The 1153433-nt window shown below is 46.5% G+C and overlaps 3 protein-coding genes and 1 pseudogene across 25 annotated transcripts in view; all 4 read left to right on the top strand.

Annotated features, from left to right (window-relative positions):
- The window catches only part of LOC125551597 (uncharacterized), a 6382-nt gene extending 3753 nt beyond the window's left edge, over positions 1-2629 (top strand). For 6 of the 22 annotated variants that reach the window (XR_015600664.1, XR_015600663.1, XM_087518101.1 and 3 more), the window contains one exon: positions 1118-2629. Coding sequence is in view for 10 of the 22 variants with exons in the window: in XM_087518101.1 (XP_087374227.1) it covers positions 1118-1282 (165 nt within the window). In the remaining 12 variants the exon portion in view is untranslated. The remainder of the gene's footprint in view (positions 1-1117) is intronic. The other 16 variants (XR_007302868.2, XR_015600662.1, XR_015600666.1 and 13 more) reach the window with 5 other exon arrangements.
- A 361937-nt stretch (positions 2630-364566) lies between these two features.
- Positions 364567-364917, top strand: LOC147975309 (ethylene-responsive transcription factor ERF071-like). Its single transcript, XM_087520362.1, has one exon. It carries the CDS (start codon positions 364567-364569, stop codon positions 364915-364917), a length of 351 nt encoding a protein of 116 aa, XP_087376488.1.
- Positions 364918-652356: 287439 nt separating this feature from the next.
- LOC125551595 (uncharacterized) lies at positions 652357-654926 on the top strand (annotated as a pseudogene). The gene is made up of 3 exons (XR_015600661.1): positions 652357-652601; positions 652702-653555; positions 653901-654926. The product of XR_015600661.1 is annotated as an uncharacterized LOC125551595 (transcript).
- A 67200-nt stretch (positions 654927-722126) lies between these two features.
- On the top strand, positions 722127-727015 carry LOC147975308 (uncharacterized). The gene is made up of 3 exons (XM_087520361.1): positions 722127-722162; positions 725831-726400; positions 726740-727015. Exons 1-3 carry the CDS (start codon positions 722127-722129, stop codon positions 727013-727015), a joined length of 882 nt encoding a protein of 293 aa, XP_087376487.1.
- Positions 727016-1153433: the final 426418 nt, after the last annotated feature.

Below are 1153433 nucleotides of genomic sequence, written 5' to 3'. Positions count from 1 at the left end.
ACGGAGGTTTGGTGGCATAGGATGGGGACCGGAGGAAACTTTGGTCGGCGTGTTTGGCCCGGCATCAGCGACGTCACTTGACGCCATTACCCTTCCTGGAGGCGAAGCCGAGGTCCTCCCTATCCACCCCCGAACCCCTCCTGGACGAAAGTCCAAAATTCAGTCTGGATTGGGCGGCGGCGGCGTCCTGCGTGTCGTATCCTCCATGGAGGCGCCGTCTTGGGAGGAACTGCTGTTCGGAGGAGAGATGTTGTGGATGGTGGGCTCTGAGTAGCTCCAGCAGTGGCAATGGTGTGGAGGTTGCCAGGTGGTGCGGCGTTGTGTCCACCGCGTCATTGACAACGAGTGGTGGCGGCATGGTGCAGCTGCATATCGACGATGGATGCGACTGGATGGACGAGCGCAGGGCGGTCGAGCTGTCTGGCGCCATGGTGGCGTCGACGGCAGGCCTGGCAAGGTCTGTGCATCAGTACCTGCTCTGGAGATGGATCGGTGGAAGAAGGCAGCGATAGCCTCGGTGAGTGCGCCAGACCAGCGTGTGACCCAGTCCCGGTATGTGGCTAGGATGGGGCATCCGGCATTAGATGTTAGGATTTGGTGCGATGTCTGTTTGGTATTAGGCTCGGACATTCGGCACCACTGCATCAAGGGGGTAGGTTTAGCGACAGATGTTGCCTATATGGTGGCTTCAGGCTTACTGATGTACTACTTTGTAAGGTCTTTTGTGCTTAATAATTAAGAAAGTGGCCGTATGCATCGTCTAGATGCAGAGGCCGGGGGTGCATCCTCCTTTTCTAAAAAAATCCTGCAAGCTCATCCTTGCCAGTTTTAATGCCGAAATATTAAAAAAAGTTGTTCTACACCTCCTATGTACTTGCAAGCCCATTCTTGTTATTTTGATAACATACCAACTTGTTGCATTCAACAGAGAAAATCTACTTGTTATTTGCAAATCTATCAACAGAGAAAATCTACTCTTGAACTAGCACGTGCATGTGATTCCGTCAACTATATAATTTTGAACTTGATGGATCCTTAATTACTAAACTTTGAATATGATGGATCCTTTGTCATTTTTGTTGAAAGTTTAAATTGCATCCATCCCTCTTGCTGGCAGTACATGAATTGGACCGATGAGGCAACAAAGCTGATGCATGCTTGGGACATCAGGTCTGATGTTATACCGAGGTATGGGCTGAATAATACATGTATAAAATCATGTCGACTGAAACTGCAATTAGTCTTGCTTGCATCTATGTTATTATATGTTGTAGTCCAGTAACATATCTAATTGACCGTCTTTTGTTGCCTCTTAGTACCAAACCACAGACACATGTCGATGTATGTTGCCAAATGTTCTGAAGACATTTGGCCTCAAACCAAATGAAAGTCTATGATTTTGCCAACAAAGAATGGTAGGTGCCACAGCTACAAACCAAACAAAGGAGACTTTCCAATATCTTGGCCGTGCCCTTTTGGCTTGGCCATGCCAATTTTTATCAGGGATAATGGGGTTCAGGAAAAATATATCCAATGTTATTCCATGTATTAGATGTAAACTAAGTTTTTGATGTCTTTATTTTTTGGTTCTGATTGTTATCCTAACAAAACAAGACAGAATTGTGTAGATTAATCAATATGAAAGCATCTTATCATAACTGCAGTATTTATCAATGTCTTTGAAAGTTGATTACACACTTGTTGAAATGGCCAATATATAATCTGTTGTCACCAGTCTACAATACACACCAACTACGGAAGGTGGTGCTTAAGAGATGACATCAGAAAAAAAGCACCAAGACCATTGTCTATCAAGATGTCGCAACATTGAGTAATTGTGTGTGTTATTTTAGTGTGAGAGTTTATTAATTTTTAGTTGTGTCTTAGCTACTGTTTCATCTAGTTTATCATGGCAAACATTTGTACCAGTCCCACTTTATACCATGTCTTCTTTTATGATTATTGGATTTCCTTTAGCCCTTCTACAATTCAGTTAGTCACTGTAAAGTATCTTCTGTTTCTACAAATACACAAGTCGGTGTAGTCACACATTATCTTCAATTTTTGTTGTCCATGTCGCGGCTCTTGGCCATTGTTGGCATCATCAACACCGTGCACCAACGACAAGAGCCCAGTGGTGAATGAGGCCAAGAGAATCCTGAGAAGCTTCAGCTGAAAGTAGCACTGGAGGTGGTGCCTGGGAGCAGCAATGTAGGCAGTGGCCTAGAGGAGCGGAAGAGGTGGCTGGGACGAGCACAGGAGGCAGTGGCGCAACGGTCGGGTGCAGCGGGTCCGGGAGAAGTGGAGGAACTGGTGACCGGGAGAAAAATTGTTGGCGGTGGATCAGAGGAGGTAATAACGCCCGGAGCAGCGCGGGCGGCAAGGGAGGAAACAATTATTGAGTTGGCCTAAGTGGCAATTATATCCATGTAGTCCCTCCGTAAACTAATATAAGAGTGTTTAGATCACTACTTTAGTTATCTAAACGCTTTTATATTAGTTTAGAGAGGGAGTACAAAATACTAAGAGGAATATGTAGATGCACTACTTTATTAATTGGTGATATACTTACACACTTCTCCTGGAAATTTCTTTCACTTGACATGATAGTCATGATATTTCATTGTTACATACTCCCTCTGTTCCGAACTATTTGTCTTAGATTTGTTAGATATGGATTTATCTACACACGTGTTAGATACATCCATATCTAGATAAATCTAAAACAATTAATTTGGGACAGAGGTAATAGAAATCTGATTCTGATTCTTATATGTGAAGGAACAAATTATAGTACTTCTCTTTAAAATTACACAGTGCAAATTTGGTCAGGCTTCTCCTCATATTTCCTTCTATAGCACTATGGGGTCGTTGATCACCATCCAAGTCCTTAGTACAGGGCGAAGCCACCAATGATGGCGGCATTTATAGATTTTTCTTTTCTATTATGTTTAATTCAGCTAATTCAATAACTTGTAGATAGTACTCCCTCTCTAAACAAATATAAGAGTGTTTAGATGACTACTTTAGTGATCTAAGTGCTTTTATATTTCTTTACGAAGGGAGTACTACAACTATATCTGACGGTCAATAAAAGAAAGCCTTTGCTAAATTATATCCATTAGTCTGATGGAGAATACGTCACTTTTTTACTGTTACATATAAAAAATTGTAATCTTATATCCTAATAAAGAAAGACGTGCGTTGCACGTGTACGTTTACTAGTGCTCTGAAAGGTGAGCACTAATAATAATAGGATATATCCTTCTCTCATCAAGATAAGCATATTTAAGAGTATCAGGCAACAGTTTAAGCTCAAACACGGGATCACCCTTAGGTGGAGGAGGATCCCCTAGGATTTCAACAGGCAAATTGTGTTTCAGAATAGGTTTCTGTTTAAAGAATACTTCATCTATTTCCCTTCTTTCAATAATAAACATATCATTTTCATGGTCTAGCAAATATTGTTCTAAAGGATCACTAGGAGGTACAGCAATAGAAGCAAGACCAATAATTTCATCATTACTAGGTAATTCTTCTTCATGGTGTTGTCCACTAAATTTAGAGAAATTAAATTCGTGAGCCATATCATCTAAACCGATAGTAACAACATCCTTTTTGCAATCTATCTTAGCATTAACAGTGTTTAGGAAGGGTCTACGAAATATAATGGGACAAAAGCTATCTTGTGGGGAACCAAGAACAAGAAAATCAGCAGGATATTTAGTTTTCCCACACAAGACTTCGACATCTCTAACAATTCCCATTGGTGAAATAGTATCTCTATTGGCAAGTTTAATTGTGACATCAATATCTTCTATCTCAGCAGGTGCAATATCATGCATAATTAATTTGTATAAGGCATAAGGTATTGCACTAGCACTAGCACCCATATCACATAAGCCATGATAACAATGATCTCCTATTTTAACAGAAATAACAGGCATGTCTACCACATGTCTGTTTTTATCTTTAGCACAAGGTTTAGCAATTCTAGCAGTCTCATCAAGGAAATAAATAACATGCCATGCGCGGGGTCGTGAGAAGAACCTTGTGCAATATCAGGTTCAACTTTAATTTGCTCAGAAGGTGTATAAGTTTAATATTGCTTTTACGAACCACAGTTGAAGCTTTAGCACGATCCTTTATCCTGACAGGGAAAGGTGGTTTCTCAACATAAGAATTAGGATGTTCGTGGGAACGACACCGATGGGATCACAAGAATCCCTACTGTGGTTAGCAGGGCACGGGGTCGTGAGAAGAGCGGATCAAACAGATAGCACACGATTCGTTTATCCAGGTTCGGGCCGCGAGGATGCGTAAAACCCTACTCCTGCTTTGGTGGATTGTATATCTGTGTTCTTGAGCTAGCTATGGGGCGTGAGGAGCTCCAAAAAGCCGAATCCTTCCTCTGATCGCCTCGGGCCTCCTTTTATAGAAAAAAGGGGTTGCCACAGTGGCACACAGGAGGTGGAAAGGGTACAGTGCTACGAGGTTATCCCTCACATCACATGACAAGGCGCATTTAAAGCGTCTTGCTTAGATGTCCTTGCTTTATCGGGGACGGGGGAGAAACCTGTCTTGTCCGTCGCCGCTCCTTCTTGTGTCGACACGCGCCCTGGCCAGCGACGCCTGCGATGCCATGTAGGTAGGCAGGCAGCTGAGGTGGCGCAGTGGTGGGTCTTCATGAAGATCTGCATGCCGCCACACGGGTGCCTGCCCAGCTGGTTGGGTCGGCAGATGCATGCATGCGGTGGTGGAGGTTTAGTCGGCGTGGGCCTGATGGTGGCCCGGCGGGTGTCCTCGGCAAGGGCCTTGCCGGGGCCCCGGCAAGGGTCTTGCCGTGGCGCCTGCTGTCATCCCCAGCAAGGCGCTTGCCGGGGGCCTTGTGGTCTTCCTCGGCTGGGATCCCGCCAAGGGTTGTCGTCTCCTTAGTGCGTATCTGATCTTGAATGCCGCCACGGGGATGTCTCCCGAATCCTTGCCCTTTGGGGGCAGTGGACTCAAGGGTGATTTGCTCCGTAGGCGCGGGACGAGTCGCCGTGGCAAGGGTCTTGCCGGGGCTGCTAGAACTGTCTCCCGGCAAGGATCTTGCCGGGGGAGTCCGCTTCGTCCCCTTTGCTCTTCGTGGTCTTGGCCTTGGCGTCATTCTAGTTCTCTTGAGCTTCGGTCTTACCCTGACTCACCTCCCTTGCCTTGCTTGGTGTGGTGGTATCCGCGGCTCAGACTGCCCATGCACAGTTATAGGGGTACAAAAAGAGTACCCCTCTTTTTGTACACCGACAGGAGCCCCCGGGCCTGGGCCACACATAAGTGCAACGCGTTGTTGGGCTAGGCCCAAAAACGGTGCACGGGCAGGCGGGCGGTTTTTACTGCGGTAAGATTCTTCGCGTGCTGAGTGGTCTTCATGGGGCCGAGGCGCGGTCTTCATGGCGTCCACTCCCCACGATCACGGGGTGGGGAGTGGTCGCCTCACCGTCCCCTCAGTTCTGCACGTCCGCCACATGTCTCCCATGCGCCTGGGGTGGCAAACGGTGGAGGTGGCAAACCGGCCCGTCGCTGGTTGGGGCGGCGGGTCGGTCCTGGTTCCCTGCGGCTTCCGTATCTTGATTGGCCGAGTGGGGCGGCCGAGCCCCAACCCCGATCCTTTATAAAGAGCGGGAGGGGCGGATGGCGTCCCACATTCTTTCATCTTATTCTTCCTTCAGCTTCTGCTCCTCCCTTCCATCCGTCATGGAGAGAGGGAATCCCAGTCCTTCAAAAGTGGCGGCGAGGGTCACCGCTCGACAACGCGTCCTTCCTTCTCCTGCGCCTGTGATGGCAGAGCCAGCCGCGAGGGGAAGGGGGAGGGGGCGAGGCCGTGGGCGAGGCCGGGCCGCTCGGGGAAGGGGAGGATGGGGCGGCGCGCCGGCCTCGCCTCCGCCAGTAGCTCCTCCTCCAATGGAGGGCCGTGTTGGGGATGACCCTTGTGAGTTCTTCGTCAGGCTGCGCCGGCCGCCGCGCCGTCGCCTTCGTCTCCCGACTCCATTTGCGCGGGAGGTGGAGCTGGATCCTCCGGAGTCGTTGCGGCTGCACATGAGGGGCTGCGGGATCAGTGGCACGCGGGTCCGCGTCGACTTCCCCGCCCCTCACGTGATGTATCTTCATCGGGGATGGAAGACGTTTGCTCATATCCACCGCTTGACGGAGGGGCTCACTCTCCATTTTAAGCAGATGGAGGGTGGCCTTCTCTCCGTCAAGGTCTTCAGGCTCTTTGGGACCCGTGCAAGGTGCTATGTGGAGAGCTCTTCTGATAGTGAAGACTCCTCCTTGGGCGGGAGTGATGAGGAGGACACCGGCAGCGACGACCCCATCATCCGTGTTGCCGGCTCCGTGAACTTCTCGGGGTCGTCTCCTTGGGCGGCTGGCGTTGGGAGGCTGCGGAAGAGGAAGAGGGCGGGCGGCAAGGCCATCAAGTCGGAGTACGCGGGCACCGATGCCTTCGACGTGTGTTGACGTCCTGCCGCCTGGTCTTCGAGCTCTGCTTCCGCCGCCGCCCCCTTTGGACGGCCACCAAGATGTTCTCTTGGTGTCTTCTGCCACTCGTAGCTCGCCTAGGCGCTCCTTTTGTCCTTTTCGCCTCCTTGACCTGCCTCCTGAGGAGAGGGACAAGAAAGGGATTACGAGCACCTTATCTCTTTTTAGTTTGTAAGCCTTCGAGCCTTTGTTGAATTTAAAACTTGTAATCCCATCATTCATGTTTTTCATTCCCTATGGACTGTACCTGAGCGGAATATTTTTTTAATGAAAAAGGGATGCTTGCCGGGTCATTTGTTTGCGGGTGGAACCCACGACAAGGAGTAAATCCTTGATATCTTCAAGATAAACATTTCCTTGCCCGGCAACAGGCCTTGCCGTCTCCCCACTTCGCTCGACCTTCCTCACACCTTTGGCAGAGGCAGGGATGAGGCGGGTTCAGGCTCCTTGTTTCATACTTTCGCTGCCGCGACTACGACCAAACTTGGCCCCAGGAACGAGCCCTAGGGCCTAGAGTTAGGGGAGCACGGTAGCTTACGGGAAAATGAGGTTTCACATACCTCAGTCCATAATGGAATGCATGATAAGGGATGAAGAACTTATCTGAAGCTGCAGTCCCCGGCATCCCTGGTTCGCCGTGGGTGAATATTTGCTCTTGCAGCCCCCGGCAATAGTGGCTTGCCGGGGGCTAGATGCTGGTATGTTCCTCTTTTTTTCTCCCCAAGTGGTTCGGCATGGATATCTGTGTGTCCTGTGAACCAAAGAAGACAAAAGAAAGACAAAGAGACGCACACTCGACCTCTAAGCTAGGGGTTAGTCGCCGCTAAGCACTATCAACCCTAACCAAGGACGAGACTCGACCTAGCATGCATCCTATAACTTAGGGCGCCAACGCTTCATTTATTTATGCTCAGGGTCTGCGCCTGGCTTTGTACAAAGGGTTACATGCGTCATCGGCAAGGCTCGTACAAAAGGTGGCTTGCCGGGGGGCCCGGCAAGCCTCGCCTCACGGGTAAAACTTGCGAAGATGCTCAATGTTCCAGGAGTTACTCACTAGAATGGCATCTTCGGTCTCCAGGCGGACTGCGCCGGGCCTGGTGACTCGTATTACCTGATAAGGGCCTTCCCACTTTGGCGTCAACTTGTTGGAATTCTTGGCCGATTGAACGCGCTGAAGAACAAGGTCACCTTCATCAAAGCTTCGGGCATGAACCTTGCGGCTATGGTAGCGGCGCAAGGTTGCTGGTAGCGTGCTGCTCTCACAGCCGCCCGAAGACGATCTTCCTCAAGGAGCATTGTGTCATCTTGCCGCAATTGCTCTTGCTCAAGCTCGTCATAAGCGAGTACTCGAGGTGACCCGTATATGAGTTCCATGGGGAGAACTGCTTCTGCCCCATATACCAGGGCAAAGGGTGTCTGGCCGCTGGCTCGATTTGGTGTCGTTCTGATTGACCAAAGAACCGCCGGCAATTCATCAATCCAGCGCCTTCCACTCTTGTGTAGTCTGTCAAAGGTCTTTGTCCTCAGGCCTCATAGTACTTCAGCATTTGCCCTCTCAGCTTGACCATTGCTTCGTGGGTGAGCAACGGAAGCGAAACAGACCTTGCTGCCGAGGTCTTGAATATATTGCATGAAGGTGTGGCTTGTGAACTGCGTGCCGTTGTCGGTGATAACCCTATTGGGTACACCAAAACGGCACACCAGTCCTTTGAAGAACTTGATGGCTGACTGTGCTGTGACCTTCCTCACTGCTTCCACTTCTGGCCACTTTGTGAACTTGTCGATTGCAATGTACAAGTACTCAAAGCCCCCGACAGCGCGGGGGAAAGGGCCCAGTATGTGGAGCCCCAGACCGAGAAAGGCCAGGAGAGAGGAATGGTGTGAAGGGCTTGAGCTGGCTGATGAAGCTTCTTTGAATGGAACTGACACGCTTCACACCTGGTGACTAGCGTCGTCGCATCCCGGAGGGTAGTGGGCCAGAAGAAGCCTTGCCAAAATGCTTTGCTGGCAAGGTCCCTTGACCCGATGTGGGATCCACATATGCCTCCATGTATCTCTGCCAACAGCCCCAGTCCTTCCTCTCGAGGGATACACTTCAATTTCACACCGTTCGGCCTCTTTCTGTACAGGACGTCATCGACGAACTAGTACATAGTAGAGTGACGGGCTACTTTTTCCGCTTCTTCCTACTCCTCACGAAGTTCCCCTGTTTGGAGGAATCGGACGGTATGTTGTGCCCACGCTGGAGCCTGGGGCTCGACGGCGAGGACTAAAGGCATTTCCTCCGCTATCAGAGCGGCTATCTCCATGGCAAGAGCTTGATGCTCTGTCGGAGCCAGCCGTCCCGCGGCGGGCTTAGTGTCTCCGGCAACATCCTTGTCGGCGGCTTCGGGGAGCTCGGCGGGAAAGTACTTTCCATTGTACTTTTCGCCAACGTCAGGTTTGAAGGCATGGTGAGTGGGCCACTGGAACTGCCGCAGCTCACGGGTAAAAGCCGAACAGCCTACCTCGTAAGGTAGGCCTCCAGGGCTCTCCGGGGCCGGGTGGTTCACAGCAGGCCCTGCTCGCCTGTCTGACTGGTGGCGCGCTCCGCGCCGGCGCTCGATAGTGGTTCGAGCGTCTTCATGGGCTTGTTCCCGAAGAACTTGGCGCTGGTCACAGTGGGTCCGTGGGTCAGACGATGCTATGGAGATGTCGTCGCCCGTGACGTCGCGACGAGCCAGCGTCCGCGGTACCGGATGGGGAAGAGGTGAATGCACCATGGTTGCGGCGCCGCCGGCTTTTCCGCCACGGGACTCCATCGGAGCGTCGACCCAGGGGGCCCACCGGACGTGGTTCGTCTTTGTTGGCCACCGCAACAAGGCTTCGGATAGTGGCTCTCCATTCGTCGAGTTTCCCCATAGTGGGGGGAAAGTCGAGGAGCAACTGCGTGCGCACCAGGGCCTCTACTGGCGTCGGTGGCAGTGAAACCTGCACGGATCGCGGTGCGCTTCGACTTCTAACCATGTCATAAGGAGCTCTATCACGACCCCGCAAGTTGCATGCCATTTTCACCAGCACCTCGGCGAGTGGGCAGGTCTTCTACGTCCCGGGAGTGGCGCTCGAGGCTCTTCCCGCGGCGACGCCCGGGATCTTCGGCGTGATTATGCTGTTCGTCGCGCGCTGCCTGGGAGGAGCACGCTGTTGGCGCCGGCGTGGGAGTCTTGGAGGCCCTTGCGTCGCCTTCGGGCGGGGCGGCGATGACCCTGGAAGGCCCCGCTCCACCCGCGAAGGGGTTGGCTCTGCCTTTTGATTTGGCGACATGTGGCCCGTTACTAGGCGCACAAACATCGCCGCCTCCCAAACTCCAGCTGCTGGGATGGTGTTGGTGTTCGCGAGCAGCACCCCGGGTCCTTTCTGCGACCGGTCCGCTGCTCGCCCGCGTCGGGACGGGCTGTCCGGCTTCCGACTGGCCAACCACCACCATCGTCTTCTTCATGGGCGCCATGATGATGAAGAAGCGCCGAACTAACTGCTAAAGCCGATTCCCACAATTGCGCCCCCTACCTCGCGCGCCAAAGATGTCGGTGGGATCGACACCTATGGGATCACAAGAATCCCTACTGTGGTTAGCGGGGCGCGGGGTCGTGAGAAGAGTGGATCAAACAGATAGCACACGGTTCGTTTATCCAGGTTCGGGCCGCGAGGATGCGTAAAACCCTACTCCTGCTTTGGTGGATTGTATATCAGTGTTCTTCAGCTAGCTATGGGGCGTGAGGAGCTCCAAAAAGCCGAATCCTTCCTCTGGTCGCCTCGGGCCTCCTTTTATAGAAAAAGGGGTTGCCACAGTGGCACACAGGAGGTGGAAAGGGTACAGTGCTGCGAGGTTATCCCTCGCATCACATGACAAGGCGCATTTTACGCGTCTTGCTTAGGTGTCCTTGCTTTATCAGGGACGGGGGAGAAACCTGTCTCGTCTGTCGCCGCTCCTTCTTGTGTCGACATGCGCCTTGGCCAGCGACGCCTGCGATGCCATGTAGGTAGGCAGGTAGCTGAGGTGGCGCAGTGGTGGATCTTCACGAAGATCTGCATGCCGCCACGCGGGTGCCTGCCCAGCTGGTTGGGTCGGCAGCTGCATGCATGCGGTGGTGGAGGTTTAGTCGGCGTGGGCCTGATGGTGGCCCTGTGGGTGTCCTCGGCAAGAGCCTTGCTGGGGCCCCGGCAAGGGTCTTGCCGAGGCGCCTGCTGTCATCCCCGGCAAGGCGCTTGCCGGGGGCCTTGTGGTCTTCCTCGGCTGGGATCCCGCCAAGGGTTGTCGTCTCCTTAGTGCGTATCTGATCTTGAATGTCTTCACAAAGATCTGCATGCCGCCACGGGGATGTCTCCCAAATCCTTGCCCTTTGGGGGCAGTGGACTCAAGGGTGATTTGCTCCGTAGGCGCGGGACGAGTCGCCGCGGCAAGGGTCTTGCCGGGGCTGCTAGAACTGTCTCCCGGCAAGGATCTTGCCGGGGGAGTCCGCTTCGTCCCCTTTGCTCTTCGTGGTCTTGGCCTAGGCGTCGTTCTAGTTCTCTTGAGCTTTGGTCTTACCCTGGCTCACCTCCCTTGCCTTGCTTGGTGTGGTGGTATCCGCGGCTCAGACTGCCCGTGCATAGTTATAGGCGTACAAAAAGTGTACCCCTCTTTTTGTACACCGACATAGGAACAATAGGATCATTATAAGTGATAGTCTTTTCTTCAACTTTAATAGGTGCAGCTACTTTTACTTCTATGAGAGGATGATATTTAAACCACTTCTCCTTGGGGAGATCAACATAAGTAGCAAAAGATTCACGGAAAGAAGCTACTATCTTAGAGTCAAGTCCATATTTAGTGCTAAATTTACGGAAAACATCGGTATCCATAAAAGATTTAACACAATCAAACCTAGGTGTCATACCTGACTCCTTACCTTTGTCGAGGTCCCAATCTTCAGAGTTTCTTTTAATTCTTTCCAATAAATCCCATTTGAATTCAATAGTCTTCATCATAAAAGAGCCAACACAAGAAGTATCAAGCATGGTGCGATTGCTATCAGAAAGCCGAGCATAAAATTTTTGAATAATCATTTCTATTGAGAGCTCATGATTGGGGAACGAATATAACATTGATTTAAGCCTCCCCCAAGCTTGAGTGATGCTTTCTCCTTCGCGAGGCCAAAAATTATATATATAATTGCGATCATGATGAACAAGATGCATAGGATAAAACTTCTGATGAAATTCCAATTTCAATCGTTTGTAGTTCCATGACCCGTATCATCACATAGCCTATACCATGTCGATGCATATCCCTTCAAAGATAAAGGGAAGACCTTCTTCTTAACAACATCTCCGGGTACACCTGCAAGCTTAAATAATCCACAAACTTCATCCACATATATTAGATGCTCATCAGGATGTTTTGTTCCATCTCATACAAAAGGATTAGCTAGCAGTTTTTCTATCATACCCAAAGGAATTTCAAAGAAGACATTTTCATTTTCAGTAGGTTCAGTAGGTTGAGGAGAAACTCTTTGCTCTACTGGTCGGGGCGAAGATACCCCGAACAAGCCCCTCACAGGATTACTTTCCATAGTAACAGGTGACAGTAAATTTCAGCACTCTATATAAATTTTTCCTTACCAAATTCCACCTACCAAAGGTGCTTCACTCTCCGGCAACGGCGCCAGAAAAGAGTCTTGATGACCCACAAGTATAGGGGATCTATCATAGTCCTTCGATAAGTAAGAGTGTCGAACCCAACGAGGAGCAGAAGGAAATGATAAGCGGTTTCCAGCAAGGTATTCTCTGCAAGTACTGAAATAAGTGGTAATAGATAGTTTTGTGATAGGATAATTTGTAACGAGCAACAAGTAACAAAAGTAAATAAAGTGCAGCAAGGTGGCCCAATCCTTTTTGTAGCAAAGGACAAGCCCGGACAAACTCTTATATAGATAAAAGCGGTCCTGAGGACACATGGGAATATCGTCAAGCTAGTTCTCATCACGTTCGTGTGATTCGCGTTCGGTACTTTGATCATTTGGTATGTGGGTGGACCGGTGTTTGGGTACTGTCCTTACTTGGACAAGCATCCCACTTATGATTAACCTCTATTGCAAGCATCCACAACTAGAACAAAAGTATTAAGGTAAACCTAACCATAGCATGAAACATATGGATCCAAATCAGCCCCTTACAAAGCAACGCATAAACTAGGGTTTAAGCTTCTATCACTCTAGCAACCCACCATCTACTTATTACTTCCCAATGCCTTCCTCTAGGCCCAAATCATGGTGAAGTGTTATGTAGTGGACGTTCACATAACACCACTAGAGGAGAGACAACATACATCTCATAAAAATATCGAACAAATACCATATTCACATGACTACTAATAGCAAGACTTCTCCCATGTCCTCAGGAACAAACGTAACTACTCACAAAGCATATTCATGTTCATAATCAGAGGGGTATTAATATGCATATAGGATCTGAACATATGATCTTCCACCAAATAAACCAACTAGCATCAACTACAAGGAGTAATTAACACTACTAGCAACCTACTAGCACCAATCCCGGACTTGGAGACAAGAATTGGATACAAGAGATGAACTAGGGTTTTGAGAGGAGATGGTGCTGATGAAGATGTTGATGGAGATTTCCTTCTCCCGATGAGAGGAGCGTTGGTGATGACGATGGCGATGATTTCCCCCTACCGGAGGGAAGTTTCCCCGGCAGAACAGCTCTGCCAGAGCACTAGATTGGTTCCGCCAAGGTTCCGCCTCGTGGCGGCGGAGTTTCGTTTGAGGAGATGGCTTCTGATTTTTTTTCTCATCGAAAGACTTCATATAGCAGATGATGGACATCGGAGGGCCACCAGGGGGCCCATGAGGTAGGGGGGCGCGCCCAGGGGGGTAGGGCGCGCCCCCACCCTCGTGTGCAGGGTCTGGCCCCTGGTGAACTTCTTGCGCTCAGTATTTTTATATATTCTGAAAACGTCTTCCGTGAAGTTTCAGGACTTTTGGAGCTATGCAGAATAGGCCTCTAATATTTGCTCCTTTTCCAGCCCAGAATCCCAGCTGCTGGCATTCTCCCTCTTTATGGAAACCTTGTAAAATAAGAGAGAATAGGCATAAGTATTGTGACATAATGTGTAATAACAGCCCATAATGCAATAAATATCAATATAAAAGCATGATGCAAAATGGACGTTTCACCAGGTTGAACAGGTCCTGAGATGTGTAGAGCTCCTCGTGGATGGCGAGCTCTTCCTTCATCTTGACGTCACAGACGCCGTCGGAGAATGCGGAGATCTTGGGGATCTTGAGGCGGGTGTTGTTGAGGCGCTGGATGTACTTTTGGAGGGTCTCTCCTGGTTGCTGCCTAATGCGGCGTAGATCACCCACGGCAGGTGGGCGTTCGCGAGTGCCCTGGAAGTTGGCGATGAAGCGGTCGCGCATCTCGTCCCAGGAGGAGATCGAGCCGTGTTGCAGGTTCAGGAGCTAGGAGCGAGCTCCATCATTGAGAGACATGGGAAACCAGTTCGCCATGACCTTTTCGTCGCCGTTGGCCGCTTCGATGCTCAGCTCATAGAGCGGCAGGAACTCCGTGGGGGCGGCGGTACCGTCGTAGCGAGGAGGCAGATCCGGCTTGAACTTGCCCAGCCAGGCGACCCTACGCAACTCGGGGGTGAAGGCGCGGCAGCCAGACGTGGTTGCCAGGGCCCGCTTCAGAGGTGGAGCTTGGTCTTGATGAGGTCCGCGCTTCACCGCTGCGGGCGGTGCGCGGTCTTGACAAGGTGGTGCAGGGAGCGCAGGTGCAGCTTCTCGCGGCCGCAGAATTTCTTGGCAGCTTCTCTCTTTGCGCACGGGCGCCGGGCGCAGCGGATCATGCCACGCAGCCGCGTGCCTTGGTGACAAGGCGCCATCTTGGGGCTGAGGTGGTGGAGGCACGCCATGAGCCCCGTCGCCCGCGGCTGGTTGAGGGGGAGGCAGAGAGTGGGACGGCGCCGTTGAGCCCCCTGCGACGCGGTCGAGCCACTCCTCATAGAGGTCGTCGACGGGGCGGTAGCGCAGGAGCTCGTTCGCCACGAGGAGCGTGGCCCATGCCTCCATGGGAGCGCGGAGCGCGTGAGACGAAGAACTGGCAGGGGTCAGCAATGGAGTGGTGGTGCGGCCGTCTAATACGCCTCCAATGTATCTATAATTTTTGATTGCTCCATGCTATATTATCTACTATTTTGGATGTTTAGGGGCATTATTATACACTTTTATATCATTTTTGGGACTAACCTATTAACCCAGAGCCCAGTGCCAGTTTATGTTTTTACCTCGTTTTAGGGTTTCGAAGAACAGGAAAATCAAACAGAGTCCAATTGACCTGAAACTTCACGGAACTCATTTTTGGAAGGAAAGAAGCACAGAAGACTTGAAGTGCACGTAAGGGAAGCTTTGAGGAGGCCACGAGGTAGGGGGCGCGCCCACCCCCCTAGGGCGCGCCCTCCACCCTCGTGGCTCTCTTGACGTATCTCTTTCACCCATATATACCCACGTACCCTAAAACGATCGAAGGGCACAATAGATCGGGAGTTCCACCGCCAGAAGCCTCCGTAGCCACCGTAAGCCAATCTAGACCCGTTCAGGCACCCTGTCGGAGGGGGAATCCCTCTCCGGTGGCTATCTTCATCATCCCGGTGCTCTCCATGACGAGGAGGGAGTAGTTCTCCATCGGGGCTGAGGGTATGTACCAGTTGCTATGTGTTTGATCTCTCTCTCTCATGTTCTTGAGATGATACGATCTTGATGTATCGCGAGCTTTGCTATTATATTTGGATCCTATGATGTTTCTTCCCCCCTCTACTCTCTTGTAATGAATTGAGTTTCCCCTTTGAAGTTATCTTATCGGATTGAGTCTTTAAAGATTTGAGAACACTTGATGTATGTCTTGCCGTGCGTATCTGTGGTGACAATGGGATACCACGTGATTCACTTGACGTATGTTTTGGTGATCAACTTGCGGGTTCTGCCCATGAACCTATGCAATGGGGTTGGCACACGTTTTCGTCGTGATTCTCTGGTAGAAACTTTGGGGCACTCTTTGAGGTTCTATGTGTTGGTCGAATATATGAATCTGAGATTGTGTGATGCATATCGTATAATCATACCCATGGATACTTGAGGTGACATTGGAGTATCTAGGTGAAATTAGGGTTTTGGTTGATTTGTGTCTTAAGATGTTATTCTAGTACGAACTCTAGGGCTGTTTGTGACACTTATAGGAATAGCCCAACGGATTGATTGGAAAGAATAACTTTGAGGTGGTTTCATACCCTACCATAATCTCTTCGTTTGTTCTCCGCTATTAGTGACTTTGGAGTGACTCATTGTTGCATGTTGAGGGGTTGATATATGATCCAGTTATGTTATTATTGTTGAGGGAACTTACACTAGCGAAAGTATGAACGCTAGGCCTTGTTTCCTATCATTGCAATACCGTTTACGCTCATTTTTATCATTAGTTACCTTGCTGTTTTTATAATTTCAGATTACAAATACCTTTATCTACTATCCATATACCACTTGTATCACCATCTCTTCGCCGAACTAGTGCACCTATACAATTTAGCATTGCATTGGGTGTGTTGGGGACACAAGAGACACTTTGTTATTTGGTTGCAGGGTTGCTTGAGAGAGACCATCTTCATCCTATGCCTCCTACAGATTGATAAACCTTAGGTCATCCACTTGAGGGAAATTTGCTACTGTGCTAGAAACCTCTGCACTTGGAGGCCCAACAACGTCTACAAGAAGAAGGTTGTGTAGTAGACATCAAGCTCTTTTCTGGCGCCGTTGCCGGGGAGGTGAGTGCTTGAAGTTATATCTTTAGATCTTGCAATCTAATCTTTTTGTTTCTTGTTTTAGCACTAGTTTAGTTTATAAAAGAAAACTACAAAAAAAATATGGAATTAAGTTTGCCTCATACGCTTCATCTTTTTAATATCTTTCATGAGTATGATGGAAAGGAAAATTGTGCCAAAGTGTTAGAAGAAGAATGCATTAAAATGTTTGGCACTAAATATTTGAATGAGGAGCATGATTGCAATGTTGTTAGTATGAATTCTTTGAATATCTATGATGCTAATGATATGCAAAGCCACAAGCTTGGGGAAGCTATGTTTGATGAAGAAGATATTTTTTGTCCCCCAAGTTTTGATGAGCAAATTTATTATGATGAAAGTATGCCTCCTATCTATGATGATTATTATGATGACACGTATGCTTTAAAGAACAATGATAACCATGAAACTTGTCATCTTGATCATAATTTTCAATCACATGATAGTTATTTTGTTGAGTTTGCTCCCACTATTATTCATGAGAAGAAATTTGCTTATGTGGAGAGTAGTAAAAATTCTATGCTTGTAGATCATGAAAAGAATGCTTTATGTGATAGTTATATTGTTGAATTCATTCGTGATGCAACTGAAAATTATTATGAGGAAGGAACATATGCTTGTAGGAATTGCAATAATATCAAGTTTCCTCTCTATGTGCTTAAAGTTTTGAAGTTATGCTTGTTTTACCTTCCTATGCAAGTTCATTCTTGTTTCCACAAGTTGTTTGCTCACAAAATCCCTATGCATAGGAAGTGGGTTAGACTTAAATGTGCTAGTCATATTCTTCATGATGCTCTCTTATGTTTCAATTCTTATCTTTTATGTGAGCATTATTGAAATCATCATGCCTAGCTAGGGGCATTAAACGATAGCGCTTGTTGGGAGGCAACCCAATTTTATTTTTGTTGCTTGCTTTTTGTTCCTGTTTAGTAATAAATAATTGATCTAGCCTCTATTTATATGTGGTTTTATGCTTTTAATTAGTGTTTGTGCCAAGTAGAACCTTTGGGAAGACTTGGGGAAAGTCTTGTTGATCATGCTGTAAAAAGCAGAAACTTTAGCGCTCACGAGAATTGCTGCAATTTTCATTTGCAAAGTGATATTTAGTTAATTCGTTCTGCAGATGATTAATAGATAAATTACTCAGGTCCAGAAATTTATTTGAGAATTTTATGAGTTCCAGAAGTATACGTTTAATCCAGATTACTACAGACTGTTCTGTTTTGGACAGGTTCTGTTTTTCGTGTGTTGTTTGCTTATTTTGATGAATCTATGGTTAGTAAAATAGTTTATAACCCATAGAGAAGTTGGAATACAGTAGGTTTAACACCAATATAAATAAAAAATGAGTTCATTACAGTACCTTGAAGTGGTGATTTATTTTCTTATACTAACGGAGCTTACGAGTTTTCTGTTAAGTTTTGTGTTGTGAAGTTTTCAAGTTTTGGGTAAAGATTCAATGGACTATGGAATAAGGAGTGGAAAGAGCCTAAGATTGGGGATGCCCAAGGCACCCCAAGGTAATATTCAAGGACAACAAAAAGCCTAAGCTTGGTGATGCCCCGGAGGCATCCCCTCTTTCATCTTTATTCATCGGTAACTTTACTTGGAGCTATATTTTTATTCGCCACATGATATGTGTTTTGCTTGGAGCGTCATGTTATTTTATTTAGTTTTCCTTGCTGTTTGAATAAAATACCAATATCTGAAATTATTAAATGTTAGAGAGTCTTCACATAGTTGCATAATTATTCGACTACTCATTGATCTTCACTTATATCTTTCGGAGTAGTTTGTCATTTGCTCTAGTGCTTCACTTATATCTTTTAGAGCATGGTGGTAGTTTTATTTTGAAGAAATAGATGAACTCTCATGATTCACTTATATTATTTTGAGAGTCTTAAATATCATGGTAATTTTCTTAAAATCCTAATATGCTAGGTATTCAAGAATAATAAAATTCTCTTATGAGTGTGTTGAATACTAAGAGAAGTTTGATACTTGATGATTGTTTTGAAATATGAGGATGGTAATATTAGAGTCATGCTAGTTGAGTAGTTGTGAATTTGAGAAATACTTGTGTTGAAGTTTGTGATTCCCGTAGCATGCACGTATGGTGAACCGTTATGTGATGAAGTCGGAGCATGATTTATTTATTGATTGCCTTCCTTATGAGTGGCGGTCGGGGACGAGCAATGGTCTTTTCCTACCAATCTATCCCCTTAGGAGCATGCGCGTAGTACTTTGTTTTGATAACTAATAGATTTTTGCAATAAGTAGGTGAGTTCTTTATGACTAATGTTGAGTCCATGGATTATACGCACTCTCACCCTTCCACCATTGCTAGCCTCTCTAGTACTATGCAACTTTCGCCGGTACCATAAACCCACCATATACCTTCCTCAAAACAGCCACCATACCTGGCATTTCCATAGCCATTCCAAGATATATTGCCATGCAACTTTCCACCATTCCATTTATTATGACACGCTTCATCATTGTCATATTTCTTAGCATGATCATGTAGTTGACAATGTATTTGTGGCAAAGCCACCGTTCATAATCCTTTCATACATGTCACTCATGCATCATTGCACATCCCGGTACACCGCCGGAGGCATTCATATAGAGTCATATCTTGTTCTAAGTATCGAGCTGTAATTCTTGAGTTGTAAGTAAATAAAAGTGTGATGATCATCATTATTAGAGCATTGTCCCAGTGAGGAAAGGATGATGGAGACTATGATTCCCCCATAAGTCGGGATGAGACTCCGGACAAAAATAAATAAATAAAAGAGGCCAAAGAAGCCCAAATAAAAAAAGAAAAGAGGCCATAAAAAAGAAGGCCCAAAAAATGAGAGAAAAAGAGAGAAGGGGCAATGCTACTATCCTTTTACCACACTTGTGCTTCAAAGTAGCACCATGATCTTCATGATAGAGAGTCTCCTATGTTGTCACTTTCATATACTAGTGGGAATCTTTCATTATAGAACTTGGCTTGTATATTCCAATGATGGGATTCCTCAAAAATGCCATAGGTCTTCGTGAGTAAGCAAGTTGGATGCACACCCACTTAGGTTATTTTTCAGCTTTCATAGACTTATAGCTCTAGTGGATCCGTTGCATGGCAATCCCTACTCACTCACATTGATATCTATTGATGGGCATCTCCATAGCCTGTTGATACGCCTAGTCGATGTGAGACTATCTTCACCCTTTTTGTCTTCTCCACAACCACCATTCTATTCCACCTATAGTTCTATGTCCATGGCTCACGCTCATGTATTGCTTGAAGATTGAAAAAGTTTGAGAACATTAAAAGTATGAAACAATTGCTTGGCTTGTCATCGGGGTTGTGCATGATTTAAATATTTTGTGTGGTGAAGATAGAGCATAGCCAGACTATATGATTTTGTAGGGATAACTTTCTTTGTCCATGTTATTTTGAGAAGACATGATTGCTTAGTTAGTATGCTTGAAGTATTATTATTTTTATGTCAATATGAAATTTTATCTTGAATCTTTCGGATCTGAATATTCATGCCACAATTAAGAAGAATTAAACTGAAAAAATTATGCCAAGTAGCACTCCACATAAAAAATTCTGTTTTTATCATTTACCTACTCGAGGACGAGCAGGAATTAAGCTTGGGGATGCTAATACGTCTCCAACGTATCTATAATTTTTGATTGCTCCATGCTATATTATCTACTGTTTTGGATGTTTATGGGATTTATTATACACTTTTATATAATTTTTGGGACAAACCTATTAACCCAGAGCCTAGTGCCAGTTTCTGTTTTACCTTGTTTTAGGGTTTCGAAGAAAAGGAAAATCAAACGGAGTCCAATTGACCTGAAACTTCACGGAACTCATTTTTGGAAGGAAAGAAGCCCAGAAGACTTGAAGTGCACGTAAGGGAAGCTTCGAGGAGGCCACGAGGTAGGGGGCGCGCCCACCCCCCTAGGGCATGCCCTGCACCCTCGGGGGCCCCTCGTGGCTCCCCTGACGTATCCCATTCACCCATATATACCCACATACCCTAAAACGATCGAAGGGCACAATCTAGACCCGTAGCCACCGAAAGCCTCCGTAGCCACCGAAAGCTAATCTAGACCCGTTCCGGCACCCTGCCGGAGGGGGAATCCCTCTCCGGTGGCTATCTTCATCATCCCGGTGCTCTCCATGATGAGGAGGGAGTAGTTCTCCCTCGGGGCTGAGGGTATGTACTAGTAGCTATGTGTTTGATCTCTCTCTCATGTTCTTGAGATGATACGATCTTGATGTATCGCGAGCTTTGCCATTATATTTGGATCCTATGATGTTTCTTCCCCCCTCTACTCTCTTGTAATGAATTGAGTTTCCCCTTTCAAGTTATCTTATCGGATTGAGTCTTTAAAGATTTGAGAACACTTGATGTATGTCTTGCCGTGCGTATCTGTGGTGACAATGGGATACCACGTGATTCACTTGATGTATGTTTTGGTGGTCAACTTGCGGGTTCCGCCCATGAACCTATGCATAGGGGTTGGCACATGTTTTCGTCGTGATTCTCTGGTAGAAACTTTGGGGCACTCTTTGAGGTTCTATGTGTTGGTCGAATAGATGAATCTGAGATTGTGTGATGCATATCGTATAATCATACCCACGGATACTTGCGGTGACATTGGAGTATCTAGGTGACATTAGGGTTTTGGTTGATATGTGTCTTAAGGTGTTATTCTAGTACGAACTCTAGGGCTGTTTGTGACACTTATAGGAATAGCCCAACGGATTGATTGGAAAGAGTAACTTTGAGGTGGTTTCGTACCCTACCATAATCTCTTCGTTTGTTCTTTGCTATTAATGACTTTGAAGTGACTCTTTGTTGCATGTTGAGGGATCGTTATATGATCCAATTATGCTATTATTGTTGAGGGAACTTACACTAGCGAAAGTATGAACCCTAGGCCTTGTTTCCTATCATTGCAATACCGTTTACGCTCATTTTTATCATTAATTACCTTGCTGTTTTTATAATTTCAGATTACAAATACCTTTATCTACTATCCATATACCACTTGTATCACCATCTCTTCGCCGAACTAGTGCACCTATACAATACCATTGTACTGGGTGTGTTGGGGACACAAGAGACTCTTTGTTATTTGGTTGCAGGGTTGCTTGAGAGAGACCATCTTCATCCTACGCCTCCTACAGATAGATAAACCTTAGGTCATCCACTTGAGGGAAAATTGCTACTATCCTACAAACCTCTGCACTTGGAGGCCCAACAACGTCTACAAGAAGAAGGTTGTGTAGTAGACATCACTGTCCTGCCGCACCGAAGGATGCAGCAAATACGCATGCTGCTCGTTCCCCGCCGGGCCGGTGGCAGCTTTGGTGGCGGGAGAGAGAGAACGGTGATGTGACCCGCCGACGGGAGCCGTTTGAGCGACGTGGGCGGTGAGGGCAGCCCGATGCTCAGCTCAAGCACGGCGAGCGTCCGCCATGGAGATGACGGAGCGACGGAGCGACGAACTGATGGAAGGGAAGCTATGGCGCACCCCTACCTGGCGCGCCAAATGTCTGATGTGGGGTTCCGGCAAACCCTTAAGGTTCGAACACTAGGGTGCGCGCGAAGTCTTTCCTTCCTACCGATCTATGCCCTAGCTCGCTAAGATCTCGACGAACTCGCAACACAGAAATACACGAGGTTTATACTGGTTCAGGCCACCGTTATGGTGTAATACCCTACTCCAGTGTGGTGGTGGTGGTTTGCCTCTAGGGCTGATGATGAACAGTACAAGGGAAGAATGGCCTCCTGAGGTTGAGGTGTTCTTGTGAGTAGGCTCTCGATCGGGTTGGATCGAGCTAAGATGAGATGAGATGCCCCTACTATGGTGGCTAGCTCTGTTTATATAGTCCCTAGTCCTCTTCCCAAATATAGAGCGGGAAGGGAGCCAACAATGGCGGGCTAATTTGAAGGGGGACAGCTAGTACAAGCTATCCTGACAAAAGTGGTCTTCGCCTGTGAAAAGCTCCGTCTTGGGCTCCATGATGACCTCCCTCTTACCGTCCTCCTGGTCTTGGTCTTGTTGCACCGATATAGCAACCTTTTCCTGATGCCTCGGTACACTTCACCTGCACTGGCCTCCTTAGAACCAAAGAGGAAACAAGGACGCTGCGCGCTGGTGCCCGCCTGGTGTCGTGCGTCATGGCTCACGTCACGAGGGCCTCATGAGGTTTGCCCTGCCTTGATATCTCCGCTCCCCGTGAGCCTGCCTGGCTAGGCTACTCCAGAGGAGGTCTTGTGTCGTCCGCCTCGTGAGTCTTGGACCCTCGCGAGGGTCTTGGATGCTTTGTTGGTGAAGACGGACCGTACGACCTGCTGGCTTAGCCACGCCGTGGGCCGCAGGCAGGCAAGTCTGGGGACCGCCATTCCCAGAACGCCGACAATAACCCATCGAATGAGTCTCGGTTTAGCATCTTTCTTTTCCATATGATATTTAATAGCAGCATGGTCTGTGTAAACAGTTACTTTGGAATCAACAATATAAGGTCTAAATTTATCACAAGCAAACACAACTGCTAAGAATTCTTTTTCATTAGTAGCATAATTTGTTTGAGTATTTTCTAGAGTTTTACTAGAATAATGAATAACATTCAGTTTCTTATCAACTATTTGTCCTAGAACAACACCAACAGCATAATCACTAGCATCAGACATAATTTCAAAAGGCAAGTTCCAATCAGGTGGTTGAATAATAGGTGCAGAAATTAAGGCTTTCTTGAGTGTTTCAAAGGCTTATGAACAATAATCATCAAAAACAAAAGGGATATCCTTTTGCAAAATATTCGTAAGAGGCCTAGAAATTATAGAAAATTCTTTGATAAATCTCCTATAGAAACCAGCATGACCTAAGAAACCACGAATACCATTATATCTTTAGGATATGGAATTTTCTCAATTGCATCAACCTTAGCTTGGTCCACTTCAATACCTCTTTCAAGAATTTTATGACCGAAGACAATGCCTTCATTAACTATAAAGTGCACTTCTCCCAATTCAAGACAAGATTTGTTTGCTCACATCTCTGCAAAACTCGATCAAGGTTTCTTAAAAAATCATCAAAATAGTTCACATAAATAGAGAAATCATCCATGAAACCTCAACAATCTTTTCACAAAAGTTAGAGAATATAGCAGTCATACTTATTTGAAAGGTAGCATGTGCATTACATAAACCGAAAGGCATACATCTATAAGCATAGGTTCCAAAGGGACAAGTAAAAGTGGTCTTTTCTTGATCAGGTTGAGAAACAGGTATTTGTGAAAAACCAGAATATCCATCAAGGAAGCAAAAGTGCGTGTGCTTAGATAATCTTTCAAGCATTTGATCAATAAAAGGCAGAGGGTAATGATCTTTTCTAGTTGCTTTGTTTAATTTTCTAAAATCAATTACCATTCTATAGCCTGTAACAATTCTTTGTGGAATAAGTTCATTCTTATCATTAGGTACAACAGTTATACCTCCTTTCTTAGGGACACAATGAACAGGATTTGCTCATCTACTGTCAGCTATAGGATACATTATACCAACTTCCAGAAGCTTTAAGATTTCCGTTCTTACCACTTCCTTCATCTTCAGATTTAACCAACGTTGGTGATCAACAACGGGTTTAGCATCAGGTTCCATATTGATTTTGTGCTGACATAGAGTGGGACTAATGCCCTTTAGATCATCAAGAGTATATCCAATAGCAGCTCGGTACTTGCTTAGAACTTTCAATAATCTTTCTTCTTCATGTTCTGAAAGTTTAGCACTAATAATAAAAGGATATATCTTCTTTTCATCAAGATAAGCATATTTCAAAGTATCTGGCAATTATTTCAAAGTACCTTTGGGTGGAGGAGGACCTCCTAGAGTTTCAATAGGCAAGTTGGGTTTAAGCAGAGGATGTTGTTCAAAGAAAATCTTATCTATTTCATTTCTTTCATGCATATGAAAATCATTTTCATGGTCTAGGAAGTATTGTTCTAAAGGATCAGTAGGTGGTATAGCAATAGAAGCAAGACCAATTAATTCATCGTTACTAGGCTATTATTTTTCATGAAGCTTTCTACTAAACATGGAAAAAATAAAGTCATGAGACTCATTACCAAAACTAACACCGACAGTTTGTTTCTCACAATCTATCTTAGCATTAACGGTGTTCAAGAAAGGTCTACCAAAGATAATGGGACAAAAGTCATCTTGTGGGGAACCAAGAGCAAGAAAATCAGCAGGGTATTTTATTTTCCCACACAAGACATCAACATCTCTAACAATCCAAATTGGTGATATACTGTCTCTATTAGCAAGTTTAATAGTAAATCTATGTCTTCTATCTCTCCGGGTGCTATGTCTTCCATAATTTCTTGGTATAAGATGTAAGGAATAGAACTCACACTAGCACCTATGTCACATAAACCATGATAAAAATAATCTTCTATTTTAATTGAGATGACGGGAATGCCAACAACAGGTCTATGTTATCCTTTTTATCAGGTTTGGCAATTCTAGTAGCTTCTTCACACAAGTAAATAACATGCCCATCCATATCTTCTTCCAAGAGATCTTTAACCATAGCAATACTAGGTTCAACTTTAATTTGTTCATTAGGTTTAGGTTTTCTAATATAGCTTTTGTTAACCACGGTTGAAACTTTAGCATGTTCCTTTATCCTAACAGGGAAAGGTGGCTTCTCAATATAAGTAGAAGGAACAATTAGATCAACATTATAAAGTATAGTCTCTTCTTTAACTGGTACCAGTTCTTTGATTTCTTCTTTAATAGGTGGGTGATATTTAAACCACTTCTCCTTAGGGAGATCAACATGAGTAGCAAATGATTCACAGAAAGAAGCTACTATCTCAGAGTCAAGTCCATATTTTGTGCCAAATTCACGGAAAACATCGGTATCCATAAAAGATTTAACACAATCATATTTAAGTTTAATACCCGACTCTTTTCCTTCGTCGAGTTCCCAATCTTCAGTGTTACGTTTAATTTTCTCCAAAAGATCCCACCGGAATTCAATAGTCTTCTTTATAAAAGAACCAACACAAGAAGTATCAAGCATGGTTTGATCATTACGAGAAAGCCGAGCATAAAAATTCTGGATAATAATTTCTCTTGAGAGCTCATGGTTCGGGCATGAATATAACATTAACTTAAGCCTCCCCCAAGCTAGAGAGATAATTTCTCCTTCAGGAGGCCAAAAATTATATATATATATATATAATTCTGATCACGATCAACTAGATGCAGAGGATAATTTTTTTGGTGGAACTCCAATTTCAATCGATTCCAATTCCAATCCAATATCATCGCATATCCTATACCATGGCAATACTTTTCCCTTCAAATATAAAGGGAAAAACCTTTCTCATAACTTCATCCCTGGGTAAACCTGCAAGCTTAAACTATCCACAAATCTGTTCTACATATATCAAGTTCATATCTGGATGTTCGGTTCCATCTCCTGCATAAGGAATAGCTAGCAGTTGTTCTATCATACTCGAAGGAATTTCGTATTCAATATTTTCAGTAGGTGCAATAGGTTGAGGGGTATCTCATTGTGGTTCCGGTCGAGGTGAAGATACCCCGAACAAACCCCTCAAAGGATTGTTTTCCATAGTATCAAGTGACAATAAATATCAGCACACTATATAAATGTTTCCTTACCAAATTCCACTTACCAAAGGCGCTTCACTCCCCGGCAACAGCGCCAGGAAATAGCCTTGATGACCCACAAGTATAGGGGATCAATTGTAGCTCTTTTCGATAAGTAAGAGTGTCGAAACCAACGAGGAGCAGAAGGAAATGACAAGTGGTTTTTAGCAAGGTAATGTCTGCAAGTGCTGATATTGTAAGTAGCAGAGTAGTTTGATAGCAAGATAATTTGTAACGAGAAAGTAACGATAGTAGTAGAAAAAGTGCAGTAAGGTAGCCCAATCCTTTTGAGGCAAAGGACGGGCCAAAACAGTATCTTATGATAAGCAAAGTGTTCTTGAGGGTACACGGGAATTTCATCTAGTCACTTTCATCATGTTGATTCGATTTGTGTTCGCTACTTTGATAATTTGGTATGTGGGTGGACCGGTTCTTAGGTGCTATTCTTACTTTAACAAACCTCATACTTATGATTAACCCTCCCACAAGCATCCGCAACAAAGAGAAAAGTATTAAGAATAAATTCTAACCATAGCATTAAACTTTCGGATCCAATCGGTCCCTTACGGAATAGCGCATAAACTGGGGTTTAAGCTTCTTTCACTCTCGCAAACCATCATCTAATTGCTACTCCACAATGCATTCCCTTAGGCCCAAATATGGTGAAATGTCATGTAGTTAGCGTTCACGCGACACCACTAACGAAATCACAACATACATACTATCAAAATATCGAACACATATGAAGTTCACATGTTTACTTGCAACATGATTTCTCCCGTGACCTCAAGAACACAAGTAACTACTCACAAATGATAAACATGCTCATGATCAGGGGAGTATTAAATGGCATATTGGATTTGAACATATAATCCTCCACCAAATAAACCATATAGTAATCAACTACAAGATGTAATCAACACTACTAGTCACCCACAAGCACCAATCTATAGTTTCAGTAACAAGACTGAACACAAGAGATGAACTAGGGTTTGAGATGAGATTGTGCTGTTGAAGATGTTGACACGGATTGCCCTCCACAAGATGGGAGAGTTGTTGGTGATGATGACGATGATGATTTCCCCCTCCGGGAGGGAAGTTCCCCTGGCGGAATCGCTTCGCCGGAGGGCAAAAGTGCTCCTGCCCAAGTTCTGCCTCGAGGCGGCGGCGCTCCGTTGCGAAAGTCCTCTACTTATTTTTTCTAGGTCAAAATGACTTATATACCAAAAGATGGGCGCCGGAGGTGGGCCTGGGTGAGCACAACCCACCAGGGCGCGCTTGGGCTCCCTGGCGCGCCCAGGTTGGTTGTGCCCACCTAGTGGGCTCACTCTGGCAGTTATTTGCTCCAATAATTCTTAAATATTCCATAAAAATCCTCTTGAGGTTTTAGGTCATTTGGAGTTGTGCATAGTAGGCATCATGACGTAGTTTTTTCAGGTCCAGATTTCCAGCTGCCGGAATTCTCCCTCTGTGTTACCTTGCATATTATGAGAGAAAAGGCATTAGAATTACTCCAAAAGGCATTATTATGGATAAAACATTATAAATAACAGTAAGAAAACATGATCCAAAATGGACCTATCAATTTGCAGCTGAGTTGTCAATTCAACCACATCTGGAGATTAATTATCTGCAGCTAAGTGATCAGTAGCAAAGTAGTATGATAGTATTGATAGTAGTAGCAACAACAATAGTAACGGTAACAGTGGTAACAATGATTTTGTGGCAAGTGCAATAGTAACAATAGCAGAAGTAACAATATGAGAGAAATTCGTTGGCATTGGATTGGTGAATTCATTGGATGATATTCATCATATAACAGTCATAACCTAGGGCGATACGACACTAGCTCCAGTTCATAAATATAATGTTGGCATGTATTCCGCAAATAGTCATACGTGCTTATGGAGAGAACCTGCATGACATCTTTTTTCTGCCCTACCGTGGTAGTAGGGTCCTATTGGAAACTAAGGGATATTAAGGCCTCCTTTTAATAGAGAACCACAACAAAGCATTAACATAGAGTGAATACATGAACTCCTCAAACTACGGTCATCACCGGGAAGTGTCCCGACTTCTGTCACTCCAGGGTTGCCGGATAATAACACGTAGTAGGTGACTATAACATGCAAGATCGAATCTAGAACATAGATATAATGGTGATCACATAAACAGTTCAGATCTTAAATCATGGCACCCGGGCTCAAAGTGACAACCATTAAGCATGGCAAATTCATAGCAACATCAATCTTAGAACATAATGGATACTAGGGATCAATCCCTATCAAAAGAAACTCGATTACATCATGAATCTCATCCAACTCCTCACCGACCACTGAGACTAAGAAGGAATTACTCACTCCCGGTGGGGAGCATCATGAAATTGGTGACGGAGAAGGGTTAATGATGACGAAGATCGAAGATCCCCCTCTTCGGAGCCCCAATTGGACTCCAGATCTAGCCTCCTGGTGAAGAACATGAGGTGGCGACGGCTCCGTCTCATGAAACGCGATAATTGTTTCTCCCTGATTTTTTTCTACGAAAATGTTATTTTATAGTATCACGGTTGAGGTGTGCAGTGCCACCAGGTGGGGACAACACACTTGGGCGCGCCAGGAGGGGGAGGCGCTCCCTGGTGGGTTATGCCCATGTAGCGCCCAAGATGCGATTCTATCCCAATCACGTAATGAATTCATGATTGGGGCACAAATGCAATTCGAGTGCCTAGCAAGGTGGATATCATTACAACATACGATGTACTGAATATATGAGAATACAAGATAAAGGCTTACACTCGCCACAAGCTACCTCATGAATACAACAATTAATCAATACATAGAAATCATCATACAAAAGACTAGGATCCGACTACGGATGAAATCAAATGAAAAAGAAGAACGACATCCACCCTGCTAATCCCAGGCTCCCTGGCCCAGAACCTAATCCCTTGACCAGAAGAACTCCAAAACAAGCAAGCATCACTCTCACATCATGACCATCACATTACCTGCACCTGCAACTGGTGTTGTAGTAATTTGTGAGTCACGATGACTCAGCAACCCCATTACCATGGGTATCATGACTAGCAAAGCTTAATCGGTATTGAATGGGTAAGGGGTGAGGTTGCACCAGCGCTAAGCATTGTATGGTGGCTAACTTACGAGTACAAGATTAAGATGAGAAACTACACAATGGTCGCAAACTAGTAATGATCAAGAAGTGATCCTGAACTACTTATGTTCAAACATAACCCCACCATGTTCTCTTCTCGAACTCATTCAAAAAGAGACCGTCACGGTTACGCACACAGTTGGTGTATATTAATCCGAACCTGGTGTCAAGTTCTCTACAACCGGACATTAAAAATTTGCATCTGCCACATAACCGCGGGCACGACTCTCGAAATTTTAAACCTTGTAGGGGTGTCCCAACTTAGCCCATGACAAGCTCATGATCCGCGGAGACAATCCTCCATCACTGGACATCCGATCAGACTCGGGACCCCGGTGCACAAGACATTTTGGCAATGGTAAAACAAGTCCAGCGAGATCTCCCGACGTGCTGACACCCTAATAGTAGCCGCGCGTATCTCGTCTCAGGCCATGATGGATGAGCTACGCGTACAGGTGCCAAAGAAAATAACCCAGGTTGCCCCGGGGCGGCCCCGCATAGTGCTCTAGTTTGGGACCAACACCATCAGCATTGGCCCCCCTGTATTATGTTGAAAGAGTCCTTGGGGACGCGACCCCCTATGCCAATTAATTAATTATCAGGTTTAGTTATTATGTTGGGCAAATGGCAAAACCAATGTTAGGCCTTGCTGGAAGAGTTTTATTCAAAGCGAACTGTCAAGAGGGGCCCATAAACCCTCATCGTGTTAGGGACTCAAAATCAAGGAACATAACACCAGTATGACGGAAATTAGGGCGGCAAGAGTGGAACAAAACATTAGGCAAAAGGCCGAGCCGTCCACCCTTTACCAAATATATAGATAAATTAATTACATAACAGGTATTGTGATATCGCAAAATTATCCATGTCCCAACATGGAACAACCTGCAATTGCGCCAGAAATTAGCAACGCTATAAGAGGGGCTGAGCAAAGTGGTAACATAGCCAAACAACAGTTTGTTGGGATGATGGAAAAGGTTAGACGTTGTTTCATGGCATATTGGGAGGCTTGATAAACAAGTGGTAGGTAGCGCTACATAGCGATATCAACGAGACAACTAGCATATGAAAGATAGTAGCAAGATCGAGGGTGACGGTCATCTTGCCTGAAATCCCACTAGGAAGAAGACCGAATCCATGAAGAAGACGAGCGGGCGTAGTCGAACGAATCCTCCCAATCACTACGATAACCGGAACTATCGAGAAGAAGCGCAACAGGAAAGAAGCAAACATCATGGTAAACAACCACAACATAAACATGGCATGATGCACAATCAAGCATGATTCATGTCTGGTTTAAAGAGGCATGACATCGCAAAGTGCCACAAACAACATTACAAATTTAATGGAACTCAGTATGCAATGAGTTCCATATTGACGAAACAACACATTCAATTATTTAGTTCGCTCTCGTTTATGTATATGACAAGATTAAATGTTGGTTAACATGGCAAGAGGTGAAGCACAATAAAACTACCTCTCTAGGAAAGTTTAAATGAGGCCGGAAAAATAAACAACAATTCCAATAATTCCCCATGTCATATAGCAACCTAATGTAAACATAAATTTTAAACAATTTAAATGTTGGTATCATGATGCAGATGACATATACAAGTTTTAATAAATTTTATGAAAATGTTGACATGAAGGATGATATAGAGCATTTCTCGCCATGGCGGAAAGAAGTGGGTGCCACGACGACGGATCTGAAAAATGATGCCAACGGCAACATCTCGATTTCGGTAACTCGATTGAGATGCCGGTGCAAGGAAACAAGTATGAGATGTGCGGAAGGTGCAAAGGTGACGAGGAGTGATCCCGGTAACTGGGTGTCCCATGGGAGGATGGCATGGCAACGAGGAACATGCAAGAAACACGTCGGGCATGGTGCAAATGCGAGCATTTCATACAACATATGCATTCGTCCACGGGCGGTCTTTGTCGACGGTATACCTTCACAGGATGCTCTTTCGGAATGGTTCGAGTTCGTAGTGGAAGTAGTCATACACGGGCACACTGGGTAGTAGTGGTACTATCGATGCTCGGCGACGGAAGTGGAAGTAGTGGTACACGTTCGTTTTTGGAGAGGTACTTGACGAATCCAACGTTTTCAGGGCGATGGTAGTAGTACATGGCAACCATACTCGAACTTGAAGGGTCATCATGTAGTGGTACACGACAACCATACTCAATGTTGTGGTATTTGGCGATAGTAGTGGTACATGGGTTGTAGTCGGCCTTGGCGGGTCATCATGTAGTTGTACACGTTCCGTAGATGTTCATGTCGTCGTAGCCGTTCGGATCTTGGAGTGATGGTAGTTGTTCACTTAACGGTCTTGAAGGATTCGAAGGGGTACTTATCGATCCAAAAACGCTCTTGCTCGTTGTGGTCAACCGGGACGTTGAGCTTGTCTGCTAGGACAGGTCCTGGTGGTGCGACACAAGTATAGGAGGCCGGGACTATGTCTTGTGGTCTAGGCGGCGGGGTCCGCCCGGAAGCCAAGGAGGCCGCACGAGGGGCGAGGTGGACATTGCTGCTGGACGCCAGGAGGCGAGGCAAGGCGACAGGGGGAGCTTGCGAGTGTCCCTGGCGGGGAGGCAGTGGAGGTCACCGGCGCGGGCGTCTGGCGGGGATGGGGAGAAGGCGCTTAGGATCTAGCTCCTCTCTATCCAGAGCATGGTTGCGGGCGTGGGACGGAGGTGGAGGCTCCTGCTCGGGAAGGTGCGGTGAGGGGAACCGGTGGTGGTGGGGTGGTGGCCGGTGGACTTGGAGCTCCAGGCGAGGCAGAGAAGCGGTGGCGCGGGCGCAGTCCACAAGATGGTGTGGGGTGGCAGCCTGGTTCTGTGATGACTGGCGGCGAACAATGGAGGGGCGGTGCTTCTGCGGCCTCCGTCGCCGCCGGCTGGCGACACATAGGAGGGGAAGGGGGAGATCGAGGAGAGGAGAGGGGCTCCTCTGGCGGCGCGAGGTGGAGAAGAGGAGTGGGGATTAGGTAGAGGGGTGGCTTGCCTTTGTGCATGACGGCGCACAAGAAAGGAGAGGGAGTGAGGGGATCGGGAGAGGGCATGGCACTGCTCTCTCTCTCTCCATGCGAGTGGCGGTGCAAGGTGGAGAATGAAGGGAGAGAGCTTGGGATTGAGGTTCCTAGGGTTATAGGAAAGGTGTGGGCGGCTTGGCCTTAGGGCAGGGATGGTTGGGCCGGCCTGGTTAGTCAGGCCCAAGAGGCCTGGCTGGGCTCTCTCTCCCTCATATTCTTTAGCAGAAAATAATTAAAGAGAAGAAAAAGAAAGAGCGGGTTAGGAAAAAGAATTTGTGCATGCGGATAATTATCCTGCACTCATAAAAATGAGCTTAATCCCAGAAAAATGGACTGGGCAAGATTGCAAGGATTAAATTCAAATTCCTTTGAATTTGATTCGAATGGTTTTGCATAGGAAGTAGGGGCTAGGGAGGTCCAAAAATGTTCAGACTTTAGGAGGAGCCTCGATAAAAGATATAAGAATTGTTGGCAAAGTTTGGAGATCGACTCGAAGCAGAAAAAGGCATGGGGTTATTTTTGCACGTGTGTTATGGTTAATTCCAAATTAACTGAATATTTTATATAGCTCCCTAACAATATTGAGAGACTGTTATATGTCATAAAGATAAATCACCATGTGAATTCCCTCGATTTAAATGGATCAAAGATCCATGCAATTTATTTAGCTGAGTTTTAAAAAGGGGTGCAAGATAAACATGATGCAATGCAAATGATACCATGATGAAATGCAACAAGCAAATAAAACACACAGCAAATCTCGAAATCCATGGAAGGCATCTTGAGCATCGGTCTTGGGGCGTCACAACTCTCCTCCACTTACAAGAGATCTCGACCCGAGATCTAAGGATGGCACCGGGGAGAAACGGAAGAGGAAGAGGTAAAACAAAGTTGCTTCTTTGGCAAACGAGTGAAACCAATGAACCTTGAGAGGTTGAAAAGTTGAAAGAAAGAAAACAATAGAGTTGAACACAATTGAGAGCACTCCCGTAGAAAAGAGAAACAAGGAACACCATGTGAACCTTCGAGGTTGCAAAACTATGAATGACGAGCACAATGGACAAGAAGGAATTGAAACCACTCTGGTTGAAACGAGAAAAACAACGAACAAGGAAGAACAAATTTGGACAACACTCCGGTTGAAAAGAGATGCAAGACTTGGTAATATGAAAAGAACTTGAGCAGAGGACAAAACATTCCTGCTAAACGGATAAGCAAGGAAAAGAACATGATATTTACAAAATGAGACGACGGGTCGAAGAGAGTAACGTCACAATGTCTCCGGAACAAATGTAAGAATGGAATCAAAAGAATGAGAGAATACAACATTTTCTACCTCAAATGAATTTGAAAGAGCATCCTTAGGAGAAGGGTCGAACAGAGTTGTTGGAAAACTAACAACGAAAATAGTAATCTTGTTGTTGGCTTATGGATAACATCTCAAAATTATGAGGTCACAACCAGCCACTAAAGGAAGCAGTTGCTTGCTTGAGATCAACAAAGAGATGAAAACTTCTCTCGCCGAGAGGATAAGGTAATACTTGGATCATTGATAAGCACCAAAAATAGGAACATTCCGTCGGGAAGGCTTTAGGTGAAATCTATACCAAGATAACTCCAACAAAGAAATTATTATGGGTTGAAACAACTCATGAAAGAAGAGAAAATGATGGTTTTACAATACCTCATTCCTGGAAAGTTGTGAATCATGAAACACGAAGGGAAATTTGCAAGAGTGACATAACACCATCTCAAAAGGTAAGGTAGAAAGAATTGCACTTCAAAATGGAGAAGAAGAATACTTGAACTCCTCAATGCAAAACATGTGTTGAGCACCATGTTTAATTTTGAGTATAGCTTGGCGGATCATAACTTCGAGAGAAATCTTGAAGAACAATTGAACAATGAAAGGAATCCTTGACGAACCACCATTTAGAACCTCCATGAAGAACTCCGGTAATAAAAGGATGATGAGAAAGAAGTGACGGATGAAAAGAATAAGATTGAAGCCTTGTAATGATTTAGGAGAAGCTTCGTGCCGATATAACCACGAAGCATTGCAACTACGAAAAAAAAGATGAATCACTTCGAATAGAGAATTTACTCATCATGAACAAACTCTGGAAGAAGGGATTAAATCACTTGGATGAAACAAGAAGAAGAATTATGTTATGTGTTTCCTTCATCAATTTAAATTGATGACAAGCAATGGATTTGCATACTACTTATTCTTCTTGAAAAGGATTGGAGATAGATATAGCGCATCTCACGGACCACATGCTGGATTTGGAAAGAACGAATTAATTGATACGAGAATAAAGGAAGATGAATTTTGAATGAAGCATCGTACGAATTGAAAAGGAATGAAGAAAACAGAACGAAAACGCCAGGAGGATTCGGAAAACGAGCGAAGTTACTTGACTGAATTTAGATACATGAGAATGAAAGATGACAAGCTGACTAGAAAATACTAGAACGATGGACTAGAAGAATTGGAGAACGAGAGCTGAACATTGAGAACGAATAAACCCGAAATGATGGCCTTCGTAGGAATAAAATGGAAAGAACTCATGAAAGGCTACAGATGGGTATGAAATGAATTCCCATGACTGGAAATGATTTGAGAGGATGGCATGAAGCTAGAACCATGAATCTCAAGAGAACGGACCAAGATTTAGGAAAAAATCTTCTTCGGTCTTCAAATGTTGAGAATGATGATGAGAACCACCATGACAATTGATGGGACACTCCTCAACAATGAAGAATAGAAATGTTGAACCAACGATGAAAATGTTTTGAAAGGGATCTTGGAGAAGGAATATGACTGATGATAATTCAATCTTATGTCAAACTTTAAAAGAATTTGGGAATAACTCCGGAAATAATTAGAAGAGTCAGGTAAGATCCTGGGAAAAGACATGTGGGTTGGGGCCCACTCAATGATACACTGTTGGATGATTACTTGAAAGGGAGATTGCACCGGTTGAATTAAATGGCTTGAATGAGATAACAACCTCAAAATAGCTTGAACCGATCTTGAATGAAAAAACAAGCCTTCTGAGATATCATCAGCACTCCAGAACAAATGAATAGCAAGGAGTGAATGATTAAGAGGCCTTGGATAAGACATTCCAACATTGGAAAACATGTGAAACGAATGGAAGAGATCTAATCAACACTGAAGGTTGAATTTAGTCCACCAGAAAAGAAAAAAAGAACGAAGAATGATGAACTTGACACTCCTGAGCATCTTCATGATAATCACTGGATAAGAACATTGAAGGAAAGAATGAAGAAACTTCACATCCATAAGATGGATACTTGATTAAGAAATATGAGTCCTTGAAGGAAAAGGGTGGGAGGGAAGAAAATCAAAGGCAACTTGGGACGGATGAAACAACCACCGTTGCGAAGAACTGATAATTGATATAGGAAAAATTGAAAGGATAGGAATAACTTGAAGAGAAGCATTCCGGTTGGAAAAGAATTGGAATGACCATCTCGATGATCAAGAAGGAATAACACTCCCATAGGAACATGAGAACACCACTTAGGAAAGATATGGAATCAACACTTGACATAGAAGCAACTCGAATACCACAACTCAAAACAAAACAAGGGATTTGGCTTGCAGAATAAGCCAGAAACAAACATATGATAGAGATTTCGTCTGAAATTTTCGTGGTGGGGCTCGCACGGGCTCGACCGTACAACGCCATAATGTACAAGGAAGTGCACATGACATACGAAGCATCCCCGAGTCAAAATAGCCAAGGACTCTTTAAGACACAACGAGACCACTATAAAACTAACCGTGGATAGGGGAACCACTAGACGTCGAACCCCAATCTCATATCATGCATTTGTCGGAAAGATATCCTGGGTAACTACTTGAATTCCCACCTATTAACTCCCAAAAATTTCTCTGGTTATGCAATCTAGTGTTGGGGATACAGGGAGGCACAAATATCTCACACAACTAACAAATCCTACACTCCAACTGTATCCATCCGTCAACACATAACCAAGAAAACCTCAGAAATCGTGTACCTCAGACCTTCGAAAACATCCGATATACTAGATGTGGCAATACATCTGATCACTCTCCCCAGTACTGGATGTCGTCAAACTACTCTCACCACAAAGAGTATAGAAGAATTTTGATGTCGGCGACCTCTAGTATTCCGGAACTAAAACGATAAGCACTGTGACAAAAACACCTTGGAGCTCAACTCCCCGGGACACTGCCACAACCCCTAAATGACAGGAGGCACCAAGACAGAATCCCCTTCACAATGATATTGCAACGATCCAACAATACCCGCGTGATCCTAAAAAAATTGAGTGAAAAAGAGGAGAGTGAAGTCAAAACATCTACATCAGGAGTCCTCACCAGAGCAATGAAGGGACTGAGGAGTAAAAAGAAATCCTACTCTCCGGTATAACTACACTCAATATAGTTTTCTTTCTAGACTCAACATCGTCAGCGGTTCGATCAATCAAGGGGGCTCCTGTGGTCGGTAAGGCTCTGATACCAACTTGTAGTGCCCAAGATGCGATTCTATCCTAATCACGTGATGAATTCATCATTGGGGTACAACAGCATTTTGAGCGCATATCAAGGTGGATATCATTACAACATACCATGTACTGAATAGATGAGAATACAAGATAAAGGCTTACACTTGCCACATGCTACATCATGAATACAACAATTCATCAATACATAGCAGTCATCATACAGAAGAGCAGGATCCCACTACAGATGAAATCAAACGAAAAAGAAGAATGACATCCACCCTGCTAATCCTAGGCTCCCCGGCCCGGAACCTAATCCCTTGATTGAAGAAGAAGAAGAACTCCAAAACAAGCAAGCATCGCTCTCACGTCATGATCATCGCATTACCTGCACCTGCAACTGTTGTTGTAGTAATCTGTAAGTCACGAGGACTCAGCAATCCCATTACCATGGGTATCAAGACTAGCAAAGATTAATGGGTATGGAATGGATAAGTGGTGAGGTTGCAGCAGCGCTAAGCATTGTATGGTGGCTAACTTACGAGTACAAGATTAAGATGTGAAACTATGCAACGGTCGCAAACTACTAATGATCAAGAAGTGATCCTGAACTACTTACGTTCAAACATAACCCCACTGTGTTCTCTTCTCGAACTCATTTGAAATGAGACCGTCACGGTTACGCACACGGTTGGTGTATTTTAATTCGAATCTAGTATCAAGTTCCCTACAACTGGGCATTAAAAATTCCCATCTGCCACATAACCGCGGGCACAGCTCTTGAAAGTTTAAACCCTACAGGGGTGTCCCAACCCAGCCCATGACAAGCTCACGATCCGCGGAGACAATCCTCCATCGCGGGACATCCGATCAGACTCGGGATCCCGGTGCACAAAACATTTCCACAATGGTAAAACAAGTCCAGCAAGACCTCCCGACGTGCCAACACCCTGATTGTAGTTGTGTGTATCTCGTCTCAGGCCACAACGGATGAGCTACGCGTATAGGTTCCGAAGAAAATAACCCAGGTTTCCCTGGGTGGCCCCGCATAGAGCTCTAGTTTGGGACCAACACCATCAGCACTGGCACACCCTGTATTACGTTGAAAGAGTCCTCGGGGACGCGACCCCCTATGCCAATTAATTAATTATCAGGTTTAGTTATTATGTTGGGCAGATGGTAAAACCAATGTTGGGCCTTGCTGGAAGAGTTTTATTCAAAGCAAACTGTTAAGAGGGGCCCATAAACCCTCATCGTGTTAGGGACGGAAAATCAAGGAACATAACACCGGTATGACAGAAACTAAGGCGGAAAGAGTGGAGTAAACCAGGCAAAAGACCGAGCCTTCCACCCTTTACCAAGTATATAGATGCATTAATTAAATAAGAGGTATTGTGATATCCAAAAATTATGCATGTCCCAACATGGAACAACCTGCAACTACACCTACAACTAGCAACACTATAAGAGGGGCTGAGCAAAGTGGTAACATAGCCAAACAAAAGTTTGCTCAGATGGTGGAAAAGGTTAGAGTTTGTTTCATGGCATATTGGGAGGCTTGATAAATAAGTGGCAGGTAGCGTTGCATAGCGATTGCAGTGAGACAACTAGCATAGCAAAGATAGTAGTGAGGTCCAGGGTGATGGTCATCTTGCCTGAAATCTCGCTAGGAAGAAGACCGAATCCATGAATAAGACGAATGGGCGTAGTCGAACGAATCCTCACAATCGCAATGATAACTGAAACTATCGAGAAGAAGCACAACCGAAAAGAAGCAAACATCATGGTAAACAAGCACCACATAAACATGGCATGATGCACAATCAAGCATGATGCATGTCCGGTTTAAAGAGGCATGGCATGGCAAAGTGCCACAAACAACATTACAAAATAAGTGGAGCTCAATATGCAACGAGTTGCATATTGACGAAACATCACATTCAATTAATTAGTTCGCTCTCGTTTATGTATATGACAGGATTAAATGTTGGTTAACATGGCAAGTGGTTAAGCACAATAAAACTACCTATATAGGCAAGTTTAAATGAGGCCGGAACAATAAACAACAATTCCGGTAATTCCCCATGTCATTTATTAACTTAATGCAAACAAAAATTTTAAACAATTTAAAGGTTGTTATCATGATGCGGATGACATATAAAAGTTTTATGAAAATGTTGACATGAAGGATGATATAGAGCATTTGTCGCCATGGCAGAAAGAATTGGGTGCCATGACGAGGGATCTAAAAAATGATGCTAATGGCAACATCTCGGTTCTGGTAACTCGATTGAGATGCCAGTACAAGGAAACAAGTATGAGATGTGCGGAAGGTAAAAAGGTGACGAGGAGTGATCCCTGTAACCGGGTGTCCCACAATATGATGACATGACAATGGGGACAATGCAAGAAACACGTCGGGCACGGTGCAAACACGAGCATTTCATACAACATATGCATTCATCCACGGACGGTCGTTCTCGGCGGTATACCTTCACAGCATACATATTTGGAATGGTTCGAGTTCGTAGTGGAAGTATTCATACACGGGCGCAATGGGTAGTAGTGGTTCTATCGATCCTCGGTAACGGAAGTGGAAGTAGTGGTACACGTTCATTTTTGGAGAGTTACTTGACGAATCCAACGTTTTCGGGGCGGCGGTAGTAGTACACGGCAACCATAGTCGAACTTGAAGGGTCGTCGATGTCATGGTACTTGGCGATTGTAGTGGTACATGGGCTGTAGCCGGCCTTGGCAGGTCAACGTGTAGTCGTACACGTTCCGTAGATGTACATGTCACCATAGCCGTTCAGATATTGGAGTGATGGTAGCCGTTCACTTGACGATCTTGAAGGATTCGAAGGGGTACTTGTCGATCAAAAACGCTCTTCCTCATGGTGGTCAACCAGGACATTGAGGTTGTCTGCTATGACAGGCCCTGGTGGTGCGACACGAGTAAAGGAGGCCGGGACTACATCTTGTGGTATTGGCGGCGGGCTCCGCACGGAAGCCAAGGAGGCCGCATGACGGACGAAGTGGACGTTGTCGCTGGACGCCGGGAGGCGAGGCAAGGCGATAGAGGGAGCTTGCAAGGATCCTTGGCGGGAGGCAGTGGAGGTCACCGGCGCGGGCGTTTGGCGGGGACGGGGAGAAGGCGCTCGGGATCGAGCTCCTCTCGATCTAGAGCATGGTTGCGGGCGCGGGACAGAGGTGGAGGCTCCTTCTCGGGGAGGCGCAGCGAGGGGAACCGCATGGTGGAGGGGCAGCAGCCGGCACCAGCGGCCGGCGGACTTGGAGCTCCAGGCGAGGCGTAGAAGCAGTGGCGCAGCCACGGTCCACGAGATGGCGCGTGGCAGCGGAATGGTTCTGCGATGACTAGCGGCGAACAACGGAGGGGCGGTGCTCCAGTGGCCTCGATCGCCGGCGGCTGGCAACGCACAGGAGCGGAATGGGGAGATCAAGGAGAGGGGCTCCTCTGGTGGCGCGAGGTGGAGGAGAGGAGTGGGGATCAGGCAGAGGGGTGGCTTGCCTCCATGCGTGACGGCGCACAGGAAAGGGGAGGGAGTGAGGGGATCGGGAGAGGGCATGGCGCTTCTCTCTCTCTCCCTGCGAGTGGCGGTGCCAGGAGGAGAACGAAGGGAGAGAGTTGGGATCGGGGTTCCTAGGGTTATAGGTTAGGTGGGGGCGGCTAGGCCTTCTGGCAGGGATGGTTGGGCCGGCCTGGTTAGTCAGGCCCAAGAGGCCTGGCTGGGCTATCTCTCTCCCTCATATTCTTTAGCAGAAAAAGAAAGAGAGGATTAAGGAAAGAATTTGTGCATGCAGATAATTTTCTCGCACACATAAAAATGAGCTTAATCCCAGAAAAATGGAGTGGGCAAGATTGCAAGGATTAAATTCAAATTCCTTTGAATTTGATTCGAATTGTTTTGCATAGGAAGTAGGTGCTAGGGAGGTCCAAAAATGTTCAGACTTTAGGAGGAGCCTCGATAAAAGAGATAAGAATTGTTGGCAAAGTTTGGAGATCAACTCGAAGCCAAAAAGACATGGGGTTATTTTTGCACGTGTCTTATGGTTAATTCCAAATTAAGGAATATTTTATATAGCTCCCTGACATTATTGAGAGACTTTTATATGTTAGAAAGAGAAATCACCATGTGAATTCCCTCGATTTAAATGGATCAAAGATCCATGCAATTTATTTAGCTGAGTTTTAGAAAGGTGTGCAAGATGACATGACACAATGCAAATGATGCCATGATGAAATGCAACAAGCAAATAAAACACACGGCGAATCTCGGAATCCATGGAAGGCATCTGGAGCGCCGCTATTGCGACGTCACAGCCCACCCAGGTCCCCCCCCTCCGGTGGTTCTCGGCTCCAGAATTTTTCTTTTATTATATAAAAAATCCTCGCAAAGTTTCGTTCCAATTCGAGAACTATTATTTCTGCACAAAAACAACATCAGTCCGGGTTAGTTTCATTCAAATCATGCAAATTAGAGTCTAAAACAAGAGGAAAAGCATTAAGAAAAGTAGATACCACAGAGACGTATCAACTCCCCCAATCTTAAACCTTTGCTTGTGCTCAAGCAATTCAGTTTATAAACTAAAAGTGGAAAATAAAAACTTTTACAAACTCTTTTGCTCTTGTTTGCATAAATAAGCTTAAGTAGCACCCAGGTTTTCAGCAAAGATTATAACTAACCATGTCGACAATAACTCTTAGAAATTATATTAACTCATATCAATGGCACAATCAACTAGCGAGCAATATTAATATATCTCAAATAACAACAATTTTTCAAAACAACCATGATATAATATGAAAATAGTGGTATCTCACTTGCCCTTTCTGAGTCCGCAAAACATAAATGCAGAGCAACTCCAAAGTTAAACAACGACTAAACATTGTAATTCATGGTAGAGAAGATCTAGTCATGATGCACCAAACATTAGCTACACACAATGCCTGAGGATGACAATAGTGCTCTCAGGTTCTGGCGCTTATTTGAGAAGGTCATGACACAACACAAAAGTAAATAGATAGTCCCTTCGCAGAGGGAAGCAGTGATTTGCAGATGTGCAAGAGCTCAAGCATTTAAACAGAGGTAGATGAAATTTTTAGAAATGCACCCTTCTTGTTTACTTTGCGACCATTAGTTATCAGTATCTTCCATGCTAAACACATAAGTGGCGGTTCGCAAGCGAAAAAAGTAAAGGTTTACTCCTCCACTAAAAATCACACACCATGGCTTGTCCGAAACAACGGGTACCGTCTATACCAACAACAGTCCTAGGGGAGTTTTGTTTAATTATTCGCAATTCGAGTTTGGCACTAGGAGTCCCTATTACCGCCCCTCTCATGCAAGGATGAGTGAATAAACTCTCATCATGAGAATTACCCGCTCAACATGGAAGATACTGACTACCTCTTGTCACTATATGAACAATTCAGGCACACAAAAAGGATATTTATTTGAAGTTTTTAGAGGTGGCACATGCAAATTTACTTAGAACGGCGAGGTAATACCGCATATAGGTAGATATGCTGGACTCATCTGGAATAACTTGGGTTTCAAGATTTTAGATGCACAAGAAATATTCCCTCTTAGTACAGGCGAAGGCTAGCAAATTGGTTGAGACGTGGCCAGCTAGAGAGCGAAAACGGTCATGAACATGCATTATGCATAAGTAACATTGGATACTAGCATGAGTAGGATATGAACACCATGAACATAAATATCATAGAGGCTTTGTTGGTTTTGATTCAACTACATGCATGAACATGTGCCAGGTCAAGCCACTCAAACATTCGGAGGAGGATACCATTTCACCATAGTACATCACAATCATTTTAACGCAATGTTGACATCGAAGATAAGTCATTATCCACTCCTAGCTACTTAAGCATGGCCTGAGAAACTATAATCTCTAATTGTCATTGCAAACATGTTTGATCATAACAGGCTGAATCATGGATACTAGGTTAAACATATTTACAAAAACAAAACAAGTTGAGTTCATACCCATTTCTCTCTGCCACATCCAGTTCATCAAATATCGTCATTATTGCCTTTCACTTGCAAGACCGAATGATATGAAAAAGAAAATAGTGCAAGAGTACCATGGACTAAGCTAGAATCTGCAAAAATTTTATTCAAAGGAGAAGAGAAAGTAATATGGGCTCTTTGTTAGATCAACAATAATGCATATGAGAGCCACTCAACATTTTCATCATGGTCTTCTCCTTTGTATGACTCAAAAACCGGAAAAGATATTCCGAGAAACACACTGAAATATTTTTGGAGTTTATTTTTTTCCTGGAATAAAACAAATTAAAGAAAGAAAAACAAAAGAGAGAAAAATATTTACACAGGAGAGTTCCCAACAAGCAAAAGAATAACAAGGAAATCTTTTTGGGTTTTCTTTTTAATGTTACAACTAACTACACCGAAGAAAAAATCAAAAGGAAGCATGAAATATTTTTTTATTTTTTCAAGATTTTTCAAACACATAAGAAGAAGGCAAGAAAATAAATAATGGATAATACAATGAAAAAGTATGGACACTGACAACTAGAATGAAATGTGTCAATACGAATGTAATGTCGGTGGAAATACGTAGTCCCCCAAGCTTAGGATTTTGGCCTAACTTGGTAATCACCGTGAGTAGCATGCATAGTGTTCGTAGTGATAGCTCATGGAGGCTCGGGTGCAGACGCCTCAGCCTGCCGCGCAGCCACAACCGCTGCATTATGTGCTCGGGACTCACTCTCAAGAGCATAATATCTTCCCTTGTTGTGAGCATCAAAGAGAGCATGCACAGGCAAAAAGGTGTCCACAATGGACCTTTTATTAAACAACAAGTTATAAGTAAAATTATGGGCTTGACCACTAAGGATCTTATGACGTTTCATGGCATCAAAGTCCAAGTACTGTGTGGGTAGGATGGGGTCATAAGGCCAAGGTGAAACACCCAGCTCTCTTGCTAAGCATCTGGCATAAATTCCACCATAAAAATATCCACTACCAGCATTGTGTTGCAACCTGCGTGCAACAATCGCTCTAAGGTTATAATTTTTGTCACCGGTGAGACTGGTGCGTATGAGACTCAGGTCTAGAGCTCAAAGTGTACTACAATCTTGTTTGCGTACAATCATTTTCCTTTAAATAGTGCAAAAATTGGATTGAGCGAAAATGAATGCTCTTTATTCTACCTTGCAGTACTCCTCTAGTCTCACCATAGCAAAGACTAGTTAAGAATATCTCAAACTCAGATCTTGGTGGTTCGTCTAATGACCCCAAAATGGAATTTTGTAGTAGTTAGAAAATGTCTCTAAGGGTAGAGTGAAAGGATAGTCATACAATTTAAAGGACACTCTAGATTCACGATGATGGAATTTAAATTCTTTAGTAAATGATTCGGTGAGGCTGAGGTGTTGGTTGCACTTATCTGCAATGTAGGGACCGAGCTCGTCATTGTGAAAATATTTCTCAATTTCTTCTTTAATGCCCATAAGCACCATAAAATCGTTGCATTGCCATAAACATGATTTGGTGGCGGCATCTCGTATGGAATTGTCACTTGCTTCAACATAAGACTGACGAATGGAGATAATACTAGAAGATGCCTCCAAGGACCTCCTCCTCAAAGAAATCCTCCCAAAGAGGTTCATCATATTTGCATACAATTTTCTAAAAAACTTGGGTCACAATTTTTTTATCAATAAAGCTTCACAAGATTTATAGCAACTACTTATAAGGATGCATAGAGGCCATATCAAGCATTCAAACTACATAGAAATCTAAGAATTCAACATGCAAGCTCATCTACAGCAGCACCAAGAGTAACTAATTATTCAAAATATAATCCATTGAAGGAAAAACTGATTGGACAAATGGAGGAGTCACATACCAAGCAACAATCCCCCAAAACAGTTTCGGAAATGGAGCTTCGAGCAAAGAGATCAAAATCCGTGGGTTTGAGAGCAAGAACACGAGAGAGAGAGAGAGAGCAATGGTGATTTTTTTTTCTGGAGGTAGGTGATGACATGGGATGAAGAGATAAGTGAGGGCGGCCACGTGGGAACCACATCCGACCAGGGCGCGCCTGGGGTGCTGGCATGCCCAGGTGGGTTGTGCCCACCTGGTGCACCCCCTCTAATGTTATTTGCATGCAAAAAATTTCAGAGGATTCTGAGAACATTTATTTTTGGGTCTTTTTTTTGCACAGGAAATTCAGAAAACAGACAAAACATGGCATTTAATTGTATTTATCTGATAAAAACAGAAAACGAGAGGTAGGGATAGTACGTAGTGCTTACTAAATTCATCAACCTCGTACCTTTCAAAAATGATTCACTAATAAGGTTGATCAAGTCTTATTAAAAACCCCTTTCGATTAGCATGAAACAGAAGAACTTTCGTAAAACACTAAGTTACCTTAACAGGGATGTGTATGTCCCCAACAATAAGCATTTCATATTTCTTTTTGGCAGTAGGTAGAGGTAGTTGAAAACTTCCAATAGTGATTGTTGGAGATTTTTCAATAACGTTAATACCATTCACTTGGAATTGTTTCTTCGGAATGTGCGCCATATCCTCATTACCACTGATATGAAAAGTGACCTTGCTTTTATTGCAATCAATAACAGCATCGGGAGTATTCAAGAAGGGTTTACCAAGGATAATCGACATGTTGTCCTCCTTAGGCATCTCAAGTTTAACAAAGTAAGTTAAAATAGTAACGTTTGCAACAACAACGGGCACATCCTCACAAATACCAATAGGTATGGCAGTTGATTTGTCAGCCATTTGCAAAGATATTTCGGTAGGTGTGAGTTTATTCAAATCAACTCTTTTATATAAAGAGAAAGGCATAACACTAACACCAGCTCCTAAATCACATAAAGCAGTTTTGACATAATTTCTTTTAATGGAGCAAGGTATAGTTGGTATTCCCGGATCTCGAAATTTTTTAGGTACTCCATCCTTAAAAGAGTAATTAGCAAGCATGATGGAGATTTCAGCTTCCGGTATTTTTCTCTTGTTGGTGATGTTGTCTTTCATGTACTTTGCATAAGGGGCCATTTTTAAGATATCAGTCAAGCAGGTACGCAAAAGACTGGCCTAATCATTTCAGCAAAGCGTTCAAATTCTTCATCATCTTTCTTCTTAGTTGACTTAGGTGGAAAGGCCATAGGTTTTTGAACCCACGGTTCCCTTTCCTTAGCATGTTTTCTAGCAACGAAGTCTCTTTTATCATACCTTTTATTCTTGGGTTGTGGGTTAATAAGATTAACAGCTAGTTCTACTTCAACATCATTGTCTGGATCTTTATTATTTATTTAAGTATCTTCATGGACCTCATCATTATATTTTTCATTATTAGAAGGTGAGTGTTCATTACTAGATTGAGTTTCAGTGTCCGAAATACAAATATCATTAGTAGCATCAGGAGGTTTTTCTACTTCGGGTTCACTAGAGGCATGCAAAGTCCTATTATTTTTCTTCTTCTTTTTATTTTTGGATGGACTAGGTGCATCAGTGTTAATTCTTTGAGAGTCTTGTTCAATTCTCTATGGGTGTCCCTCGGGATAAAGTGGTTCCTGAGTCACTTTACCTTCTCTAGTTGCTACTCTGACAGCAAAGTCATTTATATTATTGTTCATTTCGTCAAGGAATTCTCTTTGACGTTTTGAAACTTGTTCTAGTTGAGTTTGAACCATAGAGTCATGCTTTCCTACACCTCTAGCATCATTGGTAAATCTAAATAACAAGTCACTCAAGCGAGCGGTCATATCAGAATTGAATTTCAATTTTTTCGTAACATTTGCATTGAAGTGATCTTGCTTTCTAATGTAATTATCAAACTCATAAAGGCATTGACTAGGATGCATATTATAAGGATTGTGATTGTCACTGAATTTCATTAAGGAATTTACCTCTACCACCTTAGGTGGTGGTGGTGTTTCAAGCCCATGTATTTCTTCAATAGGAGGTAAATTTTTGACATCCTCATCTTTAATACCTTTTTCTTTCATAGATTTCTTAGCCTTTTCCATATCTTCTGGACTGAGATATAAGATACCTCTCTTCTTCAGAGTAGGTTTAAGCGGTGGTTCAGGAATAGTCCAATCAACATAATTTTAAAATATGTTATTCAATAGTTCTTTAGCTTGTTCAACAGTTTGTTCCCTGAAAACACAACCAGCACAACTATCTAGGAAATCCCTAGAAGCATTGGTTAGTCCATTATAGAAGATATCAAGTATTTCATTTTTCTAAATAGGATGATCAGGAAAAGCAGTAAGCAATTGGATAAGCCTCCCCAAAGCTTCTGGGAGACTCTCTTCTTTAATTTGCACAAAGTTAAACATTTCCTGTAAGGTAGCTTGTTTCTTATGAGTAGGAAAATATTTTTCAGAGAAGTAGTAACTCATATCCTGGGGACTAGGCACACAACCAGGAGCAAGAGTATTATACCAAGTCTTAGCAGCACCCTTTGATGGAAATGGAAATAATTTGAGAATATAATAATAGTGAATTTTCTCATCATGAGCAAAAAGGGTGGCTATATCATTCAACTTAGTAAGTTGTGCCACAACAATTTCAATTTCATAATCATGGAAAGGATCGGATTCAACTAAAGTAATTAACTCTGGGTCAACAGAGAATTTGTAATCCTTGTCATCAACAAAGATAGGTGAAGTAGCAAACTTAGGATCACATTTCATTCTAGTATTAAAAGATTTTTCTTTCAATTTGCATAATAATTTCTTAAGATAATTGCAAGCAAGAAAGTCTCGAGTTGTTTCCTCATCCATAGCATAACCTTCCAGTATATTAGGCAATACATATCTAACAGGTGTTTCAAGATTTTTAGTTTCAAGCTCTTCATCAGTTTCAATAATTTCATCAGTTTTAGCCTTCTCAAAAGCTTGAGTTCTAGCAATTTGTTCATCAAGAAATACTCCTAGTGGCACATTATCATCAAGCAAGGTACTGGAATCATCATGAGTATCATTCATAGCAGAAGTAGCATCATCAATAGCTTCTGACATATCAAAACGAATAGCATGTGGTGGTGTTGCAAGTCTACTTATAACAGAAGGTGAATCAAGTGTAGAGGTAGACGGCAGTTCCTTACCTCCCATAGTCTTGGATGGAAAAATCTTAGTCTTAGCATCCTTCAGATTCTTCATAGTGATAAATTGATAATAATCCCAAGTGACTCAGCAAATATAGCTATGCTCCCTAGCAACGACGCCAGAAACAAGTCTTGATAACCCAAAAGTATAGGGGATCCCAACAATTTTCGAGGTAGAGTATTCAACCCAAATTTATTTATTCGACACAAGGGGAGCAAAAGAATATTTGCAAGTATTTGCAGTTGAGTTGTCAATTCAACCACACCTGGAGATTAATTATCCGCAACAAAGTGATTAGTAGGAAAGTAGTATGATAGTTTTGATAGTAGTAGCAACATCAATAGTAACGGTAACAGTGATAGCAATGATTTTGTAGCAAGTGCAATAGTAACAATAGGAGTAGTAACTTAGAAAGAACAATATGGGAGAAGTTCATAGGCATTGGATCGGTGAATTTGTTGGATGATATTCATCATATAACAGTCATAACCTAGGGCGATACAGCACTAGCACCAGTTCATAAATATAATGTAGGCATGTATTCCGTAAATAGTCATATGTGCTTACGGAAAGAACTTGCATGACATCTTTTGTCCTACCCTCCCGTGGCAGCAGGGTCCTTACGGAAACTAAGGGATATTAAGGCCTCCTTTTAATAGAGAACCGGAACAAAGCATTAACACATAGTGAATACATGAACTCCTGAAACTACGGTCATCACCCGGGAAGTCTCCCGACTTCTATCACTCCGGGGTTGCCGAATCATAACACATAGTAGGTGACTATAAGTTGCAAGATCGGATCTAGAACATAGGTATAATGGTGGTAACATAAACGGTTTAGATCTAAATCCATGGCACATAGGCACAAAGTGAGAAGAATTAAGCATGGCAAATTCATAGCAACATAAATCTCACAACATAATGGATACGAGGGATCAAGCCCTAACAAAACTAACTCGATTACATGATGAATCTCGTCCAACTCCTCACTGACCAGCGAGCCTATGAAGGAATTACTCACTCTCGGTGGGGAGCATCATGAAATTGGTGATGCAGAAGGGTTGATGATGACAATGATCGAAGATCCCCCTGTTCGGAGCCCCAAACGGACTCCAGATCTGGCCTCCCGGTGATGAACAGGAGGTGGCAGTGGCTCCATCTCGTGAAACGCAATAATTCTTTCTCCTTGATTTTTTGGCCAAAAATGTGATTTTATAGTATCAGGGTTGAGATCTGCGGGGCCACCAGGTGGGGACAACCCACATGGGCGCGCCAGGAGGGGGGCGCCCTGGTGGGTTGTGCCCACCCAGGTGCCCCCCTCAAGTGGTTCTTGGCTCCACAAATTCTCTTTTATTGTATAACAAATATTTGCAAAGTTTTATGCCAACCTGAGAACTTTTATTTCTACACAAAAACAACACGATGGTAATTCTACTCAAAATAGCGTCAGTCCGGGTTACTCACATTCAAATCATGCAAATTAGAGTCCAAAACAAGGGGAAAAGCGTTAGGAAAAGTAGATACGATGGTGATGTATCAGAGGCCCTCCCAACGTGGTCTTCAGATTATCTTGGGTATCATTAATGCTCTTCTTGATCTCATGAAGAGCAGCTTCTCTGGCACGGTGATGGATGTATGATCGTTAGCACGCCTGTGTATGACTCCGGTCGTCAGACGTGAATGTCTGTTGCACCGACAGTAGCCCCAAGCCTGGCCCATATGTGCTGTAGGGCATCGTTGGGGTAGGCCCTAGCAATACACATGAGAGCCTCTTGACCATGCCGCGGTGGGATCCTTTTTTCTGAGATCTTCTTTGCTTCTTCATTAATTTGACATTGAACCAATAACCGGTTTGCCCATGAGTCATGCGAAGTCGAATGACGTGGGTCTGCCCACATTCATGGGAGGTTGATTGAAGTGTTTGCATGATTCGTGGGGGAGGTAACTGCCATTTTGCCCATCCCACTACGCCTGCCATTTCCACCATGTACGTTGCATGCATTGTGCAGGGTTGGTGGCCGACGCGTGGGGCGCAGGAATGAGTGCCATGGCAGAAAGCATGCCGCCAGGGATTGGCGCTGGAGGGTGATCGATGAATCTGGATGTCGTCAGTTGATGCAGATGTGCCGGATTGGAGGAGTGGGGAGGTTGCCATAGGCTGGTGGAGAACTAGCCCCCTGCCACACTCTGCTATAAAAGGAGCACGGAGGTCAAGGAAAGGGCTCACCCACGCATCCTGTCCTTCTTATTCTTGCGCCCTTACCCCACCATGGTGAGAGGAAGACGACATGCTCGAGCTCCGGCGGCGTCGTTGAGGACCTCCTCTTGGCACTGTACCCCTGCCTCTGCTAGAGATGTAGGGGCAGAATCCAGTGTGCAAGCCGGAGCCGTAGGACGTGGTCACGGCCGTCGGGGCGCTGAGGGACGAGGCAGACATGGCGGTGCTCCGGCCATGCCCCCTCTAGCCATTCCGGCACCAATGGAAGGGCATGTTGGAGACATGGCGATGAAGTTCATCATCAAAATACGTCAACCCCCATGCAGTCGTCTTTGACTTCTTGGCCCTTTCGCAACGGTAATGGAGGTTGACGGTGTCCTGGACTAGGGTGTACTCACCACGTTGTCTCCCGGTCAGTTAGATTGGGCCGAATACCCCCATGGCCGTATATTCATGGGATAGTTCGGACAGCTGCCGCATACAAGGAAGATTCCACAGGACTTGGTGGTCAAGACAAGGACTCCCCCCCCACCGGCGTATTCGGCTAGGACTCTTGTTATCCTAGGCCTCTGGTGCATTATATAAACCCGGGCCAGGCTAGTCGATAGATACACAACAATCATAATCATAGGCTAGCTTCTGGGGTTTAGCCTCTACGATCTCGTGGTAGATCAACTCTTGTAATACTCATATCATCAAGATCAATCAAGCAGGAAATAGGGTATTACCTCCATAGAGAGGGCCCGAACCTGGGTAAACATCGTGTCCCCTGTCTCATGTTACCATTGACCTTAGACGCATAGTTCGGGACCCCCTACCCGAGATCCGCCGGTTTTGACACCAACATTGGTGCTTTCATTGAGAGTTTCGTTGTGTGATCGGCAAAAGGATCAATGGCTCACCTGCAGGTCAACTGCGACGCTGACATCTTCGTCGCTGGCTCGACTGGTCACCTTGGCTCGACCGAGGAACGTGCTCCATCTCCGATCGTCATATTCGGACGGGGGCCTTCTTCAACGTCAACTCCGATCTCTATCATGATCATAGAGGAATCATCCATGGATCTTGAGGGCTCAACGTCAACATTACCCTCGGGCGGCCGTGCTGTTTTTATGGACAACGAACTTGTATCAGCCGTCGCCGCCTCCTTGAGCGTCGGTTTGATGATTGCTTCGATGGAATAGTGCGTAATTACGTCTACAACAGCCATGCAAAATTTCGTCGAGTTCGAATGGAGGAATCTCCGACAATCTATGATATACCGGAGCCCTGTCAAATCTGGACGGGAATCTAGACGAGTTTAGGGCGTGGTCTCCAGAGCCCAGGTTGGAGGTCCTTTGGAAGATCCAACCATTCATCTACTGCGGAATTCCCATATCTACCACCCCTCCGAATTTCAGCTTGATCCGATGGTTCAAACTCCGGGAACCTTCCGATGAGTGGACCAATTATCAGATCTATTTTCTGCGCGAATACGGATCCGACCCGAATTCATGTTTCTTTATGAACGTGATATTGGACAACGTTTTTAGAGGAGTTCTCTTCTAGGGTATTGTGCGTCATTTTTAAACACGTGCCCGTAAAATTTTAAGCCTCCCCTGAGGTCATCTTCATCATCATGCTGGTGTCAAACCAGTCCGGCAATATTGCTCCAAGGCTGCCGACCTGCGCTAGACACGTCGTTACTTTGTTGAGCCGAGCTCAACTTCTTCGGATCATCATCTCGGTAAGACGAACAAGAGTTTGGCATCGCGAAGGATAAATCATTACCAACATCGCCACCCCACGGATTACATGGAGCTGGCAAACCGGCATCGCCGCATGGTCACTTCATCAAGCCGGCATTGACCACGTCACGACTTGCATCGGCAGGGCCGCACTATTGCTTCTTCAAGCCGGTGTCCATCACACCGACCTACTTCGACTCATCGGCTGACATCGAGGCTTCGACATCTCGGCTGGACCGGGGGTTTCGCCATCTCTTCATCAACCTACTCCGGAGACTTTGGCGTCACTAGCCAACCAGCTCAGTCACGATTAGCTAGACCGAGGGCTTTGCCTTGGCGAGCCAACCTTTGCCAACATCGCCATGTCGTCGCTTTATCGCCCATCAGGCAATGGGTGTGAAGATTGAGTCCCAATTTTTGGAATCACCTTTCTTTGGATTGCTACAACAAATAAACCAGGTGCTATTAGTCCTAGTATTTTTTGCTTGTTTGGGTTCATTTTTCCCAAGGAATTATTACTCTGGTTTGTCCATTATATGTACACAGGTGTATCAAATGGTGGCCGCATTAACGAAGGTCGCATGGTGGTTCGGTCAGTTTCCGTACATGGTCCGGCGAACGCCGCATCCGGAACTCGGACCGACCTGTGAATTCAGCCTTTACCGCATCACGCCGACGCCCTGCATCGACATTGACTTCGGCGCCAGGCCATATTTCTTTTATTACCCACTTTGCATAAATTATTCACTATGCAACGATTTTTTTTAAAAATTTTTACTATTACCATTATCTCCGGTTTGCACTATTTTTTGTGCATAGGAAAATGATCCGGGTTGGGTAGTATCATCAACTCGGCATACTTACATACCACGTCACCTCGGCTGGACGGGGAGCTTCGTCAACACTTCATTACCCCATGCCGGGGACTTCGGCATCACTCTGCCGGCCTGCATTGACCGTGCTATGTCACCACTTCAGAGTGCCGAGCTCTTTGCTCCGCCACCTCGGGACTGGCTTGGGGGATGGAACCTTGTCCCGCATGAAGCTCGGACCGCGTCATCAATACCAAACACATTAACCAGCTAAGTTGCCTTCATGCTCAAAGTTTTAAATATTTAACTTGTGTTCGGTTCGACCAAGCATTATACTTTTTTGAAAAAAAATGCTTGTAAAAAATTCCTTGTTCACAAATTCAAATACCCCATTTACTTGGGGGCTTCCTTTATGAAGCCTTTCCTCTTGCAAATGATTACACTTTGTACGGCTTCGTTCCTTGTTCGTCTATTACGCCACAATATGCACCATGTTGACTTGAGAGATTTGCAAGCTGGGTTGCCTCGCTCCTGTGTTTACCTGTACGTTCCCAATTGTTCGACTAGGGAGTAAAGGGAGCACCTCTGCGATTGTCACGATCGGGTCATCCGAGCCGCTCAGACTGGGTGAAGCCGAAAGCTAGCGCTCTTATTGTTTTCAATTATGGTCGGCACACAATGGAACTCATGAGTACAAAAACTCTAGTGCACAAGTCTCATAGTAATAATGAGCACCGAAGAAAGGTATCGGTGGGGGTACTATTTTCTTCAAAGATGCTTCTTACAGTTCGTCAGTAATATAGCATAAGTTCCCTGAGCGCGCTTTGTCTGTTACAGCCTTATGGCCTGATTGCCTGGTCATCGGAAACACCATCGATTCTCTCGACAGGTGGAGTACATGACACTTTTCGGCCCTTGGCCGAAGAGGGAGAAGCCGACGGTCGGTTAAGACGCGTTTAAAGTTCGGGTGAACACAGATATGATATAAGTACTTCGGTACATACAATCATTATACATAAAATTCTTTTATCCAAGTCACTTAGGGGCTCTTAAATTTATATGAGTCATTTTATAATAAGTGTTCTTCTTCTTAGTCGTTGCAAAGTTTTTATTATTATTATATTTATCACTCCTTTTTTCGACACGAGTATGTGATCACTAGCCGGGGATCCTAATTTCTCTCTCAAAGCCTCTAGAGTTTAGTTTGCTAAACTGGCGTAATGAGAAGTACTCCGCCTTCAGGATAGGAGGTTGAAGCCGTAGGGTGAACTGCTTGAAGTCTTGAGATAGGATGTGTCATGTTAAAGCACGACAGGAGCACTTTTTTTTCTACAGTTCAATTTTCATATTGGCACCGAACACTTGATCTTATTCGGACGTCAGGTTTTCACTGACATTTTTTGGTTTTCCAAGCCTATGGTACTTTTAAACTATTTGTGTGTTTCCAGCATTAGTCTCGTAGCGCAACGCCGGACACCTTTAGAGATTCGGCAAAAACACTCTCGGATACTGCCATATATGCATCGGTTTCGAATTGTGTCTTCGGTCAATAGTTGGGTTGCCCGGCTCCTGTGCTTGCCTCCTACGTTCCGCTTTGTTCGGCTAGGTGTGCAAAGGGAGAGCCACTGCGATTGTACTTCCAGCTTGCATGGTTAAGCACCTCAGTGGAGAAAGCCGAAAACTGACTGTCACAATAGGCGTAAACTGGTCAGCGATCCGATGACTATGTTAAATGACGGGCCGTTCATAACATCAGCCGAAGTGTTTACAGCTTGACCTCGGATGTCACCGAACACTAACCGGGGTCTCATAGCTAGCTTCCCTAGTTTAAAGCTCCTATGACTAAGCGAAAATTATACCCCGCATATCTGATTACCTCGTTTCCGCTAACACAACCGCCTTCGGGTACCGAGACGTCGGCTAAGGGTTGTTTTGTTATTGCGAAAACACCGGTGTAGTATCTACCAAGGGGTAGAGGTCAACGATGGGCCACTTTCAACTGATAAACGGTCGCAATGGAGTCAAAATAATGATGTAAAGTACACGGATACATAGAATCACTACACATAATCTATGATTTTACTCTGGATATCGATCCTTAATTCGGCCACCCATGCCCACATTAAGGCTCGGGGATACTGGGCTTTGGGCTCATTATTTAAAAATATTGAAGGGGCACATCGATCCCCTGATCTGGTCTTGCCACGTGACCAATGTCTCGGGGGCTACTGCATTGCCTATTCAATGCAGAAAATTCAAACGGCTCAATGTTTGGCTTGATCGAACTATGGGAAAGCGCATCTTTGGACAACAATAAGTGCCATCTGGACCTATCTGGCATCAAGCTAATATATCACAGCGACTTCTCACGACCCTCTCTCAGGGGCCCGTCCGCTGATCAATATTATTTCTAATATATTACACTGGATTTTTATTCCTATGTATGCTACCGAGCTAGGAGTTGATCCTCAGGCCGATTTCGCGCATCAACCTGAGTCTCAGCGGCTACTGGGATCTGTAGTCTTACGTCATCCTTCAGGTGCATCTCGGGTTTTAGACCGATACACACCTTGAGGGGTACTGGCTGTATATCTCGGCAGAGAATAAATTGCACCAATAAAAATATTGACAAAAAATCGACCCACAGTCGGGGTGGTGCGCCACCTCGGAAGCAGTCCGGCATAAAGCTCAGGCGCGAGTGGCTGGCTCCATAGAGGACATTTCCGGCATTAAGCTCGGCTAAACTCCTTCGACTTTTTTGAACCAAGGTGATATTTCACCTCGGATATAGTCTAGCGTTGGAGCCCGGATACAGTCCGGCGTTGGAGTTTGGACATAGTATAGCGTTGGAGCTCGGATACATTCCGACGTTGGAGCTCAGAAAGCGGTCCGGTGTTGGTGCTCGTCTGCAAAAGATACCTCGAATGCAGTCCGGCGTTGGAGCTCGGACGCAAGAGGACGCTGCTGCCCGGGAACAACTTCAAACCCAAGGTGTGGCATAAAAATAACAAGGCAATGATAAAGGCCGAAGACTTAAAGGGCTCCTCGGATACCCGACGTGTGAGAACTTTAGATTTAGCTCGGCAATCCTCAAGATAGAAGATGGGAAGATTTGTTGAACCAGTTTTCAAGACGGACGACCGAAGGCAAAGAACAGTTCAAAGAACCAAGGAGCGTCCCCAACTTGAAGACTTGTTTAGGGGGCTACTAACGGTGTCCTGGACTAGGAGGTACTCACCACGTCGTCTCCCAGTCAGTTAGATTGGACCGAGGACCCCCATGGCCGTATACTCATGGGCCAGTTCGGACAGCTGCCGCATACAAGGAAGATTCCACTAGACTTGGTGGTCAAGACAAGGACTCCTCCCCCACCGGCGTATTCGGCTAGGACTCTTGTTATCCTAGGCCTCTGGTGCATTATATAAACCAGGGCCAGGCTAGTCAATAGATACACAACAATCATAATCATAGGCTAGCTTCTAGGGTTTAGCCTCTACGTTCTCGTGGTAGATCAACTCTTGTAATACTCATATCATCAAGATCAATCAAGCAGGAAGTAGGGTATTACCTCCATAGAGAGGGACCGAACCTGGCTAAACATCGTGTCCCCTGTCTCCTGTTACCATCGACCTTAGACGCACAGTTCGGGACCCCCTACCCGAGATCTGCCGGTTTTGACACCGATAGAGGTTGACTGGCCACACGGGTTGAGGTTGAACATGAGGAGTTGCTGCAACGGCAACATGCGGGTGGACGTTGAGTTCCCTGCACCTCATGTCATGCTTCTCCGGCATGGTTGGAAGACTTTTTCCCGTGACCATAGCTTGGCGGAGGGGCACATCCTTCATTTTAAGCTAATGTAGGCTGATCTGCTCTCCATCAAGGTATTTGGTCATTCGGGTGCTCACTTAGGGTGATGTGCGGAGAGCTTAACTGATGACGAAAGCTCCTCGTCGAGCGACAACAACAAAGAGAACACTGCCGCGCGAAGATGACGGCGCCAAGCCCCCTGTCGTCAAGCATGAATCTCATGACTCAGACTCCGACTGAGCGGCAGACACACTGTCACCGTCAGGTAGGCACGGATAGCGCCATCATGTGCAGCTGGACCCCCAACAGAGTGATTTGCTGGGGGTGCTTGGCCCGGTCGACTCCACTTCCACCAGCTGGACCCCGGCAGGCTTCCTTGTGGACTTTGGCTTCGTCTTCCCTATCGGTGTCCCTCCTACCGCGTTCCTATGGTCCTGATGGGGGTGACCAGGGCATCGCCTAGCCACTTCCCCCATCTCTGGCCTCTTCTTCCTTGCCGGGTTGGTGCCCTCCCAATCTTGTCAAGATGTGTCCGGCGGTCCTAACGGGGTCAGGCTAGGCTTCTACCCAAGCGCTCCTTTTGCCCCCACCTCCACCAGCTGGACCCTCCCACAGTCGCTACCGAACCCTGTCAGATGGGCTATGAGTGTGAAGGGAAAACCTACCCCTTGTCTGTCCTCCCTCCAAATGCTACTGTTACCAACTTGACTGAAGAAACTTCAAATCAAAGGATGGAATCATAGATGTTAGGAGTGACAAGGTTTCCTTAGGCCCAAATTTTTCATACAGTAACACACTATGGATGGCGAGGGGAACTTATTTGCATTTGCTTTCCTTCTTATCGCTCCGATAAGGAGGAGCTGCCCGGGACTTACATGCATTTGTTGTCCTTCTTATTTGCGCTAGCTTGTTCTCATTGCTTCCTTTCAAGGAATTCATCCGCGGCAGGGGCCCTGTTGTTAGCATAGGAGAAAAACAGCAGTGTACGATCCTCTTTAAATGGATTTCACAAAATCTATACCTATTATTAAAGGGAGGTGATATTCTTGGTTTCATCTCGTTTTGTTTGATCCACTTCAATTAATTTCATGTACGCTATTTGGTTTCCTTACATGCCACCAGTTTTGGCCCAACGGAGGAAGCCCACCTGACGGCACACTGTGGCCCACGTCCGGAGAGTTGCCAAACAGAAAAAATATCCGATGGCAGGGTTCGATCTCATAACCCGCCAACCGGCCACACACAGTTTGTCCAACTAACCCAGCTAGAGATATGACAGGATTATTTTTCTCCCGTTCCAATGCACGGGCCTTTTTGCTAGTCATACTTAAGTAAACATGCATGCAAGTTTTGTGCCAGCGCTTCATTTTATTATCTTTGCGCGGGTTCTTCGTCTAGCTTTGTACAAAGGGTTACAAGTCCAGAGGACTATGCTTGTACAATACAGGTTGCTAGGGCAAGGCCCCGCAACTGCGCCTTATGGGTAGAACTTACGAAGATGCTCAATATTCCGTGAATTCTGCATTGGGCTGCTGAGGGAGTCCTGGATTAGGGGGTGTTCGGGTAGCCGGACTATACCTTCAGCCGGACTCCTGGACTATGAAGATACAAGATTGAAGACTTCGTCCCGTGTCCGGATGGGACTTTCCTTGGCATGGAAGGCAAGCTTGGCGATGCGGATATTCAAGATCTCCTACCATTGTAACCGAATTTATGTAACCCTAACCCTATCCGGTGTCTATATAAACCGGAGGGTTGTAGTCCGTAGGCAATCAACTCCATACACAACAATCATACCATAGGCTAGCTTCTAGGATTTAGCCTCCTTGATCTCGTGGTAGATCTACTCTTGTACTACCCATATCATCAATATTAATCAAGCAGGAGTAGGGTATTACCTCCATCGAGAGGACCCGAACCTGGGTAAAACAAAGTGTTCCCTGCCTCCTGTTACCATCCGGCCTAGACGCACAGTTCGGGACCCCCTACCTGAGATCCGCCGGTTTTGACACCGACATTGGTGCCATCTTCGGTCTCCGGACGAACTGCGCCGCGTCTGGTGACACGTACTACCCGGTAAGGGCCTTCCCATTTTGGTGTCAACTTGTTTGAAGCCTTGGCAAACTGAACATGCCTAAGGACAGGGTCACCTTCCTCAAGGCTCCGGGCGTGAACCCTGTGGCTGTGGTAGCGGCTTAGGGCTTGCCGGTACCGTGCAGCACGTATAGCCGCCCGGAGATGGCCCCCCTAGAGGAGCATGGCATCGTCATGCCGTAGATGCTCTTACGCTACTTCATCATAGGAAAGTATCCAAAGTGACCCGTATAGGAGTTCTGTGGGGAGCGCTGCTTTTGCCCCATAGACCATGTAGAAGGGAGTCTGGCCAGTAGCTCCATTTGGTGTTGTTCTGATTGACCAAAGAACCACATGCAACTCATCAATCCAGCGCTTGCCGCATTTTGCAGTCTATCAAAGGTTATTGTTTTTAGCACTCACAAAACTTCAGCGTTTATTCTTTCAACCTGCCTGTTCCCGGAATGCTTTCCCAACAAGTGTTCTCGATCCCAGATGTCAGCCACATGTGCTCCCATGTATCTCTGTCAAGAGCTGTAGTCCACCCTCTTGAGTGATGCACTTCAACTTCATGCCGTTCAGCCTCTTTCTGTACAGAATGTTGTCCACAAACTGGTACATACTCGATGGCCAGGCTACTTTCTCAGATTGCTCTGGATCAGGAAATTCTTCAGTTTGCAGGAATTGGACTTTGTGTTGTGCCCGTGCCGGAGCCTGGGGCTCGACGACCAGGACTAAAGGCATCTCTTTAGTTGTGGGAGCACTTGTTTTAATGGCTAAAAGCTTGCTGATCCCCAACAACCTTTTCACCGACAGATCCATGGAGTTCTACCAGGAAATGCTTGCCAGAGTTGAGCTTCCTTCTTTTTCTAGCCAAGGCTGATTGAGAAACTATTGGTAGGGTGAGGCGCAGCACAAAAGTGCATGGTTCCATAGGGAGATTCTATGCCGCACATTTTGAAAGGTGATCAGCGACGTTGTTTTATACATGGGATACGTGCTCCATTTGCAACCCATCGAAGTGCTCTTCCAACTTTCTCTCTTCTTCCATGTATGCTTCCATCAGCAAGCTCTGATAATACTTGTTGACCTGCTTCACGACAAGCTGGGAGTCATGATGTATGATCAACTTCTTGATTCCGAACTCAACAGCAATCCAGAGCCCAGCAAGGAGTCCTTCATATTCAGCCATGTTGTTGGTGGCGTTTTCCCTGGGCAAATGCATCTGGATGATGTACTTGAGGTGTTCTCTGGTGGGGGAAACGATTAACACTCCTGCACCACCACCTTGGAGTGCGAAAGCACCGTTAAAGTACATGGCACATTCCATCGGAGCCTCCTTGCCGGGGAGGATAGTTTCCACAAGTTCTTTATCTGGAGTTGGCACCCGTTCTGCTATGAATTCTGCTAACGCTCTACTTTAGATAGTAGATGTGCTTTCAAATTTCAAGTCAAAACTCGACAGTACAAGAGCACACTCTACTATCATGCCGGTGGCCTCAGGGTTCCTCAAAATACGCTATAGTGGGAGGCGAGTAACAACAGTGATCTCGTGTGCTTGAAAGTAATGGCGCAGCTTCCTCGAGGCCATCAAAAGGCCGAAGATCGGCTTTTGGACCCCAGAGTACCTTGATCTAGCCCCGCGCAAGAGCTATCTGACAAAGTAAACAAGTCGCTGCACCATCTGCTTTCTTGCCACACCCTCCTGATCGTGAGCGCTGAAATGTGGTTTCCCCCCATTGCCGCCGGCAGATCTTGCCAAGGATGAAATTGGCTCAATACTGGCAAGTTCTGCCACAATAGCTTCTTTGCTTTCCACTTCCCTCTATGCCACCAAGGCTGCACTAACCACTTGGTTTGTTGCCACTAAGTATAGCAGCAACGGCTCTTGTGTTTTGGGTGCGACCTAGGTTGCAATAGAAGAAAGGTAAGCTTTCAGTTCCCATAGCGCAGCCTCAGCCTTCGGAGTCCATTTTACTAGACCACCCTTCTTCAAAATCTTGAAGAATGGCAAGGCGCGCTCAGCGAATTTAGAAATGAACCTGCTTAGTGTAGCCACACAGCCAGTTAAGCGTCTCACATCCTTAACTGTCTTCAGGGCTTGGATCTGCTCTATTGCTTTCATCTTGTCGGGGTTGTCTTCTATCCCTTGCTGAGATACAAAGAACCTAAGGAGCTTGCCGGACGGAACGCCGAATACACATTTCTCTGGATTAAGATTTAAGTTCAACCTCCACTAATTTGCAAAGGTCTCTTTTAAATCTTCTATGAGTGAAGATTTGTCTTTGGTTTTGACCACGATATCATCCATGTATGCTTTAATGTTCCTGTGCAGCTGTGACTCAAACCCAATCTGCACGGCCCTTGCGAACGTAGAACCAGCACTGGTGCGTGTCGGTCCTAACAAACGGTTTAAAACCCCTTTTCGCAACTGCATCTGGAACCTTCGCCAAGTGAGTGTGGGCGATAGGGGGTTCCTTCCCACATGACACAAAAACCGTCGGGTATATGCCCTCCTGGCACACACGTTCGGCAAAATGAGGTCGTGTACGACCGGCGAGCACTCAAATACGGAAATACGTATAGTAGAGCTAAAAAAAATACAATTATACATTGAAATTGTTTCCGGTCGCAAGTACATCCCACACAGTCAGTCCCCGCTAAACATTTATGTTCCTATGCACATCCCACATAGTCGCTCCAAGGAAAACGTTTCCTTTCATAGGTACATCACACACAATTTTTCCCGTTAAATCGTTTGCGTTATTGAATGTATCACACATGGTCCGTAGAAGAAACTGTGTGGCAAAGGCTGTCCATCACACACAGTTTTTATGTGGTAAACGTTTGCGCAAGGCGGCCTAACGCATATAGTTTTTGAGAGAAAATCGTCTGTGATTGTTCATTGATCCAACATGGTTTATTCCTAGAAACCGTGTGCATTGCCTGAGGTCATCGCCCACGGTATTTTTTCAACAACCGTTTGCAATAGCAAAATAAAATTAGTAGGCTAATTCACCATTAGCGGGCTAATTATCTGATTATTCATAATCAATTATTAATCTAATTTACATTTCATATTAAGCACACAATATATTTCATTTCCATATTAAGGAAGCAGAATTTCATAATTGAAATACATCAGAGTACAACATGATATAGCTTCAGCACTCAGCAACCCCATTACACAACTGCACCAGCAGCAAGTTCCACATGCAACATGTAGAACCTTTTGAAATTAGCATCATAGACGGTATATACACAGATGCATCTCATCTGGAAAGTTGCTGAAGCGGAAGGCGAATATTGAGCCTTCATTCATGTTGAAGGTCTTCGCAACTTCAGGCCAGTGCCTATGGATGATTGACCGTCCGTCCGTCGTCCTCTTCAGGAACACTTCAATATTGAACCGTGGGTGTTGTATGAAAACCTTCCTTGCCTCCTGACCATAGAGGTGGTTTGAGAGGTAATCATCAGCAAACTGCTTTGGAAAGGCCTGAAAACATGGATGTGCATAAATATCTTCTCTATATTGGAAATGGGGCAAAGGAATAAAAAAGGCAAGGTATAATAGTTAGTACCATCTTGTAGTGAACTGATGTCTTCTTCATTGTGCAGACAAAGATCTTGTCGTTTTTTGTCGCTAATTTCTTTATCCTAACAATCTTTCTCAGTTTTTTGATTTAATTGATATTCATGTTCAACTCATTTCCCCATATGGAAAAAGGGTGGAACAGTGGGTCAAAACCTCTGATAGGAGGACCTACATGTGCAAGACCAAATTGTTAAAAACCAAAATAGTAGAATGGTTCATGCAATTGTGCAATAATGTGCTATTAGACAACGGACGATGCACGTGCTAACCTCGATTGTAAACCTCAGTGCTTCCCATTATTTCCCTGCAACACATATAAGGTAGTTAGTCATCAGGTTAAGTAAGGATTCACATGCTATCAGTAAAATATGTTGATGAAAAATAAGCACATTGCAGATTCATTAGATTAATTGAAGCCACATGGAAAACCCATTTACCCAAACCAAGCATGATTAAGAACTAGGAAATATAGCACTTGTATATGTTTCTGATGTATTAAGTGCAGCCAAATTCGATTTATTCCTCACATGCACAAAAATACAAAATTCTACCCACGACAATTGGACATCGCATTGCAGAATTGAACCAAGCAATTAACTAAACACCACAACAAATGAACCAAACATTAAATGGGCACCACATTGCACAATATAACATACTCCTAATAGAAGATCAGAGAGTTAACCAAACAGTTAACTAAATCCAATTGTAGCAATTGTATTTGTTTCTCATGCATTTACTACATCCAAATTCAATTTATTCCTCACATGGTATACAATAACAGAATGCACCCACAATTTTGTAAATATAAATTCGATTTATTTCTCACATGGAAGACAATACAAAATTGCAGCCTGAAGAATTGAACATCACATTTGCAGAATTGAACCAAACAGAAAACTGAAGACGACAAGTAGTTAACAAAACAGTTAATAAGCGGGCACCACACTGCACGACATATGGAACATATATACTAGAGCAACAGATTGCATTGTGAAATTAGATAGCACAATTCACTAGAATTTGTGAAGGAAAGGCAGGAGCAGCACACGCAACGGGTAAACCGAGCATGCTTACCGGCGTAGCTAGCAATTGGCAAGGTGCTCCTTCAAGATCTGGGGTCGGCACGAATGGTAGCCATTCTGACCTCATCCGCATGTGCGGAAGAGATTTGCTTCTCCGTTGCCAAATGCTCCTTGAGGTCTTGGCTATACTGTGTGCACCATGGCTTAGGCCAGTGCTTTTTTGGTGGATGGGTTTGTGATTTGGGTGGAAGGTGTCGTGCTCGCGCCGGTGGTCAGGGCATGTGGGATGTGGAAGGACGAGGAGGATGGGGGTCGGGTGTGGATTACATACCTGGATAGAGGAGGCTGAGCAGCGTGAAGGAGGGTCGCCGGCGAGGAGGCGGCGGCGCTGCAAGCAAGGAGTGAAGGTTTTAATTTTGAAAGAAAGGCGGAAAGAGGGGAAATGTGGATTTTGGTAAGGGGGAGGGGGCGGGGAGGTAAATATTTCTGAGGAAGCAGAAAATTTGGAATTGCTTCAGCCAAAAAACTGGCGCGCAAACTGTCATCTCACACGGTCCCTTATTCAGAACTATGTATGATATGTGGACATCACAAACGATTTAGATAGCTTAACCCATGTGTGACGAGTTTGAACGTCAAAAGTTTTGGTTCGAATTTCCATGGTTAGAGTGGTCAGCCACGTCATTGCATAATTTGGGTACACAAAGGAGACTACAGCACACCCACACTTCTTAATCGAGCAAGTTCAACAATTAAACAGAGCTAGCTGACCTAAACATTACTCTAACAAATTAAAGACTGGCGCTCTTAATTAAACAAAACAAAGAGTACTACTATAGCTGGTGCTCGTCGATCTCCACCGCCGCCTCCATGTCCAGCTCGCTCCCGATGGTCTCCTGGGGAAGGGGCTCCATGGCATCCATCGCACCATACTTGGCAAGCATCTCGCCATCCTTGTCCTCCATCTCTTTGGAAAAAGGCAGCCACGAGCTGGGCGTGGGCGGACGCGATCTGGGCTTGGACGGGCTCCGTCATTGCAAGGTGTGCGATGGAGGAACGGACGGCTCCTCGAACGCTCTCGGCGATTGCCAGCTCTTTAGCCGTGGGTTGCCGACCATTGTCGGAGAAGATTCGTTCGATTTGTGCGGTGACCGCCAGGAGCTTGGTGTGGGCGGCCTCGACATGGTCATGGGTGGTCTCCATCAGGGCTAAGGCCGCTGATGCAGAGTGGACAGCTGCTGTGCCGCTCTCGCCAGTTGCTATCCCGGAGGCAGGTGTTGCTGCCGCCACCTGAGAAGCAACAGTGGCCGTTTGGGCTGCCTTTGCCGCCCGATTGCATATTGCGGCCGCGCTCATGCACCTTGTTAGCACACGCAAGGTGGCTACGGCCACGCTCTCGCCGGAGTGGGCCACCGAAGTTGCCCTCACGATGCGGGTCCACGTGCCCATCTTTCACCAGCGATGATTAAACAATGAAATGATATTTTGGGAGCAAGCTAGTGTGCTTGAGAAACCGGCTGGGGACTGTAGTCGACGCACCTTCTCGCATAAGCCATAGGCGTACTATACACCGATGGTGCTCCAAGATATTTTGTACTACATCCCTCACGGTTGCTGATAATAAACTGTGTGCGATCTACTTGATTTTTCATCTTGATTTGAATTACATAATGGGGTCACAACGGCAATGGACAGTGTTTGAATTGCTAGACCTTTTATCTAGAGTGAACATGCAACTATATGTGTGTCGTAAAAGAATTGAAATTAGTGAGGGTTTGTTTGAACATTTTGTACATTAAATAGGTTTTCTAGCCATTTCAAGAGAACAATTCAAATTTGAGCTACATGCACATGCTCCAGTGCATATAAATTGGTTGAAAAAACAAATCTCCTTCCTTTGGTGCATGCTTAGGTCCCATGCAAGAAATGGGAATGAATTCCAAAAACTAGGGCATCGTTGATTGCGGGCAAAACATTAAGAAGCCTGGTTTTTAAATTCTAGTAAATCCAAAACTCGTCTTAAATTCATGAAACTTGGCATGCTATCATGGAGCGACATCAACATGCCGTGGTACAAATGTTGTCCCATTTGCGGTAGGTTTCAGTATATGATTCTCACAAACTGGAGCTTCTCACAACAAGCATGATGGTTTTTGGCAGGGAACGTCCAACCTTTGGGGACGAAACGATATCCATTGCCTCTTATTGCTTCCAAGTTTTTTTCTCATGTCAACATAGAACAACAGGAGTGTTGTGTGAATTTTTGTGATTTTTTGGGGTTTGTTTGGACATTTTTTTGCATTAACTGAGTTTTCAATGCATTTTATGTACATAATTCAAATTTGAACTGCATGCACATGCTCCAGTGCATATAAATTGGTTGAAAAATCAAATATGTGTCCTTGGGTGCATGCTTAGGTCCCATGCAAGAAAATGGGAATGAATTTCAAACACCGGGGCACCGTCGATTGCCGGCAAAACATTGAGATGCATGTTTTTTAAATTCTAGTAAATCCAAAACTCGTCTGAAATTCATGAAACTTGGCATGCTATCATCGAGCAGCATCAACATGTCGTGGTACAAATTTTGTCCCATTTGGGGCAGGTTTGGGTATATGCTTCTCAAAAACCGGAGCTTCTCACAACAAGCATGATGGTTTTCAGTAGGGAACATCCCACCTTTGGGGAAGAAACGATATCCATTGCCTCTTATTGCTTTCAATTTTTTTTCTCATGTCAACATAGAACAATAGGAGTGTTGTGTGAATTTTTGTGGTTTTTCGGGTATCGTTTTATGCATTAACTAAGTTTTCAATGCATTTTATGTGCATAATTCAAACTTGAACTACATGCACATGCTCCAGTGCATATAAATTGGTTGAAAAATCAAATCTGTGTCCTTGGGTGCATGATTAGGTCCCATGCAAGAAATGGGAATGAATTTCAAACACCGGGGCACCGTTGATTGCCAGCAAAACATTGAGATGCCTGGTTTTTAAATTGTAGTAAATCTAAAATTCTGTTAACCATTCACGTGACGCCACATGTCTTTGTTTTAATGGCTATAGGAGGTGCCTTCCCGCACGGATGTCTGCAGCTCTTGATCGCAAACATTTTAGATAGAACACCCGTATGCAAAGTGAGAGCAGCGCGAGATTTGTGCATCCCTTCAACACAAATGGTTGTTTTGGATGACCCATGTGCAACCACGTACAAACAATTTTGTAAGATTTGTCAATCCTCGTAACACTGCGATTTGTGAAAATATGAAGCTAAAAATCACTAGTTGTATCAAATTTTTGCAACTAAAATTCAATAATTAAGCATAGATTTCATTCATAGATTAAGCAGTCGTTCTTAATTTATACAAACAGTTCAACTTGACAGCTGAACCGACCAAACTTTTTCCCAATTGTTGCCAACCACGTACTGAAATAGCTAGTTCAACTATATATACTAGCTAATTTTAAGTACGTTGTACAGTTCCACCACATCTATAGTCAGATAAACTGAACAAAATAGCCCCTAAATATTACTACTACTACTATTACTACTAGGGAGGGGCTTTGTACTACTTCTGGCTGCCTCTCCTCTACCGAGCGCGCTCAATAAGAGGCGAAGGAGGAGGAGCCTGTCGACAAGCTGGGAAACCGCAATGCGGTGCCTGCCGCTAATGCAGCTTCAGCGATGCTCAACTCGAATTCCCTTTGCCGCTCTAGACGACCCCTCTCAAAGCAGTGGTTCTCCTTGTAGATCTCCTGATTCCTCGCCTCTGAGGCGGCGTGTGCCGCGGCCACTGCGGCGGTAAGGCTCTTTGCATGCTCGACGAGGCGCTCCTCCTCCTCCCATAGGAACTCGGTGTAGCGCACAAGGTCGCTGTCGCACGTGAGGGCATCCACCTGCGCCTCCTGCCTTCGGGCGGCGGTGGCGGAGCGGGTGATGACCCCGGTGATCAACGGTGGGCTGGCGGCCACGACGGCCTCCGACGAGGTGGCGGCCACAACCACCACCTCTCGTCTTCGGGCCATGGTGGTAGAGCGGGCGATGGCCCCGGCTTTCGACGGTGGTGTGGCGGCAACGACGGCCGGCAACAGCTACCAACGGGCACCAACGGCGGAGCGTGTGGTCGGTGTTCCGTGCATACCCAACAGGGACGCCACACGCACTACACTACGCCGGGGACTGCGCCGCCGCCGTGGTGTAGCCTCCCAGCTAGACCTGTCCTCTGATGACGGCAGGGTGGCTGAGCCACGATGCCGGACCGGTGCCATTGGCGAATGTGGGAGAAGCAGACAAGATAAGCTACAGGGATGGAGGGGAAAATGCGACGCAGGACTCGCCGTCCGTGAGGGTTTTTTAGCAGGCCCGTAAGCATTGGGATTTTGGGGGATTTCACCGATTTGGGCGGGAAGCTTGTCCGGGAACATGCAAGATTGCGCGGGAACGGGCTCATCGACGATTCATTGGTGCTACCTTTTGGCGAAAAGAATGCCCCCGCACACTGCACAAGCTTGCGTTGTAAGTCGTCTATGGCAGCGGGGTGACAAGACGTGCGAGAGGAGGACGAAAGGCCACGTACACATACGGTTAATAAAAAAATGTTTGCAATTTAATTACCTACTATACCACCGTCCTGGTTTATAAGTATGATTTATCTAATAAAATACGAATGCATGTTGCCAAAGATTATATAGTTGGATTTGTATTTGAACATAGTTTCCAATTATATAATTTTTAAAACATGCATTAACATTTTTTTGGTCAAATTTGAGGGCAAAGTATGGAATGGAATATAAAGGAGACTATAAACTAGATGGAGGTGGTACCACACGGCCGCTCTCTATGCAGCGACGCAACTGTCGGCCGACTTGTAGTCAACCATTTCCTGCGTGTTCAACTGCTCTATGCGCGTGGTGCTTGCGGTTTAGGCGGCTGCGGTGTGCTCTGCTCGCGTCCAACCATGCGCGCTCTGCTATCGCGTCCCTCCGGGTGCTTTGCCCTCGCCCCTCCACGCGCACTACTAGTGTTTTGGGCCGGCGCACGATCACGCACGTGTGTGTGCAAGCGGTTGCGCCGGGCGCGGCGCGACGATGTAGTTACTCGCTGCAAATACTGCCATGCGGACGCGCCGAGAATCCACGCCGTCCGGACACCTGTTATTCCTGCGGCCATTTACCTTCATCTCTCGTCTCACACGATACAATAAGAACACCCACAAGGACACATACAGAGAGGACATCTAGCGGTTCCAATGGCGCTCCTCGTGGCTCCAATAGCGCTCCCAGCAGTCGACGCTGACAATGGTGGGCAGTTCACCACGCATCACGTAGTGGACACCCACGTGAGGGGGAAGGCCCTCTCGGTGGTGTACACGAACGATCCAGTCTCGGTGGAGAGCTCCAGCCAAACTATGGAGCAGTTCCTTGCCGAGGACAAGTACCGAGTGGTCGGCTTCGACCTCGAGTACACCATCGGTCGTGCCGGGCATGATCAGAAGGTTGTCGTCGCCCAGTTGTGCGTCCGATATGCCATCCTCGTCTACCAGTTCCACCTTGCCACAGGGCCTTGCAAGTGCTTCTCCAGGTTTATCAACAACTCCGACTACAGTTTCGCTACGGTGGACACCACCAACGATCTAAAAGCGCTCAAGTTTTCGGACTTGAAATGCCCGAATCTTGTCAACATCCAAAGCCACTACAAGGTCTAGGCAGCGACAAAAAGCAAACTGAACTCCCTGGTTGACCTCGCCTCAGCCATCATCGACCCCTACTACGCGAAGATGAAGCAAGAGAGCAATAAGGACAGGAACGCCTAGCACGGTGTGTGGCATAAGAGACTGGATGAACAACATGTCAAGTACGCGGCCATGGATGCATACACAAGCTACGAGATGTACTGGCGGATCGTTGACATGAGGAACTGTCTTCTTCCTGACCCAGATGAGTGATCGAGCCACATAGTAATGGCGGGAGCGTCACAAGAAGTAGATGACTAGACGATCATTTCTCCTACTTTAGAATCCATGCAATTGTTTATTGAGGTGTGTGCGAATGATCTGTATAGTCACTTATGTAATTGGACGTTTATTTCAGTTATATATATATACACATGTTATTCTACTATAGATAGAGCAATTCACACGGCTTATCAGCAGCAATCGTCTGTGTTATTATTGGTCTTCGCACACATTTCAGATTATGATCCTGTTTGCCGCGTATCACACACATCTTGTTCAGTTGAACCATTTCCATTGTGTTGCCCAATCACACACCGTTCATCCCAGTGAATCGTATGATGTATATCACACACACCTTCATCTGGCTGCCCATTTCATTTTTGCCTCCTCATCCCAAATAGTTACTTGAGTTGAACCGTATGCCCTACATTGCACACGCAACTAAATTCAGAACCGTGTTTGATGCATCTGTCATCGCAAACATTTTGCACCTTTTTTGACAAGTTTTTTACACCATTGTTTGCGATTATGGCATCGCACACAGTTTCGTTGAAGGGCCTCTGATCGTAGTGTCGCACACAGTAGTGCAGCATTCTTCAACCCGAATGGCATACGCACGAAGCAGTACGTGTTGCATGAGTGATGAAGGCGGTTTTTTTCTTCATCTTCCTTGGCCATGAAGATTTGGTGATACACAGAGTATGCATCCAAGAAGGATAGCAAGTCACATCGAGAGGTGGAATCAACAATCTAGTCAATGTGCGGCAAGGGGAAGGGGTCCGTTGGACAAGCTTTGGTCAAGTCAATGAAGTCAATACAAAGTCTCCACTTCCTACTAGCCTTGCGCACCACCACTGGATTAGCCAACTGTCAGGACCCCAATCCTAAGTCACACCGATCTAGCATGTAACCCATCATATCACTTTGCAGCCTCACGCACGGTATCCCCATGGGTGCCACCTTACCTGGCCCGGGACTGTTTGCGCCTTTTGGCTCACGTATAGATGACAAGGAACCTGGGCCGACATGACTAGTCGTAAACCCAAAGTGGCACTAACTTAGAGGGATAGGCATACATGACCCAACAATGCACGTGTCGGTCAATAGTGCGTGAATCTGGGCTGTAGCAAGCTAACAGGACTCAGGTAGACACCACGTGACATTTCCCCGAAGGGACAAACAAAGGAGCAAAGAAGGACACATGTCGGTCATCCCATTTGTTCCGGAGTAGTAGCAAGCTACCATGGCTCAGTGGAAGCACTAGGAGACATTTCCCCATAAGAGAGGTTACCAAGGGTAAACAACTAGGTGTCAAATCCCACACATACGAAGCATTTCAAAAGAATACACACAATATGCTCGATATGTGCAAATACAACATGGCATCAGAACAAAACTCTACGACTCAAAGTATTAATTTAAAAGGCTTCAACGAGCCATACATAACATATCCGTACAGGTAGGGGTCACATGACCCAACACTCAAGTCATACAAGCATACAAGCACATGCGGAAGCTAACTTGTCTAAGTACAGACAATTGGAAAGAAAGAAGGTTTGGTGAAGCCTGACTATCTACAAGGCCCTTCACAGGCTCAAGGCTGCCACCTGAGTAGCAAGCTACTCGTCAACATCGAGATCTACATAGAATCCATCAGAGGGGGCGGTGTTCTCCTCTAAAACAGTTTATTAAGCAAACATGAGTACAAAGGTACTCAGCAAGTCTTACATCATATCCTATCATATATGCAACATTATCAACAAGGGTAGTGGAGTTTATTTGTAATGCACCGAGTCCGATGCGCCAACTGTCTTCCAGTTATTCGTTATTGTTGCCATGTCATCCTCTTGCATGTTGCATTTTTCCATGTCATCATGTGCATCGCATCATCATGTTTTCAAAACTTGCATCCGTCCGGGTCTCCCAGTTCTTTCCGTTGTCCGTTCTGAGCCCATCCACATTCGCACGTGCCCGCGGCACATCTGAAATATTATTTCATAAGTGGCTAGAAAATGTTCTCGTAAAGGGATGAAAGTTGGCATTTGGTGTGGTTATGTTGTCAGTAGTCCGCCTGCCAAATTTCATCGCATTCGGAGTTTGTTTGATGCCCCAACGGATAACTATAGCGACAATATAGTCGGTCAAACGTCAGGAGTTTTCAGTCTCCGAAGACTGCTGTCGGGCCTCTCTTTCTTCTCTCCTCTTAGCCCAAGGCCCTCTTGGCACAACCCACTAGCCCCACCTAGGCCCAACTACCTTTCTCCTTCACCCGGAGCGGTCTGATCGTCAGTGGAGGGTCCGAAAACCCTCCCAAACCCTCAAACCCTAGCCCCTACCCTATTTAAACACTTCTCCATGCCAAATCTAGCCTTCTTCGACCTCCCTCCTCAAATTCCATGCCTGCCCGCTCCCCGCCGCCACCGGGAACCACCTGAGCCACCACTCCCCTCCAATCCCAGGAGCTCTAGCGCCGCTCCCCTCGCTCGTCCCCGAGCTCCCGAACCGCCCAGCCTACTCCAGTGCCGCCCGAACCTCGTCACCGGTCGTCGTCTTCGCCGAACCTGCCACCGCCGGCGCCCATCGCCGCCTTCGTGAGCTCGCCCAGGCCGCCCGCCTTCCCTTCACCTCCTCTCTCTCACCGGAGCTCCCTCCCTCTTCTTCCCAGGAGCTCGCCGGCCTCGATATCCTCCGTCGCCGGATCTCGTGGCTCCGGCCAGATCCGGGATGACGCTGCCCGAGTCCGTCCATCCCCGCCGAATCCGCGTCGCTACCGCCATTCCAAGCCCCGCCCTCGCCGGAGCCTCCTAGCGTCCATGCCCCTTGCCTCCTGCTCGTGAGCCAAGCACGAGGATGGCGACAAGCGCGTTGACCGCGCGTGGTCTGCGCGTGGGCCTCGGCCTCGCCCACCGGCTCAGGCCGACCAGTCGGCCTGCCTCCTCACCCAATCTAGGCTTGGCCCATGGTGAGCAGCTCCAAAGCCCAGAGTGCTCAGATTCGGCCCGTTCGTTTTTTTCCTGTTGTGAGCGATTTGTTAAATTCCGAGAGCATTGCATATTTACAGAACTGCCCCTATTATGAATTGCTAATAACTTTTGAACCATGCGTCCAAATAAAACATGTCATATATGTAACTTTCTTAGAATTTTGCCTTGTTTCATAATTTGCCACTATCTTCCGTGTTCAAAATGTTTGAATTGTTGTTGGTTTAAATTTGCTCAAATGCCATGTTAAAATGATTTATTTCATAACTAATTAACCGTAGCTCCATTTTAAATAAACTTTATATGTAAATGATGTAGAAAAATGCATAGATTAACATGGTGGCATTAGTTGGCATGTTTAACAACTCTAAATATGGTTTAGGGCAGAACAGTACAAACTCTAAAATTTGCATATGTGGATTTTTTGGAATTATTGTTTGTTGTTTCCTGCCTCATTTAAACTTGCCTAAATAGTTAGTTTATTTATGTTTCACGTCTTGCCTTGTTTAACAACATTTAATATTGATGAGTACATAACCGAGAGAGAACTAAATAAGTCATGTGGTGTTTCGTCAATATGCAACTCGTTGCATATTGAGCTCCGCTTAACTTATAGTGTTGTTTGTGCACTTTGCCATGTCATGCCTCTTTAAATCGGACATGCATCATTCTTGATTGTGCATCATGCCAGGTTTATGCTTGTTGGTTTACCATTATGCTTGCTTCTTTTCGCTGTTGCTTCTTCTTGTTAGTTCCGGTAACGTCGCGTTTGTGAGGATCCATTCGACTACGTCCGTTTGTCTCCTTGATGGACTCGTTTTTTTCCTTGCGGAATTTCAGGCAAGATGACCATACCCTCGATATCACTTCTATCTTTGCTTGCTAGTTGTTCGTTCTATCGCTATGTCATGCTACCTACCACTTGTTATATCAAGCTTCCCAGGTTGCCATGTCAAGCCTCTAACCCACCTTCCTAGCAAACCGTTGTTTGGCTATGTTACCGCTTTTGCTCAGCCCCTCTTATAGCGGTGTTAGTTGTAGGTGAAGTTGATGTTTGCTCCATGTTGGATCATGTATATGTTGGGATATCACAATATCTGTTATTTTAATTAATGCATCTATATACTTGGTAAAGCGAGGAAGGCTCGGCCGTATGCCCGGTGTTTTGTTCCACTCTTGCTACCCTAGTTTCCGTCATACCGGTGTTACGTTCCTTGATTTTGCGTTCCTTACACAGTTGGGGTTATGGGACCCCCTTGACAGTTTGCCTTGAATAAAACACCTCCAGCAAGGCCCAACCTTGGTTTTAACATCTGCCACCTAAGCCTTTTTCCCTTGGGTTCTGCAGACTCAAGGGTCATCTTTATTTTAACCCCTCGGGCCAGTGCTCCTCTGAGTGTTGGTCTAAACTAGAGCCCTTTGCAGCGCCACCTCGGGGAAACTTGAGGGCTGGTTTTTAGTTGTACGGATTTCTCATCCGGTGTGCCCTGAGAACGAGATGTGCAGCTCCTATCGGGATTTGTCAGCACAGTCAAGTGGTCTTGCTGGCCTTGTTTTACCATTGTCGAAATGTCTTGTAACTAGGATACCGAGGCTGATCGGGTCTTTCCGGGAGAAGGAATATCCTTTGTTGATCGTGAGAGCTTGTGATGGGCTAAGTTGGGACACCCCTGCAGGGTATAAAATTTCGAGAGCCGTGCCCACGATTATGTGGCAGATGGGAATTTGTTAATATCCGGGTGTAGAAAACTTGAGATTTGACTTAATTAAAATGAATCAACCGCGTGTGTAGCCATGATGGTCTGTTTTCGGCGGAGTCCGGGAAGTGAATACGGTTTTTGGGTTATGTTTGAATGTAAGTAGTTTCAGGATCACTTCTTGATCACTTATAGCTTTTCGACCATTGGGTAGCTTCTCATCTTACTCTTAGTTGCGTATGTTAGCCACCATATTTTCCTAGCGCTTGCTGCAACTCCACCTCATTACCTTATCCTACCAATGAGCTTAAATAGTCTTGATCTCGCAGGTGTGAGATTGCTGAGTCCTCGTGACTCACGGATACTTCCAAACAGTTGCAAGTGCCAATGATACCAGTGCAGGTGATGCTACTGAACTCAAGTGGGAGTTCGACGAGGACCTTGGTCGTTACTATGTTTCATTTCCTGATGATCAATAGTGGAGCCCAGTTGGGACGATCGGGGATCTAGAATTTAGGGTTTTCTTCTTTTATTTTGGTTCCGTAGTCGGACCATGATTGTACTCTGGATGACTTATATTTAACTTGTTATTTGTGTGAAGTGGCAATTGTAAACCAGCTCTTTATCCCTTTATTATTCAGTACATGGGTGTGGGCGTCAAAACCGGTGGATCTCGGGTAGGGGGTCCCGAACTGTGTGCCTAAGGTCGATGGTAACAGGAGACAAGGGAGACGGTGTTTACCCAGGTTCGGACCCTCTCTATGGAGGTAATACCCTACGTCCTGCTTGATTGATAATGATTAATATGAGTATTACAAGAGTTGATCTACCTCGAGATCGTAATGACTAAAACCCTAGAGGTCTAGTTTGTATGGCTATGATAATGAGTATCTCCTATCCGAACTAAGTCCTCCAGTTTATACAGACACCAGAAGGATCTAGGTTTATACAAGGTTGGTTACAGATAAGGGAATCTACATACTCGGTCACCAAGCTTGTCTTCCACGCCAAGGAGAGTCCCATCCGGACACGAATGCAGTCTTCTGTCTTCGTATCTTCACAGCCCATCAGTGCGGCCCATGGCCAACAGGCCGGACGCCCGAGGACCCCTTAGTCCAGGACTCCCTCAGTAGCCCCTGAACCTGGCTTCAATGACAAGGTATCCAGCACATAGTGCTATCTTTGGCATTGCAAGACGCGTTCCTCCTCTTCGAATTCCAAAATAGTCTTCGGACGAATTGATCATGTCCGGACCTGTAACACAAACCATACACAACTCTAGAGATAATACAATAATCCACAAGTCCAATCCGCTGACTACTTTTTACATCATGACATCACATCCATCCGGTCATAATTTTGAACCGTTTTTTGCCAGCTGCTCCACGTTTCGAGACGTGGTTGCCATTGGCACATCTTGTCAAAGTAGAGATCGTGTCCCCTTATTACGGGATTCTCATCAATACAGGCGTGGGTAACCCAACCGTGCCATTTACACAACCCTTGGGAATAGGCAAGTTTTAAGGCGAGCAGGGAGGCAAGTTTTAAGGGGATAATGATTCGTCCTCACTCACCCCTACCTTGCCCTTCCTCTGCCCATCCATTCTAGAACTCCAGCGCCCAAGCCCTAGCTTCCCTGTGACGCCCCAAGACCGATGCTTGAGAAGACTTCCATATGTTCCGGGTTTCACCGTGTGTTTCATTTTTGCTTGCTCCATTTATTTTTGCATTGCATCATGTCATCATGCCATAATGTTATAAATCTTCTGCATCTCAACTAAATAAATTGTGTGGATCTTCGATCCATTTAAATCAAGGGTAGAGTGACTTTTGTTTATAACATATTCCTCCTAATATTTAGGGAGCTATATGAAATATTCCATTAGTTTGGAATTAACCGCAACAAACTTGCATCATAAATCTCTCTCGTTTCTAAACTATTTTTGCATCCATGATCTTTCCTCCAAGGCCCTTCTCCAAGTTCAAACCATTTCACTTCTTCCTTCTTTCAAATTTCACCCACTTATTGCAAGTGGCATTATTTTTGTTCCGTAAAATGTTCATTCTTTTCCTATTAATCTTAAACCATTCCTACACCCTCTTTGCCTAATTTCAGATCCTTTGGACTTGTTTTCGTTGGATTCAAAAATGGCTCAAGTATGAATCTAATTCAAACTTGAATTATTTTTCTCTCCTGAAAAATGCCCAAAGAAGTTTATTAAAATCCTTCATAATTCCACGAGTCTAGAAATATTCTCACTTCCTTCAAATTCATCCCCAACATCCCTGACCTTTTCCCTTTTGACGGTTGTCTATTTAAGGGCAGAATTGAAATGAAAGGAAATAGGGGAGAGGGAGAGGAGAGCCCAGCCCAGGCCGGCCTTACTAGGCCCATCCTTCCATGCATGCCCACCTAACCAAAACCTAACCCTCTCCCCCGACCGAACCATTCTCCCTCTCAATCCCATCCTCTTTGTCCCCCTAGCTCGCGTCGCCAGGAAGGAGCGCCCGCGCCTGAACCCTCCTCTTGCTCGATCCCCATCTCTCTCCTTCTCCTCGCTCATGCACAGGGCCGCAGCTCCTAGCGCCCGGCCTCCCGTGCTAGAACTCTTAGAGCCGAGCAGGAGCGTCTCCTCCTTGCTGCCTCGCCTGTTGCCAAGCAGGAGCTCCGCCGCCTCGACTCCTGGCTCCGGCCTCCGCTGGCCGCTCCCTCCCCGGCCTTCGGCCTCGTCCATGCCACCCTGCCATCACCCGATGCTTCCTGTGTTGAGGAGCTGCCGCGCCAAGTTCATGTGCCCGCGCCTCCTACCCCGAGCGCTTCCCATGGCGCCCACGTTCTCGAGCACGGCGACCTCCACCGCCCAGGGCCCCAGCTTCCTCTCCGTCCTGGTCTCCTCCGCCGCACCCGGCAAGCGCGACGCAGGAGCACGGCCTGCATCACCGTATCCATCTCGAACCTCTCCTGTCGGGCCACCAGGACCTGCCTCTCTGCCTTGCCTCTCACCCTTCCGTCCCTGCATCGTCTGCCCAGTCGCCCGCTTCGCGCTCGAGCTCCCTGCTTCCTGCCGCTGAACATGACCATCTCTGTAACGCCCCGAGACCGATGTGCCAGGTGTCCTCCAGTTATTGGCTGTTGTTGCCTTGTCATTGCTTGTGTGTCATACATCTCATACCATGTCATCATGTGCATCGCATTTGCATACATGTTCGTCTCATGCATCCAAGCATTTTCCCCGTTGTTCGTTTTGCATTCCGGCGCTCTTTTGTCCTCCGGTGTCCCTTTCTACTTCTTTTCGTGTGCGGGTATTAAACATTTTCGAATTGGACCGAGACTTTTCACGCGGCCTTGGTTTACTACCAGTAGACCGCCTGTCAAGTTTCGTGCCATTTGGACTTCGGTTGATACTGCAACGGTTAACCGAGGAGCCTTAAAGGCCTCGTGTGTGTTGCAGCCCAACACCCTTCCAAACTGGCCCAAAACCCACCTAAACCCTCTCCATCGTCTCGGTCGTTCGATCACGATCGCGTGGCCGCAAACCGCACCTCATTTGGACTTTCCTAGATCCCTCTACCTCTATATAAAGGGCACCCCCTCAAAATTCGCGGATCATTCCCCCCTAACCCTAGTCCATCAGCACCTCCGCCGCCGGACCATGTCCGCCGCCGACCGGACACATCGCCGCTGCCAGTAGAAGGCCGCCACTTGTCCCGCGGGGGGCCTCCCTCCGCCGCTGGCCCGCGAGGCCCAGGGCGGGCCCTCTTCCTCCGCCGCCCGGGCCGAGCTGACCCGGCGCGCCCCAGCGCGCCCCGCCGCCTAGCGTTTCGGCCGCGCCTCCCGGCCGCCCACCGGCGCCGCGCAGTTCCCCGGCTCTGCCGCGTCTGCTTCCTCCCGCCGGCGCCAACCACCGCCGCCACCACGCCACCCGGAGTACGCCGCGCCACCGTGCCTCGCTGTCCTCCCCATCCGGCTCCCTCTCCTTCCTCCTCCTCGAACGGCAAGTCCGGCCACCACAGCTCCATTTTCTCCGGTGACCTCAAGCTGCTACAGTGCATCTACAGTGCCAGATCTGAGATCTAGAACTCACGGTTGACTTTTTCCCCTCGAAACCCTAATTTTCTTGCAATCTTTGACATGCCAACTCTGCATCCGTAGCTCCGATTCGTGCGTGTAGCATATCAAAATGTTCGTCTCGACGAGTACATCATTTCAGCTCATTGCATCCTTTTCATTTGAGCTCATCTTGATGCCTGAAATGCTGTTGGAATAGGGCTATGTGATGATTATGTCAGATCTGTTTCAGCAAATGGCCTTTTGTCATTTTTGCTATGATTAATGTGTGCATGCTATGACCCTGAGCTCTACATGGGTTTTGTTATATGCCATGCTATCTTTACAGGGGTGTATGCCATGTATTTTTGTGATCTTTGTGGTGACTAGAACAAGCATGCAAAGTAGCTTACTCGGTGTGCTGATTCCAGGGACGCCTTGTCCTGTTTTTGTCCTTGTCCTGATTTTGTTTTTGCCATATGTTCATGTTGTTTCCTAGTGATCCGTGCCCTTTTGAGGATGATCATTAAGGATGTTTTGTTGAAATTGTTGTGATCTATCCATCCATGTCTTTGTTTGCAATTATGGAGCACCCTAGCTTGAGTCAATCGAGTTCTACTTTTGCTATAAAATGTTCCTGGCAGATTGTTAACTTGTTTAGCGATTTTGCCGAGGTTGTTGCTATTGATCTGTGCATGCTATGTTGTTGTTCTTGCCATGTCTAGATTCTATGACATGTCTTATTGATGGGTGTATGCTTATTTTGTCATGCCATGCTCTGTAGTGAGTGCATCGAGCTCGTAAACATGCCTACTTCTTAATCTGTTTTGCATGCTCTAGTTTTTCACTAAGTCTGAATCTGTTTATGTTTTTGCGATGTTCACATGCTTGCAATTGTATTTTCTGATCCCTTTTGGCTCATGGTCACTAAGGGATTTTTGTTATACGCTTAGAGTAGCTTTATGCCATGCCTTGACTTGCCATGATATGTTCCTGTAGCATGTAATTTTCATGCTCTAAAGATTGCCTCCTGATGATAAATTCCTGATATCCTGTTAATTTCACCAAGTCTGAAACCTGTTATCTTTTGCTCTTTTGCCATGCTTGTTTGAACCCGTTATTGAGTGAATTAGCCATAGCTCAGTGTTCATCTTTTGTCAAGCATCATGAGTGGATCCCTGCCATGTATTTTGTTGCTATGTTTGAGTGCTGTAGCATATTTATCTTGATGCATTTAGATGGTTACTTGCTGTTTATCGCAGACCGGTGCCATATTTGTTTTGCTTGCCATTTCCAAACCGTGCTTCTGATTCCGCTGATCTTTATATTGATTTCAACCGAAATCACCTCACCTTTATATTGGCACCCTTGGTTTTCCAAGTTGAGGCCAGTTTCAATCATTCCTTTCCAAATCATGCATATGCATCACATACCGCATCCCGCATATCATACCATGTTCGTGTGTTGGTTGTTTACTATGTTGTGTGCTTCTTTCCGGTGTTGCTTCTTCGGGTTGGTTTTGATAACGTCGTGTTTGTGAGGACCCATTCGACTACGTCCGTTTATCTTCTTCATGGACTCGTTCTTCTTCCTTGCGGGATCTCAGGCAAGATGACCATACCCTCGAAATCACTTCTATCTTTTCTTGCTAGATGCTCGCTCTTTTGCTATGCCTATGCTGCGATACCTACCACTTTCTTATCATGCCACCCATATTGTTGAACCAAGCCTCTAACCCACCTTTTCCTAGCAAACCGTTGTTTGGCTATGTTACCGCTTTGCTCAGCCCCTCTTATAGCATTGTTAGTTGCAGGTGAAGATGAAGTTTGTTCCTTGTTGGAACATGGAGATGTTGTTCCTTGTTGGAACATGTTTACTTGTTGGGATATCACAATATCTCTTATTTAATTAATGCATCTATATACTTGGTAAAGGGTGGAAGGCTCGGCCTTATGCCTGGTGTTTTCTTCCACTCTTGCTGCCCTAGTTTCCGTCATATCGGTGTTTTGTTCCCGGATTTTGCGTTCCTTACACGGTTGGGTTATAATGGGAACCCCTTGACAGTTCGCCTTGAATAAAACTCCTCCAGCAATGCCCAAGATTGGTTTTATCATTTGCCACCTAGCCTTTTCTTACTCTTGGGTTCTATAGACTCAAGGGTCATCTTTTTTTAAACCCCCCCGGGCCAGTGCTCCTCTGAGTGTTGGTCCAAACTAGAGCCCCTTGCAGCACCACCTCGGGGAAACTCGAGGGCTGGTTTTAGTTGTACGGATTGCTCATCCGAGTGTGCCCTGAGAACGAGATATGTGCATCTCATATCGGGATTTGTCGGCACATTCGGGCGGTGCTGCTGGACTTGTTTTACCATTGTCCAGGATGTCTTGTAACCGGGATGCTGAGTCTGATCGGATTGTCTTGGGAGAAGGAATATCCTTCGTTGACCATGAGAGCTTGTGATGGGCTAAGTTGGGACACCCCTGCAGGGATTTGAACATTCGAAAGCCGTGCCCGCGGTTATGGGCAGATGGGAATTTTTTAATGTCCGGTTGTATAAAACCTGAAGTTGACCTTAATTAAAATACATCAACTGCGTGTGTTACTGTGATGGTCTCTCCTCGGCGGGGTCCGGGAAGTGAACACGGTGTTGGAGTAATGATTGACGTAGGTTGTTCTAGGATCACTTCTTGATCTTAGTTGTTCGACCGTGCTTTTGCCTTCTCTTCTCGCTCTCATTTGCGTATGTTAGCCACCATATATGCTAGTCGCTTGCTGCAGCTCCACCTCATACCTTTTACCTTACCTATAAGCTTAAATAGTCTTGATTGCGAGGGTGTGAGATTGCTGAGTCCTTGTGACTCATAGATACTTCCAAAACCAGCTTGCAGGTGCCGCTGAACTGTGCAGGTGACGCAACCAAGCTCAAGGAGGAGCTCGATGAAGATCTTGTCCTTTGTGTTGTTTCATTCTAGTTGATCAGTAGTGGAGCCTAGTTGGGGTCGATCGGGGATCTGTGTAGCATTTGGGGTAGTCTTCTTTTATTTTGGTTCCGTAGTCGGACCTTGATTGTATTTGGATGATGTAATGCTTTATTCATGTAATTGTGTGAAGTGACGATTGTAAGCCATCTATGTATCTCTTTCCCTTATGTATTACATGGCTTGTGTGAAGATTACCTCACTTGCTACATTGCTTTCAATGCGGTTATGCCTCTAAGTCATGCTTCGACACGTGGGAGATATAGCCGCATCAAGGGCGTTACTAGTTGGTAATCAGAGCCATCCCCGACCTTAGGAGCCCCCTGCTTGATCAAATCGTTGGCGTTTTTGAGTCTAGAAAAATGTTTTGTGTCATTTAGGATTATATATATCGGAGAGTTAGGAATTCTTTTTACTCCTTAGTCCCTTCGTCGCTCTGGTGAGGCATCCTGACGTAGAGTTTTGACTCTTCTCTTCACAAATTTCACTAATTTTTTTTAGGATCACGCGGGTATCTTGGAATCGTTCCGATGGTTTTGTGACGAGAACATTGTTCTTGGTGCCTCCTGACATTTAGGGGTTGTGGCAGTGTCCCGGGGAGTTGAGCTCCGAGGTGTTGTCGTCACAATTTTATCGTTGCAGTTCTGGAATACCTGATTTTAATTCGCCGACATCGAAAATCTCTTTTATGCAGTTGTTGGTGAGATAACCTCGACGCCACCCAGTACTGGGGTGGGAGTTCGGGAGTATTGCCATAACTCGTATAATGGATGCTTTTCGAAGGTTGAGGTAAACGATTTCCGAAGGTTTCTTGGTTATGTGTTGAAGGATGGATACAGCTAGATGTAGGATTTGCTAGTTTTGGGTGAGATATTATGCTTCCCCTATATCCCCAACACCTGATTGCATAACCGGATAATTTCGGGAGTTTATAAGTGGGAATTCAAGTAGCTCTTAGGATATCTTTCCGACGGATATATGATATGAAATTGGGGTTCGACGTCTAGTGGTCCGCATATTCATGGTTGGTTTTACAGTGGTCTCGTTGTGTCTTAAAGAGTCCTTGGCTATGCTGACTCGGGGACGCTTCGTATGTCATGTGCACTGCCTTGTACATGATGGTGCTGTATGATCGAGCCCGTGTAGACCCCACCACGAAAACTTCGGACGAAATCTCTATCATATGTTTGTTCCGGCTTATTCTGCAAGACAATCCTTTGTTTTTCTGGTATTCGAGCTGCTTCGGAGTCAAATGTTGATTCCATACCTTTCCTAAACGGTGTTCTCATACTCCAATGTGAATACCAATCCTTCATGATAATCGAGATTGTCATGTTAATTCTTTTTAACCGGGGTGTTTCTCTTCAAGTGGATCCGATCATTTCAACATTTGCAAGATCCAATCTCAGTTCTTCTCAATGGTGTTTGTTTGTATTACCGCCCTCCCTCCCTTGTTTTCTCCAAGGATTCAGATTTCTTAATCAAGTATCCATCTTATTGATGCGAGGCCTCTTCATTCCTTTTCCGTCAATGTTCTTATCCGGCGATTCTCATGAAGATTCTAATGGAGCTTGAAGCTCATCATTCTCGCTTTTCTTTCTTCTCTGGTGGATTCAATTCAAGCTTTTGGTGTTGATCATATCCTTTCCTCGTTTCAGAAGTTTTATCATACCGGTGCACCTCATAATCATCCACTCTTCGCTATTCATTTGTTCCGGAGTGCTCAAGAAATCTCAGAAGATTCGTATTTCCACTCTATTTTCGTAATCCTTTCAAGCGCTTTCAAGATTGTTATCTCATTCTAGCCATTTAATTCAACGGTGTACCTTTTACCTTACCTATAAGCTTAAATAGTCTTGATCGCGAGGGTGTGAGATTGCTGAGTCCCCGTGACTCATAGATACTTCCAAAACCAGCTTGCAGGTGCCGTTGAACCGTGCAGGTGACGCAACCAAGCTCAAGGAGGAGCTCGATGAAGATCTTGTCCTTTGTGTTGTTTCGTTCTAGTTGATCAGTAGTGGAGCCCAGTTGGGGTCGATCGGGGTTCTGTGTAGCATTTGGGGTAGTCTTCTTTTATTTTCGTTCCGTGGTCAGACATTGATTGTATTTAGATGATGTAATGCTTTATTCATGTAATTGTGTGAAGTGGAGATTGTAAGCCATCTATGTATCTCTTTCCCTTATGTATTACATGGGTTGTGTGAAGATTACCTCACTTGTGACATTGCTTTCAATGCGGTTATGCCTCTAAGTCATGCTTCGACACGTGGGAGATATAGCCGCATCGAGGGCATTACAATCTCCTCCCCGATGCCCTAGCTGCTGTTACAAGACTAGCGAACAGGGAAGATCACCAAGTACCACGACACCGAAGACCTGAACTCCATCAAAACCAGTACTCGAAGACCCTAGGGTGCGCCAAGTTCCTCTCCAATACGTGTACGATTACCATCACCGTGGATCCCAACAGACCGAGTACCATTACCTTGGGACGCTCGAACGACTACAGGCCAAAACGTCAAGTTCCTCGATGAACCATGTACGACTACCGTTTCCCATGGATTCACCTAAGTACCCTGAAATGGACGACCCTACAAGTTCAACTACAGTTGCCCTGTACGACTACCGTCACCTCGGAGATGTTGGGTTCATCAAGTTCCTCTTCGAAAAAGTACCACTACTTCTACGACAATACGAGAACAACTACCCTCGTTGAAGGCCGTCGAGTGAACAACTACCGTCGACGTGTACGACTACTTCGTGAACGTGTACCCGACGACCCCGGAGACCTATGTTGCGTCAAGTACCCCCTCGTTAACCTGAACATCTACAGGAAAACGTGTACCACTACTGTCGAGGACTGATAGTACCACTACTTCAACTACCGTTGTGAGAACGTCTACTTCCACCACTTCCACTGCGAACTCGTTCCACTCCGGATTTGCATGCTTCGAAGGTCTAATCTCGAGACGACGCTCGTGAACGAATGAATGCATGTTGTATGAGATGCACCCTTGTTCGCCTCGAGTCCGAATTGTCGCTTGCACGTTGTTCCTCGTTTGCCATGCCGTCAACCCATGGGAACCCGGTATCCAGGAGCACCCCACCATCCTTGCATGACATGCTCCTGTCACTTTTCATTTTGCACCGGTATCTCCTTGAGCTACCGAAACCGATATGTTGCCGTGGCATCATTTTCGGATTCGTTGCCATGGCACCCCTTTCGTTTCCGCCACAATGACATATGCTTCATAATATGCTTGTCAACATTTTTCATAAAACTCGCATAAAACTTGCACATGTCATCCGCATCACGATAACAACTTTTAAAATGTTTAAATTGCTGTTGCATTAATTTGCTAATGCACACGAGGATTTACCGGAATCGTTGTTTGATGTTTCCGACCTCATTTAAACTTGCCTAAATAGTTAGTTTAATTATGCTTCACCTCTTGCCATGTTTAATAACATTTAATATTGTTGGGTACATAACTGAGAGCGAACTAAATAAAAGGATGTGGTGTTTTGTTAATATGCATCTCGTTGCATATTGAGCTCCACTTAATTTGTAGTATTGTTTGTTGCACTTTGCCATGCCATGCATATTTAAACCGGACATACATCATACTCGATTGTGCATCATGCCATGTTTATGTGAGGGTTGTTTACCAAGTTTTTTGCTTCTTTCTGGTGTTGCTTCTTCGGGTTAGTTCCAATAACGTCGCATTTGTGAGGATTCGTTCGACTACGCCCGTTTGTCTTCTTGATGGACTTGTTCTTCTTCCTTGCGGGATCTCAGGCAAGATGACCATACCATCGAGATCACTTCTATCTTTGCTTGCTAGTTGCTCGCTCTATTGCTATGCCGCGCTACCTACCACTTGCTTTATCATGCCTCACACATTGCCATGTCAAGCCTCTAACCCACCTTCCTAGCAAACCATTGTTTGGCTATGTTACCGCTTTTGCTCAGCCCCACTTATAGCGTTGCTAGATGCAGGTGAAGCTGAAGTTTGTTCCATGTTGGAACATGGTAATGTTGGGATATCATAATATACCTTACTTAATTAATGCATCTATATACTTGGTAAAGGGTGGAAGGCTCGGCCTTATGCCTGGTGTTTTGTTCCACTCTTGCCGCCCTAGTTTCCATCATACCGGTGTTATGTTCCTTGATTTTGCGTTCCTTATGCGGTTGGGTGTTATGGGAACCCTTTGACAGTTCGCTTTGAATAAAACTCCTCCAGCAAGGCCCAACCTCGGTTTTACATTTACCTAACAACCTATACCTTTCCCTTGGGAGTAATTAACCCGAGGGTCATCTTATTTTAACCCCCTCGGGCCAATTCTTCTCTAAGTGTTGGTCCGAACTAGAGCACCATGCGGGACCGTCCCTTGGCAACTTGGGTTATGTTGGTAGCTGTACGCTTAGCTTATCCGGTGTTGCCCTGAGAATGAGATATGTGCAGCTCCTATCGGGATGTCGGCGCATCGGGCGGTCTTGCTGGTCTTGTTTTACCATTGTCGACAAAACTTGTAACTGGGATTCCTTGACTGATCGGGTCTTCCCGGGAGTAGGAATATACATCGTTGACCGTGAGAGCTTGTGATGGGCTAAGTTGGGAGAACCTTGCAGGGTTTGAACTTTCGAAAGCCATGGTCATGGTTATGTGGCAGATGGGAATTTGTTAATATCCGTTTGTAGAGAACTTGACACTTAACTTAATTAAAATGAATCAACCGCGTGTGTAGCCATGATGGTCTCTTTCCGGCGAAGTCCGGGAAGTGAACACGGTTCTTGTGTTATGTTTGAACGTAAGTAGTTTCAGGATCACTTCTTGATCACTTCTAGTTCACGACCGCTGCGTTGCTTCTCTTCTCGCTCTTATTTGCGTATGTTAGCCACCATATATGCTTAGTGCTTGCTGCAACTCCACCTCTTTACCTTACCCAACCCATCAGCTTAAATAGTCTTGATCTCGCGGGTGTGAGATTGCTGAGTTCTCGTGGCTCACAGTTACTTCCAAACAGTTGCAGGTGTCGATGATGACAGTGCAGGTGATGCAACTAAGCTCAAGTGGGAGCTCGATGAAGATCTTAGTCGTTGTGTCGTGTCTTTTTCGGATGATCAGTACTGGATCCCAGTTGGGACGATCGGGGATCTAGCATTTGGGGTTGTCTTCTTTTATTTTGGTTCCGTAGTCGGACCTTGATTGTACTCTGGATGACGTATGTTTAACTTGTATTTTTGTGAAGTGGCGTTTGTAAGCCAACTCTTTATCCCTTTCTTATTCAGTACATGGGATGTGTGAAGATTACCCCTCTTGCGACAAACCTACCATGCGGCTATGCCTGTAAGTCGTGCCCCGACACGTGGGAGATATAGCCGCATTGTGGGTGTTACAATTCCCCATCGGAGAAAACACCCCAACCATGTCCGGATCCGAAGCTGGTGGCGAGTGGATGGCTTCGTCTGTCAATAAAAAAGACATTAAGGAGCTTCGAGAGGCCGGAGACCTGGCCAAGGAGATCGTTAACGGTCTCCTGGCCGAAGAACAGATCGTCCGTACCCCAGAGCCCCATGAGAGGGTTGTATTTCTCGCACATTTCGTCCGTGGGCTGGGATTCCCTCTCCACCCATTTGTCCGCAGACTGATGTTTTACTACGGGCTAGACTTCCATGATCTAGCCCCCAACTTTTTCCTCAATATCTCAGCATTTATAATCATTTGCGAGGCTTTCCTCTGTATCCCGCGTCACTTCGGCCTATGGCTAAAGATGTTCCACTACTAGGAAAAGGGCGATAGCTAATATGGACATTAATGGCACACCACATATGTGGTCTGCCACTGCTATATAGCGCACCACACCCACGGTGCGCCACTACTAACAATTTTTTTCCCAAAACTAGTAATGGCGCACCATGGCATAGTGCGCCATTACTAGTTTTAACTAGTAATGGCGCACCACACACTCTGTGCGCCACTACTAACAATTTTTTTACATTTTTTTTCAAAACTAGTAATGCGCACCAGTGTATAGTGCGCCATTACTAGTTCAAACTAGTAATGGCACACCACAACCACGATGTGCCACTACTAACAATTTTTTTTACTTTTTTGCAAAAACTAGTAATGGCGCACCACCTAACAATGTGCCATTAGTAACCAAGGTTACTAATGGCGCATTGTTAGGTGGTGCGCCATTACTAACTTTCTTTGCACCCCCCGTGGACCGCCTTTTCAATTTTAGAAAAAATAAAAGAAATTGATGGAAATGTCAAAAAAATAAAAGAAAATAAGTTTCCCATGTGATATGTGGTTTAGTTGTTGGGAAATTTACAAATATGAATTTCGTCTTTATTTGCAAAATCTCTCGGGAAATTAGTAAAATGGGCATAAGTTTTGCATACGAACTCGGATTAAAAAGTTTTTTATATGAAAGATCTAGAGGGGGAAAATGAAAAAAATTCAAACTTAGTAGTGGCGCACCATTTACCAGGTGCGCCACTAGTAACAGAAAAAAATTGGTTTCAAAAAAAATTGGAATTTTTTGTCAAAATATGATACGTAATATGACCGGGAAGTTTGAAATATTTTTTCAAAATTTCATCACACTGATGAACATGAACAAAGTCCTAGATATCAACAATGTTTAATAGAATTGATATGATAGATATATCAACAAGTGCCTGTTAAGTGAGTTGGTGCTGGGGTTTGATAGAACTGCGAAGTTAAGCTCGGGCTGGAGTAGTGTGAGGATGGCTAACCTTCTGGGAAGTTTGACCATGGAGTGCGATTTGACTTGAGATTAAGCATATTGACCTGAGATTAAGGCATAGTGACCCGAGATTAAGAAAAAAAGAAAAAAAAATTGAAATTTTTTTTTGAAAAAAAAATCTGAAAAAAATTTGTTAGTAATGGCGCATTTCTATGTAGTGCGCCATTACTAAGTCAGATAGTAATGGCACACTTCTAGGCATAGTAATGGCACACTATAGGTGCGCCACTAATTAGACTTTTCCTAGTAGTGTTCAATGTAAAGCCGAAGGTGGTGAGAGGCCAACAGGCAGAGTGTGGAGGCGCCATGGTGGGCAAGATGCCCAATGTCACATGGCCCGAAGGCTCCTTTGTGGAGATGGTGAAGGAGTGGCAGTCGGGGTGGTTCTACATCACTGAGCCGCGCGACACACACTGGGCGGCGGCCCCCGAATTTCGATCCGGAGCTCCGCTGCGGCTCACCTCCTGGCAAGGGAAGGGCCCCGCCTAGGGCTCTTCGAGCGAGCTGACTGGGCTCCAGACATGTGTTCAGAACATGATAACCAAGAGGATCAAACTCGTCAACGTGATCGAGGTTATGCTCATTCGCCGGATCCTTCCGTGCCAACGCCGGACTTGCTATTTGTGGGAGTTCGATCCGGCCAAGCACCAGACGCTACTAGAGCCCTTCGGCACAACACACGAAGATATCTGGAAAGTGCTCTTCAAGGCCGGCGAGACAACACCGCCCACGACCGAAGATCGTGGGCTCCGCTTAAAGTGCCAGGCCAATTCGATAAGTTGTTTCATGTATTCAAGGTATAGACTTTACTAGCATATTTTGGGGACGAGTCTAAGCCTTCCTATCAATTTTCAGGCCTTGATTGACATAGCGGGGCAGATTAATTGTCTAGCTCTACATCCCGAAGATGAGGAAACCCCACTCCCAACAAAGATGCTATTTCTGGCGCCTTATGATGTGCCGGAGAAGAAGGCTAAGAAAACGTCCAAAGGGAGCAGGAGTGGCCTTCACCGAAAGGGTGCTTCGGACATGTCGTCCAAAGACGAGACTGACTCTTCGGTCGCCGAAGATGACAACGAGGAGGAAGAAGAAGGCGGCTTCCCCCCGGAAGGGGGTAAGAAGAAAAGAGAGGCCTCCACGAATATGGAGGCAAAGGCGCCCAAGAGGGGGAAGGGCTCCCTTGCGGATAACTCCGCACGGGATGTCGAAAGCAGTCCGAAGCGAATGCCCCGGACGAAGCCTCGGGCTGCCTCGTAAGCGGCAAAACCCCATGCACCTCCCAATACCTGGCCTTTCTAGTTTATAATATTAATATGTTTAAACTATGCCATTACAGTTCGGCCCGCGATAGCTCCCCGCGATCCTCGACAGAGGATTCGCTAGACTCAAAGGAGATGGCTAGCATATCTCCGCCGCCCGCTCATTTTGCTTCACCCAAGGGTGATGACAAGGTGGCATCCCAAAGGATCTTCCTAGATGTAACGCCGCGAGACCGATGTGCCAGGTGTCCTCCAGTTATTCACTGTTGTTGTCTTGTCGTGCTTGCTGGCCTATGCATTTGTCCCATGCATCATCACCTTCTCCTTTTTCCTTCTACTTCCTTTATTTTTTTGCAAGTAATGCATTTTTCCCTTCTCCATTAATGTTCATCTTTTCCCTACAAATATTAGGCCATTCCTGCACCCTCCCTGTCAAATTTGAATCTAATTCAAACATGGAATATTTTTCTTCCTCTAAAAATGTCCAAACCATTTTTAAAATTATGTGATTTAATCTAGGGGCATGGGGATATTTTCATATCTCTCACACCCCTCTCCAATCCCCCTATGCTTTTGCTCCTTATTTATGTTTGAGGAAGGAGAGCAGCAGTACCAGCAGCCCAGCAGCAGTGCGGCCCAGCCGAGCCACAACCCAGCCGGCCAACCACCTCGCCCTCTGGTAATTCCACCTCCACGCAGCACATTTTCACCCTAGGCCAGCCTGTCAACCTCTCTCCCCTCACTTTCCTTCCTCCTCCCGCCTCCTTTCCTCCTCACAGTAAAAGGAGAGGCAGCACGTACTAGGCCACCGTGGCCACCACAGCGCTCGTGCCCCCTCCTATAAATCCCCAGCGCGTCCCCTAGGGTTTCCTCGCCTCCCTCCTTTTCCTCCTCCACGCAGCCAGCAGGTAAGGCCCCCTCCTCCACGCCCGCACGCCGTCGCCCGTCGCCATGGCCGAGGCGAGCCGAAGCTCGTCTCCGGCGTAGCTCACCCCGCCGGTGCCCCTACTTCCTCTCGGGCCTTCGAGACGCCGCCGCGACCCCATTCCATTGCGATCCAAGGCCGTAGCCACCAAGTTCCTCGAGGTCATCTTTGTCATCCTCCTCTACTTCACGGTCACGAGCGCCTCCATCGATCAGCGCATCCTCCCGCCGCCTCCAACCTCCGTCGACCTCGTACGACTCCAGCAGCACCTCCACGGTGAAGCTCTGATCCTCTCCATCTCCCTCTTTGGTCTCGGTTGTCCGCATAGCCATCGTTTCGCGCGTCCCCGGTTTCGGCCGCCATGGCCGTGACCTTGAGCTCGAGCTCGTGCACGTCGCTACACAGCACATCTGTCCGCCCTCACACTGCCACTGCTGCACCCCATGTATAGCGCACCTGGCCCGCGCCTCGCACACACCCCTCACCTTGCGCCCTTGGGTCGTTGCCTCCTGCCTGGCCGCACTTCGCCGCCATGGCCTCAAGATTCTGCCCGCGCATACCCGCACATGCATGCATGTCCGCGCGCGCCCCACCGAAGCCTCCCTAGCAGGATTCCGCACCCCTACTGCATCTCTGCATCTACCAAGGTCGCTGCCTTGCTCGTCACCATCATCGCCAGCGAGCAGCACGTGTTCTTGGAAATCAAGGCCTGGTCCTCGATTTCGTTCATATAGTGTAGCGCCTTGGTTTCAGACACACGCACATCCTCAGTGCAGTGGCTAGCGCCTCTTGCCTCCATCCTGGAGGTCAAGGGATCAAATCCCTGCGGTTGCACCTTTTTTTCCTTGCTTCTCTGTTTTAATCGAGCACACACACACTCTTTTGTTTCGGGCCATATCCATCTTGTTCCTCGCACAGTGAGCTGCTTCTAGCCTATGTATTTTTTCTCTGTTCTCTATGATTTAACATTATTCCTATGAATTGCATAATTACAGAAAAATGCCATTTTCTTGCATTGCTCATATTTAAATAACCATGCATTGGGATTAATTATACCTTATATGTAATATGCTTAGAATTTCATCTAGTTTCATAATATGCCACTTTCAACCATGTTTGAATGTTAAACTTGTTGTTTGTGTAATTTTGCATAAATGTCATGTTAAAATGCTTTATTTCATAACTATTTAACCGTAGCTCCAAATCTAACAAACTTTATATGTAAATGGGGTAGAAAAATGCCTAGTTTAACATGGTGGCATCACTTTGCATGTTTAACAACTATAAAATTTGGTTTAGGGCAGAACAGTACCAAACCTAATATATGCATATGAGGATTTTTCGGAATTGTTGTTCGTTGTCTCCGGCCTCATTTAAACTTGACTAGATAGGTAGTTTTCTTTTGCTTCACCCTCTTGCCATGTTTAACAACGTTTAATATTTTGGGTACATAAACAAGATCGAACTAAATAAGTCACGTGGTGTTTCGTCAATATGCAACGGAGTTGCATATTGAGCTCCACTTAATTTGTAGGGTTGCTTGTGCACTTTGCCATGCCATGCTTCATTAAACCGGACATGCATCATACTTGATTGTGCATCATACCATGATTATGTGATGGTTGTTTACCATGTTGTGTGCTTCTTTCCGGTGTTGCTTCTTCGGGTTGGTTCCGATAACGTCGCGTTTGTGAGGAACCGTTCGACTACGTCCGTTTGTCTTCTTCATGGACTCATTCTTCTTCCTTGCGGGATCTCAGGCAAGATGACCATACCCTCGAAATCACTTCTATCTTTGCTTGCTTAGTTGCTCGCTCTTTTGCTATGCCTATGCTGCGATACCTACCACTTGCTTATCATGCCTCCCATATTGTTGAACCAAACCTCTAACCCACCTTGTCCTAGCAAACCGTTGTTTGGCTATGTTACCGCTTTGCTCAGCCCCTCTTATAGCATTGTTAGTTGCAGGTGAAGATTGAAGTTTGTTCCTTGTTGGAATATGGAGATGTTGTTCCTTGTGGGAACATGTTTACTTGTTGGGATATCACAATATATGTTATTTAATTAATGCATCTATATACTTGGTAAAGGGTGGAAGGCTCGGCCTTATGCCTGGTGTTTTGTTCCACTCTTGCCGCCCTAGTTTCCGTCATATCGGTGTTATGTTCCCGGATTTTGAGTTCCTTATGCGGTTGGGTTATAATGGGAACCCCTTGACAGTTTGCCTTGAATAAAACTCCTCCAGCAAGGCCCAACCTTGGTTTTACCATTCGCCACCTAGCCTTTTTCCTTGGGTGTCGCGCATCCCGAGGGTCATCTTTATTTTAACCCCCCCAGGCCAGTGCTTGTCTAAGTGTTGGTCCAAACTAGAGCCCCTTGCAGCGCCACCTCGGGGAAACTCGAGGGCTGGTTTTAGTTGTACGGATTGCTTATCCGGTGTTGCCCTGAGAATGAGATATGTGCAGCTCCTATCGGGATGTCAGCGCATCGGGTGGTCTTGCAGGACTTGTTTTACCATTGTCGAGGATGTCTTGTAACCGGGATTCCGAGCCTGATCGGGTCTTCCTGCTAGAAGGAATATCCTCCATTGACCGTGAGAGCTTGTGATGGGCTAAGTTGGGACACCCCTGCAGGGATTTGAACTTTCGAAAGCCGTGCCCGCGGTTATGGGCAGACGGGAATTTGTTACTGTCCGGTTGTAGAAAACCTGAAGGTGACCTTAATTAAAATACATCAAACGCGTGTGTAACCGTGATGGTCTCTTCTCGGCGGAGTCCGGGAAGTGAACACGGTGTTGGAGTAATGCTTGACGTAGGTTGTTCTAGGATCACTTCTTGATCATAGTTTCTCGATCGTGCTTTGCCTTCTCTTGTCGCTCTCTTTTGCTTATGTTAGCCACCATATATGCTAGTCGCTTGCTGCAGCTCCACCTCATACCTTTTACCCTTCCTATAAGCTTAAATAGTCTTCATCGCGAGGGTGTGAGATTGCTGAGTCCCCGTGACCCACAGATACTTCCAAAACCAGCTTGCAGGTGCCGTGAACCGAGCAGGTGACGCAACCAAGCTCAGGGGGAACTTGATGAAGATCTTGTCCTTTGTGTTGTTTCATTCTAGTTGATCAGTAGTGGATCCCAGTTGGGGTCGATCGGGGATCTGTGTAGCATTTGGGGTAGTCTTCTTTTATTTTGGTTCCGTAGTCGGACCTTGATTGTATCTGGATGATGTAATGCTTTATTCATGTATTGTGTGAAGCGGCGACTGTAAGCCAACTATGTATCCTTTTTTTCCTTATGTATTACATGGGTTGTTTGCGAAGATTACCTCACTTGCGACATTGCTTTTAGTGCGGTTATGCCTCTAAGTCGTGCTTCGACACGTGGGAGATATAGCCGCATCGAGGGCATTACACTAGACCAGGGGGAGGTTCTAGAAATTGTTAAGGTGGCACCGTAGGATGACTCCTCGGCTGCCGGACACAGGGTGGAAAAAGCCCCCATGGGGACTAGCAGTTGGGGCCAAGTTTTCTTCGGCCCTCAACCGGAGACCATTCCGGAGACCTACACGGCTCCAGAGTCCAGCAAACGGCCTTCCCCGAAAGGAGGAGGTGTGCCTATTCCACCGATGACCTCTGTCCAACCAGAGGCATCAGACAATCTGCTGGAAGCGCTGCGAGGCACCGCCATTGTGGATGAGCACCATGTCCTTATGGGTACGGTGATCGAAAAGGTTCAGTCCGCCAAAACCAGACTGACCCAGGCCTGCACTAGCCTTCTAACAGGCTTTGAGGTAACAATTGTAGAAATAATATCACAATGTGGACAGTAGCCCCTGATGCTCTGTTCAGTGTACGGAAAGGGAAAGCCGAACAGGTGATCAAAATAATTTTCATAGGAGTCTAGCGTAATATGTCTATGTGAGTAAGCAGGCGTCGCTGCTGGCTGCTGCCGCTCACACTGCGGAGGTCTCCGGACTGAAGCAGAACCTGGAGCGGGCCGAGAAAGAGCTCGGCCTCGTGAAGAAGCAGCTGGAGGATAGCAAAGGTATGCAGTAACCTGCGTGTATGTTTAGGAAGGATGAATGGTTCACGCTGACTAAAATGCCATGAACTTTACTAGGGGCCACGACCAAGGTGGCGGCCCTTAAGAAGGCAATAGAGAAGGCCGAGGACAAAGGAGCCAAGGAACACACCGCGCACGAGAAGCACAAGGCCCGGGTCGGCGAAGTTTAGCAAGAGCTCCAGGACACCGTCAAGAAGTGTGAGTCCTTGGAGCGTGATTCTAAGACGCAAGCATTCGAACTTGCGAAGGCCCTCCAGAGCGCACAGGAGGCTCGAGTGGAAGCCCAGAGGGCCCTTCAAGATATCTAGGCGGCCCGGAAGATCCCGGCGGGTAAGGCTTTCATTATGAGAAGAAAGTCTATGAAGGAAGCGTTCCTTTTACTTACCCGAATTTGGAGCTCTCCAGGAGCGTTTACGGATTTGCCGCGCAACGTATCAGATGCTGCCGAGTTCTATCGAGCCGAGGAGGGGAGTTCTACGGAGAACCTATTCTAGTCTCAATATCGTGTGCCCGAACATCCGGTGTCCTTCAGCGACCAGCTGAAACAGCTGGTCGAGCTGCACAAGGCGGCCGAGCTAGCCATGAAGGAGCTGATAGTCCGACTATGGCCTGTCACGCCGATACCTAGCAGCTACTTCAGACTTGTGAAGTGGTCGGTCTATATCGAAGGTGCATGGATGGCCTTTGCCCACGTCAAAACGCACTGGGCGAAGATGGATGCCAAGAAGCTAATGACCAAGGGGCCACCCGAGGGCAAGGAGCACCGCCAACCCGAGTTGTATTTTGATGGTGTCCTGGAGGGATCCCGCATTGTTGTGGATCACTGTACGAAAGACACAATCTTTGAATGAATGTATGTGATCTCCCTCTGCCTTGTATGATAAAACAAAGTGTTTATGCAATATAGTGCTTGTTATGTTTTCAAATTTTTACTTCCTGTGCGGCCGTGAGGGTTAACCAGTCGCCCGCTTCTGCCCCCACATAGGTAGTACATGGGTGTTCGGGATGGAATCTAAACAATATTGATCCAATTAGATGGTTCTTGAAGGAGTTGTTTAGCGCAACGAACCAGGTAACCAGACTATGGGGCTGTAACGCCCTCACTTAGCCATAGGAGTGCGACAATGAAAACACGGGCACATCCCCTAGTATCCGAACTAGAGTGCTATAAGCGTCTGATCGGGAAGTACCAATCCTTCGCGTAATGCGGAAGAAATCTCCAACGATTTGTAACCTCCGAACAGTTGACCATCCCTCGTCGCATCAGGACAGTTAGTTTTCGGATTTCTCTACTGAGGTGCTCCTTTGGATAAACCAATGCACAATAATAGTAGTTCTCCCTTTACTACCTTAGCCGATGTAGAGGAACGTAAGGTAGCAAGCACAGGAGCCGGGCAACCCAACTATTGGCCAAAGACATGATTCGGACCCAATGCATATAATGCTAAATTCGGGGTACCGAACTATACTTATAAAAAGTGCTCGGACTTTTGTTGCCATAATGTGGGCTGCTATGAAGCCCTTGGCGAGCATCGAGCGTACCAAAGTGTATGGGTGCTACCTGATAGAATTATCCACAAGGGAGCTGAAAAAAAGAAAGAGAACAGGAAAGATACGAACGTAAAAGCTGGAGTCCTGCAGCTCCAGCCGCAATCTGTTCTCATTGTAATTTAATTAGTACATCAAAGCGCATTGATACAGGTAGTGCGATAAGCAACATGTTATTTGACATGCCGAAACCAAGGGAGATCTGCATGTGGGTCCTGATCAGAAACAGGAAATTTATCGTTAACGGAATCACCTAAATAGTCCCCCATATGTCTGCATTTCTCGCCGTCTTGGTGTGTTTATCCTTCAAGAGGACCGATGACCAGACCACCAGATGGTGCCTGTGGGATTGAGACCTGAAAAGGAAACAAGTAAAAGTGAAAGTAAATTTGTATCCGATATTGGTTGAGCCGTACTATGGACCACAAGCTAGCTATGCCTCTGTCGATGCCCGTGGAATTTTGAGTGTGTAGTTATGTACGCGCGACACGAATGCCACCACTTGATCGGAACTACGACGGAAGCCGGATTGCTAGTTGAGCTCCTAACGAGCTAAGCTCTCCTGCTGCAGAGTAGTTCGGACCCTCTCAACGGTGTCCATGGGATCGGCAGTTGAATTAAGGTTCTGCTTCAGAAGGTCGATCTGTACTTCTGCTGCTAGGGCAGCTGTGTGATCTTCTGTACGGAGGGAGCATTCCGTATTTCCGTTAACCGTTATGACGCCGCACGGACCGAGCATCTTGAGCTTGACATAAGCATAGTGTGGTACTGCGTTGAATCGAGCAAATGCAGTTCATCAGAGCAGTGCATGATAGCCGCTGCGGAATGGGACGATATCGAAGATTAACTCCTCGCTTCAGAAGTTGTCCGGAGATCTGAAGACAACCTCTAATGTAATTGAGCCCGTACAGAAGGCTCTACACCTGGTATGACTCGTTTGAAGGTAGTCCTGGTGGGCTTGATCCGAGATGGGTTAATGCCCATTTTTCGCGTTGTATCCTGATAGAGCAGATTAAGTCTGCTACCTCCGTCCATAAGGACGCGAGTCAGGTGGAACCCATCAATTATTGGGTCTAAGACCAGTGCAGCTGAGCCACCGTGACAGATACTGTTCGGATGATCTCAGCGATCAAAGGTGATCGGGCATGACGACCATGGGTTGAATTTTGGGGCGACTGGCTCTATCGCGTAGCCGTCCCTGAGCGCACGCTTGCGCTCCCTCTTGGGGATGTGGGTAGTGTATATCATGTTTAGCGTTTTAACCCGAGGGGGAAACTTCTTCTGTCCCCCTATGTTCGGTTGCTGGGGCTCTTCGTCATTGTCCTCGCTTTGCGATCAATTTTCCCTGTTCTCGGTGTTCAATTTGCCAGCCTGTTTAAAAACCCAGCAACCTCTATTTGTATGATTGGGTGGCTTGTCTGGGTTGCCATGAATCTGGCACGGACGATCAAGTATGTGTTCCAAGCTGGATGGTCCTTAATTGTTCTTTTGGAACGGCTTCTTCCGCTGACCGGACTTAGAGCCCCTGAATCCGGCATTGACTGTCGTGTCCTCGGTGTTATCACTGTTGTTTCCGCGCTTGTATCTATTGCGTCGAGACTTGTCTTTGCTAGTTTTAGATTTAGGGGTGCTGACATCGCTTGCATTGTTCTTGCTACAGGCCAACCAACTGTCCTCGCCCGCACAAAAGCGGGATATGAGTGCCGTGAGGGCTACCATGGATTTTGGCTTTTCTTGGCCGAGGTGGCAAGCGAGCCATTCGTCGCAGATGCTGTGTTTGAAGGCTGCTAGGGCTTTGGCATCCGGACAATCGACGGTTTGGTTCTTTTTAGTTAAGAACCTAGTCCAAAATTTCCTGGCGGACTATCTGGGCTATTGGTATATATGGCTTAATTCATCAATGTCTAGAGGTCGAGCATTTGTACCTTGGAAGTTATCGAGGAAGGCCTCTTCCAAGTCCTCCCAGCTGCCAATATAATTTGCAGGCAGATTTTTGAGCCAGTACCGAGCTGGCCCCTTGAGTTTTAAAGGGAGGTATTTGATGGCATGGAGGTCATCGACGCGGGCCATATGAATGTGGAGAATGAAGTCTTCGATCCACACCGCGGGGTCCATGGTTCCATCGTATGATTCTATATTCATGGGTTTGAACCCTTCTGGGAATTCATGATCTAGGACCTCATCCATGAAGCAATGAGGGTGTGTGGCGCCTCTATATCGGGCCATATCGCGACGTAGCTCTGATGGAGTCCGTCTGCGGTTTTTGGCCCGCACATGACTAAGTTTGTCACGTCCAAATAGCTGGCTGTCGTCGCGTGTCGAGGTACGCCCTCGCGATCTGTAGATTGATCTAGTATGTCTTGGTTCATTGTTCAGGGTTTGCCGGAGGTCATATGTATGCCCATGGGCTAATTTACCTCTGCCCGTGCGCTGAGGCGGGGCTGGCTGGTGTTTGGCGTGAGTTGCCGTTTTGTCTCGACCATGTGGTGGTCGGTCAGCCGCATTGTACGATGGAGGTATGTAGTTCGGTGCCTCCTCGTTAAACTGAGGTAGCAATTTGCGCTTTGGGTAGCTTTTGGTTGGGCGCTTGAGGCCGTACTCTTCGGCTGCTAGGACATCCATCCATTTATCATTAGGCAGATCTTGGTTAGCTTGAAGCTGCTGCTGCTTCTTTTTCAGGCTCCTTGCCGTGGCGATTAGCTGGTGCTTGAAGCGCTCCTGCTCCAGAGGTTCCTCAGGCACGATGAAATCGTCGGTGCCGAGGCTCACCCCATCCTCGGAGAGCGGAAGATAACTTCCGTCCTTTGAGTCTTCGCGCGTGGCCTGCTTGCCAGGGCTGGCCTGCCCATATTCTCGTTCATCTTATTCATTAGCTGTTTCAACGAGGTCTTCATTCTCTTCGGCACCTTCTGGAGTATTATCTTCTCTTGTGCCGGTGTTGTTGTCTTTACTGCGGCGTGACTTAGAGCGGTGCTGCGGACACCGACGCTTGGATTGTATTTCGGAAGGTTTATCCTCGGTTCGATCTTCCTTGTCATTGCCGTTGTTCTCCTTTGGTGCATCCACCATGTATACATCATACGAGGAAGTGGCCGTCCAGCGTCCGGTAAACGGCGGGTTCTGGGACTCTTCTTCTCCAACATCGTCGTCCATACCATCGATGTCCTCAGAGTCGTAATCAAGTGTGTCGGTCAAATCCTCGACCACGGCGATGAAGTGGGTGGCGGGTGGGAAGCAAAATTCAACACCGTCTGCCCCTAGTTCGAACTGGATATGGTTCGGCTGTGAGTCCTTTGCCAAGGACATGTTCTTTAACGAGTTTAGAACATCGCCCAAAGGCGAGTGGTGGAAGATGTCTGCGGTGCTGAACTTGAAGATCGATAAACGATCAAGTTCGGCGTCCGCGGGCTCACGTGGTTTGGAACTTATGGCTGGAGACGAGTCCGGAGTTCCGGTGACAAAGATGTCGTGAGAGGTTGAGTCTATTTTTGGCTCCAGCACTGTGGAATCTATGGCCTCCATGGTGGGGTTGATCCTCCCGTCCATGGATGGTGCAGCTTGCTCCGGATCTAGGGCCAGAGCGGTTACAGGGGCAATCTCCTAGATGTGGCCAGATGACAGATTTAGGTCATGATCATCGGGGTGACTGGGAGTGGCTACCGCGGTCTCGAATCCGGCGAAGATCAAGTCTCCACGGCTGTCCGCAACATAGTTAGGGATCCCAAATCTGACCTGATGGCCAGGGGCATAGCTTTCGATCTGCTCCAGATGGCCAAACAAGTTGGCCCGCAGTGCGAAGCCGCCGAACACGAAGATCTATCTGGGGAGAAAAGTTTCTCCTTGGACGGTGTCATTATTGATGATTGAAGGGGCCATCTAACCTTTTAGCGACAGCATAGAGGAACTCTAAATGAAAGCACCAATGTCGGCGTCAAAACCGGTGGATCTTGGGTAGGGGGTCCCGAAATTTGCGTCTATGGTCGATTGTAACAGGAGACAAAGGGACACGGTGTTTAACTAGGTTCGAGCCCTCTCTGTGGAGGTAATACCCTATGTCCTGCTTGATTGATATTGATGAATATGAGTATTACAAGAGTTGATCTACCTCGAGATCGTAATGGCTAAAACCCTAGAGGTCTAGCTTGTATGGCTGTGATAATGAGTATCTCCTATACCAACTAAGTCCTCCAGTTTATATAGACACCGTAAGGATCTAGGGTTATACAAGGTCGGTTACAAAGAAGGGAATCTACATATTTGCTGGCCAAGCTTGCCTTCCATGCCAAGGAGAGTCCCATCTGGACACGGATGCAGTCTTTGGTCTTCGTATCTTCACAGCCCATCAGTCCGGCCCATGGCCAACAGGCCGGATGCTCGAGGACCCCTTAGTCCAGGACTCCCTTAATGGGATTGTGTGAATATTACCCCTCTTGCGAAAAACCACCATGCGGTTATTCCTCTAAGTCGTGCCTCGACACATGGGAGATATAGCCGCATCGTGGGCGTTACATTACTGCAGCAAGCCAGCTCTGACTCTTGGCTATTCCATCCTACGTATGATAGTAGTTTTAAAAAATGAGATAGCACGCACGAGTCCACTAATCACCCCAACAATACTCCACCGTGGATCCTCTCCCATTTTCCTACGAGAGGGCCATCCACGACACTAACACTTGTCTTGAGTTTTTTATGATTAACCAATAACTTATCTATGAACTGCATCTGCAACCAAGTAGTCCATTACCGCGGACGCGGCTATTCAAATAGATCATGTTAACCCCGACTCAAAGGAACCCATCCCTGTCCCATCAGCAATGTTCCCTCTTCAAACATGTATCTATGTCTAGTCCAGACACTATGCCATGTCGTGTGTCACCCGGACACACTCGTCGTGCGTCACCTGCCCACACACCTGACCACAAATGTCCGTGTAACTACAAGGTAGGCTCTAATAAGCATGGAACTCAATTCCTATGATCCGTATCATGATACAATCCACCATGTTCTCCAACAGTGTCTCTCTTCACCACCTTTACCAAATTGTGTTCACACACTTGGCTCTCAACAACAGGACATGTTTACCACCATTCCAATCCATCCTAGATGAATCAGACCTGACACAACTGTAAGCATAGCAGGCATAACAAGCAAGCATGAATGAGTAGGTACATCATAGCTCAAGCAACTCCTACTCATCCTAGTGGTTTTTTACTAATTATTGTGGCAAAGACAGGTCATGCAGAGGAATGGGTTCAACTACCGAAACATGTAATAGTTGAATCGTTGACCTAATGCAGTAAAAGAGTTCTAGAGTGAGAGAGTGCAATTGTATCGGAATGCTCAAAGGGAGTTCGTTTGTATGGCACTTATGAAGATAGTAATTGCTCTTCATCGGTGTCATCGATCTCATCGCCGGAACAACGTCTACTGAGAGGGGACAAACAATAGCAAACAAGAGGGAAAACAATCCATGCAATGCAACAGGATGATGCATGATCATGACATGGCAATATGATGTCATTTAAGCTAATGTAGCTACCAACAATTTAAATGAACCAAAGTTTCAAATTCAAACTCCATATGTGATTATTTAAATGCCAAACATTTGATTTGCCCTATTCAGCAGCTATAAGTTGTTCCAACATGCATGAAAATGCAATAAACCGATTCCTCATATTTTTTTGATGATTTTTCATATATAGATTATTTCATTCTCAGCTACGGTTGTTTTTCTATGATTTTTAGAAGCATAGGGCATTTTCTAAAATTGATAAATCATTTCTATTTTAATTAAATTCCAGAAAACATTTATGATGTCATCACTGCGTCACTATGATGTCAGCCAGTCAACAGGTCCAGTCCAGGTTAAACCTGACGTGTGGGGTCCACACGTTAGTGACACAGTGGCTGAAGCAGAGGCTGATCAGTGGGCCAGGTCAACGCTGACGTCGGGAAGGTCAAACTGACAGCATCGGCCCACGGGGTTTAGTGTTAAACTAAGTAGAGATTAACACAGTTTAATTAGGGGGGGGGGTGGGGCCGGTTTGTCAGTGGCACATGTGTCAGTAAACCACGTGATTAACCTAATCTAATGATGCCACGTCAGCGAATGGCGTTTAGCCGCCGATGACATAATCCGCGGCGGTGGCTCACCGACGTTGCTCGGGACGGTGCTACGGGCGTCGGCTGGATGCGCTGAAGGCACCAAAGGGAAGCCGATCCTCGCGCGCATCGAGGGGAGCCTAGAGAAGGCTGTGGGGTGGTCGGAATCCCTGCCGGCGTCGAGCTGTGCAGCTGCCGAAGCTCGGCGAGCGAAGGAAATGTCGCTATAGCACAACATCGGGAGCCAGCTGGTGCATTCGTACCCTGGGATCAGCACGAGCATGAGGATGTGCCAAGGTAAGAGCTAAGGCATCTGTAGCCGTGGTGGCGCCATGGCCGGCGACGGAAACCATGGATAGAAGACGAAATCAACATTGGGGTTAGAGGGGAAAGGCTCAGGAGCTCACTATGCGTGGGATGGGGAGACCAGCGAGCTCGGTGAAGAATTGGTGGCGGTGAATTCAACGGTGGTGATCCACGACAACGAGGAGGTAGATGATATCGAGGGTGGTTCCGCAGGGTGTCCCGGCTCATGTGCTTCGATGGAGAGGTAGATGTCGACAAGGCAAATCCTTTCCACACAGCGATGAGGCTTGGGGTGTAGGGCGGCTACGGTGGTGCCCGGCGGCACGCTGTGCTGTGCTCGGGCGCGAGGTGTGGAGGGGGGCAGAGGATAAGGCATGCACGAGGAACAAAGAGAGAAGGTCAAGGGGGTCGCGTGGAGATGTCTAGGGGGTCAGCGAGGGAACCAGGCAACGAGAAGGTGGCCAGGGGTGGCATCGGCACTGGCCACCGAGCTGCTCCGTGCACTGGCATGAGGAGGAAGATAGGCATGCCCCTGGTGGGCTGGGCCGCCTTCTCCACTGGGCGAGGTAGGTCAGGTGAGTTTTCTGCTCTGTTTTACTTTACTGTTTTGTTTTCTTTTATTGATTTATTTACCATTTTTCAAATCCAAAATATAATTCAAACTCATGTCAAATCTTTCTGAAATAATTTTATGTTACTTCATGGGCTATTCCAAAAGCACATAAAATATATCAGACATTTGACAATATATTCCATAGATTGAGAATATAAATCCAAATTCAAATACAATAGTGATTTAAATTCAGAGTCCAAATAATCCCTTAAAATGTTCCAAAATTTTGGTTTGATATATTGAAAGTGCGTTAAGACGACCCGAGGGGGGTGAATAGGCGATTTTTATAAATTCTTCACTGAGGAATTTCAAGGTGAGGAAATTCCTAAGCGAAGAACAACTTGCAGCGGAATAAGTACTCAGATGCAGACATGACATAACATAAGCATGGACATCATGATGAATTGAAAACAAGACACATAGTACAGAAAGCTTAAGCACAGGATAACACAGAATGAAGACAAACATACTAAAGAAATTGAACTGAGGATATTGAGAAAGTCTTAGGTCAAAGCCTTCAAATAGATATGAACAAGCACACAACACAGTATTGAGGAAATGAAGGGGTTGAGGAAATAGAACAAGTAAGCCTGGTGAAGACGATGATTTGGTGGACCAGTTCCAACTAGTGTGACAGTTGTGCGTAGAGCGGCTAAGTATTTAAACCTCAGGACACACAGTCCCGCACACACAGTCCTCACCGTATTCTCCTTGAACTAAGGTCACACAGACCTCGTCCAATCATTCGTGGTAAGTCTTCAGGTGACTTCCCAACCTTCACAGACTTGGTCACTCGGCGATCCACAATTTCCTCCTGGATGCTCTAGACCATGACGCCTAACCGTCTGGAGGATGCAAAGCCCTCAAAGGTAACAAGCGTCGGTTCCACTCAGGAACAATCTCTTCAGTGATGCTCAATCACTTTGGTTGTAGGTGTTTGGTTTGGGGTTTTTTGGTTTTTGGGTTTTTCCTCACTTGATGATTTTCGCTCAAAGTCCTTGGAGGATGGGATGCTCTCAATGACAAGTGTCAGTTTCTCGCGGAGCAGCCAACCAGCTAGTGGTTGTAGGGGGTGGCTATATATAGCCTAGGGAGCATCCCAACATGATAAAACATAAATGCTCTTCAATGATATGACTGTTAGGTGGGTAGATATTTTTGGGACAGCTGGTGCATAGCACATCAACGGTCGGAATTTGACTATCAAATTCCTCAGGCTATCATGTTCCTCACTTGTAGGCAATCCGTACTGGCGAATTCCTAACACCTCAGTTTGGACAAATTCCTCAGAGACCAGAAGAACTTCGTCCCTGTCACTGAAGAAATTGACTGAACTGTATGAGATTTCCAATGGCTTCACTCGAAGGGATTGGTAGGTGTAGGATTTTGAGTTGAGCATCACTTGGAAACTTTTCCTTAGTTTTACCCCAACCCCCTTTAATAGTATGGTGTTTCCTATGACTCAAGAAAGAGAAAATGAAACTACAAAAACAAAATTCTTCACGCTTCATATTCCTCGTATGAATAACAAGTCTTCACAGTCACACCAATTTCTTCACTTTCAAAGTCTTCAGAAAGTCTTCAGAAATCCAAAGTCTTTAGTCGAAGACATTCATTTTTAGGGGTCGACTTTCTCTGTAAATATCAAACTCCTGATAGACTTATGGACCTATGTACACTCACAAACGCATTAGTCCCTGAACCTATAAGTCTTCAATACACCAAAATCACCAAGGGGAACTAGATGCACTTACAATCTCCCCCTTTTTGGTGATTGATGAAAATATAGGTTAAGTTCTCAAATGGAGATAAACATATGAAGTGTAAATACTGATATTAAGGAATTTGATTGCAAGATATAGAAGAACTCCCCCTAAAGATGTGCATAGTGAGGAATTTTCTTTTGAAGCAATGCACATTTGAAGAGTAGAATCATGGAGATCTCCCGCTATATCTTGTAATTCATACATGCATTTAACATATGACATGAAGAATTGGAAATGCATGATGAAATATGGTGACTGATGTGATTCAGCATGCGTGCATTAGCATATATGAGGAAATAGCATGCACAAGAACATAGCAAAAGTATCAGACCACCATCGGGTTTAAGTTTACAACTTGATCCAATAAATCTTTAGAAGGGCGAGAGTTGTGACTTAGAAAAAAATGCCCATATATAGAGATCCGTTTGAAGACTAACTCAAATTTCTCCCCCTTTGTCATCTAATGACCAAAAGGGATGAAAATTGAGGACTAACGCTCCTGAAGAATATCATCACTGAGTCGATGACGGAGCGCGAGCATTGTTGGGGTCGGTTGTTGAGGTAGGGCCTGCTGAAGTGTCATGCAAATCTTCGTGCTCATCAGTAGCGCGTGATGAAGAATATGAGCTAACTACCAAGGAAGGAACTTTGGTTTTCTTGAATTTCTTCGCTGGTGATTGAGACCATTCAAAGTCCTGCTTGAAACCCATTTGCTTCAGATCTTCTTCACCATAGATATGAGACAGAACATCCCAGGTGCGATTGAAAACTTCATGGAGGTAGAAGTGGTTCTTCTTCACTACATTGTGTGTACCAGTCGTGTTGTGAAGAATAGAACCAAACTGACACTTAACCCATTTGTGGTTGCGATCGACCTTCTGGTGAAGACTGAGGAGAGGCTCACTATCAGTCATCACCCTTGGAGCTGTGCCTTGAGCATTTTGCTTTGAGGCATTGGCGGCAGAGTCATGAGTGGCAGAGTCATCATTGGTGTAATATGATGCAGCTTTGCGGAACTGACCGTTCAATGGACGAATGCTTTCATCAATAATAGCAGTAGCCTTACCCTTTTCATCAGCTGAGGAAAATGTCCACTTGAGGACTACTATTGGGCGCAAGTAGCTGACATCATTTTGCAAATCAGCCTTGTTGTTGATTGAAGACCTTGATCTGAGGAATCTCATAATCCAAGGAGCGTAAGGCTTCAACTCAAAAGGGGACAAAGCTACATTTGCCAGAGTCCTCATGAAGAAATCATGGTAGTTGACAGGAATGACATGAATGAGGTTGAATAGCAGATTTTTCATGATACCAACGACCTCTTCTTCATTCGAGTCGTGGTCCTTGATTGGACTGAAAGTCTTGGACAAGATGCGATATATAGTCCGTGGTACATACTACAATTCCTTCACGAGGAATTTGGTTCTTGAGGCTTGACCGGGCTTCAGCGGCTTCATCAACACTTGCATATAATGGTTAGTAAGTTCAGGTTCATGATATATACAACGTGCACCTTCAAGGGGAGGACTGGCAGGTAGGGCATGAAGCAATTCAGAGGCCGGTGCTTTGAAGTGAGTATTCTCTGTCATCCAATCCAATAGCCAAGAGTTCACATCTTCAGCATTTCCTGTGATGTGTAGTGTTGCATAGAACTGAGGAATTAGTTCTTCATTCCAATCACATATATCCATGCAGAGAATACGAGCATCGTGAATAACACTAAGGACTGGCATGAAGCAAGGTAGTGATTCCAAGTCCACATGAGGAATATTTGCATGATCAAATACTTTGTCCTTATCAAAAAGCTGTGAAGAATAGAAGTTGGCTTGGCTGGCAGTCCAGAAATGCTCCCTTATAAGATGAGCAGAGTCATATGGGTTGTAATCTGTAAATAATACGTGCTCACGGAAGAAGTCAGCAGCCTTGAATTTTTGCTTCTTGGAGAAGGGATTCTTCGGCTTGAGCTGAGGAGTGTGAGTCAAGGTCATCATAGCCTCAGGAATCACGTTCTCCGGAACCACAGGCTGAGGAATTTCAGTTTTAGTTGTAGCCTAGTTCTTCATTTCCTCATCAATATTTTCATCAGCACTAGTGGTTGGAATTGCTTCAGTAGGATTTTCATCAACACTAGTGGCTAGAATTGCATTAGGGAGACGAGGTTCTTCAGAGCCCATAAGAACTTCAGTGTGCACAGGGGACTGAGGGATTTGTGGTAGTGGCGTGAAGAGCAGAGAGTTGGGGTGCTGACTATCCCAATAGTCATCATTTAGCACTAGAGTGGAGCACCCAATACCCACGTCTTCATCTTCTTCATTTAATTCTTCAACGCCTGCCTCTTCAGTTGTGAACTAATGCATAGGCGATGAGATGATTGGAGTTGAAGGGATATCATCCGCTTCAATTTCTTCGTCCATCTGCTCTGTAGAAGCAGCAGAAGGAACGTCTTCATCTGATCCGCTTGGCATCACATAGTCTTCACCAAAAGGAACGAGTTCCTTTAAAGGCATGCTTGAAACTGGAATAGCATCAATCGGATTCTCAAAAGAGCTTGTCAATTTCTTCATCTTCTTCGGTGCTGAAGACCGAGATGAAGTAGATGCTTCCTTTTCTTCACTGCTGCTCGCTCCACAGCTTTGGTTTTCTTCGCTTCTGATGTAGAATGAAGAACTAGGCTAGTTGTTAGTGCAGGAGGAGCAGAGGAAATAGGTTCAGTTTCCTCAGGTGCAACTCATGTAGTTGCCCTGGTGGGTTCAGATTCTTGAGGCTCAGCTGTTGATGCCTCAGCTGGCCTGGCTTGTTCTTCAGGCACAACACTAATGGTTGCCCTGGGAATGTCATCAGTGGCTGGAATGCAGTCAACAGCCCTGGTACTCTCATTTTTCTTCAGCAGCCTAATTTTCATCAGCGGTGTTGGCATGTTCTTCAGTAGGCTGAGCAGATGCTTCAGCCTGAGGAGATTCATGTTGCGATGGAGCTGCAACATTTGAGGTGAATCCTTTCGCCATTTTGATGAATCTGACCATGGCTCCAAGCCAATCTGCATGGTATGCGTCAAATTCATCATTGACGTTTTTCATCTCTGTCTAAGCAACAATGAGTTCATCAGTGGACATTTTCGCAATGTTCTTTTTCAGAAGTCGCTCCTTCTTGAATTGAGCTTTCTTCAGCTGCCTGGTCTTCTCAAATTTCCATTTTTCTTCACCTATGAAGGCGGTCGGCATGTGATTTTGGTCAGGAGTCAACTTGAAGTCTGGCATAGGAGTGTTGCGGTCCTTGTGCCAGAGATCAATGTATTCAAGGATCAACTTTGGCTCCAGTAGGAGAGGAACTTCATTTCATTTGGCTCTAGTGGCCCTCTGTTGTCTGTCTCTGATGATTTCAGCGAGTTCATCATCATCAGCTTCATCATCAGAGGATGGTACTTGAAAGGCGACCTGTTTCTTTTGAGGACTGGGTCTAGTGCCTCGTCCAGCAATGGCCTTGGTCTTCAGCAATGTGGGGCCAGTTGAAGAATGCAGAGGAGCTGAAGAACTTGCAGAGGCTCCTATGGTCCTTTGGCACGAGGCGAGATGCACTTGTGCTGAGGACTTTGCCGGAGGAGCTGAGGGTTTTGGAATGTGAGGAACTGGGGAAGCTTGAGGAATTGGCCGTGAGGGCTTAGCAGAAGAGGTTGGACGTGAGCGCATTCCAGAAGAGGTACCTGGCTTATGTGCAGGCTTCTTTGGCATAGCCTTCTTGGGCTTGCTAGCAGAGGCTTGAGCAGTGGCAGCAGCAGCAGAGTCTTCATTGAATTTCTTCACTGCCTCTTTGGCTACTTTAGCCAACTTGGCTTGACGCTTGGCCCATTCAGCAGGAAATTCCTCACCTCATCTGATGCTTGAGGGATCAGCAACTTGGCCTAGTCCCAAGGGAGGTCTTGGGCATGGAGGGTGTACATCGAATTTCTTCATGTACTTGCGAGTCACATATCGGTACTCCCTCCATTCTTTGGCCCATCTCCTCTCTATTTTCTGAATGCGCACTCTGTCCTCATTCTTCATTTCTTTTCCATGAATTGCCTCATCTGGAGTGCAATACCCTGCATAGATGTCTTCAGGGATTTCAAATGCAGTGTTGACTTCCAACTTCTTTCCTCCCTTCTGAGGTTTCTTTCCATCAGCCATTTTCTTTAGCTGGGGATTTTGAACACTTGAGTTCTCTGAAGAGGTATGCTGTTTTTCTTCAAGGAACGCTGCAAATGAGTTAAGTTGATGAGAACCTAGTGATTCAGCAGCAGACATCTGTACCTGTGAACAGAGTATAGGTGCGAAGAATTTGGAGATGTCATATGCGCTCTCAAAAGTTTTTGCAAAAAGAACAAGTTTGAAGAATTTGACCAGATGTGTCTTGAGGAATTTTACTAAGCGTTCTTTGACTTTAGGTTCTAGAGTTGTATAGCTTGAAAATCCACACAACTAAGGAATCTTGAAGAAAAAACATGGCTTAGGAAACAGATCAAGAACAGATGTTTGTGTGAGGTGTTTAGAGTGTGAAGATTGAAGAATAAATACCTTGTGAAGATTTTGATGAAATCACCGGAATCAATAAGGGTAGTAAAAGAAACTTTTAATTACCCTTGACGAAGAACAAGATGAACTGTAAGTGTAGATTGGAAATTCGTCGGTCTAGATCTTCCATGCCCTAACTTGGCAGAGGAAGACGGCTACGGCGGCGGCGGAGTGAAGAAATCCATGGCAGGTGCGAGTACGACGGTGACGAGGTCGAGGTAGCAAAGCTCTTCCTCCTTGAGCTAGGGAGTGAGGTCGAGCGGAGTAAAAACAAACTGAGGAAAGGAAGGGGTATATATATAGCCACGGTGAAAAACTGCTCGTCCGAGGAAAATGGACGAACGTGCCCCTGACCTTTCTCATCTGTGTGGCAAGTGTCACCCACGTACTATGAGGTGGAGATCATGTGAGATCATGGGTGAAATGCTAAGTATTATCGTGGAATGTGGAACGGTTTGTGCGGCAAAAGCCAAAAATTCAGATATGAAAATTCTAAGGTTTCGTTCGCAGAATCTTTAGCTGAGAAGGACACAGTTAAGATTATGAACGGGTTTCAAGTAGAATGCATATGAGGAATTTGTGAACAGACTGGGTTGATTTTAGCATAGAGGGGAAAGGGTCTGATCACATTCACTTAGCAGAAAAAGCAGCTCAAATAAATTGCAATAAGTGAATGTTGTAGAGGACATAAACTCATGTACTTATATAGCCAATGAAGAAAAATGACGGAAATAGTGAAGACATTGCAAAGTTGAAGAATTTGAACAACTAAGGAATTTCAAAAGGGAGAAAACTCAAATTGAAGATTTTCTACTTTTGTTGTTGGCGTGACCCACCGTATAAGAATGATGATTTCAGACACTGCGTACAATTATCATAGGGCTCTGCGAATCAAATTCTTCGTTAATTTCATCACACTTAGAGGGTTAGTCTTCATTGATTGAAGAAAACCGTTACTTCGTGTGTTGCACATCTAAGTCATCAATTTTGCATATTTGTTAGGATGTGTGTCCTTTTCAAAGGACATTCGAAGATTCTAAGATATTTAGCTCACACCACAACTTGCTAAATCTCTTCTCATCCAAGGGTTTGGTGAAGATATCGGCTAGCTGTTCTTCAGTCTTCATGTGCTCGATGGGCATGTCGCCCTTCAACACATGATCACGAAGAAAAAGATGATGTATCTGAATGTGCTATGTCTTCGAGTGCTGAACTAGATTTTGAGTAATCTTGATGGAACTCTTATTGTCATAATAGAGTGGCACATTCTTCGCATTGATGCCGTAGTCCTTGAGAGTTTGCTTCATCCATAGCAATTGACCACAACACAATCCAGCAACAATGCATCAGCTTCAGCAGTAGAGAGTGATACGTAGTTCTGTTTCTTCGAAGACCAACAGACCAAGGATCATCCAACGAAATGGCATGTGCCTGATGTTGACTTGCGGTCCGCATGATCACCAGCATAGTCAGAGTCTGAATATCCACCGAGATCAAAAGCCGAGCCCTTGGGATACCATAATACAAGTGTTGAAGTGTGAGCTAGATATCGAAGAATATGCTTCACAACCTTATGGTGTGATTCCTTCCGTGTAAGTTGAAAATGGGCACACATGCAAACACTAAGCATAATATCTGGCCTAGATGCACATAAATACAATAAAGAACAAATCATGGAGCGGTATACGTTTTTATCGAAGTCAATACCATTTTCATCAGTGCATAGATGGCCATTTGTGGGCATAGGGATTTTGACGCCTTTGCAATCTTGCATGCCGAATTTCCTCAATACATCCTTGATGTATTTTTCTTGAGATATGAATATGCCATTGCACTGTTGACGAATCTGAAGACCTAAGAAGAATTTCAATTCTCCCATCATAGACATTTGATATTCTTGAATCATCATGTAGACAAATTCATCACTGTAACGTTGGTCAGTACATCCAAAGATGATATCATAAACATATATTTGGCACACGAATAATTCATCATCATAAGCTTTGGTGAAAATAGTTGGGTCAAGTGAACCGGGTTTGAAGCCTTTCAACATGAGGAATTCCTTCAAAGTATCATACCACGCCCGAGGGTCCTGCTTGAGGCCATAGAGGGCCTTATTGAGTCTGAAGACTTTGCCAGGATGCTTTGGATCTTCAAAACCTCGGGGTTGAGCAACATATACTTCTTCATCAAACTTACCATTGCAGAATGCACTTTTCATATCCGTTTGATATAAGATGATATTATGATGGTTATCATAAGCAAGTAATATGTGAATTGCTTCAAGTCTAGCAACAGGTGCAAAACTTTCATCGAAATCAATTCCTTGAACCTGTGTGTAGCCTTGAGCTACAAGTCCTGCCTTATTCCTAACCACAAGGCCATTTTCATCTTGCTTGTTGCGGTAGATCCACTTTGTGCCGATGATATTGTGCTTGCGAGGGTCTGGTCGCTTGACAAGTTCCCAAATGTTGTTGAGCTCGAACTGATGTAATTCCTCTTGCATAGCTTGAATCCACTCGGGCTCTAGAAATGCTTCATCTACCTTAGTGGGCTCTATGATAGAGACGAAAGCAAAGTGCCCACAAAAGTTAGATAAATGTGAAGCTTTTGAGCGTGTGAGAGGACCTGGTGAATTGATGTCGTTGAGGGTTCTCTCGATCCTCACTTCATTAGCGATGCGAGGATGAGCTGGTTGACGATGAGGAATTTGCTCAGCATTTTGTTTAGAGCCATATTCTTCAAAAATTCCAGCATGATGTTCTTCATGTTTTGGAATGACTTCTTCAACAGTTTCTTCGATAGGAATGACATCCTCAGTAGCCTTGAACTTAATAGATTCCTTAGGAGGTGTTTCATCTATCATAGTAGGTAGGTGGTCTCTTTGTGAGCCATTAGTCTCATCGAACCGCACATCTACAGTTTCAACAACCTTGTGGTGATAGGTGTTCAAGACTCTGTAGGTGTGCGAGTCCTTACCATAACCAAGCATAAAACCTTCATGTGCTTTCGGTGCAAATTTAGAACTGTGATGAGGATCTCTAATCCAACATTTAGCACCGAAGACTTTGAAATAACTCACATTGGGTTTCTTGTTAGTGAGGAGTTCATACTCTGTTGATGATGTGGCATGCAGTATCAATTGCCTCAGGCCAGAAGCGAGGAGACGTCTTGTACTCATCAAGCATAGTGCGGGCCATCTCAACAAGAGTCCTATTCTTGCGCTCCACGACGCCATTCTGCTGAGGAGTATAAGGAGCAGATAACTCATGAGTAATACCAAGTTCATAAAGATAGTCATCAAGACCAGTGTTCTTGAACTCAGTTCCATTGTCACTTCTGATGTGCATGATCTTCAGACCACAGTTGGTTGAAGCCCTCGAGGAAAATCGTTTCAAGACTTCCTGCACTTTAGTTTTGTAAGTGATGATATGCACCCATGTATAACGAGAATAATCATCAACAATGACAAAGCCATATAAAGATGCAGCATTAGTAAATGTGGCATAGTGAGTAGGGCCAAAGAGATCCATGTGAAGCAATTCAAATGGACAAGTGGTAGTCTTGATGGTCTTTGAGGGATTCTTTGCCTTGGTCATCTTTCTAGCTTCACAAGCTCCACACAAATGGTCCTTGAGGAATTTGACACCCTCGATGCCAATGACATGCTTTTTCTTCGCGAGCGTGTGCAAGTTCCTCGTCCCAGCATGGCCAAGTCGTCGATGCCATAGCCAGCCTTCTGAATCTTTTGCATGTAGACATGTAGCAGGTTGTGGTCCTGTAGAGAAATCAACAATATACAAATATCCTCTCCTAAAGCCTTCGAAGACTTTGGAATTGTCAGCTTCCATGATCACAACACAACGATACTTGCCAAAGACAACAACAATATCAAGATCACAAAGCATTGAGACAGTCATGAGGTTGAACCCTAAGGACTCAACAAGCATGACTTTGTCCATGTGTCAATCCTTTGAGATTGCAACCTTACCTAGACCCAATACCTTGCTTTTGCCTTTGTTAGCATTGGTGATATGCTTCAGATGTGATGGAGATAAGGGAGCGTCCATCAATAGATTCTTGTCACCAGTCATGTGATTTGTACATCCACTATCAAGGACCCACTCAGTGGCTTTGGGTTGATCATCCTGTAGATGGATTGGTGCAGCTTACGAACTCATACTTCATTAGTGAAGAATATGACATCAAATTCATGTGATCAATTTCATCAAGGAATAGAACAGATCTAAAAATGTGAGGACGTGAGAAATGAAAATTCATTTCTTCATGATTAGCTTGCGTCCTTTCAAGCATATTCAGGTCTCCAGCAAATTCTTCAGACGTTTAGGTTCGTCTGGAGGCGTGACCCTGCATAAGAGATTAGTTCTTTTTCTTCACCACCCACATCTGAAGGGGTGGCAAAGAGTTCATCATTCTACGAGCTCCATAAGAGAAAGGTGACATAGATGTCAATCCACTTCGTTTCTCATAAGAGGGGTTAGGGTAAGCATATGACTAAGTAGAGAAATTCTTCAAGGATTTATGAACATAATGATTTTAAGAATAGCGCACATATGCATAATCCTTAGCCTTTCCCTGCGAAACAGAGGTGTTAGCATGATGATGTTCATGTGAGGACTTTGATCCATGTGAGGAATGTGGTCCATATGAGGACTTGGATCCATATGAAGAATTTGATTTGGGGTTCCTATTCTTCACAGGTGGTATCATGATGAAATTCACCTGAAGACTTTCAAGGCACCTTTTGGGAACCTAGATTTTCTTCTTAGGAGGACCGTTCCTGCAGTTAGTGCTAACATATCTAGCAAATACTTCACCATTCTGATTTTTGAATAGTTTGTAATTGGAGTCAAATGACTCATCAGAAGAATATGAATATTCGCATGTAAAGCCAGATAAAGTAGATGGATCCACTAAAGGTCCCTTTGCAGCAACCCATGAGGTTTTGGGATACGCCTCAGGTTTCCAGTAGGTCCCATCAACATTGAGTTTCCTCTCAAAGGCAATACCCTCTTTCCTAGGGTTCCTGTTGAGGATCTGCATTTTAAGCACATCACAAAGAGCCTGATGGCCTTTGAGGCTTTTGTACATGCCTGTCATATACAATTCCTTCAGCCCTACATTGTTAGTGATACTTGAAGCATCCTTAGATGAGGAATTAGTGATAGCAGAGATAGTTGAAGAATTTGCAACAATAGAAGCATTTCAACATTCAGGTGAAGAATTAGCAGATTCATGTTTAATGCATTTAAAACATGGAGGAATAAATTCTTCCTGAGTACCGCTGATTTGTTGAGCAAGCAATGAATCACGCTCCTTCTTAAGATCTTCATAACTCACTCTTAACTTCCCAAGATCTTGCTTTCTTTGAAGAAATTGATAAGAAAGCTTCTCATGATCAGATAAGAGAGTGTTATAATGACTCCAAAGATTGTCAAACTTGGACTGAAGTCCCTGAAGACTTTTAGCCAAAGCTTTAGAACGATCCATTTCTTCACCCAACATATCATTCCCCTCATCTAGCATGTTTTGAACTTTTTCCAAAGCTCTTTGTTGTTTAGTGGCAAGGGAAGCAAGTTTGACATAACTTGGTCCAAGTTCATCACCACATTCATCATCACTGGACTCAGATAAGTAGCATTCAGTTACCTTGGCACCTTCTGCCATAAGGCATGGTGCATAGGATGATGATTCTGGATTGAAAGTCATAGCCTTCCACGATTCCATGAAATCCTTAAACTAGGGTTCATGATGAGATCAATGGCCTTCATAGACCTTAGAGAGTCGGTCCTAGATAAGCTTCACATGGCAGAGATGCATAACGTTCCTGAACTGATTTTATGACAAGCCGGAGCAGATGATGTCCTTCGTCGTGAGGTTGAGTAGCGTGTATCATCATCATCCGCCATCTTGCATAGGTCAGTAAGACCAATCTCAGTGACAGTCCAGAGTTCGCGGTTCATCTCCATCAGGCACTTCTTCATCATGGCCTTCCACTTGGGATAATCATGTTCGTCAAAGATGGGGCATGTCATAGTCTTCATTCCTCTAGTCGACATAACTAAAACTCCAAGCGGTTAAACCAAAATCACACAGAACAAGGGAGTACCTTGCTCTGATACCAATTGGAAGCGCGTTAAGTCGACTAGAGGGGGGTGGATAGGCGAATTTTATAAGTTCTTCACTGAGGAATTTTAGGGTGAGGAAATTCCAAAGCGCAGAACGGAATAATTACTCAGATGCAGACATGACATAAGATAAGCATGGGCATCACGATGAATTGAAAACAAGACACAGAGTACAGAAAACATAAGCACAGGATAAAACAGAATGAAGACAAACAGACTGAAGAAATTGAACTGAGGAAATTGAGAAAGTCTTTAGTCAAAGCCTTCGAATAGATATGAACAAGCACACAACATGGTAATGCGGAAATGAAGGGGTTGTGGAAATAGAACCAGTAAGCTTGGTGAAGACAATGATTTGGTACACCAGTTCCAACTGCTGTGACATTTGTACGTTTGGTTAGAGCGTCTAGGTATTTAAGCCTGAGGACACATAGTCCTCACCGTATTATCCTTGAACTAAGGTGACACAGACCTCGTCCAATCACTCGTTGTATGTCCTCAGGTGACTTCCAAACCTTCACAGACTTGGTCACTCGGCGATCCACAATTTCCTCTTGGATGCTCTAGACCATGACGCCTAACCTTCTGGAGGATGCACAGTCCTCAAAGGTAACAAGTGTTGGTTCCACTCAGGAACAATCTCTTCAGTGATGCTCAATCACTTTAGGTTTTAGGTGTTTGGTTTGGGGTTTTTGGGTTTTTCCTCACTTGATGATTTTCGCTCAAAGTCCTCGGAGGATGGGATGCTCTCAATGACAAGTTTCAGTTTCTCGCAGAGTAGCCAACCAGCTAGTGGTTGTAGGGGGCAGATATTTATAGCCTAGGGAGCAGCCCGACATGATAAGACATAAATGCCCTTCAATGATATGACCGTTAGGTGGTAGATATTTTTGGGACAGCTGGCGCATAGCACAACAATGGTCGGAAATTTGACTATCAAATACCTCATGGGTATCATGTTCCTCACTTGTAGGCAATCCATACCGGCGAATTCCTAACTCCCTAGTCAGGAAAAATTCCTTAGAGACCAGAAGAACTTCGTCTCTGTCACTGAAGAAATTGACTGAGCTGTATGAGATTTCCAATGGCTTCACTCGAAGAGATTGGTAGCTGTAGGATTATGAGTTGAGCATCACTTGGAAACTTTTCCTTTGTTTTACCTCAACCCCCTTTAACAGTATGATGTTTCCTATGACTCAAGAAAGACAAAATGAAACTACCAAATAAAAGTATTCACGCTTCATGTTCCTCGTATGAATAACAAGTCTTCACGGTCACACCAATTTCTTCACTTTCAAGGTCTTTAGAAAGTCTTCAGAAAGCCAACATCTTCAGTCGAAGACATTCCTTTTTAGGGGTCGACTTTCTCTATAAATATCAAACTCCTCACGGACTTATAGACCTGTGTACACTCACAAAGGCATTAGTCCCTAAACCTATAAGTCTTCAATACACCAAAATCACTAAGCGGCACTAGATGCACTTACATATATAAATCTTGCCAAAATTCTCAAAACTATTTTTTAGGCATTTTCGATTCTCTGAATGCATTTTCAGGGTTCTTGCCCCGCTTTTAGTTGAATTTTGAGGCTCTTCAAAATTCCCTCAAGTACAATTTCTTGAGATTAACATGATGCATGATGCTCATTGATACAACTAATTACAATGAAATTCTGGTGATGTGACACCAACCAAGTTGGATGCAGTACTCCTCGGATCAAACCTGCCGCTTCTAGCTTCTTGATCTCTTCAGCAATGAACTATTGTCTCCCCAAGGCCTACTTTCTGACTTTTTGCTTGATGGGGGGGCATGAGGATAGACAGCAAGGTGTTGCTCGATTAACTCCCTGCGAACACCGGGGATGGAAAATGGTTGCCAGGAAAACACACTGACATTCGCCCACAGGAAGGTAACAAGCGCGCTTTCCTATTTGTCGTGAAGGGTAGGACTGATGGTGAAGGTACCATCAAAGCTGTCCCGCCGCGCCGAAACTTTCTTTGTTGCTGGGGGAACAACCTTGGATCTCTTGCTATTTGAACTTTTCGGCAAGTCGCGACCAGGCGTGGCGTACTCCGAAGAGACGCTCTTCCCGGAGTCTTTATCGGAGTTCTCGCCGGTTCCCATGGATTTCTTCTCCCTCTTGGCGGCGGCTGGGGGCTCGGGAGCCTCTGCTGCAACCGCATCCCTATACATCTTATCCATGTATATAACTGCATATATGTTATTCGACGGGATGGTAATGACTCCCATAGAACTAGGCATCTTCAATGTGGTGTAGGCGTAGTGCGACGCCACGATGAACTTGGCCAGAGCTGGCCGGCCAAGAATTTTGTTGAATAGCAGGGGAAGTTCACCTACATCAAACCCAATCTTCTCTATCCCAAAGTTTATTTCCCCGCCAAACGTTACCGACAAGGTGATCTTTCCCTTCGGCAGGATCCTCCCTTGGTTGATTCCTTGGAAAGTTCCAGTTTTCTTCAAGTCCTCATCTGGAATATGGAGTTTCTTCAGTACATCCGGAGAAATCAAATTCAAGCCTGCCCCGCCGTGAACCAACATCTTAGTGACCTTGAGGTTGCAAATTGTTTGCGAACCCAACAATGGCAAGCAGCGGACCGTAGTGGTGCACTCTGGATGATACTCAATGTCAAAAATGATTAGTGTGCGGGACCACTTGAGTGGTTCTCGAGCGCTTGCTACTGGTTCTGCTGCATTAACTTCACGCGCCCACTGCTTGAGCTAGCAGTGAGGGGAGTGCAAAGATGCTCCCCCAGCAATGCACATCGCCTCAGTAGCTTTCTGGAACTCATGTTCACTGGTTTCATCATCTTCCTCTTCACTATCATCTTCATTTTCCTTCCTATAATGTCCTTTGGCGGGTTTCTCCTTCTGCTGATCAGACTTGCCATGGTGTTTGATTCGACCACCACGGTCCCTCCCGCCAGTACCATTCTGGTGTCTCTCCTTGTTGCGCCTTCCATAATCGGCTTTTTGTTTCTCAACCAATTGCTCAACTTGCTTGAAATCTTGGAGATCATGACCCTTGGTCCTATGGATTTTGCAGTAGGGCCCATCAGACTTGGCCATTTTCTCAGCAGCCGCTACTGCCCAACAGTAAGCGCATGTAGCAGTTTCCTTGCCGGGTGTCTCAGTTTTTGGTTTCTTGGTAGTGCTAAGTTCACCAGTACCCTCAACGACCATTACTGCATTCTCCTTTTGCTTCTTCTTGTGCTTCTTTTTCTTCTTCCTAAGGGTGGCGGCGTCGTCATCATTGAGGGAGTCTTGGACTACGGGGTCCTCGGGCGTCCGACCTATTATCCATGGGCCGTACTGATGGGCCGTGAAGACGTGAAGACCGAAGACTGCATCATGTCCGGATTGGACTCTAGTTGGCGTGGAAGGAAAGCTTGGCAACCGAAGGTTCCTTTTCATGTAACCGACTCCATGTAAACCCTAGATCCCCTCGGTGTCTATATAAACCGAAGGGGATTGTCCGAAAAGGACAACACACATATACTCATTACCATATTCATAGGCTAGACTTCTAGGGTTTAGCCATTACGATCTCGTGGTAGATCAACTCTTGTAATACTCATATTCATCAAGATCAATCAAGCAGGAAGTAGGGTATTACCTCCATAGAGAGGGCCCGAACCTGGGTAAACATTCTGTCCCCTGTCTCCTGTTACCATTGATCCTAGACGCATAGTTCGGGACCCCCTACCCGAGATCCGCCGGTTTTGACACCGACATTGGTGCTTTCATTGAGAGTTCCACGGTGCTATCGATAGAAGGCTCGATGGACCCTTCGATCGTCAGTAATGACGTTGTCCAGGGAGAAACCTTTCTCCCAGGACAGATCTTCGTATTCGGCGGCTTCATACTACGGGCCAACTCGTTTGGCCATCTGGAGCAGATCGACAGCTACGCCCTTGGCCATCAGGTTTGATTCGAAAGCCTGAATTATGTCGTGGACGTGCGTGGAGATTTGATCTTCGACGGATTCGAGAGCGCGGCAACTGCTCCCCATCGCCTCGATGAATATGGCTTAAACCTGTCATCGGGGCGCATCTAGGAGATAGCTCTTGTAACAGATCTGGCCTTAAATCCGGAGCAGATCAAGTCGCGCGAAGACGGGAAGCTGGACCCCATCATGGGGGCTACCGATTCCGCTGCGCTGGAGCCGCACGCAGATTCCACTTCATACGATATCCGCATCAATGGAACCTCAGACTCGCCTCCGATGTCGAACTTCGAACCATACAAGCCCGCGTATACCGAACTCGATCGGTTATCGATCCTCAAGTTCAGCGCCGCAGATGTCTTCCAACACTCGCCCATGGGTGACATACTAAACTTGCTAAAAAAACCTATCAATGGCAAGCGACCCGTCGCCAAACTATGTTCGGTTCGAACTTTCTGCGGACGATGCAGAATTTTGTTTCCCACCCGCCACCCACTTCGTAGCCACAGTTGAAGACCTAACCAACACGCCCGACCCCCGCTCCAAAGACATCGACGGTGTGGACGACGATCAGGGGCAAGGCTAGAGCTTACTACCTGGTCGACATGGGATGACCACTTCCTGGTATGACGTGTGTATGATAGACACACCTTACGGTGTTCTCGACGATGACAAGGAGGATCCGGTCGTGAATAAACCGCCTGGTAGACTGCCCGGACACCTGCACCATAGGTCACATCGCCCAAGAGAAAACACTGCCAGCACCAGAAAAGACGATACTCTGAACAACAAAGACCCCGTGGAGGTAAAATTCGAGCACGATGAACAGGAAGGCGGACAAGACAACTCTGGTGAACAGACCACATATGGGGACTCGGAGGACACCAATTATGTCCCACTCTCCGAGGAAGAGGAGATCCTCGGCAACGAAGATTTTATCATGCGCAAGGAACCTCTCGAGCAGGAGCGCTTTAAACGCCGGCTTATAGCCACTGCAAGGAGCCTAATAAACAAGCAGTTGCAGCTTCAAGAAAGCCAAGATTTTCTCAATGATAGATGGACCGAGGTCTTGGAAGCCGGAGAATACGGCCCTAGCAGCCCAGTCAAAAGCCACCCCAAGAATAGGCGGCTCCCTCAATACGATGGCAGAGCAATACCGCCATCGAACAATGTGGCGGGCCGACCATAGTTCGGTCCAAACAAAGCAGCAGCCCAAGCAGAGCACCATACCAACCCATTCGGCCGTCAAAACAAAACAGCTCGGGGGAATACCTGCGATATCAACCAATACACGATCGACGTAAAGATCACATACCCCGACCGATGATGATGGTCCCCTATTCGGACGCTATAAAGCCGACCATGCCCAGACCGAACACCGTAAACGGAACCCGCTGCAGGTGCTTCATAGTGTGGCCCAACATAGAGGAGCCGCACACCCTCGCTGCTTCACTAACAAAGTAATGTAGCACGCATTTCCAGACGGGTTTAAACCCATCAACATCGAATCATACGATGGAACAACAGATCCCGCAGTATGTTTCGAGGATTACCTCCTCCATATTCACATGTCCCGTGGAGACGACCTCCACGCCATTAAATACCTACCTGTCAAGCTTAAAGGGACAGCTCGGTACTGGCTAAACAGCTTGCCAGAAAATTCCATTGGCAGCTAGGAAGATTTGGAAGACGCCTTTCGAGATAACTTCCAGGGAACATATGTCCAACCATTATACACCGATGACTTAAGTCACATGGTACAGGAGCCCGGCGAGTCAGCCAGGGAGCTCTAGACCAGGTTCTTAGTCAAAAAGAACCAAATTATCGACTGTCCGGACGCAGAAGCCCTTGCGGCCTTCAGACATAGCATCTGGGATGAATGGCTAGCACGTCACCTTGGCCAGGAAGGACCCAATTCCATGGCAGGCCTTACCGCTGTAATGACCTGCTTCTGTGTGGGAGAAGACAACTGCCTTGCTCGTAAAAGCAACGACGGTAGCAGCCCAGGCACCTCTGAAATCTGAGATGGAAACGGCAAGCCAGGATGAACTGAACACAATAGTCGCAGTACTATACGCGACACAGCGGCGAATGCTGGATTTCACAATCCGAAGCTCGGTCAACGGAAGAAGCCACTAAAGGCAAACTAGGCTGGATCATCCACCCTTGACAGGATATTGGACCGACCTTTTCAGATTCACGGTCACCCTGATATGCCAGCTAATCATACCAACCAAAACTGTTGGGTCTTCAAGCAGGCAGGCAAGCTTAACACTAACCACAAGGGGAGGAGGCCACTAGGCGATAAAGACGACGGATCGGCTCGACAGCAGAACGCCAGGGGCAAGAAACATTTCCCCTTCGATGTTCGACCGCTCCCGGAACGCAAGTAGTGGTTCGTCTTCCGCCACCCACGTAATGTATTGGCAAAATTCGCACCACGTGCACATCACTACGCACTCAAGATACCATGGGCATCGGCGGAAGCACAAAACGGACCACCCTACAAGTATTCCCATAATGGTTTTGATCTGCTTACTTTACTTTTCTATAGCATCTCTAAAGAACAGGTGACCCGCTGGACAGCATCTACAATAGACTCTATTGGAGTTCGGATCCGTATGCTCACCCAAGGATCTACTTCCGTTAAGGATTCCCCTCCCCTAGGAAGGGCGACGCAGACGTGCAACAGGAGGTCCAAAATAACTTTTTGTGGACCATACTCTTTATTCCGATCCTGTAATATGCCCTTTTTCCTCTGATCCCGACCCTGAGCATGTCAAATAGCCGGGTTCATGGTTTCTTTATTATTATTGTTGTTATTATTATATATATATACATAAATTTATCGTTGGCATATCGCTCCGTTCTCAGTAAGTTTCATCCGAACCGATCTTTCATACTCTTGCAACAATAAGTACGGCCTTAACGGCTGCTCTGAGATACACCTCGGCATACCCTGCTGGGGGCTCGGCATGGGAACGAATGAGCTGCCATTAAAAGTCCGAACAACTCTGTAGCGTACTTCGGCGTCACAAGTTTGGCCTTATATGCATCAGCTCTGAATCATTCTCTTGGGTCAATAGTTTGGTTGCCCGACTCCTGTGTTTGCTACTCTACCTTTCGCTCTATCGTCTAGGGTAGTAAAGGGAGAACTACTGCGATTGTGCCCTGGCCTAGACCGGATGAGCACCTCAGTAGAGAAAGCCAAAAATTTACTGTCATGATGCGGTGAGAGCTGTTCAACCACTTGATGACTTTATTGGAATCCTTAGCGATTCTCCATGTAACACGAAGGATCTTTTTCAGATCAGATATGCAAGGCACCACACGCCGCATACACACCAGGGGCTATGTCATAGCCCCAATATAAAACTCCTATGGTTAAGGGAAAGTGTTAATGCCTTATAGTTCGATTGCCTGGTTCGCCGCATTATCACCTCCTTCATGGACCAAGACGTTGGATAAAGAGTGATTAAATGCTTTGCCGAACATCCTCGTACATCCTACGAGGAGGCTGAAGCCGACGACTGGAAAACTTTCAGATTATATTAATACAACAACAAAGGAGGAATTCAATCTTTCGAGCAAAACATAAATAGATTAACCATAAGTTGTCTTTTAAAATCATCATACACCTCACTCGAACATTATGTTTTTTGAGCATTGACCCTGTATCAAGCGGGCGGCCTCCGGGATGTCTTCAAAATAGCTCTCCAGTTTCGGACAGTCCCTGCCTCCATGCGGACCCTTCGTGACGACGTCGATGGCCTTCATCTTTCCCCAGAATGTATTGACTCGGGCAAGGGCCATCCGTGCACCTTCAATGCACGCCGATCGCTTCGCAGCATCGATTCGCGGCACCACATCAACAAGCTTCTGCCCCAAACTGAAATAGCTACTCGACACAGGCTCAGTTGGCCATAGCCGGATTACAACAAACTTCATGGCAGCGCCAGATACCCTATGAAGTTCGGCTCATTGGGACATCTGTTCATTAAGCAGCAGCGGACGCTTAGACGCACCGAACTGTGACCAAAGAAGCTTCTCCGTTGCATATCCATCTCATGCTTGGTAATACTGCGCTGCATCGGAAGAACTCTTCAGCAAGTCCAAATACTCGTCCGGAGAACTCCACACCTGGATCAGCTGAGCATATTCTGGGTCGCCAAACTTAGTCTACAGCAGAAAAGGCTTTCCATCCACTATCTCTTTCGCCTGCCGAACCTCCTCACGGAGTGCTCTGGACTCTGATCACGCTTCTCTTGCCTCCTGTCGGGCCTTGTCCAGTTCAGCCGTTAAGCCTTCATTCTCCTTCTCTAGAAATTCGCAGCGGCCAGTGGCATTTTCCAAAGCGAGTGTCATCATGGATACCTTCTCCTCGCCCTGGCATCGCGCAGCTTGTTCGGCCTTCAGTTCAACCGATGCCTCTTTAGCAGCAGCATCACTAAGTCGGACCCGCTCCATGGCCCAGACTAGCTCCGCCCGAAGACCCTCCATGGCGGCAGCACCATCTGCATTGTATGCACATTTAATATACAGCACTATCCCGCGTCAAGCACATTGGTGTAAAGAATGCTCGAAATACATACCTTCCGAGTCGTCAAGACGCATGTTGAACAATGCAATGTCATCCTCCGCAATATCCAGCTTTTGCTGTAATTCGGCCACTTCCGTATTCCGGGCAGCCACAGGAGGGGCATCAGCCTGCATTTCAAATTAAACCAAGGTTAATACCTGAGCATATCTCTTTGATCCTCCGATCGCTTCCTTCGGAAGACAATCCTAGTCTCAGGGGCTACTGCATATACAACAAGTGCATTCTATCAATAAAATTCAACTGACAAAACTACATCACAAACCTCAAAACCTCACAGAAGGCTCGTAAAGGCCTCGTTCAATCCACTCTTCGCGGATAGAACCCTTTTGACCACCGTAGCCATCAAGGTACGGTGCTCTTCTGAAATGGATGGCCGTCGTAGCAAGCCCGTCAGTGTGTCCGGCGCCCCTGGGTCTTCGGAAACCGCCACCGGAGTACAACATTCCTGTGAAGGAACCCGCTTACTTGCCTCCAGAGTCGTCTCCGGCTGTAAACTATAAGGTTCGGAGACACCAGTCTTGATCCCGGAACCCCGAGTGACAGAGACACCGCCTTCGGGTAACACCTTCGCTTCCTGTACTACTTGGTGTTCAGGAGAAGCCCGTTGGGACGATACCTCGGTATCATCTCCCCTGTTGGGCGATGAGGCCGGAGGAAGCGTGTCACTCTCCATCATCTCCGGATGAAGATCTCCCGAGGAGGAGGATGATTGAGAAGCACCAGGCGTTAACCTACGTGGATGAACATATATCGGACGATTACTTCACTAATAGGAAAAGAATGAGGTGCGTTTAAAGTACCCCAGCCTCGCTTACGGTCTGCCTCGAGGCTCATACTCGTCATCAAACTCTACGGCAGCCTCGCAAGCCCGTCCTAAGCTACTCGATGACGGCGGTTTTCTTCTCTTGGAAGGCTTCCCCTCCTGATCTTCGGAGGCGACCCTCTTCTTTCCTTGGAGCGCCCCCCTGCATTCTAGCCCTTGGGAAAAGGGATTTTGGTTTCCCCGAACGCAGCCACCTGGTACGTTGTTGGAATCAGCATTCTCGTCAGCAGGTCGGTCGCAGGGCCTTCGGGAAGGGGCGCCGGACACCATATTAGCACCGCTTTCTTTATCCAGTCCTACACAGGGACGGATTGTTCAGTATCTTGATTAAGGGATACCTGAATGGAAGGTGCTCGGATATCGAGTACTTACCAAAGTGCCCTGATGATTGCAGTGAAGGCCAACGTCTTCGCTGGTGTCCGCCCATTCCTCTTGCTCCCTGAAATATAACTTCCACATTATATGTTTCCAGTTGAAAATTTGGGGTAGAGCTCAAAATTTCCAAATGACTAAAAGAGACTTTTGCATAAAAGTGATGTGGGAGCATCCCATGACATCTCCAAATTTTGGTGAAACTTATAACTAATTTTACCAAAGGGTTGTAGTGCAAAAGAGGCTCCAAAACTTATGAAAAATCATTTCTAAAGAGATAAAGCTCATGGAAAATAATTATGCAAATAAATCCACTGATAAAAGAAATGTTTTTCTTGAGAGGGTAAACAAGTCCAACAATATTTTTGAAAGGTTTTCACTTGGGGTGAACACTCCACAATATCAAGGAAAAAGAGTGGTTCTGAAATCAAAAGATAATTCCACAAAAATGAAAATTTAATTTCTTGGCAAAATTTTAATAAACAAATCATGGTTAAATTTTTTGGGGTGTTACAACACTACCCCCCTTAAGAAAAATATCGTCCTCGAGATTGGCTAAGGGCTGCTTTGAAAAAGAATTATTCTTACTATCTCAAAGTAATATCACAAAAATAACCATCCTACTCATGCAATAAAATGTTGCTACAGTGAATAGGCAAATAAGTGGTGCAAAACTACAGTGTGGAATATTGGCGCTGCGTGGAAAAATCCATGGTTGGGGAAAACTAGAATTTAGAATAAAATTATAAATTTCTAAAATATGTTGGTCGTACCCGAGAGGACAGTGCTCTCTCTGGCTGACAGGTGGACCCAGGGCCCATTGTCAGTCTCTTCTTCTACCTCTGTCTCTCTCTTCTTCCTCTCTCTCACGCGCTTTCCCATGCTTTCTCCACCAGCAGCGTCTAGCGCGTAGGGCTTCTAGGCCGTACCACGGTAGTGCGCGGCGTGCTAGCTGCCGGTGCAGCGTGCACTCACCTCGCGGGCCAGTGCGCTGTCGGCACTGCTCGTGGATTCGCCTCTGAACACCGGTGATCGAGCGACGAGCGGCACTGGTGGACTTCGCCCACCGTACACCGATCTCAGGCTATAAAATGACCGAGGTGCTCCTTTCTTCTTCCTCGCACCTGGCCTTGCTTCTCCTTCTCCTTCCTTCTCCTCCATTTCTGCTTGCAGGAGCTCGAGACTAGGCTCTAATGGTGGAGGTGATGCCGGACTGGTACATGATCCTGGTGTGCGGAGGGTTGGCGACATTGTTGGGGTTCTCCGTGCTCTTGTGTGCGATGATCCTCGATGATCGTCATGATGCCGCTGCTCGAGTGTTAGCTCTCCGCGGCGGCGGCGATCATGAGGATTAGGTGCTGGTATCGGGTGCTAACTGCTATTGGTGTCCTGCAGGCAACTTGCACACGATTAATAACCCACAAATCTTTCCTTCAGAGATTGTGGTGTGTTAGGGAGGAAATCAGTTAGATGCAACATGTGCACACGGATTTGCAATTAGTGCACGTGGTCGAGTGGTTGTGAGACCGCTGTCGTGGTGCTGCGAGAATAAAAAAAATATCTATGTCGTGAAGAGATGTATGCTGCAATGCTACGTATTGAGCTTGTGTTGGTTTTCCCCGAAGAGGAAGGGATGATGCATCGGAGTAGCGTAAGTATTTCCCTCAGTTTTTCGAGAACCAAGGTATCAATCCAGTAGGAGGCCACGCTCAAGTCCCTCGTACCTGCACAAAACGATAACTACTCGCAACCAACGCGATTAGGGGTTGTCAATCCCTTCACGGTCACTTACGAGAGTGAGATCTAATAGATATAATATTTTTGGTATTTTTGTTATAAAGATGCAAAGTAAAAAGTAAAAGGCAAATCAAGATTAAAGTGATGGAGATTGATATGATGAGAATAGACCCGGGGGCCATAGGTTTCACTAGTGGCTTCTCTTAAGAGCATAAGTATTCTACGGTGGTTGAACAAATTACTGTTGAGCAATTGACAGAATTTATCATAGTTATGAGCATATCTAGGCATGATCATGTATATAGGCATCATGTCCATGACAAGTAGATCGAAACAATTCTGCATCTACTACTATTACTCCACTCATCGACCGCTATCCAGCATGCATCTAGAGTATTAAGTTAAAAACAGAGTAACGCCTTAAGCAAGATGACATGATGTAGAGAGATAAATTCATGCAATATGAAATAAACCCCATCTTGTTATCCTCGATGGCAACGATACAATACATGCCTTGCTGCCCCTTCTGTCACTGGGTAAGGACACCGCAAGATCGAACCCAAAGGTAAGCACTTCTCCCATGGCAAGAACTACCAATCTAGTTAGCCAAACCAAACGGATAATTCAAAGAGACTTGCAAAGATAACCAATCATACATAAAAGAATTCAGAGAAGATTCAAATATTATTCATAGATAGACTTGATCATCAACCCACAACTCATCGGTCTCAACAAACACAACGCAAAAAGAATATTACATCGAATAGATCTCCACAAGGGAGGGGGAGAACTTTGTATTGAGATTCAAAGAGAGGGAAGAAGCCATCTAGCTACTAACTATGGACCCGAAGGTCTGAGGTAAACAACTCACACTTCATCGGAGGGGCTAGGATGATGTAGAAGCCCTCCGTGATGACGGCCCTCTTCCGGTGGAGCTCCGGAATAGGCCCCAAGATGGGATCTCGTGGATACAGAAAGTTGCGGTGGTGGAATTAGGTTTTTGGCTCCTATTCTGATCATTTGGGGGTATGTTTGTCTATATAGGAGGAAGGAGTACGTCGGTGGAGCACCGAGGGGCCCACGAGGTAGGGGGGCGCGCCCCCCATCCCCGTGACCTCCTCTTTGACCCCCTGGAGTAGGGTCCAAGTCTCCTGGATCACGTTCGGTGAGAAAATCACGTTCCCGAAGATTTTATTCCGTTTGGACTCCGTTTGATATTCTGTTTCTCGGAAACACTAAAATAGGCAAAAAACAGCAATTCTGGGCTAGGCCTCCGGTTAATAGGTTAGTCCCAAGAATAATATAAAAGTGGAAAATAAAGCCCAATATAGTCCAAAACAGTAGATAATATAGCATGGAGCAATCAAAAATTATAGATACGTTGGAGACGTATCAGGCATCCCCAAGCTTAATTCCTGCTCGGCCTCGAGTAGGTCAATGATAAAAAGAGAATTTTTTTATGCGGAGTGCTACTTGGCATAATTTCAATGCAAATCTTCTTAATTGTGGTATGAATATTCAGATTCAGAAGATTCAAGACAAAAGTTTATATTGACATAAAAAATAATAATACTTCAAGCATACTAACAAAGCAATTATGTCTTCTCAAAATAACATGGCCAAAGAAAGTTATCCCTACAAAATCATATAGTCTGGCTATGCTCCATCTTCACCACACAAAGTATTTAGATCATGCACAACCCCGATGACAAGCCAAGCCATTGTTTCATACTCTAACTTTTTCAAAACTTTTTCAATCTTCACGCAATACATGAGCGTGAGCCATGGATATAGCACTATAGATGGAGTAGAATGGTGGTTGTGGAGAAGACAAAAAGGAGAATATAGTCTCACATCAACTAGGCCTATCAACGGGCTATGGAGATGCCCATCAATAGATATCAATGTGAGTGAGTAGGGATTGCCATGCAACGGAAGCACTAGAGCTATAAATGTATGAAAGCTCAAAAAGAAACTAAGTGGGTGTGCATCCAACTTGCTTGCTCACGAAGACTTAGGGCAATTTTGAGGAAGCCCATCCTTGGAATATACAAGCCAAGTTCTATAATGTAAAATTCCCACTAGTATATGAAAGTGACAACATATGAGACTCTCTATATGAAGAACATGGTGCTACTTTGAAGCACAATATATGAGAATCGCTATATCATGGTGCTACTTTGAAGCACAAGTGTGGAAAAAAGGATAGTAGCATTGGCCCTTTTTATTTATTTTCTCTTTTTTTGGGCCTTCTTTTTTTTCTTTGGCCTTTCTCTTTTTTTGGGACAATGCTCTATTGAATGACAATCATCACACTTCTATTTATTTACAACTCAATGATTACAACTCGATTCTAAAACAAAGTATGACTCTATATGGATGCCTCCGACGGTGTACCGGGATATGCAATGAATCAAGAGTAACAAGTATGAAGAAATTATGAACGGTGGCTTTGCCACAAATACTGTGTCAACTACATGATCATGCTAAGCAATATGAAAATGATGAATGTGTCATGATGAACTAGATGGTGGAAAGTTGCATGGCAATATATCTCAGAATGGCTATGGAAATGCAATAATAGGTAGGTATGGTGGCTGTTTTGAGGAAGGTATATGGTAGGTGTATGATACCGGCGAAAGGTGTGCGATATTAGAGAGGCTAGCAAAGGTGGAAGGGTGAGAGTGCATATAATCCATGGACTCAACATTAGTCATAAATAACTCATATACTTATTGCAAAAATCTAGGAGTTATCAAAGCAAATATTACGTGCATGCTCCTAGGGGGATAGATTGGTAGGAAAAGACCATCGCTCATCCCGGACCGCCACTCATAAGGAAGACAATCAATAAATAAATCATGCTCCGACTTCATCACATAACGGTTCACCATACGTGCATGCTACGGGAATCACAAACTTTAACACAAGTATTCTTTAAATTCACAACTACTCAACTAGCATGACTTTAATATTATCACCTCCATATCTCAAAACAATTATCATGCTTCAATGTTTTCTTAGTATTCAACACACTCAAAAGAAAGTTTCACAAATCTTGAATACCAATCATATTATTATTAAGAAAATTACCATGCTATTAAGAGACTCTCAAAATAATTTAAGTGAAGCATGAGAGATCAATAGTTTCTTTACAACAAATCCACCACCATGCTCTAAAAGATCTAAGTGAAGCACATAGAGCAAAATTATAACGCTCAAAAGATATAAGTGAAGGACATAGAGCAAAATTAACTAGCTCAAAAGATATAAGTGAAGCACATAGAGCAAAACTACTTAGCTCAAAAGATATAAGTGAAGAACATAGAGCAAAACTACATAGCTCAAAAGATATAAGTGAAGCACATACAGCAAAACTACATAGCTCAAAAGATATATGTGAAGCACATAGAGAAAAAATACTTAGCTCAAAAGATATAAGTGAAGCACATAGAGCAAAACTACAGAGCTCAAAAGATATAAGTGAAGCACAAAGAGCAAAACTACTTAGCTCAAAAGATATAAGTGAAGCACATAGAGTATTCTATAAAATTTTAATTCATGTATGGCTCTCTCAAAAGGTGTGTACAGCAAGGATGGTTGTGGCATACTATGACACAAAGACACAAATAATACAAGACGCTCCAAGCAAACACATATCATGTTGGTGAATAAAAATATAGCTCCAAGTAAATTAACGATGGAAGTGGACGAAAGAGGGGATGCCTTCCGGGGCATCCCCAAGCTTTGACTTTTTGGTGTCCTTGGATTATCTTGGGGGTGCCATGGGCATCCCAAAGCTTAGTATCTTGCCACTCATTGTTTCATGATCCATCAAAAGAATTCACCCAAAACTTGAAAACTTCACAACACAAAACTCAAAATAGAAAACTCGTGAGCTCCGTTAGCGAAAGAAAACAAAAGACCACTTCAAGGTACTGTAATGAACTCATTCTTTATTTATATTGGTGTTAAACCTACTGTATTCCAACTTCTCTATGGATTATAAACTATTATACTAGCCATAGATTCATCAAAATAAGCAAACAACACACGAAAAACAGAATCTGTCAAAAACAGAACAGTCTGTAGTAATCTGTAGCTAGCGCAAGATCTGGAACACCAAAAATTCTAAAATAAATTGCTGGACGTGAGGAATTTATATATTAATCGTCTTCAAAAAGAATTAACTAAATAGCGCTCTTGAAATAAAAATGACAGCAGTTCTCGTGAGCGCGGAAGTTTCTGTTTTTTACAGCAAGTTCAATAAGACTTTCCCCAAGTCTTCCCAACGGTTCTACTTGGCACAAACACTAATTAAACACAAAAAACACAACAAAAATAGAGGCTAAACAATTTATTTATTACTAAGCAGGAGCAAAAAGCAAGGAATAAAAATAAAATTGGGCTGCCTCCCAACAAGCGCTATCGTTTAACGCCCCTAGCTAGGCATAAAAGCGAGGATAGATCTAGGTATTGCCATCTTTGGTAGGCAATCCATAAGTGGCTCTCATGATAGTTTCATATGGTAATTTTATTTTCTTTCTTGGAAAGTGTTCCATGCCCTTTTTTAATGGAAATTGAAATCTAATATTCCCTTCCTTCATATCAATAATCGCACCAACCGTTCTAAGGAAAGGTCTACCAAGAATAATAGGGCAAGAAGGATTGCAATCTATATCAAGAACAATGAAATCTACGGGCACATAATTCCTATTTGCAATAATAATAACATCATTAATCCTTCCCATAGGTTTCTTAATAGTGGAATCCGCAAGATGCAAGTTTAGGGAGCAATCATCAAAATTACGGAAATCTAGCAAATCACACAAAGTCTTGGGAATAGTAGAGACACTAGCACCCAAATCACACAAAGCATAAAACTCATGATCTTTAATTTTAATTTTAATAGTTGGTTCCCAGTCATCATAGACTTTTCTAGGGATAGAAACTTTCAACTCAAGTTTTTCTTCATAAGATTGCATCAGGGCATCAACAATATGTTCGGTGAAGGCATTATTTTGACTATAAGCATGTGGAGAATTTAGCACGGATTGCAACAAGGAAATATAATCAATTAAATAGAAACTTTCATAATTAAATTCCTTGAAATCCAATATAGTGGGTTTAGCAACATCTAGATTTTTATTTCTTTCAATCCCACTTTCATCAATTTCATCATTAAGATCTAAAGACTCCGAATTTTTAGAACGCCTTCTAGGTAAAGGAAGATCATATTCAGTTTCATCAAGATTCATATTGCAAAACAAATATTTAATAGGGGACACATCAATAACTTTTAGATCTTCATCTCGATTTTCATAGGAATTGGAGGAACACGCTTTAATAAAGGCATCGTTGGAAGCACGCATCCTAGCGGTTCTTTCCTTGCACTCATCAATGGAAATTCTCATGGCATTGAGAGAATCATTAATATCATGTTTAGGAGGAATAGATCTAAGCTTTAAAGAATCAACCTCAAGAGAAATTCTATCAACGTTTCTAGCCAAATCATCAACTTTAAGCAATTTCTCCTCAGGCAAAGCATTAAAATTCTTTTGTGAATTCATAAACTCTTTAACACTATTCTCAAATTCAGAGGCCATCTTATTATAATTTCCATAAGAGTTGTTGTAGGAATTCCCATAATTATTAGAAGGATTACTAGGATATGGCCTAGGATTAAAATTCCCTCTATAAGTGTTGTTACCAAAATTATTCCTACCAACAAAATTCACATCCATAGATTCATTGTTATTCTCAATCAAACACTACTAGAAAAAGGGCTGCTAGTGGCGCACCTGTTTTCGCTACTAATGGCGCACTACAGGTGCGCCACTAGCACCATGCCATTAGATTTTTTTTCTAATGGCGCACCATAGGTGCGTCATTAGTATTGCCAATGGTGCGCCATTAGTATCTGGTATACTAATGGCGCACCACGCATGAGTGCGCCATTAGTAGCAATTTGTTTCAATTTTTTTTAATTTTTTTTCTTAATCTCGAGTCACTATGGCTTAATCTCGAGTCAAATCACACTCCGTGGTTAAACTTCCCGAAATTTCACCCATCCTCACACTACTCCAGCCCGAGCACGCTTAACTTCGTAGTTCTATCCTACCCCAGCACCACCTCACTTCACAGGCACTTGTTGATATATCTATCATATCAATCCTATTAAACCTTGCTGATGTCTAGGACTTAGTTCATGAGTATGATGAAATTTTGAAAAAATATTTCAAACTTCCCGGTCATATTACGTATCATATTTTGAAAAATAATTCAATTTTTTTCGAAACCATTTTTTCTGTTACTAGTGGCGCACCTAGCATACGGTGCGCCACTAGTAAGTTTGAATTTTTTTGAATTTTTTGCCTCCGGATCTTAAAAGCCCCGTAACTTTTTTCCTTTTAGTTTTTTGGGGATTTTGAAAATGTTTAACGGGGTTCCCTTAGTTAAATTTGGATGTAACTTTTCGAGTAGATGATTTTTCATATAGAAAACTTTTTAATCCGAGTTCATATGCAAAAGTTATGCCCATTTTACAAATTCCAGAGAGATTTTGCAAATAAAGTCGAAATTCATATTTGTAAATTTTCCCAACAACTAGACCACATATCACATGGGAAACTTATTTTCTTTTATTTTTTGACATTTCCATCAATTTCTTTTTTTTAAACTGAAAAGGCGGTCCACAGGGGGGGTGTATTCGGTGGATGTTTTGGGCCAAGTTAGTAATGGCGCACCGTGGGAGTGGTGCGCCATTACTAGTTAAACTAGTAATGGTGCACCACACCCACGGTGCGCCATTACTAGTTTTGAAAAAAAACAAATTCTGATTTTTTTTTGAAAAAAACTTAGTAATGGCGCACTGTCCACTGGTGCGCCATTACTAGTTTTGAAAAAATAAATAAAAAATTTTGAAAAAAAATTGAAAAAATTTACTAGTGGCGCACCATGGATGTGGTGCGCCATTACTTGTTTAACTAGTAATGGCGCACAATCCACTGGTGCGCCATTACTAGTTTTGAAAAAAAATTAAAAACCAATTGTTACTAATGGCGCACCGTGGATGTGGTGCGCCATTATTATTTGGACACTAATGGCGCACCTACACATGGTGCGCCATTAGTATAGACTAATGGCGCACCACATGTCTGGAGCGCCATTAGTGGCCATATCATCTATAGCCCTTTTCCTAGTAGTGAAAGTAGACAAAAGCATATCATTAGGATCAGAAGAAACACTCTTAGCAGCAAATAATTTCATAAGTTCATCCATCTTTCCTCTCAACACATTAATTTCTTCTATCGCATGCACCTTTTTATTAGAAGATATTTTAGTATGCCATTGAGAATAATTAACCATAATATTATCTAGGAGTTTAGTAGCATCTCCTAAAGTGATTTCCATAAAAGTGCCTCCCGCGGCCGAATCTAAAAGATTTCTAGAAGAAAAATTCAATCTGGCATAAAATTTTTGTATAATCATCCACAAATTCAAACCATGAGTAGAGCAATTACGTATCATTAATTTCATTATCTCCCAAGCTTGTGCAACATGTTCATGATCAAGTTGTTTAAAGTTCATAATATCGTTTCTAAGAGAGATGATCTTAGCGGGAGGAAAATACTTAGAGATAAAAGCATCTTTGCACTTGTTCCATGAATCAATACTATTCTTAGCCAAAGACGAAAACCAAGCTTTAGCACGATCTCTAAGCAAAAAGGAAATAGCTTCAATTTAACGACATCATAATCGACATCTTTTTTCTTTTGCATATCACATAAATCAACAAATCTATTTAGATGAGTAGCGGCATCTTCACTAGGAAGGCAGGCGAATTGATCTTTCATAACAAGATTCAACAAAGCAGTATTAATTTCACAAGATTCAGCATCGGTAAGAGGAGCAATCGGAGTGCTAAGGAAATCATTTTTATTGGTATTGGTGAAGTCACACAATTTAGTATTATCTTGAGCCATCGCGACAAATAAGCAATCTAACACACGAGCAAACAAAAGCAAACGGGCAAAAAGAGGCAAATAGAGGGGGAGGATAGAGAGAGAGGGCGAATAAAACGGCAAGGGTGAATTGGGGGGAGAGGAAAACGAGAGGCAAATGGCAACTAATGTAATGCGAGATATAGGGATTGTGATGGGTAGTTGGTATGTTGACTTTTTGCGTAGACTCCACGACAACGGCGCCAGAAATCCTTCTTGCTACGTCTTGAGCTTGCGTTGGTTTTCCCCGAAGAGGAAGGGATGATGCAGCAGAGTAGCATAAGTATTTCCCTCGGTTTTTTGAGAACCAAGCTATCAATCCAGTAGGAGGCCATGCTCAAGTCCCTCGTACCTGCACAAAATGATAACTACTCGCAACCAACGCGATTAGGGGTTGTCAATCCCTTCACAGTCACTTACGAGAGTGAGATCTGATAGATATAATATTTTTGGCATTTTTGGTATAAAGATGCAAAGTAAAAAGTAAAAGCAAAGTAAAAGGAAAAGCAAGATTAATGTGATGTTGATTGATATGATGAGAATAGACCCGGGGGCCATAGGTTTCACTAGTGGCTTCTCTCAAGAGCATAAGTATTCTATGGTGGGTGAACAAATTACTGTCGAGCAATTAACAGAATTGAGTCAATCCCTTCACAGTCACTTACGAGAGTGAGATCTGATAGATATAATATTTTTGGTATTTTTGGTATAAAGATGCAAAGTAAAAAGTAAAAGCAAAGTAAAAGGCAAAGTATGATTAAAGTGATGGAGACTGATATGATGAGAATAGACCTGGGGGCCATAGGTTTCACTAGTGGCTGAACAAATTACTGTTGAGCAATTAACAGAATTGAGCATAGTTATGAGAATATCTAGGCATGATCATGTATATAGGCATCACGTCTGTGACAAGTAGATCGAAACGATTCTGCATCTACTACTACTACTACTCCACTCATCGACCACTATCCAGCATGCATCTAGAGTATTAAGTTAAAAATAGAGTAACGCCTTAAGCTAGATGACATGATGTAGAGAGATAAATTCGTGCAATATGAAATAAACCCCATCTTGTTATCCTCGATGGCAACGATACAATACGTGCCTTGCTGCCCCTTCTCTCACTGGGTAAGGACACCGCAAGATCGAACCCAAAGCTAAGCACTTCTCCCATGGCAAGAACTACCAATCTAGTTGGCCAAACCAAGCGGATAATTCGAAGAGACTTGCAAAGATAACCAATCATACATAAAAGAATTCAGAGAAGATTCAAATATTATTCATAGATAGACTTGATCATAAACCCACAATTCATCGTCTCAACAAACACACCGCAAAAAGAAGATTACATCAAATAGATCTCCACAAGAGAGGGGGAGAACTTTGTATTGAGATTCAAAGAGAGAGAAGAAGCCATCTAGCTATTAACTGTGGACCCGAAGGTCTGATGTAAACTACTCACACTTCATCGGAGGGGCTAGGATGATGTAGAAGCCCCCCATGATGACGGCCCTCTTCCGGCAAAGCTCCGGAACAGGCCCCAAGAAAGGATCTCATGGATACAGAAAGTTGCGGTGGTGGAATTAGGTTTTTGGCTCCTGTTCTGATCGTTTGGGGGTACGTGTTTATATATAGGAGGAAGAAGTACGTCGGTGGAGCACCGAGGGGCCCACGAGGCAGGGGGCGTGCCCTAGGGGGGGCGCCCCTCACTCTCGTGACCTCCTCTTTGACCCCCTGGAGTAGGGTCCAAGTCTCCTGGATCACGTTCGGTGAGAAAATCATGTTTCCGGAGATTTTATTCCGTTTGGACTCTGTTTGGACTCCGTTTGATATTCTGTTTCTCCGAAACACTGAAATAGGCAAAAAACAGCAATTCTGGGCTGGGCCTCCTGTTAATAGGTTAGTCCCTCCTGGCAAAAATGTCTCTGGCACTGGGGTACACTCTTCTTCTATCGGGGGAAGCGGATTGACTAGTCGATGAATGCGTCTCTCCTGGTCGGGCCTTAGTGGCCTGCCAATGGCCATCTGAGGGTTTAAATTAGCGAGGCTCTAGAGATAACCCATTACTCGCTGGTCAAACGCTCTTGAGCGATGACATACTTGGCAAGGTTGGCCAGTACTGGGTCTCTCTCGATTCGTCCACCGGGAAACGATGCTACTTCTCCGGGTGCTGCACGACTCGGGAAGTAATAATACCCTCGTTCGCTGGCATAGGGTACTGATGAAGCTATGTACCTAGGGTAGGGTCATGGACCTGTCCTAATTGCCCTACCCAAGGACATCTCTAGAAGAAATCACCTTTCAATCGACTTGGAGGTGTTCCACTCGACAGACTCAAAGACACTCGACCAAGAAGCAATCACTCGACCAAGATCCAACCACTCGACGGCCAGGAGACCTGAAGTCACTCTGCACGCTAACGGTCGGTCATTAAGTAGCTTTTATGGTCATCATAGCACTTTATTAGGGGTGTTACCAGTAACGCCCGATCTTAATGTACTTAAAACCCTGCATAACTGAGGGCCGGAGGGGTCTGGCGAACTCTATATAAGCCACCCCCTCCTCAATGTAAAGGGTTCGCACCCCTGTAATTCATACACACATAATCCAGTCGACCGCCTCCGGGCTCCGAGACGTAAGGCTATTACTTCCTTCGAGAAGGGCCTGAACTCGTAAACCTCATGTGCTTACAACTACTCCATAGCTAAGATCTTACCTCTCCATACCTACCCCCCTACATTACTGTCAGACATAGAACCACGACAGTTGGCGCCCACCATGGGGCTGGTGTCTTAGCGATTTGTTGGAGGAGTTGTGATCTTTTCCGATCGAAATCATCATGGTTTCTGGCAGAGTTTTGGTGGAGGGCCGCGAGATCTGTCTCGGCGCGCTCACGTTCATCGCCGACGACTCCGCTTGGCTTCAGGAGGCTCCGCTCGACGTCGACGCACTCCCTGTCCGCGAGGCAACGCACTTTCGCGTGTGCGTTCGCGGCGTCCTCTTGCGGCAACCGTCGACCCATTATCGGTCGGCCCCTGTGTTGGCCTCCCTCCCTGTTTCCCTCCGGCGCAACCGCTCCGGTCGGTCGAGACTTCAGTGGTGGGTGAGACACGCGGTGGCATGCCAGTCGGCCACCCCTCAAGTTGCGGCGATCGAGCCTGACGAATCCCTCTACGGCCTGTTCGACTGGCTCCGCAGAGACCGCATCTGAATGCGACAGCAATGATCCGGCGGCGGAGGTTCTGATGGTTGATGGACCGCGCAGTCCTCCCGGTTTTCCCCGCACCAACGGAGGCGCAGGTGGAGGCGACCCGTCGCATCCCCATGAGGAATATCTCCCCGAGCCTCTCACGTCGCTGCATAGAGAAGAACTTCATCGCCGGAACATGGATGCACTGCACACTCCAATCGTTGGAGAAACCCCCGAGGCTCGTGTCTTGGAGGATGCATGCCTGGCAAACTTGGCTGAACGCACTCGACTAGAGAAGCTCTTTCCGCCCCCGCAGGTATATCGAACTCCGATTCAGAATTTAGCAGCTGCAGCCCGTATAGCAGAGTCGATTTAGCCTTCCCAGTCAGAGGCTGGCAGAGGCTTGCTGCAGATCAGAGAGTTACTCCGGGCAGCAGGAGACCAGAATTCCACTATTTCTCAGTCACGGAACAGGATTCATAGTAGATCCATTGCTGCAGACATAGTCCAGTCGGCTCATAGCCCAAGATCGCCCCTGAGGTGTGAAGGACGTGGGGACCGGCGTAATCAGTACGGAAACCCTGAGCAGTATGATCACCGATTCGATCATGACGATCGACGTCGAGTGCCCACCCCTCCCCCGAGCAGTGGATCGTATGTGCCTCGGTAGCAGGATGACAGGCGCCCTCATAGTGTTGGGTGAAGGATTCCAGTCGACCCCAGGGAACCAGGCTTTGATGCGAGATCCATTCTCGTTCAAGGTTTGGTCGATAGGAACAGAGCTCACCAAGAAGGTCACGACAGGGATGCACCTACCAGCAGCAGAGTACATGTTTCGGGGCCAGAGTGCTTTAGTAGAGCCATCAGGGCCGCTGTGATTCCTCCCAACTTCAGGTTGGCAACTGGAGTCAGTAAGTTCACTGGTGAGTCCAAGCCTGATACTTGGCTTGAAGACTACCGAGTGGCTGTCCAGATTGGCAGTGGCAATGAAGAAGTGGCCATGAAGCACCTGCCTCTCATGTTGGAGGGCTCGGCCAGAGCGTGGCTGAATCAGTTAGCACCCAGTAGCATTTACACTTGGGAAGATCTCGCCCGAGTGTTTGTCACCACATTTGAAGGAACATGCAAGCGACCGACAGGGCTGACGGAACTGCGGTCTTGCGTGCAGAAGCCGAATGAAACTTTGAGGGATTACATCCAGAGATGGATCACGTTACATCACGCGGTAGAGAATGTGCCCGATCACCAACAAGTCTATGCCTTCAAAGAAGGCGTCAAGTACAGAGAATTGAATCTGAAATTCGGTCAAACCGGAGACATGTCTCTGAATCAGATGATGGAGATTGCCACCAAGTACGCTAATGGTGAAGATGAGGATCGACTCCGGAGTGGCAAGCACAAATCAGTCGCCCAAGAAACCGGAGGAGGAAATTCCAATCGGAAACAGAAGCGGAAAGCCGAGCCAGCTGCTCCTGGGGAAGCCTTGGCTGTAACTCAAGGAAAGTTTAAGGGGAAACCCAAAGGGCCTTGGAACCCCAAGAAAGTTAAAGACCAAGACGGAAATGATGTGTTGGATTTGCCATGTCACATCCACACCAAGAAAGATGAAGAGGGTAAGCTCATTTACCCGAAACATACCACTCGACAGTGTCGGCTCTTGATCCAGCAGTTCCAGGGCAAACAGCCCAAAGATAAGGAAAAGGAGTCAGACAAAGTTGAGGACAAGGAAGACAGTGATGATGGATACCCCAGGTCAATTCCACCTTGATGATTTATGCTGATGTTGAAAGCAAAAGTCGACTGAAAGTTATCAACCGTGAGGTGAATATGGTTGCTCCGGCAACACCCAATTATCTGAAGTGGTCTCAGACTACCATCACATTCGACCAATCCGATCACCCAACGCACATTGCCACCCCTGGGAGGCAAGCTTTGGTGGTCGACCCAGTTGTTGAAGGCACTCGACTGACCAAAGTCTTGATGGATGGTGGCAGTGGTCTGAACATACTGTATGCTGAGACGTTGAAAGGGATGGGCATTCCGATGTCCAGACTCAGTACCAGCAACATGAGTTTCCATGGAGTCATTCCTGGGAAGAAGGCTGAGTCACTCGGCCAAATTGCTCTTGATGTGGTTTTCGGTGATTCCAAGAATTACCGCAAAGAAAAGTTGACGTTCGAAGTCGTGGATTTCCAGAGTGCTTATCACGCTATTTTGGGCAGGCCAGCTTACGCATGCTTCATGGCTCGACCATGTTATGTGTATCTCAAATTGAAGATGCTTGGTCCCAAAGGTGTGATCACTGTTACGGGCAATCGGAAGAAAGTAGAAGAGTGTTTTCAGAAAGGCTCAAAGATCGCTGGTGCTCAGATGGCAGTGGTGGAGCTGCAGGAGTACCAGAAGACTGCACACCCGAGTGATTTGTTACGAGCCAAGAAGCCTGCTACAGAATTAGCTTTTCAGTCGTGTGGTGAAACGAAGCCGGTTCACATTCACCCGACCGATCCCAGTGCTGCTCCGACTCATATCTCAACAACACTTGACTCCAAATAGGAAGAAGCGCTCATCCAGTTCCTCCGTGAGAACTGGGACATCGTCGTATGGAAGCCTTCTGACAAGCCGGGTGTTCCCAGGGGGTGGCTGAGCACCGCCTACGAGTTGACTCAAAAGTGAAACCCGTCAAAGAACATATCCAACGGTCCTCTGTCCTAAAGAGAAAGACTATTGGTGAGGTGGTGGCTCGGCTCTTAGCAGCGGAGTTCATCCGAGAGATTTACCACTCCGAGTGGCTCGCCAACGTTGTCATGGTCCCCAAGAAGGACAAGTCACTTCGCATGTGGATTGACTTTAAACATATTAATCGGGCCTGCCCGAAAGATCATTTTCCTCTCCCCCGCATCGACCAGATAGTTGACTCGACTGCGGGATGTGAGCGACTGTCTTTTTTAGACGCCTATTCAAGGTACCATCAGATCGGTCTGTATGGACCTAACGAGATCAAAACAGGTTTCATCACTCCATTCGGGTGCTTCTGTTATGTTACCATGCCATTCGGCCTCAAGAATGTCGGAGCCACATTCATGAGGATGATTCAGAAGTGTTTTCTCACTCAAATCAGTCGGAATGTGGAAGCATACATGGATGATATTATGGTCAAGTCACGGAAGGGTTCCAACCTGCTGACTGACCTTGCTGAAACCTTTGCCAACCTTAGGAGGTACGATATCAAGCTTAATCCATCAAAGTGCACATTCGGAGTTCCTGGCGGAAAGTTACTCGGTTTTCTCGTTTCCGAACGGGGAATCGACGCCAATCCAGAAAAAGTCGGTACTATACTCCGGATGAAACGTCCTATGTGAGTGCACGACGTCCAGAAGCTTACTGGTTGCTTGGCCGCTTTAAGTCGATTCATCTCTCGTCTCGGTGAAAAGGCATTGCCTCTTTACCGATTGATGAAGAAGTCAGACAAGTTTGAGTGGACTCCTGAAGCTGATGTAGTGTTTGCAGAGCTCAAAGCTCTGCTCTCCACCCAGCCGGTGCTTGCTGCTCCAATCAGCAAAGAGCCTTTGCTGCTTTACATCGCAGCCACGGGACAAGTCGTCAGTATGGTACTTACGGTCGAGCTAGAAGAAGAAGGAAAAGCCTTCAAAGTTCAGCGCCCAGTATATTATGTTTCTGAAGTTTTGACCCCGTCGAAGCAGAGATATCCTCATTATCAGAAGCTTGTATATGGGATTTATATGACCACAAAGGTGGTTGCTTACTACTTCTCTGATCATTCCATTACAGTCATCAGCGACGCTCCATTGTCAGAGATCCTGCACAGCAGAGATGCAACTGGTCGAGTGGCAAAATGGGCGATTGAACTCCTTCCTCTGGATATCAAGTTTGAGGCAAAGAAAGCTATCAAGTCCCAAGCAATAGTAGATTTCATCGCCGAGTGGATTGAACAACAACTACCGACTCAGGTTCACTCAGAGTATTGGACTCCCCCCGAGGTAGTATTGGTCTCCCCCCAAGGAGATAAGCTTAGATATGTTCTTCAATCCACTTTGATTCCTCCAATAATGAAGCAGAATATGAAGCACTTTTATATGGGTTGCACATGGCCATTTCACTCAGCGTCCATCGCCTCATGGTCTATGGCGACTCAGATTTGGTGGTTAATCAAGTGATGAAGGAGTGGGACGTCAGAAGTCCGGCCACGACTGGTTATTGCAATGCAGTGAGAAAGCTGGAGAAGAAATTCGAGGGGTTAGAACTTCATCACATACCCCGACTGAAAAATCAAGCAGCTGATGATTTGGCGAAAATTGGTTCAAAAAGAGAAGCCATTCCCAGCAATGTGTTTTTGGAACACATCCACAAACCATCAGTTCAGGAAGATCCCTTCACTAAAGAGGCCCCGCAGCCAAAAAGTGCCACGGATCCGATTGAAGTTGAAGTTCCAGCTGTGGTCGACCTGATCATGTAAGTTTTGGTCATCACTCCCGACTGGACGGTACCGTACATCGCGTACATCCTTAGGAAAGAACTTCCAGAGATCGAAGAAGAAGCTCGACAGATCGTCCGTCGATCCAAGGCCTTTACAGTCATAAAGGGACAGTTGTATAGAGAAAGCGCGACTGGAGTCAGTCAGAAGTGTATAACACCAGAAGAAGGTCAGATAATCCTTGATGATATCCACTCGGGGACCTGTGGTCACCATGCGTCCTCTCGGACCATTGTGGCTAAAGCATACCGAGCGGGATTCTACTGGCCAAGGGCGAATGAAATGGTGAAAGAGATAGTCGACAAATGTGAAGGATGCCATTTTTACTCCAATATGTCACACAAACCCGCGTCGGCCCTGAAAACCATTCCACTCGTCTGGCCCTTCGCTGTTTGGGACTGGACATGGTTGGACCACTGGAACGGGCAGGAGCGGCTTCACTCATGTGCTATTAGTAGTCGACAAGTTCACCAAATGGATTGAAGCTAAGCCTATCAAGAATCTTGATGCTTGCACTGCTATCAGTTTCATCAGAGAGTTGATATTCAGATATGGAGTTCAGCACAGCTTCATCACTGAGAATGGGTTAAACTTCGATTCTCACAAATTCAGAGCCTTTTGCGCCTCTCAAGGCACACGAGTCGACTATGCTTCAGTCGCTCACCCCCAGTCGAATGGACAAGCGGAAAGAGCAAACGGCTTCATTCTTAAAGGACTGAAACCCCGACTGATGCGCGATCTCAAGCACGCAGCAGGTGCATGAGTCGACGAGCTTCCATCAGTTCTTTGGGGATTGAGGACAACCCCGAACCGATCGACTGGAAGAACCCCATTCTTTCTGGTCTACAGAGCCGAAGCAGTTTTGCCGAGTGACCTGCTTCACAACGCACCCCGAGTGGAGGTGTTCCACTCGACAGACTCGAAGACACTCGACCAAGAAGCAATAATTCGACCAAGATCCAACCACTCGACGGCCAGGAGACCTAAAGTCACTCCGCACGCTAACGGTCGGTCATTAAGTAGCTTTTATGGTCATCATAGCACTTTATTAGGGGCGTTACCAGTAACGCCCAACCTTAATGTACTTAAAACCCTGCATAACTGAGGGCCGGAGGGGTCTGGCGAACTCTATATAAGCCACCCCCCTCCTCAGTGTAAAGGGTTCGCACCCTGTAATTCATACACACATAATCCAGTCGACCGCCTCCGGGCTCCGAGACGTAAGGCTATTACTTCCTCCGAGAAGGGCCTGAACTCGTAAACCTCATGTGCTTACAACTACTCCATAGCTAAGATCTTGCCTCTCCATACCTACCCCCTACATTACTATCAGACTTAGAACCACGACAGGTACCGCGAATCGAAGGCGAGCAAGCGCTTCGTACGCAGCAGCTTCTATGGCCATTTGCAGGGTCGACATAGATTTTCCCACGAAGGACACTTCCGTTGGGTCTTGGTTTGGGTTTGCGGGAGGGATGTGCACTACTTCCCAATACTTCGAGGTGGATGGGGTGATCCTTGATTTGAGCAACTCGTACTGTGGTGGATGGATAGAACTCATGGTACTGCAGGTAAAGTCCCACAATATTTTAACAAAACTACTTGGGGTTGCATCAGGAGTTCTAAGATAAATACTAGGGCTCGACATGGCAAAGAAATGGCTGTGAGAGTTGTGCACAAGGTGAGGGATGCTTGTTAAGGTCACAAGGTGGCCTTTTATACAGCATCTGGGCTGGGTCATTTATCACGGTGAGGGGCAACTAGTCTCTCGGTTCTGCTCTATGGGGCCGGGGTTAATGCCATAGATACATATATCTCACAAGAGTGACGTATTACTGTGCGTGTCGTCGGGGTGGTTTTTGGTAGCTACGCCCGAAATAAAAAAATGCAATCGTACGCCAACATACTTATGCATGGCTATTATTTACAATAGGGGCGCATAAGCATACAGTATTTAAGTATGGCGATACAAGATCACACAATTACAGGGAGTGGACATACTAAGACTTGGTACTAGTCGAGTGACTTAGTCTACCTCGTTTATATCTAAGCGGGCATGCCTTGTGGACGCCGAGGCTTCTCCATGGGTTTTACTGTCGGGGTTAGCTGGAGGGGGTTGAGGAGCTGCAGGTTCGGGGTAGCGATGATGACCATCATGGGGGTTGTTGGCCACGATCCCATTAGAGCGTGTTCCCAAAAGGCGACGAAGCACTTTTGGGGACACCAAAGTGTTTTGGTCGATGGCTGGGGCAGACCTCAAGGACTCGATCGGTTGTCCAAACAGTACGACTGGGTTATCGGCGTTGGGCTCATCTCCTCTTCTTGCTGGGGCTCGGCGAATCAGTTCTCCACGGGCTGTGATCAGATCAAGGGTGATTTGATCGAACAGTTCCTCTAGAGCACTTACATAGAACACCAGATGCAACAATGCAGGATCCGTCTCGTGATCTCCGTTGGCAACATGGGGTGGTCTACCATATCCGTCACGGCTGGGGTAGTAGTAGAACGAGCGACAGTTAGCTCTGGGTGACAAGTGCCGGAGTTGAACTATAGCCTCTCGAGCAGCTAGTTGAATGGCTTGTGGCTCAAAGGAAGTTGTTCTTCCGGTGAACCTGTAGGGGAGTTCTGGCGATAGACCTCTACCATAGACGTGCGCAGTGGCCCAGAATTGACGGCTCTCACCGCTCATGGTCCCTTGGTACACGACATATTCTGGGGGCTCTTCTAATGCAAAGGCACGACGGGTGAGGTTTGCTAACGCGGTCACAAAACCTCCAAGGTTGGTTGCTGTGGTCTCATTGTGAACAACGGGTCCAGGCATTTTAGCTTGGTTTGGGTAGAGGTTGTGCTGTGTTGGGTTGAGGCTAGCGTGCCCTTTTTATAGAAAAAAGGGGATGGAGTCTTCCTTTGCACGCTTGCGAATGAGACATTTTAGGTGTCGGTCACTGGCGTGTGATCGACAGGCTAGGCTGATAGGTTAGGGACCGACTGCCAAAAGGTGTCGGGGTCACTGTGTGGCTATCTTACACGAGAAGCTTGGCCGGGGTTAGGTTAATGTCTGGTGGGTTGATTTACCTAGGATTATTGACCTTGCCAAGATAGGATTAGCCAATGGTCAGCCTGGCTCTGATACCAAGGTTGTCGGGACCGGATTTTCGGGATATTAATTTCCCAGAAAATGGCCCTTATGCTCACCAGCCCCAGGATTACTGTTAGCTGATGAGACACAAACTTGATACAGAAACTTCAAGCGAAGTACAAAATGAGTAGTACAAGACCATTCTGGCCTATTAGTACAACAAATGGTTTCTAGTGGTTGATGGGGGAAGCGGTTTGAGGATCATCAGCGTCTATGGGACTCCATTTCCCACAGGAACAGCTGACCTGGATAACTCCTATCTTCACGAGGCTGCTATCACCATTGCGTAAGTCCCGGGGTTGTCATCGCGACGCTCCTCTCCACGCAAGAAATCTGTCCAAGACAATATCCAGGGACAAGCCAGTGAGTACTTTTGAATGTACTCGCAAACATTATCAACACAGGTATAACATAACAAATGATAATCATGCTCTGAATTATTCTATAATCTCACGTCAGTCACAAAATAAACATCCAGGATGCACGCAAGCAGGTTAATCACATACAACATGAATATGTAATAAGGGAGTAGAAAAAAGAATGCACCGATCGGGTGTCGGAAGCAACGGCTCGAAAGGTTAATAGTATAAAGCATGCCTCAGTTGGGCGTCTGAGCGATGTCACATAAAGGGCTTATAAAGGAAATAAGCGGCAAACATGCCACAGTCGAGCGTCTATGCGACACCACATAAAGGGCTTATAGAGTAAGTAAAAAACAAGCATGCCACAGTCGGCCGTCTCAGCGACACCACATAAAGGGCTTATAGAGTAAGTAAATAACAAGCATGCCACAGTCGGGCGTCTCAGCGACACCACATAAAGGGCTTATAGAGTAACTAAATAACAAGCATGCCACAATCGGCCGTCTCTGCGACACCACATAAAGGGCTTATATGAGAGTAATCACAGTGAACATCCAGGAGGTAGAACCGTCCCAGGGATGCTCAATAATTCAAATAATGTAAATGGTTAGTTCATAATAATAATAATCATAGTCATCACATCATGATCCATGTTCTGGTTTAGCAATTGTTCCTCCGAAGACCGACACTTGACCCATCCCAGACTGTAGTCCTTAACCATGGAAACGGCTATTCGAATAGATATAATCTCTGTAGAGGATGTACTCTTTACCCACGAGTAACGGATTCCTTTAGTCCATCGGGACTAATTCCGTCTACAGTCTTTTAATTGAAAACACACCTGACTGCACACACCAGCCTAAGTTACCGGTGTCTGGAATCACCCACGACACCCGTTAAGCGAAACTCTAAGTGGGGAGGCTACAACCTCGACTAGCATGGGATCACAAAATTTATAACGCGCGCAAACTAGAGGAGCTACCCTCCTTCGGCTCCAACCGAAACACCCATGCCCCCGGACCAGGTGGCATGCCTGCCGGATGCAGCCGATATCTTCCACCATGGCCTCTCTGTACGGTGTGTGCTAGGAAGGGGTAGACAACTGACTGAACCGTACCCTACCTATGGCAGGGACAAGTGGTAGTACGAGACAAGTATGGGAGTTACTGGAACAAGACTCGATCTATGGTCGACTCAGGAGGTTAAAGCATTACCTGCATGGTAAGCATAAGAAGTATATTCCATACCAATCAGACAGAATCACCTCTCATCGTACCCCACCATGCCTTACCGGACATAACCGTCTTGACGAAGAACTAGAGACAAGCTCGTGTCTACCCAAGACAGAGGCTTTCCCGGATTCCTTCCGGTGGGCATGAAAGGCATAAGGGAGTGATTACTATCACAAGCATATCGAATTTTAACCGCAAGAAATCTTCATTTGCGCACTCATGAGTACGATCATATCATCACATAAAATAACGAATACTTCGTGTCAAGACGGTGTTGTACCATATAAAACAACACACAACAATATTATGCCAGGGTTCAGAATGCTTGCCTTCAAGAGTATGCAAGTGGGGGTGCATTTTTTGATAGTTGCATTCTCTCTCCAAAAATCCTATTTAAGAGAATTTCGAATTAACACATAGTTTCAAAACCATACATAAAAGTTGCTTCGAAAATTTTCAAATAAATATGAAAATAAACTAGACAAAATTTGAGAAACAACAGAAAAAGAATCAAGTCAATTAGACTTATATTTAAAAAGTTATAGCAGTCAAAGTTCAGTCAAAACCCTGTTTTTAATTAAAATAGAAAAAGAAAACGATTCAAATGAAAATACGTGTTTGGGGCAGGGAAGACGTACTCTGGGTTTTACGCTTTCACTTAAAAACAGCACGGGCCGTCGCTGGGTCACTGCCAGTGTGTCCCTTGGGCCCACTGGTCAGGTTTGACCAGTCGCCCATGTTTTCTTCCTCCTCTGTCTGAGAGGAGGCGGAGCTCTGGCGATTAACACCGGCGATTGGTGGCTTCTCACGGGGCTCCGAGCGCAGGGGTGGATCCGCCAGTCCCGGGCGGTCCTCCCAGTTGTTGCTAGGTTGGCAGGGGTGGAGGGAGTCGCCGACGGCGAGCTCCGTAGCGGAGGTGGCTTCGGGAGGATTTGGGGGTTTGGGCTACGGTGGTTCCCGGTCGAAGCTGAGGGGTGGGGTGGCTCCACAAGGTCAAGGGGAAGAGGATGGGAGCACTGGATGGACAGGGGAGGTCCTGCTTGCGACGAATTGAGCCGGAGCTTGGCGGCGATCGAACTGGCCGGAGATGAGGAAGATGGCCTCCCTCCGTCGATGGCTGGCTATGGGGATGCTAGTGAGATGGCTTGAGGCTGCCTAGGGGTCTGGACGAGCTTGGGGCTCCTTTTTATAGCGTGACTAGGTCGGTTCCGCGGCGGCAGTGGATAGGATCGACGGCGGCAGTGGATAGGAACGGCGAACTGCCGTTCTGTAGCTTGCAGCACGACATGTCGAGGCTGGGGATGGCGGCAGAGGCTAGCAGACGAGCGGGCACTCCTTCAGGGGCGAGCTGGCGAGCGAGAGTGGCTCAGGCGGCGCATTTCATGGCAGGAGCCTGCTGTGGCCGGCCGCTAGCTGCCATGGCCAACCTGACGGCGGCGTTGTGGGGCTCCAGGGCGGCCTGGAGGGTTCTGGTGAGCGGGCGAGGCCAGGGCGCGGCCCTGTGGGCGATCAAAGGCCAGGGGCACGACGCGGTGGCTCGGTTGCGCGCGCGTGCAAAAAGGCGCTCTAGGCGCGCCCAGAGCACCACACTACGTGTTCGGCAAAATGCCAAGGCATGCTAGGAGGCTTGGATGGGGCTAGGGATTAACAGGTCTAGGTTAGAGGTAGCCAGGAGCTTAGTGGACATGCTGGTTAGGCAAAGCAAGTAGGTCCAATGTGCAAACTAAAAACCATGTTAAATCTGACCATGCACACAAGGTGCTTGACAGAAAGCTATGGTTATCTAAGCATCTCTTGGGGTGGCCAAAAACTCCAGATCATAGTATCTTTAGATGACAAAGAGGGTGGCAAGGTTAGTTTGTCAAGAACAAAAACTTGTTAGTGCAAGTTTTTGAGAAAACCAAATCTGGACAAAATGAAAAGGGCATTATTGCATGGACCAAAAATACTCCAATGGGTCCAATCTCCTGGACATAAGGGTTTGGTAGGGTGGACTATAAGTAGGAAAAAACTCATGGGCACTAGAGCAAAATAAACTAGGGTTGCAGTAGAAAATGCCAAACTGGACCAGAGAGCAAAAGAGGATGGTTTGCTTAAAATTTTCGAAGAACATTAATGGGTTTTTGCATAAAGTTGAATTATACACTACTACTAACATCCCCTAATTTTGGTGGAAGCTTTAAAGAAATATTTAAATAGGTTGTAGTGCAATTTTACAAACTGGATCAGATTTGAAAATTTGGGGTAGAGCCCAAAATTTCCAAATGACTAAAAGAGAGTTTTGCATAAAAGTGATGTGGGAGCATCCCATGATATCTCCAAATTTTGGTGAAACTTATAACTAATTTTACCAAAGGGTTGTAGTGTAAAAGAGGCTCCAAAACTTATGAAAAATCATTTCTAAAGAGATAAAGCTCAGGGAAAATAATTATGCAAATAAATCCACTAATAAAAGAAATGTTTTTCTTGAGAGGGTAAACAAGTCCAACAATATTTTTGAAAGGTTTTCACTTGGGGTGAACACTCGACAATATCAAGGAAAAGAGTGGTTCTGAAATCAAAAGATAATTCCACAAAAAAATGAAAATTTAATTTCTTGGCAAAATTTTAATAAACAAATCATGGTTAAAAATTTTGGGGTGTTACATGTTGCTACCGAGAGATCTATGCCTCTTTTGAGCATGATCAGTAAGGATGTTTTGTAGATAATGTTGTTTTCTATCCATCCATGTCTTTGTTTGCAATTATGGAGAACCCTAGCTTGACTCAATCGAGCTCTACTTTTTCTATAAAATGTTCCTGGCAGATTGTTAACATGTTTAGCAATTTTGCCGAGCTTGTTGTTGTTGATCCATGTATGCTATGTTGTTGTTCTTGCGATGTTTAGCTTCTATGCCATGTCTACTTGCTGGGTGTATGCTTAGTTTGTCATGCCTTGCCTCGTAGTGAGTGCATCGAGCTCGTAAACATGCCTACTTGATGTCTGTTTTGCCATGTTCCAGATTTTCTCTAAGTCTGAATCTGTTAACGTTAATTGCTATGTTCATGAGGTTGCAATTGTATTTCCCGATCCCTTTTGGCCCGTGGTCAGTAAGGGACTTTTGTTGTATGCTTTGAGTAGCTTCATGCCATGTCTTGCTTTGCCTAGGGCGCGCCCCTTGGCTTGTGGGTCCGTCGGGCACCCCCTTGACGTGAAACCCACACCAAAAGTTCTTATTAATACCCAAACCTCCGAAAAGAACCCTATATCGGATGTTCCGCCGCCACAAGCCTCTGTAGCCACGAAAAGCCAATCAGGACCATGTTCCGGCACCATGCCGGAGGGGGGAATCATCACCAGCGGCCATCTTCATCATCCCGGGGCCACCATGATGAGGAGGGAGTAGTTCACCGTCGGTGCTGAGGGTATGTACTAGTAGCTATGTGTTTGATCTCTCTCTCGTTTTCTTTATTTGGCACCATCTTGATGTACCGTGAGCTTTGTTATTATAGTTGGATCTTATGGTGTACTTCCACCTTTATCTTCTTGTGATGAATTTAGTCTTGCTCTTTGAGGTTTCGTTATGTTGGATTGATTATTGGATTTGAGAACACTTGATGTATGTCTTGCGATGGGATATCTGTGGTGACAATGGGATGTTCTATTTATCCAGTTGATGTATGTTTTGGCACTCAACTCGCGAATTCTGCAGGTGACATTGGGGTAATCTATGCATAGGGGGTGATGCACGTTTTCGTCCTACGTTCTCCGATAGAAACTTTGAAGTGATTCTTTGTTGCACATTGAGGGATTAACATACGATTTAATTATATTATCACTGTTGAGAGACTTTGCACTAGTGAAAGTATGAACCCTAGGCCTTGTTTTCAAGCATAGCAATACCGTTTTTGCTCACTCTTGTTACTAGCTACCTTGCTGTTTTTATATTTTCGAATTACAAAAACCTATATCTACCATCCATATTACACTTGTATCACCATCTCTTCGCCGAACTAGTGCACCTATACAAATTACCATTGTATTGGGTGTGTTGGGGACACAAGAGACTCTTTGTTATTTGGTTGCAGGGTTGTCTGAGAGAGACCATCTTCATCCTACGCCTCCCACGAATTAATAAACCATAGGTCGTCCACTTGAGGGAAAATTGCTACTATCCTAGAAAACTCTACGCTTGGAGGCCCAACATGAGTCTACAAGTAGAAGGTTGCGTAGTAGACATGAAGTTATTTTCTGGCGCCGTTGCCGGGGAGGTGAGTGCTTGAAGGTATATCTTTAGATCTCGCAATTGAATTTTTTTAGTTTCTTATTTTGTCACTAGTTTGATTTGTAAAAGGAAACTACAGAAAAAATGGTATTGAGGTTGCCACATATTATTCATCTTTATAATGTCTTTCTTGAAAATGTGGTGCAGAAAATTGTTCTCAAATGTTAGAAGAAGGATTTAATAAAAAATCAAATAAAATATTTGAATGATGAGCATGATTACAATGTTGATAGTATGAATTCTTTTGAATATTCATGATGCTAATGATATGCAAAGCCATAAGCTTGGGGATGCTATGTTTGATGAAGATGATATTTTTAGTCCCCCAAGTTTTGATGAGAAAATTTATTATGATGAATTCTTCCTATTTATGATGATTATTTTGATCAAAGTTTGCTTGGAAGAGTGTCAACTCTAGGTAATAATGATCCCACTATTTTGGAGGGTGTTGAATCTTATTGTGATAATTATGAAAGTGAATTTGGAGAGGTCATGACTTTATTTAGTGATAAATACGCTATTTTGGAAGAGGTTCAAATTGATTATAAGAACAAAGTTGCCATATATGATGATTATTGCGATGACATGTATGCTATAAAGAATAATGATAACCATGACACTTGCCATCATAATTTTACTTTCAATTGGATTACGCCTCACATGATAGTTATTTTGTTGAATTTGCTTCGACTACTATTAATGAGAATAAATTTGCTGACGTGGAGTAGTAAAATTTCTATGCTTATGAATCATGAAAATAATGCTTTATGTGATAGTTATATTGTTGAATTCATTCATGATGCTACTGAAAATTATAATGTGAGAGGAATATATTCTTCTATGTATCTCAATAATATCAAGTTTCACTTTATGTTCAAAGTTTTGAAGTTGCACTTGTTTTGCCATCCTATGCTAGATGATTCTTGTTCCCACACTCACAAAATCCCAATGCATAGGAAGTGGGTTAGGCTTAAATGTGCTAGTCATATGCTTCATGATGCTCCCGTTATGTTTCAATTCTTATCATTCATCTAAGCATCATTGAAATCATCATGCCTAGCTAAAAAGGCATTAAAGAAAAGCACTTGTTGGGAGACAACACAACACTATTACCTAATGTTTTTTTGTGTTTAGATGATTAAGCTACTGTACTAATCATGTATTATATATTTTGTTTCAATAAAGTGCCATGTAAAGCCTTTAGGGTAGTGTGGATGATAGTTGACTTGATTCTGTGCAACAACAGAAACTTTTTCTTCCATTAACAGTATTGTTTAAATTCACTGGAGTTTGATAAAATTCTGAATTTTTTACACATGATTGATATAAAAATTTCCTATGTTTACCTAATTTTTTAGAATTTTTGGAGTAACAGAAGTATGGTGGTTGTCCAGATCATTACATACTGTTCTGTTTTTTACAGGTTCTATTTTCATTGTGTTTTTTGCTTATTTTTATGAGTCTATGGGTAGTATCAGAGGGTATAAACCATGGAGAAGTTGGAATACAGTAGATATAACACCAATATAAATTTAGAATGAGTTCACAACCTTACCTAAGTGGTGATTTGCTTTAGTATAGTACCAGAGCTTATGAGTTTTTTTTTGAGTTTTGTGTTGTGATGTTTTCAAGTTTTGGGAAAGTTTAGATGGAAAACGGAATAAGGAGTGGCAAGAGCCTAAGCTTGGGGATGCCCAATGCACCCCAATGTAATATTCATGGACAACAAAGCATGTAATCTTGGGGATGCCCCGGATGGCATCCCCTCTTTCGTCTTCAGTCCATCGATAAAATTACTTGAGGCTACATTTTTACTCACCACACGATATCTGTTTTTCTTGGAGCATCATTTTGTTTTGTTGAGATTTTCTTGTTGCTATTTAGAATAATTTTTTTCATCTTTTAGTTCAATAAAAAGGTCTAGTATAGCCTTTACCGTTCTTATTTTGCAAGTCTATATGTTGTTGTTTTGAAAATAGAAAGTTTTCTATCATTATCTGAATTCTTCTTAAAAAATTACACAATGAGTAAAAACGAATTCTCTATAGTGCTATAATTTCTCACAATTTTTGGAGTTATCTAAGTATGAATTTTCTTGCATTCTTTATAGACTGTTCTATTTAGATAGATTGTTGTTATGTTTGCATTGTTTGCATACGTTTGCTTGTTTAAATATTCTATTTGAGGATAAGAGTATTAAATATGCAGAGGCATTTAGTATGCAATGTTAAATAATAATTTTACTGATTTGCTATAGTAGAGAATGATAATGTGCAAGTAAAACTTTGATCATACTCTTTTCTTACCACGTTTTTATTTATTAGTTACAACCCTCAAACATTGCATGAGTAGGATCTCTTAACATGTGGGATTTCGGAACTAGATGAAGAGGTAGAACCTATTGCCCTTTTATTATCAAATCCTGGGAGTTACTTCTACGTTATGCTTATACTGCCATGCTATGCTCGTAGACGTGGATTGGGTTTGTGTCTATCCTTGGAAGATGTGAGATTGTTAATTAATGGTTAACTTAAGGTGGCTACTTAAATGCACATATGGGGGGATTTGTTGCGGGCACCTGGAGAATCCAGTGTTGTCCTAGGATATCCCAGAGTACCCATGTGATCATCCTATGGTTCGCTACCTAGGCTCAAAGGGATCAAGAGATTATTCATGCTAGAAACTTCTGTGTGCAGCCACAAGCTATTATGGGCTCTAGCATAGTTGAGTAAGTTGCATGACCTATTCTAGTGGTAGGCTAGCAAATGTAGGGGACGTAGGTTGGTACTGTCTACCCGAGGTTAGAGTTAATGCTTCTGAAAGACTGTGTCTCGGTCATCCGTTTCTCAAACATCATGTAGTGCGAGAAATCCAACAGAGGAGATCGAGTCTTGTGGGGAAAAGTGCGCAAACCTCTGCAGAGTGTATAAACTAATCATGGTTAGCTGTGTCCCCGGTTATGGACATTTTGAGTTTCTGGATCTTGGATTATCATGTTTATCTCATCAGTCTATTAATTAATTTGTTGGGTTATTAATGTTGTGTAATTGGGATTGAGTTGGAGGAACCTTCTCAATGTTTGACAACTACCATGATAGTTAAACAAAATACATTCCTTTGTTGTAGGGAAAAATTGGCTTTTCGCAAAACATTATAACCGTAGAGCCTCCACCAGCCTCATATGCATGTAGTGATAGCCTTTACTTGTTTATTGCTCTAACGTGTTATCTTGCCAGCATATTCCATGTGCTGACCCATTTTGGGCTGCAACATATCATGTTGTAGACTTTTCAGACGAAGAGTAAGGTTTGCTAGGTCATTGTCGTGCACTCAGCTATGCCGTTGGAGTTGATGGACTCACTTTATCTTTGAAGCCTTCTGCTGTTATCATTTAGATGGCCTTATGTCATATTTATTGTAATAAGTTCTCTCTTGAGACTATCGACGTAATAAGTGTGTGATTGCTACCCTATTATAAATCCTTCGAACTACTGTGTGTGTCAGCATTACCGATCCAGGGATGACACTTATGCATGGAGATTCGACCGTTTGATGTTGGATCGCTACATAAGGTTTTGCATTTATTTATACTAAATTATCTGATGAGTTCTTGTGCAGTTTTGTGTGGATGGAGTTTTTAAGATTTAGCGAAATTGTGATGTAAAAGGAATTAAGGAGACATAAAAGCTCAAGCTTGGGGATTCCCAAGGCATCCCAAGATAATATTTCAAGAAGTCTCAAGCATCTAAGCTTGGGGATGCCCAGGTAGGCATCCCACCTTTCTTCATCAACAATTACAGGTGAGCCTAAGTTTTTGCTTCTTCTCAAGATATGTGATATTCTTCAAATTTTATTTTATTTTTTTGCTTGCTGTTTGAATAAAATATTAAGATCTAAAATTCTTAAATGAGAGAGAGTCCTCACATAGATACATAATTATTCAACTACTCATTGATCTTCACTTATATCTTTATGGAGTAGTTTGTTTGTTGCTCTAGTGCTTCACTTATATCCTTTTAGAGCACGGTGGTGGTTTTATTTTATAGAAATTGATGAATTATCATGCTTCACTTACATTATTTTGAGAGTCTTAAAAATAGTATGGCAATTTGCTTAGGTTATGAATTTAGTCCTAATATGATGGGCATCCAAGAGGGATATAGTAAAAACTTTCATGAAGAGCATTGAATATATGAGAAGTTTCATTCCTTGCATTTGTTTTGAGATATAAAGATGGTGATATTAGAGTCATGCTAGTGAGTAATTATGGATTGGTAGAAATACTTGTGTTAAAGTTTGTGATTCCCGTAGCATGCACGTATCGTGAACCGTTATGCGATGAGGACTTTATGTGGAGGTCGGGACTGCGCGATGGTTAACTCCTACCAACATCTCCCCTAGGAGCATGCTTATTTGTACTTTATTTCGATGGCTAATAAACTTTTGCAATAAGTATGTGAGTTCTTTATGACTAATGTTGAGTCCATGGATTATACGCACTCTCACCCTTCCGCAATTGCTACCCTCTCTAGTACAGCGCAACTTTTGCTGGTGCATTAGACCCACCACTTACCCATACCTACCTATTTTGGCATTTCCATAGCCATTTTGAGATATACTTCTGTGCAACTTCCACAGTTTCGTTTATTATGACGCATACCATCATTGTCATATTATTTGTGGCTTGGCCACCGTTCATATTTTTTATACATGTCAATCTTGATCATGGCACATCCCGCTACACCATCGGAGGCATTCATATAAAGTCATATCTTTGTTCTAGTATCTAGTTGTAATTCTTGAGTTGTAAGTAAATAAAGGTGTGATGATCATCATTATTGGAGCATTGTCCCATGTGAGGAAAGGATGATGGAGGCTATGATTCTCCCACAAGTCGGGATGAGACTCCGGACTTCAAATAAAAAGAGGTCAAAGAGCCCAAACAAAAAAACGAAAAAATGAAAAAATGAGAGAAAAACAGAGAAGGGACAATGTTACTATCCTTTTAGCACACTTGTGAGACTTTCTCCTTTTTGTCTTCTCCTCACAACCTCCACTATATTCTATTCCACCTATAGTGCTATATCCATGGACCATGCTCATGTATTGTGTGAAAGTTGAAAAGACTTGAGAACATTAAAAGTATGAAACAATCACTTGGCTTGTCATCGGGGTTGTGCATGATGAAATATTTTGTGTGATGAAGATAGAGCATAGCTGGACTATATGATTTTGTAGGGATAACTTTCTTTGGCCATGATATTTTGAGAAGACATTATTGCTTTATTAGTATGCTTGAAGTATTGTTGTTTCTATGTCAATATTAAACTTTTCTTCTGAATCTTATGGATCTAAACATTCATGCCACAATAAAGAAGATTACATTGATAAATATGCTAGGTAGCATTCACACTTCATAAATTCTTTCTTTTATCATTTACCTACTCGAGGATGAGCAGGAATTAAGCTTGGGGATGCTAATACATCTCCAACATATCAATAATTTATGTAGTATTCATGCCATGGTTACAAAAAAATATATGATTTCCGTATGGATTTATTAGAACTAACCCGGACTGATGTTGTTTTCAGCGGAACTTCCGTGGTGTCATTTTTTATGCAGAAATAAAAGTTCTCGGAATGTGCTGAAAATTTACAGTGATTTTTTATGGACCAAAAGAGACCTCCAAAGCACCGTAGTTGGGCCAGGAAGTTACTGAGGAGGCCACAAGCCTAGGGGGCGTGTCTCCTGGCATGTGGGCCCCTCGGGCACCCCCTTGACGTGAGACCGATGCCAAAAATTCTTATAAATACCCAAACCTTCCGAAAAGAACCCGAGATTAGAAGTTCTACCACCGCAAGCCTCTATAGCCATGAAAAACAAATCAGGACCCTGTTTCGGTACCCTGCCGGAGGGGGGAATCATCATCGGAGGCCATCTTCATCATCCCGACGGCCACTATGATGAGGAGGGAGTAGTTCACCCTCGGGGCTAAGCGAATGTACTAGTAGCTATGTTTTGTATCTCTCTCGTGTTCTTGATTTGGCACGATCTTGATGTACCGTATGCTTTGTTACTACAGTTGGATCTTATGATGTTCTTCCCCCTCTATCTTCTTGTGATGAATTGAGTCTTTCTCTTTGAGGTTTCGTTATGTTGGATTGAGTATTGGATTTGAGAACACTTGATGTATGTCTTGCAATGGGATATTTTTGGTGACAATGGAATGTCCTATTGATTCACTTTATGTATGTTTTGGCATTCAACTCACGGATTCATGAGGTGACATTGGGGTAATCTATGCATAGGGGTTGATGCACATTTTTGTCCTACGTTCTCCCATATAAACTTCGGAGTGATTCTTTGTTGCACGTTCAGGGATTTCCATATGATTTAATTGTGTAATCATTGTTGAGTGACTTTGCACTAGTGAAAGTATGAAGCCTAGGCCTTGTTTCCAAGCATCGATATTATACTAGCTACCTTGTTGTTTTCATTGTTGAGAGACTTTGCACTAGTGAAAGTATGAAAGTATGAAGTTACTAGCTCACTTTTGTTACTAGCTACCTTGCTGTTTTTATATTTTCAGATTACAAAAACCTATATCTACCATCGATATTATACTTGTATCACCATCTCTTTGCCAAACTAGTGCACCTATACAATTTACCATTGTATTGGGTGTGTTGGGGACACAAGAGACTCTTTGTTATTTGGTTGACAGGTTGTTTGAGAGAGACAATCTTCATGGTACGCCTCCCACAGATTGATAAACCTTAGGTCATCCACCTGAGGGAAAACTGCTACTGTCCTAGAGAACTCTCCCCTTGGAGGCCCAACACGAGTCTGTAAGAAGAAGGTTGTGTAGTAGACATTAGTCATGAGACGTGAATGTCTGTTGCAGTGACATGCACCGAAGGCCGGTAAGAAGTCTTGCTGGAAAATTTTGTTTACTAAGAAGTAATGAAAGCTCATCCTTTAGGATGTTTAAATACATGCACAAATATCGGGCAAGCTCTTTTTATAAATATACATGTACAAACAAGTACAAATCATATGGGTACTAACATGGGTGAAGGATTACATGAGTTTCAATAAAATTTGGCAAATGCCTACGTCTTTTGATTTGAAATTGTCCCTCTCCAAGCAGTTACATGGAGAAAGAATGAAGGCAGAATGAGCGCCTGGGCAGAACCCAGCCTGACCCCGTGAGAACCAGCGGGACGCAACCTGACAAGAACGGGAGGGCGCCTCCCTGCAAGGAAGTAGAGGCTGGTGACGGGGAGAGCCGCTAGGTGATGCCCTGGCAACCCCCATGAGTGCCAGACAAACGCGGCTCAGCAGGGACACCGGCAGGGAAGATGAAGCCAGAGTCCACGAGAAAGCCTGTCAGGGTCCAGCTGGAGGTGGCGATGACGACCATGCAAAGCACCCTCGCCAAATCACTTTGTCAGGGTCTAACTGGAGATAATGGTGTTGTCGATGCCTAGCTGACGATGACGGTGCACTCAGTGTTCAGCCGGAGTCTGAGTCATCATCTTCGTGCTTTACGACTGGGGCCTCGCCATCACCGTCTTCACCGTTAGTGTCCTCCCCATCGTTGTCGCTCAAGGAGAAGCTTTCTCCATCACTCAAGCTTTCCGCATAGCACCCGAGGCGAGCACCTTAACGTCCAAAGATCTAGATGGAGAGCAGATCAACCTCCACCAACTTGAAGTGGAGAACGTGGCCTTCCGCCAGATAATGGGCACAGGCAAAGGTTTTCCAACCACGCCTAAGGAGCATGGCGTGCGGTGTAGGGAACTCAACGTTCTCCCACACAGCGCCATTACAGCAGCTGCTCATGCGCAACCCCAGCCTGGGCGGCTGTTCGACCTCCATCACTCTAGCGAAGGGACGAGGGAGCCGCAGATGATTGCGGGGAGGATCATGCAGCTTGACGATGCACTCCAGTGTTGTATCCCCACATGGCCTTATGCTAGCATGGGAGCAGCTGGAGGAGGCACGATGAGGGCACCACTTCGCCCGCCTCGACTGCGGGTGTTGGGGAACACAATATTTCAAAAAAATTCCTGCGATCATGCAAGATCTATCTAGGTGACGCATAGCAACGAGAGGGGAGAGTGTGTCCACATACCCTCATAGACCGAAAGCGGAAGTGTTTAGTAAAGCGGTTGATGTAGTCGAACGTCTTCGCGATTCAACCCATCCAAGCACCGAACGTACGACACCTCCATGTTCAGCACATGTTCAGCTCGATGATGTCCCTCGAGCTCTTGATCCAGTTGAGGAAAAGGGATAGTTTCATCAGCATGACCACGTGTTGATGGTGATGATGGAGTTACCGTTGCAGGGCTTCACCTAAGTACTACAACGATATGACCGAGGTGTGTAATTATGGAGGGGGGCACCGCACACGGCTAAGAGAAGACTTGGTGTGTCTTTGGGGTGCCCCCTCCCATGTATATAAAGGGGGAGGAGAGGTGGCCGGCCCAAGGGGGGCGCCAAGGGACGAGTCCTACTTGGACTCCCAGTCCATGTAGGATTCGGTCCCCTCCTTTCGTTTCCGGCGAAGGGGGGAATGGGAAAGTGGTGGAGGAGAAGAAGGAAAGGGGGCCGCCCCCCCAACCCTAGTCCAATTCGGTTTGTGATTGGGGGCGCGCGCCTCCACCTGGCCACCGCCTCCTCTCTCCACTAGGGCCCATGAAGGCCCATTAACTCCCCCCGGGGGGGGGGTCCGGTAACATCCTGTTACTCCAGAAAATGTCTGAACCTTTCTGAAACCATTCTGGTGTCCAAACATAACCTTCCAATATATCAATATTCACGTCTCGACCATTTTGAGACTCCTCGTCATGTCCATGATCTCATCGGGGACTCTGAACAAACTTCAGTTCATCAAATCACATAACTCATAATACAAATCGTCATCGAACATTAAGCGTGCGGACCCTGCGCATTCGAGAACTATGTAGACATGACCGAGACACATCTCCGGTCAATAACCAATAGCGGAACCTGGATGCTCATATTGTCTCCTACATTTTCTACGAAGATCTTTATCGGACAAAACGCATAACAACATATGTTGTTCCCTTTGTCATTGGTATGTTACTTGCCCAAGATTCGATCCTCGGTATCATCATACCTTGTTCAATCTCGTCACCGTAAAGTCTCGTTACTTGTTCTGTAATGCATCATCCCATAACTAACTCAGTCACATTGCTTCCAAGGCTCATAGTGATGTGCATTACCGAGAGGGCCCAGAGATACCTCTCAGATACACGGAGTGACAAATCCTAATCTCGATCTATGCCAACTAAACAAACACCATCGGAGACACTAGTAGAGCATCTTTATAATCACTCAGTTACGTTGTGACATTTGATAGCACATAAGGTGATCTTTGATTAACGAGCTAGTCAAGTAGAGGCATACTAGGGACACTTAGTTTTCTCTATGTATTCACACATGCACTTAGTTTCCGGTTAATACAATTCTAGAATGAATAATAAACATTTATCATGATATAAGGAAATATAAATAACAACTTTATTATTGCCTCTAGGGCATATTTCCTTCAGTCTCCCACTTGCACTAGAGTCAATAATCTGGATTACATAGTAATGATTCTAACACCCATGGAGTCTTGGTGCTGATCATGTTTTGCTCGTGAGAGAGGCTTAGTTAATGGGTCTGCACCATTCAGATCCGTATGTATCTTGCAAATCTCCGTGTCTCCCTCCTTGACTTGATCGCGGATGGAATTGAAGTCTCTCTTGATGTGCTTGGTTCTCTTGTGAAATCTGGATTCCTTTCCCAAGGCAATTGCACCAGTATTGTCACAAAAGATTTTCATTGGACCCGATGCACCAGGTATTACACCTAGATCGGATATGAACTCCTTCATCCAGACTCCTTAATTGCTGCTTCCGAAGAAGCTATGTACTCTTCTTCACATGTAGATCCTGCCACGGCGCTCTGCTTCGAACTGCACCAACTGACAGCTCCACCATTAAATATAAATACATATCCGGTTTGTGACTTAGAGTCATCCAGATCAATGTCAAAGCTTGCATTGACGTAACCATTTATGATGAGCTCTTTGTCACCTCCATAAATAAGAAACATATCCTTAGTCCTTTTCTGGTATTTTGGGATGTTCTTGATTGTTGTCTAGTGATACACTCCTGGATTACTTTGGTACCTCCCTGCTAAACTAATAGCAAGACACACATCAGGTCTGGTACACAGCATTGCATACATGATAGAACCTATGGCTGATGCATAGTGAATGACTTTCATTTTCTCTCTATCTTCTGCAATGGTCGGGCATTGAGTCTGACTCAACTTCACACCTTGTAACACAGGCAAGAACCCTTTCTTTGACTGATCCATTTTGAACTTCTTCAGAACTTTATCAAGGTATGTGCTTTGTGAAAGTCCAATTAAGCGTCTTGATCTATCTCTATAGATCTTGATGCCCAATATATAAGCATCTTCACCAAGGTCTTTCATTGAAAAATTCTTATTCAAGTATCCTTTTATGCTATCCAAAAATTCTGTATTATTTCCAATCAACAACATGTCATCCACATATAAGATTCGAATTGCTACAGAGCTCCTACTCACTTTCTTGTAAATACAGGCTTCCCCAAAAGTCTATATAAAACCATATGCTTTGATCACACTATCAAAGCGTATATTCCAACTCCGAGAGGCTTGCACCAGTCCATAAATGGATCGCTGGAGCTTCCACACTATGTTAGAACCTTTTGGATCGACAAAACCTTCTTGTTGCATCTTATACAACTCTTCTTTAAGATGTCCATTAAGGAATGCAGTTTTGACATCCTTTTGCCAAATTTCATAATCATAATATGCCGCAATTGCTAACATGTTTCGAACTAACTTAATCATCGCTATGGGTGAGAAGGTCTCATCATAGTCAACGCCTTGAACTTGTTGAAAACCTTTCGCAACAAGTCGAGCTTTGTAGACAGTAACATTAACATCAGCGTCAGTCTTCTTCTTGAAGATCCATTTATTCTCTATGGCTTTCCGATCATCAGGCAAGTCAACCAAAGTCCACACTTTGTTCTCATACATGGATCCCATCTTAGATTTCATTGCCTCAAGCGATTTCGCGGAATCTGGGCTCATCATCGCTTCCTCATAGTTCATAGGTTCGTCATGGTCAATAACGTGACCTCCAGAACAGGATTACCATACCACTCTCTTGCGGATCTTACTCTGGTTGACCTACAAGGTTCAGTAGTAACTTGATCCAAAGTTCCATGATCATCATCATTAGCTTCCTCACTAATTGATGTAGGTATCACTGGAACTGATTTCTGAGATGAACTACTTCCCAATAAGGGAGCAGGTACAATTACCTCATCAATTTCTACTTTCCTCCCACTCACTTCTTTCGAGAAAAACTCCTTCTCTAGAATGGATCCATTCTTAGCAATGAATATCTTGTCTTCGGATCTGTTATAGGAGGTGTACCCAATAGTTTCCTTTGGGTATCCTATGAAGACACATTTCTACAATTCGGGTTCAAGCTTATCAGGTTGAAGCTTTTTCACATAAGCATCCCAGCCCCAAACTTTAAGAAACGACAACTTGGGTTTCTTGCCAAACCACAGTTCATATGGTGTCGTCTCAACGGATTTAGAAGGTGCCCTATTTAACGTGAATGCAGCCGTCTCTAAAGCATAACTCCAAAATGATAGCGGTAAATCAGTAAGAGACATCATAGATCGCACCATATCTAATAAAGTGCGGTTACGATGTTCGGGCACACCATTACGTTGTGGTGTTCCAGGTGGCTTGAGTTGCGAAACTATTCCACATTGTTTCAAATGAAGACCAAACTCAGAACTCAAATATTCACTCCACGATCAGTTAGTAGAAAATTTAGTTTCTTGTCACAATGATTTTCCACTTCACTCTAAAATTCTTTGAACTTTTCAAATGTTTCAGACTTATGTTTCATCAAGTAGATATACCCATATCTGCTCAAATCATCTATGAAGGTCAGAAAATAACGATACTGTTGCGATCCTCAACACTCATTGGACCGCATACATCAATACGTATTATTTCCAACAAGTCAGTTGCTCGCTCCATTGTTCTGGGGAGCGGAGTTTTAGTCATCCTTCCCGTGAGGCATGGTTCGTAATCATCAAGTGATTCATAATCAATTGATTCGAAAAGCCCATCAACATGGAGTTTCTTCATGCGCTTTACACCAATATGACCTAAACATCAGTGCCACAAATAAGTTGCACTATCATTATTAAACTTATAACTTTTGGCTTAAATATTATGAAAATGTGTATCACTACTATCGACATTCAACAAAAATAGACCACTCATCAAGGGTGCATGACCATGAAAGATATTACTCATATAAATAGAACCACTATTATTCTCTGATTTAAATGAATAACCATCTCGCATCAAACAATATCTAGATATAATGTTCACGCTCAATGCTGGCACCAAATAACAATTATTTAGGTCTAAAACTAATCCTGATGGTAGATGTAGAGGTAGAGTGTGGACGGCGATCACATCGACTTTGGAACCATTTCCCACGCTCATCGTCACCTTGTCCTTAGCCAATATTCGTTGAATCCGTAGCACCTGTTTGGAATTGCAAATATGAGCAACGGAACCAGTATCAAATACCCATGCGCTACTACGAGCATTAGTAAGGTACACATCAATAACATGTATATCAAATATACCTTTCACTTTGCCATCCTTCTTATCTGCCAAATACTTGGGCAGTTCCGCTTCCAGTGACCTGTCCCTTTGCAGTAGAAGCACTCAGTCTCGGGCTTAGGTCCAGACTTGGGCTTCTTCACTTGAGAAAAAACTTATTTGTCGTTCTTCTTGAAGCTCCCTTTCTTCCCTTTTCCCTTTTTATTGAAACTGGTGGTCTTATTAACCATCAACACTTGATGCTCCTTCTTGATTTCTACCTCCGCAGCCTTTAGCATTGCGAAGAGCTCGAGAATCGTCTTATCCATCCCTTGCATATTATAGTTCATCACAAAGCTTTTATAGCTTGGTGGCAGTGATTGAAGAACTTTGTCAATGACACTATCATCAGGAAGATTAACTCCCAGTTGAGTCAAGTGGTTGTGGTAGCCAGACATTCTGAGTATATGTTCACTGACAGAACTATTGTCCTCCATCTTACAGCTATAGAATAATTGGAGACTTCATATCTCTCAATTTGGGCATTTTCTTAAAATATTAACTTCAACTCCTCGAACATCTCATATGCTCCATGACGTTAAAACATCGTTGAAGTCCCGATTCTAAGCCGTATAGCATGGCACACTGAACTATCTTGTAGTGATCAGCTTTGCTCTGCCAGATGTTCATAACATCTGGAGTTGCTCCTGTAGCGGGTTTTTCACCTAGTGGTCCTTTCAGGATGTAATTCTTCTGTGCAACAATGAGGATAATCCTAAAGTTACGGACCTAGTCCGTGTAGTTGCTATCATCATCTTTGAACATTTCTTTCTCTAGGAACGCATTAAAATTCAAGGGAATGGTAGCACAGGCCATTGATCTACAACAACATAGACATGCAACATACTATCAGGTACTAAGTTCATGATAAATTAATGTTCAATTTAGTAATATTACTTAAGAACTCCCACTTAGATAGACATCCCTCTAGTAATCTAGATGATCACGTGATCCATATCAACTAAACCATGTCCGATCATCACGTGAGATGGAGTAGTTTTCAATGGGTGAACATCACTATGTTGATCATATCTACTATATGATTCACGTTCGAACTTTCGGTCTCAGTGTTCATAGGCCATATCTGCATATGCTAGGATCGTCAAGTTTAACCCGAGTATTATGCACGTGGGAAACATGCTCGCACCTATTGTGTGTGAACGTAGAGCTTATCACACCCGATCATCACGTGGTGTCTCGGCACAACGAACTGTAGGAATGGTGCATACTCAGGGAGAACACTTATACCTTCAAATTTAGTGAGGGAGCATCTTATAATGCTACCGCCGTACTAAGAAAAATAAGATGCATAAAGGATAAACATCACATGCAATCAAAATAAGTGATATGATATGGCCATCACCACCTTGTGATTTTTGATCTCCATCTCCAAAGCACTTGCGTGACCAAAATCATCACCGGCATGTCACCTTGATCTCCATCATAGCATCGTTGTTGTCTCGCCAACTATTGCTTCTATGACTATCGCTACCTCTTAGTGATAAAGTAAATAAATTACATGGCGATTGCACTTGATACAATAAAGCGACAACCATAAGGCTCCTGCCAGTTTGTAACACCCACGATGCGGCTATATCTCCCACGTGTCGGACCACGACTTAGAGGCATAACCACATAGTAGGCATGTCGCAAGAGGGGTAATCTTTACACATCCCATGTACTGAATAAGAAAGGGATAAAGAGCTGGCTTACAACCGCCACTTCACACAAATACAAGTTAAACATACATCATCCATAATACAATCAAGGCCCGACTATGGAACCAAAATAAAGAAAGACCACCCCTATTGCTAGGTCCCTGATCGCCCCAACTGGGCTCCACTACTGATCGAAAGGAAACAAAACAACCCAACGAACACGATCTTCATCGGGCTCCCACTTGAGCTCAGCTGCGTCATCTGCACTGGTATCGTGGGCACCTGCAACTGTTTGGAAGTATCTGTGAGCCACGAGGACTCAGCAATCTCACACCCGTGAGATCAAGACTATTTAAGCTTAAGGGTAGGAAAGGGGTAATGAGGTGGAGCTGCAGCAAGAACTAAGCATATATGTTGGCTAACATATGCAAATAAGAGCGAGAAGAAAAGCAAAGCAACAGTCGTGAACTAGAAGTGATCAAGAAGTGATCCTAAAACTACTTACGTTCAAACATAACTCCAAAACCGTGTTCACTTCCCGGACTCCTCCGGAAAGAGACCATCACGGCTACACACGCGGTTGATGCATTTTAATTAAGTTAAGTGTCAAGTTTTCTACAAACGGATATTAACAAATTCCCATCTGCCCATAACCGCGGGCACGACTTTCAAAAGTTCATAACCCTACAGGGGTGTCCCAACTTAGCCCATCACAAGCTCTCATGGTCAACGAAGGATATTCCTTCTCCTGAGGAGACCCGATCAGTCTCGGAATCCCGATTACAAGACATTTCGACAATGGTAAAACAAGACCAGCAAGACCGCCCGGTGCGCTGACATCCTGATAGGAGCTGCACATATCTCATTCTCAGGGAAACACCGGATGAACACAACATACAACTAAAAATACTGGCCCGGGGGGGTTAAATAAAGATGACCCTCGGGAGTGCGACTCCCAAGGGAAAAGTAGGTGGTGGTGAAGCAAATGGTAAAACCATGGTTGGGCCTTGCTGGAGGAGTTTTATTCAAAGCGAACTGTCAAGGGGTCCCCATAACACCCAATTGTGTAAGGAACGCAAAATCTAGGAACATAACACCGGTATGACGAAAACTAGGGCGGCAAGAGTGGAACAAAACACCAGGCATAAGGCCGAGCCTTCCACCCTTTACCAAGTGTATAGATGCATTAATTAAATAAGAGATATTGTGATATCCCAACATATCCATGTTCCAAAACATGGAACAAACTTCATCTTCACCTGCAACTAACAACGCTATTAGAGGGGCTGAGCAAAGCGGTAACATGGCCAAACAACGGTTTGCTAGGACAAGGTGGGTTAGAGGCTTGACATGGCAATATGGGAGGCATGATATAGCAAGTGGTAGGTATCACGGCATAGCAATAGAGCAAGCAACTAGCAAGCAAAGATAGAAGTGATTTCGAGGGTATGGTCATCTTGCCTGAGATCCCGCAAGGAGGAAGAACGAGTCCATGAAGAAGATAAGCGGACGAAGTCAAACAAATCCTCACAAACGCGACGTTATCGGAACCAACCCGAAGAAGCAACACCGGAAAGGAGCAAACAACATAGTAAACAATCATCACATCAACATGGCATAATGCACAACCAAGTCTGATGCATGTCCGGTTTAATGAAGCATGGCATGGCAAAGTGCACAAGAAATTCTACAAATTAAGTGGAGCTCACTATGCAACGAGTTGCATATTGACGAAACACCACAACAAGTTATTTAGTTCGATCTCGTTTATGTACCCATCAATATTAAATGTTGTTAAACATGGCAAGAGGTGAAGAACAACAAAACTATCTATCTAGGCAAGTTTGAATGAGGCCGGAACAACGAACAACAATTCGGGTAAATCCCCATATGCATATTTTAGATTTGGTACTATTCTGCCTTAAACACAATTTTTGGGTTGTTAAACATGCAAAGTAAAGTCACCATGTTAAACTAGGCATTTTTCTACCCCATTTACATCTAAAGTTTGTTAAGTTCGGAGCTACGGTTATTTAGTTATGAGTTAAAGCATTTTAACATGGCATAGGAGCAAATTTAACCAAACATCATTTTAAACATGGATGAAAGTGGCATATTATGAAACTAGACAAAATTCTAACCATTTTACATATAAAGTTTGTTTTAATCCGATGCCCGGTTTGTGAGTTATTATATGCATGAACTCTAGGGACTTTTCTGCAAATCCGTAGTCTCAGGATTAATAGAGAAAAATGTTATGTGGAAAAAAACATGTCCCGGGCCGAATCTGGCCGGCCCAAAAGTGCACAGGGACAGGGGTTGCTCCCCAGGCCTCATGGGCCAGCGGATCTGGTGGGCTAAATCAACGCCTTGGCAAAGAAGCAGGCTGGGCCTGGGCTGGCGTGGTCAACGGGAGTGGGCACGGGACAAGCGTCCTGCTCCTCGCAGAGGAAGCAGAGGCCACGGCAAGGCATGGCGAGGCAGAGGACACCGACGGGCGATGCACTGGTGGCGCTGGAGGTGACCGAAGGAAGCGGATCTGGGCGGCGAGGTAGCAGGCCGGCGGCGACGACTGCAGCCGAAGGGGATCGAGGCGGCATGGTCCTGCAGGGAGGCCTCGGGCGCCATGGCGTGGAGGCGCTCCGGTGAGGCAGGGGACGACCGGAGGTCGAGGATGGACTAGTCCAACCATTCCCAGTCATATTCCGGCAGAGAGGGAGAGAGGTTAGAGGAAGAAACTAAGGAAGGAAGGAGGGAGGCAGGGCGCGGGGCGGACCTGGAGGTCGAGGTCGGGCACGATCGGCGCTCGACGGCGGTGGAAGGGTGGCTGCACTACGATGGTGGTCCAGCTAGGGCTCCGGGAACGGCGAGGTCGAGCAGGAGGAGCTCGGGGATGGGCGCGTGTGTGGAGGAGCCCTAGCTCTCGCGGGATTTGAGCGTCTGCGGTCGTTGGCTGGAGATGGATCGAGGGGATGGATGGGTCTGGGAGGTCGGGCGCTGCTCTGGTTGGTGGGAGGCTGAAAGCGAGGTGGATGCGGGATAGATCCTGAGAGAACAGTGGCGGCGGCGGACACGGATGGAGGGGACATGGGCCTAAAAACTAGGGTTAGACCGAAATATATAGCGAGTGGATTAAAAGAGAGGGATTTGGATCATCGGATCGAAATCCGACGAACGAGAATGAAATAGGTAGGGAGTCCAAAAAGAAAAACGGAGATGTTTTATAGATGTTTGGGGATGATCCGGATCGAACGGTGACGACTGCCTGAGTTGGGTCCCGGGAAGTTTCGGACGCGCATGAGACGGGTTCGATGCACTGAGCAGAGAGGGTTTTCGGACCGTGCGATCGCATCAGACGGCTCCGGACGCGAAGCAGGGTAGGTGGAAGGACTAGGTGGGCTGTGGCGAGGCTGAGAGGAGAGAAGAGAGAGAGAGGGCCTGGCAGCAGTTTTCGGAGACCAAAAACGTCCAACGTTAGACCAGCAGCGGTGCCGCTATAGTTATACGTTGGGGCGTCAAACGGACTTCGAACGCGATCAAACTTGGCAGGCGGCCTACCTACAACATAACAACACCACATGCCAACTTTCAACCCATTCCGAGAACATTTTTGGGCCACTTATAAAATACTATTTCGGACATGCCGTGGGCGCGTGCAAGTGTGTCTGGGCTCAGAACGGGCAACAAACGGAACTGGGGAACCCGGATGCATGTTTTGAAAAACAAGATGGTGCAATGCACATGATGACATGATGAAAGGCAACACGCAGCCAAATGACATGGCAACGTCGGCGAATAACTAGAAGACACTTGGCGCATCAGACTCGGGGCGTCACAACACTCCACCACTACGAGAGGATCTCGTCCCGAGATCTAGAATGGCACCGGAGAGAAACGGAAAAGGAAGAGAAGAGGTAAAACTAATTGCTTCTTTGACACACAAGTGAAACCATGAACCTTGAGAGGTTGAACAAATTGAAATGAAGAATACTGCGAAGGTGAACAAAGTTGAAAACACGCCGTTAGATAAGATGAACAAGGAACCTTACTAGAACCTTGTATGTTGAAATACATAAGAAAAGGGTTGCGATGGACAAGGAGTACATGCAAGCACTCTGGTAGAAACAAGATGTACAAGGAACGATAAGGATCAATTACGACAACACTCCGATGGGAAAAGGAAGGTAAAGAATATGAGCTTGGCAAAATGAAAGCACTTGGATGAGACTCCGGTTAGAAGAGGAATGATAGACACAACACTCCGGTTAAAACAAGATAGAGAAGGAATAAGAATGATATAATTTGGGAAGCACTCCCACTGAAAATGGAAGGAATAGAACATGATTTTTGACAAGATGAAGGATACTTGATGAAGTCAACAACGCACTGCCTCCGGACCTATAGAAAGAATGGCACAAGGGTAAGAAAGATTTTAGGCGGCACTCCGGTTGAGAAGGGAGGCAAAACTTGATAAGATGAGAGGACTTGAATAGAGGGCACTACACTCCGGTTAAATGGATAAGCAAAGGAAAGAACATGATCTTGGAAAAAAAAGATGATTGGTCAAAGAGAGCAACATCACAATGCCTCCGGAACGAATGAATAGAAGCTAGACCGTCGAAACAAGAGAACGGAGAAGGAATGGCAACTTGTACCACAATTTAATTTGTAAATCATCCTTGCAAGAAGGTTAGAGCGGAGTTGTTGGAAAAACAACAACAAAAAGATATGATCCTCGTGGACTTATTGAGACATCTCAAAACTTGAGGTGAACTTCTGCCACTAACGAAAAGCAATTGCTTGCTTCAGATGAATGAAGAGATGAAAAACTTGTTCCACCAAGAGGATAAAGAGCAAGCTTGGGTCATTGAGAAGCAACACAATAGCAACATTCCTTAGGAAAGGCTTTAGGTGAAATATAACCCAAGATACCTCCAATGAAGAGATTGCTGGATTTAAAATATCTCATCCTTGACAACATGTGAATCATGAAACACGAACTCAAATTTTCAAGAATGACATAACACCACCTGAAATGATAAGGTAGAATGAATTGCACTTCGAAATGCAAGAAGAATGCTTGAACTCCTCAAAACAAAACATGTGTTGAGCACCATGCTTATTTTGGAGTATAGCTTGGCGGATCATAACTTCGAGAGAAATCTTGAAGAACAATTGAAGAATAAAAAGAATCCTTGACGAACCACCATGTTGAGCCTCCATGAAGAACTCCGGTAAAAAAGAATGATCAAACGAAAGAAAGTTGAAAATAACAAGATGAAGCCTTGCAATGATTTAGATGGATCTTTCGCGATGATATAATTGAGAGATGTTGGAACTCTGGGAAAGTATGAAGCACTTGAACCGAGAATTTACTCATCATGAACAAACTTCGGAAGAATGAATCCATCATTTGGATGAAACAAGAATAAGAATTATGTTATGCGTATCCTTCACCAATTTAAATTGATGACAAGCAGCGGATTTGGCGTACTACTTATTCTCGTAGCTAGAAAGCATTAAGATAGATATAGCGCCAACTTGGGAAGGTCTTCTGCGAACCACCGGTAGGATTGGGAAGAACAAATGAATTGATACGATAACAAAGGAAGAGAACTCTTGAACAAACCACCATAAGAATTGAAAATGAACGAAGAGAAGATAAAGAAACACCAGGAAGAATTAGAAAATGAACGAAGATACTTGAGAGAATTTAGGTACAAGTTAACGAAGAGATCCTGAGCTGATTAGATGATACTTGAATGATGCACCAATATGATTTGGAGAACAATAGCTGAAAGTGGAGAATGAATAATTATGAGATGATGGGCTTCGGAGAATCAAACTGAAAGACTCTTGAATTGCTCTGGATGGGTGAAAAGAATTCTCACAATCGAAAACAATTATGAGAGGATGGCATCAAGCTTGAACTTCGCGTCTTTGGAAGAATGGGTAAGATTTGGAGGAGAAACTCTTCTTCGGTATTTAAATGTAGAGAATGACGATGAGAAACACCACCATGAATTGTTGAGATACTCTGGGATGAAAATTAGAATGGTTGAACCAACGATGAAAAGACTTTGAAAGATCTTGGAGAAAGGCATTTTACTGATGAAAATTCATTCTTACGTCAAACTTTAGAAGATTTGAGAATAGCTCCGGGAAAAATTAGAAGAGTCAGGTATGATCCTGGGACCTATGGGTTATGGCCCACTAAAGATAAACACCGTTGAACGATTACTTGAAAGATATTGCACCGGTTGAATTAAATGGCTTGAATGAGATAACCATCTCGCAATAGCTTGAACAGATCAAGAATGGAAACGCGAATCTCTTGATATATCTTTAGCACTCCAGAACAAATGAATAGCGAGGAGCGGATGATTAAGAGGTGCACCGGCATGAGAAAGCATTTGAAACAAGGAAAAGGATATGATCGACAACGCTTGACTTGAATCCACCGGAGAAGAAAACGAGTGAAGAGTGATGAACTTGAGGCTTCCTTAGCATCTTCCTGAGAATCACCGGATAAGAATATTGACGGAAAAGAATGGAGAGAGTTCACATCCATAAGATGGATACTTGATTAAGAAATCTGAGTCCTTGAGGAAACAAGGGTGGGAGGGCGGGAAAACAAAGGCACCTTGGAAAAAAACTGAGAAGTGATCTTGCGGATGTTGAAATGATCGGATCCACTTGAAGAGAAACACGCCGGTTGGAAAAGAATTAACATGACAATCTAGATTATCATGGAGGATTTGTATTCACATAGGAGTATGAGAACACCGCTTCGGAAAGTTATGGAATCAACACTTGACTCTGAAGAATCTCGAATACCACTACTCAAAACAAAACAAATGATTGGCTTGCAAAATAAGCCGGAACAAACATATGATAGAGATTTTGTCCGAAGTTTTCGTGGTGGGGCCCACACGGGCTCGATCGTACCGCACCATCATGTACAAGGCAGCGCACATAACATACGAAGCGTCCCCGAGTCAGCATAGCCAAGGACTCTTTAAGACACAACGAGACCACTGTAAAACCAACCGTGGATAGGCGGACCACTATACGTCGAACCCCAATCTCATATCATGCATCTGTCGGAGAGATATCCTAGAGCTACTTGAATTCCCACTTATAAACTCCCGAAACTTTCTGGTTATGCAATCAGGTGTTGGGGATACAAGGGAAGCATAATATCTCACCCAAAACTAGCAAATCCTACATCCAGTTGTATCCATCCTTCAACACATAACCAAGAAACCTTCGGAAATCATTTACCTCAACCTTCGAAAAGCATCCATTATACGAGTTATGGCAATACGCCCGAACTCCCTCCCTAGTATTGGGTGGCATCGAGGTTATCTCACCAACAACTGCATAAAAGAGTTTTTCGATGTCGGCGAACTCATGTATTCTAGAACAGCAACAATAAAATTGTGACGACAACACCTCGGAGCTCAACTCCCCAGGACACCGCCACAACCCCTAAATATCAAGAGGCACCAAGAACATTGTTCTCGTCACAAAACCATCATAACAATTCCAAGATACCCGCGTGATCCTAAAAAAAATTAGTGAAATTTTAGGAGAGAAGAGTCAAAACTTCTACGTCGGGAGGCCTCACAAGAGCGACGAAGGGACTGGGGAGTAAAAAGAATCCTACTCTCCGATATATATAATCCTATAAGACTCAAAACATTTTTCTAGACTCAACAACGCCAGCGATTCGATCAAGGAGGGGGCTCGTAAGTCGGGGAAGGCTCTGATTACCAACTTGTAACACCCACGATGCGGCTATATCTCCCACGTGTCGGAGCACGACTTAGAGGCATAACCGCATAGTAGGCCTGTCGCAAGAGGGGTAATCTTTACACATCCCATGTACTGAATAAGAAAGGGATAAAGAGTTGGCTTACAACCAGAACTTCACACAAATACAAGTTAAACAAGCATCATCCAGAATACAATCCAGGTCCAACTACGGAACCAAAATAAAGAAAGACCACCCCTATTGCTAGGTCCCCGACCGCCCCAACTGGGCTCCACTACTGATCGAAAGGAAACAAAACAACCCAACGAAGACGATCTTCATCATGCTCCCACTTGAGCTCGACTGCGTCATCTGCACTGGTATCATCGGCACCTGCAATTATTTGGAAGTATCTGTGAGCCACGAGGACTCAGCAATCTCACACCAGCGAGATCAAGACTATTTAAGCTTATGGGTAGGAAAGGGGTAATGAGGTGGAGCTGCAACAAGCACTAAGCATATATGGCGGCTAACATACGCAAATAAGAGCGAGAAGAGAAGCAAAGCAATGGTCGTGAACTAGAAGTGATCCTAAAACTACTTGCGTTCAAACATAACTCCAAAACCGTGTTCACTTCCCGGACTCCGCCGGAAAGAGACCATCACAGCTACACACGCGGTTGCTGCATTTTAATTATGTTAAGTGTCAAGTTTTCTACAACCGGATATTAACAAATTCCCATCTGCCCATAACCACGGGCACGACTTTTGAAAGTTCATAACCCTGCAGGGGTGTCCCAACTTAGCCCATCACAAGCTCTCACGGTCAACGAAGGATATTCCTTCGCCCGAGAAGACCCGATTAGTCTCGGAATCCCGGTTACAAGACATTTCGACAATGGTAAAACAAGACCAGCAAGACCGCCCGATGCGCAAACATCCTGATAGGAGCTGCACATATCTCATTCTCAGGGTAACACCGGATGAACACTACGTACAACTAAAACCAACCCTCAAGTCTCCCCGAGGTGGCGCTGCAAGTGGCTCTGTTTCGGACCAACACTGAGAAAAGCACTGGCCCGGGGGGGTTAAATAAAGATGACCCTCAGGAGCGTGACTCCCAAGGGAAAAGTAGGTGGGGGTGAAGCAAATGGTAAAACCAAGGTTGGGCCTTGCTGGAGGAGTTTTATTCAAAGCGAACTGTCAGGGGGTTCCCATAACACCCAACCATGTAAGTAACACAAAATCAAGGAACATAACACCGGTATGACGGAAACTAGGGAGGCAATAGTGGAACAAAACACCAGGCATAAGGCCAAGCCTTCCACCCTTTACCAAGTATATAGATGCATTAATTAAGTAAGAAATATTGTGATATCCCAACATATCCATGTTCCAAACACATGGAACAAACTTCATCTTCACCTGCAACTAACAATGCTATAAGAGGGGCTGAGCAAAGCGGTAACATGGCCAAACAATGGTTTGCTAGGACAAGGTGGGTTAGAGGCTTGACATGGCAATATGGGAGGCATGATATAGCAAGTGGTAGGTATCGTGGCATAGCAATAGAGCGAGCAACTAGCAAGCAAAGATAGAAGTGATTTCGAGGGTATGGTCATCTTGCCTGAGATCCCGCAAGGAAGAAGAACGAGTCCATGAAGAAGATAAGCGGACGAAGTCAAACGAATCCTCACAAACGCGACGTTATCAGAACCAACCCGAAGAAGCAACACCGGAAAGGAGCAAACAACATAGTAAACAACCATCACATCAACATGGCATGATGCAAAACCAAGTATGATGCATGTCCGGTTTAATGAAGCATGGCATGGCAAAGTGCACAAGCAATTCTACAAATTAAGTGGATCTCACTATGTAACGAGTTGCATATTGATGAAACACCACAACAAGTTATTTAGTTTAATCTCGTTTATGTACCCATCAATATTAAATGTTGTTAAACATGGCAAGAGGTGAAGCACAACAAAACTATCTATCTAGGCAAGTTTAAATGAGGCCGGAACAACGAACAACAATTCCGGTAAATCCCCATATGCATATTTTAGATTTGGTACTGTTCTTCCTTAAACACAATTTTATGGTTGTTAGACATGCACAGTAAATTCACCATGTTAAACTAGGCATTTTTCTACCCCATTTACATCTAAAGTTTGTTAAGTTCGGAGCTACGGTTATTTAGTTATGAGTTAAAGCATTTTAACATGGCATAGGAGCAAATTTAACCAAACAGCATTTTAAACATGGATGAAAGTGGCATATTATGAAACTAGACAAAATTATAAGCATTTTACATATAAAGTTTGTTTTGAATCCGATGCCCGGTTTGTGAGTTATTATATGCATGAACTCTAGGGACTTTTCTGCAAATCTGTAGTCTCAGGATTAATAGAAAAAAATGTTATGTGGAAAAAAACATGTCCCGGGCCGAATCTGGTCGGCCCAAGAGTGCACAGGGACAGGGGTTTCTCCCCAGGCCTCGTGGGCCGGCGGATCTGGTGGGCTAAATCAACGCCTTGGCAAAGAAGCAGGTTGGGCCTGGGCTGGCGTGGTCAACGCGAGTGGGCATGGGACGAGCGTCCTGCTCCTCGCAGAGGAAGCAGAGGGCACGACAAGGCATGGCGAGGCAGAGGACACTGACGGGCGATGCACTGGTGGCGCTGGAGGTGATCGAAGGAAGCGGATCCGGGCGGCGAGGTAGCAGGCCGGCGGCGACGACTGCAGCCGAAGGGGATCGAGTCGGTGTGGTCCTGCAGGGAGGCCTCGGGCACCATGGCGTGGAGGCACTCCGGTAAGGCAAGGGACGGCCAGAGGTCGGGGATGGACTAGTCCAACCATTCCCAGTCAGATTCCGGTGAAGGTTTGAGGTCCAGGAGCCAATGCATCGGAGGGTGCTTGTCGGTGTCAAAACCGGCGGATCTCGGGTAGGGGGTCCCGAACTGTGCGTCTAAGGCAGATGTTAACAGGAGGAAGGGAACACGATGTTTTACCCAGGTTTCGGCCCTCTTGATGCAGGTAAAACCCTACGTCCTGCTTGATTAATATTGATGATATGGGTAGTACAAGAGTGGATCTACCACGAGATCAGAGAGGCTAAACCCTAGAAGCTAGCCTATGGTATGATTGTATGTTGTCCTATGGACTAAAACCCTCTAGTTTATATAGACATCGGAGGGGGCTAGGGTTACACAAGGTCGGTTACAAAGGAGGAGATATACATATCCGTATTGTCTATGCTTGCCTTCCACGCCAAGTAGAGTCCCATCCGGACACGAGACGAACTCTTCAATCTTGTATCTTCATAGTCCAACAGTCCGGCCAAAGGATATAGTCCGACTGTCCGGAGACCCCCTAATCCAGGACTCCCTCGGTAGCCCCAGAACCAGGCTTCAATGACGATGAGTCCGGTGCGCAGTATTGTCTTCGGCATTGCAAGGCGGGTTCTTCTCCAATTTCCAAGTGTTTGTAAGCAGTGTCTAGCTCCATAAATGTTGAACCTCTTGGCTTCTGTGCCCAATAAGGGCTTTTCCCACGCGTCGAATGAATACGAGGCACCAGGGCGTTTTTACATTTGCCCCCCCTATCCAGATAAATAAATTGTCTATTAAAGGGATGGGGATTCTTACATCTGATCCAAACCATCCTCCCCCAGCGAGAATCCATCAGAGCGTGTTTCGGAAAGATCCATTCCAGCATGGCCGACCTCCGCAGCTCCTCCTCCCGCCCCGTAGCCCTAAGCCCGGTGATTGGGAGAGGTGTTCTGTCCCGCACAGTCGATTAGTCGAACTGCAGACTAAGGGATTTCTCCCTCCGGCGTATATGGTGCCCGTTCGAGCCGGGCTTGCCACCTACAATGGCGGGGAGCAAGCGGAGAGCTTTCATGGGGGAACGGGTTTGCCTCGTTCCCTATTTACTAAGGGGACTCGGATTTCCAATTAATCCGTTTCTCCATGGGCTCCTGGAGCTCTACGGCCTCCAGTTACACAATCTCACCCCTGCCTCCATTCTACACATCGCCGGCTATGTTGCTCTCTGCGAGTTGTTCCTCGGCTGCGAGGCTCACTTCGAGCTGTGGAAAAGGCTATTTTGCCTCGTCCCTCGCACACAGAGGGAATCAGTTTATCAAGTGGGCGGAGCCGAAATATGGCGCATCACCGATACCGGATACCTGTCCGGTACCCCGAAGAAGCCGTCCGAAGACTGGCCTTCAAAATGGTTTTATATGGAGGACGTTCCCATTCCGGACCCTATTCGGAGAGGTCTTCCTGAGTTCAACAATGCTCCTTTGAAGAAGTGCCAAAGTTGGCACCCACGGAGCCCTCAGGCAGAAGACAACGGAGAAGTCCTCTATTTGATGAACCGGATCAAGCCACTAGCTCAATCAGGATTGACAATAATCGAAGTTATGTCGATTTGCATAATGCGGGGAGTGCAGCCACTCCAATATCATGGGCACCCCTTGTGCTGTTATAACGGGCGTAAGGGTCCGAACAATGCTGCCGCTCTAGCGAAAATTCTGTCCGAACTGTTCAAGGGTGAGGAAGAGGAGTTCACCCGCATCAAGCCACGGGATGGATTCTCCATGTACAATCCTCCAAGATGGGTAAGTTATATCTCCCTGCTCCCATTTTCCCGCATTCTTTGTCGTAAGTATTCACCTTGCCACTTTGCGGCAGGAACTGCGAAAAGCCATAAAGGAGGTGTGCAGCCCTTCTCCACAACCAGAGGACGCTGACCGGGCCCTCGACTCCGGACTTGAAGAGGATCCGATTATATCCATGGAGCTGATAGACCGCTAGTTCTATCAGTTAAGCTGCGAGGATGCCATGGTGGCCATTACGGCCGACTATCCCGGACTGCTCCCTGCATCGCAAGTAAGAAAAACCAAAAATCTTAACTCCCAAAACTAGGATCCCCTTTTAAACACTTCAACCACCATATACACATGGCATTTTTTACAGGGAAGGCATTCGGGACGCCCTGCTGAACCCGCAGCAACTCGCCAACCAGAGGCACCGAGGCCGGGTAGGCCAAAAAGGAAGGCGGTTAGGACGGAGACGCCAGCGCAAAGGTATAAAACCCCCGCTCCTTGGTCGTCGTCTTTCTAAAAATGTAATGACACCCGTGTTTCTTTAATAGAAAAAACGCTCGCCGGAATATGTCCGGCGATGTTGCCGATCACGCCTCCACCAGTCGGGCGCCAGGACCGGACATAGAGGCGAAAGCCGATATGGGGCAGGTGCCGGATAATCCCCCTATGGAGGATGCGGATAGATTATCCGCTACTAACTCAGAAGTGGAAAGCGCCATGAATCATAGGCGCTGCAGGGCCGTACTCCGTGACGCTTGTTTCTCACCAAAGGCATTTGATGCCTTCAATTCTGGAGAGGCGTACCTCCGTGCCGCTCAAGATGGCCTAGCCAGAGCCACGTATCTGTATGTAAAGGATGTACGGGTGAGTGAATCTGGTGATTTATATGTATCGGTAGCCCATGAGACTTGAAACAGTTAGAAGAACTGATTTAAGGATCATCTTTATTGTGTAGGTTCTTATAGAGAACAATACTAAGCTGTCCTAGGAGCTGGAGGAATGCAAGACCCAACTGCGGGCCGCTGTTGCCACATTGCAGGAACAGAAAAAGCCTCCCGCTGGTAACATTTACTTTAAAGAATGATGGTTACCATATAGTGTGCGGCGTGGCTGCAGATCTAACAACAGATGTTGCAGATGAATCCAGAGAGAATCCGGAGGTCCAGCATGTTATGCGACAGCTAGGGACTAGCAAACGCGTGCTGACTGAAGTTAGGCGGGAGAAAAACAATCTCCAAGATGCCAATATTAAGCTGAGCGTGGAACTAAAAGACATCTGTGGCCAGCTTGCAGACTCCGAGAAGGAGAATAAGCGGCTTCGGCGTGGCATTTTCAGTAAGTGCTTGAATGAATCCTTTTAAAGGAGTTCGGCGAAGAAGTCGACTAACAGCGTTATGTCTGTAGGTATGCTGACGGGTCGTCCTGCGGAGGAAATGCCCGGGTCTGCGGGTGATCTTCTGTCCGAGCTGTCACGTCTGCACGAACAAGTTCGGCAGGTGATGCAGGGTGTTGCCCAGGCCTTGTGGCCGTCCATCTCCCTGCCAGAGGGTGTTGCCGAGCTTACGGAGAAGCTCAAGGGAGCACGGCGGTGATTCCGATTATGGAAGATATCAGCCTGCCGACAGGGTGCTAGAGAAGCCTGGGCCATGGTGAAGTCGCGGTATGGCAAGGCAGACCCAAATCACATGGCCGAAGTCGGACCTATGGGACCCTATGGAAATTAAAGAGATCCCCGTTAGCTTAGTTTATGGGCAGGTAGAATTAGCCGCAAAGTATTCTCAACAGGATTGTAAGCTAGACCGCCTGTTGGATGGTATAGAAGAGGAATTTAGTCAGTCTGCATGACTATGTAATTAAAGTGACATGTATAATACCTTCTAGACGGATTGTAGATCATTTGTCGTTGCGGACCTTTTCGCTTCAACCTCCGGGCCCGATTGTCCGGAGTGTATCCGAATACCCGCTTAGTTATATAAGAACCGGGGTATGCGTGGAGACCATGTGTAGGGGTCATTAGTGCTTTATCAGACAAGTGCCCAACTAGTTATGTTATATTACATGGGTAGTAAGAAACATCTTCCAGGGAGAATAGTTCCGTTAAGGGTTCCTTTCCCTGGGTAAGCATGCCCTAAAGTGCATGTCCGGACTGCAATAGGAAATGCAGGAAAAACATCTGGGGGTAGATATGGACAATAAAAATCATCTTTTTTTCACCGACCGAATATTCCCTTAAGAACGCTAGCTTTCGGCTTCACCCAGTCTGAGGTACTCATCCGGCTGACCCGACAGTAACAATCGCAGAGGTGCTCCCCTTATGCCCTAGCTGAATTAACGGGAACGTAGGGCATAAATACAAGAGCCAGGCAACCCATATTGGCCAAAACTTAAGTCATAACAATGCATATAATGGTGAAAAAAGGTACATGCAGAAGTATAACACATGTGTGGGGCATGAGGCCCAGATAAATAATATAAGCTTCTGTGAAAGAAGCCCCCAGGTATGAAGAGTGCGGCTAGCGCATCTATAATGTGCAGGCGAGGCACAAGGTGACCCTTGAAGTCCTAGAGAAATAATAAAAGAAAGAAAGAAAGAAAACAAGACAGATAATCTATAGGCAGAAAATGGACAAAGGGAGGGGACTAACATAGAGTCCGGAGCTAGGCGTAGAATCTTCGGAGCCTGGCCGCGTTCCATGGGTTCGGCTCGAGTCGACTAGTCGATGCATCCCGCAGTCGGTATGCTCCACCGGTCAGAACTTGGTCAATAATGAAGGGACCTTCCCATTTGGGCTCGAGCTTGTTCTTTTTCTTATCCGGCATGTGTAGAACTAGTTCGCCAACATTATAAGTTTTGACCCATACTTCTCTGCTTTGATATATGCGAGCATGTTGCTGATAAAATGCGGAACGGGCTTTGGCTACGTCGTGCTCCTCCTCCTGGATGTCCAAACTGTCCTGCCGATCGAGCTCGGCTTCTCCTTCTTCGTATATGCGCACTCAAGGTGAGTCATGAATTATGTCACAGGGCAAGACTGCCTCTGCGTCGTACACCATAAAGAAGGGTGTATATCCGGTACTACGATTCGGCGTGGTCCGCAGCCCCCAGAGTATGGAGTCGAGCTCCGCTACCCAGTGCGTGTTAGACTCCGTTAAGGAGCGCACTAATCTGGGTTTAATACCGCTCATTATAAGACCGTTGGCTCGCTCGACTTGACCGTTGGTTTGTGGGTGATAGACTGAAGCATAATCGAGCTTGATGCCCATTTTGCTGCACCAGAGTTTTACCTCATCGGCCATGAAGTTCGTGCCATTATCAGTGATGATGCCGTGGGGGATGCCATAACGGTGTACAACCCCGGATATGAAGTCTATCACCGGTCCGGATTCGGCTGTTTTAACAGGTTTGGCCTCTATCCATTTGGTGAATTTATCCACCATGACCAATAAGTATTTTTTCTTGTGGGTTCCCCCTTTAAGGGGTCCAACCATGTCAAGCCTCCAAACCGCAAAGTGCCATGTAATGGGGATTGTTTGGAGGGCGGTGGGTGGCATGTGGCATTGATTTGCAAAGAGCTGGCAACCGGCGCAACATTGGACCAAGTCTTGTCCATCTGCTCGGGCCGTTGGCCAATAGATTCCTGTACGGAAGGCCTTGCTTACAAGAGCCCAGGCTACGACATGATGACCGCCGAGTCCGGCATGAATTTCTGCCAAAAGATTGCGCCCTTCCTCTTCGGAGATGCACCTTTGAAGGACTCCGGTAGTGCTTTTTTTGTAGAATTCTCCCTCATTGACCCTATAAGCCTTGGATCGCCGCACTACGCATCGTGCGTCATTTTGGTCCTCCGGAAGTTCCTGTCTAGTTAGGTAGGCCAGGAATGGTTCTGTCCACGGGGCAATAATGGCCATTATTTCGTGGACTGAAGGTGTTATTTTGGTGGCGGAGCCTCCGATTGTGTCAGAGAGTTCGGTATCGGGTATTTTGGCCGGGTCTGGACTATTGTTACCGGTGTCCCCTTCCCATACTACGGATGTCTTGAACAGCCTTTCCAAAAATATGTTGGGGGGGGACCGCATCACGTTTTGTGCCGATGCGGGCGAGGATATCCGCCGCCTGATTGTTTTTGCAAGCCACATGGTGAAATTTGAGTCCCTCGAACCATGCCGACATTTTTAGGACGGCGTTTCGATAGGCTGCCATTTTCGGATCCTTGGCGTCAAAGTCTCCATTTATTTTAGGTATTGTGATATTTGAATCCCCGCGCACCTCCAGGCGTTGAATGCCCATGGAGACTGCCATCCGAAGACCATGCAACAGAGCTTCGTATTCGGCTGCATTGTTGGAGTCTGTATACAGTATTTGCAATACGTACTGAACGGTATCTCCGGTTGGGGATGTCAGGACGACGCCAGCCCCTAGACCAGCCAGCATTTTAGAACCGTCGAAGTGCATGATACAATTGGAGTATGTGCCGTTCTCTTTAGGGAGTTTGGCCTCCGTCCATTCGGCGACGAAGTCGGCCAATACCTGCGACTTGATGGCTCGTCGAGGTTTGTATGTTATGTCGAATGGGAGGAGCTCAATGGCCCATTTGGCAATCCGGCTCATAGCGTCGTGGTTGTTTATAATATCATTAAGTGGCACTTCCGATGCTACTGTAATCGAACACTCTTGAAAGTAGTGTCGCAGCTTCCGCGATGCCATGAATATCGCATATGCTATGTTTTGGTAATGCGGGTAACGTGATTTGCATGGAGTGAGGACAGTGGATACATAGTATACCGACTTCTGAAGAGGAAATTTATGTCCGTCTGCTTCCCGTTCGACAACGAGCACCACGCTTACAACTTGATGGGTTGCCGCAATGTACAACAGCATTGGTTCGCCGATGTTTGGCGCAGTCAGGATTGGTTTGGTTGCCAAGATGGCCTTTATTTCTTCCAATCCGGCTGTGGCCGCGTCTATCCACTCGAAGTGTTCGGTGCGCCGAAGGAGGCGATAAAGGGGTAAAGCCTTTTCTCCTAAGTGGGAGATATAGCGGCTTAGAGCCGCCACACATCCAGTTGACTTTTGGATTTGTTTGAGGTCTGTTGGGGTAGGCAACTGTGAAAAAGCTTGGATTTTGGCCGGATTAGCTTCAATACGTCTACTGGAGACAATGAAACCCAGGAGCTTTCCGGCTGGTACGCCAAAAACGCATTTTTCTGGATTGAGCTTGATGTCGTATGTTCAGAGGTTGTCGAATGTGAGCCTCAAGTCGTCTATCAAAGAGTCGACGTGTTTGGTTTTGACGACCACATCGTCTACGTATGCCTCTACTGTTTTGCCGATTTGTTTCTCCAGACATGTCTGAATCATGCGCTGATATGTTGCACTAGCGTTTTTGAGCCCAAAAGGCATTGTGTTAAAATAGAAGGGACCGTATGGTGTGATGAATGCCGTTGTGGCTTGGTCGGACTCCGCCATCTTGATTTGGTGGTAGCCGCAGTATGCATCGAGGAAACACAATGACTCGTGTCCTGTGGTAGCATCAATGATTTGATCGATGCATGGGAGGGGGAAGGGATCCTTTGGGAAAGCTTTATTGAGGTCTTTGAAATCGACACAAAGGCGCCAGGATTTGTCCTTCTTTGGTACCATCACCAGGTTTGCTAGCCAGTCCGGGTGTTTTATTTCTCTGATGAATCCGGCCTCCAATAACTTGGCTAGTTCCTCTCCCATGGCATGTCTCTTAGGTTCGGAGAAACGCCGAAGAGCTTGCTTGACCGGCTTGAATCCCTTTAGGATATTGAAGCTATGCTCGGCCAGCCTGCGTGGGATTCCTGGCATGTCTGAGGGATGCCAGGCGAATATGTCCCAGTTCTCACGCAGGAACTCTCGGAGTGCGGTGTCCATAGTGGGGTTTAACTGTGCCCCGATGGAGGCTGTTTTTATAGGGTCCGTTGGGTGGACTTGGAATTTGACTATTTCATCTGCTGGTTTTAAAGAGGTGGACTTGGAGATCTCTTGTCGAGTATCAGGTCGTCCCTGTCCACTGTGGAGCGTAGCGTGGTTAATTCCTCGGCTGAGAGGGCTTCGGATAATGCCTCGAGGGCTAGTGCGGCTGTTTTGTTTTCGGCGCGGAGTGCTGTGTCCGGATCACTGGCGAGAGTGATGATTCCATTGGGCCCGGGCATTTTGAGCTTCATGTATCCGTAATGGGGTACGGCTTGGAAGATTGTGAACGCCTCCCGTCCTAAAAGAGCGTGATAACCACTACTGAACGGGGCCACATGGAATGTAATTTCTTCGGACCTGTAATTATCCGGCGTGCCGAATACTACATCTAGTGTGATTTTCCTAGCACAGCGTGCTTCCCGACTAGGGATGATTCCTCTAAAGGTTGTGCTACTTTGCTCAATGCGGTTCCAGTCCATTTCCATCTTTTGAAGAGTTTCCTCATATATGAGGTTTAATCCGCTGCCGCCGTCCATGAGTACTTTGGTGAGTCGAAAGCCGTCCACGATTGGGCTGAGGACCAGTGCGGCTGGTGCTCGGGCTGTTCGGAATTTAGGTTTGTCACTGGCATTGAAGGTAATAGCCGTGTCACTCCATGGATTTATTGCTGCTATGTGGCAGATTTCGGCCATGCTGCGGAGTGTTCACTTGCGCCTATTATTTGACGCGAAGGTCTCAAACACTGTTAACACCGTATTGTTATCCACGGGATGGTGCTCAGTGGTATTTGGGATAAGAAGATCCTCACCACTTTTGGCCACCTACCGGAGTATCCAACATGCTCTAAGGCTATGCGTTGGTATTATATCCGCTGTAGTAAGAATTTTGCAGGGTCCTTTGAGCCATCCCTCCAGTACGGTTCCATGCCCTGTAGAGGGTTTTTGCTTTTTGGTAGCTGACCCGGGTGTATTGTGAGAATGCACCCTTTTATTTCGGACTGGGTTTGTATTCAGGGCCGGATTATCCCAAAAGTTTGTTTCGGTTTTCCAGGAACTTTCCATCGCACAGTACTTTCGTACTATGGACGCCAAGTCAGCGAAGCGTGTTATCTCACAGCGATTTATGGCGTTAAGGATTCCCTTGTCCGTGCAATTATTGCAGAAAAATAGGATTGCGTCTTCCTCGCGACAGTCCTTAACCTTGTTCATCGCAAGGAGGAATCTGGCCCAATAGTGATGTACTGTTTCCTGGGGCTCTTGCCTGATGTGGGAAAGATCGCTTATGTTTGGGTGGGTGGGTGGAATTGAATCTGAACCCTTACCCGATCTGGGATCCAGGGGCCGAGGAGTTCCCAATTTTGGAAGTTCCGGTTCTGGGATGTTACCTAATAATCATGGCCCGCTGCCTGACTCTAAGTTCAGGGATTGGATGTTGTCATCCCACGAATGGGCGTCCAGCTCAGAGAGCTCGGGAATTCGGACATAGCTGGTCCTCAAGATAGAGGAAAGGTCGCCGCATTGTTCCTCCACCACTCCAATATGATGGGTGACCGATGGAGAGTTAATCTCCCTTTGATCGGGTTTAAGCCCAATCCGATCATAGTCTGTAGCTACTCCCAAGGCGGTGATGCAATTAAGGAGGCAATCTCCATTGGATCCATCTATTCTGCGAGTGCCGATTTGACGTGGAGGTTGTTTTCGATGACCCGAGAAGTCATCGTCGGTGTGGCGGCCAAACAGTCGGTGATGATGAAGCCGCCTAGCCGGAGTGTTTGGCCTACAGCCAAAGCTCCTCCAGCAGTAGTATCGTCTCTAAAGACGAGACGAGACATCCTTCCTTCTGGCGACAGCACAGAGGAACTCTCAATGAAAGCACCAATGTCGGTGTCAAAACCGGCGGATCTCGGGTAGGGGGTCCCAAACTGTGCATCAAAGGCGGATGGTAACAGGAGGCAGGGAACACGATGTTTTACCCAGGTTGGGGCCCTCTTGATGGAGGTAAAACCCTATGTCCTGCTTGATCAATATTGATGATATCGGTAGTATAAGAGTGGATCTACCACGAGATCAGAGAGGCTAAACCCTAGAAGCTAGCCTATGGTATGATTGTATGTTGTCCTACGGACTAAAACCCTCCGGTTTATATAGACACCGGAGGGGGCTAGGGTTACACAAGGTCGGTTACAAAGGAGGAGATATACATATCCGTATTGTCTAAGCTTGCCTTCCATGGCATGTAGAGTCCCATCCGGACACGAGACGAAGTCTTCAATCTTGTATCTTCATTGTCCAACAGTCTGGCCAAAGGATACAGTCCGGCTGTCCGGAGACCCCCTAATCTAGGACTCCCTCAGTGCTCCTGAGGTCATCCATGGCAGAAAGGGAGAGAGGTTAGAGAGGAAGAAACTAAGGAAGTAAGGAGAGAGGCAGGGCGCGGGGCTGACCTGGAGATCGAGGTCGGGCACGGTCGGCGCTCGACAATGGCGGAAGGGCGGCTGCACTACGGTGGTGGTCCATCTAGGGCGCCGGGAACGGCAAGGCTGAGCAGGAGGAGCTCGGGGATGGGCGCGTGTGTGGAGGATCCTTGGCTCTCGCGGGATTTGAGCGTCTGCGGTCGTTGGCTAGAGATGGATCGAGGGGATGGATGGGATTGGGAGGTGTGGCGCTGCTCTGGTTGGTGGGAGGCTGAAAGCAAGGTGGATGCGGGATAGATCCTGAGAGAGCAGTGGTGGTGGCAGACACGGATGGATGGGACATGGGCCTAAAAACTAGGGTTAGACCGAAGTATATAGCCAGTGGATAAAAAGAGAGGGATTTGGATCATCGGATCGAAATCCGACTGACGAGAATAAAATAGGTAGGGAGTCCAAAAAGAAAAACGGAGATGTTTTATAGATGTTTGGGGATGATCCGGATCCAACGGTGACGACTGCCCGAGTCGGGTCCCGGGAAGTTTCGGACGCGCACGAGAGGGGTTCGATGCACTGAGCAGAGAGGGTTTTTGGACCATGCGATCGCATCGGACGGCTCCGGACGCGAAGAGGGGTAGGTGGACGGACTAAGTGGGCTATGGCGAGGCTGAGAGGAGAGAAGAGAGAGAGAGGGCCTGGCAGCAGTTTTCGGAGACTGAAAACGTCCGACGTTAGACCGGCAGCGATGCCGCTATAGTTATACGTTGGGGCGTCAAACGGACTCCGAACGCGATGAAACTTGGCAGGCGGCCTGCCTACAACATAACAACACCACATGCCAACTTTCAACCCATTCCGAGAAAAATTTTTGGCCACTTATAAAATACTATTTCGGACGTGCCACGGGCGCGTGCAAGTGTGTCTGGGCTCAGAACGGACAACAGACGGAATTGGGGAACCCGGACGTATGCAAGTTTTGAAAAACAAGATGGTGCAATGCACATGATGACATGATGAAATGCAACACGTAGGCAGATGACATGGAAACATCGGCGAATAACTGGAAGACACCTAGCGCATCGGACTTGGGGCGTCACACAGTTGCTGATAACTTTTACAAAACATGATCATCTCATACAACAATTTATATCTCATCACGTCTTGACCATATCACATCACAGCATGCCCTGCAAAAACAGGTTAGACGTCCTCTACTTTGTTGTTACAAGTATTACGGGCTTCTAGAAAAAACCGTTCTTACCTATGCATCAAAACCACAACGATTTTTCGTCAAGTGTGTTGTTTTAACCTTCAACAAGGACCGGGCGTAGTCAAACCCGATTCAACTAAAGTTGGAGAAATAGACACCCGCCAGCCACCTGTGTGCAAAGCACGTCGGTAGAACCAGTCTCATGAACGCAGTCATGTAATGTCGGTCTGGGCCGCTTCATCCAACAATACCACCGAATCAAAGTAAGACGTTGGTGGTAAGCAGTATTACTATTCTTGCCCACAACTCATTGTGTTCTACTCATGCATATAACATCTACGCATAGACCTGGCTCTGATGCCACTGTTGGGGAACGTAATATTTCTGTGGCGACCTGACCCGAATGGATCAAGTGCTCTGTGCTCAGGTGTCATCCCTGGATGAGTCATGCTGACACCACACAGTACATCGAAGGATTTATAGCAGAGTGGCAATCACACACTTATTACATCGTTGTCTCAAAGAGAACTTATTACAATAAATGTGGCTTAAGGCCATCTAATAACGATAACAGCGAAAGACTCGGAAGATAAATGGGTCCATCAACTCCAGCGGCATCACTGAGTATAGGGCCACGACCTAAAACCACCTTACTTGTCGTCTGAAAAGTCTGCAACATGAAAGTTGCAGCCCGAAAATGGGTCAGCACATGGAATATGCTGGCAATGTAACACATAGAGAGTAATGGAATGAAACAGCTATACTACATGCATATATGGCTAGTGGAAAGCTTTATGGTTACAGTTTTGCGTAAAGCCAATTTTTCCCTACTGCAAAGGAATAAATTTATTTAACTATCATGGTGGTTGTTAAACATCAAGAATGGTTGACAGCATTCCGATCCCAATTAAGTGAACAATTAAAACCCAACAATATTAATTAGAGTAACATGATGAGATTCACATGATATTCAAGTACTAGATACTCAAGTTGTCCATAACCGGGGACACGGCTAATCATGATTAGTTTGTACACTCTGCAGAGGTTTGCGCACGTTTCCCCACAAGACTCGATCGCCTCCGTTTGGTTTCTCGCACTACATGGTGTTTGAGAAACGGATGACCGAGACATAGTCTTTCAGAAGCGCTAGCACCTTACATGTGGGGTAGACCGTACCACCTACAACCCCTACATCTACTAGTCCACCCCGTAAGAGTTCGCACAACTTAGTCAACTATGCCAGAGCCCATAGTAGCATGTGGCTGCACACGGAAGTTTCTAGCATGAAAGATCTTATGATCCCTTTGAGCCTGGGTGGCGGTCCAAAATAAAACAGGCAAGTCCTGATAGACATCAGGTGCCTCAATCCACCCAGATGTGTGTTTAAGTTGCCACCTTAGATAAACCATTAAAATTATCAACTCACATCTGTCATGGATATCACTCACCCAATCCACGTCTACTAGCATAGCATGGCATAATAAGAAAAAGTAGAAGTAACTCCCAAAGGTTTCATAATAATACAGGTGATAGGTACTACCTCATCTACTTCCCATCCCAAAATTTAATTAGATCCTAATCATGCAATGTGAGAGGATTGATCTAATGCAATAAAACATGGGTTGTAGAAAAGGTATGATCAAAGTGTTACTTGCCTTGCTGATGATCCACGAGACCTAGGGTTTCGAAGTAACAGGCGGCGCAATCCGGGTGATCTATCGCAGACAAACTACAAGCACACAATAAGTACTCATCTAATGCACAGGTAAAACTCGAACAAGAGAACGAACCAGAAGGTTCAACTTAAAAACTCCGGTTGCAAAGAAAGAAAGAACCGAACAAAGAAACAGAAAACAAACGGCGGAAGAAAACAACTCGGTTCTAGCAAGTTGAAACTAGGTCAAATTTTACCGGGGCAAAACTTTTTTAAGTTGATTAAATGGAACGGCGGTTTCGAAACGAAACTCCAGGCGCTTGAATCACCTGATTCCGATAAACGAGCGAGAAGAAAGACTAGAACGAAGATCGGATCTGAGATCGCGATCGCGGAAAAGACGCGGAATAAATCCGACGAGAAAGAAAACAAAGAACGGTTAAACGAACGGACATCGTTAACCGGGAAAGAATCGGTGATCATGTTCGTTGAGACGAGCGGTCCGAAAGAAGAACGAAAACCGATCTAGGGTTTTCGGAAAAGAAACCGAAAAAGAAACGAAAAACCGATCTAGGGTTTCAGAAGAAAACCGAAACAAAAACCGGAAGAAAAGAAAAGAATCAGAGAGAAAACAGAACGGTTCTTTTAGAAAAAACCGGACCGGGGAAGAAAAAGAGAGGCGCGGGTACCTCGGGAGGCGGGCTCCGGGCGGCGGCGGCTAAGGGCGGCGGCGGCGGCTTAGGCGCGGGGCGGCGCGGCTAAGGCGGCGGCTTGGGGCTGCGCGCTGCTGCTTGCTGCGGCTTAGGAGGAGAGGGGCTTGGGATTGATGTGAGGAGAGGGGGGGGTTTGGGGTGTATTTATATAGGTGGGGGGGATTTACTTGGGGTAGGGGGCAAGCAAAAGAGGGAAAACAAAACAAGGAAAGGGGGCTAGCCTAGAGTCCTAGAGGGACTCGGCTAAGAGGCGAGGCGGCGGCCTGGCGCCTGGCGCTGGCGCACGCGCGCAGGGAGGGTGGGGCGCAGCGGCGGCTGGCTGGGCCTTTGGCCCGGCTGGCCTGGCGGGAGTTTTTTTTTAAATAGTTCCGCGCGCAGAAAAACAAAAGAAAAGAAAACTAAACGAACTCCGAAAAATCTAAAGTAAATTTTCCCCGACTCCTAAAAATGAGTCGAACAAAAAGAACTTTACTCCGGACCTAGAATGCAATTTTCAAAAACACGCATTTTTTCCCTATCCAAATAAAAAGCAAACAAAACTCCGGCAAAAACCAAAATTTGATTTATTCATTAGACCTTCATCTTTTCCTAACTTTGGGAAAGTCATATTATTCCCTCTCTCATATTTTTGATATTGGAAAAATTATTGAAGATGAAATAAATAAATCAAATGATCCTCTTTTCAAATTTGAGAAAACTCAAATATGAAAATAACGAAATCTCCAACTCTCTCTGAGGGTCCTTGAGTTGCGTGAAATTTCTAGGATCAACCAAAATGCATGAAAATATGATATGCATGATGATCTAGTGTATAACATTCCAAATTGAAAATTTGGGATGTTACAAACCTACCCCCCTTAAGGTGAATCTCGCCCTCGAGATTCGGGTTGGCTAGAAAATAGGTGAGGTTGGTCCTTGAGCAAATCTTCTTCTCTTTCCCAGGTGGCTTCATCCTCTGAGTTGTGATTCCACTGTACTTTGCAAAACTTGATAACCTTCCTGCAGGTAACTCTGCTGGCATAATCGAGAATCTTAACTGGCTTCTCCTCATACGTTAAGTCATCCTTCAACTGAATCGCTTCAAGCGGTACTGTATCTCTTAGCGGTACCTCCGCCATCTCGGCATGACATTTCTTCTGCTGAGAAACATGGAATACATCATGAACTCCTGACAGTCCCTCTGGTAATTCCAACTTATAAGAGACTTCTCCCATACGTTGCAAGATCTTGTATGGTCCAACGAAACACGGTGCTAACTTTCCCTTAACTCCAAAGCGCTTAACTCCTCGAAGTGGGGATACTCGGAGATAAACTCTATCTCCGGTTTCGTAGACTGTCTCCTTGCGTTTAGAATCTGCGTAGCTCTTCTGCCTGGACTGAGCTACCTTGAGCCTATCACGAATCAACTTAACTTTCCGTTCAGACTCCTTAATCAAATCTGGTCCAAAGAATTGACTTTCTCCAACTTCGTCCCATGACAACGGTGTCCTGCACCTCCTTCCGTATAAAGCTTCAAAAGGTGCCATCTTCAAACTGGTTTCGTAACTTTTGTTATAAGAAAACTCCGCATACGGCAAGTTATCGTCCCAACTAGATCCATAATCTAGTGCACAAGCTCTCAGCATATCTTCCAAAATCTGATTGACTATCTCGGTCTGTCCATCTGTCCGTGGGTGAAAAGCTGTGCTGAACTCTAGTCTGGTTCCTAAAGTTTCATGCAACTGATTCCAAAACTATGAGGTAAATTGGGTTCCTCTATCTGATACGATACTCCTCGGAACTCCATGCAAACAAATGATCCTAGTCATGTATATCTTCGCCAACTTAGCACTGGTGTAAGTGGTCTTAACTGGGATAAAATGTGCTACCTTTGTCAAACGATCAACTACTACCCATATCGAATTATAGCCTGCTTTCGTCCTAGGTAGTCCTGTGATAAAATCCATGCCTATCTTATCCCACTTCCACTCGGGTATCGGCAATGGTTGTAACAATCCTGCTGGCTTCTGATGCTCTGCCTTTACTCTCTGACATACGTCACAAACTGCTACATATGCCGCAATATCCTTCTTCATTCCGGTCCACCAGAATGTTTCCTTCAAATCCAAATACATCTTGGTATTTCCTGGGTGAATCGAATACGGTGAATCATGTGCCTCTTGCAGAATCAACTTCCTGATCTCCAGGTCATTTGGCACATAAACACGGTCCTCAAACCATTAGGTATCGTGCTCATCCTCACGAAATCCCTTTGCTTTTCATTCGCTCAGTTTCTCCTTTATAGAAGCAATCTCCTTGTCAGATTTCTGAGCTTCTCTGATCTTATCCATCAATGTTGACTGAATCTCCAATGCTGCTACATAGCCTCTCGGAACTATTTCCAAACATAGCTCATGAAGGTTTTCTGCTAACTCCTTTGGTATTTTCCCCGTCACTAGGGTGTTGACATGGCTCTTACGGATCAATGCGTCAGCTACTACATTAGCTTTTCCGGGATGGTAATGCAATCTCATGTCATAATCCTTGATGAGCTCCAACCATCGCCTTTGTCTGAGGTTCAACTCCTTCTGCGTGAAAATGTACTTCAAACTCTTGTGATCCGTGTACACCTCACAATGATTTCCAATGAGGAAATGTCTCCACGTTTTCAATGCATGCACTACGACTGCTAACTCCAAATCATGTGTGGCATAATTCAACTCATGAGGCTTCAGTTGCCGTGAAGCATACGAAACAACTCTCCCTTCCTGCATCAGCACTGCTCCAAGTCCTCGACGTGAAGCGTCGCAATACATCTCATAATCCTTGGTCTGATCTGGCAAAATCAATACTGGTGAGGTAACCAACCGTTTCTTCAATTCCTGGAAACTAGCCTCACACTCCTCAGTCCATTTGAACTTAGTATCCTTCTTCAACAATTCAGTCATAGGCTTTGCAATCTTTGAAAAGTTCTCAATGAATCTCTGGTAGTATCCTGCGAGTCCAAGAAAACTCCGGATCTCTCCAACTGTTGTTTGTGCTTCCTATTCGGTTACGGTCTCAACCTTTGCGGGGTCAACTGCTATACCTTCTCCGCATATAACGTGTCCGAGGAATCCAACTTCCTGCAACCAAAACTCACATTTGCTGAATTTGGCGTATAACTGATGTTCCCTTAGTTTCTCCAAAACCAAACGCAAATGTTCCTTATGCTCCTCTTCATTCTTTGAATAAACCAGGATGTCATCAATGAACACTACGACGAACTTATCCAAAAACTCCATAAACACTTTGTTCATCAGGTTCATAAAATAGGCAGGTGCGTTAGTCAATCCAAATGACATAACGGTATACTCATACAGTCCATATCTCGTGGTGAATGCTGTCTTAGGTATGTCCTGCTCTCGAATCTTCAACTGATGGTACCCTGATCGCAAATCAATCTTGGAAAACACTTTAGCTCCTTGCAACCGATCAAACAGATCGTTGATCATTGGCAGTGGGTACTTGTTCTTGATGGTTACTTCATTCAATCCCCAATAATCTACAACCATCCTTAGTGATCCATCCTTCTTTTCCACTAGAAGTACGGGTGATCCCCAAGGCGAAGAACTTGGGCGAATGTAACCTTTATCCAATAACTCCTTAATCTGATTCTTAATTTCCACCAAATCCTTTGCTGGCATCCGGTACGGTCGCTTCGATATTGGGCCTGTACCTGGCAATAACTCAATCAAAAACTCAATGTCTCTATCCGGTGGCATGCCTGGCAATTCCTCAGGAAATACATCAGGAAAATCCTTCACCACTGGTACTTCCTCTTGCACAACTCCTATTAGGCAGTTTACTTGTGTCCTGTTTGGCACATGCCGGGATACATACTTGATCCTTCTTCCTTCTGGTGTGGTAAGCAAAATTGTCTTACTGGCGCAATCGATGTTTCCTCCATACATCGACAGCCAATCCATACCAAGAATCACATCCAGACCTTGGGACTCCAGAATAATTAAATCCGTTGGGAAAACATGCCTTCCTATACTTAATGGCACTTGGAAACATCCTTGTCTGGCCATGTACTCTGCTCCTGGCGAGCTTACTAGCATAGGCGTTTTAAGAATCCTATTGGGCAGGCTATACTTTTCCACAAATCCCCTTGATATGTATGAATGCGATGCACCAGTATCAAAAAGAACGAGTGCGGTAAATGACTTAACCAAAAACTTACCGATTACTACATCGGGCTGATCTTCAACCTCCTCCACATTAACGTGGTTCACCTGTCCCCTATTGAAAGGGTTCGGCTTCTTCCCAGAGCTTCCATTGCCATTTCCATTCTGGCCTTCGGGACATTCATTGGCATAATGTCCGGTCTTGGAACACTTATAGCAAGTGACGTGGCTCAAATCCTTCTTGGCTGGGGTTGATGGGGTGCTGCGGTTATGGCCGTTGCTTCCTCCATTCCCATTACCATTCTTGTGGCCATTATGGTTGTACGAGCTACCTCCTCCATGGGTGTGCTGAAACTGAAATCCCGGTTTAGGGGCAAAACGGGGCTTCTGTTGGGCTCCAGAGTTATTCTTCCCCTGTCCATATTTCCTCTCGCGGTTCTCAATCTGCTGTTGCTTCCCTTCAATCATGATGGCACGATCTACCAACTCTTGGTAGTTGTTAAAACTCGCTACCATCAACTGCATGCTTAGTTCATCATTCAGTCCTTCCAGAAACTTCTCCTGCTTAGCTGCATCCGTAGCAACGTCATCTGGGGCATAACGTGCTAACTTGCGGAAGTCGTCAACGTACTGGCCCACTGTCCTTCCTCCTTGGCATAAGTTGCGAAACTCACGCTTCTTTATGGCCATAGCTCCTACTGAAACATGGGCAGTGCGGAAAGCTTGCTGAAACTGATCCCACGTGACAGTGTCAACTGGGTAAGTGGCTGTGAAATTCTCCCACCATGCTGCCGCGGGTCCATCAAGTTGGTGAGCGGCAAACTTCACTTTCTCACCATCCGTGCATCCTGCAGTGGTCAACTCCCTTCCTATCTTGCGGAGCCAGTCGTCTGCTACTATTGGCTCGGTGCTACTGGAAAACACCGGCGGATTCAGCCTAAGGAAACGGGCTAAGTGGTCAACAGGTGGTGGTGGTGGTGGTGGGTTGTTGTTGTTGTTCTGCTGGTTCTGGACTAACATCTACATCAATTGATTCTGTTGCTAGATCAACTGAGTGAGCTCCGGTGGGAATCCATTGTCACGTCTCGGAGGCATCTGAGGGTTTAGAAAAGACGAGAAATAAGAATAGAGTGAGGTCTAAAGGGAAAACACTACCCAAATGCACATGAGCAAATGCACACAAAATCACTTCATTCAATCAAACAAGGGCTTACAGTCGGTCTAAAACTATCGCAAAAGTGCTCGAACTATAATGTTTACAGGGGGGAAATACTACTACTATTTGGTGGTCATCTAGAAATTTGAACCGGTGGAAGACTCCATGATATCTGCTCCAGCTTCGTCTTCAAAGTCGGGTTCACTTGGATCCGAATCGGTGTCGTCGATGATGATGTAGTTGTCCGGACATGCGACGTACTCGTCTTCCTTCCTGGATGCTAACTCCCCCTTGAGTTCTTCAATCTCCTACTTAAGATCGCCATTGTGTCTCGCTAGAGCTACGATCTCGTCCATGTAGTCCTTGCGTGTAGACTTCAGTTCTCCTTCTAGCTCGATGATCCTTGCCTTTGCATTCTTCAACTCTATCATATCATTGCACATCTGGTTCTCGTGGCGTCGAATGTGCTGGTTTAACTCCTGGATGAAAGATGCAATGGATCTATCCTTCTTGGTGCTGACTAACTCCCATTGTTCATCTCGGCGTTTGCAAATCTGGTAGATAGTGTCCTTGAGGTCTTCTTGATAAACTTCTCCAATGCGTCCTATGGTGATATGAGCTGCCATGCTCTTTCCCAGACTCCAGGTTGGTGCATTAAAAACGCTATCTATGGGCTTCGTGATTGGCGCGAATGTTCTTCCCGGAACGTGTGCTTGAATCTTCCAGCGCTCCTCTTCAGGCAGAGTGGCGTTGAAGGTTCCCGTGAAGCTTGGTAATCCAATGTTCAGGTACTTGGTGACTTCCTTCAAGTGAAATCCAAAAGGTGTGCCTTCATCCGGTTGAGCGTACTTAATCTTCGCATTCGTCATCCTAAAAGAGTAGAAAAGATGAGGAGTTAGAAAACGAGAAGAGAATGGTAATCTATGGCTTTAACTTAGTGGTCGTATCCTACAGTCAGCGTGTGCTCTGATACCATCTCTGTGGCGACCCGACCCAAATGGATCAAGTGCTCTGTGCTCAGGTGTCATCCATGGATCAGTAATGCTGACACCACACAGTACATCGAAGGATTTATAGCAGAGTGGCAATCACACACTTATTACATCGTTGTCTCAAAGAGAACTTATTACAATAAATGTGGCTTAAGGCCATCTAACAACGATAACAGCGGAAGACTCGGAAGATAAATGGGTCCATCAACTCCAGCGGCATCACTGAGTATAGGGCCACGACCTAAAAGCACCTTACTCGTCGTCTGAAAAGTCTGCAACATGAAAGTTGCAGCCCGAAAACGGGTCAGCACATGGAATATGTTGGCAATGTAACACATAGAGAGTAATGGAATGAAACAGCTATACTACATGCATATATGGCTGGTGGAAAGCTCTATGGTTACAGTTTTGCGTAAAGCCAATTTTTCCCTACTGCAAAGGAATAAATTTATTTAACTATCATGGTGGTTGTTAAACATCGAGAATGGTTGACAGCATTCCGATCCCAATTAAGTGAACAATTAAAACCCAACAATATTAATTAGAGTAACATGATGAGATTCACATGATATTCAAGTACTAGATACTCAAGTTGTCCATAACCGGGGACACGGCTAATCATGATTAGTTTGTACACTCTGCAAAGGTTTGCGCACTTTTCCCCACAAGACTCGATCGCCTCCGTTTGGTTTCTCGCACTACATGGTGTTTGAGAAACGGATGACCGAGACATAGTCTTTCAGAAGCGCTAGCACCTTACATGTGGGGTAGACCGTACCACCTACAACCCCTACATCTGCTAGTCCACCCCGTAAGAGTTCGCACAACTTAGTCAACTATGCCAGAGCCCATAGTAGCATGTGGCTGCACACGGAAGTTTCTAGCATGAAAGATCTTATGATCCCTTTGAGCCTGGGTGGCGGTCCAAAATAAAACAGGCAAGTCCTGATAGACATCAGGTGCCTCAATCCACCCAGATGTGTGTTTAAGTTGCCACCTTAGATAAACCATTAAAATTATCAACTCACATCTGTCATGGATATCACTCACCCAATCCACGTCTACTAGCATAGAATGGCATAATAAGAAAAAGTAGAAGTAACTCCCAAAGGTTTCATAATAATACAGGTGATATGTACTACCTCATCTACTTCCCATCCCACAATTTAATTAGATCCTAATCATGCAATGTGAGAGGATTGATCTAATGCAATAAAACATGGGTTGTAGAAAAGGTATGATCAAAGTGTTACTTGCCTTGCTGATGGTCCGCGAGACCTAGGGTTTCGAAGTAACAGGCGGCGCAATCCGGGTGATCTATCGCAGAAAAACTACAAGCACACAATAAGTACTCGTCTAATGCACAGGTAAAACTCGAACAAGAGAACGAACCAGAAGGTTCAACTTAAGAACTCCGGTTGCAAAGAAAGAAAGAACCGAACAAAGAAACAGAAAACAAACGGCGTAAGAAAACAACTCGGTTCTAGCAAGTTGAAACTAGGTCAAATTTTACCGGGGCAAAACTTGTTTAAGTTGATTAAATGGAACGGCGGTTTCGAAACGAAACTCCAGGCGCTTGAATCACCTGATTCCGATAAACGAGCGAGAAGAAAGACTAGAACGAAGATCGGATCTGAGATCGCGATCGCGGAAAAGACGCGGAATAAATCCGATGACAAATAAAACAAAGAACGGTTAAACGAACGGACGTCGTTAACCGGGAAAGAATCGGTGATCACGTTCGTTGAGATGAACGGTCCGAAAGAAGAACGAAAACCGATCTAGCCTTTTCCGAAAAGAAGACGAAAAAGAAACGGAAAACCGATCTAGGGTTTCGGAAGAAAACCGAAACAAAAACCGGAAGAAAAGAAAAGAATCGGAGAGAAAACGGAACGGTTCTTTTAGGAAAAACCGGACCGGGGAAGAAAAAGAGAGGCGCGGCTACCTCGGGAGGCGGGCTCCGGGCGGCGGCGGCTTAGGCGCGGGGCGGCGCGGCTAAGGCGGCGGCTTGGGGCTGCACGCTGCTGCTTGCTGCGGCTTAGGAGGAGAGGGGCTTGGGATTGATGTGGAGAGGGGGGGGTTTGGGGTGTATTTATATAGGTAGGGGGGATTTACTTGGGGTAGGGGGCAAGCAAAAGAGGGATAACAAAACAAGGAAAGGGGGCTAGCCTAGAGTCCTAGAGGGACTCGGCTAAGAGGCGAGGCGGCGGCCTGGCGCCTGGCGCTGGCGCACACGCGCAGGGAGGCTGGGGCGCAGCAGCGGCTGGCTGGGCCTTTGGCCCGGCTGGCCTCGCGGGAGTTTTTTTTTAAATAGTTCCGCGCGCAGAAAAACAAAAGAAAACTAAACGAACTCCGAAAAATCTAAAGTAAATTTTCCCCGACTCCTAAAAATGAGTCGAACAAAAAGAACTTTACTTCGGACCTAGAATGCAATTTTCGAAAACACGCATTTTTTCCCTATCCAAATAAAAAGCAAACAAAACTTCGGCAAAAACCAAAATTTGATTTATTCATTAGACCTTCATTTTTTTCCTAACTTTGGGAAAGTCATATTATTCCCTCTCTCATATTTTTGATATCGAAAAAATTATTGAAGATGAAATAAATAAATCAAATGATCCTCTTTTGAAATTTGAGAAAACTCAAATATGAAAATAACGAAATCTCCAACTCTCTCTGAGGGTCCTTGGGTTGCGTGAAATTTCTAGGATCAACCAAAATGCATGAAAATATGATATGCATTATGATCTAGTGTATAACATTCCAAATTGAAAATTTGGGATGTTACAATTTCAAAAGATTTCCTACGATCATGCAAGATCTATCTAGGTGATTCATAGCAATGAGAGGGGAGAGTGTGTCCACGTACACTCGTAGACCAGAAGCGGAAGCGTTTACTAACGCGGTTGATGTAGTCGAACGTCTTCGTGATTCAATAGATCCAAGCACCGAACATACGGCACCTCCGTGTTCAGCACACGTTTAGCTCGATGACGGCCCTCGAGCTCTTGATCCAGTATAGGACGAGGGACAGTTTAGTCAACACGACGGCGTGTTGAAGGTGATGATTAAGTTACCGGTGTAGGGCTTCTCCTAAGCACTACAACGATATGACCGAGGTGTGTAACTGTGGAGGGGGGCACCGCACACGGCCAAGAGAAGACTTGGTGTGTCTTTGGGGTGTCCCCCTCCCACGTATATAAAGGGGGGAGGAGAGGTGGGTGGCCTAGGGGGGCGCCAAGGGGGGAGTCCTACTTGGGCTCCCGGTCCAAGTACGATTCGGCCCCCTCCTTTCCTTTCTAGTGAAGGGAGAGAAGGGGAAAGAGGTGGACGAGAAGAAGGAAAGGGGGGCCACCCCCAACCCTAGTCCAATTCGGTTTGGGCTTGGGGGGCGCGCGCCTCCACCTGGCCGCCGCCTCCTCTCTCCACTAGAGCCCATGAAGGCCCATTAACTCCTTGGGGGGAGGACGGTTCCAGTAACCCCCCGGTACTCCAGAAAATGTCCGAACCTTTCTGAAACCATTCCTGTGTCCAAACATAACATTCCAATATACCAATCTTTATGTCTCGACATTTTCGAGACTCCTTGTCATGTCCGTGATATCATACAGGACTCCAAACAAACTTCGGTCCATCAAATCACATAACTCATAATACAAATCATCATCAAACATTAAGCGTGCGGACCCTACGGGTTCAAGAACTATGTAGACATGACCGATACACATCTCTGGTCAATAACCAATAGCGGAACCTGGATGCTCATATAGGCTCCTACATATTATACAAAGATCTGTATTGGTCAAACCGCATAACAACATACATTGTTCCCTTTGTCATCGGTATGTTACTTGCCCGAGATTCGATCCTAGGTATCATCATACCTAGTTCAATCTCATCACCGGCAAGTCTCTTTACTCGTTTGGTAATGCATCATCCTGTAACTAACTCATTAGTCACATTGCTTGTATGCCTCATAGTTATGTGCATTAGTGAGAGGTCCCAAAGATACCTCTCCGATACACAGAGTGACAAATCCTAATCTCGATCTATGCCAACTCAACAAACACCATCGGATACACATGTAGAGCATCTTTATAATAACCCATTTACGCTATGACGTTTTATAGCACACAAGGTGTTCCTCCGGTATTCAGGAGTTGCATAATCTCATAGTCAGAGGAACATGTATAAGTCATGAAGAAAGCAATAGCAATAAAACTAAACAATCATAATGCTAAGCTAACGGATGGGTCTTGTCCATCACATCATTCTCTAGTGATGTGATCCTGTTTCTCAAACGACAACACATATCTATGGTTACGAAACTTAACCATATTGGATTAACGAGCTAGTCAAGTAGAGGCATACTAGGGACACTTAGTTTTGTCTATGTATTCACACATGCACTAAGTTTCTGGTTAATACAATTCTAGCATGAATAATAAACATTTGTCATGATATAAGGAATTAAAAACAACAACTTTATTATTGCCTCTAGGGCATATTTCCTTCAGCGGGTGCTGCGTTGACCTCTACCGCGCCCCACGGCCTCACCTTGTGCGCTGGATCTGGCCTCTACAGCAGCCGTAGAAGCAGGGACAGGGTGCCGAGAGGAGGTTCTCGTCGCTGTAGTCAGAGCACGGGCTCGGCCCCTTCCCCTCACCATCGTGGAAGCGGAAGCAGGAAAGAAGCAAGGAAGAGGTGATGGACAAGCATCGCGACCCCCTTGCATCTCCTTTTATGGAAGGGAGGAAGGCTGACTCTCCACTATTCCGGGGCGGCCGCCTAACTCCTCCAATCTAGCCTCATGCATGCCTGATGGCGCCATGATTCATCAACTGCCCCACTACGCCAATTCCGGGCGCTATGCATTCTGCCAATGGCACACATTCCCTTGCCCTGCAAGTCGACCACCAACCCTGTGCAATGCATGCTGCACGCACGGCGGAAATGGCGTTCATGGTTGGTAAACTTAAGGTAAAATGGAAATTACCACAATTCATATGTGGACATCATAATGGGATCCCCATGGACATGAACACCCATGGGTTGCAAAGCGGGCGACCCTGGCCAATTGGATACGAGGGTACCATAAGACCCCTGGAAGCTGACCCAAGTTGATGTTAATGATGAAGCAAAGAAGATCTCAAAAGTACAAGTACCAGCTCCGGCAAAATCTGATTGTATGCCTATGCATTGGATGGGCCTATCCCACCGATGCCCGGCAGCACATGTGGGCCAGGCCCCGGAGCTCCTATCGGTGCAACAAACATGTGTGCTTGCTGATGTGACTTATGCACCGGCGTACGTCCGCATAGACATCAAGTATCAAGACATGACACAAGACAACCCAGAGGAACTGATCTTCGTGAGATCAAGGAGTGCATCAAAAAGACCAAGATTGCCAGAGTATCCCCCAGGAAGGCCTTACTTGCTGGACAGGCGAGCCCAGCAAGGTCGAGGCTAGGCCTAGGACCAAGAGCAAGCTGCTCCGGCAAGGGTCCCGGGGCCGTCAAGACCATGAGATAGATCCTGGAAGGCTCCATACCGGCAAGCTTCCACCAATACACCATCACTCCACCTCATCATACGCCAGTCGCTAATCAGTGAGGTGTCGAGCTCGCAAGTGGCTAGGTGGATCCCGCCGGGTACATGGCAACCTGCTATTGAAGAGATTAGCTTTATCGACACCCATCCTGCTGGCGTGTCACAATAATAAGAGGCAGATGGATAAGCGGGCGCGGCAGGCTTGCCGGGCTTCAACCTTAGCATGACACCGAGCAGTGCATTTAATGCAATTTTGTCCTAATTACCAGAGTTAGGTATGATAAGACTGTTAGCTATCTAATCATGCTATAATGACCGTTTTGCCACTGTGGTCGGCTATTTACACTAAAAAAAGACACATCCGTGACATTTTGGGCCGAACGATTTTTTTCCTGTCATGCTTATGACACTTCTATGATGATAATTGTGACAAAACTTGGTATCATCATAGATGTGGTGGATTCGTACTTCTGTGACAAAAAAATCATGACAGAAATTGGGCTTTTCGTCCTGGGCGGGCCGGAGACGCAGCTGCATGACATTCTTTGGGCCGTCCATGAAGGAAAAAGTCGTGGCAGAAGCGAGGGCGAGGATAATATCGGGGGAGTTCCCGGTTACGGTGGGTTGCCGGGGACCGAGCGTTGCATGTCTCTCTCATACGTACGCGCGTGTGTGCGTGGCATTGGGCTCTAACTGAACTCGAGCGAGGCGTTGGGCTCTAACTGAACCGAGCGATTGCACTGCAGGCTACACGTTATTGAACCCGAGCGATCGATCGATCCATTGCTGTTAACTAAACCCGAGTGATTCCCTCGCTACTACTGCTAACTGAAGCCGATCGATGCTACCTCTGCATGAACAGTGAGCATTGTTGGGGGGGGGGGTTCGATGAACAGTTCCCGATGGGGGGTTGGATGAACAGGACCCCGTGGTAGTTGAAAGTGCGTTATATCGACTAGAGGGGGGGGTGAATAGGCGATTTTTATGAAAGTCTTCAAAAGTGAGAGTTATGAAGACAACCAGTGAAGATTATGCCTATTACTATACAGCGGAAGTTAGATTACACTAGGCAAGCCATGGTCAAGTATTCAATAAAGTGAAAGCGCAGTGACAAAAGCTTCAGTGTAATAAGGATCAGGTAGGAAGAAGTTATGAAGCCAAACAGATCATACATTCATGTTGTGAAGACAAAAGATAAAACAAGCATGTAATGGCTTCACAATGAATAACTGTAAGTGAGAGGAAGTGAAGATGAAACCAGCGATGCGTTGAAGACAATGATTTGTTTGACCAGTTCCAGTTGTTGTGACAACTGTACGTCTGGTTGGAGCGGCTAGGTATTTAAACCAAAGGACACACAGTCCCGGACACCCAGTCAAGGACACTTAGTCCAAGACACCCAGTCCTCACCGTTTTCTCCTTGAGCTAAGGTCACACAGACCTCGCCCAATCACTCAGGTAAGTCTTCAAGGTAGACTCCCAAACCTTCACAGACTTTGTTCACTGGCAATCCACAATTTCTCTTGGATGCTCTGAACGCGACGCCTAACCGTCTAGAGGATGCACAGTCCTCAAGTGTAATAAGTCTTCAGATCACACAGACACGAAGACTTAAGTGATGCCCAATTTGCTCTGGCTCTGGGTGGTTAGGGCTTTTCTCCTCACTGGGAATTTTTCTTTCAAAGGCTTCGAGGTGGGTTGCTCTTAAACGACAAAAGCCGTGCACTGAAATCTGAGCAGCCAACCATTTATGGTTGTGGGGGGTGAACTATTTATAGCCACTTGGCAACCCGACCTGATCTGTCCGAAATGACCCTGGGTCACTAAGGAACTGACACGTGTACCAACGGTCGAATTTTGAACTCACACGACAACTTTACTTGGGCTACAAGTAAAGCTGACTTGTCTGACTCTGGACAAGATTTTCTCTCAAAGTCTTCGCTCGAAGACATAGGATTTGAATTAGGCATCACTTCAGTCATTCTGACTGGTTCTCTTTGACCCCACTTAACAGTACGGTGGTTCCTATGACACAACATGAATGAAATAAAACTACGAAGGATCTAGGTCTTCGAGTTCCAAAAGCTTCATAGGGAGTCTTCTCCTGTCATTGTCTTCAATATGAATATCTTCATAAACCACCATTGTCTTCAATGTCTTCGTACATTTTTAGGGGTCATCTCTGGTAGTAAAACCGAATCAATGAGGGACTTCTACCTGTGTTTTCTTGCAATTCTCACAAACACATTAGTCCCTCAACTAGGTTTGTCGTCAATACTCCAAAACCAACTAGGGGTGGCACTAGATGCACTTACAATCTCCCCCTTTTTGGTGATTGATGACAAACTTGTTGAAGTTTTCAACGGGGAACATAATTTGTGAAATAGTAAAGGAATTTGTCTTCATAAGTTGCAAGGGCTCCCCCTGAAGATGTGCATATAAGTAATTTGCCTTTTGAATGCAAATGCACATGGCAGGTTGTACTTGTGGATATCCACTTCAACTTATGATGACAATCCACTATGCATGTGAAAGTATATGAAGATAATGTCATGCATAATGGAGAATGGACGTCTGCAGTAAGAGATGAGTGCGGAATTTATCGTCGCACATGCGGAAATTATCTTCGCAAAACGGAGTGACAAACAGGTAGCAGACGACCATCAGGGCTAAGTGTTACAACTCAATGAAGCAAATGTAGCCAAAGAACGGGAGTTGTAAGCACGAAGCAAAATATAGCAAAAATATGAAGGCACCCTCCCATAGTGACCCGCTTGAAGACTATAACCATCATATGCTTCTCCCCCTTTTGTCAGTGATGACCAAAAAGGTTTGAAGACATAGAGGTTTCTACGCGTTCCCAGGCGCAGCAGGGTCGGTGGAGTTGTTTGGCGGTGGTGCAGACGAGCTTGGTGCAGATTCGACGCGCTTTGAAGCAGGTGGAGATGATGTCGCGTCATCTTCTTCTTCAATGATCCGGGCAGACACGGTGGCAGCAGAAGAAGAGAACTCTGACTCTTCAAGTGATGGTGTGCTGCGCATCACCGCTCTTCTTGGAGGCGTGGAGTCAAATTTGAAGTGCTCTGTGAAGCCATCCTCATGCAGTTCAGCTTCAGGGCACATCATAGTGAGGCCCTTCCAAGTGCGGCGACAGGTCTCGTGTGTGACAAATGCATTCTTGGTTGCCAGATTTCTGATGCGATTGACTTCTTGCATGATGCTTTTCATTTGCCTCTTGAGCCAGTCGTGATGCCTATCTTGCTTTTGGTGAAGAGCCACAAGAAGCTCTCTGTCATTGAGTGCACGAGCGCGCTTCTTGGGTCTCTTTGCAGCTGTGCTGTTGGTGGCTTCAGTTGATGCAGGGGCACGTGTGGTGCCAGCCATTGGATACACTCGGGAGAGAGCTTCAACACCTTCAATATTTTGAGTGAAGCTCTGGTGTTCTGCATTCTGAAGACTTAGTGGTTGCTTGGCCGGCTCTGGATATATTGCTTCAGCAGATGTGTCCATGTCGGGCAAAAATATCTTATGATTGCGGGCGGAGGGTTGATAGGAGATTGCAGAGTGAAGCTTGATCAGCCTCATAACCCAAGGAGCATAAAACTTTAAGCCAAACAGTTCTGAAGCAGACGCTGCAAATTGACGGATGAAGAGATCCTGTGTATTGAAGCATTTGCCGTGAAGAATGCAGAAGATGAGAGTCTTCATTGCACCATCAATCGTTGCATATCGAGAGTGTCCCTTGACTGGCCAGAGAGTCCGCCTTATGATGTGATATATTGTTTTGGGCAGGTACTCTAAGTATTCAACGAAGAACCTAGTTGGATAGGGTGCATTTGGAGGAAATGGCTTCATCATTGAGAGCATCTGACTCATATCTGGCTCAGGACGCTGAAATATGCTTTCAATGGCTTCAGCATGGAGTTGGCACCCTTCTTCAAAGAATTCGCCAGGAGTGGGAAGGCCGGTAAGCTCAATTAGGTCGAAAGCATTGGCTTCATGATGGATATTGCCTGTCATCCACTACAGGATCCATGTCTTCGGGTCTCTGTTATAGCCTTTGATATGCAAAGTGGCATAGAACTGGAGCAGAAGCTCTTCGTTCCAGTGCTCTTCGTCAGTGATAAATGGCAGCAACCCCACTTGCTTGAAGCAATCCAGTGCTTCTTCCAGACCAGGCAGACCTGCAACAGCTTCAACCTCAAGGCGCTTTGTGAGGAAAGATGCGGCCTTGGTTGTAGAGGATGCATGAATAATAGCTGCGCTGTTGATGGCTCCAGAACCTATCTGATACAATCCGTTCCCTTGAATAAGGGTTCTTGGAGCGGTCGAAAAACGTGTTATCTGCCCTGAAGCCGTTGATGTTGAAGGAACCAGGAGCTGATGCAGGACCTGGGAACCTTGGTAGTCGTGGGATCGGCTTCTGGACCTGGGGCCTGTGCGCAATATGATAGTGGAATTGTGGTCCGGCAGCAGACTCAGGCACAGAATGTTTAGGAGCAGTAGCTTCGGTGTCTTCTGAAGCTGTTGTTGGGGAGGGCTCCACATTTGCTTCGGCGTTGTTTGTGGCAGCCTCAACATTTTCAGCTTCAGGCACGTTCTCCTTGAGAACTGCTTCTTGTTGGTGCGGGGGAGTTGGAGCTTGTGGTATTTCTGCTTGCTCTTCGGCTGATGCAGCCGGAATATCTTCAACACCCTGAGCCCTTGGCCTTCTGCGAAGCCTATGGAGGGTAGGCGCCGGTGGAGTTGAAGTGGGTTGGAGCTCATCTTCCTCCTGTGGGCGATCTGCCCATGACGCATCTTGTGTGATTGGCGTCAATGGACGACCAATACTGATCTGTTCGCTTGTCTCAAGCTGAGGAAGGGCTGCATCACCTTGCACATTGTCTTGGGGACCAATGTCTTCAGTAGCATTAGGGTTGGCTGCTGGAATGTCTTCAGCGTGCGGAGCCTCTATGTAACCAGGCTCATGCACAGCCATCTGACGATCTGCGTCAGGATAGCGGACGCAGAGTGGTTCAACTATCAGGGGCTCTGTGGGAGCAGCCCGAGATTTCTTGGTCTTGCGCTTCTTGATAATGGGTTCAGAAGGAGAGGCTTCAGAATGTTTTCTCTTCATAGCTTTAGCCTCTGCAGTCCGTGTCTTCTTGTGCTGTGAGGCGATTGATCGACTCTTGGGCTTTGAGCCAGTCGTTGCAGCGGGGAAGACAATCGGAGCATCAGGTTCTGACCTTGGCACTTCAGGTTCGGGCACAGACGCCTTCTTTGTCTTCTTCGCGGCCATCCTGGGGTCAATGCCGGGACGCCCAAGTGCCTTGCGCTTTTCTGCCTCATTGTAGGCCTGCACGCAGTGATCAGCCAAAGTCTTCATGCGTTCTCGCGAGCCTTGAGCTTCAGCACGCGTCTTCACGAAGCTCTCTTTCAGCTCATGCAACATAGTTTTGAAGCTTTTCACTTCTTGCACACTGAGCTTGGCCACGTGCTTCTTGAATTGAGCCTTTTCATAATCAATTTTCTGCTTCAGTTCTACAATTCGCTGGGCTATTGCAAGTTCTGAAGCGATTGCACCTTGAAAGGCAACACTGAGGCCTATGGGTAGCTGCAGATCATTGAAGCTTATGTCTAGTGTGTCAAACCATTCATCGATGAAGTTGTGGATGATGGCGACATCAAACAGAGGCAGATTGTTGAAGATTTCAGCCTCCTCCTTGCTCTTGATGAGCTGCTCAAGAGCATCATCTCCAAGATCTATATCGCTTGAGAGATCAATGGCTTCGCAGCGCAGAATGTCAGCAGCTGTGAGCTCTTTGCCTGTGAGTGGCTGAGGCTTCTTGGCTTCTTGGGGCTTGGACACTCGTGATAAGCCTTCTGACTGCACACTGGATTCAGGAGGTGCAGTTGCTAAAGGCTTCACTCTTGCTATCTTGGGAGAAGCGGCTGGCTTTGAAGCTTTTGGAGCTTTTGGCTTCTTCTGCTTTGGCTTCGGAGCAGCAGGGGCGTCATCTGACTCAGTATCTGCTGGAGGGTCATTCACAGCAGTCCCTTGGACTAGGATGCGAGTGATGAGGCCAGCAAGATTGGCATACGGCCCGATGATATTGGGATCGGCGTTGCGTGTGCCATCTGCCCTTGGTGAGGAGGGACCAGGATTGAAGTCAAGCCCAAATTTCTTCTTGTTTATCTTCGCTGACTGTTGTGCAAACTGAAAGTTTCTCTTGAAGAGATTATCATCGTGGCACCAGAGAAGTGATGACGGATGTGCCTCAGCTGGCTGTGGTCCTCTCACCATGCATGGATAGAAGCCTTGAGCAATGGCTTCGTCTCTGGACTTGGGTACGAGATTTTTGTATAATACATCTCCCCACGATCTCTTGATGGCGCACTTCTCCGCATATTCCTGAGTGACGAAGCGGTAGTGGAACCATTGCTCTGCCCAATATCTTCGAATCCATTGGATTCGTGTCTTGCGCTGACCATAGCTTTCTTCAGGATCAGTTTTGTACATCTCTGCCAATTCATCAGGCAGATCTTTGGATGTTTCACCACGTCGCTGTCTTCCTCCCTTCCTTGCTACTGTTTCTGAAGCCATGAATAACTTGCAAGGCTTCAAGATGTTCAAAGGCTTCAAAGGATTCCTTTTGCAAGAACTGGCTTCAGGCGAGTTGATGTGATGCTGCAAGTACTGTGCAAATGAATGCAGACTATGAGAACCAAAGGATTCTCCCACGGACATGTACCTGTGACAGCATTAAGGTGCGAGGGAAGGGGAAGAGGTCATATGCATTCTCAGAAGATTTTGAAGATAAATCGGTTTAGAAGACATTGACCTCATTATGCGAAGACATTCACTTATAGATAAAAAGTTGGTTCCAGATTTGTACGAACCCACAGATCAGTACAAGTGAGGAATCTAACTACTTTATGAAGCACAAGTGAATATACTAGGCATGTTATGAGATGCAGCGAGAGATTTAACTGGTGTGAAGAGAAACTTCTTATGGCAGAAAGTGACTGAACTGTAGGATCAAAAGAAGCTGTAAAAAGAGGTTTTATTTACCACACTTGGAACTGCTAGACGAAGTGAGAGTTGAGACGAGCAGTTCAATCCTCCGTGCCCTAACTTGGCGACGGAAGACACCTACAGCGACGGCGGAGAGAGCGATGTCCGCGGTCGGCGTGAAAACGGCGTCGGAGTGGTTGCGGCAGTGAAGCGCGTCGTCGCCGGCGTCGTCGAGTGCTAGCGGTGGCGCTAGGGTTCGTGCGACGGTGGAAGAAGGAGATAATGACCGCAGTGAATCATGTATTTATAGGGATAGAGGCGGCACAGCGCTATTACGCAGGTGCCCCTGGCGGTTCGCATTTGAGGCACGCGTGGCCAGTTAGAGGAAGATTGGGATTTGTTCCATGTCCCACGCACGCCTAAATTGTCGGACGGTCGTTCCTGCTTCTCCGGATCTTATGTGGAGGAATGAGCATTAAAAACGGACTTTTATGGTTGTCTTAATGTCTTCGGCTGACAAGGACACAGGGAAGACATTCGACAGTTTCAACAGAATGCATATGACTTGGAGAGATAGAGTTTGAGATAGAAAGCATAGAGAGGTTAGGGTCCGATCACATTCACTTAGTTCAAAAGATTCAATCAAGAAGACATAGCTATAAGTGAATGCTGTAGAGGACAGAACATCAGTACATATATATCCATATAATCAATGAAGTGAAGATAATCATGAAGACATATTGAGAATTAAACCAAACCAATTGTGAAGACATTGAGAGGTAACGCCATGTGAGAAACGCTTCAAAATGGAACGTTTGGTGGTGGCGTTACCCACCGTATAGGAAGTATTAGACCCAGACACGGCGCACAATTATCGTGGCGCTCCGAAGTCAAATTCCACATTAATGTATTCACACTTAGAATGTATGTCTTCATTGTTTGAAGATATACGCTACTTTGTGTGTTGCACATCTAAGTCATCAATATGCTTAAGTGTTAGGATGTGTGCCTGATCACAGGACATTTGAGGATTCCAAGATATTTAGCTCACACCGTAACTTGCAAAATCTCTTTTCATCCAAGGGCTTTGTGAAGATATCTGCCAATTGCTCTTTAGTGTTGACGTGTATGATATCAATGTCTTCCTTCACAACATGATCTCTGAGAAAGTGATGACGAATTTCAATGTGCTTTGTCTTCGAGTGCTGAACTGGGTTGTTGGCAATCTTGATGGCGCTTTTGTTGTCGCAGTAAAGTGGCACTTGCTTCAGATGAATGCCATAATCCTTGAGTGTTTGCTTCATCCACAGAAGCTGAGCGCAGCAAGATCCAGCAGCAATGTATTCAGATTCAGCAGTGGAGAGTGATACACAGTTCTGCTTCTTTGAAGACCAACATACAAGTGATCGTCCCAGAAAGTGACATGTGCCTGATGTAGACTTGCGATCAACTTTGTCACCAGCATAATCAGCATCCGAAAATCCAACTAAATCAAACTCTGAGCCCTTTGGATACCAGAATCCTAGAGTTGGGGTGTGAGCCAAATATCGAAGAATTCGCTTCACAGCTAAGTGATGTGACTCCTTTGGTGTCGCTTGAAATCGAGCACACATGCAAACACTGAGCATGATATCTGGCCTAGATGCACATAAATAAAGCAAAGACCCAATCATGGAGCGGTATACCTTTTGATCGAACTCTTTACCGTTGTCGTCGGGACCCAGATGATGCTTGGCTGGCATTGGTGTTGTGAAGCCTTTGCAGTCTTGCATACCGAACTTCTTTAGGCATTCTTTAAGATATTTCTCTTGTGATATGAAGATGCCGTTGCGTTGTTGCCGTATTTGAAGACCGAGAAAGAACTTCAGCTCCCCCATCATGGACATCTGATATTGCTCTTGCATCATGTATCCAAATTCTTCACTATACTTCTGATTGGTGCAGCCGAAGATAATGTCATCCACATATATTTGGCACACAAACAGTTCACCATCATATGTCTTCATGAAAAGAGTGGGATCCAGGGAACCAGGTATGAAGCCTTTGCATTTCAGAAAGTACTTGAGTGTATCATACCAGGCCCTAGGGGCTTGTTTGAGGCCATACAGTGCCTTGTTGAGCTTGTATACCATATCAGGATGTTTTGGATTTTCAAAACCAGGTGGTTGTGCAACATACACTTCTTCTTCAATCTTTCCATTGAGAAAGGCACTTTTCACATCCATCTGACAGAGAAGTATGTTATGATGATTTGCATAGGCCAGCAGTATGCGTATGGCTTCAAGCCTAGCCACAGGAGCAAATGTTTCATCGAAGTCAATGCCCTCCACTTGAGTATATCCTTGAGCAACTAGACGAGCTTTGTTTCTGACAACTTGACCATGCTCATCTTGCTTGTTGCGGTATATCCATTTGGTGCCTATTATGTTGTGCTTCCATGGATCAGGACGCTTAACCAGTTCCCATACATTATTCAGCTCAAACTGTTGAAGCTCTTCTTGCATAGCTTGAATCCATTCAGGTTCCATGAAGGCTTCTTCAACTTTCTTGGGTTCTGATATTGAGACGAATGCGAAATGCCCACAGAAGTTTGTTAGCTGAGTTGCCCTTGAACGAGTGAGTGGACCAGGTGCATTGATGCTGTCCAGTATTTTGTCAATTTGTACTTCATTTGCAACACGAGGGTGTGTGGGGCGAAGACTTTGCTCTTGCTGATCTATGTGGTCATTTAAAGGTATATCTTCAGGCTGAGCATTGTCTTCATGTGGATCAGGTGCTGAGATGATAAGTTCTTCTTCAGGTTGAGCTTCATAAGGTACAATTTCTCCAGTTCCCATAAGCTTGATTGATTCATTTGCTGGAACTTCATCAAGCACATTTGGCAATTGCTCTCTTTGTGATCCATTGGTTTCATCAAATCGCACATCCACTGTTTCAACCACTTTGTAGTGGAAGAGATTGAAGACTCTGTAGGAGTGCGAATCCTTTCCATATCCAAGCATGAAGCCTTCATGTGCTTTTGGTGCAAACTTTGAGGTGTGGTGTGGGTCCTTGATCCAGCATTTTGCGCCAAATACTCTGAAATAACTGACATTTGGCTTCTTGCTAGTTAGGAGTTCATAGGATGTCTTGTTCAGAAGCTTGTGAAGATAAACACGATTGATTATATGGCATGCAGTATCAATGGCTTCAGTCCAGAATTTTCTTGGAGTCTTGTATTCATCTAGCATTGTTCTGGCCATCTCAATGAGTGTTCTGTTCTTGCGTTCGACGACGCCATTCTGCTGAGGCGTGTATGGAGCTGAGAATTCATGTGTGATGCCCAAGGTATCCAGATATGTATCAAGGCCAGTGTTCTTGAACTCAGTGCCATTGTCACTTCTGATGTGCTTTATCTTGGCGCCAAAATTGTTCATAGCTCGATTTGAGAAGCATCTGAAGACATCCTGCACTTCAGTCTTGTAAAGGATTATGTGCACCCAAGTATATCTAGAATAATCATCAACAATTACGAAGCCATAGAGACATGGAGAAGTAGTAAAAGTTGAGTAGTGAGTGGGACCGAAAAGATCCATGTGAAGCAATTCGAAGGGTTGAGTAGTGGTCATGATTGTCTTCGAAGGATGTTTTGCCCTTGTCATCTTCCCTGCTTCACAGGCACCGCATAAGTGATCTTTCTTGAACTTGACGCCTTCGATGCCTATGACGTGCTTTTTCTTCGCAAGGGTGTGGAGGTTCCTCATGCTAGCATGCCCAAGCCTTCGATGCCAAAGCCAGCATTCTGAAGCTTTTGCAAGAAGACATACTGCAAGTTGTGGTCCTGCTGAGAAATCTACCACATACAAATCACCTTTCCTATACCCTTCAAACACTAGAGATTTGTCAGATTCCATTAGCACCAGGCAGCGATATTTGCCAAACATTACAATCATATTCAAATCGCAAAGCATTGAGACAGACATTAAGTTGAAGCCAAGGGATTCAACAAGCATGACTTTATCCATGTGTTGATCCTTTGAGATTGCAACTCTACCTAGACCCAATACCTTACTTTTACCAGCGTCAGCGAAAGTAATGTGGCTCTTGTCGGATGGACGTAAAGTTGAGTCCATGAGAAGGCTTCTTTTGCCAGTCATGTGATTTGTAGACCCACTGTCAATAATCCATTCTGAAGACTTTGAAGTCACTGGTGTCGTACCCTACAGTGCAGTTAGGGGGATAGGCTTCACGAAGGGTATTGTGAAGCATAAACATTTGACGAACCAGTGGATTATGAAAGCTTAAATCTAGATTAGGATTAATAGGGAGAGTAGCATGCGATTCAGGAACGAAGTACATAATGATGCCATTTGGACATTTTATCTTGCTCCCTACAAGATTTTTAAGGTCCCCAGCAATAGCATCAGAAGATTTTGTTTTTCTGCTGGAGATCTTTCCCTGCAAAAGAGAGTCAAGCTTTCTTAACCACCCACATCTTCAAGGGTGGCTTAGAAGCAATAAGTCTAAGTGCAGCATCTGAGAATTTTGACTTTGAAGCCTTAGCAAACAGTCTAGCAGGTGGACAATAATACTCATAAGAATAAGCAGAATAATTTTTGGTCATATGAACATGACGGTTCGAAGAACCGCTCTCATATTCGTATGCCTGAGTATGGTTTGCCTGCAAAACATTAGCGTTAGTGCGACTCAGGTGAGTCCTCTGTTCATATGAAGCCTTTGGACCGTATGAAGCCTTTGGTCTGAGGTTCGTCTTCTTCAAGTGAGGTGTCATGAAGACATTCACAGGAAGATTTTCCAGACATTTTTTCGGAACCCAGATCTTTTTCATAGGCGGTCCATTCCTGCAGTTAGTACCAATGTACCTGGCAAACACTTCACCATTCTGATTCTTAAACAGTTTATAGTTTGCATCAAAGGATTCATCAATGATAATAGGGTTAGCACAAGTGAAGCCAGATAAATTGGATGGATCTGCTGAAAGTTCCTTTGCAGCAACCCATGTAGTTTTGGGGTACTGCTCAGGTTTCCAGTAAGAGCCATCTGTATTGATTTTCCTCATAAATCCAACACCCTCTTTCCTAGGGTTACGATTCAGGATCTGCTTTTTGAGGACATCACACAATGTCTGATGCCCTTGAAGACTTTTGTACATCCCTGTTTCAAGCAATTTCTTCAACCTAGCATTCTCATCAGCAATAGCAGTGGTATCCTCAGCAGAGGGGTTAGTTACCACATCAACAGTTGAAGATATTGAAACAGTAGTAGCAGTGGAACATTCAGCAACAGAAGCAGCATTATCACGCTCAATGCATTTAAGACATGGTGGTTCAAATCCTTCCTGAGCGGGACTGATGTGTTCAGCGCGAAGTGACTCGTTTTCCTTTTGAAGATCTTCATGAGCCGCCCTCAATTTCTCAAGTTCTTGCTTCCTTTGAAGATAATCATAGGAAAGCTTTTCATGAGTTGTTGAGAGAGTATCATGACGATCTTCAAGTTCCTGATACTTAGCATGAAGGTTTTTTATGTCTTCAATTAAGGATTCAGATCGAGTCATTTCAGCACCCAACAGATCATCGCTTCTGTCTAACAATTTTTGAATATGTTCCATAGCTTTCTGTTGTTCAGTTGCAATTTTAGCAAGTGTTTTGTAGCTAGGTTTTGAATCACATTCAGAGTCATCGTCACTAGATGTTTCATAGCGAGTTGTGCGTGTGTTTACCTTGGCACCGCGTGCCATGAAGCAGTAGGTAGGAGTGGAGTCGTTCTTATCATTTGTGTCGGTGTCGGTGATGCAGTCATTGTCTTCAGTATTGAAGATGGACTTGGCGACGTATGCTGTAGCCAGACTCGCAATGCCAAAATCAGACTCCTCCTCAGACTCCACCTCTGCCTCCTCAGATGCGGACTCCTCCTCTGAATCCATCTCCTTTCCAACCAACGCACGTGCCTTGCCAGATGAGCTCTTCTTGTGTGATGAAGACCTTGATGAAGTTTTGGAAGAAGACTTTGAGTATTTCTTCTTCTTCTTGTCGTCAGAATCATATTCCTTGCTCTTCTTCTTCCTTCTGTTCTCATTGTCCCACTGTGGACACTCAGAGATGAAGTGTCCAGTTTTCTTGCACTTGTGACATGTTTTCTTCTTGTAGTCATGAGCAGAAGCTTCATCATTCCTTGAGCTTGATCGTGAAGATTTCCTGAAGCCTTTCTTCTTAGTGAATTTTTGGAACTTCTTCACTAGCATTGCAAGTTCTCTTCCAATGTCTTCAGGATCATCAGAACTGCAGTCAGATTCTTCTTCAGATGAGGATACAGCTTTTGCCTTCAAGGCACGAGTTCGCCCATAGTTTGGGCCGTAGATATCTCTTTTCTCAGAAAGCTGAAACTCATGTGTGTTGAGCCTCTCAAGTATGTCAGACGGATCGAGTGTCTTGAAATCAAGACGTTCTTGAATCATCAGGGCCAGGATGTCAAACGAACTATCAAGTGATCTCAGCAGCGTCTTGACGATTTCATGTTTGGTGATCTCAGTGGTGCCGAGGGCTTGAAGCTCATTTGTGATGTCAGTGAGCCGGTCAAATGTGTGCTGGACATTCTCATTGTCATTTCGCTTGAAGCAGTTGAAGAGGTTGCGAAGAACACTGATTCTTTGATCTTTCTGGGTTGAGATGCCTTCATTGACCTTTGAGAGCCAGTCCCAGACTAGCTTGGATGTCTTCAAAGCACTCACACGGCCATACTGTCCTTTGGTCAGATGACCACATATTATATTCTTGGCAGTGGAGTCCAGTTGAGCGAACTTCTTTACATCAGCAGCAGTGACACCTTCTCCAGCCTTGGGAACGCTGTTCTCGACGACATACCATAGGTCGATGTCAATGGCTTCAAGATGCATGCGCATCTTATTCTTCCAATAGGGATATTCAGTTCCATCGAAGACGGGGCAAGCAGCGGAGACTTTGATTATCCCTGCAGTCGACATAGCTAAAACTCCAGGTGGTTAAACCGAATCACACAGAACAAGGGAGCACCTTGCTCTGATACCAATTGAAAGTGCGTTATATCGACTAGAGGGGGGGGGGTGAATAGGCGATTTTTATGAAAGTCTTCAAAAGTGAGAGTTATGAAGACAACCAGTGAAGATTATGCCTATTACTATACAGCGGAAGTTAGATTACACTAGGCAAGCCATGGTCAAGTATTCAATAAAGTGAAAGCGCAGTGACAAAAGCATCAGTGTAATAAGGATCAGGTAGGAAGAAGTTATGAAGCCAAACAGATCATACATTCATGTTGTGAAGACAAAAGATAAAGCAAGCATGCAATGGCTTCACAATGAATAACTGTAAGTGAGAGGAAGTGAAGATGAAACCAGTGATGCGTTGAAGACAATGATTTGTTTGACCAGTTCCAGTTGCTGTGACAACTGTACGTCTGGTTGGAGCTGCTAGGTATTTAAACCAAAGGACACACAGTCCCGGACACCTAGTCAAGGACACTTAGTCCAAGACACCCAGTCCTCACCGTTTTCTCCTTGAGCTAAGGTCACACAGACCTCGCCCAATCACTCAGGTAAGTCTTCAAGGTAGACTCCCAAACCTTCACAGACTTCGTTCACTCGCAATCCACAATTTCTCTTGGATGCTCTGAACGCGACGCCTAACCGTCTGGAGGATGCACAGTCCTCAAGTGTAATAAGTCTTCAGATCACACAGACACGAAGACTTAAAGTGATGCCCAATTTGCTCTGGCTCTGGGTGGTTAGGGCTTTTCTCCTCACTGGGAATTTTTCTTTCAAAGGCTTCGAGGTGGGTTGCTCTTAAACGACAAAAGCCGTGCATTGAAATCTGAGCAGCCAACCGTTTATGGTTGTGGGGGGTGAACTATTTATAGCCACTTGGCAACCCGACCTGATCTGTCCGAAATGACCCTGGGTCACTAAGGAACTGACACGTGTACCAACGGTCGAATTTTGAACTCACACGACAACTTTACTTGGGCTACAAGTAAAGCTGACTTGTCTGACTCTGGACAAGATTTTCTCTCAAAGTCTTCGCTCGAAGACATAGGATTTGAATTAGGCATCACTTCAGTCATTCTGACTGGTTCTCTTTGACCCCACTTAATAGTACGGTGGTTCCTATGACACAACATGAATGAAATAAAACTACGAAGGATCTAGGTCTTCGAGTTCCAAAAGCTTCATAGGGAGTCTTCTCCTGTCATTGTCTTCAATATGAATATCTTCATAAACCACCATTGTCTTCAATGTCTTCGTACATTTTTAGGGGTCATCTCTGGTAGTAAAACCGAATCAATGAGGGACTTCTACCTGTGTTTTCCTGCAATTCTCACAAACACACTAGTCCCTCAACTAGGTTTGTCGTCAATACTCCAAAACCAACTAGGGGTGGCACTAGATGCACTTACAGTAGTAGAGGTCGTTGCCGCTGGATTAACAGGACCTCGATCGAGCCGGTTGGGGGGTGGATGAACAGGACCCCATGGACGGCTGGATGAACAGGACCCCATGGAGGGCTGGTTGAACAATAGTCGGTGGAGGGCTGGATAAACAGTAGCCCATGGAGGGGTGGTTGAACAGGACCCCGTGGAGAGGGCTGGTTAAACAGTAGCCGGTGGAGGAGCGCGCAGTGGAGGCTGGATGAAAAGTCGCAGGTGGAGTCGGGACGAGGTGCACTCTGGATGAACAGTAGCCAGTGGAGGCAGTCGACGGTGGAGATGAACAGTATAACGTGGAGTCCCGTTTGCGGTACGCCATACCCATCGTGATGAATAAGACCCCCGTTTCGACCGTAGCGATCCAACACAAGTCTGTTTCCTCTATTTTGCGGTACCACTAGTGCGCGTCGGTCCTAAACAAATGGTTTTTACCCCTTTCCGCGATGGCCTTAAGAACCATCACCAAGTGAGTGTGTGTGATAGGGGGTCCTTCCCACACGACCCAGAAACCATCGGGGATATGGAACAGTGATCCAGGGGCCTTCCGAAATGTAATCATGTGTGATGCGGCACACACTAAATTCTTTCGCACATGTGGTATCGGTGATTAAGTGTTTCTAATGACGCAGTGAAACCATACGGTCTGTTGTAACGAACCGTTTGGGAAACAGTATGTAAGGCACACGGGCCAACATATAAACTGTGTGTGATTTGTGCCCTATCGCACACGGGTTTTCTGCGTAACCCGTCTGCCATGCTAGAGTCCATCGCACACGTTTGCCAACAATTACCGCCTACGATAATGTTCTATCACAAACAGTTCAGGAGCCCCTTCGCACACATACAAGTGTTGTAGACCGTTTGTGATTTGTTAGGTAGCACCGACTATTGCCGCAAGAGTGACGTGTGCTTTTCGTTTGGGATCCCACATGTTTCCTGAAAAAAATACGACTGGGATTGTATTTTGCATTGGGCATGATTTATTCCCAGTTCTCGTGTGCGATAACGCGATTGTTGGGGATCGCAGTAATTTCAAAAAATTTCCTACGCACATGCAAGATCATGGTGATGCATAGCAACGAGAGGGAAGAGTGTCATCCACGTACACTCGTAGACCGTAAGAGGAAGTGTTATGACAACGCGGTTGATGTAGTCATACGTCTTCACGATCGACTGATCCTAGTACAGAACGTACGTCACCTCAGCTCTCTGCGCACGTTTAGCTCGGTGACGTCCCACGAACTCACTATCTAGTAGAGCTTCGAGGGAGAGTTCTGTCAGCACGACAGCGTGATGATGGTATTGATGAAGCTACCGACGCAGGGCTTTGCCTAAGCACTGCTATGATGTGACCGAGGTCGATTATGGTGGAGAGGGCACCGCACACGGCTAAAAGATCAATGATCAACTTGTGTGTCTATGGGGTGCCCCTCCCCATATATAAAGGAGTGGAGGAGGGGGAGAGGCCGGCCCTCCTAGGCGCACCCCAAGGGGAGTCCTACTCCCACCGGGAGTAGGACTCCAACCCTTCCAAGAGTAGGAGTAGGAGAGAGGGAAGGAGGAGAGAGGGGAAAGGAAAGGGGGGCGCCGCCACCCCTCCTTGTCCAATTCAGACTGGAGGTGGGGTGCGGCCTGCCCTGGCCACCCCACCTCTCCTCCACTAAGGCCCAACAGGCCCATTAAACTCCCCGGGGGATTCCGGTAACCCCCCGGTACTCCGGTATTTGTCCTAACTTGCCCGGAACCTTTCCGAAGTTCAAATATAGTCATCCAATATATCGATCTTCATGTCTCGACCATTTCGAGACTCCTTGTCATGTCCGTAACACCCACGATGCGGCTATATCTCCCACATGTCGGAGCATGACTTAGAGGCATAACCGCATTGTAGGCATGTCGCAAGAGGGGTAATCTTTACACATCCCATGTACTGAATAAGAAAGAGGTACAGAGTTGGCTTACAATCGCCACTTCACACAATACATAAATATAGCATTACATCATCCAGATACAATCAAGGTCCGACTACGGAACCAAAATAAAGACAACCCCAAATGCATAAGATCCCCGATCGCCCCAACTGGGCTCCACTACTGATCGTCTGGAAAGGAAATGTAGTAACATCCTGAGTCCTCGTCAAACTCCCACTTGCGTTCAGTCGCATCCCCTGGAATGGTATCATCAGCACCTACATCTGGTTTTGGAAGTAATATGTGAGTCACGGGGACTCAGCAATCTCACACCCTCGCGATCAAGACTATTTAAGCTTATGGGTAGGGAAGAGGTAGTGAGGTGGAGCCGCAGCAAGCACTAGCATATATGGTGGCTATCTTACGCAAAGGAGAGCGAGAAGAGAAGGCATAGCACGGTCGAGAATCTATGATCAAGAAGTGATCCTAGAACTACTTACGTTCAAGCATAACACGAGACCATGTTCACCTCCTGGACTCCGCCGAGAAAATACCATCACGGCTACACACGCAGTTGATTCATTTTAATTAAGTTTAGTGTCTGGTTTTCTACAACCGGATATTAACAAATTCCCATCTGCCCATAACCGCGGGCACGGCTTCCGAAAGTTCAAAACCCTGCAGGGGTGTCCCATTAGCCCATCACAAGCTCTCATGGTCAACGAAGGATATTCCTTCTCCCAGGACGAACTGATCAGACTCGGAATCCCGGTTACAAGAAATTTCGACAATGGTAAAACAAGACCAGAAGAGCCGCCCGATGTGCCGACAAATCCTGATAGGAGTCGCACGTATCTCGTTCTCAGGGCACACCGGATGAGCCAGGCATCGGGTTGGCATAGACCCTGGTTGCCCAGGGGGCACCGGACATCGCTCAGGTTGGACCAACCCTTAGAGAAGCACTGGCCCGGGGGGTTAAAATAAAGATGACCCTTGAGTCCACGAAACCCAAGGGAAAAAGGCTAGGTGGCAAATGGTAAAACCAAGGTTGGGCCTTGCTGGAGGAGTTTTATTCAAGGCGAACTCTCAAGGTGTTCCCATTATAACCGAACCGCGTAAGGAACGCAAAATTAAGGAACATAACACCGGTATGACGGAAACTAGGGCGGCAAGAGTGGAAAAAAAACACCAAGCATAAGGTCAAGCCTTCCACCCTTTACCAAGTATATAGGTGCATTAAAGTAAACAAGATATAATAATGATATCCCAACAATAAATATTTTCCAACAAGGAACAAACTCCAATCTTCACCTGCAACTAGCAACGCTATAAGAGGTGCTGAGCGAAGCGGTAACATAGCCAGACCACGGTTTGCTGGGACAAGGTGGGTTAGAGGTTTGACATGGCAATTTGGTAGGCATGATATAACAAGAGGTAGGTATCGAGGCATAGGCATAGCAAAATGGCGAGCAACTAGCAAGCAAAGATAGAAGTGATTTCGAGGGTATGTTCATCTTGCCTGCAAAGTTCTCCGAGTTGACGTAAGCTTGATCCTCGTAAGCGTACTCAATGGTTTCCTCGACCACGTACTCATCTCCCGGCTCTACCCAAGCCAAGAACACAAGCTAAGGAGACAACAATCAACCACGGTGCAATGCGCAAGCAACATGATGCAAAACATGGCATGATATGCAGAATGTGATATGCAATGCATATACGTGCTCCGGAAGGAAAATATTGAACCAGGCCTCAACTTGGCAAACCAAGAGCGCCGCTGGAAAGATGAGTTGATTTCGGTCGAAATCGATATAAAGATCACCGGAATCGGATGCACGGTTTGCAAATGGCAAGCAAAACAATAATGCCACAATTCTGCGATTAACAGCACGATACCATCTAGAATGCATCAAGAAAATAAGCTACTGCACTCTAACATAGCAGCAAAGCACATGGAAGTGATCTACTCAAGATGCGTGAGAAAATATAAACACTGAGCTACGGCTAAATCACACAATAGCAGGTTCAAACAAGGATGACAAAAGTGCAAAAGATAACAACTTCTCAGACTTGGTGAAAATAACATGTCAGGAATTAACATTAGGAAGTAATGTTTAGAGCAAGATAACAACATGCTAAATGAACATATCATAGCAACACAAGTCATGGAATCAATCTACTCAAAGCATGTAACAAAAGTCCCTTACTAACCATAAGCCAAAAGGGATCAGAAATATGATGGCACCCATGTAAACATAGGAAGTTTCGTTAACAGATTCAGACTTAGCAGAAAACTGGACATGGCATAAACAGAGTTACATAGGCATGTTTGCGAGCTTGATGCACTCACGACAAGGCATTGCATGACAAACTGAGCATACACCCAGCAATAAGACATGATCAAGAAGCTAACCGTGGCAAGAACCATCTCATAGCATGCATGGATGAACTACAACAACCTTGGCAAAATTGATTAACACGTAAAAAATCTGCCAGGAACATTTTATAGCAAAAGTAGAGCAATATTGAGTCATACTAGGGTACTCTATTAATGCAAGAAAAGACATGCATGGATAGAGCACAACCATATGCCCAAATCATCCTTACTGAACATGCTCAAAAGAGGCATGGATCACTCTGTAACAAGATGAATACATGGCATAAAAATAACATCACGAGAGCTACTTTGCATGGTTGTGCTATTCACCACATTGATCACAAAAATACATGGCATACACCCCTGTAAAGATGGCATGGCATAGCCCAAAACACATGTAGGGCTCAAGTTCATAGGAGGCACGCATTAAACATTTTATAGCACTCTTGCAACAACATTTAGGGCATCAAGATGGACTCAAACAAGCATGATGCAATGGAACAAATGAATAGCACATCCAGACGAACAATTTGGTATATCACACGCGCAAAACGGAGCTATGGATGATGAGATATGGTGCTATGAACAGGGGCATATATTATGAGGGAAAAAGGACTTAGAGAAAAAACATCAACCTCTCCAGAATCAAATCTAGCATTCCGGTGCACGGAAGTCGAGGCAGCTGGAAATGAGTTGGGAATCGCCCGAGAGGAGGGGATTCGCCGGATCCCGGGCCGGGGAGGCCGGATCCGGCCGCGGGATGGCGGGGCGGCGAGGTCCGCGGCGGGCGAGGCGACGGGCGACGGCTGGCGGCGACCTAGGGTGGCGGGGAGCTTCGGATTCGATGGTGGCCGGCGATGGCAGCTACGGCGGCGCGGGGGCTGGCGGCGACGGGCGGCGGAGGGCGCGGGCGGCGCGAGCACGGGCAGAGCCGTGCAGGCGGCTGGGCGGAGCGGGCCGCGGGGGCCGGAGACGGGCCCGGCGGGCATCGGCGGGGAGGTGGGTGTGGGCGCCATGTGGCGGCCTGCGAGTGGACGGGGCGCGGCAGCGGAGGCATCCGGCGCCGTCCGGACATGTCCGGCGCGGAGAGGGACTTGGTTAGGGTTGGTTTCATCTGCGAATTTCGGAGAGGAGGCCTATTTATAGATTCTGGTAGAAGAGTCCAAATGAGGTCCGGTTTTCGGCCACGCGATCGTGGTCGAATGGCCGAGAGGATGGAGGGGGTTTGGATGGGTTTTGGGCCACTTTGGAGGGGTGTTGGGCTGCAACACACACGAGGCCTTTTCGGTTCCTTGGTTAACCGTTGGAGTATCAAACGGACTCCAAATGGTACGAAACTTTACAGGCGGTCTACCGGTAGTGAACCAAGGCCGCTTGGCAAATCTCGGTCCAATCCGAGAACGTTTAACACTCACACACGAAAAGAGGCAAAAGGGGACACTGGAGGGTGTAGGAGTGCCGGAATGCAAAACAGACAACTGGGAAAAAGCTCGGATGCATGAGACGAACACGTATGCAAATGCGATGCACATGATGACATGATATGAGATGCATGACATGGACCAAATGCAAAATGAAGAAAAACCCAACCACGAGGGAATATCATAACTTAGAGTCAAAAATGGCAAGAGTTGGAATACAAATATGGTGAGTTACATACGGGGGGTTACAACACTCCACCACTACGAAAGGATCTCGTCCCGAGATCTAGGACTGGAAAAACACCCGGATATATGGAACGGAGGTGGTCCTCACATTCCCAGGTGGCCTCTCGGTAGGAATGGTGTGACCACTTCACTTTCAGGAATTTGATAGACTTGTTGCGAGTCTTGCGCTCAGTTTCTTCAAGAATAGCAGTAGCAACGGGATGCTGATGATAAGACAGGTCTTCTAGGAGATCAATCTCTTCGAAGTTGATGGTGCGGTCAGGAGTCTTGAAAAACTTGCGAAGTTGAGACACATGAAACACGTCGTGCACATTTACAAAGTTGGATGGAAGCTCAAGTTGACAGGCGAGATCGCCTCTTTTGCCAATGATCTTGAAAGGACCCACGTATCTAGGGGCAAGCTTCCCTTTGATACCGAAGTGACGAGTACCTTTCAATGGAGAGACACGGAGGTAGACATGGTCTCCGATCTCGAAAGCCAAGTCACGATGCTTGCTATCATAGTAACTCTTCTGGCGCGATTGCGCAGCTTTGAGATTTTCACGAATGACTTTGCACATTTCTTCAGCCTCTGTGATCAAGTCATTGCCAAGAAGTTGGCATTCACCAGTCTCTGACCAATTAAGAGGAGTATGACACTTTCTGCCATAGAGAATATCGAATGGGGCCTCGCCCGAACTCGCTTGGAAGCTGTTGTTGTAGGAGAACTCGGCATATGGAAGACAATCTTCCCACTTCATACCGAAAGAAATGACACATGCCCTGAGCATATCTTCAAGAATTTGATTTACTCGCTCAACTTGGCCACTAGTTTGAGGATGAAAGGTTGTGCTGAAGCGAATGCTGGTGCCCATCACCTTCTTGAAGGAATCCCAAAACTTAGAGGTAAAGATGCTTCCACGATCTGAAGATATCAACTGCGGAATGTCGTGCAAGGAGACATTCCTGGAGGTATATAGCTCTGCCAACTGAGCTGCTGTGATAGATTCTTTGATAGGAAGAAAATGAGCCACTTTAGTGAGATTGTCGATGATGACGAAGATAGCATCATTGCCACACTTGGACTTGGGAAATCCGGTCACGAAGTCCATCACAATATGGTCAAACTTCCATTCTAGAATGGCAAGAGGTTGGAGGAGACCAGCTGGTCGTTGGTGTTCTTCTTTCACTCTTTTGCAGACATCACATTCATTCATGAACTGAGCAATCTCTCGCTTCATTCGAGTCCACCAATACAACTGCTTGAGGTCATGGTACATCTTTGTACTTCCAGGATGAATAGATAGGAGTGAATTGTGAGCCTCGTTCATAATGACTTTACGAAGGTCACCCTTAGGAACAACAATTCGATGCTCGAAGAAAAGAGTATCTTTGTCATCAAGGCGATAGAACTTGTACTTGGGTTGGCTCTTGCTAATACCAATCTTCACCTTTTTCTCCATTGCATCAAGAACTTAAGCCTAAGGAATCTGATCTTCCACAGTAGGAGAGACTTGGAGGTTGGCAAGGAATCCTTGAGGAACAACTTGGAGATTAAGTTTGCGGAAAGCTTCACAAAGATCCGGTTGGAAAGGCTTGAGAATCAAACTATTGCAGTAAGCCTTCCTGCTCAAAGCGTCAGCAATGACATTGGCCTTTCCTAGAGTATATTCAATACTTGGATTATACTCTTGAATCATTTTGACCCAACGAGTTTGCCTGAGGTTGAGGTTGGGCTGAGTGAAGATGTACTTGAGACTCTTATGATCAGTGAAGATGTCCACTTTTCTTCCCAACAAGAGATGTCTCCATGTTAAAAGAGCATGGACAACTGCCGCCAACTCGAGGTTATCAGTGGGGTAGTTCTTTTTGTTGGTCTTCAACTGGCGAGAGGTATAGGCCACCACTTTCTTCTCTTGCATTAACAGAACACCGAGACCTTGCAGGGAAGCATCACAGAAAACCTCAAATGGTTTGGATTCATCAGGAGGAGTCAGAATTGGAGCTGTGACTAACTTCTCTTTGAGGGTGTTGAAAGCGATGTCACATTCAGGCGTCCAGACATACTTCACATGCTTCTGGAGGAGGTTGGAAAGAGGTTTCGCGATCTTAGAGAAATTCTCAACGAATCTTCGACAATAGCTTGCGAGCCCAAGGAAGCTGCCGAGTTGCTTCACATTCTGAGGCGGTTCCCAATTCACAATTGCAGACACCTTCTCAGGATTAACAACAATGCCCTTGTCGGAGATGATATGCCCAAGGTAGAGAACCTCATCGAGCCAAAACTCGCACTTTGAAAACTTCGCATAGAACTGATGTTCTCTGAGTTTGTCCAACACCAATCTCAAATGTTTGGCATGATCCTCCTTGTTCTTGGAAAAGACCAAAATGTCATCGAGTTAGACCAAGACGAAGTCATTTGTGTAAGGGTTGAAGATGAAGTTCATCATGCGACAGAACGTTGGAGGAGCATTGACAAGGCCGAAAGACATGATAGTGTATTCATAGGAACCATAGCTTGTTCTGAGTGCTGTCTTGGGAATGTCTTGTTCACGAATGCGAATCTGATGATAGCCATACGGAGGTCAAGCTTGGAGAATACTTGAGCACCTTTGAGTTGTTCGAAAAGCTCATTGATGTTGGGAAGTGGGTACTTGTTCTTTATGGTCTTCTTGTTCAATGGACGGTAGTCGACACAAAGTCGGTCCATGCCATCGTTCTCCTTGACAAAAAGAACACCACAACCCCAAGGAGAAGAACTCGGTCAGATCAGACCCATACGCTCTTGTTCATCGAGTTGTTTCTTCAGCTCCTTCAACTCTTCAGGTCCATGCTTGTAAGGACGTTTGCAAATAGGTTCCGTGCCAGGCTCGAGATCGATGACGAATTCAACTGGCTCGTGAGGAGGCATTCCTGGAAGCTCTTCTGGAAAGACGTCTTGATATTCACAAACGGCTGGAATCTGAGAGATGGCATCCAACTCACCCTTCTCGTTGAGAGAAAATAGTGGAATGGTCTCGTCACGAGCTGCATAGATGATCACATCCTCATACGAGTGTGTCAATTGAATCGCCTGGCAGCACAATCAAGTTGAGACTTGTGCTTAGAAAGCCAGTCCATGCCGAGAATTACATCAATATCCGAGTTACCTAGAACAATTGGAGTGGACAAAAACTTATAGTCACCCATCATGATAGAAACATCCGGAACAATAGAGCTTGTGTTCATGAATTTACCCGGAGAGACAACTGATAACTACCTAGGAAAATCTTGGAAAGGCAACTCATGCTTAGATGCAAATGGTCTTGGAATAAAAAAATGCGATGCACAGTATCAAAAAGGACTTTTGCAGGAATATTGTTAACAAGAAGGTTACCCATGATCACTTCTAAAGAGTCCTCTGCCTGAGCTGCGTTCATCAAGTTGACCTTTGCAGACTTGGGATTATACTTGACCACTGCATTGCTGGCAGATCTCACAAGAGGAGAGGGCGGAAGACGCCTCTGGTTGAAGCATTTGTTTGCATAATGACCCTTCTGCTGACACTTGTTGCATGTAACCTCTCAGAGCGGCCGGTGATACGGAGCACTTGACCTTGGAACATGAGATGAAGTTTTGTTCTGAAAGCCTGGGTTGGGTGGGTGGGAAGATCCATTTCCACCTTTGCTCATCTGCTGATCAGGCTGACGGAACGGAGGAGGAGGAGGCAACCAATACTTTTGCTGCTTAGCTGCCACTTGAGTTGAAGAAGGAGTTGCATCCCTGACTCTCTTCTTAGAAGCATTGCACTTGAGCTGAGCAGCCTCTTGCTTTAGTGCCATATTGTAGAACTCATCATACTTTTTCGGCTCAAAAAGCACAAGAGCTAGTTGTAGATCTTCTCTGAGGCCACCTCTGAACTGATAAATCATGCTCTTCTCGTCAGGGATGTCTTGCTTGGCGAAGAGAGCGAGCCTCTGGAACATGATTTTGTATTGGTAAACAGACAAGCTGCCTTGCTTCAGATTGCGGAACTCCTCACGCATACTCTCAACAACACTCTGAGGAATGTGGTGAGCTTTGAAGTCTTGACAGAAATCATCCCAGGTAATCACACGACTACCTCTGGAATCTTTGTATTGTTGATACCACTAATCAACTTGGTCTTTGAGTTGGAACGAAGCAAACTTCAAAAAGTCCTCAGGCCTGACGTTGCTACACTCAAAATGTTTGCAGATATCCACAAGCCAATCATCAGTGTCTGTGGCCTCGACACAGTTACTGAAAGACTTCGGCTGGTTTGCGAGGAACTGGTTGAGGGTAGCAAACTAAGTTTGATTGTTGCCATTGCCTTGATTTCCTTGGTTGTGTTCTTGCAAGAGTTGCATAATCAACTGCGTGTTGGCGTTGGTAGCGGCCATCATAGCTTGCCATGCCTCCGGAGGTGGAGGTGGTGGCGGTGGTTCCGGATTCTGACGCTTTGGAGGAGCCATCCTGAAGAGGGTGACATCCGTTAGCATCTTGAAAGACATATATTCAAGTTGAATCAAATGGATCGAAATTGCAACATATAGCCTTAACATTCGAACAAGAATGAACGAATGAATTCCAAAGTAAATGATCACACTTCCATAAATTGAGAAGCCACTTAGATAGAGGTAGATGAATAAAGCAACAATGTACGGATATGAACAAATAATTGGTAAGGATTACCCAATCACAAACCAAATATCCGCGGGAAGAAATACTAGAGCTACATGAATTCCCACCTATGAAATTCCCGAAACTTTCTAGTTATGCAATCAGGTGTTTGGGATACAGGGGAAGCATAATATCTCACCCAAAACTAGCAAATCCTACATCCAGCTGTATCCATCCTTCAACACATAACCAAGTAACCTTCGGAAATCATTTACCTCAACCTTCGAAAAGCATCCGTTATACGAGTTAAGGCAATACTCCTGAACTCCCGCCCCAGTACTGGGTGGCATCGAGGTTATCTCACCAACAACTGCATAAAAGAGATTTTTGATGTTGGCGAACTCAGGTATTCCAGAATTCCAACAATAAAATTTTGACGATAAAACCTCGGAGCTCAACTCCCTGGGACACTGCCACAATCCCTAAATGTGAGGAGGCACCAAGAACAATGTTCTCGTCACAAAACCATCGGAACGATTCCAAGATACCCGCGTGATCCTAAAAAAAATTAGTGAAATTTGAGAAGAGAAGAGTCAAAACCCTACGTCAGGATGCCTCACCAGAGCGACGAAGGGACTGAGGAGTAAAAAGAATCCTACTCTTCGATATATATAATCCTATAAGACTCAAACACTACAAGAAATATGTCAACTAGTGACCTTCTGTCAGTGACACTGGAAGAATTGGTCATAGATCTACGACCATTTCAGACCAATTGGTCAAAAGCTGTTTGGGGGGATCCAAACCCTAAACTACAATGCCCATTTTGGTCAGAAAGGTCGTAATTTCCTTACATGAAATGGTCATAAAGCAGATAGCACTGGTCTACTGCCTTATTTCTAGCTGATCATGACCAATATAGATGGTCATAACCTTGTAAATTGTGGTGGGTTGCTATGACTAGGCGCCACCTCATTAGTTTTGCCTATGTGTCATGTCCATGTGGCAGTTTTTGCCCTAGGTTGTCAAGCAACCTATATTTCTGTCATTCCCCAAATTCCCAAAAAAATCTCATAAATTCTTTGGGCCATATCTTCGTTAAATATGTAAAAAACCTTCCTTGTCTAGTTCAAAAATAATTCAACAATATTCATTTTCATATTCTGTTCAGAACAATAGTTTGTGAAGGAAGTACCACTTCGGCATGTCCAAATAGTATCCATTTTCAACAGTGCTTTCCTATGCCCAAATAACCATCCTCCACCAAATGCCAGCTCAATCCATTCATTCTCTTGAGCCCAGCTTCAACATTCGTATTTATGTCTAGTGTGGTACTTTGCAAAGCAAGTACCACCTAGGCTCCTCCTTTTGAGCTGAAAATTTGTGAAGAGGGTCTTCTTAGTAACTGATCATCCTCAGCAAAAACACACGCTCATTAGCCATGTATATTTCCTGTACCGCTAATCAAACACTTGGCTGCTAATTCATGTTTGAGCATCAATCGGTCTCCTCGTGAGAATCTTATGTTGTCATTTTCTTCCTAGCACCTACCTGGGGAGTTGCCAACCCACTAGACATGCCTAGGCTGCCCAAAACACATGGCAACGCCATGGTCACGCGGTGACCACGCGGCGGGCATGCGAGTTTACGCGCTCTAGAGTTGGGGCCCTCGACCACTACCCAAACTTCGGCGTATCGCCACCAAACCATGTATTTATGATTAAATAGGTACTTATGTACCTAGAAATGATTTTTGGAAAAAAAAATAAATAGCAAACTGTGAGGCAGCTGCAGTTTAAATTTGACCCGCTTCCATCTGAATCGGCAGAAATTTGTCTTTTTCACGAGAGGTGGATCAAAACTTTTTACACCCAACCATTTTGTCAACTGTGCATTAAATATGTCCTAGTATTTTAAAAAATGACTTAGTCCAATTTTGCAACAATTATTTTGGAGGTCCTTCACAAAAAACCTCCTTTTGGGCACTCGAAAAATGGAAAATGGTTTTTTCGTCCATAGAAAATGAAAACTTCCTTAGGCAACATTGTTTGCCATTCCAATATGCACCCTTGTGCACAATATGAGATCATTTGAACAAACTATGCCATGAATGTGGCCATAAGATTGATCATTTGGCTTGAAAGCCATTGATCTCCACACGTGATAGCTCGTTTCCGAGAACACTTTTTTAAAATAATTACCGTATTAAAAGTTTGTTATTTTTCCTAGGAACTTGGCGACATAGAATGACACAATTCGAAGGTTTCCCAATTATTTGATTTTTTTTTGAATTTTTTATGCCCGTTTCAAAATGCAGTCAAAACGGCGGGAATGACCGTTCCTAGCTAGTGGTTGAATCTTGGAATTTTTTTGGTGTTTCTCTGATTAAATAGATACTTATGTACCTAGAAATGATTTTTGGAAAAAATAAAGAGCAAGCTATGAGGCAGCTGCAGTTCAAATTTGACCCGCTTCCTACTGAATCGACATGAATTTGTCTTTTTCACGAGAAGTGGATCAAAACTTTTTACAACCAACCATTTTGTCAATTGTGCATTAAATATGTCCTAGTATTTTAGAAAAATAATTTGGTCCAATTTTGCAACAATTATTTTGGAGGTCCTTTACAAAAAACCTCCTTTTGGGCACTCGAAAAATGGAAAATGGTTTTTTCGTCCAAAGAAAATGAAAACTTCCTTAGGCAACATTGTTTGCCATTCCAATATGCACCCTTTTGCACAATATGAGATCATTTGAACAAACTATGCCATGAATGTGGCCATAAGATTGATCATTTGGCTTGAAAGCCATTGATCTCCACACGTGATAGCTCGTTTCTGAGAACACTTTTTTAAAATAATTACCGTATTAGAAGTTTGTTATTTTTCCTAGGAACTTGGCCACATATAATGACACAATGCGAAGGTTTTCCAATTATTTGATTTTTTTTGAATTTTTTATGCCCGTTTCAAAATGCGGTCAAAACGGCGGGAATGACCGCTCCTAGCTAGTGGTTGAATCTTGGAATTTTTTTGGTGTTTCTCTGATTAAATAGATACTTATGTACCTAGAAATGATTTTTGGAAAAAATAAAGAGCAAGCTATGAGGCAGCTGCAGTTCAAATTTGACCCGCTTCCTACTAAATCGGCTGGAATTTGTCTTTTTCACCAGAGGTGGATCAAAACTTTTGACACCCAACCATTTGGTAAATTGTGAATCAAATATGGCCTAGTATTTTATAAAAATGATTTGGTCCAATTTTGCAACAAATATATGGTAGATCCTTCACAAAAAAACTCATTTCGGGCACTCGGAAAATGGAAAATGAATTTTCCGTGCAAAGAAAATGAAAACTCCCTTAAGCAATATTGTTTGGAATTCCAAGATGCACCCTTGTGCACAATATGAGATCATTTGAACAAACTATGCCATGAATGTGGCCATAAGATTGATCATTTGGCTTGAAACCCCTGAATCTTCACGCGTGATAGCTCATTTCTGAGAACACTATTTTAAAATAATTGCCGTATTACAAGTTTATTATTTTTCTTGTAAACTTGGCCACATATAATGACACAATGCGAAGGTTTCCCAATTTTTTGATTTTTTTTTTGAATTTTTTACGCCCCTTTCAAATTGCGGTCAAAACGGCGGGCATGACTGTTCCTAGCTAGTGGTTGAATCTTGGAATTTTTTGGTGTTTCTCTGATTAAATATCTACTTATGTACCTAGAAATGATTTTTGGAAAAAATAAAGAGCAAACTATGAGGCAGCTGCAGTTCAAATTTGACCCGCTTCCTACTGAATCGACGGGAATTTTTCTTTTTCACCAGAGGTGGATCAAAACTTTTGACACCCAACCATTTGGCCAATTGTGCATTAAACATGGCCTAGTATTTTATAAAATTGATTTGGTCCAATTTTGCAATAAATATGTTATTGGTCCTTCACAAAAAAACTCATTTTTGACACTAGAAAAATGATTTAAAATAGTTAGAAAGATCAGAAATGCATACAAATTGGTGCTCATCCATAAAATGTGGTCTAACTTGAGTGAAAATTTGTGTGATGCCCTTTTGCAAAATATTTTTGATAGCTGCTTCACAAATTATTTTAAATCACAGATTCTCAGACCAATCAGAACACTTCTCACGGATCACCCCACTTTATCTGATCCGAACCGTCCAAACCAGGCGGATCCAACGTCTCCCACTCGCTCTCAGCAGGCCAAGCCAAACCCTAACTCCACTCCTTTCCTATCTCCCCCCCGATCCAGATCCACTCCTCGCAGCCGCCACCTACCTCCCGCCCCTGATCTAGATCCCGCCACCCGCGCCCGCGCGCCACCACCCGCTCGTCCTCACCTCCCGTAGGACGCAGATCCCACGCCGCTCTTCCTCCGCCTGCCCACCCACCCTGTTCCTTCCGCCGCATAACGAACACAAGCCACCCATGGAGACGATCGTCAACACCATGGAGGAGGAGCCAATGCTGGCGGTGGTGTGCTCCAGCGCGCAACTCGCCTGGGCCGACGCGGGCGCCGAGGTCGCCGACCCAGAGGTGGCCCGCCTCTGCGCCGAGGCGCAGCAACACGTCCTCGCCGGCCGCTGGCCCGACATGGAATCCCTCATGCTCGCCTCCGCCGACCTCCTCCTCCTCTCCCCCAGTGCCCCCGACAAAGGTCAGGCTTCCCCTCCCCTCTCTCTTCTCCGTACGCTCCTTGCTGAATCGCTCCTTGCTTATCCCACGTTGCTGTGTGTAGCCGCAGATCTCGAGTGCGTCCTCACCGTCATCTGCAACCTCGTCACCAAGGTCGGATCCGAGGACGAGGTGGTGGAGATCGCCAAGCTCATCTGCGCCAAGCTCACACACCAGCAGGGCGAGAAGCCCACGCTGCGCCGGATCCGAGCTTCTTCCCCGTCGGCCGCCGCGCGCCACCCCCCATCGATCCGCGTCGCCCTTGCTGCTCGAACGTCTCTGGCCTCCCCGAGCTCGTCATCCGCACCGCGGTGAGCCCCTCAGCCGATCCCCCTATTTGGCCCCCTCGATCCGTCGTCGTATGTTTCCTGCGCCCGCCGAGGCCGCCATGGCCGAAGCTTCGCGTCCACGCGCGCCCGCATGCCCCCGCCGCCTGCAGCCGTGACCTTGAGCCTGTGTATGTCGTGCCGCCTGCTCGCCGACTATGCCTCGCTCGTGCCGGCGTGCCCCCTCGCTCGCGTACTGTTGCCGCTGCTCCTGCTATTTTCTACTGCCTGCTGCCGCATACTTCTGCTGCTTGCCAGATGCCGCAGCTACTCACTGCTGCTGCTACTCTTGCACTGCTGCTGCTGATGCTACTCGTTATGGATTTCATTATGGAATTTGGTGCAGTGTACCATCAGTCACAGCTGCTGAGTTAGCTAGTTAGGTAGTAGTACATGACAGTGAACGGCTGAAAAGTATTTCTGTGTTTGATGCATGGCCTATCTTACTTCATGCTTATACATTTTGTTCTGTACCTAACTTATATTGGAAGCCTCTGCAGAAGAAGAGAGGGGAGAACATCAAGAACAAGATGCACCTGGTGATGAAGAGCGGCAAGTACACGCTCGGCTACAAGACCGTCCTCAAGACGCTGCGCAGCTCCAAGGGTATGGATCTTTTTGTCACTTTGATTGATTTATCATTGTGGCCGATCTGCTAGTTATTTTGTCTGCTAGATCCGAAGGGTAGTACTATAACATATGCTTGGGACCGTGTTAATTCCTGAGATTCGTGATTAGCTTTTGTAGAATGAGGTGGTTAATATCTGTTTTGTGCCTGTTAATTGCTTGTTGTACTTATTTGCGAGATAAGCTGAACTGTGTACATATTTGCTTCACGTGTGTAGTGATAACCGCTGAAGTTTGTAGCACTGAAACTTTTAGTTCATAGAATTGGAACTGAAGTTTACCTCATTGCCTTGCTTTTGCCGTGCCTTAGAGGCGAATGCATTGTCTGAGGCAATTGCATCTTTGTTGGGTAGTCTGGAGTTTAAAACTATTACAGTAAGATGGATTTTGCTTGCCATTTAGGGCATCTATAGATAGTTTGTCTCTAATGTTCATTTCTACAAATTTATTCCAGTGGTTTGTGCTTTTGTCATGATTTTTACTTTTTGTTGTGTTAGAATATTTGACTATAAAATGGGACAGAAATTTGGCTCCTTGGCATCTTTTGCCGCCATGGAGATGAATGCAGTGCCCTAGAATCATTTCAGCCTACCTTTTAACACTTCTCCATGTTTCATTATCTGGGGAACAATTGGAGGATGAAATATTTTTTGTTATATGATGAAAATATTCTCTATTGTTCTATGAAACTAGTTGCATGGAATCACATATGCCCCAGGATGGCATTGCTATATTCGTTGCATTCATAAGATTATTGTAGTGTTCACCTGTTTACATGAAAACTTTTTAAAAATAATTGCTATATTCGTTACATGAATGGATATGTTCGTGGTCGCGCTTGCCACTGCCCTCTCCTCAAGGGCATGTATCATTTTTAAACTCTGCTATATTTTCCCAAGTCTTTATTATCTTTCCTAGCCTTGTACCGATATGTATTGTCTGCTGCTAATTACACAAGATAGTGCGTGATGTTTAGGATAACCTGAGAACACATGCCTAAGTTTATAAGATATGACATGTGACAGTGCTGCTGCTATTTGAATGCTTCTACTGCTAGCTACTTGCTTGAATAGGTGTGCACTTGTGCTGGTGGTGGTGCTTCTTGTGCTGCTAAGAAAATTGAATATAATCATTCTTGTTGGATCATGCAGACATGTATGTGCTGCTAATTCTTGTGCTGCTAACACATTCTTGTACTGCTCATTCTTGTGATGCTTATGTTTTTTATTGCCTAGTTTTATTCATCATCTCCATAATAAATTCATTCGATTGCTGCTACATCTCCACTTAAATACTCATAATGCTACTGTCTAGGTTTTATTCAATTGGACTGACTATATATCTCTTGTTAAAATTGTGGTCTTTTGATCTTTTGTTTAAACTTGAGACATCATGCATAACTAGCTCTTGCTTCTCAGTCTAGACCTGAGACCTCTTTTGTTCTATATTCAGATCTGACTGATGGCCACAGTGATGTTTTGTTGTTGTTTGGTTCTGGCCTTAGCAGTAGTACACTCTAATTTTGGTGGCCTTTATGTTCATACTTTTACAGGAGCTCCAGGCCTATTTTTTGGAGTGTGAAGCCGTGAAGCCAAGTGTGAAGCTATGAAGCCAAGTGTGAAGCAGTACTTAGCAAAGAGTTTTTGGTTGTGTACTTAGCAAAGACTTTTTGGTTTTGAAGTGTGAAGCCAAGTGTAAATTGTAATATTGTAAAAGTCTAATGTACTGTTAATGAATTATATCTGTTCTGTCCGATTTGAAATAATGATTATGTATGTTGAAAAGATGTGAAATGGAAAGTTAACCAGTGGGACCCAATTATGAATATAATCTGAGCAATTTTGAAATTTCTGACATGTGTGACCTAAACAACACACCTGGTCCCATTTCACTAGTGGAAAGAAACAAAAGAAAATTGACAAGTGGGACCTAATTGGATGAGCAAGAGAAAACAAAAGAAAACACACCTGGTCCAAAATGGATTGTAAAAAGGCCCAAATAAGAAATAGAAGCAAAAAGGCCGAAGGCCTAGAAAATAAAAAGGCTGCAATGTTGGGCTTGGCCCATGAAGCCGATCAAAAATTGATAGAAAAAATACATTAAAAAGGCCGAATTGTTGGGCTAGGCCCATGTAAAAAACCGAATTGGATCGGGCTGAATCTTGTGCCACATCCGATTGCCACGTCGGATGCCTACGTGGCCTGGGGAGGCTGCTAGTGACCAAAACAAAACAATATGCATATTTTGGTCGTAAATGTCTACGACCTTCTCATAGAGAAGGTCGTTAATTTCAGTTTATGACCGCTAGCTTTTGACGTTCTGTTTTTGGTCACAAAAAGGTCGCAAATGAAAAACAATGACCGTTCAGTGACCAATAGTCAAGGTCACAAGTTGACATATTTCTTGTAGTGAAAACATTTTTCTAGACTCAACAACGCCAGCGATTCGATCAAGCAGGGGGCTCCAAAGTCGGGGAAGGCTCTGATTACCAACTTGTAACACCCACGATGCGGCTATATCTCCCACGTGTCAGAGCACGACTTAGAGGCATAACCGCATTGTAGGCATGTCGCAAGAGGGGTAATATTTACACATCCCATGTACTGAATAAGAAAGAGGTACAGAGTTGGCTTACAATCTCCACTTCACACAATACATAAATATAGCATTACATCATCCAGATACAATCAAGGTCCAACTACGGAACCAAAATAAAGACAACCCCAAATGCATAAGATCCCCGATCGCCACAACTGGGCTCCACTACTGATCATCTGGAAAGAAAACATAGTAACATCCTGAGTCCTCGTCGAACTCCCACTTGAATTCAGTCGCATCCCCTGGAATTGTATCATTGGCACCTGCATCTGGTTTTGGAAGTAATCTGTGAGTCACGGGGACTCAGCAATCTCACACCCTCGCGATCAAGACTATTTAAGCTTATGGGTAGGGAAAAGGTAGTGAGGTGGAGCTGCAGCAAGCACTAGCATATATGGTGGCTTTCTTACACAAATGAGAGCGAGAAGAGAAGGCAAAGCACGGTCGAGAATCTATGATCAGGAAGTGATCCTAGAACTACTTACGTTCAAGCATAACACGAGACCGTGTTCAGCTCCCAGACTCCGCCGAGAAGAGACTATCACGGCTACACACGCGATTGATTCATCTTAATTAAGTTTAGTGTCAAGTTTTCTACAATAGGATATTAACAAATTCCCATCTACCCATAACCGTGGGCACGACTTCCGAAAGTTCAAAACCCTGGAGGGATGTCCCAACTTAGCCCATCACAAGCTCTCACGGTCAACGAAGGATATTCCTTCTCCCAGGACGACCCGATCAGACTCGGAATCCCGGCTACAAGACATTTCGACAATGGTAAAACAAGACCAGTAAAGCCGCCCGATGTGCCGACAAATCCTGATAGTAGTCGCACGTATCTCGTTCTCAGGGCACACCGGATGAGCCAGACATCGGTTTGGCATAGACCCTGGTTGCCAAGGGGGCGTCGTACATCGCTCAGGTTGAACCAACACTTAGAGAAGCACTGGCCCGGGGGGGTTAAAATAAAGATGACCCTTGAATCTGCGAAACCCAAGGGAAAAAGGCTAGGTGGCAAATGGTAAAACCAAGGTTGGGCCTTGCTGGAGGAGTTTTATTCAAGGCGAACTGTCAAGGGGTTCCCATTATAACCGAACCGTGTAAGGAACGCAAAATAAAGGAACCTAACACCGGTATGACGGAAACTAGGGCGGCAAGAGTGGAACAAATCACCAGGCATAAGGCCGAGCCTTCCACCCTTTACGAAGTATATAGGTTCATTAAAGTAAACAAGATATAAGAATGATATCCCAACAATAAATATGTTCCAACAAGGAACAAACTTCAATCTTCACCTGCAACTAGCAACACTATAAGAGGTGCTGAGCAAAGCTGTAACATAGCCAGACAACGGTTTGCTGGGACAAGGTGGGTTAGAGGTTTGACATGGAAATTTGGTAGGCATGATATAACAAGTGGTAGGTATCGAGGCATAGGCATAGCAAAAGAGCGAGCAACTAGCAAGTAAAGATAGAAGTGATTTCGAGGGTATGGTCATCTTGCCTGCAAAGTTCTCTGAGTTGACGTAAGCTTGATCCTTGTAAGCGTACTCAACGGATTCCTCGATCACATACTCGTCTCCCGGCTATACCCAAGGCAAGAACACAAGCAAAGGACACAACAATCAACCACGGTGCAATGCGCAAGCAACATGATGCAAAACATGGTATGATATGCGGGATGTGATATGCAATGCATATGCGTGCTTCGGAAGGAAAAGATTGAACCAGGCCTCAACTTTGCAAAGCAAGAGCGCCGCTGGAAGGATGAGTTGATTTCGTTCGAAATCAATATAAAGATCACCGGAATCGGATGCACGGTTTGCAAACGGCAAGCAAAACAATAATGGCACAATTCTGTGGTTAACAGCATGATGCCATCTAGAATGCATCAAGAAAATAAGCTACTGCACTCTAACATAGCAACAAAGGACATCGCAGTGATCTACTGAAGATGCTTGACAAAAGATGAACAATGAGCTACGGCTAAATCACACAATAGCAGGTTCAAACAAGGATGAAAAAAGTGCAAAAGATAACAGCTTCTCAGACTTAGTGAAAATAACATGCCAGGAATTAACATCAGGAAGCAATGTTTAGAGCAAGATAACGACATGCTACAGGAACATATCATAGCAAAGCAAGGCATGGTATGAATCTACTCAAAGCATATAACAAAAGTCCCTTAATGACCATAAGCCAAAAGGGATCAGAAAATATGATGGAACCCATGTAAACATAGGAAGTTTCGTTAACAGATTCAGACTTAGCAGAAAACTGGACATGGCATAAACAGAGTTACGTAGGCATGTTTGCGAGCTCGATGCACTCACCACAAGGCATTGCATGACAAACTAAGCATACACCCGGCAATAAGACATGATCAAGAAGCTAACCATGGCAAGGACCATCTCATAGCTTGCATGGATCAACTACAACAACCTTGGCAAAATTGATTAACACGTAAACAATCTGCCAGGAATATTTTATAGCAAAAGTAGAGCAAGATTGAGTCATGCTAGGGTACTACATAAATGCAAACAAAGACATGGATGGATAGAGCACAACCATATTCCCAAATCATCCTTACTGAACATGCTCGAAAGAGGCATAGATCACTCTGTAACCACATGAATACATGGCATAAAAATAACATCAGGGAAATGACATAGAAGAATTCTAAGTCCCTGAAATCAGCAACATCACGAGAACTACTTTGCATGGTTGTGCTAGTCACCACATTGATCACAAAAATACAGGGCATACACCCCTGAAAAGATGGCATGGCATATCCCAAAACACATGTAGGGCTCAAGTTCATAGGAGGCACGCATTAATCATGGCAAAAATGACAAATGCCCATAATCTGTTAAGAAACAGAAACTAACATTTTATAGCACTCTTGCAATAGCATTTAGGGCATCAAGATGTACTCAAACAAGCATAATGCAATGGAACAAAATGAAGAGCACATCCAGACAAACAATTTGATATATCACATGCGCAAAACGGAGCTATGGATGATGAAATGTGATGCGATGAACAGGGGCATATATTATGAGGGAAAAAGGACTTAGAGAAAAAAATCAACCTCTCCAGAATCAGATCTATGGTTTTGGTGCACGGAAGTCGAGGCAGCCGAGATCTCACCGGAAATGATGTGGGACTCGCCGGAGAGGAGGGGATTCGCCAGATCCCGGGCCGGGGAGGCCGGATCTGGCTGTGGGACGGCGGGGCGGCGAGGTCCGCGGCGGGCGAGTCCAGGGGCGATGGCTGGCGGCGACCTAGGGCGGCGGGGAGCTCTGGCTTCGACGGTGTCCGGCGATGGAGGCTGCGGCGACACGGAGGCTGGCGGCGACAGGCGGCGGAGGGCGCGGGCGGCGCGCGCGCGGGCGGAGCCGTGCAGGTGGCGGGGCGGAGCAGGCCACGGGGGCCGGAGACGGGCCCGGCGGGCTTCGGCGGGGAGGTGGGAGCGAGCACCATGTGGCGGCCTGTGAGTGGACGGGGCGCGGTGGCGGAGGCGTCCGGCGCCGTCCGGACGTGTCCGGCGCGGAGAGGGACTAGGTTAGGGTTGGTTTCATCCGCGAATTTCGGAGGGGAGGCCTATTTATAGATTCTGGGAGCTACGAGAGTCCAAATGAGGTGCGGTTTTTGGCCACGCGATCATGTTCGAACGGCCGAGAGGACGGAGGGGGTTTGGATCGGTTTGGGTCACTTTGGAGGGGTGTTGGGCTGCAAAACACACGAGGCCTTTACGGTTCCTCGGTTAACCGTTGGAGTATCAAACGGACTCCAAATGGTACGAAACTTGACAGGCGGTCTACCGGTAGTGAACAAAGGCCGCTTGGCAAATCCTTCTCCAATCCGAGAATGTTTAACACTCGCACACGAAAAAAGGCAAAAGGGGACACCGGAGGGCGTAGGAGTGCCGGAATGCAAAACGGACAACTTGGAAAAAACTCAGATGCATGAGACGAACACGTATGCAAATGCGATGCACATGATGACATGATATGAGATGCATGACATGGACAAAATGCAAAACGAAGACAAAACCCAACCACGAGGGAATATCATAACTTAGAGCCAAAAATGGCAAGAGTTGGAATACAAATATGGCAAGTTACATACGGGGCGTTACAATGTCTGTGATCATATCCGGGACTCCAAACTTCCTTTGGTACATCAAAACACATAAACTCATATTACCGATCGTCACCGAATGTTAAGCATGCGGACCCTACAGGTTCGAGAACTATGTAGACATGACTGAGACTCGTCTCCGGTCAATAACCAATTGTGGAACCTGGATGCTCATATTGGCTCCTACATATTCTACAAAGATCTTTATCGGTTAAACCACACAACAACATACGTTGTTCCCTTTGTCATCGATGTGTTACTTGCCCGAGATTCGATCGTTGGTATCTCAATACCTAGTTCAATATTGTTACCGTCAAGTCTCTTTACTCGTTGGTATCTCAATACCTAGTTACATTGCATGCAAGACTTATAGTGATGTGCACTACCGATAGGGCCCAGAGATACCTCTCCGACAATCGGAGTGACAAATCCTAATCTTGATCCATACCAACTCAACAAACACCATCGGAGACCCCTGTAGAGCACCTTTATAATCACCCCATTACGTTGTGACATTTGGTAGCACACAAAGTGTAACTCCGGTATCCCGGAGTTGCATGATCTCATAGTCATAGGAACATGTATAGTTAACGAGAAAGCAATAGCAACAAACAAATCGATCATCGTGCTAAGCTAACGGATGGGTCAAGTCAATCACATCATTCTCTAATGATGTGATCCCATTAATCAAATGACAACTCATGTCTATGGTTAGGAAACATAACCATCATTGATTCAATGAGCTAGTCAAGTAGAGGCAAACTAGTGCCACTCTGTTTGTCTATGTATTCACACATGTACTAAGTTGCCGGTTAATACAATTCTAGCATGAATAATAAACATTTATTATGATATAAGGAAATATAAATAACAACTTTATTATTGCCTCTAGGTCATATTTCCTTCATTCTCCCACTTGCACTAGAGTCGATAATCTAGATTAGATTGTAATGATTCTAACATCCATGTAGTCTTGGATCTGATCATGTTTTGCTCATGAGAGAGGCTTAGTCAACGAGTATGCAACATTCAGATCCGTATGTATCTTGCAATCTCTATGTCTCCCTCCTTGAATTGATCGTGGACGGAATTGAAGCATCTCTTCATGTGCTTGGTTCTCTTGTGAAATCTGGATTCCTTTGCCAAGGCAATTGCACCAGTATTGTCACAAAAGATTTTCATTAGACCCGATGCACTAGGTATGACACCTAGATTGGATATGAACTCCTTCATCCAGACTCCTTCATTTGCTGCTTCCGAAGTAGCTATGTATTCCGATTCAGACGTAGATCCCGGCACGATGCTCTGCTTGGAACTGCACCAACTGACAGCTCCACCATTTAATAAAAACACGTATCCGGTTTGTGACTTAGAGGCATCCGGATCAGTGTCAACTCTTGCATCGACGTAACCATTTATGACGATCTCTTTGTCACCTCCATATATGAGAAACATATCCTTAGTTCTTTTCAGGTATTTCAGGATGTTCTTGACCGCTGTCCAGTGATCCACTCCTGGATTACTTTGGTACCTCCCTGCTAAACTTATAGCAAGACACACATCAGGTCTGGTACACAACATTGCATACATGATAGAGCCTATGGCTGAAGCATAGGAAACACATTTCATTTTCTCTATATCTTCTGTAGTGGTCGGGAATTGAGTCTGACTCAACTTCACACCTTGTAACATAGGCAAGAACCCTTTCTTTGCTTGATCTATTTTGAACTTCTTCAAAACTTTATCAAGGTATGTGCTTTGGGAAAGTCCAATTAAGCGTCTTGTTCTATCTCTATAGATCTTGATGCCCAATATATAAGCAGCTTCACCGAGGTATTTCATTGAAAAACTCTTATTCAAGTATCCTTCTATGCTATACAGAAATTCTATATCATTTCCAATCAATGTCATCCACATATAATATTAGAAATGCTACAGAGCTCCCACTCACTTTCTTGTAAATACAAGCTTCTCCAAAAGTCTGTATAAAACCATATGCTTTGATCACACTATCAAAACGTTTATTCCAACTCTGAGATGATTGCACGAGTCCATACATGGATCGCTGGAGCTTGCACACTTTGTTAGCACCCTTTGGATCGATAAAACCTTCAGGTTGCATCATATACAACTCTTCTTCCAGGAATCCATTCAGGAATGCAATCTTTACATCCATTTGCCAAATTTCATAATCATAAAATGCGGCAATTGCTAACATGATTCAGACGGACTTAAGCATCGCTATGGGTGAGAAGGTCTCATCGTAGTCAACTCCTTGAACTTGTCGAAAACCTTTCGCAACAAGTCGAGCTTTGTAGACAGTATCATTACCGTCAGTGTCAGTCTTCTTCTTGAAGGTCCATTTATTCTCGATGGCTTGCCGATCATCGGGCAAGTCAACCAAAGTCCATACTTTGTTCTCATACATGGATCCCATCTCAGATATCATGGCCTCAAGTCATTTTGCGGAATCTAGTGTCATCGTCGCTTCCTCATAGTTCGTAGGTTCATCATGGTCAAGTAACATGAATTCCAGAACAGGATTACCGTACCACTCTTGTGCGGATCTTACTCTGGTTGACCTACGAGGTTCGGTAGTAACTTGATCAGAAGTTTCATGATCATCATCATTAGCTTCCTCACTTACTGGTGTAGGAATCACTGGAACAGATTTCAGTGATGTACTGCTTTCCAATAAGGTAGAAGGTACAATTACCTGGTCAAGTTCTACTTCCCTCCTACTCACTTCTTTAGAGAGAAACTCCTTCTCTAGAAAGGATCCATTCTTGGAAATGAATATCTTGCCTTCGGAACTGTGATAGAAGGTGTACCCAACAGTCTCCTTTGGGTATCCTATGAAGACACATTTCTCCGATTTGGGTTCGAGCTTATTAGGTTGAAGCTTTTTCACATAAGCATCACATCCCCAAACATTACGAAATGAAAACTTGGGTTTCTTGCGAAACCACAACTAATAAGGTGTCTTCTCAACGGATTTAGATTGTGCCCTATTTAAAGTGAATGCAGCTGTCTCTCAAGCGTAACCCCAAAACAATAGGGGTAAATTAGTGAGAGACATCATAGATCGTACCATATCTAGTAAAGTACGATTACGACGTTCGGACACACCATTATGCTGCGGTGTTCCAGGTGGTGTGAGTTGCAAAACTATTCCTCTTTGTTTCAAATGAAGTCCAAATTCATAACTCAAATATTCGCCTTCACGATCAGATCATAGAAACTTGATATTCTTGTTACGATGATTGTCCACTTCACTCTCAAATTCTTTGAACTTTTCAAATGTTTCAGACTTATGTTTCATTAAGTAGATATACCCATATCTTCTCAAATCATTTGTGAAGGTGAGAAAATAACGATATTCTCCGCGAGCTTTAACGTTCATTGGACCACATACATCAATATGTATGATTTCCAATAACTCTGTTGCTCGCTCCATTGTTCCGGAGAACGGAGTTTTATTCATCCTACCCATGAGGCATGGTTCGCAAGTACCAAGTGATTCATAATCAAGTGATTCCAGAAGTCCATCAGAATGGAGTTTCTTCATGCGCTTTGCACCAATATGACCTAAACGGCAGTGCCACAAATAAGTTGCACTATCATTATCAACACTGCATCTTTTGGCCTCAATACTACGAACATGTGTATCACTACTATCAAGATTTAGTAAAAATAGACCACTCATCAGGGGTGCATGACCATAAAAGATATTGCTCATATAAATAGAACAACCATTATTCTCTGATTTAAATGAATAACCGTCTTGCATCAAACAAGATCGAGATATAATGTTCATGCTCAACGCTCGCACCAAATAACAATTATTTTGGTCTAATACTAATCCCGAAGGTCGATGTAGAGGTAGCATGCCGACGGCGATCACATCGACTTTGGAACCATTTTCCACGCACATCGTCACCTCGTCCTTAGCCAATCTTCGCTTAATCCGTAGCCCCTATTTCGAGTTGCAAATGTTAGCAACTAAACTAGTATCAAATACCCAGGCACTACTGCGAGCATTAGTAAGGTACACATCAACAAAATGTATATCAAATATACCTTTCACTTTGCCATCCTTATTCTGTGCCAAATAGTTGGGGCAGTTCCGCTTCCAGTGACCAGTTCCGTTGCTGTAGAAACTCTCAGTCTCAGGCTTAGGTCCAGACTTGGGTTTCTTCACTTGAGCAGCAACTAGCTTGCTGTTCTTCTTGAATTTGCCCTTCTTCCCATTACCCTTTTCTTGAAACTGGTGGTGTTGTTGACCATCAACACTTGATGCTCTTTCTTGATTTCTACATCCGCAGCCTTTAGCATTGCCAAGAGATCGAGAATCATCTTATCCATCCCTTGCATATTATAGTTCATCATGAAGCTCTTGTAGCTTGGTGGAAGTGATTGAAGACTCTGTCAATGACACTATCATCAGGAAGATTAACTCCCAGTTCAGTCAAGTGTTTGTGGTACCCAGACATTCTGAGTATATGTTCACTGACAGAACTATTCTCCTCCATCTTGCAGCTGTAGAACTTATTAGAGATTTCATATCCCTCAATCCAGGAATTTGCTTGAAATACTAACTTCAACTCCTGGAACATCTCATATTCTCCATGACGTTCAAAACATCGTTGAAGTCCCTGTTCTAAGCCGTAAAGCATGGCACACTGAACTATCGAGTAGTCATTAGCTTTGCTCTGCCAGGTGTTCATAACATCTGCCGTTGCTCCTGCTGCGGGTTTGTCACCTAGCGGTGCTTCCAGGACGTAATTCTTCTGTGCAGCAATGACGATAATCCTCAAGTTACGGACCCAGTCCATGTAGTTGCTACCATCATCTTTCAACTTAGCTTTCTCTAGGAACGCATTAAAATTCAGCGGAACAATAGCACGGGCCATCTATCTACAACATAGACATGCAAAATACTATGAGGTACTAAGTTCATGATAAATTAAAGTTCAATTAATCTAATTACTTGAGAACTCCCACTTAGATAGACATCACTATAATCATCTAAGTGATCACGTGATCCATATCAACTAAACCATGTCCGATCATCATGTGAGATGGAGTAGTTTTCAATGGGGCACATCACTATGTTGATCATATCTACTATATGATTCACGCTCGACCTTTCGGTCTCCAGTGTTCCGAGGCCATATCTACATATGCTAGGCTCCTCAAGTTTAACCCGAGTATTCTGCGTGTGCAAAACTGGCTTGCACCCGTTGTATGTGAACGTAGAGCTTATCACACCGGATCATCACGTGGTGTCTCAGCACGATGAACTGTAGCAACGGTGCATACTCAGGGAGAAGACTTATACCTTGAAATTTAGTGAGATATCATCTTATAATGCTCACCGACAACCACCGAACTAAGAAAAATAAGATGTATAAAGGATGAACATCACATGCAGTCAATATAAGTGATTTGGTATGGCCATCATCATCTTGTGCCTGTGATCTCCATCTCCAAAGCACAATCATGATCACCATTATCACCGGATTGACACATTGATCTCCATTGAAGCATCATTGTCGTCACGCCAACTATTGCCTCCATGACTATCGCTACCGCTTAGTGTTAAAGTAAAGCAATTACATGGCGATTGCATTTCATACAATAAAGCAACAACCATATGGCTCCTGCCAGTTGTCGATAACTGTGTTACAAAACATGATCATATCATACAATAAAATTTAGCATCATGCCTGGACCATATCACATCACAACATGCCCCAGAAAAACAAGTTAGACGTCCTCCACTTTGTTGTTGCAAGTTTTACGTGGCTGCTATGGGCTGAGCAAGAACCGTTCTTACCTATGCATCAAAAACCACAACGCGATATAGTGATTGCTTTTTGATCTTCAGAAAGAACCCTATTCATTGAATCCGATTCCACTAAAGCTCGAGAAACAGACACCCACTAGCCACCTGTGTGCGAAGCACGTCGGTAGAACCGGGCTTGCATAAGCATACACGTATTGTTGGTTTAGGCCGCTTCATCTAACAATGCCGCTGAATCGAGAATCACCTAGTGATGGCAAGCAATATGTATATACCCACACCCACAACTCCTTTGTGTTCTACTCATGCATATAACATCTACGCATAAACCTCGCTCGGATGCCAATTTTGGGGAACGCAGTAATTTCAAAAAAATTCCTACGCACACACAAGATCATGGTGATGCATAGCAACGAGAGGGAAGAGTTTCGTCCACGTACCCTCGTTGACCGTAAGTGGAAGCGTTATGAAAACACGGTTGATGTAGTCGTACGTCTTCACGATCAATCGATCCTAGTACAGAACGTATGGCACCTCCGCGATCTGCACACGTTCAGCTCGGTCACAATCGAATAGAGCTTTGAGGGAGAGTTCCGTCAGCATGACGGCATGATGACAGTGTTGATGAAGCTACCGACACAGGGCTTCGCCTAAGCACCGCTACGATATGACTGAGGTGGATTATGGTGGAGGGGGGCACCGCACACGGCTAAAAGATCAATGATCAACTTGTGTGTCTATGGGGTGCCCCCTCCCTCGTATATAAAGGAGTGGAGTAGGGGGAGAGGTCGGCCCTCCTGGGTGCACCCCAAGGGGAGTCCTACTCCCACCAGGAGTAGGAATCCAACCCTTCCATGAGTAGGAGTAGGAGAGAGGGAAGGAGGAGAGAGGGGAAAGAAAAGGGGGGGCTGCCGCCCCCCCCCCTCCTTGTCGAATTCAGACTAGAGGGGGAGGGGGCGCGCGACCTACCCTGGCCGCCCCTCCTGTTCTCCATTAAGGCCCAACATGCCCATTACGCTCAACGGGGGGTTCCAGTAACACCCCGATACTCCGGTATTTGTCCAAACTTGGTCCAAACCTTTCCGAAGTTCAAACATAGTCATCCAATATATCGATCTTTATGTCTCGACCATTTTGAGACTCCTCGTCATGTCCGTGATCATATCCGCGACTCTGAACTTCCTTCGGTACATCAAAACACATAAACTCATATTACCGATCGTCACCGAACGTTAAGCGTGCAGACCCTATGGGTTCGAGAACTATGTAGACATGACCGAGACTCGTTTCCGATCAATAACCAATAGTGGAATATGGATGCTCATATTGGCTCCTACATATTCTACAAAGATCTTTATCGGTCAAACCGCATAACAACATGTGTTGTTGCCTTCGTCATCGGTATGTTACTTGCCAGAGATTCGATCGTTGGTACCTTAATACCTAGTTCAATCTCATTACCGGCATGTCTCTTTACTCGTTCTGTAATGCATCATCCCACAACTAACTCATTTGTTACATTGCTTCCAAGGCTTATAGTGATGTGCATTACCGAGAGGGCCTAGAGATACCTCTCCGACAATCGGACTGACAAATCCTAATCTTGATCCATGCCAACTCAAGAAACACCATTGGAGACACCTGTAGAGCACCTTTATAATCACCCAGTTACGTTGTGACGTTTGATAGCACACAAAGTGTTCCTCTCGTATCTGGGAGTTGCGTGATCTCATAGTCATAGGAACATGTATAGTTATGGAGAAAGCAATAGCAACAAACTAAACGATCATCGTGCTAAGCTAACGGATGGGTCAAGTCAATCACATCATTCTCTAATGATGTGATCCCGTTAATCAAATGACAACTCATGTCTATGGTTAGGAAACATAACCATCATTGATTCAACGAGCTAGTCAAATAGAGGCAAACTAGTGACACTCTATTTGTCTATGTATTCACACATGTACTAAGTTTCGGTTAATAAAATTCTATCATGAATAATAAACATTTATCATGATATAAGGAAATATAAATAACAACTTTATTCTTGCCTCTAGGGCATATTTCCTTCAGCGATATCACAAACGGTTCCAGAGAACCTATGCATGCATAGTAGTGCTGCGAATCGTTGGAGATCTGCTGTGTATCACTGACCTATGCTTTCCGATGTGGATCGCACACACTCATTTAGTTGAACCGTGCGAAGAAATTGCCAGGTTAAAACAAAAATATCCCATTTTGAATTGGCACGCAAAAAGCAAATTCACCACAGTATTCAATCGAACAAATAAACATAAATATCCCATTTTGAATCGGCACTCAAAAAGCAAATTCGCCACAATACTCAATTGAACAAATAGTGTCCACAGGAAGAACATTCATCAGATTTTGCAAAAATTGCAATTGAAGATATGGTAACTAAATTCCAATTATTTTTCCACACATATATGCATTACATAATTAATCATAGTGTATGAAATACGAAGACCTCATCAGATGGAAAACAATGGATCCATGCATTATATGTTTAGCGGCTAACTCTTACTCAATGTTTCAGGAGAAGGCATGCTGAAATCTTCATTATCACAAGTGGGATTGATGTAGTGATCTAGGAAGAAGTCGTTGATAAATCTCCGGACCATCAGCAATTCACCAGCAGGGAGCGGTTCAGGGGTCCTCGGTTTTAAGATCAGCTCAGTATTTTTAAGATCAGAACGTGCCATATGAGTGGAGTAGAAGATATTAATTAACATAGACTTACGGGTACTAATTCGTGAGGATCGTCACAACTATCATCAGATTTGCATATGGAGATCATGTGTCTGCAAACATAGTATCCACAAAGGTTGGTCCCTACTTCTTGCTGAGGACACTGAATTTTTTTGTACAGAATTAGTCATGTATTTGTCCTGTTAGGAACAACCTAACTGGTGTTAGATGTATTATTTTTTCTTTGGACAAAATAGAAAAAGGTTTATTTAGAAGCTTGAACATTTGACTAGCGCAACGAAAGGTATTTGCAGACTGTTGGATAAATTTTCCGAAAATAACAAATTTCAATGTGTTACCGGAGAAATGATCTCGTGCTGCAGTGGTAGTTCCCTCTTAAACAGGTTCCCTGGTTTAGTTTTCCACAATGCAAGCACACTGTAAATGATGATGAATTTTGACAACATCAATTATTGAACCAGACATGAATGCAAATTAATTTCAACATCATAGAATTCAATACATATCCATCAATTGCTGAAGATGCATCAGATCATGAGCGTTTCTTGACTCTTTGAGAGAATCGTTGTTGTAAACTGTATTCTTGTTTGGAACAATGAATACAATATCCAGTGATTGCTACATATTGAGAAAGCCATGAACTTACGAATGATGTTGTAATATGAAAGACAATCAGTGTATGCGTGGTTGTTTACTTGACTTACCCTTCATGATTGTCACGCCCTCGATGCGGCTATATCTCCCACGTGTCGAAGCACGACTTAGAGGCATAACCGCATTGAAAGCAATGTCGCAAGTGAGGTAATCTTCACACAACCCATGTAATACATAAGGGAAAAAGATACATAGTTGGCTTACAATCGCCACTTCACACAATTACATGAATAAAGCATTACAACATCCAAATACAATCAAGGCCCGACTACGGAGCCAAAATAAAAGAAAAATACCCCAAATGCTACACAGATCCCCGATCGTCCCGACTGGGCTCCACTACTGATCAGCTAGAACGAAACAACACAAAGGACAAGATCTTCATCGAGCTCCTCCTAGAGCTTGGTTGAGTTACCTGCACGATTCAACGGCACCTGCAAACTGGTTTTGGAAGTTTCTATGAGTCACGGGGACTTAGCAATCTCGCACCCTCGCGGTCAAGACTATTTAAGCTTATAGGTAGGGTAAAAGGTATGGTGTGGAGCTGCAGCAAGCGACTAGCATATATGGTGGCTAACATATTCGCAAAAGAGAGCGAGAAGAGAAGGCAACAGCACGGTCGAACAACTATGATCAAGAAGTGATCCTAGAACAACCTACGTCAAGCATTACTTCAACACCGTGTTCACTTCCCGGACTCCGCCGAGAAGAGACCATCACGGTTACACACGCGGTTGATGCCTTTTAATTAAGATAATCGACATTAACAAATTCCCATCTGCCCATAACCGCTGGCACGGCTTTCGAAAGTTCAAATCCCTGCAGGGGTTTCCCAACTTAGCCCATCACAAGCTCTCACGGTCAACGAAGGATATTCCTTCTAGCGGGAAGACCCGATCAGGCTCGGAATCCCGGTTACAAGACATCCTCGACAATGGTAAAACAAGTCCAGCAAGACAACCTGCTGTGCCGACAAATCCCGATAGGAGCTGCACATATCTCGTTCTCAGGGCACACCGGATAAGCTAAGCGTACGGGAGCCAACGTAACCCAAGTTGCCAAGGGACAGCCCCGCACGGTGCTCTGGGTTGGTCCAACACTTAGAGAAGCACTGGCCCGGGGGTTTAAAATAAAGATGACCCTTGGGCTAGCCGACCCAAGGGAAAGAAAAGGCTAGGTGGCGAATGGTAAAACCAAGGTTGGGCCTTGCTGGAGGAGTTTTATTCAAGGAGAACTGTCAAGGGGTTCCCATTATAACCCAACCACGTAAGGAACGCAAAAATCCGGGAACATAACACCGATATGACGGAAACTAGGGCGGCAAGAGTGGAACAAAGCACCAGGCATAAGGCCGAGCCTTCCACCCTTTACCAAGTATATAGATGCGTTAATTAGATAAGAGATATTGTGATATCCCAACAAGTAAACATGTTCCAACAAGGAACAACATCTCCATGCTCCAACAAGGAAACAAACTTCAATCTTCACATGCAACTAACAACGCTATAAGAGGGGCTGAGCAAAGCGGTAACATAGCCAAACAACGGTTTGCTAGGATAATTTGGCTTAGAGGCTTAGTTCAACAATATGGGAGGCATGCTAAGCAAGTGGTAGGTATCGCAGCGTAGGCATAACAAAAGAGCGAGCATCTAGCAAGAAAAGATAGAAGTGATTTCCAGGGTATGGTCATCTTGCCTGAAATCCCGCAAGGAAGAAGAACGAGTCCATGAAGAAGGCAAACGAACGTAGTCGAACGGGTCCTCACAAACGCGACGTTATCGGAACCAACCCAAAGAAGCAACACCGGAAAGAAGCACACAACATAGTAAAAAACCAACACACGAACATGGTATGATATGCGGGATGCGGTATGTGATGCATATGCATGATTTGCAAAGCAATTATTGAACCTGGCCTCAACTTGGAAATCCGAGAGTGCCACAGAAAAGGTGAGATGATTTCGGTTGAAATCAATATAAAGATCACCGGAATCGGATGCACGGTTTGGAAATGGCAAGCAAAAACAAATATGGCACCGGTCTGCGATTAACAGCAAGTAGCCATCTAAATGCATCAAGATAAATATGCTACAAGACTCAAACATGGCAACAAAATACATGGCAGGGATCCAGTCAAGATGCTTGACAAAAGATGAACATTGAGCTACGGCTAATTCACTCACAGAAACATATCATGGGAAAAGTGCAAATGATAATAGGTTTCAAACTACATGCTACAGGAACATATCATGGAAAATAAACGCATGGCATGAAGATACTCAAAGCACTTAACAAAAGTCCCTTAGTGACCTTGAGACAAAAGGGATCAGAAAATACAATTGCAAGCATGTGAACATAGCTAAAACATAAACATAAACATAAACATAAATAGCATGTGAACTGGAGCATGCAAATCAGTTAACGAGTAAGCATGTTTACGAGCTCGATGCACTCACTACAGAGCATGGAATGACAAACTAAGCATACACTCATCAAGAAGACATGGCATAGGACCTACACATGGCAAGAACAACATCATAGCATTCACGGATCAATAGCAACATCCTCGGCAAAATCGCTAAACATGTCAACAATCTGCCAGGATCTCGTAATAGCAAAAGAAGAGCTCGATTGACTCAAGCTAGGGTGCTATATAATTGCAAACAAAGACAAGGATGGATAGAGCACAACAATGTTAACAAACATCCTCACTGATCATCCTCAAAAGAGGCACGGATCACTAGGAAACAACATGAACATATGGCATAAAAGCAAAAACAGGACAAGGACTTGGTGAAATTCTAAGTCCCTGAAATCAGCATTACCGATTACGCTACTTTGCAAGCTTGTGCTAGTCACCACAAAGATCACAAAAATACATGGCAAGCACCACTGTAAAGATGGCATGGCATATAACAAAACACATTTAGAGCTCAGGATCATAGCATGCACACATTAATCATGGAAAAAATGACAAAAGGCCATTTGTTGATACAGATCTGACAAATTCATCACATAGCCCTCTTCAAACAGCATTTCGGGCATCAAGATTAGCTCAAATAAAAATGATGCAATGAGATAAAATAATGTACTCGTCGAGACGAACATTTTGATATGCTACACGCGCAAAACGGAGCCATGGATGATGAGTTATGCTGCGATGAAAATGCCCAAAAATTACTGAGATTAGGGCAAAAAGTCAACCCTAGTTCATCCAGATCTGGATCCGGGGCACGTGGATCGAGACGGCGGCGGATCTCGCCAGAACAGTGGCTGCCGGCGCCTTGAGTTCGTCGGAGAAGAGGGGTCAGCGAGGGAGTTCAACGGAGGAGAGGGGTCGTCGAGGGGGAGGTGCGCCGGCGACGAGGGAGGCCGGACGGCGGGTCGGCGGCGAGGAGGCGCAGCGGCGGCGCGAGGTGGAGGCTGCGGCCGGCGGCAAAGCGGCGGCGACGAGGCGCATGGCGGCGGCGCACGAGCAGAGCGGGGTGGCGGCGAGCAAGGCGGGGCGGCGGCGATGCGCGCGGCGGCGGGGAAGGAGCTGGGCGGCGCGACGTGGGTGGTGGCGCGAGGCGCGGTCGGGCCCGGGTTGGCCCGGAGCGGGTCGGCCGTGGGTCGGGCGGGCCGCGGCGGTGGGACGGCGGCGGTGGGTGACATGGCGGACGCGTATTCGTCCGGGGCGGCGGCGCGATCTCGTTCGCTCCGGGACGGACATGTTTGGCGGGCGAGAGGGGAAATTTTTTTAGAGTTTGCACCGCGAAATTGGGGGAGGAGGACTAATTTATAGGTAGAGGGAGCTAGGAGAGTCCAACTGAGGTGCAATTTTCGGCCACGTGATCGTGATCGAACGACCGAGATGTTGGAGGGGGTTTAGGTGGGTTTTGGGACACTTTGGAAGGGTGTTGGGCTGCAACACTCACGAGGCCTTGTCGGTCCCTCGGTTAACCGTTGGAGTATCAAACGAAGTCCAAATGGCACAAAACATGACAGGAGGTCTACCGGTGGTAAACCAAGGCCGCATGACAAGTCTCGTTCCAATCCGAAAACGTTTAACACCCACACACGAAAAGAGGTAGAAAGGGACACCGGGTGACATAGGAACGCCGGATTGCAAAACAGACAACGGGGAAAATGCTTGGATGCATGAGACGAACATGTATGCAAATGAAATGCACATGATGACATGATATGCAATGCACGACACGCAAGCAATGACAAGGCAACAACAGCGAATAACTGGAGGACACCTGTCGCCACAGTCTCGGGGCGTTACAACACTCCACCACTACGAGAGGATCTCGTCTCGAGATCTAGAATGGCACCGGAGGGAAAACAGAAGAGAATAGAGAAGAGGTAAAACTAAGTTGCTCCTTTGACAAACGAGTGAAACCAAAGAACCTTGAAATGGTTGAGCAAAATGAAAGAAAGAAAGCAACGGAGAAGAACAAAGTTGAAAGCACTCCGTTAAGAAAGAGGAATAAGAAAGAACCGATTCGGGTAGCACTTCGGTTGAAAAGTGATGAAGACTTGATAAAATGAAAGAGCTTGAGCAAAGGGACACAACACTTCAGTTAAAAGTATAAGCATGAAATGAACAGGATTCTGACAAGAACAAGAAGAAGGTTTGAAGAGAGCAGCAACACAATGCCTCTGGAACAAAAGTAAGAATGGAATGGGACGAACGAAGGGAACACGATCTTGAGAGAGCATGCTTACAACAAATGCTAGAATGGAGTTGTTGGAAAAACCAACAACGAAAAGAATAATCTTGATATGCACTAGTAGAAAACGGATCTTTAGCGCCGGTTCGTAAGGGCCTTTAGTGCCGGTTCCCTAACCGGCACTAAAGGGTGGGCACTAAAGCCCTCCCCTTTAGTACCGGTTCAGCACGAACCGGCGCTAAAGTGCCACCACGTGGCGTGAGCTCGCGCCCTGGTATGGGGGACCTTTAGTACCGGTTGGTGTTACCAACCGGTACTAAAGGTTTTTTTTTGAAAATTTTGGAAATTTTTTTTAATTTTATTTTTTTTGAATTATTTGATGATTTAGTCTCTAATCACCTCTCTTAACTGCTCAAGTGTGGATCACTCATTCCAAATCATCTAACTTCTCGACCGGTCACCCATCCCTATCACTACTCCAGCCCGAGCACGCTTAACTTTCGAGTTCTATTCTCCTTCGTTTCCGAGTCTGCACTTGTTGTTTTCCTGACAATAGTAAGATGTCAATCCTATTAACCCCCAGGAGTTTAGCTTGAGCATGAAGTCACACATTTCACTGTTTGAGTTTGAAACTATTATTCTAAAAGACAGTAATTATTTAGTAACGCTAATATTTCTTGAATAAGTTTGACCATAGTTTGACCATAATTTGACCAGATTTGACCAAAATTCAAAAAATTGAAATAATTATTTAGTAACACTAATATTCTTGAATAATTATGTCGTAACATTAATACTTCTTGAATAAGTAGTTTGACCAGATTTAACCAAATTTTTTTAAACAAACTGAAATTTGACCATATCTTTTTTCCTTTGGGAATTTGAGGATTCTAAAAAATTCCAAACAGGTCGTAGGCCTTCTCCATCGGATGCGGATTTTCGTGCTGAATTTTTTGATATATTATATGTTTTTTTCCGACATCGTATGCAAAAGTTATAGCCGTTTTACATTTTCCCTACACTTTTTGCAAAACATGTCCAAATTGTAGTTTTTAAATTTTCCTAACTAGTAGATGTAGTAATATAACTACCTCTCGAAGGATTTTATTTTTTGAAGTTTTTATCATTTTCTTTTGATTTTTTCAGTACTGAAATGGCAACGCATGGGGGGGTAGAGTTTGAAAATTGCCCTATAGTGCCGGTTTGTGTCACAAACCGGTACTATAGGTTATAGGTCAGACCCCTTTAGTACCAGTTCATGGCACGAACCGGTACTAAAGGTTCACCACGAACCGGCATTAATGCAAATCCGTTCGAACCGGCACTAATGGTACCATTAGTACCGGGCCAAAATCAAACCGGCACTAATGTGCTTCACGTTTGACCCTTTTTCTACTAGTGATGGTCTTATGGAATACATCACAAATTATGAGGTGACAAGCTGCCACTCACGGGAAGAAGAATTGGATTGATATGAACAAGGAGACGAGAAAGTTATTTCACCGGGAGGGTAGATGGAGAACTTGGATCATATATTATCACCATCAATAGCATTAATCCTTAGGGAAAGCTTTAGGTGAAATATAACCCCAGATAACTCCAATGACGAGATTGATGGATTTGAAATACCTCATTCTTAACAACATGTGAATCACGAAACATGAACTCAAATTATCAAGAATGACATAATAACACCTCCAATGATATGATAGAAAGAATTTGCACTCCGGAGTGCAAGATGAAGAATTCTTGAGCTCCTCTGAAAAGAATCTCGATGAACACTTCGAGAAGGAAAGAAATCCTTGATGACCCATCATGTAGAACCTTCATGAAGAACTCCGGTAACGAAGGGTAACGACAAGAAAGAGAAGTTTAAAACACAAGGTGAAACCTTGTAATGATTTAAGATGGAACTTCGTGATTACATAATTGCGAGAGCTTGGAACTCTGGGAAAGAAAGACGAGCACTTGAAACCAAGAATATGTACGATGAACCACTCCGGATTAAGGAATTGAATCATTTGGATGAAACAAGAATAAGAATTACATTGTGCTTATCCTTCACCAATTAAATTGATGACAATCAACGGATTTGGCACACTACTTATTCTCGTAGCAAGGATTAAGAGAGATATAACATAAACTTGGGAAGGTCTTTAATGAACCACCGGTAGGATTGGAACATTGAATAAATTGATACGATAACAAAGGAAGAGAAATCTTGAATGAACCATCGTAAGAATTTGAAATGAACGAAGAAAAGATAAAGAAAAACACCGGGAAGAATTAGCAAATGAATGAAGATGCTTGAGAGAATTTATATATAGGAGAACGAAGAGATCATGCACTGATTAGAGGATATTTGATCGATGCACCGGTAAAATTAGAAGGATGAGAGCTGAAATCTAGAATGAATAATCCCGAAATGATGGCCCTCGGAGAATCAAACTGAAAATACTCTGAATTACTCCAGATGGATGAAAAGAATTCTCACAATCGAAAATAATTATGAGAGGATGGCAACGAGCTAGCACCATGAATATTGAAGAGAATGGAGCAAGATTGCGAGAAAAATCTTCTTCGGTCTTCAAAAGCAGAGAATGACAACGAGAGACAACACCATGAATTATTGAGACACTCTGGAATAGGGAAGAATAGAAAAGTTGAACCAATGATGAAAAGAATTTGAAAGCTCTCGGAGAAATACATATGACTGATGATGAATCATTCTTACGTCAAACTTCGAAAACAATTTGAGAATACCTCCGAGAAAATAAGAAGAGTCAGGTAAGATCCTAGGAAAAGACCTGTGGGTTAGAGCCCACAGAAAAGAAACACCGTTGAAATGATTTAAAAGAGAGAATTGCGCCGGTTGAATTAAATGAATTGAATGAGATAACAACCACGAAATAGGTTGAACTGATCTTGAATGAAAAGACAAGCCTTCTGAGATATCTTGAGCACTCCGGGACAATAGAATAGCGAGAGGTGAACTATTATGAGGTGCACCGGCATAGAAAAACATTTGAAACAAGGAAAGGATATGGTCAACACGAAAAGCTTGAATTGAATCCACCGAAGAAGAAAGAAAACCGAGAATGATGAGCTTGAAGCTCCATTAGAATCTTCATGAGAATCGCGGGATAAGAACATTGACAGAAAAGGAATGAAGAGGCCTCGCATCAATAAGATGGATACTCGATTAAGAAATCTGAATCTTTGGAGAAAAACAAAGGGAGGGAGGGTGGGAAAAACAAACAAAACTTGGGATGGATGAAACGAACAACGTTGAGAAAGCTGAGATTGAATCTTGCAGATGTTGAAAATGAACGGATCCGCTTGAAGAGAAAACACACTGGTTGAACAGGATTTACATGACAATCTCGATTATCAAGAAAGATTAGTATTCCCATAGGAATATGAGAACAACATTAGAGAAGGTATGGAATCAACATTTGACTTTGAAGCAACTCAAATACCACAACTCAAAACAAAACAAAGGATTGGCTTGCAAAATAAGTCGGAACAAACATATGATAGAGATTTCGTCCAAAGTTTTAGTGGTGGGGCCTACACAGGCTCGATCGTACAACACCATCATGTACAAGGCAGTGCACATGACATACGAAGCGTCCCCGAGTCGGCATAGCCAAGGACTCTTTAAGACACAACGAGACCACTGTAAAACCAACCATGAATAGGGGGACCACTAGACGTCGAACCCCAATTTCATATCATACATCTGTCGGAAAGATATCCTAAGAGCTACTTGAATTCCCACTTATAAACTCTCGAAATTTTCCCGGTTATGCAATCAGGTGTTGGGGATACAGGGGAAGCATAATATCTCACCCAAATCTAGCAAATCCTACATCCAGTTGTATCCATCCTTCAACACATAACCAAGAAACCTTCGGAAATCATCTACCTCAACCTTCGAAAAGCATCCATTATACGAGTTATGGCAATACTCCCGAACTCCCGCCCCAGTATTTGGTGGCGTCGAGGTTATCTCACCAACAACTGCATAAAAGAGATTTTCGATGTCGGCGAAACTAAACTCAGGTATTCCAGAACTGCAACGATAAAATTGTGACGACAACACCTCGGAGGTCAACTCCCCGAGACACTGCCACAACCCCTAAATGTCAGGAGGCACCGAGAACAATGTTCTCGTGACAAAACCATCAGAACGATTCCAAGATACCCGCGTGATCCTAAAATTTTTTTAGTGAAATTTGAGAAGAGAAGAGGCAAAACTCTATGTCAGGATGCCCTACTAGAGAGATGAAGGGACTGGGGAGTAAAAAGAATTCCTAACTCTCCGACATATATAATCCTAAATGCCTCAAAACATTTTTCTAGACTTAACAACGCCAACGATTCGATCAAGCAGGGGGCTCCTAAGGTCGGGGAAGGCTCTGATACCAACTTGTCACGCCCTCGATGCGGCTATATCTCCCACTTGTCGAAGCACGACTTAGAGGCATAACCGCATTGAAAGCAATGTCGCAAGTGAGGTAATCTTCACACAACCCATGTAATACATAAAGGAAAAAGATACATAGTTGGCTTACAATCGCCACTTGACACAATTACATGAATAAAGCATTACAACATCCAAATACAATCAAGGCTCGAGTACGGAGCCAAAATAAAAGAAACTACCCCAAATGCTACATGGATCCCCGATCGTCCTGACTGGGCTCCACTACTGATCAAGTAGAACGAAATAACACAAAGGACAAGATCTTCATCGAGCTCCTCCTAGAGCTTGGTTGAGTCACCTGCACGATTGAACGGCACCTGCAAATTGGTTTTGGAAGTTTCTGTGAGTCACGGGGACTCAGCAATCTCGCACCCTCGCGATCAAGACTATTTAAGCTTATAGGTAGGGTAAAAGGTATGATGTGGAGCTGCAGCAAGCGACTAGCATATATGGTGGCTAACATATTCGCAAAAGAGAGCGAGAAGAGAAGGCAAAAGCACGGTCGAACAACTATGATCAAGAAGTGATCCTAGAACAACCTACGTCAAGCATTACTCCAACACCGTGTTCACTTCCCGGACTCCGCCAAGAAGAGACCATCATGGTTACACACGCGGTTGATGCATTTTAATTAAGATAATCTTTAGGTTTTCTACAACTGGACATTAACAAATTCCCATCTGCCCATAACCGCGGGCACAGTTTTCGAAAGTTCAAATCCTTGCAGGGGTGTCCCAACTTAGCCCATCACAAGCTCTCACGGTCAACGAAGGATATTCCTTCTAGCGGGAAGACCCGATCAGGCTCGGAATCCCGGTTACAAGACATCCTCGACAATGGTAAAAAAAGTCCAGCAAGACCACCCGCTGTGCCGACAAATCCCGATAGGAGCTGCACATATCTCGTTCTCAGGGCACACCGGATAAGCTAAGCGTACGGGAGCCAACGTAACCCAAGTTGCCAAGGGACGGCCCCGCACGGTGCTCTGGGTTGGACCAACACTTAGAGAAGCACTGGCCCGGGGGTTTAAAATAAAGATGACCCTTGGGCTGGCCGACCCAAGGGAAAGAAAAGGCTAGGTGGCGAATGGTAAAACCAAGGTTGGGCCTTGCTGGAGGAGTTTTATTCAAGGCGAACTGTCAAGGGGTTCCCATTATAACCCAACCGCCTAAGGAACGCAAAAATCCGGGAACATAACACCGATATGACAGAAACTAGGGCGGCAAGAGTGGAACAAAACACAAGGCATAAGGCCGAGCCTACCACCCTTTACCAAGTATATAGATGCATTAATTAGATAAGAGATATTGTGATATCCCAACAAGTAAACATGTTCCAACAAGGAACAACATCTCCATGCTCCAACAAGGAAACAAACTTCAATCTTCACCTGCAACTAACAACGCTATAAGAGGGGCTGAGCAAAGCGGTAACATAGCCAGACAATATGGGAGGCATGATAAGTAAGTGGTAGGTATCGCAGCATAGGTATAGCAAAAGAGCGAGCATCTAGCAAGCAAAGATAGAAGTGATTTCGAGGGTATGGTCATCTTGCCTGAAATCCCGCAAGGAAGAAGAACGAGTCCATGAAGAAGGAAAACGAACGTAGTCAAACGGGTCCTCACAAACGCGACGTTATCGGAACCAACCCGAAGAAGAAACACCAGAAAGAAGCACACAACATAGTAAACAACCAACACACGAACATGGTATGATATGCGGGATGCGGTATGTGATGCATATGCATGATTTGCAAAGGAATGATTGAACCTGGCCTCAACATGGAAATCCAAGAGTGCCACTGGAAAGGTGAGATGATTTCGGTTGAAATCGATATAAAGATCACCGGAATCGGATGCACGGTTTGGAAATGGCAAGCAAAACAAATATGGCACCGGTCTGCGATTAACAGGAAGTATCCATCTAAATGCATCAAGATGAATATGCTACGACACTCAAACATGGCAAAAAAATACATGCCAGGGATCCACTCAAGATGGTTCACAAAAGATGAACAATGATCTATGGCTAATTCACTCATTAACAGGTTCAGACAAGCATGGCAAAAGTGCAAATGATAACAGGATTTAGACTTCGTGAAATTAACACAGGTCTGGAATTTATCATCAGGAAGCACATTTTAGAGCATAAAAACTACATGCTACAGGAACATATCATGGCAAAGCAAGGCATGGCATGAAGCTACTCAAAGCACTTAACAAAAGTCCCTTAGTGACCTTGAGCCAAAAGGGATCACAAAATACAATTGCAAGCATGTGAGCATAGATAAAACATAAACAGATTCAGACTTAGTGAAAAACTGGAGCATGCAAATCAGTTAACGAGTAGGCATGTTTACGACCTCAATGCACTCACTACAGAGCATGGCATGACAAACTAAGCATACACTCATCAAGAAGACATGGCATAGGAGCTATACATGGCAAGAACAACATCATAGCATGCACGGATCAATAGCAACATCCTCGGCAAAATCGCTAAACATGTCAATAATCTGCCAGGATCACTTAATAGCAAAAGAAGAGCTCGATTGACTCAAGCTAGGGTGCTCCATAATTGCAAACAAAGACATGGATGGATAGAGCACAACAATGTTAACAAAACATCCTCACTGATCATCCTCAAAAGAGGCACGGATCACTAGCAAACAACGTGAACATATGGCATAAAAGCAAAAATAGGACAAGGACTTGGTGAAATTCTAAGTCCCTGAAATAAGCATTACCGATTACGCTACTATGCAAGCTTGTGCTAGTAACCACAAAGATCACAAAAATACATGGCAAGCACAACTGTATAGATAGCATGGCAAATAACAAAACACATGTAGAGCTCAGCATCACAGCATGCACACATTAATCATGGCAAAAATGAAAAAAGGCCATTTGCTGAAACAGATCTGACAAATTCATCACATAGCCCTCTTCCAACAGCATTTCGGGCATCAAGATGAGCTCAAATGAAAATGATGCAATGAGATGAAATGATGTACTCATCGAGACGACCATTTTGATATGCTACATGCTCAAAACGGAGCCATGGATGATGAGTTATGATGCGATGAAAATGCCCAAAAATTACTGCGATTAGGGCAAAAAGTCAACCCTAGTTCATCCAGATCTGGATCTGGGGCACGTGGATCGAGATGGCGGCGGATCTCGCTGGAACAGTGGCTGCCGGCACCTTGAGTTTGCCGAAGAAGAGGGGCCGGCGAGGGGGAGGTGCGCCGGCGACGAGGGAGGCCGGACGGCGGGTCGGCGGCGAGGAGGCGCAGTGGCGGTGGGGCGGCATGCGGTGGAGGCGGCGACCGGCGGCGGTGACAAGGCGCATGGCGCCGGCGGCGCGCGAGCAGAGAGGGGGTGCGGCGAGCAAGGCGGGGCGGCGGCGATGCACGCGACGGCGGGGAAGGAGCTGGGCGGCACGGCGTGGGTGGTGGCGCGAGGCACGGTTGGGCCCAGGTAGGCCGTGGGCCGGGCAGGCCGCGGCGGTGGGTGACGTGGCGGACGCGGATTCGTCCAGGGCGGTGGCGCGATCCCGTCCGGTCCGGGACGGACATGTCCGGCGGGCGAGAGGGGAATTTTTTAGGGTTTGCACCGCGAAATCGGGGGAGGAGGACTAATTTATAGGTAGAGGGAGCTAGGTGAGTCCAAATGAGGTGCGGTTTTCGGCCACGCGATCGTGATCGAACGAACGATATGATGGAGGGGTTCAGGTGGGTTTTGGGCCACTTTGGAAGGGTGTTGGGCTGCAACACTCACGGGCCTTTTCGGTCCCTCGGTTAACCGTTGGAGTATCAAACGAAGTCCAAATGGCCCGAAACTTGACAGGCGGTCTACCGGTGGTAAACCAAGGCCGCATGACAAGTCTCGGTCCAACCTGAAAACGTTTAACACCCGCACAGGAAAAGAGGTAGAAAGGGACACTAGGTGACATAAGAGCGCCGGATTGCAAAACAGACAACGGGGAAAATGCTCGGATGCATGAGACGAACATGTATGCAAATGAAATGCACATGATGGCATGATATGCAATGCATGACACGCAAGCAAAGACAAGGCAAACAACAACGAATAACTGGAAGACACCTGGCACATCGGTCTCGGGGCGTTACAATGATATGGCCAGAGAACTGATTCTGCATGGGACGTGTTTTCGAAGATACGGACGACCGTGTTAACGGCCCAGTCCCGTCGGTCCTTTTCATGTAATGCCATGCCATTTTCTAATACATGATCTATGAAATACACACTCTCACTTTGTCTTCTCTGTGCGTTCAATCCCGTGAGAGGAATAAAATGCAGTTAGTTGTTTATCATTTACAACCTTGTATGGAGAAGTTGATCAGAGTTTGTTAAGTACTTACAAAATCACGCATCCAACAAGAGTGGCATAGAGCACGTTGAAGTTAAAGAAGAGATGTATGTCCTCGAAACTCACAATGATGGAACCAGCATCGTCTCGGAAATGATCTCTGTTGTAGTGGACTAGCAAATGGTGATGACCTTCTGACATTTGATCCATGCAATATTCATGTAACTCGCTGCAACTGGAGCTGCACTCATCAAAGTATTCGCCAACAAGAAATGGCTGGCCATGGACGTAATTGTGTGCTTCAAGTACATTTGCTTTTCTTTTAGCAAGCAACAATTCTACTTCTTCATCATCCATGACGTCAGAAATAATTTTACTCCCTGATTCGGACAAGTTGCTGCTAATTTGGTTCTGGGCGATGAGTGCTTTAAGTAAGAGGCAATCGTTCTCTTTCCTGTTCACTTTCCTACTGCGCTTCCTCGTGGTCGTGGGTGTAGCCTTTTTGGCTAATTCCTTCTCGGTACTTAAAGCATTTCTGGCAGAACGTCTAGTTTCCTACACAGTAGACTGTCGAGCAGACGTTGAATCTTGGACAGACTTCTTAGCAGACTGTTTATCTATGCCGGACCGCTGAGCTGGCGGTGCTGCACTGACGGACTACTGGGCTATAGGAGCAGAGGCATCGGACTGCTGACCATGCATTGAAGCTATGTTGGGTTTCTACGCAGGTGTTGCCATCTTACCGGTGTGCTGAGGAGGCTGTGCCAACACTTTGGTTTGCTGAGCAGGAAGTGCTGACGCATTGGTATGCTGATCACTCGCCTGCGGACCGACGGACTGATGAGTAGTCGGTTATGGACCTACAGACTGCTTAGCAGGCGGTTCCGAAGCATCAGACTGCTTCACAGTCCGTTTAACCAGGTTGGCCTGCTGAGCATATGCTGCAGCTGGGTCTCCCCTTGCTACTTCAGTGGCCGGCATCTGAACCGGTGGTGCGTAATCAGCAGTTGCACGCCTCGCCTCTGGCTTCTTTGGGGCGGAGGATGACATGGCATGTATGCCAAAAAGTCCATCCGGCTGATCACAGGTTGATGCATCAGCCCGCGAGAGCTTCTCTGGCAAGGAGAGCATCACAGATTGAGGGGCGACAGTGGTTGCTCTTGGCGGGGCTTCATGAATCTCATCTATGAACTCTATTTCCTTTCGTGGCCACTTGATTTGATGTAACAGTGTTTCTCCCAAGGTCGTTTGCTCATTGAAGTCTCCTAGGACATTATTTAGGGCAAATTCATTAAATCCGGGCTTTACTTCAGTCACGTGGCACTTCACACAGTCTGGCTTCAATGGCACATTGTCCAAGAAGAGGCCATCTTCCAAGTAGGGTGGGCAAACCTAGGCTGTTGCACATTTTAATGTACCTTCATAATGTGTAAGCACGCCGCTCAGCCTGTCTTCCATTCCAGATAGATCAGATATAGCATCATCACGAGCAGCTGCAGTCTCAGTGTCGCTCGGGTCAGATGATGCACAGCTACTCTAGTACAGTGTGTCACACAATAAGCAACATCATCCATGCCCGCCTCCCCTCCCATCTGCTGGCTATCTGTCAGTGTTAGAGTCTTCTTCACCATCATCATTGACACCTCAACATCCTTTCGAACAACCGGATAACAACTTCTCAAACAATGCATTCTGCTTCATTTCACTCCTCGCTTTTTTCATGCTGAGCCTCTCTTCTTTGCTGAGTGTGAAAGCCCTCTTGTGCGGGACATTAACACCTATACCCCTTGCATGGCCAGGGGGCTCTTTTGTGTCCAAAGAAATGGACAGAATGTCACATGGCCCTGAGTTCCTATAGAACCTTCCAGGGATCTTGGAAGCCTCTACCATCACTTCATACAATTTGGCGTCACGTGCATTTTCAAAGTAATAAGTTCCATCATCACGCCTCTTTGCACCTGCCCGCAAGTAGTCTCTAGCACATTCGCCCTTGATTTCACTAAAGGCTGGACTGCCACCCGCCGCTACTGCTTCGTTGTCCTCCCGTTCCCATATCAGTTTCATGCCATAGTATCCTGCCACACCCATACGGTGGGGGTGTATGTTTTTCTTCTGAAGTTCAAATTTCTTAAAACTCTTCGCAACAAACTCTGGAGTTGCCCTGACACTTTTGAATTCTGCCAAGTCTGCCTTTGTAATTTGGGGGTATGCGGGGATTGGGTCCTTGCCATCACTCAAGTACTTCTCGTATAGCACGTGCTTCTAGTTTTTCCAACCATCCATAGCCTACTTCTGTGTAGAGTGTTCCACCTGTATTCTCCATTGCTCTGGAATGTTGAAGTGATCCATGATCTCCCGGACTATCCTTCGCCGTGTTTCTGTGTCAGCCTTCCGAAACCCCGACATATTAATGTTGAGCCTTGCTGTCGGTGTACAAAAGTAGGGGCTCTTCTTTTGACCCCTTTACTTGTTCACGGGCAGTCAAAGCCGCGCGCCACAGACACACTTAGTAGAGCATAGGAGGGGAGCCGGAGAGAATCCGAAACGCAAGACAACCAAGGCAACGCCAAGAACAGAAGCGCAGGAGAGCAAGAGGGCGAAGTGGACTCCCTCGGCAAGATCCTTGCCGAGGCAGCCTGCGTAGCCCCGGCAAGAGCCTTGCTGGGGCAACTTGCCCGATGCGAGCAGAGCAAGCCACCCTTGAGACCATAGGCTCCAACCCAACCAACTACATTGCAACCAAGGCTTGGGAGGTGCCTCTATGGTAGCATGCAATCATAAACGTGAGAGATCAGATGAGGACCAGAAGACAGCGACCCTCGGCGGGATCCTAGCCGAGGAAATCCACAAGACACGACTGCAACGCCACAACAACACCCTTGCCGGGCCCCCAGCAAGACCCTTGCTGAGGGCATCAACAAGGCCACTGCCAGGCCCGCGCCAGCCAAGACTCCACCATCGTCCCCAAGCAGCTGCTAGCTCAACCAGCTGGGCAGGCACCTGTGTGGTGACGGGCAGCCTCTACACCGACTCAGCAAGCACCTGTGGGGCAGCATGCGACCCTTCATGAAGGCTCCACCACCATGCCAGCCCGGCAGCCAGCCAACATGGCGCCACGATGCCTCATCAGCTCGGACATGAGTCGAGGCTAGGCGAGGCAGCGACAGCTGGGATGTGCTTCCTTGGCGAACCCGATAAAGCAAGGAGGGAACGTCGCCAGCGCATTAAATGCATTTGTCCGACAATCCCAAAGGATAGGCTTGTCAACTGTAGAACTTTCCACCTCCTGTGTGCCATTGTGGCAACCCCTTTTTCCTACAAAAGGAGGCCCGAGGTGACCAGGAGAGGGATTCGGCTCTTTCGGGCAAGTTGCACCCCGTAGCTAGCTCAACAACACAAAAACACTCAAATACATCCACCAAAGCACGATTAGGGTATTACGCATCTTCGCGGCCCGAACCTGGGTAAACCATCCGTGTGCTTCATGTCAGACCCGCTCTTCGCACAACCTCGCACCAACCAACCGTAGAAGGGATCCCAGTGACCCCATAGGTGTCGTTTCCACCGATATCTCTGGCACGCCAGGTAGTTGGGCGCAGTTGTGAAAATATGGTCTGGCAGTTAGCCTAGAGGTTCTTGATCATCATGGCTCCAAGAAGAAGGCGGCCACGGCAGTCGGTTCGTCGGGAGCCGGGCGGCCCGTACCGGTGCGGGCGAGCAGCGGGCCTGTCGCGGATAGGACCCGAGGCGCGACCCGCGAGCACCAACATCGCTCTGGCAGTTAAAGCCTGGCGAGCAGCGTCGTTCGTGCGCAAGGCGACCAGCCTCACACGGGAAATCCAGAGATGGAGCTGGACCCCCCACAGGCGGCTCAGGACCCTCCGGGGGTGTCGCCGTACCACCCACGGGCGGCGGGGCGACCTCCAAGATGCCCACTCCGGCGCCCATAGCGTGCTTTTCACAGGTTGTGCGGGACGAGCAACGTCACCATGCCGGTGACCCTGGACACCGCCATTGGGAGATTCATGTGCGCCATTTGCGGGGCGAAGGAGGTCAGCATGCCCACCAAAGTGCTGGTGGAGATGGCACACAGACTTCGGGCCGTGACAGAGCTCCTTCTAACATGGTTATAAGTCGAAGCACGCCACGGTCCACACAGCTTTCGCCTCCACCCACGCCAGCAGAAGCTTTGGCACGTGCGCAGCTGCTCCTCGACATCCCTCCTTCTGCGGAGAAGCTCGACGAGTGGAGAGCCACTATCCGGAGCCTCGTCAGCGTCACCAACAAAGACGAGCCACGACCGGCGGGTCCCTCAGGTCGGCGCTCCATCGAGCCACTGCACGCCAACGGTGGAGGGGCCGGAGGCGCTGCGGCCACGGTGCACTCTCCTCCTCCACGCCAGCAACCGCGGATGTCGGTCCATCATGATGACGCGTGTGATAACATTTCCATAGCATCGTTCGACCCACAGACCCACCGCGACCAACACCAGGTTCTTCGGGAGCGAGCCCATGAAGACGCTCGGACCACCATCGAGCGCCAGCGCGATACGCGCCACTAGTCAGATAGGTGGGCGGGGCCCTCTATGGAACACCCAGCACCGGGAGGCTCCGGCGGCCTACCTTATGAGGTGGGTTGCCCAGCCTTTACCCATGAGCTGCGGCAGTTCCACCGGCCATCCCACCGCACGTTCAAGACCGACGTCTGCGAGAAGTATAATGGAAAGACCCATCCGTCAGAGCTCCTCAGCATCTACACCATCGCGATGCAAGTCGCTAGAGCTCGTGATGACAAGGTGCTTGCCAACTACTTCCCATTGGCCCTGAAACCCAATGTCATGTCTTGGTTGATGCACTTGCCGGCGGATTCCATTTCTTCCTTGTTGGACCTGTGTCATTAGTTCGTTGGTGCCTTCACCGGAGGCGACCAAGCTCATGGCCAGGAGAGTGATTTGCATATCATTCCCCAGAAGGAAGGTGAAAACCTGCGCAAGTATATATAGAGGTTCAGTTGAGTGCAATACAACATCCCAGATGTTCATCTTGCCACCGTGATCAGCACATTCCATCAGAATGTGCGCAACCACAAGATGTGTGAAGAGCTGGCAATGAACAAGGTCAAGGATGTGGCCGAACTTTATGTTCTGGCTGATAGATGCGCCCAGGATGAAGAGGGAAGGAAGTACCCCAACAAAGACGCCAGTGCGGAAACCGACTCTACCGACGAGGACACCGCCGCCCTGACGAAGAAGGGTCAGCGTCGCAACAGGAAACGCAAGGGCAAGGCCGTGCTTGCCATCGAGGGATCCGACGACACCAGCGCCACCTAGAAGGCCAAGGCGGATGACCCTAGCAAGGAGATTGCCAGGTGCACCGCTTGTCGGGCCTTGCAGCTTCCCACAAGCCAGGGGGCTCCGACAAGCAGTATTGCAAGATCCACTGCACCAAGGGCCACGACCTCCAGAACTGCCGACAAGTTGAGCTGCTTGCTGAAAAGAAAAAAGCCAAATATGAGAGGCGGGACAAGGAGAAGGGTCAGGATGGTGCTGAAGGGTCCGGCAAGAAGCGTGGCGGCCAAGGGAGCCGCCGCGGCAAGGACAATCAGCAAGAGAGGCCTGCTTGGGGCCACGACAAGAAGCAGGAAGATGACGATCATGACGAGGACGATGAGTCCGGCGAGCATGACTTCCAGAAGGCTACATAGGCCATGTGCGTTGATGGTGGCGCCTCGCTGCATACTTCTCACTGCCAGCTCAAGCAGTCGGCGTGTGAGATCACAGCAGCAGAGCCGTCGTTCGACGCTCAGAAGCCGCTGAAGTGGTCCAGCACGCCCATCATCTTTGACGCGGAGGACCACCCTGATCACACAAATCCGGTCGGGTGTTTGTCGTTGTTGGTTTCACCAATGATACGCAACCTCAAGGTGAACAAGATGCTGGTTGATGACGGGGCCGGTCTGAACTTGTTCTCACCCGTTTTGATCAAAGGGCTGCCAATTCCTGATGGAGACCTTGAGGAAACGGGCACGTTTCAAGGGGTCAACCCAGGAAGGTGCCAGCTGAAGGGGAAGGCCACGCTGCCTGTGACGTTTGGAGGCGAGCTGAACTACAGGACGGAGAAGATTGTCTTCGATGTAGCCGAGATTGCCTTGCCCTACAATGGGATTCTCAGCCACCCGGCACTATCCAAGTTCATGGCAGCATCACATTACACCTACAACACACTGAAGATGCCTGGACTGATGACCATCGTCACCGTTCCTTGCAACAAGAAGGATGCGTTGATCTGCGCTGACCAGCTCTACCGAGAAGCAGTTGCAGCAACTGCCGCCAAGGCACTTGCTCCTGTCACTGAAACCCCGGGAGATAAGAAGAAGACCGGCAAGACATCTCGCACCGACTCCAGCAGGCGCACCTCTCTGGAGTGTTGTGCTACCGTCGAGGATGTGCCAGAGAGCTTCACCAGCAAGAGCAAGAAACCCAGAGCTCCACCACTAGAGACCAAGAGGGTGTCCGTCAAGGAGGATGGCACGAGAGGGGCTTTCACCATAAGCTCCACCCTCGATAGCAAATAGGAAAGCACGCTCGTCACTTTCCTCTGGGCGAATGTCGATGTGTTTGCGTGCCAAGCATCCGACATCTCCGGCGTTCCCAGGGAAGTGATTGAGCACCATCTTGCTGTCTGTCCCCATGCGTGACCCATCAAGCAGAAGGTCAGGAAGCAAGCTTTGGAATGCCAAGCTTTGGGACGGAAATTGGAAGCGGCAGGCTTGGTGAGAGGAGTGCCCCATCCAACGTCATTGGCCAATACGGTGGTGGTGTGCAAGGCGAATGGGAAGTGGAGGTTGTGCATCGATTACACAAATATCAATATGGCTTGTCCTAAGGACCCCTTCCCATTGCCACGAGTTGACCAGATTGTTGAATCCCCGGCCGGGTGCAATCTGTTATTGTTCCTCGACGCCTAATCAGGCTACCACCAGATCTTCATGGCAAAGGAAGACAAAGAGAAGACAACATTCATCGCACTGTGTGGTTTGTATTGCTTTTTATGGATGCCTTTCGGGTTGAAGAGTGGTGGCTCGACATTCGCAAGGGCGGTCCAAATTGGTTTTGAGCCCCAGCTATATAGAAATATGGAAGCTTATATGGATGACATAGTGGTCAAAAACAAGGACAAGGCAACCCTTGTACAAGACTTAGAAGAGGCATTTGCCAACCTACGCAAGATCAACCTCAAGCTGAACCCTGAGAAGTGTGTCTTCGGCGTTCCGTCTAGCAAACTTCACGGGTTCTTTGTGTCGCAGCGTGGGATCGAGGCAAACCCGGACAAAATCAAGGCTATCGAGCAGATTGAGGCACCCAAGCGTATCAAGGATGTGCGTCGGCTGACTGGCTGCGTTGCCGCCATGAGCAGATTCATCTCCAACTCCGCTGAGCGTGCCCATCCTTTTTTCAAGGTGTTGAAGAAGGCGGGCCTCATGGAGTGGACCCCAGAGGCCGAGGCACCGTTGCAGGATCTGAAGAAATACCATTCCTCTACACCAATACTGGTTGCGCCTAAACCACAATAGCCATTGCTGCTGTATCTGGCAGCGACAAATCAAGTGGTCAGTGTCACACTAGTGGTGTAGAGGGAGGTTGGTAAAGAGGAAGTGGCGATAGCGGGACTGGCGGATGGCAAGGCAGGGGTCCCCCCGGCAGGGCCTGATGCCGGCAAGGCAAGGCCCTAGGTGGAGTCTGACGCCACAAGGACAGGCCCCATGCAGTCGAATGAGGTGGTGCAGAAGAAGAAGATGATGCAGCACCCGGTTTACTTTGTCAGCTCCTTCCTGCAGGGGGCTAGGTTAAGGTACTATGGTGTGCATAAATTGCTCTTTGGCCTCCTTATGGCCTTGAGGAAGCCGCGTCACTACTTCCAGGCACACGAAATCACCGTCGTCACCCGCCCCCCGTTACAACAGATACTGCACAACCCAGAAGCAACCGGAAGGATTGTGGAGTGGGCCTTGGAGCTTTCGAGCTTTGGCTTGAAGTTTGAAAGTACTTCGACAATCCAGGGTAGAGTCTTGGCAGAGTTCATTGCAGAATGGACCTCAACGCCTGATGAGGAAATGCAGGAGACCACCCTCCCCGGCAAGGAAGCAAGTCGCAACTGGATCATGTACTTTGATGGGGCTTTCTCGCTGCAAGGCGCCGATGCTGGTGTACTGCTCGTCGCACCCACTGGAGAGCACCTCAAGTATGTAATCCAGATAAACTTTCCCAAGGAGATGTCCACCAACAACACTGCTGAGTACGAGGGGTTGCTTGACGGCCTAAGGATCACGGCGGACCTCGGGGTCAAGACGCTCATCGTCAGAGGTGATTCACAACTTGTCGTAGGACAAGTTAAAAAAGTTAATCAAAGCCCGTTGATGGAGGCCTACGTAGATGAGGTGAGGAAGCTGGAGGAGCGCTTTGACGGTATACATGCGAAGCATGTACCTTGAGAGGAGAACGACATTGCCGATTACCTTTCGAAGCGCGCTGCATTCAAGCTACCTATGGAACAAGCAACTTTTTTTCCTTCGGTTAACTCAACCATCCGTCGAAATATCAACAGAGCAGAACAAACGGAGGAAATCAGGCCTTGGCAAGTACTTTGCCGCTGAGCCCCCAGGGGACGACGGCGAGGGTGTTGCCGCGGATGCTGAGCCTGCCGAGTAGCGACTGACTCCGTCGGGCCATCAAGCCCTGGCCGTAGAGACGGCCGCTCCCGTGGCATAAGAAATGCCTTTGGTCCTTGCCATCGAGCCATAGGCTCCGGCATGGGCATAGCATACCATCTAATTCCTCCAAACAGGGGAGCTTCCTGAGGAGTAGGAAGAAGCGTAGAAAGTAGCCCATCGGTCTGCCATGTATCAGTTCGTCGATGACGTCCTGTACAGAAAGAGACCGAATGGTGTGAAATTGAAGTGCATTCCTCGGGAGGAAGGACTGGAGCTGTTGGAAGAGATACACGGAGGCAGATGTGGCTCCCACATAGGGTCGAGGGCCCTTGCCGGCAAGGAATTCCTGCAAGGTTTCTTCTGGCCCACTGCCCTCTAGGATGCAACGGTACATGTAACCAAGTGTGAAGCATGTCAGTTCCATTCAAAGAAGCTTCATCAACCAGCTCAAGCCCTTCAAACAATTCCCCTTTCCTGGCCATTCTCGGTTTGGGGGCTCGACATCCTGGGCCCTTTCCCCTGCGCTGTCGGGGGCTTTGAGTACTTGCATGTTGCGATCGACAAGTTCACAAAGTGGCCAGAGGTAGAAGCAGTGAGGAAGGTGACATCACAGTCAGCCGTCAAGTTCTTCAAGGGGCTAGTGTGTCGTTTTGGTGTACCAAACAGAGTCATCACCGACAATGGCACGCAGTTCACAAGCCACACCTTCATGCAATACACCCGAGACCTCGGCAGCAGGGTCTGTTTCGCTTCCGTGGCACACCCACGGAGAAACGACCAGGCAGAGAGGGAAAATGCTAAAGTATTGCGAGGACTGAGGACAAAGACTTTTGACTGGCTGCACAAGAGCGGAAAGCGCTGGATTGATGAGTTGTTGGCGGTTCTTTGGTCAATCAGAACGACACCAAATCGAGCCACCGGCCAGACACCCTTTGCCCTCATATATGGGGCAGAAGCAGTTCTCCCCACCGAACTCATATACGGGTAACCTCGAGCGCTCGCTTATGATGAGCATGAGAAAGAGCAATTGCGACAAGATGATGCAACACTCCTTGAGGAATATCCTCTTCGGGCGGCTGTGAGAGAAGCACGCTACCAGCAAGCCTTGCGCCGCTACCATAGCCGCAAGGTTCATGCCCAAAGCCTTGAGGAAGGCGACCTTGTTCTTCTTCGCGTTTAGTCGGCTAAGAATTCCAACAAGTTGACGCCGAAGTGGAAAGGCCCTTATCGGGTAATACAAGTCACTAGGCCTGGTACAGTCCTCCTGGAGACCGAAGATGTTGTTCTAGTGAGCAACACCGGGAACATTGAACATCTTCGCAAGTTTTACCCATAAGGCGCGGTTGCCGCCCCCCCCCCCCCCCGGCAACCCACCTTTTGTACAAGCCTTCCTGGCAAGGCATGCAACCCTTTGTACAAAGCGTGGCGTAGACCCTCAGGATAAATAAATGAAGCGCTGGCGCCCTAAGTTTTAGCATGCATGCTAGGTTAAGTCTCTCCCTCGGTTAGCGTTGATAGTGCATAGCGGCGACGTACCCCTAGCCTAGAGGTCGAGTGTGCGTCTTTCTGTCTCATTTGGTTCGAGGGCACGTGGACACTTCTGCTGAGATGCTTGGGAGAAAGAAAACCGACCGACGCTCCGGCCCCGCCAAGCCAAGACTGCTGGGGGCTGAAGACACAAGGATCTAACCATGGCAAGCCAAAGTTTCCGAGGGCTGCGGATTCAGATAAGTCCTTCATCCCCTATTGTGCATTTCCATATAGAACTGGGACAAATGAAATGTCATTTTGCTCCAAGACCACCGTGCTTCCCTGTTTTTGGTACACAAGTCCCTGGGACAGAACCGGGTCATAGACGCGGTGGCAAGGAAATAAACGAAGGGCCTAACTCTACTTTGCCCCTGCCTCTGCCAAAAGCATGAGAATGGTCAACTGATGTCAAGGGACGGGAAAGCCTGTTGCTGGGCGACAATGTTTCTCTTAAATATAACAAGGATTCGTTCCATGGCATGGGCCTCGCTCACGCACAGAGAACCCGACAAGCACCCTTTTTCATTAAAAACATCCCATAGCGGTACATTTCATGCGGAATTAAAAAGTGAGCAAGGGGATTACAAATTTTAAATCTAACAAGTGCCCGCAGGCTTACAAACTAAAAAGAGATAAGATGCCCATAATACCTTTCTTTCCCCCTCCTCAGAAGGTGGAACAAGATGGCAGGAGGTCAAAAAGAGCGCCTAGGCGAGGTGCGAGGAGCAGAAGGCACCAAGAGAACGTCCCGATGCCGGGAGGGGAGCTGGAAGATGAGGCAGCGGGCCGGCAATATGCGATGAAGGCATCATTATCCGCGTACTCCGACTTGACGGCCGCCACCCGCCTTCTTCGCCTTCTTCGGCCCTCCTACGCCAGCCGCCCAAGGATACAACGGGTAGCGCCCCGATGCAGAGCTTGACGAGGAAGGCCCTTGGCAGGCCACACGATGTAGGGCGGAGCGAGGTGGTCAGTCGGAGACGAGGTCGACGTGACCCCTCTTAACGCTCTCGTCGTCGCTGTCGCTATCCTCCTCATCACTCCCGCTTGAAGAGGAGTCTTCATCGTCGGAGGAGCACTCCACGCAGCACTTCAGGCGAGTTCCAAGATCTCCAAAGACCTTGACGGAGAGCAGGACGCCCTCCATTAACTTGAAGTAGAGGACAAGCCCCGCCGCCAGGCTGTGGATGCGATTGAACGCCTTCCATCCACGACGGAGGTACATGGCGTGAGGAGCGGGGAAGTCGACGTCGACCCACGTGCCGTCGTTCCCGCAACCCCTCATGTGCAACCAGAGGGTCTGGGGTGGATTGAGCTCCATCTCCCGAGCAAATGGGGTAGGGATACGGAGGCGGCGACGCGGTGGCCAGCGCAGCCTGATGAAGAACTCACGGGGATGGTCCCCGACGTGGCCCTCCATCGGAGGAAGCATCGCTGGCGGAGGCAATGCCGATGCGCCGCCTAGTCCCCCTCTCCCCCAAGCGTCATGGAGACCTCGGTCTCGCCCCCTCCCCCTTCCTCTCATGGCCCGCTCTGCCGCCATGAGCTCATGGGAAGGAGGGACGCGCCGAGGAGCAGCAACCCTCGCTGCCACCGTCAAAGGGCCGACGCCTCCTCTCACCATGGCTGATGGGAGAAAGTAGCCGAAGTGAATGGAGGATGCATGCTGGGAGAATGTGGGATGACATCCCCCTCCCCCTCCTTATAAAGGGGCAAGGTCAAGGCTCGGCCGCCCCACTCAACCAATCCAACCACCGGAGGCGCAGGGAATCAGGACCGACCCGCTGCCCCAATCAGCGACGGCCCGGTTTCCCGCCTCCACCGCCTGCCACCTGCATGGGGGACACGTGGCGAGTAAGAGGAATTGAGGGGACAGGTGAGGCGACTGTTTCCCACCCCGTGATCGTGGGGGACTAACGCCTTGAAGACCACGACCCAAGTCCACCAAAGTAAATGACCCGCGCCCCTGCGCCTCCCTGTTTTTATGGGGAAGGCGCGAGACGCCTCTTTACCAAGATGTGACGCATGCGTGTGGAAACCACCCAAGGCATGACCCCCACATCACTCACTATCCTCCACGTCGCGCTTTCAACGCAGGTCGTGGGGAAGCGTAGCGGATGAGAAGTTACTGCGATAAAATCCTCCCCACCTGCCCGCGCACTGTTCTGGGCCTAGCCAACACCACGGCGTGCTTATGTGTGGCCCAGGCCCGGGGGCTCCTGTCGGTGTACAAAAGTAGGGGCTCCTCTTTTGACCCCTTTACTTGTGCACAGGCAGTCAGAGCCACGCACCATGACCACACTTAGTATGGCAGAGGAGGGAAGCCGGAGAGAAGCCGAAACACGAGACAACCAAGGCAATGCCAAGACCAGAAGCGCAGGAGGGCAAGAAGGCCAGAAGACGGCGACCGTCGGTGGGATCCTAGCCGAGGAAATCCATAAGACCCCCGGCAAGACCCTTGCCAGGGACGACTGTAACGCCACATCACCACCCTTGCCGGGCCCCCAGCAAGACCCTTGCCGAGGGCATCAGCAGGGCCACTGCCAGGCCCGCCCCACCCAAGACTCCACCACTGTCCCCAAGCAGCTGCTAGCTCAACTAGCTGGGCAGGCACCTGTGTGGCGATGGGCAGCCTCTACACCGACTCATCAAGCACCTGCGTGGCGGCATGCAACCCTTCATGAAGGCTCCACCATCGCGCCAGCCCAGCAGCCAGCGAAAATGTGGCGCCGTGATGCCTCATCAGCTCGGACGCGTGTCGAGGCCAGGCGAGGCGGCGACAGCTAGGACGTGCTTCCTTGGCGTCCCCGATAAAGAAAGGAGGGCACTTCGGCAGCGCATTAAATGCGTTTGTCCGATGGTCCCAGAGGATAGGCTTGTCAACTATAGACCGTTCCACCTCCTGTGTGCCACTGTGGCAACCCATTTTCCTATAAAAGGAGGCCCGAGGCGACCAGGAGAGGGATTCGGCTCTTTTGGGCAACTTGCACCCCGTAGCTAGCTCAAGAACACAAGAAGACTCAAATACATCCACCAAAGCAGGATTAGGGTATTACGTATCTTCGCGGCCCGAACCTAGGTAAACGATCCGTGTGCTTCCTGTTAGACCCGCTCTTCGCACAACCTCGTGCCCGCCAACGGTAGAAGGGATCCCAGTGACCCCATAGGTGTCGTTTCCACCAACACTTGCCCTGCCAACAAATCCACGCACACTCCTAAACCTCATGCATGCTTTATCTGGTTTAGTTGGAACTCAGGACTTTAAATCAATCTCGGTTACTTCATATACACCTTTAGGTTGGTGTGTGGGCTTCCTTGGAGCGTTCCTCCGTGTCCTGATCGGAAGGGTAATTGTTGCACCTCTATCCCATTCAAGACTACTTGATCCCTCACAATCTGCTAAAGACCTAGGGTTGTCCAAATCAGATGAAGATACATGGCCTGAATGAGTGTTGTCGCTGCTACTCGGCATCTACAGAGAACACATGCGAAACTCGGGAAAGGAGGATAAGCATAAAACTAACAACTTGGTATCAAGATTTCTAAACATGCCATGCAATAATTTAGAAAATGTACAGCTAATTTGTTTAGTTTGTGTGACTCAGGCGCCCACGATCTATAAATAGGCAGTAACTTATCGAAACAAATACAACTTATATGTATTAAGGAAGGTTGATAATGAACATATATACGCTCTCCATTATTTTATAGCCAATTTGGGAACATACAGAACGAAATTGGAAGAGGGATCGCGAGGAAATATGCCTCACCATAATGGAGAGTAGTAACTAACAGGCTTCTTAATGCAAACCTAGCCGATCCATAAGAGAGGCGAGGGTGGCTGGCGATCAAACGAAGACGGCGAGGCGCGGGCCGCCACGTGTTGGGAACGACACTGGAGGTAGGCTTGACGCCGAAGAGCGGGCACACGGCCGGGGATGTGCTGTGGATCTAGGGAGGGGGGAGCTGGCGATGGAGATTGGGTGGACTAGTTGAGTGAAACGCGGGCATACGGTGGGGGGTGTTTGCGGCCTAGGTGAAAAGGGTGAAAAATATCCCTGGTCACCGCGCGCGTGGAAAGGCCTATGGAAACGGTAGCCTCTAAGCGCTCGTGTGCACAAACAGAATAATTTCATTTGGAATGAAGACATACTAATTCTGAAATGAAGACGTGAGTTCATCGCTTCTCAACTAAATTTCTCACACGTAGACCAATCACAATTTTACCACTGGTTTGATTTTCTAGCGCATTTCAGGTCTCGTGTGCTATATGTAAGACATTTTTTGGCATTTACCGTGCATGTTTGCATATAAATCAATTCCTAGCCAGACTGCATTTCCTGTCGAAAGGGATTAGGATTGTCGTTCGATCTGGGAGCATCCAATGGTGTAGACATACGATCCATGGGGTTTGGGTTCTGGCCAATCATAACGCACAACTCAAATCGCACGCGCAGCGAGGGGGGCATCGTCCATGGTTTGGTAGGCACACGGCTTTCGTGTGTGAACTGTGTGCTATTTGAAAACATTTTTTTGGGAGGGGCTATTTGAGAACATGTACATGTGTTGTCGAAAGGGATGAGGATCGACGTTCGATCAAGGAGAATCCAACGGTGTAGACATAGGATCCGTGGGGTTTGGGTTCTGGCCAATTGGAACGCACGACTCAGAACACACGCGTGGAAGAGCGGTGGGGGTGGTGCATCGGCCATGGTTTAGTGGACACATGGCTTTCATGAGTGAACCATGTACTCTTTGAAAACATTTATATTACCTAAAATCATATTTTTGTTCGATGAAAACATGAGTTCATCCTTTCGCCTCCAATTTTTTTCCATGGTAAGAAATCATGAGTATAGTGGAGAGTGTCATATACTAGTATCATGAATATACAGTACATATGATACTACCTTTAATTAATTATAGCGCATAGTATAATACATAGAGTATAGTATATCATATATATATATATATATCATATTTATTGCCATGCATGACACAAATTACATCGCATTTAACATGATACGATATCTACCTACTATATGTTACTCTAACCCTCTTTATATATATTTAATTCTTTGCCACATCAGCATATATACTTGCTATTTCCGAGTGCATGACATCGTCGGCTATGATACCACCACTATGGCCAGCCTTATATAGGGAGTATCATATAGTACTATACATATATAGTATCATGCATAGGATACTAGTGTATGATACTATGCACGTACCTTCATAGTGCATATATAGTATCATAGAGTAGTACTAGCTCCCTCTGTAAATTAATATAAGAGTGTTTATATTACTAAATAGTGACCTAAACGCTCTTATATTATTTTACGGAGGGAGTATATATCATAGATGAACGTATTTATGGCCATGCATGACACAAAGTAGTATAGCATTTATTATATAATATATATATATGTTACGGTATCTACCTATGTTACTTCTTCTTTGCGACATCATCATATTTTCTATTCCCGGGTGCATGATACGGCTATGATACTCCCACTATGGCCACCCTAATTAGGCTGGTCGTAATATCGGAGTATCAAGTGGTATTATGCATGCCAACTAGACTTTTTGGATGATGTGGCACACAGTTAAATGATGAAAGAGAGGGTGTGTGGTATCATATCATGATACCGTATCATATTAAATGTTGTACTACTTTGTGTCATGCATGGTAATTAATAAGGAACCTAAGATACTAACTCGTGATACTATGCTTGCGCGCATTACGGAGGTATTGCCGATCATATAGTAGTATCATGCATATATACTACTTCCTTTCCGTTTTATAGGCCTATCTCAAAATTTTAGTTTGTCCATTTTATAAGGCTCAATTTGGTTGTTCCCCATCACATGTCCAGATTCCAAGGTGCATTAAATCATTGCATGCAATTATTAAGAGAAAGTGGACCAATGCATGTACTTTATATACGCATGCATGTATTGCAATTATTATATTGGAAAACATAAATTTTTGAGGAAAACAAAAGCATTAATTGGGTGTTCTTGCAAACTACAAAGGTATTGTACCACTCACCATCTACCTTGGTTGGTGAGATTTTTGAATTGAGCCCTATAAGGCTGGTTGTAATGGGGAGAGTATCATATATATATATACTAGTAGTATCATGCAGATATATATATATATGATAGTATAGCTAGGATACTAGCTACTTCCGTAATGCATAGTATCATAAGTTAATATCTTAGGTTGCCTTACTAATCACACAAAGTAGTAGTGCAAAATTTAATATGACACGGTATCATGATGTTATACCACATCCTCTCGTGTGTGCCACATCATCCAGAAAGTCTAGTTGGCATGCATCATACCGCTTATGATAATACCATTACAACCAGCCTAGCTAAACCAGAAAGGAGGGAGTATGAGACTAGATAGCCATAATGGAGAGTAGTACACTGGTAACATACACATATCCCTAGACTATATATGTTACTACCTTCATAGTGGGTAGTAACATAAGTGTAGTGTGATGCAAAGCTTCATTTCTTAGGTTACAGACTTTATATTGCATTGGGACATGTGATGCTACAATAACTATCTAAGTTACTGAAACTATCTCTCTCCTCATTAACTTATTGCCACATAAGCAAGTTTGCTGAGTTGGAGTCCGTGTTACTGCTAAAGTTACTCCCGCTATGGATAGTCTGATACTAGCTAATCGTCTATGATATACTAGCTACCTCACTAAGAGCATGGTTAATAATACAGCCAAGGGTCGGCTATAAGAAGTTGACATGTCATATACCGCCAACCTCTTAGCGGGTATGTACAATAATAAGTTTTATATATGTACTAGTTTATCAATAGTTGGCCCACCTTACATCTTCACAATGTGCCTTGGCGGGTCTCCAATTGCAGCTGGCTTTACTAACCAAGAGCCCGCTAGTCTTCCCTTTCCTCGAACTAATAAGCACATATATATTATTCTATTCCTTATAGCCAGACTACCCATAGTGGGAGTAACATAGGTAGTAACATCACACATATCTAGATAAAATAGATGATGTGGCAAGGAATAAATGAAGAAATGGAGGAAAGTGGATATGTGTGATGTTACTACCTATGTTACTCCCCTTGTGGGTATAGTCTTACTATAGTATGATACTACCCATAATGGGAGTAACATAGGTAGTAACATCACATATATCTATATAAAGTAGATGATGTGGCAAGAAATAAATGAAGAAAGATAGGAAAGTAGTAACATAGCTAGTTACTAGTAGTATGAGTAACATCACATGTACATATCAAGGCAAGATATGTCTATAGCCTAATAAATGAAGTGTTGCATGTTACCAAACATATATGTTGCTCCCCACTCTAGAGGTAGTAACATAGACTAGTGTAACACATGGGCATGTTACTAGTCTATGTTACAACCCATTGTGGCTAGTCTGAGTAACATCACACATCTCAAGGCAAGATGAATCTATAGCCTAATAAATGGAGTGTTGCATGTTACTACACATATGTTACTCCCCACTATAGAGGTAGTAACATAGACTAGTAACATTCTATGTTATTACCTATTGTGGCTAGTCTTATGTCACTCTATTGTGTACTTACTTGCTCTAATAATGCATATTATCATAGAGTAGCTAGTATCATATGTAGTACTTTATTTATATTGTCATGCGTGACACATAGTAGAATAACATTTATTATGATACGGTTTCATGACATGATACTTAACCCTCTCTTTATTCATTTAATTAATTTTATGACAGCTCATCAAAATTGCCTAGTTGGCATGTATGATACTAGCTATGATACCCCCTAACTATCATTTGTGCGTCACTTTGTGATTTTTCCTGTGCTTTTTCGAGAGCGGGGAGAAGTTTCAAACATTTCGGCCGCGAAGTGCAGCCACTAGCATAGGCCTAGTTGTTATTTTAATTACAGAAAATTTAGATGGAGTTCGAACATCATCAAAATCGATGTGTGCCTGTGGCGTGCTCTCATGACCCCATGGAAAAAAATTGGTAAAGCTTGGCACAAGTTTTGATGACCGCTCCTTCCAAACTGGAGAATCTCACATGAAGGATCATGGTTTTCCAAAAGGAGACATGTCAATTCCAACTCCTCTAGCCGGTGACTTCATTGTTTGGCCTCATAAAAATTTCCATGGTACGCAATCACCATTATACCATGGGTTTGATTTTTTGGCGCATTTCAGGTATGAGAATCACCGTTTTGTGCATACGAATAAAATTACAATCGGAACTGCATGTGCTATCGAAAGGGATGAGGATCACCGTTCGATATGGGAGAATCCTACGGTGCAGACGTATGATATGTGCGGTTTGGGTTCTAGCAAATCAGAAAGCAAGACTCAGATCATGGGCGGGGTGGCGGCGGGGTTTGGTCGGTAGACGGCTTTCATCAACGAACCGTGTGCTATTCGCAAACCAGATTGCATATTTTTTTTACCACATACTGCAGTGAGATCTATTGAGTGTGCTATCTCTATGATATAATAATAATAATAATAATAATAATAATAACAAAAAAAGTTCATATTCATTGCATTAGCTGACAGCATATCAGGGTCAACATATTAACGGTTCTTACATCAACAGAAAACTGGGCATCACTCACAAATTCAGTACACGCGACAGTTCTAAATTGAACGAATTAAGTTGCAGGATAGGCATAGGGACCAGTCTTACAGCTTAATTCCCATGTACATGGGAATTGGGATCATTATGTTGACCCCGAATGAACTTGGGTTTTTTGATGATTTTAAACTTCTTCTCTGTTGCACTGGTGTGTGATCCCTTGGCTGGAAACTCATCAAGTTCATCGTACTCATCCTGATCGGCAACATCATCGACACCCAGTACTCTTCTCTTCCCATGCATCGCTAAATGGTCGTTCTTATGCAAGGGGTCTTACACAAAGAAAATCTGGGTAGCATCGCCGGCAAGAATGAATGGGTTCGGAGTGATATGCCATCGTTGTCCTGTTAACACAGGTCTTCCTGTACTCACCAATCCTTACTTGACCAAGAGGGATCCATGCACACCTGAATAATGCCACCTTAACTTTCACATAGTAAAGCTCCCAAATCTCTTTGAAGGATCCACAGTATACCCTTTTATTAGCTTCATTGACAGTCATGCATTCTATTCGAACAGAGCTGTTCTAATACGAGGTGTTCTTATCACGTTCCTCGGTGTAGAATGTGTATCCATTTATGTCATATGCTTGGTATGTCATATGCTTTTGTGCCAACCACGTAGCAATGTCATCGATGGATCCTTGTGCCAAATGATTCTTCAGCCATTCCTCGTAGTTCTTAGTGTGCTCCTTCATCTCCACCTCTGATGAAGGCACCATTGGTAAGAATCTTTGGCGTATCTCCGCCAAGTGTTCTTCAGCATAAGCGATGAGAAATCGGTTGTTAAGCAATACTGTCAAATGGGCTTTCTCTGCCAATTGTCCGGGTGCAGCCATTTTCGTGCCAGCAATAACTGGCTTACCTTTTCAGCCTTCCCTCATGGTGAGAGAGGGGCAAACCTATAGGTCTTTGTTTCATGTATTCGGTGCAAAACTCAACCACCTCCTCCGTGGTATAGCCTTGTAGGATGCTTGCCTCTGGATGGTTTCGGTTCCGACAAAAGCGCTTCAGGATTCCCATGAACCGCTCAAAGGGATACATGTGTTGAAGAAACACAGGACCATAATACTTTACCTTGTCGACAAGGTGCACAGTGAGATGGACCATGATATCAAAGAATGATGGTGGGAAAAACATCTCTAGGTTGGACAATATTCTTACAATATCATCTTGCATATGATCCAACTCTTCGGGATCTACAACTTTCTGCCATAGTTGGTTGAAGAAATCATAGAGGTCAATGAGTGTGTTTCTTATATCTTTGTCCATCAGATTCCTGATGGCCACCGGGAGGATTTGTGTCAACATTACGTGGCAATCATGTGACTTCTTGTGGCCCAACTTCATTTTACCTAAGCTCACATCCATGAGACTTCTGATGTTTGCGGAGTAGGAAGAGGGTGTCTTAACTGACAACAAATAGATGAAGAACCATGTTTCTTCTTTTGTACTAAAATTGTAAATCTGGCAAGCTTTGATGAATTTGTCATCATCTTCTGCTTCACTCTTGCGTTATGACTGATCAGCAAACATATCGAGTCGTGAACCGTCACCATCCTTTCTTTTAACTTTAATCTTGAGCAGAGTACCAAGGATGCTTTCACATACGTTCTTCTCTATGTGCATGACATCGATGCAGTGACGTACACATAGAATTTCCCACTAAGGTAATTCCCAGAACACCAATTTCTTCTTAAACCCTTGATCCTTGGGTGTTAGTTTCACCGTCAAAGGGTTGTTCTTGCCAAGCACAACATTAATTTTTTTAGCCATGTTGTGGACCACCACCCCTTCATAGGGTCTTGGGGCTGCAGCTGCAGCTGCCTCTGCCGTACCATCAAATTCAGCTTTCATCTTTCGGTATGGGTGATTTTTCTGTAAGAACCTATGATGACGCAAATACACTGTTTTGTGCTAGTTGGGAAGTCTTCTACTAGCTGTCCTATCCATGCATGTGACACACCCTACTTCTCCCCTTGTTTTCTGCCCTGATGTGTTGCCTAATGCCGGCATATCTTGAATGGTGTGCACTAGCATGGCATGTAGATTGAAAATCTCCTTTCTGTAAGCATCATAACATTTTACAGGAGGCGCATCTATCCACACTGTCAGCAGTTCTTCTACCAGTACCTGAAAGTAAATGTCGATGTCATTTCCAGGTTGCTTCGGGCCTTGGATAATCATTGACATCATAATGTATTTTTTCTTCGTACACAACCAAGGAGCTAGGTTATATAAGCACAGAAGCACCAACCATGTGCTGTGATTGGTTCTCATATCGCCAAAAGGATTCATCCCGTCAGTACACTCCCCGAGCCTTATACTTCTAGGATCCTTGGCAAAATTTTCAAACTTTTTGTCGATTAATTCCCACTGAGCCCCATCTTTCGGGTTCCTCATATACCTATCCGCAATTCGCTCATCATGATGCCACCGCAAACAAACGCCTCAACCTTGGAATTAAAGGCAAGTACCGAACAACCATGAACGGGACTCCTGTCTTGATCTCATCGTCCAATTTGTACTTGTCCTTTGCTCTCCCGCGCTTGTATCGTGGATGCTTGCATGTGGGACATGCATGAAAATCTTTGTACTCACAACGGTACAATATACAATCATTCACACAAGCGTGTATCTTCTGTACTTCAAGTTCCAATGGGCAAACAATTTTCTTCGATTCATTCGTGCTTCTGGGGAGCACATTATCTTCCGGAAGAATTTCTTTCAAAAGACCTAACATCTTTGTGAAGCCCTTGTTTGATAGACCATTTGCTGCTTTAAATCTGAGAAGTGCCAAGGTGGCACTCAAACTGGAATATTTCTTTTTGCAACATGGATACAATTCTTTCTTGGAGTCTGCATCAATGGTTGGCAGATCCTTGTACCCAATCATATGCTTATCTGGGCCCTCGAAATCTGCAATCATAGCAGGAAAATCTGGCATATCAAGATCGTCGTCATCTTTGTCGACGTCTTGGTTTTCCAGTGGGCGTTTCGGCTTTCCGATGTTCCATTGGTAGCCTAATGCCTCTGTCCCGATGTTACATTCAACATCCATGTGACACTGATCGGGGCTTGGCATCTCGCTGCCCTGGGTATCTTCATCCATGACCTCCTCTTCACCGTGTCTAGTCCAACGTATATATCCTCCATGAATCTCCTAGAGACAAAGTGCATATGGACATCTGCAACTTCATGTGACTCTGTATTGGCACAATCAGTACATGGACACAGGATGTAATCCACATCACCAATTCTCCTTTTTGTACTTTTAGCCAAATTCATGAACTTGTCACGCCACTGATAAAATCTGTGGTTTTCCGATTCTTCATCCATCGAGATCGTTCCATCTGCAGAACAGGAATGGTAATTAAAAACAAAACAACAACATTAATACATTGATTAACTACTGTCCAAAGATGCATGCATAAATCACAAGGTTTTATTTTAACAATTACTGCGGGCGCTCCATGTTGTTATCCAGACGTGCTATGACAAAAATTAATGTCCAGTCAATTTAGACGCAGAGTACTAGTACAACACTACATTTAGGAATTGAATACCTAAATTTGGCCAGTCACGAAAAGAATACCTTAATTAATTAGCCACGCGGCGACCTCCACCCAGAAGACAGACAAGCACGAAGCGGCGGCACACCGAGACAGCAGGGTCGAGGAGCAAAGCTTAGTGCGGCTGCCGCCTGAAGTTCGACCTCCACTATCCCGCCATCGACCGTGATGGATTGATGACCCACAAGTACAGGGGATCTATCGTAGTCCTTTCGATAAGTAAGAGTGTCGACCCAACGAGGAGCAGAAGGAAATGATAAGTGGTTTTCAGCAAGGTATTCTCTGCAAGTACTGAAATAAGTGGTAACAAATAGTTTTGTGATAAGATAGGTTGTAACGAGCAACAAGTAACAAAAGTAAATAAAGTGCAGCAAGGTGGCCCAATCCTTTTGTAGCAAAGGACAAGCCGGAACAAACTCTTATAATAGGAAAAGTGCTCCCGAGGACACATGGGAATATCGTCAAGCTAGTTTTCATCACGTTCATATGATTCGCGTTCGATACTTTGATAATTTGATATGTGGGTGGACCGGTGCTTTGGTGCTGTTCTTACTTGAACAAGCATCCCACTTATGATTAACCTCTATTGCAAGCATCCGCAACTACAACAAAAGTATTAAGGTAAACCTAACCATAGCATGAAACATATGGATCCAAATCAGCCCCTTACGAAGCAACACATAAACTAGGGTTTAAGCTTCTGTCACTCTAGCAACCCATCATCTACTTATTACTTCCCAATGCCTTCCTCTAGGACCAAATAATGGTGAAGTGTTATGCAGTCGACGTTCAAATAACACCACTAGAGGCTAGACAACATACATCTTATCAAAATATCAAACGAATACCAAATTCACATGACTACTCATAGCAAGACTTCTCCCTTGTCCTCAGGAACGAACGTAATTACTCACAAAGCATATACATGTTCATAATCAAAGGGGTAATAATATGCATATAGGATCTGAACAAATGATCTTCCACCAAATAAACCAACTAGCATCAACTACAAGGAGTAATCAACACTACTAGCAACCTACTAGCACCAATCCCGGACTTTGAGACAAGAATGGGATACAAGAGATGAACTAGGGTTTGGAGATGAGATGGTGCTAGTGAAGATGTTGATGGAGATTGCCCTCTCCCGATTAGAGGAGCGTTGGTGATGACGATGGTGATGATTTCCCCCTCACAGAGGGAAGTTTCCCCGACAGAACAGCTCTGCTGGAGCTCTAGATTGGATCCGCCAAGGTTCCGCCTCGTGGCGGCGGAGTCTCATCCCGAAAAGTTCCTCCTTATTTTTTTCTCATCGAAAGACCTCATATAGGAGAAGATGGGCATCGGAGAGCCATCACGGGGCCCACGAGGTAGGGGGCGCGCCCTAGGGGGGCGCGCCCCCCACCCTCGTGAGTAGGGTGTGGGCCCATGGCCTTCATCTTTGGCGTGGATTTTCTTTATTTCTTTTAAGACGTTTAGTGGAGTTTCAGGACTTTTGGAGCTGCGCAGAATAGGTCTCTAATATTTGCTCCTTTTCCAGACCAGAATTCCAGCTGCCGGCATTCTCCCTCCTTAGGTAAACCTTGTAAAATAAGAGAGAATAGCCATAAGTATTGTGACATAAAGTGAAATAACAGTCCATAATGCGATAAATATCGATATAAAAGCATGATGCAAAATGGATGTATCAACTCCCCCAAGGTTAGACCTTGCTTGTCCTCAAGCGAAAAGCCGATAACAATAAATATGTCCTCATGTTTAGAGGTAGAGGCGTCGACAAAAATATAATACGGACTTGAAGGCATCATGATTATTCTCATAACAGCAACATATATAGATTTTATCATATGATTACTTATGTTCAAGTGATGATCTATTCACAATGCAAGAGTATAAATCATAAACTTTATTGGGCTCCGACAAACTATAATCTCAGTCATTGAAGCAATTGCAATTTATCATAACATCGGAAAGAGTCTATGTCAGAGCTAAAAAGAAAGTCCACATACTCAACTATCATTTAGTCCTCCATAATTGCTAACACTCACGCGATACTTGTGGTTACGGAGTTTTAATCGGACACAGAGAAAGAGGGGGGCTTATAGTTTTGCCCCACAACCTTTTACCTCAAAGGTAATGTCAAAAATAATGGTTCATGCTCCCCTACATCCAATTAGATATATATATATCATGTTCTTTCCAACATGCTGAGCTTGCCAAAGTATAAAATGAAAAAGAAAAGGTGAAGATCACCATGACTCTTGCATAAGGTAGAAGATAATAATAAAGGATAGGCCCTTCACAGAGGGAAGCAGAGGTTGCCATGCGCTTTTATGGTTGGATATATAAAATCTCAATGCGAAATAATGTCACTTTATATTGCCCCTTGTGATATGAACCTTTATTATGTAGTCTGTCACTTTTATTACATCCACATCACAAGATCGTATAAAGCTTATTTCTCCCTCACCAATCAATCATACATATTTAGAGCAATTTTTATTGCTTTGCACCGATGAAAACTTACTTGAAGGATCTTACTCAATCCATAGGTAGATATGGTGGACTCTCATGGCAAAACTGGTTTAAGGGTATTTGGAAGCACAAGTAGTATTTCTACTTAGTGCTGAGAATTTGGCTAGCATGAGGGGGGAAAGGCAAGCTCAACAAGTTAGAGGATCCATGACAACATACTTTATCTCAGATATAAGAAATACATAACTCATTACGTTGTCTTCCTTGTCCAACATCAACTCTTTAGCATGTCATATTTTAATGAGTGCTCCCAATCATAAAAGATGTCAATGATAATATATCTATATGTGAAAACCTCTCTTTCCTTATTACTTCCTATTAATTGCAACAATGACCAAAGCTATGTCTGCCAACTTCCAACAACTTTTAATCATCATACTCTTTCTATGTTAAGTCATTACTCTCAATAAGATCAATATGAACTTTTTGTTTCTTTTACTCTTTTCTCTTTTCTTTTATTCACCCAAGATCATGGCAAAATAATCAGGCTCTTGACTCAACACTAATCTTTATTATATATAACTCACGGACTCGATTACATAGAGGGATCATAAAGCAAAACTCAAAACTAGATCATGCCATAAACTTTATTCTACTAGATCAAGATACTACTAATAGGATCGAACTAAGAAAAATGGTAAATATAGGAGTTGTGATTGTGATACGATACCGGGGCACCTCCCCCAAGCTTGGCAGTTGCTAAAGGGAGTGCCCTTTCCCATGTAATTATATCTCCTTGGTCGGTGAAGAAGGTGGAGGTGATGGATAATCGCACATCGAGCGTAAGAGGTCCTCCAGCTTGCGAATAATGCCTTTGAGTGCGACAATATGCTCCTTCAACAAAATATTTTCTTGTGTGAGATACTTGTTTTGAACACGAGCTACCTCAATCATCTTGAAAGCTTCGATCTCAGTTGGGGTAAGAAGGTTATGATCAATTTGAAGGGTGTCTTTTGCTACTGGAGCTTAATCCTCCGGGGCCTTCTTGATCCTTTCATCGTTGTTGACCCTCGTGGGTTCTTCCCTCTTTAGATCTATCTTCATTAGCCAAGCATCGTTGTCACCATTGTTGGAGGAGGGAGACGACATGATGCCTAGCCTGGAAAACCCTGACAGAAAATAGCTTGAAACAAGAACAGAGGAGGTTTGCGTGATACGGGAGAGTATATAATGAATTTTTACCAACCAAAATACGTATCGTTCAAGAAAATGGAATCCGGAAGGCACACGAGGTGCTCACGAGGTAGGGGGCGCCCAGGGGGCTAGGGCATGCCCACCACCCTCGTGGGGCCCTCGTGTCCTTCCCGGACTGCTACTTATTTTTCTTTTTTTTCTAAATATTCCAAAACGGAGAAATATTGCCTTAAAAATTGTTTTGGAGTTGGTTTACTTATTGTCGTGGTTTTGTCACGGCAGATGTCCTAGAGAAAGGACTTAGTCGTGGAGCCATCGCTACGGGTTAGCTTGCAGGGGTTAAAGCAGACACAAGGACGCAAGAGAGTTTATACTAGTTCGGCCCCTTCAATGAAGTTAAAAGCCTACTTCTAGTTGTGATGGAATTGATGGGTGTTTCGATGACTAGGGAGCGAATAAGCTTCGCCTATGCCTCGAGTCGTTGTCTGTCGTCCTTGAACCGCCGCCGGGTCGTCCCCTTATATACATGGGTGACGCCTGCCGGTTCAGAGAGTCCCAACACCGGTTCATACTCGTATCCGGGTTGGTCTCTCCTTGTTCCTAACTCATATTACAAGTATGTGCACAAAGCTGATGTACGGCTATAGGTTGTAAACCGACTATGGGCCCCGGGCCTTTATCTGCCTCTTTGGGTTTTAACACCTTTGAACTACTGATGGAGTTAATCCGGCCCAGGTAGGCCGGTTTATGCCCAGTAGTAATATCCCCAACATTAGGCCCCAGATTGATTTGAACAGGTTCATGTCAATCCTTAGCAAAAATCTTCGTCTTCAACATCTTCTTGTAGTTATTGAACCGCCGTGACGTCATCTTCTCTGTTTGGTGTAAACCAGCGTGACATCATCTGTCATAAAGAAAAACATCCATGATATCTTCTTGTTTAATAGATTCGCAATGACCGAGGTGACTGCCCTACTTCCAAAATCTGCGGTCCCTTGATTCCCGTGCCTGACACATGTCCTTTGCCTTATAAATAGGCCTGAAGGGTCATTCTTTTCTTCCCTTCATGCCCTTCCTCTTCGTCTTCCTCGTGTCACTAGTCTCAGAGCTCCGCGGCTGCCGTCGTCTTCTGCATCACCCTTGGCCGCTGCATCAACTTGAACGCGCCAGAAAGCCGCGGTGACCTTCCGCGTTTTCCTCAGCTCTGGTAGGTCTTCTGTTCTTCTCAATATAGATCTGATCTAGGGCTTCGTGTTCTTACGGTGTTCATCACTTGTTCATACTCATGTATTAGCTCCTGGATGCACATGTAAACCCTTGCTTTGTGTAGCGGTAACTTTCAGTATCTGCCGCTAGTTTCCTGCCCAAAACCATAGATCTCACATATACTTCTGCTCATTGATTCAATACTGTTCTGCTTTGACCTTCGACTATTTTTCTTATTTTTTGAACTTGCTTCAGATCCAATGCCATAATAAGATCTTGTGAAACCTGTTTCTGCATACTTAACCATCCGCAATCTCAATTGCTTCAATGTTTAAGTCAGGCGGTTTAACCTTATAGAAAATTTTCCAAACCGGTATATGCCATTAGTCCCCTTGTTGAACCGCCGTGATGCTATTGCTTCATAAACTCCGGTTTAGATAGATCTGCTTCCGGTTTAACATTGCACATATCAATGTACTTTGTAGATTTCATCATGGCCAAGCAAGTGTATGAGTGCAATTGGGTCCCTTCTCGCGTCACAGAGGATCAACTGGATGATTTAGTCCTGATTGGCGCCTTGGGCAGCAAAGACACCGTCCATTGGAGGGCTCCTGGCAAAGAATGCCCCCCCCACACCTCGAGAAGGAGAGGTTGTTGTTTTCGTAGGCCACTTAGCCCGGGGTTTTAAACCGCCCGGCCCTAAATTCTACCGGGATGTTCTAGCTGATTTCCAACTCCATCCGCAAGACACTGGCCCCAACTCTGTTACAAATATGTGCCACTTCCAAGTGCTCTATGAGCTGTTCTTTCAAGAGGAGCCCACAGTGGAATTATTCAGAGATCTTTTCCATCTAAACTGTCGTACTGAGTTCACTGATGGCTCTAATACGGAGTTGGGTGGCATGGCGATTCAAAAAAGGAAAGAGGTCACATACCCTCACGCCAAGCTGCACAGTCACCCCAAGGAGTGGAATCAGACATGGTTCTACTGCAAAGACACCTCCCTTGCTGGTGAGAATCCCTTGCCTGGCTTTCGTCCGGAGCGGCTCAGCAATACCCATCCTTTTCCTCAATGATTGAGTGCCCAGGAGAGAAGCAAATATGCTCCTCAGCTGTCAAAGCTCAGAGCCTTTATGGCCAACGGTTTAACAGGGGTTGGCCTTGCTCGCTGTTGGATATCATGGAGCATACTGCCCCTTAGTCAGCGCTCCGGTTTGATGTGCGAATATACTGATAGTGTGGATGACCCACTGAGACATTCAAGACTCCAGCTCTCCGGTGAAGAGATCACAGAAGCTGTGCGTAAGATACTGAATGAACCGGAGCACATCTGCGCTAGAACCGGCCTGCTTCCCTTCTATGCCACTAACAAACCGCCAGGTGTAATACTTTGATTTTTCTCTTTGCTGAGTCTGTTATTGATATGTATGGTCATTGTTTTTCATATCAGTGTCTGCATAATCAGGGCGATGATCCGTTTTGGAGCAAAAAGCTGTCGCAGGAGAAACCAGAGAAAGCAGATAAACCGGAAAGAGCAACCCGGCAAAAAACTAAAGCTGTGAAGAAGACTGCCCACCGGAAAAGAACCACTGCATCTTCTAATCCGGCCCCTGATGTCGAGGTGGATAATCCGGACCTTGAGGTAGAGCTTGACTCACTTGGTTTATTTTCCATGCATCTTATTGATGATTATATTTGTCAGGATGATGCCGAAGCTAGCCATGCGGATGTTGCAGAGGTAATTATTCTCTCTTCCGATTCAGAAACTTTTCCTTCACAAAAAATCCGTCAGGCAAACCAGAAAGTTAAATTTTCTCATCCTCTTGCTTATTTGGATCCTAAACTTCTTATGAAGACTCAACAACACGAAGCTCGCCTGACCACCCGGCATAGCGGCCAGGTAGTTACCTCCGCCGGTTTACCGAACAGTCCGGTTCGGAAACGTCATTCCAAGGTCTCTAATTCGCTTGTCAGTGCTTGTCCTAAAACGGGCTGCTTTCGTCAACCTCTTAATCCGTCTGACTCCGATTATCAGGTTATTTCCCACTCATCTTCTGGCGAGTCATCGGCTACTCAGCTCCCACCGCTCAAAACGGTGCTTGGGTAAGCTATATTTATTGTGGCGTTTGCAGTATATTGCCTTAGAACATATGCTGTATTTAATTTTGTTATTCTTCTAAGGGCCAAACCTAGGCCGAGCAAGAAGGCCCGCCTTGATAAAGCGGCCGAAGAAGATGTCATTCTTGAACCAGGCACCACACCCAATCTTGAAGCGGCTATTCCTGAGGATATTCCCAATGATCCACCGCAGCCAGATGATGATCTTACTGCTGAGGAAAGACCTACTGATACTTCAGATCCTATCCATCAGCCCACAGTTTCCCTCCGGGTTGAAAGCTCCACCGGTCCCGCAAAACCTACTGACATGCCAACAGCTCCAGTGCAAACCAGCGGTACCAGTGATGATGAAGTTGTCATTACTGGCACTGGCCATACTGAGCCAAGCAATCCTGTCGCTTTATCCAAACATTCTGCCAAGGAAGAACTTGCTGCCTTTGTTAAAGGCAAGTGGAACGCTGATCTGACGACTTATGCTTCTCTAAACGCCCAAGATATCCATTCCGGCTATCTGAACCGGCTGTATACCAGCCGTGACTATGAAGCCGGTCTGATCAACATGATGAAAGACAAATATGAGGTAATTTCCATATGCTCCTTCTTGCTTGTATGCTTCCATTCCTGACTCTCCTAGCCCCCAAGGGCCGGTTTGGAATATTCTTTCAAACCGGGACTTAAATAATATAAATCTTGTTGCTTTGAAATTTGCTGATGTAGCCCCCAAGGGCCGGTTTAACTTTACCGTAGTTAAACCGGTACTTTAAGTAATTGAAACTACTGTATCAGAATATATATGATCAAATAGCCATTAGCCCCCAAGTGCCAAGTTGAATACTTGTATTGATCTTGGGACTTTGTAAACAATCGAAAGATGAAGGGGTAAATCGGGGGCCGCTTTAGATCAAATATGCATTAGCCCCCAAGTACTAAGCGCATAACTTGTTATGTGGTTGGTACTTGAATCCATCACCAGTTTGCTGAAGCATATATCTGTATGCATGCAGGTGGAGCTGAAGACGAAAGAGAACCAAGTCATCAATCTTCAAGAAGCCCTGAAAACCCAACAAGCTGAAACCTCCAAAGCAGAAGAGGAATTGGCCAGTGCTTTAAGCGCCATGGAACAACTTAAGGAAAACTTCAAAAAGAAACAGGCGGACTGGGCCACTGAGAAATCCGCTTTGATCAAACAAGAAGAGGATGCTGAGGCTGCACTAAAACCAGTGGCAGATGAACTGACCAGCATAAAGCGGCACGTGCATGCCATGACTGCTGCTATCTTTGGTAAGCCAGTTTTCCTACTGAATTGGCTCTGCCTTTTGACAACGTCGCCGGCTTATTAACCCTTTATGGTATTTCAGGGACACACATTGGTCACTTAGGGTCAGATGTACGGAAGAAGCTAAAAGCCGCCTATACATTGGTTGAAAAATTGTATACTGGTGCCCAGCGGATCATCTGTACCGCCTCTCATAACAAACCGGCGCCTACTTTGATTCAAGATACGCTGATGAAACTGTCGGTGCTTCCTGCCCGGATTGAACAGCTAAACAAATCTGCTGCTCGAACCGGCGCAATCAATGCTTTAATCCAGGCAAAGGCCTGGGTGCCGGATTTTGATCCTGTTGAAGCGGCTCAGGGCTATCCCAGCTTGAAGGAAGACGGATCAGAATTCGGTGAAGCGGATCTGCGAGCAATAAACTGGGAGGTGCGTCCACTAGCTTGTCATTTGGCTGAGGAAGCAGACTTGTCTCGTTATCAAGCGCAATATGATAGTCAGAACAAGCGAATAGCTGCGCCAATCCATGAATCGGAAAATCTGATTCCTCCAATCTGTAAGCATACTTACGCTCCCGATATTGACCCGTCCTTGCTGATCCATGATGAAGCTGTTTTTCAAGCATTAATGGGAATCGACTAGACAACTGTGGATTTCCAGCCACTAGGTAGGGATACGGAGGCTGAAGCGCCGCAGGATGACCCACAACCATCAGGCCAGGCTGGTGACCAAGCTTGAACCGGACGCCGGTTTAAAACTGCCTCTTCTTCACGAAAAACAATTATATTATTATGGGCACCATGTTGCCTTGTAATAGGCTAGCTGATACCTTTGATGTTGATATGCCTTCGTGCATAATTTGTTCTTCCTGTGGCAATGAACTTTCCAAAACACTTTCTGAAATGAAAAATTCGTCAAGTGCCACCGCGGTTGTACCGTCAGGCGGAATATGATGTCTGCATATATGAAATCAAAACAAAATTTTAAGTATAACCAAATTTTGAGATACATAATACCTGCCGTCATTGAGTGTGAAGTTGGCTTGGCCAATCTTGAAGCGGAGTTTTGCAAACCCATACTGTTGGAGGAGATAACAGCTCCTGTATATATATGACGCTGGTTTACCATGTAAACCGTGCCGGGTTACGATAAATACCGTGTTACTCCATGAGAGGATGTTAACAACGCGGATTAAACCGGTCAAATAGCCTCTGGATTGACATGAACTATGTTCCGTCAATTGAAAAAAAAATTGTCGGTTTAAGAAACACAATAAAAAGCAAAAAGCCCCCTTCAAAGAAAAGTATGAAGCAAAAGCAACGAAAAAAAATGTTTGCCAAAAAAGACTTATTTAAGCTGATCAAATGGCGTAACCATGGCCAAACACGACCAAGCTCCCGTTAGGTGTAACTATGGTTCTAGTTAGCCAGGTCCCCAAGTGATTCTTGTGGCATTTTATGCCGACCAAATGGCGTGGTCATGGTTCGGGTTCGACCAAGCCCCCAAGTGATTCTGTGGCCTTAGGCCGATCAAGAGGCATGACTGGTTCAGACATGACCAAGTCCCCAAGTGATCTGGTGGCTTTCGCCTATCAAGAGGCATGGTATTGGTTCGGACACGACCAATCCTCCAAGTGATATAACACGATGCTTTTAGCAAAGCGAACTCAAGGGGTAAACTGGAGGCCACTTTAGAGCAACTCCGTGTAACCTCACATGATGTAAAAGAACAGATACACCGCTTTAGCTGAGGTTCCGGTTTATTATACTTAATCATAATATATACATTATATGTACATAAGTATAGCCAATGGCTCAGGTATAGTAAGGCCGAAGATGAGCTATATTCCACGGCCTGTTAGTCTCCTCCTCTGATGTACGTGAGTCCTTATGCTCTCGAATATCGATCAGATAGTACGACCCGTTGTGCAGATTCTTGCTGACCACGAAAGGCCCCTCCCAAGGTGGGGATAGCTTATGCATATTAGTCTGATCTTGGATGAGCTGAAGCACCAAATCTCCTTCCTGGAAGGCTCTGGTTCTGACTCGTCGACTGTGATAACGACGAAGATCCTGCTGGTAAATCGCCGACCGGGCGGCTGCGATGTCACGCTCTTCATCCAACCGGTCCAAAGCATCTTGCCATGTTGTCTCATTGTCCGCTTCAACATAAGACGTGACACAAGGTGAGTCATGACGGATATCGCTGGGGAGAACCGCCTCCGCTCCATAAACCATGAAGAACAGTGTGTATCCTGTTGATCTGTTGGGTGTTGTATTGATGCTCCATAACACAGATGGTAATTCTTCTACCCAACAACCCGACGTTCTCTGCAAAGGAACCATGAGCCGGGGCTTGATGCCTCTCAAGATCTCTTGATTAGCTCTTTCTGCTTGACCATTGGACTGTGGATGTGCTACTGATGAAACATCGAGCCGGATGTGCTCTTGTTCGCAGAACTCCTTCATAGCACCTTTGGCCAAATTGGTACCATTATCTGTGATAATACTGTGCGGAAAGCCAAACTAGAAAATCACCTTTTTGATGAACTGAACCGCCGTGGCCGCATCACACTTGCTAACAGGTTCTGCCTCCACCCACTTTGTAAACTTGTCCACCGCCACCAGGAGGTGGGTCTTCTTATCTTTGGACCTTTTGAAAGGCCCAACCATATCCAGCCCCCAAGTCGCAAACGGCCAAGTAATTGGAATCATCCTCAATTCTTGAGCCGGTACATGAGCATGTCTTGAAAACCTTTGGAAACCATCACATCGTCTGACCAGATCCTTCGCATCAGCATGAGTAGTTAACCAATAGAAACCATGGCGAAACGCTTTAGCCACCAGAGACTTTGACCCGGCGTGGTGACCACAATCTCCTTCGTGGATCTAACGGAAAACTTCACGGCCTTCTTCAGGAGACACGCAACATTGAAAAGCTCCTGATACACTGCAATGATGTAACTCACCGTTGATGACAGCCATGGACTTGGATCGCCGGATTATCTGCCGGGCCAGAATCTCATCTTCTGGCAACTCGCCCCGGTTCTTGTACACCAGGTAAGGAAGCGTCCAATCCGGAATAACATGAAGAACTGCCACCAATTGAGCCTCCGGATCAGGAATGGCCAAATCCTCTTCACTAGGGATCTTCACCGACGGGTTGTGCAGCACATCCAGAAAAACATTGGGTGGGACCGGTTTGCGCTGAGAGCCCAGCCGGCTTAAAGCATCCGCCTCTTCATTTTTCCGCCAGTCCACGTGGTCCACCTGATAGCCTCTGAAATAACCTGCAACAATATCCACCTCACGACGATATGCTGCCATGAGTGGGTCCTTGGAGTCCCAAGTGCCAGACACCTGCTGAGCCACAAGGTCCGAATCACCGAAGCACTTAACTTGACTTAGATTCATCTCCTTGGCCATCCGAAGACCATGGAGCAAGGCTTCATACTCAGCTGCATTGTTAGTACAAGGGAACATTAAACGGAGAACATAACAAAACTTATCACCTCATGGGGAAGTTACTACGACTCCAGCCCCTGAGCCTTCCAACTGCCTGGATCCATCAAAATGGATGGTCAAATACGTGTGATCCGGCTTTTCTTCAGGTGCTTGCATTTCTGTCCAATCATTGATGAAATCAACAAGTGCTTGAGACATAATCGCTGTCCGAGGCACATATTTCAAACCGTATGGCCCCAGCTCTATAGGCCACTTCACAATCTGGCCAGTTGCTTCCCGGTTCTGGATGATATCTCCCAAAGGAGCAGAACTGACCACCGTAATGGGGTGCCCTTGGAAGTATTGCTTAAGCTTCCGGCTTGCCATAAAAACTCCGTACACCAGCTTCTGCCAGTGCGGATACCTTTGCTTGGACTCAATGAGTACCTCGCTGATATAATAGACCGGATCTTGAACCGGATGCTCCTTACCTGCCTCCTTTCGTTCCACCGCAATAGCCACGCTGACCGCACGAGCATTAGCAGCAACATATAGCAGTAACGGCTCCTTGTCAATGGGAGCTGCGAGCACAGGCAGATTGGCCAATTGTCGGTTTAAGTCCTCAAACGCTTCATCAGCAGCAGAACTCCAGACGATCTGATCCGTCTTCTTCAACATCTGATACAAAGGGATCGCCTTCTCACCAAGGCGGCTGATAAATCAGCTTAACGCGGCAATCCGGCCTGCCAGGCGTTGAACATCATTGATACACTTCGGTTTAGCCAGGGAGGTGATGGCTGTGATCTTCTCCGGATTAGCCTCAATTCCCCTGTTGGACACCAGAAAACCCAATAACTTGCCCGCCGGTACACCAAAGACACACTTGTCCGGATTAAGCATCATCTTGTACGTCCTTAGGTTATCAAAGGTTTCCTTCAAATCATCAACCAGAGTCTCCTTCTCCCTGGATTTAACCACGATATCGTCCACGTAAGCATGTACATTATGGCCAATCTTCTTGTGAAGACAATTTTGTACACACCGTTGATAAGTTGCCTGGGCACTTTTGAGCCCAAAGGGCATAGACACATAGCAGAACGCTCCAAAGGGAGTTATGAATGCTGTCTTCTCCTGGTCCTTAACTACCATTTTGATCTGATGATAGCCAGAATATGCATCCAAAAAAACTTAAACGCTCACAACCCGCCTTAGCATCAATGATTTGATCAATACGGGGGAGGGTAAAAGGATCTGCTGGACAAGCCTTATTAAGATCTGTGTAATCCACACACATATGCCAGGTGTCGTTTTTCTTAAGGACTAGCACCGGATTGGCAAGCCACTCAGGGTGAAAAACTTCAACAATAAAACCAGCTGTAAGAGCCTGGCTACCTCTTCTCCAATCGCTTTGTGTCTTTCTTCGTTAAACCGGCGGAGGAACTGTTTCACCGGTTTGTATTTAGGATCCACATTAAGTGTGTGCTCAGCGAGTTGCCTCGGTACACCTGGCATGTCAGAGGGCTTCCATGCAAAAATGTCCCGATTCTCACGGATGAACTCGATGAGCGTGCTTTCCTATTTCAGATCCAAGTTGGCACTAATGCTGAACTGCTTGGACGAATCGCCAGGTACGAAGTCAACAAGCTTAGTTTCTGCTACCGATTTGAACTTCAGGGCCGGATCATGCTCCGTAGTTGCCTTCTTCAACGGAGTCATGTCCGCCGGATCAACATTGTCTTTATAGTACTCGAATTCCTCGGTGGCACAAACCGACTCTGCATAAGCCGCATCTCCTTCCTCGCATTCCAAAGCGATTTTGTGGCTTCTATGAACCGTTATTGTCCCCTTGTGACCCGGCATCTTGAGCTGCAAATACACATAACAGGGCCGAGCCATAAACTTGGCGTATGTCGGACGCCCAAACAGGGCATGATATGGACTTTGGATTTTCACCACTTCAAACGTTAATGTCTCCGACCTGGAATCATGGTCATCCCCAAAGGCCACTTCAAGAGCTATCTTACCAACGGGATATGCTGATCTGCCAGGCACTACACCGTGGAATACTGTACTGGACGGTTTAAGATTCTTATCTGTAAGTCCCATACGACGGAAGGTCTCATAGTATAGGATGTTAATACTGCTCCCTCCATCCATGAGCACCTTGGTGAACTTATAACCTCCCACCTGAGGCGCCACCACCAGAGCCAACTGACCCGGATTATCGACCTGGAGTGGGTGATCCTCTCTGCTCCATATGATTGGCTGTACAGACCAACGTAGATAACGGGGTGCGGCCGGTTCAACAGAGTTGACTGCCCACCTCTGAACCTTCCGGTCTCGCTTGTCCAGGCTAGTGGTAAAGACATGGTACTGCCCATTACTTAACTGCTTTGGGTTGCTTTGGTAACCTGACTGTTGCTGCTGTTGGTTATAACCACCCTGGTTGTTCTAACTATTTTGACCATTATGTTCGCCCGGATTACCATTAAATCCTGAACCGGAACTTCCTCCACCGTAACCCGGCCCGGACCCTGAGCCACCGCCAGATCCGTGATCATACCGGAAATTATTAGAATTCTTGAACTCCTGCATAATAAAGCAATCCTTCCAAAGGTGGTTTGCTGGCTCCTCCTTCGTCCCATGTCTTGGACAGGGCTGGCTTAGCAGATAGTTCAGGCGGTTTGGGTTGGGGTTGGGTGCTCCACTACGATTTTTCGGCCTACCCTTGCACCGCTGGCCATTGTCCTGTACGTTGGTATTGGCCACAAAATCGATGTTGCCATCCGCTTTACGCTTGCCTCCTCCGCCATTGCCTACCCAGTGATGCTGCTGACCTTTGGAGCTGCTGTTCTTCTTCCCCTTCCCTATCTTGTCATCATCAGATTCGGGATCCTTGGTACTATCAGAATCAGCATATTTTACCAAAGCGGTCATGAGGGTCCCCATGTCGGTGCAATGACGCTTCATCCATCCCAATTTCAACTTCAGGGGCCCAAACTGGTAGTTGCCTTCTAGGGTTAATACTGCAGTGTCAGCGTTGATGCGGTCTGAGGAGTGCAACACTTGTGAAACCCGGCGCACCCAATGAGTCGTTGACTCTCCTTCCTCCTGGATGCATGCAGCTAAGTCCACTATCGACATAGGCTGTTTACAGGTATCCATGAAATTGTTGATAAACCGGGCTCGTAATTGGGCCCATGAACTGATAGAATTAGCGGGCAAGCTTTTTAACCAAGTACGGGCCGTTCCTTCAAGCATCATGGTGAAATATTTCGCACACGCCGTGTCATCCACATCAAGCATCTCCATGGCCATCTCATAGCTCTCTACCCATGTCTCTGGTGGTTGATCCGCCGTATAATTTGGTACCTTGCACGGGCCTTTGAAATCCTTAGCAAGCGCACGTTGCATAAAGAGGGGACGAGGCAAGGCACCCCCAAAGAACTATAAGTAACACCAAGTTCGATCGAAATGGTTGGACGAACCGGCGTGAGCTGCCGAGCCTGATGCTGTGCGGCTAACTCGGCCTCCCTATGCGCTCGGGCCCGGTTCACCACTTCCTGAGCGTCATCAGCACCACCCGTCGGGTTGTTGTCCCGGGGTGCCCCACGTCGTTCATTACTCGACACTGCCAGTTCATCCATATGTCTGCTATAGCTCCGGCTTGGACGAGGGGTCGAGTGGATCCGGTTGCGGCTGTACGAGTATGCTTCCTGTTGGGCCAAAGCGGTCCTCAGAAGTTCCTTGACCCGCCGTGTCTCTACTGCCTGTGGCGAGTCACCTTCAATTGGAATGGCCTCCAGCCGTGCAGCAGCGGCAACAAGATTGTCCATTGGGCTGGAGTAGTGACCCGGGGGTGTTAAAGCAGCCTGAGGTACAACGGTGTTTTGATGAGGCGGGTCGATCCGACGAGGCTGAACCGGTCCACCGGTCCCAGGGGCTTCTGCCCGGTTCCCCTCTAGCGGATTGCCGGCTCTTGGTCCTGGAGTGTTGAAAATGTCTCTGGCCTCAAAAACCGGAGGTAAGAGGGACCGGTGCTTCCTCCTCATGACTTCATGTGATGCACTCTGGTCTAACATAAGCCTGTAGGCCTGTGCGTTTAAAGCAGCCCGCTCTGCGGCCATCCTGGTGTCCTCAGCCGCCAGATCCGCCTTGGCCTGGGTGATCTGTTCCTTTACCTTTGCAATCTCCGTATTGTGAACGTCCTGATCTGGCGGGTTTGCTTCCGCCATAAGCACAGTCAACGCATCAAATAGCTCTGCTAGAACCTGAGCCGGCGGGCGCACAGGGCCTCCTGCCCCAGCGGCCGTTGCTGCTGCTGAACCGGAAATCGTTGCCGCAGCTGTCGAAGAATGAAGCGCTGCTTGTGTTCCGGCCATGAATACTCTAACCCGGTTGGGCAGATCAGAGGGGTCCGAAATACTGTCGCCATCGGAACATCTCCCAATCCGGCCATCTTGTAGCTGATAAAGAGATTCAGTTTCTCCGGTCGAAGATTCGTTACCGGAACAAATGACAGTCGCCCCGCGAAATCCCGATCCGTCCTCATGACTTCCTCCATGGATGACTCCCACGAAGGCACGCTTTATGGCCGGTTTAACCCGGGCGGATTGCGCATGCTGAGCCGTCACGACGAGGTCGGTGCAGATGTCCGGCTCAGGGCCCGGTTCACCGATCTTCCCAATGAAAACATGAATGCTACCAAAGGGGACCCGGTACCCGTACTCAACTGAGCCGGCCTCGGGGCCCCAGCCTGCATCGTCGATGTAGAGCCCGCCGCGACGACTCTTAGTCATCTGGCCTACAGCATAGCCCTTGAGTCCTTCAAAGCGGCCCGCCAAGAACCAGAAACCATTGTGCGATAGCCCCACGGTGGGCGCCAACTGTCGTGCTTTTGTCACGGCAGATGTCCTAGAGAAAGGACTTAGTCGTGGAGCCATCGCTACGGGTTAGCTTGAAGGGGTTAAAGTGGACACAAGGACGCAAGAGAGTTTATACTAGTTCGCCCCCTTCAATGAAGGTAAAAGCATACTTCTAGTTGTGATGGAATTGATGGGTGTTTCGATGACTAGGGAGCGAATAAGCTTCGCCTATGCTTCGAGTCGTTGTTTGTCGTCCTTGAACCGCCGCCGGGTCGTCCCCTTATATACATGGGTGACGCCTGCCGGTTCAGAGAGTCCCAACACCGGTTCATACTCGTATCCGGGTTGGTCTCTCCTTGTTCCTAACTCATATTACAAGTATGTGCACAAAGCTGATGTACGGCTACAGGTTGTAAACTGACTACGGGCCCTGGGCCTTTATCTGCCTCTTTGGGTTTTAACACCTTTGAACTACTGATGGAGTTAATCCGGCCCAGGTAGGCCGGTTTATGCCTAGTAGTAATATCCCCAACACTTACCGTACCACATACCTATTCCTTTTCAGAGTCTGAAACGTTCCGGAAAGTGTCCCTTATGTATTCTTCCAGTGTTACGGTTTCAATAATATTGGTTTCAACATTTATGGGATTGCCTGAGATATAATGTTTAATTCTTTGACCATTTACCACCTTCGGATTTGTGCCCTCGAAGTTGTTGATTTTTATGGCACCGGAACGATAGACCTCCTCGATAACATGGGGGCCTTCCCATTTAGAGAGAGTTGTATCCTTTTGTATAGCAATACATAATCACCTACATTGAACTCACGCTTTTGTATCCTTTTGTCATGCCATCTTTTAACTTTTTCTTTAAACAACTTGGCATTTTCATAAGCTTGGGTTCTCCATTCATCAAGTGAGCTAATATCAAATAACCTCTTCTCACCGGCAAGTTTAAAATCATAGTTGAGCTCTTTAATAGCCCAATATGCCTTATGTTCTAGTTCGAGAGGTAAGTGACATGCTTTTCCATAGACCATTTTATACGGAGACATACCCATAGGATTTTTATATGCAGTTCTATAAGCCCATAATGCATCATCAAGTTTCTTGGACCAATTCTTTCTAGACCTATTACCAGTCTTTTGCAAAATTAATTTGAGCTCTCTATTGCTCAACTCTACTTGACCACTAGACTGAGGGTGATAAGGAGATGCAATTCTATGATTAACATCATATATAGCAAGCATTTTTCGGAAAGCACCATGAATAAAGTGTGAACCACCATCAGTCATTAAATATCTAGGGACTCCAAACCTCGGGAAAATAACTTCCTTAAGCTTTTTAATAGAAGTGTTATGATCAGAACTACTAGTTGGAATAGTTTCTACCCACTTAGTAACGTAATCAACAGCAACTAGAATATATGTGTATCCATTAGAGGCAGGAAAAGGTCCCATATAATCAAAGCCCCAAACATCAAATGGTTCAATTACAAGTGAATAATTCATAGGCATTTCTTGATGTCTACTAATATTACCAATTCTTTGACATTCATCACATGACAAGACAAACTTACGGGCATCCTAGAAGAGAGTAGGCCAAAAAAAACCAGATTGCAATACCTTATGTGCAGTTCTATCTCCAGCATGGTGTCCACCATAAGACTCAGAGTGACACTTGCGTAGGATCTGTTCCTGTTCATGCTCAGGTACACAACGTCTAATAACACCATCTACTCCTTCTTTATAGAGATGTGGGTCATCCCAAAAGTAATGTCTTAAATCATTGAAAAACTTTTTCTTTTGTTGGCATGTGAAGCTAGGTGGTATAAATTTAGCAACAATATAATTAGCATAATCAGCATACCAAGGAGTACTACGAGAAGTACTTATAACATTTAATTGTTCATCAGGAAAGTTATCATGAATAGGTAGTGGGTCATCAAGAATATTTTCTAACCTAGACAGGTTGTCTGCAACGGGGTTCTCAACTCCCTTTCTATCAACAATATGCAAATCAAATTCTTGTAGCAAGAGAACCCATCTAATAAGTCTAGGTTTAGCATCTTTCTTTTCCATAAGATATTTAATAGCGGCATGATCTATTTGAATAGTTACTTTAGAATCAACAATATAAGATCTGAACTTATCACAAGCAAATACAACTGCTAAAAGCTCTTTTTCAGTAGTAGCATAATTTCTTTGAGCATTGTCTAGAGTCTTACTAGCATAATGAATAACATTTAATTTCTTATCAACTCTTTTCCCTAGAACAACACCTACAGCATAATCACTAGCATCACACATAATTTCAAAGGGTAGGTTCCAATCAGGTGGCTGAACAATAGGTGCAGAGACTAGTGCTTTCTTAAGTATTTCAAATGCTTCTACCCAATCATCATCGAAGACAAATGGTATATCTTTTTGCAATAAATTAGTCAGAGGCCGAGAAATTTTTGAGAAGTCCTTAATGAACCTCCTGTAAAATCCGGCGTGACCAAGGAAACTTCTTATACCTTTGATGTCCTTAGGACATGACATCTTTTCAATAGCATCAACCTTGGCTTTATCAACTTCAATACCTCTTTCAGAAACTTTGTGCCCCAAGACAATACCTTCATTAACCATAAATTGGCACTTTTCCCAATTCAAGACAAGATTAGTTTCTTCACATCTCTGCAAAACTCAATCAATATTGCTCAAGCAATCATCAAAAGAGGAACCATAGACGGAAAAGTCGTCCATGAAAACCTCACAAATCTTTTCACAAAAGTCAGAGAATATAGCCACCATGCATCTTTGAAAGGTAGCAGGTGCATTACATAAACCAAAAGGCATACGTCTATAAGCAAAAGTACCAAAAGGGCATGTAAAAGTAGTCTTTGATTGATCTCTAGCCGACACAGGTATTTGAGAGAAACCGAAATAATCATCTGGAAAGCAATAGTGTGTATGTTTGCATAATATTTCTAGCATTTGATCAATAAAAGGTAAGGGGTAATGATCTTTCTTAGTAGCTTTATTTAATTTGCGGAAATCAATTACCATCCTATAACCTGTGATAATTCTTTGTGGAATCAATTCATCTTTATCATTAGGAACAACAGTAATACCTCCCTTCTTAGGGACACAATGGACAGGACTTACCCACTCACTATCAGCAACAGGATAGATTATACCTGCCTCCAGAAGCTTTAGTATTTCTTTTCTTACCACTTCTTTCATTTTAGGATTCAGACGTCGTTGAGGATCACGAACTGGTTTGGCATCTGCTTCCAAATTTATTTTATGTTGACATAGAGTGGGACTAATGCCCTTAAGATCATCAAGAGTATATCCAATAGCAGCACGATGCTTCTTCAGAGTTTTCAATAATCTTTCTTCTTCATGCTCTGAAAGGTTAGCACTAATAATAACATGTATATCTTCTTTTCATCAAGATAAGCACATTTAAGATTATCAGGCAACGGTTTAAGCTCCAACACGGGATCACCCTTGGGTGGAGGAGGATCCCCTAAAATTTCAACAGGCAAATTGTGATGCGGAATAGGTTCCTGTTTAAAGAATACTTCATCTATTTCCCTTCTTTCATTCATGAACATATCATTTTGATGGTCTAGCAAATAGTGTTCTAAAGGATCACTAGGAGGTACGGCAATAGAAGCAAGACCAATAATTTCATCCTTACTAGGTAATTTTTCCTCATGATGTTGTTTACTAAATTTAGAGAAATTAAACTCATGAACCATATCATCCAAGCCAACAGTAACAACATTCTTAGTGCAATCTATGGTAGCATTGACAGTATTTAAGAAGGGTCTACCAGATATAATGGGACAAAAGCTATCTTGTGGGGAAGTAAGAACAAGAAAATCAGCAGGATACTTAGTTTTCCCACACAAGACTTCAACATCTCTAACAATTCCAATTGGTGAAATGGTATCTCTACTGGCAAGTTTAATAGTAACATCAATATCTTCTAACTCAACAGGTGCAATTTCATTCTTAATTTCTTTGTATAAGTCATGAGGTATAACACTAGCACTAGCACCCATATCACATAAGCCATGACAACAATGATCTCCTATTTTAACAGAAATAACAGGCACGCCTACCACAGGTCTATGTTTATCTTTAGCACAAGGTTTAGCAATTCTAGCAGTTTCACTACGAACTGAATAACATGCCCATCAATATTATCAGACAAGAGATCTTTAACAATAGCAATATTAGGTTCTACTTTAACTTGCTAAGGAGGTTTATAACTTCTAATATTGCTTTTACGAACAACAGTTGAAGCTTTAGCATGATCCTTTATTCTAACAGGGAAAGGGGGTTTCTCAATATAAGAAGTAGGAACAATAGGATCATTATAAGTGACAGTCTTTTCTTCAACTTTAATAGGTGAAGCTACTTTTACTTCTATGGGAGGATGGTATTTAAACCACTTCTCCTTAGGGAGATAACACAAGTAGCAAAAGATTCACAGAAAGAAGCTACTATCTCAGAGTCAAGTCCATATTTAGTGCTAAACTTACGGAAAATATCAGTATCCATAAAAGATTTAACACAATCAAACTTAGGTGTCATACCTGACTCCTTACCTTCGTCGAGGTCCCAATCTTCAGAGTTGTGTTTAATTCTATCCAATAAATTCCATCTGAAATCAATAGTCTTCATCATAAAAGAGCCAGCACAAGAAGTATCGAGCATGGTGCGATTGTTTTCAGAAAGTCGAGCATAAAAACTTTGCATAATTATTTCTCTTGAGAGCTCATGATTGGGGCATGAATATAACATTGATTTAAGCCTCCCCCAAGCTTGAGCGATGCTTTCGCCTTGGCGAGGCCAGAAATTATATATATAATTGCGATCATGATGAACAAGATGCATAGGGTAATACTTTTGATGAAATTCCAACTTCAATCTTTTATGGTCCCATGATCTCATATCATCACATAGCCTATACCATATCAATGCATCTCCCTTCAAAGATAAAGGGAAGACCTTCTTCTTAGCAACATCATCGGGTATACCTGCAAGCTTAAATAATCCACAAACTTCATCCACATATATTGAGTGTTCATCAGGATGCTTGGTTGCAGCTCCTGTAAAAGGGTTAGCTAGCAGTTTTCCATCATACCCGAAGGAAATTTAAAAGGAGTTTCATTTTCAATAGGTTCAGTAGGCTGAGGAGCAACTCTTTGCTCTAGTGGACGGGGTGAAGATACCCCGAACAAGCCCCTCAGAGAATTACTTTCCATAGTAACAAGTGATAGTAAATTTCAGCAAACTATATACATTTTTCCTTACCAAATTCCACCAACCAAAGGCTCTACACTCCACGGCAACGGCGCCAGAAAAGAGTCTTGATGACCCACAAGTATAGGGGATCTATCATAGTCCTTTAGATAAGTAAGAGTGTCGAACCCAACGAGGAGTAGAAGGAAATGATAAGCGGTTTTCAGCAAGGTATTCTCTGCAAGTACTGAAATAAGTGGTAACAAATAGTTTTGTGATAAGATAGGTTGTAATGAGCAACAAGTAACAAAAGTAAATAAAGTGCAGCAAGGTGGCCCAATCCTTTTGTAGCAAAGGAAAAGCCGGAACAAACTCTTATAATAGGAAAAGCGCTCCCGAGGACACATGGGAATATCGTCAAGCTAGTTTTCATCACGTTCATATGATTCGTGTTCGATACTTTGATAATTTGATATGTGGGTGGACCGGTGCTTGGGTGATGTTCTTACTTGAACAAGCATCCCACTTATGATTAACCTCTATTGCAAGAATCCGCTACTACAACAAAAGTATTAAGGTAAACCTAACCATAGCATGAAACATATGGATCCAAATCAGCCCCTTACGAAGCAACGCATAAACTAGGGTTTAAGCTTCTATCACTCTAGCAACCCATCATCTACTTATTACTTCCCAATGCCTTCCTCTAGGACCAAATAATGGTGAAGTGTTATGTAGTCGACGTTCACATAACACCACTAGAGGCTAGACAACATACATCTTATCAAAATATCAAACGAATACCAAATTCACATGACTACTCATACCAATGCCTTGTCATTAGGAACGAACTCAATTACTCACAAAGCATATTCATGTTCATAATCAAAGGGGTAATAATATGCATATAGGATCTGAACATATGATCTTCCACCAAATAAACCAACTAGCATCAATTACAAGGAGTAATCAACACTACTAGCAACCTACTAGCACCAATCCCGGACTTTGAGACAAGAATTGGATACAAGAGATGAACTAGGGTTTGGAGATGAGATGGTGCTGGTGAAGTTGTTGATGGAGATTTACCTCTCCCGATGAGAGGAGCGTTGGTGATGACGATGGTGATGATTTCCCCCTCCCGGAGGGATGTTTCCCTGGCAGGACAACTCTGCCGGAGCTCTAGATTGGATCCGCCAAGGTTCCGCCTCGTGGCGGCGGAGTCTCGTCCCGAAAAGTTCCTCCTTATTTTTTTCTCATCGAAAGACCTCATATAGGAGAAGATGGGCATCGGAGAGCCACCAGGGGGCCCAAGAGGTAGGGGGCGTGCCCTAGGGGGGGCGCCCCCCACCCTCATGATCAGGGTGTGGGTCCCTTGGCCTTCATCTTTGGGCTGGATTTTTCTTTATTTCTATTAAGATGTTCGGTGGAGTTTCAGGACTTTTGGAGTTGCGTAGAATAGGTCTCTAATATTTGCTCCTTTTCCAGACCAGAATTCCAACTGACGACATTCTCCCTCCTTATGTAAACCTTGTAAAATAAGAGAGAATAGCCATAAGTATTGTGACATAAAGTGAATAACAGTCCATAATGCGATAAATATGGATATAAAAGCATGATGCAAAATGGACATATCATGGATGTGCTCGAATCATGTCGCCGCTGACCTCGATGGTTGAGCTCCTCCTATCTCCCGCCACAGAATGAGGATTGACCTCCTATGATGCCGCCACCGCCCACCGCCCACCGCCCACCAACTGAGGATTGACCTCTTCTCCGGTAGCCGCGGAGCGGCTGTTTTTTTACGGATATCCGCGGAGCGGCTGTTTACACGGTATCTCACAGTAACTGAATTATATGGACAGGGTAGTACATCACATACGGTTACGTAACAGAAACTGTGTCTAACCTACATTGTCCTCTCACACGGTTTGTTGCGGAAATCGTGTGTGACATTGTAATACCTAACACAAACAACATGTACAAACAGTGTGCCGTATATATACAACAGATATATAGTGCCATTTGTAGTTCCCAACCGTTATCTTATCTCCACAGTTTCCCCGTTTCCCCCATATCCCTACATAGCCTCCAAATTCCGTCGCGCGGCACTGACATTAGGGGAATGTGGACGAGTGGTGCTGATGGTTTTGGTGCAGCTGCTCCTGCTCGTATTGCCGCCACGACAGCGGTTGCCGCCGAGCACTTGCCTAAGGTCATCTGAAGGCAGGTGTACTACGGATCCGAATCGTCCTGTCAGGTTCCAATCTATCCCGATCTTTTTTACCATGTCCAAAGTATGGCTCCTTGCTGAATCCGTCCTGAATGACCCCCCCCCCCCCAGGAAAGCAATATGCCGCCAGATCCGGAGCTTGACTCTAGACTCCCGCAACAAGAGTTTGACTCCGAGTTTTGCGCCACCAAGAAGTACCAAAAGTTGAGTTGTGTGAACGGGCACACTCCCGCTCGACATGTATGCACGGAGGGATTCGACATTGGCAGGCGGTTTCTCAGTTGCCCCTTAGAGGTTAGTGCTAATTAAGTTCATCATTTTACTTCAGTTAATGCCACCGCTCATCCAGAATACTGTTTGACATTGGCAGGGATATGAGGCTTGTGCCTTTGTTAACTGGCTGGGTGAAGAATGGCAGGCAGGGCTCGGAGTGTTATCACCAAGCTCGCAGAAGATAACGTAAAGCTGAAGAAGAAATTGGCTGATCTGGAATGTACAATCAGTACGATGAAGTAAGAAAGAATCAATCATAGGCAACAGATGAAAGAAAGAGACAAGAAGGAACTAGCATGTGTAGTTGTGGTTGTCACATTAGCCATGTTCTATGCGTTGTTTGCAATGATGATTAGGGGTTTTGTTTGACATTATTGCTAAAGCACATCTAGATGTGCTCTAAGTAATGCACATCTAGGTCCTATATATGCCACGCGAAGATTCATGCAGATATTTTTCTTTGTCTTTTTTCTTTTCCTTTATAGTTTTATTATTACTGGCTTTATCAATAAGAGGTGCTCAATGTATGGCTTGCCAATTGTCCTACTCCGTTCGTACCGGTACCGGTGCATAATCCCAAAACTCGTTCCTTGTTATTGTCCTGAAAAAGGAAACCAGCCAAATAGCCAATAGGAGTCCTGCGCAACCAACCCTAAAAAAGGAGTCCTGCGCAACCCTCAGAATTTGGAGCGACTGGCTAGAAATAATTGCGGTTGATTATATCAGCGGTTAAATAATACGTCAACCCCCACTTCAATCCCTGCTTCAATTGGCAGTTCCTCTTCTCTACATACCCCGCTTAAGTGTCCACCGTCTTCATCGTCCCCGGCGGGCCGTGCTACACACTGGCACACACTCTGCAGCCCTGTCGAGCGATAGCGAGGACGACAGTTCGGCTAGCAGTCTGGCGCCCGATGATAGGTCAATCTTGGAATCATCCCGCTCATCTTCCATGAGTCCGGCGTCAAGCCTAGACCTTGATTATATCCGGTTCATGGAAGGGACGCTACCTCCAGAGTTGTCAGACGACAACCAGACGGATGAAGAGCCATCGAAGGACGAAGAAGAGGTCGACGACGATGATGAGGAGGAATGGTCGAACAAGGAGGAGGACAATGATGACTGCAATGATGATGACGACGGCGGCGGCGATGAAAAGCCAACATTCAGTGGCAAGAAGCGTCCTCGCCAAGACGATGTCGCGGGGCCATCCAACAAGAACAACAAGAAGAAGGACTAAATTAAGCAGACTATATATATATAGGACTCCTTTTCTGTACTCCTGGGAGTATGTACTCCCATCCCCAATATACCTCATATACGCATTGATTATACCTCTTTATCATTTTTAATATACTTCATTAAATATTCTAAGATACCCCAATACGAGTTTTGTTGAAAAAATATCATTTGCGACGTACTTTTTGTAGTATACATTTTTCATGTACAAACACATCAGTATATACGTAAACATTTAAAAATATGTAGACTCGCATGAATTTTATCATGAAACTCATTTTGGGGTATCTAGTAATTATTAATGAAGTATATTAAAAATAATAAAGAGGTATAAAAGATTCATCTATGTGGTACATGAGGAGCAGGAGTACATACTCCCAGGAGTACATAGCCATTTTCCTATATATATATATATATATATATATATATATATATATATATATATATCTGTTTATCCTGTCAATCTCATCGCACACGATTAGTAATATGTATTCGACAGAGATCTTCTACATTATCGCCAACAGGTTGGTTTGTTGAACTGTGTGCCATAACGAGCACACAATTCACAAAAAAGACCGTATGAGCTGCCTATAATGATCGCACACATTTCTGATTACCGACCTGTTTGCCGAGTATCACACACATCTTGTTACGCTGAGTCGTTTGTGTTCACCTCACTCATCGCAAATGGTTCAGTGGACCGAACTGTATGCCGTATATCGCACACACCTTGATCTGGCTGCTCGTTTCTATTGTTCTGTCTCAGTGCAAACATTTCGTACAGATCAACCGTATGCCCCTCATCGCACATGAAACTATAATCTGAACCATGTTTGATGTACCATTCATCCCAAACATTTAGGATCATTTCTGACGGTTTTCATACAGCACCATTTGCGATTATTGCATCGCACACAGTTTCTCAAATGGTCTCTGATCGTAGTCTCACGTTAGTAGCATCCTGCAGTAGTGTATGCCACACCCCTACCGATCAACAGGACCCCGTTTCGATCATAGGAGGTCTGTTTCCTCTATTTTGTGGTACGCCAGACCCCTCCTGATGAATAGGATCCCGTTTCGACCGTGGCCGGTCGAACACAAGGCCATTTCCTCCGTTCTGCGGTACGCCAGGCCTCGTTTCCATCGGCTATTCTGTCCAAGTCGGTCGGCTCCCGATGAACACGACATATTGCGACCCAGTCGGTTGCCTCCCAATGAATAGGACGCTGTTTCTCCGTTCCGACCCAGCCGGTTCGCTGCCCGATGAACAGGACGCCATTGCTGCCGTCCGTTGCCTCTCCATGTACACAAGCCCTGGCCGTCCGTATATCTATGCGCGAGTAGGCGTTCGAGACCCCGCACGTATGTACGTACGTGGCCGTATTTACTTTCTTGCACCCTGGCCGCTGTACGTACGTGTGCATGCTACGTGCGTGCCTCTACTATGACACGTGCCTTTCCTTACACGGCCACGGTTCATCGTTGCAGCCTGCAGATAGACCGATCGTATGTACGTACACGTTCACGACCAGAATAAAAATGCCATGTACGCTTCGACCAGGTGGGTCCCGACTGTCAGGAACTTCCTTGCGTGCTAAGATGTAGCTGGTGGGTCTCACTAGTCAGCGGGGCGAATCATTTTTTGCCCGTAATATGGACACACTTCCTTGCATGCAAACATGTAGCTAGTGGGTCCCAGTAGTCAGGGGGAAATGTTTTTTTCACAAAATACGGTGGCCCGTCCGGTGGGTCCCTGCTGTCAGGTGGAGGAATAATTATTTTGCACGTAATAAGGAGGCACTTCCTTGCTGCGGCCGTGGACCCAGCTGTTAGCCTCTCCATGTACTGTACTTTTCCAATGGAAGTCGTTTGTTGACCACATTGACCATGCCGCGCCGAGAGCACTAAGGCGGTGGACGACGGCGAGGCCTAGGAAGGGGACGACGTGGGGCCGGGGAAGATGGGCAGTGGATGACCACGTGGAGAGGAGTACTTCGGTTCACTGGTTCGGCTGCGGTGTGAGGCTACCGTTGCCGCAGGGCCTGGCTAATGGTGGGAGTAGTAGGGGGCGGTGAGGCCTCCGCGGCAGCATAGCCGGCCATGGGAGGCAGGAGCAGGCGGCATGACTGGCGCTGCTTTGGGCGGCTGAAGCAAGAATACCAGAGGTTGAAGAAGCACTACGTGTGTTGGATGGACATCGTACGGTCACTGTAGCTAGAATCGTTCATATTGACTAAGTTGACAAAGCCCTCCATCCCCATCAACTTAGTAGGCCCACATGTCATCCTCCCACTATGCTGGGTCCCAGCTAGCAGGGGGAGTTTTCATTTTTTGTGCGTTATACGGAAGCACTTCCTTGCGTGCAAAGATATAGCTGGTGGGTCTGACCTGTCAGTGGGGGGAACATTTTTTCGTGAAATACAGAGGCCCTTCTGGTGGGTCCCAAATGTCAGGCGGGGGAATCATTATTTTGCGCTTAATAGGGAGGCATTTCCTTGTATGTGGCCGTGGACCCAGCTGTCAGCCTCTCCATGTAAAGTCCATGTCCGATGGATGTCTTTCTTTGACCATGTTGACCACGGCGCGCTGAGAGCACCATGGCGGTGGACGACGGCGAGGCCTAGGAAGGGGACGACGCGGAGCCGGGGAAGACAAGGCAATGGATGCCCATGCGGAGAGGAGTATGAGGGTTCACTGGTTCGGCGGCGGTGTGAGCCTACCATCTTCGCAGGGCCTAGCCAGCGGTGGGAGTAGTAGGAGGCGGTGAGGCCTCAATGGCAGCACAGCCGGCCAATGGAGGCAGGAGCAGGCGGTCTCGCCGGCGCTGGTTTAGGCGGCTGGTGCAAGAAGAGCAGTGATTGAAGAAACAACAGGACCGTTCGATTCAAATCCAACGGTCACAGCTGCTAGAATCATTTATTGACTAAGTTGACAAAGCCATGTGTACGTGTCAACTTAGTAGGCCCACAGGTCAGCCTCCGAACCGGTGCGCCCCAGATGTCAGTGGGAGGAATCATTTTTTTCACGTAATAAGGATGCAGTTGATTGCGTGCGGCCAGGCTAGTGGAGGGAGTAGGGTGGGCCGGTGAAGCCTACGTGGCATGACAGCGAGCCACAAGAGGAGGGAGAAGGCAATCCCGCCGGCGCTGGTTTAGGCGGCTGGAGCAGGAACATCAGAGATTGAAGAATCATGTCAGCCGTTGGATGGACATCCAACAGTCAGCTGCTAGAATCATGTGTTGACTGACAAAGCCTTGTGTAAACAAGCCGGCCTCGAATTTTGTGTCGTGTACAACCCATTTTCTATTATTTTTATAATTTTACTCATTTTCAAATTCATATGGAATTTATTGCAGCCCATTTTCCATTTTTAGAATTGCAGCCCATTTTCTGGTCAGTACCAGGGTTAAAAAATTGAAATAAAAATGTGCGAAATTTTGAAAATTCGCAATTTTTTGCTCGAGAACAAAATATTCTTAATCCAAAAATTATTAGCCGCACTACAACACATTTAGAAATAAATTAGTACTATGTCATGTTAAAATCCAATGAAATATAAAATATCAGTGAAGAAAGAAACCAAAAAGAAACTAATTTTCCCTTTTACTTTTAACAGATACTGACCAAACTCTTTGGCCAGGCCGGAATGCATCCCTCCTCATCTTGAAAGATTTGCAGCCGAGTAAGTCGGAGAAAACAAATAGGCCTAGCTAGGGTATTCTTCAAAAAGAAATAGTCACCTACCTATTTTCCCAAAGAAAAAACTGCTCGGTGGTCATGTTGTTAGATGGGCCACACAGACCGCACAACCCAGTTTATAACCTACTCCTCCGAACAAATCCTCAAAAAAAATTGCAATTCTGTCATTAATTGACTATACGTTGAAAATAATGTGGGTCCAAGATATCAGCAGGGTGGATTAGAGTAAAAAATGAGGGGTGCATCTGAGTAGTAAAAGAAGCGCTTTGCTTATGTTCGGGAGTGGACCTGGTGGATCCATACTTTCATACTCACATCTATAGTCCTCTCCTGATTCACTATGTTGATAGGGCCGGAAGGTGGCGCCACAGAGAGCGCACCAAGGCGGAGGATAAAGTGTTGTCGTCAATGTGTGGGGCTGGGTTGGACATTCTTATTTAAAAATAAAAATGTACCAGAACTATATACGACGTTGACTACGATTTGCATGGGTACGCTGGTTTCAGTAAGAAAATGGAGGGAGAAAGAAGACTGGTCACTATATTTGCCTAAGAATTATATTGACTGAATGTAATGACATTATCATAGGAAATAATATCCTCCGGTCAAATCATGAATTTAAAGAACTGGTGCATGAGCATTTAGCTTTATTTAATTACTTATTTATGTTTAGGGGACCATGAGGATGTACCTGGGCTGGATTCATGTCAGAGCCTCCCTTCTAGTTAATTATGGGCTCCTCTATTGGGCCTTCATTAGTGGGTTGCATGTTATCGACAAGTGGAAAATGTGTTCCTATAAAAAATAGTATGCGCTACGTATGGTACGGGGTAGTAAAGGATCGGACCGTGCAACGACTTCCAAAACATTGTGTTTGTCGTTCTAATAACACATTTATTCAACCAACTGACGAAATATACTACTGACTATACATTGAAAATAGCAGCAGCAGCAACCAGTGCTGGGGGTGCAACAGAAGCAGTAAGCAGGCTAGAATAGTAAAGATGCTGCTCTCTCTTCCAAACCAAACATCAACCATTATTACAAAAGGGCTACCAAAAAGAACATGTGTATGCATCAAACTAAATAAAGAACCTACTACACCAAGTGTAATCGTCTAGCTAACTGGCTCAATTAGACGTTACTATTTATTAAGCTGTGGAGATTGGCTGACGGCTTGAACCAGATGGGTGCCTGACAGGGGAAACTCTAGCCAGCAGGTCGAAGTATGATACTTGCGACCCTCTCTCCTACTTTCGGCTACAGAGCGTGGCTACCCATATCAGGGTATGGTGTGTGCAGAGACGCATGGTACACTATGTACACACAGTTTTGCCTGATGAACAAAACTGTGCTGCCATCATGATCCTTCACATCGGTTATCTCCTGGTTAATCGGACAATTCAGTCTGAGAAACAGAGAGCGTGTACCAAGGCTACTTACCAGCCTCTTGTCAAAAATTCCTAAAGGCCCTGAGAAGCTGGGATCCTGCTCAAAGACCTTGTAGTGACTATGATTGTATTCTGCAGAACAACACATCCGTTACGTGCGAACGATCATCAATTGTTCGCCGCCGTCTGATTGATCCAGGAACCACCTACAACTACCATGCCGCTTTTGTTTGAAAGGTTCTGGGAATAGGAAGGGTAGGGACACCACGCAGCCTACAACATCATATCAAGTTGGAGTCAAATAAAAAAGGGCTCTTAATGTAGTCAATCTTAAGAACAGCATGTTATGAGCATGAATATTTTTTAGTAAATTTTGATAGTAATATAAGCAAGCCATCATGATATCATAGGAAAGTAATATACTGCTGTAACAGCCATTTGTAGCGATGACTGGAGTAGGCCAGCAATACGTCCAGCCATAGAAGGAGTCGACAGCGTAAATGAAGCCCTTGTGTTCAATTGCATCAGAGAACCATGGAGGATGTATGATCCTGCGATGGACGTGCAGATTCATCCACTTACCGCAATGACCTGTCAGATAGGCTAGACCACGGTTGAAGAACGCAATTAGCCCGAAGTCTTTATAATTCACAGATCTTGTGGGCACTTGGCAGATTACAACCTTGAGAAAATCAAACTTGGTATCATGTTGGCTACTATAAGATTTCGAGTATTCTGGGCCATGGTGCCAAAGCAGTGTAGTGTTAATCTAAGGAAGCGGGATCAATTGCCGGGTGTAGACCGCCATGAGCATCCAGTTGCCGCCACCGTCGACGAGCACCATCCAAGACGTGTTCATGCCGAAGTAGTACATACCGTTAATGTAGTTGAGGGTGACGGGGATCGGATCACAGTCAAGAGGGTTGATGCTCGCCACCGTACGATCGTTATGTTGCATGACACACCATTCTGAAGATCAGGCGGCATCAACAAGCAACGAGCTGGCTTAAAAAGCTCCGGCCTGAGGCTTTGAGTAAATGGTACAGCCCCGACGAGCACGCGGCGAGCGGCATGGTACTAAGATTGTCCACATGCAAAACAATGAGCTTGATTACCACTGTGGGGGGGAAATTTCAGCCACTCTTTCGGCAGACGCTGGTCGGTTCTGCCCTTGTTAGTGCTTGGGTTTCAGAAGAGGGGGGAGGTGCCTAAGCGGGGATGGAAGATTGGACGATTAACAAGTATGGAGCAGTGAATATGTGCTGTGGGAAGTGGAGAGGTGACGATGACTACAGCACGGCCCTTGACTGACGAGACACGTACCAGCAGCAAAGGATCATATCGATGCCACACAACTTGCTTGAGTGATCACAGTACTGCTACTCCCTACAGTACCTACTACTATGCCCTAACTTGCTTGACTAGAGTAGTAGTGGAGTAGGACTCTGTTCTACTACTATCACTGGAGTATTAGTATATTCTAATCTAAAATAGTTACAAACTTCAATGCCCAAGCGTGGAATGACTACGAACCGCCATCGGTGCTAACTCCAATCCCCAGCAAACGTTCGCTGGCAGACATGGCAGTTGCGAACACCACGACACAGTTACAGTATGTGTGTAAGGGTGGCGGTTTTGTCAAATACTATGGCTTGAAAACAGGCCACCGTCAGATGGAAATCTGACGGTTAAGTGGGACTCGCCATGATTGAGCTCATGGGGAACAATCGCCAGATATCATTACTAAAAAAAGGTTAAAACACCCGGGGCTATAACTTGCACCGGCTGACCACTAACAATGATACTAACATAGTTGTAAAATGGTCAAAGACCGTGTCTACGTGGTGTTTGGAATTATATGCAAAAAAAATTAGCAAGATGCACATGCATTGCACGGAACATCAAGATGCATTTTTTTTTACAAAACACCTGTTGTGATTGACCCATGCAGGAGTAATACCATGTGTAAAAACTAATGATATCTCGAGAATTTTATCAGAAACATGGTATCTCAACCATTTCATCGAACAAATGATATCTATAGAAAGATGATAAATAAGGTGAGGAGGAGTGGGGCGTGGTGGTGACTGGTGGTCGGACTGGGCAGAGGCATGGGGATGGACGGCGCCGGCAGCGGCCACAATGCCATATTGTTACAGATACTTCCTTTTTTAATTGCTCAGCAATGAGGTTGTGGGAGATAAGGATGAACGAGGCAAGGCCTTATTTGTAAATGTGGAGAGAGCTGCGTGTATCTTTTGTAAAATTGTCATATTTTGCTTTCTATCCATCAGGTATAGACCGGACGGTCTATACTATAAGATGGCAGGCACACCATCATCACCAACTCGGTTTTTTCTCTACTCCTACTCCTATATTACTTATACTTATACTCCTATAATAGACTCAGTTGGTGATGATGGTGTGTCTGCCATCCGCCAATTTTGACCATTAGATCTGCATCTAACGGATGTGATGTAAGTTCTGGTCTTTTGCATCAATTCCCACTTCTCTGCTCTAGTTTATAAAAAACCTCTTAGTTTCTTGAAACCAACCACATTCCTCCCTTACTTCATCAAAACAGCCCAAAGAATATATTTGGAGTGAAACATAAGATATTTTTAGTGATATGTATATCAAAACTAAACTGTTTCCTTTCAAATTTGTGAATATGTATTATTCTAATTTGGGTCTGTTGCAACAGATGGGCTCATTGCTATAAAGGTTTATCTCCTACATCATCCGCAACGAACACCTGGTGTACTGGTCCGGGCCGGATGCTTGCAGCGCGATGGCCTGAGTTTGAATTATGTCCTCAACTGTAGATTTTTATATTTTTAAAAAATATACTTCTTTCGCTAGTATACTAGGAGTGGAACCCACAGAGTACTTAGAATACAAGATTAAGGATGGATTCGTTTCTTTCTAATTTTTTGTACGAATCTGTAGCCAGCCTGCAAGTAATGTACATTGTACTGACAATGGAACCCATAGAGTACTTAGAATACAAGATTAAGGATGCAATTAACTTTTTATAGAGGGAGAATCATACATGCAATTAACTCAAATGGATTGGATGTGACTCTATTATTCTCCAATGGCAAACGGCAAATTCACTGCCACAGGTTGGAGTAGGTTTCTTGGTTTGTATGCAGGTTTAACAGAGGGATTTGATGGAGGTGAGGAGGTGTGTTCAGCTGGGTGTGCAGCGGGCGGCGCAGTACTATTCGATTTGACCGCTACTAGTATATTGTAAAAAAGAAAGAAGATTAGTAGAGATAGATATAATAGTAGAGATAGAGACTAGGGAGGAGCACCATCTACTCCTACGCTACATTCGACTGCCGCAACCTCCCTTAGAGCCACTCCCTCCTACGCTCCATTCGGCAGGCGCTGTTGAAATTTGGGGAGCGCACTCTCGCGACTGCTGGCAGCAATGACTTCACCGACGAAGACTTCTTCCCCGACCTCAGCAACCTCTTCCTCAACTACATGGGCGACAACCTCAACGCCAACAGTGCTGCTCCCATTGCACCGTATGTGTTTCTGTCCTTGTTCGAAATTGTGATAGAATTCTTGTTTCTAGTCGGTGTCCTAGATTTGATCTGTTCATCTTCTATGCTAATCCACATGATTAGTTTAATCTCTGTTATAGTCGTCATGATTCATTTTGTGCTTATTCAGTCCAAATCTTGTAGTAACTTGCTCATATATTCAACTGGTGCACCATCCCCTAGAGCCACTCCCATTTCATGGATGGCCTGGTCGATGCCTCCAAGGAGCCCTTCGTCTACTGCTATGAGTGCCAGATGCCGATTTGGGGCTCGCCGGCAGACCTCGTGCATCACCTCATGCAGTCGTCCGTCTATCACTATTGGCCCGCGGCGAAGAACATCAAGTATGAAACATGCTACCCGTTCACCGTGTCGGAGTCGCTGGAGGATCACCGCCGCCTGCTAGTCTCAGGGGAGGACGACAACGTCATCCTCTTGATCGTGGGCACTGGCGAGGCCCGCGCTGGCCGCCGCCCCGTCTTTGTAGTGTGCGTCAGGGACAACGCCGCTGACGCTAAAACTGACACGAGGCAGATGTACGGGTGCGTGCTCACTGTTACTACCCCTCCGAGTTACGTGGGCGGCAACACTAGCTACAGGAAGCTGACTAGGACTTTGCCGAGCTGGGACCTTCATGCCAATGTGGATATGGAAGATGCATGGTATGATTTCCCCACCCCCAACGTGGTGCATGGGGACTCCAAGGAGGTTCACCTGGACATATGCATTACCAAGTTAAATGTTGATCATTAGTCTTCGCTCAATGTAATCCGTTGTCTAAGCATGTGGAGACTTCCATGCATGATCTTGCTCTATTGGAGTATTGTGCATGAATAAAAGTGTATCCATTTATGGTTTAGTCTAGAATCTTCCATGTATGAAATTTTTACTACAGTACTGGTGAAAAACTTATGATGAACCATTTCTTACATTTCCTCTGCCACTTTTCAAGTCATCCTGATTTAATCCCTCCGTCTAGGTGTATAAGGGCATGATTAATACTTAATAGTATTGCCAACTATTGACTATACGAAAGTGAAATGTCATCTGTAGCAAGCATGTATAACAATCGATACTCAAAACTAATTCTTAAAGATTATTTCTTTCAAAGCACAAGAAGTGTTATTTATTCACAAGTTTTGGATGCAGGTTGAATAGTTTAACGCTTTTGTTTGCAAAAGATACTTTGTATCTATTTCACCCGAATGTTTTTGAGCTCTAGAGATGAAATAATATCCGAAGAAACCTATCGATACCCGTTACAGATGAGATGACCCCACATCCTTTGTCAAAATAAACAACTCCCCGATCAATGCATTTCACTGTTCCGTGCAATGCACACGCACCTTACTATAGATTAGTACGACCAAAAATTGAACTAACATTATATATAGTACGATAAATGCTGATTCATGTCACCTAAGATTATATCATTGAAAACTATGTCCAAATATGAATCCTACGATATAGTTTTTGTTGACATGCACTAACATTTTGTGAGTTAAATATTCAGTCAAATTCAATGGGGGACTAATAAATCATGACCGATGTAGTACTAGTGTAGAGGGTGTTGCTGCACGCGAGTGTCACCCTGCTCATGGCGCGGCAGTAAAGCCGCCATATCACAAAACCCAACCACTCCCAGTAATAAGTGGCCTGGTAAAATAAATGGACAAGCAACAATCACATCCCTTCGTCTTTTTTGTATTTCATCTCTATGCATTTAGTTTCTCCGGTTCATCTCGCACACTCGATCCCTAGCTACTACTCCTAGTATCTCTAGCTACCACTCATAGGGCCAGTTCTTCTGGTGGCTTAAAAAATAAGTCGTCTCTTCCCCAGCTTTTCCCATAAGACAAGTAATAGTGGAGAGTAACATTAAGGTGCCTCACTCATTTATTTGGGCTTCTAAACTACTACATGTACCTCTGTACTGGTTTATTCACCACCATTATAATTTGTGCTAAATTTTGGCCAAAGATTTAACTGATAAAATGTTAGTGCATGTGACATCTGCACGTACTTACAAAACGCGTATGGATACACAAGGTTTCCAAACTTTTCCTTTTACATACTTAATTAACGACGCTAATAATTCCCCAACATTCGAGATTTATCATTTGCGTCCCAAAACTAATGAGATCGCCTTACGAAACTAAATTATATTCCTAATAAAAGCCATGACACTCGCAGGAGCGCTTGCGGCGCGCCACGAGTGCCCTGGTGCGTGGCCGTTTCTCAGTGCACCGAAACAATGCCTCTTCCTCAGCCTCGCAACTCGCAATGTGCTAATTGGCGGCTTACTAGCGGGCGAGCGTGGTGTGGTGATCCGGTGCCAACAGGTACTCCTCCTCCCTGGAAGCGTGCACCTAGTCCATGTACTGCCAAGCGTAGATGAGGCGCTTGGGCCCGACTGCACTCAGGGCTTTGGCACGGGCATCCTCTGCCACCCTCACGGCCCTCGCACGAGCCTTCTGCCAACGAACCAATTGCCTGACTCTCTTGGACGCGACATAGGCCTGCCAGGCAGCTTTCCCCACGGTCCACTTCTCTTCCTCGGCCTTCTTCTCTGCCTCTATTTTGGCGCGCTATGCTGGAGGCAAAGCCTCCCACAAGGCGACATCCATTTCTTTCCAAAGCTCCTCAAGGCTGGGGGGCTCGGCGGGCGGCGTGGCGTTCTCCTCATAGCAGCGAGCCAACGCGTCCTCTGATGCGCGTGATTGCGAGATTGGGAACGCCGACGCGTCCACCTCGACGCATCCCGGTGAGGAGTGGAATGCCGATGCATCCTCCGGAACTAGTGGCAGCGAGGAACGGAACAACGACGCATCCTCCTCGACTAGTGGCGGCGAGGAACGGAACGTCGATGTGTGACCATCCACGCGGTGCAGCGAGGGCGCCTAGGGCTTGGGAGGGGGATGCCATGGTGGTCGATGTGAGAGGGATGGGTGAGGGAGTCCTGGACTAAGGGGTCCTTGGGTTTCCAGCCTGTTGGACATGGGCCGGACTGATGGACTATGAAGATACAAGACCAAATACTCTCACCCGTGTCCGGATGTGATTCTCCTTGGCGTGGATGGCAAGGTTGGCGTTCGGATATGAAGATTCCTTTCTCTATAACCGACTTTGTATAACCCTAGTACCCTCCGATGTCTATATAAACCGGAGGGTTTAGTCCGTAGAGGCAGAGACAATCATAATCACATAGGTTAGACTTCTAGGGTTTTAGCCATTACGATATCATGGTAGAATAACCCTTGTAATACTCATATTCATCAAGATCAATCAAGAAGGAAGTAGGGTATTACCTCCATAGGGAGGGCCCGAACCTGGGTAAACATTGTGTCCCTTGTCTCCTGTTAGCATCAACCTTAGACGCACAGTTCGGGACCACCAACCCGAGATCCGCCGGTTTTGACACCGACATTGGTGCTTTCATTGAGAGTTCTGCTTTGTCGTCATCAGAAGGTTCGATGGCTCCATCCATCATCTACAACAATGCTGCCCGGGAGGATGTCTTTCTCCCTGGCCAGATCTTCGTATTCAGCGGCTTCGTACTGCGGGCCAAGTCATTTAGCCGTCAGGTCAGGTTTGGAAGCTTGAACTACGTCGCTGATATCCGCAGAGACTTGATCTTCGACGGATTTGAGCCCATGGCAGCCGCTCCCTGCCACCGCGATGAACATGACCTAAATCTGTCATCGGACCATACCCAGGAGATTGCGTCTGTAAGCGCTCTGGCCCTAGATCCGGAGCAGCCTGTGCCATCCGAAGACGGGAAGCTTAATCCCTGTAAAGAAGCCACAGACTCATCGGCGTTGGAGCCGCACACAGACTCAGCTTTGAGCGGGGTATGTGTCACCGGACCCCCGGATTCATCTTCGGTCACTGATTCCGAACTACATGCATCCGCGTCCGGCGAGCCTTACCAGGCGTTGATCGTCGAATTCTGTTCCGCAGACATCTTCCGGCACTCACCTTTAGGCAATGTGCTAAACTCATTAAAAACCCTCTCTTTAGCAGGGGACTCAGAACCGAATTATATCCGGTTTGAACTGGGGGCCTATGAAGGGGAAATTCATTTCCCACCCACCTCCCACTTAATAGCCACTGTCGAAGATCTAACCGACATGCTCGACTACGACTCCGAAGACATTGACGGTATGGACGACGATGCCAGAGAGGAGCAGGCCCAAAACCAGCCATTTACCGGGCGCTGGACAGCCACCTCCTCCTACGATGTATACATGGTAGACACACCCAAAGAAGTTAACGATGATGACAAAGAAGATCCAATGGAAGATAAACCTCCTAAGATACAGCCAAAGCACCCATGACAGCGACGCCGCTCTAAGTCATGTCGTGAAAAAGATAGCGATACCGGCAGAAGAAAAAAATACACTAGACGATGCCGAAGACAATGAAGGCCCCGTTGAGCCAACTTCCCAACAGGACAAACAGGAACATGGGCGAGTTAGCCCTGATGAACAGGCCGAACACGAAAACTCGGAGGACAGTAACTATCTTCCACTCTCCGAGGATGAGGTGAGCCTCGGCGACGAGGATTTTATCGTGCCTGAGGAACCTCTCGAGCAGGAGGGCTTTAAGCGTCAGCTAGTAGCCACTGCAAGGAGCCTAAAAAGAAGCAGCAACAGCTTCAAGCTGATCAAGATCTGCTCAATGATAGATGGACTAACGTCCTAGCAGCCGAGGAATACGGCCTCGAGCAACCACCCAAAAGTTACCTGAAGCGCAAATTACTACCTCAATTCGATGATGAGGCATTGGAGCCCGTGCCATCAGTGCACAAGGCGGCTGACCGACCACCACGTGGTCGGGACAAAGCAGCAACCCAAGCCGAACACCTGCCCGTACTACCTCGCTGCAAAGGCAGGGATGAAACAGCTCGGGCATATACATATGACCTTCGGCAGGACCTAGTCAGTAGAGCAGGACATACCAGATCAATCTACGGATCGCGGGGGCGTGCCCCGACACGCGACGATGGCCATCTATTCAGACATGACAAACCTAATCACGCTCGGGCCGAATGCCACAGATGGACTCCATCCGAGCTACGTCGTGATATGGCCCGATATAGAGGCACCGCAGACCCTCTTTTCTTCACTAATGAAGTAATGGGGCATGAATTCCCCAAGGGTTTAAACCCGTGAACAATGAATCAGACGATGGAACAACAGAACCCGCAGTATGGATTGAAGATTTTCTTCGCCATATTCATATGGTCTGCGGTGATGACCTTCATGCCATCAAATACCTCCTGCTAAAACTCAAAGGGCCATCTCGGCACTTGTTAAACAGTCTGCCTGAAAACTCTATTGGCAGCTGGGAGGACTTGGAAGACGCCTTCCGCGACAACTTCCAAGGTACATATGTACGACCTCCGGATGTGGGCGACATAAGTCACATAGTTCAACAACCCGGAGAGGCAGCCAGGAAATTCTGGACCAGGTTCTTGCTACGTCTTGAGCTTGCGTTGGTTTTCCCTGAAGAGGAAGGGATGATGCAGCAGAGTAGCGTAAGTATTTCCCTCAGTTTTTGAGAACCAAGGTATCAATCTAGTAGGAGCTCACGCTCAACTCCCTCGTACCTGCACAAAGCGATAGCTAGTCGCAACCAACACGATTAGGGGTTGTCAAGCCCTTCATGGTCACTTACGAGAGTGAGATCTGATAGATATAATATTTTTGGTATTTTAGGTATAAAGATGCAAAGTAAAAAGTAAAGGCAAAGTAAAAAGTAAAGCAAGATTAAAGTAATGGAGATTGATATGATGAGAATAGACCCGGCAGCCATAGGATTCACTAGTGGCTTCTCCCAAGAGCATAACTATTCTACGGTGGGTGAACAAATTACTGTTGAGCAATTGATAGAATTGAGCATAGTTATGAGAATATCTAGGCATGATCATGTATATAGGCATCACGTCCGTGACAAGTAGATCGAAACGATTCTGCATCTACTACTATTACTCCACTCATCGACCGCTATCCAGCATGCATCTAGAGTATTAAGTTAAAAACAGAGTAACGCCTTAAGCAAGATGACATGATGTAGAGAGATAAATTCATGCAATATGAAATAAACCCCATCTTGTTATCCTCGATGGCAACGATACAATACGTGCCTTCTGCCCCTTCTGTCACTGGGTAAGGACACCGCAAGATCGAACCCAAAGCTAAGCACTTCTCCCATGGCAAGAACTGCCAATCTAGTTGGCCAAACCAAACGGATAATTCGAAGAGACTTGCAAAGATAACCAATCATACATAAAAGAATTTAGAGAAGATTCAAATATTATTCATAGATAGACTTGATCATAAACCCACAATTCATTGGTGTCAACAAACACACCGCAAAAAGAAGATTACATCGAATAGATCTCCACAAGAGAGGGGAGAACCTTGTATTGAGATTCAAAGAGAGAAGAAGCCATCTAGCTACTAACTATGGACCCGAAGGTCTGAGGTAAACTACTCACACTTCATCGGAGAGGCTATGATGATGTAGAAGCCCTCCGTGCTGACGGCCCTCTTCCGGCGGAGCTCCGGAACAGGCCCCAAGATGGGATCTCGTGGATACAGAAAGTTGCGGCGGTGGAATTAGGTTTTTGTCTCCTGTTCTGATCGTTTGGGGGTACATGTGTATATATAGGAGGAAGAAGTACGCCGGAGGAGCAACGAGGGGCCCACGAGGCAGGGGGCGCGCCCTAGGGGGGCGCGCCCCCCACCCTCGTGACCGCCTCTTTTGTTCCTTGGAGCAGGGTCCATGTCTCCTGGATCACGTTCGGTGAGAAAATCACATTCCCAAAGATTTTATTCCGTTTGGACTCCTTTTGATATTCCGTTTCTTTGAAACACTGAAATAGGCAAAAAAAAACAGCAATTTTGGGCTGGACCTCCGGTTAATAGGTTAGTCCCAAAAATAATATAAAAGTGGGAAATAAAGCCCAATATAGTCCAAAACAGTAGATAATATAGCATGGAGCAATCAAAAATTATAGATACATTGGAGACGTATCAGGCATCCCCAAGCTTAATTCCTGCTCGTCCTCGAGTAGGTAAATGATAAAAAAAAGAATGTTTGATGCGGAGTGCTACTTGGCTTAATTTCAATGCGGAGTGAAGATTAGAAAGATTCAAGACAAAAGTTTATATTGACCTAAAAAATAATAATACTTCAAGCATACTAACAAAGCAATTATGTCTTCTCAAAATAACATGGCCAAAGAAAGTTATCCCTACAAAATCATATAGTCTGGCTATGCTCCATCTTCACCACATAAAGTATTTAAATCATGCACAACCCCGATGACAAGCCAAGCAATTGTTTCATACTCTATCTTTTGCAAAACTTTTTCAATCTTCACGCAATACATGAGCGTGAGCCATGGATATAGCACTATAGGTGGAATAGAATGGTGGTTGTGGAGAAGACAAAAAGGAGAAGATGCTCTCACATCAACTAGGCGTATCAACGGGCTATGAAGATGCCCACCAATAGATATCAATGTGAGTGAGTAGGGATTGCCACGCAACAGATGCACTAGAGCTATAAGTATATGAAAGCTCAAAAAGAAACTAAGTGGGTGTGCATCCAACTTGCTTGCTCATGAAGACCTAGGGCAATTTTTGAGGAAGCCCATCATTGGAATATACAAGCCAAGTTCTATAATGTAAAATTCCGACTAGTATATGAAAGTGATAACATGAGAGACTCTCTACTATGAAGATCATGGTGCTACTTTGAAGCACAAGTGTGGTAAAAGGATAGTAACATTATCCCTTCTCTCTTTTTCTCTCATTTTTTATTTGGGCCTTTTCTCTTTTTTTATGGCCTCTTTTTATTTGGGCTTCTTTTTCCCTTCTCATTTTTTTCCGTCCGGAGTCTCATCCTGACTTATGGGGGAATCATAGTCTCCATCATTCTTTCCTCACTGGGACAATGCTCTAATAATGATGATCATCACACTTTTATTTTTCTTATAACTCAACAATTACAACTCGATACTTAGAACAAAATATGACTCTATGTGAATGCATCCGGCGGTGTACCGGGATATGCAATATGACAATGATGGAATGTGTCATGATAAACGGAACGGTGGAAAGTTGCATGGCAATATATCTCGGAATGGCTATGGAAATGCCATAATAGGTAGGTATGGTGGCTGTTTTGAGGAAGGTATATGGTAGGTGTATGATACCGGCGAAAGGTGCGCGGTATTAGAGAGGCTAGCAAGGGTGGAAGGGTGAGAGTGCCTATAATCCATGGACTCAACATTAGTCATAAAGAACTCATATACTTATTGCAAAAATCTGGAAGTTATCAAAGCAAAGTATTACGCGCATGCTCCTAGGGGGATAGATTGGTAGGAAAAGACCATCGCTCATCCTCGACCGCCACTCATAAGGAAAACAATCAATAAATAAATCATGCTCCGACTTCGTCACATAACGGTTCACCATACGTGCATGCTACGGGAATCACAAACTTTAACACAAGTATTCTTTAAATTCACAACTACTCAAGTAGCATGACTTTAATATTATCACCTCCATATCTCAAAACAATTATCATGCTTCAATTTTTTCTTAGCATTCAACACACTCAAAAGAAAGTTTCACAAATCTTGAATACCAAGCATATTATTATTAAGCAAATTACCATGCTATTAAGAGACTCTCAAAATAATTTAAGTGAAGCATGAGAGATCAATAGTTTCTTTAAAACAAATCCACCACCGTTCTCTAAAATATCTAAGTGAAGCACATAGAGCAAAATTACTACGCTCAAAAGATACAAGTAAAGCACATAGAGCAAAACTACTACGCTCAAAAGATATAATTGAAGCACATAGAGTATTCTATCAATTTTAATTCATGTATGGCTCTCTCAAAAGGTGTGTACAGCAAGGATGATTGTGGCATACTAAGACACAAAGACACAAATAATACAAGACGCTCCAAGCAAAACACATATCATGTTGGTGAATAAAAATATAGCTCCAAGTAAATTACCGATGGAAGTGGACGAAAGAGGGGATGCCTTCTGGGGCATCCCCAAGCTTTGACTTCTTGGTGTCCTTGGATTATCTTGGGGGTGTCATGGGCATCCCCAAGCTTAGGCTCTTGCCACTCCTTGTTCCATGATCCATCAAAATAATTCACCCAAAACTTGAAAACTTCAAAACACAAAACTCAAAATAGAAAACTCGTGAGCTCCGTTAGCGAAAGAAAACAAAAGACCACTTCAAGGTACTATAATGAACTCATTATTTATTTATATTGGTGTTAAACCTATTGTATTCCAACTTCTGTATGGATTATAAACTATTTACTAGCCATAGATTCATCAACATAAGCAAACAACACACGAAAAACAGAATCTATCAAAAACAGAACAGTGTAGTAATCTGTAGCTAGCGCAAGATCTGTAACCCCAAAAATTCTAAAATAAATTTCTGGACGTGAGAAATTTATCTATTAATCATCTTAAAAAATAATTAAATAAATAGCACTCTCCAAATAAAAATGAAAGCAGTTCTCGTGAGCGCTAAAGTTTCTGTTTTTTACAGCAAGTTCAACAAGACTTTCCCCAAGTCTTCCCAACGGTTCTACTTGGCACAAACACTAATTAAACACAAAAAACACAACCAAAATAGAGGCTAAATAATTTATTTATTACTAAACAGGAGCAAAAGGCAAGGAATAAAAATAAAATTGGGTTGCCTCCCAACAAGCGCTATCGTTTAACGCCCCTAGCTAGGCATAAAAGCGAGGATAGATCTAAGTATTGCCATCTTTGGTAGGCAATCCATAAGTGACTCTCATGATAGTTTCATATGGTAATTTTATTTTCTTTCTTGGAAAGTGTTCCATGCCCTTTTTTAATGGAAATTGAAATCTAATATTCCCTTCCTTCATATCAATAATCACACCAACCGTTCTAAGGAAAGGTCTACCAAGAATAATAGGGCAAGAAGGATTGCAATCTATATCAAGAACAATGAAATCTACGGGCACATAATTCCTATTTGCAGCAATAAGAACATCATTAATTCTTCCCATAGGTTTCTTAATAGTGGAATCCGCAAGATGCAAGTTTAGAGAGCAATCATCAAAACTAGTAGAATGCCCGTGCGTTGCTACGGGCAAAAACCGGATACCTATGTTTTAACAGGGAATAATAAAAATATGAACACATAGATCAAATTATTCTTTTAATTTAGATATACACGTTAGGCATGGTGGCATCCTGTTTCTATTATATTCTTTCACATTTTTCCTTCTCGCCAATCTTCCTGTCTTCTTAACATGCCAAGTCGCTCGCCACCCAAGAACTTATAACTTGATATATACGATCCATGATTAAATAGTATAGTAGAATGTACGTGTGTTGCTACGGGCTACAATACATATAAATGACTCAAACAAATGATTAAGGTCGTCTTCATGGTTGAAACTCATTTCTCCCTCATATGTTTGGGCAGGTTTGAACATCAAATGGGCGCCCGGTGGGCTCCCCAAAATTCAACCGTCTAGATTGTCCGAGCTCTCTCAAATCCAGCTCATGTGGGGGAGAAATGTGGTTTCCCGGTCTATTTGTCATGTTATCTCCAAAACACGGTCCCAACACACAAAAAAACCACCCCGCGACGCATCCTTCCCTTTTCCTGCCGACCACTCCCGTTTCTGCTCGGTTTCCCGCCATCGCAGCACATTTCGCGCTGAAGTCCTCTCCTTTAAAACCGGATGACGCCCATATTACCGTTGTCACGGCACCCTCTCTCCATTACACCGTTACTTCCCCATGGACCGCCATGGAGGAATCCCCCGCCAATCGCCCTGCTCTCCACCCTGATCCCCTCCCTCCCTATTCGTGCGGATCCACCACCGCCATCAAGGGAGAGGAGGCATGCACCGCCCATGACGCCCCCCTCCCCTGAGCCAAGAAGGTGGATCCAATGTCTCTTGAGTCATTGCCACGTTGTAACTACATTTGAATATCATGCATTACCACAAAAAAATATGATGTGTGTTGTTGTGCATGCAACTGATATGCCACCGTGTCCATAAATCTTGAAGCAACCAGCCAATGCATTTACCATTCTATATAAACATAAAAGTCTATTATTAACTCTTGAAGAGCCCAACAAATGCATTTACCCTTCCATCCTTATAAAAAATTGTACAACTTGATGAAAAAATATATGAACCGCTCGCTCATGCAATTTGCTACAAAGTCATCTCTAATGAAATGCAATTTGCCACATTTTGTAAGGTAGAGAAATTATTCCACTCACACGGTCATAACTAAAGAAACCAACTCCACCCTTATTCCGGTCATTCTCAACCCTCACTCTTATCACAAAATCCACTAATTCGTGTTCTAATTGAGCCCGACGTCGCCGTGGCAGGCCAACAAGAAGGGACAAGGGCGGCAACCGCCTCCCCATCTTAGTGCTAGTACCCCCTCGTTCTATATTGGACCAACCCTTCATTCCAAGCTCTAGCATGACAGCTCCATGCTCATGTGTTGCCACGGAAAAATAAATATATGAATAGAAATTTTCATCCCAAAGGCAACTTGCACCTTGCTTCCACCTCCCATAAGATGTATATTTTTCACCCTCACCTCGCTAGGATATATATGTTTTTTAATATTTTTATCCCTCTATGCCGGATCTACCTCCAACTCTATTGTGGTCTTCAATATAAGCCGTCCGTTAATACTCATGGTACTAAATTCCAAGTTGGAAATAAAACTAACTTTAAAAGTAGAGATAAGTGTGCATGAATGGAAATGGTTAAAGTAGTAGTTTTTTCCATGGAAGTACTTAGCTCACTTTCTATTCTTTACCAACAGGCCATCGTCAGATAAAGACAATAATGGTGGCAATTTAAAGATGATATGCACAACACTGACTACGGGAGATAAATAATATGGATACGTTTTACACTTACAAATAGACGCTGTTATAACGCAAATCAAGGTCATGAGATAGTAGTCTACTTGTTTCAAGCTATCAAGATCATACTTTGGTTTTCGACGGTGGTTTGTCTGGCACAAAAACTATTGTGTAAGAGATCTTCGGTTCTATCATTAGAATTAAATGTGATCCTCTTCCGTCCATAAATCTTTGGTTTCTTGCTTTTCATGTCTTGAACGCCACCACCTTCTTGCCTTCTTTCCTAGATGGGTTGCATAGTCTAAATAGGAACACGAGCTAAAGCCGACACCTCTTTGTCAGTCCATCATTCAACACTCTCCGAGACATCCTTTCTAATCATGGTGTATACAACCCTGTGCTCATCTTTAGTCCACTGCCACTTTAGAAGCATACCTACTTGATCTGCAAGTTAATAAATTTGGAATTAGTACTATTCTAAAAAATGCTATTATTCTTATTATGAAAAATATGCTTGCATGCTACTATTGCAAAATCTAACCTTCCTTTTTCTAAATAAAGTTAGTTCCTACTCCTTCCTAGCCTTTTTCATGATTGTCCCAACTGGTAGCCTACAAGTGCATGTTACTGTTGCAACTTCGCAAAAGGAAAAATAAGTCTACAACAGAAAATCTATTACTTCTCTAATTCAAGCTTCTTTTGCCGGTTTATGTAAATCAAATTTGCTCGTACTCTTTCCTATTCATTCCATGTTACTGCTACAATAGTGAAACTTTTAAAATAGATCTAGGGTGGAAACATATAATCATTTCTTTTCTATTCTTTTCAAGGTTTTTCGGAAATAAAAACAAAATAAGCACTACATATTGTTAACATGATTTTTGACATGATCATATCCCGATTGCGCAACCAGATTTTCTCAGTATTTGACATGATTATCTCAATTGCACAGAAATATTTTCTCTTAGTTTTTTTACCATTGTTGATGATATTTTCTTAATTGCACGGAACTGTTGCTAATCGAAATACTCCTATGGAACGCGATTACGTATGCTTGTTTGGCAAGCAGATTTTTTATTTACTATTTAGGCCCTTTATGTGGTTGTTTCCAATGCTACCCCAGACATCCTGGCTATGCTGCATATAAATGTTGCCTTGGGAATACTTGTTGCACTCCATGGCGCCATCACCATTCTAGACGTGTCCTCATCCCGCCACTCGAAGACTGCCTGCGAACTCTTTCCCAACATTGCCAAAACCGGTTATTACTTGAAAAAGTTATTAAAAGAACAGAAAATGTATACGGTTTACTAAAAGGTCTGCACATCTGGTGTATCATTTGCACATAGCAGTTACGTACATGCTAAACTCCTTAATTAACAAAGCTGAAGGGTGATGGTAAATAAGTCTGTAGGTTTGTTTGCTCAATTCAACTCGCCGAAAAATATGAACTCACAAACACAGGACACCATGAACTATAGAAAGGAACCATCTAATGAATGTGACCACCAGCCTAGCTACTATCCCAAGTGTCCTCTGGATCGCAACTTACAGAAACATCATCAAGGTAGGAAAATTTTTACCAAACCTGCAATGCTTTGATCCAGCAACGAGGACGTTTAAGTGATATCCCATTAATGGTATCCTAGAGCGGTTGCAATGGCGGCGGCGTGGTACCTGGCCTTCAAACCTAAGGTATCAAATGGGCGGAATCTCTGTCTGCATAACATCAGTACCTCTTAGGAAGAAAATTTATGTACAATACTAACTGTCAATAACATCGGTTACCAATTTGAATCCCTCCATCAACAACCTGACATTACCATGTTCATCGTGATGCTTCGGGGCACCATCGTGCACTTGCCCTTGCTGTCCTAGCAGGCCTGGGAGATTCAAAAGGAGTTACCACAACAGATCACTTCAGTGTTAGTTACACAAGCTCAGAGTTCAGAAACTACTTTCATAAATAAGTTCAGACTGGCCGTTGAACTTGGCATGAATAAACTACAAAAAGAAGACAATGTAAATTAATAAGTCACCTTTTGGAGGACTGATTCTGCTTCATGGTGAAAAATGCATTCACCTCCTTCACTTTGAGCTGAAGAGCAGAGAACTTCTCTATCATCTTGTTTATGTTAGTACGTACATGTCCTCCTGCATGAGGCTCAAGCGGGTCTTGGCGATGGCCACCTTCCCGTTGATCTCCATGTACCGGCGCTGTAGCTCCAGCAGTAGTGACAGCCGGACAGACCCACCTTTGGCGACACTCTCCACAACGTCCTCCACCAGCCTTTCAGACTTCAGTTTCAGTATGAATGAGTACATGCCTGAATTCCAAACACCAATACACACCACATGACTGAACCGGACAATATATTTCTTACTCTCAGAGACTACACGTACACAATGCTAAGATGTAGATTACATAGATAGAAATCTAAAGCATCAAAATTGCGTACCTCGACAGGTTGAGAGCCCTGGGAATCACCCTACGAAGGAGAACTCTACAGAAGGAGAAGCTGTATATGGATGTACTCAACGACACGGCGGCCACCGCGGAGCACCTTGCACTGCTGCATGTGCTCATCTGCGCACTTCTTCACCAGCTCCTCGCACCCGATATTGTTGTTGTAGAACACGCGCTGTAGCAGTTCCAAGAACCTGAATGTCAGCAGAAAATTGTGATTTTCCTGTGCAACTTGATTCAATCACAGAACTTCTTATATGGTAGATGATATCAATTGTTGTCCAGATGTTATTTTTGCATCAAAATTGAGAAGAATACAAAAGAGCTCGTTGAAGAAAGAAACAAAACTAAAAGGAAGTGTTTAGTGCTAATCTATAAAAACTACATGAGTGAAATTTCGAATACCAAAAGAGTAGTTGAAAACTATAGATAAAAATAAAAATAAAAATTTTACAGCCACAACTTCAGCCGAAACATCCTACCAATGGCATGCATCATCCTAATTAACAAAGATGAATTTAACAGCACACATGCAACATAACTTGGTAATAGCTTGTTTGAAAATAACACAAATAACTCAACGAAAGTGAAACTGAAGCAAATGTTAACCAACACAGAGGAGTATAGGAACCTTTTTTAGGTGTTCAGATTACAATAGGTATACCGGTTCATCGTCAGCATCTGAGTCATGCCGTGGGATCCTTAAGCTGCATCTGCTGTGTTGGCGACATCACTGTCGAAGAGAACCACCTGATACTCACCATAAGAGCAACCAGGAAACATCCATTGACTCGATCAACAATATTCGAGAGCCTGAAAATACAAGGACGACTGGCCATATCAGGATGTGGCACTAATCTACTCAACCCTGCCATCATCAAGCAAAAGAAAATAAACCATCATTTAAAACCAACTAAGCTACACAAACAACTACTATCATCAGGCACAAGAAAAGAAAGCTTGAAGCTACATAAATATCAACTACCTTAGAGAGGCAATTTGGTTCATTTAAAACCATCATTCGGAAATCAAAACAGTAGTCTGGAGAAAAAAATTATGCATTCAATTCACCACGTAAGCGCACAGCAAAGTGGTAGTACTCACATTCAGACTTTGGTACCTCAACAACATCAAGCAACCCACCATAAAGAGCCTAAGGTGAGCATTCCCTACCATTAAAGAAAAGAATGGGTCAGAAAATTGCACCCTCGAATCATGTCCATGAAGGTAAATGCATCCCCCAAGATTCATTTCCTGTTCTCGAGTTCATGCATAAGAACCACAGGGGCACAAATCAAACTGTACGATGTCCAAACCAGGAAGAATACAGGGTGTCAAATGGAACGAGGGAAGCTCACCTGAGATTGAGAATCCACATACGAGAGTATGTTGCTTGTAAACGGGCATCACCTTCGTGGCTAACAGGGGCATAGGAGTAGACAGGGGCACACGGAGGAGGGAGGGCGGGGCACAAGCTGTACGAGCTCGCCGGGCCATACGTGACGGCGGCGGCGACATTTGCTCGAGGTCGCTCGAGCTCCCCATCTTGAAAAGGGGAGGCGTCATGCTGTGAGACAATAAAGCGAGATGAAGATTGGATCGAGAAATTACTGGGATGCGGGTGGCGGCGCATCGAGACGAGCATTGGGGCAACGGCACGGCGATGGTGCAAGGAGGATTAGGATCTGGCCGGTCAACCTCCTCCTCTCTAACGAAATCTGGCTGGTGAACCACCACCATCACCGGCGCGACCATCCAACAGGGAGCAAAGCCGGCGGACGTGGCGCAAGTGCTCGCCGTGGGAGCGAAGACAAAGTCCCGGAGCAGCTCATAGCGAACCGGTAGTGTATCACGTCAAGGAGATGGGAGGGGTCCCATGGCCACAGCAATCGGCTGTGGAGGGATCCCGCAGCGGCGGAGGAGTCTCTCTCGTAACCCTAGGCAGAGCAGAATTGGGGATGAAGGAATCCGCGAATAGATCGATGACAGCCTAGTTTTTTCGCTACGTGGTTCTAGTTGGTTTTCGCTACCTGATATAAACCGATGAAGTGGGGAGGGGATGAAAAAAATCTATGAAAAAAACCAGCGAAGGTGGGACAAAAAAAAACCATGGTAGGTGGGACGAAAATTGACCGGCGGAGACTACCAACTTCTCCATTAGGAGTAGAGATTATGGAAATATAGCAAATCACACAAAGTCTTGGGAATAGTAGAGACACTAGCACCCAAGTCACACAAAGCATAGAGCTCATGATCTTTAATTTTAATTTTAATAGTTGGTTCCCACTCATCATAGAGTGTTCTAGGGATGGAAACTTTCAACTCAAGTTTTTCTTCATAAGATTGCATCAAGGCATCAACAATATGTTCGGTGAAGGCTTTATTTTGACTATAAGCATGTGGAGAATTTAGCACAGATTGCAACAAGGAAATACAATCAATTAAAGAGCAACTTTCATAATTAAATTCCTTCAAATCCCACTTTCATCAATTTTTATTTCTTTCAATCCCACTTTCATAGTGGGTTTAGCAACATCTAAATTTTTACTTCTTTCAATCCCACTTTCATCAATTTCATCATTAAGATCTAAATACTCCGAATTTTTAGAACGCCTTCTAGGTAAAGGAAGATCATATTCAGTTTCGTCAAGATTCATATTGAAAAATAAAGATTTAATAGGAGACACATCAATAACTTTTAGATCTTCATCTTGATTTTCATAGGTATTGGAAGAACACGCTCTAATAAAGACATCTTTGGAAGCACGCATCCTAGCGGTTCTTTCCTTGCACTCATCAATGGAAACTCTCATGGCTTTGAGAGACTCATTGATATCATGCTTAGGAGGAATAGATCTAAGCTTTAAAGAATCAACCTCAAGAGAAATTTTATCAACGTTTCTAGCCAAATCATCAACTTTAAGCAATTTCTCCTCAAGCAAAGCATTAAAATTCTTTTGTGAATTCATAAACTCTTTAACACTATTCTCAAATTCAGAGGGCATCTTATTATAATTTCTAGAAGAGTTGTTGTAGGAATTACCATAATTATTAGAAGGATTACTAGGATATGGCCTAGGATTAAAATTCCCTCTATAAGCGTTGTTACCAAAATTATTCCTACCAACAAAATTCACAGCCATAGATTCATGGTTATTCTCAATCAATAAAGACAAAGGCATATCATTAGGATCAGAAGAAACACTCTTAGTAGCAAATAATTTCATAAGTTCATCCATCTTTCCACTCAACACATTAATTTTTTCTATCGCATGCACATTTTTATTAGATGATCTTTCAGTATGCCATTGAGAATAATTAACCATAATATTATCTAGGAGTTTAGTAGCATCTCCTAAAGTGATTTCCATAAAAGTGCCTCCCGCAGCCGAATCTAAATGATTTCTAGACGCAAAATTCAATCCGGCATAAATTTTTTGTATAATCATCCACAAATTCAAACCATGAGTAGGGCAATTACGTATCATTAATTGCATTCTCTCCCAAGCTTGTGCAACATGTTCATGATCAAGTTGTTTAAACTTCATAATATCGTTTCTAAGAGAGATGATCTTAGCGTGAGGAAAATACTTAGAGATAAAAGCATCCTTGCACTTGTTCCATGAATCAATACTATTCTTAGGCAAAGACGAAAACCAAGCTTTACCACGATCTCTAAGTGAAAAAGGAAATAGCTTCAATTTAACGACATCATTATTGACATCTTTTTTCTTTTGCATATCACATAAATCAGCGAAGCTATTTAGATGAGTAGCGGCATCTTCACTAGGAAGGCCGGCGAATTGATCTTTCATAACAAGATTCAATAAAGCAGTATTAATTTCACAAGATTCAGCATCGGTAAGAGGAGCAATCGGAGTGCTAAGGAAATCATTATTGTTGGTATTGGTGAAGTCACACAATTTAGTAGTATCTTGAGCCATCACGACAAGAAAGCAATCTAACACACGAGCAAACAAAAGCAAACGGGCAAAAAGAGGCAAATAGAGAGGTAGGATAGGGAGAGAGAGGGTGAATAAAATGGCAATGGTGAATTGGGGGGAGAGGAAAATGAGAGGCAAATGGCAAATAATGTAATGCGAGAGAGAGGGATTGTGTTGGGTACTTGGTATGTTGACTTTTTGCGTAGACTCCCCGGCAATGGCGCCATAAATCCTTCTTGCTACATCTTGAGCTTGCGTTGGTTTTCCCTGAAGAGGAAGGGATGATGCAGCAGAGTAGCGTAAGTATTTCCCTCAGTTTTTGAGAACCAAGATATCAATCCAGTAGGAGCCCACGCTCAAGTCCCTCGTACCTGCACAAAGTGATAGCTACTCGCAACCACCACGATTAGGGGTTGTCAAGCCCTTCACGGTCACTTACGAGAGTGAGATCTGATAGATATAATATTTTTGGTATTTTTGGTATAAAGATGCAAAATAAAAAGTAAAGGCAAAGTAAAAAGTAAAGCAAGATTAAAGTAATGGAGATTGATATGATGAGAATAGACCCGGGGGCCATAGGTTTCACTAGTGGCTTCTCTCAAGAGCATAAGTATTCTACGGTGGGTGAACAAATTAATGTTGAGAAATTGACAGAATTGAGCATAGTTATGAGAATATCTAGGCATGATCATATATATAGGCATCACATCCGTGACAAGTAGATCGAAACGATTCTGCATCTACTACTATTACTCCACTCATCGACCGCTATCCAGCATGCATCTAGAGTATTAAGTTAAAAACAGAGTAACGCCTTAAGCAAGATGACATGATGTAGAGAGATAAATTCATGCAATATGAAATAAACCCCATCTTGTTATCCTCGATGGCAACGATACAATACGTGTCTTGCTGCCCCTTCTGTCACTGGGTAAGGACACGCAAGATCGAACACAAAGCTAAGCGCTTCTCCCATGGCAAGAACTACCAATCTAGTTGGCCAAACCAAACGGATAATTCGAAGAGACTTGCAAAGATAACCAATCATACATAAAAGAATTCAGAGAAAATTCAAATATTATTCATAGATAGACTTGATCATAAACCCACAATTCATCGGTCTCAACAAACACACCGGAGAGGCCCACAAGAGAGGGGGAGAACTTTGTATTGAGATTCAAAGAGAGAGAAGAAGCCATCTAGCTACTAACTATGGACCCGAAGGTCTGAGGTAAACTACTCACACTTCATCGGAGAGGCTATGATGATGTACAATTCCTCCGTGATGACGGCCCTCTTCCGGCGGAGCTCTGGAACAGGCCCCAAGATGGGATCTCGTGGGTACAGAAAGTTGCGGTGGTGGAATTAGGTTTTTGGCTCCTGTTCTGATCCTTTGGGGGTACGTGTGTATATATAGGAGGAAGAAGTACGCCGGAGGAGCAACGAGGGGTCCACGAGGCAGGGGGCACGCCATAGGGGGCGGCGCCCCCCACCCTCGTGACCGCCTCTTTTGTTCCTTGGAGCAGGGTCCAAGTCTCCTGGATCACGTTCGGTGAGAAAATCACGTTCCCGGAGATTTTATTCCGTTTGGACTCCATTTGATATTCCGTTTTTTCGAAACACTGAAATAGGCAAAAAACAACAATTCTGGGCTGGGCCTCTGGTTAATAGGTTAGTCCCAAAAATAATATAAAAGTGGAAAATAGAGCCCAATATAGTCCAAAACAGTAGATAATATAGCATGGAGCAATCAAAAATTATAGATACGTTGGAGACGTATCAGTTCTTAACTAAAAAGAACCAAATCGTTCACTGTCCGGATGCTGAAGCCCTAGCGGCCTTTAAGCATAGCATCCGCGACGAATGGCTAGCCCATCACCTTGACCAAGAGAAGCCAAAGTCCATGGTAGCCCTCGCGGCACTCATGACCCATTTTTGCGCGGGCGAGGATAGCTAGCTAGCCCATAGCAAAAATACTTCAAGCGAGGCTGGCACCTCTGAGACCAAAAACAGCAACGGCAAGCCCCGTTGCAACAGGCACAAGCGTCGAAGCAACGATGACAATACCGACGACACGGCGGTCAATGCCGGATTTAGTGGCTCCAAGTCCGGCCAGCGAAAAAAGTCATATAAAACAAACAATGAGGGCCCATCCAGCTTGGACCGCATACTCGATCGTCCATGCCAGATCCATCCATGGCACCCCACACAAACCAGCCAATCATACCAACCGAGACTGCTTGGTTTTTAAACAGGCCGGCAAATTGAATGCCGAGAACAGGGAAAAGGCGTCGCAAAGCAAGGACGATGACGAGGAGTCCCGTCCGCTGAACACTGGGGGACATAAGAAGTCCCCCCCCCCCAAGTTAAAATAGTGAACATGATATACGCTACCCATATCCCCAAGAGGGAGCGCAAACGCACACTGAGGGACGTCTACGCGATAGAGCCAGTCGCCCCAAAGTTCAACCCATGGTCTTCCTGCCCAATCACCTTCGTTCGCAGGGACCATCCGACCAGTATCCGTCATGGCGGTTCAGCCACACTGGTCCTTGACCCTATCATTGATGGATTCCATCCCACACGAGTCCTCATGGATGGTGGCAGTAGCCTGAACCTGCTCTATCAAGACACAGTGTGCAAAATGGGTATTAATCCCTCAAGGATCAAGCCCACAAAGACTACATTTAAAGGAGTCATACCAGGTGTAGAGGCCCGCTGTACGGGCTCAATCACACTATAGGTTGCCTTCGGATCCCCGAACAACTTTCGAAGCGAAGAGTTGATCTTAACTATCGTCCCCCTCCGCAGTGGCTATCACGCACTGCTCGGACGAACCACATTTGCTCGATTCAACGCGTTGCCACACTATGCTTATCTCAAGCTCAAGATGCCCGGACAACGCGATGTCATAACAGTCAATGGAAACATGGAGCGCTCCCTCCGCACTGAGGAGCACACCGCTGCTTTAGCAGCAAAAGTACAGAGCGGCCTCTTCAAGCAGAACCTCAATTCGTTGGCTGAGCTCCTTGACACCGTCAAACTAGTCCGGACTACTCCGCAGCAGGACAGCCCAGCTCGTCAAGAGCTCGACTAGCAAGTCGGCCTCTGTCCCATCCCATACCTAGTGGCGGCGTTCGTACCGCGCATACATAACTACACACTCAAAATACCAGGGGCATAGACAGAGGCATAACTAGAGTGTGATCCATAATATGGCTCGACCTCCCCTGGACACACATACTTTCAGTTTTTCTTTTGTTTTTTCCTTTTCAGGTTTCTTTTCCACAGGCCATTCCTGACGGCCTGATCACATGTCCTTTCGAAAGGATAGATACACCAAGACGGCACAAGATACTGACGTATAAGGGAATTTCTAGGTGGTCCCTTTAACGGTCACTCTACCTGTTTTCAGGACCCGCACGCAGCTCTCCCTTGGTTGTGGCATATTACATAGCCATGTTGCTTATTGCACTACTTGTACAAATATGCTTTGACGTATTAATCAAACTATAATGGAAATAGTTTGCAGCCCAACTCCTGCGGCACTAGTTTGCTCTTTTGATAATCTTATCAAATCGCACCCGTACACTTTGGTACGCTTTAATCCGCCAGGGGTTTCATTGCACCCCATAATACGGCAACAAAGTCCGAACACTTTTTATAGTATAGTTCGGCACCCCGAATTTAGCATTATATGCATTGGCTCCGAATCATGTCTTTGGTCAATATTTGGGTTGCCCGGCTCCTGTACTTACTACCTTACGTTCTACTATATCCGCTAGGGTAGTAAAGGGAGACCTACTACGATTGTGTCCTGGTTTATCCGGATGAGCACCTCAGTAGAGAAAGCCGAAAACTGACTGTCATGATGCAGCGTGAGCCGGTCAGCTCTTCGGAGGTTTCAAATCTTTATCGATTTTTTCCGCATTATGTGATGAATCGGTTCTTATCCGATCAGGTGTTTACAGCACCCTAGTTCAAATACTAGGGGTTGCGCCTAAATTTTTATTGTCAAACTCCTATGGCTAAGTGAGGGTGATAAAGCCGCATAGTCTGATTGCCTGGTTCGTTGCGCTAAACACCTCCTTCAAGGACCAAATTCGTGGATAAAGAATGTTTAGATTCATCCTGAACACCCCCGTACTAGCTACGCGGGGGCTGAAGCCAACGACTGGCCCACTCTCAGACTTGATAAAACGGCCGCACATGAGGTAAAACTTTAAATAATAAATAGCAAAGCATTATATTACATATCAATATTGTTTTCATCATACAGGATGGGATAACATGAATGTATTCATTCAAAAATATTGTCCTTAGCACGTTGCTCCGCTACAATGCGGGATCCCTTCAGTACATCTTCGAAATACCGCTCGGGCATGTGGTGCTCCTTGCCCGAGGGCGTTCCTTCGGTCGTGAGCTTCGCGACGTCCATCTTCGCCCATTGTATCTTCACACGGGCGAAGGCCATCCGCGCAGCTTCTATTCAGACCGACCGCTTGATGGCATCAAGCCGAGGGCAGGCATTGACCAGCCGCTTCACGAGTCCGAAGTAGCTGCTGGGTATAGCTTCTGCAGGCCACTAGTCGATTATTAAATCCTTCATGGCTCGTTCGGCCACCCTATGCAGCTCGACCAACTGTTTTAGCTGGTTGCTAAAAGGAACTGGATGTTCTGGTGCAAGGTATTGCGACTAGAACAGCTTTTCCATTGAGCTCCCCTCTTTGGCTCAAAAGAATTCCGCAGCGTCAGAAACACTGTGCGGCAAATCCGCAACACCCCTGGAGAACTCCAAATCCGGGTTAGTAAAAGATACCTCTTCCTCACATACTTGCTTTGCATAATAAAAGCCTTACCCGCCGCGATCTTCTTGGCCTCTTGGATCTCCCGAAGGTCGCCTTGGGCTTCGGCCCGGGCCTCTTGTGCACTTTGGCGGCCCTTGGCGAGTTCGGACTCTTGGTTCGCATTCTGGCGCTCCAAGGACTCATATTTCCTCACGGTGTCCTGGAGCTCTTACTGGCCTCACCAACCCCGGCCTCATGCTTTTCTCGGGTAGCATTTTCCTTTACCGCTCAATCGTCGGCCTCGGCCAGCGCCTTCTTGAGGGCCTCTACCTCGGTCGCCGCCCCTATGAAAATATCATGGCACTAAGGTTAGCGCGAAAACATTCATACTTTCCGGACATGCATAAAATGATTTAATACCTTGATTATCATGCAGCTGCTTTTTTGCACGACTGAGCTCTTCCTCGGTCTTCTCCACCCTCTGCTTCAGTCCGGAGACATCGGCAGCATTAGAAGTCGTGGCCAATAGAGACGCGTGCTTATTCACATAGACATATATGGTTAGTCCCCTATGAAAAACTATTTCATCCTCTGTTCGGCTCTTCTTTTCAAACCCCGGACAGAGTCTCAACAGCTACTGTCCACACTCTGACTTTCTTTTTACATAATTGTATTGCTTACCTCAAAGCCTGTTGAAGGCTTGTGCAGGCTTCAGCCTGTCTTCTCTTTGTGGGCTGAATCTTCTAAATCACCGCACCCATGAGGGTACGGTGTTCCTCAATAATGGAAGCGCTTCGCAGTGCTTCCAGCAGAGTATCTGGTGCCTCTGGTTGGACAGAGGTCACAGGCGGAATGGATACACCTCCTTTCGACGAGGTAGGCTGCTCGCCGGACTCTGGAGCCGTATAGGTCTCCAGGAACGTATTCGGATGGGGGCCGAATTGGGCATGGCCCCCATCGCCAGTCTCCATGGGGATCTGCTCCCCTATGTGTCCGGCGGCCGAGGTCTCGCACTCTAGCGCCACCCCGACGGCCTCCTGCATCTCTCCCTGGCATGGGATCCTTCGGGACAAAACCTTGGTGTCATCCATGGCCCTGGGAGAGGAGGCCGCCGGAAGGGACCCGCTGTCCATCACCTTCGGGTCCAGAGAGTTCCCTGAAGATGAGGATTGCTTGAGGGCGGAACGAGTCAGACTACAAGTACATGATTCAACATGTTAAAATTATGAAGTAAAGAGGCTGATATATGAATGCGTCAGGGTTTTGAATACTCACGATTCGGCCAGGGCCTTATCTCGGGAGGCCGTTCTGGGCTGATGTCGACGTCCCACGCAGAGCTATCCGCGAGGGAGACCTTCCCCTTCTTGCTCGCCTCCGCCTCCAGATTTGTGGAGGCCGCCCTCTTCTTCATTTCCCCCTCGGGGGGGGGGGGGGGAGTTGCTTTCTTCTTCCTCTTCCTCCTCCTCGTCGTCTTCGGCCGCAGAGTGGGTTTCGGCGTCTTTGGACGCCACGTCTAAAGTACCCTTGGGACGGAGCCCACCTCTGGTCCCCTTGGCCTTCTTCTTGGCCTTCTTCTCTGGCGCCTTGTAGGGCCCTGGAACCAACATCTTCGTCAGATGCGGGATGGCTGGTTCCTCGGGTAGCGGAGCCGGACACCGAATCCACTCTACCTTCTTTGTCCAACCCTAAAAAAAGAAATAGGGATGTTCGGACATCCTCCTTGAGTAAACAAGTAAAGGATACACCTTGAAACACGGAAAACTTACCGAACTGGCAGGATGGGCCAGGTCATGCCACGGTCCTCGGTCGTCTTCGGACACGTCTCGTTGGCCTTGAAGACCACCTTCCAGATATCTTCGTGCGTAGTTCCGAAGAACTGTTGCAAGGTCTTGTGCTTGGCTGGATCAAACTGCCATAGGTGCCAAGCCCGGTTCTAGCATGGAAGGATCCGGTGAACTAGCGTGACCTGAATCACATCGACAAGCTTGACATTCTTGTCTATAATGCTCCTGATGCGCATCTGGAGCGCTATCAGCTCGTCCGACGAAGACCAATCCAGGCCCTTCTCTTGCCAGTAGGTAAGCCGCATTGGGGCCCCAGATTTGAATTCGGGAGCCCCGGCCCAGGTAGTGTCGCGGGGCTCTGTGACGTAGAACCACAAATTCTTCCACCCCTTGAGGTCTCCATGAAGGTGCCTTTGGGCCACGGGACGTTGGATATTTTGCTCACCATGGTGCCTCCGCACTCTGCGTGTTTGCCGGCCACCACCTTCGGCTTCACATTGAAGGTCTTCAGCCACAATCCGAAGTGGGGTTGGGTGCAGAGGAAAGCCTCACACACGACGATGAATGCTGAGATGGTGAGGAAGGAATTTTGGGCCAGATCATGGAAATCCAGCCCATAGTAGAACATGAGACCGCGGACGAAGGGGTGGAGTGGAAAACCTAGCCCGCGGATAAAGTGGGGTATGAAAACTACCCTCTCATGGGGCTTCGGGGTAGGGACGATCTGTCCCTCGGTCGGAAGCCAATGGGCGACCTCCTTGGCCAAATATCCGGCCTCCCAAAGCTGGGTGATGTCCTTCTCCTTGTGGTGGAGGCCATCCACTTGCCCCGCGCTCCAGACATGGTCGGAGTGCTTTCTTGAGGTAGAGAAGATGAGAACTTGGGCGCTGGAGCTCGAGAATGGGTAGGCGGAAAGAGAGAAGGCGTGGGTGAAAGAGGTGAATCCTTATCCCCTTATAAAGGCAATGAAAATCAAGCGCCTGCCCATGCGCCATAAAACTCGCCTATTCCCCAGGGGCCGTGCAGGCGGCATGGTTGGATTACCCATACCCATATTGATGAGAATCCCGCAATAAGGGGACACAATCTCTGCTTTGACAAGATGTGCCAATAAAGCCGCATCTCGAATTGTGGAGCGGCAGGCCGAAAAATGGTTTGAAATAATAACTGGACAAGGACGTGATATCATGTTATAAAAAGTTGTCAGTAGATTGGACTCGTGAAATATTAGACTCTCCGCGGTGGTGTGTGGTACTTGGTTTGCAGATCCGGACATGTTCATTGTGTTCAAAGACCGTGTTGGAGTATTTGGAGGAGGAACCCGCCTTGCAATGTTGAAGACAATCTGCGCGTCGGACACCTCATCATTGAAGCCTGGTTCACGGGCTACTGAGGGAGTCATGGACTAAGGGGTCCTCGGGCGTCCGGCCTGTTGGACATGGGCCAGACTGATGGGCTATGAAGATACAAGACCGAAGACTCTCACCTGTGTCCGGATGGGATTCTCCTTGGCGTGGATGGCAAGTTTGGCGTTCGGATACGAAGATTCCTTTCTCTGTAACCGACTTTGTATAACCCTAGTCCCCTCCGGTGTCTATATAAATTGGAGGGTTTAGTCCGTAGAGGCAGTGACAATCATAATCACATAGGCTAGACTTCTAGGGTTTTAGCCATTACGATCTCGTGGTAGATCAACTCTTGTAATACTCATATTCATCAAGATCAATCAAGCAGGAAGTAGGGTATTACCTCCATAGAGAGGGCCCGAACCTGGGTAAACATCGTGTCCCCTGTCTCCTGTTACCATCAACCTTAGACGCATAGTTCTGGACCCCCTACCCGAGATCCGCCAGTTTTGACACCGACAAGGGGGAGGAGATAGCGATGAACATGAGCGTTCTTCCGAATGTCGTGGGAGGCACAATATTTATAGAGAGAAATGGCACACCTACGTAATATATGGATTGAGCTTCATTGACTTAACTGCAGGTCCAGTTGCGTCACTGACATGTGGGCCAGATCCCTGTTGGGCCCACATGTCAGTGACCCAATGCACCTATAGTTAAGTAACTGAAGCAGCTACATGGGCATATTTGTTGGAGTAAATTACGGGTGCGGGAAGGGGTGGAAATAATGCTGGTCACAATGGATTGGACAAGCGCGGGGGAGGAGAGTCATGGATGCAGACTTTTTCCACACGGGGTGGAGCAGTGGGAGAAGGAGATTCAAGGAGACGTTCAGGTTTCAAGGTGCACTAAATTATTGCATGCGATGATTAAGGCTGGCCATAGTGGTGGTCATGAGGTACTCCCTCCTTTCCGGTTTATAGGGCTTAATTTGAAAATCTCTTGAACCAAGGTAAACGATGAATGGTGGAATTAATTCCATATTTTGCAAAAGTACTTAATTAGTAATCTCGTTTTTCTCAAAAATTTGTGTAAGCCGATCCATTAATTACACCACATGCATGCATGACCACTCCTATAAAAATCTCACTTGGTGGTGATGGTATGTCTACCTCTGGACAACGTGAGCCGTTCGATCTACTTGGAACCAATGGCTGAGATGTGTGTGCATAGAGACATGGCCTTGCCACCGGAGGTACTGTCTACTTGCCAACTGTAACACCCACGATACGGATATATCTCCCATGTGTCGGAGCACGACTTAGAGGCATAACCGCATTGTAGGCAATGTCGCAAGAGTGGTGATCTTTGCACATCGCATGTACTGAATAAGAAAGAGGTACAGAGTTGGCTTACAATCGCCACTTCACACAATACATAAATAAAGCATTACATCATCCAGATACAATCAAGGTCCGACTATGGAACCCAAAATAAAAGAAGACTACCCCTAATGCTACAGATCCCCGATCGCCCCAACTGGGCTCCACTACTGATCAACTAGAAACACGAAACAACACAATGAACGAGATGTTCATCGAGCTCCTCCTAGAGCTCGGTTGCGTCACCTGCACGGTTTCACCGGCACCTGCAACTGGTTTTTTAAGTAAACTGTGAGTCACGGGGACTCAGCAATCTCACACCCTCGCGGTCAAGACTATTTAAGCTTATGGGTAGGTAAAAGGTATGAGGTGGAGATGCAGCAAGCACTAGCATATATGGTGGCTAACATATGCAAATGAGAGCGAGAAGATAAGGCAAGGCATGGTCGCAAACTAGGAGTGATCAAGAAGTGATCCTGAAACTACTTACGTTCAAGCATAACTCCAACACTGTGTTCACTTCCCGGACTCCGCCGAGAAGAGACCATCACGGCTACACACACGATTGATGCATTTTAATTAAGTTAAGTGTCAAGTTATCTACAACCGGACATTAACAAATTCCCATCTGCCCATAACCGCGGGCATGGCTTTCGAAAGTTCAAAACCCTGCAGGGGTGTCCCAACTTAGCCCATCACAAGCTCTCATGGTCAACGAAGGATATTCCTTCTCGCGGGAAGACCCGATCAGTCTCGGAATCCCGGTTACAAGACATTTCGCCAATGGTAAAACAAGACCAGCAAAGCCGCCCGATGCGCCGACATCCCGATAGGAGCTGCACATATCTCGTTCTCAGGGCAACACCGGATAGGTCAAGTTACGAGTAAAACCAGCCCTCAAGTTTCCCCGAGGTGGCCCCGCAGGCTACCCGGTTCGGACCAACACTTAGACAAGCGCTGGCCCGGGGGGGATAAAATAAAGATGACCCTCGCGACGGCGACTCCCAAGGGAAAAGTAGGTGGTGGTGAGGCAAACTGTAAATCCATGGTTGGGCCTTGCTGGAGGAGTTTTATTCAAAGTGAACTATCAAGGGGTCCCCATAACACCCAACCGTGTAAGGAGCGCAAAATCAAGGAACATAACACTGGTATGACGGAAACTAGGGCGACAAGAGTGGAACAAAACACCAGGCATAAGGCCGAGCCTTCCACCCTTTACCAAGTATATAGATGCATTAATTAAATAAGAGATATTGTGATATCCCAACAATAATCATGTTCCAACAAGGAACAAACTCTATCTTCACCTGCAACTAGCAACGCTATAAGAGGGGCTGAGAAAAGTGGTAACATAGCCAAACAACGGTCTGCTGGGGCAAAGTGGGTTAGAGGCTTGACATGGCAGTATGGGAGGCATGATAAAGCATGTGGTAGGTATCGTAAGATAGGAATAGCAATAGAGAGAGCAACTAGCAAGCAAAGATAGAAGTGATTTCGAGGGTATGGTCATCTTGCCTGAGATCCCGCAAGGAAGAAAAACGAGTCCATGAAGAAGACAAACAGACGTAGATGAACGGATCCTCACAACTCCGGAACGAAACCAAAGCTAACGCGAGAAGTAACCCGGAAAGAAGCAAACAACATAGTAAACAACCATCACATAAGCATGGCATGATGCACAACCACGTATGATGCATGTCCGGTTTAAAGCGGCATGGCATGGCAAAGTGCACAAGCAATCCTACAAATTAAGTGGAGCTCAATATGCAACTCCGTTGCATATTGACGAAACACCACGTGACTTATTTAGTTCTCTCTCGTTTAGGTACTCAACAAAATTAAATGTTGGTTAGCATGGCAAGGGGTGAAGCACAACAAAACTACATATCTAGGAAAGTTTAAATGAGGCCGGAAACAACGAACAACAATTCTGGAAACTCCTCATGAGCATATATTAGGTTTGGTACTGTTCTGCCCTAAACCATATTTTAGAGTTGTTACACATGCAAAGTAAAACCACCGTGATAAACTAGGCATTTTTCTACCCCATTCACATATAAAGTTTGTTAATTTTGGAGCTACGGTTATTTAGGTATGGAATTAATCATTTTAGCATGACATAGGAGCAAATTTAACCAAACAGCATTTAAACATGTTAAACATGCATGGAAATTGGATATTAAGAAACTAGATGAAATTCTAGTCAAGCTACATATATAATTCATTTTAAACTGATGCACGGATGGTGAGTTATAAATGCATGAAATTTATGGGCTAATCAGCCAAACTCCAATTCTATGGATAATTAGGAAAAACCTCCAGAACTGAAAAACACATAACGGGCCGAATCAGAGGCTGGCCCAACAGTGCACAGGGGAGGCTGGGCGCGTTCTCACCTCATTGGGCTGGATCTGGCCAGCGGCTGGGCCTCAGCGCGCGGTGCAGCAAAGGGGTTGGGCCTTGGAGAGGCTGGGCCGGCTCGACCGCGGAGCTGGGCACGACCCACGCGCTGGCGCTGGTCAACGCGCCTGCGGGTGCTTGTTCGTCTCTAACGAGATGAAGCAGGCGGCAGTGGGAAGAGCTCGAGGACGGGGCATCGCGAGGCGACGGCGCGGATCCGAGAAGTCCTGACGACGAGGAGCAGGTTCCCGGTAGGACCCAGGGTGCGGGGCAAGGCATAGGCGGAGGGCAGCAGATCGCGCGGAGGCGGAGCTCTGCTCGGGCTAGAGGAAAGGGAAAAGGAATGGAGCAGGGCCTGGCGGCGCTGCTGGTGATGCTCTCTGGCGGGAGGAGCAGCAGCGAAGTCCCGACAGGGGTCGACCTGGCGGATGTGCGGGAGGCCATCCATGGCGATGCTGCGAAGACAAAAGAGAGAGATAGAGATCATGAGGGAAAGAGAGGGAGGGCTTCAGCGCAGAAGAAAAGGAGAGGCAGGGGTGCGGGGGTCTTGCTGAAGGTGGTCACCGGCGACGGCGCTCCGGCGAGCAGGTGCCAACGTGGGAGGCATGGTCAGGAGCTCCTCTCCCGAACCAAAACGAGCATGGAGGCGGGCGAGTGCTGTTCCTAAGAAGAAAACAATAAGGATGAGAAAACAGAGGCTGAAGAGAAAACGAGATGTAGGGAGACGAGGAGGAGCAAGGCGATGGGGCCCTGGTCCGGCAAGTCGCCAGGATGCGCCGGATGGGCGACGGCGGCTTTGCTCACGGATGAGCTCTGGCTCGGGGATCACCTGGACGGCTCGGAGGGAGGCGGAAGGGCCTCGATCCAATCAGGATTTGGGCTCTGGCTGGCTGCGGGTTCGTCCGGTGTTGACAACGAGCTGGAGCGGTGGTTGGTTCGATTGAATGGAGGAGGAGACCGAGGAGAAAGGGATCGGGGAGGATCCCGATGTGATTTGAGTGTGGAGGCGGCAAGGAGGAAGGATGGGACATCTCTCCTTGATTTTAGGGTTGGACTAGTTTATATATAGGCATGCGGATTAGGTTGGGGCAATCTCGTCCCTCCGATCGCAATCGGACGATCGCGAATAAAATAGCTAGGGAGTCCAAATAAGAAAACAGTGACGTTTTGTACATGTTTGGGGATGATCCGAATCCAACGGTGATGACTGTCCGGGTTGGGTCTGGGACAGCTTTTCGGACGCGTGCGCGAGGAGGGCCGCGGGCTGACGAGAGGGGTAGGCATGGGCCTAGGTGGACTTTGGAGAGCGGGTTGGTCTGAGAGAAGAGGGGAGAGATGCAGCCCGACACGATTTCCGGAGACCGAAAACGTCCGACGTTTGACCGGCTATAATGCCGCTATAGTTATCCGTTGGGGTGTCAAACGGACTCCGAATGCGATGAAACTTGGCAGGTGGTCTATTGACAACAAAACAACACCGCACGACAACTTTCATCCCATTCCGAGAACATTTTTCAGCCACTTATAAAATAATATTTTGGACGTGCCACGGGCGCGTGCAAGTGTGTCTGGGCTCGGAACGGACAACGGAAAGAACGGGGAGGCCGGGACGGATGCATGTTTTGAAAACATGATGTTGAAATGCACATGATGACATGGCAAGATGCAACACGCAAGAAAAAGACAAGGCAACAACAGCGAGTAACTGGAAGACACCTAGCACAACGGTCTCGGGGCGTCACAACACTCCACCACTATGAGAGGATCTCGTCCCGAGATCTAGGATGGCACCGGAGGGAAAAGGAAGAGGAAAAGGAAGGGTTAAAACTAAGTTTCTTCTTTGACAAATGAGTGAAACCAAAGAACCTTGAGAGGTTGAACAACTTCGAGAAAAGAATACAACGGAGATGAACAAAGTAGAAAACACTCTGTTAGAAAAGAGGAACAAGGAACATTACTAGAACCTTGTAGGTTGAAAGGCATAAGAAAAGTGGTACAAAGGACAAGAAGGACATGCAAGCACTCCGGTAGAAAGGAGCTGCAGAAGGAATGATAAAGATCAATTACGACAACACTCCGGTTAAAACAAGATAGAGGAGGAAAAAGAATGATATAATTTTTATAGCACTCCGACTGCAAATGGATGGAATTAACAAGAACTTGACAAGATGAGAGGATACTTGATGAAATCAACAACACGCTGCCTTCGGAACTATTGAAAGAATAGCAAAAGGGGTTAGAAAGATATCAGACAGCACTCCGGTTGAGATAAAGGAGGTAAAACTTGATAAGATGAGAGAACTGGAATGAAAACATGACACTCCGGTTGAATGGATAAGCAAAGGAAAGAGCATGATATTCACAATACGAGATAATGAGTGAAGAGAGCATCATCACAATGCCTCCGGAAGAAATGAAAGAATGCAATGAAAAGAACAGAGAAGAAAACAACATGTTCTACCTCAAATGAATTTGAGAGAGCATCCTTAAAAAGAAGGATTTAACGGAGTTGTTGGGAAATCAACAACCTAAAGAACAGGCTTGTTGAGGGCTTATGGAAAAACATCTCAAGAACTTGAGGTGAAAACCTGCCATAAATGGAAACAAGATTGGATTGATATGAACAAGGAGACAAGAAACTTATTTCACCGGGAGGATAAATGAAGAACTTGGGTCATTTATAAGCAATATAAATAGCAACAATCCTTAGGGAAAGCTTTAGGTGAAATATAACCCAAGATAACTCCAACAAAGCGATTGATGGATTGAGAAGAGCTCATGCTCGAAGAAATGGTGGGTTTAACGATCTCATTCTTGAGAATTGGTGTATCATGAAACACGAACTCAAATTGTCACGAATGGCATAACACCACCTCAAATGATAAGGTTGAAAGAATTGCACTTTGAAATGCAAGATAAAGAATACTTGAGCTCCTCTGAAAAGAATCTCGATGAACACTTCGAGAAGGAAATAAATCCTTGATGAGCCACCATGTTGAGCCTCCATGAAGAACTCCAGAAATAAAAGAATGATCAAAAGAAAGAGAAGTTGAGAACACAAGGTGAAGCCTTGTAATGATTTATATGGATCTCCATGGTGATATAATTGCGAGAGCTTGGAACTCCGGGAAAGAAAAGATGGAACAATTGAAAACCGAGAACTTGATGAGCCTCCGGAATAAGGAATTGAATTTACTCGATGAAACAAGAATAAGAATTATATTATGCTTATCCTTCACCAATTAAATTGAAGACAAGCAACGGATTTGACATACTACTTATTCTTCTTGAAAAAGTCTTGAGGAGAGATATAGCGCAAACTTGCGGAAGGTCTTCAACGAACCACCGGTAGGATTTGGGAACAACGAATGAATAAATAGAATAGCAACGGACAAGAATTCTTGAACGAACCACCATAAGAATTGAAAATGAAAGTAGAAAATGCACAAATCACCAGGTAGAATTGGAAAATGAATGAAGATACTTGAGAGAATTTTTTAGATACAAGTGAAACAAAGAGATCCCGAGCTGATTAGAGAATACTTGGATGATGCACCGGTAAGATTTGGAGAAACGAGAGCTAGAAGCTGAAATGATTAATTCTTCTGAAATGATGGGATCCAGAGGAAATAAAAGAGAAAACAACTCATGAAATGCTCCGGATGGATGAAAAGATATCTCACAATCGAAAACAATTGTGAGAGGATGGCATAACGCTAGAACAATGAATCTTTGGAAGAACGGGTAAGGATTTAAGAGGAACTCCTCTTTGGTCTTCAAATCCGAGAATGACGAGAACAACACCACCAAAAATTGTTGAGATACTCCAGGATGACGAATAGAAAGGTTGATCCAACGGTGAAAAAAAAATTGACAGGTCTTGGAGAAAATACATAAGACTGATGATAATTCATTCTTACGTCAAACTTCAAAAAAAAAATTGAGAAGCTCCGGGAAAATTAGAAGAGTCAGGTAAGATCCTGGGAAAGACCTGTGGGTTAGGGCCCACTCAAAATATACACCGTTGAAGAAATTGCTTGAAAAGAGAGATTACACCGGTTGTATTAAATGGCTTGAAAGTGATAACCACCTCAAAATAGTTTGAACGGTTTGGAATGAAAACACGAATCTTCGAGATATCTTGAGCACTCCGGAACAATGAATAGTGAGAAGTGAATGATAAAGAGATGTACCGACATGAGAAAACATTTGAAATGAGGAAAAAATATGATCAACACTGAAAGCTTTAATAGGATCCACCGGAGAAGAAAAGAATGGAGAATGATGAACGAGTAGAGCATCTTCAAGAGAACCACCAGGTAAGAACGTTGATTGAAAAGAATGGAGAGACTTCACATCCATAAAATGGATAACGAATTAAGAAATCCTAGTCCTTGAAGAAAAAGGGTGGGAGGGTGGGAAAACAAAGGCAATTTAGGATGGATGAAGCAAACACCATTGACGAAAACTGAGATTGGATCTTGCAAATGTTGAAATGATCGGATCCACTTGACGAGAAGCGCGCCGGTTGAAAAGGATTGACATGACAATCTCGATTATCAAGAAGGATTAGTACTCAAATAGGAGTATGAGAACACCGCTTAGGAAAGGTATGGAATCAACATTTGACTTCGAAGCAACTCAAATACCACAACTAAAAGCAAAACAAAGGATTGGCTTGCAGCATAAGCCGGAACAAACATATGATAGAGATTTCGTCCAAAGTTTTCGTGGTGGGGCCCACACGGGCTCGATCGTACAACACCATCAGGTACAAGGCAGTGCACATGACATACGAAGCGTCCCCGAGTCAGCATAGCCAAGGACTCTTTAAGACACAACGAGACCACTATAAAACCAACCGTGGATAGGCGGACCACTAGACGTCGAACCCCAATCTCATATCATCCATCTGTCAGAAAGATATCCTAAGAGCTACTTGAATTCCCACTTATAAACTCCCGAAACTTTCTGGTTATGCAATCAGGTGTTGGGGATACAGGGGAAGCATAATATCTCACCCAAAACCAGCAAATCCTACATCCAGCTGTATCCATCCTTCAACACATAACCAAGAAACCTTCGGAAATAATTTACCTCAACCTTCGAAAAGCATCCGTTATACGAGTTATGGCAATACTCCTGAACTCCCGCCCCAGTACTGGGTGGCGTCAATGTTATCTCACCAACAACTGCATAAAAGAGATTTTCAATGTCGGCGAAACTCAGGTATTTCGGAACTGCAACGATAAAATTGTGACGACAACACCTCGGAGCTCAACCCCCCGGGACACTGCCACAACCCCTAAATGTCAAGAGGCACCAAGAACAATGTTCTCGTCACAAAACCATCTGAATGATTCCAAGATACCTGCGTGATCCTAAATTTTTTTAGTGAAATTTGAGAAGAGAAGAGTCAAAACTCTACGTCAGGAGGCCTCACCAGAGCGACGAAGGGACTAAGGAGTTAAAAGAATCCAACTCTCCGATATATATAATCCTATAAGACTCAAAACATTTTTGTAGACTCAACAACGCCAACGATTCGATCAAGCAGGGGGCTCCTAAGTCGGGGAAGGCTCTGATACCAACTTGTAACACCCACGATACGGCTATATCTCCCACGTGTCGGAGCACGACTTAGAGGCATAACCGCATTGTAGGCAATGTCGCAAGAGGGGTAATCTTTACACATCCCATGTACTGAATAAGAAAGAGGTACAGAGTTGGCTTACAATCGCCACTTCACACAATACATAAATAAAGCTTTACATCATCCAGATACAATCAAGGTCCGACTACGGAACCCAAAATAAAAGAAGACTACCCCTAATGCTATAGATCCCCGATCGCCCCAACTGGGCTCCACTACTGATCAACTGGAAACACGAAACAACACAATGAACGAGATGTTCATCGAGCTCCTCCTAGAGCTCGGTTGCGTCACCTGCACGGTTTCATCGGCACCTTCATCTGGTTTTGGAAGTAAACTGTGAGTCACGGGGACTCAGCAATCTCACACCCTCGCGGTCAAGACTATTTAAGCTTATGAGGTGGAGTTGCAGCAAGCACTAGCATATATGGTGGCTAACATACGCAAATGAGAGCGAGAAGAGAAGGCAAGGCACAGTCGCAAACTAGGAGTGATCAAGAAGTGATCCTGAAACTACTTACATTCAAGCATAACTCCAACACCATGTTCACTTCCGGACTCCGCCGAGAAGAGACCATCACGGCTACACACACGGTTGATGCATTTTAATTAAGTTAAGTGTCAAGTTCTCTACAACCGGACATTAACAAATCCCCATCTGCCCATAATCGCGGGCACGGCTTTCGAAAGTTCAAAACCATGCAGGGGTGTCCCAACTTAGCCCATCACAAGCTCTCATGTTCAACGAAGGATACTCCTTCTCGCGGGAAGACCCGATCAGTCTCGGAATCCCGGTTACAAGATATTTCGCCAATGGTAAAACAAGACCAGCAAAGCCGCCCGATGCATCGACATCCCTATAGGAGCTGCACATATCTCGTTCTCAGGGCAACACCGGATAGGTCAAGCTATGAGTGAAACCAGCCCTCGAGTTTCCCAGAGGTGGCCCCGCAGGCTGCCCGGTTCGGACCAACACATAGACAAGCACTGGCCCGGGGGGATAAAATAAAGATGACCCACACGACAGTGACTCCCAAGGGAAAAGTAGGTGGTGGTGAGGCAAATGGTAAATCCAAGGTTGGGCCTTGCTGGAGGAGTTTTATTCAAAGCGAACTGTCAAGGTTTCCCCATAACACCCAACCGTGTAAGGAACGCAAAATCAAGGAACATAACACCGGTATGACGGAAACTAGGGTGGCAAGAGTGGAACAAAACACCAGGCATAAGGCCGAGCCTTCCACCCTTTACCAAGTATATAGATGCATTAATTAAATAAGAGATATTGTGATGATATCCCAACAATAATCACGTTCCAACAAGGAACAAACTCCATCTTCACCTACAACTAGCAACACTATAAGAGGGGCTGAGCAAAGCGGTAACATAGCCAAACAACGGTTTGCTGGGGCAAGGTGGGTTAGAGGCTTGACATGGCAGTATGGGAGGCATGATAAAGCATGTGGTAGGTATCGCAGCATAGGAATAGCAATACAGCGAGCAACTAGCAGGCAAAGATATAAGTGATTTCGAGGGTATGGTCATCTTGCCTGAGATCCCGCAAGGAAGAAGAACGAGTCCATGAAGAAGACAAACGGACGTAGATGAACGGATCCTCACAACTCCGGAACTAAACCGAAGCTAACACGAGAAGTAACCCGGAAGGAAGCAAACAACATAGTAAACAACCATCACATAAGCATGGCATGATGCACAACCATGTATGATGCATGTCCGGTTTAAAGAGGCATGGCATGGCAAAGTGCACAAGCAATCCTACAAATTAAGTGGAGCTCAATATTGGATATTGACAAAACACCACGTGACTTATTTAGTTCTCTCTCGTTTAGTTACTCAACAAAATTAAATGTTGGTTAGCATGGCAAGGGGTGAAGCACAACAAAACTACATATCTAGGCAAGTTTAAATGAGGCCGGAAACAATGAACAACAATTCCGGAATCTCCTCATGAGCATACATTAGGTTTGGTACTGTTCTGCCCTAAACCATATTTTAGAGTTGTTACACATGCAAAGTAAAACCACCGTGATAAACTAGGCATTTTTCTACCCCATTTACATATAAAGTTTGTTAAGTTTGGAGCTACGGTTATTTAGTTATGGAATTAATCATTTTAGCATGACATAGGAGCAAATTTAACCAAACAACATTTTAAACATGTTAAACATGCATGGAAATTGGATATTAAGAAACTAGATGAAATTCTAGTCAAGTTAATATATAATTCATTTTAAACCGATGCACGGATGGTGAGTTATAAATGCATGAAGTTTAGGGGCTAATCAGCAAAACTGCAATTATGTGGATAATTAGGAAAAACCTCCAAAACTGAAAAAAAAACATAATAGGCCGAATCAGAGGCCGTCCCAACAGTGCACAATGGAGGCTGGGCGCGTCGTCACCTCACTGGGACGGATCTGGCTAGCGGCAGGGCCTCGACGCGCGGTGTAGCGGAGGTGTTGGGCCTTGGAGAGGCTGGGCCGGCTCGACCGCGGAGCTGGGCACGACCCACGCGCTGGCACTGGTCAACGCGCCTGCGGGTGCTCGTTTGTCTCTGACGAGAGGAAGCAGGCGGCAGCGGGAAGAGCTCGAGGACGGGGCATTGCAAGGCGACGGCGCGGATCCGAGAAGTCCTGACGACGGGGAGGCGGTTCCCGGTAGGACCCAGGGTGCGGGGCAAGGCATAGGCGGAGGGCAGCAGATCGAGCGGAGGAGGAGCTCTGCTTGGGCCAGAGGAAAGGGAAAAGGAATGGAGCAGAGGCCTGGTGGCACTGCTGGTGCTGCTCTCCGACGGGAGGAGCAGCAGCGAAGTCCCGGGAGGGGTCGACCTGGAGGATGTGCGGGAGGCCATCCATGGTGATGCTGCGAAGACAAAAGAGAGAGAGAGAGAGAGATCATGAGGGAAAGAGAGAGAGGACTTCAGCGAAGAAGAAAAGGAGAGGCAGGGGCGCGGGGGTCTTGCTGAAGGTGGTCACCGGCGACGGCGCTCCGGCGAGCAGGCGCCAATGTGGGAGGCATGGTCAGGAGCTCCTCTCCCGAACCAAAACGAGCATGGAGGTGGGCGAGCGCTGTTCCTAAGAAGAAAACGACGAGGATGAGAAAACAGAGGCTGAACAGAAAAGGAGATGTAGGGAGACGAGGAGGAGCAAGGCGACGGGGCCCTGGTCTGGCATGTCGCCTGGATGCGCCGGACGGGCGATGGCGGCTGTGCTCACGGACGAGCCCTGGATCGGGGATCACCTGGACGGCGCGGAGGGAGGCGGAAGGGCCTCGATCCAATCGGGATTTGGGCTCTGGCTGGCTGCGGGTTCATCCGGTGTTGAGAACAAGCTGGAGCGGTGGTTGGTTCGATTGGATGGAGGAGGAGACTGGGGAGAAGGGGATCGGGGAGGATCCTGATGTGATTTGAGTGTGGAGGCGGCAAGGAGGAAGGATGGGACATCTCTGCATGATTTTAGGGTTGGACTAGTTTATATATAGGCCTGCAGATTAGGTTCGGTCTATCTCGTCCCTCCGATCGCAATCGGACGATCGCGAATAAAATAGCTAGGGAGTCCAAATAAGAAAACGGTGACATTTTGTAGATGTTTGGGGATGATCCGAATCCAACGGTGACGACTGTCCGGGTTGGGTCCGGGACAGCTTTTCGGACGCGTGTGCGAGGTGGGCCGCGGCCTGACGAGAGCGGTAGGCATGGGCCTAGGTGGACTGTGGAGAGTGGGTTGGTCTGATAGTAGAGGGGAGAGATGCAGCCCGGCACGATTTTCGGAGATCGAAAATGTCCGACGTTTGACCGGCTATAATGCCGCTATAGTTATCCGTTGGGGCGTCAAACGGACTCCGAATGCGATGAAACTTGGCAGGCGGTCTACTGACAACAAAACAACACAGCACCCGAACTTTAATCCCATTCCGAGAACATTTTTCGGCCACTTATAAAATAATATTTTGGACGTGCCACGGGCGCGTGCAAGTGTGTCTGGGCTCGGAACGGACAACGGAAAGAACGAGGAGGCCAGAACGGATGCAAGTTCTGAAAACATGATGATGAAATGCACATGATGACATGGCAAGATGCAACACGCAAGCAAAAGTCAAGGCATGGCATGTGAACAGGCTGAAGCTATACCGTCAGGCCTATGATATGGGTCTAGTAGACATGACATCTAGTGGGTGCCGCATAGTACTCGAGCACTCTTTGGGGGCTTGTAGCCATTAATCCACCGGGCAAGCCAAAAACCCCACGCCGTTCGCATGCCCTACTCGTCCATGTCTTTTACCTTACAATAATTTTCTCCCAGTCATCCCGTCCTTTCACATTACACCAGTTCAACTTCTCCTAACCCTCCTCCAAAATCCATCGCCTCCCAAATCTCCATGGTCGCCGCTGAGTACCAGGTTAGAGCCATCATCGGCGATGAGTTCATCATCATCTACGCCCGTGGATTCGCGACGGTGAAAGGATGATTTGCTCTCTTCAGAAGGATGTTCGAAAACTCAAAGGATGAGTGGGTCGCTTGGCTATCCACAGTCCTGGAAAGCGAGAAGATTCTAAAGGATCTAGAGAAGAAGAATCCCGCCGTGATTCAGGTTTGCATACATAACCTGTTCTTGGTCTACCACATATGCCATGCCGACGTTGAGTGCCAGGATTTTAAGAACTTCCTCAAGGACAAAAGAGTGAAATTTGTTACTGTAGACTTTAGGAACGACAGGGATGTCCTAGGTCGGATAGGCCTCATTCCAGTCCTGCCCTTTGATCTCCAAAAGGCACGCCTGGTGTCCTCCTCTCAGCCTTCAATGCTGAACCTGGTAGCAGCCATGATTGATCCTTCGTACGCTAAACTGAAGAAACCTCACCACGAGTTTCATCACGCATGGGAGTCAAAGACAATAGATGAAGATAACATCCTGCACGCAGGAATGGATGCCTACCTTTGTTTAAATATCTACAAGGGTTGAATGAAGAAGCATAGCCCAGTGTCCGTTTCAAGCAAAGAAGCAGCGGTGAAGAGGACGAGGGACGAGGACGTAGTCGAGGACGTGGAATCGGACTCCGAGTAACGTGGCAGTGTCGTCGCTCATGCTGGTTCTACTAGAGTGTCAAACGGACTAGTTGCTTTGTTTTATTTTAGGGGTGTGTTGTCTAAGCCCCTAGCAGAACTATGTTTATGTTCTTTCTCATTATTTGAACTTTATGTTCTTTCTCGTTATTTGAACTCTTTAGTACGTACAATATTACTAGTACTATGTCTTACTACTGTTCTTCTTGTAGTTGGTACTACTGCTCGTATCTTCGTGTTCCTACTGTACTTAATATGTTTGTACTAGTAGTATAATTTGGTTCAGTCAAATTGTGAAAGAATTTCGACGGAGCGAAGGAAGAAGACGGCAGAGAAGCTACCCCACTATCTATATTAGAGTGGCAGGGTGCCCATGATCTATCTTATGAGTGTTGGGTGTGGAACGCAGTTCACTTGAAAAATGGATCATGCCTGGGGTTAAACGGATGGCGGGGTGGGGGAGCATGGTGGTGGCAGGCAGTTTAGGGGAGGGCGGGGCGGCGGTGGCAGGCGGTTAGGCGTGTGGCGGGCTGAGAAGATGAACAGTGCATCAATTTCAGAGGTTGACGAAGCCCTTCTAGCCATCCATGCTGCATCCAACGGCTCACAAGAGTCGACTAACCCAAATTGCTCCTTCATATTGCAGGATCCACGTGGCATTCAAGGTCTCGAAGGTAGATTCCGCGTTTGCACCCGGTTTGCCGGCTCGGCGCGAGCGCGACCGGCTTCCGCCGCGACAGCCAGCATGCTCACCTCCTCCGCGCGGGTGGAGACGACAATGACATGCTAGTTCCTCCTCACCGGCGTGCTGGAGCATGCGCTTGTCCTCCTCTTCGTACGCTGCGTGCATTGACGCGGCTCCACCAGCTGCTCGTGTGCTTGGCAGCGCAGCGGCATTGCGAGGAGGGACTGCAGACGATGTGAGCGGGTGAGCCTTCATCTTCATTGTACAAGGATGGCGGCGACACGGCAGTGATGGGCGAGAAATGGTTGGCCAGAGCAGGTTGGCGCCGACATGGGCAACAGCGGCGGCGGCATATTGATGAGTGCGTGTACGGGAGCTTAGTTTAGTTTTATATAGGGTTGGTCAAACTTAGAAGAAAACCATACTAGTACACGTAAACATTAGACTGAGGAAGTGGTTATGTTAGTTACCACAACCACAATACGGAATCCTGTGCAAGCGCTTGAACCGCGGCCGCGCGGTCGATCGAACGGTGCCTCACCGTGTCGCGCTCGAGGGACACCCACCGAACCTTTTTGTGTGTGAAAACAATCCCCGAATATTACTCAACTTTTTTTCTTGTAAAAGTTCTTGACGCTACAATATTTCCATATATTTGAATTTAGCTCCAGTTTGTGTTTATTTGGATTTGGACGTTTTAGGTGCACCATAGTTTTTTTAATACTGATTTTGTGTGTGTGACTGAGAGAGAACGTGTGTATGTGTCCATATGTGTGTTGTGGCAGAAGGGCAATGTGGAGACGGTGTGCATGTCATAGAGACATAGAGAGGTGTAAATGTGCAAATGATCATGCATGAGTGGGACAGAGACATATGCCGAAACGTTGTGTATACATGAGAGAACGGTCTTCTCTTTGTACTTGTGTCTGTGTGTGTGAGAGAGAGAGGAGCATCTATAACACAACAACCATCTCTCCCAATTTGTCCGTCCCTCGCACGATCGCATGTAACACATGCATCAACGCACACATTTTGACACCCTCACCCGGTCCCTGCCCACCTCAATGCCCGCACATCGCTCTCTATCTCGCACGCACAATCTCTTCGTGAAAACCCTATTTAGCATGTAGCTTTCTGTCACATACAAACACATTTCTCTCCATAGGTTTGAGTTCTCTCAATACTTGACACACACACACACTCCCCCTCCCCCGAGCACATAATTCATCCCCATCCTAGGCTATATGGCGACCACTCCTGCTTGTGCTTCTCTGCACCCCAGCATGCACAACACCTCAACCTTTAAAGAGGGCACATAGGTGATCGAAGATGGCAACCACACCGCACTAGAGAATGTGCGTCCATTTGGAAGTTGGATGATGTGACGACGGCTGACTGACTCCTCCCCCCTCTCTCTCCTGCACAAAATTATCAATCCCTCAACCCACGAAATCCTTCCCCTCTCGTCCATGTTTTTACAGTTCTCTCATCAAACCTATTGTCTCTTCTCCTTCCACGTCTATAGAATCCGGATGCACACACATCTCATGTATAGTACATGTCTCCATCTATCTCATAGACCTAACTTCTTCCTCTCTCTCTCTCTCTCTCTCTCGCTTGTTAGGCTTGTCTCCTACTGTCTTTTCCACATACACACAATCATTACCGCCCTATCTACTCCATCTTCGCAAGCTCTCTGTACATGTTTCATTCACACATTGGGATGTGTTCGAAATGTTGCTTTTATAATGGATGATGTAGAGTTATGGTTGGTTTTGTTTCATCCTACAAAGTAATAACTATGAAATGCATTTAGATTCGCATTTGATTGGGATTATGTGAGTTTGAGCATATTGTGAAGTACTATAGACCTCGTATACATCTTGGAATTCAACAATGATTGGAACTATTGAACTATATAGACCATTACATTCGGAGTCAGTAGCCTAATATATTTATTTCATAATTACAACAAATGATTAATTCACTACAAACTAAGAAAACAAATGTGTACTCCCTCCGTGTTTCTTTAAGTACGCGTATTAGCATTGGTCAAAGTCAAGTTTTGTAAACTCTAAGAAAGTTTATAACAAAAAATATTAACATATACAATAACAAATAAATACCATTAGATTCATTATTGAATGTACTTTCACGTCATACATATTTGTTATGGTAAATGTTTATATTTTTCGATAACCTTGGTCAAACTTTAGGAAGTTTGACTTTGGTCAAACTTTAGGAAGTTTGACTTTGGTCAAACCTAATATACAAAGTTAATAAAATCGGAGGGAGTACTAGTAGTTACTAGTACTACTCGCTAGTTGCATAGACCAATCACCCAACACGCCAAACGGGGAGTTCAGTGTCACAAAATTTTAGGGTCGGCGGGAAAATCTCCCACGACCCTGATTCGAGCAGTGCGAAGTTACCATCATAACATTCGGAACATGTCTATGGATTACGCTTGGTAGGGGCCTGTTTTCGTAACTTCAGGTTCACCCTACCCAGCCAACCCCACCGCAGTACCCAGAGTAGTACACCTGAATACTCCCCATTTTCTATCCCACACTAAAATAGTCTTCTCCATGGCACTGCAGCCTTCGTGCTCCTCCCCTTCTCCATCGGCACACTCGTCCACCGCAGTGCATCTGCCTCATCGACGACCTCGTACGTCGCACTGGAGCGGGTCCACCATCGTTGTCATACACGGAGCCTCTTCCCTGGCACCGTCTTCCACGGTCTCGAATCTGCTTCCTAGAAGCCGACGCCAAGCACAGAAGCACCACCGTCGTGGACAATGAACTGACTCCCATTGCCGACCATGATGCACAGAGGCCGCCGCGACCATCGTTCTCCTCCTCAATTGGAAATGTGTGTATTGAATAACTTAGTCGTACATGTGTAGTTCCAATTTTGTTCATACCTACCCTTCAAATTTCCTGGTTGCTATTGTTCCCATAGAAGTAATTGGTTATAGCCTCCATTGTCCAACAGAATATCAGCTTGTAATTGTGCATCGCTCTTGTATCGCGCTGTTCTTGGGTAGGTTCTTCATCTGCAACCAGTAGTGTGGCAAATGATGGAATGTTAGCAAGATTCCCATGCGTTACATTGAACATCAAGAGGCATTTGTATGAGTAGTTTATATCTTGTAGGAGAAAAGGATGAATGAGGGAAGGTCATATTTGCAAATCTGGAGAGGGGTGTGGGTATCTTTCTACAAAATTGCCATAGTTTCCTTCCTATCCGTCGGATATAAATCGGACAGCCTATATTGCAGGATGGCAGGCACACCATCATCACCAACTCTGTTCTTTAAAAGAAAAGAAAGTAGAAAAAAAGAGTAGAGTATAGAGAAGTAGAGATAAATATTAAATATAAAATAAATATAATAGTAGAGATGAGACTAGAGATAAATATTAAATATAAAATAAATATAACAGTAGATAACAGTAGAGAACAGAGTAGAGATAGCAGGGACGTCGGGAAAGGATCGCGCGCGCGCGGGAAAAAGGGGTCGGGCGCATGCTAGTTTTGGTGCACGGCGTCCTGTGCGCTTTATAAAATCCAATGCACTCCCACCGCTCTGTGTCTTGCCACCGCTCTCTCCCTGCTCTTTCTCGCCTCGCCGCCACCGCACTACCATGCCGCCGCGTCGCCGAGAAACTTGGGGATACCACGGCCTGCGCACACACCCCTCCGGCGGCTTCTCCGCCAAGATCCGGTTCCGCGGGATGCGCCTCGGCGTCGGCAATTTCGACACCGCCAACGAGGCTGCCCGCACGTACGACGCAGTGGCGTGGCGCCTTCGGTGGCCTCATAGAACATTGAACTTCCCCAACTTGCCGATGTGGGAGCAGGCGCAGGAGCTCGTGCCTCTGTCACGGCTTATCACCGATGAGGATCATCCCGACAACTGGAGGCAGCAGCACTGTCTCGGCATCGCCGAGACGGACGAGGAAGCCATGACGTTGTGGCGCCAACACGTCCCGTAGGACATCGTCAACGAGCGCGAGTTCTACACGCAAAGGAGGGCGGAGAGGGAGAAGAGGAGGGTGGAGTGAGCCGCCTATCGTGTGGACAAGCGTATGCGAAAAAGTAGACGCTTAATTCAACATGAGGCTAGGAGCAGCGTCGCCCTAGGAATCCGATGACGATCTGTATCTTCATTCCTACATTGAGACATCGAAGGAGGACATCACCGAGGATGAGTCGGACGACGAGGAGTAGTTGAGCTATCTATTTTTTATCAATCTATGCTATATCTATGATGAGAACTATCTATGTCTCTACTCTGTAATCTCTACTCTCTATCTCTACATCTCGATCTCAGCACTGTAAACACATTTTTAAAGTGTCGTGCATTGCGCTTCTGTTGGAGATACTCTAGCTTGGCAGACGAGTGCTTTAATGTTGCCCACAAGATGCTTGCGTATTACTAGTACATTTTTTTGCCATGTTGATATTTTAAGACCACGAGTGCGAACATGCAGAGGAGCAATGAAGACCAAACACTGGATATTAGGGACATCTTCAAGGAGCATGGCAAGTTAAAGAGGAGCTACACCGAACCTGTAAAACGAGCTTTGGTAAGTAACACCCTTTCAATTACTTTCGCTTAGCCTCATGTTCTTTGATGTGTATATGTTGTAGTTTATGTTCCTCTTAGCCTTGTGTTCTTCATGTTTAATAAGAAGAGTCTTAATCGTCCTAGGGCTTTCGCTTTTAGCTGGATGTAGGAAATGGGTGTTGTCACCTTGTAGTCTATTTGTATACTTTTCCTTTTGAATCCACTTCTCCGAGTCATGTTTATCTAGCTTCTACTAAATGGACCTGTGTTGCTCCGAGTATTGATCTAAAAAGAAGTAACTTCATGTTAGGCTGCAGTTCCTGCGAGGAGGGAAGTATGGTCAACCTCGAGATCGTGTTTCCAAAATGAGGCTGGATTACACACAAGGTGCCAGTTCCCTAATGATGTTGGATAAGACACAAGGTGCCAATGCCCAGATGATGCTGGATTACACGCAAGCCAGGTGGAGCTGTCAATTGTTTGTGTCCTTGTGTCTCTAATAAAGGCTGAAAGAAAGCATGCAACAACCCTTGAGAATGTAGCTGAGTTCCTGAAGAAGCGAAAGGAGCAATCATATGCTCTCTTCACCCAAGCCAAAGAAGAGATGGAAGAAGCCAGAAAGAAGCTAGTAGAGGCAGAGCAGGCTAGGCATCTCCTGGTATCTAAAACTGTTGTCACTACTAATTTTCCTTCATAATAGATAGGTTAAAATGTTTGTCCAGTCAGCATGCCTGTTGTGAGATCCGTGCATCTACTGATGTGGCACAAAAAAAATTTAGGATCATGTAATAACATCAATTACTTTCCAAACAATAAGTCATTAGTTCTACATGCATTGGACATGGTATAACATTAGTTCTACATGCACTGGACATGGTATACTTCACGAGCAAGCCCAACATTCCAAGTTCAACTTCCACATCAAACTCATGTTCACAGATATCCGCACATTCATAGATAATGTCCACAACCATGATTCACTACAAAGCCAAACAAATGTGAGGAGATTTATAAATAAAGAGAAACCTCTAGTTCCTGCTACCAGTGCTAGCACAACAAGTCAAGACTATGCGTAATTATATAAATTTTGATCATTTTTTGTGTTCTAAAATGCCAGCCGGCTCGTAGAAGGACGTGTTACCGGCACACACACGATTCAATGGACGCAGGAGGGGCAATCTGAAGCCGGTTGCATGTGGCAAGGAGGCGTGTTCAGCCGGGCCTGCAGCGAGTGGGGCCCTCTTGGCCGGCGCGCCGGTTCAATGCCTGCGCTATCAGAGGTCACGTACGTGTCAGGGCAATCACTCCCTCCAGTCCTTTTTTGTTTGGATATAACAAAATCTCATTTTCCATTCACATTTTACAAGTAAAATTCGTGGACAAACTTCGACCCAAAATACGATGGGGACTAGTAAACCAGGACAGATGTAGTAGTTCTTTTTTTATCAAAGAAGGGTTTCCCCCTTCCGATTTTCATTACTGAAAACCAACATCTAAACCATAGTATTTGCCCTAGATCTACCAGGTTCAACATCTCACAATATAAACCCATACAACCATACACCAAGGAGGTAGTAGTTATGAATTCCATTTTCGCTCCATACCAATCGTTCTAAAAAGTACTTAAGTACTTATAATGCGCCCTTGAAAATCGGAACTCTTACCCTGCTAAAAAATGATATTTTAAATGTGGCTACTCGATCTGTGGCAACTGGCGAGCCACCGCCTCCAGGTCATTCACTTGTGGTCCCGACCATTAACTCCTACGGATCAAATTATCACGCGAGCTGACTATTACTACAAAGGTGCGCTCCACCACGTACCCGGTACCCGCGCATGTAGCAATCGTGCACCTAGGGTTTTAGGGTTTATTTTTTAACGGTGCCTTTACGTAACTCTCATGTGTGCGAGACAACGAGAGACCGACTGCGTGCATGCGCCACTTCTCTTCGTATATGTACTCCACCATTTGTCTGGTGTCCTAAAAATTATACAGTAGTAATAACTACTAGCAATGTGCCAATGTGTTGCCACACGATCAAACTAGATTAATACATATTCACCGATTTGATAGAAAAAAGAGTCTAGTTTTGAAATACGTGTATCACTAAAAATATCTTATGTTTCACTTAAAATATATTCCTTTGGCGGTTTTGATGAGATAAGGGAGGAATGTTGTTGGTTTGAAGAATCGAGAAGTGGTATATCTCTAATTTCTATTCTTACTAGCAAGATGCCCATGCATTGCACGGAACATCAAGATCTTGTGGGAGAAAAGGATGAATGAGGGAAGGCCTTATATGGAAATGTGGAGAGGAGTGCGGGTAAATTGTCATAGTTTCCTCCCTATCCGTTAGATATTGATCGGACGGCCTGTATTGTAGGATGGCAGGCACACCATCATCACTAAGTATGCTTTTTATAAGAGTAGAGATAAAAAACATAGTTGGTGATGATGGTGTGCCTGCCATCCTGCAATATAGGCCGCCCGATTTATATCTAACGGATAGGACGGAAACTATGGCAATTTGGCAAAAAGATACCCACACCCCTCACCACATTTGCAAGTTGTTGCAAAAAGCTCATGTGTTTGTGTTTGTGTAGTGTGTGTTTGAGAGAGAGAGGAGGAGGAGGACGGAGTGCATGTGTGACAAAGACACAAAGAGTGTGTGTGCGAGAGGTATCAACTTAAAATGAGGTGATAGTGTGTGTGTGTAGAATCGAGAGGGCGTGTCTCAAGAAGGGATGAAGAAACTACATAGATACAAGGAGCACGAGAGAGACATGTACGCGATAGTGGAAGCACGAGTGTGCGGGTGTATAAACCTATCTGGAGGCTAGTCAATCAATGATCTGAGAGAAATAAAAGTCGGGGTGCGAAAGCGAGAGTTTTGTGGGTGTGAGAGAGAGATGATAGTCGGGAAGGGGAGTGGAAGCAGGAGCTGTGTGTGAGAGAGAGAGCGGGGGAGTTTGTCTAATCGGTAAACAAATGAATAATGTCAGTTTTATAATTGGGATGTAGACGGAAAGGAGACCGCAACAAATGTTGTGTCTGCAGGAGAGAGTAATTTTAGTGGTACGAGTCATATCTAGAGACATATAGGGTGTGTGAGAGAACCCCATAGAGAGAAAGACAAAGTGAAAGACGAGTGAGACTGTGTGTGTGGCGGTGAAAAATAAAGCTTAGGTACCTAGTTATACTAGAGAACGGTGGAGATTGAGGGATAATGAAAACCGTGTAATGTATAATAATAGGAATAGTGCGACACTTCTCAGGGAGACGTCGAGAGACCATGTTTGCGAAGATAGGAGAAACATGAAGTGAGCATGCGGGTGAGCTGGAGAAAATAGAATGATAGCTACATGAAGGAGCATGCGAGAGAGATGGGCGTGAAAGGAGTCAACATAAAAGGGATTCAAATATTTGAATTTAAGATGATGATACATGTAATTCCTACTCGAACCAAAATTGATCTATCAAATATGCATAGTCATATGAATTCATGCGCATCTATGTTATTTAATATGTAGATATTACTGATCCATACATTTCAGTAGAACATAATTTGGTTTATTTTTTTTTTTGAATTCAACCTTATGATTTTCAGATCACTATATTTGTATATCATATTATATACAAATAAAGGAGCAGAATTCTTTGTTGTGCTTTTGAAAGTATACATAAAAATGATATATATATATAGAATTTTATTCCAATCGCAAATGGATCTTGCCTGAACAAAAATAAAATACAAACTGGATTCGAATTGATTTGGCATGGTAAACGTGCACTCTTGCTCTACAAAAATTTGAACGAAGTGGGGAAAGTCGTAGTAACCGCCCGAAACCAAAATCTGCGAGATGGAAATTACTGCCTATCCCTGACACGCAATGCCTATCGGCTCGATTTCTGTAGGTTTCGATAGGGGAAGGTTTGTAATTTCACTCAAACGTGACATAACCGCCTCTCACCCGGATTCATACATGGTGGGCGCTGACAGTGTCCTGGACTAGGGGGTATTCACCACGTCGTCTCCCGATCTATTAGATTGGGCCGAGGACCCCCGTGGCCGTATACTCATGGGCTAGTTCGGACGGCTACCGCATACAAGGAAGATTCCACAAGACTTGGCGATCAAGACAAGGACTTCTCCCCACCGGCGTATTCGGCTAGGACTCTTGTTATCCTATGCCTCCGGTGCATTATATAAACCGAGGCCAGGCTAGTCGATAGAGATACAATATATACAACAATCATACCATAGGCTAGCTTCTAGGGTTTAGCATCCTTGATCTCGTGGTAGATCTACTCTTGTACTACCCATATCATCAATATTAATCAAGTAGGAGTAGGGTATTACCTCCATCAAGAGGGCCCGAACTTGGGTAAAAAAAAGTGTTCCCTGCCTCCTGTTACCATCTGGCCTAGACGCACAATTCGGGACCCCCTACCCGAGATCCGCCGGTTTTGACACTGACATTGGTGCTTTCATTGAGAGTTCTGCTGTGTGATCGGCAAAAGGATCGATGGTCGCCTGCAAATCAACTGCGACTTCGGCATCTTCGTCACCAGCTCGACTGGTCACCTTGGTTCGACCAAGAATTGCGCCCCGTGTTCGGATCACCATGTCCGGACGAGGGCCGTCATCAAACATCAACTCCGATCTCCATCAAGATCACGGAGAAATCATCTATGGAGCTCGAGGGCTCAATGTCAACATTGCCCTCAAGCGACCGTGCTATTTTTCTGGACAGCGAACTCGTATCTGCCACCACCATCTCCTCGAGTATCGCTTTGACGACCGCTTTGGTGGAATTTGTGAGGAATTGAGTCTATAACAACCTTGCAAAATTTCGTCGAGTTCCGACGGAGGAATCTCTGGCAATCCACGATATACCGGAGCCTTGTCAAATCTGGACGGGAATTTGGATGAGTTTAGGGCGTGGTGTCCAGCTTCTAGCTCGGACGTCCTTTGGAAGATCCAACCATTGATCGGCTGCGGAATTCCTATGTCTACCACCTCTAAAAATTTTGGCTCGATCCGACCGTCCAAACTCCAGGAACCTTCCGATTAGTGCATCACTTTTCGGATCTATTTTCTGCGCGAAAACGAATCCGACCCGAGTTCATCTTTTTTATAAACGGGATTTCGGACATCCCTTTTGAAGGAAGTTTTGTATGGGGTATTGTGTTTTGTTTCCGAACACATCCTACTAACTTTAAAATCTTTTGAAGATGATCTTCCATATCATGCTGGTGTCAAACCAGTCCGGCAATATTGCTCCACGGCTGCCGACCTGCGGGGAAAAAGACACATCGTCACTTTATTGAGCCGAGCTCAACTTCTTCGGATCATCACCTCGTCAAGCTGAACAACAGTTCGGCATCGCAAAGAATAAATCATCACCAACATCGACGCCCCACGGGTTACACGAAGCGGGCACACCGGCATCGCCGCACGGTCACTTCATCAAGCCGGCATTGACCACGTCACGACCTGCATCGGCAGGGCCGCACTATTGCTCCTTCGAGCCGGTGTCCATCACGCCGACCTACTTCGACATCTCGGCTGGACCAGGGGCTTCATCATCTCTTCATCAACCTACTCCGGTAACGGGTGTGCGGATCGAGTCCCAATTTTAGGAATCACCTTCCTTCGGATTGCTACAACAAATAAACCAGGTGCTATTAATCCTAGTATTTTTTGCTTGTTTGGGTTCATTTTTCCCAAGGAGTTATTACTCTGGTTTGTCCGTCATATGTACATAGGTCTATCAAATGGTGGCTGCATTAACGACAGTCGCATGGTGGTTCGGTCAGTTTCCGTACATAGTCCGGCGAACGCCGCACTCGGAGCTCGAACCGACCTGCGAATTCAGGCTTTGCCATGCCTTTACCGCATCACACCGACGCCCTGCATCGACTTGACTTCGGCGCCAGGCCATATTTCTTTTATTAATCACTTTGCATAAATTATTTATTATGCAACGATTTTTTTAATTATCATTATTACTATTATCTCCGGCTTGCACTATTTTATGTGTCACAGGAAAATGATCCAGCCGGACTATATCCTTTGGCGTCACCTCGGCTGGACGGGGGGCTTCGTCAACACTTCATTACCCCATGCCGGGGACTTCGGCATCACTCTGCCGGCCTGCATTGACCGTGCTATGTCACCACTTCAGAGCGCCGAGCTCTTTGCTCCGCCACCTCGGGACCGACTTGGGGGAAGGCACCTTGTCCCGCATCAAGCTCGGACCGCGTCGTCAATACCGAACACATTAACCGGACTATATCAAGCTAAGTTGCCTTCATGCTCGACCAACCATTATACTTTTTTGGAAAAAAGTTGCTTCTAAAAAATTTCCTTGTCCAAACTTTGTTTGTGACGCATAAATTCAAATACCCCGTTTACTTGGGGGCTTCCTTTATGAAGCTTTTCCTGTTGCATATGATTATACTTGTACGGCTTCGTTCCTTGTTCGTGTATTATGCCACAATATGCACCACATTGACTTAAGCGATTTGCAAGCTAGGTTGCCTCGCTCCTGTGTTTACCCCTACGTTCCCGATTGTTCGGCTAGGGAGTAAAGGGAGCACCTCTGCGATTGTCACGATCGGGTCACCCGAGCCGGACCTCAGACTGGGTGAAGCCGAAAGCTAGCGCTCTTATAGTTATTCAATGATGGTCGGCACACAACGGAACTCATGAGTACAAAAAATCTATTGCACAAGTCTCATAATAACAATGAGCACCGAAGAAAGGTATCGGTGGGGGTACTATTTTCTTCGAAGATGCTTCTTACTCTTCGCAGTAATATAGCATAAGTTCCCTGAGCGCGCTTTGTCTGTTACAGCCTTATGGCCTGATTGCCTGGTTATTGGAAACACCGTTGATATTCTCGGCCGATGGAGTACATAACACTTTTTGGTCCTTAACCGAAGAGGGAGAAGCCGACGGTCGGTTAAGACGCGTTTAAAGTTCGGTTGAACATAGATATGATATAAGTACTTTGGTACATGCAATCATTCTTCTACCCAAGTCACTTGGGGGCTCTTATGTTTATTTGAGCCGTTTTATAATAAGTGTTCTTCTTCTCAGTCGTTGCAAAGTTCTATTATTATTATTTATCACTCCTTTTTTCGACGCGAGTGTGCGGTCACTAGCCGGGGAGCCTAATTTCTCTCTCAAAGCCTCTAGAGTTTAGTTTGCTAAACTGGCCTAATGAGAAGTACTCCGCCCTCGGGATAGGAGGTTGAAGCCTTAGGCTGACCCGCTCGAAGTCTTGATATAGGATGTGTCATGTTAAAGGACGACAGAAGCACTTCTTTTTTCTAAGACCAATTTTCGGATTGGCACCGAACACTTGATCTTGTTCGGACGTCATGTTTTTACTGACGTTTCTTGGTTTTCCAAGCTTTTTGGCACTTTTAAACTATTTGTGCTTTTCCAGCATTAGTCTCGCAGTGCAACGTCGGACACCTTTAGGGATTCAGCAAAAACATTCTCAGATATTGCTATATATGCATCGGTTTCGAATTGCTTCCTACGTTCCGTTTTGTTCGGCTAGGCGTGCAAAGGGAGAACCACTGCGATTGTGCTTCCAGCTCACAAAGTTAAGCACCTTAGTGGATAAAGCCGAAAACTGACTGTCACAATAAGCGTAAACTGGTCAGCGATCCGATGACTATGACGGGCCATTCATAACATTGGCCGAAGTGTTTACGGCTTGACCTTGACTGTCGCCGAACACTACCGGGGGCTATTAACTGGCCTCCCAAACTAAATCCTCGATATTTTTCTCTTACATTCGAGCTGAGGTTTCATGATCATGCTTAGCATGACAACCCAAAGAAAGGAACCGATAGCGGGACTATTTTCTTTGGAATACATTTCTTTTGTTAAACAGTAATATAACATATCTCTCTGCGTACCTTTGTTTATAAAACCGTGTGGCCAGATTGCCTTGTTTGTCGTAAATCTTTGCCCTCATAAAGGCTTTATAAAGTAGGACAAACACTCCCCGGCTACTGGCCAGGGAGGTGGAAGCCTATGGTCGGTCAACAAAGTTTTGTACAATGCGGATCCGAGCATTAATGACGTAAAGTACTTGGATACATAGAGTCATTACACATAATTTGTGATTTTACTATGGACATTGATCCTTAATTCGGCCACCCGTGCCCGCATTAAGACTCGGGGGCTACTGGGCTTCGGGCTTATTATTTACAAATATTAAAGGGGCACATCGATCCCCTGATCTGGTGTTGCCACCCGACCAGTGTCTCAGGGGCTACTGCATTGCTTGTCCAATGCAGAAAATTTTATGTGCAATATAGTTTCCGAGGAGATTTTGATCCTCAGGTTGGTCGGCCGCACCCAACCTGAGTCTTAAGGACTGAGCACGCCGCTTTTCGTGTCCCGAAGTATTCTGCGGAACTAGGACTTGATCCTCAGGCTGATTTTGCAAATCGACCTGAGTCTCAGCGACTACTGGGATCAGCGGTCTTACGTCATCCGTCAGGTGCATCTCGGGTTTTAGACCGATACACACCTTGAGGGCTACTGGATATATCTCGGCAGAGAATAAATTGCACCAATAAAAAATATTGACGAAAAATCTGCCCACAGTCGGGGTGGTGCACCACCTCGGAAGCAGTCCGGCATAAAGCTCGGGCGCTAGTGGCTGGCTCCATAGAGGGCATTTCTGGCATTAACCTCGGCTAAACTCCTTCAACTTTTTTGAACCAAGGTGATATGACACCTCGGATATAGTCCGGCATTGGAGCCTGGACACAGTCCAGCATTGGTGCTCGGCTGCAAATGATACCTCGAATGCAGTCCGGCGTTGGAGCTCAGACGCAAGAGGACCCTACCTCCCGGGAACAACTTCAAACCCGAGGTGTGGCATAAAAATAAACAAGGCATTGATAAAGGCCGGAAACTTAAAGGGGCTCCTCGGATACCTGACGTCTAAACTCGTCGAATGCATTTCGGCGATCCTCAAGATCGAAGATAAAGAAGATTTGTTGAACCAGTTTTCAAGACCGGCAACCGAAGATGAAGAACAGTTCGGAAGAATCAAGGAGCGTCCCTAACTTGAAGACCGGTTCAGGGGGCTACTAACGGTGTCCTGGACTAGGGGGTATTCACCACGTTGTCTCCCGATGTATTAGATTGGGCGTAGGACCCCCGTGGCCATATACTCATGGGCCAGTTCGGACGGCTACCGCATACAAGGAAGATTCCACAAGACTTGGCAATCAAGACAAGGACTTCTCCCCACCGGTGTATTCGGCTAGGACTCTTGTTATCCTAGGCCTCCGGTGCATTATATAAACTGAGGCCAGGCTAGTCGATAGAGATACAATATATACAACAATCATACCATAGGCTAGCTTCTAGGGTTTAGCCACCTTGATCTCGTGGTAGATCAACTCTTGTACTACCCATATCATCAATATTAATCAAGCAGGAGTAGGGTATTACCTCCATCGAGAGGGCCCGAACCTGGGTAAAACAAAGTGTTCCCTGCCTCCTGTTACCATCCGGCCTAGACGCACAGTTCGGGATCCCCTACCCGAGATCCGCCGGTTTTGACACCGACAGGCGCCAAAACACAGTGTCTCCTCGGCCAAAATCGACTCCCTCAGGCGCCAAAAACAAACTCTTGTCGGCAAATATTCGGTGTATGCGAGATTACCGCCCTATCCCCAACTGACTAATATTGCTGTGATGTAGGAAATTTTAAACAGGGGCTAAGTTTGTAAGTTTCCTCGCATTTGAGACAAGCGCGCCTTGAAGACATGGTTCCCCACTTCCTCTCTCCCTCCATTTCCCCATTTGTACTCCGTGGGCACCAAAACACCCTATCTACCCCAGCCTCCTCTGTCTGCCACGCCATCCACCATCGTCCTCCTCCACCATGACAGAGCTGGTACCCCGACGCCGTCGTCCATTACAAGAGATCGACCTCTCTCATCCACGGCTTCAAACCGGGATCCTTGCATCCGGTACTCTCGCTTCATCCCCGCCGTCGTCCACCTTGCCGACGCTGCTCCTAGATCTGCTTCCACGCTGCCAACAGCCATCGCTCGCAACACCGTCAATTTCTCAGCAAATGCAAACACGGCGCCGCACCAGAGGTAGTACTCTTTCATATCAGCTCTACTTATTTTATCGCAGCAATATAATAGATCGCCAGTGCTTTACTCTGATTTCTTGTCCATCACTTACTTGCTAGTTGAAAGCAAACATTGGTTGCGAAGTTGCCATTGTCCGGTTTGCACCTTCAGATCCTCCATGGCACGCTCAACACTATACTCGCAATGCTTATGGTTTTCCCCTTTTATATTTCACACTAGTAAAATGACAGTAGACTAAATTACAAAATTGGTTCAATCGATTTGTCAGAGCTCGCCGGAGTTCGCCGGTGCGAAGGAAGGGGCTCGGGTGGGGACGGTGGTTGTGGGGGCGGTGGTGGGGCCTCGCCGAACAAAGAAAACTTCATGGGGGTAGGGGCGGGGGTGGGTTTGGGATGGTGTGGCAGAGGAACACAGGCAGTGGGGTCGGTGCTTCGGTCGGTAGCTCGTGCGGTGTTCTGTATGGGAAGAATCAGAGACGAGGAAGAAGTAGTGTTAGGAGACGTAGGATCTTCATCCAACCGCCTGAAATGGTCGACTGAGCCAAATGAGAAAAGTCACGGGACTTGCATGCGGACATGCCTTTATATTCAGTACCATCATCATACCTGCTTAGCACTGCTCCTGAATCCATCAAGCTAAACAACGTGCCACTCATAATTCCAAACTTGTTGCTCAAATACGAATCTGATATGATGTTGATATTACTAAAACAGATAACATGTAATTGGTCAGCTAATATTACTACTTTACTTTCGAAAAGCACGTGCCCCACATATAGAGAGACGGCAAGGAGTTGCTTTCTTATTGCGCTCTGGTTCATCATGTGTGGGCACTACACAACGAACATTTTATTATCCAAAATATTCTTGCTCTTCCTTAGCATGTTCCTATTCCACTCTTCTTTAGTAAGTACTCTATTTGTTCCTAAATACAAGTCTTTGTATAGATTCCACCATGGACTACATATGGAGCAAAATGAGTGAATCTACACTCTAAAATGTATCTGTATATATCTATATGTGATCCATAGTGGAAATCTCTACAAAGACTTATATTTTGGAACGAAGGGGCTATGATAGTAGTACAATTTATTCCTTGGAGCGAAGATGAGAAGGGACAATTGGAGTGTAGAGGTCTATACAGTTGGTTGTGATGGACACTTCAAACTCTTCGGGCCTCTTTGATTCGTAGGATTTTGTAAACATAGGAATAGGATTTGTAGTGGCCTGCCCACTTGAATCCTATAAGATTAGCAAAGAAATGCGGGTAGCTGTGTCGCCTTTGAGAATTATACTGATATTAACAGTACCGCACCTTCAGCTGAAGGGAGCTGGTATCCGAAGCCTTTCTAGCCGTACCGACAATACTAGCACATATATTCCAGCAAGTTCTACTTTGCTGATTTTACTCCTGATGCTTACGGTTTTCCCGTTATATCTACACTATGATCTGTGTAGCTGCTATGTGTCAGCACTAGGCACAGTCCACTCTTGAAGCTAAACAACACACCAATCATAAGTCCAAAGCTTATTTCTTCAAATACGAATTGTGATATGATACTGATATTAGTTAACAGACACAAATTTAATTGGTCAGGTAATGCTCCCATTGATTTTCCAAATGCATGTGGCCACATATAGAGAGACAACATGGAATTGCATTTCTTTGGGCACTGTGATTCATCATGAGTGGGCAACCAATATTGTATGCAATGAAGCGGAAACTCAAGAATATGCTTCCTCTTTTGTTCTTTAACATGTTCCTCTTTTGTTATTCTGTATTTTGTACGTACATTATGTTCCTTGTCTGGAAGGGCCGTAGGGACATCTGCAGTCAACAGATGATAGAGCTGGCCTATACGTGATCGATAGACTTTCAATTAGTAGGGGCAATACAACACCATATTTTCCAGCCAGTTTCACTTTCCCGATTTATATAATGTGGTTATGGTGTACCCCTTTTATGTACACTACGATCTGCCTAGTTCCTGTGTGCTCTTGTTATCATGGTTTGGCAATAAACTCTCTATACAGTATATTATGAACCTATCATCTGCCAACTATCCTTACTTCTGGAACCTATTTTTGTGTGTACTTGTGCCAGATTATATTAATGCACACACCATATTACAGCACACACGAGCTCTCTCATCAGAATCCAGTGATAGCACACAAGGGTTTACAGCGGCACCCCTATATTAGAATATCCTCTGCATTACAAAGATAATCTCAGTACTATTTATGTTTTCATGATTCACATATATTATATGTAATTACAGTGAATATCAAAATCCACGAATCAGAAGAATATTGTGGAACACTGCAACGACTTACAAAATTGGCACCAAGGCATTGAGTGCCATTCTAGATGCAATGAGACTCATACGCTCCCCACCTGTAGATTCCTGTTCAAAAATATGATCCTAATGACTATTCTATCCTTAGGAGTCAAAGGCAGATGGCCTGTCCTGTTCACCCATCAAGGTGCATGTTCTAATTAGACAAGGTTTTATTGATTGCATGTATCTTGCATATGTTGTCTTGCATTTCTTCTAATTAGTTGCACCATCATCTACTTAGTTTACTCATCATATATGTCAAGATGCCATGCCCATCCATTATCAATACATATTCCATCTGTCATCATACCATGTTTTAACACTCAAATATTGTTCTTGTGCATCAGATATCAAAAAGGAAGAGGGTGATTGCCGAACCTGAAGCAGCACCAGCAAAGTCCTTGAAAAAAAGTGGTGGTGCCAGAGAAATCAGACAACACCCCACTTATAATGGTTGTACAACCGGTGACACAAACGTAGGACTGACTCCAACAGACTGTACCCACCACACAGGACCTACACTCCAGCAAAAGGTATTCTGATTTTAGTTGCCATAGCACCAGTCGTACCATAGAAAAATCCCATTCCAGCTGGGTGTAGAGACGGCCAATTCCTGCAGATTGGACCCCATTCTAGTTATTCCTAGTTTTAAAGACAATGCTTTTAATGTTGTTAGGGACTACGTGCATATATTCCCATCATGGGAAGATTATAGTGAAGACAAACACCATTTTCACATCTTCCTGTCCCACTTACGTGTAAGTGCTATTATTCATGCTGATTATTTTCCTGTTTTCTGCTGATTGAACACATCAATGATTTACATTACATTGTTGTAAGTAGGCGAGGGTCAATCTGGATAGTCATCACGAGCAAAGCTTGCTTGCTCTTTTCAAGGAAGCATTGCAGCAGTATCAGTGTTACCTGAGGAAATCACACATTGATTGCAAGTCTATAAACGAATTTCTGGTGAAGTCTCCTCTGCTAAATTTAGAAGATGTTGAATGGAAAAAGCTTGTTATGCACTGGTCTCATTCCCAGGATGAGGTACTATCTATGATATCACATGACAATCTGAACTTCTACCTTTTCGCATGTGCCTTACGGATCTTTCTTGCAGGAAATGAGCTCGAAGAAGAATTCCGGTTTGAAAAGAACGACAGGATATCGCAAATATGTTGCCCGCTGCTTTGCTCTTGTTAGTACCTATTGTCATGTATCACTGTACTTGCATTCATACCTCGTTCAGTATGTGACAGCAGTATGCATTATAGCTTTCTTATGAATTGTTCGCTCCAAATTATCTGATCTGTATGAATGGTTATTAATGAGCTGTATGATATTTTAGCTCGACATTGTTATTGTAAGTACCTGCTGTCCTTTATCAGTGTACTTATATTGACAGGTAGTTGTTCATGTACCATGCTGGTATGAGATAGTCCTTGGTTGATTTATAGAATTCTCTTTGCACTTCACTTATATCTTTTGAGTATGGCTTTATAGAATGCTTCATGTGCTTCACTTATATCATTTGAAGTTTGGATTGCATGTTTCTCTTTACATAGACAATCGCCATTTGTAGAATGCTCTTTCGCTTCACTTATATTTGTTAGAGCGTGGGCATACCTTTTGTAGAAAGAATTAAACTCTCTTGCTTCACTTATATCTATTTAGAGAGATGATAGGAACTGGTCATTCACATGGTTAGTCATAAAATCCTACATAGAACTTGTAGATCACTGAATATGATATGTTTGATTCCTTGCAATAGTTTTGCGATACAAAGATGGTGATATTAGAGTCATGCTAGTGGGTAGTTGTGGATTAGTAGAAATACTTGTGTTGAGGTTTGTGATTCCCGTAGCATGCATGTATGGTGAACCGTTATGTGATGAAGTCGGAGCATGATTTATTTGTTGATTGTCTTCCTTATGAGTGGTGGTCGAGGACGAGCGATGGTCTTTTCCTACCAATCTATCCCCCTAGGAGCATGCGCGTAGTACTTTGTTTCGATGACTAATAGATTTTTGCAATAAGTATGTGAGTTCTTTATGACTAATGTTGAGACCATGGATTATACGCACTCTCACCCTTCCACCGTTCCTAGCCTCTCTAGTAGCGCGCAACTTTCGCCGGTACCATAAACCCACCATATACCTTCCTCAAAACAGCCACCATACCTACCTATCATGGTATTTCCATAGCCATTCCGAGATATATTGCCATGCAACTTCCATCATCATCGTATACATGACTTGAGCATTCATTGTCATATTACTTTGCATGATCGTAAGATAGCTAGCATGATGTTTTCATGGCTTGTCCGTTTTTTTATGTCATCGCTACGCTAGATCATTGCACATCCCGGTACACCGCCGGAGGAATTCATATAGAGTCATATCTTTGTTCTAGATATCGAGTTGTAATATTGAGTTGTAAGTAAATAAAAGTGTTATGATCATCATTATTAGAGCATTGCCCCAGTGAGGAAAGGATGATGGAGACTATGATTCCCCCATAAGTCGGGATGAGACTTCGGACTTTACAAAAAAATAAAAGAGGCCAAAGAAGCCCAAATAAAAAAAAAGAGGCCAAAGAAGCCCACCAAAAAAATAAAATTTTAAAAAAACAAAAAAAATGAGAGAAAAAGAGAGAAGGGGCAGTGCTACTATCCTTTTTCCACACTTGTGCTTCAAAGTAGCACCATGTTCTTCATATAGAGAGTCTCTTGAGTCATCACTTTCATATACTAGTGGGAATATTCATTATAGAACTTGGCTTGTATATTCTGATGATGGGCTTCCTCAAATGCCCGAGGTCTTCATGAGCAAGTAAGTTGGATGCACACCCACTTAGTTTCAGTTGGAGCTTTCATACACTTATAGCTCTAGTGCATCTGTTGCATGGCAATCCCTACTCACTCACATTGATATCTATTGATGGGCATCTCCATAGCCCATTGATACGCCGGGTTGATGTGAGACTATCTTCTCCTTTTTGTTTTCTCCACCATCATATTCTATTCCACCTATAGTGCTATGTCCATGGCTCACACTCATGTATTGCATGAAAGTTGAAAAGGTTTGAGAATGTCAAAAGTATGAAACAATTTCTTGGCTTGTCATCGGGGTTGTGCATGATGTGAATATTTTGTGTGGTGAAGATGGAGCATCGCCAGACTATATGATTTTGTAGGGATAACTTTCTTTGGCCTTGTTATTTTGAAAAGACATGATTGCTTTATTAGTGGGCTTGAAGTATTATTGTTTTTATGTCAAATGATAGACTATTGCTTTGAATCACTCGTATCTTAATATTCATGCCATGATTAGATTATATGATCAAGATTATGCTAGGTAGCATTCCACATCAAAAATTATCTTTTTTATCATTTACCTACTCGAGGACGAGCAGGAATTAAGTTTGGGGATGCTGATACGTCTCTGTCGTATCTATAAGTTTTGATTGTTCCATGCCAATATTAATCAACTTTCATATACTTTTGGCAACTTTTTATACTATTTTTGGGACTAACATATTGATCCAGTGCCCATTGCCAGTTCCTGTTTGTTGCATGTTTTTTGTTTTGCAGAATATCCATATCAAACGGAGTCCAAACGGAATAAAAACTGACGGAGTTTCTTTTTGGAATATATATGATTTTGGGGAAGAAGAATCCACGCGAGACGATGATCGAGGGGCCCACGAGGTAGGGGGGCGCGCCCCAGGGTGTCAGGCGCGCCCCTGACCCCCGTGGCCACCCCGTAAGGTGGTTGGTGCCCTTCTTTCGCTGCAAGAAAGCTAATTTCCGGATAGAGATCGTGTCAAAATTTCAGCCCAATCGGAGTTACGGATCTCTGGGAATATAAGAAACGATGAAAGGGAAGAATCTGAGAACGCAGAAACAGAGAGAGACAGAGAGATAGATCCAAACTCAGAGGGGCTCTCGCCCCTCCCTTGCCATGGAGGCCATGGACCAGAGGGGAAACCCTTCTCCCATCTAGGGAGGGGGTCAAGCAAGAAGAAGAAGGAGGGGGCTCTCTCCCCCTCGCTTCTGGTGGCACCGGAGTGCCACCGGGGGCCATCATCATCACCGCGATCTACACCAACACCTCCGCCATCTTCACCAACATATCCATCACCTTCCCCCCTCTATCTACAGCGGTCCACTCTCCCGCAACCGGTTGTACCCTCTACTTGAACATGGTGCTTTATGCTTCATATTATTATCCAATGATGTGTTGTCATCCTATGATGTCTGAGTAGATTTTCGTTGTCCTATCGGTGGTTGATGAATTGCTATGATTGATTTAATTTGCTTGTGGTTATGTTGCTGTCCTTTATGAAGAAAATATGCCCTAGAGGCAATAATAAAGTTATTATTTATTTCCTTATATCATGATAAATGTTTATTATTCATGCTATAACTGTATTAACCAGAAACATAATACATGTGTGAATACATAGACAAACAGAGTGTCACTAGTATGCCTCTACTTGACTAGCTCATTGATCAAAGATGGTTATGTTTCCTAACCATAGACATGAGTTGTCATTTGATTAACAGGATCACATCATTAGGAGAATGATGTCATTGACTTGACCCATTCCGCTAGCATAGCACTTGATCGTTTAGTTTGTTGCTATTGCTTTCTTCATGACTTATACATGTTCCTATGACTATGAGATTATGCAACTCCCATTTACCAGAGGAACACTTTGTGTGCTACCAAACGTCACAACGTAACTGGGTGATTATAAAGGTGCTCTATAGGTGTCTCCGAAGGTACTTGTTGGGTTGGCGTATTTCGAGATTAGGATTTGTCACTCCGATTGTCGGAGAGGTATCTCTGGGCCCTCTCGGTAATGCACATCACTTAAGCCTTGCAAGCATTGCAACTAATGAGTTATTTGTGGGATGATGTATTATGGAACGAGTAAAGAGACTTGCCGGTAACGAGATTGAACTAGGTATTGAGATACCGACGATCAAATCTCGGGCAAGTAACATACCGATGACAAAGGGAACAACGTATGTTGTTATGCGGTTTGACCGATAAAGATCTTCGTAGAATATGTAGGAGCCAACATGAGCATCCAGGTTCCACTATTGGTTATTGACCGGAGAAGTGTCTCGGTCATGTCTACATAGTTCTCGAACCCGTAGGGTCCGCACGCTTAAAGTTCGATGACGGTTATGTTACGAGTTTATGTGTTTTGATGTAACGAAGGAGTTCGGAGTCCCGGATGAGATCGGGGACATGACGAGGAGTCTCGAAATGGTCGACACGTAAAGATCGATATATTGTACGACTATATTCGGACATCGGAAAGGTTCCGAGTGATTCGGGTATTTTCGGGAGTATCGGGGAGTTACGGGAATTCGTATTTGCCTTAATGGGCCATACGGGAAATGTGAGAAAGGCCTCAAAGGGTGGCCGCACCCCTCCCCATGGGCTGGTCCGAATTGGACTAGGGAAGGGGGTGCCCCCTTCCTTCCTTCTCCTTTTCCCTTCCCTTTCCTTCCCTCCTACTCCTACTACTTGGAAGGGCTCCTAGTTCTACTAGGAAAGGGGGAATCCTATTCCCGGTGGGAGTATGACTCCCCTAGGGCGCGCCATAGAGAGGGACGACCCTCCCCTCCTCCACTCCTTTATATACGGGGGCAGGGGGCACCCCAAAGACACAACAATTGATCTCTTGATCTCTTAGCCGTGTGCGGTGCCCCCTCCACCATAATCCACCTCGGTCATATCGTAGCGGTGCTTAGGTGAAGCCCTGCGTCGGTAGAACATCATCATTGTCACCACGCCGTCGTGCTGACGGAACTCTCCCTCAAAGCTCGGCTGGATCGGAGTTCGAGGGACGTCATCGAGTTGAACGTGTGCAGAACTCGGAGGTGCCGTGCGTTCGGTACTTGATCGGTCGGATCGTGAAGACGTACGACTACATCAGTCGTGTTGTGCTAATGGTTCCGCTTTCGGTCTACGAGGGTACGTGTACAACACTCTCCCCTCTCGTTGCTATGCATCACCATGATCTTGCGTGTGCGTAGGAAATTTTTGAAATTACTGCGTTCCCCAACTGTGGCATCCGATCCTAGGTTTATGCGTTGATGTTGTGCACAAGTAGAACACAAGTGAGTTGTAGGCGATATAAGTCATACTGCTTACGAGCATGTCATACTTTGGTTCGGCGGTATTGTTGTATGAAGCGGCCCGGACCGACATTACGCGTACGCTTACGCGAGACTGGTTCTACCGACGTGCTTTGCACACAGGTGACTGGCGGGTGTCAGTTTCTCCAACTTTAGTTGAACCAAGTGTGGCTACGCCCGGTCCTTGCGAGGGTTAAAACAACACCAACTTGACAAACTATCATTGTGGTTTTGATGCGTAGGTAAGAACGGTTCTTGCTAAGCCCGTAGCAGCCACATAAAACTTGCAACAACAAAGTAGAGGACGTCTAACTTGTTTTTGCAGGGCATGTTGTGATGTGATATGGTCAAGACATGATGCTAAATTTTATTGTATGATATGATCATGTTTTGTAACCGAGTTATCGGGAACTGGCAGCAGCCATATGGTTGTCGCTCTATTGTATGCAATGCAATTGCGCTGTAATGCTTTACTTTATCACTAAGGGGTAGCGATAGTCGTGGAAGCATAAGATTGGTGAGACGACAACGATGCTATGATGGTGATCAAGGTGTCGCGCCGGTGATGATGGTGATCATGACGGTGCTTCGGAGATGGAGATCACAAGCACAAGATGATGATGGCCATATCATATCACTTATATTGATTGCATGTGATGTTTATCTTTTATGCATCTTATCTTGCTTTGATTGACGGTAGCATTATAAGATCATCTCTCACTAAATTTCAAGATAAAAGTGTTCTCCCTGAGTATGCACCGTTGCCAAAGTTCGTCGTGCCCAGACACCATGTGATGATCGGGTGTGATATGCTCTACGTCCATCTACAATGGGTGCAAGCCAGTTTTGCACACACAGAATACTCAGGTTAAACTTGACGAGCCTAGCATATGCAGATATGGCCTCGGAACACTGAGACTGAAAGGTCGAGCATGAATCATATAGTAGATATGATCAACATAGTGATGTTCACCATTGAAAACTACTCCATTTCACGTGATGATCGGTTATGGTTTAGTTGATTTGATTACGTGATCACTTAGAAGATTAGAGGGATGTCTTTCTAAGTGGGAGTTCTTAAGTAATATGATTAATTGAACTTAAATTTATGATGAACTTAGTCCTGGTAGTATTAGCATATCTATGTTGTAGATCAATAGCTCACGTTTAGCTCCCCTATTTTATTTTTGATATGTTCCTAGAGAAAACTAAGTTGAAAGATGTTAGTAGCAATGATGCGGATTGGATCCATGATCTGACGTTTATCCTCATTGCTGCATAGAAGAATTATGTCCTCAATGCACCGCTAGGTGACAGACCTATTGCAGGAGCAGATGCAGACATCATGAACATTTGGCTAGCTCAATATGATGACTACTTGATAGTTTAGTGCACCATGCTTAACAGCTTAGAATCGGGACTTCAAAGTCGTTTTGAACGTCATGGATCATATGGATGTTCCAGGGGTTGAAGTTAATATTTCAAGCAAATACCTGAGTTGAGAGATATGAAGTCTCCAACAAGTTCTATATCTAAAAGATGGAGGAGAATACCTCAAGCAGTGAGCATGTGTTCAGATTGTCTGGGTACTACAATCGCTTGAATCAAGTGGGAGTTAATCTTCCAGATAAAATAGTGATTGACGGAATTCTCTAGGCACCATCACCAAGTTAGTAGAACTTCATGATGAACTATAGTATGCAAGGGATGATGAAAACAATTCCCGAGCTTTTCATGATGATGAAATCGATGAAGGTAGAAATCAAGAAAGAGCATCAAGTGTTGATGATTAACAAGACCACTAGTTTCAAGAAAAGGGCAAAGGGAAAGAAAGGGAACTTCAAGAAGAACGGCAAGAAAGTTGCTGCTCAAGTGAAGAAGCCCAAGTCTGGTCCTAAGCCTGAGACTAAGTGCTTCTACTGCAAAGGGACTGGTCACTGGAAGTGGAACTGCCCCAAGTATTTGGCGGATAAGAAGGATGGCAAAGTGAACAAAGGTAAATTTGATATACAGATTATTGATGTGTATTTTACTAGTGTTCGTAGCAACCCCTCGGTATTTGATACTGGTTCAGTTGCAAAGAGTAGTAACTCGAAACGGGAGTTGTAGAATGAACAGAGACTAGTTAAGGGTGAAGTGACGATGTGTGTTGGAAGTGGTTCCAAGATTGATATGATCATCATCGCACACTCCCTATACTTTCGGGATTAGTGTTGAACCTAAATAAGTGTTATTTGGTGTTTGCGTTGAGCATGAATATGATTTGATGATGTTTATTGCAATACAGTTATTCATTGAAGTAAGAGAATAAATTGTTGTTCTGTTTACATGAATAAAACCTTCTATGGTCATACACCCAATGAAAATGGTTTGATGGATCTCGATTGTGGTGATACACATTCTCATAATATTGAAGCCAAAAGATGCAAAGTTAATAATCATAGTGCAACTTATTTGTGGCACTGCCGTTTAGGTCATATTGGTGTAAAGCACATGAAGAAAATCCATGCTGATGGGCTTTTGGAATCACTTGATAATGAATCAGTTGATGCTTGCGAACCGTGCCTCATGGGCAAGATTACTAAGACTCCGTTCTTCGGAACAATGGAGCAAGCAACTGACTTATTGGAAATAATACATACTGATGTATGCAGTCCGATGAATGTTGAGGCTCGCGAAGGGTACCGTTATTTTCTGACCATCACAGATGATTTGAGCAGATATGGGTATGTCTACTTGATGAAACATAAGTCTGAAACATTTGAAAAGTTCAAAGAATTTCAGAGTGAAGTGGAAAATCATCGTAACAAGAAAATAAAGATTCCACGATCTGATCGCAGAGGCGAATATTTGAGTTACGAGTTTGGCCTTCAATTAAAACAATGTGGAATAGTTTCACAAACTCATGCCACCTGGAACACCACAGCATAATTGTCGTGGATTTGTCATGACAGATGTCCTAGTGTGAGGACTTAGTCGCGAGGCCAACACATCTATGTGGTAGCTTGAGAGGGGTTGAGCGGGACGAGAGACGCGATGTTTTACCTAGGTTCGGCCCCTCACGGTGGAGGTAAAATCCTACATCCTGCTTCATTGATATTGATGATGATGATCACGGTTACAAGTGTGCTCTATCTCGAGAGCTATTGTCTAAACCTAACTTGTCCAACTTGTGGAACTTGTGAATCTTGTCCTCTTGGGGTGCCCTGCCCCTCCTTATATATGTTGAAGGGGCGGGTTACATGTGGAGTCCTATTAGGATTAGGACTAGTCTATCTTCTAATACAAACCGAATACAAGTCCGGGTCTTGACTCCTTGTAAGGGAAATATTCCTCACACCTTTTCTCTTAAACCGGCCCACCCTTAGCATAAACCGGCCTTCTGGGCCTTGGGCCTTGTCATCCGTCTATCCCGCCCGCCAGGTTACCGGTGAGTCATAATGTTCAGGCAGGTTTCTTGTAAACCGCCAAGTTAGGGAGGTTCGCTAGTGAATCGCCAAGTCTCAAGTAAATCGCCAGGTCCGGCCAGGTTATACTTCCGGCCGGTTTACGTTGCGGGGTATATCCCCGATATTAGCCCACAGTTTAGCTTGGATTTATCCATGGTAAACTGATCCTGTAAACAAACACAAGAACAACTTTGACAAGTTGTACTCCAGGTTAAAAATTCTTGTAAACCGGCACCTGATCATCCTTAAATCCTTGTTATTTCCTCCTTCTAGAAATCCGAGTCAATAGACCAGCTTCATAATCAATTTGCTTGCAGAAGATATTTTGTAAATAAAGAATCCATTCGAATCGGCCTTCAATGCTCTGATTTGACAAAAATATTGGTCTTCAAATATTCAACTGATATTCAGCCGGCTTGAAGATGTAGAACTTGCCGGTTTATGATTACCACCATTGTTGGGTTATAAAAACTGATAATTCTGGGTCATGATTGTTACCAACGCCGGTTCATGATTGTTGCCAACGCCGGTTCATGATTATTGATGACACCGGGTTGCAGCCATAGGGTCATAATGATTGGTGACGCCGGGTCAATCTGGTTTTCTCAAACAGAGAATTTGAAAATATTTCTTCGATAATAATATAATACCTGTAGCCCCCAAGTCTTGAGCAGAACAAAGTGATGGCTTAAGACTTGCTTCAATGTAAATACTGCCAATTTTGAAGAAATCCATGTTGTTCATCCCGGTCACTAGTAAAAACCGAATACTCCATATTATGTAGCCCCCAAGTACCGGGTTGTCATGCTTGCAGCAACCTGGGACTTGTAATTGCTTATAAAAACTTCAATTAGTGTATCCCCCAAGGGCCGTGTCATTATGCAATAATGAGCATGGACTTTGTAAATATAATCATGTAGACTTGAGCAGTGATGTGTAGCCCCCAAGGGTCGGCTTAGTAAGATAATACTGAACCGGGACTTGATATATACTTCAACGAAACTAACATCTTATAATGTAGCTTCCATCATGGGCTTGAAACCACTTCCACAAGGTTAAGAGCTTTGTGCTTTACCAACTGAGCAATGGATCCTTCAATATTATGGAGGAAAAACTTGTGTACCTTGAATTGTTGACAGGAGCAATTGGTAGCCCCCAAGGGACAGCTCATTATAATATGATGAATCGGGTCTTCTATAAGACTAGTAAAAATGACTTTGCATTAGCCCCCAAGTGTCATGGTGCATGCTTGCAGCGACATGAGACTTGAATGTAATCTCAATTTGAATAATGTAGCCCCCAAGTGCCGGGTTGTAAGCCTGCAGCGACTCAGGACTATTCCTTCCATTGTAGAATAAATCATATACTTTGATAAAATAATAGCCATTGTGCTAAAGCGACTTTGAAAACCTCAATAATACCGGTTATTAATAACCATAAAAATCCAGCCATGTTGGCTATTCAAGATAATATAATCCGGTATGAAAACCTTATTCATTCAATATCATAATGAAGATTCATCCAAGTTTGGCTATTTGAATAATATAACCCAATGATTTATAAGCGCATGATTCCAATGGCGCAATCCAAATAATATACTGGCAACTTATAGTACAAAGCCAGGCCGGTTTTAACAAACCTGTTTCTGCATGCAACAAGTTTAAAGTGTCCTGGCGGTTTACCGCCGGACGGGTCATAATGCCCAACATATAACCCGGGTTTATAACCAAGGATGCACTTAAGAATAATCAAATATGAAATATATCATACATGTGACATTGAATCACATTGTTGGTTTTACCAACTTTTTGTAGTAAGGGTGATAACCCCAATCTTGAGTACTGATAACTCCTTCCATATTGTGCCGGTTTATGATAAAACCGTACCGGGTTGTGATAAACACCGGATTATCCATATTCGATGTTGGCGACTTGTAGTCGAAACCAGGCCGGGTTAATAATCTCCAGATTGTAACTTGTACTGACAACTTATAGTTGACAGCCTAACCGGGTTGATAAACACCGGGTCAAAAACATCACAAATCTTATGAAAAGAAAAACCTAGCAAAAGGCAAATAAAAACCATTGTAGTCGAGGCTTTTCACGGGCTGCCAGGACCCAAATTTGAGGCTTTTCATGGGCTGCCAGGCCACTGAGTTAAACCATTTTTGCAAAGCCTTTTAAGATGGTCCTCAATCCTTAACCAATCATCGTTTTAACTTGACAAGTTCAGGGTCTGTATTTTAGAGTAACTTGTCAAAGTTCGAAGGGTCATACCAGGTTTACCTGAGCGGAGTAACTTACTTAAAGAGGCAGGTAAACCCGGGGTTTTAGGTCTATACACCAGGCTTCCAAGCCCTTGCTTGATAGCCCATTACAAGTGTAGATTCTAAGTTCATTGCGATAGCAAAGAATTCCCATGTAACGTTTTGAGCTGTGCTCAGTAGGTGCCTATGTTTGAGTTGTTGTTTTACAACACTCTCTTTGGCCCCGGATTGATTTGGCTTTGGGCCGATCAAGAGGTGTGACTATGGTTTGGATACGACCAAGCCCCCAAGTGATATTGTGGCATTGCGCCGATCAAGAGGTGTAGCTATGGTTCGGATACGACCAAGCCCCCAAGTGATGTTGTGGCATTGCGCCGATCAAGAGGTGTAGCTATGGTTCGGATACGACCAAGCCCCCAAGTGATGTTATATAAAGCTTTGATAAGCTGACTCAAGGGGTAAACTGGACGCTGCTTTATGAAATAGAAGCCCCCATGCGATCAATAATATGATAAGCCAATAAGGCGGGATACCCATGTTTGAACCGCGCATCATGGCAGCAGGTCCTCTCCGGCAACTTTTCACTTTTTGCAAGAGATAAATTCTTCTTGAACTGGGATTCTGAACCAGATATTGAGAGCTTCAAAGCTTTGTAGGAGACATCTTTCCCTTGAACCGGATTTTAAACCGGAATCTTCATTTTCAGCTAGAAATTTTCTGACGGCATTTAAGTTCGAACTTGCGAAAAGTTAATTCCTTTTTGAACCGGACAGTGTTAAACCGGATTTGAGCGCTTCAGAGCTTTGTGGGAGAATAGATTTCCCTTGAACCGGATTGTAAACCGGATATTAAGAACTTCAATGAGACTGACTTCCCTTGAGCCGGAATTTTGCAGATGGCCTTTAAATTTTCATCAATATGGTAGTAGCCTCCGGGACCGGGTTATCTTTACCTCCAATGTCTTGGGGTTGTTGACATTACTGAAAACCGGCAGCATTTGCTGAGTCATATCATTGTAGCCCCCGTGTCTCAAGGCAACTCGAGGAGTTGGCTTGAGATTCTCCATATTTTGATCGTGATATAAACCGGCATATAGCTGAACAGCGGACCGCTGTCATATGTTGAAACTAGAAGCAAGGTGGCGAGTTAATGCTCTTCGCGACACTCATTGTATATCCTTGGCGTTGATATCGCAATATAAATCCACGGAAACTTGAGGTCGATCGTGGCAGGTTATAAATGACTCCGTATGATTTGTGTCAGTAATCCGGCCAGCGGTTCATCCCAGCTGGTTGTTTAACCAAAACGTAGTGGCGGCGACTTATGTGCCCTATCCATTGAATCATCCGGTGCAGGTAGAGGCTAAATTTTCATGCCTTGCTTCAGAGTTGTTGGAATAACCCGGACCACAGTGCGACAGCTTGTACATATCCATTGGGCAATGACATAGGCGTTGTCCGGGTGAATTGATGTAGACCGGACCACCGCATGACGAGTGGCGTGTTTGTTTATGATTTAGGGCAGCCCCCGGCATGTTGATAGTTGAATGCCCATTTGTTAAGAACAGCAGTACAGACATATGCCAGCACGGCCTCCATATATCCTCGTAGATTGAACCACTGGATGATGCGCACAGGATCTCTATACCCGTCGCTTTAATGGTCTCTTCTGGTATACTGTGTCAGATGAACACAGACGGTGGCCTTCCCCCCTTTTTTATCCTCACGCAGGTCAGAGAGGCGCCGTCCACGGGCGGCTCAGGAAGCCGCGGCTGCAGCAGCAATGATCAACTTGAGGCGAGGTCATGACTGCAGTGGCAAAGTCCAGCAGAAGCAGAGGGGTCCGGCAGCTTGCAACAATGGCAAGGCCGGCTCATGGCTGCAGGGGAAGAGGCCAATGGAGCGACGGGTCAATGACGATGGCCGAGGTCGGTGCGGCAGATGGCCGGGACGGAGACGGTGAGACTGCATGGTTCCCCAGCAAGACGGAGGCAAGGCGAAGACCAGTGAGCTATGGCGGCAGCTTGGCACGGACTTCGATGGCTCAAGATGGCCCCTGTGAGCTAGAAGTGAAGTGAGGCAGCGCCAGTGAGCCTCGACGATGGGGCAAACAGGGTGGCCTCGCGGCAAGGGCGGAGGCGCTCGGGAAGCGTCATGACGCTGGAGCAGCAGGAGGCGTTCGTCGGAGCAAGGGATGGCGGCTCGACGGTGGCCGGCTCGTGAGCAAGGCCGCGACCGTAGGGGCGGCTTTCGTCCCAGGGCACAGTGGTTCAAAGCGGAGTTGCCGGTTCAAAAGTGCTCTGGTGGCAGGAAAAAAATTAGATCGGCGAGGCCAAGGCAGTAGCTTGTGGTGTGCTTGGTGGCTCGGCAGTGAAGTAAGGACGGCTACTTAGCGCGGCGGCACAAGATGACCGTGGACTGCAGCAACCCGAGGCGACTGTGGGCGTTATTGTTTGAACCCATTAGCACTCCAGTTGAATCTGTTTGTGTGCACTTATGAGCATATTGCTTTCTTGTCTGACACATACACTCTTGTCTTATCCATCAGCTGGAGTGGCTCTCCTCTCTAAACCATATCAATCTTGCACCACAACCAATGATTCACCACAAGGCCATAGCAGTGGCTAGAACAGGCGGCAACGCGGGGGCGTAGAGTGATGGTGACTTGAAGTAGTAGAGGGCCGCGGTAGGTGATTCAAAACCATGGCGATTTAGAAGAACGCGTCGGCGAGTCAAGACCAGGGCCGCGGAGCGGCTCAGCGCGAGGGTTTCATCTGGCGAGGTCGTCACTCGACAAGGCAGAGGCCCTGCAACTCGTGGGGGCGGTTCAGGTGCAGTGATGGCCACAGCGCGGGCACAGGGCGGCTCGGAAGCGGGCTCGAGCGCAGCGATGGCTGCAGCTGCAGTGGAACGAGTCCACGCCCATGACCCCGTCCAATCTGGATCGTGGTTGCTTTGATGATTTTTTTCCAGGGGTAGCAACAGCCACGAACACAGGAAACAGCAGCAGCAACTTGTGGCTAGCAGATCAACGCATAGGGCCCAGGTAGAAAATTTTCTCGGGATTTAAAAACACCAGGTACAGCAGAAAAAAGAGCTTTAGCGACGGCCAAGACTAACGCGTCGACGTGGTTGACCGAATCCCTGTTTGTTTTGACTGTAGCAAAACATCTATCTATCCTCGGATTGATGTATTGAACAGACTTTGTATATTCTGCAGGCCGTGACTTGACATATTTGGATTGAAAGGAAACCTCCATGGGACACTTGGATGTACGAGGGAAGCACGATCTCCTCATTGCTTTGGAAATTGATCTGCTTCGATTGCAAAATTTGCATACGAGCGGGACTTAATCTCTTTCCTGGCGGCGGTTCTGTCCACATCGATCTGTAGAATCGCAGTGTAGACCTAATCTGATTTTCCACTCGCGGGCCGTTGCCCATCAAGGTCACTTTTGACTATGACCTGATTTATGCTGCCGCCAAAAACTTTTTTACTCTCAACTGATGAATTTGGAGTTTGATGTAGATCCTTCTGAACCGGCTCTTCTTCATCCAGTCAATCGCAAGCCCCTTGATCCATGGGCGAGATCCCTTCAAGAACTCAACACCACCGTGCACAAGCCCCACGGTGGGCGCCAACTGTCGTGGATTTGTCACGGCACATGTCCTAGTGTGAGGACTTAGTCGCGAGGCCAACGCATCTATGTGGTAGCTTGAGAGGGGTTGAGCAGGACGAGAGACGCGATGTTTTACCCAGGTTCGGCCCCTCATGGTGGAGGTAAAAGCCAACATCCTGCTTCATTGATATTGATGATGATGATCACGGTTACAAGTGTGCTCTATCTCGAGAGCTATTCTCTAAACCTAACTTGTCCAACTTGTGGAACTTGTTAATCTTGTCCTCTTGGGGTGCCCTGCCCCTCCTTGTATATGTTGAAGGGGCGGGTTACATGTGGAGTCCTGTTAGGATTAGGACTAGTCTATCTTCTAATACAAACCAGATACAAGTCCGGTCTTGACTCCTTGTAAGGGAAATATTCCTCACACCTTTTCTCTTAAACCGGCCCACCATTAGCATAAACCGGCCTTCTGGGCCTTGGGCCTTGTCATCCGTCTATCCCGCCCGCCGGGTTACCAGTGAGTCATAATGTTCAGGTGGGTTGCTTATAAACCGCCAAGTTAGGGCGGGTCGCAAGTGAATCGCCAAGTCTCAAGTAAATCGCCCAGTCCGGCCGGGTTATACTTCTGTCCGGTTTACGTTGCGGGGTATATCCCCGACAGTAATGGTGTGTCTGAACGTCATAACCGTACTTTATTTGATATAGTGCGATCTATGATGTCTCTTACCAATTTTCCACTTTCATTTTGGGGTTATGCATTAGAGACAGCTACATTCACGTTAAATAGCGCACCATCTAAATCCGTTGAGACAACACCATATGAATTATGGTTTGGCAAGAAACCTAAGTTGTCGTTTCTTAAAATTTGAGGTTGCAATGCTTATGTGAAAAAGTTTCAACCTGATAAGCACAAACCCAAATCGTAGAAGTGCATCTTCATAGGATACCCAAAAGAAAATGTTGGGTACACCTTCTATCACAGATCCGAAGGCAAGTTATTCATTGCTAAGAACGGATCCTTTCTAGAGAAGGAGTTTCTCTCGAAAGAAGTGAGTGGGAGGAAAGTAGAACTTGATGAGGTAACTGTACCTGCTCCCTTATTGGAAAGTAGTTCATCACATAAATCTGTTCCTGTGACTACTACACCAATTAGTGAGGAAGCTAATGATGATGATTATGTAGCTTTTGATCAAGTTACTACCAAACCTCATAGGTAAACTAGAGTGAGATCCACACCAGAGTGGTACGGTAATCCTATTCTGGAGGTCATGTTACTTGACCATGACAAGCCTACGAACTATGAGGAAGCGATGATGAGCCCAGATTCCACGAAATGGCTTGAGGCCATGAAATCTGAGATGAGATCCATGTATGAGAACAAAGTATGGACCTTGATTGACTTGCCCATTAATCGGCGAGCCATTGAGATTAAATGGATCTTCAAGAGGAAGATGGACGCTGATAGTAGTGTTACTATCTAGAAAGCTAGAATTGTTGCAAAAGATTTTCGACAAGTTCAAGGTGTTGACTACGATGAGAGTTTCTCACTCGTATCTATGCTTAAGTCTGTCCGAATCATGTTAGAAATTGCCACATTTTATGAAATCCGGCAAATGGATAAACAAAACTACATTCCTTAATGGATTTATTAAAGAAGAGTTGTATATGATGCAACAAAAAAAGTTTTGTCAAACTTAAAGGTGCTAACAAAATATGCAAGCTCCAGCGATCCATCTATGGACTGGTGCAAGCATCGCGGAGTTGGAATATACGCTTTGATAAGTTGATCAAAACATATAGTTTTATACAGACTTGAAGTGAAGACTGTATTTACAAGAAAGTGAGTGGGAGCACTACAGCATTTCTGATAAGTATATGTATGACATATTGTTGATCGGAGATGATGTAGAATTATTCTACAAAGCATGAAGGAATGTTTGAAAGGAGTTTTTCAAAGAAATACCTCATTGAAGCTGCTTACATATTGAGCATCAAGATCTATAGAGATAGATCAAGACGCTTGATAAGTTTTTCAATGAGTACATACCTTGACAAGATTTTGAAGTAGTTCAAAATGGAACAGTCAAAGAAGGAGTTCTTGCCTGTGTTACAAGGTGTGAAGTTGAGTAAGACTCAAAACCCGACCACGGCAGAAGATAGAGAGAGAATGAAAGCCATTCCCTATGCCTCAGCCATAGGTTGTATAAAGTATGCCATGCTGTGTACCAGACCTATTGTATACCCTGCCCTGAGTTTGGCAAAGGAGTACAATAGTGATCTAGGAGTAGATAACTTGACATTGGTCAAAATTATCCTTAGTGGAATAAGGATATGTTTCTCGATTATGGAAGTGACAAAAGGTTCGTTGTAAAGGGTTACGTCGATGCAAATTTTGACACTGATCCAGATGACTCTAAATCTCAATCTAGATACATATTAAAAGTGGGAGCAATTAGCTAGAGTAGCTCTGTGCAGAGCATTGTTGACATAGAAATTTGTAAAATACTTACGGATCTGAATGTGGCAGACCCGTTGACTAAACTTCTCTCAAAAGCAAAACATGATCACACCTCAGTACTCTTTGGGTGTTAATCGCATAGAGATGTGAACTAGATTATTGACTCTAGTAAACCCTTTGGGTGTTGGTCACATGTCGATGTGAAGTATGGGTGTTAATCACATGGTGATGTGAACTGTTGGTATTAAATCATATGGCGATGTGAACTAGATTATTGACTCTAGTGCAAATGGGAGACTGAAGGAAATATGCCCTAGAGGCAAAAATAAAGTTATTATTTATTTCCTTATATCATGATAAATGTTTATTATTCATGCTAGAATTGTATTAACCGGAAACATAATACATGTGTGAATACATAGACAAACAGAGTGTCACTAGTATGCCTCTACTTGACTAGCTCGTTGATCAAAGATGGTTATGTTTCCTAACCATAGGCATCAGTTGTCATTTGATTAACGGGATCACATCATTAGGAGAATGACGTGATTGACTTGACCCATTCCGTTAGCATAGCACTTGATCGTTTAGTTTGTTGCTATTGCTTTCTTCATGACTTATAAATGTTCCTATGACTATGAGATTATGCAACTCCCGTTTACCAGAGGAACACTTTGTGTGCTACCAAACGTCACAACGTAATTGGGTGATTATAAAGGTGCTCTACAGGTGTCTCCGAAGGTACTTGTTGGGTTAGCGTATTTCGAGATTAGGATTTGTCACTCCGATTGTCGGAGAGGTATCTCTGGGCCCTCTCGGTAATGCACATCACTTAAGCCTTGCAAGCATTGCAACTAATGAGTTATTTGCGGGATGATGTATTACGGAACGAGTAAAGAGACTTGCCGGTAATGAGATTGAACTAGGTATTGAGATACCGACGATCGAATTTCGGGCAAGTAACATACCGATGACAAATGGAACAACGTATGTTGTTATGCGGTTTGACCGATAAAGATCTTCGTAGAATATGTAGGAGCCAATATGAGCATCCAGGTTCCGCTATTGGTTATTGACCGGAGACGTGTCTCAGTCATGTCTACATAGTTCTCGAACCCGTAGGGTCCGCACGCTTAAAGTTCGATGAAGGTTATATTATGAGTTTATGTGTTTTGATTTACCAAAGGAGTTCGGGGTCCCGGAAGAGATCGAGGATATGACGGGGAGTCTCGAAATGGTCGAGACGTAAAGATCGATATATTGGACGACTATATTCGGATATCGGAAAGGTTCCGAGTAATTCGGGTATTTTCGGGAGTACTGGGGAGTTACGGGAATTCGTATTGGGCCTTAATGGGTCATACGGGAAATGAGAGAAAGGCCTCAAAGGGTGGCCGCACCCCTCCCCATGGGCTGGTCCGAATTGGACTAGGGAGGGGGGCGCCCCCTTCCTTCCTTCTCCTTTTCCCTTCCCTTTCCTTCCCTCCTACTCCTACTACTTGGAAGGGCTCCTAGTTCTACTAGGAAAGGGGGAATCCTACTCCCGGTGGGAGTATGACTCCCCTAGGGCGCGCCATAGAGAGGGCCGGCCCTCCCACTCCTCCACTCCTTTATATACGGGGCAGGGGGCACCCCAAAGACACAACAATTGATCTCTTGATCTCTTAGCCGTGTGCGGTGCCCCTCTCCACCATAATCCACCTCGGTCATATCGTAGCGGTGCTTAGGCGAAGCCCTGCGTCGGTAGAACATCATCATTGTCACCACGTCGTTGTGCTGACGGAACTCTCCCTCAAAGCTCGGCTGGATCGGAGTTCGAGGGACGTCATCAAGTTGAACGTGTGCAGAACTCGGAGGTGTCGTGAGTTCGTTACTTGATCGGTCGGATCGTGAAGACGTACGACTACATCAACCGCGTTATGCTAACGCTTCCTCTTTCGGTCTACGAGGATACGTGGACAACACTCTCCCCTCTCGTTGCTATGCATCACCATGATCTTGCATGTGCGTAGGAAATTTTTGAAATTACCGCGTTCCCCAACAGAGGCATCCGAGCCTAGGTTTATGCATTGATGTTGTGCACGAGTAGAACACAGGTGAGTTGTAGGCGATATAAGTCATACTGCTTACCAGCATGTCATACATTGGTTCAGCGGTATTGTTGGATGAAGCGGCCCGGACCGACATTACGCGTACGCTTATGCGAGACTGGTTCTACCGACGTGCTTTGCACACAGGTGGCTGGCGGGTGTCAGTTTCTCCAACTTTAGTTGAACCAAGTGTGGCTACGTCCGGTCCTTGCGAAGGTTAAAACAGCACCAACTTGACAAACTATCATTGTGGTTTTGATGCGTAGGTAAGAACGGTTCTTGCTAAGCCCGTAGCAGCCACATAAAACTTGAAACAACAAAGTAGAGGACGTCTAACTTGTTTTTGCGGGGCATGTTGTGATGTGATACGGTCAAGACATGATGCTAAATTTTATTGTATGATATGATCATGTTTTGTAATCGAGTTATCGGCAACTGGCAGCAGCCATATGGTTGTCGCTTTATTGTATGCAATGCAATTGCGCTGTAATGCTTTAATTTATCACTAAGCGGTAGCGATAATCATGGAAGCATAAGATTGACGGGATGACAACGATGCTACGATGGTGATCAAGGTGTCGCGCCGGTGACGATGGTGATCATGACGGTGCTTCAGAGATGGAGATCACAAGCACAAGATCATGATGGCCATATCATATCACTTATATTGATTGCATGTGATGTTTATCTTTTATGCATCTTATCTTGCTTTGATTGACGGTAGCACTATAAGATGATCTCTCACTAAATTTCAAGATAAAATTGTTCTCCCTGAGTATGCACCATTGCCAAAGTTCATCGTGCCCAGACACCACGTCATGATCGGGTGTGATAAGCTCTACGTCCATCTACAACGGGTGCAAGCCAGTTTTGCACACGCAGAATACTCAGGTTAAACTTGACGAGCCTAGCATATGCAGATATGGCCTCAGAACACCGAGACTGAAAGGTCGAGCATGAATCATATAGTAGATATGATTAACATAGTGATGTTCACCATTGAAAACTACTCCATTTCACGTGATGATCGGTTATGGTTTAGTTGATTTGAATCACGTGATCACTTAGAAATTAGAGGGATGTCTTTCTATGTGGGAGTTCTTAAGTAATATGATTAATTGAACTTAAATTTATCATGAACTTAGTCCAGGTAGTATTAGCATATCTATGTTGTAGATCAATAGCTCGTGTTTAGCTCCCCTGTTTTATTTTTGATATGTTCCTAGAGAAAACTAAGTTGAAAGATGTTAGTAGCAATGATGCGGATTGGATCCGTGATCTGAGGTTTATCCTCATTGCTGCATAGAAGAATTATGTCCTTAATGCACCGCTAGGTGACAGACCTATTGCAGGAGAAGATGCAGACGTCATGAACGTTTGGCTAGCTCAATATGATGACTACTTGATAGTTTAGTGCACCATGCTTAACAGCTTAGAATCGGGACTTCAAAGATGTTTTGAATGTCATGGATCATATGGATGTTCCAGGAGTTGAAGTTAATAGTTCGAGCAAATACCCGAGTTGAGAGATATGAAGTCTCCAACAAGTTCTATAGCTAAAAGATGGCGGAGAATACCTCAAGAAGTGAGCATCTGTTCAGATTGTCTGGGTACTACAATCGCTTGAATCAAGTGGGAGTTAATCTTCCAGATAAAATAGTGATTGACAGAATTCTCTAGTCACCATCACCAAGTTAGTAAAACTTTGTGATGAAGTATAGTATGCAAGGGATGATGAAAACGATTCCCGAGCTTTTCATGATGATGAAATCGATGAAGGTAGAAATCAAGAAAGAGCATCAAGTGTTGATGATTAACAAGACCACTAGTTTCAAGAAAAGGGGAAAGGGAAAGAAAGGGAACTTCAAGAAGAACGGCAAGCAAGTTGCTGCTCAAGTGAATAAGCCCAAGTCTGGTCCTAAGCCTGAGACTAAGTGCTTCTACTGCAAAGGGACTGGTCACTGGAAGCGGAATTGCCCCAAGTATTTGGCGGATAAGAAGGATGGAAAAGTGAACAAAGGTATATTTGATATACAGATTATTGATGTGTATTTTACTAGTGTTCGTAGCAACCCCTCGGTATTTGATACTGGTTCTGTTGCTAAGAGTAGTAACTCGAAACGAGAGTTGTAGAATGAACTGATACTAGTTAAGGGTGAAGTGACGATGTGTGTTGGAAGTGGTTCCAAGATTGATATGATCATCATCGCACACTCCCTATACTTTCAGGATTAGTGTTGAACCTAAATAAGTGTTATTTGGTGTTTGCGTTGAGCATGAATATGATTTGATCATGTTTATTACAATACAGTTATTCATTTAAGTAAGAGAATAAATTGTTGTTCTGTTTACATGAATAAAACCTTCTATGGTCATACACCCAATGAAAATGGTTCATTGGATCTCGATTGTGGTGATACACATTCTCATAATATTGAAGCCAAAAGATGCAAAGTTAATAATGATAGTGCAACTTATTTGTGGCACTGCCGTTTAGGTCATATTGGTGTAAAGCACATGAAGAAAATCCATGCTGATGGGCTTTTGGAATCACTTGATTATGAATCAGTTGATGCTTGCGACCCGTGCCTCATGGGCAAGATGACTAAGACTCCGTTCTCAGGAACAATGGAGCAAGTAACTGACTTATTGGAAATAATACATACTGATGTATGCAGTCCGATGAATGTTGAGGCTCGCGGCGGGTATCGTTATTTTCTGACCTTCACATATGATTTGAGCAGATATGGGTATGTCTACTTGATGAAACATAAGTCTCAAACATTTGAAAAGTTCAAAGAATTTCAGAGTGAAGTGGAAAATCATCGTAACAAGAAAATAAAGTTTCTACGATCTGATCGCAGAGGCAAATATTTGAGTTACGAGTTTGGCCTTCAATTAAAACAATGTGGAATAGTTTCACAAACTCATGCCACCTGGAACACCACAGCGTAATGGTGTGTCCGAACGTCATAACCGTACTTTATTTGATATAGTGCGATCTATGATGTCTCTTACCAATTTTCCACTTTCATTTTGGGGTTATGCATTAGAGACAGCTACATTCACGTTAAATAGGGCACCATCTAAATCCGTTGAGACAACACCGTATGAACTATGTTTTGGCAAGAAACCTAAGCTGTTGTTTCTTAAAATTTGAGGTTGCAATGCTTATGTGAAAAAGTTTCAACCTGATAAGCTCAAACCCAAATCGGAGAAGTGCATCTTCATAGGATACCCAAAAGAAAATGTTGGGTACACCTTCTATCACAGATCTGAAGGCAAGTTATTCATTGCTGAGAATGGATCCTTTCTAGAGAGGGAGTTTCTCTCGAAAGAAGTGAGTGGGAGGATAGTAGAACTTGATGAGGTAACTGTACCTGCTCCCTTATTGGAAAGTAGTTCATCACAGAAATCTGTTCCTGTGACTACTACACCAATTAGTGAGGAAGCTAATGATGATGATCATGTAGCTTCAGATCAAGTTACTACCGAACCTCGTAGGTAAACTAGAGTGAGATCAGCAGCAGAGTGGTACGGTAATCCTGTTCTGGACGTCATGTTACTTGACCATGACAAGCCTACAAACTATGAGGAAGCGATGATGAGCCCAGATTCCACGAAATGGCTTGAGGCCATGAAATCTGAGATGAGATCCATGTATGAGAACAAAGTATGGACTTTGATTGACTTGCCCATTAATCGGCGAGCCATTGAGATTAAATGGATCTTCAAGAGGAAGACGGACGCTGATAGTAGTGTTACTATCTACAAAGCTAGAATTGTCGCAAAAGGTTTGCGACAAGTTCAAGGTGTTGACTACGATGAGAGTTTCTCACTCGTATCTATGCTTAAGTCTGTCCGAATCATGTTAGAAATTGCCACATTTTATGAAATCTGGCAAATGGATAAACAAAACTACATTCCTTAATGGATTTATTAAAGAAGAGTTGTATATGATGCAACAAGAAAGTTTTGTCAATCCTAAAGGTGCCAACAAAATATGCAAGCTCCAGCAATCCATCTATGGACTGGTGCAAGCATCTCGGAGTTGAAATAAACGCTTTGATAAGTTGATCAAAACATATAGTTTTATACATACTTGTAGTGAAGACTGTATTTACAAGAAAGTGAGTGGGAGCACTACAGCATTTCTGATAAGTATATGTATGACATATTGTTGATCAAAGATGATGTAGAATTATTCTGCAAAGCATAAAGGAATGTTTGAAAGGAGTTTTTTCAAAGAAATACCTCGGTGAAGCTGCTTACATATTGAGCATCAAGATCTATAGAGATAGATCAAGACGCTTGATAAGTTTTTCAATGAGTACATACCTTGACAAGATTTTGAAGTAGTTCAAAATGGAACAGTCAAAGAAGGAGTTCTTGCCTGTGTTACAAGGTGTGAAGTTGAGTAAGACTCAAAACCCAACCACGGCAGAAGATAGAGAGAGAATGAAAGCCATTCCCTATGCCTCAGCCATAGGTTCTATAAAGTATGCCATGCAGTGTACCAGACCTATTGTATACCCTGCCCTGAGTTTGGCAAAGGAGTACAATAGTGATCTAGGAGTAGATCACTTGACATTGGTCAAAATTATCCTTAGTGGAATAAGGATATGTTTCTCGATTATGGAAGTGACAAAAGGTCCGTTGTAAAGGGTAACGTCGATGCAAATTTTGACACTGATCCAGATGACTCTAAATCTCAATCTGGATACATATTAAAAGTGGGAGCAATTAGCTAGAGTAGCTCTGTGCAGAGCATTGTTGACATAGAAATTTGTAAAATACTTACGGATCTGAATGTGGCAGACCCGTTGACTAAACTTCTCTCAAAAGCAAAACATGATCACACCTCAGTACTCTTTGGGTGTTAATCACATAGAGATGTGAACTAGATTATTGACTCTAGTAAACCCTTTGGGTGTTGGTCACATGTCGATGTGAAGTATGGGTGTTAATCACATGGTGATGTGAACTGTTGGTATTAAATCATATGGAAATGTGAACTAGATTATTGACTCTAGTGCAAGTGGGAGACTGAAGGAAATATGCCCTAGAGGCAAAAATAAAGTTATTATTTATTTCCTTATATCATGATAAATGTTTATTATTCATGCTAGAATTGTATTAACCGGAAACATAATACATGTGTGAATACATAGACAAACAGAGTGTCACTAGTATGCCTCTACTGGACTAGCTCGTTGATCAAAGATGGTTATGTTTCCTAACCATAGACATGAGTTGTCATTTGATTAACGGGATCACATCATTAGGAGAATGACGTGATTGACTTGACCCGTTCCGTTAGCATTGCTCTTGATCGTTTAGTTTGTTGCTATTGCTTTCTTCATGACTTATACATGTTCCTATGACTATGAGATTATGCAACTCCCGTTCACAAGAGGAACACTTTGTGTGCTACCAAATGTCACAATGTAACTGGGTGATTATAAAGGTGCTCTACAGGTGTCTCCGAAGGTACTTGTTGGGTTGGCGTATTTCGAGATTAGGATTTGTCACTCCGGTTGTCGGAGAGGTATCTCTGGGCCCTCTCGGTAATGCACATCACTTAAGCCTTGCAAGCATTGCAACTAATGAGTTAGTTGCGGGATGATGTATTATGGAACGAGTAAAGACACTTGCCGGTAACGAGATTGAACTAGGTATTGAGATACCGACGATCGAATCTCGGGCAAGTAACATACCGATGAGAAAGGGAACAACGTATGTTGTTATGCGGTTTGACCGATAAAGATCTTCGTAGAATATGTAGGAGACAATATGAGCATCCAGGTTCCTCTATTGGTTATTGACCGGAGACGTGTCTCGGTCATGTTTACATAGTTCTCGAACCCGTAGGGTCCGCACGCTTAAAGTTCGATGACGGTTATATTATGAGTTTATGTGTTTTGATGTACCGAAGGAGTTCAGAGTCCCTGATGAGATCGGGGACATGACGAGGAGTCTCGAAATGGTCGAGATGTAAAGATCGATATATTGGACGACTATATTCGGACATCGGAAAGGTTCCGAGTGATTCGGGTATTTTCGGGAGTACCGGGGAGTTACGGGAATTCGTATTGAGCCATACAGGAAAGGAGAGAAAGGCCTCAAAGGGTGGCCGCACCCCTCCCCATGGGCTGGTCCGAATTGGACTAGGGAGGGGGGGGCCTTCCTTCCTTCTCCTTTTCCCTTCCCTTTCCTTCCCTCCTACTCCTACTACCTAGAAGGGCTCCTAGTTCTACTAGGAAAGGGGGAATCCTACTCCCGGTGGGAGTATGACTCCCTTAGGGCGTGCCATAGAGAGGGCCGGCCCTCCCCCTCCTCCACTCCTTTATATATGGGGGCAAGGGGCACCCCAAAGACACAACAATTGATCTCTTGATCTCTTAGCCGTGTGCGGTGCCCCCCTCCACCATAATCAACCTCGGTCATATCGTAGCGTTGCTTAGGCGAAGCCCTGCGTCAGTAGAACATCATCATCGTCACCTCGCCGTCGTGCTGACGGAACTCTCCCTCAAAGCTCGGCTGGACCGGAGTTCGAGGGACGTCATCGACTTGAACGTGTGCAGAACTCGGAGGTGTCGTGCTTTGGTACTTGATCGGTCGGATCGTGAAGACGTACGACTACATCAAACGCGTTGTGCTAACACTTCCGCTTTCGGTCTACGAGGGTACGTGGACAACACTCTCCCCTCTCGTTGCTATGCATCACCATGATCTTGCGTGTGCGTAGGAATTTTTGAAATTACTGCATTCCCCAACACTTTGGTGCCCATCATATGAGCGCGCGCGTGGATCACACCCTAGGGTTAGTTGTATGTTGATAGGACTATGTATTGGAGGGCAAGAGTGACAGAAGCTTCAACCTAGCATAGAAATTGATGCATACGGGATTGAAGGGGGACCAATATATCTTAATGCTATGGTTGGGTTTTACCTTAATGAACATTAGTAGTTGCGGATGCTTGCTAATAGTTCCAATCATAAGTGCATAGAATTCCAAGTAAGGGATGACATGTTAGCAGTGGCCTCTCCCACATAATACTTGCTATCGGTCTAGTAAAGTAGTCAATTGCTTAAGGGACAGTTTCGCAACTCCTACCACCACTTTTCCACACTCGCTATATTTCCTTTATTGTTTCTTTATCTAAACAGCCCCTACTTTTTATTTACGTACTCTTTATTATCTTGCAAACCTATCCAACAACACCTACAAAGTACTTCTAGTTTCATACTTGTTCTAGGTAAAGTGAACGTCAAGCATGCGTAGAGTTGTATCGGTGGTCAATAGAACTTGAGGGAATATTTGTCCTATCTTTAGCTCCTCGTTGGGTTCGACACTCTTACTTATCGAAAACTGTTGCGATCCCCTATACTTGTGGGTTATCACGCTCCTGCTCTCTTTTACTGCATTAGGACAACAACGATTCAACTGTTACATGCTGCGGTAGTTGAACCCCTTTCCTCTGCATGACCTGTCATTGCCACAGTAAATAGATGAAACCCACTAGCATGAGTAGGAATTGTTTGAGACCTAATGTGCCTACTCATTCATGCTTGTTGTCATGCCTTCTACTGCTTAGAGTTGAGTCAGGTCTGATTCATCGGGAATGAATTGGAACATGCTGAACATGTCCTACCGTTGAGAGCTAAGTGCGTGAACATGATTTGGTAAAGGTAGCGGTGAGAGGCCATGTAGGATTACTTGGTGGGTTGTCTCATTGCAGCCATTCTCAGGAACTGAGCTCTGTGTTTGTGATCCATGAATAGTTACTACCACACATTGGGTTCCGGTAACTCGACCCCTCTCGGCTTATTAATCAACTCGATCTCTGTCCAGGAGTTGCAACTAGTTTTTGGTGTTTGTAGGTAGTGTTAGTAGTCTACCAAGTGGCACCCGGATGGTGGGCTTGGGAACCCTGCTCACATCATTTGGGACCGTGAGCGACACCCCGGCCGGATCTCCTTGCGAATGGAACCCGAATAGGCGATAAACCTAGACGAGAGACTTGTGTGGTTAGTCAGGTCGTGGCCGACTCCCTCGCAAGGCTTCCGCTTGAAGGTTGCCGAGGTACATGACGTGTACATGGTGGTAAGTGGCGAGAGCGTGTGTGATGAAGTACACCCCTGCAGGGTTATCATTATCTATTCAAATAGCCGGATTCCTCGGATATGGAAACTTGGACCCCTTGCATCGTTCATAGACAAGTGAAAGTGGATACTCTAAAATGCGCAAGATAAGCGTGAGTGCTATGGATGGCGTTCTCGTAGGGAGATGGGAGCGGATCCATACTAGTGTATTGATATGGTGAATATGTGGACTCGTGTGCGCCACCTCAAAGAGTTATTTGCAGTAGTAGTTCAGGTTAGACACTGAGTCGAAGCTGGCTTGCTGCAGTTAAACTCCACCACCCCCTTTGTTGCTACCAACGCATATGTAGTTAGTTCTGATGTAAGTCTTCCTGGGTACATTTGTACTCACGTTTGCTTAATTTATGTTTTGGAGAGATACTTTAGTCTCGCTAGTAGTTCCACATGGACTTCAACGTTTAGCTTGATACCTCAGCTACGATCTTGTGCCCTCGGCAGGATCTGGTAGATAGTCAGGCTTCTCAGCCTTTTTCACTTGTAGAAGTTTGTACTCAGACATGTTAAGCTTCCGCATGTGCTTTGACTTGTATGCTCTGAATGTTGGGTCATGAGACCCATGTTTGTATTATCTGGCTCTTTGGAGCCTAATGAATAAATACTTGAGTCGTAGAGTTATGTTGTGATGCCATGTTGTATTTACACATATCGAGCATATTGTGTGTATGATTGAAATGCTTGGTATGTGCGGGATCCGACAACCTAGTTGTTCATCCTTGGTAGCCTCTCTTATGGGGAAATGTAGTCTTGTGCTTCCATGAGCCATAGTAGTCCTCTACAGTCTGGTTCACCGGAGTCCTGCTAGCCCAGCACTACTGCTCTGGAACACTTAGACTGGCCGGCATGTGATTCACTTCGTTCCAGTGTTTGTGCCTTCGGGGAAATGTCACGCGGTGACATCCGGAGTCCTGCTAGCCGGCTACAGCCCGGGTTCCCGGAGTCCTGTTAGCCCAGTTGCTACAGCCCGGATTCACATGCTGCTGACCGACATGCTCGATGTTGATTCATGTATGCATGTCCTCGTAAGTTAGTGCCACTTTGGGTTCACGACTAGTCATGTCGGCCCGGATTCTCTGTCATATGAATGCTAGCGACACTATCATATACGTGAGCCAAAAGGCGCAAGCGGTCCCGGGCCATGGTAAGGAAACACCCGTGGGGATACCATGCGTGAGGCTGCAAAGTGATATGAGGTGTTAAAGGCTAGATCGGTGTGACTTAGAATCGGGGTCCTGACAGCTTTGGTATTAGAGCCTCACTGCCTATAGGATTACCAAGCCAAACTGGTCGAAGTTGAGTCTAGAAATGCTTTACTTATATAAGGGAATTGATTGTGTAAGGGAACGTAATGCTCTTTTTACTTCTTATACCCTATGCCCTTCTCATCTGAGTCACCCTCTTCTTTTCTGCGGGGAGTAAGAACTAGGCCTTCTCATCTATCTATCAGGATGACGTGTTACTAATCCATAGACTTATATAGTTGATAGTTTCAAGACTCTGTTCAGTTTCTACTACTTCCGTGTGTTCATAGTTGGCCTCCGAACTTTGATATTGTGATGATTGAGTGGTCATGCCACTATTTCACAGGATGTCTCAAATATTTTTGAGCATTTACAGTCGTTATGCTGTTCGAGTCATCCCAGGTTTCTAAATAATCTGATGCATTTGCAAAATCTTTTCCCTCTGGTTCGATGTTAGTTTAGGCTAGGTTAATCACACTAATTGCTGAGTTGAGGTACTCTATTGCCTCGACATATATGTTGGAGTTATTATTATGACCCTAGGTGTCTTAGGGGATCATATAGTAACCTAGCCATGTTTTGTGTCCCAGTGTGATGATTCTGGCCACCATTCTTGAAAGCATCCTGTGATGCCACTTAGTTAGTAGGCATTCTACCGCTGGGTTCTTGACCCAAGATCCACTCCACTTACCTCCTGTTTATAGTGTTTGCTAGTTCCTTTAGGATACTAGTAACCTTTGCGATAGTCCTAGAGGCCCGTGGTATTTCCTTCTTCCGAGTACCATGAACTGCTTATGGCAGAAGTTCTTCTGAACCAAAAGATCACAATAAGAGTGCTCTTGATGAGTTCTTCGTTCTACATTGTGAATCTGCCAGTTCTACCTTTCTACATGGGTTATCCAGAAGAAATGTTGAGCTTTGCTCGACATACTAATCTATGAATCCACAATTCAGAAAATTTGATGTTCTTTTGAGTTGTCCTCGTTAGTTGTTTTCTGGCCCTCGGCTATGAATTGATAGTCAGGACTAGTTTTGCATTCGTGTTATCGATGCCTATTATTCTTCTGGTCCATCAAGCCATTCTATTCCGAAATGACTAGGAGAAACAAACTCCAGTACCTCATCCATATCCAGGATTGGGTCAAAGTAGTTGTGTTCCGCAGATTAAGAATGTCAGTCCAGCTTCTAGTTTGTTCCATCCTGGAGTATTACCCCCTTATGTCAAGAATATTATAGGAATTGCACAACCTCTTATGGATTCTTGCCGTAGTGATACTTCTCGCCATCATTATTCATTCCTCGGTTCCGTGTTGTTGTAACTGGAATGCCGACAAGTGAACTGTGATGTGTGAAATCAATACTCCGAGCAACTCGTTGCTTGGTAGTAAATGGACAATACTCTCATTCTTAGTGTACTGGTTGTTGAATCATCATCCTAAGATTGATCGTGCTACCTAGTAGTTATTTCAGGTGCACTCTTCGATCAATGAGTTATGATTGTGTCAATCCCTCGCTCTTTTGATCATATCGTCTTGCCTTGAAAAACAAGATTGTTCTCGAGCTTAGTAACATATCGGTGGTTCGTGATTTTCCGAATGTCTTCTCGGAAGTGTTACCAGGTTGTCACCTAACCACTATGTTGAGTTCGTGATCAAGTTGGTTTCTTGTAACCATCCCTTCCCCAAGAATCTGTGTTGGATACCCCTGAGCTAGTTGGTTAAGCTAAACAACAACTTGGAGAGTTGGAACATAAAAGCTTGTATGACTTAGTTCGTGTTAAGGGGTATATTTTGTGTGTGTGTTGAAGAAAGATGATATCTTCATCGATTGGTCCTCATGATCAATTGTTGGATCTTTTGCCTTGTTAAAACTTTGACTTGAGTATGGGCTATTGTCAAGTCAAATCAGAACCAACAATGTTTGTAATGTTGTCTTACTCATGGTTGATCCCTCGAGCATACACCATTACATCTTTTGGTCTGACCAATGCTATCATGGTGTTCACATGATGGTGGAAGTCCAGTGATATGGAAATTCCGATGAGTTACTGTTGAGCCCAGCAGCAGCATTTTGTCTCCCCCGTGATTCATGTTGAACATTATAATAGTGTTGGAAACTTTATAAGAATTTCCCTCATGTCCCGTTCATGAAGCATATGTCCAGTTGAAATATGTGACTTCCTCTAATTCATGTGCATCTGATGCAAGTTGCCGCCGTGGATTCGAGAAAGCTTGTTTTGCTTCCTTTGGAATCATGCCAAGTTAGTCATGCATGTGTGAAGTATTCTATGATTTGATAGGCTCTCTACCTCCAGTCCATATGTGTCCCTAGCACACCAAGCCACGGATTGATTTGTTCAAGGAGAAGAAGTTTCTTCTTAAGAGATAGACTTACGCAAGGACTTCGATATCCTTATTGATGGTTCCCCCCTGAACTCGGTAGTGTTTCGTTGTGAGACCACCAGGTGACCATGCTTGTCTAGGACAGTGCGTTCACATGCTTGTAGCAGAACTGGCTCATGTTTTGGAGCTTACTACCATAGTTCATTTCCCCGAGAATCTCGCAACGTCATATCGTCGAATTGTGTTGCAAACTTTCATTTTTCTTTCTAGACTTGATGAGTCTGGAATATCCTGACACCAACCAGATCTGAATCTCAGGTAGATATGATGGTTGGAACACACTCCAAGAACTATAATATTGGTCTCTGTGTAACCGGTAAAGTGGATGTCGTGGCCAACACACCCAGCTGGAAGACCTATTATTGTAGTGTCTTGATTGAGGAAGTTGGCCACCTCCCCATAAGGATTTCGTAGGATTTACTCCAGAATTTGTTTCTTATGGATCCTTTGCATTCTGAAGTCCGACCACTACTTGATGGCTATGTAGATGCTTTAAAGCACGACCGTGTGTAACGCCCTCGATGCGGCTATATCTCCCACGTGTCGAAGCACGACTTAGAGGCATAACCGCATTGAAAGCAATGTCGCAAGTGAGGTAATCTTCACACAACCCATGTAATACATAAGGGAAAGAGATACATAGTTGGCTTACCATCGCCACTTCACACAATTACATGAATAAAGCAATACATCAACCAGATACAATCAAGGTCCGACTACGGAACCAAAATAAAAGAAGACTACCCCAAATGCTACACAGATCACCGATCGACCCCAACTGGGCTCCACTACTGATCAACTAGAACGAAACAACATAAAGGACAAGATCTTCAACGAGCTCCTCCTTGAGCTTGGTTGCATCATCTGCACGGCATCATCAGCACCTGCAAACTGGTTTTGGAAGTATCTGTGAGTCACGGGGACTCAGCAATCTCACACCCTCGCAACCAAGACTATTTAAGCTTAATTGGTAAGGTAAAAGGTATGAGGTGGAGCTGTAGCAAGCGACTAGCATATTTGGTGGCTAACATACGCAAATTAGAGTGAGAAGAGAAGGCAAAAGCATGGTCGAACAACTATGATCAAGAAGTGATCCTAGAACAACCTACATCAAGCATAACTCCAACACCGTGTTCACTTCCCGGACTCCGCCAAGAAGAGACCATCATGGTTACACACGCGGTTGATGTATTTTAATTAAGATCAACTTCAGGTTTTCTACAACCGGACATTAACAAATTCCCACCTGCCCATAACCGCGGGCACGGATTTCGAAAGTTCAAATCCCTGCAGGGGTGTCCCAACTTAGCCCATCACAAGCTCTCATGGTCAACGAAGAATATTCCTTCTAGCGGGAAGACCCAATCAGAGTCGGAATCTTGGTTACAGGACATTTCGACAATGGTAAAACAAGACCAGCAACACCGCCCGAATGTGCCAACAAATCCCGAGAGGAGCTTCACATATCTCGTTCTCAGGGCACACTCAGATGAGCTCTCCATACAACTAAAACCAAACCTCGAGTTTCCCCGAGGGGGCGCTGCACAGGGCTCTAGTTTGGACCAACACTCAGAGGAGCACTGGCCTAGGGGGTGTAAAATAATGATGACCCTCAGGAGCGCGACTCCCAAGGGAAAAAAGGCTAGGTGGCGAATGGTAAAACCAATTGTTGGGCATTGCTGGAGGAGTTTTATTCAAGGCGAACTATCAAGGGGTTCCCATTATAACCCAACCGCGTAAGGAACGCAAAATCTGGGAACATAACACCGATATGACGGAAACTAGGGCGGCAAGAGTGGAACAAAACACCAGGCATAAGGCCAAGCCTTCCACCCTTTACCAAGTATATAGATGCATTAATTAAATAAGATATATTGTGATATCCCAACAAGTAAACATGTTCCCACAAGGAACAACATAACCATGTACCAACAAGGTACAAACTTCATCTTCACCTGCAACTAACAACTCTATAAGAGGGGCTGAGCAAAGCGGCAACATAGCCAAACAACGATTTGCTAGGACAAGGTGGGTTAGAGGCTTAGTTCACAATATGGGAGGCATGATAAGCAAGTGGTAGGTATCGCAGCATAGGCATAGCAAAAGAGCGAGCAACTAGCAAGCAAAGATAGAAGTGATTTCGAGGGTATGGTCATCTTGCCTGAAATCCCGCAAGGAATAAGAACGAGTCCATGACGAAGACAAACAGTCGTAGTCGAATGGTTCCTCACAAATCCGGAACGAAACCGAAGATAACGTGAGAAATAACCCGGAAAGAAGCAAACAACATAGTAAACAACCACCACATAAACATGGCATGATGCGCAACCACGTATGATGCATGTCCGGTTTAAGAGGCATGGCATGGCAAAGTGCACAAACAATCCTACAAATTAAGTGGAGCTCAATATGCAACGAAGTTGCATATTGAAGAAAATACCACATGACTTATTTAGTTCTCTCTCATTAGGTACTCAACAATATTAAATGTTGGTTAGCATGGCCAGGGGTGAAGCAAAATATAACTACCTATATAGGCAAGTTTAAATGAGGCCGGAACAACAAACAACAAGTCCGGAAAAATCCCCATGTGCAATTTAAGGATTTGGTATTGTTCTGCCCTAAACCATATTTTAGAGTTGTTAAACATGCAAAGTAAGGCCACCATGTTAAACTAGGCATTTTTCCTACCCCATTTACATATAAAGTTTATTAAATTCAGAGTTGCGGTTATTTAGTTATGAATTAAATCAATTTAACATGACATAGGAGAAAATTTAATCAACCAGCATTTTAAACATTTTAGACATGGATGAAAATGACATATTATGAAACTAGATGAAAAACTAAGCACATTTCATATATAAATCATTTTAAACCGATGCACGGATGATGAGTTATTAAATGCATGTACATGGAGGGTTTTCCTGCAAAACTACAATCCCTGAAAAAAAGGAAAAATGTTCAGGAAAAAAACATGCGTTGGGCCGAAATCTTGCTGGACCAACAGGAACAGGCGTTGCGGCTGCTCACTTTGGGCTGAGGGGAGGATGGGCCGGCTGGGCTGGCAGATTTGGGCCTCTCGCTGGAGCGGGGCCTTGGATTGGGGTCAACGCGACTGATGCAGGGGAAGCAGGACGTGCGACTTGGGTCGCTCGAAGCAGAGGAAACCAGAAGGCGCTGGCAGCAGGTCGACGCCGCAGGGCGAGGCGGCTGCAGCAGGACTTGGCGGCTCCGGCGGCAGGGGATGGAAGCAGGGGCGAGCCTCGGGCGGCTGGACAAAGCGCGCGAGGAGGCAGGCGCTCGTGCCCGACCTAGCGAAGCAGGACGGCGGCAGACTTAGCGCGAAGGCTGAAGATGGCGGCGGGGTCTATCTCGACTGGATCGGGTCAAAACGAGGCATGGCGGCGCCGGCACGTTGTGGAAGAGGACCGGCAGCAGGGATGACGAACGGGTGGTGGCCATGGCGCAGGGATGACCTCCTGTTGCTCCTGTACCTGGCGGGAGAGAGAGAGAGAATTTGAGAGCGAGCGAGAGAGAACGAAGGAGATGGCGAAGAGATAGGAGGGCAGGGAAGGAGGCGCAGCTTTGCTGCGGTTGGGCGACGGCGGGGATGAGCTGCTCGTGATCCCATTGGGATCGAGCAGGGAATTTTCTGGTTGGTGGAATGGTTGGCTCGGGAGGGATTGGTTTTGGTTGGCTGGTGCTGAAAACAAGGAGGAGGGGAGTAGGTGGAGTGGAGGCGGCGCGATGGGATCGGTGGAGCAACGCACCTAAGATCTAGGGTTGGACCAAATATATACATCAGGTGGAAAAGGTTAGGGGCTATCTGGAGTCTCTGATCCAAATCGAATGGTCAAGAAAATAAATAGGTAGGGAGTCCAATTAACAAAATGGAGACGTTTTGTAGATGTTTGGGGATGATCCGGACACAACGGTGGCGACAGTCCGGGTCGGGTTCGGAACATCTTTCGGACGCGCACGAGGGGGGCTGCGGGCTGACGAAAGAGTTTAGGTTGGACCTGGCGGTAGGTAGTGGGCTGTGTAGACGGTCTCGAGTTGAGAGAACAGAAGAGAGGGAGGCGGCGACTGTTTTCGGAGACCGAAAACGTCCGACGTTAGACCGGCTATACTGCCGCTATAGTTTAACGGTTGGGCTATCAGACGAACTCCGAATGTGATGGAACTTGACAGGCGGTCTATCTACACTATAATAAGACCACATGTCAACTCTCATCCCATTCCGAGAACATTTTCCAGCCACTTATAAAATACTATTTCGGACATGCCGCGGGCGCGTGCAAGTGTGGTTGGGCTCAGAACGGACAACGGAGAAAACTCAGAGAACCCGGACGAATGCAAGTTTTAAAACATGATGATGTAATGCACATGATGACATGACAAGATGCAACACGCAAGCGAATGACATGGCAATGACAATGAATAACTGGAAGACACCTGGCGCAACGGTCTCGGGGCGTTACAACACTCCACCACCATGAGAGGATCTCGTCCCGAGATCTAGAATGGCACCGGAGGGAAAACGAAAGAGAAAAGAGAAGAGGTAAAACTAAGTTGCTTCTTTGACAAACGAGTGAAACCAAAGAATTTTGCAAAGGTTAAGCCATTTCGAGAAAAGAATACAACGGAGCTGAACGAAGTTAAAAACACTCTGTTAGAAAAGAGGAAAACAAGGAAAGAACAAATTCGAACAGCCCTCCGGTTGGAAAGATATGCAAGGCTTGATAAAATGAATGAACTTGAGCAGCGGGCACACACTCCGGTAAATTGGATAAGCATGGAAATAACATGATCTTGACAAGAACAAGAAGGGTAGAAGAGAGCAACATCACAATGCCTCTGGAACAAAAGGATTGGAGATAGATAATTGAAATAGGAGAATGAAGAAGAAAAAGCCAACTTCTGCCACAAAAGAGCTTGAAAGGCATCCTTGGAGAAGGGTCGAACGAAGTTGTTGGAAAACCAATAACAAAAAGAATAAGGTTGATATGGTCTTATGGAATACATCTCAAATTATGAGGTGACAACCTGCCACTCACGGGAAAAAGAATTGGATTGATAAGAACAAGTAGACGAGAAGCTATCTCACCGGGAGGATAAATGAAGAACTTGGATCATTGATAAACACCATGAGAGCGACACTCCTTAAAGGAAAACTTAAGGTGAAATATAACCCAAGATAATTCCAATGAAGAGATTGGTGGATTTAAAATATCTCATCTTGATAACTTGTGAAACACGAAGCACGAAGGAAAATTATCAAGAATGACATAACACCACCTCAAAAGATATGCGTGAAAGAATTTCACTCCGAATTGCAAGATGAAGAAAACTAGAGCTCCTATAAAAAGAATCTTGATGAACACTTCGAGAAGGAATTATGTCCTTGATGAACCACCATGTTGAGCCTTCGTGAGAACTCCGGTAACAAAAAGGATAACGAGAAGGAAGGGAAGGTTGAAAACACAAGGTGAAACCTTGTAATGCTTTAGATGCGACGATATAATGTGGAAAAAAACTTGGAAATCCAGAAAAGAAAGATGAAACGAATGAAAACGAGAATTTGATGCGCCTCCGGAATAAGGAGTTAATCACTTGGATGAAAACAAGAATAAGAATTACATTATGCTTATCCTTCACCAATTGAAATTGATGACAAACAAAGGATTTGGCATACCACTTATTCTCATAAAAAAGATTAAGATAGACATTGCGCAACTTGGGAAGGTCTTCAACGAACCAGTGGTAGGATTGAAAACAACGAATAAATTGATATGATAACGAATGATGAGAACTCTTGAACGAACCACCGTAAGAATAAAAAAATGAACGAAAAGAAGATAAAGAAAACACCGGGAAGAATTAGCAAATGAATGAAGATGCTTGAGAGAATTTATATATGAGAGAACGAAGAGATCATGCACTGATTAGAGGATATTTGATCGATGCACCGGTAAAATTTGGAGAATGATAGCTGAAGGCTGAGAATGAATATGTCTTCTGAAATGATGGGCTCCGGAGGAAGGAAAAGAATTTTCGCGATCAAAACAATTATGAGAGATGGCCTTGAACTAGAACCATGAATCTCTGAGAGAACGGATAAGATATGGAGGTAAAACTCTTCTTCGGTCTTCAAAATCCGAGAATGACGACAAGAAACACCACCAAGAATTGTTGAGGCACTCCGGAATGAAGAATGGAAAAGGTTGAACCAACGATGAAAAGAATTTGAAAGATCTTGGAGAAATACATATGACTGATGATGAATCATACTTACGTCAAACTTTAGAAGATTTGAGAATAACTCCGGGAGAATAAGAAGAGTCAGGTAAGATCCTGGGAAAAGACCTGTGGGTTAGGCCCACTCAAAAGATACACCATTGAATGATTGCTTGAAAAGAGAGATTGCACCGGTTGAACTAAATGGCTTGAATGAGATAACAACCTCGAAATAGGTTGAACTGATCTTGAATGAAAAGACGAGCCTTCTGAGATAACTTGAGCACTCCGGGACAATAGAATAACGAGAGGTGAACGATTATGAGGTGCACTGGCATGGAAAAACATTTGAAACGAGGAAAGGATATTGTCAACACCAAAAGCTTGAATTGAATCCACCAGAGAAGAAAGAAAACCAAGAATGATGAGCTTGAAGCTCCATTAGAATCTTCATGAGAATCACCGGATAGAACATTGACAGAAAAGGAATGGAGAGACTTCACAAGAATAAAAGGATACTTGATTAAGACATCGGATTCCTTGAAGAAACAAGGGTGGGAGGGAGGGAAAACAAAGGCAACTTGGAGACGGATGAAAACAAACACCGTTGAGAAGAACTGATAAATGATCTTACTGGTGTTGAAATGATCGGAACCACTTGAAGACAAAACACGCCGGTTGAAAAGGATTGACATGACAATCTCGATTATCATGAGGATTGGTATTCACATTGGAGTATGAGAACACCGTTTCGGAAAAAGTATGGAATCAACATTTGACTTCGAAGCAACTCGAATACCAAAGCTCAAAACAAAACAAAGGATTGGCTTGCCGAGTAAGCCGGAACAAACATATGATAGAGATTTCGTCCGAAGTTTTCGTGGTGGGGCCTACACGGGCTCGATCGTAAAACACCATCATGTACAAGGCAGTGCACATGACATACGAAGCGTCCCCGAGTCGGCATAGCCAAGGACTCTTTAAGACACAACAAGACCACTGTAAATGTCGGATTTCGGGTTCCGGCAGACCCTTGAGGTTCGAACACTGGGGTGCGCGTGGAGATTTCGCCTCCTACCTACCTGCACCCCTCCGCCATGCTAGGATCTAAACTAAGGAAAGAACAACACAAGAGACACAGGGTTTATACTGGTTCGGGCCACCGTTGTGGTGTAATACCCTACTCCAGTGTGTGGTGTGGTGGATTGCCTCTTGGGCTGATGATGATGAACAATACAAGGAAGAACAGCCTCGCGAGGGTCTGTTCTTGGCTGAGGCGATGAACTGTTGGGAGGAGTTCAGCCTCCTCTCTCTCTCTCTCTCTCTCGGCTCCGACTGACAGACCGACCCTTCTAACGAGCCTCTTCCTTCCTACCTCTTTTTCGTCCTCCCCTCTATGTGGGTGGCTGGTCCTATTTATAGAGGCCCTGGTCCTCTTCCCAAATATTGAGCGGGAAGGGAGCCAACAATGGCGGGCTAATTTGAAGGGGGACAGCAAGTATCAGCTATCCTGACAAAAGTAGTCTTCGCCTGCGCAAAGCTCAGGTGATGACGCCGTCTTGGGCTCCACGGTGACCTCGGTCTCGTAGTCCTCCTGGTCTTGGTCTCGTTGCACCGAAATGGCAACCTTTGCCTGATGCCTCGGTACTCCGCGGCTGCGCTTGCCCCCTTTGTACCAAAGAGGAAAGGAGGACGCTGCGCGGGCTGGCACCCGCCTGGCGCCCTGAGTTGTCATGGCTTGCGTCATGGGCACCTCGTGAGGTACCCCGCCTTGATCCCTCCGCCTCCTCGTGAGCCAGCCTGACGAGGCCGTGCCTGAGGAAGCTTCACGTCGTCCGCCCCGCGAGGCTTGGCCCCTCGCGAGGGTCTTGGGTTTGTGTTGGTGAAGATGGGCCGTGCTGGGCCCCCCTTTGAGCCACGCCGCGGGCCGCAGGCAGGCAAGTCTGGGGACCCCCGTTCCCAGAACACCGACAGTAAAACCAACTGTGGATAGGCGGACCACTAGACGTTGAACCCCAATTTCATATCATACATCCGTCAGAAAGATATCCTAAGAGCTACTTGAATTCCCACTTATAAACTCCCGAAATTTTCCCACTTATGCAATCAGGTGTTGGGGATACAGGGGAAGCATAATATCTCACCCAAAACTAGCAAATCCTACATCCAGCTGTATCCATCCTTCAACCCATAACCAAGAAACCTTCGGAAATCGTCTACCACAACCTTCGAAAAGCATCCGTTATACGAGTTATGGCAATACTCCTGAACTCCCGCCCCAGTACTGGGTGGCGTCGAGGTTATCTCAACAACAACTTCATAAAAGAGATTTTCGATGTCGGTGAAACTAAACTCAGGTATTCCAGAACTGCAAAGATAAAATTGTGACGACAACACCTCGGAGCTCAACTCCCCGGGACACTGCCACAACCCCTAAATGTCAGGAGGCACCAAGAACAATGTTCTCGTCACAAAACCATCGGAAGGATTCCAAGATACCCGCGTGATCCTATATTTTTTAGTGAAATTTGAGAAGAGAAGAGTCAAAACTCTACGTCAGGATGCCTCACCAGAGCGATATATATAATTCCTAAATGACTCAAAACATTTTTCTAGACTCAATAACGCCAACGATTCGATCAAGTAGGGGGCTCCTAAGGTCGGGGAAGGCTCTGATACCAACTTGTAACGCCCTCGATGCGGCTATATCTCCCACGTGTTGAAGCATGACTTAGAGGCATAACCACATTGAAAGCAATGTCGCAAGTTAGGTAATCTTCACATAACCCATGTAATACATAAGGGAAAGAGATACATAGTTGGCTTAGAATCGCCACTTCACACAATTACATGAATAAAGCAATACATCAACTAGATACAATCAAGGTCCGACTACGGAACCAAAATAAAAGAAGACTACCCCAAATGCTACACAGATCCCCGATCGACCCCAACCGGGCTCCACTACTGATCAACTAGAACAAAACAACATAAAGGACAAGATCTTCAACGAGCACCTCCTTGAGCTTGGTTGCGTCATCTGCACGGTATCATGGGCACCTGCAAACTGGTTTTGGAAGTATCTGTGAGTCACGGGGACTCAACAATCTCACACCCTCGCGATCAAGACTATTTAAGCTTAATGGGTAAGGTAAAAGGTATGAGGTGGAGCTGCAGCAAGTGACTAGCATATTTGGTGGCTAACATACGCAAATTAGAGCGAGAAGAGAAGGGAAACGCGCAGTCGAACAACTATGATCAAGAAGTGATCCTAGAACAACCTACGTCAAGCATAACTCCAACACTATGTAGACTTCCCGGACTGCACCGAGAAGAGACCATCACGGTTACACACACGGTTGATGTATTTTAATTAAGATCAACTTCAGGTTTTCTACAACCGGACATTAACAAATTCCCATCTGCCCATATCCACGGGCCCGGCTTTTGAAAGTTCAAATCCCTGCAGGGGTGTCCCAACTTAGCCCATCACAAGCTCTCACGGTCAATGAAGAATATTCCTTATAGTGGGAAGACCCGATCAGAGTCGGAATCCCGGTTATAAGACATTTCGACAATGGTAAAACAAGACCAGCAACACCGCCCGAATGTGCCGACAAATCCCGCTAGGAGCTGCACATATCTCATTCTCAGGGCACACTCAGATGAGCTCTCCATACAACTAAAACCAAACCTCGAGTTTCCCCGAGGGGGCGCTGCACAGGGCTCTAGTTTGGACCAACACTCAGAGGAGCACTGGCCCGGGGGGGGGGGTAAAATAATGATGACCCTCAGGAGCGCGACTCCCAATGGAAAAGAAAAGGCTAGGTGGCGAATGGTAAAACCAATGTTGGGCATTGCTGGAGGAGTTTTATTCAAGGCGAACTATCAAGGGGTTCCCATTATAACCCAAACACGTAAGGAACGCAAAATCCGGGAACATAACACCGATATGACGGAAACTACGGCGGCAAGAGTGGAACAAAACACCTGGCATAAGGCCGAGCCTTCCACCCTTTACCAAGTATATAGATACATTAATTAAATAAGATATATTGTGATATCCCAAAAAGTAAACATGTTCCAACAAGGAACAACATAACCATGTACCAACAAGGTACAAACTTCATCTTCACCTGCAAATAACAACTCTATAAGAGGGGCTGAGCAAAGAACTAACATACCCAAACAACAGTTTGCTAGGACAAGGTGGGCTAGAGGCTTGGTTCACAATATGGGAGGCATGATAACCAAGTGGTAGGTATCGCAACATAGGCATAGCAAAAGAGCGAGCATCTAGCAAGCAAAGATAGAAGTGATTTCGAGGGTATGGTCATCTTGCCTGAAATCCCGCAAGGAAGAAGAACGAGTCCATGACGAAGACAAACGGACGTAGTCGAACGGTTCCTCATAACTCCGAAACGAAACCGAAGATAACGCGAGAAATAACCAGGAAAGAAGCAAACAACGTAGTAAACAACCACCACATAAACATGGCATGATGCGCAACCAAGTATGATGCATGTCCGGTTTAAAGAGGCATGGCATGGCAAAGGGCACAAACAATCCTACAAATTAAGTGGAGCTCAATATGCAACGAAGTTGCATATTGAAGAAAACACCACATGACTTATTTAGTTCTCTCTCGTTAGGTACTCAACAATATTAAATGTTGGTTAGCATGGCAAGGGGTGAAGCAAAATATAACTACCTATCTAGGCAAGTTTAAATGAGGCCAGAAAAATCCCCATGTGCAATTTAAGGATTTGGTACTGTTCTGCCCTAAACCATATTTTAGAGTTGTTAAACATGCAAAGTAAGGCCACCATGTTAAACTAGGAATTTTTCCTACCGCATTTACATATAAAGTTTATTAAATTCAGAGTTACGGTTATTTAGTTATGAATTAAATCAATTTAACATGACATAGGAGAAAATTTAACCAACCAGCATTTTAAACATTTTAGACATGGATGAAAATGACATATTATGAAACTAGATGAAAAACTAAGCACATTTCATGTATAAATCATTTTAAACCGATGCACGGATGATGAGTTATTAAATGCATGTACATGGAGGGTTTTCTAGCAAAACTGCAGTCTCTGAAAAAACAGGAAAAACGTTCAGGAAAAAAACATGCGTTGGGCCGAAATATTGCTGGCCCAACAGGAACAGGCACTGAGGCTGCTCACTTTGGGCTGAGGGGAGGATGGGCCGGCTGGGCTGGCAGATCTGGGCCTCTCGCTGGAGCGGGGCCTTGGATCAGGCTCAACACGACCAATGCTGGGGAAGCAGGGCGTGCGGCTTGGGTTGCTCGAAGAAGAGGAAACCAGCAGGCGCTGGCAGCAGGTCGACGCTGCGGGGCGAGGCGGCTGCAGCAGGACGTGGCAGCTCCGGCGGCAGGAGATGGAAGCAGGGGCGTGCTGCGTGGGGCTGGACGAAGCGCGCAAGGAGGCAGGCACTCGTGCCCGACCTAGCGAAGTAGGACGGCGGCAGACTTGGCGCGGAGGATGAAGATGGCGGCAGGGTCGATCTTGACTGGATCGGGTCAAAATGAGGCGTGGCGGCGCCGGCACGTTGTGGAAGAGGACCGGCAGTAGGGATGACGAATGGGCGGTGGCCATGGCGTAGGGACGACCTCATGTTGCTCCTGTACCTGGCGAGAGAGAGAGAGAGAAAATTTGAGAGCGAGTGAGAGAGACCGAAGGAGATGGCAAAGAGATAGGAGGGCAAGGAAGGAGGCGCAGCTTTGCTGCGGTTGGGCGACGGCGGGGATGAGCTGCTCGTGATCCCCTTGGTATCAAGCAGGGAATTTTCTGGTTGGTGGAATGGTTGGCTCAGGAGGGATTGGTTTTGGTTGGCTGGCGCTGAAAACAAGGAGGAGGGGAGTTGGTGGAGTGGAGGCGGCGCGATGGGATCGGTGGAGCAACGCACCTAGGATCTAGGGTTGGACCAAATATATACATCAGGAGGAAAAGGTTAGGGGCTATCTGGAGTCTCCGATCAAAATCGAACGGTCAAGAAAATAAATAGGTAGGGAGTCCAATTAACAAAACGGAGACGTTTTGTAGATGTTTGGGGATGATCCAGACACAACGGTGGTGATAGTCCGGGTCGGGTTCGGAACAACTTTCGGACGCGCGCGAGGGGGGCTGCGGGCTGACGAGAGAGGTTAGGTTGGACCTGGTGGTAGGTAGTGGGCTGTGTAGACGGTCTCGAGCTGAGAGAAGAGAAGAGAGGGAGGCGGCGACTGTTTTCGTGGACCGAAAACGTTCGGCATTAGACCGGCTATGCTGCCGCTATAGTTTAACGGTTGGGCTATTAGACGAACTCCGAATGCGATGAAACTTGACAGGCGGTCTATCTACACTATAATAAGACCACACGTCAACTCTCATCCCATTCCAAGAACATTTTCTGGCCACTTATAAAATACTATTTCGGACATGCCGCGGGCGCGTGCAAGTGTGGTTGGGCTCAGAACGGACAATGGAGAGAACTCGGAGAACCCGGACAAATGCAAGTTTTAAAACATGATGATGCAATCCACATGATTACATGACAAGATGCAACACGTTAGCGAATGACATGGCAACGACAGCGAATAACTGGAAGACACCTGGCGCAACGGTCTCGGGGCGTTACACCGTGGCAACCAGTACATGAAGCAGAACATTAGAAGCGGAGTGCTAAATGTGTCTAGGTCGATCATCCAGATTTCATTCCCTTGGCCTCGCTAAGGTGAAATCTGAGAAAGGGTTGTCTTTCTATGCATCTACATTGTCCATCACTATTCGTCAAGGTAGTAAGATGTGTTGCCAGGATCCTTGACTCGGATGTTGGTAGAACCTTGATGAATATGGAAATGCTCAAGTTCTTGAGAGCACGCGCAAGAAAAATCATCCCTTGCGTTGTCTTCAACAAGGTAGTTCACATCATCCATTCTAGCCCGAGTGTGTCGCTCTCCCGAACTCCGTCAAACGATCGCTCATAAATTGCCTTAGGCTGGTATAGAGAGTTCCAATGATCTCTATATCAAAAGTAATTGTTTTTGCCACTTAAGGGATAATTCCATGAGTCACCCCCTCTAAGATGTCTCGTTATTGTATCATGGCAAATCAACTCCTCGCTACGTTGACAACCGATCACCACCTCCTTAAGTGTGAAATTGTTGTCTACCTAGTGAACCTTCGTCATCCGCTTCACTCCATCCCTTTGGATGTATGTTTCGTGTCTCAGCTCGAGAGATGTTTCTACGTCTCATTCCGTGAGTTGATCTTGGGATCATTAGGATGATCGATCCATGTAGACATATCTCGCTCTTTTGTCCTCGTGTTGGATGAAGATCTCGAAAGCAAAGATGTCAAGATCGACTTGAGTTATCAAATCAACATCCTCAAGAAAGACATCTGGATCGTGAAGTATGTGTTAGCTTGTGTCCCTCTGTCTTCTTACCTCATGACTTCTTACCTCCTGTTTAGTAGGGGTGAGTTGTCACATCCCTAGCTTCTGGTACTGCCTGGTGTTTTACATCTTGTTGCATCATGTTTAGATTCTATTTAAGTTGAAATGGGGATTGACCAAACCCTAGCATCAGAAAGAATTCAACTAGGTTCAAATAAAAATATTTTCAATGAACCCAAAATGCCTTCCCAAAAATGTTCATCATCTTTGGATTGGTCTTGAACCTGTGCCAAAAATATTGCACATTTTTCTAGGTCAATTGGGGGTCACTGAATTAAATCATATAGAATTTGCATTTGGGCATTTAAATCCGATAAAATATATGAAATGCCCAAATAATCGCAGACTGAAATGTTTACTGTTGGAAATATTCCAAACAGTGGCCACAGTCAGTTGTATGATTTTTGGAAATGCTCTGCCATTTTTAATAATGCCAAACACAATTACAGAAAATAGAAAAACAGAAATAAAAGAGAGAGAGAGAGAGAGTTACCTGGCTTACCTGTCGCAGCCTAGCAGGCCAGCCCACCACCGCCTCCTCCCCTGTCGTCTTCCTCCTCTGCCAGGGGGACGAGCGCGTGCCCAACATGCGCGCATACGCGAGGCCACCTCCTGCTTACCTGCTCGCCGCTGGAGGCACCCAAGGGAGCCACGCACTCCCCCTCGCCCTCCTCGAGCGCTTGCTCGTCCCCATCCCCTCTCTGACTCTCTCTCCCGTGACCGTCCGGATGCACCGTGACCGCCGACGAGAACCACCACGGCCACAACTACTCACTCGTCCCACCGTCGTTCCCACGAGCTCTGCGACATCATCCTCGTCTTCTCCATCGAGCCAGGCAAGCTGGGATGCACCGTAGTGTCCTCATCGCGCTCGCCTTCGACCTCGGGCGCCGCCGATCGCCGTTGCAAATTCGTCGTCCACAGCCCGTCCCCGAGCTCGCCAGCTGCACAAACAGAACCACAGTGAGCTCATGCCCGTTTCCCCCTGTTCTTCTCGCCATTCGTGTGCCGTAGCCGGGTTAACCATGGAGGCCGAAAGCTTCTCGCCGCCGGCCATGGCGTAGCCGTGGTCACAGCCGCATCGGCTCGTGTTCGAGAACGCTCGCGTGCTCCGCATGTTCCCAGGAGAGCGCAGCTCCCACCGGTTCCTCCTCCCGCGCACCCTAGCGTCGAGCCCGACCTAGCCCGATCTCCGCCCGCCGCCGTTGAGGTCGCCGCCGCTGTTTCCGGCCAACCCAGCTGCTGCCTTCAGTCCCGTTGGATGCGGAGGAGCTCCAGCTACGCGTAGAGCCCTTCTGCCACTTGTTTGGTCACCGGACGGCAAATCCCGACGCCCTCCGCCGCGTCTATCGTCGCCGCCGTCGAGCCGTGGACCATGTCCGGCGGGTTTGAACACACTGACCAGGGGTTTGACCTCCGCTGGCCGACTGACGTGTGGGCTAGGCCCCTGTTTAATTAGTGTTAGGTTTAGTTAGTGCTAATTAACTTAGTTAACTAGATTAGACACTGACATGCGGGCCCAGGCTCTAATTAAACTTAGGTTAGTTAGTTAGTCACTGACCAATGGACCCCACTGGTCAGGTTTGACCTGGACGGCTCCTGTTGACCTGCTGACGTTAGCATGACCTAATGCTGACGTAGTAATACATTTTCTGGATTTATTAATAATCAGGAAATTCCAGAAAATATCCAAAACTTCAAAAATTCATAGAAATTAATCTAAAGCTCCAAATGAAATAAATTATATATGAAAAATGATCAGAAAAATCCAATCTATCCATCTGTACTGGTTTCATGCATGTTAGAGCAACTTAACCTTGCTGTTTAGGTCAAACATTTTAATGCACTTATATGAACCCATAACTTGAGTTTGTATTTGAATCTTTGGTTCAAATAAGCTCAAAACCTTCTGGTTGTAGTTCATTAGCCCAACACACTCATATTACCATGTCATGATCATGCATCATATTGTGCATTGCATTGATTGTGTTTCCTCTCTGTTGCCGGTGGTTGTCCCCTCTCGATAGATGTGGTTCCGACGATGAGTTCGATGACACCGATGAAGAGCTATATAGGCATGCCTCTGCTCTGCTCCACGCTCGTGTGTGCACGCAGCCGCCTTGGCTCGTGTGTGCACCCAGGCGCCCCAACTCGCCTCTGTTGTGCTCCACACGCACCCTGCCGTCTGGCTCGCCTCTGACCCGCCGCGCTAGCCCTCCGCCTCACGCGCGCTCGTCTCCGCCCATGCTATCACGGGCCGCGTTGGCCATCCGCCACCCGCGTCATGCCGGACGAGCCAGCCTCCGGCTCCGGCTTCTTGGCCATCCGCCTCCTGCGCCGACCCAGACAGGCCGGCCTTCGGCTCCGGCTGCTCCCAGCGGGAAGCTCGGCCGCCCACGCCGTCCCGCACGCCCGAGCCGCGTCTCCTCCAGCGTTGCCCCACGCGTCCTGTCTGACTGGCCGCCTCGCTGCCCGCCGGCTTGCGGCTCCACATCGGTTGCCGGCTCCCCATGCTGCGTCGGGATTCTCCTGCAACTGGCTGTTGGATCACCGCTATCGGCCCCACCTCGCGTGCCGGGTTGCCGACGACGCCTCCGCCTCGTCGGTCTTTACCCCGGCCAGCGCTGTTCCGCTTTGTAGGCCGGTGGACCTCTCTGCCTCCATCTCGACCTCGCGTCGCCTCTTCCGGCTGGCTTCGCCCGCCCGCCCGCAGGCTGCAACCCGCGCGCCCCCTCTCGCTCCTCCTCTCATCCGCGCCGTCCAGCAAGACCCCCACGAGCAGCGGCCAACCACCCCGAGCCTCTACTCGCCGTCCCCCGCAGCTCATCGCCCAGCCTGCTGGAGCCCAAGCTACGACGCGCGAGCAGTCCTCGTCACCACAGGCCGTTCCTTCGCCTCAACCAGGCCGGCCAGCTCCCACGCTCGCCTGCTTCCCCGCAATCCAGCCGGGTAGCTACCGCGCTCGTCGGCTTCCCCGTAACCCGACCTGCCCGGCTTAGCCAGTGCCGGCTTCCCCGCAACCCGGCCCGCCCGGCTTCGCCCGCGTCGGCTCCCCGGCCCCCTCACCCCAACCCGGCCCGCCAGCTCTTCATACACCGGCTTCCGTCGCATCCCGCCCCAGCCGACTCCTCGCGTGCCGGCTTCTCGTGCCCACGCTGCTCAGCCGCCGCGTGCAGATGCAGCATGAGGAAAAGAGAAAGCAAGAAAAGAACCCGGATGGAGATAAAAAGAGATGCCAGCTGTGAAAAAAGTGTGTGAAAAGAAGACCGCACCGTCTGCGCCCGCCCGCGCACGTCGCTGCTCGGCCGGCTAGCCTACCCGTCAACTTCGACACCGGGCTGGCTGGAGAGCTCGCCCGACTGCCCATCCGCATCGCCGCCTGGCCGGTCGGGCCCGACTGGCTAGCCCCTCATCGAGCACCCGGAGGCCCGAAGGCTACCCCCAGTGGGTGCGCCGGTGCACTCCGCCGGCTTCAAGCCTGCACCTGGCTGTCTTCGACGACCTCCGCCGTGACTGCTCAAAAATCAATGTGAGCTCCTCACCCATATACTTTCGCACCATTTGCAAACATGGATAACCCCGAGCGACACTCGGGGGCCACTTCCGCCTTTATTACAGTTGCATCACTGTTCGCCCCGGCGTCGGCTAGTCTCGGCCCGGAGGCTGGCTGCTAGGGCATACGGTACCGAAGGCCCACTCTTAGCCAAAGACCCCCACGCAGTTGTTCGGCAAGCGAGAGCGAAAGCTGGAAGTCACCCCACATGAAAAACGTCTGGGAGAAGACGGCTTGGGCAAATTGGTTGAGGGAGTCCTGGATTAGGGGGTGTCCTGGATTAAGACGTCTCGTGTTCGGAAGGGACTTTCCTTGGCGTGGAAGGCAAGCTTGGTGATGCGGATATTTAGATCTCCTACCATTGTAACCGACTCTATGTAACCCTAACCCTATCCGGTGTCTATATAAACCGGAGGGTTTTAGTCCGTAGGACAACATACACATCAACAATCATACCATAGGCTAGCTTCTAGGGTTTAGCCTCCTCGATCTCGTGGTAGATCTACTCTTGTACTACCCATATCATCAATATTAATCAAGAAGGACGTAGGGTTTTACGTGCATCGAGAGGGCCCGAACCTAGGTAAAACTTCGTGTCCCTTGCCTCCTGTTACCATCCAGCCTAGACGCACAGTTTGGGACCCCCTACCCGAGATCCGCCGGTTTTGACACCGACATTGGTGATTTCATTGGGAGTTCTTCTGTGTCGTCGCCGTCAGGCTCGATGGCTCCTACGATCATCGATAGTGATGCGGTCCAGGGTGAGACCTTCCTCCCAGACAGATCTTCGTCTTCGACGGCTTCGCACTGCGGGCCAATTTACTTGGCCACCTGGAGCAGATCGAAAGCTACGCTCCTGGCCGTCAGGTCAGATTTGGATGTTTAAACTACACGGCTGACATCCACGGGGCCTTGATCCTCGACGGATTCGAGCCACTGACGAGTGCGCCGCACTGTCCCGACGAGCATGATCTAGCTCTCCCACCGAACAGTGCCCTGGAGGCCGCACCCGCATCGGCTCCGATCCTTAATTCGGAGCCAACTGCGCCAATCGAGGATGGGCGGTTGGATACCGCCTCGGGGGCTGCGATCCCAACGGCAATTGAGCCGAACACCAGCCCCGCACTCCGCGAGACTCGTGACTCCAAGGAGCCAGACTCCTTTCCGGACTCCGAACCCTCCGCGGCCCAGCCAATCGAATCGGATTGGGCGCCCATCATGGAGTTTACTACCGCGGACATTTTTCAGCACTCGCCTTCTGGCGATATTCTGAAGTCACTGAAGTCTCTCTCTTTATCAGGAGTTAATCTTCGACATAGTCCCGTTTCGCAGTGGTTATCACGCATTGCTCGGGCGAACCGCATTCGCTAAGTTCAATGCGGTACCGCATTACGCATACCTTAAGCTCAAGATGCCAGGCCCTCAAGGAGTAATTACGGTCAATGGAAACACCGAACGCTCCCTCCGAACGGAGGAGCACACGAAGGCCCTTGTAGCGGAAGTACAAAGCAGCCTCCCCAGGCATTTCTCCAGTCCGGCCACTAAACGACCGGACACCGTCAAGCGCGCCCGGAGTAACCTACAACAAGACCGCCTGGCACGATCCGAGCAGGCGTAGCAATGCGGCCCCAACCCCAACCCTCGCAAAAAGGTGACGTCAGTACTTCGTGTACATAACTACGCTCTATAGATACCATGGGCACAGGGGGAGGGGCACCATCACGGCACGCCCAAAACACGGTTTCAACCGTACCAGGGGCTGCCGATTTTTTAATTTTCTCTTACTTTCAGGACTCCACTCTTCGGAAGGCCTATTCGGCAGTTCAATTGCCACACAAACGATGCAAGAACCAGGGAAGCAGCCAAGCCGCGCCGCATTATGGAACTCCCAGGTGGTCTCTATCACGAGCAGTATACCTATTTCGCATATTATTCCGCAGCTTGCCCCTGGAGCGGACATGTTACATAGTCCAACCTTTTGCTTATCACATTATTTGTATCGTTCTTCTTTGATCGCAGCTCTTTTTAATAAACAATGCATAGCTTTTGTCTATTTTTGCATTACACTTTTTTATATTTATATATGTTCCTTAAAGACATGTTGCACCCGTACACTTTGGTACGGCCAAAATACGCCAGGGGCTTCAGTTCCCCTCAACATGGTGTGAGAAGTCCGAACACTTTAACAAGTACGGCACCCCGAACTTATAGCATTATATGCATTAGCTCCGAATCATGTCTTGGGTCAATAGTTGGGTTTGCCCGGCTCCTATGTTTTGGTGCCTTACGTTCCGCTATATCAGCTAAGGTAGCACTAGGAGAACCACTGCGATTGTGCCCCGGTTGAGCTGGGTTGAGCACCTCAGTGGAGAAAGCTAAAACTGACCATCATGATGAGGCGAGAGCTGGTCGCTGTTCGAGAGGTCTTTTCGAGTCCTTAAAGACTTATGCCGCTTAGGGCGAGGAGCCGGTTCTGTCCGGCCAAGGCGTGGATAGCGCCCCAAACTCGGTCTTCCGAATACCAAGGGCTTCGCCGAAATTTAAAATTATAGAATTCTATGGCTAAGTGAGAGTGTTCACGCACTACAGTCCGATTGCCTCGTTCGTTGGGCCAAGTGCCTCCCTCGAAGGACCCAAATATGGGAAAAAGAGCGCCCAGGTCTATCCCCGAACACCCCAGCACTAGCGACAAGGGGGCAGAAGCCGACGACTCTCCATCTCTCAGTATTGATAAACAGCCGCACAGAAGGTAATATTTTAAATTCAAGCAGCATTGCTTAGCACATACGAACAAGTTTTCAGCGCACAGGATAACACGAGCGGGTTTTACTCAAAAAATACATCCTTGGTATATTCATCCGCAACAAGGCGGGCACCCTTCAGAACATCCTTATTATAATTCTCGGGCTTGCGATGCTCTTTCCCCGGCGGTGGCCCGTCCTTCACAAGCTTCTCCGCATCCAGATTGCCCCAGTGCACCTTTTCACGGGCAAGGGCCCTACGGGCACCTTCAATGCAGACGGAGCGCTTGATGTCTTCAAGCCTCGGACAGGCCTCCACCAGCCGCCGCACCAGCCCAAAATAGCTCCCAGCAGAGCCTCTCCAGGCCATAGCCGAACTAGGAGGCCCTTCATGGCCTATTCGGCTGCCTTGTGGAGCTCGACCAGTTGCTTCAGCTGGTCGCTCAGGGGCACGGGGTGTCCGTCCTCAGCGTACTGAGACTAGAATACCTTCTCCGTCGAGCTGCCCTCCTCGGCTCGATAGAATGTGGCAGCATCCGATACACTCCGAGGAAGATCTGTGAACGCTCCTGGAGAGCTCCGGATTCAGGTATGTAACAGGTAACTCACGTTTATGTGTTTGCTTTGCATAAAGAATGCCTTACCCGCCGCAATCTTCTTCACCTCATCCAACTCCTGGAGGGTCTTCTAGGATTCGGCCTTGGCAGATTTGGCATTTTCAATAGCCACCGCAATCTCGGACGCTTGCATCTTCGAGTCATGCTCCAAACTCTCATGTTTTTCCATGAGAGCCTGAAGCTCTTGCTGCACCTTGCCAACCTCGGCCTCATACTTCTCCCGCTCGGTGCGCTGCGAGGCTGAATTCTTCTCGGCCTCGTCCAGCGCTTGCTTAAGGGTCGCCACCTCGGACGTGGCCCCTACAATAGCCACGATAATCCTGTCATTTTTTGCAGTTGCACCTTTTTTTCTATTTTTACAAGGTATTTCTTACCTTCATTGTCCTCGAGCTGCTTCTTGGCACGCTCGAGCGCTTGCTCAGACCTTTCGAGGTCCTGCTTTAGCGTGTTCACTTCCGCAGTCAGTGCGGCGGACGCAAGCAGGGTAGCCTGCACATGCATATTGACTCATTTTTGTTAGACTCCTGCAAATTCTATTTGACCCTTTATTCGGCTTTTCTTCCCGAACGCCAAACAGAGCATCAGGGGCTACTGCCTATGCGGTACTATTATTTACACTTTCTTTACTTACCTCGAAGCCTGTCAAAAGGCTAGTACAAGCTTCAGTCTGTCCGTTTTTTGCGGACTGAACCTTCTGGACCACCGCACTCATAATAGTGCGGTGCTCCTCGTCGATGGAGGCGCCTTGGAGCGCCTCCAACATATTGTCCGGCGCCTCCGGTTGGATGGAGGCCGTCAGCACGGTGGACTTGCTCCTCTTGGAAGGAGGTCCCCAGCCGGACTCTAGAACCTTTGAAGGTTCCGGAGCCGTGTCCGGCCTAGAGCCGGACTTGGAGCCCTATGGGGTTTCATCCCCTTTACTGCTGTAGTCCGGGAGGTCGCCTTGCGGTGCCTCCGGGACTACCTCCTCCCGGATTGGAACCTGTTGGGACAACACTTCGGTGTCGTCCGTAGGGCGGGGGGAGGAAGCCGTCGGAAGTGAGTTCACGTCCGACGAGTCCAGTGAGCCGCTCGACGACACGTCGAGACGGTCTTTGGGTGGGCTGCATAAACACATTCAACATAAGGGAAAGCTGTGCAATAAACGAATACTATGAATTACTTCGGTATCCGGATACTTACGATTTCACCAGGGGCTTGGCCCTGGGCGCCCACTCCTCTCTGCCGCCGTCGGTGTCGGTGGAGTAGTCCGGAGAAAGGGTTTTCCCCTTCTTGGAACCTTCGGCCTCCCCAGTTGGGGCGGCCTTCCTTTTCTTCCCTTCCCCCGCTAGAGGGGGAGGGGTCTCTTCTTCCTCCTCCTCGTCTTCATGGGAGGAGTGCGCCTCGGATTCGTCGGATGGTGAATCCGACACCTCCGGGCGTCGGGCACTCTTTCGAGTCCCGGTGGCCTTCTTCTTGGCCCTCTTCTCTGGCACCACATAGGGTGCCGGAACCAGCAGCTTCGCCAGGTGAGCGTCCGCTGGGCCTTCGGGCAAAGGAGCCGGACAGTTGATCTGTCCGGACGTCACCTGCCAATCCTGTCAGAGGAAAGGGAGCTTAGATCCCGCATAGAGTCAAACTATGGAAAACTGATACCCTGTAAAAGGAAAAAACAGCTTACCACGAGCGCGTGATGCTGCACGCTGAATCCGCGATCCTCGGTAGCGGATGCAGGAGCCTCGGCGCCCTTTAAAAGCATCCTCCAGGCATCTTCGTACGTCGTGTCGAAGAGCCTGTTTAGAGTTTGATGCTGCGCCGGGTCAAACTCCCACAGATTGAAGGCCCGTCGTTGACACGGGAGGATCAGGCGGATGAGCATAACCTGGAGTACGTTAACAAGTTTGAGCTTCTTGTTCACCAGGGTTTGGACGCATGTTTGGAGTCCGGTCAGCTGTCCTTTTTTACCCCATGACAGGCCGGTCTCCTTCCAGGAGGTGAGCCGCGTAGGGGGTCCGGACCGAAACTCGGGGGCTGCGACCCATTCGGGGTCGCGCGGCTCGGTGATGTAAAACTACCCCGATTGCCACCCCTTCAGGGTCTCCACAAAGGAGCCCTCGAGCCACAGGACGTTGGCCATCTCGCCAATCATGGCACCACCGCACTCCGCCTGGCTGCCGCGCACCATCTTCGGCTTGACGTTGAAAGTCTTAAGCCATAGGCCAAAATGGGGGCGGATGCGGAGGAACACCTCGCACACGACGATGAACACCGAGATGTTGAGGACGAAGTTCGGGGCCAGATCATGGAAATCCAGGCCGTAGTAGAACTTGAGCCCCCGGACAAATGGATGCAGAGGGAAGCCCAGTCCGCGGAGGAAATGGGGGAGGAATACCACCCTCTCATGGGGCCTAGGAGTGCGGATGAGCTGCCCCTTTTCGGGAAGCCAATGCGTGATATCGCTAGCCAGATATCCGGCCTTCCTCAGCTTTTTGATGTGTCCCTCCGTGACGGAGGAGACCATCCACTTGACTCCCGCTCCGGACATGGCTGGAGAAGGTCGAGGTGAGGAGTGCGGACTTGGGCGCTGGAGCTCGAGTGCGCAAGAATGGATAAGTAAAGGAGGAAGAAGGCGTAGGTTTAAAGGTGGATCCTTATCCCCTTATATGGGTGGACGCAACTACATGTCCCCACCAGCCTGGTAAAACTTGCTTATCTCCCAAGCGCCGTAATCAAAGGCGCAGTTAGGTTACCCATGCCCGTATTGATGAGAATCCCGGAATAAGGGGACACGATCTCTGCTTTAACAAGACGTGCCAAGGAAACCGCCTCGCATAACGCACTGAGATGGGACAGTAAAACGGTTCGAATAAAAGCTTGGCCATGGTGTGATGTCACACTACAGAATACGTCAGCAGATTAGATTTGTGTAAATATTATTCTCTCTATGGAAATATGTGGAAACTTATTTTGCAGAGCCGGACACTATCTTTGTGTTCAAAATCTTCTATGAAGTATTTGGAGGAGGAACCCGCCTCGCAATGCCGAAGACAATCTGCGCGCCGGACTCGTCGTCATTGAAGCCTGGTTCAGGGGCTACTGAGGGAGTCCTAGATTAGGGGGTGTCCGGATGGCCGAACTATACCTTCAGCCAGACTCCTGGACTATGAAGATACAAGATTGAAGACTCCGTCCCGTGTCCGGAAGGGACTTTCCTTGGAGTGGAAGGCAAGCTTGGCGATGCGGATATTTAGATCTCCTACCATTGTAACCGACTCTATGAAACCCTAACCCTATCTGGTGTCTATATAAACCGGAGGGTTTTTGTCCGTAGGACAACATACACATCAACAATCATACCATAGGCTAGCTTCTAGGGTTTAGCCTCCTCGATCTCGTGGTAGATCTACTCTTGTACTACCCATAACATCAATATTAATCAAGCAGGACGTAGGGTTTTACCTCCATCAAGAGGGCCCGTAACTGGGTAAAACTTTGTGTCCCTTGCCTCCTGTTACCATCCAGCCTAGACGCACAGTTCGGGACCCCCTACCCGAGATCCGCCGGTTTTGACACCGACACCGGTCGTTTCCTTTATGAGTATCTACTCGGTCGAATCTGCACCTGTAGTCCGAGTACTATGCACTCCACTCTGTTGCCACTCTTCGTAACAACTATAGACTGACTCCTGGCTATCTAGCTAACAAGAGGCAAAGCAAAGGAGTAAAGGGGGCATGAAAAAGACTGAAGGTGGCTCGCACGAAACCGAGTCGGCACCCTCCACATAAAACTTGTAGTGCTAAAAGCAAAGGCTTGATATATCTACGTGGAATAACCTTGTCTTTTGCACGATCATCGCTGTGGGGAACCCCCTCGTCACCAGGAGGCTCGGAAGCTACACGCAGGTTGCAAGCCCGACACCGGCTGCAACTGGTGTTTCCAACGCCACCGTCTGCTTCATCAACAACAAGACCCTCCACGCATCTTTTCCAAGTTGCTCGGAGGCTCGGCGGCTACACTCGGTGGGTGCGCTCACGCGCCCCACTCAGGCTCCAGACTCCGTGTCCATGCCCGGCACCCTCGACGTCATTGTCGGATTCTTCAACAACAACTAGACCCTCCGTGCAACTTTTCGCAGTTGCCCGAAGGCTCGAAGGCTACACCCAGTGGGTGCGCTCGTGCGCCCCCACTTAGGCGGCGGACTCCGTGTCCGCGTCGGGCACCCTCGACGTCATCATCGGCTTCTTCAACAACAGCAAGACCGTCCGCCCAACTTTTCCAAGTTGCTCAGAGGCTCGAAGGCTACACCCATGGGTGCGCTCGCGCGCCCCCACTCAGCCAACGGACTCCGCGTCCGCGTCCTGGAGGGCCCCGCGCCTACCAGCCGACGGACTCTGTGTCCTAACCCGGCACCCTCGACTTCACCTTTGGCTTCTTCATCAACAGCTGGACCCTCCGCCCAACATTTCCATGTTGCGCGGAGGCTCGGAGGCTACACTAGTGGGTGCACTCGCACGCCCCCACTCGGAATATGCCGCGCCTATTGCATGCCTACCGCCGGCTGCAACTGGCATCTTCGACGCCATAGTACATCGACACCCGCTAAAACCCTCCGCGCAACTTTTCCAAGTTACCCGGAGGCTCGGAGGCTACTTAGAGGGGGATGACCCCCGGGTATGACCAAGACGGTGAAAGGACGCTTCAAAAAACATCGGGGCGACCAGCGCCCCGGTCCGGCTGCCCAGCCACCTCGGCCTGCTCGACATCCCGGTTGCCTGGCTGGCTCGCCATCCCGGCTGCCCAGCCAGCTCCTCGTCCGGTTTCTCCAGTCGTCCTGCTATGCGAAGTCAACCGCTGGATCGACACGACACCGACAAGACGGCTGTACCATGGACACTATTGTTGATAAAGCAAAAACTATGGCGTGTCACCTCGCTGTGCCCCAATAGTGTGGCACTATGCATACATCATGCGTCACTTCGGGTGACCTCCCAATAGTGTAGTTAGCACCGCGGGCCACCCCTTGTCCCCTGGGCACCCCTTTATAAGGAGCACCAGGGGAGGCCTCAATCTAGCAAGCTAGCAAGCACCAAGCCATCCATCCATCCATCCACATGCTCACGCCCATACACTCACGGGCACACACCCATTCATGTGGCCACAAGCCATTCGGCCACTAGAGCTTGGATGCTCATCTGGCCTCCCGCATATATACAAGATTAGGTGCTCACGACAGTAACCTCAGATACAGCACTAGGAGCAACTCTGTACTACCAGACATGTACACTGCATATATACAAACATGCAGGAGTAGGGGTATTATCTCTCCGGAGAGCCCCGAACCTAGGTAAACCACCGCGTGCTTCTTGCCCAATCCCGTCCCCTAATCTCCAAAATAGTCTTGCCCTCACCTCAAGCCACCCCGTGGCATCTATCGTCATGCGAACCTGCCCGCTAGATAACCACGACAACCGGTGCAATCTCTCTTTCGAGTAATCATTTCCAACGGTGTTTTCTTTTGAGTGGGCCCTAACCCACTGTCTTTTCCCAGGATCTTACCTTAATCTTCTATTTTTCTAGAGTTATTGTGATATTCCTTTCAAAGTTTGACGGAAGAATGAATTCATCAGTCATATTTCTCTGCAAGATCGCTTTCAAGTTCTTTTCAACTTTGACTCAACCTTTTCTCTTTTCATTCTTCCGGAGTGTCTCATCAATTTTCGTGGTGGTTCTCATCAACATTCTCAACATTTGAACACCAAAGAAGAGCTTCTCTTAAATCCTTGTCCGTTCTCTTGAAGATTCATGGTTCTAGCTTGATGCCATCCTCTCAAATCGTTCCGATCATCAAGAATTCTTTTCTTACCCATCCATAGCGTTTCGGGAGTTGTTTTTGTTCCTTGATCATCTAAAGGCCATCATTTCAGAAGATTTATGCATTTTCAACATTCAACTCTCATTCCCCAATTCTACGGGTGCATCGTTCAAATATCCTCTAAATTCCGTCAACTATCTTCGTTCGTTTTCTAAATTATTCTCAATGATTCTTCCCTTTTCTTCATTTGTTTTCAATTCTTATGGTGGTTCATTCTAGGAGTCCTATTCCTTTCTTATCATATCATTTCATTCGTTATTTCAATCATATCGGTGGTTCGTTGAAGATTTTCCCAAGTTTGCGCTATATCTCTCCTTAATCCTTCTAAACGGGAATAAGTAGTATGCCAAATCCGTTGCTTGTCATCAATTTAAGTTGATGAAGAATAAACATACAGTAAATCTTATTCTTGTTTCCTCGAGGTGATTCATCTTTCTTTCCGGAGTTGTTCATCATATCACATTCTCGGTTCGAGATGCTTCATCTTTTCTTTTTGGAGTTCCAAGCTCTCCCAATTATCTCGTCCTGAAGGTCCATCTAAATCATTGCAAGCGCTCAATTCTTGTTCTTGCAAACTTTGCTTCTTTCCCATCATGCTTTTTTATCCGGAGCTCTTCCAAAGTTTCTTCATGGTGGTTCTTTAATGATTTAATTCATCCTTGAAGTGTTCTGTCAAGATTCTTTTGGAGGAGCTCATATATTCTTCTTCTTGTATTTCAAAGTGCAATTTTTTCTACTTTATTTTTTTAGATAGTGATATTTCATTCTTGACAATTTCCTTTTGTTTTCCTGATTCACAAGTTATCAAGAATGAGATATTTAATCCCATCATTTTCCCTTCCTTCATGAGACCTTTTCAACCCAACAATTACTTTGTTGGAGTTATCTTGTGTTATATTTCACCTAAAGCCTTCCCTAAGGAATGTTGCTAATTGTGGCGATGATCCACGTTTTATCCTATTCTCATGGCGAAAGAAATTTTTCATCTCTTCATTGATCTCAAGGAAGCAATTGCTTTCGTTAGTGGCAGAATTTCACCTCATGTTTGAGATGTTTTCCATAAGCCCACAAGAAGCATATCTTTGGTTGTTTATTCTTCAACAACTTTGTTCAACCCTTCTTCCTAAGAATGCTCTTTCGAGTTCAATTGTGAGAGATGTTATTTTCCTCAACGTTCTTTTTCATTTCAACTGTCTACCTATCATTTTGTCCTGGAGGCATTATGACGGTGCTCCCTTCGAACCATCATCTCGTTCTATCAAAGATCATGTTCTTACCTTGCGTATCCACTTAATCGAGGTGTTGTGTCCTGTTTTCAAGTTATTTCCATCTTATCAAGTTTTGCTTCTCTTTTCAACCGGAGATCAGTTCAAATTCTTTCGTTCTTATCCCTTGTCTATTTCATTCTAACCGGAGTGGTTGCAAGCTCTTGGTTATTGTCGTATTCCTTGTTCGTCTTGTCTAATGGAGTGTTCACAATCTCGTTCATCTCCATTGTATTCTTTCTTTCAATTTGTTCAACCTCTCAAGGTTCGTGGTTTCATTCATTTGTTAAAGAAGCAACTTATTTTACCTCTTTCTCCTCCTCTTCTGGTTGTCATCCCTAGATCTCGGGGCAAGTTCTCTTGTAAGTGGAGGAGAGTTGTAACGACCCGAGACCGACGCTTCAGATGCCTTCCATGTATTCCGAGTTTTGTTGCGTGATTTGTTTTGTTCGTTCCATTCTTCATTTGCATCATTTGCATTGCATCATGTCATCATGCAACCCCTTTTTAAAACTCAACTAAATAAACTGCATAGATCGTTGACCTATTTAAATCGTTGGAATTCACACTACTGCAGGATGCTGCTAATGCGACACTATGCTCAGAGACCCTTTGACGAAACTGCGTGCGATGCATTAATCGCAAACGGTGATGTAAAAAACCATCAAAAAGATACAAAACATTTGCGACGAATGACACATCAAACACCGTTCAGATTTTAGTTTCGTGTGTGATGAGGGGCATACAGTTGATCTATATGAATTGTTTGCGACGAGACAAAATAATAAAACGGGTAGCCAGATCAAGGTGTGTGTGATATACTACATATAGTTCACTCTAATGAAACGTTTGCGATGATTGAGGTGAACACAAATGATTCGTCATAACAAGATGTGCGTGAATTGTGTGCGATTATTATAGACAGCCCATACGGTCTTTTTTTGTGAATTGTGTGCTCATTAGGGCACACAGTTCAACAAACCAACCTATGGGTGATAATGTAGAAGATCTCTGTCGAATACATATTACTAACCGTCTGCGATGAGATTGACAAGATAAACAGAGATATATACAGTCTGCTTAATTTAGTCATTCTTCTTGTTGTTGTTGTTGGATGCCCCCCCCGACATAGTCTTGGCAAGTACGCTTCTTGCCGCTGACCGTTAGCTTTTCATCGTCGCCGCCATCGTCATCATCATTGTTGTCGTTGTCCTCCTCCTCCTCGTTCAACCATTCCTCCTCGTCATCATCGTCGTCCTCTTCTTCGTCCTCCGACGGCTCCCGTCCGTCTGGTTGTCGTCTGATGACTCCGGAGGCGGCGTCCCTTCCATGAACCGTATATAATCAAGGTCTGGGCTCGACGTCAGACTCATGGAAGACGAGTGGGATGATTCCAATGTTGACCTATCATCGGGCGCCAGACTGCTGGCCAAACTATCGTCCTCGCTGTCGCTTGACATGGCTGCAGAGTGTGTGCCAGTGTGTAGCGCGGCCTGCCAGGGACGGTGAAGATGGTGGACAATTAAGCGAGGTATGCAGAGAAGAGGAAGTGCCAATTAAAGCGGCGGTTTTATTGCACGGTGGGGGGGGGGGGAATTGAAGCGGGGGTTGACGTATTATCTAGCCGCTGATATAATCAACGACAATTATTTGTACCAAGTCGCTCCAAATTCCGGGGGTTGCGCATGACTCCTATTGGCTATTTGGCTGGTTTCCTTTTTCATGACAGAAACAAGGAACGAGTTTTGAGATTATGCACCGGTACCAGTACGAACGGGGTAGGATAGTTGGCAAGCAATACATTGAGCTCTTCTTATTGATAAAGCGAGTAATCAAACTAGAAAGGAAAATAAAAAAGACAAAGAAAAATATTTGCATGAATCTTCGCGTAACATCAATGGCATAGGACCTAGATGTGCATTACTTAGAGAACATCTAGATGAGCTTTAGCAATACTGCCAAGCAAAACCCCTAATCATCATTGCAAACAACACATAGAACATGGTTAATGCGACAACCACAACTACAGATGCTAGTTCCTTCCTACTGATTGTACATTCCCGATCAGCTAGTTTCTTCTTCAGCTTTACGTTATCTTCTGCGTGCTTGGTGATAACACTCAAGGCCCTGCCATGCCATTCTTCATCCGGCCAGTTAGCAAAGGCACAAGCCTCATATCCCTGCCAATGTTAAAAAATATTCTGGATGAGCGGTGGCATTACCTAAAGTAAAATGATGAACTTAATTAGCACTAACTTCTATGGGGAAACTGAGAAACCGCCTGCCAATGTCGAATCCCTCTGTGCATACACGTCGAGCGAGAGTGTGCCCTTGCACACAACTCAGCTTTTGGTACTTCTCAATGGCGCAAAACCCGGAGTCGAACTCGTGTTGCGGGAGTCTGGAGTCATGCTCTGGATTCGGCGGCAGATCGCTTTCCCGGGGGGGAGGTCATTCAGGACGCATTCAGCAAGGAGCTATACTTTGTACATGCTAAAAAATATCGGGATAGATTGGAACCTGACAGGACGATTCGGATCTGTAGTACACCTGCCTTCTAATGACCTTAGGCTGGTCATAGTGGGGAGTAACTTATACTAGCGTCATGCATATGACACTAGTCTAAGTTACTACCTTCATAGTGCAAAGTGACATAGTAGTAGTGTCATAGATGGCTTCATTTATTAGCTTGTAGACTCTTCTTTTCTTGGAAAATGCTATGTTACAGTAGCATATTATATTACTCTAAACACATCTCTCCTCATTAAATACATGCCACATAAGCAAACTTGTCTTGGACTGTGGTATGTTACTTGCTAAGTTACTCCCAGTATGACTAGCCTTAGGCAAGTGCTCGGTCGCGACCGCCGTCGTGGCGATGATACGAGCAGGAGAAGCCGCACCAAAACCATCAGCACCACTCGTCTGCAAACCCCCAATGTTAGTGCCACGCGTGGGAATTTGGAGGCTACGTAGGGATTTGGGGGAAATGGGGAAACTGTCGAGATAAGCTAACGCTCGGGAACTACTTATCGCACTATATGTTGTATATGGGACACTGTTTATACATGTCGTTTGTGTCAGGTATTACAATGTGTCACACGATTTCCGCACCAAACCGTGTGAGAAGACAACATAGGTTAGAAACGGTTGCCGTTACATAACCGTATGTGATGTACTACCCTGTCCAATTAATTGATTCACGGTGAGATACCATGAAAAATCCGCTCTGCAAGGATATCCGTAAAAAACAGCTGCTCTGCACAAAGAGATGGCGGCGGCGGCCTAGGTTGCGGCTACCAGAGAAGAGGTCAATCCTTGGTCAGTGGGCGGTGGCAGCGTCATAGGAGGTCAATCCTCGGTCTGCGGCGGAAGATAGGAGGATCTCAACCATCGAGGTTGGCGGCGGCGTGATTCGATCACGTCCATCGCGGTCGATGGCGGGATAGTGGAGGTCGAACTTCAGACGGTAGCTGTGCTAAGCTTTGCTCCTCGACCCTGCCATCTCGGCGTGCCGCCGCATCACGCTTGTCTGTCTGCTAGGTGGCGGTCGCCGCACGGCTAATTAATTAAGGTATTCTTTTTGTGTGTGGCTTAATTAAGGTATTCAATTCCTAAGGGTAGTGTTGTACTACTACTCTGCATGTAAGTTGACTGGCCATTAATTTTTGGCATAGCATGTCTGGATAACAACATGGAGTGCCCTTAGTAATTATGAAAATAAAACCTTGTGATTTATGCACGCATCTTTGGGCATCAGTTAATCTGTGTATTAATGTTGTTATTTTGTTTTTAATTACCATTTGTGTGCTGCAGATGGAACGATGTCGATGGATGAAGAATTAGAAAACCACAGATTTTATCAGTGGCGTGACAGAGTTCATGAATTTGGTTGAAATTACAAAGAGGAAAATTGGTGATGCGGATTACATCCTGTGTCCATTTACTGATTATGCCAATACAGAGTCACATGAAGTTGCAGATGTCTAGATGCACTTAGTCTCTAGGGGATTCATGGATGGATATGCACGTTGGGCCAGACACGGTGAAGAGGAGGTCATGGATGAAGCTACCCAGGGCAACTGTAACGCCCAAGATGCGGCTATTTCTCCCATGTGTCGAGGCATGACTTAGAGGCATAACCGCATTTTGGTATTGTCGCAAGAATCACACAATCCCATGTACAACAAGGAAGTAAATTGTTGGCTTACAATCGCTATGTCACACAATGATCAAATTATTCATACATTAATTAGAGTAAACACAAGGTCCAACTATGGATGAATCCAAATGACAAGAAGACAACCCCAAATGCTAAATCCCGACAGCGTCCTTACTGGGCACCACTAATGATCATCCAGAAAGGAAACATAGTAACGGCCAAGGTCTTCGTCGAACTCCCACTTGAGCTCGGTGGCATCACCTCCACTGGTATCATCGGCACCTGCAACTATTTTGGTGGTATCTGTGAGTCACAAGGACTCAACAATCTCAAAACCCGCGAGATCAAGACTATTTAAGCTCATAGGTAGTATGTGCTTATGAGGTGGAGTTGCATCAAGCACTAAGCAAATATGGTGGCTAACATACAAGTACCAGAGTAAGATGAGAAACTACGCAACGGTTGTAAACTATAAGTGATCAAGAAGTGATCCTGCACTACTAACGTTCAAACAAAACCCCACCGTGTTCTCTTCCCGAACCTCGTCAAAAAGAGACCATCACAGTTACACACGCGGTTGGTGTATTTTAATTAAGTCAAGTGTCAAGTTCACTACAACCGGATATGAACAAGTTCCCATCTACCACATAACCATAGGCATGGCTCTCGAAATTTTAAACCTTGCAGGGGTGTCCCAACTTAGCCCATTACAAGCTCACGATCCATGGAGTCAATCCTCTATTGCAGGACCCACCGATCAGACTCGGAATCTCGGTGCACAAGATATTTTGACAATGATAAAACTAGTCCAGCAAGAACTCCCGGCATGCCGTCACCCTGATAATAGCCACGCGTATCTCGTCTCAGGCCACGTCCGGATGAGCGAAGTGTACAGGTATATACCAAATACCCCAACTTGCCTAGGGGCGGTCCCACACGGTGCTCTAGTTTGGACCAACACTCATCTGGAGCACTCGCCCGGTGGTTGATTAAGTCCATGGGGTCCGGAAAGTCCCTATGCAAGTTTTAAGTTGTTATTAGGCAAATGGTAAAACCAATGTTGGGCCTTGCTAGAGGAGTTTCATTCAAAGCGAACTATCAAGAGGGGCCATAAACCCTCACCGTGTTAGGGATGAAAAATCAAGGAACATAACACCAGTATGACAGAAACTAGGGCGGCAAGAGTTGAACAAAACACCAAGCAAAAGGCCAAGCCTTCCACCCTTTAACAAGTATATATGCATTAATTAAGTATAAGAGATATTGTGATATCCCAACATATCCATGTTCCAATATGGAACAACTTGCAAGGCACCTGCAACTAGCAACGCTATAAGAGGGGCTGCGCAAAAGCGGTAACATAGCCAAACAACGGTTTGCTAGGAAGGTGAGTTAGAGGCTTGACATGGCAATATGGGAGGCATGATAAACAAGTGGTAGGTAGAGCGACATAGCGATAGAACGAACAACTAGCATGCAAAGAAAGATGTGATATCGGGGGTAATGATCATCTTGCCTGCAAAGTTCTCAGGGTTGTCAAAAGCTTGCTCCTCGTAAACGTACTCGACAGGATCCTCGTTCATGAACTCTTCTCCCGGCTCTACCCAAAGCAAGAACACAAGCAACGGAACAACAATAAATCACGATGCAATGCACAAGCAACATGATGCAAGACATGGCATGGGATGCAAGATATGATGTGCAATGCATATGGGTACTCCGAACGGTAAAAGATGACCATGGAATCAACTTGGAAAACCAAGCATGCCACTGCAAAGGCTAGGATATTTCAGTCAAAATCGATATAAAGATCACTGGAAATGGATACACGGTTTGCGAATGGCGAGCAAAACAAGAACAAAGCAAAACTGCGCTTAACAACAGCATAGCACTTCAAATGCGTCATGAAAATATGCCACAACACTCCAACGTAAAAACAACGCACATGGAATTGAAGAACAGGTGAAGCTCTACAAATCAGGAACACTGCGCTCCTGCTAGAAGAAACCAGAACAATTCTAAAACAGCATGGCAAAAATGCAAATGATAACAGTTTTTCACTGATCTTGACAAAAACAGCATCAGGTAGCAATGTTTAGAGCTATTAAACTACATGCTACAGGAACATATCATGAAAAACAAGGGCATGGCATGCTAGTACTAAAGGCAATGAACAAAACTCCCTTACTGATCTTGATCCAAAGATGCACAGAAAGGATGGTAGCATCAATAAAACATGGCAAGTGATATGAACAGGTTTCAGACTTAAGAGGAAATCATGCAGGGTAGAAACAGATTCATGATAGCAATTTTGCATGCTTGTGACACACACCAAAAAGGATTTCATGGAATAGCAAAGCAACTAATAGAAAGAATACACATTTATGAAGCTAAACATGGCAATAGAATGGTCATAGGTTGCATGGATCACTAGGAAAACACGTGGCAAAAATGCACTTCCTGTTAACAGACCGAGAGCAATAATATTTAGCAAAAGGAGAGCATGGTAATGACAAGCTACAGTACCCCATAATTACTAAAAAAAAGGCATGAATGGATAGATCATAACCATATCTTCAAAACACCCTTAATGAACTTCATCAAAATATGCATGGATCTACTTGTGGCAACAAGTCAACATAGCAACCTAATGTGACAGGAAAAGACTTTGCAGAAAAACTAAGTGGCTGAAATCAGCAACATCAATTGGCCTACTTGGCATAAATGTGCTAGTGACCATAGGGCACATAAAACTACAAGGCTTGCACCACTATAAAGATGGCATGAAGATGGTCCTAAAACATGTTGACATGATTCTCAAAGGATGAACACACAAAATGCTATGAAAAAGACAAAACAGCGAGTTATGATAGTTCCCAGCAGATAAAGTCATTTAGCACTTTTGCAACGAAGATTAGGGCATCAATATGGCAGTAAAATGCATGCAAATGAGAATAGAATGTAGAGCATCGCGTGATGAACATTTCGGTATATCATGCATGCAAAACGGAGCCACGAGCATGGAGTTATGACATGGCAAAGATGGTCACAATAGATAGATATTTCAAGGACTTAGAAAATTCACCACCTCTAGATCTAGGGTTTGACCGGTGGTGGGCGAACCGAGGTGGCCGAGCTCGTCGCCGGCGAGGGAAAGGAGAGGTCCAGTGAGGTGGTGCCCGGGTTCGGCCGGAGGAGGTCGTCGGAGGACGGAGAAGGTGTGGATCCGGACGGTGATAGTGGTGCGCGCGGGCGGCGGCGAGGCAGCATGGCGCGCGCATCGGGTGGCGGCTACGCGGACGCGACGCGGTGGTGGGGCGGCGAGTGGGGTCACCGGCGATGGCGAGACGGTGGTGAAGCAGCGGCTCGGCGGCAGGAGCACGGGCAAGCGCCTCGGGCGGCAGGCGGCGGCGGACAGATGCTGACATGGCACTCCTTGAGTGGCTCTGGGCGACGGACAGGTGGGCTGGAGATGGTAGGTGGCGGCGCGCACTGATGTGGTGCTCCTTGAGTGGCTCGGGGCGGCGGCGCTGGATGCGTCTGGCATGGACGGACGTGTCCGGCGGCGCGAAGGAGGGGGAAGCTAGGGTTTACCCATGATTTCGGAGGGGAGGACTTTTTACAGGTAGAGGGATCTAGGAGAGTCCAAATGAGGTTCGGTTTTGTCCCACACGATCGTGATCCAACAACATATAGCATGGATGGGGTTTAGATGCACTAGTGGGCTGTTGTGGAGGGGTGTCAGCTCCATGGAGAGAGGGGTGGGACCGAATAGTGAAACTCGGTGAGACTGACCTGGTTAAAAATGTGAACGTTAGGCTTTTCGGTGGGACCGACAATACCAACACGGTGAGACCGATGTGCTAGGGTTAGGGCAAAACCACATCTCGGTGAGACCGATCTCATGAACTCGATGAGACCGATTTCAGTAATAAGCAAACAGAGACTTGGCCAGGCAAACTCGGTGGGACCAATCGCTCATTTTTGTGAGACCGAAACATTACGAAAAGGAAACACAGAGTTAGCATTGCCAACTCGGTAGGACCGATCGCTCATCTCGCTTAGACCGAAACGTTACGAAGGGAAATAGAGAGTTTGCAATCCCATCTCGATGAGACCGAGAACCCTCTCGGTGAGACCGAACTAATTAGGGTTTCTGGCAATGTCTATGTCAAGTGAACTCGGTGGGGCCAGATAGATCAAATCGGTGGGGCCGAGTTTGACTTTAGGTTTAGGACATATGTGGAAATGAGGAAGTGGTTGAGGGATTTTGGAGCATATCACTAAGCATTTTGAGCAAGCAAGCCATTAAGCAACACCTCATCCCCTTTTAATAGTATTGGCTTTTCCTATGGACTCAGTCTGATCTTGGATCACTTAAATGGAAATGTAGAGTCCTGAGCTTTTGCCAATGTGTGTCCTTAGAATTTTGAGAGGTCCACATCCCTAGTCCATGCCATACAAATCATTCAACTTTCTAAAACATTAATCTTGAATGGATATTAGTTCAATGATCTATATGTTGTTATGAATTACCTAAACCACCCAGGGATTAGTTCCACTTTCGATCTCCCCTTTTTGGTAATTTATGACAACATATAGATCAAAGCTTTGACTAATGATAATAAGAATGGAATACATCGTCGCTTTGAGAAGTATGTGATAAGCAAGATCTCCTACTAAATTTTTGCATTATTTAAAATTTGCTTTTGAATGCAAATGCACAATCGATTAGGATCATGGGTTACTCTTCCATGTCACATACATCTAGGTGGAGCGCTCAAAATGATAGAATGTACATAACATGCACTCATCACCAAGAAAAGATGTGAATGATCATAGTTGAGAGATAGAATTTCATCATTCAAACACAAACATTGAAGTATGATATGATCAAGCACATGATCCTATAAGTATCTCTCACACACACAAATAGAGGTATTAACCGAACAAGCAAGCAAATAAAGTAGCAAGAGAGGCAAAAGAATAAAAACACACACACTCACTCTCTCTCTCTTGAAGCCTATGCTCTTTACACTTTCTCCCCCTTTGGCAACAAGTTACCAAAAAGCTCAAAAATTCATAGTGCTATATGGCACTCTAAGCAAGATCTCCGGGAGCTCCGGAGTGCTGAGATGGCATGGAGAGAACAACATCTACAAGGACTTCGGCTGGCATCTGAGGAGCTAGAGGGGTTTCCATTAGATGGGCAACTGAAGCTGTGGTTGCAGGAGCTGAAGTTGTGGCCCTAGAGTCAATCAGTGGCACTACTGCAAACCTCTATCTTATAGGCACCCTCTGATAGGCATCTGTGGTAGTCCTGTCACTCCTATCCTCAAGATCTTCTTGTATCTTCTCCACTGAAGTCTGAATCTCAGTGACTTTGACATCCAAGTCATGAAGCTTTGTCTCAAAGATCCTATCAAGGCTCTCTTGATTTCAAGTCTCGTTAGCTAGTCCTTTCTCTATTCTCACAGTGGCCTCAAGCAGATAGCTGAGTTGGTCCTGTTTGGTCTTGAGATTGACTATAGAAGGATCCGGAATCTTTGAAGCTTTTTCAGCCTGTGCCTTCTCTCTCTTCTCTTGAGCCTCAATAGAAGTTAGATGTGAAGCATCCATCACAACAGTGTTATCCTCAAAATCAGGCCTCAAGGGAAGGTGCTCTCTGTCCAACAAATATGTGGATGTGCCCATCATGGAATTTATGAGCATCTGAATGTGTAGAGCATAGCCACAAGATCTCTTCTGGTCAATTGCTCTCCTCTTAATGGTCTCAACAATCGAACTCATCACTTTGAATTCTCTAGCACATCAAACATGTGTAGCAAGTTGATGAAGTGCCCTCTGATCATCCTGCAATCTCCAAACTTGGGCAACAAAGTGTGCCTGAGGATGGTGTTGATTGTTGGCAGTCCTGACAGAAGGTAATACACTGAGCCAAACTTATGTGTTTACAAGCCATTATCTAGAATTTCCTTCTACATGTGTGCCATGGAGTTGTGATCTTTTTTGGGCTTGGCATGCACAGCAGTATCATCGACTGCTTCTGCTGGAGCATTTAACAGTTTTGCCCACTCAGCATTGGAAGATTGATATCTTGTTCCCTCGGTCATCCAGACTATCTTCCCATCTGGGTAAAAGTGAGCCATGGAGTAAAACTGCATGATCAGCTGATCATTCCATTTGGTAAATTTCTGACCCACAAAAGCATCAACTCCATTCATCCTGAAGCTCTCATGCACTCTAGGGAAATGATCTTCATTGTTGTCAATGTACTTCCTATCTACCCATTTCATGTCACAAATGATGGGCTTCTTGTCTAGGAGGACAGACTCATAGAAATCTTGATGTTCCTTAGTATGAAACATGTAGTCTACAATGGTCCTTCTTCTGGTGGCATATGGGTCTGTCTGCCTCCATAGCCTGAGACTTGCATCCTTCCTTATCTTCATGTTCTCAACAACTGGATGTGTATCATCATGGTCAGGAATCTTGGGCTTGAGTTTTCTAAGCACTTGGGCTTCTTCTTATTGTCCCACTTCAGGCACTGGGACCTTGTTCTTCTTAGCAACACGGATGTTCCTAGTTGATCTCTTGGGTTCTACAAGTTTAGAAGTTTGAGCAGTAGCCTTGGGGTAGTCTTGGGCTTTGATGGAGCAGCCCCTAACTTGATAGCATCCCCCATCAACTTCTGAGTTTTGGGTGCTGGTGCAGCATCTTCTTCATCATTATCCTCTTCCTCATCAGATTAGACCATGATAGTTGGCTTTCCTATTACCTTAACCATGGTGTTCTTGACCCTTTCCTTCCTATTTTTTCCCCCAGAAGCCTCTTCTTCCGGTGACCTGGAGATTTGAAGAGTAGAGGCTCTGGCTTTAGACATAGGCACTCTCTAGGCAGGAGTTTTCTTGTGCAACCGAGGCTTGGTTGAAGCTGTTGTGCCAAACACTTTCTTGACAACCTTTTTTGTTGAAGAGACCGCTTCATGAACAACAAAATCTTCATCCTCTTATTCTGACTTTCTCTTCCTCCTTGTCCTGGTTGCAGCTCTTGGCAAGTTGCTTGGGGTGCTTCTGCTACCCTCATCATAGCTAATTGAGGGACTAGTGCCCTCACTTATGTGAACCTATTGCTCAGACCTGTTTTGGCTGTCACTGTTGTCTGACATGGCTAAAAGCTAAAAGCTGACCCTGTGAATAGATATAGTTGAGACAGAGTGGATGAGCATCACAAAGTGCAGAGATTTTGCAAAATAAAGAGTCATTTTGGAGCTACCGATTTGCTAAATTCGGTGACACCGAAGCAATAGAGTCTAAACTAGTGAAACCGGTCAGACTGAGACACAGTTCGTGACTCCGAGATTGCTAGGGTTTCATTGAGAATCGAACTTGGTCATACCATTTGTAAGTTTCGGTCACACGGAAAATCACAAGTGCAATGGCCTAGGCCAAATCAGTGAGACTGATTTCTACAACTCGGTCGGTCCGAGATGAATTCGGCGGAAACCTAACCCTAAGTTTTCGAATCAAAACTAATCTAAAGGAGTTTTTATTGGATATAAGTATCTCAAACATGGTAGGATTCATGGCATTGATCTTTGTGCTAAGAATCAGATTGAGGAATGCACAAAGGGGTCGAGTTCATACCGTAACTCGGTGGTGAACTCGCTACAGCGACAACGGCGGCGAAGGTTCCGTTGACGGCGGTGGAGACCAGTGGCAGGAAGTCGCTGGCGGCGGAGGAGACAATCCGAAGACATCGAGTCGGCAGAGCTAGGTGCGGGCGAAGGGTTTCGGAGAAATTTCCAAAATTCAACCCATGGGTATATATATCCACACCCTGTCGGTGTGACCGAGCGAAACGACTTGGTGGCACCGAAATGTAGAATCGCAAGCGGTTACTGAGTGGGATCGAACTGTTCAAATCCGTTCCATCGAGATTGAAACCTCAATCAACTCAATGAACTCGGTATGACCGAAAGGAATGAATTGATCAGACCGAAATACACTAACAGGTTTTGGAAATCTAAGTCTATGAAGAATCGGTGGCTCCGAGTGCTCCTCACACAAAGGGTTCGAATCTGACTTTATCAAACTTTGTGATGTAGCATGAATAGAGTTTGAGACGAGAAAAGCATAGATAGCTAGAGGGAGTACTTAGGCATTCTTATCCATCCATTTGACAAAAGAAAAGACCAAACAATCAACGCAACAAATGATGTCCTCGAATGAGAAAATATGCAATCAACATGCTCACACAATAAGATGGCAAATGAAATATGTGGCAAAGCATGCACAAACACTCTAGCATCTATCAAGCAATTGGAGATGACTAGGTCCTCTATATACACTGGTACATCGACATGCTATACAAACGGTTTTTAACCCCTTCCTGCGACGCCATTTGGAACTGTCGCCAAGTGAGTATGGGCGATAGGGGGGTTCTTCCCACGCGACCCAGAAACCGTCGGGGTTAGGCCCTCCTAGGACACCAAATGAGCTCGTGTGTGATTGATCGAGGGATCAAAACCCAATCATTTCCATAGGTATGTACATCCCACATGGTGAATCCTAGAAAAACATTTCTGTAGGTATGTACATCCCACACGGTGAATCCTAGAAAAACATTTCCGTAGGTATGTATATCACACACAGTTCTTTGTGCGAAAACGTTTGTGCAAGGTGGCCAAACACAAAAAGTTCACTGACGGAAGCCGTGTGTGATTGTTAGTTGATCAAACACGCCTACTTTCTAGAAACCGTGCGGGTTGTTTGAGTCCATCGCACATCATGTTGCTTGAGTAATCGTCAGCAATAGAAAACCCCAATAAGCAGGGTAACTAGCCTATTATTGATAATCCATGTACTAATAAAATTGATATTTCTTATAAAACACACGAGATATTTCATATCTATATAACAACAACCAGGATTTCATAATCGAATTACATCAGATAGCTTCGGCAATCAGTTATGCCATTACACGACAGCACCAAGTTTCACATGCAGCATCAAAAACCTTTGGAAAGTAGCATCATACACGGTAAATAGACAGATGAATCTCATCTAGGAAAGTATAGAAGCGGAAGGCAAATATTGAGCCTTCAGTGATGTTCAATGCCCTTGCAACTTTAGGCCAGTGGCCATGGATAATTGCCCTGCCATCCTTCGTACTCTTCACCAAGACATCAATATTGTACCGTGGGTGTTGAATGAATACCTTCCTTGCCTCTTAACCATGCAGGTGGTTTGAGAGGCAATTATCGATGAATTGCTTTGAGAAGTACTGAACACAAAGCTATGCATAAATTGCTGTTATAAAATTTGAAATGGCGCAAGGGGTAAAACAAGGTAAAAGAGTTAGTACCATCCTATAGTTGATAGATGTCTTCTTCATTGTGCAAACAAAGATCTTGCTGAGTTTCGTGACTTGATTGATATTCATGGACATCTCATTTCCCCATATGCAAAATGGGTCGAACAGTGGGTCTAAGCCTCTGACAGCAGGACCTACATGTGCAAGACCAAATTGTAAGAAACCTAAATATTAGAATGATTCTTGCAACTGCACAATAATGTGCTATTAGCCAAAGGACCCTACTTGAATAAACCTCGATGGTAAAGCACAGTGTCTCCCATTGTTTCCCTGCAACACACATAAGGAAGATCTTGATCAGGTTAACTGAGAGTTGCGATACTATCACTAGAATATGTATTGAGTACAACCAAATTCGATTGGTGTGACATGCATAAGAATACAAAATTGTACCCACGACAAGTGAAAATCAAATTGCAGAACTGAACAAAACAATTAAATGGACAGCACACCAAATGAACCAAAATAGTTAACTGAGCACGACATTGCATAATAGAAACATGTACTAGAAGATAAGACAGTTAACAAAAGAAAGAATGCTTGAGAATAGTAATATGAAATGTAACAATTGTTGGATCAAAGTGTTAACCGAGCATTACATTTCAGAGGAGCAAACTATTAACTGAACATCAGATTGCATATTAACATTACAGAGGACAAATCACTAAAATGCATTGGTGGTGGCCTCGAGAAAGCAACACAAACAGTATTTTAAAGTAGACAACCGTGTGGCGGTGTCGACGGTGGCCTCAAATACGAGGTGCTCTTCCATGATCTGACGGTCAACATGCGTGTGCGGCTGCATACTACTACTGTCCATGTTATACTATGTGCAAAGTGGCTATGGGCGGTGCTTAATTGGAGGAGGGGGGCAATGATTTCGGTGGAAGGTGTCGCGCCGTCGGTCGGGCCATGTGGGACGGGAAAGGAGGAGGATGGTGTGGGTGGGGTGTGGATTACCTGACTATATCGACGAGGCCGCGCAGTAAGAAGAAGGGTCGGTGGCGAGGAGGCCGCACAACAAGAAGAAGGGTCGCTGGCGAGGAGGCGGCACTGCTAGAAGAAGGGTCGTCGACGAGGAGGTGGCACTACAAGAAGAAGAGTAGTCGGCGAAGAGGCGGCCCTGCAAGAAGAAGGGTCGCGGGCGAGGAGGCTGATCTGCCAGTAAGAAGTAGTGAAGGTTTAAACTTGGAAAGCAAAGAGGAACAGTGGAAATGTGGCTTTTGGTGGGAGGGAGGGGCGGGGAGATAGATATTTCCGCGGTGGCAATTTTTTTTGCTCAGTGCCACGAGAAACTGGCGTGCAAGTGTGGTTCAAGCGGGGGCGGTGGACTGTAGACGATGAAGCTTCCTATGTAAGCGAGACAAGACAGTACACCAAGAATTTTTATATCGCATCCCACACGATTTTTACTAGTAAACTATTTGTGGTATACCTAATTTTTTTCATTATGTTTTGAAAGACAAAATGGTGTTATGGAGGGAAAGGATGGTGTTTGAATTGCTAGAGCATTTACGTACAGTGAACATGCAACTAGTACATGAGTGTTGTGTTTAAATTATTCCCGGTTCGTTTGGCATTTTTATGCATTAATTGAATTCCTGGGCATTTAATGTTCACAATTCAAATTTAACTACAAGCACATGCTCCAATGGACCAAAGTTTGTTGAAAAATCACATGTGTGTCTTTGGGTGAATTTATAGGTCCCATGCAAGAAATGGGAATGAAATTCAAACATGTGGGCATCATGGCTTGGCCGGAAAGATTGAGAAACTTGGTTTTTTAATTCCTGTAAATCCAAAGCACGCCTGAAAATCATGAAACTTGGCATGGTGTCATGACATGGCACCAACATGCTGCGGTAATTTTTTTGGCCGAATTGGGACAAGCTTTGGTGTAAGCTTCTTGCAAACCGGAGCTTCCCTCAAGAAGGCTCGTGGTTCCGAGATGGAAAGTATCACCTCCGTGTGCGAACCGACATACGTACACTGCCTTCTCCCGCCTTAAATTTTTTACACCAGCATATTAGACCAAATAGAAGTATCGTGCTAAATTTTGGCATTATTTCAGGTTCGTTTGGCCTTTTTTATACATTAATGGAGTTTATGTGCATTTAATGTGAGTAATTCAAATTGGAACTACAAGCACATGCTGCAGTGCACCAAAGTTCGTTCAAAAATCACATGTGTGTCCTTGGGTGAATTTCTAGGTCCCATGCAAGAAATGGGAATGAAATTCAAACATCTTGGCATTGTGGCTCGGCCGGAAAGATTGAGAAACTTGGTTTTTTAATTCCTGTAAATCCAAAACATGCCTGAATATCATGAAACACGCCTAAAGAGCATAAATAAGGGACTAGCCCCCTGCCAATCTTTTTCATCAAAGGCCACTACGACCATCCTGACCAAAGCAGTGCTTGAGTCAAAGGATGGGAGCACCAAAGTTTCAAAAAGCGATGAGGTTTTCTTAGGCACAAGTTTTCACTTATAAAACATGTATGGACAAGAGATAGAACTTATCAGTTTGGCTTGCCGGAGATCGTGGTGTTGGTTCATCTTTCTAGCTCCCTTTAGAGGCCAAGTTCTCTGTAGGAACCTACAGATGGAAATGATGCAAGATGCGATCTTATCTACATGCAATGCCTACCAAATGCTTATGCATGCAATGCTCATGAAATGCTTATGCATGCAATGGAACTTGTGGGGGCCCCCAGTGCTTTGTTTATTTCTCTGTTGCTCAGGGTCTGTGCTTGGGTGTGTACAAGGGGTTACATGCAATTGAGGCAAGGCATGTACAAAAGGGTGGCTGCCGGGCATGGCCAGACAGCCGTGCCTTACGGGTAGAACTTGCGGAGATGCTCAATATTCCATGAGTTTTGCAATTGAATTCCATCTCCGGTCTCCATACGGACTGTGCCAGGTCTGGTGACTCATACTACCCAGTAAGGGCCTCCCCACTTCGGCATCAACTTGTTTGCACCCTTGGCAGACTGAACGCGCCTAAGGACAAGGTCACCTTCGTCAAAACACCAGGCATGAACCCTACGGCTGTGATAACGATGCAGGGCTTGCTGGTAGCGTGCAACACACATAGCAGCCCGGAGACGGTTCTCCTCGAGTAGCACAGCGTCATTACGCCGGTGCTGGTCTTGCGCTACTTTATCGTAGGCAAGCACCCAAGGCAACCCATAAATAAGTTCCATGGGGATAAATGCTTCTCCCCCATAGACTAGGGATAACGGGTAGCTCGATTTGGTGTCATATCAAGGGACCAGAGAACTACCAGCAACTCATTGATCCACCGCCTGCCGTGCTTCTGTAGGGTCTCAGATGTTCTTGTCTTGAGTCCTCGCATCACTTCTACATTCACCCTCTCAGCTTGTCCATTGCTTCTAGATGTGCAACAGAGGCAAATGAGATCTTGCTTCCAAGGGCATGAACATATTGCCTAAAGGTGCGGCTCATGAACTGGGTGTCGTTGTCGGTAATGATCCTTGCAAGGACTCCGAAGCGACACACCAATTCTTTCAAGAACTTGATAGCTGACTGAGCAGTCACCTTTCTCATGGCAGCTACTTCCGACAACTTTGTAAACTTGCCGATAGCAACGAACAAGAATTTAACGTCCCCGGTAGCTCGGGGGAAAGGGCCAAGGATATCGAGCCCCCAAACCAAAAATGGCCATGACATAGGGAAAGTCTGAGAGCTTGTGCAGGTAGGTGGATGTTCTTGGAATGGAACTGGTAGGCTTCACAATTGGTGACTAGCTCGACCGCATTTTGGAGGGCTGTGGGCGAATAGAATCCTTGCCGGAATGCTTACCCAACTAATGCCCTTGATCCAATGTGGGAGCCGCACATGCCTTTGTGCATCTCTGCCAGCGGTTCCTTTCCTTCTTCTTGGTAGATGCACTTCAATTTCACACGGTTGGGCCTCCTTTTGTACAGAGTGTCATTGAAAAACTAATACATACTGGCCCTGCCCATGTTTGGAGGAAATGGACTATGTGCCTTGCCCAAATTGGAGCCTGGGGCTCGGCAACAAGGACTAGCGGCACCTCCTCATCTGCTGGAGCGCGTTTCTCAACCGCGGGGACCATTGGTCCGACAGGAGGGCGCATCTTGGCAAGCGTTGGGGAGTTGTTTCCGGCAGGATCCCTACCAGGAGCCCCGGGGGCTCTATCGGGATAGTCTTACCAGAGTCCAACTTCCTCCTGTTTCTGGCCATTGTTGCCCGGGATACGGAGGGATGAGTAAGATGGAGAACAAAATTTCCTGGTTCCACAGGAAGTTTTTGTGCAACACACTTCGACAAATGATCAGCTATGCTATTTTGCGCACGGTGTTTGTGCTCTATTTGCAATCCGTCAAAGCGCTCCTCCAATCTCCTCACTTCCTCAATGTGTGCCTCCATAAATGGACTTTGGTAATCCATGTTGAATTTTCTCACCACAAGTTGTGAATGACCTCGAATGATCAGCTTCTTGATTCCCAACTCAGCGGCAATCCTGAACTCGGCAAGGAGCCCTTCATACTCTGTTGTATTGTTGGTCTCCTCCTCCCGGGCAAAGTGCATCTAGATGATGTACTTCAAGTGCTCCCCAGTCGGAGCAACGAGAAGCACGCTAGCTCCTACACCTTGTAGGGAGAGAGAACCATCGAAATACATAATCCCTTCTTGGGGTGCTTCCTTGCCAGGGGTAACCGTTTCCAGCACTTGTTCATCAGGGGTTGGTCTCCATTCTGCAATAAACTCTGCCAATGCCCTGCTCTGAATTGTTGATGTGCTCTCAAACTTCAGACCAAAGCTGGACAACTCCAAATCCCACTCCACTAGTCTACCAGTAGCCTCAGGGTTTCGGAGTATCCTTTGCAACGGCAAGCGAGTGACAACCATGATCTCATGGGCTTGGAAGTAGTGGTGCAGTTTCCTTCAGGCCATGATGAGGAAAAAATCAACTTTTGCACACCAGAGTACCTCGACCTAGCCCCCTGTAATAGGGAACTAACAAAATACACTGGGCGCTACACCACTTTCTTCCTTGTCGTGTTCTTGGGGATGCCCCTGCTATCGTGCTCTTCATTGCCTTGATCCTCATCCATTCATGTTGGGCTTTGCTCACTCTTTATTTCTTCTACTTCCCGTTGTGCCACCAAGGCTGCACTAACCACTTGATTAGTCGCCGCTAAGTACAGCAGCAACGACTCTTGCGGTCTGGGGGCAACCAAAGCAGGTACAAAGGACAAGTAGGACTTCTAATCTTATAAAGTTGCGTCTGCTTCCGGGGTCCACTTCATGGGTCCTCCCTTCTTCAACCTTTTGAAGAATGGCAAGGCGTGCTCGACATACTTAGAGATGAATATGCGGAGCGTGGCAATGCATCCTGTCAGGCACCTCACATCTTTGATTGTTTTGGGTGCTTGGTTTTGGTAGATAGCCTTGATCTTGTTAGGGTTGGCTTCAATCCCATGGTGGGACATGAAGAATCCAAGCAGCTTGTCAGAGGGAACGCCAAACACACACTTCTCCGGATTCAGCCTCAAGTTGATCTTACACAGATTAGCAAATTTCTCCTCCAAATCCGGGGTGAGGGTTGCTTTGTCCTTGGTTTCGACCACAATATCATCCATATATGCCTCAATGTTTCTGTCCAGTTGCGGCTCAAAAACAATCTAGATTGCTCTTGCAAAAGTGGATCCGACACTCTTTAATCTAAAAGGTATGCAGACAAAGCAGTACACACCACATGGGGTGATGGACGCGGTCTTCTCTTCATCTTCCTTAGACATGAAGATCTGATCATATCTAGAATATGCATCCAGAAAGGAGAGAAAATCACAACCAAAAGTGTAGTCCACAATCTGGTCGATGCGCAGCAAGGGAAATGGGTCCTTCGGGCAAGGTTTGTTGAGATATGTGAAATCTATGCAAAGCCTCCATTTCCCTTTAGCCTTGCGTACGACTATCGGGTTTTCTAACCATGTTGGACGAATTACTCCTCTAATCAGACCAGCTGCCTAAAGCTTCTTCATCTCTTCTGCAATGAACTGCTACCTCTCCAAGGCTTGCTTTTGAACCTTCTGCTTGACGGGTCAGGCATGTGCGCAGACAGCAAGGTGGTGCTCGATTACATCCCAGGGAACACCGGGGATATTGGATGGTTGCCAGGAAAACACATCAATATTGTCATTCAGGGTGGCGCTGATAGTGAAGGTACCATCAACGCTAGCCAGCCCTGCCAGGACCTTCTTCACCTGTGGTGCAGCAACCTTGGAACTCTTGCTGTTGGAACTCTCCGACAAGTCATCGACAGGCGCAGCACACTCCAGAGAGTTACACTTCACGGATTCCTTGAGGGTCTCCATACTATCCTTTTTATTTCCTTTGATTTCCTTGGCGGGAAGTGCCGCTCCCGCGGCCTTTGCCACGATTGCGTCCTGATACATCCTGTCCAAGGAAATGATTGTGTCTTTCTCATCTGATGGAATAGCAAGAACTCCCACTAGCCCTGGCATCTTCAAGATGTTGTAGGTGCATAGTGAGATGTCGCCATGAATTTTGCCAAGTCTAAGCGTCCAAGGATCCCATTGTATGGCAGGGGGAGGTCAACCACATGAAACACAACTTTCTCAGTACAGTTTTTTAATTCTCCCTCAAATGTCACTGGCAACATGATCTTTCCCTTAGGACGGCTCTTGTCGGGTTTAATTCCTTGAAACATGCGCGTGACCTTTAGTTCCTCCTCTACTATCTGAAGCTTGCTTATCGCCTTTGGGGAAATCAAATTCAACTCGGCCCCGCTATTGACCAACATCATTGTGACCTTGAGGTTGCGAGTTGTTGGACAGACCAACAATGGTAGACACCCTACCGTAGTGGTGCGGTCAGGATGGTCCTCTTCATCGAAGATGATGGGCGTGCATGACCATTTGAGTGGCTTTAGAGACTCTGCCGCTGGCTCTACGACATTAACCTCACACGCCCATTGTTTGAGTTGATGGTGATAGGAGTGCAAAAAGATGCACCCCTGTCAATGCACAGGGCATCAGTGGCCTTCTGGAATTCCTGTTCACTGGTTTCCTCTTCATCCCCTCCATCACTCTCATCATTGCAAACTTCCTTCTCACGGTCCCTGGCAGGTTTTCCTTTGTTCCAGAAGGCCTTGCTAGGGCAATTTGCTTCACAGCCTCGGCCCTTCCCGCCAGCGACATTTTGACATTTTTCCTTGTCATGCTTCTCATACTCAGCCCTCTGCTTCTGGACGAGCTCCTCTACCTGATGACACTCTTGGAGATCATGGCCCTTGGTCCGATGAATCTTACAATACAACACATCACCTTTCCTAGCCTTCTCGGCAGCCGCAGTCTCCCGGCAGTCAGCGCACGTGGCAATTTCCTCACTGGGGACTTTGGCCTTTGCCTTCTTGCTGGGACTAGGCTTGCCCGATCCTTCAACAGCCATCACAGCCTTATCCTTGTGCCTCTTGTTGCGCTTATTTTTCTTCTTCTTCTGACTGGTTGATTCATCGTCATCCTCTGAGTCACTATTGATGCAATCCTCCTCTCTAGGAAGTTTCCTACCTTCCTCCACCCGAGCACACTTGTCCACCAAGGTGTATAGCTCCTTCACAATCTTGGGCAACCGTACATTCATCTTGGAATGTATCCTACGGTGGGGCACATTGGACTGGAAGGCTCCTATCATAGCTGTCGGGTGGATATCTAGGATATTTCTGTGGACTCCACCGAATCTCTGCAAATACTTCCGTGGAGTCTCTCCTTCTTCCAGCTGGAGAAGCTACAAGTCACTGGGCCGTCCCAGTTCTTGATGGCCGCCCATGAAGGCGCCAATGAAGTCACGGCACAGGTCAGCCCACGATGAAATGTAGTTCTCTGGCAAGTGCATTAGCCAAGACCTCACATTGATCTAGAGCTCCAAGGGGAACTAGTTGGAGAACACCTTCTCGTCTCTTTCCCCGGCAGCTTGAACAACAATGGTGTAGATGCTCAAGAATTCTTCCAGGTTCAGCCTCCCGTCGTACTTCATGGGTATCTCTGGCTTGAACATGCGAGCGGATGGCCAGCGGACTTGCCATAGCTCACGAGTAAAGGCAGGGCACCCAACCTCGAAAGGCAGGCACCCGCCGTCCTCGAGCACAGGTTCGTTGATGCCGGGGCCATCACCCCCATTGGGCCGACGGTCGTCGTGGCACCGCTCAATGACGACACATGTGCCTCCCCTCCGCCGCTCCTCCGGGGCTCGGCATTGGCCCGGAAGTGCTTTAGGGTCGAAAGAGGCCATCGAGACGTCGTCTGTTTCTTGATTCCATGGCTCCCGCATTGGCTGCCATGGTGGGGACTGCAAAGTGGGGGTGCCCCCTTCCATACGGCTAGCAGCGCGGGCTATCGTCGTCGCTTGGGGAGGTTGTGGCAGACCAGCCCGCTATGAGCCCCCAGCCTCGGCGAACCCAATCGGACTTTGGATGGTGGCACTCCGCTAATCCGTCTGATCGGCCACCGGCGGGAACCTCGATAGCAGCTGGGCCCATGCCATGGCCTCCATAGCGGTGCTTGGCATTCGCAATGACGACGTAGATCGCGCCGTCTCCCGGATTTCGACGGTGCCGGCGGTGGCCACGATGCACCCTCGCTGTTGTGAACTAGCTGGTTGGATGGCATGGTGACACGGTGAAGGTGCTTGAGCGCCAGCGGCCTCATTGGGCACAGTGGTGGGGTCAACTCGCTCTGGGGGTGCGCGCCCTGCGGTCGCGCCTGTGATGGGGCGGCTAGAGGGTGGCGATTCACCCCAAACCGAGCGCCTCCGCTGTGGTTGTGCCCTTCGACGAGGAGAAGAGGTATGGTCGGGATAACCCCTTTGTTCATACCTCACGGATTATGGCTACTGAGATGTTGCTGATGTTGCTCACCTCCGGTGCCTCCTGCTCCTGCTCCAGCCGCAGGGGATGTGGTTACAATGCCGGCTGCGCTGATCACATCCCCCGCAGCGTTCGCATCTTCCTGTGCCCCCGCGCCCTCCACGGCGTCGGCGGCCGCGGGCGGCGGAGCCTTGAAGGTGGACAGGTGAGCTGCGGCACCGGGCTTCTTCTTGGGCGCCATAGTCGATGGAGCTGTTGACGATGAAAATGGCGATGAAGATGATGCGCTGCTCACGCCTTCGGGTTTGCACAAGTGATCCCCCTACCTGGCATGCCAAAGATGTCATGGGAAGCCACGGCCACCTATCGGACCAAGAGCCCCTTTCTGGTTCGACGAGGGATGGCACATTGCACGGGAAAGCATGGAACAACATGACAAAGATCACACAGGCCGCCGTGAGGCGTAAAACCCTACTCTTGCTTTGGTGGATTGATGGTGGAATTGGTGGTGAGCGCAACTCGCTTGGCCGGTAGGGTTGCCTCGAGGTCTCAATACTCCAAACTCCTTCTATGGTCGCCTTGGGCTTCCTTCTATAGATAGAAGGGGTCACCACAGTGGCAAATCAGTCATTATGCACTGATTAGATAGCAAACAGTGCTATCATACCTAAGTTTGCAGGCTGACAGAGCACATTAAATGCGCCACTCAATGTCACATCATAACTTCCCCGGCAAGGTCTGCCGGGCTGTTTTGCCAGCTTTGCACCTGCTTGCTCGACATGTCGTAGGATGGGTGTCACTTAAAGGCATATTTTGTAGGAAGTGGCTGCCAAGTGGTGGATAGCAGCCACTTAGTCACCTTGGAGCTCGATACCGCACTGATCGATGACTTGGGTCATGATGAGGTGGGGCGATGGGGTAGTTCTTCCTCCGTAAGTCGCGACAGGCCTACCGTGATGCCTCGAAGGCTTGCTTATGAGGGAAACCCCTTGCTCGCCAAGCTCGCCAGCCCGACAAGGGAGGCTCAATGTCTTGCCTCTTTGGCTCCTCTTGCTCATCTTGATTCGCATGTTGGATTCTTCAAAGGGCTGGTCCCTTGTGTTGTGGTATTGTTCTCGTGCATGTGCACTGTCTGGGCAATATACCCAGAATTTGTTGTACCAACAAGTGGCATGCTTACGGGGGCGTCCACGGCCTATCTTGGGCGGCGGCGAGTCTGGCCCCTCCTTGGGAGCCTTCCCATTCTCCGCTGCCGAAAACCTCCTCACTGGCGCCATGGACTTGTTGTCAAGAAGGTGGGACGGAAAGGAAGAAGGAGGAGCAAGCAGCGAGAAGATGGAGATGAGCAGGGGGCTCCGCCCCCTCTCCCATTTATAGCTGGAGGGAGACCAACCACCGACCTCCCACGATCTTGAGTAATGATGGTTTTTCTGCATGCAATAGGCAGTTATCTAATCGAACGGTTGACGAGGTAGCATGGGGAAGTGAAGACACCCATGTCCCTTCAAGCACCACATGTAGACTTGCCCCACAGGCGATTGGGTCTGGCGGTGCTTTGCCTTGCCCTTTGGCTTCGCCTCGATGCCAAGTCCGAGCATGCCTTGGGCCCAGGGGCTACTATCGCCGTTCTGTGAACCAGTGTACCCGGACTTGCCTGCCTGCGGCCCAGAACTTGGCTCTATTGACAGCCTGGTGCGGCCCATCTTCAGCATTGGCAAGACAAGATCCTTGCGAGGAGCCAAGCCTTGCGAGGCAAATGACACCAAGACCCCCGGAGGGAGCAGCCTCCCTAGGCCAGCTCCTAAGGACCGGAGATTCCTATGCACGTACCCATCTCATGAGGTCTGGGTGACGCAAGCCATGACGACCAAGGCCAGGCAGGGGCCAGCCAGCGCAGAGCAGCAGGTTTCCTCCTTGGTGCTAGGGAGGCAAGAGCGGGCGCGGGGTATCGAGGAATCAGCCAAAGGTTTCCAGTCCCGTGCAAGAAGACCAAGACCGCCAGACGGCAGGACGGATGTCATAACCGAGCCCACTGAGGCGTCACAACCAGAAGCTTTGCAGGCGAAGACTACCTTTTGTCATCATAAGATGTACTACTTGTCCCCCTTCAAATTGGCCATTGTGGGATCCCTTCTCATCTTCGTTCGGAGGAAGAGGACCAAGGCCACTATAAATGTAGCTTAGCCACCACCATAGAAGGGGGTCCGGGATCCAAAATTTGAACCCTCACTAGCTCACACCCACAGAAGAACAGACCTCCTGAGGTCATTCTTCCCCTTTACTGGATCATGCTCGGCCCCTCGCGAAGCTAATCCACCCCAAAAGCAGGAGTAGGGTCTTACACCGCAAGGTGGCCTGAACCTGGGTAAACTATCATGTCCCTTTTCTTTCCCGTTCATCGAGCTAGGGGTGGGTGCAACGAATTGGTTGGCTGGAGAGGTTGAGTTCTTGGCACACGCCCTAGAGTTCGAACCTTTCTTGGTTCCGCGCAGCCCTAAATCAGACAACTGAGAAGACGCGCCAGCTTGTCGAAGAGAAGAGTCGCAACTTTCTTGCGTGTACGTCCTCACCCATCTTCAGCCAGCTTCTTCGCTTCGATCCTGACTTCAACTTCGAGGCCATGACAGCCCCCGTGCCCGAGGTGATTTAGGGCCCCCTGGCAAACTAGGTAGAGGATCACGTGGACGATCTGATCGTGGAGTTTACCCCCGCCGGAGGCGAGGGCCAACCTATGATCAAGGGGCATGGGCCTGATGATGATGACAGCGGCAGCAACGATGGCTACAACACATCTCCCTAGGTTGTCTTTTCCTTGTTTTCCTACAAAGACTTTGAATGTGACCCCACGGGGACGTAAAAGCACTTTGGGAGAAACTCCATTATGATGTATCAAGTAACGTTAACTCCCTTGTGCCGCCTTCCCTTTGCTTATTGGGTGCCCACAGCCCCCTGAGTAAGGGCGGATTTTTACCACTACACCGGGTCGTGGTGCCTGACCAAGGTGAGGAGGCAGACGCTCGCTGGGGAGCTCGGGCCAAGCGCACCCGCAGGCTCGCTTGAGAGTGTCACGCGAGGACTCCGATGCCAAGGTATTTCCGAGGTGTGCGAGTGGGCGGACCCTTGGCTGTCATGGCCTGGGTTCTCAGGGCGTCTGCGGCGTCGCTGAACTGGCCCAAGCATGCACACTATGCCAAGCCCCTGCTCGCGGGGAGAGAGAGAGAGAGAGAAGTTGGCAGCCGCCATACCTCTTAAAAACAAGACTCAAAATGGGAATGCTACGAGGAGAAAAATCCCCAGCCCCTTTTCTAGAACAAAGACGCGAGAGCTCCAAATTTCGATCCAAGACACCACAAACCTAGTTAAAAAGAAGGTGAAAAACAGCCGTGTCTGATGCCTACACTAGTCTTCCCACCAGCTTGGAGCATGGGGCCTCCACTAGGCGTGGGAATAGTTGCCGTAAGACCGTGTCATCTGCTAGCGCGAAAAATGGGGACTACACTAGGCAGTGGTCATAGTCGCTGTAAGACCATGTCGTCCGCCAGCGCGGAACATGGGGTTTCTACTTGGGCGTGGGTGACAGCCCCACTCATTATTCCATGAGAGTGTCACGGGTAGAGCCTAGGGAGGCGCGCAATGGGGGTGAGGGACCCTGTCCTTCGCTTCCAGGCACGCAATTGGGGCCTAGGGCATGGGCAGCCCTGAACGGGCCCCCAGCATGGGCGGTGTCGGTGTCAAAACCAGCGGATCTCGGGTAGGGGGTCCCGAACTGTGCGTCTAAGGTGGATGGTAACAGGAGGCAGGGGACATAATGTTTTACCCAGGTTTGGGCCCTCTTGATGGAGGTAAAACCCTACGTCTTGCTTGATGAATATTGATGATATGGGTAGTACAAGAGTAGATCTACCACGAGATCGGAGAGGCTAAACCCTAGAAGCTAGCCTATGGTATGATTGTATCTTGTCCTACGGACTAAAACCCTCCGGTTTATATAGACACCGGAGAGGTTAGGGTTACGCAAGGTCGGTTACAAAGGAGGAGATACACATATCCGTATCGCCTAGCTTGCCTTCCACGCCAAGTAGAGTCCCATCCGGACATGAGACGAAGTCTTTAATCTTGTATCTTCATAGTCCAACAGTCCGGCCAAAGGATATAGTCCGGCTGTCCGGAGACCCCCTAATCCAGGACTCCCACAATAGTCCCTGAACCAGGCTTTCAATGATGATGAGTCCGGTGCGCAGTATTGTCTTCGGCATTGCAAGGCGGGTTCCTCCTCCGAATATACCACGGAAAAATTTGAATATAAGGATAGTGTCCGACCCTGCAAAATAAGTTTCCACATACCACCATAGAGAGAATAATATTTCCACAAATCCAATTTGCTGACTTATTTTGGCAACACGACATTATGTCACGGCCCGGTGATTATTCGAACCGTTTCCTTTAACTAGCCCTGCACATAACGCGAGACAGTTTTTTGACACGTCCTGTCAAAGCAGAGATCGTGTCTCCTTATCACGGGATTCTCATCAATATGGGTGTGGGTAACCCAACCGCGCCATCGATTACGGTGCTTGGGGGACAAGCGAGTTTTACCAGGCTAGTGGGGACGCATAGTTTCGTCCGCCCATATAAAGGGATAAGGATTTACCTTTTCATCCACGCCTTCTTCCTCCTTTGCTCATCCACCTTCGCACACTCGAGCTCCAGCGCCCAAGTTCGCATTTCCCACCTCGACCTTCTCCAACCATGTCCGGAGCGGGAGGTAGGTGGATGGTCTCCTCCGTCACGGAGGGACACGTCAAGAAGCTGAGTAGAGCCGGATACTTGCCCGACGGCATCGCGCACCGGCTCCCAGAGGAGGGGCAGCTCATCCCCACCCCCAGGCCCCATGAGGGGGTAGTGTTCCTCACCCATTTCCTCAGCGGACTGGGATTTCCTCTCCACCCATTTTTCTGGGAGCTCATGTTCTACTATGGCCTAGATTTCGACGATCTGGCACCAAACATTATCCTCAATATCTCGGCGTTTATCATCGTGTGCAAGGCTTTCCTCCGCATCAAGCCCCACTTCAGTTTATGGCTGAAGACTTTCAATGTCAATCCAAAGGTAGTGAGCGGCCGCCAGGCGGAGTGCGGAGGTGCCATGGTGGGCAAGATGCCCAACGTCACATGGCTCGATGGCTCCTTCGTGGAGACCGTAAAGGGGTGGCAATCGGGGTGGTTCTACATCACCGAGCTGCGTGACCCTACATGGGTAGCAGCCCCCGAGTTCCGATATGGCTTCCCCACACGGCTCACCTCCTGGCAAGAGAAGGGCCTGTCCTGGGGTAGTCCGGGAGAGCTGACCGGACTCCAAACATGTATTCAAAACATGGTGAACAAGAAGCTCAAACTCGTCAACGTAGTCCAGGTCATGCTCCACCGTCGGATCCTCCCGTGCCAACAACGGGACTTCAACTTGTGGGAGTTCGACCCGGCGCAGCACCGAACTCTGAACAGGCTCTTCGACACAACTCACGAAGATGCCTAGAGGGTGCTGTTCAAGAGCGCCGAGGTCCCCCCTCCCATTACTAAGGATCACGGATTTAGCGCGAAGCGCCAAGCCAGTGTGGTAAGTTGCTTTACCTCTCACATGATACTTATTTTTTATAGATTGACTCCATGCGGGATCTAAACTCCCATACCTTTGACAGGACTGGCAGGAGACGGCCGGACAGATCGATTGTCCGGCTCCTTTACCCGAAGGCCTAGCAGACGCTCTTCTGGCGAAAATGCTGACTCCAGCCCCTTATACGGTGCCGGAGAAGACCAAGAAGGCCAAGGCAAACCGAAAGAGTTCCCGACACCAGGCGTCGTCGGACTCATCGTCCGAGGTCTCTACGGTGCAATCCTCCCCCGAGGACGAGGAGGCAGAAGAAGATGCTCCCCCTCCAGACGGGGGAGACAAGAAAAGGAAGGCCGCCCCAATTGGGGAGGCCGAAGGGTCCAAGAAGGGGAGAACTCTCCTTCCGGACTGCTCTACCACCACCGCCGACGGCGAAGACGAGTGGCTGCCCAGGGCCAAACCCCTGGGGAAGTCTTAAGTATTCGGAATCTAGAGTAAGTCATAGTATTCCTTTGTCACACTACTTCACCTAACGCTGAAATATGATTATGCAGGCCGCCCCGAGCCCGTATCGATGTATCATCGGACGACTCCTTGGGTTCATTGGATATGGATAGCGATCCAGTCCCGACCGCCACCTCCCACCATCCTGCGGATGATGCTGAGGTGCTATCTCACGAGGCACTGGGTCGAGGCGAGACAGTCCCGGAGGCGCCTCAAGGCGACCTCCCGGACTCCGGGAGCCGAGGGGACAAGGCCCCTGAGAGCTCCGAGTTCGGCCCTCAGCCGAACACCGCGCCGGAACCTCCAGTGGTTCCGGACTCGGGCAGGCAGCCTCCTTCTAAGAGGGGCGAGACGCCTGTACCGGTGACCTCTGTCCATCCAGAGGCACCGGACAATCTACTAGAAGCGCTTTGCAGTGCTTCCATCGACGAGGAGCACTGCACTATCATGAGTGCGGTGATCCAGAAGGTTCAGTCCGCCAAGAGCGGATTGACTGAAGCCTGTGCCAGCCTTCTGACAGGCTTTGAGGTAAGTGTTTAAAATATAGGAAAATATTACCGCATAGACAGTAGCCCCTGATGCTCTGTTCGGTGTTCACAAAGAAAAGCCGAACAGAGGATCAAACAATATCGTAGGAGTCTAATATGAGTATGTCAATATGCATATGCAGGCTTCGCTGCTGGCGTCAGCCGCACTGACTGTGGAGGTCGTCGTACTGAAGCAGGACCTTAAAGGGTCGCAGGACGAGCTCGGCCTTGCCAAGAGGCAGCTCGAGGAGAATAAAGGTAAGTAGTTCCTAGTCTGTGATATGTATAAAAAGAGTGCGATTGCAAAATGACAGGATCATCATGAATTTGCCAGGGGCCACGACCGAAGTGGCGACCCTAAAGCAAGCGTTGTCCGAGGCCGAAGATAAAGCGGCCAAGGAGCGCACCGAGTGAGAAAAGCAAGAGGCTCAGGTGGGCGAGGTGCAGCAAGAGCTCCAGGCTCTCGTGAGAAGCACGAGGCGTTGGAGCTAGACTCGAAGACGCGAGAGTCTGAGCTTGCTGCGGCCCTCGAGAATGCAAAAAGTGCCAAGGCCGAAGCCCAAAAGGCCCTCAAGGAGATCGACGCAATGAAGAAGATAGCGGCGGGTAAGGCATTCTATATGCAGAGCAAGCATGTAAAAGTAAATTACCGATTACTTACCCGAATTCGGAGCTCACCAGGAGCATTCACAGATTTGCCCCGCAGCGTGTCGGATGCCGGGCAGTTTTACCAGGCCGAGGAGGGAAGCTCAACGGAGAAGTTGTTCTGGTCTCAGTATACTGGGACCGAACACCCAATGCCTCTCAGCAACCAGCTAAAGTAGCTAGTCGAGCTGCACAAGGCGGCTGAACAGGCCATGAAGGGCCTTATAGTCCGGCTGTGGCCTGGCGACGCCCTTCCGAACAGCTACTTCAGCCTAGTGAGGCGGCTTGTGGATGCCTGCCCACGGCTGGAGGTCGTCAAGCGGTCCGTCTGCATCGAAGGTGCACGCCGGTCTTTCGCCCATGTGAAGGTGCAGTGGGCCAAGCTAGACGCCGTGAAGCTGATCAAGGAAGGGCCGCCGCAGGGCAAGGAGCATCGCACCCCCGAAATTTATTATTAGGGTGTCCTGAAGGGTGCCCGTCTTGTAGCGGACGAATGTTCAAAGGATGTAATATTTGAGTAAACTTGCTCGTGTGATCCTGTATGATGAAAACTTGTTTCATATGCGCTATGCAACACTTGTGTGAATTTAAAATATTACCTTATGTTTGGCTGTTTATCCAATCTGAGAGATGGCTAGTCCTCGGCTTCTGCCCCCATGCCATGAGTGCTGGGGTGTTCGGGATAAACCTGAGCACTCTTGTTCCCATGTTTGGGTCCTTCGAGGGAGGTGCTCAGCACAACGAACAAGGCAACCGGACTAATAATGCTTTATCACTCTCACTTAGCCATAGAATTCTATAATTTTAAATTTTGGCAAAGCCCCTGGTATTCAGAAGGCCGAATTCGGGGCATGATACATGCCTTTAAGCCGGATAGGGCCGGCCCTTCGCTCTAAGCGGCATAAGTCTTTAGGGACTCGAAAACCTCACCGAACAGCGACCAGTCTCTCGCCTTATCATGACAGTCAGTTTTAGCTTTCTCTACTGAGGTGCTTAGCCCAGCAGAACCGGGGCACAATCGTAGTAGTTCTCCTAGCGCTACCTTAGCCGATAGAGCGGAACGTAAGGTACCAAAACATATGAGCCGGGCAAACCCAACATTTGACCAAAGACATGATTCAGAGCTGATGCATATAATGCTATAAGTTCTGGGTGCCGCACTTGTGAAAGTGTTCGGACTTTTCACACCATATTGTGGGGTACGTGAGCCCTTGGTGTATTGGTCATACCAAAGTGTACGGTTGTAAGGCGTCATTATTGAACACACATATATATATATATAACAAGAACGCAATAATATTCGTAATGTTATGCATTGTTTATTCAAAAAGGTGCTTTAAAGCAGAAAGATACAGATGGTGCAATAAGCAAAGAGTAGGGCTATTTCCCTTCCAATGGCAAGCTGAGGAATAGTATTCAATCAAATATTTCGCTCGTTATTGTAATCCACCTGGGAATGCCGTGGTGTGACGTAGCATTCTGCCTCCTTGGTTGCTGCATCATGTGTTCGGCAATAGTGCTGCCGGACAGGGTTTCCAGAGATTAAGGTCCTGAAAAAGAGAAAAACAACCAAACGGGAAGCCCCTAGTGCGGTTTAAGCCGCGTCTTGGGGCGTGCCGCAGTTGTGCCCCCCTCCCCACTTGTGCCCATGGTATTTTTAATGCATACTTATGTACGCGTGGCACGAGTTTCGCCGTTTGGATGGGACTGGGGTGGGGGCGCATTGCTACGCAAGCTCAGATCGCGCCAGGCGGTCTAGTTGTCGATTGCTCCGAGCGCGCTTGAAGGTGTTCGGGTCTTGAAACGCCGAACCGGTGAATTGCCTTGAGAGGCTGCTTTGCGCTTCTACTGCGAGGGCCGCGGTGTGCTCCTCCGTTCGGAGAGAGCGCTCTGTGTTTCCATTGACTGTAATAACCCCGTGAGGTCCTGGCAACTTGAGCTTGAGGTCTGCATAATGCGGTACCGCATTGAATCTCGCAAATGCGGTTCGCCCGAGCAGTGCATGATAACCACTGCGGAACGGGACTATATCGAAGATTAACTCTTCACTTCGAAAGTTATCCGGGGATCCGAAGACCACTTCCAGTGTAATTGAGCCCGTGCAATGGACCTCTACACCTGGAATGACGCCTTTAAAGGTTGTTTTTGTGGGTTTGATCCTTGAGGGGTCTATACCCATTTTGTGCACTGTGTCCTGATAAAGCAGATTCAGGCTGCTGCCGCCATCCATAAGGACACGAGTGAGGTGAAATCCGTCAATGATTGGGTCCAGAACCTCTTCTGTCCTCCAGTGTGTGGCTGCCGAGGCTCCTCCTCGTCATCGCTATGTGGCCCCTTGTCCTTGTTTTCGGTGATTAACTTGCCGGCCTGCTTAAGCACCCAACAATCCCTGTTGGTGTGATTGGCTGGCTTGTCTGGGGTGCCGTGTATTTGACACGAGCGATCGAGTATACGGTCCAAGCTGGACGGACCCGGTGTACTTTGTTTGAATGGCTTTTTCCGCTGACCGGGTTTAGAGCCTTTGAATCCGGCATTGACTGCCGTATCCTCGGTATTATCGCTCAGCGCTTATGTTTGTTGCGACGTGACCTGCTATTGCCGTCCTTGGTATCCAAAGTACCATGGTTCTTTGATATGTTATTACTGTGAGCCAGTCACCTGTCTTCTCCCACACAAAAGCGGGTCATGAGTGTCGTCAGGGCTGCCATAGATTTTAGCTTTTCCTGACCAAGGTGACGGGCTAGCCATTCGTCGCGGATGTTGTGTTTGAAAGCCGGTAGGGACTCTGCATCCAGATAGTCGACGATTTGATTTTTCTTTGTTAGGAACCGAGTCCAGAATTGCCTGGCCGATTCTTCTGGCTGCTGAATTATGTGGCTCAAGTCATCGGCATCTGGTGGCTGCACATAAGTGCCCTGAAAGTTGTCGAGGAATGCGGCTTCCGGGTCTTCCCAACAGCTAATGGACTATGTTGGCAAGCTGTTAAGCCAATGCCGCGTTGGTCCCTTGAGCTTTAGTGGGAGGTATTTGATGGCGTGTACGTCATCACCGCAGGCCATGTGGATGTCAAGGAGGAAATCCTCGATCCATACCGCGGGATCTGTTGTGCCGTCGTATGATTGAATATTTACAGGTTTGAAACCTTCTGGGATTTGATGATCCATTACTTCGTCTGTGAAGCATAAGGGGTGTGTGGCGTGTCTGTATTGGGCTATATCGCGACGCAGCTCGAATGGGTCTTGCCCTCCGTGTTCGGCCCGGCCGGATTTGCTTTTACTGTATCTGGCGTGACGTTTATCGTCTCGCAAAGTGGCACGCCCTCATGATCCGTAGATCGATCTTGCATGCTTTGCTTTGTCCTCCAATATGTCTCGTAGGTCTGGCGTATCTCCCCATGCCTTTTTATTTGAGTGGTGTTGGGGTGCAGGCTGAGTTTTTGGCTGGAATGCTTCTCTATCGCGGCCACGAGGTGGCCGATCAGCCGCGTCATACGCTTCTTCCTCCAATCGGGGTAGCAACCTACTCTTTGGATAACTCTTGGAGGGGCGCTCGAGTTTATATTCCTCGGCCGCGAGGACTTCAGTCCATCTGTCAGCTAGCAGATCATGATCAGCTTGAAGCTACTGCTGCTTTTTCTTAAGGCTATTTGCTGTGGCTATAAGCCGGCGTTTGAAGTGCTCTTGTTCGACGGGATCCTCTGGCACGGCGAATTCGTCGTCGCCGAGCCTTGCCTCATCTTCGGAGGGGGACATGTAATTATCATCCTCCGCCTCTCCATCTGTCGTTCTCTCAGGAGGGTTGGCTCCTCCATCCCGCTGCTCTAAATCTTGCTGGAGGGGATTGTTGTTGTCTTCGGCACTATCCGGAGTATTATTATCTCCTGTTTTGGTATCACCACTTTTGCTTTGGCGGGACTTAGAGCGGCGCCGCTGACGTCGGCGCTTGGGTTGCTTCTTGGAGGGGTCATCCTCCGCTATCTCATCGCCATTGCCTTCTTTGGGTGTATCCACCATGCATATATCGTATGATGAGGTGGCTGTCCAGTGCCCTGTGGGCAGTGCTTCCTCTTCGTCTCCCGCATCGTCGTCCATACCATCGATGTCTTCGGAGTCAAAGTCGGCATGTCGGTTAAGTCATCGACAGTGGCTACTAAGTGGGTGGTGGGTGGGCCGCGAATTTCTTCGTCATCCGCATCCCAGTCCTGCCGGACATAGTTCGGCCAGGATCCTCCTGACAAGGAGAGAGACCTTAATGAGTTCAGTATGTCGCCAAAGGGCGAGTGCTGAAAAATATCCGCGGAGGTAAACTCCATGATCGGCACCCAATCGGATTCGATAGGAACGGGCGCAGGGGGTGCGTAGTCCGTGGCTGGAGAAGGATCTGGCGGTTTAACAACACGGCTCTCGTGCAAGGTAAGGTCGATGTTTGGCTCGATCACCGCTGAGGGAAAGGCCTCCGTGGCGGGGTCCATCCACCCGTCCATGGACGACGCAACTGGCTCCGAATTGAGGGTCGGAGCGGATGCCTGTGCGATCTCCTGGACACTGTCTGATGGTAGAGCTAAATCGTACTCATCGTGACCGCGTGACGCACAAGGCAGAGGCTCGAACCCGTCGAAGATCAAGTCTCCACGGATATCGACCGTGTAGTTTAAGCTTCCAAACCTGACCTGGTGGCCAGGGGCGTAACTTTCAGTCTGCTCCAGATGGCCAAGCGAATTGGCCCGCAGTGCAAAGCAGCCGAACACGAAGATCTGTCCGGGAAGAAAGGTCTCACCCTGGACTGCATCGCTATCGATGATAGTAGGATCCATCAAGCCTAACGGCGACGACACAAAGGAACTCTCAATGAAAGCACCAATGTCGGTGTCAAAACCGGCGGAACTCGGTTAGGGGGTCCCGAACTGTGCGTCTAAGGCGGATGGTAACAGGAGGCAGGGGACACAATGTTTTACCCAAGTTCGGGCCTTCTTGATGGAGGTAAAACCCTGTGTCCTGCTTGATTAATATTGATGATATGGGTAGTACAAGAGTAGATCTACCACGAGATCGGAGAGGCTAAACCCTAGAAGCTAGCCTATGGTATGATTGTATGTTGTCCTACAGACTAAAACCCTCTGGTTTATATAGACACCGGAGAGGTTAGGGTTACACAAGGTCGGTTACAAAGGAGGAGATACACATATCCGTATCGCCTAGCTTGCCTTCCACGCCAAGTAGAGTCCCATCCGGACACGAGACGAAGTCTTCAATCTTGTATCTTCATATTCCAACAGTCCGGCCAAAGGATATAGTCTAGCTGTCTGTAGACCCCCCTAATCTAGGACTCCCACAGGCGGGAGCTCATGGACGCACCTGCGGGGGAGGACCCGCTTCTGGACAGGTTCTAGGCCCTGAGGATCTGGAGGCATATGCCACCGCCGAGGTGACACCGTGACTCCTGATGCCGCCACCGATGCACGGGTGAGCCAGGCGTCATAGACACCATTGGTGGGACGGTGGCACAAAAACTCAGGCGCCATGAGGAGTGCGGCTTGCGCGTTCGTAAACTTACGATGAGTGCGAGATGACGACATCGCGGCAGGGTTGAAGGCGGGTGCGGCGGTCTGGCTACCGCGCTGCGCGAAAGGCAGTGGCAATGGGTTCTACAATCGATGGATGGCAGCGCCTGCATGTTGTTAGCCACGAGGCAAACAGGGTGATCAGGAGCACTGTGGCCAAGGGGCACCGCCTGGGCGGCACAAGTGGCCCAATGCTCAGCGCGGGATCGGTGAGCTTTGGCCAAGGGATCGATGGAGCGGAGAAGTGGAAGTGGAAGAAGGACTTCGACATGCCGCCTACCTGTCATGCCAAATGTTGGATTCAGGGCTCCGCAGACCCAAGAAGATTCGAACTATCGGGCGTGTGCAAAGAACTCAACCTCTCAATTCTCAATGTTGCCACCCCACAGCCTAGCCTCATCGAGTTCGTGCGAGTGGGGAAGAAGATGAACAACGCATTTTACCCAGGTTTGGGCCACCTTGCAGTATAAAACCCTACTCCTTCCTTGTGTTCGATTGGCCTCGTGAGGGGGCTGAGGATGAACAAGTATAGTGGATGGCCTCACGAGGGCTCTAGTGGTCAGGGTGGAATGGACCTGATCCCTTTCTACGGCGGCGGCTAGCCTATATTTATAGTGTCCTTGGTCCTCTTCCCTCAAAACTTAGGCGGGAAGGGATCCCACAAAGGCCAATCTGAAAGAGGACAAGTACTACATCCAATCCGGATGAAATGTGGTCTTCGCCTGCAAAGCTTCTGGTCGTGACGTTGAAGTGGTCTAGGTGATGAAATCCGTCCAGCCGAGCTCGTGGTCTTGGTCTTGTGGCACCGGAATGGAAACCTTTGGGGCCTTCCTCAGGAACATGCGCCGTCCTCGCCCCCTTAACACCGAAAGGGAAACTGTCTCCTCTCCGCCCGCTGGCCCCTGCCTGGCCTTGGTCATCATGGCTCACATTATCGTAGCCTCGTGAGGCTAGGTACCTGCATAGAAATCTCTGCTCCTTAGAAGGCAACCTGGGAGGCCGCTCCACTTGAGGTCTTGATGTTGTTCTCCTCGCGAGGCTGGGGGACCTTGCGAGGGTCTTGTTATGGAGGCCTTGCCGCTGGGCCATACCAGGCCGTCGAGGGAGCGACGTCGTGGGCCGCAAGCAGGCAAATCTGGGTACCCCCGATCCCAGAACACCGACAAGGCCGGCCCATATAGGGCCTACTTGTGTCTGGTCCAATTAGTCCCACAGCCCATACGAGATGCAGGTTCCTATATGGCGCATTGGGCGCCCCCGAGCGACCAGGCGTGCACCCCCTGGCGCGCTGAGCGCTCGTATGGGCCGGCCCATATCCCATTTATTTTCCTTTTCATTTTTTCTTTAGCTCTCTTTTTCCTTTTCTTTTATCATTCCCTTTTTCTCTTTCTTTTTCTTTTTTTCTTTTCTTTCAAAATACGTGAATTTTTTTGTATCAAATTCAACAAATGTTTTGCAATGTGTAAAAATGCTGATTCAAAAAATGTTCATAAAATTCCTTTTTTCATCTGATTGAAAAAATATTCATCAAATTCAAATTTTTCTCATCAAATTAAAAAAATGTTTACCAAATTCAAAAAAAAATCATCAATGTCAAAATTTGTTCCCCAAATTTAAAATTTGTTCGTCGATTTCAAATTTTATTCATCAAATTAAAAATTTGTTCATTTTCTTTTTTTTTTCTTACAAAATTTGTAAACATTTTTATATCAAATTAAAAAAATTCATCAATATGTAAAAATGTTCATAAAATTCGTTTTTCGTTCATCGGATTGAAAAACTGTTCGTCAAAATTCAAAATTTGTTCATCGAATTCAAAAAATGTTCATCAAATTCGAAATTTTTTCATCGATTTAAAATATTGTTCACCAAATTCAAAATTTGTTCATCGTCGATTTCAAAAATTGTTCACCAAACTCAAAATTTGTTCGTAGATTTCAAAATTTGTTCAATGAATTCAAAAAAATTCATCCACTTTTAAAAAAAATATTCTTAAATACAAATTTTGTTCATCAAGTTTAAAAAATGTTCATTGTATTAAAATTGTGTTCCTTAAATATAAGAAATTTTCATCACTATTAGAAAATGGCCATATAAATTTCTCCTTCAAAATAAGTAAATTTTCATTAAAATTCAAAAAAAGTTCATTATTTTGAAATCATGATTTTTTTCCAAAATTCAGATTTATAAATTACGAATTATTTTGAAGAAAACTGATAAGAGAAAATAGTAAAAAAAAACAATTAAAAAAACTGGGGCGTTCGGCCCCTCTCTTGGGTCGGCCCACTAGGGGCGCACGGGAGTGGACGGGTGCGCGTTGGCATGTTCGCCAGCGCGTCATGCACCGTATAGGAGCTCCCCTATGAGATGTACCAATTAGGCTTATTCACAGCCCGTTAACTATTTGACACCATTGCAGCCCATCGTCAGTTCGAGCCCATTTACAACCTGCTATATATTTGGGCTCAATACCGGCCCAACGAAATTTCGGCCTGCTAACAACCCATTCAAGGTATGGGCCAAGGATGTACGTCTTTTGGCCTTTTAGCAACCCATTCAAGTGTTGGGCCAATTTCCAGCCAGGTATGTCTTTCAGCCTGTAATGGCCCATACAGGAGTTAGGCAATTTGTAGCCCGACCTGAGTTTTGGCCTCTTAATGGCCCATGCTGCTCAATGTCCAGTACCATCCTAGTTTCTCTTTCGGCCTACTAAAGGCCCACAACACAGTTGGGCCATATTTAGTCCAACCTGACTTTTGGCCACTTAGCGGCCCATGCTCTTCATGCTCCAATACCAGTCTGTTGTCTCTTTCGGCCTGCTAAAGGCCCACAACACAGTTGGGCCATAAACAACCCGACCTTAGTATCGGCCTGTTGTCGGCCCGTGAAATTGAATGGGCCCACTTATTGCTAGCTTCGATATGTTAACGACTCGACAGGTAACTGGGCCAAGCATTAATGGTTGGCTCGTTTCAATTATACCGGCCCAATAGAGCTTTCGGACTGGTTACCACCCATCAACTTATTGGGCCCGCTGAAGATCGAACATGTGTGTAGGCCCAATTAGACAAAGTCAATTTTGGCACATCATTATTTGAGCCCATTACGATGGCCATTCATGGACAGGACCAAATCCGATCAATCAAAGGCCGAAGACAATTTTGGCCCCTGCGAGCCCATTAGGGGCCTATTAAGGTCAGTGGGATGCTATCCTTGATAAAGGGCCCATGACGCTTTGTGCTAGCTATTAATTTCATTGTTTTTTTGGCTTCCTAGCGACCAGTTAGCTGCAATGCAAGGCGCGATAAGCAAAATGTATGACATACAAGGAAAAATGTAGCAAGTCAAGCATATGTTACAGGAAATTACATCCACTTGGCAATCAAAGATTGATGCCAATGCAAATAAATGAACTGAACTTAACGATCTACAACCTCACAATCTGCAACCTCAGCATGGATGACGCTCATAAGCATGAGAGCAAGTTCTTCCTTCTTTGCTACACTATCTGTGAAACATTGATCAGTTGTTGGTGCGCAAGAATGTGCATATCTGATTCCTCCATGATTTCGATCATTGCTTTAGTCAGTAACTGGTTTGCAAACATGCATTTTTCTGTTGGGTTCAATGTAGAGGAAACTGAACAGATTCATTGATAGTGCAGAGTGTCTCGGCCATTTCATCGTAACATAAATTAGGAGGCGAACCGAATAGATTAATCAAGAGTTATTGCCATATTACCTACCCTAGATTTATTGGAAAGAAGCAATGGGGTTGCCTTGCTATTTTCAGAGTTTGTCTTCTTATCTTCAGCAGCCTGCACCAAACTAACACACTAGCATTGCTATCATTGGCCAGGTCAGGTAATAGGAAAGCAACATTGACACATTGAATGTTTGGGCAACCAGAGGACACCAGCCTACACCAAATTAACACAATATGACACCGCTATCATCAGCCAGGTAAGGTAATAGGAAAGAAACATTGACACAATGAATGATTAGGCAACCGGAGCACAACACTACAATTTAGTAATGTGCAAGATATCAGATCGTACAATCATGTAGCTTAGTATGCAAAACTACCAAGCAGTTTTCCTTACAAAAATCTACATTATCGCCTTTAATTATACATTTTGCTACAAGTAAATTTAGGTCAGATAAAGGATGCATTCACATCTATTAACAAAATACATGCTGATGTAAAAATATAGTGATTTACAACAGGTACTTATGTCAGCATTGGAGCATAGAGAATTCCCGCAATATACTTTCCTCAAACATGATCCCAATTTAGAAAGTATTCTATCCTTTAAGCTTTTTTCTAAAATATAGATGGGTAAGAAACATGTAGAAAATATGATCAGAATTCTATGCAGTTTCATGATGCGAGAATATGTACATGCTTCTTAGGAAGGAGTTGGCATATTTTTGCAGGACTGGAGCGGACTAGTTCTCTAGCCAATGGAATCTGCTTATTGTTAGGAGGAGTTGGGTTCCTCTGTGTTGGAGCAGTATCTAAGAAGACTGGAGTTGGTTTACTATCTCCTAGTGTTTGGATCTTTTGCAAAGACCTTGTTTCTAGTTCTTCAGATTCTTACATAACTGTCTTCCTCTTGCATGCCTTATATAGAATGGTGCTTAAATTATAAAACATGCTACAGCACAGAGGTGGAATAAGTAATGAAGAATAGAAAGGCATGACATATTAACATGTATTTCCTCCATCCGAAAATAAATGGATATTTCTAGGCATATTTCAGTTCTAGATACATCCATTTTTATCTATTTCTGCACCATGTAATCCGGATGGAGGGAGTATGATGTAAGAGCTAGAGACACGGCACGACAATAGAGTAAAGAACACTAGTTGAATGTAAAATTGTATGATACCTAGAATAGGTACAAAAAACCATGAAGACAACATATGCGTGTATGATTGGAAAACTAAGATGGTGTTGCAACAGACTAGTAGAACAACACTTCAATGTAAAAAAACATGGTATGGTAGACGGATGGATTACACACTGATGAATAACAATGCATAAGATATTCAGAAGGATGATGTCCAAACTAAGTCGATGGCATTGCGAAAGAGTAGAATGACAGTACTTGAATTTGAAAACATGTTGTCATGAACGGAATAGGTACTGAAAACAAGAAGGCATGACATATTTACATGTATGATCAGCAGGCTAAGCACATGGCATTGCAACAGAGTCGATGCAGTCCAGGACATTATATATGCATGATGTACCCATATCATGAGCCAAGTTACAACAAGGACCTTGTGGGGTGAATAGGATTCATCATCTTTCTGTAACTCTTCTAAAGAATTCCTTTAATTGCTCCATCATATTGGATATCATTGATGTCAAGTTTGTTGGTCGTTACATTAATCCATGAGGTTCTTGTGGGTATATCTATGTGTGCAATTATATCCGACATGCATGGAAGACAAGTAGTAGTTAGAATATGTAATGAGTGCCTATAGGAGATGACATAAATAGTAGGACTGGACTTAACTAGCAGCAACAGGTCTCAAAAACTAAAGGGAGAACATAGATGTAAGCTATAGAATATGCATTCTTTGTACTCGAGGTTAACTAGATGGCACACAAAAGTATTAAAGAACAACAACATAGGTAATACTAAAATTGGTATAATCACAAGCCTGTGGGATAACATTGGTTGATGGATGATAACTATGGAACAAAATTAACTCCTGAACAAATCTATTATCTGAACTATGGAACAACGTTAACTCCTGAACAAGACTCTTAAGAGATCAACATGAATATACAGTGAAATGTGACAATCTATTTTCCTTGCTTAGATGAATAACAAACCAATAAGTGTTGCACACAAGTAAGATGAGGGTACAACATATCTAGCCGCCATCCATAGGAGTGAGCATCATCTACTGACTTGTCGATGGCTCTGCGGTTGTTGTGGATGTCCATATCGGGCAGGCACATTCGAGGCAGGGAACTGTTGAGTGGGGACTATAGCTCTCTTCTGGTGTATGCTTCCCTCGTTGGAGCAGCTATGGTGAGAAGGAAGACGGTGTGGCTGAAGATGTAGAAAATAAATAATGTTAAGATCGACACATATTTTTGATATGAAGAAATAACCTAAGAGATCATAACTAAGGTACGAGATTGGTCACACCACTACTAGGAAAAGGCCTACTAGTGGCACACCTGTTTTGCCTACTAATGGCGCACTACAGGTGCGCCACTAGTATCATGCCATTAGTATTTTTTACTAATGGCTCACCTGTGGTGCGCCATTAGTATAGCCCACGGTGCGCCATTAGTATGCCTCCCAGGGGGCCATATTTACCCATGTGCTTTGGCATACTAATGGCGCACTGGTGGATGATGCGCCATTAATGTGCTCTGGCTTACTAATGGCGCACTATGTGATGGTGCGCCACTAGTATGAATATTAGGGATTTTTTTCTTTTTCTGATATTTTCATAGGTTACAAAATATATTATTGCACAGAATATAGCTAGCACCACACAACAACAGCAGATTCATCGAACACAATAGAAGATTATTCTCCGAATACAATTCATCATATGAGTCTCCAAATTTAAAATACCGAACAAAGTTAGAACATTACAAGTCTCGAAACCGTGAGTAGTGAGTTTGTCTTCACATTACAAGTCAATATCGATCATCTAAACTACCATCACATAGAAGAGAGCTGCGGTCATCACGAAGAGCATAATCGTGATGAAACTGGTCTTCATCCGGTTCCTCCAACGCTCCCTCCTCTCTCCCACTAGATAGCGCGTGTATCTAACTTCCGCCTCCGCCCTAGTGGTGTGCCCTTTGTAACTGTTACCGCTGAAATGGTGAACCTGTCTCCAACACTCCTCCCAGTTGTCGTAGACTCCGGGAACCTTACCCTTGTACATGACATACGATGGCATCTCTAAGCACTAGCCAAACAAAACGTTAGTAACAATTCACAGACAATACATAAGCAATATATAAGTATGCAACAAAAGGATCGGAAGAGAAAAGCAACACATTAATAGCACGATTCATGGTCCTACGAATAAATAGCATCGATTACATATAAGTTGAACGATTGTCCAAACCAAAGAGACATACAAGTTCATTAAAGTTTAATTACAACATGAGCCAATCCATGTTTCAGAACTACACATAGCATCACTACTTTCAACTCGACTCAGGGACCGGAGCGTGGATGAAGCTGTCGTCTCTCGTGATGGTCATGAAATCGCGGGCGTTGTCAGCCTGCATTTGTAGCACTGTGTCTATCTCACTGTTGGACGGTTGATATCTGAGGTAGAACTGCCCCGAGGTACCAAGGACATCTTGATAGATGATTTCCACAAACTCCGACTGGATGCGAAAGAATTCTTGTATGATGTCTGCGTCCTGGATTGCCGACAATCTTACGGCCCAATCTTTGAGATTATTTGATCGCCCACATGTGATGGAGGGCGTAGTAGGCATCCTTATGACCGCCAGGCGGCTGCTTGACACAGGGGACATCGTAGTGTGGGCGAACACGTGCTTGCCGTACCTACAAACTAGCCTGGTGAAGGTGCCTCCAGATTTGGCGTAGCCAGGGAGAACATCATCAAGAACTTTCTTGATATTTGTGTAGTCTTTCTTCGACTGACGGTTCGAGTCAAAATACGTGGCCATGGAATATTTCGGGCTTAATAGGATGAGTGTGCAATGTGTGTCACTGCATAAAACACGAAATGGTAGAAAAAAAAGAACGATCAAAATCTAAGAAATCATATGTTATGGGGCGGTGAGGGGATGACTTACTCGGGAAAGTAAGGAACGAGGAAGTTATCCTTATCTGGGTTTGCCAGAATGACGCCTTCGAGGTAAGAACTCGCGACCTGCCGGTCCCCAGCACTGCCTAAGATCTTGGCACACATGTAGAAGGGGTCGACTATCACGATGTCCGGGGTCTTGTCTCTAATGATCTGCATCTCCATACTCAGTGAAAATAGCCGAATGAAGGTGTAGTGCAGCAGATGAAGGTTAAACATAGCGAAGGTGTCATCAAACCACAGGACGATCGTACCCCCGATGGCGTTATCCACAAAGCCCTTGCCCTCTGGCACCTTGGCCACGAAAACCGGGTATGCCACATCATTCTCGGAGAGACGCCGCTTCTCCAAAGAAAGAACACTGTCATGCAGACTCCGCATAGCACCGGTTGTAGCATTGAGCAGATTAGTCGGTAGCATCGGCCTACCCGCCACATGCACCCTCCTCGAGATATCCTTAGGTGAAGGTGGACCGTCCTGAGCACGGATCGTACTCGGTGCTGGCTGGCACCCTTGTTACTCTTTCTTTTCCGTCCCTTCTTCTTCTGCTGTAATGGGATCAAGTTCTGCTCACAGACCGCCTTCTTGAGTGTGTTGGGGCTGATAATAGTTGGCACCTCGGCTATCTGAGGCTCGGTGAAGGCGGCAGCTGGAGGCGTCTCCTGAGAACTGAACGCCAGACGACGCCTGTTGCAATTTGGTTTCTCCGCGGTACTAGCATGATCGCGGTCGTATTTTCAGGGTTGGGTTCTTGAGAAGGAGGCCCAAAGAATTCGTCACCGTACCCATGTTCGGCAAAGTACTTATCGACGTTGGTAAATGTACCGTCGTCGTTGTCGTCGTCGTCCGGATATTGTGCCATATGCATGTTTGGATCCTATGCCATAGGGATGTCCGGCATGTCCCGTAGCGTTGCGGCGGTCTTGCCATGGCTTGGCGCTGGCATGACTGGCAGTGTTTTCTTTGGGGTGGTGTCCCCCGCCCCCAAACGAATCTAGCTCTTCGGCGAAAGCAGGGGCCAGCTTAGGGAGGCGCTGAGGGTCATCAGATCATCTTGGTCGGCCCCGGCGGGTCGAATCAGAGGTAACAACTCGTTGCAGCCTGGCAGCACCCGAACCAGTTGAACCCTATACATGGTGGGTGGCATCGGATTACCGTGGAACACGGGGTTGCCCGGTTGAATGATTTTTCCCTTGGCGACATCGACCAACTCGTCGTTCACGAAGTGCAGGAGAGTGCACGGAACGTCGGCGACGCCCTGCGAAAACATGTAGGGCCTCAGGGATGCCCAGTCAAAGGCAAGGAGATGAAGTCCTCGGCCGAGAGGCTTAATTAGTTATCGTGATGATGGCGTCGAGCTCGGCTAATGTCGAGGCACTGCCAACGGCGGGCGTGCAACTGACGGAGGGGCCGCTTTCTGCCGAGGTGCCGACCGGCGTACACCCTGGTGCATTAAGCTCCAATGCCCGTGCCGGTGTCGGAGACACCAATACCGCCTCCGCGGAGACACCAACGATGCCGCCTACGCGTTGTGCGAGTTGCTGGCCATGAAGCTGGTAATCGGGGGCGGCCCCTGTTGGCCGCCCGCAATCCACATCGTCAGCCCATGAATCAAGGTAGTCATAATGCTGGTGAGCGTCGATCCTAGTTGTTGTTGCACTTGCTCTTGGACAATCTCCGGAATCCGCGCCACTTGTGCCTTGAGTTCTTGAACCTTGCGTGACTAGCTTTCCGAGCTGGTCTTTCTCTCCTTTTGCCCACCAGCGTGATAGTATGACGACCATTTTGTGGACAAGCCTTTGCCGGCCACACGACGAGCTGACGACGGCTTACTGAGCTTACCCTTGTTTTTCATTATGTTCAACGCCCTATTTAGAGTGCTGTCCCGCGGTGAAGTTTGCGCCCGCGGTCTTGGATTTGGCTTCGGGTATAACCATGGTGGTGAAATACCGGTCTTCTTTTAGGATGCTCTTGGCCCATCTGACATGGAACATTGGGACCTTCTCTCCAGTGTAGCTCAGCTCCCAGATCTCCTCAATCCTTCTGCAGTATCTGTCCTTGTCGTTACCGGTGTAGGATTCCATCGTTACCCCGGAGTTCTGATAACCATCACTCTTCATGTCCTTGTCCTCGGTGTAGAATGTGTAGCCGTTGATATCGTATGCCTCATAGGTCATCAGGTTGTGCTCGGCGCCCTGTGACATGGCGAATATGAGTTGTTCTTTCGTGGAAGAATCCTCATGTAAAGGGTACGACAGAAGCTTCTGCTTGAACCAACGTGTGAAACATGAGTTGTGCTCTTTGATTATATCTCCGTCCGTCCTCTGTTGGCCTCGGTCATTGTACGTCTTCTCAATAAAGGTTTTATGCTCTACCACCCAAGGATCGACCACGTCTATGTGTTGTAGCGCGACTAGGTTTGCTCTTTCAAAGTTGGCGAGTCGACCCTCGAAGTCGACATGCATTTCACGGCGTCCCTCATGGTGACCCCATCCAGCGAGCCTACTAAGGTGCCTGTTGATGGGCAGACCAACGGGGTTCTCGATGCCTAGATAATGCGTGCAGTAGGATATGCACTCTTCGGTCAGAAAGCCCCTGGCTATGCTTCCCTCTGGACGTGACATGTTGCGAACGTATCCTTTGATGACACCATTCATCCTTTCAAACGGCATCATGCTGTGCAGGAACGTCGGCCCGAGTTGGATGATATCCTCCATAATATGGACCAGCAGATGCACCATAATGTCAAAGAATGCGGGCGGGAAGTACATCTCAAGCTCGCATAGTATCACCACGATCTCTTCCTGTAGCCTTCTGAGTTGCCTCACGCCAACCGACTTCCGAGAGATGACGTCGAAAAAGTTGCATAGGCCAAATAGCATTTCACAGACGTGCACGTCCCTGATCCCACGGATTGCAACTGGAAGTATTTGCGTCATCAGCATGTGACAGTCGTGAGACTTCATCCCGCTGAACTTCTGCTTCGCTGGGTCTAGGTATCTGCTTATCTTCCCCGCGTAACCGTAAGGAAGTTTTACTCCTATGAGGCAGGTGAAAAACTGCTCGATCTCCTCCTGACTTAGAGTGAAGCACACGGGAGGGTAGTCATTTCCGGTCTTCTAGGACTTTTTGCCTTTGCGACGACTTTCTGTGTCCTGCTTCGCCTCATCATCATCATCATTAGCGTGAAGCTCCTCCCAGATGCCCATTGATTTCAAGCCTGCCCTTGCTTTTGGCCCATCTTTTGTCCTCTCTAGCATGTTGAGCGGGGTACCAAGCAGACTCTCGCACACGTTCTTCGTGATATGCATGACATCAAGGATGTAGGGCACACGGTGGATCTTCCAGTACGGCAAGTCCCAGAAAACAGACCTCGTTTTCCATACCTTCAGCAGCGGCTCTGGTGCCTTTCGCTTCTTTCCTGGCTCTGGCGCCTTTTGCTTCTTTCCCGGCAATGGGCAATCTTTCCAATTTTTCAACAGCTCATCTATTTCCTCGCCGCTCCTCATACGCTGGCGTCTTCAGGGTTCGGTTTCACCATCGAACAGATCCTTGCGTTTTCTCCATGTGTCATCGTCGCGAAGCCACCTTCGATGTCCCATGAACAAGGTTTTCGAAGACCCAGGATCTCTATCTAGCTGGCGATGCGTTGTGTCATCCATGCACCTGACGCATCCAGAAAATACGTGGACCACCTGCCCCGCGAGATATCCGTAACCGAGATAGTCATGCACCGTCGTGAGTACTGCGGCTCTCATAGGGAAATATTCTTTCTCTGAGGCGTCCCACGTATTAGCTGGCGTTTTCCACATATTGTCTAGCTCCTCTTTCAGCAGCCCCAGATACAGATTGATGTCGTTCCCTGGTTGTTTCGGCCCTTCAATTAGCATACTCATGTGAATGTACTTACTCTTCATGCACAACCAGGGGGAAGGTTGTACATCCACACAAACACACGCCAGGTGCTATGTGTGCTTCTCTGGCTGCCAAACGGATTGACTCCATCGGTGCTTGCTCCTAGCACGATGTTCCTTGGATCGTTCCCAAATTCTGAGTCTTTGAAGTTCAACGCCTGCCACTGGCTCGCATCCTTAGGGTGACTCAGCATCTTGTCTTTTTTATTTATCTCCGGATCATTTCCGTCATCTTCTCGCTTCTTCTCCTCCCTATCCGCGTGCCAAGCAGGAGCTTTGCTACCTTAGGGTCCATGAAATACCGCTACAGATGAGGAGTGATCGGAAAGTACCACACCACTTTTCGAGGAGCTTTCTTCCTCTTCTTGTATTGAGTGACGCCGCACACTGGACATATGGTAGACTCCGCGTGCTCGTCCCGATAAATGATGCAATTGTTCATGCACACATGGTATTTCACGTGCGGTAAATCCAGAGGACACACGATTTTCTTTGCCTCCTCGAAACTGGTCGGGCACTTGTTCCCCTTGGGAAAACGTTCGTGCCAGAATGACATGTTCTCGTCGAAGCATGCGTTGGTCATTTTGTGTTTTACCTTCATCTCCAGATCCATGAGCGTTACTTTCAGGCGGGTATCCTCGGGCCTGCATCCTTCATACAATGGAGTAACCGCTTCTATCTCCAGTTGATCCAGCTTGGCTTTCTCTCGGGCGGCTGCTCTTGCGTTATCCGTCTGCTTCAGAAGCAGCCCTTGAATATGAGGGTCCTGCACCCAGCCTCCATCATCATCTGCTCCGGCATCTTCACCTTCATGATCATGCCCTTCGTCTTGATCTTCCTCATCATCATGTCCGGCATCTTCTACATGATGACTGTGTACAGCATCACCGTCGTGATCATGTCCTGGAGATTCTTCGTCTTCTCGCCCGCCCTCGCCGCGGTGGTTGTCTTGCTGCCCTTCCTCATTTCTTGCCCGGTCCCCATGGACGACTTCATAGTCATCTTCATCACCTTGCCACCGATAGCCATCCATGAAACCATGCAAGAGCAGGTGGTCCCGCACCTGCCCGGAATCCGGGTCCGCAATAAGGCTCTTCATCTTGCATCTTCGACCCGGATATCTTATCTTCGTCTCGTTCTTTTGAAGCATCTCGGCCTTCGCGGAGCTCAAAAACCTATTCATGATGCCTTCGGTCATCGTGCGGACCATGGTCGCCTGCGAGGTAGAGAAAAACGATATTTTAGAACCAAGAAATTTTTTTGCATGACTTCCCCTAAAAATAGGACCAAAAAGAATGCATAGTGCCAAAATTTCCGCCAAAATGGAAATGAATCAACATTCCGGCAAAATATTGGCAACTATCGCATTTCAAATACCGGTACCTGCAAACACAAACATATATGCAACACCACAAACATATGCAACACCACAAACATACATAGATCTAGCAAGGCCATAAAAAGTGCATGTGCACGTTGTTGGAGCGAGCTAGGGAGAAAAAAAAAGTAGATCTACAACATAAAGATAGCTTTCCCCTTACTTACCTATAAAAAAAGGTAATTTAAACACTTAATTTTGATGAATCTATGGTGCAAATGAGGTGAGGAGGAGGAGGAGGAGGAGGCAGCCGACACAAGCTTGGAGGAGGAGGTGGAGAGAATGAAGTGGGGAAAGTGAGTGTGTAGGTGTGGTTGTCCAAAATATCTAGCTGGTCCCGGGATACTAATGGCGCACCACCCACAAATGCGCCATTAGTAACCCTGGTTACTAATGGCGCACCAGCTTGAGGTGCGTCATTAGTAGTTTTGCAAAAAAAAAATTGTAGTGGCAACTTCGTTGGTGGTGCGCCATTACTAATGGCGCACTCTTCCCTGGTGCGCCATTAGTATTTTTGGAAAAATAAAAAAAAATTGTTACTAATGGAGCACCGTGTGTCTGGTGCGCCATTAGTGTCTACCACACTAATGGCGCACCAACTCATAGTGCGCCATTACTATATAGTAGTGGCGCACCACATGTCTGGTGCACCATTAGTGGCCATATCATCTATAGCCCTTTTCCTAGTAGTGCATGTATGTTGACTAAAAACTAAATTGGGGTCACACGCTTTTTTATGGTACTTTCCGATATACGGTCTGGATGGCCGTCTTGTGCCTCCTGACTAACACTAATTTGAATCTTCCACGAAGATCCAGCGACCACCAGAAGATCAGCCTGCCTCCGCCGTGCCTGCCCATGACAACTCCAACCAAAACCCCGCCCCTGCCACACCGCACTACCGTGGTTACGCCGCCCCAGCCAAACCACAAAGACTCGCCGTCATCCATATCAGGTGGCGGTAGTACCTTCAACCCACGCAACACTAAGATAGGCACCTTAGCACTGCTTCTACAATGTACTTGCGCCCCCGCTCCCCTACGATAGACACCGAGGCACTACTGCCCCAGCCAACCAGCAACATAGGAGCTTCACCGCCTGAAGGGGTGTTGCTTCCGTCCATTGGGAATCGACTGGCCCGGAATAACAATTCAGGCGACTAATGCCTAAATAAAGTGATATCAGATTAATGTACGACCTATCTTGCGGCCCGGTGAAGTACGCAGTTCCAGTTGCCGAGATGATGAGGCCTGCGCAATTGCGGTGGCTCTTGGCGGCGGGAAAGCAGGTATGTTATGATGATCAATGGCTACGGGGAAGCAGCGCCAGGGTCCTGGACATGTCCGAAGTTGGGCCACTCCGGTTCCATGCACAATAGCATAGGTGAATTGGCTCCGGTACAGTTCACGCGGTCATCATCGAGGTAGCTCCAGCAGCATGGAGTAAGAGGCACACGGCCCAGTGCATGATAACAAACTTTCAGCAGCTCCGGCATTGGGTAGGAGGGCAACGGTGAATTTGGTGCGGTGGGGGCGCCATGGAGGAGGGGCTGAGCTTTCGTGGTTGGGGAGAAGGTGATTTGGCGCCCAAGGTGTATGAATGGGGAATTGGGAGGGGAACCATGTATTACAGACGCATTTGTCTGAGATGTGGGGGAAATTACAGTGCTACACCTTCCTTTTGGCTTCTGGGCTTGGGTCTATGTCTTGAGGGTCGGGAATAGTAGGGTAACTTTGCTTCTCCCAAATAGTGGGCGCTACCGATTTCGGGTGAGCAGGGCGTGTTCTGAAATAGTGGGCACGAGCGATTTCCACTGAGGAGAGGGTGTTTTGCCGCCCATGGACTATGAGCTGTTCAGAGCTTACCATTCTGGCCGAGGAGAGGGTGTTTTTCCGCCCATGGTTTATGAATTATTCGGCACCTGTCATTTCGGCCGAGGAGAAGGCGCGCTTGGATGAATTTACAAACCTACCCAACATGTACAACGGGCCAATTGATTCGGGTCCCAGATAGGCCAGTAATTTTCCATCTCCCATTTATTTTCTCGGGTGAATTCCACCAAGTAGATGGTGTTTAGCAGTTCGTTCAAATTTGGTAGAATGAGCATCCACGTCTACCTTACCAACTCGATTCGAATCAAATTTTGAAATAATATCTTGCCACTTGTTTTTCAGATGGTGAGATGATGCTCAGGACTAATGTGTTTTTACATGCTCGTTGTTATGGATTTCCTATTTGAAAAATAGTTGACCCTCTCAAAACGGGAATCAAACCCAAAATGAAATATCTCGATTCAATGAAATAGCTCGTTCACTCGGTCAGAATTGTGGACTAAATCAAAAAGTCAACACCTCAAATGAGCAGCATGTTGTATTATAGTATTCCATGAACAAGCTGAAAGTCAAATTGATGAACTTATTTGATACGCATATCTCCGTTCATGTGTGGATTGAAAACACCATGTTCAATTCAAAGATTTGAATTTATACCGAAACATGGTTTATATCAGTCTTCGATGCATAAACACGACCTTCCCCTCTCCCTGACTCGTGTTCTCTCTCTAGCCAAAAATCTTCGTTTCTATCACATGCATAGAAAGACAAACCTTGTCGGCCCCTCTCCCTCCTCTCTCTCTCTCTCTCTCTCTCTCTCTCTCTCTTCCTCGGTCATTCTAGTTCGCATGCACACTCCATGTATAGGTCTCTCTCTCACGCAATGTATGATTCTCTTGTCCAAGCTAAATATCTAGGGTGAACTCATCGTATGCACACAAATTCCCAAGCTTGTTGTACGTAGATCTCTCAAGCACCTCTCTGCCATCTCGGGCTCATCCCTCTCTCTCTGTCTCCATCTCCCTAGGTCACACATACAAATGCATATCTCACTCGCACTAGATAGACCCATCTAAAACTCTTTCTCTCTCCCTCATTCTCTCTCCATCTCACATGCACACACACACAATCTCATGCCTAGGTAAGTACGACTATCTCTCACTCCATTGTTGGCAAACGTAGTTCCCCTAGGTATATGACTATTTCTCAGTCTCCAACACAAACATATGCATTGCCTCTTTTCCTCACTTTGGGTATCTCGATTTCTCTTTGGGCATCTTTCTATCTCACATACACCTCGTCCCTCAATCTCCCACCCATATACTCCCCTCACGGTCTCCAGGGGATCTCTCTATCACAAACATGCCCTCTCTCCGTCCCCATGCGTCCATCTTCTCCATACGTCCCTCTCGACCTCTATCCCTTGTTGTCTAGTCCTCTATTGGACAGGTGCTATAGGGGGGTCTCTCTCGTTGAAAACAACCATGCACTAGCTATCTCCATGTATCTCCTCACCTTGCTTTCTATCTTGGAGATGCATGCGTGATAGCTTGCATAAGATACTCGCTCTCTCTCTATTTTATCATTTGTTGTCGCTTTCTCTTTCAATCACACACACACTCTTTCTACACACTCACTCTTTCTCCTTCACATGCACTTGATCTCTCTCGACTTAGGTACTCACTTTGTTCCATAGCATATGGATTTATTGAAAAGTCAAACCTCACAAAGTTTGACCGGGGACGTGGAGAAAAACATTTACATCTAGAATGGAAAACATATATCATTAGATTCATCACAAGATGTAATTTCATATGATGTATCTTTGGTAATGTAGATATAAATAATTTTCTGTGTAAACCTGGTCAAAGATTCCAAAGTTTGACTTCTAAAAAAATTATATGCACTGTAGTATCAAATAGATGGAGTATCTCTTTCCCTCTCTCAACTCTCTGATGCACCACTCAGTCGTATCGGGGCTCCTATATCTCTCTCATATTTTATATCTCCCTGGGTCACACATACACATATCTCGCTCGCACTACATAGACCCATCTAACACTCTCCTCCCTTGTTCTCTCTCTATGTGACACGCACCCCCCTAAGTACCATAATCTCTCACTCCATCATAGGTACATGCACTCCCCCTAAGTATGACTACCTCTCACTATCCATCACGAACACACTTATTTTCTCCTTCCATCCCTACGTCCATCTCGATCGCTCTCGGGGTATCTTCTATCGCGCACAAACCTTGTCACTCAATCTCCCACCCATGTAGTGCCATCATGATCTCTAAGGGATCTCTCTATCACAAACACACACACACTCTCTCTCTCTCACTCCTCCCCATGCCTGCATTTTCTCCATATGTCAGGTCGACCTCTCTCCCTTTCTTGCCGGACCTCTATAGGCCATGTGCTAGGGGTGTTTCTCTCTCGGTTGCAAACAACCACACACTATCTTCTCGCCTCCCTTCCGTTCTCGAAGATGCATGTGTGATATGTTTGCATAAGACACACACACTTTTTCTCTACTTTATCGTGTGTTGTCCAGGTCTCTTTCACACATACACACTTTTTGTACACTCACTCTTTCTATTTCGCTCTCTCTCTATCTCTCTAGTTAGGTACTCTCTCATGTCCAAAACATATGGATGTTTTGAAAAGTCAAACCTCAAAAAAGTTGGACCTGGTATATGTGGAGAAAAACATTTACATCTGGAACAAATAATAGATTCATCACAATATGTACTTAGTTCATATAATTTATCTTTGATATTGTAGATATAAGTAATTTCTTTATAAACTTGGTCAAAGTTTCAAAAGTTTGACTTCCAAAAAATCTCACGGGCCTCCCCTCTCACTCGATCTCTCTTTACCAAGGGATTATACGGTCATATATTGTTTAGTTGACCGGTCAACCAATCCACATGCTACATCGTCGGCTTGCGTTCTCTATCTTCGTGTGTTGCCCATGTGGTAGTGGGTGAAAATAAATAAACTCGAGGCCCATCTGACATTCGGTGAAGTGAAAAAAGTTGAAACCACACGTGGTAGAACCCCGCATGCTACTAAATTGAGGGCATACTTCTTTCGCGTGAAGGACACAATCGTGCACACTACACCATTGTGCAGTGTCACACACACAAGGACACACTCACACACACCCAACACACAATACACACTAGCACACGTGTACATTGGCGTCGCGGCCGGCTGAGATGGACGGCGAGGCATCCGGCGAGCCTGGAGTTCATCAACAGCCTCCCCGATGACATGTTGCTTGTCATCATCGCCCTCCCCCCCAGCAAATATGTTGTGTGGACCACCATTCTCTCCCAGTGGTGGTGCCCCCTCTGTCGCTGCGTCCCCCTCAACCTCACCGTCGACAACTGCCTATGCGATGGGGATCCCAAATGCATTGCCGCAGTCTTCAAGATACTTGCATCGCACCCTAGGCTAGCCAGACGCCTTGACATCTGCATGTTTAGTACCAACTGCAAGCCAAGTTTGACGGGTAATTCTTATCCCTCGCCCTATATCAGCTCAAGGAGCTCAGGTTTGAAGGTGGACGATGTTGGTCTCTGCCACTGTCTGCGCTCCGCCTTGCGCCAATGCTGCACCGCTGCAGGTTCAGCTCCATCTATTTTCCCAGATTAAAGTCGCATTAATTGCTTGTATCTCTGTTGGTAATTCGCCGAAGAGGAGGGGATGAAACCAAGGTTATCAATCTAGTAGGCGAACACAAAATAAAGTAAGTAAAGAAAAGTGCATCAAGGTATTTTTGAATTTTTGGATAAATAGATTTGAAAATAATATGATAAGAAATAGACCCAGAGGCCATAGATTTCAGTAGAGGCTTCTCTCGAGAAAATAGCATACGGTGGGTAGAAAAATTCTATTGGGAAATTGATAGAAAAGCAATAATTATGACGATATCCAAGGCATTGATCATGTATAAAGGAATCACGTCCAAGATTAGTAGACCAACTCCTGCATGCATCTACTACTATTACTCCACAGATTGACCGCTATCCAGCATGCATCTAGTGTACTAAGTTCATGGGAAAAAGTAGTAATGCAATAAGAACGATGACATGTTGTAGACCAGATCTATTCATGTAGGAATAAACCCCGTCTTTTTATCCTTAATAGCAATGATACATGCGTGTCATGTCTCTTTCAGTCACTGAGATTGAGCACGGCAAGATCGAACCCATCACAAAGCACCTCTTCCCATTGCGAGAAAAATCAATCTACTTGGCCAAACCAAACCAAAGTTTCGGAGAAGAAATACAAGGCTACAAAGATCATGCATAAAAGAGTTCAAGAAAGGCTCAAATAATATTCATGGATAGATCTGGTCATAAACTCACAATTCATTGGATCCCAACAAACACACTGCAAAAAGTCATTACATCAAATAGATCTCCAAGAACATCAAGGAGACCATTGTATTGAAGATCCAAAAGAGAGAAGAAGCCATCTAGCTACTAGCTACGGACCCGTAGGTCTGTGGTAAACTACTCACGCATCATCGGAGGGGCAAGGGTGAAGGTGAAGAACCCCTCCATGATCATTGCCTCCTCCAGTAGAGTGCCGAAAAGGCCTCTAGATTGGATCTCGTGGTTCTGGAACTTGCGGCGGCTGGATTGTGTTTCGTCGACCCACAAGGGTTTGGGGGATTTTAGAATATTTATAGAGCCAAAGGTCGGTGGAGGGGTGCCTATGGGCTCCACTACCCACCAGGGCGCGCATGGGGCCCTGGCGCGCCCTGTGACTAGTGGGCCCCACGGGCCCTCTTAGGTGCACTTCTTGGGCCTCCAGAGTGTCTTTTGGGTAGAAAAAATTCACCAAAAAGTTTCATGGCATTTGGACTCCGTTTGGTATTGATATTCTCCAAAGTATAAAACAAGCAAAAAACAAGAACTGCCACTAGGCACTATGTCAATACGTTAGTCCCAAAAAATGATATAAAGATGATAGTAAATGAGTATAAAGCATCCAAGAATGATACTTTAAATAGCTGGAACAATATTAAATTATAGATACGTTAGAGACATATCATGCGCACGCTCTTCTTCTCCCTCAACTCAATTAGCTCGTGCCCTTCGACATTGGCATCTCGAAGGAGGCTATGGAGCAACTGCTCCACGACTGTACTGCGCTCGAGTACCTTTGTCTTCTACTGATCCACATGTTCATTGCCCTCCACATCGCCTCAACAAATCTCCGATGGATTTATGTGTCTTGCTGGCCCCGCAACAAGACATTACTTGGGAAGAGATTAGTTGTGTTGTTTCATGATATGGTCATTGAGAATGCGTCTTCGTCAGTGTTCTAGGAACTAGGGTACCCAGACCTGCCTACCTACAGCCCCCGGCATTGTTCCCTTGACAGCCTAGTGCAGCCTATCTCCAAGACCTTCAAGACAAGACCCTCAGGAGGGCCCCTAGCCTCACGAGGAGGATGACACCAAGACCTCTAGAAGGAGTGGCCTCCCTAGGTTGCCTCCCGAGGAGCGGAGATTCCTATGCAAGTGTCCAGCCTCATGAGACTGCAGTGACGTGAGCCATGACAACCAAGGCCAAGCGGGCGCGAGCAGGCGCAGAGGAGACAGTTTCCCTTTCGGTGCTAAGGGAGCAAGGACAGACTTGGGTTCCTAAGGAATCCCCCAAAGATTTCCACTCCGGTGCAACGAGACCAAGACCATGAGCTCAGGGAGATGGAGGTCACCGTCGAGCCCACATCTGCGTCACGACCTGAAGCATTGCAGGAGTAGACCACCTTTTGTCAGGATTAGATGTACCTCTTGTCCCCTTTGAAATTGGCCCTTGTGGAATCCCTTCCCGTCTAAGTTTTGGGGAAGAGGACCGGGCAACTATACATATAGCTTAGCCACCACCGTAGAGGGTACGGACTCATTCTCACTCCCTGCGCCCTCGCGAGGCGGCTCATCCATTTTATTAGTTCATCCTCAAACCTCCCCGTGATGCTAATCCACCACAAAGCAGGAGTAGGATTTTACACCGCAAGGTGGCTCGAACCTGGGTAAACTGTTGTGTTCATCTTCTTCCCCATTCACGCGAATCCGACAAGGCTAGGTTGTGGGGCAACAAGCTTGAAGCTTGAGAGGTTAAGACTTTCGCATACGCCCCAGAGTTCGAACCTTTCCTTGAGAGATTGCTTGTATCTAATCTAGAAGGTCCAACAAAAATCAAGGTCCTTGACGCACCAAAATTGACAGCGTTGGCCTACTCGTCTACCAAATTCTCCAAACTTGTTATTGGATCCATAGTCGTTCAGGTACAACACTCTTATTCTTCTCCTTCTTCTTCTTGAAAATCACATTTTTAAATTATTTTTTCTTCATGTATGTTCGACTGTCATCAAGAAAATGATTCCAACAAGCTTGACCCAGTTTGTGCGCACAGTGAAGATCTTGGCAATAAAATCTATTGGCCCCAATCGGTATCAAGTTGTTGGATTCCTTACATGCATTCCATGCATGGAGAAGCTATTCATCAAGGTGAAACTCCTTTCCTATTTAATGTGAACCACAACGGAGCTCATTTTTTCAGAATTTTCCAATTTACAATGACAAGTGTAGTGTTCAAAACTACATCTACGCCCTATATACTAAAATAAATATTTTTACTATTTATTCTCATGTGATCACCTGCATCACTTTTTTGTTGTTGTAGCAAATGCTAGTCATAGTGGGAAGTAACTCAGACTAGCATCCACAATGTGCACTTTTGCTGCCTCTATAGCTTGCCTCTAAGCCTTTAGAGGGTGCCGCTATCAATTGCATGGAGTTGCGTCTAGCAAAAAATCCTTGGCTTCGCCTCTAGGCTAAGAGGTTGCTTCCAAACTTTTGTTTCAATTAAAACATTCATCTGTCCCTACATGTCATTCACTTTCTTGAGGCTCCCAACTGAAAAGTGAATAACGTATCAACTTGATTATCATTTTTCTGGGACCCTTGTTGAGGCTGCACTCGAATGCCTTAGAGCTTGGTTAATAGTACAGCTAGCAGTTGGCTATAAGATGTTGCCACATCATCTATAGCCAAGCTTATAGCCGACAAGTATAGTTGTCGGATGCAAATAAGTACTACTTCATTGATACATGGCTCACCTCCCTCTCTGACAAAGTCTATAGTGGCACATGCCATAGCCGTTAGTTAGTTAGTAGCCCACTTTTCTTCTCTCTCCTCTTCTCTCTCTACCAACTTAGCAACAATATACTATTTTAAGTGTTACTACCCGCCCATCTCACCTTATTATACTTGCTCTTAGAGGCAGCAATATGGACCCCAACTTGGAGGCAATGCTGCCTCCAACCACTTTTGGATGCCATAAAGAAAGTGCTACCTCTGTGCTGGTTAACTAATTACTACTCCCTCCATCCATGTGCATAAGTCATCTTAGGTTGTGCACCATGACCAAGGCAGAGGGAAAACCAAGAGAACTTAATGTTTATTTGCTAATTAATAGCATTGCATACAATGAACTGACCATTGCATGTCATGTTTGGTAGTCTCAAGCCATTGAAAGCATAGACGCCCCACATCTCTTGGCATTTTGTAGTATCAAATTTTCACCATAGATTTAACTAACAAAATTTTAATGCATGTCACTAAAAATTATATCATTGGCTTCATATTTGAACATAATTTATAATGTTATAATTTCTGGCGACATGCGTTAACATTTTCTTACATAAATCTATGGTCAAAATTGTACACTAAATACGAAGGGGGCCTATGAACTAGTAAGACGGAGGTACTAGTACAATAGTGGGCTATAAGACCTTTTTTTGTTGTAGCCAAGGCTAGTCATAGTGGGAAGTGGTTGTAAGAGCATCAACAGGTACGTTTGCCTCTGACCTAGGACCCATTGACCTGCCTCTTAGCTTATATCAAAGCTTCACAGTGTGCTGCCTCTACTATAGTTTTAAAGTTGCACCCACAACTGAAAAAAATGAAGTGCTAGTACTAGAGTACTCCTTTCCTATGGCTTATTATACTGGCAAAAAATGCTCACACTATGGCCAACCTCTTCACGTGCTCCCAGGTAAAATGAGTAAATGAGAGGAAATTAAGAGAACAAGAGAGAGTGCAAAATTAGTGCTAGTCTTAGAGCCAACCCTATAGTCAACCCTATCGTAGTATGAGCAAATGATATTGGTAGCTCTTGATGAGACGGCAATCTTATACATCCAAGTGCTCTAAAATGTTCTCTTCTTTTGCAGATAAAAAAGGCCCGTAAGTGACAATTGTGGTGGAATATAACAATCTCATCGAATGCCTTAATCTCCATCTTACCAAAATTGATTTGATTGACTACCAAGGCAGCACATCTAAGATTAAATTGGCCAGGTTCTTTGTTTTGGAGGCAAGTATTCTCAAGGTTATGAGGTTTGGTGTTCTCTGGCGCAACAATGAATGGAGTGCTGATCACCGCAAGCGTCTAAGCCTAAATGGCAAAGGCTCCGCAGAAGCTGAATTTTTTTTGACACATCTAAGTTGAAAGAGACTAAAAAATTTATTTGCCCATTAGTGACTTGTCAGGGACGTGGATTTCAGTTGGTACGATAATGTTGCATCCACCTAAAGTAACGTATTTTCTTACGTGAACTTCCTAATAATTCCCTCTTCGTAGGTGCAGCATTACTCCTAGCATTTGTAATATCAGTTTGAAACTTGTAATATTAGGACTATCCAGGATGAGGTACTATGTTATGATAAGTGTTCACGTGCATAGGTGCGGCAATGATATTCGCATTACTCGAGTACAATATTTATTATTACTCGTGGTAACGCACGGGAAATTATGTCGAACACGGCTAGTTGTAAGCAGGCTAGCTCTACAACCATGATGATAGCGAATGCACACAGTGAGGATGACTTGTATGCCGAACACGCCGCCTACACGCAGGTGTCATCTCCGGGGGCAGGGTCCTGTCACTTCACTATGAGGAGCAGCACGTAATAATTTGACCGGCGGGTAGTATAGTACTACTACATTGGTAGTACTACCACCATATGGATTTAGTAGTACTACTACCTTCGTATGCATTTAGTATTTGACTAGCAATATCTAGTAATGCATGTCACAAAAAATATCTAGTAAATAAATACATGCAGTATTCTCTTATTCGGTTTTGAATGTAGTTTCCGATGATATTGTACACTCTCCCTACCAATAGATGGCTCAAATCTGAAATCTCATCAATCAGACTACTATGGTACTCCCTATGTACTGGTGCATTAGTCACGTTACAAAAACAAAATTATCTCAAAACTTTTAGGTGTGCTGCATTGACTACCCACCCCGTTCCCTGGTTATTTCCACAAAAAAATCAGCCAATAGGAGACATTGGGTGTGTATGCATTCAATGATTTGAGACTACTTATCAGAACATGTAGTTCTCATTTCTCTACATGCAATGATATTAATTACCAAATAAACATCAAGTTCTCTCATTTTCCCCCAACTTGGTCGTGGTGAGATCACTATACTACACCGGAACAGAGAGAGTAAGGGCCGAGGAGTAGATGGCCAATAGACATGTGAATGCAACATAGTACACACTTATCATATAAAGGCTCCCCACCAGTCCAATCCATCTACGATATACTATGCACCTAAGCACCCTAACCAAGGGCGAGAGTGATCACTCTAATCACAAGATCAGTTGACGAGAAGCTAGACCCATGTAGGCCATGAGAGCGAGCATGAGTCTGGGATGACCCACAAGTATAGGGGATCAATCGTAGTCCTTATGATAAGTAAGAGTGTCGAACCCAACAAGGAGCAGAAGGAAATGACAAGAGGTTTTCAACAAGGTATTCTCTGCAAGTAGTGAAATTATCGGTAACACATAGTTTTGTGATAAGATAAATCTTAGCGGGTAACAAGCAAATAAAGTAAACAAGGTGCAGCAAGGTGGCCCAATTCTTTCTATAGGGAAGGACAAGAATGGACAAACTCTTATATAAAGCAAAGCGCTCCCGAGGACACACGGGAATTTTTGTCAAGTTAGTTTTCATCATGCTCATATGATTCGCGTTCGTTACTTGGTAATTTGATATGTGAGTGGACCGGTGCTTGGGTGCTTCCCTTCCTTCGACAAGCCTCCCACTTATGACTAACCCCTATCGCAAGCATCCGCAATTATGAAATAAGTATTGAGTTAAACCAAACCATAGCATGAAACATAGGGATCCAAATCAGCCCCTTACGAAGCAACACATAAACTAGGGTTTAAGGTTCTGTCACTCTAGCAACCAATCAACTACTTATTAGTTCCCAATCCCTTTCCCTAGGCCAAAACAATGGTGAAGTGTCATGTAGTTTACGTTCACATAACACACACTACAGGAGAGACAACATACATCTCATCAAAATATGGAACGAATACCAAATTCACATGATTACTTATAACAAGACTTCTCCCATGTCCTCCAGAACAAACATAACTACTCACAAAGCATATTCATAATCATAATCATAGGAGTATTAATAATCATTAAGTATCGGAAAATATAATCTTCCACCGGATAAACCAACTAGCATCAACTACAAGGAGTAATCAAAACTACTAGCAACCCACAGTTACCAATCTGAGGTTTTGGGACAAAGATCATATGCAAGAGAAGAACTAGGGTTTGAAAGGAGATGGTGTTGTTGAAGATGTTGATGGAGATTGACCCTTCCTCAATGAGAGGATCATTGGTGATGACGACGGCGATGATTTCCCCCTCCCAGAGGGATGTTTCCCCGGCAAAACAGCTCCGCCAGAGCCCTAGATTGGTTATGCCCAGGTTCCGCCATGAGACGGCGGTGCTTTGTCCTGAAAGCTTCCTTGTTGATTTTTTCCAGGGTACAATACACCATATAGCCAAAGATGGGCAACAGAGGCCTGCCAGGGGCCCACAAGGTCGGGGGGTGCGCCCAGGGGTGTAGGGCGCGCTCTCCACGGCCCCATCTAGTTCTTTCTTCACCCAATAATTTTTATATATTCCAAAAATAATTCCATGAAGTGTCAGGACTTTTGGAGTTGTGCATAGTAGGTCTCTAATATTTTCTCATTTCCAGTCCAGAATTCCAGCTGCCGGCATTCTCCTTCTTCATGTAAACCTTGTAAAATAAGAGAGAATAGGCATAAGTATTGTGATATAATGTGCAATAACAGCCCATAATGTAATAAATAACAATATAAAAGCATGATGCAAAATGGACGTATCAACTCCCCCAAGCTTAGACCTTGCTTCTCCTCAAGCGAAAGCCGATATCGATAAATATGTCCACATGTTTAGAGATAGAGGTGTCGACAAAATAAAATACGGACATGAGGACATCATGATTGTCGGGGGTTGGGTGCGACATATGCCAAAGGATGGCTTATCATGGTGGGGGCGAGTAGAACGTCGCCAATGCCTGGAAACGGGATAATGCGAAGGCATGCACGCCGGTGAATCTTACCCAGCTTCGGGGCTCTCCGGGGAGATAATACCCCTACTACTGCTCTGCGGGGTCTCCGCATGATCACTATGGCAAAGTGTTTACACGGTTGCTCCTCGTGCTGTTTCCTGGAGGTAGGAGAAGGCAAGGCTAGCTCTCTCCTTCCTATACGATCTGGTCTAGTGCTAATGGATTCAAACCCTTTGCATGGAAGCCCTGGGGATTTATATAGGCCTACCCCGTAGGGGTACAATGGTAATCCGGCTGTGCGCGGGCCCAGTCGTCAGTCTCTCTGGCCGTCGTCTTATCCGCCGACTCCTGGGGCCCGCCGACTGGTGGGCCCTGCCGACTGGCTCGGTACGGAGCCGACAGGCCGCGTACGCCACGGGCGGGTCTTGCCGGCTGCAGATTACTGTAGCCGTGCCTCTAATAACGCAGGATCGGTCATGAGGTCGTGGCGACAGCTCCGCCGTCTGGCGGGCGATCACTGTGGCCACTACCTGTCGTGTCTGATTAATGGTGCGTGGGGCCCATGGGAGTGGCCGGCCGACTCCTGGTGGCCGACTCCCATCCGGGCTGACTGGTGGCGCTCTCGCCGTATTTCGTATGCCTGCCGACTGGTGGGACCCATCATCCCTGGGTCGTACCGGCAGGCTGTCATGGGCACAGGACTCCGCCCTCTGGGGCTGACGTCAGGGCCGTCATGGCAATAGCGTCGCGCCGCGCGGAGATCTCCGCGGGTACGACGTACTGTAGCCACGTCTGTCCTTGGAAAAGGGGTGGGAGTGGACCTTACTATGGCCGCTCCCCGTCCCGTCCCTCTTTATGAGGGCATGGGGGTTGTTGGCGTCGCGGGCCGACTCCCCAAGGCCGGCTTCTCTGGAAGTCGCCAGTCAGGAGTCGGCTTTATCCTGAAGCCGCTCCAGGGACTCGGCCGCGAGTGGGCAGTCGGCTGCCTCGCCGCCGACTCCTCAGAAGGCGGCTCTTCGTCCTGGGGTCTCGAGGGGCACAGTCTGCCTCAATGTCTTGAAAGGTTCTGGGTTAGCCTACCCGTGGCCCATTACTCCGACAATGATCATCTTTAGAACAGCAACATATATGTTCATATAATTTCTTATGCTAAAGTAACAATTCATTCACAAGGTAAAGTATGAATCGAAAACTTCATTGAAAACTAACAAACTATGATCTCATTCATTGAAGCAATTGCAATTTATCATAACATCAGAAAGAGTCAATATAAGAGCCTTTCGGTAAGTACACATACTCAACTATCATATAATCTTTCAGAATTGCTAACACTCACGTGATATTTATGGGTACAAACCTTCAATCGGACACAGAGAAAGATAGGGGCTTATAGTTTTGCCTCCCAAACTTTTACTTCAAGGGTAATGTCAACAATAATACTTTATGAAAACGTACATCCGAATGGATATCTATGTCTGGATCTCTCCAACACATAGAGCTTGCCAAAAGAAAAAGTGTAAAAAAGGAAGGGTGATTATCACCCTGACTCTTGTATAAGGGTAGAAGATAGAAGTAAAAGATAGGCCCTTCGTACAGGGAAGCAGAGGTTTTCATGCGCATTTATGGTTGGATGCACAAAATCTTAATGCAAAAGAACGTCACTTTGTATTGCCACTTGTGATGAGGACCTTTATTATGCAGTCCGTCGCTTTTATTTCTTCCATATCACAAGTTTCTATAAAGCTTATTTTCTTCACACTAATAGATCATACATATTTAGAGAGCAATTTTTATTGCTTGCACCGATGACAACTTACTTGAAGGAGCTTACTCAATCCGTAGGTAGGTATGGTGGACTCTCATGGCAAAACTGGGTTTATGGATGTTTGGAAGCGCAAGTAGTATCTCTACATGGTGCAAAGAATTTGGCTAGCATGAGGGGGAAAGGCAAGATCCACATGTTGGATGATCCATCACAATATAACTTCTATTCGGATATAAGAAAACATAACCCATTATGTTGTCATCCTTGTCCAACATTAACTTTTTAGCATGTCATATTTTAATGAGTGCTCACAATTACAAAAGATGTCCAAGATAGTATATTTATGTGTGAAGCCTCTCTTTCTTTATTACTTCCTATTAATTGCAACAATGACCAAAACTATGTTTGTCAGCTCTCAACAACTTTTATTCATCATACTCTTTATATGTGAAGTCATTACTCTCCATAAGATCAATATATGATCTTTTTATTTCTTTTTATTCTTTCTTTTATTTAATTCCCTCATGATCCTAGCAAGAAAGCAAAGCCCTTTACTCAAAACTACTCTTTATTATATATCTCAAGGACTCGATTACATAGAGAGAAAATAAAGCAAAACTCAAAGCTAGATCATACTAAAAACTTTATTATACTAGATCAAGACATAACCAAAAGGATCGAACTAAGAAAAGCGATAAAGATAAAGGTGTGATGGTTATACAATACCGGGGCACTCCCCCAAGCTTGGCAGTTGCCAAGGGGAGTGCCCATACCCATGTATTTAGATCTCTTTCTTCGGGGGTGGTGATGAAGGAGTTGTTGATGAAGCAGGCTTATCATCCATCTTCCAAGGCATAGGCTCACCATCATAGAAAGATGAGGGGGTCTCTGGAATCCTCGAATCTGCAGCCAAACTCATCCTCTTAAATCTATACTCATACTCACAGTTTTGGTTTTGCAGGTCATAGATCTGGGCTTGGAGATGCTCGATTTTCTCATTAAGCATGAAGATGGCCTCCTCAATGCTCTTGGGGTCCAGCTTGTGCTTGTTGGTGAACTCCACGATCATCATGTGGTTGGAGTTGAGTCCGCGTTCCACCATCTCTTGACACTTGAAAACTTGCTGCTCCATTGCTTCGAGTCTTGCCTCAACGCTCTCGGTCTTCTTTGGTCCCTCAACATCAGGGATGTGCAGCAACCCCTCATGCATCTCAATGGCTTGAGGGTATCCCAGCACCTCCGCAAGGTGGGGCTTGATGACCTTCTCAAAAAACTAGTCCTTGGGGGAGCTTGGAGACATCATGGCGATCTAGATCTGTCAGGAAAGACAGCTTGAAACACAAACAAGAGATTTTTGCGTGGTACGGTAGTCAAAACCTTCGAGAGACTATATAATGAATTTTTACTGACCATAAAAAGTATGGTGCAAGAAAACGGAGTCCGGAGGGCACACGAGGTGGCCACAAGGTCGGGGGCTGCGCCCTCCACCCTTGTGGTTGCCTCATGTCTCTTTCAGACTACTTTTAATTTTCCTAATTTTTAAATATTCCAAAACGGAGAAAAATTATCATTGGAAACGTTTTGGATTCGGTTTACTTACCGTACCACATACCTATTCCTTTTTGGAGTCTAAAACATTCTGGAAAGTATCCCTTATGTACTCTTCCGGGGTTACGGTATCAATTATATTAGTCTCAACATTTATAGGAGTACCTGAGATATGACGTTTGAGTCTTTGACCATTTACCACCCTCGGATTTTTACCTTTGGCGTTGTTGATTTTTATGTCACCGGAACGATAGACCTCCTCGATAATGTAAGGACCTTCCCATTTACAGAGAAGCTTTCCTGCAGAAAACTAAAGTGAGAGTTGTATAGCAAAACATGATCACCTACATTAAACTCATGCTTTTGTATCCTTTTATCATGCCATCTTTTAACTTTTTCTTTAAACGACTTGGCATTCTCATACGCTTGGGTTCTCCATTCATCAAGTGAGCTAATGTTAAATAACCTCTTCTCACTAGCAAGTTTGAAATCATAATTGAGCTCTTTAATAGCCCAATAAGCTTTATGTTCTAGTTCAAGAGGCAAGTGACATGATTTTCCATAAACCATTTTATATGGAGATATACCCATAGTATTTTAATAAGCAGTTCGATAATCCCACAAAGCATCATCAAGTTTCTTAAACCAATTCTTTATGGATCTATTAACAGTCTTTTGCAAAATTAATTTAATGTCTCTATTGCTCAATTCTACTTGATCACTAGACCGAGGATGATATCTATCAAGCATTTTACGGAAAGAATCAACAATAAAATGTGAACCATCATCAGTCATTAAATATCTAGGGACTCCAAACCTTGGAAAAATAACTTCTTTAAGCATCTTAATAGAATCTTTATGATCAACACTACTAGTTGGAATAGCTTCTACCCATTTAGTAACGTAATCCACACCAACTAAAATATGTGTATACCCATTAGAGGAAGGAAAAGGTCCTATATAATCAAAGCCCCAAACATCAAATGGTTCAATAACAAGTGAATAATTCATAGGCATTTCCTGACGTCTACTAATATTGCCAATTCTTTGACATTGATCACAAGACAAGACGAACTTATGGGCATCTTTAAATAGAGTAGGCCAATAGAAACCAGATTTCAATACCTTATGTGTAGTTCTATATCCAGCGTGGTGTCCTCCGTAAGACTCGGAGTGGCACTTACGTAGGATATGTTCTTGTTCATGCTCAGGTACACAACATCTAATAACACCATCTACTCCTTCTTTATAAAGGTGTGGGTCATCCCAGAAGTAATGTCTTAAATTTTAGAAAAACTTTTTCTTTTGCTGGTATGTGAAAGTAGGTGAATTTAGCAATAATATAGTTAGCATAATCAGCATACCATGGAGCATTATGATAAGCATTTATGACATTTAAGTGCGCACCGGGAAAGCTATCATCAATAGGTAGTGGGTCATCAAGAGCATTTTCTAACCTAGACAAGTTATGTGCAACGGGGTTCTCAGCTCCCTTTCTATCAATAACATGCAAATGAAATTCTTGTAGCAAGAGAACCCATCTAATAAGTCTAGGTTTAGCATCTTTCTTTTCCATAAGGTATTTAATAGCAACATGATCAGTGTGAACAGTTACTTCGGAATCAACAATATAAGGTCTGAACTTATCACATGCAAATACAACTGCTAAAAAATATTTTTCTGTGATAGCATAATTTATGTGGGAACTTTCTAGAGTTTTACTAGCATACTCAATAACATTCAATTTCTTATCGACGCTTTGTCCTAGAACAACACCTACAGCATAATCACTAGAAGCACACATAATTTCAAAGGGTAAATTCCAATCTTGTGGCTGAACAATAGGTGTAGAAATCAAGACTTTCTTAAGTATTTCAAATGCTTCTACACAATCATCATCAAAAACAAAAGTAACGTCTTTTTGTAAGAGATTAGTGAGAGGCCTAGAAATTTTAGAGCAGTCTTTAATAAACCTCCTATAGAAACCAGCATGACCAAGTAAACTTCTTATACCTTTGGTATCTTCAGGATACGACATCTTTTCAATAGCATCTACTTTAGCTTTATCAACTTCAATACCTCTTTCAGAAACTTTATGCCCCAAGACAATACCTTCATTAACCATAAAGTGGCACTTTTGCCAATGCAAGACAAGATTAGTTTCTTCACATCTCTGCAAAACTCGGTCAAGCTTGCTTAAGCAATCATCAAAAGAAGTTCCGTAAATGGAGAAATCATCCACGAAAACCTCAACAATCTTTTCGCAAAAATCAGAGAATATAGCATTCATACATCTTAGAAAGGTAGCAGGTCCATTGCATAAACCAAAAGGAATATGTATGTAAGTAAAGGTACCGAAAGGGCAAGTAAAAGTGGTTTTCTCTTGATCCTCTTTTGACACAGGTATTTGAGAGAAGCCAGAATAACCATCTAGAGAGCAAAAATGTGTATGTTTGGATAATCTTTCTAGAATTTGTTCAATAAAGGGAAGAGGGTAATGATCTTTTCTAGTAGCTTTATTTAATTTGCGAAAATCAATTACCATTCTTATAACAATTCTTTGAGGAATCAATTCATTCTTATCATTAGGAACAATAGTAATACCTCCTTCATTAGGGACACAATGAACAAGACTTACACATTGACTATCAGCAATAGGATAAATTATACCTGCCTCCAGAAGCTTTAGTATTTCATTCCTTACCACTTGTTTCATCTTAGGATTTAAACGTCGTTGGCGATCAACAACGGGTTTAGCATCTTTCTCCAATTTAGTTTTATGCTGACATAGAGTGGGACTAATGCCCTTAAGATCATCAAGAGTATATCTAATAGGGGCATAGTGCTTCTTCAGAGTTTTCAATGATTTCTTCTTCATGCTCTGAAAGGTTAGCACTAATATAACAGGATATATCTTCTTTTCATCGAGATAAGCATATTTCAAAGTATCAGGTAATGGTTTAAGCTCAAACACGGGATCACCCATGGGTGGAGGAGGATCCGCAAGAATTTCAACAGGCAAATTGTGTTTCAAAATAGGTCCCTAATTAAAGAATACTTCATCTATTTCCCTTCTTTCATTCATAAACATATCATTTTCATGGTCTAGCAAATATTGTTCTAAAGGATCATTAGGAGGCACGACAATAGAAGCAAGACCAATAATTTCATCCTTACTATGCAATTCTTTATCATGGGGTTGTCTTCGAAATTTAGAGAAATTAAAATCATGAGACATATCCCCTAAACCAACAGTAACAATATCGTTCCCGCAGTCTATCTTAGCATTAACAGTATTCAAGAAGGGTCTACCAAATATAATGGGACAGAAATTATCTTGTGGGGAACCAAGAACAAGAAAATCAGTAGGATATTTTATCTTCCCACACAAGACTTAGACATCTCTAACAATCCAAATTGGTGATATAGTATCTCTATTAGCAAGCTTAATAGTAACATCAGTATCTTCTATCTCAGCAGGTGCAATATCATTCATAATTTCTTCATATAAGGTATAAGGAATTGCACTCACACTAGCTCCCGCATCACATAAGCCATGATAACAATGTTATCCTATTTTAACAGAAACAATAGGCATGCCAACAATAGGTCTATGTTTACCTTTCATATCGGGTTTAGCAATTCAAGCAGCTTCATCACACAAATAAATAACATGCTCATCAATATTATCAACCAAGAGATATTTAACCATAGCTATACTAGGTTCAACTTTAATTTGTTTAGAGGGTGTATGTGTTTTAGTATTACTTTTACAAACCACAGTTGAAGCTTTAGCATGATCCTTTGTTCTAACAGGGAAAGGTGGTTTCTCAATATAAGCAGTAGGAGCAATACGATCAACATTATAAATAATAGCTTCTTCTTCAACTTTAATAGGTTCTACTACATTAACTTCAATGGGAGGATGATATTTAAACCACTTCTCCTTAGGGAGATCAACATGGGTAAAGATTCACAAAAGGAAGCTATTATCTCAGAGTCAAGTCCATATTTAGTGCTAAAATTACAAAAACCATCGGTATCCATAAAAGATTTAACACAATCAAACTTAAGATTTATACCCGACTCTTTACCTTCGTTGAGATCCCAATCTTCAGAGTTGCGTTTAATTCTTTCTAATAAATTCCATTTGAATTCAATATCCTTCTTCGTATACGAACTAGTACAAGAAGTATCGAGCATGGATCAATCATTATGAGAAAGCCGAGCATAAAAATTTTGAATAATAATTTCTCTTAAGAGCTCATGATTGGGGCATGAATATAACGTTGGCTTAAGCCTCCCTCCAGCTTGAGTTATACTTTCTCCTTCACGAGGCCAAAAATTATATATATAATTCCGATCACGATGAACCAGATGCATAGGATAAAACTTCTGGTGAAATTCCAATTTCAATCGGTTGTAGTTCCATGATCCAATATCATCCAATAGTCTATACCAAGTCAATGTCTTCCCCTTCAAAGATAAAGGGAAGACCTTCTTCTTGACAACATCTTCGGGCATACCTGCAAGCTTAAATAATCCACAAACTTCATCCACATATATTAGGTGCATATCGGGATGTAATGTTCCATCTCCTGCATAAGGATTAGCTAGCAGTTACTCTATCATACCCGAAGGAATTTCCTAATAAATATCTTTAGTAGGTGTAGTCGGTTGAGGGGTAGATAGTTGTGGTTCCGGTCGAGGTGAAGATACCCCGAAGAAACCCCTTAAAGGATTATTTTCCATAGTAACAAGTGACAGTAAATTTCAGCACACTATATAAATGTTTCCTTACCAAATCCCACTTACCAAAGGCGCTTCACTCTCCGCCAACGGTGCCAGAAAAGAGTCTTGATGACCCACAAGTATAGAGGATCTATCGTAGTCCTTTCGATAAGTAAGAGTGTCGAACCCAACGAGAAGCAGAAGGAAATGACAAGTGGTTTTCATCAAGGTATTCTCCGCAATCACTGAAATTATCAGCAATAGATAGTTTTGTGATAAGATAAATCGTAGTAGATAACAAGCAAATAAAGTAAACAATGTGCAGCAAGGTGGCCCAATCCTTTTTGTACCAGAGGACAAGCCTGGATGAACTCTTATATAAAGCAAAACGCTCCCGAGGACACATGGGAATTATTGTCAAGTTAGTTTTCATCATGCTCATATGATTCGCGTTCGTTACTTTGATAATTTGATATGTGGGTGGACCGGTGCTTGGGTGCTGCCCTTCCTTGGACAAGCCTCCCACTTATGATTAACCCCTCTCACAAGCATCCGCAACTACGTAAGAAGTATTAAGGTAAACCTAACCATAGCATGAAACATATGGATCCAAATCAGCCCCTTACGAAGCAACGCATAAAGTAGGGTTTAAGGTTCTGTCACTCTAGCAACCCATCATCTATTTATTACTTTCCAATGCCTTCCACTAGGCCCAAATAATGGTGAAGTGTCATGTAGTCGACGTTCACATAACACCACTAGAGGAGAGACAACATACATCTCATCAAAATATCGAATGAATACCAAATTCACATGATTACTTGTAACCAGACTTCTCCCATGTCCTCAGGAACAAACATAACTAATCACAAAGCATATTCATAATCATAATCAGAGGAGTATTAATTATCATTAAGGATCTGAAAAAATAATCTTCCACCGGATAAACCAACTAGCATCAACTACAAGGAGTAATCGACACTACTAGCAACCCACATGCACCAATCTGAGGTTTTGGGACAAAGATCTGATACAAGAGATGAACTAGGGTTTGATAGGAGATGGTTTTGGTGAAGATTTTGATGGATATTGACTCTCCATCGATGAGAGGATCGTTGGCGATGATGATGGCGACGATTTCCCCCTCCCAGAGGGATGTTTCCCCGGCAGAACAGCTCTGCCGGAGCCCTATACTGGTTCTGCCCAGGTTCCGCCTCGAGACAGTGGCGCTTCGTCCCGAAACCTTCCTTCTTGATTTTTCCAGGGTACAATACACCATATAGACAAATATGGGCAACGGAGGCCTGCCCGGGGGCCCACAAGGTCGGGGGGCGCGCCCAGGGGGCATGGCACTCCCTCCACCCTTGTGGCTAGCTGGTGGCCCCCCTCTAGTTCTTTCTTTGCCCAATATTTTTTATATATTCCAAAAATAATCTCTGTGAAGTTTCAGGACTTTTGGAGTTCTGCAGAATAGGTCTCTAATATGTGCTCCTTTTCTAGTCTAGAATTCCAGCTGCCGACATTCTCCCTCTTCATGTAAACCTTGTAAAATAAGAGAGAATAGGCATAAGTATTGTGATATAATGTGTAATAATAGCCCGTAATACAATAAGCATCAATATAAAAGCATGCTGCAAAATGGACGTATCAGCCGGCTGTGCCAGATGGTTCACGATGCCGGCCTATGGTCCGGTACCAGGGAATGGCTTCAAGTCGTGCTTGAGGCCACCACGGCGAGAGGCCTCTTGGACGACAACTTCATCTCCTTGTTCGATGAGGTCCTCATTGGTTTCCTCGACATGTTCACTGTCGTCAAGAAGCTCGCGAAGGATCTTGATGTACGGCTCCTTCCCATGCGCCCAGGCTTTGCGATGCCCGCCACCCTCAACGGCCACTATGGTGACAACCTCTTCAATGGACTGGTGGCCCTGCAACTACCCACCGTCGTGCTAGAGAATTTCTACCTCGAGGTCGGGCTCGCCGCGCAGCACCTGGCCTAGCAAGATACCATCGACATAAGCACCCATGTCTACGAGCAAATCATCCACAAGGACTATTACATGCCAGAGGACGACGATAGGATACTGGCCTTCTTGGACCACAGGGCAACCTTTGACGCCATGGCTCAGAAGCACGTTCAGCTCGTCGCCAATGTCGCTGCTCCTCACCCATCATTAGTGACCCGACGCACTAGGGAAAGAGGATGTCATTTATGAATCCGTATGCATCTTTATTTTTGTGTCAATTCCATGTATACTGTAATTTTCTTACCTTTTGCATCAACTTCATAACTTTCATATGTACCATGCATGAACCGCACCACAACTAAATGTCTTATATATTAATATTGACATGTAATGGGAATGTTTAGGTCCCATGCAAGAAATGGCAATGGATGTCAAAATTCTGGGCGTGGTGGTTCAATTTTTGATGGTGTGCACATAAACAAAAAAACAAAGTCATTTTGGAACAAAGAGTTGCCACGTAACAATCAGAAAAAGAAATAGTATTGAAACTGTGGGTGTTCTACTAACCATTTAAGTGTTGGCACGCGTCCCTCTATTAATTTTCTACTAGGAGGCGTTGTGCGGGGTACTACCTCCATCTTGGTTTATTGCTCCCCTTGTATTTTGTGCCAAATTTTGATTATGATTTCAATTAACAAAATGTTAATGCATGGCACAAAAAATAGTATCATTGGAAACTATGTTCAAATAATAATCAAACCATATAAATGTTTATAACATACATTAAAATTTGGTTAATTAAATATATGGTCAAAATTTTGACACAAAATACGAATGGACTAAAAAATTAGGACGTAGTTGTTTCGCGAAAAAGAAACTTCCCTCGGGCAGGGGTATTTCCTAATGCGTTATGGCAATAAAAATGTGGGGTGTGCCAGTATATTGTCGTATACAAATAAATAAATAAAAATCACACATAGGGAAACATTTATTTATTAATACTCTTGAGAATTACAAAGCGTGGTTTCCCACATGATTACATATATTACGCAACGTATAAGTAATCTGACTAATATCCAGCGATCGTGGAGATTCTGGTTCTCGGAGCCTCAAGACCATCCGGTTAATTATATCTGTCGCTAGATCCCACAGAACACCACCAATTAAGTTGGTCGTCGTTTTGAACTCGGAATGTTCTCATGATATGCTTAGAAGTAAAAGTGGTAGATACGAATGTTCGAAGTCTTGGCCCTTGGTATGAAATGTCTGGCCTCGTCATCACCGGGTGCATAGTTGACTCTCCAAAAATTTGTTCGGCCTCGCCTGTCGCGAACAAAGTGAGTCTATCCTTGTCGGTCAGGACATGAATGATTTCCGGCCATGTTGGCCAAGGAGAAGTATGTCTAGCCTCGTTGGCCTAGACAGAGATGGATAATTCCAACCTCGTCGGTCACAGAAAAGGAATATGCTGCAAGACGTTCTATGAAATACCCCACCTCATCGGTACCGAATGCTCAAACTAAGTACACTGGCACTATTAATTATTTGGCAATGTCACGAGCCAATTGACCTCTCTGAGTGTCAATTTAAATCATGGAGCCAATATCATCACTCGATCATCAAATGATCTTGAGTATGCCATTATATACAGGACCTCATCACAAATATGATACATATAAAAACATGTAATTACTTCTCGATGCATCACTTGACTGCCACATGATCATGAGCGTGCTATTAACATATGGGACTTCACCATAAATTGGATCCTTGCACAACGTGAAATTATTTATAAACGCATCACTCGATTGCCAAATGATCTTGAGTGTGCAACTATCAATATGGATGGTCATGCGATTGATCGACAACCATTAAAATGGTGGAGCTAGGATTATCGCATCACTCGATCGCTGTATGATCTTGGGTGTGCACTTATTAACATAGGCGATCTCCATGAAAAACCCTATGCGGCCATAGTATGCACGTCCTGCAAGCCAACACAACACGACATCAGTGTTCAAAGCACCAACAGAAGTAATCATGACCACAACTTGTGTACCTGTGCCCTTGTAGACGTATGCCCCGACCGGTCAACCAACTCCACGGAGTGATCCGGGAAAGATGGCTCTCCTCCACACACTTTGGATTGGTCATATATGGATTGGTAGAAAAGAAGCCTGGCATGGTGTTGCATAGGATAGGGATGAGATGAAGTTGTGCAGGGCCTAGCTAGCCATCATGGCCTTCATCTCTATTGTTTGGCAATGCAACTCTCAATTGATTGGGTGCATACATGCCCGTATATATTTACAAGGAGTATCCCACGATCTCGACTATACATGGAAACTAGGAGGCGGGGCTAGGTAGGAAATGATCCTACATATACATGCGATATACTGCCTATACAAAATATATTCAACACCCCCCGTAGTCGATATGGCATCCGTGACGCATACACTAGACCGAAACTCCTCGAATGTAGTTGCTGGTAACCCCTTGGTCATAACATCAGCGAATAGCTGAGCAGTGGGAACATGCAAGACCCGAATGTGGCCAAGAGCCTCCTGCTCACGCATGAAGTGAATGTCGATCTCGATGTGCTTCATGCGGCAATGATGAACGGGGTTGGCAGAGAGGTAGACGGCAGAGACGTTGTCGCAGTAGACAACGCTGGCCTTGGCCACGCCAAGGTGCAACTCCTGGAGAAGCTGACGTAACACGGAACACTCGACAACAACATTGGCCACAACGCAATACTCAGCCTCGGCACTTGATCTGGACACCATGGATTCTCGTTTAGACGGCCATGATATGAGAGAGGGCATGAGGTAGGCGCAGTAGCCAGAGGTGGAGCAACGAGTGTCAGGGTAGCCAGCCTAGTCGGCATCTGAGTAGGCCACCAGGTCAGTGGAGGACGACGCTGTCAATGTAAGACCCTGGGTCATGGTTCCGCGGATGTAACAAAGGATCAGTGAGAGTCACGTGGAGCGTGCATGTGTAAGCACACCTGCTGAACTGCGTACAGCAAGTCGGGTGTAACTCCCCGAGACCGATGCGCCAGGTGTCTTCCAGTTAGTCGCTGTTGTTGCCTTGTCTTTTCTTGCGTGTTGCATCTTGCCATGTCATCATCCGCATTACATCTGCATATTTTCAAAACTTATATCCGTCCAGTTTCCCCCAGTTCCTTCCATTGTCCGTTCTGAGCCCAGACACACTCGCACGTGCCCGCGACACATCCAAAATATTATTTTATAAGTGGCCGGAAAATATTCTTGGAATGGGACGAGAGTTGGCATGCGGTGTTGTTATGTTATTAGTAGGTCACCTGCCAAGTTTCATCACATTCGGAGTCCGTTTGATGCCCCAACGGTTAACTATAGCGGCATTATAGTCGGTCTAACGTCGGACATTTTCGGTCTCCGAAAACTGTTGCCGGGCTTTCCCTCTCTTTCCTCCCTAGACCATCTACATAGCCCACTACCAACCGCCAGGCCCAACCTAACCCCTCCTCGCATCCGGAACCGTTCGATCACGTCCATGGGCAACATCCTCAGCGTAAAGCTCGGCAAGGCCCTGGCCAGGCAGGCCTCTCTCCGCGTCGCCTACCCAACACCATACCCTGCAGCACTGTCAACAAATTCTGCTCGTCGGGGACGAAGGGTATCCATATTTCATCTCTTCACCTGCAATGTCTCCGTAGTTACTTGTCGCGGCTGCTAAAAAACTTGTGTTGTTGCCTATTGGCCCGCTCCTTGCTATCTGAAGTATATATATTTTGTCTATCGCTCATTCGCTATCTGAAGAATTTTATGAAGGTAATTTTAGTGTGTGTTTAGCTTTGAGTTTTTGCTTCTACTTCACAGAGTGGAAGATCATAAGAAAACATTGGATGATCTTTAACAATTATTCTTAGAAGTAAACCTGAGCAGTATTTGATGATATATTGTGAGTCATTGAAAATGTATACTGTTTTTTCTTCAGGATATGGATGACTATCTGAAGGGATGCAAGTTTCTTCCCAAACTTAAGAATGAGATACCTGGTTTAACAAATGCTCCCTAGTCCCTATAGGAAAGGTTGGGAAGCCTAGAGAATTTAGTACTAATCATGGTAAGGCCGACAAAGCCTGAAATCTCATTTTGATCCACGTTCAAAGATTACATGCTAGCATATACACTTGAAGTTGGCATGGAATATCAAAATTAAAAATAGACTTCGCCTATTCCCTGTTTTGAAGAGCTGTGGGAATCAATTTTATGATGTCCTTTGTTGGCGATTTCCCTATCCATGAAATGATAAATTTTGAATAGATGTTAACTGGCAAATATTTGATGCATATATAGCTCAAATGCACTAGTATTTCTTGAATTCACCAAAACAAGAAGATAGCATGAACACATACAGCTAGGGTATGCATTTAGTAGGTGTTTTTCCATTTTGAAGATTCATAATAGACTAAAAGAGATAGATAATTAAAGAAACTACCCTACTGGATCTGCACGAGGGTGCGAACTAACAAGTTTTCACTTTCTCGCCTGGGTGCAGGGTGATCGACGAGGACTACTGCGGCTCGATGGGAGTCGTGCTCTTCAACTACTCGGAGGCAGACTTCACGGTGAAGCCCCGCGATCATGTCAGACAGATTATCGTCTAGGTGATTGCGACATAGGAGGTCCCCGGGGTGGAGGACCTTGACGCCACCGTCCGGAGGTCACCGAGGTGGAGGACGACGCCACCATCCGGAGTTCCTCAAGGTGGAGGACCTTGACGCTTTATACATACATCTAGAGAAGTGGTTTGGTTAGGTTGGTGGTGAAACGCTAGGGAAGGTACCAACCTTTTGATGATGGTTGTGTGCATCCTCATGATCTCTTTGAGTTGAGATGTTCAATGTTGCATCCATGAACACTACAAGTGTTAAGATGGTTCTGTGAAATTTATTTTGCACTAGACGTGTCTCTGATCTCCATTCATGAATACTGCATCTATTTTTATTTTTTTAATTCCTAATTTGTTACTAGTAGCGTTGGGAAAAAAGTTCCCTACTAGTATTTAGGACACAAGTAGCGCTGGTATTATAGGCACACTACTACTACTTCATTAGTAGTAGCATGAGTCTGTAATAGCAGTAGCGTGGGTGGCACACGCTACTACTAACAAAGTTAGTAGTAGCGCGGGTTTCACCCATGCTACTACTAACTATTAGCTGTAGCGTGATACTAGGAGTGCGGGTAGCCGTGCTGCTAGTAGCCATTTGACCCGCGCTGCTAGTAGCCTTTTTCCTAGTAGTGGTAGTGACGGGATAAGAAGTGTGGAGAGTACCGGGGTTGGCAGTCATACGAGCGGTGGCGCCGGTGTCCATGTACCAATCGCCGCAACCCGTGTAGTTGGCTGGCGAGGGACTGGAGTGGAGCGCCACAAGGAGGGCCGGGTCCCACCAAGCCAGCAAGAGTGGAGGCGCCGATTGTTGGGAGGTGTAAGGGGCCAGCGGCAGCGCGGCGTATGGCGCCGCTGCATAGGGCGCGACGTATGACGCTCGCGGGAGCACGACATACAACGCTCGTTGAGGCGCGGCGATCAGCGCCTGGTGGAAGGCGGGACGCTGGCCTAGGAGACCGGTGGCGGGCGAATGTGGCACTGGCATGCTATACACATGAACGAGGCCAGTCCACGGGTTTTGGGCCGTGGCCCAAGGCTTGGTGGCCTGCTGCTGATGAGATTGGCCGCCTTGGTCATTGCCCTTCCGACCGCGACGCCCACCACAGCGGCAATCAGAGGAGGCCGGCTGGGGCGGTGGCCCCTGAAAGAAGCTCGCGGGCGGCAGGTACTGCCCGTAGGAGGCCGCCGGTGGAGGGTACCGTGGTGCGGCAGGCGTGTGCAGAGACGGTAGTGGCGGGACGCCACGGGAGGTCCTGGCGGTGAGGGCAGTGTGGGTAGTCCTGGTTTTCGCCATCTTCATGCGGCGCTCCTCCAAACGCAAATAAGCCACGACCTTGGGAAAGGTTGGCTCCAGGATCAAGGTGATGTTCAAGGCAGCGTTGCCGAACTCCTCATTGAGCCAGTCGGCGAGGGTGCCGAGGAGGAGGTCGTCGGAGATGGTTTCGCCAAGGTCACGGAGCTCATCTGCAAGTTTCTTGAGATGAATGCAATAATCATCGATGGATGAATCAAGTCGATGAGACCCAAAAAAATCTTGCTGAAGAAAAACCCGCTGTTGAAGTTGGTTGTAGGTGAAGAGCCCATTGAGTTTGGTCCAAACGGTGAGGGCGTCATCCCCGGTAGTGACCACCGTGTGGAAGAGATCACGGGAGATGGTGAGGTAGAACCAACGAATGAGCATTTCATCGATGCTGGTCCACTCTTCATCACCAAGCATGAGGCTGGAATCAACGGAACCATCAACGTGATCATGAAGATGATACTCACGGAACACTAGAGAGAAATATGTTTTCCAGGAGTAGTAGGTGGAGGTGGAGTGATCAACGTGTTAGAAGGGAGAGAAGGATTTGGTGGGATAGTTGTTTTATTGATTGAGCCTCGTGGGCATATATATAGGAGTACATGATCAACTTGGAGTACAAGGCAAGCCAGAATAATTCCTAGTCAATATACTCAACATCCCCCCGAAGGGGCGACGCAGCGGTGACGCGAGTCGGTGCAGCCGGGAGAAGACCCACGGGGCGGCGGTGCTGCAGTTTGATGGGGCGACACAGCTGTAGCCCATTGCTCGATTGGTGTAGAGGCGCATACTGAATGATGATCTTCAGATGATCTAGTCGACTTACACGCATATAGTTGATCAGATCGAATGTGGCAAGCCGGACCAAGAAGACGTGGACGAGCTCGATGAGGTACCGGAGAAGGTGCATCGCGCGGCTGGACAAGAGTGTTTCTCTTGCATGGACACGAGCAGGTATGCAAGCACACCCACACGAGACATGGAAGTAGCAAACTCCTGCACGCCGTGACGTGCTGTGCAACAACAGGCGCGTACACAGCGACACGGCCACACACGATGTGAGCGGCCACCACGGCTTGTGCGCAGCCCAACAGGCCTCGGATTTTGACGCGTTGTTCTCGGTGGATGATGAATATGTCGATGGAGTGATGACAGCCGACTGAGAAAAATATGCAGACGGACGTGCGGAGCTCAAGCGTCCCTAAGACGCCGCATCTCGTGCCAGTTGAAGGCGGCCGGTGCTAGCCCCATAAGGTTGGGGTAGAGGCGCAGTGGTCGACAGCGGCGGTGGGCAACTCAAGCCGATCGTCGATCGGAAAACCAAAAAGAAGTACCGATCAAAACAACCGGTGACAAAGAAAATCCGAATCAATAGATCTGAAAAAAAAACTTTCTAGGGTAGCCGATTAACTGGACCGACGGACGAACCCTAGTGTGATGCCACGAGTCCGATGCGCCAGGTGTCCGCCAGTTTTTCGTTGTTGTTGCCTTGTCTTTTGCTAGCGTGTCGCATCTTGTCATGTCATCATGTGCATTGCATCATCATGTTTTCGAAACTTGCATTAGTCCGGGTTCCCCCAATTTCGTCTGTTGTCTGTTCTGAGCCTAGACACACTTGCACGCGCCCGCGGCACATCCCAAATATTGTTTTATAAGTGGCCGGAGAATGTTCTCGGAATGGAGTGAAAGTTGGCATGCAGTGCTGTTTTGTTGTTAGTAGGTCGCCTGCCAAGTTTCATCGCATTCGGAGTATGTCTGATAGCCCAACCGTTAAACTATAGCGGCATTATAGCCGGGCACACGTCGAACGTTTTCGGTCTCCGAAAATAGTCGCCGGGCCTCCCTCTCTTCTCTTCTCTCAGCTCGAGACCGTCTACATAGCTCACTACTCACCGCCAGGCCCTACCTAACCTCTCTCGTCAGCCCGCGACCCTCCTCGCGCGCGCCCGAAAGCTGTCCCGGACACGACTCGGGCTGTCGCTACCGCTGTGTCCGGATCATCCCCAAACGTCTACAAAATATCATCGTTTTCTTATTTGGACTCCCTAGCCTATTTTTCTCGTCCATCCGATTACAATCGGAGGGGCGATATACCCCTAGGTCAAACCCACCTACTATATATATCTAGACAACCACCTAATTTTAGGGTTCCTACCCTAGCGCCACCGCCACTCTCTCTCGGGATCCCCCCAGATCCGATCCAAACCACCAACCGAAACCATCTCCTTTCTCCTCGATCTCCCCACCAGCCCAACCGAAGCACTCGAACAAGTCTCCTCCTTCACCGGGATCGACCCAGATTCCACCTGCCAAATCCCCTCTGTATCCCCGCCACCAGGTCACGATGCCGGCCTCCTCTCTTCCCTTCCTTTGTTTTATCTCATCCTCACCTCTCTGTTTCTGTTCTAGGAACGAACAGGGAGCCCACCATCGCCACGAGCTTGGTGCTCGTCGCTGCCTTCCCCTACCTCCTCGCAGGCCTCCTCCATCCTCTCCCGAGCAGGTGCTTGCTCGGAGACCCGCGTCCCCGCTGCCTCCAGCGCCCGTCCATGGAGACCTCCTTCCTCCCGTCCTCGAGCTTGCCGGAGGCCTCCGACGTCGACGGAGCACCAACTAAACCAGGACACCATGGCCGGCCTCTTCCTTCGATCCATCGCCGCGCCTTCGCCTCCTTCAAGCAGCAGCAACGCCTCATGCCAATCGCGGTCTCATTAGCTCCGCAACCGGCGACCAGAACCAACAGGACCGTCGCGTCCCTCTACTTCCTTCTCGTCCTTCTCCTTCCCTATTTCCTCCCTGAATCTCTCTCTCCCTTTTTTTATTCAGGTAATAGCAGTTCCCACTTCCCTCATGGAGCTCCCATGCAGGTCCTCGCCGTCGTTCCGCGCTAGATCCGGCCGAGGACCGCTGGATCTCTGTAACACCCCGGATATGATTTACCTAATATGTAATCCAACTCTTGCCGTTTCCGGCTTAAGTTATTTTATTTTCTTGGGTGCGGGTTTTTGTCTCCGTGTGTTGTTGTCGTTGTCATGCATCTCATATCATGTCATCATGTGCATTGCATTTGCATACGTGTTCGTCTCATGCATCCGAGCATTTTCCCCGTTGTCCGTTTTGCATTCCGGCGCTTCGTTCTCCTCCGGTGGTCATTTCTACCTTCTTTTCGTGTGTGGGGGTTAAACATTTCCGGAGTGGACCGAGACTTGCAAAGCGGCCTTGGTTTACTACCGATAGACCGCTTGTCAAGCTTCGTACCATTTGGACTTCGTTTGATGCTACAACGGTTAACCGAGGGACCGAGAAGGCCTCGTGTGTGTTGCAGCCCAACACCCCTCCATTTTGGCCCAAAACCCACCAAAACCCTCTCCATCATCTAGAGCGTTTGATCACGATCGCGTGGCCGAAAACCGCACCTCATTTGGACCCTCCTAGCTCCCTCTATGCCTATAAATATCACCCCTCCGAAAATCCCGGGTCATTCCACCCCTAACCTAGCTCCCCACACCTCCGCGCGGCCGAACAACGTCCGCCCGCCGCCGGACAACGTCCGCCCGCCGCCGGACATTCCGCCGCCGCCAATCTATCGCCGCCACGTGGCAACCAGGCCCGTCCCCGCGCCGAGGCCCGCGGAGCCCGATCTGGGCCGCCGCGGCCCGTTCCCGTCGCCGCCGCGCCCGAGGGACGCCGCTCGTCCGCGCCGCCCCGTCTCCTCCACCGCCTCGCCCGCGCCGGTGAGCCCCGCTCCGACCGCCGCCTGCCATCGCCGCACCTCCGCACCGCCATGCGAGTCGCCGCCCCGGCCGGCGTCGCCCCGCTCTGCCCCGGCCGCCTCATCGCCGGCGAGAGGAGCCCCGGCTCTCCCCCGATCTCCGGCGACCTCGCCGTCTCTCCCTCTCTCAGGCGTACTCCCCAAGCTCCAAATCCGGCGCCGGCGAACCTCGGTTTCCACGCCGTGATCCAAGTCTGAAACTGCTACAGTAAACCCTAGATCGGGTTGACTTCCCCCCTCTTCCAGTAATTTTTGCATACTTTGACGCATCGTAACTCCGCATCCGTAGCTCCGTTTTGGGCATGTAGCATGCCAAAAAGTTCGTCTCAGAGAGTACATCATTTCATCTCATTGCATCATTTTCATTTGAGCTCATCTTGATGCCCGAAATGCCGTTGGAAGAGTGCTATTTGAGTTAATTGTCAGATCTGCTGTACCAAATAGCTATTTGTCATTTTTGACATGATTAATGTGTGCATGATATGCCCCTGAGTTCTACATGTGTTTTGTTATATGCTTTGCCATCTTTCCAGAGGTGCTATCCATGTATTTTTGTGACTAGCACAAGCTTGCAAAGTGGTGCATTCGTTAATGCTGATTTCAGGGACTTGATCTGTTTTTATCAATATGCCATATGTTTATATTGTTTCCTAATGATCCGTGCCTCTTTTGAGGATGATCAGTAAGGATGATTTGTTAATCTTGGAGTGCTCTATCCATCCATGTCTTTGTTTGCAATTATGAAGCACCCTAGCTTGAGTCAATCGAGCTCTACTTTTGCTATTTCGTGAATCTGGGCAGATTGTCTACTTGTTAGCGATTTTGCCGAGGATGTTGTAGTTTATCCGTGCATGATATGTTGTTGTTCTTGCCATGTCTAGCTTGTATAATGTGTATTCTTTATGGGTGTATGCTTAGATTGTCATTCCTTGCTCTGTAGTGAGTGCATCGAGCTCGTAAACATGCCTACATGATATCTGATTTGCATGCTCCAATTTTTCACCAAGTCTGTGATCTGATTATGTTTTTGCCATGTTCACATGCTTGCAATTGTATTTTCTGTTCCCTTTTGGCTCAAGGTCACTAAGGGACTTTTGTTAAGCTCTTTGAGTATCTCTATGCCATGCTTTACTTTGCCATGTTAAGTTCCTGTAGCATCTAGTATTCATGCTCCAAAGTGTGCTACCTGATCTGAAATTCCAGACAAGTGCTAATTTCACTAAGTCTGAGATCTGTTTACCAATTGCACTTTTGCCATGCTTGTTTGAACCTGTTAATTGATGAATTGGCCGTAGCTCAGTGTTCATCTTTTGTTAAGCTTCATGGATGGATCCCTGCCATGTATTTTTTTGCCATGTTTGAGTGCTGTAGCATGTTTGTCTTGTTGCATTTAGATGGCTACTTGCTGTTTATCGCAGACCGGTGCCATATTTGAGTTGCTTGCCATTTCCAAACCGTGCATCCGATTCCGGTGTTCTTTATATCGATTTCAACCAAAATCACCTCACCTTTCCAGTGGCACTCTTGGATTTCCAAGTTGAGTCCAGGTTCTTTCATTCCTTGTCAAATCTTGCATATGCATCCCATATCGCTTCCCGCATAGCATACCATGTTTGCATCATGTTGTTTGAGCTTTGCACGTGGTTGATTGTGTCCTTTTTGCTTGTTTGTGTTGTTTGGGTAGGGTCGGGAGATGATTTCGCTAACGAGAAGCCCGTTGAGTTTGCTTTCGAGGATCCAGTCAACTCTGACAACTTTGCAGGCAAGATGATCATACCCTCAAAATCACTTCTATCTTTGCTTTGCTAGATGCTCGCTCTTTTGCTATGCCTATGCTACGATGCCTACCACTTGCTTATCATGCCTCCCAAATTGCCATGTCAAACCTCTAACCCACCATGTCCTAGCAAACCGTTGATTAGCTATGTTACCGCTTTGCTCAGCCCCTCTTATACCGTTGCTAGTTGCAGGTGAAGATTGGAGACCGTTCCTTGTTGGAACATTATTTTCTTGTTGGGATATCACTATATTATCTTGTTATCTTAATGCATCTATATACTTGGTAAAGGGTGGAAGGCTCGGCCTTTTGCCTAGTGTTTTGTTCCACTCCTGCCGCCCTAGTTTCCGTCATATCAATGTTATGTTCCCGGATTTTGCGTTCCTTACGCGGTTGGGTAATAATGGGAACCCCTTGAAAAATCGCCTTGAATGAAACTCTTCCAGCAATGCCCAACCTTGGTTTTACCATTTTCCACCTGGCCTCTTTTTCCCTTGGGTTTCCGGAGCCCAAGGGTCATCTTATTTTAAACCCCCCGGGCCAGTGCTCCTCTGAGTGTTGGTCCAAACCAGAGTCCTGTGCAGCGCCCCCTCGGGGAAACTCGAGGTTTGGTTTTAGTTGTATGGAGCGCTCATCTGAGTGTGCCCTGAGAACGAGATATGTGCAGCTCCTATCGGGATTTGTCGGCACATTTGGGCGGTGTTGCTGGATTGGTTTTCACTTGTCGAAGTTGTCTTGTAGAACTGGGATATCGAGTCTGATCGGAATGTCTCGGGAGAAGGTATATCCTTCTCTGACCGTGAGAGCTTGTCATGGGCTAAGTTGGGACTCCCCTGCAGGGATTTGAACTTTCGAAAGCCGTGCCCGCGGTTATGGGCAGATGGGAATTTGTTAATGTCCGGTTGTAGATAACGTGAACATTAACTTAATTAAAATGAATCAACTGTGTGTGTTACCGTGATGGTCTCTTCTCGGCGGAGTCCGGGAAGTGAACACGGTGTTGGAGTAATGCTTGCCGCAGGGTGTTCTCTAGTTATTCGTTCGTGCTTTGCCTTCTCTTCTCGCTCTCTTTTGCGAACAGGTTAGCCACCATACGTGCTAGTCGCTTGCTGCAGCTCCTCATATTACCTTGTCTTTCCTATAAGCTTAAATAGTCTTGATCGCGAGGGTGCGAGATTGCTGAGTCCCTGTCGCTCACAGATTACTTCCAAACCAGATGCAGGGCCTAATGACTCCGTTCTAGATGATGCACTTGAGCTCAAGTGGGAGTTCGACGAAGACTCATGCCGTTACTATGTGTCTTTCCCTGACGATCAGTAGTGGTGCCCAGTTGGGGCGATCGGGACCATGTCGCTTGTTGGGGTTGATCTTTTATTTTGGCACCGTAGTCGGGCCATGAGTGATTGGATGATGTAATGCTATTTATGCACTTTGTTTGACGTGGCGAGTGTAATCCAACCATGTACCTTCCCCTTTTATTACCTATTTACATGGGATGTTGTGAAGATTGCCTTACTTGCGACATTGCTTTCAATGCGGTTATGCCTCTAAGTCGTGCTTCGACACGTAGGAGATATAGCCGCATCGAGGGCATAACAATCTCGCCGCCTCCTCCATGAACCCGTCCTTCCCTGACCTCCTGTGCGCACCGCCGCTTCCCTGCATCGCCTGAAGCCGCCAGTGTCTCGCTTCCTCTGTGTGTTTTCCTCTGCATCGAGCGGCAGCTCGGGAACGAGCACCCCGCCGTGCGTTGACCGTCCATCCGCCAAGCCGCCTAGTCCCAGCGCGCCTCCAGCCCAGCGGCAAGGCCCAGCATCGCGCCCATGGCCCAGCGCACCTCCTTTCCATCTCCACAAACCGGGCCTTGGCCCATGGTGAGAGCCCCAGCCCAGCACCTAGCAGCCTCAGCCCGATCATGTTATTTTCCCGGTTCAGCGATTTTGCTATTTATCCAGAGTTTGCAGTTTTACAGAAAAACCCTCAACATCATGCATATAATAATTCCAGAACCATGCATCATATTAAAATGTTTTCAACATGTAAAGTGCTTAGAATTTCTTCTAGTTTCATAATATGTCATTTTCATCCATGTTTAAAATTTTTAAATTGATGTTTGCATATACTTTGCCTATTGCCATGTTAAAACGGTTTAATTCATATCTAAATAACCGTAGCTTGGTTTTAAATAATCTTTATATGTAAATGGGGTAGAAAAATGCCTAGTTTAACATGATGCACCCATCTAGCATGTTTAGCAACTCTAAAATTGTGTTTAGGGCAGAACAGTACCAAACCTTAAAATATGCACATGAGGAGTTTCCGGACTTGTTGTTTGTTGTTCCGGCCTCATTTAAACTTGCCTAGATAGGTAGTTTTCATTTGCTTCACCCTCTTGCCATGTTTAACAACATTTAATATTGTTGGGACATAAACAAGATCGAACTAAATAACTTGTTGTGGTGTTTCGTCAATATGCAACTTGTTGCATATTGATCTCCACTTAATTTGTAGAATTGCTTGTGCACTTTGCCATGCCATGCTTCGTTAAACTGGACATGCATCATACTTTTTTGCGCATCGTGCCATGATTATGTGATGGTTGTTTACTATGTTTTTTGCTTCTTTCCGGTGTTGCTTCTTCGGGCTAGTTCCGATAACGTCGCGTTTGTGAGGATTCATTCGACTACGTCCGTTTGTCTTCTTCATGGACTCGTTCTTCTTTCTTGCGGGATTTCAGGCAAGATGACCATACCCTCGAAATCACTTCTATCTTTGCTTGCTAGTTGCTCGCTCTTTTGCTATGCCTTTGCTGCGATACCTACCACTTGCTTATCATGCCTCCCATATTGTTAAACCAAGCCTCTAACCCACCTTGTCCTAGCAAACCGTTGTTTGGCTATGTTACCGCTTTGCTTAGCCCCTCTTGTAGCGTTGTTAGTTGCAGGTGAAGATTGAAGTTTGTTCCTTGTTGGAACATGGAGATCGTTCCTTGTTGGAACATTGTTTACTTGTTGGGATATCACAATATCTCTTATTTATTTAATGCATCTATATATACTTGGTAAAGGGTGGAAGGCTCGGCCTTATGACTGGTGTTTTGTTCCACTCTTGCCACCCTAGTTTCCGTCATATCGGTGTTATGTTTCCAGATTTTGCGTTCCTTACGCGGTTGGGTTATAATGGGAACCCCTTGACAGTTCGCCTTGAATAAAATCCTCCAGCAAGGCCCAACATTGGTTTTACCATTTGCCACCTAGCCTTTTCTTTCCCTTGAGTCGGCCGGCTCAAGGGTCATCGTTATTTAACCCCCCGGGCCAGTGCTCCTCTGAGTGTTGGTCCAACCTGTCAGCTGCCGGTGGCCACCAGGGGCAACTCTGGGCTGGCCTACCGGAACCTTGGACAATCCGGTGTGCCCTGAGAAAGAGATATGTGCAGCTCCTATCGGGATTTGTCGGCACATTCGGGTGGCTTTGCTGGTCTTGTTTTACCATTGTCGAAATGTCTTGTAACCGGGATTCCGAGCCTGATCGGGTCTTCCCGCTAGAAGAAATATCCTTCGTTGACCGTGAGAGCTTGTGATGGGCTAAGTTGGGACTCCCCTGCAGGGATTTGAACTTTCGAAAGCCGTGCCCGCGGTTATGGGCAGATGGGAATTTTTTAATGTTCGGTTGTATAAAACCTAAAGTTGACCTAATTAAAATACATCAACCGTGTGTGTTACCGTGATGGTCTCTTCTCAGCGGGGTCCGGGAAGTGAACACGGTGTTGGAGTTATGCTTGACGTAGGTTGTTTTAGGATCACTTTTTGATCATAGTTTCTCGACCGTGCTTTTGCCTTCTCTTCTCGCTCTCATTTGCATATGTTAGCCACCAAATATGCTAGTCGCTTGCTGCAGCTCCACCTCATACCTTTTACCCTTCCTATAAGCTTAAATAGTCTTGATCGCGAGGGTGTGAGATAGCTGAGTCCCCGTGACTCACAGATACTTCCAAAACCAGTTTGCTGGTGCCGATGATACCGTGCAGGTGATGCAACTGAGCTCAAGGAGGAGCTTGTTGAAGATCGTGTTCGTTATGTTGTTCTCTTTCTAGTTGATCAGTAGTGGAGCCCAGTCGGGACGATCGGGGATCTGTGTAGCATTTGGGGTAGTCTCCTTTTAATTTGGTTCCGTAGTCGGACCTTGATTGTATCTGGATGATGTAGTGCTTTATTCATGTAATTGTGTGAAGTGGCGATTGTAAGCCAACTATGTATCTTTTCCCCTTATTGTATTACATGGGTTTGCGAAGATTACCTCACTTGCGACATTGCTGTCAATGCGGTTATGCCTCTAAGTTGTGCTTCAACATGTGGGAGATGTAGCCGCATCGAGGGCATTACAAGTTGGTAATCAGAGCCTTCCCCGACCTTAGGAGCCCCCTGCTTGATCAAATCGCTGGCGTATTTGAGTCTAGAAAAATGTTTTGAGTCATTTAGGAATTATATATATCGGAGAGTTAGGAATTCCTTTTACTCCCCAGTCCCTTCATCGCTCTGGTGAGGCATCATGACGTAGAGTTTTGCCTCTTCTCTTCTCAAATTTCACTAAAAAATTTTTAAGATCACGCGGGTATCTTGGAATCGTTCCGATCGATTTGTGACGAGAACATTGTTCTTGGTGCCTCCTGTCATTTAGGGGTTGTGGCAGTGTCCCGGGGAGTTGAGCTCCGAGGTGTTGTCGTCACAATTTTATCGTTGCAATTCTGGAATACCTGAGATTAGTTTCGCCGACATCAAAAATCTCTTTCATGCAGTTGTTGGTGAGAGAACCTCGACGCCACCCAGTACTGGGGCGGGAGTTCGGGAGTATTGCCATAACTCATATAACGGATGCTTTTCGAAGGTTGAGGTAAACGATTTCCGAAGGTTTCTTGGTTATGTGTTGAAGGATGGATACAGCTGGATGTAGGATTTGTTAGTTTTGGGTGAGATATTATGCTTCCCCTGTATCCCCAACACCTGATTGCATAACCGGAAAATTTCGGGAGTTTATAAGTGGGAATTCAAGTAGCTCTTAGGATATCTTTCCGACAGGTGGATGATATGAAATTGGGGTTCGATGTCTAGTGGTCCGCCTATCCGCGGTTGGTTTTACAGTGGTCTCGTTGTGTCTTAAAGAGTCCTTGGCTATGCCGACTCGGGGACGCTTCGTATGTCATGTGCACTGCCTTGTACATGATGGTGCTGTACGATCAAGCCCGTGTAGGCCCCACCACGAAAACATCGGACGAAATCTCTATCATATGTTTGTTCCGGCTTATTCTGCAAGCCAATCTTTTGTTTTGTTTTGAGTTGTGGTGTTCGAGTTGCTTCGAAGTCAAATGTTGATTCCATACCTTCCCCAAATGGTGTTCTCATATTCCTATGTGAATACTAATCCTTCATGATAATCGATATTGTCATGTCAATCCTTTTCAACCGGTGCGATTCTCTTCAAGATGATCCTATCATTTTTCCTATTTGCAAGATCCAATCTCAGTTCTTCCAAACGGTGTTTGTTTTCATCCATCCCAAGTTTCCTTTGTTTTTCTCGCCTACCCACCCTTGTTTCTTAAAGGACTAGGATTTCTTTATCAAGTATCCATCTTATGGATGTGAATCCTCTTTACTCCTCTCTTTGAATGTTCTTATCCGGTGATTCTCATGAAGATCCTGACGGAACCTCAAGTTCATCATTATTCATTCTCTTTTCTTCTCCGGTGGACCAATTCAAGCTTTTGGTGTTGATCATATCCCTTTTTCCTCGTTTCAAATACCTTCTCTTGCCGGTGCTCCTCATATTCATTCATTTCTCGCTATTCTATTGTTTCGGAGAGCTAAAGATATCTCGAAGATTCATGTTTCCACTCTGCATTCGTTCAAGATCTTTCGAGGATGTTCTCTCATTCAAGTCTTTTAATTCAACCGGTGCAATCTATCTTCCAAGCGACCTTTTCAACGGTGTTTCTTTGAGTGGGCCCTAACCCACAGGTCTTTTCCTATGATCTTACCTGACTCTTCTAATTTTACCGGAGCTATTCTAAAATTTATTTCAAAGTTTGACGTAAGAATGAATTTTCATCAGTCATATGTTTTTCTCCAAGATCTGTCAATTTTTTTTCATCGTTGGCTCAACCTTTTCCATTCTTCATTCCGGAGTGCCTCAATAATTCATGGTGGTGTTTCTCGTCGTCATTCTCGGATTTGAAGACCAAAGAGGAGTTCCTCTTAAATCCTTGTCTGTTCTTCCAAAGATCCATGGTTCTAATTTGTCACCATCCTCTCATAATTGTTTTGATTGTGAGAATTCTTTTCACCCATCCGGAGCATTTTATGAGTTGTTTTCCATTTCTTTCCCCCGAAGCCCATCATTTAAGAAGACTTATTCATTCTCAGCCTTCAGCTATCTTTCTCTAAATCTTATCGGTGCATCATTCAAGTTTTCTCTTATTAGCTCGTGATTCTCTTCGTTCTCATGTTTCTAATTCTCTCAAGCATCTTCTTTCATTTGCAATTTCTTCCCGGTGTTTCTTATCTTTTATTCATTCATTTCCAATTGTTACGGTGGTTTGTTCAGGATTCCCTTCCATGGTTTTCATATTAATTCATTCGTTCTTGTCAATCCCACCGGTGGTTCGTTGAATATCTTCGCAAATTTATGCTATATCTCTCTTAATCCTTCCTATGAGAATAAGTAGTATGCCAAATCCTTTGGTTGTCATCAATTTAATTGATGAAGGATAACTGGAATGTAATTCTTATTCTTGTTTCATCGAAGTGAGTAACTCCTCCTTCCGGAGGCTCATCAAGCTCTCGGTTTTCAATTGTTTCATTTTTTTCCCGGAGTTCCAAGCTCTCTCAATTATATCACCATGAAGCTTCATCTAATCATTACAAGGATTCACCGTGTGTTCTCAACTTCTCTTTCCTTTCGTTTGACCATTCTTTTGTTATCGGAGTTCGTCATGGAGGCTCTACATGGTGGTTCATCAAGGATTTAATTTTCCTTCTCGAAGTGTTCATCAACATTCTTTTCTAAGGAGCTCAAGTATTTCTTCTTCGTGCAGTCCGGAGTGCAATTCTTTCTACCATATTTTTGGACGTGGTATTATGTCATTCTTGATAATTTGAGTTCATGTCCCATGATTCACATGTTGTTAAGAATGAGTTATTTTAAACCCATCAATCTCGTCATTGGAGTTATCTTGGGTGATATTTTACCTAAAACCTTCCCTAAGGATCGTTGCTATTTATGGTGCTTATAAATGACCCAAGTTCTTCATTTATCCTCCCGGTGAAATAGTTTCTCGTCTCTGTGTCATATAAATCCAATCAAATCTTTTCCGTGAGTGGCAGAATTTCACCTCATAGTTTTGAGATGTTCTCCATAAGCCCAGTACAAGCTTATCTTTTCATTGTTGGTTTTCCTACAACTCCATTCGACCATTCTCCTAAGGATGCCTTTTCAAGCTCAATTGTGGCACAACTTGGCATTTTCTTCCCCATTCTTTTATTTCAATTATCTATCTTCTATTTCTTACTTCCGGAGGCGTTGCGACAACCCATCATCTTGTTTTGTCAAGATCATGCTTCTTTCTTTGCTTACCCATTTAACCGGAGTGTTCTGTCCTTTTTTCTCAAGTTCTTTTCATCTTATCAAGCTTCATATCACTTTTCAACTGGAGTTCTACCCGAGTTTATTCTTCTTGATCTTTGTTTACCTCATTTCAACCAGAGTGGTTTCGATTCCTTCTTGTCCTTTGCGCTCGTCATTCTTAGCTCTGCAATCTCAAGGTTTCCGTAATGTTCATTGTTCCTCTTTTCCTTTTTGTTCAGCCTCGCAAGGTTCTTTGGTTTCACTCGTTTGTCAAAGAAGCAACTTTGTTTTACGTCCTCTCTTCCTCTTCCTCTTCCTTTTCCCTCCGGTGCCATTCTAGATCTCGGGACAAGATCCTCTCGTAGTGGTGGAGTGTTGTGACGCCCCGAGTCCGATGCGCCAGGTGTCCTCCAGTTTTTCGCTATTGTTGCCTTGTCTTTTGCTAGCGTGTCGCATCTTGTGATGTTATCATGTGCATTGCATCATCATGTTTTCGAAACTTGCATTAGTCCGGGTTCCCCCAATTCCGTCCGTTGTCTGTTCTGAGCCCAGACACACTTGCACGCGCCCGCGGCACATCCGAAATATTATTTTATAAGTGGCCGGAGAATATTCTTGGAATGGGGTGAAAGTTGGCATGCGGTGTTGTTTTGTTGTTAGTAGGTCACCTGCCAAGTTTCATCGCATTCGGAGTTCGTCTGATAGCCCCGACCGTTAAACTATAGCGACATTATAGCCGGGCACACGTCGGACGTTTTCGGTCTCCGAAAACAGTCGCCAGGCCTCCCTCTCTTCTCTCAGCTCGAGACCATCTACAAAGCTCACTACTCACCGCCAGGCCCTACCTAACCTCTCTCGTCAGCCCGCGACCCTCCTCGCGGGCGCCCGAAATCTGTCCCGAACCCGACTCGGGCTGTCGCTACCACTGTGTCCGGATCATCCCCAAACGTCTCCAAAACATCATCGTTTTCTTATTTGGACTCCCTAGCCTATTTTTCTCGTCCATCCGATTACAATCGGAGGGGCGATATACCCCTAAGTCAAACCCACCTACTATATATATCTAGACAACAACCTAATTTTAGGGTTCCTACCCTAGCGCCGCCGCCACTCTCTCTCGGGATCCCCCCCAGATCCGATCCAAACCACCAACTGAAACCATCTCCTTTCTCCTTGATCTCCCCACCAGCCCAACCGAAGTGCTCGAACAAGTCTCCTCCTTCCCCAGGATCGACCCAGATTCCACCTGGCCAAATCCCTCTGTATCCCTGCCACCAGGTCACGACACCGGCCTCCTCTCTTCCCTTCCTTCATTTTATCTCATCATCACCTCTCCGTTTCTGTTCTAGGAACGAACAGGGAGCCCACCATTGCCACAAGCTTGGTGCTCGTCGCTTCCTTCCCCTACCTCCTCGCAGGCCTCCTCCATCCTCTCCCGAGCAGGTGCTCGCTCGGAGCCCCGCGTCCCCGCTGCCTCCAGCGCCCGTCCATGGAGACCTCCTTCCTCCCGTCCTCGAGCTTGCCGGAGGCCTCCGACGTCGACGGAGCACCAACAGAACCAGGACACCATGGCCGGCCTCTTCCTTCGATCCATCGCCATGCCTTCGCCTCCTTTAAGTAGTAGCAGCGCTTCATGCCGATCGCGGCCTCATCAGCTCTGCAACCGGCGAACAGAACCAGCAGGACCGTCGCGTCCCTCTGCTTCCTTCTCGTTCTTCTCCTTCCCTGTTCCCTCCCAGAATCTCTCTCTCCCTTTTATCTTCAGGTAATAGCAGTTGCCACTTCCCTCATGGAGCTCCCACGCAGGTCCTCGCCATCGTTCCGCGCCAGATCCGGCCGAGGACCGCTGGATCTCGCCGCCTCCGCCATGAACCCGTCCTTCCTTGACCTCCTGTGCGCGCCGCTGCTTCCCTGCATCGCCTGAAGCCGCCAACATCTCGCTTCCTCTGTGTGTTTTCCTCTGCATCGAGCGGCAGCTCGGGAACGAGCACCCCGCCGCGCGTTGACCGTCCATCCGCCAAGCCGCCTAGTCCCAGCGCGCCTCCAGCCCAGCGGCAAGGCCCAGCATCGCGCCCATGGCCCAGCGCGCCTCCTTGCCATCTCCACAAACCGGGCCTTGGCCCATGGTGAGAGCCCCAGCCCAGCACCTAGCAGCCTCAGCCCGATCATGTTATTTTCCCGGTTCAGCGATTTTGCTATTTATCCAGAGTTTGCAGTTTTACAGAAAAACCCTCAACATCATGCATATAATAATTCCAGAACCATGCATCATATTAAAATGTTTTCAACATGTAAAGTGCTTAGAATTTCTTCTAGTTTCATAATATGTCATTTTCATCCATGTTTAAAATGTTTAAATTGATGTTTGCATATACTTTGCCTATTTCCATGTTAAAACGGTTTAATTCATAACTAAATAACCGTAGCTTGGTTTTAAATAATCTTTATATGTAAATGGGGTAGAAAAATGCCTAGTTTAACATGATGCACCCATCTAGCATGTTTAGCAACTCTAAAATTGTGTTTAGGGCAGAACAGTACCAAACCTTAAAATATGCACATGAGGAGTTTCCGGACTTGTTGTTTGTTGTTCCGGCCTCGTTTAAACTTTCCTAGACAGGTAGTTTTCATTTGCTTCACCCTCTTGCCATGTTTAACAACATTTAATATTGTTGGGTACATAAACGAGATCGAACTAAATAACTTGTTGTGGTGTTTCGTCAATATGCAACTCGTTGCATATTGATCTCCACTTAATTTGTAGAATTTCTTGTGCACTTTGCCATGCCATGCTTCGTTAAACCGGACATGCATCATACTTGTTTGCGCATCGTGCCATGATGATGTGATGGTTGTTTACTATGTTGTTTGCTTCTTTCCGGTGTTGCTTCTTCGGGCTAGTTCCGATAATGTCAAGTTTGTGAGGATTCGTTCGACTACGTCCGTTTGTCTTCTTCATGGACTCATTCTTCTTCCTTGCGGGATTTCAGGCAAGATGACCATACCCTCGAAATGACTTCTATCTTTGCTTGCTAGTTGCTCGCTCTTTTGCTATGCCTTTGCTGTGATACCTACCACTTGCTTATGATGCCTCCCATATTGTTAAACCAAGCCTCTAACCCACCTTGTCCTAGCAAACCGTTGTTTTGCTATGTTACCGCTTTGCTTAGCCCCTCTTATAGCGTTGTTAGTTGCAGGTGAAGATTGAAGTTTGTTCCTTGTTGGAACATGGAGATCGTTCCTTGTTGGAACATTGTTTACTTGTTGGGATATCACAATATCTCTTATTTATTTAATGCATCTATATACTTGGTAAAGGGTGGAAGGCTCGGCCTTATGACTGGTGTTTTGTTCCACTCTTGCCGCCCTAGTTTCCATCATATCGGTGTTATGTTCCCGGATTTTGCGTTCCTTACACGGTTGGGTTATAATGGGAACCCCTTGACAGTTTGCCTTGAATAAAACTCCTCCAGCAAGGCCCAACATTGGTTTTACCATTTGCCACCTAGCCTTTTCTTTCCCTTGAGTCGGCCGGCTCAAGGGTCATCGTTATTTAATCCCCGGGCCAGTGCTCCTCTGAGTGTTGGTCCAACCTGTCAGCTGCCGGTGGCCACCAGGGGCAACTCTGGGCTGGCCTACCGGAACCTTGGACAATCCGGTGTGTCCTGAGAAAGAGATATGTGCAGCTCCTATCGGGATTTGTCGGCACATTCGGGTGGCTTTGCTGGTCTTGTTTTACCATTGTCGAAATGTCTTGTAATCGGGATTCTGAGCCTGATCGGGTCTTCCCGCTAGAAGGAATATCCTTCGTTGACCGTGAGAGCTTGTGATGGGCTAAGTTGGGACTCCCCTGCAGGGATTTGAACTTTCGAAAGCCGTGCCCGCTGTTATGGGTAGATGGGAATTTGTTAATGTCCGGTTGTAGAACCTGAAGTTGACCTAATTAAAATACATCAGCCGTGTGTGTTACCGTGATGGTCTCTTCTCGGCGGGGTCCAGGAAGTGAACACGGTGTTAGAGTTATGCTTGACCTAGGTTGTTTTAGGATCACTTTTTGATCATAGTTTCTCGATCGTGCTTTTGCCTTCTCTTCTCGCTCTCATTTGCATATGTTAGCCACCAAATATGCTAGTCGCTTGCTACAGCTCCACCTCATACCTTTTACACTTCCTATAAGCTTAAATAGTCTTGATCGCGAGCGTGTGAGATTGCTGAGTCCCCGTGACTCACAGATACTTCCAAAACCAGCTTGTAGGTGCCGATGATACCGTGCAGGTGACGCAACCGAGCTCAAGGAGGAGCTCATTGAAGATCGTGTTTGTTATGTTGTTCTCTTTCTAGTTGATCAGTAGTGGAGCCCCGTCGGGACGATCGGGGATCTGTGTAGCATTTGGGGTAGTCTTCTTTTATTTTGGTTCCGTAGTCGGACCTTGATTGTATCTGGATGATGTAGTGCTTTATTCATGTAATTGTGTGAAGTGGCGATTGTAAGCCAACTATGTATCTTTTCCCCTTATTGTATTACATGGGTTGTTTGCGAAGATTACCTCACTTGTGACATTGCTTTCAATGCGGTTATGCCTCTAAGTCGTACTTCGACACGTGGGAGATATAGCCGCATCGAGGGCGTTACACCTAGGTACGGATCGCGCGGCCCCCAGCGTCGGTCATGGAGGCCGACCATCCAGGGGGCGGCGCGCGGGTGCGGAAGCAATGGCGGCTAGGGTTTAGAACCCGGAAACTGATACCATGTTAGAACGGAGAGAGGGATTTGGTGGAATAGTTGTTTTATTTCTTGAGCCTCGTGGGCATATATATATAGGAGTATATGATCTACTTGGAGTACAAGGCAGGCCAGAATAATTCCTAGTCTAAACTTTGTTTCCAATCTAATCAATATACTCAACACAAGGCACACGGGGACACGGCGATGGATGTCAAGATCGCGGATGAGGACAGGATTGGGACCGGCGAACGGGTCGTTGTTTGTGGAACCGGAGGCGGATGAACCAGGTGAGGCCGTGGCGATGAGGAAAGGTGTCTTGGGTTGTGGGAGGGAGGAGAGGCTGCGGCGGCTGTAGGGAGGCAGTGGCGACAGAGGTGAGGTGCGGCAGCGGCGCGGCTTGGTGCGGTGGCGGCGGTGGAAGTAGGTTTTGCTTTTGTCGAAGGGAGATTTTTGGGTCTATGTAGAATAGAGAAGCAACAAAAGAAAATAAATTGAGTAGTGGCGGCCTAGGGGCGTGGCGGCGGCAGGAGTGGATGCTTAGAATAGGGATTGTGGAAAGGAAACTGATACTATATTGTTTGGCAATGCGACTCTCAATTGATTGGGTGCATACACGGACGTATATATTTATAAGGAGTAGCCCACGACCTCCACTATACATGAAAATAGGTGACGGGGCAAGATAGAAAATGATCCTGCATATACATGCAATATACTGCCTATACAAAATATATTCAACATAGCTACTCGCACGCCTCCCGATGACACTGCGCAACGAGCACGCCTCCGTCAATTCACAGACCTGTACGCATGCCTCCCCGACTGCCTGCTCGACGGATGTGTCTCGTCAACTCACGCCTGCTCGCAAGCCACACGGGTCGCGCGGCGACACGTATATTGTTTTTCTATTTAGATGATTAATGCTGCCACTTTATTGCTTAACCGAAGCATGGCATGTATCCATTGTTGGTCTAACGCTCACGGTTCGAATAAATAATCCATTTGGGATCTTGGTTCCCAATTATTAATAATCTCCCATCTATAATTAGATAAAGGTTACATCAAAACTGGTCTCAAATTTGACCAAAAAAGTACAATGCCACTTTTCATTGGTGTCCATATGACAACACGATAAGTTTTCATGAACTTCAAATAAGTTTTGGATGTACTAGAATTTAAAAATCAAGATTCTCAATGTTTGAAATTTGTTGCATGGGGAGTACACATGCACCCAGTGAGACACATGTATTTTTGCAATCCATTTAGGTGCACTGTCACGCGTGCATGGAGCTCAAATTTGATTTTTGCACATTATACCCATAGAAAATCAATCAATCAATGTACTAAAATGTCTTAATGATCTTTGTGATTTTTTTGTAATTAAAACGTCCCTCATTTGGTAACATGTATGTTCACCGCTGGATAATTAATTTAACATGCATCGTAATTGCGGTAGATTCACGGTGTGTGTGTGGGTGCGTGCGTCTGGGGGTGGTGGGTGGCTCGTAGTACACTACGAGTTGTGAGCCACCGTATCGGTTGGCCGTATTGTTAGGCAGGCCGGTGCCACATCAGAGTCGTGAACTCGTTATTTAAAACGTTACACAATCCTATCATACATAAATGTTTTGGCCACATGCAGTCAATGGTTTTCCTACACGACACTCGATACTTGCATGTGACGCTTTCTGTGGGCCCATGAGGTCGTCGTCCATCACTTTGACGAACAGCCGGTAGTGAGGTTAATTTGACCAGCAAGGTAGAACCTTATTTGTTTGTGTTATGGTAGTATATAGTACGCGTCAAAGAGGTGGGAGGGGACTAGCATATATACTATACGTATGCGTTCGTGAACAAGTACACCTCACTCAGTGTCGGCACTTTTTGGTTTCCGAGGCACGTGCCACATCAAAAGTGAAATTGGTTACACAAACATCACACAACACCTTTTTGGGCCACATGCATATCCTATCTAGGACACTCACGTGTGACGCTTCAAACTGTGGACCCACGAGGCCATCGTCGATGCATGTATGCATCACTTTGACCTACATCGGGAGAGGTTAATTAATTTCACCATCGATGAGGATTCTTTTCGGTTACATATATTACGGCAGGAGCATATAGTATGCGGTGAAGAGGGGGAAGGGGACCATCATATGTAGTAAGCTTGATAAGAACCTCGCTCTGTGTGGGTACATGGTTTACAGTTTTTGAGGCATGTGGCACATCAAAGTTGTGCATTTTGGGTATTCAACATATATATGTTTGGCCCACATGCAAAGCGGTGGTGGTTGTCCTCTCGCACCCACTTAAGCGGTTATTAGCAATATCGATGCTTTCCATTTGTGGGCCCGCTTGGTCCATCACTACTTTTTGCCCGAAAAAAAGAGAGGTTAATTTGACTTGGGAGGGGATTATTATTTTTGTTCTGGGATGACATGCATGATACAGCTTGAGCACACACACATGCATGTGTACGCATGAATCCCTCCCATCGAGTCGAAGAGGCTAGTACAATGACACATCATGAACCGATCTCGCTCTCCATGGGGAGATAGTGTACGATTTTTGACACACATGCCACATCAATGTTGTGTATTCAAACATGCATGCATGTATCACCTCCATACATATGCATGTAGTGGTTGCCTTCGAATGGTACACTCCCTCACATGGTTATCGATGACAAGCCTATATATTCACGGGCCCACGTAGGCATCCATGATCACCTGACCAACAACAAGATAGGTTACCATGGCGGATTCTTCATTTGGTTCGTGTTATCGTAGTATAGGTCATTGTGAGATTCAGACCTAATTAAGTTTGAGCGCATATACTATGCACGCATGCATGCATGAATCCCCGTCATTAGCTTGAAGTGTGGTGTAACATACATATGCATCGTCAACCTAACCCTCACTAAGTCTGGGGATTTCTAGTTTGAAATCACAGTGCCACATCAAAGTTGTTCCATTGTTACTCAAAAACACACCTCTCCATGCATATGTTTGGGCCACACGCATGAAGTGGTTATCTTCGGGGACTAGCTACTTGCATGATTATTGGCGAGCTAGCCCATCTCCGGGGTCGCATGGATGGCCATCACTTTGATCAACAACAAAAGAGAGGTTGTACGACCAAGGTGGATTATTCTTGGAACATTTTACGATCCATGTTGAGATATATGCCTCTCTGGCCTGCCGACTGAAAATGTGTGTGTGTAGGGGGGGGGCGTTGCTACTTCGCACTTTGCTAGGTGAACCTCGGTTAGGGGGTATGCATTCATAGCATATGATTCCCTTAGGTGGCGACATGGGGGGGAGGGGGGCTGCTAGCTACTTCGCAATTTGCTAGGTGAACCTCGGTTGGGGGGAGGGGGCATGCATTCATAGCTTAGGATTCCCTTCGTCCCGACATGAGAGGGGGCTGCTACCTACTTTGCACTTTGCTTTGTGAACCTCAATCGGGGGGGGGCATGCATTCATAGCTTAGGATTCCCTTCATGCCGACACGAGGGAGGGGTGGCTGCTAACTACTTCGCACTTTGCTAGGGTGAACCTCGGTTGGGGGGCATGCATTCATAGCTCAGGATTCCCTTCGTTCCAACACGAGGGAGGGAGTTGCTAGCTACTTCACACTTTGCTAGGTGAATCTTGGTTGGGGGGGCATGCGTTCATAGCTTAGGAATCCCTTTGTGCCGACACGAGGGGGGCTGCTAGCTACTTTGCTAGGTGAACCTCGGTTGGGGGGGCATGCATTCATAGCTTAGTATTCCCTTCGTGCCGACACGAGGGAGGGAGGGTGCTAACTACTTCACACTTTGCTAGGGTTAACTTCGGTTGGGGGCATGCATTCATAGCTTAGGATTCCCTTCGTGCCGACACGAGGGAGGGGGCTGCTAGCTACTTCACACTTTGATAGGTGAATGAACCACGGTTGGGGGGGATGCATTCATAGCTTAGGATTCCCTTCATGCCGACACGAGGGCGCATGGGGGATGCTAGCTAGTTCACACTTTGCTAGGGTGAACCTCGGTTTGGGGGGAGAGGGCATGCATTCATAGATTAGGATTCCCTTCGTGCCGACACGAGGGGGGTGGGGGCAAGCAATATAGTGCGCTTTGCGAGAGAGGTTCCACATCGAAGTTGCATTTGGTATATGAAAATCAAACCACTGTTTTGATACATAAATTTGGTCCACATGCAAGTGTGTTCGTGTTCTGACCCTCTCTCGCATCATTTTTCGCCAAATTTATGAACATTAGATAAGTCAGATGACGCAGCAGACACGGTCCACTCAAACTAACCATGTGCCATGCCGGTGCACCTGTCACGCACACATCCGCACAGTACATTGGTCTCCACGAGGATCCCCCTCTCAAAAATATCTGTCTGCCTCGAGGGTTTTTCTGTTTCATAACACACGGTTGTTATCTTTGGACCGTGTGCGATATTTCTTGTTCCCAATCCCTCCTATATCCCTAGAAAATATCTGCCCGCCTCGAGGGTTTTCTGTTTCGTAACACACGGTTATCATCTTCGGACCGTGTGCGATGCACTATCATCAAAATTTTCAATAGCCCGACATTTCAATCCCGCATTTGACTCCCGCGTAGTAAAATTTTCAGTACCCGCGTCATTTCCTCAAACACCCCGTGCCCCCTCCACACACACACACCAAAACCTCCTCGGGCATGCGCGCGCACACACACACACACAACCTCCCTCACTCGAAACCCTAGCAAGGTCCCCGCTGTCGCTGCGGCGGCCGCCGCCGCAAGGCCTCCATCGTTAACATCTGCTGGTTTGCCCATGCAGCTTACCCACTGATCTCCATACCCAGGCCGCCCTGAGTTTCTTAGATGACGCCTGCCAAATGCCCCCTTTCCCTCAGATCCCCATCCCCACCCCCACTCCAAAGTGTCGCAGCCTAAGCCCGGCTACGCTTCCCATGGACCTCGAGGAGCGACTGGACCAAAACAGGTGTATAGCGGTCTCTTCGTCCGACGTCGCCGAGGAAGCTGACGGCCATTACGGGCGGCAGGCACTCAAGCAGCGGGCTAGAGTATGCGGGCATGTCTCGTCCGCCGGCTCCGACATCGATGTCATCGACAGCGATGGCCTAAGGCGGGCTATGTCACAGGTTATGTGTCCCACACACAACCCCTCGGGTTCAACCACCGTCGATCTCATCCATGGCCCTGCCGCTGATCTCCTCTCACTCGCTGTCAACAATTTGCCATTCTACATCGCCATCGAGCCCCTTTTGTCATTTTTGAAGGACACGTTTTACGACGCTGGCTTGGTATCAACAGCTTCCAAGTCAGACCTCATTGACGGTGACCACGAGGAGGGCATGCTCTCCAGCTCTTCCAAGGGAAAAGAGCCCATATGCTCTTCCAAGGGGAAAGCGCCCGCCTGCGACATCAGGGAGGGCACCCTATAGCCATGCTCTTCCAAGGGGAAGGAGCCCATCTGCGAAAACATGGAGCGCATCCAGGGTCTGTGCTCTTCCCACGGGAACGAGCCCATCTGTGACAAGTAAGGAAACCCATGATTTGTTTTGCCGTGCCTCTTCACAGGGGGAAACCCATGATTTGTTTTGTCGAGTCCATTTTGTAGTGTAGTGAGAATATGTCCAGTTTTAATTGCTATATCTGATTGTTTGCAGTATGCCTTGTTTATTTTAGTTGTTGACAGTGTGATGCTCTATATGTCCAATTATTTGCTGTGCAGTACATCTCATCAATCTAGTTTAAAACATACCGATAGGAATGCATATATTTGCTTGCTGTTAAGCCTGTTATAGCTAGCATATGCAACTAACTCAAACTTTCCCTCATATTTAGATATACTTTAGGGCTATTTGAGCCCGAACTAGCTCAAACTAACTATAACCCCTGGATACAACAGCAGTTAATCAGCCGATAATTTGTAAGAATGCACTAAACTCCTTCCGGTCCATAATATAAGATGTTAATTCTTCTAATATGTGAGTATATTGCATGTTATAAGATACTCGCTCTGTTCCTAAACATTTGTCTTTTTAGAGATTTCAAATGGACTACCACATACAGATGTATATAGATTATAAAAGAGTGTTGTGCTACATCATTGTGCAATTGCTGTTTAGCTTCTAATATTAACTTGGTGCTTTTAGGTACATATGTCATTGGTAAAGATCAGCGCTTCGACCCTTTCTGCGTATGGGGCAATGAGATATCGATGAACCAGCATCAAGTGAGGAAGCTGATAAAGATTGTTAGTAAAATGGGTCCAAAGATGGCAATTAAACTATTTGTTTACACATTATCCAAGACAACAGCGAACTGCAGGATGGTAAGTAAGAACTCCGCAGCCTTCTTTTTACTGCCCATAATGAGTTGTGTTAGATGACAATGTCCGAAACTTTTTCCTTTGAAGTGGTTGCCAAAGCAGTTTACTCAAAATTACCTCTCAAACTACATGATTGGTGGGCATGCAAAGGTTAAAGTATTTCTACCAGAACATGATGATTATCTAGATGTTTTCATGAAGACCATGAATGATGGGCGGTCAGCCATCACAATGGGTTGGACTAGAGTCGTATGTGCCTTCTGCATGGAGGAGGGCACAATATGGGCATTCCGCTTCACCTTTTTCAGCAACCAGAATGTATTTCACCTCTTTCTTTACCGTCTTTAATTAGTACAAGTATACAACTGTGGTTCATCATTCTTTATTTGGTTCTTATGTAATTCTTGAACATATGTACCTATGAAACGAATAATGCATTGGTTGTTTGAACCTGATGCATATGAATAAAGTTGTAGCATGCATTCAAATTCAAATAAAAATCCGGTACAATTTGGAAAAACAGCAATTAAATTAGGGTGAAATTACGCTCTCCAGGTTGTTACGGCACACACGGTTGGTAAAACACAAACGTTTGCGATATGCACCATAATCCGAGATGGTTCGTAGAGAGGAAATGTGTGCAAGCATGCACACAATTGCCGTTTGCAAACCGTGTGCGATGTCAGACAATATCACAAACGGTGCGGGCAAACTAAACGTTTGTGTTAGTTGCCTTATTGTACACGATTCACAACCATGAACTATTTCTGATGAAGTATGCATCGTAAACGATGCACCACAGTATAGCGTGTGCGATAGTTGTCGTGTATGATGATGTTATGACGGTCTGACATTTCGTAATCCTGTCCAACACACATACGACAATTAGCTAATCTTCTTAACGGTGAACCATTTGTGATGGGTCGCGCCTCATACACATTCTATAATAGAGAACCATTTTTGATGGGCCGCGCATCGTAAACGTAGCACCACAGAATACCGAGCAGAAACGAGTAGGAGTACTGTAGGGACCCTATCCCCGACGGTTTCTGGGTCGTGTGGGAAGGACCCCCCAATCGCCCACACTCACTTGGCGATGGTTCCAAATGCCATCACGGAAATGGGTTAAAAACCATTTGTTTAGGACGGACGCGCACCAGTGTTACATTTTTAGGAACATAATTTAAAAAGCCACATGCAGCAATGCCCGAAATACACAAGGGCAAAAGAAGAAGGAAGACAACGATCTGGCTCACTAATCTCTACGTTGCTGCAGGCCATGGGAACTAGTCTCCGTGGTGAGTGGCGATGAGCTCTTTCTTTTCCTCAAGATGCTGCCTGAGAGCATCCACGGATTCCTCCACCAGTCTTCTGCACTCGATGCGCAGCATGGCATTCTCATCCATAAGTTTCTCGACGATGACGCCGGTCCTCTTCAACAAGGTAGCGGTCTCCTCCTGCTGCTTTGCACTTCCTACGATCTTCGCCTTTAGTAGGTCGCGCTCGGCCTGGAGCTTCACATTGCTCTCATTTAGTTGTCGGATGACGCCAGCAAAAGAGGCTTTCATGTCGTCCTACAACCTCGCCCAGCCGTAGATATGATCCATCTGGCTATGGACGATCACATGCATGCGCCTATAGAGTCCTTGCCTGCCCGCGAGACATTTTCCCAGGCTGTCGCGGCGCGGGAGGACATCTCTGCTACATTCACGGTGCGGCGGGACATCACTTCTGCTTCCGCAGGTCGGTCGGACCAGTCTGCCGCATCGACAACGCGGCGGGACCTGCATGCTGCTTCGGCGGCGTGACGGGACCTCTGTGCCACAATGGCCGTGCGTCGGGACATGCCGGTTGCGTTCGTGGCAAGGTGGGACAGCTGTCGTGCTTCCGCTTCCATGCTCGCATCTCCCTGGTGGCAATCTCTCAACCCAGCACTCACGCTGGCCATGGTAGATGCAAAGGGAACAATGTTGAATGACTTTGTTTTTGTGGATGAGGAGTTGAGGAAGGAATGTGTAGTCATCTTGGAGTAGTAGTATTTATAACCGAGTAGTAATACACTCCTAAGTGGGAAACCATTTAGGTTTTGATCGGTTTGAACATGTTTGCAATTTGGAATGTGAAGGGACGCATGCTCAAAATTTAATGATGGTTATAAGTGCGACACTATTCCCAGAAGGCGTAACGTGGGCACGTACGCCTTCTCGGCCGCATACATGGCGTTTGCACCATAGGGTGCACTACAATAGGTAATGTCAGCACACGTCTTGTTCCAACAACTGTGTGTGCTCGTTATTACCATCGCACACGCTTCTTTTAATTGGAATGCGTGTGCCCGTCTAGCGCACACACGTTGATCTACCTAACTGTTTCAGTTTGTTGTGGCTAATCGCAAACAATTCATCCATGTGAAGTGTATGCCATCAATCGCAGACACTTTGATCTATCTGACCTGTTTCTATTCCGTTGCCTAATCACAAAGAGTTAATCCTTCTAAAGCGTATGCCCTCAATCACACACACCTTGATTTGGCTGACTGTTTCTTTTGTGTTGCCTAATCACAAACAGTTCATCCGAGTGAACCGTATGTTATATATCGCACACGCCTTCATCAGGCTGCCCGTTTCTTTTGTTCTGCCTCATCGCAAACCGTTCATTGGACTGAACCGTATGCCCTGCATCACACATGAAAATAAAATCTGAATCGTGTTTGATGGCTCCACCATCGCAAACTTTTTCACCTTTTATGACAGTTCTTTTACACCACAGTTTGTGATTATTTCATCGCACACAGTTTCGTCGAAGGGTCTCTGATCGTAGTGTCGTGTTAGCGGCACCCTTTAGTAGTGTTAGTAAGAATTATGCAGCCTTATTTTTGCTGCCTATAATGAGTTTTGTTAGATGAAAATGTCTGAATATTTTTCCTTTGAAGTGGTTGCCAAAGCAGTTTACTCAAGATTACCTCTCAAACTACATGATTGGTGGGCATGCAAAGGTTGAAGTATTTCAACGAGAACACGATGATTATCTAGATGTTTTCATGAAGACCGTGAAGGATGGGCAGTCGGCCATCACAAGGGGTTGGACTAGAGTCATGCGTGCCTTCTGCATGGAGGAGGGCACAATATGGGCATTTCGCTTCATGTTGTTCAGCAACCAGAATGTATTTGCCTCTTTCTTTACCGTATTTAATAGTACAAGTATACAACTGTGGTTCATCATTGTTTATTTGGTTCTTGTGTAATTCTTGAACATATGTAAATATGAATCGAATAATGCATTGGTTGTTTGAACCTGATGGATATGAATAAAGCTATAGCATACATTCAAATTCAAATCCGGTACAATTTGAAATAATAGCAATTAAATTATGTTGAAATTACGCTCTCCAGATCGTTATGCACACATGGTTGGTAAAACACAAACGTTTGCGATATACACCATAATCCGAGACGGTTCACAGAGAGAAAACATGTGCAAGCATGCACACAGTTGCCGTTTGCAAAACATGTGCGATGTCAGACAATATCACAAACGGTGCGCGCGAACTAAACATTTGTGTTAGTTGCCTTATCGCACATGATTCACAACCATGAACTGTTTCTGATGAAGTATGCATCGTAAACATTGCACCACGGAATAGCGTGTGCGATAGTTGTCGTGTACGACGATGTGATGATGGTCCGATGTTTCGTAATCTTGTCCGACACTCGTACGATGATTAGCTAAGATTCTTAATTATTTATCGCATACGGTTTGCGAAAAGCGAATGTGTGTGATTGTGTGCTTATCATACAGGTTCAATAATAGTGAACAGTTTGTGATCGCCCGCGCATCATAAACGTAGCACCGTAGAATACTGACTGTGATGGCAATGCGAGCACAAACAAGTAGGAGTATTGTATATGCATCTTCGCTCCCTATCCCCGTCGTTTTCTGGGTCGTATGGGAAGGACCCCCCTATCACCGTCACTCACTAGACAACGGTTCCAAATGCCGTCGCGGAAAGGGGCTAAAACCGTTTGTATAGCACCAACGCATACTAGTGAAAGCTAAGCCCTTCTCCCATTGTAAGAAAAACCAATCTAGTTGGCCAAACCAAACTGATAATTCGAATAGAATTACAAATGTATCAAATCATGCATAAAAGAATTCAGAGGATATTCAAATAATATTCATAGATAAGCTGATCATAAATCCACAATTCATTGGATCTCGGCAAACACACCGCAACAGAGTATTACATTCAATAGATCTCCAAGAACATCAAGGAGAACATGGTATTGAGTATCAAAGAGAGAGAAGAAGCCATCTAGCAACTAGCTATGGACCCGTAGGTTTGAAATAACTACTCACGCTTCATCGGAAGGGCGATAGAGTTGATGTAGAAGCCCTCCGTGATCGAATCCCCCTCCGGCAGGACACCGGAAATGGCCCCTAGATGAGATCTCATAGGTATAGAAGGTTGCGGCGGTGGAAAAGTGTTTCCGTGGCGTCCCCTGTTGGTTTGGGGATATATGGGTATATATAGGCGAAAGAATTAGGTCAGGAGGTGCACGAGCGCCCTACACCCCTGGGCACGCCCTCCGTCCTTATGGCCACCTCATGGCTCCTCTGACTTCATCTCCAAGTCTCCTGGTTGTCTTTTGGTCCAAGAACAATCATCGCGAAGGTTTTATTCCGTTTGGACTCCATTTGGTATTCCTTTTCTGCGAAACACAAAACAAGGAAAAAACAGGAACTGGCACTGGGCTCTAGGTTAATAGTTTAGTTCCAAAAATAATATAAAGTAGCATATAAATGCATATAAAACATCTAAAATAGATAATATAATAGCATGGAACAATCAAAAATTATAGATACGTTGGAGATGTATCAAGCATCCCCAAGCTTAATTCCTGCTCGTCCTCGAGTAGGTAAATGATAAAAATAGAATTTTTGATGTGGAAAGCTACCTAACATATTTATCCATGTAATACTTATTTGTTGCGGCATGAATGTTCAGATGCGTAAGATTCAAAACAAAATTTTAATATTGACATTAAAATCAATAATACTTCAAGCATACTAACAAGGCAATTATGTCTTCTCAAGATAACATGGCCAAAGAAAGTTTATCCCTAAAAAAATCATATAGTCTGGCTATGGTCCATCTTCGTCACACAAAATATTCAAATCATGCACAGCCCCAATGACAAGCCAAGCAATTGTTTCATACTTTTGATGTTCTCAGACTTTTTCAACTTTCACACAATACATGAGCATGAGCCATGAACATAGCACTATAGGTGCAATAGAAGGTGGTTGTGGAGAAGACAATAAGAAGTAGATAGTCTCACATCAACTAGGCTTATCAACGGGCTATGGAGATGCACATCAATAGATATCAATGTGAGTGAGTAGGGATTGCCATGCTGTAACGCCCTTGATGCGGCTATATCTCCCACATGTCGAAGCACGACTTAGAGGCATAACCGCATTGAAAGCAATGTCGCAAGTGAGGTAATCTTCGCAACAACCCATGTAATACATATGGGAAAGAGATACATAGTTGTCTTACAATCGCCACTTCACACAATACATGAATAAAGCATTACATCATCCAGATACAAACAAGGTCCAACTACGGAACCAAAATAAAAGAAGACTACCCCAAATGCTACACATATCCCCGATCGACCCTAACTGGGCTCCACTACTGATCAACTAGACGAATCTACACAAAGGACAAGATCTTCATTGAGCTCCTCCTTGAGCTTGGTTGCGTCACCTGCATGGTTTCATCGGCACCTGCAAGCTGGTTTTGGAAGTATCTGTGAGTCACTGGGACTCAGCAATCTCACTCCCTCGCGATCAAGACTATTTAAGCTTATAGGTAGGCTAAAAGGTATGAGGTGGAGCTGCAACAAGCGACTAGCATATATGGTGGCTAACATACGCAAATGAGAGCGAGAAGAGAAGGCAAAGCACGGTCGAGAAACTATGATCAAGAAGTGATCCTAGAACAACCTACGTCAAGCATAACTCCAACACCATGTTCACTTCCCGGACTACGCGGAAAGAGACCATCACGGCAACACACACGGTTGATGTATTTTAATTAAGGTCAACTTCAGGTTTTCTCAACCGGACATTAACAAATTCCCGTCTGCCCATAACCGTGGGCACGACTTTTGAAAGTTCAAATCCCTGCAGGGGTATCCCAACTTAGCCCATCACAAGCTCTCACGGTCAACGAAGGATATTCCTTCTAGTGGGAAGACCCGATCAGACTCGGAATCCTGGTTACAAGACATTTCGACAATGGTAAAACAAATCCAGCAACACCGCCCGAATGTGCCGACAAATCCCGATAGGAGCTGCACATATCTCGTTCTCAGGGTGACGAAGCTATGTACGTAGGGTAGGGTCATGGACCTGTCCAAACTACCCTACCCAAGGACATCTCTAGAAGAAATCACCTTTCAATCGACTTGGAGGTGTTCCACTCGACAGACTCGAAGACACTCGACCAAGAAGCGATCACTCGACGAAGACCAAACCACTCGACGGCCAGGAGACCTAAAGGCACTCCGCATGCTAACGATGGGTTATTATGTAGCCTTTATGGTCATTATAGCACTTTATTAGGGGCGTTATCAGTAACACCCGACCTTAATGTATTTAAAACCCTGCATAACTGAGGGCCGGAGGGGTCTGGCGAACTCTATATAAGACACCCCCCTCCTCAGTGTAAAGGGTTCGCACCCCTGTAATTCATACACGCATAATCCAGTCGACCGCCTCCGGGCTCCGAGACGTAGGGCTATTACTTCCTCCGAGAAGGGCCTGAACTCGTAAACCTCGCGTGCTTACAACTTCTCCATAGCTAAGATCTTGCCTCTCCATACCTACCCCCCTACATTACTGTCAGACTTAGAACCACGACAGTTGGCGCCCACCGTGGGGCAGGTGTTTTAGTGATTTGTTGGAGGAGTTGCGATCTTTTCCGATCCAAATCATCATGGTTTCCGGCGGAGTTTTGGTGGAGGGCCGCGAGATCCGTCTCGGTGCGCTCACGTTCATCGCCGACGAATCCACTTGGCTTCAGGAGGCTCCGCTCGACGTGGACGCGCTCCCTGTCCGCAGGGCGACGCACTTTCGCGCGTGCATCCGCAGCGTCCTTTTGTGGCAACCGTCAACCCACTATCGGTCGGCTCCTGTGCTATCCTCCCTCCCTGTTTCCCGCCGGCGCAAGCGCTCCGGTCGGTCAAGAATTCAGCGGTGGGTGAGACACGCGGTGGCACGCCAGTCGGCCACCCCACAAGTCGCGGCGATCGAGCCCGATGAATCCCTCTACGGCCTATTTGATCTGTCGACTGGCTCTTCAGAGACCGCATCCAAGTGTGACAGCAGTGATCCGGCGGCGGAGGTTCTGATGGTCGATGGACCGCCCAGTCCTCCCTGTTTTCCCCGCACCGAAGGAGGCGCGGGTGGAGGCGACCCGTCACGTCCCCATGAGGAATATCTCCTCGAGCCTCTCACGTCGCTGCAGAGAGAAGAACTTCGTCGCTGGAACATGGATGCGCTGAACACTCCTATCGTCAGAGAAACCCCCAAGGCTCGTGCCTTGGAGGACGCGCGCCTGGCAAACTTGGCCGAGCGCACTCGACTGGAGAACCTCCAGCGAGCACTCGACGAGCGTGCGCGACAACGGGTTGCCGAATCCAGTCGATGTCAGCTCTTCCCGCCCCCGCAGGTATATCGAACTCCGATTCAGAATTTAGCAGCTGCAGCCCGTATAGCAGAGTCGATTCAGCCTTCCTAGTCGGAGGCTGGCAGAGGCTTGCTGCAGATCAGAGCGTTACTCCGGGCAGCAGGAGACCAGAATTCCGCTGTTTCTCAGTCGTGGAACAAGATTCACAGCAGATCCGTTGCTGCAGACACGGTCCAGTCGGCTCAGAGCCCAAGATCGCCCTCGAGGCGTGAGGGACGTGGGGACCGGCGTAATCAGTACGAGAACCGTGAGCAATATGATCACCGATTCGATCGTGATGATCGACATCGAGTGCCCACCCCTCCCCCGAGGAGCGGGTTGTATGCGCCTCGGCAACAGGATGACAGGCGCCCTCGTAGTGTTGGTCGAAGGATTCCTGTCGACTCAAGGGAGCCAGGATTTGATGCGAGATGCATTCTCGTTCAGGGTTTGGTCGACAGGAACAGAGCTCATCGAGAAGGTCATGATAGAGACGCACCTACCAGTAGCAGAGCACATGTTTCGGGGCCAGAGTGCTTTAGTAGAGCCATCAGGGCCGCTGTGATTCCTCGCAACTTCAGGTTGGCGACTGGAGTCAGCAAGTTCACTGGTGAGTCCATGCCCGATACTTGGCTTGAAGACTACCGAGTGGCCGTCCAGATTGGCGGCGGCAATGATGAAGTTTCCATGAAGCACCTGCCTCTCATGTTGGAGGGCTCATCCAGAGCGTGGCTGAACCAGTTAGCACCCAGCAGCATTTACACTTGGGAAGATCTCGCCCGAGTGTTTGTCACCACATTTGAAGGAACATGCAAGCGACCGGCAGGGCTGACGGAACTGCGGTCTTGCGTGCAGAAGCCGAATGAAACTTTGAGGGATTACATCCAGAGATGGATCACGTTACATCACACGGTAGAGAACGTGCCTGACCACCAAGGAGTCTGTGCCTTAAAAGAAGGCGTCAAGTATAGAGAACTGAATCTGAAATTCGGTCGGACCGGAGATATGTCTATGAATCGGATGATGGAGATTGCCACCAAGTACGCTAATGGTGAAGATGAGGATCGACTCAGGAGTGGCAAGCTCAAGTCAGTCACTCAAGAAACCGGAGGAAATTCCAATCGGAAACAGAAGTGGAAAGCCGAGCTAGCTGCTCCTGGGGAAGCCTTGGCCGTAACCCAAGGAAAGTTTAAAGGGAAACCCAAAGGACCTTGGAACCCCAAGAAAGTTAAAGACCAGGACGGAAATGATGTGTTGGATTTACCATGTCTCATCCACACCAAGAAAGATGAAGAGGGTAACTTCATTTACCCGAAACATACCACTCGATAGTGTCGACTCTTGATCCAGCAGTTCGAGGGCAAGCAGCCCAAGGATAAGGAAAAGGAGTCAGACAAGGTTGAGGACAAGGAAGATAGTGACGATGGATACCCCCAGGTCAATTCCACCCTGATGATTTTTGCTGATGTTGAAAGCAAAAGTCTACTTAAAGTTATCAACCGAGAGGTGAATATGGTTGCTCCGACGACACCCAGTTATCTAAAGTGGTCTCAGACTGCCATAACATTCGACCGGTCCGATCACCCAAGGCACATTGCCACCCCTGGGACGCAAGCTTTGGTGGTCGACCCAGTTGTTGAAGGCACTCGACTGACCAAAGTCTTGATGGATGGTGGCAGTGGTTTGAACATATTATATGCTGATACGTTGAAAGGGATGGGCATTCCGATGTCCAGACTCAATACCAGCAACATGAGTTTCCATGGAGTCATTCCTGGGAAGAAGGCTGAATCACTCGGCCAGATTGCTCTTGATGTGGTTTTCAGTGATTCCAAGAATTACCGCAAAGAAAAGTTGACGTTTGAAGTTGTAGACTTCCAGAGTGCCTATCACGCTATTTTGGGCAGGCCGGCTTATGCACGCTTCATGGCCCGACCATGTTATCTGTATCTTAAATTGAAGATGCCTGGCCCCAAAGGTGTGATCACTATTACGGGAAATCGGAAGAAAGCGGAAGAATGTTTTCAGAAAGGTTCAAAGATCGATGATGCTCAGATGGCAGTGGTGGAGCTGCAGGAATACCAGAAGACTGCAGACCCGAGTGATTTGTTGCGAGCCAAGAAGCCCGCTATAGAATCAGCTTTTCAGTCATCTGGTGAAACGAAGACAGCTCACATCCACCCGACCGATCCTAGCGCTGCTCCAACTCATATCTCAACAACACTCGACTCCAAATAGGAAGAAGCACTCATCCAGTTCCTCCATGAGAATTGGGACATTTTCGCATGGAAGCCTTCTGACATGCCGGGTGTTCCCAGGGAGCTGGCTGAGCACCGCCTAAGAGTCGACTCAAAAGTAAAACCCGTCAAGGAACATCTTCGACGGTCCGTCGTCCAGAAGAGAAAGGCTATTGGCGAGGAGGTGGCTCGGCTCTTAGTAGCGGAGTTCATCCAAGAAATCTACCACTCCGAGTGGCTTGCCAATGTTGTCATGGTCCCCAAGAAGGACAAGTCACTTCGCATGTGCATTGACTTTAAACATATCAATTGGGCCTGCCCGAAAGATCATTTTCCTCTCCCCCGCATCGATCAGATAGTCGACTAGACTGCGGGATGTGAGCGACTGTCTTTTTTAGACGCCTATTCCGGGTACCATCAGATCCGTCTGTATGGACCTGATGAGATTAAAACAGCTTTCATCACTCCATTCGGGTGCTTCTGTTATGTTACCATGCCGTTCGGCCTCAAGAATGCCGGAGCCACATTCATGAGGTTGATTCAGAAGTGTTTGCTAACTCAAATCAGTCGGAATGTGGAAGCATACATGTATGACATTGTGGTCAAGTCACGGAAGGGTTCCGACCTGCTAGCTGACCTTGCTGAAACCTTTTCCAACCTTAGGAGGTATGATATCAAGCTTAATCCATCGAAGTGCACATTCAGAGTTCCTGGCGGAAAATTACTCGGTTTTCTCGTTTCCGAACGGGGAATCGACGCCAATCCAGAAAAAGTCAGTACTATACTCCGAATGAAAAGTTCTATGCGAGTGCACGACGTCCAGAAGCTTACTGGTTGCTTGGCCGCTTTAAGTCAATTCATATCTCATCTCGGTGAAAAGGCATTGCCTCTTTACCGATTGATGAAGAAGTCCGACAAGTTCGAGTGGACCCCAAAGCTGATGCAGCGTTTGAAGAGCTCAAAGCTCTGCTCTCCACCCAGCCGGTGCTTGCTGCCCCAATCAGCAAGGAGCCTTTGCTGCTTTACATCGCAGCCACGGGACAAGTCATCAGTACGGTACTTACGGTCGAGCGGGAAGAAGAAGGAAAAGCCTTCAAAGTTCAGCGCCCAGTATATTATATTTCTGATGTTTTGACCCCGTCGATGCAAAGATATCCTCATTATCAGAAGCTTGTATATGGGATTTATATGACCACAAAGAAAGTTGCTCACTACTTCTCTGATCATTCCATTACAGTCGTCAGCGACGCTCCATTGTCAGAGATCCTGCATAAAAGAGACGCAACTGGTCGAGTGGCAAAATGGGCGATTGAACTCCTTCCTCTAGATATCAAGTTTGAGGCAAAGAAGGCTATCAAGTCCCAGGAAATAGCAGATTTCGTCGCCAAGTGGATTGAACAGCAACTGCCGACTCAGGTTCACTCGGAGCATTGGACCATGTTCTTCAACGGTTCCAAAATGCTGAATGGTTCTGGTGCCGGGGTGGTGTTGGTCTCCCCCCGAGGAGATAAGCTCAGATATGTTCTTCAAATCCACTTTGATTCCTCCAATAACGAGGCGGAATATGAAGCACTTTTATATGGGTTGCGCATGGCCATTTCACTCGGCGTCCGTCGCCTCATGGTCTACAATGACTCAGATTTGGTGGTTAATCAAGTGATGAAGGAATGGGACGTTAGAAGTCCAGCCATGACTGGTTATTGCAATGCAGTGAGAAAGCTGGAGAAGAAATTCGAGGGGTTAGAGCTTCATCACATACCCCGGCTGAAAAATCAAGCAGCTGATGATTTGGCAAAAATAGGTTCCAAAAGAGAAGCCATTCCCAGCAATGTGTTTTTGGAACACATCCACACACCATCAGTTTAGGAGGATCCGTTCACTGAAGAGGCCGCGCAGCCAAAAAGTGCCACGGATCCGACTGAAGTTGAAGTTCCAGCTGTGGTCGACCTGATCATGGAAGTCTTGGTCATCACTCCCGACTGGACAGTACCGTACATCGCGTACATCCTAAGGAAAGAACTCCCAGAGGACGAAGAAGAGGCTCGATAGATCGTCTGTCGATCCAAGGCCTTTACAGTCATAAAGGGACAGTTGTATAGAGAGAGTGCGACTGGAGTCAGTCAGAAGTGTATAACACCAGAAGAAGGTCAGATGATCCTTGATGATATCCACTCGGGGACCTGTGGTCATCATGCGTCCTCTCGGACCATTGTGGCTAAAGCATACCGAGCAGGATTCTACTAGCCAAGGGCCAATGCAATGGCAAAAGAGATAGTCGACAAATGTGAAGGATGTCCGTATTAATCCAATATGTCGCACAAGCCCGCGTCAGCTCTGAAAACCATTCCACTCGTCTAGCCCTTCGCTGTTTGGGGGCTGGACATGGTTGGACCACTGAAAACGAGCAGGAGCGGCTTCACTCATGTGCTAGTAGCAGTCGAGAAGTTCACCAAACGGATTGAAGCCAAGCCTATCAAGAATCTTGATGTTTGCACTGCTATCAGTTTCATTAGAGAGTTGATATTCAGATATGGAGTTCCGCACAGCATCATCACTGACAATGGGTCAAACTTCGATTCCAACAAATTCAGGGCCTTTTGCGCCTCTCAGGGCACACGAGTCGACTATGCTTCGGTCGCTCACCCTCAGTCGACTGGACAAGCGGAAAGAGCAAATAGCCTAATTCTCAAAGGACTGAAACCTCGATTGATGCGCGATCTCAAGCACGCTGCAGGTGCATGGGTCGACGAGCTTCCATCAGTTCTTTGGGGATTGAGGACGACACCGAACCGATCGACCGGAAGAACCCCATTCTTTCTGGTCTATGGAGCCGAAGCAGTCTTGCCGAGCGACTTGCTTCACAACGCCCCTCGAGTCGAGCTCTACTCTGAAGATGAAGCAGAACAAGCACGGCAAGACGTGGTCGACCTCCTGGAAGAAGAAAGAGAAATGGCCATGGTCCGGTCGACCATCTATCAGCAAGACTTGCGTCGATTCCATGCCAGAAATGTGAAGAGTCGAGCCTTCCAAGAAGGAGACTTAGTCCTCCGCGTGGATCAACAAAAACCACACAAACTCGCTCCTACTTGGGAAGCCCCTTGATAGTCACCAGAGTCCTCCACAATGGAGCATACAACCTCTACAATGTCGATCGCTAGATTGATGAGCGATGAGCCTAGAATGCGGAGCTACTCCGCCCCTTTTATACTTGAATTCTCACTCGGATGAGATGTAATAAGAAAAAAACTCCTGTAGTTTATTTATCAAAGACAAAAGCGTTATATTTTCCCAGTGATTGTTATTGTTTTTGTTTGCATAAGAAATCCCCCAGTGGGTGGCTTAGCCGCGAATCCGCTTCGCCTATGTTTGTAAAAATAATTTCCTACCTAGTGGTGAGCCAGCCTCCCACTCGGGGGCTTAGCTGCGAACCCGTTTCACCTAAGTATTTAAAAATCCTACCGAGTGGAGAGCAATCCTCCCACTCGGGGGCTTAGCTGCAGTCCAGTACTTGCCTAAGTTCTCTCACTTGGAGACTTAGCTGCAGTCCGGCACTCGCCTAAGTTTGAAAAAATCCTACCGAGTGGAGAGAAATCCTCCCACTCGGGGGCTTAGCTGCAGTCCAGTAATCGCCTAAATTTTCTCACTCGGAGACTTAGCTGCAGTCCGGCACTCGCCTAAGTCTAAAAAAATCCTACCGAGTGGAGAGAAATCCTCCCACTCGGGGGCTTAGCTGTAGTCCAGTACTCGCCTAAGTTTTCTCACTCGGAGACTTAGCTGCAGTCCGGCACTCGCCTAAGTTTAAAAAAATCCTACCGAGTGGAGAGCAATCCTCCCACTCGGGGGCTTAGATGCAGTCCAGTACTCGCCTAAGTTTTCTCACTCGGAGACTTAGCTGCAGTCCGGCACTCGCCTAAGTTTGAAAAAATCCTACCGAGTGGAGAGCAATCCTCCCACTCGGGGGCTTAGCTGTAGTCCAGTACTCGCCTAAGTTTTCTCACTTGGAGACTTAGCTACAGTCCGGCACTCGCCTAAGTTTGAAAAAATCCTACCGAGTGGAGAGCAATCCTCCCACTCGGGGGCTTAGCTGCAGTCCAGTACTCGCCTAAGTTTTCTCACTCGGAGACTTAGCTGCAGTCCGCCCCCGCCTAAGTTTGAAAAAATCCTACCGAGTGGAGAGCAATCCTCCCACTCGGGGGCTTAGCTGCAGTCCAGTACTCGCCTAAGTTTTCTCACTCGGAGACTTAGCTGCAGTCCGGCACTCGCCTAAGTTTGAAAAAATCCTACCGAGTGGAGAGAAATCCTCCCACTCGGGGGCTTAGCTGCAGTCCAGTACTCGCCTAAGTTTTCTCACTCGGAGGCTTAGCTGCAGTCTGGCACTCGCCTGAGTTTGAAAAAATCCTACTGAGTGGAGAGCAATCCTCCCAATCGGGGGCTTAGCTGCAGTCCAGTACGCGCCTAAGTTTTCTCACTCGGAGACTTAGCTGCAGTCCGGCACTCGCCTAAGTTTGAAAAAATCCTACTAAGTGGAGAGCAAACCTCCCACTCGGGAGCTTAGCTGCAGTCCAGTAGTCGCCTAAGTACGAAACACATCTCAATCCTCAAGGACGACGAGGTGCAGGTCGACTGCCACCTTCTCCGGGGGAGCTTCGCCACAAATACAATGTGCGCTCCATCCCGCTCTGCAATAATGAGGTGCGGGTCGACTGCCGCCTTCCCCTGGAGAGCTTCGCCACAAATACAACATGCGCTCCATCCCACTCCGCAAGGACGACGAGGTGCAGGACTACTGCCACCTTCTCCTTTGGAGCTGCGCTACAAATACAAAAGTTGTCTCGAATGAAGAACAAGTTCACTCGGCAGGGGATTCATGAATATATTCAATGATAAACCAAGTTCAGGTAAATCCTAAAGGTTCCGGACCACAGATCGAAGTTCTCGGGCATTCAGCCCGAAAGAGTTTAACGGTTACAAAAACCACTCGGCATTCTGAGGCAAATTTAAGGTGAGGCATAAACGTTTGTTCACTCCGCGGGAGGAGGACTAGCAGGCTCGACGAACTCGTCTAAGTCGACACCGTCGGCGATCCGAGTGGCTGCAGCGATGAAAGTCTCCATAAAAGATCGGAAGTCATGCTTCTGGGTGTTGGCGACCTTGATTGCTGCCAGCTTATCTTGTCGCACCTCCTTGCAATGGACGCGAACCAAAGACAGAGCCACATTAGCGCCACACCGGGCAGAAGACTTCTTCCACTCCTGCACTCGGTCAGGGATTTCGTTAAGTCGAGTCATCAGGGACTCAAGATCATTTTGGAGCATGGCCTTTGGCCAAAGTGCCGGGTCGATCCGCGATATGGCGACCTTCAATCGAGCCAAGTAGTCCACGGCACCGTCGATGTGGGATTCCAGTCAGAGCAGATTCATGGCAGTTTCATCTTTCAAGGGAGAATTGATTGGATCCAAACCTGGTTCGATCCGCCCAGTCTCCTCCTCGAAGTTCTGACAAAATTCTGCATTCACCATCGAAGGATAAGTCAATTTTCGTACGCTGAGTAGACACAAGAAAAAAATCAGTCGGAACAAAATGTGCACCTTCAAGCTTGATGAACAACTTCTTGGCAAGGCTCCTCAGATATCTCTCCAGACCGTCCCTCCTGCGAGCGATACCTTCCATCTTCTCGCCCAGGTTGAGGTTCTCCTTCTTCCAGCGCGAGCACTCCTTGTTGGCTTCGTTCAGAGCAGATTTTAGCTTGGTATTCTCTTCTTCCAACTGGCCGACCGAAGCCAGTTTCTGTTCAGCCAGAGCGGTTCTGTCGTCAGCTTCCTTTCGAGCAGGAGCCAAATCCTGATCCTTCTTCGCCAGAGCTTCTCTCAGTTTTTCTACAAAGAAACGATGCTTGATTCAGAAAGAGCGGAAGGGTACTCAAGCCTAAGACAGACCAGTCGACAAACTCGTCTTACCAGTGGTGCCGTCCTTGACCTTTTGTAGCTCTGTCTTGGCCAGCTCCAAGGCAAGGTTCAGTTGGATTTGCTGTTTCTCCAAGTCAGCAAAGCGAGCTCCAAGATCACAAGATTTCTGAAATCAAAGGAGAGAAGTTATTTTACAGCGAAAAACGACAAAGACATTAAGTACTAAGACTACGGTCGACTGCCCGCAGTCCACCATAGTCTCGGGGACTACACCCAGTGGGTGCACTTTGCGTGCCCCCACCGGTTCTGATCCCACTCGACCGGCCCGCCGGAGTCGAGTGCAGGGAGTAAAAAAAGGGAGAGAAAGTAGAACTCAGACCACAGTCGACTGCCAGCAGTCGACCGCGGTCTCGGGGACTACACCCAGTGGGTGCACTTGGCGTGCCCCCACCGGTTCTGATTCAACTCGACTAGATCGAGTGGAAGAGACAAACTACCAGTTCGGTTTACACTCGACAAAATACAAAGACTACGGTCGACTGCCAACAGTCCACCGTAGTCTCGGGGACTACACCAAGTGGGTGCACTCAGTGTGCCCCCACTAGTTCAAAAATTCAATCGACGCACCCAGTGGGTGTACAGATGCAAAGATTTTTGGAAAGAGTCTTCAGATAGCATATCCTAACAGAACAAGCAGCGACCAACTAACCTGAACATTGCTCTGGAGAGCCGAGCTGGCATCGTAGGCGGCTTGGCTGGCGTCCCGCATCGTCTTCATCTTCTCCATCATAATGCCCGCCTGGCGTATGGCTTCCCTGGCAGCATTCACCTCGTCCTCTGGGACATGATGGGTTGCAAAAACTGAAGGCGAGTCGACAGGGGCCTGAGCAGTCGACGAGGAAGGCAAGGCACTCGACAATGGCACGACGAAGGTAACAGAACCCCGATTGGCATCGCCAGCGTCCTAAACGACTGGCTCCGCCCTCGCCGTCGATTGTGGCACCTCGCTCGTAGGAGCTTGCCTATATTTCCTCGTCAAAGGCCTCTCGGGCGCTTCATCATCATCATCAGGGAGGTCAATAATGTTAGGGGCTGTTCAAAGTTCAATCGACAAAATCACATCACCCAATGGTACACATTGCAGTTGAATCGACCAAAATAAAGACAACATGGAAGAAATCATACCCAGATTAGAAGTGACCGCATCCTCCATCACCTCATCATCGTCCCTGTAAGCCGAGGTCCCGGAAGTAGCAGCGCTGACCGTTCCAAAGTTCATCCGATTAAAACCAGAAAAACAAACAGCACAGGGCGTCGAGTAAATATGAAGGGAGACACTCACGCGGAAGCGATGGGGATGTCAATCTTAATCTTCGGCAACGCCTTCCGAAACATCGGCTCTGCGACTTTGGGATGCTTTGACGCTTTTTCAGTCAGAGTTGGCGAAGAGGTCCGAGGACGCTTTGAAGACTGACCAGCTTGAGCAATCACCTTTTCACGGGCGCTCAGTCGTTCTTGGTCAAGTTTGGACTGCCTCTCCCTGCGAGGAGGCGACTCGACTTCTTCCTCCTCACTTGGAACGTCTCTTTATTCATCCCCTCCACCGTCAGAATCGCATTCGCCACTGTCGCCGCCGCTCGCCTCTCCTTCCGGGTCCTGCTCTTGTTCTCCGTTGGGCATTGAATACATTTCAATAATGGCCTGAAAGAAACCAGGAAGAACAAAGTCAGTCGACTCAGTATAGGCAACTATGCGAGTGAATTCAGATTACAAACGAATGCTCAGAATCGGACCTTCTCTGGTACATGAGACTGATCGAATGGAGGAACTCTCCTGGCTCCCCTGGGGTTGTCCTTGTTCCCGGTCATGCCCGACAGCCACTTCTCTAGTGTGTCGTCATCGACCTCCTCCGGGTGAATCCGAGTGGAGTCTTCAAGACCCGAATACATCCACATCAGATGGTCTCGGGCTTGAAGAGGCTAGATGCGCCGCTGAAGGAAGACCTCCAAGAGATCCATACCGGTGACCCCGTCACGGATAAGCTGGACCACTCGCTCTACCAGCACCCTCACCTGCGCCTTCTCCTCCGGGAGCACCTTCAAAGGGGAGGGTTTCCTCACTCGGCCCATGGTGAAAGGAGGGAGGCCAGTCAACTGCCCTGGCGTCGACTGCCATCCGCGAACTGAGTCGGGAAGAATCATGGCCAGAAAGGAGCTTTTCCATCTCATCTGGACACCATGACCCCCACACATCTGAATCACTTGAGTCCTCTCATCACTCGGATTAGCCTTTTTCACCGTCTGGGAGCGACAAGTGAAAATGTGCTTGAAAAGGCCCCAGTGAGGCCGACAACCCAGGAAATTCTCACACAAAGAAACAAAAGCGGCGAGATAAACAATTGTGTTGGGAGTGAAGTGATGGAGTTGTGCCCCAAAGAAGTTCAGAAATCCCCGAAAGAAAGGGTGAGGAGGCAAGGAAAATCCACGGTCGATGTGGGTGGCAAGGAGAACGCGCTCACCCTCCCGAGGTTGCGGCTCGGATTCCTTCCCCGGAAGCCGTGCCGATTCATAGGGGATCAGCCCTCCTTCGGCTAGGTCGTTGAGGTCTTCTTGGGTGATCATTGAGCGGATCCAGTCGCCCTGGATCCAGCCCTTCGGCAGGCCGGTTCGCGAGGAGGATCCGCCCCGACTGGTCGCCTTCCCCTTCGACCTCGCCGTTGCCTTCTTCGCCCGCTCTAGAGCCGCCGTCTTCTCCTTCCCCATCGTCCCCGGTGAAACGCGTACGGAGCGGTGGCGCTGGGGCGAGAGCGAGCGCGGTGAGGGAGCGTGAAGAGGAGAAGAGATAATGGGGACGCACTGTTCGAAGAGACCCCGGTCCGACGCCTTATATGAGGCCGCTTCCGAGTGGCTGACTGGTAGGCCCGGGCGGCCCTGTCAAATCCTGTAACAATCGCGCACACGATATGTGGCGAAAAAGGTGGCGCGGGGATCGAGGCGGCTTCGTTCTATCCCATCCGATTACTGCGGCCTCCCCTGTCCCGCGCGCTTCCCAAAATTCGGATCCCGCGAAATCTGTGGGCAGCAGAACAACTTTTCAGACCGAAGATCTCCTCCGCACCGTCACTCGAAGCCTTTCAAGTAAAGAAACTCACTCGACAAAAAGCTAAGAATGGATCAAGGCAACTGAAAAGGAAGTTGCTATCATCACTCAGGTTCATTGATCCGAAACCAGATATGCTCATGGCATGAAAAATGAGTCGGGAAAATTCTCAACTCCTTCCCCACTCAAACCTCGATCCATTCGGGGGCTAATGACGAAGCTATGTACCTAGGGTAGGGTCATGGACCTGTCCAAACTGCCCTTCCCGAGGACATCTCTAGAAGAAATCACCTTTCAATCGACTTGGAGGTGTTCCACTCGACAGACTCGAAGACACTCGACCAAGAAGCGATCACTCGACCAAGACCAAACCACTCGACGGCCAGGAGACCTAAAGGCACTCTGCATGCTAACGGCCGGTTATTATGTAGCCTTTATGGTCATCATAGCACTTTATTAGGGGCGTTACCAGTAACGCCTGACCTTAATGTATTTAAAACCCTGCATAACTGAGGGCCGAAGGGGTCCGGCGAACTCTATATAAGCCACCCCCTCCTGACTGTAAAGGGTTCGCACCCCTGTAATTCCTACATGCATAATCCAGTCGACTACCTCCGGGCTCCGAGACGTAGGGCTATTACTTCCTCCGAGAAGGGCCTGAACTCGTAAACCTCGCGTGCTTACAACTTCTCCATAGCTAAGATCTTGCCTCTCCATACCTACCCCCCTACATTACTGTGAGACTTAGAACCACGACACAGGGCACACTCAGATGAGCTCTCCATACAACTAAAACCAAACCTCGAGTTTCCCCGAGGGGGCGCTGCATAGGGCTCTAGTTTGGACTAACACTCAGAGGAGCACTGGCCCGATGGGAGGGGGGTAAAGGAGCGCGACTCCCAAGGGAAAATAAAAGGCTAGGTGGCGAATGGTAAAATCAATGTTGGGCATTGCTGAAGGAGTTTTATTCAAGGCGAACTATCAAGGGGTTCCCATTATAACCCAACTGCGTAAGGAACGCAAAATCCGGGGACATAACACCAATATGACGGAAACTAGGGCGGCAAGAGTGGAACAAAACACCAGGCATAAGGCCGAGCCTTCCACCCTTTACCAAGTATATAGATGCATTAATTAAATAAGAGATATTGTGATATCCCAACAAAATATCCATGTTCCAACATGGAACAAGCTCCAATCTTCACCTGCAACTAACAACGCTATAAGAGGGGCTGAGCAAAGCGGTAACATAGCCAAACAACGGTTTGCTAGGACAAGGTGGGTTAGAGTCTTGGTTCAACAATATTGGAGGCATGATAAGCAAGTGGTAGGTATCGCAGCATAGGCATAGCAAAAGAGCGAGCAACTAGCAAGCAAAGATAGAAGTGATTTAGAGGGTATGGTCATCTTGCCTGAGATCCCGCAAGGAAGAAGAACGAGTCCATGAAGAAGACAAACGGACGTAGTCGAACGAATCCTCACAACTCCAGAACGAAACCAAAGCTAACGCGAGAAGCAACCCGAAAAGAAGCAAACAACAAAGTAAACAACCATCACATAAGCATGGCATGATGCACAACCAGGTATGATGCATGTCTGGTTTAAATGAGGCATGGCATGGTGTCGGTGTCAAAACCGGCGGATCTCGGGTAGTGGGTCCCGAACTGTGCGTCTAGGCCGGATGGTAATAGGAGGCAGGGAACACGATGTTTTACCCAGGTTCGGGCCCTCTTGATGGAGGTAAAACCCTACGTCCTGCTTGATTAATATTGATGATATGGGTAGTACAAGAGTAGATCTACCACGAGATCAAGGAGGCTAAACCCTAGAAGCTAGCCTATGGTATGATTGTTGTATATGGAGTTGATTGCCTAAGGACTACAACCCTCCGGTTTATATAGACACCGGATAGGGTTAGGGTTACACAGAGTCGGTTACAATGGTAGGAGATCTTGAATATCCGCATCGCCAAGCTTGCCTTCCACGCCAAGGAAAGTCCCATCCGGACACGGGACGAAGTCTTCAATCTTGTATCTTCATAGTCCAGGAGTCCGGCTGAAGGTATAGTCCGGCTACCCGAACACCCCCTAATCCAGGACTCCCTCAGTAGCCCCTGAACCAGGCTTCAATGACGACGAGTCCGGCGCGCAAATTGTCTTCGGCATTGCAAGGCGGGTTCCTCCTCCAAGTCCTTCATAGAAGATTGTAAACACCAAGAGTAGTGTCCGGCTCTGCAAAATAAGCTTCCACATATTGCCATAGAGAGAATGATATAAACACAAATCAAATCTGCTAACGTATTCCGCAGTGCGTCATCACACTACGCCCAAGTCCTTTACTCGAATCGTTTTTACTTTTCCACCTTAGCATGTTTTGCGAGGCGGTTTCCTTGGCACGCCTTGTCAAAGCAGAGATCGTGTACCCCCTTTACGGGATTCTCATCAATACGGACGTGGGTAACACAACCGCGCCATTTACTAGGCTGGTGGGGACGCACAACTGCATCCGCCCATATAAGGGGATAAGGATCCACCTTTTTACCTACGCCTTCTTCCTCCTTTGCCTATCCATCTCTTGCACACTCGAGCTCCAGCGCCCAAGCCCGCACTTCCCACCTCAACCTTCTCCAGCAATGTCCGGAGCGGGAGGCAAGTGGATGGTCTCCTCCGCTACGGAGGGCCAATTCAAGAAGCTAAGGAAGGCCGGATACCTGTCTAAGGACATCGCGCACCGGCTTCCCGAAAAGGGGCAGCTTCTCCCCACCCCAAGGCCCCATGAGAGGGTAGTATTTATTCCCCACTTCCTTCGCGGACTGGGTTTTCCACTCCACCCATTTGTCCGGGGGCTCGTGTTCTACTACGGCCTGGATTTCCACGATCCGGCCCCAAACTTCATCCTCAACATCTCGGCGTTTATCGTCGTGTGCGAGGCTTTCCTCCGCGTCCGCCCTCATTTCGGCCTCTGGCTCAAGACCTTCAACGTCAAGCCCAAGGTGGTGCGCGGCAGCCAGGCGGAGTGCGGAGGCGCCATGGCGGACAAGATGGCCAATGTCCTATGGTTCGAGGGCTCTTTTGTGGAGACCCTAAAGGGGTGGCAATCCGGGTGGTTTTACATCACCGAGCCACGCGATCCGAAATGGACCGCAGCCCCCGAGTTCCGATCCGGACCCCCCATGCGGCTTATGTCCTGGAAAGAGACGGGCCTGTCATGGGGTGACCAAAAAGAGGTGACCGGATTGCAAACATGCATCCAGTCCCTGGTGAACAAGCCAATCTGGCTTGTTAATGTAATCCAGGTTATGCTCGTCCGTCGGATCCTCCCGTGCCAACAACGGGATTTTAATCTGTGGGAGTTCGACCCGGCGCAGCACCAAACCCTTAGCAGGCTCTTCGACACGACGTACGAAGATGCCTGGAAGGTGTTATTCAAGGGCGCCGAGGCTCCCGCATCCGCTTCTGAGGACCGCGGATACAGCTCGCAGCGTCACGCTAGCGAGGTAAGCTATCTTCACCTTTTACAGGATGTTAAGCTTTTTTCATAGTTTGACTCTATGTGGGATCTGAACTCCCTTACCTTTGACAGGCTTGGCGGGCGATATCCGGACCGATTAACTGTCCGGCTCCGCTGCCCGAAGACCCAGCCCCAGCTCTACTAGTGAAGCTGCTAGCTCCGGCGCCTTATGTGGTGCCGGAAAAGAAGGCCAAGAAGAAGAAGACCACGGGGACTCAAAAGAGTGCCCGTAACATGGTGGTGTCGGACTCGTCATCCGACGAGTCCGAGACGCCCTCTTCCCGTGAAAACGAGGAGGAGGAAGAAGAAAACTCTCCCCCCCAGCGGAGGGAGGAGAGAAGAGGAAGGCCGCCCCAACGGGGGAGGCCGAGGGGTCTAGGAAAAGGAAGACCCCTTCGCCGGACTACTCCCCCGACGCCGAAGAGGGTGAAGAGGAGTGGCCAAACAGGGCCAAGCGTCCGGCGAAATCGTAAGTTCAGATATCAGAGTAACTCATGATGTTCCTTTGTCGCACAGCTTTCCCTAATGTCGAACGTAATTATGCAGCCCGCCCCGGGTCGAATTCAACGAATCGTCGGGCGGCTCCCTGGACTCATCGGACGTGAACTCAGTTGCGCCCGCTATCTCCCCCCGCACTGTAGATGATGCCGAAGTGGCGTCGCGACAAGCTCCGGGGCAGGAGGAGGTGGTCCCAGAGGAGCCGCAAGGCAACCTCCCGGACTCCAGGAGTGAAGGGGATAAGGCCCCCAGGGCTCCAAGTCTGGCTTTGTGGCGGACACTGTGCCGGCATCTTCCACAGTTCCGGACCGCGGTAGGCGAACTCCTTCCAAGAGGAGCAAGCCTTCTGAGCCGGCGGCCTCCGTCCAACCGGAGGTGCCGGACAATCTACTGGAGGTGCTTGACGGCGCCTCCATCGACGAGGGGCACCGTACTATTATGAGTACGGTGATCCAGAAGGTTCAGTCCGCCAAGAGTGGACTGACTGAAGCTTGTGCTAGCCTTCTAACAAGCTTCGAAGTAAGTGAAAATATGTAAAAATATTACTGCATAGACAGTAGCCCCTGATGCTCTGTTTGGCATTCGGAAAGAAAAGCCGAATAGAGGATCTATTAAATTTCGCAGGAGTCTAACAAAAAAGAGTCAATATGCGTATGCAGGCTTCGCTGCTATCCACCGCCGCACTGACTGCGGAGGTGGGTGTCTTGAAGCAGGACCTCGAGCGGACCGAGCGAGACCTCGGCCTTGCCAAGCGGCGGCTCGAGGAGAGAGAAGGTAAGAAATACCTTACAGAAAAAGTGCCTATAAAAAGGCGTGATTGCAAAAAAATAACAGGATTGTACTGCTTATTGTAGGGGCCACGACTGAGGTGGCGACCCTTAAGCAGGCGCTTTCTGAGGCCTAAAAGAAAATGGCCGTGGAGCGCACCGAGCGAGACAGACTTAGGGCTCAGGTCGGCGAGGTGCAGCAAGAGCTTCAGGCTCTCATGAAAAAACATGAGAGTTTGGAGCTTGAGTCAAAGGCGCAAGCATCCGAGCTCGCGACGGCCCTTGAGACTGCCAAGTCTGCCAAGGCCGAAGCCCAAAAGGCCCTCCAAGAGTTGGAGGAGATGAGGAAGATAGCAGCGGGTAAGGCATTCTTCAAGCAAAGCAGAAATATAAAAGTAAACTACTTGTTACTTACCCGAATCCGGAGCTCTCCAGGGGCATTCGCAGATCTTCCCCGCAGTGTATCCGCCACCACTGCATTCTACCGAGCTGAAGAGGGCAGCTCGACAGAGAAGGTGTTCTGGTCTCAGTATTCTGAGGCCAGACACCCTGTGCCTTTGAGCGACCAGCTGAAACAGCTGGTCGAGCTCCACAAGGCGGCCGAACAGGCCATGAAGGGCTTCATAGTTTGGTTGTGGCCCGGAGAGGCCCTGCCTGGGAGCTATTTTGGGCTGGTGCGGCAGATGGTGGGGGCCTGTCCGAGGCTCGAGGTCATCAAGCGCTCCGTCTGCATCGAAGGTGCCCGTCGGGCCCTTGCCCGTGCAAAGGAGCACTGGGGTAAGCTGGACGGTGAGAAGCTTGTGAAGGATGGGCCGCCGCCGGGGAAGGAGCATCGCAAGCCCGAGAACTACTACAAGGATGTTCTTGCAGGTGCCCGCCTTGTGGCGGATGAATGTACCAAGGATGTGATTTTTGAATGAACTCGCTCGTGTTTATCCTGTGCGCTGAAAACTTGTTCATATGCGCTAAGCAATGCTTATTGAATTTAAAATATTACTTTCTGTGTGGCCGTTTATCAAAAATTTGAGAGATGGCCAGTCGTCGGCTTCTGCCCCCATGCCACTAGTGATGGGGTGTTCGGCATAAACCTGAGCGCTCTTTTTCCCATAGTTGGGTCCTTCGAGGGAGGCGCTCAGCACAACGAACCGGGCAATCGGACTATAATGCTTGAACACTCTCACTTAGCCATAGAACTCTATAATTTTAAATTTCGGCGAAGCCCCTAGTTCGGAAGACTGAGTTCGGGGCACTATCCATGCCTTGGCCGGACAAAGCCAGCTCCTCGCTCGAAGCGGCATAAGTCTTTAGGGACTCGAAAAACCTCTCGAACAGCGACCGGTCTCTCGCCTCATCATGACAGTCAGTTTTAGCTTTCTCCACTTAGGTTCTTAACCCAGCTGAACCGGGGCACAATCGCAGTGGTTCTCCTAGTGCTACCTTAGCCGATAGAGAGGAACGTAAGGCACCAAAACATAGGAGCCGGGAAAACCCAACTATTGACCCAAATCATGATTCGGAGCCGATGCATATAGTGCTATAAGTTCGGGGTGCCGCACTTGTGAAAGTGTACGGACTTCTCACACCATTATGAGGGGTACTGAAGCCCCTGGCGTGTTTGCCGTACCATGGTGTACGGGTGCAATCATGTCATTTAATAAACATAAATGTGAAAAGAAGATAATGCAAAAAATAGACAAGAAGCTAAGCATTGTTTATAGAGAGGCTATTTATCAAAGCCGAACGATACAAATAGTGCGGCAAGCAAAAGATATTGGACTATTCAGTATGTCTTGACCAGGGGCAGGCCGCGGAATTGTATTTAAAACAGGTATACCGCTCGTAACAGAGACCACCTGGGAGTTCCGTAATGCGGCATGGCTTGTCTGCCTCCCTGGATCTTGCATCGTTTGTGCGGCAGTCGAATTGCCGAACAGGTCGTCCGAAGTATGGAGTCCTGAAAGTAAGGAAAAAAATTAAAAAAAGGAATCCGGCAGCCCCTAGTACGTTTTAAGCCGTATTTTGGGTGTGCCGTTATTGTGCCCCTTCCCCTGTGCCCATGGTATTTCAAGGGCGTAGTTATGTACGTGAGGTACTGGTTTCGCTATGTCGCGAAAGCTGGGGTTGGGTCCGCATTGCTACGCTTGCTCAGAGTGTGCCAGGCGGTCCTGCTGTGGGTTACTCCGGGCGCGCTTGGCAGTGTCTGGCTTTTTAATAGCCGGACTGGAGAATTGCCTAAGAAGGCTACTTTGTACCTCCGCTGTGAGAGCCGCCGTATGCTCCTCCGTACGGAGGGAGCGTTCGGTGTTTCCGTTGACCGTAATTACTCCTCGAGGGCCTGGCATCTTGAGCTTGAGATATGCGTAGTGTGGCACCGCATTGAACTTTGCGAATGCGGTTCGTCCGAGCAGGGCGTGATAGCCACTGCGAAACGGGACTATATCGAAGATTAACTCTTCGCTTCGGAAATTGTACGGGGATCCGAAGACCATGTCAAGTGTTACTGAGCCTGTACAGTTGGCTTCTACACCTGGTATAACGCCTTTAAAGGTCGTTCTTGTGGGCTTAATCCTTGAGGGATCTATGCCCATATTCCGCATTGTATCCTGATAAAGCAGGTTCAGGCTACTGCCGCCGTCCATGAGGACTCTTGTGAGATGAAATCTGTCGATGATTGGGTCGAGAACCAATGCGGCGAAGCCGCCATGACGGATGCTAGTGGGATGGTCCCTTCGATCAAAAGTGATCGGGCAGGAGGACCATGGGTTTAACTTTGGGGTGACTGGCTCCATCGCGTATACGTCCCATAGCGCACGCTTCCGCTCCCGCTTGGGAATGTGGGTTGCCTATATCATGTTCACCGTCCGCACTTGTGGGGGAAAGCCCTTCTGTCCATTGTTGTTTGGCGGCTTGCGCTCCTCGTCGTCGCTCTGCAGCCCCTTGTCTCTGTTTTCGGCCCTTAACTTGCCTGCCTGCTTAAACACCCAACAATCCCTGTTAGTGTGATTGGCTAGCCTTTCGGGGGTGCCATGTATCTGGCACAAGCAATCGAGTATTCGGTCCAAACTGGACGGGCCCTGAGTATTCTTTTTGAATGGCTTTTTCCGCTGACCGGATTTATAGCCTTTGAATCCGGCATTGACTGCCGTGTCTTCATTGCTGTCGCTGTTAACGCGGCGTTTTTGCTTATTCCGATGTGTGCTGCCACTTTTGTCCTTGGTATCCGAATTACCAGGGTTCTTTGATAAGTTGTTACTGCGAGCTAGCCAGCTGTCTTCTCCCGTGCAAAAGCGGGTCATGAGTGTCGTGAGGGCTGCCATGGATTTTGGCTTTTCCTGTCCCAGGTGCCGGGTAAGCCACTCGTCGCGGATGTTATGCTTGAAGGCTGCTAGGGCCTCTGCGTCCGGAGAGTCGACTATCTGGTTTTTCTTTGTTAGGAACCGTGTCCAGAATTGTCTGGCCGATTCCTCTGGCTGCTGAATTATGTGGCTTAAGTCGTCAGCATCCGGCGGTCGCACATAAGTGCCCTGGAAGTTGTCGAGGAATGCGGCTTCCAGGTCCTCCCGAGAACCGATTGAGTCTGCTGGCAAGCTGTTAAGCCAATGTCGGGCCGGTCCTTTAAGTTTGAGCGGGAGGTATTTGATGGCGTGTAGATCATCGCCGCGTGCCATGTGGATGTGAAGGAGATAATCCTCGATCCATACCGCCGGATCTGTTGTGCCATCTTATGATTCGATGTTTACGGGTTTGAAACCCTCTGGGATTTTATGATCCATTACTTCATTCGTGAAGCATAGCGGGTGTGCGGCGCCTCTGTACTGGGCTATATCATGACGCAGCTTGGAAGAGCTATGTCTGTTGTGTTCGGCCCGGCCGAATTTGTTGTATCCGGAGTGAAGATCATTGTCACATGCCGTAGGGCGCCTGCACGATCCGTAGATCGATCTTGTTTGTCTTGCCTTATCCTCCAGTATGTCTCGCAGGTCGGGCGCATTTTCCCGTGCCTTAGTTGAGCGGCGTCGGGGCATGGCTTGGGTGGAGGGCCGAGAGGCCTCTCTGTCGCGGCCGCAAGGTGGCCGGTCTGCCATGTCATGCGCTGGTGATGTAGGTGCTTCCTCCTCTGATCGGGGTAGCGGCCTGCGCTTCGGGTAACTCTTGGAGGGGCGTTCGAGTTCGTACTCTTCGGCCGCAAGGACTTCAGTCCATCTGTCAGCTAGCAAATCTTGGGCAGCTCTAAGTTGTTGCTGCTTTTTCTTGAGGCTTCTTGCCATGGCTAAAAGCCTGCGTTTAAAACACTCTTGTTCGGCGGGGTCTGATGGTATGACGAATTCGTCGTCATCGAGGCTTGCCTCGTCTTCGGAGGGAGGCATATAGTTATCATCCTCGACCTCTCGGTCTGCCACTCTCTCATGAGGGCTGGCTTTTCCATCTTCCTGTGCCGAATCTTGCTGAGGTGGGTGTTCTTCGGCGCTATCCGGGGTAGTATTATCTCCCGTGCCGGAATCATCATTTTTGCTTTGGCGGGATTTAGAGCGGCGCCGCTGACGACGGCGCTTTGGCTGTTTCTTGGGGGTGTCATCCCCCACTGTTCCATCGCCATCTCCATCTTTTGGAGTATCCACCATATATATGTCATACGACGAGGTGGCCTTCCAGCGCCCTACAGGTGCTGGTTCCTGTTCGTCTCCTACATCGTCGTCCATGCCGTCGATGTCTTCGGAGCTGAAGTCAAGCATGTCGGTTAGATCGTCGACAGCGGCTACAAAGTGGGTGGTGGGTGGGCTTTGAATTTCCTGATCGACCGTATCCCACCCTCGCTAACCGTAGTTCGGCCAGGGCTCTCCTAATAAAGAGAGAGACTTAAGAGAATTCGGGATGTCGCCAAAAGGCGAATGCTGAAAGATGTCTGCGGTGGTGAACTCCATTATCGGCGCCCAATCGGATTCGATTGGCAGGGGCGCAGGGGGTTCGGAGTCTGGGGAGGAGTCCGGATCCTCGGAGTCACAGGTCATGCAGAGTGTGGGGCTAGCATTCGGCTCGATCGCTTTTGGGATCGCAGCCCCCGAGGTGACGTCCAACCGCTCATCCTCGATTGGCACAATAGGCTCCGAGTTAGGGGTCGGAACCGATGCGTGTGCGGCCTCCAGGACACTGTCCGGGGGCAGAGCTAGATCATGCCCCTTGAGATAGTGCGGCGCGCTTGGCTGTGGCTCGAGCCCGTCGAAGATCAAGTCTCCGCGGATGTCAGCCGTGTAGTTTAAGCTTCCAAACCCGACCTGATGGCCAGGGGTGTAGCTTTCGATCTGCTCCAGGTGGCCGAGCGAATCGGCCCGCAGAGCCAAGCCGCCAAAGACGAAGATCTGTTTGGGGAGCAAAGTCTCACCCTGGACCGCATCGTTGTTGATGATCAAAGGAGCCATCGGGCCTAAAGGCGATGACACAGAGGAACTCTCAATGAAAGCACCAATGTCGGTGTCAAAACCGGCGGATCTCGGGTAGTGGGTCCCGAACTATGCGTCTAGGCCGGATGGTAACAGGAGGCAGGGAACAAGATGTTTTACCCAGGTTTGGGCCCTCTTGATGGAGGTAAAACCCTACGTCCTGCTTGATTAATATTGATGATATGGGTAGTACAAGAGTAGATCTACCACGAGAACAAGGAGGCTAAACCCTAGAAGCTAGCATATGGTAGGATTGTTGTATATGGAGTTGATTGCCTACGGACTACAACCCTCCGGTTTATATAGACACCGGATAGGGTTAGGGTTACACAGAGTCGGTTACAATGGTAGGAGATCTTGAATATCCGCATCGCCAAGCTTGCCTTCCACGCCAAGGAAAGTCCCATCCGGACACGGGACGAAGTCTTCAATCTTGTATCTTCATAGTCCAGGAGTCCGGCTGAAGGTATAGTCCGGCTACCTGAACACCCCCTAATCCAGGACTCCCTCACATGGCAAAATGCACAAACAATCCTACAAATTAAATGGATCTCAATATGCAACGAGTTGCATATTGACGGAACACCACATCAATTATTTAGTTCGATCTCGTTTATGTACTCAACAATATTAAATGTTGGTTAGCATGGCAAGAGGTGTAGCATAGCAAAACTATACCATTTAAACAATTTAAATGGGGCCGGATATACCAGACAACAAATCCGATAAATCCCCATATGCATTAGCAATTTATTGCAAAAACAATTTTAAGCATTTTAATTGTTGTTATCATGATGCAGATGGCATGAATCAAGTTTTTGCAATTTTTATGAAAATGTTGATAAGAACATTATGAAGCATTTGTCACCGTGGTGGAAAGAAAGGGTGCCATGGCGACGAATCCGAAAATGATGTCACGGCACCATATCGGTTCCGGTAGCTCATAGAGATACCAGTGCAAAAGGAAGTGGCGGGAGCGCGCAAAAGAAGGTGGGGCGCTCCCGGATACCGGATGTCCCATGTGTCGGCGGCATGGCAACTGAGGGCCGTGCACGTAACAAACGGACACGCTATAAACACGGGGTTCATCTCGTATCACATAACATGCATTCGGTCCATGGATGGTCGTGTCGATGGTTATAACTTTCGAAGCGTGCCTTAACGGAACGGATCGAGTTCGACGGTAGGGGTACACGTGTCTAAGGGGAAGTAGTTGTTCACGAGGTCGTCGTGGGAAGTAGTGGTACTTTTCCGAAGAGGAACTTGATGAAACCAACATCTCCAAGGCGATAGTAGTCGTACACGGCAACGGTAACTTGTAGGGTCATCCATTTCATGGTACTTAGGTGAATCCACGAGAAATGGTAGCCGTACATGGTTCATCGAGGAACTTGACGTTTCGTCCTGTAGTCATTCAAGCGTCCGAAGGTAATGGTACTCGGTCGTTTCGAAGAGGTACTTGGGGTCATTCGAACTTGCCGGTCTCGTCATCTCGAAGGGGTACTTGACGTTCTTAGAGATTCCGAAGACGACGGTAGAGGTACACTTGTTGTAGGGGTACTTGTCGGATCCACGGCAACGGTAGAGGCACAAACGTACTCGCGGTACTTCGGTCATCGTGGAACTCGTTCACGTTGTAGTTGTACATGTTCAGGAAGAAACTTATACAGCATCGTGGAACTTGGTGCATCCAAATGGTACTTGACGATCGACGGATGTCGTGGTACTAGCCGGTCCAGGTCTTGACGTATCTGTGCGTAGGGCTACTTGTGGATCCGTGGTGCTCTAGCAACTGATGGAACTCCAAGTACAGACTAGAAGCCGTGGAGGAGTTGTTCAAGATAGCAGCCTGGGTGGTGATTGACGAGGCCACCGATGACAACTTGGCTGTGCAGCACGGGACCGGGAGGTGCGCAGGGAAAACGGAGCAGGCAGCAGTGAATGGCACGGGTCCTCGAGCGGAGGCGGGGCTTCTCCTGCTGGTTTCCGGTGACCAGCGATGCAGGAACGAGGACGAGGCAGGAGGAGGCACGAGCGGGAGGAGGCACTGAGGCCGACCGGTCGACGGAGGCAACCTTGGCGCTTGCTCCGGCGAGGGCGGCGCTGCTCCAAGCATGGATGGACGGGTGGATCGATGGAGGCCTGAGGCATCGACGCGGGCAAAGCTCGGAGAGGCCACGACGAGGTGGCTATAGATGATGAAGAAGGGGGGGTAGGCCGGCAGGTTGCAGTGCCCAGCGGCCTTGGCGACGCGGTGGGGCGGCGAGCTCGACCCTCGCATCCATGGCAGCAAGGAGGGAGGCCATGGAGGAGGCGAAGGTGGACACCGGCGCGGACCCCGGGGTGCCGCCGGACCTGGAGGTTGAGGCGAACGGGGGCGGAGCTTGGGGCAGCGCGCCATGGAGGCTCGGGCATGGCTGCAGGAGATGGGAGGCGGGGCACTTGGGGCGCGGTGCGGCTGGACGACGCCGGGGACGAGGCGCATGAGAGGAGAGGCGATCGGGATCGAGCAGAGGTAACGGGAGGAGGGAGCGGGGCTTCTCCCTGGTGTGTTGCGAGGAGAGCGAGAGGAAGGAGAGATGCACTCATGGGAGGGAGAGGGGATCGACTCCTGGTGGCGCTGGAGGGATCGCAGGGAAGCGAGAGGGGGGGTTTGGTCGGGCTAGGGTTGTAGGGGTTAGGTGGGCCGGCGCTGAATGGGCCTTGGGCCTTTTGGTCAGGCCGCAGGAAGAGAGGAGGAGGGTCAGCTGGGCCTAAAGGGCCGGCCTAGTAAAGAAGGAAGTGGCCAGAGGCCTGGCTGGACTGATGGGATAAAAAGAAATAAAGAGGGGGTTTAGGGAACGAAGTTGGACTCGCGGATAAATTTCCCGGACTCACAAAAAATGAGTTTGACCCAAGAAATATAGAAATGGCAAGATTGAAAGATACAAATTCAAACTCATTTGAATTTAATCCGAATGGGTTTGAACTGGGACTTGGTAAAAAGGAAGGTCCAAAAATGCTCGGATTTTTGGTGGAGCTCCGAAAAATGATGAAAGAGTATAAGCAAAGTTGGGGGACCAAACTTGAAGCGAGAAAAGGCATGTGATTATTTGGAAGTGTGTTTATGGGTGATTCCGAAAATGGAATATTTAATATATCTCCCTCATATCGGGAGGATATGTTATAAAGAGAAGTCATCCTTCCCTCGATTTAAATGGGTCGAAGATCCATTCGATTTTTTAAAAAGAGTTTTGAAACGGTTGCAATAATAATGGCATGATGACATGATGCAATGCAAAAAAAAGGAGCAAGCAAAAATAAAACACACGGAGAAACCCGGAACCTATGGAAGACTTCTCGAGCATGGCGTCACAACACTCCACCACTACGAGAGGATCTCGTCCCGAGATCTAGAATGGCACTAGAGGGAAACGGAAGATAATGAGGAGAGGTAAAGCTAAGTTGCTTCTTTGACAAACGAATGAAACCAAAGAACCTTGCGAGGTTGAACCAAATGAAAGAAAGAAAGCAACCGAGAAGAACAAAGTTGAAAGCACTCCGTTAAGAAAGAGGAATAAGAAAGAACCGATTCGGGTAGCACTTCGGTTGAAAAGAGATGAAGACTTGATAAAAATGAAAAGAGCTTGAGCAAAAGGGACACAACACTCCGGTTAAAAGGATAAACCAAGAAAAGAACACGATCCTGACAAAATGAAAAGATGGGCTGAAAAGAGCAACATCACAAAGCCTCCGGAACAAAAGTAAGAATGGAATGGGATGACCGAAGGGAAACAAGATCTCGAGGGAGCACGCTTACAACAAAAGCTAGAACGGAGTTGTTGGAAAACCAACAACGAAAAGAGGACAAGATTTATATGGTCTTATGGAATACATCTCAAGGTGACAACCTGCCACTCACGGCAAAAGAATTTGATTGGTATGAACAAGGAGACGAGAAAACTATTTCACCGGGAGGATAAAAGAAGAACTTGGGTCATTTATAAGCACCATAACAGTAAAAAACCTTAGGGAAAGCTTTAGGTGAAATATAACCCCAGATAACTCCAATGACGAGATTGTTGGATTTAAAATACCTCATTCTTAACAACATGTGAATCATGAGACATGAACTCAAATTATCAAGAATGAAATAATACCACCTTGAATGATACGTTTGAAAGAATTGCACTCCAGATTGCAAGATGAAGAATGTTTGAGCTCCTCTGAAAAGAATCTCGATGAACACTTCGAGAACGGATTAAGTCCTTTATGGACCACCATGTAGGGCCTTCATGAAAAACTCCGATAAACAAAAGGATAACGAAAAGAAAGAGAAGTTGAAAACACAAGGTGAAACCTTGCAATGGTTAGATGGATCTCCGTGGCGATATAATTGAAAGAGGTTGGAACTCCGGAAAAAGAAAAGAGAAAGCATCTCGAACCGAGAATGTGATATGATGAACCACTCCGGAAAGCAGGAATTGAATACACTCGATGAAACAATAATAAGAATTACATTATTCTTATCCTTCACCAATTAAATTGATGACAATCAACGGATTTGACATACTACTTATTCTCGTCGAAAAGATTAAGATAGATATAGCGCACACTTGGGAAGGTCTTCGACGAATCCACCGGTAGGATTGAAAACAACAAATGAATTGATATGATAACAAGGTAAGAAGAATCTTGAACGAACCACCGTAAGAATTGAAAATGAACGAAGAGAAGATAAAGAAACACTAGGAAGAATTAGAAAATGAACGAAGGTACTTGAGAGAATTTAGATACAAGAGGACGAATTGTTCACGAACTGATTAGAGAATACTTGACTGATGCACCGGTAAGATTTGGAGAACAATAGCTGAAAGCTGAGAATGAATAAGTCTTCTGAAATGATGGGCTCCCGGGGAAGGAAAAGAATTTTCGCGATCAAAACAATTATGAGAGGATGGCCTTGAACTAGAACCATGAATCTCTGAGAGAACGGACAAGATATAGAGGTAAAACTCTTCTTCGGTCTTCAAAATCTGAGAATGACGATGAGAAACACCACCAAATTGTTGAGATAGTCCGGAATAAAGTAGAATGGAAAAGTTGAACCAACGATGAAAATAGTGTGAAATATCTTGGAGAAGGCATTTCACTGATGAAGAATCATTCTTACGTCAAACTTTGAAAGAATTTGAGAATAACTCCGGGAAGATTAGAAGAGTCAGGTAAGATCCTGGGAAAAGACCTGTGGGTTAGGGCCCATTGAAAAGATACACCGTAGAACGATTTCAAAGAGAGATTGCACCGGTTGAATTCAAATGGCTTGAATTTGATAACATCCTCGAAAGAGCTTGAACGAAAGAAGAGTGTAAGAACGAATCTTCGGGATATATTGAGCACTCCGGAACAATTGAATAGCGAGAAATGACTGAATATGAGGTGCACCGACAAGAGAAGGTATTTGAAACAAGGAAATGATATGATTAACAAGGCTTGAATTGGTTCCACCGGAGAAGAAAAAGAGCGAATAATGATAACTTGAAGCTCCGTTAGTATCTTCTTGAGAATCACCGGATAAGAACATTGACGAAAAATACTGGAGAGACTTCGCATCAATAAGATGGATACTTGATAAAGAAATCTGAGTCCTTGAAGAAACAAGGGTTGGGTTGGAGGGCCAACAAAGACAACTTGGGATGGATAAAACGAACACCGTTGAGAAAGCTGAAATTGAAACTTGCGGATGTTGAAAATGAACGAATCCGTTTGAAGAGAAAAACACACCGGTTGAAAAGGATTGACATGACAATCTCGATTATCATGAAGGATTGGTCTTCACATCGGAGTATGAGACCACCGCTTAGGAAAAGGTATGGAATCAACATTTGACTTCGAAGCAACTCGAATACCACAACTCAAAACAAAACAAAGGATTGGCTTGCAGAATAAGCCAGAACAAACATATGATAGAGATTTCGTCCAAAGTTTTCGTGGTGGGGCCCACACGGGCTCGATCGTACAGCACCATCATGTACAAGGCAGTGCACATGACATATGAAGCGTCCCCGAGTCGGCATAGCCAAGGACTCTTTAAGACGCAATGAGACTACTATAAAACCAACCGTGGATAGGAGGACCACTAGACGTCGAACCCCAATTTCATATCATACATCTGTCAGAAAGATATCCTAAGAGCTACTTGAATTCCCACTTATAAACTCCCGAAACTTTCCGGTTATGCAATCAGGTGTTGGGGATACAGGGGAAGCATAATATCTCACCCAAATCTAGCAAATCCTACATCCAGCTGTATCCATCCTTCAACACATAACCAAGAAAACCTTCGGAAATCATTTACCTCAACCTTCGAAAAGCATCCGTTATACGAGTTATGGCAATACTCCCAAAATCCCGCCCAGTACTAGGTGGCATCGAGGTTATCTCACCAACAACTGCATAAAAGAGATTTTCGATGTCAGCGAAACTAAACTCAGGTATGCCAGAACTGCAACGATAAAATTGTGACGACAACACCTCGGAGCTCAACTCCCCGGGACACTGCCACAACCCCTAAATGTCAGGAGGCACCAAGAACAATGTTCTCATCACAAAACCATCGGAACGATTCCAATATACCCGCGTGATCCTAAATTTTTTTTAGTGAAATTTGAGAAGAGAAGAGTCAAAACTCTACGTCAGGATGCCTCACCAGAGTGACCAAGGGACTGAGGAGTAAAAAGAATCCTACTCTCCGGTATATATGTTTCCTAATGCTATAAGAGGGCTGAGCAAAGCGGTAACATAGCCAAACAACGGTTTGCTAGGACAAGGTGGGTTAGAGGCTTGGTTCAACAATATGGGAGGCATGATAAGCAAGTGGTAGGTATCGCAGCATAGGCATAGCAAAAGAGCGAGCAACTAGCAAGCAAAGATAGAAGTGATTTCGAGGGTATGGTCATCTTGCCTGAGATCCCGCAAGGAAGAAGAACGAGTCCATGAAGAAGACAAACGGATGTAGTCGAACGAATTCTCACAACTCCGGAACGAAACCGAAGCTAACGCGAGAAGCAACCCGGAAAGAAGCAAACAACAAAGTAACCAACCATCACATAAGCATGGCATGATGCACAACCAGGTATGGTGCATGTCCGGTTTAAATGAGGCATGGCATGGCAAAATGCACAAACAATCCTACAAATTAAATGGAGCTCAATATGCAATGAGTTGCATTTTGACGGAATGCCACATCAATTATTTAGTTCGATCTCATTTATGTACTCAACAATATTAAATGTTGGTTAGCATGGCAAGAGGTGTAGCATAGCAAAACTATACCATTTAAACAATTTAAATGGGGCCGGATATACCAGACAACAAATCCGGTAAACCCCCATATGCATTAGCAATTTATTTCAACAACAATTTTAAGCATTTTAATTGTTGTTATCATGATGCAGATGGCATGAATCAAGTTTATGCAATTTTTATGAAAATGTTGATAAGAACATTATGAAGCATTTGTCACCGTGGTGGAAAGAAAGGGTGCCACGACGACGAATCTGAAAATGATGTCACAGCACCATATCGGTTCCGGTAGCTCATAGAGATACCAGTGGAAAAGGAAGTGGCGGGAGCGCGCAAAAGAAGGTGGGGCGCTCCCGGATACCGGGTGTCCCATGTGTCGGCGGCATGGCAACCGAGGGTCGTGCACGTAACAAACGGACACGCTATAAACACGGGGTTCATCTCGTATCACATAACATGCATTCGGTCCACGGACGGTCGTGTCGATGGTTATACCTTTCGAAGCGTGCCTTAACGGAACAGATCGAGTTCGGCGGTAGGGGTACACGTGTCGAAGGGGAAGTAGTTGTTCACGGGGTCGTCGTGGTAAGTAGTGGTACTTTTCCGAAGAGGAACTTGATGAACCCAACATCTCCAACGCGACGGTAGTCGTACACGGCAACGGTAACTTGTAGGGTCATCCATTTCATGGTACTTAGGTGAATCCATGAGAAATGGTAGCCATACATGGTTCATCGAGGAAGTAGACTTTTCGGCCTGTAGTCGTTCGAGCGTCTGAAGGTAATGGTAATCGGTCGTTTCGAAGAGGTACTTGGGGTCATTCGAACTTGCCGGTCTCGTCATCTCAAAGGGGTACTTGACGTTCATAGTGATTCCGAAGACGACGTCAGAGGTACACTTGTTGTAGGGGTACTTGTCAGATCCACGGCGACGGTAGAGGCACAAACATTCTCGCGGTACTTGGGTCGTCATGGAACTCGTCCACGTTGTAGTCGTACATATTCAGGAAGAAACTTATACAGCGTCGTGGAACTTGGCGCATCCAAATAGTACTTGACGATCGACGTACGTCGTGGTACTAGCCATTCCAGGTCTTGGCGTATCCGTGCGTAGAGCTACTTGTGGATCCGTGGTGCTCTAGAAACTGATGAAACTCCACATACACACTAGAAGCCGTGGAGGAGCTGTTCAAGATAGCAGCCTGGGTGGTGATTGACGAGGCCACCGATGACAACTTGGCTGTGCAGGACGGGACCGGGAGGTGCGCAGGGAAAACGGAGCAGACAACCGTGAATGGCACGGGTCCTCGAGCGGAGGCGGGGCTTCTCCTGCTGGTTTCTGGCGACCAGCGGCGCGGGAACGAGGACGAGGCAGGAGGAGGCACGAGCGGGAGGAGGCGCTGAGGCGGACCAGTCGACGGAGGTTTCACTAGAGGCTTCTCTCATGATAGCAAATAATACAGTGGGTGAACAAATTACTGCCAAGGAATTGATAGAAAAGCACAAAGTTATGACGATATCTAAGGCAATGATAATGAATATATGCATCATGTCTGTGTCAAGTAGACCGAAACAATTCTAGATCTACTACTATTACTCCACACGTCGACCGCTATCAAGCATGCATCTAGAGTATTAAGTTCATAAGGAATGGAGTAATGCATTAAGTAAGATGACATGATGTAAAGGAATTAACTCAAGCAATATGATGAAAACCACATCTTTTTATCCTCGATGGAAACAATAAAATACGTGCCTTGCTGCCCCTATTGTCACTGGAAAAGGACACCGATTGAACCCAAAGCTAAGCACTTCTCCCATTGCAAGAAAAACCAATCTAGTTGGCCAAACCAAACTGATAGCTCGAAGAGAATTACAAAGATATCAAATCATGCAGGAGATTCAAATAATATTCACAGATAAGCTGATCATAAATCCACAATTCATCAGATCTCGGCAAACACACCGCAACAGAGTATTACATTCAATAGATCTCCAAGAACATCAAGGAGAACATGGTATTGAGTATCAAAGAGAGAGAAGAAGCCATCTAGCAACTAGCTATGGACTCGTAGGTCTGAAATAACTACCCACGCTTCATCGGAAGGGCGATAGAGTTGATGTAGATGCCCTCCGTGATCGAATCCCCCTCCGGCAGGACACCGGAAATGGCCCCTAGATGAGATCTCATAGGTATAGAAGGTTGCGGCGGTGGAAAAGTGTTTCCGTGGCTTCCCCTGTTGGTTTGGGGATATATGGGTATATATAGGTGAAAGAATTAGGTCAGGAGGTGCACAAGGGGCCCACAAGGGTGGGGGGCGCGCGCTACCCCCCAAGGCGCGCCGTCCGTCCTAGTGGCCGCCCCGTGACTCCTCCGACTTCATCTCCAAGTCTCCTCGTTGTCTTCTGGTCCAAGAAAAATCATCGCAAAGGTTTTATTCCTTTTGGACTCCATTTGGTATTCCTTTTCTGCGAAACTCAAAAACAAGGAAAAAACGGGAACTGGCAGTAGGCTCTAGGTTAATAGGTTAGTCCCAAAACTAATATAAAATAGCATATAAATGCATATAAAACATCCAAAACAAATAATAGAATAGCATGGAACAATCAAAAATTATAGATACGTTGGAGACGTATCAGTATGGCAGTTGATTTATCAGCCATTTGCAAAGATATTTCAGTACGTGTGAGTTTATTCAAATCAAGTCTTTATATAAAGAAAAAGGCATGACACTAACACAAGCTCCCAAATCACGTAAAGCATTTTTCACATAGTTTTTTTGACAGAGCAAGGTATAGTGGGGATTCCCAGATCTCCAAGTTTTTTAGGTACTCCATCTTAAAAAGTACAATTAGCAAGAAGGGTGGAGATTTTAGCTTCCGGTTTTTTTCTCTTGTTGGTGATGATGTCTTTCATATACTTTGCATAAGGAGGCATTTTCAAGATATCAGTCAAGCGAGTATGCAAAAAGACTGGCCTAATCATTCCAGCAAAGCGTTCAAATTCTTCATCATCTTTCTTCTTAGTTAACTTAGGTGGAAAGGACATAGGTTTTTGAACCCATGGTGCTCTTTCCTTACCATGTTTTCAAGCAACAAAGTCTCTTTTATCATATATTTTATTCTTGGGTTGTGGGTTATCAAGATCAACTGTTGGTTCTATCTCAACATCATTTTCTGGTTCTTTATTATTTGTTTGAGTATCTTCACGAACCTCATCATTATCTTTTTCATTATCAGAAGGTGAGTGTTCACTACTATATTGAGTTTCAGCATAAGAGATGGAAACTTAATTATCATTGTCCGGAGGTTTTTCTACTTCAGGTTCACTAGAGGCATGCAAAGTCCTACCATTTTTCTACTTCCTTTTCTTTTTAGAAGGACTATATATGTGCATCAGTGTTAATCCTTTGAGAGTCTTGTTCAATTCTTTTTGGGTGTCCCTCAGGATAATGTGGTTCCTGAGTCATCCTACCTCCTCTAGTTATTACTCTACCATCATGATCATAGATATTATTATTCATCTCATGTAACAACTCTCTTTGAGATTTAGCAACTTGTTCTAATTGAGTTTGAACCATAGAAGCATGCTTCCCCACACCTCTAACATCATTTGAGATTCTAAATAACAAGTAACTCAAGCGAGCCATCATATTAGAATTGTATTTCAATTGTTTCATAACATTTGCATTGATGTGATCTTGCTTTCTAATGTAATTTTCGAACTCATAAAGGCATTGGCTATGGTGCATTTTGTGAGGATTATCATTATCATTGAATTTCATTAGAGAATTTACCTCTACCACCTTAGGTGGTGGTGGTGTATCAAGCCCATTTATTTCTTCAATACGAGGTAAAATTTTGACATCCTCAGCTTTAATACCTTTTTCTCACATAGATTTCTTTACCTCTTGCATATCTTCAGGACTGAGATATAAGACACCCCTGTTCTTCGGAATGGGTTTAGACGGTGGTTCAAGAAGAGTCCAATCATCATAATTTTTCAATATGTTATTCAATAATTCTTCAGCTTATCCAATAGTTCGTTCCCTAAAAACACAACCAGCACAACTAACTAGGAAATCCCTAGAAGCATCGGTTAGTCCATTATAGAAGATATCAAGTATTTCATTTTTCTTAAGAGGATGATCTAGCAAAGCATTAAGCAATTGGAGAAGCCTACCCCAAGCTTGTGGGAGACTCTCTTCTTCAATTTGCACAAAGTTAAATATTTCTTGTAAGGCAACTTGTTTCTTATGAGTAGGGAGATATTTTTCAAAGAAGTTATAAATCATGTCATGGGGACTACGCACACAACCAGGAGCAAGAGTATTGTACCAAGCTTTAGCATCACCCTTTAATGAGAATGGAAATAATTTGATAATATAACAACAGCGAATTTTCTCATCATGAGCAAAAAGGGTGGCTATGTCATTCAACTTAGTAAAATGTGCCACAACACTTTCAGTTTCATAACCATGGAAAGGATCAGATTCAACCAAAGTAATCAACTCTGGGTCGACAGAGAATTCATGATCCTTATCATCAACAAAGATAGGTGAAGTAGCAAACTGAGGATCACACTTCATTTTAGCATTCAAAGTCTTTTCTTTATACTTGCATAATAATTTTTCTAGATCATCTCTATCCTTACAAGAAAGAATATCCCTAGTTTCCTCCTCATCCATAACATAACCTTCTTGTACCTTTGGCAATTCATATCTAGGAGGGCTAGTTCTAATAGGTGTTTCAAGAATTTCAGTTCCAAGCTCTTCATAAGTTTCAACATTGTCAAAAGCTTTAGTTCTAGCAACTTGTTCATCAAGAAATTCACCGAGTGGCACATTACCATCAAGCAAGTTACTAGCATCATCGCAAATATCATTCATAGCAGAAGTAGCATCATCGATAACTTGTGACATATCAGGATTAATAGCATGTGGTGATGTTGCAAGTCTACTTATAACAGAAGGTGAATGAAGTGCAGATCTAGATGGCAGTTCCTTACCTCCCCTCCTCTTAGAGGGAAAAATCTTATTCTTAGCATCATTTAGATTCTTCATAGTAATAATTTGATAATAATCACAAGTGACTCAACAAATATAGCTATGCTCCCCGGCAACGGTGCCAGAAAAAGGCCTTGATAACCCACAAGTATAGGGGATCGCAACAGTTTTCGAGGGTAGAGTATTCAACCCAAATTTATAGATTCAAGACAAGGGAGCCAAAGAATATTTGCAAGTATTAGCAACTGAGTAGTAGTGACCCGACCTCAAACGGTCAAGTCTCTGTGCTTCAGTGTCATCCCTGGATCGGTAATACCGACACACACAGTACTCGAGGATTTATAACAGAGTAGCAATCACACACTTATTACATCGAATGTCTCCAAAGAGAACTTATTACAATAAATATGGCTTAAGGCCATCTAATACGATAACAGCGGAAGGCTTGGAAGATAAAGTGAGTCCATCAACTCCAATGGCATATCTGAGATGCACGGCAACGACCTAACGAACCTTACTCCTCGTCTGAAAAGTCTGCAACATAATAAGTTGCGGCCCGAAAACGGGTCAGCACATGGAATATGTTGGCAAAGTAACACAGTAAAGCAAGAACAGAATAATGCTATCACTACATGCATATTTGGCTGGTGGAAAGCTCTATGGTTATAGTTTTTGCGAAAAGCCATTTTTCCCTACAACAAAGGAATATATTTTAATTTAACTATCATGGTAGTTGAAACATCATTGAGAAGGTTCCTCCAACTCAATCCCAATTAAAGTAATTATCAACCCAAAAATATTAAGTTAAAAAGTGATGAGATACTTAAGATACTCCAAGTACTAGATACACAAGATGTCCAGAACCGGGGACACGACTAACCATGATTAGTTTGTACACTCTGCAGAGGTTTGCGCACTTTTCCCCACAAGAATCGATCGCCTCCGTTGGATTTCTCGCACTACATGGTGTTTGAGAAACGGATGAAAGAGACGCAGTCTTTCAGGAACATTAACTCTCTACTCCGAGCAGACCATACCAAACCTACAACCCACTACCTGCTGATCCACCTCTTCAAGAGCTTCACGTAACTTACTCAACTATGCTAGAGCCCATAATATCTTGTGGCTGCACACGGAAGTTTCTAGCATGAATCATCTCAGTTCCCTTTGAGCCTGGGTGGCAGTCCATAGGAAAATCACACGGAACCCCGGGATTTCTAAAAATACAGGCAACACTGGGTTCTCCAGGTGCCTCAATCCACCCAGATGTGCATTCAAGTTGCCACCTTAAGTTAAACCATTAATTAACAATCTCACATCTGTCAAGGATTTCACTCACCCAAACCACGTATATGAGCATAGCATACAATATAAGAAATTCGTATAAGTAACTCCCAAGGTTTGAATATAGAAGGGCAATAGGTTCTACCTCATCAACTACTTCCCAACCCACATGTTAATGGCATCCTAATCACGCAATGTTTGAGGATTGGAACTAATGCATAAAAACTGGGTGATAAAGGGGTATGATCAAAGCGTTACTTGCCTTGCTGATGATCCGCGAAACCTAGGGACTCCAAATAACATGCTTCGCACTCCGAGAATTCTATCACAAACAAACAATAGCATACATAAGCAATCAAGCAAAGAAGCACGGGTAAATCTCAAATAAGAAGATCTACCAGAAAGTTCAACTTAATAACTCCGGTTGCAAAAAGAATCAAATCAAACGGAGCAACGAAACTCAAACGGCGAAAGAAACAGGATCCGTTTACTACTCTGGACTAAGGTCAAATTTTACAGTAGCAAAATCTTCTTTAAGTTGATTAAATAGAAAGAGAGTCTCAAGATGAAGATCTAGGCGCTTGAATCGCCTGATTCCGATAAACGAGCGAAAGGACAAACTGAAACGGAAATCGGATCAGAAATCGCGATCAGAAATATAATCACGGAAAAATCCTATAAAAGAAAGCTGACGAACAGGCTAACGAACGAGCGTTCGTTGTCTGTAACTAACGAGCGAAAACCGTTCGTTAAAATGAACGCACGGACGAACGTCCACTAAAGAGAAGAACCGGGAAAAACCGACGAACCGATCAAAAAAACGAAATAGGTTTTTCAAAAAAAACCGAAACAGTTTCTTTTTTTAAAGAAAAAACCGGTGGCGAACGGCTACCTTGTAGGGTCCGGCGAGACGCGGGAGTGGCGGCCGGGCGAGGTGGCGAGGTGGCGGCAGGGCGAGGCGGCGCGACGTGGGAGCGGCGACGGCGGCTTGCAGTGGCGGTGAGCCGCGGTAGAGGCGGCGGCGCGGCTGCGGTGGCGGGGCTGCGGGCGGTGGGGTGGGTGGTGGTGGCGGGGGGGGGGGGGGGGGTCTTTGGTATTTAAAGAGGGGAGGGGGAGGTGGCTTGGGGAAGGGGCAAGGTGGCGGGGAGGCGGAGTCTGGCTCGGACTCTGTCCGAGTCGGCGGCGGCGCTGTCCTGGCGCGGGACGAGGCGGCGGGGAAGATGGGCCGGCCCAGTGGCGCCCGAAGATTATTTTTAAACAATTCCGCCGAACAGAAAAATATCCTAGAAAATAAAATAAAAAACTAAAAATGCCAAAACAAATTTTCACTGTCTAAATAAAATATTTAGAACGAGATGAACATTTTCTTGGCCCTAAAATGCAATTTTAAAAACGTGCAATTTTTCTAATGCAAACAAAATTGCTATAAAATCCAATTAAAAACAAATATTTGATTTTAATATTTTTCCGCCAAAATTTCAATTATTTTGGAGAAGAAATAATATCTCCTCTCATATACTATAATATGAAATATTTTCGGAGGGAAAAATAATTAAACCAAAAATCCTCGTTTCAATATTTGATAAAAATTAAATTTGAAAACCGGGGAAATCCCCAACTCTCTCCGAGGGTCCTTGAGTTGCTTAGGATTTCGAGGATCGCGAGACGAAATGCAATAAAATATGATATGCAAGAATGATGTATGTATAATATTCCAAATTGAAAATTTGGGATGTTACATGTCAATTCAATCACACCTGGAGATTAATTATCTACAGCAAAGTGATCAGTAGCATAGAAATATGATAGCTTTGATAGTAGTGGTAGCAACAACAGTAACGGTAACAGTGATAGTAAATAGTTTTGTAGCAGTGACAATAGTAACAGCAGCAGTAGTAACTTAGCAAGATCAATATGTAGGAAAATCGTAGGCATTGGATCGGTGATTTGTTGGGTGATATTCATCATGTGATAGTTACAACCTAGGATGATATGGCACTACCTCCAGTTCATAAATATAATGTAGGCATGCATTCCGTAAATAGTCATACGTGCTTATGAAAAGAACTTGTATGCCATCGTTTGTCCTACCCTCCCATGGCAGCGGGATCCATACGGAAACTAAGGGATATTAAGGCCTCCTTTTAATAGAGTACCCGAATAAAGCATTAGCACATAGTGAATACATGAACTCCTCAAATTAAGGTCATCACCGGAAAGTATCCCGCATATTGTCACTACAAGGTTTACGGATCATAACATGTAATAGGTGACTATGACTTGCAAGATCAGATCTAGAACATAGATATAATGGTGATAACATAAATGGTTCAGTCTGAATTCATGGCACCCGGGCCCAAAGTGTCAAGCATTAAGCATAGAAAAGTCATTCCAACATCAATCTCAGAACATAGTGGATACTAGGGATCAAGCCCTAACAAAACTAACCAGATTACATGATGAATCTCATCCAACTCCTCACCGACCAGCGAGCCTACAAAGGAATTACTCACTCCCAGTGGAGAGCATCATGGATTTTGTGATGGAGGAGGGTTTGTGACGACGAAGACCAAAGATTCCCTCTCTAGAGCCCCAAAAGAACTCCAGATCTGGCCTCCTGATGAAGAATTAGAGGTGATGGCAGCTCCGTATCGTGAAACAAGATAATTCTTCCTCCCTGTTTTTTTCTCCAAAAATAGGATTTTATAGCATCGGAGCTAGGGTCTGCGGGGCAACCAGTTGGGCAGAACCCACCTGGGCGCACCTGGAGGGGGGCGCCCTGGTGTGTTGTGCTCAGCCAGGCCCCCTCTGGTGGTTCTTGGCTCCAGTATTTTTCCTTATTTATATAAAAAATCCTTGCAAAGTTTCATTCCAATCCAAGAACTTTTATTTCTGCACAAAAACAACACCATGGTAGTTTTGCTGAAAATAGCGTCAGTCCGGATTAGTTTCACTAAAATCATGCAAATTAGAGTCCAAAACAAGAGGAAAAGCATTAGGCAAAGTAGATATGACGGAGACGTATCAGTGTCCCAGTGATCTCTTGCCTTCTATAGTGTTCCCTTGAATAATGGCGTCTGCTTTCCTGCATTGACGTACGTGGCGCATATATTTTTCTTGTGGTTGTTGAATGCTATCGCCAACTTCTTAAGAGTAGTGTTCTCGACTTTCTCCAGATCTGCATCTATCAAATGATTTGGTAGGGTGAAATGTGACATGAGCGGAGATGAGGATTTGGTCCCTGACAATAACTCTGCATTGATGAATGAACTTGTTCGCATCTTCTTATGTTCATGCGGTTCACCATTAGGTTTGATGGCATCGATGTTGTACTTTACGCCAGCCTGCAACTATTTGGCCGTTCCTCAAACTATCCTGGTGCTTGTAGAAAATTTTCTCGATCCGGAGTGCTAAAAGAAGAAAGATCGATTCATTAATATATATATATAAATCAATTAAAACATGTGATGATCACCAGATGCCTTATATAAATATACCTCGCCGGTCTTTGTTATTTGAGGAACAACATTTCCTTCATCATCATTGTTCTGGACTTCATCTATTCGTTCGTCTTCATCGAATATCATACCCTCACCGGTATTGTTCAGATATTGTGAGCCATCATCTTCTTCATTCTCATTTGGTCTCGGGGAGCGTATTATCTCGAACAGGGCCTCTTCTCCTTCTCTGCTGCTATTGTCCATAGCTTTTATTTAACTAATCAAGAAGAAAGATAAAACAATTTAGTATTCAAATTAGAATGCATGCATGCAATCAGTAAGGAAAAACTGAATCATAGTAGATAATATATATACTTCTCGAATAATCAAGATAATATGCATCATCGAATATAATCTCGAATACATCGTATCGAATAATATAATCTTGAATACATTGCCTCGAATATTATCAAATATAATCTCGAATACATCTTGGGTATTAACACTAATACATCTCGAATATTATCATATATATAACATCACTAGCTAATACAAATCGAATCTTATCGAAGAATCTAGTTCACTCGCGGTTCCTGAGGCGCGGGCGATGGACACCCAAAGAGAAGGACCGATCATGGGATAACAGCTTGGGTGAGATCCCTGAAGAACCTGCCAGGTATTGGAGAAACTGACATCCAATGCATCCATATAGCGACAGAACTACTAGTCCTCCTCCCTAACACTGCGACGTACCACCTCCGGCGGGGCTGGCTGCCTCCGCACCGAAACTGGCCCACGCAAACGCCACCAAAGGAGCTCTGGGTCGATGACGGGACCCGGGGTCGGGTTCCTCACCAAGCTGCGCGCCCCTGAAGGTAGCACCTCCCAGTGCCTGCCCGACAGAGCCTAATCTCGGACATGGCGCCTTTGAAGCAGGACATCATCGTGAACGAGTCGACGATGAGGATGGGCGACTGATACGTCTCCAATGTATCTACTTTTCCAAACACTTTTGACCTTGTTGTGGACTCTAACTTGCATGATTTGAATGGAACTAACCCAGAATGATGTTATTTTCAGCTGAATTGCCATGGTGTTATTTTTGTGCAGAAATAAAAGTTCTCGGAATGACCTGAAAATTCACGGAGACACATTTTGGAATTTATAAAAAATACGGGCAAAATAATCAACGTAAGGGGGCCCACACCCTGTCCACAAGGGTGTAGGGCACCACCCTGGGGCGCGCCCCTTGCCTTGTGGGCCCCCTGAGGCTCCACCGACGTCAACTCCAACTATATATATTCACGTTCTGGGAGAAAAAAATGAAAGAGAGGATTCATCACGTTTTACGATACGAAGCCGCCGCCAAGCCCTAATCTTCATCGGGAGGGTTGATCTGGAGTCCGTTCGGGGATCCGGAGAGAGGAATCCGTCACCATTGTCATCATCAACCTTCCTCCACCACCAGTTTGATGATGCTCACCGCCGTGCGTGAGTAATCTTATCGTAGGCTTGCTGGACGATGATGGGTTGGATCAGATTTACCATGTAATCGAGTTAGTTTTCTTAGGGTTTGATCCCTAGTATCCATTATGTTCTAAGATTGATGTTGCTATGACTTTGCTATGCTTAATGCTTGTCACTAGGGCCCGAGTGCCATGATTTCAGATCCGAACCTATTATGTTTTCATGAATATATTTGAGTTCATGATCCCATCTTCCAAGTAAATAGTCACCTACTATGTGTTATGATCCGATAACCCCGAAGTGACAATAATCGGGACCACTCCCGGTGATGACAGTAGTTTGATGAGTTCATGTATTCACCAAGTGTTAATGATTTGGTCCGGTACTCTATTCAAAGGAGTCCTTAATATCCCTTAGTTTACAATAGGACCCCGCTGCCACGGGAGGGTAGGACAAAAGATGTCATGCAAGTTCTTTTCCATAAGCACGCATGACTATATTCAGAATACGTGCCTACATTACATTGATGAACCAGAGCTAGTTCTGTGTCACCCTATGTTATTACTGTTGCATGAGGAATCACATCCGACATAATTATCCATCATTAATCCATTACCTATGATCTTTTCACATATTGATCTTTGCTTAGTTACTTTTCTGTTGCCACTGTTACAATTGCTACAAAAATTGCTGGTGTTACTTTTGCCACCGTTACCTTTACTTCCATACTACTTCGCTAATAAATACTTTACTACATATATTAAGTCTTTCAGGTGCGGTTGAATTGAAAACTCAACTGTTAATACTTGAGAATATTCTTTGGCTCCTCTTGTGTCGAATCAATAAATTTGGGTTGAATACTCTACCCTCGAAAATTGTTGCGATCCCCTATACTTGTGGGTTATCAAGGTTATTTTCTGGCGCCGTTTCTGGGGAGCATAGCTCTATTCTTTGAGTCACTTGGGATTTATATCTGTTGATCACTATGAAGAACTTGAAAGATGAAAGAACCAAGATTTTCTCCCTCAACTACGAGGGGAGGTAAGGAACTGCCATCTAGCTCTGCACTTGATTCACCTTTTGTTTTGAGTAAACATGCGACACCTACTCCTACTATTGATTCTGATATGTTGCATGTTATTGATGATGCCACTTCTGCCATCCATGATGCTTATGATGAAACTACTTCTATGCTTGATAATACTGTGCCATTAGGTGAATTTCTTGATGAACAACTTGCTAGGGTTAGAGAGAATGAAATTATTGAAACTGATAATATGGATGAAAGTGATGATGAAGATTCTCCCCCTAGATATGAATTTCCTGATGTGCCTGAGGGTTATGTTATGGATGAAGAAACTGCTAGAGATCTTTTAGCTTGCAAAGATAGATATGATATTAAGAAACTGTTAGCTAAACTGAAAGAAAATCCTTTGAATGCTATAATGAAATATGACCTTGCTTTTGCTACTTCACCTATTTGTATTTCTGATAAGGATTATGATTTCTCTGTCGATCCTGAGTTAATTACTTTGGTTGAATTTGAAACTTTTTATGGTTATGAATCTGAAACTGTTGTGGCACATCTTACTAAATTAAACGATATAGCTACCCTATTCACACATGAGGAAAAGAGTCATTACTACTATATCCTTAAGTTATTTCCGTTCTCATTAAAGGGTGATGCTAAAACATGATTTAATTCTCTTGCTCCTGGTTGTGTGCGTAGTCCCCAGGATAGGATTTATTACTTCTCTCCTAAATATTTCCCCGCTCATAAGAAACAAGCTGCCTTAAGGGACGTATATAATTTTGTGAAAATTGAAGAAGAGAGTCTCCCACAAGATTAGGGGAGGCTTCTCTGATTACTGAATGCTTTGCCTGATCATCCTCTCAAGAAAAATGAAATACTTGATATCTTTTATAATGGACTAACCGATGCTTCCAGAGACCACCTGGACAGTTGTTCTGGCTGTGTTTTCAGGGAAAGAACTGTTGAGAAAGCTGAATTGCTATTAAATAATATATTGAGTAATGATAGTGATTGGACACTTCCCGAACCATCTTCTAAGCCAACTCCCAAGAAAGGGGGTATTCTATTTCTCAGTCCTGAAGATATGCAAGAGGTAAAGAAATGTATGAAAGAAAAGGGTATTAAAGCTAAAGATGTTATGAATTTACCACCTATTGAAGAAATACATGGTCTTGATAACCCGACACAGGTAGTAAAGGTAAATTATCTATAGAGATTTGATGAAGGTGATATTCCTCGTAATAAGTCTACTAGCCAATGCTTGGATAAGTTCGATAATTTTATTGGTAAACAAGAAAACTTTAATGCTTATGTTGGTAGACAATTGAAACGTAATGCTTATATGATTGAACACTTGAGTGATTATATGTCTAGGTTTAAGGGTGACCTTAAACTTATCAGTAAACATGCTTCTATGATTACAACTCAAGTAGAACAAGTGCTTAAAGCACAAGATGATTTGCTCAGTGAATTAAATAATAAGAAAAATGATGATGCTGTTAGAGTTATGACTAGAGGGGGTAAAATGACTCAGGAACCTTTGTATCCTGAGGGCCACCCTAAGAGAGTTGAACAAGATTCTCAGAGAACTAATGTTGATGCAACTAGTCCTTCTAAGAAGAAGAAAAAGAAAAATGATAGGACTTTGCATGCTTCTAGTGAATCTGTTGTAGACACACTTGAGAATCCCAATGATATTTCTATTTCTGGTGCTGAAACACAATCTGGTAATCAACATGAACCTAGTGATAATGTTAATGATAATGTTCATGTTGATTCTCAACCTAGCAATAACAATGATGTAGAGATTGAACCTGCTTCTAATCTTGATAACCCACAATCAAAGAGAGAACCATGGGTTCAGAAACCCATGCTCTTTCCTCCTAAACTATCCAAGAAAAATGATGATGAGGATTTTGAGCGCTTTGCTGAAATGATTAGACCTATCTTTTTGCGTATGCGTTTGACTGCTATTCTTAAAATGAATCCTTATGCGAAGTATATGAAAGATATTGTTACAAATAAAAGAAAGATACTGGAAGCTGAAATTTCCACCAGGCTTGCCAATTATACTTTTAAAGGTGGAATACCTAAGAAACTAGGAGATCCCGAAGTACCAACTATACCATGCTCCATTAAAAGAAACTATGTGAAAACTGCTTTCATGACCCTTGGGGCGCCCCCTGCCTCGTGGACCCCATGTGGACCCCCTTCACTTATTCCAGCACCCACTCACTTCGTCTTCCTCCAAAAAAATCCTCCCATAGCTCAAACCCGAGTTCTACCTCATCTTGCTACCATTTTCGATCTCCTTGCTCAAATCTCCATTCACAAAACTGGTTTGGGGGATTGTTCTTTGGTATGTGACTCCTCCAATGATCCAATTAGTTTTTGTTCCAGTGCTTTATTTATTGCAAAGTTTTGTTGCTTAGGTGACCTTGTTCTTGAGCTTGCATGTCAAATTTATGTGGTAAAAAGTAGTTTTAATGCATTATATAACCTCTAGGAACTTGTAGGAGCAATTGCTATCAATGTTGTTGATTTTGGTTCACTATTATTTTGAGTCACTAAAAATTTCAGAAATTTCAGAGAAAGAAAATGATGAAGAGATTGTTGAGGGGCTCTTCGAGCCGAAGCTCGAAGGATAAGCAGAAGGAGGAGAATAAAAAGCCCAAATACAATCTTCCTCGCACCGCGGAGGTTCGGCCGTGCGAATGGCCTTGTGATGAGTTCTTAAGAACCGCCAGAGTTTACGATGATTTCTATTACTTGGCTGAGAGTGCAGGCCTCACCGACTTCCTCAACGACCAGCGTGAACAGTATGTCCTACTCACTAATATTTTCATGCAAATTTTTTATTTTCATGCTAAGAAATCACCACCTTCAGTGGAGTTTCACTTATATGATGAGGTTAAAGAGATGTCACTCCATGATTTTTGTCGAGACTACAAGATACCCTTTGAGGGCAGCATCAAGGAACCACATCGTAGTGATGTGGATGGGTTTATTGATAGAATTGTTGTAGGAGAAACTAGGAAAGTTTCCGATGCCAGAATTACTAGTATACATTTTGCTATTCTATGTTACTTTGTGATATTTGCTAGTAGATGCTTAATTAGTCGTGGGAACACTGGAATTCTTAGTGCTCCTAATATTGTCATTTTGCGCCATGCTTTGTTTCATGATACAACTTTAAGCTTAGGCGCTATTGTTGCTAAATGATTAAATATGAATCATACAAAGGGCCCCATTTTTGGATACATCTTGGCTTCACGCCTTGCCGAACATTTTGGGATACCTATTAGGCATTATGAGAAAGAGGAAAAGTTGTTGCCCCCTATTTTTCTAGATTATAATAGTATGGTAGCACATGATTTTATTGTTAAAGATAATAAGAAGAGGCTTAAGTATAATTTGATATTTTATAAAACTCGCTGTGAGATTATTACCTTGCCTGCACCCTCTTTGTTAGACATACTTTTAGGCACGTACCTCATCTTACCAAAGGCCATTTATGCGTACTGGAGGTTGATACAAGTTCCAGAGCCTGACCCTGAGCCACCACTTGACACTTATTGTCAGTCTTCCTATCAATGGGATCCGGAGGAGATCGCCAACCTGTGGCACCCTAAGGACCCTCCTTAGTACACCAGAGGGAGTAGCTTCGATCTGTGGGCATAGACCAACTTAGGCCAAAAGCCTAAGCTTGGTGGAGTACGTATTTCTCACCGACATTACATTCATATTCACACACTCATGCCAGTTGTCAGTGCTCATACTTTTTCATTGTACTATCCATGCTAGTTTATTTTATTTTCTAAGCCTTCTTCTTGTGTGTTTGAAAAACCATAAGAAAAACCAAAAAATTTAGTTGTATCTTTTAGCTAGTTTACTTTCCATGATTGTAGTACTAGTAATTAAAAGTAAACCCAAAAAGATTTCTCGTTCTTGTTTTGCTTGTTGGGAGCTTTCCCGTGTAAATAGCTTTATTTCTTTTCTTGTTCTTTGGGGGTCGAGAGGAGAAGACCATGATGAAAATGATGAGTGGCTCTCATATGCATTATTGTTGATTTAAGAAAGAGACCATGTTACCTTGTCTTCTCCGTTGTATTAAATGCTTGCAGATTCTAGCTTAGTCCAATGCACGTGCGCTATTATTATTATCCACACCGTTCGGTCGTGCAAGTGAAATGCAATAATGATGATATATGATGGACTGAATGTGATGAGAGAAGCTGGTATGAACTCGACCTATCTTGTTTTTGTAAATATGATTAGTTAATCGTTCCTGATTCGGCCTATTATGAATGAAACATGTTTGCAATGACAATTAGAGATTATAGTTACCCATGCCATGCTTAATTAGCTAGGAGTTTATAATGGTTTACCTTGCGTGCCAACATGGTATTAAAATGGTTGTCATGTGGTATGATAGGGTGGTATCCTCCTTTGAACGATTCGAGTGTCTTGACTTGGCACATGTTCATGAATGTAGTTGAAACAAAATCAACATAGCCTCCATGATACTTATGTTCATGGTGATTTATATCCTACTCATGCTTGCACTCATTGTTGATTAATACTAATGCATGTGCATGATTGTTGTCGCTTCCCAGTCTCTTTCTATCCTTCACTTGTACTAAGCGGTAATACTGCTTGTGCATCCACTTCCATAAACCCCAATGTTATTCCATATGAGTCCACCATACCTTCCTATAAGTGGTATCTACCTGCCGTTCCAAGTAAATTTGTATGTGCCAAACTCTAAACCTTCAAGTGAAATTCTATTTTGTATGCTCGAATAGCTCATGTATCAACTAGGGTTGTCTATATCTTCCATGCTAGGTGGGTTATTCTCAAGATGAGTGGACTCCACTCATCATTCATGAGAAAATGGCTGGTAACTGGGATGCCCAGTCCCATGCTCGAATCAAAATTATTGAAAACAAAACACCCCCAGGATTGTTTTTAGTTGGGGGCACCCGTTGTTTCGGACAAGCCATGGATTGATGTTTGTTGGTGGTGGGGGAGTATAAACTTTACCATTCTGTTTGGGAACTGCCTATAATGTATGTAGCATGGAAGATGTCGAGACCACTTGTTTGTTATGTTGAAAATGAAAGTATACCACTCAAAAAAAATATTTATCTCTGTTTCAAAACTCGAGCTCCGGTACCTCTGCAAATCCCTGCCTCCCTCTGCGAAGGGCCTATCTATTTACTTTTATGTTGAGTCATCATCCTCTTATTAAAAAGCAGCAGTTAGAGAGCACCGCTATCATTTGCATGCATTACTATTAATTTACATTGAGTATTGTTGCGACTGGATCTCTTTTACCATGAATTACAATGTCTAGTCAGTCCTTGATCTTCAGGGGTGCTCTGCATTTATGTTTTGTGGTCTCAGAAAGGGCTAGCGAGATACCATCTTGTTATATCATATTCTGATGGTTTTGAGAAAGTGTTGTCATCCGAGATTAATTATTATTGCTCGCTAGTTGATTATGCCATTGATATGAGTAAAAATGAGACCTAAATGTTATTGTGAATATGGTTAGTTCATAATCTTTGCTGAAAACTTGAGTGCTGGCTTCACATATTTGCAACAACAAGATCAAACCGAGTTTATAAATTTTTTTATTTATCACTTTTAGTTTGTCAACTGAATTGCTTGAGGACAACAAAAGGTTTAAGCTTTGGGGAGTTGATACGTCTCCAACGTATCTACTTTTCCAAACACTTTTGACCTTGTTTTGGACTCTAACTTGCATGATTTGAATGGAACTAACCCGGACTTATGCTATTTTCAGCAGAATTACCATGGTGTTATTTTTGTACAAAAATAAAAGTTCTCGAAATGACCTGAAAGTTCACGGAGACACGTTTTGGAATTTATAAAAAATACTAGCGAAAGAATCAGTGTAAGGGGCCCACCCCCTGTAGTACCAGACTAGAGTTTGAGTTCATTTATTCACTAAGTGTTAATGCTTTGTTCTGGTACTCTATTAAAAGGAGGCCTTAATACCCCTTAGTTTCCAATAGGACCCCACTTCCACGGGAGGGTAGGACAAAATATGTCCTGCAAGTTCTTTTCCATAAGCATGTATGACTATATTCCGAATACATGCCTACATTACCTTGATGAACCGGAGCTAGTTCTGTGTCACCCTATGTTATAACTATTGCATGAGGAATCGCATCCAACATAATTATCCATCATTGATCCATTGCCTATGAGCTTTTCACATATTTATCTTTGCTTAGTTACTTTTCCGTTGCCACTATTACAATTGCTACAAAAATTGCTACTCTTACTTTTGCCACCGTTACCATTACTTCCATACTACTTTGCTACTAAATACTTTGCTGCAGATATTAAATCTTTCAGGTGCGGTTGAGTTGACAACTCAACTGTTAATACTTGAGAATATTCTTTGGCTCCCCTTGTGTCGAATCAATAAATTTGGGTTGAATACTCTACCCTCGAAAACTGTTGTGATCCCCTATACTTGTGGGTTATCAGGGCCGGGCATCGGACGTCGAGAACCAATTTTGTGAAAAAAATCCTATATATGCAATGTCATTTTATTAGGAAATTTTGAGCAAAATATTCTCTTTTCAATTATAATGTCGAATTCCTAGGTTATAACTACACTAATAATATTCCTTTCTCAAAAAATTCCGAAACTTTTCCCCTTTTACTCCTTTATTAAATATATATATATGGTCAACTTTTTCGTATGTAACTTTTTATATGCAATTTTTTTCTATACTATGATATACGACATTATATAAAATTAAAAAACAAAAAAAGAAACACTAATTAAGCATACTTCTATATATCAATTAAAAAATAGAAAAACAACATTATAAAAAAATCTATACTAATTAAACACTAATTATATCCATCTAACATGCATTCATACATACATATATACTAGTGAAAAATAATCATCTAAAACATGTAAACTAATTAATTTCTATACATACATATATAGTAATATACTAATTAATTCCACAAATGTCAAAATTTCCTCAACTTTTTTCTATACATACATATATATACTAATATAGCAACATGTATAGTGAAATTTTTTCTATAGATGATTATATAATAAATAATCATCTAAAACAACTAAAACATCTAAATCAAACATCAAAAATTCATGTGCATACATGTATATAAAACTAGTGAAAAAAATCACCGGAGAGGGCGGCCGGGCGAGCTCATGGCAGGCGGACGACGGCGTCGAGGTGCGGCAGGGGCGCGGAAGGACGGAGGACAATGTCGAGGGGCAGCAGCGCGGACGGATGGCGATGGCGAGGTGTAGGGGCGGCCACGACGTCGAGGTGTAGTAGAGGCACGGACGGACGGCGGCGTTGAAGTGCGGTAGGGGCGCGGACGGATGGACGACGATGTCGAGGGGCAGGGGCACGTGGACGGACAGCGATGGCGATGGCGAGCTCCGGCAGCCAGGCGGCCTGGTGGCGTTCGGCGTCGTCAAGAAGAATGGAGGATTTGTGGAAATTTTTGTAACTTCTGCTTACATAGGAGGCACCTTTAGTCCCGGTTGGAGCCATCAACCGGGACTAAAGGTCAATTTTGGCCAAGCCAAGCGGCAGGAAGCCAGTCCTTTAGACCTAGTTGGTGGCTCCAACCGCGACTAAGGAGCCCCCTTTAGTCGCGGTTGGAGCCACCAACCGCGACTAAAGGTGGTGTGCTACCAAGCGAGGGGCGTGGTGGATGTTCAGTCCCACTTCACTAGTTGAGAGGAGCCTGCACCTATTTATAAGGCCCGACGCAGCCTCTCCAACAAGCTCCTCTCTAATGCATGCCTTCTGGGCCTACCACACCTGTGCTGCCCTGTTGGGCCTACTAGGCCTTGCGGGCCTGCATCCTGGCCCAACTAGAGGTTGGGTTTCTAGTCATATGCAGGTCGTGGTGGCCTAGTAGGCGGGCTTTTTAATAATTTATTTAATTTTCGTTTTTTGTTTTCTGCTTTATTTATTTTATTTTGTTTTTGATTTCTTTTTTGGTTTATTTAGAGTTTCTTTGTGAATCTTTTTGCTTTAGGTAAAAAAAATAAACTTTTTCTTAGTGTGGGTAGTTTTCAAATTTTAATAATCTAAATTTGAATTATTTGAAATTTGTGTGAATCACTAGTTTGTGAATAACTTTACTCTAAAAATTGCTTTTTTAGTGCTTCTTTTTTCTGCTATTTAACATTAGTGTGTTTTATTATTATATTCTATTTGGTCATTCTTAGGTTATTTAAAAAATGAAATGCCTTTGTAATAGATGAGTTTTCGTTAGAAACTCTGATACTTCAAAAGTGATTGTCCATTTTGTACACGAAGTGCATTCAGATTTTGACGTAACCCTCTCGACTTTTTAGCACATGCTATGTGGATGAAATGATGATACCATACCAAATTTCAACCTTTTCAGAGTTCATTTGTAGTTCTTTTCAATTTTAGGGCCATTTAGCTAAAAAAAATTAGTAAATGCATGAAAAATAGCAAATGATGTCACGAAGGGTTGAAAATTGATGACGTAGCTTCGAATGGTGCATACTGAATGCACAAAAAGTCTGAAGTCGAAATAAGTTTTGAAAAATGAAATGCCTTTGTAACAGACAAGTTTTCATCTGAAACCCCGATACTTCAAAAGAGATTGTCCATGTTGTACACGAAATGCATCCAGTTATTATCGTAACCCTCTCAACTTTTTAGCACATGCTATGTGGGTCAAATGATAATACCATGCCAACTTTCAACCTTTTCAGAGTTCATTTGTAATTCTTTTCAATTTCATGGTCCTTTAGCTCAACAAAATTAGTAAATGCTTGAAAAAAGCAAATGAAGTCACAAAGGGTTGAAAATTGATGACGTGGCTTTGAATGGTGCATACTGAACGCACAAAAGGTCTAGAGTTGAAATAAGTTATCGAAAATCAAATGCCTCTGTAACAGACGAGGTTTCATCAGAAACCTTGATACTTCGAAAGAGATTGTCCATTTTGTACACAAAGTGCATCCAATTTTTGCCGCAACCCTCTCAACTTTTTGGCACATGCTATGTGGGTGAAATGATGATACCATGCCAACTTTCAACCTTATCAGAGTCCATTTGTAGTTTTTTTCAATTTCAGGGTCATTTAGATAAAAAATTAGTAAATGCATGAAAATAGAAAATGAAGTCGGAAAGGGTTGAAATTTGATGATTTGGCTTCGAATGATGCATACTGAATGCACAAAAAGTCTGGAGTTAAAATAAGATAAAAAATGAAATGCCTTAGTAACACACGAGTTTTCGTCGGAAACCCTGATACTTCAAAGAGATTGTCCATTTTTCTACATGAAGTGCATCCAGTTATTGCCGTAACCCTCTCAACTTTTTGGCACATGCTATGTGGGTCAAATGATGAAACCATGCCAACTTTCAACCTTTTTAGAGATCATTCGTAGTTCTTTTCAATTTTAGGGTCATTTAACTCAACAAAATCAGTAAATGCATAAAAAGTAGCAAATGATGTCAGAAAAGTTTGAAAATTGATGATGTGGCTTCGAATGGTGCATACTAAACGCACAAAATGTCTAGAGTCGAAATAACTTTTGAAAAATGAAATCCCTTTGGAACAGACGAGTTTTCGTCTGAAACCGTGATACTTCGAAACACATTGTCCATTTTGTACACGAAGTGCATCCAATTTTTTTCGTAACCCTCTCTTCTTTTTAGCACATGCTATGTGGGTGAAATGACGAGACCATGCCAACTTTCAACCTTTTCAGAGTTCCTTTGTAGTTATTTTCAATTTTAGGGTCATTTAGCTCAAAAAAATTAGTAAATGCACGAAAAATAGCAAATGAAGTCAGAAAGGGTTGAAAATTGATCACGTGGGTTTGAATGGTGCATACTGAACGCATAAAAGGTCTAGAGTTGAAATAAGTTTTCGGAAATGAAATGCCTTTGTAACAGACGAGTTTTCGTCAGAAACCCTAACACTTCGAAAGAGATTGCCCATTTTGTACATGAAGTGCATCCAATTTTTGCCATAACCCGCTCAACTTTTGGGCACATGCTATGTAAGTGAAATGATGATACCATGCCAACTTTCAACCTTTTCAGAGTTCATTTGTAGTTTTTTTTTCCAATTTCAGGGTCATTTAGCTAAAAAATCAGTAAATGGATGAAAATAGCAAATGAAGTCGGAAAGGGTTGAAATTTGATGATTTGGCTTCGAATGGTGCATACTGAATGCACAAAAAGTCAGGAGTTGAAATAAGTTTAAAAAATGAAATACCTTTGTAACACACGAGATTTCGTCGAAAACCCAGATACTTGAAAGAGATTGTCCATTTTTGTACACGAAGTGCATCCAGTTATTGCCGTAACGCTCTCAACTTTTTGGCACATGCTATGTGGGTCAAATGATGAAACAATGCCAACTTTCAACCTTTTCAGAGTTCATTTGTAGTTCTTTTCAATTTTAGGGTCATTTAACTCAACAAAATCAGTAAATGCATAAAAAGTAGCACATGATATCAGAACGGGTTGAAAATTGATGATGTGGCTTTGAATGGTGCATACTAAACGCACAAAAGGTCTGGAGTCAAAATAATTTTTGAAAAATGAAATCCCTTTGGAACAAACGAGTTTTCGTCAGAAACCATGATACTTCGAAAGACATTGTCCATTTTGTACACGAAGTGCATCCAGTTTTTGTCGTTACCCTCTCTACTTTTTAGAACATGCTATGTTGGTGAAATGACGTGACCATGCCAAGTTTCAACCTTTTCAGAGTTCATTTGTAGTACTTTTCAATTTTAGGGTCATTTAGCTCAAAAAAATTACTAACTGCATGAAAAATAGCAAATGAAGTCAGAAAGGGTTGAAAATTGATGACGTGGCTTTGAATGGTGCATACTGAACGCACAAAGAGTCTAGAGTTGAAATAAGTTTTCGAAAATGAAATGCCTTTGTAACAGACGAGTTTTTGTTAGAAACCCTGATACTTCGAAAGAGATTTCCCATTTTGTACATGAAGTGCATCCATTTTTGCCATAACCCACTCAACTTTTTGGCACATGCTATGTGAGTGAAATGATGATACCGTGCCAACTTTCAACCTTTTTAGAGTTTGTTTGTAGTTTTTTTCAATGTTAGGGTCATTTTGCTAAAAAACAGTAAATGCATGAAAATAGCAAATGAAGTCGGAGAGGTTTGAAATTTGATGATTTGGCTTCCAATGGTGCATATTGAATGCACAAAAATTCTGGAGTTGAAATAAGTTAAAAAAATGAAATGCCTTTGTAACACACGAGTTTTTTGCCGAAAACCCTGATACTTGAAAGATATTGTCCATTTTGTACACGAAGTGCATTCAGTTATTGCCGCAACCCTCTCAACTTTTTGGCACATGCTTTGTGAGTCAAATGATGAAACCATGCCAACTCCCAACCTTTTCAGAGTTCATTTGTAGTTCTTTTCAATTTTAGAGTCATTTAACTCAACAAAATCAGTAAATGCATAAAAGTAGCAAATGATGTCAGAAAGGGTTGAAAATTGATGATGTGGCTTCGAATGGTGCATACTAAACGCACAAATGGTCTGGAGTCGAAATAACTTTTGAAAAATGAAATCCCTTTGGAACAGTCGAGTTTTCGTCAGAAACCGTGATGACATTGTCCATTTTGTACACGAAGTGCATCCAGTTTTTGTCGTAACCCTCTCTACTTTTTAGCACATGCTATGTGGGTGAAATGAAGAGACCATGCCAACTTTCAACCTTTTCAGAGTTCATTTGTAGTTCTTTTCAATTTTAGGGTCATTTAGCTCAAAAAAGTAGTAAATGCATGAAAAATAGAAAATGAAGTCAGAAAGGGTTGAAAATTGATGACGTGGCTTTGAATAGAGCATACTGAACGCCCAAAGGTCTAGAGTTGAAATAAGTTTTCGAAAATGAAATGCCTTTGTAACAGACGAGTTTTCGTCATAAACCCTAATACTTCGAAAGAGATTGCCATTTCGTACACGAAGAAATTAGTAAATGCATGAAAAATAGAAAATGAAGTCAGAAAGGGTTGAAAATTGATGACGTGGCTTTGAATAGAGCATACTGAACACACAAAAGGTCTAGATTTGAAATAAGTCTTCAAAAATGAAATGCCATTGTAACAGAGGAGTTTTCGTCAGAAACGCTGATACTTCGAAAGAGATTGCCATTTTGTACACGAAGTGCATCCAATTTTTGCCATAACCCTCTCAACTTTTTGGCACATGCTATGTGAGTGAAATGATGGTACCATGCCAACTTTCAACCTTTTCAGAGTTCATTTGTAGTTTTTTTTCAATGTTAGGGTCATTTAGCTAAAAAAATCAGTAAATGCATGAAAATTGCAAATGAAGTCGGAAAGGTTTGAAATTTGCTGATTTGGCTTCCAATGGTGCGTACCGAATGCACAAAAAGTATGGAGTTGAAATAAGTTAAAAAAATGAAATTCCTTTGTAACGCAGGAGTTTTCGTCGAAAACCCTTATACTTGAAAGAGATTGTCCATTTTGTATACGAAGTGCATCCAGTTATTGCCGCAACCCTCTCAACTTTTTGGCACATGCTATGTGGGTCAAATGATGAAACCATGCCAACTCTCAACCTTTTCAGAGTTCATTTATAGTTCTTTTCAATTTTAGAGTCATTTAACTCAACAAAATCAGTAAATGCATAAAAAGTAGCAAATTATGTCAGAAAGGGTTGAAAATTCATGACTTTTGAAAAATGAAATCCCCTTGGAACAGATGAGTTTTCGTCAGAAACCGTGATACTTCGAAAGACATTGTCATTTTGTACACGAAGTGCATCCAGTTTTTGTCGTAACCCTCTCTACTTTTTAGCACATGCTATGTGGGTGAAATGACGAGACCATGCCAACTTTCAACCTTTTCAGAGTTCATTTGTAGTTCTTTTCAATTTTAGGGTCATTTAGCTCAAAAAATTAGTAAACGCATGAAAATAGAAAATGAAGTCAAAAGGGTTGAAAATTGATGACGTGGCTTTGAATGGTGCATACTGAACGCACAAAAGGTCTAGAGTTGAAATAAGTTTTCGAAAATGAAATGCCTTTGTAACAGACGAGTTTTTGTCAGAAACCCTGATACTTCGAAAGAGATTACCCATTTTGTACACGAAGTGCATCCAATTTTTGCCATAACCCTCTCAACTTTTTGGCACATGCTATGTGAGTGAAATGATGATACCATGCCAACTTTCAACCTTTTAAGAGTTCGTTTGTAGTTTTTTTTTCAATTTCAGGGTCATTTAGCTAAAAAATCAGTAAATGCATGAAAATAGCAAATGAAGTCGTAAAAGGTTGAAATTTGATGATTTAGCTTCGAATGGTGCACACTGAATGCACAAAAATTCTAGAGTTGAAATAAGTTAAAAATGAAATGCTTTTGTAACACATGAGTTTTCGTCGAAAACCCTGATACTTGAAAGAGATTGTCCATTTTGTACACGAAGTGCATCCAGTTATTGCTGCAACCCTCTCAACTTTTTGGCACATGCTATGTGGGTCAAATGATGAAATCATGCCAACTCTCAACCTTTTCAGAGTTCATTTGTAGTTCTTTTCAATTTTAGAGTCATTTCACTCAATAAAATCAGTAAATGCATAAAAAGTAGCAAATGATGTCAAAAAGGGTTGAAAATTGATGATGTGGCTTCGAATGGTGCATACTAAATGCACAAAAGGTCTAGAGTCGAAATAACTTTTGAAAAATGAAATCCCTTTGGAACAGACGAGTTTTCGTCAGAAACCGTGATACTTCGAAAGACATTTTCCATTTTGTACACGAAGTGCATCCAGTTTTTGTCCTAACCATCTCTACTTTTTAGCACATGCTATGTGGGTGAAATGAAGAGACCATGCCAACTTTCAACCTTCTCAGAGTTCATTTGTAGTTCTTTTCAATTTTAGGCTCATTTAGCTCAAAAAAGTTAGTACATGCATGAAAAATAGCAAATGAAGTCAGAAAGGGTTGAAAATTGATTATATGGCTTTGAATGGTGCATACTAAACGCAGAAAAGGTCTAGAATTGAAATAAGTTTTCGAAAATGAAATGCCTTTGTAACGGACGAGTTTTTGACACAAACCCTCATACTTCGAAAGAGATTGTCCATTTTGTACATGAAGTGCATCCAGTTTTTGCCGAACCCTCTGAACTTTTTTGCACATGCTAAGTGGGTGAAATGATGATACCATGCCAAGTTTCAACCTTTTCAGAGTTCATTTGTAGTTCTCTTCAATTTCAAGGTCATTTGGATGAAAAAATCAATTAATGCATGAAAAATAGCAAATGAAGTCGGAAAGGGTTGAAACTTGATGACTTGGCTTCGAATGGTGCATACTGAATGCACAAAAAGTCTGGAATTGAAATAAGTTAAAAAATGAAATGCCTTTGTAACACACGAGTTTTCGTCGAAAACCCTGATACTTGAAAGAGATTATCCATTTTGTACACGAAGTGCATCCAGTTATTGCCGCAACCCTCTCAACTTTTGGGCACATGCTATGTGGGTCAAATGATTAATCCATGCCAACTCTCAACCTTTTCAGAGTTCATTTGTAGTTCTTTTCAATTTTAGAGTCATTTAACTCAACAAAATCAGTAAATGTATAAAAAGTAGGAAATGATGTCAGAAATGGTTGAAAATTGATGATATGGCTTCGAATGGTGCATACTAAATGCACAAAAGGTCTGGAGTCGAAATAACTTTTGAAAAATGAAATCCCTTTGGAACAGATGAGTTTTCGTCAGAAACCGTGATACTTTGAAACGCATTGTCCATTTTGTACACGAAGTGCATCCAGTTTTTGTCGTAACCCTCTCTTCTTTCTAGCACATGCTATGTGGGTGAAATGACGAGACCATGCCAACTATCAACCTTTTCAGAGTTCATTTGTAGTTCTTTTCAATTTTAGGGTCATTTAGCTCAAAAAATCAGTTAATGCATGAAAAATAGCAAATGAAGTCGGAAAGGGTTGAAATTTGATGACTTCGCTTCGAATGGTGCATACTGAATGTACAAAAAGTCTGGAGTTGAAATAAGTTAAAAAATGAAATGCCTTTGTAACACACGAGTTTTCGTCGAAAGCCCTGATACTTGAAAGAGATTGTCCATTTTGTACACGAAGTGCATCCAGTTTTGGTCGTAATCCTCCCTACTTTTTAGCACATGCTATGTGGGTGAAATGATGAGACCATGCCAATTTTCAACCTTTTCAGAGTTCATATGTAGTTCTTATCAATTTTAGGCTCATTTAGCTCAAAAAATTAGTAAATGCATGAAAAATAGCAAATGAAGTCAGAAAGGATTGAAAATTGATGACGTGGCTTTGAATGGTGCATACTGAATGCACAAAAAGTATGGAGTTGAAATAAGTTTTCAAAAATGCCCTTTGTAACAGACGAGTTTTCATCCGAACCCCGATACTTCGGAAGAGATTATCCATTTTGTACACGAAGTGCATCCTGTTTTTGTCGTAACCCTCTCTGCTTTTTAGCACATGCTATGTGGGTGAAATGATGTGACCATGCCAACTTTCAACCTTTTCAGAGTTCATTTGTAGTTCTTTTCAATTTTAGGGTCATTTAGCTCAAAAAAAATTAGTAAATGCATGAAAAATAGAAAATGAAGTCACAAAGGATTGAAAATTGATGACGTGGCTTCGAATGGTGCATACTGAACGCACAAAAAGTCTGGAGTTGAAATAAGTTTAAAAAATGAAATGCCCTTGTAGCAGACGAGTTTTCGTCCGAAACCCTGATACTTCGAAAGAGATTATCCATTTTGTACACGAAGTGCATCCAGTTATTGCCGTAACCCTCTCAACTTTTTAGCACATGCTATGTGGGTGAAATGATGATGCGATGCCAACTTTCAACCTTTTCACAGTTCATTTGTAGTTCTTTTCAAATTTAGGGTCATTTAGCTCAACAAAATCAGTAATTGCATGAAAATAGCAATGAAGTCAGAAACGGTTGAAAATTGATGATGGAAACAGCACGCCAACTCCTCAATCCGAAGGAATAACGTGGACAAACCGTATAGGCCCATCTTGTAATCCCCGACGCATCGCGTCGCAGGAACTCACACGCTAGTAGAGATTTTGACAAGAATTCTCTAAACTCGACAATGCCCGACGGCCGAAACATACATAGTGTCTAATTCATCAAAAAATAATCTAAGCTCCTACAGAAGATTGACTCGTCTTTATATTATAGCCACACACCCTGCCTGGCTTGGAATGCAAGCACTTCTTATGTACAATAATAATTACGCTAAACCAACTTGATTTAATTAAGGAAACAAAAACCAATATTAGTTTTGGTGTATGCACCATTAGCTCCTGATCTTCCGTTGGTGGCCCCCGGCCAATATCCTTCAAGCTTAACAACTCCCAGTTATTTGGAATCCTCACGCCGATCCTCTCCTTGCAATGCACGAATAAAAACATAAAAAGGACTTTTAGTTTTGGTCCTAACGTACCCAGTACTACCAAATAGAAACTCTTCTGCAATGGATTCCTTATCATGCACAACATAAGCTACCTTCTCTTGTATAAACCCAAGGAAATTATATCCATCAATGTGACTCACCAATGCATCATCTTTCTCATGCATGCATGGCTGTACGCACATACTGTATGGCAGTAACACCAAATACCTAGCATTAATTTCCTTTAATTCCTGTGTAGTATCATTCTTCTCTTCTAGATCTTCTGTTTTCATGCTTCGCGTAACAGTGATGTCAACAAAATTTATAGATTCTTCTTGAACACCATCGGTAGCATATTCAGTTGTGTGTGTAGACGTGGCCATATCATCCTCCGTCCCTTCATGCGAAACCATCCTCGGTTTCGAGTCAGTCTGTATAGCAACAACGTCATCTACAGATTGAACATGCACCTAATTTTTTCCAGCTGATTCAATTTCCTTCTTTGCTTTTACTTGCTCCTTCATCTTCTGTAGTCATTCCTTCCTCCAATTTTGGAACTGCTTCTTCTCCATTGCCATGAGAACATTTTTTTGATGTACAACCGTGAACGTATTCACGAGATAGTCGTATGTAGTATTATTTTTCTTGTACCATGGCTCTCCCAACAGCATATGACAAGAAATCATCGGTACCGGAATTATGTCGCACATAACCATACAAGAAAATTTGACAACTAAGAACAGTACCATAGTTTGGTGCGTAATGTCAAGCTTGTCGTGGTACCTCCTCGGTGAGTACGGTCGTGGATGTGTTGTCATCGATAGTTGCAACTTCTCCACCATGTCGACGCCGACCACCTTGATCAAACTGTCATGGTCGATCATTGTGGTGCAAACTTTGTCTCCCACTTTACAGTAGATGTGAGAAAGTTCAACACCATACCCCTTCTCCCCCAGCAAAAAAATCGCTGGAGAGCCTCTAGTAGCTCCTTGGTGATGGCGCGCCGGCCGTCTCCTCCGAAGTACCGTGAGAAACGCCGGTCTCTGATACCACTTAGTGTGGAGCAAACCTCGTGACGAGGGTCGATCCACACCAGAGTTCATTTGTAGTTCTTTTCAATTTCAAGGTCATTTAGCTCAAAAAATAAGTAAATGCATGAAAAAGAGCAAATGAAGTTAGAAAGGGTTGACAATTTGTTTGTACATAACATGTCTTCATGTTTCAAATGCCAAAACACATAAGTACCCTAACTATTACAAAATTCCCTCTGGTTTGTCCGAAGTGGCACTTTCCACATATATAAGTCCGAAAACTCACTAGAGCAGAAAATGATGACAGTGAAGCCGGCCACATCCCAGAGTGGGATCTTTGGGTATAGAACTGTTGTGCATGAAGTGGAAGTTCATTATGATGGCAGTGCTCATCCAAGGCCCTAAGCAACCCGACAACGACATTGATGTGTACCTAAGGTAATTAGTTGAAGAAGTCTTACAGAGTGGGATTGACATCCCAGTGCTCATCCAAGTACATGCGATTTCATTATAAAAAGATAAGAACAAGAGGCTCACCAAGGTGGTGTCAGCGACGGGACGGTGCGGGCAGTCGATGGTGGTTAGGACGGGGACGGGAAGGCACTAAGTAAACCACACCTACATATGCAAACTAAGAGTTAATTTGAGCTCAAATTGCATATAAATAAAATAAACTACCACACATATAATTAATTCCAAACTAAAACCCCAAAATCACTATACTTATAGAGCATTGCAAAAGCTAATCTAGCATTGTAATCACTCACTAGTGCGTGTCGGTCTTAAACAAACGGTTTTAACCCCTTTCTGTCACGGCATTCAGAACCGTCGTCAAGTGAGTGTGGGCGATAGGGGGTCCTTCCCACATGACCCAGAAACCGTTGGGGATATGCCCTCCTAGCACACACGCTCGGCAAAATGAGGTCGTGTACGACCGGCGCGCACTCAAATACATAAATACGTACAGTAGTGCTAAAAAATACAATTACACAGTCGAAATCATTTCTGGTCGTATGTACATCCCACACAGTCAGTCACCACTAAAAGTTTCCGTTAGTATATACATCCCACACGGTCACTACAAGGAAAACGTTTGCGCAAGGTGGCGTAACGCAAACAGTTTTGAAGAGAATGTCGTGTGTGATTGTTCATTGATCCAAGACGGTTTATTCATAGAAACTTTGTGCGTTTCCTGAGGTCATCACCCACGGTGGTTTCTCATTAACCGTTTGCAATAGGAAAACCCAATTAGCAAGCTAATTGGACAATTAATGGGCTAATTGCCCTATTATTAATAATCCATTTACTAATCTAATCAACATTCATATTAAGCACATAATATACTCCATTTCCATATTAAGGAAGCAGGATTTCATAATTGAAATACATCAAAGTACAACATGATATAGCTTCAACACTTAGCTACCCCATTACACAACTGCACCAGCAGCAAGTTTCACATGCAACATCTAGAACCTTTTGAAATTAGCATCATAGTAGGTACATAGAGAGATGCATCTCATCCGGAAAACTGTTGAAGCGGAAGGCGAATATTGAGCCTTCATTCATGTTGAAGGTCTTTGCAACTTTAGGCCAGTGCCTGTGGATGATTGACCGTCCATCATTCGACCTCCTTAGGAACACATCAATATTGAACCGTCGGTGTTGTATGAAAACTGTCCTCGCCTTCTGACCACAGAGGTGGTTTGAGAGGTAATCATCAGTGAAGCCTAAAAACAAGGATGTGCATAAATATCATCTCTATATTGGAAATGGGGCAAAGGAATACAAAAGGCAAGGTATAATAGTTAGTACCATCTTGTAAACCTCATTGCTTCCCATTGTTTCCCTGTAACACATATAAGGTAGTTAGTCGTTAGGTTAAGTAAGGGTTCGCATGCTATCAATAAAATATGTTGATGATAAATAAGCACCTTGCATATTCATTAGATTAATTCAAGCCACATGGAAAACCCATTTATCCAAACCAAGCATGATTAAGAACTAGGAAATATAGCACTTGTATATGTTTCTCATGTATTAAGTGCAGCCAAATTCTATTTATTCCTCACAGGGTATACAACAACAGAATGCAGCCACAACAATTGAACATCACATTACAGAATTGAACCAAGCAGTTAACTAAACACCACAACAAATGAACCAAACGTTAACTGAGCACCACATTGCACAATAGAACATACTCCTAATAGAAGATCAGACAGTTAACCAAACCAAGCATAACAACTTGGTAATATAGCAATTGTATTTGTTTCTCATGTATTTAGTACAGCCAAATTCGATTTATTCCTCGCATAGTATACAAGAAGAGAATACAGCCACATCAATTGAACATCGCATTGCAGAATTGAACCAAGCAGTTAACTAAACACCACAACAAATGAACCAAACATTAACTAAGCACAACATTGCACAATATAACATACTCCTAATAGAATATCAGACAGTTAACCAAACCAAGCATGCTTAACAACTTGAAAATATAGCAATTGTATTTATTTCTCATGTATTTAGTACAACCAAATTCGATTTATTCCTCACATGGTATACAATAACAGAATGCAGCCACAACAATTGAACATCGCATTGCAGAATTGAGCCAAGCAGTTAACTAAACACCACAACAAGTGAACCAAGCCACAACAAATGAACAAAGCAGTTAAGTAAACACCAATTGAACAATATAACATACTCCTAATAGAACATCAGACAGTTTACCAAACCAAGGATGCTTACCAACTTGGAAATATTGCACCCTGAAGAATTGAACATCACATTTGCAGAATTGAACCAAGCAGTGAATTGAACACCCCATTACACAACATATAGACCACATACACTATACCAGAAGATTGCATGGTGAAAGTAGATAACACAATTCACTAGAATTTTTTAAGGAAAGGCAGTAGCTAGCAAACTGAACATGGGTCCTTATTGGGAGCTAATAAGACAAGCTACTCCTCATTGTTAGAGATATCGATGACGATTGGCTCCTTGGACATGGAAGCGGGTGAGGCCTCCGCATCGTGGGTGCCCTCATTGTAGTGGTGAGTTGCCTGAGCCGCTCCGGGCACCAACCTTCTGGCTCTCGTGATGATGTAAGCATGTGCACGCTGAGAAAACACCTCATAGTCCTCGTCGAACGCACTGATGGTGGCCTCGAGAAAACCTCATCAACTTTCATTTAAAGCAGCCAACAACGTCGCGGCATCGGTGCGCGAGGCGTCAACGGTGGCCTCGACGGCAAGGTTCTCCTCCAAGATCTAGGGTCAGGACGAATGGCAGCCACCGTGACCTCATCCCCGCGTGCGGCCGTGATTTTCTTCTCCGCTGCCAAATGCTCCATGAGGTCCTCGCTATACTGCGTGCACCATGGCTTAGGTCGCCACTTATTTGGTGGAGGGGTCGGTGATTTGGGTGGAAGGTGTCGCGCTCGTGCCAGCGGTCGAGCCATGTGGGATGTGGAAGGAGGATAAGATGGGGGTCGGGTGTGGATTACATGCCTGCATAGGCGAGGCCGAGCAGCGTGAGGGAGGGTCGCCGGCGAGGAGGCGGCAGCACTGCAAGCAAGGAGTGAAGGTTTCAACTTGGAAAGGAAGGAGTAAAGAGGGGAAATGTGGCTTTTGGTAAGGGGGAGGGGGCGGGGACGTAGATATTTCCTCGGAAGCCGAAAATTTGGAATCGCTTTAGACAAAAAACCGGCGCGCAAAGTGTCATCGAACACGGTCCCTTACTCAGACACGGTCCAAAGATATTTTGTGCTGCATCTCACACAGTTGGTTATAATAAACTGTGTGGGATCTACTTGATTTTTGGTCTTGATTTGTATTACATAATGGGGTCACGGTGGCCATGGACGGAGTTTGAATTGCTAGACCTTTTATCTACAATGATCATAAATGAATTGGAATTATTCAGGGTTTGTTTGGACATTTTTATGCATTAAGTGAGTTTTCAATGCATTTATGTGCATAATTTAAATTTGAACTACATGCACATGCTCCAGTGCATATAGATTCGTTGAAAAATCAAATCTTTGTCATTGGGTCCATGCTTAGGTCACATGCAACAAATGGGAATGAATTTCAAACACCATGGCACCATTGATTGCCAGCAAAACATTGAGACGCCTGGTTTATAAATTCTAGTAAATCCAAAACTCGTCTGAAATTCATGAAACTTGGCATGCTATCATGGAGCGGCATCAACATTCCATGGTACAAATTTTGTCCAATTTGGGGCAGGTTTGGGTATATGCTTCTCAAAAACCGGAGCTTCTCACAACATGCATGATGGTTTTCGGTAGGGAACGTCCCACCTTTGGGGACGAAATGATATCCATTGCTTCTTATTTCTTTCAAGTTTTTTCTCATGTCAAAATAGAACAACAGGAGTGTTTTCTGAATTTTTGTGATTTTTTGAGGTTCGTTTGGACATTTTATGCATTAACTGAGTTTTCAATGCATTTATGTGCACAATTCAAATTTGAACTACATGCGCATGCTCCAATGCATATAAATTGGTTGAAAAACCAAATCTGCGTCCTTGGGTGCATGCTTAGGTCCCATGCAAGAAATTGGAATGAATTTCAAACACGAGGGCACCGTTGATTGCCGACAAAACATTGAGATGCCTGGTTTTTAAATTCTAGTAAATCCAAAACTCGTCTGAAATTCATGAAACTTGGCATGCTATCATGGAGTGGCATCAAAACGCCGTGGTACAATTTTTTTCCCATTTGGGGCAGGTTTGGGTATATGCTTCTCACAAACCGGATCTTCTCACAACAAGCATGATGGTATTCGGTAGGGAACGTCCCACCATTGGGACGAAACCATATCCATTGCCTCTTATTGCTTTCAAGTTTTTTTCTCGTGTCAACATAGAACAACAGGAGTGTTGTGTGAATTTTTGTGATTTTTTGGGGTTTGTTTGGACACTTTTATAGCTGAACTGAGTTTTCAATGCATTTATGTGCATAATTAAAATTTGAACTACAAGCGCATGCTCCAGTGCATATATATTGGTTGAAAAATCAAATCTGTGTCCTTAGGTGCATGCTTAGGTCCGATGCAAGAAATAGGAATGAATTTCAAACGCCAGGGAAGCTTTGATTGATGGAAAAACATTGAGATGCCTGGTTTTTAAATTCTAGTAAATTGAAAACTCGTCTGAAATTCATGAAACTTGGCATGCTATCATGGAAGGGCACCTTACGTGCTGTGGTATTTTTTGTGTCAATTTTGAGGTAAGGCGCACTCGAATAATGACACCCAACAAAGACATTTTGAAATAAATAGCTGCCACTTTAATATCTCAAACGTTTGTATAATTCAAACCGTGTGCGTTCGGTTAACCATTCACATGATGCCATGTGTCTTGGTTTTAACGGCTATAGGAGGTGCCATGTGGACAGCTACTTGACTGAACGGGAGGCGTGTGAGCGCAGTCCGGTGCGCAGGCTCACCGGGAAGAGTACAAGCTATTCAACGCAGGATCTAGGCATCTCTTCAATGCAAACGGCTCAGATTACGGTATGCAAATTAAATCCAGACTTCGTCTCTAAGCCAAGAGACACTGCGATTTGTCAAAATATGCATCTAAAATCAATATCAATATCTATTTTTTGCAACTAAAATTTAGTAATTAAGCATATATTTAATTCATAATAGAGATTAAGCATTCGTTCTCACCGGGAAGCGAGACAGCCTTGGACCGCCGCCCGCCTCACTCCCACTTGTCTATATTAATGGCGCCGCCGAGCAGCCGCACCCCCTATTCTTGCCGCACACACAATTGCTCTCTCTCCGCCCGTGTCCTCGATGATGCTCTGAGTCCTCAAAGCTGTGAGTGTACGAGGATGCCGCCGAAGTGCCCTATCGGAGGGAGTGGTGACGTCGGGGCTACTGAAGCACCGGATCACGTCGTGAATATGGAGACAAAGGTTCCCGTCCCCATCGACAAGGTGGAGAACGAGGCTGCCAGCAAGCGGAGGCGGGTCTAGAAAGAACCTCAAGCGACTCTAGCAGGCCTAGACTTCATCAACAACCTCCCCGATGATATGTTGATAGTCATTGAGGGAGTCCTGGATTAGGGGGTCTCGGACAGCCGGACTATATCCTGTGGTCGGACTGTTGGACTATGAAGATACGAGATTGAAGACTTCGTCCCGTGTCCGGATGGGACTCTACTTGGCGTGGAAGGCAAGCTAGGCAATACGCATATGCATACCTCCTCCTTTGTAACCGACCTTGTGTAACCCTAGCCCCGTTCGGTGTCTATATAAACCGGAGGGTTTTCGTCCGTAGGACAACATACAATCATACCATAGGCTAGCTTCTAGGGTTTAGCCTCTCCGATCTCGTGGTAGATCAACTCTTGTACTACTCATATTATCAAGAATAATCAAGCAGGTCGTAGGGTTTTACCTCCATCAAGAGGGCCCGAACCTGGGTATAACATCGTGTCCCCTGCCTCCTATTACCATCCGCCTTAGACGCACATTTCGGCACCCCCTACCCGAGATCCGCCGGTTTTGACACTGACATTGGTGCTTTCATTGAGAGTTCCTCTGTGCTGTCATCATTAGGCTTGATGGCTCCTTCAATCATCGATAGCAATGCAGTCTAGGGTGAGACTTTTTCTCCCCGGACAGATCTTTGTATTCGGCGGCTTTGCACTGTGGGCCAACTCGCTTGGCCATCTGGAGCAGATCGAGAGTTACGCCCCTGGCCACTAGGTAAGTTTTGGAAGCTTAAACTACACTGCCGATATCCGCGGAGACTTGATCTTCGACGGATTTGAGCCCCTGCCTAGTGCGCCACACGGGCACGATGACCATGATTTAGCTCTACCATCGGACAGTGTTCAGGAGATCGCACCGGGAACCACTCCGAACCTCAATTCGGAACCAGTTGCGCCATCCATGGACGGGTGGATAGACCCCGCCACGGAGGCCGCACTCTCATCGGCGATCGAGCCGAGTATCGACCTTACCCTTCATGGGAGCCGTGACGCCGAACTACCGGATTCTTCCCTGGCCACGGACTGCGAACCGCCTGCGCCCGTGCCTATCGAATCTGACTGGGCGCTGATCATGGAGTTCACCTCTACGGATATCTTTCAGCACTCGCCCATTGGCGACATACTGAACTCATTAAGGTCTATCTCCCTATCTGGAGAGTCCTGGCCGAACTTTGTTCGGCAGGATTGGGATGCGGATGACGAAGAAATTTGCCGCCCACCCACCACCCACTTAGTAGCCACTGTCGACGATTTAACCGACATGCTCGACTTCGACTCCGAAGACATCGACGGTATGGACGACGATGCAGGAGACGAACAGGAACCACTGCCCACAGGGCATTGGACGCCCACTTCATCATATGATGTATACATGGTGGACACACCTAAAGAAAATGATGACGAGGAACGGAAGGACACAGCGAAGGGTTATTCCCTCGAGAAGCAGTCATAGCGGCGGTGTAAGCGCCGCTCAAATTCCCGCCTTGGCAGAAACAACGATCATATAGACCTAGCATTAGAGCAGGGTGAACCATCGCCCGACCAAGGCAACACAGAAAATCAAACCGGACAACCCGACTCCGTCGAGGATAACAGTCCGGACGACATCACACCGGACAGGCGCCCGGGGCAACAGAATGCCCATCAAAGGCTTGTTGCCACTACGAGGAGTCTGAAAAAACAGAAGCAAAGGCTCAGGGCTGCACAAGACACACTTAGAATCAGATGGAGCGAAGTACTCAAGACTGCAGCGAAGTACGGCGGTAATCGCCACACCAAGAGCTACCCGAAGCGAAAATTTCTACCTGAATTCGATGAGGAGGCCTTAGATCCCCCACAATTAAAAAACAAAACGGCCATCCGGTCGGATAGACGACCTCGTGGACAACATAGAGCGGCAAACGACGCCACACATAAGCCAGTACGTGATCCACGCGAGGGCTCGCATCAAAAGGACGGCACAACCAGATCCATATACGGGCCACGCAAGCACGCTCCAGCATGCAATTTAACACAACAAACATCCGAACATCACGGTACACCCAAATATAGGGGTCCCACACACTCCCTATATTTCACCGATGAGGTGCTGAACCATGAATTTCCAGAGGGATTCAAACCCGTAAACATAGAGGCGTACGACGGAACGACAGACCCTGGGGTCTGGATTGAGCACTACATCCTCCATATCCACATGGCTCGAGGAGATGATCTCCACGCCATCAAGTACTTAACCCTCAAGCTCAAAGGGCCAGCTCGACACTAGCTTAAAAGCCTCCTCGAAAACTCCATTGGAAGCTGGGAAGAGCCCGAAGATGCCTTTCGGGCAAATTTTCAAGGGACCTATGTCCGACCACCGGATGCAGACGATTTAAGTCACATAACTCAACAGCCCGGAGAGTCAGCCCGAAAGCTTTGGAACAGGTTCCTCACTAAAAAGAACCAAATAGTCGACTTTCCGGACGTCGAAGCCTTAGCAGCTTTCAAGCACAACGTTCGAGACGAATGGCTCGCCAGACACCTCGGCCAAGAAAAGACGAGAATAATGGCAGCTTTAACAGGCCTCATGACCCGCTTTTGCGCGGGCGAGGACAGCTGGTTAGCCCGATGCAGCACCAGCGGCCCAAGTACATCCGAAGTGAGGGACGGAAACGGGAAATCACGACGCAGCAAAAACAAGCGCCGGAATAAAGAAGACAGCCCGAAGAGCACAACGGTAAACGCCGGATTTAGAAGTTCGCGGCCAAGTCAACAAAAGCTGCCCTCCAAAGGCAACAGAGACGAACTGTCCTGCCTAAACAAGATTCTGGATAACATATGTCAGATCCACAGCACCCCCGATAAGCCTGCAAATCATACCCATAGAGAATGTTGGGTTTTCAAGCAGTCCGGCAAGCTCAACGCCAAACATAAGAGGCAGGATACACCAAGCGAAGATGAGGACGAGCCTCGCAAGCAAAGCACTGGGGAACAGAAGAAATTCCCACCAGAAGTCAAAACAGTCAGCGTGTTACACGTGATAAAGGGGAGAAACAAAGCGGCACTCCTAGAGACACATGCCCTAGGGCCTATCACCGTGGAGTTCTGCCACTGGTCGTCCCAACCGATCACCTTTGACCATCGGGATTACTCGGCAAGTATCCGGCGTGCAGGATGGGCTGCCTTGGTATTAGAACCAATAATTGACGGATACCACTTCACACGAGTCCTGATGGATGGCGGCAACAGTTTAAACCTGATATACCAGGACACAGTCCACAACATGGGGATAGACCCAACAAAAATTAGCCATAGCAATACTACCTTTGAAGGAGTAACGCCAGGGCCAAAAGCCCAGTGCACGGGCTCCCTGCTACTAGAGGTTATATTCGGCTTTCCCGATAACTTCCGCAGCGAAAAGTTAACCTTCCACATCGCTCCATTTCAAAGTGGCTATCAAGCACTACTCGGACGTGAAGCTTTCGCTCGCTTTAATGCAATACCACATTACGCTTCTCTCATGCTTAAGATGCCCGGTCCATGCGGCATCATTACAGTAAATGGCAATATTGAGCGCTCCTTGCGCGCGGAAGACCGTGCGGCCGCCTTGGCAGCCGCACACTAAACGACCTCACCAACTAATGTATCTGCCAGGTCGTTAAGACCACGAACGCGGTTAGACGAGTCCGGCGCAGCTATATGTACTTGATACATGTTTGATGGCTATACCCCTATTACAATACAAGGGGCTCAACGCGCACAAACAAGTGTCAATTAGGCTCAACTCTACTCATCTTGAACTGTATATAGTTTATTTAGTATAACCTACCTTTTTGCATGACAACTTTTCAACTAAGTTCCTCTCTTTTACAATTGACCATCGTGCTACACCCGTCTAGGACACGGCACAACGGAGACATAGGCGCAGACGTGCAGTAGGGACCCGTTCCAAGGATTCTTTTTAGATTAAGACCCTGCGTAAACCTTTTTTTACTGTCTCTTGTTGATACACATCCCTCGGATTCTCAGTACAATTGAGAAGGATGCTGACGTAGTGGCATGTGGCCACGTCAGAATATTGCATGTACCTAGACACCAGGGGCTTATTACAAAGGGCACTGTTTAGGCCCGGTTTACATCAAAAAGACCGAATAACTTAGGGAGTGTTCGGCGTCGCGAGTTTAGCCTTATATGCATCAGTTCCGAATCATGTCTTTGGTCAAATGTTGGGTTTTCCTGGCTGATGTGTTTTTCTGCCTTACGTTAAGCTCTATCGGCTAAGGCGGCACCAGGAGAACTACTGCAATTGTGCCCTGGTTCATCCGGACGAGCACCTTAGTAGAGAAAACTGAAAACTGACTGTCATGATATAGCGTGAGACTAGTCAACCACTCGAGGACCTAGCGGAATCTTCGGGGTTCCTCTGCTTTAACGAAGGGCCATTTCTCGGCCAGGCATGTACGCACCCCGAATTCGGATGAGTGCGGAGCCACCAGGGCTATATAGTAGCCCCACTGTCAAACTCCTCTGGCTAAGTGAAAGTGTTAAAGCATTATAGTCCGGTTGCCTAGTTCGCTGCGCTATCACCTCCTTAATGGACCAAGACGTTGGATCAAGTGTGAACATGCGTCTTCTGCGAACACCCCCACATTATATGCGTGGGGGCTGAAGCCGACGACTATAATCTTTCAGGTTATCTACATATATACATAAACGGCCGCACAGGAGGCATCATAGCACTTTTGGGCAAAAGTATAAAGACAGCCTTGATAAATTCAATAAAACATTGTTTTTACAATGGGAATACATGTCATTTAAACATAATATTCTTCGAGCACTGAGCCTCTATGGAACGAGCGCCTTCAAGAACTTCTTCAAAGTAGTGCTCGGCAGCCACTCGGCCTATGCCGAACCCTGTGCCGCAACAGTGGTGCATCCATCTCCGCCCAGTATGTTTTGACACGGGCAAGGGCCATCCACGAGCCTTGTATGCACGCCCGCCTCTTTACAGCATCGATGCGTGGCACAACGCCAAGGAATTGTTGCACTAAGCTAAAGTAGCTATTCGGCCTTGGCCCTCCTGGCCACAAATGATCCACAACTGACCTCATGGCCAGTCCGGATAATCTATGGAGCTCAGCCCAACCGGTTAATCGCTCATTCAGCAACAGCGGACGGACTGGAGCGTGAAACTGTGACCAGAACAGCTTCTCCACTTCAGGATCTTTCTGATCCTTGAAATACTCGGTCGCATCTGCAACACTTGCAGCCAAATCCATGTACTCATCCGTAGAACTCCATAGCCGGTCCAGAGGAGCATATTTCAGATCTCCGAACTTAGTCCGCAACAAGAAGGGCTTCCCAGAAACGATATCCGCAGCTTGATTCTGCTCCTCCTTCGTCGCTCCAATTTTGGAGCGGGCTTACTTGGAAGCCACCCGGGCCTTCTCCAGGTCCGTCGCCTTCACTTGGTTTTCTTCTTCAAGAACATGGTAACGGTCAGCAACCTCTTTTAACTCCACTGCCATCTTGGCAATTTTTTCTTTGCTCCCGCAATGTGCGGCCTGTTCGGCCCTTAACTCTTCGGCCGCCTTTAAAGCGGCCGCATTACTACTCCTTGCTTGCTCCTTGGCTCGGGCAAGCTCCGCCTGAAGGGTCTCCACGGTGGCAGCTCCATCTGCAGTCACAACATATTAAAGATACTAGCATCATGTTGCTCTTACTATGTGACATTCACCAGAAAAATCACCTACCCTGTGCCTCGTCAAGCCGCTTGTTAACAAGCACGATGTCGGCATCTGCCGCATCCAGTTGCCGCTTTAGTTTGGCAAATCCATCAGTCCGGCTAGCCATCGGAGCCTCAACCACCTACGCATACAGGTGGTCTGGTTATTACCTGGGACTATGATCCCCTGTTAGTCGCTGTTTCAGACGACAACCAGAGTCTCAGGGGCTACTATCTACACAGGGCACACCTAAAAATGTGCGGTACTATCAAAAATGTACATCATTTCACGTACCTCAAAACCCGTCAGTAGACTCATAAAGGCTTCATGCAACCCGCTTTCGGCGGACGAAATCCTTTCAATCACCGTACCCATCAATGTACGGTGCTCTTCTGAGATAGTCGCTCGCTCTAGCAGACCCCTCAGTACGTTCGACCGCATACCAGATGGTGCCGGACTCTTTTGATTGCTCTCTTCAAGAGCCGGATACTGGGGACTTCGGGTGGCCATAGGATTACCTTATGGCCTTGCCGGATCAGGAGAAACCCTCCGTGACGACCCCTCGGGGTCGCCCGCCTCGTGAGGTGGTGTGGCAGGGGGAGGCATTTCGCTCTCCATCATCTCTGGAAGAAGATCCCCCGAAGACGAGCTCTGCTGAGAAGGGCTAAGATCTGAACTGCAAGATAAATGCTTCGGTTATTTTTCTCAAAATTAAGGTAGGATATCTTCACTATTAAGTACTTTTTGATTACTTACAGCTCGTTAGAGGGCTGATCCCCGCGCAGACATTGTGCGGCAAGAACACCCTCCGAGGCAGGACCCTCCGGCGGAGATTTCTTCTCCCGTTTGGAAACCTTGGTTTCCGGATCTTTAGTGGTACTCCTCTTCCTTCCCCGGGGGGAGAGAATGTCAGATTCTTCCCCTTGGTTATCCTACCTCGCGGAGGCACTCACTCCCTCGGTTGCAATAGGTAGCCATGGAGGCCCGCTTTCGCCCTCTTTATTCCCCCCTTCATCTTCCTTTGAGGGCACCAGACAAGGTGCGGGCTCGAGCATCTTTTCCAGCACTGGATTGTCCAAGCCTTCAGGAAGGGGGGCCGAACACCGGATCATCTCCGCCTTCGTTATCCAGTCCTGGTCAAAGAGAGATTCTTCAGAATGATGTAATGATAAATAAAAGGATAGTGTGTTCGGCCATGGGTTACTTACTTGGGCAGCGGTGCGGTTGCTGCTCAGGCCCACGTCCTCGGTAGTGTCCGGATACTCTATTTGGGGTCCGAAGAACGATTTGTACATCTCCTTGTGCGTCATGCCGAGGAAATTCTGAATAGTGCGCGGTCCTTTCGGGCTGAATTCCCACATGCGGAGGGGCCGGCGTTTGCAAGGCTGGACCCGACGAACTAGCATAACTTGCATTACCATAACCAAACTAAAATCTGCCTCGAAGAGATCTCGGATACGGCTCTGCAGTATTGGCACGTCCTTGGTTGGACCCCAGCTCAGCCCCCTGCTGATCCATGACATCAGTTGTGGTGGAGGGCTCGAGCGACAGGTGGGGGCAGCTACCCACTTGGCACTTCGGGGAGCTGTGACGTAAAACCACTCCTGTTACCACAATCCGGACACCTCTGGAAAGGAACCCTTTGGCCATGGAGTGTTAGCAATTTTGCTTATTAGAGCACCTCCGCACGCTGCATGCTGCCCTTCGACAATCTTCGGCTTCACATCGAAGGTCTTGAGCCACAGGCCGAAGTGAGGGGTAATGTGGAGGAAGGCTTCACAAACAACAATAAATGACGAGATGTGAAGAAGGGAATCCGGGGCCAGATCGTGAAAATCCAGCCTGTAATAGAACATAAGTCCCCTAACAAAGGGATCCAGAGCGAGGCCTAGTCCTTGCAGGAAGTGGGAGACGAACACAATGCTCTCGTTGGGTTCGGGAGTAGGGACGACCTGCCCTCGGGCGGGCAGCCTATGCGAAATTTCAGCGGTCAGATATCTGGCCTCCCTCAACTTCTTGATATCCTCCACCATGACGGAGGAAGGCATCCACCGGCCTTGAAGGGTGGATACGGACATGATTGAAGGTCCGAAGCACCTGACCTGGGCTTTGGGTGTTAGAACTCGAGGTGGGGGAAGGATTCGATTGAACACGGGAGGGAAAAAGTAAAAGCCTTGTCCATTTATAAAGAGGGTGAATATCAAGGGTCCTCCTCATGGCCGTTTGGGACTTGCCTAAGATCTAGGAGTCCTATGCACGGTTGGGTTACCCACGTCCGTAGTAATGAGAATCTCGTAATAAAGGGAACACGATCTCTGCTTTGACAAGACGTGTCAAGAAACCGCCTCGTGTTATGTGCAGGGCTGGTTAAAGAAAAACGGTTCAAATAATTACTGGTCCATGGCGTGATGTCATGCTGCCAAAACGTGTCAGCAGCTTAGATTTGTGGAAATATTATTCTCTCTACGATGGTATGTGGAACTTATTTTGCAGGGTCGAACACTATCCTTGTATTCAAACTCTTCTGTGGTGTATTCGGAGGAGGAACCCGCCTTGCAATGCCGAAGACAACACTGCGCGCCGGACTCATCGTCAATTAAGCCTGGTTCAGGAGCTACTGAGGGAGTCCTGGATTAGGGGGTCTCCGGACAGCCGGAATGTTGGACTATGAAGATACGAGATTGAAGACTTCGTCCCGTGTCCGGATGGGACTCTACTTGGCGTGGAAGGCAAGCTAGGCAATATGGATATGCATACCTCCTCCTTGGTAACCGACCTTGTGTAACCCTAGCTCCCTCCGGTGTCTATATAAACCGGGGGGTTTTAGTCCATTGGACAACATACAACCATACCATAGGCAAGCCTCTAGGGTTTAGCCTCTCCGATCTCGTGGTAGATCAACTCTTGTACTACTCATATTATCAAGAATAATCAAGCAGGACGTAGGGTTTTACCTCCATCAAGAGGGCCCGAACCTGGGTAAAACATCATGTCCCCTGCCTCCTGTTACCATCCGCCTTACAAGCACAGTTCGGGACCCCCTACCCGAGATCCGCCGGTTTTGACACCGACAGTCATCATATCCCTCCTCCCAATCATAAATCGGGTGAGGACAGCCGCCGTTTCCCCTGCGGTGGCGCACCCTATCGCTCCGCACCCCTGTCGACCTCCTCCATGCCCACAAGCTTTGCCATGGCTATCGCCAAAGCTTGGATGCGTTCTCCCATATCTTCGGCAGTCACTATGGCTCAGTCAAAGGCCTTATCGCGGGCAAGTTTCATTCCAATGGCAAGGAGCGAGCCAAGCTTGACGAGTGGTTCTGATCCCGTGCCATAGATCAGCTCGAGAAGCTAAGTTATAATGAGGCACATATGAGCTCGCTGCCAACGTCTGCGCTCCTCTTCGCGCCCATGTTGTGCCTCGCCAAGTTCTTGAACTGCCATTCCCCCCTTAATGACGTGCCTGCTCTTTTTCTACCACAACTGAAGCACCTTGAGCTCGTCGCCGTCCGCATCCCAAAGGATGACATGGAGAGCCTACTCCGCGACTGTACTGCATTCGAGTTCCTTCGTCTTCAAGCGATGAATTGGTCGAGTACCTTGCACATCACCTCCAGGACTCTCCACACTATTCATGTGTATTGCTTGTGCAGCAACGAGAGATCACAAAAGGTGGACCATAATATGGTCATCCAGGACACACCTTCACCGGAGAGATTACTTGTAGTTGATCAACAAGGTCCAACAAGAATCAATGCATTTCTGTGCCGAAATTGAAAGTGGTGGGCTACTTGTCCGTCAAATACTACAACTTTCAGGTACAACAGTCGCCTTATATACCTCTCCTTCTTAATATCAACGTTATTTCTAGTTTTGAAGATGTATGTTTGTCTTTCATCCAGTGATGGTTCACCCAGACTCAGGGCAGAGTGAAGGTCTTGGCACTAGAATCCGTCGTCCCCAACCTGGACAAAGTTTTCAGTTGCCTGAGATGCTTTCCGTGCCTTAAGAAACCGTATATCGAGGTGATGTTCCTTTCCTGTTAAATGTTAACCATAAGGGAGTTTAATTTTTTGCACCTTTTCCCAAGTTACAATGACTATGTACTACGATTTCTGAAGGAATTTTGGAGGATTTCAGGACATACACCACCACCCCATATTGGTTGCTTCATTCATATGGTTACAATCGTCCATAAGCATTTCTCCTTTGGATTCATCTATACTAGTTTTCTTAGGGAATTTTTCATCCAATCCAACCTCTTGTGAAGAAGGCTACATGTTTCTAGACTGTAATCAAATTAATTCCCATGTTAATCATGACAGATCGAAGATGGCACGTTGGTGCATTTTACAAATCTTGCAAACCAAATGGGCGTGTAACAGTGTTCAAAACTGCATGTAGGGACTAACACGTTCTCTTCTTTTGCAGTGCATATTAGGCCCGGTGGAAGATGTTGATAACGACAATCACATTGAATGCCTGGATCTGCATCTCTGAAATATTACTTTGAACTCCTACCGAGGGACCCCACTTGAGATTACACTCGCCATGTTCATTCTTGCCAGAGCAAAGGTGCTGAGGGTACTGAGGTTGAACACACATTTAATTAGGAAAGATGAATGGTATGATTATAAGAGGTGGCTGGTACTACGGAATGGAAGTTATTGTGTCAAACCCATACATGACTTGTCAGTGGCTGATCCCTTTTCAGAAATGACGCAGCTTGCAATGTTTGATTTTGGGTGTTGTATTCTTTGAACTTGAACCTTGCAATATTTATGGTATTTGTTACATTGAACCATTTCTTCTCTCTTGTCTCAACGCAAACAGTTCATCCGGGTGAACCGCATGGCATACATCACACACACCTTGATCTGGCTGACCGTTTCTTTTCTGTTGCCTAATCACAAACAGTTCATCCGACTAAACTGTATGTTGTACATCGCACACACCTTGATCTGGCTGACCGTTTCTTTTGTGTTGCCTAATCACAAATAGTTCATCTGAGTGAACCATATGTTGTACAACACACACGCCTTCATCAAGCTGCTCGTTTATTTTGTTCCGCCTCATCGCAAACAGTTCATTGCACTAAACCGTATGCCCTGGATCGCACACGCAACTAAAATCTGAACCGTGTTTGATGCATCCTCCATTGCAAACATTTTGCACCTTTTTGACGGTTTTTTACATCCTCGTTTGTGATTAATGCATCGCACACAGTTTCGTGAAAGGGTCTCTGATCGTAGTGTCACGTTAGCAGCATCCTGCAGTAGTGACCTGGATGTATGAGGGACCTTTAAATCTTGACAAATTTTGGGCAAAACGAAGAATGAGCTCGAGCTTTGGGGAAGAAGAGAGAGGAGAGGAAATGGGAAGAACAGAGAGCTCGATCCCGTGCTGGATGAAGGGTTTATATAGGAAAGTCTTCAGTCCCGGTTCATGACACAAATCGGGACTAAATGTGAGCTTCTAGTACCGGCTCGTGCCACAGACCGGGACTAAAGGGACTGGTGGGGCCCTAGACTAACACCAGCCTACCACCACCTCTTTAGTCCAGGTTCATGTCACAAACCGGTACTAGAGGTTCACCACGAACCGGGACTAATGATGCCCGCCTGCCTAGCCATTGGAACTAGCACTAATGGTCACATTAGTGCCGGTCCGTTTACAAACCAGGACTAATGTATCTCACGTAAAGTAGTTTTTCTACTAGCGTGCTGTCGTTGGTGAGAGGTATATTATACGGAGCTAAATCCAGGGTGTTAGGCATGTATGTAGGTCCATGCATTGCAGCATTGTCATGGAATTCAGTTTTCATCGTTCAATTGTGCAACACACTAGATCAGATCTCTTCGTGGTATTACGGCCGAAGTTCTAACGAAGGAGTAACACTGTACTTCCGGCGGCACACCAGATCGCATAGCATATATCCTCATAATCATCCCATAATAATATTTTTAGGGCATTTGATCTTGTGCACCTTTTCAATAGTACTCATGGTTTTGCTCTTTTTGCTTTAGGAACAACTGAGGATATCGGGATATCCTTGCGGATCTGACACATGGGTTGATTTCAACTAAAGGGGCACTGCACCACCTCGAGGAGGAGGGAAATGGGGTGGCTACGCTGACCTAGGTGGCTATGTGTATCGAGGTCGTTACACTGATCGAGGTGGCTACACGGATTGGGGCGGTTACGCCGACCGAGGTGGCTATGAAGATCAGGGCTATTACATGAACCGCCACCATGCATCACTTCCTTTCAACCCTAACTTTGGAGAGATTGATGATCCATGGGATAGCCGCCCGACCAGGCATTGGTATCATGAAAATCGTAGCCATGAAGAAGAGCATTATAACGGAGATGCCGGTTACCGAGACAGGCCTCTATGCGAGCACAACTCTGATAGCCTGGCTTATTAGGGATGATAAACTACTCATATCAATAAGGAATTCCATCTTTTGCGGGAGCCCGTTTGGACAGAACTCCAAAGTTAAGCGTGCTCAGCTTGGAGTAATTTCAGGATGGGTGACGGACCGGGAAGTTGCTCTCGGGTGCGCGCGAGTGAGGACAAAGTGCACAGAAAGGACTAGTATTGATCTGTGGGGCCAGTCTAGATCCTGCCAGGAGTAACGACCATTGGAGAGTGTGTCCGAGGTGTTACAAGTAGGTATCAGACCGTCCCTCGTGGCTACATGAATGTTTGTGGACAGGTGCGCGATCATGTTGCTCAGGACGTTTCTGACCCGTCGTGGCACACGACATGGCACGTGTACCGGACTGGATGCATAGACGTATGTGCCAAGAGGGAATGTTCCTGTGGCCCGACGAGGACGTCGGTTCCTCTGAGTAGGGGTGTATGTGATATCCTGGCTTATTAGGGATGATAGACTACTCATAACAATAAGGAATTCCTTCTATTCCGGGAGCCCATTCGGATAGAACTCCAAAGTTAAGTGTGCTCAGCTTGGAGTAATTTTAGGATGGGTGACCGATCGGGAAGTTGCTCCCAGGTGCGCATGAGTGTGGATAAAGTGCGCAGAAAAAACTACTATTGATCTGTGGGGCCAGTCTAGATCCCGCCAGGAGTAACAACCATCGGCGGGTGTGTCCGGGGCGTTACAGCAGCTTATCTGGTCGTAATGACCGAGAGGGAGAAAAACGTGAGCCGTCTGGCGGCCTATCAGACCTTTCCATTGGCGGCGGCTCCAGAAGCAAGAAACATGCCCGCTCTCAGATAAATCATTGGTACTTCTGCTATATTGATGCATGATTTTAATCAAAATGTCCTTATTGCAACCCATGTATTTTTTTCACGGGTCTTATTGCAACCCATGTACCCTCCACAGATTGGTAGAGTTTAGCATATAGGTGTACTAGTACTCGTACCTTTTTCTTTTAAGCAGCACATATAATAGTATTTAGATCAATCAGTATGCGCCATGGGTTGGTTGGCCAGCCAAAATTTCATCCAACTCAAGCCAAGAGTCTAGAGTTTAGACACACGGCCCAACGGGAGCCCAATCATGTCACTTCCCTTACCCTAGTCAAACGACAGAAGAAAAATCCACCTTTCTAATTAACCATCAGAACCTCACACACACCTATGGATTCATTGGCGGCGCTGGGTGCTGAGTCGCATGCCGCCGCAACAGACGATGCTCGGCATATAGGGGACCCGGCGTGCGCCGCTCTCAGTTCCACACTCCTATCAGCCTAACTGCAACGAACGAGACAGCTGCGCTGCCGTCAGCACACCGGTTCGGGGTGGACGCGAGGCCGAGGCGTGGCAACGGCGTGGAACACCGGTGGTCACGATACGGGGCGGAGCTGAAGCTCAGTTCAGCTTAGTTTCTTAATAAGCAGAGGGAGTTGTCTGGCCGAAGGCCCAAATGGTACGTCTTGGCCCATGCTTAATTTTTATGCAACAGTTTCATAATTGCTTCGGCACCGTCCATCACGACAACAACTAGACTAAGTGTGGCACCAACTATATTGCAGCGACGAGGGCCAGTGCACGTGTGACGACAACGTCGTACAGGGAGGTGCTTTGTCATTTGGTCTGTAACAACTTGAATCTGGTGGCAGGAAGAGTTAAAATGCCCAGCTATGGTAGTGGGCACAGTCTGGAATTAATAACTGTATGATTTTCTTTAATCTGAAATAGAAGCGTGTTCTCTTGTTTTGCAACTTAGTACAACTTGTATGTTGAGAGTGTGAGCCACATCTTAGTATTGTATCCTTTGTCACTGGTGAATAAGTTTTTCATCTAGCAAACAACAACTGCTTCATGAATATGTATTCAGATTCGAAAAGCAATCCCTGAGATGTTTCCTTCTTTTAGCAAATATGAGTATCCCGGAGTCTTATTAAAAGTGATAGCCTAACATTTCAATGTAGAGTATTGTTCTCACTGAATAATGAATTATGTTCTTTTTATCCCTTGTGAACATTTCTTTCATGTATGTTGGTTCTTCTCTTTCTTGTAGGAAGATGCGACAACTGCCAAGGCTACAAAAGTGCTGTCCCCAGCTCCAGTAATGGATACTAGTGGTCAAGATGAGGCTGATGACTAACTCCTAAATTAGCATGTAGAGTTTGAGCCATAGCATGATAAACCATTAAGGGTCGTCAAGGCATCCTCACGGCATTCTCAGTTTTTTTGTGGATAGTGTGGAAGAATGCATCACATCATGCCTTACACACATGGGCTTGGAAAGAAGCCGAGCAATACTAGTAACAACAAGCGCACCTTCAGAGTCAACCTACTTGGTTCCTACTCCTCTTATGCTGCTGACACGTCACACACGCCGCCGTGTGGCCACCATGGATAATGTTGATGGTAAGATCACACCATTGAATGAATACTCGATGCCAGTGTCCATGAAGCCCAAAGTTCAGGAGGTGGTATTTAATGCAGATGGCGCACTTGCCTATCCTACATCTATATTAGCTAATGCATTCATTCAAAATCCTCAGAAAGCATGGTTAAACAATGGCGCAATTCCGCTAAAGGCTGAGATAACTCATTGTGATATGCTACTGATATGGACGCGTGCACTATTAGTGTCAATAGTAAAGCAAGGTGCTATACAAACTGTTTTGAACCCCTTTCCGCGACGGCATTTGAAACCATCGCCTAGTTAGTGATGGCGATAGGGGGGTCCTTCCCACACGACCCAGAAACTGTCGGGGATATGCCCACCTGGCACACACGCTCGGCAAAATGAGTTCATGTGTGACCGGGGAGCGCTCAAATACAGAAATGCGTATAGTAGAGCTAAAAAATACAATTATACAGGCAAAATTGTTTTCGGTCGCAAGTACATCCCACATAGTCAGTCCCCGCTAAATGTCTCCATTCGTATGTACATCCCACACAGTTGCTCCAAGGAAAACGCTTCCCGTCACAGGTACATCACACACAATTTTCCCCGTTAAATCGTTTGTGATAGCATTGCCATTGCACACGATATTAACAATTTTATCATTTGCATTATTGAATGCATCAAACAAGGTGCGTGGGAGAAACTGTGTGGCAAAGGTTGTCCATCACACATAGTTTTTATCTGGTAAGTGTTTGCACAAGGTGGCCTAACGCAAACAGTTTTCAAGAGAAGGTCGTGTGTGATTGTTTATTAATCTAACACATTTTATTCCTAGAAACTGTGGGCATTATTGAATGCATCACCCACGGTGTTTTCTCAATAATCGTTTGCAATAGAAAATCCCAAATAGCAGGCTAATTATCCGATTATTAATAATCCATTTATTAATCTAATTGACATTTCATATTAAGCACACAATATATTTCACTTTCATAATTGAAGTACATCAGAGTACAACATCATATAGCTTCAGCACTCAACTACCCCATTACAAAACTACACCAGCACCAAGTTTGACATGCAACATCTATAAAATTTCGAAATTAGCATCATTGATGGTACATAGACAGATGTATCTCATCTAGAAAACTACTGAAGCAGAAGGCGAATATTGAGCCTTCATGGATGTTGAAGGTCTTTGTAACTTTAGGCCAGTGCCTGTGGATGATTAACCGTCCATCCTTCATCCTCTTCAGGAACACTTCAATAGTGAACCATGGGTGTTGTATGAATACCTTCCTCGCCTCCTGACCATACAGGTGGTTTGAGAGGTAATCATCAGTGAACTGCTTTGGAAAGGCCTGAAAACAAGGATGTGCATAAATATCTTCTCTATATTGGAAATGAGGCAATGGAATAAAAAAGGCAAGGTATAATAGTTAGTACGATCCTGTAGTGAACTTACGTCTTCTTCATTGTGTAGACAAAGATCTTGTTGTTTTTTGTCGCTAATTTCTTTATCATAACAATCTTTCTGAGTTTCTTGAATTGACTGATATTCATGGACAACTCATTTCCCCATATGGAAAAAGGGTCAAACAGTGGGTAAAAACCTCTGATAGGAGGACCTACATGTGCATCACCAAATTGTTAATAACCAAAATAGTAGAATGGTTCATGCAATTGCACAATAATGTGCTATTAGACAACGGACCATGCGCATGCTAACCTCGATTGTAAACCTCAGTGCTTCCCATAGTTTCCCTGCAACACATATAAGGTAGTTAGTCATTGTCGGGGGTTTGGTGCGACATATGCCAACAGATGGCTTATCATGGTGGGGGCGAGTAGGACGTCGCTGGTGCCTAGAAACGGGATGAGGCGAAGACATGCACGCCGGCGAATCTTACCCAGCTTCAGGGCTCTCCGGGGAGATAATAACCCTACTGCTGCTCTGCGGGGTCTCCGCATGATCAGTATGGCCAAGTGTTTACACGGTCGCTCCTTGAGCTGTTTCTTAGAGGTAGGAGAGGGCAAGGCTAGCTCTCTCCTTCTATCTGGTATGGTCTAGAGCTACTGGGTTCCAACCCTTTGCATGGGTGCCCTGGGGGGTTTATATAGGCCTACCCCCCAGGGGTACAATGGTAATTCGACTGGGCGCGGGCCCAGCTGTCAGTGCCTCTGGCCTCCTACATCTCCGCCGACTAGTCTGGTAAGGAGCCGACAGGCCGCGTCCGCCACGGGCGGGTCTTGCCGGCCGCTGATTACTGTAGCCGTGCTTCTGATGACGCGGGCTTGGTCATGGGGTCGTGGCAATAGTCCCGCCGCCTGGCGGGCGATCACTATTGCCACTCCCCATCACATCTTGATTAATAGTGCATGGGGCCCAGGGGAGGGCTCGGCCGACTCCCAGGGCGGACTCCTGACGGATCCGACTGGCGGTCCTCTCGCCGTCTCCTAGGGTCTCACTGACTGGTGGGACCTGCTGCCCCCGGGCCGTACAGACAAGCTGTCGTGGGCGCAGGACTCGGTACTGTGGTGCTGATGTCAGGGCCGGTTGGGCAACAGTGCCACACCGCATGGAGATCTTCTCGGGTATGGCGTGTTGTGGCCATGCCTGCCCTTGGTAAGGGGCGGGAGTGGGCTTCACTGTAGCCACGCCCCTGCCCCATCCCCTTCGATGAGGTCATGGGTTTGTTGGAGTCGCCGGCCAACTCCCCAAAGCCGGCTTCTCTAGAAGTCGTCCCTGGGACTCGGCCGTGAGCGGGCAGTCGGCCGCCCTGCAGTCGACTCCTCAGGAGGCGGCTCTTCGTCCTGGGGTCTTGAGGGGCGCAGCCTGCCCCGATGTCTTGAAAGGTTATGGGACTCGGGTTGGCCTACCCGTGGCCCATTACTCCGACAGTAGTCCCCGAAGCTGGTGAGGCGCCACGGACGATCGGTCGAGAATTCTCAGCAGTTTCTCTTTCCCGGTGCTCAACACATGGTCTTTTATTGAGTTCTGCCGGGCCGTCTAGAAGGAGTCGGACTTGCTCAACTCGGACTCACTCAATTTCGACTTGCCCAGCATTTCGAACGTCGCGGCAGGATTTAAGTGGCGTTCTAGCTAAGCCTCCAGGCCGCCGCCCGTTCTTGGCCTGTCACACGAGGGCACGTGGCCAGGCCGTCCTGCCAGCCTACGCGTGCGACGGGACAGGCCCATAGGCGGGGCCTGCCACTACCGCGCCTCGGCGCCCGAGCGGATCCGCTGCCGCCCTGGTAGACGGTAGGGATTCCTGTGGAGTTACTGCGCACAGTAACTTTACGTGGATCGTGGGGGTTGTGGGGTTGTGGGTGCAGTAAATCCCCACGTCCGCCCCCTCGGCTTCGCAGCCCACGGGGCTATAAGTAGGGGGAAGAGGGGGGCACGCGCGCCCCTCCTTCCCACTATTCCTCGTTCTCTTCCTTCCTCTTCTCTTCTTTGCTCCGCCGCATGCCCAAGCTCCGGCGAACGCTGCGGCGACAACTCGCGATGAGTTCTTCCTCCGTTGCCGCGCCTCCCCCAGTGCGCTCCGGCACTTGGGACGGTTCCGAAGTTCATGAAGACCACATTGAGTTCCTCCGCCGGACCCGTCAGCTTCCCGGCGAGGATCGCGTGCAGGTGCGTCTTGCGCGGGAGGGGGAGATTTCCCCTGTACCGCAGGAGGGCGAGCGGGTCATCTTCCACTCACACTGCCTGCGCGGGCTGGGGCTGCCAGCGAGCAGTTTTTTCCGGTCTTTCCTGGAGTTCTAGGGTCTCCAGCCGCACCACCTCACCCCCAACGCAGTGGTGCTGCTGTCCACCTTCGTGGCCCTGTATGAAGGCTTCCTCGGAGTCCTACCCACCCTCGAGCTCTGGGGGAGTTCTTCTTCTCCAAGCTCGGCACCCAGGCCACGGGCGTGCCGGCTCAGTGCGGCGCCTTCATCGTCGTGCGAAGGTCGGGGGCCGACAATCCCTTCCCCTCCATCTCACTGATAAAGTCGGTGAAGATGTGGCAGAGATCCTACTTCTACGTCAGGAACGTCGCCACGAGGGGCGACTGGGTCAACCTGCCCGCTTTCGAAGCCGGCCCGCCGGCTGGGAGACTGCCAACTGGTCGTACCGGGCCAGGTCGCTCCTGCGGGAGCCGGCGCCATCACGCGACTCCAAGTGCTGACGCAGTCGGAGGGTCTGACTGGTCCGGACCTGCTGGCCGCCTTCGTTTCGCGCCGAGTTCTCCCACTCCAAGGCCGCCCTCATATGATATGCCATATGAGCGGGCACCACGACCCGAGTCGGATGTGCACCAAGGACATGCCTCACGAAGAGGTGGCCTTTATGGTGAACTACCTCTCGGACAGCAGGCTCCAGGAGGACTGGCGATTTGGCAAGGAGCCGTACTCCCATGCCAACCCCCCGCCCGTGGTGAGTCGCCTTCCTTTTCTTTCTTTAGATTGTCTTCTTCTTGCCGAGTTTTGTTTTGACCAGTCGGCTTTGGTTAGAATCCCCTTCTTCACCCACCAGCTGGCACCTCGGGGCCGGCCCGTGAGTTCCTCGCGGACCGGGCGGAGAGCGACATCGACGACCCCGATCTGGGGGCGGTGGCTCTGGAAGACGACGCAGAGGGAGGAGGAGGGACAGTAGGCGACTTCAGGCCTTTGGCTACCTTCGCCGACTGGCCTGAAGACAACGCCGAGGGAGAAGTCGCCCCTCGCCATCGGCTAGGGGCCAGCCAGCCTGGCGCGGGCTCTTCTACCGCACTGGGCGCTCCAGGCGGCGGGAAGAAGCGCAGGGCCGTGCCGACCTTGTTCGGCAGTCGGGCAAAGAAGCCCAAGGGCTCGGCTGCGGCGACCCGGCGGGACGAGGTAGCCGCGAAGGCCATCCGCTTCTGTAAGCAAGTGAAGAAGCCGCCATTGGTCTCCGCGTAAGTATTCTGTCTTCAAAGTTTTATTCTTTCTTCATGATTTGTTTGAGTCTCTGCTTGCCCCTCTTGCTTCAGGGCTCCCCTCTCTCTTGAGCGGGTCGCCGCCGCCTCCGTCATGGGGTCAGCGGAGACGTCTGCCACCACTCGGCAGATTGACCCCGCTGCTGACCTCCGGGAGGCGACGGAGCGGAATGCGCAGGAGAAGCGCAACAAAGAAGAGGCCCTCCGCCTGGAGAAGGCGGAGGCCGACAGGGCGGAGGCCTCAGCTAAGAAAAAACTAGCGGAGGCCGAAGCCGCCGCCGCGGCGAAGCAGCGGGCTGAGGAAGCCGCACGCCGCTAGTCGGCAGTGCTCGTCACCCCGTTGAACTCCGCGCCGCCGCCTCCGGAGTTCACGGGGCCAACTGGAGAAGCCGGCGGGGAGAACCCCATCGAGGAGAGGGAAGGCGGCGACCCCTCTACTCCGGACGCGAATGTTCCGCTGCCGCCTCCGCCACCATTTGAAGGCGCGCAAGGCGAGTAGCCAGCGGACCCTCCGGTGCCGCTGACCGAAGACGAGGCCGTGGCAAGGCTACTCCTCCAAGTCGGCTCGCCAACGCGCCATCGTCTGGAGAAGGCGACTTTGGCACCCCGCCCCCTGGAAACCGGCACCGCCAGCTCGGCGGCCCCAGACACCGAAGCGACGAGCGCCGCACCAATTGGGTGGGTGCGAGGAGGCGGCACAGGGCCGCTGAACCGGGCGCTCCTGGACGTCCAGGCGAAGCTCCGTGTTGAGGGCGACGCTCTCCAGAGTTGCACCAAGGCGTTCCTAGCGTCGCGGGCAGCCGTCCGGGTATGTTTTTTTTCCTTTGGTCTTTGTTTTCTTGTTCCTCTTTGTGGGGGCGCGCCAGCGCACCCACTGGGTGTAGTCCCCGAGTTTCGGGCCGGCTGCTGAGCAGGCGGCCCGGAACTCCAATTGATGAACTTCTGGGTACTAACTTTGTCTGAAATGCTTGTCGCAGGATTACCACAACCTCCGCGTCACTGCCTTCAACCGTAACGTTGAAGAGCTGGGCAAGCGGACCGCCGACTTGGCGGAGAGCCGGAGTAAGTCCTTTTTTCTTCTCTGCGAGGGCGCGCTAGCGCAGCCGGGGCTGTAGTCCCCGAGATTCGGGCCGACTGCTCAGCAGTCGGGCCGGATCTCCCCGGGGACCTACTTTATTGACGACTGTTATCTTTCTTCCTTTTCTTCAGGAGCCAAGCTGCTCTTCAACAGCAGCTGAGCGAAGCCAACTCCGCCCTGCGCGCCATAGGGGAGGAGTGCAGCAGGCTCGCAGAGGGAGGCGGAGGAGACGGAAACCACCCTCTTGGCCGAGTTTGCGAGCGAGCGCTCCTCCTGGTCTGACAAGGAGGCGCTGCTGTCCTCCGGCTTCCACGAGATTGAAGACATCGTTCATGGTGATTCTCTTTATTTTCTTTCCTCGAGCTGCCGATTTAAATCGTGCCGACTCCTGGTTTTTGACTAGCTTCTTCGTTTCTTCGCGTCTTTGCAGACTTCTTCCCTGGGCAGTCGCAGGCCGCCATCCAAGCCATCGAGGCCGACCGTGAAAGTCGGAGGGCGGAGGGCGCAGAGATCGTCGCCGATGCCCCCGGACTCTTGACGAGCACATCCTGAGCATCGAGGCTCGCCTCCAGCCGGCTCACCGGATGCTACGCGGGCTTCAGCGCGTCAGTTCCCAGGCGATTGCCGCCCTTTGGCCGGATATGCAGGTTCCGCGCACCCCCCAGCCTGACGGCCAACTGGCTGGAGGTCGCGGCTGGTCGTCTTGAGGCCTGGAAGGGCTCTTCGGCCCGGGCTGGAGCGCGTCGGGCCTTGGAGTTCGTCAAGATGTGGTATCCGGGGCTGGATCTAGACCGGTTGGCCACGCTTCAATCGGAGGCCCAGCCGGAGTTGGCGGCTGCGGAAGATGCCCTCGTCAAACGTGCTGCGGCGATCGCCGAGTACACCGACACCAGCATCTTCGTCCCCGAGCGGTCTGAAGACGGCGAGGAGGTATCGCCTGAGTGGTTTGGGATGAACCCAGACTACGGCGAAGACTTGGCGGAGGTGATTGCCTCCAGCGTCGAGGAGGAGGATGAAGCGGAGGATGGAGGCGAGGCGAAGGCACCAGAAGACAGAGCAAACGGCTAGCCTCATCCCGACCGCGCCTCCAGCAACGAGCCGCGTGCGATCGAGTCGACTACCGCCGGAGGTTTTCAAGTCGAGACTAGCCAGCCGGCTGCCCCGACGCCTGACGCTGGCGCCTCCTCCGACCCTCCGAATCCGTCTACTGCCTCCTAAGCTGCCGCTGTATCTTTTATTTTATCTGCTTCAGTAGTCTTTGAAGAATTTGTTAATTCACACAATTCCACCCGTGGGGTGTATTTTGAACCTCTAGTCGACAATTCGGCCAAGGGCCTATGTTATGTAAATATATATATCCAAGTTCTATCTTTTCTTGCTCATTGCTCTTTTGGCTTTTTTCCTTTGCCGCTTTCTCTTAGTTGCCTATCTTGCCAATCGGACAGCCGCTCTGCGGACTGTTGCTGGATCAAGTGCTTGGCTATTTTGGGAAAGCAAGTACTTAGCCGTTTTTTTAAAGAGTTTTTGAGCAAGTTGGATAGGAAGCGGCAATTCAACTATCCGAGAGTCGGTTTGCGTGAAAGGCTGGAAGCCGTCTTGAGCTATGTTTTATGCTTTGAGTCCTTAGCCATTTTTCATGCGAATGCCCATTCTACCTTACTGCTGCCCACCGTACAGTCGCTCTGCGAGCTGCGGCTTATGACAGGAGACGGTTTGGGCGTTTACACACTACTTGTCCGACTGTAGGAAGCATTTCATAGTGCAAGGCGGCAAGTCCCCAGGCTGATTTGTCGAGCCCGGTGCCAAACGACATAAAAAGGAGTAACATACTTGCAGTCATAATTTTTATCATACAGACAAAAGAGGGCAGTCCCCGAGCTTGCCTCGGGGGGCCTGAAGTCTTGGTTCTTTAATACAAAAGGTAGCGTGGTACATACTGCATCAGCTATAAAATCTTTGGAGGAGATTTGCATTCCATGGCCGCTGTCTCCTTGCCGGAGTCGTCCCTCTTGCGTGCTCGGGGCTTCTGAGCGTCGATCAGGTAGTAGGAATCGTTCCCCAGTACTTTGCTGATGATGAAAGGGCCTTCCCAAGGCGCCGACAGCTTGTGCTGGCCGGCTGTTCGCTGGATCAGCCGGAGCACAAGGTCGCCTTCTTGGAAAGATCTTGGCCTGACCTTCCTATTGTGGTATCAGCGCAGGCTCTGCTGGTAGATGCTGGACCGGCTGAGTGCCAACAACTGGCCCTCTTCCAGGAGATCGACGCCGTCTTGTCGTGCTTCTTCTGCTTCCTCCTTGGTATACATGGTGACTCGTGGGGAGTCGAACTCTATGTCCGTTGGGATGACGGCTTCGGCACCGTAGACGAGGAAGAAGGGCGTGAAGTCGGTTTACTTGTTTGGAGTCGTGCGCAGACTCCAGAGGACGGCTGGCAGCTCGTCGAGCCAACAGCCAGTCGAGCGCTCCAGAGGCTCGATCAACCGAGGCTTGATGTCGGACAGGATGAGGCCGTTTGCTTGCTCCACTTGGCCGTTTGACTGCGGGTGGGCGACGGACGCTAGGTCCAGTCGGATGCCCTGTGCTGCGTAGAAACGGGCCAAGGCGCCTTTGGCAAAATTTGTGCCGTTGTCGGTGATGATGCTGTGTGGTATGCCGTACCGAATTGTCATATCGGTGATGAAAGTCACGGCAGTCGGACCGTTCAGTTTCTTAATTGGCTTCGCTTCTATCCACTTGGTGAACTTGTCCACTGCAACAAGTAGGTGAGTTAAACCACCTCGTGCTGTCTTGAATGGTCCCACCATGTCTAGGCCCCAAACTGCGAAAGGCCAGGCAATGGGGATGGCTTTGAGCGCAGAAGCCGGCTGGTGCGGCTTGGAGCTGAACTTTTGGCATCCTTTGCATTTTTGGACCAACTCCTTGGCCTCTTACAAGGCAGTCGGCCAGAAGAAACCGTGCCGAAAGGCTTTGGCAACGAGTGCTCTTGAAGCCGCATGGTGGCCGCATTCGCCTTGATGGATGTCTTTGAGAATCGCTTGGCCTTGCTCTGGCTCTACGCAGAGCTGGTAGACACCAGTGACGTGCGCCTGACCAGCTCTCTGTTGACTATGGTATAGGCTGCCGCCCGGCGTTGTACTTGCCGAGCTGAGGTCTCATCAGTTGGTAGCTCTTTGTTCACCAGGAATTTGAGGATGGGCTGGGCCCATGAGGGTGCTGCTATTTCTTTGACTACTAGAACTGCGACTTGGACGAGGACGGCTGGGCTGGGAGGCGGCGGGTTGGAGTCAACAGCCGCTTGCTGGGTTGCTGAAGTCCTCGGGCCGACTGGCGCGGTCCTTGGGCCGAGTTCTGGAATCTTCGAGTCCGCCACCGCAGTCCCCGGGCTGGGTTCCGCAGTCCCTGGGCTTGCCTCGACTATGGCGGCTCTGGAGTCATCTACCGAGATCCTCGTGCCGCCTGCCGGGGCTCTGGAGTCGGATCCGACGTCTTCGGGAGGAGCCGGTACGAAGATGGAGTCTAATTCTGGTGAGGGCTTGACGGACGGCTTGAGAAGGCATTGAAGGGCGACACCAGATGGTATTGCTTGGCGGGTAGAGCCGATTCGTGCCAATGCATCTCCTTGCTCATTGTCATTCCTTGGCACATGAAGGAACTCGCATCCTTCGAAATACCCGCTGAGTTGCTGCACGAGGAAACGGTAGCTCGCCATGTTTGCATCTTTCGCGTCCCAGTCGCCGGATAATTGCTGGACCACTAAGTCTGAGTCACCATGACACAAGATCCAGCGGATGCCAAGCTCTTTGGCAAGCCGGAGCCCGTGAATGAGCGCCTCATACTCGGCGACGTTATTGGAGGCGGCAAAGTGGATTTGCAGCGCATACTTGAGCTTATTGCCTTTGGGAGAGGTGAGGACGACGCCGGCTCCCAAGCTGGTGCGCATCTTGGAGCCGTCGAAATGCATCCGTCAATGGGTGGAATCAGGTGCTGGAGGCAGATACTGGGTCTGGGCCCAGTCGACGAGGAAGTCGGCCAGTGCTTGTGATTTGATGGTGGTGCGAGGCTGGTAGTAGATGGTGTAAGGAGCCAGCTCTATGGCCCACTTGGCCACTCGACCAGAAGCATCTCGGCTACCGATGATCTCGGCAAGCGGGGCCGTGCAGACCACCGTGATTGGATGCTCTTGAAAGTAAGGCTTCAATTTCTTGGCAGCAAAGTGTACGCCATAGCACATCTTCTGGTAGTGGGGGTAGTTCTGCTTGGAGGTCGACAGTACCTCGCTCAGGTAATATACTGGTCTCTGGACAGGCAGCGCCTTGCCTTCCTCCTTGCGCTCCACTACAATGACTATGCTGACTACCCGGCTAGTGGCGGCGATGTACAGGAGCATAGGTTCCTTGGGAGTCGGAGCCGCCAGGACAGGCGGAGTAGTCAACATCTTCTTCAACTGGTGAAAAGCTTCGTCCGCCTTATGGTTCCACTCAAAAAAAGTGGTCTTCTTCATGAGTTGGTATAAGGGGAGAGCTTTCTCGCCCAGTCGACTGATGAATCGGCTGATGGACGCTAAGCAGCCGGTGAACTTCTGCACATCTAGCAGTCGGCTGGGTACCTCCATTCTCTCGATGGTCTTGATTTTTACTGGGTTGGATTCTATGCCGCGTTCAGAGACCAGGAAGCCTAGCAGCTGGCCGGCTGGTACTCCGAAGACACAGTTCTCGGGGTTGAGCTTGATCTGGAACCGGCGCAGGTTTTCGAAGGTCTCCTTGAGGTCTTCCAGCAGCGTTCCACGCTTTTCCGTCTTCACCACCACATCGTCCACGTAGATGTGGGCGTTCCTGCCGAGTTGCTTGAGGAGACACTTCTGCATGCAACACTGAAAGGTGGCGCCGGCATTCCTCAAGCCGAACGTCATGGTGAGGTAGCAGAATGCTCAAACGGCGTGATGAAGGCAGTCTTCAATCTGTCAGCCGGGTTCAGCTTGATCTGGTGATACCCTGAGTATGCATCCAAGAAACTCAACAGCTCGCATCCGGCTGTGGAGTCTATCACCTAATCGATTCTTGGTAGGGAAAATGGGTCCTTGGGGCAGGCCTTGTTGAGGCTCGTGTAGTCAATACACATTCGCCACTGCTTGTTCTTCTTTAGTACCAGGACCGGATTTGCCAGCCACTCCGGAAAGAAAACTTCCATGATGAAGCCGACTGCTAGGAGTCGGGCTATCTCTTCTCCGACAACTCTTCTCTTCTCTTCTGATAAGCGGCGCAGGGGCTGCCTGACCGGCTTTGCATCAGATTGGACATGTAACTTGTGCTCGGCAAAATCCGTCGGTACACCTGGCATGTCTTTGGGGGACCATGCGAAGATGTCCCGATTCTCACAGAGGAAATCGACGAGCTCGCCTTCCTATTTGCTGTCGAGGTTTGCACCTATGACGGCGTACCTCTCTGGGTGCTCCGGATCCAAGGGTATCTTCTTTGTCTCTTTGGCCGGCTTGAACGAACCTTCAGCCTCCGACTCTTTTGGGCTGGGAGATACCTCAGGCTGCTTGCCGGCCATCGCCACAACTCGCTCAAGGAGCCGCTTCTCAGCCGCGATTACCAGGGACTCGACCAGCCTACTGCTCTCAGCTGCGCAAGCAGACGACTTCCGGTAGTCGCCTGCCATAGTCAGAATTCCCCTAGAACTAGGCATCTTCATCTTGAGGTAAGTGTAGTGGGGGACCGCCATGAACTTAGCCAAGGCGGGTCGGCCAAGTAGCGTATGGTATGGGCTCTCAAGGTCCACCACCTCAAACCAAACAGACTCTCTTCGGAAGTGATCTTTGTCCCCAAAGAGGACGTCCATCAGGATCTTGCCGATCGGCGAGCAGGAATGCCCAGGTACAATGCCGTGGAACACTGTCCGGCTGCTCTGAAGCTGTCTTTGCTTGATCCCTAACTTCTCCATGGCATCCTTGTACAGGATATTGATGCTGCTGCCCCCGTCTATCAGAACTCACGAGAAACGTGCGGCCCATTTGTCCGTAGCAAAGGTGGCGTCCAGGACCAGGGCGTAGGAGCCCGGACTCGGCATCACTTCTGGGTGGTCAGCCCTGCTCCAGCTGATCGGCTTCTCAGACCAGTGCATGAACTCTGGCGTCTCTGAGGCTACTGCGTTCACCTCTTGTCGCTGCAGTCGCCTGCTGCGTCGATCATCAGCCATACTAGTGAACACCATGTAGGCTCTGTGTTCTTCAGGGTATTCGTCTTGTACTGCGCCGACTGGCCTGACTGCCAGCTGCTGGGGCGGAGGCAGAGGCGGCTGCCCAGCAGGCGGGGGTGGCAGGAGGCCATCTCCCTTGGCGATCCTAGTGAGCCAGTGGCACTTCCGGGTGGTGTGATTCGACGGCTTTGCGCCACTTTAGAACTTGCAAGGTCCATCCAAGGTCTGCTCATAGGAGAAGGCCGACAACCAGTTTGGCTTGCCGCCTTTCTGTCGCTTGGGCAGAGGCTGCTCTTCTGGCTGCTGGGCTTCAACAGTCGCGACCTGCCGGCTGCCGGAAGCCGGCTGTGGGGCCTTGCGCTTGTTGTCACCCTGCTGTTGTCGCCCGCCGGCGTCTGCCGCCGGAGTTCTTGGAGCTTGAGGAGCCACTTTGCCAGTTGTGCTGATTTGAATTTCCGCCCTCGTTGAGGAGTCGGCCGTGGCGTACTTGTCCGCTATGATCAGCAGCTCGTCGAGGGTTTCTGGCTCGTCGCAGAGGAGCTTGTGCTTGAGGAGGGTGCCTTCTCGGCATCCGGCTGTGAAGTACTCGATGGCCTGCACCTCGTGCACGCCCTCACAGGAGTTCCAGAGCTCAGCCCAACGCGTGAAGTAGTCGTGAGTCGATTCGTCACCTTGCACGCACAAGGAGAGCTGACGAGGCTTGGGAGGACGCTTGTACGTGCTGGTGAAGTTGCAGATGAACGCTTCGGTGAAGTCGACCCAGCTGTTGATGCTGTGGGGCTTTAGGCTGTTCAGCCATGTCCGGGCCATGCCCTGGAGCATGAGCGGAACGTACTTTACGGCGACACTCTTGTTGCCGTTTGCTATGCTGACAGCCGTGGAGTAGTCGACTAGCCAGTCTTCCGGCTTCACGGAGCCGGTATACTTGGGCGTGTCTCTTGGGAGCGTGAACCCTCTGGGAAAGGGCTCGTCCCGAATGCAGGGCCCGAAACAAGGCGGACCCAGCTCGTCTTCTTCTTCCAGTGCCAGGGACTGGTGAATTCGGTCGATCCGGTGGCGGGCGTCATTCTCTCCAACTCCCTCTCGGCGGCCAAGGCGGTCAACGAGGGTCGGATGGTCAATAGGCGGCGGGGAGACTCGTCTCTCCTTACGGGGAGGGGGAGGCGGACAGTCGTCCCGTCGTTCCACTGCTCTCGGGCAGCCATCTCGGTCGCGCTCTATGGTAATGCGAGTCCGACTGTGGCTGACAGCCGGCTCCTTGTCCTTTCTTCCTCGGGCGCTGCCAGTCGGCGTCCAAGTCATCGCGCCTTGATCTCGGTGCGGGTCGTCGTTGGGCCGCTGTGGCGCCTCCGTGCGGCAGCCGGCCTCGTTCTGCGCGGCGGCCGCGTCGAGGAGCCGCTGGACTTGCTCCATCATGAGGCGGCGTTCTTCGCCCTCGAAATTGTCCAGCTCATCCGCCGCTGCCTGGGCGGCCCGGATGTTCTCCGCTGGTGTAGCGTACACGGGGCGGCTAGCCCCAAACAGGCTGGCGATGGCTATGCCGCGTTGCTGGACCGCGCCAAGGCGGCTAGGCCCTGCCGGGGCCGGTGAGCCGCCAACGGCGCGATCCATCTCCCGCTGGTAAGCTTCTGACAAGCGTCTCATGCTGGCTAGCTTCTTTGCGCCTTCAACGAGCTGAAGGCGTGCGCTTCTAACGTCTCTGCATCAGCGTCTTCCAGAATGGGCGTAGTTAGGTCTTGCAGCGCCGTGCCGAGTGAGTCGGGCGCTCCTCCGCCGGGGAACTCGTCGTGACTGATGACTAGCACCTCAGTGACGGTGCTTCCGTCGCTCTCTGCGTGGGGGAGAGGTTCGTCATAGACCACCACGTTGGTGGGGAATGCGTCGAGCGACGCGGTGTCGGAGTCGACCAGCATCGGGTCGGTGGAGCCTAGGGACTCCAAGTCTACGGCAGGCCCGCCGGAAACGTGGAGTTGATCAAGGAGGCCCGCGAGGAGGTTCTTGGGGCCGCCTGTGCCTGTGTTGGACGCAGGTTCATTGGAGAGGAAGACCTCGCCGACAAGCTCGGCCAAGGAGCTAGCTGCGTAGGCGATCTCAACGCCGTGCAGCGCGTCGATGCAAACTTCGTCTGGCGTGCCTGGCTGGCTGCGCTCGCCAGGGAAGAAAAGGGTTCTCGTCCAGAACAGATCTCCAGACGGCGGTGCACCAGGCCCCATGGTGGGCGCCAAATGTCGGGGGTTTGGTGCGATATATGCCAACGGATGGCTTATCATGGTGGGGGCGAGTAGGACGTTGCTGGTGCCTGGAAACGGGATGAGGCGAAGACATGCACGCCGGCGAATCTTACCCAGCTTCAGGGCTCTCCGGGGAGATAATACCCCTACTGCTGCTCTGCGGGGTCTCCGCATGATCAGTATGGCCAAGTGTTTACACGGTCGCTCCTTGACCTGTTTCTTAGAGGTAGGAGAGGGCAAGGCTAGCTCTCTCCTTCTATCTGGTATGGTCTAGAGCTACTGGGTTCCAACCCTTTGCATGGGTGCCCTGGGGGGTTTATATAGGCCTACCCCCCAGGGGTACAATGGTAATTCAACTGGGCGCGGGCCCAGCCGTCAGTGCCTCCGGCCTCCGACTTCTTCGCCGACTGGTGGGGCCCGCCGACTGGTGGGCCCCGCCGACTGGTCTGGTACGGAGCCAACAGGCCGCGTCCGCCGCGGGCGGGACTTGCCGGCCGCTGATTACTGTAGCCGTGCTTCTGATGACGCGGGCTTGGTCATGGGGTCGTGGCAACAGTCCCGCCGCCTGGCGGGCGATCACAATTGCCACTCCCCATCACATCGTGATTAATGGTGCATGGGGCCCAGGGAGGGCTCGGCCGACTCCTCGTGCCGACTCCTGACGGATCCGACTGACGGTCCTCTCGCCGTCTCCTAGGGTCTCACTGACTGGTGGGACCTACTGCCCCCGGGCCGTACAGATAAGCTGTCATGGGCGCAGGACTCGGTACTGTGGTGCTGATGTCAGGGCCGGTTGGGCAATAGTGCCACGCCGCACGGAGATCTTCCCGGGTACGGCGTGCTGTGGCCATGCCTGCCCTTGGTAAGGGGTGGGAGTGGGCTTCACTGTAGCCACGCCCCTGCCCCGTCCCCTTCGATGAGGTCATGGGTTTGTTGGAGTCGTCGGCCGACTCCCCAAAGCCGGCTTCTCTGGAAGTCGTCCCTAGGACTCGGCCGTGAGCGGGCAGTCGACCGCCCTGCCGTCGACTCCTCAGGAGGCGGCTCTTCGTCCTGGGGTCTTGAGGGGCGCAGCCTGCCCCGATGTCTTGAAAGGTTATGGGACTCGGGTTGACCTACCCGTGGCCCATTACTCTGACAGTCATCATGTTAAGCAAGGGTTCGCATGCTATCAGTAAAATATGTTGATGAAAAATAAGCACATTGCATATTCATAAGATTAATTCAAGCCACATGGAAAACCCATTTATCCAAACCAAGCTTGTTTCTCATGTATGAAGTGCAGCCAAATTCGATTTGCTCCTCACATGGTATACAATAACAGAATCCAGCCACAAAAATTGGACATCGCATTGCAGAATTGAACCAAGCAATTAACTAAACACCACAACAAATGAACTAAACATTAACTGAGCACCACATTGCACAATATAACATACTCCTAATAGAAGATCAGACAGTTAACCAAACCAAGCATTCTTAACAACTTGGAAATATAGCAATTGTATTTGTTTCTCATGTATTTCGTACAACCAAATTCGATTTATTTCTCATATGGTATACAATAACAGAATGCACCCACAACAATTGAACATCGCATTGCAGGATTGAATCAAACAGCCAACCGCGTCGCGTCGTCGGCGCGCGAGGTGTTGATGGTGGCCTCGACGGCGAGGTGCTCCTCCAAGATCTGGGAGTCGACACAAATGGCAGCCATCGTGACCTCATCCGCGCGTGCGGCCGCGATTTGCTTCTCAACTACGAATTGGTCGTTGAGATCCTGTCTATAATGCGCACCATGGCTTAGGGCGGCGCTTATTTGGTGGAGGGGCGGTGATTTGGGTGGAACATATCGCGCCGGCGGTCGGGGCATGTGGGATGTGGAAGGAGTAGGAGGATGGGGGTCGGGTGTGGATTACCTGCCTGGATAGGCATGGCTGGGAAGCGTGGAGGAGGGTCGCCGGCGAGGAGGCGGTGCTGCTAGCAAGGAATGAAGGTTTCAATTTGGAAAGTAAGGCGGAAACAGGGGAAATGTGGCTTTGGTAAGGGGAGGCGCGGGGAGGTAGATATTTCCACGGAAGCCGAAATTTTGGAATCGCTTCAATGAAAAAACTGGCGCGCAAAGTGTCATCAGACAGGGTCCCTTATTTCGGACTGTGTACGATATGTGAACATCACAAACGATTTAGATAGCTTAACCCATGTGTGATGAGTTTGAATGTCAAAATTTTTGGTTTGAATTTCCCTGGTTATAGTGGTCATCCACGTCATTGCATAATTTGGGTACACAAAGGAGACTACAACACACCCACACTTCTGAATCAAGCAAGTTCGGCAATTAAACAGAGCTAGCTGACCTAAACATTACTCTAAAAAATTAAAGACCGGCGCTCTTAAATAAACAAAACAAAGAGTACTACTACTGCCGGTGCTCATCAATCTCCGCCGCCTCCTCCATGTCCAGCTAGCACCCGACGGTCTCCTGGGTAAGGGGCTTCATGGAATCAATTGGTCCATACTCGGCAAGTATCTCGCCATCCATGTCCGCCATATCTTTGTAATAGGCCACCACAAGCTGGGCGTGGGCGGCCGTGATCTGGGCTTTGGTGGGCTCCGTCATGGCAAGGTATGCCACGCAGCAACGGGCGGCTGCTCGAACTATCTCGGCGACTGCCAACTCTTCTGTCGTGGGTTGTCGACCGTTGTCGGAGAAGCTTCGTTTGATTTGGGCGATGAACGCCATGAGCTAGGCATGGACAGCCTTGACATGGTAGTGGGTGATCTCCATCAGGGCTAAGGCTACCGCTGCGGAACAGACAACTGCTGCCACCGCCTAAGAAGCAACATCTGCCATTTGGGCTGCCTTGGCTGCCCGGACGCAGACTGCAGTCGCCCTCACGAAGCTTGTTAGCACGCGCCTAGCTGCTATAGGTGTGCTCTTGCCGGAGTGGGCCGCCGAAGTTTCCCTCACGACGCGGGTCCACGTCCCCATCTTTCACCGGCGAGGAATGAATAGTGAAATGATATTTGGGGAGTGAGCTAGTGTGTTTGACATGCCGGCTATGGACTGTAGCCGACACACCTTGTCGCGTAAGCCATAGGCTTACTATACACCGACGGTGCTCCAAGATATTTTGTGCTGCATCTCACACGGTTGGTGAAAATAAACTGTGTGCAATCTACTTGATTTATTGTCTTGATTTGAATTACATAATGGGGTCACAGCTGCAAAGGATGCTGTTTGAATTGCTACAACTTTTATCTCCAGTGAACATGCAACTATAGGTGTGTCATCAAAAAAAATTGGAATTATTCAGGGTTCATTTGGCATTTTCATACATTAACTTGGTTTTGTAGGCATTTCAGGTGCATAATTAAAATTTGAACTACATGCACATGCTCAAGTGCATATAAACGGGTTGAAAAATCAAATATGTGTCCTTGGTTGCATGCTTAGGTCCCATGTAAGAAATGGGAATGAATGTCAAACACCCTGCCACCGTCACTCGGCTACAAACATTGAGATACCTGGTTTGTAAATTCTAGTAAGTTCAAAACTCATCTGAAATTCATGAAATTTAGCATGCTATCATGGAGCGGCATAAACATGCCGTGGTAAAAAATTTGTTCCATTTTGGACAGGTTTGGGTATAAGCTTCTCACAAACCAGAGCTTCTCACAACAAGCGTGAAGGTTTCAATAGGGAACGTGCCACCTTTGGGGCTAAAATGATATTTTTTGCCTCTTATTGCTTTCAAAAAATTTCGAGTGTCAACATAGAACAATAGGAGTGTTGTGTTTAATTTTGAAATTTTTCAGGGTTCGTTTGGACATTTTTATGAATTAATAGGGTTTTCCAGGCATTTTATGTGCATAATTCAAATTTGAACAACATGCACATTCTCAAGTGCATATAAACCGGTTGAAAAATCAAATATGTGTCCTTCGTTGCATGCTTAAGTCCCATGCAAGAAATGAGAATGAATTCCAAACACCCTACCATCGTCACTCGCCCGCAAACATTGAGATACCTGGTTTTTAAATTCTAGTAAATCCAAAACTTTTCTAAAATTCATGAAACTTGGCATGCTATCATGGAGCGGCATCAACATGCCGTGGTAAAATTTTTGTCCCATTTGGGGCAGGTTTGGGTATAAGCTTCTCACAACAAGCGTGATGGTTTCAGTAGGGAACGTGCAACCTTTGGGTTCAAAACGATATCCGTTCCCTCTTATTGCTTTCAAATTTTTTCTAGTGCCAATATAGAACAAGAAGAGTGTTGTCTTTAATTTTGGAATTTTTTGGGGTTCGTCTGGACATTTTTATACATTAACTTGGTTTTGTAGGCATTTTATGTGCATAATTCAGATGTGAACTAGATGCACATCCTCCAGTGCAGATAAATTTGTTGAAAAATCAAATATGTGTCCTTGGTTGCATGCTTAGGTCCCATGCAAGAAATGGGAATGAATTGCAAACACCCTGCCACCATCACTCGGCCACAAACATTGAGATACTTGGATTTTAAATTCTAGTAAATCCAAAACTCGTCAAAAATGCATGAAACTTGGCATGCTATCAAGGAGCGGCATCAACATACCGTGGTAAATTTATTTCCCATTTGGGGAAGGTTTGGGTATAAGCTTCTCACAAACCAGAGCTTCTCACAACAAGCATGGTGGTTTCAATAGGGAATGTGCCACCTTTGGGGACGAAACGATATCCGTTGCCTCTTATTTCTTTCAAAAAAATTCTAGTGTCAACATAGAACAACAGGAGTGTTGTGTTTAATTTTGGAATTTTTCTGGGTTCGTTTGGACATTTTTATACATTAATTTGGTTTTCTAAGCATTTTATGTGCATAATTCAAATTTGAACCACATGCACATGCTCCAGTGCATATAAATTGGTTGAAAAATCAAATATGTGTCCTTTGGTGCATTCTTAGGTCCCATGCAAGAAATGAGAATGAATTTTAAACACCCTGCCACCGTCACTCGGCCACAAACATTGAGATAATTGGTTTCTAACTTCTAGTAAATCCAAAACTCGTCTGAAATTCATGAAACTTGGCATCCTATCATGGAGCGACATCAACATGTCGTGGTAAAAACTTTGTTTCATTTTGGGGCAGGTTTGGGTATAAGCTTCTCACAAACCAGAGCTTATCACAATAAGCATGATAGTTTCGATAGGGAACGTGCCACCTTTGGGGATGAAACGATATCCATTGCCTCTTATTGCTTTCAAATTTTTTCTAGTGTCAACATAGAACAATAGGAGTGTTGTGTTTAATTTTGGTATTTTTGGGGTTCGTTTGGACATTTTTATACATTAACTTGGTTTTCTAGGCATTTTATGTGCATAATTCAAATTTGAACTACATGCACATGCTCCAGTGCATATAAGTTGGTAGAAAAATCAAATATGTGACCTTCGATGCATTCTTAGGTCCCATGCAAGAAATGGGAATGAATTTCAAACACCAGGACACTGTTGATTGCTGGCAAAACGTTGAGATACTTTGTTTTAAAATTCTAGTAAATCCAAAACTTGTCTGAAATTCATGAAACTTGGAATGCTATAATGGAATGGCAGCCGACATGCTGTGGTATTTTTCGTGTCCATTTTGAGAGAAGGCGCACTCAAATAACGGCTAACAAAGGCATTTTGAAACAAATAGCTGCCACTCTAACATCTCAAATGTTTTGTATAATTTAAATTGTGTGCGTTCTGTTAACCATTCACGTGACGCCATGCCTCACTCTTCTAATGGTTAGGAGGTGCCGTGTGGACATGTGCTTGAGTGCTTGACTAAACAGGAGGTGTGCGAGCTGTACTCCAATGCGGAGGCTAACTGGAAAGCGTGCGAGCTGTACGTCGTGCAGGCTCACTAGGAAGCGAGCCCTTTTACAACCATGGTCTCCCACCTTGCTCGCATCCTCTACATCAATGGCATCCAAGCCGCAGTTTAATACAGTTTTTAAATATAAAACACTCATCGCAAACGTTTTAGTTAGAACACCCGTATGCAAAACCAACAACTTCCCCGGGAAGCAAAGGGAAAATGTGCCTCGCAGGATTTGTGCAGCTCTTCATCGCAAACGTTTTAGTTAGAACACCCTTATGAAAACCGCCAGCTTCCCTAGGAAGCCAAGAGGAAATGTGCCGAGCAGGATTCCTGCAGCTCTTGATCGCAAACATTTTAGATAGAACACCCGTATGCAAAGTGAGAGCTATGGTCATCCCTTCAATGCAAACGGTTGTTTTGGATGACCCGTGTGCAACCATGTACAAACAATTTGGTAAGATTTGCATATGTCATATTGGGTATGTTGCCATTTTTCAAACTGGAAAGATTCACATTTGTTGATCTAGCAACATTGCCATTTGTCAATCCTTATAACACTACGATTTGTCAAAATATGCAGCTAGAAATCACTAGCACTATCTAATTTTTGCAACTAAAATTCAGTAATTAAGCATAGATTTCACTCACAGATTAAGTAGTCGTTCTTAATTTAAAAAAACAGTTCAACTCGATAGCTGAACCGACCAAACTTTTCCCCAATTGTTGCCAACCACATACTAAAATAGCTAGTTCAACTATATATACTAGCTAATTTGAAGTACGTTGTACAGTTCCACCACACATCTATAGTCAGATGATCTAAACAAAATAGCCCCTAAATACTACTACTACAGAGGGGCTTTGTGCTACTTTCGGTAGCCTCTCCTCTGCCGAGCACGCTCAGTAAGAGGCAGAGGAGGAGGAGGCCGACGAGCTGGACAAATGCAATATGGTGCCTGCCGCTGCTGCACGTTCAGCGACACTCGCCAGCTCAAACGCCCACTGCCGCTCCAGACGATCCCTCTCGAAGCGGTCGAACTGCTCGTAGATCTCCTGATTCCTCGCCTGTGCGTCGGCTTGTGCTGCGGGCATGGCTGCAGTAACGCTCTTTGCGTGCTCTACGAGGCGCTCCTCCTCCCGTAGGAACTCGATGTAGCACGCAAGGTCGTTGATGCACGTGCAGGCCTCCACCTCCGCCTCCCTCCTTCAGGTGGCGGTGGCGTAGTGGGTGATGATCCTGGCGGTCGACAGTGGGCTGGCGGCCACGGCGGCTGACGATGGAGTGGCGTCCACGACAACCACATCCTGCCTTCGGGACGCGGTGGCGGAGCGGGCGATGGCCAGCAGTGGGGTGGCGGCCATGACGGCCACCTCCCGCCTACGGGCCGCGACGGCGGAGCGGGCGATGGCCCTGGCTTTCGATGGTGGTGTGGCGGCAACGGCGGCCGGCAACAACTGCCGATGGGTACCGGCGGCGGAGCATGTGATGGGTGTTCCGCGCACACCCAACAGGGATGCCACACGCACTACACAACGCCGGGGACTGAGCCGCCCCGTGGTGTAGCCTCCCAACTGGAGCTGTCCTCTGATGACGGCGGAGTGGCTGAGCGATGACGACGGACCGGTGCCATTGGCGATTGTGAGAGAAGCAGATGAGATAAGCTAAAGGGAGGGAGGGGAAAATGCAACGCATGACTCGCCAACCGTGAGGATTTATATAGCAGGCCGCTAGGCATTGAGATTTTGGGGGATTTCACCGAGTCGGGCGGGAAGCTTGCACGGAAACCTGCGAGGTTGCGCGGTAACGGGCTCACCGACGATTCATTGGCGCCACCGTTTGGCCAAAAGAACGCCCCCGCGCACTGTGCAAGCTTGCGCTGTAAGCCGTCTGCGGCAGCGGGGTGACAAGACGTGCAAGAGGAGGACGAAAGGACACTTACACATACAGTTAATACAAAAAATTTGTTTGCGATTTAATTACCTACTATACCCCCGTCCTGGTTTATATGTAGGATTTAATTATTAAAGTATGTATGCATGTCGCCAAAGATTATATCGTTGGATTCGTATTTGAACATAGTTTCCAGTTATACAATTTTTGTAACATGCATTAACACTTTTTGGTTAAATTTAAGGTTATATGCCAGCAAGTGTTTGCTTGCAACACACACGGCTTATTCCATCACAAACAGCACGGATGGATTAGCTGTATGCCATGTATCACACACGCAACTCTAATCTGATTCGTGCTTTATGTCTCCGACGTCGCTTGCACAGTTTGTCTTATTTGCCGCGTATCACCGTGCCGGCCTCTGCTCGCATCCCTCGGCAAGCTCTGCTCGCCGTTAGGCGCTGCGGCGCGCTCTGCTCGCATCCGTCGGCACGCTCGGCTTGTGGACACCTTTCCCTTGCGTGTTCAACTGCTATACGCATATATATATGGTTGCTCGCCGTTGATGTGACCGCGGATCACTCTGCTCACGTCCCTCCGCGTGTGCTCTGCCGGCGATTGGGCATGCGCACGATCATGTTGGGGGCCCCATACGCATGCGGTTGCGCCGCCCGCGTTGCCACACGATGCAGTTACCTGAGGCACGATGGAGTTATGCATTGCAAACTAGAACTGCCATCAGGGCCTGCCGATATTCCTCTCCGTCCAGCTTCCCCTTTAATTCCCGCAGCCATTACAACCTTAGTCTCTTCAACCTTTTTGTCGCGCCCCACAACAGAACAAGCACACCCACGATGACACATAGAGAGGGGATGTCTTGAGGCGCTCCAATGGAGTTCGGCAAGCATAGAGTGTTGACCCACGTGAGGGAGACAGATCTCTCGGTGGTGTACACCATCGAACTGGCTGTGGTGGACGACTACATCAACATCGTTGAGCAATTGCTTGCTTGAGACATGTACAGGGTGGTCGGCATCGACCTCCAGTACACTGCCGGTTGTCCCGACATAGATCAGAAGGTTATCGTCGCCCAGTTGTGCATGCGCCATCATGTCCTCATCTACCACTACTTCATGGCCACAACGCCTTGCGACCGTTTCAATAGGTTTGTCAACAGCACCGACTACAAGTTCGCCACGGTGGAAACCACCGATGATATAAAAGCGCTCAGTGTTACGTGCTTGGCCTGCAAGAACCTTGTCGAAATCCATGACCATTACAGGGTCTGGGGCAGCACCAAGAAGGACTCCCTGGTCGAACTCGCCTCGGCCATCATCGACCTCTACTACGACAAGATGAAGCAGGATGCCCAGAGAACAAGTCCCCTATCCTGGCACAGGGCTTGGATGCAGCAACTGGGTGCACCTCACCTCGGGTTCGGCCAAGAGCGTGTACACAGGCTACGAGATGCACAAGTAGAGCAAGCGTCACAAGAAGTAGATCATGATCAGATGTTCATTTATGCTAGTTAATCATGCATGTAATATATAGTATACTTTATTGGTGTGTGGAAATGTCATGTGTGTAGTAGCCACCTATGTAATTATGCATGTAATAGTTTACTTTGGTGTGTGCAAATGCCATGGTTGTTGGTAGCCACCTATGTAAGTGGATGTTTAATTTGGTTATGCAACCATGTCCATATAAGTGTGTGTATATATATATATATGTTGTTGTTCTGTATGCAATCCTATCGCACAGCACACACGTCTTATTGGTAGCAACAGTTTGTGTTATTATTAGTCATCGCACACATTTCTAATTACAGACCTGTTTGCCGTGTATCACACACATCTTGTTATATTGAACCATTTCTATTCCCTTGTCTCAACACAAACGGTTCATCCAAGTGAACCGCATGCCATATATCGCACACACCTTGATCTGGCTGACCGTTTCTTTTGCGTTGCCTAATCATAAATAGTTCATTTGAGTGAACCGTATGCTGTATATCGCAGACACCTCCATCTGGCTGCCTGATTCTCTTGTTCATCCTCATCGCAAACAGTTAATTCTACTGAACCATATGCCCTGCATCGCACACACAACTAAAATCTGAACCGCGTTTGATGCATCCTCCATCGCAAACGTTTTACACCTTTTCTGCCATTTTTTACACCACTGTTTGCGATTATTGCATCGCACATAGTTTCCTCGAAGGGTCTCTGATCGTAGTGTCGCGTTAGCAGCGTCCTGCAGTAGTGTGTACAAAGATGATAGAAACATATTGGCACGTGCTACAATTATACGCGGCATCTTGGGCTTCTTATATGGGATCCCATTAATATGGCCATTGATACAAGCTTTTTTATCCTTCTAGAACTCAGAAGGTCACACCTTGGTGACAACCCAGGGAGAGATGGGATTTCCCCTTTTGGCACTATAGGACTCCATGGGTATCAACATATTAGGACGTGTACATGATGAATACGTCCCAGGTTCTTGTTTTCAAGATGAGGTGGCAGCTACACTATTTTCTGCATATACAACAATCTACAAAAGCAAGATTGCTACTGATAGTGGGGAAGATGGCCTTGATGCCCTGTCTAAATGGTTCGATGACTTTTTGATGGATATGGAATAAGTGGAGAACAGCCCCCAGATTCCGCTGCCTCCAAATTTCTATGCTGATGTTGATGACCCACTTCTTGAAAGGTTAAATATCAGAACGAGTGATGACACTAGCAATGCAAGGCCTCTTGGTCTGTACTTTTTGAAAGCAAGTGATGCGGTTCAATGACACATCTTCGTGCCACTTTTGTAGTTGTTTGTCTGTGTTCTTACTGTGTTCTTGTTGGCTTGGGCACACTCATACACCCGGAAGTATTCATGGCAGCAGCAATTATTGCCAATGGAGTGAGAAGAGCCATTGGATTGGCAAGCATGGCGTATTTGTATGAGAGTTTGGATGCTATCCAGGGGCTATACGGAGGAGCGTCAAATTAGCTAGCAAGTTTCGATTATCTCTGCGTACTCACTTCATTATGGGGTGGTTTGCATGCTACTTGAGAGCTATGCCTGCTGAACCGAACTCCATTGTTTTTGTTACCAATTTCCCCCATTTATAGCAGATGTTTGGAGGGTGTTAGAGGTTGATGTTTATCTGGAGGGTGCACATCACCTCTTTCTTGAGGTTAATGTACAACAACATTGCTTAGCTCATTTGGATTTGCTAGGGATGCTGAAGGTATGCTTCCCTCAAGACACACCAAATACAATAGTTGATTGGCGTCATGCACCTGACAACACAAGGCAGATCAGAATATCTGAAATTGACTTGTTGGTGAGTAGTACTGTTGGTGGTGTGTCACACCGGCGATGCCACATCCATAACAATCAAGCCTATTGCCCCAAACACTTCGCTAGGATGTTCCATTGTGACGAAGTTGTGCCAGATACTTGTATGGAGGGACTTCTTCGTTTCTCTGAATGTTTGTTAGGCAATATGAGTGAGACAACCAAGCTGTTATGTCGTCCTCTTTTGGCCTGTTAGCTGCCTGATGCGCATACCTTTGAGGCACAGGTCCATGGAACGGGCCCCATATCCAGCGCGGGTTATATGCTTTGGTGTAAGTCATATCTTAGCTTCTTGAAGGGTGCTGACTCTTTTTGTGCTAGGACGAACCCATCTCCACCTACACAGAAGGGCCAAGCTCAAGTGCCCCAAACAGGTACCCAATTTTTTATATTTATGCTTTATGCCTGGAATTAGGCTTTCCCTAACACACATAGTACTTCTTTTAGATGCATACATTATAGCTTCTGAAATTGTGAGAAATGGCAAAGCTTCGCTTAAGGAAAAGGCTCAAGCTGGTGACGGCTCGAGTAGTGCACAACCACCCAACATGGATAAGCATGAGAAGGCATCCACCAATGGGATGAAATTAATATATGAAGCCACAACTTGTGGTTGCTCTAAAGATATACCCCTTGTTGACCTTACTGGGGGGTACAGAGGTGGTCGCCGATGAATAGCAAACAGGCACAGAACACATGTTGCCTAGATCAAACATCGCCAAGAAGGCGAAAAGGGCACTTGCAGTTAGGTTCAAGAGGAAGAGCGGCAACAACCCAAAGGTTTCTGAATAGAGCCATGTTGAGAAGGCATGCAAGGTGGATTCAGACTGTAAGTGTTGCAAACGCCCCTCTCTTTGATTTCTGCTTCTTACTTAGATGGGTCATAACCTATGAATATTATGATGTGCTTTACAATGAGCGATACCTAGAGTGTAGCAGCAAGCCAAGATTTAATGGAGAAGATATGCTCTGACATCAAGGTTCGTGTTGAGGGGCCTGATAAATCACCCATTGTTGAGTTCAAGGCCAATCTGCCATCTTTTGATCCTTCCCCCGATAAATACGACCGAGTACCGGGAGTCATTCTAAAAGCCCCGGACATCACCGAGGAATCACAACGTGATTTATTTTTGTATGGCAAGCAACACCTGCAAACTATCCATGGTCTTGCAAGTGACACAAAGCTCGACAAACCCATGTTCATTGAAAAAATTGATAAGTTGTTGGCCCGTTGGGAGAAACTGTTCTCTGCCCAATTTAGTGAGGGTATGGAGTAGATGGTGGAAGCACTCAAGGACCTGAGAGAACTTCTTGTGGGCGATTCTGCACCACTTCTCCCCTTTAATGCCTCTGCTGTTGCTGCTCAAAAAACTAAGGTTCAGGAGGCACTAAATAAGGCTCCTGCCATCAAAGAGGCCATCCCTGTAGCTTTAGCAAAGATTGAAGAAGTTGAAATTGCGGCCAAGATAAAATGTGCGGCTCTAACTACTTCTATGAAGCATCAAGAATAGGAGGTTGCAAAGCTAAAGGCCTCGCTGGAACTCGCAGAGGCAAATCTAAAGGAGACACAAGGCCATCATGCTGAAATAGAAGAGTTCTTCAAGAAAAGTGAAGCACCTCAGCAGGATCTGCACAAGGCTTCAGAAGATGTGAAGGAGAATCTCAATCGCCACGGACTTGCACAAACAGAGATACAAAGATGCATGGAGGTGGTCACTCAGGGGCATCTCAGCCCAAACTAGTGTGTTCTCTGCATGCTTTCATGCAATCTTCCTCTTGTGAGGTGTACCCTGATAGTCTTTGCTGAAGACTCGCTTTGGTACCCCTATTAGGTATATTTAGTGTTTTCAACGATCATTAGAAATATGACATTTCCCTTATGCCATGGACCTTCAGAATTTCCCTTTTTTAGTTCCATTGCATGGAACCCTTAGGAATAATCATTGAAATCTTGGTACGAACTTGCTTTTATGTCATTCATACTTCTATTTAAATTCATACTTGCACTGAGTGCTGCTTGCACTATATGTCGCAAGGCCTGCACTTGTTGTCCAACTGGGCCATTCGGCATTATTCTAGAGAGACACACATTTGTTCTTCTCTGATTTTTTTTATTGGTCCAGCACAGGTGCTAGCAAACATGTATTTTTTGAACGTGAGCAGAGTCTTGCAAGATGCCAGTACCGCTGGTGATCGACCAGCTGGAGTCATGGGCGCTACCAAGGGACTAACATAGCTACATGAGTGCTAGGTAAGGTGTTTTAATGGCAAGGGATGACAAGAGAAAATGCTTTACCGCTTCCCTTTTTTATGATTTCTAGTGATATACTACTAGCATAAAGCATGGTTCCTGATGCGCGTACTTGTCGCAACCTGATATTCAAAAGTGAAACTAGCCACTTCATTTTTACTAGCAACATCCCACGTACAGCTTTGGCTAGGCCTTTGAGTCAAACTACTCTAACCTTTAGAAACCACATACTATTTGCACTCCTTATCAACACTAGTCTTTGGATTTTTTTTAGATCACATAATATTCGTGCGTATTCAAAACAGCTAGTCTAGCATGTTTTGCTGGCGACATTACTGGTTGTTGTTAGCCCCAACACTCTACTTATGGTTCAACACTGTACTTATGCACAACAACATCAACATTCGAGGCCAGATGAACAAAACATCAATGACTCATGAAGTCGATGTATATCTCTCATCAATAATATTGCATCCATGATTAAATAAAATCCAATGAAACACTACAAATTCATATGTAGTACTTTTCTTTTTACGAGTATCTCCTTTCCAAACATACGTCCGATAAATGGAATGTAATACATGAAGACCATGTTAACCTAATTGAACCGTTTCATCGGTTAGAGTTCGCCATCGGCATTACGTCTTGCTCCATCGTGGGATTTAGGATATGGCTGATTCAGATGGGTTTGTGTGGGTAAATGGCTCTTGAAGATTTGCCATTACTTTTGCTGAGGGGTGGCAAATGGTTACTATCTGCCTTCCTTCTGGGTGGACCCCTTATTGCTTGGACTTGATGGACCTACTTCTCGAACTTGATACAATTCTCTTCTCTGATTTTTCATGCGGTTTAGCTTGATGACAATAGACTTGAAATTGATTTTATTTTTTTCTCGAACTTGCTTGTGCAGTTTTCTTTGACTACTGGTGATTCCATACTGATGTCTCATTCTTGGAGATTGCTTGTGTGGTTTTCTTTGCTCACCATTGACTTCTTGATGAACTTGACATGTTTGCTCAGGGGATCCACCTTGGTAAATTGGATAGTACCCATCCACCTTTGTGGAAACTAGAGCCCTCACAGGCATTTTACTTTGACCCTTGTTTAGGCCGCACTGGATAGTTAGAAGCTCCACATTGAGACAACTTTTATTGAAATAGGCAGCCCTCTCTGCTCTTTTCTCTGTAGTTTCACCTGGCTAAGAGAGATGAAACGCAACACCGATGGTTGATATTGACTCGAGATAAGGCTCAATTCGGCCCCCACGATCCTCAATGCCACCACTTAACATGTGTTTTGGTGCAATATGTGTAGGTCGCTTACTTGTGTGACATATCACCATAGCTATTCCTTACAACAATGACTAGTCTTCAACCTGCAAGTCCTTCATGATATGAATTAAGTGTTTGGAGAACTTCTTAGGTGTCTCCCACCACGGTAGGGGCCTTGTGTTCGTTTGGCCCCATGGTAGCAACAAATAGCCCAGAGCACCGATGGTGGCGGGCTATAATGGAATGGAACTTGACATAGAGAACAATCAAGGACCATCGGAGTGCAACAAAGATGGGATGAGAACCGTGTCCCACCAGGCGTGCCAATTTGTTTCGCGAAAAAGAAACATCCCTCGGGCAGGGATATTTCCTAATATGTAATGGCAATAAACTTGCAGGGCGTTCCAGTATACTTTCGTTTACAAATAAATAAAAGAGACAATCACACATAGGGAAAGATTTCTTTATTAATTGTTTGGAGAATTAAAAAGTGTGGTTTCCCACATGATTACAAATATTGCGCCACGGATAAGTAATCTAACTAATATCCATTGACCGTGGAGATTCAGGTTCCCGGAACCTCGTAAGACCACCAGGTTAATTACATCTGTTAGTAAATCCCGCAGAACACCTCCGATTAAGCTGCGCTGATGGTCATCATCTTAAACCTGAAATGTTCTCATGATATGCTGAGAAGTAAAAGTGGCAGATAAGAATGTTCGAAGGCTTGGTCGGCCCTTGTTATGAAACGTCCGGCCTCGTCGGCATCGGGTTCATAGTAAAGTCTCCAAAAATATGTTCGACATCGCGCGGTCACGAACAAAGTGAGTCCAACCTCGTCGGCCTAGACAGAGATGGATAATTCGGGCCTCGTCGGTCGTGAAAAAGGAATATGCTGCATGACTTTCTATGAAAGACTCAACCTCGTCGGTACCGAATGCTCAAACTAAGTGTGTTGGGACTATTAATTATTTGGCAATATCACGAGCCAATTGACCTCTCTGAGTGTCAATTTAAATCATGGAGCCAAGCTCCTGAACACATCACTCGATCGCCAAATGATCTTGAGTATGCCATTATATATGGGAGTCGGGACCTCATGATAGATCAGATCCATATAAAAACATGTAATTACATCTCTATGCATCACTCGATCGCCACATGATCATGAGTGTGCTATTAACATATGGGACTTCACCATAAATTGGATCCTTGCGCAACATGGAATTATTTATAAATGCATCACTCGATCGCCATATGATCTTGAGTATGCACTTATCAACATAGACCATCTCCATGAAAAACCATGTGGGGCCATAGTATTCACGGCCTACAAGCCAACTGAACAGAATGTCAGTGTTCAAAGCACCAACGCAAATAATCATTACCTCACCTTGTATACTTCTTGCCGTGTAGATGTCTGCCTGACTGGTCGACCAACTCCACAGAGTGATCCGGTAAAGATGGCTCTCCTACATCTTCCTGGGATTGGTCATATATTGATTGGTCGAAAAGAAACTTGGCATAGTGTTGCATAGGATAGGGATGAGATGAAATTGTCTAGGGCCTAGCTAGCCATCATGGCCTTCATCTCCTCTGTGCACAGCCGACGGTGGCCGCCGCATGCGTGTGTGCGGCCTGTGTGGGTGTGCATCAGAGTGGCCTAGTGGCCAGCCCGTGTGTATGTGCGCCTCCTCCCTTGGGGGTGAAAATGTGTTGTTTATATAGCCCATGTCTTGGGCAAACATCTGCATGGAAGAGATAAGCTGGGGCCACCGTGTCGGTGCAACAAACCCAGGCGTGTGTTGCCCAGACTATACACAGGCTCAAGAGCAAAGTTGCAACATTGAGGAATCAAAGGGCAGCTCAAGAAGACCAAGTCAAGCTAAAGGAGCAAGAGACCACTAAGGGAAAACCTCCCTTGCCGGGTAGGCAAGCCTGGCACTACTAGGGAAAAGCCTATACACAGAATTTTACCAGTAGCGCTGTACAAAATCAAGCGCTGCTGCTACTTAGTAGCAGCGCGCGTGAATAAACCGCGCTACTGCTATGACTTTAGCAGTAGTGCGTACTAGCGAAAAGCGCTGCTGCAACGTTCGAACTGTGCGCACATGGCTAGCCCAACCTAGCAGTAGCGCGTATAATGGCCTAGCGCTACTGCTAATCTCCTTAGCTGCAGCGCGCTTACGTGTAAAGCGCTGCTGCTAACGGAAATAAAATAAAGTGAAAAACAAGTAGAAAAGTAAATGAAAATGAAAGAAATAGAAAAAGGAGAAAGGGAAAAAATAAAATGTAAAGAAAAATAAAAGAAAAAAGGGAAAAAGGAGAAAGGAATAGCAGTAGCGGGTTTCGGTAAACGCGCTATAGCTAACTTAGCTATAGCGCGTTTCCGGAAACGCGCTACCGTTACGTTTCACTTAAACAGCGGTTTCCCCCCACCCCGCCCCCCGGCCACCAATTCTTCCCCAAATCGTCCCTCGCCCTCGCCGCCGTCTCCTCACCGCCGCCGCCCGAGGCCGCCGTCAGCCTCACCGCCGCTGCCCGAGGCCGCCCTCAGCCTCACAGCCGCCGCCCAAGGCCGCCCTCCACGTCACCATCGGCGCCCTCCACCTCACCGCCGCCCGAGCCCGCCCAGGACCGCCCTTGCCCGTGCCCGAGCCCGCCCTCTCCGCCCCTGCCTCCGTCACCGAGCACCTCCCCGCCACCGTCTCTCCCCTCGCTGTAAGTCCCCCACCCCTCCCCCTCACTCAACTCTCTCTGTAATTTAGATAAAAAATTATATGTTAATTAGATGTTTTTCAGTTAGGGCACTAGAGTTTTGCTAGGTTAATTAGGTTAGTAGTGCTGCTAGTAGTATTGGTACAGTAGGTTAGTTAGGTGATGTTAAATGAATAACCTAAATGAATGAAATTAGTAGTTAACTGAATTTTTTTCCTTTCATCATTATAGAGCACTAAAGTTAACTGAATTTTGTTCTATTAGTAGTTAAATGAATTTTCTTCTACACTGTTTGCACATGTGGTTGCTCGTGTATATTTGGACACTGTATGCAGGGAATGATGCTTAGTGGCCTATGTTTTGCCGGAATGTTGATTCATTTCTTTTCCGGCAAATTTTAGGTTCTCGATTTGTCCACTTTTTATCAAAGCTCATGCCAAAATTTTCCTTGAATTTCGGCATGACTTGTGCTACAAACTAGGACATATCGAGTGCCCGTGATTTGCCGCACCAGGAAGGAGTCAACATTCCTGCAAAACTATAGGCCTTTTTATGTCATTATTAATTTTATTAGGTCTAGAATTAATTGACTAGATTTAATCATAGGAAACATGGCTAGCAACGATGAAGGACAGGGTTCTGGTGATTGCGACGATGCCTACCGGGCGGCAGACGAATTTTTTAGCCTTACTGATGATCAACCGATGTTATTGCTGGGCCCACCGGTGGCATCGGGGACTGAGACCGACACGCAGACCGGTGCTGAGACTGAGACCGGCGCTCAGACTCAGACCGGCATCGAGACCGGCGCTGAGACTGAGACCGGCACTACCTCGGGGAGCGGAGCCGGTGTAGAACCTAAAGCAAAGAGGCAACAGGTTCCTAACAAACTCAGGACTACTAGAGTGGTGGTCACGGAGGTGGACAACGGCAATTTTGAGCCAACGGCGCCCGAGGAAGCGCGTCGATGCTACGGCAATCAAATAGGCCGCATCGTACGGACAACCACCACCATCAACAATGAGAAACTACAGAAGATAGAAAATATGAGGAGCTCCCTCCTAAAGAAGTTTCACCAGATATTCTTGTTCCCGGGCCGGAATGAGAAGGATTATAAAGATCCAGATGAGGACCCGACAATGAAGAAGATAAACAAACACGCCATGACCAAGTTTAGCGACGCGTTGGCCGCCTGGAAAAATTGAGTGAAAGCAAGGATCATCGACAAGAAGGAACCCTACTCCGAGATTGTAAAGGATAATCCGACAATCACGGAAGAGCAGTTTCAAATATTCAAGGAGGCTTGCGAGGCCGAAGATGCCAAAAAAAAGTCTAAGTACATGAAGGGGCTTCAAGAGAGGAACATTGGGAGCCACCACCTCGGAAGCCGTGGTTATGGCGGAAAGAGGTCCAAATGGGCCATGGAGGACGTAGAAGCCGCAAGTCTAGGCATCCCAGACCCCTTGGCGGAGTTCACCATCCTGCAGGAGCGTGACGTCCTCAGGGCCCGGCACCGTTGGGACCCAGTGAAAAAGGTTTACGAGACAACACCGGTCATTACGGAGTTCATGAGACTGCTGGTAATTTTAGTTTCTGATCAATTCGACTGCACACGTTAGTCATATTTGTAAACGATCGTTGTGCCTTTTGCAGAGAGAGCAGCACAGGATTGCGGCCGAAAGCGACTCGCCATCTGAGGCATTGGCGAGGCCCAAGTGGGACACTCCATTCAACCGGGCGTTGAACATATTGAAACAACAACCGGTGGATACTCGACCGTCGTATGGACGCGTGCATGGTGTCGGAGACGGTGCCACGTGGAAGAAGTACTACCGTGAGACCATGGAGGAGAGAAAGGAAAGACGGAGGTTAAATGCAGAAAACATCGACAAGAGGGTTGAGATTGCGGTTGAGAAGAAATCAACTGAGACAGTCGCAACAGCGGTAGCTGCCGCAAAACAGGTGGCTTTAGATATTTCTACTACCTTGGTTCCGGTCGTTTTCAATTAGACCAGGCAAAATCCAAAAAAAGATGCAGCGGACTTTCCCCTTGCTGACTTCTTGGCGGGGAGCAGCTCGACTAGCGTTGTACCAGCACCTGCAGCTGCACCTGCAGCTGCTCCCGCACCGGCTCCCGCACCGGACGTGCTAGGCGGTGCTTCGTCTTTGGCTGAGCTCGACGCCCTCACGGTATCTGTCACACCGGCCCCCTTCAATATAAATGTATAATCTCCCGTTTTCGTTGCCTTTCAGATGTCTCACGTCGCAGACTTTTCTTTCCAGGCCGACGAAACCCCGTGCACCATATTGTACACCATCGGTGACCAGAAGGTCGACGTGGGGAAGGCGACGATAATGGAGCCGAAGGAACCATTGTTCCATAGCCGGCCGATCCCCCCGAACGTCTTCAAGGTTTCCGTGGCCAGTGTCAAACCGGGCCACGAGAATTTGCCTCCTCCAGTACTACTGGGGATGACGACGAGACACCGCGGCGGCTTGGTGATTGTTGCAATGCTGGGTGGGTCCTCTTGTGGCCAAAGAGTCTGCTTCGTCTGGAGGCGGCCGGGAGCACACCCACGAGCACGCAGCCTCAGCAAGGTATGAACATCAACACCCCACCTACCCAATTATCGTCGGGTGTCGGGTTGGGTGATAGCGGACGGGGTAAGGAGGAGGCTCCATTAGTCGCTGATGACGTCGCCATGGATGTGGATGAGGATGACGATGGCGCTGCTGAACAGTATGTCTATACTGGCGCCTCCTCAGGGTTTGAGCGTCATGAGTCGGTGCCTGAATTGCCATCTCAACATATTATGGACGACCTTCCGGTAGTAAAGAAGTTTAGGAAGAGAGCGAGGAAAGGCAAAAAAGCTGTTTCTATGATCCAGCCGCCTCAGCAGCCTCGGCTTCAGGACCGTATAGATATCCCCGGTGCGGATAAATGGCATATCCCCGGTCAACCAATCCTACCTGCAACAGCGCTACGGGCCAGATTCGGCGATCTAAACAGACTTCATGACGATGTGCTGCGGGTAGAGAAAGACCTCATCGCCTCGAAAGATCCAGGATACCCACTCTACGTGGTTAACGTTCCGTGGCAAATGTCGTACGTCGACAGCTTCCCCGCGGATAAGTTCTTCCTCCGATTTGATTACATATTCGACATGTTTCACGTGAAGAAGCTGGATTTTACGTTTGTCCGCCTTTATGCCTTGCACATGAACTACATCATCGGGGTTGAGCAGATATCTCATATCTGTGTCGCTGACCCGTACTACATGCACGAGGGCTTCTTGGGAGTCTGCGCAAATCACCGTGAATACGCGAGGGATTACATCGTCAATTTCATGCTCGCCAATAAGGACAAGGATGCGATTCTCGTGCCTTATCATCCCGTGGAAGTCATCCGCGCTGCTATCCTTCCTTCGATTTCAATCATTCATTTGCACGGTGGAGGCTAATTAATTTGAGGACTTATTTTGCGCAGCGGCGTGCGCGCCGTCCTCATCATGCTCTACCCCCGATTCTCCCACACTCTTTACTTGGACTCGTCGAAGAACATTCACACAAAGGATTACACCCACATCAAGGATGTTCTCGACAGTGCTATGTTTTACTACCAAGCAAGGGGTGGAGAGGTCAAGGACAAGAAGAGAAGGGGCGGCAGGGTCGCCTTCGGCCATAAGACCGACTTCTGCTGCATCCAACAACCGAATGATTATCTTAATGATGGATTCTGTGTCCTACACCACATGCTGGAGTACAGACGGGATCACCAGAACCTTCGCATGTCACCTAGATCCGGCGATGCCCATATTCTGCAATGGGCAATGGACATAGGAGATATCGAGGATCATCGACTTCGAGCTGAGTTCTATAACATCCAGCGCGAACTTGCCCAAATCATCATGAAGGAGGTCGTCGGAAAAACAGGGATGTTCTATGGAGAAGGACAAATGTCGCGGGAAGACGTCTGAACATGGATAGCCTCTCAGCGTCTCGACCTGGAGCCTTTCACTTGGCTCGGGGACTATCTCCCTGACTTGGATGGATGGAACAACATGTTGGAGTCATTGTCGACATATGACAATGTGTCCGTTTAGTCCATACTTTCTGTATGACAAAACTTTGAGTTATGCATGGTGAAACTTTATTTGTGATGTAATTAAACCGTCCTCCTCCTCGACTAGCGAAAATCACTCTAGTTAGGGCATTTTGGGGTACGATGAACTTTGTTATTTATGCTTATGATATGTTGTTTTTATTTTTGCCAAGTCTGTCTCTTTCTGTTGCTCAACTATATATGTTGCATATCATCGACTCATGTGATGATGCAGGTGCATAGATCATAGATGGCGAAGAAGTGCTATGCCAGGAGTATATATACGACAAGTGGCCGGAGTGTCAGGCCCTTCCAGTTTCCGAGCGACAGGCAGTAGTTAGTTTAGAGGTTCACGCTAATGCGAAAGAGGGATACGAACTCATGTTCTCAAAGTGATATCTCTTCTCGCGTATATCATTGTTTAGATGGATGACGATGTATTTGCATATCATTCGAGACTTGTATCGCTATTTTCGAGATGATGACGAGAGACCACTTTGTGTTGGATGATGATTATGATGATGACTTGATTTGATGAGACTAATTGTATGTATATGCTATGATTAGATTTGTATGTGTATGATATGCTAAAGATTATTGTATAAAGCCTATTCAAATACAAAACAAATACAAAACAAATATGCAGGAAAAAAACTAATAAATAAACTAGTAGTAGCGAGGGGGGAAATTTAGCAGTAGCACCGCATTGTCAGTAGCGCGTCCCAGCAAACAGCGATGTAGATAATATCAGTAGCGCCCTTTCCCAAAGAGCGCTACAGCTATTCATGTATAGTAGTAGCGTGGGACAACCGGCGCTACTACTATACGTTAGCTGTAGCGCCTTATTAGTAGCTCCGGTGCCCGTGCTACTGAGAGGCCCAAAACCCTTGCTGCTGGTAGGCTTTTCCCTAGTAGTGTGGTAGGGTCGAGGTTACCCCAAAGAAAAATCTCAAGACCACCCCTGCAAGCTTGCCTGGGACACCGAGGGCGGATTGCCCCGCCAAGGCTCCACCGCTCCACCTCACCGCAACGCAAGTCACCATCAGTGCGGTGTTGAGCCTCCGAGTGACTAAGTGGCTGTTATTTGGCACATGGCAGCCACTTCCGAAGGAAATCACCTCCAAATGACACCCGTCCAGAGACGTGTCACGTAGGCAGGCGAGAAGGTGGTAGAATAGCACAGCAGGGCTTGCCAGGAAATGCTACAATGGGACACTAAGCGGTGCATTTAATGCACCTTGTCCTATTTGTAGAGTTCGGTATGATAGCACTGTTTGCTATCTAATCAGTACACAATGACTAATTTGCCATTGTGGTGACCCCTTGACCAATAAAAGGAGGGTCGTTGTAGCGCCCAAGATGCGATTTGATCCCAATCACGTGATGAACTCATGATTGGGGCACAACCACATTTTGAGCGCATAGCAAGGTGGATATCATTACAACATACCATGTACTGAATATATGAGAATAAAAGAAAAAGGCTTACACTCGCCACAAGTTACAACATTCACACAACAATACATCAATACATAGCAACCACCATACAGAAGAGTAGGATCCGACTATGGATGAAATCAAACGAAAAATAAGAACGACATCCACCCTGCTAATCCTAGGCTCCCCGACTCGGAACCTATCCCTTGATCGAACACGAAGAAGCAGAAGAAGTCCAAATAAGCAAGCATCACACTCACGTTAGGTCATCGCATTACCTGTACCTACACCTATTGTTGTAGTAATTTGTGATCCACGAGGACTCAACAATCCCATTACCATGGGTATCAAGACTAGCAAAGCTTAATGGGTATGGAATGGATAAGTGGTGAGGTTGCAGCAAGCGACTATGCATTGTATGGTGGCTAACTTATGAGTACAAGATTAGATGAGAAACTATGCAAATGGTCGCAAACTAGTAATGATCAAGAAGTGATCCTGAACTACTTATTCAAACATAACCACACCGTGTTCTCTTCTTGATTCATTGGAAAAGAGACAGTCATGGTTACACACGCGGTCGGTGTATTTTAATTGAGTTTACTTCAAGTTCACTACAACCGAATATTAACAAATTCCCATCTGCCACATAACCACGGGCACGGCTCTTGAAAGTTTAAACCATGTAGGGGTGTCCCAACTTAGCCCATGACAACCTCACGATCCGCAGAGACAATCCTCCATTGCGGGACCCTCCGATCAGACTCAGAATCCTGGTGCACAAGACATTTCGACAATGGTAAAACTAATCCAGCAAGACCTCCCGGTGTGCCAATGCCCTGATAGTAGTCGCACGTATCTCGTCTCAGGCCACGCCCGGATGAGCAGTCCGTACAACTAAAACCAGTCCTCGACTTTCCCCGTGGCACTGGCCCCCTGTTTATGTTGTAAAGAATCCTCGGGTTCATGATGCCCTATGCCAATTAATTATTTAGTTCATGATGCCCTACACCCTATGGCAAATGTTAAAACCAATGTTGGACCTTGCTAGAAGAGTTTTATTCAAAGTGAACTGTGAAGAGGGGCCCATAAAGCCTCATCGTGTTAGGGACGCAAAATCAAGGAACATAACACCAGTATGACGGAAACTAGGGCCGAAAGAGTGGAACAAAATACCAGGCAAAAGGCCGAGCCTTCCAACCTTTACCAAGTATATAAGTGCATTAATTAAATAAGAGATATTGTGGTATCCCAAAATATCCATGTCCCAACATGGGACAACCTACATTGCACCTGCAACTAGCAATGCTATAAGAGGGGCTGAGCAAAGCGGTAGCATAGACAAACGACGGTTTGCTAGGAAGGGTGAAAAGATTAGAGGATATCATGGAAATTTGGGAGGCTTGATAAACAAGTGGTAGGTAGCGCTACATAGCAATAGCATCGAGACAACTAGAATAAAAAATATAGTAGTGAGATCCAAGGTGACGGTCATCTTGCCTGAAATCCCGCTAGGAAGAAGACCGAGTCCATGAAGTAGATGAACCAACATAGTCGAACGGGTCCTCACAATCGCAACATAACCGGAACTATCAAGGAGAAGCACAACTGGAAAGAAGCAACCACCGGAAAGAAGCTAACGACATGGTAAACAAGCATCACATAAACATGGCACGATGCACAACCAAGTATGATGCATGTCCGGCTTAATGATTCATGGCAATTCAATGTGCAACAGACAACACTACAAATTAAGTGGAGCTCAATATGCAACGAGTTGCATATTGACGAGACACAACGTTCAATTATTTAGTTTGCTCTTGTTTATGAACAAGACAAGATTAAATGTTGGTCAACATGGCAAGAGGTGAAACATAAGTAACTAACTATTTAGGAAAGTTTAAATGAGGCTGGAATAACAAACAACAATTCTGGAAAATCCCCATGTGCATATTTTGGATTTGGTACTGTTCTGCCCTAAACCATATTTTAGATTTGTTAAACATGCAACGTAATGCAACCATGTTAAACTATGAATTATTCCACCCCATTTACATATAAAGTTTATTTAAAATGGAGCTATGGCTATTTAGTTATGAAATAAATCATTTTAGCATGGAATTTAGAAACTTAAATGCAAATAACATTTTAAACAGGGATGAAAGATGCATATTATGAAACTAGATGAAATTCTAAGCATTTTACATATATAGTTTGCTTTAATCGGATGCATGATTAATTAGTTATTAGATGCATGAACACTAGGGGTTTCTCTATAAAACTGCACTCTCTGGATTAAATAGAAAAATCGTCCTGGCAAGGAAAAAACATAACAGGATGAAACTGGGCGGACTGGGCTGCTCACATTGGGCCTACAGGGGCGCGCTGAGCTGGGCCTCATGGGGCACAGGGTGCAGAGGCGAGGCGCTGGCACGAACAGGCCCACGCGTAGAAGCGTGGTCAACGGCGATGCGGTCCTCGCATGGGCATAAACGTGCGAGTGATTCGAGCTCCTCTGCTCGATGGAGAGCGAGCAGAGGCCGGCGGCGAGGCATGGAGGTCGACGATGATGGGGAACCGCGAGGTTGCAGTGGATCCTGGTGGAAGGCGAGGTTCTTCGACGAGGCAGGAACTTGGCACAGGCTCGGTGGGGTTCATGCAGAGGCATCTTCTCGGCGCTGCAGGCTGGACGCAGAGCAGGCAAGGCGGCGGTGAGGTTCAGTGAGGGTCGCAGGCGGGGCTTGAGGCAGCGACGAAGCTGTGGGCAGCCATGGCAGCTCCAGGTTGTGCTCCTGCAAGGTCCGGAGGAAATGGCTTGTTAGAGAGATAGCTGAGACAGGAAAAGATGAAGGGAAGAAAGAGAGGGCGCGAGGCGGGAGTCCGGCCTGGTGGCGGTGCTCGTCTCCGAAGAGCTGGCAGGTGACGCGCGGGACGACGACGGTGCAAGACCATGGAGGGAGCTCCTCTCATGGGGCCCGGGTGCAGGAGATCGGGGGAGGGGATGCTGCCTTGGGCTGCATCGGTAGCAGGCAGGGAGGCGATGAGGCTGTGGGGAGGCCGCAGGGTCCTGGTGGTGCTTGCCGTTAGCGAGGTCGAAGCCGATGAGCGCAGAGCAACGAGCTCGGGCGTGCTAGTCGAAGCGTGAATCGGCTACGGTGGCCATCGAGCAAAGGAGGCCTGGCCTTGTGCTCGAGGATGGAGGAAGCTGCGTTTGCTATGGTTGCTGATGAAGAAGGCAGGGAGGTGGCGAGCATGGATCGAGAGGAGTTGAGTGCTACGGCAGGAAGGGAAGGTGGATATGGTTGGTGGATTTTTGGATCGGGAGCGATCCCAAGGAAGAAGGCAGGGAGTTGGCTGGCTGCGCGAGGAAAAAGAGGGAGGTTGTTGGGCGGCGGCGGCTGAGGGATTTGGTGGATGGATGGGACAGGGCTATGGTTTCATCTGTTTATATAGCATGAGGATTTTGGTTAGTGGCTTATCGGACCCTTCGATAGTAATCAAACGGTCGAGCTAAGTAGGACAAGGAGTTCAAATGAGAAAACGAAGATGTTTTAGGGATGGATGGGGATGATCCGGACCCATCGGTCATGACCGTGCAGGTCGGGTTCGGGACAGCTTTCGGACACGCATGAGAGGGGGTCTGAGAGAGACCGACAAAGTCAAAGGGGCCTGACAAAGTTCAAGGATAGGAAGCGAGAAGCGGCAACTACAAACGACTATGAGTTTTATGAAAACATGCGGATGATGCGATGATGAATGCAACACACAAATAAATCACACGACAACAACGAAATAACTGGAAGGCGTCTGGAGCATCGGTCTCAGGTTGTTACAACTCTCCTCCACTTACAAGAGATCTCGGCCCGAGATCTAGGGATGGCACCGGAGAGAAATGTTAGAAGGAAGAGGTAAAACTAAGTTGCTTCTACGACAAACGAGTGAGACCACGAGCCTTGAGAGGTGGAACAAAATGAAAGAAAGAGTACAATGGAGATGAACAAGATTGCAAACATTCTATCAGCAAAGAGGAATAAGGAATACGACAAGAACCAAGAGCTCAAGGAACAATATAGACTTTGAAACCACTTTGGTTGAAGAGAAGCAAGGAAAGAAGAATTTGGCAGCAATCCGACTAAAAAGAGGGGCAAGAATTGATAAGATAAAAGGAACTTGAAGAGATGACACGACACCCTGGTTAAATGGATAAGCATGGAAAACAACATGATCTTGACAAAACAAGATGATGGGTGAAGAGAGCAACATCACAATGCCTCTGGAACAAAAGAGTGGAATGGAAAGAACTGAGAAGATAACATCAACTTCCACCATGAATGAACATGAAGGAGCCTTCCTACGAAGAAGGGTTGGACGGAGTTGTTGAAAATCAACAACAAAAGATATGATTTCCAATGGTCTTATGGAAAACATCCCAAAATTATGAGGTGAAGACCAGCCACTAATGGAATCAATTAATTTGACTGAGAACACCAAAGGTATGAAACACTCCTTTTACCGAGAGGGTAGGAGGAAACTTGGATTATCGATAGACACCACTATTTGCAACATTCCATTGGCAAGGCTTTAAGTGAAATCTATACCAAGATAACACCAACGAAGAAATTGTTGGGTTGAAAAGATCTCGTGCATGAATTGAAAATGATGGGTTTAAAATATTTCACTCTTGAAAACTTGTGAATCATGAAACACGAAGGGAAATTACCAAGAATGACATAACACCATCTCAAAAAATAAGGTAGAAAGAATTGCACTTCGAAATGCAAGCAGAAGAATACTTGAGCTCTTCAAACAAAAATCTTGAAGAATGCTTCGCGAATGAATGCAATTTTTTATGAACCACCATGTGAAACTTCATCAAGAACTCCGGTAAGAAAAGAAATGGTAGGCAGGAAGTGAAGGTTGAAAACAAATTAGCAAGATGAAACCTTGTGATGATTTAGATGGAGCTTCGGGATGAGATAATTGATACAACTTGGAACTCCGAAAAAGAAAGATGAACACTTGAAACGAAGAATTACTTCATCATGAATATACTCTGGAATAAGGAATTAAATCACCTTGAGGTGCAAGAATAAGGATTATGTTATGCTTATCCTTCACCAATTTAAATTGATGACAAGCAATGGATTTGGCATACTACTTATTCTTGTTTAGAAGGATTAAGAGAGATATAGCGCAACTTGAATAAGGTCTTCAATGAACCTCTGGAAGGAATTGAAAATGAATGTAGCAAAGGGAAAAATCACCGAGAAGAATTAAAAAAACAAAGGAAGATACTTGGGGAAATATAGATATATGAGAACGAAGAGATCACGAGACGAAAGCTGAGAATGGGTACTATTCAGAAATGATGGCCTTCGGATGATCGAGAAAGGAAAGCAACTCCTGAAATGCGTCTGATGGGTGAAAAGAATTCTCACAATCAAAAACAATTATGAGAGGATGGCATAAAGCTAGAACTATGGATATTAAAGAGAACAGACCAAGATTTAGGAGAAATCCTTCTTCGGTCTTCAAATGTTGAGAATGATGATGAGAACCACCATGACAAGTGATGAGACACCCCGGAACAATGAAGAATAGAAATGTTGAATCGACGATGAAAATAATTTGAAAGATCTTGGAGAAAGACATATGACTCATTATAATTCATTGTTACGTCAAACTTTGAAAGAATTTGAGAATCGCTCTGGATAAATTAGAAGAGTTGACTAAGATCCTGGGAAAAGATCTGTGGGTTATGGGCCCACTCAAAAGAAACACCGTTGAACAATTTAAAAGAAAGATTGCACTTGTTGAATTAAATGGTTTGAATGAGATAACAACTTTGAAATAACGTGAATGGATTAAGAATGGAAACAACAATCTTCTGCGATATCTTCAGCACTCCGGAATAATGGAATAGCAAGAGAGGAACGAATAGGTGGTGCACCAGCATGGGAAAACATTTGAAACAAGAAAAGGGATATGATCAACACCGAAAGCCGACATTGAATCCACCGGAGAAGAAAAAGAGAACAAAGAATGATGAACTTGAAGCTTCCTTAGCATCTTCCTAAGAAATCGTCGGCTATGAACATTGATTGAGAAGAATGAAGAGACTTCACAAGAATAAGAGGATACTAGATTAATAATTCTGGCTCCATGAAGAAAAATGGCGGGAGGGTGGGAAAACAAAGCAACTTGGGTCGGATGAAACAAACAATTCCCTATGCTTCTCAACGGCGCCCGTAGGGAATAACTTGAAGAGAAGTGCACCGGTCGAAATGGGATTGGCATGAAAATTTTGATAAACAAGAAGGACGTAACACCCCATATGTAAAACTTCCATATTTGGCAATATATCCATCTTGTTCTTCATCTATTCCAGGTGGTTTCATCTTTTGGGTTTCCTATTTGTGTGTTGTTTTGTTTCTCATTGCATTGTTTTGTCATTGCTTGTCATATTTTTTTGCCATCCATTGTTGCATTATACCCTCATCATATGTTGCATTATGCTAGGGGGCATTTTACTTGTCATCATCATGTGCATCTTCATGTGTAGCATATTGCATTGTGGCATGTTATTTTGTGAGTCATGGCATCATCATATTCCCCCCTCATCTCCCCACCTCTTCCTTTCCTTATTTTGGCAAGCTAATATTTTAGCCTCCATTAATGTTCAATTTCCCCCAATAAATCTTGCATCATGTCCTAAATCCCTCTGCCAAGTTTCACCTCTTTTGGAATTGTTTTGATTAGGTTCAAATATACCTCGAGTTTGAATTTTATTAAAACTTGATTTATTTTTCTACCTCTAAAAATGCCCACGACAATTTTACAAAATAGAGCAATATTCCAGGATCATGGTAATATTTTTATATTTCTCTAACTCCTCTCCATTTCCCCTGCACTTTTCCTTTGTTTTTCTGCCTGAAGAAAATGGAAAATGAGAAGAGAGCAGCAGCAGCCTACCTGGGCCTCGGCCTCCCACCGCGGCCCAGCTAGCCTAGCAGCTGCGCAGCCAGCAGCAACCCAGCAGCCTAGCGCACACCCGTCCTTCCTCCTTTTTCTCACCCAAACAGCAAGCACCCTGTCTTACTCTCGTCCCACGTGGCCTCGTAGGAGCCATCCGTTAGTGGGTGAGACTGTACCGCTCACTCCCCTTTCTCCTACCTTTCTCCTCTGGTTTCGCCACACCATGGACACCGTGGCCGAGCACATGCGCGCCGTGTCTGCCCCGTGCCCCTATTTACCCGCTTGGCGTCCGCACCTAGCCTCCTCCAGTGGAGAAAGCCCCCCAGACCCGTCGCTTCCGCCACTTCCCGAGCGCGGCAACGTCACCGGCGTGCGCTCCGGCCACCTCCACCTCGCCAACCACGTCCGTCTTCCTCCACGACCTCGACTACATCCTCGTCGTCCTCTTCCTCGCCTAGGATCGCCAAGTTCGGCTACCTCCTCATCGTCTTCTTCCTCTCTACTTCTCGGGACAGAGCCTGTCACCCCGTTCGTCAGCTCGTTGTCGTCTCTCCATCGACCCCCCCCCCCCCCCCCCCCCCCCCCCCCCCCACATCTACACTTCCTGTGGATGCTAGGTGAGCCGAGATTCACCTCCACCATCCCCCTCTCGCTGATAGCCCTATGTAGTCGCCACTCCGATCATGTTTGTGTCATGCTCCCGCCGCTCTGGCGTTTTTTGAAGTTTCACATAGTCAGTTTGTTAGCCAACGACACCCCGTGTGTCCCGAGGCTAGCTAGTTCCATAGTCAATCCCATGGCCCCGCACCTTCCTCCGCCTCTTCCGCAACATTGTCGCGGCTCGACGTGCCTGCTGACCGTCGCCGCCGCAATTTGCCATACCCCGACTCGAGCCCGAGCTTAAGCTCGAGTGCCCCAGCAAGCCTGCGCACTTATGCCTTGTTGTAACCCCTTGCACGCCCCGGATCCACCTTCGATCATGCACGACCGCTGCAACTTGCCTAGCATGGAGTCGCCGTTGCTGTCACCGGAGTGGTCGTGCCTTGTGAGTGCAGCGAGCCTGCCTGCGGTTCCGCTCAAGAGGGGAAAAACCCGGTCCTCAATCAGACGCACACGCCTAGCCCAGTGGTCAGCGCCACCCTCTCTCACCTTCCAGACCCAGGTTCGAATCCCCATCGGTTTGGTCGAAAAAATGGCCCCTTTTTTGCCACTGCGCCCCTATGACAGGGCCCCACTTGTCAGCCTCCCTACCAGCCAGGACAGACATGTCATCCTCACACCCCCTCCTTTTTCTTTATTAGTTTTCCAGCGAATATTCCATTTCTAGATATGGAATCTTTCCATTTAGGGATAGTCCTTATCTAGACATTTCCTATTAAGGAAACTTGCCGTTTCTGTCAATTGCCATCGGTTTGGTCGAAAAAATGGCCCCTTTTTTGCCACTGCGCCCCTATGACAGGGCCCCACTTGTCAGCCTCCCTACCAGCCAGGACAGACATGTCATCCTCACACCCCCTCCTTTTTCTTTATTAGTTTTCCAGCGAATATTCCATTTCTAGATATGGAATCTTTCCATTTAGGGATAGTCCTTATCTAGACATTTCCTATTAAGGAAACTTGCCGTTTCTGTCAATTGCCATTTAGGGCAGTATTTCTCTTATAACTTCTGTGATGATTTTTCTACAGTAACCTAGACATATTATATATGTTTTTGGGGTAGAAAAATCTCACCAATCCAGTGGTGGAATTAGTATTTGCATTTGTGCAAGTTCATGAACATGTCATTTTACATCACATTGCTGTTTTAGCATGTTTGTGTGATTTAATTCAAGCATGCTATGAGGTTGTTTTGCACATGGATAGCTTCATTTTCATGTCTACTTCATGCTAGATTTTATTTCATGCCATTTAGTGCAATGTGATGAGTGCCACACGTTTGCAAAGTTGCTATCATGAATATGTTTATGCCATGCCATGATTTACCCCAAGTCTGAAATCTGTTCATATCATTTGGCATGTTTGCATTGACGCTACCATCTTTTATGTGGGTCTTTGGGACAAGTTGTAACGCCCCAGATATACTTTCCATATTTGTATCCAACTCTTGCCGTTTCCGGCGTTTACTTATATTTATTTCTCGGGTTCGGGTCTTTGCCTTCGTGTGTTGTTCTTGTTTTTCGTGCATCGCATATCATGTCATCACGTGCATTGCATTTGCATACATGTTCATCTCATGCATTCGAGCATTTTCCCCGTTGTCCGTTTTGCATTCCGGCGCTTCGTTCTCCTCCGGTGGCCATTTCTAGCTTTCTTTCGTGTGTGGGGATTAAACATTTCCGGATTGGACCGAGACTTGTCATGCGGCCTTGGTTTACTACCGATAGACCGCCTGTTAAGTTTCGGGTCATTTGGACTTCGTTTGATACTCCAACGGTTAACCGAGGGACCGAAAAGTCCTCGTGTGTGTTGCAGCCCAACACCCCTCAAATTTGGTCCAAAACCCACCAAACTCTGCTCCATGTCCTAGAGCGTTCGATCACGATCGCGTGGGCGAAAACCGCACCTCATTTGGACTCCCCTAACTCCACTTATGCCTATTTATACACCCCTCCATTCGGATCTCACATTTCTCCCCGTCCTCCTCCTAAAAAAAAAGAGATCGACCCCCGCCACCGACGGACGTGTCCGGATCGGACCGGACACCGTCCGCCGCCGACCCCCGCCAGTCGCTGCGCGCCACGTGTCCCTCGCCGCCGCCGCCGCCGTCCCGGCCCGGGAGGCCCAAGAGGGGCCCCCGCGAGCCCGCGCCCCCGCACCTCTTCCTCCTCTCGGGCGCCGCCCCTCCCCGACCTCCGGCGACCGGCGCCGTCGCCGCCACCGCACCGGCCGCCGCTGCGCCGGGCCCCGCCGCCCGTCCGCTCCACGCCGCGCGCCCGCGCCTCCGTGGCCGCGCCCTCGCCCGCGGCCGGCCCCGCCGGCCACCTCGCCGCCCCAGCGCCGCTCCGCCGCCGCCCCTCGACGCCGCCCACCGCCTCCCCCCACGCCGGCGGCCTCGGATCCGGCGCCGACGAACCTCGTCGCGCGCGCCCAGCTACAGTGCCCGATCCGGCTACAGTAAACCCTAGATCTAGGGTTGACTTTCCCTCTCCCCCTTATTTTTTTTGCTATCTTTGACTGCTCGTATCTCCGCAACCGTAGCTCCGATTTGGGCATATAATATATCAAAATCTTCGCCTCGACATGTACATCATTTCATTCCATTGAATCATTTGCATTTGAGTTCATCTTGATGCCCAAAATGCTGTTAGAAGGAGGCTTCGTGAGTTAAATTGCAGATCCGTTAGTTCATCATGCACTTTTGTCATTTTTGCCATGTTTAATTCGTGCATGATATGCCTGTGCCCCTTTGGGATGAATTGTTAAGCATTTTGTCTTCTTTCCAGAGGTGTCACCCATGCATTTTTAGGATGTGTGTGTTGTCTTGTGCAAGCTTGCGAAGAGAGGTACCTGAGATTGCTGATTCCAGGGACTTAGTGATTTTCACTAAGTCTGGGATATTTTAGATCATGATGCTATATGTCCAGCTTGTTTCCTAGTGATCCGTGCCTCTTTTGAGGATGATCATTAAGGAATTTTTGATATCTATGTTATGCTCTATCCATCCATGTCTTTGTTTGCATATGTGGAGTTCTCTAGGTTGACTCAATCGAGCTCAACTTTTGCTTCGTTGTTAATCTGGGCAGATCGTCAACTTGTTTGCGATTTTGCCGATGCTACCGTTAGTGTTCCATGCATGCTATGCCTTTGTTCTTGCCATGTGTAGCTAGAATATTGTGCCTTCTTGCTGGTTATATGCTTGCCTTGCCATGACTTGCACCGTAGTGAGTGCATCGAGCTTGTTTACATGCCTTCGCGAGTTAAATTTCTGCATGTCTCAGTTTTCACTAAGTCTGAAAACTGATTGTGTTCGAGCTATGTTCGTGAGGTCGGTAGAGTATTTTGTGAACCCTTTTGGCCCCAGGTCACTTTGGGTGTTTTGTTAAGCTTGTTGAGTAGCTCCATGCCATATTCTTACTTGTCATGTTCAGGTCATTTATCATGTTGTTTTGCTGCTCCGAAGAGGGCTTCGTGATCTGAAATTTCAGGCTAGTGTTAATTTCACTAAGTCTGGAATCTGTTTTGCATATTCATTTTTTCCATGCTTGTTTGAACCTCTTAATGGATGAATTTGTCTATGTCTCAGTGCTAGTGTTTTTTTAAGCATCTTGTGTACATCACTGCCATGTATTTTTTTTTCATGTTTGGTGGCTGTAGCATGTTCATTTCGTTGCATTTAGATGCCTACTTGCTGTAAATCGCAGACCGGTGTCATATCTTAAAACGCTTGCCATTTCCAAACCGTAACTCCGATTCCAATGATCTTTATATCGTTTTCAAGCGATTTCATCCCCTCTATCCAGTGGCACCCTTGGAATTCCAAGTAGAGGCCAGGTTCATGCATTTCCTGTCATATCTTGCATTTTGCATCCCGCATAGCATATCATCATTTCATCATATTGCTTGGTCTTGCACGTGGTTGATTGTATCCTTGTTGCTTGTTTGTCTTGTTGGGTAGAGCCGGGAGATGAGTTCGCTAACGAGGAGCCCGTTGAGTTTGCTTGTGAGGATCCAGTCGACTCTGACAACTGTGCAGGCAACATGATCATACCCTCGAAATCACTACTATCTTTGCTATGCTAGTTTGCTCGCTCTTGCTATGCCAATGCTACGATGCCTACCTTTTGCTTGTCAGCCTCCCAATTGCCATGTTGAACCTCTAACCCACCATGTCCTAGCAAACCGTTGATTGGCTATGTTACCGCTTTGCTCAGCCCCTCTTATAGCGTTGCTAGTTGCAGGTGAAGTTTGAAGGTCGTTCCTTGTTGGAACATTTATTTACTTGTTGGGATATCATTATATTGCCATGTTATCTTAATGTATCTATATACTTGGTAAAGGATGGAAGGCTCGGCCTCTCTCCTAGTGTTTTGTTCCACTCTTGCCGCCCTAGTTTCCGTCATATCGGTGTTATGTTCCCGGTTTTTGCGTTCCTTACACGGTTGGGTTATAATGGGAACCCCTTGATATTTCGCCTCGATTAAAGCTTTTCCAGCAATGCCCAACATTGGTTTTACCATTTGCCACCTAGCCTTTTTTTCCCTTGGGTTCTGCAGACTCAAGGGTCATCTTATTTTAATCCCCCCGGGCCAGTGCTCCTCTGAGTGTTGGTCCAAACTAGAGCACCGTGCGGGGCCGTCCCTCGACAACTTGGGTTAAGTTGGCTCCCATACGCTTAGCTTATCCGTTGCGCCCTGAGAACGGGATATGTGCAGCTCCTATCGGGATTTGTCGGCACAGCGGGTGGTCTTGCTGGTCTTGTTTTAACCTGTCGAAGTGTCTTGAGTTACCGAGATACCGAGTCTGATCGGAACGTCTTGGGAGGAGGTCTATTCCTTCGTTGACCGTGAGAGCTTGTCATGGGCTAAGTTGGAACCCCCCTGCAGGGATTGAACTTTCGAAAGCCGTGCCCGCAGTTATGGGCAGATGGGAAATTGTTAATGTCCGGTTGCAGATAACGTAAACCTTAATTAATTAAAATGAACCAACTGAGTGTGTGACCATGATGGCCTCTTTTCGGCGGAGTCCGGGAAGTGGACACGGTGTTGGAGTAATGCTTGCGTAGGTTGTTCCTTCTAGTTTCTCGCTCGCGCTTTGCCTCCTCTTCTCGCTCTCCTTTGCGAATAAGTTAGCCACCATATATGTTAGTCGCTTGCTGCAGCTCCACATATACTTGCCTTATCCTGTCCTATAAGCTTAAATAGTCTTGATCGCGTGGGTGCGAGATTGCTGAGTCCTTGTGGCTCACAAATACTATAATTCCAGATGCAGGTCCAGGTGATTCCGCTCCAGGTGACGAGTACGAGCTCAAGTGGGAGTTCGACGAGGACTCTCAGCGTTATTATGTTTCCTTTCCCGATGATCAGTAGTGGTGCCTAGTTGGGGTTCGATTCAGGGCCTTGTCGCATGTTGGGTTCTTTTCCATTTTGGCGCTGTAGTCGGGCCATGAGTGTTTGTTTGATGGATGTTATTTATGTACTCTGATGTGACGTGGCGAGTGTAAGCCAACTATGTTATCTCCCCCTTTTATTATGTATTACATGGGATGTTGTAATGATTGCCTGACTTGCGACATTGCTTTCAATGCGGTTATGTCTCTAAGTCGTGCCTCGACACGTGGGAGCTATAGCCGCATCGAGGGCGTTATACAAGTTCCGTAAGGGAGTTTTATTAAGTGCATTTAGTACTATCATGCCATGATCTTGTGTAATGTAATATGATCTGTAGCATGTAGTTTGTTATGCTTAAATTTTCCTACCTGATGTTGTTTTTGTCATGATACTTGAATTTTTGCAAGTCTGATAAGGTGTTAACTTTTGCATTTTTGCCATGCTGTTTTAGACTTGTTCTAGGGGTTTCTAGCAGTAGCTCAGTGTTCATGATTTGTAGAGCTTCACCTGTACTTCCCTTCTATGTATTGTGTTTTCATGTTTGGGTACTGTAGTATATTTAAACCTTGCATCTAAGTGGCCATGTTGTTGTTTTAGGCAGATTGCATCATATCTTGTTTTGTTTGTCATTTGCAAACCATGCATCCATTTCCGGTGATCTTCATATTGATTTCATTCGAAATCTCCCAACCTTTCCAGTGGCATGCTTGGTTTTCCAAGTTTATGCCATGATCACCTTTTTCCCTTTCGGAGTAGCCATATGCATTGCACATCATATCTTGCTTCCCATGCTATGTCTTGCATCATGTTGTTTGCGCATTGCACCGTGATTGATTGTTGTTCCGTTTCTTGTGTTCTTGCTTTGGGTAGAGCCAGGAGACGAGTTCGTGAACTTGGATCCTATCGAGTACGTTTACGAGGAGCAAGCTTTCGACAACCCTGAGAAATTTGCAGACAAGATGATCATTACCCCCGAAATCAATTCTATCTTTGCTTGCTAGTTGTTCGCTCTATCGCTATGTCGTGCTACCTACCACTTGTTTATTAAGCCTCCCTTATTGCTATGTCAAGCCTCTAATCCACCTTTCCTAGCAAACCATTGTTTGGCTATGTTACCGCTTTTGCTCAGCCCCTCCTATAGCGTTGCTAGTTGTAGGTGCCGTGCAGGTTGTTCCAAGTTGGGACATGGACATGTTGGGATATCACAATATCTCTTTTTTAATTAATGCATCTATATACTTGGTAAAGGGTGGAAGGCTTGGCCTTTTCTCGGTGTTTTGTTCCAGTCTTGCTGCCTTAGTTTCCGTCATACCGGTGTTATGTTCCTTGAATTTTGCGTCCTTAACACGGTGAGTGTTTACGGGACCCTCTTGACAGTTCGCTTTGAATAAAACTCATACAACAAGGCCCAACATTGGTTTTAGCATTTGCCTAATAACAAATAAAAATTGCATCGGGAGTAATTAACGTGTGGATTATTAATCGACAACCCGGGCCAGTGCTCCTCATGACTGTTGGTCCAAAACTAGAGCACCGTATGGGACCGCCCCTTGGCCACATGGGGTATGTTGGTACCTGTACGCTTAGCTTATCTGTCATGGCCTGAGTTGAGATACGCGCGGCTACTATCAGGGTGTTGGCATGTCGGGAGGTCTTGCTGGTCTTGTTTTACCATTTTCGAAATGTCTTGTCCACCGGGATTGTGAGTCCCATCGGAGGGTCTCGCGATTGAGGATTGTCTCCGCGGATCGTGAGCTTGTCATGAGCTAAGTTGGGACACCCCGGTAGGGTTTAAACTTTCAAGAGTCGAGCCCGCGGTTATGTGGCAGCTGGGAATTTGTTAATATCCATTGTAGAGAACTTGACAATTGACTTTACACCAACCACGTGTGTAACCGTGATGGTCTCTTTTCGACGAGGTTCGGAAAGAGAACACAGTGGGGTTATGTTTGAACGTAAGTAGTCAAGATCACTTCTAGTTTACTACCGTTGCGTAGTTTCTCATCTTACTCTTGCACTCCTATGTTAGCCACCATATATGCTTAGTGTTTGCTGCAACTCCACCTCATAACCACATCCTAACCTTAAGCTTAAATAGTCTTGATCTCGTGGGTTTTGAGATTGCTGAGTCCTCGTGACTCAGAGATACTGCAACCACAATTGTAGGTGCCGATGATACCAATGCAGGTGATGCCACCGAGCTCAAGTGGGAGTTCGACAAAGACCTTGGCCGTTACTATGTTTCTTTTCCAGATGATCAGTAGTGCTGCCTAGTAGGGACGAGATCGGGATTGAGCATTTGGGGTTGTCTTCTTTCCATTTGTATTCGGCCGTAGTTGGACCTTGTGTGTACTTTGTTTAATGTATGAATAGTTTGATCATTGTGTGACGTGGCAATTGTAAGCTAACTATTTACTTCCTTGTTCTTGTACATGGGATTGTGTGAAGGTTACCCTTCTTGCGACAATACCAAAATGCGGTTATGCTTCTAAGTCGTGCCTCGACACGTGGGAGATATAGCCGCATCATGGGCGTTACAAGTTGGTAATCAGAGCCATCCCGACTTACGAGCCCCCGGCTTGATCGAACCGCTGACGTTGTTGAATCTAGAACAAAACAGTTTTGAGTCTTAGGATTATATATATCAAAGAGTAGGATTCTTTTTACTCCTCAGCCCATTTGTCGCTTTGGTGAGGACTCCTGACGTAGTTGTTTGGACTTTCCTCTCCTTATTTTCACTAAAAAATAGGATCACGCGGGTATCTTGGGATCGTTCCGATATTGTTGTGACGAGAACATTGTTCTTGGTGCCTCCTGACATTTAGGGGTTGTGGCAGTGTCTCGGGGAGTTGAGCTCCGAGGTGTTGTCGTCACAATTTTATCGTTGCAGTTCTCGAGTACCTGAGCTCGCCGACATCGAAAATCTCTTTTATGCAGTTAGTGGTGAGATAACCTCGACGCCACGTAGTACTAGGGAGGGAGTCCGGGAGTATTGCCACAGCTCGTATAACGGATGCTTTTCGAAGGTTGAGGCACACGATTTTCCGGAGTTTCTTGGTCATGTGTTGACGGATGGATACAGTTGGAGCGTAGGCTTTGTTAGATGTTTGATGTATATTGTGCCTCCCTGTATCCCCAACACCAAATTTCATAACCAAAAAGTTTCGGGAGTTAATAGGTGGGAATTCAAGTAGCTCTTAGTTATTCTTCCGGCAAATAATTGGTATGGGATTGGGTGATCCTTACCACTTATTTTGTTATATTCGTACCTTGTTGTTTCATTCATCAACCTCTTTTAAAGTGGTTTCTCACCTTAATGGTCGTGTATTGTTAACTTTGGAATTCATTCGTTCAACCTTTGTTCAAATGTTTATTTTAAAGACTATATGTTGCACATATCTATCTGTTAATTCAGCTTGTCTATCATGATTCTAACGGATGTCACCCTCTTCATGATGGCTCCCCCAACGCGTCTAAATCCGCAACATACTGACAGAGAGCAGTCCAACCCTCCCCACCTCCTCCGCCTCCAGAGGCATGGCAAGTTGTGATGGCAGCCACCAACGCCAATACCTAGATGCTTTTGCAACTCTTGCAAGAGCGCAACCAAGGTCAAGGCAACCAAGGGAATTAAGGTCAAGGGCAATTCAACAACCAGCCTTAGTTCGCTACTCTCAACCAGTTTCTTGCAAATCAGCCAATGTCTTTCAGCACTTGTGCCGAGGCCATGGACGCTGATGATTGGCTCGTGGACATCAACAAGCTTTTTGAATGCAGTAATGTCAGGCCTGAGGACTACGTCAGGTTCTCTTCTTTTCAGCTCAAGGACGAAGCAGCTGATTGGTATCAGCAATACAAAGATTCCAGAGGAGGTCAAGAGATTATCTGGACTGACTTCTGCCAGGACTTTCGAGCTGATCACATTCCAACAAGTATTGTTGAGAGCAAGCCTGAGGAATTCCACAATCTCAAGCAAGGAAGCATGTCCGTGTATCAATACGACTTCCAATTTCAGAAGCATGCTCACTTTGCAAGGCAAGACGTTCCTGATGAAAAGAGCATGATCTATCACTTCAGGAGTGGCCTTAGAGAGGATATGCAGTTAGCTCTCGTTCTTGTTGAGCCTACTGAGTTCGATCGGTTCTATAACATGGCCCTCAAGCAAGAATCTGCTCAGCTCAAGTGTGAGGTTTCAAAGAAGAGAATCAGGGATGTAGTTCACTCGTCTTCTTCCTCTCAAGTGTTAGCTAAGCAATAGAAGTTCTGACTTCCTCCACCTCCCCCGTTTTGTAAGCTATACCAGCAGAAGAACTCAGGTGGTCGTCGATCTTCCCACCCACCCAACCCAGGCTATCACAACAAGTCTCAGGCTCCGAGGACAGGTGGCCCTCCTCCTCCACCTTTCGATCCGCTTTCAGAGGTCACTGGCCATAGGTGTGGTTTGAAAGGGCATTACTCAAACAAGTGCACCCGGAAGCGCCTTCCGCCTCCTCCTCTGGTCAGGTCAGCAAGCAATGCAGTTGTGAAGCACAATCCCAAGTTTGCAAAGGTGAACATGTTGAATGCAGCTCAAGCAGAGGATTCTTCATATGTGATCATGAGTAACCTTTCAGTTAACTCTATTCCTGCCAATGTTTTATTCGATTCTGGTGCATCGCATTGCTTCATGTCAAGACCATTTGTTGCTACGCATGATTTCATTTCGGAGATATTGAAAAAACCCATGGGATCCGTTTCTCCGGGCTTGTCTATGAGGGCTACCATGATGATTCCTGATGTTACCATCAAGATGGGCAATTATAAATTCCTGGCTTCCCCATTTGTTCTTGGCGACTCTGATATTGATCTAATCCTCAGCATGGATTCGCTTTCTCAGCAAAAGGCTTCTCTTGATTGTGCTGCCAGGGAGATTAAATTGACGCACCGTTCTGAGGATCTGATCATCTATGCCACTCGTGACGAAACCATTCGGTTGTTCTCTCTCAATGAGAAGGGCAAGTTAGATGCAATTTCTTAGATTATAGTTGTTTGTGAGTATCAAGATGTCTTTCCACAAGAGCTTCCGAGTATGCCTCCTCGCTGGCCAGCCGAGTTCGTTATTGATCTTGAGCCCGGTACGGAACCCGTTTGCAAGCGCCCCTACAAACATGGGCCAAAAGAGCTGAAAGAATTGAAGAAACAGCTCGATGAACAAGAGCATGTGGGTCTGATCAGACCAAGTTCATCTCCGTGGGGTTCTTTTTATCCAGAAGAAGGATGGCACAGGCCGACTTTGCATCGATTACCACCCATTGAACAAGAAGACAATCAAGAATAAATACCCACTTCCCAATATCAATGAGCTATTCGAGCAACTCAAAGGTGCAAAGGTGTTTTCCAAGCTTGACCTCCGAATGGGGTATCATCAGATTCACATTCGTGAAGAAGATATTTCTAAGACAACATTCAGAATATGCTTTGGTTCTTATGAATAGACCGCCATGTCTTTCAGGCTTGCAAATGCCCCTCCAACATTCTCTCGCATGATTTACTTCATCTTCAACCCCAACACCAATGAATTCGTCTTGGTGTATCTCGATGATATCTTGGTCTTCTCCAAGAATAAGAAGGATCATGCCAAACATTTTCCATTGGTGCTCGACAAGCTTAGAGAGTATCAGTTGTATGCAAAGTTCTCCAATTGTGAGTTTTGGATTGATGAAGTTCTTTACCTTGGCCACATCATCTCCGCCAAAGGCATTTCTGTTAATCCAGAGAAGGTTTCTGCAATTTTAAATTGGGCGCCTCCTCAGAATGTCAAGCAGCTCCGCAGTTTCCTTGGGCTTGCAAGCTATTATCGAATATTTGTTGAGAATTTCTCAAAGATTGCAAAGCCTCTTTCCAACCTCCTCTAGAAGCATGTCAAGTATTCCGAGACTCCTGAGTATGACGTTGCTTTCAACACTCTCAAAAATAAACTTGTCTCATCTCCTGTCCTAACTCCTCCTGATGAGTCCAAACCCTTTGAAGTTTTCTGTGATGCCTCGTTGCAAGGTCTTGGCGCTGTGCTAATGCAAGATAAGAAAGTTGTGGCATATACTTCTCGTCAGTTGAAGCCAAATGAAAGGAACTACCCCACTCACGGTCTTGAGTTGGCGGCAGTTGTCCATGCATTAATAACATGGAGACATCTCATGTTGGGAAGGCAAGTGGATATTTTCACCGATCACAAGAGCCTCAAATATATCTTCACTCAACCCAACCTCAACCTCCGCGAAACTCGTTGGGTCGAAATGATTCAAGAGTACAATCAAAGTATTGAATACACTCGAGGCAAGGCAAATGTGATTGCAGATGCTTTGAGCAGAAAGGCTTATTGTAATAGCTTAATTCTCAAGCCATTCCAACCGGATCTTTTTAAAGCATTTCGAAAGCTCAACCTCCAAGTTGTTCCTCAAGGTTTTGTTGCCAACCTTCAAGTTACTCCAACTTTGGAAGATCAAATTCGTGAGGCACAACTCCTTGATACCATGGTGAAGAAGGTGAAACATGGTATTGCTAAGGGCTTATCCTAATACAAGTGCTATCGCATTGATGATAAGGACACCTTATTCTTCGAGGACCGGATTGTGGTTCCAAAAGGTGATCTCAGGAAGGTCATAATGAATGAAGCGCACAATTCTCTTCTCTCCATTCATCCAGGCAGTTCGAAGATGTACCATGACCTCAAGCAATCGTATTGGTGGACTCGAATGAAGTGAGAGATTGCTCAATTCGTGAATGAATGTGATGTCTGTCGAAGTGTGAAAGCAGAACATCAACGACCAGCTGGTCTCCTCCAACTTCTTCCTATTCCAGAATAGAAGTTTGATCATCTCGAAAGGGACTTTGTCATTGGCTTTCTAAAGTCTAAGCGTGGGAATGATGCTATCTTCGTTGTCATCGACAGGCTTACAAAAGTGTCTCATTTCCTTCCAATCAAATGATCTATCACGACATCTTAGTTGTAGAGCTATACACCTCCAGAATTGTCTCGTTGCATGGAATTCCGCAATTGATCTCTTCAGACCGCGAAAGCAATTTCACTTCCAAGATCTGGGACTCCTTCCAAAAGGCCATGGGCACCAACATTCGCTTCAGCACGGCTTTCCATCCTCAAGGAAGTGGCCAAGGCAAGAGAGTCAATCTAATCCTCGAAGACATGCTCAGGGCTTGTGTCGTCTCTTTTGGTATGAAGTGGGAAGATTTCCTCCCAGATGCCGAGTTCTCCTACAACAACAGCTTCCAAGCAAGTTTGGGCAAGGCCCCATTTGAAATTCTTTATGGAAGAAAGTGTCGTACTCCTCTGAACTAGTCGAGACTGGTGAACGCCAACTTCTTGGCAATGACTTGATCACAGAAGCTGAAGAAATGTGTAAATTCATCCATGAAAATCTCAAAGCCGTGCAATCGTGCCAAAAGAGTTACTATGATAGCAAGCACCGTGACTTGGCTTTTCAGATCGGAGACCATGTCTATCTCCACATCTCTCCAATGAAAGGTACTCAATGCTTCGGTATGAAAGAGAAGCTTGCCCCGATATACATGGGTCCTTTCAAGATCATTGGCAAAAGAGGCCACCTCGCCTATCAACTTGAGCTTCTGTCCTACTTCTCAAATGTGCACGATGTGTTTCACGTGTCACAGCTTCGCAAGTGCTTCAAGACGTCCGAGAGCACTATCAACTTCGAAGAAATTTATCTCCAAGAAGACATGTCTTATGATGAACATCCCGTTGCCATTGTTGAAGAAATCGAGCACAGAACTCGCAACAAGTCGATCAAATTCCTGAAAGTTAAGTGGTCTAACCATTTCGATCGAGAAGCTACATGGGAGAGCGAGGATGACCTTCGTTTCGAATAACCGGAGTTCCTTCAGTCCTAGATCTCGGGATGAGATCCTATTGTAGTGGACGAAAGTTGTAACACCCGAGATGTAAAACTTCCATATTTGGCAATATATCCATCTTGTTCTTCATCTATTCCAAGTGGTTTCATCTTTTGGGTTTCCTATTTGGGCGCTGTTTGTTTCTCATTGCATTGTTTTGTCATTGCTGGTCATATTTTTTTGCCATCTATTGTTGCATTATGGCCTCATCATATTACCCCCTTATCTCCCCACCTATTCCTTTCCTTATTTTGGCAAGCTAATTTTTTAGCCTCCATTAATGTTCAATTGCCCCCAATAAATCTTGCATCATGCCCTAAATCCCTCTGCCAAGTTTCACCTCTTTTGGAATTGTTTTGGTTAGGTTCAAAAATAAAACAAGTTTGAACCTCTAAAAATGCCCAGGATAATTTTATAAAATAGAGCAATATTTCAGGATCATGGGAATATTTTTATATTTCTCTAACTCCTCTCCATTACCCCTGCACTTTTCCTTTTGATTTTCTGCCTGAAGAAAATGGAAAAGGACAAGAGAGCAGCAGCCTACCTGCGCCTCGGCCTCCCAGCGCGGCCCAGCTAGCCTAGATGCAGTGCAGCCAGCAGCAGCGCAGCGCACGCCCATCCTTCCTCCTTTTCTCACCAAAACAACATGCACCCCTCTCTTCCTCTCGTCCCACGTGGCCTCGTAGGACCCATCCGTCAGTGGGTGAGACTGTAGCACTCACTCCCCATTCTCCTACCTTTCTCCTCTGCTTTCACCGCGCCATGGACACCGTGGCCGAGCACATTCGTGTCGTGCCTCCCCCGGGCCCCTATTTTACCCCCCCTCGGCATTTGCACAAAGCCTCCTAGGGTTTCCCTCTCCTTCTTCTGCCGCCGCCAGGGGAGAAAGCCCCCCAGATCTGTCGCTTTCGCTGCTTCCCGAGCGCGCCTGAGAGCATGTCTATGTCACGGGCGTGCGCTGCGGCGACCTCCGCCTCGCCAACCACGTCCGTCTTCCTCCACGATGTCGACTACGTCCCTATCGTCCTGTTCCTTTCCTGGGATCGCCAAGTTCGGCTACCTCATTGTCATCGTCTTCTTCTCTGCTTGTCGAGACAGAGCTGGTCACCCCGTTTGTCAGCTTGTTGTCATCTCTCCTTCGACCCCCCCCCCGATTCACCTCCGCCATCCCCCTCTCGCATATAGCCCTATGTAGTTGCCACTCTGGCGTTTTCTGAAGTTTCTCAGAGTCAGTTTGTTAGCCCACGACACTCCGTGCACTCCCCGGCTTCATCTTCGATCACGCACACCTTCTGCAACTTGCCGAGCACGGAGTCGCCGTTGCTGTCGCCGGAGTCGCCATGCCTCATCAGTGCAGCGAGCCCGCCTGGGGTTCCGCTCAAGAGGGTAAAAACCCCCGTCCCCAGTAAAACGCACACGCCTAGCCCAGTGGCCAGCACCGCCCGCTCTCACCTTGCAGACCCAGGTTCGGATCCCCAGCGAGCCGGTGGAAAAAATGGCCCCTTTTTTGCCACTGCGTCTCTATGACAGGGGCCCCACTTGTCAGCCTCTCTGCCAGCCAGGACCCACATGTCATCCTCACACCCCCTCCTTTTTTGTTTATTAATTCCTTTCCAACGAATATTCCATTTCTGGATATGTAATCTTTCCATTTTGGGCTAGTCCTTATCTGGACATTTCCTTTTAAGGAAACTTCCGTTTCTATCAATTGCCATTTAGGGCGGTATTTCTCTTATAGCTTTGTGATGAGTTTTCTACAGTAACCTAGACATATTATATATGTTTTGGGGGTAGAAAAATCCCACCAATCCAGTGGTGGCATTAGTTTTGGGATTCGAGCAAGCTCATGAACAAGTCATTTTACATCACATTGTTGTTTTGGCATTTTTGTGTGATTTCATTCAAGCATGCTATGAGGTTGGTTTGCACATGGATAGCTTCATTTTCATGTCTACTTCATGCTAGATTTTATTTCATGCCATTTAGTGCACTGTGATGAGTGCCCCAAGCTTGCAAAGTTGCTATCATGAATCTGTTTATGCCATGCCATGATTTCCACTAAGTCTGAAATCTGTTCATATCATTTGCCATGTTCACATTGATGCTACCATATTTTCTGTGGGTCTTTGGGACAATTTCAGTAAGGGAGTTTTATTAAGTGCATTTAGTACTATCATGCCATGATCTTGTGTAATGTAATATGTTCCTGTAGCATATAGTTTGTTATGCTTAAATTTTGCTACCTGATGTTCTTTCTGCCATGATACATGAATTTATGCTAAGTCTGATAAGCTGTTAACTTTTGCATTTTTGCCATGATCTTTTAGACTTGTTCTACCGGTTTCTATCAGTAGCTCAGTGTTCATGATTTGTAGAGCTTCATCCGTACTTCACTGCCATGTATTGTGTTTTCATGTTCGGGTGTTGTAGTATATTTAAACCTTGCATCTAAGTGGCCATGTTGCTTTTTAAGTAGATTGCATCATATTTTGTTTTTCTTATCATTTGCAAAATGTGCATCCGTTTCCGATGATCTTCATATTGATTTCATTCGAAATCTCCCAACCTTTCCAGTGCCATGCTTGGTTTGCCAAGTTGATGCCATGATCACCTTTTCCCTTCCGGAGTACCCATATGCATTGCACATCATATCTTGCATCCCATGTTATGTCTTGCATCATGTTGCTTGCGCATTGCACCATGATTGATTGTTGTTCCGTTGCTTGTGTTCTTGCTTTGAGTAGAGCCAGGAGATGAGTTCATGAACGAGGATCCTATCGAGTACGTTTACGAGGAGCAAGCTTTCGACAACCTTGAGAATTTTGCAGGCAAGATGATCATTACCCCTGAAGTTACTTCTATCTTTGCTTGCTAGTTGTTCTCTCTATCGCTATGTCACGCTACCTACCACTTGTTTATCAAGCCTCCCTTATTGCCATGTCAAGCCTCTAACCCACCTTTCCTAGCAAACCATTGTTTGGCTATGTTACCGCTTTTGCTCAGCCCCTCTTATAGTGTTGCTAGTTGTAGGTGCCATGCAGGTTGTTCCATGTTGGGATATCACAATATCTCTTATTTAATTAATGCATCTATATACTTGGTAAAGGGTGGAAGGCTTGGCCTTTTCCTTTGTGTTTTGTTCCAGTCTTGCCGCCTTAGTTTTCGCCATACCGGTGTTATGTTCCTTGAATTTTGTGTCCTTAACACGATTAGGGTTTATGGGCCCCTCTTGATAGTTCGCTTTGAATAAAACTCTTCCAGCAAGGCCCAACATTGGTTTTACCATTTGCCTAATAACAACTAAACTTTGCATAAGGAGTCATTAACCCGTGGATTCTTAATCAACAAACCGGGCTAGTGCTCCTCATGACTATTGGTCCAAAACTAGAGCACCGTGCGGGACCGCCCCTTGGCAACTTGGGGTATGTTGGTACCTGTACGCTTAGCTTACCCGTCGTGGCCTGAAATGAGATACGCGCGGCTACTATCAGGGTGTCGGGAGGTCGGGAGGTCTTGCTGGACTTGTTTTACCATTGTCGAAATGTCTTGTGCACCGGGATTCCGAGACTGATCGGAGGGTCCCGCGATGGAGGATTGTCTCCGGGGTTCGTCAGCATGTCATGGGCTAAGTTGTGTTACCCCTACAGGGTTTAAACTTTCGAGAGCCGTGCCTGCGGTTGTGTGGCAGATGGAAATTTGTTAATATCTGGTTGTAGAGAACTTGACACTTGACTGGATTAAAATACACCAACCGCGTGTGTAACCGTGATGGTCTCTTTTCGATGAGGTTCGGGAAGACAACACGGTGGGATTATGTTTGAACATAAGTAGTCAGGATCACTTCCAAGAGATATCTATGATCTAATGAGGCTACTATGGAATATTGATCACTTCTAGTTTACTACCGTTGCATAGTTTCTCGTCTTACTCTTGCACTCGTATGTTACCCAATATATATGCTTAGTGGTTGCTGCAACTCCACCTCATAACCACATCCTACCCTTAAGCTTAAATAGTCTTGATCTTGCGGGTTTTGAGATTGCTGAGTACTCATGACTCACAGATACTACAACCATAGTTGTAGGTGCCGATGATACCAATGCAGGAGATGCCACCGAGCTCAAGTGGGAGTTCGACGAAGACCTTGGCTCTTACTATGTTTCTTTTCCTGATGATCAGTAGTGGTGCCCAGTAGGTAAGAGACCAGGATTTAGCCTTTGGGGTTGTCTTCTTTTCATTTGGATTCGTCCGTAGTCGGACCTTGTGTGTACTCTGTTTAATGTATGAATAATTTGATCATTGTGTGTCATGGCGTTTGTAAGCCAACTATTTACTTGAATGTTCTTGTACATGGGATTGTGTGAAGATGACCCGTCTTGCGACAATTCCAAAATGGGGTTATGCCTCTCAGTCATGCCTCGACACGTGGGAGATATAGCCACATCTTGGGCGTTACAAAGGATTAGCACTCCCGTAGAAATGTGAGAACACCGCTTAGGAAAGGTATGGAATCAAAACTTGGCTTCGAAGCAACTCGAATACCACAACTCAAAACAAAACAAAGGATTTGGCTTGTAGAATAAGCCGGAACAAATACATATGATAGAGATTTACCCAATCCCATGTCATCCATCTATCGGAAGATATTCTAGGTAACTACATGAATTCCCACCTAAAAACCCCTGAAACTTTCTGGTTATGCAAACTGGTGTTGGGGATACAGGGAAGCACAAATATCTCACACAACTAACAAATCATACACTCCAACTGTTTCCATCCGTCAACACATAACCAAGAAAACTTCAGAAATCGTGTACCTCAGACCTCCGAAAACATCCGATATACTAGATGTGGCAATACATCTAATCGCTCTCCCCAGTACTAGGTGTCATCAAACTACTCTTACCCCAAAGAGTATAGAAGAGTTTTCGATGTCGGCGACCTCTGCTTTTCCGGAACTGAAACAGTAAGCACCGTGACAAAAACACATTGGACCTCAACTCCCTGGGACACTGCCACAACCCCTAAATGTCAGGAGGCACCAAGACAGAATTCCCATCTCAATGATATCACAACGATCCAATAATACCCGCGTGAACCTAGCAAAAATTTGAGTGAAAAAGAGGAGAGTGAAGTCAAAACATCTACGTCAGGAGTCCTCACCAGTGTGACGAAGGGGATAAGGAGTAAAAAGAATTCCTACACTCCGATATATAACTAGACTCAAAATAGTTTACTTCTAGACTCAACAACGACAGCGGTTCGATCAATCAAGGGGGCTCCCAAGGTCGGTAAGGATCTAATACCAACTTGTACCGCCCGAGATGCAATTCTATCCCAGTCACGTGATGAACTCATGATTGGGGCACAACCGCATTCCGAGCACATAGCAAGGTGGATATCATTACAACATACCATGTATTGAATAGATGAGAATACAAGATAAAGGCTTACACTCGCCACAAGTTACAACATACATACACCAATACATCAACACATAGCAACCATCATACAGAAGAGTAGGATCCAACTACGGATGAAATCAAACGAAAAATAAGAACGACATCCACCCTACTAATCCCAGGCTCCCCGACCCAGAACCTGTCCCTTGATCGAAGAAGAAGTAGAAGAACTCCAAACAAGCAAGCATCGCACTCGCGTCAGGTCATCGCATTACATGTACCTACAACTATTGTTGTAGTAATCTGTGAGCCACGAGGACTCAACAATCCCATTACCATGGGTATCAAGACTAGCAAAGCTTAATGGGTATGGAATGGATAAGTGGTGAGGTTGCAGCAAGAGGCTAAGCATTGTATGGTGGCTAAGTTACGAGTACAAGATTAGATGAGAAACTACGCAAATAGTCGCGAACTAGTAATGATCAAGAAGTGATACTGAACTACTTACGTTCAAACATAACCCCACCATGTTCTCTTATCGACTCACTCGAAGAGGGACAGTCACGCTTACACACGCGGTTGGTGTATTTTATTTGAGTTTACTTCAAGTTCACTACAACCGGATATTAACAAGTTCCCATCTGCCACATATCCGTGGGCATGGCTCTCGAAAGTTTAAACCCTGCAAGGGTGTCCCAACTTAGCCCATGACAAGCTCACGATCCACGGAGACAATCCTCCATCGCGGGACCCTCCGATCAGACTCGGAATCCTGGTGCACAAGACATTTTGGCAATGGTAAAACTCATCCAGCAAGACCTCCTAGCATGCCGACACCCTGATAGTTCATACAACTGAAACTAGTCCTCGAGTTTCCCCGTGGCGGCGTTGCAAGGGGCTCTTGTTTGGGACCAACACCATCAGCATTGGCCCCCTATTTATGTAGAAAAGAATCCACGGGTTCATGACGCCCTATGCCAATTAATTATTTAGTTCAATATTATTATGGCAAATGTTAAAACCAATGTTGGGCCTTGCTGAAAGAGTTTTATTCAAAGTGAATTGTCAAGAGGGGCCCATAAACCCTCATCGTGTTAGGGACGCAAAATAAAGGAACATAACACCGGTAGGACGGAAACTAGGGCGACAAGAGTGGAAGAAAACACCAGGCAAAAGGCCGAGCCTTCCACCCTTTACCAAGTATATATGTGCATTAAATAAATAAGAGATATTGTGATATCCCAAAATATCCATGTCCCAATATAGAACAACCTGCACTGCACCTGCAACTAGCAACACTATAAGAGGGGCTGAGAAAAGCGGTAACATAGCCAAACAACGGTTTGCTTTTAAGGGTGAAAATGTTAGAGGCTATCGTGGAAATTTGGGAGGCCTGATAAACACGTGGTAGGTAGCGCGACATAGCGATAGCATCGTGACAACTAGCATAGCAAATATAGTAGAGAGATCCAAGGTGACGGTCATCTTGCCTGAAATACTGCTAGGAAGAAGACCGAGTAAATGAAGTAGACGAACCAATGTAGCCGAACGTATCCTCACAATCGCAACATAACCGGAACTATCTAGGAGAAGCGCAACCAGAAAGAAGCAACCACCAAAAAGAAGCGAACGACATGGTAAACAAACATCACATAAAAATGGCATGATGCACAGGAAAGTATGATGCATGTCCGGTTTAATGATTCATGGCAATGCAAAGTGCAAAAAACAACACTACAAATTATGTGGAGCTCAATATGCAACGAGTTGCATATCGATGAGACACCATGTTCAATTATTCGGTTCGCTCTTGTTTATGAACAAGACAGGATTAAATGTTGGTTAACATGGAAAGAGGTGAAACATAAGTAACTATCTATTTAGGCAAGATTAAATGAGGCCGGAATGACAAACAACAATTCTGGAAAATCCCCATGTGCATATTTTGGATTTGGTACTGTTCTGCTCTAAACCATATTTTAGAGTTGTTAAACATGCAAAGTAATGCCACCATGTTAAACTATGCATTATTCCATGCCATTTACATATAAAGTGTACTTAAAACGGAGCTATGATTATTTAGTTGTGAAATAAATCATTTTAGCATGACATTTATCAAATTAAATGCAAAAAACATTTTAAACATGGATGAAAGATGCATATTATGAAACTAGATGAAATCTAAGTATTTTACGTATATAGTTTGCTTTAATCCGATGCATGATTAATTAGTTATTAGATGCATGAACACTAGGGGTTTTTCTATACAACTACACTCTCTGGATTAAATAGGAAAATCATCCTGGCAAGAAAAAAACATAACGGGCTAAAACTAGGGGCGGACTGGGCTGCTCACCTTGGGCCCACAGGGGCGCGCGGAGATGGGCCTTGCGGGGCACATGCTGCAGAGGCGAGGCGCTGGCGCGACCGGGCCCGTGCGCAGAAGCACGATGAACGGCGATGCGATCCTCGCGCGGGCACATGTGTGTGAGCGGTTCGAGCTCCTCTGCTCGATACAGAGCAAGCAGAGGCCGGCGGCGGGGCATGGAGGTAGACGACGACGGGGAACTACGGCGACGCAGCGGATCCAGGCGGAAGGCAAGGATCTCCGGCAAGGCAGGGACTCGGCGCTCTCTCAGCGGGGTTCATGCAGAGACATCTTCTCAGCTCTACAAGCTAGACGCACAGCAGGCAAGGCGGTGGTGAGGTTCACCGAGGGGCGCAGCGCAGGCGAGGCTCCAGGCGGAGACGGAGCTGCGGGTAACCATGGTGGCGCCTAATTGTGCTCCTAGAAGGTGCGGGGGACATGGCTCGTTAGAGAGATTGCTGAGATAGGAAAAGACGAAGGGAAGAAAGAGAGGGCGTGAGGCAGGAGTCCAGCCTTTTGGCGGTGCTCGTCTCCGGCAAGCTGGCAGGTGACGCGCAGGACGACGGCGGTGTAAGTCCACGGGAGGAGCTCCTCTCATGGGGCTCGGGTGCAGGAGATCAGGGGAGGGGATGCTGCCTCGGGCTACATCGGCAGCAGCCAGGGAGGTGATGAGGTTGTGGGGAGGCGACAGAGTTCTGCTGGTGCTTGCCATCGGCGAGGTTGCTGATGAAGAAGGCAGGGAGGAGGCGAGCATGGATCGAGAGGAGTTGAGTGCTTCGGGAGGAAGCGATCCCAAGGAAGAAGGCAGGGAGTTGGCTGGCTACGTGAGGAAAAAGAGGGAGGTTGTCGGGCGGTGGCGGGATTCGGTGGATGGATGGGACAGGGCTAGTGTTTCATCTGTTTATATAGCATGAGGATTTTGGCTAGTGGCTAATCGGACCCTTCAATTAAAATCGAACGGTCGAGATAAATAGGACATGGAGTGCAAATGAGCAAATGAAGATGTTTTAGGGATGTATGGGGATGATCTGGACCCATCGATCATGACCGTGCGGTTCGGGGTCGGGACAACTTTCGGACGCGCACGAGAGGGGGTCTGAGGGAGGCCGACAAATACAAAGGGGCCCGACAAAGGTCAACAGAGACGAAGTGAGAAGCGGCAACTACAAACAACTACGAGTTTTATGAAAACATGCGGATGATGCAATGATGAATGCAACACACAAATAAATTACACGGAAAAAACGAAATAACTGGAAGGCGTCTGGAGCGTCGGTCTCGGTTCGTTACAGCCGTGGCAACCTTAGAGTGGATTCCAACCCTTGTACACTCATACGTGCGTAGCTCGTCTCTCCCTGAGGCCACCTTGCCGGGCAAGAGCGCTGCATCTCCACCACGGTCCCCTCATCAATCCACCAAAGCAGGAGTAGGATTTTACACCTCGCGGCGGCCTGAATCTGGGTAAAACTGCCTGTGTGATCACTGTCGTGTTGTTCTGTGCTCTAAGCTCTTTGTGCAATGTGCTCTCTTCCCCTGCCGAACCACATGGGGCCGATGGTCCCATAGGTAGCCGTGTTTTCCTACAACATCTTTGGCGTGCCAGGTAGGGGGAAGCACTTGCGCAAACCCGAGAGTGTAAGCAGCGTGTCATCTTCATCATCGCTTTCTTCATCGACGGCTCCATCATCCATGGCGCCCATGAAAAAGTCCTGTGCCACGGCTCACCCGTCCACCTCGAAGGCCCATTCGCACGCGGCTACCGATGCTGCGGTAGCTACGGGGATGCACGGGGACGTGGACGCTGCGGGGAACATGACCGACGCAGGCGGCACACTCACCACTCCCCCTGCGGCCGAAACAGGAGCAAAAGGCACCGGAGAAAGATAGCACCAACAACATTCCAGCGGCCACGCTCCACAAGATGCGGTTGGAGAGATTATTCCATCTCCGCCTCTCCACCCCACTTAAGGACATAGCCGCAGCAATGGCGCTCGCTCCGGGGCGAACCGCAACCCTCTGGCCGCCCCCGCGGCGGTTGTGGCTACAGGGCACGCGCCGCCCCCGAGACAAGCTAACCAAGACGATGCGCCGAATGGGGATGCCCATCCCCAAGCGCACCTTCCTCATCACCACACCACCTTGGATAGTGGCTCACAGCGACGAGGGCGCGACACTGCCACCACTGTCACCGTGAAAAGCCAGGTGGCGTCGCGCTCTACATCGTTATCTATGGCGAGCACTGCTTTGGAGGCCATGCGCGGGCCCAGCTCCTATTGAGATTTCCGCCATTGTCCGATTAGATGGATGAGTGTAGAGCCACCATTCAGAGCTTGATTGGTTTCGCTGAGGCAGGAGGATCACAGCGAGCAGGCCTGTCACAGCCTCCATAGGTGACGACAATAGCCTGATCCGCTGACCGTACCCAGGGGGTCACCCCCACGGTGCAATCCCCTCCATGACAGCCAGCGCAGGGGCGGCCGCCAAAGTCAGGCGACCAAGAACCTGATGACGTATTGATGGCTTCATCCGATCCTCGAGCATGTCGTGACCAGCGAGGAGTCCTGGAAGACAGACGGGGGGGGGGGGGGGGGGGGGGGAACACGCACGCGTCACCATCGAACGGCGCCATGACACCCGCCACTAGTCCGGTAGGCGCAACGGCCCCGACGTCGACGAGCCCATGCCTAGTGAAGGCGGATACCTGCCTTTCGAGGTTGGTGCCCTGCCTTCACGAGTGAGCTGCGGCAAGTATGTTGGCCATCTGCTCGTACGTTCAAGCCAGAAATACCAGAAAAGTACGATGGAAGATTGAACCCGGCAGAGTTTTTGAGCATCTACACCATCGATGTTCAAGCTTCCGGGGGAAGAGATGAGAAGGTATTCACCAACTACTTCCCTTTGACACTCAAGCCAAATGCGACATCATGCCTGATGCACTTGCCATAGAACTCCACCTTGACATGTGCCATGAGTTTGTTGGCGCCTTCACAGGCGGCCATCAAGAACTAGGGCGGCCCAGCGACTTGCAGCTCCTCCCGCAGAAGGAAGGAGAAAGTTTGTGGAAGTACATGCAGAGGTTCTGTCGGGTGCACAAGAACCTTCCAGACATCCACCCGGCAGTTGTGATAGATGCGTTGCAGTCCAACGTGCGCAACCACAGAGTACGTTCCATGATGAACATGTAGCTGCCCAAGACTATGAATGAGCTATACACTCTGGTGGATAAGTGTGCCCGACTGGAGGAGGGGAGGTGAATCCCCGGTGAAGAAGATGGAGTTGACATTAATTCAGAAGACGACGATGACGCCACCAGTAGAAAGAAGAAGAATAAGAAACGAAAAAAGAAGCGCAAGGATAAAGCAATGTTGGCTGTTGAAGAACCAAGCACTCCATGTACTAGCAAAAAGGCCAAGACCGAGGTTTCCAGCAAGGAAGTTGCCGCGTGCACTGATTGCCGGGAAGCTGCAGCTACTGAGAAGGCTGGGAAAGCTGACGGACCATACTACAAGATCAATCAGACCAAGGGTCACGATCTGCAAGAGTGTCACCAGGTTGAGCAACTCGTCAAGAAGTAGAGGGCTGAGTACGATAAGCACGACAAGGAGAAAGATCAAGATGGTGTTGGACACCCGGGCAAGGGCTGAGGCGGCAGAACAGGTCGCCCCGGCAAGGCTCCTCAGCATCAGGGGAAATCTGCCAGAGACCGTGAGAAGAAGGAATGCAATTGATGAGAGTGATTAAGGAGATGAAGTGGAAACCAGTGAGCAGGAGTTCCAGAAGGCCACTGACGCCCTGCACATTGACGGAGGTGCGTCCATGCACTCCTCTCACTGCCAACTTAAACAGTCGGCGCGTGAGGTCAATGCCGTGGAGCCAGTTGTGGATTCACGGAAACCGTTCAAGTGGTCCTGGACACCCATCGTCTTTGACGAAGAGGATCACCCTGACCGCACCACTCTAGTATTATGTTTGTCGTTGTTGGTTTCACTAGTGATCCGCAACCTCAAGGTCACAAAGATGTTGCTTGACGGCGGGGCTGGGTTAAATTTGATCTCCCAAAGTCATCAGAAAACTCTAGATAGCAGACAAATAACTCAAGGTTATCAGTACTTTCCAAGCGATCAACCCCGGCATGAGTCATCCTAAAGGGAAGATCACACTGCCGGTAACGTCAAGGGGGGAGTTAAACAACCGGACTAAGAAGATCGTGTTTGATGTGTTTGACATCCCCTGCCGTACAATGGAATCCTTGGTCACCCAGCCCTAGCAAAGTTCACGGTGGCATCCCACTATGCCTACAACACTCTGAATATGCGAGGGTCTATGGGCGTCATTTCCATTCCATCAGACAAGTAGGACGCAGTTATATGCATGGATAAGATGTACCGAGAAGCAATCACTGCAGAAACCACAGAAGCTGCCGCTCCCGCCAAGGAAAGCAAGAAAGGGAAGAAAGCTAGCAAGGATGCGAGCAAGGAATCCGGGAGCCGCACCTCTTCAGAGTGTGCTGCGCCTATTGATGACTTGTTGGAGAGTTCCAATAGCAAGAGATCCAAGGCTGCTGCACCCGTTGTGAAGAAGGTCCCAGTAGGGCTGGCTGGCGCTGATGGCACATTTACTATTAGTGCCACCTTCGACGACAAAAAGGAAAGCGTGCTCATTGCCTTCCTACGTGTGAATGTCGATGTGTTTGCTTGGCAATCATCTGACGTCCCCGGTGTTTCCAGGGAGGTAATTGAGCACCACATAGCTATCTGCCCGCATGCCTGGCCCGTCAAGCAGAAGGTCCGGAAGCAAGCTTTGGAGCGGCAATAGTTCATTGCCAAAGAGATCAAGAAACTTGAGGCAGCTGGTTTGGTGACAGGAGTGTTGCATCCAACGTGGTTGGCAAATTCAGTGGTAGTGCGCAGGGCTAATGGGAAATGGAGGCTTTCCATAGATTTCATAGATCTAAATAAAGCATGCCCGAAGGACCCATTCCCCTTGCCGCGCATCGACCAAATCGTGGATTCCACCTCTAGGTGTGACCTGCTTTCCTTTTTGGATGCCTTCTCCGGGTACCCAGATCTTCATGTCCAAGGAACATGAAGAGAAGACTGCGTTCATAACCCCATGCGGCACGTACTATTTTGTACGGACGCCCTTTGGGTTAAAGAGCGTTGGGTCCTCTTTTGCAAGAGCAGTACAGATTGGCTTCGAGTCCCAGCTGCATAGGAATATTGAAGCCTACATGGATGATATAGTGGTCAAAACCAAGGACAGATTGACCCTCATTCGGGACTTGGAAGAGACCTTTGAAAATCTACGCAAGATTAACTTGAAGCTGAACCCAGAGAAGTGTGTGTTTGGCGTTCCTTCTAGCAAGCTACATGGCTTCTTCGTGTCCCACTGGGGGATAGAGGCCAACCCCGACAAGATCAAGGCGATTGAGCAGATCCAAGCACCCAAGACAGTTAAAGACGTGAGGCGTTTGACTGGATGTGTTGCCATGCTGAGGAGGTTCATCTCCAAGTCTACCAAGCATGCCCTGCCGTTCTTCAAAATCTTGAAGAAGGCGGGGCCCGTAGAGTGGACCCTGGAGGCAGCTGTGTTGTAATATTTGAAGACCTATCTTTCCTCTGTGACCACCTTAGTCGCTCCTATACCACAAGAGCCATTGTTGCTATATTTAGGGGCGACCAATGAAGTGCTTAGTGCAGCGCTAGTGGCACAACAGGATGTAGATGAAGCAGCAGCCGCAATCGCCATCCTCTCTGGAGATGAACGTGAACCCGTCCCAGCAAGGTAGGAGGCAGATCGAGACAAGGAAGAGCGAGGCAGCAGAGATAGTTCCAAGGTCACAGCAAGGAAGAAGGTGGTGTCACGTCCAGTGTACTCCATCCGCTCCCTACTGCAAGGGGCTAGGTCGAGGTACTCCAGCGTGCAAAAGTTGATTTTTGGCCTCATCACGGCCTCAAGGAAACTGCGCCACTACTTCCAAGCCCACAAGATCATGGTTATCACCTGCTTCCCCTTGCAACGCATACTTAGAAACCCCAAGGCCACTGGCCGAATAGTGGAATGGGCTTTGGAGTTATCCCACTTTCGTTTGAAGTTTGAGAGCACGTCAACTATTCATAGAAGAACACTACCAGAGTTCATTGCGGAGTGGACGCCTACCCCTGACGAAGAACTGCTGGAGATAGTTATCCCGGGCAGGGAAGCACCCCAAGAATGGATCATGTACTTTGATGGTGCCTTCTCCCTACAGGGTGCAGGAGCTGGCGTGCTTCTCGTTGCTCCCACTGGGAGCACCTGAAGTACGTCGTTCAGATGCATTTCCCCCGGGAGAAGGCTACCAACGATACTTCAGAGTGTCAAGGACTCCTTGCCGGGCTTAGGATCGCAACTGGACTGGGAATCAAGAAGTTGATCATCCTTGGAGATTTGCAACTAGTGGCAAGGCAAGTGAACAAGGATTATCAAAGCCCATTGATGGAGGCATACGTCGAGGAAGTGAGAAAGTTGGAGAAGCGCTTTGGTGGATTGCAAATAGAGCACGTTCCACGTGCGGAAAACAATATTGCTCATCATCTATCAAAGTGTGCTATGCCAAAACTCCATGTGGAACCAAAGACTTTTGTTCTCCGTCTGACTCAACCATCCGTATCCCCGGCAACAATGGCCATAAAGAGGAGGAAACTGGACTCCGACAAGCCTCTCCCGGCAGAGCTGCCCGACGCCCCCGGTAGAGAGCTTGGCGGGAATGACTCCCCTTCAATGGGTAAGCTGCACCATCCCGCCAAACTACCATTCTTGGCTGTTGAGGCATGTGCTCCCGTGAACGAGGAGGTGCCACTGATCCTCGTTGTCGATCCTCTTGCTCCAACTTGGGCACGACACATAGTCAATTTCCTCCAAACAGGAGAACTTCTCGAGGAACAAGAAGAAGCTGAAAGAGTAGCCCGAAGGGCCAGTATGTATCAGCTCGTTGATGACACGCTATACAAAAGAAGGCCTAACGGTGTGAAATTGAAGTGCATTTGAAGAAGGAAAGGAACTGCTGGCAGAGATACATAAGGGTATGTGTGGCTCCCATATTGGATCAAGGGCCTTGGTTGGAAAAGCTTTCCGGCAAGGTTTCTACTGGCCCACGACCCTCCAAGATGCATTTGAGCTAGTCAAGAAGTGTGAAGTCTGCCAGTTCTAGTCCAAGAATATCCATCTGCCTCCTCAAGCTCTCCAAACAATCCCTTTATCATGGCCCTTTTTTGTCTGGGGGCCCAATATCTTGGGAAACTTCCCCCGTGCTACCGGGGGCTTTGAATTCTTGTACGTCGCAATATACAAGTTTACAAAGTGGCCGGAAGTGGAGCTCGTTAGGAAGGTGACCACACAGTCAGTGATCAAGTTCTTGAAAGGAATATTGTGCCTATTTGGAATACCCACCAGAATCATCACCGACAATGGCACCCAATTCACAAGCCACCAATACTGCAGGATGCTGCTAACGCGACACTATTGTCAGGACCCCGATTCCAAGTCACATCGATCTAGCAGGTAACACCTCATATCACATTGCGGCCTCACGCACGGTATCCCCACGGGTGTCGCCTTACCATGGCCCGGGACCGTTTGCGCCATTTGGCTCACGTATATGATAGTGTCGCTAGCATCCATATGACAGAGAACCCGGGCCAACATGGCTAGTCGTGAACCCAAAGCGGCACAGACCTATGGAGATAGGCATACATGAATCACATCGAGCATGTCGGTCATCAGCGTGTGAATCCGGGCTGTAGCACTGGGCTAACAGGACTCCGGGAACCCGGCCTGTAGCAGGCTAGGCAGGACTCCGGAAGTCACCGCGTGACATTTCCCCGAAGGGACAGACATAGGAACGAAGTGAAACACATGCCGGTCAGTCAAGTGTCCTGAGCAGTAGTGCTGGGCTAGCAGGACTCCGGTGAACTGGGCTGTAGCGGACTACTATGGCTCGAGGAGCACTAGACTACATTTCCCCATAAGAAAGGCTGCCAAGGATAAACAACTAGATTGCCGGATCCCACACATACCAAGCATTTCAATCATACACACAATATGCTCGATATGTGCAAATACAACATGGCATCACAACAAAACTGTACAACTCAAGTACTTTATTTAAAGGCTCCAAAGAGCCATACATAACATGTTCATACAGGTAGGGGTCACATGACCCGACACTCAAGTCATACAAGAATACAAGCACATGCGGAAGCAAATAGTCTGAGTACAGACACTAGAAAGAAAGAAGGCTTCTCGAAGCCTGTCTATCTACATAGGGCCCTCCATGGCCAGGATCACCACCTGGGTGGCAAGTCACTCATCGATGTCGAGATCTACATAAAACCCATCGGAGGGGGCCGTGTTGTCGTCTGGAAACAGTAATTAAGCAAACATGAGTACAAAGGTACTCAGCAAGTCTTACAGCAGAACCTACTATACATGCTTATTCTCAAGAAGGTGGTGGAGTTATTGCAGCAAGCCAGCTTTGACTCTTGGCTAAGCTATCCTACGGGACACCACTAGTAAACTAGTTTTCGCACACGAGTCCACTAATCACCAACACAATACTCCACCGGGGATCCTCCCTCGTCATCCTACGAGAGGGCCATCCTCGGTACTCACACTTATCTTGAGTCTTTCATTAGTATCCATTAACTTGTCTATGAACTGTATAGGCAACCAAGTAGTCCTTTACCGCGGACGCGACTATTTGAATAGATGATGTTAACCCTGCAGGGGTGTACTCCTTCGTACACGCTCTCACCACTTACCGTCGTTTACACGACATGTAATCGGCAACCTTCAAGCGGAAGCCCAACGAGGGTGTCGGCCACGGCCTACCTAAACACTCAAGTCTCTAGTCCAGGTTTATCGCCTATCCAGGTTCCATCCATAGGGAGTCCGGCCGAGGTTTCCACATACGGCCCCGAACAATGTGAACAAGGTTCCCGAGACACCAAATGGGCAACTCGGTACACCGTGCCACGGTGTATCTACCCCATCATAGCCCACCCCTAGGGTCAGCGCTACGCACGGCCGCCAACACATAACCTACAAACACCAGAAAATATTTGCAACTCCTTGACAGAGTACTAGGGTGATTAAGAAACCGAGAGGGTCAATTAAGGATCCCAATGCATGGTAGTAGCTCATTCTTAAAATCACACATACAGATCTCAGTTCTTAGGGACGGCCTCAATGAAACAACCCACCATGTACTCCTACATGGCCTCTCATCGATACCTTTACCAAAACATGTTCAACACATAACTCACATTATCGACATAATCATTTCACTCTAGCCCATCACCCAGATGAACCAGACCTGACACCACTCTAAGCATAGCAGGCATAGCAGGGTAGGAAAACTTAAGCATGGCTCAATCAACTCCTACACATGCTAGTGGGTTTCATCTAGTTACTGTGGCAATGACAGGTCATGCAGAGGATAAGGGTTCAACTACCGCAGCACACAGTAGTTTGAAACATTGTTGCCTTAATGCAGTAAATGAGAGCAGAGGCGAGAACATGGGATTATGTCGATATGATCAATGGGGCTGCTTGCCTGATGGAGTGGTAGTTGGGTACTGCCCTTTAGTTGGACACTCGGAGATATCCTCGGAGGCAGAACCTACCACGAAGGACACACAGCACACAATCAACACATGACAATATGCAACAATATGATGCATGCTATGACATGGCAAATGATGTGTCCTGCCTAATGCAATGTGAAACAAGTTGAAATGGGTCCATTTGAATCAAAGATTCAAATGAAGGTTAAAGTTCTTATGCATAAAAAGTGTATTAGCTTGTTTCACCTAAACAGCAAGGTTAAAGTGGTTTTTCATGCATGAAACCATTACAGATGGATAGATTGAATTTTTTTGATCATTTTTCATATATAATTTGTTTGATTTGGAGCTATGGTTGATTTTCTATGATTTTTAGAAGTTTTGGCTATTTTCTTGAATTTCCTATATAAAAATAAATCCAGAAAATGAATAATTGTGTCAGCACTGTGTCACTGTGACGTCAGCGAGTCAAAGGTGCCAGGGCCAGTCAAACCTAACTGGTGGGCCCAGTCTGTCAGTGTCTCAGCTAACTAACAGGATTAAGTTAATACTAACTAACTGTCAGTGGGGCCTGGGCCCACATGTCAGTGACCTAAACTAACTATAATTACTTAGCATTAATCCTAAACTAATTAACAGGTCGGCCCCACCTGTCATAGGCTCAGGGGGAAAGTCAACCTGGGCCCACACGTCAGTCCACGGGTCAAAACATGGTCAACTCGCCGGCGACGACAGATGCGGCGGAGGGGCTCGTGTTTTGCCCATAGTCGACTAAATCGACTGCGGTTTGGTCCTACGCGTAGCTGGGGGCAAGCCACGGCGTTTGGTGGTTGAAGTGGAGCTCGGGGAGGCTGGAAACGACGCCGGCGACGACCTTGGCGGTCGCCGGAGTTTGGGCGAGGATAAACCCGAAGCTACGGGGCACGACGAGGCATGAGGAGTGGTGCGTTAGGCTACTGGAAACGTGGTGAGTGTGGTGACGCGCTCGGAATCGAGCTTACGCGCCTGTGGCCACGACGGCGACATGGCCGGCGGGGCCGAGCTCTCGGGCTCAACGGAGCCCGCGGTTAGAGGGAGAAAACGGCAAGGAAAAAGTGGGGAACGGAGAAGGAGCTCACGGGGAGTGTAGTGTTGGCCTCAGCGAGCTCGGAGAGGCGTCAGGGGCGGCGTACGGTCGCCGGCGATCTCGGCGGACCGAGGTGGAAGAAGATGGCGCTAGCGGCGTGGTAGTGCGTCCGAGGCATAGTGGCTCGCCCATGAGGAAGAGGAAGACGTCGGTGGTGCTCGGGGACACGTCGAAGAGACGAGAGGGGGTCGATGGCCACGGTGGATGGCGACGGTGGCGACGAGCTCCTCTCGGGAGGGGATGGGGACAGAGCCAGATGGGGAGAGGGACACGGGGAGAGTGGGGAAAGTAAGAGGGGGATGAGGGAGAGTGCGTGGCACTCGTAGACGGCGTCCTGGGTGTCGGCAGAAGCAGGAGGTGGCCGGCGTGTGGCTGCGGGCGCCGGGCACGCCCCTCTCGTCCTCCTAGCGAGAGGAGGGGGATGACTGGCGGTAGCCAGTGGGCTGGGCCGAGCTGGGCCAGGCCAGGGCGACAGGTAAGCTCTAGCTCTCTATCTTTTCTGTTTTGCTTTTATTTATTTCCTGCTATGTGTATTGAAATAGAATAAATACTATTTCATTTCAAAAACTCTGGAAATATTCAGAGGCACATTTGGGAATATTCTCAACTGCCTAAAAATGCTTCCAAGATTATTTCAGCACTTTAAAATATTTATAGCATTTAAAATGCCCAAATTCAAATACTTATGGCTTGTTCAAAAATCAAGAATGGCTCCATAAATTGCAAGACCATTTTTGGCAGAGGTTTTAGTCAAGACCAAAAATGGTGGGCTTTTATGAAGGGCATTTTGGGTTCATTGAAATTCCAATTGTTGGAAATTAGCATTTTCAAGGGGGGTGTTAGGGTTGATTAGGCCCCATTTCAAGTTTAAAAGAAATTTAAACATGATGCACATGTTCATCCTATCCTAATGCATGACTAAAAGCAGGGATGTGACAACTCACCCCCACTCAAAAGAATCTCGTCCCGAGATTTAGTATCCTCCGGGAAGAAGGTGGGGTACTCGAGTCGAAGACGATCCTCCCTTTCCCAAGTGGCTTCTTTCTCGGAATGGTGTGACCATTGAACCTTGAGAAACTTGATATTATGGCGTCGAGTGGTACGCTCGGCTTGATCAAGGATACGAACGGGATATTCCCAATATGAGGGGTTATCCTGTAAATCAAGCGTTTCGTGGGCTACTCCATGGATAGGATCTGCGAAGCAACACCTGAGTTGAGAAACGTGGAAGACATCGTGAACTCTAGAAAGATGCGAAGGTAGTTCCAATTGGTAGGCAACTTCTCCTCGTTTGGCAAGAATGCGAAAGGGTCCAATGTAACGAGGAGCCAATTTGCCTTTGATACCGAAACGATGGGTTCCCTTTAACGGAGTAACCCGCAGGCAAGCCTTCTCGCCGACTTCATAAGTCATGAGCTTATGTTTACGATCATATTGGCTCTTTTGACGAGATTGGGCTGTTTTCAATTTCTCATGAATAACGCGAACCTGCTCTTCTGCTTCCTGAATCATATCCGGGCCAAAGAGTTGTCTTTCCCCATTTTCTGACCAGTTAAGAGGCGTTCGACATTTTCGTCCATAGAGAACTTCGAAAGGAGCTTTGCCCAAGCTAGCTTGATAACTATTGTTATAGGCAAACTCTGTGAATGGAAGGCATTTCTCCCAACCCATTCCGAATGAGATGACAGAAGCTCAGAGCATATCTTCCAGAATTTGGTTGACTCGCTCTACTTGACCACTTGATTGAGGATGGAAGGCGGTGCTAAAAGAGAGACGAGTTCCCATAGCATTTTGGAAACTTCCCCAAAATCGAGAGGTGAAGAGACTCCCACGGTCTGAGTTAATTTCCAATGGGACACCATGAAGCGACACTATTCGGGAGATGTATAAATCAGCTAGCTGGCTAGCGGTGATACTCTCGCGAACAGGTAGGAAATGGGCTACTTTTGAAAGACGGTCGATCACGACGAAGATGGCATTATTCCCTCTCTTGGTCCTAGGAAACACAGTAATGAAATCCATTTCCACTCAGGAATAGCCAAAGGTTGAAGGGTGCCAGCAGGCCGTTGGTGCTCTGCTTTAACACGATGACACACGTCGCAACTAGCAATGTATTGAGCAATTTCTCTCTTCATCCTAGTCCACCAAAACCTCTAGCGTAGGTCTTGATACATTTTGGTACTACCGAGATGAATGGTGAGAGGGGATTCATGAGCTTCCTTAAGAATCAACTGGCGTAAATGTTGTTTCTTGGGAACCACCAAGCGGTTATCAAAGAAGACAACACCTCGCTCATCCATGGAAAAAGATTTAGCAACTCCGCTAGCGATGTTCTCCTTAATCCGGGATATGCCCTTATCATACCGTTGGGCGGTTATGATCTGATCCATAAGGTTAGGCCTCGCCACCAGGGTGGATATGAATCCTCGAGGAACAATGTGAAGATTAAGCTTACGAAATTCCTCATGGAGAAGTGGTTGACTTTGATGTAACATTAGGTAGTTACAATAAGATTTACGACTTAGCGCATCATCCATGACATTGGCTTTGCCCGGGATGTAAGTTATTCCTAAGTCGTAATCCGAGATCAACTCGACCCAACATCGTTGTCTGAGATTGAAATCCAGTTGGGTGAGGATATATTTCAAACTTTGGTGATCGGTGAAGATCTCGCAACGATTACCGAGAAGGTAATGTCGCCAAGTTTTAAGTGCATGGACTACAACTGCAAGCTCTAGATCATGTGTGGGATAATTTTCCTCATGTGGGTGTAATTGCCGTGAAGCATACGCAATTACCTAGCGATCTTGCATGAGTATGCAACCTAGTCCTTGTCGCGAGGCGTCGCAATAGATAATAAAGTCCTTGTAGAAATCTGGTGGTACCAGTACGGGAGCAGATGTCAGGCGTCTTTTCAGTTCCTGAAAGCTGAACTCGCACTGTGGGGTCCACTCGAACTTTTTATCTTTATTGAGGAGTTCAGTTAGAGGTTTAGCAACCTTGGAGAAATTCTCAACAAAGCGGCGGCAATAGCTCGCTAAACCAAGGAAGCTCCGAACTTGCTTGACCGTCTCAGGTGGAGTCCAATCAAGGACGGCTTGAACTCGCTCGGGATTGATAGCAATACCCTTACCAGAGATTACATGGCCTAGATATGTCACTTCTGGCAACCAAAATTCACACTTGGATAATTTGGCATAAAGGCGATGCTCTTGAAGTTTCGTCAATACCAGCCTTAGATGTTCGGCATGTTCCTCTTCATTCTTGGAGTAGATGAGTATGTCATCGAGGTATACTATGACGAATTTATCCAAATACTCCATGAAGACCGAGTTCATTAACCGAGAGAAGGTGGCTGGGGCATTGGTTAAACCGAAGGACATAACGGTGTACTCGTATTGGCCATAACGAGTAACAAAGGCCATTTTGGGAATGTCCCCGTTTCTAATTTTGATTTGATGGTAGCCCAACCTCAAATCCATCTTGGAAAAGACTGAGGATCCAGCGAGCTAGTCATACAGATCGTTGATCCTGGGAAGCGGATACTTGTTCTTGATGGTGACCAAGTTGACAGGTTGGTAATCTACAACCATCCGATCTATTCCATCCTTATTTTTGACGAAGAGGACGGGGCAAGCCCAAGGAGAGGAACTAGGACGGATGAAACCCTTTTTCAAGGACTCATCAAGTTGGTTCTTAAGCTCGGCTAGTTCTAAGGGTGCCATCTTATAGGGTCTTCTAGAAATTGGAACGGTTCCTAGAACAAGGTCTATCACAAACTCGACATCCCTGTTAGGTGGAACACCTGGCACTTCTTCTGGAAAGACATCAGGAAAGTCCCAGACTACCGGAATATCTTCAAGGTCTGGAAGGGGGTTGGCATTTAGGGAGTAAAGCTGGCGCTTGGCCACTTGAGTTAAGACATTGACTATCTTGCCCGATGGGTGAGTAAGTTGAACGGTTCTAGTGGCACAATCAATCTTAGCATAAAGAGCTGACATCCAGTCCATACCCAAGATGATGTTTATGTCCGAGGACTTGAGAGCTATTAAGGATGCAAGGAAGACAAGTCTATCGACAAGAATTTTGTTCCCATGGCTTACTCTAGAAGTTTGCCATTTGGAACCCGGAGTTTGAATTACGATGGAAGTGGGCATGTCATAGAATGTCGTGTTATGCAATCGAGCATAGCTCTCAGATATGATTGAATGAGATGCTCCAGTATCAAAAAGAACAGATGCCGGATGGCAATTAACAAGGAGCGTACCAAGGACGACGTTAGGATCCTCATGAGCCTCCTTGGCTGAGACATATTTGACATGGCCACGTGCAGTGGTGACCGGCTTGGCGTAGAATGTCTTTCACGCTGGCTTACCACGACCAACGGACTTTCCAGACTGATTGGGGTTGTTGTTCTGGGGACACTCTCGACTATAGTGACCTGGCTCTCCACACTTGAAACATGTCACAACATTGGGGCATGGAGCAGCATTAGCAGCGGGGCCACCATAGGGCTTGGACGGTGCAAACTGCTGGTTGGGGTGAGGTGCCTCAAAGGATGGCCTCGGAATGAACCTGGGTGGCAGTGCCGTGCTTGGAATCCACACCCGGCGCTTCTGAGATCCAGAGCCGGATGAAGAGCCAAAATCACGAGAGTGCTTGCACGAAGCGTCATAGTCAGACTGGCCTGTCTCAGCACTGATGGCTTTATTGACCAACTTCTGAAAGGAGGTGCACTCGTGCAGACGAAGATCGCGGCGAAGCTCAGGGCTAAGTCCGTTGCGGAACCTTGCCTGCTTCTTAGCATCGGTGGATACCTCTTCAGGAGCATATCGTGCCAGATTCCCAAATTCACGACTATATGCATCCACAGTCGGTCTTCCTTGGGTGAATTGCAGAACTCTTCCCTCTTGAGATCTATGAGACCTTCCGGGATGTGATGCTCATGGAAAGCCTCAGTGAATTCAGCCCAAGTAGTGATTTGGCCGACCGGGCGCATAGCTTCAAAATTTTCCCACCAAAGGCTAGCAAGGCCTTCGAGGTGATAGGCAGCATAAGTAACCTTATCAGCTTTGGCTATGTTGGCAGAACGTAGCTTGTGGGTGATGCTGCAAAGCCAGTCATCCGCGTCGAGGGGCTCGACGGAATGGTTAAACTTTGGTGGGTACAACTTGATGAAGTCATTGATTGACACCAAGTCATTTCGCTGATGGCATGCAGTGTTCTGCTCAATCCACTCCAGCAAGCGGTTAGTCTCATGCTTGTTTCTTTCCGCCTCCAGCATCACTTTGGCTAGAGAAGGCGGGTGAGGCAGATTTTCACCCCTAGCTGCACTGGCTTCCCCCTGCTCCGGGGCAGCAGGGTTGCTGCGGGTGTTGACCATCCTAGGAGAAAACAAGACAACGGTTTAGATAAGGATGGCACAAACTTAGCAAGGAAGTTCAGAATGTAATGGATAACATGGAATGCTAAGATGTTCATTGCACGACATGGTAATATAGAAACTGCCATATATATACCATTGGTCATACACACCGTACATAGTTTAGTACAAGCCTAGACTAGAGTACAACTACGATGAAAGACATTACATCTCATCGAAGGAATTCCAAGCTCCTATACGTTATTTTACCACACCTCCGGAGCATGATACACACCAAGTCGTATCCCACGGTCACGCAGGACTATGGAGAATATAACTACTACAATACTAGTGAAACTACTACTAGCTCAGACGGCTCCGTAGTAATCCTCATAGAAGTCGCCACCAAAGCCTGGAAGTGGAACATGATCATCTGGGAACAGACGGTCCTGCGGAGCATGCGGACCATAGGGACTCAGATGTGGCCTCGGTCCCACAGGTGGTGGCAGACGGGGACCATGAGGAGGGGTGATGCCTCCTACATTGTGCCACTCCATACAATCTCGCAATCCAGACCGTACAGGGTACAGATCCCTCAGATCCATGTATCCTGCCTGTACCGCAGGTGCAAACCGAGTCAATGTGGCCCAGTGATCAGCACGAGAGTTGAAAAGCTCCATACGAAAGGCCTGATTTTCACGGTCCTTATCCTCGAGCATCTCGGCAGTGCTGCGGAGTAGTGACTCCTCATGTGTAGAGTCATAGTACAAGGCCTGATAGTACCCCTATGCTCCGGGAAGTGAGGCTGGCATGAAACGGAAGTCTGTGTTCTGTAGCAAGGCAGTCCTGGCTCGAATGATAGTCATCATTGAATAGGCTGCATCCTGCACAGACATCTCAATAGTGACCCCAAGTCCATAGGAACAGTGAAGGGGCTCAGTGGCTCCAGGATAAGAGGGATATATCCTGACGGTACAGAGGTATTGGCTCTGGTTGAAGTCTCTGAACTGCTCCTCGACGGTATATTCCGGATACCAGCGATAGCCTCACTCAACCATCACTCGAACCAACATGGCCGTGTGGCCGGGCACATCAAGGCACCGGGTCAGACGAACCACTTGGTTCTGCGAACGGGTGGCCATCTGAAAGCACAGAATAATGCAAAGGCATTAGAATTTTCTAGGGGATAACGGACAACATAACGGCTGTAAATGCTCAGAAAAAGATTTGAGACATCCACAACAGTTTGCAATACCACTCAACAACATCATATCAGGGTTCTGATTCAACTGGCAACATACTAAAAGTAGTAGAAACTGTACTGAGGCTTGGAACAACAATCCTATAAGCTACTACGGACTAGTAACACGTGAACCTGATAGAAGAAGAGAGCCTAGTCCTTAACCCACATTGAAGGAGAAGAGAATGACTCAGATCAGAGGGCATAAGGTAAAGGAGTAAAAGAGCCTTATGTTCCCTCCCACAATCAATTCCCCTACATATAACGAAAGCATTTCTAGACTCGACATCGACCAGTTTGGCTCAACGAACCTACAGGCAGTCCGGTTCGGATGCCAACGCTGTTAGTACCTCGATTCCAAGTCACATCGATCTAGCCGGTAACACCTCATATCACATTGCAGCCTCATGCACGGTATCCCCACGGGTGTTGCCTTACCATGGCCCGGGACCGTTTGTGCCTTTTGGCTCACGTATATGATAGTGTCGCTAGAATCCATATGACAGAGAACCCAGGCCGACATGGCTAGTCGTGAACCCAAAGCGGCACAGACCTATGGAGACAGGCATACATGAATCACATCGAGCATGTCGGTCATCAGCGTGTGAATCCGGGCTGTAGCACTGGGCTAACAGGACTCCGGGAACCCGGCCTGTAGCAGGCTAGGCAGGACTCCGGAAGTCACCGCGTGACATTTCCCCGAAGGGACAGACATAGGAACGAAGTGAAACACATGCCGGTCAGTCAAGTGTCCTGAGCAATAGTGCTGGGCTAGCAGGACTCCAGTGAACCGGGTTGTAGCGGACTACTATGGCTCAAGGAGCACTAGACTACATTTCCCCATAAGAAAGGCTGCCAAGGATAAACAACTAGATTGTCGGATCCCACACATACCAAGCATTTCAATCATACACACAGTATGCTCGATATGTGCAAATACAACATGGCATCACAACAAAACTCTACAACTCAAGTACTTTATTTAAAGGCTCCAAAGAGCCATACATAACATGTTCATACAGGTAGGGGTCACATGACCCGACACTCAAGTCATACAAGAATACAAGCACATGCGGAAGCAAATAGTCTGAGTACAGACACTAGAAAGAAAGAAGGCTTCTCGAAGCCTGTCTATCTACATAGGGCCCTCCATGGCCAGGATCACCACCTGGGTGGCAAGGCACTCATCGATGGCCACGGTGGACGACGACGGGGGCGACGAGCTCCTCTCGGGAGGGGATGGGGAGAGAGCCAGAGGGGGGAGAGGGACACGGGGAGAGTGGGGAAAGTGAGAGGGGGACAAGGGAGTGTGCGTGGCACTCGTAGATGGCGTCCTGGGTGTCGGCAGAAGCAGGAGGTGGCCGGCGTGTGGCTGCGGGAGTCGGGCACGCGCCTCTCGTCCTCCTGGCGAGAGGAGAGGGATGACTGGTGGTAGCCAGTGGGCTGGGCCGAGCTGGGCCCGGCCAGGGCGACAGGTAAGCTCTAACTCTCTCTCTCTTTTCTGTTTTGCTTTTATTTATTTCCTGCTATGTGTATTGAAATAGAATAAATACTATTTCATTTCCAAAAACTCTGGAAATATTCAGAGGCACATTTGGGAATATTCTCAACTGCCTAAAAATTCTTCCAAGATTATTTGAGCACTATAAAATATTTATAGCATTTAAAATGCCCAAATTCAAATACTTATGGCTTGTTCAAAAATCCAGAATGGCTCCATAAATTGCAAGACCATTTTTGGCAGAGGTTTTAGTCAAGACCAAAAATGGTGGGCTTTTATGAAGGGCATTTTGGGTTCATTGAAATTCCAATTGTTGGAAATTAGCATTTTCATGGGGGGTGTTGGGGTTGATTAGGCCCCATTTCAAGTTTAAAAGAAATTTAGACATGATGCACATGTTCATCCAATCCTAATGCATGACTAAAAGCAGGGATGTGACAACTATGAATAGATACCCTTCAAGAAACTGTGTGCAATGCAATAATCACAAACGGTGCTGTATGAAAAACGTTAGAAATGTGTAAAACGTTTGCGATGACGGATGCATCAAACACGGTTCAGGTTTTATTTCCTTGTGCGATGAAGGGCATACGGTTCAGTTCAATGAACTGTTTGCGGTGAGGAGGAACAAAAGAAGCGGGCAGCCAGATGAAGGCGTGTGCGATACATAGCATACGGTTCACTCGGATGAACTATTTGTGAGATCAAAGGTTTGTGTGATATACCACATGGGGTTCACTCGGATGAACTATTTGTGTTGAGACATGAGAACTGAAATGGTTCAAATGAACAAGATGTGTGTGATACGAGGCAAACAGGTCTTTAATCGGAGACATGTGCGAAGACCGATAACAACACAAACGATTACTGCTAACAAGCCGTGTGTGCTGTGAGCAAACGATTGCTGGTATACAATTGTGAGTGATTGATGAAAACATCACCGACGGGTTCCATTGTTCAGTCCGTGTGCGATGTGATTTTCTTTGTCTGCACAACATCTACGCTTTGTCTACAACATCAACATATATACTTAAAAAGACAGCATTGCATAACCAAATTAAGCATACAATTAGACAAGTGACTACACACATAACATTTCCACACACCAAAGAAAGCAATTACATGCATACTAAAGTAGGAGAAACGAGGATCTAGTCATCGACTTATTGTTGCGACGATGCTTGCCATTGCTATGCTTCTAGCTGGATCCCTGGCCGTTTTGGGGAAGGAGGGACTTCCTCATGTCAACGATCCGCCTGTACATGTCGTAGCTCGTGTACGCCTCCTTGGCCGCGTACACGACGTGAGCTTTGTCGAGTTTCTCCATCTAGGCCGAGTGCTAGGCACGCTTGTCCTTGTTGCACAAATCCTTCATGTCTCTATAGTAGGGGTCGATGATGGCCTCGGCGAGGTGAACCAGTGAGTCCTTCTCATGCTCCTTGCTGCCCCTGATCTTGTATTCGCCCTAGATGTCGACAAGATTCTAGAAGGCGATGCTCGAATTCTCGAGCGCATTTACATCGTTGGTGATGTCCACCATAGCGAACATGTAGTGGGGGCTACTAACAAACCTGGTGAAATGCTCGCTAGGCCTTGTCGCCAGGCAGTAGTGGTAGACGAGGACGTGGTGGTGTATGCACATCTGGGCGACGGCGACCTTGGGACGAGACCCGGCACTAGCGCGGGTGTACTCGAGGTCGAACCCGACCACCTTGTACTTCTCCTCGGCAAGCAACAGCTCCATGATAGGGATGGAGTGCTCCGCCCAGACCGGGTTGTTGGTGTACACCACCGAGAGGTCCATGAACCTTCTGTGGGTGTCCACCACGGCACGCATGGTGAATTGCTGCTTGTCGTCAGCAGCCGCTCAGAGCACAATTGTAGCCGCGCAGGATACCCTCTAAGAATTTGTTGTGGTGGGTGTGCTTCTTGCAATGGTGGGGCGCGATAGAAAGGTTGAAGAGACACAAGGGTAGATTAAATGGCTGATGTAATAAATGGGGGTCGACCGGCCTGTAATCGTCACATCTTGTTATGACGTTCATAGTGGAGGATTCTAGAATCCAGTGCACACTTGACAACACCGCACCCCAGGCATGGGCTAGAAAAGCTTGTTCCCTGGTTACAGCGTTGTTTACCGCGCAAGCTTCCCGTCCGGCTATTTTGGCCATGCATCGGCTAGAAGAGGGACAAATCGTGGGCATTTATTGGGCAAAAGCTTTGTAAAAATGAAGTGTGTGGAATGACTTTGGTCATAAGTTTATCCATGGGTGATGAGGTCAAAGTTACACAGAAGGGTGATGATGGATACTCGAGTGCGATAATTAATTCTGCGCTCTACCGTGCACATGGTGGAAGAAACCAACTGTGTGCAATATTGTTGAAGATCGCAGTCGAGTTAGCTATACAGATCGTGTGCTGTGAGATCGACAAGGTAAACTGATTCGAGAATGGTTAATAAAATTTAAGACCATTGCATATTAAGGTCAAAATAGTGCTAGCAATATACGAGTCTCATACGATGCCATTTCAATGATTGTACCACAAAAGTTTGAAATGTTATAAGGTTCAAATTCCAGAGTTATATGGCTCAAATTCTAAGATTACAAGGTTCAAACTAATATTAGAAATGAAATTCAGCTCATCAGCTGCAAACGCTCGCGCTGATGCACTGAACATGGATATCAAAGAGGTTCAAACTAATATCACCGCTTCTAAGTATGGCTTCGAAACCTCACAATTTTTGCAAAGGGGTCAGCCACTGAGAAGTCATGTATGCAGTTGACCCGATGACTTCCGATTACTTTGTCATCTGAAGTTCCAAAATGAAATTTAGCATTTTTGGAGCCTACTTCATTCTGCCGCAGGTGCCGGCGCTGATGAACAGACCATTCATTTTTGCAAAATAAATGTAGGGTAAACCTCATTTCCATCAGCACCCTTTCTCTGAGAACAAAGAACCTGGCGAATACTCTCCGGTAAGGTCCCTCGGTAGGAGTTCAAACTAATTTTTGAGAGATGCAGATCTAGGCATTCGACGTGATTGTTATATTGTATCACATTATCCACCATCGGGCCTAATCTTATCGGCAAAAGAAGAAAACTTGTTAGTGCCTACATGCAATTTTGAACATTACAACAGGCCTAGCTATTTGGTTTGCAGGATTTGTAAAATGCACTAACATGCCATCTTCGATCTGACATGATCATCATGGGTATTTGATTACATCTTTACCTAATATTATAAGACAGAAGCTTTCATAGTTCTCCATACGCCAAGCCTTTATATCCATTGATTTTATGTTATCGATAAAGATTGACGGCTAAGATTTAAAAGAAAGATTTTTCTATATGTATACATTACACCTTTATTCTATACCTATAATCGTTGAATTGGGCCTCGGCCTGCTAGCAAAATGCACGGGCTAACCAAAACATAAGACGAGCACGATAATCGCTGAATTGGGCCTCGGCCTGCTGGAGAAACGCACGGGCTAACCAAAACATAAGACGAGCACGAGCATAAAATCCTGAATGCATACGTCCTCCTGACGTATGTGTTTGTCTTGTCTCAAGAAAAAACGTACGTGTTAGACTAAAGAAAACTCAGCTACATGTGATTCCTAATTTTAAATTTCACCATCAGTCAATACCCCGTCTCTTTGCTTTTTGGACAAGGCATGTCTCTCTCTAGGAGATTCGTTCGTCTCATGGACGTACGTGCTTTTTGGGCGCAAGTCTCTCCGATTGACTTAGATGTCCGTCCGTGCTCCTAGCTCGATGATTCTTCGGCCGACCACCGCCCGTCCATGCCGGCCCCAGCGTATGACATAAGAAGCGCTCCACCGCGATGACCACCGGATCCCGTGCCTCCTTTTCATGCCACTTGTCGCCAGCCTTGTGCTTCATCGCGCTGCACCGCCGCCCCAAGCTTCGTGAGCTACTTGCCTTGGGAATGTTTGGTCTGCGCTGATAAGCTCGGCCAGGACGTCGTCGAGTTCAACGCCGACGAATTCGTCTTGCACAGACCCCTTTCTCCTCCCAGAACTTGTGCAACCCCTGAAGAAGAAACACGGTGCCATGTAATTGATTCGCCCAGTTGGGCTTTCTTAAATCTAGAATAAGGATCATGTTAGATTTCTGCTAGAGAAAACATCTTGTTTACTAATCCAAAGGAAAGGATCTTCTCCAAAGAAAAATAAAAATCATTTACTTGATTTCTCACACAATTAACGGAATCTACGAAAACAACTTAACCAAACAGTTATAATGCGAGGAAGAGATGATTCAGATAGAGCTGCAGTTGATGTGCCCCTGTGTGTGAATTGCTGCCCTGCTATATTAAAGGTAAGAGTGTAAGATGCCCACGACTCTGTCATCGGCACACTGATTATAGAGCCATCGCCATGGTAATTGACTGGTAGTTCATCCTTGAATACCAAGTGACTTGACAACGACACCGACAACGTTTCCTGTGAGCAACCATGAACCTTAGATTCAGATGGTGTAAGCTCTTCATTCGCTCACCAAAATGATTCGTATTTTGTGTCAAGATTTTCCAAGTTGCGAGGTTTGCGATCACAGGTATGGCTGGGATTGCATTGCACCGTCGATCAGACCAAGGGAACTGACCCTGGTATGGTGGTTGCATCTCTTACTATACTGTGATGATGACCGAGTCCTGTTAAATCCGTCATAGTTGCACTTCTTCGTTGCAGCTGGTAATCAGGCGTGTCACGGATCGAACTCCCGACCAAAGGTCAAGTAACAAAAGACCCGTCCAACCGCTCTACCCATAGCTATGATTAATATCCAACCTCACCTATTTACATCACGTCCCATCAATTTATATCTATGTATTATTCAAAATCAATGAGCCAACTCAAGGGGTGGGTCCCGGAATATTAGCAGGAAGAAAAGAGCAGGAATTAAGAGGGGTAAAGTCGGCTCTTATATACTACTCGCTCCATCCAGAAATACTTGTCATCAAGATGAATAAAAAGTGATGTATCCAGATGTATTTTAGTTCTAGATACACCCATTTTTATCCATTTCGATGACAAGTATTTACGGACGGAGGGAGTACTACTAAGCAAGAAAGGAAAGAAATTACTCCACTCATAAGGAAAGAGAAGGAATCAAAAGGAGTAAATTGGGCTCTTATTTAAGCAGAAAGGAAAGGAATTATTCCACTCACAAGGAAAGAGAAGAAATTAAAGAGAGTAAATTCGTCTCTTACAAAGCAAGAAATGAAAGAAATATAAATTCCGATTGTAGTATGAGTTGTACTCCCTCCGTCTGAAAATAGCTGTCATCAAAATGGATAACAAGGGACGTATCTAGAACTAATATACGTCTAGATACATCCCATTTTATTCATTTTGATGACTAGTATTTCCGGACGGAGGGAGTAAGAAGGAAAGAAAAATAGTAAATATATATGAGCACTAAGGAAAGGAAAAAAAGAACGATGTTGTTGCTGGATGTCCATGGGACGAGGAGGGAGCAATTAAAATAAATGACATCAGTTGCGTGCGTGTGCACTTCATAATTTTAATAACCATTCATATTTTTCTCACATACAAAAAGGTTGGATGGCAATGACCATTCATATTTTTTGAATCTGTGGGGTACATATAAATTATGCTTGATTATTTTTATATTACATCCAATATTAACTGATGTTCAAAAAGAATATTATGTGTATTCTTTGATATAAGGTTATTTTCAATAACTTGGATTTTTTGTCACGAACAAATCAATGAACCGGCGGTCCAACCGGGTACAGCCGCAATGATTCGGTTGCCCGTTTCGTTCTAAAAAATATAGTTTGATGGCTATGGTGGAAGAACACGACACAAAGTGCTTTTGTATTCTGAGAACGACGAGGAGAAACGAGCAGGTGGCGGCAGCACTTGGCACTTCAAGCAATAGGGAGACTAGACCATAGGGAAAGGAAGTGAGATGAGTTCGTGTGTGCATGTATTTTAGGGAAAGAGCGTGTGTATTGTATTACTTTTATTGTTTTTTTTGTGTGCATGAAGTGTTTTGTTTGGGACAAGTTGAAATAATGAAAATAAAACATTATCTCTAAAAGTATTCAACATCTTATAGATCACTTTGGATTCATTACTTTTGCAAATTCTAAAAAACCTTTTGATTAGTTATTAAACTTTTAAATTGTATATAACAATTTCACTGTCTGTATATCCTACTCAGAACACATCCACCACTTCACTTTCACGCGGTCATAGTGATAAGTGAAAGGAGGCGCCATCAAAGGACATGGTTATGACTTCCTCAACTCTATACTACATGGTCCAAACGCCAACATTCTTTATTTAGTGCGGACACAAAGGATGCAGTTTTTTAAGAGAAAGATTGTTTCTAATTGTTTTTTATTTCAAAAAATATGAACATTTTAAAATATGTTCACCATTTTTATATTCAATATTTCTAAAAAATGTATCAATTTTTTTGAAATGTTTGCATTTAAAAAGATTCTAAAAAATAATAAAGCAAAATTGTTTTTAAAAGTCTTGTATTAAAATGTGAATCTTAAAAAATCCCATATTTATAAAATGATAATAAAAAATGTTACTTTTTAAAATTTAAATATTCATGTTCTCTCGAAAGGTAAAAAGACGATTGACAAATTATTCCATGCACAACATCTCTTTCATCACATGACGGATGTTAAGGTGGCTTCTTCACATCCAGACTTCAAACTCCCAAAAGAGATAGTTAGAATTGAATATAAGAAATGTTGTGCAATGGCACAGAGAAAGCATATTTTGCTATTTTTGGCCCGTTGCAATGCACGGGCGTTTGTACTAGTTCTAGAAAAATGTAGCCTTCTTCACAAGAGGTTGGAGTGGATGAAAAGCTCCCTAAGAAAACTACTATAGATGAATCCAAAGGAGAAATGCTTATTGAATGTAACCATATGGATCAAGCAACCAATATGGGGGGCATGTATGTGCTGAAATCCTCCAAAAGAACCTTCAGAAATTGTAGTACATTGTCATTGTAAACATGGAAAAAGGTATCACAAATTGAACTCCCTAATGGTTAACATTTAACAGGAAAGGAACATAACCTCGATATATAGCTTCTCCATGCACGGAAAGCATCTCAGGAAACTGATAACTTGCTCTAGGTCGGGCCCGATAGATTCTAGTGCCAAGACCTTCACTGTGCGCAGTTTCGGGGTCAAGCTTGTCGGAATCATTTTCTGAATGACAGACGAACAAACATCTTCAAAATTAGAAATAATGTTAATTTGTAGAAGCAGAGGTAGAAGGCGACTGTTTTACCTGAACAGGTGTGGATCCAATAACAAGTTCAGAGTATTTGGCAGAGGAGTAGCCCACGACTGTCAACTTCGGCGCAGAAATGACATTGATTCTTGTTGGACCTTCTTGATCAACTATAAATAATCTCTCAAGTGCAGGTGTGTCCTGGATGACCATACCAAGGTCCAACTTTTGTGATGTCTTCCTGCCACACCAGCAACACACATAAATAGACTGGAGAGTCATTGAGGTGATGTGGAAGGTACTCAACCCATTGATCGCCTGAAGATGAAGGTACTTGAGTGTAGTACAGCCATGGAGCAGGCGCTCCATGTCACCCTTTGAGAGGCAGACGACGACGAGCTCGAGATGCTTCAGTCGTCGAAGAATAAGAGCGGATGCGTCATTAAGGGGCGGGAAATGACAGTTCTTGAACTCGGTGACGCGCAGCATGTGCGCGAGGCGGAGTGCGGACATTGGCACCGACCGCATATGTCTATTATCAAAAGTGAGCTCCTCGAGCTGATCTAGGGCGGGGGATCGGAACCAGTCGTCAAGCTTGGCTCGGTCCTTGCCGTTGGAACGGAACTTACCCATTCTAAGGCCTTTGGTTAGGCCAAGGTGACTGCCAAGGATTTTGGAGAACGCATCCAAGCTTTTGCGATAGCCATGGCAGAGCTCGTGGGTGTCGATGAGGTCGAGAGGGTTGGAGTTCCATAGGGGGTGCCACCGCCCGGAAAGGAGGGTTGTTCGCGCCCCATATTTGATTGGGAGGAGGGAGATGATGACTCTAAACATATCATCGGGGAGGCTGCTGATTAAGTCTAGGCCTGCTGGAGTCGCTTGCGGTTCTAGCTCGCACCGCCTCCGCTTGTTGGCAGCCCCGTTCTCCACCTCCGGAGTCTCCTAGTCAGTGGCGCTTTCGGATAGAAATGGGAGTACAGGGAATATTTAGTTAAAACAGGGCAATAGAAAAGTGTATTGATAACTAGAAGTTATTAGGTAGGGATATAGTAAGAAAAGGGAATAACAATTGGTTGCTTAAATACTACATAATTCATTTGACATTGCTGGGTAAGTCAACATATGCAGATAGTTGAAAAGGAAACTTACTTCGAACAAAGTTTGGACAGATGATTTTGTCGGGGAAGTTAGCATATATCTCATGACCAGGCCCTTCAATGTGCAGTGCAATTCTAGTGCCAGCTTTCAGTACATAAAACTTTGCAATTTCATTCCAAAAGCCAGTGCCAAAATAGGAGTCACTGTGTTTATCAATTCTTACAGTAGCAATGATTGTAAATCCATGGTTTATGTGTAGTATGACATTCGTGGAGCCTTGATGTATGTAAAGGGAAAAATTGTGCACTACATAATCTGTTGCATAGCAAGGGATGTCCTGCAGAAAATGGTAGGATTGTTAAAGAAAATATGGTAACATGCAAATAAGGGTCCAAATTGAAAGAACTGTATAGCAGTTGAAATCGAAGGACAAAAGTCTATAATCAAACAGATAGGGTAAACATGATGTCATGGAAATATGAGAGTAATCGAAAGAACAATACACAATTAATTTTCCTAATATAGAAAGAAGAGGGAAAAAAATCCCCTTTGACGTATATGGTGCATGTGGCACCTTTTATCCAAATGTAGCAATATTTAGAATATGTTCTGGAAAGTAGGACATGCCAACCGATTTAGGGTGAGATTAAACATATCGCGCGCGTCCTCAAGTTAGCTGATACGATGACATGGAATCTCTGGTGGCGGTCGCCATGTCCTGAAGTGTCGGCGCACTGCACATTCTATGAATGAAAAAAACCCTCAAAACAGCTCAAATAAAAATGAAGTCACGGCGATTTCCGCCGGTTTATTAAAGGAGGCAGATGAACTGGGATAAGAGATGAGATAATATCTCGTTAAATTAGTTACCTTGTCGTCCATGAGAAAGAACCCTCAGTACGGCAGATTCCCCAACTGAGCGGAGCTGGGTAGACTGCGAGCAGCGTCAAGAAAGTCGATGGCGATAGGCGGCGGCAAGCGGAAGTGGCGAAATGCGGTGGGCTTTGCCAACAACCTGGCGGCGGCGGCAGGTGTCGAGCTAAGTGTTTACCACCGCGATAGGCGGTGCTATGGCATAGACGCGGAGAAGCTTGTGAAGGTGTGAATGGGGAACGTACCAGACGGGCCGAGGGGGTGGCAGACGGGGTGAGGGTTTTTGTGACGTGGGGATGGTGAGGGTTTTCTTCTTTCTTTTTTGAATTGGGTGGTGAAGGTTTTCTATCCCCCAAAGAATTTTGGGGGCGACGGTTTGCTAGAGCAAATCGTGTGTGATTGACATAGCAGGCAAAATGAAAGTCATTGCACACGGTTCCAATTTTGGGAACCGTGTGTGATTGACGTACTACCTCCATCCTGGTTTATTGGTCCCCCATTGTAATTTTTACCAAAATTTTGCGAAGTATTTAACATACTCGGACATAGATAATAAGCGTACACGTACATAAGCATAGTTCAACCATAAATACATAGTTCAACCGTCATTAAGAATACTCAAGCGTACATAGTTCGATCCATCCCACATCTCATCTCACATGCGACAGACACGATCCTGAAGCTTCTCCAAGTACTTGGCGTACGCGTCGTGCGCCACCCTGCGAGAATACTTCTGCTTGAAGGAGCCAACGAACCATCCTCTTGCGTGCGCTAGAACACTTAGATACGTGTTATGAATCTTGTGGTGGAAAAATTGGCATCCATAGCCATCGTTCCAGGTCCTAATACGCCTGTTGTGCATTCCCGCATAAAGCTCCATCAGGATTCGCCTCTTGTACATCCTCTGGGCATCTTCATCCTCTCTGTCCACATCGTCAGACAACACCTATACAAATAGTAAAACAAATTTTGCATCAAATCATTTATTACATGCCATGAAGTAGGATTAGGAATTTATGGCCATTTATTTATACATATCCAGAGATTATGGTTCGATTTTTAAGCACAGTCGTCTATGTACAGACCAATCTTGAAGAAAATAATGGCACAAACATAGGTAGGTCAGTCAAAATCAATTGTCAAGTCCTGGCTAGGAGTTATTGGCACGAACACTAACCCTAGTCAGATTACTAGCAGAAATCATTTGCACAGATGAAACAACAAATCACTTATCACCTGTAGCATTCAAACAATAAATACACTACACGGATCTAACGGAACTTACTCAGATTTCATGGATTGGGAGAACATAACCACGTGATTTCTATTCCAAAAAGGGGGAGGCAGGAGTAACCAGAGAAACCCTATGATCTATTTAACACATAAATGGGTATAGATGACTAACCAGCTGTCCGTCGCCGTCGGACTCGTCGCCGAAGTGGTCGTCGGAGTCGTCGCCGGAGTGGCTGTCAGATTCGTCGCCGGAGTGGTCTTCGGAGTCGGTGCGGAACTCCACCTCCGACTGTGGAAGCTCGACGTCGTCGACGACATCAGGGTGCATCAATAACTCGTCGACGGTGAGGGCAACCTCTGTCTCCATCTCCATGTTGTGCTCCGATGCTTTAGCAGCCACGGCGTCACCACTCCCTCCAATGGGGCGCTTCGGCGGCATCCTCATACACTGACGGCTTTGAGGACTAAGAGCGGCGTCGAGGATGCAAGCGAAGAGAGAGGATTGTGTGTGCGTAGCGAGGATGGGGGGTGCGGCCGCCCAGGCGCACCATTAATATGGAGTAGTGGGAGTTATGGGAGAGATGCGGGCGGCGGTCAAACTGATTGCTCGCCTCCCGGTGAGCCTGCGCACCGGACTGTTGGCATGCCTATCAAAGTTTCACACAGCTACTCACACGCCTCCCAATGACACTGCGCAGTGAACACACATCCGTCAATTCACACACCTGCAGGCACACCTTCCTGTTTGCCTCCGCGGCGGACTTCTCGCATGCGTCCCGTGAACTCACGCCTGCTCATACGCAACACGGGTCGCGTGGCGGCACGTATATTATTTTTCTATTTGGATGATTAATGTTGCCGCTTTATTGCTTAACCGAAGCATGGCACGTATCCATTGTTGGTCTAGTGCTCACAGTTCGAATAAATAATCTGTTTGGGATATTGGTTCCCAATTATTAATAATCTCACGTCTGTAATTAGATAAAGATTACATCAAAACTGGTCTCAAATTTGACAAAAAAGTACAATGCCACATTGTATTGGTGTCCATATGACAACACGATAAGTTTCATGAACTTCAAATAAGTTTTGGATGTATTAGTATTTAAATATCAAGATTCTCAATGTTTGAAATTTGTTGCAAGGGGAGTAAACATGCACCAAGTGAGACACATGTGTTTTTGCAATCCATTTAGGTGCACTGTCACGTGTGCATGTAGCTTGAATTTGATTTTTCACATTATACCCATAGAAAATCAATCAATCAATGTACTAAAATGTCTAAATGATCTCTGTGATTTTTTCAAATTAAAACGTCCCTCCTCTGGTAACATGTATGTCCACCGCGGGATAATTAATTTAACATGCATCGTAGTTGGGGTGGATTCGCGGTGTGTGTGTGTGGGTGTGTGCGTCTGGGGGTGGCGGGTGGCTCGCATTACACTACGAGTTGTGAGCCACAGTGTGGGTTGGCCATTTTGTTAGGCAGGCTAGTGCCACACCAGAGTCGTGAAATCGTTATTTAAAACATTACACAACCCTTTCATACATAAATATTTTGCCACATGCAGTCGATGGTTGTCCTACACGACACTCGATATTCGCGTGTCACGCTTTCTGTGGGCCCGCGAAGTCGTCATCCATCAATTTGACGAACAACCGGCAGTGAGGTTAATTTGACCAACAAGGTAGAATATTTTTTGTTTGTGTTATGGTGGTATATAGTACGCGTCAAAGAGGTGGGAGGGGACTAGCATATATACTATACGTATGCGTCCATGAACAAGTACACCTCACTCAGTGTCGGGACTTTTTGGGTACCGAGGCACGTGCCACATCAAAATTGTGAAATTAGTTATTCAAATATCACACAACACCTTTTTGGGCCACATGCATATATATCCTAGCTAGGACACTCACGTGTGAAGCTTCCATCTGTAGGCCCACGAGGCCATCGTCGATGCATGCATGCATGCACCACTTTAACCTACATTAGGAGAGGTTAATTAATTTCACCATTGATGAGGATTCTTTTGGGTGTACATACATTACTGTAGGAGCATATAGTATGCGATGAAGAGGGGGGAAGGGTACCATCATATCTAGTACGCTTGGTATGAACCTCGCTCTGTGTGGGTGCATGGTTTACGGTTTTTGAGCCATGTGGCACATCAAAGTTGTGCATTTTGGGTATTCAACATATATATGTTTGTCCCACATGCAAAGTGGTGGTGGTTGTCCTCTCGCACCCACTTAAGCGGTTATCAGCGATATGGATCCTTTCCATCTGTGGGCCAGCTTGGTCCATCACTTCTTTTTGCCTGACAACAAGAGAGGTTAATTTGACATAGGAGGGGATTATTATTTTTGCTCTGGGATGACATGCATGATACACTTTGAGCACACACACATGCATGTGTACGCATGAATCCCTCCCATCGAGTCGAAGTGGCTAGTACAACGACACCATCATAAACCAATATCGCTTTGTGTGGGGAGCTAGTGTATGATTTTTGACACACGTGCCATTTCAATGTTGTGTATTCAAACATGCATGCACGCATCACCTCCATACATATGCATGTTGTGGTTGCCTTCGAACGATACACTCCCTCGCATGGTTATTGGAGACAAGCCTATATATTCGTGGGACCGCGTGGACATCCACGATCACCTTGACCAACAACAAGATAGGTTACCATGGAGGATTCTTCATTTGGTTCGTGTTATCGTAGTATAGGTCATCGTGAGATTCAGAGCTAATTAAGTTTGAGCGCATATACTATGCACGCATGCATGCATATATGAATCCCCGTCGTTGGCTTGAAGTGTGGTGTAACATATATATGCATCGTGAACCTAACCCTCACTCAATGTGGGGATTTCTAGTTCAAAATCACAGTGCCACATCAAAGTTGTTCCATTGTTAATCAAAAACACACCTCTACATACATATGTTTGGGCCACACGCATGCAGTGGTTGTCTTTAGGGACTAGCTACTTGTCTGATTATTGGCGAGCTAGGCCATCTTTGTGGTCGCATGGACGACCATCACTTTTACCAACAAAAAGAGAGAGGTGGTATGACCAAGGTGGAATATTCTTTGTCCAGTTTACGATCCATCTTGGTGAGATATATGCCTCTCTGGCCCGCCGACTGAAAGTGTGTGTGTGTGTGGGGGGGGGGGTTGCAACATCGCACTTTGCTAGGTGAACCTCGGTTGGGGGGGCATGCATTCATATACTACTAGGAAAACGCTTATACATAGTAGCATAGTAGTAGCGCTGGAAAGAAGTAAACGCTGCTGATATTTAGCAGTAGCCCTTTTCTTGGAAAGTGCTACTAGTAACTCCATAGTAGTAGCACTGTGAAGCAGAAATGTGCTACTACTATGTGAGACCAGACGAGGCCACCGACTTTTTTTGTACTTGTAGCGGTGTACATTAAAAAGCGCTACTACTAACAGTTTAGTAGCAGCGCTATGTTTTTATGCGCCGCTACTGCTAGTAGGCCCCACTTAGTAGTAGCGCTTCTCTTGGAAAGCGCTACTACTAAGTCCAATAGCAGCAGCACTTTTCGCAAAGTAGCGCTACTGCTAGTTGCGGCTAGTGCCACCTTTTCCACCCCCTTCCCCTTATCTCCCCCACTTTGCCCTCTCCCCCCTCCTTTCCCCTCTCACCTCTCCACTCTAGCTCCACCATTGTTTCTCTTCTTCTCTCTTACTCCTACCTCTCTTCTCTCCTCATTAATGGCACCCTCCTCCATAAATGGCCTCTCTGTTTCTCCTACACCTCTCTTCTCTCCCCCTTTAATGCCCCCATCCACCATAACCCCTCTCCATTAGTTAGCCATCTAGATTCACCTCTCCTCCCCAACAACTAGATCTAGCTAGCTATTTAGCCAACCACATGTGCTCTATCGATCGTTCTCTCTCATCATCTAATTAACCGTGTGCTCTCGGCCTCTCTCGGGAGATTTATATAGGTGAGGAAAAAGTTGTTCATTTCAAGAATGGGAATATGTGTGTGAATGAAAATATGTGTGTTTGGGATATATATATATATATATATGTATATATATGGAGAGATTTGTGCTAGTGACATGCCCTCTAGTTGCTTATGTTTTGCCGAAATGTCGATTTATTTCCATATCGGTGAATTTCGAGCAAACTCATATGTCCTATTTTTAGGCAAGGTCATGCCAAAATTATATATATATATATATATATGACTTTGAAGAATGCATTATTTATTTCATAACCATTTTGCTTGTTATACCGTGCAGTCGGTCATGAAGGTGAGTGGATGGAAGGTGGAGCGGTACATGCAATCCGCGGTGATGGACATGTATGCAAATAATCGGACTAGGATTAGATGTCCATGTGCAAGATGCAAGGAAGGAGTCCTTTCGGACTCTTTTGATCGTGGCACTTTGAAGGCGCACCTGCTGATGAATGTTTTCATGGATGGCTATACTCAGTGGATAAGTGAAGAAGATGATGATGATGAGGACATCCACATGGCAGGGAATAACGACATGGGGCTAGACGAAGAGATGACCGATCGACAAGAAGACGATGGCGCCGGACATGTCGGCGGGGAAGAGTCCGGAAATGACCACGGAGGTGGAGAAGATTCCGGACACGGCGAAGAAGAGTCCGGACAAGGCGGAGAAGAGGCGGCGGTCACGCCGCAGTCTTCGATGCTACTAAGTGAAGTCGTGCAGGACCCTCATGTTCGAGACCTCCTTCGCAAGAGTACGACTAGCGAGAGAGTTTCTTCCAGAGAGGAGGCCAAGCTGGCGCAACTTGAAGTAGACTCGTGGACTCCATTGTATAACAGTTGTGATCCCGAGGTGACCAGCTTGAATTTCACACTCGAACTTCTAAAGGCGAAGGCCAAAAACAAATGGACAGACAAAAGCCTTGATGAGCATTTGAAGTTTCTACATAATAAAGTTCTTCCCACGGGGAACCTGTGTCCTACTAGTTTCAAGGAGGCCAAGAAAATCGTTTGCCCTTTTGGTTTGCCGCACATTAGGTACCACGCATGCATCAGCGATTACATCATTAATCGGGGGGAGCACGCGGGAAAAACCAGTTGTCTAGTGTGCAATGCTTGTCGATACAAGAAGGCAAGAAAGAAAGCTCCTCAGAAAGTTGTATGGTACTTTCCGATCACTCCCCGTCTGCAGCGGTATTTCGTAGATCCTAACGAAGCAAAGCTCATGCACTGGCACGCGGAGAGGAAGAAGCCCGATGATGGAGATGATCCGACGCTGAGACACCTTATAGATGGTAGCCAGTGGAGAGCAGTCAATGCCGTATATGGATTTGTTGCAGAAGATCGAAGGAACATCGTGCTTGGTGCAAGTACCGCTGGCGTGAATCTGTTTGGAAACCATGACACCAACCAAGCACATGGCCCGTGTTTGTATGGATGTACAACCTCCCCCCATGGAAGTGCATGAAGACAAAGTACATACACATGAGCATGCTGATTCAAGGGCCGAAACAACCGGGAAATAGTATTAACATGTATATGCGGCTTCTGCAAGAGGAGCTAGACACGTTATGGAAAACACAGGCAAGGACATGGGACGCCAGCAAAGGATAATATTTCCATATGAGAGCTGCGCTGATGACGACGGTGCACGACTATCTCGGTTATGGGTACACCTCAGGCCAGGTGTGCCACGGATACTGCGGATGCATGAGGTGCATGGATGATACAATGTCTCAGCAGCTTACGTCAACGAAAGATGGCAGGTCCGGGAAAATCGTGTACATGCGGCATCATAGATGGCTCGAGAAGGATGACCCGTGGAGAAAGCATGGAGATCTATGCAATGGGTTGGCTGAGCTTCGAGGACCTCCACATAAGAAGAGCGGCGCCAAAATCGACGAGCTGTTGAGAAACTGGGAACAATGCCCCATGCCGAGAAAGATCAAAAAGGCGCTGGAGCCACTGCTGAAGGTATGGAAAACGAGGTCTGTTTTCTGGGACTTGGAGTACTAGCCCAATCATGACACACCTCATTGCCTTGATCCAATGGATATAACGAAGAATGTCCTCGAGAGCTTTCTTGGCACACTGATGAACATGCCAGAGAAGACCAAGGATGGGCTGAAGGCAAGGAAATAGTTGGAAGATTTGAAGATCAGGAAAGATCTCCACCGTAAAAAGTTGATGGAGGAGACGGATACGGACACGGAGGAGGTGGAAAGGGGCAGAAAAGTCAACAAGAAGGAGGACAATTATTGCCCCCCTTCTTGCTTCACCTTAAGTGCGAAGAAGATCGGTCAATTCATCAAGTGCCTTATGGGAATCAAAGTCAGTTCCGGTTACTGTGGGAATATAAGCAGATTTCTAGACCCCAAGAAGAAAAGGTTCAGCGGGATGAAGTCTCATGACAGTCACGTGATGATGACACAGATACTCCCAGTTGCCATAGGAGGGATAATGGAGAAGCACATCCGTGACACGCTTACTGGTCTCTACAACTTCTTTGACGTTATATCTCGAAAGTCCATAAGTGTGAAGTAGCTCCGAAGGCTACATGAAGAGATCGTTGTCATACTATGTGAGCTTGAGATGTACTTCTCGCCCGCGTTCTTTAACATCATGGTGCATCTGTGTGTCCACATAATGGACGATATCATCGCCTCGGGCCGATATTCCTTCATAGCATGATGTCGTTAGAGAGGATGAATGGGGTCATCAAAGGATTCGTTCGTAACATGTCCCGTCCGAAAGGGAGCATTGTCTAGGGGTATCTGACGCATGAGTGTGTCTCCTTTTGCGAGAATTATATAAGCGTCGGAGACCCTGTTGTTGGTTTGCCCGTCAAGAAGCACGATGGGAAGCTCAAAGGAGATGGTCACAATAATGGCTGGAGGGAATTGCATGTGGACTACTCGGATAGACAGAACGACTTTGACAGGGCTAACTTAGTACTGCTACAACACCTAGGTGTGGTAGATGATTATGTGGCACAGCAGAAAGAAACAATCGCAAAGAAGTACCGTGATAAGGGGATGCTCAAGACGGACGATGAAGTTACTGTAGAGCACAACGCCACTTTCTTGCGCTGGTTTAAACAACAAGTTATTGAAAATCCCTTGGAAGAGGGCAGTTCGGATGGATTGCTCGTACACGCCTTAGCACATGGCCCCGCACCCAAGCTCGCGACCTATCAGTCCTACGATATCAATAGGTACACGTTCTACACGGAGGCCAAAGACATAGACAGTGATTACCAGAACTCTGGGGTGATAATTCAATGCATGACTGACGCCAACGACACAACTGAGAGATTCTGCGGAAGGGTCGAAGAGATCTAGGAGCTTGACTATGCTGGAATGCACGATGCGATGATGTTCCGTGTCAGATGGGCCAAGGACGTCGTAAGAGAAAACATGTATTTCACCACCATGTCTATACCCGACGCGAAGAGCACTCCCGTGAACGTTAACGTCATCACCAAAAATGAGCCATGGGTACACGCTAAGAACATGACACAATGCTTCTTCATAACCGACCCGGCCAATCCCAGCCGTGTTGTCATGAGGAGATCCAAAAGGAGCATCGTCGGAATGGATGGAGTAGCCAATGAGGAAGACAACGACCAATACGGCGACCCAATGAGGGAAGATGACGATGACGATGAAGCATACGTGAAAAGAAGAATCAATACTACTTTACCTAAGAAAGATGGTAATCCATGGCTCCAGAAAAGTCATGAGGAGGGGCTCAATTACTCGGCAACGAACAAGAAAGGGAAGAAGCTCAATGTGAAACGTTGTCGATGCAGCTGATCAGAAACCTACATTTATATATATGTATCTATTTTGTGTACGCACTTGAGTAATGTTATGGTTCAACTAATATGCTACCACCACATGCATGGTTCCGGTGATATTCACGCAGTGGGGGAGAGGGAGACGCTGTCGTCGGGAGAAAAACAAAAAAAACAAAAACAAAAGGGAGAAAGCAGTACAAAAGAAATGAAAAGTAAACAAAAAAGAAAAGGAAAATAAAAAATAAAAAACAAAAGGAAAATAATAAAATAAAATAAAACTAAAAATTAGAAAAGAAAAATAGCAGTAGCGCTTGTCGCTAAGTATTGTTTACAAACCAGCGCTACCGCTATAGCTAAGTTAACCCCCGCGCTGCGCGGGATCAAAATTTCACCAAGTCCTATTCCCCCCCATCTCCACCTCGCCCATGTGCCCGCCGTCAACGCCCTCGTGACCTCGCCACCGTCGATCGTCGCCCTGCGCCCTCCCTCGACCTCGTCGGCCCACGCCCTGTGCCCGCCCTCGACCTCGCCGGCATGTGCCCTGCGCCTGCCCTAGACCTCGCCGCCGCCGCCCTCTCCACTGCCCCGTAAGCCTCTGCCTCTACTCTCCCCTGCCGTCCTCTCTCTCTGTCTCTCTCTCTGCTCTCTCTCTCTCTAAGTTTTGGATGTATGAACCTTAGCTAGGAGATGTAGCAGAGAGAGAGAGAGCAATTTAGTTTAGGGCAATTTAGCAAATTTAGTTTAGTGCAATTTAGTTTAGGGAAAATTTAGTTTAGTGCAATTTAGTTTAGGGAAAATGAAAAACAGTAGCAAATTGGTTTTTGTAGGTATAAAAATAGTAGCTCAAATTTATAAAAAAACAACAGCTAATTAGTTTTTGTAGGTATATAAATTAGCTATAGAAATAGTAGCAAAAAATATAAAAAAAACTGTAGCTAGTTGCGGCAGTAGCAAATATAGCTAGGGCCAATTTTTTTAGCAAATGAGCAAATTTAGCTAGGGCAAATTTGTTTAAGGCAGTAGCTAATGCAATAGCTAATTAATTAGGGTCGGTAGTAGAGAGAGAGAGAGATCATTTAGGAAAAACTGTATCAAATAAAAACTAATGCAATAGCCTGTACAATGTTGTTGTTTTTAACACTTGTTTAATTTGCTAAGTCTTGGAAATCTGTCATATAATGTTGCCATGTTCTCTTGAGATAGCATCAAATATGTTATATGAACTTGTGCCAATTGTCGAAGAATATCCGAGTGTCCTATGTTTATCCGAGTGTCCAATTTCAGGCGCTCCATATGTCCACTTTTTAGCAAAGGTCATGCCAAAAATTTCCGTGATTTTCGGCATGACTTGTGCTAGAAACTAGGACATATGGAGTACCCGGAATTTGCAGGAAGGGGAATGAATCAACATTCCGACCAAACATAGGCCCCTTTTTTCTTTTCATTATATCTTCTATTTACAATTGTTGAATAGGAAACATGTCTACCCACGGCGAAGTCGCGGGTGGTTCTACTCGCCTTGGAGAGCCCATCGAGGCAGCAAATCACTATTTCGATTACCTAGACGAACACCAGATGGGGTTGCATGGTTGTGGCAGTGGCACCAACCCCGACACTGGCATCGGCAATGACACCACCCCCAAGACCGGCAACAATGCTGTCGTAGCCGGTAAAGCACCGAAGAAGAAGAGGACATGAAGACGAAACAAGATTGACATCGGACAAATTGTGGTCACGGAAATGCACCCCAAGAAGTTAGAGCCAATGGCGCCGGAGGAAGCGCGAAAGTCCTGGGTTAATCAACTTGGATGCATCCTCAGGGAAACCGCCAACATCAACGACGAGAGGTTGAGGCTCATACCACATATGGAGAACATGCCCGTAAAGAATTTGCACAATAGGTTCTTGTTCCATGGCTGCAATGAAAAAGAATATGAAGATCCATGGAAAGACATCTCCATGACAAAGATAAACGACAATGCGATGGTGACGTTCACCAATGACTTGTCCAACTAGAAAGTTCGGGTGAAAAAAGTGATTGCGAAGAATGAACCGTGGTCCAAGATTCATGCTGACAATCCATCAATAACGGAAGAGGACTTTGCAAAATTCAAGGAGAATTGTGCTAAAGAAACTGTCAAGGAAAAGTCGGAGAAAATGAAGGCGCTCCAGGCCAGGAACACGCCTCCCCACCTGTAACGCCCCGGATTCAACTTTCCATATTTGTAACTCTTACTCTTGCCTTTTCCGGAGATGCGATATGAGGTTCCCTTCGTGGTTGGGTTTTGTCTTTGTTTTGCTTTTGTTCATGTCATGCATTTCATATCATGTCATCATGTGCATCTCATCTGCATACGTGTTCGTCTCATGCATCCGAGCATTTTCCCCGTTGTCCGTTTTGCATTCTGACACTCCTACGTCCTCCGGCGCCCCCTTTTGTCTCTTTTCGTGTGCGGGTGTCAAACTTTCTCAGAATGGACCGAGATTTGCCAAGTGCCCTTGGTACCCCACCGGTAGACAGCTGGTCAAATTTCGTGCCATTTGGAGTTCGTTTGATACTCCAACGGTTAACCGGGGAACCGTACAGGACTTGTGTGTGTTGCAGCCCAACACCCCTCCAAAACGGCCCAATAACCCATCCAAACCCTTCCCATGTCCTCCATCGTTGGATCACGATCACGTGGTAGAAAACTACACTCCATTTGGACATTCCTACCTTCCTTTACCTATAAATATGTGATCCCCTCCGAATTTTCGCGCAGTCCAAACCCTAGATCTCTCCTCCACCACGCCACTAGACATGTCCGTCCACTGTCGGACGCGTCCACCGCCGCCGGCCACCTCGCCCCAACCAATCCCAAGCTGCCACATCACCCCGCCGCCGCTCTCCTCCAACCGCACGCCACCACCTATCCCTCTCTCTCCTCCCACCGCGCCGCGGCCCGCCGCAGCCCACGGCCGGCCTGCCCGGTTCACCGTCCGCCGCGGCACGCCGCCGCCGCCGCATGGCACTCTCCCGCAAACGTCACCCGAGGCCGCTCCGCCGCCGCATCGTTGCCGCTTCGACTCCGGTGCTGCCCCTCCGTCGAGATCAACGACCCTGCGCTCGGATCCGGCGTTTCCCCAACTCCGGCGCCGTCTCCCTCTCCTCTGGTGACCTTCCGATGAACCTCGTACGGTGTGCCCCTAAACCCTAGATTCGTTTAGGGAGGTATATTTTTCCTAAGTCTTTCCCTGCCACATTTTATGGCTCTGTTCAACGCATCATATCTCCATCACCATAGCTCCGTTTCATGCGCATGATATATCAAAATTTTCATCATGATGTGCTCTTCATTTTGTTCAATTATGTCATGCTTGTTTGAGTCCGTATTGATGCAAGACTGCTATAAAATGTTAGATGCTGATTCTTAGTAGAGTATGAGCATTTGTCATTTTCCTACAATTATTGTGTGCTACATATTAGCATGAGCTCTACATGTGTTTTGGGCTATGCCATACCGTCTTTACAAGGGTGTATGCCTTGTATTTTTGTGATCAATGTGGTGACTAGCACAAGCATGCAAAGTGGCTCTCGTGATATTGCTGATTTCAGGGACTTAGAATTTCACTAAGTCTTTGCTCTGCTGTTATTTTGTATGCCATGTATTCATGTTGCTACAGTGAGATCCATGCTTGTTTTGAGTTGTTTTAGTAAGGATGATTTGGAAATATGGTTGTGCTCAATCCATACATACCCCTGTTTGCAATTATGGGATGTCGTAGTATGACTTAGTCTTGCTCTACCTTTGCTATAAAATGTTCCTGGCAGATTGTTTACGTGTTAATCAATTTTGCCAAGGTTGTTGTAGTTGATCCATGCATGCTATGAGCTTGTTCTTGCTTTGTTTAGCTTCATGGTCATATCTTCTTGTTGGTAGTATGCTTAGTTTGTCATGCAAGGCCTTGTGATGAGTGAATCGAGATCACAAAGAGGCCTTCATAACTCTGTTTATGCCATGCTCAGTTTTCTGCAAAGTTTGAATCTGTTAACGAAACTTGCTATGTTTACATGGGTGCCATCATATCTTATGTGCCTTTTTAGCTTATGGTCAGTAAGGGACTTTGTTTTATGCTTTGAGTAGATTCTTGCCATGCCTTGTATTTCTATGTTCTATTACTATAGCATGTTGTTAGCTTGCTCTAAACATGTCTTCCTGATGTTAATTCCTGACATGTTATTTTCACAAAGTCTGTGATGCTGTTATCTTTTGCACTTTGCCATGCTTGTTTGGACCTGCTCTTGTGTGATTTAGCTGTAGCTCGGTGTTCATCTTTTGTCAAGCATCTTGAGTAGATCACTGCCATGTGCTTTGTTGTTATGTTGGAGTGCAGTAGCTTAGTGTATTGTTGCATTCTAGATGGCATCGTCCTGTTAATCGTAGAATTGTGCCATTCTTGCTTTGCTTGCCATTTGCAAACCGTGCATCCGATTCCGGTGATCTTTATATCGATTTCGACCGAAATCAACTCATATTTCCAGCGGCACTCTTGGTTTGCCAAGTTGAGGCCTGGTTCAATCTTTCCCTTCCGGAGCACGCATATGCATTACATATGACATCCCGCATATCATGCCATGTTTTGCATCATGTTGCTTGTGCTCTTGATTTGGGTAGAGCCGGGAGATGAGTATGTGATCGAGGAACCCGTTGAGTACGCTTACGAGGATCAAGCATTCGCCAACTCAAAGAACTTTGCAGGCAAGATGACCATACCCTCGAAATCACTTCTATCTTTGCTTGCTAGTTGTTTTCTCTCTTGCTATGCCATGATACCTAACACTTGCTTTATCATTCCTCCCATATTTCCATGACAAGCCTCTAACCCACCTTTCCTAGTAAGGCGTTGTTTGGCTATGTTACCTCTTTGCTCAGCCCCTTTTATAGCGTTGCTAGTTGTAGGTGGAGATGAAGTTTGTTCCATGTTGGAACATGGTTATTGTTGGGATATCGTTATTATATCTTGTTTACTTTAATGCACCTATATACTTGGTAAAGGGTGGAAGGCTCGGCCTTATTCCTGGTGTTTTGTTCCGCTCTTGCCGCCCTAGTTTCCGTCATACCGGTGTTATGTTCCTTGATTTTGCATTCCTTACGCGGTTGGGTGTTATGGGAACCCCTTGACAGTTCGCTTTGAATAAAACTCCTCCAGTAAGGCCCAACCTTGGTTTTTACCATTTGCCTATCTACCACCATATACCTTCCCTTGGGTTCTGCAGACTCAAGGGTCATCTTTATTTTAAGCTCCCCGGGTTAGTGTTCCTCTGAGTGTTGGTCCGAACTAGAGTCCTTTGCAGCGCCACCTCGGGGAAACTCGAGGTATGGTTTTAGTTGTACGGAGCGCTCATCCGGTGTGCCCTAAGAACAAGATACGTGCGACTCCTATCGGGATTTGTCAGCACATCGGGCGGCTTTGCTGGTCTTGTATTACCATTGTCAAAATGTCTTGTGACCGGGATTCCGAGACGGATCGGGTCGCCCCGCTAGAAGGAATATCATTCGTTGACCATGAGAGCTTGTGATGGGCTAAGTTGGGACACCCCTGCAGGGTTTTGAACTTTCTAAAGTCATGCCCATGGTTATGGGCAGATGGGAATTTGTTAATGTCCGGTTGTAGAAAACTTGAAACTAAACTTAATTTAAATGAATCAACCGCGTGTGTAGCCGTGATGGTCTCTTTTCGGCGGGGTCCAGGAAGAGAACACGGTCTCGTGTTATGCTTGAACGTAAGTAGCTTCAAGATTACTTCTTGATCACTATTAGTTTCTCTACCGTGCTTTCCTTCTCTTCTCGCTCTAATTTGCGTAAGTTAGCCACCAGATATGCTAGTGCTTGCTGCAGCTCCACCTCACTACCCTTTCCTACCTTTAAGCTTAAATAGTCTTGATCGCGAGGGTGTGATATTGCTGAGTCCCCGTGATTCACAGGTACTTCCAAACAGATGCAGGTGCCGATGATGCCAGTGAAAGGGATGCTACCGAAGTCAAGTGGGAGTTCGATGAGGATTCCGGCCGTTACTACCTGTCTTTTCCAGATGATTGGTAGAGGAGCCCAGTTGGGGCGATCGGGGATCTACCATTTAGGGTTGTCTTTCTTTTATTTGGTTCCATAGTCGGACCTTGATTGTATTCTGGATGATGTATGATATATTCATGTATTGTGTGAAGTGGCGATTGTAAGCCAACTCTTTATCCCTTTCTTATTTAGTAAATGGGATGTGTAAAGATTACCCCTCTTGCGACATGCCTACCATGCGGTTATGCCTCTAAGTCGTGCTTCGACACGTGGGAGATATAGCCGCATTGTGGGTGTTACAAGTTGGTAATCAGAGCCTTCCCCGACTTAGGAGCCCCCTGCATGATCGAATCGCTGACGTTGTTGAGTCTACAAGAAAATGTTTTGAGTCTTATAGGATTATATATATCGGACAGTAGGATTCTTTTTACTCCTCAGTCCCTTCGTCTCTCTGGTGAGGCCTCCTGATGTAGAGTTTTGACCATTCTCTTCTCAAATTTCACTAAAAAAATTTATGATCACGCGGGTATCTTGGAATCGTTTTGATGGTTTTGTGATGAGAACATTGTTCTTGGTGCCTCCTGACATTTAGGGGTTGTGGCAGTGTCCTGGGGAGTTGAGCTCCGAGGTGTTGTTGTCACAATTTTATCATTGCAGTTCTAGAATACCTGAGTTCGCCGACATCGAAAATCTCTTTTATGCAGTTGTTGGTGAGATAACCTCGATGCCACCCAGTACTGGGGTGGGAGTTCGGGAGTATTGCCATAACTCATATAAAATATGCTTTTCAAAGGTTGAGGTAAATGATTTCCGAAGTTTTCTTGGTTATGTGTTGAAGGATGGATACAGCTGGATGTAGGAATTGCTAGTTTGGGTGAGATATTATGCTTCCCCTGTATCCCCAACACCTGATTGCATAACCAGAAAGTTTTGGGAGTTTATAAGTGGGAATTCAAGTATCACGTAGGAATTCTTTCCAATATACACATGATACGATATGGGATCTATCGTATGTTTGTACTGGCTTACTCTGCAAGCCAATCCTTTGTTTTGAGTTGTGGCATTCGAGTTGCTTCGAAGTCAAATGTTGATTCCATGTCTCTTCTAAATGGTGATCTAATATTTATATGGGAATACTAATCCTTCTTGATCATCGAGGTTGTCATATCAATCCTTTTCAACCGGCGTGTTTTCTCTCCAAGTGGATCCGAACATTTTCAGCATTCGCAAGATCACCTCTCAGTTTTCCCAACGTTGTTTGTTTCATCCGTCCCAAGTTGCCTTTGTTTTCCCACCCTCCCACCCTTTTTCTTCAAGGATTCGGATTTCTTAATCAAGTATCCATCTTATTCATATGAAGTCTCTTCTTTCTTTCCTTTCAATGTTCTTATCCGGTGATTCTCAAGAAGATACTAACGGAGTTTCAAGTTATCATTCTTTGTTCTCTTATATTCTCCGGTGGATTCAATGCAATATTTCGGTGTTGACCATATCCTTTTTCTCGTTTCAAATGTTTTCTCATGCCGGTGCACCACATAATCATCCACTTCTCGCTATTCAATTGTTCTGAAGTGCCGAAGATATCTCAGGAGATTCGTGTTTTCATTCCTAAACCGTTCAAGCTATCTCGAGGTTGTTTTCTCTTTTGAGCCATTTAACTCAACCGGTGCAAATTCTCTTCAAAACCATTTCAACATTGTATATTTTGGAGCGGGCCCTAACCCACAGGTTTTCCCACGATCTTACCTCACACTTCTATTTTACCGGAGCTATTCTCAAATTCTTTCAAAGTTTGACGTAAGAATGATTTGTCATCAGTCAAATGTCTTTCTCCAAGATCTTTCAAATTCTTTTCATCGTTGGTTCAACCTTTCTATTTTTTTAATCCCGGAGTGTCTCAACAATTGATGGTGGTGTTTCTCATCATCATTCTCGGTTTTGAAGACCGAAGAAGAGTTTTTTTCCTCCAAATCTTATCCGTTCTCTCAGAGATGCGTAGTTCTAGCTTGATACCATCCTCTCATAATTACTTTCGATTGTGAGAGTTCTTTTCACCAACACGGAGCAATTCAAGAGTCTTTTCAGTGTTATTCTCCGGAGCCCATCATCTCAAAATTATGAATTCCAGATTTCAGCTCTCGTTCTCCAAATCTTACCAGTGCATCGTTTAAGTATTCTCTAATCAACTTGTGATATATTCGTTCTCATGCATCAAATTCCCTCAAGCATCTTCATTCATTTTCTAGTTCTTCCCTGTGTTTCTTAATCTATTCTTCGTTCATTTTCAGTTCTTACGGTGGTTCATCCAAGAGTTCTCTTCCTTCGTTATCATACAGATTCATTCGTTCTTTCCCATCCTGACTGGTGATTCGTTGAAGACCTTCTTAAGTTCGCGCTATATCTATCTTAATCCTTTCTACGAGAATAAGTAGTATGCCAAATCCGTTGCTTGTCACCAATCTAAAGTGGTGAAGGATACACATAATGTAATTCTTATTCTTGTTTCATCGAGTGAATTCAATTCCTTATTCCGGAGGTTCATCAAATTCTCGGTTTCTATTGGTTCATCTTTTCTTTTCCCGGAGTTACAAGCTCTCATCATCACGAAGATCCATCTAATTATTGCAAGCCTTCAATCTTATTCTTTGCATCCTTCACTTCCTTTTGATCATTATTTTATTACCGGAGTTCTTCATGGAGGCTACATAGTGGTTCGTCAAGGATTCTTTTTACTCTTAAATTGTTCTTCAAGATTTTTCTCGGAGTTTAGATCTGCCAAGCTATACTCAAAATTAAACATGGTGTTCAACACATGTCTTGTTTTGAGGAGTTCAAGCATTCTTCATCTTGCATTCCGAAGTTTAATTCTTTCATGTCTCATCTTTTGAGGTGGTGTTATGTCATTGGTGATAATTGTCCTTCGTGTTCATGATTGAAAAGTTGTCAGGAATGAGATATTTAAACCCATCATTTTATTCCTTGGAGTTATCTTGGTATAGATTTCACCTAAAGCCTTCCCTAAGGAATGGTGCTATTGTGGTGCTTCTCAATGACTCAAGCTTGCTCTTTATCCTCTTGGTGGAACAAGTTTTCATCTCTTCGTTGATCTCAAGCAATCAGTTGTTTTTTCGTTAGTGGCAGAAGTTCACCCTAGGTTTTGAGATGTCTCAATAAGTCCACGAGGATCATATCTTTTTGTTGTTGTTTTTCCAACAACTCCGCTCTAACCTTCTTGCAAGGATGATTTACAAATTAAATTGTGGTACAAGTTGCCATTCCTTCTCCGTTCTCTTATTCCGACGATCTAGCTTCTATTCGTTCGTTCCGGAGGCATTGTGATGTTGCTCTCTTTGACCAATCATCTTGTTTTTTCCAAGATCATGTTCTTTCCTTTGCTTATCCATTTAACCGAAGTGTTGTGCCCTTTGCTCAAGTTCTTTTCGCCTTATCAAGTCTGAGATTTCTTTTCAATCAGAGTGCTATCCGAATTTGTTGTTCCTTGTTCCTCTTTCCTAACGGAGTGTTTTTAACTTTGATCATCCCCGTTGTATTCTTTCTTTCAATTTGTTCAACTTATCAAGGTTCCTTGGTTTTACCTGTTTGTCAAAGAAGCAACTTAGTTTTACCTCTTCTCTTCCTCTTCCGTTTCCTCCGGTGCCATGCTAGATATCGGGACGAGATCCTCTCATAGTGGTGGAGTGTTGTAACGCCCCGGAGACAACTTTCCATATTTGTAACTCTGACTCTTGCCTTTTCCGGAGATGCGATATGAGTTTTTACCTTCGTGGTTGGGTTTTGTCTTTGTTTTTCTTTTGTTCATGTCATGCATTTCATATCATGTCATCATGTGCATCTCATCTGCATATGTGTTCGTCTCATGCATCCGAGCATTTCCCCGTTGTCCGTTTTGCAATCCGACACTCCTACGTCCTCCGGCGCCCCCTGTTGTCTCTTTTCGTGTGCGGGTGTCAAACGTTCTCGGAATGGACTGAGATTTGCCAAGTGGCCTTGGTACCCCACCGGTAGACCGCCTGTCAAATTTCATGCCATTTGGAGTTCGTTTGATACTCCAACGGTTAACCAGGGAACCGCAAAGTCCTCGTGTGTGTTGCAGCCCAACACCCCTCCAAAACGGCCCATAACCCATCCAAACCCCTCCCATGTCCTCCGTTGTCGGATCACGATCGCGTGGTCGAAAACTACACTCCATTCGGACATTCCTACCTCCCTCTACCTATAAATGTGTGATCCCTCCGAATTTTCGCGCAGTCCAAACCCTAGATCTCTCCTCCACCGCGCCACTCGACATGTCCATCCGCCATCGGACGCGTCCACCGCCACCGGCCACCTCGCCCCAACCAATCCCAAGACGCCACGTCACCCCGCCGCCGCTCTCCTCCAACCGCACGCCGCGACCTATCCCTCTCTCTCCCCCCACCCCGCCGTGGCCCGCCGCAGCCCACGACCAGCCCGCCCCGGGTCGCACCGGGCCCGACCACGCCTCGCCGCCCGCCCACGCCTTGCCGCCAATGCTGCCGAGCGCCGCCGCCCACTGGCGACCCGCGCCCCATCTCCGTCGCCTCGCCTCTCCGCATGCCGCCGCCTCCGCCGCCTCCCGCAGTCGCCGGTCGCCGTCTGCCGCGGCACGCCACCGCCGCCGCCCAACGCTCTCTCGCGTGCGTCACCTGAGGCCGCCGCGTTACCGCATTGTTGCCGCCTCGACTCCGACGTCGCCCCTCCGTTGAGATCCGGCGACCCCGCGCCCGGATCCGTCATTTCCCCCAACTCCGGTGCCGTCTCCCTCTCCTCCAGTGACCTTCCGGCAAACCTCGTACGGCGTGCTCCGAAACCCTAGATTTGTTTCGGGAGGTATATTTTTCCGAATTCTTTCCCTACCACATTTCATGGCTCTGTTCAATGCATCATATCTCAATCACCGTAGCTCTGTTTCATGCGCTTGATATATCAAAATGTTCATCGTGATGTGCTCTTCATTTTGCTCCATTATGTCATGCTTGTTTGAGTCCATCTTGATGCCCAAATTGTTGATGCAAAACTTCTATAAAATGTTAGATGCTGATTCTTAGCAGAGTATGAGCATTTGTCATTTTTGCTACAATTATTGTGTGCTGCATATGGGCATGATCTCTACATGTGTTTTGGGCTATGCCATGCCATCTTTACAGGGGTGTATGCCATGTATTTTTGTGATCAATGTGGTGACTAAGTCTTTTCTCTACTATTATTTTTATGCCATGTATTCATGTTGCTACAGTGAGATCCATGCTTGTTTTGAGTTGTTTCAGTAAGGATGATTTGGACATATGGTTGTGCTCTATCCATCCATGCCCCTGGTTGCTATTATGGGGTGCCCTAGCATGACTTAATCTTGCTCTACCTTTGCTATAAAATGTTCCTGGCAGATTGTTTACGTGTTAATCAATTTTTCCAAGGTTGTTGTAGTTGATCCATGCATGCTATGAGCTTGTTATTGCTTCGGTTAGCTTCATGGTCATGTCTTCATGCTGGTAGTACGATTAGTTTGTCATGCAAGGCCTTGTGATGAGCGAATCAAGGTCGCAAAGAGGCCTTCATAACTCTGTTTATGCCATGCTCAGTTTTCTGCTAAGTTTTTATCTGTTAACGAAACTTGCTATGTTTACATGAGTGCCATCATATCTTCTGTGCCTTTTTGGGCTTATGGTCAGTAAGGGACTTTTGTTCTATGCTTTGAGTAGATTCGTGCCATGCCTTGTATTGCTATGTTCTGTTCCTGTAGCATGTCGTTAGCTTGCTCTAAACATGTCTTCCTGATGTAATTCCTGAGATTTTATTTTCACTAAGTCTGTGATGCTATTATCTTTTGCACTTTTGCCATGCTTGTTTTGACTTGCTCTTTTCTGATTAGCCGTAGCTCAGTGTTCATATTTTGTCAAGCATCTTGAGTAGATCACTTCCATGTACTTTGTTGTTATGTTGGAGTGTAGTAGCTTAGTGTCTTGTTGCATTCTAAATGGCATCGTGCTGTTAATCGCAGAATTGTGACATTCTTGTTTTGCTTGCCACTTCCAAACCATGCATCCTATTCCAGTGATCTTTATATCGATTTCGACCGAAATCAACTCATCTTTCCAGCAGCACACTTGGTTTGCCAAGTTGAGGCTTGCTTCAATCTTTCCCTTCCGGAGCACGCATATGCATTGCATATCACATCCCGCAGATCATGCCATGTTTTGCATCATGTTGCTTGCGCATTGCATCATGGTTGATTGTTGTTTATTTTTCTTGTGCTCTTGCTTTGGGTAGAGCCGGGAGACGAGTACGTGATCAGGAACCCGTTGAGTATGCTTACGAGGATCAAGCTTTCGCTAACTCGGGGAACTTTGCAGGCAAGATGACCATACCCTCGAAATCACTTCTATCTTTGCTTGCTAGTTGTTCTCTCTCTTGCTATGCCGCGATACCTACCACTTTCTTCATCATTCCTCCCATATTGCCATGACAAGCCTCTAACCCACCTTTCCTAGCAAACTGTTGTTTAGCTATGTTACTGCTTTGCTCAGCCCCTTTTATAGCGTTGCTAGTTGCAGGTGGAGATGAAGTTTGTTCCATGTTGGAACATGGTTATTGTTGGGATATCGTTCTTATATCTTGTTTACTTTATTGCACCTATATACTTGGTAAAGGGTGGAAGGCTCGGCCTTATTCCTGGTGTTTTGTTCCACTCTTGCCGCCCTAGTTTCTGTCATATCTATGTTATGTACCTTGATTTTGCATTCCTTACGCGGTTGGGTGTTATGGGAACGCCTTGACAGTTAGCTTTGAATAAAACTCCTCCAGCAAGGCCCAACCTTGGTTTTACCATTTGCCTACCTACCACCATATACCTTCCCTTGGGTTCTGCAGACTCAAGGGTCATCTTTATTTTAAGCCCCCCCCCCCCGGGCCAGTGCTCCTCTCAGTGTTGGTCTGAACTAGAGTCCTTTGCGGCGCCACCTCGGGGAAACTCGAGGTTTGGTTTTAGTTGTACGGAGCGCTCATCCGGTGTGCCCTGAGAACAAGATACGTGCAACTCCTATCGGGATTTGTCGGCACATCGGGAGGCTTTGCTGGTCTTGTTTTACCATTGTCAAAATGTCTTGTAACCGGGATTCCGAGACTGATCGGGTCTTCCCGCTAGAAGGAATATCGTTCGTTGACCGTGAGAGCTTGTGATGGGCTAAGTTGGGACACCCCTGCAGGGTTTTGAACTTTTGAAAGTCGTGCCCGTGGTTATGGGCAGATGGAAATTTGTTAATGTCCGGTTGTAGAAAATTTGAAAATAAACATAATTAAAATGAATCAACCGCGTGTGTAGCCGTGATGGTCTCTTTTCGATGGAGTCCAGGAAGAGAACACGGTCTCGTGTTATGCTTGAACGTAAGTAGCTTCGGGATCACTTCTTGATCACTATTAGTTTCTCGGTCGTGCTTTGCTTCCCTTCTCGCTCTCATTTGCATATGTTAGCCACCAGATATGCTAGTGCTTGTTGCAGCTCCACCTCACTACCCTTTCCTACCTTTAGCTTAAATAGTCTTGATCGCGAGGGTGTGAGATTGCTGAGTCCCCATGACTCACAGATACTTCCAAACAAATGCAGGTGACGATGATGCATGTGCAGGGTACACTACCGAACTCAAGTGGGAGTTCGATGAGGATTCGAGCCATTACTACGTGTCTTTTCCGGATGATCAGTAGAGGAGCCCAGTTGGGGCGATCGGGGATCTAGCATTTGGGGTTGTCTTTCTTTTATTTGGTTCCGTAGTCGGATTTTGATTGTATTCTGGATGATGTATGCTATATTCATGTATTTTGTGAAGTGGCGATTGTAAGCCAACTCTTCATCCCTTTCTTATTCAGTACATGGGATGTGTACCCCTCTTGCGACATGCCTACCATGCGGTTATGCCTCTAAGTCGTGCTCCGACACGTGGGAGATATAGCCGCATCGTTGGTGTTACACCACCGCCTCGGAAGCCGTGGTTACGAGGGGAAGAGGGCCGTATGGGCCAAGGAGGATGCCGAACGTGAAAGTCATGGAGTCCCAGACCCCTTGGCGGAGTTCACCAAGCCGCTGGAGCATGACTGGATCAGGGCCCGGTACAAGTGGGACAAAGAAAAAAAAATCTCTTTTACACAGACCCGAACACGAGGGAGTTCATGAGACTTCTAGTAATTGTTATATTACCACATGATCATATTATAGCTTCCAGTCAATTCGACTGCAAGTTTTTTCACATTAGTAAACCATCCACATTCCTTTTGCAGAAAGAGCAACACCAAAAGGCAGCCAAAAGTGACGAGTCGTCACAGTCGTCGGCGAGGCCCAAGTGGGACACCCCATTAAACCGGGCCTTGAACATACTGAAGAAGGTCCGGGTGGACAAGATGCCATCATATGGATGTGTGCATGGCGTCGGACATGGCACCTCATGGAAGACATGCTCCCCGAGGAGCTAGAGGAAAGAAGGAAGAGACGCTCGGTCGTCACTCAGCAGAGCATCGACGAGAAGCTCAAGAGTTCGGTCGATAAGACCAAAGCTGAGACCAAAGAAGAGTTTCTCGGGACCGTCTCTGCAGCGGTCACTGACGCGGTGGTAAGCTTGCTTCCGGCACGGTCAGAGGACTTTCCCTTTCTCAGCTTTGTCGGGAGCAATTCTGTGAACACCAGGGCACCAGCACTTGCTCAAGCAACCGCCAAAAGGTCCCATCCTGTTCATAGCAACCCGACCTCCATTTCTTGCATGGTCGGTGGACCTTCATCGCTGGCTGAGCTCGACGCCCTCACGGTAATTACGCGTCATACCCTTTTCACCAGCATGTCTATCGTCTTCCATTTCAGTTGCCTTTCGGATGGTTGACATCGCAGACATGTCTCCTTCGTAGGCCGGTGACACTCCGTGAACCCTACTCTACGACATCAAGGGCCAGAAGGTGGCCGTGGGAAAGGCAGCGATCGTGAAGCCAAAGGACCGCATGGTCCGCAACCAAGAGATGCCCGATGGCGTCCTCAAGGTTAACATGGCCAGTGTCTTAGCGGGCTTTGAGGATTTGCCTCCTTCGGTACCAGTCGATGACAACGAGACCCCTAAGATGAATGGCGCATGCAAGACCTGGTTCTTGACTTGGACCAAGTCTCTTCTTCATCTCGAGGCTCCCAGTATCACGCTAACGCCACCTTCTCAAGAAGGTATAAACACCAACCCACCTACCACATTACCTGCACCTGTCGTGGCGAGTGATAGCGGACGACACGAGGGAGAGCCTCCATTAGTACCAGATGACGTAGGGCCAGTTGTTAAATAATCAAATGTTGATGATGACACGGAGGATGATGATGATGACCCAGAAAAGTATTTCAATACCGCATATGATGATGGAGGATTGATGGCTCAGGACGGCGATGACTCAGGCTATGAGCGCGGAGACGATAACTTGACGCTTCCTGATTTGCCGGAGCCGGAACATCCTAAGACGGAATGCAAAAAGTCTCTCTTCAAGCGATCCTCGTAGGAGACGCCTCCAGATGCCTCCTGTACCCAGCAACCCCCCGAGGCCTGTCCACTGATTAGCCCGACGACACTGGGGTGGTGGTTAGGGAAGGTATGGTGGGCTCACTACCGCCACCCACCAAGAAGCAAAGGAGGAGACCGGACAAGAAAGGCCCTAAAGGAGCCAGAGATCCTTGAAGCAGCCAGCCGCCTCTGGAGCCCCGGGTGGTAGACAGAATACTTGTCGAAGGTGCGCAGCGCTTCCATGTTGCCGGCCAATCGGTCCTACATGCGAAAGCGCTAGATCACATACTGAACAATGATCTAAGGAGACTCCATGAAGATGTGCTGGCTAGGGAGAAAAGCCTTCTGGTCGTGGAAAAACCAGGATACCCGCTTTATGTGGCTTAGGTGTCAGGTGGGAGGTTGTACATCGAGAGATGGCCCGCGAATAAGTTCATCCTGCGATTTGACTACATCTACGACATGTTCCATATGACCAAGTTGGATTTCCAGTTCATCCGCATGTATGAGCTGTACCTGAACTACTTCATCAGGGTCGAGAACATCAAATATTTCCGTGTCGCGGACCCGTTCTAAATGCACGAGAGCTTCTTGGCAGTTTGCAAAGAGCACTGTGACTATGCGAGCAAGTACCTCGGCGAATTGATGATCGCTAATAAGGACAAGGAAGTGATTCTCTTGCCTTATCATCCCACGTAAGTCATCCGCACATATCCGTTTGTAAGTGTTAATCATTCCATTGCAAGCATGGAGGCTAATTTGAGGTGTACTTAATTTGCACAGCGTGGGGGGGGGCGTCCTCATTGTTCTATCCTCGGAATACTCCCATGCAATATACTTGGACTCATCGAAGAACCTCCGGGAAAAGGATTACAAGCACATAAAGAGTGTTCTCGATAGTCCCCTGTTAACCTTCAGCCTATCTGGTGGATATATCAAGGTGAAAAAGTACAGGAATCGCGGGCTGGCTTTCGGACATAAGACCGACTTCTGCTGCATCCAACAACCGCACACAAGTATGGCGGATGGATTCTACCTCATGCATCACCTGCTTGAGTGCAGAAGGGATAATCAACGCCTTCGCATGTCACCTACTACCAACAATGTCGATATTGTTAGCTGGGCCACTGTCAGCATTCTGGGAACGGGGGTCCCCAGACTTGCCTGCCTGCGGCCTGCGGCATGGCTCAAAGGGGGCCCAACACGGCCCATCTTCACCAACACAAACCCAAGACCCTCGCGAGGGGCCAAGCCTCGCGGGGCGGACGACGCGAAGCTTCCTCAGGCACGGCCTCGTCAGGCTGGCTCACGAGGAGGCGGAGGGATCAAGGCGGGGTACCTCACGAGGTTCCCATGACGCAAGCCATGACAACTCAGGGCGCCAGGCAGGTGACAGCCCGCGCAACGTCCTCCTTTCCTCTTTGGTGCAAAGGGGGCAAGTGCAGCCGCGGAGTACTGAGGCGTCAGGCAAAGGTTGCAATTTCGGTGCAACGAGACCAAGACCAGGAGGACTACGAGATGGAGGTCACCGTGGAGCCCAAGACGGCGTCATCACCAGAGCTTTGCGTAGGCGAAGACTACTTTTGTCAGGATAGCTGATACTTGCTGTCCCCCTTCAAATTAGCCCGCCATTGTTGGCTCCCTTCCCGCTCAATATTTGGGAAGAGGACCAGGGCCTCTATAAATAGGACCAGCCACCCACAAAGAGGGGAGGACAAAAAAGAGTTAGGAAGGAAGAGGCTCGTTAGAAGGGTCGGTCGGTTAGTCGGAGCCGAGAGAGAGAGAGAGAGAGAGGTGGCTGAACTCCTCCCAGCAGTTCATCGCCTCAGCCAAGAACAAACCCTCGCAAGGCTGTTCTTCCTTGTATTGTTCATCATCATCAGCCCAAGAGGTAATCCACACACCACACACTGGAGTAGGGTATTACACCACAACGGTGGCCCGAACCAGTACAACGGTGGAAGGCAAGCTTGGCGACCGAAGATTCTTTCTTACATAACCGACTCCATGTAAACCCTAGATCTCCTTGGTGTCTATATAAACCAAAGGGGATAGTCCGGAAAGGACACCACATATGCACATTACCATATTCACAGGCTAGATTTCTAGGGTTTAGCCATTACGATCTCGTGGTAGATCAACCCTTGTAATAATCATATTCATCAAGATCAATCAAGCAGAAAGTAGGGTATTACCTCATAGAGAGGGCCCGAACCTGGGTAAACATCGTGTCCCCTGTCTCCTGTTACCATCGATCCTAGACGCACAGTTCGGGACGCGCCACCCGAGATCCGCCGGTTTTGACACCGACATTGGTGCTTTCATTGAGAGTTCCACTATGTCGTCGATGAAAGGCTCGATGGCTCGCCTTGTCGTTAAAGACAACGTTACCGCGGGGGTAGTTTTGGCCCCGGGCCAAACCCTTCAGCTGAGCGATTTTACTATGATCGCCCGCTCGGCTACGGAGCCGACGATGACCTCTTGGGCCATCGAAAATCCCCGTCGCATCAACTCCAAGCACTCCAAGCTGATGGATCCGGTCGAGTTTTCGTCCTTAAACAAGCTCCTAGATCGCATCGCCGCTTTAGGAATCGCCACGGATTATGATTAGATCAGGCCTCAAACTGATCAGGGAGAAACTGAAGCTCCACTTATCACCCACCAGATCACGGCAGTCCTGGAGCAGGACGGCGAGTCTTTTTCTATATCAAAGACAGACTATGTTCGGGGCGCCATTCATAAAGAGTCGGATACTCACCCGCGAAAGGACGCAACCAGGCCTCCGAACATAACATCGGACGGCGGCTCCAAACAATCAGAAGATGTTCCGGAACCCGGACCGTCTAGTCCAGAAGGTCATCGGACCCCGGACAACCGGTTAGGTCGGGGTTCCGATTTAATTCCACCCACCCACCCGGACATAGAGGCTCTCATGAGCATAAAACAGCAATCCCAGGAGAAGGTCCACCACTTTTGGGCCATATTACTCCTTTTCAAGAACAAGGTAAAAGATTGCCGTGACGAGGACGCAATATCAGTGTTCTGCAAAAACTATGCAGACGAAGGAATCCTCAATGCCATCAATCGACGCTGCATACTCAAATTTGCTGAATTAGCAACAATCATACAAAAATACTGCGCGATGGAAAGCGCATGGGAAACTCGGGAAGCTAGCTCGGAACCACCAGCCCCAACCAAACTTCCCCTACAGGTGAAAAGGGTGTACCCTCAGGGCATGCCCAGTCCAACAGCGAAAAACACACAAAGCCACTATACGGCACGTCGCCATTTTGGAAGGGTGGCTCGATGGCCCATGCAAAATACATACAACAATAGATATCATAGCAACCCACAGCCTTAGAGCATGTTGGATACTACGACAGGTAGCCAAGAGCATGTTGGATGCCCCAGAACAACACCCCCAAGAAGACGACGACCCAAGAGTATTGACAGTCTTCGAGACATTCGTTTCAAATAACAAGCGCAAAAGGGCACTTCGCGAGCTCAACGAAGTCTGCCAAATTGCTGTAATAAACCCATGGAACGACACGACAATAACATTCAATGCCGATGATGAACCCAAGAACAGAACAGTACGAGCACCAGCCGCATTAGTCTTCAGCCCCATTGTGGAGGCGTTTCGACTCACCAAGGTCCTCATAGACGGTGGCAGCGGACTAAATCTCATTTACGAGGACACAATCCATAAAATGGAAATAGACAGGAGCCGCATCAAACAAAGTAACACAACCTTCCGGGGAATTATTCCTAGTCGGGAGGCGCGGTGCGCTAGCAAAATCACACATGACGTGGTATTCGGATCGCCGGAGAACTATGGTCCGAAGAAATAACCTTCCAAGTGGCCCCTTTCAGCAGCGGATATCACGCCTTGTTGGGGCGGGATGCTTTTACACGCTTCCAAGCTATACCTCACTACGGATATATGAAACTCAAAATGCCCGGACCAAACTGCATAATCACTCTCATTAGTGATCCGGACATAGCACTGCGCGCTGAAAACAAAACCACATCCCTGGCCCTGGAGGCGCTATCCGAAGCCCTCGCGGCCGAAGAATTAACCGCACTACACTCCATAGTGGAAAAGGATGATGTGATCCTCGACAAACACTCCAAATCCACCTTGTTTAAACCGGCAGAAGAAATAATCAAATTCCAGGTCCTCCCAACGGACCCCAAGAAGACGACATCCATCGGAGCTCAACTAAACCCAACAGTTGACACCGCACTATGAGAATTCCTGTGCGAAAACTAGGACATATTTGCCTGGCACCCTTCAGATATGCCAAGGATCCCACGCAAGGGGTTTGAACCAATTAAGCAGGCACTACGGCGCTTTTTCGAACCCAAGCGACAAGCCATGAGGGAGGAGCTGGCCAAACTCATCGAGGCCAGATTCATTATAGAAATCAAACATCCGGACTTGTTGGCAAACCTGGTGATGGTACTAAAGAAGGACAAATCCTGGTGCCTGTGCTTCGATTTCAAAGACCTCAACAAAGCCTGCCCTAAGGATCCCTTCCCCCTCCCCCGCATTGATCAAATCATTGACGCCACGACAGAACACGACTCACTGTGTTTCCTCGATGCTTACTCCGGATACCATGGAATCTGATCAAGCTGCAACAACATTTATTACCCCATACGGGCCATTCTACTTCAATACCATGCCCTTCGGGCTCAAGAACGCCGGTGCCACATATCAACACATGACTCAAACATGCCTGGAGAAACAGATTGGAAAAACAGTAGAAGCTTACGTTGATGACGTCGTCATCAAAACCGGGCACGTGGAAACACTAATAGATGACTTACGTCTTACATTCGACAACCTCAGGGCGTATGACATTAAGCTCAACCCGGAAAAGTGTGTCTTTGGCGTCCCCGCTGGAAAATTGTTGGGCTTTATCGTTTCCAATAGAGGAATCGAAGCAAACCCAGCCAAAATCCGAGCTTTGTCACAATTGGCTAAGCCAACAGACCTTAAGCAAGTTCAAAAACTTGCAGGTTGCGCGGCAGCTCTAAGCCGCTTTATCTCCTGATTAGGAGAAAAGGCACTGCCTCCCTATCGCCTTCTACGGCGAACCGACCACTTCGAGTGTTCGGACTCGGCAAGAGACCGATTGTAAGAAATAAAAACCCTTCTTGCGAGCAATCCAATCCTGGCCGCACCTAACTCCGACGAACCGATGTTATTGTACATATCAGCAACACATCAGGTGGTGAGAGCCGTTCTCGTTGTTGAACGAGAACAGGACGAACATAAATTCCCGCTTCAGAAGCCAGTATGCTACGTATCTAATGTCCTTACACCATGCAAATCCTGGCACCCTCATTATCAAAAAATAGCATACGCAGTCTTTATGGCATCCCAGAAGCTCCATCACTACTTCCAGGAGTGTTCGATCACGATGGCCTCCGAAGTACCACTCAACGACATTATAAATAACTGCGATGCTATGGGCCGGATTGTCAAATGGGCCATTGAGCTCCTGCCATTTGACACTACATACAAACCATGTTGAGCTATTAAATCCCAGGTACTGTCCGACTTCATCGCCGAATGGACAGAGGCCGAACTCCCTAAAGAGTACGACACATACTCCAATTGGGTCATGTACTTTGACGGCTCCAAAATGCGGGCAGGGTTATGAGCGGGTGTCGTCTTAACGTCCCCTACCAGAGACATCGTCCAGTATGTTCTCCAAATACTATACACAGACTACAATAATGCAGCTGAATACGAGGCCTTATTGCATGGTCTCCGGATGGCTGTCTCCATGGGCATACAACGCCCAGAAGTGAGCAGGGACTCAAACCTTACAATATCTCAAATAAATGGAGATTTCGACACTAAAGATCCGAAGATGGCAGCGTATCGTAACGCAGTCATAAAAATGTCAGCCCGGTTCGAGGGGCTCGAGGTCCATCATGTGGCTCGAGAAAGTAATCAAGAGGCGGATGTTCTTGATCGTATTGGCGCTAAGCATGACCCCGTCCCACCTTATATCTTCCTGGAAAGGCTCTTTAAGCCATCCGTGGTGTGGCAGGGGGAAATGGCAATGCTCGTCCGGACCCAAACATAATCATAGATCCTGGAAACATCGACATAACACCATCGGCGCATCTCATCATGGCAGTCATTGCCCTGGACTGAACCCTTCCTGGCCTACCTTAATAGGAAGGAGCTTCCTGAGGACCAGAATGAGGCCCGCTGCATTGTCCGGCGCTCGAAGGTCTATAAGGTTCGTGATGGAGGGCTCTACAAGAAAAGCACCACCGGAGTCCTTCAACAATGTATATCTGAGGAAGAGGGGCGGTAGCTCTTGGCTGAAATTCATGGAGGACTTGGCGGGCACCACGCCGTAGCTCGGGCCCTTGTTAGCAAGGCTTTCCGTACATGGTTTTATTGGCCGACAGCCCAAGCGGACGCACGGGACCTTGTCCAACATTGCGTCGGATGCCAACTCTTTGCCAATGCCCCCCACTGCCCTACAAACAATCCCCATCACTTGGCCTTTAGCGGTCTGGGGATTTGACATGGTTGGACCCCTTAAAGTGGGAAGCCATAAGAAAAAATATCTGCTGGTTATGGTGGACAAATTCACTAAGTGGATTGAGGCTAAACCGGTCAAAAAGGCTGAGTCCGGCCCGGTGATAGACTTCATATCCGATGTTGTGCACCATTATGGTGTCCCACATAGCATCACCACTGACAATGGCTCTAATTTCATGGCCGACGAGGTAAAAATCTGGTTTGCTAATCTGGGTATTAAACTTGATTACGCCTCCGTCTACCACCCACAAACCAACGGTCAAGTCGAACGTGCCAACGGTCTTATTACGAGCGGCTTAGACTAATGGGGTCTTTAAAAGAATCAGAAAATCACTGGGTTGAGGAGCTCGACTCCGTACTCTAGGGGCTGCGGACCACGCATAACCGTACTACCGGGTACACACCTTTCTTCATGGTGTATGGTGCAGAGGCTATATTGCCCTGCGATATTATTCACGACTCACCTAGAGTGCGTATGTACAAAGAGAGAGAAGCCGAGCTCGATCGGTAGGACAACCTAGATGCCCTGGAGGAGGAACGCGATGTCGCAAAAGCCCATTCAGCAGTTTACCAACAGCAGGCTCGAAGATATCAAAGCAGAGAAGTACGGGCCAACACTTACAACATTGGCAAACTCGTTCTACGGCTCCCGGAGAAGAAAAAGGACAAACTCAAGCCCAAATGGGAGGGTCCCTTCATAATTGACGAAGTTCTCACCGAAGGAGCGTACCGTCTTTGCGATGCATCAGACAATCGCCTCGAGCCGAACCCCTAGAACGTGGCCAGACTCCGGAGATTACGCCTAGAGCTCAACCCCTTTTTCGTCTCCTCCTCCCCTATAATTTCCATTGTTTTTCTCTCTTCTCCTATTACTTTCTTCTTTCTCGCTTTAAAGCTTTAGTGCGGCTAGACCGCACACCATTGGCACATACATCCTGAAACATGTACGCCACTTGTACCTGGGGGCTTCTCGGATAGAAGTTCTTGTCATTCCTTGAGCATCAAGCTCCTCACATATGAGTTTTTCCATATTTACTTTTTCCTTGCCATTATATGCATCGATATGACTTAAGTTTTGGTCAAGCTGGGTTGCCTGGCTCCTGTGCTTATGCCCAACATTCCCGTTAGTTCGGCTAGGGCATAAAGGGAGCACCTTTGCGATTGTTACTGCCGGGTCATCCAGATGTGTACCTCAGACTGGGTGAAGCCGAAAGCTAGCGTTCTTAAGGAAATATTCTGTCGGCAAATTAAAGATGTTTTTAAGCTCACTGCATCATGCATCCCCAAAAGTTATACAAACCGTGGTGCTCACATCACAACTCGGACATGTGCATTAAATGCATGCACACCCAGGGAAAGGAACCCTTAACGGAACTATTCTCTCTGGAAGATGTTTCTTACGATATCAATGTAATATAACATAGCTAGCCCGATACAACTTGTCTGTTTAAGCAATTATGACCCCTACGCCTAGTTTTCCAGGCATACCCGGCCTATTCGGCTGCGATGGTATTCGGAAACACTCCGCACCTTCAGGATCGGAGGCTGAAGCGAAAAGGTCTGCCATGACAAATGATATACAATTCAGCTAGATGAGGAAGGTAAACAGTCACTTGGACTTGAAAACCTCCTCCTCTACACCTTCCAACAGGCATTCTAACTTATAATCCTGTTGGGAATATTTGGCGGCCACCTCTACTTGGTCATATACTAAACTAACGAGAATTTCTTCCACATTCGAACCTACCGGTCCGACTCGAGCCATGTGATTAGGATCCAACTTGGTATATCGCGTCTTCACCTTGGCCCAGGCCTCTCGCGCACCCTGTCGGCATGCCGATATCTTCCACAGCCGGATACGGCGCCGTGCTCCCTTGAACAGCTCTACCAGCTGCTCCATGCTTCCTGGAGGGGGGTTAGATGGCCATAAAGCCTTGGCTACACTCCGCATCGCCTGCCGAGCTTGCTCGTGCAACTGCGACAACCCTTGTAGAAGATCACTCGATGATCCAGACACCTCCTCTCGGGGGAGGTCCGTCAAAACACCTACAATTACAGCTATATCAGCTATCGTTACCTCCAAAACTGTTATAAAACAAAAGTGGCTACATACTAAATATGCCGCCTCGCAGCTTCTTGTTCTCCTTCCCGGAGTCAGCTAGGTGAACTCGCACATATTTCAGTTCTTTGCCCAGTTTGGAGTTCGAGTCCTGGCGTTTGGTTTTCTCCTGAACGACTTTTGTCAATACACGCTCGCCCGCTAATAGTAGCTTTGTGGCTCCACGTTCTTTGCTTCGAGCGGTGTCCAGCTACTCTTGTACTTGGTCTAAACGGCCGAACACAAATATTAGCACCCAGATTCACACTATTGATGTATCATTATGAATTTTCGATAGAAGGAAACATTACCGGGAGATGCCTTATATTTCTCCAGTTCGGCATTGGCAGCAAGCAGCCGGTGCTGACACTTTTCCAGCTCCTGAGCTAGCTGCGTTTTCTTCTCTGTAAGCACCTGGTCATACAATAACTGGTAGGAAAAGGGCCTGTTGTCCCGGTTCGTAAGGGCCTTTTGTCCCGGTTCCTGAACCGGGACTAAAGGGTCGGTACTAATGCCCTGTCCCTTTAGTCCCGGTTCAATCTAGAACCGGGACTGATGGGCCTCCACGTGGCCTATGCGCGGAGCCCATGCCGGAGACCCTTTGGTCCCGGTTGGTGGCACCAACCGGGACCAACAGGCATCCCCGCGTCAGCATTTCTGTGGCTGGGGTTTTTGTTTTTTTTGAAAGGGGGGGGGGTTTGGGGGTTTTGGGGGGTTTATTTAGGTGTTTCATATATTGTGTTAGCTAGCTATAATTAATAGAGAGAAGTGTCCTCTCTTATGTCTGTGCTTGGTCGACGCTACGTACTATACATACGTATAGAGAGGACTAGACACGCTAGCTAGCTAGTAAGCAAACGAAGGAAACAAAAGATCATCATGAACATATATGCATACAGAGAGAAGTGATATCGACCACCTCTCCTTCTCCGAGAGATTGGTCGAACAACAAGTTCTCGTATATCTATCCGACACTACTGGCTACATATATACAATAATTATCTCTTACAAATATAATCATACGGACTCATGGTCCACATAGTATTCTCCGTCTTCAGCGATCACGTGGTCAAGAAAGAATGCCGCCAATTCCTCTTGAATTGCTCGCATGCGAGCTAGTGCTAGGAGTTCATCCCGCTTCCGAAACATCTAATTTGAAGAAGGGGGTCAATACATATATATATATGAATGAATGAAACTCAACACAAATGATGGTAATAAAATAAAATTGTGAATGTTGTTATTTACGTACTTCATATTGTTCGTCAGTGTAGCCCCGCTCACAGGTCGTGAGGCGGATGGACTCGCAAACGTAGTATCCACAGAAATCATTCCCTTGTTCATGCCACAACCACTTTATAAGAAATAGAGGTCAATCAAACTGATAAGCAAGAATGCCAAATCAATAGGAGATGCGCGGAACATGCTACTATAGTACTTACTTTCGGTTGTCTAAATTGCAGCTTCTTCGGGAGTCCTGGAGCTGTAGAGTTCTGTAGAACTGTGTAGTGTGCTTCAGACCAAGAATATCCGTCCTTGCATATTATTGAGTCTCTTCCAAGAGTGCCTTTTCCAGCCAGTCTCCCCTCATACTGCGATTTAGGGACTCCCATGAATCTCTCAAAGGGGAACATATTGTGTAGAAATACAAGCCCCAGGATGACAATCTCGTCGACTAGATGAACTAGGACATGCGTCATGATATTGAAGAAGGATGGTGGGAACACCAGCTCGAAACTGACAAGACATTGCGCCACATCACTCCTTAGCCTTGGTACGATTTCTGGATCGATCACCTTCTGAGAGATTGCATTGAGGAATGCACATAGCTTCACAATGGCTAATCGGACGTTTTCCGGTAGAAGCCCCCTCAATGCAACCGGAAGCAGTTGCGTCATAATAGAGTGGCAGTCATGAGACTTTAGGTTCTGAAACTTTTTCTCTGGCATATTTATTATTCCCTTTATATTCGACGAGAAGCCAGTCGTGACCTTCATACTGAGCAGACATTCAAAGAAGATTTCTTTCTCTTCTTTCGTAAGAGCGTAGCTGGCAGGACCTTTATACTGCTTCGGAGGCATGCCGTCTTTTTCGTGCAAACGTTGCAGGTCCTCCCGTGCCTCAGGTGTATATTTTGTCTTCGCATACACGCCCAAGAAGCCTAGCAGGTTCACGCAAAGGTTCTTCGTCACGTGCATCACGTCGATTGAAGAGCGGACCTCTAGGTCTTTCCAGTAGGGTAGGTCCCAAAATATAGATTTCTTCTTCCACATGGGTGCGGGTCCCTCAGCGTCATTCGGAACAGCTAGTCCACCGAGACCCTTTCCAAAGATTAAGTAGTGTAAATCATTGACCATAGCAAGTACGTGATCACCGGTACGCATGGCGGGCTTCTTCCGGTGATCTGCCTCGCCTTTGAAATGCTTGCCTTTCTTTCGACATTGATGGTTGGTCGGAAGAAATCGACGATGGCCCAGGTACACATTCTTCCTGCATTTGTCCAGGTAAATACTTTCAGTGTCATCTAAACAGTGCGTGCATGCGTGGTATCCTTTGTTTGTCTGTCCTGAAAGGTTACTGAGAGCGGGCCAATCGTTGATGGTCACGAACAGCAACGCCTTAAGGTTAAATTCCTCCTGTCTGTGCTCATCCCACGTACGTACACCGTTTACATTCCAGAGCTGTAAAAGTTCTTCAACTAATGGCCTTAGGTACACATCAATGTCGTTGCCGGGTTGCTTAGGGCCTTGGATGAGAACTGACATCATAATGAACTTCCACTTCATGCACATCCAAGGAGGAAGGTTATACATACATAGAGTCATGGGCCAGGTGTTGTGATTGCTGCTCTGCTCCCTAAAAGGATTAATGCCATCCGTGCTTAAAGCAAACCATACATTCCTTGGGTCCTTTGCAAACTCATCCCAGTACTTTCTCTCGATTTTTCTCCACTGCGACCCGTCAGCGGGTGCTCTCAACTTCCCATCTTTCTTTCGGTTCTCACTATGCCATCGCATCAACTTGGCATGCTCTTTGTTTCTGAACAGACGTTTCAACCATGGTATTATAGGAGCATACCACATCACCTTCACAGGAACCCTCTTCCTGGGGGGCTCGCCGTCACCATCACCAGGGTCATCTCGTCTGATCTTATACCGCAATGCACCGCATACCGGGCATGCATTCAGATCCTTGTATGAACCACGGTAGAGGATGCAGTCATTAGGGCATGCATGTATCTTCTCCACCTCCAATCCTAGAGGGCATACGACCTTCTTTGCCGCGTATGTACTGTCGGGCAATTCGTTATCCTTTGGAAGCTTATTTTTCAATATTTTCAGTAGCTTCTCAAATCCTTTGTCAGCCACAGCATTCTCTGCCTTCCACTGCAGCAATTCTAGTACGGTACCAAGCTTTGTGTTGCCATCTTCGCAATTGGGGTATAACCCTTTTTTGTGATCCTCTAACATGCGATCGACCTTCAGCTTCTCCTTTTGACTTCCGCATTGTGTCCTTGCATCGACAATGACCCGGCGGAGATCATCATCATCGGGCACATCGTCTGGTTCCTCTTGATCTTCAGCTTCTTCACCCATTGCAGCATCATTGGGCACATCGTCTGGTTCCGCTTGATCTTCACCAGCTCCCCCCGTTGCAGCAGCACCGTATTCAGGGGGCACATAGTTGTCATCGTACTCTTCTTCTTCGCCGTCTTCCATCATTACCCATATTTCTCCGTGCCTCGCCCAAACATTATAGTGTGGCATGAAACCCTTGTAAAGCAGGTGGGAGTGAAGGATTTTCTGGTTAGAGTAAGACCTCGTATTCCCACATTCAGTGCATGGACAACACATAAAACCATGCTGCTTGTTTGCCTCAGCCGCATCGAGAAACTCATGCACGCCCTTAATGTACTCGGGTGTGTCTGTCACCGTACATCCATTGCCGGTTCATCTGCGTGCATTATATATAATTAAGTGTCCAAATTAATAGAAGTTCATCATCACATTAAAACCAAAGTGCATACATAGTTCTCATCTAACAACATATAGCTCTCTAGAGCATCTAATTAATTAAACCATACATTGAAACTATGTAAAACATTTCAATGCAAAAACAAATGCGATCATAATCGCAACCAAGGTAACAATTGATCCAACGACATAATGATACCAAGCCTCGGTATGAATGGCATATTTTCTAATCTTTCTAATCTTCAAGCGCATTGCATCCATCTTGATCTTGTGATCATCGACGACAACCGCAACATGCAACTCCAATATCATCTTCTCCTCCTCATTTTTTTTATTTTTTCCTTCAACAAATTGTTTTCTTCTTCAACTAAATTTACCCTCTCGACAATAGGGTCGGTTGGCATTTCCGATTCACATACATCCTACATAAATAACTCTATGTCATGTTGGTCGGCATAATTTTCATATACAATAAATGAACCAATAGTTATAAAGATAATATATATACCACATCCGAATCATAGACAGGACGAGGGCCGACGGGGGCGGATACCAAAACCATCGCACTATATAAGATGCAATAATAAAAGTAAGAAAATAATACAAGTATCTATGTAAACATACAAGTAAGAATATTTGTCCTTTCAAAAAGAAGATAAGAACAAGAGGCTCACCACGGTGGTGCCAGCAATGAGCTCGGCGCGGGTGATCGACGGCGGTGAAGACGGGGACGGGGCGTGACGGACCGCTAAACCTAGACAAATATTATGGAAAATGGAGCTTGGAGAGGAGAAAGCTTAAGTAGTGTGGCTCGGGCATTCCATCGAACACCTTGTGTGCATAGGAGGTGAGCTAGAGCACCACCAAGCCCTCTCCCCCTCGGCTAGAGAAAAACAGAGCACAGTGCTCTGCTCGCGAGCGAGGGGTATATATAGGAACCTCATTGGTCCCGGTTGGTGACATGAACCGGGACTAATGGGGAGCCTTTGGTCCCAGTTCAAGCCACCAACCGGGACCAATCACCACTAGGGAAAAGCCTAGCAGCAGCGAGGGTTTTGGGCCTCTCAGTAGCGCGGGCACCGGCGCTACTAATAAGGCGCTACAGCTAACGTATAGCAGTAGCGCCGGTTGTCCCACGCTACTACTATACATGAGTAGCTGTAGCGCTCTTTGGGAAAGGGCGCTACTGATATTATCTACAGCGCTGTTTGCTGGGACGCGCTACTGATAATGCGGCGCTACTGCTAAATTTCCCCCCTCGCTACTACTAGTTTATTTATTAGTTTTTTTCCTGCATATTTGTTTTGTATTTGAATAGGCTTTATACAATAATCTTTAGCATATCATACACATACGAATGTAATCATAGCATATACATACAATTAGTCTCATCAAATCATGTCATCATCATAATCATCATCCAACACAAAGTGGTCTCTCGTCATCATCTCGAAAATAGCGATACAAGTCTCGAATGATATGCAAATACATCGTCATCCATCTAAACAATGATATACACGAGAAGAGCTATCACTTTGAGAACATGAGTTCGTATCCCTCTTTCGCATTAGCGTGAACCACTAAACTAACTACTGCCTGTCGCTCGGAAACTGGAAGGGCCTGACACTCCGGCCACTTGTCGTATATATACTCCTGGCATAGCACTTCTTCGCCATCTATGATCTATGCACCTGCATCATCACATGAGTCGATGATATGCAACATATATAGTTGAGCAACAGAAAGAGACAGACTTGGCAAAAATAAAAACAACATATCATAAGCATAAATAACAAAGTTCATCATACCCCAAAATGCCCTAACTAGAGTGATTTTCCCTAGTCGAGGAGGAGGACGGTTTAATTACATCACAAATAAAGTTTCACCGTGCATAACTCAAAGTTTTGTCATACAGAAAGTATGGACTAAACGGGCACATTGTCATATATCGACAATCACTCCAACATGTCGTTCCATCCATCCAAGTCAGGGAGATAGCCCCCGAGCCTAGTGAAAGGCTTCAGGTCGAGACGCTGAGAGGCTATCCATGTTCGGACGTCTTCCCATGACATTTGTCCTTCTCCGTAGAACATCCCTGTTTTTCCGACGACCTCCTTCATGATGATTTGGGCAAGTTCGCGCTGGATGTTATAGAACTCAGCTCGAAGTCGATGATCCTCGATATCTCCTATGTCCTTTGCCCATTGTAGAATATGGGCATCGCCGGATCTAGGTGACATGCGAAGGTTCTGGTGATCCCGTCTATACTCCAGCATGTGGTGTAGGACATAGAATCCATCATTAAGAGAATCGTTCGGTTGCTGGATGCAGCAGAAGTCGGTCTTATGGCCGAAGGCGACCCTGCCGCCCCTTCTCTTCTTGTCCCTAACCTCTCCACCCCTTGCTTGGTAGTAAAACATAGCATTGTCGAGAACATCCTTAATGTGGGTGTAATCCTTTTTGTGAATGTTCTTCGACGAGTCCAAGTAAAGAGCGTGGGAGAATCGGGGGTAGAGGATGATGAGGACGGCCCGCCCGCCGCTGCGCAAAATAAGTCCTCAAATTCATTAGCCTCCACCGTGCAAATGAATGATTGAAATCGAAGGAAGGATAGCAGCGCGGATGACTTACACGGGATGATAAGGCATGAGAATCGCCTCCTTGTCCTTATTGGCGAGCATGAAATTGATGATGTAATCCCTCGCGTATTCACGGTGATTTGCACAGACTCCCAAGAAGCCCTCGTGCGTGTAGTACGGGTCAGCGACGCAGATATGAGATATCTGCTCAACCCCGATGATGTAGTTCATGTGCAAGGCATAAAGGCGGACAAACGTAAAATCCAGCTTCTTCACGTGAAACATGTCGAATATGTAATCGAATCGGAGGAAAAACTTATCTGCGGGGAAGCTCTCGACGTACGACATTTGCCGCGGAACGTTAACCACGTAGAGTGGGTATCCTAGATCTTTCAAGGCGACGAGGTCTTTCTCTACCCACAGCACATCGTCATGAAGTCTCTTTAGATCGCCGAATCTGGCCTGTAGCGCTGTTGCAGGTAGGATTGGTTGACCGGGGATATGCCATTTATCCGCACCGGGGACATCTATACAGTCCTGAAGCCGAGGCTGCTGAGGCGGCTCGATCATAGAAACAGATTTTTTGCCTTTCCTCGCTCTCTTCCTCAACTTCTTTAGTACCATAAGGTCGTCCATAATATGTTGAGACGACAATTCAGGCACCGACTCATGACGCTCAAACCCTGAGGAGGCGCCAGTATAGACATACTGTTCAGCAGCGCCATCGTCGTCCTCATCCTCATCCATGGCGACGTCATCAGCGACTAATAGAGCCTCCTCCTTACCCTGTCCGCTATCACCCAACCCGACACCCGATGATTATTGGGTAGGTGGGGTGCTGATGTTCATACCTTGCTGAGGCTGCGTGCTCGTGGGTGTGCTCCCGGCCGCCTCCAAACGAAGCAGACTCTTTGGCCACAACAGGACCCACCCAGCATTGCAACAATCACCAAGCCGCCGCGGTGTCTCGTCGTCATCCCCCAGTAGTACTGGAGGAGGCAAATTCTCGAGGCCCTGTTTGACACTGGCCACGGAAACCTTGAAGACGTCCGGGGGGATCGGCCGGCTGTGGAACAATGGTTCCTTCAGCTCCATTATCGTCGCCTTCCCCATGTCCACCTTCTGGTCGCCAATGGTGTACAATATGGTGCACGGGGTTTCGTCGGCCTGCAAAGAAAAGTCTGCGACGTGAGACATCCGAAAGGCAACGAAAATGGGAGATTATACATTTATATTGAAGGGGGCCGGTGTGACAGATACCGTGAGGGCATCGAGCTCAGCCCAAGACGAAGCATCGCCTAGCACGTCCGGTGCGGGAGCCGGTGCGGGAGCAGGTGCAGCTGCAGGTGCTGGTGCAACGCTAGTCGAGCTGCTCCCGCCAAGAAGTCAGCAAGGGGAAAGTCCGCTGCATCTTTTTTTGGATTTTGCCTGGTCCAATTGAAAACGGCCGGAACCAAGGTAGTAGAAATATCTAAAGCCACCTGTTTTGCGGCAGCTACCGCTGTTGCGACTGTCTCAGTTGATTTCTTCTCAACCGCAATCTCAACCCTCTTGTCGATGTTTTCTTGATTTAACCTCCGTCTTTCCTTTCTCTCCTCCATGGTCTCACGGTAGTACTTCTTCCATGTGGCGCCGTCTCCGACATCGTGCACGCGTCCATATGGTGGTTGAGTATCCACCGGTTGTTGTTTCAATATGTTCAACGCCCGGTTGAATGGAGTGTCCCACTTGGGCCTCGCCAATGCCTCAGACGGCGAGTCATTTTCGGCCGCAATCCTGTGCTGCTCTCTCTGCAAAAGGCACAACAATCGTTTACAAATATGACTAACGTGTGCAGTCGAATTGATCAGAAACTAAAATTACCAGCAGTCTCATGAACTCCATAATGACCGGTGTTGTCTCGTAAACCTTTTTCACTGGGTCCCAACGGTGCCGGGCCCTGAGGACGTCATGCTCCTACGAGACGGTGAACTCCGCCAAGGGGTCTGGGATGCCCAGACTCGCGGCTTCCGCGTCCTCCTTGGCCCATTTGGACCTCTTTCCGCCGTAACCACGGCTTACGAGGTGGTGGCTCCCAATGTTCCTCTCTTGAAGCCCCTTCATGTACTTAGACTTTTTTTGGCATGTTCGGCCTCGCAAGCCTCCTTGAATATTTGAAACTGCTCTTCCGTGCTTGTCGGATTATCCTATACAATCTCGGAGTAGGGTTCCTTCTTGTCGATGATCCTTGCTTTCACTCGATTTTTCCAGGCGGCCAACCCGTCGCTAAACTTGGTCATGGCGTGTTTGTTTATCTTCTTCATTGCCGGGTCCTCATCTGGATCTTTATAATCCTTCTCATTCTGGCCCAGGAACAAGAATATCTGGTGAAACTTCTTTAGGAGGGAGCTCCTCATATTTTCTATCTTCTGTAGTTTCTCATCATTGATGGTGGTGGTTGTCCGTATGATGCAGCCTATTTGATTGTCGTAGCATCGACGCGCTTCCTCGGGCGTCGTTGGCTCAAAATTGCCGTCGTCCACCTCCGTGACCACCACTCTAGTAGTCCTTAGTTTGTTAGGAACCCGTTGCCTCTTTGCTTTCGGTTCTACACCGGCTCCGCTCCCCGGGGCAGAGCCGGTCTCAGTCTCAGCGCCGGTCTCGATGCCGGTCTGAGTCTGAGCGCCGGTCTCAGTCTCAGCACCGGTCTGCGTGTCGGTCTCAGTCCCCGATGCCACCGGTGGGCCCAGCAATAACATCGGTTGATCATCGGTAAGGCTAAAAAATTCGTCTGTCGCCTGGTAGGCGTCGTCACAATCACCAGAACCCTGTCCTTCATCGTTGCTAGCCATGTTTCCTATGATTAAATCTAGTCAATTAATTCTAGACCTAATAAAATGAATAATGACATAAAAAGGCCTATTGTTTTGCAGGAATGTTGACTCCTTCCTGGTGCGGCAAATCACGGGCACTCGATATGTCCTAATTTGTAGCACAAGTCATGCCAAAATTCATGGAAAATTTCGGCATGAGCTTTGCTAAAAAGTGGACAAATCGAGAACCTGAAATTTGCCGGAAAGGAAATGAATCAACATTCCAGCAAAACATAGGCCACTAAGCATCATTCCCTGCAAACAGTGTCCAAATATACACGAGCAACCACATGTGCAAACAGTGTAGAAGAAAATTCATTTAACTACTAATAGAACAAAATTCAGTTAACTTTGGTGCTCTATAATGATGAAAGGAAAAAAAATCAGTTAACTACTAATTTGATTCATTTAGGTTATTCATTTAACATCACCTAATTAACCTACTGTACCAATACTACTAGCAGCACTACTAACCTAATTAACCTAGCAAAACTCTAGTGCCCTAACTGAAAAACATCTAATTAACATCTACTAGTACCACTATTGCCCTAACCTAATTAACATCTACTAGTATCACTATATACAATACAAGCAGCATCTACCCTAATTAAACCTTACTGCCCTAACTAACTTTTGTTGTAAACCAAATTTTTTGCTCTAAACTAATTTTTGCTCTAACATCTACTACTTAACATCCTTTGCTCTAAACTAAATTTTTTGGTATAAACAAACTTTTGCTCTACTAATTTTTTCTCTAGAATGCAGAGAGAGATGAGTGGGGGGAGGGGTGGGGGACTTACGGAGAGGGGAGAGACGATGGCGGGGAGGTGCTCGGTGATGGAGGTAGGGGCGGAGAGGGCGGGCTCGGGCACGGGCAACGGCGGTCCTGGGCGGGCTCAGGCGGCGATGAGGTGGAGGGCGCCGATGGTGACGTCGAGGGCGGTCTCGGGCGGCGGCGGTGAGGCCGAGGGCGGCCTCGGGCGGCGGCGGTGAAGATGACGGCGGCCTCGGGGGGAGACGGTGAAGTTGCGGGCGTCCACGCCGGCAGGAGAAGGCGGCGAAGTGGGGCGACGGCGAATTGGGAGACGGCGGCGAGGGCGAGGGATTTGGGGAAGAAGTGGTGGCCCGGGGGCCGGGGGGGAAATCGCTGTTTAAGTGAAATGTAATGGTAGCGCGTTTCCGAAAACGCGCTATAGCTAAGTTAGCTATAGCGCGTTTCCTGAAACCCGCTACTGCTATTCCTTTCTCCTTTTTTCCCTTTTTTCTTTTATTTTTCTTTACATTTTATTTTTTTTCCTTTCTCGTTTTTCTATTTCTTCCATTTTCATTTACTTTTCTACTTGTTTTTCTCTATTTTATTTCCGGTAGCAGCAGCGCCTTACACGTAAGCGCGCTACAGCTAAGGACAGTAGCAGTAAGGCTGGGCCAGTATACGCGCTACTACCAGGTTGGGCTAGCCATGCACGCCCAGTTCAAACATAGCAGCAGCGCTTTTCGCCAGTACGCGCTAGTGCAAAAGTCATAGCAGTAGCGCGGGTTATTTACGCGCGCTGCTACTAAGTAGCAGTAGCGTTTGATTTTGTACAGCGCTACTGGTAAGATTCTGTGTATAGGCTTTTCCCTAGTAGTGAATGGTGGTGGGCCAGGAGCGAGGCCCATTGGTCCCGGTTCATCCCACCAACCGGGACCACAAGGTCCAGATGAACCAGGACCAATGGCCCACGTAGCCCGGCCGGCCCCCTGGGCTCACGAACCGGGACCAATGCCCCCATTGGTCCCGGTTCTGGACTGAACCGGGACTAATGGGCTGACCCGGCCTGGACCAAAGCCCTATTTTCTAATAGTGAATGATCCTCAAATCAGTTGTTTCAACTCCTTTAAGTCTCGAGGGCTACTGGCATATGGTTATCATAGTCAGAAAAAAAAATTTTACCTGCACATCTTTTATATGTTGCTTTGTGGCCCTGTCAATCTCATCTCGAGCAGCTCGGATGTATGCATCGGCCGAGTTGAAGGCGTTAAAACACTCTTCTGAAAAGCCAGGGTCTTGTAAAATGGCCCAGCGGCGCCGACGATTCAACGCACTTTCCACTTCCGAGTTGGTGAAGGATACATCATGCGAGTCCTCGGCTGGAGGACAGTCCGGCTTTGCCTCCGTATTGGCCCCCGTCCTCATGGCAGGATTTGAATCCTGGCTGCGGGAAGTACGACCGCTTGAGCCTCCGGATACGGTCCGACACGTTTTTCTCCTGACACATGAATAACAGGAGGGTCACGGTTGGACGTGACTTCTCAGGTGCAGGTTGGCGAATTCATACCTCTTTGATGAGGGCACGGCCGTATCTTCGTTCGTTTTCCTCTTGGAAGGCTCGACCGGAGTGGGGGACGCTCTCTTCGGAGGTACCCCTGGAGTAGTACGGTGCGCCGAACCCTTCCCCTTTTGAACACAAGACAGTGTGGTGGGTAAGTAGGAATGAGATATCTCTTTTGAACAATGTGTGTTCGGATCACTTACGTGTGAAGGCGGGAGAAGACCGGGGTAGTCGGCGATGATGGCCACTTATGTGCCATCGTAGCTCGTCTGGTAAAACTCCCCCTTCGCAAGCACCAAAAATATATCCGGATCCTCTTCGAACCCGGGATCGAGCTCCCGGTTGTGGTCCTCTGGCTGTGGGGCAGGACTATAAAATCCCTCGGTGACCTTTCGTCAGTGCTGTCATATGCAAACAAGCTAGAAATTATCAAAGGAAGTTCGGAGATGGAAGAAGTAAAAACGGAGGGGTCGTACATTACCCAGCTGGGAGGGTTATACATAGAGTACCCGTCTCTAGATTTGACGCGGAGAAATTCCTTTTCCTCCCCTTTGAACAGTTCGGCTAATATCTTAGCCAAAGCGGCAGGGGTATCCGGACTTTTCCGACCGCAGCGAGAGGCGTCGTCCTCCCCATTGTATTGCCACATGGGAAGCCCTCTGTATTGGAGTGGCTGAACCCCTCGCGCTATGGAAATCGCGATAACCTCGATTATTGTGAGTCCGGACTGGGTGAGCTCTTTTATCCTGCTCATCAGCTGACAAACCTCCGCGCCGTCTTCCTCTTCAAGACTCCGGGGACGCCAACTGTGGCGTTTCTTCAGCAGGACGCGTGCAAATTCAGGGAGACCCTTTCGAATCGGGTCAGGAAACGCAACGTCCTCTATATAAAACCATTCGGAGGGCCATTCATCAGGTGCCTTCCTTGGTGTGCCGGATGCGTATCCAGTATCGGCGACGCGCCATACTTCGGCTTCGCCCACTTCAAATATCGACCCTTTGTGATTGCGCTGGACGAGACAAAACAAATTCCTCCACAACTCAAAATGAGCCTCGACGCCCAGTAAAAGTTGGCATAAAGCGACGTAACCCGCAATATGCAGAATAGAGGCTGGAGTGAAGTTGTGCAGCTGGAGGCCGTAGTATTGCAAAAGCCATCGAAGGAACGGATGGATTGGAAATCCGACACCTCTTAGCAGGTAGGGACAAAACACACTCGCTCCACCTCGGACGGATTGGGGAAGCCCTCTGCCCGAGTCCCCTCATTGAAGAAAGCTAGCCCCGTTCGAACAGGGACTAGATCTGCATGGGGAAGGAATCCTTGCATTTGCAACTTTGTCAATCGACTATGAGACACGGAACACCTCTCCCACTTGCCTTTCTCTGGGCCGAGATGAGCGGAGGAGCTGGGAACACTGGCCATGCTGGAATAGTTTCTCCCGAGCAGTCTCTAGGGATTTCTTCTGCGTAGCGCTGAATGGATCTGTGATCCAATCTCTTTAAATAGGCGCTCTTCCTTGCATGGATTGGGTGTTATTCGCAAAAATGCCCTGACTTTCCACATTCACTCGACACGTGGAGGACAAAGATTATTCAACTCACAGAAGCCAAGGAGGCGACATTGGAACAAATGCCGAATATATAACTTGGATATCATCGAAGGAAGAACCCGCCTTGCAATGCCGAAGACAATATGTGTGCCGAGCACCTCGCTATTGAAGACTGGTTTGGGGGCTACTGAGGGAGTCCTGGACTAAGGGGTCCTCGGGCGTCCGCCTTGTTATCCATGGGCCGGACTGATGGGCTGTGAAGACAAGAAGGCCGAAGATTGCATCGTGTCTGGATTGGACTCTACTTGGCATGGAAGGAAAGATTGGGAACCGAAGATTCCTTCTTATTTAACCGACTCCATGTAAACCCTAGATCTCCTCGGTGTCTATATAAACCGAAGGGGGTAGTCCGAAAAGGACACCACATATGCTCATTACCATATTCATAGGCTAGATTTCTAGGGTTTAGCCATTACGATCTCGTGGTAGATCAACTCTTGTAATACTCATATTCATGAAGATCAATCAAGCAGGAAGTAGGGTATTACCTCCATAGAGAGGGCCCAAACCTGGGTAAACATCGTGACCCCTGTCTCCTATTACCATCAATCCTAGACGCATAGTTGGGGACCCCCTACCTGAGATACGCCGGTTTTGACACCGACACCCGGGTGCTTGCCACAGAGGGTTCGACTGCAAAGTCGAAGCGGAAAGTAGCGGGAGCGGGACCGCGGTTACTTGAGGTGGACACTCCAACATGAGCAGGAGCGGGACCGCGGTTACTACATAGTCGCGCTCTTGCTCATGCTGATCGCTCTTCTCTTCTACATCATGGTTTAGATAGAGATGATGAAACTTGTGTGTGTGCCATGACCATGCAGTTGCAATTATTCGAGACATGACATGATCGCACTTGTGTATCGCTATTTTCGAGATTTGATGACATTTGTGTTGAATGATGATGATGGTATGATGAGAGTGTTGTACGCCTATGATATGATGAGAATAGTGTATGTTCAGTATGATGTGATGAAACTATTGTATAGAGCGTGTATAAATACAACACAAATACGTAGAGGGGTGCGAATTGGTGAAAGCAGGAACATTAGCAGTAGCGCTGGTATGGGCAGTGCTATGGGTAAGTATTGTTAGCAGTAGCGCTTCCTGGACCTGCGCTGCCCATACCAGCACTACTGCTACAACTTAGTTGTAGCGCGCTAGCAGTAGCGCTGGACCCAGCGCTGCTGCTATGCATATTTCAAGCGCTGCTACTAGGGTTTTCCCTAGTAGTGATATCTTAATTAGGACTCCCTTCGTAGAAAGAGAGGGGGTGGGGGGCTGCTAGCTACTTTGCACTTTGCTAAGTGGACCTCGGTTGGGGGGGGGCATGCTCATAGCTTAGGATTCCCTTCGTGCCGACACGAGGGGGGATGGCTGCTAGCTACATCGCACTTTGCTAGGTGAACCTCGGTTGGGGGGGGCATGTGCATTCATAGCTTAGGATTCACTTTGTGCTGGCACAAGGGAGGCATGGCTGCTAGCTACTCCATACTTTGGTAGGGTGAACCTCGGTTGGGGTGGAGGGCATGCATTCATAGCTTAGGATTCCCTTCCTGCCGACATGAGGGTGGAGGGGGGCTGCTAGCTACTTCGCACTTTGATAGATGAACCTCGGTTGGGGAGGCATGTGCATTCATAGCTTAGGATTCCCTTCGTGCCGACACAAGGGAGGGATGGCTGCTAGCTACTTCGCACTTTTCTAGGCTGAACCTCGGTTGGGGGGGAGGGCATGCATTCATAGCTTAGGATTCCCTTTGTGCCAACACGAGGGAGGAGGGGGGCTGCTAGCTACTTCGCACTTTGATAGGTGAACCTTGGTTGAGGGGGAGGGGGACATACATTCATAGCTTAGGATTCCCTTCGTGCCGACACGAGGGGGGTGGGGGCAAGCAATACAGTGCGCTTTGCGAGAGAGGAGCCACATCGAAGTTGCATTTGGTATTTGAAAATAAACCACCCTTTTGATACATAAATTTGGTCCACATGCAAGTGTTTTCATGTTCTGACCCTCTACCGCATCATTTTTTGCCAAATTTATGAACATTAGACAAGTCAAATGACGCAACAGACACGGTTCACTCAAACTAACCGTGTGCCACGCCGGTGCACCTATCACGCACACATCCGTGCAGTACATTGGGCTCCACGAGGCTCCCCCTCTCAAAAATACCTGGCCGCCTCGAGGGTTTTTCTGTTTTATAACACACGGTTGTTATCTCCGGACCGTGTGTGATGTTTCTTGTTCCCAATCCCGCCTACATCCCTAGAAAATATCTTCCCGCCTCAAGGGGGTTATCTGTTTCATAACACACAGTTGTTATCTCCGGACCGTGTGCGATGCATTATCATCAAAATTTTCAATAGTCCCACATTTCACTCCCGCCTTTGACTCCCACATAGTAAAATTTTCAGTACCCGCGTCATTTCCTCAAACACCTCGCGCCCCCTCCACACACACACACACACACGCACACACCAAAACCTCCTCAGGCATGCGCGCGCGCACACACACACACCCTCCCTCGCTCGAAACCCTAGCAAAGTCCCCGTTGTCGCTGCCGCCATAAGGCCCCCATTGTCAACATCTGCCGGTTTGGTCGTGCAGCTTACCCACCGATCTTCATACCCAGGCCGCCCTGACTTTCTTAGATGACGCCTGCCAAACGCCCCCTTTCCCACAGATCCCCATCCCAATCCCCATCTCCCACTCCAGAGCGTCACAGCCTAAGCCCGGCTACGCTTCCCGTGGAGCTCGAGGAGCGACTGGCCCAAAGAGGTGTATAGCCGTCTCTTCGCCCGACGTCGCCGAGGAAGCTGATGACCATTACTGGCGGCGGGCACTCAAGCAGCGGGCTAGAGTATGCAGGCATGTCTCATCCGCCGGCTACGACATCGAGGTCATCGACAGCGATGCCCTGAGGCGGGCTGTGTCACAGGTTAAGTGGCCCACCCCCAACCCCTTGGGTTCAACCGCCGTCGATCTCATCCATGGCCTCGCCGCTGATCTCCTCTGGCTCGCTGTCAACAATTTGCCATTCTACATCGCCATCGAGCCCCTTTTGTCATTTCTGAAGGACACGTTCTGCGACGCTGGCTTGGGATCCACAGCTTCCAAGTCAGACCTCATCGAGGGCGACCACGAGGAGGGCACCCTCTCCGGCTTTTCCAAGGGGAAAGAGCCCATCTGCTCTTCCAAGAGGAAAGCGCCTGTCTGCGACATCAGGGAGGGCACCCTATAGCCATGCTCTTCCAAGGGGAAGGAGCCCATCTGCAACAACATGGAGCGCATCCAGGGTTCGTGCTCTTCCCACGGGAATGAGCCCATCTATGACAAGTGATCAAACCCATGATTTGTTTTGCCGTGCCTCTTCACAGGGGGAAAACCATCATTTGTTTTGTCGATTACCTTTTGTAGTGTAGTGAGAATATGTCCAGTTTTAATTGCTATATCTGGTTGTTTGGAGTATGCCTTGTTTATTTCAGTTGTTCACAATGTGATGCTCTATATGTGCAATTATTTACTGTGAAGTTCATTTCATCAATCCAGTTTTAAACATACTGATAGGAATGCATATATTTGCTTTCTATTAAGCCTGTTATAGCTAGCATATGCCTCTTTTAAAGTTTTTTGATTGTTCGGTTGTTTCTAGTTAGCATATGTTCAGTTTCAAATGCTATATTTGGTTGTTCGTAGTATGCCTTGTTTATTCTAGTTATTCACAACGTGATGTTCTATATGTGCAAGTATGAACTATGCAGTTCAATTTCATCAATACCAGTTTCAACAATACCACTATGAATGACTACATTTGGTCGCTGCATCTTGTAGTTAACAAGCCTTTCCATTTTTATTTAACCATAACCAGTGTACTTAGACCGGCACAATACCAGTTTGAATGACCATGTTTGCTTGTCATTAAATGTTTGGCTTGTTGTAGTTAGCACACCTTTCCACTTGTTTTGCTTTACTAGCATGCTTAAACCTGCACACTAAACCTATCTTTTGGAGATTATTTTGTCTGCCATGTGTAATTTTGGTTGATGTTTAGCCTGTTGAGCTTAACATGCATCTTGATGTACCTACACAGGACAATTTTGGGAACGACTGTTGTTTTCCATCGAGGTTAGTTTCATCCCATGGCTTATATCTGCTCACTGTTCAGGATATCGGTAGCTGGTACCATATAGGCCGGCGGCTGAGAAAGGACTAAACGGTGAATCGGACTTTTAACTGAATATACTTGCTACCCATTTTTCTTTAGGTTAACTAGGGCCATATGTAATATATCTGAGGCTACATAGCAACATGCACTATACTTAATGTCTAAATATGCAATCCTAGGTTACATAGAAACAAGGAAGAGTGTTACATTAATGTTCTAATGATGTCTAGATATACGTAGAAGAGCAGTAGCAGCAACACCAACAACACAACCATGTTTGGATACTCAACTTATCTAGAGGTTAGAGTTAGTTTCTTGCTAATTACTAACCCTGAACTAACTCCATTCAAAGAGTTGTTTGGATGGCAGGGTTAGATTGACAATAAATGCACTAGGAGAACTAGCTCCAATTAGCACCTCTTGGGTGGATACTAGTTTTTTTGGGTGAGTTATAGATGCAACTAGGTCAAACTAGCCCTCTTGTTTAGATATACTTTCGGGCTATTTGAGCCCGAACTAGCTCAAACTAACTATAACCAGTGGATACAATAGCAGATAATTTGTAAGAATGAACTAAACTCCTTCCGGCCCATAATATAAGATGTTAATTAATCTAATACGTGAGTATATTCGATGTTATAAGATACTCCCTCCATTCCTAAATATTTTACTTTTTAGAGATTTCAAATGGACTACCACATACGGATGTATATAGACATATTATAAAAGGGTGTTGTACTACATCATTGTGTAATTGTTGTTTAGCTTCTAATATTAACTTGGTGCTCTTAGGTACATATGTCATTGGTAAAGATCCGCGTTTCGACCCTTTCTGCGTACGGGGCAATGAGATATCAATGAACCAGCATCAAGTGAGGAAGCTGATAAAGATTGTTAGTAAAATGGGTCCAAAGATGGCAATTAAACTACTTGTTTACACTTTATCCAAGACAACAGCAAACTACAGGATGGTAAGTAAGAACTCTGCATCCTTCTTTTTACTGCCCATAATGAGTTGTGTTAGATGACAATGTCTGAATCTTTTTCCTTTGTAGTGTTTGCCAAAGAAGTTTACTCAGGATTACCTCTCAAACTACATGATTGGTGGGCATGCAAAGGTTAAAGTATTTCTACCAGAACACGATGATTATCTAGATGTTTTCATGAAGACTGTGAATGATGGTCGGTCGGCCATCACAAGGGGTTGGACCAGAGTCGTGCGTGCCTTCTGCATGGAGGAGGGCACAATATGGGCATTCCGCTTCACCTTGTTCAGCAACCAGAATATATTTCGCCTCTTTCTTTACTGTCTTTAATAGTACAAGTATACAGCTATGGTTCATCATTCTTTATTTGGTTCTTATGTAATTCTTGAACATATGTACCTATGAATCGAATAATGCATTGGTTGTTTGAACCCGATGGATATGAATAAAGCTGTAGCATACATTCAAATTCAAATCCAAATCTAGTACAATTTGGAAAAGTAGCAATTAAATTACGGTGAAATTATGCTCTCCAGGTTGTTACGCCACACACGGTTGGTAAAACACAAACGTTTGCAATATGCACCATAATCGGAGACGGTTCGCACAGAGGAAACATGTGCAAGTATGCACACAGTTGCCGTTTGCAAAGTGTGTGCGATGTCAAACAATATCACAAACGGTGCGGGAAAATGAAACGTTTGTGTTAGTTTCCTTATCATACACGATTCGCAACCATGAACTGTTTCTGATGAAGTATGCATCATAAACGTTGCACCCCAGAATAGCGTGTGCGATAGTTGTCATGTACGATGATATTATGACGGTCCGACGTTTCGTAATCCTATCTGACACTCGTACGACGATTAGCTAATCTTCTTAACGGTGAACCGTTTTTGATGGGCTGTGCATCATACACGTTCTACAATAGTGAACCATTTGTGATGGGTCACGCATTGTAAACGTAGCACCACAGAATACCGACTGCGATGGCAATGCGAGAAGAAACGAGTAGGAGTACTGTAGGGGCCCTATCCACGATGGTTTCTGGGTCATGTGGGAAGACCCTCATATCTCCCACACTCACTTGGCGACGGTTCCAAATGTTGTCGCGGAAAGGGGTTTCAAACCGTTTGTTTAGGACCGACGTGCACCAGTGCACGCCTTTATGCAATACGTTTATGTGCTCAGATGGAAGATTTCATTTGGCTCTATTCACAGCACTTCAGCATTCACTATCACAACCGCAGGGTACATGCCGGAGCTTTGAGGAAGGCAATTGTGATGCCCCCAATTCAATCGTACAATAATCATACACGCAAACATCTACGATCAAGATCCGGGACTCACGGGAAGATATCACAACACAACTCTAAACACAAATAAAGTCGTACAAGCATCATATTACAAGCCATGGGCCTCGAGGGCTCGAATACAAGTGCTCGAACATAAATGAGTAAGTGTAAGCATTGATATCTTAGTACAGACATAAGTTAAACAAGGTGCCCTAAGATGGCTAGCACAAACTGGGATACATATCAAAGAGGTACATGCCGCCTGCTTGGGATCCTCCTAACTACTCCTGGTAGTAGACACCCTTGGTGTAGTAGAGGTGGTCGAAGGTGGCGTTTGGCTCCGGGGCTCCAACATCTGGTTGCGACATCCGAGAATATATGAAAAGGGAGAAAAGAGGGAGCAAAGCGACCGCGAGTACTCATCCAAAGTACTCGCAAGCAAGGATCTACACTACATATGCATTGGTATCAATGAAATGGGTAGTATCTGTGGACTGAACTGCAGAATGCCAGAATAAGAGGGGGATAGCTAGTCCTATCGAAGACTACGCTTCTGGCAACCTCCATCTTGAAGCATGTAGAAGAGTGTAGCTGGTAAATTCACCAAGTAACAACGTATAACATAATCCTACCCGGCGATTCTCCCCTCATCACCCTGTGGGAAAGCGATCACCGGGTTGTATCTGGCACTTGAAAGAGTGTGTTTTATTAAGTATCCAGTTCTAGTTGTCATGAGTTCAAAATACAAATCCAGGTCGTCCTGTTATTGTGGACACGACTACTCGAATAGATTAATCTTCCGTGCAGGGGTGCGCCACATTACCCGACACGCTCGATCCCTCTGGCCGGCACACTTTCCTGGGTCATGTCTGGCCTCGAAAGATCAACACATCGCATCCCTACCTAGCCCTAACAGAGAGGTTAGCATGTCGTTCCAAATCTTAAGGGTGCAGGGGTCTTGGGCCCATCGCCCTTTGCATTCCTACACGTTGCGTGGGTGGCCGGTGAGAAGACCTAGCAACCTCCATTACAAAGGAAGTTCGTTTACGCGGTCCAACTCGGTGCGCACCCTCAGTCGCTGACGGTTTTGGAGGCTTCGGCTGATACTACGATGCCGGTTGCCCATATCTTGTCCCACATGGCGGTTAGTGCGTATAGGTCAATACCAACTCAGATCAAATAACCAATCTCGTTAAGCGTGTTATTTGAAGTAACTGCGGACGACTGCCATGGTCCAGGCACAGCTGTCTCCTAGGTGGTCACAACCTGCCATGTTGCTCTGCCACAAAGTAACACTCGGGGGGGAGGGGGCATCAGGAACCCAGGCCCACCAGTACCAGGATGGAAGCAACTGTCCTTTCAGCCCACATTGGAATCACTTGCGGGTACTCTACGAGCCGACCTTACTTTAGTCACATCATGTATCCTGTAAAGTACGTACGTATGTACATACCCGTGATCACCTCCCGAAGTGACCATGACCCGATAGTATAGCATAGCAGACGGACAAGAATGTAGGGCCACTAATGGAATATTAGCATCCTATACTAAGCATTTAGGGTAGTAGGTAAAGATATCAACAATCATAGCAACAATGATAGGCTATGTAGCAATATAGGATCAAACCGAAGAAACAGTAACACTAATCTAATGCAAGCAGTAGATGGAAAGAGTAGGCGATATCAGGATGACCAAGGGGGGTTTGCTTGCCTAGAAGCTCTGCAGACAAACATGGACCCTCGACGGTGAAGTGGACGATCACCGGTTCAATCGCGGTCTCGGGGTCTACCAGAAAGGAAGTAATAGAGGGGGGACACAATAAATAATAGAGCAATCAAAAGCATCACAAAGCAAGACATGACAATAAGCAGCGCTAGGGTAACCTAACGCAGTGCTACGTTAAAGACGAAGCAGGAAAATATGTGGGGGTGTTTTCCCTGTGTTAGGCATTTTCTTGATAGATTAAAAGAGGGGGACGGTTCATTTTTAAGCATGCTAGGGGCATGTGACTGATGAACGGGTTGCATAAACGGATTAGCTGGATTTTTTTGAACAACTTTCATATAAAAATTATTTTTATTCGAGGCACAGCTTATTTTATATGAATTTCTAAAGTCTATTTCATTTTCTGGAATTTCTAGATTTGATAATAATTCAAGTTGACCAAGTTAATTGACTGGTCAAAAGGGGGAAGGGTATGGCCCACATGTCATAGACTGTACCTAAACAAATAAATAAAACTAACCTAATTAAATGGGACCCACATGTCATGGGGTAGCAACGAATTTAAGTAGCACTAATTAGTCCCTAAACTAATTTACAAAGGACCGGCCACACATCCAGCCACGGTTGTGTTGCCATGGCCATCACGCATGGGTGCATAGTCACGACGGCCGTGACCATTTGCAGTAGTAGCAAGCAACAACTTAGTAGCATGAGTAAGTAGAAGTCTAGAAGCAACGGCGCAAGAGCAGCTAGCAGGAGCAATGGAAGAGCAGCAGTAGCGCGGCAAGCACCAATAACGATAACAGGCAGTAGCGCGACAAGCACCAACATCGACAGCAGGCAGCAGCACTAGCACCTAAGCATCAGCAAGCAGCAGCATGCAGAGCAGCAACAGTAGTGCAGCAGCAGAGCAACAACAACAACAGGAGTGACGCGGTATCAGTCAGCATGGGCGCGTGTCAGCTTCAGCTGACGGACAGGTAGGGGCACGACGGGCATGGCTAGGCTGCGCGGGAGTGCGGATAGTGGCGGGGTGAACGCAAGGATGCGCGGCCGGAGTTAGGGAAGGGCATCGGTGATGACCGTGCTCTCGCCACGGGCCATGGTTTTGTTTGCACGATTGGTTACATTTGAATGTTAGAGCTCGCGTGCGTCTCCTGGTGGTTATGAGGTTCGCCAAGGTGGTCGGAATCGTCAGCTACGATGAGCTGGGCAGCGTTCGTGGTTCGGGCTTCGACAGAAACGAGGCTGGAGCTTGCTAGGTTGCTGGCTAGGGGTTGCAAACAACAATAATTGTATAACTGAATAATTCTTAAGGTAACATGACAACAAAGGCCACATAGCAGTAGATCAAGCACTTCTCTATACTAACTTAACAAATTCAGAGTAACCCCATATCACCAGAGCATCACAGGAACAGATAAATAAAGCAAGTACACATGGGCAGCTACTAACAAACCCTAAATCAACATGAATTTATCATCAGAGAGCACCAGTAGGAGTTGGTGCTTGATTACAACACCTAGCAATAACTATTTTAACACCACATACATCCTAAATCATGTCCAAGGCCATGCAGGAGCAAGATCATGGAGAAGGAATAGGGAGGAGCTCACCAAAGGAAGACTCAACCTCCTCCCCATCCTTTGTGTTGTCATCCTCGTCGCTCTCCTCGTTGTCATTTTCATCGTGTTCGTCCTCCTCTAAGTAGCGGCGTTCAGAATCACTCATCGTGTCCTTGGGCGATGGGTCTACCACCGGTATCCTGGAGATTATCTTCGGGAAATCCTAAAGGGCGAATTCGTCAGGGGGTTTGGAGTCAGACACATAGAAAACAGTGCATACATAAACCGATTGACGTCGCATACGTACCTCTAAGGTCTGCAAATATTTGGACTACAGAGGAACCCTCCTGGTCCCCCTCGGGTTTTCTCGGGCATAGCTGATGGCCTTGATATTGGCCCATACATCCTTCTCTCCGAGCTCCTCGGGGTGCACTCGGGTGGGGTCACTCGGCCGTTCGTACATCCACATCGGGTGGACTATGGCCTGCAATGGTTGTATACGCCGAGTGAGGGACGTCTCTAGCAAATCCATACCGTTGACGCTGGCATTCACAGCGCCGATGAGGGCTGTGGACAAGATACCTCCGCCTTCTCCTCCTTCGCCATAGAGGGAGATGGAGGAGCCCTCACCCTCTCCGAGGAATATGGTGGGAGGCTCGATCGAGTGTTGGAGCTAGGGGCATCTCTTCAGTAGAACAAGGTGCCCTCCCACCCTTTGACAAAGTCAGGGAAGCTCTTCTTTGGGAAAGATCTTCCTCCGCGAACTTGGATGCCCACTACAAGAAATATGTCAACTTGTGACCACCACTATTGGTCACTGAATGGTCACAAATTTCCATTTGTGACCTTTTTGTGACCAAAAACATAAGGTCAAAAGCTGTCCGTCGTAAACTGACTATAGCGACCTTTCTTCTGGAATGGTCGTAGACGTTTATGACCAAAATACGTCTACTGTGGCGTTTTGGCCACTAGCAACCTCCCCAGGCCACGTAGGCATCCAGCGTGGCAATCTGACGTGGCACAAGATTCAACCCGGTCCAACTCGGTGTTTATATGGGCCGAGCCCATTAATTCAGCCAATTTAGTTTATTTTTTCTGTCAATTTTTGTTAGCTTCATGGGCCAAGCCCAACATCGCAGCCTTTTTATTTTTGGGCCATGGCCATTTTGGCTGAGCAGTTCAAGTATTTCTTTTTTTTAAGATGTGTCCACTATTCAGATGGGTCCCAATTGTCAGGTTCTTCTAGTAAATGGGTCCCAATTGTCAAGGTCATTTTCTTTAAATTTCAATTTGCTAGTAAATAAATCACCAACATTCAAATGGGAACAGATAGAGAACACACGTAGTACTTCACATAACAGCCAGAATCAGTTCAATACATCATACAACAAAGATACAATAGCAGAATCATTGTGTTACATTATCATATAACACATATACAATGGCAATCATAGTCTAGATACTCCAGGTCTCTTCAACTTAGCACTCCCCATATTCCCAGCTTCCAAATCTGCAGCACAAAATCAATGCCATGTTAATAGACCAAACTTGGTGTTACAACAGATGAATGTGCAGATGCATGTGTAACGTAACAATATAGTATTTGTCTACAACAGATGCATGTGTAGATGACCAGACCATGCAAATAAAGTACATAACAAATTTCAAGTGTACACACAGATATGAATGGAGCCGTAACAAGAGTGCAGCCAAGTAGGCAAGCAGATAAGGGAGATTACACACAGATAGAGATTAAAATATGGGTGTATCCTTCCGACCTCATTCATTCATTGGAGGAAGATATTAAAATACGGTTGGGCGACTCCACAGATCGAGAAATGGCAACCAAGGTGTGCGCCTTCAATATATTTCTTGCTAGCTCGACAACCAAGGGTGCAACAAAGACTCACTAAGATAAGCATGCTCTCTGTAAACAAACACTAGCAGCAGAATAGTTTTAGTTCTTCCAAGTAGCTCTGGGTGTAAAGTTTAAACACTGCTTAAAGTTGCAAAGTCCTTGTTACAATTTGTGTAACAATATATTTTTCTACAAGATATGCATCTGTAGATGACCATACATACAAATAAAGTAAATTCAGTAACATATTGCTATCCACAATAACTACAGATTTTGACCATACAGATTTTGTAGATAAACACATACTAGAAGCTACAACAGAACATGGGTGTAGAGGATACCACTCACGAATTAATTAATCTGCTAGCTGATTGGTGGTAGAGGAGGAGGTTTAGCCACTTCAGGGGCCTAGAAGGCAGGTTTTGTTGTACCTTGAGAGACAGGAAAGAAGTGGACAGAGCAGCCACCTGCTGCTCTAGCCTGGTGTTCCTCTCAAGCACAGCCTCATACTTCTCCTGCACAACACATTCAGTTTCAGCTCCACATTAGGCACATGATTAACTCATCACGAAATGTAGATGCATAGTGGCACTGCGCGAGATTGGTTTAAATTCAGATGTACCTTGAGGAACAGAACCTCCTCCTCCTGCTTGTCATTCACCCGTGTCGCGCTGGTGTACTTCTCCTGAAGACAGATTCACAGCAATGGCTTCAGCAGGATCAACAACAATGTGGAGACAACAATTCAACCAGGAGAGTAGAATCTGATTACTCAGATTTAACTTGGCAGGCATTTCTTGCAAGATAACTAACTAGATGAGTATGCTTTTTTCGATAAACTAGATAAGTATGATGAATTTAAGCTGAGGAGTTGCAGAAGTACCTCCAAGGACTGAACTTTCTTTTTCCAGATTGCCATTGGCCTTCAGCACACACTCATACTTGTCCTGCAAATAAGATCATCATGAGTTCAAGATCAGCCAAGGAAATACTCCATGGAACAAACAAAAAGAAAGTAAACTTTGCAATTCTTACAAAACTAGTGAAAAGAGAGATGCATTCTGATGATTAAAACTACCTATGTCAAGTGTACTTTGCAGACCTCTAGTGCTCCATTCCAGACATTATCAGACCACAAGATCTCCCAACTAAATCCATTTAAAAGGGACCACAAGATCTACCTAAAACTACAAGGGACGTAGCAGCACACGTACTGTAACTACTCGACTTTCTCAGCGATAAGAGGACATCGATTATCAGACAAGAATAGTTGTTGCAGAGCTCTATAGAACTTCCCTCACAAACTCCCATTCTTTTAAGCAATGCAGAGGAGCTTTATCCTCAGGACCAATGGAAGAATACATATGATACATGTAGGCTGGCGATGCAATATGTTTGTGATACTATGGGAGAGTTTTAAGAATTACAGTGGAGTTTTATCCTCAGGAAAAACAGAGCATGGCAGATAAATGCATGTGTTTCTGAAACTACATGAGACTCAGATAAATGCATGGTACTGAAATTTTTTCTTCACTGGAAACTGCTACTTGAGCTAGATATGATAGATAAAGCTACTCAGCAGGAAAATAATACACTCAATGATACACTCTGATGTATAGTTGAAACCAAAGGATAAGTCGAACGAAACTGTAACGAAATAGATGATGTCTCTTCTATAGTTAAAACTCAAGTATGGTTTTCGAGTCACGACTCATGCGAGTCACTCTGGGGCAGCGACTCAGAAGAAGACGAGCCTAAGTTGTGACTAGTCGCGACTCAGAGTCGCGAGTCAACGCTAAGCTGAGTTAACCATATTTTTGCGACTCATAGACTAGTCGTGACTAGTCGAGCGACTCGAAATACATGCTCAACAGGAAAATAATACACTCAATGATATACGTGAATTAGAAATGTCCATTATACACAGCCCAAAATGCCCATTATACACAGCCCGGAGTCTGTTCTACAGAAAAACACTAATCAACCAAGCAAGTAAAACCTTCTGAAAGCAACACTTTGGTAACCTGTAAGCAACAATAATTACTATCCCTGGTAGATATATACTACACCTCTTGATTTTGATGGACAAACACTCATACATTCATGAAAATTACTAAACATAAGCAACTCATATGTCAATTTCGAAACAGAAGAAGTGATACCAACTCATATACCAAACCATCGTTAACTCATAGTAGCTTGAATTGAGGACTGAAATGAAGTAAAATTTACTCTACTAGATACATTATCACAATAACATCATTACAAGCACCAATACTCTCAAATTCAGTATCGAGTTGCTAACTAAAACAAGTTCAATTTAAAGTAGAGCAGAGCAGAGAACAAGAAACAGAGCTGCTTTCATGGCACTGCTGCTGTTTTGCCAGCCATTTTGCAATCTACACAGAAATTACAAGCACACACGACAAGGAAAACGCGTACCGAAGCTGGGAATTTGCAACCCACCTGAGCCGCTGTTGAAGTAGACGATGAGAATAATCACTCCCTGCAACGAACATACAAACAACCAACCAGCAGCAGCAGAAGCGTTGTCAGCATTCAGAAGGCAAACATGCGTACAATCCCAGACAACTGCATCAGCACTCCTGCAAGGGGGAGATGGGGGAAAAGGTGGTTACCAGGGCGAACAGTGCCATGGTGAGCACAGGTGGTGGAGCAGGCTGGCGACGGTGGGCAGGCCCCCGTCCGAGGCCCGGCGGCCAGGGTTCACCGCCCTCCTCGACATCCTCCGCTCCATGGTCCCCACCCTGACCGAACGGATCGATCCACTCGGCCAAGCTTCTCCCCTCTCCCTCCTCGATCGATCACCCTACGTCGACGAGTCGCGTCATATTGAACCAGCTCGCACCACGAGACACCGAACAAAAACAAACCCCCGCAATGCCGCGGGCGCGCGCATCCCCCGCGGCGTGCAGGCAGTCAGATCGGCCGCCACTGGGCCTGGGCTCAGCAAGCGACGCGGGCTCGAACAGAAAACCCGGGAATCCCGGCGACTGCTGCGGGGGGCGGAGAGGGTACCTGTAATGGAGGCGGCGGCGGTGCCGGAGAGGGGGGTGACGGCGTTGGCGGCGAGGCTAGGGTTGGGGCGGATCTGGGGGGCGGCATCGGCTCCTCCTCCGTGGTGTTGACGATCGTCGCCATGGCCGGCTTGTGTTCGTTATGCGGCGGAAGGGACGGGGTGGGCGGGCGGGCGGAGGAAGAGCGGCGTGGGGTCTGCGTCCTACGGGAGGCGAGGAGGAGCGGGTGGTGGCGCGCGGGCGCGGGCGGCGGGATCTGGATCGGGGGCGGGAGGTAGGTGGCGGCTGTGAGGAGTGGATCTGGATCGGGGGAGAGAGGGGAGAGGAGTGGAGTTAGGGTTTGGCTTGTCCTGCTGAGAGCGAGTGGGAGACGTTGGATCCGCCTGGTTTGGACGGTTCAGATCAGATAGAGTGGGGTGATCTGTGAGAAGTGTTCTGATTGGTCTGAGAATCTGTGATTTAAAATAATTTGTGAAGCAGCTATCAAAAATATTTTGCAAAAGGGCATCACACAAATTTTCACTCAAGTTAGACCACATTTTATGGATGAGCACCAATTTGTATGCATTTCTGATCTTTCTAACTATTTTAAATCATTTTTCTAGTGTCAAAAATGAGTTTTTTTGTGAAGGACCAATAACATATTTGTTGCAAAATTGGACCAAATCAATTTTATAAAATATTAGGACATATTTAATGCACAATTGACAAAATGGTTGGGTTCCAAAAGTTTTGATCCACCTCTGGTGAAAAAGACAAATTCCCGCCGATTCAGCGGGAAGCGGGTCAAATTTGAACTGCAGCTGCCTCATAGTTTGCTATTTATTTTTTCCAAAAATCATTTCTAGGTACATAAGTATCTATTTAATCAGAGAAACATCAAAAGTTTTCCAAGATTCTACCACTAGCTAGGAACGGTCAAGCCCGCCGTTTTGACCGCATTTTGAAACGGGCATAAAAAATTCAAAAAAAATCAAAAAATTGGAAAACCTTCGCATTGTGTCATTATATGTGACCAAGTTTCCAGGAAAAATAATAAACTTGTAATACGGTAATTATTTTAGAAAAGTGTTCTCACAAATGAGCTATCATGTGTGAAGATTCATGGATTTCAACCCAAACGCTCAATCTCATGGTCACATTCATGGCATAGTTTGTTCAAATAAGTATCTACTTAATCAGAAATACATGGTTTGATGGCGAGACATCGAGTTTTGGACGGAGGCCGAGGGCCCCAACTCTAGAGCGCGTAAGCTCGCATGCCCGCCGCGTGGTCACCGCGTGGTCACCGCGTGACCGTGGCGTTGCCATGTGTTCTGGGCGGCCTAGGCATGTCTAGTGGGTTGGGAACTCCCCAGGTAGGTGCTACGAAGAAAATCACAACATAAGATTCTCACGAGGAGACCGATCGATGCTCAAACATGAATAAGCAGCCAAGTGTTTGATTTACGGTACGGGAAATGCACATGGATAATGGGCGTGAGTTTTGGCTGAGGATGATCAGTTACTAAGAAGACCGTCTTCACAAATTTTCACCTCAAAAGGAGGAGCCTAGGTGGTACTTGCTTTACAAAGTACCACACTGGACATAAATACGAATGTTGAAGCTGGGCTCAAAATAATGAATGGATTGAGTTGGCATTTGGTGGAGGATGGTTATTTGGGCATAGGAAAGCACTGTAGAAAATGGATACCATTTGTACATGCCAAAGTGGTACTTCCTTCACAAACTGTTGTTCTGAACAGAATAGGAAAATGAATATTTTTGAATTATTTTTGAACTAGGAAAGGAAGGTTTTTACATATTTGACGAAGATATGACCCAAAGAATTTATGAGATTTTTTTGGGAATTTTGGGAATGACAGAAATATAGGTTGCTTCACAACCTAGGGCAAAAACTGCCACATGGACATGACACATAGGCAAAACTGATGAGATCGCGCCTAGTCATCGCAACCCACGTAAATTTACAAGGCTATGACCATCTATATTGGTTGTTAACAACTAGAAATAAGGCAGCGGACTAGCGCTGTTTGCTTTATGACGATTTTGTGTAAGGAAATTATGACCTTTCTGACCAAAATGGTCGCAATGGTTTAGGGTTTGGAGCCCCCAGACAACTTTTGACCAATTGGTCTAAAATGGTCATAAATTTATGACCAATTCTTCCAGGGTCACTGACAGAAGGTCATAAGTTGACATATTTCTTGTAGTGGCCCAAACCCTCGCACAGCTGGGTGATGTGGGTCTTCTCGCCAGTCGGCGAGTCTTTCTTGACGGTCATCGACCAACAACTGAAGATTGAAATGACCAGAGACTGATGCTCCAGGCGCCTTCCATGTATTCCGAGTTTCTCCTTGTGTTTTATTTGCCTATTGCATTCTTCAAAGCATCATTTGCATTGCATCATGCCATCAATTTCACAACCCAACTAAAACTCACATAAATAAATTGTATGAATCCATTTAAATTGAGAGAAATGCACATGGTGGTTTATCTTTATAACATATATCCTCCCAATATTATTATGGAGCTACAAAAATTATATTCCATTAATTTGGAATTTACCACAACACACGTGCATGTTAAATCCCTGGGCCTTTCCTTCTTCAAGTTTTGACTCTCTAACATTGCCTATAATTCCTTTCCCATCTATCGAGGCGCTTTCTAAATTCTCAACATTTTTGGAAACTCATAAAACTTCGTCCTAGTTCAAACCATTTGAATGAAATTCAAATGAGTTTGAATTCAACTTCACACATGTGCCCACTTTTATTTTTTCTAGGATCAAGCTCATTTTTGTGAGTCCAGGAAAATTACCCGCATGCTCAAATCCTTTCCCTAACCCCCCTCTTCCTTTTTCTTATCTCTAATTATTTTCTATTAAAGAAAATAAGAGGGAGAGAGAAGAGAGTACAGCCCACCTCGGCCTCCCAGCAGCCCGCTAAGGCCTAGGCCCATCTGACCCCCTCCTATAACCCTAGCCCCTCACTGCGCTCTCTGCAGATCCCCATATCTCCCTCTCGTTCCTGCCCGTCGCCACACGAGCACACACAGAGGTGCGGCACCCTTGCCCCATCCCCGACCGGCTCTCCCCCTGCTCCTCCACGCGGTGCTGGCCGGCGACCAAGACGAACGGGAACCGCATCGGAGCTCCTTCCTCTACGCCCATGCCGACCAAGTCCCTTTTGATACGTCTCCAACATATCTACTTTTTCTCACACTTTTCCTCTTGTTTTGGACTCTAATTTGCATGATTTGAATGAAACTAACCCCGGACAAATGCTGTTTTCAGCAGAACTACCATGGTGTTGTTTTGTGCAGAAATAAAAGTTCTCAAAATGGAACGAAATTTCACGAGGAATTTTTATGTAATAAATGAGAATTTCTGGAGCCAAGACCTACCGGAGAGGGGGCCCTGGGTGGGCACAACCCACCAGGGCATGCCCCCCTCTCCTAGCGCACCCAGGTGCGTTGTACCCAGCTGGTGGCCTCGCAGACCTCAACCATGACACTATGAATTCCTACTTTAGGAGAGAAAATTAGGGAGAAAGAATTATCACGATCCACGAGACGGAGCCGCCGCCAAGCCCTGTTCTTCCTCGGGAGGGCTGATTTGGAGTCCGTTTGGGGCTCCGGAGAGGGGGATCTTCGTTCTTCGTCATCACCAACCCTTCTCCATCGCCAATTCCATGATGCTCCCTACCGGGAGTAAGTAATTCCTTCGTAGGCTCACTGGTCGGTGAGGAGTTGGATGAGATTCATCATGTAATCGAGTTAGTTTTGTTAGGGCTTCATCCCTAGTATCCACTATGTTCTTAGATTGATGTTGCTATGACTTTGCCATGCTTAATGCTTGTCACTTTGGGCCCGGGTGCCATGATTTCAGATCTGAACCATTTATGAATTCATCATTATATCCATGTTTTAGATCCGATATTGCAAGTTACAGTCACCTACTATGTGTTATGATCCGGCAACCCTGGAGTGGCAACAACCGGGCCCACTCCCGGTGATGACCGTAGTTTGAGGAGTTCATGTATTCACTATGTGTTAATGCTTTGCTACGGTTCTCTAGTAAAACGAGGCCTTAATATCCCTTAGTTTCCAATATGGACCCTACTGCCATGGGAGGGTAGGACAAAAGATGTCATGCAAGTTCTTTTAATAAAGCACGTATGACTATTTACGGAATACATGCCTATATTATATCGATGAACCAGAGCTAGTGCCGTATCGCCGTAGGTTATAACTGTCACATGATGAATATCATCCAACAAGTCACCGATCCAATGCCTACAAACTTTTCCATATTGTTTCTACTAAGTTATGATACGTCTCCAACGTATCTATAACTTTTGATTGTTCCATGCTATATTATATTCTGTTTTGGACATTATTAGGCTTTATTATACACTTTTATATTATTTTTGGGACTAACCTATTAACCGGAGGCCCATCCCAGAATTGTTGTTTTTTTGCCTATATTAGGGTTTCACAGAAAAAGAATATCAAACGGAGTCCAAATGGAATGAAACCTTCGGGAACATGATTTTCGGAACGAACTTGATCAAGAGGACTTGGACCCTACGTCAAGACATCAACTAGGAGGCCACGAGGTACGGGGGCGCGCCTACCCCCCTAGCCGCGCCTTCCACCCTCATGGGCCCCCTGTTGCTCCACTGACGTACTCCTTCCACCTATATATATATACCTACGTACCCCCAAACTACCAGATACGGAGCCAAAACCCTAATTCCACCACCGTAACTTTCTGTATCCACGAGATCCCATCTTGGGGCCTATTCCGGAGCTCCGCCGGAGGGGGCATCGATCACAGAGGGCTTCTACATCAACATCATAGCCCTTCCGATGAAGTGTGAGTAGTTTACCTCAGACCTACGGGTCCATAGTTATTATCTAGATGGCTTCTTCTATCTTTTTGGATCTCAATAAAAAGTTCTCCACATCTCTTGTGGAGATCTATTCGATGTAATCTTCTTTTGCGGTGTGTTTGTTGATACCGATGAATTGTGGGTTTATGATCAAGTTTATCTATGAACAATATTTGAATCTTCTTTGAATTCTTTTATGTATGATTGGTTATCTTTGCAATTCTTTTCGATTTATTAGTTTGGTTTGGCCTACTAGATTGATCTTTCTTGCAATGGGAGAAGTGCTTAGCTTTGGGTTCAGTCTTGCGGTGTCCTTTCCCAGTGACAGTAGGGGCAACAAGGCATGTATTGTATTGTTGCCATGGAGGATAACAAGATGGGGTTTATTTCATATTGCATGAGTTTATCCCTCTACATCATGTCATCCTGCTTAAAGCGTTACTCCATTCTCTTGAACTTAATTCTCTAGATGCATGCTGGATAGCGGTCGATGTGTGGAGTAATAGTAGTAGATGCAAGCAGGAGTCGGTCTACTTGTCTCGGACGTAATGCCTATATACATGATCATACCTAGATATTCTCATAACTATGCTCAATTCTGTCAATTCAACCACACCTGGAGATTAATTATCTGTAGCAAAGTGATCAATGCCTTGAATACTTATGCTCTCGAGAGAAGCCACTAGTGAAACCTATGGCCCCCGGGTCTATCTTCCATCATATTAATCTTCCAGTACTAAGTTATTTTTATTGCCTTTTATTTTACTTTGCATCTTTATAATAAAAATACCGAAAACAATATTTTATTATATCTATCAGATATCACTCTCGTAAGTGACCGTGTAGGGATTGAAAACACCTTATCGCGTTGGTTGCGAGGATTTATTTGTTTGTGTGGGTACAAGGAACTCGTGCGTGGCCTCCTACTGGATTGATACCTTGGTTCTCAGAAATTGAGGGAAATACTTATGCTACTCTGCTGCATCACCCTTTCCTCTTCAAGGGAAAACCAACGCAAGTGCTCAAGAGGTGGCAAGAAGGATTTCTGGCGCCGTTGCCAGGGAGGTATACGCAGAAGTCAACATACCAAGTACCCATCACAACCCTTATCTCCCGCATTACATTATTTGCCATTTGCCTCTCGTTTTCCTCCCCCACTTCACCCTTGCCGTTTTATTCGCCCTCTCTCTCTATCCTCCCTCTCTTTCTCTTTTTGCCTCTTTTTGCCTTTTGCACTTTCTGCCATTATGTCTGAAATTGGGGAAATTATTGTCGATATGGACAATAATAATATCATGAAAAATTATGATGCTCCTGTTGAAGAACCCCCTATCTTACATACAAAAAAATTCCGTATTGGTAGTGGTAATATTATTGGAAAAGGAGTTATCCAAGATTTCTTGTGCCGGTGCTTTACCTTCTATGGGTAGTTCTATCCTTCATAGAACTAGTAGTCTTGCGGACGCTATTGCCATGCTTGTAGTTGAACTTGAAAGACAATTCATGCACATGCACCCTTGCATACAAATAATTTTCCTATAATTTTCTAATATTGAGCATTCTTCTGTTAAGCATGCCGCTACTATCTATTTGGCTCATGAGTTCAGATTCATAATAAAAGAGGCCAAAGAAATCTTTGCGCATTATAGGATGGACACGTGCCGTCCTCCCATAGAGGCTATCCTTTTTGATCAAGAAGAAATAATGCGCTTTGAAGCTCTAGACTATGTTGCTTTCGATGAAAATCTTAGAAAAAGGGTTCCTACCAATGTTTTAGTTGATAGAATTTCTGAACTTAATGATGATTTAGCCAATCTAAATAATGAAATAGGATATTCTATTGAGTATAGGCTCACAAAGTTCTGTCAAAAGAATGCTTATAATGATGAATTGGTTGTGCAATACGAAGGGCCAAAGGAGGAGCCTATACCTCCCAAAGTTGATCTTGGGGACTTTTGTCCCATTAAATTTAGCCCTTTTGATTACTTTTGCTTGCCTCAAAGAAAACTTGCTACCGAACGTAGATAATATGAAATGAGTTTTAATGATCTATCTTACTATTATTGCAACACCTGGATCTATCCTTGCTTTCTATGCCTAGCTAGGGGCGTTAAACGATAGCGCTTGTTGGGAGGCAACCCAATTTTATTTTTATTCCTTGCTTTTTGCTCCTGTTTAGTAATAAATAATTTATCTATCCTCTGTTTTGGTTGTGTTTTTTCTATTTAATTAGTTTTTGTGCCAAGTAGAACCGTTGGGAAGACTTGGGGAAAGTCTTGTTAAACTTGCTGTAAAAAAACATAAACTTTAGCGCTCACGAGAACTGCTGCCATTTTTATTTGGAAAGTGCTATTTAGTTAATTATTTTTGCAGATGATTAATAGGTAAATTCCTCACGTCCAGAAATTTATTTTAGAATTTTTGGCGTTCCATATATTGAGTTACCTACAGATTACTACAGACTTTTCTGTTTTTGACAGATTCTGTTTTTCATGTGTTGTTTGCTTAGTAAAATAGTTTATAAACCATAGAGAAGTTGGAATATAGTAGGTTTAACACCAATATAAATAAAGAATGAGTTCATTACAGTACCTTGAAGTGGTGTTTCTTTTTCTTTCGCTAACGGAGCTCACGAGATTTTCTACTTTAAGTTTTGTGTTGTGAAGTTTTCAAGTTTTGGGTAAAGATTTGATGGATTATGTAACACGGAGTGACAAGAGCCTAACCTTGGGTATGCCCGTGGCACCCCCAAGATAATCTAAGGACACCTAAAATCCAAAGCTTGGGGATGCCACGGAAGGCATCCCCTCTTTCGTCTGCTTCTATCGGTAACTTTACTTGGAGCTATATTTTTATTTACCACATGATATGTGTTTTGCTTGGAGCATCTTGTATTATTCGAGTATTTATTTTTTAGTTTTCCACAATCATCCTTGCTGCACACACCTTTTTGAGAGAGACAGACATGATTCAGAAATTATTAGAATACTCTATGTGCTTCACTTATATCTTTTGAGTTATATAGTTTTTGCTCTAGTGCTTCATTTATATTTTTTAGAGCACGGTGGTAGATTTGTTTTATAGAAACCATTGTTCTCTCATGCTTCACTTAGATTATTTTTGAGAGTCTTACAAAACAGCATGGTAATTTGCTTTAATTATTTGAGGCAGTCAAGATTAATAGATAAAATTTTCTTATGATTGTGTTGAATACTATGAAAAGTTTGAAACTTGATAATTGTTTTGAGATATGGAGATGGTGATATTAGAGTCGTGCTAGTTGAGTAGTTGTGAATTTGAGAAATGCTTGTGTTGAAGTTTGTGATTCCCGTAACCTGCACATATGGTGAACCGTTATGTTAAGAAGTCGGAGCATGATGTATTTATTGATTGTCCTCCTTATGAGTGGTGGTCGGGGATGAGTGATGGTCTTTTCCTACCAATCTATCCCCCTAGGAGCATGTGTGTAGTACTTTGCTTCGATAACTAATAGATTTTTGCAATAAGTATGTGAGTTCTTTATGATTGATGTTGAGTCCATGGATTATATGCACTCTCACCCTTCCACCATTGCTAGCCTCTCTAATACAGCGCACCTTTTGCCGGTATCATATACCCACCATATACCTTCCTCAAAACAGCCATCATACCTACCTATCATGGCATTTCCATAGCCATTCCGAGATATATTGCCATGCAACTTTCCACCATTCCATTTATCATGACACTGTAACGCCCTCGATGCGGCTATATCTCCCACGTGTCAAAGCACGACTTAGAGGCATAACCGAATTGAAACCATGTAATACATACGGGGAGAAAGGTACATAGTTGGCTTACAATCGCCACTTCACACAATTACATGAATAAAGCATTACATTCAGCAAATACAATCAAGGTCCGACTACGGAACCAGAATAAAAGAAGACTACCCCAAATCCTACACAGATCCCTGATCGTCCCAACCAGGCTCCACTACTGATCAACTAGAAACGAAACAACACAAAGAACGAGATCTTCATAGATCTCCTCCTTGAGCTCGGTTGCGACAACTGCACGATATCATTGGCACCTGCAAACTGGTTTTGGAAGTATCTGTGAGTCACAGGGACTCAGCAATCTCACACCCTCGCGATCAAGACTATTTAAGCTTATAGGAAGGGTAAAAGGTAAGAGGTGGAGCTACAGCAAGCGACTAGTATATATGGTGGCTAACATATGCAAATGAGAGCGAGAAGAGGAGGCAAAGCACAGTCGAGAAACTATGATCAAGAAGTGATCCTAAAACAACCTACGTCAAGCATTACTCCAACACCATGTTCACTTCCCGGACTCCGCAGAGAAGAGACCATCACGGTAACACACGCGGTTGGTGCATTTTAATTAAGTTCAACTTTAGGTTTTCTACAACCGGACATTAAAAAATTCCCATCTGCCCATAACCACGGGCACGGCTTTCGAAAGTTCACATCCCTGGAGGGGTGTCCCAACTTAGCCCATCACAAGCTCTCACGGTCAACGAAGGATATTCCTTCTCCCAAGACAATCTGATCAGACTCGGCATCCCGGTTACTAGACATCCTCGACAATGGTAAAACAAGTCCAGCAACACCGTCCGAATGTGCCGACAAATCCCGATAGAAGCTGCACATATCTCGTTCACAGGGCACACACAGATGAGACATCCTACGAGTAAAACCAACCCTCAAGTTGCCCCGAGGTGGCCCCGCAGTCTACTCGGTCAGACCAACTCTCAGAGGAGCACTGGCCCAGGGGGGTTTAAATAAAGATGACCCTTGAGTCTGCAGAACCCAAGGGAAAGAAAAGGCTAGGTGGCGAATGGTAAAACTAATGTTGGGCATTGCTGGAGGAGTTTTATTCAAGGCGAACTGTCAAGGGGTTCCCATTATAACCCAACCGTGTAAGGAACGCAAAATCCGGGAACATAACACCGATATGACGGAAACTAGGGCGGCAAGAGTGGAACAAAACACCAGGCATAAGGCCGAGCCTTCCACCCTTTACCAAGTATATAGATGCATTAATTAAAATAGGAGATATTGTGATATCCCAACAAATATTCATGTTCCAACACGGAACAAACTCCAATCTTCACCTGCAACTAACAACGCAATAAGAGGGGCTGAGCAAAGCGGTAACATAGCCAAACAACGGTTTGCTAAGCAAGGTGGGTTAGAGGCTTGGCTTAATGTTATGGGAGGCATGATAAGCAAGTGGTAGGTATCGCAGCATAGGCATAGCAAAAGAGTGAGCAACTAGCAAGCAAAGATAGAAGTGATTTCGAGAGTATTGTCATCTTGCCTAAAATCCCACAAGGAAGAAGAACGAGTCCATGAAGAAGACAAACGGACGTAGTCGAACGCATCCTCACAAATGCGACGTTATCGGAACCAACCCGAAGAAGCAACTCCGGAAAGAAGCACACAACATAGTAAACAAACAACACATGAACATGGCATGATATGCGGGATGCGGTAAGCGGTGCATATGCATGATTTGGAAAAGAATGATTGAACCTAGCCTCAACTTGGAAATACAAGAGTGCCACTGGAGAAAGGAGTTGATTTCGGTTGAAATCGATATAAAGATCACCGGAATCAGATGCACGGTTTGGAAATGGCAAGCAAAACAAATATGGCACTGGTCTGCGATAAACAGCAAGTGGCCATCTAAATGTATCAAGGTAAATAAGCTACAACACTCAAACATGACAACAAAATGCATGGCAGGGATCCACTCATGATGCTTGACAAAAGAAGAACACTGAGCTACGGCTAATTCACTCATTAACGGGTTCAAACAAGCATGGCAAAAGAGCAAACGATAACAAGTTACAGACTTAGTGAAATTAACAGCATGTCAGGAATTTATCATCAGGAAGCAATGTTTAGAGCATGATAACTATATGCTACAGGAACATATCATGGCAAATCAAGGCATGGCATGAAGCTAATCTAAGCATATAAAAAAAGTCCCTTAGTGACCATGAGCCAAAAGGGATCAGAAAATACAATTGCAAGCATGTGAACATAGGAAAAACATAAGCAGATTCAGACTTAGTGAAAAACTGGAGCATGGCAAAATAGTTAACAAGTAGGCATGTTTATGAGCTCGATGCACTCACTACGAGGAATTGCATGACAAACTAAGCATACACCCATCAAGAAGACATGGCATAGAAGCTAGACATGGCAATAACAACATCATAGCATGCACGGATCAATAGCAACAACCTCGGCAAAATCGCTCAACATGTTAACATTCTGCCAGGAACATTTTATAGCAAAAGTAGAGCTCGGTTGACTCAAGCTAGGGTGCTCCATAAATGCAAACAAAGGCATGGATGGATAGAGCACCACAATAATAACAAAACATCCTTACTGATCATCCTCAAAAGGGGCATGGATCACTAGGAAACAACATGAACATATGGCATAAAAACAATAACAGGACAAGGACTTAGTGAAATCCTATGTCCCTGAAATTAACATCATTGAGTAAGCTACTTTGCATGCTTGTGCTAGTCAGCATGAAGATCACAAAAATACATGGCATACACCCCTATAAAGATAACATGGCATACATCAATATACATGTAGAGCTCAGGATCATAGCATCCACACATTAATCATGGCAAAAATGACAAAAGGCCATTTGCTGAAACAGATCTGAAACTGTCATCACAGCATTTATGGCATCAAGATGAGCTCAAATGAAAATGATACAATGAGATGAAATGATGTACTCGTCGAGACGAACATTTTGATAGGCTACACGCATGAATCGAAGCCACGATGAGGAAGTTATGATGCAATGAAAAATGCATAAAATATCTGGGAGTTGGAGAGAAAATCAACCAAGATCTAGGGTTCTTCGGCACACGAACCAAGGCGGCAACGGATCTCGCCGGAGTTGACCTAGAGCTCGCTGGAGTAGACGGAGGTGGCACATCCGGCCAGATCCCGCCGGATCCAGGCCGATCCGGGCGCGGGGCGGCGTGGGGGAGGACGGCGGCGGAGGCCACGGCGTGGGGCACGGTCGCCGGACCGGTTGGTGGCAACGGCCACCGACGACGAGGCGGCGGCAGGGCGCGCCGGCGATGGCGGGGCGGCGCGCGGTGCACCGGCCGGCGGCGGCGCGCGGGGCGCGGGCGAGGTGGGCCGCGGGGAGGGCCGGCCACGGGGCCCCGCGGGCTGGGCACGGTGGAGACGAGGCGCGGGACAGGTGCCGGCCTAGGAGTGGAGGAGAGAGACGGCGGCGCTGAGTTGTCATCTCCGGATTGGCCGGAGTGAGGTGGTTCAGGCGGCGGACATGTCCGTTGCGGGAGGAAGAAACGTCCGGCGGCGCGAGGGGAATTTTTAGGGTTTTGAACTGCGCGAGAATTTTGGAGGAGAGCACATATTTATAGGTAGAGGGAGCTAGGAGAGTCCAAATGAGGTGCGGTTTGCGGCCACGCGATCGTGATCGAACGGCCGAGATGATGGAGGAGGTTTAGGTCGGTTTTGGGCCACTTTGGAAGGGTGTTGGGCTGCAACACTCATGAGGCCTTTTCGGTCCATCGGTTAACCGTTGGAGTATCAAACAATGTCCAAATGGCACGAAACTTGACATGCGGTCTACCGGTAGTAAACCAAGGCCGCATGACAAGTCTCGGTAATCCGAGAACGTTTAACACCCACACACGAAAAGAGGTAGAAAGGGACACCGGATGACATAGAAGCACCGGATTGCAAAACGGACAACGGGGAAAAAGCTCGGATGCATGAGACGAACATGTATGCAAATGAAATGCACATGATGACATGATATGCAATGCATGACACACAAGCAATGACAAGGCAACAACAGCGAAAAACTTGAGGACAGCTGGCACATCGGTCTCGGGGCGTTACAACACTCCACCACTACGAGAGGATCTCGTCCCGAGATCTAGAATGGCACCGGAGGGAAAACGGAAGAGAAAGAGAAGAGGTAAAACTAATTGCTTATTGGAAAAATGAGTGAAGCCAACAAACCTTGAAAAGGTTAAGCCATTTCGAGAAAAGAATGCAACGGAGATAAACGAAGTTGTAGACACTCCGTTAGAAAAAGAGGAACAAGGAAGAACAACTTCGGGCAGCACTCCGATTGAAAAGAAAAGGAATTGAATAAGAACTTGGTAAGATGAGAAGATACTTGATGAAATCACAACACACTTCCTCCGGAACTATTCAATGAATGTAACAAGGGGTAAGAAAGATCTCAGACAGCACTTTGGTTGAGAAGAGATGAGAGGCTTGATAAGGCGAAAAGAACTTGAGCAAAATGGCACAACATTTTGGTTAAATGGATAGGCATGAAAAGAACATGATCTTTGACAAAACGAGATGATGGGTTGAAAAGAACAACATCGCAAAGCCTCCGGAACAAAAGAATAGAAGATAGATAATTGAAATAGGAGAATGGACAAGAAAATGCCAACTTCTGCCACAAAAGAGCTTGAAAAGGCATCTTTAGGAGAAGGGTCGAACAGAGTTGTTGGAAAACCAACAATAAAAGGATAAGCTTGATATGGACTTATAGAAGACATCTCAAAATTATGAGGTGACAACTTTCCACTCACGGAATAGATTTGGTTGGTAAAAACAAGGAGACGAGAAAACTTATTTCACCGGGAGGATAAATGAAGAACTTGGGTCAATCATAAGCACCATAATTTCAACAAACCTTAGGGAAGGATTTAGGTGAACTATAACCCAAGATAACCCCAAAGAAGAGATTGATGGATTTAAAATACCTCATTCTTAACAACATGTGAATCATGAAACATGATCTCAAATTATCAAGAATGACATAATACCACCTTAAATGGTACGGAAGAAAGAATTGCACTCCGGATTGCAAGATGAACGATGCTTGAGCTCCTTTGGAAAGAATCTCGATGAACACTTTGAGAAGGGATTAAATCCTTGGTGAACCATCATGTAGAACCTCCATGAAGAACTTAGGTCAACAAAAGACTGATCAAACGAAAGGAAAGAGAAGTTGAAAACACAAGGTGAAGCCTTGAGATGATTTAGAAGGAGCTTCGCGACGAGATAACGGGGAAAAGCTTGGAACTCCGGAAAACAAAGATGAAACAAATGAAACCAAGAATGTGATGGACCTCCGGGATAAGGAATTAATCACTTGTGTAAAAACACGAATAACAATAACGTTATGCTTATCCTTCACCAATTTAAATTGATGACAAGCAACGGATTTGGCATACTACTTATTCTCGTAGAAAGGGTTAAGATAGATATAGCACAAACTTGAGAAAAGACTTCAACGAATCACCGTTAAGATTGAAATAACTAATGAATTGGTATGATAACGAAGGAAACGAAATCTTGAATGAACCACCGTAAGAATTGAAAACGAACGAAGTAAAGGGGTGAATCACCGGTAAGAATTAGCAAATGAATGAGAGTTTAGATACAAAAGAGCAAAGAGATCATGAATTGATTAGAGAATATACTTGATTGATGCACCGGTTAGATTTGGAAAATGTGAGCTGCCAGCTGAAATGAATAATATTTGAAAAGATGGCCTTTGGAGGAAAGAAATGGAAAACAACTCATGAAATGCTCCGGATGGGTGAAAAGAATTCTCACGATCAAAAACAATTATGAGAGGATGTCATAAGGCTAGCACCATGAATCTTGAAGAGAAAGGAACAAGATTTAGAGAAAATCTTCTTTGGTCTTCAAATGATGAGAATGACAATGAGAAACACCACCATGAATTGTTGATGCCCTCCGGAATGAAAAATAGAAAAGGTTGAGCCAATGATGAAAAGAATTTGAAAGATCTTGGAGAAAACATGTGACTGATGATGAATCATTCTTACATCAAACTTTGAAATGAATTTGAGAATAACTCTGGGAAAATAAGAAGAGTCAAGTAAGATCCTGGGAAAAGACCTGTGGGTTAGGGCCCACTCAAAAGGAAACACCGTTGAACAATTTAAAAGAGAGATTGCACCGGTTGAATTAAATGGCTAGAATGAGATAACAACCTCTAAATAGGTTGAACTGATCTTGAATGACAAGACGAGCCTTCTGAGTTATCTTCAGCACTACGGAACAAATGAATAGCGAGAAGTGAATTATAATGTGGTGCAACGGCATAAGAAAACATGGAAACGAGGACAGGATATGATCAACAAAGCTTGACTTGAATCCACCGGAGAAGAAAAAGAACGAACAATGATGAACTTGCAGCTCCGTTAGAATCTTCATGAGAAATAATCGGATAAGACATTGACTGAAAGGAATGGAGAGACTTCATATCCATAAAATGGATAATGAACTAAGAAATCCATGTCCTTGAAGAAAAAGGGGGTGGGTGGGTGGGAAAACAAAGGCAACTTGGAACGAATGAAGCAAACACCGTTGAGAAGAACTGAGAATTGATCTTGCGGATATTGAGATGATCGGATCCACTTGAAGAGAAACACACCGGTGAAAAGGATTGACATGACTATCTCGATTATCATGAAGGATTGGTATTTACATCGGAGTATGAGAACACCGATTAGGAAAGGTATGGAATCAACATTTGACTTTGAAGCAACTCGACTACCACAACTCAACACAAAACAAAGGATTGGCATGCAGAATAAGCCAGAACAAACATATGATAGAGATTTCGTCCGAAGTTTTCGTGGTGGGGCCTACACGGGCTCGATCGTACATCACCATCATGTACAAGGCAGTGCACATGACATACGAAGCGTCCCCGAGTCAGCATAGCCAGGGACTCTTTAAGACACAACGAGACCACTGTAAAACCAACCGTGAATAGGCGGACCACTAGGCGTCGAACCCCAATTTCATATCATACATTTGTCGGAAAGATATCCTAAGAGCTACTTGAATTCCCACTTATAAACTCCCGAAATTCTCCAGTTATGCAATCAGGTGTTGGGGATACAGGGGAAGCATAATATCTCACCCAGAACTAACAAATCCTACATCCAGCTGTATCCATCCTTCAACACATAACCAAGAAACCTTCAGAAATTGTTTACCTCAACCTTTGAAAAGCATCCGTTATACGAGTTATGGCAATACTCCCGAACTCCCGCCCTAGTAGTGGGTGGCGTCGAGGTTATCGCACCAACAATTGCATATAAGAGATTTCCGATGTCGGTGAACTCAGGTATTCCAGAATTGCAATGATAAAATTGTGACGACAACACCTCGGAGCTCAACTCCCCGGGACACTGCCACAACCCCTATATGTCAGGAGGCACCAAGAACAATGTTCTCATCACAAAACCATCAGAACGATTTCCAAGATACCCGCGCGATCCTAAATTTTTTTTAGTGAAATTTGAGAAGATAAGAGTCAAAACTATACGTCAGGATGCCTCACCAGAGTGACAAAGGGACTGAGGAGTAAAAAGAATCCTACTCGCCAATATATATAATCCTAAATGACTCAATTCATTTTTTCTAGACTCAACAACGCCAGCGATTCGATCAAGCAGGGGGCTCGTAAGGTCGGGGAAGGCTCTGATACCAACTTGTAATGCCCTCGATGCGACTATATCTCCCACGTGTCGAAGCACGACTTAGAGGCATAACCGCATTGAAAGCAATGTCGCAAGTGAGGTAATCTTCACACAACCCATGTAATACATAAGGGAAAAAAGGTACATAGTTGGCTTACAATCGCCACTTCACACAATTACATGAATAAAGAATTATATTCAGCAGATACAATCAAGGTCCAACTACGGAACCAAAATAAAAGAAGACTACCCCAAATGCTACACAGATCCCCGATCGTCCCAACTGGGCTCCACTACTGATCAACTAGAAACGAAACAACACAAAGAACGAGATCTTCATAGAGCTCCTCCTTGAGCTCGGTTGCGGCACCTGCACGATATCATCGGCACCTGCAAACTGGTTTTGGAAGTATCTGCGAGTCACGGGGACTCAGCAATCTCACACCCTCGCGATCAAGACTATTTAAGCTTATAGGAAGGGTAAAAGGTAAGAGGTGGAGCAGCAGCAAGCGACTAGCATATATGGTGGCTAACATACGCAAATGAGAGCGAGAAGAGGAGGCATAGCACGGTCGAGAAACAATGATCAAGAAGTGATCCTAGAACAACCTACATCAAGCATTACTCCAACATCGTGTTCACTTCCCGGACTCCGCCGAGAAGAGACCATCACGGTTACACGCGGTTTGGTGCATTTTAATTATGTTCAACTTCAGGTTTTCTACAACTGGACATTAACAAATTCCCATCTGCCCATAACCACGGGCACGGCTTTTGAAAGTTCAAATCCCTGCAGGGGTGTCCCAACTTATCCCATCACAAGCTCTCACGGTCAACGAAGGATATTCCTTCTCCCAAGACAATCCGATCAGACTCGGCATGCCAGTTACAAGACATCCTCGACAATGGTAAAACAAGTCCAGCAACACCACCCGAATGTGCCAACAAATCCCGATAGGAGCTGCACATATCTCATTCTCAGGGCACACTCAGATGAGACATCCTACGAGTAAAACCAACCCTCAAGTTGTCCCGAGGTGGCCCCGCAGTCTACTCGGTCGGACCAACACTCACAGGAGCACTGGCCCAGGAGGGTCTAAATAAAGATGACCCTTGAGTCTGCAGAACCCAAGGGAAACAAAAGGCTAGGTGTCGAATGGTAAAACGAATGTTGGGTATTCCTGGAGGAGTTTTATTCAAGGCGAACTGTCAAGGGGTTCCCATTATAACCCAACCGTGTAAGGAACGCAAAATCCGGGAACATAACACCGATATGACGGAAACTAGGGCGGCAAGAGTGGAACAAAACACCAGGCATAAGGCCGAGCCTTCCACCCTTTACCAAGTATATAGATGCATCAATTAAAATAAGAGATATTGTGATATCCCAACAAATATCCATGTTCCAATACGGATCAAACTCCAATCTTCACCTGCAACTAACATCGCTATAAGAGGGGCTGAGCAAAGCGGTAACATAGCCAAACAATGGTTTGCTAGGTCAAGGTGGGTTAGAGGCTTGGCTTAACGATATGGGAGGCTGGTAAGCAAGTGGTAGGTATCGCAGCATAGGCATAGCAAAAGAGCGAGCAACTAGCAAGCAAAGATAGAAGTGATTTCGAGAGTATGGTCATCTTGCCTGAAATCCTGCAAGGAAGATGAATGAGTCCATGAAGAAGACAAACGGACGTAGTCGAACAGATCCTCACAAACGCGACGTCATCGGAACCAACCCGAAGAAGCAACACCGGAAACAAGCACACAACATAGTGAACAAACAACACATGAACATGGCATGATATGCGGGATGCGGTAAGCGGTGCATATGCATGATTTGCAAAAGAATGATTGAACCTTGCGTCAACTTGGAAATCCAAGAGTTCCACTGGAAAGAGGAGTTGATTTCAGTTGAAATCGATATAAAGATCTCCGGAATTGGATGCACTGTTTGGAAATGGCAAGCAAAACAAATATGGCACCGGTCTGCGATAAACAACAAGTGGCCATCTAAATGCATCAAGATAAATAAACTACAGTACTCAAACATTATAATAAAATGCATGGCAGGGATCCACTCATGATGCTTGACAAAAGATGGACACTGAGCTATGTCTAATTCACTAATTAACAGGTTCAAAAAAGCATGGCAAAAAACCAAACGATAACAGGTTACAGACTTAGTGAAATTAACAGCATGTCAGGAATTTATCATCAGGAAGCAATGTTTAGAGCATGATAACTATATGCTACATGAATATATATAATGGCAAAGCAAGGCATGGCATGAAGCTACTCTAAGCATATAACAAAAGTCCCTTAGTGACGATGAGCAAAAAGGGATCAGAAAATACAATTGCAAGCATGTGAACATAGGAAAAACATAAGCAGGTTCAGACTTAGTGAAAAACTGGAGCATGGCAAAATAGTTAACAAGTAGGCATGTTTACGAGCTCGATGCACTCACTACGAGGCATTGCATGACAAACTAAGCATACACCCATCAAGAAGACATGACATAGAAGCTAGACATTGCAAGAACAACATCATAGCGTGCACGGATCAATAGCAACAACCTCGGCAAAATCGCTCAACATGTTAACAATCTGCCAGGAACATTTTATAGCAAAAGTAGAGCTCGATTGACTCAAGCTAGGGTGTCCATAAATGCAAACAAAGGCACGGATGGATAGAGCAGCATAATAATAACAAAACATCCTTACTGATCATCCTCAAAAGAGGAACGGATCACTAGGAAACAACATGAACATACGGCATAAAAACAATAACAGGACAAGGACTTAGTGAAATTCTAAGTCCCTGAAATCAACATCATTGAGTAAGCTGCTTTGCATGCTTGTGTTAGTCACCACGAAGATCACAAAAATACATGGCATACACCCCTATAAAGGTAACATGGCATACATCAAAATACATGTAGAGCTCAGGATCATAGCATGCACACATTAATCATGGAAAAAATGACAAAAGGCCATTTGCTGAAACAGATCTGAAACTATCATCACATAGCCCTCTTCCAACAGTATTTCGGGCATCAAGATGAGCTCAAATGAAAATGATGCAATGAGATGAAATGATGTACTCGCCGAGACGAACATTTTGATATTCTACACGCATGAATCGGAGCCACGATGAGGAAGTTATGATGTGATGAAAAATGCATTAAATATCTGGGAGTTGGAGAGAAAATCAACCGAGATCTAGGGTTCTTAGGCACGCGAACCGAGGCGGCGGCGGATCTCGCCGGAGTTGACCTGGAGCTCGCCGGAGTAGACGGAGGTGGAAAATCCGGCCAGATCCCGTCGGATCCGGGCCGATCCGGGCGCGGGGCGGCGTGGGGGAGGATGGCGATGGAGGGCGCGGCGTGGGGCATGGTCGCCGGAGCGGTTGGTGGGGACGGCCACCAGCGACGAGGCGGTGGCAGGGCGTGTCGGTGATGGCGGGGCGGCGTGCGGCGCACTGGGCGGCGGCGGCGCGGGAGCGCAGGCAGGCGCGCGGGGCGCGGGCGACGTGGGCCGCGGTGGAGACGAGGCATGGGGCAGGTGGCGGTCTGGGAGTGGAGGAGAGAGACGGCGGCGCTGAGTTGTCATCTCCAGATTGGCCGGAGTGAGGTGGCTGAGGTGGCGGACATGTCCGGTGCGGGAGGAAGAAACGTCCGGCGGCGCGAGGGGAATTTTTAGGGTTTTCAACTGCGCGAGAATTTCGGAGGAGAGCACATATTTATAGGTAGAGGGAGCTAGGAGAGTCCAAATGAGGTGCGGTTTGCGGCCACGCGATCGTGATCGAACGACCGACATGATGGAGGAGGTTTAGGTGGGTTTTGGGCCACATTGGAAGGGTGTTGGGCTGCAACACTCACGAGGCCTTTTCGGTCCCTCGGTTAACCGTTGGAGTATCAAACGAAGTCCAAATGGCACGAAACTTGACAGGCGGTCTACCGGTAGTAAACCAAGGCCGCATGACAAGTCTCGGTCCAATCCGAGAATGTTTAACACCCACACATGAAAAGAGGTAGAAAGGGACACCGGATGACATAGGAGGGCCGGATTGCAAAACGGACAACGGGGAAAAAGCTCGGATGCATGAGACGAACATGTATGCAAATGAAATGCACATGATGACATGAAATGCACATGATGACATGATGAAATGACATGATACGCAAGCAATGACAAGGCAACAACAACGAAAAACTGGAGGACACCTGGCACATCGGTCTCGGGGCGTTACAGACATGCTCCATCATTGTCAGATTGCTTTGCATGATCATGTAGTTGACATTTTTGTAGTGGCAAAGCCACCGTTCATAATTCTTTCATATAAGTCACTCATGCATCATTGCTATCCCCGTACACTGCCGTAGGCAGTCATATAGAGTCATACTTTGTTCTAGTATCGAGTTGTAATCATTGAGTTGTAAATAAATAGAAGTGTGATGATCATCATTCATAGAGTATTGTCCCAAATAAAAAAACAAAAATAGAAAGGCCAAAGAAAAAAAAGAAGGCCCCAAAAAAGGGGCAATACTACTATCCTTTTCCACACTTGTGCTTCAAAGTAGCACCATGGTCTTCATGATAGAGAGTCTCCTTTGTTATCACTTTCATATACTAGTGGGAATTTTTCATTATAGAACTTGGCTTGTATATTCCAATGATGGGCTTCCTCGAAATGCCCTAGGTCTTCGTGAGCAAGCAAGTTGGATGCACACCCACTTAGTTTCTTTTTGTTGAGCTTTCATATATTTATGGCTCTAGTGCATCCGTTGCATGGCAATCCCTACTCACTCACATTGATATCTATTGATGGGCATCTCCATAGCCCATTGATACGCCTAGTTGATGTTAGACTATCTTCTCCCTTTTTGTCTCCACCACAACCACCATTCTATTCCACCTATAGTGCTATGTCCATGGCTCACGCTCATGTATTGCGTGAAAATTGAAAAAGTAGCATTGAAATTATACCAAATAGCATTCCACATCAAAAATTATGTTTTTATCATTTACCTACTCGAAGACGAGCAGGAATAAAGCTTGGGGATGCTTGATACGTCTCCAACGTATCTATAATTTTTTATTGTTCCATGCTATATTATATTCTGTTTTGGACATTATTGGGCTTTATTATACACTTTTATATTATTCTTGGGACTAACCTATTAACCGGAGGCCCAGCCCAGAATTGCAGTTTTGTTTGCCTATTTTATGGTTTCGCAAAAAAATAATATCAAATGGACTCCAAACGTAATGAAACCTTCGGAAACGTGATTTTCGGAACAAACATGATCTAGAGGACTTGGACCCTACGTCAAGACATTAACCAGGAGGCCACGAGGTAGGGGGCGCGCCTACCCCCCTGGGCACGCCCTCTTCCCTCATGGCCCCCCTGTTGCTCCACCGACGTACTCCTTCCTCCTATATATACCTACGTACCCCCAAACTACCAGATACAGAGCCAAAACCCTAATTCCACCGGCATAACTCTCTGTATCCACGAGATCCCATCTTGGGGCCTATTCAGGAGCTCTGTCGGAGGGGGCATCGATCACGAAGGGCTTCTACATCAACACCATAGCCCTTCTGATGAAGTGTGAGTAGTTTACCTCATACCTACGGGTCCATAGTTATTAGCTAGATGGCTTTTTCTCTATTTTTGGATCTTAATACAAAGTTCTCCCCCTCTCTTGTGGATATCTATTCGATGTAATCTTCTTTTGTGGTGTGTTTGTTGAGACCGATGAATTGTGGGTTTATGATCAAGTTTATCTATGAACAATATTTGAATCTTCTCTGAATTCTATTATGTATGATTGGTTATCTTTGCAAGTCTCTTCGAATTATCAGTTTGGTTTGGCCTACTAGATTGGCACGTATTGTATCGTTGCCATCAAGGATAGCAAGATGGGGTTTAATTCATATTGCATGAGTTTATCCCTCTACATCATGTCATCTTGCTTAAAGCGTTACTCTGTTCTCTTGAACTTAATACTCTAGATGCATGTTGGATAGCGGTCGATGCGTGGGGTAATAGTAGTAGTTGCAGGTAGGAGTCGGTCCAATTGTCTCGGACGTGATGCCTATATACATGATCATACCTAGATATTCTCTTAACTATGCTCAATTCTGTCAATTGCTCAACAGTAATTTGTTTACCCATCGTGAATACTAATGCTCTCGAGAGAAGCCACTAGTGAAACCTATGGCCCCCGGGTCTATCTTCCATCATATTAATCTTCCAATACTTAGTTATTTTTATTGCCTTTTATTTTACTTTGCATCTTTATCATAAAAATACCAAAAATATTATCTTATCATATCTATCAGATCTCACTCTCGTAAGTGACCGTGTAGAGATTGACAACCCAGTGCCCCTTATCGCGTTGGTTACGAGGATTTATTTGTTTGTGTAGGTACGAGGGACTCGTGCGTGGCCTCCTACTAGATTGATACCTTGGTTCTCAAAAACTAAGGGAAATACTTATGCTACTCTGCTGAATCACCCTTTCCTCTTCAAGGGAAAACCAACGCAAGAGCTCAAGAGGTAGCAAGTTACTATTGCTATCATCACTCGTACAATTGCTACAAAATTATTGCTATAACCGTTATTGTTACTATTGCTGCTGTCACTACTATCAAAACTATCAAACTACTTTGCTATTGATCACTTTGCTGTAGATAATTAATCTCCAGGTGTGGTTGAATTGACAACTCACCTGCTAATACCTTAAAATATTCTTTGGATCCCCTTGTGTCGAATCTATAAATATGGGTTGAATACTCTACCCTCGAAAACTGTTGCGATCCCCTATACTTGTGGGTTATCACCTCTCCCAAAGCCACTCGCTGCTGCCGCTCTTCATCGAGATGCCAAGTTCCGTTGATCTGCAGCCATCTCCCTCGCGCCCTTCGTCCTTGTCGGCGTTCTGCTCGAGGCCCAGCCCCACGCACCCCTGTACTCGCGAGAAGGGGACCCGAGGATGCCAGCTGCCCTCCTCTACCACCTGCGCCGCCTCCTTTAACTACGCCCACCGCCACCGCCAGGAACAGGTTCCCCGCGCCCGGATCTGCCATCGCCGCGCCGCCCTGGTCACCTGCGGCCGAGGTTGCCTTTACTTTGTGCTCGCCTCACGCCATGCCTCTGCTTCGTGCATGCTGCCGCCGCCTTGGAGACCCGCGCCCTCGCCGTTCTAGGGTTGCCCTTCATCGGAGCCATGCCAAGATGTCATCTCCTGCCTCTGCCAAATCCCTGTTGTCATCCATCTTCAGGTCCATGCCCAAGCGAGCATGCTACCGGTCCCGATGCCCAGCACCACCCAAGTCGTGTATGTTGTCCCTGTACGCAAAGATCACCCAGTCCAAGACCACCTCAAGTTTGTCTACACATAACTGCCAAGTACCTCTACGCACGGATATGCCAAAACCGTTGTCGGTGTCAAAACCGGCAGATCTCGGGTAGGGGGTCCCGAACTGTGCGTCTAGGGTCAATGGTAACAGGAGACAGGGGACACAATATTTACCCATGTTTGGGCCCTCTCTATGGAGGTAATACCTTACTTCCTGCTCGATTGATCTTGATGAATATGAGTATTACAAGAGTTGATCTACCACGAGATCGTAATGGCTAAACCCTAGAAGTCTAGCTTGTCTTACTATGATTATGAGGATGTATGTCTACGAATCTAGCCCTCCAGTTTATATAGACACCAGAGGGATCTAGGGTTACATAAAGTCGGTTATATAGAAAGGAATCTTCATATTTGGTCGCCAAGCTTGCCTTCCACGCCAAGGAGAGTCCCATCCGGACACGGGTAGAGTCTTCGTTCTTTGTATCTTCACAGCCCATCAGTCCAGCCCATGTCTAATAGGTCGGACGCCTAAGGACCCCTTAGTCCAGGACTCCCTCAGTAGCCCCTAAACCAGGCTTCACTGACGAGGTGTCCGGCACGCAGATTGTTTCCGACATTGCAAGGTGGGTTCCCCTTTCCGAATACTCCAACATAGTCTTCGGATGCAATGAACGTGTCCGGATCTGCAACACAAGTACCACACACAACTGCAGATAATATAATATTGCACGAGTCCAATCCACTGACAAATTTTTGTAATTTGACATCACGTCTGCTAGGTCATCATTTCGAACCATTTTCCATCTGCCGCTCCATGTTTCGAGACGTAGTTATATAGGCACATCTTGTCGAAGCAAAGATCGTGTCCCCTTATTGCGGGATCCTCATCAATACGGGCGCGGGTAATATAACCATGTTGTTTACACAACCCTTGGGAACATGCGAGTTTTAAGGAGAGTGGGGAGGCGCTTGATATTCACTGCCTTTATAAGGAGATAAGGATTCCCTTTATTCACCCACACCTTCTCTCTTTCTCTGCCCTTCCATTCTCGAGCTCCAGCGCCCAAGTCCTCATTGTTTTCGCCTCAAGGAAGCACTCAGCCATGTCCCGATCTGGAGGGCAAGGCAAGTGTATGGCCTCCCCCATTAGGGAGAAGGACATCACCAAGCTTCGGGAGGCCGGGTGTCGGTGTCAAAACCGGCGGATCTCGGGTAGGGGGTCCCGAACTGTGCGTCTAAGGCAGATGGTAATAGGAGGCAGGGAACACGATGTTTTACCCAGGTTCGGGCCCTCATGATGGAGGTAAAACCCTACGTCCTTCTTGATTTATTCTTGATGATATGAGTATTACAAGAGTTGATCTACCATGAGATCGGAGAAGCTAAACCCTAGAAGCTAACTGTGGTATGATTGTATGTTGTCCTACGGACTAAAACTCACCGGTTTATATAGACACCGGAAAGGGCTAGGGTTACACAAGGTCGGTTACAAAGGAGGAGATATCCATATCCGTACTGCCTAGCTAGCCTTCCACGCCAAGTAGAGTCCCATCCGGACACGGGACGAAGTCTTCAATCTTGTATATTCATAGTCCAACAGTCCGGCCAAAGGATATAGTCCGGCTGTCCGGAGACACCCTAATCCAGGACTCCCTCAGTAGCCCCTGAACCTGGCTTCAATGACGATGAGTCCGGCGCGCAGTATTGTCTTTGGCATTGCAAGGCGGGTTCCTCCTCCGAATACACCACGGAAGAATTTGAATACAAGGATAGTGGCCGACCCTGCAAAATAAGTTCCACATGCCACCATAGAGAGAATAATATTTCCACAAATCTAATCTGCTGACTTGTTTTGGCAACATGACATTATGCCATGGCCTGGTGATTATTCGAACTGTTTCCTTTAACTAGCCCCGCACATGACGCGAGGCAGTTTTTTGACACGTCTTGTCAAAGCAGAGATCGTGTCCCCCTTATTACGGGATTCTCATCAATACGGGTGTGGGTAACCCAACCACGCTTAGGACTCCTAGATTTTAGGCAAGCCCCAAATGGCCACGAGGAGGACGCTTGATATCCACCTTCTTTATAAAGGGTCAAGGTTTTTTACTTTTTTCCTCCCGTGCTCAATCGAATCCTTCCCCCGCCTCGAGTTCTAACACCCAAAGCTCAGGTCAGGTGCTTCGGACCTTCAATCATGTTCGGATCCAGCCTCCAGGGCCTGTGGAAGCCTTCCTCCGTCATGGAGGAGGATATCAGGAAGTTGAGGGAGGCAAGATACTTGACCGCCGAAGTCTCGTATCGGCTGTCCGCCCAAGGGCAGGTCGTCCCTACTCCTAAACCCAATGAAGATGCCGTGTTCATCTCCCACTTTCTCCAAGGACTAGGCTTCACTCTGGATCCCTTTGTTAGGGGTTTGATGTTTTATTACGGGCTTGATTTCCACGATCTAGCCCCGGATTCGTTCCTCCACATCTTGGCATTTATTGTCGTATGTGAGGCCTTCCTCCGCATTACCCCTCACTTCGGCCTGTGGCTCAAGACCTTTGATGTGAAGCCATAGACGGTCGAGGGGCAGTATGCAGCGTGCGGAGGTGCATAAATAAGCAAGATTGCTGGAGCTCTGTGGCCAAAAGGTTCCTTTCCAGAGGTGTCCGGATTATGGCAAAGGGAGTGGTTCTACATCACCGCTCCCAGAAGTGCCAAGTGGGTAGCTCCCCCCGTCTTTCGCTCGGCCCCCCCACCACAACTGATGTCATGGATCAGCAGGGGGCTGAGCTGGTGTCCAGCCAAGGACGTGCCCATACTGCAGAGCCGCATCCGGTATCTCTTCGAGGGAGATTATAGTTTGGTTATGGTAGTGCAAGTCATGCTGGTTCGTCAAGTCCAGCCTTGCAAACACCGGCAACTCCGTTTATGGGAATTCAACCCAGAAGGACCACACGCTATTCAGAATTTCCTCGGCCAGACGCACGAGGAGATGTACAAGTCGTTCTTCGTTCCCCAGATAGAGTGTCCGGATACCTCCGAGGACGTGGGCCTAAGGTGCAACCGCACTGCGGCCCAAGTAAGTAATCCTCTAGCCGAACACACTGTCTTTCTTTTATCATGACATCATTCTGAGGGATTGCTCTTTGACTAGGACTGGATAGCAAAGGCGAAGATGATCCGGTGTTTGGCTCCCCTTCTCGAAGGCTTGGACAATCCGGTGCTGGAAAAGATGCTCGCAAAGGAAGACGAAGGGAGGAATGAACAGGGACAAAGCGTGCCTCCACTGCTATCTGTTCCAACCGAGGGAACGAGTGCCTCCGTGAGGGAAGATAGCAAAGATAAGGAGTCTGACATTCCTTCGCCCTGGGGGAGGAAGAGGACTACCTCTGATGATCCGGAAACCAAGGTTTCCAAACGGGAGAAGAAAACAACACCAGAGGGTCCCGTCTCGGATGGCGCTTTTGCCGCACAACGTTCGTGTGGGGATCAGCCCTCTAACGAGTCATAAGTGATCAAAATTTACTTGATAGAAGAAATATTCTACCTTACTTCCAAGGGAACTAACCGAAGCATTTATCTTGCAGTTTGGATCTTAGCCCTTCTCAACAAAGCTCGTCTTCAGGGGACCTTCTTCCGGAGATGATGGAGAGCGAAACGCCTCCCCCGGACTCCCCCACTCAAGAAGCGGGTGACCATGAAGTGTCGTCATGGAGGGCCTCTCCGGATCCGGTGAGGCCAGAAGATAATCCCATAGTCACCCGAAGGCCCCAGCATCCGGCTCTTGAAGAGGGCAGACAAAAGAGTCCGGCGCCATCTGGTATGCGGTCGGACGTACTAAGGGATCTGCTGAAGCGAGCGACCATCTCGGAAGAACACCGTACATTGATGGGTACGGTGATGGAAAGGATTTCATCTGCCAAAAGCGGGTTCCATGACGCCTTTATGAGTCTACTAACGGGCTTTGAGGTACGTAAAATGATATACCTTTGTGATGGTGCCGCACGTTTTTAGGTGTGCCCGGTGTAGATAGTAGCCCCTGAGACTCTGGTTGTCACTGAGAACGGTGGCAAATAGAGGATCGTAGTCCTAGGTAATAACCATACCGTCTTTATGTGCAGGTGGTGGAAGCTCCGGTGGCTAGCCGGACTCATGAGTTTGCCGAACTAAAGCAGCAACTGGATGCGGCGGATGCCGACATCGAGCTTGTTAACAAGCGGCTTGACGAGGCATAGGGTAAGTGATATTTTCTGGTAAATGTCACATAGTAAGAGCAGCGTGATGCCAGTATATTTAATATGTTGTGACTGCAGATGGAGCTGCCCCTGTGGAGACCCTTCGGGCGGAACTTGCCCGAGCCAAAGAACAAGCAAGGAGTAGTAATGCGGCTGCTTTGAAGGCGGTCGAAGAGTTAAGAGCTGAGAAGGCTGCGCATTGCGAGAGCAAAGAGAAAATGGCCAAGATGGTTATGGAGTTAAAAGATACTGCCGACCGTTGTCAGGTTCTTGAAAAAGAAAACCGAACGAAGGCGACGGACCTCGAAAAGGCCATGATGGCGACCAAAGACACCCGCTCTGCCATGAGAGTGAAGGATGAGCTATGTGAAGCCAGTGATATTGTGGCTGGGAAGCCCTTTTTGCTGCGGAGGAAGTTCGAAGATCCGTGGTACAACCCTCTGGATTGGCTGTGGAGTTCGGCAGACGCATATCTGGATTTGACGGCGAGTGCTGTCGATGCGGCCGAATACTTCCGAGATCAAACAGATCGTGAAGTGGACAAGCTATTCTGGTCGCAGTTTAACATTCCAGAGCGTCCGTTTCCGCTAACTGATAAGCTTGCCGAATGGGCCAAACTCAATAGATTTTCCGGACTTGCCATGTGGTCCGTCATAGATCATCTATGGCCGGAAAAACCGAAGCCGAACAACTATTTCAGCTTAGTGCAGCAGTTCCTTGGTGCGGTGTCGCGCATCAATGCGATGAAGAGGTCGGCGTGCATAGAAGGCTCACGAATGGCTTTTGCCCGTGTCAAAGCATAATGGGCGGAAATGAATGCTACCACTATTGCTGTGCAAGGTTCGGCCATAGGCCGAGTGGCTGCCGAGCACTATTTTGAAGAAGTTCTTGTGGGTGCTCGTTTGATGGAGGCCCAGTGCTCGAAGAATATTATGTTTGAGTGACATGTATTCCCATTGTAAAAACAATGTTGTATTAGTTTTATCAAGGCTGTATTTATACTTTCGCCCGAAAGTATTGTGATGCCTCCTGTGCGGCCATTTTATTTATACATGTGTATAACCTGAAAGATTGCAGTCGTCGGCTTCAGCCCCGACGCATATAATGCGCGGGTGTTCATAGAAGACGCGTATTCACACTTAATCCAATGTCTTGGTCCTATTAAGGAGGTGAGAGCGCAGCGAACTAGGCAACTGGACTATAATGCTTTAGCACTTTCACTTAGCCATAGGAGTTTGACAGTGGGGCTACTATATTGCCCCTGGTGGCGCCGCACTCACCCGAGTTCGGGGTGCGTACATGCCCGGCCGGGAAACGGCCCTTCGTTAAGGCGGAGGAATTCTAGGATTCCGATAGGTCATCGAGTGGTTGACCAGTCTCGCGCTATATCATGACAGTCAGTTTTCGGCTTTCTCTACTGAGGTGCTCGTCCAGATGAACCAAGGCACAATCGCAGTAGTTCTCCTGGTTCCGCCTTAGCCGATAGAGCGGAACATAAGGCAGCAAAACACAGGACAAACATTTGACCCAAGACATGATTCGGAGCTGATGCATATAAGGCCAAACTCGCGACGCCGAACACTCCCTAAGGTATTCAGTCTTTATGGTGTAAACCGGGCCTAAATAGTGCCCTTTATAAGGAGTCCCTAATGTCCAGGTACGTGCATTGTTCTGACGTGGCCACATGCCAAGACGTCAGCATCCTTCTCAATTGTAATGAGAATCCGAGGGATGTGTATCAACAAGAGACAGTAAAAAAGGTTGACGCAGGGTCTTAATCTAAAAAGAATCCTTGGAACGGGTCCCTGCTACACGTCTGCGCCTGTGTCTCCGTTGTGTCGTATCCTGGACGGGTGTAGCATGATTTTCATCTGTAAAAGAGAGGAACTTAGGTGAAAAGTTGTTGTGCAAAAAGGTGGGTTTAAAGAAACCATCTACAGTTCAAGATGAGTAAAAATTGCCACTTGTCTGCATGCGTTGAGCACCTTGTATTTGTAATAGGGGTTCAGCCATCAAACCTGTATGAATTTCCTATAGATGCGCCGGACTCGTCTAACCGTGTCCGTGGTCTTGACGACCTATCGAATGCTTTAGTTGGTGAGGACGTTTTAGTGTGCGGCTGCCAAGGCAGCCGCACTCTCTTCGGCCCGCAGGGATCGCTCAATATTTCCATTTACTGTAATGATGCCACGTGGACCGGGCATCTTAAGTGTGAGGGAAGCGTAATGCGGTATTGCATTAAAGCGAGCGGAAGCTTCGCGTCCAAGTAGTGCTTGATAGCCACCTTGGAATTCATGCTCCATTACTTCGTCAGTGAAGCAAAGAGGGTGTGCGGCGCCTCTATATCGGGCCACATCGCGTCGTAGCTCTGATGGAGTCCGTCTGCGGTTTTTGGCACGCACATGACTAGGTTTGTCATGCTCGGCTTGATAGTCGTCGTCGCGCGTCGAGGCACGCCCCCGTGATCCATAGATCGATCTTGCCGGGCCTGTTTTATTCTTCAGGCCCTGCCGGAGATCATATGTGTATCCCTGAATAGTTTTGTCTCTGCCTTTACGGCGAGGTAAGGCGGGCTGGTGTTCAACATGTGTTGCCGCTTTGTCCCGACCACGTGGTGGTCGGTCAGCCGCATTGTGTACTGACGGCCTGGGCTCCAACGCCTCTTCAGCGAATTGAGGTAGCAATTTGCACTTCGGGTAACTTTTGAGTGGTCGCTTGAGGCCGTACTCCATGGCTGCCAGGACATCAGTCCATCTATCATTGAGCAGATCTTGATTAGCTTGAAGCTACTGATGTTTCTTTTTCACACTCCTTGAAGTGGGTATTAGCTGGCGCTTGAAGCGCTCCTATTTGAGAGGTTCCTCGGGCACGGTAAAGTCTTGGTGCCGAGGCTTGTCTCGTCCTTGGAGAGCGGAAGATAATTACTATCCTCCGATTCTTCGTGTGTGGCCTATTTACCTGGGCTAACTTGCCCATCTTCCCCTACATCATGTTCGGAAGTTGGCTGAACGGGGTCTTCATTGTCTTCGGCACCGTCCGGAGTGTTGTCTTGTCCTGTGCCGGTGGTGCTGCTTTTGCTGCAGCGTGACTTAGAGCGGCGCCGCTGACGCCGATGCTTTGGTTGTATCTCGGGAGTTTATTTTCAACCGGATCTTCCTTATCATCGCCGCTACTCTCTTTTGGTGCATCCACCATGTATACGTCATACGAGGAAGTAGCCGTCCAGCGTCCGATAAACGGCGGGTTTTGGGCCTCTTCTTCTCTGGCTTCGTCGTCCATACCGTCGATATGATCGGAGCCATAATCGAGTGTGTCGGTTAAGTCTTCGACAGTGGCTATGAAGTGGGCGGTGGACGGGAAATGAAATTCTCCATCATCAGCCTCCAGTTCGAACCGGATATAATTCGGCTGTGAGCCCCCCGCTAAGGATAGTTCTCTTAATGAGTTTAACACGTCGCCCAAAGGCGAGTGCCGGAAGATGTCCGCATAGCTGAATTCGACGATCGATGACTGATCAAGCTCAACGTATGCGGATGCACAAGGTTCGGAAACTATAGCCGGAGACGAGTCCATGGTTCCGGTGACAAAAGTGTCACTTGAAGTTAGGTATATGTGCGGCTCCAACGCCGCTGAGCCTGTGGCTGCGGAGGGGTTGAGCTTCCCGTCTTTGGAGGGCGCGATCTGCTCCGGATCTAGGGCCAGAGGAGCTACAGGTACTATCTCCTGCGTATGGACCGATGACAGATTTACGTCATGTTCATCGTGGTGGCAGGGAGCACCTGTCGTGGTCTCGAATCCGTCAAAGATCAAGTTTCCACGGATATCCGTGATGTAGTTCATGCTTCCAAATCTGACCTGATGGCCAGGGGCGTATCTTTCATCCGCTCTAGATGGCCAAGTGAGTTGGCCCACAGTGCGAAGCTGGTGAACACGAAGATCTGTCTGGGGAGGAAGACTTCCCCTTGGACAGAGTCGTTGTAGATGATTGAAGGAGCCATCAAACCTTTTGACGACGACACAGTGGAACTATCAATGAAAGCACTAATGTCGGTGCCAAAACCGGCGGATCTCGGGTAGGTGGTCCCGAACTGTGCGTCTAGGGTCGATGGTAATAGGAGACATGGGACACAATGTTTACCCAGGTTCGGGCCCTCTCTATGGAGGTAATACCCTACTTCCTGCTCAATTAATCTTGATGAATATGAGTATTACAAGAGTTGATCTACCACGAGATTGTAATGGCTAAACCCTAGAAGTCTAGCCTGTCTGGCTATGATTATGAGGATGTATGTCTATGGACCTACCCTTCGGTTTATATAGACACCGGAGGGATCTAGGGTTACATAAGGTCGGTTATAGAGAAAGGAATCTTCATAGGTCGCCAAGCTTGCCTTCCACGCTAAGGAGAGTCCCATCCGGACACGGGTAGAGTGTTCGGTCTTTGTATCTTCACAGCCCATCAGTCCGGCCCATGTCTAATAGGTCAGACGCTCGAGGACCCCTTAGTCCAGGACTCCCTCAACCATCTCAGATATTGCCAAGTACCACGACGCCTTTGGGAGACCCGTGAACATCAAGTTCCTCTGCCATGAACGGTTATAGTCTTGTGGATCCAGCAAGTACACTCTCTGGATCGCCAAGTCCGTATATGAAATCTGTACCACTATGCCAGAAACCTCGGATCCATCAAGTTCCTCTTCTAAACGTGAACCACTACTTCCCTCGACGAACCCGATCCACTCTGAAAATGCATGCTTCAAAGGTATAATGACAAGACAACAGCCCTTGAACGAATGCATGTGTGTTGTGTGAGATTCTCATGTTTGCACCATGTCCGAGTTGTCATTACACGTTCCTCCTCGTTTGCCATGCCGTCGACCCGTGGGAAGCCGGTAACCGAGATCACCCCACCATATTTTGCATTTTCCGTACATCCACAATTGCTCTTTTCCACCGGTATCTCAATGAGTTGTCGGATCACCGGAATGTTGCCATGGCAACCCTTTCGTTTCGCCATGGTGACAAATGCTTCATAACATACTCATGTCAACATTTTCATAATTTGCATAAAACTTGTATATGTCATCCACATCATGATAACATTATTTAAAATGTTTAAAAATGTTGTTTGCATTAAATTCAAAATATGCATATGGGGATTTCCCGGAATTGTTGTTTGTTATTTCCGGCCTCATTTAAGCTTGCCTAAATAGTTAGTTTAATTATCCTTCACCTCTTGGCATGTTAACCAACATTTAATCTTGTCTTGTTCTGAAACGGGAGCAAACTAAATAAATGAATGTGGTGTTTCATCAATATGCAACTCATTGCATATTAAGCTCCACTTAATTTGTAGTATTATTTCATGCTCCGTGCCATGCCATCGCTCATTAAACCGGACATGCATCATAGTTGATTGTACATCATACCATGATTATGCTTGTTGGTTTACCATGTTGTTTGCTTCTTTCCGGTTGTGCTTCTTCTCGATAGTTCCAGTTACGTTGCAATTGTGAGGATCCTTTCAACTATGTTGGTTCGTCTTCTTCATGGACTCGTTCATCTTCCTAGCGGGATTTCAGGCAACATGACCGCACCTTGGATCTCACTACTATCTTTGCTATGCTAGTTGTCTCGATGCTATCGCTATGTCGCGCTACCTACCACTTGTTTATGAAGCCTCCCAAATTGCCATGATAGCCTCTAACCTTTTCCACCATGCTACCAAACCGTTGTCTGGCTATGTTACCGCTTTGCTTAGCCCTCTTATAGCGTTGCTAGTTGCAGGTGCAGTTATAGGTTGTTCCATGTTAGAAAAGGGTGGAAGGCTCGGCCTTTTGCCTGGTGTTTTGTTCCACTCTTGCTGCCCTAGTTTCTGTCATACCGGTGTTATGTTCCTTGATTTTGCATCCCTAACACGATGAGGGTTTATGGGCCCCTCTTGTCAGTTCGCTTTGAATAAAACTCTTCGAGCAAGGCCCAACATTGGTTTATCATTTGCCAACATAATAATACTAAATTAATTAATTATCTCATAGGGCGGTATGAACCCGAGGATTCTTTATTCCACATAGACAGGGGGGCCAGTGTTGATGGTGTTTGTCCCAAATAGAGCCACTTGCAGTGCCACCCCTTCACTCTGGGTTTTCTATTGCCGTACGTACTTCTCATCCGGACGTGGCCTGAGACGATATACACGCGGCTACTATCAGGGTGTTGGCACACCGGGAGGTCTTGCTGGATTAGTTTTACCATTGCCGAAATGTCTTGTGCACCGGTATTTCGAGTCTGATCGGACGGTCCCAAGATGGAGGATTGTCTCCGCGTATCGTGCGCTTGTCATGGGCTAAGTTGGGACACCCCTGCAGGGTTTAAACTTTTGAGAGCCGTGCCCGCCGTTATGTGGTAGATGTGAATTTTTAATATCCGGTTGTAGTGGAGTTGAACTAGACTCAACTAAAAATACACCAACCGCGTGCGTAACTGTGATTGTCTCTTTTTGGGTGCGTTCAAGAAGAGAACACGGTGGGGTTATGTTTGAACATAAGTAGTTTAGGATCACTTCTTGATCATTACTAGTTTGCGACCGTTTGTGTAGTTTCCCATCTTATTCTTGTACTGGTAAGTTAGCCACCATACAATGCTTAGTGCTTTCTGCAACCTCACCACTTATCCATTCCATACCCTTCAAGCTTTTCTATTCTTGATACCCATGGTAATGGTATTGCTAAGTCCTCATGGCTCATAGTTTACTACAACAACAGTTGCAGGTACATGTAATGCGATGATCTAACATGGAAGCAATGCTTGATTGCTTTTGGAGTTATTCTTCTTCTTCGATCAAGGGATAGGTTCCGGGTCGGGGAGCCTGGATTTAGCAGGGTGGATGTCGTTCTTATTTTTCATTTGATTTCATCCGTGTATGATGATTGCTACTATTGATGAACTGTTGTATTCATGATGTAACTTGTGGCGAGTGTAAGCCTTTATGTTGTATTCTCATCTAGTCAGTACATGGCATGTTGTAATGATATCCACCTTGCTATGCGCTCGAATTGCAGTTGTGCCCCAATCATGAATTCATCACATGATTGGGATAGAATCACATCTTGGGTGCTACAAGTTGGTATCAGAGCCTGACCGACCACAGGAGCCCCCTTTGATTGATCGAACCGCTGCCGTTGTTGAGTCTAGAAAAAACTATTTTGAGTCTAGTTATATATCGGAGAGTAGGAATTCTTTTTACTCCTTATCTCCTTCGTCGCTCTAGTGAGGACTCCTGACGTAGATGTTTTGACTTGACTCTCCTCTTTTTCACTCAAATTTTTTTAGGATCACGCGAGTATTGTTGGATCGTGCGATATCGTTGTGATAGGAATTCTGTCTTGGTGCCTCCTAACATTTAGGGGTTGTGGCAGTGTCTCAGGGAGTTGGGCTCCAAGGTTTTTTTGTCATAGTGCTTATCGTTTCAGTTCCGGAATACCAAAGGTTGTCGACATCGAAAACACTTCTATACTCTTTGTGGTGAGATTAGTTTGACGACACCCAGTATTGGGGGGAGCGATCAGATGTATTCCCACATCAAGTATATCATATGTTTTCGAATGTCTAAGGTACACGATTTCCAAAGTTTTCTTGGTTATGTGTTGACGGATGAATATAGTTGGAGTGTATGATTTGTTAGTTGTGTGAGATATTTGTGCCTCCTTGTATCCCCAACACTAGATTGCATAACCAGAAAGTTTCGGGAGTTTTTAGCTGGGAATTCAAGTAGTTACCTAGAATATCTTCCGATAGATGCATGATACGGGATTGGGTAAATCTCTATCATATGTATTTGTTCTGGCTTATTCTGCAAGCCAAATCCTTTGTTTTGTTTTGAGTTGTGGTATTCGAGTTGCTTCGAAGTCAAGTGTTGATCCCATACCTTTTACTAAGAGGTGTCCTCATATTTCTATGGGAGTGCTAATTCTTTTCCAACCGGTGCACTTCTCTTCAAGATGAGCCTATCATTTTCCCCATTTGCTCAATTCGCAGTTTTTCTCAATGGTGTCCATTTCATCTGTCCCAAGTTGCCTTTGTTTCCCACAATCCCACCCTTTTTCTTCAAGGACTTGGATTTCTTAATTAAATATCCTTTTATTGATGTGAAGTCTCTTCATTCTTTTCCTTATATGTTCTTAGTCGGTGATTTCTCATGGAGATGCTCAGGAGCTTCAAGCGAATCATTCTTTCATTCTTGTTTCTTTTCTCCGGTGGATTAAATTCAAGCGTCGATGTTGATCATGTATCTTATCCAAGTCTCTCTTATTTATTCACCTCTCTCAATTCATATCCAGAGTGCTCAAGATATCTCTGAAGATTCGTGTTTCCACTCTGCATCAATTCAATATATTTCGAGGTTGTTATCTCATTCAAGCCATTTAATTCAACCGATGCAATCTCTCTATAAAAATTGTTCACCGGTGTTTTCTTTTGAGTGGGACATAACCCATAGTTCTTTTCCTAGGATCCTGCCTAACTCTTCTAATTTTTTTCAAAATCATTCTCAATTTCTTTTCAATGTTTGATGTAAGAATGAATTTTCATCAGTCAGATGCCTCCTCCAAGATTGTTTTCAAATTAGTTTTCATCTTTGGCTCAACCTTTCCTCTTTCATTAATCCGGGGTGTCTCAACAACTCATGGTGGAGTTCTTCGTTCTCTTTCTCAGCATTGAAGACCGAAGAAGAGTTTTTCTTAAATCTTTATTCGTTCTCTTGAACTTTCGTGATTTCAAGCTTCATGTAATCCCATAAAGTTGTTTCAATGATCAAGAATTCTTTTCATACCCATACGGAGAATTTTAGGAGTTATTTTCGCTTCTTGATCACCCAAAGGCCATCATTTCATAAGATTTATTTGTTCTCAACATTCAACTCTCATTTCCCAATTGTACTGGTGCTTCGTTCAAGTATCATCTAACCAGTTCATGACCTCTTCATTCTCTCGTATCTGAATTCACTCAAGTACCTTCCTCATTTTTCTAATTCTTCCCGGTGATTTGTGCCTTTTTTCTTTGTTTGTTTTCAATTCTTGCGATGGTTCGTTCAAGGTTGCTCTTCTTTGTTACCGTATCAATTCATTTGTCCTTCCCAAAATCCTATAGGTGATTCGTCGAAGACTCTCCCATGTTTGAGCTATATCAATCCTTTCTCAAGTGAGAATAAGTAGTATGCTAAATCCTTTGCTTATCATCAATTTAAATTGATGAATGATACGCATAACATAATTCTTATGCTTGTTTCGTCCAAGGGATTAATCCCTTCCTTGGAAGTTTGTTCATGATGAAGTAATTTCTCGGTACTAAGTTGTTCATCTTTCTTTTTACGGAGTTTCATGTTTTCTCGGCTGTCTTGTCTCGAAGCTCTAAATCATTGCAAGGCTTCATCATGTTCTTTCAACCTTTCTTCCATCATTCTTTTATTACTTGAGTTCTCATGAAGGCTAATCATGGTGGTTCATCAAAGATTTCATTCATTCTTGAAGTCTTCATCAAGATTTTGTTGGATCAGCTCAAGCATTCTTTGTCTTCCATCTGAAGTGAAATTCTTGCTCCATTACCTTTTGAGGTGGTGTTATGTCATTCTTGATAATTTCCCTTCGTGTTTCATAATTCACAAGTTGTCAAGAATGAGATATTTTAAATCCGTCAATCTCTTCATTGGAATTATCTTGGTTAGATTTCACTTAAATCATATCCTAAGGATGGTTTCTATCGTGGTGCTTATCAATGATCCAAGTTATCGCTTCATCAATTTGGTGGAAGAAGTTTTTCATATCTTCGGTGCTCTTAATCAAATCAATTGATTAGGTTAGTGGCTGGTCTCCACCTCAAAATTTTGAGATGTTTTCCATAAGCCCACAACAAGCTTATTCTTTTGTTGTTGATTTTCTCAAACAACTCCGTTCTATCCTTCTTGGCAAGGATGCTTTCTAAGTTCATTTGGGGCAGAAGTTGTCATTTTCTTCTCTCTCCCTTTATCCCAGGAATCTAGCTTCTATTCTTTCGTTCGGAAGGCACTGTGATGTTTCTCTCTTCACCCATCAACTAATTTTGTAAAGATAATGTTCTTTTCCTTGCTTATCCTTTTAACAAAAGCTTGGTGGTCTATTTTCAAGTTCTTTTCATCTTATGAAGTTTTCCTTCTCTTTGTTTACCGGAGTGCTGTCCAGATTATGTCCTTATTGTTCCTTGGCTATCTCGTTATACCGGTGTTCTTTGATATTCTTTTTGTTTCTTAAGCTCTTATTTCATGTCTTTCAACCTACAAGGTTTTCGCAATGCTCCTTGTTCCTCTTTTCTAACGGTGTCTTTTCATCTTCATTCATCTCCGTTGTATTCTTTCCTTGGAATTGTATAACCTCTCAAGGTTCATTGGATCCAATCGTTTGTTGAAGAAGCAACTTCATTTTACCTCTTCCTCTTTCACTTTTCTCCGGTGAAATCCGTAGATCTCGGGGCGGGATCTCTTGTAAGTGGAGGAGAGTTGTAACGACCCGAGACCGATGCTCTAGCAGCCTTCCACGTATTCTGAGTTTCATCGTGTGTTTTATTTGCCTATTGCATTCTTCATAGAATCATTTGCATTGCATCATGTCATCATGCCATCAATTTCACAAACCAACTGAAACTCACATAAATAAATTGTATGGAACTTCGATCCATTTAAATCGAGGGAAATGCACATGGTGATTTCTCTATATAACATATATCATCCCAATATTATTATGGAGCTACAAAAATTATATTCCATTAATTTGAAATATACCACAACACACGTGCTTGTTAAATCCCTTGGCCTTTCCTTCTTCAAGTTTTGACTCTGTAACCTTGCCTATAATTCATTTCCCATCTATCTAGGTGCTTTCTAAATTCTAAACGTTTCTGGACACTCCTAAAACTTCGTCCTAGTTCAAACCATTTGAATGAAATTCAAATGAGTTTGAATTAAACTTCACACGCGTGCCCACTTCTATTTCTTCCGGAATCAAGCTCATTTTTGTGAGTCCAGGAAAATTAACCGCATGCTCAATTCCTTTTCCTGCCGCCCTCTTCCTTTTTCTTCTCTCTAATGCTTTTCTGTTAAAGAAAATAAGAGGGAGAGAGAAGAGAGTCCGGCCCACCTCGACCTCCCAGCTTCCCGCTAAGGCCTAGGCCCATCTAACCCCCTCCTATAACCCTAGCCCCTCACTTCGCTCTCTCCCGATCCCCATCTTTCCCTCTCGTTCCTGCCAGCTGCCAGACGCACACACATAGAGGAGCGGCACCCTTACCCCGTCCCCAACAGCCTCTCCTCCTACTCCTCCATGCAGTACCGACCAGCGACCAAGACGAACGGGAACCGCATCAGAGCTCCTTCCTCTATGCCCAAGACAACCAAGTCCCTCTCCCGGAGCCGCTCGCTGCTGCTGCTCTTCATCGAGGTGCCAAGTTCCATCGATCTGCAGCCATCTCCCTCGCGCCCTTCTTCCTTGTTGGCGTTCTGCTCGAGGCCCAGCCCCACGCACCCCTGTACACACGAGCAGGGGACCCGAGGACACCTGCCGCCTTCCTCTACCACCTGTGCCACCACCTTTAACTCCGCCCACCGCCACCGTCGGGAACAGGTTCCCCGCACCAGGATTTGCCATCGCCCACCGCCCTGGCCACCTGCGACCGAGGTTTCCTCAGCGTTGTGCTCGCCTCATCCATGCCTCTGCTTCGTGCGTGCAGTCGCCGCCTTGGAGACATGTGCCCCCGTCGTTCCGGCGTTGCCCTTCGTCGAAGCCGTGCCAAGATGCCGTCTCCTGCCTCCACCAAATCCCTGATGTCATCCATCTTGAGCTCCGTGCCCAAGTGAGCACGCTACCGATCCCGATGCCCAGCGCCGCCAAGTCGCGTATGCTATCCCTGTACGCCAAGAACACCCGGTCCAAGACCACCTCAAGTGTGTCTACACAAAAATGCCAAGTACCTCTACACACGAATATACCAAGACCGTCTCGGATATCTCTCAACCGTCTCAGATATTGCCAAGTACCACGACGCCTTTGGATCCAGCAAGTTCCTCTGCCATGAATGGTTATAGTGTTGTGGATCCAGCAAGTACACTCTCCGGATCGCCAAGTTCGTCTATGAAATGTGTACCACTATGCCAGAGACCTCGGATCCGTCAAGTTCCTCTTCGAAACATGAACCAATACTTCCCTCGACGAACCCGATCCACTCCGAAAATGCACGCTTCAAAGGTATAATGACGAGATGAATTCCTGTGAACGAATGCATGTGTGTTGTATGAGATGCTCGTGTTTGCAGCGTGTTTGATTTGTCATTACACATTCCTCCATATTTTTCCATGTTGTCGACCCATGGGAACCCGGTAACCGGGATCACCCCACCATATTTTGCATGTTCCGTACATCCACACTTGCTCTTTTGCACCGGTATCTCAATGAGTTGTTAGATCGTCGGAATGTTGCCATGGCACCATATCCATCGTAGTTGCCGTGGTACCCCTTTCGTTCCGCCATGGTGACAAATGCTTCATAACATGCTCATGTCAACATTTTCATAATTTGCATAAAACTTGTACATGTCATCCGCATCATGATAACAATATTTAAAATGTTTAAAATTGTTGTTTGCAATAAATTCAAAATATGCATATGGGGATTTCCCAAAATTGTTGTTTCTTATTTCCGGCCTCATTTAAGCTTGCCTAAATAGTTAGTTTAATTATGCTTCACCTTTTGCCATGTTAACCAACATTTAATCTTGTCTTGTTCTTAAACGGGAGCAAACTAAATAAATGAATGTGGTGTTTCATAAATATGCAACTCATAGCATATTGAGCTCCACTTAATTTGTTGTATTATTTGTTGCTCTATGCCACAACATGACTCATTAAACCGGGCATGCATCATACTTGATTTTGTATCATGCCATGATTATGGTTGTTGGTTTACCATGTTGTTTGCTTTTTTCCGGTTGTGCTTCTTCTTGATAGTTCCGGTTACATTGCAATTGTGAGGATCCGTTTGATTAAGTTGGTTTGTCTTCTTCATGGACTCGTTCTTCTTCCTAGCAGAATTTCAGGCAAGATGACTGTCTCCTTAGATCTCACTACTATCTTTGCTATGCTAGTTGTCTAGATGCTATCTATATGTCGCGCTACCGACCATTTGTTTATCAAGCCTCCCCAATTGCCATGATAGCCTCTAACCTTTTCCACCATCCTAGCAAACCGTTGTTTGCCTATGTTACCACTTTACTCAGCCCCTCTTATAGTGTTGCTAGTTGCAGGTGGTGTTGCAGGTTGTTCCATGTTGGATAACATGGAAATCTTGGGATATCACAATATCTCTTATTTAATTAATGCATCTATACACTTGGTAAAGGGTGGAAGGCTTGGCCTTTTGCCTGGTGTTGTGTTCCACTCTTGCCACCCTAGTTTCCATCATACCGGTGTTATGTTCCTTGATTTTGCGTCCCTAACATGATGAGGGTTTATGGGCCCCTCTTGACAGTTCGCTTTGAATAGAACTTTGCCAGCAACGCCCAACATTGGTTTTAAAATTAGCCAACATAATAACATTGAATTAATTAATTAACTCATAGGGCGTCATGAACCCGAGGATTCTTTATTCCACATAAACAGGGGGCCAGTGCTGATGTTGTTGGTCCCAAATAGAGCCACTTGTAGTGCCACCACTTCACTTGGGATTTTCGGTCGCCGTACGTACTGCTCATCCGGACATGCCCTGAGACGAGATATGCGTGGCTAGTATCAGGGTGTCGGCATGCCGGGACATCTTGCTGGATTAGTTTTACCATTTTCTAAATGTATTGTGCACCGGGATTCTGAGTCTGATCGAAGGGTCCCGAGATGGAGGATTGTCTCTAGTGATCGTGGGCTTGTCATGGGCTAAGTTGGGACACCCCTGTGGGGTTTAACCTTTCGAGAGACATGCCCGCGGTTATGTGGTAGATGGGAATTTTTAATATCCCGTTGTAGTGGACTTGAACTAAACTCAATTAAAAATACACTAACCGCGTGCGTAATCGTGACTGTCTCTTTTCAGGTGCGTTCGAGAGGAGAACATGGTGGGGTTATGTTTGAACATAAGTAGTTCAGGATCACTTATTGATCATTACTAATTTGCGGCCATTTGCGTAGATTCTCATCTTACTCTTGAACTCGTAAGTTAGCCACCATACAATTGCTTAGTCGCTTGCTGCACCCTGACCACTTATCATTTCCATACCCCTTTAAGCTTTGCTAGTCTTGATAGCCATTGTAATGGGATTGCTGAGTCCTCCTGGCTCATAGATTACTACAACAACAGTTGCAAGTACATGTAATGCGTTGATTTAACGTGAGAGCGATGCTTGATTGCTTTTGGAGTTATTCTTCTTCTTCGATCAAGGGATAGGTTCCAGGTCGGGGAGCCTAGGTGTAGCAGGGTGGATGTCGTTCTTCTTTTCTCATTTGTTTTCATCCGTGTATGATGATTGCTACTATTCATGAACTGTTGTATTCATGATGTAACTTGTGGCGAGTGTAAGCCTTTATCTTGTATTCTCGTCTATTCAGTACATGGTATGTTGTACTGATATGCACCTTGCTATGCGCTCGAAATGTGGTTGTGCCCCAATCATGAATTCATCACGTGATTGGCATAGAATTGCATCTTGGGTGCTACAAAGATATAATTAAAGATACACTAGTGGGGCGGACAACCCAAGAAGTTCTCGCAAAGAGAGACAAAAGAAGAAATATAAATTATGGCATTGGGGGAAGGTGGTGGAGTTGAGCACCGAAATAGTCGGGGAACGCTTGGAAAAAGGGGTGGGGCGGCATCGAGAAGCCCCGCTCAACATGGGTGACGAGCAGGACGCGCTCGTCCTCCTGCGGCACCGTCTCGCCCTCCCCCGCACCCAGGCCGCACTACTCATCGCGCGGGATGAGTCCCTCCTCGGCGAGCTCCTCCAGCCGACATACCATGACTCGCGACGGGGTCCACTCCCCCGACGCACCTCCGGCCGCTGCACCGGAGCCAAAGGAAGTGGGCTTCCCCGCCTTCTTCGCCTTTTCTACCTTGGTCGTGGAGCCACTCGCCATCACCGCACACTCGGGTGGAGAAGAGAAGTGGAAGAGTCGGGAGGAGAGAAAGGGAATCTGAGGTCCAGAGCTCCACCCCAAATCTTTTATACCTCTAGGTAGAATCTTCAGCCAAATCTCCCACCGCGAATCCCTAGATCAACGGCCCGTGCAGCGAGGCTTTGCACAGGACAGGCGCAAATACGTGGTGGGCATCATGTGCACAAATTGAGGATTCACGCCCCCACTTTCCCACTAACGCACGACGTTACCACTTCAGCGTGCGAGCATGCAAAGTCAAATCCAGAGATTTCCAGACGAATCAATCTAATTGATCGCTAGCGATTCCTTTCCTAAAAGCAAGGTAGTCAGAATCCCGATTCGACTGCTAGAATCCTACGACTTCACGACCCTACGGAAGCATGTCGATCCAAATCCCACTATGAATCCGGATCAGGTAGAATCCATGTTGAGTCACGATTCAAATCATAGAATCCTCTGCAAAACTGTACAATCCCGACTATGCTATGGACTACATCCGATTCTACTAACTTATTTAAGCCATTTGTTTAGTTGTAGAAAAATAATATGCCATCATCCAAACCCCTTTTCATATATCTCATGGACATTTATTCCCCTCCCAAGTCAAAATGCTTGACCGCAGACACCATTGATTCAACTCTCAGAAACCCTAGATCGAAATTGAGGATCAGGCTTATTGACATATGGAATTGGCGTGAAAAGGAGGATGCTTCAAGATTGATCAGAGAAGGAGAGCAAGATCCTTCAAGGTTTAACAAGTGATCGACTATTCACGCACTCTAAAAAGAACATTAGTAAATTTCATGCATTGAAGGTTTAGATGTTCTATATATTTCCCTCTGATTTATGTTCCATACATGCGAGCTACATGGTAGGTTAGCCATAAAAAGAAGTGGAATACAACTATTATTGATGTGTATGTTCTTCGCTCCATATTTAGTGTCAAAACTCTATAGAACCCATTTAAATTTCTTGTGTGCATACAAAATATCTTATTTGAGTGAATCTAGTAGAATCCTCGATTCCACGACTCGATCTTACGACTCGACTCTGTTTGAGGAAAACCGATCCGACTCCGAATCCTGACTCTAACTACCTTGCCTAAAAGGATGCGTGTCAGTCTGACTGACTACCCTTCATCTGGACCCGTGCACTAGGCCACGTTAAACACCCGACTGAAGTCTTCTTCAGGATCGTTATGTGACGAGCTTGGTGCCCTCTGCGGGTTCACTTGGCCCTCTTGATAGGCTCCAAGGCGCATGACTGGTAATCATGGACTCGTAGAAGGCCTGCGCTGGTGTTCCCTTGGGATAAGGAGTGGCATCTCTCTGGAGAGTCAGAGCACGCACTGGCGTCGCCACTCGAGTTGCGATGGCTTATACATTCATTTTGCATCATGTTTACCTACTATTATTTATAATGTTTTTATGCATAATAATGCTTTTTGGAGTAATTCTAATGCCTTTTATCTCATAATATGCAAGGTTCACACAAAGAGGGAGAATACCGGCAGCTAGAACTTTGGACCTGAAAAAGCTATGTCAGGCCACCTATTCTGCACAACTCCAAATTAGCTGAAACTTCGCGCCAGAGAGCCCAGACGCGCCCTTGTGGGTTGTGCCCTCCTCGGCCGACCTCCAGTGCCCCTCTTCTAGTATGTAAGTCATTTTGACCTACAAAAAATAAGGAGAGGACTTTCAGGACTAAGAGCCACCGTCTCGAGGCGGAACATGGACATGAGCACTTTTGCCCCCCCGACGAAGCGGTTCCGCCAGGGGAACTTCCCTCCCGGAGGGGGAAATCACCGTCATCATCGTCACCAACAACTCTCCCATCTTGGGGAGGACAATCTCCATCAACATCTTCAACAACGCCATCTCCTATCAAACCCTAGTCCATCTCTTGTGTTCAATCTTTCTATCGGAACCTTAGATTGGTGCTTATGGGTGACTAGTAGTGTTGATTACATCTTGTAGTTGATTACTATATGGTTTATTTGGTGGAATATTATATGTTATTTAATACCCCTCTGATTATGCTATTTAATACCCCTCTGATCTTGAGCATTATTATCATTCGTGAGTAGTTACTTTTGTTCTTGAGGTCACGGGAGAAATTTTCTTTGCAAGTAATCATATGAAATTGATATGTGTTCAATATTTTGATGGTATGTATGTTGGATGATGGGTTGTGAGAGTGACAGAAGCTTAAACCCTAGTTTATGTGGTATTTCGTAAGGTACTGATTTGTATCCAAAAGTTTAATGATGTGGTTAGATTTATTCCTAATACTTTTCTCATAGTCGTGGGTGCTTGCGAGGGGGTTAATCATAAGTAGGAGGTTTGTTCAAGCAAGAATAGCAACTAAGCACCAGTCCACCCACATATCAAATTATCAAAGTAGCAAACAAAAATCAAACCAACATGATGAAAGAGACTAGATGAAATCCCGTGTACATTCAAGTTGGCTTTGCTTATCATAATAGACCATTTTGGCCTGTCCTTTGTCTCAAAAGGATTGGGCTACCTTGCTGCACTTTTTTTACTGTTATTGTTACTTGCTCATTACAAATTATCTTGCTATCGAACTACTCGTTACTTATAATTTCAGTGATTGCAGAGAATACCTTGCTGAAAGCCGCTTTCCATTTCCTTTTGCTCCCCGTTGGGTTCGACACTCTTACTTATTGAAAGGAATACAATTGATCCCCTATAATTGTGGGTCATCAAGGCTCTTTTCTAGTGTCGTTGCTGGGGAGTGAAGCGCTTTTGTTAAGTGGAAATCGGTAAGGAAATTTTTTTACTACATGCTGAAATTTATTGTTACTTGTTACTATGGAGAACAATCCTTTGAGGGGTTTGTTCGGGGTATGTTCACCTCGACCGGAACCACAATTAGTTGCCCCTCAACCTATTGCACCTACTGAAAATATTGGTTATGAAATTCCTTCTGGTATGATAGAACAACTGCTAGCCAATCCTTATGTACTTGATATATGTGGATTATTTAATCTTGCAGGTTTACCCGGAGATGAAGCTAAGAAGAAGGTTTTCCCTTTACCTTTGAAGGGAAAAGAATTTGCATGGTATAGGTTGTGCGATGATATTGGATCTTGGAATTGGAATCGATTTAAATTGGAATTTAACCAAACAATTTATCTTATGCATCTAGTTCGTCGTGATCGGAATTACATATATAATTTTTGGCCTCGTAAAGGAGAAAGTATTGCTCTAGCTTGGGGAGGCTTAAGTCAATGTTATATTCATGTCCCAATCACGAGCTCTCAAGAGAAATTATTATTAAGAATTTTTATGCTTGACTTTCTTGTGATGATCAATCCATGCTTGATACTTCTTGTACCGGTTCCTTTATGAAGAAGACTATTGAATTCATGTGGGATATTTTAGAAAGAATTAAACGCAACTCTGAAGATTGGGAACTCGATGAATGTAAAGAGTCGGGTATTAGGCGTAAGTATGAGTATGTTAAATCTTTTGTGAATACCGATGCCTTTCAAAAGTTTAGCACTTAATATGGACTTGACTATGACATAGTAGCCTCCTTTTGTGAATCATTTGCTACTAATGTTGATCTCCCTAAGGAGAAGTGGTTTAAATATCACCCACCTGTTAAAGAAGAAATTAAAGAACCGGTAATAGGTAAAGATGATACTATTATTTATGATGTTAATCCAGTTGTTCCTACTGCTTATATTGAAAACCACCTTTCCCTGTTAGGATGAAGGAACATTCCAAGGTTTCAACCATGGTCAATAAAAATTATAAGAGCACCTAAACCTGCTGAACAAATCAAAGTAGAACCTAGTATTGCTATGGTTAAAGATATCCTGGTAGGAAATTTAGATGGGCATGTTATTTACTCCTGCGACGAAGCTACTAGAATTTCCAAACCCGATGAAAAAGATAAACATAGACCTGTTATTAGCATGCTTATTGTCTTAGTGAAAATAGGAGATCATTCTTATCATGGTTTATGTGACTTAGGTGTAGCATGAGTGCTATTCTTTTTTACCTTATATCAAGAAATTATGAATAACATAGCATGAGCTGAAATAGAAGACATAGATGTTACTATTAAACTTGCTAATAGAGAAACCATCACACCACTTGGGATTGTTGGAGATGTTGAAGTCTTGCGTGGGAAAATAAAATACCCTACTGATTTTCTTGTTCTTAGTTCCCCACAAGATGACTTTTGTCCCATTATCTTTGGTAGACCTTTCTTAAACACCATCAATGCTAAAAAAGATTGTGGAAAACAAACAGTCGGTGTTAGTTTTGGTGATGAGTCTCATGAGTTTAATTTTTCTAAGTTTAGTAGAAAGCATTATAAGAAAGAATTACCCAGTAAGGATGAAATAATTGTTCTTGCTTCTATTGTCGTGCCTCCTACTGATCCACTAGAACAATATTTGCTAGACCATGAAGATGATATGCATATGCACGAAAGAAATTAGGTACGTAAAATTTTCATTGAACAACGACCTCTGCTTAAACACAATTTGCCTATTGAAACTTTTGGAGGTCCTCCTCCACCTAAATGTGATCCTGTGTTTTAAAACAATTGCCAGCCAGTTTGAAATATGCTTATCTTGATGAGAAAAAGATATATCATGTTATTATTAGTGCTAACCTTTCAGAACATGAAGGATAAAGATTATTGAAAATTCTGAAGAAGCACCGAGCCGCTATTGGATATACTCATGATGACATTAAGGGCATTAGTCCCACTCTCTTTCAGCACAAGATTTATAGGGAGACTGATGGTAACCCATTGTTGATCACCAACGATGTTTAAATCCTAAAATGTAAGAAGTGGTAAGAACTGAAATACTGAAGCTTCAAGCAGGTATAATTTATCCCATAGCTACTAGTAGATGGGTAAGTCCTGTTCATTATGTCCCTAATGATAAAAATGAAATTATTCCACAAAGAATTGTCACTAGATATAAAATGGTAATTGATTTTATAAAATTAAATAAAGCAACTAGAAAATATCATTACCCACTACCTTTTATTGGCTAAATGCTAGAAAGACTTTCCAAGCACACACACTTTTGTTTCCTTGATGAATATTTTGGTTTCTCTCAAATACCCGTTTCACAACCCAATCAAGAGAAAATCACCTTTACTTGTCCTTTTGGAACTTATGCTTATAGACGTATGCCTTTCAGTTTATGAGATGCACCTGCTACCTTTCAAAGATGTATGACTTCTATATTCTCTGACTTTTGTGAAAAAATTGTTGAGGTTTTCATGGATGATTTTTCCATTTACGGGAACTTCTTTTGACGATTGCTTAGGCAACCTTGATTGAGTTTTGCAGATATGCGAGCAATCTAATCTCGTCTTGAATTGGGAGAAGTGCCACTTTACGGTTAATGAAGGTATTGTCTTGGGGCATAAAAATTTTGAACGAGGTATTGAGGTGGATAAAGCTATTGTTCTTGCCATTGAGAAAATGCCATGTCCTAAAGATATCAAAGGTATTCGTAGTTTTCTTAGTCATGCTGGTTTCTATAGGAGATTTATTAAAGACTTCTCTAAAATTTATAGGCCTCTTACAAATCTTTTACAAAAGGATGTTCCATTTGTTTTTGATGATGATTGTGTAGAAGCCTTTGAAACACTTAAGGAAGCCTTAGTTTCTGCACCTATTGTTCAACCACCTGATTGGAACTTGCCTTTTGAAATCATGTGTGATGCTAGTGATTGTGTTGTTGGTGCTATTTTAGGACAAAGAGTTGATAAAAAAATTAAATGTTATTCATTATGATAATAAAACTCTAGACAGTTCCCAAAGAAACTATGCTGCTGGTGAAAAAGAATTTTTAACAGTTGTGTTTGCTTGTGACAAATTTAGATCTTACATTGTTGATTCCAAAGTAATTGTTCACACCGATCATGCAGCTATTAAACATCTCATGGAAAAGAAAGATGCTAAACCTAGACTCATTAGGTGGGTTCTTTTGTTACAAGAATTTGACTTACATATCACCGATAGAAAAGGAGCTAAGAACCCCGTAGCTGATAACTGGTCTAGGTTAGAGAATATTCTTAATGACCCAAAACCCATTAATGGTAGTTTTCCTAATGAACAACTAGCTGCAATAAATGTTTCTCATAACACTCCTCGGTATGCTGACTATGCTAATTATATTGTTGCTAAATACATACCGCGTAGTTTCACATACCAACAAAAGAAAAATTTCTTCTATGATTTAAGACATTACTTTTGGGATGAACCACATCTTTGTAAAGAGGAGTAGATGGTATTATTAGATGTTGTGTACCTGAGCATGAACAGGGACAAATCCTACGGAAATGTCACTCCGAAGCTTATGGAGGCCATCATGCGTGAGACAGAACTGCTCAAAAGCTATTGCAATCTAGTTTTTATTGGCCTACTCTCTTCAAGGATGGCCATAAGTTTTTTTATCTTATGATGAATGTCAAAGAATTGGTAATATTGGTAAGCGTCAGGAAATGCCTATGAATTATTCTCTTGCTATTGAACCATTTAATGTTTGGGGTTTTGATTACATGGGACCTTGTCCTTCCTCTAATGGGTATAAACATATTTGGATGTTGTTGATTTTGTTACTAAGTGGGTGGAAGCTATTCCAACTAGTAGTTCTGATCACAACACTACTATTAAAATGCTTATGGAAGTTATTTTCCCATGGTTTGGAGTCCCTAGATATTTAATGACTAATGGTGGTTCACACTATATTAATCGTGTTTTCCTTAAAATGCTTGCTAAGTATGATGTTAATCATAGAAGTGCATGACCCTATCATCCTCAGTCTAGTGGTCAAGTTGAACTTAGCAATAGAGAAATAAAATTAATTTTACAAAAAACTGTCAGTATGTCCCGAAAGAATTGGTCTAAGAAATTAGATGATGCACTTTGGGCTTGTAGAATAGAATATAAAAATACTATGGGTATGTATCCTTACAACATGGTTTATGGAAAAGCTTGTCATTTGCCTCTTGAGTTAGAACATAAAGCATTTTGGGCAATTAAGGAACTCAACTATGATTTCAAACTTGCCAGTGAAAAGTGGATATTTGATATCAGCTCAGTAGATGAATGGAGAACCCAAGCTTCTGAAAATGCCAAGTTATTTAAAGAAAAAGTCAAAAGATGGCATGATAAAAGAGTCCAAAAGTGTGAGTTCAAAGTTGGAGAATATGTTCTTTTTTGCAACTCTCATTTCAGATTCTTTGCAGGGAAACTCCACTCCAAATGGGAAGGACCCTATGTTATCGAGGCGGTTTATCGGTATGGAGCCATCAAAACAAATAATGTCGAAGGTACAAATCTGAAGGTTGTCAATGGGCAAAGAATAAAACATTATATCTCAGGTACACCCATTAATGTTGAAAGCAATATTATCCAAACTATGACACCGGAACAACACATAGAAGAAACCTTTCGGAAAACTCCAGAATCGGGAAAAAGAGGAGGTACGTGATATAGTAAGTAAACGGACAACGAAAAACCCGCAAAAATATTTTTTATCAGTTTTGGAATATATTAAAAATTAGGAAAAGAAGAAACAACCAGGAAGTTAACCCTGGTGGGCACAAGACATCAGGGCGCACCTGGCTTGCCAGGCGTGCCCAGGTGGGTTGTGCTCGCCTAGGGTACCTTCCAGACTCCATTTTTCTTCCATTTGCTCGTTTCCCAAGATAAAAAAATCTTTATATACCCCTCGAACCTATTGACCACCGTATCACGGAGAAATCTTCTATTTTCTTTTCTTGCTGTGTTCTACTAGATCCATTAAGGCCAGCATCATGTCTTCTTCCCCCACCAACAACGTAGAAGAGGATGCTTGGTTGATGAAGATTGAATTCAAGAGAGAAGAGCCCGGAGGATCTTTCAAGGAGGACAAGAGCAAGGAAGTTGTCGGAGATCAAACTCCAGCAGTAGAGTAGGCCTTGCCTGTGGAGAAAGAAGAAGATATCCTCCAACCTTACTATGAATAGCTCACTCCCACTGAGATTGAAGCCTTTAGGATCGTCGAGACAGATCGTGTTCAAAACAAGTATCTCACTGGTGAAAATTATTGCAAGAGCACATCATTAACCTTAGGAGTGTCATCCGAATATTGGAGTATCTTTTGAGCCTGAAAGAGAAGGATGAAGCGTCTACTTCATCATCACCACCTCCCTCTTCATCACCAAAGGAGACGTGAGTATGGCTATGGGCACTCCCCTTGGGATGTGCAATGCTTGGGGGAGGTGTCCCGGTATCATATCACCCCCACTATTTTGCCTTTATTTATCTTAGTTCGATCCTCAGTTATCTTTTGCTTTAGTTGAATAAAATTTTAGTCTGACCCTTTCTTTTCGAGTGTTTGCTCAGTGATCTATCCTTGTAATTGTGTGCGAGATATATAATAAAGTTAGTTTGAGTTTTGTTTTCTTTACTTTCATGCACAATAAAAAAGAAAGGAAATAAATGAAATAGATCATATGCTAATCTTATGTTAAGTAATGACATCACATAAGGAAAAGTATGAGTAGAAAATTTTATTGGAGATTTACAAACATAACATTGGTCAATGATGCAAGTCATGAAATAATTAATAAGGGAAGAGAAGATTTACATGAAAATACACTATCTTGGACACCTTTTGTGATTATGAGCCCCCATCAAAATATTATATGCCAAAATTGTTGACGTTGGACAAGGAAGACAACGTAATGATTTATGTTTGTTCATATTTACATAGAAGTTATATTGTCATAGATCCTTAAACATGTGATGCTTGTCCCCCATCTTTTCTATCCAAAAATTCCGCACTAAGTAGAGATACTACTTGTGCACCCAAAAACAGTTAAACCCTAATCTTGTTTTGAGAGTCCACCATACCTACCTATGGATTGATTAAGATCCTTCAAGTAAGTTGTCATCAGCGCAATAAGGCAATAAAAATTGCTGCTAAAAGTTTTGGATCATTTAGTGTAAGAGAAAATTGAGTGTCGTACAAACTTGTGATGCAAAGACTGCATAATAAAGGTTTTATGTATTTACTTTTGCACTAGGAGATTGAGAATACAAACCAAAAGTGGATGGCAACCTATGCTTCCCTCTGCAAAGGGCCAGTCTTTTACTTTAATGTATTTACTTTTATGCAAGAGTCAAAGTAGTTCTCTCTATTCCTTTTTATTTTCTCTTTTGCCAAGAATCATGTGGTGAGGAAAGATCTAGGCACATATATCCAGTTGGATATGGGTAGCATGAGTTATTATTGTTGACATCACCCTTGAGGTGGATATGGTGGGTGGGGAAACTAAAAGCCCCTATCTTTCTATGTGTCTGGTTGAAACTTTTTGCTCATGTGCATGCGGTGAGTGTTAGCAATCATAGAAGACTATATGATGGTTGAGTACCTGGACGTGCCCAAAGGCTCTGATACATGACCCTTCCTGAAAAGATGATGAATTGTAGTTGCAAAGTTGACTGAGAACATAGTTTGTTGATTTCAAATAGAGTTTATGCTTTATACTTCGATGTTGTGATGGATTGTTACTTATTCGTGAGAATTTTATGATAAAAGTTGTGTGATAGAAGTTCTATTATAAAGTTTGTTTCTATTATAATAATATACATGATGCTTCTATGTCCGCATTTTGTTTTTATCGACACCTCTCTGTCTAAGCATGTGGACATGTTATTCGATTTTGGTTTTCGCTTGAGGACAAGCAACGTCTAAGCTCGGGGGAGTTGATACGTCCATTTTGCATCATGTTTACCAACTATTATTTAATGTTTTTATGCATAATAATGCTTTTTAGAGTAATTCTAATGCCTTTTCTCTCATAATATGCAAGGGTCACACAAAGAGGGAGAATACCTGCAGTTGGAATTCTGGGCCTGAAAAAGCTACGTCAGGCCACCTATTCTGCACAACTCCAGAGGAGCTAAAACATCACGGGGAGTTTCTATGGAATATAGAAATATTATTGGAGCAATAACTACCAGAGGGGCCCCACCAGGTGGGCACAACCCACATGGCCGCGCTAGGGAGCCCAAGCACGCCTTGGTGGGTTGTGCCTTCCTTGGCCCACCTCCGGTGCCCTTCTTTTGGTATATATGTCATTTTGATCTAGAAAAAAAAATAAGGAGAGGACTTTCGGAATGAAGCGCCGCCGTCTCGAGGCGGAATTTGGTCAGAAGCGCTTTTGCCCTCCGGCGGAGCGATTCCGCTGGGGAACTTCCCTCCCGGAGGGGGAAATCATCGTCATCATCATCACCAACAACTCTCCCATCATGGGGAGGGAAATATCAATAAATATCTTTAACAACAACGTCTCCTCTTTAATCTTTGTACCGGAACCTTTGATTGGTGCTTGTGGGTGACTAGTAGTGTTGATTACATCTTGTAGTTGATTATTATATGGTTTATTTGGTGGAAGATTATATGTTCAGATCAATTATGCTATTTAATACCCCTATGATCTTGAGCATGATTATCATTTGTGATTAGTTACATTTGTTATTGAGGTCACGGGAGAAATCTTGTTGCAAGTAATCATGTGAACTTGATATGTGCTCGATATTTTGATGGTATGTATTTTGTGATTCCCTTATAGGTGTCATGTGAATGTCGACTACATGGCACTTCACCATATTTGGGCCTAAGGGAATGCATTGTGGAGTAGTTATTAGATGATGGGTTGCGAGAGTGACAGACGCTTAAATCCTAGTTTATGCGCTATTTCGTAAGCAGCCAGGCGCATGCCACGCCAGCCAGGGCCATGGGGAACCAGTTGGCCATGACCCTGTCATCTCCTCCAGCTTCCCAAACGGTCTCCTCGTATACTAGTAGGAAAGCTGCTGGGTCTACCGCACCATCGTAGCGAGGCGACATATCCGGCTTGAACTTGCACGACCATTGCACTTGCCATAAGGCGGGGGTGAAGGCCCGGAGGCCCATGGCGCCTTCGTGCACGCCCGTCGATCCAGCCGATGGGGCGGCGCCTGCCATGGGGGCCGGGCGGAGAGACGAAGCACGTAGAGGGGCGGATCGAGCGGAGAGGCGGAGCTCCGGAGGACCCCTAACTGGCGCGCCAAATGTCGAATTAGGAGTTCCAGCAAACCCTTATGAGGTTCGAACTCTGTGGTGCGGACGAAGAACTCTCTCCTCCTCGCTCGCTCGCTCAATGATTCCATGGCCTAGCTCGTCGGACTCAAAGAACAAGAGACACAAGCGTTTATACTGGTTCGGGCCACCTCGCAGTGTAATACCATACACCAGACTGTGGGTGGATTGCCTCAAGGGGCAGAGGAAGAACTAGTACAATGGATGAACAGCCTCTGGAGGTGAGGTGTTAGGGCGGAATGAATCCACTCCCCTCTATGGTGGTGGCTAAGTCCTATATATAGTGGCCTTGGTCCTCTTCCCAAATGTTAGGCGGGAAAGGATCCCACAACGGCCAAGTTTTAAGGGGGACAACAAGTACACACAAAAGATGGTCTTCACCTGCCAAAGGCCCTGGTGGTGATGCTGCTGTGGGCTCCGCGATGACCTTCGTCCTGCCGTCTTGCTGGTCGTGGTCTTGTTGCACAGATATGGAAACCTTTGCCTGATTCCTCGAGACCTGTGCCCGCGCTTGCCTCCTTAGCACCAAAGAGGAAACTGGCACATTGTGTCCGCTAGTGCTCGTCTGGCGTTGGTCGTCATGGCTCACGACACATGAACCTCGTGAGGTACACCTTGCATAGGGATCTCCACTCCTCGGGAGCAGTATAGTGAGGATGCCCCCCAGGGAGGTCTTGGTGTCATCTGCTTCGTGAGGCTTGGCCCCTCGCGAGGATCTTGAGTGGTTGCTGCGGAAGCTAGGCCGAACCAGGCCATTGGTGGAGCCATGCTCTCGGGCCAAGGGCAGGCAAGTCTAGGCACCCCCGGTCCCAGAACACTGATAGTAGCCCCTGGGCCAAGGCGCTCTCGGACTTGGTTTAGAGGCGAAGCCAAAGGGCAAGTGCGGAGCACCGCGGGTACCAACCGCCTGCGGCCTTGATTGATGCGTGGAGATCAATGGGACGTGGGCGTCTCCGCTTCCCCATGTTGCCTCGGCAACTGTTCGACTTGACGAGACCCTGCTGCATGCATAAGAAAACCATCATTACCGGTGATCATGGTGGCTGGCCGTTGGCCTCCTTCTAGCTATAAACGAGGGGAGGGGTAGAGCCCCTCGCTCATCTCTGCTTCCTCGCTGACTGCCCCTTTTTCCTCCTCCTCGCCTCGCCGTATCGCTGCTATCCCATGGCGCCAACAAAGAGGTTTTCGGCCACGGAAAAGGGGAAGGCTCGCCAGGAGGGGCCTGGCTAGCCGCTACCAAAGAGGGGTCGGGGCCGTCCCCGCAAGCATGCCGTGACCCCTGTTGTGGCCACTCGGGGGCGCGACCGCATTCCTTCAAGGACTGGCATTGCCCTTGGCGGCCCCAGTGGCACCTCCTCCCATGGCGAGGGCCGCTTTAGGCGGAGCAGCCCTTGCGCCGAGGGGACGCGCGCCGTGGTCGCCCGTGCTTCCATTCGGCAGAGGTGCTACAAGAGTTTGTCGTGTGGTCCGAGAGTCCGGCCGGCACCTAGCTCCAGCTTCCGCGCTCCTTTGCCCGCGAGCTGCCGGCCCGGGGTCTCGACGGCCTCTGGCTGCAGACCGACGGTTGTTGCAGCAAGGCCTCGTGGGTCGCGGTGGAGGTCTCCGCCGCGGGCAACATGGCCCTGGCCTGCGGCTGACAGACGTTTGCCCGTGCGCACAGCATGAGCGTGTGGTGTACTCTCCACTTCAAGTACGATGGTGCCGCGAACCTCTTCGTGAGGGTGTTTGGGGAAGATGGTTGTCGTGCAGGGTGCTACCCCGAAGACAGCGATGACGACGGTGAGCTCAGACTGGGCGACGACCGTGATGAGGCTGAGGGCGAGCATGCCTTTGGCGACGGCCGCGGTTCGCCCAGCGGCGGCAGCTTCTCCACCAGCAAGAGCACCAGCAGCGGCGGCTATGACTAGCCGCCTCGCCGCTAGGCCCACTTCAAGGACGATGGCGGGTTGTCCTGCCACCGTGCGGCGGTGAAGCGCGAGAGGGACTCGGATTGAGTTGAGTTTGGGACGCCTTGGAGCCACGCCTCCTCAGCTGCTGCGGTCATGCGGACCACTTTCGCTCGTCCTTTCCTTTTTTCCCGCATTCAAAAAAGAAACAAGCATGGGGCCCTGCGAGGGCGTGTAATGAACTGTAATTTTCATGCCGGTTGTGTTATGTTTATTGTTCCTGTGTTGTGTTATGGCATTCGTGCTTCATGTAGACATAGAGGGATAACTTAGCTGGATGCGCCCGGGGTAGTTTCCTATCTCGTGAGGGCGCGCCCTCTAGCACCTGGTGAGCCTCCTTGTTGCTGACTTGGGAGCCATTAACCTCGAGAGGAAGAATATGTTAGGACGTCTGTCGATACCTTATCATTCCTTGCGCGAGGCCTCAGGTATGGGCTAATCTTTGCCGAGTGCACCATGTCGCGGTACCCATGGGGCACGGACTTATAGGGGTGCACCAACACGAGCTCAATCGAGGGCGCCTCGCGAAGATCAGGGGAGCCTAAGCTCTGGAGCGACAGGGCTTTGGCGAGGTGTTGTAACACCCTCGATGCGGCTATATCTCCCACGTGTCGAAGCATGACTTAGAGGCATAACCACATTGAAAGCAATGTCGCAAGCGAGGTAATCTTTACACAACCCATGTAATACATAAGGGAAAGAGATACATAGTTGGCTTACAATCGCCACTTCACACAATTACATGAATAAAGCATTACATCAACAGTTACAATCAAGGTCCGACTACGGAACCAAAATAAAGAAGACTACCCCAAATGCTACACAGATCCCCGATCGACCCCAACTGGGCTCCACTACTGATCAACTAGAACGAAACAACACAAAGGACAGGATCTTCATCGAGCTCTTCCTTGAGCTTGGTTGTGTCATCTGCATGGTTCAACAGCACCTGCAAGCTGGTTTTGGAAGTATCTGTGAGTCACGGGGACTCAGCAATCTCACACCCTCGCGATCAAGACTATTTAAGATTATAGGAAGGGTAAAAGGTATGAGGTGGAGCTACAACAAGCGACTAGCATATATGGTGGCTAACATACGCAAAAGAGAGCGAGAAGAGAAGGCAAAGCACGGTCGAGAAACTATGATCAAGAAGTGATCCTAGAACAACCTATGTCAAACATAACTCCAACACCGTGTTCACTTCCCGGACTCCGCTGAGAAGAGACCATCATGGCTACACACGCGGTTGATGTGTTTTAATTAAGGCCATCTTCAGGTTTTCTACAACCGGACATTAACAAATTCCCATCTTCCCATAACCGTGGGCACGGCTTTCGAAAGTTCAAATCCCTGTAGGGGTGTCCCAACTTAGCCCATCACAAGCTCTCATGGTCAACGAAGGATATTCCTTCTCCCAAGATAATCCAATCAGGCTTGGCATCCAGGTTACAAGACATCCTCGACAATGGTAAAACAAGTCCAGCAACACCGCCCGAATGTGCCGACAAATCCCGATAGGAGCTGCACATATCTCGTTCTCAGGGCACACTCAGATAGGTCAAGCTACGAGTAAAACCAACCCTCGAGTTTCCCCGAGGTGGCCCCGCAGGCTGCCCAGTTCGGACCAACACTCTGAGGAGCACTGGCCCGGGGGGGTTAAAATAATGATGACCCTTGAGTCTGCAGAACCCAAGGGAAAGAAAAGGCTAGGTGGCGAATGGTAAAACCAATGTTGGGCATTGCTGGAGGAGTTTTATTCAAGGCGAAGTGTCAAGGGGTTCCCATTATAACCCAACCGCGTAAGGAACGCAAAATCCGGGAACATAACACCGATATGACTGAAACTAGGGTGGCAAGAGTGGAACAAAACACCAGGCATAAGGCCGAGCCTTCCACCCTTTACCAAGTATATAGATGCATTAATTAAATAAGAGATATTGTGATATCCCAACAAAATATCCATGTTCCAACATGGAACAAACTCGAATCTTCACTTGCAACTAACAACGCTATAAGAGGGGCTGAGCGAAGCGGTAACATAGCCAAACAATGGTTTGCTAAGACAAGGTGGGTTAGAGGCTTGGTTCAACAATATAGGATGCATGATAAGCAAGTGGTTCAACAAAAGAGCAAGCAACTAGCTAGCAAAGATAGAAGTGATTTCAAGGGCATGGTCATCTTGCCTGAAATTCCGCAAGGAAGAAGAACGAGTCCATGAAGAAGATAAACAGACGTAGACGAACGTGTCCTCACAAACGCAACATAAACGGAACCAACCCGAAGAAGCAACACCGGAAAGAAGCACACAACATAGTAAACAACCAACACACGAACATGGTATGATATGCGGGATGCGGTATGGAATGCATATGCATGATTTGGAAAGGATTGATTGAACCTGGCCTCAACTTGGAAATCCAAGAGTGCCACTGGAAAGGGTAGGTGATTTTGGTTGAAATCGATATAAAGATCACCGGAATCGGATGCACGGTTTGGAAATGGCAAGCAAAACAAATATGGCACCGGTCTGCGATAATCAGCAAGTGATCAACTAATGCATCAAGAAAAATATGCTACAGCACTCAAACATACCAACAAAATACATGGCAGGGATCCACTGAAGATGCTTGAAAAAAGATGAACACTAAGCTACGGCTAATTCATCCATTAACAGGTTCAAACAAGGATGGCAAAAGAGCAAATGATAACAGGTTTCAGACTTGGTGAAATTAACACAAGTCTGGAATTTATCATCAGGAAGCAAACTTTAGAGCATGAAAACTACATGCTACAGGAACATATCATGGCAAAGCAAGGCATGGCATGAGGATACTCAAAGCACTTAACACAAGTCCCTTAGTGACCTTGAGCCAAAAGTGATCAGAAAATACAATTGCAAGCATGTGAACATAGTAAAAACATAAATAGATTCAGACTTGGTGAAAAACCGGAGCATGCAAAACAGTTAATGAGTAGGCATGTTTACGAGCTCGATGCACTCACCACAAAGCATGGCATGAAAAACTAAGCATACATCCGTCAAGAAGACATGGAATAGAAGCTAGACATGGCAAGAACAATAACATAGCATGCACGGATCAATAGCAACAACCTCGGCAAAATCGCTAACCATGTCAACGATCTGACAGGAACATTTTATAGCAAAAGTAGAGCTCGATTGACTCAAGCTAAGTTGCTACGCAAATGCAAACAATGACATGGATGGATATAGCACCTTAATATTAAGAAAACATCCTTACTGATCATCCCTAAAAGAGGCATGGATCACTAGGAAACAACATGAACGTATGGCATAACAACAAAATCAGGACAAGGACTTAGTGAAATTCCAAGACCCTGAAATCAGCATTACCGATTACGCTACTTTGCAAGCTTGTGCTAGTCACCACAAATATCACAAAAATACATGGCATACACCCCTGTAAAGATGGCATGGCATATAACAAAACACATGTAGAGCTCAGGAACATATCGTGCACAAATTAATCATGGCAAAAATGACAAAATGCCATTTGCTGAAACAGATTTGACAAATTCATCACATAGGCCTCTTCCAACGATATTTCGGGCATCAAGATGAGCTCAAATGAAAATGATGCAATGAGATGAAATGATGTACTCGTCGAGACGAACATTTTGATATGCTACACGCACATATCGGAGCAACGGGTGATGAGTTATGATGTGATGAACAGGACTAGAAAAATATGCGGAGGAAAAAGACTCAGATCTGAAACTGAGCGTTAGATAGTTATCAGTCGCCTGAGCGGGATGTAGGCGGGGATCACCTAGCGGGCCTGGCCCGAGTCGGCGGTGGAGCAGGCCGGCTGGAGATGGGCTGGGCCGAGGAGGAGGTTGGCCATGCGGGCGCTCGTCGTCCTCCTCGACAGGCTCCAGTGAGGCCATGGCGGCGCTGGCGACGGGAGGCAAGGCAGGAGCACGACAGCGGGTGTGGACGGCCGGCGATGGGAACGGGCGGATCTGGCCAGCCACTTGCCGGATCCGGTGGAGGCAGGGTCAACGGAGCTCCGACGGCGCGGGGAAGACGGACGGCCGGAGCTCTTGGCCTCAGGCGGCAGGAATCCGGTGACCAGGATGGCGGCAAGGGAGCAGGGAGGTCGGGCGACGGTGGAGGAGCCAGGGAGCAGCGATGCGGGCAGGCCGAGCGGCGGTGTTGGTGCGGGGGCACGGATGCGGAAGCAGAGCGGCGGCGAACTCCGGCAGGCGAGGTGCGCGGCCTCCGGCGAGGTCCGGCACGGCGGCGGACGAGGGAGCTCAGGGACGGCGGTTGCGGGCGAGGCACGGTTGGATCCGGGCCCGGCGCGGACCGGAGCGGGCTGGAGATGGGCCTGGCGGGTCCGCGCGGCGATGTGGGTGCCCCCGATGATGTGGCAGCACGGGACTGGTTGCAGGCGGCAGCCGCGATGACATGGCGGCTTGTGATTGGTTGGGGCGAGGTGGCCGGCGGCGATGGACGCGTCCGACGATGGACGGACATGTCCGGTGGCGCGGTGGAGGAGAGATCTAGGGTTAGACTGCATGAATTTTTGGGGAGAGCCACATATATATAGGTAGAGGGAGCTAGGAAACTCCAAATGAGGTGCGGTTTGCGGCCACGCGATCGTGATTGAACGACCGAGATGATGGAGGAGGTTTAGATGGGTTTTGGGCCAAATTGGAAGGGTGTTGGGCTGCAACACGCACTAGGCCTTTTCGGTCCCTCGGTTAACCGTTGGAGTATCAAACGAAGTCCAAATGGCACGAAACTTGATAGGCGGTCTACCGGTAGTAAACCAAGGCCACATGACAAGTCTCGGTCCAATCCGAAAACGTTTAAAACCCGCACACGAAAAGAGGTAGAAAGGGACATCGGGTGACATAGGAGCGCCTGATTGCAAAACGGACAACGGGGAAAATGCTCGGATGCATGAGACGAACATGTATGCAAATGAAATGCACATGATGACAAGAATTGCAAAGCATGACACGCAAGCAATGACAAGGCAACAATAGAGAATAGCTGGAGGAGACCTGGCACATCGGTCTCGGGGCATTACAGGTGTGTCCATGGCTTAGGCTATCCCAACGCACGCACACACCTGCCCATCCCCCACGCGAGGCACGCGAGGGAGGGCGTCGGGCAACTGGCGTCCTCCCTGGCACAAAACAAAGAACCGAGCGAATAAGTAGAGTAAAGGAAGGACTCAACCAAACAATCGAGAAATGCCAGAACTTCAAATTTCATTAAAAGGTTGCAAACGAACTAAAGAAAGCAAATGAACAGCCGCGTCCGACACCTAGTCTAGTCTTCTCACCAGCGCAGAGCTTAGTGCTGCCACTAGGACGTGGGGGGAGCCCTCGAGGCCCGAGGGCGGTACTCCTGAGACTCCGGGGCGTGTACAACCCCACTCATTATTACGTGAGAGTGTCACGGGTGGAGACCTTCACAGGCACTGGACCTTGCTTCATAGGTAGACCTTCCGAAGGTGTTCGATGTTCCAGGCGTTCTGGATGGGGATCCCGTCCTACGTCTCCAGGCGCACAGCGCCAGGCCTGGAGACGCGGGCAATCCTAAACGGGCCCTCCCACATGGGTGAGAGCTTATGTTGCCCTTCCCTGGAGATCACCCGCCTCAGGACAAGATCGCCCACCTCGAGCATCCTGGAGCGGACGCTGCGGTGGCATCACCTGCTGATACCTTGTCGCACGGAGCGAGGCTTGGCGGAGGCATTCCTCCCCCAGCACAAGGTCCATCACCTGCATGGTGTCCTGATGTGCCTCATCAAACGCCAGGACCCACGCGGAGCGATGCCTGGCCTCGTGAGGGAGAAGCACTTCGGCTCCGTAGACGAGGAAGAACGAAGTCTCGCTTGTCGGCTTGGTGGCGATGGTGCGGATGGACCAAAGCATGGACTGGACCTCGTCGTACCAGCCCCTGCCACAGGCCTCGAGCTTCTACTTGAAGGTCCTTGTCTTGAGGCCCCTCAGGACCTCCACGTTAGCATGCTCGGCCTGGCCATTGCGTCTATGGTGTGCTACTAAGGCATAGCATATCTGCGTTCCAAGATTAGCACAATATGTTTTGAAGAGATTGCTAGTGAACCACGAGCCATTGTCGGTGATGATGCGGGTAGGGACTCCGAACTGGCTCACGAGGCCGTTGATGAACTTAACTGCCGAGCTGGCCTGGATGGTGCAGACGGGTTCCACCTCCGCCCACTTGGTGAACTTGTCGAGGTAGCGGTAGCCCCCGGGTGCTCGAGGGAACGGACCTAGGATATCCAGCCCCTAGACCGCAAACGGCCACGAGAGTGGTATGGTCTGGAGGCTCTAGGCGGGCTGGTGGATTTGTTTGGCATGGAACTGGCGGGCGTCGCAGGATTTCACTAGCTTAGCTACGGCGCTGACTATCGTGGGCCAATAGAATCCGCTGCGGAATGCCTTGCCCACCAAGGTGCGCGACGACGAGTGATGCTCGCAGTCTGTGCCATGTATGTCAGCTAACAGCTCATGCCCCTTCTCCCTGGAGATGAATCACAAGGAAATATCATTCGGTCGTTTTCTGTGCAGCTCACTGTCCTGGATGCAATAAGCTGTAGCCTGCTGAACTACGTGCTCCGCGTCCTCCTCCTCATACGGCAGAGCCCCTTGTAGCAGGTACACCTTGAATTCTTCAGTCCAGCACCCCCCCTAGGTTTCAAGCGCGAGGAGCAGACATGCTCCTAAGGTCAGGCCGCAGGCAGGAGCTCCTGAGGATGGTGGTGGGGGGAGATCTTCCCGTGGCGGCGTAGGCTCCGCAGCCGGAGGGGCCGCAGAATATGCATTTATTTGGGTTGAGCCACATATCTACCTTGCGTAGGATCGCAAAAGTCTCCTCCAAATCCTGAATGAGGGTTCTCGCCTCCTGAGATTTTACCAGAATGTCGTCTACGTAGGCCTTAGCATTCCTCCCGAGCTGTTGGCCTAGAGCGATGTGCATCAGCTGCTGGAAGGTTGCCCTAGCGTTACACAGCCTGAATGACATGCAGGTGTAGCTATACACCCCGCACGGGGTTAAGAACGCCGTCCTCTCTACGTCCTCCCCCGCCATCTTAATCTGGTGGTAACCTGAGAAGGCATCTAGGAAACATAGCAGGTCGCACTTGGCGGAGGACTCGACTATCTGATCGATGCACGGAAGCGGGAAGGGGTCCTGAGGGTAGGCCTTGTTGAGGTTGGTGAAGTCGACACACATGTGTTCCTTCCCGCCCTTCTTGCGAATGACGCCAGAATCCTAAGCTATGAATGCACCCCCCAACCGAGGTTCATTCACCTAGCAAAGTGCAAAGTAGCTAGTAGCCCCCCTCTGTCGGGTTTCGGGTTCTGGCAGACCCTTGAGGTTCGAACACTGGGGTGTGCGCGGAGATCTCTCCCCTACCGATCTACGTCCGATCCTCTCGTGCGAACTAAGATGAAAATGATGAGCAACACAAGAGACACGAGGTTTATACTGGTTCGGGCCACCGTTGTGGTGTAATACCCTACTACAGTGTGTGGTGTGGTGGATTGCCTTTGGGGCTGATGATGGACAGTATAAGGGAAGAACAGCCTCGCGAGAGGTGTTCTTGAGCTGGTGCGATGAACTGCTAGGGTGAGTTCATTGCCTCTCTCTCTCTCTTTTTCTAGGGTTCTACCATATCTCTCGATGTTCTTGGGGTGTCTAGATGTCTCTACTATGTGGTGGCTAGCTCTATTTATAGAGGCCCTGGGCCTCTCCCCAAATAGTGAGCGGGAAGGGCGCCAACAATTGGCCATTTTGAAGGGGAACATCTAGTACAAGTTATCCTGACCAAAGGTGGTCTTCGGCTGCCAAAAGCATTGGCGATGACGCTATCTTGGGCTCCACGGTGACCTCCGTCCTGCCGTCCGGCTGGTCTTGGTCTCGTTGCACCAGAATGGTAACCTTTGCCTGATGCCTTGGCCTGTGCTTGCCCCCTATGCACCAAGGGGGAAACAAGGACACTGCGCAGGCCGGCACCCGCCTGGTCTCGATCGTCATGGCTTGTGTCACGGGTTCCTCAGGAGGTACCCCTGCCTTGATCTCTCCGCCTCCTCGCAAGCTTGCCTGATGAGGCTGCCTCTGAGGAAGCTTCCTGTCGTCCGCCCCGCGAGGCTCGGGCCCTCGCGAGGGTCTTGAGCTTGAGCTGATGAAGATGGGCCGCACTGGGCCCCCACTTGATCCACGCCGCCGGCAGGCAAGTCTGGGGACCCCCGTTCCCAGAACACCGACAGTAGCCCCCGGGCCCAAGGCGCGCGCGGGCTTGGCTTAGCAGAGAAGCGAAGGGGCAAACGTGAAGCGCCGCGGGCCCTAACAGCATGCGGCCTTGGGCGCTGCGTGGCGGTTGATTGGGTGTGGGCGTCTGCACTTCCCACGACGCCTTGCTGCGCCCGGCTAAGCGGACCCGTAGTTGCACACAGTTGTTCCTCCTTTGGCTGCCCGCTTGCCTCCTAACTTTCCTCTTCTCCGAGCTCCAACCCCCGCCGCCTGTCCGGCCCGAGCTCTTCCCCTTCCCCAACGCCATGGTGCCGACAAAGAAGGGAAGGGGGAAGAAGCCCGCACCTTCGTCATGCGCACCTCCAGCGGCGGTCCCCGCCGTCGATCGGTCAATCATACTCAACCCGGAAGCCTTGGACAAGGTCCACTCCGCCCTCACTTCCATCTTCAACGAGTGCGGCCGGACCACAGTTTGGCCCGCTTCCCGCGCCTTTCTTGCTAGGACCGTCACGGAGGTCCGATTCATTGCCGATGCCCTATAGGCGGGTCTGGTTCCGCCCTTTTCTGCTTTCTTCAATGTTGTCCTCTCCCATTCTCAGATCCACATGATGCACCTCGGGCCGGAGTCCATTACCCTCTTGGACGTCTTTGCTTTCGTGTGCGAGGCGATGATAGGCATCCCTCCTTCTGTTGCTCTGTTGTGACACTTCTTCTCTTTGCGCCTGAGCGATCCCACTCAGTGCTCGGGGTGTGTAAGCTTCTTCGCAGTGCCCGAGACGGCTGCTTTAGGGATTGACTTCGGCCTTCTTCCCTCTCAAGCCAGGTTCAGAGAGCGGTGGCTGTACGTGGACGTCGGGGTGCCTAGCCCCTTGCTCTCGCACCCGACCTTGCCTGCTGTTCCCAACCTAGGCTGGGGTCATGAACCACTCGCGAGCCCCCGGCTCGCTTTCGTCTGGCACCGCTTCGAAAGTTTGAGGGCGCACAATTTGACAGCGCCCAAGGTGGTGAGGGAGTTCCTTCTGTGTTGCATTGCTCCTCTTCAGTGCCACTCCCGCCGGATGTGGGACTTTGCGGGGCGCAGAGACCGCATGCGGCTTCAGGAGGAGGATTTGGCGCCCGAAGTGCTGCGGATAGTGCTTCGGGTCTTGACTGGTGACCCTTCCCCAGGCAGCCTATGGAGCAGTGGCGTCCTTCTGTACCTTTATTGCGGCAGGAACGATTTTGTGAAGCAGATGCCCAGCTTCGACGAGTGGGGGCTGCGCCCGGCTGGCCTCACGGGGCTTCGCGAGAACCCAGTTGTCGTGGTTGCTCCCCCCGCCACCCACAGCAGTCCCTCCCCAGGCGACAGAGTGGGAAGGGAGCCGGCAGGAGCTGAGGTGGCTGATGTCGAGGTGGTGGCGCCGCTTGAAGCCTCGAAGGCGGCGTCTCCCGAGGCCCGCCCTGGAGCGGCGGTTGATGCAGGGTTTTGGCCTTCGGCTCCTAACGCCGGGGCTCCCGAGCCCCCAGCAGTTCTTCGCGAGGCGACGCCCGATGGTGCCCCCAAAGCTGACTCCTCTGGCGCCGACAATCCCGAGGCTTCTTCTGTGCCCCAAGCCAACCCCCGCCCCAGGCGCTTGGGTCAGTTTCGTGTAGACTTCGAGGCCCTTCACAAGAGGAAGGAGGCCTCAGGCCGCAGCGACCGCCCTTCCCGCTTGTTGAAGCGCAGGAAGTACTTTGCCATGGACGAGTAAGCCATCTTCTTTCCCTTGCTCTGTTATCCTTGTGGCTAATCATGGCACTTCAGGTCCCTCCTTGTTGAGTCCGTCGAGTCGACCCAGGAGACAGCCCCCGCAGCTTCGCCCCCTTTGCTGGCTCCGGGTCCGCCGAGCTCAGGTGGCGCCCTCGCCGCTGGACCGGTTGGTGGAGTGATCTGCTCCATAGGGCGCCTCGAGCTTGCTCGCCCGGTGCCCTTTCTTCGCGAGTCTCCTTGGGGCGCGTCAGGCTTGCCCCGTGCCCCTTCTCTGGTCATAGAAGGCGAATGGCTGAGGTTTGTCCTTGGCTCCTACTCCGTGGGTGGATCGACGCCGGGCCGGACTCTCAGGGCGGTCCATCCGGCGACGGCTGGGGCGACAGCCCCCTGCCCCACGCCTGGAGGGGGCTTACCGCCCCGGGGCCCGCTGCATGCTCCAGCGGAAGAAGGTGATGTGGAAGAGCTCTTCAGGCGTGATCGGGAGCGCCGTGCCCTTCGTGAAGAGTTCCTCCAGGGGGCGGCGGATGCGGAGAGCCGAATCGGGGCAGAGCTTGTTGACGAGGATGCGCGCCTTGAGGCCGAAGGTTTGCGCCTTATTGAGGAGAAGTGCAAACTAAAGGTCGCCGTAGCCCTCATGCGTCATCAACGTGATCTTGACAACGCGAAGGCTGAGGCGTCGCTGGAAGATTCGCGGGAGGCCTGCTCCCTAGCCGTTGAGGAGGCTCGGGAGGCAGACCGGCGGCGCAAGGATGCGGAGGAGCGCGCACGGGAGCTCCAAGCCTGGAGCAACTCCCTGGAGCAGCAAGTGGAATTGCGCCAGGTGGCCCTTGAGTTGATGGGGGCGGCCTCTGTCGACCGGGTGGAGCTTTTGAAGCGCGAGGAGGTGCTGACGCTGGAGGCCGCCGAGAGCAACCTTGACCTTGAGCAGTTGGAGACGAGGGAGCGCCTGGTGGCCTAGGTGGAGGATGACGTTGCCGCGCGCGAAGCCCGAGCCCAGGAAGAAGTCGATCGCCGCGTGGCGGAAGCTCGCTCGACCCTCGAGCGCGAACACGGGACGAGGTTGGGGCTGATCAAGGCCGAGGCCGAGGACAGGACCGCATCCCTCAGGCCCAAACTGACTGAAGCAACACGGCGTGCGGACTCCTCCGCGGCCGCCCTCGGCGCGGCGCAGGCGGAGCTGTCCTCTTCTCGGGCCGAGCAGCTTCTTCAAAAGAGGGTCGATGACGCCGAGGCCTTCGCGCAGCGTAGTGAGGAAGAGCTCCGTCGGCGGCGGGTTCTGGAGCATGTGCATGCCCCCATGCTTCAAACGCTCGAGAGAGGGCGAACACAGCTTTGGGCTATGTCTGCGAGGCTGCTGCTAGGGAGCGGCACGAGGACAACTACGCCGGCAACCTCCAATTTTTCACTGATGTGGTGACGCTTTTGGAGAACCGGTCCGAGAGGTCCCGCTGTCTTGTCGAAGAGAGCTGCCGAGCCTTGCTCGGGCGTGCCTTCTCCCGTGTCTTTAGCTATCTGCAGGACAGGGCTCCCCACTTCGACTTCGACGTGGTCATCTGTCACAGCCCCAGTTCAGCCCTTGCTTGACTTTGCTTGTTCATCATGCCATCATGTTTAAATTCCAAAGAAACTTGAAATGGGGATTGCGTAAACCCCTAGCATCAAAGGATGTCACTAGGTTCAACTAAAATATTTTCGGTAAATCCAAATGGCTTTCAAAAATGTTCATCATTTACGGAAAATGCTGTAAACAGTAACCAGAGGTGATGCACATTTTTCCATGACATATTTGGGCTCTGAATTAAATCATACTCTATTTGCATTTGGGCATTTAAAAGATATAAAATATTTTAAATGCTCAAAAAATCATAAAGTAAAATGTTTACTGTTGGATATATTATAAACAGTAGCCATGATTAGTTTCCTGATTTTTGGAAATGTCTTAGCATTTTAGTTAAGTCAAAACAATTGCAGAAAAAGTAGAAAACAGAAACTAAATTAGAAAGAGAGAGAGAGTAACCTCACCTGGCCTCCCTGTAGTCTGGCCCAGTTCGTGCCGGCCCAGCCCACCTCCTCCTCCTCCCTCCTACTGTCTTCAACCTCTTGCCGGTGGGCAGGAGGGCGTATGGTCGCCGCGCGCGCGCCAGCACCTGCTTCCACCGCGACGCCCTGGCTCTTCTGGATGCGCCACGGAGACGCCCGAGACCTTCTCCCCCTGTTCCCCTCGCAGCTCTCACTTCCCCCTCCTCTGACTCTCTCTCCCGTGACCGACCGTACGCACCCGAGACCGCCAACGAGAACCACCATGGCCACAGTTACTCCATCGCCCCTCTGTTGTGCCCACGAGCTCCGCATCATCTTCCTCGTCATCTCCACCGGGCCAAGCCAACCGGGGTGCTCCGTAGCGTCATCATCGCCACCGTCTTCAACCTCGGGAGCCGGTCACCACCGACGTCGATTCGCCGTCGCCAAGCCGTCCCCGAGCAAACTGAGCCCCTCTTCATGATCGCCATGAGCCCCGCTATCTTTCCCCCCTCTCCCATGTTTATTTGCGTGCTATAGGCGTGCTAGCCACCAGACCCGAGAGCTCACCGCCGCCGCACTCGTCGTCGCCGGCGAATAGGCTAGCAACCTTCGCGTCCGAGCACTGCTACATGTTTAGCATGCTCCCAGAAACCCAACACCACCATCAGCTAGTCCTCCCGTGCACCGCAACATCGACCCCGAGCTTGACCGAACTCCGGCCGCCGCGGACTTGCTCACCGTCATTGGCTCCGGCCACCATAGGCCCGGCCTCCACCACCACCAGACGCGTGCCTGCAAGAGCTCTCCAACGAGCCCAAGAACAGCCTCGCCCGTGCCCTGTGGGCGTTTTCCGACCTCCGCCACCGTCTCGGGCCTCGCCGGCGTCGAGTCGCCAGTGGGTTTGACCCCCGCTGACCATTGACCGGGTGGGCCCAATTTGACCCCCTGGGTCACTGACTTGTGGGCCCCAGGCCACTAACTGAACTAGGATTAGTATTAGTTAAACGCTAGCTAAATTTAGTTAGTTAACTAACTACTGACAAATGGGACCACAGGTCAGGGTTGACCTGGACCGCGCCTATTGACCGCTCACATCATAGTGACGCAATGCTGACGCAATAACTCTTTTCTGGATTTATTCTTATTCAGGAAATTCCAGAAAATAGTATAAACTTCTAAAATTCATATAAATTCAACCGTAACTCCAAATGAAATAATTTATATATGAAAAATGATCAGAAAAATCCAATCTATCCATCTGTACCATTTGCATGCATGTTAGAGCAACTTATGTACTCTGTTTAGGACAATTCAATTAAATGGCATTTAAGAAAGCACATATGGAGTTTGAATTTGAACCTAGTGTTCAAACCAACTCCATTTAACTTGTTGATAGTTGCATTAGGCCAATCAACTGCATATTGCCATGTCACATCCATGCATCATATTGTTGCATGGCATTGATTGTGTTTCTCCTTTGTTTGTCAGTGGTTGTTCCCTCTCGATAGACGTGGTTTCGACGATGAGATCGATGACACCGATGAAGATTTATACTATCTTCAGAAGTGCCAGGCAAGCAAAACCCCCTTGCTCATTCCGATACAATCCCACTCTCTCGCTCCTGCTCTATTTTACTACATTAGGACAACAACGATTCATCTATTACTTGATGCGTAGTTGAACCCCTTATCCTCTGCATGACATGTCATTGCCACAGTAAATAGATGAAACCCACTAGCATGAGTAGGAGTTGTTTGAGCCCTGATGTGCCTACTCATTCATGCTTATTTGTCATGACTGCTATTGCATAGAGTTGTGTCAGGTATGATTCATCGGGGATGAATCGGAGCTGTGTGAACATGTCCTACTGTTGAGAGCTAAGTGTGTGAACATGATTTGGAAAGGTATCGATGAGAGGCCATGTAGGAGTACATGGTGGGTTGTTTCATTGAAGTCGTCCTCAGGAACTGAGTTCTATGTTTGTGATCCATCAAACAAATACTACCACGCATTGGGCCCTAAAATATGACCCCGCTCGACTTACTGACCCCTCTCATCCTCTGTCCAGGAGTTGCAACTAGTTTCTGGTGTTTATAGGTTATGTGTTGGCGGCCGTGCGTAGCGATGACCCTAGGGGTGGGCTATGATGCGGTAGATACACCGTGGCCGGGTATGCCGGGCGCCCGTTTGGCGTCTCGGGAGCCTGTACACACCATTTGGGGCCGTTGAGGACACCCCGGCCGGATTTCCTTGCGAATGGAACTAGAATAGGCGATAAACCTGGACTAGAGACTTGTGCGGTTAGTCAGGTCATGGTCTACAACCACGTCGGCTTTCGCTTGAAGTCTGCCGAGCACATGTCATGTGCAAATGCTAAGTGGTGGAAACATGTGTGAAGAAGTACACCCCTGCAGGGTATAAAATTATTCGAATAGCCGCGTCCGTAGTAAAGGACTTCTGGGTTGCCTATAACATTTCATAGATAAGTGGAAGTGGATACTCCAAAATGCACAAGATAAGCGTGAGATGGCATTCTCGTAGGTAGACGGGGCTGGATCCATAGTGGTGTATTGATCGGTGAATATGTGGACTCGTGTGCGCCACCTCAAAAGAGTTACTTGCAGTTGTAGTTCAAGTTAGCCACTGAGTCAAAGTTGGCTTGCTACAGTTAAACTCCACCACCCCCTTTGTTGATACTGATGCATATGTAGCTAGTTCTGATGTAAGTCTTGCTGGGTACATTTGTACTCATGTTTGCCTATTTTATGTTTCAGAGAGACGTCAGTCTCGCTAGTAGTTCCGTGTGGACTTCGATGTTTAGCTTGATACCTCAGCTACGATCTTGCGCCCTCGGCAGGATCGGGTAGATAGTCAGGCTTCTCAGCGTTTTTCATTTTTAGATGTCTGTACTCAGACATGCTAAGCTTCCGCATGTGTTTGTCTTGTATGCTCTGGATGTTTGGTCATGAGACCCATGTTTGTAATATCTCGCTCCTCGGAGCCTAATGAATAAATACTTGAGTCGTAGAGTTATGTTGTGATGCCATGTTGTATTTGCACATATCGGGCATATTGTGTGTATGATTGAAATGCTTGGTATGTGTGGGATCCGACAATCTAGTTGTTTATCCTTGGCAGCCTCTCTTATGGGGAAATGTAGTCTATTGCTTTCTTGATCCATAGTAGTTCGCTACAGCCCGGTTCACCGGAGTCCTGCTAGCCCAACACTACTGCTCAGGACACTTGACTGGCCGGCATGTGTTTCATTTCGTTCCTATGTCTATCCCTTCGGGGAAATGTCATGCGGTGACATCCGGAGTCCTGCCTAGCCTGCTACAGCCCGGGTTACCGGACTCCTGTTAGCCCAGTGCTATAGCCCGGATTCACACGCTGCTGACCGACATGCTCGAAGTTGATTCATGTATGCATGTCCCCATAGGTTAGTGCCTCTTTGGGTTCACGACTAGCCATGTCGGACCGGGTTCCCTATCATATGGATGCTAGCGACACTATCATATACGTGAGCCAAAAGGCGTAAACGGTCTCGGGCCATGGTAAGGCGACACCCGTGGGAATACCGTGCGTGAAGCTGCAAAGTGATATGAGGTGTTACCGGCTAGATCGATGTGACTTGGAATTGGGGTCCTGACAGCTTTGGTATCAGAGCCTGACTGCCTGTAGGATTACCAAGCTAAACTGTTCGAAGTTGAGTCTAGAAATGCTTTAGTTATATAAGGGAATTGATTGTGGAAGGAAACGTAAGGCTCTTTTTACTCCTTTACCTTATGCCCTTCTGATCTGAGTCAACCTCTTCCTTTCTACGGGGATTAAGAACTAGACCTTCTCATCTATCTACCAGGATGATGAGTTACTATGATAGAGACTCATAGGATTGGTGGATTTAAGCCCCAGTTAAGTTTCTACTACTTTCGTGTGTTCATAGTTGGTCCCGAAACCTTGATATGATGATGCTAAGTGGTTATGCCACCGTTTTGCAGGATGTCTCAAATCTTTTGAGCATTTACAACCGTTATGCTGTCCGAGTCATCCCAGGTCTGTAACTACTCTGATGCATTTGCAAATCCCTTCTTCCCGTTTCCGATGTCCTTTTGGGCCAGATTAAGCACACTAACGGTCTGTTGAGGTACTCTACTACCTCGACATATATGTTGGAGCTATTATTATGACCCTAGGTGTTTTAGGGAGTCACCTAGTAGTCTAGCCATTTTTTGTGTTTCCAGTGTGATGATTCTGGCCACCATTCTCGAAAGCATCCCGTGATGCCATTTAGTAGTAGGTATTCTATTTCTGAGTTCTTTAGCCCAAGATTTACTCTACTTACCTCGTGTTGATAGTGTTTGCTCGTTCCTTTAGGTTATTAGTAATCTTTTGATAGTCCTCAAGGTCTATGGTACATCGTTCTTCCAATACCATGAGCCAATATGGCAGAAGTTATTTGAACCAAGAGATCACAATCAGAGTACTCTTAAGGAGTTCTCCATTCATAATTGTGACTCTGCCAGTGCTACTTCTCTGCATGGGTTATCCGGAAGAAACATGTTGAACTTGATTCGACATACTAATCTATGCATCCACACCTCAAAAAGTTATATGTTCCTTGAGTTGACCCTCCTCAGCTGTATCCTGACCCTAGTCTATCACTTGATAGTGAGGAATAGTTGTGCATTCATGTTCATCAATGCCTATTATTCTTGTGGTCCGTCAAGCCATTCTATTCTAGAATGACTAGGAGAAACAAAACCAGTACCTCGTCCATATCTAGGATTGGGTCAAAGTAGTTGTATTCCACGGATCAAAATGCCAATGCAGCTTTTGCTCTGTTCTACCTTGAAGTGTTACCATATTTATGTCAAGGATATTATAGGAATTCCACCATCTCTTATGAATTCTTGATGAAGTGATACTTCTCACCATCATCATTCATTCCTCGGTCCTCGTGTTGTTGTAACCGGAATGCCGACAAGTGAATTGTGATGTGTGAAATCAATACTCCGAGCAACTCGTTTCTTGGTAGTAAATGGACAACATTCTCATTCTTAGCTTGTTGGTTATTAAATCATCATCCTAAGATTGATCGTGCTACGTAATCCTTATTTCTAGTGAACTTTTGATCCATGAGTTAGGATTGTGTCAATCCCTCACTCTTTTGATCATATCATCTTGCCCTGAGAAGCAAGGTTGTTCTCGAGCTTAGTAACATATTGGTGGTTCGTGATTTTCCGAATATCTTCTCGGAAGTGTTACCAGGTTGTCACCTGACCGCTATGTTGAGTTCGTGATCAAGTTAGTTTCTTGTAGCCATGCCTTTTCTCCAAGAATCGGTGTTGGATACCCCTGAGCTAGTTGGTTAAGCTAAACAACAACTTGGAGAGTTGGAAGATAAAAGCTTGTCTGACCTAGTTCATGTTAAGGGATATCTTTTTGTGTGTGCGTGTGTTGAAGAAAGATGATATCTTCACCAATTGGTCCTCGTGATCAGTTGTTGGATTTATTGTCTTGTCAAAACTTTGACTTGAGTATGGGCTATCGTCAAGTCAAATCAGAACCAACGATGTTCATAATGTTGTCTTACTCGTGGTTGATCCCTCGAGCATACACCATTACATCTTTTGGTCTAACCAATGCTATCACCATGTTCACATGATGGTGGAAGTCCAGTGATATGGAAACTCCGATGAGTTGCCATTGAGCCCATCAGCAGCATTTTGTCTCCCCCATGATTCATGTTGAACATTAAGCTAGTATTGGGAACTTTGTAACCATTGCCTTCATGTTGCGTTCATGAGGTATATGTTTGGTGCAAGAAGTGGCTTTCTCCAAGTTCACGTGCATTACGTGCAAGTTGCCGTCGTGAATTCGAGAAAGTTAGTTTTGCTTCCTGGGGAATCATCCCAAGTCAGTCATGCACGTGCGAAGTATACTATGGCTTGAGACATTAGCTACCTCCATCCCATCGGTATTTCCTAGCACACCAAGCCACTGATTGATTTGTTCAAAGAAAATAAGTTCATGCTTTAACCCTAAAGGTCCCGGACGGATATGCACAAGACTTCATTATCCCAATGATGGTTCCCAACCAGAAATCGATAGTGTTTTTATTATAAGACTAGTACGTGGTCATTCTTGTCTTGGACAACATGCTCACATGTATGTAGCAGAACTGGCTCATGTTTTGGAGCCTGCTATCGTAGTTCATATCCCGAGAATCTCGCAATGTCATCTCGTCGATTTGTGTTGCAAACTTTCTTTCGGACATGCTAAGTCTGGAATATCCTGACACCAACCAGATTTGAATCTCAGGCATATACGACGGTTGGAACTTTCCCAATAGTTGCATTTTGTTCCCAGTTTGCACCGCCATTGTGCCAATTCACCATGGGATTCCCTTCTCGGTAGTTGCTATCCAGGATCATCTTGAAGAGTGTTCCTATCATGGGTCCCATCCATTTCCGGTGATAAGCAAAAGTCATCCATTGCGTTGTCTTCAACAAGGTAGTCCACATCATCCATCCTAGTCCAAGTATGCAATTTCTTCGAGCTCTTTCAAACAATCAATTGTAATTTGCCTTAAGCTGGTATGAAGAGTTTCAATGATCTATGGATCAAAAGTAATTCCTTTTGCCACTTAAGGGAACAGTCCAACGAGTCACCTTTCCTAAGGTGCCCCGTTACGGGATCATGGCAATTATTTCCTCCCCACCTTGACACCATCCATCATCTTTCTAAGCGTGGAATTGTTGCCCACCAAATCAAACCCTGTCATTGTTCTTCCATCCCTCTCGATATGTTTTGTGTCTCAAATCGAAATGTTTCAACATCTCATTCCGAGAGTGATATTGTATAGCTCGATCTTCGAGAAGATCAATCCTAGTAGAGTTTCTTTCCGTTGTCATCGCGTGGATGAAGATCTCAAAAGCGACGATGTCAAGATCAAGATATGCAACGAATCAACAACCTTATGAGTTGCAACCTGGATCGTGAAGGTTATGTTAGCTTGTGTTCCCCCCTTCACCTTACCCTACGCCTGAATCTCGGGATGAGATTCTTGTTTAGTGGGGGTGAGCTGTCACAGCCCCAGTTCAGCCCTTGCTTGACTTTGCTTGTTCATCATGCCATCATGTTTAAATTCCAAAGAAACTTGAAATGGGGATTGCCTAAACCCCTAGCATCAAAGGAAGTCACTAGGTTCAACTAAAATATTTTCAGTAAATCCAAATGGTTTTCAAAAATGTTCATCATTTATGGAAAATGCTTTAAACAGTAACCAGAGGTGATGCACATTTTTCCATGACATATTTGGGCTCTGAATTAAATCATACTCTATTTGCATTTGGGCATTTAAAAGCTATAAAATATTTTAAATGCTGAAATAATCATAAACTAAAATGTTTACTATTGGATATATTATAAACAGTAGCCATGATTAGTTTCATGATTTTTGGAAATGTCTTTCATTTTAGTTAAGTCAAAACAATTGCAGGAATAATAGAAAACAGAAACTAAATTAGAAAGAGAGAGAGAGTAACCTCACCTGGCCTCCCTGTAGTCTGGCCCAGTTTCTGCTGGCCCACCCCACCTCCTCCTCCTCCCTCCTACTGTCTTCAACCTCCTGCCAGTGGGAAGGAGGGCGTGTGGTCGCCGCGCGCGCGCGCCAGCTCCTGCTTCCACCGCGACGCCCCGGCTCTTCTGGATGCGCCACGGAGACGCCCGAGACCTTCTCCCCCTGTTCCCCTCACAGCTCTCTCTTCCCCCTCCTCTGACTCTCTCTCCCGTGACCGACCGTACGCATCCGAGACCGCCGACGAGAACCACGACGGCCACACTTACTCCCTCGCCCCATTGTTGTGCCCACGAGCTCCGCATCATCTTCCTCGTCATCTCCACCGAGCCAAGCCAACCGGGACACTCCGTAGCGTCATCATCGCCACCGTCTTCAACCTCGGGAGCCGGTCACCGCCGACATTGATTCGCAGTCGCCAAGTCGTCCCCGAGCAAGCTGAGCCCCTCTTCGTGATTGCCATGAGCCCCGCCATCTTTCCCCCCTCTCCCATGTTCATTTGCGTGCTATAGGCGTGCTAGCCACCGGACCCGAGAGCTCACCGCCACCGCGCTCGTCGTCGTCGGCGAATAGGCTAGCAACCTTCGCGTCCGAGCACTGCTACGTGTTTAGCATGCTCCCAGAAACCCAAAACCACCATCAGCTAGTCCTCCCGTGCACCGCAACGTCGACCCCGAGCTTGACCGAACTCCGGCCGCCGCAGACTTGCTCGCCGTCGTTGGCTCTGGCCACCATAGGCCCGGCCTCCACCACCACTAGAAGCGCACCTGCAAGAGCTCTCCAACGAGCCCAAGAACAGCCTTGCCCGTGCCCTGTGGGCGTTTTCCGAGCCGCGCCACCGTCTCAGGCCTCGCCGGCATGGAGTCGCCGGTGGGTTTGACCCCCGCTGATCATTGACCGGGTGGGCCCAGTTTGACCCCCTGGGTAACTGACGTGTGGGCCCCAGGCCACTAACTAAACTAGGATTAGTATTAGTTTAACGCTAGCTAAATTTAGTTAGTTAACTAACTACTGACAAACGGGACCCACAGGTCAGGGTTGACCTGGACCACGACTGTTGACCGCTGACATCACAGTGACGCAATGCTGACACAATAACTCTTTTCTGGATTTATTCTTATTCATGAAATTCCAGAAAATAGTATAAACTTCTAAAATTCATTTAAATTCAACCGTAACTCCAAATGAAATAATTTATATATGAAAAATGATCAGAAAAATCCAATCTATCCATCTGTACCATTTGCATGCATGTTAGAGCAACTTATGTCCTCTGTTTAGGACAATTCAATTAAATGGCATTTAAGAAAGCACATATGGAGTTTGAATTTGAACATAGTGTTCAAACCAACTCCATTTAACTTGTGGCTAGTTGCATTAGGCCAATCAACAGCATATTGCCATGTCACATTCATGCATCATATTGTTGCATGGCATTGATTGTGTTTCTTCTTTGTTTCTCGGTGGTTGTTCCCTCTCGATAGACGTGGTTTCGACGATGAGATCGATGATACCGATGAAGAGTTATACTATCTTCAGAAGTGCCAGGCAAGCAAAAACCCCTTGCTCATTCCGATACAATCCCACTCTCTCACTCCTGCTCTCTTTTACTACATTAGGACAACAACGATTCATCTGTTACTTGCTGCGGTAGTTGAACCCCTTATCCTCTGCATGACCTGTCATTGCCACAGTAAATAGATAAAACCCACTAGCATGAGTAGGAGTTGTTTGAGCCCTGATGTGCCTACTCATTCATGCTTGTTTTCTCATGCCTGCTATTGCATAGAGTTGTGTCATGTCTGATTCCTTGGGGATGAATTGGAGGTGTGTGAACATGTCCTACTGTTGAGAGCTAAGTGTGTGAACATGATTTGGTAAAGGTATCGACGAGAGGCCATGTAGGAGTACATGGTGGGTTGTTTCATTGAAGCCGTCCTCAGGAACTGAGTTATGTGTTTGTGATCCATGAAACAGCTACTACCACACATTGGGCCCTGAAATATGACCCCACTCGACTTACTGACCCCTCTCGTACTCTATCCAGGAGTTGCAACTAGTTTCTGGTGTTTATAGGTTATGTGTTGGCGGTCGTGCGTAGCGCTGACCCTAGGGGTGGGCTATGATGCGGTAGATACACCGTGGCCGGGTATGCCGGGCGCCCGTTTGGCGTCTCGGGACCCTGTACACATCGTTTGGGGCCGTTGAGGAGACCCTGGCCGGATTTCCTTGCGAATGGAACCCGAATAGGCGATAAACCTGGACTAGAGACTTGTGCGGTTAGTCAGGTCGTGGTCTACACCCACGTCGGCTTTCGCTTGAAGTCTGCCGAGCACATGTCGTGTGCAGACGCTAAGTGGTGGAAACATGTGTGATGAAGTACAGCCCTGCAGGGTATAAAAGTATTCGAATAGCCGCGACCGTGGTAAAGGACTTCTGGGTTGCCTATAACACTTCATATACAAGTGGAAGTGGATACTCTAAAATGCGCAAGATAAGCGTGAGTGCTATGGATGGCGTTCTTGTAGGTAGATGGGAGCGGATCCATAGTGGTGTATTGATCGGTGAATATGTGGACTCGTTTGCGCCACCTCAAAAGAGTTACTTGCGGTCGAAGTTCAGGTTAGCCACTGAGTCAAAGCTGGCTTGCTGCAGTTAAACTCCACCACCCCCTTTCTTGATACTGATGCATATGTAGCTAGTTCTGATGTAAGTCTTGCTGGGTACATTTGTACTCACGTTTGCCTATTTTGTGTTTTGCACAGAGACGTCAGTCTCGCTAGTAGTTCCGTGTGGACTTCGATGTTTAGCTTGATACCTCAGCTACGATCTTGTGCCCTCGGCTGGATCAGGTAGATAATCAGGCTTCTCGGCCTTTTTCATTTGTAGATGTCTGTACTCAGACATGCTAAGCTTCTGCATGTGTTTGTCTTGTATGCTCTGAATGTTGGGTCATGAGACCCATGTTTGTAATATCTCACTCCTCGGAGCCTAATGAATAAATACTTGAGTCATAGAGTTATGTTGTGATGCCATGTTGTATTTGCACATATCGGGCATATTGTGTGTATGATTAAAATGCTTGGTATGTGTGGGATCCGACAATCTAGTTGTTTATCCTTGGGAGCCCCTCTTATGGGGAAATGTAGTCTAGTTCTTCCTTGAGCCATAGTAGTCCGCTACAGCCTGGTTCACTGGAGTCCTGCTAGCCCAGCACTACTGCTCAGGACACTTGACTGGCCGGCATGTGTTTCATTTCGTTCCTGTGTCTGTCCCTTTGGGGAAATGTCACGCGGTGACATCCGGAGTCCTGCCTAGCCTGCTACAGCCCGGGTTACCGGAGTCCTGTTAGCCCAGTGCTACAGCCCGGATTCACAGGCTGCTGACCGACATGCTCAAAGTTGATTCATGTATGCCTGTCCCCATAGGTTAGTGCCGCTTTGGATTCACGACTAGCCATGTCGGCCCGGGTTCCCTGTCATATGGATGCTAGCGACACTATCATATACGTGAGCCAAAAGGCGCAAACGGTCCCGGGCCATGGTAAGGCGACACCCGTGGGAATACCGTGCGTGAGGCCGCAAAGTGATATGAGGTGTTACCAGCTAGATCGATGTGACTTGGAATCGGGGTCCTGACACCATCGCACCCGTGCCCATCGCCGTCCGAGGTGACCTGGAACCGTGGGTGGAGGACAACGTGGACGCCCTCGTCAGGGCCTTCGCGTCCGATGACGACGACGTGGTCGTAGGTGCCAATGAAGGTGACGCTGTGGACGATCCTGGCGATGATGGGGATGCTGGCGGCGGTGGTGACAATGTCGACGATGCCAGTGACACTTCCGAGGCCGCCTCAGAAGACATGTTGAGTGATATGTCCGACTGACTGCATGTCTCCGAAGTTTATCCTCCATGAAGAAGACTCGGGCTTGGCCCTGAAGAATATAAGAGCATTTTGGGAGGGGAGGCCCCTCATGTAAAGATTTGTAATCCGTACTCTGGTGAGCACAACGTTATGCGTGAGTTTAGTAGCTAGCCCGGTGATGGTTCGGTTGATTCGTTTACCTTCCGGCCCTGGCCCCTGAGCGGGCCTGCGGGGGGATGCTACGCCTCCGGCGTCCCTCGATTAACCTGTTGATCCTGTGACTAAGACATCCGGAGAGGGTGCGGAGACAGTGGTTCTGGCTGTAGGCCTGCCTGGGCCGACCCGGCTCACGAGGGGATCGTGAGGGGGGGGGGCAGCTAACACTAGCTTGGGGCGTAAATCCGAAACCAGAACGCGAGAAATTGCTCGAACGAGACTAAACACCCCCTCCCCGAATGCACGCAAGCTTCGAACTCGAATCCAACTTAAATCCAAACCAAAGAAACTTGCCGACAAGGAAGAAGCAAAAAAGCAAAAAGGCAGAAGAAAAGCAAAAAAGCCGCGTTCGGCACCTAGTCTAGTCTTTGACGTCTTCTCACCAGCGCGGAGCTAAGTGCTGCCACTGGGCGTGGGCGGGAGCCCCAGGGCCTGAGGCCGGCGCTCCTGAGACTCCGGGGCGTGTACAACCCCACTCATTATTACGTGAGAGTGTCACGGGGCGGCGAGCTTCACAGGCACTGGGCCTTCTTCACAGGTACTGGCCTTGCTTTATATCGCCAGACGAGGGCCCCGCCTTGCGCCTCACTCTGCCGCCATTGATGGTGACCGGAAACCAAGGACGATACCAATTGGGTAGAGCGGTCACCAGCGGTTCCCCCGACGACCACGGGTCCTCCGCCGGGGGCAGGCCATGGGGCACGTCCCCGGCGGAGGGCCTACCTCCGGAGAACATCTTGACCCGACCGCCGCGAGGGGGAGCCCGGATCTCAGCCCCTTTCCTGCAACCCCATGCACCCTCCTCCCGAGGGATAGGAGGCTGTAGCGTTGGGGCAGCCATCCACTGCGGCGACCTGTACCTCCTATGACCCATAGTTAGCGTAAGCTTGCTCCTGAGGGATGAGTGGTACCCAATAGTTGCCGCTGTCGACGCGATTGTCGATGCTCTCTTGGGGTTCCTGAAAGAGCTCGGCTTCCGGCGCCTCCCCGTCCCAGCCGGGCCCGAGTAACGAGTCGTGACCTTCTTCCAGCTCGCACCCTTGATCCACCATGCGGGGTACGTAGGCCACCAGGGCGACCACCTCGTGGACCTCGCAGTAGCGCCCCGCATGCCACGTAGTGTGCCTTGGGGCGTCGCCTTGTATGTGATGACGCGGTGGTCCACCGAGGCCAAAGGCCGCGACGCGCATCCCTTCGTTGGCCTAGGGAAGGGACGACACGATATGCCACCCGGTGCCGGCGGAGGTGTTGGCGCTGGACCGTCCCTGGGGCCCGCCTGAAATCGCGTGGGCGCGCATAATGCCGTCGTGCGACCTGTCCTGGATCTGTGGCGGTAGCTGGATGCAGAAGGGGGGCGCTCCCGAGGCGGCGGCGTCCAGGATCTCGGCCACTCGCTCCAACAACACGTCGCGGCCGCCTTCAAGCAAGCGGCACCGTAGTAGCTCTCGGGCCACCGTGAGCGCGGCCCTGGAGTTCGCCTGCTCCCGTCGGGTGTATGGCGCCGTGGCAGCGGCGTGGTTCGAGGCCCTTGCTGCTGCCCGCACCTGCCGTGGCGTGAGGGCAGGCGGCGTCTGGCCGCGTTGCCCGAGCCCCGCAGCGCCCTGCAGAGCGCGAGCTGCCTGAGGCGCAAGGTTGAGGTCGCCCTGAGACGGCGACACGGCGTGGGCGGGCCACCCCGCCCAGCGGTTGGCGTTGGCAGCCGGGTTGCTTGACATCTGGGTGGAGAAGCGGCGGAACACGACGCGGAGGAAGGAGGACTCCGGCGCACCCCTACGTGGCGCGCCAAATGTCGGGTTTCAGGTTCTGGTAGACCCTTGAGGTTCGAACACTGGGGTGCGCGCGGAGATCTCTCCCCTACCGATCTACGTCCGATCCTCTCGTGCGAACTAAGATGAAAATGATGAACAACACAATAGACACGAGATTTATACTGGTTCAGGCCACCGTTGTGGTGTAATACCCTACTCCAGTGTGTGGTGTGGTGGATTGCCTCTGGGGCTAATGATGGAAAATACAACGGAAGAACAGCCCCGCGAGAGGTGTTCTTGACCTGGTGCGATGAACTGCTAGGGTGAGTTCATCGCCTCTCTCTCTCTCTCTCTTTGCTAGGGTTCTACTAGATCTCTCGGTGTTCTTGGGGTGTCTAGATGTCTCTACTCTGTGGTGGCTAGCTCTACTTATAGAGGCCCTGGGCCTCTCCCCAAATAATGAGCGGGAAGGGCGCTAACAATTGGCCATTTTGAAGGGGAACATCTAGTACAAGTTATCCTGACCAAAGGTGGTCTTCGGCTACCAAAAGCACTGGCGATGACGCCGTCTTGGGCTCCATGGTGTAACACCCGAAGCTGGATCGAACTAAGGGATCTCGGGATCGAGACGCTAGGGTTCGTCACCAGGAGAATATATGGTATCCGAGGCGAATATGCGAATATATTAGCTATAGAGTTTGTAGTTGATTCATTCATAGAAATGGCATGCCTTACAACAGGGGAAAGGGTGGCTTTCTATAGCCAGCTACAAAACATAACGGTGAACAGTTACGACAATAGGAAAGACAATAGTAACTGATAACGCTTCAGTCGGAGGCGAGCGTAGCGAGCCATCCGATCCCTTGACGTGCTTCCATCCCAGTCGTCCGCTATCTGAAGATGCCCTATGCTCTAAAGATTACACCAGCCTGACAATACCTCCCGCTGAGGGCGAACTTGTCCTCAAGAAGGTGAGCGATTAAACCAGCGATCAACCGTCTGCTTAAAGAATGCTGGGAACACCTTTTTCATAAAATCTGCATCCTTCCAGGACGCCTCTGCCGGTGGAAAATTCTCCCACTGCACGAGCCATTGCACCACCGCGACATTGTTACGTGGTATTTGGCGTGTCTCAAACACCCAAGATGGTTCAGTGCGTACACGCCCATCTGGTCCAATCAATGGAAGATTAGCACAAGGAACGGCCGTGGGACCCAGATGCTTCTTTAGCTAGCTCACATGGAAAACAGGATGAATGGCAGCGCTATCTGGCAACAACGACTGTTTAATATGCCACGTTGCCCACTTTGGCGATCACCCAGAATGGGCCATAGAATTTACTCTGAAGTTTAATATGCGAGCGAGCACCGAATGCATTCAAACGATACGGCTGCATTTTGAGGTAGACGATGTCGCCCACTGACAACTGTCGTTCCACCCGCTTAAGATCAGTGTATTTCTTCATACGAGCTTGAGCATTGGCCAGGTTGGATTTCAATTGCTGCCACATCACAGTCCGGTCCCCCAAGAACTCTGTTGCTTCTTTGTCAATGGTTGCCAACGCTTCTGGAAGCTGGAGGTCAGGGGGAGGGTAGCCATAAAGTGCCTGAAAAGGAGTTTTCTGCAACGAGGAGTGAAAGGAAGTATTGTACCAATACTCTGCCATAGACAAATGCAGTGCCCATTTCTTTGGTTCCAATGCTTTCATGCAACGCAAATAGTTTTGAATGCACTGGTTTACACGTTCAGTCTGTCCATCAGACTGAGGGTGATAAGCTGAGCTGTAACGTAATTCAATTCCCATAGCAGCAAAAATGTCTTTCCATAGTCTGCTGGTAAAAATACAGTCTCTGTCAGAAACAATTGCAAGAGGGGGCCCATGTACTTCAGCACATTATCAATGAATGCTCGAGCGAATGTTTGGACTGTATAGGTGTAACGCCCTCGATGCGGCTATATCTCCCATGTGTCGAAGCACGACTTAGAGGCATAACCGCATTGAAAGCAATGTCGCAAGTGAGGTAATCTTCACACAACCCATGTAATACATAAGGGAAAGAGATACATAGTTGGCTTACAATCGCCACTTCACACAAATAAATGAATAAAACATTACATCATTCAAATACAATCAGGGCCCGACTACGGAGCCAAAATAAAAGAAGACTACCCCAAATGCTACACAGATCCCCGATCGACCCCAACTGGGCTCCACTATTGATCAACTAGAACGAAACAACACAAAGGACAAGATCTTCATCGAGCTCCTCCTTGAGATTGGTTGCGTCACCTGCTCGGTAACATCAGCACCTGCAAACTAGTTTTGGAAGTATCTGTGAGTCACGGGGACTCAGCAATCTCGCACCCTCAAGATCAAGACTATTTAAGCTTATGGATAAGGTAAAGGTATGAGGTGGAGCTGCAGCAAGAGACTAGCATATATGGTGGCTAACATATTCGCAAAAGAGAGCGAGAAGAGAAGGCAAAAGCACGATCGAGCAACTATGATCAAGAAGTGATCCTAGAACAACCTACGTCAAGCATAACTCCAACAACCGTGTTCACTTGTCGGACACCACCGGAAAGAGACCATCACGGTTACACACACGGTTGATGTATTTTAATTAAGGTCAACTTTAGGTTTTCTACAACCGGACATTAACAAATTCCCATCTGCCCATAACCGCGGGCACGGCTTTCGAAAGTTCAAATCTCTGCAGGGGTGTCCCAACTTAGCCCATGACAAGCTCTCACGGTCAACAAAAGAATAGACCTTCTCCCGAGACATTCCGATCAGACTCGGTATCCCGGTTCTACAAGACACTTCGACAAGTTAAAACAAATCCAGCAACACCGCCCGAATGTGCCGACTAATCCCGAGAGGAGCTGCACATATCTTGTTCTAAGGGCACACTCAGATTGTCCAAGCAAGCCCAGAGTTGCCCCTGGTGGCCACCGGCGGCTGACAGGTTGGACCAACACTTAGAGGAGAACTGGCCCGTGGGTTTAAATAAAGATGACCCTTGAGTCCGCGGAACCCAAGGAAAAAACAGGCTAGGTGGCAAATGGTAAAACCAATGTTGGGCATTGCTGGAAGAGTTTTATTCAAGGCGAACTGTCAAGGGGTTCCCATAATAGCCCAACCGCGTAATTAACGAAAAATCCAGGAACATAACACTGATATGATGGAAACTAGGGCGGCAAGAGTGGAACAAAACACCAGGCATAAGGCCGAGCCTTCCACCCTTTACCAAGTATATAGATGCATTAATTAAATAAGAGATAATGTGATATCCCAACAAGTAAACATGTTCCAACAAGGAACAACATCTCCAGGTTCCAACAGGGAACAAACTTCAATCTTCACCTGCAACTAACAACGCTATAAGAGGGGCTGAGCAAAGCGGTAACATAGCCAATCAACGGTTTGCTGGGACAAGGTGGGTTAGAGGCTTGGTTCAACAATATGGGAGGCATGATAAGCAAGTGGTAGGTATCGCAGCATAGGCATAGCAAAAGAGCGAGAAACTAGCAAGCAAAGATAGAAGTGATTTCAAGGGTATGGTCATCTTGCCTGAAATCCCGCAAGGAAGAAGAACGAGTCCATGAAGAAGATAAACGGACAAAGTCGAACAAATCCTCATAACACGACGTTAACGGAACCAACCCGAAGAAGCAACACCGGAAAGAAGCAAACAACATAGTAAACAACCAACACATTGACATGGCATGATGCACAAACTATTATGATGCATGTCCGGTTTAATGAAGCATGGCATGGCAAAGTGCACAAACAACACTACAAATTAAGTGGAGCTCAATATGCAACAGAGTGGCATATTGAAGAAAACACCACATGACTTATTTAGTTCTCTCTTGTTTATGTACCCAACAAGATTAAATGTTGTTAGCATGGCAAGAGGGTGAAGCAAAGTAAACTACCTATCTAGTCAAGTTTAAATGAGGCCGGAAGCAACGAACAACAATTCCGGAAACTCCTCATGAGCATAATATAGATTTGGTACTCTTCTGCCCTAAAAATTATTTTAGATTTGTTAAACATGCAAAGTAAAGACACCATGTTAAACTAGGCAAAATTCTACCCCATTCACATATAAAGTTTATTAAATTCCGACTTACGGGTATTTAGTTATGAATTAAATCATTTTAGCAAGTTATTTAAGCAAATTTAAACAAACATCATTTTAAGAATTTTAAACATGGATGAAAATGACATATTATGAAACTACACAAAATTCTAAGCAACTTTCATATATAAAACATTTTAATCCGATGCACGGTTGGTGAGTTAGAATATGCATGAACATTAAGGGGTTTTTTGAAAAACTACAGTTCTCTGATAAATTACCAAATTCGTTTGTGGAAAAAAAACAGGCATCGGGCCGAATTGGAGCTACAGGCCGAAACATGTCATGGGTGCGGGGGGGGGGGGGGCGTTGCCTCACATAATGGGCCTTGGCCCGGTCGGTGGGCTGCAGCAGGCCGGCTGAGTGGAAGGACGAGGTGGGCGCTGGGCCTAGGCGAGGCCGGTCCACGTCGGGCGCTCGTGCCCACGACGGGTGTGAGATCGGGCAGCGGGTCAACGGGGCGCTCGCTCGCACGGAGCTGCTGCTCGAGGCTGGGGAAGCAGAGGCCAGCGACGACGAACTTGGCGCGTGACTCCGGGACGGTGCGGCGGCGGATCCGGCGGAGGTGGCCGGAGGAGTGGGAAACGGTGAAGAGGAGGCTGGTTCGCACCGATGCCGTCAACGGCGCGCGGCGGCTGCAGCTCCGCTCGTTGCAGAGCAGATATGGCTCGGTGAGGGACTTGCAGCCAGGACGATATATGAGGCAGATGAGCAGCTCCGGACCAGATCCAGTTCATGGCAGCAGCGCGGGCGAAGCTCCTGGTGGTGGCGTCCATGGCGTTGGCGCCGAGCTCCTGGAGAGAAAAGGGAGGCAGAGATGTTTGAGAGGAGAAGGAAGGAGCCAGAGGAAGGGAGGGGACGCCGTTGTTCTCATCTGTGGCGGGGAACGGTGGCATCCTGGACTCCTGGCTAGGCGACAACGACGGCAAGGCCGAGCAGGGGCCGGTCTCGGGAGGAGCTCGTCCCCTGGTTGACGAGGAGAGCGAGGAGGGTTGGATCGATGGGCTTGGGTGGAGTCCGGTTGGGTGGCGCTGAAATTGAGGAAGATGGTCGGAGGCAGGATGGAATGGATGGATTGGGGCGCGGCGTACTTGGTGGATCTGGATCGAGGAATTTTGCCAGAGGCAGCAGGATCGAGGGGGGGATCCCGAGGGGAGCGACCAGGCGGCGGCGGCATGCGGAATGGGTGGATGGATGGGACAAGGCTAGGGTTCCATCTATTTATATAGCAACAAAGATTTTTGGTTAGGGGTATTTGGAGCCTCCGATCAAAATCGGCCGGTCGCAAATAAAATAGCTAGGGAGTCCAAATAAGAAAACAGTGACGTTTTGTAGATGTTCGGGGATGATCCGGACACAACGGTGGCGACAGTCCGGGTCGGGTCCGGGACAATTTCGGATGCGCACGTGAGGGGTTCGATGCGCTGTGCAGAGAGGGTTTCAGACCGTGCGGTCGCATCGGACAACTCCGGAAGCGAAGAGGGGAAGGAAGATGGACTAGGTGGGCTGTGGCGAGACTGCGAGGGGGAGAAGAGAGAGAGAGGGCCCGGCATCTGTTTCCGGAGACCGAAAACGTCCGACGTTAGACCGGCTATAATGCCGCTTTAGTTATCCGTTGGGGCGTCAAACGAACTCCGAATGCGATGAAATTTGACAGGCGGTCTATCTACACTATAATAAGACCGCATGCCAACTTTCAACCCAATCCGAGAACATTTTCCGGCCACTTATAAAATACTATTTCGGACATGTCGCGGGCGCGTGCAAGTGTGTCTTGGCAGAACGGACAACGGAGAGAACTCGGAGAACCCGGACAAATGCAAGTTTTGAAAAACATGATGATGCAATGCACATGATGACATGGCAAGATGCAAAACGCAAGCGAATGACATGGCAACGCTGGCGAATAACTGGAAGACACCTGGTACATCGGTCTTGTGGCGTCACAATAGGGATGTGACAAAGGAATGAAATGAGCAAATTTAGACAATATGTCCACCACCACAAATATCACCTCTTTCCCATTCGATTTGGGCAGTCCTTCGATGAAATCCATGCTGATATGTGTCCATACCATGTCTGGAATGTGTAGTGGGTCTAAGAAACCAGGATATGGGCAGGTTTCCCCCTTGTTTTTCTGACACACTGGGCAGAGCAACACAAAGTTGTCCAAGTCCTTTTTCATGCCAGGCCAGTAAAACACTTGTTTCAACCTCTTGTAAGATGCTTTCATGCCTGAGTGCCCCCCAATAGCAGAAGAGTGCAAGGCCTGCATAATTCTCATCCTCAAAGCAGTGTCTCTCCCCGCATAAATTTTTCCTTTATGTCTGATTATACCATTATGAAGGGAGTTATGATTGACAGCATGTGTGTCAGTTAGTAACTGCTGGCATGAGGATCATTCTGTGAGGAATTCTCCACTTCAGAGATCCACTATGGAGTGGCTAGTGAGATGGCCAAACAGGAGTACTTCCTGGACAGGGCATCAACCACAATGTTCTCTTTTCCATTTTTGTACTCCAACTGAAAGTTGAACTCCAGTAGTTTAAGCATTAGTTTGTGTTGAATGCTAGTTGATACTTTCTGATCTGTCATGAACTGTAAGCTCTGATGATGAGTTCTGATAATTAAGTGCTTCCATAATTGCCAATGCTTCCTTTTCATAAGTGGATAATGCAGCATTTTTGGGGCACAAAACTGAGCTATAATAAGCAATGGGCTGCCCTTGTTCCATCATCACAGCTCCCAACCCTGTTCCTGAAGCATCTGTCTCAAGAACAAAAGGGGCAGAAAAGTCAGGAAGGGCCAACAGTGGGGCAGAGATCAGTGCTTGTTTCAACTATCTTTCTTCAGTATGTTGTGGATAGGCCTAGCAATGCTGCCAAAGTTTTTGACAAAACGTCTGTAATACCCACACAACCCCAGAAAACCTCTTAACTGGGTTGGAGTAGTTGGAATTGGCCAGTCTGCAACTGCAGAGATCTTGGCTGGGTCAGTAGAAACTCCACTGCTAGAAATAATGTGGCCCAAATATGCTACCTGGGGTACTGCAAAGACACATTTAGAGATATTGACATACAACTGGTGTTGTTTGATAAGTTGCAGTACTATTTTGAGATGTTCTTTGTGCTCTTCTGGATATTGACTGAATATAAGTATATCATCAAAGAATACCAACACAAACTTTCTGAGGTAAGGGCCAACAATCTTGTTCATGAGAGCTTGAAAAGTGCCAGGTGCATTGCTTAGCCCAAATGGCATGACCAAAAACTCATAGTGCCCGAAATAAGTTCTCAATGCAGTTTTGGGTATGTCTTTGTCATGCATTCTTATCTGATGATACCCTGATCTGAGGTCCAATTTTGGAGAAGATCTTTGCTCCATCGAGCTCATCCAGCAGGTCCTCAATTATTGGAATGGGAAACTTGTTCTGAACTGTAGCTGCATTTAATTTCCTGTAGTCAATGCACATTCTCCAAGACCCATCTTTCTTCATAATTAAAATTGCTGGGGAAGAATAAGGGCTTTGGCTTTCCCTGATCATCTTTGACTGCAACAGGTGGTGAATTTGTTTCTCCATCTCATTCTTATGCATATGAGGAACCTTGTAGGGCCTGGAATTAGGTGGTTCAGCATTGGGTTTCAGGGGTATGTGATGATCCAATTCTCTTACTAGAGGTAATCCTTGTGGTTCTTCAAAAACTTCAGGAAATTCCTGCAACACGTCCATAATTGGAGGAGGAGTGTTGTCAGTTTTGCTAGGATTGAACGTAGTGTCTTCTGCTAACTGCAGTACAAATGCAGGAGCACCACTAAGTAACATTCTGTGCAACTGTAGAGCATCAATTTCTTCTGTAGCAGATAATGTTTCACATGCAGGAATAGTAACAGAGGTACTCTGATTATGGCAAATAATAAGCTGTCTTGGATCATAAGAAAATGCCACATGGCCTGGGGGTTTAAATAAAGACGACCCTTGAGTCCGCAGAACCCAAGGGAAAAATAGGCTAGGTGGCAAATGGTAAAACCAATGTTGGGCGTTGCTGGAAGAGTTTTATTCAAGGCGAACTGTCAAGGGCTTCCCATAATAGCCCAACCGCGTAAGGAACGCAAAATCCGGGAACATAACACCGATATGACGAAAACTAGGGCGGCAAGAGTGGAACAAAACACCACGCATAAGGTCGAGCCTTCCACCCTTTACCAAGTATATAGATGCATTAATTAAATAAGAGATAATGTGATATCCCAACAAGTAAACATGTTCCAACAAGGAACAACATCTCCAGGTTCCAACAGGGAACAAACTTCAATCTTCACCTGCAACTAACAACGCTATAAGAGGGGCTGAGCAAAGCGGTAACATAGCCAATCAACGGTTTGCTAGGACAAGGTGGGTTAGAGGCTTGGTTCAACAATATGGGAGGCATGATAAGCAAGTGGTAGGTATCGCAGCATAGGCATAGCAAAAGAGCGAGCAACTAGCAAGCAAAGATAGAAGTGATTTCGAGGGTATGGTTATCTTGCCTGAAATCCCGCAAGGAAGAAGAACGAGTCCATGAAGAAGGTAAACGGACGAAGTCGAACAAATCCTCACAACACGACGTTAACGGAACCAACCCGAAGAAGCAACACCGGAAAGAAGCAAACAACATAGTAAACAACCAACACATAGACATGGCATGATGCACAAACAATTATGATGCATGTCCGGCTTAATGAAGCATGGCATGGCAAAGTGCACAAACAACACTACAAATTAAGTGGAGCTCAATATGCAACGGAGTGGCATATTGAAGAAAACACCACCTGACTTATTTAGTTCTCTCTCATTTATGTACCCAACAAGATTAAATGTTGTTAGCATGGCAAGAGGGTGAAGCAAAGTAAACTACCTATCTAGTCAAGTTTAAATGAGGCCGGAAGCAACGAACAACAATTCCGGAAACTCCTCATGAGCATATTATAGATTTGGTATTGTTCTGCCCTAAAAATTATTTTAGAGTTGTTAAACATGCAAAGTAAAGCCACCATGTTAAACTAGGGAAAATTCTACCCCATTTACATATAAATTTATTAAATTCTGAGTTACGGGTATTTACTTATGGATTAAATCATTTTAGCAAGATATTTAAGCAAATTTAAACAAACATCATTTTAAGCATTTTAAACATGGATGAAAATGACATATTATGAAACTACATAAAATTCTAAGCAACTTTCATATATAAAACATTTTAATCCGATGCACGGTTGGTGAGTTAGAATATGCATGAACATTAAGGGGTTTTCTGAAAATCTGCAGTTCTCTGATAAATTACCAAATTCGTTTGTGGAAAAAAAACAGGCATCTGGCCGAATTGGAGCTACAGGCCAAAACATGTCATGGGTGCGGGGGGGTTGCCTCACATAATGGGCCTTGGCCCGGTCGGTGGGCTGCAGCAGGCCGGCTGAGTGGAAGGATGAGGTGGGCGCTAGGCCTAGGCGAGGCCGGTCTGCGTTGGGCGCTCGTGCCCACGACAGGTGTGAGATCGGGCAGTGGGTCAACGGGGCGCTCGCTCGCACGGAGCTGCTGCTCGAGGCTGGGGAAGCAGAGGCCAGCGACGACGAACTTGGCGCGTGACTCCGGGACGGTGCGGCGGCGGATCCGGCGGAGGTGGCCGGAGGAGTGGGAAACGGCGAAGAGGAGGCCGGTTCAGGCCGATGCCGCCAACGGCGCGCGGCGGCTACAGCTCCGCTCGTTGCAGAGCAGATACGGCGCGGTGAGGGGCTTGCAGCCAGTTCGAGATATGAGGCAGATGAGCAGCTCCGGACAGGATCCAGTTCATGGCAGCAGCACGGGCGAAGCTCCTGGTGGTGGCGTCCATGGCGTTGGCGCCGAGCTCCTAGAGAGAAAAGGGAGGCAGAGATGTTTGAGAGGAGAAGGAAGGAGCCAGAGGAAGGGAGGGGACGCCGTTGTTCTCATCTGTGGTGGGGAACGGTGGCCTCCTGGACTCCTGGCTAGGCGACGACAATGGCAAGGCCGAGCTGGGGCCGATCTCGGGAGGAGCTTGTCCCCCTCGTTGACGAGGAGAGCAAGGAGGATTGGATCGATGGGCTTGGGTGGAGTCCGGTTGGGTGGTGCTGAAATTGAGGAAGATGGTCGGAGGTAGGATGGAATGGATGGATTGGGGCGCGGCATGGTTGGTGGATCTGGATCGAGGAATTTTGGCAGAGGCACCGGGATCGAGGGGGGGATCCCGAGGGGAGCGACCAGGCGGCGGCGGCATGCGGAATGGGTGGATGGATGGGACGAGGCTAGGGTTCCATCTATTTATATAGCAACAAAGATTTTTGGTTAGGGGTATTTGGAGCCTCCGATCAAAATCGGACGGTCGCGAATAAAATAGCTAGGGAGTCCAAATAAGAAAACGGTGACATTTTGTAGATGTTCGGGGATGATCCGGACACAACAGTGGCGACAGTCCGGGTCGGGTCCGGGACAATTTCGGACGCGCACGTGAGGGGTTCGATGCACTGTGCAGAGAGGGTTTCAGACCGTGCGGTTGCATCCGACAACTCCGGAAGCGAAGAGGGGAAGGAAGATGGACTAGGTGGGCTGTGGCGAGACTGCGAGGGGGAGAAGAGAGAGAGAGGGCCCGGCATCTGTTTCCGGAGACCGAAAATGACCGACATTAGACCGGCTATAATGCCGCTTTAGTTATCCGTTGGGGCATCAAACAAACTCCGAATGCGATGAAATTTGACAGGCGGTCTATCTACACTATAATAAGACCGCATGCGAACTTTCAACCCAATCCGAGAACATTTTCCAGCCACTTATAAAATACTATTTCGTACATGCCGCTGGCGCGTGCAAGTGTGTCTGGGCTCAGAACGGACAACGGAGAGAACTCGGAGAACCCAGACGAATGCAAGTTTTGAAATACATGATGATGCAATGCACATGATGACATGGCAAGATGCAAAACGCAAGCGAATGACATGGCAATGCTGGCGAATAACTGGAAGACACCTGTCACATCGGTCTCGGGGCGTCACAAGACTCCACCACTACGAGAGGATCTTGTCCCGAGATCTAGGATGGCACCAGAGGGAAAAAGAAGAGGAAGAGAACAGGTAAAACTAAGTTACTTCTTTGGCAAACGAGTGAGGCCAAAGAACCTTGCGAGGTTGAACAATTTGAAAAGAATAAAACAACGGAGATGAATAAAGTGGAAAACACTCCGTTAGAAAAGAGGAACAAGGACGAACAACTTCGGACAGCACTCCGATTGAAAAGAAAAAGAATTGAATAAGAACTTGGTAAGATGAGAAGATACTTGAGCAAAAGGGCACAACACTCCGGTTAAATGGATAGGCATGAAAAGAGCATGATCTTTGACAAAATGAGATGATGGGTTGAAAAGAGCAACAACACAATGCTTTCGGAACGAAAGAATAGAAGATAGATAATTTAAATAGGAGAATTGTGAAGAAAATGCGAACTTCTACCAAAAAGTGCTTGAGAAGGCATCCTTAGGAGAAGGGTCGAACGGAGTTGTTGGAACACCAAAAACAAAAAGAGTAAACTTGATATGTTCTTGTGGGATACATCTCAAATTATGAGGTGACAACCTGCCACTCACGGGAAGAAGAATTGGATTGATATGAACGAGGAGACGAGAAACTTATACGCCGGAAGGGTAAATGAAGAACTTCTGTCATTTATGAGCACCATAAATAGCAACAATCCTTAGGGAAGGCTTTAGGTGAACTATAACCCAACATAACTCCAACGAAGAGATTGATGGATTTAAAATACCTCATTCTTAACAACATGTGAATCATGAAACAAGAACTCAAATTATCAAAAATGACATAATACCAACTGAAAAGATAAAAAGAGAAACAATTGCACTCCGGATTGCAAGATGAAGAAAAACTTGAGCTCCTTTGAAAAGAATCTCGATGATCACTTCGAGAATGAATTAAATCCTTGATGAACCATCATGTAGAACCTTCATGAAGAACTCCGGTAATAAAAGAATGATCCAAAATAATTGAATGATGAAAAGAATAAGATTTAAGCGTTGCAATTATTTAGATAGAGATCTCCGTGATAATATAATTGAAAGAGGTTGGAACTCTGGGGAAAAGAGAAGATGAAACAATTGAAGCCGAGAATTTGATGAGCCTCCGGAATAAGGAATTGAATATACTCGATGAAACAAGAATAAGAATTACATTATGCTTATCCTTCACCAATTAAATTGATGACAATCAACGTATTTGGCACACTACTTATTCTTGTCGAAAGGATTAAGATAGATATAGCATGACTTGAGAACGTCTTCAAAAGTTACCGGTAGGATTGGGAAGAACGAATGAATATATACGATAACGAATGACGAGAACTCTTGCACGAACCACCGTTAGGATTGAAAAATGAAAGTGGCAAGGACACAAATCACCAGAAAGTATTGGAAAACGAAAGACGATACTTGAGGGGATTTGATACATGAGGACGAATAGATCCCGAACTGATTAGAGATCACTTGAACGATGCGCCGGTAAGATTGGAGAATGATAACTAGAAGCTAAGAATGAATAACCTGAAATGATGGACTCCGGATAATCAAACTGAGAAGACTCTTGAATTTGCGCCGGATGGGTCAAAAGAATTCTAACGATCAAGACAATTACGAGAGGATGGCAACAAGCTAGAATCACGAATCTTGAAGAGAATGGAGCAAGATTAAAGAGAAACTCCTCTTCGGTCTTCAAAAACCGAGAATGACGATGAGAAACAGCACCATGAATTATTTAGATACTCTGGAAGAATCAAAACGAAGATGTTGAGCCAACGATGAAAAGAATTTGAAAGATCTTGGAGAAATACATTTGACTGATAATAATTCATTCTTATGTCAAACTTTTGAAAAAGAATTGAGAATAACTCCGGGAAAATAAAAAGAGTCAGGTAAGATCCTGGAAAAAGACCTGTGGGTTAGGGCCCACTCAAGAGAAACACCGTTGAACGATTCAAAAGAGAGAAAGCACCGGTTGAATTAAATGACTTGAATGAGGGAACATCATCGAAAGATCTTAAACGAATGTAGAGTGGAAACACGAATCTTCGGGATATCTTGAGCACTCTGGAACAATTGAATAGCGAGGAGTGAAAGATTATGAGGTGCACCGGAACGGGGGAAAAGGATATGATCAACACGAAAGCTTGATTTGAATCCACCGGAGAAGAGAACGAGTGTAGAGTGACGAACTTGAAGCTCCGTTAGAATCTTCCAGAGAATTACCGGATAAGAACATGAAGGAGAAGAATGGAGAGACTTCACATGAATCAAAGGATACTTGATTAAGAAATCTGAGTCCTTGAAGAAAAAGGGTGGGTGGGCGGGAAAAACAAAGGCAACTTGGAGACGGATGAAACAGACAACATTGATGAAAAACTGAGATTGGATTTGGCGGATGTTGAAATGATCGGATCCACTTGAAGAGAAGCACACCGTTTGACAAGAAATTGAAATGACAAACTCGATGATCGAGAAGGATTAGTATTCACATCGAAGTATGAGAACACCATTTGGGGGAAGGTATGGAATCAACATTTGACATTGAAGCAACTCGAATACCACAACTCAAAACAAAACAAAGGATTGGCTTGCAGAATAAGCCGGAACAAACATATGATAGAGATTTCGTCCGAAGTTTTCGTGGTGGGGCCTACACGCGCTCGATCGTACAGCACCATCATGTACAAGGCAGTGCACAAGACATACGAAGCGTCCCCGAGTCGGCATAGCCAAGGACTCTTTAAGACACAACGAGACCACTGTAAAACCAACCGTGAATAGGCGGACCACTAGACGTTGAACCCCAATTTCAAATCATACATCTGTCGAAAAGATATCCTAAGAGCTACTTGAATTCCCACTTATAAACTCCCGAAATTTTCCGGTTATGCAATCAGGTGTTGGGGATACAGGGGAAGCATAATATCTCACCCAAATCTAGCAAATCCTACATCCAGCTGTATCCATCCTTCAACACATAACCAAGAAACTTTCGGAAATCATCTACCTCAACCTTCGAAAAGCATCCGTTATACGAGTTATGGAAATACTCCCGAACTCCCGCCCCAGTACTGGGTGGCGTCGAGGTTATCTCACCAACAACTGCATAAAAGAGATTTTCGATGTCGGCGAACTAAACTCAGGTATTCCGGAACTGCAACGATAAAATCATGACGAGAACACCTCGGAGCTCAATTCCCCGGGACACTGCCACAACCCCTAAATGTCAGGAGGCACCAAGATCAATTTTCTCGTCACAAAACCATCGGAACGATTCCAAGATACCCGCGTGATCCTAAATTTTTTTTAGTAAAATTTGAGAAGAGAAGAGTCGAAACTCTACGTCAGGATCTCTCACCAGAGCGACGAAGGGACTGAGGAGTAAAAAGAATTCCTAACTCTCCGATATATAATTCCTAAATGACTCAAAACATTTTTCTAGACTCAACTCGTCCACTAATTAGATCAAGCAATGGGGCTCCTAAGGTCGGGGAAGGCTCTGATACCAACTTGTAACGCCCTCGATGCGGCTATATCTCCCACGTGTCGAAGCACGACTTAGAGGCATAACCGCATTGAAAGCAATGTCGCAAGTGAGGTAACCTTCACACAACCCATGTAATACATAAGGGAAAGAGATACATAGTTGGCTTACAATCGCCACTTCACACAAATACATGAATAAAGCATTACATCATTCAAATACAATCAAGGCCCGACTACGGAGCCAAAATAAAAGAAGACTACCCCAAATGCTACACAGATCCCCGATCGACCCCAACTGGGCTCCACTACTGATCAACTAGAACGAAACACCACAAAGGACAAGATCTTCATTGAGCTCCTCCTTGAGCTTGGTTGCGTCACCTGCTCGGTAACATCGGCACCTGCAAACTGGTTTTGGAAGTATCTGTGAGTCATGGGGACTCAGCAAGCTCGCACCCTCGCGATCAAGACTATTTAAGCTTATGGATAAGGTAAAGGTATGAGGTGGAGCTGCAGCAAGCGACTAGCATATATGGTGGCTAACATAGTCGCAAAAGAGAGCGAGAAGAGAAGGCAAAAGCACGATCGAGCAACTATGATCAAGAAGTGATCCTAGAACAACCTACGTCAAGCATAACTCCAACAACCGTGTTCACTTCCCGGACTCCGCCAGAAAGAGACCATCACGGTTACACACGCGGTTGATGTATTTTAATTAAGGTCAACTTCAGGTTTTCTACAACTAGACATTAACAAATTCCCATCTGCCCATAACCGCGGGCACGGCTTTCGAAAGTTCAAATCCCTGCAGGGGTGTCCCAACTTAGCCCATGACAGGCTCTCACGGTCAACGAAGGAATAGACCTTCTCCCGAGACATTCCGATCAGACTCGGTATCTTGGTTCTACAAGACACTTCGACAAGTTAAAACAAATCGAGCTACACCGCCCGAATGTGCCGACAAATCCCGATAGGAGCTGCACATATCTCGTTCTCAAGGCACACTCAGATTGTCCAAACTTCCGGTAGGCTAGCCTAGAGTTGCCCCTGGTGGCCACCGGTGGCTGACAGGTTGGACCAACACTCAGAGGAGCACTGGCCTGGGGGTTTAAATAAAGACGACCCTTGAGTCCGCAGAACCCAAGGGAAAAATAGGCTAGGTGGCAAATGGTAAAACCAATGTTGGGCGTTGCTGGAAGAGTTTTATTCAAGGCGAACTGTCAAGGGCTTCCCATAATAGCCCAACCGCGTAAGGAACGCAAAATCCGGGAACATAACACCGATATGACGAAAACTAGGGCGGCAAGAGTGGAACAAAACACCACGCATAAGGTCGAGCCTTCCACCCTTTACCAAGTATATAGATGCATTAATTAAATAAGAGATAATGTGATATCCCAACAAGTAAACATGTTCCAACAAGGAACAACATCTCCAGGTTCCAACAGGGAACAAACTTCAATCTTCACCTGCAACTAACAACGCTATAAGAGGGGCTGAGCAAAGCGGTAACATAGCCAATCAACGGTTTGCTGGGACAAGGTGGGTTAGAGGCTTGGTTCAACAATATGGGAGGCATGATAAGCAAGTGGTAGGTATCGCAGCATAGGCATAGCAAAAGAGCGAGAAACTAGCAAGCAAAGATAGAAGTGATTTCAAGGGTATGGTCATCTTGCCTGAAATCCCGCAAGGAAGAAGAACGAGTCCATGAAGAAGATAAACGGACAAAGTCGAACAAATCCTCATAACACGACGTTAACGGAACCAACCCGAAGAAGCAACACCGGAAAGAAGCAAACAACATAGTAAACAACCAACACATTGACATGGCATGATGCACAAACTATTATGATGCATGTCCGGTTTAATGAAGCATGGCATGGCAAAGTGCACAAACAACACTACAAATTAAGTGGAGCTCAATATGCAACAGAGTGGCATATTGAAGAAAACACCACATGACTTATTTAGTTCTCTCTTGTTTATGTACCCAACAAGATTAAATGTTGTTAGCATGGCAAGAGGGTGAAGCAAAGTAAACTACCTATCTAGTCAAGTTTAAATGAGGCCGGAAGCAACGAACAACAATTCCGGAAACTCCTCATGAGCATAATATAGATTTGGTACTCTTCTGCCCTAAAAATTATTTTAGATTTGTTAAACATGCAAAGTAAAGACACCATGTTAAACTAGGCAAAATTCTACCCCATTCACATATAAAGTTTATTAAATTCCGACTTACGGGTATTTAGTTATGAATTAAATCATTTTAGCAAGTTATTTAAGCAAATTTAAACAAACATCATTTTAAGAATTTTAAACATGGATGAAAATGACATATTATGAAACTACACAAAATTCTAAGCAACTTTCATATATAAAACATTTTAATCCGATGCACGGTTGGTGAGTTAGAATATGCATGAACATTAAGGGGTTTTTTGAAAAACTACAGTTCTCTGATAAATTACCAAATTCGTTTGTGGAAAAAAAACAGGCATCGGGCCGAATTGGAGCTACAGGCCGAAACATGTCATGGGTGCGGGGGGGGGGGGGGGCGTTGCCTCACATAATGGGCCTTGGCCCGGTTGGTGGGCTGCAGCAGGCCGGCTGAGTGGAAGGACGAGGTGGGCGCTGGGCCTAGGCGAGGCCGGTCCACGTCGGGCGCTCGTGCCCACGACGGGTGTGAGATCGGGCAGCGGGTCAACGGGGCGCTCGCTCGCACGGAGCTGCTGCTCGAGGCTGGGGAAGCAGAGGCCAGCGACGACGAACTTGGCGCGTGACTCCGGGACGGTGCGGCGGCGGATCCGGCGGAGGTGGCCGGAGGAGTGGGAAACGGTGAAGAGGAGGCTGGTTCGCACCGATGCCGTCAACGGCGCGCGGCGGCTGCAGCTCCGCTCGTTGCAGAGCAGATATGGCTCGGTGAGGGACTTGCAGCCAGGACGATATATGAGGCAGATGAGCAGCTCCGGACCAGATCCAGTTCATGGCAGCAGCGCGGGCGAAGCTCCTGGTGGTGGCGTCCATGGCGTTGGCGCCGAGCTCCTGGAGAGAAAAGGGAGGCAGAGATGTTTGAGAGGAGAAGGAAGGAGCCAGAGGAAGGGAGGGGACGCCGTTGTTCTCATCTGTGGCGGGGAACGGTGGCATCCTGGACTCCTGGCTAGGCGACAACGACGGCAAGGCCGAGCAGGGGCCGGTCTCGGGAGGAGCTCGTCCCCTGGTTGACGAGGAGAGCGAGGAGGGTTGGATCGATGGGCTTGGGTGGAGTCCGGTTGGGTGGCGCTGAAATTGAGGAAGATGGTCGGAGGCAGGATGGAATGGATGGATTGGGGCGCGGCGTACTTGGTGGATCTGGATCGAGGAATTTTGCCAGAGGCAGCAGGATCGAGGGGGGGATCCCGAGGGGAGCGACCAGGCGGCGGCGGCATGCGGAATGGGTGGATGGATGGGACAAGGCTAGGGTTCCATCTATTTATATAGCAACAAAGATTTTTGGTTAGGGGTATTTGGAGCCTCCGATCAAAATCGGCCGGTCGCAAATAAAATAGCTAGGGAGTCCAAATAAGAAAACAGTGACGTTTTGTAGATGTTCGGGGATGATCCGGACACAACGGTGGCGACAGTCCGGGTCGGGTCCGGGACAATTTCGGATGCGCACGTGAGGGGTTCGATGCGCTGTGCAGAGAGGGTTTCAGACCGTGCGGTCGCATCGGACAACTCCGGAAGCGAAGAGGGGAAGGAAGATGGACTAGGTGGGCTGTGGCGAGACTGCGAGGGGGAGAAGAGAGAGAGAGGGCCCGGCATCTGTTTCCGGAGACCGAAAACGTCCGACGTTAGACCGGCTATAATGCCGCTTTAGTTATCCGTTGGGGCGTCAAACGAACTCCGAATGCGATGAAATTTGACAGGCGGTCTATCTACACTATAATAAGACCGCATGCCAACTTTCAACCCAATCCGAGAACATTTTCCGGCCACTTATAAAATACTATTTCGGACATGTCGCGGGCGCGTGCAAGTGTGTCTGGGCAGAACGGACAACGGAGAGAACTCGGAGAACCCGGACAAATGCAAGTTTTGAAAAACATGATGATGCAATGCACATGATGACATGGCAAGATGCAAAACGCAAGCGAATGACATGGCAACGCTGGCGAATAACTGGAAGACACCTGGTACATCGGTCTTGTGGCGTCACAATAGGGATGTGACAAAGGAATGAAATGAGCAAATTTAGACAATATGTCCACCACCACAAATATCACCTCTTTCCCATTCGATTTGGGCAGTCCTTCGATGAAATCCATGCTGATATGTGTCCATACCATGTCTGGAATGTGTAGTGGGTCTAAGAAACCAGGATATGGGCAGGTTTCCCCCTTGTTTTTCTGACACACTGGGCAGAGCAACACAAAGTTGTCCAAGTCCTTTTTCATGCCAGGCCAGTAAAACACTTGTTTCAACCTCTTGTAAGATGCTTTCATGCCTGAGTGCCCCCCAATAGCAGAAGAGTGCAAGGCCTGCATAATTCTCATCCTCAAAGCAGTGTCTCTCCCCGCATAAATTTTTCCTTTATGTCTGATTATACCATTATGAAGGGAGTTATGATTGACAGCATGTGTGTCAGTTAGTAACTGCTGGCATGAGGATCATTCTGTGAGGAATTCTCCACTTCAGAGATCCACTATGGAGTGGCTAGTGAGATGGCCAAACAGGAGTACTTCCTGGACAGGGCATCAACCACAATGTTCTCTTTTCCATTTTTGTACTCCAACTGAAAGTTGAACTCCAGTAGTTTAAGCATTAGTTTGTGTTGAATGCTAGTTGATACTTTCTGATCTGTCATGAACTGTAAGCTCTGATGATGAGTTCTGATAATTAAGTGCTTCCATAATTGCCAATGCTTCCTTTTCATAAGTGGATAATGCAGCATTTTTGGGGCACAAAACTGAGCTATAATAAGCAATGGGCTGCCCTTGTTCCATCATCACAGCTCCCAACCCTGTTCCTGAAGCATCTGTCTCAAGAACAAAAGGGGCAGAAAAGTCAGGAAGGGCCAACAGTGGGGCAGAGATCAGTGCTTGTTTCAACTATCTTTCTTCAGTATGTTGTGGATAGGCCTAGCAATGCTGCCAAAGTTTTTGACAAAACGTCTGTAATACCCACACAACCCCAGAAAACCTCTTAACTGGGTTGGAGTAGTTGGAATTGGCCAGTCTGCAACTGCAGAGATCTTGGCTGGGTCAGTAGAAACTCCACTGCTAGAAATAATGTGGCCCAAATATGCTACCTGGGGTACTGCAAAGACACATTTAGAGATATTGACATACAACTGGTGTTGTTTGATAAGTTGCAGTACTATTTTGAGATGTTCTTTGTGCTCTTCTGGATATTGACTGAATATAAGTATATCATCAAAGAATACCAACACAAACTTTCTGAGGTAAGGGCCAACAATCTTGTTCATGAGAGCTTGAAAAGTGCCAGGTGCATTGCTTAGCCCAAATGGCATGACCAAAAACTCATAGTGCCCGAAATAAGTTCTCAATGCAGTTTTGGGTATGTCTTTGTCATGCATTCTTATCTGATGATACCCTGATCTGAGGTCCAATTTTGGAGAAGATCTTTGCTCCATCGAGCTCATCCAGCAGGTCCTCAATTATTGGAATGGGAAACTTGTTCTGAACTGTAGCTGCATTTAATTTCCTGTAGTCAATGCACATTCTCCAAGACCCATCTTTCTTCATAATTAAAATTGCTGGGGAAGAATAAGGGCTTTGGCTTTCCCTGATCATCTTTGACTGCAACAGGTGGTGAATTTGTTTCTCCATCTCATTCTTATGCATATGAGGAACCTTGTAGGGCCTGGAATTAGGTGGTTCAGCATTGGGTTTCAGGGGTATGTGATGATCCAATTCTCTTACTAGAGGTAATCCTTGTGGTTCTTCAAAAACTTCAGGAAATTCCTGCAACACGTCCATAATTGGAGGAGGAGTGTTGTCAGTTTTGCTAGGATTGAACGTAGTGTCTTCTGCTAACTGCAGTACAAATGCAGGAGCACCACTAAGTAACATTCTGTGCAACTGTAGAGCATCAATTTCTTCTGTAGCAGATAATGTTTCACATGCAGGAATAGTAACAGAGGTACTCTGATTATGGCAAATAATAAGCTGTCTTGGATCATAAGAAAATGCCACATGGCTATGCTTGGCCATCCAGTCTGAACCCAGAACAATATCATGGCCTGGCAAATCCAATATTCTGAATTGGTGTTGAAACTGAGTATTACCAGCAGTGAAAGTAGTTGTAGGGATGTAAGATCCTAACCACAACTTCCCTCCTCCAGCAACAGTTACTGCTCTGGACTTGTCCTTGAGAATTGTGCAAGAAGTTTGCAAAGCAAATTTCAGACTCATAAACGTTGAATTACTGCCGGAGTCTGCTAAAGCAATAGCTTGTTTCCCCCCCCCCCACAGATATAGCAATAGAGATAGTATTAACACTGTCTGCTTGCATAGCTTGTAAAGAAATTCTCATACATTGTTCCTCTGCAGCAGGCTGCTCCTCTTGTTCCATTTCTTCCATTTCCTCTTGTTCTCCTGGAATTTCAGTGGGTGGTTCTCCAGTTAGAACATTGATTACAGGTGCCTGCTTACACTTATGCCCATGAAACCACTGGTCTCCACATCTCCAACATTTGCCTGGTTCCCTAGCCCTCTGAGTAGTAACTGGAGTTTTGAACTCATGGGATTTGTCAGGTAGGCTAGTATGTGTCACACCCTGATTTTCATGCCACAACACTTAAGCTAATAAATCATGATAAAATGTGGTTTGACAAAATTTTTTGAGTGTTTTGGACCATGCCTTGATTGGATTTTGTGTGTTGTTTGCAAGTGCTCAAAAAATCAAATAAATCCTCCAACTCCTATACTTCATCTCCTTGTCCAAACTCTTGAACCAATGATCATGCCATGTGTATAGGACATAAAAATAATTTCTTACAAAAATAATTTGGCAAAATAGTATTTTAAAAAAAATAGTTTTCCAAAAACCCCTGAATTGAGGTTTGCACTACAAGTACTTAATTAAGGGCAGTAAAAATCTTTCCAAAAATATATTTGACTCCTATTAGATATAGGATACCCAGAAACCACAAAAATATAATTTTAAAAGTTATTTACCTATTTTATTTAAAGGCTTTTTCTTTAGTCCAGAAATGGTCTTTAATAGGTTAAAATTATTTTTATGCTTTAAAAATATTTGGTAATACCTTGGGAAACTCAATGGACATATATTGTCCATATATAAGAGTTTCAACACATGGTCATGATCAAAATATTGGCTAAATCCCTCAAAAACCCTTTCTGGATATTTCAAGATTTTGAAATATTTACAAAGGAAATATTCTCCAAAAATTCCAGGAAAATTCTAGAATGTCACATATGACATTTTTAATGATCTTGCCAAGTCTCATGTCATGGAAAACAGTATAACCCCATGAAACCCTCTCAAAACAACTTCTGTCCTTTTTCAAGTTTGAACAACTTTCCACTGTCAAACATGTCCAAATGCTCTCAAACTTGGTTCACATGCTCAAATGGTGTAATAATGCATCTAGACCAAATGGCACAAGTTGGAGAGAATGTTATCTTGATCAAAGTGCCCCAAAACCCTCTCTGTCCACAACCAAATTTGAACAAGTTTACATTGGCAACTTCCTCCTTTTGATCTCAACTTTTTTGGACATGTTCAGAATCTCAAATGATGACACTACACTAAGTGGTGCATCAAGGATAATAGATTTGCATGACTAAATCTTGAAAAGTCCATTTCTGCTAATTTCTAGGGTTTACAAAAGTTGCATTGGCAACTTTGCCCAAATGAGCTTAAAATTGGTGGAAGGTCCTAATTAGATGTGACATTTCACCCTGTGGAGTCTCATGGCAAATGGAAATCATCTGCTTGCCCAAACCAGCATCAAACACCTTCTAGCAGAAATTTAAAATGCATGTTTTGGCCATTTCCACTAATCTCCATGAGCTAAGCTTTCTCCCACAGCATCATCTGGTCCTCCTCTAACCCCTGCATCTTTCCATGCCCGAGGAGCCATGATGATGGGGGTGAAAAGCTCTTTTTCCCTCTCTGGACAGCTGGATTTCTCCCATTTTCTCACCTCTCTCCCACTCCTGCCAGGCCCCAGAGCATCCAAGGCCTCCTCCCCCCCTTGTTTATTCTTCCTGCAGCCACTAGACACAAGTGGACGCGCGAGAGCGCGCGGAAAAGCCGCAGATGCTGGCCAAAGACGCGCTCTGGAGCGTGAGGCAGAGCAGGCGACCGTTGACGCCGCGTCCCCCGACCACCTCGAGCCTCCCCCTTGCGCCAGTCGAGGTGCCTCGACGTCCGCAACACGCCACCCCGCTGGCCCCCTCCTTTCCCCCTCTGTCTTGCCCACGCCGCGCGTGCCCAGAGCCGTCCGAGCCCGCCAATGCCGTGCGAGCTCGTGGCTCCACCCGGAGCTTGCCCCACTCCTCCTCTCTCTTTCTGGCGCCCTACTCCACCCCCACTAACGCCGCAGACAAGTCCTCGCCCTCTCTCCTGGCCTCCCGAGCCATTGCTGCGGCCACCCGTGCGCCGCGTCCTCAATGAGCCGCGGGTCAGCTACTTAAGGCCACCCCGAGCCCCCTCTCTACTCCTTTGGCCCTCTCACCCTCCAGTGCATCCCTTAGACCAACCCACTCCCCTGCTCGCGGCTTCCAACCTCGTCCATGGCCGAAGCCGAGCCGCCGGCCGCCGCTTAAATTCATGGGCCTCGACCCCTCCCTCGTCCCCATGAACACACCCGCACCCTCTCATCACCACCGCCAACTCCCCTCGTGCTCCATCCCCTCCTCCTCGTGCCTTCCTCGCCTTGCCGAACCCGCCGTCAGCCCTGGTTCGCCGCACCTGAAGCCCTCCTCTTCCCGGGCTCCCCCGTGGGCGTGCAGCACATGGACGGGTGCGCCGCGGCGCGCTGAATCCTCCGGTGTGCCGGGCACCGCCGGAGGTGGCCCGTGCCGCCAGGGAGAGTGCTGGCGCTGCTCGGCCTCGCCTCCCCTGCCTCTGCTCTGTACGAGCAGGAGGTAGGAGACGGCCAGAGCCCCGGGCCCCGCTCGTCAGCGACCCGGTGGGCGGCCCCGCCCGTTTAAGTGGAGACGGACAACGGAAATTCCGCCCCTCGCGCGCGGAGGCGTATTCCACGGAGCCGCCTCCGACGTCACCCCCCCTCAGCGCGCGCGGCTGAGCTGCTGGGCCGGCCCAGTGGCGCCCTGCCATTAAGCCTCGCCCAATGCACGCTGTTGCCGCCAAGGTCCAGCCCGTTTGGGTAAAAACCTTTTCCTTTTTCTTTTCTGTACAATTTGTAAAATCCATAAATAATTCAAATTAACTCCAAATTTGATGATTCAAATTTCTAGTAGCTCATAAACTCATGATCTATCTCATGGTACAACTTGCACATTTTTCCAGGAACTTTATCTTCACACATATTTATCAAAACCCCATTTTCCATTTTTGTGATGAACTTTAGAAAATCACAGAGAGCTCAAATTTGATCCAAATGCCATTATTCCGATTTTGCAGATATATCTAATTTCATAACTTAGGTTATGAACATTTTTCTTAATACTTTCTGGACCCCACAAAATAATGAGCCATTTCTTCATGTTTGTCAACTTTGCAAATCCATAGAATATTCATTTGAACTCCAAATCCAGTGAAACCAACTCCTAGATGCTTTTAAAATCATGGTTTGTTAAATGGGTGCCTTTGCTCATTTTTCAAAAATATATTTCTGTACACTTCTTGCAAACCCAAAAACCCCTTGATTCCATCATATCAAAATGTTTAGAAATATCCACTGACCCAATTCCAATGAAACCACTCTGGTTATTTTTCATATAACCAGAGATGTCCTAAAAAGTCAAATTAATATTTTTAGAGCACTTTTATTTCCTGCCTTCTTATGTTGCTTATTATGATTGTTTCGATGTTAGTTGACGAAGTACTTGGAGAAGGACCAGAAGACCTGAAGACTCTCATGAACCAGGCAAGCAGCCCTTTGACCATGTCTATGAAACCCATTTTATGCATGTCATATAACACCATATTGTTGTTGCAACGGAATCATGATGAGGTGGTAACCACTTTGATGGGTTGCCTCCGTTACTTCCTTGTTGATACTTGCATTGTGCATGACCCTACCATCCTATGAGGGTTATGCCGGTGGGAGTAGATAGGATGCTAAGTAGTGCTACGCAAAAGGGACAGGGATATGCATGGTAATGGAGACAAGGCATTTTCAAAAGACTTTTCGAAAACCCCATCGGGTGCCACTTATGCCCGGGGGGAGATGATGAGTTGGGTAGCCACTTGATGACGAAGTGGTGTACCGGGGCAAGTGTGTGTGTTGTTTTCAAAATGGATTGGTTTAAGTTGCGACCGTTATTCCAACCTTACATGCGCAACCACTCTACCCTTGTATGGGAAAGGGCATTATTGATTACCTAGGCCGATACTAGCTTGGAGGCCGCATTACTAGTGACGGGGGAGAGTTGGTGCTCTCTCTCGGGGCGGGGTCGTGCCAGGTAGGGCGGCCATGACTGTTTTCACAGGGCACCTGATACACCGTTGTGTCCCCTCTCGGATGTTACGATCTCGAGTGAGTCTCATATGATGTACATTGTGAGGATACGGAACAATGAGTGGACTCCTTGTTAGTGTCGTATAGGGAAATATAGTGATCGGGTGCTTACCCCGGGTACTTGAGGTACCGCGGGTCGTGGATGACACGGAAGTTCCTCGGATCTTGTGGGTAAAGTGTGCAACCTCTACAGAGTGTAAAACTATTCGAATAGCCGTGTCCACGGTCAAGGACAGTTGGGTAACCGCTCTTGGGCTACGTCCACATGTTTACAAACCAGTGTGTGTGTGTTTGGATAAGTGGGAAGGACTACTTGGGTCAAGTCAAAGGACTTGACAGGATTGAGTTGGGTTGATGCCCACTCTATTTATGTTGATATATGTAACCTGTCCTCATGGTTACTTGAATTCTCCTGATGCACATCTTACAAGATGTTGAACATGTCATTGAACTCAAAACTAGCTTTCTGCAAAAGTTTACCTATATCATGTATTGTTGTATGTTGAAACAAAACATGGGTTGCTTGCGAGTACATTCAAAGTACTCATTGGCTTGCCACTGGTTATTTAATTGGCCAGGCATGGAAGAACAGGAGTTCAAGAAGAGTTCTTTGGAGACGAACATGCGAGCTAGGACGCTTCCCAGTCAGAATGCCTGTAGGGTTAAGGTAGATGGCATGGGTGCAAGTTATCGACGAAGAATTCCGCTGCGAAGTTATACTCAAGACTTGACCATAATGGTCATAATTTATGTAAGACGGTATGTATGGATGTAAGACTCTTTTTATTCAGCTACTGTGTGTTCAATGAGCATTGATCTCTGGGATCACTGTACACGTGCATTCGGTGATCACGACTTATGAGTCGGGGTCCCCACAGTATGTTGCTTGGGGAACAGGGTAGTTGCTTTAGAAGTAGATGTGTACTGTTGGAACTGCTTCTTGACAGGTGCTCCTTGTTCAATGTCAATTGCCAACCAATAAGCATCTGTTAGGGTAACCGGTCTAAGAGGCCTCAACTGGAATTTCAACTGAGATCTGAGTCCATTCACGTAGCATCTCACAAACCAACTTTCTGAAATGTCAGGGTTTTCCTGCTGAACTTCAGCCATGAGTTCCTCAAACTGTTCAGTGTATTCAGCAACAGTCAGAGTGTTCTGTTTCAGGGAATGGAACTTCTCTATCAAATCATATGAACTAGAGGAAGAAAAACGATGAAGGAGTTCAGTGCAAAATTGAGACCATGTTGGTTTCTTTGCTAGAATACCCGAGCGCCTGAGCCAAACGTCTGCCTTGCCCACTACCTGCATTTGTGCAAGGTTTACTTTGTACTCATTAGGTGTGCCTGACATCTGGAAAAACTTGTCACACTGCCTGATCCATCCTCCTGGATTATCCCCATCAAAGGAAGGGAAATCCAAACGAGGTCCTTTAGTGATGGATTTCAGAAACTCTGTCCTCATTTCTTGTTCGTACTGTCTGTAGAAATCCTCCCAATGCGTGCGAATTGCCGGTGGCTGAAAGTTATTGAAGACAGCAGTGTGGGCAGTTCAATAAGTGGCTGTAGGAGTTGCATTGCCCGAATGAGTGTCACGCCGAGGTGCATCTGCATAGCCCGGAGGGGCTGATCTAGTGGGTACCCGGACAGGAGGCAAACTGGCCGGTAGTTGGAGTGCACACTGTTTGGTCTTCTCTTGTTGCAACGCCAAACACTTGCGCAATTCTTCAGTTAGTGGTCTGGTGTGATCAGGTTCTACAACCTCTCGAGAAGTTTGGGGAATGTCAACATCCGTCACTGTTTGAGTTGTGACTAGTTGCCCTGAAGTTGGTACCTGATTGTTGCTGAAACTTTTGAGTATATCCGCCATGGTCGAGAACTGCGTATTCAGAGCAGAAACCACATCCTGCACTCCCGTCATCGCTTTGGCCATAGTATCCTGCTTGAGGTTCATGGCGTGGACGTCTTTGGGCAGATCATCTAGTTCTCCCCGCATCTCTACCGTATCTTCACGGGTCTGCACTACCTCGCCTTTAAGAGCCAACAATTTTGCGACATCATTCTCATCCAAACTCGGCTTTGGACGCCCCATCTGAGTCTCAACCTGAGAGGAATTTTACAGCCAACCAAACTGGAAACCCGAACATATCTGAGACTGAGACTACCCAGCGCGAGCTGCTCCCCTGCAACACCACCCAGAAGAGGACGAGGAATTTTACCACGGAAACAGAGCGTTCCCGCAACCCGATCCTGATCCCGAGCTGTCGCCGAATAAGTCTACCGCCGCCTGCGCCACCACACTGCCTCCATCACCGCCCCACACGGACGCCCCAAAATCGCCACCAAAAAGTGGGAGGGAAGGGAGGGAGAAAAATTTTCCGCGCCGCTACACTGCTCTCCGAAGATCATCCTGGCACATGATACCAATTGTAACATCCGGAGCTGGATCGAACTAAGGGATCTGGGGATCGAGACGCTAGGGTTCGTCACTAGGAGCGTATATGGTATCCGAGGCGAATATGCGAATATATTAGCTATAGAGTTTGTAGTTGATTCTTTCATAGAAATGGCATGCCTTACAATAGGGGAAAGGGTGGCTTTATATAGCCAGCTACAAAACATAATGGTGAACAGTTACGGCAACGGGAAAGACAACAGTAACTGATAACGCTTTAGTCGGAGGCTAGTGTAGCGAGCCGTCCGATCCATTGAAGTGCTTCCATCCCAGTCGTCCACTATCTGAAGATGCTCTATGCTCTGAAGATTACACCAGCCTCACACACGGTGACCTCCATCCTGCCGTCCGGCTGGTCTTGGTCTCGTTGCACCAGAATGGTAACCTCTGCCTCGTGCCTTAGCCTATGCTTGCCCCCTTTGCACCAAAGCGGAAACAAGGACACTGTGTAGGCCGGCGCCCGCCTGGCGCCCGCCTAGTCTCGATCGTCGTGGCTTGTGTCATGGGTTCCTCGCGAGGTACCCCTGCCTTGATCCCTCTGCCTCCTCGCGAGCTTGCCTGATGAGGCTGCCTCTGAGGAAGCTTCCTGTCGTTCGCCCCGCGAGGCTCGGCCCCTCGCGAGGGTCTTGAGCTTGAGCTGATGAAGATGGGCCATGCTGGGCCCCCGCTTGAGCCACGCCGCAGGCCGCAGGCAAGCAAGTCTGGGGACCCCCATTCCCAGAACGCCGACACCCTCCCTCTTGTCAGCACGAAGGGAATCCTAAGCTATGAATGCATGCCCCCCAACTGAAGTTCACCCTCGCAAAGTGCGAAGTAGCTAGCAGCCCCCTCCCTCGTGTCGGCACGAAGGGAGTCCTAAGCTATGAATACAAGCCCCCCCCAACCAAGGTTCACCTAGCAAAGTGCAAAGTAGCTAGCAGCCCCCCCACCCTCGTGTCGGCATGAAGGGATTCCTAAGCTATGAATGCATGCCCCCCAACCGAGGTTTACCTAGCAAAGTGTGACATAGCTAGCAGCCTCCTCCCTCATGGGGGCATGAATGGAATCCTAAGCTATGAATGCATGTCCCCTCCAACCGAGGTTCACCCTAGCAAAGTGCAAAGCAGCTAGCAGCCACCCCTCCCTCCTGTCGGCACGAAGGGAATCCTAAGCTATGAATGCATGCCTCCCAACCCGACTGAGGTTCACCTAGCAAAGTGCGAAGTAGCTAGCAGCCCCCCTCTCGTGTCGGCATGAAGGGAATCCTAAGCTATGAATGCATGCCCCTCCCTCCCAACCGAGGTTCACCTAGAAAATTGTGAAGTAGCTAGCAGCCCCCCACCTCTCGTTGTGTCGCCATGAAGGGAATCCTATGCTATGAATGCATGCCCCCCAACTGAGGTTCACCTAGCAAAGTGCGAAGTATCAACCCCCCCCCACCACACACACACACACATCAGACGGTGGGCCAGAGAGGCATATATCTCACCAACATGGATCATAAACGGACCAAGAATAATCCACCTTGGTCGTACAACCTCTCTCTTGTTATTGGTCAAAGTGATGGGCGTCCATGCGACCCGGAGATGGGCTAGCTCGCCAAAAATCACACAAGTAGCTAGTCCCCGAGGAGAACCACTGTATGCTTGTGTCCCAAACATATGTATGGAGAGGTGTGTTTTTGAGTAACAATGGAACAACTTTGATGTGGCACCATGATTTCGAACTAGAACTCCCCAGACTGAGTGAGGGCTAGGTTGACGATGCATATGTATGTTACACCACCCTTCAAGCCAACGACAGGGATTCATGCATGCATGCGTGCATAATATATGCGCTCAAACTTAATTATGTCTAAATATCACCATGACCTATACTACGATAACACGAACCAAATGAAGAATCCTCCATGGTAACCTATCTTGTTGTAGGTCATGTGATCATGGATGCCCACATAGGCCCATGAATATATAGGTTTGTCGTTGATAACCATGTGAGGGAGTCTACCATTCGAAGGCAACCACTACATGCATATGTATGGAGGTGATGCGTGCATGCATGTTTGAATACGCAACATTGATGTGGCATGTGTGTCAAAAATCATACACTATCTCCCAACATAGAGTGAGATCGGTTCACGGTGTCTTGTTGTACTAGCCTCTTTGACTCGATGCGAGGGATTCACGCGTACACATGCATGCGTGTGTGCTCAAGCTGTATCATGCATGTCATCCCAGAGCAAAAAAAGTAATCCCTTCCTAAGCCAAATTAACCTCTCTTCTTGTCAAGCAAAAAGTAGTGAAGGACCAAGCGGGCCCACAAATGCAAAGCATCGATATCGCTGATAATCGCTTAAGTGGGTGCGAGAGGACAACCACCACTGCTTTGCATGTGGGCCAAACATATATATGTTTAATACCCAAAATGCACAATTTGATGTGCCACATGCCTCAAAGACCGTAAACCATGCACCCACAAAAAGCGAGGTTCATATCAAGCGTACTACATATGATGGTCCCCTTCCCCCCTCTTCACCGCATACTATATGCTCCTGCCGTAATACATGTAATCCAAAATAATCCTCATCGATGGTGAAATTAATTAACCTCTCCCGATGTAGGTCAAAGTGATGCATGCATGCACTAGTAGAAAACAGAGCTTTATTACCGGTTCGTAAGGGCCTTTAGTGCCGGTTCTGCAACCGGCACTAAAGGGTGGAGACTAATAAAGCCCCCCCTTTAGTACCGGTTCGGCACGAAGCGCCACTAAAGGCCCAACACGTGGCGTGAGCTCGCGCCATGGTATGGGGGACCTTTAGTACCGGTTGGTAACACCAACCGGTACTAAAGGGTTTTTTTAATATTTTGGAAAAAAAATTGATTTTTTATTTTCAATTTTCTGAAATATTTGATGATTTAGTCTCTAATCACACCTCTTAACTGCTCAAGTGTGGATCACTCATTCCAAATCATCTAACTTCCCGGCCGGTCAACCATCCTCTCACTACCATAGCCTGAGCACGCTTAACTTCAGAGTTCTATTCCCCCTACTTTCCAAGTCTGCACTTGTTGTTTTCCTAACTAATATAAGCTGTCAATCCTATTAACCCTTAGGAGTTTAGCTTGAGCATTAGGTACCACGTTTCACCATTTGAGTTTGAAACTATTATTCTAAAAAACAGTAATTATTTACTAACACTAATATTTATTGAATAAGTAGTTTGACCAAAATTTGACCATAGTTTGACCAGAGTTTCATCAAAATTCAAAAAAACTGAAATAATTATTTAATAACACTAATATTATTGAATAATTATTTAGTAACACTCATATATCTTGAATAAGTAGTTTCACTAGAGTTTGACCAAAATTCAAAAAAAACTGAAATTTGAGCATATCTTTTTTTCCTTTTGGAATTTGAGGATTCAAAAATTTGCAAACCGGCCTTAGGCCATCAAAATCGGATGCGGATTTTCGTGCAGATCATTTTGATATATTATATTTTTTCCCGACATCGTATGCATAAGTTATTGCCGTTTTACTTTTTCATAACACTTTTTGCAAAACATGTCCAAATATAAGTTTTTTAATTATGCTAACTAGTACATGTAGTAATATAACTACATCTCGAAGAATTTTATTTTTTTAATTTCTTATCATTTTCTTTTGTTTTTTTCAAAACTGAAATGGCGATACACCAGGGGGTAGAATTTGAAAATTGCCCTATAGTCCCGGTTTGTGTCTCCAACCGGGACTATAGGTCAAACCCCTTTGGTCTCGGTTCATGGCACGAACCGGTACTAAAGGGCTAACCTTTTGTACCGGTTTGTGCCACGAACCAGGACTAAAGGGGATTGTGGGGCCCCGGCTTGACGCCAGCCTGCCACCACCCCTTTAGTACCGGTTCGTGGCACGAACCGGTACTAAAGGTCCAACAGGAACGGACATTAATGCATAGTCGTTCGAACCGGGACTAATGGTACCATTAGTACCAGGCCAAAAACGAATCGGGACTAATGTGTCTCACATTAGGTCCTTTTTCTACTAGTGATGCATCGACGATGGCCTCATGGGCTGATACGTCTCCAACGTATCTATAATTTTTGATTGTTCCATGATATTGTATTGTCTGTTTTGGATGTTTAATGGGCTTTAATATACCTTTTCATATTTTTTTGGGACTAACCTATTAACCAAAGGCCAAGTGCAAATTGCTGTTTTTTTTTCTATTTCAGTGTTTCGTAGAAAAGGAATATCAAATGGAATCCAAACGGAATGAAACCTTCGGGAGAGTTATTTTTGGAACAAATGTGATCCAGGAGACTTGGAGTGGACGTCAACAAATAAGCGAGGAGGCCACGAGGTAGGAGGGCGCGCCCAGGGGGGTAGGCGCGCCACCCGCCCTTGTGGTCCCCTTGCAGCTCCACGGACATACTTCTTCCTCCTATATATACCCATATACCCCGAAAACATCCAGGAGCACCACGAAACCCTATTTCCACCGCCGCAACCTTCTGTACCCGTGAGATCCCATCTTGGGGCCTTTTCCGGCCATCCGCCGAAGGGGGAATCGATCACGGAGGGCGTCTACATCAACACCATAGCCTCTCCGATGATGTGTGAGTAGTTTACCACAAACCTTCGGGTCCATATTTATTAGCTAGATGGCTTCTTCTGTCTCTTTGATCTCAATACAAAGTTCTCCTCGATTCTCTTGGAGATCTATTCGATTAATTCTTTTTGCGGTGTGTTTGTCGAGATTCGATGAATTGTGGGTTTATGATCAAGATTATCTATGAACAATATTTGATTCTTCTCTGAAATCTTTTATGCATGATTTAATATGTTTGCAAGTCACTTTGAATTATCAGTTTGGTTTGGCCTACTAGAATGATGTTTCTTGCAATGGGAGAAGTGCTTAGCTTTGGGTTCAATCTTGCGGTGTCCTTTCCCAGTGAAAGCAGGGGCAGCAAGGCACATATTGTATTGTTGCCATCGAGGATAAAAAGATGGGGTTTATATCATATTGCTTGAGTTTATCCCTCTACATCATGTCATCTTGCCTAATGTGTTACGCTGTTCTTACGAACTTAATAATCTAGATGCATGCTGGATAGCAGTCGATGTGTGGAGTAATAGTAGTAGATGCAGAATCGTTTTGGTCTACTTATCACGGACGTGATGCCTATATACATGATCATGCCTAGATATTCTCGTAACTATGCGCTTTTGTACGAATTGCTCGACAGTAATTTGTTCACCCACAGTAGAATTTGCTATCTTCAGAGAAGCCACTAGTGAAACCTATGGCCCCCGGGTCCATCTTCCATCATATTATTTTCCTATCAACTTGCTATTTCTATTTTGCAATCTTTATTTTCCAACCAATACAACAAAAATACCAAAAATATTTATCTTATTATCTCTATCAGATCTCACTTTCGTAAGTGACCATGAAGGGATTGACAACCCCTTTATCGCGTTGGTTGCAAGGTTCTTGTTTGTTTTTGCAGGCACTAGGCGACTTGCGTGTAGTCTCCTACTGGATTGATACCTTGGTTCTCAAAAACTGAGGGAAATACTTACGCTACTTTGCTGCATCACCCTTTCCTCTTCGAGGGAAAACCAACACATGCTCAAGAGGAAGCATGTGCCTATAGATGGAAGCGTCACACGTGAGTGTCCTAGCTAGGATATGCATGTGGCCCAAAAAGGTGTTGTGTGCTGTTTCAATAACCAATTTCACAATTTTGATGTGGCACGTGCCTTGGAAACCAAAATGTCCCGACACTAAGTGAGGTGTAATTGTTGACGGACACGTACGTATAGTATATATGCTAGTCCCCTCCCACCTCTTCGACGCGTACTATATACCACCATAACACAAACAAAATAGATTCTACCTTGCTAGTCAAATTAACCTCACTTTCGGCTATTCATCAAAGTGATGGACGACGACCTCGCGGGCCCATAGAAAGCGTCACACGCGAGTATAGAGTGTCATGTAGGACAACCATCGACTGCATGTGGCTAAAACATTTATGTACGACAGGGTTGTGTAATGCTTTAAATAATGAATTAACAACTTTGATGTGGCACCGGCCTGCCTAACAAAACGGCCAACCCACATGGTGGCTCACAACTCATATTGTACTGCTAGCCACCCGCCACCCCCAGACGCAAACACACCCACACACACCACGAATCTACCGCAACTACGATGCATGTTAAATTAATTATGAATATACATGTCACCAAATGAGGGACGTTTTAATTTCAAAAAAATCACATAGATCATTAAGACGTTTTAGTACATTGATTGATTGATTTTCTACGGGTATAATGTGCAAAAATCAAATTTGAGATACATGCACACGTGACAGTGCACCTAAATGGATTGCAAATACACATGTGTCTCACTGGGTGCATGTTTACTCCCCGTGCAACAAATTTCAAACATTGAGAATCCTCATTTTTAAATTCTAGTACATCCAAAACTTATTTGAAGTTCATGAAACTTATCGTGTGTCATATGGACAACAATACAAAGTGGCATTGTAATTTTTTTGGTCAAATTTGAGACTAGTTTTGATGTAATCTTTATCTAATTACAGAAGGGAGATTATTAATAATTGGGAACCAATATCCCAAATAGATTATTTATTCGAACCGTGAGCATTAGACCAACAATGGATACATGCCATGCTTCGGTTAAGCAATAAAGCAGAAGCATTAATCATCCAAATAGAAAAACAATATACATGCCGCCGCGCGGCCCGTGTGGCGTGCGAGCAGGCGTGAGTTGACAGGACGCGTCCGCCGCGTAGGCAGACGGGGAGGCGTGCGTGTGCAGGTGTGTGAATTGACAGAGGCGTGCTTGCTACGAAGTGTCATTGGGAGGCATGCTAGTAGCTATGTAAAACATTGGTAGGGATGCCAGCAGTCCGGTGTGCAGGCTCACCGGGAAGCCACCCATCGGTTTGACCGCCGCCCGCCTCTCTCCCACAACTCCCACTACTCCATATTAATGGTGCGCCCGAGTGGCCGCACCCCCATCCTTGCTACGCACACACAATCCTCTCTCTCCGCTTGCATCCTCGACGCCGATCTCAGTCCTCAAAGCCGTCAGTGTATGAGGATGCCGCCGAAGCACCTCATCGGAGGGAGTGGCGACGCCGGGGCTACTAAAGCACCGGAGCACGGTGTAGAGATGGAGACAGATGTTTCCGTCACCGCCGGCGAGTTATCACTGCACCCTGACGTGGTCGACGGCGTCGAGCTTCCACAGCCGGAGGCGGAGCTCCACACCGACTCTGACGACCACTCCAGCGACGACTCCGACAACGACAGAAAGCTAGTTAGTCATCTATACCCATTTATGTGTCAAATAGATCATAGGGTTTCTCTGGTTACTCCTGCCTCCCCCTTTTTGGAATAAAAATCCTATGGTTATGTTCTCCCAATGCATGAAATCTGAGTATGTTTCGTTAGATCTGTGTAGTGTATTCATTGTTTGAATGGTACATGTGATAAGTGATTAGTTGTTTCATTTGTGCAAATGATTTTTGCAAGTAATCCGACTAGCATTAGTGTTCTTTCTAATAATTCATAGCCAAGTGTAACACCCTCGATGCGGCTATATCTCCTACGTGTTGAAGCACGACTTAGAGGTATAACCGCATTGAAAGCAATGTCACAAGTAAGGTAATCTTCACAACAACCCATGTAAATAGATAATAGGGGGAAAGGTACATAGTTGGCTTACACTTGCCACGTCACACAAAGTACATAAATAGCATTACAATCATCCAATCACTCATGGTCTGACTACGGTACCAAAATAAAAGATCAACCCCAACAAGCGACATGGTCCCGATCGCCCGAACTGGGCACCACTACTGATCATCAGGGAAAGACACATAGTAACAGCGTGAGTCTTCGTCGAACTCCCACTTGAGCTCAAGCGCATGTAACACCCTTGATGCGACTATATCTCCCACGTGTCGAGGCACGACTTAGAGGCATAATCGCATTGAAGGCATATGTCGCAAGTTAGGCAATCTTCACAACATCCCATGTAATATAGATAATAAAAGGGGAGATAACATAGTTGACTTACACTCGCCACGTCAATCAAGTACATAAATAACATTCCATCATCCAAACACTCATGGACCGACTACAGCGCCAAAATAAAAGATCAACCCAACAAGCAACACGGTCCCGATCACCCCCAACTGGGCACCACTACTGATCATCAGGAAAGGAAACATAGTAACATTGAGAGTCCTCGTCTAACTCCCACTTGAGCTCAAGCGCGTCTCCTGGAGCGGAATCATCAGGACCTGCATCTGGTGTAATAGTAATCTGTGAGCCACAGGGACTCAGCAATCTCGCACCCTCGCGATCAAGACTATTTAAGCTTATAGGTAAGACAAGGTACAAATATATGTGGAGCTGTAGCAAGCGACTAGCAAAAATATGGTGGCTAATTTTCGCAAAAGAGAGTGAGAAGAGGAGGCAAAGCGCGAGCGATAAACTAGAGGACAACCTGCACAAGCATTACTCCAACACCGTGTCCGCTTCCCGGACTCCGCCGAGAAGAGGCCATCACGGTAACACACTCAGTTGATTCATTTTAGTTAAGTTAAGGTTCAAGTTATCTACAACCGGACATTAACAAATTCCCATCTGCCCATAACCGCGGGCACGGCTTTCGAAAGTTCAAATCCCTGCAGGGGAGTCCCAACTTAGCCCATGACAAGCTCTCATAGCCAACGAAGGAATAGACCTCCTCCCAAGATTTTCCGATCAGACTCGGTATCTCGGTTCTTCAAGACACTTCGACAGGTTAAAACAAGACCAGCAACACCGCCCGAATGTGCCGACAAATCCCGATAGGAGCTGCACATATCCCGTTCTCAAGGCACACTCAGATTGTCCAAACTTCCGGTAGGCCAGCCCAGAGTTGCCCCTGGTGCCCACCGGTGGCTGATGAGGTGGACCAACACTCAGAGGAGCACTGGCCCGGGGGGGGGGGTTTAAAATAAGATGACCCTCGGGCTCCGGAAACCCAAGGGAAAAAGGGGCTAGGTGGCAAATGGTAAATCTAAGGTTGGGCATTGCTGGAAAAGCTTTAATCAAGGCGAACTGTCAAGGGGTTCCCATTATAACCCAACCGCGTAAGGAGCGCAAAATCCGGGAACATAACACCGATATGACGGAAACTAGGGCGGCAAGAGTGGAACAAAACACTAGGCGAGAGGCCGAGCCTTCCACCCTTTACCAAGTATATAGATGCATTAAGATAACATGGCAATATAATGATATCCCAATAAGTAAAATAATGTTCCTACAAGGAACGGCCTCCAATCTTCACCTGCAACTAGCAACGCTATAAGAGGGGCTGAGCAAAGCGGTAACATAGCCAATCAACGCTTTGCTAGGATATGGTGGGTTAGAGATTTGACATGGCAATTTGGGAGGCCTGAAAGCAAGTGGTAGGCATCGTAGCATTGGCATAGCAAAAGAGCGAGCAATCTAGCATAGCAAAGATAGTAGTGATTTCGAGGGTATGATCATCTTGCCTGCACAGTTGTCAGAGTTGACTGGATCCTCGAAAGCAAACTCAACGGGCTCCTCGTTAGCGAACTCGTCTCCCGGCTCTACCCAAACAAGACAAACAAGCAACAAGGACACAATCAACCACGTGCAAGGATCAAACAATATGATGCTGGGATGATATGCTATGCGGGATGCGATGCGGGATGCATATGCAAGATGTGACAGGAAATGCAAGAACCTGGCCTCAACTGGGAAATCCAAGCGTGCCACTGGAAAGGTTAGATCAAATCGCTTGAAAACGATATAAAGAACGCCGGAATCGGAGTTACGGTTTGGAAATGGCAAGCAATACAAATATGACATCGGTCTGCGATTTACAGCAAGTAGCCATCTAAATGCAATGAGATGAACAAGCTACAACACCCAAACATGGCAACAAAATACATGGTAGGGATGCATTGAAGATGCTTAACAAAAGTCTAGCACTGATCTACGGCCAATTCATCCATTAACAGGTTCAAACAAGCATGGCAAAAATGCATATGACAAACAGATTTCAGACTTTGTGAAATTAACACTTGTCTGGAATTTCAGATCAGGTAGCACACTTCGGAGCAACAAAACTATATGCTACATGAACTGAACATGGCAAAGTAAAGCATGGCATGGAGCTACTCAAAGAGCTTAACAAAAGTCCCTTAGTGACCTTGAGCCAAAAGGGATCAGAAAATACAATTGCAAGCATGTGAACATGGCAAAAACATAATCAGATCACAGACTTAGAGAAAACTGGAGCATGCTGAAAACAGATATCAAGTAGGCATGTTTACGAGCTCGATGCACTCACTACGGAGCAAGTCATGATAAGCTAAGCATACACCCATCAAGAATACACAAAATGCAAGCTAGACATGGTAAGAACAATAGCATAGCATGCACGGATCAACTACAACATCGCTAACAAGTAGACAATCTGCCCAGATTCACAAAGTAGCAAAAGTAGAGCTCAATTGACTCAAGCTAGGGTGCTCAATAATTGCAAACAAAGACATGGATGGATAGAGCACTACAAGACAAAAAAAAACATCCTTACTGATCATCCTCAAAAGAGGCACGGATCTCTAGGAAACAACATGAACATATGGCAACATGAGATAAACAGCTCAAGGACTTTGAGGAAATGCTAAGTCCCTGAAATCAGAATTACCAAGTGCACCACTTTGCAAGCTTGTGCTAGTCACCACACACATCACAAAAATACATGGGTTGCACCTCTGGAAAGATGACAAAACCCTTTACAAAACATATGTAGAGCTCATGGGCATATCATGCACACATTAATCATGGCAAAAATGACAAAAAGCTAAATGGAGTTCACCCTTCTCATTGAGAGAAAACAGACGGATAGTATTATCCCGAGCGGCAAATAAAATTACATCCTTAGACGAATGAGTCAATTGAATCTGCCTGGCTGCACAATCAAGATGAGCCTTGTGCTTAGAAAGCCAATCCATTCCGAGAATAAGATCAATATCCAAGTTACCAAGAACCATTGGAGAAGCCAGAAACTTGAAATCACCCATCATGATAGAAATATCTGGAATCTCGTGGTTAGCGAGCAAACCTTCAAGTCTCTCCTACCTTGGAGGATCAGATTCGCCATGCTCAACTTCTTGATGCTATGGTGAAAAAGGTGAAGATTGGGATTGCCAAGAGTCAACCCAAGTACAAGTGCTACCGCCTTGATGACAAGGACACGCTCTTCTTCGAGGATCGTATTGTTGTACCCAAAGGTGAACTCCGTAAAGTTATCATGAACGAGGCTCACAATTCTCTCCTCTCCATCCACCCTGGGAGTACGAAGATGTATCAGGACCTTAAACAGGCTTATTAGTGGACTCGAATGAAGCGCGAGATTGCTCAATTCGTGAACGAATGTGATGTCTGCAGAAGAGTGAAGGTAGAACACCAAAGGCTAGCTGGTCTCCTCCAACCTCTTGCCATTCCAGAATGGAAGTTTTACCACATTGAAATGGACTTTGTGACTGGGTTTCCAAAGTCCAAGCGTGGCAATGATGCTATATTCGTTGTCATCGACAAACTCACTAAAGTGGTTCACTTTCTGCATATCAAAGAGTCGATCACTGCAGCTCAATTTGCGGAACTCTATACCTCTCGGATTGTCTCTCTGCATGGTATTACACAAGTGATCTCTTCAGACCGTGGCAGCATCTTTACCTCAAAGTTTTTGAATTATTTTCAGAAGGCCATGGGCACCAACATCCGCTTCAGCACAGCTTTCCATCCTCAAACTAGCGGTCAAGTCGAGCGTGTCAACCAGATTCTTTAAGATATGCTCAGGGCTTGTGTGATCTCCTTCGGCATGAAGTGGGAGGATTGTCTTCCTTATGCTGAATTTTCCTACAACAACAGTTTTCAGGCAAGTTCGGGCAACGCCCCATTTGGAATTCTGTATGGCAGGAAGTGCCGTACCCCTCTCAACTGGTCTGAAACCGGTGAACGTCAGCTTTTGGGTAATGACTTAATCATAGAGGCAGAGAAAATTTGCAAAGTCATTCGAGATAACCTCAAAGCAGCCCAATCCCGCCAGAAGAGCTACTATGATAGTAAGCACCATGATTTGGCTTTCGAGATCGGACATCATGTTTACCTCCACGTCTCTCCTATGAAAGGTACTCGCCAATTCGGTATCAAAGGGAAGCTTGCCCCCAGATACGTGGGACCTTTCAAGATTGTCAGCAAGAGAGGCGACCTCGCCTATCAACTCGAGCTTCCTTCAAACTTTGCAAATGTTCATGACGTGTTCCATGTCTCTCAGCTCCGAAAGTGCTTCAAGACGCCTGACCGCACCATCAACTTCGAGGACATTGAGCTCCAAGAAGATCTCTCCTATTGTGAGCACCCAGTTGCTATTCTTGAAGAGACTGAACGCAAGACTCACAACAAGTCAATCAAATTTCTCAAAGTCAAGTGGTCACACCATTCCGACCGTGAAGCTACCTGGGAATGCGAGGATCACCTCCGTTCTGAGTACCCAGAGTTCATTCAGTCCTAGATATCGGGACGAGATCCTTTTGTAGTGGTGGAGTGTTGTAACACCCCGGATGTAACTTTCCCAATTTGTACTCCAACTCTTGCCGTTTACGGCGTTAAGTTATTTTATTTTCTCGGGTTCGGGTTTTTGTCTCCGTGTGTTGTTATCGTTGTCATGCATCTCATATCATGTCATCATGTGCATTGCATTTGCATACGTGTCCATCTCATGCATTCGAGCTTTTTCCCCGTTGTCCGTTTTGCATTCCGGCGCTTCGTTCTCCTCCGGTGACCATTTCTAGCTTTCCTTCATGTGTGGGGATTAAACATTTCCGGATTGGACCGAGACTTGCCAAGCGGCCTTGGTTTACTACCGGTAGACCTCCTGTCAAGTTTCGTACCATTTGGACTTCGTTTGATATTCCAACGGTTAACCGAGGGACCGAAAAGGCCTCGTGTGTGTTGCAGCCCAACACCCCTCCATTTTTGCCCAAAACCCAGCAAAACCTTCTCCATCATCTAGATCGTTTGATCACGATCGCGTGGCCGAAAACCACACCTCATTTGGACTCTCCTAGCTCCTCCTATGCCTATATAAAGACCACCCCCGAAATTCCCCTTCTCCTCCCCCCGAAACCCTAGTCTCCCTCCATCCGGCGCGCCGGACACGTCCGGGCCGCACCGGACAAACCGCCGCGGCCGCCCGCAGCCAACCGCGGCTTGCCATGTGTCGCGCCACTGCACCCTCCACCGCCGGCCCGCCAGGCTCGCGCGGGGCCCTCCCCGACCCGCGCACCGCCGCCGCCTGCCTCCTCGCCCCTAGCGCCGATCCGCGCCCGGCGCCGCTCCACCGCACGCCGGCGTCGCCACCTCGTCGGTGTGAGCTCGCCGCGCCGCCCTAGGCCGAGCTCGCCTGCGCCGCCTGACGCCGCCCCGCCGCGCCCGGAGCCCGCGCCGGCTACCACCCCGGCCATCTCCTCCTCCACGCCAAGGCCCCGGCCGCCGCCGTCTTCGTCGTCTCCGGCGAGTAGCGCCGCCGCCTCGTTTTGCATGCCCGAGTCAAACCCTAGATCTGGAGGTCGAAATCCCTCAAAAGAGATACGGATCACTAGGAAACAACATGAACATATGGCATATTGATAAAAACAGATCAAGGACTTAGAGAAATTCTAAGTCCCTGAAATCAACATTAACGAATGCACCACTTTGCAAGCTTGTGCTAGTGACCACACACATCACAAAAATACATGGATAGCACCCCTGTAAAGATGGCAAAGCATATAACAAAACTCATGTAGAGCTCAGGAGCATATCATGCACACATTAATCATGGCAAAAATGACAAATAGCTATTAGGTGCAGCAGATCTGACAATTAACTCAAATAGCTCTCTTCCAACAGATTTCGGGCATCAAGATGAGATCAAATGAAAATGATGCAATGAGATGAAATGATGTGCTCTCTGAGACGAACATTTTGATATGCCACACGGCCAAAAGAAAGCTACGGATGCGGAGATATAGCATGATGAAAAATGCAAATTATCTAGGCTTTCGGGAGAAAGTCAACCAAGAGAAAATATCCCAGATCTAGATCCGGATCGGCGCGGAAGTCGAGGTTAGCCGGAAACACTATTGCTCCCCGGAGTTCGTCGGGGAAGAGGTGGAGGTCGCCGGAGAGGGGGCCGGGTCGCCGGATCCGGGGCCCGCGAGGTGAGGCCGAGGCGCGCCGGGGTGCGATGGTGGTGGCCGGAGTTGTTGCCGCGGCGGGGCGGTGGAGGTCGCCGGGGCCAGCCGGGCGGCGAGATCGCCGGCGTGGAGGAGAGGCGGCGGCCACAGGCGCGCTCGGGCGGCTCCTGCTACCAGGCGGCGGGGCACGAGCGATGGGCCTCGGGGGCCCGAGCTGGGCCTCCCGGGCCGGCGGCGGCGACGAAATGGGCGCGAGGCGCGGGCCAATGGGGGCGTGCCACGTGGCGGCGGGGGTGGAACCGGACACGTCCGGCGCCGGCGGACGTTGTCCGGCGCGCGGAGGAAGATGGAGGCCAGGGTTTCGGGGGGAGAGATCCAAAATTTCAGGGAGAGACCTATATAGAGGCATAGGGGGAGCTAGGAGAGTCCAAATGAGGTGCGGTTTTCGGCCACACGATCGTGATCGAATGCTCTAGATGATGGAGTGGGTTTAGGTGGGTTTTGGTCCAAATTGGAGGGGTGCTGGGCTGCAACACACACGAGGCCTTCTTGGTCCCTCGGTTAACCGTTGGAGCGTCAAACGAAGTCCAAATGGTACGAAACTTGACAGGCGGTCTACCGGTAGTAAACCAAGGCCGCTTGGAAGGTCTCGGTCCAATCCGGAAATGTTTAACCCACACACGTGAAAGGAAGGTAGAAAGGACCACCGGAGGAGATAGGAGCGCCGGAATGCAAAACGGACAACGGGAAAAATGCTCGGATGCATGAGACGAACACGTATGCAAATGCAATGCACATGATGAAATGATATGAGATGCATGACAACGACAACAACACACGGAGACAAAAACCCGGACTCGAGTAAATAAAAATAACTTAGCGCCGGAAACGGCAAGAGTTGGAGTACATATTAGGTAAATTACATCCGGGGTGTTACAACACTCCACCACTACGAAAGGATCTCGTCCCGAGATCTAGGACTGGAAGAATGCCGGGTACTCAGAACGGAGGTGATCCTCGCGTTCCCAGGTGGCTTCATGCTCAGAATGGTGTGACCACTTGACTTTGAGGAATTTGATTGACTTATTGCGAGTCTTGCGTTTAGTCTCTTCAAGAATAGCAACGGGGTGCTCACGATAAGAGAGATCTTCTTAGAGATCTGTGTCTTCGAAGTTGACGGTGCAGTCAGGAGTCTTGAAGCACTTGCGGAGCTGAGAGACATGGAACACGTCATGCACATTTGCAAAGTTTGAAGGAAGCTCAAGTTGATAGGCGAGATCGCCCCTCTTGCTGACGATCTTGAAAGGACCCACGTATCTAGGGGCAAGCTTCCCTTTGATACCTAAGCGACGAGTACCTTTCATTGGAGAGATGCGGAGGTAAACATGATCTCCGATCTCGAAAGCCAAATCGCAGTGCTTACTATCATAGTAGCTCTTCTGGCGCGATTGCGCTGCTTTGAGGTTATCACGAATGACTTTGCACATTTCCTCTGCCTCTGTGATTAAGTCATTTCCAAGAAGTTGACGTTCACCGGTCTCAGACCAGTTGAGTGGAGTACGACACTTCCTGCCATACAGAATTTCGAATGGGGCCTTTCCCAAACTTGCTTGAAAACTATTGTTGTAGGAGAATTCAGCATATGGAAGACAATCCTCCCACTTCATACCGAAGGAGATCACACAAGCCCTGAGAATATCTTCAAGAATCTGATTGACACACTCGACTTGACCTCTAGTTTGAGGATGGAAAGTTGCGCTGAAGCGGATGTTGGTGCCCATGGCCTTCTGAAAAGAATCCCAAAACTTGGAGGTATAGATGCTGCCACGGTCTGAAGTGATCACCTGTGGAATGCCATGCAGAGCGACAATCCGAGAGGTATACTTCTCCGCCAATTGAGCTGCAGTGATAGACTCTTTAATAGGCAGAAAGTGAGCCACTTTAGTGAGTTTGTCGATGACAACGAATATAGCATCATTGCCATGCTTGGAGTTTGGAAACCCAGTCACGAAGTCCATCTCAATGTGGTCAAACTTCCATTCTGGAATGGTAAGAGGTTGGAGGAGACTAGCTGGCCTTTGGTGTTCTGCCTTCACTCTTCTGCAGACATCACACTCATTCACGAACTGAGCAATCTCGCGATTCATTCGAGTCCACCAATAAGACTGCTTGAGGTCCTGATACATCTTCGTACTCCCAGGGTGGATGGAGAGGAGTGAATTGTGAGCCTCATTCATGATAACTTTACGAAGGTCACCTTTGGGCACAACAATACGATCCTCGAAGAAGAGAGTATCCTTGTCATCAAGGCGGTATCACTTGTACTTGGGTTGACTCTTGGCAATCCCAATCTTCACCTTCTTCAACATAGCATTAGGAAGTTGAGCCCCGCGAATCTGGTCTTCCAAGGTAGGAGAGACTTGAAGGTTGGCGAGGAAACCTTGAGGAACAACTTGCAGATTGAGTTTGCGGAAAGCTTCACAAAGCTCGGGTTGGTAAGGCTTGAGAATCAGATTGTTGAAGTACGCTTTCCTGCTCAAATCGTCAACAATCACATTGGCCTTGCCTGGAGTATACTCGATACTCGGATTATACTCTTGAATCATTTCGACCCAACGAGTCTGCCTGTGTTTGAGATTAGGCTGAGTGAAGATGTACTTGAGACTCTTGTGGTCAGTGAAGATGTCCACTTTTCTTCCCAATAAGAGATGTCTCCAAGTCAAAAGAGCATGCACAACTGCCGCCAACTCGAGGTCATGAGTGGGGTAGTTCTTCTCATTGGGCTTCAACTGGCGAGAGGTATAAGCCACAACTTTCTTATCTTGCATCAATACTGCACCAAGACCTTGAAGAGAGGCATCGCAGAAGACCTCGAATGGTTTGGATTCATCAGGAGGAGTCAGAACTGGAGCAGTGACCAATTTCTCTTTCAAAGTGTTGAAAGCGATATCACATTCCGGAGACCAAACGAACTTGACGTGCTTCTGGAGAAGGTTTGAAAGAGGCTTCGCGATCTTTGAAAAGTTCTCAATGAACCTTCGACAGTAGCTTGCGAGACCAAGGAAGCTGCGGAGTTGCTTCACGTTCTGAGGTGGTTCCCAATTCACAATAGCAGACACCTTCTCAAGATTCACCGCAATGCCCTTGGCAGAGATGATATGCCCAAGATAAAGAACCTCATCGAGCCAAAACTCGCACTTTAAGAACTTGGCATAGAACTGATGTTCCCTGAGCTTATTGAGCACCAAACGCAAGTGCTTGGCATGATCTTCCTTGTTCTTTGAAAAGACCGGAATGTCGTCGAGATAGACCAAAACGAAGTCATTTGTGTAGGCGTGGAAGATGAAGTTCATCATGCGAGAGACAGTCGGAGGAGCGTTGACGAGGCCAAAGTACATGACAGTGTATTCATATGAACAATAGCTTGTTCTGAAAGCCGTCTTGGGAATATCTTGCTCACGGATTCAAATATGGTGATAACCCATACAGAGATCAAGCTTGGAGAATACTTGGGCACCTTTGAGTTGTTCGAACAGCTCGTTGATGTTGGGAAATGGGTATTTGTTCTTAATAGTCTTCTTGTTCAACGGATGGTAGTCAGCACAAAGTCGGTCCGTTCCATCCTTCTTCTTCACAAAAAGTACTCCACGAACCCACGGAGAGGAACTAGGTCAGATGAGACCCATTCTCTCTTGAATATCGAGTTTCTTCTTCAGCTCCTTGAACTCTTCAGGTCCGAGCTTGTAAGGACGTTTGCAAACCGGTTCCGTGCCAGGATCAAGATCGATGATGAATTCAACTGGCCGGTGTGGAGGCATTCCTGGAAGCTCTTCTGGAAAGACGTCTTGATATTCACAGACGACTGGAATTTGAGAGATAGCATCCAGTTCTCCCTTCTCATTGAGAGAAAACAGAAGGATTGTATTATCTCGAGCGGCAAAGACAATTACATCCTCAGACGAATGAGTCAATTGAATCTGCCTGGCTGCACAATCAAGCTGAGCCTTGTGCTTAGAAAGCCAGTCCATTCCAAGAATACGATCAATATCCGAGTTACCAAGAACCATTGGAGAAGCCAGAAACTTGAAATCACCCATCATGATAGAAATATCCGGAACCATCATACTAGAACTCAGACGCTGAGTCGGCGAGACGACTTGCAAAGCTCTAGGTAAAGCCTTAGTACTAATATTGTTCTTCGATGCAAATGGGAATGACATGAAGGAATGCGATGCACCAGACTCAAAAAGTACTTTAGCTGGAATATCGTTAACAGGAAGGTTACCCATGATGACATCTGAGGAGTCCTCTGCCTGAGCTGCATTCACCATGTTGACCTTGGCGTACTTGTGGTTATGCTTGACCACAGCTGTACTTGCCGATCTCACAGGAGGAGGAGGAGGGAGACGCCTCTGATTGAAGCATTTGTTGGCATAGTGACCCTTCTGTTGACACTTGTTGCACATGACCTCTGAAAGCGGACGGTGATACGGAGCACTCGATCTTGAAGCTTGAGACGAAGTCTTGTTCTGAAAGCCAGGGTTGGGTGGGTGGGAAGATCCACTTCCACCTTTGCTCTTTTGTTGATACGGCTGACGGAACGGAGGAGGAGGAAGCCAATACTTTTGCTGCTTAGCCACTTGAGTTGAGGAAGAAGGAGTAGCATCTCTGACTCTCTTCTTGGAAGCATCGCACTTCAGTTGAGCAGCCTCTTGCTTCAATGCCATGTTGTATAACTCATCGTACCTCAAGGGTTCAAAGAGAATAAGAGCTAGCTGGATTTCTTCCCTGAGACCACCCCTGAACTGATATATCATGCTCTTCTCGTCAGGGACGTCATGCTTAGCAAAGCGAGCGAGCTTCTGAAACAACTTGTTGTAGTCATAGACAGACATAGAGCCTTGCTTCAGGTTGCAGAATTCCTCACGCTTGCTTTCAACCACGCTCTGAGGAATATGATGAGCTTTGAAGTCTTGACGGAATTCATCCTAGGTAATCACACGGCCTCCTCTGGAATCTTTATACTACTGGAACCATTCTGCAGCTTGGTCTTTGAGTTGGAAGGAAGCAAACTTGACAAAGTCCTCAGGCCTGACGTTACTGCACTTGAAATGCTTGCACAAGTCCACGAGCCAATCATTAGCGTCAGTTGCCTCAACACAATTGCTGAAAGTCTTTAGCTGGTTAGCAAGGAACTGGTTGAGTGTAGCAAAGTGAATATAATTGTTGCCTTGGTTGCCTTGGTTTGCTTGGTTGCGCTCTAGAAGAATTTGCATGATCAACTGCGTGTTTGCATTGGTAGCGGCCATCACAGCTTGCCATGCCTCCGGAGGTGGAGGTGGTGGTGGCGGATCAGGATTCGGAGTCGTGCGCGTTGGAGGATCCATCCTGAAGAGGTTGACATCCATTAGCACATTGATAGACAACAATTTAAGCTGAATCCAACGGATAGAAATTGCAACATATAGTCTTCACATTCGAACAAAATGAACGAATGCATTCCAATTGAAATGGTCACATATCCATAAATTGAGAAGCCACTTCGAATTTAGGTAGAGGAATAAATCAACAAGGTACGGAGCAGGAACGAACACTCGGTAAGGATCACCCAATCTCAAACCAAGTATCCGTGGAAGAAGAACTAGAACTACAAGAATTCCCACCTATGAAACTCCCGAACCTTTCCGGTTATGCAATCAGGTGTTGGGGATACAGGGAAAGCATAATATCTCACCCAAATCTAGCAAATCCTACATCCAGATGTATCCATCCTTCAACACATAACCGAGAAAAACTTCGGAAATCGTCTACCTCAACCTTCGAAAAGCATCCGTTATACAAGTTATGGCAATACTCCCGAAGTCCCGCCCCAGTACTAGATGGCATCGAGGTTATCTCAACAACAACTGCATAAAAGAGATTTTTGATGTCGGTGAACTAAACTCAGGTATTCCAGAACTGCAACGATAAAATTGTGACGACAACACCTCAGAGCTCAACTCCCCGGGACACTACCACAACCCCTAAATGACATGAGTCACCAAGAACAATGTTCTCGTCACAAATCCATCGGAACGATTCCAAGATACCCGCGTGATCCTAAATTTTTTTAGTGAAATTTGAGAAGAGAAGAGTCAAAACACTACGTCAGGATGCCTTACCAGAGCGATGAAGGGACTGGGGAGTAAAAAGAATTCCTAAACTCTCCGATATATAATTCCTAAATGACTAAAAAAAAATTTTCTAGATTCAACAGCGGCAGATAATTCGATCAAGCAGTGGGGCTCCTAAGGTCGGGGAAGGCTCTGATTACCAACTTGTAACGCCCTCGATGCGGCTATATCTCCTACGTGTCGAAGCATGACTTGGAGGCATAACCGCATTAAAAGCAATGTCCCAAGTAAGGTAATCTTCACAACAACCCATGTAAATAGATAATAGGGGGAAAGGTACATAGTTGGCTTACACTCGCCACGTCACACAAAGTAAATAAATAGCATTACAATTATCCAATCACTCACGGTCCGACTACGGTACCAAAATAAAAGATCAACCCCAACAAGCGACATGGTCCTGATCGCCCCAACTGGGCACCACTACTGACCATCAGAGAAAGACACATAGTAACGGCGTGAGTCTTCGTTGAACTCCCACTTGAGATCAACCGCATCATCTAGAACGGAGTCATCGAGCCCTGCATCTGGTTTGGAAGTAATCTGTGAGCCACGGGGACTCAGCAATCTCGCACCCTCGCGATCAAGACTATTTAACCTTATAGGTAAGGCAAGGTAATATGTGGAGCTGGAGCAAGCGACTAGCATATATGGTGGCTAACCTATTCGCAAAAGAGAGCGAGAAGAGAAGGCAAATCACGAACAAATAACTATAGAACATCCTACGGCAAACATTACTCCGCCGAGAAGAGACCATCACGGTAACACACACAGTTGATTCATTTTAATTAAGTTAAGGTTCAAGTTATCTACAACCGGACATTAACAAATTCCCATCTTCCCATAACCGCGGGCACGGCTTTCGAAAGTTCAAATCCTTGCAGGGGAGTCCCAGCTTAGCCCATCACAAGCTCTCACGGTCAACAAAGGATAAACCTTCTCCCGAGACATTCCGATCAGACTCGGCATCCCGGTTCTACAAGACAACTTCGACAAAGACAAAACAAGTCCAGCAACACTGCCCGAATGTGCCGACAAATCCCGATAGGAGCTGCACATATCTTGCTCTTAGGGCACACTCAGATGAGACTAGCTACGAGTAAAACCAAACCTCAAGTTGCCCTGAGGTGGCCCCGCAGGCAGCTCAGTCGGACCAACACTCAGAGGAGCACTGGCCCAGGGGGGTTTAAAATAAGATTAACCTCGGGCTCCGAAAACCCAAGGGAAAAAGTGGGTAGGTGGCAAATGGTAAAACCAAGGTTGGGCATTGCTGGAGGAGTTTTATTCAAGGCGATCTGTCAAGGGGTTCCCATTATTACCCAACCGCGTAAGGAACGCAAAATCCGGGAACATAACACCAATATGACGGAAACTAGGGCGGCAAGAGTGGAACAAAATGCTAGGAAAAAAGGCCGAGCCTTCCACCCTTTACCAAGTATATAGATGCATTAATATAACAAGATAATATAATGATATCCCAACAAGAAAATAATATTCCAACAAGGAACGATCTCCAATCTTCACCTGCAGCTAACAACGCTATAAGAGGGGCTGAGCAAAGCGGTAACATAGCCAATCAACGGTTTGCTAGGACATGGTGGGTTAGAGGTTTGACATGGCAATTTGGGAGGCATGGTAAGCAAGTGGTAGGCATCGTAGCATAGGCATAGCAAAAGAGCGAGCATCTAGCAAGCAAAGATAGAAGTGTTTTTGAGGTATGATCATCTTGCCTGCAAAGTTGTCAGAGTTGACTGGATCCTCGAAAGCAAACTCAACGGGCTCCTCGTTAGAGAACTCGTCTCCCGGCTCTACCCAAACAAGACAAACAAGAAAAAAGGAACACAATCAACCACGTGCAAAGCTCAAACAACATGATGCAGACATGGAATGCTATGCGGGATGCGATATGTGATGCATATGCAAGATTTGACAAGGAAAGAACGAACCTGGCCTCAAATTATAAATCCAAGAGTGCCACTGGAAAGGTGAGGTGATTTCGGTTGAAATCGATATAAAGATCACCGGAATCGGATGCACGGTTTGGAAATGACAAGCAAAACAAATATGGCACCGGTCAGTGATAAACAACAAGTAGTCATCTAAATGCATCAAGATAAATATGCTACAGCACTCACACATGGCAACAAAATTCATGGAGGGGATCCACTTATTATGCTTGACAAAAGATGAACACTGAGCTATGGCCAATTCATCCATTAATAGGTTCAAATAAGCATGGCAAAAGTGTAATTGATAAACAGGTTTCAGACTTAGTCAAATTAACACAAGCCTGGAATTTTCAGATCAGGTAGCACACTTTGGAGCATCAAAACTATATGCTACAGGAACTTAACATAGCAAAGCAAGGCATGGCATGGAGCTACTCAAAGAGATTAACAAAAGTCCCTTAGTGACCTTGAGCCAAAAGGGATCAGAGAATGCAATTGCAAGCATGTGAACATGGCAAAAACATAATCAGGTTACAGACTTAGAGAAAAACTGGAGCATGCAAATCTGTTAACGAGTAGGCATGTTTACAAGCTCGACGCACTCAGTACAGAGTATGGAATGACAATCTAAGCATACACCCATGCTTAATACACATTTTATAAGCTAGACATGGCAAGAACAACAACATAGAATGCACAGATCAACAACAACATCCTCGGCAAAATCGCTAACAAGTAGACAATCTGCCAGGAATTACGAAATAGCAAAAGTAGAGCTCGATTGACTCACGCTAGGTCGCTCCATAATTGCAAACAAAGACATGGATGGATAGAGCATCACAATATTAACAAATCATCCTTACTGATCATCCTCAAAAGAGGTACGGATCACTAGGAAACAACATGAACATATGGCATATTGATAAAAACAGATCAAGGACTTAGAGAAATTCTAAGTCCCTGAAATCAGCATTAACGAATGCACCACTTTGCAAGCTTGTGCTAGTCACCACACACATCACAAAAATACATGGATAGCACCTCTGTAAAGATGGAAAAGCATATAACAAAACTCATTTAGAGCTCAGGAGCACATCATGCACACATTAATCATGGCAAAAATGACAAATAGCTATTTGGTGCAGCAGATCTAACAATTAACTCAAATAGCTCTCTTCCAACAGCATTTCGGGCATTAAGATGAGTTCAAATGAAAATGATGCAATGAGATGAAATGATATGCTCTTTGAGACGAACATTTTGATATGCTAAACGCCCAAAACGGAGCTACGGATGCGGAGATATAGCATGATGAAATATGCAAATTATCTAGGGTTTCGGGAGAAAGTCAACCGAGAGAAAATATCCCAGATCTAGATCCGGATCGGCGCGGAAGTCGAGGTTGGCCGAAAACACTGTTGCTCGCCGGAGTTCGTCAGGGATGAGGTGGAGGTCGCCGGAGAGGGGGCCGGGTCGCCGGATCCGGGGCCGGCGAGGTGAGGGCGAGGCGCGCCGGGGTGCGGTGGTGGTGGCCGGAGTTGGTGCCGCGGCGGGGCGGCGGAGGTCGCCGGGGCCAGCCGGGCGACGAGCTCGCCGGCGTGGAGGAGAGGCGGCGGCCGTGGGCGCGCTCGGGCGGCGCCTGCTACCAGGCGGCGGGGCACGGGCGATGGGCCTCGGGGGCCCGACCTGGGCCTCCCGGGCCGGCGGCGGCGACGAAGTGGGCGCGAGGCGCGGGCCAATGGGGGCATGCCACATGGCAGCGGGGGTGGAACCGGACACGTCCGGCGCCGGTGGACGTTGTCCGGCGCGCGGAGGAAGACGGAGGCTAGGGTTTCGGGGGGAGAGATCCGGAATTTCGGGGAGAGACCTATATATAGGCATAGGGGGAGCTAGGAGAGTCCAAATGAGGTGCGGTTTTCGGCCACGCGATCGTGATCGAACGCTCTAGATGATGGAGAGGGTTTAGGTGTGTTTTGGGCCAAATTGGAGTGTCAACACACACAAGGCCTTCTCGGTCCCTCGGTTAACCGTTGGAGCATCAAACGAAGTCCAAATGGTACGGAACTTGACAGGCGGTCTACCGGTAGTAAACCAAGGCCTCTTGGCAAGTCTCGGTCCAATCCAGAAATGTTCAACTCCCACACACGAAAGGAAAGTAGAAAGGACCACCGGAGGAGATAGGAGCGCCGGAATGCAAAACGGACAACGGGAAAAATGCTCAGATGCATGAGACGAACACGTATGCAAATGCAATGCACATGATGACATGATATGAGATGCATGACAACGACAACAACACACGGAGACAAAAACCCGAACGCGAGTAAATAAAAATAACTTAGCGCTGGAAACAGCAAGAGTTGGAGTACATATTAGGTAAATTACATCTGGGGTGTTACACCAAGGCTTTACCATTGATTTTCAATTACCTACATATGTTTGTGCCATTATTTTCTTCAAGATTGGTCTGTACATAGATGACTGTGCTTAGAAATCGAACCATAATCTCTGGATATGTATAAATAAATAGGCATAAATTCATAATCCTACTTCATGGCATGTAATCATTGATTTGATGCCAAATTTGTTTTAATATTTGTATAGGTGCTGTCTGACGATGTGGACAACGAGGATGAAGATGTCCACATGAGGTACAACAGGCAAATCCTTAGGGAGTTTTATGCGGGAATACATAACAGGCGTATTAGGACCTGGAACGGCGGATATGGATGCCCATTTTGCAACCAGAAGCTTCATGACGCGTTTCTAAGTGTTCTGGCGCATGCAAGAGGACGGGCCATTGGCTCCTTCAAGCAGAAATATTCTCGTAGGGTGGCACACGACACATACGCCGAGTACTTGTAGAAGCTTTAGGATCGTGCCGGCCTGTGAGATGAGATGTGGGATGGATGGAACTATATATGTATGCTTGAGTATGCTTAATACTGTTGAACTATGTACTACTTATGATTGAACTATGCTTATCTACGTGTATGCTTATTATCTATGTCTGAGTATGTTAAATATTTTGCCAAATTTTGGTAAAAATTACAACGGCGGACCAATAAACCAGGACGGAGGTAGTACGTCAATCACACATGGTTCCCAAAATTGGAACCATGTGCAATGACCTTCATTTTGCCTGCTACGTCAATCCCACACGGTTCGCTCTAGCAAACCGTTGTCCCCAAAATACTTTGTTGGACAGAAAAACCTCACCACCTAATTCAAAAATGAAAAAAGAAAACCCTCACCATCCCCACGTCACAAAAACCCTCACCCCGCCCGCCACCCCCTCGGTCCCTCCGGTATGTTCCCCATTCACACCTGCACAATCTCCTCCGCGTCTATGCCGTGGCACCGCCTATCGCGGCGGTAAACAGTTAGCTCGCGCCTGCTGCCGCCAGGCTACCGGCAAAGCCCACCGCATTTCGCCACTTCCTCTTGCCGCCGCCTATCGCTATCGAGTTTCTCGAGGCTGCTCACGGTCGACCCAGCTCCGCTCGCTTGGGGAATCTGCCGTACTGAGGGTTCTTTCTCATGGACGACAAGGTAACTAGTTTAACGAGATATTATCTCATCTCTTATCCCTGTTCATCTCCCTCCTTTAATCACCCGGTGGAAATCGCTGTGAATTCATTTTTATTCGACCTGATTTGAGGGTTTTCTTTCATTCATATAATGTAAAGTGAGCCGACACTTCAGGACTTTGTGACCACTTCCAGAGATTCCATCTCTCCGTACCAGATAACTTGAGCACGCGCGCGGTATGCTCAATCTCACCCCAAATCTGTTGGCGTGGCCTACTTTCCTGAACATATTCTAAATATTGCTACATTTGGATAAAAGGTGCCATATGCACCATATACGTCAAAGGGGATTTCCCCCCTCTTCTTTCTATATTAGGCAAATTAACGATGTATTTTTCTTTCGATTACTCTCATTTTTCCATGACATCATGTTTACCCTATTTGTTTAATTATAGATTTTTGTCCCTCGATTTCAACTGTTGTACAGTTCTTTCAATTAGGGCCCATATTTGCATGTTACCATATTTTCTTTAACAATCCTACCATTTTCTACAGAACATCCCTCGCTATGCAACAGATTATGTTGTGCACACTTTTTCCCTTAACATACATCAAGGCTCCACGGATGGTATACTGCACACGAACGATGGATTTACAATCGTTGCTACTATAAGATTTAATGAACGTGGTGACTCCTATTTTGGTACTGGATTTTGGAATGAAATTGCAAAGTTTTATGTACTGAAAGCTGGCACTAAAATTGCACTACACATAAAAGGGCCTGGTCATGAGATATATGCTAACTTCCCCGGCAAAATCATCCATCCAGACTTTGTTCGAAGTAAGTTTTCTTTTCAACTATCTGCATATGTTGACTTACCCCGCAATGTCAAATGAATTACGCAGTATTTAAGCAACCAATTGTTATTCCCTTTTCTTACTATGTACCTACCTAATAACTTCTAGCTACCAATACACTTTTCTATTGCGCTGTTTTAACAAAATATTCCCTGTACTCCCATTTCTATCAGAAAGCGCCGCTGACAAGGAGACTCCGGAGGTGGAGAACGGGGATGCCAACAAGCGAAGGTGGGGCGAGCTAGAATCGCAAGCGACTCCAGCAGGCCAAGACTTAGTCAACAGCCTCCCCGATGATAAGTTGAGAGTCGTCATCTCCCTCCTCCCAATCAAATATGGGGTGCATACAACCCTCCTTTCCCGGCGGTGGCGCCCCCTATGGAACTCCAGCCCTCTCGACCTCATCGACACCCACGAGCTCTGCCATCGCTATTGCAGAAGGTTGGATGCGTTCTCTAAGATCCTCGGCAGTCACCTTGGCCGAACCAAAGGCCTTAGAATGGGCACGTTCCATTCCAATGGCAAGAACCAAGCCAAGCTTGACGACTGGTTCCGATCCACCGCCCTAGATCTGCTCGAGGAGCTCACTTTTGATGATGGGCATATGCGGTCGCTGCCAACGTCCACACTCCGCCTCGCGCCCACGCCGCGCGTCGCCAAGTTCAAGAACTGCCATTTCCTTCCCCTTAATGACGTGCCCGCTCTTATTGTACCACGACTGAAGGACCTCGAGCCGGTCTTCATCTGCCTCTCAAAGGGTGACATGGAGCGCCTGCTCCGTGGCTGTACTGCACCCGAGTACCTTTATCTTCAGGCGATCAATGGGTTGAGTACCTTCCACAACACCTCCATGACTCTCCGGACTATTTATGTGTGCTGCTAGTGCGGCAGGAAGACATCACAAGATGTGTACCACGGTATGGTCATCCAGGACACACCTGCACTTGAGAGATTACTTGTAGTTGATCAAGAAGGTCCAAAAAGAATCAATGTCATTTCTGTGCCAAAATTGACAGTGGTGGGCTACTCATCTGACAACTACTCCGAACTTGTTATTGGATCCACACCAGTTCAGGTACAACAACCGCCTTCTAAATCTCCTTCCACAAATTAACATTATTTCTAATTTTGAAGATGTTTGTTCGTCTGTCATTTAGAAAAATGATTCCGACAAGCTTGACCCCGAAAATGCGCATAGTGAAGGTGTTGGCACTAGAATCTATCAGGCCCGACCTGGAGCAAGTTGTCAGTTTCCTGAGATGCTTTCCGTGCCTCGCGAAGCTATATATCGAGGTGATGTTCCTTTCCTATTAAATATTAACCATAAGGGAGTTCAATTTGTGACACCTTTTTCCAAGTTTACAATGACAATGTACTTCGATTTCTGAAGGTTCTTTTGGACGATTTCAGTACATACATGCCCCCCCATATTTGTTGCTTGATCCATATGGTTACAATCAATAAGCATTTGTCCTTTGGATTCATCTGTACTAGTTTTCTTAGGGAACTTTTCATCCACTCCAACCTCTTGTGAAGAAGGCTACATTTTACTAGAATGTAATCAAATGCCCATGTTAATCATGTCAGATCGAAGATGGCATGTTAGTGCATTTTACAAATCCCGCAAACCATATAGCTAGGCCGGTAGTAATGTTCAAAACTGCATGTAGGCACTAACACGTTTTCTTCTTTTGCAGATAAGATTAGGCCCAGTGTTCACTACTGTAGGATGCTGCTAACGCGACACTACAATCAAAGACCCTTCGAGAAACTGTGTGCGATGACATAATCGCAAATACTGGTGTATGAAAACCGTCAGAAATGTATAAAAAGTTTGCGATGGAGGATGCATCAAACACGGTTCAGATTTTAGTTGCGTGTGCGATGAAGGGCATACGGTTCAGTTCAGTTAACTGTTTGCGGTGAGGAGGAACAAAAGAAACGGGCAGCCAGATGAAGGCGTGTGCGATACACAGCGTACGGTTCACTCGGATGAACTGTTTGTGATTAGGAAACACAAAAGAAACGGAAAACAAGATGAAGGTGTGTGCGACATACAGCATATGGTTCACTCGAATGAACTGTTCATGATTAGGCAACACAAAAGAAATGGTTAGCCAGATCAAGGTGTGTGCAATATACGGCATGTGGTTCACTCGGATGAACTGTTTGCGTTGAGACAAGAAAACAGAAACGGTTCTACTTAACAAGATGTGTGTGTTGTGAGATGGGATTGTATGCGGTTCACTTGGCCCTTGTCATGAGTGTGTGACCTCTGTGGCAACCGTTCGCTCCCAGGCGCCTCTTCTTGTACCATGGCAACCGTCCACCGACTCTTCTCCTTTCCCTCTCGACTTGGAACTGTCGCATGCTAGCTCTTCCTCCCTCCTCCATTTGCCTTCACCATTCCTTTAGCAATTGTTTGATTGTCTTCTCCATGGAGAGAACAAGCCAGAAACGACCCTATTATTCTCGCCCTGGTCTAAATGATAACATCATTACAAGGAACCCAAGGGTCCAGGAGCGGTTTGATGTCCCCTACTTCCTCGCCATGACCCTGCTGACTGGCGCGGGGACGAGGGAAGCCTCGCCTTGTGTAAGTTGATGCCGCTTGATAATGATACGTATGATGTTAAGATGGCATCGCTTGATGGCAAGGCTTGGGCAGGCGCAAATGGAGATTGGGTTGTTTATATTGGGTACAACTGCGAGTGGGAACTTGTGAATGTGTACACTCGTCATCGGGTTCCACTTCAAAAAATCTCAGATGACTGCCCAGAGGTTGAGTACACCCGTATTCTACATGAGTTCAAATACGATCATGCTGACTGTCGTCTACGGAAGATAGCAATTTGTCGAGTTCCCAACCGCTCTTGGGGTTATAGGAATGCTTATGTTGTCGCTATCTTCGACAAGCTTGTTGCCATCCTTCATGGCACGACTCGATGGATATTGCTCAAAAATCAGTTTCTATACACGGATGAGTACTGTGACGCAATTCAATACAAGGGTCTTGTGTTTGCGGCTACCACTAGTGGCACTGTTTTTTGCATGGGATGCTCATGATTTCGGTACGTTCGTCTTCCACCGTAATTATAATTGTTTCATCCACATGCATGTGGGTTAGCTAGTTTCCCTTTACTAATTAACCTTATTGTATTTCCAAGGTCCTGTGAACATTCCACCACCTATACTTGAAAATTTTATTCACGAGCATGAGGATGAGTAGGACCCATATACTCAGTGGTGCTTGGCAACTTATTCCGATGGATCACCTCTTGTTGTCGATATACGGGGCACTGCTGATGTTACTAAGGAATCAGGTAGTGTCTCGTATGGTCGCCCTCTCCGGACCAATTCCAACATCCGTTGCAGGGTATTCGGGATGGATACTGGTGTACTAGTGCCAACACCTTCTCCCTGGTTCAGTATTGAAAATCATGGAGGAAACTCGCTCTTCCTTGGACAAAACTATCCTATGATGGTGGAAGGTGATCCAGCTATTGTTGACACAACATTACTTCCATTTATGAGAAGCAAATGTATCTATACCTCGAACATTACTATGCTTCCCTATCGTCCCAATATGGGTATTGAAATAGGACGCTTCAGCCTGGATGATCAGTCCTGCATTGGTCTCAAAATTGACAGTAGCTGGCCCTTCCCAGAGAATCACTTCTGGTTCAAAGCAAGCGTTTCCAATGCCGACGAGTGGTTGAGCTGAAGTTCATTTCATCGCTTTGTTATTTGTTGTGTGAGAAAAACTTTACTAGAAAGTTTTGTTGGAAATGATCTATAATCCAACGTGTATCCTCGTTGTCGTTGTGGGTTGATGACTTGTTGTATGTAATCAATGGTACATCCATGAACTCACGCCTACTAGTGGTGTCCATATGAACAGTGCTAGTGATTTTAGTTGCAAAAGTTAGATACTTCTAGTGATTTGTAGCTGCATATTTTGACGAATCGCAGTGTTACAAGGTTGAAAAATGGCACCGTTACTAGATAAACAAATGTCAATCTTTCCAGTTTGAGAATGGCAACATACTCAAAATGACAGATATGCAAATCTTACCCAATTGTTTGTACGTGGTTGCACAGGGGTCATGCAAAACAACCGTTTGCGTTGAAGGGATGCAGAAATCCTGCTCGACACATTTTTCTCACATGTAAATCAAACATCATGTCGTTGCGCGATCGACGGGCGGGGCACGGGAGGACGGCAACTGGCGCCGCTGAGAGGTAGCGGTCAAGGGCAGCGTCCCATGCCGCTGAGGAGGGGGCGTGGATGGGCATAGGCGCGACGGGTGCAGCCAAATGCACGGGGACCGGCGCCATGGTGGGTGGAGGGGCACGCACGGGCGCGGCGGGTGCAGCCAAATGCAAGGGGGGCCGGTGCCATGGTGGGTGGAGGGGCGCGCACGGGCACAGGCGCTGGCGCTGGCATGTACACGAGCTCGCGCGGGTCCACGGAGACCTCGCTGACACCCGCGGCTTCCAGCTCTACGATAGTGCTCGGCGACCAGCCCGCCAATTCTATGGGGATGGTCGCTGGCGCGGGCGCGGGGATGGGAGCTTGGACGGGAGCGGGGGCAGCAACCGCTGTGGGTAGCTCGTTCTAGGCCATGTCCATGAGGCCCCATTCCTCTTTATTTTCTATCTCCTCTGGCTCGGAGTCGACTTCACCAAACTTGAAGACTAGTGGCAGATGATAATTTTGGGCCATGGCAGTGGAGGTCTGCTGGGGGGAGGGGAATGGGAGGCGAACAGTAAGGCCGCCCGTATTAAAGAGCGGCTCGAGCGCCATTAATGGAGAGGAAGGCAGGCGGCCATGGAAGTAAAAGGGCTCGCTTCCCAGTGAGCTTGCGCAGCGTACAGCTCGCACGCTTCCCAGTGAGCCTATGCATTGGAGGACAGCTTCGATGCCTCTTGGTCAGTGTGCGCACCGGACTGCACTCGCACGCCTCCCGTTCAGTCAAGGTCAAGCCGCTGTCTGCACGACACCTCCTACAACCATTAAAACCAAGACATGTGGCATCACCTGAATGGTTAACAGAACGTACACGGTTTGAATTATACAAACGTTTGAGATATTAAAGTTGCAGCTATTTTTTCAAACTGCCTTTGTTGGCTGTCATTATTCGAGTGCGCCTTCTCTCAAAATGGACACGAAAAATACCACATCATGTCGGGTGCCATTCCATGATAGCATGCATAGTTTCATGAATTTCAGACGAGTTTTGGATTTACCAGAATTGAAAGACCAGGCATCTCAATGATTTGTCGGCAATCAATGGTGCCCTGGTGTTTGAAATTCATTCCCATTTCTTGCATGGGACATAAGAATGCACCCAAGGACACAAATTCGATTTTTCAACCAGTTTATATCCACTGGAGCATGTGCACATAGTTCAAATTTGAATTATGCACATAAATGCATTGAAAACTCAGTTAATGCATAAAAATGTCCAATAGAACCCCCAAAGATTACAAAAATTGACACAACACTCATGTTGTTCTATGTTGACACGAGAAATTTTTTGGAAGCAATAAGAGGCAGTGGATATCGTTTCATCCCCAAAGGTGGGATGTCCCCTACCGAAACCATGATGCTTGTTTTGAGAAGCTCTGTTTTGTGAGAAGCATATACCCAAACCTGCCCCAAACCGAGCAAAAATTTTACCACGACATGTTGATGCCGCTCCAAGAGAGCATGCCAAGTTTCATGAATTTCAGACGAGTTTTGGATTTACTAGAATTTAAAAACGAGGCATCTCAATGTTTTGCCGGCAATCAACGGTGCCCTGGTGTTTGTAATTCATTCCTATTTCTTGACATAAGCATGCACCCAAGGACAGAAATTTGATTTTTCAACCAATTTATATGCACTGGAGCATGTGCATGTAGTTAAAATTTGAATTATGCACATAAATGCATTGAAAACTCAGTTAATGAATAAAAATGTCCAAAATAAATCTGGAAAATTACAAAAATTGACACAACACTTATGTTGTTTTATGTTGACACGAGAAAAAATATGGAAGCAATAAGAGGCACTGGATATCGTTTCATCCCAAAGGTGGGACGTTCCCTACCGAAACCATGACGCTTGTTGTGAGAAGCTCTAGTTTGTGAGAAGCATATACCCAAACCTGCCCCAAACCGGACAAAATTTTTACCACGGCCTACTGATGTCGCTCCATGAAAGCATGCAAAGTTTCATGAATTTCAGACGAGTTTCTGATTTACTAGAATTAAAAAACGAGGCACCTCAATGTTTTGCCAGCAATCAACAGTGCCCTTGTATTTGAATTTCATTCCCATCTCTTGCATGGGACATTGAAATTCACCCAAGGACACACATGTGATTTTTCAACCAACCATTGTGCATTGGAGGATGTGCTTGTAGTTCAAATTTGAATTATGCACATAAAATGCCTAGAAAACCCAGCTAATGCATAAAAAAGGCCAACCGAACCCCGAAAAATTCCAAGATTGAACACAACACTCCTGTTGTTCTATGTTGACACTAGAAATTTTTTGAAAGCAATAAGAGGCAATGGATATAATTTCGTCCCCAAAGGTGGTACGTTCCCTACCGAAACCATAATGCTTGTTGCGAGAAGCTCTAGTTTGTGAGAAGCTTATACCCGAACCTGCCCCAAATGGAACAAAATTTTCACCATGGCATTTTGATGCTGCTCCATGATAGCATGCAAAGTTTCATGAATTTCATATGAGTTATGTATTTACTATAATTTAAAAACAAGGCATCTCAACATTTTGCCGGCAATCAATAGTGCCATGGTGTTTGAATTTCATTCACATCTCTTGCATGGGACCTAGAAATTCACCAAGGACACACATGAGATTTTTCAACCAACTTTGGTGCATTGGAGCATGTTCTTGTAGTTCAAATTTGAATTATCCACATAAAATGCCAAGAAAACCCAGTTAATGTATAAAAAAGGCCAAACGAACCCCTAAATATTTATTCCCATTTCTTCCATGGGACCTAAGCATGCACTAAAGGACATAGATTTGCCTTTTCAACCAATTTGTATGCACCGGAGCATGTGCATGTAGTTTAATTTTGAATTGTGCACCTGAAATAGCTAGAAAACCTAAATAATTCCAATTCTTTTACGACACACATACAGTTGCATGTTCACTGCAGATAAAAGGTCTAGAAATTCAAACACCGTCCATTGCTGCTGTGACCCCATTTTGTAATTCAAATCAAGTAGATCCGACACAGTTTATTCTCACGAACCGTGTGAGATGTAGTACAAAATATCTTGGAGCACCGTTGGTATATAGTATGCCTATGGCTTACGCGAGAAGGTGTGTCGGCTATAGTCTACAGCCGGCGTGTCAAGCACACTAGCTCGCTCCCCCAAAACTCCCGCCTCTGCATCCCTCTCTACTTCAGTCCCTTGATTCAAATTTTTAGTAACCCCGACATTTTACTCCCGCCTCTGCATCTCTAGCAATCTCAAAAATAACTGCTCGCCCTTGATCCAAATTTTCAGTAGCCCCGCATTGTTACTCCCGCCTAGTTACATTTTCAGTTGTCGTAGTATTTCCTCAAACACAACCTCCGCTCACACAGATACACACAACCCTCGAAACCATTGGTAGGTCACCGCCATCGCTGGCGCCTCCATCATCAACCTTTGCTTGTGTGCCGGGGAGCTTGAGTAGCCAATGGCCAAAAATAGGTTTATCGCGGCCTTTTCGCCCGACGCCGGCGAGGTGGCCGCCGAGGTGTCCCCATCGTCCTCTGCGAGCCTGATTCTCCGTTGTCGGTCCCCCGATCAGCCTGCCGCCGCGCCCCTACGCTGGTTCGAGGACTTCCCCGTCCTCCCCCGGACCCGGCAGCCGACGAAGTCCTACCTCGGGGTCGCCGAGATTACAGATCGAGAGACCCACAACTGCTGGTGGCTCAGTAGCTTCCACATGGTCGAGCTCGCGGCCATGGAGTACGACCACTGGCAGGTCCGCTACCACGGCGTGGCGGCTAGGCTGAATTTCTCCTTCGACACACGTCCGGTCCACCTCGTTCTGCCGGAGCCAGGGTGGTGAGCTCGACTATGGTGCGGGAGGAGCGCGAGGCGTCGGAGCGTCTCAAGGCCGAGGCCACTGATGAGTCCTACATCCAAGAGCTCTGCCAGCAGCACCCGGAGCTTGTGGAGGCGGAGCGGGCGATCTTCGCAGGCGCGGAGGGCGGCGAGGTTATCGCGCTCTCCTCCGATGACAAGGTCGTAGGCGGCGAGGACGGAGCCGCAGAGGGAGGCGAGGTTATCGCGCTCTCCTCTGATGATGAGGTCGAAGGCGGCGGCAACGGCGGCACGGAGGGCTTCGAGGTGGGCCTCAAGAATGAGGAGATCGACGTCGACGAGTGGAGGAGTGCCTTCCCCATGGACCCTAACGACGGTACTGGCCCGGACCCGGCTCGCAGCACACCGTACATGACGAGGAAGGATTGGCTCGACCTCTACTTCGACTGAAAGTAGTTTAGATTAGTTTAAATTTATGTTTTATGTTCGGTTATGCAAAACTATCTATGTTTATGGTTGAATGCATCCTAGTTTCGGTTGAACCTGCTTTGAACTTGATCAAACTGTAGTTTACAACCTTAAGTTTAGGGGATCGACTAGAAACGGCAAAAAATTGCAGGAGTATATATATGTCCACTAAGGGTTTTAGTCCTTTAACTTTTTAAGGATCGCCTAGAGATGTCCTTAGGACTTGTTTATTTCAGTTCTTCACGATGTGATGCTCTATATGTGCAACTATTTGCTGTGTAGTTCAATTTCATCAATAACAGTTTCAACAATACCACTATGAATTACGATATTTGGTTTTGTTAAGGATATTGCAGTTAACATGCGTTTTCGTTTTTCAATTGTTGTTTAGCAACATGCATTGTACTGAATGACTAAATATGCAATCCAGGCTACATAGCAACAAGGAAGAGTGTTACCTTAATGTTCTGATGATGTCTAGATATACATATAATAAAATCTTATATAATGGGATGGATGGAGTGTTGTACTACATCATTTTTCAATTGTTGTTTAGCTTATAATATTAACTTGGTGCTTTTAGGTACATATATCATTGCAAAAGAACCACACTTCGACCCTTTCTGCGTATGGGGCAATGAGATATTCATGAACCAGCATCAAGTGAGGAAACTAATAAAGATTGTTACTAAAATGGGTCAAAAGATGTCAATCGAACTATTTGTTTAGACTTTATGGAAGACAATAGTGAACTGCAGGATGGTAAGTCAAAACCCTGTAGCCTTCTTTTTACTGCCCGTAATGAGTTGTGTTAGATGACAATATCTGAATCTTTTTTCTTTTGTAGTGGATCCTGAAGCATTTTACTCAAGATTACCTCTCAAACCACATGATTGGCTGCTGTCCATCACAAGGGGTTGGACTAGAGTCCTGCATGCCTTCTGTATCCACGAGAGCACAATAGGGCCATTCCGCTTCACCTTGTTTAGCAACTTGAATGTTTGTCGCCTCTTTCTTTACCATCTGTAATAGTACAAGTATAGAACCCTGGTACATCATTCTTTATTTGGTGCTTCTATAATTCTTAAGCATATGTACCTGTGAATCGAATAATGCATTGGTTGTTTGAACATGATGGATATGAATAAAGCTATAGCCTACTTTCAAGTTTAAATTAGGTACAATTTTAAATAGCAGCAATTAAATTAGGGTGAAATTACGTTGTGCAGGTCATTACGGCACAGACAGTTGGTACAACACAAACGTTTGCGATATACACCATAATACGAGACGGTTCACAAAGAGGAATCATGTGCAAGCATGCACACAATTGCCGTTCGCAAAGCGTGTGTGATGTCAGACACTATCACATATGGTGCCAGAAAACTAAATGTGTGTGATTTTCTACCTATCGTACACGGTTTATAATCATGAATTCTTTATGATGTGCCAGGCATCATAAATCTCCCGTGCCTGGAATCTGCCTAGAATCTGCCTGGAAAGCTCCCGTGCCTAGAATCTGCCTGGTTTTAGGTAGAACCACAAAACTCTGATTGCGATGGTAATGCGAGCACAAAGGAGTAGCAAGGATGAAGCGTTTGGGATATACAGGGACAACTGTGTGCATCAAGGCTCCCTATCCCCGATGATTTCTGGGTCGTGTGGGAAGGACCCCCCTATTGCCCAGACTCACTTGGAGACGGGTCCATATGCTATCACGGAAAGGGGTTAAAAACCGTTTGTTTAGGACCGATGCGCAACAGTGGGTGCATAATGTGATGCAATATAACAATCACGTCGAATGCCTAGATCTGCATCTCTCGGAAATTACTTTGAACTCCTACCGAGGGACCTTACATGAGATTATATTCGCCAGGTTCTGTGTTCTCAGAGGAAGGGTGCTGAAGGAAATGAGGTTTGCCCTACATTTATTTCGCAAAAATGAATGGTTTGTTGATCAGCGTCGGCGCCTGCGGCAGAATGGAGTAGGCTCCAAAAATACTGAATTTCATTTTGGAACTTCAGATGACAGAATAATCAGAAGTCATCATGTCAACCCCATATATGACTTCTCAGTGGCTGACCCCTCTGCAAAAATTGTGAGGTTTCGAAGCCAGACTTAGAAGAAGTGATATTAGTTTGAACCTCTTTGATATCCATGTTCAGTGGACTAGCGTGAGCGTTTGCAGCTGATGAGCTGAATTTCATTTCTAATATCAGTTTGAACCTTGTAATATTCGAATTTGAGCCATATAACTCTGGAATTTAAACCTTGTAATATTTCAAGCTTTTGTGGTACAATCGTTGAAATCGCATTGTATGAGACTCGTATATTGCTAGCACTATTTTGACCTTAATATGCAATGGTATTAGATTTTATTAACCATTCTCGAATCAGTTTACCTTGTCGATCTCACAGCACATGATCTGTATAGCTAACTCGACTGCGATCTTCGACATTATTGCACACAGTTGGTTTCTTCAACCGTGTGCACTTTAGAGCGCAGAATTAATTACCGCACTCAAGTGTCCATCATCACCCTTCTGTGTAGCTTTGACCTCATCACCTAAAGATAAACTTATCACCGAAGACATTCCACACACTTTGTTTTTACAAAGCTTTTTGCCGATAAACACCCACGATTTGTCCCTCTTGTAGCCGATGCATGGCCAAACTAGCCGGGCGGGAAGCTTGCATGGTAAACAGCGTGGTAGCGTGGGAACAGGCTCACTGATGATACATTTGGCGCCTCTTTGAGCCCACACATGCGGTGCGGTGTTGTCAAGTGTGCACCGGAATCTTCCTCTATGAACGTCGTGACAAGACGTGAAGATTATAGGCCGGCCGGCCCCCATTTATTACAGCGGCCATTTAACCTACCCTTGTGTCTCTTCAACCTTTCGATTGCGCCCAACCGTTGCAAGAAGCACACCCACCACAAGAAATTCTTAGAGGGTATCCCGCGCGGCTCCAATGGCGCAATGAGAAGCTGCCGACACGAGCAGCAGTTCACCATGCGTGCTGTGGTGGACACCCACAGAAGGTTCATGGACCTCTCGGTGGTGTACACCAATGACCCGGTCTGGGTGGAGCACTCCATCCACATCATGGAGTTGTTGCTTGCAGCGGAGAATTACAAGGTGGTCAGGTTATACCTCGAGTACACTCGAGCTCGTGCCGGGTCTTGTCCCAAGTTCGCCATCGCCAAGATGTGCGTGCACCACCAGATGCTCGTCTACCACTACTGCCTGGCCACAAGGCCTTGCGAGCGTTTCGCCAGGTTTGTCAACAGCCCCCACTACATGTGCGCTATGGTGGACATCACCAACGATGTAAAGGCCCTCGAGAATTCAGGCATCGCCTGCCAGAATCTTGTCGATATCCAGGGCCAATACAAGATCTGGGGTAGCAAGGAGCATGAGAAGGACTCACTGGTTCACCTTGCCAAGGCCATCATTCATCCCTACTACACAAACATGAACGATTCATGCAATATGGACAAGCGTGCGGGGCACTCAACCTGGATGGAAAAACTCAACAAAGCTCACGTCATGTACGCGTACAAGGAGGCGTACACGAGATAGGACATGTACACGAGGATCGTTGACATGAGGAAGTGTATCCTTCCCTAAAACGGCTAGGGATCCAGCCGAAAGCAGAGCAATGGCAAGCATCATCCAGGGATCCGGCCTCAATTTCAGGGGTTTAAATTCTGAGGCTAGGCAGAGAGCAGTGAGGGAAAAAATTGATGAAAGTCAGTGTGCTATTGCATGTTTGCAGGAAAACAAATGTCCTTCTTTTGATTCTAGATCAATTAAAAGCTTCTGTCCTAAGAGATTTGACAGTTTTGCTTGCTCTCCTTCCATGGGAGCCTCTGGGGTATTCTTGTGGTCTGGAACTCATCTGTGTTTATTGGTACCTTACTTGAGACTCAGCAATTTGCAGTGGTTGTTGAGTTTGTGTCCAGGCAGAACAATGAGAAATGGACTTTGGTTACAGTTTATGGGCCCTGTTAGGTTGAAGCAAGAGACGCGTGGAGATCTAAATTTGTGTATTCCTGTTGATGAGAATTGGTTTCTTTTAGGGGCTTCAATTTCATTAGGTCCATAGACAATAGGAATTTACCTGGTGGAGATCTAAATGACATGTTCACTTTTAATGAGATCATTGGGCATTTGGGACTTCTTGAACTACCGATCAAGGGAAGAGCTTTCACTTGGTCTAATATGAAAAACAACCCACTTCTTGAGCAATTAAACTGGTTTTTCACTTCAATAGATTGGATCATTGACTATCCTATGACTGAAGTGCTCCCCCTTGCTAGGACTGCATCTGATCATGTCCCCTATGTTGTCTCAATCAAAACAACCATCCCTAAGTCAAACCTCTTTAGTTTTGAGAATTAGTGGTTGGAGTTGGAAGGTTTTATGGATTGTGTTGTTGCTAGGTCTTGGAGTACACCTTCTAGGAAGGTGCACATCACTCCTAAGATTGCTGATAAGTTTAAGTCTCTGAGAATGTGACTCTAGAGATGGCAAATGAATGTCTCTAAGTTGAAGCTCCTGATTGGAAAATGCAATCATGTTATTTTTCTTCTAGATGAATTAGAGGAGTGGAAGCCTCTATTTATTCAGGAATCAAATTTCAAAAGAATTGTTAAAGTGCACCTGGAAAAACTATTACATTTGCACTTCCTTTATTGGAAAAAAGGTGCACTATTAGCTACATTAAGGTGGGAGGGGAAAATACAAAGTTTTTCCATGCCATGGCCACTGAAAGGCACATGAGGAATTCTATTGCAAGTCTCAAGTTCCCTGATGGTACTGTGGTTATTTATCATTCCCAAATGGAAGGCATCATCTGGAATTGTTTCAAAAATAGGATGGGTACCTCAAGAGGCATTGTCATGGGTTTTGGCCTCTCTGCTCTCATCACCCCTGTAGAAGGCCTTGACATTCTCACCAAACCTTTTTAAAAGGATGAAATGGATAAAGTGGTCAAGCATATGCCCATGGATAAAGCTCCAGGTCCTAATGATTTTAATCGATTATTCTTCAAGAAATGCTAGCATATAATCTCTCGGGATTTTTATGAGTTAGCCCAGGATTTCTTTGAGGGCTCTGTTGTCCTGGAAAATATAAATGAATCCTACATAACTCTTGTACCTAAAAAGCCCACACCTGAAGAGGTGGGAGACTATAGGCCTATTTCTCTTACTAGTATGGGTCTAAAGTTTCTTTCTAAAATGGCACCAAATAGGTTTCAAGAGGTGATATTATAGTGCATTCACAAGAATCAATATGAATTTATTAAGAGCAGAATAATTCAGGATTGTTTAGGCTGGACCTTTGAGTACCTACATCAGTGTCACCAATCTAAGAGGCCCATTGTAATCCTTAAGTTAGATTTTGAAAAGGCTTTTGACTCATTGGAACATGAAGCTCTTTTTCAGATTCTTAGGCACAAAGGGTTTAATGAGAAATGGATTCTTTGGATGAAGCAGCTGCTGGCCACTGGTACCTCTTCGGTTCGTCTAATTGGTGTCCCTGGGAGAAAATTTGTCTGCAAAAAGGGGGTCAGACAGGGTGATCCTTTCTCTCCACTTCTCTTTGTTATAGCTGCAGACGTCTTGCAATCAGTTATTAATGACATGTTCAGCGGAGGAATTCTCGAATTGCCTATCCCCTGTCATGACCATGATTACCCTGTGATCCAATATGCAGATGATACCCTGATTATCTTACCTGCTGATAGGGCCCAGCTCCTGGCTTTGAAAGATATGCTCCAAGTGTTTGCTCAGTCCACTGGCCTTGATATCAACTATCATAAATCCTTTCGTATCCCCATAAATGCGGATCCTGCTATGTTGAGTGATCTCATTGTGCTTTTGGTTGCCAAATAGGGAAAATGCATTTCACTTATCTTGGGTTGCCAGTGGGAACAACAAGGCCCAAAATGGTGGATTTTATGCCACTTGTGGACTGTATGGAAAGGAGAATGACGGCTCTTCTTTTCTCAATCAAGGGGAGACGTTACAATTTTTGAACTCTGCTTTGCCTTCCATGCCCATCTTCTTTATGTGCAGTTTGGCTATTCCTGCTGGAATCCTCAAGCAGTTGGAGCGAATTTAGTGGCAGTGTTTATGGAGAAAGAATATGGATGAACCAGCCCCCTCCCTTGCTACTTGGGAGCTTATTTGCAGGCCAAAAAACAGGGGTGGAATTGGTATCCTCAATATGGGGGTGCAGAATGTTCCCTAGCTCCTCAAGCATGCTAGTAACTTCCTCAATAGGAAGGATATTCCTTGGGTGTCTCTCATTTGGGACTCTTATTACCATGGTAGGGTGCCTCAAGGAACATCTGCTTGTGGCTCTTTTTGGTGGAAGGATGTTTGCAAGGTTATGCTGGGTTTTAGAGAATGTTCTTGGGTTGAGATTAATGAGGGAGACACTGCTCTCTTCTGGTCAGACAACTGGAATATTGGTGATGAGGCTTCTCCTCTCCAATCAAGATTTCCTAGGTTATTCTCATATGTTAAGGACCCATGGATTTCTGTCAAAGAGTTCTTCAGCTCTCAAGATATTCTCTAGCATTTTCATCTCCCTTTATCTGCTCAGGCATTTGGGGAGTTGGGTATGATCCAATATTTTATGGGTTCTCACAGCAGAGCATCTGGAACTAAGGATGTGTGGTCTTGGTAGAACTCTTCCAAACAATACAGGCCCAAGATGTTTTACTCCCACACTTTCCATTTTGAAAACTTTAACCCTTTGTTCTGTTGGATATGGAAATCTTCCTGTACTCTCAAGATTAAGGTTTTGCTTGGATGCTCATCATGGACAGGCTGAATACAAAGGATATGGTGGAAAGAAGGCATTGGCACATGGAGGATGGAGTGCATTGTAGACTCTGCCCCATGCAGGTTAGAGAGACCAGGAATCATCTCTTTTTCAATTGCAACTTCAGTGTTAGAGTCTGGAATTATCTACAGATTGATTGGTCTTCTGGAGACTCAATGTCTGATTTGGTTATTCAGGCCAGAAACTCATTTGATAAACCTTTTTTCACTGAAGTGGTGTTCACTGCATGTTGGAATATCTGGATCATTAGGAATGCCAAAGTTTCAGAAATGAGAAGGCCAGTTTTAATAAATGGCAAGGTGCCTTTAGGCATGATATCTCTCTGTTGCAATATAGGATTAAATCTGCCTACAAGGATGAACTTCTCAAGTGGATCTCTTTCCTTCCCCCTTAAGGCTTAGTGTAGTATGGCATTTCTGACCCCCTTTTTTGTAGTCCAGTCTATGTTTTAGATCACCCCTTGTAATCAGTTTGTTGTATTTTCTATTTCTGATTAATAAAGTTTTGCATTGCTGTGGGGGTGCTACCCCACAGTTCCCAGTAAAAAAAACAATAAGTAGATGATTAGATCCTCGTTTCTCCTACTTTAGTATGCATGTAATTGCTTTCTTTGGTGTGTGGAAATGTTATGTGTGTAGTCACTTGTATAATTGTATGCTTAATTTGGTTATGCAATGCTGTCATTTTAAGTATATATGTTGATGCTCTGTAGATAGAGTGTAGATATTGTGCAGACAAAGAAAATCACATCGCACACGGACTAAACAATGGAACACGTCGGCGATGTTTTCATCAATCACTCACAATTGTATACCAGCAATCGTTTGCTCACAACACACAAGGCTTGTTAGCAGTAATTGTTTGTGTTGTTATCGGTCTTCGCACACGTTTCCGATTGTAGACCTGTTGGCCTCATATAACAAACATCTAGGTCATTTGAACCGTTTCTGTTCTCATGTCTCAACGCAAACAATTCATCCGAGTGAACCGCATGCCGTATATCGCACACACCTTTGATCTAGCTGACCATTTCTTTTGTGTTTCCTAATCACAAACAGTTCGTCCAAGTGAACCATATGTTGTACATTGCACACATCTTCATCTGGCTGCCCGTTTCTTTTGTTCCTCCTTATCGAAAACGGTTAACTGAACTGAACCGTATGCCCTGCATCACACACGAAACTAAAATTTGAACCGTGTTTGATGCATCCTCGATCGCAAATGTTTTGTAAATTTTTTGACAGTTTTTTTACACCACCATTTGCGATTATTGCATCGCACACAGTTTCATCGAAGGGTCTCTGATCGTAGTGTCGCGTTAGCAGCATCCTGCAGTAGTGAGTGCTGAAACTATAAGTAGCGAGTAGTTTGTTGGCAAGATAATTTGTAACGAGCAAATAAAGATAATAGTAAGAAGTACACAGCAAGGTAGCCCAATCCTTTTGAGGCAAAGGATAGGCCAGAACTGTCTCTTATGATAAGCAAAGCATTCTTGTGGGTACACGGGAATCTCATCTAGTCACTTGCATCATGTTGGTTCGATTTGTGTTCGCTACTTTGATAATTTGATATGTGGGTGGACCGGTGCTTATGTGCTGTTCTTACTTGAATAAACCTCCTACTTAGGATTAACCTCTCGCAAGCATCCGCAACTACAAGAAAAGTATTAATAATAATTCTAACCATAGCATTAAACTCTAGGATCCAATCGGTCCCTTACGGAATTGCACATAAACTGGGGTTTAAGTTTTTGTCACTCTCGCAACCCATCATCTATTTGCTACTCCACAATGCATTCCCTTAGGCCCAAATATGGTGAAGTGTCATGTAGTCGACGTTCACATGACACCACTAAGGGAATAACAACATACATACTATCAAAATATCAAACACATATCAAGTTCACATGATTACTTGCAACATGATTTCTCCCGTGACCTCAAGAACAAAAGTAACTACTCACAAATAGTTATCATGCTCAAGATCAGAGGGGTATTAAATAGTGTAACGTATATGAACCTATAATCTTCCACCAAATAAATCATATAGTAATCAACTACAAGATGTAGTAAACACTACTAGTCACCCACAAGTACCAATCAATAGTTCTCATAACAAGATTGAACAGAAGAGTTGAACTAGGGTTTGAGAGGAGATAGTTCTGTTGAAGATGTTGATGGAGATTACCCTCCCCAAGATGGGAGAGTTGTTGGTGATGATGATGGCGATGATTTCCCCCTCCGAGAGGGTAGTTCCCCTGGCAGAATCGCTCCGACGGAGGGCAAAATTGCTCTTGCCCTCGAGGCGGCGGTGCTTCATCCCGAAAGTCATCCTCTAATTTGTTTTCTAGGTAAAAATGACTTATATACCAGAAGATGGGCACCGGAGGTGGGCCGAGGAGGCCACAACCCACCAGGGCACGCCTGGGGGGCCTGGTGCGCCCAGGTGGGTTGTGCCCACCCGGTGGCCCCCTCTAGTGTTTATTGGCTCCAGTATTTCTCAAATAATCCATAAAAATCTCTGTGAAGTTTCATCTCATTTGGAGTTGTGCAGAATAGGTGGCCTGACATAGCTTTTCCAGGTCCAGATTTCCAGCTGCCGTAATTCTCCCTCTTGGTGTGTTCTTTGCAAATTATGAGAGAAAAGGCATTAGAATTACTCCGCAAAGCATTATTATGGATAAAAATATTATAAATTACAGAAAGAAAAACATGATGCTAAATCGACGTATCAACTCCACCAAGCTTAGACCTCGCTTTTCCTCAAGCGAAAACTGAAATCTAGAAACATGTCCACATGCTTTGAGAGAGAGGTGTCAATAAAAACAAAATACGGACATAGAAGCATCATGTTGATTATTATAACAACAACAAAATTAAACATAGGACGTTTACCATAGAACTTTTATCATATACTTCTCATGAATAAGTAATACTTCATCACACAGTCGAAGTATAAAGCAAAAAACTCTATTAGAAACCGACAAACTATGTCCTTAGTAAATTTTGCAACTACAATTCATCATCTTTTCAGGAAGGGTCACGTGTTGGAGCCTTTAGGCAAGTCCACATACTCAACCATCATATAGTCTTCTATGAGTGCTAACACTCACCTCATACCCATGAGCAAAACGTTTCAACCAGACACATAGAAAGATAGGGTCATATATTTTCGCCTCCCAACATACTCACCTCAAGGGTGATGTCAACAATAATAACTCATGCTATCTATATTCAACTGGACATATGTGCCTAGATCTTTCCTCACCACATGATGCTTACCAAAATACAAAAATAAATGTAATAGAGAGAAAAACTTTGACTCTTTCATGAAAGTAAAAGATAGGCCCTTCGCAGAGGGAAGTAGAGGTTGGCATGCACTTATTTGTTTGTATACTCAATCCCTTAGTGCAAGAGAACGTCACATTGTATTGCCCCTTAAGATGATAACTTTATTATGCAGTCTGTTGCTTTTATTCTTTGTCATCTAAGTTCGTACAACGCTCAATTTTCTCTTACACTAAATGATGTCACACTTTTAGAAGCAATTTTTATTCCCTTTTTGCACCGATGACAACTTACTTGAGGGATCTTGCTCAATCCCTAGGTAGCTATGGTGGACACTTGAAAATGATTTGGGTTTAAGGGTTTTTGGATGCACAAGTAGTACCTCTACTTAGTACAGAATTTTGGCTAGCAAAGATAGGAGCAAGCATCACATGTTGAAGGATCTATGACAATATGACTTCTATGTGAATATAAACAAACATAAACCATTAAGTTGTCTTCCTTGTCCAACGTCAACAATTTTGGAATATAATATTTTGAAAAGGGCTCACAATCACAAAAGATTTCTTGGATAGTATATCTATATGTGAATCTTCTCTTCCCTTATCAATTCTTTCATGAGTTGCATCATTGACTACTGTTATGTTTGTCGATCTCTAGTAAAATTTTCTACTTATACTTTTCCTTATGTGGTGCCATCACCTACCATAGGATTAGTATATAATCTTATTGATTTATTTCCTTTCTTCATTTATTTCCTTTCTCTTTTTCTTTCTTTGTTTCTTTTCTTTATTTGCAACATGAAAGTAAAGAAAGCAAAAACTCAAACTAACTTTATTATATAAATTGCACATGATTACAATGATAGATCACTAAGCAAACTGTCAAATAAGAAAGGATCGAACTAAACTTAATTTCATCTAATGAAAAAGATTTAACTAAGATAAATAAAAGCAAAAAGATAGTGGGATGATACGATACCGAGGCACCTCCCCCAAGCTTGGCGGAAGCCAAGGGGTGTGCCCATACGCGAAACTCAGTTCTCCTTTGGTGGTGAAGAAGATGATGGTGGTGATGAAGGAGAGATCTTGTCCTCGCATTTCCATGGCATTGGCCCACCATCATAAGAAGAGGAGTGAGTCTCATGAGTCCTGCAACCAGCAGCCAAACTCGTACCTTTAAACCTCGCCTGATATTCAAAGACTTGGTTTTGAAGATCATAGATCTAGCTTTGGAGAAAGTTGATTTGCTCGTTGATGGTGAAGATGATGTCCTACATGGGCTTGCCATCCACCTTGAGATCACGGGAAAGGTCTGTGATCATGAGGTGATTCGCATTGAGCCCACGCTCCACCATCCCCTTGCACTGGAAGACGTCTTGCTCCACATCTTCAAGCCTGGCTTCCACGGTTCTCGTCCCCTTGGGACAAGGGACGTCGCAGAGGTGAAGTACCCCCTCATGCATCAGGATGACTTGAGGGTGCTGCACCACCTACTGCAGATATGGGTTGATGACGTCCTTAAAGAACTTGTCCTTGGTGGAGTTTGAGGAGGCCATGATAGATGGGATCTGATAGAAAACAACAAGGAAAATAAAAACAGAGGATTTCTCCATGATATGGTGATCAACATGTTCGGGAAGTATATACAATTTTTTATCTTGGAGGACAAGTACATGGAAGAAAAACGGAGTACAAAAGGTGTCCCAGGTGGGCACAACCCACATAGGTGCGCCAGGCAAGCCTGGCACAATGGTGTCTTGTGCTCACCAGGGTACGCTTCCTGGAAGTTTCTTTATTTCCAAAATTTCAAAATATTCCAAAACTGATAAAAAATATTTTTGCGGATTTTCGGAGTCCGTTTACTTACTATACCACGTACCTCTTTATTTTCACGATTCTGGAGTGTTCTAGAAGGACTCTTTTATGAGTTCTTCCAGTGTCAATGTTTGGATAATATTACTTTCAACATTAATAGGCGTACCTGAGATTAAATGCTTTATTTGTTGCCCATTGACAACCTTCCGGTTAGTACATTCAGAGTTTTTTTATTTTGATGGCTCCAGACCGGTAAACGTCCTCGATGACATATGGGCCTTCCCATTTCGAGAGGAGCTTTCCTACAAAAAATCTAAAACGGGAGTTGTACAAAAGAACATGTTCTCGAACTTTAAACTCACTCTTCTGAATTCTTTCGTCATGCCATCTTTTAAGTTTTTCTTTGAATAACTTTGCATTTTCATAAGCTTTGGTTCTCCATTCATCTAGGGAGCTTATATAAAATAACCTCTTTTGACCAGCAAGTTTGAAATCATAGTTGAGTTCTTTAAGTGCCCAATATGCTTTATGTTCTAACTCAAGAGGCAAATGACAAGCTTTTCCATAAACCATTTTATAAGGAGACATACCATAGGATTTTTATATGTTGTTCTATACGCCCAAAGTGCATCATCTAATTTATTAGACCAATTCTTCCTGGACCAATTAACACTCTTTTGCAAAATTAATTTTATTTCTCTATTGCTAAGTTCAACTTGACCACTAGACTGAGGATGATAGGGTGATGCAATTGTATGGTTAACATCATACTTAGTAAGCATATTACGGAAAGCACCATGAATAAAGTGTGAACTACCATCAATCATTAACTATCTAGAGACTCCAAACCATGGAAAAATAACTTCCTTAAGCATTTTAATAGAGGTGTTGTGATCAGCACTACTAGTTGGAATAGCTTCTACCCATTTAGTAACATAATCAACATCAACCAAAATATGTGTATACCCATTAGAGGAAGGAAAAGGTCCCACGTAATCAAATCCCCAAACATCAAATGGTTCAACAGCAAGTGAATAATTCATAGGCATTTCTTAACGCTTACCGATATTACCTATTCTTTGTCATTCATCACAAGAAGAGACAAACTTACAGGCATCCTTAAAGAGAGTAGGCCAATAAAATCCTGATTGCAATACGTTGTGAGCAGTTCTGTCTCCATCATGATGCCCTCCATATGCCTCAAAGTGACATTTCCATAGGATTTGTCCTTGTTCATGCTCAGGTACACAACGCCTAATAATACCATCTACTCCTTTATAAAGATGTGGGTCATCCCAAAAGTAATGTCTTAAATCATAGAAGAATTTTTTTCTTTTGCTGGTATGTAAAGCTAGGCGGTAAATATCTAGCAACAATGTAATTAGCATAGTCAACATACCAAGGAGTACCATTAGCAACATTTATTGCAGCTAAATGCTCATTAGGAAAACTATAATCAATAGGTAGTGGGTCATCAAGCACATTTTCAAGTCTAAACAAATTATCAACTATGGGGTTCTCAGCTCCTTTTCTGTCAATGATATGTAAATCAAATTCTTGTAACAAGAGAACCCAACGAATAAGTCTAGGTTTAGGATCTTTCTTTTCCATAAGATATTTAATAGCAGCATGGTCCGTGTGAATAGTTACTTTGGAATCAACAATATAAGGTCTAAATTTATCACAAGCAAACACCACTGCTAAGAATTCTTTTTTAGTAGTAGCATAATTTCTTTGAGCATTGTCTATAGTTTTACTAGCATAATGAATAACATTAAGTTTCTTATCAACTCTTTGTCCTAGAACAGCACCAACAACATAATCACTAGCATCACACATAATTTCAAAAGGCAAGTTCCAATCAGGTGGTTGAACAAATAGGTGTAGATATTAAGGCTTTCTTGAGTGTTTCAAAGGCTTGTAAACAAGCATCATCAAAAACAAAAGGAATGTCCTTTTTGTAACAGATTAGTACTAGGCCTAGAAATTTTAGAGAAGTCTTTGATAAATCTCCTATAGAAACCAGCATGACCTAGGAAACTAAGAATACTTTTGATGTCCTTAGGACATGGCATTTTCTCAATTGCATCAACCTTAGCTTGGTGCACATCGACACCTCTTTCAGAAATTTTATGACCCAAGACAATGCCTTCATGAACCATAAAGTGGCACTTCTACCAATTCAAGACAAGATTTGTTTGTTCACATGTTTGTAAAACTCGCTCAAGATTGCTTAAACAATCATCAAAAGACTTCCCATAAACAGAAAAGTCATCCATGAAAACCTCAACAATCTTTTCAAAGACGTCATAGTATATAGTAGTCATACATCTTTGAAAAGTAGCAGGTGCATTACATAAACCCAAAGGCATACATCTATAAGCATAACTTCCAAATGGACAAGTAAAAGTAGTCTTTTCTTGATCAGGTTGAGAAATAGGTATCTGTGAAAAGCTAGAGTATCCATCTAGGAAGCATAAGTGCGTGTTCTGTGATAATCTTTCAAGCATTTGATCAATAAACGACAAAGGGTAATGATCTTTTCAAGTTGTTTTATTTAATTTTCTAAAATCAATTACCATTCTATAGCTTGTAACAATTCTTTGTGGAACAAGTTCATTGTAATCATTAGGAACAACAGTAATACCTCCTTTCTTAGGAACATAATGAATAGGACTTACCCATCTACTATTAGCTATAGGATAAATTAGACCTGCAGAAGTTTTAGGATTTCCGTTCTTACCACTTCCTTCATTTTCGGATTCAACCGACGTTGGTGACCAACAACGGGTTTAGCATCAGGTTCCATATTAATTTTGTGCTAACATAGAGTGGGACTAATGCCCTTTAAATCATCAAGAGTATATCCAATAGGAGCCTGGTGCTTCCTTGGAACTTTCAATAATCTTTCTTCTTCATGTTCTGGAAGGTTAGCACTAATAATAACAGGATATATCTTCTTTTCATTGAGATAAGCATATTTCGAAGTATCTGGCAATTGTTTTAATTCAAACACATGATCACCTTTAGGTGGAGGTGGACCCCCAAGAAATTCAATAGGAAACTTTTTTTAAGTAGAGGACATTGTTCAAAGTAAACTTTATCTATTTCATTTCCGTCATGCATATATAAATCATTTTCATGGTCTAGCAAATATTGTTCTAAAGGATCAGTAGGTGGAACAACAATTGAAGCAAGACTAATTAACTCATCCTTACTGGGCAATTCTTTTTCATGATGATTTCTACTAAACTTGGAAAAACTAAACTCATGAGACTCATCACCAAAGCTAACATCAACAGTTTGTTTCTTACAATCTATATTAGCATTAATTGTATTCAAAAAAGGTCTACCAAAGATAATGGGACAGAAGTCATCTTGCGGGGTACCAAGAACAAGAAAATCAGTAGGATATTTTATTTTCCCACACAAGACTTCAACATCTCTAATAATCCCACAAGGTGATATGGTGTCTCTATTAGCAAGTTTAATATTAACATCTATGTCTTCTAACTCAGCAGGTGCTATGTCCTTCATAATTTCGTATAATATAGTGTAAGTAATAGCACTCACACTGGGACCCATATCACATAAACCATGATAACAATGATCTCCTATTTTAACTGAAATAACAGGCATGCCAAAAACATGTCTATGTTTATCGTTTCCATCAGTTTTAGCAATTCTAGCAGCTTCTTCACAGAAGTAAATAACATTCCCATCCGTATCTTCTTCCAAGAGATCTTTAACCATATCAATGCTAGGTTCTACTTTAATTTGTTCATCAGGTTTAGGTGTTCTAACATAGCTTTTGTTAACCACAATTGAAACTTTAGCATGCTCCTTTATCCTAACAGGAATAGTGGGTTTCTCAATATAAGTAGAAGGAACTACTGGATCAACATTATAAAGTATAGTTTCTTCTTTAACTGGTACTGGTTCTTTAATTTCTTCTTTAATAGGTGCGTGATATTTAAACCACTTCTCTTTAGGGAGTTCAACATGAGTAGCAAATGATTCGAAAAGGGGGGCTACTATCTCAGAGTAAAGTCCATATTTAGTGCTAAACCTTTGAAAAGCATCGGTATCCATAAAATATTTAACACAATCATACTTAAGTTTAATACCTAACTCTTTACCTTCATTGAGTTCCCAATCTTCAGAGCTGCATTTAATTATTTCCAAAAGATCCCACCGGAATTCAATACTCTTCTTCATAAAATAACCAACACAAGAAGTATCAAGCATGGTTTGATCATTACGAGAAAGCCAAGCATAATAGTTCTGAATAATAATTTCTCTCGAGAGCTCATGATTGGGGCATGAATATAACATTGACTTAAGCCTCCCCCAAGCTATAGCGATACTTTCTCCTTCACGAGGCCAAAAATTATATACATAATTCTGATCATGATGAACTAGATGCAGAGGATAAATGTTTTGGTGGAACTCCAATTCCACGATCCAATATCATTGCATAGCCTATACCATGCCAATGCTTTTCCCTTCAAAGATAAAGGGAAGACCTTTCTCATCACCTCATTGTCGGTGTCAAAACCGGCAGATCTCGGGTAGGGGGTCCCGAACTGTGCGTTTATGGATCGAAGGTAACAGGAGGCAGGGGATACGATGTTTACCCAAGTTCGGGCCCTCTTGATGGAGGTAAAACCCTACGTCCTGCTTGATTGACTTTGATGAGTATAGGGGTTACAAGAGTTGATCTACCATGAGATCGCAATGGCTAAACCATAGATGGCTAGCCTGTATGATTATGACTGCCTCTACTAACTAAACCCTCCGGTTTATATAGATACCAGAGTGGGCTAGGGTTTGTACAGAGTTGGTTTATAGAGGAAGGAATCTTCATATCGGAATGCCTAGTTTGTCTTCCATGCCAAGGAGAGTCCCATCCGGACACGGGGGGGGGGGGGGGGGGGGGCTTCTATCTTGTATCTTCACGGCCCGCCAGTCCGGCCCACGTCACGTAGCCCGGACGCCCGAGGACCCCCTAATCCAGGACTCCCTTAGTAGCCCCTGAACCAGGCTTCAATGACGATGTGTCCGGCGCGCTGATTGTCTTCATCATTGCAAGGCGGGTTCCTCCTCCGAGTACTCCAAAGTAGTTGATCAAAAGAACTATATCCGGCTCTGTACAATAGTTACAACCATGGCCATGAGGGAAAACACTTTAAACAAAAATAGGTTATGTCTTCTGACTACTTTTCCGGCGAGGTATTGTGTTTAGGCGTTATTATTATTTCGAACCGTTTTCCAGCCTCCCATTTCGCGTTTCGAGACGCAGTATTCATTGACACGTCTTGTCAAAGCAGAGATCGTGTCCCCCTATTGCAGGATTCTCATCAATACGGATTTAGGTAAGCCAACCGTACCATTCGCACGACTCCTGGGGAGTAGGCAAGTTTTAAGGCTCGTGGAGGGACACTTGATATTCACTTCCTTTATAAGGAGACAAGGATCCACCTTTTCACCCCACGCCTTCTTCCTTCTCAGCCCGTTTGCTCTCGAGCTCCAACGCCCAAGCTTCAACCCTTTCCGTCCCTAGCAATCTCTGCAACCATGTCCGGATTTGGAGCACAAGGCAAGTGGATGGCCTCCTCATCTAGATTTCCATGATCTAGCCCCAAATTCATTCCTCAACATCTCGGCTTTTATCGTCATGTGCGAGGTGTTCCTCCGCATCCTCCGCACTTTGTCCTATGGCTCAAGTTCTTCAACGTGAAGTCAAAGGTGGTCGAGGGTCAACACGTGGAGTGCGGCGGCGCCATGGTGAGCAAGCTCCCTAACATCACCTGGCCCAAGGGGACCTTCAAAGAGACCGTGAAGGAGTGGCAAGAGGAGTGGTTCTACATTACGGAACCTCATGACAACACATGGGCCGCCACTCCTGAGTTCAAAACCGGTCCGCCAATGCGGCTCACATCATGGCTCAAGAAGGGCCTAGATTGGGCGTCATCTGACAAGGTGATGACGCTGCAAAAGCGCATTAAGAGAATTGTGGAGAAGAACACCAACCTTGCCAGCGTAATCTAGGTGACGCTGTTTCACCGGATTTTCCCTGCCAACGCCGAACTCTCCATATGTGGGAGTTTGATCTGGCAAGTCCCCGGACCTTGCAGCGGTTCTTTAGCACGGAGCACGAAGATATATGAAAGCTACTTTTTCAAACCCAAAAGACGTGTCCGCCAATGACTGAAGTCCTCGGCCACGACTGCGCTCATCCAGCCACTCCAGTAAGTTTTTTAGATTTCTTATCATATCTTTGATTTGTGGATCCAAAGAGTAAGTTTAAACCTTCCCCTTGTCCCCCAGGGCTGGACGAAGAAGGCAGAGCGGATCAGTGCCCGGCTCTCCTACCCGAAGACCCAGCTATTCCTCTTGTAACCAAGATGCTGGTTCCGGCGCCATACCAGGCGCCGAAAAAGGTCAAGAAGAAGAGCAAGGAGGCCCGAAGTGGCCTTCGCCGCAAAGGTACTTCGGACATATCATCCGAAGATACCGGAGCTCTGTCCTCCCCCATTGAAGACGATGAGGAACTGGAGGAGAACGATACTCCCCTTAAGGGGGAAAGAAGAAAAGGGGAGCTTCCGCAGATCTAGAGGTGGAAGCGTCCAAGAAGGTGGAACTCTCCCTTTAAGACGGTTTGGAATCGGACGCTGAAGCCATCCCCGAATGGAACCCCAGGCCGAAGCCTTGGGCCGAATCGTAAGTATTTAAGTATAATTGTATGTATCCGGCTTTATGCCTCGTGATCCTAACACACAGAATCATGTACTATAGTCCGGCCCGCGATCTCCCCCGGCAATCATCGTCTTTTGGGAATTCACTAGGCTCACACATGATGGAGAGCGAGTCGCCTCCGCCGCGTCCCCACCCACTGCTACGGACAAAACCAAAGTGTTGTAACACGAAAGTGTTGTCCCGAGGGACCTTTCCAGGCCATGGAGAGGTGCGGGAAGCCATCAAGGTGGCGCAAGAGGGTAATACATTTGCAGTCGAAAACATAGGGGAACCGACCCCCATGGAGGCCGTTGACGGGGGCCATGCCCAATTCGACCCCCAACCGAATATCATTTTGGACACCAATACAACTCCGAAATCAGGCGAGCAGACTCCTTTGAAAGAATGGGGTGCGTCGACTCCACTGGCGAGCTCTATCAATCCGGAGGCGCCGGACACTCTGATGGAAGCACTTTAGAGCGCCTCCATTGTTGAGTAACATAGTACCCTTATGGGTACGGTGGTTGAAAAGATTTGGTCCGCTAATAGCGGATTGAACGAGACCTACACTAGCCTTCTGACAGGCTTTGAGGTACATGATGTAATATTTTTTAACTATAAAAAGAATGCCTGTGTATAGTCAGTAGCCCCTGAGACACTGTTCGGCGTTCGTTTAAGAAAGGCCAAACAGAGGATCAAATAGTCTTCGCAGGAGATTAACATACACGTGTATTTGAACAAACATGTGTCGAAGATAGCGGTAGCCGCCCATGCCGTTGAAGTTTCCGAACTAAAGCGGCGGCAGGAGCGGGCCGATGAAGAGCTCATCGGCACCAACCAGGTATGAGATTCACACATGACATGATATGGCTTGTTATTGTGTTATCTTGCTGAGTTTTGTAATTATGCTCACAGTTGACGCGTCTGAGGTCGAGACCCTCAAGAATGCGCTGGCCGAGGCCAATAAGGAGGTGGAGGGGGAACGAGACCCACGCCAAAAGCATGAATCGCGGTTGGAGGAAGCCTAGCAAGAGCTCCAGGATGCCATAGGAAAATGTGAGTCCTTGGAGCGCAAGATTATGGATCAAGATGCCGAACTTGCTAATGCCCTCCAAAGCACGCAAGAGGCACGGGTTGCAGCCCAAGGCGCCTGTTGGGAGATTCAAGAGGTCACGAAGATTGTGGCTGGTAAGGCCTTTATTATGCATAGCAAATTTGTGAGGAGAAGGTACCTCTTACTGACCCGGGTTTGGATTTCTCCAGGAGCGTATTGCTGATGCTGCGGAATTCTTCCGAGTCGAAGAGGGGAGCTCGGTGGAGAAGCTGGTCTGGTCACAATACCTTGCGCCAGAGCATCCGGTGCCCCTCAGCGATCAGCTGAAACAGTTGACCGAACTACATAGGGTGGCCGGATTAGCTATGAGGGATATTATAATCCGTCTCTGACCGGCCGAGCCCATTCTCGACAGCTATTTTGGGCTCGTCAAGTGGCTAGTCAGTGCCTACACCTGGCTAGATGCCATAAAGTGGTCGCTCTGTCACAAAGATGCCCGGATGGCCTTCGCCCACGTCAAGGTACAGTGGGCAAAGATGAATACCGTCAAGCTGGCAACCGAGGGACCGCCTGCAGGCAAGGAGCACCGCACATCGGAGCGGTATTTTGATGAAGTCTTGGAAGGTTCCCGCATTTTAGAGGGCCAGTGTTCGAAGGACATTATCTTCGAAATGGTTGTATTCGTGTTGCCCGAACTTTGCATTATGAAACAGAGCTTATGTATAATATGTTGCTTGTTTTGCCTCCAATTATTTTCCTCCTGTGCGGCCGTTTATGATATCTGAGAGTTGGTCAGTCGTCGGCTTCAGCCCCACGTAGGTAGTACGGGGGTGTTCGGAATAGCACCTGAACACACTTGACCCCACCAGAGTGGTCCTTGAAGGAGGTGTCAGTGCGGCGAACCAGGCAATCACACTATGTGGCTTTATCGCTCTCACTTAGCCATAGGATTTTGACAATGATATTATAGGAGTAGCCGCTGGTGTTGATCGATTATCTGAACTTGGGTGCTATAGATGCCTGACCGGGCATAGACCGGTCCTTCGGAAAATGCGGGCAAAATCGCAAGAGATTTGTAGTTAGTTGCCGAATAGATGACGAGCTCTCGCCGCACCATGACAGTCAGTTTTCGGCTTTTTCTACTGAGGTGTTTATCCGGATGAGCCGGAAACACAATCACAGTAGTTCTCCCTTTACTGCCTTACCCGAACAAGCGGAGCGTAAGGCAATAACCACAGGAGCCGGGCAACCCAACTATTGACCAAAGACATGATTCGGAGCCGATTCATATAATGTTATATTCGTGACGCCGAATTTGCACTGTAAAAGGGTTTCAGACTTATTTTATTTTTAAGACATGTACATGGCCGAATGGAGCCCCTGGCGATTTAGGTCGTACCAAGGTGTACATGGCAATAGGACGAGAAAAAAGGAACACATATTAGGAAATAAGCTAGTACTGAGTACGTTCGGCGAAAGACTGTTTCCATTATAGTCTGATTGGTATGCCAAAACGTATTTTTACCAATGATGTGACAAGCATCGAGGCTATTTTACGTACTGAATACCAGCGAAAGCTGTGTACGTGTCCTAAAGAGGAAGGGGCGATCTTTAAAGATCCTTTAGATACTCTGCCGCATGTCTGCGCCGTGTTACTCCTCGGTGTGTGATCCTTCAAGAGGATCAATGATCGGTTTTTCATAAAGGGATTGGAAACGGTGCCCTTGGGACCATCAAAAGTTGACATGGGTTTAAGGAACCTGAAAAAGAAAAAATAAGGAAAATAGAAAAGAAATGATATGGTGGTCAACATATGGTCGAGCCGTATTGTGGATTTTATTTTTAATATGCCTCCGTCTTTGTGATGGTATCTTCAGTGCATAGTTATGTACGCGTGGTACATATGCCGCGAAGCGGTTGGGGCTGAGAGGGAGGCCGAACTACTAATCGAGCTCCTGAAGTACTTGATCGTCCCTCTTAGGGTATTCCGAACACCTTTAACAGTGTCCCGGGGCTTGACTGCCGCTGCAAGGGTAGTCTGGACTTCCGCTGCAAGGGCCACGATGTGCTTCTCAATACGAAGGGAGCGCTCCGTGTTTCCATTGACTGTTATGACACCGTGGGGTCCGGGCATCTTGAGTTTGAGGTAGACATAGTGCGGGGTCACATTGAAGCGAGAAAATGCGGTTCGTCCGAGCAGTGCATGATAGCCACTGCGGAAGGGGATGATGTCGAAGATCAAGTCTTCGCTTCGGAAGTTGTCTGGTGAGCCTAAGACGACTTCCAATGTGATTCAGCCCATGGAACGGGCCTCTCCTCCTGGTATTACTCCTTTAAAGGTAGTTTTGGTGGGTTTAATTCTTGATGAATCAATACCCATTTTACAAACGTTGTCCTGATAGAGCAAGTTAAGACTGCTATCTCCATCCATGAGGACTCGCTTAAGGTGGAATCCATCGATATTTGGGTCGAGGACCAATGCGGCCGAGCCTTCGTGACGGATACTAGTCGGATGGTCTTTGAGATCGAAAGTGATCGGACAGGCTGACCATGGATTGAATTTCGGGGCGACTGGCTCTATCGCGTAGACGTACCTTAGAGCGCGCTTGCGCTATCACTTGGGGATGTGAGTAGCGTATATCATATTCACCGTTTTGACATCGGAGGGAAATTTCTTCTGCCCCTCGGTGTTCGGTAGGTTAGGCTCGTCGTCGTCGTCCTCACTGGGCGAGCCCTTCTCCTTATGTCCGGTGTTTAGCTTACCGGCTTATTTAAAGGCCCAACAGCTTCTGTTGGTATGGTTGGCAGGCTTGTCGGGGGTAACGTGAATTTGGCAAGGTCGATCGAGTATATGGTCCAGGCTAGATGAGCCGTAATTATTTCTTTTAAATGGCTTCTTCCATTGACCAGATATGGAGCCACTAATTCTGGCATTAACCGTTGTGTCTTTAGTATTATCATTGTTACATCAATGTTTTTCTGTTGTTGCATCGGGGCCTGCCGCTGCCGTTTCTGGTTTCGGAGGTACCTACGTCACTGGTACCATTGTTGTTGCGGGCTAACCAGCTATCCTCTCCTGCGCAAAAGCGGGCCATGAGTGCTATAAGGGCTGCCACGGACTTTGTCTTCTCTTGGCCGAGGGGCTGGGCGAGCAATTCGTCCTAGATGCTGTGTTTAAAGGTCACTAGGGCTCGAAAGTCCTCTGATTTTTTCTAGGTCAAAATGACTTATATACCAGAAGATGGGCACCGGAGGTGGGCCTAGGAGGCCACAACCCACCAGGGCACGCCTGGGGGGCCTAGCGCACCCATGTGGGTTGTGCCCACCTGGTGGTCCCCCTCTGGTGTTTATTGGCTCCAGTTTTTCTCAAATAATCCATAAAAAATCTTGGTGAAGTTTTAGCTCATTTGGAGTTGTGCTGAATAGGTGGCCCGACGTAGCTTTTCCGGGTCCAGATTTCCAGCTGCTAGAATTCTCCCTCTTAGTGTCTTCCTTGCAAATTATGGGAGAAAAGGCATAAGAATTACTCAAAAAAGCATTATAATGGATTAAAACATTATAAATAATAGTAAGAAAACATGATGCAAAATGGATGTATCAGTCGTGATCACCGAATGCAGGTGTACAGTGATCCCAGAGACCAATGCTCACCGAACACACAGAAGCTAAATAACAAGAGTCCTACATCCATACATACTGTCTTACACGAATTATGACCATTATGGTCAAGTCTTACATAGATAAAGCCTTAAGGGTTGAACACTAGATAAAACACAAGCAGCGGAAATCTTTGTCGATAAGTAGAACCCGTGCCATCTGCCTTAATCCAACAGGCATTCTGACTGGGAAAGCGTCCAAGTTCGCATGTGCGTCTCCAAAGAATTCTTCTTCGAACTCCTGCTCTTCCATGCCTGCCAATTAAATATCCAGTGGCAAGCCAATGAGTACTATGAATGTACTCAGAAGCAACCCGTGTTTTGGATCAAGGTAACAATGCACGACATGGTACTAAATAGGTAATCTGCAGAAAGCTAGTTTTGAGTGCAATGACATGTTCAACAACTTGTATGCATCTTAGGAATTCAGATCACCATGTGAATAGGCTAAAGATATCAACATAAATGGAGTTTGGAACAATTCCTGCTTAATCAACATGTCAAGTCATTTGACTCATCTCAAATTGCCTTTACTCACATACACACACCAAGTTTGTAAAATAATGGACATAGTTTAAGTAGCACAACCCCGTCCCGAGAGTGAACTCCCGTTACTAGTAATGTGGGCACCATGCTAGTATCAAACTAGGTAATCAATAATGCCCTGCCCCATAAGAGGTAGTGTGCTTGTACATGTTTGGTTGGGCCGATTGGCACACATTAAATCTCATCCATCTTTTACACACAAAAATGTTTTGGGACACCACTTCTTCATCAAGCGGTGTCTAGTCCAACATCACCCACGGGCATTAGGGGTACTCAGTGGGGTTTTCAAAAGGATTATAACCAAGAGATGATCATGGCATAGATGCAACATTATGCGTCAATGTCAAGTACTTTTCATTACACTTCTAGCACAAGGTAGAGCTATGAACATGCAAGTATCAATGGGTAGGCATCAATGCAATTGTCATAACAAGCTCATTATCAACATGATCATCATGCATATGGAAGGTTACCGATGAACAAGAGAGGGGTATCATGGTCAAAGGGCTGCTTGGCTTAGTTGGATTGATCCTCAGAGTCTTCAAGTCCGTCTCCAACTCCTCTTTAATAACTTCATCAGACATGGAATCTAATCGTTGCAAAGAATAACGGAAAATAAGGCAATAGCAAAAACAGAAAAATAAATGTGGTCTTAAAAATGTTCATTGATTTTTTTAAAACATGAGGATGAATACAAAGAATGTAAAAATTCTTAGTTTGGGATTTGCAGTTATAGAATAATAGAAATCGATTTTCAGAGGGGAATATAAATGCTCAAATTTGAATTTAAATATGAAGAGCACAGAAAAGTTTGATGGATTTGCCTCAAAGTTATACCATTAAATAAGCGGGGGTTTTAGGGGAATATAACAGTTGGAATTATTGCATTTGGCCCAATGCAGCAGGGCCAGAGGAGATTCAGCTCGCGTGAGGCTACCACGTCGAATGCATAAAGGCAAAATATGCCTTAAGTCGACGTAGCAGACCAGTACGCTCGCGCGTGGGTTTTAAACCTAATGGGTGGGACCCAGCTATCAGGGTGTGAGGTTCACCGACGGGCCCCATCGCCGTCGTCATCAACCTTTGGCCAGAGGGGATGGCAAGCTCACCGGCGTCGCTGTGGTCGATGGCGAGACGATTTGAGGGCACCAATGAGCTCGAGGAGGAGTCGTCGTTCGGGTGGAGGTCGAGATGGTCGCCGGAGTGGCCTAGTTCGCTGGTGATGAGGTGGCCGAGTGGCGGCGCTACAGGAGGTGGTCGATTCGCTCGGTCGATGCTGCAATCGACATGGGAGAAGGAGGGGAAATGGTCAGAGAGGTGAGGATACTCCAAATCGGGAAGGAACGGGGGTGGAGGATGTCTGTACCGCGAGATCGACGGGGACCCGAGGCGGCGGAGCTCAAGCTCGATCTCGAGCTCGGGCACCCCTGGAGATGAACTGGGGTTGCAAGGGGTCTATTTGGAGTTGTAGAGGGCGATGGATGGAGAGAAATGGGCTCGGGGATGCTTTGTATAGACGGCCCATGGCTAACAGTGGACCAGTGCGCTCGCGAGGTCGTTGTCATCACCATAGGTTACGAAGGCTCGTGGGAACATGTCCGGGGCATTTGTAGGGATTGTCTATGACCAAGGGAAGGAAGAGAGAGTGGGGGGAGTGCTAGGGCATCGTGCATGTGAGCTCGCTCATTGGAGCTCTCGGGCGGCCACGGCGCGCGTGTGAGGGAGATAGCAGGAGGGAGAAGGAAGAGGGGGCCAGGGGCGTAGCTTGTTGCGGAAGTTGAGCCACATCGTCGGGCGTGCGGGGGAGGGATAAGGTGGTCGGAGGCGTCAGGCATAGGGCGACTACAGTGCGGTAGCGCATTGTAGCGGCCTCCAGATCGCGTGTGTGGCCGGCATGCCCATTTTTTACGCTATGTGGGCGCGACCAAGTGTTTCTGGTAGTGCTAGGGGGTAGTAAAGAAGTGGGGAGGGGCATTGGATTCCCTGGAGTGGCCCTGGTGACAGAAGGGTAGTGAGCAAGAGAGATGTTGAGCTTGTCCAGAGAGGTAAACGGGGGTTTTCACCCCTCAATCATTGATCCTTGGCCATGCAAATCTTACCAGAGGTAGAGGGTGGTCGGGTTTAACTGTGGTAAAATTTTGGGCTCATGGAGACTAGTGGAAGAGCTCAAGGTGATGATTTTGGAAAAATGGCAGAAGTTGTTTAATGTAAGTTTGAGCTACTTGCACTTGTCTCCTTCTTGTGCCACTTGATGGAGATATTCCACATGACCATTTGGCACTATGATAGAAATTTGGGCTCATTCGGATAAAGTTGCAAATGCAACTTTTGTAAACCCTGGAAATCAATGGAAATGGATTTGCTTAGATCTAGCTAAGCTAATCCCTTCTTCTTGATGCACCACTTGGTGTAGTGTCATTATTTGGGTATTTGAGCATGTCCACAAAGTTTGGATCAAATGGGAAAGTTGGCAATGTAAAGTTGTTCAAGTTTGGTTTTGGACAAAGGGGGTTTTAGGGAACTTTTGTGAACCAAAATGATTTTGATTGAGATGAAAGTTTGCATGATCATAACATTATGCATATGTGACTTGCTAGAATTTTCCTGGATTTATTTGAAAATATCTCTTATAGAAATATTTCAAATAGTTGAAATGAACAGAAATGGTTTTGGAGGGTTTTCTACAATATTTTGAACATGACCATGTGTTGAAACTCATATCTATGAAAATATATTTCCACGGAGTATCCCTAAATTTTCTCAAATAATTTTGAAACTTTAATATAATTTTTACCTATTAAAGACCATTTCTTGCCTAAATAAAAAGCCTTTAAAAATAGAAAAATAACTTCTAGAATAATATTTCTGTGGTTTTAGGGACTCCTATATCTAATAGGATTCAAATATAAGTTTTGAAAGACTTTTCACATCCCAGATCAAGTACTTGTAGTTCAAGCCTTAACTCAGGGGTTTTTGGAAAACCTAATTTAGAAAATACTTTTTGGCCAAATTATTTTTACAAGAAAATACTATTCTGACCTATACACATGGCATGATCATTGGGAAAAGTTTTGCATCAAGGAGATGAAGTATAGAAGTTGGAGGATTTATTTGATTTCTCGAGCACTTTCAAACAGCAAAAAAAATCCAATCAAGCAACGTCCAAAACACTAAATAGTTTTTGTCAGACCACATTTTATCATGACTTATTACCTTAAGTGTTGTGGTATGAAAATCAGGGTGTGATAGCGGCCCAGCGAGGCGGCGAAGCCACAGGCGGTGAACTTGCCCTTGGCCTTGTCCGCGACTCCTTGGACAGCAGCAGTGCTTCCTGGGGAGCAAGCTCAAGCGACTTCGATAGCTTCGAGCCGCCGCTTCGCCACACCCGGGCATAGGGGAGGACTGGCGCCATCCTGACGTCGCCGGCGATGCTACCAAGCCCATGGCTCTCAGGGATTTCAATATTTTGCTTCATTCCCGCGTGAAAATCATGATGGGCCCTGTGGGGGTATGTAAAAACCGTGATGCTCATACTTCAATGTTATCTTTTCCAATCGATGTCTTGTTTGCGCCTCTCGCCTTGGCATGGTCCCGCCCCTTTCATTCTCGCGGTAGCTCAGTGCTCTATGCAGGCATGACCCAGTCTCCAAGCATGCTTCGGCCATCGCCGGTATGCCAGGTCGCGATGCCGTGGTCAAGGCCAGGAGGTGAGCGGCCCGAGGTCCGGTTAGAGCCCCTGAGGTACAATGCTTAGGAAGGCCCCTTTGGTGTGAGAGCAGCTCCCGAATGACTGATAGGGAAGTTACCTTGCCTGAGCGAAATGACCAGAGACAAAGCTCTGATTATGAGGTTCACGCATGCGCGTGCAAGGTGACTTATCTTGGTGAGCCTGCGGTGGTTCCCTTGCTTCGAGGGCGAGCTTCTTGTTTGGTGTTAGGCTACGCCCTCCTCCCGACAGCCCCCCACGGGGCTCCTACCGACTCCATCTCTCCCGCTCGTCTGTGTGCTCTACATCCTCGAGACCCAGCTCTCGAGCGAGGCTCGGCCACCGCTGGTATGCCAGGTCACAATGCCATGGTCAAGGCAAGGTGGTGAGGGCTCGAGAGCTAGTAGGATCCCTTGAGGCGCAGTGCTCAAGGGCCCCCCTTTAACATGTGAGCGACTTGCGTCAGAAAAGAGTGGCTGGCTGCGACGGGTTGCCTAGGAGGGGTTGCGCCCCTTGGCACATAGAATGGCGTCCTTCCATGGTGACGCGTTGTTGGCGAGGCCGCTCGTGGTCCTGCCTCCGGGGGCTCATGTGAGTTAGCCGAAAAACATAACAGGCAGCTGCGCTTGCTATCCTGCCGGTGATCTTTCCGCGAGAAGACGAAGGCACTAAGAACCTGGTGAGGTGAAGTGCACGGGATGGGCCGCGAGCCAGAGCTTGGTCTCTTAGGTTTATCACTGCTGCAGGGATGGCCCCAAGCACAGGCGATGTGCGAGTAGCCCCCATTGCGGGATAAGCGAGAGGCGGGCTAGCAATATAAACGCGTGGAGGCTGCGCTTGGGTAACTCCATAAGAACTTGAGCATGAATAACTAATCTGGGGTACATGAATCAAAATGACGCAGCTATTGGGGCGGGCCCTGATAGCTTGGGGATAATGCAACCTGAGGGGCGACTTCAACTGAACAAACCAAAAAGTCACCTGGTACCGTCGTTATCCAAGTGTTGGAGTAGCTGAAGACACACGCTGCAGAGATCGTTCCTCATGGGCCAGCCGGCTCCCGAGGCCCAGGAGGCTCTGAAAGTCCGTTGGGCTCGCGAGGTTCCGGCACCTCCTCCGCCAAGATCGCCTAGTGCCTAGCCTCGTGAGCCGCCAAGACACCCTGCTTGTAGCGCTATTGTGAGGCAACCACATTTAGCAGGACGAATGGCATGCGTACATAGCTGGAGGGGCAGCCCCCACTCCGGCCGACGCGGATGGCCAGAAGAGCTGCTGAGAAGCAGCCATGTTGAGGCCTGGGATGTTGACGCACACACGTAGCTAGCCACCCATGTCAGGGGTGGTGGTTACACCGGATGGTGCGGGGCGATGCTCCCCACGCATGGCTCGCGCCTCCTAAAGCTCCTGGATTGCCTTGGTGATGAATTCCCGAGCGCCTGGCACCTCGCGCCTTGCGCCTTGCTCACAGAGGCGTGCGTCAAAGCATGCCCAACGTGGTGACCGAACGCCTCCTTCATGAAGCTGGTCAGGTCAGAGGCCCTCTAGATGAGAGCCCTGATCCCGTCCTGAGAGGGGTGCCAGGCGCGCCTTCCTATGCGAGAGGGAAAGGTGCCACAGCAATGGGCGCGAGGCCCTGAGGCATGATCGTCGGGTGTCCCAACCTCCTAACGACCCTTGAGGGGGAGCTGTTTCTTTTTCTTAGGGGTGGCCTCAGGAGGCAGGATCGCGCCCTCGCCATCTGAGTTTTCTACCGTTGTGGCCTAGTAGGCACGCTCGAGGGAGCACTCCGCATCCTTCTCATCACAATCGATTGTGATGATGTCACCACTTCCTGGCATCTTGTGGACATTGTAGCCATGGTGAGTTGCTACCATGAACATGGCGAGGGCCGGATACCTAGGAATGGCATTGTACGGGAGGAGAATGTGGGCGGTGCCAAAGTCCATGAGCTCAGTGTGGTAGTTGTCGCGCTTGTCAAAGGTTACAAGGAGGCAAATCTGCCCCAGGGGGAACGGTGGAGTCGTCGGTCACTCCCGAGAAGGGCTTGGTGGGGAGGAGCAAGCCATAGGGAACGTGGACCATCTTGACGGAGAGGGTGTTGAGCCCCACGACACCGTCGATGAGTGTCTTTGTGACGAGGCATTGTTGATGGTCGGCGCGCAGAGCATAGGTAGCATGCTAGCAGCGGCCGAGCACCTGAGTTGGTCCATAGAGTTGAAGGTGATGGCGTGCTTGGACCACCTGAGGGGATGCGACGCCTCGAGCTTGGGAAGGGTCACGTTCACCTCATGAGCGAACTGGTTGAAGATGCGATGAGAGGCGGGAGCATGACCGCCACCCAGGGTGCAGGCAATGGCACGAGGCTCTTGGAATCCCCCTTCCCCATCTTCTTGGCGGTGGTCATCATCCCGCCTTGGCAGCAGCGGCAGCGGAGGGAGGCCGGCATTACCCTGAGGACAGTCCTCACGAAGCTGGTCTCTCTAGGGGCCATCGTGAGGCTGGCCCTGCCAGTGGTCGTCATGGGGCTGATCACGTCAGTCTTGGCGGGGGTCGCAGTTGTCCCAGCGGCCTCCACCGGGGCCTCCTCTGCGGCCGTAGCCACAGTCACTGCACTTGGGATGGCGGCCGAAGCGCCCCCATCTCGGATTGCCCTGAGCTCCTGGCAGTCATTGGTGTTGTGGTTGTGCGATACGTCTCCAACGTATCTATAATTTTTGATTATTCCATGGTATTATATTGTCCATCTTAGATGTTTTATACGCATTTATATGTTATTTTAGATGATTTTTGCAGCCAACCTATTAACCTAGAGCCCAGTGCCACTTACTGTTTTTACCTTGTTTTTGAGTTTTACAGAAAAGGAATATCAAACAGAGTCCAAATGAGCTGAAAATTTACGGTGATTTTTTATGGACTAGAAGAAGCCCCCAAAGCAAAAGAGTTGGGCCAGAAGAGTCCCGAGCCAACCACAAGGACGGAGGGTTCTCCCTACGCCCTTGAAGGGTGCTCCGTTCTAGTCGTTGACTCCTGGACTGCCCTAATGTGAAACCGATGCCAAAAATTCCTATAAATACAGAAACCCCCAAAAAGAAACCTAGATCGGGTGTTCCGCCACTGCAAGCCTCTGTAGCCGTGAAAAAAAAATCGGGAGCCCGTTTCGGCACCCTTTCGGAGGGGGAAACTATCACTAGTGGCCATCTTCATCATCCTGATGCTCTCCATGATGAGGAGGGAGTAGTTCACCCTCGGGGCTGAGAGTATGTACCAGTAGCTATGTGTTTGAACTCTCTCTCTCTCTCGTGTTCTTGATTTGGCATGATCTTGATGTACCATGAGCTTTGCTATTTGTAGTTGGATCTTATGATGTTTCTCCCCCTCTACCCTCTTGTAATGGATTGAGTTTTCCCTTTGAAGTTATCTTATCAGATTGAGTCTTTAAGGATTTGAGAACACTTGATGTATGTCTTGCATCTGCTTATGTGTGGTAACAATGTGATTTTCATGTGATCTACTTAATGTATGTTTTGGTGATCAACTTGCGCTTTCTGTGACCTTGTGAACTTATGCATAGGGGTTGGCACACGTTTTCGTCTTGACTCTATGGTAGAAACTTTGGGGCACTCTTTGAAGTTCTTTGTGTTGGTTTGAATAGGCAAATTTGAGATTGTGTGATGCACATCGTATAATCAAACCCGCGGATACTTGTGGTGACATTGGAGTATCTAGGTGATATTAGGGTTTTGGTTTATGTGTGTCTTAAGGTGTTATTTTACTACGAACTCTAGGGTTTTTTGTGACACTTATAGGAATAGCCCAATAGATCGATCAGAAAGAATAACTTTGAGGTGGTTTAGTACCCTACAATAATCTCTTCGTTTATTCTCCACGATTAGTGACTTTGGAGTTACTCTTTGTTGCACGCCGAGGGATTGTTATATGATATAATTATGTTATCATTGTTGAGAGAACTTGCACTAGAGAAAGTATGAACCCTAGGCCTTGTTTTCAAGAATTGCAATATCGTTTTGCTCACTTCTATTACTTGCTACCTTGCTGTTTTTATAATTTCATATTACAAAAACCTATATCTACCATCCATATTGCACTTGTATCACCATCTCTTCACCGAAATAGTGCACCTATACAATTTACCATTGTACTTGGTGTGCTGGAGACACACAGACTCTTTGTTATTTGGTTGCAGGGTTGTTTGAGAGAGATCATATTCATCTTACACCTCCCACGGATTGATTGTAACAACTCGAGACCGACGCTCCAGGAGCATTCCATGTATTCAGAGTTTCGCCGTGTGTTTTATTTGCCTGTTGCATTCTTCACAGCATCATTTGCGTCGCATCATGTCATCATGCCATATTTTTCACAAACCAACTAAAACTCACATAAATAAATTATATGGATCTTAGATCCATTTAAATCGAGGGAAATGCACATGGTTATTTATCTTTATAACATATATCCTCCCAATATTATTAGGGAGCTATAAAAATTATATTCCATTAATTTGGAATTTACCAAAACACACGTGCATGCTAAATCCCTTGGCCTTTCCTTCTTCAAGTTTTGAATCTCTAACCTTGCCTATAATTCCTTTCCCATCTATCGAGGCGCTTTCTAAATTCTCAACATTTTTGTACATTCCTAAAACTTCGTCCTAGTTCCAATCATTTGAATTAAATTCAAATGAGTTTGAATTCAACTACACACGTGTGCCCACTTCTATTTTTTCCGGGATCAAGCTCATTTTTGTGAGTCCAAGGAAATTACCCGCATGTCCAAATTCTTTCCTTAACCCTCTCTTTCTTTTTCTTCTCTCTAATTCTTTTTTGTTCAACGAAATAAGAGAGAGACAGAGAGACAAGGAGTGAGAGCGCGAAGAGGGAACCGAGCAGCCAGGCCTCTGGCCACATCCCTCTCTACTGGGCCGGCCTCTAAGGCCCATCGTGAGGCCCAGCAGCGCCCCTGTCTTAACCCTAGCCCGATCCGCTTCTCTCTCTCTACTGATCGAACCATCTCCACCTCGTCCTTCCTCTAGCGCCGCCAGCGCCAGAATCCCTCACCCTCCTCTCGACCCCCACTATATCACACGCACGCATCGAGCCGAGGGACAGGAGCTCCTCACACCCGATCCATGGCCTCTCCCTTCCTCTCATCGCGTTTCTCTTGTTGTCGCCTCGATTCGTAGGTCCGGCGATGTCATCTTCGGCAGGAGTAGGAGCTCCCTTGGCCGCCAGTCCCCGTAGTACCAGGCTGGTCTCGCCGCAAAGCGCCGCCTACTCTCCGGTCCACCGTCCCGTGTTGTCCCCGCCGCCATGGCCCACCTCATCGTTGGGGCCCCGAGCCAAGACCTCCTCCTTGCCAGATCTCGCCGTCAAGTCCATGACACCTCTCTTCGCCAAGTGCTCATCCATGCCGGAGTGCCTGCTTCCCCGACACCCAGCCTCTTCCTCGGCCTCTCGGTACCCTGCCGCCGTTTGTCTCCTGCTGCGCGCCCTGACCTCAAGCTCGTCTCTGCGCCTCGATCCATTCTCGGCCATCTTCTGCCGCAGCTCGTGCTCGAGCTCCCTTCCACGACTCTCAGCCACCACATTCTGTTGCGACCTCCTGCTCGCCAAGTCCCTGTTCATCCTCTGCTCGCAGCTCCATCCATGGCCGCCTCTCTTCGTTAACCACCAAGACCCGAGGCCCTTTTGTTTCGGATGCGCCAAGATCCTCTCCGACAAGTGTACGACTAACGCATCAAGTACCACTACCGCTGTCTCCGGAATCGTCAAGATCGCCAAATACCACATCTATGGGAGACCCGTGAACATCAAGTTCCTCTACCACGAACGATTACAGTGTTGTGGATCCGGCAAGTACCCTCTCCGGATCGCCATGTTTGTGTACGAAATGTGTACCACTACGCCGGAGACCTCGGATCTGTCAAGTTCCTCTTGGAAACGTGAACCACTACTACCCTCAAGCTCCAAAAAAGCACGCTTCAAAGGTATAATGACGACACGACCGCCCATGAACGAATGCATGTGTGTTGTATGAGATGCTCGTTTTTGCACCGTGTGCGAGTTGTCATTACATGTTCCTCCTCATTTGCCATCCGTTGACCCATGGGAACCCGGTAACCGGGATCACCCCACCATCTTTTGCATGTTCCATACATCCACACTTGCTCTTTTGCACTGGTATCTCAATGAGTTGTCGGACCATCGGAATGTTGCCATGGCACCATTTCCGTTGTAGTTGTCGTGGCACCCCTTTCGTTCTGCCACGGTGACAAATGCTTCATAACATGCTCATGTCAGCATTTTAATAATTTGCATAAAACTTGTACATGTCATCCGCATCATGATAAAAATATTTAAAATGTTTAAAATTGTTGTTTGCATTAAATTCAAAATATGCACATGGGGATTTCTCGGAATTGTTGTTGTTATTTCCAGACTCATTTAAGCTTTCCTAAATAGTTAGTTTAATTATGCTTCACCTCTTGCCATGTTAACCGACATCTAGTCTTGTCTTGTTCTTAAACGGGAGCAAAATAAATAAATGAATGTGGTGTTTCGTGAATATGCAACTCATTGCATATTGTGCTCCACTTAATTTGTAGTATTGTTTGTTGCTCTGTGCCACGCCATGACTCATTAAACCGGACATGCATCATACTTGATTGTGCATCATGCCATGATTATGCTTGTTGTTTTACCATGTTGTTTGCTTCTTTCTGGTTGTGCTTCTTCTCGATAGTTCCGGTTACGTTGTGATTGTGAGTATCCATTCGACTATGTTGGTTCGTCTTCTTCATGGATTCGGTCTTCTTCCTAGCGGGCTTTCAGGAAAGATCATCGTTACCCTGGATCTCGCTACTATCTTTGCTACGCTAGTTGTCTCGATGCTATCGCCATGTCGCGCTACCCACCACTTGTTTATCATGCCTCCCAAATTGCCATGTCAGCCTCTAACCTTTTCCACCACCCCAGAAAACCATTGTTTGGCTACATTACCGCTTTGCTCAGCCCCTCTTATAGCATTGCTAGTTGCAAGTGCAGTTGCAGTTGCAGTTTGTTCCATATTAGGACATGGATATCTTGGGATATCACAATATCTCTTATTTAATTAATGCATCTATATACTTGGTAAAGGGTGGAAGGCTCGGCCTTTTGCCTGGTGTTTGGTTCCACTCTTGTTGCCCTAGTTTCCGTCATACCGGTGTTATGTTCCTTGATTTTGCATCCCTAACACAGTGAGGCTTTATGGGCCCCTATTGACAGTTCGCTTTGAATAAAACTCTTCCAGCAAGACCCAACATTGGTTTTAACTTTTGCAAACATAATAATACTGAATTAATTAATTAACTCATAAGGCATCATGAACCCGAGGATTCTTATTCCACATAATACAGGGGCCAGTGCTGATGGTGTTGGTCCCAAATGGGAAGCCTGCGGGGCCAGTGCTGATTGTGAGGATATGGTGGTGGCCTGAGACGAGATATGCGCGGCTAGTATTAGGGTGTCGGCACGCTAGGAGGTCTTGCTGGACTTGTTTTACCATTGTCGAAATGTCTGGTGCACTGGGATTCTGAGTCTAATCTGAGGGTCCCGAGATGGAGGATTTTCTCCGCGGATCGTGAGTTTTTCATGGGCTAAGTTGGGACAACCCTGCAGGGTTTAAACTTTCGAGAGCCGTACCCGTGGTTATGTGGCAGATGGTAATTTTTAATATCCGGTTGTAAACAATTTGTCATCGGACTCGAAATAAAATACACCAACCACGTGTGTAAGCGTGACTGTCTCTTTTCGAGTGTGTCGAGAAGAGAACACGCTTGGGTCATGTTTGAACGTAAGTAGTTCAGGATCACTTCTTGATCATTACTAGTTGTGATATTTGCATGGATTCTCATCGTATTCTTGTACTCGTAAGTTATCCACCATGCAATGCTTAGTGCTTGCTGCTGTAACGCCCTCGATGCGGCTATGTCTCCTACGTGTCGAAGCACAACTTAGAGGCATAACCGCATTGAAAGCAATGTCGCAAGTAAGGTAATCTTCACAACATCCCATGTAATAGATAATAAGGGGAAAGGTACATAGTTGGCTTACACTCGCCACGTCACACAAAGTACATAAATAGCATTACATCAACCAATACAATCATGTTCCGACTATGGTACCAAAATAAAAGATCAACCCAACATGCGACATGGTCCCGATCGCCCCAACTGGGCACCACTACTGATCATCAGGGAAAGACACATAGTAACGGCGTGAGTCTTCGTCGAACTCCCACTTGAGCTCAAGTGCATCATCTGGAACGGAGTCATCGGGCCCTGCATCTGGTTTGGAAGTAATCTGTGAGCCACACGGACTCTACAATCTCGCACCCTCGCGATCAAGACTATTTAAGCTTATAAGAAAGGTAAGGTAATATGTGGAGCTGCAGCAAGCGACTAGCATATATGGTGGCTAACCTGTTCGCAAAAGAGAGCGAGGAGAGAAGGCAAAGCACGAGCGAAGAACTAGAGAACAACCTATGAAAAACATTACTCCAACACCATGTTCACTTCCCGGACTCCGCCGAGAAGAGACCATCACGGTAACACACACAGTAGATTCATTTTAATTAAGTTAAGGTTCAAGTTATCTACAACCGGACATTAACAAATTCCCATCTGCCCATAACCGCGGGCATGACTTTCGAAAGTTCAAATCCCTGCAGGGGAGTCCCAACTTAGCCCATGACAAGCTCTCACGGTCAACGAAGGATATAACTTCTCCTGAGACATTCCGATCAGAATCGGTATCCCGATTGTACAAGACAACTTCAGCAAGTTAAAACAAATCCAGCAACACCGCCCGAATGTGCCGACAAATCCCGATAGCAGCTGCACATATCTCGTTCTCAGGGCACACTCAGATGAGCAATCCAAACAACTAAAACCAAACCTCGAGTTTCCCCGAGGGGGCGTTGCATAGGGCTCTAGTTTGGACCAACACTCAGAGGAGCACTGGCCCGGGGGGGTTTAAATAAGATGACCCTTGGGCTCCGGAAACCCAAGGGAAAAAGAGGCTAGGTGGCAAAAGGTAAAACCAAGGTTGGGCATTGCTGGAAGAGTTTTATTCAAGGCGATTTGTCAAGGAGTTCCCATTATTACCCAACCGCGTAAGGAACGCAAAATCCGGGAACATAACACTGATATGACGGAAACTAGGGCGGCAAGAGTGGAACAAAACACTAGGCAAAAGGCCGAGCCTTCCACCCTTTACCAAATATATAGATGCATTAAGATAACAAGATAATATAGTGATATCCCAACAAGAAAATAATGTTCCAACAAGGAACGATCTCCAATCTTCACCTGCAACTAGCAACACTATAAGAGGGGCTGAGCAAAGCGGTAACATAGCCAATCAACGGTTTGCTAGGACATGATGGGTTAGAGGTTTGACATGAAAATTTGGGAGGCATAATAAGCAAGTGGTAGGCATCGTAGCATAGGCATAGCAAAAGAGCGAGCATCTAGGAAAGCAAAGATAGAAGTGATTTCGAGGGTATGATCATCTTGCCTGCAAAGTTGTCAGAGTTGACTGGATCCTCGAAAGCAAACTCAACGGGATCCTCGTTAGCGAACTCATCTCCCGGCTATACCCAAACAAGACAAACAAGCAAAAGGAATACAATCAACCACGTGCAAGGCTCAAACAACATGATGCAAACATGGTATGCTATGCGGGATGCAATATGTGATGCATATGCAGTATTTGACAAGGAATGAATGAACCTGGCCTCAACATGGAAATCCAAGAGTTCCACTGGAAAGGTGAGGTGATTTTGGTTGAAATCGATATAAAGATCACCGGAATCGGATGCACGGTTTGGAAATGGCAAGCAAAACAAATATGGCAGCGGTCTGCGATGAACAGCAAGTAGCCATCTAAATGCATCAATATAATTATGCTACAGCACTCAAACATGACAACAAAATACATGGCAGGGATCCACTCATAATGCTTGACAAAAGATGAACACTAACATATGGCCAATTCATCCATTAACAGGTTCAAACAAGCATGGCAAAAGTGCACTTGGTAAACAGGTTTCAGACTTAGTGAAATTAACACAAGTCTGAAATTTCAGATCCGGTAGCACACTTTGGAGCATGAAAACTATATGCTACAGGAACCTAACATGGCAAAGCAAGGCATGGCATGGAGCTACTCAAAGAGCTTAACAAAAGTCCCTTAGTGACCTTGTGCCAAAAGGGATCAGAAAATACAATTGCAAGCATGTGAACATGGCAAAAACATAATCAGATCTCAGACTTAGTGAAAAACTGGAGCATGCAAATATCTTAACGAGTAGGCATGTTCACAAGCTCGATGCACTCACTACAGAGCAAGGCATGACAATCTAAGAATTCACCCATCAAGAATACATATAATATAAGCTAGACATGGCAAGAACAACAACATAGCATGCACGGATCAACAACAACATCCTCGGCTAAATCGCTAACAAGTAGACAATCTGCCAGGATTCACGAAATAGCAAAAGTAGAGCTCGATTGACTCAAGCTAGGGTGCTCCATAATTGCAAACAAAGACTTGGATGGATAGAGCACCACAATATTAGGAAACAAAGACACGGATGGATAAATCATCCTTACTGAACATCCTCAAAAGATACACGGATCACTAGGAACAACATGAACATATGGCATATTGATAAAAACAGATCAAGGACTCAGTGAAATCTCTAAGTCCCTGAAATCAACATTAACGAATGCACTACTTTGCAAGCTTGTGCTAGTCACCACACACATCACAAAAAGTACATGGATAGCACCTCAGTAAAGATGGCAAATCATATAACAAAACACATGTAGAGCTCAGGAGCATATCATGCACACATTAATCATGGCAAAAATGGCAAATAACTATTTAGTGCAACAGATCTGACAATTAACTCAAATAGCTCTCTTCCAACAGCATTTCGGGCATCAAGATGAGCTTAAAAGAAAATGATGCAATGAGATGAAATGATGTACTCTCTGAGACGAACATATTGATATGCTATACACCCAAAACGGAGCTACGGATGAGGAGTTACGACATGCTGAAGTATGCAAAATGTTTAGGGTTTCAGGAGGAAAGTCAACCGGGACAAAACTCCAGATCCAGATCTGGCCGGGCGCGCGGATCGAGGTCGCCGGAGCTTCGCCGGAGACGTCGCCGTGGAGGAGGTCGACGGCTTGCCGGACGACGAGGGAGGCCGAAGAGGACATCGGTGAGGCGCGGCGAGGCGGAGCTGCTCCGGGCGCGGCGAGGAGGCGGACGGCGAGGCGGCGGTGGTGCGGTTGGCCGGCGAGAAGTGCGGCTGCCGCCGGCGACGGCGCGGGGCAGCGCGGGCCGCCGGAGTTGGAGGCGAAAGGCGGCGATGTGGCGGCCGGGCGGGTGGCGATGTGGGCCTCGGGGGCCCGATCTGGGCCTCCCGGGCCGGAGCGGCAGCGATGTGGGCGCGAGGCGGTGGCGAATGGGGGCGTGCCATGTGGCGGCGGGGGTGGAAGTCAGACACGTCCGGCGTCGGCGGACGTTGTCCGACGCGCGGAGGAAGACGGAGGCTAGGGTTTCGGGGGAGAGATCTGAAATTTCAGGAGTGGGTCTATTTATAGGCATAGGAGGAGCTAGGAGAGTCCAAATGAGGTGCGGTTTTCGGCCACGCGATCATGATCGAACGCTCTAGATGATGGAGTGGGTTTTGGTGGGTTTTGGGCCAAATTGGAAAGGTGTTGGGCTGCAACACACATGAGGCCTTCTTGGTCCCTCGGTTAACCGTTGGAGTATCGAACGAAGTCCAAATGGTACGAAACTTGACAGGCGGTCTACCGGTAGTAAACCAAGGCCGCTTGGCAAGTCTCGGTCCAATCCGGAAATGTTCAACCCCCGCACATGAAAGAAAGGTAGAAAGGACCACCAGAGGAGATAGAAGCGCCGGAATGCAAAACGGACAACGGGGAAATGCTCGGATGCATGAGACGAACATGTATGCAAATGCAATGCACATGATGACATGATATGAGATGCATGACAACGACAACAACACACAGAGACAAAAACTCGAACCCGAGGAAATAAAATAACGAAAATGCTCGGATGCATGAGACGAACACGTGTGCAAATGCAATGCACATGATGACATGATATGAGATGCATGACAACGACAACAACACATGGAGAAAAAAACCCGAACCCGAGGAAATAAAATAACTTAGTGCCGGAAACGGCAAGAGTCGGAGTACATATAAGGTAAATTACATCCGGGGTGTTATAGCTGCAACCTCACCACTTATGCATTCCATACCCTTTATGCTTTGCTAGTCTTGATACCCATGGTAATGGGATTGCTGAGTCCTCGTGGCTCATAGATTACTATGAAAATAGATACAGGTACAAGTAATGTGATGATCTAACATGAGACCGATGCTTCATTGCTTTTGGAGTTCTTCTTCTTAGATCAAGGGGTAGATTCTGGGTCGGGGAGCCTGGGTTTAGCAGGGTGGACGTCGTTCTTCTTTTTCGTTCGATTTCATCCGTAGTCGGATCCCGCTCTTCTGTATGATGATTGCGACGTATTGATGAACTGTTGTATTCATAATGTAACTTGTGGTGAGTGTAAGCCTTTATCTTGTATTCTCATCTATTCAGTACATGGTATGTTGTAATGATATCCACCTTCACTACAAAAAAAATTCACTTCCGTGATGATACGTGTTTGTCACAGTAGTTCACGTTTTTTGTCATGCATGTACATCCATGAAAAATTTGTGACAGAATCAAGATAGTCATACCTGTGCTGTCGTAGAAGTGTTCCATGACATTACCAAAATTATCATCATGGAAGTGTCCACTTCCATGACAATAAATCGCGTGTCACAAAAGTGCTTTCGTCAAGGGTGACCGACACGTGGCATCCACCGTTAAGCTATCGGGTCGGGTTTTGGATCCGATAACCCGTTAACAGCCCTGACTAATGGGGATTTTCCACGTGTAAAATCATCATTGGCTAGAGGAAATACATGTCGGCTCATCGTTGGGACAGATGTCATCCACTCATTGGAGAGGAGGAGCCTATGATAGGTTGACACGTGGCACGGCCCAATAGTGGCCCATTCCGGTGAAAAAGGCCGGCCCAGTAAAAATTAGCAGGCCGGACCATATAAGGCCTACTTGTGTCAGGTCCATTTAAGCCCACGGCCCATACAAGATGTGCCAATTCGGCCCGTTAAAGATTTGACACCATTGCAGCCCATCGTCAGTTCGAGCCCGTTAACAGCCCGCTATATATTTGGGCTCAATATCGGCCCGATGAGATTTTGGCCTGTTAACGACCCATTTAATGGATGGGCCAATTTTCAGGATGTACATCTTTCGGCCTTTTAGCGACCCATTTACATGTTGGGCTAATTTCCGGCCTAGTGTCTTTCAGTCTGTTGACGACCCATAAATCTAAAGGGCCATTTGTAGTCGGACCTGAGTTTCGGCCTTTTAGCGGCCCATTTAAGTGTTGGGCCATTTTCTGGCCCGGTGACACTTTCAGCCTGTTGACGGCCCATAAATCTGTTGGGCCAATTGTAGTCGGACCTGAGTTTTGGCCTTTTAGCGGCCCATTTAAGTGTTGGGCCAATTCCCGGCCATGTGTTCTTTTCGGCCTGTTAACGGACCATAAATGAGTTGGGCCATTTGTAGTCAGACCTTAGTTTTGGCCTCATAACGGCCCATGCCCTTCATGGTCCAATACCAGCCCGGTTTCTCTTTCGGCCTACTAAAGGCCCACAACACAGTTGGGCCGTTTACAATACTACCTAACTTTCGGCCTCTTAGCGGCCCATGCTCTTCATGGTCCAATACAAGCCCGCTGTCTGTTTCGGCCTGCTAATGGCCTACAGTATAGTTGGGCCATATGTAGCCCAAAGTTAGTAACAGCATGTTAATGGCCCGTGAAATAAATTGGGGCCACCTGTTACCCGCTTCGATGTCGGCCTGTTAACGAGCGGGAGGTAAGATGGCCGACCATTAACTTTCAGCCTAGTAACGGCCCATTAACTTAATGGGCCCACTAAAGTCCGTTCATGTATTTAGGCCAAATTAGATAATTTGAGCCCATTACGACGAGCAAAGGTATGGCATACAGGGAATAACTTTGCACATCCAGAATATATTACAGGAAATTACATCCACTGGGAAATCAATGATTGATGCCAGTGCAAATAAATGAGAAGAACCTAACCATCTACAACGTCACAATCTGCAACCTCAGCACAGATGACGCCCATAAGCATGTGGGCAAGTTCTTGCTGCTTTGCCACACTGTCTCTGAAAACATTGATCAGCTGTTGTGTCACACGACTCTGCACCTCTGATTCATCCACCATTTCCATCATTGCTTCAGCCACTAATTGGTTCACAAACATACATTTATTCCGTTGCATTCGAGACAGAGGATACTGAACAGATTCAGATGGCGATCTTGGCAGGCTTGTATTATTGATAGGGGAGAGTGTCTTGACCACTTCATCATAACATAAATTAGGACGGGAACCAAACAGATTAATCATGAGTTATTGCCATATTACCTGGCCTAGATTTACTGGAAAGAAACAATGGGGTTGCCTTGATGTTTTCAGAGTTTGTCTTCTTATCTTCAGCAGCCTGCACAAAATTAACACAGTAGCATTGCTATCATTGGCCAAGTCAGATAATAGGAAAGCAACATTGACACAACGAAAGTTTGGGCAACTAGCCTACACCAAATTAACACAATATGGCACACCTATCATCAGCCAGGTAAGGTAATATGAAAGCAACATTGACACAATGAATGAATGGGCAACCAAAGAAGCACTACAATTCAGTAATGTGCGTGATATGAGATAGCACATTCATGCAGCTCAGTATACAAAAATACCAGGCAGTTTTCCTTACAAAAATCAACATTGGCGCCTTTAACATTTTGCTACAACTAATTTTAGATCAGATAAAGGTTGGATTCACGCCGATTAACAAAATACATGCTGATGTAAAAATATAGTGATATACAACAGGTACTTACATCAGCACTGGAGCACAGAGAATTCCCGCAAGATATTTTCCTCGAATACGATACCAATGGAGGAAGTCTTGTATCGTTTAACCTTATTTTCTAAAAGAGAGACGGGTAAGAAACATGTAGAAAATTTCATGATGCGAGGATACGCACACGCTTCTTAGAATGGAGTTGACATTCTTTTGCTGGACTAGAGTGAACTAGTTCTTTGGCCACTAGAATCTGCTTATTATCAGTGGGAGTTGGGTTTCTCTGTGCTGGAGCAGTGTCTATGAAAAATGGAGTTGGGTTATTATCTCCTGGCATTTGGATCTTTTGCAAAGACCTGGTTTGTAACCCTTCGGATTCTAACATAGCCGTCTTCCCCTTGCATGCCTTATATAGAAGAATGGTGATTCGGTTATAAAACATGCTACAGCAGAGATGGAATAGGTACTGAAGAATAGAAAGGCATGACATATTGACATGTATTCACTCCATCCGAAAATAAATGGATGGGTCTAGGCGTATTTCAGTTCTAGATACATCCAGTTTTATCCATTTCTGCGACATTTAATTCGGACGGAGGGAGTATGATGTAAGAGCTAGGGATACGATAGGACAACATAGTAAAAAAACACTGAAAACCCCACTGCAGAACCAAAGTATTCAAACCCACTGATATGAGATAGTACACTCATGCAGCTCAGGATGCAAAACTACGAGGCAGTTTTCCTTGCAAAAATCAACATTGTGGCCTTTAATCATACATTTTGCTATAACTAAATTTAGATCAGATAAAGGTTGGATTCACGCCGATTAACAAAAAACCTACTGATGTAAAAATATAGTGATATACAACAGGTACTTACATCTACATTCGAGCACAGAGAATTCCTGCAAGAATCTTTCCTCAGAAATGATACCATTGCAGAAAATGTTCTATCTGTTAAGCTTATTTTCTAAAAGAGAGATGGGTAAGAAACATGTAGAAAATATGATTAGCATTCTATAAAATTTCATGATGCAAGGATAGGCACACGCTTCTTATAATTGAGTTGACATATTTTTGCTGGACTGGAGCGGACTAGTTCTTTGGCCACTGGAATCTACTTATTATCAGTAGGAGTTGGGTTTCTCTGTGCTGGAGCAGTATCTATAAAAACTGGAGTTGGTTTATTATCTCCTGGCGTTTGGATCTTTTGCAAAGGCCTTGTTTGTAACCCTTTAGATTCTAACATAGTCGTCTTCCCCTTGCATGCCTTGTATAGAAGAATGGTGCTTTGATTATAAAACATGCGGCAACAGAGAGATGGAATAGGTACTGAAGAATAGAAAGGCATGACATATTGACATGTATTCTCTCCATTCGGAAAAAAATGGATGGGTCTAGGCATATTTCAGTTCTAGATACATCCTTTTTTATCCATTTTGGCAACATGTAATCTGGACGGAGGGAGTCTGGTGTAAGAGCTAGGGATACGACAGGACAACACAGCAAAAAAACACTAGTTGAATGTAAAACTGTATGCTAGCGGAATACGTACAGAAATAACTAAGGCAACATACACATGTATGATTGGGAAAATAAGATGGCATTGCAACAGAGCACTAGAACAACACTTCAATGTAAAAATACATGTTATGGTAGATAGATGAAGTACATACTGATGAATAACAATGCATAAGATATTCAAAAGCATGATGTCCAAATTAAGAAGATGGCATTGCGATAGAGTAGAATGACAGTACTTGATTTGAAAACATGTTATCATGAATGGAATAGGTATTGAAAAACAGGATGGCATGACATATTTACATGCATGATCAGCATGCTAAGCACATGGCATTGCAACAGAGTAGATACACTGCAGGACGTTATATGCATGTTGTACCCATATCACAGGCCAAGTTAGAGCAAGGACCTTGTGGGGTGAAGAGGATTCATCATCTTTCTGCAAGTCTTCTGAAGAACTGCCTTTACATGTTCCATCATATTGGGTATCATTGACATCAAGTTTATTGGCCTTTACATTGCTCCATGAGGTTCTTGTGGATATATCAGTGTGTGCAATTATATCTGACATGCATGGAAGACAACTAGTAGTTAGATTTATTTAATGAGTGCCTGTAGGAGACGACATAAATAGTAGGACTGGGTTAACTAGCAGCAACAGGTCTCATAAACTAAAGGGAGAACACAGATGAAAGCTACAGAATATGTAACGTTTGTACTCGAGATTAATTAGATGGCACAAAAAAGTATTAAAGAACAACATAGGAAATACTAGAAGTGGTATAATACTATAATCACTTGCCTGTGGGATAGCATTGGCTGATGGATGATAACTATGGAACAATATTACCTAAGGAACAAGTATCTTAGCTGAACTATGGAACAGCGTTAACTCCTGAACAAGACCCGTAAGAGATCAGGATGAATATACAATGAAATGTGATGATCTATTTTCCATGCTTAGATGAATAACTGTAACGCCCTCGATGCGGCTATATCTCCCACGTGTCGAAGCACGACTTAGAGGCATAACCGCATTGAAAGCAACGTCGCAAGTGAGGTAATCTTCACACAACCCATGTAATACATAAGGGAAAGATATACATAGTTGGCTTACAACCGCCACTTCACACAATTACATGAATAAAGCATTACATCATCCAGATACACACAAGGTCCGACTACAGAACAAAAATAAAAGAAGACTACCCCAAATGCTACACAGATCCCCGATCGTCCCAACTGGGGCTCCACTACTGATCAACTGGAAAACAGAACAACATAATGAACGAGATCTTCATCGAGCTCCTCCTTGAGCTTGGTTGTGTCACCTGCACGGTTCAACGACTCCTGCAAACTGGTTTTGGAAGTATCTGTGAGTCACGGGGACTCAGCAATCTCACACCCACGCGATCAAGACTATTTAAGCTTATGGGTAAGGTAAAGGTATGATGTGGAGCTGCAGCAAGCGACTAGCATATATGGTGGCTAACATACGCAAAAGGAGAGCGAGAAGAGAAGGCAAAAGCACGGTCGAGAAACTATGATCAAGAAGTGATCCTAGAACAACCTACGTCAAGCATAACTCCAACACCGTGTTCACTTCCCGGACCCCGCCGAGAAGAGACCATCACGGTAACATACGCGGTTGATGTATTTTAATTAAGGTCAACTTCAGGTTTTCTACAACCAGACATTAACAAATTCCCATCTGCCCATAACCGCGGGCACGGCTTTCGAAAGTTCAAATCCTTGCAGGGGTGTTCCAACTTAGCCCATCACAAGCTCTCACGGTCAACGAAGGATAATCCTTCTAGCGGGAAGACCCGATCAGGCTCGGAATCCCGGTTACAAGACATCCTCGACAATGGTAAAACAAGTCCAGCAAAACCACCCAATGCGCCGACTTCCCGATAGGAGCTGCACATATCTCGTTCTCAGGGCAACACTGGATAAGCAATCCGTACAACTAAAACCAGCCCTCGAGTTTCCCCGAGGTGGCGCTGCAAGGGGCTCTAGTTTGGACCAACACTTGGACAAGCACTGGCTCGGGGGGGTAAAATAAAGATGACCCTCGGGATGCGCGACTCCTAAGGGAAAAAGGCTAGGTGGCGAATGGTAAAAAGAAGGTTGGGCCTTGCTGGAGGAGTTTTATTCAAGGTGAACTGTCAAGGGGTTCCCATTATAACTCAACCGCGTAAGGAACGCATAATCCGGGAACATAACACCGATATGACTGAAACTAGGGCGGCAAGAGTGGAACAAAACACCAGACATAAGGCCGAGCCTTCCACCCTTTACCAAGTATATAGACGCATTAATTAAATAAGAGATATTGTGATATCCCAACAAAATATCCATGTTCCAATATGGAACAAGATCCAATCTTCACCTGCAACTAACAACACAATAAGAGGGGATGAGCAAAGCGGTAACATAGCCAAACAACGGTTTGCTAGGACAAGGTGGGTTAGAGGCTTGGCTTAGCAATATGGGAGGCATGATAAGCACGTGGTAGGCATCGCAGCATAGGCATAGCAAAAGAGCGAGCAACTAGCAAGCAAAGATAGAAGTGATTTCGAGGGTATTGTCATCTTGCCTGAAATCCTGCAAGGAAGAAGAACGAATCCATGAAGAAGACAAACGGATGAAGTCGAACGAATCCTCACAAACGCGATGTTATCGGAACCAACCCGAAGAGGCAACACCGGAAAGAAGCAAACGACATAGTAAACAACCACCACACGAACATGGCATGATGCACAACCAAGTATGATGCATGTCCGATTTAATGAGGCATGTCATGGCAAAGTGCACAAACAACACCACAAGTTAAGTGGAGCTCAATATGCATCGGGATGCATATTGACAAAACACCACATTCCATTATTTAGTTCACTCCCGGTTAGGTACTCAACAATATTAAATGTTGTTAAACATGGCAAGAGGTGAGGCATAACAAAACTACATCATCTAAACAATTTAAATGGGGCCGGATATAACAAATAACGAATCCGGTAAATCCCATATGCCTTATTAATTTATTGCACAAACAATTTAAACATTTTAATTGTTGTTATCAAGATGCGGATGACATGAACAAGTTTATGCAATTTTTATAAAAAGTTGACAAGAGTATTATGAAGCATTTGTCACCGTGGTGGAAAGAAAAGGGGTGCCACGGCAACGATAACAGTAATGGTGCCACGGCAATGTTCCGGTTCCGGTACTCGATTGAGATACCGATGCAAAGGGGAAGTGTGCAGATGCGTGCAAAAGATGGTGGGGCGCTCCCGGATACCGGGTTCCCACATGTCGGTGGCAAGGCAAAAGAGGGGCAACGTGCACCGATAGTTAAGACTTGAGGCAACACAAGGGTGCATGTCGGTGTCAAACCCGGCGGATCTCGGGTAGGGGGTCCCAAATTGTGCGTCTAGGCCGGATGGTAACAGGAGGCAAGGAACACAATGTTTTACCCAGGTTCGGGCCCTCTTGATGGAGGTAAACCCTACGTCCTGCTTGATTAATATTGATGATATGGGTAGTACAAGAGTAGATCTACCACGAGATCGAGGAGGCTAAACCCTAGAAGCTAGCCTATGGTATAGTTGTCGTCCGATGAAGTTGTCCTACGGACTAAAACCCTCCGGTTTATATAGACACCGGAGAGGGTTAGGGTTACACAAAGTCGGTTACAATGGTAGGTGATCTTGAATATCCGCATCGCCAAGCTTGCCTTCCACGCCAAGGAAAGTCCCGTCCGGACACGGGACGAAGTCTTCAATCTTGTATCTTCATGGTCCTGGAGTCCGGCTGAAGGTATAGTCCGGCTACCCAAACACTCCCTAATCCAGGACTCCCTCAGCGCCTCTGGATGGACAGAGGTCGCCGGTGCAGGCGTCTCACCCCTCTTAGAAGGAGGCCGCCTACCCGAGCCCGGAACCCAACCGCGCCATTTATCACGGCGCTTGGGAGGCAAGCGAGTTTTACTAGGCTGGTGGGGACGCATAGTCGCATCCGCTCATATAAGGGGATACGGATCCACCTTTTTACCTACGCCTTCTTCCTCCTTTGCCTATCCATCTTCTACGCACCCGAGCTCCAGCCCCCAAGCCCGCACTTCCTACCTCAACCTTCTCCAACAATTTCCAGAGCGGGAGGCAAATGGATGGTCTCCTCCGTCACGGAGGGCCATGTCAAAAGGCTAAGGAAGGCCGGATACCTGTCCAAAGACATCGCGCACCGGCTTCCTAAGGAGGAGCAGCTTCTCCCCACCCCAAGGCCCCATGAGAGGGTAGTATTTCTTCCTCACTTCCTCCGCAGACTGGGTTTTCCTCTCCACCCATTTGTCCGCGGGCTCATGTTCTAATATGGCCTTGATTACCACGATCTGGCCCCGAACTTCATCCTCAATATCTCGGTGTTTATCGTCCTGTGCGAGACTTTCCTCTGCATCCGCCCCCAGTTCGGCCTCTGGCTCAAGACCATCAACGTCAAGCCCAAGGTGGTGCGCAGCAACCAGGCGGAGTGCGGAGGTGCCATGGCGGGAAAAATAGACAACGTCCTATGGCTCGAGGGCTCCTTTGTGGAGACCTTGAAGGGGTGGCAGTCAGGGTGGTTTTACATCACCGAGACACGCGATCCGAAGTGGATCGCAGCCCCTGAATTCCGACCCGGACCCCCTACGCAGCTCATGTCCTGGAAGGAGACTGGCTTGTCATGGGGCGACGAAGAAGAGGTGACCGGACTGCAAAAATGCATCTAGTCCCTGGTGAACAAGCAGCTTAAGCTTGTCAATGTAGTCCAGGTCATGCTCGTCCGCCGGATCCTTCCGTGTCAAGAACAGGACTTCAATTTGTGGGAGTTCAACCCGGCGCAGCACCGAACTCTAAGCAGGCTCTTCGATACGACGTACGAAGATGTCTGGAAGGGGCTAACCAAGGGCGCCGAGGCTCCCATATCCGCCTCCGAAGACTGCGGATTCAGCTCGCAGCGTCCTACTGGTGATGCAAAATATTTTCATCTTTTACAGGATGTTTAAGTTTTCTTCATAGTTTGACTCTATGCAGGATCTAAACTCCCTCACCTTTGACAGGATTGGCAGGCGAAGTCCGGACTGTTAACTGTCCGGCTCCCTTGCCCGAAGACCCAGCCCCTGCTGTCCTAGTGAAGCTGCTGGTTCCGGCACCATATGTGGTGCCGGAGAAGAAGGCCAAGAAGAAGAAGGCCACGGGGACTCAAAAGAGTTCCCGGTATGTGGTGGTGTCGGACTCGTCGTCCGACGAGTCCGAGACGCACTCCTCCCGTGAAGACGAGGAGGAGGAAGAAGAAACCTCTCCCCCTCCAGCGGGGGGAGGAAAGAAGAGGAAGGCCGCCCCAGTAGGGGGGGCCGAAGGGTCCAAGAAGAGGAAAACCCCTCCGCCGGACTACACCCCCGACGCCGACAAGGACGAAGAGGAGTGGCCGAAAAGGGCCAAGCGTCCGACAAAATCGTAAGTGTTCGGATACTAGAGTAACTCATGATATTCCTTTTGTTGCACAGCTTTCCCTAATGTCGAATATAATCATGCAGTCCGCCCAAGAACGGGCTCGACGAGTCATCGAGCGGCTCCCTGGACTCATCGGACGTGAATTCAGTTCCGCCCACTGCCTCCCCCTGTGCTGCGGATGACGCCGAAGTGGCGTCGCGACAAACTCCAGCGCAAGAGGAGGTGGTCCAGGAGTAAAGGGGACAAGACCCCCCAGGGCTCCAAGTCCGGCTTCAAGCCGGACACCGCGCCGGAATCATCAACGGTTCCGGACCGTGGCAGGCGAACTCCTACCAAGAGGAGCAAGCCTATTGAGCTGGCGTCCTCCGTCTAACCGGAGGCGCCGGACAATCTACTGGAGGTGCTTAAGGGCGCCTCCATCGACGAGGAGCACCGTGCCATCATGAGTACGGTGGTCCAGAAGGTTCGGTCCGCCCAAAGCGGACTTACTGAAGCTTGTACTAGCCTTCTAACAGGCTTCGAGGTAAGTAGAAATATGTAAAAATATTACCCCATAGACAGTAGCCCCTGATGCTCTGTTTGGCGTTCGGAAAGAAAAGCCGAATAGAGGATCTATTAAATATCGCAGGAGTCTAACTAAAAAGGAGTCAATATACGTATGCAGGTTTCGCTGCTGGCCACCACCGCACTGACTGGCGGAGGTGGGTGCCTTGAAGCAGGGCCTCGAGCGGACCGAGCAAGAGCTCGGCCTTGCCAAACGACAGCTCGAGGAGAAAGAAGGTAAGAGATACCTTATAGAAAAAAATGCCTATAAGAAGATGCAATTGCAAAAAATGACAGGAGTATACTGCTTATTGTAGGGGCCACAACTGAGGTGGCGACCCTCAAGCAGGCGCTGTTCGAGGCCAAGAAGAGAGCGGCCACGGAGCGCACCGAGCGGGAGAAATTTGAGGCGCAGGTCGGCGAGGTGCAGCAAGAGCTTCAGGCTCTCATGAAAAAAACATGAGAGTTTGGAGCTCGACTCGAAGACGCGAGCGTCCAAGCTTGCTGTGGTCCTTAAAACTGCCAAATCTGCCAAGGCTGAAGCCCAGAAGGCCCTCCAGGAATTGGATGCGGTGAAAAAGATAGCGGCGGGTAAGGCATTCTCTATGCAAAGCAGACATATAAAAGTAAACTACTTGTTACTTACCCGAATCCGGAGCTCTCCAGGGGCCTTCGTAGATCTTCCCCGCAGCGTATCCGATGCCGCCGCATTCTACTGAGCCGAGGAAGACAGCTCGACGGAGAAGGTGTTCTGGTCTCAGTACGCTGAGGCCGGACACCCTTTGCCACTAGTGTTGGGGTGTTCGGGATAAACCTGAGCGCTCTTTTTCCCATGATTGGGTCCGTCGAGGGAGGCGCTCAGCACAACGAACAAGGCAATCGGACTATAATGCTTGAACACTCTCACTTAGCCATAGAACTCTATAATTTTAAATTTCGGCGAAGCCCCTAGTATTCGGAAGACCGAGTTCGGGGCGCCATCCATGCCTTGGCCAGACAAATCCGGTTCCTTGCTCGAAGCGGCATAAGTCTTTAAGGACTCGAAAAACCTCTCAAACAGCGACCGGTCTCTTGCCTCATCATGAAAGTCGGTTTTAGCTTTCTCTACTAAGGTGATCAGCCCAGCTCAACTGGGGCACAATCGCAATAGTTCTCCTAGTGCTACCTTAGCCGATATAGCGGAACGTAAGGCACCAAAACATAGGAGCCGGGCAAACCCAACCATTGACCCAAATCATGATTCGGAGCCGATGCATATAGTGCTATAAGTTCGGGGTGCCGCACTTGTGAAAGTGTACGGACTTCTCATGCCATATTGATGGGTACTGAAGCCCCTGGCGTATTTTTGCCGTACCACAGTGTGCGGATGCAACATGTTATTGATAAACATATATGTAAAAAGAGGATAATGCAAAAAATAGACAAAAAGCTATGCATTGTTTATAGAAAGGCTGCTATGAAAGAGGAACTATACAAATAGTCCGATAACCAAAAGAAATTGGACTATTTAACATGTCCTGGCCAGGGACAGGCCGCGGAATTGTATTAAAAAACAGGTATACTGCTCGCAATAAAGACCACCTGGGAGTTCCATAATGCGGCGTGGCTTGTCTGCTTTCCTGGATCTTGCATCGTTTGTGCGATAGTTGAATTGCCGAACGGGTCATCCAAAGTATGGAGTCCTGAGAGTAAGAGAAAAAAAGAAAAAAAGGAATCCGGCAGCCCCTGGTGCGGTTTAAGCCATATTTCGGGCGTGCCGTGATAGTGCACCTTCCCCTGTGCCCATGGTATTTCAAGAGCGTAGTTATGTACGCGAAGCACTGGTTTCGCTATATCGCGAGGGCTAGGGTTGGGGCCGCATTGCTACGCTAGCTCAGAACGTGCCAGGCGGTCTTGTTGTAGGGTACTCCGGGCGCGCTTGACAGTGTCCGGCTTTTTGAAGGCTGAATTGGAGAACTACCTAGAGAGGCTGCCTTGTACTTCTGCTGCGAGCGCTGCCGTGTGCTCCTCCATTTGGAGGGAGCGTTCAGTGTTCCCATTGACCGTGATTACTCCTCTAGGGCCTGGCATATTGAGCTTGAGGTATGCATAGTGCGGTACCGCGTTGAATTTTGCGAATGCGGTTCGCCCGAGCAGTGCGTGATAGCCACTTCGGAACGGGACTATGTCGAAGATTAACTCCTCGCTTCGGAAGTTATCCGAAGATCCGAAGACCACTTCCAGTGTGACGCCTTTAAAGGTCGTTTTGCTGGGCTTGATCCTCGAGAGATCTATGCCCATTTTTTGCACTGTATACTGGTAAAGCAAGTTCAGGCTGCTGCCGCCGTCCATGAGGACTTTTGTGAGATGAAATCGGTCAATGATTGGGTCTAGAACCAATGCGGCGAAGCCGCCGTGGCGGATGCTAGTGGGGTGGTCCCTTCAATCAAAGGTGATCGGGCAAGAGGACCATGGGTTAAACTTTGGGGCAACTGGCTCTATCGCATATACGTCCCGTAACGCACGCATCTGCTCCCTCTTGGGGATGTGGGTTGCGTATATCATGTTCACTGTCCGCACTTGCGGGGAAATCCCTTCTGTTCACTGTTGTTTGGTGGCCTGGGCTCCTCCTCGTCGTCGCTATGCAGCCCCTTGTCTTTGTTTTCGGCTCTTAACTTGCCTGCCTGCTTAAACACCCAACAATCCCTGTTGGTGTGATTGGCTGGCTTTTCGGGGGTGCCATGTATCTGGCACAAGTAGTCGAGTATCCGGTCCAGACTGAACGGGCCCGGAGTATTTCTTTTTAATGGCTTTTTCCGTTGACCAGATTTGTAGCCTCGGAATCCGGCATTAACTACTGTATCCTCGTTGCTGTCGCTGTTAACGCGGTGCTTTTGTTTGTTCCGATGCGACCTGTCGCTTTTGTCCTTGGTATTCGAATTACAAGGGTTCTTGGTTAAATTGTTGCTGCGAGCTAGCCAGCTGTCTTCTCCCACGCAAAAGCGAGTCATGAGTGTCGTGAGGGCTGCCATAGATTTCGGCTTTTCCTGTCCCAGGTGCCGGGCAAGCCACTCGTCACGGATATTATGCTTGAAGGCCGCTAAGGCCTCTGCGTCCGGACAGTCAACTATCTGGTTTTTCTTTGTTAGGAACCGTGTCCAGAATTGCCTGGCCGATTCCTCTGGCTGCTGAATTATGTGGCTTAGGTCATCGGCGTCCGGTGGTCGCACATAAATGCCCTGGAAGTTGTCAAGGAATGCGGCTTCCAGGTCCTCCCAAGAACCGATTGAGTCTGCTGGCAAGCTGTTAAGCCAATGCCGGGCCGGTCCCTTAAGTTTGAGTGGGAGGTATTTAATGGCGTGTAGATCATCACCGCGGGCCATGTGGATATGAAGGAGATAATCCTCGATCCATACCGTAGGATCTGTTGTGCCATCGTACGATTCGATGTTTACGGGTTTGAATCCTTCAGGGATTTTATGATCCATTACTTCATCTGTGAAGCATAGTGGGTGTGCGGCGCCTCTGTCTTGGGCTATATCACGACGCAACTCGAAGGAGCTTTGTCTGTTGAGTTCGGCCCGGCCGGATTCATTGCATCCGGAGTGACGATCACCGTCACGTGCCGTGGGGCGCCTACGCGGTCCGTAGATCGATCTTGTTTGCCTTGCCTTGTCCTCCAGTATGTCGCGTAGGTCGGGCGCATTTTCCCGTGCCTTAGTATGCTTGACGCGGCGCCGGGGCATGGCTTGAGTGGAGGGCTAAGAAGCCTCTCTGTCGCGGCCACGAGGTGGCTGGTCGGCCATGTCATGCGCTGGTGATGTAGGTGCTTCCTCCTATAGTCGGGGTAGCATCCTGCGCTTTGGGTAACTCTTGGAGGGGCGTTCGAGTTCACACTCTTCGGCCGCAAGGACTTCAGTCCATCTGACAGCTAGCAAATCCTGATCAGCTCTAAGCTGTTGCTGCTTTTTCTTGAGGCTGCTTGCCGTGGCCATAAGCCTGCGTTTAGAACGCTCTTGTTCGGCGAGATCCTCTGGCACGATGAACTCGTCGTTGTCGAGGCTTGCCTCGCCTTCGGAGGGAGGTGTATAGTTACCGTCCTCAGCCTCTTGGTCCGCCACCCTCTCGTGAGGGATGGCTTCTCTGTCCTCCCGTGCTGAATCTTGCTGGAGGGGGTGTTCTTCGGTGCTATCCAGAGTAGTATTATCTCCCATGCCGGAATCAACGTTTTTGCTTTGGCGGGATTTAGAGCGGCGCTGCTGACGCCGGCGCTTGGGCTGTTTCTTAGAGGTATCGTCCCCCGCTGTTCCATCGCCATCTCCATCCTTTGGAGTGTCCACCATATATATGTCATATGACGAGGTGGCCTTCCAGCGCCCTACAGGTGCTGGTTCTTGTTCGTCTCCTGCATCGTCGTCCATGCCGTCGATGTCTTCGGAGTCGAAGTCAAGCATGTCGGTTAAGTCGTCCGTATCCCAATCTTGCTGACTGTAGTCCGGCCAGGGCTCTCCTGATAAAGAGAGAGACTTTAGAGAATTCAGGATGTCGCCGAAGGGCGAGTGCTGAAAGATGTCCACGGCGGCGAACTCCTTTATCGGTGCCCAATCGGATTCGATCGGCAGGGGCGCGGGGGGCTCGGAGTTCGGAGAGGAATCCGGCTCCTCGGAGTCACGGGCCATGCGGAGTGCGGGGCTGGAGTTCGGCTCGATCGCCTCTGAGATTGCAGCCCCTGAGGCAGCGTCCAACCGCTGATCCTCGATCGGTGTAGTAGGCTTCGAATCAATGGTCGGAACCGATGCGTGTGCGGCCTCCAAGGCGCTGTTTGGCGGCAGAGCTATATCATGCCCATCGAGACAGTGTGGCGCGCTTGGCTGTGGCTCGAATCCGTCGAAGATCAAGTCCCCGCGGATGTCAGCCGTGTAGTTTAGGCTTCCAAACCTGACCTGATGGCCAGGGGCGTAGCTTTCGATCTGCTCAAGGTGGCCAAGCGAATTGGCCCGCAGTGAGATGCCGCCGAAGACGAAGATCTGTCTGGGGAGAAAAGTCTCACCCTGGACTGCATTGCTGTTGATGATCGAAGGAGCCATCGGGCCTGAAAGCGATGACACAGAGGAACTCTCAATGAAAGCACCAATGTCGGTGTCAAAACCGGTGGATCTCGGGTAGGGGGTCCCGAACTGTGCGTCTAGGCCGGATGGTAACAGGAGGCAAGGAACATGATGTTTTACCCAGGTTCAGGCCCTTTTGATGGAGGTAAAACCCTACCTCCTGCTTGATTAATATTGATGATATGGGTAGTACAAGAGTAGATCTACCACGAGATCGAGGAGGCTAAACCCTAGAAGCTAGCCTATGGTATGATTGTTGTCTGATGAAGTTGTCCTACGGACTAAAACCCTCCGGTTTATATAGACACCGGAGAGGGTTAGGGTTACACAAAGTCGGTTACAATGGTAGGAGATCTTGAATATCCGCATCGCCAAGCTTGCCTTCCACGCCAAGGAAAGTCCCGTCCGGACACGGGACGAAGTCTTCAATCTTGTATCTTCATGGTCTTGGAGTCCGGCTGAAGGTATAGTCCGGCTACCCGAACAGCCCCTAATCCAGGACTCCATCAGTGTATCTCATACAACATGCATTCATTCATTCACGAGCGTCGTCTCGGGGTTATACCTTTGAAGCGTGCCAACGGGACGGTTCCCGTTCGGTCCAAAGTAGAGGAAGTAGTTGTTCTCGTTTCGTAGTTGTACACACTCCGTAGGTGTTCGGGGTCACACTGAGGAACTGTTCGTCCGCGTGTTCTTCGAGGGTCGACGGTAGTGGTACTCGGTCGTTTCGAAGAGGTACTTCGGGACATGCACAGGATGGTAGTTGTACACGGTCATCGTGGGAAGTAAAGGTACACACGAAGGTAGTCGAACTTGACGGTTTCATTGCACGGGTCTTCGGCGATAGTAGTGGTATGCGTTTCGTAGCCGTTCGGGTCATCGTTAGAGGAACTTGACGGAGTTGAATCCCATCGAGGTTGTCATGGTACTTGGGGTCTTCGGACTTGCCGGTCTTGACGAAACGAAGGGGTACTTGGCGACGGACGGATGTCGTGGTTCTTGTCGGCCCGAGTCTCGGCGTATTCGGGTTCTCTCAACGTAGTTGTACCGTGTGATGGTCTGGAGCGGCACCAATCTAGTCCAAGCAGCGGGTCTTGGTGATGTCCGATGGGTCTTATTTGTGGCCCTGGAACAGTGGCTCTGTGAAAACAACAGAGCCAGAGGGATGCAAGGCCATGGCAATGGCAGGTCAGAGTGCTTGACCGGAACCACAACCATCATGTGCTCGAGGACAGGGTGCTCGGGGTAGCGGCGAGACTTGCAAGACGCAGGTGGTGGGGTGGATGGAGACGGGCGGTGCAGCAGGGCAGGAAGCAGGAGCAGAGGGGTGACTGAGCGGAGCAGAGGAGCAGCGCTCATGCTCAGCAGCAGAGCGGCGGTTTCACGGGCCTCAGGCGGTGGGCGACAGCTTGATCCGAGCCGCAAAGGGATGGTCTCGGGCGCGAGGACTCGACGGTGCCCGATTCCGGCGGGGTCGAGGAAGGAGCGGGCGGCGACCTCCAGGCGGTCCTAGCAGAGGAGGCAGCACCTTCGGCGGGACAAGGTGGTGGTCATCGACGCGGCCGGACAGTGAGCCAGCATCCAGAGGAGGCTCGGCGGAGGAGCGGCGACCGCTTGAAGGTCGAGGTCGCCGGTGGCTGGATGGAGCTCCGGCAGTAGGACGGGAGCTTCGGTGGTGGCGCTGGCAACAAGGAGCAACTCCGGCGATGGCGCTCGCCAGCGCGGCACCGGAGGCGGCAGGGCATGAGGTGAAGGCCGGCAGCGTTGGTGTTGAAGATCGAGAGGGAGGAGGGGGTTCGAGCGAACGAAGATGGGAAACAAGCAAAGGCTCTCTCTCTCTGGCGGTGCGAGGGAACACGAGAGGGAGAGGTCAGGGTAATGAGAGAGAGGGCTAGCGAGCGAGGGGATCGGGCTAGGGTTATGGAAACTGGTGGGGGTGGTTGGGCCTTGGAGCCGACCCAGTGGGAAGGGCGCCAGCTGGGCCTTGGCCAACTGGTGCGTTGCTGGGCTCCCTCTCCTTTTCAAAATCTTCCCTTTCTTAATTTATTGTTTATATAAATAAACAAACAGCAAAGGGGAAAATCCAGGGGGTTTTGGTTAGGAAAAAGAGATATATAAAAATATATCTGGAACCCTGGATTTATGTAAGGTTTGAATAAATTGCTCTGGCATTTTTAGAAGGTAGAAAAATAATTAGATTTTGAATTATTTTCAAACTTCAATCATTTTTGAACCTGACCAAAACAACTTTGAATGGGATGAAATCTGACAGAGAGGGTGTAGGAAAAAGGCAAGATTTGTAGGGAAAAGATGAACATTAATGGAGGAGGAATAAGGTCGCTTGCAAAGACATGAAAGAAGAAAGAAGTGAGAGGGATGATGCATGGGTATGGCTTGAGAGAGATGACAAGGAAAATATATGAGGTTAAGTCGGATACAAGAAGAGTTGAAGAGTAATGCAATTGTGTGATGGGTGATTCCAAGTTAATGGGATATTTAAAATAGCTCCCTAATATCGGGAGGATATGTTATAAAGAGAATTACCATGTGAATTCCCTCGGTTTAAATGGATCGAAGATCCATACGGTTTATTTAGTTGAGATGCAAAAGAGTTATGACATGATGCAAAGCACATGATGCAACGAACCGAAATGAAACACCCGACAACACTCGGAAACATGGAAGGTGTCAGTGGGAATGACACCTATGGGATCACAAGAATCCCTATTGTGGTTAGCGGGGCACGGGGTCGTGAGAAGAGCGGATCAAACAGATAGCACACGATTCGTTTATCCAGGTTCGGGTCGCGAGGATGCGTAAAACCCTACTCCTGCTTTGGTGGATTGTACATCTGTGTTCTTGAGCTAGCTATGGGGCATGAGGAGCTCCAAAAAGCCGAATCCTTCCTATGGTCGCCTCGGGCCTCCTTTTATAGAAAAAAGGGGTTGTTACAGTGGCACACAGGAGGTGGAAGGGGTACAGTGGTGCGAGGTTATCCCTCGCATCACATGACAAGGCGCCTTTAATGCGTCTTGCTTAGGTGTCCTTGCTTTATCGGGGACGGGGGAGAAACCTGTCTCGTCCGTCGCCGCTCCTTCTTGTGTCGACACGCGCCTTGGCCAACGACGCCTGCGATGCCACGTAGGTAGGCAGGCAGCTGAGGTGGCGCAGTGGTGGGTCTTCACGAAGATCTGCATGCCGCCACACAGGTGCCTGCCCAGCTGGTTGGGTCGGCAGCTGGATGCATGCGGTGGTGGAGGTTTAGTCGGTGTGGGCCTGATGGTGGCCCTGCGGGTGTCCTCGGTAAAGGCGTTGCCGGGGCCCCGGCAAGGGTCTTGCCGAGGCGCCTACTGTCATCCCCGGCAAGGCGCTTGCCGGGGGCCTTGTGGTCTTCCTCGGCAGGGATCATGCCAAGGGTTGTCGTCTCCTTAGTGCGTATCTGATCTTGAATGTCTTCACAAAGATCTGCATGCTGCCACGGGGACGTCTCCCGGATCCTTGCCCTGTGGGGGCAGTGGACTCAAGGGTGGTTTGCTCCGTAGGCGCGGGACGAGTCGCCGCGGGAAGGGTCTTGCTGGGGCTGCTAGAACTGTCTCCCGGCAAGGATCTTGCCGGGGGAGTCCGCTTCGTCCCCTTTGCTCTTCGTGGTCTTGGCCTTGGCGTCGTTCTAGTTCTCTTCAGCTTCGGTCTTACCCTGGCTCACTTCCCTTGCCTTGCTTGGTGTTGTGGTATCCGCGGCTCAGACTACCCGTGCACAGTTATAGGGGTACAAAAAATGTACCCCTCTTTTTGTACACCGACAGAAGGCATCTGAAGCTCCGGTCTCGGGGCGTCACAACACTCCACCACTACGAGAGGATCTCGTCCCGAGATCTAGAATGGCACCGGAGGGAAAAAACCGAAAGAGAAAGAGAAGGTGAGGTGGCTGGCATAGTCATTCGAGTGAGGGGCCGGGGCGTTCTCATCGCAGATGGAACCCAGGGCGGTGTTGGCCTTGTTCCGAAGGTCTTGAAGCATAGGAGCATGCTCGTGCTCTAGCGTTCAGCATTGGAGCACTTCCTCCCTGTTTTGCCGTGCGACGGCCTCGGCGTCATCAACTCGTTTCCGGAGGGAAAGCAGCTCAGCGCGGGCGGAGGCCAAGTCCGCCTGCACCGTTGTAATGCCCTCGATGCGGCTATATCTCCTACGTGTCGAGGCACGACTTAGAGGCATAACCGCATTGAAAGCAATGTCGCAAGTTAGGCAATCTTCAGAACATCCCATGTAATATATAGATAATAAAAGGGGAGATACATAGTTGGCTTACACTCGCCACGTCAATCAAAGTACATAAATAGCAGTACATCAACCAATCACCCATGGCCCGGCTACGGCGCCAAAATAAAAGATAACCCCAACATCCGACACGGTCCCGATCGCCCCAACTAGGCACCACTACTGATCATCAGGGAAAGACACATAGTAACGGCGTGAGTCCTCGTCGAACTCCCACTTGAGCTCAAGCGCGTCATCTGGAACGGAGTCATCAGGTCATGCATCTGGTTTGGAAGTAATCTGTGAGCCACAGGGACTCAGCAATCTCGCACCCTCACGATCGAGACTATTTAAGCTTATAGGTAAGGCAAGGTACAATATGTGGAGCTGCAGCAAGCGACTAGCATATATGGTGGTTAGCCTGTTCGCAAAAGAGAGCGAGAAGAGAAGCCAAAGCGCGAACGAATAACTAGAGAACAACCTGTGACAAGCATTACTCCAACACCATGTTCACCTCCCGGGCTCCGCCGAGAAGAGACCATCACGGTAACTCACACAATTGATTCATTTTAATTAAGGTAAGGTTCAAGTTATGTACAACCGGACATTAACAAATTTCCATCTGCCCATAACCGTGGGCACGGCTTTCAAAAGTTCAAATCCCTGCAGGAGAGTCCCAACTTAGCCCATGACAAGCTCTCACGTCAATGAAGGAATAGACCTTCTCCCGAGAAATTCCGATCAGACTCGGTATCCCGGTTCTACAAGACACTTCGACAAGTTAAAACAAATCCAGCAACACCGCCCGAATGTGCCGACAAATCCCGATAGGAGCTGCACATATCTCGTTCTCAGGGCACACTCAGATAGGTCAAGCTACGAGTAAAACCAACCCTCGAGTTTCCCCGAGGTGGCCCCGCAGGCTACCTGGTTCGGACCAACACTCAGAGGAGCACTGGCCCCGGGGGGATTTAAATAAAGATGACCCTCGGGCTCCGGAAATCCAAGGGAAAAAGAGGCTAGGTGGCAAATGGTAAAACCAAGGTTGGGCATTGCTGGAAAAGCTTTAATCAAGGCGAACTATCAAGGGGTTCCCATTATCACCCAACCACATAAGGAACGCAAAATCCGGGAACATAATACCGATATGACGAAAACTAGGGCAGCAAGAGTGGAACAAAACACTAGGAGAGAGGCCGAGCCTTCCACCCTTTACCAAGTATATAGATGCATTAAGATAACAAAATAATATAATGATATCCCAACAAGTAAATAATGTTCCAATAAGGAACGGCCTCCAATCTTCACCTGCAACTAGCAACGCTATAAGAGGCGCTGAGCAAAGCGGTAGCATAGCCAATCAACAGTTTGCTAGGACATGGTGGGTTAGAGGTTTGGCATGGCAAATAGGGAGGCATGATAATCAAGTGGTAGGCATCGTAGCATAGGCATAGCAAAAGAGCGAGCATCTAGCAAAGCAAAGATAGTAGTGATTTCGAGGGTATGATCATCTTGCCTGCAAAGTTGTCAGAGTTGACTGGATCCTCGAAAGCAAACTCAACGGGCTCCTCGTTAGCGAACTCGTCTCCCCGCTCTACCCAAACAAGACAAAACAACCAAACGGAACACAATCAACCACGTGCAAAGCTCAAACAACATGATGCAAACATGGTATGCTATGCGGGATGCGATATGTGATGCATATGCAAGATTTGACAAGGAATGAATGAACCTGGCCTCAACCTGGAAATCCAAGTGTGCCACTGGAAAGGTGAGATGAAATCAGTTGAAAACGATATGAAGAACGCCGGAATCGGAGTCACGGTTTGGGAATGGCAAGCAATTCAAATATGGCACCGGTCTGCGATATACAGCAAGTAGCCATCTAAATGCAACAAGATGAACATGCTACAACACTCAAACATGGCAACAAAATACAAGGCAGGGATCCATTCATGATGCTTAACAAAATATGAACACTGAGCTACGGCCAATTCATCCATTAACAGGTTCAAACAAGCATGGCAAAAATGCATTTGGTAAACAGATTTCAAACCTAATGAAATTAACACTTGTCTGCAATTTCAGATCAGGTAGCACACTTCGGAGCATGAAAACTATAGGCTACAGGACTTTAACATGGCAAAGTAAAGCATGGTATGGAGCTACTCAAAGAGCTTAACAAAAGTCCCTTAATGACCTTGTGCCAAAAGGGATCACAAAATACATTTGCAAGCTTGTGAACAAGGCAAAAACATAATCAGATCACAGACTTGGTGAAAAACTTGAGCATGCAAATCAGATATCAAGTAGGCATGTTTACGACCTCGATGCACTCACTACAGGGCAAGTCATGACAATATAAGCATACACCCATCAAGAATACACATTATACAAGCTAGAAATGGCAAGAACAATAACATAGCATGAACGCATCAACTACAACATCCTCGGCAAAATCGCTAATAAGTAGACAATCTGCCCAGATTCACGAAATAGCAAAAGTAGAGCTCGATTGACTCAAGCTAGGTTGCTCCATAATTGCAAAAAAAGACATGGATGGATAGAGCACTACAAGATTAACAAAACATCCTTATTGATCATCCTCAAAAGAGGCACGGATCACTAGGAAACAACATGAACATATGGCATATTGAAATAAACAGATCAAGGACTTAGTGCAATTGCTAAGTCCTTGAAATCAGCGTTAACGATTGCACCACTTTGCAAGCTTGTGCTAGTCACCACACACATCACAATAATACATGGGTTGCACCTCTGGAAAGATGGCAAAACACATGACAAAACACATGTAGAGCTCAGGGGCATATCATGCACACAATAATCATGGCAAAAATGACAAATATCTAATTGGAGCAGCAGATCTGACAATTATCCCAAATAGCACTCTTCCAACAGCATTTCGGGCATCAAGATGAACTCAAATTAAAATGATGCAATGAGATGAAATGATGTACTCTCTGAGGCGAACATTTTGATATGCTATATGCCCAAAACGAAGATACGGATGCGGAGTTATAGCATGATGAAAAACGCAAAAAGTTAGGGTTTCGGGGCAAAAGTCAACCAAGGCAATTTTGGTTCTGAGATCTGCATGCTTCCCGAGGTTCGTCCTCGAGCTCTCCGAAGAGGAAGTTGGCCGCTGGAGTGGCCGGAGTCGGACTTGGAGGGCTCGCAGGCCGAGGGAGGAGGACGTCGGCGGGGCGGCGCGGCGGAGAGGCCCGGGCGGCGAGGCGGAGAGGCCGGGCGGCGAGGCGCGGCCGGGGACAGAGCGGGACGGCGGCTCTGCTTGGCGGCGGAGCGGGCCGGGAGGCGGCACATCGGCTGGACCCGACGAAGACGGCGGCGGCTGGAAGCGAGAGGCGCGGGGCGGAGCAGATCGGGGTGCGGGCCGGGAGGGCCTGCGGCGGGCTTCGGCGAGCCGATGGGGCGGTGAAGTGGGCGCAGCGGCTCGCCCAGTCAGGGAGTGACATGTGGCGCGGTAAGGGCGGTGGACATGTCCGGCCAGACGGAAAAATGTCCGCCGGCGCGCGAGGTGGGTGGATCTAGGGTTTCAGGGGGAAGGAGAAGGAGAAATTGGGAGGTGTCTTTATATAGACATAGAGGGAGCTAGGAGAGTCCAAATGAGGTGCGGTTTTCGGCCACGCGGTCGTGATCGAATGCTCTATATGATGGAGAGGGTTTTGGGCTAAATTGGAGGGGTGTTGGGCTGGAACACACACGAGGCCTTCTCGGTCCCTCGGTTAACCGTTGGAGTATCAAACGAAGTCCAAATGGTACGAAACTTGACAGACGGTCTACCGGTAGTAAACCAAGGCCGCTTGGCAAGTCTCGGTCCAATCCGGAAATGTTTAACCCCCACACACGAAAGAAAGGTAGAAATGACCACCGGAGGAGAACGGAGCGCCGGAATGCAAAACGAACAACGGGGAAAAAGCTCGGATGCATGAGACGAACACGTATGCAAATGCAATGCACATGATGACATGATATGAGATGCATGACAACAACAACAACAACACACAGAGACAAAAACCCGAACCCGAGAAAATAAAATAACTTAAGGCCGGAAACGGCAAGAGTTGGATTACATATTGGGTAAATCATATCCGGGGTGTTACAACACTCCACCACTACGAAAGGATCTCGTCCCGAGATCTAGGACTGAAAGAATGCCGGGTACTTAGAACAGAGGTGATCCTCGCGTTCCCCGGTGGCTTCACGGTCGGAATGGTGTGACCACTTTGATTTTGAGGAATTTGATAGACTTGTTGCGAGTCTTGCGTTCAGTCTCTTCAAGAATAGCAACGGGGTGCTCACGATAAGAGAGATCTTCTTGGAGCTCAATGTCCTCGAAGTTGATGGTGCGGTCAGGAGTCTTGAAGCACTTTCGGAGCTGAGAGACATGGAACACGTCATGCACATTTGCAAAGTTTGAAGGAAGCTCGAGTTGATAGGTGAGATCACCTCTCTTGCTGACGATCTTGAAAGGTCCCACGTATCTAGGGGCAAGCTTCCCTTTGATACCGAAGCGATGAGTACCTTTCATAGGAGAGACGCGGAGGTAAACATGATCTCCGATCTCGAAAGTCAAATCACGGTGCTTACTATCATAGTAGCTCTTCTGGCGGGATTGGGCTACTTTGAGGTTATCTCGAATGACTTTGCACATTTCCTCTGCCTCTGTGATTAAGTCATTTCCCAGAAGTTGACGTTCACCGGTTTCAGACCAGTTGAGAGGGGTACCGCACTTCCTGCCATACAAAATGTCAAAGGGGGCCTTGCCTGAACTTGCCTGAAAACTGTTGTTGTAGGAGAATTCAGCATATGGAAGACAATCCTCCCACTTCATGCCGAAGGAGATCACACAAGCCCTGAGCATATCTTCAAGAATCTGGTTGACACGCTCGACTTGACCGCTAGTTTGAGGATGGAAAGCTGTGCTGAAGCGGATGTTGGTGCCCATGGCCTTCTGAAAAGAATCCCAAAACCTGGAGGTAAAGATGCTGCCACGGTCTGAAGAGATCACTTGTGGAATACCATGCAGAGAGACAATTCGAGAGGTATAGAGCTCCGCCAATTGAGCTGCCGTGATTGACTCTTTGATAGGCAGAAAGTGAGCCACTTTAGTGAGTTTGTCGATGACAACGAATATAGCATCATTGCCATGCTTGGACTTTGGAAATCCAGTCACGAAGTACATCTCAATGTGGTCAAACTTCCATTCTGGAATGGCAAGAGGTTGGAGGAGACCAGCTGGCCTTTGGTGTTCTGCCTTCACTCTTCTGCAGACATAGCATTCATTCACGAACTGAGCAATCCCGCGCTTCATTTGAGTCCACCAATAAGCCTGCTTGAGGTCCTTATACATCTTCGTGCTCCCAGGGTGGATGGAGAGGAGATAATTGTGAGCCTCATTCATGATCACTTTACGAAGGTCCCCTTTGGGCACAACAATACGATCCTCGAAGAAGAGAGTATCCTTGTCATCAAGGCGGTAGCACTTGTACTTGGGTTGACTCTTGGCAATCCCAATCTTCATCTTCTTCACCATCAAGAAGCTGAGCTTGGCGAATCTGGTCTTCCAAGGTAGGAGAGACTTGAAGGTTGGCGAGGAAACCTTGAGGAACAACTTGCAGATTAAGTTTGCGGAAAGCTTCACAAAGCTCGGGTTGATAAGGCTTGAGAATCAGGCTGTTGCAATAAGCCTTCCTGCTCAATGCGTCAGCAATCACATTGGCCTTGCCTAGAGTATACTTGATAGTCGGATTATACTCTTGAATCATTTCGACCTATCGAGTGTGCCTGAGGTTGAGATTAGGCTGAGTGAAGATGTACTTGAGACTCTTGTGGTCAGTGAAGATGTCCACTTTTGTTCCAAATAAGAGATGTCTCCAAGTCAAAAGAGCATGCACAACTGCCGCCAACTCAAGGTCATGGGTGGGGTAGTTCTTCTCGTTGGGCTTCAACTGGCGAGAGGTATAAGCCACAACTTTCTTATCTTGCATCAACACTGCGCCAAGACCTTGGAGAGAGGCATCACAAAAGACCTCGTACGGTTTGGATTCATCAGGAGGAGTCAGAACTGGAGCAGTGACCAATTTCTCTTTCAAAGTGTTGAAAGCAATGTCACACTCCGGAGACCAAACGTACTTGACATGCTTCTGGAGAAGATTTGAGAGAGGCTTCGCGATCTTAGAAAAGTTTTCAATGAATCTTCGAAAGTAGCTTGCGAGACCGAGGAAGCTACAGAGCTGCTTCACGTTCTGAGGTGGTTCCCAATTCACAATTGCAGACACCTTCTCAGGATTCATAGCAATGCCCTTGGCAGAGATGATATGACCAAGATAAAGAACCTCATCGAGCCAAAATTCGCACTTGGAGAATTTGGCGTAGAACTGGTGTTCCCTCAGCTTATCGAGTACCAACCGCAAGTGCTTGGCATGATCTTCCTTGTTCTTCGAAAAGGCCAGAATGTCGTTGACATAGACCAAAAGAAAGTCATTGGTGTAGGCGTTGAAGATGAAGTTCATCATGCGAGAGAAAGTCGGAGGAGCGTTGACGAGGCCAAAAGACATGACAGTGTATTGATATGAACCAAAGCTTGTCCTGAAAGCCGTCTTGGGAATATCTTGCTCACGGATTCGAATCTGATGATAACCCATACGGAGATCAAGCTTGGAGAATACTTGGGCACCTTTGAGTTGTTTGAACAGATCATTGATGTTGGGAAGTGGGTATTTGTTCTTGATGGTCTTCTTGTTCAATGGACGGTAATCAACACAAGGTCGGTCCGTTCCATCCTTCTTCTTCACAAAAAGAACACCACAACCCCACGGAGAGGAACTAGGTCGGATGAGACCAATTCTCTCTTGAACATCAAGTTGTTTCTTCAGCTCCTTCAACTGTTAAGGTCCGAGCTTGTAAGGACGCTTGCACACTGGTTCCGTGCCAGGCTCAAGATCGATGACGAATTCAACTGGCCGGTGCGGCGGCATTCCTGGAAGCTCTTCTGGAAAGACGTCTTGATATTCGCAAACGACTGGAATTTGCGAGATAGCATCCAGTTCACCCTTCTCATTGAGAGAGAACAGACGGATGGTATCATCACGAGCGGCAAAGACAATTACATCCTCAAACGAATGAGTCAATTGAATCAGCCTGGCCGCACAATCAAGCTGAGCCTTGTGCTTAGAAAGCCAATCCATTCCGAGAATAAGATCAATGTCCGAGTCACCAAGAACCATTGGGGAAGAAAGGAACCTGTAGTCACCCAAGGTGATAGTAACATCTGGCACCTCCAGACTTGCACTCAAACGTTTGCCAGGAGAAACGATATCCATTTGTTTACCCAAATGAGAAGAAACGAATTCATGCTTGGTAAAAAATGGCTTTGACATGAAACAATGCGATGCACTAGTGTCAAAAAGAACTCTTGCAGGAATATCATTAACAGGAAGGTTACCCATGATGACATCTGAGAGTCCTCTGCCTGAGCTGCATTCATCAAGTTGACCTTGGCATGCTTGGGGTTATTCTTGACCATAGCTGTACTTGCCGATCTCACAGGAGGAGGAGGAGGAGGGAGACGCCTCTGATTGAATCATTTGTTGGTATAGTGACCCTTCTGTTGGCACTTGTTGCACGTGACCTCTGAAAGTGGACGGTGATACGGAGCACTAGATCTTGGAGCTTGAGACGAAGTCTTGTTCTGAAAGCCAGGATTGGGTGGGTGGGAAGATCCACTGCCACCTTTCTCTTCTGATACGGCTGACGGAACGGGGGAGGAGGAAGCCAATACTTATGCTGCTTGGCCACTTGAGTAGAGGAAGTAGGAGTAGCATCTCTGACTCACTTCTTGGAAGCATGACACCTCAGTTGAGCAGCCTCTTGCTTCAATGCCATGTTGTAGAACTCATCGTACCTCAAGGTCTCAAAGAGAACAAGAGCTAGCTGGATTTCTTCTCTAAGACCACCCCTGAACTGGTATATCATGCTCTTCTTGTGAGGGACGTCCTGCTTAGCAAAGCAGGCGAGCTTCTGAAACAACTTGTTGTAGTCATAGACAGACAAAGAGCCTTGCTTCAGGTTGCGGAATTCCTCACGCTTGCTTTCAACCACGCTCTGAGGAATATGATGAGCTTTGAAGTCTTGACGGAATTCATCCCATGTAATCACACGGCCTCCTCTGGAATCCTTGTACTGCTGGAACCATTCAGCAGCTTGGTCTTTGAGTTGGAAGGAAGCGAACTTGACGAAGTCCTCAGGCCTGACATTACTGCACTCGAAATGCTTGCACAGATCCACGAGCCAATCGTCAGCATCAGTTGCCTCAACACAATTGCTGAAAGTCTTTGGCCCATTAGCAAGGAACTGGTTGAGTGTAGCAAAGTGATTCTGGTTGTTGCCTTGGTTGCCTTGGTTCGCTTGATTGCGCTCTTGAAGAATTTGCATGATCAACTATGTGTTTGCATTGGTTGCGGCCATCACAGCTTGCCATGCCTCCGGAGGAGGAGGAGGTGGTGGCGGATCTTGATTCTAATTCTGATTGCTGCTCTTAGCAGGAGCCATCCTGAAGAGGGTGATAACCGTTAGCATATTGACAGATAAAATGAAGCTGAATCCAACGGGTTGAAATTGCAACATATAGTCTTCACATCTGAACATAAGAACGAATGCATTCCACTTGAAATGGTCACATATCCATAAATTGAGAAGCCACTTAGAATTTAGGTAGAGGAATAAATCAACAAGGTACGGATCAAGAACGAATACTCGGTAAGAAATCCCAATCTCAAACCAAATATCCGTGGAAGAAGAACTAGAGCTACAAGAATTCCCACCTATGAAACTCCTGAACCTTTCCAGTTATGCAATCAGGTGTTGGGGATACAGGGGAAGCATAATATCTCACCCAAATCTAGCAATTCCTACATCCAGCTGTATCCATCCTTCAACACATAACCGAGAAAACTTTGGAAACCATCTACCTCAACCTTCGAAAAGCATCCGTTATACAAGTTATGGCAATACTCTCGAACTCCCGCCCGAGTACTGGGTGGCGTCGAGGTTATCTCACCAACGAACTGCATAAAAGAGATTTTCGATGTCGACGTACTAAACTCAGGTATTCCAGAACTGCAACGATAAAATTGTGACGACAACACCTCGGAGCTCAACTCCCCGGGACACTTCCACAACCCCTAAAGACAGGAGGCACCAAAGAACAATGTTCTCGTCACAAAACCATCGGAACGATTCCAAGATACCCGCGTGATCCTAAAAAAATTTAGTGAAATTTGAGAAGATAAGAGTCAAAACTCTACGTCAGGATGCCTTACCAGAGCGATGAGGAGACTGGGGAGTAAAAAGAATTCCTAAACTCTCCGATATATAATTCCTAAATGACTCAAAACATTTTTCTAGACTCAACACCGGCTGCTAAAAATGATCAAGCAATGGGGGCTCCTAAGGTCGGGGAAGGCTCTGATTACCAACTTGTAACTCCCTCGATGCAGCTATATCTCCTACGTGTCGAGGCACGACTTAGAGGCATAACCGCATTGAAAGCAATGTCACAAGTTAGGCAAACTTCACAACATCCCATGTAATATATAGATAATAAAAGGGGAGATACATAGTTGGCTTACACTCGCCACATCAATCAAAGTACATAAATAGCATTACATCAACCAATCACTCATGGCCCGGCAACGGCGCCAAAATAAAAGATAAACCCAACATGCGACACGGTCCCGATCGCCCCAACTGGGAACCACTACCGATCATCAGGGAAAGACACATAGTAACGGCATGAGTCCTCGTCGAACTCCCACTTGAGCTCAAGCGCATCATCTGGAACGGAGTCATCAGGTCCTGCATCTGGTTTGGAAGTAATCTGTGAGCCACAGGGACTCAGCAATCTCGCACCCTCGCGATCAACACTATTTAAACTTATAGGTAAGGCAAGGTACAATATGTGGAGCTGCAGCAAGCGACTAGCATATATGGTGGTTAACCTATTCGCAAAAGAGAGCGAGAAGAGAAGGCAAAGCGCGAATGAATAACTAGAGAACAACTTGCGACAAGCATTACTCCAACACCGTGTTCACCTCCCGGGATCCGCCGAGAAGAGACCATCATGGTAACTCACACAGTTGATTCATTTTAATTTAGGTAAGGTTCAAGTTATCTACAACCGGACATTAACAAATTCCCATCTGCCCATAACCGCGGGCACGGCTTTCGAAAGTTCAAATCCCTGCAGGGGAGTCCCAACTTAGCCCATGACAAGCTCTCATGGTCAACGAAGGAATAGACCTTCTCCCAAGACATTCCGATCAGACTCGGTATCCCGGTTCTACAAGACACTTCGACAAGTTAAAACAAATCCAGCAACACCGCCCGAATGTGCCGACAAATCCCGATAGGAGCTGCACATATCTCGTTCTCAGGGCACACTCAGATAGGTCAAGCTACGAGTAAAACCAACCCTTGAGTTCCCCCGAGGTGGCCACGCAGGCTGCCTGGTTCGGACCAACACTCAGAGGAGCACTGGCCCGGGGGGGGGGGGGGGCTTTAAATAAAGATGACCCTCGGGCTCCGGAAACCCAAGGGAAAAAGAGGCTAGGTGGAAAATGGTAAAACCAAGGTTGGGCATTGCTGGAAAATCTTTAATCAAGGCGAACTATCAAGGGGTTCCCATTATCACCCAACCGCGTAAGGAACGCAAAATCTGGGAACATAACACCGATATGACGGAAACTAGGGCAGCAGGAGTGGAACAAAACACTAGGAGAGAGGCCGAGCCTTCCACCCTTTACCAAGTATATAGATGCATTAAGATAACAAAATAATATAATGATATCCCAACAAGTAAATAATGTTCCAATAAGGAACGGCCTCCAATCTTCACCTGCAACTAGCAATGCTATAAGAGGGGCTGAGCAAAGCGGTAAGATAGGCAATCAACGGTTTGCTAGGACATGGTGGGTTAGAGGTTTGGCATGGCAAATAGGGAGGCATGATAAGCAAGTGGTAGGCATCGTAGCATAGGCATAGCAAAAGAGCGAGCATCTAGCAAAGCAAAGATAGTAGTGATTTCGAGGGTATGATCATCTTGCCTGCAAAGTTGTCAGAGTTGACTGGATCCTCGAAAGCAAACTCAACGGGCTCCTCGTTAGCGAACTCATCTCCTGGATCTACCCAAACAAGACAAAACAAGCAAACGGAACACAATCAACCACGTGCAAAGCTCAAACAACATGATGCAAACATGGTATGCTATGCGGGATGCGATATGTGATGCATATGCAAGATTTGACAAGGAATGAAAGAACCTGGTCTCAACATGGAAATCCAAGAGTGCCACTGGAAAGGTGAGATGAAATCGCTTGAAATCGATATAAAGAACGCCGGAATCGGATGCACGGTTTGGAAATGGCAAGCAACTGAAATATGGCACCGGTCTGCGATAAACAGCAAGTAGCCATCTAAATGCAACAAGACAAACATGCTACAGCACTCAAACATGGCAACAAAATACATGGCAGGGATCCATCGATGAAGCTTAACAAAAGATGAACACTGAGCTACGGCCAATTCATCAATTAACAGGTTCAAAAAGCATGGCAAAAGTGCAATTGGTAAACAGATCTCAGACTTGGTGAAATTAGCACTTGTCTGGAATTTCAGATCAGGTAGCACACTTTGGAGCATGAAAAATAGACGCTAAAGGAACTTAACATGGAAAAGTAAAGCATGGCATGGAGCTACTCAAAGAGCTTAACAAAAGTCCCTTAGTGACCTTGAGCCAAAAGAGATCAAAAAATACATTTGCAAGCATGTGAACATGGCAAAAACATAATCAGATCACGGACTTAGTGAAAAACTGGAGCATGCAAATCAGATATCAAGTAGGCATATTTACGAGCTCGATGCACTCACTACAGATCAAGTCATGACAATCTAAGCATACACCCATCAAGAATACACATTATAAAAGCTAGACATGGAAAAAACAAAAACATAGCATGCACGGATCAACTACAACATCCTCGGCAAAATCGCTAATAAGAAGACAATCTGCCCAGATTCACGAAATAGCAAAAGTAGAGCTTGATTGACTCAAGCTAGGGTGCTCCATAATTGCAAACAAAGACATGGATGGATAGAGCACTACAAGATTAACAAAACATCCTTACTTATCATCCTCAAAAGAGGCACGGATCACTAGGAAACAACATGAACATATGGCATATTGAAATAAACAGATCAAGGACTTAGTGGAATTGCTAAGTCCCTGAAATCAGCGTTAACGATTGCACCACTTTGCAAGCTTGTGCTCGTCACCACACACATCACAAAAATACATGGGTTGCACCTCTGGAAAGATGGAAAAACACATAACAAAACACATGTAGAGCTCAGGGGTATATCATGCACACAATAATCATGGCAAAAATGACAAATATCTAATTGGAGCAGCAGATCTGACAATTATCGCAAATAGCACTCTTCCAACAGCATTTCGGGCATCAAGATGAACTCAAATGAAAATGATTCAATGAGATGAAATGATGTACTCTCTAAGACGAACATTTTGATATGCTATATGCCCAAAACGGAGTTACGGATGCGGAGTTATAGCATGATGAAAAACGCAAAAAGTTAGGGTTTCGGGGCAAAAGTCAACCGAGGCAATTTTGGATCTAAGATCTGCACGCTTCCCGAGGTTCATCCTCGAGCTCGCCGGAAAGGAAGTTGGCCGCCAGAGTGGCCGGAGTCGGACTTGGAGGGCTCGCAGGCAGAGGCAGGAGGACTTCGGCGGGGTGGCGCGGCGGAGAGGCCGGGGCGGCGAGTCGGAGAGGCCGGGCGGCGAGGCGCGGCCGGGGACGGAGCGGGACGGCGGCTTGGCTTGGCGGCGGAGCAGGCCGGGAGGCGGCGCGGCGGCTGTACCTGACGAAGACGGCTGGAGGCGCGAGGCGCGGGGCGGAGTAGATCGGGGCGTGGGCCGGGAGAGCCTGCGGCGGGCTTCGGCGGGCCGGTGGGGCGGCGAAGTGGGCGCGGCGGCTCGCCCAGTTAGGGAGCGACACGTGGCGCGGTAAGGGCGGCGGATATGTCCGGCTGGACAAAAAAATGTCCGCCTGCGCGCGAGGTGGGTGGATCTAGGGTTTCGGGGGGAAGGAGAAGGAGAAATTTGGAGGGGTCTTTATATAGACATAGAGGGAGCTAGGAGAGTCCAAATGAAGTGCGGTTTTCGGCCACGCGATCGTGATCGAACGCTCTAGGTGATGGAGAGGGTTTTGGTGGGTTTTGGGCTAAATTGGAGGGGTGTTGGGCTGCAACAGACACGAGGCCTTCTCGGTCCCTCGATTAACCGTTGGAGTATCAAACGAAGTCCAAATGGTACGAAACTTGACAGGCGGTCTACCGGTAGTAAACCAAGGCCGCTTGGCAAGTCTCGGTCCAATCCAGAAATGTTTAACCCCCACACACAAAAGAAAGGTAGAAATGACCATCGGAGGAGAACGGAGCGCCGGAATGCAAAATGGACAACGGGGAAAAAGCTCGGATGCATGAGACGAACACGTATGCAAATGCAATGCACATGATGACATGATATGAGATACATGACAACAACAAAAACAACAACAACAACAACAACACACAGTGACAAAAACCCGAACCCGAGAAAATAAAATAACTTAAGGCCGGAAACGGCAAGAGTTGGATTACATATTGGGTAAATCATGTCCGGGGTGTTACAGCCGTAACCAGGGCGGCGGTTGTGGCCTCCGCACGCCTATCGGCCTCGTCCAACCTGGGCCTGAGGGTGGCAGCCCTGCCCGCACCCTCCAGACCGGCGAGCTTCAGCTTCAAGTCATACCTGCCCTCCAGATCCGCGCGAACCTCGGCCACCCGGTGATTGATCTCCTCCTCGACTCCAGCTTCGCGGGCCCCGACGGCATCTTCTACTTGAGCAACTTGACGCTCCCTCGTCTCCAGTCGCTCGAGCTCGAGGCTGTGCTCCACGGCTTCCAGGGCCAGCGTCTCCTCGCGCTACTGGACCTCCTCTTCCTTCGCGGGCGTCCCCCTCTGCGATGCAAGAGCGGCCTCGCGCGCCTCCACCTGCTGCTCAAGGGACGCACTCCAGGCCTGAAGCCCCCATGCACGCTCCTCTGCAGCCTCGCGGCGGTGATCGGCCTCGCGAGCTTCTTCCAAATCTCGCGAGAGGGTCTCATTGGCAATCTTGAGGGATGCCTCGGCCTTCGCGTTCTCGAGGTCGCGCTGATAGCGACCAAGGTTAATGGCCACCCGCAGCTTGTGCCGCTCCTCCACCAACCAAAGACCTTCATCCTCAAGACGCGAGTCTACCCCAGCAAGCTCTTCACCGAGGTGGCTCATCGCGCCCATCGCCTCTTGGAAGAGCTCGTGACGGACTACGCTGCGCCTGCGCTCGAGCTCGAACGCTCAACCCGCCTCGTCCTCCACCTTGGGGGTTGCGGGTGGAGCATCAAGTGGCGCACCACGTCCCGGTTGGGGGCTGGGGGCTGGCGCCGTGCCTGATGTCAGCCCCTCCTCACGAGGAGCCCAAGCCGATCGAGGCTAGCTGCCTGAAGAGGAACCAAAGACCGAGGTTAGCCAGCGACTATTCATGAGCAGAGGAGGAGTCTTGGGAACGCCTGCCAAGCTCCACGCCAGACCGTCGGCGAGGGGCGGCAAACCGCGGACTCAGCTCCAGGGGCGGCTAGCAGGCCAGGAACGCTCAAAGCCGACGCGGGAGTTGATGAATGAGGAGGCCGCCTCTCGGAAGATGCAACAGCTTTAGCAGAAGGAGCCCTGGAGGACAGGCGTCAGGATAAGAAGACCACATGCAAAAAGCCACGGCAAGAAGATACTTTCGCGTCAATAGCGATGTACTTCCATCGCTTCAACGGCCCGAAGATGTTGCTACCGCTGGGGGATCCCTTCCTCTTGCGGAGCTCCTCGAAGTCCACACAAAGGCGACCGAAGTGCTGGACGTGATGGCCGGTGCACGGAGGAGCCGAAGAAGAACCAAGAGGGATGGCCTCAGGGGAGACCGGCTGTGGCGAGCAACCCAGCTCCTTCTCCCTGCGACCTCCCGAGGCTCCTGGAGCCTCAACCTTGGGAGCCGCATGCCGCATCTCCTCGGAAACCGACATCTCAGGAGAGGGGCCGCAGGCCCCCGAGGACGATGCCCCCGAATCACCACCCGACATGTGCTCCTCAGCACCTGAGCCACCGGCCCCCGACATAGCTCGCTTCCCCGCACCGTCACCTGGGGCGAGCCCGGCACCGGCGGCGAAGAAGGGGACCACGATGACGAGGTTCTCACGGGGCCCCACCAAGCCGTTTGGGCGCGGCCCCCACTCATCAAAGGAAGGCATGTTCGCGACAAATCTGACTTTGTTCTCGGAGCGGTACAACATGCAGTTGTTCCTGGGCATCTCATTCGGCAGAGGGACACCTGATAGGACCATGAGCACTGTTTGTCGCGCAGCAAGAGGAAGCCCCTCCTCCTGAAACCTCATGTTGTCATGTTTGCCGAGCAAGTCCCACATCGAGCGAGAGTGGTGCTGAAGTGGAGCAACTCGACGCCTGGCGAACTCCCTCACCACCATGGGTGCAGTCACGCCAAGGTCCTTCAACAACCTCAGCCTGGCCCAGACGAGGGCAAGGAAGGGGCTCATGAGCTTCTGAAGACCCCAGCCGGAGTTTGGATTAGCAAGCCCCACTGTTGCTTAGAGAAGAGGGTTGAGCACGCCGGCATCAACAACCACCCATCGCGTACGGAACTCGCTCGTGGATGAAGGGAGCTCAAAGTCGATTCCCGCGCCTGCCGTCGCAGCCACGGCCTAGAAGCCCACACACCCTAAGCTCTGCTGGGGACCGGTGAGATGCAACGAGAAGAAGTGGCGGAGGAGTGCCACGGAGGGGGCGATTCCCACCATGGGATCGCACACGAAGGCAAAGAGGGCGAGAAGGGTCATAGACTGAGGATCAAGGTGGAGCATGTGGATCTGATAGTGACCACGTTGAAGAAGGCGGAGAAGGGAGGAATCAGGCCGGCCTAGAGGGCATCAATGAAGATCGGAACCTTGGTGACTGCCCGAGCCATGCTGGTGCGAGACGCGGGCCAAGCCGGCGTCTCTCCCCACTCGTTGAAACTGGAGGCAAGCATGGGGCGCACCTGATCCATGGCCTTGTCGTTGAGCACCCGAGGCCGGCCGAGAGCCGGCTCGAAGGTTGGAGGCGCAGTTGGTGAGGACAGAGGTTTCTTCCCCTTGTCGGCTTGTTTCGGCGCCATGGCGGTGAAGCGGGCGGAGCATAGGTCGGATTGGGAAGGCGGAGCAGGGAGTCGAGGAAGCATGGAGATTGGAAGAGCCAGGCGTGGCGAAGGAAGAATAACTGTGTAAGAGGCGGGGCCACATAGCCCGGCGGATTCAAGGGTAGCGCGGGGAAGCAGAGACGCCCACGTCCAGTCAACCACCACGCGTCAATCAAGGCCGCAGGCTTTGGGGGCCCGCGGTGCTCCGTGCTTGGCCCTCGGCTTCGCCACGAAGCCAAGCCCAAGCGCACCTTGGGCCCGGGGGCTACTATCGGCGTCCTGGGAAGGGGGTTCCCCAGACTTGCCTGCCTACGGCCCGCTGCATGGCTAAGCCAGGAGGCCGTACGACCCATCTTCATCAACAAGGTATCCAAGACCCTCGTGAGGGGCCAAGCCTCATGAGGAGGACGACACGAGACCTCCGCTGGAGCGGCCTAGTCAGGCAGGCTCACGAGGAGTAGAGATATCAAGGCGAGGCGAACCTCATGAGGCGATCGTGATGTGAGCCATGATGATCGACACCAGGCGGGCGCCACGCGGTCGCCAGCACGCGCAACGTCCTTGTTTCCTCTTTGGTGCTAAGGAAACTAGCGCAGGCGAGGAGTACCGAGGCATCAGGCAAAGGTTGCCATTTTGGTGCAACAAGGCCAAGACCGGAAGGACGGCAAGACGGAGGTCATCGTGGAGCCCAAGATGGCGTCGCCACCAGAGCCTTTCGCGGGTGCAGACGACCTTTTGTCAGGATAGCTTGTATTAGTTGTCCCCCTTCAAAGTAGCCCGCCATTATTGGCTCCCTTCCCGCTCAATATTTGGGAAGAGAACTAGGGCCTCTATAAGTAGGGCTAGACACCACCATAGAAGAGGGGGCCGAGGAGACGGCATCTTAGATCACTCTCTCACCCACACAAGTTAGCCACGCACAAGAACACCTCGACCTCAGGAGGCTGTTCTTCCCCTTGTATTGTTCAACATCAGCCCAAGAGGCAATCCACCACCGCCACACTGGAGTAGGGTGTTACACCACAACGGTGGTCCGAACCAGTATAAATCCTGTGTCTTTCTGTGTTGTGAGTTCGTCCAGTTCGTCCGCGAGATCTTAGCGAGCTAGGGTGTAGATCGGTACGAGGGAAAGACTTCGCATGCACCAGAGTGTTCGAACCTTAAGGGTTTGCCGGAACCCCACATCCGATAACCGTTGGGTCCAGATCATCCCCAAACATAACTAAAGTATCTTCGATTTCTTATTTGGGCTTTCTAACCTATTTTTTCTAGGACCGTCCGATTTCGATCGGATGATCCAAACCCACTCTCATTATCCTATATGAACCAACACCATACCTAGTCTTGTCTAACCCTAAAACCTAGGAAATTTGTTCCTACCCTCCGCCGTTCCTCTTCCACCTCGAGATCCCCTCCCTGATGAAAAATTTTCCCTCGATTTTCCAACCAGGCCAGCCACTCATCGCGACCCAATTCCATCGATCCATCCCCTCCAACTAGGGACACCCGAAAGAGAGAGCCAAGGGGTTGATCCCTGCTCATCCCGAGCGCTGCCCGTGCTCTGCCTCGACCCAAGCCGCCCGAGCACATCGCCTCACCGACCTCGTTGTCGCGCCCTCCGGCGGCCTCGCCCGTCAGCGTCCTCCACCACTAGGCCGGCCCTGTTGTTCTCCTTGTCATCCCCTCCTCTGCTCCCGAGCTCCTCCTGCTTGATCTGCTGCTCCCAAGCGCAACCACTTCATCCACGACCCGAGCTCCTCCGTCGCCCGAGCCCGTCTAGCAAGCGTCGACAACTCTTGCTGCCACCTCTACTCTGACAACTGCGTTGCCGAACGAGTAGATGAGCACCATCCCCGTCCTCCTCATTCTCCTGTTGTTCCCTTCTTCTCTTCCCCCCTTGAGTTCTTGTCTGCTACAACAACCGTCGTTTCTTATGCAGAGCCCACGCCATGGTTGTCCTCTTCCTCAGGTCAAGGTGCCGGTCGCCGGATTCGATCCCTCTCGGTGACCACTCCATCCAGATTAGATCCACCCCTCCTTGTCGTCCTCCCTCACCTGGAGTCTCCAGGATCGCACCAAGTCCATCGTCGCTGGCCTCTGCTTCCTCTGTAACTAGCAAGAGGTCCCTCGTCCCACTCCTGCCTCATCTGGTCCCGCTCGCGTGGGCTGCACACCACTCCAAGGCCCAGCCGCGGCCTGCCAGCTCATCCACCAACCGGCCCATGACGTCTGGTGAGCACCCAGATCCAATGTCCTCTCCTGTACATGGTTGGGCTAGCCAGATTCAGCCCATTCTTGTTTTTCCCCATTCTAGCGGATCTAGCATTATATAGGAGTTCATGCATTTAATAACTAAATAACCAACCATCATATGTAAAACTTTATATATTTAAAATTCTTAGTTTTTCTTGTACTCTCATAATATGCCACTTTCAACCATGTTTGAAATGTTTAAAATGTTGTTTGATCAAATTTGCTAAAATGCCATGTTAAAAAGATATATTTGCTAACTAAATAACCGTAACTCTGTTTCAAATAAACTGGATATGTAAATGGGGTAGAAAAATGCATAGATTAATGTGGTGCACTTTATTTTCCTGTTTAACAACAATAAAATTGTGTGTACATCAGAATAGTACCAAATTCAAATATGCATATGGGGATTTTCCGAAATATTGTTTGATGTTTCTGGCCTCATTTAAACTTGCCTAAATGTGTAGTTTACATATGCTTCACCTCGTGCCATGTTAACTAACATTTAATATTGTTGAGTAACATAAACGGGAGAGAACGAAATTATTAAATGTGGTGTTTCCTCAATATGCAACTCGTTGCATATTGAGCCCCACTTAATTTTTAGTATTGTTTGTTGCACTTTGCCATGCCATGCCTCATTAAACTCCACATGCATCATACTTGGTTGTGCATCATGCCATGTTTGAGTGATGGTTGTTTAACATGTTGTTTACTTCTTTCCGGTGTTGCTTCTTGTTGATAGTTCCCGGTTTCGTTGCGATTGTGAGGATCCGTTTGACTACGTTGTTCGACTACTTCATGGATTCGGTCTTCTACCTTGCAAGATTTCAGGCAAGATGACAGTCACCTTGGATCTCAATACTATATTTGCTATGCTAGTTGTCTCGATGCTATCTCTATGTCGTGCTACCTACCACTTGTTTAACAAGCCTCCCAAATTGCCATGTTAGCCTCTAACCTTTTCCACCGTCTTAGGAAACCTTCACTACTAGAAAAAGGGCTATAGATGGGATTGATACTAATGGCGCACCAGACAAGCGGTGCGCCATTAGTATAAACTAATGGCGCACCACCTACTGATACGCCATTAGAGTTGAAACTACTAATGGCGCACCTAGCCCAGGGTGCGCCATTAGTATCAATTTTGTTTTAACTAGTGAGCCTGTCCAAACATACTAATGGCGCATCCAGATACAGTGCGCCATTACTAGTTGTAACTAGTAATGGCGCACCAGCCGAAAAGTGCGCCACTAATGTTGTTTTTTTATTATATTTTTTATTCCCTTTTTTGCAAAACTACTAATGGCGCACTCTTCCACCGTGCGCCATTACTAGTTTAAACTAGTAATGGCGCACTGTGGGACAGTGCGCCATTAGTATTTTTTTTTGCAAAACTACTAATGGCGCACCACCAGGAGGTGCGCCATTAGTAACCTGGATTACAAATGGCGCATTTATAGTTGGTGCGCCATTAGTAAGTGGGCAGCAACAAGATATTTTGGACAGCCTCTCCTACCCACACTCACTTTCTCCCCACTTCATTCTCTCCACCTCCTCCTTGTCTCGGGTGCCTCCTCTTTCTCACCTCATTTCCACCATAGATTCATTCAATTTAAGTGGTTAAATTACCTTGTTTTGATAGGTAAGTAAGGGGGGAAGCTATATTTATGTTGTTCTCCCTACAACAATGTGCACATGCACTTTTTATGGCCTAGCTAGATCTATGTATGTTCGTGGTGTTGCATATGTTTGTGGTGTTGCATATGTGTTTGTGTTTGGAGGTGTACCGGTATTTGAAATTCGATAGTTGCCAATATTTTGCCGGAATGTTGATTCATATCCGTTTCGGCGAGAATTTTGGCATTAAGCATTCTTTTTGGTCCTATTTTTAGGGAAAGTCATGCCAAATTTTTGCTTGGTTCTAAAATATCGTCTTGCTCTACCCCGCAGGCGACCATGGTCCGCATGATGATCGAAGGCATCGTGAATAGGTTTTTGAGGTCCGCGAAGGCCGAGATGCTTCAAAAGAACGAGACGGAGATAAGATGTCCGTGTCGAAGATGTAAGCTGAAGAGCCTTATTGCGGACCCGGAATCCGGGCAGGTGCGGGACCACCTGCTCTTGCGTGGTTTCATGGATGGCTATCGGTGGCAAGGTGATGAAGATGACTACGAAGTCGTCCATGGGGGTCGGGCAAGAAATGAGGAAGGGTAGCAAGACAACCACCACGGCTCGGGCGGGCGAGAAGACGAAGAATCCCCAAGAGATGATCACGACGGTGATGCTGTACACAGTCATCATGTAGAAGATGCAGGACATGATGATGAGGAAGATGCCGGAGCAGTCGACGAGCATGATCATGAAGATGATGATGCCGGCGGAGCAGACGACGCTGGACCATCGATGGGCTGGGTGCAGGACCCTCATATTCAAGAGCTGCTTCTCGAGAAGATGGATAACGCAAGAGCTGCCGCCCGAGAGAAAGCCAAGATGGATCAGCTTGAGTTAGATGCGGTTACTCCATTGTATGAAGGATGCAGGCCCGAGGATACCCGCCTGAAAGTAACACTCATGGCTCTGCAGATGAAGGTAAAACACAAAATGACCGACGCATGCGTCAACGAGAACATGTCATTCTGGCACGAACGTCTTCCCGAGGGGAACAAGTGCCCGACCAGTTTGGAGGAGGCGAAGAAAATCGTGTGTCCTCTGGATTTACCGCACGTGAAATACCATGTGTGCATGAACAATTGCATCATTTATCAGGACGAGCACGCGGAGTCTACCATATGTCTGGTGTGCGGCGTCACTCGATACAACAAGAGGAAGAAAGCTCCTCGAAAAGTGGTGTGGTACTTTCCGATCACTCCTCGTCTGCAGCGGTATTTTGCGGAACCTAAGGTAGCAAAGCTCCTGCGTTGGTACGCGGATAGGGAGGAGAAGAAGCGAGAAGATGACGCAAATGATCCGGAGATAGATAAAAAAGACAAGATGTTGAGTCACCCTAAGGATGCGAGCCAGTGGCAAGCGTTGAACTTCGAAGACCCAGAATTTGGGAATGATCCAAGGAACATCGTGCTGGGCGCGAGCACCGATGGAGTCAATCCGTTTGGCAGCCAGAGAAGCACACATAGCACCTGGCCTGTGTTTGTGTGGATGTACAACCTTCCCCCCTGGTTGTGCATGAAGAGGAAGTACATTCACATGAGTATGCTAATTGAAGGACCGAAACAACCAGGGAACGACATCAATCTGTATCTGGGGCTACTGAAAGAGGAGCTTGACACACTGTGGAAAACGCCAGCCAATACGTGGGACGCCGCAGAGAAAGAATATTTCCCTATGAGAGCCACGCTGCTCACGACGGTGCACGACTATCTCGGTTACGGATATGTCGCGGGGCAGGTGGTCCACGGATTTTCTGGATGCGTCAGGTGCATGGATGACACAATGTATCGCCAGCTAGATAGAGATCCTGGGTGTTCGAAAACCGTGTTCATGGGACATCGAAGGTGGCTTCGCGACAATGACAAGTGGAGAAAACGCAAGGATCTGTTCGATGGTGAAACCGAACCCCGAGGACGCCCGCGTACGAGGAGCGGCGAGGAAATAGATGAGCTGTTGAAAAATTGGAAAGACTGCCCACTGCCGGGAAAGAAGCAAAAGGCGCCAGAGCCGGGAAAGAAGCGAAAGGCGCCAGAGCCGCTGCTGAAGGTATGGAAAACGAGGTCTGTTTTCTGGGACTTGCCATACTGGAAGATCCACCGTGTGCCTCACAGCCTTGATGTCAAACATATCACGAAAAACGTGTGCGAGAGTCTGCTTGGTACCGTGCTCAACATGCCAGAGAGGACCAAAGATGGGCCGAAAGCAAGGGCAGACTTGAAATCAATGGGCATCAGGCAGGAGCTTCATGCTATATATGATGATCACGATGATGATGATGATGATGATGAGGCGAAGCAGGACACGGAAAGTCGTCACAAAGGCAAAAAGGCCAAGAAGACCGGAAATGACTACCCTCCCGCATGCTTCACTCTAAGTCAGGAGGAGATCGAGCAGTTTTTCACCTGCATCGTAGGAGTAAAACTTCCTTACGGTTATGCGGGGAAGATAAGCAGATACCTAGACCCAGCGAAGCTGAAGTTCAGCGGGATGAAGTCTCACGACTGTCACGTGCTGATGACGCAGATACTTCCAGTTGCAATCCGTGGGATCATGGACACGCACGTCCGTGAAACCCTATTTGGCCTATGCAACTTTTTCGACGTCATCTCTCGGAAGTCTGTTGGTGTGAGGCAACTCAGAAGGCTACAGGAAGAGATCGTGGTGATACTATGCAAGCTTGAGATGTACTTCCCGCCCGCATTCTTCGACGTTATGGTGCATCTGCTGGTCCATATCATGGACGATAGCATCCAACTCGGACCGACGTTCCTGCACAGCATGATGCCGTTTGAAAGGATGAACGGTGTCATCAAAGGATATGTTCGCAACATGTCACGTCCAGAGGGAAGCATAGCCAGGGGCTTTCTGACCGAAGAGTGCATCCCCTACTGCACGAATTATCTAGGAATCAAGAACCCCGTTGGTCTGCCCGTCAACAGGCACCTCGGCAGGCTCGCTGGTTGGGGTCACCGTGAGGGTCGTCGCGAAATGCATGTCGACTTCGAGGGTCGACTCGCCGACTTTGAAAGAGCAAACCTAGTCGCGCTACAACACATAGACGTGGTCGATCCTTGGGTGGTACAGCACAAAACCTTTATTAAGAAGACGTACAATGACCGAGGCCAACATAGGACGGACGGAGATATACTCAAAGAGCACAACTCATGTTTCACGCGTTGGTTCAAGCAGAAGCTTCTGTCGTACCCTTTACATGAGGATTCTTCCGCGGAAGAACAACTCATATTCGCCTTGTCACAGGGCGCCGAGCACAACCTGATGACCTACGAGGCGTACGATATCAACGGCTACACATTCTACACCAAGGCCAAGGACATGAAGAGCGATGGTTATCAGAACTCCGGGGTAACGATGGAATCCTACACCGGTAACGACAAGGACAGATACTACGGAAGGATCGAGGAGATCTGGGAGCTGAGCTACGCTGGAGAGAAGGTCCCGATGTTTCGTGTCAGATGGGCCAAGAGCGTCCTAAAAGAAGACCGGTATTTCACCACCATGGTTATACCCAAAGCCAAATCCAAGACCGCGGGCGCAAACGTCACCGCGAAAAATGAGCCGTGGGTACTGGCTTTCCAAGTGGACCAATGCTTCTACATTACCGACCCGTCAAAGCCCAGTCGTGTTGTTGTGAGGAGAGGCAAAAGGAAGATCATCGGAATGGATGGAGTAGCCAATGAGCAAGACTTAGACAAGTACGGTGACCCGAGGATCGAACATGACGACGATGATGAAGTAGCAGCATACACCACAAGAAGAAGCAGGACCACCCTACCTAAAGGATGCCCGTTCCACAGAAGAACTCCATTTGCGAAAAAGAAGGGCAAGAAGATTGTGAACAGATAGCTAGCTAAGATCGATTGTATTTAAATCGTAGCCTTCATTTCTCGATTGTATTTCATGGGAACTTTTTGAACTATCATGAATATTTTTAAATTTCATGGACACTCAATCTCGATCCCCCTCCATCTCGATCGCTATCCCACCTCGCCAGATCCGGTCCCCCTCGCCGCCGAGCACCCCCCGGTCCACCGGCCGCCGACCCCCCGCACCCTCGATTCCCCTACTCAGCCGCCGCCGCCGACCCCCCGCACCCCTCCCCTACTCAACCGCCGCCGCCGACCCCCCGCACCCCCCGCACCCTCCCCCGCTCCACCGGCATTACTGTTTGATGTAATTTTTTAAAAAATTATTACTGTCTTATAAAAAAAATATTATTATTATGATTTAAACAAGTTTGAACATATTTAAACACAAATAAGTATCAAACAACATTTTAAATGGATAAAAAAAATTGTGGACCCTGGGAATCGAACCCAAGACCTCCTGGTGTGAGAACTGGCTGCTGACCAGTCGAACTAGTAGAGGGAACTTGGTGTGGATTAGTTCAGGTGGAAGATAACCTGTTGGCTCGAGCAGAAATAAAAAAAATACTAATGGCGCACCACGGTGGGGTGCGCCATTAGTATGGATATACTTATGGCGCACCGAGGGGTGGTGCGCCATTAGTATTGTGCCTGGTCCCATCCATATTCCCCTCCCTCCCCGGCCCCTCCCTATCCCCTCTCTCTCCCTCGCCCTCGCCCTCGATCCCGTTCCCCTCTCCTCTCCCGACGCCGCTGCCCCGCCGCCTCGACGCTGCCCCGCCGCCCCGACGCCGCCTTGACGCGGCTCCGCCGCCCCGACGCCGCCTCGACCCCGCCCCGCCGCCCCGACATCCTTGGTGGGAGCCCCTACATTGCCGGATTCGTCGTCGTCTTCAACCTACAGTTACCGGCGCGTCCGCGACGATTGTCGCCATTCTGCTGCTCCTAAGCCACCAACGGGCCATCGTGTGCCTCCTCGGTGAGGCACTCAACCATTCCCTTCTCCTTCCCGTGCAGAACCGCCGTCGTATTCGTCGCTCTATTCGAGGCCGAAGCCATCGTCCGCCATGGCCACGAGCTCGTCGTGGCCGTGCTTTTTCCCCGCGTCTTTGGCCGCCCCAGTTCGCCCCCTCGCGCGTGTGCACCTGCCCACGGCCGCGCCCCGCCCGCTGCCTTGCAATAGCTGCTGCTGCGCGTGCCTGTAGCCGCCACTGCCGTGTCTAACAACTGCTGCTGCTGCTAGACATTGAATCGTGCTGCTTCCTTCTTCAGTTAACCCAAGTGTCAATTTTTTTTCAGTTTCGTCAGAATAAAAATGTACAAGGAGTCATTCTGTCCAACTCTGCTGAAAAATAGTTTTCTTGAGTTTTGATCATCAAGAGGACTCATCTTGTAAACGAACTCGTGCTGATAGTTGCAGCTTGCATTAGCTACAGTTTCAAGTCTTGAAATGAAATGCAAGGTTGCTGATACTATAACCCAGATCACACAGATCAATTTTTTTTCAATTTATGCAACTGTAAGAGTACCAACCAGATTACACAAATCATTTTTGATCTGCAAGGTTGTTGTTGCTGTGATGGAGTAACTCTGTAAGATGGAGTACATGAGTACTGTAGTAGTAACTCTTGATTAATTATGGCATTGTGTGTCATAATTTGCTAGGTTGCATGGCATGTGCTGGATGAAGCTTATGGTGTAGTATCTTAATTGGCTGATGTTCATGAACCTTTCCTGTACATATTTGGTTTGGTTGATTGCCTGGCATGAGCTAGATGAAATGATCTATTTCTCCTGATGTGAAATGATCCCTTTCTCCTGAAATGTTGATTAATTTCCGTTTTGGTTGAGAATGGGGAACTCCTAGGTCAAGAATTAGCAAAGGTCATGCCCAATTTTCTTCGACGGTTCAAATATCAATTATGTGTGCTTCGACGAGGCCAACAATCCGTATGTTGATCACTTTTCCAAATAAGGCCATCTTGAATACTCCACGGGGTCATCTCTAATCTCGAGTCGGACTCGTTCATGTAGCTGACTGGACCATCTGACTCTTGCAGCGTCTCTGCAGGTCGTATACTGCGTCGGATGATGATGACTCCAAAAGCAAAGTTGACCGTTTCGACGTTACGAACAACTCCTGTGTTGAACACTTCTTCATCCGAAGCCATCTAGATAAGTAGTTGAGCCCATCTTCAGCCTCTGGTCGGATTGACCTCGATAGTTTCTACTGTTCACGGCAGCAAGCTTTCCCAGCAAGGTTACTGTTCATGGCAGCAAGCTCTCCCCCGGCAAGGTTACTGTTCACGGCGGCAAGCTCTCCCCCGACAAGGTTACTGTTCACGGCGGCAAGCTTTCCCCGGCAAGGTTACTGTTCACGGCGGCAAGCTTTCCCGGCAAGGTTACTGTTCACGCCGGCAAGATTTCCCGGCAAGGTTACTGTTCACGCCGGCAAGCTAACTTTTGCATATGAATCTGGCTCTAACTTTTGCATATGAATCTGGATTCGTGACCATGCCAAAATCTGGTGTCAACAACCCCTTTTCCTTTGTCTTTTGTGGGTTGCAAGGAAGCTACTGTCTTAGCTAGCTTAGCTTGTGCACAAATCCCAGTGTTACAACCTTGTATCTTTGCAGCAACCAACTTTCTAGACACACCCCTGCATCATGCAACAGTGCCTTCAAGATCCAAGGCAATATCACAAACATCATAGGCAATTTGACCAAACTCACAACCTTGTATCTTTGCAGCAACCAACTTTCTAGACACACCCCTCAAGAACTAGGTTACCCTGAGAACGTGGACTTGGACCTTAGCAACAACACACTAACAGGTTCTATCCCAAAACACCTAGGCAATATCACAAACATCTCTCAATTGTTCCTTGACAATAACCAACTTTTTGGCGACATTCCTCGAGAATTAGGTTATTTGGTCAACTTAGAGATCTTGTTCCTTGACAATAACCAACTTTTTGACCAAACTTTGTTCCTATTTATAGAGAAACATGGCCAAAAATGATGAGGCCGGGGGTTCAGGCGGCAAGAAATTCTGGGAGCTGTCCCAGGAGATGGAGGAACAACCTCACTTGTATGAGGACGCCGCCTTCCCCACCGATCCTGAGACCACTGATGGTACCGCCAAGGATGACCCCACTGATGCCACCACTGATGGTGCCGTCAAGGATGCCACCACTGATGATGGCCGCGCACGCACAGATGGCAGCCAACCGAAGAGGAAACGGAAGGACCGGCGCCCGACCGTGCTCCGCACCCTCAAGGAGGAAGTTACTGAAGTGGACTCCAACAGGAATCCAACGGCGCCCGAACGAATAGTCAAGGGGTACTCGCTTCAGCTCGGGTGCATTCTCCGGAGCACCGTCTCGATCAACACCGAGAACCTCAGGCATCCTGACCGAGGGAATTTGCGCAACCTCCTCTTCACGAAGCTGCACGAACGATACAAGTTCCCCACTGAATTTGAAAACACAAGCCTCAAAGGGAATAAAGTGATCCATGCTTCCCTCACGAAGATGAGCACGGCCCTGTCTACTTGGAAAAGCAATGTGAAGAGAATGATCGAGAAAGGTGAGAGTTATGAGAAGATCAAGGAGAAAAATCCTTCGATCACCGAAGATGACTACAACGACTTCAAGATCAATTGCTCGAGCATCGCAAGCTCCGAATCAAGTAGGTGGGGAAAATAAATGTGGGAGCTGAACTTAGGGGAACACACACTCGGTCCCGGCGGTTACAGAGTGGCGGAGCCTATATGGGAAAAGGAGGAGGCGGACCGTGCCGAGCAAGGCCTACCGCCCCTCTTCGATAAATACGGTGACAAGCAGACCAGGAACTTTGTCAGGGCCCGGTACAAGAAGGACCCGAAAACAAAGGAGCTTACCACGGATCCGAAGACCAGGGCGCTTGAGCTTGTTCTGGTAAGGAATACACCCCCGCGTAATTAGCTCCATATGGTTGCATTCTAATTAATGAAGCCAAATTTCTAAATGGTTCACATTCCTTCCGCAGGCGACTGAAAGCAGTAGAGCGGGGTCGACTAAGAGCAACCCTTGGGACACCACTCTAAATAGGGCGTTGAATGTAATGAAGAACAAGGATAAGCTCAGTAAGCCGACGTCAGCTGGTCGTGTGGCCGACAAAGGCTTGTCGACAAAATGGACGTTAGCTGGTGGGCGAAAGGAGAAAAACACGAGCTCGGAAAGCCAGGCGCGCGAGGTTTAAGAACTCAGGGCACAGGTGGCGCGGATTCCGGAGATTGTCCAAGAGCAAGTGCAACAACAACTCGGAGCGACGATCACCGCCATTGTGCCTACCTTGATCCAGGGGATTAGTGCGTGGATTGCGGGCGGCCAACAGGGGCCGCCCCCGATTCCTAGCTTCACGGCCAGCAACTCGCAGAACGCGATGGCGGGGCCATTGGTGTCTCCGACGCCGGCACGGGAGCTTAATGCACCCGGGTGTACGTCGGCCGGCACCTCTGCAGCAAGCGGCCCCTCCGTCAACTGCACGCCCACCGTTGGCGGTGCCTCGACATTAGCCGAGCTCGACGCCATCATCACGGTAACTAATTAAGCCTCTCTCGGCCGAGGACTTCATCTCCTTGCCTTTGACTGGGCATCCCTGACGCCCTACATGTTTTCGCAGGGCGCCACCGACGTTCCGTGCACTCTCCTGCACTTCGTGAACAACGAGTTGGTCGATGTTGCCAAGGGCAAAATCGTTCAACCGGGCAACCCCTTGTTCCACGGTACCCAGATGCCACCCAACTTGTTTAGGGTTCAACTGGTTCGGGTGCTGCCAGGCTGCGACAAGTTGTTACCTCCGATTCGACCCGTCGGGGCCGACGATGATGATGTGATGACCCTCAGCGCCTGCCTGAGCTAGCCCCTGCTTTGGCCGAAGAGCCAGATTTGTTTGAGGGCGGGGGACACCACCCCAAAGACAACACCGCCAGTCGTGCCGGCGCCAAGTCGGCCCCATGGCAAGACCGCCGCAATGGTGCCGGACATCCCTATGCCACTGGATCCAAACATGCATATGGCACAGGATCAGAATGACGACGGCGATGATACATTTGCCAACGTCGATCAGTACTTTGCCGATCAAGGGTACGGTGGCGACTTCATGGGGCCTCCTTCTCAAGAACCCAACCCAACAAAAGACGTGCGCGATCTAGCTGGTACCGCGGAGAAGCCAAGTTGCAACAGGCGTCGTCTGCAGTTCATCTCTCAGGAGACGCCTCCAGCTGCCGACTTCACCGAGCCTCAGATAGGCGAGGTGCGAAATATGATCAGCCCCAACACACTCAAGAAGGCGGTCTGTGAGCAGAACTCGGTCCCATTACAGGAGAAGAAGAAGGCACGCAAAAGAAAGACTAACAAGGGTGCGGGCCAGCCGGCACGGAGTACGATCCGTGCTCAGGACGGGCCACCTTCACCTGAGGATATCTCGAGGAGGGTGCATGTGGCGGGTAGGCCGATGCTACCGAGAAATATGCTCGATGCTGCAACCGGTGCTATGCGGAGTCTGCATGACAGTGTTCTTTCTTTGGAGAAGCGGCGTCTCGGAGAGAAGGATGTGGCATACCCGGTTTTCACGGCCAAGGTGCCAGAGGGCAAGTGCTTTGTGGATAACTCCATCGGGGGTACGATCGTCCTGCGGTTTGATGACATCCACGCTATGTTGAACCTTCATCCGCTGCACTACACCTTCGTTCGGCTATTTTCGCTGGGTATGGAGATGCGGATCATTCGCGACAAGACCCTGGACATCGTGATAGTCGACCCCTTCTACATGCGTGCCAAGATCTTGGGCAGCGCTGGGGACCGGCAAGTCGCGAGTTCTTACCTCGAAGGCGTCATTCTGGCAAACCAAGATAAGGATAACTTCCTCGTGCCTTACTTTCCCGAGTAAGTCCTCCCCTCAACCGCCCCGTAACATATGAATTCTTAGATTTCGATCGTTTTTCTTTTAACATTCCGTGTTTTCTGCAGTGACACACGTTGCATGCTCATCCTCCTAAGCCCCAAATATTCCATGGCCACGTATTTCGACCCGGCCGTCAGTCGAACGTAGACTACACAAATGTCAAGAAGGTTCTTGATGATGTTCTCCCCGGCTACGTCAAATCTGGAGGCACCTTCACCAGGCCTATTCGTAAGTACGGCAAGCACGTGTTCTCCCACAATACGACGTTCTGCTGCGTCAAGCAGCCGCCTGGCGGTCAGAAGGGTGCCTACTACGCCATCCATCACATGCGGGCGATCGTACGGGACCATCATCAACTTCTGCTACCGAGTAGACTCAAAGATTGGGCCGCGAGCGTGTCGGCAATCCAGGACGCGGACATCAGACAAGAATTCTTTCGCATCCAGTCAGAGTTTGCGGAAATCATCCATTAAGATGTCCTTCGTACCTCGGGGCAGTTCTACCTCAGAAATCAACCGTCCAACAGTGACATCGACACAATCCTACAATTGCAGGCTGACAACGCCCGTTCTTTCATGACTCCCACGATAGACGGCGGCTTCATCCATGCTCCGCTCCCTTGAGTCGAGTCGAAAGCAGTGATGCTGTGTCTAGTTCTGAAACATCGATTGGCTCATGTTCTAATTAAACTTTAATGAACTTGTAGTATGTCTCTTTGGTTTCGAGAGTCGTTCAACTTAAGATGTAATCGATGCTATTAATGTCTTGCTTTTCTCTTCCGATCGTTCTGTTGCATACTTATATATTGCTTATGTATTGTCTGTGAATTGGTACTAACGTTTCGTTTGGCAACTGCATAGCGATGTCATGGTATGTCATGTACAAGGGTAAGGTTCCCGGAGTCTACGACGACTGGGAGGAGTGTCGGAGACAGGTTCACCGATTCAGCGGTAACAGTTACAAAGGGTATGCCACTAGGTCCGAGGCCGAATCTAGATACACCCGCTATCTAGCGGGAGAGGGGAGGGAGCGTTGGAGGAACCGGATGAAGACGAGTTTCATCGTGATGATGCTCATCGTGATGACCGCAGCTCTCTTCTATGTGATGGTAGTTTAGATGATCGATATCGACTTGTAATGTGAAGACAAACTCGCGGTCTCGAGACTTGTAATATAATGTTCTATCTTTGTTCGGTCTTTTCAATTCGGAGACTAATATGATGAATTGTATTCGGAGACTAAAATGATGAATTGTATTGAGAGACTAATATTCTATTGTATTCGATGAATCTGTTGTTGATGTGTGCTGTTTATATTTTGTCCAATTATACATTTTGTAACCTGTGCAAAAAACAGAAAATAAAAAAATAAAAAAAAACTAATATTCATACTAATGGCGCATCACACCATAGTGCGCCATTAGTTTGCCAAAGGATACTAATGGCGCATCATTAGACAGTGCGCCATTAGTATGCCGAACTTACTAATGGCGCATCTCGTTGTCGTGCGCCATTAGTATGCCAAAGCACCTGGGTATACATGGCCCCCTGGGAGGCATACTAATGGCGCACTGTTGTATATACTAATGGCACATCAGAGGTGCGCCATTAGTATACCAGATACTAATGGCGCACCCGTGGTGCGCCATTAGTAAAATATACTAATGGCGTGCTACTAATGGCGCACCACTAATGCGCCATTAATGGCCAAATTAGGTGCGCCATTAGTAGGCCTTTTCCTAGTAGTGCTTTGTTTGGCTATGTTACCGCTTGGCTCAGCCCCTCTTATAGCGTTGCTAGTTGCCGGTACAGTTGGAGGTTGTTCCATGTTGGGACATGGATATCATGGGATATCATAATATCTCTTATTTAATTAATGCACATATATACTTGGTAATGGGTGGAAGGCTCGACCTTTTTCCTGGTGTTTGTTCCACTCTTGCCGCCTTAGTATCCGTCATACCGGTGTTATGTTCCTTGATTTTGCGTCCCTAAGATGGTGAGGGTTTATGGGCCCCTCTTGACAGTTTGATTTGAATAAAACTCTTCCAGCAAGGCCCAACCATGGTTTTACCATTTGCCTAATAACAACTAAAACTTACCATTTACCCAAGGTCTCTTAATCAACCCCACAGGCCAGTGCTCCTCATGAGACTAGGTCCATACGTGTCAACTACCGGTAGCCGCCAGGGGCAACTCTGTCATTGGCCTACTAGAAGTTTGGACAATCCGATCGTGGCCTGAGACGAGATACGCGCGACCACTATCAGGGTATCAGCACGTCGGGAGGTCTTCCTTGTTTTGTTTTACCATTGTCGAAATGTCTTGTGCACCGGAATCCCGAGTCTGATCAGATGTCCCGCGATGGAGGACTGTCTCCACGGATCATGAGCTTGTCATGGGCTAAGATGGGACACCCCTACATGGTTGAAACTTTCAAGAGTCGTGCCCGCGGTTATGTGGTAGATGGGAATTTGTTAATATCCGGTTGTAGCAAACTTGAACTAAACTCAATTAAAATACACCAACCGCGTGCGTAACCGTGACTGTCTCTTTTCGGGGAAGTTCGAGAAGAGAACATGGTTGGGTTATGTTTGAACGTAAGTAGTTCAGGATCACTTCTTGACCATTACTAGTTTGCAATCGTTTGCGTAGTTTCTCATCTTCTTCTTGTACTCATAAGTTGGCCACCATACAATGCTTATTTGCTTGCTGCAACCTCACCACTTATCCTTTCCTACCCATTATGCTTTGTTAGTCTTGATACCCATGGTAATGGGATTGCTGAGTCCTCGTGGCTCATAGATTACTATAACAATAGTTGCAGGTACAGGTAATGCTATGATCTTACGTGAGAGCGATGCTTGCTTGCTTTTGGAGTTCTTATTCTTCGATCACGGGTTTAGGTTCCGGGTCGGGGAACCTGGGATTAGCAACGTGGATGGCGTTCTTCTTTTTCGTTTGACTTCATCTGTAGTCGGATCCTGCTCTTCTGTATGATGGTTGCTATGTATTGTTGTATGAATGTTCTAACTTGTGGCGATTGTAAGCCTTTATCTTGTATTCTCATCTATTCAATACATGGTATGTTGTAATGATACCCACCTTGTTATGCGCTCGAAATCCGATTGTGCTGCGATCATGAGTTCATCACGTGATTGGGATAGAATCGCATGTTGGGTGCTACAAGTTGGTATCAGAGCCTTACCGACCTTAGGAGCCCCCTTGATTGATCGAACCGCTGTCGTTGTTGAGTCTAGAAGAAAACTATTTTGAGTCTTAGTTATATCGAACAATAGGAATTCTTTTTACTCCTTATCCCCTTCGTCGCTCTAGTGAGGACTCCTGACGTAGATGTTTTGACTTAACTCTCCTCTTCTTCACTCAATTTTTTTAGGATCACGCGGGTATTGTTGGAATTATGTCTTGGTGCCTCTTTGTCACAATGTTTATCATTTTAGTTTCGGAATAACAGAGGTCGCCGATATCAAAAACGATACTATACTGTTTGTGGTGAGAGTAGTTTGACGACACCCAGTACTGGGTAGAGCGATCAGATGTATTGCCACATCTAATATATCGTATGTTTCCGAAGGTCTGAGTTACACTATTCCGACGTTTTCTTGGTTATGTGTTGACGGATGGATACAGTTGGAGTGTAGGATTTGTTAGTTGTGTGAGATATTTGTGCCTCCTTGTATCCCCAACACCAAATTGAATAACCAGAAAGTTTCAGGAGCTTTTAGATGGGAATTCAAGTAGTTACCAGGATACCTTTCTGACAAATGCATGATGTGAGATTGGGGTTCGACGTCCAGTGGTACGCCTATCCACGGTTGGTTTTACAGTGGTCTCGTTGTGTCTTAAAGAGTCCTTGGCTATGCTGACTCGAGGACGCTTCGTATGTCATGTGCACTGCCTTGTATATGATGGTGATGTACGATCGGGCCCGTGCGGGCCCCACCATGAAAATTTTGGATGAAATATCTATCATATGTTTGTTTTGGCTTATTCTGCAAGCCAAATCCTTTGTTTTGTTATGACTTGTGGTATTCAAGTTGCTTCAATGTCAAGTGTTGATTCCATACTTTTCCTATGCGGTGTTCTCATATTTCTATGGGAGTGCTAATCTTTCTTGACTATCGAGGTTGTCATGTTAATTCTTTTCCCATCGGCATGCTTCTCTTCAAGTGGATCCGTTCATTTTCAACATTCGTGAGATCAATTCTAAGTTTTCTCAACGGTGTTTGTTTCATCCGTCCCAAGTTGTCTTTGTTTTTCCCGCCCTCCCACCCTTTTTCTTCAAGAATTCAGATTTCATGGTCATGTATCCTTTTATTTGTGAGAAGTCTCTTCAGTCTTTTCTTTCAATGTTCATATCCGGCGATTCTCAGGAAGATGCTCAGGAAGCTTCAAGTTTATCATTCTTCATTCTAGTATTCTTTTCCGGTGGATTCAATTCAAGTTGTAGGTGTTGGTCTTGTCCCCTTCCTTGTTTCCAGTGTTTTCTTATGTTGGTGTATCTCTTAATCATTTGCCTCTTGATTTCCATTTCTTCCGGAGTGCTGAAGATATCTCGGAAGATTCGTTTCCATTCTCAATCTGTTCAAGGTATTTTGAGGTGGTTATCTCATACAAGCCATTCAAATCAACCAGTGCATTATCGCTTCCTAAGCAACCATTTCCAACGGTGTTTCTTTTGAGTGGACCCTAACCCACAGGTCTTTTCCCAGGATCTTACCCGACTCTGGAGTTATTCTCAAATTCTTTCAAAATTTATGTAAGAATGAATTATCATCAGTCATATTCCTTCTCCAATATCTACTTAAAACATTTTCATCGTTGGTTCAACAATTATGTTCTTTATTCAAGAGTGTCTCAACAATTTTAGTGGTGGTTCTCGTCGTCACTGAAGAAGAGATCCTCTTAAATCTTGTCCATTCAATTGAAGATTCATGGTTCTAGATTTATGCCATCCTCTCAAAATTGTTTTCAATTGTGACAATTCTTTTCATACCATTCGGAGCATTTCAGGAGTTGTTTTCATTTCGTGATCATCCAAAGGCCATCATTTAAGAATATTTCTTCGTTCTAAGTTTTGAGCTTCGTTCTCCAATTATACTAAATTGATGTCTCTTTGTTCATATCCATATTTTTCCAATGCATCATTCAAATATCCTCTAATCAGTTCATGATCTCTTCGTTCTCTCGTATCTAAATTCCCTCAAGTATCTTCATTCGTTTTCCAATTCTTCCCGATGAATTGTGCCTTTCCTACTTTCATTTTGAATTATTATGGTGGTTTGTTCAACATTTCTCTTCTTGCGCTATCGTATCATATATATTCGTTGTTTCCAAAACCCACCGGTGATTATTGAAGATTTTCCCAAGTTTGTTCTCTATCTCTCTTCCATCCTTTTTCAAGAAGAATGAGTAGTATGCAAGTCCATTGTGTCATCAATTTAATTTGATGAAGGATGTTCATATCATAATTCTTATTCTTGTTTCATTGAAGTGTTTAATTCCCTCTTCCGGAGTTTGTTCAAGATGAATAAAATCTCGTTTCAAAGTCATTCATCTTTCTTTTCCGGAGTTCAAAGTTTTTTCATTATCTCATTTCGTAGCTCCATCTAAATCATTGCAAGGGTTCACCTTCTGTTTTCAACTTATGATTACTTTTATTTGATCATTGTTTTGTTACTGGTGTTCTCACGCAGGCTCAACATAGTGGTTCATCAAAGATTTCATTCGTTATCGAAGCGTTCTTCAAGATTCTTTTTGCAGGAGTTCAAGCTTTCTTCATGTTGCATATTCGAAGTGCAACTCTTTCCATCTTATCTTTTGAGATGGTGTTATGTCATTCTTGATAATTTCTTTCATCATTTGGTTGATCCCAAGCGATCAATTGTTTCACCTCAAGTTTTGGGATGTTTTCAATAAGCCCACAACAAGCTTATTCTTTTCATTGTTGATTTCCCAACAACTCCGTTCAACTCTTCTTTGCAAAGATCCTTTTCAAATTCAATTGTGGTAGAAACTGTCATTTGTTTCTCCCTTCTTTCTGTACAACAATCTAGCTTCTATCCTTTCATTCCGGAGGCATTGTGATGTTGCTCTCTTCAACCATCATCTCGTTTTTATCAAAGATCATGTTCTTTCCTTGGTTATCTACTTAATTGAAGTGTCGAGTCCTCTTATCAAGTTCTTCCCATCTTATCAAGCTTTGCTTCTCTTTTCTACCAGAGTGCTTCCTGCATTCTTTCATTCTCATTCCTTCCCTATTTCGCTTAAACTAGAGTGGTTTCAATTCACCCTTGCCCCTTGTGCTCTTTTCATGTATTTCCAACCTTTAAGGTTCGTGGTTTCACTCTTTTGTCAAGAAGCAGCTTAATTTTACCTCTTCCTTCTTCCGTTTCTGTCTGGTGGCATCCCTAGATCTCAGGGAGAGATCTCATGTAAGTGGAGGAGACTTGTAATGACCCGAGACGGACGCTTCAGCCGACGGTCCAGATGCCGTCCATGTTTTGTGTGTCAGCTGTGTTAATTATTTGTTTCCAGCATTCATCATCGCATCATTCGCATTGCATCGGCAATCTGTTGCCATAATTTTTTTAAAACAACTTGCATCCGTTCGTAGTTGCCGCATCCCCCCTTGCCTTCGTTGACCTTTCCTAGACCAACTAGGGTTTTCGAGTCCCTCTTGTCTAACCGCCTAGCCTCACCGCAGAGCGCACATGCCTCCTCGCGTGTGCGTCTGAAACTTGCTCGAACTCGAACAGCTCAGTCGACACCGTTGGGTCCGGGTCATCCGCAAACATCCCTAAAGTATCTTCGGTTTCTTATTTGGGCTTTCTAACCTATTTTTCTAGGACCGTCCGATTTCGATCGGATGATCCAAACCCACTCTCATTATCCTTTATAAAACCAACCCCATACCTAATATTTCCTAACCCTAAAACCTAGGAGGTTTGTCCCTCCCCGTCGCCGCTCCTCTTCCACCTCGGGATACCCTCCCGATCCAAAATCCTCCCTCGATTTTCCAACCAGGCCAACCACTCATCGCCACTAAATTCCATCGATCCATCCCCTCTAACCAGGGACACCCTCAAGAGAGAGCGAGGGGATCGATCCCTGCTCATCCCGAGAGCTGGCCGTGGTCTGCCTTGACCCAAGCCGCCCGAGCGTGTCGCCTTACCGACCCTGCTGCCGCGCCCTCCGGCGGCCTCGCTCGTCAGTGTCCTCCACCACCAGGCTAGCCCCGTTCTTCTCCTTGTCTTCCCCTCCTCTGCTCCCGAGCTCCGCCTGCTCGATCTGCTGCTCCCGAGCGCAACCACTTCATCTGCGACCCCAAGCTCCTCCGTCGCCCGAGCCCCTCCAGCAAGTGTCGACTACTCTTGCTGCCGTCTCTACTCCGACGGCTGCGTTACTGAACCAACAGATCAGCGCCATCCCCGTCCTCCTCCTTCTCCCCTCGTTCCCTTCTTCTCTTCCCCCTCGAGTTCTTGTTTCCTGAAATAGTTGTCGTTGAGCCCACGCCATGGCTGTCCTGTTCTTCAGGTCAAGGTGCCAGCCGCCGGATTCGATCCCGCTCGGCGACCTCTCCATCTAGATTGGATCCACCCCTCCTCGTCGTCCTCCCTCGCCTGGAGTCGCTGGGACCGCGCCAAGTCCATCGTCGCCAGCCTCTACTTCTTCTGCAACAAGCAGGAGCTCGCTCGTCCCGTGCCTACCTCGTCTGTTCCCGCTCACGTGGGCTACACACCACTCCAAGGCCCAGTCGTGGCCTGCCAGCTCCTCCACCAACCGGCCCATGCGGCCTGGTGAGCACCCAAATCCAGTGCCCTCCCCTGTACATGGTTGGGCCAGCCAGATTCGGCCCATTCTTGTTTTTCCCCATTCCAGCGGATTTACCATTATCCAGGAGTTTACAGATTTGCAGAAAAATCCTTGTTATTCATGCATATAATAACTAAATAACCATGCATCATATGTAAAAACTTTATATATGTAAAATGCTTAGTTTTTCATGTACTCTCATAATATGCAACTTTCAACCATGTTTGAAATGTTTGAAATGTTATTTGATTAAATTTACTCAAATGCCATGTCAAAAAGATCTATTTCCTAACTAAATAACTGTAGCTCTGTTTTAGATAAACTTGATATGTAAATGGGGTAGAAAAATGAAGGAAATATGCCCTCAAGGCAATCATAAAGTTGTTATTGATATTTCCTTATATCATGATAAATTTTTATTATTCATGCTAGAATTGTATTAACCAGAAACTTAGTACATGTGTGAATACATAGACAAACAGAATGTCACTAGTATGCCTCTATTTGACTAGCTCGTTGAATCAATGATGGTTATATTTCCTAACCATAGACATGAGTTGTCATTTGATTAACGACATCACATCATTAGAGAATGATGTGATTGACTTCAACCCATCCGTTAGCTTAGCGCGATGATCATTTAGTTTGTTGCTATTGCTTTCTCCATAACTTATACATGTTCGTATAACTATGAGATCATGCAACTCCTGAATGCCGGAGAAACACTTTGTGTGCTACCAAATGTCACAACGTAACTGGGTGATTATAAAGGTGCCCTACAAGTGTCTCCGATGGTGTTTGTTGAGTTGGCATAGATCGAGATTAGGATTTGTCACTCCGATTGTCGGAGAGATATCTCTGGGCTCTCTCGGTAATGCACATCACTATAAGCCTTGCAAGCAATGTGACTAATGAGTTAGTTACGAGATGATGCATTACGGAATGAGTAAAGAGACTTGTCGGTAATGAGATTGCACTAGGTATTGAGATACCGATGATCGAATCTCGGGCAAGTAACAAACTGATGACAAAGGGAACAACGTATATCGTTATGCGGATTGACCGATAAAGATCTTCATAGAATATGTGGGAGCCAATAGGAACATCCAGGTTTCGCTATCGGTTATTGACCGTAGACGTGTCTCGGTCATGTCTACATAGTTCTTGAATCCGTAGGGTCCGCACGCTTAACATTCGGTGACAATCGGTATTATGAGTTTATGTGTTTTGATGTCCCGAAGGTAGTTCGGAGTCCCGGATATGATCACGGACATGACGAGGAGTCTCGAAATGGTTGATACATAAAGATTGAAATATTGGATGACTATATTCGGACACCGGATGAGTTTCGGGGGTCACCGGATAATTATCCGAGTGACGGGGTGTTATCGGAACCCCCCGGGGGAACTAATGGGCCAACATGGGCCTTGTGAGAGAGAGATGAGGGGCCATAGGGCTGGTCGCCCCCCCCCCCCCCGCTTAGGAGTCTGAATTAGACAAGGAGGGGGGCGGCACCCCATCTTTCCCTCCCCCTCTCCCTCTCTTTCCTTTCCCCTCCTTCTTCCTAGTTGGACTAGGAAAGGCGAAGTCCTACTCCTACTAGGAGGAGCACTCCTCCCTCTCCTTAGTGCACCCCATGGCCGGCCGGCCTCCCCCTTGCTCCTTTATATACGGGGGCAGGGGCACCCTAGAACACACAAGTGTGCGGTGCCCCCCTCCACCATAATCCACCTCGGTCATATCGTCGTAGTGCTTAGGCGAAGCCCTGTGCCGGTAGCTTCATCATCACCATCATCATGCCGTCATGCTGACGAAGCTCTTCCTCGACACTCAGCTATATCGAGAGTTCGTGGGACGTCACCGAGCCGAACGTGTGCAGATCGCGAATGTGTCGTACTTTCGGTACTAGGATCGAACGGATCATGAAGATGTACGGCTACATCAACCACGTTGTCATAACGCTTTCGATTAAGGTCTACGAGGGTACGTGTACAACACTCTTCCCCTCTTCCCCTCTCGTTGCTATGCATCACCTTGATAGATCTTGCGTGCGCGTAGGAATTTTTTTGAAATTACTGCGTTCCCCAACAAAAAATGCATAGATTAATGCGGGGCACTTTACTTTCCTGTTTAACAACAATAAAATTGTGTTTAGATTAGAACAGTACCACATTCAAAGATGCATATGGGGATTTTCCAGAATTATTGTTTGATGTTTCTGGCCTCATTTAAACTTCCCTAAATGCGTAGTTTACATATGCTTAACCTCATGCCATGTTAACCAACATTTAACCTCATGCGTAGTAACATAAACGGGAGAGAACTAAATAATTAGATGTGACGTTTCTTCGATATGCAACTCGTTGCATATTGAGCTCCACTTAATTTGTAGTATTGTTTGTTTCACTTTGCCATCCATGCCTCATTAAACAGGACATGCATCATACTTGGTTGTGCATCATGCCATGTTTATGTGATGGTTGTTTACCATGTTGTTTGCTTCTTTCCGGTGTTGCTTCTTCTTGATAGTTCCCAGATTCGTTGTGATTGTGAGGATCCGTTCGACTACTTCATGGATTCGGTCTTCTTCCTAGCGGGATTTCAGGCAAGATGACCGTCACCTTGGATCTCACTATTATCTTTGCTATGCTAGTTGTCTCGATGCTATCACTATGTCGCGCTACCTACCACTTGTTTAACAAGCCACCCAAATTGCAATGTTAGCCTCTAACCTTTTCCACCGTCCTGGCAAACTTTTGTCTGGCTATGTTACCGCTTTGCTCAGTCCCTTTTATAGCGTTGCTAGTTGCAGGTGCAGTTGTAGGTTGTTCCATGTTGGGACATGGATATCATGGGATATCACAATATCTCTTATTTAATTAATACACATATATATTTGGTAATGGGTAGAAGGCTCAGCATTTTGCCTGTTCTTTTGTTCCACTCTTGCCGCCTTAGTTTTCGTCATACCGCTGTTATGTTCCTTGATTTTGCGTCCCTAACACGGTGAGGGTTTATGGGCCCCTCTTGACAGTTTGCTTTGAATAAAACTCTTCCAACAAGGGCCAACCTTGGTTTTACCATTTGCCTAATAACAATTAAAACTTGCATGGGGACCGGCTAGCACCCGAGGTCTCTTAATCAACCCCCTGGGTCAGTGCTCCTCATGGGTGTTGGTCCAAACCTTTCAGCCGCCGGTGGCCTCCAGGGGCAACTCTGTGATTGACCTACCAGAAGTTTGGACAATTCGATCGTGGCCTGAGACGAGATACGCGCGGCTACTATCAGGGTGTCGGCATGTCGGGAGGTCTTGCTAGTTTTGTTTAACCATTGTCGAAATGTCTTGTGTACCGGGATCCCGAGTCTGATCTGATGTCCCACGATGGAGGATTGTCTCCGCGGATCGTGAGCTTGTCATGGGCTATGTTCGGACACCCCTGTTGGGTTTAAACTTTCGAGAGTTGTGCCCGCGGTTATGTGGCAGATGGGAATTTGTGAATATCCGGTTGTAGCGAACTTGGAGTAAACTCAATTGAAATACACCAACCGCATGTGTAACCGTGACTATCTCTTTTCGGGGAAGTTCGAGAAGAGAACATGGTTTGGTTATGTTTGAACGTAAGTAGTTCAGGATCACTTCTTGATCATTACTAGTTTGCAACCATTGCGTAGTTTCTCATCTTATTCTTGTACTCGTAAGTTAGCCACCATACAATGCTTAGTTGCTTGCTGCAACCTCACCACTTATCCTTTCCTACCCATTATGCTTTGTTAGTCTTGATACCCATGGTAATGGGATTGCTGAGTCCTCGTGGCTCATAGATTACTATAACAATAGTTGCAGGTACAGGTAATGCTATGATCTTACGTGAGAGCGATGCTTGCTTGCTTTTGGAGTTCTTATTCTTCGATCACGGGTTTAGGTTCCGGGTCGGGGAACCTGGGATTAGCAACGTGGATGGCGTTCTTCTTTTTCGTTTGACTTCATCCATAGTCGGATCCTGCTCTTCTGTATGATGGTTGCTATGTATTGTTGTATGAATGTTCTAACTTGTGGCGAGTGTAAGCCTTTATCTTGTATTCTCATCTATTTAGTACATGGTATGTTGTAATGATACCCACCTTGCTATGCGCTCGAAATGCGATTGTGCCCCGATCATGAGTTCATCACGTGATTGGGATAGAATCGCTTCTTGGGCGCTACAGTTTTCCAAGACAACTCACAGCACGCCTGTCGCGGTTGCATTGCACCACTCACACGGTCGGTCCTGCACACAACTCACACAAACGGAAGGCGCATCGGCGTGCCTCTTCACTGACACGTGGGCCCGCATTTGGAGAAATTGACCATGCACCAAACTCGCCCGCCCACTGTGCAAATATTCCCCCAAATCCCAAATTCAACTGGCCTTCGTCCAACTAGCCAATAATATTCCCCAAACCCCTCCCTCCGGCTCCCTCCAATCCATTCACTCTGCCAAAGCTGCCCTCCCCGCCATGCCGATACGTCGGCACCGCGGTTTGTTGATTGGACGCACATCGATCCTCTCGCTCCCAAAGTATGCTCTCGTAGACTGTCATCCTCTAGCCGCGCCGCCACCGCTGGCGCCGTTCTTGTGGAGATGCATGGTGGTCAGCTTCTCCCACGGAATGCGCATTCTAGACTGAGGCTCCGTGCATGTCGGAGTAGCACTGAATGTTAGCTGACAGACATTGTTGATCTCACTATTTGCCAAAAGAGTTTATAGTCAATATGCTCTGCTGAAGAAGCTTCCTTTCCCTGTTTTGCACTCATTTCGCTTTGCTGAGATGGCATGCCACGCCCGATTAGTTGCTAGAATATCCTGCCATATGTTTATTGTGAAGTAGATTGCCATGGTCTAGTAGCCAATCTGTTAGGTGAAATAACTCGACAACATTTTATACTCGATCTTTGTTGCTGAAATGGCCATTGATGGCTCTGTGCTCGGCCTCATTGACTGCTGAAATAGCCTACCATAATTTAGCACTCCAATCTGTTTGCTGAATTAGCTTTACATATATTTTGTTACTTAGATCTGCTTGTCCAAATATCTTGCCATAACTTTCACAAAAAAATACAATTCCGTGATGATACGTGTTTGTCATAGTAGGTCACATTTTCTATCATACCTGTGCTGTCGTAGAAGTGTTCCATGACATTATCAAATTATCATCACGGAATTGTGCACCTCCATGACGATAAATCGCACGTCATGGAAGTGCTTTCGTCAAGGGTGACCGACACGTGGCATCCACCGTAACGGGATGCCGTTAAGCTATCGGGTCCGGTTTTGGATCCAATAACCCGCTAACAGCCCGGACCAATGAGGATTTTCCACGTGTAAAATTCTCATTGGCCGGAGGAACCACGTGTTGGCTCACCGTTGGGACAGATGTCATCCATTCATTGGACAGGAGGCGCCTATGATACATCGACATGTGGCACGACCCAATAGAGGCCCATTCTGGTGAAAAGGCTGGCCCGTTTGACTTGGTCAAAAGGTAACGGGCCTGCCCACGGAAAGCATGTTCCTATATAGCCCATTTACGGCCCGCTAACTCACGACCGGTTACAGCCTATCGGAATTAAGCCCAGTAGCTTCATCTGGGCTGTCCAATATGATTCCAGACCGCTGTAACTTCCGGCCCATGTATGGCCCATGATGTCTTTCAGCCCATACGAGGCCATTTGTAACTTTTGGCCCACTAATGGTCCGTGGTGAATCTGGCCCGCAATGAACTGTGTACCCCTTTATACCCATTTCCAACCCGTGTTATCTTTCGGCCTTCTCGACGCCCATTTATTCTTGGGCTCATTTCCAGTATTCGGTTACTTGTGGCCCGTTATTGGCCTTTTCTGCTAGTGGGCCAAATTCAGCCCGCGGTTACAGCCTGCCCGTTTGCAGCCCGTTAATCCGTTGGGCCGTTTTCATAGCGTTGTCCAATACGACCGATTAATGATGGCCCGTTATTGTCGGCCCATGAACGGACAATTCCAAATCTAGCCCATTTACGGCCCATAATGTGGTCTGTTATTGGCCCATGTTTGGCCTATCGATCATACGACACGTAGAAGGCCCATTAATGCTACAGCCTGTAGAAGGCCCATTGTTTCTACGGCCTGTAGAAGGACCATTGTTTCTATGACCTGTAGGAGGCCCATGGTAACTACAGTAAATATGTAGCCCGTGGTTATTGTGGCCCAGTTTTTAAAAATAGGTTATTGTGGCAACTAGCAAACCGCGGAAAAAGAACTTCATTCACTACAAGCAAACAAATAAACAAGACAACAAGGAACTAAATAAGCAAGCAACTTATGCTAGGCTATCACGACTATTACACATATTACATCCACTGGGCATCAAAGTTCACTACCAGTGCAAATATAGGGAACAAAGCAGCATATCACATACACTGGTCGTCAAAGTTGGTAACCAGTGCAAATAAACGCCACAGCAAAACAAGTCCAGAACTGAAACAACTTCAGAAGAGCTCAAGAAAAAATATCCTGGGTACCCATAATGCTGGCAAGATGCTTAGAAAGTTGATTAACTTTCTCTTGTTTGGCGCTTAAATCCTCCAGCGCTTGTTGTTGCACAAGAAAGTATGCATCTGAATTCTGCAGGGACTTCCTCAGTCTTTCGTCTTCTTGCCGCAGCACATCTGACTGATGCCTTTCAGCTTGTAGCTGAGACTAAAGGAGCCGAAGTGATTTAGGCGGCGAGGTCGAAGAGCTTGTGCTAGCAGCACTGGCCAGTAAGTCGAACACTACGTCAACGCAGGACTATGGGGTTTTCTCACTATCTACAAGATCGTTTTTATCACCTTTCATGGAGACCAACCGGGTTGTCTCACTATCTTGAACCTTATCTACAATAGTTCCTCTACCATTGCATAGTGCGGTGCTCTTCTCCAATATTCTGTTTGCATACTACAAGAGAAACAAGCAGACACATCACAAGTTCAGCATGTATTATACCAAACTCATTTTGGTAAACCGATTCAGTAGTAAGGTGGACGGGATAACAGCATGAAACAAACATATATCTATGTACTATGGTCACTGTATTGTCCATATCATTCTAGTTTATGTTGCCAAATCAGGATAGAGACACAATTCAACTCATATATTTTGAAGACACAGCAGCATAGACAGAATATAAGTGTGAGAAACTACACAGCATTGGCAACACTTGTAATGTGCATCACATGAGAACATAACTGTTTATAAAACTGAAACTGAAATCAACATAGAGCAAGAAGTTAGAACAACAATCCAATTAAAGAAATAGGTTTAAAACATACGTGTTGCACCATTGGAGTTTCAATTGGATCCTTCATATTCGAAAGTAGTCGGTATGAGTAAATACAGTGATGCAACATCAAAGGAGTATGGGCCATAGCTATGGAATCTGACCTGAGAACAGTTGCACTTCTACTTTAAACGTGGAGTTTGGTTTTGCTATGGTGGTCTTCGTGCTTTGGGCACTGCAGTTGCTTTACAAATTGCTCGTTTGGGGGTACTATATGGTGGACATGGTGCTTTGTCAACTAGAAGTGGGTTACTATCCGCTGGGGTTGGGGTTAGATGGGTTGTAGCTGGTTCTCTGCCCAATGGTCTAAGTGTGCAATCTGGAAGAGTCTCGATTACGTGTGGTGGGGCAAGTTTGTTGGCCAGTACAACCATGGTTCTGTCTGCATCGACGGGTAGCACTGTCTTTTGTGAAGAACGGGTTTTTGCTCCCTTAGATACTGCCATCACGCCCTCCAATTCAAATGGCCGATAAACAAGAAAAGAAATTGAACATACAGACATTATATGATAGACAGATGTGGTAATTCACATATATGTTGTCTAAGCAAACAGGACAGCATGACACAATTTCACATATATGATGCCTAACTAAACAAGATAGCATGAGACAGTTTCAGATATATGGTGGATAACTTAACAGGATATAATGGCATAATTCAACATATGTTGAGTATCTAAACAGGATGACATGACAAAACTATATGATGTCTTTGTAAAATAGGTTGGGATGAAATAATTCACATAAATGTTGTCTAAGTATAGAAGATGTTATGATATAATTGACAAAATTGATTCATATACTAAGCAGCTAGCACTCGCGTGTATGATCTCTAAACTAAGCAGATGGAATTCAATATTGTGCATATGATGTCTAAACTAAGCAATGCAAGACACCGTATGCATGATATGAGAAATATAAACATTGCAACTTAGAGCATACACCTCAGGTGGGATATATGACTGGTCATCTGTCTCTGAATCCTCCTTTGAGGAGCTCCCTGTAACCATCGAGATATATGCTTCAACAGGTACCATTTTCTGCTCGGAAGACCTTCTTTTCACTCCTGATTTTTCCATAATCGTCTCAAATGGCTGATACACATGAAGAGTAGTTTAATATACACAATTTTTCGGCAAATGGAATACATAATAAAAAAATATGGCATGAGATAATTCACATATATGATGTCTGGCTACATGGCGGTTCATAATTCACATATATGATAACTGGCTGAAAAACATGGCATTGCATAATTCCCATATCCTCCCTTCCTTCCTAAATATTTGTCTTTTTAGAGATTTCAAATGGACTACTACATATGGACGTATATAGGCATATTTTAGAGTGTAGATTCACTCATTTTGCTCCGTATGTAGTCACTTGTTGAAATCTCTTAAAAGCCAAATATTTAGGAACGGTGGAAGTATGATATAGAAACCAAATAGGTGGCATTCACACAAAGCAAATCTAAACTAAGCTGATGACATATAAGAAGAATAATGTAAGCAATGCGAGGCGCCATATGCATGATATGACTAATGTCAGCATGCCAGGTTAGAGAAAACACCTCAGGTGGTCGGCTCCCTCTGAATCCCCATCATAACAGTTATCTTCTTTTGGAATACAATCTGGAATGGCGGGAGGGGGGCACTTCGCCCACCATGGAGCGGCGTCTGCATGACATTCTATTCCCACGCAACGGTCTTCTCTTTTTCTCTACATGTTTAGTACAATTGTGTACAATAACTGACATGCATAATAAAAAATTAGTTAGATTTTGTAAGGCCTAAGGGGTGCATGCAAAAATCAAGACTGATGGTAGCAAACGACTGTATAGATCCAAAACTAATGATAGCAGGTAGATTATAGCTTCAGTTTAAAAAGATAGACAATGGATCATCTACTGTTTGTTGCCCACCCAACATGAACCACATAGAAGACCCCAGATGAACAAGATAGTAGACATATACTATTCGTTGCTACCTCGATATGAGACCCACGGGCATTTTAAAACTCAAGTTTAAACGATAAAGTAGAAGGTAATATTAACCGATGTATAATGTAAGCAAACATGAAAGACTATGAGCTCTCTTACGGAACTGTGTAGTTCTCAGGTTCATCTGCTCAGTCGACGATGGTAATGCAGTTGGCAAGGCTGCCGGTAACGGGGAAGAAGATCTGAGGCGGCGAAAGAAAGTTTGCTTGAGGAATCTCTATTGTAGTGAACGCTTCTGTCGAGGGTGCACCTCAGGTGGGGTGGATGACAACACGACAGGAGCAGGACATAACACACAGAGTTTTCTTTGACGCCTCTCTAAAAATGAAGTAAATCTGTAGGGCTCCTTAGAATTGGAGGATTCTATAAACTCAGGGACAGGAAAAACACAGGAATAGGACAGGAATGCACGTGCAAAATAGAGCATTTGGAAACATAGGATTTCTGTGAACCTCAGTGTTTAGTTCACATGAATTGGAGTGAAGAAACATGGTCAAATGAAGTCAATCCACGTGAAAATGAAAAAAATAAGAATCTTATTATGCCAGTAATGCAATTAGTCCTGTTCTTCATGCATATTAATTTGAAAAGGACGTCCAACTGGATATTAAAATTCCTACCATTTTTCTTTGAAAGAGACACCAAAGGAAAAATCCCACCAGTTTTGCTTTGCACCACTCCTAACCAAATGCTCGAATAGTAGTACCATAGTAGTTCCATAGCAAAGGATCCCTGAGGGATCGACATGAATGCATAGTAACAAAGTGATGCAACGAGTGTACAACCTCTTTGGCATAGCCTTGTCGACCTCAGCATCATTGGGTTGGATGTGGAGGGTGGTGATGCTGGTGTGACAGTCGGAGGCGGGGAAGAAGATATGAGGCATCTAGAAACGGGGCCGAGGTTACTGCTCCACTGTGACGGACGGTTCCATCGTTGGAACAGCTCCGATGAGGTGTACGACATCGAGGCTGAAGTAGGACAAGACAGACAACATTAATCTGAAGTGGGACTCTAATATCATATGCAATAGATGATGTAAAATACATCACCAAAAAGTTCTAGATGTAAAACGCATCAGCCGTGCCACGGCCGCTCCGACAGATGCTATAAATACTATTTACTCAGAACTTAACAGGAGAAACTAAACTTTAAAGCCGAAACTAAATTTTACTGTCAAAACTGATTGAACTAGTAGAAGAGCATTGCAATAGATGTTTAGGGCGTTCGAGCACTAGTAGCAGAGAAGTAGTGATCTAAATCAACAGACGCTTGAGCAGGCGACACAATAGCAGAGTGCATGTCATGCAGCCGAACCGCAAGTGAGTGCTAAAGCAGCAACTCCTGTAGATGCTGGAGATCGTGCAGCAGCAGCAGCGCGAGCGAGAGCAAGAGCACAGTAGCAGCACGAACAAGAGCAAGAGCGGAGCAGCAGCACGACAGACAGCAATAGCAGAGCAGAGCAGCAGCATGAAGTGGCCGCCGAGGAAGCAACAACATGGATGAAGTGGCCGGCGACGGCGCCGTCGATGGAGACCCGCCATGGCTGCTCGGTATCGAGCACCGCCAGCCCCGTGAGATCGAATAAAAGATAAAATGAAGCGGTGAGTGCAGAATCTCCTTGGTGGCGCCGAGTTGGCCTCGACTTCCTTGGAGGAATTGGTGAGGGTGTTGCGGTTCTGGTGGGGAAGTTCAAGACGGTGCTATGGCGATGGAGGTGGCGCGATAGACGAGGTGAATGTCCGGGCAGCTCCTTGAAGGTGGAGGATGGGGTCGCTGATCAGGCGGGACCACGAGATCGACGACGGATCCTCATCCGGTGCGGTGGATGAGGGACGGCGAGCTGTTGCTATGGATGACGTCGTCGGGGAAGAGTCTCTGGCTGGTCGGAGGTCGGCAGGCCGACCGAGGCGCGTGGTGTTTCGTGGGTTTTGGTGGCCTCGGTGTACGAATGGGGGTGAAGGGCAAGGTAGGGGGCATTCATGGCTTAGGGACGAGCTTGTCCGAAATGTAGGGTAAGTTACCAGTGTACCCCCACCGGTTTTGACACCGCGATGTCGAGACGGCATTTCCGAATGAGGGGTAGAAGGGGGATTTCACATGTCAGGGCTGCGGGACTGATTTCGGATGAGGAGGGAGTTTTCACGCGCGTCGAAATTTTGGGATAACAAGGCGCGACGCGGGTTGAAGAGGTGGGTGTTTCAAAGCAGATGAGACAAAAGATACTCGAGCTTAAAATTTCAGGATAACAAGGCGCAGATTCCTTGTTTGGCAGAAGAAAGTTAACGTGTACAAAAAAACAATGCATATAAGGCACAAGAGAGTCATGTCCCCTTTTACTATATTGCTATAAATGTCACTGAAAAAACTACAAGAAAAATGTAAAAATACCGGGAGAACAAGATTACCCTATACAATACCAAATCGATTCGCAGTTCCCTCGACAACAACAAAAAACAAATCAATTCCCACCCAAAGAAAGAGCCATGTCCCTTTTTATATGATTACAAATGCCAGGATCTCGAATTTCAATTTTTGAATCCATGTTATGTTTAATTCGAATATATCGTTAGGTAACCTTGCTATTCATTATGGATGTAGTCCTACATTTGGATCTTCCATCATATATGAACATTTTACTCCACCCTATGAACATATATATTGTCATCTACCATATGGACTAAATTTGAATAAATTTTCCTTATTTGAATACGATTGTTTTCAAGTTATACAATCATTTAAATATTATCTTGATAACAAAAAACATGCATATAGCAGTAATCATATTTCACTATAAACTACATGTAACATACGATCTCCAATTCAAATATTTGTATTCATTTTTTTGAATTCAAATCAGAGTACATTGTTCTAGGTGCGAGATGTTCGGTTTAATCTAAACCCTGTTTTCAAATGTATACAATTCTTGGATGAATTGGGACAAGTTTTGGTATAAGCTTCTTAAAAAACTAGAGATTCTCTCAACAAGCCTCATCGTTCCGAGAGGGAACATGTCACCTTTCTGTGTGAAACAATATACACTGCCTCCCCCAAGATTTTCTTTACAGAGGCAACATAGAACTATATGAGTGCCCTGTTAAATATTGGAATTATTCCGGGTTCGTTCGGCCTTTTTTATACATTAATTGAGTTTCTGGACATTTAATGTGCATAATCCAAATTTGAACTGCAAGCACATGTTCCGGTACACCAAAGTTGCTTGAAAAATCACATGTGTGTCCTTGGGTGAATTCCTAGGTCCCATGCAAGAAATTGGAATGAAATTCAAAAATTTGGGCGTCGTGACTCGACCGAGAACATTGATAAACTTGGTTTTTAAATTCATGTAAATCAAAAACTTGCCTAGATATCAGGAAACTTGGCATGGTGTCATGTCATGGCACTAACATGATGTGGTAAAAATTCGGGCCGATTTGGAACAAGATTTCGTATAAGCTTCTTACAAACCGGAGCTTCTCTCAAGAAGGCTCGTGGTTCTGAGAGGGAATGTGTCACCTTTGAGTCTGAAATGATATACGCTTCCCCCTAGAGTTTATTTGCAGAGGCAACATAGAACTACATGAGTGCCCTGTTAAATTTTGGAATTATTCCAGGTTCGTTTTGCCTTTTTTATACATTAATTGAGTTCCTGGTCATTTAATGTGCATAATTCAAATTTGAACTACAAACACATGCTCCTGCGCACCAAAGTTGGTTGAAAAATCACATGTGTGTCCTCGGGTGAATTTCTAGGTCCCATGCAAGAAATGGGAATGAAATTCAAACATTTGGGCATCGTGGCTCGGCCGAGAACACTGATAAACTTGGTTTTAAAATTCTTGTACATCCAAAACATGCCTGAAAATCATGAAATTTGGCTTGGTGTCATGTCATGGTACTACCATGACCTGGTAAAAAAATGGCCGAATAGGAACAAATTTTGTTATAAGCTTCTTGCAAACCGGAGCTTCTCTCAAGAAGGCTCATGGTTCTGAGAGGGAACATGTCACCTTTGAGTGTCAAACAATATACATTGTCCCCCTTGAGTTTCTTTATAGAGAAAACATAGAACTACATGAGTGCCCTGTTAAATTTTGGAATTGTCTAGGTTCGTTTGGCATTTTTTATACATTAATTGAGTTTCTGGTCATTTAATGTGCATAATTAAAATTTGAACTACAAGCACATGCTCACGTGCACCAAAGTTGGTTGAAAAATCACATGTGTGTCCTCGGATGAATTTCTAGGTCCCATGCAAAAAATGGGAATGAAATTCAAACATCTGGGCATCATGGCTCGGCCGAGAACATTGAGAAGCTTGGTTTTAAAATTCTTGTAAATCCAAAACACGCCTGAAAATCATGAAACTTGGCATGGTGTTATGTTATGCTACTACCATGATGTGGTAAAAAGATTGGCAAAATTGGAATAAGTTTTGGTATAAGTTTGTTGCAAACCGGAGATTCTCTCAAGAAGGCTCGTGGTTCTGAGAGGGAATGTGTCACCTTTGTGTGCATAATTCAAATTTGAAATAGGAGCACATGCTCCAGTGCACCAAAGCTAGTTGAAAAATCACACGTGTGTCCTCGGGTACATTTCTAGGTCCCATGCAAGAAATGGGAATGAAATTCTAACATCTGGGCGTCGTTGCTCGGCTAGAAACATTGAGAAACTTTGTTTTTTAATTCCTATAAATCCGACACACACATGATAATCATGAAACTTGGCTTGGTGTCATGACATGGCACCAACATGCTGTGGTAATTTTGCTGTTAGATTTGCGAAGGCGCACACATTAACAATCAACAAAGCCAGTATGGAGCACGTATTATTGAAATCGTGGGCGTTCTATTTACCATTTACATGCCGCCATGCATCCCCTTTTTTATTAGCTATGAGGCACCGTGCAGGGTAGCTATTTGAGTACGGGAGGCGTGCGATCAGACACCTGTGCGTGCTTATTGGGAGGAGAGCCCGTTCACCTCCATCAGCCGTCCACCTCTCTCCCAAGGTATCCATTAATGGCGTCAGGGCCTCTGTTTAATGGCATAGCAATGTCTCACTTGACTGAGATTTAAGAGAGAAAAAAGAAAATCTAAAAAGAAAATTTTGCACGGATCTTGATGTAAGATCCGACGGACCTATATAGCATCTACTGCGACTTATAGCAAGACTGATGAATATATATAAGGACGACGAGAGTGGATAATATTTATCTTACATAATTAGGAAGATAATTAAAAAAGCCACATGCGGCTACGCCCGAAATACACAAGGGCAAAAGAAGAAGGAAGACGCATACAATGATCTGTCTCCCTAATCTCTACTTTGTTTATGCGCTGAAGGTCACGGAGACTAGTTCTCGTGGTGGGCGATGATCTCTTTCATCAGTTTCATGTCCTTAATACACTGCTTGGTAGCATCCATGGATTCCTCCACCAGCCCGTTGCGCTTGATGTGTAGGATAGCATTCTCGTCCATAAGTTTCTTGATGATAACGCCCGTCCTTTGCAACAAGGCAGCGGTCTCCTCCTCCTGCTTCGCCCTTCTGGTGATCTTCGCCCTCAGCAGGTCGCGCTCGCCCCAGAGCTTCGCATTCCCCTCCCCTAGTTGCCGGATGACGCCGGCAGCCTCTTCCTCCAACCTCGCCCAGCCGGAGATCTATCCATCTGGCTATGGACCATCGCATGCATGCGCCTGTAGGAGTCCTCGCCTGCCCGCGAGAAATTTTCCCAGTCCGCCGTGGCGCAGCGGGACCTCCGTGCTGCTTCGGCGGCGCAGCGGGACATCTCTGCTACTTCCGCGGTGCGGCCGTACTAGTCTACTACATTGACGGTGTGGCGGGACCTCTGTGTTACTTTGGTGGCACGGCAGGACCTCTGTGCTGCTACTACTGCGCGGCTGGACATGTCGGCTGCTTTCGCGGCGAGGCGGGACATCTCTCGTGCTTCCTCTTCCATGCTCTCCTCTCCCTGGTGGAAATCTCTCGACCCAGAACTCACGCTGGCCATGGCTTGATTGACTTGATTGTTTTTTGTGGATGAGGAGTTGAGGAGGAATGTGCAGTCATCTTGGCATAGTAGTATTTATAACCGAGTACTACTAATATGCTCCTAAGTGGGAAACCATTTAGGTTGTGATCTGTGTGATCAGGTTTGCAATTAAATATACCGTGGTAGTAGTAGTAATTTGGAACGTGACGAGACGCGCTCAAAATTTATTGACGGTTCTAGTTTCATAGTGCGGCACTATTCCCAGATGGCGTAACGTGGGCACGTGTTCTCGATCGTGGTGTAGCATATGCCATGGTACTAGTTCTTTTTCTACTGCTGTCTATGTGCAAAAACTGGCACCGCCGGATACATATCTTACGCTTGGCGTTCGACAGGAATAGCCTCGTGGCGAGCTATAGACTAGTCTTTTTTAGACGCATTACACATATCTCTCGATACTTCTCGCACGCACCATCACTGCTCCCTAGGTCGATGCAACCCACATACACTTGTACTCTTATTTTAGTACATTATACAGGAAGAGAAGAGGTGCACACACGCACTCGTCCTCTCTCACACATGCAGCTGTAGCTACAAATTGTACTGTTCTCAACCATCTGATTGGCTCTATCATAGGTTTCACGTTGCTCTTTGGCCTTGAGATTGAGAAGTTTAAAACGCGGAGGCTAAGATGGAGGTGCGAGGTTTTGGTTAATGTGCGGGCCGCACACGGCACCAACACGACACAAGCTTCGCCTACCTGGTGCGCATGCAGTCGGGTGAGTTGTCCATGTATAGACACAACCAGGCCCTCGTTGGTACCCGCGCCTCGACTTTGGCTGGTCATAGTGGAGAGTAACATAGACTAGTTACTAGTCTATGTTACTAGTACCTTCATAGTGGGTATTGACATATATGTGATAACATAGTACTACATGTCTTTATTTATTACTTTCTTGACTCATTTTGCATTGGAAAGCGCTATGTGATGGTAACATATTAGCCTAGTCATAGTGGGTGTAACTTAACTACTCCCTCCATCTATGTGTGTAAGTCACCTTACGAAAACAAAATAAACCCAAAACACTAAGGCACGGTAATAAACTCCCTTCTCGTTTCTTGTTTCATGACGTATCAACCAATAGGAGATGTGGGCCATGCATGCTTTTAATGACTTGAGACTAACAAACATGACATGCAGTGGTTAGTGCATTGCATGCAATGCTATTAATTAGCAAAAAGACATTAAGTTCTCTCTTTTTCCCTCCGCCTTGGTCGCGGTGCACAACCTAAGATGACTTTGGTTACACCTAGACGGAGGGAGTAGTAACATTGTGCACTTTCAAGAAAATTCTGCTTATGTGGTAACATAATATGTTACTATAACATAGAACTATCCAAGACAAGATAAATGAAGCCATCTATGATGCTACTATTATGTTACTTTGCATTATGAAGGTAATAACTTAGACTAGTGTCAAATGCATAGCACTATTCTATGTTACTCCCCACTCTCTATTTGCCTCTCTCCTCATTAATTACTTGCCACCTCATCATTTTTGCTTATGCGGCATCTATTTTACTACCTATGTTACTCCCACTATGACCAGCCTCATGCGCAGAGAAATTAGGATCAAAGGGAGTACCACTAGTAGTACTACTTTGATGTGTCGCGTCAACTCGCACAAGTATGCAACACTTCCTGAACAAACAAGCATATAAGTTGTTATACTTACTTCTTATAAGTAGTTATACTTCTTACCCAAAGGATCTTTATATCCAACAGACACAAAATATCCATTTGACTATTGGAAATTACATTACCTGCCGATCTTATGTCGAAGTAATTGCTGCACCGCCACCAAAGCCCACCATCTCTTAAGCTAAAGTAGACCGAGCTAACCCCTATATTAGCATAATACTAAGATAAAAGGAAGGCACTGAAGAATCATTTAGGACATGAGCTTGTCACTCTGAATGTGGAGGGACACCCTCTTAGCCCCGGCCAGCAGCTTGGGTGGAACTGTGAAGAAGGTTAGCTCATGCATGGCGACGTCACCGGGATCCTTGCTGCTTGTTACCTCCATTTCCACCTTGACAGCGTCGGTCCTGCCTTTGGGCTCCCCGGTGGGTCGTTCGCCCATAGCTTGGCTACGTAGTGCGGAAGTGGGGACGGCCCCGCTCTGACGCAGATGAATGACACGGCGATAGGCGCACCGATGTCGAGCACGTCGCCGACCAAGAAAAACACGCAGCCGTCCTCCTCCATGAACAGCAAGAGCCGTGGCTCCGAAAGTGGCACTTGCAGCTGGAGCACCTTGCCGTACTGGATCATGTGCATGCGCATGGATGCACGATGCTGAAGTGGTGGGAGAGCACCGGCGGTGGGCCTTCATAGCCGCAGACGGGCACATGGCATTTGCACGGCGTGAGCGGACACATGCTCTGGTGATCGGCGAACTTGCTCCACAGCATTCGTGCGGGCACTCCACCCTCACCGAGTAGAGGATGGCGTCCACCGCCATATTCCGCACGTCGAATCCACCGCCACGCTCACACTTTTGGCACTGCCGCTGGTTCCGGGGGCGCTCGACGCGGCAGTCCGCGCAGGCCAGGTGCCCTCCCTTATCCTGCACAAATCAATCGAACAACACATCAATCAAGAAACCTGCACCCTGCTCAATCAGCCGAATGGAGGAGGTGTATTCAAACCTTATACACTAGAGGCTTCAAGGGGCGAAGGCACAAGGGGCAGTGGATCAAGGTTAGGTCCATCCTCAGAATTCCGCCCTCCTCAGAATTCTTGGGTCCTGTTCTGTCTGCATGATCTCGCCCTCCTCAGAATTCCGCCCTCCTTGTGCACAACCAGCTCTCGCTTTATTAGGGTCAGGGCATTACAAAGCTTTACCTTCACATATTCATACTACTTCAAGGTGCAAGTATCAAAAGGAGAGTCACGGCATGCATGCATGTGTTGTAATTAATGCATCGATAAATGCGAATTATTGAAATACATCGAGTGAATTGCTTTGATGTCCCGCGTCAACTCGTACAAGACCGAGAAGTTTGATTACTACAACACCCTCTCTCCTTAACCATACCTGCCTTTGGCTGCATGACAGGTGGGCCACCCTCCTGTTGGACCCACCGGTCATAGACACAAAGGCAGGAGTAGTAAGTCAATGAAGCTGCGTCCCTCCCTCGCCCATGAGCATGGTGGCTGGCTGGTGTAGGAGAAGCTTTTGTTCGTTACACGCTCTCCCTCCTGCACGCAGTGGACATGCAGCAGTTCAATCAGTGTCAAATGGACAGAAGTATACTATAGTACTCCTCCACTGCTGTAGTACTCCATCATTGTTCGACTTCCCGAAGAGGCGAACAGCCAAGCGCAGCCTGGACGCTCGTGTGGCAGTTTCATGTGTAGAGTAGTCTACGATAGCGTGTACCATGCATGTAAGCTTTAAAATCGTTGGGGTTGGCTCCATTCTTTTATTAAAATAATCTCCTGGCCCTACCTATCATCCTGGTGATTGTAGTTTGCATGGTCATCTGGTCAAGACAGGAATATGTATTTTAATTTGTGGTGGGGTATGTTAGAGGTTGCAGCAAATGGAGTATTGTACACTGCGAGTATGTCAACTCATACAACAAGGAGAAGCTTGATTTTACTACTCGCCTTCTCCGTCGCCCATGTGCGCGGTGGCTCACAGACGCGGACAGGCTTTTGCTTATAGTAGCACTACAACAAGCTATCCCTCCCGCTCGCGGTGGATGGACATGCAGCAGTGGATTCGATACTGTAGAAGTATTAGTAGTAGTAGGTGAAGAGCCAAGCGCAACCTGAACGTGGCGGTTTTGAACCTTGGAGCCCACTATTGCTTGCTAGTATAGCCCTGTAAACTAGAAATGAGTATTTTCCTTTCAATAGATTTCAACAAGTGACTACACTACACCGAGACGGAGTACATATGGAGCAAAATGAGTGAATCTACACCGTAAATAAATACGTAGTTCTCTCGTTTTCCTCTCCGCCTTGGTCACGATGCACAATAGGCACCATAGGCACCTTGTCGTCGACGGGAACGTCTCCTGACACGCGATAAACGCGAGCGGTAGTCGCTTCCATAGGTGCTTGAGGCACCGTTTGGTTCATAAGTCCTAGGACTTTTTCTAGTCCCAACTAAAAAGTCCCTAGTCCCTAGTTTTTTTAGCTGGGTTAGAGCAAACTAGCTCAAACTAACCCCTCCTATTTGGAAAATTTGATGTTATTTCAACCCAAACTAGCTCTAACTAAAGGATCCAAACAAAGAGGAGTAGTACTATACATGCTACAGTCTGGACCGTAGCACATTGTTTTTTATGGCCATATCAGCACATTGTTTTCTACTGTTGATTTACTGGGCTACCGTGGTTCGCACTCCTCCGCCGTGGTTCACAGTCCTCCTATGTACCTCGCCGACATGTGGGAGAGCCAGCATCTGGGTTGACGTGTCATGCACCAGATTAGATTGCGGAACGGAAGGGGGGCCTCACCTCGGTCGTACCGCCAGTAATTCATGACTATAGTGAGTAGTCATATCACAAGTCTTTCCAGCATTACCGCGCCGTCAAATCGGACAACCCGACCTTTCCAGCAGTAAGTAAGTTGAATTCGCTACTCCCTCACCCTCCTCGCCTACGCAAAAACTGCCGCGTGTACTACCCAGGAAAAGCCCCACCCTCAACTTTTAACTACGCGAAAATAGTTCGAGCTTGTTCGTTCTATATAAATACTAGTATTGTATGTTCATTCCCCCGTGGGGCTCGTCAATTAATGGAGGGCCGGGGAGCACAAGTGAACAACACGAGTACTACTACTACCTCCGTCTTAGTTTATTGGTCCCCGTTGTATATTGCATCAAAATTTTACTATAGATTGAACTAACAAAACGTTCATGCATGTTACCAAAAATTATATCATTGATAACTATGTTGAAATATGTATCCAACGATATATTTTTTGTTGACATGCATTAACATTTTGTTAGCTAAATATTTGGTCAAAATTTGGCATGAACTACAAAGGTGACCTATAAACCAGGACAGAGGTAGTAGTGTTAGTAAGTAGGAGTCGTACAATTACTCACCTTAAATAGAGATTTTCTTTTCTTTAATGCCACGTACACAAATTGAAACGCTTGCTGTGGAGAGAAAAAGATAATCACTCCACTATATATGTATGCCGGGGCCTGAGTGCTTGCTTTACTAGGGTTGCTCTCTTTATTCTCTCATCCTCTACAGATCTAAACAAGACACCAGTACCGTTATTTTCTCTCTGCTCACCACGGCACACCATTGGTCGCAGATCCAGCCAGATCCATTCAGCTGGTGTGTGTGAGGACTAGGTGAATCGTTCACGCGGTCATCACCGGCGAGGGAGGAAACCCACGGCTGCCGGAGGGGACTGATCCTCTGTCCATGCCGTTCTCTCCGACACAGCGCTGACTCGGGAGGTCCTCCGACCCTTCTTCCTCCCTGCCGTATTGTGCACAGAGCCGACCTGCCGCCGCCGACACCCCGACGACCCTTAGGTATAAGTTCTTCAAAAGCAGCCTTGCTCTACTGCCCCAGCTCCCCACATGTCTGCATGTGCATTTTTTTCTACTCCCATCAGCTCTTCCAAAGCCACCTAAATTTTTAGTATTATTAGAGGTAAATCTACTTCATGCATTCGAATCTAGGACTTATTTCAAACAATGAAGAAAGTGGGGAAAGTTGTAGCATGAATCTAGGACTTGATTCAAAGAGGAAATAATATGATGAAAGTAGTAGAGACCGGATACCCAATCGGTCTCTTGGTTGAAAAGGGAAATAATGGGAAAATGCAGTACAAACTATACAAGGAACAGATCTATTATTGGTTGAAAAAAGGATAGAAAGTGGCGGCTGGTGGACAAGTCAACAGATTATGTCCAGGATTAGAGTTGTTTCCCTCACATAGTAAAAGGTCTCCAGGATTAGAATTGCTGCCCTCACATAGTAAAATTTCTTCGGGGTTAGATTTGCTGCCCTCACATAGTAAAAGGTCTCTAGGATTAGATTTGCTGCCCTCACATAGTAAAAGGTCTCCAGGATTAGAATTGTTGCCCTCACATAGTAAAGGTCTCCAAGATTAGATTTGCTGCCCTCACAGAGCATGAACAAACTCGGCATCACCACTTTATGCCTCCTTGTAGGTACATTGTGCTGATGCGTCCATTGTCGCAAGTCCTTATACCAACCTTTTGCCGTTGTTAATGTAAGGGCGCATGTAAAATGAACCGATCACACTGTTACCTTAGGGACATGTCTAACCAGTGTTATTGTTAATCTAATGCCTCCAGTGATATGATGCAATTAAACTATGTTACAAATGGTACTCCTGCTATTTTCCCTAGTATGATAAGTAAGTTGCTCCTTTACACTGCTAAGTGTGCTAGTGTCCCCACGGTCCCTTGCCCTTAAACCACCTCTTTAGCTACTGTTGATTTACTGTATCTGGTATACAAGCAATGCCACCATTAAAGTAATCCCATATTTGACAAATGTCATTGTTGATCGTAATGCTTCCGGTAACATGAAGCATTGTTGACGTTTTAAAATTTCTACTATCCTTGCGTGATTGCCATGAACATAATTACGATGCTCCTTTTGCATTTCTTGTATGTTTCGTATATTCTTATTGACCAGCAACTGTTTCTTTCTATCTTTTTACGTAGATAGGGATATCCATTTCACCCTGTTGCTATTGTGACCTTTTGGTGAACTACACAAAACACTCTTATTTTGGAATGAGTGTCTTGTGCAGTTCAACTAAAATGTCACGTGGGCAACATCTCTCAATTTTGTTGGAACTCCACAAAATGGTGATTGGAGTTTTCAAAATCTCTGTCAAATTCTGTTGGTAATATCGTGCAACATTTTATTAGCCTTTGCAAGATGAGCCGTTACTGTCACCACAATGGCACTTTATTTTAGTGGAACTAAACAAAAGGATTAGAAAATTATAGTTGCACCTTACATGAGCAGGACATCCAACCTTAATGTTCCTCAATTTTAGTGCAACTACTAAAGAACCTGCCAGCTCACGAAAGCAAGTACTTCTTGCTAGATGAATGATGCAATCTTTGCTTCATTTAAGGTGAACTGCAAAAAAGGCGCATGAATTGAATCATGGAAGTCCAAGCAGGCCTCATCTGAGTGGAGCTGCTGGTTGAGTTAAAGGAGTGCCACAATTATAGTAATCAGGCTCTTCTTATTTGTGTTGTGCAAACAGTAATACTCAACTACAGATGTTGTGACGGTCAAGAGCATTTGCCAAGTTCTTAGGTCGTATGACATGGCTAGACAAGATGGATTTAATCCCGATATTCACTTTATCAAAAGGCTCTAATGGGTTGGTTCTAAATCTTGCAAGCTGGGAATCAATGAGATGTGTAGGCATATTTGTTGTACTTATGATTTGAATCTTATTCGTTTGTTACGAATTTTGCAAGCTGGGAATCAATGAGATGTGTAGGCATCTTTGTTGTACTTATGATTTGGATCTTATTTGTTGGTTCTGAATCTTGCAAGCTTGGAAACACGGCATGATGATGCAGAGGACAACAACCATAACAAACAGTTCATACTTGGTAGTATTATTTGTGTCAAAAGTGCCAATACAGACCCGCTCGTGAACAGACGTGTGGCCGGAGTAGGTTTCTTAATGGAGGCGTTTGAATGCGCCGAGGGTGCATCTTCTGTCGGGCATGCAGTAGGCGAGGGATGGGTAGTAACTATTGTTGCCTGTACACACTTAGTTTACTGTTGAATCCAGTTCCCGAAGAGTTGAAAAACAAATTGTTGCCGCCGCCTACCCACTCGTTCACTCGAAGAGACTCCAATGGTGATCCGAGGGGATAGCCTGCTGGATATGGACTTCAGGAAGGAGTTCCCCTTTGAGTTTGCTATTTAGTCCTATGGCTACACCATGTTGAATGTGATGTACACCAACGATCCAGACTCGGTGAAGCTCTGCCTCACCGAGTTCAAGTAGTACGTACAGGACGAGAAAGCACAAGGTCGCAGGACTTAGACCTTTTGCCCATCCATTCGTATCCTGACAGGGACCAGCGGATCACCGTCGCCCAAGCATGTGTGTGTGACGAGGTTCTCGTCTACCACTGCTATACGCACATTAGAGGTTCTGGAGCATTCGACCGTTTCATCAGCAGCGCTGACTGTACCTTCGCTACGGTGGAGAGAAGGAAGAATGCGACGATTCGGCCATCTGGTGCAACAAGCTTGTCGACATCCAGAAGCAATACAAGATCATCGGCAATGGGAAGGAGAAGGACTCCGTGGTTGACCTCGCCGAGACCATCAATGACCCGTGATACGCCAACATGAAAGAAGACAACGATACCAAGGACCTGAACACGTGGGAGGTACCTCTGAATCTAGACTACATAACCTATGCGGCCAAGGACGCATACGCATGCTACGACATGTACATGCGGATTTTGGACATGAGGGCGTGTCTGCTTCCCGTAACTGACGAGTACACGGTGAGCCGCAACGTTAGGATCAAGCGTGCCAGGAAGGTCTAGATGTTGTACTTTATCTGTTTATAAGCACCTTTATCATCTGAGTGTTTCATGCATTAGCCTATGTGTCGTAATTATCTGTTTTGTCCAAAATATTTCTTTTAAGAACGCAATAACCTGTTTGCTTTTTTAGTGGCTATTTGCTTATGTATGTAACTAGTTCACTTGTCCGTTTCAAAAATCTAGTTAACTCGGCTGCCGTGCTTTGAATCTCCTTCCTGCCAACATATTCCCCTTCTCAGGTGGACCCAGCAGGTCTCGTACACAGACATATGGGACCAACGACCTATCCATTTGAAGTTCTTTATTTTGTTCAATCTTTCGTCCTCCTCCTATACAATGGCTGGCCATGCCTCTACTCCCAAACATTTTCAGGTGGCGGTAGCTCCACCGGCCAACCCTGTACCCGAACAAGTCAACCCTCGTACTCCCCTCCGCCTGCGTCTTCCCACGCTCCAGTTCATTCGGTCTGAGGTCTCGACGTCGTCCTCCTCCTTGGTGCTCTCAACATGGCGCCGCCATCTGTTGTTCCAAACATGGTCAGCAAAACAAGAGGAATCGGGAGACAAATGTTCGTCGAGAGGCTGACAGTCCCGGGCCCACCAGGTCCATGGCCTAGGTTTTGTTGTTTAACATCGGAAGCCCACGACATGTTTCAACATTTTTTGGATCTAGCAGGTATCAAGCGGCCTCTGGGCCTCCCAACCTAGCTTGTCTATAACATCAGCAGCCCAAGTTATGTTTGTTTTTTCAAGATGATGCACAGCTCAGTTCTATTTTTCTATAAGAATGCAAAACTGAACCTATGTTTCTATAAGAATGGAAATCTGAACCTATATTTATATCTTATTTTATTACATATATATATATATATAATAGAAACAATATAAGGTTTCGTTAAACCTGTCATTCGTCCAACCATTTTATAGACCTTCCCACTTCCTTTATTTTTTGTTTTCATTAATCCTATATCTGAATTTTCTCCCACTTTATTTTTCGATGTAAACTGAGTTTTCTCCAAGTACTTTTCCCTAGAACCAACTCAACTTTCCCACGTCTAGCCTAAAAATAATAATATCCTACATCCTATTAACTCGTCAAATTAAAATGATGTTTTATTTCGTAAGTTGAAAATTCATACAAAATAATAATAATAATTGTTTATATATAACTTGGCAAGTTAACTCCTAGTGATTGCGTACATAAGCTTGCAAAGACTTTACTGACCAATGCAGTAATAGACGTGCAATCATGTGTTTATGTTTTTATAACATTTCTTCCAGCCCAACATGATATTTCACCCAGCCCAGCAAGTCCGCGGATTTCGAGAAAATTTCAAATGGGCTTTAAATTCTACCATATATATAAACAGGCTGCATAGATGCTACATCATTATTTCACCCAGTCCACCAAATGGACGAAAATACAAATGGACTGGCTGACATGTGGGCCAATAGGTCGAAGCCTAACAAGGTGTTGGATTTACATCCAACGGTCGGTATTCTTCTTCAATCTCTCGTCTTCTTCCCCCAGCTCTGCCGGGATCGCCTTCTCCAGCCTCTGGCGTCTAGCAGTGTTGTTTTGTGTGCCTCAGCGAAACGCTACCCCGCTGACGGCCAGGCCATCCCTCCACTCCGCACCTCCTGTTATTCTCTGCCGAGTGTAGGCCCACCCCGCACCCGAACGAGTAAAGTTTCCCACTCCTCTCCGTCTGCGACTCCACTACCGTGTCTTCCCCATCTCTGGGTCGTTCCAGTCTGGGCCCTCCCGTCATCCATCGCCTCGCTGTGCTTGGCGCAGCGTGGTAAAAAAAGAGAGTCATCAGAAGAGGACTGTCCTTGGAGAGCCTGATGGCTAGGACCCACGAGGTCCATGGTCGCACGCAAGGAAAGTTCCTCCTTATTAAGCTGTTTCCTCCCCCTGACAGCTGGGACCCACTGGCTGTATCTTCGCACGGAAGGAAGTGGCCTCCTTGTTAAGTGAAAAATCCATTCCTCCCGATGACAGTTGGGACCCGACAGATTTGGTGGCTGACTTGTGGGCCTACTAAGAAGATGTGTATCTAGGGCTTTGTCAACTTAATCAACAAATTATTCTAGCAGGTGGACCGTTGGATGTTAATCCAGCAGACGTGCTCCTTCAACCTCTTTTCTTGCTCCTTTCTCCCATCGGCGGCAATGCTCCCTCGCACCAGAACTAGTCAAGTTTCCCACTCCACTCCATCTGTGACTGCACTTCCGCGTCTTCTCCATCTCTGGGTCATTCCAGTCTGGGGCGTCACCATCGTCCAACAGCCTTGGTGCGCTCGGCACGGTGTGATCACCGTGGTCAACAACCGAGAGTCGTCGGAAGATGATTGTACGTGAGAGGCTGACAGTGGGGACGCACCACGTCCATGGACGCATGCATGCAACTGCATCCTTTTTACCATGAAAAATAATGTTTTCTCCCCTTGACTGCTGGGAACCACCAGCTACATCTTCGCATGCATGGAAGTGCGTCCATATTACGGGCAAAAAAATGATTCGCCCCCCTGACTGCTGGGACCGACCAGCTACATCTTCGCACGCAAGGAGGTGCCAGATAATCGGGACCCACCTGGTCGAAGTGTACGTAGCGTTGTCATTCTGGTCACAAACATGTACGTACATACTGGTCGATGTAGAGGCGCGCACGTGTGGTAGTAGAGGCGTGCATGTGTGGTAGTAGAGGCACACACATAGCATGTACACTTACGTCTAGCGTCCAAGGTGCAAGAACGAAAATACGGCCACGTACATACATAAGGGGGGATCTTGAACGCCTACTCGCACATACGTATGGCCAGGGCTCGTGTTCATGGTTGTGGCTGGGTTGGAACGGAGAAACTGCGTCGTCGTCGTGCTCAAGGGGTGGCAACGGAATGCGTCGTGTTCATCGGGAGGCAACAGAACACGTGTTGTTCATCGGGAGCCAACCGGCTTGGATGGAACAGCCGATGGAAAAGAGGCATGGCTTATCACAGAACGGAGAAAACGGCCTTGTGTTCAACCGGCCATGGTCAAAACGGGATCCTGTTCATTGGGAGGGGTCTAGCGTACCGCAAAACGGAGGAAACGGACTTCTGTTGGACCTCCTATGGTCAAAACAGGGTCCTGTTGACCAGGAGGGGTGTGGCGTACCGCAAAACGGAGGTAACACACTTTTGTTGGAGCGCTACGGACGAAATGGGGGTCCTGTTCATTTGGAGGGGTGTGGCATATCGCAAAACGGGACTCCACGCGATACTGTTCATCTCCACCGTCGACCTCCTCTAGCCTCCGTGGGCTATTGTTCATCCAGCGTCCACCTCCTCCAGCCTCCACCTGCTACTGTTCATCCACGGGCTCCTGTTCATCCAGCCTCCACTGGCTACTGTTCAACCAGCCCTCTCCACGGGGTCCTGTTCATCCACCCCTCCACGGGCTACTGTTCATCCAGCCCTCCACCGGCTACTATTCAACCAGCCCTCCACCAGCTACTATTCAACCAGCCCTCCCCGGGGTCCTGTTCATCCAGCCCTCCATGGGGTCCTGTTCATCGAGCCCTCCACGGGGTCCTATTCATCCACCGGCTCGATTAATCGGGGTACTGTTCATCCAGTGGCATCGGCCTCTACTACCACGGGTTCCTGTTCATCCAAGCCCTGCCAGAAACTGTTCATCCAAACCCCCCAACAACGCTCACTGTTCATCTAGAGGCAACATTGATCGGCTTCAGTTAGCAGCAGTAGCGAAGGAATAGCTTGATCGGGTTCAGTTAACAGCCATCGACCGATTGCTCGGGTTCACTAACGCGTAGCCTGCAGTGCAATTGCTCGGGTTCAGTTAGAGTGCATCGCTCGGCCCCCGACCAGCCACCGTAACTGGGACCTCCCCGATATTTTCCTCGCCCTTGCTTCTACCAGGTTTTTTCCGTCATGGACGGTCCAAAGAATGTCATGCAGCTGTGTCTCTGGCCCGCCCTGGAAGAAAACCCCATTTTCTTTCATGATTTTTCGTCATAGAAGTAGGAACCCACCACATCTATGATGATACCAGATTTTGTCACAATTATTGTCATAGAAGTGTCATAAGTATAACATAAAAAAATTCGTTTGTCCGAAAATGTCACGGATGTGTCTTTTTTTGTAGTGTTTAGGCATCGACCGTTGTATTTTTTTCTGGACTTTATAAAAAGCATATATGTTTTTCCTTTAATATCTAGTAGAAGCACTAAATTTTATGTCTAACAGATGGACAGGAATTGGATAACTTCTGCTCGAAGATTCTCTGTTGCATGTGTCGAGGGGGTTGAAAACTTCATGAACTTTATCACAGCTGATTACGGTGGTTCGAAATCAGATGTGCTCTGCCCATGTAGCAGTTGTATGAATTTAGTTACAAGACCCCAGAAGATCACCATCTTGATCTGCCTGATGCTCACGTGGAAGAGGACGAGGTGGAGATGGTGGCCGTGGAACCAGTGAGTTTGACCAACATCGAAAGAATGCTATCAAATACTTGCGCATTTCGTCAACTTTCACCTGCAGAAGAAAAACAGTTGGCCCACATGTTGGAACAATGCAACGTGGCAATCACCCCAGGAAATAGGCTGTCAGTATTCTCAGCTATGGCCACCTTTCTTCAGGTGAAGACATCTGAGAGGATGACCAACAAATCATTCGATGCGATCTTGGATGCTTTCAGCAAATCTTTCCCATATGCGTCTAAGCAGCCACACACCGACAGTAAAATGAAGAATTTCCTTCGTGAAGTTGGAATTGGATATGATATGATCCATGTTTGTAAGAATAATTGTGTTCTGTTCTAGAAGGTTATGCCAACTTAAGTGAATTCCCAAAATGCAAATCTTCAAGATGGAAAGATGGCGATGATGTGAAGAGGATTCCTCATAATGTTCTGAGATATTTTCCAATTATACCAAGATTGCAGAGGTTGTTTCATGATGCTGAAACAAGAGAGGATGTACTATGGCATTCTAGGAACCAGGAGTACAGAGATCAGAATGTAATGAGCCATCCATCTCATGGTAGTGACTAGAAAAGCTTCAATCAGAAACCCAAAAAGTTTGTTGCTGACCCGAGAAACATTAGACTTGGCTTAGCTACATATGGATTTAACCCATTTGGCCACCAGAGTGCCACATATAGCATGTGGCTAGTGATTGTTATTCCTTATAACATGCCACCAAATGTATGCACCAAAGAATCGAACTACATGATGGCCTTTCTCATCTCAGGTCCAAAAGGTCCTAGAAAGGATTTTGATTTATTCATGGAGCCTCTTGTGGAGGAACTTCAACAACTATGGAGGTGTGTTCTCACTCGAGACCTATATAGCACCCCACCAGCTGATTTCTTTCTGCGTGCTATTATAATTTGGTGCATCCATGATTTTTCGGCTTTGGGCACTATGTCAGGGTGAACGACACATGGTTACAATGCATGTGTTTACGGTGACAAGAATCTGCTGTCATACACAATACTTAGTAAGATCTGTTACATTGGACATTGTCGTTTCCTTGCCAAGGACAAGTTGTGTCCTACAAAATATCGAAGACATGTGTTTAATGCAAAGCATGAAAACCGTGATGCGCCAAAGAGGCTCACCGGCGATGAGTTGAAAGTGGAATTATAGAAGGTCAGGCATATTACACTGGGAAACCATCATGATAATGGTTGCGGGAAAAGGAAGCATGGCAGGGCAGAAGAGAGATTATTGTTTACCCGCAGGTCCACTTTGTGGGACTTGGAGTATTGGAAAGATTTAGATCTACGGCATAATCTTGATGTGATGCACATCGAGAAAAAATATATGTGACAACATTATCAGCACACTTCTTAATTTTGAAGGCAAGACAAAAGATACCTTAAAATCTAGGATTGATTTGACACACTGGGTATGAGAAGGGATTTGCAGGTGGAATATCATGGTGCATTGTGGGATATGGCAACAGTTGTGTACGTCTTGGACAAGGTAAAAGAAAAGAATTCTACAAGGTCCTGTCACATGTGAGATTCCCACATGGATTTGCTTCCAACCTTGAAAGGAGAGTTAGTGCAGATGGAAACAAGGTACAAGGGTTGAAAACTCATGACTACCACATCCTACTTCAAAGGGTTTTACCTGTTATCCTTAGAGGACTGGGCCGCCCTGACTTATATAGAGCAGTTGCAGAGTTTGGATAATTCTACAAGTAACTCTGCAGTAGAAATATCAAGATAGATGCTTTGGATCGTCTTAGAGACAAAATACCAACTATCCTATGCGACCATGAGAAGATATATCCTCCAACCTTCTTTGATGTGATGGTGCATTTGGCTGTTCATCTACCTGATGAGGCATTACTTAGAGGTCCATTATAGTATGGCTGGATATACCCTATTGAAAGGCGGCTAGGCACTTTCAAGGGCAATGTTAGGAACAGAGCTAGACCTAATGGTTCCATTGCAGAGGCCTACATTGCTACAGAAGCGTTGACATTCTGCTCAAAATACATTGAAACAGCTGATCACCTTAGTAAAGAGGTGAGTGAAGACAATCCCGAGCTCAATGTTTTCGATTGTTCTATTCAAGTTACAACGAAGAGTCGACAAGACGACAAACCTAAGGATTTGGACAAAATGGTTTGGCATGTGTTGAATAATTTTCCTGAGATTCTACCTTATATTGAGTAAGTGCTAAGTACTGCAACTTATACATCATAGTCTACTGAACTTGCAGCACATTCTTATATATTTAGATGTTTGACGTGATCACTATGTTGTGAAGCATCTATAAAAAGGAGTTACTGCCGCAAAATCCAAGAAACATTGACAAACTTGTTATGGCAGGACTTGCGAAATGATTCAAGAGCCATGTAAGCTTTTGAATTGCACTGTCAGTTTTATTAATATATAGAGTACATAAGATGATCAGCTTGTCTATTTTCTAACCATATGTTGAGAAGATGCAGGAGGATGGGCATGCAGTTAATGATGCCCTTTATGCACTAGCAATGGGTCCTGATACTCGGGTAAGACGTTATGAATCTTGCGTTGTTGGAGCTGTGCCCTACAACACCCTTGCACGTAGCGAAGGCAGGAAGACACAAACCAGTGCCATCATGAGCACGGATAAGTATGGCGAACAGACAACTGAAATGTATGCTAACATAACAAACATTGTTCAGTTGCAATATATCTCCAGATTTGAGATTCATCGGTGTGTGGTTCTGTTGTGATGTCGTTGGTATAACCTGTTTTCCAGGATCGCAAAACCCAGAGCTGATGATTATTCAAAATCCATCAATGTCAAAGCAGCGTACCAGACCGATGAGCCTTTTATTTTGGCAAATCAGGCAACACAGATATTTTTCTTGGAAGACACATATGACTTCAGATTATTGCAAAGGTTTGAGCAGAGGAATTTGTTTAATGAAGTTGCACAACAAGATGATGCTTACACTGCACCTGATGTAGTAGATTACACAGATGTTGCTAATATCTTTAAGAACCAACTTGTCAATAACGATGGCGAAAATATTCCCTATCGGGTTGTGAACATACGAGAGTTGATCAATAATTAAGACGCCAACGTTCGAGGACATTGATGATGAAGAAGATGACACTGGGGGAATTACGATTCATAAAGGTACACATGGCGAAGATGTTGACGCTACTGCTGCAGATGATGATTAGATTGCTTTTGTCGTATTTTCCTGTGAGAAGATGACTTTTTATCTACTATGTGAAATTGTGTTTGTTATGACAACGGAAACCAGATGAAGTTGATGTTTAGTGTTTTGCTGTGAAAACATCACTTATTATGTATGTTGATTTGTGTTTGGTAATTGTACGACGACTAAAACATGATGACATTATTGTTTAGTTGAACTCATATTTGGCTGTGAAACTTGTATTTGATGACATAGTTTACTGTTGGACTGTAATTTGCTCGATGTCTTGGAATGGGAACAAAGCTGACCCGATAGGGCCTCTGCTAATTTATTTATTTATTTATTTATTAGCAAAAGGGCCTCAGCTATTTATTTATTTATGAGCAAAAGGGGATACCCCCTGATTTCCGTTAATAGAAATCATTAAATGTTCATAACACTACGCCTAGCCTGCTAAATAGGTTTCTTTCATTACTAGTTTTAGCAAAGTGCTCATGTCATCGCCACTGAATACATCACCGGTGCTACATACAATGCAAATAAAGAGACAATCATCCTACTGAACACAACGATCTTGCCCAATATCTTCACAAGCTCTTTCATCTCCTCATTGTTGTCAAGGCCGTTCAGCAGTTGTTGCTTGGCCATGATCAGATGAACCACATCTTTAACCTTTTGCTCTGCATCTTCCTCTTCTGTCATTCCTTCAATTACTTGTCCAACATCCCAACCTGCTGGTATTGGGATTCCTCAGATAACCAAATAATCATTCTAGTTCCATTCCCCCACGTCAACAACTTCCTAGAAATACAAATCACATGAATCTTCCCTTTTCTGCATGAATCAAATTGGAAGATCAGCAAAGAAACTATTAAAAAAATCAGCAACTGAAAGCAGGCGAACAACACTTAAATATATTATTACCCCATGATTCAGGCATTTGTAGAAGATTCGGCCAGGGTTGACGATTGTAGTTGAGACAGGACGGATGACTCTGCGTCATTTGCAGAAGTGGCACCACACCAATGGCAGCAAGTTGTGATGAGCAACTGGCTGCGGTGAGTTTGCCGGCGGGGTGTGATGAGACCCACAGGGATCGTATGGGTGGCGACTTGGCGCATATCTGGTTGTTCCTACTGAAGAGTAGGTGGATGAGCCGCCAATGGACATGGTTGCTGCGGCCGGAGCTTCTCATGCTAGGTACAGTAAATTGAGAAGAGGAGAAGAGAACGCCGGATATGTCAGTTTCATTTCTTGCAGAGTAGCATAGCACTATATATAGTCATAGTCAAGGTTTGGATTCGAACCAGCTATAGGACCATGTCTCTCTTTTTTCTAAAACTCAGCAACATCACTTTACTAGTGCACTAGCTTGTTCTATGCGCCTTCTCAAATCTTTGACTTTCAGGAATGTTATGTGGCGAATGTTTCCTGGGAGTTGGACGGCAAACGAACGCATTTTCCTGGTTGTTTTAGTTGCGACACAAGATCAAACGGTGGCAGTTTCAGGAATGTTTTCTGGCGAACAAGCCTAGTTTTTTTCTTTTCTTCCTATAAAAAAGAAAAAAATGGTTCCTCCTAATGGTTTCCTGACATCTGGGCCACACGCCACTGTCAACATAATCAATAAGCAAGATAACTGCAGAAGGAGAGGCTGACACCCGGGACCTAGCTCGCGCAGTATTACTATTTTTTGATCTAGGGACGGAGCAGGGTATCAACTGGGTTGTGCGGGAGCTGTGGCCCATCTAGCCCAGGCTTTTATTTCCTATGTTTACCACATGACTAGCCCAGTTTTGTTTTTCTTTCCGAAAATGCCTAGCCCAGCTATTGTTTTTTGCAAAATAAGCAACGGAGGCCAACTTGTTTTTCTAAGCCCTGATTGTCGGATTCAAGGTTCCGCAAACCCTTGAGAGGTTCGAACTCTGGGGAGCGTGCGAAGAACTCTCCCCTCCCAGTCTGCCTGCTGAATAATTCCATGGCCTAGCTCGACCAACCCAAGGGACAAGAGAAACCGCGGTTTATCCTAGTTCGGGCCACCTTGCGGTGTAATACCCTACTCCATCTTTGTGGTGGATTGCCTTGAGGGGCTGAGGATGAACTAATCCAGTGGTTAAGGGAGTCTTGTATTAGGAGGTCTCCGGACAGCCGGATTATATCCGTTGGCCCGACTATTGGACAATGAAGATAAGAGATTGAAGACTTCGTCCCGTGTCCGGATGGGACTCTACTTGGCGTGGAAGGCAAGCTAGGCAATACGGATATGCATATCTCCTCCTTTTTAATCGACCTTGTGTAACCCTAGCCTCCTCCGGTGTCTATATAAACCGGAGGGTTTTAGTTCGTAGGACAATATACAATGGTACCATAGGCTAGCTTTTAGGGTTTAGCCTCTCTGATCTCATGGTAGATCAACTCTTGTACTACTCATATTATCAAGAATAATCAAGCATGCCGTAGGCTTTAACCTCCATCAAGAGGGCCCGAACCTGGGTAAAACATCGTGTCCCCTGCCTCCTGTTACCATCCGCCTTAGACGCATAGTTCGGGACCCCCTACTCGAGATCCGCCGGTTTTGACACCGACATTGGTGCTTTCATTGAGAGTTCCTTTGTGTCGTCATCATTAGGCTTGATGGCTCCTTCAATCATCGATAACGATGCAGTCCAGGGTGATACTATTCTCCTCGGACAAATCTCTATATTCGGCGGCTCCGCGCTGCGGGCCAACTCGATTGGCCATCTGGAGCAGATCGAGAGCTACGCCCCTGGCTATCAGGTCAGATTTGGAAACTTAAACTACATAGCCGACATCCACGAAGACTTGTTTTTCAATGGATTCGAGCCCTTGCCGAGTGCGCCGCACGGTCACGATGAGCATGATTTAGCTCTACCATCGGACAGTGTTCGGGATATCACACCAGCGACCGCTCTGACCTTCAATTCGCAGCCAATTGCACCATCCAGGGACGGGTGGATAGACCCCGCCATGGAGGCCGCATTTTGATTGGCGATCGAGCTGAGTATCGACCTTACCCTTCACGAGAGCCGTGGCGCCAAACTGCCAGATTCTTCCCCGGCCACGGACTCCGAACCGCCTGCGCCCGTGCCTATCGGATCCGGCTGAGCGCCGATCATGGAGTTCACCTCCGCGGATATCTTTCAGCACTCGCCCTTCGGTGACATACTGAGCTCATTAAGGTCTCTCTCCATGTCAGGAGAGTCCTGGCTGAACTATGTTCGGCAGGATTGGGATGCGGATGGCAAAGAAATTCGCTACCCACCCACGACCCACTTAGTAGCCACTGTCAACGATTTGACCGACATGCTCAACTTCGACTCCGAAGACATCGACAGTATGGACGATGATGTAGGAGACGAATAGGAACCACTGCCCACAGGGCACTGGGCGCCCACTTCATCATATGATGTTTACATGGTGGACACACCCAAAGAAAACAACGACGAGGAACGGAAGGACGCGGCGAAGGGTTGTTCCCTCGAGAAGCAGTCAAAGCGGCGACGTAAGCGCCACTCCAAATCCCGCGTCGGCAGAAACAACGATCATACAGACCCAGCGATACAACAGGGTGAACCATCGCCCGACCACGGCAACATGGAGAATCAAACCGAACAACCCGACTCCGTTGAAGATAACAGTCCGGATGACATCACATTGGACAGGCACCCGGAGCAACAAAATGCCCATCAAAGGCTTGTTGCCACTGCGAGGAGTCTGAAAAAGCAGAAGCAAAGGCTCAGGGCTGCACAAGACACACTCAAAATCAGATGGAGTGAAGTACTCAACACTGCAGCGAAGTACAGTGGTAATCGCCACACCAAGAGCTACCCGAAGTGAAAGTTGCTACGTGAATTCGATGAGGAGGCCGAAGTGAAAGTTGCTACGTGAATTCGACGAGGAGGCCTTAGATCCCACGCAACCAAAAAACAAAACAGCCATCCGGTCGGATAGACGACCTCGTGGCCAACATAGAGCGGCAAACAACGCCGCACATAAGCCAGTACGCGATCCACATGAGGGCTCGCATCAAAAGGACGGCGCAACCAGATCCATCTACAGGCCACGCAAGCACGCTCCAGCATGCAATTCAACACAACAAGCATCCCAACACTATGGTACACCCAAATATAGGGGTGCCGCACACCCCCTATGTTTCACCGATGAGGTGCTGGACCATGAATTTCTAGAGGGATTCAAACCAGTAAACATATAGGTGTACGACGGAACGACAGACCCTGGGGTCTGGATTGAGGACTACATCCTCCATATCCATATGGCTCGGCACTGGCTTAAAAGCCTCCCCAAAAACTCCATTGGAAGCTGGGAAGAGCTCGATGACGCCTTTCGGGCAAACTTTCAAGGGACCTATGTCCGATCACCGGATGCAGATGATTTAAGTCATATAACTCAACAGCCCGGAGAGTCAGTCCGAAAGCTTTGGAACAAGTTCCTCACTAAAATGAACCAAATAGTCGACTGTCCGGACGCCGAAGCCTTAGCAGCTTTCAAGCACAGCTTTCGAGATGAATGGCTTGCCAGACACCTTGGCCAAGAAAAGCCGAGAACAATGGCAGCATTAACAAGCCTCATGACCCGCTTTTGCGCGGGCGAGGACAGCTAGTTAGCCCGATGCAGCACCAGCGACCCAAGTACATCCGAAGTCAGGGACAGCAATGGGAAATCACGACGCAGCAAAAACAAGCGCCGGAGTAAAGAAGACAGCCCGAAGAGCACGGCGGTAAATGCCAGATTCAGAAGCTCTCGGCCAGGTCAGCAAAAGCTGCCCTCCAAATGCAACAGAGACGAATTGTCCAGCCTAAAAAAGATTCTGGACCAAATATGTCAGATCCATAGCACCCCCGATAAACCTGCAAATCATACCCATAGAGAATGTTGGGTCTTCAAGCAGTCCAGCAATCTCAACGCCGACCATAAGGGGCAGGATACACCAAGCAAAGACGAGGACGAGCCTCGCAAGCAAAGCACTAGGGAACAGAAGAAATTCCCACCAGAAGTCAAAACAGTAAACGTGTTACACGTGACAAAGGGGAGAAACAAAGCGGCACTCCTAGAGACACATGCCCCAAGGCCTATCACCGCGGAGTTCTGCCACTGGTCGTCCCAACCGATCACCTTCGACCATCGGGATTACTCGGCAAGTATCCGGCGTGCAGGATGGGCTGCCTTGGTATTAGACCCAATAATTGACGGATACCACTTCACACGAGTCCTGATGGACGGCGGGCAACAGTCTAAACCTGATATATCAGGACACAGTCCGTAAAATGTGGATAGACCCAATAAGAATCAGCCATAGCAATACTACCTTTAAAGGAGTAACGCCAGGCCCAGAATCCCATTGCACGGGCTCCCTGCTACTAAAGGTTATATTCGGTTGTGGCCCAGCTGGCTGCTGCATGAGAACGACGGCGGGGTCTTGGCAGACATGGGCCTGGTTGTGGCCCCGCAGGTGTCCTCGGCAAGGGTCTTGCCGGGGCCCCTGCAAGGGTCTTGCCATGGCATCGCAGTCGTCCCCGACAAGGATCTTGCCAGTGTTCTCGTGGATTTCCTCGGCAAGGATCTTGGCGAGGATCTTCGTCTTCTGGTCCTCATCTGATATCGTGTGCTTATGATCTTCTCGAAGATCTGCATGCCACCATGGACGTGCCTCCCAAGCCTTGGTTCCAATGTGGTTGATGGAGTTGGAACCCTTGGGCTCAAGGGTGGCGCGCTCCGCTGGCATTGGGCAAGTTGCCTCGGCAAGTCTCTTGATGGGGCTGCGGAGGCCGCACCGGCAAGGGCCTTGCCGGGGTAGTCCACTTAGCCCTCCTGCTCTTTGTGCCTTCTGGTCTTGGCGTTGTTCAACTTGACTTGTGCTTTTGCTCCCTTTGCCCCGCTAGGTATGGCCGTAGGCGCGGCTCTAATTGTACGCGCACAAGTAAAGGGGTACAAAAGAGAGCCCCTACTTTTGTGCATCGACAGGAGCCCCCAGGCTTGGTCCATACATAAGCGTGACACGTTGTTGGGCTAGCCCAAAATGGTACGCGGACATGCGGGGTTGAGTTTTACTGTGGTAACTTCCTCGCCCGTTGCACTTCCCCACGACCTGCGTTGAACGCGCGGCATGGGGGTCGTGCGTGACATCGGGGTCATGAGTGGGGGCAGTTGCTGCCCTCATGCGTCACATCATAGTGAATGGTAAAGAGGCGGGCCGTGCCTTCCCCACAAGAAAAGGGGAAACTGCGGGCGACGACCGCGATGCCATCCGCGCCACTCTAGTTTCGGAACTGCAACCCCCCTTCTTCTTCCTCAAGAGAAAAAAGCTGAAACCCTCGCCTCCATTCGCCGCCGCCATGCCCCCATTGCCCCCAATCTCTCACTGCTCTAGATCCTTCACCTCTTTTCCGGCCACCATGGCACCCAAAACCAGCAAGGGCAAGGGAGTGGCCAAGGACACCAAGGAGAAGGAGACGCCAGAGAGCCAGTCGACGGCGCTTCGGACGCAACTTGCTATCTTCCCCTGGAAGGTCGATGTGATCCACCTCAGCGACAACTTCAGGCCTTTGTTGGGGGTGAAGACGACATGGCATCTGGCTACGCGCATCGTTCCGGCCGATTTTGCCAAGCCGGCCCAAATCGGTACCCTTTATTCGTTGACTACTTCTCCTGCGGGCTTTGCCCCCCTTTCTCCGACTTTTTCAACGATATCATGCACACCTTCGGCTTCCATCTTCTTGATTTCATGCAAAATGCTGTGGCATGTATGGCCCTCTTCACCCACCTCTGCGAGGGCTTTGCCAGAATGCTTCCCAGCATGGCCCTTTTTTGCCACTATTTCATTCCCCGTGTCCAGGAGGGGGTGCCATCTCCGGCTGCATCACATGGATCCTACGGACCCAGGAGAAAGGCACGTATCCAGAGGGTGCCCAGAAGGAGAGGTGGGCGGAGTGGCGGGGCCGGTGGCTATGGATCGAGGAGGAGGATCCACAAGAGTTCTACCACCTTCGTCAGAGCCCGCCAGTCCACCGCAAGGACTGGAGCGACGCCGACGCCGATGACAAGAAGCTCGGGATTGCTACCACTAGGATCCATCGCCTCACCATGGCCGGGCTCACCCTTGAGATGATTGGGGCTGACTTCATCCGCCGCCGCATCGCCAAACTGCATAACAAGGGGAGGTCGTCCTGGCTCTTCAGGAATCCGTCCAATGTCATAAGGCTTTGCCCCGGCTTGAAGCACAACTTCAGGGTGATGGGCACGCTCATCTTTGTTAGCGGCTTTTCTAGCTCGATGTGGGTGGTGACGGCAGGGCCGAGAGAGCAGGCAAGGCCGCGAAGGATGGCAAGGTCATCAAGGGGCCTCTGTTCGGGTTGCCGGCGGGAGTGTTCCCGCTGAGAAACAACTCTCGCCAACCCGACATCATTGCCATGATGCCGTACTTCAACGCGCACGGCCTTGAACCAAGGTGGGCCGAGTCGGAGGAGGAGCGGGTGTGGGAGTTCTTCGACAACCTGTCGGAGAGGTATACAACCTGTTAGAGAGGTATGTCCACGAAGAGCCGCTACTTATCAAGGATACCACCAAGGAGGAGCTAGACTACATCGCCGCCATGGCGGCGGAGGCGGCGCTTTCCAGGGAAGCGGGCAGCGTCGGCCACGTGGAGAACGAGGCCGAGGTGGCAACGGAGGAGGAGGAGCTTGCCAGATGGGTAGAGCCTGTCGAGGAGACCAGCAGCGCCGGCGCCGAGGCCCCTCTCATCGAAGACGTGGTCGAGGAGTCGATCGAGGGAGAGGCCGGGGCTGACGACCCTCCGACAACGGGGAGAAGGCGTGTCCTGCAGCGGGCTAGCTCTGGTGAGCCGGTCCGGCCCGGCAGGACAGTGCAGTGTCAGGAGGCCCAAGAGGAGTCCATGCACCTGACGAGGGCCGCGGTAGCAAGGAAGGTGGTGAGGGCCGCGATGGCGAAGAAGAAAGCGACCGCCTCTTCTTCATCCAAGCGTCAACGGACTCCATCCCCTTCCCCTCCTCCTGCAGACGTCGACACGGAGGCCTTCTTCGATCGTGGGTCTCTCAGCCCAAGGAGGAAGAGGAAGGCATCGGAAGAGGAGGTGGAGGATGAGTAAGCATCCTGCCTTTCATCATCTTCGTTCCTTCACACTGCGCTGGTTTCCTTGACTTTTTTTTACTCTTGCAGGGACATGGAGACGCTAGCCTAGAGGGTGGCGAAGAGGGTCAGGGCCTTGACGGGCGGCCAGCCCCTGGCGGGCACCTCGAGTACGCCGCTGGTTATGGAGAGCAGCCCGATTAGCAGCCCCCGGCGCAGCCCCCAGCGTGAGCTCACCACTCTCTCCCTATCAACGTGTGTTGGTGTACGATCCCTTGGCGCTGACCTTGTCATGGTTGTCGGAGGACGGCAGCAGGAGGAGCCACTAAGGGCCAACCCCAACACGCCGCCCCCATCGACCACGCCGCCCTAAGGGGCGTCCCCGGCAAGGGTGCCAATCACCAAGCCCATGCACACGGAGGGGGAGGAGGAGGCGAACTCGGGGGCCGCTGGCTCTGTCCCGGCACCAAATATCGGCGAGGGCGTTCTTGGAGCTCTGGAGCAGTTCCGCTCCAACAGAGTGACCACCCTGGCCAATGAGGCCTAGAGGCTTTGCCGGGGTGTCCTGACCAAGGTCCTCACCAGGGTGGCATACTGGAACCCCAACATCGACTTCGACGCCGCGCTGGAGAGCTTGCCGGAGGGTGTGGACCTCGTGGCGCTTGAAGAGCGTATCGAGCCCGTCCTCAGCCGCGTCAACGGAGTTCAGAGGATAGAGGGCCAGCGCCGGGACTAGGCACCCCATTTCTCATCGCTGCTGCAGGTTCATGACCAAGACATTTTTTATCTTTAGTCAGAACCGCAACAACAATTGATGTAATATAACTTTGTAGTACCCTAAAACGGTGCATGTTGTTTCCCTGTTCGATCGTTCTTTGTATCTACACCCTACGCTTAACTGGATAGGCTTGCCGTCATGCAAACCCAGGCTGCGATGTTTCGAGGACGGATCCCTGCAACTAGCCGAGTGTGCCTGCGGCCAAGTAAACCACCTTGCCGTTCTCAGCACGGCTGCTTGAACTATTGAGCGGACTCAAAACAGAACAAGGGCACTGCCAATAGCGGGAAGGCCACCTTGTCGTTCTTGACGCGGCTGCTTGAACTGTTGAGTGGACTCGAAACAGAACAAGGGGGCTGCCAATTGCGGAAGGCCCCCATCGCGTGCATGTTTTTCAAACCAAGAGCAGGATCTCCGAGGAAAACAACCTTATACATAAAAGAATTACTCAAAGTTTCGAATGACTTAGCTTTTCTGTCGCCGCGCGAGCGTTTACTCCATCCGCAAATGATGTCGCTAGTTCAGTCGTCTTCTTCCTTGGGGAGATGACCACGATGAAGCCGCAGCGCCAACTAGACTGGATTTCCACGATTGCGCCCCTACCTGGCGCACTCGATATGTTGGTGGGAACGGCACCAATGGGATCAATGGGACCCCTTCTACGGATTGCGAGCGCGGAGTTGTGCAAAGAATGGGTCTAGTAGCCAACGCAAGGATCGTTTACCCAGGTTCAGGCCGCAAGGATGCGTAATACCTTAGTCCTGCTTTGGTGTATATTTGAGTGTTCTTGAGCTTTCGAACTAGCTACGGTGTGTGCGTAGTCAAAAAGTTCCGAATCCTTCTCCAGTATGCCTCGGGCCTCCTTTTATAGTAAAAAAGGTGTCACCACAGTGGCACACAAGAGGTGGAAAGGTAAACAGTGTACAAGCTGATCGCCTATCATTACGGGACAATCACATTAAATGTGCTTCCTAGGTGTCCTGTTGCTCTATTGGGGATGGTAATGAGGCCCGTCCCATCCGTCGTCGTTCTGTCTCGCTCCAACGCGCGTCCAGGCCAATGAGGCATGTAGCACCACGTAGGCTGGCAGGATGCTGAGATGGCGTGGCGGTAGGGTCTTCTCGAAGATCTGCATGCCACCACGTAAGTGCTTGCTGAGTTGGCCTGGTGGTCGCGCGTCGCCACGCAGGTGCCCGCCCAGATGGTTGGGTTGGCAGCTGCATGGGAACGGCGGTGGGATCTTGGCAGACGTGGGCCTGGCTGTGGCCCCGCAGGTGTCCTCGGCAAGGGTCTTGCCGTGGCATCACGGTCGTCCCTGTTAAGGATCTTGCCGGGGGTCTCGTGGATTTCCTCTGCAAGGATCTTGCCGAGGATCGTCGTCTCCTAGTCCTCATCTGATAGCGTGTGCTTATGATCTTCTCGAAGATCTGCATGCCAGGTTGATGGTGTTGGAACCCTTCGGCTCAAGGGTGGTGCGCTCTGCTGGCATTGGTCAAGTCGCCCCGGCAAGGCTCTTGCTGGGGCTGGGGAGGCCGTCCCGGCAAGGGTCTTGCCGGGGAGACCACTTCGCCCTCTTGCTCTTTGTCCCTTCTGGTCTTGGCATTGTTCTGGTTGCCTTGTGCTTTTGATCCCTCTGCTCCGCTAGGTATGGCCGTAGGCGCGGCTCTAACTGTCCGCGCACAAGTAAAGGGGTACAAAAGAGATCCCCTACTTTTGTGCACCGACACCTTTCGATGAGTAGGAGTGTCGAACCCAACGAGGAGTAGAAGGAAATGAAAAGAAGTTTTCAGTAAGGAATTCTCTGCAAGCACTGAAATTATCGGTAACAGATGGTTTTATGATAAGGTAATTTGTAATGGGTAACAAGTCAGAAAAGTACAAAAGGTGCAGCATGGTGGCCCAAACCTTTTTGTAGCAAAGGACAAGCTTGGACAAACTCTTATATAAAGGAAAGCGCTCCCGAGGACACATGGGAATTATTGTCAAGCTAGTTTTCATCATGCTCATATGATTCATGTTCGTTACTTTGATAATTTGATATGTGGGTGTACTAGTGCTTGGGTACTGCCCTTCATTGGACAAGCATCCCACTTATAATTAACCGCACTCGCAAGCATCCGCAACTATGAAAGAAGAATTAAGGTAAACCTAACCATAGCATGAAACATATGGATCCAAATCATCCCCTTACAAAGCAACGGATAAACTAGGGTTTAAGCTTCTGTCACTCTAGCAACCCATCATCTACTTATTAGTTCCCAATGCCTTCCCCTAGGCCCAAACAATGGTGGAGTGTCATGTCCTCGACGTTCACATAACACCACTAGAGGAAAGACAACATACATCTCGTCAAAATATCGAACGAATACCAAATTCACATGACTACTTATAACAAGACTTCTCCCATGTCCTCAGGAACAAACATAACTACTCACAAATCATATTCATGTTCATAATTAGACGTTTATTAATGTGCATAGAGGATCTGAACATATAATCTTCCACCGAATAAGCCAACTAGCATCAACTACAAGGAGTAATCAACACTTCTAGCAACCCATAGGTACCAATCTGAGATTTTGAGACAAAGATCGGATACAAGAGATGAACTAGGGTTTGAGAGGAGATGGTGCTGGTGATGATGTTGATGGAGATTGACCCCCGCCCGATGAGAGGATCGATGGTGATGACGATGGTGACAATTTCCCCCTCCCCGAGGGATGTTTCCCCCGCAGAACAGCTCCGCCGTTGGTTCCTCCAAGGTTCCGCCTTGATACGGTGGCGCTTCGTCCCGAAAGATTCCTTCTGATTTTTCCAGGGAAAAAGACACCTTTTACCAAAATATGCGCATCGGGGGGCTTCTAGTTGGCCCACGAGGCAGGGGGCGCCCAGGGGGGTAGGGCGCGCCCTCCACCCTCGTGGAAAGTGGGTGGCCCCCCTCTGGTGCTTCCTTCGCCCAATATTTTTTATATAATCCAAAACTGACTTTCGTGGAGTTTCAGGACTTTTGGAGTTGTGCAAAATAGGTCTCTAATATTTGCTCTTTTTCCAGCCCAGAATTCCAGCTGTTGGCATTCTCCCTCTTCATGTAAACCTTGTAAAATAAGAGAGAAAAGGCATAAGTATTGTGACATAATGTGTAATAACATCCCATAATGCAATAAATATCGATATAAAACCATGATGCAAAATGGATGTATCAACTCCCCCGAGCTTAGACGTCGCTTTTCCTCAAGCGGAAGTCGATATCAAAAAATATGTCCACATGTTTAAAGTTATAGGTGTCGATAAAATAAAATACGGACATGAGGGCATCATGATCATTCTTAGAATAGCAACATATATATATATATAGTCATATCATTTCTTATGCTAAAGTAACAATCTATTCACAATGTCAAGTATGAATCGGAAACTTCATTGAGAACTAGCAAACTATAATCTCAGTCATTGAAGCAATTGCAATTTATCATAACATTAGAAAGAGTCAATATAAGAGCTTTTCTGCAAGTCCACATACTCAACTATCATTTAGTCTTTCACGATTGCTAACAATCACGCAATACTTATGGGTATGAAGTTTTAATCGGACATAGAGAAAGATAGGGGCTTAGAGTTTTTCCTCCCAACCTTTTACTTCAAGGGTAACGTCAACAATAATGCTTCAGGAAAACCCACATCCAATTGGATATATATATCAGGATCTTTCCAACACATAGTGCTTGCCAAAGATAAAGTGTAAAATGGAAAGGTGAAGATCAGCATGACTCTTGTATAAGGTAAAAGAAAAAAATAAAAGATAGGCCCTTCGCAGAGGGAAGTAGTGGTTGTCATGTGCTTTTATGGTTGGATGCACAAAATCTTAATGCAAAAGAACGTCACTTTCTATTGCCACTTGTGATAGGTATCTTTATTATGCAGTCTGTCGCCTTTATTTCTTCCATATCACAAGCTCGTAGAAAGCGTATTTTCTCTACACTAATAGATCATACATATTTACAGAGCAATTTTAATTGCTTGCAACAATGACAACTTACTTGAAGGATCTTACTCAATCCATAGGTAGACATGGTGGACTCTCATGGCAAAACTGGATTTAAAGATATTTGGAAGCACACATAGTATCTCTACTTGGTGCAATGAATTTGGCTAGCATGAGGGGGAAAGGCAAGCTCAACATGTTGGATGATCCATGACAATATAATTTATTTCAGATATAAGAAAACATAATCCATTACGTTGTCTTCCTTGTCAAAGTCAACTTTTTAGCATGTCATATTTTAATGAGTGCTCACAATCATAAAAGATGTCCAAGATAGTATATTTATATGTGAAAACCTCTCTTTCTTTATTACTTCCTATTAATTGCAACGATGACCAAAACTATGTTTGTCAACTCGCAACAACTTTTGTTCATCATACTCTTTATATGTGAAGTCATTTCTCTCCATAAGATCAATATGATCCCTATATTTCTTTTTATTGTTTCTTTTTACTTTTATTACCTCAAGATCATAGCAAGATAACCAAGCCCTCGACTCAAGAATAATCTTTATTATATATAGCTCACGGACTCGATTACATAGATAATGATCAACACAAAAACTCAAAGCTAGATCATGCTAAACTTTATTCTACTAGATCAAGATATAACCAAAAGGATCGAACTAAGAAAAACGGTAAATATAGAAGTGTGATGGTGATACGATACCGGGGCACCTCCCCCAAGCTTGGCAGTTGCCAAGGGGAGTGCCCATACCCATGTATTTATGTCTCTTTCTTCGGAGGTGGTGATGATGGGGCTGTTGATGAAGTAGTCAGCTTCAATAGTGCACCCTTCAGAACTTGCAGTTCTTGGGGCACACATTGGAGCATATTTGCATTCTTCTGAATTTCCTCCATAAGATGCTTATTTTTGGGCCCCCAAGAACTCTTCCCTGCATTGCTTTTACTTCGACGGGATATGTCCCAATTGGAGGGCATATGTGTACGAGGGGTGTTCTCCACTCCGTAATTATGAACCAAATTATGAAAGTTGTTCCGATATAACCTGTGTAAGGGCCTCCTAGGGGGAAGCCTCTCTCGAACCTCTCAGCCTTCATGATTGTTTGGAACTTCTATTGCTTGATGGGGATTCGACATAGTGGATATGCCCGCCAAAGTACCCCTCGCCGAAGCCGGAGGTTGTTCCTCAAGAGAATCTCCTTCATCCTCCTCCATCATGGAACCCTCGGCATCCTCCCTTCTAAGTTCCATCTGCATCAACCAAGCATCTCCATCCACGTTGTTGGAGGATGAGGACGACATAATGCTTGGCCTTGGAAACTCTGGCCAAAAACAGCTCAAAACGAAAATAGGGGATTTTGCCGTGGTAAGGTGGTCAAAACTTTCGGGGGATTATATAATGAATTTTTACCGACCAAAAGAAGTATCACGCAAGAAAACGGAGTCCGAAGGTCACACGAGGTGCCCACGAGGCAGGGGGCGCGCCCAGGGGGTAGGGCGTGCCCTCCACCATCGTGGATGCCTCGTGTCCTTTCCGGACTACTTCTTATTTTACTATTTTCTTAAGTACTCCAAAACGGAGAATTTTTTTTGTTAGAACTGTTTTGGAGTCGGTTTACTTACCATACCACATACCTATTCCTTTTCGGGGTCTAAAATGTTCTGAAAAGTGTCCCTTATGTACTCCTCCGGGGTGACGGTGACAATAACATTGGTTTCAACATTTATGGGATTACCCGAGATATAATGTTTGATTCTTTGACCGTTCACCACCTTCGGATTTGTTCCTTCGAAGTTGTTGATTTTTATGGCGCCGTAATGATAGAACTCCTTGATAACGTAAGGACCTTCCCATTTAGAGAGGAGTTTTCCTGCAAAAAATCTTAAACAAGAGTTGTATAACAAAACATAATCACCTACATTAAACTCACGCTTTTGTATCCTTTTGTCATGCCATCTTTTAACTTTTTCTTTAAACAGTTTGGCATTCTCATAGGCCTGGGTTCTCCACTCATCAAGTGAGCTAATGTCTAATAGTCTCTTCTCACTGGCAAGTTTGAAGTCATAATTGAGCTCTTTCATGGCCCAATATGCCTTATGTTCTAGTTCGAGAGGTAAGTGACATGCTTTTCCATAAACCATTTTATACGTAGACATACCCATAGGATTTTTATATGCAGTTCTATAGGCCCATAATGCACCATCAAGTTTCTTGGACCAATTCTTTCTAGATCTATTAACAGTCTTTCGCAAAATTAATTTAATCTCTCTATTACTCAGTTCTACTTGACCACTAGACTGTGGGTGGCATGGAGATGCAATTCTATGATTAACATCATACTTAGCAAGCATTTTACGAAAAGCACCATGAATAAAATGTGAACCGCCGTCAGTCATTAAGTCTCTAGGGACTCCAAACCTCGGAAAAATAACTTCTTTAAGCATCTTAATAGAGGTGTTATGATCAACAATACTAGTTGGAATAGCTTCTACCCACTTAGTAACATAATCAATAGCAACTAAAATATGTGTATACCCATTAGAGGAAGGAGACGGTCCCATATAATCAAAGCCCCAAACAGCAAATTTTTCTATACCAAGTGAATAGTTCATAGTCATTTCTTGATGTCTACTAATATTACCAATTCTTTGACATTTGTCACAAGAAAAGACAAACTTACGGGCATCTTTGAAAAGAGTAGGCCAATAAAAACCGGATTGCAATACCTTATGTGCAGTTCTATCTCCAGCGTGGTGTCCTCCATAAGCCTCAGAGTGACACTTGCGTAGGATATGTTCCTGTTCATGCTCAGGTACACAACGTCTAATAACACCATCTACTCCTTCTTTATAAAGTTGTGGGTCATCCCAGAAGTAATGTTTCAAATCATAGAAAAACTTTTTCTTTTGCTGGTATGTGAAACTAGGTGGCATAAATTTAGCAACAACGTAATTAGCATAATCAGCATACCAAAGAGCAGTACGAGAAGCATTTATGACAACTAATTGTTCATCAGGAAAACTATCATCAATAGGGAGTGGGTCATGAAGAACACTTTCTAACTTAGACAAGTTGTCTGCAATGGGGTTCTCAGCTCCCTTTCTATCAATAATATGCAAATCAAATTCTTGTAGCAACAGAACCCATCTAATAAGTCTAGGTTTAGCATCTTTCTTTTCTATAAGATATTTAACAGAAGCATGATTAGTGTGAACAGTTACTTTAGAATCAACAATATAAGGTCTGAACTTACCATAAGAAATTACAACTGTTAAAAATTCTTTTTCAGTAGTAGCATAATTTCTCTGGGCACTGTCTAGTTATTTACTAGCATATTGGATAACATTTAATTTCTTATCAACTCTTTGTCCTAGAACAGCACCTACGGCATAATCACTAGCATCACACATAATTTCAAAGGGTAAGTTCCAATCAGGTGGCTGAACAATAGGTGCAAAAATCAAGGTTTTCTTAAGTATTCCAAAGACAAAAGGATGATCTTTTTGTAAGAGGTTAGTCAGCGGCCTAGAAATTTTTGAGAAGTCTTTAATGAACCTCCTATAAAAACCGGCATGACCAAGGAAACTTATTGTACCTTTAATGTCCTTAGGATACAACATCCTTTCAATAGCATCAACTTTAGCTTTATCAAGTTCAATACCTCTTTTAGAAATTTTATGCCCCAAGACAATACCTTCATTAACCATAAAGTGGAATTCTCCCAATTCAAGACAAGATTAGTTTCTTCACATCTCTGCAAACCTCGATGAAGGTTTCTTAAGCAATCATCAAAAGAAGTTCCATACACGAAGAAATCATCCATGAAAACCTCAATAATCTTTTCACAAAAGTCAGAAAATATAGCAGTCATACATCTTTGAAAGGTAGCAGGTGCATTACATAAACCAAAAGGCATACGTCTATAAGCAATGGTACCAAAAGGGCAAGTAAAAGTGGTCTTTTCCTGATCCTCTTTTGACACAGGTATTTGAGAGAAACCAGAATAACCGTCTAGAAAGAAGCTGCCAAGAAATTCCCCAGCCGTGGGAAAATGCTCCTGCGCTCCCGGCACCACCATGACAAGACCTCGTGCCGCCTGCGGCGGTGGTGTGTAGACATCAAGGGCAGGCTCCGCCTTTGTAGAGGGCCCTGGTGGCCACAATAAGCTGACGTGCCTTCACTCCCGAGCTGCGCACCGTCGTTTGGCCGGGCAAGTTCAAGCCGGATCTGCCTCCGTGCTACGACGGCACCCCCGACCCCCCGGAGTTCCTACAGCTCTACGAACTGAGCATCGAGGCGGCCAACGACGATGAAAAAGTCATGGCGAACTGGTTTCTGATGGCTCTCAAGGATGGCGCTCGGTCGTGGCTCCTGAACCTGCCCAAGGGATCAATCTCCTCCTAGGGTGAGATGCGTGACCGCTTCATCGCCAACTTCTAGGGCACTCGCGACCGCCCTCAGGCCGCGGGTGACCTACGCCGCATCAAGCAACAACCAGAGGAGACCCTGCAGAAGTACATCCAGCATTTTAATAGCATTCGCCTCAAGATCCCCAAGGTGACGGACAAGGCCATCATCTCAGCGTTTTCCAACGGTGTCCGCGATGTCAAGATGAAGAAGGAGCTCGCCATCCACGAGGAGCTATGCATGACTGTGGAGCTGAGGAAGGGCATCTCTCCCTCCTCGAGCTCCCTGCTACCGACCCGGAAGAGAAGAAAGCCAAGGTCAAGGACGTGAAGCATGGTCGGGACCACCCCGAGTTGTCCAAGAGCAGCCATTCTGCGCCTTCCACAACATACACAACCTCAACACCAATGATTGTCAAGAGCTCAGATCCATCCGAGATGGATGCTTCGGTCGACGCCCCGAGCACAATGACCGGGGCTACGACCAAGGAGGAGGACGAAGTGGAGGACACTGGGACGAGCGCGGCCCCCGCCAGGAGTGGCGCGACCAGCCTCGTGAGGACCACTGGCAGGTGTAGCCTCATGAGGGCGCCTGGGCGACCAGCCTCGCGAGGACCGTCCTCAGGGTAATCCTGGCCTCCCTCCGCTGCCGCCACCACCAAGAAGGAACGACGAACACCATCAGGACGAGGGGTTGGGGGCTTCCTGGAGCCACGCACCATCGCTTGAATCTTGGGCGGTGCTCAGGCCCCGGCTTCCCAGCGCATCTTCAAGTAGTTCTCTCGCGAGGTGAATGCGGCCCTCCCCAGGCTCGAGGCCACGCGCCCACTCAGGTGGTCCAAGTACGCCATCACCTTCAGCTCAGCGGACCAACTCAAATGCACAGCGACCGCCGGCGTCCTCCCGATGCTCTATTCACCCGTCATCAGCAATGTCCAAGTCACCAAGATCCTCATCGACGGCGGTGCGTGGCTCAGTGTCCTGTCCATTGAGACGTTCGACAGCCTTCAAGTGGCATATGATCAGCTACAGCGTACCAAGCCCTTCTCAGCAGTGAAGGACGACTCCACCACCCAGATAGGGCAACTACGTCTCCCTGTCACCTTCGGCCAGGGCGACAACTACCACACCGAGCTTATCTACTTCAACGTCGCCCACATCCGTCTGCCATACAATGCCATCCTTGGGTACCCAGCATTAGCCAAGTTCATGGCAGTGACCACCATGGCTAGAACGTCCTCAAGATGCCAGGAAGCGGCGGAATCATCACAGTCCCATGCGAAGAAAGAGATGCGGTGTGCTCCCTCGAGCGCGCCTTCCAAGCCGCGACAATCGAAGACCCTGATGGCGAGGGCACGCAGTACCCTCCTAAGGCCATCCCCAAGAAGAAGAAGTAGCTACTCTGCATAGGGCCTCAGGGGGGCGGTGTCTCTAGCAGCACCACCTTAGGATCAGCGCCCGCACCTGGGGCGCCTCCCTCCCTCGCATAGGAAGGTGCGACCGACGCCCTCCTCGGGCGAGGCTCAGGGGCTCTCTTCTGGAGGGCCTCAGACCTGGCCAACATCACAAGGGAGGTGCTCGGGCACCACGTGGAGGCGTGCTTTGCGGCACGTTTCCCTCAAGAGGACACAAGGTGAGGAGCACCAGGTGCTTAGGAGTTCATCACCCAGGCAATCCAGGAGCTCCAAGAAGCAAGGACCATATGCGGCGACCGCCGCCCACCACCCGGCGCAGCTCCCCATCTTGGCGAGGATGGCGGGCTGCGTGTCTGTGTCGACATTCCAGGGCTCAATAGGGCCGCGTCTTAGGAGCACTTCTGGCCTTAGCACACTGGCCGGTGCGAGGGCCCACCTCACAGCTACGTTCGCATGTCGTTTGTCTTGCCGAACGCGGCTGTCACCTACCAGCAGCATCTACGGAGCATCCTGGCAACTCAGGATGCCAGGCATCACGCGGTCCTGGTCCTGTCTATTTTCTAACCATAGGTTGAGAAGATGCGGGAGGATGGGCATGCAGTTAATGATGCCCTTTATGCACTAGCAATGGGTCCTGATACTCGGGTAAGACATTATGAATCTTGCGTTGTTGGAGCTGTGCCCTACAACACCCTTGCACGTAGCGAAGGCAGGAAGACACAAAACAGTGCCATCATGAGCACGGATAAGTATGGCGAACAGACAACTGAAATGTATGCTAACATAACAAACATTGTTCAGTTGCAGTATATCTCCAGATTTGAGATTCATCGGTGTGTGGTTCTGTTGTGATGTCGTTGGTATAACCTGTTTTCCAGGATCGTAAAACCCAGAGCTGATGATTATTCAAAATCCATCAATGTCAAAGCGGCGTACCTGACCGATGAGCCTTTTATTTTGGCAAATCAGGCAACACAGATATTTTTCTTGGAAGACACATATGACTGCAGATTATTGCAAAGGTTTGAGCAGAGGAATTTGTTTAATGAAGTTGCACAACAAGATGATGCTTACACTGCACCTGATGAAGTAGATTACACAGATGTTGCTAATATCTTTAAGAACCAACATGTCAATAACGATGGCGAAAATATTCCCTATCGGGTTGTGAACATACGAGAGTTGATCAATAATTAAGACGCCAACGTTCGAGGACATTGATGATGAAGAAGATGACACTAGGGGAATTACGATTCAGAATGGTACACATGGCGAAGATGTTGACGCTACTGCTGCAGATGATGATTAGATTGCTTTTGTCGTATTTTCCTGTGAGAAGATGACTTTTTATCTACTATGTGAAATTGTGTTTGTTATGACAACGGAAACCAGATGAAGTTGATGTTTAGTGTTTTCCTGTGAGAACATCACTTATTATGTATGTTGATTTGTGTTTGGTAATTGTACGACGACTAAAACATGATGACATTATTGTTTAGTTGAACTCATATTTGGCTGTGAAACTTGTATTTGATGACATAGTTTACTGTTGGACTGTAATTTGCTCGATGTCTTGGAATGGGAACAAAGCTGACCCGATAGGGCCTCTGCTAATTTATTTATTTATTTATTAGCAAAAGGGCCTCAGCTATTTATTTATTTATGAGCAAAAGGGCATACCCCCTGATTTCCGTTAATAGAAATCATTAAATGTTCATAACACTACGCCTAGCCTGCTAAATAGGTTTCTTTCATTACTAGTTTTAGCAAAGTGCTCATGTCATCGCCACTGAATACATCACTGGTGCTACATACAATGCAAATAAAGAGACAATCATCCTACAGAGCACAACGATCTTGCCCAATATCTTCAAAAGCTCTTTCATCTCCTCATTGTTGTCAAGGCCGTTCAGCAGTTGTTGCTTGGCCATGATCAGATGAACTACATCTTTAACCTTTTGCTCTGCATCTTCCTCTTCTGTCATTCCTTCAATTACTTGTCCAATATCCCAACCTGCTGGTATTGGGATTCCTCAGCTAACCAAATAATCATTGTAGTTCCATTCCCCCACGTCAACAACTTCCTAGAAATACAAATCACATGAATCTTCCCTTTTCTGCATGAATCAAATTGGAAGATCAGCAAAGAAACTATTAAAAAAATCAGCAACTGAAAGCAGGCGAACAACACTTAAATATATTATTACCCCATGATTCAGGCATTTGTAGAAGATTCGGCCAGGGTTGACGATTGTAGTTGAGACAGGACGGATGACTCTGCGTCATTTGCAGTAGTGGCACCACACCAATGGCAGAAAGTTGTGATGAGCAACTGGCTGCGGTGAGTTTGCCGGCGGGGTGTGATGAGACCCACAGGGATCGTATGGGTGGCGACTTGGCGATTATCTGGTTGTTCCTACTGAAGAGTAGGTGGACGAGCCGCCAATGGACATGGTTGCTGCGGCCGGAGCTTCTCATGCTAGGTACAGTAAATAGAGAAGAGGAGAAGCGAACGCCGGATATGTCAGTTTCATTTCTTGCAGACTAGCATAGCACTATATATAGTCATAGTCAAGGTTTGGATTCGAACCAGCTATAAGAGCATGTCTCTCTTTTTTCTAAAACTCAGCAACAGCACTTTACTAGTGCACTAGCTTGTTCTATGCGCCTTCTCAAATCTTTGACTTTCAGGAATGTATGTGGCGAATGTTTCCTGGGAGTTGGACGGCAAACAAACGCATTTTCCTGGTAGTTTTAGTTGTGACACAAGATCAAACGGTGGCAGTTTCAGGAATGTTTTCTGGCGAACAAGCCTAGTTTTTTTCTTTTCTTCCTATAAAAAAGTATGCTACATGGTGTCGGCTTAGTCAAAAAATGATTGTGCCAACCTTGACCGTTGGATTGACATTCTACCTCTATCATGTTTCTTCAATCTCTTCTTCCTCCAACCGCCAAAGCCAAACTAGCGCCGACAGGACCGCATGCTCCTGCCTCCCACGGCTGGTTGTGCTGCCGCACACGCATCACGGCCACATTGCACCACAAAACTCTGCGCATCTTCCCTCTCTCCTGTTCGTCCCTGTCTAAGGCCTCACCATCGTCCACCGCCTTGGTACGTTCACCTCGGTGCCGTCCTCCGGTGTTGTCAACATGGTCAACAACCAAGAGGAATAAGGAGATAACTGTACATGGTGAGGATGACAATAGGGACCCACCACGCTCATGGCATTAGGCAAGCAAGTGCCTCCTTTATTACAAGAAAAAAATGGTTCCTCCTAATGGTTTCCTGACATCTGGGCCACACGCCACTGTCAACGTAATCAATAAGCAAGATAACTGCAGAAGGAGAGGCTGACACCCGGGACCTAGCTCGCGCAGTATTACTATTTTTTGATCTAGGGACGGAGCAGGGTATCAACTGGGTTGTGCGGGAGCTGTGGCCCATCTAGCCCAGGCTTTTATTTCCTATGTTTACCACATGACTAGCCCAGTTTTGTTTTTCTTTCCGAAAATGCCTAGCCCAGCTATTATTTTTTGCAAAATAAGCAACGGAGGCCAACTTGTTTTTCTAAGCCCTGATTGTCGGATTCAAGGTTCCGCAAACCCTTGAGAGGTTCGAACTCTGGGGTGCGTGCGAAGAACTCTCCCCTCCCAGTCTGCCTGCTGAATGATTCCATGGCCTAGCTCGACCAACCCAAGGGACAAGAGAAACCGTGGTTTATCCTAGTTCGGGCCACCTTGCGGTGTAATACCCTACCCCATCTTTGTGGTGGATTGCCTTGAGGGGCTGAGGATGAACTAATCCAATGGTTGAGGGAGTCTTGTATTAGGAGGTCTCCGGACAGCCGGATTATATCCGTTGGCCCGACTGTTGGACAATGAAGATAAGAGATTGAAGACTTCGTCCCGTGTCCGGATGGGACTCTACTTGGCGTGGAAGGCAAGCTAGGCAATACGGATATGCATATCTCCTCCTTTGTAATTGACCGTGTGTAACCCTAGCCTCCTCCGGTGTCTATATAAACCGGAGGGTTTTAGTCCGTAGGACAATATACAATGGTACCATAGGCTAGCTTTTAGGGTTTAGCCTCTCTGATCTCATGGTAGATCAACTCTTGTACTACTCATATTATCAAGAATAATCAAGCAGGACGTAGGGTTTAACCTCCATCAAGAGGGCCCGAACCTGGGTAAAACATCGTGTCCCCTGCCTCCTGTTACCATCCGCCTTAGACGCACAGTTCGGGACCCCCTACTCGAGATCCGCTGGTTTTGACACCGACATTGGTGCTTTCATTGAGAGTTCCTTTGTGTCGTCATCATTAGGCTTGATGGCTCCTTCAATCATCGATAACGATGCAGTCCAGGGTGATACTATTCTCCTCGTACAAATCTCTATATTCGGCGGCTCCGCGCTGCGGGCCAACTCGGTTGGCCATCTGGAGCAGATCGGGAGCTACGCCCCTGGCTATCAGGTCAGATTTGGAAACTTAAACTACATAGCCGACATCCACGAAGACTTGTTCTTCAATGGACTCGAGCCCTTGCCGAGTGCGCCGCACGGTCACGATGAGCATGATTTAGCTCTACCATCGGACAGTGTTCGGGATATCACACCGGCGACCGCTCCGACCTTCAATTCGCAGCCAATTGCACCATCCAGGGACGGGTGGATAGACCCCGCCACGGAGGCCGCATTTTGATTGGCGATCGAGCTGAGTATCAACCTTACCCTTCACGAGAGCCGTGGCGCCAAACTGCCAGATTCTTCCCCGGCCACGGACTCCGAACCGCCTGTGCCCGTGCCTATCGGATCCGGCTGAGCGCCGATCATGGAGTTCACCTCCGCGGATATCTTTCAGCACTCGCCCTTCAGTGACATACTGAGCTTATTAAGGTCTCTCTCCATGTCAGGAGAGTCCTGGCTGAACTATGTTCGGCAGGATTGGGATGCGGATGGCGAAGAAATTCGCTACCCACCCACCACCCACTTAGTAGCCACTGTCGATGATTTGACCGACATGCTCATCTTCGACTCCGAAGACATCGACAGTATGGACGATGATGTAGGAGACGAATAGGAACCACTGCCCACAGGGCACTGGGCGCCCACTTCATAATATGATGTTTACATGGTGGACACACCCAAAGAAAACAACGACGAGGAACGGAAGGACGCGGCGAAGGGTTGTTCCCTCGAGAAGCAGTCAAAGCAGCGACGTAAGCGCCACTCCAAATCCCGCGTCGGCAGAAACAACGATCATATAGACCCAGCGATACAACAGGGTGAACCATCGCCCGACCACGGCAACATGGAGAATCAAACCGAACAACCCGACTCCGTTGAAGATAACAGTCCGGATGACATCACATTGGACAGGCACCCGGAGCAACAAAATGCCCATCAAAGGCTTGTTGCCACTGCGAGGAGTCTGAAAAAGCAGAAGCAAAGGCTCAGGGCTGCACAAGACACACTCAAAATCAGATGGAGTGAAGTACTCAACACTGCAGCGAAGTACGGTGGTAATCGCCACACCAAGAGCTACCCGAAGTGAAAGTTGCTACGTGAATTCGATGAGGAGGCCGAAGTGAAAGTTGCTACGTGAATTTGATGAGGAGGCCTTAGATCCCACGCAACCAAAAAACAAAACAGCCCTCCGGTCGGATAGACGACCTCGTGGCCAACATAGAGCGGCAAACAACGCCGCACATAAGCCAGTACGCGATCCACATGAGGGCTCGCATCAAAAGGACGGCGCAACCAGATCCATCTACGGGCCACGCAAGCACGCTCCAGCATGCAATTCAACACAACAAGCATCCCAACACTATGGTACACCCAAATATAGGGGTGCCGCACACCCCCTATGTTTCACCGATGAGGTGCTGGACCATGAATTTCTAGAGGGATTCAAACCAGTAAACATATAGGTGTATGACGGAGCGACAGACCCTGGGGTCTGGATTGAGGACTGCATCCTCCATATCCATATGGCTCGAGGAGACGATCTCCATGCCATCATGTACTTACCCCTCAAGCTCAAAGGGCCAGCTCGGCACTGGCTTAAAAGCCTCCCCAAAAACTCCATTGGAAGCTGGGAAGAGCTCGATGACGCCTTTCGGGCAAACTTTCAAGGGACCTATGTCCGACCACCGGATGCAGATGATTTAAGTCATATAACTCAACAGCCCGGAGAGTCAGTCCGAAAGCTTTGGACCAAGTTCCTCACTAAAATGAACCAAATAGTCGACTGTCCGGACGCCGAAGCCTTAGCAGCTTTCAAGCACAACTTTCGAGATGAATGGCTTGCCAGACACCTTGGCCAAGAAAAGCCGAGAACAATGGCAGCATTAACAAGCCTCATGACCCGCTTTTGCGCGGGCGAGGACAGCTAGTTAGCCCGATGCAGCACCAGCGACCCAAGTACATCCGAAGTCAGGGACGGCAACGGGAAATCACGACGCAGCAAAAACAAGCGCCGGAGTAAAGAAGACAGCCCGAAGAGCACGGCGGTAAATGCCAGATTCAGAAGCTCTCGGCCAGGTCAGCAAAAGCTGCCCTCCAAATGCAACAGAGACGAATTGTCCAGCCTAAAAAAGATTCTGGACCAAATATGTCAGATCCATAGCACCCCCGATAAACCTGCAAATCATACCCATAGAGAATGTTGGGTCTTCAAGCAGTCCAGCAATCTCAACGCCGACCATAAGGGGCAGGATACACCAAGCAAAGACGAGGACGAGCCTCGCAAGCAAAGCACTGGGGAACAGAAGAAATTCCCACCAGAAGTCAAAACAGTAAACGTGTTACACGTGACAAAGGGGAGAAACAAAGCGGCACTCCTAGAGACACATGCCCCAAGGCCTATCACCGCGGAGTTCTGCCACTGGTCGTCCCAACCGATCACCTTCGACCATCAGGATTACTCGGCAAGTATCCGGCGTGCAGGATGGGCTGCCTTGGTATTAGACCCAATAATTGACGGATACCACTTCACACGAGTCCTGATGGATGGCGGCAACAGTCTAAACCTGATATATCAGGACACAGTCCGTAAAATGTGGATAGACCCAATAAGAATCAGCCATAGCAATACTACCTTTAAAGGAGTAACGCCAGGCCCAGAATCCCATTGCACGGGCTCCCTGCTACTAAAGGTTATATTTGGTTTTCCCGATAACTTCCGCCGCGAAAAGTTAACCTTCCACATCGCTCCGTTCCAAGGTGGCTATCAAGCACTACTCGCGGAGACCACAGACGCGGTTAGACGAGTCCGGCACAGCTATATATAATTGCTACAAGTTTGATGAATTTACCCCTATTACAATACAAGGGGCTCAACGCGTGCAAACAAGTGGCAATTAAGCTCAACTTTACTCATCTTGAACTATACATGGTTTCTTTAGTATAACCTACCTTTTTGCACGACAACTTTTCAACTAAGTTCCTCTCTTTTACAGATGACCATCGTGCTACACCCGTCCTGGATACGGCACAACGGAGACACAGGCACAGACGTGCAGCAGGGACCCGTTCCAAGGATTCTTTTTAGATTAAGACCCTGCGTAAACCTTTTTTACTGTCTCTTGTTGATATACATCTCCGAATTATCAGTACGATTGAGAAGGATGTTGACGTATTGGCATGTGGCCACGTCAGAATATTGCACGTACCTGGAAACCACGGGCTTATTACAAAGGGCACTGCTTAAGCCCAGTTTCCACCATAAAGACCGAATACCTTAGGGAGTGTTCGGCGTCGCGAGTTTGGCCTTATATGCATCAGCTCCGAATCATGTCTTTGGTTAAATGTTGGGTTTGCCCGACTCCTGTGTTTTGCTGCCTTACGTTCCGCTCTATCGGCTAAGGCGGCACCAGGAGAACTACTGCGATTATGCCCTAGTTCATCCGGACAAGCACCTCAGTAGAGAAAGCCGAAAACTGACTATCATGATATAGCGTGAGACTGGTCAACCACTCGATGACCTAGCAGAATCTTCGGGATTCCTCCGCCTTAACGAAGGGCCGTTTCCCGGCCAGGCATGTACGCACCCCGAATTCGTGTGAGTGCGGAGCCACCATGGGCTATATAGTAGCCCCACTGTCAAACTCCTCTGGCTAAGTGAAAGTGTTAAAGCATTATAGTCCGATTGCCTAGTTCGCTGCGTTATCACCTCTTTAATGGACCTAGACGTTGGATCAAGTGTGAACATGCGCCTTCTACGAACACCCCCGCATTATATGCGCGGGGGCTGAAGCCGACGACTGCCATCTTTCAGGTTATATACATATATACATAAACGGCCGCATGGGAGGCATCATAGTACTTTCGGGCAAAAGTATAAATACAGCCTTGATGAACTCTATAAAATATTGTTTTTACAATGGGAATACATGTCACTCAAACATAATATTCTTCGAGCACTGAGCCTCTATCAAACGAGTGCCTTCAAGAACTTCTTCAAAGTAGTGCTCGACAGCCACTCGGCCAATGGCCGAACCCTGTGCCGCAACAGTGGTGGCATCCATCTCCGCCTAGTATGTTTTGACACGGGCAAGGGCCATCCGCGAGCCTTCTATGCACGCCGACCACTTTACAACATCGATGTGTGGCACAACACCAAGGAATTGTTGCACTAAGCCAAAGTAGCTATTTGGCCTTGGCCCTCTCGGCCACAGATGATCCACAACGTACCTCATGGCAAGTCCGGATAATCTATGGAGCTCGGCCCACTCGGCCATTTGCTCATTCAACAGCAGCGGACGGGCTGGAGCATGAAACTATGACCAAAACAGTTTTTCCACTTTGTGATCTTTCCGATCCTTGAAGTACTTGGCCTCATCAGCAGCACTTGCAGCCAAATCCAAGTAGGCATCCGCAGAACTCCATAGCCGGTCCAGAGGTGCATACTTCGGATCCCCGAACTTAGTCCGCAACAAGAAGGGCTTCCCGGATACAATATCCGCAGCTTGATGCAGCTCCTCCTTCGTCGCTCTAATTTGGGAGTGGGATTCCTTGGCAGCCACCCGGGCCTTTTCCAAGTCCGTCGCCTTCGCTCGGTTTTCTTCTTCAAGAAGCTGGTAACGGTCAGCAACAGCTTTTAACTCTACAGCCATCTTGGCTATTTTTTCCTTGCTCTCGCAATGCGCGGCTTGTTCCGCCCTTAACTCTATGGCCGCCTTTAAAGCAGCCGCATTGCTATTCCTTGCTTGCTCCTTGGCTCGGGCAAGCTCCGCCCGAAGGGTCTCCACGGTGGCAGCTCCATCTACAGTCACAACATATTAAAGATACTGGCATCATGCTGCTCCTATTACATGACCATCACCAGAAAAATCACCTACCCTGTGCCTCGTTAAGCCGCTTGTTGGCAAGCACGATGTCGGCATCTGCCGCATCTAGCTGCCGCTTTAGTTCGGCAAACCCGTCAGTCCGGCTAGCCACCAGAGCTTCAACCACCAGCGCATACAGGCGGTCTGGTTATTACCTGGGACTATGATCCTCTGTTTGCTGCCATTTTCGACGACAACCAGTCTCAGGGGCTACTATCTACACAGGGCACATCTAAAAATGTGTTGTACTGTCAAAAATGTACATCATTTCACGTACCTCAAAACCCGTCAGTAGACTCATAAAGGCTTCATGCAACCCGCTTTCGGCGGATGAAATCCTTTCAATCACCATACCCATCAACATACGGTGCTCTTCTGAGATAGTCGCTCGCTCTAGCAAATCCCTCAGTACGTCCGACCGCACACCAGATAGTGCTAGATTCTTTTGATTGCTCTCTTCAAGAGGCGGATACTGAGGACTTCGGGTGGCCATAGGATTACCTTCTGGCCTTGCCGGAACAGGAGAAACCCTTCGCGACGACACCTCAGGGTCGCCCGTCTCGTGAGGCGGTGTGGCAGGGGGAGGCGTTTCGCTCTCCATCATCTCTTGAAGAAGATCCCCTAAAGACAAGCTCTGCTGAGAAGGGCTAAGATCCGAACTGCAAGATAAATGCTTCGGTTATTTTTCTCAGAAGCAAAGTGAGATATTTTCATTATTAAGTACCCTTTTACTTACAGCTTGGTGGAGGGTTGATCCCCTTGAGGGCATAGTGCGGCCAGGGTAGCCCTCGAGGCCTCACCCTCAAGTGAAGATTTCTTCCCCCGTTTGGAAACCTTAGTTTTCGGATCTTAAAAGGTAGTCCACTTCCTTCCCTGGGGAGAGAGAATGTCAGATTCTTCCCCTTGGTTATCCTCCCTCGCGGAGGCGCTCATTCCCTCGATTAGAATAGGTAGCGATGGATGCCCGCTTTCGCCCTCTTTATTCCCCCCTTCATCTTCCTTTGAGGGCACTAGTCAAGGGGCTGGCTCGAGCATCTTTTCCAGCACAAAAGCCTTTAGGAAGGGGGGCCGAACACCAGATCATCTTTGCCTTTGTTATCCAGTCCAGGTCAAAGAGTGATTCTTCAGAATGATGTCATGATAAATAAAAGGACAGTGTGTTCGTCCATGGGATTACTTACTTGGGCAGCGGGGCGGTTGCTGCTCAGGCCCATGTCCTCAGTAGTGTCCGGACACTCTATTTGGGGTTCGAAGAACGATTTGTACATCTCCTCGTGCGTCATGCCGAGGAAATTTTGAACAGTGCTCGGTCCTTCCAGGTTGAATTCCCACATGCGAAGGGGCCGGCATTTGCAAGGCTGTACTTGACGAACCAGCATAACTTGCATTACCATAACCAGACTGAAATCTCCCTCGAAGAGATCTCGGATACGGCTCCGCAGTATTGGCACGTCCTTGGGTGTACCCTAGCTCAGCCCCCTGCTGATCCATGACATCAGTTGTGATGGAGGGCCCGAGCGAAAGGTAGGGGCAGCTACCCACTTGGCACTTCGAGGAGCTGTAACGTAAAACCACTCCCGTTGCCACAATCCGGACACCTCTGGAAAGGAACCCTTTGGCCATGGAGCACCAGCAATTTTGCTTATTAGAGCACCTCGCACACTGCGTACTGCCCCTCGACCATCTTTGTCTTCACATCAAAGGTCTTGAGCGAAAGGCCGAAGTGAGGGGTAATGCGGAGGAAGGCCTCACAAACGACAATAAATGACGAGATGTGAAGAAGGGAATCCGGGGCTAGATCGTGAAAATCCATCCCGTAATAGAACATAAGACCCCTAACAGAGGGATCCAGAGCGAGGCCTAGTCCTCGGAGGAAGTGGGAGACGAACACAACACTGTCGTTGGGTTCGGGAGTAGGGACGACCTACCCTCGGGTAGGCAGCCTATGCGAAATTTGGGCGGTCAGATATTTGTCCTGCCTCAACTTCTTGATGTCCTCCTCCGTGACGGAGGAAGGCATCCACCGGCCTTGAAGGCTGGATCCGGACATGATTGAAGGTCTGAAGCACCTAACCTGGGCTTTGGGTGTTAGAACTCGAGGTGAGGGAAGGATTCGATTGAGCATGGGAGGGAAAAAGAAAAAGCCTTGTCCCTTTATAAAGGGGATGAATATCAGACGTCCTCCTCGTGGCCGTTTGAGACTTACCTAAGATCTAGGAGTCATACCAACAGGCATGGTTGGGTTACCCACGTTTGTATTGATGAGAATCCCGTGATAAGGGGAACACGATCTCTGCTTTGACAAGATGTGTCAAGAAACCGCCTCGCTTTATGTGCGGGGCTGGTTAAAGAAAAACGGTTCAAATAATTATCAGGCGATGGCGTGATGTCATGCTGCCAAAACATGTCAGCAGATTAGATTTGTGGAAATATTATTCTCTCTACGGTGGTATGTGGAACTTACTTTGTAGGGTCGGACACTATCCTTGTATTCAAACTCTTCTGTGGTGTATTAGGAGGAGTAACCCGCCTTGCAATGCCTAAGATAGCACTGCGCGCCAGACACATTATCATTGAAGCCAGTTTCAGGGGCTACTGACGGAGTCCTGGATTAGGGGGTCTCCGGAAAGCCGGACTATATCCTTTGGCCAGACTGTTGGACTATGAAGATACGAGATTGAAGACTTCGTTCCGTGTCCGGATGGGACTCTACTTGGCATGGAAGGCAAGCTAGGAAATACGGATATGCATATCTCCGGTGTCTATATAAACCGACCTTGTGTAACACTAGCCTCCTCCGGTGTCTATATAAACCAGAGGGTTTTAGTCCGTAGGACAACATACAATCATACCACAGGCTAGCTTTTAGGGTTTAGACTCTCCAATCTCGTGGTAGATCAACTCTTGTACTACTCATATTATCAAGAATAATCAAGCGGGGCATAGGGTTTTACCTCCATCAAGAGGGCCCGAACCTGGGTAAAACATCGTGTCCCCTGCCTCCTGTTACCATCCGCCTTAGACGCACAGTTCGGGACCCCCTACCCTAGATCCACCGGTTTTGACACCGACAGTGGTGGAACAGCCTTTGGAGGCGAGGTGTTCTTGAGCTCGATGTGCTGGTGGATGAGAGGATGATATGAATGATCCCCCTTTCTATGGTCATGGCTAAGTCCTATTTATAGTGGCCTTGGTCCTCTTCCCAAATGCAGGCGGAAAGGGATCCCACAACGGCCAAATTTGAAGGGGGACAACTAGTACAGGCTATCCTGACAAAAGTAGTCTTCGCCTGCAAAAGGCTCTGGTGGTGACGCTGCGGTGGGCTGCGTGATGACCTCCGTCCTACCGTCCTGGCGGTCTTGGTCTTGTTGCACCGATTTGGAAACCTTTGCTTGATTCCTCAGGACCCCGCGCCTGCGCTTGCCTCCTTAGCACCAAAGAGGAAACTGGTACACTGCGCCCGCTCGCGCCTGCCTGGCCTTGGTCATCATGGCTCACGTCATATGAACCTTGCGAGGTATATCCTGCATAGATATCTCCACTCCTTGGGAGAAAGGGAGGTCTTGGTGTAGTCCGCCTCACGAGGCTTGGCCCCTCACGAGGGTCTTGGGTTGTTGTTGATGAAGCTGGGCCATACCGGGCCGCCGATGGAGCCACGCTATGGGCCACAAGTAGGAAAGTCTGGGTACCCCAGTTCCCAGTACGTCGACAGTATCCCCTGGGCCCAAGGTGTGCTCGAGCTTGGCTTCGAGGAGAAGCTAAAGGGCAAGTGTGGAGCACCGCTGGCCCTAACCGCATGTGGCCCCGGTCGACGTGTGGCGATTGATGGGACGTGGGCGTCTCCGCTTCCCCATGCACTGGCTCGGTAACCGTTCGACTTGACAAGACCCGGTTGCATGCAGAGAAAACAATCATTATGTGTGATCATGGAGGCAGGCGGTTGGCCCCCTTGCTCATCTTTGTCTTCTCGCCGCCCGCTCCTTCTTCTCCCTCATAACCATGCTGACTTGGCGTAGCACCTATGGCGCTGACGAGGAAGTTCTCTGCTGCCGAGAAGGGGAAGGCTCCCAAGGAGGGACCCGGCTCTCCGCCTCCCAAGAGAGGGCGAGGCCGCCCCTGGAAGCATGTCGCGACCCCTGTGCTGGGCCCTCGGGGGTGTGGGCGCACTTCTTCGTGGTCTGGCGCCGCCCTGGGCGACCGTAGTGGTGCTCCTTCTCGTGGAGGAAGCCACCAAGGGCGAGGCACCCCCTGCGACAAGGGGAGGCACGCCATGGTTCCCGGCCTCCTCGGCCACGCTTCCACTCGTCAGAGGTGCTCCCGGAGTTCGTCGTGTGGTCGGAGAGGCTGGCTGGCACCTAACTCCAGCTTCTGCGCTTCTTCGCCGGTGAGCTATCGGCCATAGGTCTTGACGGCCTCTAGCCGCATGCCGATGGCTACTCTAGCAAGGCCTCGTGGGCTGCGGTCGAGGTCTCCGCCACGGGCAGTGTGGCCCTGACCCGCGGCTGGCAGGCATTCGCCCGGAGGTGCACTCCGCACTTCAAGTACGACGGCGTCGCAACCCTTTACGTGAGGGTGTTTGGGGAAGATGGTCGTCATGCTGGGTGCTGCCCCGAAGATAGCGGTGGCGATGATGAGCTTGGCCTTGACGACGGCCTTGACGATGCTGAGGGTGAGCTTTCTCTTTGTGACGTCCGCGGTTCGCCCAGCGGCGACGGTTCCCCCTCTAGCGAGAGCACCAGCAGCGGCGGATATGACCAGCCACCACGTCGCCGGGCTCGCTTCAAGGACGGTGGTGGGTCATCCCGTCTCCACGCTCCGGTGAAGCGGGAGGAAAGCTCGGGCTGAGCCTGGGACGCCCTCGGAACCAGGCCTCGTGAGCCGCTGCGGTCTTGCGGACCGCTTTTGTTTAACCTTTCCTTCCTCCTGCATTCGAAAAAAGTAGAGGGCCCTACTGGGGCGTGTAACGAACCATGGTATCTATGTTACTATGCTATGTTTATTGTTCTGACGTTATGTTGTGGTGCTCATGCTCCAAATAGGTATGGTAGGATAACTTAGCTTGATATAATCGCGGTAGTTTCCCTCCTCGCAATAGCACGCGCTTCGTTATCTAGTGACGCCCCCTTGCTGGCGTCCCAAGAGCCATTGGCCTCAGGAGACATTTTGAAGCTGTCGAATTGTTAGAAAACTTGGTCGGGTGTCTTCTTCTTCACAGCGCGAGCCCTCGGGTATGGGCTAGTCATGTCTTAGTGCACCGCGTCGCAGTACCCGCGGGGCATGGACTTTAAGAGGGTGCATAGATCACGAGCTTACTCGAGGTCGTCTCGCGAGGATAGAAAAAGCCAAAGCTCTAAGGTAGAACGACTATGGTGATGTGTGTTTGGGGCCCGGGGCGAGCCCATCGCATGCACACACCTGCCCAGCACCCCCACACGAGACACGCGAGGAAGAGCGACAGGCAACTGCCGCTCCTCCTGGACCAAAACCAAAGTGCAAGATAGAAGACAAAGAGGAAATCTAGCTTGGCAATAAAAAACGCAAGAACTCCAAATTCCATTAAAAAAGATCGCAAACCAACTACAGAAAGCAAGCAATTGAATAGCCGCGTCCGGCACCTAGTCTAGTCTTCTCACAAGCGCGGAGCTAAGTGCTGCCACTAGGACATGGGAGGGAGCCTCTCCGAAGACTCCTGGGCGTGTACAACCCCACTCATTATTACGTGAGAGTGTCACGAGCGGAGAACTTCACAGGCAATGGGCCTTGCTTCATGGGTTGAACTTCTGAAGGTTCTAGATGTTGCAACGTTCTGGATGGGGATCCCGTCCTACGTCTCCAGGCGCACGGCGCCAGGCCTGGAGATGCGGGCGACCCTAAACAGGCCCTTGCACATGGGCGAGAGCGTATGCAGTCCTTCCCTCGAGTGCACCCGCTGTAGGACGAGATCACCCACCTCGAGAATCCTGGAGCGGACGCTGCGACAATGGTACCGCCGCCTCTGTTGGAAAAGGCAGTGCCTTGGAGGCGCTTAGGCAACATAGGCGCTGGGCAATGGCCAAACGCCTTGCCTAGGGAATAAATGGGAGTCTAGGCAGGGCGAACAAGAAATTGTCTACCCAGGCAAGAAATCATGCCATATTTCTCTGATATGCCAAACACGCCACATTCCAATGCTAGTAGATGGTAGCTAACTTATTTATATGCCCTAAATTAATATAGATGCACATATAATAGCCAATACACACCCTGATAGTAAAAACTATATTACCGCCTAGGTCGTGCCTAGGGCGCTTAAACACTTGATACCTCTCCAACGTATCTATAATTTTTTATTGTTCCATGCTATTATATTATCAACCTTGGACGTTTTATATGCATTTATATGCTATTTTATATGATTTTTGGGACTAACCTATTAACCAAGAGCCCAGTGCCAGTTTCTGTTTTTCCCTTGTTTCAGTGTTTCGTAGAAAAGGAATATCAATTGGAGTCCAAACGGAATGAATCCGTCAGAAAAGTTATTTTTGGAAAGAAAGCAATACAGGAGACTTGGAGTGCATGTCAGGGGATCAACGAGGAAGCCACGAGGCAGGGGGGCGCGCCCACCCCCCTGGGCGTGCCCTCCACCCTCGTGGGGCCTCATGGCTCCCCTGATGTATTTCTTCCGCCTATATATATCCATATACCCTAAAACGACTGGGGAGCACAATAGATTGGGAGTTCCTCCGCCAGAAGCCTCTGTAGCCACTGAAAGCCAATCTAGACCTATTCCGGCACCCTGCCGGAGGGGGAATCCTTCTCCGGTGGCCATCTTCATCATCCCGGTGCTCTCCATGACAAGGAGGGAGTAGTTCTCCCTTGGGGCTGAGGGTATGTACGTATGTAGAAGTAGCTATGTGTTTGATCTCTCTCTCGTGTTCTTGAGGTGATATGAACTTGATGTATCGCGAGATTTGCTATTATATTTGGATCCTATGATGTTTCTTCCCCCCTCTACTCTCTTTTAATGGATTGAGTTTCCCCTTTGAAGTTATCTTATCGGATTGAGTCTTTAATGATTTAAGAATACTTGATGTATGTCTTGCCGTGCGTATCTGTGGTGACAACGGGATATCACGTGATTCACTTGATCTATGTTTTGGTGAACAACTTGTGGGTTCCGCAAACCTATGCATAAGGGTTGGCACACGTTTTCGTCATGATTCTCCGGTAGAAACTTTGGGGCACTCTTTGAGGTTCTTTGTGTTGGTTGAATAGATGAATCCAAGATTGTGTGATGCATATCATATAATCACACCCACGGATACTTGAGGTGACATTAGGGTCTTGGTTGATTTGTGTCTTAAGGTGTAATTCTAGTAAGAACTCTAGAGCTACTTGTGACACCTATAGGAATAGGCCAACGGATTTATTGGAAATAATATCTTTGAGGTGGTTTCATACCCTACCATAATCTCTTCGTTTGTTCTCCGCTATTAGTGACTTTGGAGTGACTCTTTGTTGCATGTTGAGGGATAGTTATATGATCCAATTATGTTATTATTGTTGAGAGGACTTGCACTAGTGAAAGTATGAACACTAGGCCTTGTTTCAATGCATTGCAATATGATTTATGCTCACTTTTATCATTAGTTACCTTGCTATTTTTATATTTTCAGATTACAAAAACTATTATCTACTATCCATATTGCACTTGTATCACCATCTCTTCGCTGAACTAGTGCACCTATACAATTTACCATTGTATTGGGTGTGTTGGGGATAGAAGAGACTCTTTGTTATTTGGTTGTAGGGTTGTTTGAGAGAGACCATCTTCATCCTATGCCTCCTACGGATTGATAAACCTTACGTCATCCACTTGAGGGAAATTTGCTACTGTCCTACAAACCTATGCACTTGGAGGCCCAACAACGTCTACAAGAAGAAGGTTGTGTAGTAGACATCAAGATCTTTTCTGGCGCCATTGCTGGGGAGGTTAGCGCTTTAAGGTATATCTTTAGATCTTGCAATCGAATCTTTTTGTTTCTTGTTTTATCACTAGTTTAGTTTATGAAAGAAAATTACAAAAAATATGGAATTAAGGTTACCTCATATGCTTCATATTTTTAATATCTATCATGAAAATAAGGATTCCGATAATTGTGCTCAAGTGCTAGAAGAATGCATTATAATGTTTGGCACTAAATATTTGAATGATGAGCATGATTGCAATGTTGTTAGTATGAATTCCTTGAATATCTATGATGCTAATGATATGCAAATCCCCAAGCTTGGGGAACCTATGTTTGATGAAGATGATATTTTTTGTCCCCCAAGTTTTGATGAGCAAATTTATTATGATGAAAGCTTGGGGAAGCTATGTTTGATGAAGATGATATTTTTTGTCCCCCAAGTTTGGGGAAGTTATTATGATGATTATTGTGATGACACGTATGCTTTAAAGAATAATGATAACAATGAAACTTGTCATCTTGATTTCAATTTTCAATCCCATGATAGTTACTTTGTTGAGTTTGCTCCCACTATTATTCATGAGAAGAATTTTGCTTATGTGGAGAGTAGTAAATTTTCTAAGCTTTTAGATCATGAAAAGAATGCTTTAGGTTCTTGTTATATTGTTGAATTCATTCATGATGCTACTGCAAATTATTATGAGGGAGGAACATATTCTTGTAGGAATTGCAATAATATCAAGTTTCCTCTCTATGTGCTTAAAGTTTTGAAGTTATGCTTGTTTTACCTTCCTATGCAAGTTGATTCTTGTTCCCAAAAGTTGTTTGATCACAAAATTTCTATGCATAGGAAGAGGGTTAGACTTAAATATGCTAGTCATATTCTTCATGATGCTCTCTTTATGTTTCAATTCTTATCTTTTATATGAGCATCATTGAAATCATCATGCCTAGCTAGGGGCGTTAAACGATAGCGCTTGCTGGAAGGCAACCCAACTTCATTTTTATTCCATGCTTTTTGTTCCTGTTTAGTAAAAAATAATTCATCTAGCCTCTGTTTAGATGTGGTTTATGCTTTTAATTTGTGTTTGTGCCAAGTAGAACCATTGGGAAGAGTCGGGGAAAGTCTTTGCGATCATGCTGTAAAAAACAGAAACTTTAGTGCTCATGAGATTACCTGCCATTTTTTATTGGAGAGTGCTATTTAGTTAATTATTTTTGAAGATAATTAATAAATAAATTACTCAGGTCCAGAAATTTATTTTAGAATTTTTGGGGTTCCATAAGTTTGCGTTAGTTACAGATTACTATAGACTGTTCTGTTTTTGACAGATTCTGTTTTTCATGTGTTGTTTACTTATTTTGATGAATCTATGGCTAGTAAAAGTGTTTATAAACCATAGAGAAGTTGGGATACAGTAGGTTGAACACCAATATAAATAAAAAATGAGTTCATTATAGTACCTTATGATGGTGATTTGCTTTCTTATGCTAACGGAGCTTACGAGTTTTCTGTTAAGTTTTGTGTTGTGAAGTTTTCAAGTTTTGGGTAAAGATTTGATGGACTATCGATAAGGAGTGGCAAGAGCCTAAGCTTGGATATTACCAAGGAACCCCAAGGTAATATTCAAGGACAACCAAAAGCCTAAGCTTGTGGATGCCCTAGAAGGCATCCCCTCTTTCGTCTTCGTTCATCGGTAACTTTACTTGGAGCTATATTTTTATTCGCCACATGATATGTGTTTTGCTTGGAGCGTCATTTTATTTTCTTTTGTTTTGCTTGCTGTTTGAATAAAATACCAAGATCTTAAATTATTAAATGTTAGAGAGTCTTCATATAGTTGCAAAATTGTTCGACTACTCATTGATCTTCACTTATATATCTTTCGGAGTAGTTTGTCGTTTGCTCTAGTACTTCACTTATATCGTTTAGAGCATGCGGGTTGTTTTATTTTATAGAAATAGATGAACTCTCGTGCTTCACCTATATTATTTTGAGAGTCTTTAGAACAGCATGGTAGTTTGCTTTGGTTATGAAACTAGTCCGAATATGATGGGCATCCAAGATGGGTATAATAAAAACTTTCATAAAAAGTGCATTGAATACTATGACAAGTTTGATACTTGATAATTGTTTTGAGATATGGAGATGGTGATATTAGAGTCATGCTAGCTGAGTAGTTGTGAATTCAAGAGATACTTGTGTTGAAGTTCGTGATTCTCGTAGCATGCACGTATGGTGAACCGTTATGTGATGAAGTCGAAGCATGATTTATTTATTGATTGTCTTCCTTATGAGTGGCGGTCGGGGACGAGCGATGGTATTTTCCTACCAATCTATCCCCCTAGGAGCATGCACGTAGTACTTTGCTTCGATAACTAGTAGATTTTTGCAATAAGTATGTGAGTTCTTTATGACTAACGTTGAGTCCATGGATTATACGCACTCTCACCTTCCACCATTGCTAGCCTCTCTAGTACTGCACAACTTTCGCCAGTACCATAAACCACCATATACGTTCCTCAAAACAGCCACCATACCTACCTATTATGGCATTTCCATAGCCATTCCGAGATATATTGCCATGCAACTTTCCACCGTTCCGTCTATTATGACACGCTCCATCATTGTCATATTGCTTTGCATGATCATGTAGTTGACATCGTATTTGTGGCGAAGCCACCATTCATAATTCTTTCATACATGTCACTCTTGAGTCATTGCACATCCCGGTACACTGTTGGAGGCATTCATATAGGGTCATATATCTTGTTCTAAGTATCGAGTTGTAATTGTTGAGTTGTAAGTAAATAAAAGTTTGATGATCATCATTATTAGAGCATTGTCCCAGTGAGGAAAGGATGATGGAGACTATGATTACCCCACAAGTCAGGATGAGACTCCGGATGAAAATAAATAAATAAAAGAGGCCAAAGAAGCCCAAATAAAAAAAGAAGAGAAAAGAGGCCATAAAAAGGAGAAAGGCCCAAATAAAAAAATAAAAAAAATGAGAGAAAAAGAGAGAAGGGGCAATGCTACTATCCTTTTACCACACTTGTCCTTCAAAGTAGCACCATGATCTTCATGATAGAGAGTCTCCTATGTTATCACTTTCATATACTAGTGGGAATCTTTCATTATAGAACTTGGCTTGTATATTCCAATGATGGACTTCCTCAAAATGCCCTAGGTCTTTGTGAGCAAGCGAGTTGGATGCACACCCACTAGTTTCTTTTGTTGAGCTTTCATATACTTATAGCTCTAGTGCATCCGTTGCATGGCAATACCTACTCACTCACATTGGTATCTATTGATGGGCATCTCCATAGCCTGTTGATATATCTAGTTGATGTGAGACTATCTTCTCCTTTTTGTCTTCTCCACAACCACCATTCTATTCCACCTATAGTGCTATGTCCATGGCTCACGCTGATGTATTGCGTGAAGATTGAAAAAGTTTGAGAACATCAAAAGTATGAAACAATTGCTTGGCTTGTCATTGGGGTTGTGCATGATTTAAATATTTTGTGTGGTGAAGATAGAGCATAGCCAGACTATATGATTTTGTAGGGATAGCTTTCTTTGGCCATGTTATTTTGAGAAGACATGATTACTTGGTTAGTATGCTTGAACTATTATTATTTTTATGTCAATATTAAACTTTTGTCTTGAATCTTATGGATCTGAATATTCTTGCCACAATAAAGAGAACTACATGGATAAATATGTTAGGTAGCATTCCACATCAAAAATTCTGTTTTTATCATTTACCTCCTCGAGGACGAGCAGGAATTAAGTTTGGGGATGCTGATACGTCTCCAACGTATCTATAATTTTTGATTGTTCCATGCTATTATATTATCAACCTTGGATGTTTTATATGCATTTATATGCTATTTTATATGATTTTTGGGACTAACCTATTAACCTAGAGCCCAGTGCCAGTTTCTGTTTTTCCCTTGTTTCAGTGTTTCGCAGAAAAGGAATATCAAACGGAGTCCAAATGGAATGAAACCTTCGGAAAAGTTATTTTTGGAAAGAAAGCAATGATGGAGATTTATTTCTTCCGCCTATATATGTCCATATACCCTAAAACGATCGGGGAGCACAATAGATCGGGAGTTCCGCCGCCAGAAGCCTCCGTAGCCACAGAAAGCCAATCTAGACCCGTTCCGGCACCCTGCCGGAGGGGGAATCCTTCTCTGGTGGCCATCTTCATCATCCCGGTGCTCTCCATGATGAGGAGGGAGTAGTTCTCCCTCGGGGCTGAGGGTATGTACCAGTAGCTATGTGTTTGATCTCTCTCTTGTGTTCTTAAGGTGATACGATCTTGATGTATCGCGAGCTTTACTATTATATTTGGATCCTATGAGTTTCCTTCCCCCTCTACTCTCTTGTAATGGATTGAGTTTCCTCTTTGAAGTTATCTTATCGGATTGAGTCTTCAAAGATTTGAGAACACTTGATGTATGTCTTGCCGTGCATAATTGTGGTCACAATGGGATATCACGTGATTCACTTGATGTATGTTTTGGTGATCAACTTGCGGGTTCCGCCCGTGAACCTATGCATAGAGGTTGGCACACATTTTCGTCGTGATTCTCCGGTAGAAACTTTGGGGTCCTCTTTGAGGTTCTATGTGTTGGTTGAATAGATGAATCCGAGATTGTGTGATGCATATCGTATAATCATACCCACGGATACTTGAGGTGACATTGGAGTATCTAGGTGACATTAGGGTTTTGCTTGATTTGTGTCTTAAGGTGTTATTCGAATACGAACTCTAGGGCTATTTGTGACACCTATAGGAATAGGCCAACGGATTGATTGGAAAGAATAACATTGAGGTGGTTTTGTACCCTACCATAATCTCTTCGTTTGTTCTCCACTATTAGTGTCTTTGGAGTGACTCTTTGTTGCATGTTGAGGGATAGTTATATGATCCAATTATGTTATTATTGTTGAGAGGACTTGCACTAGTGAATGTATGAACCCTAGGCCTTGTTTCAACACATTGCAATACCGTTTACGCTCACTTTTATCATTAGTTACCTTGCTATTTTTATATTTTCAGATCACAAAAACTATTATCTACTATCCATATTGCACTTGTATCACCATATCTTCGCCGAACTAGTGCACCTATACAATTTACCATTGTGTTGGGGACACAGGAGACTCTTTGTTATTTGGTTGCAGGATTGTTTGAGAGAGACCATCTTCATCCTACGCCTCCTGCGGATTGATAAACCTTAGGTTATCCACTTGAGGGAAATTTGCTACTATCCTACAAACCTCTGCACTTGGAGGCCCAACGACGTCTACAAGAAAAAGGTTGTGTAGTAGACATCAGCACCGCCTAGGCACTAGGCAAAATCCAAAAGCCAAGGACCCTGAAGCGGCTCACGAGGCCCTTGATGAACTTGACTGCCGAACCGGGTGGGATGGTGCGGACGGCTTCCACCTCCGGCCACTTGGTGAACTTGTTAATGGCGACGTAGAGGTAGCGGTAGCCCCCAGGCGCTCATGGGAACGGACCCAAGATGTCCAGCCCCTAGACCACAAACGGCCACAAGAGCAGAATGGTATGGAGGCCTTGAGCAGGCTGGTGGATCTTCTTGGCGTGGAACTGGCACGCTTTGCAGGATTTCACCAGCTCGGACGCGTCGTTGAGCGTTGTGGGCCAGTATAATCCGTTGCAGAACGCCCTACCCACGAGGGTGCGTGATGATGAGTGATGCCCGTAGTCTCCGCCGTGTTTGTTGGCTAACAGCTCGCATCCCTGTTCCCTGGAGATGCATCACAAGGAAACATCATTCGGTCGTTTTCGGTAGAGCTCACCGTCCTGAATGAAGTAGGTTGTGGCCTGGCGAGCCATGCGTTCAGCTTCTTCTTCCTACTCCGACAGGGTTCCCTGCAGCAGGTACGCCTTGAATTCTTCGGTCCAGCACCCCTCCTGAGGTCGAGCGCGAGGAGCAGGCGTGCTCCTGAGGTCGGGCCGTAGGCGGAGGCTCCCAAGGTTGGTGGCGGGGGGAGCTCCTCATGAGGCAGTGTTGGCTCTGTAGCCGAGGGGGCTGCTGAAGGCTTGAAGAGCCGCTTCTCAAAGGCGCCGGGATCCTGTGGTTGTCGCTTGGATGCCCTCTTGGCGATGTCGTCGCCTTCCTTGTTCATGCCACGAGGGACATGCTGCAGCTCAAGGCCCAAGAATTGTTTCTCCATTTCGCGTACCTCCGCCAGGAATGCCTCCATGTGTTCATCCTTCAGCTCGTACACATTGTTGGAGAAGTTGACGAGGAGCTGGGAGTCGCCCTTGATGGTGAGGTGATGCATGCCCAAAGCGGCCGCGGCCTTGAGGCCGGCGTTCAAGCCTTCGTACTCCATGATGTTGTTGGAGACCTTCTCGCCACGTTGGTGACAGGGCTGCACGGCGTAGTAGAGCTTGTGTTCGGTGGGCGAGATGAGCACGGCTCCAGCCCTGCGCCCTGACGTGCGATGGTGCCGTCAATATACATGACCCAGCCATCTAGTGCTTCGCTCCAAGGAGAGATGGACCGGCCCTCGCCTGCTTCGGGCCGTGGTGCGTCGGTCCATTCCGCCATGAAGTCGGCGAGCGCGGTGCCCTTGATGATCCTGGTGGTGCTGAACTTCGGCTGGAATGCCTATAGTTCGATGTTCCATTCGGCGACCCTTCCTGCAGTATTGGGGCTCTAGAGCACCCTCCCTGGCGGGTAAGTTGAGACGACCTTAATGGGGTGGCCTTAGAACTAGTGGTGCAGCTTGCTCGAGGCAACAAGGAGCGCGAGCAGAAGCTTCTGCGGTAGGGGGTAGCATGCCCGCGCATCACGCGTACCGTGCTGACGAAGTACACCAGGTGCTCGACGAGGGCGGAAGTGTTGGTGGAGCCTGAGACCTCCTGAGGCTGGCGCGCCTCCTAAGGATGTGGAACCTCAGGAGCCGGGTCCTCTGTTGGGGCAACTGCGGCCTTACGAGTGCCATCTTGTGGAGCCTGGTCATCTGTTGGCGGCGACGTGGCTCCATGGGCGTGTCTTGGTGTTGTATCATCTTGACCGAACGCGCGGGGTCGTGTGGCAGCCCTCAACCTAGCCCCCCCCGGACGGCCACGAGCGCCGCACAGGCTGAGTGGGGCGTGGCGGCTAGGTAAAGCACCAGGGGCTCGAGTGGACACGGCGCCACCATCACTTGTGGTCTGGTGAGGTATCTCTTGAGTTCTTGGAATGCGGCGTCCGCCTTCGGAGTCCACTCGATCGTCCCCTTCTTCTTCATCAACTTAAAGAACAGGAGGTTGCACTCTCCCAGCTTGGAGATGAAGCGCCCTAGCGAGGTGACACAGCCCGCCAGCTTTTGCATTTCCTCAAGAGTGTGTGGTGGACTCATCTCTTCTATTGCCTTGACTTTTTTCGGGTTTGCCTCGATTCCCCTGTGCGACACGAGGAAACCTAGCAACTTACAGGAGGGGACGCAAAACACGCATTTCTTCGGGTTGAGCCACAGGTCCACCTTGCACAGGCTGGCGAATGTCTCCTCCAGATCCTAGATGAGGGTCCTTGCCTCCCGAGATTTCACCATGATGTCGTCGACATAGGCGTCAGCGTTCCTCCCGAGGTGCCGGCCCAGGGCGATGTGCATCAGCCGCTGGAAGGTCACCCCAGCATTACGCAGCCCGAATGGCATGCAGGTGTACCAGTACACCCCACATGGGGTCAAGATGGCCATCTTCTCATTGTCCTGTACCGCCATCTTGATCTGGTGGTATCCCGAGAAGGCATCTAGGAAACACAGCAGGTCGCACTCGGCGGTGGATTCGACGATCTGATCAATGCGCGGAAGCGGGAATGGGTCTTGAGGGCAGTCCTTGTTGAGGTTGGTGAATTCAACACACATGCGTTCATTCCCGCCTTTCTTGGGCACAACGACCGGGTTCGCTAGCCACTCCGGGTACCGCACTTCACGGATGACTCCAGCTTCTTGTAGTTTGCGGGTCTCCTGGATGATGAAGGACTGCTTCTCCATGTACTGCCGTTGGGCCTTCTGCTTTACTGGGCGTACATTGGGGCACACATTCGGGTGATGCTCGATCACCCCCTTGGGACTTCAGCCAGGTCCCTGGGCTCCCATGCAAACACCTCCTTGTTCTTGCACAAGAAATCCACTAGTGCCTTTTCTTGGTCTAGGTCGAGGTTGGTACCGATGGTGAAGGTGGCTCCCGATGCCCCATCTTAGACGACTGACACCTACTTCATCTCGACCTGGTCTTGAGAGAACAACTGCTTCTTTCTGGCTGGCGGAGCCCCCGTGGCTCTTTCCTCGACCGACCGCGCGGCAGCCGCGGCCCTGAAGGCATGCTTGAGAGCCGCCAGCGCCTCCTTGGTGTCCCCGGCCACAGTGAGGACGCCGCTGCTTCCTGGCATCTTCATGAGGTTGTAGGCGGCGTGAGTTGCCACCATGAACTTGGCTAAGGCCGGGTACCCGAGGATGGCGTTGTACAAGAGGCCGATGTGGGCGATGTCGAAGTCGATGAGCTTGGTGCGGTAGTTGTCGTGGGTGCCGAAGGTGACCGGGAGGCGGATCTGCCCCAGGGGGCTTGTTGTGCCGTCAACGACTCCAAAAAATGGCTTAGTGTGGCGGAGCCGGCCATGTGACACGTGAAACGAGCCGAAAGCTTCCACGGAGAGCACATTGAGACCGGCCCCGCCGTCGATGAGGTTCTTGGTTACCGCTACGTTGTAGATGGTGGGGCTGCAGAGCATCGGGAGCGCGCCTGCGCCTGCGGTGGTCACATGTTGGTCTCTTGAATCGAAGGTGAGGTTGGCCTCGGGTGCCGCCCATCCCGGAGGAGCTCCCTGCAGCACGCGGGCGGCACCCACTTGGCGGAAGAACTGCTTGATGTGGTGATCCGAGGGCGGCGCCTGTGAACCTCCCAGGAGTGTTGCACTGGCGTGAGGCGACGATGCCGCAAAGCGCACGACAAGGAGGCCGCACAATTCTTCTCGGAAGGCCATCGAAGATCCTGGCAGGTTGAGCAGCCAGGTGCGCGGCACGCCCACAAGGGCCATGGGAAGCCAGTTTTCCATGACCTTGTCATTGCTGCCTTCCGCCTAGACAGCCTCCTCATATGTCTGGAGGAAGCCTATCGGGTCCGCCGCACCGTCGTACCGGGGTGGCAGGTCTGGCCTGAACTTGGGTGGCCACTGCACTCGTCGCTAAGAAGGGGTGAAGGCTCGGAGGCCCTTGATGCCTCCGTGCATGCCGGTCGTTCTAGGCGGAGGGGCGGCGCCTGCCATGAGAGCCGAACAAAGAGATGAAGCGGATGGAGAGACGGAACGGACAGAGAGGAGGAGCTTCGACACACCCCTACCTGGCGTGCCAAATGTCAGATTCAGGGTTCTGCAGACCCTTGAGAGGTTCGAACTCTCAGGTGCATGTGAAGAACTCTCCCCTCCCAGTCTTCTTGCCCAATGATTCCACAACCTAGCTCGACGAACCCAAGGGACAAGAGACATAGCGGTTTATCCTGGTTAGGGCCACCTTGCGGTGTAATACCCAACTCCAGCTTTGTGGTGAATTGCCTCGAGGGGCTGAGGATGAACTAGTATAGTGGTGGAACAGGCTCAGGATGTGGGGTTTTCTTGATCTCGATGAGCTGGTGGATGAGAGGATGATCTGAATAATCCCCCCCTCTATGGTGGTGGCTAAGTCATATTTATAGTGGCCTTGGTCCTCTTCCCAAATGTAGGTGGAAAGGGATCCCACAACGGACAAATTTGAAGGGGGACAACTAGTACAAGCTATCCTGACAAAAGTAGTCTTCGCATGCAAAACGCTCCGGTGGTGACGCTGCGATGGGCTCCGCGATGACCTCGATCCTACCATCCTGGTGGTCTTGGTCTTGTTGCACCGATATGGAAACCTTTGCTTGATTCCTCGGGACCCCGCGCCTGCGCTTGCCTCCTTAGCACGAAAGAGGAAACTAGTACATGATGACCCACAAGTATAGGGGATCTATCGTAGTCCTTTTGTCGATGGGAACGACACCTATGGGATCGCTGGGACCCCTTCTACGGTTGGAGGGCGCGGAGTTGTGCAAAGAGCGGGTCTAGTAGCCAGCACAAGGATCTATTACCCAGGTTCGGGCCGCAAGGATGCGTAATACCGTACTCCTGCTTTGGTATATATTTGAGTGTTCTTGAGCTTTCGAACTAGCTGCAGTGTGTGCATAGTAAAAAAGCTCTGAATCCTTCTCCAGTACACCTCGGGCCTCCTTTTATACTCAAAAAGGGGTCGCCACAGTGGCACACAGGAGGTGGAAAGGTAAACAATGTACAAGCTTATCGCCTGTCATTACGGGATAAGGTGCATTAAATGCACTTCTTAGGTGTCTCGTTGCTTTATTGGGGACGGTAACGAGGCCCGTCCCATCTGTCGTCGTTCCATCTCGCTCCGTGCTACCTCTTGAGCACTTGCGTTGGTTTTCCCTTGAAGAGGAAAGGGTGATGCAGCAATGTAGCATAAGTATTTCCCTCAGTTTTTGAGAACCAAGGTATCAATCCAGTAGGAGGCCACGCACGAGTCCCTCGCACCTACACAAACAAATAAATCCTCACAACCAACGCGATAAGGGGTTGTCAATCCCAACACGGTCACTTACGAGGGTGAGATCTGATAGAGATGATAAGATAATATTTTTGGTATTTTTATGATAACGATGCAAAGTAAAATAAAAGGCAATAAAAATAACTAAGTATTGGAAGATTAATATGATAGAAGATAGACCCGGGGCCATAGGTTTCACTAGTGGCTTCTCTCGAGAGCATAAGTATCCACGGTGGGTAAACAAACTACTGTTGAGCAATTGACAGAATTGAGCATAGTTATGAGAATATCTAGGTATGATCATGTATATAGGCATCACGTCGGAGACAAGTAGACCGACTCATGCCTACATCTACTACTATTACTCCACACATCGACCTCTATCCAGCATGCATCTAGTGTATTAAGTTCAAGAGAACTGAGTAACGCTTTAAGCAAGATGACATGATGTAGAGGGATAAACTCATGCAATATGATGAAAACCCCATCTTGTTATTCTCGATGGCAACAATACAATACGTGCCTTGCTGCCCCTACTGTCACTAGGAAAGGACACCGCAAGATTGAACCCAAAGCTAAGCACTTCTCCCATTGCAAGAAAGATCAATCTAGCAGGCCAAACCAAACTGATAATTCGAAGAGACTTGCAAAGATAACCAATCATACATAAAAGAATTCAGAGAAGATTCAAATATTGTTCATAGATAAAATTGATCATAAACCCACAATTCATCGATCTCAAAAAACACACCGCAAAAGAAGATTACATCGAATAGATCTCCACAAGAGAGGGGGAGAACTTTGTATTGAGATCCAAAAAGAGAGAAGAAGCCATCTAGCTAATAACTATGGACCCGTAGGTCTGAGGTAAACTACTCACACTTCATCGGAAGGGTTAGGGTGTTGATGTAGAAGCCCTCCGTGATCGATGCCCCCTTCGGCGGAGCTCCGGAACAGGCCCCAAGATGGGATCTCATGGATACAGAAAGTTACGGCGGTGGAATTAGGGTTTTGGCTCCATATCTGGTAGTTTAGGGTATGTAGGTATATATAGGAGGAATGAGTACGTCGGTGGAGCAACAGGGGGCCCACGAGGGTGGAGGGCATGCCCACGGGGGGAGGAGCGCCCCCCTACCTCGTGGCCTCCTGGTTGATGTTTTGACGTAGGGTCCAAGTCCTCTGGATCATGTTCGTTCCGAAAATCACGTTCCCAAAGGATTCATTCCGTTTGGACTCCTTTTGATATATTATTTTTCTGCAAAACCCTAAAATAGGCAAAAACAACAATTCTAGGCCGGGCCTCCGGTTAATAGGTTAGTCCCAAAAATAATATAAAAGTGTATAATAAAGCCCAATAATGTCCAAAACAGAATATAATATAGCATGGAACAATCAAAAATTATAGATACGTTGGAGACGTATCACTTCGATGCGCGTCCAGGCCAATGAGGCATGTAGCGCCACATAGGCTCGCAGGCTGCTGAGATGGCGTGGTGGTAGGGACTTCTCGAAGATCTGCATGCCACCACATAGGTGATTGCTGAGTTGGCCTGGAGGCCGCGCGTCGCCACGCAGGTGCTTGCCCAGCTGGCAGCTGCATGAGAACGACGGTGGGGTCTTGGCAGACATGGGCCTGGTTGTGGCCCCGCAGGTGTCCTCGGCAAGGGTCTTGCCGGGGCCCCTGCAAGGGTCTTGCCATGGCATCGCAGTCGTCCCCGACAAGGATCTTGCCAGTGTTCTCGTGGATTTCCTCGGCAAGGATCTTGGCGAGGATCGTCGTCTTCTGGTCCTCATCTGATATCGTGTGCTTATGATCTTCTCGAAGATCTGCATGCCACCATGGACATGCCTCCCAATCGTTGGTTCCAATGCGGTTGATGGAGTTGGAACCCTTGGGCTCAAGGGTGGCGCGCTCCGCTGGCATTGGGCAAGTTGCCTCGGCAAGTCTCTTGATGGGGCTGCGGAGGCTGCACCGGCAAGGGCCTTGCCGGGGTAGTCAACTTAGCCCTCCTGCTCTTTGTGCCTTCTGGTCTTGGCGTTGTTCTACTTGACTTGTGCTTTTGCTCCCTTTGCCCCGCTAGGTATGGCCGTAGGCGCGGCTCTAACTGTACGCGCACAAGTAAAGGGGTACAAAAGAGAGCCCCTACTTTTGTGCATCGACAGGAGCCCCCAGGCCTGGTCCATACATAAGCGCGACACGTTGTTGGGCTAGCCCAAAATGGTACGCGGACATGCGGGGTCGAGTTTTACTGTGGTAACTTCCTCGCCCGTTGCACTTCCCCACGACCTGCGTTGAACGCGCGGCATGGGGGTCGTGCATGACATCGGGGTCATGAGTGGGGGCAGTTGCTGCCCTCATGCGTCACATCATAGTGAATGGTAAAGAGGCGGCCCGTGCCTTCCCCACAAGAAAAGGGGAAACTGCGGGGGACGACCGCGATGCCATCCGCGCCACTCTAGTTTCGGAACCGCAGCCCCCCTTCTTCTTCCTCAAGAGAAAAAAGCTGAAACCCTCGCCTCCATTCGCCGCCGCCGTGCCCCCATTGCCCCCAATCTCTCACTGCTCTAGATCCTTCACCTCTTTTCCGGCCACCATGGCACCCAAAACCAGCAAGGGCAAGGGAGTGGCCAAGGACACCAAGGAGAAGGAGACGCCAGAGAGCCAGTCGACGGCGCTTCGGACGCAGCTTGCTATCTTCCCCTGGACGGTCGATGTGATCCACCTCAGCGACAACTTCAGGCCTTTGTTGGGGGTGAAGACGACATGGCATCTGGCTACGCGCATCGTTCCGGCCGATTTTGCCAAGCCGGCCCAAATCGGTACCCTTTATTCGTTGACTACTTCTCCTGCGGGCTTGGCCCCCCTTTCTCCAACTTTTTCAACGATATCATGCACACCTTCGGCTTCCATCTTCTTGATTTCATGCAAAATCCTGTGGCATGTATGGCCCTCTTCACCCACCTCTGCGAGGGCTTTGCCGGAATGCTTCCCAGCACGGCCCTTTTTTGTCACTATTTCATTCCCCGTGTCCAGGAGGGGGGTTCCATCTCCGGCTGCGTCACATGGATCCTACGGACCCAGGAGAAAGGCACGTATCCAGAGGGTGCCCAGAAGGAGAGGTGGGTGGAGTGGCGGGGCCGGTGGCTATGGATCGAGGAGGAGGATCCACAAGAGTTCTACCACCTTCGTCAGAGCCCGCCAGTCCACCGCAAGGACTGGAGCGAAGCCGACGCCGATGACAAGAAGCTCGGGATTGCTACCACTAGGATCCATCGCCTCACCATGGCCGGGCTCACCCTTGAGATGATTGGGGCCGACTTCATCCGCCGCCGCATCGCCACACTGCATAACAACGGGAGGTCGTCCTGGCTCTTCAGGAATCCGTCCAATGTCATAAGGCTTTGCCCCAGCTTGAAGCACAACTTCAGGGTGATGGGCACGCTCATCTTTGTTAGCAGCTTTTCTAGCTCGATGTGGGTGGTGACGGCAGGGCCGAGAGTGCCGGCAAGGCCGCGAAGGATGGCAAGGTCATCAAGGGGCCTCTGTTCGGGTTGCCGGCGGGAGTGTTCCCGCTGAGAAACAACTCTCGCCAACCCGACATCATTGCCATGATGCCGTACTTCAACGCGCATGGCCTTGAACCAAGGTGGGCCGAGTCAGAGGAGGAGCGGGTGTGGGAGTTCTTCGACAACCTGTCGGAGAGGTATACAACCTGTTAGAGAGGTATGTTGACGATGAGCCGCTACTTATCAAGGATACCACCAAGGAGGAGCTAGACTACATCGCCGCCAGGGCGGCGGAGGCGGCGCTTTCCAGGGAAGCGGGCAGCGTCGGCCACGTGGAGAACGAGGCCGAGGTGGCAGCGGAGGAGGAGGAGCTTGCCAGATGGGTAGAGCCTGTCGAGGAGACCAGCAGCGCCGGCGCTGAGGTCCCTCTCATCGAAGGCGTGGTTGAGGAGTCGATCAAGGGAGAGGCCGGGGCTGACGACCCTCCGACAACGGGGAGAAGGCGTGTCCTGCAGCGGGCTAGCTCTGGTGAGCCGGTCCGGCCCGACAGGACAGTGCAGTGTCAGGAGGCCCAGGAGGAGTCCATGCACCTGACGAGGGCCGCGGTAGCAAGGAAGGTGGTGAGGGCCGCGATGGCGAAGAAGAAAGCGACCGCCTCTTCTTCATCCAAGCGTCAACGGACTCCGTCCCCTTCCCCTCCTCCTGCAGACGTCGACATGGAGGCCTTCTTCGATCGTGGGTCTCTCAGCCCAAGGAGGAAGAGGAAGGCATCGGAAGAGGAGGTGGAGGGCGAGTAAGCATCCTGCCTTTCATCATCTTCGTTCCTTCAGACTACGCTGGTTTCCTTGACTTTTTTTTTACTCTTGCAGGGACATGGAGACGCTAGCCTAGAGGGTGGCGAAGAGGGTCAGGGCCTTGACGGGCGGCCAGCCCCTGGCGGGAACCTCGAGTACGCCGCTGGTTATGGAGAGCAGCCCGATTAGCAGCCCCCGGCGCAGCCCCCAGCGTGAGCTCACCACTCTCTCCCTATCAACGTGTGTTGGTGTACGATCCCTTGGCGCTGACCTTGTCATGGTTGTAGGAGGACGGCAGCAGGAGGAGCCACTAAGGGCTAACCCCAACACGCCGCCCCCATCGACCACGCCGCCCTGAGGGGCGTCCCCGGCAAGGGTGCCAATCACCGAGCCCATGCACACGGAGGGGGAGGAGGAGGCGAACTCGGGGGCCGCTGGCTCTGTCCCGGCACCAAATATCGACGAGGGCGTTCTTGGAGCTCTGGAGCAGTTCCGCTCCAACAGAGTGACCACCCTGGCCAATGAGGCCTAGAGGCTTTGCCGGGGTGTCCTGACCAAGGTCCTCACCAAGGTGGCATACTGGAACCCCAACATCGACTTCGACGCCGCGCTGGAGAGCTTGCCGGAGGGTGTGGACCTCGCGGCGCTTGAAGAGCGTATCGAGCCCGTCCTCAGCCGCGTCGACGGAGTTCAGAGGATAGAGGGCCAGCGCCGGGACTAGGCACCCCATTTCTCATCGCTGCTGCAGGTTCATGACCAAGACATTTTTTATCTTTAGTCAGAACCGCAACAACAATTGATGTAATATAACTCTGTAGTACCCTGAAACGGTGCATGTTGTTTCCCTGTTCGATCGTTCTTTGTATGTACACCCTACGCTTAACTGGATAGGCTTGCCGTTATGCGAACCCAGGCTGCGATGTTTCGAGGACGGATCCCCGCAACTAGCCGAGTGTGCCTGCGGCCAAGTAAACCACCTTTCCGTTCTCAGCACGGCTCCTTGAACTATTGAGCTGACTCAAAACAGAACAAGGGCACTGCCAATAGCGGGAAGGCCACCTTGTCATTCTTGACGCGGCTGCTTGAACTGTTGAGTGGACTCGAAACAGAACAAGGGGGCTGCCAATTGCGGAAGGCCCCCATCGCGTGCATGTTTTTCAAACCAAGAGCAGGATCTCCGAGGAAAACAACCTTATACATAAAAGAATTACTCAAAGTTTCGAATGACCTAGCTTTTCTGTCGCTGCGCGAGCGTTTACTCCATCCGCAAATGATGTCGCTAGTTCAGTCGTCTTCTTCCATGGGGAGATGACCACGATGAAGCCGCAGCGCCAACTAGACCGGATTTCCACGATTGCGCCCCTACCTGGCGCGCTCGATATGTTGGTGGGAACGACACCAATGGGATCGATGGGACCCCTTCTACGGATTGCGAGCGCAGAGTTGTGCAAAGAATGGGTCTAGTAGCCAGCGCAAGGATCGTTTACCCAGGTTCAGGCCGCAAGGATGCGTAATACCCTAGTCCTGCTTTGGTGTATATTTGAGTGTTCTTGAGCTTTCGAACTAGCTACGGTGTGTGCGTAGTCAAAAAGTTCCGAATCCTTCTCCAGTATGCCTCGGGCCTCCTTTTATAGTCAAAAACGGGTCACCACAGTGGCACACAAGAGGTGGAAAGGTAAACAGTGTACAAGCTGATCGCCTATCATTACGGGACAATCACATTAAATGTGCTTCCTAGGTGTCCTGTTGCTCTATTGGGGATGGTAATGAGGCCCGTCCCATCCGTCGTCGTTCTGTCTCGCTCCAACGCGCGTCCAGGCCAATGAGGCATGTAGCACCACGTAGGCTGGCAGGATGCTGAGATGGCGTGGCGGTAGGGTCTTCTCGAAGATCTGCATGCCACCACGTAAGTGCTTGCTGAGTTGGGCTGGTGGTCGCGCGTCGCCACGCAGGTGCCTGCCCAGATGGTTGGGTTGGCAGCTGCATGGGAACGGCGGTGGGGTCTTCGCAGACGTGGGCCTGGCTGTGGCCCCGCAGGTGTCCTCGGCAAGGGTCTTGCCGTGGCATCACGGTCGTCCCTGTTAAGGATCTTGCCGGGGGTCTCGTGGATTTCCTCTGCAAGGATCTTGCCGAGGATCGTCGTCTCCTAGTCCTCATCTGATAGCGTGTGCTTATGATCTTCTCGAAGATCTGCATGCCAGGTTGATGGTGTTGGAACCCTTCGGCTCAAGGGTGGTGCGCTCTGCTGGTATTGGTCAAGTCGCCCCAGCAAGGCTCTTGCGGGGGCTGGGGAGGCCGTCCTGGCAAGGGTCTTGCCGGGGGAGACCACTTCGCCCTCTTGCTCTTTGTCCCTTCTGGTCTTGGCATTGTTCTGGTTGCCTTGTGCTTTTGCTCCCTCTGCTCCGCTAGGTATGGCCGTAGGCGCGGCTCTAACTGTCCGCGCACAAGTAAAGGGGTACAAAAGAGATCCCCTACTTTTGTGCACCGACACCTTTCGATGAGTAGGAGTGTCGAACCCAACGAGGAGTAGAAGGAAATGAAAAGAAGTTTTCTGTAAGGAATTCTCTGCAAGCACTGAAATTATCGGTAACAGATGGTTTTATGATAAGGTAATTTGTAATGGGTAACAAGTCAGAAAAGTACAAAAGGTGCAGCATGGTGGCCCAAACCTTTTTGTAGCAAAGGACAAGCTTGGACAAACTCTTATATAAAGGAAAGCGCTCCCGAGGACACATGGGAATTATTGTCAAGCTAGTTTTCATCATGCTCATATGATTCACGTTCGTTACTTTGATAATTTGATATGTGGGTGTACTAGTGCTTGGGTACTGCCCTTCATTGGACAAGCATCCCACTTATAATTAACCGCCCTCGCAAGCATCCGCAACTATGAAAGAAGAATTAAGGTAAACCTAACCATAGCATGAAACATATGGATCCAAATCATCCCCTTACAAAGCAACGGATAAACTAGGGTTTAAGCTTCTGTCACTCTAGCAACCCATCATCTACTTATTAGTTCCCAATGCCTTCCCCTAGGCCCAAACAATGGTGGAGTGTCATGTCCTCGACGTTCACATAACACCACTAGAGGAAAGACAACATACATCTCGTCAAAATATTGAACGAATACCAAATTCACATGACTACTTATAACAAGACTTCTCCCATGTCCTCAGGAACAAACGTAACTACTCACAAATCATATTCATGTTCATAATTAGACATGTATTAATGTGCATAGAGGATCTGAACATATAATCTTCCACCGAATAAGCCAACTAGCATCAACTACAAGGAGTAATCAACACTTCTAGCAACCCACAGGTACCAATCTGAGATTTTGAGACAAAGATCGGATACAAGAGATGAACTAGGGTTTGAGAGGAGATGGTGCTGGTGATGATGTTGATGGAGATTGACCCCCTCCCGATGAGAGGATCGATGGTGATGACGATGATGACAATTTCCCCCTCCCCGAGGGATGTTTCCCCCGCAGAACAGCTCCGCCGTTGGTTCCTCCAAGGTTCCGCCTTGATACGGTGGCGCTTCGTCCCGAAAGATTCCTTCTGATTTTTCCAGGGCAAAAGACACCTTTTACCAAAATATGCGCATCGGGGGGCTTCTAGTTGGCCCACGAGGCAGGGGGCGCCCAGGGGGGTAGGGCGCGCCCTCCACCCTCGTGGAAAGTGGGTGGCCCCCCTCTGGTGCTTCCTTCGCCCAATATTTTTTATATAATCCAAAACTGACTTTCGTGGAGATTCAGGACTTTTGGAGTTGTGCAGAATAGGTCTCTAATATTTGCTCTTTTTCCAGCCCAGAATTCCAGCTGTTGGCATTCTCCCTCTTCATGTAAACCTTGTAAAATAAGAGAGAAAAGGCATAAGTATTGTGACATAATGTGTAATAACATCCCATAATGCAATAAATATCGATATAAAACCATGATGCAAAATGGACGTATCAACTCCCCCGAGCTTAGACGTCGCTTTTCCTCAAGCGGAAGTCGATATCAAAAAATATGTCCACATGTTTAAAGTTATAGGTGTCGATAAAATAAAATACGGACATGAGGGCATCATGATCATTTTTAGAATAGCAACATATATATATATATATATATATATATATATAGTCATATCATTTCTTATGCTAAAGTAACAATCTATTCACAATGTCAAGTATGAATCGGAAACTTCATTGAGAACTAGCAAACTATAATCTCAGTCATTGAAGCAATTGCAATTTATCATAAAATTAGAAAGAGTCAATATAAGAGCTTTTCTGCAAGTCCACATACTCAACTATCATTTAGTCTTTCACGATTGCTAACAATCACGCAATACTTATGGGTATGAAGTTTTAATCAGACATAGAGAAAGATAGGGGCTTAGAGTTTTTCCTCCCAACCTTTTACTTCAAGGGTAACGCCAACAATAATGCTTCATGAAAACCCACATCCAATTGGATATATATATCAGGATCTTTCCAACACATAGTGCTTGCCAAAGATAAAGTGTAAAATGGAAAGGTGAAGATCACCATGACTCTTGTATAAGGTAAAAGAAAAAAATAAAAGATGGGCCCTTAGCAGAGGGAAGTAGTGGTTGTCATGTGCTTTTATGGTTGGATGCACAAAATCTTAATGCAAAAGAACGTCACTTTATATTGCCACTTGTGATAGGTATCTTTATTATGCAGTCTGTCGCCTTTATTTCTTCCATATCACAAGCTCGTAGAAAGCGTATTTTCTCTACACTAATAGATCATACATATTTAGAGAGCAATTTTAATTGCTTGCAACAATGACAACTTACTTGAAGGATCTTACTCAATCCATAGGTAGACATGGTGGACTCTCATGGCAAAACTGGATTTAAAGATATTTGCAAGCACACATAGTATCTCTACTTGGTGCAAAGAATTTGGCTAGCATGAGGGGGAAAGGCAAGCTCAACATGTTGGATGATCCATGACAATATAATTTATTTCAGATATAAGAAAACATAATCCATTACGTTGTCTTCCTTGTCAAAGTCAACTTTTTAGCATGTCATATTTTAATGAGTGCTCACAATCATAAAAGATGTCCAAGATAGTATATTTATATGTGAAAACCTCTCTTTCTTTATTACTTCCTATTAATTGCAACGATGACCAAAACTATGTTTGTCAACTCGCAACAACTTTTGTTCATCATACTCTTTATATGTGAAGTCATTACTCTCCATAAGATCAATATGATCTCTATATTTCTTTTTATTGTTTCTTTTTACTTTTATTACCTCAAGATCATAGCAAGATAACCAAGCCCTCGACTCAAGAATAATCTTTATTATATATAGCTCACGGACTCGATTACATAGATAATGATCAACACAAAAACTCAAAGCTAGATCATGCTAAACTTTATTCTACTAGATCAAGATATAACCAAAAGGATCGAACTAAGAAAAACGGTAATATAGAAGTGTGATGGTGATACGATACCGGGGCACCACCCCCAAGCTTGGCAGTTGCCAAGGGGAGTGCCCATACCCATGTATTTATGTCTCTTTCTTCGGAGGTGGTGATGATGGGGCTGTTGATGAAGTAGTCAGCTTCAACAATGCACCCTTCAGAACTTGCAGTTCTTGGGGCACACATTGGAGCATATTTGCATTCTTCTGAATTTCCTCCATAAGATGCTTATTTTTGGGCCCCCAAGAACTCTTCCCTGCATTGCTTTTACTTCGACGGGATATGTCCCAATTGGAGGGCATATGTGTACGAGGGGTGTTCTCCACTCCGTAATTATGAACCAAATTATGAAAGTTGTTCCGATATAACCTGTGTAAGGGCCTCCTAGGGGGAAGCCTTTCTCGAACCTCTCAGCCTTCATGATTGTTTGGAGCTTCTATTGCTTGATGGGGATTCGACATAGTGGATATGCCCGCCAAAGTACCCCTCGCCGAAGCCGGAGGTTGTTCCTCAAGAGAATCTCCTTCGTCCTCCTCCATCATGGAACCCTCGGCATCCTCCCTTCTAAGTTCCATCTGCATCAACCAAGCATCTCCATCCACGTTGTTGGAGGATGAGGACGACATAATGCTTGGCCTTGGAAACTCTGGCCAAAAACAGCTCAAAACAAAAATAGGGGATTTTGCTGTGGTAAGGTGGTCAAAACTTTCGGGGGATTATATAATGAATTTTTACCGACCAAAAGAAGTATCACGCAAGAAAACGGAGTCCGAAGGTCACACGAGGTGCCCACGAGGCAGGGGGCGCGCCCAGGGGGTAGGGCGTGCCCTCCACCATCGTGGATGCCTCGTGTCCTTTCCGGACTACTTCTTATTTTCCTATTTTCTTAAGTACTCCAAAATGGAGAATTTTTTTTTGTTAGAACTGTTTTGGAGTCGGTTTACTTACGATACCACATACCTATTCCTTTTCGGAGTCTAAAATGTTCTGAAAAGTGTCCCTTATGTACTCCTCCGGGGTGACGGTGACAATAACATTGGTTTCAACATTTATGGGATTACCCGAGATATAATGTTTGATTCTTTGACCGTTCACCACCTTCGGATTTGTGCCTTCGAAGTTGTTGATTTTTATGGCGCCGTAACGATAGAACTCCTTGATAACGTAAGGACCTTCCCATTTAGAGAGGAGTTTTCCTGCAAAAAATCTTAAACAAGAGTTGTATAACAAAACATAATCACCTACATTAAACTCACGCTTTTGTATCCTTTTGTCATGCCATATTTTAACTTTTTCTTTAAACAGTTTGGCATTCTCATAGGCCTCGGTTCTCCACTCATCAAGTGAGCTAATGTCTAATAGTCTCTTCTCACTGGCAAGTTTGAAGTCATAATTGAGCTCTTTCATGGCCCAATATGCCTTATGTTCTAGTTCGAGAGGTAAGTGACATGCTTTTCCATAAACCATTTTATATGTAGACATACCCATAGGATTTTTATATGCAGTTCTATAGGCCCATAATGCACCATCAAGTTTCTTGGACCAATTCTTTCTAGATCTATTAATAGTCTTTCGCAAAATTAATTTAATCTCTCTATTACTCAGTTCTACTTGACCACTAGACTGTGGGTGGCATGGAGATGCAATTCTATGATTAACATCATACTTAGCAAGCATTTTACGAAAAGCACCATGAATAAAATGTGAACCGCCGTCAGTCATTAAGTCTCTAGGGACTCCAAACCTCGGAAAAATAACTTCTTTAAGCATCTTAATAGAGGTGTTATGATCAACAATACTAGTTGGAATAGCTTCTACCCACTTAGTAACGTAATCAATAGCAACTAAAATATGTGTATACCCATTAGAGGAAGGAGACGGTCCCATATAATCAAAGCCCCAAACAGCAAATTTTTCTATACCAAGTGAATAGTTCATAGGCATTTCTTGACGTCTACTAATATTAACAATTCTTTGACATTCATCACAAGACAAGACAAACTTACGGGCATCTTTGAAAAGAGTAGGCCAATAAAAACCGGATTGCAATACCTTATGTGCAGTTCTATCTCCAACGTGGTGTCCTCCATAAGCCTCAGAGTGACACTTGCGTAGGATATGTTCCTGTTCATGCTCAGGTACACAACGTCTAATAACACCATCTACTCCTTTATAAAGTTGTGGGTCATCCCAGAAGTAATGTTTCAAATCATAGAAAAACTTTTTCTTTTGCTGGTATGTGAAACTAGGTGGTATAAATTTAGCAACAACGTAATTAGCATAATCAGCATACCAAAGAGCAGTACAAGAAGCATTTATGACAACTAATTGTTCATCAGGAAAACTATCATCAATAGGGAGTGGGTCATGAAGAACACTTTCTAACTTAGACAAGTTGTCTGCAACGGGGTTCTCAGCTCCCTTTCTATCAATAATATGCAAATCAAATTCTTGTAGCAAGAGAACCCATCTAATAAGTCTAGGTTTAGCATCTTTCTTTTCCATAAGATATTTAATAGAAGCATGATTAGTGTGAACAGTTACTTTAGAATCAACAATATAAGGTCTGAACTTATCACAAGAAATTACAACTGTTAAAAATTCTTTTTCAGTAGTAGCATAATTTCTCTGGGCACTATCTAGTTATTTACTAGCATATTCGATAACATTTAATTTCTTATCAACTCTTTGTCGTAGAACAGCACCTACGGCATAATCACTAGCATCACACATAATTTCAACGGGTAAGTTCCAATCAGGTGGCTGAACAATAGGTGCAAAAATCAAGGTTTTCTTAAGTATTCCAAAGACAAAAGGATGATCTTTTTGTAAGAGGTTAGTCAGCGGCCTAGAATTTTTGAGAAGTCTTTAATGAACCTCCTATAAAAACCAGCATGACCAAGGAAACTTATTGTACCTTTAATGTCCTTAGGACACAACATCCTTTCAATAGCATCAACTTTAGCTTTATCAACTTCAATACCTCTTTCAGAAATTTTATGCCCCAAGACAATACCTTCATTAACCATAAAGTGGAATTCTCCCAATTTAAGACAAGATTAGTTTCTTCACATCTCTGCAAACCTCGATGAAGGTTTCTTAAGCAATCATCAAAAGAAGTTCCATACACGAAGAAATCATCCATGAAAACCTCAATAATCTTTTCACAAAAGTCAGAAAATATAGCAGTCATACATCTTTGAAAGGTAGCAGGTGCATTACATAAACCAAAAGGCATACGTCTATAAGCAATGGTACCAAAAGGACAAGTAAAAGTGGTCTTTTCCTGATCCTCTTTTGACACAGGTATTTGAGAGAAACCAGAATAACCGTCTAGAAAGAAGCTGCCAAGAAATTCCCCAGCCGTGGGAAAATGCTCCTCCGCTCCCGGCACCACCATGACAAGACCTCGTGCCGCCTGCGGCGGCGGTGTGCGGACATCAAGGGCAGGCTCCGCCTTTGTAGAGGGCCCTGGTGGCCACAACAAGCTGACGTGCCTTCACTCCCGAGCTGCGCACCATTGTTTGGCCGGGCAAGTTCAAGCCGGATCTGCCTCCGTGCTACGACGGCACCCCCGACCCCCCGGAGTTCCTACAGCTCTACAAACTGAGCATCGAGGCGGCCAACGATGATGAAAAAGTCATGGCGAACTGGTTTCTGATGGCTCTCAAGGATGGCGCTCGGTCGTGGCTCCTGAACCTGCCCAAGGGATCAATCTCCTCCTAGGGTGAGATGCGTGACCGCTTCATCGCCAACTTCTAGGGCACTCGCGACCGCCCTCAGGCCGCGGGTGACCTACGCCGCATCAAGCAACAACCAGAGGAGACCCTGCAGAAGTACATCTAGCATTTTAATAGCATTCGCCTCAAGATCCCCAAGGTGACGGACAAGGCCATCATCTCAGCATTTTCCAATGGTGTCCGCGATGTCAAGATGAAGAAGGAGCTCGCCATCCACGAGGAGCTATGCACGACTCTGGAGCTGTTCAACCTGGCAACCAAGTGCGCAAGAGCTAAGGAAGGGCATCTCTCCCTCCTCGAGCTCCCTGCTACCGACCCGGAAGAGAAGAAAGCCAAGGTCAAGGACGTGAAGCATGGTCGGGACCACCCCGAGTTGTCCAAGAGCAGCCATTCTGCGCCTTCCACAACATACACAACCTCAACACCAATGATTGTCAAGAGCTCAGGTCCATCTGAGATGGATGCTTCGGTCGACGCCCCGAGCACAATGACCGGGGCTACGACCAAGGAGGAGGACGAAGTGGAGGACACTGGGACGAGCGCAGCCCCCGCCAGGAGTGGCGCGACCAGCCTCGTGAGGACCACTGGCAGGTGTAGCCTCATGAGGGCGCCTGGCGCGACCAGCCTCGCGAGGACCGTCCTCAGGGTAATCCTGGCCTCCCTCCGCTGCCGCCACCACCAAGAAGGAACGGCGAACACCATCAGGACGAGGGGTTGGGGGCTTCCTGGAGCCACGCACCATCACTTGAATCTTGGGCGGTGCTCAGGCCCCGGCTTCCCAGCGCATCTTCAAGTAGTTCTCTCGCGAGGTGAATGCCGCCCTCCCCAGGCTCGAGGCCACGCGCCCACTCAGGTGGTCCAAGTACACCATCACCTTCAGCTCAGCGGACCAACTCAAATGCACGGCGACCGCCGGCATCCTTCCGATGCTCTGTTCACCCGTCATCAGCAATGTCCAAGTCACCAAGATCCTCATCGACGACGGTGCGTGGCTCAGTGTCCTGTCCATTGAGACGTTCGACAGCCTTCAAGTGGCATATGATCAGCTACAGCGTACCAAGCCCTTCTCAGCAGTGAAGGACGACTCCACCACCCAGATAGGGCAACTTCGTCTCCCTGTCACCTTCGGCCAGGGCGACAACTACCACACCGAGCTTATCTACTTCAACGTCGCCCACATCCGTCTGCCATACAATGCCATCCTTGGGTACCCAGCATTAGCCAAGTTCATGGCAGTGACCACCATGGCTAGAACGTCCTCAAGATGCCAGGAAGCGGCGGAATCATCACAGTCCCATGCGAAGAAAGAGATGCGGTGTGCTCCCTCGAGCACGCCTTCCAAGCCGCGACAATTGAAGACCCTGATGGCGAGGGCACGCAGTACCCTCCTGAGGCCATCCCCAAGAAGAAGAAGTAGCTACTCTGCACAGGGCCTCAAGGGGGCGGTGTCTCTAGCAGCGCCACCTTAGGATCAGCGCCCGCACCTGGGGCACCTCCCTCCCTCGCATAGGAAGGTGCGACCGACGCCCTCCTCGGGCGAGGCTCAGGGGCTCTCTTCTGGAGGGCCTCAGACCTGGCCAACATCACAAGGGAGGCGCTCGGGCACCACGTGGAGGCGTGCTTTGCGGCACGTTTCCCTCAAGAGGGCACAAGGTGAGGAGCGCCAGGTGCTTAGGAGTTCATCACCCAGGCAATCCAGGAGCTCCAAGAAGCAAGGACCATATGCGGCGACCGCCGCCCACCACCCGGCGCAACTCCCCATCTTGGCGAGGATGGCGGGCTGCGCGTCTGTGTCAACATTCCAGGGCTCAATAGGGCCGCGTCTCAGGAGCACTTCTGGCCTTAGCACACTGGCCGGTGCGAGGGCCCACCTCACAGCTACGTTCGCATGTCGTTTGTCTTGCCGAACGCGGCTGTCACCTACCAGCAGCATCTACGGAGCATCCTGGCAACTCAGGATGCCAGGCATCACGCGGTCCTGGTAGAGATGGAGACAGTCCTTAGGGAACCACCTGAGCCCTAGAGCCTCCCGAGGCTCAGGGTCATGGTGGCTCATGAGGAGCGACTTCTTCAGCACGCGCCTTCAGCTACCCCGACACTCCTTCGACAACGCAACCAGGTGACACTTTCCAAAGTTTATTCAGCTGGGAACGCCCCCTGGGCTGCATTATTCCCAGGTCGCATGGGCCTGTCCCTATGGTGTGTATCCTTCCGCGTTTTAGCTTACCCTACTGGGGGCGCCCCTCGGGCTACATCAACCCAGGCCGCTCGGGTTCGTCCCTATGGCATGTATCGTCCTTACAACTATCTGACCTAACCTGCTGCTGTGCTTAAGTTATTCCATGACTATCACCTGCTTATTTGATACCCTGCCCGCGACCGCCCTCGTTATCACGAGAACTGCATGCCGGTTGTCTTTCTTTAGAATCGCTCACATGAGTACACTAGGCACAGCGTCTGTGCTCGGGTCCGTCCCTGCAGCGTCGATAAACCCAACGACTAAGCTCTATCTGACGGGCCGGCCCCGTTCACGTCACCTCCTGGGGTCGTTGGTGTCTGGCCTCTGATACGTCTCCAACGTATCTATAATTATTGACTGTTCCATGCTATTATATTATCTATTTTGGATCTTATTGGGCATATTTGTACAATTTTGTATTATTTTTGGGATTAACCTACTAACCCAAGGCCCAGTGCAAAATGCTATTTTTTTGCCTATTTCAGTGTTTCGCAAAAAAGGAATATCAAACAGAATCCAAACGGAATGAACCTTTGGGAGAGTTATTTTTGGAACAAACAAGATCCAGAGGACTTGGAGTAGACGTCAAGCAAGAAACAAGGTGGCCACGAGGCGGGAGGGTGCGCCTGCCACCTGGGCGCGCACCCCACCGTCGTGGGCCCCTCACAGCTCCACCGACCAACTTCTTCCTCCTATATATATCCATATACCCCGAAAACATCCAGGAGCACGACGAAACCCTATTTCCACCGCCGCAACCTTCTGTACCGAAGATATCCCATCTTTGGGCCTTTTCTGGAGCTCCGCCGGAGGGGGAATTGATCACAGAGGGCTTCTACATCAACACCATAGACTCTCTGATGATGTGTGAGTAGTTTACCACACACCTTCGGGTCCATAGTTATTAGCTAGATGGCTTCTTCTCTCTATTTGGATCTCAATACAATTTTCTCCTCGATCTTCTTGGAGATCTATTCGATGTAACTCTTTTTTGCGGTGTGTTTGTCGAGATCCGATGAATTGTGGGTTTATGAACAAGTTTATCTATGAACAATATTTGATTCTTCTCTGAAATATTTTTTGTATGATTGGTTATCTTTGCAAGTCTCTTCGAATTATCAGTTTGGTTTGGCCTACTAGATTGATCTTTCTTGCAATGGGAGAAGTTCTTAGCTTTGGGTTCAATCTTTGTGGTGTCCTTTCCCAGTGACAACAGGGGCAGCAAGGCACGTATTGTATTCTCGCCATCGAGGATAAAAAGATGGGGTTTATATCATATTGCTTGAGTTTATCCCTCTACATCATGTCATCTTGCCAAATGTGTTACTCTATTCTTATGAACTTAATACTCTAGATGCATGTTAGATAGTGGTCGATGTGTGGAGTAATAGTAGTAGATGCAAAATCGTTTCGGTCTACTTGTCGCGGACGTGTTGCCTATATACATTATCATGCCTAGATATTCACATAATTATGCACTTTTCTATCAATTTCTCGACAGTAATTTGTTCACCCACCGTAATACTTATGCTATCTTGAGAGAAGCCACTAGTGAAACCTATTAGCCCCAGGTCTATCTTTTATCATATAAGTCTCCAATCTATTTTATTTTGCCATCTTTACTTTCAATCTATATCATAAAAATACCAAAAATATTTATGTTATTATTATTATTATCTCTATCATATCTCACTCTCGTAAGTGACCGTGAAGGGATTGACAACCCCTTTATCGCGTTGATTGCGAGGTTCTTATTTGTTTGTGCAGGTACGAGGGACTTGCGTGTAGTCTCCTACTGGATTGATACCTTGGATCTGAAAAACTGTGGGAAATACTTACGCTACTTTGCTGCATCACCCTTTCCTCTTCAAGGGAAAAACCAATGTAGTGGTCAAGAGGTAGCACCTCCTCATGTGACCGCCTCAGGAAATTCGTCCGGCGCAAGTTGCCTAACCATCTTGCAGGACCGCTGAAGCTATCAAGAATCAAGACCAGGCGCAACCCGCCTTGAGGTAGGGCCTCGTCAATCCCGCGCTGGCTCACGGGTGCCCAGACACACCTCGTCTAGCCCTGCCATGCAAGCCACGTGTCAGGGCGGGGCTGTACACGCCCGGGGGCTCCACTTAGAGGGAGCCGTCACCCACGCACTAGTGGAAGCACCATGCTTCGTGCTGGCAGTCGACATGGTCGAGGAGCGGCTATGCCCGTGCAACTACGGAAGCGCTATGCTCCGCGCTGGTGATAAACAACTAAGGGCAGGCATGGCTGTACTAACCTTAGGGAGCCACCCGGCTCAGTGTCCAGCCTCACCGCAACGCCTTCGCCTCGGGAGAGCCGTGCGAGGGGGCTAGGCACGGGGACTGCGCTCGGGCCACTCCCAAGCGTACGATGTGCTGCCAGGTCCCTCGGACCTGGTCATCGCGCGCCCTCCCGCACGGAGCCAAGGTATGAAGGTCGTTTGGAAGTCAAGGGGGACTTCTGAGCATCGCGACTCATGAGCCTAACTGGCCACGTAGCCCCTCACCCCTTGGTATCGTCCTGGTGATCCGAACGAACCAACGGCGGCTGAGGTATGCGCGGGGTTGTGCCCTACCGACGTAGAACACTAGGCCTACTCCTGCATCTCCTTTCTGAAAGTTGTTTGCATGTCAAGGGGGACTCTTGAGCATCGCGACTCAGGATCCTAACTGGCCACGTAGCCCCTCACCCCTTGGTCTCATCCTGGTGATCTGGACGACCCAACGGCAGATGAGGTATGCGCGGGTTCGGGCCCTGCCGACATAGAACATGAAGCAAACAGGAAGGAAATCGTGGAACTCAAACAAAATTTACAAGACATCCTGTTTCTTGAATACCAAACACAAGTTTAAATGCCTCCACGAGGCATGGTTCATGTTGCAAAAGCAAAGGCATGAAAAGGAGCTGCCAGCGAGCCATCTCGGCATCCCTGGATGCCACCGCCGCTTGCAAGAGGTGCCCCTTCGACGGTGATGTTTCCCTCACATGAGCAGCCCGCTGGAGTTGCAGGTTTAGCAGCACCACCTGTTGAGGGCACAGGGTCAAAGTCACGAAACTTCTTCAGCAAAGCCTCCAGCTGGTCCTTCACGGCTTTGGCAACAGTTGAACAACGCTCATCATCCATAGGCTCTAGCAGCTTGTCAAGGTTGGCGTCAGGATCATGAAGTTGGAGATGGCAGAAGATGCGCGTCCGCGCGGCCGAGGAAAGCGTGCGGGCTTCCCCCTGCACCAAGGGGCCGATCCCGTCCACGACATCCTCAAGCGCTGGGACCAGATGAGGAAGCAGCTGGGTGGGGCCCTCGTCGGCTGTCACCAGCAGCTCCTCCAAGCCCTTCTCATAGAGTTCCCGTAGCACCAAGCGGGACCTCTCCTCAAGGGTCTTGAAGGCCACATGGTCCTCAGCTAGGGCCTTCGCCTTGACTTCCAAATCGGCCGTCTCCGCCTTCATCTTCTGCTCCAGCTTCCCCAGCCGGCTATGCTCGGCGGCCTGCGCCTTCGCCACCTGCTCCAGCTCGATATAGCGACCCCTGACGGCATCCTCTCAGGCCTTCATCTTCTACTCCTCCGCCTTGCGGTTGAGGGAGTCCTGGATTAGGGGGTCCTCGGACAACCGGACTATATCCTTTGGCCGGACAATTGGACTATGAAGATACAAGTTTGAAGACTTCGTCCCGTGTCCGGGTGGGACTCTCCTTTGCATGGAAGGCAAGCTTGGCAATTCGGATATGTAGATCTCCTCCCTTGTAACCGACTCTGTGTAACCCTAGCCCCTTCCGGTGTCTATATAAACCGAAGGATTTAGTCCGTAGGACAACAACAATCATACCATAGGCTAGCTTCTAGGGTTTAGACTCTCCGATCTCGTGCTAGATCAACTCTTGTAATACTCATATCATCAACACCAATCAAGCAGAAGTAGGGTATTACCTCCATCGAGAGGGCCTGAACCTGGGTAAACATTGTGTCCCCCGCCTCCTGTTACCATCCGCCTTAGACGCATAGTTCGGGACCCCCTACCCGAGATCCGCCAGTTTTGACACCGACATTGGTGCTTTCATTGAGAGTTCCACTACGCCTTCACAGTCAAGGCTTGATGGCTCCTTCGATCATCGGCAATGATGCGATCCAGGGTGAGGTTTTCCTCCCCGGACAGATCTTCGTATTCAGCGGATTTGTACTATGGGCCAACTCGCTTGGCCATCTGCAGATCGACAGCTACGCCCCTGGCTATCAGGTTAGGTTTGGAAGCTTGAACTATACCGCCGACATCCGCGGAGACTTGATCTTCGACGGATTCGAACCCATGTCAAGTGCGTCGCACAGTCACGATGAGCATGATTTAGCTCTGTCGTCAGATGGTGTCTGGGAGATCACACCTGTAACTACTCCGGCCCTCAACCCAGAACAGATCACACCGTCCGATGACGGGTGGATGGACCCCGCCATGGAGGTCGCACACTCAGTGGCGATATAGTCGAATGCTGACTTCACCTCCTATGAGACCTGTGTTGCCGGACACTCGGATTCGTCCTCGGCCACAGACTCCAAACCGCTCGCATCCTTGCCCATCCAATCTGACTGGGCACCGATCACGGAGTTCACCTCCGCGGATATCTTTCAGCACTGGCCCCTAGGTGACGTGCTAAACTCATTACGGTATCTCTCCTTGTCAGGAGACCCTTGGTCGAACTATGTCCGGCTCGAGTGGGAAGCGGACGGCGAAGAAATTCGTTCCACACCCACCACCCACTTAGTAGCCACTGTCGACGACTTAACCGATATGCTCAATTTTGACTCCGAAGACATTGACGGTATGGACGATGATGCAGGAGACGAACAGGAACCACCGCCCACAGGGAGCTGGACTGCCACCGCATCGTATGATATATACATGGTGGACACCCCCAAAGAAAGCGATGGCAATAAGGCAATGGAGGATAATCCCCCCGAGAAGCAATCAAAGAACCGGCGTCATCGGTGCCTCTCTAAGCCCTGCCATAGCAAAAACAGCAATACCAGCACAGGAGACAATAACACCGCAAATAGTGCCAAAGACGAAGACAATCCCCTCCACCCAGGCTTTGAGCAGGAGGCTGGGCAAGCCAGCCCTAAGGAACAGGCAGCAGATGGAGAATCAGAGCATGACAATTACATGCCTCTCTCCGAAGACGAGGTGAGCCTCGGCGACGAAGAATTTATCGTGCCTGAGGATCCCGTCAAACAGGAGCACTTCAAGCGCCGGCTTATTGCCACAGCAAAAATCCTGAAGAGAAAGCAACAACAGCTTCAAGATGAGCAAGATCTGCTAGCGGATAGATGGACTGAGGTCCTGGCAGCCGAGGAAGACGAACTCGAGCGCCCAATCAAAAGTTTCCCAAAGCGCAGGTTGCTACCCCAACCTGAAGAGGAAGCATTAAAGCCTGGGCTTCCAGCATATGATGCGGCAAACCGGTCACCTCGTGGCCAGGACAAAGTGGCATATAAGCCCGAAGTCTAGCCCGCAACCCGTCGCCAGTCAAACAAAAACAGCAAGGCCCAGGGCAACACGCAGGACCTGCGAGACGTATTGAAAAACAAATCAGGACCCAAAATATCGATCTACGGATCACAAGGGCGCGCCTCAACACGTGACGACGACCGTCATGCCAGATACACCAAAAGCAAATCTGGCTGGGCCGAATATAGCAGACAAGACTCATATGAACTGCGTCATGACATAGCCCAGCACAGAATCGCTGCACACCCCCTATGCTTCACTGATGAAGTAATGTATCATGAATTCCCAGAAGTGTTTAAACCCGTGAACATTGAATCATACGATGGTACTACTGACCCCGTGGTATGGATAGAGGATTTCTTCCTCCACATTCACATGGCCCGCGGGGATGATCTACACGCCATCAAGTACCTCCCATTAAAACTCAATGGACCAGCTCGGCATTGGCTAAATAGCTTGCCAACAAACTCCATCAGAAGTTGGGAGAACCTGGTAAACGCATTCCTGGACAACATCCAGGGCACTTATGTGCGACCACCGGATGGTGATGATTTAAGTCACATAACACAACAGCCCGGAGAGTCAGCCAGGAAATTTTGGACTAGGTTCCTAACCAAAAAGAACCAAATTGTGGACTGTCTAGATGCCGAAGCCCTAGCGGCCTTTAAACATAACATCCATGATGAGTGGCTCGCCCAACATCTCGGCCAAGAGAAGCCAAAGTCCATGGTAGCCCTCACAACACTCATGAACCGCTTCTGCGCGGGCGAGGATAGCTGGTTGGCTCGTAGCAACAACACAGCAAGCAACACTGGCACATCAGAGGCCAAAGATAGCAATGGCAAACCCCGGCGCAACAAACACAAACGCTGCAAACATGGTAAAAGCGCCGAAGGCACGGCAGTCAATGCCGGATTTAATAGCTCTAAGTCCAGTAAGCAGAAAGGGCCACTCAAAAATGACAATTCGGGTCCATCCAGTTTGGACCGCATACTCGATCGTCCATGCCAAATTCATGGCAAACCAGGAATACCAGCCAATCATACCAACAGAGAATGTTGGGTCTTCAAACAAGCTGGCGGGTTAGGCGCCAAAAACAAAGACAAGGGGTCTCAAAGTGATGACAGCGATGAGGATCCCAAATCACCGAATAGAGGAGGGCAACAGAAACCAAACGGTGAATATGGTAAACTCCACCCACACTCCCAACCCGGACCGGATGCACACCCTCAGGGATGTCGACCTAACGAAACCAGTCAGCCCGCAATACAAACTAGGGCCGATCACCTTCAACCAAATGGATCGTCCGGTCAACACCAGTCAAGGCAATAAAGCCACACTAGTCCTCGACCCAATAATTGAAAGGCTGCACCTCGCACGAGTCCTTATCGACGGAGGCAACACTCTAAACCTGCTTTACCAGGACACAGTGCGCAAGATGGGCATCGATCATTCGATGATCAAACCCACTAAAGCCACCTTTAGAGGTATTATACCAGACGTGGAGGCCAGTTTTACCAGCTCCATCGCCCTCTAGGTAGTCTTCGGATCACCAGACAATTACCGTGCCGAAGAGTTAATCTTCGACATCGTCCCCTTTCGCAGTGATTATAAGGCACTGCTCAGGCGAACTGCGTTCGCTCGATTCAACGCGGTGCCACATTATGCCTACCGTAAAATCAAGATGCCCAATCCGCGCGGCATCATCATGGTTAATGGCGAGGCCGAACTCTCCCTTGGTACCATAGAGTACGCCGCCGCTTTAATAGCAGAAGCAATGGAGGGCATCTTTCAATCATATCTTGAGTCGACGACCAAAACCCCAGACACATTCAAAGTAGTCCGAACTACTTCACGGCAGGATAGCCCGGCTCGTCTAGGGCGCAACTAAACATTCCGGCGAAGTCCAGAACATGCCACATATCGCGGCTCAAACGCTCTCCGGCACACAAATATTTCTTACATTTCCTTTGCAGTCTCACCTTTGCGCAGACCAGGACTGGTGACATGGTAACAGCTCGAACGGACAAGGGAATCTTTAGATATTCCTCGCGACGTCCATCCGACTATACTCCGGATCTGCACACAGCTTGTTCCTCCCTGGTCCTAGCAGGTTCCACAATCATATTCCCCTTTTTATCAAATTACCTGTACTCATACGCTTCAACGTATTATTAAAATACAACATGTGGATTTATATGACGCTTATTTGCTGTTATTTCTTATTTGAAACCGTTTTGTTAAGTGGCATACATACACCATGATATGCCTTTGCCAGGGGCTTCGTCTTACCCATAATACGGCAATAAAGTCCAAACACCTTCACGGAAGTTCGGCACCCCGAACTTATAGCATTATATGCATCAGCGCCGAATCACGTCTTGGGTCAAATGTTGGGTTTGCCTGGCTCCCATGTTTTGCTGCCTTACGTTCCGCTATATCGGCTAAGGCGGCACAGGGAGAACTACTGTGATTGTGTCCCGGTTCTTCCGGACGAGCACCTCAGTAGAGAGAGCCAAAAACTGACTATCATGATACGGCGAGAGCCGGTCAGCTGTTCGAGAGGTTGTAAAATCTTGAAGGATTTCTCCCGCATAATGCCATAACCAATGCAGCGTGCGATGGATCGGTTCTTCTTCCGATCAGGTGCCAATAGAGCCCCTCGTGCGGTCTTTCGAACACCAGGGGCTACGCCTACCTTCCTAATGCTCCTATGGCTAAGTGAGAATGATAAAGCCATATAATCCGATTGCCTGGTTCGCTGTGCTGAACACCTCCTTCAAAGGACCCAAAACTGGGATAAAGAGTGATCAGGTTTACCCCGAACACCCCCGTATTTATTATGAGGGGGCAAAAGCCGATGACTGGCCAACTCTATGGTTTCATATATAAAACGGCCATGCAGGAGGGTAAACTTTTATAACAAGCAATAAATAATAGAAATGACCATGTTCACACATTACAAAGGACAACATGACTATATTCATGGAAATATAATGTGCTTGGTGCATTGCTCCGCCGCAAGGCAGGATACTTTCAGGACACTATCATAATATAATTCGGGCTTGCGGTGCTCCTTTCACTCTGGCAGTCCCTCGGTCATCAGCTTTTCAGCATCCATCTTCCCCCAGTGCACCTTTGCGCGGGAAAAGGCCATTCGTGCACCTTCTATACAGACCGACTGCTTGATGACGTCAAGTCGAGGGCAGACACTAACAAGTCGCTTCACGAGCCCGAAGTAGCTACCTGGAATCGGCTCGATGGGCCATAGCCAGATAATCAAATCCTTCATGGCTATTTCGGCCGCCTTATGCAGTTCGATCAGCCGTTTCAGTTGATCGGTAAAAGGCACCGGATAATTCGGTGCCAGATACTGCGACTAGAAGAGCTTATCCATAGTGTTCCCGTCTTCGGCTTGGTAGAATTGGGCGGCATCCGATATGCTGCAAGGAAGTTCCGCAAATACCCCTGGAGAAATCCAAACTTAAAATTATAAAACATAATTTTCTCCTTAAATACTTGCTTTACATGGAAGAAGGCCTTACCCGCCGTGATATCCCTCGCCTCTTGGATCTCCTACAGGGCGCCTTGGGTGTCCCCATGGGCATCGCACATGGCCTGATGAGCCCTGGTGAGTTCGGATTCTTTCTCTGTTAAACTCTGCTCCAGGGTCTCGCATTGTTTCATGGCCTCTTGGAGCTCTCACTTAGCTTCCACAACCTTGGGCTCGTGCTTCTCACGAAGAGCCTCCTCTGCGGCTGCCTTTTCGTCGGCCTCGGCAACAGCCTTCTTCAGAGCCTCGACTTCGGTCATCACCCCTGGCGCAAATCATGACACATATTCTATCATACTGAAAATTCGTTCATACTGATCTTGTTGATCTTCCAACTGCCTTTTCATCAGGCCAAGCTCCGCTTCGGCCCGCTCCAAACTTTGATTCAGTCCGGAAACCTCCGCGGTATGAGCGGTAGTAGCCGCTACAGACTCCTGCTTACAAAACAAGAGAGATAGATGTCATCAAATGAGTCTTCCTGTGAAAAATATATTTGATCCTCTGTCTGGTTCTTTCGTTCACCGGACAGTGTATCAGGGGCTACAATCCATTCTATGACACTCTTTAAAACCATATAAAACATACCTCAAAACCTCTTATAAGGTCGATACAGGCTTCATTCAGTCCATTTTCAGCGGACTGAATCTTCTCAATCACCGCACCCATAAAGGCACGGTGTTCATCGACGATGGAGGCGCTCTTCAGCGCCGCCAATAAAGCACCCGACGCCTCTGGTTGGACAGAGGTCGCCAGTGAAACAGGGACACCCTCTCCAGCTGAGGCAGGCCACCTGCCTGATACCGGAGCCGTATTGGTCTCCGAAACTGTGTCCGGCTGGGGGCCGAATTCAAGATGGCCCCCGCCGTCGACTCCTGTGGGGATCTTCTTCCCCATGTATTCGGCACCTGAAGTTTGACCTCCAGTCACCGCCTTCATGATTTTCTCCGCCCCTCCTTGGACGGAGTCCCTCTGGGATGAAGCCTCGGTGTTGATCACATGTTTGGGGGGAGGGGCCTTTTGAGGCGTCCCGTTCTCCATAGCATCCGAGCTCAGCAAGTCCTCGGACGAGGATTGTTCGGAACGGGACCCCGTCGGACTACAAAAAATATGGCTCAGGTTAAAATAATATGCCATGATGGGTCCAGACACATGAACGTGTTCGGATTTTATATACTTACGAGTTCACTAGGAGCTGGACCCTAGGATCCCACGCCGGGCTGCTATAGGCGACGGCAGTGGACTCTTTCGGAAGAAGAGTTTTTCCCCTTTTAGGCGACTCAGCCTCCAAGTGTATGGAGGCCGTCCTCTTCTTTCTTCCCCCTGCTGGGGATTCTTCTTCCTCCTCCTCCTCGTCCTCTTCGGAGGCGGGTCGGGCACGGTGACGAAGGCTGACCCTTGTCTTTTTGGCCTCCTTTTCGGTCTTCTTCTCCTGCACCTTGTAAGGTGCTGGGTCCAACATCTTGGTCAGAAGTGGGCCGGCCGGTTCTTAGGGCAGCGGGGCCGGACATTGGATCCGCCCCGCCTTCTTCGTCCAGCCCTAGGAGAGTTGTGTAAAACACATTAAGCATTTCGCTTGAGTTATGCAAATAAAATGTATGGTAACTTACCGATCTTGCAGGGCGGGACAGTTGGTACCCGCGGTCCTCGGCCGAGTCCGGCCATGATTTGCCGAGCTTGAAAAGCACCTTCCAGATGTGTTTGTGCGAGGAGCCAAAGGGCTCTCACAGGGTGTGGTGCTTCGCCGGATTGAATTCCCATAGATTGCAAGTCCGGTGTTGACAAGGTAGGATCCGACGGACTAACATCACCTCGACTACATTGATAAGTTCGATATTCTTGTCTTCCATATCCTTGACGCGCGTCTGGAGCACCAACAGTTCATCGGACGAAGACCAGTCCAGGCCCTTCTTGAGCTAGGATGTGAGCCGCAGAGGGGCTCTGGATTGGAACTCGGGAGGAGCGGCCCACTTCACGCCGCGCGGCTCAGTATTGTAAAACCACTCCTGTTGCCACTCCCTGACAGAATCATTGAAGGTACCTGTTGGCCATGTGACGTTGGGCATCTTGCTCACCATAGCGCCCCCGCACTCAGCATGCTTACCGCCCACTACCTTGGGCTTCACATTAAATATCTTCAGCCATAAGCCGAAGTGTGGCGGGATGTGGAGAAAAGCCTCCCACACGACAATGAATGTTGAGATGTTGAGGACGGAATTGGGGGATAGATCATGAAAATCGATCCCGTAGTAATACATGATGCCGCGAACAAATGGGTGGAGGGGAAACCCTAGCCCGCGGATAAAATGAGGGAGAAATATGACCCTTTTGTGTGGTTCCGGTGTAGGGACGATCTGTCCCGCCGTCGGGATATGGTGGCCGATTTTCTGGGCTAGATACCCAGCCTCCCGAGGTTTCTTGATGTCCTTCTTCTGGACGGCAGAGGCCATCCACTTGCCTCCCGCTCCGGACATATTAGGAGTGGTTCTTCAGAGAAAATGCGAACTTGGGCGCTGGAGCTCGAGTGTGCAAGAATGGATGGGCAGGAGAGAAGAAGGCGTGGGTAAAAAGGTGGAACACTTACCCCTTTATAAGGGCGGAAGAAACTATGCGCCTCCCCACCTGCCTGGTAAATTCGATTATTCCCCAAGCACCATGATTAATGGCGCGGTTGGGTTACCCACACCTGTATTGATGAGAATCCCGTGATAAGGGGACACGATCTCTGCTTCGACAAGACGTGCGAAGAAACCACCTCACTATATGTGCAGTAGCTGGTTGAGAAAAACGGTTCGAATAATGACCAGGGCCATGGCATGATGTCACGTTATGAAAAGTTGTCAGCAAATTAGATTTGTGGAAATATTATACTCTCTATGGTGGTATGTGGAATTTGTTTTGTAGAGCCGGACACTATCCTTGTGTTCAAAATCTTCTATGGAGTATTCGGAGGAGGAACCCTCCTTGCAATGCCAAAGACAACCTATGCGCCGGAATCATCGTCATTGAAGCCTGGTTCAGGGCTACTGAGGGAGGCCTAGATTAGGGGGTCCTCAGACAGCCGGACTATATCCTTTGGCTGGACTGTTGGACTATGAAGATACAAGATTGAAGACTTCATCCCGTGTCCGGGTGGGACTCTCCTTTGCATGGAAGGCAAGCTTGGCAATTCGGATATGTAGATCTCCTCCCTTGTAACCGACTCTGTGTAACCCTAGCCCCTTCCGGTGTCTATATAAACCAGAGGGTTTAGTCCATAGGACAACAACAATCATACCATAGGCTAGCTTCTAGGGTTTAGCCTCTCTGATCTCATGGTAGATCAAATCTTGTAATACTCATATCATCAAGATCAATCAAGCAGGAAGTAGGGTATTACGTCCATCAAGAGGGCCCGAACCTGGGTAAACATTGTGTCCCCCGCCTCCTGTTACCATCCGCCTTAGACAGACAGTTCGGGACCCCCTACCTGAGATCCGCCGGTTTTGACACCGACAGCAGTCTGGAGCTTCGGTCACACGCTCGTCGCGCACGGCCTCCAGTGACCGACAGCGATCTTGGGCGGCCCCGGCGTCCTTCAGTGCCACCTCATGAGCAGCCACGGCTTGGGCAATGGCCTGCTTGACCTTCTCGAAGGCCGCCGCAGCCGGGCTCAGCGCCGCCCAGATGGACACATCGTAGTGAAGCCAGCCAGAGATCAGCTCCAGGCGCTTGGCCGCCAGGTGACGGTTGGTGCCTTGAAGATCCTCTCGCAGCAGGGTCAGCGTAGAAAGAGCGCGCTCCAGGACGTCAGGGGAGATGGAAGGATCTGGAGTCAGTAGTGCGGCGGAAGGAGCAAGAGACAACATCGTCACCATGCCCTAAGAGGCTAGGAGCTCCTGAACTTCGTAGACCCCAGTAGTCTAGCCGTATGTCAGCACATCCAGAGCGAGCAGGGCTACGGGGGTTGCTTCCTCCTGAAGATGCTTCCCCAAGCCCCGCGAGGACGATCGGGCTGGAGAAGCACGGGCACAGTCATTGCCCTTCCCCACGGAGGGGGGTGCAGCCGCAGCGGGCGATTTGGTCCTGAGCAGTACCACTGCTTCCTCCTTCCTCTTCTTCCCCGCGGGCGTTGGCCTGATCGCACAACGGAGAAGCACCAAGAACCAGCAGCAGAAGCAAGAACAAGGCAGGACAAGAATACTTACTGGTCCACCACGGTGTAGTCTCTCAGCTTCTTAAGCTTGAAGCCTGAGAGCCTTGCAACCTGAGGCGTGGGTGCGTGGCCTCCAGGCGCTGAAGAGGGGGCAGTAGATAGGCCGGAAGCAGCTCGAGGCAGCGTCAGAACGGGGGCGTCGTCTTGGGAGATTAGAGCTGACCTTCCCCTCATCGAAACCTCGGTTGGTGAGCTCCTCCGTGGACTGACCTTGGACCTCGTGGAGCCCCCTACCGTGCGCAGCTCCCCCCTTTCCAAGGGGACATCGGCCTCATCATCGTCATCAGGCAGGGTCCGGAGGATGTCAGCCTTGCGCAAAGGGGAGGTCTCCCCCACCCCTTCACGGGTCGCCTCCGAGTCGCGCTCTTCCTCCTCATCTTCTTCCTCCTCTTCCTCCTCCCGAGACTCCTTGGAAGACACATCCACCGGGGTCATCGTCACCGGAACATTCGAGGGTGCAGGCGACACAAGCCCACGCCCGTCGAAGACGGTCATGGCGGTGGCAACCTCTGCCCCATCTGAGCGGCGGAACAAGGAAATGAAGGAGTCCGGCGGGTACCCTTGGTCGTCCCCAACCAAGGAGCGGAGGACCGAGTGCAGCTCCTCGTCAAAAGGGCCTCCGGCGCAGGCGGAGGTCGGCCCCTTCGTCTCCAAGCTGCCACAAGGGGCGCGGGCGCGCCTAAAGGGGAGCCACACGCTGCTTCGTGGATTCTTTGACGATCATGGCCCCCGTCAGCTTCGCTGCCCTTGAGTCACTAGGCCTTAGGTCGATGGTCATCCTCTCCAACACCTGTGCCACCCGGGAGTCGGTGAGCTTCGCGCGATGCCACCCCTCTTGGGACACAGGCATCTCCGTCGGCAGCACCAGCTGAGGGTTAGAGCACTTGGCATCCATCAAGGCCCATTTGCTCCTAAAGCCCTCAGCGTTCTTCCCAGCCATTGAGATGGCGTTAGTCTTCTTGGCCGCGATGAAGCCAACGCACCCAGAGCAGTGGCCCTCCTTGATCCAGAGGACGAAGTGGCGCAACAGCGCCATGGACGGCATCACTCCAACATACGCCTCGCAATAGAAGGCGAAGATCGACATGAGGAGGATGGAGTTGGGATGAATATGGAGAGCGTGGATCTTGTAGTGGCTAAGGATGGAGTAGAAGAAGTCGGAGAAGGGGGGAACCAGCCTGGCAACGATGCTGCTCATAAAGAAGGTGTAGAAGGTGCTGCCTGAGGCCTTCGGCTCGGTGGAGCCAGCCCGGAGCACAGTCTTCTTCTTCTTATCATCACCCTCCACCGTCATCAGGAGCACGACGGGAAGGTTCTTCTCCGAAACACTCGGCGCATTGAGCGCCGGCTCATACCAAGACGACGAGGCAGTGGCCCTAGCTTTCCTGGGCACCATTGGCGGCAGTCTTGAAGTAGGATCCAGGTGGATCTGGAGTCTTTGGAAGCAATGAGTGAGAAAGGGGATTTGGAGCCAGGCGATGGAAAGCAATGAAGGCAAATGCAGCCTGCGCCAGCCTTTTGTCAGTTGGGCAGTTGCCGAGGCAGCATGGGGAAGCGGAGGCGCCCACGTCCCATCAATCGCCAGGCGTTAACCGAGGCCGCGGGCTGTTGGGGCCCGCGGCGCTACGCACTGGCCCCTTGGCTTCGCCTCGACGCCAACTCCGAGCGCGCCTTGGGTCAAGGGGCTACTGTCGGCGTCCTGGGAATGGGGGTCCCCAGACATGCCTGCATGTGGCCCACGGTGTGGCTCCACCAGCGGCCCTGTACGACCCATCCTCATAAGCAAACACTCAAGACCCTCACGAGGGGCCAAGCCTTGCGAGGCGGACGATGCAAGACCTCCTCGGGGGCGGCCTCACCAGGATGGCTCGCAAGGGGCACCTCGCGAGGTCCATGTGACGCAAGCCATGATGACCAAGGCCAGGCGGGTGCCAGCGCATGCAGTGTACTCATTTCCTGTTTGGTGCTAAAGAGGCAAGCGCAGGCGAGGAGTCCTGAGGCATCGGGCAAAGGTTTCCATATCGGTGCAACAAGACCAAGACCAGCAGGATGGCAGGACGGAGGTCACCATGGATCCCAGGACGGCGTCGCCACCAGAGCCTTTGGCAGGCGAAGACCACCTTTTGTCAGGATAACTTGTACTAGTTGTCTCCCTTCAAATTTGGCCGTTTTTGGATCCCTTCCCGCCTACATTTGGGAAGAGGGCAATGGCCTCTATAAATAGGACTGACCACCACCGTAGTCAAGGATCCGATCATCTTGGATTGGATCCACTCCACCAAGGCCATCTCACTAGCTCATGGAGCTCAAGGACACCTCTCCTCAGGAGGCTGTTCTTCCCTTGTACTCGTTCATCCTCAGCCCACGAGTCAATCCACACTAGAGTAGGGTATTACACAACATCGATGGGTCGAACTAGTATAAACCCTATGTCCTTTGTTTTGCGAGTTCTATGTGCTGAGCTTTGAGATTGTGGTGAGAGCGTGAGCTAGGGGGGGAGATATCTTCATGCAGACCCCAGAGTTCGAACCTCAAGGGTTTTGTCGGAACCCAAAATCCGACAAAGAGATTATTGAGAGAAAGTTGAGCATAAAATTTTTGAATGATAATTTCTCTTGAGAGCTCATGATTGGGGCATGAATATAACATTGAATTAAGCCTCCCCCAAGCTTGAGCGATCCTTTATCCTTCGCTAGGCCAAAAATTATATATATAATTACGATCACAATGAACCAGATGCATAGGATACAACTTCTGATGAAATTCCAATTTCAATCAGTTGTAGTTCCATGATCGAATGTCATCACATAGCCTAAACCATGTCAATACCTTTCCCTTCAAAGATAAAGGGCAGACCTTCTTCATGATGACATCCTCGGGCACACCTACAAGCTTAAATAATCCACAAACTTCATCCACATAGATTAGGTGCATATCTAGATGTAATGTTCCCCGGATTAGCTAGCAGTTTCTCTATCATACCCGAAGGAATTTCAAACTAAACTTCTTCAGTAGGTTCAGTAGGTTGAGGAGCAACTCTTTCCTCTACTGGTCGGGGTGAAGATACCCCGAACAAGCCTCTCAAAGGATTATTTTCCATAGTAACAAGTGACAGTAAATTTCGGCACACCATATAAATTTTTCCTTACCAAATTCCACCTACCAGAGGCGCTTCACTCTCGGGCAACGGCGCCAGAAAAGAGTCTTAATGACCGACAGGTATAGGGGATCTATCGTAGTCCTTTCGATAAGTAAGAGTGTCGAACCCGACGAGGAGCTGAAGGAAATGACAAGGAGTTTTCAGTAAGGTATTCTCAGCAAGCACTGAAATTATCGGTAACAGATGGTTTTATGATAAGGTAATTCGTAATGGGTAGCAAGTAAAAAAAGTAAACAAGGTGCAGCAAAGTGGCCCAATCCTTTTGGTAGCAAAGGACAAGCCTGGACAAAACTTTGATATAAAGGAAATCGCTCCCGAGGACACATGGGAATTATCGTCAAGCTAGTTTTTATCATGCTCACATGATTCGTGTTCGTTACTTTGATAATTTGATATGTGGGTGGACCGGTGCTTGGGTACTGCCCTTCCTTGAACAAGCATCCCACTTATGATTAACCCCCCCCCCCCCCCCCGCAAGCTTCCGCAACTACGAAAGAAGAATTAAGGTAAACGTAACCATAGCATGAAACATATGGATCCAACTCAGCCCCTTACGAAGCAACGCATAAACTAGGGTTTAAGCTTCTGTCACTCTAGAAACCCATCATCTACTTATTACTTCCCAATGCCTTCCCCTAGGCCCAAACAATGGTGAAGTGTCATGTAGTCGACGTTCACATAACACCACTAGAGGAAAGACAACATACATCTCATCAAAATATCGAATGAATACCAAATTCACATGACTACTTATAACAAGACTTCTCCCATGTCCTTAGGAACAAATGTAAATACTCACAAATCATATTCATGTTCATAATCAGACGGGTATTAATGTGCATAAAGGATCTAAACATATAATCTTCCACCAAATAAACCAACTAGCATCAACTACAAGAAGTAATCAACACTACTAGCAACCCACATGTACCAATCTGAGGTTTTGAGACAAAGATCGGATACAAGGGATGAACTAGGGTTTGAGAGGAAATGGTGCTAGTGAAGATGTTGGTGGAGATTGACCCCCTCTCAATGAGAGGATCGATGGTGATGACGATGGTGACTATTTCCCCCTCCTGGAGGGATGTTTCCCCAGCAGAACAGCTCCGTCGGAGCCTAGATTGGTTCCGCCAAGGTTCCGCCTCGAGACGACGGCGCTTCGTCCCGAAAGCTTCCTTCTGATTTTTCCAGGGAAAAAGACACCTTATATAAGAAGATGAGCATCGGGGGATGCTACCTCTTGAGCATGCGTTGGTTTTCCCTTTAAGAGGAAAGGGTGATGCATCAAAGTAGCGTATGTATTTCCCTTAGTTTTGAGAACCAAGGTATCAATCCAGTAGGAGACTACATGCAAGTCGCCTAGTACCTGCACAAACGAACAAGAACCTCGCAACCAACGCGATAAAGGGGTTGTCAATCCCTTCACGGTCACTTACGAAAGTGAGATCTGATAGAGATAATAAAATAAATATTTTTGGTGTCTTTTGTTGTATAGATTGGAAAATAAAGATTGCAAAATAGAAATAGCAAGTTGATAGGAAAATAATATGATGGAAGATAGACCCGGGGGCCATAGGTTTCACTAGTGGCTTCTCTCAAGATAGCAAATTCTATGGTGGGTGAACAAATTACTGTCGAGCAATTGATAGAAAAGCGCATAGTTATGAGAATATCTAGGCATGATCATGTATATAGGCATCACGTCCGCGACAAGTAGACCGAAACGATTCTGCATCTACTACTATTACTCCACACATCGACCGCTATCCAGCATGCATCTAGAGTATTAAGTTCATAAGAACAGAGCAACGCATTAGGCAAGATGACATGATGTAGAGGGATAAGCTCAAGCAATATGATATCAACCCCATCTTTTTATCCTCGATGGCAACAATACAATATGTGCCTTCCTGTCCCTGCTATCACTTGTTAAGGACACCGCAAGATTGAACCCAAAGCTAAGCACTTCTCCCATTGCAAGAAAGATCAATCTAGTAGGCCAAACCAAACTGATAGTTCGATGAGACTTGCAAAGATATTAAATCATACATAAAAGAATTCAGAGAAGAATCAAATATTGTTCATAGATAATCTTGATCATAAACCCACAATTCATCGGATCTCAATAAACACACCGCAAAAAAATTACATCGAGTAGATCTCCAAGAGAATCAAGGAGAACTTTGTATTGAGATCCAAAGAGAGAGAAGAAGCCATCTAGCTAATAACGATGGACCTGAAGGTCTGTGGTAAACTACTCACACATCATTGGAGAGGCTATGGTGTTGATGTAGAAGCCGTCCGTGATCGATTCCCCCTCCGACGGAGCGCCGGAAAAGGCCCCAAGATGGGATCTCACGGGTACAGAAGGTTGCGGCGGTGGAAATAGGGTTTTCGTGGTGCTCCTGGATGTTTTCGGGGTATATGGGTATATATAGGAGGAAGAAGTACGTCGGTGGAGCTACGAGGGGCCCACGAGGGTGGGGGGCGCGCCTACCCCCCGTGGACGCGCCCTCCTGCCTCGTGGCCTCCTCGCTTCTTTCTTGACGTCCACTCAAAGTCTCCTAGATCACGTTTGTTCCAAAAATAGCTCTCCCAAAGGTTTAATTCCGTTTGGATTCCGTTTGATATTCCTTTTCTGTGAAACACTGAAATAGGCAAAAAAATAGCAATTTGCAGTGGGCCTTTGGTTAATAGTTTAGTCCCAAAAATAATATGAAAAGGTATATTAAAGCCCATTAAAAATCCAAAACAGATAATATAATAGCATGGAACAATCAAAAATTATAGATACGTTAGAGATGTATCAAGAATCCCCAAGCTTAATTCCCGCTCGTCCTCGAGTAGGTAAATGATAAAAACGGAATTTTTATGTGGAATGCTACCTGGCATAATTCTTAATGTAATTTTCTTTATTGTGGCATGAATGTTCAGATCTGAAAGATTCAAGACAAAAGTTTAATATTGACATAAAAATAATGATACTTCAAGCATACTAACAAAGCAATCATGTCTTCTCAAAATAACATGGCCAAAGAAAGTTATCCCTACAAAATCATATAGTCTGGCTATGCTCTATCTTCACCACACAAAGTATTTAAATCATTCACAACCCCGATGACAGGCCAATCAATTGTTTCATACTTTTGATGTTCTCAAACTTTTTCAATCTTCACGCAATACGTGAGTGTGAGCCATGGACATATCACTCTAGGTGGAATGGAATGGTGGTTGTGGAGAAGATAAAAAGGAGAAGATAGTCTCACATCAACTAGGCATATCAACGGGCTATGGAGGTGCCCATCTATAGATATCAATGTGAGTGAGTAGGGATTGCCATGCAACGGATGCACTAGAGCTATAAGTGTATGAAAGCTCAACCAAAGAACTAAGTGGGTGTGCATCCAACTTTCTTGCTCATGAAGACCTAGGGGATTTTGAGGAAGCCCATCATTGGAAAATACAAGCCAAGTTCTATAATGTAAAATTCCCACTAGAATATGAAAGTGTCAACATTGGAGACTCATCATGGTGCTACTTTGAAGCAAAAGTGTGGTAAAAGTATAGTTGCATTGTCCCCTCTCTCTTTTTCTCTCATGTTTTAGAATTCGTCCGGAGTCTCATCCCTACTTGTGGGGGAATCATAGTCTCCATCATCCTTTCCTCACTTGGGACAATGCTCTAATAATGATGATCATCACACTTTTATTTACTTGCAACTCGAAAAATTACAACTTGATACAAGAACAAAATATGACTCTATGTGAATGCCTCCGCCGGTGTACCGGGATGTGCAATGAATCAAGAGTGACATGTATGAAAAATTATCAAGGTGGCTTTGCCACAAATACGATGTCAACTACACGATCATGCAAAGAAATATGACAATGATGAAGCGTGTCATAACAAACGAAATGGTGGTAAGTTGCATGGCAATATATCTCGGAATGGCTATGGAAATGCCATAATAGGTAGGTATGGTTTCTGTTTTGTGGAAGGTAAATGGTGGGTGTATGGTACCAGTGAAAGTTGCGCGGTACTAGAGAGGCTAGCAATGGTGTAAGGGTGAGAGTGCGTATAATCCATGGACTCAAGATTAGTCATAAGAACACATACTTATTGCAAAAATCTATTACTTATCGAAACAAAGTACTATGCGCATGCTCCTAGGGGGATAGATTGGTAGGAAAATACCATCGCTCGTCCCCGACCTCCACTCATAAGGAAGACAATCAATAAATAAATCATGCTCCGACTTCATCACATAACGGTTCACCATACGTGCATGCTATGGGAATCACAAACTTTCGAACAAGTATTTCTCAAATTCACAACTACTCAACTAGCATGACTCTAATATCACCATCTTCATATCTCAAAACAATTATCAAGTATCAAACTTCCCATAGTATTCAAGGCACTTTTTATGATAGTTTTTATTATACCCATCTTGGATGCCTATCATATTAGGACTTATTTTGTAGCCAAAGCAAATTACCATGCTGTTCTAAAAGACTGTCAAAATGATATAAGTGAAGCATGAGAGATCAATAATTTCTATAAAATAAAACCACCACCGTGGTCTTAAAGATATAAGTGAAGCACTGGAGCAAAATTGTCTAGCTCAAAAGATATAAGTGAAGCACATAGAGTATTCTAATAAATACCGATTCATGTGTGTCTCTCCAAAAGGTGTGTACAGAAAGGATGATTGTGGTACACTAAAAATCAAAGACTCAAATCATACAAGACGCTCCAAGAAAAACACATATCATGTGATGAATAAAAATATAGTCTCAAGTAAAGTTACCGATAGACGAAGACGAAAGAGGGGATGCCTTCCGGGGCATCCCCAATATTAGGCTTTTGGTTATCCTTGAATTTTACCTTGGGGTTCCTTGGGCATCCACAAGATTAGGATCTTGCCACTCTTTATTCCAAAATCCATCAAATCATTACCCAAAACATGAAAACTTCACAACACAAAACTCAACAGAAAATCTCATGAGCTCCGTTAGTATAAGAAAAAAAACCACCACTTCAAGGTACTGTAATGAACTCATTGTTTATTTATATTGGTGTTAAACCTACTGTATTCCTACTTATCTATGGTTCATACCCCCGATACTAGCCATAGATTCATCAAAATAAGCAAACAACACACGAAAAACAGAATCTGTCAAAAACAGAACAGTCTGTAGTAATATGTAAGTTTCGAATACTTCTATAACCCAAAAATTCTGAAATAAATTGTTGGACGTGAGTAATTTGTATATTAATCATCTTCAGAAAGAATCAACCTAATCTTACTCTCCAATAAAAAATGGCAGAAGATCTCGTGAGCGCTAAAGTTTCTGTTTTTACAGCAAGATCGCAAAGACTTCCCCCAAGTCTTCCCAAAGGTTCTACTTGGCACAAACACTAATTAAAAACTTAAAACCACATATAAACAGAAGGTAGATGAATTATTTATTACTAAACAGGAACAAAAAGCAAGAAACAAAAATAAAATTGGGTTGCCTCCCAACAAGCGCTATTGTTTAACGCCCCTAGCTAGGCATAAAAACAAGAATAGATCTAGGTATTGTCATCTTTGGTATGCAATCCATAAGTGGCTCTCATAATAGATTCATAAGGTAATTTAATTTTTTTATAGGAAATTTTTCCATGCCCTTCCTTAACGGAAATTGGAATCTAATATTTCCTTCTTTCATATCAATAATTGCACCAATCGTTCTAAGGAAAGGTCTACCGAGAATAATTGGACATGTAGGATTGCAATATATATCGAGAACAATGAAATATATGGGCACATAATTCATATTTGCAACAATAAGAACATCATTAATCCTTCCCATAGGTTTCTTAATAGTGGAATCCGCAAGATGCAAATTTAAAGAATAGTCATCAAATTCACAGAAACCTAACATATCACACAAAGTTTTTTGAATCGTGGAAACACTAGCACCCAAATCACATAAAGAATAGCATTCATGATCTTTAATTTTAATTTTAATAGTAGGTTCCCACTCATCATAAAGTTTTCTATAGATAGAAACCTCTAATTCAAGCTTTTCTTCATAAGATTTCATTAAAGCATCAACGATATGTTTAGTAAAAGTTGTATTTTGATCAGAAGCATGAGGAGAATTTAGCATGGATTGCAACAAGGAAATACAATCTATCAAAGAGAAATTATCATAATTAAATCCCTTGAAATCCAAAATAGTGGGTTCATTGCTATTTAAAGTTTTGACCTCTTCAATCCCACTTTTACCAATTTTTCATCGAGGTCAAAAAACTCTGAATCATGGGGACGCATTTTAACTAAAGTTGACTCATCTCCAGTCCCATCATTATCAAGATTGATATTGCAAAACAAAGATTTAATAGGAGATACATCAATCACTTTTAGATCTTGATCCTTATTATCATGAAAACTGGAAGAACACGCTTTTATAAAGCAATCTTTTCTAGCACGCATCCTAGCGGTTCTTTCTTTGCACTCATCAATGGCAACTCTCATGGCTTTGAGAGACTCATTGATATCATGCTTATGTGGAATAGAGCTAAGTTTCAAAGAATCAACATCAAGAGAAATTTTATCCATGTTCCTTGCCAACTCATCAATCTTAGGCAATTTTTCTTCAAGCAAAGGATTGAAATTCTTTTGCGAAATCATAAATTCTTTAACACTAGTCTCAAAATCAGAGGGCATCTTATTAAAATTTCCATCAGAGTTGTTGTAGAAATTACCATAATTATTAGAGGAATTACTAGGAAACGACCTAGGATTAAAGTTTCCTCTATAAGCGTTGTTACAAAATTGTTCCTACCAAAAAAATTCACATCCATAGATTCATTATTATTCTCAATCAAAGTAGACAAAGGCATATCATTAGGATCAAAAGAAACACTCTTATTAGCAAACAATTTCATATGTTCATCCATCTTTCCACTCAAAACATTAATTTCTTCTATAGCATGAACCTTTTTACTAGTAGATCTTTCGGTGTGCCATTGAGAATAATTAGTCATAATATTATCTAGGAGTTTAGTAGCTTCTCCCAAAGTGATTTCCATAAAAGTGCCTCCTGCGGCCGAATCGAAAAGATTTCTTGAAGCAAAATTCAATCCAGCATAAAAAAGTTGTATGATCATCCATAAATTGAATCCATGAGTAGGGCAATTACGTATCATTAATTTCATCCTCTCCCAAGCTTGCGCAACATGCTCATGATCAAGTTGCTTAAAATTCATAATATAGTTTCTAAGATAGATGATCTTAGTGGGAGGAAAATACCTAGAGATAATAGCATCTTTGCACTTATTCCATTAATCAACACTATTTTTAGGCAAAGACGAAAACCAAGTTTTAGCACGATCTCTAAGTGAAAACGGAAAAAGCTTCAATTTAACAATATCATGAGCCACATGTTTCTTCTTTTGCATATCACACAAATCAACAAAGCTGTTTAGATGGGTAGCAACATCTTCACTAGGAAGGCTAGAAAATGGATTTTTCATGACAAGATTCAGCAATGCATTATTAATTTCACAAGATTCAGCATCGGTAAGAGGAGCAATCGGAGTGCTAATAAAATCATTATTGTTGGTATTGGAAGAGTCACACAATTTAGTATTATCTTGAGTCATCATGACAAACAATCAAACACACAAGCGCACAAGAAGCAGGCGAAAAGAGATGGACGCAAAGGAGGCGAACGGAAAAAAGGGCAAATAAAATGGCAAGGGTGATGTGGGGGAGAGGAAAACGAGAGGAAAATGGAAAATAATGTAATGCGAGGGATAAGAGTTTGTGATGGGTACTTGGTATGTCTTGACTTGATGCAACCTCCCCGGCAACGACGCCAGAAATCCTTCTTGCTACCTCTTGAGCATGTGTTGGTTTTCCCTTGAAGAGGAAAGGGTGATGCAGCAAAGTAGTGTAAGTATTTCCCTCAGTTTTGAGAACCAAGGTATCAATCTAGTAGGAGACTACACGCAAGTCGCCTAGTACCTGCACAAACAAACAAGAACCTCGCAACCAATGCGATAAAGGGGTTGTCAATCCCTTCACGGTCACTTACGAAAGTGAGATCTGGTAGATATAATAAGATAAATATTTTTGGTATTTTTGTTGTATAGATTGGAAAATAAAGATTGCAAAATAGAAATACCAAGCTGATAGGAAAATAATATGATGGAAGATAGACCCGGGGGCCATATGTTTCACTAGTGGCTTCTCTCAAGATAGCAAATTCGACGGTGGGTGAACAAATTACTGTCGAGCAATTGATAGAAAAGCGCATAGTTATGAAAATATCTAGGCATGATCATGTATATAGGCATCACATCCGTGGCAAGTAGACTGAAACGATTCTACATCTATTACTATTACTCCACACATCGACCGCTATCCAGCATGCATCTAGAGTATTTGTCAGATCACGGGTTCCGGCAAAACCCTCAAGGTTCGAACACTAGGTGTGCGCGAAGATCTCCCCCCTACCGATCCATGCCCTAACTGAGCTAAGATCTTATGAACTAACTCGACGAACTCGCAACACAAATGACACAAGATTTTTACTGGTTCAGGCCACCGTTGTCTTGTAATACCCTACTCCAGTGTGGTGTGGTGGATTGCCTCTTGGGCTGAGGGTGAATAGTACAAGGGGATGAACAGCCTCCTGAGGAGAGGTGTTCTTGTGCTTGGTGAACTTGTGGTTGTCCGGCTCTCTCTTGGCCAGACCGAACGATCGATCACCTAGCTACGATGGTGGCTAGTCCTATTTACAGGGGCCCTGGTCCTCTCCCCAAATATCAAGCGGGAAGGGAGCCAACAATGGCCAATTTGAAAGGGGACAGCTAGTACAGCTTGTCCTGACAAAAGCAGTCTTCGCCTGCCAAAGGCTCTGGTGGTGACGCCGTCTTGGGCTCCACGGTGACCTCCATCTTTCTTTCCTGCTGGTCTTCATCTCGTTGCACCAATATGGAAACCTTTGCTTGATGCCTTGGTACTCCGCGCATGCGCCTGCTTCCTTAGCACCGAAGAGGAAACAAGGACACTGTGCGTGCTGGCGTACGCCTGGCGCCCACCTAGCCTTAGTCGTCATGGCTGACGTCACTAGAACCTCGCGAGGTTCGCTTGGCGCCCACCTGGCCTTAGTCGTCATGGCTCACATCACTAGAACCTCACGAGGTTCACCTGGCCTTGAGCTCTCCGCCCCTCGCGAGCTAGCCTGGTGAGGCCGCTCCTAAGGAGGTCTTGTGCCGCTCGCCTTGCGTGGTTTGGCCGCCCGCGAGGGTCTTGATTCCTTGCTGGTGAAGATGGGCCGTACGGGCCCGCTCGCAGAGCCATGCCGTGGGCCGCAAGCAGGCAAGTCTGGGGACCCCCGTTCCTAGAATGCCGACAGTAGTCCTCGGGCCCAAGGCGTGCTCGGGCTTGGCTTCGAGGCGAAGCCAACGACCAAGTGCGCGGGCCCCAATAGCATGCATCCTTGGTCGACGCATGGCAGTTGATTGGATGTGGGCGCCTCCTCTTGCCCACACTGCCTTGATACCCGCCTGACTAGACGGCCACCACGGTCTACACGGTTATTCTTCCATCGCCTGCGCCATTTTCCTCCAATTCCTCTGCTTCCCCCCGGACTCCGCTCCTCTTTCCAACATGTCCTTAGCTCTGCTCACTCCATCGCCATGGCGCCGACGCAAGCGGATAAGGGCAAGAAGCCTTTGTCTTCGGCTAGTGCGCCCCTGGCTGCCGAGCCCGCAGTTGGCCGATCGCTGGTGCTCGACGATGAGGTTATGGGCAAGGTGCGTCCCATGCTCGCCTCTAGCTTCAATGAGTGGAGAAATATGGTGGCTTGGCCTTCGTCTCGTGCTCGCATTGACCAGGCGGCAACTGAGGTCCCCTTTTTCATCGACGCCCTTTGGGCTGGCTTGGTCCCTCCTTTCTCCTCCTTCAACTTTGTGCTTGCGCATTATCAGATCCATATGTTGCACCTTGATCCTTAATCAGTGACCCTTATTGCCATCTTCGCCTTTGTTTGCGAGGCCATGATAGGCATTGCCCCTTTAGTGGCCCTTCTCCACCACTTCTTTTCACTACACCTGGTTGATCCCCAACAGAGCTCAGGATGCCTGAGCTTTCAGGCCGTGGCAGCGACGATCGGCGCGTGGATTGACATTGAGCTCCCACCATCCATGAGCGAGTTTCAGACACGGTGGGTATTCGTTGATGTCGGAGTGCTCAACCCCCTGCTCTCTTCTCCGTCAGTGCCCGCTATTCCCAGCTCCGGTTGGTGCCATAATTGGCTTACCGATCCGTGCCTTGCCCGTGTCTAGCTCGGGCTGAGGTGGCTCAAGGATCTTGATTTGACTGCGCCTATGGTGGTGAAGGAGTTCATCTGGAGCCGGATCGCCCTGCTTCAGCGCCACTCTCAACCAATGTGGGCCCTGCTCAACAGCAAGGACCACATGAGACTTCAGGAGTCCGGGCTCCCTCTCGAGGCACGGCGAACTGTGGTCGAGGTCCTGACGGGTGTCCCGCTGCCTGATGACATGCCGAGGAAGAGTTGCCTTCTGTACCGCTGCTTGAACAAGGAGACATTCATGTAGCAGATGCCCTCCTTTGATGAGTGGGGGCTACGTTTGGTTTGATCACATGCGGAAGCTCGTGTCAGTGAGGGTGTGTTCCCTTGGTTGGGTTTGTAGTGTGGAGGAGCGACTATGTAATGGTGCGGTGCGACCGCGGCATGCAGGAGCGACTGTGTGAGGGTGTGGTGCGACCGCGACAGCCGTGCACAAGTGTACCTCCTTTTCATTTTGAAAACTTTAGGCAAGCTTGGCAAAAATGTGTGGCGAAGTATGGCAATGCAAGGCCTAGACCCAAACAGGATACAAGTACGTACATAGGAGTACTAGTGTTAAAAAAGAAAGGCGGGGTTTTCCTTCACGGGATTAATCGATACAAATCCTCGTTTGATGTGTCAATTAATGCATATTTTTTCTCAAATCCCAAAGAACTAACCATCTCACTCCATATCGCTTGATTAATGCAGCGCCATGCAAACCAACCTTCTCACTTCCGCATGCATGCAAGGGTATATTAACGCCCTTGGTTGCTAGTAGGAGACAAACCCCATCAATTTTGCCTCGATTAGTGTTAGTGGCCTTATGAAAATTGTAATTTTGATATGTTGGCCTTGTGTACAAAAAAATGGAGGTAGTAACTATTTGACTTCCTTCCCCATTACGGTGACTTCGATGATATCTCGAATGTTGTGGTTTGCGAAGTGCGTTCGACGGAGAACACCATTGAGGGAGACCATAGTAAGTCGTTCTCAAGTGTCGCCTGCAAGCCAAGACAACCGCTTTATTTGCATCCAGGAATTCCGTTGAACCAAAGGATGCGTAAATGTACTAGTACTTGTACACAATAGCGTCGTCCGTGCAACTTAGTGCGCTGAGGTGGTTTCTCGAAGAAGACGATGGAGAAGCGGAGTCAACGAAGAGTGAAATGATGGTTGCTTCGTCCGTGCTTTGTGATTCGAAGCCTCACTGCTTTGTGATTTGTGATAGAAAGGACAGGGGAGTAGACTCTGTGCTCTATAATCTACATGCGTAAAGAGGAGAGAGGTTGCATTTTTCTATTCCTTCAATCAATCAATTAGAAAGCTTCGGTTCCATCTTTTTGGCTTTGGCAGCACCGTCCACAATGGTCCTCATCGATGCCAAAAAGCTCTTTGCATAATTGGCTACACATTGTGGATGCCCTTAACTGTACCACTTGGTTTTGCTCCTGTGTGCTCTCTATACAAATCTCAGTTTTGTTGATCTAAAAAATTATAGAATCAATATTAGTAAATAGGAGGTGATTTTCTTGCATAGATGGCGGGGGAAGTTTCTTATTTTTAGAGGACATTGGCCTGGTGGTTTGCTAACATGCGGTCCCACGTGTCAGTGCTTTACCAAGATGAACCGCATCCCACATGCGGCAGAACAATGACAGAAGCAACACGTGGTTAACTTGAAGAAGATGAGGGAGAAGCTGATTCAGCAACGAGTGAAATGATGGTTGCTTCATCCCTCCAACTTCTTTTTTCAGCATTATTACTTCGTCCCTCCAACTTAACTGTAGGAAAGGTGTAGCTTCGTGATTTGACGCCTCATTTCTCATTACTACGCTGGCGCCATGACTGGGGTGCTTCACCCCTGCTGCTCTACACTGTATTTAGGTATGGCAAGTGGACCTAGTAGCTTGATGTCCCACATGTCGGTGAAAGGGACTAGAACATTTATGAAAGAGAGCGCTCCACTCTTACGACGGAGGAGTACACGACATGGCGGCCCAGTCAACTGTTACTTGTACTATAGTACTATGGTACTATAGTTTTGCTCTTTCACATGATTCATCGATACAAACCCAATTAAACAGGAAAGGGCAGGATTTTTCCCGCGCGCTAGATGATACTGGCCATACATTTCAAAGGCAATTTTAATGTATGCAAACTAAATAATTAAGTAAGAATATGATATCTAGTAAAACTAAAAACACGTATGACTAATTGTGTTAGAGTGTAGTATTAGTGTTGTATTGCATAGTTGTTAGATGTAACATGCGAGAACGTGTAAGGATGTAGTTTTGGAGGGCCTATAGAGAGAAAAGCATAATACGATCACCGGACTTCAGAATACGCTCATTACGATCACTATATGCGTTTTGCGGTGATTACATGGTCACTTGCTCCCCCTTCAGCATCGGATTGCACTCTATTGACCGGCCAAATAGTCTGCGTGGCACCATGTTGACTAGTTAAATTGACCACGTTCCTTGTGGGTCCCACCTGTCAGTTCTCATAGGAAAAAGCTCAGATAAACACAAATTTACGCAAGCGCAACAAGACTCCAACCCGTTCACGGGAACCACCTGGTTGTGTATGTGCCTGTCAGGGCCTGATGTGTGCACATGCATGTGTAGGTTGAGCAATTGAGCGTGAGAGTGTGTGTTGGTCGTGTGGTGTGTGCATAAATGTATTCATGTGTGTGTGTGTGAGAGAGAGAGTGTTGCGTGCATGCATGGCTGCGTGTGTACGCGTGAGTGTTGCGTGTGTGCGTGGTTGCATGTGTTCATGTGAGTGTTGCGTGCATGCAATTCGTGTGCATGTGTGCATGTGTGTCATATTATATCTTGGTTGTTTTGACAATGTGTTGCTGTTTGAGATATCTTATTATTGCTCGCTTGCAGATTATGTCATTGATACGAGTTAATATAATCTTTAAGGGTTATTGTCGGCATGGTTAGTTATGATGTTGGATGAAAACCTGGGAGCTGTTTAAGCTTATTTATGCAACAAGAGGAAAAGAGTTCGTAAAAGTTTTTCTTTCTCACTTTCAGTTTATCAACTGAATTGCTTGAGGCAAGCAAAGGTTTAAACTTGGGGGAGTTGATACTTATCCAATGTATCTACTTTTCGTCACGCTTTTCCTCTTGTTTTGGACTCTAATTTGCATCATTTGAGTGAAACTAACCCCGGACTAACACTATTTCAGCAAACTACCATGGTGTTGTTTTTGTGCAAAAATAAAAGTTCTCGGAATGAAACGAAACTTTGCGAGAGTTTTTTATACAATAAACAATAATTTCTGGTGCCAAGAACCACCGGAAGGGGGGCACCTGGGTGGGCACAACCCACCAGGGCACGCCCAGGTGGGTTGTCCCCACCTGGTGGCCCCGCGGACCATAAAATCGATGCTATAAAATCCTATTTTTCCAGAAAAAAGTAGAGAGGAAGAATTATCACGATCCACGTGACGGAGCCGTCATCACCTCCTGTTCTTCATTGGGAGGCCAGATCTGGAGTCCGTTTGGGGCTCCAGAGACGGGGATCTTCGTTCTTCGTCATCACCAAATCTTCTTCATCGCCAATTCCATGATGCTCCCCACCGGGAGTGAGTAATTCCTTTTTAGGCTCGCTGGTCGCTGAGGAGTTGGATGAGATTCATCATGTAATCGAGTTAGTTTTGTTAGGGCTTGATCCCTAGTATCCACTATGTTCTAAGATTGATGTTGCTATGACTTTGCCATGCTTAATGCTTGTCACTTTGGGCCCGGGTGCCCTGATTTCAGATCTGAACCCCTTATGTTATCACCATTATATCCATGTTCTAGAAACAATCTTGCAAGTTATAGTCACCTACTACGTGTTATGATGCGGCAACCCCGGAGTGACTATAGTAGGGACCACTACCGGTAATGACCATAGTTTGCAGAATTAATGTATTCACCGTGTGTTAATGCTTTGTTCCGATTCTCTATTAAAAGGATGCCTTAATATCCCTTAGTTACCAATAGGACCCCGCTGCCACGGGAGGGTAGGACAAAAGATGTCATGCGAGTTCTTTCCATTAGCACGTATGACTATTTGTGGAATACATGTCTACATTATATTGATGAACTAGAGCTAGTGCCATATCGCCCTGGGTTATAACTGTCTCATGATGAATATCATCCAACAAGTCACCGATCCAGTGCCTACAAATTTATCCTATATTGTTCTTGCTAAGTTACCATTGCTATCGTTACTGTTGCACTTGTTTCAAAACTATTGTTATCACTGTTACCATTACCATTGTTCCTGCTACTATTATCAAAACTATCATATTAGTTTTCCACTGATCACGTTGCTGCAAATAATTAATCTCCAGGTGTGGTTGAATTGACAACTCAACTACTAATACCTTCAAATATTCTTCGGCTCCCCTTGTGTCGAATCTATAAATTTAGGTTGAATACTCTAGCCTCGAAAACTGTTGCAATCCCATATACTTGTGGGTTACCAAGACCTTTTCCTAGCACGGTTGCCGGGGAGCATAGCTATATTTGTTGAGTCACTTGGGATTATTATCAATCTATCACTATGAAGAATCTGAAGGATGCTAAGACAAACATTTTTCCCTCAAAGATGAGGAGAGGTAAGGAATTGCCATCCAGTTCTGCTTTAGATTCACCTTCCATTATAAGTAAACTTGCAACAAGACCACATGCTATCAATTATGATATGTCGCAAGTTATTGATGAAGCTACTTTTGCTACGGATAATGCTTATGATGATGCTTGTACCTTGATAATGATGATGTGCCACTTCATGAATTTCTTGATAAACAAATTTCTAGAGTAATACAACATGATGTTGAATCTGATGATGAGCTTGAAACTGAATCTCTTGAAACACCTGCTAGAACTAGCCTTCCTAGATATGAATTGCCTAAGGTACCATAAGGTTATGTTATGAATGAGGAGACAACTAGAGATATTCTTGCTTGTAAGGGTAGAGATGATCTAGAGAAATTATTATGCAAGTATAAAGAAAAATCTCTGAATGCTAGAATGAAATATGATCCTAAGTTTGCTACTTCACCTATCTTTATTGATGATAAGGATTATGAATTATATGTCGACCCAGAGTTAATTACTTCGGTTGAATCTGATCCTTTCCATGGTTATGAAACTGAAATTGTTGTGGCACATCTTACTAAGTTAAATAACACAGCCACCCTTTTTACTCATGATGAGAAGACTTTCTATTACTGTATTCTCAAAGTAATTCCTTCGTCATTAAAGGATGATGCTAAAGCTTGGTACAATACTCTTGCTCCTGGTTGTGTGTGTAGTCCCCAGGATATGATTTATTACTTCTCTAAAAAAATCCCTACTCATAAGAAACAAGATGCCTTGCAGGAAATATTTAACATTGTGCAAATTAAAGAAGAGAGTCTCCCACAAGCTTGGGGAGGCTTTTCCAGTAACTTAATGCTTTGCCTGATCATCCTCTTAAGAAAAATGAAATACTAGATATCATCTATAATGGACTAGCCGATGCTTCTAGGGATTTCCTAGATAGTTGTGCTGGTTGTGTTTTCTGGGAACGAACTGTTGGACAAGATGAGGAATTATTGAATAACATATTGAAAATTTATGATGATTGGACTCTTCCTGAACAACCGGTTAAACCCACTCCGAAGAAGAGGGGTATATTATATCTCAGACCTGAAGATATGCAAGAGGCAAAGAAATCTATGAAGGAAAAAGGTATTAAAGCTGAGGATGTTGAAAATTTACCTCCTATTGAAGAATTACATGGGCTTAATACGCCACCACTACCTAAGGTGGTAGAGGTAAATTCTCTTATCAAGTTCAATGATAATGAAAATCCTCATAATATGCACCCTAGCCAATGCCTTTATGAGCTTGAAAAACTACATTAGAAAACAAGATCACTTCAATGCAAATGTGATGAAAAAATTGAAATACAATTCTGATATGATTGCTCGCTTGAGTGACTTGTTATTTAGAATCTCAAATGATGTTAGAGGTGTTGGAAAGAATGCTTCTATGGTACAAACCCAGTAAGAACAAGTTGTTAAATCTCTAATAGAATTACTTGATGAAATGAATAATAATATACATGACTTTGCTGTTAGAGTTGCAACTAGAGGAGGTAAAATGACCCAGGAAACACTTTATCCTGAGGGGCATCCAAAAAGAGTTGAACAAGATTCACAAAGGAACAACACCACTGCACCTAGTTCTTCTAAAAATAAAAATAAGAAGAAAAATGATGGGACTCTGCATGCTCCTAGTGAACCTAAAATAGAAAAACCTCCTGAAAATGATAATGAATCTTCTATCTCTGATGCTGAAACTCAGTGTGCTAATGAACATTCACCAAGTGATAATGAAAAAGATAATACTGATGTTCATGAAGACTCTCAACCAAATAGTAAAGAACCAGACAATGATGTTGAGATAGAACCACCTATCTATCTTGATAACCCACAACCTAAGAATAAAAGGTATGATAAAACACTAGTACGCGTCGGTACTATACAAACGGTTTTAAGACCCTTTCCGCGATGGCATTTGGAACCGTCGCCAAGTGAGTGTGGGCGATAGGGGGTCCTTCCCACACGACCCCGAAATCATCAGGGATAGGCCCTCCTGGGACACGAAATGAGCTCATGTGCGATCGGGCGAGGCATCGAAACCCAATCATTTTCATAGGTATGTACATCCCACACAATGAATCCCAAAAAAATTCCGTAGGTATGTACATCCCACACAGTGAATCCTAGAAAAACATTTTCGTAGGTATGTACATACCACACGGTGAATCCTAGAAAAACATTTCCGTAGGTATGTACATCCCACACGGTGAATCCTAGAAAAACATTTCCGTAGGTATGTATATCACACACAGTCAATCCAAGGAATATGTTTTCGTTCTTATGTACATCCCACACAGTCAATCCAGGGAAAACGTTTCCATTCGTATGTATATCACACACAGTCAATCCAAGGAATACGTTTCCGTTCTACATCCCACACAGTCAATCCAGGGAAAATGTTTCTGTTTGTATGTACATCCCACACAGTTTTATGTGTAGGCTCGTGTGGGAAAGGTGTAACTATTTGCTTTTATCAACTACATCACACACGATTTGATGAAGAAAACTATGTGGCATTGGGATATCCATCACAAGTGCTTTTATTGCTAGAACTATTTGCAAAGTTCCATGACACATTTAGTAGGTTTATTAATTTACAATTAATAATTTTTGTATTATGCAAATTCACAGTTCATATTGAACAGTTGTTTGCCAATTTCATATTAGGCACATAAATATATTATAACATCACAGTACGATAGCTAGAAGAAAACATCACAATACAACATATAGCTAGTTCAACTTCATAAGAACAATATTAGAGCAATATATTCATTTCCCTAATCAAGATCATCCAGGCTCGTCTTATCCACCTCTACTTTTAGTTCAGTACGGACCTGTTTTGCACAGGCTAACTAGGAAAGTACCTCCTCCTTCGTGATAACCCACAAGTATAGGGGATCGCAATAGTTTTCGAGGGTAGAGTATTCAACCCAAATTTATTGATTCGACGCAAGGGGAGCCAAAGAATATTCTCAAGTATTAGCAGCTGAGTTGTCAATTCAACCACACCTGGAAACTTAATATCTGCAGCAAAGTATTTAGTAGAAAAGTAATATGATAGTGATGATAATGGTAGCAAAAGGTAACAGTAGTAAAGTAATGTTTTTGGTATTTTGTAGTGATGATAACAATATGTAACGCCCCGTATGTAACTTGCCATATTTGTATTCCAACTCTTGCCATTTTCGGCAGTAGGTTATGATATTCCTCGTTGCTGGGTTTTGTCTTCGTTTTGTTTTTGTCCTTGTCATGCATCTCATATCATGTCATCATGTGCATCGCATTTCCATACGTGTTCGTCTGATGCATCCAAGCATTATCCCCGTTGTCTGTTTTGCATTCTGGCACTCCTATGTCCTCCGGCGTCCCCTTTTGCTACTTTTTCGTGTCCGGGTGTTAACGTTCTCGGATTGGACCGAGACTTGCCAAGCGGCCTTGGTATACTACCGGTAGACCGCCTGTCAAGTTTCGTGCCATTTGGACTTCGTTTGATACACCAACGGTTAACCGAGGAGCCGTAAAGGCCTTGTGTGTGTTGCAGCCGAACACCTCTCCAAAGTGGCCCAAAACCCAGCTAAACCCACTCCATCATCTCGGTCGTTCGACCACGATCGCGTGGCCGAAAACCGCACTCCATTTGGAGCCTCCTAGCTACTTCTATGTATATATAGGCATCTCCCACAAAAATCCCGGATCAAACCACCCTAACCCTAGCTTCTTCCCACATCGCCGCCGCCAGACGAAAATCGCTACCGACGGACACATCCGCCCGCTTCACCCGGACCAACCGCGAGCCGCCAGGTGGGCAAGCCACACCCACATCGCAGCCGGCCCGCCGCGGCCCAGGTCGGGCTCCCCCGGCCCACGACCCCGCCCGGCCGCGCCCGAGAGCGCCGCCTCCCGCGCCGTCGCCGGCCGCTCACCGCAGCATCGCCACCCCACCGCCGCAGTTCGCTGAG

Source organism: Triticum urartu, chromosome 4A (genome assembly GCF_056163025.1).
Source record: "Triticum urartu cultivar PI428250 chromosome 4A, HENAU_Tu73, whole genome shotgun sequence".
Classification (NCBI taxonomy): domain Eukaryota; kingdom Viridiplantae; phylum Streptophyta; class Magnoliopsida; order Poales; family Poaceae; genus Triticum; species Triticum urartu.
This window is presented reverse-complemented; position numbering and strand designations above follow the sequence as displayed.

Bases quoted from the DNA above. Each gene is read 5' to 3' on its own strand.
- LOC147975309 (XM_087520362.1), top strand. From the start codon at position 364,567: ATGCCGCCGCGTCGCCGAGAAACTTGGGGATACCACGGCCTGCGCACA.
- LOC147975308 (XM_087520361.1), top strand. From the start codon at position 722,127: ATGCGGGCGGCGGTCAAACTGATTGCTCGCCTCCCG. The intron at 722,163-725,830 runs GTGAGCCTGCGC...TATACCGTGCAG, and splicing joins AACTGATTGCTCGCCTCCCG to TCGGTCATGAAGGTGAGTGG. The intron at 726,401-726,739 runs GTGACCAGCTTG...CCCCGTCTGCAG, and splicing joins ATAACAGTTGTGATCCCGAG to CGGTATTTCGTAGATCCTAA.